The sequence below is a fragment of the Bos indicus x Bos taurus genome, chromosome 4, assembly GCF_003369695.1.
Source record: "Bos indicus x Bos taurus breed Angus x Brahman F1 hybrid chromosome 4, Bos_hybrid_MaternalHap_v2.0, whole genome shotgun sequence".
Classification (NCBI taxonomy): domain Eukaryota; kingdom Metazoa; phylum Chordata; class Mammalia; order Artiodactyla; family Bovidae; genus Bos; species Bos indicus x Bos taurus.
Window position 1 is genome coordinate 28,142,050 of NC_040079.1, and position 1,153,433 is coordinate 29,295,482.

A 1,153,433-nucleotide genomic window follows, 5' to 3' on the forward strand; every position below is an offset into this window, starting at 1 on the left:
TTCTCCAGGCCAGAATACTGGAGTGCGTAGCCTTTCCCTTCTCCAGACTATCTTCCCAGCCAAGGGATCAAACCCAGGTCTCCTGTATTGCAGGTGGTTTCTTTACCAGCTGAGCCACAAGGGAAGCCCCAGGGGCTTAGTAAATGCTGTTATCTCTGCCAACCTGCTCTCCTTGGTTAGTCTCTCCCCAACAACAACCCTTAGATAACTGCTTAAATAAAAAATCTTTAAAAAGGCTTGCCCAGAGCATTGTTTGCAAATAGTGCTCACCTCTCTCCTCCCATTTGTTTTCTCACTTCTTTGTTTCTTTGAATTCCTATCTCGATTTGTACAATTATTTGTTTATTTACTTATTGTGTCTATGTTTCCCATACTGGAATGAATGAAAGAGGCTGTGTCTGGATGTCTAGATTCTTCAACATTGTGTTTCTAGCCTGAAGCACAATACCTGGCACACATTAGGTGAACAATAAATATCTGTTAAAGGAATAAATGAACTACATTTGCCAGTTTTTCTGTTGGGAGTTCATTTTTTATTGATTTGTAAGAACTCTATATATTTAAATCACTAACCATTTGTTTATTCAATATGTTGCCAATATTTTGCCCCTTGTCTTATGTGTACCAATTTAGTTTGTAGTATCTTTGATATACAGAAATGTTACATTTTTTATTTAGGTAAATCTATTTGTCCTTTCAAGATTTCTGCTTTTGGTGATATGTTTGAAAAAGTTTTCTTCCAGCTCAATGTTATATAAATATTTGTCTATTTTTTCTTCATTTTTTTTAGATTTAAATCTTTATTCCAAATGGAATTTATTTTTTGATATAGATGTGATTAAGGCTCTAAATATTTATTTTGTTGTTGCATCATCACTTATTGAAAACTCCCTCTTCTACTGTTTTGAAAATTCTACATTTATCAAAAATTAAATTCTTACATATACTTTGAGTGGGTTCTGGATTTATTATTTATCTGCTTGTTTTTTTTGGGGAGGGGTATCCTTCTATAGTCCTGAACTATGTTTTAATTATTGTCATTTTGTAATTTGCTTTATTGTGTGATTAACTTTTTAATGGAGTAAGCATTATTCTTCTTATTCAAAATAGTTTCAGCTATATTTGTGCTTTTATTCTTCCAGATAAACTTTAGTTATAGTTTGCTCGGTTTCCAAAAGAAACTGGCATTTTATTTAGAATTGCTTTAACCTCATAGATTAATTAGGGGAAAATGCCCATTGTTGTAATAGTTATTTTGCCATTCAGGAACTTGTCACATGTCAGGATTATTGAAAGCTTCCTATATATTTTTTCAGCAATTTTGTAGGTGGTGCGTGTTTCCTGTTAATTGTATCATTAGATATTTTATGTCTTAGTTTGGATCATTTTCCTGTTATGTTTTATAACTGGTTGCTCCTTGTTGGGTCAGGCTATTGATTTCTGTAATTGGTAAATTTTCTGTACTCTTTCATTAATTTTTCTAGTTGATTCTCTTCTAAGTAGACAATCACTTGAAGTATACTTAATAGTGATTTTCTCTCTTTATAATATTAATACCTCACATGTTATATGATGGTATTAATGTTAATTTTGTTCTTATTCCTGACTTTTTAGGAATACCAGTAATATTTTACCAGCTTTTAATGTTAGCTGTTTGATTGAAATAAAGGTCTTTATCAGGCTAAAGAAGTGGTTTCCTGGTTCAAGCACTCTAAGCATTTTGTTGGAAGTTGTTGCTGAATTATATTAAATGTATTCTGGGCAACAAGAGATGATCATGTGGCCTATTGTTATAATAAATTACATTAATAGACTTTCTTAATATTGGATTATTTCTGTATGAGATGTATCCTGTTTCATTACAGTGGGTTTGTTTTCTTCTTTCAGTATAATACTGTTGAATTCAGCTCCTTAAATTTTAATTAGAATAATTGCATTTATATTCATGAATATGTTTGGACTAAAGCTTTGCATTTTTCTTTTCTTTTTTTTTTTTAGATTTCATTGGCTAGTTCTTTTTTTTTAATGATTTTATTTTATTATTATTATTATTTTTTTTTAATTAAAAAAATTTCAGGTATACACAGGTTCAGGATGGGGAGCTTTGCATTTTTAAATTGTGTCTTAAATAGCCTCAGAAAAGTCTTGTTCCGTGCTCTAGATTAGTATAGAGTGTAGGAATCTATTCTTTGACGATTTGGAGGAATTTACCTACCACACTGTTTAGGCCCCAAAATTTTTTCAGGGTAAGTGAGTGGAAGATAACTCTCTTAAAAATTTTAGTTTTCTTCTATGGTTTAGGTTTAGACAGGTTAACTACTATTTCTTATCAAATTTAAAAAATAGCAACTTTAAAGCAAATCATGCATTTTTATAGAATTTAACAGTTTATCAGTCTTCTACATATAATCTTACACTTGAAAATATTTTTCTCTATGTTTATAGTTATAGCTCTTTTCTCATTTCTAATCTTTTTAGTTGCATTTTCTTTCTTTTATTAGACTTGATGGTCTTCTAAAGGAACCAACATTTAATTATTTTTTCTATTTTCTACATCATTAATATAACTTTAATCTTTTAAAATTCCTTCTTTATTCTTAAGTTTATTTTGTTGTTTTCAGAATGTTTCTTTTTAATTAATGACTTAGTTCATTGATTTTTATTTCTTTCTTATTTAATAATAGGACATATAAGGTTATACACCTCTGAACAGAGCTTTGACTGCATCCTAAAGGTTTTGGTAATAGTTCTTAATTGTTGCTATTTTAAAAATAATAGATTATAATTGTTTTTATTTTGTTTTGACTGGTGTTATTTAGGATAGTATTGTGAGGTTTTGTTATTGTTAACCCTGATTTTTTTAAATAAAGAATAAATTTATTAATATTTATGTTGCTAATTCAATAAAGAGGCAATTTTGTTTCAAAAAAGTGAAATTACCCTTGAAGTTGAGTTACCTCAAGTTATACGCAAGCATTATCTAGAGTTCTTTGTTATGAGATCCTACTAATTGCACTGACTAGTGGTGACTATACTAGCTACTGACAACAGGGATTTGGTATGCCATTAGAGTCAATAATTTACTGGACTGTGATTTATATATAATATCCTATTTATTCATAAAGGCAAAAAAGAGCTTTAATCATGTTTATTGCCTCAAAAATCCTCAGGTAATATGAAACTTAAATGATCATCTAAAAATTAGAAAAACTCACTATCAAAGTTTATGAAATCAGGAAGGATCTGAGAATTGTGAACAAGGAGTTTGAAAATTTTGGCATTGGAACAAGTTTTCTTTTAGATTTGGAAAGATTGGTTTTAAAAATATTTATTTTTATACTTACAAATGTAATTCATATACATTAAATAAAATAAAGATCACTTATAACTCTGTCACTCAGTAAAACACTGCTAACATTTTGTTATATTTTCTTCTAGGATTGTTTCTGTATATCCCTCTTTCATTCTATCTTCCATTGGATAGAATTGGGCTCATATTCTTTTGCATCCTGGTTTTGTTTTTTAGTTATTATTTGTTAGCATTTCCCAGTGCTTTAAGGAAGTGGAAATGGTTAGGAATTAATTTATTTCAGTATTAGTAACATAAGGATTGGACTCTCTTGCTGTGGTTTCTACTGCCCAAGACTACTTGCTTTCTAAGCCTGGTTCTTAAAGAGTCATCTAATAATCTTCCATTTAATTCTTTTATTTCTGTCATTGGCACTCAAGAACTCTGACTGATATGGTGATTTTCTTTTATTTGATTCATAGCATTTTCAGAATTCTAGTGCCAAGAAATATATTATGCGTGTGTGTACAGGTGTGCACACAAATGCACACACACCTAGGCACACACACACCTATATAAGTTTACTTGCTTATTTTGTATTCACAGACCACATTCTTATATTAAAGCTTCTGAGAAGTTCTGCATTAAAAATTTGCTTTAAGAATCTGCCTTTCAGACATTTCATTACAGAATACTGTACTTTTTTCTAGTAGAACTGGTAATTTCTTAAAATAGAACTTCAGGAAGCACTGATTTTGTTTATTAACTTAGCAGCAGCTTGATGGCCCTTTCTCTTGGTTTCCATTTGTCAGTATTAGTTGAATTAATACTGATTGAGCATATCGAATAAGTTTCTTTTCTGGAGCCTCTTCTTGTGTGCTGAGAAGTTAGTTCCAGCAATACCTAACAATTTGATTTTAAGATTACCATCAGACCCAGGTAAGAGAGACCCTTGCTTTGGGACCCACTCTTTACATGGCCCTGCTCTGGCCCTCTTTCAGTCACTTTTGAAGAGTCTGTGGATCTAAGGGAATATGCCCACCTGAACCTTGAGCACTCTTCTTTAGACTGCATTCTGGGTGCCTGGGACCCAGGATTCTCAATCTAAACAGCCTCACCTTCTGGAGCCTCTTCTAGTCCATCCTATCATGCCACTTGAGTTCTCTTAGGCCTAAAGGATGGTGAAAGGGTGGCTATTTGAAGGGTGTGACAGCTTGGTTCTGCAGACAGGAGTCCACATCAGTGTATGTGGGGCCCCTCACAGTGTGGGATGCAGCTGGGGTATGGTATAAGGACCAGTTATGATTAGGCTACCATGTTCCAGTATGGGACACTGAGGAATCCAAGGATTCTTAACTTGAATGTAGCCTTCCAGGAAATTATGAGGGCATATATATGTGGGCATAGAGCAACAGAAGTCTTTTAATAGTTTGTTGGCTTGGTTTGTAACTTTGAAAATATTTGGATGTAGGATACTTCTACTTTTCTCTTGTCCTGGCCCTGTGAATATTAGGAGTGAGATTGGTGCTCAGATGGCTACAAGCAAAAGTTACAATCCTGGGGGCAGTGGCACTTGGAAAGTCTTGAGGCCTCAGAGGAAAGTGGCAGGAGGGTGACACTTGGTGATAGAACCCAGGGAAGTAACTATATATATATATATAGTTAGATGGTAGGTAGATATAGATAGATAGATAGATAAATGCAAGCATTATCTATCTATATATATAGTTAGATGATAGGTAGATAGATAGTTAGGTTGATAGATAAAACCTGGCTTCCCTGGTGGCTCAGATGATAAAGAATCTGCCTCTTGGGCAAGAGACCTGGATTTGATCACTGGGTTGGAAAGATCCCCTGGAGAAGGGAATGGCAGCCCACTCCAGTATTCTTGCCTGGGAAATCCCATGGACAGAAGAGTCTGGTGGGCTTCAGTCCATGGGATGGCAAAGAGTTGGACACAACTGAATGAGTTTCACTTTTCACTAGGACCTCATAGAGCCTGAAAGTTTAGCATGAAGCAATAGAGCCTTCTGTATTTGAATGAAATACAAATTAGATGATGAGTGTCTTAGCAGTGGCCATGGGTCACAGTGAGTTAAAGACTAGAGTCTAAGTCCTAGGCTTTCCAGAGGCCTCCAGAATTTTGTACTCTAACAGCCTTGCAAAAACATGACTGATTTTTTCCCCCTCACACTAGTGAGTGAAAAGTTCAGAATCAGATTGAATTTTACTTAGAAAATTAAATAGTACCATCTCTTATACCTGAATGTGGTGGTATGAGTCACACTACTGCAGTATGTGCAAAATGGTACAGAAAGAAGCATAGACTGTCTTGGAAGTGTAAAACAGAGGAACCTCCGTTGGTCTGGAAGTTCAGATTAAGTTCTTGGAAGCAGTAACATTTAGCTGAGCAATGGACAGTGAGCAGAGTTTTCAGGGACAGCATTCAAGGGAGAGGGAAAAAGGGCATTGGAAGCAGGAGGGAAGGCTGTATGGGGAGGTTGGAAGTTGGAGAGGACACGATGAATTAGCATTGAATAAAGGTCTGTATGGTGTGGGAGTTGAAAGCAAGAAGGACACTGTAATCAGATAAGACAGGAGAGGAATTCCGAGGCCTGATCACACAGGGCTCTCTAAACCATGTTGTGAACTTCAGGAAAACAGCAGACCATGGTTTCTATCTTCAATGAACTCAAGGTCTAGTGAAGAAAAAAGTCTAGTAAAACAATAATTAAAAACAAAGAGGTAGTGTGAAGGTGTTCATCACTTAGTGGTGTTCAAATCTTCGGGACCCCATGGACTGTAGCCCACCAGGTTCTTCAGTCCATGGGATTCTGCAGGCAAGAATACTGGAGTGGACTGCCATTCCCTTCTCCAAGGGATCTTCCTGATCCAAGGATTGAACCCAAGTCTCCCGCATTGCAGGAGGATTCTTTTACCATCTGAGCCACCAGGGAAGCTTACTTAAAAAGAGGTAAGTGCTACACTAAAGATACACTCACTGTTACCTGGCATCCTCAGAAAAGGAGCATCTTAATTATTGCTGAGTGAATCAGAGAAGGAGTTTTCAAGGCTGTGAGTGAGTGAGTTGCAACTGAAAGTTTGGAAGCTTTCCTGGTAAACAAAGGGAAGGGAAAGGAAGAGAAATCGAACAGCAAGGGCAAAGACATGGGGTTAGGAACCATTCATATGGACGGAATTAGGCTGCATGCCTCATTAAGAGCTTGGATGTTTTCCTCTGGATGATGTCAAGTCTTTAAAGACTTATGAGTTAAGACTGGGCATGATTAGAAAGATCAGTCCAAGGACGATGAGGAGGATGAGTTTGAGAGACATGAAACTGGTACGGGGGACGTGGTAAAAATTTGTTGCCATAATACAGGAGAGAAGTAGAACTCCTGAAAAAGAGAATTTGTGGTGGGGTCGGGGGAAGATCAAGGGATGTTTTGGACGTGGAAGGAACCAACTGGTTTTCCCAGATCTTTGTGCCTTACTCTCACCTTAGCTTCACCACCAGTATGTTAAAAATGGGCCAATCTATGAAAGAAAGGAATCTGATAACTCAATTACAGTAATGTATCAATGACTGAAAACAGCTGGGTATCCCTTCTCAGAGGACTTTGAATTTAAAAGAATATGTATGAGAGTTCCCTGGTGGTCTAGTGGTTAGGATCTGGTACTTTTACTGCTATGGCCCAAGTTCAATCCCTGGTTAGGGAACTGAGATCCTGCAAACTGTTCAGTGTGGGGAAAAAAAAAATCTGAAAAAGAATGAATATATATGTGTATAACTGAATCAGTTTGCTGTACATGCGAAACTAGCACAATATTGTTAATCAACTATGGCCCAATAAATTAAAAAAAAAGAATACTCTGGAATGGCAATGGATGTGGAATGATGGACTTCAGATGCTTTGGATCTTGGCAGGGAGGTATTTACTGGGTGGGAAAAGGAAAAAGAATTTCCTTGCTTCTCTTACCACAGTGGTTCTCAACTAGGGACAATTTTGCCCTTTCAGCAGACATTTGGCTGTGTCTGGAGACATTTTTGGCTGTCACAATTTGGGTGGGAGTGCTAGGGATTAGAGATGAGGTAGAAATGTTGCTAAAATACACAGGAGAATTCCCCTCCCCACCCTAAAACAAAAAATTACCCAGCTCAATAGGCAATGTAGCCAGGGTTGAGAAACCTTGCCTTAAACCATGACATGAGTGACTCTATATTAAGACTTGCTCTATCTCTGAGTTACATAATTATTAGATTGAACAATCATGACTCCAGGGATGAAACCATAAAGTGGCTTCTATTCTTGTCAACTCTTCCTTTAAAATGGTTCCATGGGGCTTGTCCTGGCCTTGGCCTTGAATGAAAACTTGGGCCCATCTCATGAATTTTCTGGTCACTGGCATACAATGAAAAATGTCTTTTATTCACTTTAAACCACAGAGTATATTCTAAATTTAGTAATTACAATGTCTCAGTTTAGTCGCTCAGTCATGTCCGACTCTTTGCGACCCCATGAATCGCAGCATGCCAGGCCTCCCTGTCCATCACCATCTCCTGGAGTTCACTCAAACTCACGTCCATCGAGTCAGTGATGCCATCCAGTCATCTCATCCTCTGTCGTCCCCTTCTCCTCCTGCCCCCAATCCCTCCCAGCATCAGGGTCTTTTCAAATGAGTCAACTCTTTGCATGAGGTGGCCAAAGTACTGGAGTTTCAGCTTTAGCATCATTCCTTCCAAAGAACACCCAGGACTGATCTCCTTTAGAATGGACTGGTTGGATCTCCTTGCACTCCAAGGGACTCTCAAGCATCTTCTCCAACACCACAGTTCAAAAGCATCAATTCTTTGGCGCTCAGCTTTCTTCACAGTCCAACTCTCACATCCATACATGACTACTGGAAAAACCATAGCCTTGACTAGATGGGCCTTTGTTGGCAAAGTAATGTCTAATTAGAATGTCTAGTCCCTTGTAATAATCAAAATTTCAAGCTTGATTTAAAAGGACAAGGATGTGGCAGGCTTCTGTCCCCTTTCCTGTTAGTGGTCCTACCCCCCACCCCAAAGCTTGTATAGCCTTGGGGTTGGAATATGGGGTAGACAAAGGGAGACGGGACTGGGACAGTTCTTAGTGAACTAATAGTGCTGTAAACTGGTGTGGTGCTCACTGGAGTGCCTGGCAAGTGTTTACAGCTGATTCTAGCTCCTTGGAGATTTCCAGGGTCCCTTTCATTTGGAATTCCCCTCTGTAAGTCATGCACTTTCCTCTGGTCATGGCTTTTTGAAAAATCTGTGATGAAGAACTAGGATTTTGTGTGTATGTGAAAGAGAAAGAGAACAGAAACAGCAATTTTCAATTATTTCCCATCTTCTAGTCTGAGTGAACTCCGGGAGTTGGTGATGGACAGGGAGGCCTGGTGTGCTGCGACTCATGGGGTTGCAAAGAGTCAGACACAACTGAGCGACTGAACTGAACTGAACTGAATAGACGTAATAGTTTTGAAATATATGATAAACATGAATTGGTAGTAAAATGAAAAAAAAACATGCAAAATATAAAGCTGCATTTTAAATAATCACATTCTGCAACACAAAATTACTCTGTCAAACTGCTACAAAATTTTCCTTAAAGCTTACTTTCAATTTCTGTCCTTTTTCAACATTACAGACTGGGTTCCAGCACCAGTCCTCAGACCGAAGAGCACTAATCTAACTTATTTCTTGTTCCTTCCATTGTGCCTGGGAAATGCGACATTTGACTTCTTCCTTCTGAGGCTTCCTCCCCTCATGCTACCTGAATATTCTCTCTCTCTCACTCACTTTGCTCAGTCATCCGGCCAATGGAAGACACGAGGCATCAACTGCTCTGACTTGGTCTTGGAGCACAGATTGCTTAGTGGGGCTGCCTCTGCCTGCTCACCTCCTGGCCACTAGCCCACAGGCACTCCCCAGGTGGGGTCAACAAAATTGAGAGCCCTCCATCCCCAACCCCCTATAAGATATACAGACCTGATCCCCAGAACTCGTGAGTATAATTGCTTTATGTGGCAAAAAGGACCATGTCAAGGGGGATGATTAAATTAAGGATCTTCTCATGGGAAGATTATTTTGCATTCTCCAGGTGGGCCCAGTGTTGTCAGAGGGGTCCTTATAAGTAAAAGAGGAGACAGGAGTGCCTAGTAGGTGGGATGACAGACAGAGGTTGGCGTGATGAACCAAAGAATATGGGAAGCCTTTAGAAGCTGGAACTGACAAGGAAGTTGGTTCTCCTTTAGCGTCTCCAGAAAGAACACAGTCCTATTGAGACCACATCCCTCCAGAATGGTAAGATAATGAATTGGTGCTGTTTTATTTATTTTTTATTTTGTTCTTTAATAGTATTTACTTGGCTGCATTGGGTCTCAGTTGTGGCATGCTGAATCTTCACTGTGTCTTTCCTGGTGGCGCCCGGACTCTCTAGTTGTGGTGTGAAGGCTCAGTAGTTCCGGTGCAGGGGCTCAGTTGCTCCTGGGCGTGTGGGATCTCAGTTCCCTGACCAGGGATCAAACCCACGTCCCCTGCATCGCAAGGCGGATCCTTAAGCACTGAACCACCAGGGAAGTCCCAATTTGTGCTGTTTTAAGCCACTAAGTTTGTGACTGTTAACAGCAGTACTAGAAACTAAAGCAAGCAAGTCAGGCCCCAACTCAGTGCAGCCTGAAACTTGAAGAGGCACATAACTGGATGCTCTCTTTCAAGTCCCTCTGCTTTGACTTGTCATAAGTCAGATTTCTGTTTCATTTTTAAAACAGCATGGTGCTTAAGCGCTTGGCATAATTCCCTTTTCAGCGTCTTCATTGCTTGTTTGTGGAGGAAAGAAAAGGACTAAAGCCTCAACTTGAATGGTAGTGTTTAATGACCAGTTTATCTATTTTGAGCTGAATGAAAAACATTCCCCAAATTACAAACCTTAAATTTCATAATGTTACTTCTATGCCATTCTTTAACAGAGTGAATTATTCCTAACTAAAAGGTCTGTGCAATTAGCAATTTAATTTATTTGATTGCTTTGATAATTTTCTCTGACACTTTTCTTTCATCCAAATACTCTAAAGTGCTTTGTAGAAATTAGATTTCATGCAAATAGTATCATTAATCCTCCTTTGTAGGCTTTTGCTCGTAGTGTTAGCAGAAATCTGAAAATGATATATGCAAACCCAAGTTTCTTAGGATAAAACAAGCAGTCTGCCATTGTTTAACTTATCTGGCTTTTCCATATTCTGTGGTATGTGATTGTTTATCATTGTGCATAATAAATCAAACACCTTGGCCTAATGCTAATCTTCTGAAAGTACTTCAGTTATTATATGGTTCTGTTTTTTTTTTCATCAGTAAGAGCTCTGTTATTTAATGAAGGTAGACTGACGTTCAGAAAGAAAGGACAGTGAAGGCAAGACAAAGTTTACAGCCCTCAAATGTTCCTATTTATCCTTTATAACGTAGATATTTGCAGACTAATTAAAATGTAAATGGCACATTAAATTCCATGGAATGCCAGAAATTATTTCTCTTGATTAATTGCCCTGGAAATATCTCTTAAGTAACTGGGTGATCATCCTCTTGAATATAACTATTCCCAGTAGTTGCCCACATCAGCACCATATCATACACAAAATATCAAAGAAGACGAATGAAGAATGAAAGATATGTAACTTGAGAAAATCCATGATGAAAGGACTGATTTTATGGCTGAAATGAATGGTTTAGCATAGTCAAACTTAAAAAAAAATGTCATGCTTTCTTTAAAATTTTTTGTTTTAGTCCTCTGGGTTCTCATGTAAGTTGAAGAGATGATAAAAGAACTCAAAGAAGAGAAATGGTTTGCTTTTGAGCTGTCACTGTTCCAGGGCCCCCATTAAAAAAAAAAACAACAAACTCAGTTCATTTTGATTGAATAAGTTAACATAAATGAATGAAAAGAACTGAAGTACAAATGAAAAGAGAGTGTGGTTTAATGGGATAAGCAAAAGACTGGGAAATGGATTGGATACCTAATAGTTTTTGGCTACTGACACTAATTTTATCTGTTAATGCTGACTTCTTGGTTGTGCATAAAGCAGAATCCATGGTATTATGGTTGAAGATGGAAAGAAGGCTGATGCTAACAACTGGGAAAAACAAAATGAAACCTTGAATCCATCAGCTAGGGTACTGTTTATATTCCTGTTTTCAAGACTAATCTTTTATTTGTTTTAGGTAATATTTTTTCTAAAATTACTTGCTGCTGCTGCTGCTGCTACGTTGCTTCAGTCGTGTCCAACTCTGTGCGACCCCATAGGCGGCAGCCCACCAGGCTTCCCCGTCCCTGGATTCTCCAGGCAAGAACACTGGAGTGGGTTGCCATTTCCTTCTCCAATGCATGAAAATGAAAACTGAAAGTGAAGTCTCTCAGTCTCGTCCGACTCTAGCGACTCCATGGACTTCGGCCTACCAGGCTCCTCCGTCCATGAGATTTTCCAGGCAAGAGTACTGGAGTGGGGTGCCATTGCCTTCTCCGAAATTACTTGCTAACATATCTAAATATCTACTAGTAGATTTGTATTTCACATCTTTTTATTGCAGAAATGCACATCATTAATACTTTTCTAGGCTGCCACCAGAAACCACATTTTAAATTGTTCCTTAAATTTAAAATAATTTTCTTTCTTATTAGAAGAATAAATATAACTCTATTAGGGCCCACTGTAATTTCCAGCAGTTTAATTAATATCAACGTAAATTAGTCTTTAAGCTTCAACTTACATTAAATTTATCCCCATTTTAGTTGTATAACAGGAAAGAGAAAATTTTAAAGATAATTTTCACTTATGTGTAAAAATGACCCTTGAAATGACAGCTGAGTCTGCTCTTTTCAGAGAGTATGTAGACTCAGAGGAGATGATCCCTGATACTTCCTGAAATCAGCACCGTTTCTTCCACAGTTCGTTCCTTTTTATGTGTGTGTTCTGTTTTTATGTTACATGTTACACCCTGGCATTGGTGGCTGTAGTGATGTAGTGTCCTTGACTTTGCAGCACACACAGGATCACTGCTTTTCATGCACTCCCCTCATCAATCTTGTGATGTGCTTTGTTGGCACTACATGTTGAGTTTAATTTAAACAAAAAAATGGTTAAAATTATCTTCAAAAACCTTGTCCTCTATAGCATTGCAAAGCCATCAGGTCTATAACAACCAATGAAGGTGGAAGGATAGGCTTATGATGGTTGTCAAGAGATACAACATGAAATTTAGAAGGAAGAGGAAGGGAAAAGTATGATTTCCATGCTTGGAGCCCTTGCGAGTCCAGGATAAACACAAGTATGCTTCACCCAAATGCAGGATGACATAGGTGTTTTCATCAGAGGCTTACTCTGCCAGACTGCTTACATCTGAATCAGAGAGGATATAGCAGCCTGTGCAGTATCTGCTGACAAACTTCTGTGCTCGTGAAGGCTGGCTTCCAAGTCACACTAGAGCAGAGTTCCTTGGCATGGACCAGCTCTGTGAAGGCCCAGTGAAGCACAGGTGAGTGGAGAGGAATGGAAAGTGGAGAGGAGAGGAGAGCACTCATGGTCAGCCTGTGCCCTTCACATATGGACCTTGCCAGACTCCTTTGGGAACAAAGCTTTTGGGGCTCCAAGGAAGCTGAGGATTGGCGGAGGGGATATTCTATCTCTCACAGGTACCAAATGATTCCTTGCTTACAATTCAGAAAGCAATAAATTCCATGTGGAGGTACATGATAAACATCGTATGGGTTGGATGCTTATAAGAAATAATTATTTCAATAGTTAAAGAAAAATGAAACTCCCAGGCTTGATGGAAGAGGTATATTGGAAAGCTCATGCTGCTACACAGAGAATCCAGCCTATAACAAAGAAACTTAGAGTTTGAAAGAAAAGGTAGGATTGTCCTAAAATCTGTCTCATCTAGAAGAGAGATAAGGTTGCTCAGCTTCCTTGGGACTCAGGAACAGAACTAAATGCAACAGTACACACTCAATTCTCCATAAAATTTTTTTGTGTTAAGATGAAACATTTTCTGATCAAGAAAAAAAAAATGTTACTCTATGATTTAGCATGGAAAAGTCATTATGTACTAAGAAAGGCACAGACTCAGAGCAATAGGACATATGTTTGATATCAGTCAACCAGGTAGTCATTGTTGGAGGAATAACTGCAATTCTGTATTTTCTTGCAAAGCAAAATCTAGTGTACCTAAGAGAGGAAGTCCCTTAGGAGAGGACTAAGCAGATGAAGCTATGGTATCTTTCTTCCTCAGATACGTGCAGAAGGACTATGTACTACAGGCCAAGCAAAACCCCTGAAGGCAGAAGAATCCCAGCATTTCAGATGAGTGATAGAATTTGAAAGCAATGAGTGAAGCTGGTGAGGTCAGTCATGCCTGGTGTGGTCCTATCGTTAAGGCATCAAACATAAGTTTATTAGAAACTTCTTCGTGTCTTTGAACTGAAACGCCTTAACGTCCAGCAACATGTGATTTTTGTCAAGTGAGAATAATTAAACTACTAGTTTAGTCAAAGTGGTAATGCTAATAAAATGCAGGTGTTCTTTGATCCATCTCAAAATTATATTGTCAAAGCAAGTGTGCTATAAAATATCAAGATCCAGTGACCACAGCTTACTTGGCACCTGCCTCTAAGTATAAAAATAATTCTTTTAGTAAGTGTAAGATAACAATTCCAAATGATAAGAAAGCAGCATTATTTGTTTCTTGTTGTTACTGAGTTGCTAAGTCACGTCCAACTGTTTGTGACCCCACAGAGTAGCCTGCCAGGCTCCTTGTCCATGAGGTTTCCCAGAAAAGAATACTGGAGTAGGTTACCATTTCCTTCTTGGTAATACATATAAGAGTGGCACCTTAGGTTCTGAGAAATGTGCTCATTTTTCTGGAATCAGAGTCTCACACAGTATCAGGCACCCAGTGAGAGGTGTTGACTGACTGGAAGAATGAATGGTGCAGTGGCCTCCAGAACTGGATACGCTTTTCACGGGCACTCAGGTGGGTTCCCTGGGACTCTGTGGATTCCTATTAAGCTTTGAATTTGCTCCAGTTATTTCACATGCTAACCTAAGAGGACTTGTGCATCTCATGGGAGGAGACATAGTTAAGCAGAAGAAGGAGAGGCAGTAACTCCTATTGTGAAATCTTTTTCCGTCCCACAGCCAGCCTTGGGACGTGGTACAGCAGAGAGGTTAAAACCATGGGCACAAGAAAAAAAAAGAAAAGTGAAAAAAAAAAATGGGCATCAGAGTCACACAGTATGGGCGTGCCAATGATGGTACGTGGCCTTGATGGAGCGACTGTCTTTGTCTCAGTTGTTTCATCTATAAAATGATAATAATAAAGGAATTTCTATACTGTGGGGTCATGAGCTTAGCACAGCATCTGGCACCTAATAGATGTCCAGTGAATAGTGCTATTGTGATGTTAAAGACAGAAAGAAATGACTGTTGCCCTTCCTTATAGGAGAGGAAAGTGGATGGAAAACCATGTAAATTAAGTTTGATCACCAGAAAGGCTAAAACCATAAAACCTGTAACACCAAAGGTCAGTGAGCATATCAAGCAACAAGAAATTTCTTAAGTTCATTGTTGTTGGGAGTGTGAAGTGGTTCAGTTACTTTGGAAAAAAAAATCTAGCAGTTTCTTATAAAATTAAACATACATCTACCCAATGACCCAGAAATTTCATTCCTAGTTATTTACCTAAGGGAAATAAATATATCTATCCAAAGACACGTATCTTGCTCAAGTATCTTCATAACAGCTTTATGCATAATAGCTGAATGCTGGAAACATCTAAGGTGTTCTCTAAGAGAAGAGTGGTTAAACTGTGGTCTATAACGAACAATAGAGTACTACTCAGCAGTATAAAGGGAAGTGGCTACTTAAATCAACCATGGCTCAGATGGTAAAGAATCTGCCTGCAAAGCAGGAGACCCAGGTTCAATCTCTGGGTCTGGAAGATCCCTTGGAGAAGGAAATGGCAATCCATTCCATTATTCTTGCCTGGGAAGTCCTATGGACAGAGGAGCCTGGTGGACTGTAGTTCATTAGGTCGCAAAGAGTTGGACACAACTGCCGCAACTAACATGCAAGATACATAAAGGAATGAATGTCTGGTACTCACAAAAACATGCACAAATCTCAAAGACACTAATGAGTAGAAGAAGTCTTACATGAAAGAACACACAAAGTATGATTCCATCTTTAAAAAGTTTTTAGAACAGGTAAAAACTGATCGATGGTGAAAAAAAAAAAAAAAAATTAGAACGGTGGTTGCCTCTAGTGCAGGGGATGGGTTTTGACTGGAGAAGAGCCTGAGACAACTTTCTAGGATGATGGTAGTGTCCTGCGCCTTGATAAGCGTTTGGGTTAGACAGGTGTGTGCGTTTGTCAACATACAATAAATGAATTAAAATGTGTGCATTTCACTGAATGTTAACTTTATGTCCAAAAGAGAAAAGAATTATAAGATTTGAACTCTAGGTGACAATATGCATGCTGATGTGTTAAGGAGTGAAGTGTGCTGATGTCTGCAACTTACTTTGAAATGCATCAGAAATAAGATAGATTGATGGCTGGGATGGAAAGATGAAGAGATGGATATCTGTGTCATGATAAAAGTGTAGTAAAATATTAATTGTCAAATTTAGGTGAGAGTATACTGGTGTACATTTCACCTTTTCTGTATGTTTGGAAAGTCTTGTAATAAAATGACAGGAAAATACTGCGTGTTTACAGTACATCCTTTTCCTGGAGCTGGCAGAGCAAGGCATCCGGCCCCCAGTGAGGCCTGATACTCTTCTGTTTTCCTTCTTCCCATAAAGTTCTATTTCGCTTCCAGTTTTCTGCTTTTGAGGTTTGAGTTTTAGTATTTTCTGTGCCCTGGAGGGCATGTGAATGCTCTGGATGGTTTAGCTTCTCAGGAACTGAGGGCAGCTCTTTGGATCACTCACATTCCTATCCTCAGCCGATCTCATCTGTGTCTCCTTGACTCTCCTGACTTCTCCCAGAGCTGCCCTGCATGGATGCTTCTGTCTTCCCTGCCCACAGACATTGCCTAAGAGGGCAGGTGGAGGGGAGAAGCTGGTATGCCCTGCTTGCTTAATCTATTTAGTGCTGCTTCTCAGTGAATGTGTGGGAGTACTTGATGCTTTTATCCATGGTGGCATCTCTATTTTTACTCTAGGAATTGGAATATGAGATTAATCTCACAAGGGTTATGGGCTGGGCTGTTATACTGACTTTGTATAGTATAAAGAACATTGATCTGGAAAGGAGGTGACCTGACTTCTGGCCCTGCTTTTTCTCCCTCTAACACTGGCCATCGGAGAAGGCATTGGCAACGCCACTCCAGTACTCTTGCCTGGAAAATCCCATGGACGGAGGAGCCTGGTAGGCTGCAGTCCATGGGATCGCGAAGAGTCGGACACGACTGAGCGACTTCACTTTCAGTTTTCACTTTCATGCATTGGAGAAAGAAATGGCAACCCACTCCAGTGTTCTTGCCTGGAGAATCCCAGGGATGGCAGAGCCTGGTGGGCTGCCATCTATGGGGTCACACAGAGTTGGACACGACTGAAGCGACTTAGCAGCAGCAGCAACGCTGGCCATACAACTCCGAATTAATGACTCAGCCCCTTAATCTATAATATAGAATGAGGGGTTGGATTAGACACTGTGTAGGGATTGCTTCAGTTCTAAAATTCCCAGTCCAAGCATTTCAATCAATGACTGGGCTCAAATCCTGCCTTACCACTTACTCATTATGTGATCTTAGGCAAGTTACTTGGGGCTTCCCAGGTGGCTCAGTAAAAAAGAATCCACCTGCCCATGCACGAGATGCCAGAGATGTGATTCAGAGAAGAATTCCTGGGTGGGGAAGATCCCCTGGAGAAGGAAATGGCAACCCCCTCCAGTATTCCTGCCTGGAAAATTCCCTGGACAGAGGAGCCTGGCAGGCTACAGCCCATGGGGTCACAAAGAGTTGGACACAACTGAGAGACTGAGCACACACAACACAGGCAAGTTACTTACATCTGGGGGCAACTTTAGTTTTTTTATCTGTAAAATGGGAGTAGTAATAACAACAGTTACTTATCCCTTAGGAACTTCCTTAAGGATTAAATTAAATTAAGTATGTACAGACCCTGCACAGGTGTCGGCTCATAGCAAGCAGTCCAATGTTAGCTACTACTGTTAGTAACTACTCAACTACAGTTACTACTTCCCCTCCTGCCCCTCCTCCTTTTCCACCACCAGCATGGACTGGAAGCTACCACAAATATATTTAGCTATACAAGTCCTCCAAAGCCTTCACGTTTCTTTTTCTCTCTTAGAATTTTATTGTTATTTCTCTTCAACTTAAAGTTAGCTTAAATATTTTCTCTCTGATTTAGATTTTCTAGATATATTTGCAGTAACTTTAGGGGTGTGCCCTTTTATTTCTTAATCATATTGATTTTCAGAAAGGATATCATAGGAAAAATAAGGATCCATTTTAATCCTACATTCTCTTCTAATTTTTCATCTTCTAAAAGCAAAAATCTTCATATTGTTTCTTCTCTGAATCATAAGGGCTAAACCAAAAAGTCAATTCTTCCTAAGAAAGGAGAAAAAGAACTGTTATTAAGAAGTAAAGAATAGTCTCAGGATGGCGTGAGCAGATCAATGGAACTATCGGAGATATTGTTAGATATTGAAAGCTAAACCATCACCTCAGGCTGTTGCTGAAGAATGTCTGCTGCCACTGGAATCAATCCACGGAAATACAGGCAAGTACCCATCACCCTCAGCTCTTCAGATCTCTCTGTCTTTTACTTAAAAAAAAAAAAAAATTGACAGGATTAATCTAGTTAGGTAAATGCAATTAAAAATAATTCCAGGGTAAGACATGAACTGCTTTTAGTTATCCAATATTGTATACTAATTAGAGACATGCAGCTATAACTTTTAGAAGCTAGAGAGTACAACTTTCAACCCAAAAGATGAATTAGATTTATAATGCAAAAATTTCCCCAGAAAGTTAGGGACCTAGAATAATGAGTGAAAATAGTGCGTGCATGTGAGTGCTCAGTCGTGTCTGACTCTGCGACCCCATGACTGTAGCTTGCCAGGCTCCTCTGTCCATAGGATTCTCCAGGAAAGAATACTAGATTGGGTTGCCATGCCCTCCTCCAGGGGAATTTCCTGACCCAGGGATCGAACCCACGTCTCCTCCACCTCCTGCATTGGCAGGCAGATTCTTTACCACTGCACCACCAGGGAAGCCCCAGTGAAAATAAGATACCAGTATTTGATCAGAAGTCCATGATATGTATAATCTTTGTCTTGAAGCAGTCTGCCATCTCTTCAGGGAAGTTGTGGGAAATATGGGCACTGAAGATAGATGTCTGCAAATGTACACTTGTTACAACTTGGGTGACCAACCCTAATATAAAACCTTACATTACATCCTAAAAAAGGGCAGGATTCCTTCGGCTGCCACTAGAGGCAGCCATGCATCTGGTACCAAGCTGGCTGCAAGACAACTCTTTCCCTTGGGCTCATTTCTAAGTCTCAGGTCATTTTGTGTACATCAGTTAAGTGAATAATCATTTATTTGTTGTTTATCTCCTGCCCATTATGCTAGATAGTAGGGAATGTAAGACAATCCCTAATTTCAAAGAGCTTTTTTAAAATTTAATGGTTATTTTTTATCGGGGTATAGTTGATGCACATTGTTGTGTTAGCTTCAGGTGTACAGCAAAGTGTTTCCGTTTTCATACACGTATATCCATTCATTTTCAGTCTTTTTCCATGTAGGTTATTACAGAATATTGAGTAGCATTCCCTGTGCTACTGTGCAGTAGGTCCTTGTTGATTATATATTTTTCATATAGTAGTATATGTATGTTAATCCTAAACTCCTAATTTATCCCCACCTCCCTCTGTCCCTGACCTTTCTCCTTTGGTAACCATAAGTCTGTTTGTCTGTGAGTCTATTTCTGTTTTTTAAATATGTCCATTTGTATCATCTTTTGTAGATTCCACATATAAGTGGTATCATGTGATATTTGTCTTTGTCTTACTTTATGTAGTATGATAATCCCTAGGTCCATCCATGGTATGTACCACATCTTGTTTATCCATTCTTATGTTGATGGACATTCAGGTTTTAAAGCTTATTAAAAACCAAGCTCTTAGTATTCAAGCTAAGGTCTTGAAATCTACCTCCATCAACTCTTTCCCTCTAAACATCTTCTCTCACAAATACCTGGTTCTTAAAATGAAAAGTCAGAGCTTTCAAGGTTCTAATTTGCAATTGAAAACTGGGGACTTGACTCTGTTCATGCTGGACTTAATGATGGATATAAAGAGTAAAGATTCTTGGTGATGAAAAGATGAAGCCCAGAGGAGATAGATTAAAGAACTCATTCTTAGATAAACAGCAAGGTCCTACAGTATAGCACAGGAAACTATTCAATATCCTGTGATAAACCATAATGGAAAAAAATATGATAAAGTATATATATATATATATATACACACACACACACATATGTATAACTAAATCACTTTGCTTTACAACTGGAATTAACACAACATTGTAAATCAAGCATATTTCAATAAAATAAATAATAATAAAAAAAAGAAGACAGAAAGAATCCATTCTTCACATTTGAGCTAACAAGGCTGGAAGAGGGACACTGACCAATAATAAAGGCAAGGTGCCATTGGCTGGTAGGGCGGCAGGAGGGGTCTTTCATGCTATGTCTCATCACAGTTCATTCAGAGCACGGCAAGTTTGGACCAAGAATTGAGGACCACCACAATGACCCCATCTCAGTTCAAGTTCTGTTTACACCCATCAGGCCTTGACACGTGACAACCGGCTTCTGGGAAACAGCCCCACATGGCAGACAAGGCCATAGATACTGGCTCTTTCTCGGCACAGGGATGAGCAGTGTGGGACACAGGAAGGAGCAGCTGTGAGCAGAAAGCAGATGGAGCTTGTTACCGCTTCAGAAGCTCACTAAGGGACGCATTAAATGTGCACACAGGATAGAACAGGCAGCAGGCTGCTTGTGACCTTTGACCTCCTTGCCTTTCAGAAACCGCCTTGCCAGAAGTTTCTTTCCCTGGATTATGTTAAGACAAGCCATAATCACCTCTCTACAAGACCTCTGCAAAAGCATCCCAGCTCCGTGCTGCTCAGCTTGCCACCTAGGTTTGTGAAAAGCATGATCTGGCTTCCTTTACCTTTGCTCTCCCTTCTTTGTTCCTATGGAACCACCAGTGTGCACAGCTGAGCTGTATTTTCTGGCCCTACCACCTCTATGCCGGCCTGGGAGGGAAGTGAAGTCTGCTGCTGCTGCTGCTGCTAAGTTGCTTCAGTCGTGTCTGACTCTATGCGACCCCATAGACGGCAGCCCACCAGGTTCCCCCGTCCCTGGGATTCTCCAGGCAAGAATAAGAGCTTCATTATTACCAATAATCCCTGAGAACTACAAAAATCCTGCTATACTGCCACTAAGTTTTGCTGCATGGCCATTAATTAACAGCCTTTTTAGGAAGGTAAGATTTTTAAAAAATGAAAACAACAGAAAATCTGTTTTTGAAGGTGAAGTGAAAGTCGCTCAGTTGTGTCTGACTCTTTGCAACCCCATGGACTATAGAGTCCATGGAATTCTCCAGGCCAGAATACTGGAGTGGGTAGCCTTTCCCTTGTCCAGGGGATCTTCCCAACCCAGGGATCCAACCCAGGTCTCCCGCATTGCAGGAGGATTCTTTACCAGCCAAGCCACAAGGGAAGCCCATAATATTTTAATGATTTTTTTAATAGCAATTTTTACTTCCATAATCTTTGGATACAAACAATAATAAGACTTAAAAGGTATAGCCAGAAGAAGGTCAAGGTTAACTTCTTCTGTCTTATTTAGGAACACCAAGTGTGTAATGAATCTTTGCAAGTACAACTTCCATATATTGCAGTCCTCTGAGTTCATGTCAGTGGAGTCCCTTTCTGGTGAGATGCCCTCAGGTGGGCCTAATTTTATTATTCTGGTAACTGGAGCTATTTCCATGGAAAGGAGACAAGGGAAGAGAACCATATGCATCGAGGGCCTAGTATGTGTGAGCTTCTCTGCGCGTGTTTGTTTTCTCATTTGTTATTGAGAAAGTCAATTCTTAGGTAGGTTGATAAGAAGTCTGGGGCTTCCAAGGAGGAGATATGGGTCTGGAGTTCTCAAGAAGGAGAAAAGGACAAACTTTTTTTTTTTTTCTTCTACATTCCTTAGTCTTAGTCACATAAAAGGATCTTTTCTTTTAGCCCAGAGCTGATGTTTATACAACAAAACAACTCATCTTGAACTCAGTACTAAGGATTATATAACAACAATGTATCCTGCTTGATGTTTTTACTTCTTAAGAATCTTTTGAATAATCCTGTCATCTTAAAGTTTAGGAGTGGGTCTGGTAAGATCTTTCCATTGTTAGTTTTAATCCTATCATCTTAAAATGTAAACTGTGGGAGTGGGTCTGGTAAGCCCTTACAACCTTGAGATACTCTTTTGATTTACTGTAATAACCAACTGAAAAAGTATATAGCTCTCTTGCTAAGATTAGTGAGTGGGGCACTCTCCATCCCTCTTCTGATGTCATAAGCTTTCTCTGTCCCCTCTTCACTGTAATAAAACTTCTATCCCAAAGCTCTTGAGTGATCAAGACTGGTCCCTGATCCCGAAGCTAAATCTTCTTCTTTAGAGATCACGTTCACTGTAAGCTATCATTATGCCCAACAGTTTTTAAGGCTGTATTATTATTTTATTTTATAGGTTAGGAAAATGAGGCTCTGTGAACTTACACGGCTGGCCCAAGGCAACACAGTCAGCAAGTAGGGTTTGAATCCAGGGCTGTCTGCTTCCAAAGCCTGTGATCATTTCACTATTTATGTGGCCTTGAATGACCCAGATGGGCCAACCTTATTCCAGATTCCAGTGCACAGTGATATTTTAGCACAACTTTGGAAAAACATAGGTTTCCCCGTTTCTACTTGGTTCACAAAATTCATGTTAGTTGTGTTCTTTCTGTCAGTGGTATTGGGCTTCCAGGTGGCTCAGTGATAAAAAATCTGTCTGCCAGTGCAGCAGACCTGGGTTCAGTCCCTGGGTGGGGAAGATCCCCTGGAGAAGGAAATGGCAACCCACTCTAGTATTCTTACCTGGGAAATCCCATGGACAGGGGAGTCTGGCAGGCTACAGTCCATGGGCCTGCATAGAGTTGGACACTGCTGAGCGACTAAACAACAGCAACGTCAGTGCTATTGCCTGCTCATCCTCCTAGGCCTTCTCATGAACTCTTATCTTTTAAATACTAATCTAGCCTCCATTTACAGCAAACCGTCACACCAAACAGGTCTAAGGGATCTTCTAGAAACTTCACCCAAGAAATCTAGTAACACTTCTTTTTGGGTTTGGTTTTTAATTAGGCCACTTATGTTTCTTTATTAATGGCCAGATTTCCTTCAATAATACCTCTTACACAATAATGCCTATTATATAACGGTACCTATTACACAATACCTATTGCAGAACAATACCTAATGACATTTTTAGTTACTTCATTCATTTCAGTCGCTCAGTCGTGTATGACTCTTCGTGACTGCAGCACGCCAGGCTTTCCTGTCCATCACCAACTATCGGAGCTTACTCAACACATGTCCATTGATCAGTGATGTCATGCAACCATCTCATCCTCTGTCGTCCCCTTCTCCTCTTGCCCTCAATCTTTCCCAGCATCAGGGTCTTTTCCAATGAGTCAGTTCTTCACATCAGGTGGCCAAAGTATTAGAGTTTTAGCTTCAGCATCAGTCCTTTCAACAAATATTCAGGACTGATTTCCTTTAGGATTGCCTGGTTGGATCTGCTTGCAGTAAAAGGGACTCTCAAGAATCTTCTTCAACACCAGTTCAAAAGCATCAGTTCTTTGGTGCTCAGCTTTCTTTATAGTCCAACTCTCTCATGCATACACGACTACTGGAAAAAGCATACATTTGATTAGGTGGACGTTTGTCAGCAAAGCAATGTCTCTGCTTTCTAATATGCGTCTAGGTTGGCCATAGCTTTTCTTCAAAGGAGCAAGCATCTTTGGTGGCTGCAGTCACCATCTGCAGTGATTTTGGAACCCAAGAAAATAAAGTCTTCCACTGTTTTCATTGTTTCCCCATCTATTTGCCATGAAGTGATGGGACCGGATGCCATGGTCTTAGTTTTCTGAATGTTGAGCTTTAAGCCAACTTTTCCACTCTCCTCTTTCACTTTTATCAAGAAGCTCTTTAGTTCCTCTTTGCTTTCTGCCATAAGGGTGGTGTCATTTCGAATGATGTACTCTGCATATAAGTTAAATAAGCAGGGTGACAATATACAGCCTTGCCATACTCCTTTCCCGATTTGGAACCAGTCTGTTGTTCCATGTCCAGTTCTAACTGTTGCTTGTTGACCTGCATACTGATTTTTCAGGAGGCAGTTCAGGGGATCTGGTATTCCCACCTCTTGAAGAATTTTCTAGTTTGTTGTGATCAACACAGTCTAAGGCTTTGGTGTAATCAATAAAGCAGAAGTAGATGTTTCTCTGGAATTCTCATGCTTTTTCTATGATCCAACGGATGTTGACAATTTGATCTCTGGTTCCTCTGCCTTTTCTAAATCCAGTTTGAACATCTGGAAGTTCTTGGTTCATATACTGTTGAAGCCTGGCTTGGAGAATTTTGAGCATTACTTTGCTAGGGTGTGAGATGAGTGCAATTGTGCAGTAGTTTAAACATTCTTTGGCATTGCCTTTCTTTGGGATTGGCCCAAAGAAAACTGACCTTTTCCAGTCCTATGGCCACTGCTGAGTTTTGCAAATTTGCAGGCCTATTGAGTGCAGTACTTTCACAGCATCATCTTTTAGGATTTGAAATAGCTCAACTGGAATTCCATCACCTCCATTAGCTTTGTTTGTAGTGATGCTTCCTAAGGCCTACTTGACTTCACATTCCAGGATGTCTGGTTCTAGGTGAGTGATCACATCATCATGGTTATCTGGGTCATGAAGATCTTTTTTGTATAGTTTTTCTGTGTATTCTTGCCACCTCTTGTTAATACCTTCTGCTTCTATTAGGTCCATACCATTTCTGTCCTTTATTGAGCCCATCTTTGCATGAAATGTTCCACTGGTATCTCTAATTTTCTTGAAGAGATCTCTAGTCTTTCCCATTCTATTGTTTTCCTCTATTTCTTTGCATTGATCGCTGAGGAAGGCTTTCTTATCTCTCCTTGATATTCTTTGGAACTCTGCATTCAAATGGGTGTATCTTTCCTTTTCTCTTTTGCTTTTTGTTTCTCTTCTTTTCACAGCTATTTGTAAGGCCTCCTCAGACAAGCATTTTGCCTTTTTGCATTTCTTTTTCTTGGGGATGGTCTTGATCACTGCCTCCTGTACAATGTCAGGAACCTCCATCCATAGTTCTTCAGGCACTTTGTCTATCAGATTTAATCCCTTGAATCTATTTGTCATTTTCCCTGTTTCTTCAGGGAAGCATTTATTAATCCCCCTCTACTAACTTTTCATTCTTGTCAATTTTTATCACCAGCAAATGGTTGGGTCTGAAATATTACATCATAAAGGACACATACTTAGATTACTCAGAGAACAAATGCTATCCACAAAAAGAAACTCTGATGATATCTTGTTTATTATTTTCTTTGATAATCTCTTTTGAAATAGATTAATAATTACTTGTTTATCATTTGATAATAATATTATCAAAAAGTAAGTAAACTTTGATCACATTTTTGGGCTATCTATGTAAATGAACGTGTTAATATCTTTTAACATAGGTGGTTGTAGGGGGCAGTGCCTCTAGAGGTATTTGTTAAAGCAAATGGTAAATTGTTAGTTTTTTGATGCATGATCTGTAAATTTATTTGTTCATTCATCATTTCATTCATTCAGTTAGTTATTTTGTTTTCAAGAGGCAATCATGGTCTGGAATATTGTCCAGCAATATAATGCAAACTTTAGTTAGGAGATCAAGCAAAATGTTAGGGCTTTTCTATTTTTTTCCTTGACCAGGGATCAAACCCAGGTCCCCATGTGCAAGCATGGAGTCCTAACCACTGCACTCAAGAGTGCAGGCTCAGTGGTTGTGGCCCATGGGCTTAGCTGTTCCACCGCATGTGGGATCTTCCCAGACCAGGGATAGAACCTGTGTCTCCTGCATTGAAAGGCAAATACTTTACCACTGAGCCACCAGGGAAACTCCTAAAAGCTATTTTTAAAACTGAAAATTGCATGTTTAATGCACTGAATGACTAACATGCTTCTTAAAGAATATATTAGGGAGTGAAAGTCTTGTTTTCTGACAAAAAGGCCAATCCCTACACAGTGTTCCACAGAGCAATAGGGTATCTATAATAAACCATTTCATTAAAAAATGTGAAATACTTGCATTGCCTGTTGCTTAATTTAAATAACAACATATGGCTATAGTCCGTCTTGAACACATGGATGGGAAGTAATTTTAGCACATTACTATTCATGCTTTTTTCTTGCAACAGAAGGAAAGAACGTCTGCTCTTAGGTTGCATAAACATGAAGACCTAAAGCAGGGCCAAGTCCCCTCACATGTTTCTCCACATTTCCCCCACTCTATCCTCTGACGCTTCACTAGCAAAGCCCCATAACACAGAGGCTTCCTTCTGTAGCTGCCTCCACAACAGGAAATAAAAATTCAGAAAGAACCCAAGGTTCTTGCTCTTCCTGTCCATCTGCTTGGTAGTAGAATTATGGAACCAATTGGCTCTGAATTTGTAATGTTCTGGACAGAAACATCTTCAATCTTCTTATCACTCTCCATTCCCTACCCAAATAACAATTAGAGAGTGTGGTTAAACTTTTCTGAAAGTCTCTTAGAATACAGTATTGAGCTGAGAACTTGGAAGGCACATTTTAACTTCATGTTTAATTTGAAATGGAGTATTGACCTGTCTTCTTTCCTTCATATTAGCAAGTAAACTATTTGTTATCTTATGGAGAGATACTTTTGGACTCTGTTCAGCCATTCCCTGGTATCCATGGGTATTGACTGGTTACAAGACTCCTGCAGACACTGAATTTCGCGGATACTCGGGTCCTTTATGAAGAATGATGTAGTATTTGCATATAATCAATGCACATCCTTCCATATACTTTGAACTGTCTCTAGATTACCTATGATACTTTAAACAATGTAAATGCCATGTAAATAGTTGTAAGTACAATGTAAATAGTTGCCAGAGTGCAGCAAATCCAAGTGTTGCTTTCTGGAATTTTTTTTTTCCCCAAGTATTTTTAATCTGTGGTTGGCTGAATCCACACATGTAGAACCCAAGGATACGGAGGGCTGATTGTAATGATCCTGTCTTTCATCAGATCTTTAAAAATTAATTAATTTATTTATTTTTGGCTATGCTGGGTCTTTGTTGCTGTGCATGGGCTTTCTCTAGTTGTGGTGAGGGGGGTAGTTGCAACAGCAACTACTGTTTGTTGCAGTGCCCTGGCTTCTCGTCACGGCGGCTTCTCTTGCTGTGGACCACAGGCTCTAGAGTGCACAGGCTCAGGACTTGTGGCTCTTGGGCTCTAGGGCACAGGCTTAGTAGTTGTGGCACATGAGGTTTAGTTGCCCTGTGGCATGTGGAATCTTTCTGGACCAGGGATCAAACTCCACTGGACCATCAGGGGAGTCAATCTCATCAGATTTTTCAGCCATAGATTTATCAATGATTCTTATCTGAAACAATTATTACTGTGGGATCTACCAAATAGACTTCATCCAACATTTATTTGTTGGAAATCTATGGTAATGAAGACAGTTTATTTATGCCACTATGAACTCCTGGATTCTTATTTGACTCCATGGCTATAATCTATTTCTATCATTTTGTTGTTGTTGTTCTTGCTCCAGTTGTCTCAGATCTGACCCCGGGAGCCCTTTTCAGTTGGCTACTGTGTCCTTTTAACATATTTGAAGATGTTCCTATTTGAAAAAAGAGCATGCTAAAAATATTTGTTCAGATCCTGTAAAGATATAAATCTGGAGATTTCTGGAGGCTCTTTCCTGTCCTTTTTTAATAGCTTAGAAAGAAGCGGGCTCCTTGGATCCAAGACAGCTCCACAGAGGAGGAGGCCACCCCAGAAGTTGACATTTGGACCCTTTCTAACAAGACTGTCTCATGTACCAAACAGTTTCCATGGTTTTATACAGAGAAGCCTGGCAGACTATAGTCCAGGGGGTTGCAAAAGAGTCGGACACGAGTGAGCACAGTACCACCACTGTTTCCCAAAAAACCTCACTTTGCGCTTAGATCATGTACTGTCCATCCTCTGATCCCCAGTGCAACCCTGTCATTTAGATGTATCCCTGTAATAATTTTAAAGAGTATTAAAAGTTGCCTCATGATGAAATTATTATAAGTGTCTCACTAGACTTAAGCTGTGAAAGTTTTAACAATATTATATGCAACCTTCTATACTGATTTAGAGTATTTCTACATTTTAATGGCATAAAATGAACAACTACTCAAGCATAATATTATGAACGAGTGAAAAATGGATGAAAGTGATAGTGAGTCAACAATTAATCTAAGTACAACGTACAATGAAAAATCACCCAGTCCAAATTAAGTTTTCGAGAACTTTAAATTAGATTATTTCAAGCATGGCCTATTAAGAAGCAAATATCAATACAAATTTACAAGTTTTTATGATAAAATGTTTTGGTCAATTTAATTGCTTTTAATTTTTCATTGTTCATTTATTAAAGCTTCACTTAAATTTTTTTTTAAGAACTGAAAAAGATCACAGTAGCAAATTCTTTCTCTGTAAGAATTTTCATATTTTGTAAATACTTGCTTTAGTTTTTCAAGTGCCTTATAGACTGTAATGAATGTGTTATATTATTGTGGAGGTGTTGTGTGAAGGGAGAGCTTGAGACCCTTGGCATTTAAAAGAGTCAGAGGTTTTGTAAGGTGAACAGAGACAAAGAGATATTCTATGAGGGAAAGGAGTAAAAGAAGGAACAATATTTCAAGGAGGTAAGTTTAACATCTATTCAGGGTCAAATTCATTTTTGGTTCTATCAGGGCCACCTGATGTGAAGAGCTGACTCACTGGAAAAGACCCTGATGCTGGGAAGGATTGAAGGCAGGAAAAGAAGGGAGCTACAGAGGATGAGATGCTTGGATGGCATCACCAACTAAATGGACATGAGTTTGAGCAAACTCTGGGAGATGGTGAAGGACAGGGAAGCCTGGCATGCTGCAGTCCATGGGGTCACAAACAGTTGGACATGACTAAGCAACTATACAAAAACAGGGCTGAAAGTAGAGAATGCAGTCTCATTTTGATTAGATTATATAATCTCCAACCTTTTGGGCTCCAGGGAGAAATTTCATGGAAGACAATTTTTCCATGGAGTGGGGTTGGGAGATGGTTTCTGGATGATTCAGGAACATTACATTTATCATATGCTGTATTTCTAACCTCCTGCTGCCACTGACCTGAGAGGAGGTACCGGCCAGTGGCCTGAAGGCTGGGGACTTCTGAGTTGTACTGCATGTGGTGGTGTGGCCTGGCAGGGGTGAGCTGAGGCTATGAGATCAAGCAGACCTGAGTTGAGTCCTGGTTATGGGACCTCAGACAAACTTCAAACCTTCATCGAGTTTATGTGAAATGGCAATGTTTGTAGCACCAAACTGCATAATACTCATAGCTAGCTAGTGGTAAAGAACCCATCTGCCAATGCAGGAGACATAAGAGACTCTGGTTCAATCCCTGGGTTGGGAAGACGCCCTGGAGGAAGAAATGGCTACCCACTCCAGTATTCTTGCCTAGAGAATCCCGTGGACAGAGGAGCCTAGTGGGTTACAGTCCATGGGGTCTCAAAGAGTCAGACATGACTGAAGCGACTTAGCTTCATAAATAGCTTAGCACGATGAGTGGGCCATAATGAACCCTCAGTAAGTGTGAGCTGTTACTGACACCAAGCAACAGGGCAGTCATTTAATTATACATTTAAGATCAGCCTGAGACAATTAGAATGGAATGATGCCAATAAAAGTGATCAATAGTTTTGTGGTTTTATAGAAATGTGGAACAGGCTCTATTTACATACACAGATGAATCTGAGGTTTTGAAAGCTTCCTACCTGGGGTATTTGCAAGGATCCTGCCCCTCATCAATCATAAGGAACTCAGCTGTATCCACTGTGTTGAATCTGTGGATTTGCTAGTGGCTGAAAAGTTGACACATAAAATACTTGCCTGAAGGTATTTAGAGGAGGGAAGGATATTGTAGTGAGGTAGAGTAGAACCATTGAGAAAACAGTGTTACCTTTTCTCACACGAAATTTGACCACTTGAAGTTCAAATGGATGTGGGTTGATTTAAAATGCCTAGTGGTGTCATTTAGCTGTATCTTAAGAAGGCTTTTGAGGACTTTACTTTAAGCTCCAACTTTAGATCTTGTGGAGCCAAACTGATGCTTTCGGAGACTCGGTGTGAATAATGTCCTCCTGTAGCCAGGGTCATAACTCATCAGATATTGCTCTAGTGGCCTGAAAGAGGCAATATATCTCTGAGTATGCACAGAGGATGTACTTTAATGCCAGAGGATCTAGTTCAGTAACCAAAAACATATTTAGAGCTTAAAATAAAAATCCCAATGGGAAATTCATGATTTAAATACATTTCTGGAGTATCTTCCTCAAATCAGTTGTCAGCTCCCATGGTGTTGATGCCATTTGTGCTCAGAACATGCTCGTGTGGGAATGAAATTACTACTAATTTAAACTTTTCAGAAAAGGCATTAACATCTTTGTTCTAATAGTAGCAATAGCAGTCAAGTCCTGGTGGTAAGAACTGTTTTTGTGTTGTTGCAGATGACTATGGCACACCTGTTTTAAGGTGTTTCTGCATTTTTTCCATGACTTGCCACAAGTAATTAGTCTAGCAAGCTATTGTTCTTGGCTAGTATTTAACTGCTCTCATGATTCCCGGAAATATTCAAGGCATGGGACAGGTATGGCCAGCCAAGCCACCTTGTTACTCTTCTCACAAAATGCTCAGACTAGCAGGTCAATTGAGAGGAATGCTAACTTTTCAACTCACAATTTTTCCATTATATATACCTGATCAGAGGAAGTAAATCCATACATGCGGTGTAGATCTAAGGACTTCCCCAGTGGCTCAGTGGTAAAGAATCCGTCTTCAATGCAGGAGCCACAGGAGACAAAGTTCAAGCCCTGGGTTGGGAAGATCCCCTGGAGGAGGGCTCAGGATTCTCACCTTAGGGGAGAAACAGGTGCTGAAGACAAATTCTTGACTTTGACTTCCAATAGTTCAATAATTTCTTAATGTTGATGGCAAAGTCAATGACTTCAGTAAATTGCAGAAGTCCAGGTTTTTGAAAGAGAAAAGGTATTTTGAGTTCCAGAAGGCTAAGAGACAGAATGATTCAGAGCACATAGTTCATACAATAGACAATAGTTTTAAAAAAGATAGTGTGAGAGGAAGAACTAGTTCTTCTCCTAAAAGGCTGAGTGGAAGATGCTAACATGATTCTGGGGTAAGAGATGCCCCATCCCAGCCTCCATCATGGACTAGTAGCAATAACACTACCCAACACACGTAGTACTTCCTATGTGCCCAGCATTATTCCGAGTCCATTACAAACTTTGATTCATTGACCCCTCTCAACAACCTTATCAGATCTCATTTTGCAGATAAGGAAACAGTCACAGAGGGGCAAGTGATGGGCCCAAAGTCACACAGCTAGTGATTAGAACAGCCAATGTTTGCATACATGCAGTGTGGATCTAAGGGCTTCCTTGGTGGCTCAGTGGTAAAGAATCCACCTGCAATGCAGGAGCCACAGGAGACAAGGGTTTGATCTCTGGGTTTTGAAGATCCCCTGAAGGAGGGCATGGCAACTCACTCCAGTATTCTTGCCTGGAGAATCCCATGGACAGAGAAGCCTGGTGGGCTACAGTCCATGAGGTTACAAAGAGTTGGATGTGTCTGAAGTGACTGAGCACAGCACAAGGATGGATCTGGAGTCCTTGTTTAGCAGTGGCCAAGCCCTGGGTGAGGATGATAGAAAGCTCAGCTTGGTTTGGAAGTTTCTAAGAGCAGGGAAGATCTGAGCCTTGCTTCCAGGATGAAGACTGAATGTGCAGAGAGCCTCATGGACACACTGGAACAGCAGCAAAGCAGCAAAGCTGGGCCAGCCTAGGCAAGAATGGATCTGACAGCTTTGAGTCTCCTGAAGCCCAGAGGAGAGCCCATATGAACTTTTATTGTCCCTGAGAAGACTGTGGACATAATTAAGAGAAGTTATGGTGACAGTTTACTGTCAACACCAGCAGTACTGAAAAGCCAAGGGATGCTGTGGAGATAGAGACCAGCAGGTGGAGGTGCCCTTGTTGGGTTCCAGTGGAGAAGCTCCCTTACTCTCCAGTGCCATGATCCAAGCAAACCTGCAGACCTTCACTGCCATCTCAAGAGAATGAAAGGGAAGTGTGAAACCCTGAAATTGTCTTGTTTTATCCATGAAATGATTGAGGAATCACTAATTTGAATTAAATTAAGGAGATCAACTTTTCTGCTACAGAGAAGACTGAGAGCTTGAGACCAAAGTTAAATTTAATTACTGGAAACATAAGGGCTGTATTTTTTGCACCCTTGCTTATTGGCTTGTAAAACCATACTCAGTACATCATTCTATTGAAATCATGTACATTCAACACAGGAAGCCACCTTATAGACTTTTGGTCATGTTTTCAAATGGGACGTGCTCTGTCTTGGGCTTGGGTTGTTGAGCTGGATTCTCCATCCCTTGCTTCACATTTCCAGTGCACACACAGCTCTTTGAAAAGCCATTTCCACTCAATTGCATTTAGTTTTCCATGGGTTGGAGGCAATTAAGGGAAATTAAGGAGTTTTGGTGCCAGTGTTATATAGGTTACCAATACCAAATTATTTCTGGATTAGAAACACTATGTCTATATTGCGGCAGTAAAAGTGCTTCGCACCCCATCTATGGATGAGGCTAACGTGTTCGTTGATAGACTTGGATCCCCTAGCGGACCTTGTAAATCTGTGAGTTGTTTCCAAGTGCTCTATTTTACATTAGGATCCCTGAGAGAGCTGGAACATCGAATGAATAAATGTGCGCAGGAGCAAAGAGGTACTTGGTTAATTATGCGTCGCAGGAACCAGACATACTACGTGGTTTTTGTTTGTTTGTTTGTTTGTTTGTTTCTTTCATAAGTTTTTTTTGGTTGAATTTTTGTCAGAGAATCAAAAAGGGCTTGTATTTTCTGAATAGAGGGCAACAAACTACCTCCATAAGAACTAATTGGCCTTGAAAAGAAATTTAAGTGACCAAATGGGTTTGAGAGTAGTTCCTAAGCAGAAAACAATCAGATTCTTATCACTTCTATGGTCATTTGATATTTACTGAGACTCATCAATGCAAATACTTTGGTTTTGGATTTAACACATGTCTTAGTTTTGTTGCTAATAAGGAAGTGTGTTTGAAGTCTTTTCTGTCAAAATGCTCTTCGTGGAACTTACCAGTGCATGCCTGGTCTTTTGCTAAATCAACCTGCTGGGAGCAAGGGGAGGCTTCAAGTTGTTCTGTGATTCTGTGCTTCAATTTCCTCCTCATTGCTAAAATGGGGATAATCTCCGCCACAGACACATATCAGAGAGATGTTAGGGTAATTTGTGAGTTATTATCTGAAAAGTACTTCAAGTGTCTTAGGAGAAAAGAATCATAAAATGTAGGCCAGCATTACTTTCCCACTTTCAACTAGGAGAGATTTCTCCATCTAACAGGCCTCCCTGGAACATCCACATAGGACACGAAGTGGTGATTCATAGGTCTCCGAACACAGCTCCCATTTTTCACCATCTCCTTGTCCTAAGGCCTGAAGCTGCAGGATCCAGGAGGTGCCAGCCCTCAGCCTGTGACAGAATTGCAGTGTTTTAGTTTTCTTTTCTGTCAATTTAGCAAAGGTAATTCATGGGATTGCCATATGGAGTGAGTAACCAGGTGCTTGCCAAGCCTCATGCCAATAAAAAATGAAGCCCTTGGCAAATAAAAGGGCATATTTAAGTACAGACTAATAGTCAAGCACATGCATTTTGAATGTAGAGATATGGGTATTTGTTTGCTCAACCCTTTATTTGCAAGAAATGAGTATGTTGGCTGAAGGAAAGCCGTCTACAGCTCTTAAGACGACAGCTGTGAGATGCTTAAAAACATATGCTGCTCCACATTTTGTCTGCTTGACACTGCCAGATTGAAGATCTAAAATGAGTTCCAAAGAATTTTCATGATATTGCATACTTTGAAGTCTTTTTCAGAAAGGACACAATTATTACTAATCTATTTTGCCAAGCCACCTCTATGACACACCTGCCATGGAAGACGCTACCAAAAGAAGTGTGTTCAGTGGGTGAGCAGAGGTCCCCTAGACATGTGAGGATGCCTTCAGTCGACAGTAGCAACCACTGTGGTCCCAGAGCAGCAACAGGCCCCCAAGGGCAGCACAAATCTGAACACTGTGAGTTTGCTAGACAGTGGCTCATTCTCAATCCCTTTTTGGGGTTATAATTGCAGTAATATTTTCTCCATTGTTTTTCTTAAGAGTCACATTGTCTGCATCCTGGGGAGCTAATCAATACGTGAATGTTATGGTTACCTAGTACATCCCTAAGCTCACACCACCTGGATAAAGAGTAGGCACAAACAGGTGTTTCCTTCCTGTGGCACTTCCAAGCTCTCCTCCAGTAAAGCCTGACATAATCGATGAAGGTATTTTTCTTCCCTAAGTAGGAGTGTGTCTGTCTGACACATCATTTGAGTTCCAAAAAGAGGTAATTTTTGGGTTAGTGTTAGATGGAGATTCCCTGACAGCAGACTCCGGGAGGCCAAAGTCCTCCCTGGAAGGTTCAGGCCATTCCTGCCTGGGTTGTCCTTATAGGAGAACTCCAGCCCTGAGCCTCGGAGGTAAGTTACTTATCAGTCAGTCATGGCAACATCAACCAGTAAGGGGTGAAGGAAAGGCAATGGGTGAGTGAGGAGGCAGAGGGGCAGGTAAACTGGGGAGCGAATGCTGACCTCAAGATGTGACCAAATGTGAAGATAGGGAGAACACCCTGCAGACTGGGTGCCAAGACTTGGGGGAGGCATGGGTACAGATTGGAAATGGTCCAATGAGAGACACAGACATCAAACGCATTAGAGATGCAGCCAGTGGTGGGACAGGAAGACAGAAACAGGGATAGGGGACAGGAAGTAAATTCAGAAGTAAAATAAAAGAGAGACCTTTACTGAAGCCAAGGAAAACAGTGTGCTATCAACTATGGAGTATGATGAATTCAGTCCTCTGCTCTACAGTTCAAAAAAGAAGGCAGATGAAAACAACCTCAAGGATGTGCAATTCCAGCCCGTGAGTCCTTTGCATATGTAGCTGGGAGTGTTCCTATGAATGGAGACTTAGCATTCTAGGTTCCCCCAGTACATGCAAGAAGGAAGCATGGTCTCTTGGACTGGTTCTTAGATGCCATTTCTAAGATAAAATAGCTTGAAACTGTCACCTCCTTTGTTCTATGAAATAACCTACACTTAATACACACTAAACCATCAGGTTGCTGCTATTGGTTACAACTCTATAATTGAGCCAAATGAACCAAGTGTAGAATTTAGATTAAATGACTAATCAGAGTAACATTTCTATTATTTTTGAGGTTTTAGACACCACCCTTTTTGAAGCTGCCTCAGATTGAGGAGTAAAGGTGAAAACATTATTTGAAATTTGTAAAACCAGAGAGAGCAACTCTGCCTGGAGGATTTCAAGTGGCAGACAAAGGCCCATTAAATAATGTCTTATATTAATGTGAGTGAGAATAATAGTCGGAGTTGGGTCAGAAACAAGGGATTCTATCCTGCCCGTTCATCTGAGGGTCTGAATCCTTTCCCTTCTGAGATTCTTGGAGGATGGTTTTATACATCTTCTCCATTTCCCCCACCCTTTCCCCTCTTTCTGTTATCACTTAGAACAGTTTCCCCTAGAATAGTTTGGGTCCTGGACAGAGGTAGGAATCAGAGTACTATAGGAGTCTTTTCTTTGGCCTGAGTTGAAATTTTTTTTTTTTTTTTTCGTTTCTTCTCATTAAAAAAAAAAAGGAAACAGTGAAAATCATTGAGGCAACATGTGGACAATACTATCTTCTTTTACTTGAGTGATGGTCTCTCCATTTCCACTTTTTGTTTTGTTAAAAGTTGACATTTTCTTACCAAGTGCTATTTCCTCCCAGTCTCTGCCATACAACTGGAAAAAGGAATCTTTTTGCAAGTAATTTGGTAGCCAAGATTTTGTGAAAGGATATTGTATTACTATGTAACATAGTCACAAATTTTAGGTATTTATCCTTGCTTTTCTAAATCTGTGAGAAGCTAAAAGCAGTAATGTTTATGTTTTCATATCATAAGAAAACAAAACATTTAAATATATAAATAGTGATTCATAACAATTTCAGCCCTGGAAAGAAGGAATGAGATGTTTCAAGCTTGAGAAGATCGCCAGGGTAGCTAATTAGGTTCATCGGGGAGTCTCTACCGATGCTTGTCTATACAAAGGTGTGCTAGATGGCAAGTTCAGAGTCCTTGTTACAAAACGCACGCTAGGAGCCAGAGTTGGATGAGGTGAGTTAGTTGTTGTGTTAATTTCTACCCTCTTGTTGTCTCATTGGAAAGATAAAAACCTTTATTCACACGTTCCCCTGTTTTGAATTTCTGATGAAGAGCCAGGAACCTAATTGCACTGAGTTCTGTACCACATACAGGAAGGGTTTTGTGGAGCCACAAGTGAATGAATCTCCAGTGGGAGCAGAAGGCCTCCTTCCTCAGGTCCACGAGAGGATGGGAGCTGTGATGTGGGTCAGGACTGTAAGGCACGGATATTGATCCATGGGAGGCGGAATGTCATCAAGGTCACCGAGATGTCTCAGGCTACGTTTGTCATTGAAGGATAGCTATGGTAGCTGGAGCCCCCAACCTGCCTGACTCTGGTGGTCTTTCCAGGTCACGTGTTATTTCTGCGGTTTTAGACATGTCTTCGGACTAGCTGGGCGGTGGTCTCTGCACCTTCCATTTGGCTCATTTCTATTCCATCTCTCATATCTTTCCATTGCTTCTGGGCTTGAGGTGTTCCTGCTGTCTTAAAGGGATCGGGAGAATGGCCCCCACGGCTCTATGTCTTGAGCCAGGTAGTTGCTCTGCTGGTCTGGAGTGGCACCAGCTCTCTCTAGAACTCTTCTGCCAGGTTCTGGCCTTTTCTCCCTCCTAGCACTGGGAGGAAGAGCAGGAGGCGGAGACAGAACAGATATTTTACCCTTTGCTCCTTTTCTCTTCTTAATCCTCCTCCCCTCTCAGCATCTCCAGTCTCTCCCAGGTAGAAGACATAAATGTTAAGCCTAATGCATACGAATGGCAGAAAACAGGTATTGGGGTGGGAAGATAGTTTAACTCAGAGAAGGGAGAGTTGAAGTTTGGCTGCATTCAGTGTTTGAGGCTCCAATCAGCCAGGTGAAAATATGGCCAAAATTAATAGGCACGTAGATGGAGAACCTCTGGGTTCCATCCTCCTCTCTCTCTCTAGTGTTAGTCTCTCAGTCATGTCTGACTCTCTGTGACCCCATGAACTATAGCCCTCCAGGCTTCTCTGTCTATAGGATTCTCCAAGCAAGAATACTGGAGTGGATTGCCATTCCCTTCTCCATCTTTCTCTCTGCTTCTCCTTACTTTATCTCTTGTGACCTCTGGGTTAGAATGGGCCTGCAGGCGCCCCTTGCTTTGATCCCCTTAAATTAAATTAAAAAAAAATTATTTGTTTGGCTGCATTGAATCTTAGTTGCAATACTTGGAATCTTCATTGTATCATGCAGGATCTTTCGTTGCAGTGCACAGACTCTCTAGTGGTGGTGAGTGGGCTCAGGCACAGAGGCCTAGTTACCCCGTGGCACATGGGATCTTCGTTTGCTGATCAGGGATCAAACCCATGTCCTCTGCATTGCAGGGTGGATTTTTAACCACTGGACCATCAGGGAAGTCCCCTCGTCCCCTTAAGTTTTTGAGGCTGAGGAAATCAGGGAAAGTCTTTGGCTGGTGCCATCTCCTCACTAGACCTGCAGAAAGAAAATCTGTGTCTCTTCTGCTCAGGCCCAGGCCTTGAGTGATGGGTCTTGTGTAGCATCTCTAAGGTTCACACAGTCCAGGGCCACCCAACAGGCAGTTCCTAAACCTGGGCTTTGGAGAAAAACAGAGCAGACAATTGTCTTCAGGTCTTTGGCAGCACCTTCCCCATGTCTGGTGGATATCACGCTGTCCAAAACACCTTGATGAGACCTGGCGGGTGCAAATATCTCAGCGAGTATATTGAAACTGCTTAAACTACTCTGGCATCAAGGAAATGCTCATTTATGGAAGGTCAATAGGCTCATTATTTTTGCCGCTTATAGATAGACTCCCAAGGGCAGGTATATACTTGACAGCATTTTGTTGGATTACTGCATTTATGAAATGGTAAGAAAACAAAATTTCTTCCAAAAGTATCTTGGAATTTTTACTGTCTTTCCCTCAGTAAAAGAAAAATGGTGTTGCTGGACTTAATGGCTGTACTGGAACATCTTCAGAAAAGTATAGTTGGCAAAGCACTTTCCAATACCCCATCTTGTTTAAATTTTACAGCAGCCCTGTCTGATGATGAGGACAGGGCTGCCAAGGGCTTTGCCTAGGGTTACACAGCCAGCAGGGAGCATAATACGTTCACGAGTTTTCAAATCTTATTTCATGGTTCTTTGGTGGATTTTAAACTTAGAATGAACTTGAACAAGATGAATGTGAAGTCCTTAACTCTTCCAGGTTCCTTAATTTATCCCACCGCCAATTGTGGTAGCTTTAGGCCCTTCACAGGCCTTTCCTTTTCTTTGGAAAATGCCCCAATATCTTTCTCTCTTTTTTTTTCTTTTTTTTCTGTGAAAATTTCACGAGATTTTTATAATTTTGTTTTTGAGTTATTTGGCTATGAGCAACTCATTTAATTTAAAAGTTGGCAGTGGTATCTTAGCAATCACAGTGAATATACTCAGGGATTCCTGCAAGTGAGAAAAAAATCTATCCTGCAAGTTGTTTTCAGATATAATAAAGTATTCGGTTGGCTAAAAATTCCTTTGGGTTCTGCATGTTATCCCCAATGAGCTTTTTGGCTAACCCAATATATTAGATTCAATAATTAATAAGACTTATATAAGGCTATATATTCTAGACATTTTATTTAGCATTTGTTTTTATTTTGTAAAATTTTATTCATATATTTTAAGGGATGATGCATTTTCATAGGTCTTCAAAGAGCACATTTTCAGTTTTCTTATCCATAAATTGGATATAACAATAGCAACTGCCTTATAGAGTTGTTATGAAGATTAAATCAATTTCAATTAATAAACTTAAAGCTCTTAGAACAATATATAGCACATCATACTCCATAACGATTAGTTTGTATTATTTTCCTATTAGGTGAAAGAGCTTTCATTATACACCTCACAACAGAACAGATTTGTAGGTAGCCAGTAATTTGACAATGTGAATCCTAATATAATCCATGAGCATCCCTGGTGGCTCAGATGGTAAAGAATGTGCTTGCAATGCAGGAGTCCAGGGTTCGATTCCTGGGTCAGGAAGATCCCCTGGAAAAGGAAATGGCAACCTACTCTAGTATTCTTGCTTGGAAAATCCCATGGACAGAGGAGCCTGGTGGGCTACAATCCATGGGGTTGCAAAGAGTTGGACATGACTGAGCAACTAAGCATACCCAATATAATCCATGACTACTAGTTTATGCTGAATATCAAAATAATTCTGGAACATACCTCCTAAGAAATGATATGGTTCAAGAGAAGAGACTATATAAGGTAATTCTGGTTAAATATAGAAACAATATTAATGGGAATTTTTTAATGAGAGGCAAAAATCAACCCTTTCCAGTAGAATAGCATAGAGTATAATGATTAAGAGCATGGATATCTTTTTTTTTCAAATCTTGGCTTTGAGTTTCCTCTCTGCATGATCTTGGGTAAGTCATTTGAGCCCTTGAAGCATCCATTCCTTCATCTGTAAAATGAAGTATTAATAGTATGTACATTGAGGGTTAAATGAGGTGGTGTCAAAGCCAGGGCCTGGCACAGAGTGATGGTCAAAATGTTGAGTGTTACAATCATGAGCACAGGATGAGAGCCCCGAGACAGGTCCCTTCTTTAGTCCAAACAGGCCTGAGGCTTACTTACTCAGTATATCCCCCTTACACCAATGTTAAGCAACTCTTTAAAATTCGTGTCTACTGTTGATTACATTTACATCTTCCTCTTCCCCCACCTTTTTTTTCTGAAGTTGGAATACCCCCTAAGAGTGAATCTCTATTTGAGAATCACCGTTTATTCTGCATATTTCTTCCAGCCAAGGAAATGTTGTCAAGCATTGATTGGCTTTCTGTTGTTTCTATTATAAAAATATACACATGCACATATATTTACATTTGAATAATATATACAGTTTCTATAATTGTATATAATATTGAATAAAATTTTTAAAATTATACAGTTATACTTTCTGATTCTTCTATCCAGATTATCAGAAACACCGGCTCCTTGTGGTGAGAGACCAAGTACAAAGGATACCATTCAGTTCATTGGTCACAGGTTGGGGAAAACCCAATATTTCCAAGGCAATTTGCTAATTGAGCAGAAAAACCCTATTGATATTTTAATGCGTAACTAATATTGTCTTAAGTCACTTGTTTGAACACTTGTCAAAAGTTAATTTATTTTCCTTTCAAGAGAAATTTACCTGCCCTTGATAATCAAATTTCTATTAAGTACTTTTCTTTTTGCCTTGTGTAATGGTTTTCTATTTCAACCAAACTTCTTTTACTTAAATGTGAAATTTGTGAGTCAAATATGGCAAATGGTGTAAAATGCAAAATTATCTTTCAATTCGTTACTCTAGTTTTATTCATTTCTGTAATAGGGCTCATGGTGGGGAAGTATTGACTTTAAGTCAATTAATTTAGAAGTGATTTCTATTTCTAAGACACAGCACTGGTCTTAACCTGTTCTGTGGTTCATCACTTTTAAGCATGGGTAAGCCTCAAAGAAATTTTGTAAGAACCGGAAATCTGAAAATGGGGATAAAGAAACAGGGTAGAGATTGGTATCCCACTGGGCAGAGAATTGGACAAATAAAAAAGTGTTCTGGGAAGGAGGAGAGGGAGAAGTCAGGGCTTCCTGTCAATGAGTAGGTAGAAAATAAAAGATTGTTGGCATTACAACAGCATAATTACATCTGAATTACTTACGACATTGAGATTTTTAACTCATATCAATAGTTCCAGAAAACAATCAAAGGTTTAAAGTGGGTAATTGTTACAAGAAGCCCTCTGTGCTTAAAATTCACTTTCACATTAATGTTAAATATTAAATACACCTCGGCTCAACATTGGTGTGTTTCTGAGCCTTAAACTTATCTGCACATTTTACATTTATTTGCTTTATACAACAAAGGCTTTCCTGAAAAATGAGTTGCTAAATAAATTCTTATAAGCAAAAACTTTTTTTTAAAGAAACATCAGAGGAGCTTTCAATTTAAAAGAACTCAATTATTCTTTGATGTGGAAATTCTGTACGCCCAACTAGGTTCAACTAGAAACTAGGTTTTAAAAACAGGCAAAACACAAAGCAAAGTTATAAGAGCTCTGAGAAAACAGGGCAAGACAACAGAGGTTGTTTAAAATGGTCACAAATGAGGGACTTCCCTGGTGGTCCAGTGGTTAAGACTCTGCTTCCAGTGTAGTGGGCATGGGTTTGATCCCTGGTTGGGGAACTAAGATCCCACATGCTGTGTGGCTTGGTCAAATATGAACAAATAAATAAAAATTAAAATTTTTATTAAATTTACAATAATATTGTTTATTAAATTAAACAATATTAAAAATATTCACAAATGAGGCAGGGAGGACTGACTATATCCATACACATACTGGTCAGCAAATGCAAATATATATATCTGTAGAATAGATGGGGAATTAAGCACAACGAGAAGAGAATAGGACAAATAGGGGGTTAAGGATGCAAAAAAATTTCCCTGTAAATCCTTTTGTATTACTTGAATTTTGAACCACATAGGCATGTTACCTCCTCTCAAGAAAAGAATCAAGTCTGTCTTTTTGGCTTGTGAAAAAACAGATCATTCTTTCCTCTCTGTATGATTTAGGTGTCTATCATGTGCCAGCCACTGTTCTGAGCATTAGTTTGATCACAAAAAATCTTTCTGAGGCTGGAACTTGTGAATTGGACCAGACTGTGCCAGGCAAAGGGAATATGTGCAGCACCTCCAGGGGGGAAAGGCTGGAAGGACAAACCATTTGGAGTGAGTAGCCGCTGTGTGTGTGTTTACACGCACATGTGTGCACAAGTGTGCATCACTCTAACTTTGGTTCACTTCATCACTGACCCTCATCCCTGGGGATGGCAGGATCAGGATTTCACCAGGGTGCCAGAAAGCTATGGCGCTGGGAAACCACTTTTGGATTCTATTTTTTAAATTTCTTTTTAATTGGAAGATAATTGCTTTGCAATGTTGTATTGGTTTCTGCCGTACAACAATGTGAATCAACCATAAATATACATATATATCCCCTCCCTCTTGAGCCTGGATTCCATTTTTTATGCCCCCAGGGTTTACCTGTAGCTCCCATTGGTGTTATTGTTTAGTCACTCAGTCATGTCCAGTTCCTTTGTGATCCCATGGACTGTCGTCTGCCAGGCTCCTCTGTCCATGGGATTTCCCAGGCAAGAATACCGGAGCAGGTTGTCATTTTCTTCTCCAAGGGATCTTCCTGACCCAGAGATTGAACCCGTGTCTCCTGCACTGCAGGAAGATTCTTTACCACTGAGGTTTCTGGGAAGCCCTGTAACTCCCATACATACCACAGATAACACTCGGAAGGATTGCATTAAGTTTCCTCTCACAGAGGCAAGCCTGAGGTATTCTTCCGCCATAATCAAAGAGAATGTCAAAAAGCAAAAGAAGAGATGAGAGTTTTGGCCTCATGCCCAGAATCCCCTGTACAGATGCTGCCTTTGCATGGGGAGGGTTCATTTCAGTTCAATTCAGTCAGTCATGTCCAGCTCTTTGTGACCCCATGGACTGCAGCACACCAGGCCTCCCTGTCCATCACCAACTCTTAGAGCTTACTCAAGCTCATGTCCATCAAGCTGGTGATGCCATCCAACCATCTCATCCTCTGTTGTCCTCTTCTTTTCCTGCCTTCAATTTTTCCCATCATGAGAGTCCTTTCTAATGAGTCGGCTCTGCACATCAGGTGGCCAAAGTATTGGAGCTTCACCTTCACCGTTAGTCCCTCCAATGAATATTCAGGACTGATTTCCTTTAGGATGGACTGGTTTGATCTCCTTGCAATCCAAGGGACTCTCAAGAGTCTTCTCCAACACCACAGTTTAAAAGCATCAATTCTTCAGTGCTCAGTTTTCTTTATGGTCCAACTCTTACATCTACACGTGACCACTAGAAAAACCATAGCTTTGACTATATGGAGGGGGAGGGTATGGTCCCCCAAATAGGATTTTGGAGAAATTCAGGGAGATCAGGTGAACTGTAAAAGTAGCTGGTAAGATAATGCTTGTTGCTGCTGTTCAGTTGCTAAGTCATGCACGACTCCTTGCAACCCCATGGACTGCAGCACATAAGGTTTCCCTGTCCTTCACTATCTCCTGGAGCTTGCTCAAACTCATGTCCATTGAGTCTGTGATGCCATCCAAGCATTTCGTCCTCTGTCGCCCCCTTCTCCTCCTGCCCTCAATCTTTCCCGGCATCAGGGTTTTTTCTAATGAGCTGGCTTTTCACATCACGTGGCCAAAGTATTGGAGCTTTAGCTTCAGCATCAGTCCTTCCAATGAATATTCAGGGTTGATTTCCTTTAGGATTGATTTGTTTGATCTTACAGTCCAAGGGTCTCTCAAGAGTCTTCTACAGCACCACAGTTCAAAAGCATCAATTCTTTGGTGCTTAGCCTTCTTTATGGTCCAACCCTCACATCCATTCATGAAAGTAGTGAAGTGTTAGTCACTCAGTCATGTCTGACTCTTTGTGACCCCATGAACTGTAGCCTGTCAGGTTCCTCAGCCCATGGAATTCCCCAGGCAAGGATACTGGAGTCGGGTGCCATTTACCTCTCAGGGGATCTTCCTGACTCAGGGAGTGAGCCTTGGTCTCCTGGATTGCAGGAAGATTCTTTACCATCTGAGCCACCAGGGAAGCCCATCATGACTACTGGAAAAACCATAGCTTTGATTAGATGGACCTCTGTCAGCCAAGTGATGTCTCTGCTTTTTAATATGCTGTCTAGATTTGTCATAGCTTTCCTTCCAAGGAGCAAGAGTCTTTTAATTTCATGGCTGCAGTCACAGCCCACAGTGATTTTGGAGCCCAGGAAAATAAAATCCGTCACTGCTTCCCTGCTTTCCCCTTCTATTTTCCACGAAGTGATGGGACCAGATGCCATGATCTTAGTTTTCTCAATGTTGAGTTTTAAGCCAGCTCTCTTCATTCTCTTCTTTCACCCTCATCCAGGGACTCTTTAGTTCCTCTTCATTTTCTGCCATTAGAGTGGTATCATTTCCGCATCTGAAGTTGTTGATATTTCTCCTAGCCATCTTGATTCCAGCTTGTGATTTGTCCAGCCTCACGTTTCCCATGATATACTCTCCATGTGAGTTAAATAAGCACAGTGTATCGCTTTGACGTCCTCTTTCCTCAATTTGGAACCAGCCCATTGTTCTATGTCCGGTTCTCACTGTTGCTTCTTGACCTGCACACAAACTTCTCAGGAGGCAGGTAAGGTGGTCTGCTATTCCTATATCTTTAATAAAATAATGCTTGAGGTAGTGATTTTATTGTCCCCCTAACAATATTTTCTTTCCTTTAGAGTAGGTCATAAAGAAAGTAATTTGATTTTTAATATTTTTCTGTTTTTTTTTAACATATCATAATATGTCAGGTACTGCTCTAAATGCTTTCATTTATTAATTCATTTCATCCTCTTAACAGCCTTGTTGCTAGTCCCACTTAACTGACAATGAAACTGAGTCACAGAAGTTAGATAATTTGCCCTTGATTATATAGCTAGGAGGTACAGAGCTGGGTTTCAAATTCAGGCACGTTGACTCCAGAGTCTTGCCCTTAATAAGGGCAAGGAATTGTATGTATCGGCAATTAAATGTATTGGCAAAGGAATACATTTAAACTTCTTTATTTTCCATCTCAAAGGATTTCCATTCAATTTGAATATGGATGCAAACATCCTTAGAAAATAATTTGACAATAGCGAGTGACAGGGTTTAGATTACATTACGATTAGAAGGGAGATAGAGAAGAAAGTTTATTAGCTTGCATGTTCAGTCAGAAGATTTGACCTGGCTTAATTCAATTTTCCAGATGACTCAAAGAAAGGAAATTAACACAGGGTAGTAATTGGTTGAACTCATCTCTTATTAGGTAAAGATGTTAATGGAGTGCAGTGTTCTCGCTCTTGGATATGAAGTTTTAATAGGAAAAACATCCATGAAGTTCATACAGTTGTCATGGAATAGCAAAGAAAAGGTGAAGAGCTCAAGGTCCCCATTCAGTAGCCTGGCGCTTGTTCATTCCATGGGACACATTTTACCTTATGGAGCCATTACACTTTATTTGGGTGCAATTAGCCTGTATGATGGCCTGTAAAGAAAAATTAGCTTTCAATAAAGATATCAGGAATGAAGTAAAATATGGGAAGTTCATGCTGCTGCTGCTGAGATCCCTAAAATGGACCCCAAAGTTCTTGCAGTAAAATTTCTTTGAACTACATGACGCTCCATGAAAGCACTTTCGGAGGATAATAAAATGGGGAAGTGTACCCTTTGCCCTTGCCAGCTGTTTCCACACCTATGAAGACTGTATGCTGCTGCTGCTAAGTCCCTTCAGTCATGTCTGACTCTGTGCGACCCCAGAGATGACAGCCCACCAGGCTCCCCCATCCCTGGGATTCTCCAGGCAAGAACATTGGAGTGGGTTGCCATTTCCTTCTCCAATGCATGAAAGTGAAAATTGAAAGTGAAGTCGCTCAGTCGTATCTGACTCTTAGCGACCCCATGGACTGCAGCCTACCAGGCTCCTCCGTCCATGGGATTTTCCAGGCAAGGGTACTGGAGTGGGGTGCCATTGCCTTCTCCAGAAGACTGTATGGTACCTCCTAAATGCTTGTCCACTTCCTTCTAGCATAGATCTAACACTACACCATCTCTCATTTAACTATGCAGAGTCGAGCAAGTGCATCACTCATAAAATCTTTCACTAGGCTGTCAAGGGGCTTGAGCTGCATATATTTAGGGTTTAACTTTGGTCTCTTGCATCAGTGTAATGGCCCATGACTAGCCATTGCTTCCTCCCCAGACCTTGCTCCACATCCAGGAACACAGGCTTGCACCTCAACACCAGAGCAGGATAGGATTTGGCCTGAGATCCAGGTAGAGTTGGCAGAGACATTTAGGGAATACACATGCACCCATTCACACACTTGTAGACATACATAACTCTGTCTCACACACACATTGCTCTCCAGAGACATTATGTCTACAATTGATTAAGCAAATGCAGGAGAGAAATGTGGTAAATTAGTCCTATTTTATAGCTCTGTTGCAAAGAAGAATCACTGTAAGCCCAAGTAGAATCTATTCCTTTTTGTTGGTTTATTTATTTATTTGGTTGTGTTGGGTCTTAGCTGCCGCACTTGGGATCCTCATTGCTTCATGCGGGGCCTTTCGTTGCGGCCCACAGACTCTCTAGTTGTGAATGCAGGGTCAGTAGTTGTTGCATGGGCTCCAGAGCACATGGACTTCAGTAGTTGCAGGACTCAGGCTCAGTAGTTGTGACGCTCAGGCTTAGTTGCTCCACTGTGTGTGGGATCTTAGTTCCCTGACCAGGGATTGAACCCATGTCACCTGCATTGCAAGGCAGATTCTTAACCATTGGATCACGAGGGAAATCCCCACAATCTATTCCTCTAAAGGGAAACATCAGAGAAGGCAATGGCACCCCACTCCAGTACTCTTGACTGGAAAATCCAATGGATGGAGGAGCCTGGTAGGCTGCAGTCCATGGGGTCGCTGAGGGTTGGACACGACTGAGCAACTTCACTTTCACTTTTCACTTTCATGCATTGGAGAAGGAAATGGCAACCCACTCCAGTGTTCTTGCCTGGAGAATCCCAGGGACGGGGGAGCCTGGTGGGCTGCCATCTATGGGTCGCACAGAGTTGGACATGACTGAAGTGACTTAGCAGCAGCAGCAGCAGTAGCAAAGGGAACCATATGTTAATATGTTTTGGATTTATATCTTAGGATGTATGACTGAAGCATATCATCGCTCAGGATAAGTAAGGAGTCATGATGCTTGTGTCATCCTCTGTCCAAAACCCTGTGGCCATTCTCCATGTCACCCAGAGGAGAAGCTGAAGTCCTCACAGAGGCTCACAAGTTAATGTCTTAGGTCCTTTGCACCAGCTATTCCCTGCCTGGAACATTCTTCCCCCAACTCCTGTCCTCTCTCCCCCACCATCAAATCAGCTCAAATCTCACTTTGTCAAAGAAGCCTGCCATGACTTGTGGGCCCACCTGTGCTATTCTGATCCCACTTACACTGCCCTTACTTTTCCGTTTTTTTTTTTTTTTTCTGTTATATTTAGCACTTCTACCCTCTTTATTTTATTTGTTGTTTACCATTTAGCTCCTCTTTCTAAAGGAAAAGTGATGTCTCTGCGTATTAAAAAGCTTTACTCAAAGACATTACTTTGAGACAAAGTTCCGTCTAGTCAAAGCTATGGTTTTTCCTGTAGTCATGTATGGATGTGAGAGTTGAATCAAAAAGAAGGCTGAGTGCCAAAGAATTGATGCTTTTGAACTGTGGTGTTGGAGAAGACTCTTGAGAGTCCCTTGGATTGCAAGGAGATAAAATCAGTCAATTCTAAAGGAAATCAACCCTGAATATTCATTGGAAGGACTGATGCTGAAGGTGAAGCTCCAATACTTTGGCCACCTGATGTGAAGAACTGACTTATTAGAAAGGACCCTGATGCTGGGAAAGATTGAAGGCAGGAGGAGAAGGGGATGAAACAGGATGAGATGGTTGGATGCCATCACTGATTCAGTGCACATGAGTTTGAGCAAACTCCGGGACATAGTGAAGGACAGGAAAGCCTGGCATACTGCAGTCCATGGGGTTGCAAAGAGTCAGACACAACTGAGTGACTGAACGACAATGGAGGCAACCCTACAGCAACCAAGAGAAGCTTGTATGTTGTGTGTGTGTGTGTGTGTGTGTGATTCTAGGCTAGGATCTAACCTTTCATGTAGTTTTAAGGTCTTGTGGGGGTGGGGTGAAGTTGAGGATCAGAGAGAGGAGATAATCACAGAAAGCTGAATGACAACATCCTTGAATTTACATGTGACATAAACTAACCTAGAGAGAAAGGGAGAGAGGATAAATAAATTTGCGTCAGAAAGCTCTGTAGTGAGCCATATGTTTTCCATTTGAGTTTTATTGTTATATTCCTGTTAATCCAACATCTCTTAAGATACTGTCTTTCAAACTTGAGTGTGCTGAGAAATTTCCTGCGGATTATATAAAAATGCCATTTCTCCTATACTTTGGCCACCTGATACAAAGAGCCTACTCATTGGAAAAGACCCTGATGATAGGAAAGACTGAAGGCAAAAGAACAAGGGAGTGGCAGAGAATGAGATGGTTAGGTAGATCACCAACTCAATGGCCATGAATTTTAGCAGACTCTGGGAGACTGTGGAGGATAGAGGAGCCTGTTGGGCTATAGTCCATGGGGTCACAGAGTCAGATATTATTTAACAACTGAACAACAGCAACAACAAATATAAAAATGCATGTTCCTAGGCTACATCCCAGAAGCAGTAGTTTTGTAAATCTGTGGACCCAAATCTGCATTCTTAATAAGCTCTTCTATGGTTTCAAAGCAGGTGACCTAGAGATCACAGTCAGAAATCTGTCCTGAAGACGTATAAGGGAAAAAAAAAGTGACTTCATTGAGACTTGTCAAGTCCCTAAAATATCCACTGTCTCAGTTTAAGTCTCTTTCATCTAAAAAACGGAGGAGTCTGTCATATTAAGACATTCAAATGGGCTTAACAGTTACTCCCTTAAGGAGCCTTTGCCATTTGGCTGGTTAGTGATTGGAACCTACTGACAGGGGTGGTGACTGAAATACACAGTTCTTGGGTGCAACATGCCTTCCGAAAATACTCACTGACGTGAAATGCGAGTGCCACAGCCTCTCTTGAACAGCTCTCTATAATGAAATGTAACAGTTATTCTCACTCCTGTAGTAAAGTTCCCTTGCTAATGTCTAAAACATCTATACCTCTAGGCTGCTCTCCCAAAGTCCCATGACTTATGAAGGCTGGGACATTGGTTCAATGCCTTTTACTGTATGGAAAACCCCTCCCTTTTCTTGAAATCTCTCTGTTGTTGCCATGTGGTTGGGAGCTGCGCCACAGTGAAGTTATGATTAAAATGAAGCCTGATTAATGAGTTTGCTAATAATGTTTCCCTGTTTACAGGCTTTTCAATTCGGTGACTTCTCTTGTTGCAAAGCATAGGTTCTAGTCGCATGGGCTTCAGTAGTTGCGGCTCATGGGCTTAGTGGCTCCATGGCATGTGGAATCTTCCTGGACCAGAGATTGAACCTGTATCCCCTGCAGTGACAGGAGATTCTTATCCACTGTAACACCAGGGAAGTCCAAGAGACCTCATCTTGAGGATGATCCTGAGGATCAGGCTGGATTTTGACTCACCAAAGGTCATCTTGCCCATTACTGGTAGAATCTAGATTAAAACCCAGTCCTCTGACTCCTAGTTATGGACTCATTATTTTAATTCATACAACCTCATGAGCTTCTCTTGTGGCTCAGATGGTAAAAACTCTGCCTGCAACGCAGGAGACCTGGACTAGATCTCTGGGTTGGGGTGATCCCCTGGAGAAGGGAATGGGTACCCACTCCAGTATTCTTGCCTAAAGAATTCCATCGACAGAGGAGCCTGGTGGGCTACAAGTCCATGGGGTTGCAATGTGTCGGACATAACCGAGCAACTAATACTTTCTCTCACTTTCATGTTCCTATGGCTAACTGGAGACATGGGACAGTTTTCAGCTGTAGAATTGAATGCAACTAACTAGCTCACCTAGGAAGAGGACCTACCACTGTGATCTCTTTAACACAGCATCCTAACCAAACTAACCATCAAGAGTGGCTATCCCAGCTCACTATAACTATGAAATGGATGAGGGAGAGTATCTGCTTTGTGTAGACCTCAATCTAATTACTACAGCTAGATAGGTTTGTCTAAGATTGGTCAAAACTTTCATTGCCCCGTTTTCTTGACAATTTCAAATATTAGTAATTAGATTCAGTATTGAAGTTACTTCTCTCTTCCATCTTTGTAAAGCATTTGGCCTTTGAATCTGTATTTCTAGTGTGGGTATAGAATTCCCTTCAAACAGAAAGAGAATCATTGAATTTCTTTTTAATTGGTAAAAGCTGTAAAATGGTTTTCCATGGCCCTATAATTTCAAAATAATCAGTTCAGCTGCTCAGTTTTGTCTGACTCTTTTCGACCCCATGGACTGCAGCACGCCAGGCTTCCCTCTCCATCACCGGCTCCCAGAGCTTGCTCAAACTCATGTCCATCAGTTGGTATGCCATCCAACCACCTCATCCTCTGTTGTCCCCTTCTCCTCCTGCCTCCAATCTTTCCCAGCATCAGGGTCTTTTCTAATGAGTCAGTCCAGGACATTCAGCTTCAGCATCAGTCCAGGACATTCCACCTTATTTCCTAGTACAGAGAGTCTGTAATATAGGAACATTATTGTGGAATGAATTAATAAATATTTACTTTTGTCATCCAAGTATATGAAGTTATATTTATACTATCATTCCTTTGGTAGCACTGGATGAAAATAAGACTCTCACAGACGCAAAACCAGACCTCAAAGGACCAGCCAAGTGGCTGGTTGTGTGGTGGAGCCTGAGAACCAGGCTAGATGTTCTGGTTCCTAAGTCACCTAATCTTTCCCTAATGATGTGTCATGAAGATCTTTGATAATTTCTGTAAAAGGAAAGTCATGACCTTCACACAAATGTGAAATGAACATTTATCAAATATTTTATTTAAATCATTAATTTAATGAGGAAACCAATAAGATGTTAAAAAACTGGTTCAAAGAATATTTGAGGCATCCCTATGCCTTTATAGGCAATACTAAGATAAGAGTGAGGGGATAGATAAAAAACTGGTTAATATTCCAACTGAGTCATAAACCGTAACCTCTCTGGTTATCTCTTCCACCAAACAAACATCTGCAAGTTAATCTCTGTTCTGCAGAGTTGTAAACTGGCTCAGACAATAAAAAGCCAAGCCCAGCACTGCAGTGAAAGCATTTCCAGTAATCTTTTTTTGCCTCTTTCCAAGTTTTAGACAATTTTCTGACACCCTGGTATGTTAAGGCTTTCTTATCATCACCACTTTCTTACTGCCCAGGCTGTTTCTTACACTGATCTTTTATTCTTCCTTTTCTTCCCCTTTACTGTCTCTAACATATATGGATTCCCTTCTAATTGAAACTCAAAGTTTTGTCTTGAGTGAAAGTGAATTGTGGCATTTAACCTGTGACTTCCCTTCTAGCTCACTGATACTCTCTTTTCTTTCATCCATCTTATCATCTATCTATCCAATCATCCACCCTTCCGTGCTTCCATTTTTCCATCCCATTTTTATTCATTTGTCCTCACATTTATTCAACCAGCACTGCTGAGTTCTGATTACAGGTGAGGCATATGTTAAGAGCCGTGTAAAATAAGACACCATATCTATATCTCCTTTGAATTCAAGTTTATTAACTAGTTGGTGAGACAAGCTATCCATGAAAACAATGTTACAAGAGTTATTTGGTTTGCCTGGACTAAAATAGTAATATATCAGTCAAAGATTTTTCCAAATGGTATCTGAATGCTAGCACTCTTATATGAACCAATATATTGTTATACTGATAACCATAACTTACCAGTAGAAACAGTTGTCACTCTGCAAAGAGTGCTCCAATGAAAACAGTTTGATTTTGCAGTCTTTAATTTTGCCCACTGAGCTGTCAATTCAGTTAAATACAAAGTTAGAGAGTCTGTTAGGTCCTGGGAACTGAATAGGCACTGGGTATACATCTCCACAGAATTTTGCTAAAAGGCAAATCCTTTCCAGGGAGATGTATCTTTTTTAAGCTGCTGGTAGTCATTTCAATTTTAGTGTAGCGTACTTTTTTCTTGAGAGTAGATTTTGATTGAGCTAGAGAATGTGAGGGTATTTGAGTCGCCAAAAAATAAAAAGAGACCTCCCCTGAAAAAATAGAATGAAGAAAATGGATGATGGCACTTTAGTCATTTTTTAAGACTGGGGGGTGGGTTTTAAAAAAAATATATTTATTATTTGATTTTGGCTGCACTGAGTCTTTCTTGCTGCACTCAGGCTTTATCTAGTCGCGGTGTGCAGGCTCCTCACTGCGGCGGCTTCTCTTGTTGCAGAGAGCAGTGTATAGGGTGTGGGCTCAGTTGTTGCAGCCCTTGGGCCCCGGAGGGTGGGCTCAGTGGCTGTGGTGCATGGGGCTCATTTGCCCCAGGGAATGTGGGATCTTCCAGGACCAGGGATTGAATCTGTGTCTCCTGCACTGGCAAGGGGATTCTCAACAACTGGACCACCAGGGAAGTCCCAGGGACTGGTTTCGAGGGAGTTAGTTAGTTAGTTATGGTTGTTTTTTGGAGATAAGAGGATTGCTTAATTATTTATTGGTTGGTTGGTAGTTGGTTGAGAAGAAAGAGAAAGAAATAGAAGGGAGGGAAGAACATTACAGAAATTCCCAATTACTTTGCCATAGCTATATGGGCCATGAATGGGGAAAGGAAACCTATTCTAGAAATGCAGAGGGTCTTATTGTCTTACTATAAATAGACACTAGTTTAAACGCTGCAGCCACCTTCTGCAGTGGCTCAGATGGTAAAGAATCTGCCTGCAATGCAGGAGATCCAGGTTCAATCCCTGGGTAAGGAAGATCCTCAGGAGAAGGAAATAGCAACCTATTCCAGTACTCTTGCCTGGAGAATCCCATGGACAGAGGAGCCTGGTGGGCTGCAGTCCATGGGGTCGCAAAGAGTTGGACATGACTGCAAGACTTACACTTTCACTTTAAACATGCCACAGAGGTTGCAAAATAAGTCACGTAGCAGCCATCCTTGAGAAACCAGGTAACTTAACCCTAGCTGACGACAAAACTGTTAGAAGTCTTATTTCCTTGTCTACGTGATTAACATACAGTTGCTTTCAGCACTGGCTTATTTCGTTTGACACAGTTTAGTGATCTGAATAGTCCTCATTAATAAAGAAACATCTTACATGTGCTAAACATGAAGTTTCTACTATTGTCCCTTTGTTTAAATGTTGATAATTTTGCTCCTGAAGGAGAGGGGCTGGTGGGCTGGGAGGAAGAAAGCTGGGGACTCAGGTCAGGTTTGCTTGGAGAGATGAGTGTCAGCTATCTTTGCCAGTGTGTTGCCATTGCCCAGAACACATCCTAGTCTCAGGGAGGAGTCTAAACTGTTACAGATGCCACACCTTTTATCCATATGTCTTGAAAATGAGATTGAATCTCATTTCCATATTCAATCTCATGAGGTTGAATATAGAAAGCTTGTAAGTATGATACTGCTATGCTCAAGAGTAGCTAATCCTTAAATCATGCTTTTGGGAAATGTAAATAAATTGCAATATTCACTTTCTTTGTCTCCTTTATTTGAATACACTTCATTTTGAATGAGGTTAAGACATTTGGTCATGTAAATTTAAACACCCAGTCAATGTTAGAGTGTGATTTAGTATAAAACATATTAACTTAATTTGAAAATATATTACATAGAATAGTCAAACACAGAGAAAATAAACCTGTAATGCTGCAAACATATATACCATATATACATAACTAAAAATGTAAAACTAAACACTCCCCATTCAAGGTCAGGGTAGTGTGCCAAGGACTAGACTGGGGTCAGCAAGCCAGCTTCTATTCCCATCTCTTCCTCTAACTTGTCAGGGACTCTGGCCATCAGTTTCCTCACCAGAATTTGAGGGGTTTGGAAAGATCATCTCAATAGTTTTTTCCAGATCAGTTATTCTAGGTTTGGTCAAAATTTGAGTTCCTTAGAAACTAGTGCTCCTGGTTTTGGGGTAACTTTAATTCTGTTCCAGGTGGTAAAGAGTCTGCCTGCAAGAGACTCAAGAAGCAAGGGTTTGATCCCTGCGTCAGGAATATCCCCTGGAGAAGGAAATGGCAACCCACTCCAGTATTCTTGCCTGGACAATCCCATGAACAGAGGAGCCTGGTGGGCTGCAGGAGTCCATGGGGTTGCAAATAGTCGGACATGACTGAGTACACACACACAAAATTCTGAAGCAAACTTCTGGCTTCCCTTCTTGTTTCATTCCCTCTTTTTCCTCTTTGCTTTCTGTTTTCTTATTTCTTTGTCTCCTCTCCAAGCCCAGATAAGGGTGGTGGTCCTCACTGATAGAGAACAGACTCACTTTCCTCCTGCTACACCTATGAGAATTTACAAAAGAAAATCTTAGGCCTAACACACTTGTTTTGAGCTTCCGAGATGAACGTGTGAGAATGCATTTTTCTGAAAACAGTTCCTTGGAAGGAGACACCTGGGTAGATGGCTGGTCTTGTCAGATGGTGAGCTGGCTGCCTCTACACGCTTCTGTTTGGACATGAAGACAGGTTTATATTGTTTGTCTGTTTCTTGGTGAGTTTACAAAATCCTCACCTGATTAATTTGAACTTGAGCATGGTGAACTGTCTAATTGTCTTTATGGTGGGGCACTGGGTGTGCCTGGATGTCTGCTGACTTGAGGGGATGTTTTGGCCTTGCCTGGTGTGGGGACGGATGAGATGCCTCCTCGCTGTGGCAGTTGGAGCACAATCCAGCGACAGTCAAGTACCTCTGAGAGTTCTTTTAGTCAAGGCGCAGCTGTGACAAGTCCTCCTTGAACATGGCAGTGACAAGATCACACCTCAGCATGCAGCAGCTGGAGGCCCTACTCAGGCATCTAAAATTGTATCGGAATTAGGTGAAAGGTTTAATTATAGGCTTTGAGAGTTGCTGCTGCTGCTGCTAAGTCGCTTCAGGCGTGTCCAACTCTGCGACCCATGAAACAGCAGCCCACCAGGCTCCCCCTCCCTGGGATTCTCCAGGCAAGAACACTGGAGTGGGTTGCCATTTCCTTCTCCAATGCATGAAAGTGAAAAGTGAAAGTGAAGTCACTCAGTCGTGTCCGGCTCTGAGCGACCCCATAGACTGCAGCTACCAGGCTCTTCCGTCCATGGGATTTTCCAGGCAAGAGTACTGGAGTGGGGTGCCATTGCCTTCTCCACTTTGAGAGTTAGGCCCTTTTTTTTTTTTTTGCAAAGTCTGTTGTTGCTTATCATCCTTTCCTCACCCACCTGCCCACCCTTCCAACAGCTGCCAATAAAACTTTTATTGTCCTTTGTCATGATGTACTATATTTGCAATATAGATTACTGAAACCAGTTTAACATGTCCTCTTTGTACTGACTTCATATTGGAAGGAATCCTTAATCCCCAGGTCATATGCAGAAATTTTTAATTTAGTTCAGATTTGACAGGTCATTCTTATTTTCAGTTGGAAACCTTGGACTTACAAAAAAATGGCCCTCTCGTCAAGGGAGAATTTACCAATAAGTGTACTATTTTATGGGCTTCCCTGATAGCTCAGTTGGTAAAGAATCCGCCTGCAACGCAGGAGACCCCAGTTCGATTCCTGGGTTGGGAATATCCCCTGGAGAAGGGAAAGGCTATCCCCTCCAGTATTCTGGCCTGGAGAATTCCATGGACAGTCCATGGAGTCCAAAGAGTCGGACACGATTGAGCCACTTTCACTTTCACATACTATTTTATAGGGTTTCTCTGGTGGCGGTAATGGTAAGGAACCCAGCTGCCAATGCAGGAGATGCAAGAGACACAGGTTCGATCCTTGGGTCAGGAAGATCCCCTGGAGAAGGGCATGGCAACCCACTCCAGTATTCTTGCCTGGAGAATCCCATGGACAGAGTAGCCTGATGGGCTACAGTGCAGAGGGTCCCAAAGAGTCGAACACAAGTGAAGCGGCTTCTGCACTGGCAGGTAGATTCTTTACTGTTGAGCCACCAGGGAAGCCCTCTGAAAGTATAACATATAATAAATACCCTTCTGCTCCATAATAAGTTCATTTAGGAAGTAAGGACTGAAAGAAAGGGGAAAGAAAGATGGGAAGGAAGGAAGGTGGACAGACAGAGGGTAGATTTAGGAGTCAAAGGTAGAGAAGGCAGGGGAGGAAAGGAGAGAGAAGTGAGCAGGTCCAGGAGTTAGCGATGGGGACTTTGCATGGACCTTTTTAAACACCCTTCCAGTTCTGAGCAACCATTAACTCGTCCTTGGGGAAAAAAGACTACTCTTCCACCTCTTGTTTAAATTCTCGATTTTCACATCCTCTTATCTGACCCTGGCCCCTCCCACCAGCTACTGTTCTGGGCAGGTTCCCTCCTCTTCAAGGTCCTACCACTCCCAGGAGCTGTGCGGGTGCCCTCTCCTCTGCAGGGTGCAGTTCGAGTGTTCCCATCAGCCTGCACACCTCCCTCTACCACCACTTACTTTCCTGCTCAGAAAACTGTCCCCACAACTTGCCCCTGGACATCCTCTCGGATTCTGCTTCTCAGAAAAGTGAACTGGGAATTCCTCCCTGACTTCTAATTTAAGGCAGTTTAAGACCCCAGAGGGCTAGAGTCTTTCCTGGAACCTTCATTTCCCCTCCTCTCTCCTTCTCTCCTTCCTTCTTTGGTTCCTTTTCTGCTTCCCTTTCTCCTTTCCTCAACTTGAAATGGGAAAAAAATTAAGAAGCGCAATAATGCTTCCAAACAACGATCATCTTTTTCACTTTTCTTCCTCCTAATAAAGTCACTAAGTATCTGAATATGGAAGAAGGGAAGAGGAAAAGCAGAAAAAGGGGGAAGCAGTCAGCAGTACAGCAGTCAGGTACCAGCAGGAGAAATCCTCTAGACTGCTATGTGATCATCCGGAAGTAAAAGAATAAAATGAAAGCTGTAACCACTAGTCTGCTTCTTTTTTGTTATATTCACTAGCTTGCTGTATTTTTTAGACTCCACAAATAAGTGACATCATACAGTATCTGTCTTAGGCTGCTGATTTCACTTGGCATAATACCCCCAGGTCCATGCATGGTGCTGCAATTGGCAAAATTCCATTCTTTTTAATGGATGAGTCGTACTCTATAGTGTGTGTGCATACATGTACATGGGCTTCCCAGGTGGCGCTAGTGGTAAAGGATCTGCCTGCCGATGCAGGAGGCACAGGAGTCCTGGGTTCCATTCCTGGGTTGGAAAGATCCCTGGAGTAGGACATGGCATCCCACTCCAGTATTTTTGCCTGGAAAAGCCCATGGACAGAGGAGCCTAGTGGCTAAAGTCCACGGGGTGGCAAAGAGTCAGACATGACCAAGCACACACGCAAAGACCCAAAAGACATATGTATATATATATATAAAACATCTTCTTCATCCATTCATCTGTTTATTGACCTTTAGCTTGTTTCCATATCTTGGCTACTATAAATACTGTTGCTATGAACACTGCGGTGCATGTATCATTTCAAATTAGTGTTTTTGTTTCTTTCAGATATATACCCAGGAGTGCGGTTGCTGGGTCACATGGTAGTGAATATAAAAAAAAAGAAGCTGACCCAAAGATACAGAGAACAAACTAGTGGTTATCAGTGGGAGAGAGGGAAGCAGGGAGGGGCAATATAGAGGTAGGGGATTAAGAGGTACAAAATATTAAGTCTAAAATAAGATATAAGGATATATTATACAACATGGGGCATATAGCCAATGTTTTATAGTAAGTGGAATATAATCTTTAAAGATCTTTACAATATAATATTGTACACAAACTACTGTTGTTGTTCAGTCATTCAGTCGTGTCCAACTCTTTGAGATTCCATGGACTGCAGCTTCCATGGACTCCAAGCTTCCCTGTCCTTCACCATCTCCTGGAGCTTGCTCGAATTCATGTCCATTGAGTCAGTGATGCCATCCAACCATCTCATCCTCTGTTTTCCCCTTGTCCTGCCCTCAGTCTTTCCCAGCATCAGGTGGTCAAAGTATTGAAGCTCCAGCTTCAGCATCAGTCCTTCCAACAAATATTTAGGATTGATTTCCTTTAGGGTTGACTAGTTTGATCTCCTTGCAGTCTAAGGACTCTTAAGAGCCTTCTCCAACACCACAGTTCAAAAGCATCAGTTCTTTGGCACTCAGCCTTCTTTATGGTCCAACTCTCACATCCATACATGACCATGGAAAAACCATACCTTTGACTAGATGGACCTGTGTTGGCAATGTCTCTGCTTTTTAATATGCTGTCTAGGTTTGTCATAGCTTTTCTTCCAAGAAGCAAGCGTCTTTTAATTTCCTGGCTGCTGTCACCCTCTGCAGTGATTTTGGAGGCCAAGAAAGTCAAGCCCTTCACTGTTTCCACTGTCTCCCCATCTATTTCCCATGAAGTGATGGGACCGGATGCTATGATCTTAGTTTTCTGAATGTTGAGTTTTAAGCCAGCTTTTTCACTCTCTTCTTTCACCTTCATCAAGAGGTTCTTTAGTTTCTCTTCGTTTTCTGCTGTAAGAGTGGTGTTATCTGCATATCTGAAGTTATTGATATTTCTCCCAGAAATCTTGATTCCCACTTGTGCTTCATCCAGCCCACATTTTGCATGAGGTACTCTGCATATAAGTTAAATAAGCAGGGTGACAATATACAGCCTTGACATACTACTTTTCCTATTTGGAACCAGTCTGTTGTTCCATGTCCAGTTCTAACTGTTGCTTCTTGACCTGCATACAGGTTTTGTAGGAGATAGGTAAAATGTTCTGGTATTCCCATCTCTTTCAGAATTTTCCACAGTTTGTTGTGATCTGCATAGTCAAAGGCTTTGGCATAATCAATAAAGCAGAAGTAGATGTTTTTCTGGAACTCTCTTGCGTTTTCTATGATCCAATGGATGTTGGCAATTTCCTCTCTGGTTCCTCTGTCTTTTCTAAATTCAGCTTGAACATCTGGAAGTTCTTGGTTCATGTACTGTTGAAACCTATTTTGAAGAATTTCAAGTATTACTTTGCTAGCATGTGAAATGAGTGCAATTCACAATACAAAAAAAAAAAGCTATTAAAAAGCATTGAAATCCCTTCCTATTGTTGGTTCTCTACCTTAAACCCTTATGTTTTTCCTTTTTCAATGCAACAATATCTAATTCTCTGTCAGTTGAAGAGTGTTTTACAAATGGAGGATGCTTTTCCTTGCATAACAAATGCTCTGAGTGCCCGACAAGCTATAGACATGCATGATTAGAGCTCTGTACTAGGGCTTCCCTGGTCCCTCAGATGGTAAAGAATCTGCCTGCAATGTGGGAGACCTGGGTTTGATCCCTGGGTTCAGAAGATCCTCTGGTGGAGGGCATGGCAACCCACTTTAGTATTCTTGGTTGGAGAATCCCCATGGACAGAAGAGCCTGGCAGGCTACAGTCCATGGGGTTGCAAAGAATCGGACACAACTGAGTGACTTCACTTTCTTCTTTCTTTCATATAAGAAGTGAAAAGCAATTTCTTCCTCACAAGTACAGTCCCCTGGGCTTGAAGATGTTACATCAAGTGGCTATTTTGGGAGGAGGCAAACACCAGTGATGTAGAGGAGCTGCATTAGTCATCGTTTCCTTCTCTCAGGCCCAACTATGTGAGGGGTAGGGAGGACTGGGCTTGTGAAGGATGTGGACATGGCTCCATGCCACTGGGTGCATCAATGGTGCTGCGGGAGGGTATGTGACCTGCTCAGCTTGATCTCAAGTGGGGACAGATGTTACCATGTCCATTTGCTGGCTTGCAACCTTGGGAACTCCCTGGGTGAGATCTGAAACTGACCCTGAACATGAAGGGAAGGAGAGACTGGAGAATGAGGCGGACCACTCCAGATGGGTTTAATAATAAGCAAGGCAACATCTGAGGCTTATCTAAGGCGACTGTGAGAGGAGTAGATGTTCACATTGACTCACCAGAATCTTAAAAGTTTATATAGAAGCCTTAACTGGGTTCAGTTACATATTCAGTCCAACAAGCTCAACAGCACCTCACTCTCTCACAGTTGCGGCCATGACCTTGAAACAGCTGCTAACATGGGAACGGGAGGCAGCTGTACACTCCAGGGACAGGTGAGGGGAGTGAGAGACCCCTGATTGTTCGGGGTCAGCTTGCTGGTCAAGAGGTCACGGCTTCTTGATGACCTCCTCCAACACCGCCTTATCGGAGTAACAATTAGGTGCTATAACAATTGAATCCTTAAATTTCAGTGACAACACATGAGAGTTTCTTGCTCTCCCAACAATTCAATATGGATGTTCTGGCAAGCAGGGTGCATTCCTCAGCTTGGCAATTGGAGGACCCAGGGCCCTTCCATCTTAAGCTGCCAATCCTAGGACCATGGAAATCTTTGCTTCCCACTGGAAGAAGGGGAAAGAGAGGGTGAGGAAGCATTTTCTTCTTGATTTCCTTGGGCCAGAAGTGATCTGTATCATTTCTGTTCATTCATTCTACAAAGAGTAGACACATGGCTCTGGCTGGATCCTAGATGGAAGGAAGGTAGGGAAATGTAGCCCCTCTGTGTGTGTGTGTGTGGGCGCACGCACACGCATATCACTTTCTTGTGGCAACTTCACACTACTGATGAATCTCGGTTGGACAGGTCTCTGCCACACCCATATAACAGGTAAGAAATTGAGGTGTAGAAATGTTAAAAGGTGAAAATGAAAGGACTTGTTAGTGACAAAGTTAGGGCAGCAGAGACTCAGCCCTTTTTCCCCTCAGAAAACACTAGGTGGAACTTTCTTGGTTTAAAAAGAGTGGAAACGAGGAGCTTCTGTGACCACAGACTTGGCACGGGCCTCTCTCCTCCAGGGATTCCTGAGTTCTAAGGTCTGTTTCCCTAGGCTCTGCAAGTTAAGTTTTTATGTATTTAAATGTGCTGCCTGTTGATTGTGAGGAGAATGATTTCCTGAAAGCAGTGGGTTTCCCATTTTAGGGAAAGTCATCAGAGTCACCTGGAATGTTTGCAAAACATGAAAATCCCCCAGGCCCCACAGGGGCAGCTGGCTTGATAATGTACTGTATTGTGACTCAATTGCTCACTCCACTTCTGGGCCCTTCTTCACCTATTTTTTTTTTTTTTTTTTTAAGGAGGATCATTTTTTTTAAAGAGTATTGAATCTGTTACAATATTACTTCTGTTTTTTGGCTAAGAGGCACATGGGATCTTAGCTCCCCAACCGGGAATCAACCCCACATCCCCTGCATTGGGAGGCAAAGTCTTAACCACAGGACCACTGGGGAAGTTCCTTTCCTTTACCTCTTAAATAAACTATACTGGAGTGAGTTGCCATTCCCTTCTCCAGGGGATCTTCCTGACCCAGAGATTGAACCTGGGTCTTTGGCATTGCAGGCAGATTCTTTACCATCTGAGCTACTAGGAAAGCCCCTTCTTAAACTGCCTGCCCTTAAATCTCAGGTTGTGCTTCTGGAGGAACCCAGCTGAAGCCAGCAGGGATGCACATACACAATGATATCAATCCTCTCAGGAAATCCCTTCCCTGGTGCCTCCAGGTAGGGGAGGGGCACACTTGAACTTCATTGGCCCTGTCTGTCAATCTCACACGTCTAATCTTGCTTCCAGGAGCCAGTGCTTTCATAAAGTGAGCAAAATCCACATTGGTACACTCACCACCACTTGCAGACAGTCTAGTTAAAAAAAATTTTTTATATATGTATGTGTATATATATATATACATATATATATATACATATATAGTCTGAGTTTCCGGAAGAAATAAATTTTATTCCCACTTTGCTCTGTCAGCTTTGTCCCATGTGGGAGCTTCCTGCCATCAATATTCCTTCTGGGTGAGTAGCCTGCAAGGTTCTGAGTCTCAGTGATTACCCCAAAGCAGGAATTGTGGCATAAATCTCCATGTGTGAAATACATATCACAGCTTGAGTTAAATGGACCCCAAACATATGGCATTGTTTTCTGCATTTTCTAACACATGGGCAGTTTTTCACATTTTAAATCAATGGAAAAGTGAAGAGATTACAGGCAAATCTTCTTGGAGGATTAACCATCAGGAGATAGATTTGGCTGGCATAAATATTTGGGGGTGGGATGGATGATGAGGTCAGACACTTTCCAAAGACACATTTCCTACTGTGGTATGGTAGCCCAAGGCGGGACCAGGCTGGTGGTTCTGGAATGAGCTGCTGACGTGGGCTGCAGCAAAAGGTGAGAGGAGCCATATGATGAGAGCAGGATGAGTCCAGCTGGGACTGCTGACTGCCTTTTCCATGTGACTGTCACTGACAGGGACCAGTGACTCCTGGAGATGGTCTCTCTTCCTGTGCCCTGACGTGGCTATCAGTCTGTCTGGATTCTAACCTGTGTATAAGCTTGTCACTTGCTCAGGGGCCACCAGATAAAGTCACTAGAAACACTCTTAGAAATGTAGAATGAATCTGTTCTCTATGGACCAGATTTCATGTAGGACTGGGATGATAGCCCTGTTCTGACTTTCGAGAGTTAAAGAGGATGCAGAACTGAACATCAGAATTATACTTTCCCCTGTATGTGTTAGTTGCTCAGTTGTGTCTGACTCTGCGATGGCGTGAACTGTAGCCCGCCAGGCTCCTCTGACCATGGGATTCTGCAGGCAATAATACTGGAGTGCGTTGCCATATCCTTCTCCAGGGGGGTCTTCCTGACTCAGAGATCAAACCTAGGTCTCCCACAGTGCAGGCAGATCTTTACCGTCCGAGTAACCAGGGAAGCCCAATACTCTCCCTGGAGAGGTCAATTCTGCTCATCTTTGCGAGGGCTGCACCGGAAGAGACCGTGATGTACATGTGTGCAGGGCGCCAGTTCTCCACAGGCAGTGATCAATAGAGGAAGAAGAAAAGCAGGCTCGCTAGGCATTTCTCCCTGAGCAGCTCACTCTGCCTGGCCAGCCCTCCGAAACCACAACCAGCTGTGCTGTCCTTGTTTCTGACACAGGCCCACCGGATTGCCAGGGCACTGCCCTCTGTGCTCTCCTGGGCGACAGCCCTGCTGGCCCCATGGCTGGTCTCTAGCAGATCCTGAAGGCTACCGTGCAGTCAGTAGCTCTGTGGGCACATGTACCTTTGGGCTGACTCTGCCTGTCTTCCCCTTCATCTCTCTCCCCCCCGCCCCCCCAAACGTATTAATGCTCACATAGTAAAGCTGAGACAGATATCGCCAGTCTACAGTGTGGGGTGGGGTGGGCTGTTGACTACGGAATCAGGCTTCTGAGTTTACCTTCCCACACCTGGGGGAGGAGGGATCCCTTTCAGTGGGTAAGAAAGTCCCCCAAACTTCATGTGCAGACATGTGGCCCACGAGCCCTCCCAGCCCCATCTCTGTATCAGTGAAGGCTTCTTCTCTCTGCGCTGCCCCAGGCTGCACTGTCTGCTGGTCACTCCCTTCAAGGCTATGCTGTGCATTCACAGTGAATTGGGATTCCTGGGTAGAAACTTGAGGACAGGGGATCCAGCCCATTTTCTCTCTCCAAACTCTCCATCCTCCCGCCAGGTGGATGATTCTATGTCTGAACAGCCCCTCATGTGATGGGAGAGAAAAGGAACAGGAAGAGATGGAAATGAACAGAGAAGAGGTCTGCTGAGCTGGAAACCTGTAGACTTTTCTAAGTGACAAAGGGTGAATGTGGCTTTATGAAAGAGGAAACTTGGTACATTAATGCCAGCCTTGGGAAAAGCAACAGCCCCAGATAAGAAGTGTGTATGGGGCTTGGAAGCCGGGCAGCTCTGATTTCTAGCTCGAGGGCCTTCCAGTTGTGTCTCTAAGCCTCGGTTTCCTTCTTCACCTGTAGAGTGGACTTAATAATTTTGATCACCTGACAGTTGATGTGGGAACGAAAGAAGCCCACACAGGATAAGCAATATACAGAGATTAATGCAAGGTACCTGTCATCATGCTTACGAAGTTCATGATGCTTTGAAAGGTGTAATTCATTGCAGAGATGCCGACTGGGGAGAGAGGGCCTGCCTTGCACCGGGCCTGTCCTCCCCTCCTCCATCCTCCCCATCTTCCACTGGCGGTTCCTTTCTCCTCCACGTTCCTACGCGGTCTGGACAGTGGGGAGAGGAGACGCTCTGTCCTGGGCTCACTCGGCGGCCAGGGCAGGAGGTCGGGCCTGGGGCGCGGGCTGCAGTTGCGCGCGGCCGCCTCTAGATGGAACTTTCTCACCAACACAAGGTCGGGTGGGCCGCAGATCCCCCAGGCGCTGGGCGGCGAGGGGGCTCTCTCACTTCTTTTTTCAAACAAGTGCGAGGTGCCTGGGCGGTAACGCGTGCGGGAGGGCCGCTGGGCCGTGGTCGTAGAGTCCGGTGGGCTTGCATCAGCTGGAGGCGAAGGGACTCCCGATTTCCCCTCGGGAACCCAGGAGCTGCGGGCATGGGTCTCCAGGATTTTGCAGGCCCGCATCTGCAGCTGCTAGAATCACCTCAATAAGACGCCGGCCATCGTGCCGGCCCTCACCCCCTTATGCGCAGGGCCGGCAGCCGGCGGGTCTTGTGTCAGGGCTTGGGCTGCGGGGGCTCGATAGACTGCGCCGTGGGAGTCAAGGGCAGGGAGATGATCTCCCGAGCCGCCGTGCAGGACAAATGGCTGAGCGGCAGCGCGGCGCGAGCAAACTTTGCAGGGGGAGCGCGCGGCTGGAGGCTTTACGTTGAGCATCCCCGACAGGAAAGCGTGGGGCGGGACAGGTGCGGTCCACCATGTATTCTTCACCGGGACCCTTTTCTGAGCGGCGTTGATGAAGGCGAGCCCCGGGCTCGCGGTCCCGACTTCGGGCTCCGGGTGGCCTTGGTGCGGCGCTTACCGCGCGGGTCCCGGACTATCCTGGCATTCAGAGGCACTCAGCTGCTTCCCAGCCATATTCCTCCTTCCAGCCGCCCGCACTTCTTCCTACCCTCCCCGCCACTATCCTCCTTCTCCCCTGCCCCGCCCCGCGTCTTTGGGTCCTCCCTTTTTTGTTGGGGGCGGGGCGGATGGGGTGATTTTTAAAAATCAGAACTATTGACATTTCTGTTCCCCGCATCGCTGAGGACTGAGATGATGTAGCGCAGAGAGGGAATCCGCCGGCTGAGTGACCCTCTCCCTGCCCGCACCCGGGCAGCTCTGAGACACCGAAATCCAGGGGCTCCCACCCCTCGGAGTTCCTCCTCCCGCTTCCCGGGGTGACTGGTTGGCGCGAAGCGATTGGCGATCCCGGGCGCGATCCCGGCCGCGGCTCCGCGCGCCGCGCGGGGTGAATGGCCGCAGGCGGAGGATCGGGAGGCGCGGCGCGCAGACCAATCGCGGCCGCGGGTGGGAGTATTTGTTATTCACATGGAAGAGACTTGGCGCCGGCACGGCCAGCTCAGCCCCCTCAGCCCCGAGACCAGCCACAAGTGCGGCCGCGGTGCTCGCCTCGCGCGGCAGCGGCGCTGACATGGAGCGGCGGGCCCCCAGCGGGCTTTCTCACCGCGCCCTCTGCGGGGAGCAGGGTAAGACTCGCCGAGCAGTGGAAGGAGGAAAAGAGGAAAGCAAGTGCCCAACCACAGGAAGAAGAAAAAAAAAAAGCCCCCCCCCCCCCCCGCAACTCCCCCAAAGGCTGTGCTTGCGGAAAAAAAGAAAATTGCCCCGTTTAAATTCCTCTTTACGTTTTCTTCCGCCAAACCATCCAGTGGCCAGGCAGGTGCACCGTCTCTTTCAGATCACTTTAGTGATCTGCTTTTCTGGCGTGCAAGTAGATGGCCTTGCTCACCCGGAATCTGGGAGAGAACTAGTGGGCGGAGGTGACGGGAATGGGGGGGAGGTGAGGGAGAGTGGGCACCAGGGGGCGAGGGGCTGGCCGGGCATTGGAGCTTGATTGGGTGTCTGTTGATTTTACGTTGCAAAGAACAAGGCAGCCACCCCTCTTATCTTCCCGTGATTACATTCCAGTGAAGAGGTTCGGAAAAGAGGAAGGCTTTAGCATGGAACTCCTGAGGCTTGGAGATGTGGTCCCCCAAAAGTTTAGTCGGCGAATGGGAGACTGAAGGGTGACGGGAAGGGGCAGGCGCACCTAGAGTGCTCGGATGGGGCGCGCGGCGGCAGGATTGTAAAGCGTTCTTCCTCGGACTGCCTGCCCGGGTGACCTCCCGGACCTACTCCTGGAGGAATCCGGACTTGCCCCGCCGAGATGACGAGGTACCTCCGTTCTGCGAATGTAACGGGAGGGATTTCCGAAGTTACAGGCTTCCAGGATGAGTTGGGGTAACCCCAGCCCCCCGCCTTCTTGAGCGTGGGGCTGGATGAATCTAACCAGAATCTAGGAAAGATGAGGGGTCGCGGGAGAAGCCGGGTACTTGAGGCGTTCGCGGGACCCCACATCGCGACATAGGATACGTCTGCCTCGAGTTTGCATTCACTGAGTTAGCTCTGTGAGACTGGGATTCCCACCCCCCCTCCCACCCCGACCCCCCTTTTTCAGCTTTCGGGAAAACATCGGAGTTCCGTGTCCTACTGGGGATGGCGGGGGGCGGCGGGGGTGGGGGGCGGCGGGGGTGGGGGCGGGAAGGCGGAAGGAATGGTCTCAGGAATCTTGAGTTTAAAAAGCAAAGGCGAGGCACCGGGCAGCTCCCCCGAAGCACCTGCGGCCAGTGTGGCCCCAGTTTGGCACCGACCCGCGCGGGGCGTGGGTACTCTGGGTGCCAGGTGCGGCGGGGGCGGAGGCGCTCCCTGCCCGGTCGCGCGCGGAACCTAAATTCCCCAGGCGCGCGGGGGGACTGGGGCGGCGCCGCAATACCCCGGCGGCGCGGGAAAGCCAGAGGACAGGGTAGTTCTCCTAAGGCCCTGGCTCTACCGGGAGCCTGGGTTCAACAGTCGAAGGAACTGAGAAGAAAAAGGAAGATGCGGCAGGCAAGAGGGGAGCGGGGGTGGGGTGAGTGGCTGCGGGCTGGTATCTAGGCAGAGGTAGAGAATCCTCTGAGCCGCACCGAGAGCAAGCCCAGCTGCTCAGCTAAACAGCTTGGAGATCCCTTGAGGTTCGTACAGTTGGTGAAAATATAACAGACCCCCTCTTTTCCACCCCCAACGTCTGTCGAACTCGCTCTCTTGGTGCAAGTGAAATGCAGAAGGGTGTGCGAGTCACCCAACTGCGCAAGACCCCACCCCCCACACCCCCCGCCATCCAGGCTGCCCTGAAGACTTGTTTCCCTGGTGGCCCAAATTACGGAGCCCAGGATCAGAGAGTATGTGAGCGCCTAGGAGGGTGGGGATGAAAACAGACCCACCCGCCAGCTGCAGAAGCCCCAAACCCTCAGACCCCGAAGCGAGTCCTGCTCGAGAAGGAGTAAATGCCCTATTTGCCATTTGGGGGTGATCCCTTCCCATAGACCTGACGGCGTTGGAGTCTCGCAAACACCCAAGAATAAGCTACCGTCTCGGCCACCACCGCGCTTGAATACAAATTCTGCCAAGAGACGAACTGGAAAACCGGGTTGGTGGTGGAGATACTAAGACACATCTTAAACGGGAGAAATGAGTTCGATGATAGCTGCTGTTTCGCTTGAAAGAAAAAAAATAAAAAAGAGAGAAAAAGAGCCACCAGCAGGTAGATCTTGGATAAACAGCTTATTGCACTCGACTGTAATTTCCATTTTCCGTTATGAAATTGTTTGTCAATAATTGCAAATGGCTACAGAAACCACTTTAGTTTACCTCGGTCACTTGCTTGTGACTAATGCCCTGAAAGATCTCTGTCAGAGACAGAATCAGCTATATGAAATTCAGTGCCTGGTTCTTGAAAATATGTAGTTTGATGATTTTGAAGAGAAAAGCTTTACCCATCAGGGAAAATGAAGTAAGATTTTTTTAAATGCAGTTTTCTCATTTCAGAGTCAACTTACAGGTTGTATCATACTTGGGATAAAGACAAAGAAATTGTCATTTTTGCTTTTAAACCAGGGATCTGGGGAGGAATAGATAAGAGGAGGCTCCCAGCAGAGGATTTATCTAGACTAAAGAAAAAGATGCTGAGAACACAGCTCTTTACTGTTATTTAGGCTTCATTTGTTCTATTTGGTTGGTGCTAACTAGTTCTGCCCTCCTGCTCCTTTTACAAATTATTACTACTTGAATAATTCTAAAAACATCTAATGCCAAAAGGAATAATAAAAGGAAGAGTTGAGCTCCAGTGAGTGCGGGAGAAAGTTAGAGGTCTGGAGAGATGTGTTCTTTTCAGAGTTGGCTGGGCAGGTTGCAGCTGCTGTGGGGCTTGTTTCATTGGTATTTGTGCAGCAACAACCCGCTGACATTCACACTGGCAACATCTCATGCCAATCATTGTGGAAGAACCGTTCCACTATCTTCAGGGCATGAGACACAGGACACTGTACACATGTGCACAGGGTAGCAACGATTTTCTCCCCCTCCAACTTCCTTCTTGTCCTCTTCCTCCTGTAGTTAGGATGCCCAACAGAAAGAGGACTTTGCTTTCATCTGGGGGGTGGGGTTGTGCTGTCCCAATATCTTAAAAAGAAATGGTTGCATGGACTTATCTCTTAACTGGACCCACAACAAAGATCTGGCCACATCTCCATGCCTGTTGAATAGGCTGGTGTTTTAAGGTTCAGGTAATTGCTGATGTTTTCTTGACAGGACCTGACTGGACATCACCAGACTCACTCATGTAGTTTGCTCTGGTGGGGGCACGGTCACCCCATGATGTTCTGGGAGAAATGGATATAAATGGAGAATCAGCTGGATTATAATGTTTCCATCCCAAGGTGGGTGGAGTTCTGTTTGCTAAATTTAGGTTTGGATTTAGATTTAGAAATTTAGATTTGAACTATCTTTTTCCGTTCCCTCCTTCTTCCCTCCCTCCCTCCCTTTCTTTTTTTCTTTCCTCCTCCCGCCCTTTCTCCCTTCCTTTCCTGCTTTCCCCTCTCCCCTTCTTCCTCTTTTCTTTCTTAGCTCAGAGAGTTCTTTGATTTTCATTTCTACTTAGTACTTGAATTCAAGTTGTGATAACTCACTCCCTGACTGAGGACCTTGAGCACGGTGCATTCTTCTCCCAGGACCTGCCTTCCAAGTGGTGGGCATTGCTGTGGGAGGGATTTGAGAGGCTCCAGACTCAGGGTCACTCCCCACTTTGACTTGTTACAATGTCAGTCCTAATCACTATTAGAGACATTTCTTTGGTAAAGAAATTGTGGATCTCCTGGAAACAGTGTTATAAAATGCAGATGTTCCAGTTGGGGGTGACAAGTAATGCATCTTCAGGTTTTGATCCCTGTTGATGAATTTGCTCCTTGCCCGGGGAGGGCCAAAGTAACAAGAGAACCAAGTCTTAAGATTTTGACCTGCAGAACACACACATCAGCACTGACGGAGGGAAGATCCAGGTCTGGGGGAGGAGGGAGCAGGCGTGCAGAAGTGGGAAGATGTAGAAGAGGCTAAAGAGGAGTGTGTGCAAATTACTGGGCACATACTTTTCCAGGTAAAGGTGTATCTGTGGTAAAAGCCTTAGTGGTAGAAGCTCTGCATCATATCCTGCATACAACTTAGGAAGGCTTCCTCTTGTCCTCTTCTCCCTACAGAAGAATATCTTGTCACCACTTTCTCCAGAATAACCCTCTTGGATGCTCCAAGTGTCCATGAACTTCAGCTCTCCAGCCAGATGTTGATCTCCACTGACTTTCCTCTTATGTCCTTCTTTCCAGTTTTCTTTTGATTCATTGGACACATGACTTATTAAGGTCTGACCAGCCCTGTGTATGATGGAAAAGTGTTTTTTCTTCAGGTCTTCCAAGTCTTCTAAGCACAACATATCAGTAAACTATTTGAATTGTAGGACCAATTGTTAAAGAATAGTGTCCCTGTGCATTCTTATAGCACTTGGCAGTTTATGAAGTACTTTGATATACATTGTATCATTTGACTTCAAAACCCTGGGAGGTGGCCAGAAATCATCCCTCAGTTTAGAAACAAACTGGTCCCAGGTTAGTGACTTACCCTGTGCCGTGGAGTGAGTGGAGTGAGTGCTGGGGGCACTTCTCAGACCCTAGGATGCCACACTCACAGTTCAAACCTTCAAATCAAGGTCAGCTGGCCATCCATCATGGTCTGCTGCACCCAAGAGTGTGAGGTAAGGGAAAGAAGGTACAATCAGTCTATGTGAATTCGTGCCCAAGATTTTAGACATATTCGTATAATCCTTCTGTTTTTAGATTCCTTACATCCCCAGTGGAGGCTGTGACACCAACCTCATTGGGAGTATCGTGCAGTGGAAGTGAGATAACATGTGCGAGGGTCCAGGCGTGTTGTGTTTGTTGTTCAGTCGGTCAGTTGTGTCTGACTCTTTGCGATCCCATGGACTGTAGCCTACCAGGCTCCTCTGTCCCTGGGATTTCCCAGGCAAGAATACTGGAGTGGGTTGCAGGCACATTGTAGCACTCAATAAATGTTGGTTTCACCCCTTCCCCTCTCCTTATATGACACATATTATAAAAGTGGCTTCTCATTACTTTAAATGTGGTCTTTTTATGCAATGGCTGTGTTATTAAAAATAAAAAAAAATGGCACAAATTGAATTCTACTAAATCAGATTGCATTTTAGATGCATGGGGGGATTTAGCTATTTAAAGGAAACCCGTGGTGAATTCTTTTGTAATGCAAATAATCACCTTCTAATTTATCTGTTTAGTCAGTTGAGCTTCTCTTGTATCAGATTTTCTTAATGTGGGGCCTGCTCCTAGAGAAGAGCTTTCACAATCCTCTTTTACTGATGGGAAAAAGCCACTCAGCTTGCAAACAAAATCAGTTATTGTGTTCTGTTGGCAAAGCCTTGCTCTGGTGTTTTGAGCATAATCTCATATTCCTTTATTATTAAATAATAGAACCTCAGAACGGGAAGCTGGAAGACACCTTAGAGATTATATGGTCCATCTCACTCATCTCACAGATGAGGAAATGGAAGCACATAGAGGTGACGTGACATGTTGAGTGTCACCAGCCAGGGATTGTCAGACAAGGATCCAAATCTGGGACTCTCTTACCAGGGAAGGCTCTGTCTAGCCCATCCTCACTCTGCCCCAACCAGAATTCCAGGGCTGTGCACACCTATGGTGGCAGAGGAGGTGACAAACAAATCTGATGCATTTTCTACAGCAGCCGAAAAAGGGCTGCAAGTATGGGGAGAAACTGCCAAATTTGCAATTTTGTGAATTGATGACAATATTTGGTTTAACCTTTTTGTTAAAGAGCTGAATAGAATCCAGCAGAGGGAGGCTGTTTGGCCTTTTTATGAGAAAATGATTACAATCCTTGGCTATTTCTGTTCCTGTAAGGATTTTATCCTGTCATGTCTCAAAAGCACTAGCCAAGTGCTGGAGGAAGACCTGGTGACCTGGTGACAGCTCCTGATAGATCCCCCCCCACCGACTCCTCACTAACCCCCCACCACAAGGCTTGGTGGTTTTGTTCTCACTGTTATCAGGCTGCCTGGGAAACCTGATTTGAAGCCCAGGCGTTTGGACAAACTGCATTTGATATTCTCAGTCCTTTGAAAGATTCAGAAATCACCCTGCCCTGGAAATGTCCCCAGTAACCCCTCCTAATGAGTGCATTGTTTTTCTTAAAGAGCTGGTCAACAAAGCTGTGCCTGTTTCTGAAAGACTTCAGTGGAGGGGCAGCGCCTTCTCCTTGTGCTGTCCCAGTCAATCTCTGCAGCTCTGCGGGGTTTCCTCAAAGGGCAGGACCCCCCCGCCCTGGAGGACTTTGCCTGTGGTGCCATTCAGGTCTTTGGGCCATCTTCAACCTCTTTGAGCCTTTTTTCCCTCTCATTTACGTAAGAGCTTGGTGTACGAAAATTCAATGGATACTCTGTTAGGTGAGTCTTTGATACAGAGAAGGTAGGGCTTCCTGGGTTGTGCTAGTGGTAAAGAACCCACCTGCCAGTGCAGGAGACATAAGAGACGTGGGTTCAATCCCAGGGCTGGGAATATCCCCTGGAGGAAGAAATGGCAGCCCACCCCAGTATTCTTTGCCTGCAGAATCCCATGGACAGAGGAGCCTGGCAGGCTACAGTCTATAGGGTTGCAAAGAGTTGGAGATGACTGAAGTAATTTAGTAAGCATGCACTGAGAAGGTACCTAGAAAATAAAAAGAAGCAGAATTCACGGTCTTGGCCCTGGAGGAGTTGTCCATACTTTCAGGAAACAGCTGGAGCCACAGACTCAGATCAGGGGGCCTGCTCCCCAGCAGACTTGGGCCAATGCGTTGGCTAATGGAAGTGCTAACGATCTGCAGGGTACCCATATACGATGTACTTAGGACTGGCTGGGAGGTAATGAACAGGGCTGCATGGGCATTTAATGGGTAAGCCTCCTGGAAGGCCCTTCTGAGGGCTTAGAAGCTCCTCTCAGAGGATGTTTTCAGTAGTGTGGACCTCACACCTCTTTGAAGAAGTCCATCAGCTCAGGCTGGTTTGTATCGAGCCCTAGAGGAAGGTCAGTTTCAGAGAAAACCTGATTTTAAATCAAGCCCAGAACCTGAAGTAGAGCTATTTGGCTCGGTAGCACAAAAAGGTCATTATTTCATTAAAATTCATTGACTCTGACTAGGATGAGTTTAGATGAAAGCTCCCAAGAATTGCCCAAGAGCAAGATTAGGCAATGCAAGATTATACGATGCCACCAGATTTATGTCGTTTTCCACAAACTTTCAAATATATTTTCCCTTAGAATTTAAAAGGAAAACTAAGCCTTCTAGCCATCAGGAGTCTGATTCTTATGACAATGTATCAGATTTTGAAATAACTGCTGTATTTCAATATTTTATGAGTAGCTCTGATTTTACTTTTAAAAGTGACGGAAATTTTCAGTTACAGCCTCACCAACTGGGCAAATATGGAAACAGTTGCTCTGCTTCAGTGGAAAATGAACCACAGACTAAATTAGCAATGATAGGTCCTGTTTACTGAGATCTTACCTTGGCCAGCACATAACCTGTGCCATGTGGCGGGTTCTGACACCCCTTTACAGACCAGAAACTGAGCTTCAGAGAGGTTATGTGCCATTAATTCTATGTTGCAAAGGAGGAAACTTAAGCAAAAATACAAGTAAACTGCCCAATAAATAACAACCAAAATAGAACTTCTCATTTTCCATTTAAGAGCATTCATCCAGTAAACAAGGGCTTCCCTGGTGGCTAAGACGGTAAAGATTCTGCCCACAGTGTGGGAAACCTGGGTTCAATCCCTGGGTTGGGAAGATCCCCTGGAGAAGGGAATGGCTACCCACCCCAGTATTCTTGCCTGGAGAATTCCATGGACAGAGGAGCCTGGCTGGCAACAGTCCATGGGGTCGAAAAGAGTTGGACACGCCTGAAGGACTTACACACACATCCACTAAACAAAACTAATTTTTGTCTCTCTGCTACTCGCTCCCCAACTTTTCCTTAACTTAAAGCTCTAAACAGACCTATGGGATGCATACCTTTAAAAGAAACTCAATTTTACTATTTCCAGGGCTGTACAGCAAGGGGAACTAGGTTAGTGTTATGTGAGTGGCAGAGGTAAGGATGACTTGTAATTAACAGATGAACTGTGTTTATGGTCACCTATAATTGATAACCATTTATTCTCTGAAGTGTTTTAAGTACTTGGGAGGTGGCTTGGAGTAACGAAGAAAGGCTGGTCATTGAAGAACAGCACATTCCCTTTTCCCCTTCATCATCTCTTCTTTGAGTATCCATTCATTCTGTGCTCTGCCAGAAAGGATACACTCAGGGTCAGCCCAGCCCTGTGGACTTGGTCTCAAGCCCTGAATTAGTGGTCAGAGTTAAAGTTTTATTGTCTTCTAACTGGTCTTCCTTGTGAAACTGTAAAACACAATACTCCTTCTCTTAATGGGTGGTTGGTGTAATTTATGGTCCATCACTTCAATGGCGTCATCCAGAAAGTCAACTTGACTTTCTAAGTGTTTTCCTCTTGTGGAATGCCTGAGGTCAGGCTGTTGCCAAATCAGATTTTCTGTGGGACAAGCAGCTGCTAGGAAAATCACATGTGATAGAACATCTGACAAGTGGTGAGAAAAAACAGAAAAGGACTAAGTATTTTGGGGCAGAATTGGGAAAATCCAGAGCTTGGCAAGTGTCAAGAGTCCAGAAATGCTTATCATGGGCAGACAAGAACTGTCTCCACAGACTGGGTCATTGGCTGTATTTCTGAGTGTGTTCCAGGTGTGTACTCTGAAATTCCAGGCAGTGGGCTCTGACGAGTCCCCTCTCTTCATCTGAAATTGAAAAAAGTGCAGCCTTCTCTGAAGGGTTTTGGACATATGTTCAGTTGTTCTCTAGGGAGGCACCATCCTCTCCTTTGGGATAGTGAGGACAGGATGAAAATTTTATGAACTGGAAATTGAACAAGTGAATGGAAAATACAACCAGATGTTGGTTGACTAGGGTAGAGGAGAATTATCCACATTTCAGGTTTCAAATTTGTTTGTATAAGTAGGTTAGAAATGAACATTAGATTACCCATTCTAGCAAAATATGTTGGTGTGTTTACCCTGTTAATTGCATGTACATTTCAAACATCAAATTCCCTTCCATGAAGTCAGTTCCCATTTTCAGTTAAACCTCCACTAAAGTCCTTTGAAAAAAATCTCATGGAATTATTTAAGAGTGAAGGTCTTAGAATAAACTTCTACCAGATTTGCTTGTAGTTGTTTTCACTCTTGGTTATTTCTCATCTTGATGAAATGACTGTTTTTCTCACTGAGTCAGACAAAATTGAGAAACTCTAGTTCATCTCCAGCTCTGATTTGGTCATAGTGATTCTAGGATCAAGGAGTGTTTACTTCAGAACTGCGAGCATACCGATTGCTTCCATTCTGACAAATTAATGGGAAACAGACAAAGGTGATAGGAATATTTTTCACACATAACCCACCCTATATGTTTGATTTTCATGTCATTTTTTATTACCAGAGAACAATAAGATAATTTACATGAAATCGCTGACATTCTATGTTTAATCTTTTCACAAGCTCTAAAACTTACACATTTTGGGCTCCTTGGGTGGATTTTCTCTCTCTCTCTCTCTTTTTTTTTTTGTGATTGAATAATCACTTTTTCCCTTGGGAAATCCGAGGCACCAAAAAATGTCATTAACAGATAACTGGCTTGTTGAATACATCACAGAAAATAGCCGTTCATTCTGATTTTGTGGACAAAATTTAAATGCTAAATTCAGACAGCTGTAAAAAGCAAAAACAGATTTGAAAAGAAATAATACCATCAATCACAGGATTTTTACCTTCCTGGAAACTGGATTTGTTGAAATAAAATGGTAAATAAAAGTACTTTCTGATTTGGAAGAGTCAACCTAGTTACTGATAACTTTTCTGTTTCTCTTGCTCCAAAAGTGTCATCCATCTCTGTTTAGATGCAGTGCAGCCAGGTGTTCAGAATCATAAGGGGACAGAAGGAATTAGTTTCTTACTGAATAGTGAAAATGAAACAACAAAAAAAGAGGTCGGTGCAAACAGGGCTTAAGAAATGAAAAATGTAGGCCCATTGAATGGAACCCTTTCTTTTCTTCCTTCTGCCCTCCAGGAATAATTCTGCTACAGGGCTGACTTCAAGGACGTGAATTGGTGACCTCATCCCAACATCAGAACCTCAGCTGTTTCTCTGATTTTTGCATCATTCCAGGCAAGTTGACTTTATGTGGAAATAAAATAGAACCTTGGGGTCTGATGGAAATTCACTGTGACATTCAAATCAAGAACACTTGCTGAAACCCACAGAGCCTTTTCCCCATGGGCCCTGATGGTAGCCTCCAGAAGGTGCAGCCTCAGGTGGTCCCCCTTCTTCTGTGGCAAGAATAAACTTTGGGTATTGGATTGCAACACCGCCCGTGGAGAAAATGGTATGCGAGGGAAAGCGATCAGCCTCTTGCCCTTGTTTCTTTCTCCTGACAGCCAAGTTCTACTGGATCCTCACGATGATGCAAAGAACTCACAGCCAAGAGTATGCCCATTCCATTCGAGTGGATGGGGACATCATTTTGGGAGGTCTCTTTCCTGTCCATGCAAAGGGAGAGAGAGGGGTGCCTTGTGGGGAGCTGAAGAAAGAGAAGGGGATCCACAGATTGGAGGCCATGCTTTATGCAATTGACCAGATTAATAAGGACCCTGATCTCCTCTCCAATATCACTCTGGGTGTCCGGATCCTCGACACCTGCTCCAGGGACACCTATGCTTTGGAGCAGTCCCTAACGTTTGTGCAGGCTTTGATAGAGAAGGATGCTTCCGATGTGAAATGTGCTAATGGAGATCCGCCCATTTTCACCAAGCCTGACAAGATTTCTGGTGTTATCGGTGCTGCCGCGAGCTCCGTGTCCATCATGGTGGCTAACATTTTAAGACTTTTTAAGGTAGGTAAAGGCACTAGACAATTCTGACCATTGTGAAAAGACAATAAGTAGTCCTAATTCCAGCTGCAGGTTTAAGAAGAAAGTGAACCCAGTAAAGATGCTCATAGACTCTTTCAGGGCCACAGTTTCCCCAAAGAGAGGAGTTTGTGTCTAGGTTTCTACAAGTGTTGATTTGGTTCCACGTTTTTAAAGCAATTAATTGGATTGATTGTGACTTTTTTTTTTCTGAACAAACAGGTGATAATTCCCATGACATGTTGAATCCTCAGTATCTTGTGATATTCTCTTTTAATTTAATTTTTATTTAACACTGAAAGCATTTTGTATTGGGGTATAGTCCGTTAACAATATTGTGGTAGTTTCAGGTGAACATTGAAGGGGTTCAGCCGTACATATACATGTACCCTTTCTCCCCTAGTCCCCTCTCCCATCCAGGCTGGCACATAACGTTGAGCAGAGTTCCATGTACTATACAATAAGTTTTTGTTGGTTATCCATTTAAATATAGCAGTGTGTACATAACTGGGCTGATTTTAAAGCAAAGCAAGTAGTTTTTGAGAGTCTAATGAATTTTTAGCTCATTTATCAGATCAAACGTTTCTATGGTATTTGAGGTATAAGATAATTTACTTGGTGAAACCTCCTTAATGTGGGATGCTCTGTTATGACAAAAGTTGCTGTGTGATGAAATTGTATTTATCACTAATGTGTAGATGGGAGTGACACTCTGGACTAGAAGATGGCCATGAAGTTGTCAGGTTTATTCTAGCTACAATGGAGCAGCATCTCATTAATTCAGACAATTCTTATTGCATTAAAAGCTCAGATTTAGCAGGATAATGTGAAACGTTTTGGTTTAGGATGATCTATTACCTACAGATTGCATTTACATATCAGATAAAATTGGCAAAAGAATATAAATATGAAACAATAGTTTGAAGGCATAAAGTCCCATAAAGTTATTGTAACTTATTTTTCATTAACATTCTCATTTTATTTATTAATATTTGTTATGTAGTCTTTGGTAATAGGCAACATTTTAAAAACTGAAAATATTTTTCACTCTGATTTTTTTACTTAGTGGGACATGACTTTTCCAACTTATTCTGAATTAATGAGTCTTCATTTAATATTATGAGAAACTGTTTCTGTGTGTATTAGATTTAAAAATATTAAAAGAATATGGAGAAGTCGGATAGATGACAGATATAATGACGAAAATGAACAAAGTGATGGAAAACTTAAAAAAAAAATAGAAGTGTTCAAATCAAAGTCTTTCTGGTTTGGAAGCTGTCTTGGACATCTAGTCTGGTTCATGTCTACAACATCCCCCTAGCTTCTGTATGAATTCCCTTAGTTTAGAGGAGAGAATGGTAAGAGACAGCTTAATGACTATTTTCGGATTGATGAAATTTTCTCAAATGAGGATGCTGCTGAGCAGAAGTGCTCTGTATCTAAGGAGTACTGAAGAGTCACACAAAGGCATCAGGGAATGCCTGAGATATTTGAGCCAGACATTAGGAAGAGCCTCCTTGGCAAGAAGGATGCCAAATTGAAATAGGTGGCCAAAGGTGCTCTAGTTCTCCATCTCTGGAAACTTTCAAAGGAAACTGGATAAAGTTGTTAGCAACTTCTTTTGGGCCAACTGACCCCTTACCTGGAGCCAAGGTAACCCCTTACCTGTGTTAGTCTGTTGGATTATTTAATGAGAAAATGCAGGTGAAGGATTCCACCAGGACCTGACTGTCCTTTGTCTGCTTGGGCTGCCAAAGGAAACTTCGGGCCACCCAAAGGGCAGGTTTTGTTTTAATGCATTCTAGACCTGGCTTCTCTCTGCTTTGTTCTTCTCTCACTGAGAGGCCAATTCTCTCCTTACCCTCTTGGGTGACTCTGAGGGACCTTATTCAGCCAGGTGGGAGAACTACCATTGACTCTGGGCAGAGTCCAGTACTGTAGGCCAATTCTGGAAACCATCCATCAGCAGATGAAGGGGCTGCCATTCCTGCCTTTTAGCCAGGAGGAGATCTTGGTTATGCTGCTAAGTCGCGTCAGTCGTGTCCGACTCTGTGCGACCCCATAGACGGCAGCCCACCAGGCTCCCCTGTCTCTGGGATTCTCTAGGCAAGAACACTGGAGTGGGTTGCCATTTCCTTCTCCAATGCATGAAAGTGAAAAGTGAAAGTGAAGTCCCTCAGTCCTGTCCGACTCTTCGCAACCCCATGGACTGTAGCCTACTAGGCTCTTCCATCCATGGGATTTCCCAGGCAAGAGTAGTGGAGTGGGGTTATGCTAGGTGTCATAACTAAGACCAGTATGCTGGTCCAGAGTGAGCATTTAATATCTGGAAGCAGATATATTTTTTAACCAAATAACTGGGGCTTGAAAAATTTGTCTTTTATAAGCAAGTGAGAAGATGTAAGTGATCAGCCTGTCTTCTAGCTGACCCTGGAATCACGTGACTGAATTGATAATTGCAGTTTCATCATTGTGCCATTTTCATTTATTTTGATGATTTATATGAGACCTCCAGCCAGCGCTCCACACTGATATTAATTATGAAATGATGATGGTCACTTTTGGAATAGAAAATGTTTCACTTTATGTGTGAAAATATATTCTGTTTAAACATGTATGCTAGGACTGACATGAAATATTAGAATAGTTATCAAAGGAATGATTGGCAAATTAATGCATTGGGGAAGGGCTTATACTTCCTTTTGAAAGATTAATACTTTGATTAACCAAATGCTGTGACTGTGAATAAAATTAAACATTTAGGACAATTTTATGGAGCTTGGGACCCTCCAGAACAGCATATGACCCACAGTATCTAAAAAAAACTCCTGGATATCAACATTGTGCCACTTATTCCTGAATTAATGGAGTTACAGAAGGTTGAGCATCTTGGTTTGGAAACCCACAAACGATTAACCCTGACCGTGAGGGATGTAAACAAGGTCTTGATTAACGAATTTATCACTGTCCTGCTCAACAATAAGCCTTAGTTGGGTTTTTTAGAATCTGTTTAAAATTATATAGAAAATATCTGGGCTGAAATAAGAAGTAACTCCGAATGTCTCAGTTCTCTTTTTTATGGAGAGTCCGGGTAAAGCCACGTAGTATCTGCCTGGGCTACGTTGTGAAGGAGACAAAGTCCTTCGGGCACCCCCAGCTTCCTCTTCCTTCAGTCTGACCTACCTTGGCAGTCTTTCCTGGCTTCATGTCCCTCTGTGTTCTCCTAACTGCAGTCTTGTTTCAGGAAAGGAGGTATATGCCATCTGCATATAGCATGTCTGTTTAAGTCAGAGGAAGATTCTGTTTTTCGTGGGATCACGAATTGTGGTTTGATGAAATGGTGTATCTTTGTAAAGGGAATTCAGACACGGAGGGAGGTTCATTTAGCCCCCCAGAGACAGCACTTTTGGGGGTGGAGAACAGTGGGCGGGAGACTCAAGAGACACGAGTTCCATCCCTTGGTGGGGAAGATCTCCTGGAGAAGGAAATGGCTACCCACTCCAGGATTCTTGCCTGGGAAATCCCATGGACAGAAGAGCCTGGTGGGCTGCAGTCTGTGTGGTCACAGAAAGTGGGACATGACTGAGCATGCCGGCAGCCCACCACCATGCACCTCTGCATCTCCTCTGCCCTGGAATACAGCTGGTCCTGCTCCTTTCTAGAGTGAAGGAATGTTGCCCTTTGTTTCTCTTCCTGTCAAAGCTCAGGGGCAAATGAAAAAATCAGTCCTTTAACTTAAGAGGTGAATTGGACAGGGAGTGGAGCCAGACTCTACTGGTGAGGGGGACGGGCAGAAGCTGCCCTGTGGCCCCGCCCCTGGGGCACTGAATGCCACACTAAACCAGTGATTGTCTACCCGGGTCAAGGGGCGTGTACTGTCTCCTCCTGCCCGGGGGATGGGGTATCAGCGGTCAGAACTACCTCAGAGGCTTTTCCTGTGACAGGACCCAGTGAGTGCAAGCCTGCCAACTCCCGCCTGAGAACCATTTTTACTGATTGCACTGTCTCCTGTTTCTCAGGAGCACTGGGAGTGAAAACAAGTTTGAGAGTCACAGACAGAACGTTAATGATCTGAACTTTTTAGAAGCGCTACACACGGCCTTAGCACACACACTGTACACACGTCATATTTGGGTTAACAGAGGGGCAGAGCAGTCACCTCGGTGACTGTTTTATGTCTAACCAAGTGCTGGGAAAGATTGAGGGCAGGAGAAGAAGAGGACTACAGAGAATGAGATGGTTGATGGCAACACTGACTCAAAGTGTTGCAGAAACCAGTAATTGAGAAACCAAGCACCACACTGGGAGAGTTGGAGAACTCTGGCTTATTAGCTCAGCTGTTGGAGGAGTTAACACTCCAAGCTCTGAGCCCTGAACAAAGGGGTTACATAGTTTTTATACATTGGCAAGGAGATCCAACCAGTCCATTCTGAAGATCAGCCCTGGGATTTCTTTGGAAGGAATGATGCTAAAGCTGAAACTCCAGTACTTTGGCCACCTCATGCGAAGAGTTGACTCATTGGAAAAGACTGATGCTGGGAGGGATTGGGGGCAGGAGGAGAAGGGGACGACAGAGGATGAGATGGCTGGATGGCATCACTGACTTGATGGATGTGAGTCTGAGTGAACTCTGGGAGTTGGTGATAGACAGGGAGGCCTGGCGTGCTGCAAATCATGGGATTGCAAAGAGTCGGACATGACTGAGTGACTGAACTGAACAGAACTGAGGCATGATTAAGCAGGTTTGTGGGTTTGCAGAGGCTGGGTGATTGCAAAGAGCAGGACAAGGGTGAGTGAGATAAGCTCCAGTTCCTAGTATTGTGAGTCCCCATTTTCTGAAACCTACGTGATCCAGACTTTGCAAGGAGCAAGCTGAGTTACAGAGGCAGAAGGAGCAGGAGGTTATGTAAAATTTTAACTTTTCCTCTTCAAATGGACATGAACTTGGGCAGACTCCAGGAGATAGTGGAGGACAGGGAAGCCTGGCATGCTGCAGTCCATGAGGCTGCAAAGAGTTGGACATGACTGAGCAATTGAACAAAAACAACAGCAATGTTAATATTTGTAGATAATAGTAGGATCGATTAGGATAACTGCAAAGTGGCAAACTCAGAAAACTCGGAACTGCTCCAACCTGCATGAAAGCAGATCTGCCATTTCAGTGGCTCCTGCGTTGCAGAGAGACCAAAGAAAAGAGGAGTCCAACTCTCAGATAGAGATTGTGTAGTTTGAAAAGAATTAAAAAGAACGAGAGGGTCTTTTGGGTATGTTGGCCAGGGAGCCCATCATTTAAATTTGTTTTATAAAGCAGTTTCGAGGAATTTGCATATGTTTTATAAAGAGCTGGGATTTTTTTCCTTTTCTAGAAATTTCCACCCCTCTCCTTTAAATTAGAGCAAATCTGCTCCTCAAAACACTAATCATGTCTTACTTTGGGCAAAGATTGAACATTCTAAGTTAAAAATAGCACATTGGTGCTTGGAGGTAATGCATGTTAATGTCCACATAGATGCATCGAGGTTAAGAAAGGACAGTGTCAGATGTAATTCTCTTTCTCCTGTTTTTCTGGTGAACTTTACCTAGAGTTAATTTTCGACTATTGAAGGATGGGAGGTTAGTCTATAGTGTATGCTTTCCAAAGTAATCAAATGGGACTTTTGAATAGAAATCCACTTGTGGGCTAGATAATTTCTCCCTGTGTGGAAGCGTCCTGGCTCTAAATGGCTAAAATTGACCTTCATGTTAAGTTGGTGAAGTACAGTGAAGCATCCCATTGCCCTAGATGTGCTCGCCAACCCTTCTGTGTTTACAAAGATGTATTTTCTTCCAAGAGACTCCACTAATTGCAGCAACCGCTCCCATAAAGCCAAGCATTTTGCAAGTTATTTATTGCTTACAATGGGCTTTCTTAACTCTAAACTCTGAACAGGTAAATCTGCCTATCCAGGCTTATCTAGTTAGATGGACAGAAAAATGAGCCCAATCAATAAACTCAGCAGGAGGCAACATTTTATGTTAAATCTTATTTGATGGCAAATAGATAATGGAAAATTGAAAGATATACTCCTCAGCCAATCCTTTGCTTCTGTGGCAAGCTCTAATTGAGTTTTGTAAAGAGCCTATTCACTTCAGATGAGAGATGACGGGTGTTCTTAGTGCCTCTAAGTGGGTGTGTGATGGGGGAAAATGGGCACTGCCTGTTGCCACTGACACGACTCGCAGCAATGGGGATACATAAATGTCCAGATGTGGTCATGCCACTCTTCTTAAAGCTCTCATGGCCGTCATTACTTCCATGATGAAGGTCTACTTCCACTTGGGCAAGTCTTTTCTCACTTCTCTCCACTACATTAAGTTTCTCTGTTACATGTAACAAAGCTCCATGAGGGCAGGATGATATCCATGATAAGCATAGGGCATATATGTCTTATTTGTGGTTGTATTTCCCATACCTAGTATGGACCTATCTGGAAACCCAATAAATGTTTGCTGAATGAATGAATGAACCATATCTCTCCACCCACTTCCACCTCCCTCACCCCAATTCCAGATATTGGAAATAATAGGTGTTGGGTACATAGAACAGATATGGGATTTTTTGTGTTGTACTTTTGTACTGTTTGAGAAAAAGGAGCAAAAGGAGGGAAAGGAGGAGAAAGAAGGAGAGATGGTATATTTGGGGAATTCCTATATTTTCTTGTGCTGCCTCATTTTCCTACCAATGCATGTTTTCTCCAAACAGATTTTTAAAATTAAAAATTAAGTGAAAGACATGAGTACATTCTCATTTTGAAAGTCCAAGCAATGAATAAGTAAATAGTGTAAAATGGAAAGAAGCTATATTCAAATACATATATCTCTCAGTAAAGTTACATACATAGAATTTTATTAACAGATATGCCTTATGACATTTTTTTTTTTTTTTTTCATGTAACAATGTGACTGGGAGAGATTTCCATATTGGTTAGTATAGATTCACCTCAGTAATTCTCAACCCTGGCTGCATGTTACCATCACCTGGATAGTTTTTTAAAAAGCCCAAATCCTACAGAAGACCAACAAAACTGGGGTGGAGCCCTGGCTTTGGTATATTATAATCACCAGGTGATTCTGTTATTTGTCCAGGACTGAGAGCTATAAAACTTTAATTATATGAATAGAGCATCATTTATTCAATAAATCCTTTAAGTTATTTGACTTTGATTTCTTAAGGTCACTTAATCATTTAAAAAAAAAAAAGTAAAAACAATGCCAGAGGCATTGTTAGATGCCTGAGCACTGTTAGCTCTCAAGTGAATTTTGATGTCATAGTGCCCCTTCTTGGACCAACAGAGGGGCTGAATTAACGAATTCCCCCAAAACACTTTGCTATAAGTTAGACTGACATAACATAGGCCCGCATCACAGACCATGGCTCTTTATGACGTTGAGTAACTTAGAACCAGTGTTAGTGTTGTGGTTGTGTGCTCAGACCGTTAAAGCAGCATCATGACTTGTTGGGTGGAGCAGATTTTAAACTTGGTGAATTTAAATTAAATGTTTCTTACTTTCCCTTTTTCTAGCCTCAAAAGTTTTAACATCTTAAAGTGAATATTGAAGATATCTTAAGACCTGACAGTGATTAATGCCTGTCTTTTCAGTGTTTAATAAGGCAGGGACTTCCCTGGCAGTTCAGTGGTTAACACTCCAAGTTTCCACTTCAGGGGGCCTGGGTTTGATCCTTGGTCAGGAAATTAAGATCCCAAATGCCAACCATGGTGCAGCCAAAAAAAAAAAAAAAATTGTTTTAACTAGTGATTGTGAGTGAGGACGGGCTCCCCAGGTGGCGCTAGTGGTAAAGAACATGCTTGCCAATGCAGGAGACATAAAGAGATGCGGGTTTGATCCCTGGGTTGGGAAGATCCCCTGGAAGAGGGCATGGCAATGCACTTGTATCCTTGCCTGGAGAAACCCTTCGACAGAGGAGCCTGGCTGGTTATTGTCCATAGGGTTGCAAAGAGTTGGATATGACTGAAGCAACTTAGCATGCACACATGCGTGAGTGAGGAGAGGGAAGAGGAGAGGGGCAATAAAGGAGTAGGGGAAAGAAGGATTATTATGGGATTACATGAAATCATGTGTGTGAAACTTTTGAAAATTGTTTCAGGACAGGTTTCTTCCCAGACTCTTCAGAAGATAGCTAGAAAGCTATAAAACAAGCCTATAGAATTTAAAGAATCTTTCATTCAGTTAAAAGTAAATAAGGGCTTCCCTGGTGGCTCAGTGGCAAAGAATCTACCTGTCAATGCAGGAGACATGGGTTTGATCCCTGGTTGGGGAAGATCCCACATGTCACAAAGCAACTAAGCCCCGGTGCCACAGCTCTTGAGTCTGAGCTCTAGAGCCTCGGAGCCAACAACTACAGCCCACACACCTTAGAGCCTGTGCTCTGTAACAAGAGAAGCCACCGCAGTGAGAAGCCTGCATACCGCAACTAGAGAAAAAGGCTGCATGGCAATGAAGACCCAGCACAGCCAAAATTAAAAATTTAAGTAAATAATAACGAGGTTGTTTGGAAAGTAGTGAGTTTTTCCAAGAGAATTGTGACAGTACTATGCATTTTTTTCTTTTTTTTTTGCATAAGAAGTTGTCTGAAAAGCCTTTCTAGAACAAGTCAGGGTATATGTGGTGGTGGTGGTTTTGTTGCTAAGTCATGTCCAACTTTCGACCCCATGGACTGTAGCCCACCAGGCTCCTATGTCCTTGGGATTCTCCAGATAAGAATACTGGAGTGGGTTGCCATTTCCTTTTCCAGGGGATCTTCCTGACCTAGGAATTGAACGCAGGTTTCCTGCATTGCAGGGAGATTCTTTACCGACTATGTAGATAAATAAATTTGTGCAAGGAAAGGCCTATGCTCTTCTGTTAACTCTTTCACCCCGAAGATCGCAGTGGTTAGTTTTTTAAAGACATTTAGAGACTTGTTTTTTTTTTAAAGAGAAGTTTTAGCATACAGCCAAATTGAAGGTGGCAGTGCTTTTATTTGGTTTCAGGACAGGTTTCTTCCCAGACTCTTCAGAAGCTAGCTAGAAAGCTATAAAACAGCCAAAGGTTGTACCTTCTGGGGAAACTTCACCTCTGGGGGCTGCCCCTGGCTCCTGCCCAGTAGCTCTGAAACTTTAGTCTGCATCTGAATCACCCAGAGGGCTTGTGAAAGCAGCATAGCTGAGCCCCTGGCAGAGCTTCTGAGTCAGAAAGTCTGGGTTGGGGTCTGAGACCTGGTATTTCCAGTGGTTCCCAGGTGATGCTGATGCTGCCGTTTTGCCGATCACGCTTTGAGAACCTCTGCTCCCTGCAAATCGCTTGCTGGCTGACTTAGCAAGTCAAAGTACACAAGACAAAAATGAGGTTGAACAATGTTCTGTCTGGTAGCGGCCTTTTATTCTTTTGACTCATGCCTGGTTGAATTTCTGTTCCTATTGGTCATAATCACAGCAGCTGCTGTATGGATCTATTTTTAATTATGTGCCCTTTTGGAAGTTGTGTTCCTTATTAAATAATGCATGGCTCAGGAGTCCTGATCAGTGGAATGGCCTCTTGAACACGGTTCCTAGAGCAGGGTCACTTAGATGACCACGTTTCCTCATTTTTACTACCTATGACAGTGGAGCAGACCGATTTAAGAAGCCTAGACTGTGAGGTACACATTAACAAGGAATTGAGAACAGTAAGAGACGAAAAGAGGCTATGGTTTGACTCAGCTACCAGCAATTTGTCTTCAGAAACCATGACAGCTACCTCCTGATTTCCATTATGCGATGAGATTGCAAATAACATTCCACAGCAGTCTTAATCAATAGAGGGTCACAAGAGGCCCTCCTTTCCCAACAGTGGGGAGAAAGGGCTTATTTACCCATTAAATTGATAGAAAGCGTTCTCTGGCAAAAGACAGAGACATCTCTTTCAGCTGTATTAAGAGACTCTCCCTATGTCTAAGCACTCTTAATAACAAAAATATACGTGTAATCTTCCTGTTGGGCTTCCTAGGTGGCACTAGTGGTAAAGAACCTGCCTGCCAATGCAGGAGATATAGAGGATGAGGGCTCCATTTTTGGGTTGGAAAGATCCCCTGGAGGAGGGCATGGCAACCCACTCCAGTATTCTTTCCTGGAAAATCCTATGGACAGAGGACCCTGGAAGGCTATGGTCCATGGGGTCGCAGAGAGTCAGAGACAACTGAAGTGACTTAGCACAATATTTATATATTTTAAACATATAATGAGTACCAGGCTGGTGGGTTGGGAAGGGATCCAGGTATAACATCAATTTGGGCTTCCCCTGTGGCTCAGGGGGTAAAGAATCAGCCTGCAGTGTGGGAGACCTGGGTTTGATCCCTGGGTTGGAAAGATCCCCTGGAGAAGGGAAAGGCTACCCACTCCAATATTCTGGTCTGGAGAATTCCATGGACTGTATAGTCCATGGGGTTGCAAAGAGTTGGACACGACTGAGTGACTTTCACTTTTCACTAAGCTACCTTTGTCTGTTTTCAGAATGAAGCCAATTTCTGCTGCTTTATTCCCTTTGGCCCAGTAAGCTGACAGGCACGTGTTTTCAATGTTGGCCATTTGTCTCCTTCCAAAACTCTCCCAGGCTCCCTCTGTGCTTGGGGAGACTGGTTTAGCCCCAGGTCTACTGCTGAGGCTCAACTTTGGAGTCAGGTATCTGTTCTGTGTCCCCCACCTGCCACCCTGGGCTCCTTTGGGAAGTAGGGATGGTGACATATTCTTGCTCCAGCTCACCCTTGCTTCTTTTTACATGGATTTAGAGTGAATTCTAAGTTTCATTAGTGTTTGCACTATTTCTTACATTTTAAATTTAAGTATTAACATTGTGACAATTCTATGTATTAGAGTTCTCAAAGTGATTTATCATTTCAGTTCTGAGAATGTTTGGGTTTATATTGTTTAGAGAACAAAAGACATATCATTCCTATGCGGATTTGTTGCAGTGATATTTGTGTCCTATAGATATTTATCCTCAGGAGCTGTCTCTTCAAATTATAGATTACGGTAATGTACTTGTCTAGTGGTGCTTGGTACTGTTTTGAGTAAAGCAGATTAATGTGAACTATATGAAATAGGTCAGGTTTCATAGTCAGACTTCCTGGGTTCAAATTCTGATGTAACACTTTTTAGCTGTACTACCTTAGGCATGACTACTCATTGGAAATAACCCTGGTGCTGGGAAAGATTGAAGGCAAAAGGAGAAGGAGATGGCAGAGGATGAGATGGTTATTTAGTATCACCTACTCAATGGACATGAATTTGAGCAAACTCCAGGAGTTAGTGAAGGACAGAGGAGCCTGGTGTGCTGTAGTCCATGGGGTCACCAAGAGTTGCACAGGACTTAAACAACAATAACAAATTTTAAGCATGCTAGTTAATTTCTAAATCTTAGCTTTCTTTTTGTTATGTGTGTGTGTTTATTTTATTTTTTAAAATTAAAAAAATTTTATTGGAGTATAGTTTATTTACAATGTTGTGTTCATTTTAGGGGTACAGCGTGATAAGTTGCTTCAGTCATGTCTGACTCTTTGTGACCCCATGGACCTTAACCTTAGGTTCTTCGGTCCTTGGGATTCTCTAGACAAGAATAATGAAGTGTGTTGCTATGCCCTCCTCCAGGAGATCTTCCCCACCCAGGGATCGAACTCATGCCTCCTGCATCTCCTGCATTGGCAGGCAGGTTCTTTACCACTAGCATCACCTGGGAAGACAGGTGTATAGCAAAGGGATCTAAATCTTAGCTTTCTTGGATCAAAAAGTAGATAATAATAGTACTTCCTTCATAAGGTTTTAAGATAAATTAGATGATGTGCATGGAAGTCCTCAGAATCCCTGATACACAGTTATGCTGACCATAGTGAGGAGGGAGATAATTGATGTCCACTGTTAGTTGAATATTCATCTTGAGTTAACCCTGTCCTCCAGCACTCAAGCATCCTACCTGACTTGCCTTATTTTGTGAACAATGGCAGGTTAGAATGAAAGATGGTGTCATTGGCCAGGAAACAATGCAATCAATAGTTCTAAATAGGCTCTGGCATGGAGCTAATTTGCCTGAAGGCCAAATGTGAGACTGGGACCTCACCAACCCCACTCTAGCCAGCGGAGCTAAAAAAGCAGTTCAGTTCAGTTGCTCAGCTGTCTCTGACTCTTTGCGACCCCGTGGACTGCAGCACACCAGGCCTCCCTGTCCATCACCAACTCCTGGAATTTCCCAAGCTCATGTCCACTGAGTGGTTGATGCCATCCAACCATCTCATCCTCTGTCATCCCCTTCTCCTCCTGCCCTCAATCTTTCCCAGCATCAGGGTCTTTTCAAATGAGTCAGCTCTTTGCATCAGGTGGCCAAAGTATTGGAGTTTCAGCTTCAACATCAGTCCTTCCAATGAACACCCAGGACTGATCTCCTTTAGGATGGACTGGTTTGATCTCCTTGCAGTCCAGGGGACTCTCAAGAGTCTTCTCCAACACCACAGTTCAAAAGCATCAATTCTTCAGCACTCAGCTTTCTTTATAGTCCAACTCTCACATGACTACTGGAAAAACCATAGCTTTGATTAGATGGACCTTTGTTGGCAAAGTAATATCTCTGCTTTTTAATATGCTGTCTAGGTTGGTCATAACTTTCCTTCTAAGGAGTAAGCGTCTTTTAATTTCATGGTTGCAATCACCATCTGCAGTGATTTTAGAGCCCAAGTCTACCACTCTTTCCCCATCTATTGCCATGAAGTGATGGGACCAGATGCCATGATCTTCGTTTTCTGAATGTTGAGCTTTAAGCCAGCTTTTTCACTCTCCTATTTCAGTTTCATCAAGAGGCTCTTTAGGTCTTCTTCACTTTCCGCCATAATGGTGGTGTTATCTGCATATCTGAGGTTATTGATATTTCTCCTGGCAATCTTGATTCCAGCCTGTGCTTCTTCCAGCCCAGTGTTTCTCATAATGTACTCTGTATATAAGTTAAATAAGCAGGGTGACAAAATACAGCCTTGATATAGTCCTTTTCCTATTTGGAACCAGTCTGTTGTTCCATGTCCAGTTCTAACTGTTGCTTCCTGACCTGCATATAGATTTCTCAGAATGCAGGTCAGGTAGTCTGGTTCCCATCTCTTTCAGAATTTTCCACAGTTTATTGTGATCCACACAGTCAAAGGCTTTAGCATAGTCAATAAAGCAGAAACAGATGTTTTCTCTGGAACTCTTGCATTTTTGATGATCCAACAGATGTTGGCAATTTGATCTCTGGTTCCTCTGCCTTTTCTAAAACCAGCTTGAACATCTGGAAGTTCATGGTTCATGTACTGTTGAAGCCTAATTTGGAGAATTTTTAACATTAATTTGCTAGCGTATGAGATGAGTGCAGTTGTGTGGTAATTTGAGCATTCTTTGGCATTGCCTTTCTTTGGGATTGGAATGAAAACTGACCTTTTCTAGTCCTGTGGCCACTGCAGAGTTTTCCAAATTTGCTGGCATATTGAGTGCAGCACTTTCACAGCATCATCTTTCAGGATTTGGAATAGCTCAACTGAAGTTCCATCACCTCCACTAGCTTTGTTTGTAGTGATGCTTCCTAAGGCCCACTTGACTTAACATTCCAGGATGTCTGGCTCTAGGTGAGTGATCACACCATTGTGATTATCTAGGTCGTGAAGATCTTTTTTATACAGTTCTTCTGTGTATTCTTGCTACCTCTTCTTAATAACTTCTGCTTCTGTTAGGTCCCTACCATTTCTGTCCTTTATTGAGCCTGTGTTTGTGTGAAATGTCCCCTTGGTATCTCTAATTTTCTTGAAGAGATCTCTAGTCTTTCTCATTCTATTGTTTTCCTCTATTTCTTTGCATTGATCACTGAGGAAGGCTTTCTTATCTCTCATTGCTATTCTTTGGAACTCTGCATTCAGATGTTTATATCTTTTCTTTTCTCCTTTGCTTTTCGCTTCTCTTCTTTTCACAGCTATTTGTAAGGCCTCCCCAGATAGCCATTTTGCTTTTTTGCATTTCTTTTCCATGGGGATGGTCTTGATCCCTGTCTCCTGTACAATGTCATGAACCTCCATCCATAGTTCATCAGGCACTCTGTCTATCAGATCTAGTCCCTTAAATTTATTTCTCACTTCCACTGTGCAATCATAAGGGATTTGATTTAGGTCATACCTGAATGGTCTATTAGTTTTCCCTACTTTCTTCAATTTAAGTCTGAATTTGGCAATAAGGAGTTCTATTTACAAATCCATGTCTTAGGTGGTTAGAGTCAGTTTTATTGAATTAACAAGCAACTCAGGACTCAGGGAAAGAGTGGATGATTCAAAGATAAGCTGTGCTGAATTTTAAGGTTATTCCAGCACCCAAACAAGTGCCACTAGGGTTCAGTTTTGAAAAAATAACATATTCTGGCTCCACTGGACTCTTTCCCAGTAGCCCTGGTTTGATGGTTTAAGAGGTGGAGCTGCGGTTGAGGACGAGCAGTTGACTAACCGCAAGGCTGGAGGCAGGCTTTAAGGCTTTCTTTTGGGTTGGAATTCCCTCTCTTTGTCATGTGTGGTACAGTGATCTAATATAGTTGGAATCACAGGCCCACTCTGGGCCAAAAGCAGCATCCCTTTATTGAGGGAATACTCTCATGGACTATATAACATGTATACCTGTCACCTTCTGATACAAATGTCAGAAATGGAAGCATGAAAAGGTTCAGAAGTACTTTCTCTAGAAGTCACATTCATTTTTGGACAACCAGAAAAACAACGGAACTAAATATATAAAACTTTGACTCCCACGCTGACCTCTTTTGTTCCACCTGTTTAAACTGTGAATCACTCATATTAATTGTGGCCCGGTAAATTTTCCTGTTAATCAAACATGGATAGTTGACTTAAATGTGAAAAGACTTCACAGGGAAAGAGAAGTGATATTTTTTGTAATGTAGAATTGCACCGTCTCTGTAGAAAGGACAGAATCCTACCTGAGTGTTACTTGCTAAATAGTTCTTGGTGGTGCTCTTTAAACTCAGTAAGTGTGAAAGCTCTTGTTTTCCATCAAGAGAAGCAGAATAGGGTGAAGCATATTATCCACTTATTTGCATTCTTAACAGGTGAAATAGGTAACAGCCAGTCAGTCCCCAGCAGGTGTTTGGACTTATTCAGCATCTTGGAAGTATATACATAGTGTTTGACACTCCTGGGGATAATTATGAAAGAAGTAGAAGGTTCTAAGTTTTACATTGCTTAGAACCTAGTTGGGGAGAAATTACTAACATGTATACAATAATAATTCTTCCCTGGTGGCTCAGATGGTAAAGAACCTGCCTGCAATGCAGGAGACCTGCGTTAGATCCCTGGATCAGGAAGATCCTTTGGAGAAGGAAATGGCAACCCACTTCAGTATTCTAGCCAGGAGAATTCTGTGAAAAGAGGAGCCTGAAGAGCTATAGTCCACGGGGTTACAAAAGACTCGGACATGACTTAACAACTAACTAAGAATACAGTAACAACAAATGGTATAAAACAATGTGATGAGGCTGTGATGTGCTGCTAGGGTTTAGAGGAGAGGCTGACTTTGCCTGAGACAGCTGCAGCTATCAGCCAGCTGCTCGTGGCCAGGTGGGACAGGGCTGGGCCAAGGGGGAGGGTAGGAGTGTAGAAACCCGAGGCCAGGCGAGGAGAAGAGCTCTTCAAGTGTAGGGAATCTCAGATCCAACCTTTGATCTGATGCCTTCAGCTCTGTGAAGATGGAAGCAAGTGGAGGGCTTGTTTCTTGTGCTTCGCTTCTGCTTGTTTTATCTCTGCGATGACAGAACTTCAAAGAGTCCCTTTAAGTGTTTCCTAGAAGGACTGAGGAATGCAGGAGATGCGGGTTCAATCTCTGGGTCGGGAAGATCCCCTGGAGAAAGAAACAACCCACTCCAGTATTCTCTCCTGGAAAATCCCATGCTCAGAGAAGCCTGGTGGGCTACAGTCCATGGGGTCTCAAAGAGTCAGACGCGACTGAGTGACTAATCACACGCCACAGGAGGACAGAGGAGGGTTGGAGGTCTAGGCCCCCAGCTCCCACTGAATGCGGATGTTGGGACTTCAGTTAAAATTCAAGCAAGTGAGTACCAGGCATCCAGAGGGCAGAACTCTAAGCCCTCTAGATTGGGGTAGGAGTGGATACAGGAGGTGAATTGCTGTGCGATTCAAGCAAGGGCCCAGTGGACCCAAGAGAAGCCCAGTCCCCACCTCCCATTTTTGTACTTTGGAAATCCAAAACTACAAAAGATCAAAGATCAAAAGATCAAATGTTTTAAGATCAAAAACATTTTTTTTTGTCATTTGACACATGCATATATTGATTATGTCTAGTGTTCTCATTAAGTGTAGATATACAATTAGTTGCTGAGAGAAAAATTAAATGCATTATCAGTGAATCAGTTTTATTTGCCTCAGTCCACTCAGGAAAGCCACCATCCTTGAGGCGCACAGCTTCTCCTTGTTGTCTTTCTGATTCTCAAGTTACCTGATAGTAATAGTATCTGCACTTTCTCTGTTTCACCAAGTGGTCATAGATCTCAGTAAGGTTAAAAAAAAATTGAAGAATTTACAGTATTCTAAGTATAAAGCATTACAGTGACTTGGAAATAGGTTCTGGATGAAAATGGCATAAACGCTTATTTTTCTTCTTAATGCTGTTGTAATTTCTACTCTCATTAACCCCACTTATTTAAATAGGGGCTTGATGGGAGATGTTTTGTTGTCTTTGAAACCACTGGGGTGGAATTTTAAATCCTTGGGTTTTTTTTTTTTTTCACCCTTTGCCTGAGGAGAAAAGATACTGGAAACTCCATTTTTTAGTCTGGATTATTTTGTTTCATTTACATTCAGACAGCTCAAAGTACCCAGTGAGTTTTGCGTGTGTGTAAATTAATATTTAGAGGCAACACCTTGCTGAAAGTAAAATAGATTAAGTGGAGAATATTTTCCCACTGCTTCCTTCTCTAACAGAAATGAAGTAACCCAGCACCACTCTTTAACGGAATGCCCCATATGTCACCTCCATGCTAATCTGAGCCAACATGGACTGAGAGAGCTGTATGGGGCCAAGGGTGTGCGTGCGAAATAGGGTGGGTTTAAACACAGGCTGGAAGAATCGGAATATATTTACCCTTAAGCAGTTCTCTGAATTATGAGGAATTAAAAATGAAAACTTGTCTTTTTGGACTGCCATTACAGTTAAATTTCAGCCTCTACTGATCAGTGTTAGGCATGGCTGCTGCTGCTGCTGCTGCTAAGTCGCTTCAGTAGTGTCCAACTCTGTGCGACCCCATAGACGGCAGCCAACCAGGCTACCCCGTCCCTGGGATTCTCCAGGCAAGAACACTGGAGTGGGTTGCCATTTCCTTCTCCAATGCATGAAAGTGAAAAGTGAAAGTCAAGTCTCTCAGTCATGTCCGACTCTTTGCGACCCCACGGACTGCAGCCTACCAGGCTCCTCCGCCCGTGGGATTTTCTAGGCAAGAGTACTGGAGTGGGGTGCCATTGCCTTCTCTGGTTAGGCATGACATGTGATAAGAAATTTAGATGTTAAATCAATAATCTAAAATACTGTAGTGGTCCAAGATTGGTGAATAAATATTATTTTAGCATCTCATTTAAAAAATTTCATTGTGTTTAATAGCATTAATATTTCATTCTAGTAAAGTGGTACAAGTTTGCAAATTGAAGTGAAAGAAATGCAAAACCTATAAATAATGCTGATCACATCTACATGATGAGAATTGCCCTTAAAAATCTATTCCCAGGTAGAGAATGAATCTTATGAAGGGAAAGTACACAGTTCTGCATTGTACTTTGTTTTATATGGGCTTCCCTGGTGGCTCCCTGATAAAGAATCTGCCTCCCAAGCAGGGAGATGCAGTTTGATCCCTGAGTCAGAAAGATCTCCTGGAGAAGGAAATAGCACCCCACTCCAGTATTCTTGCCGAAAAATCCCATGGATGGAGGAGCTTGGTGGGCTACAGTCCACAGGGTCGCAAAGAGTAGGACACAACATAGCAACTAAACAACAACAACAGTTGTTTTATATAACAATTCAACTCAGTAGAAGACTTCAACTGTTTTCAAATATCACATCCACTGACGGACATTTGTTTTTTAAATGTAATTGGAAAGTAATTGCTTTACATTGTTGCATTAGTTTCTGCTGTGCAGCAACATGAATCAGCTACATACATGCACATATCCCCTCCCTCCTGAGCCTTCCTCTTGCCTCCTCCCAGCAATCCCACCGCTCTAGGTCATCACAGAGCACTGCGCTGAGCGTCCCGTGCTATACAGCAGCTTCCCACTCGCCGTCTGTTTGACACATGGTAGTGTGTATGTGTCCGGAGAAGGCAATGGCACCCGACTCCAGTACTCTTGCCTGGAAAATCCCATGGACGGAGGAGCCTGGTAGGCGGCAGTCCATGGGGTCGCTAAGAGTCAGACATGACTGAGCGACTTCACTTTCACTTTTCACTTTCATGCATTGGAGGAGGAAATGGCAACCCACTCCAGTGTTCTTGCCTGGAGAATCCCAGGGATGGGGTAGCCTGGTGGGCTGCCGTCTATGGGGCTGCACAGAGTTGGACATGACTGAAGCGACTTAGCAGCAGCAGCAGCAGTGTGTATGTGTCAGTGCTCCTCTCTCCACTCGTCCCACCCTTTCCTTCCCTTGCCATGTCCCCAAGTCTGTTGTCTATGCCTGTGTCTTTATCCTTGCCCATTAAAAAATATACTTTGGGGACTTCCCTGTTGGTCCAGTGGCTGAAACTCTGAGCTTCCAGTGCAGGGACTCTGAGCTTCCAGTGCAGGGGGCCTGGGTTAGGTCTTTGGTCAGGGAGCCGGATCTCACATGCTGCAGTAGGAGTTTACAAGCTGCCACAAGGACCTGGTGCAGCCAAATAGATAAATATTAAAAAAATGTTTTAGGAAGCTTGGCACAAAAATAATTTACTTTTTAAAAAAGTTGTCTTCCCTCATTCCCCTAATACTTGGCCTTATGGTACCTTGGGGATGAAAGGCATTTTTGAGATCTTAAAGTCTTTCATCCAAAGCAGAATCTCATCTATTAAGATCCTTAATACCTAGTGATTCAATGCTGCCTTTTATTCCTTTTAGTGTTAAACATACATCTCCACTCAACCTTCCTCTAGAGTTCGATGCTCTTGAGGGCAGGAAACATGTCTTACTCATTTTTATGTCCCTAAGAGTATCTGGTGTGGTCCTTGTACAGAGAGGTCCCAAAAGAATGCATCCTGAGACATTTAAACACTGTCAGTGGTGGGATGCTAATAATCTCATAAACTGGCTTACTCCATTTTATAATGACATTCTTTTTTTTCCTTTATTCTGACCTGAAATCTTCCCTCTTGAGTAGATTTAGGAATGGCTTTAATTCCAGAAGGGATGGGGAGGCCCACCCAGCCATTTGGACAGTGAAGCAATCCTGGTGCTCAAGATGGGAGCAGAGGTCATAGTCAATCACTTCTACCCATTAGCCCTGCTCTTGTCTTCTGATGCATCTCTTTCTGTCGTGGGACAGTTCTTCAGATATCTAGAGGTCCTGATTGTCCAGAGCCTTGGGTTCTCCAAGCTAAAAGTTTCTACTGTTTCACCTGCTCCTGATGGTAACATTTACTGAGAGCCTCCTATATGCCAGGCACTGCTCTAAACACTTAGCATGCCTGATCTTATTTGATCTCATTACAGTTCCATCAGATAAGTGTGGTTTTCAGATGAAGAAACGAGGCTTACTTAGCTTAGAAAGTAGATAACTTAGAAAGGAAGTGGCAAGCTATAGTCAAACCATGGTCTAACAGATGCAAAAACTCATACTTTCAACCACTGCTTTGCAGTCTTTCATACATTATGGTTTCAAATCCTTTCTGTTATGGTTCCTTTCCTCTGAACACATGCCTGCTGTTAGCTTAACTCTGTTCTAAGTGAAACTTGTTTTTCCTTGCCATTCTAAAAGATGGCCTTTAAGCAAGGAAGTTAGCATAGAGGACTTCAACTCTCTAAGCCTCATACTCTCAGAGTGGAAGTGGCCTGAATGGCAGGTGGTCTGTCCAGCACATCTTCAGTGGGCAGAGGCCTGGATACAAGGATGGAGTCTGACTGCTGTGACCCCGTGTGTCTTTCTTGCTCCTGGGAACCATTAGGAAATGTGTCCTCCTTCAGCACACTGTGGACGGGAGCTTCCGGTTGCAACAGATGGTTTTTGAGGAGGAGGCTGGATGGGAAGAATTTTTATTATTACAGATGGTCAGAGCACTTTATGGATCAGGAAGTTTTCCATGGAAAAACTAACATATCCACAATTATTCTTTTAAGTTAATGGCAGGATGTGGTGAAACAACTTGGAGGTCAGGAAAACACAGAGACACTTAAACAAACACATGTGGTTCCCAAACTAAAATATGATCCTTGACAGCATTTCCTCAATACATGGAGTTGAGTCTAGTCGAATGCAGTGGTGGGCTGAAGCTATTGGGACCACAGTGTGTACAATATTATCAATATCAGAAGGACAGATGATTCATTTTTACATACGTGGGGAGAGACCAGCGTTCTGACCCTACTTCCTGTACTTTGGCAGAGGAAGAGAGTTGGATGTTTTTTAGCCCCTTCTGAAGTATGCTTGGTCAGCAGCCTGCATATCCACCCGTTGTCCAGCCACAGCAGCTCCCAGTGCTGCTGCTGCGTGTTCGTTGGCATTCCACCCCCTCCACTCTTCCTCTGTTCACCTGCCTTGATATTTCACCCCAAGGCTTCTTTAACCCAAACTAGAATGACCTTACATACCTTTGTTTTGAAAACACGTTTGATCTCTTTTGAGTTCCTGTAGGTTTTCCTATTCGGTAAAACAGCTTTCTGTACCTTTGGTTCCATGGTAATGGATTCCGGGACTACCTTAGAAAACCACTAGCTTCACGTGCCAGTGCAAAGTTGGCGTGTGACGGTCTAACACAGTAAACACCAGCTCACCTGCATGAGGAGCACAAGCAGGGTAGAAACACTGTAGAACCATGGTCATGAGATGATGTGAGCACAAGTATTTTTATTGCAGTCAGCGGAATTTGGAAAGTGACTCCTGCATTACAGGCAAACGGTATGGGAGCACTAGCATGAAATTTAGTGTTCACTAATCAGCTCAAGGCAGAAAGAGCCAAATTAACTTGAGGCAGTAATTTCAAATTTAACGGTAGTTAAAAGCCATGAAACCCTGTTTCTGAATTTTCAGCAACCTCTCCCAGTTTTCCAAGTGCCAGGCCCGCTCTGGGAAAGTCAAAGGAGGACGTAGGTGCAGGAGAGCCTTCCTTGAGCTGTTTGCCTTTTGAGGAAAGGAAGATTGTGTCGCAAAACTCAAAAGAACCTACCTGGTACTGTCTGCAAATACACCTTTTAGGAAACTGGGGTACAGACCAGAATTCGATGGAAAAACCTATTAGAGTTGGTTAAAGATGGTGAACATGAAGAGCAGAAATTTTTCTGGGGAAAATAGAACTACCACTTTTGTAAAAAGCCTTACGTTTCTGAGTTTGTGGAAGAATAATTAGCTTTTCTGGGTCAACCCTGACTCTGTTCCTACCACCCTGCTCTTTGTTACCTGCGTCCTAAGGAAGAAGAGCAAGAGGAAAGAGAAAAGGAGAAGGAAGGAGAGAGGAGAGGAGAGAAGGGAAGACTGGAAGTGTGTGCCAAACTGCTTATTTGGAAGGAGAGAATGAATCAGAGCAGCCCCCCCCCCTTTTTTTCCTAATATGGATTTTAATATTTAAAATGATCAGTACCATCATTGAGGATATTAAGATGCTTTTATGTTGAACTGATTAAAATTACATTTGGAATAACGAATGACATGAAATATACAAATATCATCCCCAGGATATTTGTACATTTTTCTTTTTTTAAAGCTTAAAAATGATAAACAACAGTCATGGTAAGTTTTCAGAAGCATTATCCTAAGAGATACAGGGTTGTGAGGGGGTGGGGCAGAAACACCAGACTGGCAGGTCCCATGAAATGATTTACTGTAACACTGGGGGCTCCCCACCTGCCCGGAGGGATTCAGAATTCCTGCCTCTGGTATAATTGAAGAGAATTTGAACTACACTAGAACTCAGGATTCATTTTCTTCCTAGTATTTCTAAGACTGAAGATGCCTGTAAAATAGGTCTTTATAGCTGGTAGGGAGAGTTTCCCGAGGCTGGCTGATCTTGAACTGAGCTCATTTCTTGAAGCATTTGGGGCATGGCTCCAGAAGATCACACTTGTTTCTTTCCTTTGCCCAAGCTACATCCAACCTTCACCAAAGCTACCTTAATTAATTTTTTTCCCCAGAAGTATAGGTTGCAGAGTGGGGCTTTTGGCTTTTGTAATTGGCATGTAACTATCATCCTCCCCTTGGAGGGAGCCTCCACTGTTCTGAAGGTTAGCAGAGACCCAAGCCTTGGCAAGGAGCCCCTTTGGGTGGGCTGGCAGGTCAGCCTGCTGGTTTTGACAAGGGTCTTCCATGATCGTCCGTAAGAGCATCACCAACCCTCTGTAATTTCCAAAGGAAAGCTCTGAAATTGCCTAAATTCCACAGAGGAAAACAAGGGTTCCTCCCCTTGTCCCTGCCCTAAAGGTAAACCTGAGCAGCAAAGGGACTATTTTCTCCCTGTGACAAGGGTCTAGTTAGCTGGGGAGCGACCCTGATATAGGAAGTGGAGATGCCTCCACCCATCCCACTCCCTCCTCTTCAGTCTCTCCTCTGCCCTTTTCCTGCTTCCCTATGGGCTGCTTGAACATTTTATAGTATTCTGTTTTGATTTATCTGTTGTATTTTAGAGTGTATCTCTTTATGTAGCTTTTTTAGTGGTTGCTCTATGTATTACATTTATATACAGATGATTAATCACCATCTCCTGGTGTTGACATTTTACCAGTTCCACTGAAGTGTAGAAACTTAACTTCCTTTCCCCTCCTCCTTTTATGATTGTTTTAAATATTTCCTCTGCATACCTTGCAAACCACAATAGACAGTGCTATGATTTTTGCTTTAATCATAAACCAAATTTAGAAAACTAAAGGGAAGTCAAGTCTGTAGTATTTCATGTTTTTGCTCTTTTTTTTTTTTTTTTTTTTTCTTCTCAGACTCCTCCTTTGATTTTTTATTTTCTCTTTAGAGAGCTTCCTTTAGCCTTGCTTTCAGGATAGGTCTGCTGGCAACAGATTGTCTTAGTTTTCATTCTTCTGAGAGTGTCATTCCTGAAGACTATTTTCTCTGGATATAGAGTCCAGGGTTGACAGCTTTTTCTTTTAGCACTTGAAAAATATTGGGCCTCTTCCTCCTTGATTTCTTATGAGAAATCCTCTGTTATTCAAACTGGTTTTTCCTTATAGTGAATGCATCATTTCTCTCTGGCTGCTCTTTTTTTTTTTCTTTGGTTTTGTTTTTAGTTTCAGAAATGTGACTATGGGTTGTGACCTGAAGACATATTAGTTTACCCTGTTTGATGTTCACTGAAGGTCTTAAGTTTGTTTTTTGCTGGAGTTTTGCGAGAATTTTTGGCATTATTTCTTCATATCCTTTTTTTGGCCCCACTCTCTTTTCCCCCTCCTGGGAGCCAAATGACCTATGTTTTAGATTTTTCACTATAATCCCACAGGTCTCTGAGACTCTGCTCATTTTTTTCAATCTACTTTCTATTTTTTAGATTGGATATTTTCTATTTTTCTGTCCTCAAATTTGTGGATTCTTTTCTCTATCTCCTCCATTTTGCTGTGAGCCTATCCACTGAGGGTTTTTTGTTTATTTGTTTGTTTAAAATTTCAGTTATGGTATATTTTAGCTCCAAAATTTCCATGTGGTTCTTTTCTTTGTTGAGAGTTTCTACTTTGTCACATCTTTCCAATTTTTCATTCATTTCAAGAAAGTAATTACTTATTGAAGCTATACTGGTCTGGCAGTGAGAAGGAGGGCTGCTTGGACACTGCTCCCCACCTGAGTTCTGCCCATTCTCCTGGGGATGGTACGGCTGAGGGCACTTGGTAGAGTCCTGAATCTCCATGAGGTTCCTCTGACAGCTCCTCAGCTGAGATTGCACCTGGAGGAAGTGAAAGTCCTGTCTCCCCACTCAGGTGTCTCAGAAATCATCCTGGTGGGGCTGTAGGGACAACTCAGTAGAGTCTTTGCTGGTGGGTTGGGCTTGGGACCAGTTTTTCCCTGCAGTGTTTAGTTGGAGTAGGGTGATTGTTATTAATATCTAAAAGTTTTCTATCTGCAAGGGTCTAGGATGCCTCATTCTTCATTCTTGGGTTAGAGAGAGGAGTTCTGGATTTTTGTCTAAGCCTGTTGGCATTTCCAAGTTGCTGACTCCTCCAGTATCTAGTCTGGAATATATGAAGGAGAAAAAAAGAAAAGCCAACTAGGAACTCATTGCCATGTCATTCCTTGGGTCCTGAGATCCTTAACTTTCTTGACTTCTCTCTACCTTTTGGAGTCTTATTATGTTTGTTTCAGGTATAATATCCCTGTTTTTGGCTGTAGCTGTGGGAGCAAGACGGAAGAGTGTATTTACTCCATCTTCCTGTCTGAACCCCCCTTGCTCCTCATTGTTATCCTCATCCTTATCCACACCAGACACCCTTTATATTGCTTCACTTTCTCAAGATCAGAGAACATGGTGTGGTTTCAAGGGCATCCAGTAATTCTGTAAGAAACTTAGCTGAGAACGGGCATCACTGCAGGGCAGAGCCAGCCTCAAGCTCTGGGCCAGTGGCAAGGACAGTTTGGTGAGTGGCCTGGTCACAAGTTTCATGGTTAGATCAACCTGGGTTCAAATCCTCTTTCTAACCACGTAGTTGTTATGTGATGCTGATATATTATTTAACCACCCTGGGCCTCATTTCCCCTACCTGTTATGAGGATTAGAAATGGCATACTTCTACCACGTGATATTGCCTTGCTTATATGTGGAATCTAGGAAAAAGGGTACAAATGTACTTATTTACAAAACAGAGGTACAGTCATGGATGTAGAAAACAAACTTATGGCTACTAAGGGGTAGAGGGAGGGGGATAAATTGGGAGATTGGGATTGCTATATACACACTGCTAAGTCACTACAGTCGTTTCCGACTCTGTGCGACCTCATAGACGGAAGCCCACCAGGCTCCCCCGTCCCTGGGATTCTCCAGGCAAGAACACTGGACTGGGTTGCCATTTACAGATAACTAGTAAGGACCTACTGTATAGCACAGGGAACTCTACTCACTACTCTGTAATGGCCTATATGTGAAAAGAATAGAAAAAAAAGAAAGGGTATATGTATATGTATAACTAGTTCACTTTGCTGTACATGTGAAACTAACATTTGAGTAAATCAACTATACCCCAATAAAAAAGTGGCATATTGCTGGTGTCTAGCACATACTGCTGCTAAGTCACTTCAGTCGTGTCCGACTCTGTGTGACCCCATAGATGGCAGCCCACCAGTCTTCCCCATCCCTGGGATTCTCCAGGCAAGAACACTGGAGTGGGTTGCCATTTCCTTCTCCAATGCATGAAAGTGAAAAGTGAAAGTGAAGTCACTCAGTCGTGTCCGACTTTTAGTGACCCCATGGACTGCAGCCCACCAGGCTCCTCCGTCCATGGGATTTTCCAGGCAAGAGTACTGGAGTGGGGTGCCATTGCCTTCTCCCACCTAGCACATACTAGGTGCTGTAAAAAGAGCAGCTCTTATTGTTACAAAGAAGGTTATACATTCTCCAGATATTTTGTCAATAATCTGACCTTTGCCAGGAAAGAAACAAGTCCAAACTCAGTGAGGATGCTGTTTTTCTGTAAACAAGTCATAGTTAAGTAAGAAGCCCCAGAAATGACCTCTTCCCATCCCAAATACTGCATCCAAGTGAGAGCATCAGCTAAAACACAGAGCAGGTATGGTGATTCCTCTAAAGAAGTGGAGTAGAGTCATTTCTGGAGCAATGGGTAGCTTGTTAATGCTGTGATTAGACTCCTGTTCTCTGTTTAAAAGATTTCATACTGCAGGAAGCAAGTTAAGGGACCTTGGGGGAGGCTTCTCTGCTCCCTAAGGAGAACCAGAAGTATGAATCATTGATTGTATTTTAGGCAATGTTCTGCTGCTGATAAATTCAGCTTGATCATACACTGACTTCAGAATACATCTTTCAGCTCCTGCTTATAAGTTAGGTGAGATCTGAGATGGAAGGAAGGAGGGACATCAGTGCTTTTCCTAGGGGAAAGGTGGACTTCTAAGCTGAAAGGGACAAGGGGGCTCTTCCTGGCTTGTCTGAGAACTGGGTTTCATGGCTCTGGATAAAGACAGTCCATGCAGGCCTTTGGACCATTCTGGGGTCTGAGCCAGGAGGCCAGCTTGAACACTAGTGGAGAAGCACAGCATCAGGTCAAGTTCCCCAGATGGGGATTCTTAGGCAAGTGATTTATTGAAGCACATTCTCAGGAGAAAGAATGTAGTTAAAGGTGCAGCCTAGTGTCAGCCTGATCCTGTGATTGCTCTGTAGTATCCTTTGCACTGAGTCTTTTCTGTTTTGAGGCAAGGAAGTGGGGTTTGTATCCTTGCATCGTAAGCTAGGGACAGCCTAGCCCTAAGTTAGGGGTAATTCCCAGGCCCCTTTAGGCAGGTGGTACTTCTCTGGAGGTCATAGTTATGACCTGGGCTTCCTAGCCTATGACCCATGGAGAACTTCAGCAAGAGAGAAGAAGGTAACTGTGAGGTTATTGTCACGTGGCTTGAAACCCAGGGGCCTGGAAGGGAAGAGGCTTCCTTCCCTTGGGCCTGAGGACTAGAATTAGACCCACACAGACCTATGGCTGGGGCTGAGGGGCTATGTGGCTTGGTGACAAAGAGGACAGCAAGAGGGTTCACATCAGGAACTTCGTCTAGAAAGCAGATTCTTGGAGGAACCCATGATCTTTGCTCCTTGTTTGAGTGGTTGCAGTGGGAATCTGATCTAGTTAGAAGTTCAGCATCTGGACTTCAGTTTCTTCAATTCTGTAAATGTGATATTTTAATTCCATCCATCTCATAAGAGCCCTTTGTGTAATATGATTGTTTTATTCATAATATTTTGCAATAATTCTTTGACCCATTATTGCCGTTTGTGTCCTGGTTAGGGAAGAGGCAGAAATTCTTGTATTTTCATGTGTTTGATGTGCAGAAACTGGGCGGCTCTGGGGAGCAGTGGAAACACGTGGCATTGGGGGACAGAGGGGAACCTCAGTCCTGTTGGTCTAGGGGCTCGTGGGATAGCAAAGCTCTTCTAATTCTAAAAATTAAATGTTTCAAATGGTTCTTTATGCTTAAACTTGATGCAGGTTTATAGAATTTACTGGCCATTGTCATTGCCAAGTAAACCTGCAGTGAATAATAAAGTGCAAAAAAAAAAAGAAACCCCAAACAAAAAAACAAAGCATGACACATGTGTAGCCATCAATTTGCTAGCCATCAAGATATTAGAGAATTCAATAATATATTCAAGATTTAGCCTTAGGTTTAAGGAAATTTAGCGGGTTAAAGAATTCTGCCTTGTCACTTCATATTTGAGCAACTGGCAATCCGAACTTTATACAAATGTAACCAAGAGAACAAGAATGCCAGAACTTTTTCTATTGTCCTCTTAACCAAAATAGAATAAAAATTAAACAGTAATATGGAAGTGCCATGTCTCTTGGATGTGGTTTGCAAAGTTAAAAAACTTGAGTCTTAAAGCTTAAGAAACACTTTTGAACTTTGTAACTGGTTTGTGCAGAAAAAACTTCTAATTCAGACAATTTCCTTCTCTAGGATGGAGGTTTCTAGTGAAAAAATTTTGTTACATGATGTGGGTCATATTTTGCTCAGCTGCTCTTGTTGAAATGGTGGCATAGATTCAGCATTGGGCCTTGAAACTGATTTGGTGTTTTAGAAAGTTATAGGTCATTATCCATCAAAATAAACTTCTGAGGAGCTTCCTTCTTTTATGCAAGTCTTTTGATTACAGAGTTTTTATCACTCAAGCTTTGGCTTATACTGGACACCCTCCCAGGCTAGAAACACCATCACTATAGCATTGGATCTCAGGTCAAATTGACTGGCCTCACAGCAGGTTATGGAAGACGGCTAGAGCAGACATCTTTTTTGGGTGTAGTTACTGCTGACTTAAAAAAAAAGAAAAACGTGAGAGTTGTGAACTGCGTTATATTTGGGGCAAAATGAAGACTATAGCATGGGAGAGAGCACCTCAGATAGCTCTGAGAAAAAGTCCCAAAGAGATGGAGCAAGGTCAGTATATATGTGATTTCCGTGAAGGGGGAGTACATGCAATCAAGCACACACACACACACACACACACACACACACATATATATTTTGCAGAAGGTTTCTGCCAGTCACAAGGAGCAGTCATTGTGAAGGATTTTAATGCTTCTCTAGCTATGAGGAGATACAAGAATTAGGCTCATAAAATCGGTTCCTAGAACTATCTAACAATCTGAAGACCTGTCCTGCCAGTTTTTCCCAGAGCACAGAGTGCCTCACTTCTGCTCTGCACTCTGACCTCCTTTCAGGGACAGTTGAAAGTCAGCAGCTTGAAGCACATGATTTAGTCCTTGTACAGGTAGATGGCAAGTGCCAATTTGTAGTTGACCTTACCTGTCTTGGCTTTCACTGAAACTCAGCATTTAAAAAAAATTTTATACATTTTTAACACTAAAAACATTTTGTATTGGGATATAGCCAAAGAACAATGTGATAATTTCAGGTGAACAATGAAGGGACTCAGCCATACATATACATGTATCCATTCTCCTTAAACATCCCTCCCATCCAGGCTGGCACATGACATTGAGCAGAGTTCCATGTGCTGTATAATAGGTCCTTGTTGGTTATCCACTTTAAATATAGCAGCGTGTACATGACCTTCTCAAAGTCCTTAACTATCCCTTCCCCCTGGCAACCATTGGTTTGTTTTCTGAATCTCTTTCTGTTTTGTTAAATTCAGTTGTATCATTTTTAAATTTGAGGTTCCACATGTAAGTGATGTCATATGATGTTTTTCTTTCTCTGTCTGACTGCCTTCACTCAGTATGATGCTCTCTCGGTCTAACCATGTTGCTGCAAATGGCCTTAGTTCATTCTTTTTAAAGGCAGAGTAATATTCCATTGCCCAAAACCAAGCATTTACTGTCTGGAGTTGGATATTTCTAAGAAGTTTTCAAACTTGATTAATTTACTGATTAAAGATCAGATTCTTAGGGGACCTGTATCTTTCCCCAATTTATTTAAAGAGTTCTGCATCTGAGAAAGCTTTAGCCCCTTTCAGAGAGAGAGAGGTCTCAGCTTGGTACAACACAAGGCATCCTTTCCAGGAGTGAGCTGCCTGTTTGCCTGGTCCTGCCGTGTTTAGGTGTTGCTTAGTGGATTGGCTTTTCCAAAGGGGGCGTCAGTTTGCTGTGTGTTCTGTGGTCTGCAAGGGCTTGTGCCTTGTGCACCTCACATACCTCATCTCCTTCATCTCTGGGCAGAGCTTTTGGGATGGGTGTGGAAGCTCACATGAATATCCCTGGATTTCCATGAGGATAGTGTGGCAAGCCTGCTTTTTATGCTGACTCTCCTTTCTCCGAGCTCTTGAAATATCTATGGTCATAAATAGTGGCTTATTTTAAATTCTATGCATGACTATAAAAATAGTTTCATTTAGAAAGAAAAATGAATAATTTTAAGTACCTCCTTAGGAGATTTAGTAAAAACATGACTTATAGAATAATTTTTTGCCATGGAAGAAAGGAAGTCTTGGATGTATTTCTCTGTTTCAGTTTTGCAGTAGCTGACGGTCTAAGGATGAGGCTTGCTTCCTTGACTGAGATGTCACCCGGACAGGTAGCACCGTTTGCTCCTAATGATGACTGATGGTAGTCAAACAAGTTCTTCCATGTCGAGAGGGCACTTAGAAGGCAGGTGATAGAGCTCAGTTCTCACCACCTGAAAGCATTTGTTATCACTCAGCTTTGATGCAGCAACACATTGCCGTTCTTGGCATAATGAGAGCCGGGCTGCAGGAGTTACTGCTGCAACCAACTCTTACCTGCCAAACTATAAAGACAAACTATTTTGAGGATTAAAGGATGGAATCCCTTTGTGCTTTGTTGAAGCAGAACTGAGAGGTTCATAATGACAGACAGAACCATTAGGAAGCATGAAAGAAAAAGCAGCGGCAGGTCTGAAAGTGTTCTGTGTAGAAAGGAGTTGACGCCCTTTGAATGTTTAAGTTCAAATAATGTGCAGTCCTTTATCTCCAAAGACCACATTACCGACCCACTGTTAGTGGAGCATGTGCTATGGGTTGTTTTCCAGCAGAGGGGATAGATTGTCTTCAGATGTGTCTCCTCATGCTTGCCAGAGAGCTCCCTAGAGACCAGTGACAGCCACTAAGGAGCCTGAAGGCAGGGGAAAGGGGAAGCTGGATTGTAATGGCTAGTGCTTGTGTTGTGCTGGGTTCCTTTCTAAACATGGATCACTTCAGTTATTCTTCACCAACAAGCACCTTAGGAAGCAGGAGTGCTTATTAGTCCCACCATTACAAATAGGGATGGGCTTCCCAGATGGTGCTGGAGGTAAAGAACCTGCCTGCCAATGCAGGAGACGTAAGAAATGGGGGTTTGATCCCTGGGTCGGGAAGATCCCCCTGGAGGAGGGCATGGCAACTCACTCTAGTATTCTTGCCTGGAAAATCCCGTGGACAGAGGAAGCCTGGCGGGCTCTAGTCTATAGCGTTGCAAAGCGTTGGACATGACTAAAAGCGACTTAACAGGCAGCACAAGTGGAAAAACTAGGCTAAAGAACTTGCCCATGGGCACACAGCTAGTAAATGGTGCAGCTAGCATTTGAACTCACGCAAGCTGATGCCAGGGCTGCAGCTCTTAAGCTTTGCATCCTGCTGCAGTCTAGGGAGTGACTGAGAACACAGAATCTGGGCTCAGAGAAATATGGACTCAAATTCTGACTCTTCCAACTGACTGTGTTATGAACATGAGCAAGTTATTAAACATTGTTGAAGCAAGAAAAGAAATCAGCTGGAGAAGTCTGTTACAGATCATGGCCTGGAATACACATGCCATAAATGCTAGCTGCTGCTGTTGTTAGCATTTTGATTTTGCCACAGAACAGAGTGAAGCTGAGAGGTAGGGGCTCTCTCCTTGAGGGTGTGTAAAGAAAGAATTACCTTGACATTCTTATTATCAACAGGGCAGATTTCTGAGCCCCACTCATGAGAGATCCTAATTCAGTAGCGTCTGGGGGAGTGGTGGATAATCAGACCCAGAAACCTGAGGTTTTCACGAGGACTTTAGGTGATACGGAATGGATGGTCTGCGGAGCTCACGTTGAGAAGCTCAATGGTGTGGGAATCACAGAAATGTCCTGTCCTTATCCTGGCTGGGCTGACTGGCCACAGATGGTGTGCACAAGGCTTTAGAATTTCCACTAGTTCAGAGCTGCCTTCCATAATTGATTTCTACATTGAGTCACAGTCAAGCAATAATGTGGCACACGCGTAGTCTGCAGACTCTCTCTTAATCATTAAAAAACAAAAGTAACAAAAATAAAGCAGCAAAAAACAGCCATTGGAACGTAAAAGTTTCAGTTTCAGTATTGGCAATTTTAGAATGTGTGCTGGAGTGAACAATAGGAAAAAAATCACAGACTTTTAGAGCCGGTGCTGAACTGAGGATAAGAGGGGAAATGGCTGGTTTAAAAATCATACAGTCAACTGGCAGCAAGTCTGCAACAGGACTTTGGTGTTTTGATACCCTGGCCACTTTTGGACTTGCACTCTTTGGGAGGCTCTGCCTTCCCTGAGTTTAAGGTGACAGCCTAAAGGAAGCAGGCGCCCCTCACCTGCCTGCCACTGGATTTACTTTCTTTCAGTCTGGATGCTTTCCTCCACCTTGTGCAGCCGGCAACTGCCCACTCATTCTTTAGGGTCTCCTGTAAGCTGCGTGTTCTGGGATGGTTTCTTTGCCTGTCTCCCACCCTTGCTCCCACCAGATTCATTACTGCCCTCCCCGCCCCGTCTCCCCTGGCCATTACTGAACCTTATGGCAAGTGTTGCACTTAATTGGAATTTTTTGCTACTTGTCTTCTTTCCTGGGATGCAATTAGGTGGCACAAGTGAAAGCCACTGTCTTATTTTCCACACTTGCAGACATCCTTAACCACTTATTTGTTTATTCTCATAAGTGAATGGAGCATCCACTGCCTGTACTATGAACACTCAGAGAATACAAGGAAAGCGAAATATAGCCTTGATGAGAAAATCCATTTAAAAAAACTAGATAATTTGCTACTGATATGTAGTGTGAAGAAAACAGGAAAGGGTGATGTGATAGATAAATGAAATGGTGGTGGATTTCTTTTGACTGGATGGTCAGGGAAGGGCCTTTTCAAAGGGTCTCTCATGTGAGCTGAGACCCAGATGGTGAGATGTGGGATCCGTATAAAGATCTGAGAAAAGAGTTTTCTAGATGAAAGCAAGGGTATATGCAAATGAGCTTAGGATGAGAATGAACTGGCGTCTTTGGAGAACAGAAGGAAGCCGTGTGCGGAGACTAGAGTGAGTAAGAAGAGGAGGGTGTGAGATGAAGACAGGCAGGGCAGCATCTTGTATGGCCTTGGTGACCATGGAGATGTCTGTCTGGATCCTAGTCTAGGGATGATGGGAGGCAGTTAGTGGTGCTGAAGCAGGAACACGGCATGGTGACGTGCACATTGTTCACAGAGCACTGTTACCTGCTGAACTTTGACTTGTCCTCAGATTCTTAATACAGTAACAGCAGTCCCCAACCTTTCTGGCACCGGGGACCAGGTTCATGGAAGACAATTTTCCATGGATGGGAAGTAGGGGATGATTTTGGGATGATTTTCATAAGGAGTGACCAAGCTAGATTCATCATATGTGCAGTTCACAGTCGTGTTCACACTCCTATGAGAATCTAATGCCAAGGCTCATCTGACGGGAGGCAGAGCTCAGGTGGTAATCTGAGCGGTGGGGAGTGGTTCTAAGTACAGATGAGTCTTCTCTCACTTACCCGCTGCTCACCTCCTGCTATGCAACCTGGTTCCTAACAGGCTATAAACTGGTACCAGTCCAGGGTTGTGAACTCCTGCTCTAGACAATCTCTACTTATTGATCAGTTTGCATTTAAGGGAAAAAAAAAACTTGGGCATTCTTGCTAAACCATTTGAGGATCCCGTTCATGTTTCAGTCACTTTTGTATGTCTGGCCCTTGGTACTGTGCCTGGCAAAGAGTAGGTTCTTGGCAATATTTGTTGTATAAGTGAATGGTTTCTGAATTATTTTGTTCTTTCAAATAAGGAAGTAGCAAAGTTCTCTCTGTTGGGTTGCCTTTGAGCAAGTCCACAACGTGGTAGGTGGGAGCGTATTTTGGAAATGAGTTGGTTGACATGCCAGCTTATTTCAGTTAACTTTAAACATTTCTTTAGTTCTATAAAATTCAAATATAGTTAAGCTGGGAGACAGTAGAGTGGGGGCTTCGGAGAGACAAAGTGACAGCTGTATTTTCTCACCAGCCTTTAAGCATCAGATACGAAAGGCCTGGTGGACTTCTGCCTCTGGTATCATCACAGACTGTTTTGAGAAACTTCTACTTATATACACTGAAAAATGTTGGATAGCATACAAATGTTGTAGCCAAGCTCATCAAAATTTAAGGTAAATTCATAAGCGCTGAAAATTGAAGAGAGAGCTGACATCATGGTGGTAAGTGAGAACTCTAGGCTGCCTTGTGGGTACCTGGAGATTAGAGAAACCCAGAGCCTTGGGGGAATGAAATAGTGCTGTATAGCAGCAGGTGAGTGAGTGTCGTCTGTTGTGGGATGGGAGATAAGGCCATGGGCACTATAAGGTGGGGAGTTAGGATTTATTAAGAGCCTGAAAAAGCCAGGAGTCTTGACGATCTGCACACCCAATGAAAAGATGGACCAGAACCACCCATCAGGCAGAGAAAGTTGCTACAAAAAGTTGTTTGTTCCAGGCTGGGCTGGGAACAGAGGAACAGAAAGTCTCTCTCCTGAGAATTTAGACCTCATGAGGGTTTAGGGTTTAAATTCATATTATCTCTAACACAAATGCTGTCCAGGAAACCTCAAGGGGATTAAGATGATTCCAGTGTGGTAGAGACTCAGAATGCCAGGCAGGATCAGATGAAGATCCTCTTTGGGGGAATGCACACAGAGCCGAAGTTCTTTAGAATCTTCACAGGTTGTGAATAGCCCTATCTGAGCTCACAATAGAAAGTTACCAAATCGACAGAGTACACAAGTCATTAAGTAGAAACAGAGAATGATAGAATCAGATGTCCCAAGGACCTTGGTATAAGAATGATCAGAGTTTATAGGAATAAAAGAAACTTTCATTAAAAGTGTGGAGAAGGGACAGGAAGCTATTAAAAAGGACTAGGCAGAATTTGAAAAAGAAATAGTGAGATTCTGGAAATAGAGATTATTATCTGAAATTAGAAACTCAAAGGATTTTAGCCACAAATGTCTTGTTTTGATAATCGGATGAAAGGTTTGAGTTTACAGTATTCTTAAAGTAGCACACACAGCAAAGTATACAAATTATAAGTGCATAACCTTATGAATTTTCACAAATTAAATGTACTACATAACCAGTATTCAGTTTAGGAAACAGAACATTATCAGCATCTTAGAAACCCTTTCATGTGCTTCTCCAGGTAATCTCCCCATTCCCAGGGCAAACACTGTCCTGAATTCTAACACTATGTTTAGTGTTGCCTGTTTTTATAAACATTATAAATGGATTTATATAGTACATGCTGTTTTGCATATGATCTTTAACTCTCAAAATATGAAAATAATAAAAATATGAAATTCATATATATATATTTTTTGTAGTTTGCTTCTTGTTATTTAATATAGAATTCTATTATATAAATAAACCATTCTTTATTTATCCATTCTATTGCTGATGGGTGTTTGGGTAATTTCCAGTTTGGGGCTATTATTTATCCATTTCTATCAGTTTGTATCTAGGAGTGGAATAGCTAGGTCCTGGAGTATGCATGTGGAAAGCATTAGTAGCACTGCCTAACAGTTCCCAGCCTTTTCTAACCTAGGTGAAATCTTGTGTGAAAATACAACAAATAAAACTGTATTAAAAAATGTCAGAATGAAACAAACTAATGAAATGGATGGATTAACAGATTAGACCCAGTGAAGAGTCAGTGATTTGAAAGATAAATATCCAAGATTCAGTATAGAAAGACAAAAGGATTGAAAAAGAGAGAAATTGAAACATAAAATTAGAAGATGCAACTTAAGTCTAATTGAAGGCTCAGTGGAACTGAGTTAGAGCCTAAAATTATCTAACTCAACATTATCCAGTAGAGATATAATGTGAGCCACACATGTAGAAAATTTTAAGTTTCTAGTATATATGTTTTATTTAACTTAATATATAAAATGGACTTCCCTGTAGCTCATACAGTGAAGAATCTTCTTGCATTGCAGGAGATACCTGGGTCAGGAAGATCCTCTGGAGAAGGAGATGGCAACCCACTCCAGTATTCTTGCCTGGAAAATTCCATGGACAGAGGAGCCTGGTGGGCTACAATCTGTGGGGTCACAGAGAGTTGGACATGACGAGTGACTAACACTAATATGTAAAAGATATTTTTATTTCAACAGGTAATCAATATGAAAATTAATAATGAGCTATTTCACATTTCTTTTAATACTAAGTCCTCAGAATCTGGTGTGTAATTTTACATTTTGGGCTTCCCTCATGGCTCAGTGATAAAGAATCCACCTGCCAGTGCAAGAGACGTGGGTTCGATCCCTGGGTCAGGAAGATCCCTTGAAGAAGTAAATGGCAACTCACTCCAGTGTTCTTGCCTGGGGAATCCCATGGACAGAGGAGCCTGGTGGGCTACAGTCCATGGGGTCACAGGAGTCTGACATGACTGAGTGACTAAAATGACAACAACTTTACATTTATAGAGTATCTTAATTTAGACTAGTCACATTTCAAGTGTTCAACAGCCACATGTGGCTAGTGACTACCATATTAGCGTAGCTCTAACCAGTGAAGGTGTTTAGGGAGGAGAAGTTCACAGAAGGTCACTAGGTATTTGGAGAAATGGGCCAGTGGTAGCAGAGGGCGGTGTTGGGAGGAATGTGGGTTAGTGTAACATCTCAGTGGTGGCATCAAGCTTTGAGTTTACATGCATTCATGTCCCTCTGTACACTTATTATACCCTTCAACATCCAGTGAGTTGAAAAATTACAGGCATTGAGTTGATCAGAGCAATAGTCAACCATGGCTTAGTACCAGAAGAGAAATATATCATGTCTGTTGAATTTACAGAGGGGATGTGGAAACTCAGAATTTAATTATCCTCATGCAAATTTGACCAGCAGCCTAAAGTGAACATGTCTGACATTTACATCAAAGTTCACTGTGTTTATTAATAGCAGCAGGCAGGTTGGAAGTGGTTTTCATTGCTTTGGCTGCAATGATGTGAAAACTTGACAATGAATATAAGTAGGTTGTTGCCTTGGTTTTTATGTCTCAGTTAAAAGAGAACACCAGGTCCTAGTGTGCTCATATAACCCAAAAGCTGTATTATCTGGCTCAGAATCAAATACCTTATGAACTTGACCCAAATAACCTTAGACTTCCTGGGAAATTCTATGTTTAGGTAAGATATGTGACTGCAGTCTGTTGGGTCACTGTTGCAGTAGCTTCAAAAGCAGTGAAGAAAGTCCTTTAGAACCTCTGTCTAGTGTTGCTATTTGAAAAGTAGTAATAGCACTGCTCTATTTAAAATAAATAACCAACAAGGACCTGCTGTATAGCATAGGGAACTCTGCTCAATACTCTGTGATAACTAAATGGGAAAATAATTTGAAAAAGATTAGTTATGTATGTGTAATTGACTCACTTTGCTGTACACCTGAAACTAAACATTGTTAATCAACTCCCATATAAAATAAAAATTAAAAAGCAGAAAAGTAGTAATGAAGTTGAAAATGTTTCTTTGCCCTTAAAAACACCTCTAAAGTGCTGTGTTTATTTGTGTAATCATAACACTTTTTTATGCTGGCTCTGCCATTCCAAAAATAGGGGTGTGACTATTATGCAAGAGAGCCCATTATGTAAGGTTGGGATCTTTACGACAGGAAAAAGTTCTTCTTTATCCCTTGGTTTAAGTATGAGACCTGCTCAGGCAAATAAGTGCAGCCACTATGTTTGATTATGAGGCCAGCAATGAAATTATTAGTTTAATCCAATTATCCCAAATACTGGAACATACAGATCTAGAGTGTTCTACTATGTTAACTTTGAGATACTCTTTATATTGTCTTTGAGAAGTTTATGAAACAGTCCCAGACTAATGTAGAACTTATATTAAATGGATCATTTTCTCAAATTATGGGAAAATAGATCCATCACATGTTGAACTTTTTATTTGTGCCTATTATCTGTGACACCAAAGGGAATGTCTCAAAGCCAGTGCCAGAGTCCTCCTGGTATCATGAGACCAAGTTTACTGGTGAAAATCAGCCAGTGGAAAGGACAGTCAGTCCTCTGTGTCTGTGGGTTCCTTGGGTTGAAAATATTTAGAAAAAAAAAATTTCCGAAAGTTCCAAAAACCAAAACTTGCAGGCAGCTTAATTTTTATGTTGTATTAGGTATTATACATGATTTAGAGATGATTTAAAGTGCATAGGAGGATGTACTTGGGTTACCTGCAAATCCTACACCATTTTGTCTAAGGGACTTGAGTGTCTGAGAATGTTGGTATCTGCAAGGTCCTGGAACCAGTCCCTGGTGGATACCAGGGATGGTTGTATTCTAGGAGTTGGGGTGTTGACTGTGTGACTAGGGAAAAGTCACTCATCACTTTACTTCTGGATGCTTTTGTGATAAAAATTATTCCTCATGTACATTAGAATTGGAAGGAATTGTTTAGTTGTTTAGTTGCTAAGTTGTGTTCAGCTCTTTGAGACCCCCATGGACTGCAGCTTGCCATGCTTCCCTGTCCTTCACTATCTCCCGGAGTTTGCTCAGAGTCGTCATGTCCATTGAATTGGTGATGCTATCCAATCATCTCATCCTTGGTTGCCCCCTTGGACTCTTAGGAGTCAATTATTCTCACTTCACGGTCTTCCCTGGTGGCTCAGATGGTAAAGCGTCTGCCTGCATTGTGGGAGACCTGGGTTTGATCCCTGGCTTGGAAAGATCCCCTGGAGAAGGAAATGGCAACCCACTCCAGGACTCTTGCCTGGAAAATTCCATGGATGGAGGAGCCTGGAATGCTACAATCCATGGAGTCGCAAAGAATTGGGACACAACTGAACGACTTCACTTTCACTCTCACTTCACACCCAAATTACTAGAGCTCTGAAAAGCATCTGGGACAAATCACCATTAGACTTTGGCCTGAATGCTGAACCAGAGGTTACTCCTTTACAACAGTATTCTCTCCATGATATTTCACAGGGTTAGAACACTCTCCTGTATCAAGCCAACATCTTTTTTAGCCAATTTCCTACTCATAGGAGCTTGGGAGATAAAACATTATAAATGTGGATTTTTTTTTAAGAAACAAGTAAAAGGACAGTATATCAATCTATATCAGATGTTTACAGGTTTGGATCTTCATGAATGCATCTAGTCTAATTATAATGCCTAAATTCTTGCTTTTTTTTCCCCTGCAACTCTCCAAATTTCACAAGGATCAGCATCTTTGTGGTGTGGCTTCAAAATTCAGGCATTGTGCTACTATGGGTTTGTGTCAAAAGCAGAGAAAGTACTTCTGCCTCTCTAGATCCACCAGGAACCCTCATATATATTTTTTTAAGAGCTGATTTTATTTTTATCTTGGGTCTAACAATTAACAGGGTTAGGGATTCTCCCATTCTACTCAAGAGTTTTCTTGCCAGGACTCCAGAGCCTTGTAGCTTTTTCCAGGGTGGAGATGGTGAATTACATGTGTGGGGATGCCAATGGTCCATGGCATCCCCACACATGCCAACAGGTCCATGGGACTCCTACAGTCATAGTGTCTCTCTGATTCATTTCCTGTTCATATAGGATAGTTACTCATTTCTCATTTACTCAGCTAGTATTTGTTGAAAGTGCATGATTGGTGCTTATACTCTTCCTTGGGAAACTCTAAATATCCTCTTCAGTCTGATATGTTATGGCCAGAGGACCCTCAATGAAGGTGGAGTTTTTCCAGGCTAGTTGTGGAGGCTCAGAGGACCTGGACTGGACCTCAGCAGGATTTCCCACCTGGGTTAGAATCCCCAGTGACTTTACTCTCCATCTCTCTGATTGCCATGCTGATCTTGATCCCTATAAGAGCCTTGTGAAGGATGCTGGCATCCCCTTGGTTCACGGTACCTATATCACCAAGGAAGTGATGAATACAGCTCTGAAGGTTTGGAATTCAGACTTGGACAGGGAAGAGAGTGGCAGATAGAGCAGTAGGGCCAGGCAGGGGCTGCTAAATTCTTAGAGTTTCGGGGGTGGATGCCCTTCTGCTACCTCAGTGATCCTCTTTCACTGAACACTCTGAGCTCTTGGCTGTCCTGTCATACAGGACAGGGCATCCTGGGCTTTGGGAAAGGTGGTGGGATTTTAAGGAGCTTCCTTTTTGATTTACCACCTGGCCCAGTTCAGCTGGTAAAGAATCCACCGGCAATGCAGGAGACCCGGGTTTGATTTATGAGTCAGGAAGATCTCTTGGAGAAGAGATAGGCTACCCACTCCAGTATTTGTGGGCTTCCCTGGTGGCTCAGATGATAAAGAATCTGTCTGCAATGTGGGAGACCTGGGTTAGATCCCTGGGAAGATCCCCTGGAGGAGGGCATGGAAACCCACTCCAGTATTCTGGCCTGGAGAATCCCCATGGACAGAGAAGCCTGGCAGGATACAGTCCTTGGGGTCACAAAGAGTTGGACATGACTGAGTGGCTAAGAACAGCACAGCGCTTGGTTCTAAAGTAATTTCTTCCCAACAGCTGCTCTGTATCTCTGCTCTTTCTCACATGGAATTTGCAGGTGAATTGACTTCCTCAGCAATCTCAGAGTGCAAACTGAAGGTGCAGCTGTTTTGTGCTAAGTGCTAAATCTTGTTGGGGTAGTGAGAGGGGAGAAGCCTGGACTATATTTAAGTGAAGATGGGAAGCCCCTCGAGTTGGATGACTCTCGGTTTATCACTGCGGTGTAGCTGTACCAAGCAGAACCTCCACTTTCAATGTTCGGTTCCCTAATGTTGAAACACACACACACTCTGAGACATTATAGGGTTTAACTTGTGCCAGGAATGGAGTTGGGAACTTTTCCCCAAGGAAAGTTTTGAAGGCAGTTTTCAAGGAAAGCATTGAAGGCAAAAACTCAGGAAACAGGAAAAAGAAAAGAAAAGGAACCCAACTTCCAAGCTGGAAAACTCAATGTTGCTCTCTAATCAGATGACTGAAAACGGGTGACAGCTACGATTACAGGCCATGTGAGGGACAGGACTGGTGATAACACAGCATATCAGGAGTCCTGAATCAGGAGGTGGGAAGCCTGAGGCTGGCAGTTCTGTGAGATTTGAGGTGGACAAGCAAAGGGGTAATTATATAAGCTTGAAAAGTGTTTAGGCACCTGTCCTCCGAAGACCACACAGGGTGGCTCTGTACTCAGCGTGTTGGACCCTCACTCCCTACTTGTCTGAGTTGCTCAACATGCTGCTACCTCTGTCCTGGCCTCTGTCAGTACAGCTGTTCCCATAGCACTGTTCTCACAGTGGTGTGAGGTGGGGACTGTTCATGGCAGGCCAAGCCCCTAGCATCATGGGCAGTGCTTCTTACATGTTAGCTATTATTATCTAGGTTTCTGTAACCCAGAACAGTACTTGGCTCATAGCTGACATTCATTCAATAAATGCTTGTTGATTAAGTGAACATTTATGATGTTTTAATAAAAGTTTCCTTTTTATTTAACAACTTCCCTCCCTTGCTGATAATGTTATTTGATGCCTTATAAAGACATATGAAAAACTTTGGAGTAAGAGTTCTGAAAATAATGCAGGATCAAATGTGTAAGAGGGTACATACAAATATTTTCTCTTAAATCAGACTATGATAAGCATTTTAAAATCAAAAACATATTCCCTTCCATATATTTCATCATTTTGCAACTGTAGCTTAGTGTTCAATTAGCCATATTTCTCTCCAGCTCTGCTTCATTTCCTATGTTTAATAAAAAATGGCAGCATTCTTTCTCACATTGAAGCCAGAAATCTGGGCGTTGTCATCGTCTCTTCTCTGTCCTTTGTTCCCCACCCATTCGTGTTCCTGGATATAGCCATGTTCATTTCATCTCCTGATGAGCTTCCGAATCTGTTCTTTGTACCTCTCTCTGCTATTATTTTATTAGTCCAGCTACTGTCATCTCTTGCCTAAATTAATGTCACAGTTCCCTGACTGATAATTAAGGGAAAGTCTTCTAGGAATGTCCAAGGCAACCAATGTTTGAACTTGCTGCTGGCAAGCACTCCAGTGCTCATGCACATAGCATTTATGAAAGATTTAAGCAGCTTGGATTTCTATGGGCTTGCAGAATGTTGAGGCTTTCTTTCTCTCCTACTGAATTATGTACAGAAGACTGCTGCTGAAGCTACTTGGATATTCATTTTCAGGTGAGGTTTTTCTGAAGTTTGCTGTTATCATGGAGGCATATTAATTCCAAGGAAATAAAACTTCTCAAGATTACAGAAGATCTAGTTGTGGAAAAAAATCCAACATAGAAAGATTTTTATGTATATTAGAAAAGCATGGCTTATTCAATCCAGATTTATTTGGCAAAGCCCACATGTATCCTGAGGCTACCCTGCTTAGGGCAGTTGATATCCTATGTGGTAGAAGTCATATAGGATTATAGAATCAATCTTTCAGAATTCACAGGCTAAAAGTTTCTACATTGATTAGGAAAACTGAAGTTTAAATGGAGTAATAGTTTCAAATCAGCTGTCTAAGAGATGACTTTACCAGACTAGGGACAGGCATATTTACCATATTTGGGCAAGCTTACCAGAATGATTACCCTGGCTCTGGTGGCTCAGATGATAAAGAATCTGTCTGTAATGCTGGAGACCCAGGTTCAATCCCTGGGTCGGGAAATCCCCTGGAGAAGGGAATGGCTGCCCACTCCAGTATTCTTGCCTGGAGAATCCCATGGACAGAGGAGCCTGGCAAGCTACAGTCCATAGGGTTGCACAGAGTTGGACACAACTGAAATGACTTAGCACACACATACTCCCATATACACGTTTTTAAACTTTTGTTTGATTTTCCCCTGTTAAAAAAAAAATAGCAACAAAAAAGAACTGATTTTGGTACTGATGTCCTTAAAACCAAAGACTCACATCCATCAGAACCTGGCAGGTCTTCCTCGTGAAGTCCAGCCTCAAGCATCATCAGGCTGGTCACTCCTATGGGGATGTTGTTGCCTGAGATGAGGGTCATCAATGCTTCTGTTTCAGAAGGAAAAGGAAGGATTTTTTTGTTCATAAGTGCCTGGATAGAGCTGAAGAAAGAGATGAGAATCGAGGGAAACATGGAGTCTAGTTTGTCTGTGAAAGACTATAAGTTTGGGCAGGAAAGAACTATAGGGCCCAGGTAACATTAGAAGCCAGGTGAGCATCCATCTTCCTCTCCTCACTACGTGGACCGCAGGGTAGACTGACAACCCAGATCCTCCTGGTGCCCCTAGCCAAGCACAGTGGAGAGGGGCAGAGCATCAGGGGAGAGGATGGCTCCAGAAAGTTGGTGATGTCATGGTGGCCCCGAAGACATGGCGGTCGGTCAGGTTTCCACCTGGCTCCGAGGACAGGCCTTGCAGAAAGGCTGGCGTGAAGAACTGAAGTGGTTGGTTTTTGTCCTTATTGGATGTGAAGAGTGACATCTGATTGTTCCCCTGAAATAATATGAGGGGGGCTTCAAAGGAGTCTTGAGCCCTAGTAATTCAGGCATGAATGGAAATACGACTGTATTTGCATCCATGGGGTGGTGAAACTTGTAATATTTGGAATACATACAGTCCTTTAATTCTAAAATTGCTATGATTATATTTAACAGCATTCACACATGCAAGGCCAAAACACTACTTAGCACTAATTTACAAATCAATCCTAGAACTTTCTGCTCAGGAAGGATCTTGAGGAAAAAAATCTACAGCAACCCCCGTGATTTAGAGTCAGATGGCAAAACTGGGAAGTATCAGCTCTGTGATGTTGGTCATGTTGCTGGCAGTTAGGACTATATCTAGATTCCCAGGTCCTAGACTTAACCATTTTAGAACAGAAGGGGTGAAACAGAAAAACAAAAAATGAAAAACAAACCCAAACACTAAGACATGCCACAGACAACTTGGGTTTACAGGTTAGAATGCCCAGAAAGTCACATTTTAACACTAGTGTTGTGCCAAATCCACCAGTAGTTTTCTAGGCGTGTGAATAATACATGTGTACATTGAAGAAAAAGGCTCAGGAATTTCAGTTCTATCAGGTATGGACAGGAATTGTGTCTCTGATTGCTCTGTCTTTGGTGTCTCCTCCCTGTAGGTTTTATTATGGGAGAAGTTTACTGGTGGCTTTGGTGTGGGAGGGAACAAGTCAGATCACTCCTATCTGTGAGCCTCTGGCTGTTTCCTCTACTGTAAGTGTTCTTCCTCTAAATCGTTCTAAAACTATCTCTTCCTCATCTTTTAAGTCTCAGCTCAAGAATCTCCTGTCTTGAGAAGCAGCTGTTCCTCTCCCTCCCCTCTCCAGGCCGGCTATCTTTTTTAACCTGTGAAGTGAAAAGTCAATGTGTTAGTTGCTCAGTTGTGCAGATCTTTGTGACCCCAAGGACCATAGCCTGCCAGGCTTCTCTGTCCATGGGATTTCCCAGGCAAGAATACTGGAGTGGGTTGCCATTCCCTTCTCCAGGGGATCTTTCTGACCCAGTTATCGAACCTAGGTCTCCCACACTGTAGGCAGAGTCTTTACTGTCTGAGCCACCAAGGAAGCCCTATCCCTGTCCTGCTGCTGCTAAGTCACTTCAGTTGTGTCCGACTCCTTGTGACCCCATGGACTGCAGCCCACCAGGCTCCTCCATCCATGAGATTTTACAGGCAAGAGTACTGGAGTGGGGTGCCATTGCCTTCTCCATCCCTATCCTGCTGCTGCTGCTAAGTCACTTCAGTCGTGTCCAACTCTGTGTGACCCCATAGACGGCAGCCCACCAGGCTCCCCAGTCCCTGGGATTCTCCAGGCAAGAACCCTGGAGTGGGTTGCCATTTCCTTCTCCAATGCAGAAAAGTGAACAGTAAAAGTGAAGTCACTCAGTCGTGTCCGACTCTTAGAGACCCCATGGATTACAGCCTACCAGGCTCCTCCATCCATGGGATTTTCCAGGCAAGAGTACTAGAGTGGGGTGCCATTGCCTTCTCCAATCCCTATCCTAGTGGCTCTCAAATTTTGTCCCCCAAGAAATATTTACCAATGTCTGCAGACATTTTTGACGGTCATGTCTGGGGTGGGAGTGGATGACAGTCAATGTTGATGCTAAATAGCCTGTTGTACACACTCCCCACAACAAGGACTCACCTCATCCAAAATGTCACTGGTGGAACTTCTCTAGTGGTCCAGTGGCTAAGACTCCAAGCTCCCAATGCAGGGAGCCCAAGTTCAAACCCTAGCCTAGAAATTAGATCCCATATGCCTCAACTAAGAGTTTGCATGCTGCAATGAAGATGGAAGGTCTTGCAAGCCACAATGAAGAGCTGGTGCAGCCAAATAAATAAATAAAAATAAATATTAAAAATACAAACAAAAACCCCCAAATGTCACTGGTGCCAAAATTGAGAAGCCCTGCTCTCACCCATTGCAAACATTGTACCACAATCTTACTTGTTTACGTGCATTTCTGTCTGTCTCCTCCCATCCCACCCCTTTGAATGAAAGCTCTACAAAGCCAGGAACTGGGTTTGGTTCATTATCATTGAGGCTTCCAAAACAGTTCTGGGCAAAGAGAACAGTTCTGCTCTGTATATGTGGATTGAATTGATTGGATGAGTCTGTCGCTACCACTGGAAAAATCACTTACAGGGCCAGCTGATTCTCACTGATAAAAGAAACCAAAGTGAAAGCCCCAAGGAAAACAGAGCGACTCTTTTCCTTTGGGTCTCATATAGTCAGGATCAGCACCGTGTTGTCTTTCAGAAAACCAACAAATGAAAAAAGGCAAAGGTTATTGAACATGAGTGGGTCTTGCTGGTGTGACAGCTGTGAGTGTAATCCTACAACTCCTATGACAGTGGTCATCTGGGCTCAGACTGCAAAGGTGAGTGGAAACGAAGCCATTCGTATGGGAGCTGCATCTGGCAAAGGGTAACAACTTATTGATTCAGGCTGTCTAGGAAGGCCATGTTTCTTCTCCATGTCTTGTCATTCCCAGTCTGGGTTGAATTGAGAACCCAAATTCTACTCAAATGTATTAACAGCTTTCTTAATGTAAGCTATCAGTCAGGAAGAAATGAAAGGAATTATTGAAGCACTCTAGAAGGCCAGAGTTTCAAGCTGGTTTATTTTACCTGATGTATTGTAAAAAAAAAAAAGAGCAATGCTGCCCTAATGCCAAGTCAGAGATGCGGTTGTACAGTTTTCTCCATAGAACTGGATAATAGATTAGGGAGTGCATCTAACTAGCAAAATGAGATCAGGAGCATCATGGAAATAAAGACCGAAAAGTGCCTTAACAGCTTTCAAATCCACAGATGGCAAATTGAGGGAAAGATCTGTTTATCACCCTCTGAATGCTCTGTCACGTGTACGTCGAGGGCTTGGCAGTTTCAGATGGCAGTGGCTGCACTCGAGGAAACCTCACCGAACACTTGGCTCTTGGATCCGAAGCTCTTCTGGTGTTTCTCTGCAGGACAGGGGAGCTGCCCTCCTGACCACATAGCTTCTGGACAATAAACTGGGAAGACCTTGTGCTTGGCCCAGAGTGTCTGAAGGCAAACAGGAGAGTGTCAGATCTCTATAAGAATGCATTGGAGATTATTATGTCATGTTCTCGGAATCATAAAGTCTTGCATAAACAGCTTGCTGTAGAATATTACAGCTGCTTTTTATTGTTTGGGCTCTTTCTGTTGACAATTCAGTGTATATAATTCATATTAACTGCACAGGTTGGCTACTACTTTTTTTATGCCATGAAAATGCAAGTCAATTTAATGAACTCCATAATGAATTAGCACTCCAACACATGCTCTTATGTTTTGCATATGTTATATTTTTAGATATTTATTGTTCCCTATTTATTTGCATTATCTACATTTCAAGAGTCCTATGAAAATAAAATTAAAAAAATTTTCTACAATCCAGGCATTTCTTTTCTAGCTGTGAGGAGCATCTCCCTTCTTTTTCTTTCTCTTCCTCTTCTGTCTCCCTTATTCTGGTTTTCTTTCTCTGTTAAACCAATTTGTGCTTATTTCAATCCTTTAAAATCCCACATTTAATCTGAAAACAATTTTTAAAATGTTTCTCAAAAAAATGTTTTCTTGAAAAAATGCAGAAATATATTTGATAGTATTTACCTATCTATAAAATAATTTCATTTATAACATGAATCTATACTACGTGTCCAGTTATTATATGGATCAAACCATAGCTCATAAAACATACTTTATGGTGAAAACCTGATATGAGCATTTGGCCACTAAGACAAGTGACAGCTCTGCCTCTAACTTCTAAATAGTAGAAGCCTAAAAGCTTTGGCTTCATTGAACTTCAAAGACAAATATATCTGAAGATGAAGATTTTTGATCCTACCTCTTTGAATCACCATTGGGTCAGAGGGATCTCGAAAAAGAGAGTAGCTGGTTAAGTTTTTCTTTTTTTAATTTATTTATTTGGGTGTGCTGGGTCTCAGTTGTAGCATGTGGGATCTACTTCCCTGACCAGGGATTGCACCTAGGCCCCCTGCATTGGGAGCATGGAGGCTCAGCCACGAGACCATCAGGGAAGTCCCTGATTATTTTTTAAGGAGTCTAGTCTATATAAATGGATGAGCGAACATTTTATTTGAGTAGGGACAGGCTTTGGAGCTATGTAAACTGCAGTCCAAATTCTGGCTCTTCCATTTACTAGGTCTTGAATAACTTTATTTAAGTTTCTCAGAGTCTACGTTGGTGGAGATTAGTAGTAAGCAACTTGTACAATTATTGTAAGAACTAGGAATGTATACAGAAACTGCTTTGTGGCCTGGCACCCGGTAGGTATTAATAGATGGTAGCTATCAGCAATACCTACTTGTAAACAAGTACAATGGAGTGCATTAAGAATCTGGAAAGTTCTGCTTTTGTGTTGTTAGTCACTCAGTCATGTCCCCATTCTCAGCTAGAGTTTGTTCCTGAGACGTCAGATTCAAGAAAACTTCTTTGAGCCTTTCAGCCTTTGGCTTCCCAGTGAAAAAGGGTGTTAGTCACTTAGTCATGTCAGACTGTTTGTGACCCTATGGACTGTAGCCCACCAGGCTCCTCTGTCCAAGGAATTCTCCAAGCAAAAATACTGGAGTGGGTAGCCATTCCTTTCTCCAGGGGATTTTCCTGACCCAGGGGTTAAACCGGGTCTCTTTCATTGAAAGCAGATTCTTTACCGTCTGAGCCACCAGTCAAGCCTACTTCCCAGTGAAGGTACAGCTATCTTATATTTTATATAATGCTTCATCAAGTACAAAGCATATGCTAAACAAGTGTTAAAAGATTGAAGTATGCTCTCAAATAACCTCTATTTGGGACAATGTTTATTCCTACTTTTAATTTCATGGTGAAAGTCACTCAGTTGTGTCTGACTCTTTGTCACCCCATGGACTGTAGCCCATGAGTTTCCTCTGTCCATGGGATTCTCCAGGCAAGAATATTGGAGTGGGTTGCCATGCCCTCCTCCAGGGAACCTTCCTGACCCAGGGATTGAACCCAAGTCTCCTGCACTGCGGACAGATTCTTTACCATCTGAACCACCAGGGAAGCCCTCTTTCTTTCTTAAGGTTATGATAATTTCTTTTCCTTCCTTTTTTTTATGACTTGGGGTACAAAAATAGATGTGCCTGAAGCAATTTTTCTTCACAGGCCTGTTCACACACACACTGGGCAGGACAAGAGAGGGAAAATGGGTTCGTGGGTGGCCCCCTGAATTCTCACGCTTTTATTCCAGGCACGAGGGAGTCATTTCCCCATTTCACTCTCTTGGAACTCACAGAAAAGAAAGAATGAAAGTCCAAGAGGGTTACTGTATTTGAAACAATTCAAAAAGTGTTTGGGTACATTTTTGACTGTTCTTACTACCATAAAGCTTCCTCTTTTTTTTCACAGTTGGGAAAGTATACGTATTTTATTGCAACTTAAAGAATAACAACGATAAGTAATAAAATCACACTCCTCTACATATGTTGTGAGAAGTGGCTGGGGGTTCTCTGTGTCAGTCCTTTAATCAGATCATGGAATCTCTGCCTTGACTGTCAAGGGAGTCATGTGATAAGATCATTATACATTTTAGCAAATTCTGACTCTGGATAAGGTTAAAGATTTATTAGGAAGATTTAACTGAAAAGGCAGTGTGGACTTAGAACACAGGTACATTTGAAAAGATCTGCCTCTTATTACCTATGTGACCTTGGGTAACTTCATCTTTATAATGGAGATTAAAACTACTTACACTTAAAGTTTTTATATGGGTCAGGTGAGACAGCCCATGAAGCGGTAAGAACAATATTTATCTAGCTCAGAGTAGGTGTTTGACAAGAGGTAAACTTCCTTCCTGTCTCCCTCACTTTATTTTTAGAAAGAGACTAGTCATCTCGCCCACTTATGTTAGGGTGAGTATTTGCATTTGTGACTGTCAAGTGAAACAATACGAAAGCACTTTATAAACATAAAGCACAATATAAAACAATGAAGATGACCGATTTTATGAGCCAGGATATGACAAGCTTGTTTATACATTGAGAAGTTGATGAAGGTTTCAAATTGACTTTGACTTCCTTTGAAAGTCACTAGTCATGGAGAGGTGAGTAATTTTTGTGCCTTATATATTCTGAGTCCAATAGTGTTTTCTCAAATTCTTGTCTTCCTGGAATCTCAGAATGTGAGGAATAGGGTCTTTAGAGATGTGCCCTGATAGCTCAATTGGTAAAGAAACTGCCTGCATTGCAGGAGACCCCAGTTTGATTCCTGGGTCAGGAAGATCCACTGGAGATGGGATAGGCTACCTACTCCAGCATTCTAGGGCTTCCCTTATGGCTCAGCTGGTAAAGAATCTGCCTGCAATGTGGAAGACCTTGGTTCCATCCCTGGGTTGGGAAGATCCCCTGCACAAGGGAAAGGCTACCCACTCCAGTATTCTGGCCTGGAGAATTCCATGGACTGTATAGTCCATGGGGTTGGGAAGAGTCAGACATGACTGTGTGACTTTCACTTCACTTTAGTTAAAGTGAAGTCATACTAATTTAGGATGGCTTCTAATCCAGTGACTTGTACTCTTATAAGAAGAGAAAACAGATACAGAGACACATAGAGGAGAAAGCCATGTGAATAAGGAGGCAGAGATTAGGGGAGATACACGTGAGAATTAAGGAGTACCAAGAATTGCCAGAAACTGATAGAAGCTGGATGGCCTCCTGGGTGGCTCAGTGATAAAGTATCCACCTGCTAATGCAGGAGGTGTGGGTTCAATCCCTGGGTTGGGAAGATCTCCTGGAGAAGGAAATGGCAATCCACTCCATACACTCCAGTATTCTTGCCTGGGAAATCCCATGGTCAGAGGAGCCTAGTGGGCTACAGTCCATGGGGTCTCAAAGAGTCAGACATGACTTAGTGTCCACCACCAACACCACCACCAATAGAAGCTGAAAGAAGAAAGGAAGGATGCTCTCTTTAGAGCATGGCCCTGTTAACACCTTGATTTCAGACTTCCAGCCTCCAGAACTGTCAGAGAATAAATTTCTGTTGTTTCAAGCCATTCAGTTTGTGATATTTGTTACAGGTGCCCTAGGAAGTCAGTACACCATACCTCATTCTTTTTATTGGTTAAAATTTTTCAGAATGTAAATGATGTAAATTTGTTGTTTTCACTTGAAAATAAAGATTAGTTGCACAGAATCCGACATGACTGAAGTGACTTAGCAGCAGCAGCAGCAGCAGCGAGAGGTCTTAGGACTTGATGGAAATCCTGTTATGTGTGGAATTAAATCTGACATCGCCTACATCTAAGAGCTCCCAACGTACTGACTGTTTTTGGAAACCCCCCCTTTGGGTAGAACTCTGAGTTGAGACAGAGCTTTGAGCTTCTTGTGAAAATCAGTCTCATTGATTTGCTAATTAAGTGAAATTACATAGATCAAAAAGGGGAGGGTGGAGTGGGGAAGGGGGAAAACTAACGAAACTTGAGAGATTTTCATAATGGAATTCTCATTTTTAGAATTAAAATTATGTTGGGGTCTTGACCATGGCCACTTAGCTGATCTGAGAGTTGTATTTTACTTCCCAGAAAATTTTGGGTCAGCATGTAGGCTGTAGAAGGCAGGCAAGCTTACTCTGTGCCTGTGTTAGTGTTTTTAGCAAAATACTTTATTTTCTTTTTGGAGGACCCTCCACCCTCTCACCAAGTGTAGGGTCTCCTGCAGGCCTCTGGTGAACATTTGTTGAGTCAGTGCGAGGTTGGATATAGAGACTGGACAACCAAATTGCATTGATTTTTCCTGTGGACATTGAACCAAGCATCCAGAACACCTGAATTACTGCTCTACTTTTAACTCACTGTAGAAGACCAGTGAAACATGTAGGGTTTGATGAGGTGTAAATCTGTGTAGTCTTTCCATGTTTCCTCAAGCTCAGTCTCACAAGTGCCTCTGGTTAGTATGAAAGCTGTTTCTCTTCTCCAAAGAAAAAAGTTTGCTTTATAATACTTCCCCGTGTAACTTAAAGCACTCCTGGTTATGACCTACATCTACAAAGAGGCAAAGTTGAAGTTAAATATTCCAAAAATCAATAGTATAATGAACCACACAGTATTTTGTCTGCAGACTTTTGTTTTTCCATTTAGAGGATCTTTCTGTTTAAAACAGGCACTGCCATAGTTAGTGTGGTCCTTTGGCTAATTAAGATCCCTGTGCAGTGCTGGGACCTGGGTAATCCGAGGAATGGCTTGTGCTTTTCTACATGAAGGGACAAATTTGCATCGTTTGTAAGACTAGGCAGCATGGTTTGAGACAAGGGTGCTGAAAGGTGAAGGAATGATTTGATGATTTCAGGACAGAGTGGAGAGAAATCCGGTGTTTGTGGCCTCTGTTCTCCTAATGTGGCACAGTATTTTAAAAGCCAAGGCCGGAAGCTGCCTGTGATGGTCATCTTAGTACAGCTGCATCTGAACTGGTGGGGAACCTGACTTTTATCACATGCAATCTCTACACATTACAGAGAGGAACCTGTCAAAGAAAGGACTAACTCCTAGCAGTGGTTTCAAGGTCCTTTGTCATAAACTTGCAATAGACTTAACTTTCTTCATTCATGACACATGTTTGCCTTTTATTTGAAAGCAATTTTAATTTCTACTTAATAAGCATTGAAGAGGTTATCCATTAGTAATCATCTTTTTTAAAATTTAATTCTATTTTATATTGGAGTATTATTGATTTACAGTGTTGTGTTTCACGTATACTGCAAAGTGATTCAGTTAAACATAGCCATATATTCTTTTTTAGATTCTTTCTCCATATTGGTTATTACAAATATTGAATAGAGTTCTCTGTGCTATACAGTAGGTCCTATACCTGTTTTATATATTGTAGTGTATGTATTAATCCCAAACTCTTTATCACAATCATCAAAAAGTCTACAGATAATAACTGCTGGAGAGGGTGAGGAGAAGAGAGTAGGCATGAGTGTAAATTGGTACAGCCAATATGGAGAACAGTATGGAGCTTCCTTAAAAAACTAAAAAGAGTTACCATATGATCTAATGATGCTACTTCTGAGCATATATCTGGAGAAAACCATAATTCAAAAAGGTACATGCACTTCAGCGTTCATTGCAGCATGATTTACAATAACCAAGACATGGAAGCAACTTAAATGTCCATCAACAGATAAATGCATAAAGATGTGGTATAGATATACAGTGGGATATTACTCAACCATAAAAGAGAATAAAATAATGCTGTTTGCAGCACCATGGATGGACTTAGAGATTATCATACTAAGTGAAGTAAGTTGGATAAATTAGCAATCATCTTTAAACAAGGTTAAGTTGAAAGTCCATCAGAGAGTACAAAATAAAAGATTTACGTATTTCTTGAGCACAGGATAACATAAGCCAGAGGTCGAATCATAGACTAGGATAACAACAACAACAACTCCATATAGCATCTCAAGGAAATAATAACAACAATAGCTCACATTTATTTGGGGCTTACTGTGCACCTGCGCTCTGGGTGCTTTACATGAATGAGCTCCTTTAGCTACTCAAGGATATTCAATGCACCCCAATTGCTATCCTTTTCATTTCATAGAAAATTGCTGCTGCTCAGATCGGTTCACTAACTTGACTAAAGGTCACAGAGCAGATGTGGGTTTTCAGTTCAGTGCTGTCTGGGTGCACACATTTATGCTCATCATGACTTAAAGGTTTGCTGGTCTTTGTCTAGTTTCCATGTATCATGTTCGGACCAGTCCTGAAATAGCATAAATATAGCTTAAACAGATTAGCTATTTGGTTGTCAAGAATGAAGGAAAACCTCATAAGGCCCAGATAAACAAAAAAATCTCTTTGGTTGATTTCATCTCTAGAAAGCAAAATTGTAGAATATGCATATGATTTGGAATTTAGATTTCAAAGTCTTTCTGCTAGACAAATGGCACTGAGTCTACATGTGTTATGTCTAGAGAGAGAAGTTTACAGAGTGTAAACCTTTCCTTTGGCTACTCTCTGTGCCCCAAATCTTTTAATACTGCTGCTGCTGCTGCTGCTGCTAAGTCACTTCAGTCGTGTCCGACTCTGTGCGACCCCATAGACGGCAGCCCACCAGGCTCCCCCGTCCCTGGGATTCTCTAGGCAAGAACACTGGAGTGGGTTGCCATTTCCTTCTCCAATGCATGAAAGTGAAAAGTGAAAGGGAAGTCGCTCAGTCATGTCCGACTCTTCGTGACCCCATGGACTGCAGGCTACCAGGCTCCTCCGTCCATGGGATTTTCCAGGCAAGAGTACTGGAGTGGGGTGCCATTGCCTTCTCCGCTTTTAATACTAGAGGTACTGAAATAAGAACAGTGACAAGTGATATAGTCCCCTTTGTCTTATGCCTTCTTTCTTTAGCTCTCTTTGTACTCAGTGCTTGCTTCCCACTAATAGATGGGCAATATCAAAGACATTCCTGGCATGTTTTATTGTTTTCCTTTCTGTTGTTTCTTCCTTTTTCTGAGGGATATTTTTCTGTTCTACTTTTTTCTTTTTCTGACAGATATATTGCCTTTCTCATTGAGGGAAATGAAAGAAACTCTTTCTCTTTAGTGACGGCAAAAAAAGCAAAAAAACAAAACAAAACAAAATGCACACATAAATGAATTTTGAGTTGTGAAGCCAATAAGAAATAAGGATTCTTTCTTTGGTCACAGCTCTCTCTCCCCAGGATATATGTAGAAATGGTTCATTAATGAATCCTCTGAGATGAAAAGCTTGAAATAAAAACCAAAGCTTTGGGCCCTTTGATTTCTTTGCCAGTTGTCTCAGCACAGGTTGTTGATGTTTTGTGAAAATATCTTTAGTTTATAAATAAACATATAAAATTAAGTAATTTTACATATGAGCATCTAGAAATTGAACTAGAAACCCTTTTGGAAATGGGCTGAAGTCCTAGGGATTTGTTCTAAGGAAGTAAACCTGTGGAAGTAAAAGCAACTAACGAAACAACCATTCTCAAATCCCATATCCTTAGAGATGCTATTGTGATATAACTAAACAATCTAGAAAAATCCCTAAATGATCAATAGTAGCACATGAATTCCTATTTACAATAATAATTACTATAAAGCTAAACTTGTAGTATTTACCATACATCAAGCACTCTAAATTATTTTAGACATTAATTTAGTCTATGGTCATACCCATGATCATATCCGTTTTGCTCATAAAATGGGTATAGTCATTATCATCTCTGTGTTAGATGAGGAAACTGGGGCACAAAGAAGTTAAGTGATTTGTCCAAAGTCAAACAGCTACAAAATGATAGAATTAGCATGCAAGCCCGGGCAGTGTTGCTTGAGGATGTGTTCTTAAGCACTCACTTTATTGCCTTTGAATTATGGTAAATTAACAGACAGGTTATTATGTTACACTAAAGATGCTAAGTATGAAGAAAGTAAAAATGTGGACCATATACAAAGTACTATACCAGGAACCTCTAAACATGTCTCTGGAATTCTGAAGATGACAAAATCATTTGCTTCACATCATTAATCTTAAGCTCCATTAAGAAAGCTAAACATAAAATAACACTTCATACATATGCTTTTTTCTTTAATCTATCTATCAACTATATCTATCTATCTATCTCTATATTTAAACAGTAACAGAAAACAAATCAAACTTAAGGATTATATATTAGGTTTTGACATCACTTTCTCAGTTCAGTTCAGTCGCTCATTCATGTCCGACTCCTTGCGACCCCGTGAATCACAGCACGCCAGGCCTCCCTGTCCATCACCAACTCCCGGAGTTCACTCAAACTCATATCCATTGAGTCAGTGATGCCATCCAGCCATCTCATCCTCTGCCGTTCCCTTTTCCTCCTGCCCCCAATCCCTCCCAGCATCAGAGTCTTTTCCAACTCTTTGCATGAGGTGGCCAAAGTACTGGAGTTTCAGCTTTAGCATCATTTCTTCCAAAGAACACCCAGGGCTGATCTCCTTCAGAATGGACTGGTTGGATCTCCTTGCAGTCCAAGGGACTCTCAAGAATCTTCTCCAACACCACAGTTCAAAAGCATCAATTCTTCGGCACTCAGCTTTCTTCACTGTCCAACTCTCACATCCATACGTGACCACTGGAAAAACCATAGCTTTGATTAGATGGACCTTTGTTGGCAAAGTAATGTCTCTGCTTTTCAACATGCTGTCTAGGTTGGTCATAACTTTCCTTCCAAGGAGTAAGTGTCTTTTAATTTCATGGCTGCAGTCATCGTCTGCAGTGATTTGGAGCCCCCCAAAATAAAGTCTGACACTGTTTCCACTGTTTCCCCATCTATTTCCCAGTTCTTTATTAATATATTGGTGATCAATAACCTCAGATATGCAGATGACACCACCCTTATGGCAGAAAGTGAAGAGGAACTAAAAGGCCTCTTGATGAAAGTGAAAGAGGAGAGTGAAAAAGTTGGCTTAAAGCTCAATATTCAGAAAACGAAGATCATGGCATCTGGTCCCATCACTTCATGGGAAATAGATGGGGAAACAGTGTCAGATTTTATTTTTTTGGGCTCCAAAATCACTGCAGATGGTGACTGCAGCCATGAAATTAAATGACGCTTACTCCTTGGAAGGAAAGTTATGACCAACCTAGATAGCATATTGAAAAGCAGAGACATTACTTTGTCATCAAAGGTCCATCTAGTCAAGGCTATGGTTTTTCCTGTGGTCATGTATGGATGTGAGAGTTGGACAGTGAAGAAAGCTGAGTGCCGAAGAATTGATGCTTTTGAACTGTGGTGTTGGAGAAGATTCTTGAGAGTCCCTTGGACTGCAAGGAGATCCAACCAGTCCATTCTGAAGGAGATCAGCCCTGGGTGTTCTTTGGAAGGAATGATGCTAAAGCTGAAACTCCAGTACTTTGCCACCTCATGCGAAGAGTTGACTCATTGGAAAAGACTCTGATGCTGGGAGGGATTGGGGGCAGGAGGAGAAGGGGACGACAGAGGATGAGATGGCTGGATGGCATCACTGACTCGATGGATGTGAGTTTGGGTGAACTCCGGGAGTTGGTGATGGACAGGGAGGCCTGGCGTGCTGCGATTCATGGGGTCACAAAGAGTTGGACACGACTGAGCGACTGAATTGAACTGAACTGAACTGATAAGACTTAATGTAGTTAAGAAAATGTTTGTGTTACAACCTATTTTTCTTCTGATTTGCTGTCTACTTCTTGCTTCTAGGCCATTATTACAAAGTATATGCTTTTTTTTTTTTTTTTACCTACTCTAAGTTAAGTCTTTTCTAAATTTTTATTTCTGATTTTCATTAGATTTGTTTTTTGAGTTTATTTTGAACTCATAAACAATAATGTGCTGAGCATGCCAAAGAATCGATGCTTTTGAACTGTGGTGTTAGAGAAGACTCTTGAGAGTCACTTGGACTGCAAGGAGATCAAACCAGTCAATCCTAAAGGAAATCAGTCCTGAATATTCACTGGAAGGACTGATGCTGAAGCTGAAACTCCAATGCTTTGGCCACTTGATGTGAAGAACTGACTCATTGGAAAAGACCCTGATGCTGGGCAAGATTGAAGGCAGGAGTAGAAGGGGATGACAGAGGATGAGATGGTTGGATTGCATCACTGACTTGATGGGCAGGAGTTTGAGCAAGCTCTGGGAGTTGGTGATGGACTGGGAAACGTGGTGTGCTGCAGTCCATGGGGTTGCAAAGAGTCGGACATGAATGAGCAACTGAACTGACTGAACACACTGTGTGTGTGAAAGTGAAAGTGTTAGTTACTCAATATTGTACTAGGCAGAATAACGCCCCCTCCCCACCAGTGATGTCCATGCTGTAATCCCTGGGACCTGTGAATATGTCACCTTACATGGTAAAAGGGACTTTGTAAAAGTGAAATTCACTCAGTTGAGTATGACTCTTTGCAACCCCATGGACTGTAGAGTCCATGGAATTCTCCAGGCCAGATTACCGGAGTGGGTAGCTGTTCTTTTCTCTGGGGGATCGTCGCAATCCAGGGATCGAATCCAGGTCTCCTGCAGTGCAGGCAGATTCTTTACCATCTGAGCCACCTGGGAAGCAAGGTAAAGGACCTTGACGTGGGGAGATTACCTGGTGGGCCCAATGCAAGCATATGAGTCCTTAAAAGCAGAGAGCTATTCCTAACTGTGGTCAGAGAGAGATTGAGGATGGACTAAGATGCAGTGTTGCTAGCTGTAAAGATGGAGGAAGTAGGAACATGAGCCAAAGAATGTGAGCCTCTGGAAGCTGGAAGAGGCAAAAAAGTTGATTCTTCCCCAGCTCCAGGAAGGAACATAGCCTTGCTAGCATCTTGGTTTATTCCCAGTAAGACCGCTAGAACTGTAAGATAATACATTCATGTTGTTTTAAGCTACTAAATTTGTGACAATCTGTTATAGCAGAATAGGAAACTTAATACATATACTGACAAAGAATAATGATATGAAGATATTTTTGAAATCCTATTTTCTCAAGAGTACTCCTCCACTTATTAGTGATAGTAGATCAGATTGCATTATTTACAATTAATTTTACCAATGAAGCAGATAAATCAATGTTCTTGCTCTAGTACTTTACATATTAATTAAAAAGTTGCTAGTTTGTCTCTTGAAGTCATCTAAAAAACAAAACCCGGACTGTACATTATTAACAGACTATTTATCTGTGTCAGTATTGCCCAATTCTTAATAGAGAAATTACACAATACCAGTTTGGAGGAGATAAAACATTGTAAGCAATAGTTTGCCTTCTTTTTAACTGCTTTGTGAATCTAAACAAGACTATTTTTTACTATTTTGTTGACTTAACCTTTTTTTTCTTTAAAAGATTATGTTGGTTTAGAAGCTATTTTCTGCCATACTTATTTCAATTTTCGGAGTGTTTGCCCACCCAGATTAGATTAAAATCATCATCTACCTCTAAAGGGCTCATCTCTTTTTTGGCCAGCACTTTGGATACCACATGGTCTTTAGTGATGGTTTTAGGACTCACCACATCTTAGAACCCCAGATACCCTCTCTGATGGCTTTGGCACTAGGGAAGTCATGATTAATACAGATGCTGGGATGTGATACATGGCAGAGTCAATGACCATAGAGTTGACTTCACTTCTGGACTTATAGTTATTACATGGAATCTGACCTACTGCAGGTCAGAGTGTCTCTTTCCCCAGAAACAACCACACATGATAGGATTGTGCTGAACAGTGCTCTGCTACAAAGCAGGTATTGATTCTGAATTCTGGTATTAACCTCATAAAGGGATTTTGTGGACTTTCTTTTCCACAGACCATTGTTTTGCCTGAAGCTTGTCTTAATTATTTCAGAATTTTTGATTTTTGTTGCTATAGTATACTGAGGATAATGGTGTCTTTTTGGAATTTGACATGCAAAATTAACATAATGTGAACTACAAAATTAATCTTCTTGGGGAGAATTGTGTCATTAATACCATCATCATAATTGCCCATTATTGAGAAGAAAAAATGTAGCCCTCTCATCTATTCTTTATTAATTAATTAATGAAGAGCTCTGTTCAGAAAGATCTCAAAGGAAAGTCAAAACCATTGTGAATGAAGGTTTAAAATCAGTAGCAAGCAGTTTTTATTCTACAGAGAGTTTAGTTCTGGTGTGTGACAGGGAATCACACTGAAACAGAAGATAAATGAAGGAATGTTATGAACAAAGTCCCTGATATTTGAAATTTTACTGTTGTAAATTTGAATACAAGGGGACAGTATTCCAGGACAGTAAGGCTAAATAGGCTGAATCGGGCTTTTTATAGGGGGAAAGTCTAGAATTAGGTCTTACAGAAAGTCATGTATTGTGAAATCAGAAAGTACATTACATTTCCTGATTTTGAAATATATTACAAACTATAGTAATTAGAACAGTATGATACTGGTATGAAGACAGATGTATAGATAAATGGAATAGAAGAGAGAATCCAGAAGTAAATCCATGTATATATAAGCAGAATGGCAAAGATATACAATTAGAGAAAGATAGTCTCTGCAACAAATGGTATTGAGAAAACTGGGTATCCATATGCAAGAGGTTCAAATTGGACCCTGATCTTGCAACATACACAGAAATCAATTGAAACAGGATTAAAGACTTAAAACCTGAAAGTGTAAAACTCCTAGAAGAAAACATAGGGGAAAATCTTCATGGTATTGGTGTTGGTTATGATTTTGTGGGTATGACAATAAAAGCACAGGCTACACAAGGAAAATAGATACATGGGGTTATGTCAAACTAAACTAACTTATTCAAGCAAAGGAAACAATCAACAGAATGAAAAATCAGCCTATGGAATGGATGAAATATTTGCACACAATACCTGATAAAGACTAATCTCCAAAATACATAATGATCTTCTACAACTCAGTTGCAAAACCCCCAAATAATCCAAATAAAGAAATAGGCAAAGGACTTGAATAGACATTTTTTCAAAGAAGACATACAAATGGCTAATAGGTACATGAAAAATTGAAACCCAAAACCACAATTAGATATCACCTCACACCATTCCCTAGTGGCTCAGATGGTAAAGAATCTGCCTGCAGTGTAGGAGACCTGGGTTCGATCCCTGGGTTGGGAAGAACCCCTGGAGAAGGCAATGGCTATCCACTCCAGTATTCTGGCCTGGAAAATTCCATGGACTGTACAGTCCATGGGGTCACAAAGAGTCAGACATGACTGAGTGACTTTCACTGAAACAATTATCAAAATAAAAAGAGATGGCATGTGTTGCAAGAATACAGAGAAACTTTTTTATATTGTCAGTGAGACTGTAAAATGGTACAGTCACTATGGAAACAGTATGGAGATTCTTCAAAAAATTAAAAATAGAACTGCCATATGATCCAGCAGTGCAACTTCTAGGTATACACACAGAATTGCAATTAGTATCTGGAAGATATAGCTACACTCCCATGTGAATTGCAGCATTACAATAGCGAAGATTGGGAAACAACCAAATGTCCATTAGCAGACAAATGGATAAAGAAAAAGTGCTGTATACACACAATGGAATATTATTCAGCCCTTAAAAAGAAAGAAGTCTTGCCATTTGTGACAACATGAATAGACGTGGAAAGCATTATGCTAAGTGAAATGTATTACAAAAGGGCAAGTACTCCGTGGTTCCACTTATATGCGTATCTAAAACAATCACATTTGTAGAAGCAGAAGACAGCTGGGGGGTTCCAGGGGAATGGGGGAAGGGTGAAATGGGGAGTTGTTCAATCAGGAGAAAATGATAGTTACACAGAGTGAATTATAGAGATCTGTTGTACCACATAGTGCCTGTTAGTAATAACGTATTATACACTTAATACATCTCATGCTAAGTGTTCTTAACACACACACACACACACACACACACACACACACATGCAAGAGGATATAAGACTTTTTGGAGGTGATAAATATGTTTATTACCTGGTTTGTGCTGATTGTATCACAGTGTATGCATGTGTCCAAACTCATCAAAATGTATACACTAAATATGTGGAACGTTTTGTTTATTAGATATACCTCAGTAAAGCTGAAAAAAGGGAAGTGATAAAGATGAATGAATGGGGTGGAGGTTGAAGCACTCTCTGTGAGGAGACCAGCAAGGAGATTTCAGCAAGAAGGACCAAGGCTGATGTGGGGGTTATGTGCCAAGGACAAAACTGGCCGCCCTCTACAATGAGATCACTCTTAGATCTCAATGCTTAATGGTATTAGGGAAGTCAGAATCAAAGCTTTATTTTGACATTTTTATATTCCATTTATCCTTTCAGCTGGGATCTTGGAGGGACCCAGATTTATACACCTGTGTATAAATCACCAAGTTGTGTGAAAGTCTCTGGAAAAAGTGACTTGACTTGTGTTTATTAATCCTTTTGATATAGTTTCTTAAAATGATTTTCTTTATATAAGTGTGATAAGGAGTAGTTTATGGTGATTTTTCTGGATGTCTTGCCAAAATCAATGTCATTACTTGGTACTCACATTTTCTATATTTCATATAATCAGTCTACCAGGAAAGCTAGTTAAATGAGGGAGTTAGGATCACTTGTTATAATTAGCCATCAAGTTTGTTGAAATGGGGCCATTATTCCAAATGTTATTTGTATGTTTAATTTTAAAAATAGAATGTATCTGATTCTTGAGCAGGGATGCCCCAAAGCCAACGAGGGTGCCTGACCTTTTCATTATGGTGCAGAAGGAACAAATTGATGTCTATGGCAGTGAAAGGTAGAGGTTGGATGGCGGTTGTCTTCAAAGTCTTCTACTGTTCTTTCATAATGTCTTAGAAGTAGGATGGACATTTAGAAGGTACCCTAATCCACTTCCCTTAAAAGAATAATACCCTTCAATAATGATGCTAGCGGCTGCAGTTTACTGCCACTCATACAGTAACCTAAGTTTTACCATAATCTCATGAGCATTACTCATTTAGTGATGAAGGAACTAAAGCTTAGACTGATAAACTTGTTCAAGGTCATACAGTAGGTCAATGTCAGAGGTGACATTTGAACCTAGGTCTGTTGAACTCACACTCCAAAGCCCACATTCTTCAATATTATCCTCTACTGCTGCATTATACATGGAGCTAATTGCATGACTTAAAGCACAGGACTAGTCACCTGTAGAGCTGAGTATAGAAACTGCACCTTTAAGAGCCGTTGGAGGAACTCTGAACCTGTGGGCCAGGTAGTGGGAAGAGATAGTCTTGCTCCTCCCTGGTTGCCTCTCATACCTTCAAGATGGGGCTCATGTGTCTTGTTCATGCTTCAAGTATTATTCATGTTATTCCAGGGATGGGATGCTAATGCTCTTGGGGTTTTATTTAAGCTGTGTTCTTTCTCCATACCTGTTTTCTGTTGCTTGGATCAATGATGGAAATGTCTTCTGAACACATATTTCAGGAAGAGGTTTTTGGATGACTGGGCTCTAAGTTTTGGAGATGTGGAAGCTTAGAGAAGCAACTCCTAAACTTTGATAGTGTTTTCACACCCATCTTCTGTGCAAGTTGCAAGACACTGTAATATTTGAGTAGGTGATTATTAATATATAATTCACAACCACTATTCTTGACCTATAATATTAACAACTGCTCAGGAAAAGCCACTGTCTCACTCTTGAGAAGCCTCAGTAAGACTTAGAACCCCTTGAAATGCCCTGAGATTATGGTTTCAAATTAGAGTTGACTTGGGGATTTGCTGTTTTTCATATTCACTTTGAAATTTCATCGTGAGGAGTCAGGATCCCACTTAGGGATCCAGTGGTAAGGCAGAGTAGGTTTTGATTGTCCAACAAATGATGAAAATTTCAAGTTTCAGTACAGCCTGAAATCCCTGCTGGGGTCAATGGTGCAAATTCTTCCTCTTCAATTGGTTAACACAACACTTCTGAACGGACATTACTGAGAGATATGGCTTTTATATTACCATTTATGTTTGAATGTTGTGTATATAACAACATGGTATTATTTTTGTAAGAAGTAAAATCTTAAAAAGAAAAATATAAAAGTCATAAAGACCAACTTGTATATGAGTTTACTTTGAATAAGGCAGTGTTAGCCATTTAGGGGTACTGCTGAATATTCTGACATGCCTTTATTCTTACAAAATATATAACGTATTAAGGAAACAGTGACTACTGACATAAGTCATATGGTAGATATATGAATGATAGAGAAAGTGAAAGCTATAATTTCCCTGAAAAAAAGTGAGTCAGCTGTGTCTGACTGTTTGTGACCCCACGGACTATACAGTCCATGGAATTCTCCAGGCCAGAATACTGGAGTGGGTAGGCTTTCCCTTCTCCAGGGGATCTCCCCAACCCAGGGATCAAACCCAGGTCTCCCACATTGCAGGTGGATTCTTTACCAGCTGGGATTCTTTACCACAAGGGAAGCTCAGGAATACTGGAGTGGGTAGCCTATTCCTTCTCCAGCGGATCTTCCCGACTACTAACTTTGGATCGAAATATTCAGGGAAGGCTAGGATGTAGGAAATGAATTGTACCTTAAAATACAGGCAATATTTAGTTGTGAGAGGCTGGAAGGTGGGAAGTACAAGATATATCAGGGAATATTTGGAGGGGCAGTGATATTTTGGGGACAATGTTGAGTTTTCAGAGGGAGATGGGAAGGAAAGTGGGAATGTGTACTGCCTGTGCTTTAGCCTGATACCTCTTCTCCAACACAGGGCTTTGGGAAACTTCAAGTATGATTAGACATTTTATTTAAATAACATGAAGAATGTAAAGATGGCAACTGAACCCATGCCCTTCAGAACCAAGGGTTCACCCTATGCTGCATGTCATATAAAAGGCTCCCTGGCTTGGTGTCAATTTCTTTTTTTTTTAATGTCTCTCAGACTTCCTTTCCTTCGTAAGTCCTGATGGGCTCCCTGAGGCTGGTGATAAAGCACAAACCTAGTGGGTAAAAGCAGATACATCATAAATTAGCAAACAGGAGCTCAGAGAGCTGTGTTTGGAACAGTCTGGAATCTGTGACCACAGATTTTTGCAGTATCTTCGAGAAACAAATTTTTAGAGTTCATCTCCTTAGAAGAGCCACGCCCCACCCCCACCCCCTACCCTGCCTTGAGAATTTGAAAAAGCTGCAAATAGACTAAAATTTAAATGAAGCTTTAGTACCTATAACACACTTTGGTTAGCTATTCAAAATAATGATGCATAATTTGGTAGCATAAAACATATGTTCCTCTTTATGCATTTGTTCTTGTTCCTCCAAGTTTTTATTTGAAGAGTTACTTCACATATATTCGATGCCCCAGGTAGGATTTCTTATTCAGAATCTTGTGCAGATCTTTTCATGTTGAGCTTCCTTGTGATGTGGCAATACGATAATGGTAGCACCAGTTGTTAAACACTATTTTACAGAAAGAGGGGAGAAACCTGTTTCATCAGTTTGCTATTGCAAATTGAAACATACATGCACAGCCATGAGTTTTAATAAATGTGACATAAGTTAACAGAGCGTGGAAGACAGAAGAATAGAAAATGGTGTCCCTAAATCAATTTAATGTGGTAGCAACCCCAAACAAACAACAGATTGGGCCTCTTCAGCAAAACACACTAGAAAAACGAAGGTTGTCAGAAACGGTTCACAGTGTATTCTTCACCAAATTGCAGAGGAGATTATCTGACAGAATTAAGTACCAAGTCAGTTATGAGAAATTTGTCCTCTTGTAGCTAATGTGGAGAATATTATTTATATTAACAGGCAAAATAGGCTGGCAGTACACAAGCAATTATCTAAATTTTATGGATGTGGTTCTGCCCATAAATCTCGGTAATGATGGCATATCGCTTATGGGACTATATTAACATAAGGGTTACCATCATTGCATTTAATCAGGACAGTGTCCACTTAAAGATTAAGGCATTAGAGTGAGAGCTGCTAACCGATAGGCAAACAGGTCCCAGTCTTCAATAATAAAAGAAACTTTCCAATGAACTATGAACAAATGTAATTTGAATACTGACCCCTTTTATATTCATTAGCTGCTCCAGAACTTCTTCATTGCTGGAAGGTTAAGGGATGTGAAATGAAAGTAGCCTCTTTTTTTTTCATATGATAAAAACCATATAGGTAGTCAGACTGTCAAAGGCATTGAACCCAGAAATAGAGATTCTGATTTCTATAGAGATATAATTTCATCTCAACCTTCTTTTAATCTGAAACTTCTTCTGATATTGCAGAGTGAATCTTGGTTCTCATGTGAATGAGTTGATATTTCTAAAATATAAACGTACATAATTGAATCAGATGAGAACTACAAATCCAGGAATCAGATACCTTTCCACCTTTGTTTTGTCAAAACTGTCACGTAAAAAAATTTACTAAATTTAAAATACTGAAATGAATTTCTGTAATTTTTTCATAATCTTTGTTTGATAGGCTATTTCCATTCTCCTTTTCTCCAAAATTTGAAAAATATATCATTGTCATAGACTTACAAAAGTGATTAAAGCATTTATTCGCTCATAAAAATGTTTTACCAGGCCACTGGAATAAAGAATACCCAGAGAGGAAAGAGAGCAATTCATTCTCAGCATAAATGTTATTTACTTCAAGTTAGTGTTTAAGCTAATTATAATAACAGATTGAAGTTAAAAATACCATTTGAAATAGGCATTAGAAAAAATAGGCACTTTCTTTCAGATTCATTTCCTAGTTTGACTTGCCAATATATCTGGTTTCCATCTTTGTAATTAAAAATACTGTAGTGTTAATTTTTATGTAAAATACTTGTGGTATGCTGCATCATTGGCCTGAATTCTCCATCTTTCCCTAGAGCACTCCCTTTGTCATTTAATATTTTTTAAAATTTTAAATTAATTTAGTAATTATTTAATTTTGGGGGCATGCCACATGGCTTGTGGGATCTTTGTTCCCCAGTCAGGTATTGAACCTGTGTCTCCTGCTTTGGAAGCATGGAGTCCTCACCATTGAGCCACCAGGGAGGTCCCTGTCATTTAATGACACAGTCCACTTCCACTGAGAGTGGGATGTAATTCCTTGTACCTGGATTCAACTACATGACTTGTTTTGGCTAATAGGATGCAGGAAGGGTGTCAACTCTGAGTTCAGGCCTCAAGAATCTTGTGTATTTCTGATGGCAATCCACTTCTCTGTTGCCATGAGACCATCCCTGGAATCACCTGCTGGAGAAGAAGAGACCTATGGAGCAGAGTTGAGTAATTCCAGTTGTCCCAGCCACAGCCAGCTGTTATCAGCCAACAGCCAGTGACTGCAGACATGTGAGCAAGCCTGGCTGAGACCAGCAGAGCCATCTAGCCAACCTCCAGCTGACGCAGGCTTAACCAATAAATGCTTACTGCTGATTGTTACTGAGGTTTTTATAGCTGTTTGTTATGCAGTGCTATGTGGCAGTAGATAGCTGATACAATATTTATGCTGATTTATTCTCAGAGGTAAAAATCTGCTGGCTTGTATATTTCCAGTAGTGGAGATGTATTTCTCTAAGCTGGTTACTTTTTTCCTAAGGGTTCTCCTAGTAGTAAAATTCAGGAGCAGATTGATTGGCACCTGAGGTCACAGAAAGGTGCTAAGCCCTGTAAGGTTAGTAGCTCAGGAACCAGATGAAGATGTACTTCATAACCTTGAATTCTTTTCACCTGCTGTTACCAACTTTACTTCCCTCCCTGTTTTGCTTCTGTTTTTCCTTTTATTGCTCAGCAAATATTAATTAAACATTTGTTTACTGTCTCCTACGTGTCATCGTGGGGCCGTGCAGACTAGACTGAGGGAGGGTGTGCAAAGTGCACTTTAGACCAATTAAGAAATAATTTAGGTAAAGCATCAATTTGGGGCTATTTGCTTAATATGCCCAAATATTTACATGCAATTCTTGCAGCAGAAGAAAGAAAAAGGAATAAACTGGACCTGTTACATGGGGCAAAGGAGACAATTCTGCAGATCCCCTGTCAAATGCAATGTAATGTTGCCCTCTGCCACTGCTCCTCCTGCCCCCCGCCCCGTCCCCCCCCACCTCGGCCTTTCTAAATAAAGCCACTTCTCTGCAGCAGAGATGAATCACTGCATTCATGATAAGGCACTTGAGAATTACTGTTGTTTACAGAAGCCATCACCAACAGTAGGGTTTAAGAATACCCTGCAGTTAGAACACAAATACATTTACAATGAGGAGTGATGGAAAATAGCTCTAACCAGTTTATGTGTGAAAGTCTTCTTAACACACGCAGTGTACTCGAGATAGGTCTAGCGGAGGACATTCTACCACTGGAGAGAAAATGTTGAGGGTAGATGTTTGACTAACGTCCAAATTCCTGCAAAGGCACTTTCAAACTTTCTAACTTTCACGGCAGTTTTGGATTTACAATATAATATAAAAACCTGGGCAGTGGAAACCATGAGAAAATAAAAGTTTCTTTCACTACTTCAAAGGCTTAGAGTTTATATTATCATTTAAGACAAGATACAAGTCAAGGGGATGAGGGTGTGGAGTGCTGATTGGAGAATTGTCAGCTTAGCCCTGGTGGATTGATGGGGGAGGCTCTGCCAGGTCAAGGTGAATGCGTGTCCTCAGACTGGTCTGGATGGTTTCAATTTGACTTCCTGGATAAAGCGATTATTTGCTTTATTAACAGAGTTTGCTTGCTATTTGATAAGCACTGTACCAAACTTGTCTGGAGGTGCCCTTGATAGATTGGTTGGGAGATTAAACATGGCAATGAGGAGAAGTCAGGAAAGATGATGTCGGATGTGGTATATGTATAGGTGAACAGTCTTATCAGGCACAAAATAATACAGCAGGGATAGGAGTCCATTCATTGAAAGTAACTTAGGTGAGTGGGCCTTCGAGCAATGCTCAAGATGGAAGTGACTTGGCTAAGGGTACATGATGCAGACTCCTGACAGGGCCATGACGTGGATATGGGGTAGAAAGCATCTTGGAGCTCAAGTAGCCCCTCATCCTGGAAGTCTTAGCAGAGCTACGATCACCTATCCAGTGTTTTATTCATGCCTTTAAAGAAGGACTTTTTACTGTTATTATTTAAGAGGCAGTATTGTAGAGGGCCAAATTACATAGGTTTGATTACTGGCTTTGCCATTTACTAGTTGTGTGACTTGGGCCATATTATCAACATCTGTGTCTTAGTTTTTCTTTTCTGTAAAATGGTGCTTTGTCATAGGGTCATCCTGAGGATACAAAGAGACAGGTCTAAATATCACATATAGGGACTTTCCTGGTGGTCCAGTGGTTAAGAATCTGCCTTCCAGTGCAAGGGAAATGGGTTAAATACCTGGTTGGGGAACTAAGATCCCACATGCCACAGGGCACCTAAGCCCTTGTACCATTAATGAGGACCCAGTGCAGCCAAATTTAAAATAAAATTAAGTTAAAAATAAAAGTAAAAATATGAATCACATGTAGACATGCTCAGACATGGTAACTGCTCTTACATGTCAAAAACAGGGATGCTTACTCTATTCCTAGAATCCAACACTGTGCCCTTCCCATTGCAGCCACTCAGGAAATGTTAGATGGACGTGAGAGGACTGAGCCTGCTCACTGTGCTTAGTCTCATCCTATCATTGTTTTTTACAGATGAGAAAACAGGTCTTAGTATATTCATGTTAATCTGAGCCATTGGGATGTGGTATACAGGAGACTGTATGAAGATGGAAAATTGGGTTTGGGTGTAGAGCTGAAAGGAGTCAAGGAAATGAAGGAAGTTGGAGCAGAAGCTGTGTGTTCCTCAGACTGTGGCAGGGAGACCTGACCCAGAAGGGACTGTGAAGTTGGAATGTGCTCAAGAATCACACTGTGGAGGTCCAGTAATTCACGATTCAGGAGAGAGAAGATGAGAACATCAGATGCAGATTTATGACCAGGGAAGTGGTGCCCGTTATGGCCCATTAGCTGATGGCTTTGGAGGTCATCTGGGTGCACTGCCATTTGCCATTTGTATGGAAACACTAAATTTAGCATTCTGAGTTCAAGGGTTGGAGACTCACTTTGATTTTACAGGTAGACCTGCAGTGCCTCTCTGAGTTGAAAAGAGCCACTCCTGTTTGCTTTGACATGAGCAGCCTTCTTTTAAAAATAAATCCTCTCTCAGAATAGTTTAGTCTTGGTGATGGAAAAAAACAGAAGTGTGTATGTATTACCTCTCAAGGTACAGGGTATTGGGGTTGTTGTAACCTAGACATATTAAATGATGTTCTTGTAAATAGCTTGCACTTGTCTTTGTCAGGAAACATGACTTGGAAGGTAGTTCTGAGCTTATTATTAAATGTTGATTGTGTCCTGATTGTGTGTTCTTAACTAGAGCAGGAAATCAGTGAATGCTTATTGAGCAATGGCCTAGAACAGGGGATAAAGAGAGGATGGAAACTCTCCTCTTGATCTCACTGTCTGAAAAGACAGACGAATTAAGGGAGCCCTCACTGAATTATGCAACTCTTGATATCTCTTCATTGTGTGTGACTGTGCAAACCAACTACAGAGTCTTGCGTTGACATCACTGCAATCATCAGATCTCTAGGCATTCCTGTACATCTGTACATCTCAGATTCCCTCACTTCATGAGGCTTTCCCCAAATGAAGCCGGCTTGTCTAAGCTTCTTTCATGTCCACCACCATCCCTTGATATTACATGCTGTGTATAAAAAGTAAGAGCAAAGAGGGAGTCACAGCCAACTCTTGGGGTTGGTGGTTCCACGGAGGAGGTAAACCCTATTTTCCCTTATTTTGTATAGTGTGAAAGTTGCTCAGTCGTGTCTGACTCTATGCAACCCAAAGGGACTATACAATCCATGGAATTCTCCAGGCCAGAATACTGGAGTAGGTAGCCATTCCCTTCTCCAGGGGATCTTCTCAACCCAGGAATCGAACCCAGGTCTCCCACGTTGCAGGCAGATTCTTTACCAGCTGAGCTCCCAGGGAAGCCCAAGAATACCAGAATGAGTAGCCTGTCCCTTCTCCAGGGGTTCTTCCTGACCCAGGAATCGAACCAGGGTCTCTTGCATTGCAGGCGGATTCTTTACCAGCCGAGCTACCAGGGAAGCCCTATTTTGTATAAGTTAGATCTATTTGATTAAAACTGAAAAGTCCTAGTTGGCAAATTAATATATTTCATATTCTCTTTGTATGTATATATTTTATACTTGTATCAATCAGGGTTAGGCAGGTAACAAATGGGGAGAAATAAAAGGGACTGTTTTAAAGATGTGAGCAGCATGAAGGGAACTAACAGGGGATGGTGCAAAGCATGGAATGATGCCACTCATGTAGCTGATGGTGCCATGCAGGGGCTGTGAAATGTGGCTGTTTGCCAGGAGCTGTGATCTCTGCTAGAGAAATGTGGGCCTTGTCCATCCACAGCATAGCCAAGAGGAGGCTAGGAAAAAGACTACTCTGGTTATATTTTCCTCCTGTCTTCTGCTGTCTTGTAACTTGGTTTTCATGGGAAGTTATAGTGATGGTAGCCCTTAATGAAGACCATAAAGGTCAGACCCCTGGGGAAGCATGGAAAAGATAGAGTCTCTCTCTCAAGACAATGGAAAATATCTAGCACAGTACCTGTTACATTTCTTGGTTTGGACTTTCACATATGAACCTGTCTAATTAAGTGAAAGTGAGGGCTTCCCTGGTGGCTCAGCTGGTAAAGAATCCACCTGCAATGTGGGGGACCTGGGTTCTATCCATGGATTGGGAAGATCCCCTGGAGAAGGGAAAGGCTACCCACTCTCGTATTCTGGCCTGGAGAATTCCAAAGAGTTGGACATGACTGAGTGAGTTACATTTCTTGGTTTGGAGTTTCATATGTGAACATGTCTAATTAAGACATAGGGCCATTCCCCCCCTTCCCTCCAAGACAATAATAATGAAATATATTTCTGATTTATAAATTATCTAATTGGTTTTCTCTGCCCATATATCTTGTGGGTATCTCTTTAGCTATGGTTTATACAGTGTCTCTGTTCTCCACATCATCCCCTTCACTTGTCTGATCCAGAGCTCTTTTTGTTTTATACTGTCGTAATATATTTATCATGAAGCTACTGTATGTTCTCCATGGAACAAATATATACATAAAGCCTTTTCTTTAGCTCTTTCTCTTATGGTTCAAATTAGTGCACATTATTAATTAAGCCTCAAAATACTCCATTGAGATAGATAGCAATGCATACATAATGAGAAAGATGACAGACAGAAATTTATTAAGATGATTAAATGGGTAAAAATGTTCTTGCACACTGGAAGGAAAGATTAAAATAACCATGTTGTATATATAGATTCCTGTGGGGATCACCTACTCCTTAGACACTGCATTGCCAGGGATTCTGGATCCTCTCCTTCTTGGTCCTCCATATAATAGCAAAGCCTCCTGAATAATGTTGGCACGTGAGCTGATGAATGTGCCTGAGTCCCGTGCCTGGGTGACCATTAGGATAAAATGCTATGGGGAATGGCTCAGGTGGCAACATTATTTGTAAAAGTTTTTTGTTGTTCAGTCACTCAGTCGTGTCCAACTCTTTGCGACCCCATGGACTGCAGCACACCAGGCTTTCCTACCCTTCACTCTCTCCCAAAGTTTGCTCAGACTCAGTCCATTCAGTTGGTGATACCATCCAACCATCTCATCCTCTGTCGCCCTCTCCTTCTCCTGCCTTCAGTCGTTCCCAGCATCAGGGTCTTTTCCAATGAGTCAGCTCTTTGTTCAGGGGGCCAAAGTATTGGAGCTTCAGCATCATTCCTTCCAACAAATATTCAGGAAATATTGATTTCCTCTAGGATTGACTGGTTTGATCTCCTTGCATTCCAAGGAACTCTCAACAGTCATTTTCAGCACCACAATTCAAAAGCATTAATTCTTTAATTGTCAGCCCTTTTTATGGCCCAAATTTTGCATCTGTATATGACTACTGGAAAAACCATAGCTTTGATTATATGGACATATGTCAGCAAAGTGATATCTCTGCTTTTCAATACGCTGTCTATGTTTGTCATAGCTTTTCTTCCAAGCAGCAAGGCAAGTGTCTTTTAATTTCATGGCTGCAATCACCGTCTGCAGTGATTTTGGAGCCCACAAAATAAAATCTGTCACTGTTTCCACTTTCTCCCCTTCTAAAAGCTTGAAAAGTTTCTATTGATATATTAATATCTTCAAGCTCACTGGTTCTTTCCTTGGCCATGTCCAGTCTACTGATGAGTCCATTCTTCATTTCTGTTAGTGTTTCTGGTTTCTAGAATCCTCTTTTGATTCTTTCTCAGAGTCTATGGTTTTGCTTACATTACCTATCTGTTCTTAAATGTTGTCTGATTTTTCCTCCTTATAACTTTTAATATATTAATTATAAATTATTTAACATTTCTATGTGATAATTCAAAAATTTGTGCCATATCTGAATTTAGTTTTGATGCTTACTTTGTGTCTTCAGACTGTTTATTTCTTGTCTATTAGCATTCCTTATACTGTTTTGTTGAATGCCAAACATGTTATATCAGGCAATGGGAACTGAGTTAAAAAGATCTTTAGTGTGACCCTTTATGTCAATATGTCTAGGATTGGGCTTTTATTAATGTTTTCTCTAGACATAGAGGAAGGAAAATTTCATCTAGATAGGTGGATCTGGAACAACATCAGGAAGCTTTGGGGTAGTGTGTATGGTGGGTAGGGTTTTGCTATGTGAAGTTAGGAACAGCATAAAGTATTATAACAAAGGTCAATACTTTTAAAAGGAAGGGATTTTAATACCCCCAAATGATTCTGTTTGGCTCAAATGGGAGAGTGTTAGGAATAATAAGGCAGAGTAGAGTAGTAGTGAGAGTTATGAATAGAGTAGATGTCTATAAAGTATTCATGCCTCCTTGAACAGTTACACATGGGAATTTATATTTAGGTAGTTGAAGGGACAAAAATCTGGGGTTGTAGGGTGGGCTAATGGAAGTGTTAGCAAGGGGAACTGGAAGGGTCTCCATTGCCCACCAGGCAGTGATTAATAAGCGCAAGATATCCACTGCCTTATCTTCTTTCTCAAGGAATTTATTCACTTCTTTAATTTTTTTTTTCCTACAGAGTTATATTTCTGATTTTAAGATAGAACTTACAAAAATCAGGTTTTTTCTTTTTGGTAATATTTAGAAATTCATAATGGAGTTAGTGCTATAAAAATAACCCATGCTTTGGAAAGTTTGAATAGGAATGTAGATGAGATGGAGGGGGGTATTCCAGGATTTAAGTGCTGACTGTGTGACAAAAGGCACCCACAGGAGATATCTTCAGGGAGGTTCCTCCATTTTACCTTTCCTTGTGGGTTTTAGGTTATGGAGGCATGTTGTCTTCTCAGCCTTCTTCATTTTTGAATCTGCATTGCTTGCTGTGCTCTCTTTCTACTCTGTTCTACATAAACTTGCTCGAAGGAACTAGTCATTTGCACTTTAGTGTAAATTTATTAATTCCCCCCCCAACATATACCAAGTTTATATATTTATTTTAATTGGAGACTGATTACTTTACAGTATTGTGGTGGTTTTTGCCATACATTCACATGAATCAGCCATGGGTGTACATGTGGTCCCCATCCTGACCCTCCCCCAACTTTATATTTTAAGAGTCAATCCTTATTGCACCATCTTTGCCCCATGTTAATGATGTCAAGGCATCAGTATTTAGGTGGGGAAACTTTATGGGTGGTGGAGTCAGGACAGGCTTTCTAATGTCTTTAAATTATATCAAACGGAGAGTTTATGTCTAATCCTCATGAGTCTTGCTTGGATGGAAGCTGTCAAGTGTGGGGAAGAGGCTAATCTATTACTCTGGATACAGAGCTCACTGTGCGCCCATAGCTGATTGTTGTAAGGGATAGAAAACATTTGTAACTCAAGCATTCAAATCTGGGCTTCTGAAGGAAGGGTTGACACTCAGAAATTACAAGCTCAGAGCTGTGACCACTGACGATACTTGGTGTTAGCAAACATCAGAGAAAACATTTAAACCATATTTTCTACATTTCTGGGAAATAGTATTGCTTATATTTGCTCAATCCTAGCCTCAAATTCAACTTTCGGTGGGAACTGTGGATAAAAATTGGTACCCAGTTTAATGCTTTTCATCTTGCTTCTGACAGTGCTACCCTTGAAAGAGACTTCAAAAAACAGTGGAGAAGTTAAAGGTCTTTCACTGTGACAGAAAAATGTCTAGAGATTTTACTGCCAAAAGATTTAAACAGAATGAATGTAATAAAAGTCTTAACAAAACAGAATTCAGGGGCCAAGACATCCAATTAAGATACCAAGAGGCATCCTTCAGTCACCTTTCCTGGAGGTGAGGGTCAGGGATGGGACAGGGCACACTGCTTCAGGTGTTTCATCAGAAGTCATCTTCCCAGTGGCCAACAGCAACCATATTTAAACCCACAACCTTCTGACACTGTCTCCCCCTCCTGCTTGTGTGCCCAGTTGTGTGACTCTTTGCAATCCCACAGACTGCAGCTCCCCAGGCTCCTCCTGGGGATTTTCCAGGCAAGGATGCTGGAGTGGGCTGCCATTTCCTTCTTCATGTGATCTTCCCCACCCAGGGATCAAACCCACGTCTCTTGTGCCTCCTGCGTTGGCAGACGAGTTCTTTACTACTGCGCCACTGGGAAGCCAGTCTCCCATAGCGCAGTGCATTTACCATTTTCTCCATAGCACTTAATTACCTTCTAACATACTGTACAATTTACCTGTGCATTATGTGTGCTTTCCATTACAATATAAACTCCCAGAGGGCATGAATCTTACCCAGCTGTGTTCTTAGTGCCTAGACCAACACTTGACAGTGCTGGGTGACTACTACCTGTCTGTTGAATGTATGGAGGAGTGAATGCGTGAATGGATTAATGCACACCTTAGTTGTCATTTGTCTTTTTTCTATCCCAGCCTTGGACGTATTCTAGCTGTCCTAGAATCCGCCACCATAGACCAGCTCACAGTTTTGATGCAAAGTTGTATTAGAACTGAGTGATGATAATACAAAGTTAGAACTGCTTTTTTAAGTTGGTTTAACTATGGCTTTTCAGTTTTATATAGACAGCATCCCCTTTTTGCCTGCATCTCAATCAAATTGTCCCTTTTCCCCACTTTAGCTTGCCCTGGAACACCAGACCTTTTTTTTTTTTTTTTCAAAAAACAAACAAACAAACAAACTCTCAGTCCCTAGATTTTAAAAGGATGTTTTAAAGTTAGTGATTTCCTCCTTTAAGAAAACAAACTTTCAATTTCGTTCAGCTCAGGTGTACAGATCATAATTTTTAATCCAAACACAAAAGGAGAAAAAAAAATCCTTTCCTTTGATCAGGAAAAAGTATGGTCTGGAAGATTAAAATGCGCCAGTCTCACAAGAGGCCAGTTGAAGGTGAACCAATATTAATTTTAGCATGTCATTTAAGAAGAAATATCAAGATCTTTGTTTTTTTAAAAAAAAAACCCTTAAACTTGGATAATGCAGCATATTTTTATGAGGGAAATTTGTGTCTAAGGATGTGAGAAAGCAAAAAGCTGGAACTCTTGGGTATTTTTTCTTCCTTTTGACATTTTAACTTGCAAGATAATGAACAGACTTGTATTATTGCTGAAAAGAAAGCAGTCTTTTCTCTCAGATTATAGTTTTTTCCTATTTGGAACATTCAGTATTGCCCATGCCAGAGCGCCACCTGCACAGATGGTTACGTGGTACCTGGGAATGTTTTGTGTACCAGCCAATCTTTGGATGGCGGGATGTGCAAGCAGATGAAAACCAAGCTGAGTCTGCGTGGCCCTCATTCATCACAACTTCAGAAAGCAGGAACATTAATCTGAGTTGCTGAGTTCCTGGTGAACAAAGGCTCTAAATTTATGTGGTCTGAAGTGAATTCCTTAGAAGTTAATCTTAAGCATTTAATTTCTAAGCTTTTTATGTTTTCTACTCTTAACTGACTTTGGGCCCCATGTATGAAGGAGAAGGAAAAAAAAATTCACAGCAGAGGAGCAAGAAGTATAATAAAAGAAAAATATGCAGATAGCCCCATATTTGCCTGTGTATATTGCTCCATGTAGGGGGAAAGTCCTCTGGGTTAAACTGTCCACTGATATTTTAATTAGGTGGAATTCAAAAAAGTTCAATCCATGAACCCACTTACAAAGGTTTCCTATGGTGATAGTTTTCATTCCTAGGATTTTTTCCCTCTTGGTGGAGAAAAGCATCATATTTATCTTCCTGACTCTCCCGACACTTCCTAAAACAAATGCTTACTTTATTAATTCTCAAATTCTGAAATTGTCAGAAAAATGATGGTGGGGCTCTGAGATCATGTAACTTATCTATATCTCATTTCTCTGAGTCTTCCACTCCCATCAGTACAACCTCCTTCCTCCTGTTCCCTCCAAACTCACACCAGTCCCTGAGGACTGGCAACTTCTATTGGAATCTCCTCTCCTTCTGGCTATAAATGGGAGCAAAGAGACAAAGAAGAAACAGTGAAAAAAAGTGGAAGAAAGTGAGAGGATTCAGTGACAGTGACTCTGATATAAAAGGAAAGCAGGTGAACGGAAGCCTGAAAGCAGTTTTAAGGTGTAATTCAGAAGGGAGGCAATTTGTTAGGGAAAAATTAAAGGTGAAGAAATTAAAAGGCTGTGTCTGTGAAAATAGCAACAAGAGAAGGATCTGTTAATGGTGTGAAGAATTTTTGATGACAAAGTACTGTTTTTGAAAAATGAGGTCAGAAAAGAGACATCACTTTGCCGACAAAGGTCCATATAGTCAAAGCTGTGAATTTTCCAGTAGTTATGTGTGGATGTGAGAGTTGGACTGTAAAGAAGGAAAAAGCAACCCACTCCGGTACTCTTGCCTGGAAAACCCCATGGACGGAGAAGACTGGTGGGCTATAGTCCATGGGGTCACAAAGAGTCGGACATGACTGAGTGACTTCACTTTCATTTTTATGTGTGGATGTGAAAGTTGGACCGTAAAGAAAGCTGAATGCTGAAGAATTGATGCTTTCAAACTGTGGCGCTGGAGAAGACACTTGAGAGTCCCCTGGACTGCAAGGAGATCAAACCAGTCACTCCTAAAGGAAATCAATATTTCCTGAATATTCATTGGCAGGACTGATGCTGAAGTTGAAGCTCTAATCTTTGGCTACCTGATGCAAAGAGCTGACTCATTGGAAAAGACCCTGATGTTGGAAAAGATTGAAGGCAAGAGAAAGGGCAACAGAGATTGAGATGGTTGGATGGCATCACCGACTCAATGAACATGAGTTTGAGCAAACTGGGAGATAATGAAGGACAGGGAAGTCTGGTGTGCTTTGGTCCGTGGGGTTGCAAAGAGTCGGACATGATTTAGTGACTGAATAACAACAATGAAAAAGACAATATGGGCAAGATGATCATGTGTGAGAAGGAGGATATATGTATTTGTATGCATATATGTGAAGTTGCTTCAGTTGTGTATGACTCATTGCAATCCTATGGACTATAGCCTGTCAGGCTCCTCTGTCCATGGGATTCTCTAGGTAAGAATACTGGAGTGAGTTGCCATGCCTTCCTCAAGGGGATCTTCCTGACCCAGGGATTGAACCATGGCTCCTGGATCTCCTGCATTAGTAGGGGGATTTTTACCACTAAAGCCATCTGGGAAGCCCAGTATATGTATACTTAGAGCTGATTTACAATTTTGTATGGCAGAAACTAACACAACATTGTAAAGTGATTATAGTCCAATTAAAAAATAAAATAAAAACGAACACCACCAACAAAAAATAAAACCGCAGTGAAAGGCAGCGTTGGAATGGATACTTATGTTTATAATGTGAATTTGCCCTTTAGTGGGTCTACTCATGCAGGTTAAGATCCTGGGTTATCATTACTACTACGTTGGAAAACATAGGGTTCCCAAACCTTAGCTGTTTTGATGTTTATTTAAGAGATTTTTCTCTTGTAGTGAAGTTGGTTTAAAAGCTAATTTCAATGTGTCTTTTCATCAAAATGTCACCGTCTTAGAGAGGCAATTCCAGACCACCTGACCTAAAAATAATATCTCCCATCACTTTTACTATGTTTTGGTTCCTTCATAGCAATAAGCACTATTGGAAACCTTGATATTTATCTGTTTATGTGTTTGTTATCTGTCTTTTCTACTGAAAGGAAGCTCCAGGAGGACAAGGGTTTAGGTTTGTTTACTGTTGTATCCTCAGGACTTAAAAAACCAGACACATAGCAGGAGCTTACTATATATATTTGCTGAATAAGTGGTGATTATAGTAGTTAACATTGATTGAAAGCTGAGGATGAGCCAATTCTAAGCTGACTCATTTAATATTCATGCAAATCTCTGTGAGTGCATTTTGTTATGGGTTCCATTTTACAGGTGGTAAAACTGAGGCCTTAAGAGGATAACTACTTACTCAAAGTCATTCAACGACTGAGCAAGTGATCCTAAAGGTGAAGCAGTGTGATCCTAAAAAGGAGAGTTCATTTCTGGTACAGACATACTTTAAAGAAGGTCCAGACATACTTTAAAGGAGAGGTCAAACAAACTGAGTTTTGAGGTGGGTGAGTTTTGAAATGCAAAGGAAAAGACCAGGAACTTTATGCTAGGAAAAACATGTCCAAGACAGTGATAAAAGAAGTTTTCCATAAAGATTTGCAAAAAAAGGTACATTGTGAGATAACATTGGAGAGTCCATGAAGGCCAGTGTGAGGCTGAAAGTAAATATTAAAGTATTAAAAATTAAAAAAAATCATTGATTTTTTTCTGAGTCTGATTGTTCTTTTAATCAGAATGAATTAGTGAGGTTTTACTGTCCAGTTTAGAAATGACCACAGATTATTTGGGGCCCTTGCTTTTTAGCAATAGTTCCAGGGAACCTTATATAAGGGGCCATACTCATCTTGCTGATTCTTTATTGCCTCCTCATCTACTCCTGTATCTGGAGAAGGAAATGGCAACCCACTCCAGTATTATTGCCTGGAAAATTCCATGGACAGAGGAGCCTGGCCAGTTACAGTCCATAGGGTCACAAAGAGTTGGACATGACTGAATGACTTTCACTACTCCTGTATCAGTCCAGGTCCCCATTGGAAACAAAGAGCACACTCCAAAGGGTGCTATTCAATAGAGATTTTTCCCATTAAAATCTTTTTATGATGGAAAAATGTAAACCTGGACAAAAACAGAAAATTGTAGAGAAGACCCATGTACTCATTTACCAATCTCTTAGTTTTGGCAATTATCAACTCACGGCCAAACAAACTTCATTTAAATGCCACTTTATCCCTAAATATTTCCATATGTATCTCTAAAAGATAAAGACCCCTTTCAAAAATAATCACAGTATCATTTTCACAGCCAAAGAAATTGGGATTTCTGAAGAAAGTTGCTGTTGCAGGGCCAATTTCCAAAGGGTTAAGGTTGAGGAAATACAACAAGGGTTGGAGAAGCATTCAAGGCTTAGCTGTATGGAAAGCTACTTTGACCTCTATCCAGGCTTGAAGAGATTCCTGAAACCCAGGGAGACCTGGAGTTGGAGGAGAGGTCTGCCTGGCAGGAGCTATGGCCTTGGGCAGAGAAACCCAGCCCTAAGTATCCCAGATTTACTTCCTTCCTGATTCCTTAGCCCTGGCAAGTCCTTTCCATTGACTAAACTCAACAGGCTGCTATGATTCATAGAAATTAGCCTCCCAGGTACATAGCAGGATGGAGAAGAATAGAGTAGATCTGGAACTGCCATACACTCTCACCCAGCATCACCCACATGCTTCTAAGGATGACTTTGAGGCTTGCCTTCACTACACTGTACCCCAGACCCTGGCTCCGTCACCCACTAGCCCTACAACTAAAGAAAATAATCTCCTCTGTCAACACTGATAAGCCAGCTGGATTAGATATCTTGGTAAAGGAAGACTTTTCCCTTTTTCCTTTCAAAACCATTCCAATTTTCAGCAGATCTTGATGCTATAAAACAAGAGCTATATTTCAAGATACCAGCCTCAGACACTGATAAATCAAGGTGTAAGGAAGCTCCCCTAACTGTGTTTTGAACTTGATTTGCTTTGCTGTCTTCCAATTAGGTTTAAAATATTTAGATGAGAAAAAGTAGTTCTGGTTCATTTAAGACAACCCTCCAGTAAGAAGCAGTTTGGAGTTTGCTGCTGGAAGCCAGCAGGGGTTATAAAATGCAGAGTCTGGTTAAATAAATCCTTTTACTATTAACTCCCAAGTGAGACAAGAGGGAGGAACCAGAAGAATGGTTAGTCTGACAAAAAGAGAGAATAGGAATTACTTTCAGTTAATACTTGGTTACCTAGGCAACCATTCCCCAACTGGAACAAAGCCAAAGTCTTGATTGGATGGAAGAGAGACCTTGGGTCTTCCTTTCTGTATCTTTCTCTTCTGGTCTGGAAGATAAAGGGCCAGGAATGAGGCACCACGAAGGAGGACAAAGCAGGGGAAACCAGTTCTGAATGGAGGTATTGGTGAGAGAGGTTCGGTGACTCAGGGAGGAGGCTTTACCGATGGAGCTGAGGTTGGAGTACCAACAAGGTTTGGACCCTCCTGAGGCTCTCCAAGCAGTAAAATCCACCTTGACCTCCCATTCTTCACAGCCTGAAAGGCTTCAGGGCCTTAGACTGTCTTAATTCTGGGAGAAAAACAGATCTGAAGCTACATTGTTTTTATAACATAAAGGAATTTACACATGATACATATACAAAAGTGCAGCACTTTTATAGTTGAAGAAACAGACCGAGAAGGTTAAGGGATCCATCAAGAATCACAAGCCAGTGAAGAGAGTGAGTGATGAGACTTATTGCCTTTCATCTGCTTTAAGATCTGCATTTGAAACTCCTGGGGACCAGAACTGTCCCACAGGTGATAAGAAGGAACCAAGTTCCAGTTGACTTGGTAGTATTTTTTCCCCCATAACGGCATAAAAGAATGGCTTATCGTCTAATCTAAGGTGCTACATTAGATTCGCTAAATATGGTCAATAGCAACAGAAGACTGCATCATTCTTTTGCACTTTCTTTAAATCTTGCTTGTCATTGATAGTGAAAGTGAAAGTCACTCAGTCATGTCCAACTCTTTGGGACCCCATGGACTGGGAATTCTTCAGGACAGAATACTGGAGTGATTAGCCTTTCCCTTCTCCAGGGGATCTTCCCAACCCAGGGATCGAACCCAGGTTTCTCGCATTGCAGGTGGATCCTTTACTAGCTGAGCCACAAGGGTTGCTGGTCATTGGTGGGGGTGGTTTAGTCACTAAGTTGTGTCCAACTCTTGCGACCCCATGGACTGTAGCCTGCCAGGTTCCTCTGTCCATGGGATTCTCCAGGCAAGAATACTTGAGTGGGTTGTCATTTCCTTCTCCTGCTTGTCATTATGAATGTCTTATTTATTCATATCTTATGGCCTGCTGTGCCAAGTTGCTTCAGTCATGTCTGACTGTGTGCGACCCTATGGACTGTAGCCCCCCAGGCTCCTCTGTCCATGGAGTTCTCCAGGCAAGAATACTGGAGTGAGTTGTCATTTCATCCTTCAGGGGATCTTCCTGACCCAGGAATCAAACCAAAGTCTCTTGTCTCCTGCATTGGCAGGTGGGTTCTTTACCAACTAGTGCCATATGGGAAGCCTATTCATATCTTACAGAGATGAGTTCTTTAAATTATTACCGGATTTTTCATTGGTAGAAAAAGTACATTCAAGTAAAGACTGAAAGAAAAGACTTTCAGAGATCAGCTGTTCCCATTTAGAGTAAGTCTATCTGTTCTGCTTAAGAATTTCTATGAACACACACACACACAGCCCATACATACAATATGGACACAGGGACACACATGCATTTCACTGTAACCTAAATCTCATGTCCACCCGCTTCAATTGCTGTCCTGACTGTCGATGCCAGAGACTGGGTGTCAGGGCTTGGTGGTGACTTGGGTGATGGGAGAGTTGACTCAGAGGAGTGTGGGGTGGGGTTGAAAGCTCCCCATCTCCCCCGACTACTCTACAATGGACCTGGCTATCCATATCTCTCAGACTGGTTTCCTCCTTTACTCTTCCTGTTTTTTCTAACTCTTGCTATTTGTCTCTTCTTTTCTTTCTTTTCTTTTCTCCTCTTACAGGTCAAAGTACCAATGGGGTTGGGTTTATTTGATGAAGATGGGAACATGGTATGGTTTGTCATAACCCTACCATAGGTTCACAATTCTTAAAAATCTATGTGGTGAGCTAAATGTCACAGTCTCATTTCTGGCTTTCATTATCTTTTAAAGAAAAAAAAATTTGTTTTGTATAAAAATTTCAAGTTCATTATAAAGTCTATTGAAGCAAATCAGAAAAGTACAGAGAAGAAAGTGAAAATGATGACCTCAATCCCATCATCTCAAAATAACCACCGTACTTGACTGTCTCTCCCCCATGACTGAGGTCCACTTATTTCTAATAAGAAAAGACAACTCAGGCTTGGTTTTTTTTTTTTTTTAATTTATTTTTATTTGGAGGGTATTTTACAATATTGCATTGGCTTCTGCCATACAACAGTCTGAATCAGCCACAAGTCCCCTCCCTTCCGAACCTTGCTCCCACCCCTAATCCCATTCCACCCCTCTGGTTGTCACAGAGCACTGGGCTGGGCTCCCTGTGTTATAAAGCAGCTTCCCTCTGGCTGTCTGTTTTACACGTGGTGGTGTACATGGTTCAGATCCACTCTCAAGTCTTTCCTTTATGTCTCCATCTCTATTTCTGCTCTGCAAATAGGTTCCTCAGTACCATTTCCTAGATTCCATACATATGCGTTAATACATGAGATTTGTTTTTCTCTTTCTAACATACTTCACTCTGTATAACAGACTCTAGGTGCATCCACCTCCTAGAACTGACTCAAATGCATCCCTTTTTAATGGTTGAGTAATATTCCATTGCATATATGTATCGCAACTTCTTTATCCATTCATCAGGCTTTGTGGTTTTTTTTTTAAGTGTTTACTGAATTTGTCACAACGTTGCTCCTGTTTTATTTTTTGGTTTTTTTTTTGGCCACGATGCATGTGGGATCTTAGCTCCCCAACCAGGGATTGAACCCTCACCCCTGCATTGGGAGGTGAAGGTTTAACCACTGGACCACCAGGGAAGTCCCCTGGGCTTTGATTTTTTGGGGAGTTGATCTGCTTTACTAATTGCTGAGAACATAGCAGTGAGCAGGCAGGCTGAGTGGAGGGAGATGCTAGCTTTTCTGGATGCCATTCTCACTTCTGAGCCAGGTGATGCTACATGTTTGCCCCCAGGAGGGGTTCCCCACGTGCTTTAGATCCTCCTCCAATTCATCTTGTTGCCCAGAGGCTATTTTTCCCAGCAGCCTTTCCATAGCTCCCCAGAGGAGGGAGAAAAAAAAAGGCAGCCCACTCAACTTGCCTCTCTCCAGATTTATTACTAGTGTGAGGACTCAGGATGCTGCGGCTCCCCAGGGTGACTTGTGAGGACTGCGTGGGAGTGTGTGTGTGCATGTGTCAGGGGTGACGGACCTTCTTTCACAGTGCCCTCTGCTCCACTTTAGGATCTTCTCTTTCCTCTCTCACTGTTTCCACAGGTGACAGCCTTAGGTTCTAGGCTTTCCTTTATCAAGTGTTGGTCAACTTTTGTTTTACTTTTCCCCCCTAGTTTTTGTTTCATTAAAGTTGGGAGAGGGAAACAACATAAGCCAGTTTATTCTACCATTCAAGCCTGGAAGTCCCATGCCCAGCTTGGTGTAACTTTGAAAAGCTCACTCACTATCCTTCTTTGAAGGACGAGCTATAATATTAGCTGGGTATTTGCTTAAGCAGAATATGTATACGGGCTACCTCTTCTTTGCTATAGTATTAGATTAGTGTTTTCTTGAAAGAGATATGTGTTAAAGGGCTTTAACATACCATTTTCTAGTTTTCTCATGCTTAGCCAAGACTTTTATAATATCTCCCTATTAAATATGTTTTTTTTTTTTTACATTCCATTAGAGTATTTGTTTTTTAGCTTTGCTTTCTGACTGTGGAAGTAAAGCCAATTTTCAGAATCATCTTTTACTTGCAAAAATAAGAAAGTAGTATGCTTCAGCCTTTCAAGCATATTTTATTGCACTGAATTGCAGTATCAGTCCTTTAGGGGGAAATCCAACATTTGGATTATTTTGCTTAAATTTTAGAATGCTCTAATTTAGTAAAGAGGCAAGTCCCCTCTTTGATCTAGTTTCCATTTAAATAACATTAACTCTCATGGAAGAAAAAGAGCAGTATAAAGATCAATGACTCTATATATAGGTACAGTGGTGAGAATGAGTCTATGGTAAAATGACTACAATTCTGTTTACTAAATGAGGAGTGTGTTAAAGGGGGCTTCCCAACCTGCCTGCCAGTGAAGGAGATGTAAAAGATGTAGGGTTGGGAAGATCTCCTGGAGGAGACCACGGTAACCCACTTCAGTATTCGTGCCTAGAGAATCACATGGACAAAGGAGCCTGGTGGGCTACAGTCCATAAGGTCGCAAAGAACTGGACACGACTGAGGCAGCTTAACACACACACACACATGTTAAAGAGATACACAGAGATTGCTAAGAGATTTTTTTAAGGTCACTTTTCAATCCCATCCTTTTTTTTTCCCCTCAGAGACTCAATAGTTTTCTGTCTTCATGTATTTTTCCTGGCATGTTTGACAACTGTATTAAAATCATTCTATAAGCTTTTGGAAAACTGCTTCAACAATGTCATACATTTAAAGTCAATAGTGATTTATCTAAAAGGCTTGCCTATGTTTCTTTTCTCTCAATATTCTATGTAACAATTAATTAGGTCATCTTTAAAAATAGATGCTGGTGGCTAAATTCAGCATACACTCAGATAGTGTTTCCTTCCATTAATTTTATGTGTTCACAAGTACTTTATCTTGCATCTTATTATCAAACAGTGACTAAAAGACTTAGCTTAGAATCTTAGTAATCTTAGAAATAAGAGAACCTTGTGAATCAGATCTGTTCATAAGAAAGATGGCTTGAACCTTTTCCAGGAGAGCTGAAATCAAAGGCTACATTTCCCTTCTCCGTGTCCTGTTCCAGCCAGGCATCCATATGCCCTGCTCCTCTCTGCTGCCTACCTTTACCAAACCTGAATGCTGGAAAGCACATGTCTGCACTATTTCCACCTTGTAGCAAGTTAGGGGACCACCAACTAGCTACTTCGGAGAAGGCAATGGCACCCCACTCCAGTACTCTTCCCTGGAAAATCCCATGGACGGAGGAGCCTGGTAGGCTGCAGTCCCTGGGACTGCAAAGAGTCGGACACGACTGAGCGACTTCACTTTCCTCACTTTCATGCATTGGAGAAGGAAATGGCAACCCACTCCAGTGTTCTTGCCTGGAGAATCCCAGGGACCGGGGAGCCTGGTGGGCTGCCGTCTGTGAGGTCTCACAGAGTCAGACACAACTGAAGCAACTTAGCAGCAGCAACTAGCTACTTAATATGTATTGCTGCTACCTACAGATGGGGAAACAGTGGAAACAGTGTCAGACTTTATTTTTCTGGGCTCCAAAATCGCTGCAGATGGTAATTGCGGCCATAAAATTAAAAGACGCTTACTCCTTGGAAGGCAAGTTATGACCAACCTAGACAGCATATTAAAGAGCAGAAATATTACTTTGTGAACAAAGGTCCATCTAATCAAGGCTATGGTTTTTCCAGTAGTCATGTATGAATATGAGAGTTGGACTGTAAAGAAAGCTGAGCGCTGAAGAATTGATGCTTTTGAACTGTGGTGTTGGAGAAGACTCTTGAGAGTCCCTTGGACTGCAAGGAGATCCAACCAGTCCATCTTAAAGGAGATCCATCCTGGGTGTTTATTGGAAGGATTGATGCTGAAGCTGAAACTCCAATACTTTAGCCACCTCATGTGAAGAGTTGACTTATCGGAAAAGACCCTGATGCTGGGAGGGATTCGGGGCAGGAGGAGAAGGGGACGACAGAGGATGAGATGGCTGGATGGCATCACCGACTCGATGGACATGAGTTTGAGTGAACTCCAGGAGTTGGTGATGGACAGGGAGGCCTGGTGTGCTGTGATTCATGGGGTCTCAAAGAGTCGGACATGACTGAGCGACTGAACTGACTGACTGACTGACAGCTAGAGGGCGCTAAAAAGACCAAAAGATTATATTTGGCCATCTTTTGGGTGTGGTTGGGATGGCCCATCTCCACCAAATGTCTGGACAACCACTGGATTCCTGAGTCTACCCTGGGTCCCCCTGACAAGACAGTGGACAGGGAGGGGGTCTTATATCTGAGCCGGAAAAGACAATCTGTTTTGAGCCATCCACAAGCCTGTTCTCGGTGCTATTCCCTGTCCTCTCCAGCCTGTCAGGCTTTTTTCCCTGCCCTGGCCTCAGTATACTCTCTTGAGTTGGGGTTAAGGAGATCTCTGCAAACAGCAATTTTAGGGCTATTAGCTCTGACAAAGTCTCTGTTCATTTGTGTAAACTCTTTCATTGCTATCTGCTTTTCTATCTATTCTAATAAATGCCAATTACTTCTTATTTTCAGCCTCCAATCATTTGTCAAGGTGGTATTTCCTTGTTTTAATCAGATCTCAGGTCCAGAGAGTTAAGTAAATCATCCTCCTTAGTTTATAATGCGTCATCCTCATTGATGGGTGCAAAGTCCTCTTCTTGTTTTATTTTCTTTCTCTTTCATCTTCTCTGATCACTGCTCTAATTCCCTTCTCTCCTTTACACTTCACTCTGGTGTCTTTGATCTATGTCTTAAATATGTGGTATCTTAAATCTGTGTGTATCCTTGTTAAGTCTGCAGTGTTGTTTTGCAGTGAATGTGTTTTTAATGTTCATCAATGGTATTGCACCGTAAACCTTGCCCTGTTTTCTACTTTTATCACTCAGTTCTGCTGCTGCTGCTGCTAAGTTGCTTTAGTCATGTCTGACTCTGTGTGACCCCATAGATGGCAGCCCACCAGGCTCCCCCGTCCCTGGGATTCTCCAGGCAAGAACTCTGGAGTGGGTTGCTGAACCCATTGGTTGCCTTCTCCAGTGCATGAAAGTGAAAAGTGAAAGTGAAGTTGCTCAGTTGTGTCTGAATCTTCGCGACCAACAACCAATTCCTTAAATTTCAGTGTCAGCAATAGGCCAGGTGTTCTTATTCAAGCTACATGCTTGTTATGATTTGGCTGTGGGTCTGTTAGATTTTCCACTAAATTTTGTTCAAGTGAAAGTGTTCGTTGCTCAGTTGTGTCCGACTCTTTGTGACCTTATGGGCTGTAATTTGCCAGGCTCCTCTGTCCATGGGATCCTCCAAGCAAGAATACTGGAGTGGGTTGCTATGCCCTCCTCCAGGGGATCTTCCTGACTTAGGGAATGAACCCAGGTCTCCTGCACTGGCAGGCGGATTCTTTACCATCTGAGCCAAAATCCTATTATGTGATGCATTAGTAAAGGAGAACATAGAGTCCTGGCCAGAGTCAGATCCTAGCCGTGGTGGGTTTTAGGAGGGGAGGCTAATGGTGTGCCCTGGCTTAGAGAGTTCATAGCTCTGAGTCTGGACTTGAATGTCACATTTGTTCCCCCTCGCTAAGAAACTCTGAACCTCTCTGCTTCTGCTCTGAGCCTTCTCTCTTCCTACATCTTTTCTAGGTTGGTTTTCTAGTCCTAACCTAGGGCTGTGGTGGGGACAGCTAGGTGGATGGACCCCTCAGGGGCAGGCTACTCACACTGTGCCTGTTTTTAGCTTCTTGCAACAGCAGCCAGACTGCATCTGTCCCCTGAGTTACCCTGCAGGGTGGGCTGGTGCTGCTGGTCTTTTAGTAAGGGGCAAGTGAAGTTCGCACTCCAGTATTCTTGCCAGGAAAATTCCACGGACAGGGGAGCCTGTTGGGCTGCAGTCCATGGGGTCTCAAAGAGTTGGCAACTGAGGACACATTGATCACAAGTAAAGTTCTATGGAATACAAAGAACACAGCTCATACGCACACCGCTAACCTGTCTGTCCATGCGTTGCTCTTCCCTCCTTCCCTGCCTTTTTTTTTCCTACTTATGGTTACTACCAATCTTTTTCTCCCCAGAGTTTCTCCAAAATCTTTCTATCAGGTCTTCAGATACGTGCACTTTTCCTCTGTGGCTTCTCTAGGGTTGGACTGGGGGAGGAATTCACTGGCTCTTGCTTGATGGAGTGGATTGCCTTGTAATGTTTACACATAGGTATCATTATAGAGGATCAGTTATTTCCTAGAATTCCTTAAATGTGTAGACCAAAACATGATTTTGTCAAAGATGGGTGAGTGACCTTAGTACACAGTTACTTTTTCTCAGAAATCTTTCTTATGACATGGCCATCCTGTAGATACAGCTAATCCCTGCTAGGCTCCTGTAATAGTGAGCACTGCTGGTTATTAAATGCCTGTTAGTCATCAAGAGTGACACACTCCTCAGTTTTCACCACCCTCCTCTCCCATGCTGAGCCCCATGTTACAAGCTCAGAGATTCTTTGACTTTCTTCCAATTGCACAGATCCTACATTAAAATGAGCACGTGTGTGTGTGCTCAGCCATGTTTGACTCTTTGCAATCCCATGGACTCTAGTCCACCAGGCTCCTCTGTCCATGGGATTTTTCAGGCAAAAATACTAGAGTGTGTTGCAGTTTCCTCCTCTAGGAGATCTTCCTGACCCAGGGATTGAACCCATGTCTCTTGTGTCTCCGGTATTGGCAGGCGGATTCTATACTGCTGAGCCACGTGGGCAAATTGACTAATTCATTGTCTTTCTCTATGTTCTTTTTATTTTTTTTTAATTTTATTTTATTTTTAAACTTTACAATATTGTATTAGTTTTGCCAAATATAAAAATGAATCCACCACTGGTATACATGTATTCCCCATCCTGAACCCTCCTCCCTCCTCCCTCCCCATACCATCCCTCTTAAATAATCATGACATGTGGTTCCAGCCCTTTTGTATACATATTTTCTTTTGGCTGCAACACGTGGCATATGGGATCTTCTCTCAGTTCCCTGACCAGGGATTGAACTCATGCCCCCTGCAGTGAAAGCACAGAGTCTTAACTACTGGACCACCAGGGAAGTCCCTTTGTGCACATTTTTCTGAAAATTATGTTTATTGATTGGCTGTCTGAGGAGGCCTTACAAATAGCTGTGAAAAGAAGAGAAGTGAAAAGCAAAGGAGAAAAGGAAAGATATACCCATTTGAATGCAGAGTTCCAAAGAATAGCAAGGAGAAATAAGAAAGCCTTCCTCAGTGATCAATGCAAAGAAATAGAGGAAAACAATAGAATGGGAAAGACTAGAGATCTCTTCAAGAAAATTAGAGATACCAAGGGAATATTTCATGCAAAGATGGGCTCGATAAAGGACAGAAATGGTATGGACCTAACAGAAACAGAAGACATTAAGAAGAGGTGGCAAGAATACACAGAACTGTACAAAAAAGATCTTCATGACCCAGATAATCACGATGGTGTGATCACTGACCTAGAGCCAGACATCCTGGAATGTGAAGTCAAGTGGGCCTTAGAAAGCATCACTACAAACAAAGATAGTGGAGGTGATGGAATTCCAGTTGAGCTATTTCAAATCCTGGAAAATGATGCTGTGAAAGTGCTGCACTCAATATGCCAGCAAATTTGGAAAACTCAGCAGTGGCCACAGGACTGGAAAAGGTCAGTTTTCATTCTAATCCCAAAGAAAGGCAATGCCAAAGAATGCTCAAACTACCACACAATTGCACTCATCTCACACGCTAGTAAAGTAATGCTCAACATTCTCCAAGCCAGGCTTCAGCAATACGTGAACAGTGAACTTTCAGATGTTCAAGCTGGTTTTAGAAAAGGCAGAGGAACCAGAGATCCAATTGCCAACATCCGTTGGATCATAGAAAAAGCAAGAGAGTTCCAGAAAAACATCTATTTCTGCTTTATTGACTATGCCAAATGGCCTTTGACTGTGTGGATCACAATAAACTGTGGAAAATTCTGGAAGAGATGGGCATACCAGACTACCTGACCTGCTTCTTGAGAAACCTGTATGCAGGTCAGGAAGCAACAGTTAGAACTGGACATGGAATAACAGACCGGTTCCAAATAGGAAAAGGAGTACATCAAGGCTGTATATTGTCACCCTGCTTATTTAACTTATATGCAGAATATGTCATGAGAAACACTGGACTGGAGGAAGCACAAGCTGGAATCAAGATTGCCAGGAGAAATATCAATAACCTCAGATATGCAGATGACACCACCCTTATGGCAGAAAGTGAAGAATAATTAAAGAGCCTCTTGATGAAAGTGAAAGAGGAGAGTGCAAAAGTTGGCTTAAAGCTCAACATTCCGAAAATGAAGATCATGGCATCTGGTCCCATCACTTCATGGGAAATAGATGGGGAAACAGTAGAAACAGTGGCTGACTTTATTTTTTTGGGCTCCAAAATCACTGCAGATGGTGATTGCAACCATGAAATTAAAAGATGCTTACTCCTTGGAAGGAAAGTTATGATCAACCTAGACAGCATATTAAAAAGCAGAGACATTACTTTGCCAACAAAGGTCTGTCTAGTCAAGCCTATGTTTTTTCCAGTGGTCACGTATGGATGTGAGAGTTGGACTATAAAGAAAGCTGAGCACTGAAGAATTGTTGCTTTTGAACTGTGGTGTTGGAGAAGACTCTTGAGAGTCCCTTGGACTGCAAGGAGATCCAACCAGTCCATCCTAAAGGAGGTCAGTCCTGGGTGTTCATTGGAAGGACTGATGCTAAAGCTGAAACTCCAATACTTTGGGTACCTGATGTGAAGAGCTGACTCATTTGAAAAGACCCTGATGGTGGGAAAGATTGGGGGCGGGAGGAGAAGGGGACAACAAAGGATAAGATGGTTGGGTGGGATCACCTTCTCAATGGACATGAGTTTGGGTGAACTCCGGGAGTTGGTGATGGACAGGGAGGCCTGGCGTGCTGCGGTTCATGGGTCACAAAGAGTCAGACACGATTGAGTGACTGAACTGGACTGAATTGATTGGATTTTGAGGATTCTACATGATGACATTTGTAAATAAAACTTTTGTGAACCAAACTTGCCATTTGGTTCTGGGTAACCTCTTTCTCATTTCTCTCTTTTCCTTCCCACACGGGTCAGTATCTACCTACTGCACATTTAGTGTACCTGAGAATGCAGCCTTTCCCTCCCCCAGGACACATGGTTTAGAAAGATATTCAGCTCATGGCCAGGGTACAGTCTTCTTTGACCTCCTTCCTGTCCTTGTTCAATGAACTAAGTCTTTTAGAAGATATTTTATTTCCAGTGATTGGTGACAATTGAGTTATGTAGGATGAGTCACAGAAAGAACTGCATTCTGTTTCAAGAAAGTAAAGTTTCACCAAACAACAGAGCTCTGGTGTTAGAGTATAAAAGCACTACGAATGCCATGCAAGGTTAAAGCTGACGAAACTGGGTGTATGCTGCTCATGCTGTGGCTGTGACAAGGATACACGTGGCACTTTTGTAGGAAGTGAGGGGTGAATGTACTCTGCTGATAAGGTAAATAGCTTTAATGTCTATTTAACACTGTGTTGGAACCATCATCCTAAGTCCTTCTTGGAATCTACTTATCTCAGTCCTTCTTGGAATCTACTTATCTCTTCAAGTCTGTACCAATTCTCAAAATAGAGAGTTTCATGTTTGCCGCAGCTGTGTAAAGTAGCACTCCCTTTTATTTATTTTCAAGTCACCTTCTTCAGGCTTCGAGGGGTGCCTCTAATTCTAATATTCCTGAGTTTAGAGAACAAGCAGAGTTTAATTTCTGTAACCCCTCATGTCTTTTGTAACATGTTTGCTGCTGCTGCTGCTGCTAAGTTGCTTCAGTCGTATCTGACTCTGTGCAACCCCATAGACAACAGCCCATCAGGCTCCTCTGTCCCTGGGATTCTCGAGGCAAGAATACTGGAGTGGGGTGCTGTTGTCTTCTCCGTTGTAATATGTTTAGGCATCTTTTTTTTTAATCAATATCAATCTTCATATTTCTAGACTGAGTTAAAAAAGATAGAACAAAGTAATCAATATTCTTTTTCATCTTTATTATATATACATATAAACATTCTTGTTTAGATTTTGCCCCATTATAGAGCATTACAAGATATTGTATATAGTTCTCTGTGTTACACAGAAGGTACTTACTGTTTATCTGTTTTATACATAGTAGTGTGTATCTGCTGATCTTAAATTCCCAATTTATCCCTCTCCCCCTTTCCCCTTTGGTAATCATGTTTGTTTTTTATATCTGTGAGTCTACTTCTGTTTTGTAAATAAGTTCATTTGTAAAATTTTTTAAGATTAAGCAATAAGATTACGCAATAAGATTTCATAAGATATAAGCAGTCTCTGCTGATATTTGTCTTTTCTGGCTGACTTCACTTAGTATGATCATCTCGAGGTCCATCCATGTTGTTGCAAATGGCATTATTTCAGTTTTTATGGCTGAGTAATATTTCATCGTGTGTGTGTGTGTGTGTGTGTGTGTGTGTGTATGATATCTTTCCCTTTCTTCTGGGAAAGACAGCTTTTTGTAGGAAGTAGCACTTTGGAAAGGATATTCCATACAACACTTAGAGCTTAAAATGACACAGAAATACTTTGGAGTAAACCAGGAAATGATTTGGAAAAGATAGAACATAATGTGCCAGGATGGAAGCAGTGAGAAGAAACTAGAAGGTTGCAGGTGGGGATAGGAGCTGGATCCTGAGAAAGACAGCTGGGTTTGCTCTGTTATTTTTCTAAATTCTAGGGAAAAGTGCTTTTTGCAAACCTAGAAAGCTGGACTGTCAGGAATGATGGATCTCCTTCAAAGCTTTTCTCCTGATTCCAGCCTGCAAAGCATCATTTTCCTAGAAAAATCAGGGTCTGGTGGTGCCTCTGCTGATTCCCTTCATCCTGTTTCTGGAACCCCACTGCACTGAAGTTCATGTTCGGCAGAAGTGACCGGGCAGCCATCTAACTTTCACACCCATGCTCTCCAGATCCCCTGCACTTGGACTTCTCCTCCCTTGGACCATTGACCAATCTTGAATGCAAAGTCTAGGCCTCAGGTTTTCCTTTGTGTTGAATTTATCTAAAAGTCACTTGTATTTTGCAAATATTAAAAAGTCTAACATATAGCTTGTTTATAGTCAGACAATTCAGGTATCTGTCATACGTAATTGAATTCAAATACTCCTTTATGCTAGGAGCTGTCCTAGGTGCTGATGACACAAACTCAATCAAGGCCTGAGGAGTCTGATCTAGGAGAAGACATGGACAGACTGGCTGGAGCTGTTTGAAGCTTCTCATAGTTCATACTCACCACCTTCAAATTGCCAGACATTCCTCAATGTCCGAATGAACTTTCCCTAACACCTCCATGGTAATTATTTTTAATCATACCCTCCCAACTGCCTTTCAATAAATGACTTTCTAGTACTTTACAGAGCAAATTGACAGTATCTGCCCTGAACCATCTCAGTGTCCACCAGACCTTCTAACAAGTCAATAGCCAAACCTACCTTTTCTTTTGCCCTCTGGTTTGGTGGCAGAGGTGTCCCTCACATGAAAGTTCTAGCAATGGTCTGGATTTGACCTTATCCCACATTCTCATAGTCCCTCAGCAATCAATTTTTTAAAAACAAACTTCTCTCTTCTTCACTGTATGTCTGACAGCCAGGGACACTGGGATTGGACTTGCACTAGGTTTGAATGGTACTTGGTTTAACTGAGACTTCTTGCCTGCAGAAGTGCTTCTGATGGCTGTGAAATATGCCTTTCCCATGGACTATAAATAAAATGAGCCTCACACTTCATTAATGAATTCTTCCTTTCATTGTCCCAAGTGGTCTAAATGCTAAAGGTACGGTATTTCACAGCAGGTTGTGAGACCTTTTATGTATTATACCCTTTAAGTAAATGGGTTATGGTCTTGTGATTAATGTGATCTGATGTTCACATTGAGAAAATGGGAGGTGTTAAACTCCTTAAGAAACCCAAGAGCTTTAGGAGATTTTTGTAATTCATGCTAATAAGATTGACTGATTTGTTATTCCACAAATAGATTGCCTATAATTTAATTTTGACTGACAAATGGTTCCAAATTGTTAAGAACATAAGTATCACATAGCATTTGAACTCTAGTTCCATTAAAAGTGTCTGAAAATAATTTTATTCAGTTTTCCTCTTTGAAAAATTTCTTCAGGGATCTTATAATTGTTTTATCCAAGTGTCATCAGTTGTGCTTCCAATTTAAAGAAATAGTTTCTGTCTTGTAATACCTACGCTCATTTATAACAAGGACTCAAAAACAAACTTGCAAAGGAAAGAGCCACCTAAGAACTCTCTTGACCCATCTTCCCTTGGAATCAGTTATTGAGTACTGAGGAGTCTGAATGTGAAGATAAACTGAAGTCAGGTTAGACAGTATGTAGATCAGAATGGGATTTACAGTCTAGCTTAAGTGTTTTAGAAAACAGATGAAGTTGTTAATCAGATTGGTAGAGTATTTCCTTTGTTGTTAGTACTCAGTCTTGATCATGTCTTGATTTTAAGGTAAACTTTATCCAGTGTTGCTTTCTTAGACCAGCCTTGCAAGGTGGGCATTTTGCTTATTTAACAAATTATGAAAACACGGTTCATAGAGGTTGATCAACTTGTTCACACTGACTCAGTAAGTGGTAAAACCCACATGGGAACTGGAGCCTGGACATCTACTTTGTTCCCCACCCCCACCATTGTGTCCATGTGTCTCGCCAGTCGTTCTTTTTCTTGTAGTTTCTACACTCTATTTGTTCCCTTTTCCCCTAAAGTGATAAGAGGTGGAGGAAAGTTAGCAGTTGCCCTATCTTCAAGATTAAAAATAAACATGAAAATCCAATAATGAGCAAGTGAGAAATAGTAAGAGTAATTTAAACGTGGCTTAGTAACATCTGATATTAAAGCTTTTTTTGAACTACAGAATTAAAAGACTTTGGAATGCAAATGAGAAACTGATAAACATTCAGAATATAAAATTCAATTTACATGTAATCCTGCCTGTAGAAGAAGAGGGTAGTGTCTAGCTGTCTAAAGACCCTGCAAAGTCCATGCTACCCTGTCTTTAGGTTTGTCATCATAAACTAAGTGGAAGCAGCTTTTCCTTCCACTTGCTGCCTATACCTCTTTTCACACTTTTGATAAGTCTTGATGTGTATTTTTTAAAGCCCAATAGAGAGCTACAAACTCAGAGAGTCAAAGAATATGTGAGGACAGTGCTGATGAAGGGCAGAAATGGCAATGTGACTGAGAACCTTTCAGAAAATCACCTGATATATTTAGTTGTTGATGACTCCTTAGTGTGATATGGCTTTTCACAATCACCCATAATTGTGTTTTAGGGTGTCTTTTCTTTTATGACACAAGCAGATCCTTAGAAGAGATGTTACTTCTTACGAGGGTGCTGTGAGTGGGGGGTTTTCTGGAGGTGGTTGGGCTATGTATTCAGAGGTGACCATAGCCTTTGGATGACTGAGTTTATTGTAAGAGTGTGTGAGGTGTGATTTTCTCTAGGGAGGTGAAGGCTGAAGATGGGTCTGGGATAGCACAGGCTCTGAGAACTAAAATCAACCCCTTGGGCCAGGTTGGGAGACCTTCAGAATTTAGGGTACCCAGTGCTGCCCTCATGAAATCTGATCTCCCCAAAAGTCTTTCTGCACCCCAGGGCCAAGTGGCCACACACTTAGTCATGCCAGCCACTGCTCTTCTCCACAGAAGGAGAAGTGCTTCATTTTTGCTAAAATTTTATGTCCATTGAACCATTTAGCATGTGCCACCTGGAAAAGGAAAAAACCACTTTGTTAAGATAGCATTTCATAATGCCCGCCACCTAGGCTTACTATGATGGCCATCTGGCTTTTTGAGGTAGGGTCTTCCTACTTCAGATGTGAGTGGGTAGTAATATGTCTGAAGGACTTCTTCAGTTTTGGACTTTATAAAACCAACCAAAGGGTTAATTAAGAGTGATTGAGTCCACACTCTTCAATGAAAACCACTCACTCTTTACTCACTTATAAGTAGACAAACGTGGGAGAGCAGAGTTTGAAGGATGGGCTTGGGAACCAGATTTGTTCTGAGTCCTGTGAGATCACTTTCAGTGGTATTTCTTGGAGTGAATTTCACAATCTTTCTGGTTTTTCAATTATGTAATCTATGGAATGGGATAATAACACTAATTGTCTATTAAAGTTGTGGAGTACTTCGTCTGGCTCCTGGCACACTCATTCTAGGCACAAATGAGCCAGTGGGGCTGTGACTTAAATTTCCATTTTTTTTCACCATTAAGACTTGGGACAATCTGCATGTTTGTCTTCTTTTCTGGTCTGGTTTTTCTGACCCCCAGCTCCTGCTGGATACTACTGTGTAGCCATAAGCTCCTGTACTGTCTGAGGACACTCCTTGATTTCAGAGACCTGCTTCCCTCTGACCCCTGCTATTATTGCAATGCCTCCAGTGTTAAGTGTCAATTCTTCATCAGTTGTTCTCCAGGAGATGATTTTATTCTTTCTGATCTGAGGCTGGAATTCTAGGCCTGTATTCTTTCCTGTTTCACCAAGGCCATGAAAAGAGGAATTTAAACTCTTTTTGTAGGAAAACTGCTTTCTAATGGATAGGTTTGATTGTGCAAAATTTGAGACCTTTGAATGAAGGCCATTCAAGAGATATTCCTTGTAGATGATTTCATGCTGGGAATGGGGGAAGTCAGTGCTTCTAAAAATTTATTATGTGTACAAAGCACTCCAAGAATCTTGTTAAAATGCAGAATCTGATGTGTGGTGGGTTAGGGGTAGGGCCTGAGATGCTGCACCTCCAATGACTTTCCATGTGATGCTGGTTCATGGACCATACTTTGAGCATCAAGTAAATGGTCTACATGAGTGTGTTGAACTCGAGTTCCAAGATGGATGACGGAAGACATATTATGTTTTAGAACAACAGAGCCTATTGTGTTCCTCTGCACTAATTTTAATTTACTTACCCAGTTTTTAAAGCTACATTTGGAGTACCAATAATATACAAAGCTCTGACTTTCTTTCTCTGAGTAGATAACATAAAAATATATGCTAAAGACCTGGACATGTAAGTCTGTATGGGTTCAGATAAAAGGAGGAAACAGTAAAGTTGGATTCCATCAGTTGATTTAGAGGGGCTTCCACAGAGAGGTGTTTTGAGTCCAGCTTGAAAGAAAGATATGGTAACTGAGGACTGGAGGATGTTGGAATTACACTGTCAGTGCACTTGTAGAGGGCAGAAAGTGAAAGTGAAAGTGAAGTCTCTCAGTCATGTCCGACCCTCAGCGACCCCGTGGAATGCAGCCTACCAGGTTCCTCTGTCCATGGGGTTTTCCAGGCAAGTGTACTGGAGTGGGGTGCCATTGCCTTCTCCGGTAGAGGGCAGAGGGTGGCTTTAATCCCTGGGTTAAGAAAAGGGGCAAAAGGGACAGCTGAAAGCTGTAGAGAGAGAATTGCAGCTCATTAGTAGTTAACAGAGAATTCACCAGCCAAGCTTGCACAGGGTCTTAGAGAGTTTAACCATATGTACTAGGACATAAGAGTTCTTTAAAATATACCCTCTGTTGCTGGGGTCTGTCTGAGGACCCTCACCATACCAGTAAGAAGGCAGCATCCTTACTCTCTACACTTCTGCCAGGACACTTGAATTTCTGGCTTTGCCTGGTAGGGGTGGGGTGGGACTTCAGACCTCTTGGGAAACATCAATTACCTCTCTCTAAGGTTTTCTGTGGGCTGCCCAACTTTCATTCATTTGTACATTCAATATTCTTTTTAAAGAAGTTTATAGATTTTATTTATGGCTGCACTGGGTCTTCACTGGTTTGCGTGGGCTTTTTCTAGTTGTGAGCAGGGCTGCTCCTCATCGTGGTGTGCAGGCTTCTCATTGCTGTGGCTTCTCTTGTAGCACGCCGGCTCTAGAGGCAAGGGCTTCAGTAGTCGTGGCACAGGGCTTAACTGCTCCAGGGCATGTGGAATCTTCTCGGACCAGGAATCAAACACTTATCCCCTGTGTTGGCAGGCGGATTCCTATCCACTGCACCACCAGGGAAGTCCCTATTTGCACTTTGAATACTGTTGGATTGAGTGCCCAGTATGTTTGAACCTCGTGTTAAGTTTGTGCTAATTGCATTGTGCTAATAGCAACAATGACAACCACACACTGGGAAAAAAGACAAAAAAAAAGAGAGCATCTAGTATAGACAGATGCCTGCCAAAGACCTTACATTCCAGGTAGACACTGATGCTAGGTGATTAGTTTCTGTTTGCTTTTCATTACCACAAGCAAACACCTTTTTCAGCTAGAGACCCTTTCTTTGAGTTCGGCTTGCTTTAAGACTGTGGAAATTTCTCTCAAGAGATATGAGAACTGCAGAGGTAGAGTGGGGTTGAGTTACTGTACAATGAGTGACTTTAAATTGGATTTTTGAGTAATTGGAGGTGAAGAGAGGGATATTTTTGAAAGGGAGGGGGATTATTAGCCCTAGTTCTGTCCTGTTGGAACTGATACTTCTCTTTGGCAAAATATCTGGGTAACTGGGTTTTCCAGCTGGCACTAGAGGTAAAGCACCTGTCTGCAGGAGCCATAAGAGATGTGAGTTCAATCCCTGGGTTGGGAAGACTCCCTGGAGGATGAAATGGCAACCCACTCTAGTATTCTTGCCTGGAGAATCCCATTGACAGAGGAGCCTGGTGGGCTACAGTGCATAGGGTCACAAAGAGTCGTACACTACTGAAGCGACTTAGCATGCAATTGAATTAAAAGATAATGGTTCTAATCTTGTTGATTTAAAAATAACAGGGATTTTAAGGAGACCATTTGTCCTGATCAGCATCCTCAATAGGAAGGAACACTTGAATGTCCCAAAGCTGGAATCTGTTCTCCTTGCTCTCCCCTCTCTTGGCCTTGCAGTGCATGGGTATCTCTGTCCTCTTGTCCTTCTCCACCCTAAGCTGTAAGGACCCTACTTCTTTATCTGAGGCTCACTTTGCCCTGGAGGCTGCATTTCTGGGAACTGGGTTGTCCTCCTGGAATTCCCCTGTTGGAAACCATCAAGTCTGTATGTGATAGACCCCAAGGGTCTCCTTCTGTGACAGAGAGCCCCCAAGCTGCAGCTCACAGTCCTCTGAGACCTATTTATTACAATTAAAAAAGCAGTTAAAGCAGAGAGGATTAAACAATAGATCAGTAACTTTTAAACTCCAGAAATGGCTTCCTAATAAACATTGTCTGTCTCCTGGACATGCTTTCTTGATGCTGGCTAAACACCTGTCCTAGTACCTTCCCAAGGAGCCCAGAAAATCGTCTACCATCAGATTTCTCATTTTTGCCATAACTCACCCTATATCAGAGATCAAGAAAATGTTGCTCAAGGTGAATTTATCTTATAGGCACTGCTCTTTTAAAAGTAGTGTTACCAGGACTTTCCTGATAGTCTGGTGGTTATGACTCCATGCTCTCAATGCAGGGGACATAGATTTGATGTCTTGTTCAGGAACTAAACCCACATGCTGCATGGTTTGGCCAAAAAATAAAAAAAGAAAAGCTTTGAAATAAAAAGAAAATAATCTTGAAAGCCCATTAGGAAAAAAAAAAAGGTTACTGGAGAGTTCCCTGGTGGTCTAGTGGTTAGGATTCAGGGCTTTCACTGTCATGGCCTGGGTTCAGTCCCTGGTCAGGGAACTGAGATCCCATAAGCCATGTGCAAGGTCAAACAAACAAACAAACAAAAAAAACAAAAAGAAAATTAACAAGGCATGTATGGGGTCTAAAATATGACACAATTGAACTTACCTATGAAACAGAACCAGACTCACAGACAGAGAACAGATTGCCAAGAGGGAAGATGAGTAAGGGAGGGATGGATTGGGAGTTTGGGATTAGCCAGTGCAAACTATTATATGTATGTATAACTGAATCGCTTTGCTGTACACCAGAAATTAACACAAATTGTAAATCATCTATACTTACTATACTTCAATAAAATAAATAAACAAAAAAGGAGGGTTGCCAGATGAAATACAGAATTTCTGATAAATAATGAACCATCTTTTTATTTTTGGCTATACTCTAGTTGCAGAGAGTGGGACTACTCTCTAGTTGAGGTACACAGGCTTCTCGCTGCAGCGGCTTCTCTTATTGTGGAGCACAGGCTCTAGGGCATGTGGGCTCAGTATTTGCAGATCTCTGGCTCTAGAACACAGGTTCAATAGCTGTGGTGCATGGGCTTAGTAGCTCCAAGGCATGTGGATCTTCCCAGATCAGGGATTGAACCCATGTCTCCTGCACTGGCAGGTGGATTATTTACCACTGAGCAACCTGGGGAGCCCTGGACAGTCTTTTGGAATAAGTATGTCCCAATATGGAACAAAAAGGCAAAACTGAAAATTAATTAATTATTTCATGCTAATCTGGCAGCCCTGATCAGTTCAGTTCAATTCCATCGCTTAGTCATGTCTGACGCTTTGTGACCCCATGGACTGTAGCCTGCCAGGCTTCCCTGTCCATCACCAACTCTGGAGCTTGCTCAAACTCATGTCCATCGAGTCGGTGATGCCATCCGTCCATCCATCTCATCCTCTGTCATCTCCTTCTCCTCCTACAGCCCTGAGAGCAGGACTTATTCTGTTTTCTTGACAAGTCACTATCTGTTAATATCTTAACAGGCATCATTTGCCATGCTGTCACTCCACTCTGCTTCCAAGTGTTGAATGGCCCATGTTTATTTTTAAAACCAAAATGAATTAAATCTAATCTTCTGCTTTGAGAAATTAATAATGCCACTTGACACAATTAGCAACCCTGAGTGTGTTTCAAAACCAGGGACAGATCTCACTGACCTATGGCAATATGAAAATAGGAGATCATGGAATTGGTTTGCTAAGTTTACAAAATGACTTATCTGGATTTAATGACCAAGCATGAATCTTTGACTGTAGTATTCAACCCTGAGTTGCTGTAGTACTGTGTTTTTTCACAAGGTGTAAGCAAGTGTCTTGAAAGATGTAATTACTATTTAGCTACACGGCTGCTTGCATACCAAGTGAAGAGAACAAGGTCAATAACACTGAGAAACTTTACTTGGAAACCTACTTATGGCTATGACACTATGATCATGTAAGTACATAAAAGGGAAACATTTTTCATCATGGGTAGTTTGAGGTCACTGTTTTTGCAAGGAGAAATATTTAAATCAGATTTAACAATAATTTCCATCAGGCTATTTACAGTTGAGAAAATTAATTAAAATGTCATCTGTTTAATTATTGTTTGTTACCCTTAATTAAAATGTTAATTGAGTACATTTGTATGTGCAGCATATTTAATGTGTGGACTTTTTGACAAAGGCAACGACAATGTTTTCTACCTTCTACAATCAGATGTTTAATTATTCACTTAAATATTTTGGAAAAGAAGAGATGGATATATTTAAGCAACATAGCAGCATAGATTGAAAGATCATTTTTCTGCCAGGGCTTTAGACAGCAGATCTGAAGGAAATCAGCACTTGAATCAGCAGGAAGGAAATCTACCAGAAGTATGCATTTGGGTCTTGTATCTGCATATGAGAAAAAGGGACAGAAATTAATCAGCTGTAAAATGTCCATTCAGAGTGACATTTGTAAGTAAAGAAATTGATTATGAGGAGATGCATTTTAAATGTGTTCTTGCCTCAGTAACAGAAGAGGCTAAAGGATAATGAGGACCTTCATATTCTTTCATATTGATGTACACTTGACCTTTTCATTTGGCCAACATTTGAGACAGTTGTTAGAAAAACCATATAGACCTCTGCTGCAAAATTGGTTTGAATTTTGGCGATGGTTATGATTTCTCTTTTCATGCAAACTTATGGCACTGACCTCCATTCAGTAAATAAACATGCTGGTTGTGTTTTTCACAATGAAAAGATCTCGTATATCAGCATAAAAATAAAATGGTTCCTTTTCAAATAATTTATGAAGTGTAATGCTTTCCCCAAGCAGCATCAGTTAGGCAATCACATCCACTGTGCACCTTTCAGCAACCCAAGCAATTGAGAAATGTAGGGTCAGACATAATTCTCCATCTTGATAAGAGTTTCAAGTTTAAAGATTTCTTTTCCTTACCACCCGGAACTTACTCTTTTTTTTTTTTTTTTTAAATAAACTCCAAGACTTTAAGATTTAGTATTGGAGGTAGTGCTTCTTAGGAAGTAATAATCAAGGATAACAAATTGTTGTTGTTGCTGTTCAGTCGCTAAGTAATGCCCCACTCTTTGCGATGCCATGCACTGAGGCTCTGACAGGCTCCTCTGTCCATGGGATTTCCCAGGCAAGAATACTGGAGTGGGTTGCCCTTTCCTTCTCCAGGGGATCTTCCTGACCCAGGGATTGAACCTGCATCTCCTGCATTGATAGGCGGATTCTTTGCTGAGCCACCAGGCAAGCCCAAGATAACAAATACATAATGATTATTCAGTATACACACTAAATGCATTGCTTATAGCGTCTCATTTAATCCTCCAAATAACCCTCTAGGCAAGTACTGTTATTATTCTCATTTTACAAGTGAGGAAACTGAGACATGGCTTTCCCAAAGCTGTATAGCTGTATATAAGCTTCATATAATTATGAGGTTAGAAGTTGAGACCACACATTCTGAACCCAGAGTCTGCCCTCTTATCCATCCACTATCCTTATGGATAGTAAAAGGAGTTAGTGCAAGAAATGCCACAATATTGTGAGCAACCACATACTTAAACCCATTATAGCAAAGGAAAGCAGCAAAGTACTTGTGTTGACACTTCGGTTCCAAACCTTATGGTTTATTTATAGACTTTATTTATGTTTATGAAAATATTAAAGAATGAAAGAATGATTAAGAGCAAACAAGGGGAAGCAGAGCCTTGCAGAGTCAGTTTTCTGAGCAGAGTTTATATTTTTTTTATACATAATAAGCTTTCTGACCTTAATGGATATAGTCATTTTGTGGAGTTATGTGACACTTGTTAAAATTTAAGCTCTTCCTCTTACTAGCAGAATGATCCTGGACAAATTACTTAACTCCTATATGCTTTAACATCTTCTCTTACAGAAGGCAGTTGATAATTCTGCCCACAGAGGAACATTGTGAAGATGAAAGAACCAGTGCATACCACAATGTTGCACTCATCCTAGAGACCCACAGAATGTGAACCATGGCTGTTTCAAATTAAATAAGCAAATCATTATGTTGAGAAGTATCAGATTGTACCCTAGTTAATGCCTATTAGGATGTTTCTACAGAAACTTAGGGAGAATATATGTAGATACGCTAATATATGTAGATAGGCCCAAGAGGATTGACTACTGCAATTTTAATGGTTTGCCTGTTACTAGCAATGAATAGTTCATAAAAATTTAAACCAAATTTCTCCATCTGTTACACTTCTAGGGAATATTCACCAAGAACTGGTTCACTTCACTGTTTTCCTTCCCTTTCAACAGGCTTATCTACTAGAGCTTTGGGAAAGAGAGAAAATTAAAGGGAAAGATGCAAAACAGAGCAGAGAGGATGGCTTCAAGAAGACAGGCTTGATTTTGAAGGCAGACTTGTGGAGAGGAGGCGAGGAGAATGATATGGGCTGTTCTTCCCACTTCATTGCTATCTGGGGCTTCCCAGTGTGGCGGGGCAATCGTTGGGTGGGTCTCTCTTGATGGCGTAGTGGAGAGGCTGCTTGGGCATCTCTGTATTATAAATAGTGTCTTTCAAACTTAAAAAAAAAATCTATGACATCGCAAAGAAATGCATTTTACATTTTTATCTAATCTACTGTATATAGCATCACAAGAATTTTTATCTGTTGTAGTCACTGATGTGTCTGTTTAGAAAAGTACTTGACACGTGGAAGGTGCTCAGTAAATAGTTGTTGAACTTTTGTTTCTATCCATCTGTCTATTATCTGTCTATCTACAAGCCTCTTCATCATCTGTCTAGGGAAGAAGTTTCATGCAACATTCTTACCCTTACTATTTGCTTGCAATTACATTCTGAAATTTTCTCTTCCATTCCTCAAAAGAAAAAAATTGCAGTCAAGACCTATTAATTAATTTCAGTGCATTCACTAGGAAGAGAGCCTTAATAGGTCACTCTTTCCAGTCCTCTTGGTTATGATCTGCAATTTGAAAAGCACTGCTTGTCACGGGGAGCAATTGGCTTTGTGTATAAATCGGCTTGTATCATTGAGACTTAGCTTTCTTGCTGTCACAATGCTTTCATTTAGCTTGTGTTTTTCCCCAGTCCAGGCACTAGATTGGTGCAGGCTGGTAGAATAAGCTGGGTAGTACTGGGGGTTTTGGCCTAGCTACTGGGAAGTTCTGAAAATATCTGGTGTGCTCTAATGGGTCCTGTTTTTCTTTTTCTTTAAATTAAAAAAACTTTCTTTTTTTTAGTCTTTTGGTGAAAGCATGGAGTCTTAACCCCTGGACCACCAGGGAAGTCCCTAATGGGTCTTGTGTTTGTGAAGCCCCCACATAACTTTTTACCTGTGGGGAGGACTATTGCCTAGCCAAGGTCTGTGTCTTATGAGAATGGTTTGGATGCCTCTTCTGCCTTATAAAGGCAGAAGACTGGCAGGAGTGACCCTGAAGGTTCTCTCTGCAATGAGCATACTTTTAGTCCATGTTGATACACAAGTGAAAATTAATTACTGGGTGGATTTTGGTACTTTTAAAGTCTTTTTATTTTTGTTTTTGATTTCTTTCTGAGCTGTGTGTACTTAAATTTTATACTTGCTGTAGTTATGAAGAAGGTGGGAGATAAGCTAAAGAAATTGAAGCAATTAAGTGTTTTGATTAGAGTGAGAATTGCAAAAATCTTTCCTTTCCTGAGAAAATGTGTGGGAGTAAAAAGAATAATGTACCCAAATGTTATGTTCACTGTGAAACGGCCCTTGAAGTCCTGTTTCTGTTAGTTTTTCTAAGCTTCACATCTTTCAGGAAGATATAACTAGAAAGGCAATATTCTGGCTTAAGGTTTAAGTAAAATTGAGTGAACTGCCTAGAAGAGCTAATTGAATATTAATTCTAGTGGCATGGCTTAGCTAGGATAACAACCATATCATGAGCAAAGACCTGGATCTGGACACCTCACCCCACACTTATGTGGGGAGGACTAGCACTGTGGGAGGGGACAGCAGGGTTCTAGAACAAGACTGACAGGCTGAGGATGGTATCCAGAGAGTCGGTGAAATGGCAGATGGTAGCAGCCTACTGCAATCATTGGCATCTTGTAAGTGTAATAAGGTCTAATGAGAGCGCTGACGGTCGTAGAAGCTCAGTGATGGCCAACACCAAAGCAAGTGATATTTGGAATTCTAAGGAGCAGACAAAATAATATTGGGCCAACAATTTTGTCAGCATATAGATAGTCACAGGAGAAGGCAATGGCACCCCACTCCAGTACTCCTGCCTGGAAAATCCCGTGGATGGAGGAGCCTGGTAGGCTGCAGTCCATGGGGTCACTGAGGGTCGGGCACGACTTGAGCGACTTCACTTTCACTTTTCACTTTCATGCATTGGAGAAGGAAATGGCAACCCACTCTGGTGTTCTTGCCTGGAGAATCCCAGGGACGGGGGAGCCTGGTGGGCTGCAGTCTATGGGGTTGCACAGAGTCAGACACGACTGCAGTGACTTAGCAGATAGTCACAAATTCTGAGGCAGGGCTGCAAGAATAATTTAGGGTTTTGATTCTAGAGGATCATGGCCTCATGAGACCACTTATAAAAGTATATAAAAAGTGACAGTTGCTCAGTCGTGTCCAGACTTTGAGAGTCTAGAAACTGTAGCTGACCAGGCCCCTCTGTCCATGGAATTCTCCAGGCAAGGATATTGGAGTGGGTTGCCATTCCCTTCTCCAGGAGATCATCCCGACCCAGGGATCGAAGCTGGGTCTCCTGCCTTGCAGGCAGATTCTTTACTGTCTGAGCCACTAGGGAAGCCCGAAGACAGAACTTAAATTATCAGCACTGATTGATAAGTGGCGATTTTATTTCCAATTCAAGATACACACCTGGTTTTCAAAACTGGGTCACCTGCATGTAGTTTAATGACAAATAGTGGGAGTAACAGGACACTGATTATGAGAACATTAGGCTTGTCTCCCTCCTTGCCAAATCAAGGGCAGTCCTTGAGAGACAAGGTTGGAGATGTGTCTAAAGCTGGGTGAAGCTTCAGGATCCCAGGTTTTTGGAAAAAGAAGGTGGAGAGATGGAAATCAGGCAGGGTTTGGCACTGGAGCCAAGGGAATTTAAATGCAATAACATCAGAATAGGAAAGGCAGGCCACTTGATGTATGAATAATCATCAGAGAATCTCAGAGACTGTCACTTGGGTTGTGTGCTGTGCTGTGCGAAGTTGCTTCAGTCATGTCAGACTCTTTGTGGCTCCAGGGACTGCAGCACGCCAGGCTTCCCTGTCCTTCACCATCTCCCAGAGTTTGCTCAGTCATGTGCATTGAGTTGGTGATGTCGTCCAACCATCTCATCCTCTGTTGCCCCCTTCTCCTCCTGCCTTAAATCTTTCCCAATTAGGGAAAGCATCAGGGTCTTTCCCAATTAGTTGGCCCTTCACATCAGGTGGCATCAGTCCTTCCAATGAATATTCAGAGTTTATTTCCTTTAGGATTGACTGGTTTGATCTCCTTGCTGTCAGAGGACTCTCAAGAGTCTTCTCCAGCACCTGGAGGGCTTGTGAAAACGCAGGTTTTAGGTCCCCTGCCAGGAATATCAAGGTTCTTCAGGTTACTTACTGATTTGATGTGCTACTAGATGCAATGAGTAGGAAGAACAGAGGGCCTTCCATGCCCACTGCTTCTGCATCAGTCAGTTCAACCAACAATTTAGTTCATTTGGTTGAATCCATGGATGCAGAACCTGGGAATATGGAAGGCCCACTGTACTATGCCATTTATATAAAGGACTTGAGCGTCCATGGATTTTGGTATCCACAGAGGTCCTGGAACCAATCCCCCATGGCTACCAAGGGATGACTCTGGGTATATGGGACTTGTTATATTAAACACAAACAAATAAATAAAAACAAAGAGAATAATATATCAAAAGAAGGATGAGTGTGAGGTGGGGGTGTGGGGTGCAGTTAGATGACAAGGTTTATTTGTTTGGAAAAGGTAAATTGAAGAAGTGCTTTGCAGTTGTGCCTTGAGGGTATCACAAAGGTTCAAATTCACGGTGGTGCCACCTTTTCTGTTTCACTTGTTTCTTGCAGACTTTGTAGAGAGGAGACTGGATTAGACTTCTGTTTAGGAGATGCTGCTTAATTCTGACTGGGATTGGCCACCAGTTGGAGCACGAAAAACAGGAAATATGAAAATAATCTGATTTGTGCTATATAGGCTGTTGTAATCTTGGCAAGTTGTTAGAAATTAGGGTCTCCTTTTTAAAACAGAAATGAGCTTGAGCAATTAGTGCAAACTCTCATCTGTAACTTTCCTATGGGCTTACAGTCTGGCAAAAAGACTTTCATTTCTTTCATTTTTAGCAAAACTGTAAACATGGCATCTTGCCAGTAGGCAGAAATCAGTTATTTAAGTTTTTACTCAGAAGGTTTATTTCATTTTGAAACAAAAAAGAAACTCACCTGTGTTCAAGACCCACAATTCTGTTAGTATATATGTAATAGCAAAGCAAATTAAATTTTTGTAATAGTACCAGACAAACCCAAAGATGGTAAAACAATGGGGGAATTTCAAGTTTCACATTTTAAATAGAAAACCAGCAGTTGATTGTTACAGCTAAATAAGTGTCTACCTACAGAAGTTTAACAAAAATAGAGGAGAAAGTTGACTAGGTTAAGAAGGAACATTTTATGTTTGCCTTACTTGATAAAATATGGTAACATATAGGAGAAGCCAGCTGTTCTAACCAAGTATAAGTAGCAGTTGACTGCTTTATACAATATGTCAGGCATGTGTGAGATCCTGAGGTTATGGAATTGAATACGACACAGCCTCTGCCTGTAATGGCTCATAATGCAGAGGGGAGGAGAGAACATGAGCAGATAATGCCTGTATAATGTGGGAAATGGGATGTACGTATAGCTCTAGTGTGTCTACATGATATTATACATGTACAACTACAAGTTTATGTAGTGCCTGATCCATGGGATTGTGCTGGAGCCTTGGATGTGTGATGTGTATGTAAACTTCAACTCCCACAGCAGTCCTACTTTTATCCCCATTTTTCACATGAGGGAAGCAGGGTTTAGCAACAGTAAGTTGGCCAAGATCAGGTAGCCAGTTTTTTTAAGAACTGAGATTTGGACTTGGAGGTCTTAATGACCTTGAAACCTCTTTGCCTTGGAATGCTATGATTTTTATCCTCTGATCGAATTCTTGTATCCTGTCTGTCAAGCTGATATGCAGTTATTCATTTTCCCAGGTAGATCTGGAAACCTCTTTAGATTGCAAATATTTTAGAAATTGCTTTTATGTAATGGAGAGTTTTTTGGGGAGTGAAATTTTAAAAAGGAGAGCTAGAACTCAAAGCACTTTACAAGGAGCTTTACTGTATAGTACACATTCATCTGGAGGAAGAAATGTAGATATCTACATTCTCAAATGCAGATGCATTCTCCATGTTAAATGAATGACAAATTTGCTCTTTGTAGAAGCGTCCATGCCTGTGCATGTACAAGTTTATAGAAACAGTGAGTTGAATCTGGGGAGTACACAGCAAATGTGATACATTTTTCCATAATCCCAGGTAAGTTTTGCAGCTGATCTCAGGTACTAGGATTTGAAAGATGTGAATCAAAACTATATCCCTTTAGTGGAAAGAGAGAAGTCTCTGATTTGCCACAGCATTCAAAATTTATGTTTTAAATATCTTCACATTTTATGTTATAAAGTTTCTGCTGGATGGTGCTTTATAACACACAGTTGAATGCTACTACTATGGATGCTAGTTTCCTTCCTGTAGGTAAAATGAATACAACATAATCCATTCTGCCATAACACAAGCTATTTGAAGTGATACTGCTGGCTATTAAGGATAAATCATATCTGTGGGATGAATTAAGAGTTGGGCTGTTTGCAGTATATTGGATTTGCCCATTTCACAACTGCATTCATTAAATCCAAATTTGATGAAAGCTGTTCATATTAAATTTGATAACCCCAGTTCTAGCATGTTATATACATTATAAAGCTCCTTTGAAAATTCTATGACATGTTATTTTTGTCTTTTAATGACTAAGTCCTTTTTAAATTAGGTCTCCATGCTTAACCATATATTGTTGTAAGCACTTCATAACTTATGACTTTTACAGAATTAGCTTAGAATTCAGTGCTCTTATCTTTGCACTTTGACACTGAAGAAGCTAAGCTTAGTTAATAATGCTAGTTTTTCAGTGGAGTTCACTGAACCTTTGAGGAATTCCTATGATGTGCACAACATTGTGTGAGATGTAGTTAGTTTGAAGAGCAGAAAGAACTAATCCTCACACTCTCAAAATTACCATCTACTGAGATAATAACAGGACAAGAGATTGTATTGGGTATTTCCCCTGTTATTTGTGAGACAGGGACACCTCTTTGGGACTAGCCAGGTGGGGAAAATGACCTAGCTTATGATATTTAAATTCCCCTTGGAAATAAGAACAACAATTCTAGCTGAATGTAAAAAAAGATTACTATTCCCAGTACTTCCTAACAGTCTTATATGTGTGTGTGCTTAGTTGCCCAGTTGTATCCAGCTTTTTGCGATCCCATGGACTGTAGCCAGCCAGTCTTCTCTGCCATGGGAATTCTCCAGGCCAGAATACTGGAGTGGGTAGCCTTTCCCTTCTCCAGGAGATCTTCACAACCCAGGGATCAAACCCAGGTCTCCCACATTGCAGGTGGATTCTTTACTGTCTGAGCTACCAGGGAAGCCCAACAGTCTTATTCTTGATTTAATTAAAAAAATACATTTCCTGCTAATTCTTTATCTCCCAGCTCTAACTTTTGAAGTAAAATATTCGCATCTGTTCCCTCAGTCCAGTTCTGTTCTTTGCAGAACAAAGTCACTTCTGGGGGGAGGAGTGGGGCAAGCTTAGGTGGAATTAGTAAGAAATCTTTATAATGAATGTTTTAAATTTAGTTTTGTTATTTTCAAAACTAAATTTGTGATAGCTTAAACAATGCCTAAAAGGAGTTGCTTGGAATTATTTTCAGTTTAGGGATTTCTGTGGACCTGCTTTGATGAACAGCTAAAAAAAAAAAGGATTTATAATTAGTTTTACATAATGTTCAAATTTATTTATATGGAAATGGGCATGCTTAGAGTCCTCAAAATAGTTTTTATTCTTTTAAATGGGTCAGTTACTGTGTTCTAAGAATGTTTCTATCCTATTAATTTATTGAGTAAACTTCTCTTTTAAAGAAAGGATGACAAAAACATAAACCCCAACATGACCAAACATCTTCTTAATCTGAATCAGTGATTTTCCTGAATACAACAGGTAGTACCATTGATGAATTAAAATATAAAAATTCCCTTGCCTATTAAATTTTCATCATATTGTATTTCTTCACTGGTTGTACAATTAGTATTAACATTTTTTCTCTGAAATCTGTAAGAAATGTTAGTCTGTTACAAGGTCCTTGTGAAAGTTCAGACCTATGTGTAACAGACCCAGAGGAAAGCTAGCTGAAATTTGAATAGACTCTACACTTAGCTGAAATACTTTATATATCTAGAGGATATATGTCTCACTTACATTTTATAGTTAACAGCTTAAAGTTTTCTTTCATGGGTAATGAAATGCTTATCAGTTAGGAGACTAGAAAATGTCATGAGCCTTGCTCTGACAGTTAACAGTGTTTCAAAATATTATGGTAACAAGCTGAACAATACTGCACTTTATTTTTATTTTTTCTTCTTAAAATTGTTTTGACTTTCTTTTAATTTAAATTCTATTTCAGCTGCATTTACCTTTGATAGCAAAATGTTTTAGTTTATTCTTGAAATAATCCCACTTCATTCTCACCCTTCCTTCATTGAATCATAGCAGGTTTTAAAGCTAAATCAGGCCCATTGGAATTTATGCAATGGTAGTTTATCAAGTTGAGGTGATATTTCAGGGAGGTGGATCTGTAGCAAGATGTGGTTGTTTTAAATTGGTCTTTGAAGTGTTGAACAATGTTATCTATTGCAAAATTGTAGATATTTTCTCACTCATTTTTTTTTTCCAGAAGAAAGGACACTTTCTGTATATGAATGTACTTAACAGTGAATTCTTGATTTTCCCAAAGGCTTGTCAACAGTCATCTTTTCCCTGCCTTCATGTCTTTTCATATCATTTCCCTTCTAGGCGTGTCTGTCTCTGTGTTCAAATTTCCCCTTTATGAAGACATGAGTCATGTTGGATTAGGGCCAACCCTAATGACCTCATTTTAAATTCACTACCTCTATAAAGACCCTAACTCCAAATATGGTTGCATTCTGAGGTACTAGGAGGTAGGTCATAGGAGGTAGGACTCCAGTGTACCTTCTTTGGGAGAGCACAGTTCAACCCCAGATAATCCACTGCTCTTTTTGACTAGAGACATAAAGACTGTGTCTGTAGAAATTAAAAACAGCTTAAAAGTAGTTAAGTACAGTGTAATGGATGATGTAATGTTTCCTGGCTATGATGAATGTTGTCACTTTAAGCCACTGAGCTTTGGGCTAGTTTGTCATATAGCAATAGATAACTGATTCCATGATTATGCAAAAGCTTGCTTCAGAGATTTCTGAGACTTTAGAGGAGAAGGATCAATGTTTCTGTGCTATTATATACTACAAATAAGGGGATTTTTACAAATGGCCTTATTGAGGTATACTTGATAAACAAAGACCTGCACATATCTAATGTGTGCAGTTTGATGAGTCTGGATGTATGCTAACTGATACCATCACCACAATTATAGTAGCAGACAGATCTAACACTTCCCACAAAAGCAAATGCAAAAACAGACAAGTAAACAAATGGGACCTAATCAGACCTAAAAGCTTTTGCACATCAGAGGAAGCCATAAATAAAGTGGAAAGACAACCTATGGAATGGGAGAAAGTGTTTGCAAACGATGTGACCAACAAGGGCTTGATTTCCAAAATAAAGAAACAGCTCATACAACTCAACAAACAACCAAATCGAGAAATGCAGACCTAAATACATCTTTCTCCAAAGAAGAAATACATATGACCAACAGATATATGAAAAGATGCTCAGTATCACTCATTATTAGAGAAATGCAAATCAAAACTACAATGAGGTACCATCTCAAACCAGGCAGAATGGCCATCATTAAAAACTACAAATAATAAATGCTAGCGAGAATGTGGAGCAAAGGGAACCCTCTTACACTGTTGGTGGGATTGTAAGTTGGTACAGTCACTGTGGAAAACAGTATGGAAGATCTTCAGAAAACTGAAAACAGAATTGCCGTATGATCCAGCCGTGTCACCCCGGGGTATATGTCCAGCCAAGACTCTAATTCAAAAAGATACATGCACCCCTATGTTGATAGCAGCACTGTTCACAATAGCCAAGACATGGAAACGACCTAAAATGTTGATCAACAAAAGGATGGGTAAAGAAGATGTGGCACATATATACAATGGAATAGCACTCAGCCATAAACAAGGACAAAATAACACCATTTTGCAGCAACGTGGATGCAGTGAGAGATTATCATACTAAATGAAGTAAGTCAGAAAGAGAAAGACAAGAACCATATAAGATTGCTTACATAAGGAATTTAAATATGACGCAAATGAACCTACCTGTGAAACAGGCTCACAGACACAGAGAACAGACTTGTGGCTTCCAATGGGGAGGGGATTAGAGGGGGTGGATTGGGAATTTGGGGTTAATAGATGTAGGCTATTATATATAGAATGGATAAACAGGTCCTACTGTAGAAAACAGAGAACCGTATTCAATATCCTATGATAAGCCATAACGGAAAAGAACATTAAAGAATGTATATATATATATTATAACTGAATCACTCTGCTGTACAGCAGAAATCAACACAGGTATTAAATCTACTATACTTCAAATGAAAACAGAGACAAAGAGACACAAGCTAACACAGGGATTTTCTCAGGCTGAGTTCAGGAGCTCAAATATTAAGTGTTGCAGTCTTCCTCCCAAGTCAATTTCTATTTTTTGTGATTTCTAAGAAATCTTGTCTTGAGTATTGACAGGGGGATCTGGTTGTGGGTAGAGCTTTTGAGAAGAGAAGAGACTAGAATTAATGAAGGTGTGGCATAATATCTTTTGTTTCTGGTCTCTTGTTTGGATTTGACCTGACAGAATGCAAGTTTCTGTGTAAAACTGTGTAAGATTCTGGGCACCAGCATATCTGCTTAGGATCCCAGCTGACACAGTGGGTCTCTGAGTTGGTCCTGGAACCTTGAGAAGCAGTTTAGAAGTCTCAGGACAAGAGAGATATTGGCTTTCTTGAGGTGGGTACTACCGCAGGGACATGAGTGGTGAGCATTCTTCTAATGACTTTGTAGGTGGGGATGTATATTCACAGGTGGGAGCCAGTGCAGAAGGGAGGATGGGACAGTTGCCCTAGGCTGCTGCAACGACAGCCTGCTTTGTGGGCACCTATGAGGCTTTTCTTGGGGGACTTAGAGTGTGGTACCAGGACCAGCATCATTAGCATCACCTGTGAACTTATTAAAACTTTAAATGCTTAGGACTTTCTCCAAAGCCATGGGAGCATGTTCTAGTGTAGACGGAGTTGGGGAATCAATGCCTTGGGCAGAACCCTCAGCCAGTGAAGTAGGAAGTCCGCAAATAAGTGTCCTGAATTCCTGTCATTTAGAAGGACAATTCCAACGTCCCCTACAGAGTGAAGTTCCAGATCCCCATAGTGGTAATTAGGTCATAATATATCCTTTAACTTCTCCATCTCAACTTCCCAACTCCTTCCTGCTTTTTGGGAACAGTACCTGAAAAAGCTGCCTGCACCCAAAGTTCTTGTCTCAGGCTCTTTTTTTGGGAATAATAATAAAATAATGAACCAATAGTAAGATACTCACAAACACATGCATTCCTCTATGAAAATATTTTGATTTATGCTAAGTATATGTATTCTAAAACTTTTTAACTTCCACACTACACCAAGGAGCTCTGTGAGGGGAGGGAACATAGGATTTCTGTCATCTTGGTGAATGTCAAGTGTTGCTTAGGAAGAAATAAACTCTCCACCAAGATGCTGTCAGAGGGGGAAAAAAGGCTGCATTCTTGGTTGCCACAATAGTCTTTCAGATTGATTCTCTCATTGGTTTAGTTTCCTGGGCCAGGAATTAAATACCCTACTGTGTGCAATTTTCACTTATTGAGAAGTTTAGTCTCTTGGCAAGCTGTTCCTTGGTGTGTCTGGATAAGGATGAGAAAGGAAGTCTTTAGCAGTTTAGCATAGGCATTTGGGAATTTGGTTTTGGGTTATTTTGAATACTTAATTTGTATGAGTGTTGCAGAAGGTTTTGGAGAGGATGTGAATGCCAGGTGACCTGTAGCTTGACTCAGACAACTGAAGGCTCCTCACTCCCTCCCGTCTTTGGAATGGACATCTGCCCACTGCTCCCACACTAGCAACTGTTCTAAGGAGGCAGCCTTGAGAGAGTAATGTGTTACTGAGACCATCTGGACTGAATACATGTCTGAACACCATTAAGGCCACCATATAAACTTTTCAGTCTTGCATGATGCAGATGTCTACTTGTCTTGTAGGGGTTCAAGCCAAGACTCGTATGAAGTTCCCTTGCTTGTTAAGCCTGTCACCTACCAATCTGGAATAGCCTGCGCCTTTCTTCAGTCTTCCCTTGCTCTCCATGCATGGAGGCCAATTTCAGATCTCAGCTGGAGAACGCTGAATATTGTGAACCAACAATGGGAATATTTTTTTTCAGTGTGTAATAAATTGATGGTTAAAATTATACTAAAGAACAAGGAGTTTGCTTCTATGCCCAGCAATTTAGTTTCGCAAAGATATTGAATACTTTTGCTTTGATGTGGGGGAAAGCAGTTCAAAGGAAATGAATGTCTTTTTCATAAAGTAAAGCTGTTAGCTAAATAGCTTCAGCCTAGAAAGGTAAATAAAAGCATTAAGTCTCATTTATTTTTCAACTGAAAGTATAATAATTTTTTTGGTTTATACCTATGATTTTATAGATTTATTAAAGATGTCAGGACTTGAAAATGTTGACTTCACCTGGGTTCCTGCTATGAAATGCATCATGCATGAAATTCTGACATGCTTATGGTCATTTATACACATTTATTTCTAGAAAGAAATAATTCCAATTTGTCAGGTTGGATGTGCTAAAGAAGAAGTTGTTTTGATATCATATGATTAATGTTAATAATTCAGTTATTATAGGATCTTAATTCATGTGGGTTTTTTCCTTCCTGCTGTTTTTTTCTTTGTTCCACTCACATACTAGCTATTGCTATATATATTAGTAATATTAGCTATTGCTCAGTCTTTTGCTGGGTCTTCTGTAGCAGCTGCCATCCACAAGCTGATTAGGGAAGAGAAAATTCTAAATATAAAAATATTTATATATAATATATATAATTTTAAATATAAAAGAATGTAGATATTAAAGATATAAATGGTAGGAAATTTTTTCCTGCTATTCCTAGGGAAGTTATATATAATATGGAAAGAAGATAATCTTTGTAATCCATCTGATTCTAGCTTAAACCTTAGCTTTCATCATTATACTCAAAGGACAGCTATTTAACTTTCTATGTCTAAGTTTTCTTACCTATCACAGAGATACTATCCACCTTAGAAGATCGTTACAAAAGTTAGAGATAGTATACTTAAAGTGCCTAGAAGACTTACAACAAATAGTAGATATTATTACTGTTATTTTACTACATTGAAAGGAACTTTCAGAGAAAGAAGATCCCTTTGGTCAGAGTGAGTGGTAAACCTTGTGCTTAGAGGGCAGGTTTCCAGGCTGTATAGAAATAGTGGTGTAAACAAAAATGACTCAGCTTGAAGGTCTTCACATGAAACTTTCCTCTAAAAAGCCCCACTGACTTTACAGTGTGATATTCAAACCTGGATGATTTTTTGGATATTCAGAAGGACTGTTTAGTGTCACCCCAGAGTGGGGAATATGAATTTTTAAAAGTTGCCTAAGGTGATCCTGATAATCAGTCAGCTTTGGAACCACTTCTTTGTTTTTTAACTAGAGCATAATTGCTTTCAGGTTTCTTAGCCATACTGTGTTATCAATACCTTCATGCTCTTTACATTTCAGAAACCGCCTGCCAATGCAGGAGATGCAAAAGAGGTGGGTTCGATCCCTGGGTTGGGAAGATTCCCTGGAAGGGGAAAATGGCAACCCACCCCAGTATTCTTGCCTGGAAAATCCCATGGATAGAGGAGCCTGGTTGGCTGAGGTCCACAGGGTTGCAGAGTCGGACACGACAAAAGTGACTTAGCGCAGCACAGGACATAGTTGCTTTACAATGGGAACCACTTCTTAATATTCAGATCCAGCTCTTACAGGCCAACTCTGAGCATTATTGGGTGAAGAGCTACAAATTTTTCTTAAGATCCTTTATCTTTTTTTTTAAAGTTATGCTTTTCTGTTCTGAGCAAAATTAATGTAATTTCTTAATAGCATCTAAGACCCAATCCATATTCAAGTAGTCCATATTTTCTCAAAAATATCTTTTATGTTTGGTTTGTTTGAATCAGTATCCAAACAAGGTCTACAAATTGTGTTAGGTTGATATGTCTCTTATGACTTATCCTTTTTTTTTTTATATCATTGATTTGTTGGAGACACTTTCATTTATATTTTAGTGTATTTCCACTTTTTGCATTTGATGGATTTCTTTCTCATGTTATTTAACTTGTTGCTCTACTGTATATTTAATACAAACTGGTAATTTGATATAGAGGCTTGATTAGATTCAGGTCAATTTATTTTTGGATTATTATATTTTTTTGTCCAACTTATTGTACTCACTATTCTTTTTGATGAAATTTGCTCCATCTTAGGTCAGTGGTAATTTCTTTATGTTGGCTCTGGTGTCCTTTGACACAGCACTTAGTTCTTGATAGTGCTGCTTTCTAGCTCAATGAAATGCCCCAGGCTCATCTTGCTATATATCTAGAATCAGTGATTCCTAGAAGGAATCTTGCTTTTTTGTGGTGGGGAATGGTATTTAGAGACCACAGTCTGAGTGCCAGGAAAGTGCATTAATCTTGCATTGAAATTGCATTTAGCAATCTTCATAGATAGAGTTGGGAAATAGATGTTTAAAAATAAAAGAAATCACTAGTGTACACTGACATTTCCAATTCAAATTTCAAGTTACAGAATATTTACTTAATTTGCTTGATTTTATGTTTGTATCTCTTTAGACTTGGGCTGGAAGTTGAAAGGCTTTCACCCTGATCTGGAGAACTGTGCTGGCCCTGAGTGTGCCATGCCGTGCCATGCCGAGTTGCAACAGTCATGTTCGACTCTGTGGACCCTATGGACTATATGTAGCCTGCCAGGCTTCTCTGTCCATGGGGTTCTCCAGGCAAGAATACTGGAGTGGGTTGCCATGCCCTCCTCCAGGAGATCTTCCCAACTCAGGGATCGAACACATGTCTCTTAAGTCTTCTGTATTGGCAGGTGTAACTGCTCTTATATCCATTTTTCATCCATCCTTTGCTTTGCCCTGTATTCCAGGAGGCTGGCACCCTACAGCCTGCATTTCCCTGGCTCCCCTGTCAGCTGGCTCCCAGATGATCTTTGTCAGTGGGGAACACTGCTAGGAGGTTGACAGATGGGAAGGGGAACGAGTTTAGATTATTTCTGCCTTTCTGTCTCTGCCTTGAAAATCATCTGTGGCAGCAGCCAGGTCTCCTCTGAAACCTCAGCTTCAGTGGTCCTAGCTTGCCAAGGTTTTAGCTTTCATTGGGTGACCCTGGCCCTTGGCTCTGGTTCTACCACCTCCTTCCCCTTCCTGTTTCTGCCGTAGGCATGCTAGTGGCTTCATCTTGGCACTAATTTCTGGGTTGTCTCACTGTCCTCTGGGTTTTTGCCTCTCCTATCACCTGTATAACAGAATTCTCTATGTTATATCGATAGTAGTTCTGCTTTAAATACTCAAAAGGTTTCTGTTATTTGATTAGACTCTGATGCAATCGTGTTGCTTAATCACTGAACGTTTTATTTTACCAACAAAGTCTTGTGAATTTTTGACTGCTTGGAGCTTGCAAACTGAATCCTGACAGTCATTATTATCATTATCACAAGTCATTTATTAATCATCTCACTGTGGGTATCACTTCATACATTTATATTTTTCCTTTTGAATCATAACTGTTAGACTTTGTCAAATTATGCTTCCCCTCTGGCTCCTGAATCTGCCATCCCTACTGTTATCACCCCACTTCAGGCCATTATGACAGCCTCCCTAAATTTTGAAATAACTTCACAACTTTCTCCCTACCTCCGGTCCCTTCATTCTCTAGTCTATTTTAATATATGCTGCCAGATTTATTTTTATAAAGCACAGCTCTGATAATGTCACACCATCACTAAGAAAGAAAACCTCCTGTGGCTTCCCATCGCTTACCAAATTAAGCACAGACGCTTTGTACTGGCTTTCAACATTCCCCACACAATATCCCCAAACTTACCTCTGTGTTGAGTGTTTCATCATACAAACCATGCCTCGGCCTGTTGATCCATTGGCAAGGAAGATCCTTGGAAGTAAAAGAGTTACCCTTGACTTTGCCATGTGCCTTGTGCTATTTGAAATGTCCTGTGGAGAGGCAAAGTCAAAATAGAGATAGAAAACAAATTTGGATGTTGCCATCAGAGAAACTATTCCTTCTGCATTTATTAGATATAATTTTTCTATTAAAGAACTTTCCCTCACTCACTAATTTGTCTGCACTACTGAAAGGCAAGTTAAATATAGATATTTCTCCCCTGTTTGTTGTCAGTTTTTAGTGTAATGATTTAGTGCCCAAGCAACTCTCAGTGGTGGCCAATGAATTTCTGAATAATATTATGAATCCACGCACCATTGTATATTTACATTCATTTTAGTTATTTTTCTTCTTGATGCAGATTGTCCCATTCAGGTAATGAATCCATCTGTTTTAGATTTTAAAACATAGAGATCACAATGAATAAGCCCTTAAAGATAAAATGACATTCACCTTTTATAGGCTTGTTTATTTTACTCTGAGTTTTGGGTCCCTCTGGACTCATTTTAGAAACAAAATGTCAGTGATTAAAGAAACTTCTTGCTCTCAGTGAAGGTCATTGTTGACACTTGATTTTATTGTTTCTGTGGGCTTCCTTGGTCTTACTTGTTCTTGGTCATAGGCTCTGTTCATTCATTTATTCATTTTTGTTGAATAAGATGGACAGGGCTATTGCTGTTGCGGTTGTTTTTGGCTGTGCTGTGAGGCTTGTGAGATTTTAGTTCCACGACCACCAGGCATTGAACACGGACCCTCGTCAGTGAGAACGTGGAGTCCTAATCATTAAACTGCCAGGGAATTCCCCAGGACTATGTTCTTGTGAAGCTGAACCCCTACAGGAGACACAGACATTTAACAATAAATTACACAAATGATAATACAATTCCAGTTGAAGTGGGTACTGTGGAGGAGAAAATCAGTGTCATAAGCAGTTGTGTCAGGGAGGCTCTGACTTGTTGGAGGAAAGGGGCGGGGAAGGCTTCCCCAAGGATTTGATGTCTGAGCAGAGATCTGAAGGATGAACAAGGATTTAGGTAGAGGGGCTCATTAGCACAGAACACAGAAAGTGAGAAAGCCTCGATGAGAGAAGAAACATGTCCCTTTGAGGATTGAAAGAAAGGCCACTGTGGCTGGAGTATGGAGACCTACAGGGTGACTGAAATAGGTCAGAGAGGCATGTAGGGACCAGGCCATGCAAGGCCTTCAAGATCATGGTAAGGATGGTACAGTGTTTTAAATAAAGGGCTATCATGATCAGGTCTGCATTAGGCTGAAGTGTGGGAAATATATAGGAAGGACACAAGACTATGTGCCGAGATGCCACCAGAGATCCAGGTGAGAAATGTCTGTATTTCAGAAAGTATTCCTTGTTCTGAATTCTTCTTATCTAGTCATAGCTATTTTAGTTTTTATATGAATATTTCTTTGGTATATGCTTTTTATCTTCCTACTGCTAACTTCTCTACGCTTTTAAATCAAAATGAATTTCTTTTTTTCAGTTTTATTGACAATAATAATATACTTAAAGTGAACAAGGTGCTTAGTACTTAGCAACAGAGTCAAGGGGAAACCTGTGCTGATTTCTGGAGCTTTTTCTCACCTTAGCTTCCTTTTTTCTGGTTCTTGGATCTACAAATTACTGTCACTTCAGTTTCTTTGAAATTTGCTTTCTCAATTCAGTGGGATCACCTTGCTTTGTTCAAGACGTCCCTCCCAGCTCCACTGTCCAGAAGATGCCTCCAGACAGGGAGCCAGGGCAGGCAGAGGACCCACCCTGCTTGTTTCTTTTCTCAGTGATCTCAGTCCGGAACTGTCTCTTTTCTAAAGTAATCATTTCGTATGTTTTGTTCCGCTTTTCTAGTTGTTTACAGTGTGTATGTGAAGGATTCCTTCTAGTCCCAATTATTTTATCATGGCCAGAAATGAGTCTGTGCATTCAGTTTTGATCATACTGAACTCAAGTTAGAAATTTCTAAGTGGAAGTCCATTATCCAGTTGGTGTTAGATTTGCATTTTAGAGAGGGAATCTGAGTTGAAGAGATACATTTGGGGATTGGAGTAGGATGGCAGGTGATCAGAGTCATGAAGCCTGATTGGACATTATCAGTTGTGAGAATGAAAGCGTGTGAAGAAAATTGGGCTTTGGGTTTGGCCTTGGGGAATTATACTTTCAGATCCCAGGCAGAGGAAGATGAACCAGAGGAGATGGCAGAGAAGCATCATCTAGAAAGGTTAGAGAAAACTAGGACAGCATGTTGCAGATGTATGGGAAGGTATTGTTAAGATTTTCATCATAATTATTATCAAAATTTTAATGATGCCGGTTCAGATGAATGGAGGACTGAGAGTTGCCAACTGCGTTTTGTGACATGAAAAGTTTGAGTGGTCTTGCCCAGAGCACTTTCGGGAGAGTACTGGGACAGAAGCTAGATTTTGATGCTGAGGAGAGAGTGGGAGGTCAGACAACAGAGAGGTATGTTTAGACAATTTTTATTTAAGTACAGAATTTTATTTTTTAAAAGGTTTTTTTTACATATATATGTGTATGTAATTCTTTTCTTGTTTAGGTTATTATAGAATATTGAGCAGAGTTCTTTGTGCTATACAGTAGGTCCTTGTTGGTTATCTATTTAAAATATAGCAGTATGTACATGGCAATCCTAAACTCTTAATCTATCTGTTTTTCCCCTCCCCTTCCCCACTGGTAAGCATAAGTTTGTTCTCTATAGAAACCTGTGAGTTTGTTTCTGTTTTACAAATAAGTTCATTTGTATAATTTTTTTCTTAGATTCTGCTTGTAAGTGATATATGATATTTGTCCTCTTCACTCTGCTTTACTTCAGTTCAGTTCAGTTCAGTTCAGTCGCTCAGTCGACTCCGACTCTTGCGACCCCATGAATTGCAGCACACCAGGCCTCCCTGTCCATCACCAACTCCCGGAGTTCACTCAAACTCATATCCATCGAGTCAGTGATGCCATCCAGCCATCTCATCCTCTGTCGTCCCCTTCTCCTCCTGCCCCCAACCCCTCCCAGCATCAGAGTCTTTTCCAATGAGTCAACTCTTCGCATGAGGTGGCCAAAGTACTGGAGTTTCAGCTTTAGCATCATTCCTTCCAAAGAACACCCAGGACCGATCTCCTTCAGAATGGACTGGTTGGATCTCCTTGCAGTCCAAGGGACTCTCAAGAGTCTTCTCCAACACCACAGTTCAAAAGCATCAATTCTTCTGCGCTCAGCTTTCTTCACAGTCCAACTCTCACATCCATACATGACCACTGGAAAAACCATAGCCTTGACTAGACGGACATTTGTTGGCAAAGTAATGTCTCTGCTTTTGGATATGCTATCTAGGTTGGTCATAACTTTCCTTCCAAGGAGTAAGTGTCTTTTAATTTCATGGCTGCAATCACCATCTGCAGTGATTTTGGAGCCCCCCAAAATAAAGTCTGACACTGTTTCCATTGTTTCCCCATCTATTTCCCATGAAGTGATGGGACCAGATGCCATGATCTTCATTTTCTGAATGTTGAGCTTTAAGCCAACCTTTTCACTCTCCTCTTTCACTTTCATCAAGAGGCTTTTTAGTTCCTCTTCACTTTCTGCCATAAGGGTGGTGTCATATGTATATCTAAGGTTATTGATATTTCTTGCGGCAATCTTGATTCCAGCTTGTGCTTCTTCCAGCCCAGCATTTCTCATGATGTACTCTGCATATAAGTTAAATAAGCTGGGTTACAGTATACAGCCTTGACGTACTCCTTTTCCTATTTGGAACCAGTCTGTCGTTCCATGTCCAGTTCTAACTGTTGCTTCCTGACCTGCATACAGATTTCTCAAGAGGCAGGTCAGGTGGTCTGGTATGCCCATCTCTTGAAGAATTTTCCACAGTTTATGATGATATTTAGGTCCATCCATGTTGTTACAAATGGCATTATTTCATTCTTTTTAATGGTTGAATAATATTCCATCATATACCTATACCACATCTTCTTTATCCATTCATCTGTTGATGGGCATTTAGATTGCTTCCATGTCTTGACTATTGTAAACTATACTGCAATGAACATTGGGGTGCATGTATCCTTTTGGATCACATTTTTCTCCAGATATATGCCCAGGAGGAGAAATGGGCAACAGAGGATGAAGTGGTTGGATGGCATCACTGACTTGGTGCATATGAGTTTGAGCAAGCTCTGGGGATTGGTTATAGACAGGAAAGCCTGGTGTTCTGCAGTCCATGGGGTCACAAACAGTTGGACATGACTGAGCGACTGAACTGACTGATATGCCCAAGAGTGGGATTGCAGGGCCGATAGATAGTAAATCTAGTTTTAGTTTTTTAGGGAACTGCCATACTGAAGATAAGAGTTACCTTGAGAGCTGTAACTGGATGAGAATTTCCAGAATTGTTTTCATTTATTTTCTTTTTTAAAAATGTTTTCTTTACAATAAGAGAGCCTTGAGTATATAGAAATGCTGGTGGGAAGAACCTGGCTGAGATAGCTGAAGAACCTTGAGAGAGAGCTGATACTCTGTAGTGTCAGGAAGAAAAAGGCTGCTGCATGTGCAATTCATGAGTTGAGATTTGACCTTAGATAGGAAAAGTTATATATTTTCTTGTAACAGAAGGAAAGAAAAGAGAATGGGTATCCAGAAAATCAGATTTGTTGGTTTGGTGGAGGGAAGTTCAAGATAAACCATCAGTTAGAGATAGTGATGGTTTCCATGTCTCATAGAGAATGTTTGAAAAATATGTGTCCAGTATTGACACGGGCTTCCCAGGTGGCACAAGGAGGCTGGAGAGAAAGCAGTGGCTTCTTCACCTGTCCATTCTCTGCTAAATGTTCCCATTTCTCTCCTCTTTTCAGGTTTCTTTCCCTATTTCTGATATTTAGTTCTCAAGCCTTACTGCTGTTTCAACCCATCCTCTTCTCGATCTCTAGCTTTATTTTTCTAATTCTGGTTTCTCATCCAATCCTTAACCTTATTCTTGCTCCCTCTCCTGCATATAATATCTTTATTACTTATTGAAAACCTTTCCCCCCATCCTTCATCTTTTCCAAATCCTCTTCTTCTTGTATGTTTGTCCTTATGTCTTCTTTCTTTTTCTTTAAGCCATCTTGAGTCCCACTTGTTGGCTCACTCTCTGTTTACAAAAGAAAAGTCCATGTTTTCAGTATTCAATCTCAATTTGAGATTGATTATATTCTTAAATGCCATCTTGAGCTGCTTTAAATGTTCTCAAATTTTATTCCTTAGGATGGAAAAATAAAGGGCATTTCAATAGCAGTACATAAGTCTCATCATTTGAGATTGAAGTAGTATTTTTTAAAAAGGCAGAAGTGCCTATAAGTTTTTTTTTTGTTTGTTTCTTGCTTGTTTTTAAAAAAGAGAGACCAGTGATATTTACATATAGTTGGGCAAAGCATTATGAAAACATTTACATATTTAAATTACTTAGAAAATTAGAGTGAATTGGAAAAACAATAAATGTCTTCATATATCTAAACTATGGTTTATGAAAAAGTATGTAACTCTTCATAAAAAAAGAAATGTATATTTTCACTTAAGCACCAAAAATGTGGGAAGCTTTTGAGAAGCACTTCTATCAGGTAGGGCTTCCCAGGGGGTGCAGTGGTAAAGAATCTGCCTGCCAATGCAAGAAATGCAAGACTCCAGTTGGATCCCTGGGTTGGAAAGATTCCCTGGAGTAGGAAGTGGTAACTCTCTTCAGTATTCTTGTCTGGGAAATTCCATGGGCAGAGAAGCCTGGTGGGCTAACAGTCCATGAGGTTGCAAAGACTCAGACATGACTGAGCAACTGAGCACACACACACATATTTATCAGGTAGGCTGACTCAGGAATTTGAGTTGTTTCACTGTCACGAGTAGGCAGTGACAACTACACAGATCATCTAATAAGTACATCTACTATGTACAAAGTGCTTTCCTAGCATCTGTGAAAGAATAACAGTATAACCTTGAGTCTTAGCTTTCAAGTCAGCCCTCAGAGAGAGAGAGAGAGGGAGTGGCATTAGGCATGAATTTGATCTTTGAAACCCAAGTGCAAGAAACTTTCTTCTTCTGTATCACATAACTCTGGCACTGAGCCACATTGACTAATATGTCAAGAAATTCAATCAGTTTCCAGTGCTATTGAGATGTTCACTGTAGAGATGCTCAGTATGGTCCCCATGGGTTATTTAAAGGCAGTGACTCCATTCCTTCCATGGCAAGAATAGGAAAGGGACTTCTTTGATGAGGTTCCTGGGTTCCTGGGCACTGGGAAGGAGAAAAATGAAGATTTCCATTATTCCAGTTCCTGAACAAACCATCTCTTTCTCCATTTCCATTTCCTCCTCTTCAAACCTTGGGTGATCCTCTTCCTCTAGGTAATTCAGTTGTACAGTCTCTGTAAACTAAGGCTTCTGAAAATAAGTCTTGTTTATTCTCTAGGGCATACAGGGTTGATTGCTCTTGGGGAGGGCCCAAAAAGGAAAAAAAAAAGAAGAAAATCTTTCATGGGCCTTCTAAAACAGCCATAATTAGATTTAAAATATTTTAATAGATTATCAAGCTATATATGGATACTATGGGAAATTTATTGATGACAAGGTACATTGCACCTCACATTTGACATTCAATCATATAGCTTTTGTCAAATTCTAATTTTTCCAAAACTCATCTGTTATTTTCAAGTCAGTGAGAAACATATTTAAAAGCCTCTTACTGACTCAACACTCACCATGACGTACTGACTGATCTGTAGATTTACCAGGACACTAAAAATAAACTTTATGCCAAAATTTGATGCAGAGAAGTGGAACATAATACTCTTAAAATATAATTATAATTTTTGAGTAATGGGGTATTTTTGAAAAGAAATGTCTAGCTATCACGAAATAGTCACCCTAGGGAAAGGAAACATCAGGTTTAATGTATCAACTTCTTCATAAAGTGAACCTAAAGAGAGCTTTTACATCTCCACATGATGGCAACATTCAGATCTACGAAAATCATCCTTGCAATGAATATGATATGGAAACATTTCAAAAGAAGATGTGGGGCTCAATGCTTTAGACTAGAGCAGTGATTTTCCAACTTTGTTGTGTATATAAACCACCTGGAGATCTTGTTAAAATGCTGATTCTCATTCAGTAGGTCTAGGGTGGGGCCTGAGGGTTCAGCATTTCTAAGAAGCTCCTGGGTGATGTTGCTGCTGTAGGTTTGCTGACAATCCTGAGCAGCAAGATTTTAGAGAGTATAGTTTCTGTAGTCAGTGATGAAAAGTTGACTTTTTTTGCAATGTGAATATATCTTTTATACACAAATCACATAGGTTTTTTTTTTTTTTTTCCCTTTCAAGGAATTTTGGACCTAAATTTAATTTTTTTTTAATAAAAAACTTTATTTATGGAGGTTAACCAGACCAATGAAAAATATAGGAAAGATGAGGGCCAAAGTAGACCAGAGTCATGCATTGTGTGGTAAATATGGAAAACACTCAACACTATGTAATAGAAATGGTTATGATAAAGTGTGTAGTAGTCACATACATGGAGAGCCAGGCTGATTGACTTGCTGAGACTTGAGACCCTTGGTGCACCAGTTGGCTTCCAGTTTATGCTGGGAGACATGAGACAAGTTTTGAATGTGTGATTTTGATATACCAGTTGGACACTCAAGAGGAGATTCAAATAAGTAGGACTTGGGTGGAGCTCAGCACAGAGATTGAGTCTGGATGTATAGATTTAGAGTGGGTGTGAAGTGAAAAGAGAGCCTAGTTCACGTCCTAAAGAATACTAATATTTAAAGGAAGAAACAAAGGAATAATAGTCAACAAAGGATTTAGAGATTTATGAGAAAAATTGGGAAAATGAGTTTTCACTGAAGCTAGGTAAGAGTGTTGTAGGTGCTTAACAAATGGTTGTTAAAATGAAAACCAATAACAAATACACAGTAAAGAAACAAACAGAAAACCAGACTGAACTGGGTTTATGAATGCTTTGTACCAAGACCACTGGAATGTTTGATTTTCCTAAGCATATATTCTTTAAAAATTTTATTGTTTTTTAAATTTACTTTTTTTTTAGATTGGAGTATAGTTGAAACTCCAATACTTTGGCCACCTCATGCGAAGAGTTGACTCATTGGAAAAGACTCTGATGCTGGGAGGGATTGAGGGCAGGAGGAGAAGGGGACGACAGAGGATGAGATGGCTGGATGGCATCACTGACTCGATGAACGTGAGTCTGAGTGAACTCCGGGAGTTGGTGATGGACAGGGAGGTCTGGCGTGCTGCGATTCATGGGGTCGCGAAGAGTCGGACACGACTGAGCAACTGAGCTGAGCTGAACTGAACTGATAGTTGATTTGCAGTGTTGCATTAGTTTCAAGTGTGCAGCAAAATGATTCAGTTACATATATACATATATCCTTTTTTTCATATTTTTTCCCATATAGATTATTGCAGAATATTGAGTAGAGTCTCCTGTGCCATACAGTAAGTCCTTGTTGGTTAGTTTATATATAGTAGTGTGTATATGAAGCGACTTAGCAGCAGCAGCAGCAGTGTGTATATGTTAATCCCAAACTCCTAATTTATCCCTCTCCCCTCCTTTCCCCTTTGGTAACCATAAGCTTGCTTTTGAAGTCTGTGAGTCTGTTTATGTTTTGTAAACAAGTTCATTTGTATGATTTTTTAAGATTCTACATATCAGTGATATCATGTATTTGTCTTTCTCTGCTTGACTTACTTCACTTAGTATGGCAAGCTCTAGGTTCATCCATGTTGCTGCAAATGGCATTATTTCATTCTTTTTATGGCTAAAATTCCATTGTATAAATATACTACCTCTTCTTTATCCATTTCTCTGTTGATGGACATTTAAGTTGTTTCCATGTCATAGCTATTATAAATAGCATCCTACGCATATTGTTTTATCTGTTTTTTCTATCAAAGACTGTCTTCTCTCCCTGGAATAGCCTTCATTCTCCTTCCACTTTTTGTGATCTCTGCCTCTGCTGCCTACTCCCTCTTATGTTTGCACACACTCTCTCTGGCCCTGGGACATCAATGATACTCTTTTGCTTCTGGCTCCCCTTGTGGAACTGGATGATTGCTCGTCAACCTTTCCAAGCCCTGTGTGCCAGCACTGTCTCTGACCAATAAGCTGGTACCCAGCTGGACTAGAAAGCCCTCATCCCATAAGGAACTGTAGCAACTGATTGAAACCAAAGGGGGAGAAAATATTTGCTGATAGTTGATGTTAGTATTTCCTTTTCACTATGATGCTGTATATGATGATGGCTGGTGGAGTCCAAGTTCCAGATGAACCATGACATGTGACCCTGAGAGACCCTGTATACGACCAGAAGAAGTTGTTGTTTTGTTGCTAAGTTGTGTCTGACTCTTTGCGACCCCGTGGACTGCAGCACACCAGGCTTCCCTGTCCTTCACCATCTCCTGGAGTTTGCTCAAATTCATGTCCATTGTTTCAGTGATGCTGTCTAACCACCTCATCCTCTGCCACTCCCTTCTCCTTTTGCCTTCAGTCTTTCCCAATGAGTTGGCTCTTTGCATCAGGTGGCCAAAGGATTGGAGCTTCAGCTTCAGCGTTAGTCCTTCCAGTGAATACTCAGAGTTGATTTCCTTTAGGATTGACTGGTTTGATTTCTTTGTAGTCCAAAGGACTCTTAAGAGGACTCCCTGGTTAAGTGGTTAAGATTCCACATTCCAGCGCAAGGGGTGCACGTTTGATCCCTTATTGGGGAACTCGGATCCCACTTGCTTCTCAGACCAAAAACCAAAGCATAAAACAGAAACAATATTGTAATAAATTCAAGAAAGACTTAAAAAATGGTCCACATTAAAAAAAATTTTATTAAAAAGTGGACTAGAGGCAGTGGAGAGCAGAGGTGTTTATGAGATGAGCTGAGAGTCAGGCTGCCTGGATTTGAATCCCATTCTGCCATTCACAAATTGTTCAGTCTAAGAAAGGTTACTTAACTTCTTCATATCTCAGTTTTCTCCTCTGTAAATGGGGACTGGACACATAGCATAGTTCTTGGTCAATATAACCTGTTAAAGAAATGGTGACAAAACCAATCAAACATATGAACACAAATACATGCATACATAATGTTTCATGTTAGGTGTGCAGATGGGATCTGACACTAAAGGAGGTTGATCAGGAGCAGTGAGCTGGGCTTCTCAAAAACAAAAAAAACAAAAACCTGTAGATGGGGCAGAGATAGGCAGAAAGGCTAATCAGTCCACTTTGGGGAGAATTAACCTGATGCCCTTTTGGACACTAAGATGATGAAATGATGTTTGTCAGAGGAATGTGGGCTTGACATATTCTCCAGTGTGGAGTGGAAGAGTGAGATCTAAGTCATTTATATTATTTTTCTACTTTTCCTATTATTCAGTGATGGTCATTTATGAAGTTGGCTATCGTTTTTGGACAGAGAGTGTTTTTTTTTCCCCCTTTGTAAATGGATCTCTAAGACCTCTAACCTCATCTGTACCCTCTTGTAATATGAGTTCACCCGTTTAAACAATATTAAGGAAATGAAAATTTCTAGTGGTATTTAGTGTTCAGAATCAGTCCTTGAAGGATGCCAGGTGGGGGATAAAGGATCAGTCAGATACCGTAATATCAGTCAAGATGGATAATCACTGAAAATCCAAGAAATTATCATCTGAGAAACTTATTTGCACAGACAAACGTCCTTATCAACATCAGGCATTATTTTTAAGATTCAAATCATGTATTATTGAGTAGCATAATGCCAGTCTAAATGAAATATTTTCTAGCTTAAGTTTTATTGATTTCAATTTGTTGATTATAATTACTAACTTTTTATTTTTTAATGTTCGAGTGCTGACATGCTTGGGGGAAGGTGGGGTGGGGGAATTGAACCACAGTGGCGATTGCACAGCAAGGAAATCAGCAGAAGAGGAAAATTAAATGCTAGGTGATGGTGTGAAGTCAGCAGTGAGGAGAATGAGTGGGGGGAAAGAGTTAAATTTTTAAGTGATTTAGCAAATGATGTCAAGAAAGTGCCACACCATTGTTTCAGTTTTTCTAATATAACAAGCCATAATTGATCATTTTTTTGTACTCATGTAAGAAAACCTCTTTAGGGAAAATTTTCAGTGTCCTAAGGAACTCATTGCAAAATTGTTTTGTTTAAAAGAATACTTAGAGGCTTAGCACGCACACACACAGAGATAGATATCATTTTGAAATCCCAAACTGCTTGAAAACTGTTGAGAAGGTATCAGAAGCATCTTTTACTCTGGAATCCTGGACTGAGCAGAATTTTCAGAAGTAGACAGAACCATTTACTTCTCTGTTCTCCTCCTGAGAGGTGTTGAAAATGTATATTGGAAGCAAAAAAAAAAAAAAAGTCTTCTCCTGGTAAGTTCTAACCTGCTTCTCATGTCTTTTGCAATCCTATCCCAAAGCCTTCACTGCCTGAGTAAAAATAAAGAGAGTTCCCTTTTAAGTTTTCCATCACCTTTTAAAAACTTTCCTAAGTAAACATATATTTGAGCTTGTAAGTAATATTAAGTATACATTTATTCATTTTTCTGGGTTCTTGTGTTAAAATTGTTTCTGTTCTATGGGTTTAGTTTCTGCTGGATTCAGTCATTCTTTCTTCGTCCACCTATCCATTCCTTTGTTCATTCATTCTGGACCCCTACACACCTGAGGATCTATGAGAACATAATGCAATTTCCTGCCGATAATTAGTGACTTTCTCAAATAGTTCTGATATGAGAACCCCAGTTAGACATATATTTGTTAAAAATAGTCTGTGTAAAAAGCATGGGGGAGTGGTGGTCTTTGATTTAATATTATTCTGCCTGTGGCGGGTTTCTAAAATGAAGTACCTGTCAGTCGACTGCCCATCCTCCTCGCTTGTCCAAATTGGGTGGTTTACACATCTGAAGGAAGGCTGAAGTGAGAGGCAATCTGTGGACGGTGTTCAGTGTTCATTTCCTTTTCTCCCTCATTTTTCATGTGTCAGCTTAATGTCATTTCTTTAGGGACGCCTGCCCAACACCTCCCTATCCCACTCCCTCCAGGTGAGTTACTCCGTTACTCTTAGCAGCCCCTACTTCTTTTTCACAGCCCTTATTACAGTTGCAGTTAAATGTTTGTTTGGGTGATTGTTTACTTAATGCCTGTCTTTTCCATCTGACCATATGCTCCATGGGGGCGGGGCGACCATGTGTTGTTTACAGCCCTCTCCCCAGAGCCTGTCATGGAGTCTGGCACATAGTGGGAGCTAATTTGTTGACTGAATTAATCAAAAAGTAACCATTAAAAAGACATTAAATTTAATTTAACCACTAACCAGAAAAAGTGTGTGTATTGAATTAACCTTTTTAATTTGTGTGTGATACTGCACATGCACGGATTATCATTTTCTAAAAATCACAGCATGCTGAAATGTGCGAAAATTAGAAAAAAAAATGGTGTTCACTTTTTTTTTTTTTTTAATAAGGGAAAATTGAAGATCAGGAGAAACCATAAACTAGAGGAACTATAGAATTAGTTGGAATGTTGAAGTCCCTTCCCCACAAAGTGAAGGTTTTAAATTTAATTTGCTCTTAGAACTGTTGAATGAATATATGCAGGGTAGTTAGGCTTAAAAATTTCCACACTACTAGTGACTTGATAGATTATAATCACTCTTTCCCCTAGGAGCTGCTGTGCTTTCTCATTGTAAAAAGTAATTAGCAGATGTAAAATAAAAGTTTATTAATCTTATAGGATGTAATTATGGTTGTTTGTATGTAAATTCTTTCATGTTCGTGGATTGCTTATCTTTCATTTTAAATAAACAGGTTAGAAGTCAAATATCATTACCAATTTGATTAAAACCATTACAATTCTTTTTGTTTAAAAAAAAAAAACAGAGCCTTACTTATTTTTCAAAAGATAATGCTAAATTAATTGGCCTAGTTTTAGGGTTGGAATTCCCAGTAGCCAAACCAAAATGTCCTAATGCAGATGATCTGCCAAAAGTATTTGAAAATATCAAGTTAAAAAAAAAACATGGACTATAACACAGGAAACTGCATATCTGCAGCACCATTCGTCAATTTATTTAAAATGTCTGATGTTCAATGATGAGTGAGACCGGGGATGGATGGCTTCTGCTTGCCTAGCCCATCTACCTTCTCTCTTGTGCAGTCTCTTCTCTCTCCTAGGAGGCAACTCTGTCCAGACAATGTCAACTGGTTCTTTGACTCCTTGGTTTCTAGTGGATTCGGTCAAGGGGAGAGCCAGCAGGAAGTCAGGGAGGGCAGAGAGTTCAGGATATAATATCCTGGCTCCCTCCCTGTGGGGTTGCTAGGGGCTGGTTGTGTCCCTCCCATCCAGGGATTAGGGGAGAGGTCACTGCTCCTCTCAGATGGCATCTGTCTGTGACTCCTTCTGGCTTCTATAACTGCTCCCTCCTCTGGTTTTTAGGGTGCAAGGGTAGTAGCTGCCTTCTTCTGACTTTACTGGATTATGGCTTTCCACTGCTTTCCCTCTAAATTGCCTGTGCCTTGGAAATAGCCCCCCTATTAACCTCCCTAAATTACCCAAATTCAAGGGTACTCTTTGTTTCCTTCACTTCCCAGACTCATACAGTACCCTTGAAAAAGTACTCATATAGTACCCTTGGTAAATGCACCCTTTAAAACGTGGTGCTAGTGGTAAAGAACCTGCCTGCCAGTGCAGGAGATGCAAGAGATGTGGGTTTGACCTCTGGATTGGGATGATCCCCTGGAGAAGGGAATGGCAACCCACGCCAGTGTTCTTGCCTGGAGAATCCCATGGACAGAGGAACCTGATGGGCTATGGCCCATAGGGTCACAAAGATTGGACACGACTGAGGCGACCTTAGCATGCACATAAAACTCAGTAGAATATATCCAAGTGAATTACGAAAACCAGGATATGACACTGTATAAAGCATATGTCTACTCTCAGGTGTACACATATGTACAAAAATGCACTCTTCATGTTTTAAAGAAAGTGTGCCTCCTGTGACTTGGTCTTCATATTTGCCTCTGAAATTTCAGATTCAGCATCAGCAGGAAACCATATTTGAATTCTTTATCTAATAATGAGAATGAATTGTCTCTTTCTTCTCTGGTTGGCTTGGTTATGGGTGTTGTGAGAGGTAAGGTCTGTATCCTGGCTCATAACAGAATTCGTCGTGACTGTAAGGGTATGAACCATCTCTCTATACTCAGCTGTGTTGACTGACCACAGGCCCTTTTAGTGTGCAAATGTGGATAGATTTTGCTCACTCTGAATGAGCTGATGTTGGGCAGGTGGATAACATCATGCTACAATGAAATCATTTGCTCTCTCCGTGGCCTCCACAATTTCCCATTTCAAAAGACCCCCTCTCCTTTTCTATTTCTAAGCCCCACCATGCATCAAGGGCTTCCCAGGTGGCTCAGTGGTAAAGAATCCACCTGCTAGTACAGGAGACACAGGTTTAATCCCTGGATTGAAAAGATCCCCTGGAGAAGGAAATGGCAACCTACTCCTGTATTTTTGCCTGGAGAATCCCATGGACAGAGGAACCTGGTAGGCTACGGTCCATGGGGTTGCAAGGAGTCAGACATGACTGAGCACAAACACACATACACACACACACACACGCACACTGTGCATCAGAGCACAACAGCTAGTGTCCTTTTTCTGAATCAGTGGTGAAGATTCAGTTGAGAAGATAGTCATGGACTCATTTCACACTTGTACAAATAGGAAGCTTGCTCTCTATCCATTGAGTGGGCAAGGTTTCTTTGAGCAGGTCCTGGTTTGGGAGGGTAATAGAGTTTCAAAAACAAACTGAGGATAGTCATCCTTCTTCTTTATTTCTCCATGTTTAGGCTCCACATTTCTTTCTCCTTTTCCCTCTCATTTCATTTTCATGAAGCTGAGAGGCACATGAAAGCTCAGGCCAGCATGAGGAGGGAAAGGTCAACACTGAACTGAACTTCTAGCTCTGACTCCTGATTTTTATCCAATTTCTGATTTTATACTCATGATTTGCCACAAGCAACTAGTAGTTTTAGTACCAGAGAGCAGTCACGTCTGAAAAGACAAAATTGATGGCTGTAATCATTATGCTTTTCTGGACCGGGTTCTGCAGCAGCAACAAACCATCCCAAGACCAGGTGGTAGGAAGCTGTCATAGCGATGGCGGCTGTTCCTAAGAGCAGCATCATTGAAGAAGTGCTCAGGCAAGCACTACCCCCTGAGGAAGAGCACAGCTTCAAGCTGATCTTTCACTGGAGAAAACCAGTGGCACTATTGAATGGCACTAAGAACACACCCCGCCAACTTCCTCCACCACTAAGGTTGACAATCAATGGATGAGGTTGGTTGTAGAGATGAAAAAGCACAAAAACCTTGTTGGTAATTGATGGTGAAGATGTGGGTGACTCAGGTCTTAAATTGTCTTCTGTCTGCAAATCTGTTCTCAGATGTATGTGAGTTTCTTGCAGGAAGACTTATATTTCCTATGATCCTGGGGGACTTCCCCTGAGCTGTGCTTTAGGACTCATTGCTTGTTAGGGGTGTCTTGGCCTCCTCGTGGATCTTTGGCAAGCCAGAAACTGGGGGAAATGCATGTGGGATACATGTCATTTTCAGCAGTCACAAAAAGTTTAAAAGTTACCATAGTATTTTAATGTGCAAACAGCAGGGAACATTTAAAAGGCACCTGAAGGGGAATTGCCATCTTCTTGTGCTGTGAAAGAGTATATATGGTGCCTAAAAGCCTCTTGGAGAAGGCAATGGCACCCCACTCCAGTACTCTTGCCTGGAAAATTCCATGGACAGAGGAGCCTAGTAGGCTGCAGTCTATGGGGTCGCGAAGAGTCAGACAGGACTGAGCAACTTCACTTTCTCTTTTCACTTTCATGCATTGTAGAAGGAAATGGCAACCCACGCCAGTGTTCTTGCCTGGAGAATCCCAGGGACGGGGGAGCCTGGTGAGCTGCCGTCTATGGGGTCGCACAGAGTCGGACACGACTGAAGCGACTTAGCAGCAAAAGCCTCTTGGCCCCTTTATATCTCAGTAACATCCCGTCTCACCCTGCCAGTCATGTGGAATTAGATTCACTGACTTCAACAGGGAGAGGCACAGACCATCTGAGGAAGCTGTACGCATTCTCAACCCTGTCTAGAAAGTGTAGAAAGCAATGGGCATGAGGCTTGGGGAAGAAAAAAGGCTTGGCTGGGCCAGGGAACAGAAAAGAATCTAGTGAGTCAAGTGAGAGAGGGGAAAAGGAGGTCAGAGGTCGAATCATGGATCCTGTGAATAGAGGCTTAGGCTTTACTTGAATTTCACTGGGGAAAATGAAGGGCTTTCAGCAAAATTTTGATATTATCTGATTTTTTAAAAAGCTCAGTTTGGTTGTTTGTGTAGAATGGATTTGAGAAGGGCAGGAATGGAAGTAGTAAGAGCATAATCAGGTGGTTTTGGGAATCAGATATCACAGTGGATTGGACTAGGCTGGGGTGTGCTGTTTTGTTTTACCATCCCTAGGTGATGGCCTGAGATGGCTAATTGAACATTTGATTATGTCCAAATTCTGGCCAGCAGGAAGAAGGGGCAGGGCGTGAGAAAGAACTGCTCTTTCCCTTTAAGGATACATTTTTAGAAGTTGCACTCACCACTATACTAAAGATCATAGCTGCAAAGAAGGCTGGGAAATGTAGTTTTCTTCTAAGTGGCCAAGTCGTACATAAAAATAAGGGGTTCTATCTGCAAGAAGTAGAAAACAGACACTAAAGGACAGTAATATCTGCTAACTTCTATTTAAAAAGAAAAATATATATATATGTTTGCTATTTTTAGCAAAATATCTAAGAAACTATACATGAATTTCTTTTGAAATAGAAGTTTTGCCTCCTTGAGATCTACGTTAAACTTTTGGATTATATTAGAGTATGTCGGTCCAAGATTCACAGACTATCTAGCTAAATGTGGATCAAGTAATTGGTTTTAGTCACAGCTGGGCAAACACCAGATAACTTCCCAGATGCATAGACATGTCTGTTAAGACAGACATGTCTGTTAAGAACAGAACTGGAAAGAATTCAGCGTGGACTTGAGTTCAGAATGGTGCCTCCTTCTCCCGCACTACAACTTATCCTTCTGCCTAAGCCTGGGCTCTGTGGGGGTATGTTGAGAATGAAGGCAGAGCGTGATCCACTCTTGCCCAGTAAACTTAGAACTCTGACCTCTCGTTCAGATTCTCCTCCCCTTTGGGGAGAATAAATAAGAGATAGAGGTCTAGGGAGGAGACAAGACTCTGGAACTCCCCAAGAGGAGTGAGGTTTGGGTGGAGATCTCTTCTTTCTGAGCGGAAGTGTAATATAGTGGAGACAAAAACAATTATCAAAAAAGTGGAAGCTAATTGTTTTTTAATTTGGTGGATAATTGCTTTACAATGTTGTATTGGTTTCTGCCATACAACAATGTGAATCAGCCATAAATATACATATATCCCCTCCCTCTTGAGCCTCCCTCCAACTCCCACCCCATCTCACCCATCTAGGTCATCACAGAGCACCAAGCTGAGCTCCTTATGTTATATAGAAACTTTAACCAGTTTTAAAAGAGGGGTATGGTCATGGGTATTTTGAGTTGTACAATTAATTGCCTCAAATATGCTTTATTGGGGTAATGGATATATGGCCCTATTTTAAGCACACATCATATTCTTATGAAACCTCAGCACAAGGAAAATAAGAGAGGAAAAAAGGCAAAAAGACAGGTGTTTAAAAATGATGCAGTTGGATGCCTTAAGGCACTGAAAGAGAAAGGGAAGGAAAACATCCTGTAAGAACGGTGGTGGAAGAGGTTGGGAGGGGAAGTGGATGGAGAAAGGTTAGCAGGTTATGGCAGGGCTGAGATTGGGAAGGCAGGGCAGTGGGGTGTCCCTTCCCCAGAGACCTGGAAGAGTGGGTGGACTGATGGGCTTCCAGCACACTCATGGGATAATAGAAGAAAGGTTAATAAAAGGACCGTTTATAAGGTGTGGGCACAGGTAAAGGCCCCAACTCAAGATGGAGCATGCTTAGGAACTAGCAACTGTGGGGAGACTGGAGGTGCAAGGGCAGTGACTCATCACAGGAACCTGGAGAGGGCCTCAGAGGCCGGTAAGGACTCAGGAAGAGAAACACCAAGTCAGGGTGAGGGAAAGAGATGGAGGCATCAACGCTCTGACTGCTGTCTTCTCCTGCCTTCCTACCTCTTGGAGATGCCTCCCACTGGGTAAATTCGACTGAAAACCTGAGGCTAGGAGCCCAGGTGAGACGGTCACAAAGCAACCTCCTAGGACATACAGCAGGATAGAGAAGGATCGAGAAGGACAAATGAAGAGCCTGCATGGTATTTTGGTGGAATGTCAGGTAGGGGGCTGTTGGGAAGAAGCTATATCAAAATCCCTGCCACAGTTTTTGAGTAATGAATTGCTTTCAAACATTCATTGAACACCTGCTCTGTTAGGGACTAGTGACACCAATAAGTCAAACAGAGACTTTGTCTCTGTGGGTCTCCTAAGCTAGCACACAACTGTGGTTCTTATTGCAGATGATGGAGACTGTGGGATGAGGGACAGCAAAAGGCAGCTCTGCCCGAGAGAAGGCTTCCTGGAAGGAGGGGATGGATGGATGGGTGGAATGATGGTTGAAGCACAGTTGATTTACTGCATGGTGTTAGTTTCAGGTGTACAGCAGAGTGAGTCAGTTATACATACCCATACATTCATTCTTTTTTTTTTTAGATTATTTTCCCATTATAGCTCATTATAGAATATTGAGTAATTTCTCTGTGATACACAGTAGGTCCTTGCTGGTTGTCTGTTTTATACATGGTAGTGTGTATATATTAATCGCCAACTTTTAAGCTGGATGTTCCATCTGTGCAGAAGGTGAAGGTGTCTCTCTTCACAGAAGCAGCATGGGCAGGACTGCAGGCATCATCAGGGGTGACAGTGAAGGCATGAAGCTGGGAAGGAGGATGGGACAGTGTCTGATACCAGGGCTTCAGGAGCCCTTTGAATGGGCAAATGGAAAGGCTTACAAGGGATGTACGTCTTGAAAAGGATGAACTGATACAGAATGGTTTCCACACTTGTTTTCTTGGTACACTCTCCTTTCCCCTCTCATTTCCCTCTTTTTCTTCTATGCCTCTCTCACCACATTTTTTGTTGTTCTGTTTCTGGAAACTGAAATATCCAGAGTGAAAGGATTAGTTAGAATGGATTCAGTGTAGGAAAAAAAAAAATATCCCAGGTTAAAAAAAAATTCCCACTTCAGTTGCCAGTAGGGGTTTAATTTGAGGCATTGGAAATATTGAGGATGCCAACACAGAAATTAAATTGCTTCATGAGCCAGTGCTTAGTGGTCGGCTACAATAAAGTAAAAATGAGATGTTACCCCATGACAACTTGAAAAGATGTCTTGAAATATGATCAGTATTCAAGATGCCTTCTTGTAGGCTGAGACATAGCATGAATTGAACGAATGAAAATACAAACACATACTCTCACATTACTTTTCTGCACATTGATCAGCAAAGAGAAAATTCTTTCAGACTTTGGGGAGAAAGTCCTTTGCCTAATTATTCAAACAACCATTTCTTATCTGCACTTTTATTTTATATACCCTTTACACCTGTTTAATTAATCCTAAACATGATGCTGCCTGCTAATTAAACAGCCCTGAAAGTGACTGACTGAAGGTAGTAATTTGAGATAATTAGTTTTGGTTTCAAACACTCAATTTTCACACTTTGTGCTCATTTTTAGAAAGGGGTGGCTCATTATTATAGGCAGGGTGTGGATTGTGTAGGGCATTTTACTGCTGGACTCTGAGTAGCTGAGGAAGTAGGAGGATTATTATATATCCAGATGGGCCAATGTAATGGTATAGCACTATGGAATTTGCTATAGAATGCTCCCCGTTCCCTCCTACACTTGTGTGTGCATACACACACACACATACACAAACACACACACAGAATTCCTTCCAAAGTGAAGGTCAGGCTGTTGGATCTTTTTCACTAGAAGATAGAAACACACATGCTCTTGATCTTTGGGAAAGATCTCTAGCAAAGGGTAGACCTCACTGAATCATCCATTATCTCTTTCCCAGATCCTCTGGAAACAACCAAGAAGGGCAAGTTTGGTGTGTGGTTAGAGATTTGGACGGATGTCCTTGCTAAGTATTTATGTACTACAAAGGAACACAGCCTAATCAAGGGGACAATCTATCAAGAGGTGACTGGTATATCTGGCAGAGAATGCAAAGGAACAAAAAGGAGACAGTCAAGACTGGTTTTCATGATCCCACAATATTGACAGGCAAGTTAGTAAGGTCCTACTAGGAGGACAGGACCCATAAGAATTGGGTGTGAAATAGAGTAAATCATTGTTGTAGGTGATATAGATAGATACAGGTTACTCAGAAGCCAAACAAGTTCTCCAGCACCCTGGAGAGCTCCAAGGACAGTCTTCTGGGTAAGGAGGCTTTTACACCTTAGGATGTTCAGTGTCACTTCACTGGCCACCAAAAATGGAGGAGGACTCTCTAGACCTACAAAAGGTCTGGATACAGATGTTGAGGGCTTTTTCAAGATGTCAAGAGGAAAGTTGTAACCTCCTTGTGGATTGGGGATTGTCTGGTCAGGGGGTGGCAGGTGATGGACGGTTCCCAGAGTGTGTAACTCTGTACAGGAAGATGAAATGGCAGCCCATTGAACATCAGAGCCCTGACATTACCTGCAAGATCTGATGGAGAGCAGAGTTAACAGTTTTATGTATGAGTCAGACCTGCATCTTCAACCAAGCATCCTGAGTTAGGGCATCGTAGATTCATTCTGACCTCTGGATTTTCACATCACAGATGAAGTTCACATCTCTTAAACTCCAGATGCCACAATAGTGTTGCCCACTTTTTAGTTGCTTTCATTCATCTCACAGGAACCTCAGAAGAAACAAGTCAAAAACTGAACTCGTCATTTTTGTCTTCCAAATCTCCTCTTGTTCTTCTACCTTGGAAAATATCAAACATCATCTACTCAGATAGCAAAGCCATAGAACTGAGAGTCATTTCCCATTTTTTCCTACACCTTTCTTCGTCTTTTAGATACTCACAGGTTCTACACCCTTCCTTTTTTGCCACCTGCTACTGCCTTAGTTCCGTTTTTATACTTTCTTACATAGATTTCTATAGTAGTTTTCTAACTGGAACTAGTAGGCAACTTCTTATGTCTTCCCTTTAATTCAGTGTATCTCTGCATTATGGGTCTACTGGCATCAGATTGTTCTGGAGGACATATTAAAATGAAGATTCCTAGATGTCTAGACATACTAAGTCAGAATTTTTGGGCATGGGGCTGCGCAGGTGGACCCTGAAATGTGAGGGTTTCTACTCTTCCCACTGCTGCCAATGTGATCTTTCTAAAACAAAATTTCTGTTGTGCCACTCCCTTGGTTACAATCATGCTGTGCTTCCTCATGACCTTGGTGATAAAGTCCACACTCCTTGTCATACCTGAGTAACCCTTCATCCTCTGGTTTCTGTCTAGCTCTGAAGTTATACTTCTTAATGTTCCTCCCTTGATATTTTGCTTTCCCACCACAAGAAACGCTGCAACACATATCCTTTCTTGACTCTGCCTTTGGACATGCTGTTTCCTGTGGCTGAAATGTCTTTCCCCATGTTTTTGCTGGATTTCCTGCATCTTCTGTGCTCGGTCTAGCCTGCATGTCCCTCTGCCATACTTCTTTAACATCCCTGTGTTCTTCTGTCCTAGCACTTTTCATAGATAGAATAAGACTCTTCATTTGTATATAGGAGTAAATATTGCATTTCAAACCTCTTTGGGGTAAATTTATGGCATGCAGTTAATTTGCTACTCAGCTTGAAGTTATTTAGGAGAAACAACATATCTCTAATTTTGAATATCTTCTAGCAATTCACCCTGTTTATGTCAGAAAATAGTCTCTTATCCTAAAGAAATTTCGATATGGATTCCTGTTTTGTGATTTTTTTTTTTTTTTTTTTGAGGATGGAAGCCTGGAAAGACATTATAATTAAAAGATACATGGTTAGCTGTTCCCAAATCTTATTGTGGTACTCAGTGATTATATTAATAAGCACTGACTAGATTTGCAAAGATATATATTTAAAATAATTTACCCAAAATATCATAGTACTAAAATGGTATCAAGTGTAAAAAAAAAGTCTTGTATTAAATGCTGTACTCATCATTATGTAGCCTTTATATCCTGAAGCCAAAGATGATTTTGGAGGTGACCTTTTCTGGGGCATGTGGGTACATTTCATGTTCATTTCTGCCTCATTTCTTCACCAGAAGTTATCATGTACAGAATAAGAAGAGCAACAACAACAAAAAGCACAAATGTTTTGCTTTGGCTTCTGAAACAATGGGGACTGAATCAAAACTAAATTCTTTCTGTTTTGTTGTTATTTTTTAGTTGCTCAGTCATGTCTGTCTCTTTTGCGACTGAAGGGTTGCTGTTCCCTTCTCCAGGGGATCTTCCCCACCCAGGGATCAAACCCATGTCTCCTCATTGCAGGCAGATTCTTGACCACTGGGCCACCAGGGAAGCCCTCTTGTTTAGAAATGTGCTTTGAAAGAAAGTGAGCCCACAGACCTATATAACCTACTTTCTAATGCAACTGATGGTGATGAAATCTTATCTTGGCTGCAGGCTGCTCTGTCTAGGTTTCTGGTATAGCTTTGACTGTTTAATCTCTTGTGCAACAGTCCATCATTTGACAAGAGTCCTCATGGGTGGAAATGACCTGTCATCTGTTTTGCAGATACCTCAAATCAGCTATGCATCCACCGCCCCAGAGCTAAGTGATAACACCAGGTATGACTTCTTCTCCCGGGTGGTCCCCCCTGACTCCTACCAAGCGCAAGCCATGGTGGACATTGTGACGGCCCTGGGGTGGAATTACGTGTCGACGCTGGCTTCTGAGGGTAACTACGGAGAGAGTGGTGTGGAGGCCTTCACTCAGATCTCGAGGGAGATTGGTAAGTGTATATTTATCAGATGATCGTGTTTGAGGCGACAGGCTGTGGAAGTCTGAGTGTCCCCAAGAGCTCTCTGATCTGTGTGGGATAATTAGAGCTCCTACAGATGCACAACCCAGGCTGTCCACTCTAGGGGGAAGCTGGGCTTATTATAAATGGTTTTGTTGTTCATGGTCTATCAAGGTGACACTCTTGTGCTAATTTAGGAAGTAGAGCTCCTGACTCAGGCGAACATTTTTTAAAGTTGTCTGTTTTGACGTGGGAGTTTGCTGGCACATTAGAGCCACTGTATATTTGAATAAATGGCATACTATTTGATTGTTCTAGATGGAAGCTCACATTAGCAAGTCATTAAATATTTTAAAAAAGGCAGTAGAATTTAACATCCAACACTAAAGGGATTAAGACTGGTAATCATCTTAAAACAATACTGAAGTAGCCCCCAAGGCTATACTTGAGTGATATTTTTATTGTCATTTTTGACTTTTTGAATTTTGATTCTTACCTCAAACTCTAATCTTGGTTTACAAACTCTAATCTAAAGCTTACAGTGAGTGGGATTAAGGGCAAGATGTGGAAACTTGTTTAAAACAGGGTGCTTGTGAACTCTGTCCTGGGTTTTTTCAACGTTCTCATTCAAATCTCCATAGGCATTTTACTCTGTATGTATTTATCCATGAGGCTGTAAATCTACTACACTATGTGGAAGACCCAGAAGACAAAGACACCTCAGGGCATAAATCTTATTGCTGACTGGGCAACAATATAACTTTTCAGATGAAAGGAGATATGTTACCAGTTACTTAACAAATGCTATTGTTCTTACTAAGAATTACTGAATAAAATTAGCATATTTTTCTATTGCATTGTTTTCTGTAATAGCAATGTTTTGCCAAAATTTAAAGCATCCTTTAGCTGTTTTGGGGGTAATTTTGAACTTTGATAACTTAATGTTTTTCTTTGAAGCTTTAATGCAGGAAAAGACCATGGGAATGATTTGGGCTTATTCCCTAATTAGCAGACAAAACATCTAAATTTATTGGAATAAGGTTTTCTCTTAAAAGATATGAAGATGCCTAGGATCTGTTACGCTGCATGTAATAAGCATGGAAACTTATGATGCACAATATTTAGTGTGTTTAATATTTGTTCCAGTACTGTGCTGCTGCAGAAAATGTAGAAAAGGCCTGGTCTTGTTGGATAGATTGGTTTAATTTATTTAAGGGACAGCTATTCATTCTTTGTTATAAATATCCATGATGGCATAATCTTTGCTCTTTTGAATTTTAAATTATATCACTATTGCTATAAAAGTGATTCAAAACATTCAACTGAACTTTAAATGATGGTAAATTATATTACCTTCTTGGAAAAGAATCTCACATTCATCCTTAGGAGAAATGCCCACTCAAATGAAAACAGGAGCTTCTGAAAGCAGGTTTGAATGCATTATTTAAGCAGCTGATGTTAGGTCTCACCCAAGTGATAATTTAACAAAAGAAGGCAACTAATAGAATATGTATTGAAATGAGAAGTTTTCTGCAGTGATCTGTACATTCTCAACTAGAGGACACATTTTGTGTGCATGCCACAGATTACTACAAAAAATTTAAGACAGGACATTGTTGCAGACTCTGATAAAACGCATTGTTTTAAAAGTTAAAAGTGAGAGTGCAGTTTTATTCTTCTTACCAGAAGAAAAAAAAAAAAAGAAATACTTAGTTCTCACTTTTAGGGAACATTGCTATACTTTGGTAACTGTCACCTTCAAGGATCAGGTGGTATCTTTCATGATTACTGTCTCTGTCTTAGTCATTAGTATGGGAGAAAATAATTTTAGTGCCTTGTGTATGCTCCTGATTACAGCAACATTTCTTTTCTGTTGATCCTTTCAGTATTCTGTGACTTGATTGGCTGTCCATTCTATTTCAGTTCTCACTTATCTGGGGAATGGAGGAGGGCTGTATTGTCAATTAATATGCAGAATACTGAAAAGGCCAAATTAGTGCCACACTAGAGTATGCCATGGAATATATTAAATATCAAAATCATCCCTCATTTTAATGACAAAGATTTTATCTAGAACAAAAATAGCTGAAAATTAAACCTTTTACATGACAATGAGATTAATGGGAATGACAAATGGTAGCAACTTAACCCATTCTGAAGTGATCTGATGACTCTAATGAAAATTCATTAGTTCTGTAACATTTGCTCCTCTTACTACAACATTGATGACATCTCTGTCAGTGTGTTACCAGTGTTTTTAAAGATCTTAGTCTCTTGACTGAGAAGGAGATATATGCATTCATTTTTTGGAGTGTCTGCCTATTAATGAAATTGTATATTTTTCCAACTCTTGTAAATTTTCCTGTACTCTGTTAAGAATTTCTCCCTTCAGCAATGTTAATTGCTATGAAATTTCAGTGTAGACTGGGACTTCCTATGTTTTGTCTCTGATTAATTCTGACAGATCATAATGGAATGATAGTGAAATGAAAATCTGTTTAGTGATACATTGCTTGTATGGTTTGATTATAACGTTTTTCATTTTAACAAAATCTGAGACGTGAGGAAGCATCCTTAGTGAGTCTTGGAGAACAAAGTTTATGAATGAATGATGGTCTTGAACATAGATGTCAATGATGTCTCTTCTGTAGTCAGGATCCTTCTCAGGGAGAGAGGGACAGGAGTTATTTGATAAAATAAGACAAATAGTCCCTTGATATTCTAGCTGTTACAGTCTCAGCCCCAAGCATCCTGACTATAACGTTTTTACTGGAGAAGGCAAAAAAAAAAAAAAAAAAAAAAAATGGAGGATCAACAAATGTCATAATTTGACTGGATCATAGTTTGTGTAGTAAGGTATGGAAGACAAAACTGGAAGGCTTGACATGGTACATAGATGACTATTGTACCCCATAGTGTAGTAATTTTATCTTTCATTTTCTAGACAGTGGAGGAAACTACTGAATAGAGAGGAATCCATCAGAGTACATATTTAAGATTGTGCTAATAAGAAGTAGAAGATGGGGAGACCAGTTGAAAGACTTTTGCAATATCAATCTTAGCCTCATGGAGGGCAGTGATAATAGAAATGGATGAGGGAACAGACTTGAGAGACACTTGTGAGGTAAAGTCTCTGGAACTTAGCAATTGATTGGAAGTAGAGCTCGAAGGTGAGGCTTCCCTGATATCTCAGCTGGTAAAGAATCTGCCTGCAATTCAGGAGACCCCAGTTCGATTCCTGGGTTGGGAAGATCCCCTGAAGGGATGGATTACCCACTCCAGTATTCTTGGGTTTCCCTGGTGACTCCGATGGTAAAGAATCCACCTGCGATGTGGGGGGGCCTGGGTTGGGAAGATTCCCTGGAGAAGGGCATGGCAACCCACTCCAGTATTCTTGCTGGAGAATCCCCATGGACAGAGGAACCTGGTAGGCTACAGTCCATGGGGTTGCAAAGAGTCGGACATGACTGAGTGACTAAGCACAGCACACAGAGCTCAAAGGTAAAACAAATTAAACTTGAAATGTTGGTCAATTGGAAAACACAAGTACCATGAATAGAAAAGAGAGAGTACAGTGGAAAGGCTGGATTGGAATGAGAAGCATGGTTTGATTATGAACTCAATAAACTGTAAATGCTGGTACATACCTTTGTGGAGAAGAACACAGTCAAGGACATTGGTTGAGAGCCAAAGCAGGAACTGAGATGTAGTTCTGAAGCTCATTTTCACAAAATTTATAATCGAGGTGAGAAAGGTAATTGCTAAGGTATAGAGTGTGAATTCGGAGAAGGCAATGGCACCCCACTCCAGTACTCTTGCCTGGAAAATCCCATGGACGGAGGAGCCTGGTAAGCTGCAGTCCATGGGGTCGTGAAAAGTCGGACACGACTGAGTGACTTCATTTTCACTTTTCACTTTTCACTTTCATGCATTGGAGAAGGAAACGGCAACCCACTCCAATGTTCTTGCCTGGAGAATCCCAGGGAGAGGGGAGCCTGGTTGGCTGCCATCCATGGGGTTGCACAGAGTCGGACACGACTGAAGTGACTTAGCAGCAGCAGCAGCAGAGTGTGAATTAGAGTGTAGAGTGAGAATTAAAGGGGGCAGAGGATACACTTGTGGGCTTTACATAAAGGAATGGGATGATGAGCATTGTTGAGGATGTAGAGGAAAGGAAAGCATTGTACATGGTTGATATGAATGTAGTCATTATGGAAAATAGTATGGAGTTTCCTTGGGAATTAAAAATAGAACTACCACATGATCCAGTGATTCCACTTCTAAGTTTATGTCCAAAGAAAATGAAATCAATATTTTGAAGAGGTATCTGCCTCTTGTGTTCATTGTAGCATTATTTTCAATAGCCAAGATATGGAAACAAACTAAATGTCCATTGGTGGATGAATGGACAAAGTATATCTATATTTATGTATCTATCTATCTATATAATGGATATTATTTAGCCTTAGGAAATCCTACCACTTGTGACAACATGGGTAATCTGGAGGGCATTGTACTAAGTGAAAAAAAGCCAGACACAGAAAGACAAATCCTGCATGCTCTCACTTATATGTAGGATTCTAAAAAGTCAAATTCATGAAAACAGAGTGTATTGCTAGAGGCTAGTTGTGGGGAGGGGTAAGGGAAATGGAAGATATTGGCCAAAGAGAATAAACTTTCAGTTAAATAGGATTAATAAATTCTGAAGATCTAATGTACAGAATGGTAATTATAGCTAATGATACTGTGTTGTTTACTTGAAATTTACTGAGAATTGATCTCAAGTGTTCTCACTACACACACACACACACCAACTATGTGAGGTAATGGAAATGTCAATTAGCTTGATTATGGTAATCATTCCACAATGTATACTTTTATCAAAACATTGAGTTGTACGCCTTAAATGTATACAATTTTTGTTTGTCAATTATACCTCAATCAAGTTGAAGAAAATAAAATTAGTATAAATGAAAAAAATGAAGATGTGGCAATAGTGGCTTAGATTTAGCAATGGAAAGCCAAGAATAAGGCAGAGTGTTCTCTTGATGGGGTTTGTGGTATGGGAGGGCTCTCAGTCTTCTTTGAAGTTTTCCATGATGAGAGATGGTAGGAGTTCTTGATGAAAAACTCAAGGCTATTGAGCAGATTTTCATAAGAGAACAGGAACTTTGCCAGAGGGCACAGCTGAAATTATGTGGCATTGTGACAGAGGATCAAGGATTGTCCTTGACAGGGAGTGTATTAAGGCTGCCATAACCAACTGAGTGGCTAAAAACAACAGAAACTTAACTGTCTCACAATTCTGGAGGCTAGAAATCTGAAATCAAGGAGTCGGCAGAGCCACACCTTAGAATTTGCTGGTAATCAGTGGTGTTCATTGATCACCAGAGGAACCTGGTGGGCTACGGTCTGTGTGTGGCAAAGGTTTGGAGGTGACCAAGCATGCATGCAGTGGAGTTCATTGGATTCATCCATCAGTTTAGTCTTTGCATCCATCATCACATTGCTGTCTTTTCCCTTCTTGTTTCTGTCCCTGTCTTCTCTCCTTATAAAGATGCCAGTCATGTTGGATTAAAGGCCCCACCCTACCCCAGCATTACCTTAAGTAATTGTATCTGCAATAACCCTATTTCCTTATAAGGTCACATTCTGAGGTATTGGGTGTATCTTTCTGGGAGACACAATTTAATACCCATAACAGGGGAGATAGTATGAAGAAGGGTGTACTTAGGGAGAAAATTTCCGTGACAGAGATGGGAGGTAAACCAGGAGGACAAACAGTAAGCAATAAAGATGGGGGGGTTTCTAAGTAGACAGAGTTTGGTAATGGAGAAGACCATAATATAATATGCTCAAAAGTTCCTTTTGAAGTGCCACAGAGTTTTACTCTCTCAATCTTGACTAGTTGGGTAGATGAGGTGACCTGATGGATAACTCAGGGCTCTAGACTGGGTGGGATCTTTGTGTCTGGCTTTCCCAGGATTCTAAGCAGTCAGAAGTTCCCTGGTAAAATCATTGGCCACTCCCTATACAGTGGAGGTACCAGTTGTTCAGCCCCCCTGCTTTGTGTAATTCCAAGCTATTGTTCTTTTTAGTAACACCTGGGAAATTATGGACATCTGAGAGTCCTTCTGGCCTAACTGATTTTTACTTTTCTCTTTGGTCTTTTTTGGCTTGAGGGAAGGGAATAGCTTAGTTGCTACTGGTTGTTAGGACTTTTCCATCTCCTATTTTACACACCCTCGGTTCTTAGGACCACAGTCCTCTATGTCTATCTTGTTTTAATGATTTGATATGATGTTTTCATTGATATTGTAATAAGGAGGTTAATAACACATGCCCATGCTTTTCTGTCGTAAGCTCTGGAACTTGTAGCTTGTGACTCAATAAATGACTTCCTTGAGGCTTTAGACAGGTTGTTTCCCCTCTTTGTCTTAGCTTATTATATTATTTAAAAAAGAAGACAGGATAATAAATGTTAATGCTGCCATGATCATTATAAAGGGGCAAGGAAGCTAAAGCTTCATCTTTGAAGATAAAAGGAATGTGTGAAAGCACTGTATCTTATCACTGTGAATTTGCACAGTATGGCAACACATGCCCTTTAATCAGCCATCATGTTTATGAATGGTTTATTGAAGATGACAGGCCTGCAAGTTGTCATCGCACACATTACGGGGGCAGAATAGACCTGATTCTGTCAAATCTTCTACTGTACGTGACTTTTTTTCCTCCCAATTTGCAAGTGTTGGAAGCTTCTGACTATTGTCTGACATGTGTTCCGAATCTTAAAATCTCAGACTTGGAAGGGACCACAGAGGTCATTGGATTGGCAAAATTTGTTCAAAATGTTAATGCAATAAATCAGTTTAATTAATTCATTTTTTGTGTATATAAAATGACCGACACTTGCCAAAACACTTGATAGTAATTTATTTTTGGTGTGGATCAAGAAATAAAGTAAATTTCATTCCAACTCTCTGATGAAAAAGTGCCCACTGATCATATTTTTAAGCTATCTCAGTACAGTTTTAAAAGGAAGCATTTATTTCCTCCTGGGTTATGAACAAGAATCAAGTTTCTATTAACTGCAATGGATTCGCATTGAGATTAAAACAAAGTATTTTCAATGACAAAGGAAAAAAAATACAGAGAGCAGCCTTTTCCCTCAGATGTTCATTGCTTTGGAAAAATGACTTCCAGCAGGCAAAAATCAATTTGACAAAAGTATTAATGTTGTAAAATACTATGAATGAAAGGAAACATTTTAATTCAATTGAAAGTTTTGCTTTATATTCCTACAGCTGAGTTCCATTGATAACACCACATTTCAAGTTGCAAATCATATTTAATTAATATTAACACCAGGTAATTGGCAAGAATAACTTCAAAGGAGGGCTGAGGAAATTGCAAATTGAAACTGCAGGTGCAGTGATCCTGCAGAAGCTTTACAGGGATCCAAAGAAAATGTATATGATTTTGACAATTACTGCAGAACTTGATCAAATAGAGCATCATTTCAAAGCTGTTCTTCACTCTGGCCTTGCTTAATATTTAGGGCTTAGGAATGGCTAAGTAGCAACAGCTGCTATTAATGTGAAATGGCAAATAGCATCCAATAGATGCTTTTAAACCTATGATTCTAACACTATAGTTAAGTATTTAGTAAACAATGGCAGTTTGATGCAGTGAAACCCACCTTGGAATCACAAATGTGTTTAAATTCCCCTTCTTCAATTAAGAGATTTTGTTTGAAGATTCATTTCTATTCTGTAAAATAGATGAGGCCTCTGCTCAGTGATCATCACGTGATAGAATGTTCTTCATAAACTTGAAAGTGCTGTTTGATATCAGGTATTGCTAGTGAAAGGAGTTGAGGTAATACAGGTTTTTTTCCAGAATGTGTGGCAAAGCTGTAGATGATTGTGAAGGTGGTGGATGTACTGCCTGCTTCTCAAGCAACGAGAAGGCTTTGCTTGATTTATTAATTGCTTTCAAACTTAATCATATTCTGCCTGAAAGATCAGAGAGGAGATCTTGAATGGCTTCTGACTACCTACTCTCTATGTTGCTAGTCCTCCACAACCACCGTGGTATGGATTCTACCCTGTCTTATTCTTATCGCCCCTGGCTATTGCATATTGCTTATCATATCGCCAACAGTGGTGTTTGCTTGAGTCTGCTTACTCCGGTAGGACATTGTTCAGATATCAAAAGAAAGAAAAGTGAAAGTGAAGTCACTCAATCGTGTTGGACTCTTTGTGACCCCATGGACTGTAGCCTACCAGGCTGCTCTGTCCATGAGATTTTCCAGGCAAGGGTACTGGAGTGGGTTGCTATTTCCTTCTCCAGGGGATCCCAACCCAGGGATCGAACCCAGGCCTCTCACATTGTAGGCAGACGCTTTACCATCTGAGCCACCAGGAAAGTTAAGATATCAAGATACCAAGTTCAGATATCAAGACAAGCTTGCCGCATCCTTAGTGATGTGTTCTCATGAGCTTAACTCTGTGGAACCACTTGCCATTCTGATTGTAACGCCAATTTCTCTGTATACCTCTCTCACCAGAATGTGTTTTTCTCAATAGAAGAATCCTCTTCCATCCTAATACCCAGCAGAGTACCAGCATATGTCACATGCTTCATGAATTTCTGTCGAATAACACTGTTGCCAGCCTCAGGACAGTGTCGGTGCTGTGATCCTTGTGGTCAGGCTTGCTTGTGCTCTGGAAACCGAAGGGTGGAGATGGCCCCAACAATGGCTTGTGCATTTTCCTCGCTAACATGTAACCTCCATGGGAACATTTGGGACTTCCCTACTGTTGAACCACTCAGAATTCATTTTTTTTTTTTTTTATTACTGGAAAATACCAAAGCCTGTCATCTATAGGTTGAACCCACCCTTAATCCCTCAGTCCAAACAGTGCTGGGAAGTGGGTTAGAGCTTCTTATCAGCTGGGTTTGACTTTCAGATCTGTCATAATCTAGCTGCAAGATCTTGGGTAAGTTACTCTTGCTATGCCCCCGTTTTCTCATCTGTACAATGGGGGTAACAATTGTATAAGGATTGAATGAAGTCATACAGAACAGTGTGTGGCTCATGTGAAGTGGTCCGCAGCTGCCAACTCGTGTTAGGAGCCCGTTTTCACTGATGTGTGATCCAGGGGTCATCTTATAGCCCTGAGTCTGTGCCAGATTTGCTCAGTGAGCAAATAAGAAGGCAAAGTGAGGCCTCCGTCAGAGCTCAAATCAAAGCAGCCAATACCCCTCATTCCTAAAACTTGCTTTGCACCTCCTGGCAGAGACCAATCCAGTTATTATTAATGATAATAATCCAATTATTATTTTTTCTTAGCATGACTAATATCGTACATGGAATAGTGTTGGCACCTGGTTGAATGCATGAATTGATTAAATGCCAATCAGTGTTGACTCACCAAATACACTTTCTCGTCTTTCTTTGGAACGTTCTGTGTATTAGCTGACTCAGCCAGCATTCATTGTTGTAGTCATTGTGGATCAGGGCATACTTGTTCTAGACTTTCAGGATCCAGAGATGAATCATGGCCTCTGCATCCTAGCTGGTTACTGTGTATCAGAGGAAACAGAGATGGAAACAAACAATTATAAATGAATGTGAGCATTGCCTTCATAGAGGCATCAACTAGGGTCATTGTCCAAGAACACAGTGCCCAAGAGAGGGTATCCTGCAGTGCATGTAACGAAAAGACCTGCCATAATGCTGTGGAGGGTGACAGTTTATGGACCCCCAGACTCAAAGGGAGTACACTGTGTGATGTGAGTGAAGTAAATTTAGGTAAGGTCAACACAATTTCCTGAGAAAAAGAGACAGCACCAAAAATGTGTGTAGAATATGATGCCAACTTTGTAACATATATATCTGTGAGGTGATTAATGTATGTAAAAATATGTATAGTTTTTGACAATTCTTTCTCTTTATCAGAATATATTTGCTTTACAATGCTGTGCTTGTTTTGGACAAGTCTTATTCCTTGATCTGTCAGTGGTACTCAGATGAGTCTCTTCACAGACAACCAGAGTCTGACTTGCTCTTCAGCTTCAGCCCCTGTTCTCCCTGGTCACTGCCACCCAGCATCATCCCTGGCCTTGGCAGCAGTTTCAGTTTTGTTCAGTCCCCGAGTCTTAAAACAGAGCCAACAGCTTGTCCCGACCTCAGCTTGCAAGTTTCTGGGCTTTGGAATGAGTTTACCATGGTGGACCCTGTACCTGGTGGTCCCAGAGTAAGCTTTGGGCCCCCTTCTAGGTCCCTGCACACTCACAGGGCTGTCCCACCTTGACTCACCCTCTGCATCCCTAGGAATGGGGCTCTGCCTCAGGCTCTGGCCTCTGAGGTTGAACCATAACACACTGCCTATCCCTTGTCAACTCTTTCACCTGACTGGGTGGAGGTGACTGGTCCTCTGCATGACTCATGCAGTTTTTTGGATCTGACTGTGTGAACCCATTGCACAGAACCCTGTCTATTGGGTTCCTAGGGTGTGTGGGTGTCCTGACCCCGTCTAGCTTGTTGTCTTTATATTTCTCCTGTCTTTTCAGTGTCATATCCCTAGACTAAAGGAGTTCTGCTTCAGAGCCTGGTTTGAGTGTCTCTTGCAGAGATTCCCACTGAAATGCTTAGGAAGGATTAGAATCTCCCTACCAACAGGATAGTCCCTGTTTAGAGTTATTCTTTTCCTGGTACCTAACTCTTCTTGCCAGCTGTATGAGTTGCCTAGGGCTGCCATAACAAAGTACAATAAACCCGTGGATTAAATGGCATAAATCTATTTTTGGGGGGGAAGGGGGGCTGCTGGTTGCATTTCTCATGCGATCTTAGTTCCCTGATCAGGGATCAAACCTAGGGCCTCTGCAGTGAAAGCATAGAATCCTAAACGCTGGACCTCCAGGGAAGTCCCATATAAACCTATTGTGTCATGGTTCTGGAGGCTAGAAGTCCAGGATCAAGGTGTGAGAACCTTAATTCAATAGACTTCATATTATTAGTATGACCTCATCTTCATTAGGGCTTCCCTGGTGGCTCAGTGGTGAAGAATCCTCTTGCAAATGCAGGAGATGTGAGTTTGATCGCTGGGTTGGGAAGATTCCCTGGAGAAGGAAATGACAACCTACTCCAGTATTCTTACTTGGGAATTCCCATGGACAGAGGAGCCGGGCAGGCTATAGTCATGGGATTGTAAAGAGTTGTACATGACTTAGCAACTAACAACAGCAGCAGCAACATCTTTATTAATCGTATTTGTAAAGACCCTTTATTAACTATATCTCTAGTGAAAATAAGGTCACATTCTGGAATACAGGGGTTAGGACTTCAATGTATGAATTTGGACATGGCTGGGGTCACAATTCAGGTGTAACACGTAACTGCTGGATTGAGTCCTAACTTACGGAGTTCTGTCTGAACTGAACCCACATTTGTCCCGGTCCTTTAAATGGATTTTGGGTTGTGGACTACCCAGTTTTTCCTGAGGGATCAGCTTCTGTAACCAGGTTGCTGTTGCTAAGTCACTTCAGTCGTGTCTGACTCTGTGTAACCCCACAGACAGCAGCCCACCAGACTCCCCTGTCCCTGGGATCCTCCAGGCAAGAACACTGGAGTGGGTTAGCCAGCCCCATTTCCCCTTGAATTTGCCAGCTGGGCTCTGCTGGTAGAGCTTATAACTGAATGCCTGTGCCATGACAAGAGTGTGCTTTCCCCCTTACCCCAATTCTTAGCCCCAAAGAAATTGCATTCTTTTCTTTCCCTTTCCAAAGCAATTTTCTTGTTCAAGCTCTTCTGTTTGGAAACTCCAGCCCTAGATGAGAGCTTTAAGGTGCCATCCGCACTTTACTGTTGCTAGAAGAACATAATATAAAACATCTTTCTACAGAAACGAAGCAACATCAGAATCCATTTATGTGACTTTTTTGTAGGTCCTGAAAGAGCTGGCCTGAGAATGAGGAGTGTTTTTACAGTTTCCTTCATGACTTATCTGCGAGGCAATAATTATGGTTTTCTTGAAAATAAATGGTTCAAGAATAGAGCAATCAGGAGGGCATAAGATGAATAGTTTATTGAAAAAAGGTGCCAGTTATTTCAAGGATCATATCCCTTGGCAAAACTGGGCCGCTTGGTCTTTCTTCTCCAACAGCTGCATGCTTGACATATGCCAGGCTTCTTTCTTTGCTTCTTTCAGTGTTACCTGGTCAGAGTGATTTCATGATTCATCAGGGACCCCACAAGGGGAAGGCTGGAGAAAGAAAGCAAAGTGAAACTCAAGTCAGCACATTTTGTTTCTTGTTAACAGCTCTGGGAAGAGGTTTGGTCGGGAAAGGAATTTTAAGTGATGATTTAAACATATCTCTTGGCAGTTCCACTAGTGAGGAAAAAAAATGCCTCTTGTAGCGGCTCAGACATACTTCTGAAGCAGCGGTACACAGGGCCACGTGACTCCAGGGCCACATTTACATCATGAATCAGCACTGGCACCCACATAATGGGTTATTAAGGGAAAGAAGGAAGTGCCAAGTACATTGTTAGCCTTTCGTGTTGAGTATCATGGAAGGTTTTCCAGGTGGCTCAGTGGTAAAGAATCTGCCTGCCAATGCAGAATATGCAGGAGATGCAGGTTCGGTACCTGGGTAGGGGAAATCCCCTGGAGGAGGAAATGGGGCCCTACTCCAGTATTCTTGTCTGGAAAATCCCATGGACAGAGGAGCCTGGCGGGCTAGTCCATGGAGTCACAAGGGTCGGACACGACTGAGCAACTAGGCACAGACATCATGGAGTCTCCTATCTCTGTGCTGTGCTTAGTCACTCCAGTCATGTCCGACTCTTTGCAACCCCATGGACTGTACCCCACCAGGCTCCTCTGTCCATGGGATTTCCCAGGCAAGAATACTGAAGTGGGTTGCCATTTCCTTCTCCAGGTGCATCCCTTCAGAGTGGGCTTGTCATGATGCCAGGGGGATCCTAGGATGGATGGAAAATTCATGGGTGCTGATGTGACATTTCATTCAAGAAATATTTGAGCACCTTGGGCTTGCCTGGTGGTCCAGTGGTTAAGAATTTGCCTGCCAATGCAGGGGGCATGGGTTTGATCCATGCTCTGGGAAAATCCCACGTGCCACAGGGCAACTAAGCCCAGGCTTTGCAACCACTGAAACCTGAAAGCCCTAGAGCCTGTGCTCTGCAACAAGAGAAGCCGCCACCATGAGAGGCCATGCACCGCTGCTAGAGAGCAGCCCCTGCTCTTCGCAACTGGAGAAATCCTGTGTGCAGTAAAAAAGACCCAGTGCAGCCAAAAATATATAAATGAATAAATAAAGAGAAATATTTGAGCACCTACCATATGATGGGACCCCATTCTAGGAGGTTAGAGTATGGCGCCAGGTGAGTCCCATCTGATTTCTGCCCTTGTAGGGTTTCTAGTCAAGCTTACCATCTTCACGTGGTAAGCTTACATCTTACCATCTTCTTACCATCTTAACATCTTCACATGTTCTTTTAGTCTCCTGTCTCTGTGCTGTGCTTAGTCACTCCAGTCATGTCTGACTCTTTGCAATCCCATGGACTGTACCCCGCCAGGCTCCTCTGTCCATGGGATTTCCCAGGCAAGAATACTGGAGTGGGTTGCCATTTCCTTCTCCAGGGGATCTTCCCAACCCAGGAATTGAACTCAGGTCTCCCACAAGCCTACAGTGTGAGATGCCTCCAACTGAGAGTCCATGAAAATAATGAGAGAGTCTTTATGTGTCACATTGACAAGTTGATTCCTTAGGTGTCCTGGAGATGCCAGCATTCAACTGAGGTGTCCAAGGCATGCTGGGGGAAGGGATACATATATGTAGGAGAATGGTGTCTTCTTGGGCATAGAGAGGGATAGATCTGACTTGGGAAGCTCACCAGGTACAGATGTTTGCAAGCAACCACGGATGCAGGGGGCGCAAATGTGGATTTTATTCTCAAGCAATGGAAAATTTTTGAAGGGTTTAGAGAGTGGCATAGTACAGTTTAGATTTTAAGGGGATCATCTGCAAAAATAAGATTGTAGGGTCAGGATTGAACCAGAACATGAGTTAGAAGTCTATTGGGATTGACTTGGACTAGGATGGGGTAAAGGGAGGGGAGTGTGTGAATTGGTATAGGTACTGGTAGGATCAAAGTCCCAGGCTTGGGAAAATGAGGTGACTTAGTGCTACAGGGATCTAAGCCATTGAAAACTTGTTGGTCAACATCAGAATGTGTCCTAGATTGTCCTTAGATTGGAATGGATGTGTCCCAAATGACTATATGATTCCCTTAAAAGAATGATTCAGGCGTGGGAGACCAAGTGAATTATTTCCTGGCAAAATTTTATTCCAACTAATGCTTCAGTGAAAAAGAGCTAAAAAGTTGTGTCCCCCATGTTGTTGTTACTTAAAATAAAAATAATCCATTAGAGATCTTTATTGCTATTCTTATGGTATTCTAGGAGGACCTGAAGTTTTCTTGTTAATTGTTCTAAATATTTTCCTCTTAACTCACATTTCTTGTTGGCTTCATACTCTTGTGTTACTGATTCATTTTAAGTCTCATTAAACATGCAGCTTTCTGAACATTTTTGTGCTTTCATAATACAAGGGTTATTTTGGGTCCACATAGCCAAGGGTCATAGAAATGGGTGATTTGACACACTGGTCTCTAAAAATTAGGTTTAGTGTGGCTTTCATTAAAGCATGTAAAATTATGACTTGACCTAATTACTTTTGATTTGTAAATTTGTAAACGCACCATATTCTGTTGATGTGAATATTTGCCTACCAAAGTCTCTCTCCTTCTCTCTGTCTTATTGTCCCCATGTCCAAGTTTGTCCTTAGATAATTCCTTGAAAGGGGAGGGAACTATTAGTGCTTACTTTATAGGTATAGTATAACTGAATTTTCACTAGGCTATGAGGCATATATTATAATACCTCTCTTACAGATGGGAAAACCAAGGCTCAAAAAAGGTACATAGCAGTCCAAGATAACCTAATTCATTAGTAAGTGGTAGCATGGGATACAAACCAAAAGTTCTCTGATTCCAAGATCTGTATTTTTTTTTACTACCTCTTGCTATTTCTCTTTGAAGTTTGCAGAGTTTGGTTTCTTTAGTCGTTTCCCATCCTTGTCCTAGGAAGCTGCAGGGAGGACAGAGACCGTGCTCTCTCAACAGTCTGGTTTCTTGACTTTCCTTCACTCTCCCCACACTCATTGTGCTTTTGCACTGTACTTATGATCTGAGCATTTTCTAATGCATCTGCATGGATCCTCTTCCATTTTCTGGAAATGCTGCATCCCGCATGTCTGCCTGGAGCTATTTTCATTCTTTAAAACCCAGCATTAATGATATTTCCTTAGTGAAACCTTCCTAGATTCCCAGAAGGCATTAGATGAGCTCTTTTCTGCAGTTGCAACCCTCTGTATACATACACCATTAGTGAAGGAAGTAGTTGACCTGAAACACATACATATTCTTCCAGCCAAGATAGGTTTATTTGGAATCAACAGAGAATTACAGTTTGGGGTCTGCAACCATGGCAAGCTATAGGCAGGTCCCCGCAGGGCAAGGGAAGAAGCACACTTTTACAGAGGAGAAAAGAAAGAGGCCTCTAGTAAATAGAGTCCATGGCTTTTCATTGACTGAGTCCTAGCCAGGGGAGGAATCTTCTTCCTGTTGCGCTGTGCTCTCCTCATGGGGCACAACTTTTTCCTTCTGGCCTGCCAACTCTCTTTTGTTGATATTTATGTTTATTCACTTTTTTACTAAAACATTTATTTCATGGTTTCAGTCAAGACTCAAGCCAACAAGAAAATTAGGGTTGGTTAACAGTCTCAGAGTAACTCTGATCTCAGGTCGGTTTAGCTCCACATTTTAAAGTGAACTGACAGGAATGCGTCCTATTCCAGCTCTGGCTTCTGCTTTCTTGCAAGTTGGCTTTATCCTCAGGTTTCTTCCACATGGCAGGAGGAGGGTCACCAGCAGCTGTGTACTTGTGGACTGCCAGCTTAGCAGCTGTACTCCTTTCCTAGACCTGCCTTAGCAAATCACCACACTGTGTGAGTTAGAACAGCAGAAATGTATTCTCTCTCCCACCGCTCTGGGGCCAGATCTGAAATCCAGGTGTTAGCAGTGTTTGCTCCTTTTGGAGATTCTGAGGGATCATCTGTCCCCTGCCACTCTCATGGCTTTTGGTGACTGCCAGCAATTCCCGGCATTCCTTGGTTGGTGGCTGCCTAACTCAGATCCCTGTGTCTGTGGTCACACCACCTTTCTTTCTGTGTGTTTGAGTCTTCTCTTTTTCTGTCTCTTATAAGGACACTCGTCATTGGGCTTAGAGTCCATTCTCATCCAGGTTGATCTTATTTTGAGTTCTTTCCCTTTGTTAAATCTGCAAAGACCCTTATTCCAAACTAGGTAACATTTTGAGTTCCAGATAGTTATATCTTCTGGGGGAATACTGTCAACCTACGGTTCCAGCAGAGACCCCCGCCATATTGGCTTTCAGTCCATCACTCAAGCAACCACTATGGCCTAAGGAAGGCACTTTTCACAGTGGCCAGGCGTGGGTCCCATGTCCATCTGGAGCCGGAGAGAAGAAGGTGGGGAGAGCCCCACTTGAAACACATGGTTAAAGCCACAGGGAAGGATCATTCCTCAAGGCTAAATTGAGGTGCCCTTCAAGAGCAAGGAGAAAAGGCTGCCAGACAGGAGAAGCACTGTGCATATTGTGTGCTATCCGTCTGTCGGCCTCTCCGCCTCCCATCTAGACCGTGACCTTCTCAGGGTAGCGGCAACCTGGTCTTATTCATCAGTGCCTGGGGCAGGGTAGAGTTCTATCAACATATGTTAAATTGTAGCTAAAATTTCCCTGAAAAATAAGATTTAAATGTAGCCATGAATCATAATATTTGTCAAAAATAGTTTTGGCCTCCGTCTAAATGATAACAAGCAAAGCAGTTTCAAGGACAAGGAAAGGCTTCTGTTAAGTGTTCTCTGCTTTGAAAAAGCTCTGCCTTCTGTCCTGTGTCTCTCAGCTGAGCGTGTTGGCGACCAGAGGAATGGAGCCGGGGGCTTCAGGCTCATTGATGGTAGCCATGTCCGCCTCCTCAGCAGTTCTCTGTGGCCAGATGCGCACTCTGCCTACCATCCCTCACCACCAGTGGAGTCCAGCCTGTGAAAATAGCACAGTTCACACATGGCCAAAGAACTGCCTTTTCAACCATGGGCCAGCTCTGACCTCTAGCTGACTGGACAGCAGTTAGAGGAGTCCAGATTGTCAGGAAGGAACTAGAATATTTTGTCTGGCTGTTTTAAAACACGGCTGAACTCTTTATTTTCAAGAAGATATTTCAGTTCTTTTTATGGTTTCTAAATCAATGAATTTTAAAATTTCTCCATTAAAAAAACCCCCCCAAAAACCCAAAACAGGATTCCCTGCAGGCCTGTGAGGAAGCCTGGAAGCCTGTGTGTTCTGTGCATCTTCAAGGGAGAAAGGCGCTTGAGAAAGCCCTGTTATTGAGAACTGACGTAAAAAGTGCAAATGTAACTGGCACGTTGAAGAGCCTCCACGGTGTCACTTCTTTATTTTTAAAATTCAGCTCCTTTATTTTAAGCAAAATCTTTATTTTTTCTTCCTCCTGGTTCTTGACGTATGATGGTCTAGCTCCTTCTATATCCTCCTCTAGAGGATATCTTGGCTTCAGACTCTTAGTCCTTTAGTGACTTCTAAATATATGAAAAGTCTCATTTTTAGTTATTAAAATGACCAGCCCAGTGGCATACAGCTGAATTTCCACAAAACAGAAAATTTCTCCCCTCCCACAGCTTGGAGCTGCTTTGGGCTGGAACCCTGCTGTGGCGAGGGGGTGGGGGGCTTTGCTGGCCGCTTCTCTGCTGCCCCCTGTCCCCACACCCCCACCCCAGCCGCCTGGCTCTGCTTTAACGTCTTGCAATAGTTACCAAAGTGTCGGCACAGGTGTTCCTGGAGTTGGCTGGCTACAGTACCCGTCCTTGATAGAGGATGTTTTCTCCTCTTTTTCCCACTTTTTTTTTGTTTTGTTTTTCCTTGGAGGAACTTTGGTTTTCCTCCTGGCTTCTGGCATTGGGCCCTCCATGTGGGCCGACATATGCTTTGGGTCTTGATCTCAGCAGTGTGAACTTGTAAGTTCAGCTTTTCCCCTCCTTGTTTGTAGATGAAAAGCTGGAGGTAGGACTTGATTAATGAAGGTGGAGCAGGAGCAGAACTCTGGCTTCTTTCATTTACGCCCCGACAGGAGCCGTCCCTAGGTCAAACTGGGCTAGATGTACTGCACGTTGGCTGTGGGCCAGGCACTGTGATAGGTGCTGGGCAGGGACACAAAGATGGGATGGGTACCCTTCAGGTGCTTAGAGGCAAGTTGAGAGAGAGTCACTGCTCCATAGAAGTGCAGATCAGGAGCTGTGTGTGTGCAGAGAGTGAGGTGATGGGTTCCTACCAGGAACACTGGGGGAGGGCTTAGAGGGGAAGTGCTGGGTGAGGTTCTGAGGAAGAGGAGACACATGCAGATGGAGGTGGGGGAGACAGATGGAAGCATTTCAAACAATGTTTCATAGAACTAAAACTTTTCATTTATAAACACAACCTTGTGTTTTTATTAATGAAAAGCTGTAATTATTAATCTTGTGTCTTTATTACTTCACTCAGTATGACAGTCTCCAAGTCCATCCATGTGTCTGCAGATGGCATTGGTTTTGTTCTTTTCTATGGCTGAGTAGCATTCCATGGTATGTAAGTACTACGTTTTCTTTTTCCATTCCTCTGTTGATGGACATTTAGGTTGCTTCCTAATATCATATGGTATTGCTTATACATGGAATCTAGGAAAAGGGTGCAGATGAACTTATTTATTAAATACCAAACAGAAATAGAGTAACAGATGGAGAAAACAAACATGGTTACCAGAGGGTGAGGAGGGGAGGGATAAATTGGGAGATTGGGATTGACGTAAACACATTGCTATATATAAAATAGATACATAATAAGACCCTACTGTATAGCACAAGGAACTCTACTCTGCACTCTGTAGTGTCCTATATGGGAAAAGAATCTTAAAAAGAAGTGGATCTATGTGTATGTAAACTGATTCACCTTGCTCTCCATCTGAAGCTAATGCAACATTGTAAATCAACTGTATTTCAATAATTTTTTAAAAAAGAAAGACAAATAATGTTAAAAAGATTGCTTTGAAATTCTCAATTATAAAAATCCATTTGCTTCCAGTGGCATATATGCCTATATTTTCCCCTCACTTCAATTTTATGGTCAAGAAAGACCTGCTGTATTGATGGGATTTATGTTTCTGAGTTCCTGACATTCTTGGTATGAATTATTTTGTCCCATACCTTTTCCATGTTCATGGTGATAGAGATTTGCTTTACTCTGTTCTTATTCTGAAACATTCAGTGGTCTGAATGTCATTGTCATTGGAACTGTGGTGTCTCCTTCACTAGTTTTCAGTAGCAATGATTCCTAAACAGGGGCCAGGATGGGTAGGTAAGTGAGTAAAGGAACAGAAACACTTCTTAATATCCTCAGACTTAGTCAAGGTGATTGGGACTTGGAATCACTGTCTCCCTCAACAATTACCTTTTTCCCCCCTTTGTGTGGATACAACACGATTATGGCATGGCTTTGTTTTAAATACTTACAAGATATAAGGTTTATTATAACCTCATGTCCCCCAGGGGCTTTCCTGGTGGCTCAGTGGTAAAGAATCTGCCTGCAGTGCAGGAGTCGCAGGAGACAGGGGTTTGATGCCTGGGTCAGGAAGATCCCCTGGAGGAGGGTATGGCAACCTGCTCCAGAATTCCTGCATGGGGAATCCCATGGACAGAGGAGCCTGGTGGGCTACCGTCCATAGGGTCACAAAGAGTTGGACATGACTGAAGCAACCTAGCACACACGCACGTGTGTCCCCCAGATTGTCAATGGTCTGTGTTCACTGAGTGCCGTAAAGCTTGTCTCCTCTGTAATGAAGGTGGCTTGTGGTTTCATGTCTTATTTATTGTAACAAACACAGACTAGTGTACAGCCAAAGTTCCCCAGACTGCTCTCACCGTTCAGGTACTCATGTGCACAGCCTCTGGAGACAGCAAGATGACAGTTCAGCCTATCTCATTAGAAGAATCCATCCCCTAATCTTTTTTGTGTCAGAAGATCCTTTTGTTTGCAAGTATCTTGAAGTGCAGCTCAGTCTGCCTCTGTCCTTCTTCATTGTTCTAGCCATCATTTCTTCCTTGGTTACCAGTTCTCCTTAGAGGTCGGGAAACATTTTTTCTTTTTTTTTAACTCTTCAACAACAACAACAACAACAAAATCTTATACTCTTTCCCAGGGAAAATGGGACTGCTTGCTATTTCTTGGTACCTTTGGTGATGTCTAGGCCCTGCATTATATTCTGAAATGATAGGCCCTTTTTTCCACTAAGGGGACAACCACAAGTGTGACCTCTAGAAGGTCATATTTATGCTAAATGCATGTATGAAGTACCTGGTCTCATATATACAGGTTACTGGGTTGTTAGGTGTTTTTCTTACCAAAATTAACAGAACACCACACTGTCTCCCAGGAATTTACATTCTAGACAGGAAGGTACTTACAGTGGCTGGCAAATTCTCTATTGACACTCTGGGAGGGGAGGGATGGCATTATTTTGCCCAGATCTCAGGAAACACTTTGACAAAATGATCATTTTGATCTGATTTGAGGAGAAAGGGAGCTGGCATTTGAGGCAGAAGGAAACAGCACTTGCAAAAGTTTAAAACCAAGAGAAGCTATAGCAATTTTGTTAATGAGAGAGTGCAGCTATTTTTAGTGAAGGGGGACTGCAGTGAGTGGGGGCTGGTTTACTGGAGGGGTGACAGGAGATGAGACTGGGAAATAAATGAGGACAGGATTGTAAAGGACCTTTTCACCAAACTAAGGAGATAGGGCTATTGAGGGATTTAAAACAGGGTAGCAGCATGACCAGACTTTGTGTTTTACGAAGATCCCTCTGACAGTAGGTTGAAAAATGGATGGAGAGACTCAATCCATCTGTAGGCAGCAAGATGAGTTAGTAGGTTATTGCAATAGTCCAGGCAACAAGCGACAAGATCTTAAATAAAGCTGTGGTAGTGAGGATGGAGGGGAGGTGATAAATAGGAGCCCTGTTAGGAAGTAGAATCAATAGGTCTTTGCAAGCAATTGGATATACAGAGTGAGGAAGAAGGAAGAGTCAGGGATAACTCCCAACTTCCTGGTTCAGACACCTAGGTAGAGAATTCTGTGGTTAACAAAAATGAGAAAAATGAAAGGGAATGTTTTGCAGTGAACTAATAATTAATAAAAAAAAAGAAGTATTATTGAGTACTCCATTGTGTTAAGTGTACAGATATGATGGTCAATTTTATGTCACCTTGGCTGGGCTGTGGTGCCAAAATATATAGTCAGACATTATTGTGGATGTTTCTGTGAGTTTTTAAAGTAATTGACATTTTAATCAGTGGACTTCAAGTAAAGCAGATTGCTCACCCTAATGTGGGTGGGCCTCACCCAATCAGTTGAAGGCCTGGGTTGAACAAAAGATTGACTTTCCCAAGCAAGGGGGAGTTCTGCAGCAGGCAGTCTTCAGACTCAAACTGCACCATGGGGAGCTTTTTCATGGATCTCCCGCCTGCTGATCCACTCTGCAGATTTTGAGTTTGCCAGCTTCCATTATTGCATGAACCAATTTCTTAAAATAAATCTCTATGTGTTTATACCTCCTACTGATTCTGTTTCTTTGAACCCTGACTATACAACAGGCTTTGGGGCCATGCTACATGGCTATGAATCCTTTTCTGGCCATTGCCTGGTGATCTCACCATGTGACAACATTAGTGACTTCTTAGAGGCCAACTTGCTTCATTTGTAAACTGAGAATAACAATAGTCTTCACTTCTATTGTTCTTGTGATGATTAAAAGAGAAAATCCATGTAAAGTTTTAATCTTAGGGTCTAGCAGGCAGTAAGCTCTTAAGAAATGTTTTCCATTATTATAACCAAGGAAACATTTACACATTAGTGTTAATGACTAATAACAGCTCAGATTGTTACTTTTCCCAGGAGGGATTTATGTGATAATAGGGATCAGAGTTTTCCATTAGAAGAATTAGCCTCTTAGCTTAATGCTTTGCTCATTGAACTCAAAGGTAAATATTCATTGAATGGCTGAATTACTTCCCAATACCAATGAGTGGAATCAGAGAAACACAGCAGGTTAGAAAGGGAGAAACTGAGGCCCAGAGAGATGAATGACTTAGTAAAGGTCGTAGAATGAGTTAGTGGAAAATCTAGTACCAGGACTCAGGTGCCCTAGCTCTTGTCTTGTGCCCCTTCTCTTGGAGCAAAGCACACCCCTTCACTGAAACCATGCCTTGTGACCCATCTCCAGGCTGCCAAGTCAGCCACTTGCATAGAGAACTGCATTTTATACCCTTCTTTGTATAGCGAAGTGCTTGATGGTCATCTGGTACCTGGTTGGGTACACTCTTTGTAGGGCTTATTCCTAAATGGACCAAAATGTGTAAAGGCATTAACATTTTGAAAACCAGAAATGTCTTCAGGGGCTTCCCAGGTGGCTCAGTGGTAAAGAATCCGCCTGCCGGTTCAGAAGACGCAGGTTTGATCCCTGGTCCAGGAAGATCCCACATGCTGTGTGGAGTGACTAAGCCCATGTGCCACAACTATGGAACCCACACACTGCAACTCCTGAAGCCCGTGTGCCCTACAGCCTGTGCTCCTCAACAAGAGAAGCTGCTGCTGTGAAGAGCAGCCCCTGATCGCTGCAACTAGAGAAGAACTCAACAGCAACGAAGACCCAGCACAGCCAAAAATAAATAAAATCTTTTTTTAAAAAGGATGTTTTCAGGCTTATCAGCCTATATGAATATGAAACAAAAGGAGACAGAGTCGTATATTTTGTTCTCTTTCTTTTCTGGTCCAGTCATTTGCACATGTGGGTGTGGTCATTGTGGACACACCATTTGCACATGTGGGTGTGGTCAGTGTGCACACACCAATTGTTTGTTTATTCTCCCCGAGTCTCCTGTCATTTAACCTCTTTTCTACTCATTCATATGAAATTGCTGTCTTGGAGGCTCTTTCTCAGAGGCCAAGTGCAAGGTCTTCACCAGCTTTTCCTTCTTGACTCTTCATCTTTCACTGTGACTGATCTCTTCTTCTCCTGGAAACTGTCTTCTGTAACAGCAGGCAGAGCTCCTTGTGCTACGTTTCTCTTTTCTTCTTGGCACCTTTACCTCCTCCTACCCCAGTGGTAATGTTTCTGAAGGCTCTGTTCTTGGCAATCTCACTGAAGCTTTCACTTTCAACCATCATCTGTGTGTTGATGACTCCCCAAATGAGATCTTCGCCCTGGTGTCTCATCCACACTCAAGATTCAAGCTCTCTTATTTATATTCATCCTCCCTTTCTTTCTCTCTCTTTCTCCTCCCCCCTCCTCCCTCCTGTTTTGGGCCAGGTACAGAACTAGGTACAGGGGTTACATGTGAAGATCACAGTTTTTGCCTTCAGAGTCCAGGTTAATGGAGGGGAGAGACAGGTGTTGACTCACACAATCACAACAGTCCTAACAATTGGAAAAGTACAGATGAAGATGTGCCTAAGATGCTGTAGGAACAGAGGTAAAGTAAGATCGGTAATGCTTAATACTCTCTGGGTAGGGATCATGTCAGGCTTAGCTTTATGAGTTGAACTGTGAAGAATGAGAAGGCATTAGCCAGGAAAAAGAGCTCTAGTGACCATTTTGTGCAATCACACAGGGATGGAGAGGCATGTGTTTGCAATGACAAGTTCTTTAGGGTGTCTGGGGTACAGGTGACATGGAGTGCTGCCTAGGGGCTGGGGTGATGGAGTGAGTACAAGGGAATAGACTGTGATGATGCGCAAAGGCTAGCTTAGAAAAGACCTTCTGTGTTATTTTAGTTTTTTTTTTTTAAACTGTCTGCTCAACATCTCTAATTAGCATCTCATTCTTATATTCTCTGTGACTGAAATGATCTTTTACTTCAAATATTTCTATTCACCACATTAAATCTCAGCTAATGAGGGGATACCTAGTGGTGGGTGTTTTGCTTACAGAATGAGCTTATTTCTGGTAAAGGGAAGAAAGGCTGCTTTTGCTAGCCAGCCTTGGACCTGATCCAAAACGGGCTGAAATAATAAGTGCATTTTTCTTCCTCTATAACAAGAAGGTTGGAGGTATGTCAATTCCACGGTTGGCTATGCCAGTGCCTGACTAAGGCAACAGGGTTTTGCTTCTTTCTGCATTTCTGCTCTGCTGTTCTTAGCAGGTGGGTTCCTCATCATCCTTCTGCCCTCATTGTCTCATTGTAGGAGGTTCAAGTATCACATGTAGATGGCAACATTGATAGGGAAACAAAGGCAATTTTCTCTTTAAGAATATCTTCATTTATTTATTTTTTTTAGGAGCAAAACCCTTTCTTAGAAACCTCCAGAACCACCTTCCCCCCCGTCTCTCCCATGCTGCCACACATGATTTTGTGGCCAGCATTCTGTCATGAGCTTATTCCTAAATCAGTAGGAAAGTAGAAATACAATGGTAGAGTTAGACTGTGCATGCTCAGGGGCGGCAGAATTGCCACCATAGGAACGAAGATTGGTTTGGGGTGAGGGAGGGGATAGTTTCTCATATTCCTGATAGAAAGTGCCACAATATATACAATGGAATATTACTCATCTAAAAGACAGGAATTAGATTGAGTCATTTGTAGAGAGGTGGATGGACCTAGAGTCCGTCATACAGAGGGAAATGAGTCAGAAAGAGAAAAACAAGTATCATATATTAATGCATATATGTGGAATCTAGAAAAATGTTACAGAAGGACCTGTTTGCAGGACAGGTCCTCCTGCCTTCCATAGAGAAGGGGCATGTGAACACAGTGGGGAAAGGGGAGGGTGGGGCAAGTAGAGTAGCATTGACATAAATGTGCTACCATGTGTGAAACAGCTAGCTAGTGGGAACTAGCTATAACACAGGGCACTCAGCTCGGCACTCTGTGATGACCTGGAGGGGGGTGGGGGGGTTGGGAGGGAGGCCCGGGAGGGAGGCCCAAGAGGGAGAGGATGTATGGATACATATAGCTGATTCATGTTGCTATACAGCGGAAACTAATACAACATTGTAAAGCAAGTATATTCTAATAAGAAAATAAAATAAATAGCTATGTTTTAAAGAAAGTACGACATAAAAAATTATGTTTTAAAAAAAGTACAATAAACTTAGGAGTTTAAAAGCAGCACAAAATTATTATCTTATGAATCTGGATGTCAGAAACTCAAAATATGTCTCTCTGGGTCATAATTGAGGTGTCGCCAGGGTTGTATTCCTCCTGAGGCTCCAGGAGACAGTCCTTGCCTTTTTCCTCTTCTGGAGGCTGTGTGTACTCCTTGGCTCCATCTTCAAAGCCAGCAATGATTAAATGAATCTTTCCATAATGCTCCCTCTCTTTCTGATCTTCTGCCTCCTTTTCCCCATTTAAGAAACTCTGTGATTACATTGGATGGACCAGGATAATTCAGGATAATCTCTCCATCTCAAATTCAGCAGAATAGCACCCTCAATTACACCTGAAATGTTATTTTTCCTTTGCTCTGTAACCAAACATATTTAGAAAATCCAGAGATTAGGATGTGAAAAGGCCTGTTGTGTTCAGTCGCTAAGTCATGTCCAACTCTTTGCGACCCTATGGTCTGCAGCATGCCAGGCTCCTCTGTTCTCCACTATCTCCTAGAGTTTGCTCAAATTCATGTCCATTGAGTTGGTGATGGTATCTAACCATCTCATCCTCTGCCTCCCCCTTATCCTTTGGTCTTCAATTTTCCCAGCATCAGGGTATTTTTTTATTGAGTAGACTCTTCACATCAGGTGGCCAAAGTATTGGAGCTTCAGTGTCAGTCCTTCCAAAGAATATTTAGGGTTCATTTCCTTTAGGATTGACTGGTTTGATCTCCTTTCAGTCCAAGGGACTCTTAAGAGTCTCCTCCAGCACCACAGTTTGACAGCATTAATTCTTCAGTGCTCAGCCTTCTTTATGGTCCAACTCTTACATCCATACATGACTACTGGGAAAAAACCATACTTTTGACTACATGGACCTTTGTGGAAAGGCCTAGGGGGCCGTTATTCTGCCTTCCACAGGGACAAAAAGACTTACATGTGATGATGGGTCATTGCTTTTCAATGGGCTGTATAAACAGATGCATGGTATATCTGTGGTATTAAAATATCATGGGAGGAATTTTGGGAGTATTTGAGTAAAAAAATGTCTACAAAGATTTCATGAGGGGTCAGTGAAAAAAAGAAGTTGAGAAATACTGGATTAGATTAACTAAACCAAGATCTACCGGTGGGGCATGGGAGGGGCCACGTGCTGGGAGGCAGGTGGCCTGTGCCACTTGAACTGGCGAGGAAGACGGGGAAATGGCTGTTGGGTCTACAGATAAGCAGGGTTCTGCTCCAAGGGAGTGGTCTGAAACTGAGGCAAGAAAAAGGGTGATCAGTATTTGGATAAGCAGCAAAGAGCCATTCAGCAGGGATGAAGCCACGCAAAATCCAGATGGTTTCTGCCACTGATTGTTCTGCCTCTCCACAGGCAGATTGTTTTCTGTTTGCTTTTATTTTATCTTTAAATAAACAAAGTGGTGCAGCATCTTATTCTTAGAAAGTATCAAAGTTTGCCACTGACTTTTTAAAAAAAATATAAGTGATGTTGCATAATACTTCAGTTTTGCTTATGTATGTCACAATTGGATGGCTTAATATAACAATATTTGGAAGATGAGATCAAAATGGTTGATTAGAAATGTGATAATGAAATTTCCTATTTCTTTTATATGTGCTCTTTTTTATAGGGGCATACTTTTTTTGTTTCTTTTTCACTCACCAATTGTTTATCTAGGAGTTACCATTCGAAACTCTATTACTTCATGAACTGCTCACAAAGCCTTGGAAAATTACTGCTAATTCTAAAATAATTGTACCACTTATCATTACTCAGTCAGGAAAAATGGGCATTTATGAGTGCTTTCGCAATATTTAGATAGGCTGTTACACCTCTTCCTTTAAAATAGTGTTGATTGCAATGCAAATCGCAAGCTGTGATGCCATCACTGAAAATTGGAACTGTGACAGTTTCCTCTTGTTGAGATCCTCTGTTGACAATGGGTGCATCTGAGAGCTGTGCTCGGTCATCTTGGATCTCTTCACTAAGAGGACCAGTGTGTGGTCTTTTCAACTAAGGCCATGCTTTGCATCACCACATAGTCATTGCTGGGGCACACATGCCTTCTCCACCTAATAGGAGTTATGATTGCCCTCTGCTGCCAATAGTCTCCACCATTCTGTCAGGCTTGGTCCTGAGATGGGAAGCTGCTCATTGAACACTGGATTCAATTCCACAAGCATTATTAAATGCCTTTTGTATGTCAGGGTCTGTGAGAGGGGTGCTAAAAGGGATTGATCTATGCCACTGGGAAGCTGGAATCTTACAGAACGGATGACTGATAGGATGGTGCTGTGCAGAAGTGCCATGAAGACACAGATGGAGGACTGAGAAGAAGGTCAGGGAAGGTTGCGAGAGCAGGTGATGTTTCATCTGCCTCTTGTTAGTGCAACAGAAGTGAGAAGATGCTATTTTAAATGACAGCCACTTTCTAAGGTGGGTGGAAGGAATTTGGATAAGGCTAGCATTGCATTTGAGAATAGCCCTTGCAACAACCACGTTTTGCTAGATGAGAGTTTCTCAACCCCATGACATTTGGGTCTGGACCACTGTTTGTTAGGGAAGCCTGTCCTGTGCGTTGTGGGACTTTTAGCAACATCCTTGGTCTCTACCTACTAGATGCCTGTAGCACCCCCAACTCATGACAGTCAGAAATGTCTCCAGACAGTGTTGACTGGTCTCGGGTTGGGGTGGCGGGGGGAATCACTGCAGGTGAGAATTGTTGCTCTAGATAGTAGATTGAGAAGAATATAGAATCCTAAGCAGTCCTAAAAAGAGAAGGAAGGGAGAACAAGAGTAGGGGAAAGAAGAGGAAAGAGGAGTCGGGGAGAGGGTTAAAAAGTTAGGTTACCAAGGGCTTACCAAGAAGCTCACTGGAGGAGGCCTGAACTTGTATATATTGCACATGTTTACTCAGTCGTGTCTGACTCTTTGCGACCCGAAGAACTGTAACCCTCCAGGTTTCTGTCCATGGAATTTTCCAGGCAAGAATACTGGAGTTGGTTGCCATTTCCTCCTGCAGGGGATCTTTCTGACCCAGGGATTGAACCCGAGTTTCTTGAGTTGCCTACATTGGCAGGTGGATTCTTTACCAGCTGAGCCACCAGGGAAGGAAGACACTTTTAAAAAACAGGCATGTCTGCTGGCCAATTTGAAGTGATTTGTCTTGTTTCAAAGTAAACAGCCTCACCCAAAGCTTCTTGTACATATGGTGGGTGGTTTTATCTTTGGTAGGAGTTTTTGAAATAGATTTAACTTCCACATACAGTATAGAACAGGAATATCACATTTGTCCCCGTAGCTAGTCTGCAGCTAGAATTATTTGTCAGAAAGGAAGTTAGGATCATAGGTAACCACAAGGCTAGAACTTGCTCAGGAAGTCAGAGCAAGGTTCTCAAACAGCAGTTTGGGGTCTGTCCATGAAGGTACACAGAGAATAAAGCAGAGGTTTAGGCTAATACAGTTTAGATCTCAAAGAGGGAGGAGACCTCTGGTTGAGGTCCGGGTTATATGAGAGGATCCACCAGTTAACAGACTATTAATTATGAAAAGTCCTGGAATTTGGCCAGAAGAACATAAGAGGGCCAGAGTGAGCACATGTGTACTCCCAGACCTCTGCAGATGCCCTGCTTAGCAGAGACACACACTTATACATGCATATATGGATGCTCCACTAAAGATCTGCTTTGGGAAACTAGAATGGACCGAGAGCAATGCAGAATAACAAGGCTGTCTAAAGGGAGAACAGTGGGTGCATACAATGTGTGCATAGTGGTCGGAGCACTTGACAAGAAGTCAGGAGACGGGGCTTCTGTGTCTAGGTTCACCCTCTAATTCTCCGTGTGACCCTCAGGAATCATTTCTCCTCTTTGGACTTTAGTTTCTTCCTCTTTAAGGACCTTGTTGGACTAGTTGTCCAGCCATCAACCCTTCCTGTTCTAGTATCCAATGAATCCATGAGAAACCCGAAACCTAACTGGTGTGACTCCTGTTCTTCACTTGGACAGGACGTCTGTTTGTAGTGCCTGAGCCAAACCAGCTCAACGAATGCCAAACCCCAGATTTGGGATGGACACAGTGGCCGAACCTGGAGCAAAGGACCGCATGACAGAGAGAGGTTCCCATCAGCCACCAGCTCCCTGGGACAGCCCTGATGGATCTTGCTCTTCAGGGGCTTCTTAAAGGGCTTAAAAGTCAGAGTGTTGTCATGGGAAGAAAAAGGAGGAGCAGAAGGGAAGACTGTGGCAGGCTGGGTGTTCTGGAAGCTTCCTAAAGCTTCTTCTACTGCATCTCCTTGTGGACAGTCTCCATTCTCTGTTTCCCTGCGCTTGAAACCACGCCCCCTTTACTACCTATTCACTGCTGGTGAATAGATCATGACTCACAACTGGCTTTCTCCTCTTGATTGCTTGACTGTTTGCTGTGCTTTCAGAAGGAATGTGGAACAGAAGTAGAGGATTTCTGTTCCTGTTGCATGTTAAAGCATTACAAGTCTGTTTTTGCACAGAGCACAGAGGATTCTTAGGGTAGTGAAACTGCTTTGTATGATATCCTTTTCTCTCTCTGTCTTTTTTTTTTTAACTTTTTAATTTATTTGGCTGCACCAGGTCTTAGTTGCAGCATGCAGAATCTGTGATCTTCCTTATGGTATGCAGGATCTTTTTCAGCTGTGGCATGTGGGATCCAGTTCCCTGACCAGGGATTAAAACCAGGCCCCCTGCACTGGAAGCATAGAGTCTTGGCTACTGGACCACCAGGAAGTCACATCTTTATGGTATCCTTTTAAAAAAAGTTTAACTTTCAATTTATATTGGAGTATAGTTGATTTACAATATTATGTTAGTTTCAGGTGTACAGAAAACTGATTTAGTCATACATGTACATGCTGCTGCTATTGCTAAGTCGCTTCAGTCATGTCCGACTCTGTGAGACCCCATAGACGGCAGCCCACCAGGCTCCCCCGTCCCTGGGATTCTCCAGGCAAGAACACTGGAGTGGGTTGCCATTTCCTTCTCCAATGCATGAAAGTGAGAAGTGAAAGTGAAGTCACTCAGTCGTGTCTGACTCTTTGCAACCCCGTGGACTATAACCTACCAGGCTCCTCCATCCATGGGATTTTCCAGGCAAGAGTACTGGAGTGGGTGCCATCACCTTCTCCGATACATGTACATATATCCATTCTTTTCCAGATAGGTTATTATAGAATATAGAGTAGAGTTCCCTGTATGATATCTTAATGGTAAGTGCATATCATTATAAATTTGTTAGAATGTGCAACACCAAGTGTGTGCTCTAGTGTAAACTGTGGACTTTAGGTGATGATGTGTCAGTGTAGGTCATTAAGTGTCACCAATGCACCCTTGGTGGGAGATGTTAATAATTGGTGAGGCTATGCGTGGGGGGGGGGCAGGGTCTATACAAAATGTCTGTAGTTTCTGCTCAGTTTTGCTGTAAGCATAGAACTACTCTAAAAAAATGAAGTTCGTCTCTAAAAAGTCAAGTTGGCTTTATTTTTGGGCTTCCCTGGTGGCTCAGACAGTAAAGAGTCTGCCTCTAGTGTGAAAGACCTGGGTTCGATCCCTGGGTCGGGAAGATCCCCTGGAGAAGGAAATGGCAACCCATTCCACTATTCTTGCCCATAAAATCCTATGGACGGAGGAGCCTAGCAGGCTACAGTCCATGGGGTTGCAGAGAGTTGGACACAACTGAGTGACTTTATCTGCTGCCTTTATTTTTGGTTTCTTTCAGCTTTTCTATCCCTCTTTGAGACTCAGAGCTGCCTTAATGAATCTTTTACCACATTCTGGGAAGTTGTTTACCAATTTCTTCTTTTAATGCAGCTGTTAGACACTCAAAACTGTTAGCCAAACTGGCTTGCTACCAACCACCTTTTCCAAACTCTCTCTCTTAAATACAATGTTTTTGACTAGACTAAGCATATCAAACAGTCTTTTAACACCTTTAAAGTGTGGTATTTGCCACCATACAATTCTATTCAATAAATATCTTAAGCACTTTCCCTGTGGAAGGCTTTCTGCTAGGTACTTTGGGATTGTATAAAGATGAATTAGGAGCTATACTGGCCTTTTCAATTTGAACTCCAGTGGGAGCTTAAAGATGTAGGTGTGAGGGTTATTTATTTATTTGGCCTCCCTTCTTCAGGATCATAATGATGGCTCAACTCTTGGCTGTTTGCATGCCTGTCCCTACTTCCCCTAATAATGGGAAGAGCTCTCTTGGCAAGTGCCTAGAAACAGGAGAGGCCTATGTTCATAACTGGGTTTAACATGTTCTTGGTAGACTCTGTAGGTCATTGCTACTCCTTTCCACCTTATTCCATCCCCAAACCAAGAAGGCAGATTTATCTCATGGACGGTGATACAAGTAGCCCTAATAATTTCTGGTTTCTCTGTTGTTATCATACCCCTGCCCCCATTCCTTTCCAATGAAAACAATACATGAATGCATTTATCCAGTAAATATATTACTATATTTCCATCAGTTTAATTTTAATCCATTTACTTATTTAATCCATTCATTTCATTTGATTAAACTACTGGTACAGCCACATTTTGTGCAGTGTGGTCCATGAGCTACATCATCCTAGGGAATAGCCAATTCTAATTTATTTAAGGCTTAACTCCAAGTCATGCTGCATTTTACTGTGGAAGACAATATTGGTTGCCCACAGTTTCTCATATTAGGGGCCCACAGTCTGTAGCTGGGCAACCAGCTTAAGCTTGAACCTTATCTGGTGAGAATGTAAGAGACTGACGGCCAGCATTCCATTTCCCACCTCTTCCACTTAGGTCCTTAAAAGCAACTTGATTCTGGGCAGTGTCTCCCATCCCAGTGATCTTGGAAAAATAAAAAAAGCCTCTATAAAGATTGAGTAGGGACCCTTCACATTAGGTGTGCCTCTCTTGGGATAGGAGATATGCAGGTTATGCTGAGAGTACAATGAATTTCAAGAATACACAAAGGGGAAGGCTGGCCTTCTGTTGGAACAGCCCATGATGGGGAGTGTTTGTAAATGGGACACTAATGAGAACCCAAAGAGTATCCAGAATTCTGGAATTTCCAATCCAAGGATCAGGGTAGAGCCTTAGACAGAGCTTACCTGTGTCAGTGGATTCAAAACTATGGCAGGATGGAAGGTACTACCGCTCAAGAGAAGAAGGTGCCAACAGGAGATGGAATCAATGTTTCAGAAGGAGGAGAACACATAGGAGGCAGTTAGCGTCTATTCAGCACTCTTAGGAGAGAGGGTGAGCAGACCGGACGGAATCTTTCGGCCCTACAGGCAAGGTGATTTGTATAATGGGGAAGGATGCTTTATGTTATCTCAAGAGGCATATCTCAAAACCACCTTTTCATGTCGAATGATAGTGAAATGCGTGAGCAGTGGTTAGTGTGAGCCAGTTTCCAGGTGTTTCACAAAGTTGCTGGACGTACAAAGCTGAGGGTCATCACCGAGAAGAGGGCAAGTGGGGACATCTCAGAAGCTGTGTCCCCAGAGAGGAGCAGCTCCCTGCCTCATTCCCTTTCCACACACACATCTGTGACCCTCTACTGTCCTTGTCCTTTGCCTATATTGCACAATTTCATGCTCAGTTGTGATGCGTGAATGAGAATTGGAAATGTAAAAAATGGACAATGTGGAATTAAATTTTCATAAATGGCAAAAAGGCTGAGTTTTATATTGAAGTCCCCAAAGCCTTCCCCTACCCCACTAATGGTGCCTGTACTCTGGATCATCATTAATCAGCAAACTATTTGAGTTCTACCTTCTGCTATCAAAAAAAAAAAAAAAAAAAAAAGCCCCAATATTATTTGGAACATCAGATGAATTCAGCATACTATTGTATTGCCATCTGGGCTTATCAGTAGCAACTACTTCCATTTCCAAGTCTTATTAAACCAAACACATTATAGCAATTTGTACGTGAAACATTCCAGCATTACTAAAACTTCTATAGTCCTGGAAGCACAAGTTAAATTAAAGCATACTCCTTTGCTTACCTAAAGGTTTTATGAATGTTACAGTCCTATCTGCCGAAGACTTGTCAAGGATGAAAATTCATTACAGAAACTTCATATTATTTAAGAACTTGTGACTCATACTCAACAGGATTTTCTGTCTCTAGTTATAGGAACATAGTCTTACCATGTGCATAAAAATGTGTGAGGGAGACTTGGTGCTCAAGAATCTGGGTTAGGTCTTTTCACTGGGTCCCTGCTCTAGTGGGTTGTTCCTTCCCAGTTGAGTGCTAAGAGCCTGCGTGGCTCATGAAGCTTCAACTCAGAATGCTTTCATGCTGCTTCTGCTGAAATCAGTCTTTAGCGGACCAGACTTCTGGAAAACCAAGCCAACCAGCCTATGCAATCAGACAAAAGAAGTTTCCTCGGTCTATACTTCCACCACTCCTGAAAGAGTAAGTGGAAACTTCTAAGCTAGCAGTCACTTCGGAAGCCCTTTGAAAGTGCTGATCTGTTCAAAACCTATTCCCATCATAAAACATCCTCAATAGCCACCCTCAGGGCTTCATGGATGGAACACAGACCACCTTTCTCTGAGCTATGTCATCTGCCTCCTGTGGAGTCATGGTCCATTACTCTGTTCTTCCTGTTCGTGTGGTTAGATTGACCCAGAGGCAGACTTCTACCCTGAAGGCCTTTTGTGTGGCCGACCCTCTTTGACTGTTAAGTGATCTCTCTCCTAACGGGTCCCTGCAGTCCCTAGAAGTGTTATCCTCCATAAAGGTCTTCTCAGTGGCCTGAAAGGCAGTGATATTTGTTCCTCCCTCCTGGGCAGAGGAGGGCTGCCTTCCTCTCGCTATGGCGGTGATGACTGACTGACTTCTCTCTCCTTATTCCGCCTTCACCTTCCCTCCCCTCCTCTCAGAGCTGTCTCTATAGAATACTACTTTTTGAAGCAAGAAGGAGAAAGAAAAAAAGAAAGGATGGCTTATTTGCAAGCAGTCGGTGGGCTAGGTTTACCTCCTTTGGTCCCCTGCCAAAATAAAATAAAATAAAATAAAATAAATGAAAAAAAAATAAAAGAAATGCACATTAAAAAAAAAAAAAAAGAAAGAAGCTAGAACAGCATCTGACCTTACTCACCCTTCTTTAAGACCTGCTTAAAAATAATGTTTAAGGTTTAACATGTGGGCTGGAAAAGCACCTAGACTTTTCTACTTTAAGTTGTACTTTTTCCCTCTCTGTGAAACCTTCTTAGTGTTTCTTTATGTTTCAGGGTAGCTGTATATTTTACTCATTCATCCATTCAGTCTTACTGAATTAATAATCATTTATTGGGTGTCTATGATACATGTGGTACTGAGCCAGAAGCTACAAAAGAAGTATAAGAGGATTCAGCATTTAGTGGTGGTTTGGTGGTTTAGTCTCTAAGTCGTGTCTGACTCTTGTGACCCTATGGACTGTAGTCTGCCAGGCTCCTCTGTCCATGGGATTCTCCAGGCAAGGATGCTGGAGTCGGTTGCCATTTCCTTCTCTAGGGGATCTTCCCAATCCAGGGTCTCCTGCATTGAAGGTAGATTCTTTACCAACTGAGCTACAAGGGAAGCCCATTTAGTAGATAGGAGAGGGAAAAAACACACAAAATGCTTATGAAATAGTGCGAGCATGCGTGTTAAGTTGCTTCAGTCGTGTTTGACTCTTTGCAGCCCTGTGGACTGTAGCCTACGAGGCTCCTCTGTCCATGGGATTCTCCAGGCAAGAATACTGGAGTAGGTTGCTATGCCCCCCTCCAGGGGATCTTCCCGACCCAGGGATTGAACTCACATCCCTTATGTCTCCTGGATTGGCAGGCAGGTTCTTTACCACTAGGGCCACCTGGGAAGCCCATGAAACAGTGCAAGGAAACAATAATTCAGTTCTAGAATGAATGCTACAGGGATTTCCTTGGCAATCCAGTGGTTAAGACTTCACCTCCCAATGCAGGGGTTGCAGGTTTGATTCCTGGTTAGGGAGCTAGGATCTCACATGCCTGGGGGCTAAAAACCCAAAACATAAAGCAATATTGTAACAATATTAAAGCTATGTTGTAACAAATTCAATAAAAACTTTAAAAATGGTCCACATTTACAAAAAAAATCTTAAAAAAAGAATGCTATAAATATAAATGCTAAAAAGTTTCCAAGTAAAGGAAATCAATATATTCTGAGGTGAGTGGGGAAAAAAATCCACAAATGCTGGGAGACCTTGGAGAACCGTGCTCAGGAGATGTAGTTTATTCTATAGATAGTGGGAAACTTTTTGCAAATACTTTAGCACCCTCAAAGCATCTTGTTGGAAGAGATGAGCAGACAAGAACTATGCAGTTGTGAAGGAAGTAGCTTGGTAAAATGTTAATGAAAACATTTCCCTGTTCATAGCAGGGAGAGGCTTTGGAGATGTTCAAATCAAGTGTGATGACAATGAAGAAAAGAAGATGTTTGTTGAAGCCCAGTGGGTTGGTTAGGTAGATGTAGATCATGCCGGGTGATGTTTGAGGGGACCAGGTATCCATCGAGCAGGTGAGCATGAGTGGAGAGAAAGGGAGGCTGTAGACAGGATGCAGGAAGCCAGGCAAAAGCCCTAGAAACAGAGCATAAACCTCTCTGCATCTCAGTGGGCAGAGTGGCAGCCCTTAGGACATCTTAAGAGCTGAGCCATCAAAGGGAGTGGAGAGAAATTCATCAACTCAGGAGATATTTATCAGCAGTCTCTGTGGCATTCCACTCATGGCACTGCTGGGCATGTGGGGACACAGAGGGAAAATCCTGAACAGAAAGACAAATATTTCTGTTGTTACCATGCTTAGTTTCCATTGTGGTGTCTGATAGTCAGTTTGAAATATCTTGAAGAGAGATAAGGTCAGTGTGATTTATTTCTGCCCAAAGGAAAAAAAATGGTGTAGAAAAAGTCAAACATGAATCTCAACCATTGCCATATTTTTAAACTACTAATTTGAATTACATTCAGAGACATCATTCTCTTTTGAGTTACAGTGTTGCCCATTATCTCTGAACTGACCTCTACAAATATGAAGAGGACTAGGAAAGAAAGCTGAGTTGCCAGACTGAGTTGTCTCCACCTAGCTTTTGATCTGTTTCAACAAATGAAGGCCCCATCAAGGGCTAATAAAGGAGGCTTGTTGTGGGTGATGCAGAGACTGTAGCTTTAAATGGTCTTAAATTAATATCTGTTCACCTCATGCTTGACTTTGACTGAGCCTAATGACATCAACGCACAAAGGAGACAGGATGAGGTGGTCTTAAATCATTATCTGAAAACCAAGTCTGTAAGAAAAAGTCCAGTTTTAAGCTCATTAAGGGCTACTGCTGAATACTCTAGGATATCAAATCAACCATTAAAAACCTTTGAAAATTGAGTTGAAAACGAGAACATTTTTTCAAATCCTTTGAGATTCAGTTTTTGAAGTGAGTAAAACTCAGAGCTTTAAAAATTTTTTTCCCCAGCCATGATGAAGAGAACATGAAAGCCTGTTGGCTTAAACTACTTGTCAAGTCTAAGAAGTTAGTTTGGAGAAAAACCTTCTTTGGCAGTAATGGTATTTTCTATAGGATAGTAAGCGTGATCTATAGAACCTAAAACTCATAGAAAACAGCCTACAGATAGATCCTGGTATGCAGACAGTATGGGAGGTAAAACCAAGATACCTATTTTGATACATCATTGAAAGCTATTAGAACTATTAGATGAAATTACATTGTCCAACACCTTCCTTGGTTAGGATTGTCATGTTACCAAGAAGGAGAAGAAAATTCCTTTTATTATACAGTTTAATGGCTTAAGAGTATAGGCTTTGGAGACGGATAGACACAGGTTCCAGCTTTATCTCTGATGTTACCAACTCTGGGACCTTGGGCTATTTTACAAATTTTAGTTTCTTCATCTGTGACATGGGGATAATCATAGTCCCTACAGCCCAGAATTATTTGTGTTCAATTTACATATCATCTATCTATCTATCGGAGAAGGCAATGGCACCCCACTCCAGTACTTTTGCCTAGAAAATCCCATGGACAGAGGAGCCTGGTAGGCTGCAGTCCATGGGGTCGCTAGGAGTCAGACATGACTGAGCGACTTCACTTTCACTTTTCACTTTCATGCATTGGAGAAGGAAATGGCAACCCACTCCAGTGTTCTTGCCTGGAGAATCCCAGGGACGGGGGAGCCTGGTGGGCTGCTGTCTAGGGGTCACACAGAGTTGGACACGACTGAAGTGACTTAGCAGCAGCAGCAGCAGCAGCAGCAAATTGTATGCATTGGAGAAGGAAATGGCAACCCACTCCAGTGTTCTTGCCTGGAGAATCCCAGGGACGGGGGAGCCTGGTGGGCTGCCGTCTATGGGGTCGCACAGAGTCGGACACAACTGAGGCGACTTAGAAGCAGCAGCAGCAATCTATCTATTTATCTAATGCGCTTGGGTCAGTCCCTGGCATATGGTAATGGTTCTTAATTTTCAGCAATAATAAGCATCAAAATTAAAGAATATAATCCCTGTGCAAGCCCCTTTTTAAACAAGCTCCTGTGATGCATCCTGGTTTCCAGGGACTTGGGACAGCCTATACATGGACCAGGTATGAGAAGAATTATTGACTGTGTTGACTTTTACACATTACTACAGAAAGGACTCCTGATTTCTGTCATTTTGATGATTGTTCAAAAATGGTGGTGAACTCTGTCATTGTTCACTTGATACTTGGATTGGGGATATAAGTAAGAATCAGCTTCAGAGGTTTTTAAGTGTAGTATTCTTCCTTATACCTGAAAATCATGCTTTTTACTTAGAGGATAATCAAATTCAGTGAGATGTTCAGAATGGAGATTGTTGTATAGAATGATCCTTGCATAGAAACAAGCCGACTTATAGAAAGACACACACATAAGTGAGGAGATGAATTGGTTCTACAAGTGCATTTTAGAACTTTTCAAGTACAATTATCAGGTTGTCTCCACCAGATATCCATTTATTCTGATAAATGGTATTTTAAAAAGACATTTAGATTTTGAAGGTTAAGATAAATGCAAAAGACAAAGAAAAATGAACTGAATTACTTCCCATCATGCTGCTACTGAGATTGATAATAAATGGTGATAATGAACATTTTTATTCCAAATTTGAGTGACCTATTTGTTCATTTGCATGCTGGATATTGGCAGGGAAAAAAGAAAGGAAAATTACTAACATTTGTTGAATATCTACCAGCATCAGAGGTAGAAGTCTACATTTGTTTCTTAGGTAATTCTCACAAAGCCCTGCTGATTGTGAGCTATGCTGACCATTTTTCAGATGGGGAAAGTTTGTTTCATGATGAGTACGAGAAACAGGTCGAGGTCCTATATTCATGAGTAGAGTAGTGAGTGCCCCAGTCGTAACAGTGTATTGTTGCTCATTTGTGAAGAAATATTATCTCCCTTATTGTGCCCATCTTTGCATGAAATGTTTCCTTGGTATCTCGAATTTTCTTGAAGAGATCTCTAGTCTTTCCTATTCTATTGTCTTTCTCTATTTCTTTGCATTGCTCACTTAAGAAGGCTTTCTTATTTCTCCTCGCTGTTGTCTGGCACTCTGCATTCAGATGGTATATCTTTCCTTCTGTCCTTTGCCTTTAGCATCTCTTCTTTTCTCAGCTATTTGTAAGGCCTTCTCAAACAACCATTTTGCCTTTTTGCATTTCTTTTTCTTGGGGATAGTTTTGATCACCGCCGCCTATACAATGTTACAAACCTCTGTCCATAGTTCTTCAAGCACTCTGTCTATCAGATCTAATTCCTTGAATTTTTTTAATTAAAAAAAATTTTTTTTTTACTGGAGTATAATTGCATTACAATATTGTGTTAGTTTCTACTGTACAGCAAAATGAGTCAGCTCCTTTAGTGAAAATAAATCAGTGTTTTGAGTATCACTGGGCTTCCCTTATTAACAAGAGAGGAAACTTTTGGCGGGAGGAGTCGAACATTGACATTTCCCCTGGGGGTTCTCTCATCTGCTCCCCTGACTATACAACCACCACCCAGCCCCCAAGTCATATTGTTAGGTTCCTCTTTTTGCAGAAAACAGGATTATCTAAGCACAAGAGGGAGGTTTCTTAATACTGGTTATAATAGATGCAGCAGTGTACTCTGGCTGCCTGTGGAGAGAGTGAAGAACTTCAGCTGCCTTCCAATGAAAAGCACTTCAGTATAATAGAAACTCCAACTGAGTGCTGCGTTTTCGGGGTGTTAGTGACAGGTAGAGAGGTTTCCCTCACAAAAGCGGGGACGCCCTGTAACTCTAACGTGGTTCTGATCTCCCTTTGTCAGTGTTGACGTGGGAGACTGACTCTACCCACACAGGTTCAAGTGTAAGGCGGTGCAATGGGTTTAAATGAAGGCTGATAAGAACAGCTGGCTGATCGGGCTAACAGAGGAGTCCCAAGGGGAGCTAGGTGTGGGGACAAGACTTCCGGATGTCTTTATCCCCTGTTGCTCCAGGCTCCGTTGTGTGTTCATCTGTGCCCCGGCTGCAAACTCAGCCTGTCTTTTTGAGGTAGATCTATTCTCAGTGGAGGGTAGTAAAAGTTTTCACGTTCCCGTGTGCTGAGTTTCTTCAGTCGTGTCTGACTCTTTGGGACCCTATGAACTGTAGCCAACCAGGCTCCTCCATCCACTTTCGTGGGATTCTCCAGGCAAGAATACTGGAGTGGGTTGCCATGCCCTCCTCCAGGGGATCTTCCCAACCCAGGGATCAAACCCACATCTCCTGCACCTCCTGCATTGCAGGCAAGATTCTTTACCACTGAGCCACCAGGGAAGCCCTAAAGCTTTCATACTCCTGTATTAAACTAAGTATGGCATCAAGGCCTCTAGCCCAGCTCCAAACTTGTCTTCTGGTTCCAGAGATTCAGCTTTTGCCTTCTTCGCAGGAGCAAGTTCTCTTACATAGGTGCTTTACTTCCACTTGGAGGTTTTCCCTCCACCTGAATCTAGGGAAATCAACCTGGTTTGTCCAGCGCTGTCTCCGTTTTACCACCCAAAGTCCCATATCCTGGGGAATCTTGCAGTCCTAGGTATTTCAATATGATCAGTCACCCTAGAAGCCCACATATGGACAATGTGTCCAGAATCCTTGTAGCATTAAGCCTGGCATGTTTCTTGTTTCTTGTTAAGTTTGAAGCCTCAGATTAAATTGCTTCAATACTCTTTAGTTATTGCTGAGTGCATTGATAAACTGAACTTGGGATTCCGGCTGCAAATTCCTGTAAAGAATGTGATTTGGATTATGAAGCCATCCACATCTTTTGAGCAGGAATTTTAAGTGATTAAAGTTTCAATTCATTAAACAGTACTGTTAATACAAGGTATTTTGGGACGTTATCCTTGACTAATACGAGGGGATGGAAGAGGTGGGGAAACCTCATGTTTGACCATATTAGGTTAAATGTTTTATTTAGTGAGAAAGCATACTGCTCTGTTGTTTGCTTTCATGGGTCTAAAGGGATTGGACGTGTACAGTTAGCTAACTATATGCAATTATAAATCATATCTCCCTTTGTTCTCCCTAAATCACAAGTCACTTTTTACTGGAGCTTTGTCTAAAAGCATATTTTACATGATCCTTAGAGTGTTGTTTTTTGTAGGTTAAAAAATTAAATAATATGGATTGAGATGAAAATAAAGATGATTATAACAAAATGATTTACTATGGAGCTGGTTAAGAAGGGAACTGACATATTGTTCTAAATTGGATGGAGTTTACTTTTGCTGTAAAAGAAATGTCACTTTTCTCTAACGACACTTCTAATTGCTTACATCTAATGCAGGATAATAAACTTTAAAACAAAGGGGAGACATTGAAGCATAATGAGGTACTCTCAGGAGCAGATTATAGAACTAAAGCGTTGCTTTTATCCGTCATAGGCAGTCTTGGTGAGAAAGAGAAGGAGGAGGAGGGAGAGAAAACTAAAAAGAATATTTCAGATAGTTTCTCCAATCAAGCTAAGTATTGAATGGGCAAAACGAACTCTCACAAAATTAGCTTACAGTGAGGCGAGTCTCCTTTAAGAATTTGAAATAAAGAGTAATTCTTGATTGGGTAGAAATCTGTTTGCTGTTTACATGAACCGTCACATGGCAGGAATCATTTATTCAGAATAAATACAGCACCTGTTATTACCAGATGTGCAGCTTCCTTGGCTTACAGAGAGGATGGGTATGCATTGCAAAAATGCTTGCAAGTCATTTGATTCCTTAGACAAGAAGCATTTTCTCTCTAGAAATGAGAGCTTATAAAGTTTCTCTAGCAGGGACTCCCATGAAAACCCTCTGCCACCAGTGGGAGGTGGCCAAGAAAGACAGGGAAGAGAGCTGAACCAGGCATGGCTGGGTGCTTGTGGAACACAGAGCCTGTTAAAAAGCCATTGGTATCAGTATTGATCACGCTGCTAGAGAATATGGGTGTTGAGGACAGAACAGAGATTTTGGGGGGAGAATCTCAGTATGTCTGTGCTAAGTCGCTCCAGTTGTGTCTGACTTTTTGCAACCCTATGGACTGTCGCCTGCCAGGCTCCTCTGTCCACGGGATTCTCCAGGCAAGAAATACTGGAGTAGGTGGCCATGACCTCCTCCAGGGAATCTTTCTGACCCAGGGCTTGAATCCATCGTCTCTTATGTCTCCTGCATTGGGAGGCAGATTCTTTACCACTAGTGCCACCTAGGAAGCCTGAGAATCTCAGTGCCACTATTTAATAGCTAGACAGCTTTAGGCAAATCACTTCCCCTCTCTGTTCCGTGTTGTCTTCACCTATAAAATAAGTTGGGTTAATAACACCTCTCTCTCAGGGTTGTTTTGAGCATCAGATGAGATAATGTCTGAGAAAGTACTTTGTAAACTCTTAAATGCTACACAAAGGTTAACTATTTTCCCATAATGTGGTTTATAATTGCATGTGTTTAGGTATTCCATGAGTCACAATGTTACCACCAAAAGCTAAGGCTTGATATAAGTTATTCTGTGACCCAGATATTAGTCCTCTCCCTGTGTAGAAGCATTATAAAAGGTTAGCACTATATTAAGTAATAGATCTATTGCTCTACTAAATTATTCATGATTATGTGTTCAGTGAATGATCAGTTTGATTGAAATAATCTTCAGGTGTTCTCAGGGCTCTGGAGAGGAAGCTGATAAATGACATAAGTTTTCTTCAATGTGATGACTTTGCTACTATTAAATATCAAGAAAAATCAATTAATAGACTCTCTGTGAAAAAAAGTCATCAAGTCACAGTCTGGAATGTTAAAGGAATTATTCCTTTTTGAAGGTTTCCCTCCCCTCCTCCCCCCCAAAATCAAAGCTTTTAAGTAAGTTTCAGAGTGGTGAATGATTGCAACCATTTTCTGAAGGTTAGCTTTTGAGTCAAAAGAGAGAAACCTATTTCTTTTTCTTAAAGAAAGACATGTTAATTTTTTGTTGTTATGACATGAATGAATGAATGGGTTTGGTGAATTTTGGTTAGGAATTTTAATAGCTGTTGAAAAGGTTTGTGTCAAGCCGCTTCTTGGGAATGTTGATGTTTTGTTTGATGTTTGGTCTCTAAGGCATGTCCAACTCTTTTGTGACCCCATGGACTATAGCCCACTGTCCATGGGATTCTTCAGGCGAGAATACTGGAGTGGGTTGCCATTTCCTCCTCTAGACCATCTTTCTGATCCAGAGACTGAACCCACAGCTCCTGCCACATCTCCTGCTGAGCCACCAGGGAAGCCCCTTCTCAGGAAATAGATCTCTATCTCCGACTTCTCTGTGGCTCTGGAACCATGATGGTGACAGGGAACATGTGAATTCTACTTGCCTATCCTGTTGTCATCTTAAGCTGTTCACATCTACATTGAAACCAATTTCCTTATCCACCATCTCCATCACCACAGCCACCTGACATCCCCATTTCTGTCAATAGTCTCTTGCTAAAATTTTTTAAAGTTGTATTTGTCTTCCAGTACCCTCCAGTATTTCCTGTAACCAATATGTCTGTAAATCCTGACTTCTGTCCTGCTGAGAACGTCTCTGGTAGGACCCCGGATTCCGTTACCAGCCTAATCCCACAGTTCATGCTTGCAAGTATCATGGCAGCTCTGACTCCAACAATTGGCTTCCTCCAGTTCCTCCTGAGTCTTTCCACAATACCTCTTTTGTTACACTGTGACTTCCTGTGCAAATAGCTCTACTGCCCTATTGTGTGCTGCTTCAAGCCCAACTCCTTTGTTGGTGGAGCTTCTCTTCTGGTTGAGTGATGTTTTACTAGGTTGGCTGGGACTTTGCCCCGGCACACCTGGGCTTAGGCAGTTCAGGCACCTGCCTATTGCTTGCAGCTCTGATGGTCTGACTTCCTAGGAATTGGCCTTTCCCCTGCAGGGAATGTGAGAAAGTCCAGAAACAGGGGGCCAAGAAGGTGTTTCAAAAATAGAGGCTAACCAACCCCAAACTGCAACTTGTATCTCTTTTTCTAGTTGTTTATAGTCTGAGACCCACAGTCACTCCCTGTTCTGTCTGGACGAGCAGGAGACCATTTCCATGCTGGTCCGGCTGGCACCTGAAGTCCTGGATCTCTGGGAGTGACCAGGAGGGAGCCAAGATAGCATTGATAAAGTGCATATCATCAGTAAGAGTAGTAGAGAAATGGCATCAAACAACCCAGATGGCAGAGTAAGGTCTGGGGCACACAGCAGAACTGTCGATAAGCATTAGCAGAGGGAAGAGGAGAGTAGAGATTTGTTACATAAATAATATATCTATTGTTAAAAAATGTCACGCCAGCGGATTGATTCAAACAGCTGAATTTTGTAGTTTGTACTGGTTGAGACTCAGGTTCTCCTTCAAGATCATTAAGAATATGATTGAATTAAATACCATATGTAACACTCCAAACACAATTTCTAGCAGTTAGCAGGTCCTTAATAAATGGGGGTGCTTTTACCTTTCCCTTTCCCTGAGTTCAATAATTTAAAGAAAATTATTCATGTAGGTGAATAACATTTAAAAGTCTTCCTGTGAGTTGTTCTGCTCCAGCTCATGGGAATCTGAAAAGAAGTCGAAGAATGATTCAGAGGTAGGAAGGATGAGTACAGGTCTCCAATATAGGGGTAGAATATACATCTCCATGTAGGCATAGAATATGGGGCAAACAGGCTCATGTGAACACTTCTAAGCCCTTCCTCCCAGGCCCAATGCATCACTATCTGAAACGGAGATATATTTGCACAAATGAATCCCCATTTGAGAAAGGGAGTATTGAACTTGCCAAATAGGCAAGTTGTGGGTTATTATTTTACTGCAGAAGTTCTTTGCTCTGAAAGGCACAAGTCAAGTAAAAATTGTTTTCCATATGTATCTGTTACATAAAATAAATTTTATCTCGATGAAATGTACATCAATATCCATCTGAATAAATCTGCAGAAACAAGGAATTCCTGATGCTTTTCTCCTGGAGTTGGAATTTTTAAAAAAGATATACTTAAAATTCCCAGGGAAACAAGTCTTAAGAAGTTCATTAACTTCATAGCCTACCTTTGTATACAGTTGAGCTCCTATCTTCTACAGATCTTTTTCCTCATATCCTCTATATTTTATTCCTAAAATGTATCATTTATTTCAGTTAAATTTCTTACTGGTTTTGTTTCTTTAGTATCCTATTCATGATAAAATTTTGTATGTTCTATATGTAAGAAAGAACTGGTATCTAGAAATTTTCTTTTCTCTCTCATTGATTACTATTTATTGAATGTTTCCTGAAGCCTATGTGCTAGGTCTCTGCTTTTTATTATATTATTTTATTAAAATAGAGTAATGATATACATGTATGTATGTATATAGGTATTTGGCATAGATTAAAAAAGATTTAAAAGTTAAATTAAAAATTAAAGATTTCATTTAGTTAAATAATTGCTGACTTCCAAGAACATATGTGTACACCTAGCTTAGAAATAGCATTTTAGAAACTTGTTGAAAACTTGCCTCTCAACATCATGTAATTCTCAGAGAGATGAAGGCAAGTCTTTTGGGGCTGAAACCCCCTAGAGATTTTTCTCTCTTGTCATGTCTAGTTTTTAAAAACCTCTTGAGGATTATGGTAGCAGTAAAAAATACCTAACAGTGACTTTCACATGGGACCGAATGTCAGAATATATAACCACTCACCATTGACTGGGCTGAGTTGTTTCTCCCATAGTTTGGAAAAATGAATATTCTTCAATGTCTATTTTATTAATACAAAGGTGAATCATCAATAGGGATTTTTCTAATCCATCATTATGCATATACTAGAAAAAGAAGTTACTGAGATCTTTGTGGCCAAATGCTTTCAAGAAAACATAATTGACTTTGATTTCCAATTTTTATTTCTTTATAGAGATAGCATAAAATATTCAGCCTCTTGGAAAAAAACTCTCCTAAACAATAAGCCTACTCAGTTCATATATTATACTTCAGAGTCATCTAGAAGCTGCTTGTAATTATGATGAAGGATTATGGTGATGTTAGTGTGTGAGTCAGTGCCCCCTCAAAATAGCAATTACATGAATGGATCGTGTTGGGAAAATATCTACAAAAGCATTAATTGGTCTAATACTTTGGGGTCTCACATATGCCCATTAAAAAAAAACTGGAGTCTGGAATTTTTCTCTCTTCTGCCTACTCATTTTTTCAAGATTCAAAAGGATGTTCCCTTCCCTGTGGGATCCTCTTGGCAACTCCAGATATTCTTTTCCCTTTCCGAGTGTCCAGAACGCTTTGTCTTATCATCATTAGAACCTTTAGGAGACTGTCTTGAGATCTGTTGTTCACCCGTCACCCTTACTGCTCTGTGAGCTCCTCAAAGTGACACTGCTTCTTCTGCTCAACTTGAACTCTTGTACCCAGAACAGTGCTAAGCAATACCAACTGAGTTCATGAAAGAGAGGTACGGCATGTCCTGTTTAAGGAACTGGTAACTACATCTTTTTGGAAGGTTTGGGTTGGGAGGATCCCCTGGAGAAAGAAATGGCAACCCGCTCCAGTATTCTTGCTTGGGAAATCCCATGGACAGAGGAGCCTGGTGGCCTACAGTCCATAGAGTCATAAGAGTCTGACACGAATTAGCAACTAAACCACAGCCACAACTACTTAAGTAAATTTAGGTAACATTCAGATTGTTTGGATAGCGTCTGGATAATATATATCTTATCCAAATGCCCATGTTTATAATGAACACTAAAATGGAGACTCTGCTCATCAGCAAGGCTGTGACGGCCAAAGGTCTCCGATCACAGCTTTCAACACTCCCTCCAACCATAAATGTTTCTCATCAAAAGTATTGACTGCATCTGCCTCTTGCTTTCCCATTACTTGCCATTTCAGAATGTTATAGAAGAAAGTGGGAGAAGAGGCAAAAGAATTGGAAGAATTGGAAGAATGTGGATGATGAGGGCAAGAAATGAGGAAACAAGGAATTAGGTGTTTTGCTTGTTTTTGTTTCTACCACCAGCCCACAAACTATCCTATGACCTGAAGAAAGGGGATATTAATATAGGGAAAATTTTCTCTTTCAAATGGATTTGGATATTATTAGCTATGGGGCAAAGCAAGGAACACCCGTGAAAATCAATCTTGTGAAAACCATCACCATAAACTCTCCTGTGTAACTTTTAAATACCTCTAATTTGAGATCTAGGAAGTTTTAGGAGACCAGGAAATAATTAGTAAAGGCTGCTGTTCTTTCCTACAGACCAGGAGTGTTGACAAGAGCAAAGGAAATCTTTTAATCCTTCTCGCCCTTCCTGGAGCCAGGCTGATGAATTTAATTTGATGATATTATGCCATGACATTGTGTCAATATGCGATGATGTGTGTGATGGCACAGCGTCATCACGTGGTGACGCAACATCATGACGTAAGACGTCACAACGGCCAATTAAAGACATGACTCCAGGAAGGTTTTCAAATTGAGCAACGAATCTACAATTATTTGACTCAGGAATTGGGTTACAAGGTGGTGAAGCAACCGATTTGTAAATTACAGATTAGAGAATGCTTCTTTGCATGAATTATGGCTCTTTTATTTGTTTCTGGCTCCTTCCAGAAATTGTAGCCCCTGTACTTTGCAAGGCAGGTTTAAAATAAAAATCTAATTTTGTTTAATAAACTGCTCCTGTCAGAGGTTGTACTTATATTAGTTTTCTTTTGTTGTGGAATATGAGCTGGTGCTAAAATTAAATATAATTTCAGAATAAGATTAAGAAAATATAATCTACTCTTAATTTGCATAGTTGTTAAAATTATTTAGTACCTTATAGAGCTCTGAATAAAATGATTTATAATTGAATTATAATTTATAATTGAAATTGTACCTAATACCTTTTGTAGGCATACATTTCATAATAATAATCTTGCATTGAGAGTCTAATATTATGAAACTGTTAAAAAGGAGAAATGAATTGTAAAGTAGTATGTGTGTGTGTGTGATATCTTAGGCAAGCTTTTATCTATTTTGTGCCACAATTCTACCATTTTAAAAATGAGGATAATGCATTTTTCCCTGATTTTTATAGGGATATTGTATGAGCAAATTATATGCTGTATGTGAATGTTCCTTGTGCTCTTGGAACAAATGTTGTTATATAAATCTAGGGTACTGTTAAACACCTTCTCTAGGGCTATATAGACTCTACTTATGAACTTGAAATCAAATAGGGAAAATTTTGGTGAGTTAAAACTAAGATGGGCTTCACATTTGATATTTCATCATGACTTTTCCCCTGAACACTTCATTTATAGATTTATGTGTCTGGAAATGAATTAGATTTTGATGTAGAACAGATGAATGATATGCACAAGATTTTGCTTCTGATCTTTAATGTTTTGGTAACTCTTTCTGTAAATGTGGATTCAAGGTGTATGTTTTTCACTGGTGAAAGGAGCTTTACAACCCACATCAAGGAGAATGTAATTTGAGCAAAAGTTCAGAATTCCATCATTCTCATGTAGCTTTGGCAATTCACAATCCAGAAAGTACTGAAAAAGGCTGAAGTGCTACAGAATTCTTGGCTCCTTCTAATTTCAGTAGTGAAATGAAGTTTTATTTGTTGTCTTAAAATTCATACTTGCTTCATCACTCCTTCTGGAACTCCAGTAAAAATGGACCCAAATTCCGCGCCTTCTGAAAGTGATACATGACTTCTTGATGGCGTTTGAAATGGTGGCTGATTACTTTTGAATATTCAAGTTCCACTGCTTGGCCGCTCACATCTGCAGCAGAGAAAAACAATTAGCAAATTTGTGAATTAGCTTTGGTTTACACATTCAACAAGCAAAGTAATTCTTTATAACTTTAACCAACAGGCTGTGTCTTGATTACAGGATCTTGGTGCTCATTAATAAAGGGAGTTATTTTTAGATCTTGCCAGTGCATATGCATTTCGTTTGCTTGCAGCCTTTTGTATTCGCTGTGAGGTACCAATATCTGTGACCACCAACACAGTCTGTAAGGCCCAGTGTTAAAAAATTATTAAGACTTTACTGTATAGCAGAGGAACTATATTTGATATCTTATAATAGCCTCTACTGGAAAAGAATCTGAAAAAATATAGGTGTTAACTGAAGCACTTTGCTCTACACCTGGAACTTATACAATATTGTAAATCAACTTAAATAAAAAAAGTATACGGCTTTCAAGACATTGACAGCAGAGCATTCAAGCAAGTGTGCAGCCATTTTGAGCTCAAGGCCACCCTAAGTGCAGGGCCTTCTGCAAGTACATGCATTACCACGCGGCCCTGCCAGTCACGCTTTTGAACAGCTTTCGGTCCTGTGTGCAGATTCACAGTTTCTATAATTTATGGCCAGTTAGTCTGTGATCTCTCTTGCTTTGGTTGGATCCTTTAATTGTAAGTTTCAGACTGTTTATAATACTCACTTTTATCTCTGTCTAGATTATAATTACTTTGTTTTGGTTAATAAGGGTCTATCCTCATTTCTTGCTATCTGTAAGATAAGAAGAACTCAAAGTCACGTATCATCAAAAAAAAGCCTCATAATAAACTGAATTAATGGGGCTTAATTTAAACTTGGGAAATGTCCAGTTCACACAAAAGCTGGGTTTTTTAGCATTATGAAAATTATTATTTTTAACTTTGTACAATATTCGGCATAAGTGCTGCTAACAAGTATAAAGTACTTTCAACTGATAAGTTCAACCTGACTTGAGGTGAAGAATGGATCATTAAGAAATTGGAAAGATTTATTTGTACAGAAATCATAAACTATTTTTAATAGTGTGTTTTCTTGACTTTAGATGTAAGCCATACTTTCCTACCAAAGTCTTGTTTACACTAACAATTTTCTTTGCAAACATCTTTTCCCCTAGAGGGTGGCTCAGAGATGGCAAATTTTGATTCTGTTCCCCTCTGAATTATTACAAATTCCAAATAGTAGAACCTGGTCTCATGAGACTTTGTTGTTCATTCCATTTTGACAAGAATCATATTTTCTTTATGTATGTGTATATACGTATTTGGGAAGTGGGTGAGTAGCAGATTTAAACTTCAAACCATATCTTGCTGAGACTATTGATAACAAGAGTGAGTCTTTAACAGTCATTTCTTTTTTCGGGCAACTTGTGGATTTTTAATTCATTTTCCTTAAGATTTTCATGGGGATTCCAAGATTCATTGAGATAACTCTCACTGAGGGGTCCCCTTGTTCAGTAACCCATCAATAGCCTTCTCAGTCTATCTAGCATGAGGAAACTCACAGTCTCATCATCCTGTATGTAAATTTTCTTGTTATGTCAAGCTACAATCCGTTTTCGTTGAACCTCCTCATTTTCATTTGACCTCTCTGGGTCCTTCAGAGTATTAAAGATAGCGATCATATCCTTCTTTCCTCCAGCCTAAACAGATCTTTGAAAATAATTATTATTACTTTTCAAAATGTCTCTTCATCTGACATGGGACTCTTCCTGTTGAGAAACTGAATGTCCATGTTGTCCACATTTTCAAGTTCCAACACCACTTTGTATCTTTAAGATTCAACATCAAAATCCACATGCAAGATGGAAGTAAATTACCAGAGCGAAGAAAAGCAAGCCTATGGTTTTACTTCTATGAGATACTTTTCTTATATTCCGTTATTGCAGAAACAGCTTATTTCTTTTATTGCTAAGGGTGGCCCCAGCTTTTGGGTAGTCATCTTGTGGCTTCATACTGAATTTACTGTCAACCAAAGTTCCTATGTCTCTTTTATGGTAGCTGCCAAACCATTTTTAAAAATCATCCTGTACTTAAGAAGTTCATTTTTTTGGATCTTAAACTTATCTCTGTTAAATTTCAATTTGTTTTGACTTGACTCATCACTTCACCCTGTCAAATCTATTTTGGCTTATATAATCCATTTATTATCCCACTCAATTTTTTTGTCATTTTCACCTTTTAGGACCTTGCTGTCTGTTCATCAAAGCCACTGGTAATATTTGGGAATAGAAAAAGTTCAAGGACAGGACCCTGCAGCATGATTCTTTGTCCAGGTTGAGATTCTTTTCTTAATCTGAACATAGCTGTTGATCCAATTATTAGTTGTTCTAACATTCAATCCACATTTCTCCATCTACTTCCTTTGGGTATGAAAGTCTCTGATAGATGTTTTGCTGTAATCCAGGGCACATTATTGGCTACATTTTCTGACCAGACTACTAGTCCTGTCAAAGAAAGTTATGAAGTTAGCATACATAATATAATATATTAAGAAGCTTGGTGAAGATAAAATAGGTACCACAGGTAATTCACAAAGTCAATCACCCATAAGGTAGTAAAAGCCAACTGTATTTATCTCTGTGAAAATAGGGTTTGGGTGGGTCCCAATGACTAATTCTTGTTCCAGGCTCCGTTGTTTTAGTTTTGTTTTTCATTACCAGAAAGGCATATCCTCATAACAATGAATAATAGAAGATGTCAGGGAAGTACTTCAGTAAGAAATATTAAGTTGTAGGTCAACGTTGAATGGAGGTTAGAAGTTGCTAGAATGAAATACAAGGTGAAGTTCTTAAAAAGCTTATTTACTGAGCACATGTCTATCTTTGGGGTATTAGTATTGTCACTGAAATGGACTAAAACAGACTTGGAATCCTGACTGGTATTTGATAGTACTGTGATCTATATCAGATAGGTAGTATCTGCCTCTCAGAGCTGCTGTAAGAATTAATGAGAAGTTGTCATAAGTACCTAACATAGTCCCTGTTATAATACAAGCTTAATAATTTATCCTATTAATTCAGTAAGCCTTAATTATATGCTATCATGTAACAGAGACTGGGCAACCTTTTGCACGGTAACTGAGCAGTGTTTATTTTTCCCATCTGAAATATATACATTTTGTATAAGTAAATATGTATACACACTGCATTGGCTCTGGCTGTAGTCTACATGATTCGTTACTGAGTTTTTCATTGTTCAGCCAAAAAGTTTGAAAACTTAGACTGAGACTGTACATACAAGGCCAGATTTGTTTGGTCATTCCACGGAACCAATGGGTTTCGGAGATTAGAGGGACCTTACAAGTAACAAAGTCCAACTTTTTCATATCACAGATTAGGAAACTGAGGCCAAGAGATAATTTCATGAGACTGTTACATCCTAGAGCTAAAATCAGGTTTGCTTGTTTTTGCCTCATATTACTAGTTAGTCAACCTTAGTTATGTGTCTTACCATATCACATGGAACAGATGCTTCAAAAGGGACCTGAAACCGTCAAACATGTGATTTTGGTGTCACAAACCCCAAAGAGGAAAATGTGATTTCAACTTGGCCTGCTGATTTGGATATGCAAATTAGCAAAACTTAAAAAGATATGACAAATCTTGGTGGTGGGTATACTTTTTGTGTATATGAAATCTTTTATAGTAAATAAATTAGTTAAAATTGATCATTCTTTGTAGGCATAGTTCATCAATATTATGGTGTCCATGTTACTACAATGTTGATCACATTTAAAGTATCAATAAAAAATCCTATTTGGAAAGGGAATTGCTCTTCAAAGGCATAACTTGAAGGAAGTTCAAAAGAATCCATGGAAAATGAGAAGCTAAGTTTTCCTTTGTGGAAAAAGTTATCTAGTTGGTTGTATTGAGTCACATTTGATATCAAAGTGGAGGATAAGGAGGTGGAAGTGATACCCAAAGAATAGGGATAAGAGCTATAGAAAGGATGTATGGATACCAGGGTGGGAAAGAGGGCATCGGGTGAATTGGGAGATTGGAACTGACATATATACACTACTATGTGTAAAATAGATAACTGATGAGCACCCACTTTATAGAACAGGGGACTCTACTTAGCATTTGCCGCCGCTGCTGCTGCTAAGTCACTCAGTCGTGTCCGACTCTTCACGACCCCATGGACTGCAGCCTACCAGGTTCCTCCGTCTATGGGATTTTCCAGGCAAGAGTACTGGAGGGGGGTGCCATCGCCTTCTCCCTACTTAGTGTTTATGGTGACCTAAATGGGAAGGAAATCCAAAAAAGAGGGGATATATGTATAGATAATTCACTTTGCTCTACAGCAGAAACTAACACAACATTTTAAAACAACTATACTACAATAAAAATTAATTAAAAAATAAAACACATTACACCACCTTAAAAAAAAAAAAAGACTAGGGATAAAGCAGCGAATTGTCACTGTAATGTTAATTCAAAATTATCTTCCACTTGGTGAAATCCATGCTTAGGGATAAGATTCTCCTTCAAGGAAAGGTTGCTTAGAAGTTCAAGGTTATTTTCTAAATCTCACACAGCTTGTCTGTGTGCCAGAATTTTTGGTTTTACTTTTATTCTTTTTGCCTTAAACATACATCTTAGAACACAGGTTCTCTGCTTCCTGCTTTGTGATATGTTATTACTGCCCGTCCCAGTTGTGGGGCCATTGTAAACAGGGGACTATTAGGGCGGACAGCTGGACGGTGACCAAGATCTGAGGAGGCTACAGTCTATGTGTGGAGACTGAAATGGCAAGGGGCTGGGGATTTTCTCTTTGAGGACAAAAATAGATCACAGAGGATGAATTCAACCTTCTCTATTTTGCAAAATGAGGAAACTGAGGGCCCTAGAGAGAAAAATAATCTGCCCAGTACCAAAGATCTATTATCAGAGTTGGCCTTAAAACTGAGGTAATTTCATAGCAGATTCCAACTGATTTTTTTTCCTTATTATTATTATTTTTTTTTTTTTTGGCCACAGCATGAGTCATGTAGAATCTTAGTTCCCAAACCAGAGATTGAACCCATCCCCCGTGCAGTGGAAGGATGGTGTTCTAACCACTGAACCACCAGGGAAGTCCCGCTATCAAGTTTTGAATGAACAATTTCATGTATACAGAAAAGTATGAAAATTAATATTAAAAATACCAGGGTACCCATTCCCCCTCATGTCAAATTTAACTTATTGTTATATTCTCTTTAGACTTTTTTTTTAAGAATTAAAATTGTTGAGGCCTTATTAATATACCCCTGATCTGCTTTCCATTTATCATCCTTTTCCAGAGCTAAGCTCTGCCCTGACTATGCTGCTTCTCATCCCTCTAGGCTTCCCTGGTGGCTCAGATGGTAAAGAATCTGACTGCAATGCCAGAGACCCAGGTTCGATCCCTGGCTTGGAAAATCCCCTGGAGAAGGGAATGACAACCCACTCCAATATTCTGGCCTGTTTATAATGGACAGAGGGACCTGGTGGGCTATAGTCCCTGGGTTGCAAGGATTTTTCTTCACACAGACACGCCACACACAATACCCAATGTTATTCATAATGTTGCAAACATTGAATATAAATAATAATAAACATTATCAAATATATAAAGTTTGATAATCAGATCAGATCAGTCGCTCAGTCGTGTCCGACTCTTTGCGACCTTATGAATCGCAGCACGCCAGGCCTACCTGTCCATCACCAACTCCCGGAGTTCACTCAGACTCACGTCCATCGAGTCAGTGATGCCATCCAGCCATCTCATCCTCTGTCGTCCCCTTCTCCTCCTGCCCCCAATCCCTCCCAGCATCAGAGTCTTTTCCAATGAGTCAACTCTTCGCATGAAGTGGTCAAATTACTGGAGTTTCAGCTTTAGCATCATTCCTTCCAAAGAAATCCCAGGGCTGATCTCCTTCAGAATGGACTGGTTGGATCTCCCTGCAGTCCAAGGGACTCTCAGGAGTCTTCTCCAACACCACAGTTCAAAAGCATCAATTCTTCGGCGCTCAGCCTTCTTCACAGTCCAACTCTCACATCCATACATGACCACAGGAAAAACCATAGCCTTGACTAGACGAACCTTTGTTGGCAAAGTAATGTCTCTGCTAATAAACGTTATCAAATTCTATGCATTTTTCTGCAACCTGCTTTTTTGGCTCAACATGATATTTTTGATATTCCTCCGTGTTAAAACCTGTAGCTCCAATGAATTCATTGTAACTGTGAGTGGCATTCCAGTGCACAAACATGCCATGGTTTCTCCATTCTTTGCTGATAGGTATCCAGGTGAGTCCTGATTTTCAAAAATTATGACAGATGAAGCCACAGTGATCATTCATCTGTATCTCCTTTTGCACTGATGTGAGTTTCTCTAAGTCAGAGTTGTCCTGCTGGTGGGCCTGTGAGAGGGTTATAGTGAGCTGCTCAAGCCACACTACTGAACAGGGCTGAGACTAGTGACGTTAGGTCACTAGCAGCTTCATCTTCTTAACATGGGGGTACAGTACAGATGCCATCACTTTCTATGTTTGCCTGAGATATGAAAAGGTTGGGAAGAACTGTATTAAAACAGTGGTTCTCAAACATTAGTGTATATCAGAATCATGTTGAGACCTTGCTAAACTGACTGCTGGCCCCTCCCACTCCTGAATTTCTGATTCAGTAGGTTTATAGTGGGACCCATGTATTTGCAGTCTAACAAAATCCCAAGAGACATTAATGCTTCTGGTCTGGGGACCACATTTGAGAGCCACTAGGGTGTATATTTAGAAACTGAATATGTGTGTGCTCAGTCACTTCAGTTGTATCTGACTTTGAAACCCTATGGACTGTAATCCGGCAGCTTTCTCTGTCCATGGGATTCTCCATGCAAGAATTCAGTGGGTTGCTATTTCCTCCTCCAGGGAATCTTCCCATCCCTGGGATCAAATCTGCATCTCCTGCATTGGCAGGCAGATTCTTTTATCACTGAGCCACCTGGGAAGCCCCTTAGGAATTGAATAAGAAGTTCCAATTGATTATTCAGATTCCTTTGCAGTATTGCAAAATATTTGATCATGTTAGTATATTATATAACCTAGGATATAATTTAAAAATAGAAATGATATGATTGTATAATCAAATAACTTGGTATTTGCAAGCTTTTGTGTGAAAGGATGATGAAGAGCATTTAATCATGCTCAGAAACAACTTCCCTTTAACTGCAAATTCTATATTCCCTTTTGGGTGTTTGGAACCAGGAAGAAGGCTTTAAAAAGACAATTGAACGAGAAAAGCAGTCCTCCCTTCCTTCCCCTGTTATCTTTATTGTGTAATCAATAGGTACATCACCCATACCAAGGAAGGAAAGCAAAAAGGGAAATGTTGCAATTAGAACACTATCAGATCTCAGCAAAGTTGTAATCAGAATGTTCTTCCCTGTGTTCCTCCTTTGGCTCAGTTGCATTAGTCTTGAGATCTACTCCAGTTTCTACCTCTTTTGGTATTCTGAGCACCCTATTTCAGCTTGGGTATTGAGGGGGTTTCTCACACAGCACCAAGCAATTCTCAGGACACCAGCCTGTTGTCAGTTCAGTTCAAATCTGACACTATCAACCTGGAGATAGATTCACATTTTACAGGGTAAGGGCTCAGTCTCGTGACTAAATCACTCCACCAGCCCCCAATTTCAGATGTCAATTGCAAGCCCTGGTTGTTACCTGTACTTCTGACCAACTGGCTATAGCTTAGAGATACCCACAACCTCTTCCTCCTTGGGTTTCATTACTTTGCTAGAGTGGCTCATAAAACTCAGAGAAACATTTTACTTAGATTACTGGTTTATTATTAAAGAATATAACTCAGGAACAGTCAGATGGAAAAAGATGCATAGGGCGAGACATGGAGAAAGGGCAAGGGGCATCCATACTTTCTCCAAGTGCATCATGCTACCCAAATCTCCATGTGTCCACCACCATGGCAGCTCTCCAAACCCCATCCTTTTGGGCTTTTTATGGTGGCTTCATTATATAGTCATAATTGACTTAATTCATTGGCTATTGGTGATTGAATCTCCAGCCCCTCCTTCCTCCCCAGTGGTCAGGAGATGGAGCTGGAAGTTCCAACCCTTTCATCACTTGGTTGGCCAGCCCTGCTGGCAACACATTTTTAGGTACTTTAGGAAAGTCACCTTATTTACATAACAAAATACACCTTGATTGCTCTCATCACTCAGGAAATTACAAGGGTTTTTAGAACTCTATGCCAGAAATGGGGATGAAGACCAAATACATATTTCTGATTATAAATTACAGTTGCACCCTGTTCTCCTGCATCCAGTCCTCGGGCTGCTTTGGTAAGTTCTGTCTTCAGAACTCTCCTTTTTTCAGAACTTTCCCCTGCTCTTCTCAAAAGATATTTGTCTCCCTTCTTCTGCAAGGATGACACTCTTCTTGTACCTTCAGTAAGAAGAGGTCAATGAAATAAAATCTTTCACAATCAAAAATTCAGGCTGGTAGAGAGAAGTGGTGCTGAAATAGATGTTGACCGACTTTCCTTCACCCCTAAAGGATACTTGGCATAGACCCACAGCTGCGGTGAAGAAGCTACGTGTCTCCCATCTTGGTGAGTGGCCCTTACCTCCACCCAGCTGGAAAATGAGGGCTCATCATTGCTTCTTCTTGCTTGTCCTCCCTACACAGTCCCTACTGATTTGAATCTGTCACCTTTGTCCACCGTCCTGCCCTTGGCTCCATCCATGTCCCACAGCCTCTCCTCTGGGTGATTAGATAGGCTCCTAAGTGCTTTCCATTCCTGTTCTCTCTTCTGATTTATTCTTCACAGAGTAGCTGGACTGACCTTTAAGTAACGAGAACTAGATGTGTCACTCCATGGCTAAAATCCCCCCTAGTGGCTTCTCTTTGCTCTTAGAGTTAATCTAAACTTTTAGCCTGACCTGACCTGGCCCCTGCCAGTCTCCAGCTCCACCTCCTGCAGTCCCCGCCCTATCCTGGTTTGCAGAAAGCACACCAGACTTCTCGCTCTTTTTTCCCCTAAGCCATTGGATTCACTCCTGTATCAAGCCCTTACATAGATTCTTTTCTTTATTTGAAAAGTCCTCTCCTCCTCCACCTCTTTGTGCTTCTTCTTGCTCAGTTGTCTTCAGTGGAGCCGAAGCATTGCTTCTATAGGCAGGCTTCCCTGAACATCCTTTTCCCATCATGCTGGGTTTGGTCCATGTTAAGAGCAGCCCTGTATCCTCCCTATTACTTCATGGCGGTGCCCCTAATACTTCCAATTATATATTGGATTGGCCAAAAATTTGTTCAGGGTTTTCCATAAGATCTTACAGAAAACCCAAATGATCTTTTCAGTCAACCCAATATTTATTGTTAGGTTCCCCTTCAGGATTGTAGGCTTAATGAGGGCAGGGGTTCTGGCCTTTTTTATTCTCAACACTGAATCCCCGGGGCCTAAGATCGTACTTAGGGAATACTCAGTAATTGCAAAAAATGTCTGTGGCTTACTGATTTCAATTCTTGGGACTTCCCTGGTAGTCCAGTGGCTAGGACTGTGCACTCCCAAAGCAGGGGTCCTGGGTTCAATCCCTTGTTAGGGAACTAGATCCCACATGCTGCAGCTAAGACCCAGTGCAACCCATATACTGATTGTTCATACATACACAGACACATCCAGACCCAATTTGAATTTCTCAACATTATTTACCTATGAGCCTGAGCCAATGTGGCTGGTTTAAAAACTCAACAGCAAATGACTAGAGATCAAATTTGCATGAACTATTTTCATGTTGTTTATGTTTTATGTTGAGTAGCTGGAGCCACCCAATTTCTCACTGAAGAAAGTGATAAAGTGAGAAGTTGCCAGGCTCCTCTGTCCATGGAATTCTCCAGGCAAGCATACTGGAGTAGGTAGCTGTTCCCTTCTCCAGGGGATCTTCCCCACCCAGGAATTGAACATTGCAGGCTGATTCTTTACCATCTGAGCCACTAGGGAAGCTGAAGAGGAAGTGGAAACATTTCATTAGTAAACCTTTCTGTCTGACTATCTTTCTTACCAGTAATATTACAGAAGACAGCATTACTAGAGTGCCAGATGGGATTTGAACTTGGGAAGGTACCTGTCAGTTAGCAGATTTTACAAAGAAGAATCAGCACTTAAGCGGTGAAATGAATTTTAAAGAACACAATCTGAGACTCTATAGGGGTATAGGAACATAATCTTGTGCTTCTCATTTTTAGGGCTAGAGTAAATAAATCTCCAGGTCCTGAAGTTTATTTGAATCAAATTAATATCAAACTAATATTTGAAAGTCTGGGTTTATTTCTTCAATAAGTAAAACAAGAATAAAACCTAGAAATTTAGATCTATAGCATCCAAGCAGTATTTTAAAAGAAATATGATTTGTTTAAAAGATTATGAGTCAAAAATAATATATGATTAATCTAAAATCATGAACTTTGGAAATAATTATGTTCTATATTATATGCAGTTATTCATGAAGTGCTTTTGTATAGTGAAGTCCAGGTTGGTCTGACTCCAGATACCACTCTTTGATGTTGGACAGACTCCAGGTTTAAACCAACTCTGCTTTCTAGTAGCTGTGTGACCTGGCAGTTATCTTTTTTATGGTCTTAGTTTCCTCATCCGTGAAAAGATATGAGTCATCATCTAAAAACATAATAAGAATCATCATCTCATCCATTTAATCCTGAGGATTAAATGACACAAACTCTGGGATTAAATAACATGACCTCTCCTTCAGTATTGTAATGGCCTCTAGGATAGCCTTGCAGCTTCTACTATGGTCTTCACCTTAATAGCCAGAGTGATTCTTTTAAAAATCAGCCAGAAGACTTAATTCTGCTCATAATCCTGTAGTGGCTCCTCATTTCCACAGAGTAAGGCCTACTGTGGCCACAGAATTGGAAAAGATCAGTTTTCATTCCAATCCCAAAGAAGAACAATCCAAAGAATGTTCAAACTACCATACAATTGTGCTCATTTCGCATGCTAGCAAGGTAATGCTCAAAATCCTCAGCAGTATGTGAAATGAGAACTTCCAGATGTACAAGCTGAATTTAGAAAAGGCAGAGGAACCAGAGATAAAACTTCCAACACACACTGGGTCATAGGGAAAGCAAGGGAATTCCAGAGAAACACCTTCTTCTGCTTCACTGACTACGTGAAAGTCTTTGACTATATGGATCACAACAATCTGTGGAAAATTTTTAAAGAGATGGGAATACCAGATCACCTTATCTATCTCCTGAGAAACCTGAATGTAGGTCAGGAAGCAACAGTTAGAACTGGACGTGGAATAATTAACTGGTTCAAAATTGGGAAATGAGTACAACAAGGCTATATATTGTCACCATGTTATTTACTTCTATGTAGAGTACATCACGTGAAATTCTGGGCTGGATGAATCATAAGTTGGAATCAAGATTTCCAGGAGAAAATATCAACAACCTCAGATATGCAGATGATACCATTCTAATGGCAGAAAGCGAAGAGGAACTAGAGAGTCTCTTGATGGGGGTGAAAGAGGATAGTGAAAAAGCTGGCTTAAAATTCAATATTCAAAAAACAAAGGCCATGGCCTACTCTCTCATCACTTCATGGCAAATAGAAGGGGAAAAACTGGAAGCAGTGACAGGCTTTATTTTCTTCTCCAAAATCATTGTGGACAGTGACTGTAGCCATGAAATTAGAAGACACTAGCTCCTTGGAAGGAAAACTATGACAAGCTGAGATAGTGTTTTAAAAAGTAGAAACATCACTTTGTCAACAAAGGTCCATATAGTTGAAGCTCTTGTTTTTCCAGTAGTCATGTACAGATGTTAGAGTTGGACCATAAAGAAGGCTGAGTGCCGAAGAATTGATGCTTTCAAATTGTGGTCCTAGAGAAGACTCTTGAGAGCCCCTTGGACTGCAAGATCAAACCAGTTAATCCTAAAGGAAACCAACTGTGAATATTCACTGGAAGGACTGGCGCTAAAGCTGAAGCTACAATATTTTGGCCACCTGATGCGAAGAACTGACTTATTGGAAAAGACCCTGATGCTGGGAATGGTTGAGGGCAGGAGAAGGGAGTGACAGAGGATGAGATGGCTGGGTTTGTATCACCCACTCAGTGGACATGAAGGAGTTTGAGCAAACTCTGGGAGACAGTGAAGGACAGGGAAGATTGGCGTGCTGCAGTCCATGGGGTCACAAAAAGTTGGACACAACTTAGTGACTGAACAACAAGGCCTACCAGGACCTCCAACATTTGGTCCTATAAGCTCTCTGGTCTCATCTCCTTTCTGCTTCATCTGTCCCGGCAGCACTGGCTTCGTTGGTGTTCCCTGAACACAGCAGGAACACTGGCCATGGGCCTTTGGGATCCCTCTGCCTCCTTCAGGGCTTTGTTCAGATGGCATCTTCTCCAGGGCTTTTGATCACTGCTCCCTCTCCGACCCCCATCCCCTCCTCTATCTACTCTTCTTCCATTATATATTATTTGCTCTGCTTTTTATTGTTTGCTTCCCTCTGTTAAATAAGCTTCATGAGAGCAGTAATCTCTGTTTGGTTCACTGATATATTTCAAGCACCTAGAACAGTATCTGGTGTATGTACAGTGTTCAGTATGTACTGGGTGAATGACTGAATTTTGAATGAAGAAATTTAGTACAGCATCTAAATTTAGTACAGCATCTCATACTAGATATTGAAGAAATGATCAGTTTTCTTTTTGATTTAATGAGTGAAAGAGATCTTGCATTGCTTTTAAAAAATATAGAACAGCAATTTAAAAAAAAAGAACAAGAGAAGAAGGGAGAAAGGAAAGAGGGAAGGAGAGAGAAGAGGAAAGAGAACCATAGACAGATAGTGGAGAGAGATAGTAGAGGGAACAGATATTAGAGAGCTAGAAAAGGGATTTTTTTTTTTTTTTCCAATTGGAGGGCAATTGCTTATAGTGTGATATTGGTTTTTGCTGTACAACGATGTGAATCCACTATAACTATACATATATCCCTTCCCTGTTGAGCCCCCCATCCCAACCTGCATCCCATCCCTCTATCACAGAGCACAGAGCTGAGCTCCCTGTGCGCTATAGCAGCTTCCCGCTAGCTAGCCAGTTTACATACGGTAGTGTATATACGTTAGTGCTTTTCTCTCAACTTGCCCCACCTTCTCCTTTCCCTGCTGTGTCCCCGAGTCCATTCTCTGTATTTGCATCTCTATTCTTGCCCTTCAAATAGATTCATCTGTTCCATTTTTCTAGATTCCATATATATTCATTAATATAGGATATTTGTTTAAAAAAGCCACTGGCCTGCTTCCCTGCTTATTCCCCAGACCCTCAATATAGGGTGAAAATTGTTAGATTTAATCTGCTGTATGTCAGAGTGGGCAGACATCTTCTATAAAGGGCCAGATGGTAAATACTTCAAGCTTTGTGGGCCATTCGTTCTCTGTCAACTACTCAGCTCTGTCATTATAATTTGAAAGCAACCACAGATAATATGTAATCAAGTGGGTGTGGCTGTGTTCTGATAAGCTTTTTATTTTTTTTTAATTTTTCTGCAAAACAAGTCTAAGCTATCCTTTTCTGACTTATGGCCCAACATATATTGTGCTAAATATTCCTTGTAAACTGCAGTGTAGGGGCTAATTGAAATAAAATCTAAGTATCTGTATCAAGACTCATTCATGATAAGAACACACATCAAACTAGGAATGCGATGGGTCTTCCTTACCCTGATAAAGAGTATCTAACAAAAAATTATGGCAACATAAATCTTAAAGGAGAAACTTTAGAATATCTTTTGAAGAGGGTAAGACAGGTATGTTCCTATTTCCTATTCCACTTATCATGAATCTGTTAGTCTTGGATAATACAGTAAGATAAGAAAGACACATATTTATAGGTATAAAGAAGAAGGAGGAAGAAACTAAATTTGTTCTTACTTGCAGGTTAAATCATTATCGAAATGAAATTGGAGATAGTCTGCAAACTCTGAACTTACAAGAGAATTTGCAAAGCTGCCAGATATAAAATCAATGTATGCAAATTGATAATATTCTTATAATATTAATAATAAAAGCTAACATTTACACTGGATTTTTATGCACCAGGCATTTTGCATATATTAACTAATTTACTTCTCACAATCATCTTGAGGTAGCACTGTTTTATTCCCATTTAAAATTTGAGAAAACTGTCTCAAGAGAGTTTAAAGAATTTGTCCATGCTAACAGTATGTGATGATATCAAGGTGAACTGACTCTAGAATTTGTGATAATGCTTCTCTTCCTCATATATACCAGAAATAGAGAAATAGCCCATTAAAAGTGTAATAGAGTATTTTTCATGATACCAACTAAAATGATATGGTTCTTTGGAATAAATGTAAGAAAAATCTATAAAATCATCTTGGAGAAAATATAAACATTATTGAGAGATAAAGAAGAAGACCTGAATAATTAGTGAGATAATGCTATGTTTATTTAAATTCACATATTAGATGTTTCAGTACTTCAGAGTTATGTTAATGATGTGTGTGTGTGAGATTTGACAGATTCTAAAACTCAGATGCAAATGTAACATTGCAAGAATAGCCATAAAATTCTGAAATCAACAAGTAAAAAGCAAAAAAAAAAAAAAAGAATTTGCCTATATATTGATTTATAAAAAATATTTTAGCAAATGGCACAGTTTGGATTTTGGAATTAGTACAGGGATAGGCAAATACATCAAATAGAAGAGAATAGATAGCTTGACAAAGTGCTCACACACATGAGACCTTGGTGTAGAGGTGGGATTGTCGTTCTTTCTTTCATTGATAGATTTTTTCATTGATATTTTTGTTAAAAAAACTAAACTAGGTTACTACCTTATACCATTTCTTTTTATTTAAGATGTATTCAGAGGGGTGGGATGAACAGAGATTGGGATTGACATATATATACTATTGACACTGTGTATAAAATAGATAAGTAAAGAGCATACTGTATATAGCTCAGGGACCCTACTCAGTGCTCTGTGGTGACCTAAGTGGGAAGGAAATCCAAAAAAGAGGGCATATGTGTATACATATAGCTGATTTACTTTGCTATATGGTGGAAATTAACACAACCTTGTAAAGCAACTGTATGCCAATAAAAAATAACTTTTAAAAGCTGTATTCAGGAGCATATGTAAAAAAGAAAACTTTTTAACTATATGTAAGAAATAGAGTTGCAACATGGATGATAGATAAGGATAGTGGAGGATGTCTTTATGACATCAGGATAAAGAAGGACCAACAGATTGGACTACTTGAAGTTAGAGATCTGAATGACTAAAGACCCCGTGGAAAGGGTAAATGTAGGCCACATCCTGGTAGAAGATACTAGCATACATATCAGAGCAAAGACTATTCCTAGAAGTTATTTTTAAAAAGACAAATAATAGTTAAATAGAAAGATGGGCAAAGAGTATGAATAGACCCCACATAGAAGAGGAAATTCAGAGAGCCAGGACCTGTATGAAGATGAGCTCAAACTAGTGAGTAATCAGGACTAACATTAAATTAACAGAAAACTGGGATGCCATTTTACTCTTTTTGTTGCTTTATTTTGCTTCTATTATCATTCTTTTTTCTTCAATTAATTTGTTTTTTAATTGAAGGATAATTGCTTTACAGAATTTTGTTGTTTTCTGTCAAACCTCAACATGAATCAGTCATAGGTATACATATATCCTCTCCCTTCTGAACCTCCCGCCCCACCATCTCTCTCCCCTTTCCACCCCTCAAGGTTGATACAGAGCCCCTGTTTGAGTTTCCTGAGCCATACAGCAAATTCCCATTGGCTATCTATTTTACGTATGATAATGTAAGTTTCCATGTTACTCCCTCCATACATCTCGCTCTCTCCTCCACTCTCCCCATGTCCGTAAGTCTGTTCTCTATGTCTGTTTCTCCATTGCTGCCCTGTAAATAAATTCTTCAGTACCATTTTTCTAGATTCCATATATATGCATTAGTATACGATATTTCTCTTTCTCTTTCTGACTTACTTCACTCTGTATAATAGGCTCTAGGTTCATCCACATCATTAGAACTGACTCAGATGCATTCCTTTTTATGGCTGAGTAATATTCCATTGTGTATACGTATCACAGCTTCTTTATCCATTCATCTGTTGATGGACATCTAGGCTGCTTCCATGTTCTAGCCATTGTAGATAGTGCCACAATGAACAATGGAATACATGTGTCTTTTTCAATTTTGGTTTCCTCAGGGTATATGCCTAGGAGTGGGATTGCTGGATCATATGGTGATTTTATTCCTAGTTTTTTTAAGGAATCTCCATACCATCTTCCATAGTAGCTGTATCAATTTATATTTCTACCAACAGTTCAAGAGCATTCCCTTTTCTCCACACCCTCTCCATTGTGTATTGTTTGTAGAATTTTTGCTGATGGCTATTCTGACTGGTGTGAAGTAATATCTCATTGTTTTGATGTGCATTTCTCTAATGATGAGCGATGTTGAGCATCTTTTCTTGTGTTTGTTAGCCATCTGTATGTCTTCTTTGGAGAAATGTCTGTTTAGGTCTTTCCCCCACTTTTTGATCGGGTTGTTTGTTTTTCTGGCATTGAGTTGTATGAGCTGCTTGTATATTTTGGAAATTAATCCTTTGTCAGTTGTTTCATTTGCTATTATTTCCTCCCATTCTGAGGGTTGTCTTTTCACCTTGCTTATAGTTTCTTTTGCTGTGCAAAAGCTTTTACGTTTAATCAGGTCCCACTTTTTTGCTTTTGTTTTTATTTCTATTACTCGAGGAGGTGGGTCATAGAGGATCTTGCTTTGATTTATATCATTGAGTTTTCTGCCTACATTTTCCTCTAAGAGTTTTATAGTTTCTGGTCTTGCATTTAGGTCTTTAACCCATTTTGAATTTATCTTTGTGTATGGTGTTAGGAAGTGTTCTATTTTCATTCTTTCACATGTAGCTGTCCGGTTTTCCCAGGACCATTTATTGAAGAGACTGTCTTTGCCCCATTGTATATTCTTGCCTCCTTTTTCAAAAATAGGGTACCCATAGATGCATGGGTTTATTTTTGGGCTTTCTATCTTGTTTCATTGGCCTATATTTCTGTTTTTGTGCTAGTACCATACTGTTTTGATGACTCTTTGTATTATAATCTGAAGTCAGGGAGGTTGATTCCTCTAGCTTGATTCTTCTTTCTCAAGACTGCTTTGGCTATTCAAGGTCTTTTGTGTTTCCATATGAATTGTGAAATTTTTTGTTATAGTTCTGTGAAAAATGGCATTGGTAATTTGATAGGGATCACATTGAATCTGTAGGTTGTGTTTGGTAGTATAGTCATTTTCATAATATTGATTCTCGCTATCCAGGAACATGGACTATCTCTCCATCTGTTTATGTCATCTTTGATTTCTTTCATCAGTGTCTTATAATTTTCTGTGTACAGTTCTTCTGTCACCTTAGCTAAGTTTATTCCTAGATATTGAATTCTTTTTGTTGCAATGGTGAATAGGATTGATGCCTTAATTTCTCTTTCTGATTTTTGATTGTTAGTATGTAGAAATGCAAGTGATTTCTGTGTATTGATTTTATATCTTGCAACTTCAGTAAATTCACTGATTAGTTCTAGTAATTTTCTGATCCTATCTTTAGGGTTTTCTATGTACAGTATCATGTCATCTGCGAACAGTGAGAGCTTTACTTCTTTTCTGATCTGGATTCCTTTTATTTCTTTTTCTTCTCTGATTTCTGTAGCTAGGACTTTCAAAACTATGTTGAATTATAGTGGTGAAAGTAGACACCTTTGTCTTGTTCCTTATCTTAAGGGGAATGCTTTCAGTTTTTCACCATTAAGAATAATGTTTGCTATAGGTTTATCATATATGGCATTTACTATGTTGAGGTAGGTTCCTTCTATGCCCATTTTTTTTTTTTGAAGAGTTTTAATCATAAATGGGTGCTGGATTTTGTCAGTTTTTTCTGCATCTATTGAGATGATCATATGGTTTTTATCTTTCAATTTGTTAATATGATGTATCACATTGATTTTTTTTGCATATATTGAAGAATCCTTGTATCCCTGGAATAATCCCAACTTGATCATGATGTATGAGCTTTTTGATGTGTTGCTGAGTTCTGTTTGCTAAACTTTTGTTGAGGATTTTTGCATCTATGTTCATCAGTGATATTGACCTATAGTTTTCTTTTTGTGTGTTGTCTTTGGTTTTGGTATCAGGGTGATGGTGGCCTCATAGAATGAGTTTGGAAGTGTTCCTTTTTCTGTAGTTTTTTGAGAGTTTTAGAAAGATAGGCATTAGCTTTTCTCTAAATATTGGATAGAATTGTCTTGTGAAGCTATATGGTCCTGGGCTTTTGTTTTTTTTGGAAATTTTTGATCACAACTTCAATTTTAGTGCTTGTAATTATGTTGTTCATAATCTCTCTTCCTGGTTCAGTCTTGGAAGATTGAACTTTTCTAGAAATCTGTCCATTTCTTCCAGGTTGTCCATTTTATTGTCATATAGTTGTTCATAATAGTCTCTTATAATCCTTTGTATATTTGCATTGTCTGTTGTAACCTCTCCTTTTTCGTTTCATTTCAAAATTTGTTGATTTCTTTCTTACTGCTAATTTCTTTTTCTTCTTTTTCCAGTTGTTTTAGGTGTCAGATTAGGTTGTCTATTCGATGATTATCTTGTTTCTTGAGGTAGGATTGTATTGCTATAAATTTCCCTCTTAGAACTGCTTTTGCTGCATCCCATAGGTTTTGAGTTGTCATGTTTTCAAGAAATTTTTTGATTTCCCTTTTGATTTCTTCAGTTCATTTCAGTCGCTCAGTCGTGTCCGACTCTGCGACCCCATGAATCGCAGCACACCAGACCTCCCTGTCCATCACCATCTCCCGGAGTTCACCCAGACTCACGTCCATTGAGTCGGTATTGCCATCCAGCCATCTCATTCTCTGTCTCCACTGATCTCCAGTAGCATATTGGGCACTTACCGACCTGCGGAGCTCCTCTTTCAGTATCCTATAATTTTGCCTTTTCATACTGTTCATGGGGTTCTCAAGGCAAGAATACTGAAGTGGTTTGCCATTCCCTTCTCCAGTGGACCACATTGTGTCAGACCTCTCCACCATGACCCTCCCATCTTGGGTGGCCCCACAGGGCATGGCTTAGTTTCATTGAGTTAGACAAGGCTGTGGTCCTAGTGTGATTTCTTCAGTACCTGTTGGTTATTTGGAAATATATTGTCTAATGTCCATGTGTTTGTGTTTTTTACAGTTTTTTTTTTTTTTTTTCATGTAATTGATATCTAGTCTCATAGTGTTGTGGTTGGAGAAGATGCCTGATGCAATTTCAATTTTCTTAAATTTACCGAGGTTTGATTTGTGACCCAAGATGTGCTCTATCCTAGAGAATGTTCCATGTGCACTTGAGAAGGTGTATTCTTCTACATTTGGATGGAATGTCCTGAAGATATCAATGAGATCCATCTCATCTAATGTATCATTTAAGACTTGTATTTCCTTATTAATTTTCTCTTTTGATGATCTGTCCACTGGTGTGAGTGGGGTGTTAAAATCTCCCACTATTATTGTGTTACTGTCAGTTTCTTCTTTTATTTCTGCCAGTGTTTGTCTTATGTATTGAGGTACTCCTATGTTGGGTGCATAGATATTTACAGTTGTTATATTTTCGTCTTGGGTTGATCCCTTGATCATTATGTAATGTCCTTCCTTATCTCTTGTAATCTTCTTTATTTTAAGGTCTATTTTTGTCTGATATGAGGATTGCTATTCCAGCTTTCTTTTGCTTCCCATTTGCAGGGAATATATTTTTCCATCCTCTCCCTTTCAGTCTGTATGTGTCTTTAGGTCTGAAGTGGATTTCTTGTAGACAGCATATATACGGGTCTTGTTTTTGTACCCATTCAGCCAGTCTGTGACTTCTGGTTCGAGCATTTAATACATTTACATTTAAAGTAAATATTGATATATATGTTTATATTGCTGTTATCTTAATTGTTTTGGGTTTGATTTTGTATATCTTTTTCTTCTCTTGTATTTCTTGATTATATAAGTCCCTTTAACATTTGATATAAAGCTGGTTTGGTAGTACTGAATTATCTTACTTTTGCTTGTCTGAAAAGCGTTTGATTTCTCCATCAATTTTGAATGAGATCCTTGCTGGGTACAGTAATCTTGGTTATAGATTTTTCCCTTTCAGTACTTTAAGCATATCCTGCCATTCCCTTCTGGCCTGCAGAGTTTCTGCTGAAAGATCAGATGTTAAACATATGGGGTTTCCATTGTATGTTACTTGTTGCTTTTCCCTTGCTGCTTTCAATATTCTTTATTTGTGTTTAATCTTTGTTAGTTTGATTAGTATGTGTTTGGTGTGTTTCTACTTATGTTTATCCTGTATGGGACTCTCTGCACCTCTTGGACTTGATTGACTATCTCCTTTTCCATGGGGAAATTTTCAACTATAATCTCTTCAAAAAATTTTCTCATACCCTTTCTTTTTCTCTTTTTCTTCTGGGACCTCTATAATTGGAATGTTGGTGCATTTGATATTTTTCCAGAGGTCTCTGAGACTATCCTCAATTCTTTTCATGCTTTTTACTTTATTCTGCTCTTCAGAAGTTATTTCCACCATTTTATCTTCCAGCTCACTGATTCATTCTTTTGCTTCAGATATTCTGCTGTTGATTCCTTCTAGAGTATTTTTAATTTCAGTAATTGTATTGTCTCTGTATGTTTATTCTTTAATTTTTCTAGGTCTTTACTAATTGATTCTTGCATTTTCTCCATTCTGTTTCCAAGGTTTTTGCTCATCTTTACTATCATTATTCTGATTTCTTTTTCAGATAGTTTGCCTATTTCCTCTTCATTTATTTGGACTTCTGTGTTTCTAGTTTGTTCCTTCATTTGTGTAGTATTTCTCTGGCTTTTCATTATTATTTTTTAAAACTTCTTATGTTTGAGGTCTCCTTTTCCAAGGCTTCAAGTTTGAATTCTTACTTTCTTTTGGTTTCTGCCCTCCTAAGTTTGGTCCAGTAGTTTGTGTTAGCTTTGTATGGGGTGAGATTTTTGCTGAGTTTTGTTTGTTTGTTTCTCCTCTGATGGGAAAGGCTGAATAAGGTGGTAATCCTGTCTGCTGATGATTGGGTTTGTATATTTGTTTTGTTTGTTTAGATGAGGTGTCCTATGTAGGGTGCTACTGGTGGTTGGGTGATGCTGGGTCTTGTATTCCAGTGGTTTCCTTTGTGTGAGTTCTCACACAAAGAATTGGGGTTGATACTCCCTGGGGTTTGATACTCCCCGGGGTTAGTTCTCTGGTAGTCTAGGGTCTTGGAGTCAGTGCTCCCACTTCAAAGACTCAAGGCTTGATCTTGAGTTTTTGTGGGTTTCTATGTATTCTTTTCAACTGGTCAGGTACTCCTGTCTGCTCTCAGCTGGTGTTCTGCATGCACTTCTGTGTCTGAAGGTGTATTCAAGATGTATCCATGGAGAGAGATGTACTCTATGTCAACCTACTCCTCCACCATCTTGTTCTCTCCTTGTTTTTTTTTGTTTTCTTTTTTTGCTGCACCACATGGCATGTGGGATCTTAGTTCCCTGACAAGGGATCAAACCTGTGTCCCCTGCAGTGGTAGTGCAGAGTCTTCACTATTGGACCTAGGGAAGTTCTGCTATTTTACTTTTGTTTTTTGGAAAAAATAAAGATCTGAGAATGCCAAGTGTTAATGAGCAAGTAGAAAGCAATGAGAGTGCATGGTGATCAACCTCTTTGGAGAGTAATTTGATAATATTTAGTAAGACTTAAAGTGCATATATCCCTGACCTACTAATTGTGCCCTACATAAATGCCTTAGGGAGACTTTTGCATATGAATACAAGGATTTCATGCAATATTGTTTATGATATCAAAAACTTAGGAATAATTTCAATAGATCTTAGTATATAAATGGATAGATAACTTCTGAAGCCTGCATAAAATAGATTATTCTAGAAGTTAAATAAATTAACTGAATTTCTGTTACTTATTCAATGAATATTTGCTGAGCATCTACTGTATGGCAGGTGCTTTTTATGTGCTCAGGGTACATTATGGAATACAACAGTAACAAAAAAAAAAAATCCCTCTATTTCTCTTACAGTCTAATGCAAAGTCAGTGAAGTATAAACAAAATCAATGAGTAAATAATAGGTTAATCAATAGTAATAGATTTTGAAATCATACAGTTGAATTGATAAAAGAAAATTTCAGGTAATAAAACAAAAATCTGAAGCAATCCTCTTTCGTGTTTACAGGTACATATAAATGGAGGAAAATATGAAAATAGAACTGACTGTGCCCCACATTTCCCACCTAGTATCTGACTCTGAAAAGAGGGAGGGAGGAAAAGGAGATTCAGAAAATATAAATTACTGGATCTGTAACTTTTTAAAAATTAAAAAAGTCTGAAACAAATATGACAAAATGCAACTTTGACATTTCAGATGGCGGGTACATAGGTATGGCTGTATTTTCCTTTGTGAATTTTGGTTTTATTAAAAGAAATGATCAAATAAGAAAATACCTGAGTCACAAAAGCAGACAGTGAATGTGAGCTTTTGCTCCAATCATTGCAATATTGTTCCTTCCTACTTAGTTCTCTGTCCACAGTGGCCTTAAATAACCCTCAGTCTGCTTGACTCCATTCCTGCTGGACTTTGCCAGAATTAGCTCTCCTGCCCAACTTGACATGAAGGGATTTTGAGTTTGGAGCCAAACTCTGTTACTTAAATTAAATTCCATGCCAATTACTGTTATTTTTAAAGCTAAACTCTAGGTCTAAAGAGCACCTATAGAGAGACACTGTATGCATAATTCAGGTAAACAGTGAAGGATTTGTTTTAAATACCTTTAATATCTAAATTGTACTGGGACTTATAAATAGACTCCATTTGAAGGTCCACAAGAAAAGGTCAATGTGTCTTTTTAAGTTTGATTATTCCAGGATGAGGGCTTCCAGATAGCTCAGTGGTAAAGAACCCAACTGCCAAGCAGGAAATGTGGGTTTGGTCCCTGGGTTGGGAAGATTCCCCTGGAGAAGGGAATGGCTACCCACCTCAGTATTCTTGCCTGGGAAATCCCATGGACAGAGGAGCCTGGTCAGCTACAGTCCATGGGATCCCTAAACATGACTTAGCAACTAAGCAATGACAACACTTCCAGGGTGAAGCATGTTAGCCATCCAGGTGGGTCTTCCTTCCCTGCAGCAGGCAGGTAGAGTTAGGGGAAGGTTGGGTTGCTTAGTTTGTACTGAAGGATTGGGAATCTCCTACTCATGAGCTTGCTTCAGCTTCAGAGGCATGTTTGTGTACGTGTGTGTGAGTGACAGAGTCACTGTTTGCCTCTCCACTCTGAGCAAGGGCTTGGGCATGGCTCCAGAATATTAGGTCCTAAGAGAATCATGAGAAACGCTGGGCTGCGAGAAGCACAAGCTGGAATCAAGATTGCTGGGAGAAATATCAATAACCTCAGATATGCAGATGACACCACCCTTATGGCAGAAAGTGAAGAGGAACTAAAAAGCCTCTTGATGCAAGTGAAAGAGGAGAGTGAAAAAGTTGGCTTAAAACTCAACATTCAGAAAACTAAGATCATGGCATCTGATCCCATCACTTCATGGGAAATAGATGGGGAAACAGTGGAAACAGTGTCAGACTTTATTTTTCTGGGCTCCAAAATCACTGCAGATGGTGACCACAGCCATGAAATTAAAAGACGCTTACTCCTTGGAAGGAAAGTTATGACCATCCTAGATAGCATATTTAAAAGCAGAGACATTACTTTGCCAACAAAGGTCTGTCTAGTCAAGGCTATGGTTTTTCCAGTGGTCATGTATGGTTGTGAGAGTTGGACTGTGAAGAAAGATAAGCACCGAAGAATTGATGTTTTTGAACTATGGTGCTGGAGAAGACTCTTGAGAGTCCCTTGGACTGCAAGGAGATCCAACCAGTCCATCCTAAAGGAGATCAGCCCTGGGTGTTCATTGGAAGGACTGATGCTAAAGCTGAAACTCCAGTACTTTGGCCACCTCATGCGAAGAGTTGACTCATTGGAAAAGGCCCTGATGCTGGGAAAGATTGAAGGCAGGAGGAGAAGAAGACACCAGAGGATGAGATGGCTGGATGGCATCACCGACTCGATGGACATGAGTTTGAGTGAACTCTGGGAGTTGGTGATGGACAGAAAGGCCTGGCGTGCTGTAATTCATGGGGTTGCAAAGAGTTGGACACAACTGAGTGACTGAAATGAACTGAACTGAACTGAAGAGAAGTTTAAAAACTTAAATATATCATGGCATGTGAAAAGGATAGTGGACAGAAGGCAAACTTGTTCTTGGTGTTCTCCAACTCCCTTTTCAGAACCTTGTGCCCTTCATCTCTTGTAGCTTCTTGGCCAGAGTTCTTCTAGGACTCCACCTCCTCCTGGACTGGGCTACCCAGCATTTCCTACAGGTGACTCCAGAGCCATCTATTTGCCATGGTTTTTATCTTTCAGATTATAACCTTTTCTTTCCCTTCACACAACCTTATCACCCCTCATACCTTCCCACTTCATCTCAGTCAAAACTATGGCCCTTCATGTCTTCACACTTGCCATTTCTCAGCTTTTCTGTCTAGATAGAATACACAACCTTGCTTCCTCATACTCCACTTGACCAGGCTCAGGTGTCAGCCTGTTGTGATCCCATTACTCACACTACAGTCACTTATTTCTTCTTTGTCTCTGCTCTGGGAGCTCTTTAGACATAAACTCTATTACCACATCTCACAATGTTGATGCATATAAGTTCCTCCTTAATGGCAGAGAGTACGTTTTATTCATTTGTGTTTTTCCAGCACATAGCATAGTGCCTGATCATGGATACTGAATGAATGAATGAACAGAAACTTCCATTTTATCTGTATCAGGAAGACATCTGTACTGAGATGATACTGGTTTGCAACCCTGCCCTAAAATCTGCTGATACCAGCCCACTGTCTGTGCCTCATTTTGTCTCTCCACTTTTGGGGTTGACTCTGGATTCTGGGGATTTTAGAAGTGCCTCCTTGTAACTTTCTACTCTGGGTGACTTACCCCCCTCCTATACCTGACCACAGACATGCTAATTACGATCATTTACAGGAACTACTTTCATTTATTATTAATCACCATAAAACTCTATAATTCAATATGAGTGTCATTAGTTACTCCTGTAACATGAATTGAACTTCTAATCTCAGTCCCTGTGCTAGTCTTTGGAGATAAGAGGATTGAATTTGCATGTCAGATGAACTTGGTTGCATTTTGGATTTGATTGGAAGATGAGAAATTCTAATTCTCTATTCATGAATGCTTGTTTTTTATATTCTTATCCTTTCCTAAAGTGTTAGCGCACAGCATTAAAAAAAAAATGGGCATTTTTAGTCTCCATCCCCAGGAAAGAAGACAGTCTCAGAAGGTGTGGGGCCGAGTTTGTCTGTGGCATCTTGGAACCAAACCTCAAACACTACCTTTGATCTTCCCACTCCAGGGTCAGCCATGCTAGGCTGTACCACCTGTTGCTTCCTGCTTTGGAAGCTCCTCAGCAGGACCATCACAGTCTTCATTAACATTCTTACTTTGAGTAACTGGCTTCTCTTCTCACAAGTGAAAAAGAGGTAACTTGCAGGACAGATACCTTCCATGTGTCCAGAACTCTTCAGTCAATGTAGACTACATTGTTTTTTTACAGAGCCTAGAACTATATTTGTTTCTGAGGGGAAATAGAATGTTCTGGAGCTTGTGGTGACCAAATTGGAAGACTGCCTGTGGTGTTTGTGTTGTCTGATTGGAAAGGCCTTTTTGAACTGTCCAGAACCATGAAGGCCTTTAGTATGGATGGCCATGAAGATCTACTGCTCAGATTTCCAGATGTAGGGAGCATATAAACTGACAAATCAACTGCTGTGCTCTAAAATCCATCATGGATGCTGCCTGGGAGCAGTTCTCAGCCAATGACTGAGCATGGCAGGGGGTACCAAGGCAACCCATTCCTGGGAGATAGAGGACTCTTCTGTGGCTTTGCCAAATCTGCCTTAGATCAGCACCACAGTCTCAGGCTTTCCATCTACCCTTGCTTCTCTTTCTCCTTCACTCACGGTCAGACCAGCTTTGCTCCCAGCACTCATCAGCTCCATCCTCATTTCCTCTTGTAGGACCTTCTTTGTAATGTATTGGTTTGCTAGGGCTGCCGTTGCAAGTACTGCAGACTGGATGGCTTAAACAATTTATTTTCTCACAATTCTAGTGGCTAATAGTTGATCAAGAGTAGGAGGGTTACTTTCTTTCTGAGGCCTCTCTCCTTGGCTGGGAGATGCCTTCTTCTTCCTATATCTTCACGTGGTCCTCCTGCTTCCTTCTGTGTCTGTGTCTTCTTCCTATGAGGATACTAGGTCTACAGGATTAAGGCCCACCCTAATGACCTCATTTTAACTAAGAGACCCTTTAATCTCTTTAAAATCCTTTGATGTCTTTAAAGATCTCCAAATGCAGTCTCAGTCTGCAGTAATGGGGGTCAGGACTTCAAAATATGAATGTGATGGAGGGACGGACACAATTCAGTCCATAACATCTAATAAGTATCTTTCACATTTAATCCTCTTAGTGTTTGCTTTTTGGAGGATATGGACTAATACTCCTGGTCTCCTCACCGGTCTTAGGGAATTCAGATTGCAGTGCAGTGACTTTGCTAAGCCCCTGGGGCACTGGAACAAGTGGAATGAGAGCTCTCTTTGCCCACCAGAGGTTCTGGTGAGTTCCCCAAATCTTCAGCTTTAACTTAGACTTTTAAACATTCCATTCATTTTCATTTTGTTATGATTTCATGATTAGATGAATTTACTACCAACTGTCATTCATTTTGGTTGTTATCTGACCAAGCATAGTTATTGTTTTAGCAGTCTCAGACCCAGATGAAGAAATACCACTCCTCAACCTACCACTTTATTTAAGCAAGAAATAGTAAGTTTGGTTGTGTCATTCACCATTGGTGATTTTCTTATGCCATTTTTACTACAAATTACATTTTATTATTTAAACTTTATGGGCAGCTTTATGGCTTTGAATTTTTCATTGGCTTTTAAAAAATTAGCAGTCAAGATATGAAATAAATAAAAATAATGTTTAAAGTTCTTTATAAAATTCCTTCAAAGCTTATCTTATTTCACTGTGATATAGGGGTACATTAATATGAAATAAAGAGTTATATAAAATCCTGTATATTTTCTATGTCACAGAAAACAATTTTTCAGCCTGGACTGGATTGCCGTCAATCATATTCTTGTCCTAGGTTTTCTTTAAGACTAAGTTCAAAACCTGCTTTCTTCATGTAGGCTTACTTTGGCCCATTGTTGCAAATCATCCCCATTTGTCTGTAAATCATGTGTACTGTAACCTTCTCACATACTATCTTGAATTTTTCTCCCATGCTTTCAGGTACATATGCAAGCTCTGGTCCCCATAACGAGATTATCACTTTTCAGACATCTCTTGCTGGATTATTTAGATGATAAGGGAAAAACAAAGGAGTATAAGATATGGTTCCTGTCAACATCTCCCTTAATGTTGGAAATTGTGAGCAGCAAATCTTGAGGCCTGACTGACAGGAAATAACTTTTAGCATGCAAATCAAATTCTATTTATAATAAAATTAATGATTTATGTGTATACTGCCATCCTAGTTATTTTTCATGTGGTAATTAGTCATAAATGGTAAATATATTTCATGTATAACTGTAACTGCCATTTCTTTTACAATGTCAAACCATGTTTTTAGTTTTTCTTCTCTTCATTAATTCTTAGGTATGTATTAAAAGCATCTGAGTTGACAGATTTTGCTCATGCTATATATAGCATAATTTAAGCTCCAGTTTTAAGCACACACACACACACACACACAGAGTGAAATTCAGTATCTGTTCAGTCATGATTCCATGGGAGCCCTGGGCTCTGTGGGGCTCAGGTATTTTTCTTCAGTCTCTGCTTCTGAAAGCTCTTCACTCTGTCTCTCTTGTCCTCTCATTTAGGTCCCGAGAGCCCTTGTTCCTTGCTTACTTCTGTCCACTACTGAAGTTGTGAGGCAGCAACACTTTGGTAGCTGAGGCTATGCTAGTGGACTCAGCAGAAACTCATACTTGGAGAAAAAGGAGTCAAGTTGGGTGGCTAGGATGCCAGTTAAGGTCATGGCATGAACTGAGGCAAGGACCCAAGAGGATGGTCTTGAGGAACTATTACTTTACACTTTTGGGGAAACTCAGATGGGTGGGAGGCTTTGGTGACAGGGCTTGGGAAAATCCGTTCTGCAGGGCGTGCTGCCAGTCCTGGGAGGTGGCTTCTGAAACCTTGTACATTCACTCAAGCAAGGGTTTATCCCCTGCAGTCCATGATTTGGGGTCCAGCTTCATATAATCAAAAGCTCCTGGATATGTACTCAGTCATTTTGGACGGGAGTGTATTCTTTTCTGGAAAGGTCTGTGCTTTTAGCGAAGGGGTCTATGACTCAAAAAATGGTTAAAACTTTTTCACCATCATGTAAAATAATTTTTAAAAATCTGTTTTTGAGCTGATGATGTGGGAGAGATAGGGAAGAGTGTGGGAATGCTAATAGTTGGGACTGTGGAGGGTTGCGAGAAGACAAGAGATAAGCAGTATTCCATCTTCTCTCTGAAGGCTTATCCTTCTCTTTATCCATTTTAAATTCAAAGCAAGGGAAAAAGTAAAGTAAATGAGAGCCATTAAATAGAGTCAGGGACAAAATTAACATGACCATAAAACCTGTTTACTTGCTTAGGGTAGGTCACAAATTTAGCTCTAACCAAAAAGGGAAAGCTGGTTGGTTAAAAATGTCATACATAGGGTCCACAAGAAAAGATAAGAAAAACTGATCGGAAGAAGTTCTGTCCTTGGTGCTGACAGGACTCTCTCCCAAGCATCTTAATGAAGGGGATTCTGCAGTGCAACAGGGTCCTCAGAATCCTAAGCAAGGACCCATGGTCAGATCCCACAGAGGTGGCTGCTTGTCAAGTTACCATTTGGCTTGGTCATTAGTGGGGACAACTGTGTGGCTGTAAGGGCCTGACACTGTGGGGGTCCAACTGCCTGATTCTCTATTACTCTTGCTTGTGTGTGAGTACAAGGTAAGTGCTGATAGGTAAGTGTGTAGAGATGGGAAACTGAGCAGCATCTTTGCAGGGAGCACTTAAGTAACCTTTTTTATAAGGCCCTTTGCACAGGATGAAACAAATAGTGTTTAAGGATTAAGAGATGGGACAAATTCTACCTCCTGCTCCCAGGGGCAACTTGCCAATATCCATGCCACTGACTGATTCCCCATGCTCTACAGACCCTGACACTGAGCCAGGTGCTGGAGGTAGGAGATGGAGGGAAATAACCTGTGCCCTTTGAGCAAAGAGCTCAGTCCTTAGTGAGGGAGATAGTCTGTCGCTAGGTAATGATCCTGCAGAGTGTAGAAATGGGAAGTGAGAGTTGTGAGGGACTGCTCCAGGTGCCCAAAGGAGACATGGAAAGTAGACAGGGTACAGCAGTGACCAGCCAGTCAAACATGCCAGTCAATCACTGCTAATAAAGGCAAACAACAAGGGCTTGAGTAAATGTTTCACTAAATTGACTGGCTGCTTGAGAGCATCAACCTAATCAAATGTTTGCTGGCATCATATACACACAGCCTCAAAAATGCAAATATTATTATAATCCCTTGGCTTTGAAATGACTTGATGGGACCATCCAAGGAATCTGGGCTCCTAGTTTTCTCTACCTTTGTTTTGACTTTCTGTCCCATGGTGAGAAGAGAATTGTTTTCTTTAATGGACTATTACTCACAGTCTAAAATGCGTGTCTGCAGATATTTCCAACATTGATGTTAATTCTGAGATTTAAAAAGATACATTTGAAATCTCTCTTTGAAGGCTTAAGTTATTTGTGTGGCTGTTCGCTGGAAACTGGTGTAAGCCATGCTGGTTTACTTTGTGACCATAACCACCTGGGTTCTGTTTTTAAAGCTCTGCAGATTTTTTTTTTTATGCCACCCTATCCAAGGACTTTTAAAATGACTTGAGTGAAAGTTCAAAGTTTTATGGGCTTTCTTACAGTAGTGCTATTTTTAGGATATTCAGTTCTTTTCCAAAAATCCAATTTTGTCTCCATGATCCACTCTATAGCAGTGTTCAAGGTTATTCGAAGGAAGGAGTGAGTGCAATTTTGCTTTTATCCCCTGGAGCTTGTATCATACACTGCACAGTGAAAACACTGGATTTATGGAAGGTCAGGGATGTACCTCTGTGACGTCGATTGTGTAACCAATTTTGTAATCTGACTCTACAGCCTTCTGGACTGAGCTTGAGTCAACAACAAGTACAGCTATAAACCTTGCCATCTGGGGCTTGGTAGGTGAAGGTAAGGAGTAGGATCAGGAAGAATTAGGGTTAGAAGAGCAGAGTGACTGTTGATGGATTGTACAGTTGCCATAGTGGCTTTACCTCTTAAGTTTATTTCAGGGGTGGTATGCCTGTGGTAGACTCAGACTATAAGGTCTCTAATTTGGGCTTTGGTTTCACTATCTTCACAATCATGTGATGAATTCAGAGACTATAAACTCAAATGCCTCTAGGGGAGGGACCAGGTTTATAAATGTGTCACATCAGACCAGGTGTGATACAGTAGGGGATTTTACTGGTTGTGGCAAACTGGAGAAGATACACACTGTTGTCATTATTGTTGTTTAGTTGCTCAGTTGAGTCCGACTTTTTCACCCCCGTCTCCTCTGTCAATGGAATTCTGCAAGCAAGAATACTGGAGTGGGTTGCCATTCCCTTCTCCAGGGAATCTTCCCAACCCAGGGATTGAACCCGGGTCTCCTGCATTGCAGGCAGATTCTTTTCTATCTGAGCCACCAGGGAAGCCCCTAAATTCATTGGGGTAGAACAATTAAGGCTTTTCAGCTGGCTGATTTTGGCTATTGAGCATTACCATTTTGCAGCTCCTGAATTAAAGTGCATGAGGAGAAAATATATTTATATGTAATGATGAAAAGATGTGAAAATTAATTATGCAGCAGTGTCCCTGTGTAGTTTGCCATCTGTGTCCATCTCCAATTTGATTAATGGAATGAGGAAACAGTGGATAGGGACCTTCCATCTTGGAGTTTCAAAATTTTCATTCTCTCAGAAAGCTATTCCATTACACCATGGCAATGAATCTTCCAAGCTTTAAGTTTTGTGGTATGTCTTCTGGACAGCATAATTTGTGATGCACAGTTAGTACTTATGGGGAAATAATTGAATAGATTAAAAGCAATGTGTTTACACATGTGATTTTAGCTTTCATTATTAATGGAGTCTATTCTTTTCAATATATGTGTCCAGAATTTATATGAGGGAGTTTTGTTCTGTGGGTCATCAGTACTATACTTATTAAAATTTCGAAGTTGTGGTTTAATGTTTAGGAAAGTCCCTTCTAGATAGAGGTTTGTGGGAGAAATGTGCATACCATTTTTCATAGTCAGTGAAATGCCATGATGATGCACATGGGTTTTGAAGACAGAAAACCCAAGTTCCCATGTTTAAATTCTGGTTCTAAGAATTTGTGGCTTGTACAACCTTGAGTAAATTACTTCACTTCTTTGATCTTAAGTTTCCTCATGTATAAAATGAAGTTTTTATAGGGCTTTGATGAGATAGTGCAGGTAAAATAACCAAATCAGTCCGTGGTCCTTATCCATTGTGTTCAGGCTTGTCTGACTCTTTGAGACCCTACCCCATGGATGGTAGCCCACCAGGCTCCTCTGTCCATGGGATTTTTCCAGGTAAGAATACTGATTTGGGCTGCCATTTCCTCCTCCAGGAGATCTTCCTGACCTAGGGATCAAACTTGCATCTCCTACATTGGCAGGTGGATTCTTCACCACTGAACCACAATAGGTGTTCAATAAATGATTAGATATTACTATTATTAAAACTATATTGCTATAATATGCAATTATATATATATTATATACAAGTATTCTTGCCTGAAAAATTCTATGGACAGAGGAGCCTGGTGGGCTACAGTCTATGGGGTTGCAAAGAGTCAGACATGACTGAGCATACAGAATTATATTTTTAGAGATACAGGTGTTGAAATCTGATACAAGATTTCATGGAGATTTCATGTCATGGAGATTATGTGGAGTAAGCCTCAAGGCTTAAAGTATAGAACCCTGGGGTAGGGGAGAAACTAGGGGAAAGAAAATGTTTAAGATTTTGGGACAGAGAAGATGAAGGTGAAGAAAAAGTATATTGCTTTTTCAATGAAATAAAAACATATGTTACTGTGTTCTATAGGTTACAATAATTTGAAGTTGACACTAGAGAATATTTTTACAATTTTGTAGTGGGAAAGCATTGTAAAAAAGGTCAAAAGACAAGCAGCAGACTAGGAGACAAAAATCATGGCAAGTGTACCAAACAGAGGATTACTGAATATAAATAAATAATCTTTATAATCAATTAAAAAACAGCATCAAACAGATAAAAGCAAAAAAATGTGTAGAGACATTTCACAGGTTAAAAGATTCTTATTCTTACTGTGGTCAAGAAAATATAATTAAAACAAGTTATCAGGTTGGCAAAAAATAAAAAATAAAGGCCATAAGATAATTTCTAAAGACCCACTGATTAAGGATATTTAGAAAGGCCTTTGAGAGAAGTTTTGGATAAATGCTCTCCAGATTGTACAGCAAAGATCTTTCCCACTTCAGCCTTCAGTAGAAATAAAACAACAAAAAGCAAAATCCAAGTTTAAAAATAGAAAACTCTTATCCTCCTTATCGTGTAGAAAAAAACCACAACTATTTCTCTCATCCCCTCTCATACCCAAATCTGGATGCTATCCAGATTAGGAAAATCAGAGTTCTCAAAAGGGAATAGATGATTTGAGGACGAAATGGTCTTTTTATATTTTCTTAAATTTCCTATGTTCATGCATAGTTAAAGATTTGGGCTATTTATCTCCAGTGGGAATTAAGATTGCTATTGATTTTTTTAAGTACCCCAAATTGAAGCTGTAAATGAACCTTTCTAAAGAACAGGCCTTCAATTTTCTTCAAGGAGCATTGCTAGAAAGATGGCAGGAAGTTTGTTCTTTGGTGATGGTCTCCAAACTCAGCTCTTGCATCCTGGGTGGGTGATGGGCAGGGGTGGAGCAATGTCTTTCTGAAATGCTGCTAGAGGCCAGTGAATCAACAATGAAAATGAGTTGAATGTGATAGATTTGCCTGGCGGAATCCTTGGAAAAGTAGAGAGGCAGATCAGGGGAAATGCCAAAGGGAAACTGAGACCTGAGGTGAGGTGAGGAATGAGTTCCTGGGAGGCACACAGTGATGTCAAGAAGAGCTCACAATGCTGAATTTGGAACTTGCATCTCTGAAAATTGCTGGACCATAAAATGTTTTTTTCAAGATGTAAATTTGGAATAAGAACTAATGAAAGACTAGGCTCACCTCTTAGAGAGGATGGTATTGTAGGATAGATTATGGAGAAGAGGAAGAAAACTCAAATCTTAATTTTCTACTGTTTCATCCTTTCCAGTGGAGCAAATTATCTTCAGATTGGGAAAGGGCAGGATAAGTAATATAAATAATATGAACAACTAGTTAATTCCTGCTATGCACTGAGTTATATCCCTCCAAGATCCATAGATTGAAACAATACTAACACATCTCTTAGTGTGATGGTATTGGAGGAGGGCATTTGGGAGATAATTAGGCTTAGATGTGGTCATGAGGGTGGTGTCCTCATGATGGGATTAGTGCCCATATAAAAGGAGACATCAGAGAGCTGCTCTACTTCCCTCTCTTTCTGCCATGTGAGGACTCAGGGTATCTGCAAGCTAGGAAGAGAGTCTTCACCAGAACTCAACCATGCTGGCACCCTGATCTGGGAATTCCAGCCTCCAGAACTGGGAAAAATTAGTTTCTGTTGTTTGAACCACTCGATCTGTGGTATTTTGTCATGGCATCTTGAGATGATTAATGCAATTCCTAAGAGTAAGGAAGAGATAATAGAAGAAAGTCTATCAGGCAGAAATACATAAAATGAATGCATATTCTTTTGATTTCAAACCACTTTGCTGTTGTTGCTCAGCGTTGCCCAACTCTTTGTGACCCCATGGACTGTAGCCTGCGAGGAAAATCTGGGCAAGAATACTGGACTGGGTTTCCATTGCCTTCTCCAGGAGATATTCCTGACTCAGGGGTCAAACCTGCATCTCCTGCATTAGCAGGCACCTGAGAAGCCCTTCAAACCACTAGGGCTCTTCAATACATAATGGATTTTGTTATGGTGTTAATTCTTGTTTTAGAAGAACTCTAAGAAGAGTTCATTTAATAGATCTTTAATGAGCACTTATTAAGTGTCAAATGCTTCTCTAGGTGCTGAGGGTACACTGAGATGGTGGAGAGTAACAAAGGAGCAAGATGAGATGGACAGAAAGCAAAGCATTACATGGCAGTAATATCTTCCTTCTTGGTCCTGGAGCTGGGGCTTCGGCTCAAAGTTGAGGACTAAAGAACTCAGTGAAACTCTATGTTCAAGGTTCTGCTGGCTGCTAAAACAGCCTTCCTGCAGTGCTTATGGGAGGCACCAAATAAGAATGAGCTTTACCACCACACCCACTGTCACCAGCCAGTGTTAGAAGTAGGCTGAAAGGGGTAGGGAGTCAGCACTTGCAGGATGCATATTCAGAGCTTGACTGTTCCCTTCCCTCCCTGTCACCAAGAGGTAGGAGAGCCTGTCCCCTCCCTGGAGCCAGGTGATCAGGGCTCTGAGTGAACCAATTTTGGGGATGCCTTCAGAATGGTAGACTCAGGTCTCATTCCCTGGCAGGACCTGGAGGTCTTTTTTGACGCTGTCTCTGGAGTAGACTAAGAAGAGTAAGGTGCAGCCTGGCAGTAAGGCTCCATCCCTGTGGTGGTGGTTTAGTCTAAGTTGTGTCCAACTCTTGTGACCTGATGGACTGTAGCCCATCAGGTTCCTCTGTCACAGGATTTCCAAGGCCAGAATACTGGAGCAGGCTGCCATTTCCTCCAGGGGATCTTCCCAACCCAGGGATCAAACTCGTATCTCTTACCTCTTCTGCATTGGCAGGTGGGTTCTTTATCACTAGTGCCACTGGGAAGATTAGCGGAGCTGTCTGGAGGCAGAGGCTGGAAGTCCACTGACAGAGCACAGGGCAGGGGAGTGTGGTATAACTGGGGAGACAGGGCCGTGTTTACACCACTCTGGTTATTGGCAGCCATCAAGATGGGGAGCAAGAGGACTCCAGTTGTTAAGGTGGCTCTACTTGCAGCATCTGGGGAGTGCAGGAATGGGATCAAGTGTGGTTTAGGGCTCTTAACTTGGGAAAAGGTTAAAAGGTTTCATGGCTGCTTTCCTGGAAAGGTAGGCAGAAGAATACTTCCCTCAGAAAACCCCACTCCTCATCTCAGCAGATCCCTTAGAACCATCTTGAATCAGAGTAAGACAGAGAAAACCTTTTACCACCAACACATGTCCAGACATGTAAAAAATTCTATTCAGTGATGGGGAGGGAGGTTGTGTCTCTGTGGAGTCAGGGACATCTGGGGACTCTCTCTACTTCCTGCTCAATTTTTCTGTAGACCTAAAACCTCTCTAAAAATTAAAGTCTATTAAAAAAAAAAAAACAAAACAGTAGTTTATCTGACAGAAGCCTCGCTCTCAGAGTTGTTGAGGACTGATAGGATTTTAATTGCTAAATGAGAGCAGCTATAGCCAGTTTTATTGAAAGCAAGGCTAGCTCCTCTATTTTTCAGAATTTCAAAGATTTAACTAAACAGATAATAGAGTTTGCTTCTGGGCTGCTGTCCTGTGAACTGTCTTTGGACAGGATATTGACTCCCAGTGAGCTGTACATTACTTGTAAGAGAAAGAAGAAGTAAATGCTAAGATATAGGAGACTGGGTAATGTTTCCATGTATGCCAAACACCTGGGGAATATGCCAAACACCTAATGCGTGGTTGCTTATGTGAACAGAGGAGCTGGTGAGTCAAAAAGCAGGTGGCTCTTGATGCCTGAGGTAGCACATAGTGGAAGTAAAGTATCCTGCAGTGGTGGGGAGAAGGATGAAGGGAAATGCTGTCCTTTTCCAAAAGTCAAGCAAAATGAGAGAGACTGACTTCCTTCTCCTGGGTATGGTGGGTGAGACTGAGGTTCTCTGAGAATCCAGTGTCTGCAGGCAGAAGAGTGAAGAAATTGAAAGAACGAAAAAAGGGTGTAAACAGAGTGGATTTCACTCCACACTCTACCATACAGTCCTATGGTCTAGCCTGTGATGGAGACAGGGAAGAGAGTAGCTTTGAATTAACTTTGATATAAGTATTTGAAAATGAAGAGGCCTAAGTCTTAGAAATCAAAGTGAGACAGTTCTCAACCACAGTGGCTGAAATGCTATGGATTTTGGCCAAGATGCCATAAAGGCACCATTTCCTCTTGAGAAAGCGGGGTTGACATGGCAGTGTTTGGGGTACTGTTTCATATTTATATCCCAATAAATGGAGATTTATACATAAATTGATTACTTAAAAAAAAGTCATATGGAGAAGTGAAGGAAACAAAATGGGTACTAGAGTCAGATGGGGGGAGATGAGATGGCAGGCCTGAGACACCTTTCTGGGGGATGGGCATTGCCCTGAGGAAGTAGCCTTTGGGTTGAAATCTTTGTGTGAAGAGCTCATGGATAGTGAGCTTTGTTGGTAAAGGTAACAGCAGGTACTAAAGCCCTGAGGTGGGAACAGGCTTGCCCAAGGCAAGCAACAGCAAAAAGGCCACTAAGACTAGATCAAACCGATCAATTCTAAAAGAAATCAATCATGACTATTCATTGGAAGGACTGATGCTGACGCTCCAATAGTTTGGCCATCTGGTGCAAAGAAGGGACTCATTGGAAAGGACCCTGATGCTGGGAAAGGTTGAAGTCAGGAGGAGAAGGGGACGACAGAGGATGAGATGATTGGATGACACCACCGATTCAATGGAGTTTGAGCAAGCTTCAGGAGTTGGTGATGGACAGGGAAGCCTGGCATGCTTCAGCCCATGGGGTTGCAAAGAGTTGGCATGACTGAGCTACTGAACAACAACAAGACTGGAAGTGAGGAAGACATGGCCCGAGACGAGGTCAGGGATTGGTTCCTGGTAGATGTCCTGCCCACAAAGAGCAAAGCTAGATTTTATTCTCAGTGTGAAGCTTAGTCTTTGCAGTATTCATTCAGGAGAGGGATTTGGTCTGATGGACATGAGATAATTTGAGGGCTGCATGGAGAATTGTGAGGATGAAGGCTTGAGTGGAAGCAGGGTGACTAATTCAACAACTAGTTCTATTTTCTCGGTCAAAATAGGCAAAAAAGTATTAAACCTCAGCTGTTGGTGTCATCAGTAATGATGAACAGAGAAAAGATGGGGAAAAAACTGGAAGCTCATCCTGACCAATGCTGGACAGCTCACTTTCTTTCAGTTTAATAGCAATTGCAAAATAATTTCTATTAAAATATTAACAGTTGTCATGTATTGAGTTCTTACTCTGTGCCATGCCCTGGGCTAGGCATGTTAATTAATCTTACCTTATTTAGTCCTCATAAGAATATGCACCAGAAATGCTGTAGAAGAGATGGCAGCTATTAATAACCAAATATAAGACTTGACAAGCTATCAGTTTAGTCAAGCAAATGATTAGCCATGCAGTGATTTAAAACCAATTCCATATTTGACTAAATTCCATCTTTTTAAACAAGTCCTTTATTTACAGACTTTCATATCGAAAGGGACACTTGAAATATTCTTCTCTAGATGCAATGATATTGTGAAGTTACAGATATCATCAGGAATACATCTCAGAAAAATTACCAAATTATTTTCTAAAATGCCCTTCAGATGTTAAAGGTTTTAATATACTGAAATGTTATGGTATAGAGAAAAACCACACTGGGACCCACTATTTACGGAGGGCCTCGCTTTAATAAGCAAACAAGATTCCGTGGAACTGTGCAAACGTTGAATGAGAGATGACCATGGATTTAAATTGGAAATTTTTTTGTCAGCCAAGGAGAGCTTTTTGGTCTGTCTCCATGAATTCAATTTTACAGTTTTTGCTTGATGAAATGATCAAAGCCTTTTGCTTCTGAACGAACATCCCTTTGAAATGTAAAATTAATAGTTTAAAACTTAAAGGAGAAACAATCACGGTTTTAGATTTCAGAAGATGACCAGTTGTTGTGAATATTTCAAAAGAGAAATTTCTGATTTAAAAACATGTTTAAACAGCTTTAGAAATTAACGGACCTTTTTTCCTGTAAGTATTCTCAGTGTTTGTCCCCTTAATACAGATACTGTTTGGTTTTCCAAAGAGCATGAGGGCTGTTGGCAGAAATTGATCATGAGAAGACTTTAAAATATGTTTTACCATAATAAGAAACTATAAATAATGTATGAATAAACAAAATTCATAAATATTTTTTATTCTAAATGAAAAAATTCATGATGAAAGCAGAGAAAGCCTGTTACAAAGGAAATAGTTTGGAAAGCCAAAGTATGACTGAAAATATAAAAAAGTATTCCTTCTCAGTATTAGAGAGAAAAGATAGCTTTCAGTGAAAGTATTCAGCTACTCACAGACAGTAGCATGTGCAAGAATAAGGACATAGATGGGTTTCTGGAAATCATACACATGTACGTGGATAGCTGAGTCCTTTTGCTGTCTACCTGAAACTATCACAGCATTGTTAATGGCTATGCTCCAATATAAAATAAAAAGTTTCCTTTAAAAAAAGATTGCTTAGAAATCAGATATTTACCATGCAGTGATCTATGCAGCTGTAATTTATGTTGGGGGTGGGGGAACGAAAAAACATCAATGCAGAGAAAGATAATAAGTGGTATTATTCTAAGAAGATCCACACACAGTCTTAACTGTCAGTTTGGGCTGTGAGCCAGTTAGTTCCTAGATAGAAAAGTTAGAACTCTTAAGTGCAATTTTAATATTGTTGCCAATTATTAATTGCCTGAAACACAGGACTTAGGTTTGGATTACATACTCTTATCAGCTTCAACTCAATTATAAGCTGGAAGAGAAGGAAACAAACAAAATCTTCCAAAAGCAGGAGAGAGAAAAGTGGTCCCTATCTTTTCATAATATTTTATAGCACTTTCGGTAATCTGAATCTAACATTCTATTTCCTACCTTAAAGAAGTGGTGGGATTTAGCCTAGCAAACTTAACAACATTCATCTGTTTTCTAAAAATGTTTTTGTGTGAATAGACGACGTCCCAGTGTTAAAATACCATGACAGGTAGTAGATTTTATAGAAATATTGTAAGAGAGATGTTGCCTTTTTCAAATCAAGATCTACTTAGGGAAATTTAATTTAGATATAATTTCACAGAGTTATCAATTTGACTTGTTGATTGAACTGTCCAGGCAACTGGATTGCTTCACTTTTTTTTTTCTACCCCTACAGATGTACAACTATGGTGACTAAATTGACTTATATACAGTTGACCTGCTGGAAGTTAATGTCACTTAGCTATCACTGTTATTAGCAGAAAAAGAAAAAGAATTACCAAGGAAAGAAAATAATTTCAGAGTTTAAAGAGGGAAGGATATATGTATACTTATGGCTGATTCACTTTGTTGTACAGCAGAAACTAACACAACATTGCAAAGCAATTATACTCCAATAAAAAAATTTAAAAAGAGTTTAGGTTTGGTTTATATTTCTTAGATGTTCATTCTTTGAAGAAAAAAAAAAATCTTCCTCTGAAGTAGCTCTCTGGCTTGAGGTCCTTAAGCAGTTGGTTTGGGACCCTGAGCCTGATGCTGAGGATAGGGTTTTGTTGAAAACATTCCTGTTTATGGCACTCTACAGTGTGGAAGCCAAGACTTCGGGCTCTTTGTTTGTCTTCGTCTCTGTCTCTGTGTCTCTTCTTTAAATAATAACTGCTGTATTTGCAATACTTGTGAATGTAAGTGAGCGTTAAGTGGCTTTCTCCTATAGTGGCCTTTGAAAAATGTGAAGATATTGTTCCTCGTAAGCATTTAGAACAGAAGTTGAAAGACGAGAGAGTGTTGGCAATTGTACATCACACAATTGCTTATCTCTTTTCAATAATGTACTGTTCAGCACAGTGTACATTCCCCTAGGAAGCTCTGTGGAATTGCCCTTTCTTCCACTTAGAAAGAAAGCTTTAATTTCCTTCCTGTATCTACTCTGAATGGTAATTGGACATTGAAATTCTTGTTTCCTGATTTATGATGATGATTAGGGCAACAGAGGAATAATACAAATTTGGCCACTCTAACATAAAATAAAATGAAACATCCTCTGAATAATTACAAGGCGATAACGATGATTCTCCTCTCCTCATCTCCCCACTCCTCTCAACCTTCCTATGAGAGAATGAATGAGGCAATGCATTTGTATTAACAAAGAAATGAATTGACATTTTCGAGATGGACCAAGGGAATGTTATTACTGCTATTTCCTGCAAGAGAAAGAAATGAATTCTGTGTCCATAAATGTGGCTACTGTTTTATCATTAAGGTCCTGCTTATAAATGTTTTGTTCTCACTGTTCTTTGCCTGCCAAACTGCTCTAAAAGGAGTGAAGGAGTCAGAGAAATGACTCATGTGGGAGGTGATGGAGAGAGGGAGAGCTGAGGGGCTCTCCTGGCTTTCCTTGGGGAGATATTTGCTCTCTCTCTGGACTGATTCAAGGTGAGGGAGACAGACAGCTGTTAATTTAAGGGTCACCAGGTGATGGGAGCAGAAGGATTCATCAGGAAGCATCTTCCATTCTTAACCGTTTCTGCTTAGGGCTGTACCCAGGCATATCCCACCCCCTACCCCACCCCCATCTATAGGAAAAGGAGATTGAGTGCTCAGTATTCTTTCCTCTGATCTGTGCTTTGGGCTTTGTGATTACATAATACCAGCATGAGTTTGAGCAAGCTCTGGGAGTTGGTGATGGACAGCGAAACCTGATGTGCTGCAGTCCATAGGGTTGCAAAGAATCGGACACGACTGAGCGACTGAACTGAATACCAACTTAGTCTTTCAAAAATGGAAATGGTCCTTAAGATATTCTTTTTATGGTTTGTATGATATTCTGACCATGGGAGCAAGTGATTTTTACCACCCTCTGTATGTGGCTAATTTTTGCTTCAGAATTTAAGTTTCTGCGTGTTGTATCTTTGCTTCAGAATTTAAGTAGAAATCTTCTCTTCCTGTTACACTTAATTAGGTTGGGATCTGTACTGCAGGAACAGATTTTACCCCCTTAATGAAAACTCTTCAAATGCAGGTCTGTATAAGAACAGGCAAAAGAGAAAGGAGATAATATTTGTCGAGAGCTTACAGCCATGTAGGCCTTAGTGTAGACTGTTTGTTTATAAAGGATCTCATTTAATACTCACAAAATGTAGGTATTCAGGAAACCAAAGCTCAGATAGATTTGGTCATGTTCTTCAGGTAACACAATTAGCTTGTTCTAGAGATAGGATTGAAATCTTAAGGTTTTTGTCTTCAAAGTTACGCCAGATTGAACACACTTTCAGTGAAATTTGTGCACGAATGGACATTACAGAACGTGTCAGTATAATGATTCTTGATCAAGCTGGCCAGAGCTGCCTTTACATACCCTTCAAAATGGGAGCATCATGACAAATCAGTGTATAATTAGGGAAAGGAAAATGTTGGAAATCTATTTATGCTTTGATAACTAAAAAAGCACTGGTCACCTGCCAAATTGACATACCTTTTTAGAATCGGAGACTCTGAGATCCTCCTTAAATGCTACTTATGATAAATAATGCCATTTAAATGTCCACCACATGCTACAGGACATGGCTGAGTTCTTAGAACACTGTCATTACTTGCTCAGATGGTCTTGATTAATGTACGATGATGGGTAAAGTTGTTTTCTTTTTTCTTGAGAAAATATTAAGATGTGACAACTCGATGTCTGTAGATAACACCCATTTTCTATATAAGTTAAAGTTTCTAGAGGATAATTTTAACAGTTCCCAAAGCCTTATGCTAAATAAGGTAGTATTTATGTTAATGAGAAACTTGATTATCCCATGGGTTTATGGCAATAACAGTGTCTATGTTGTAAAATAGGACTGGGAAGAGCTCTTGATTCCTCTTTTTGTCCATGTCGTTTCTACTTTGATCACCTTTAACAGTGTAACTCTCCTTCCTTTTTATCCCCTGTTCTTCAGATTGCATAATCTCTACTGATTTATCTTCAAATTTATAGATTCTTTTTTCTGCCATCTCAAATCTACTGTAATACTTGAAAAATTTAATTTATTATACTTTCACCTCCATAATTTGTATTTCTTTTAAAATAATTTCTCTTTATTAATATTCTCCATTTGATGTTGTTGTTGTAGTACCATGTGGGCTGTGGGATCTTGACTCCCCAGGGACTGAAACCAGACTCTCGGAAGCAAAGGTGCAGAATCCCAACCACTGGACCCCCAGGGAATTCCCCCTTTTTAGTTCTTTAAGCAGTCACCTTTAGCTTTTTGAAAACAAAAACAAAAACAAAACAAAAAAACACAATAGCTCCACTTCCTACCACACTACAGCTTTGTGCCAATTAGGAATTATATTTGACTGCAAACAGCAGAAACTGGTCTGCCTTGGTTTAACCAAGTAAGAGTTAGCTTTTCTCACATAACAAAAAGCCCATGGGTAGAGAGTCTCAAATTGGTAGAGTAGTCCCTGGATGTTCTCAAAATTCCAGACACCCTCTACTTTCCAGTTCTGTCATCCTTAGTATGAAACATTCATTCTTAACAACTGCCTCGCATTACAAAATGGCTGCTTTACTTCCAGACTCAGTGTCATTTGAGGTCGGAAAAAGAAAACCAGGATCATTCAGGAAGGAGCTGTGTTTCTTTTGCAAAGGCAAAACTTTGCAGAAACCTGCAACAGCGTTTCTCTTGTGTCTTACTGGTGAAACCTATAGAGAAGTCAACCCTCGCTGCAAGGCAGTCTGACAAAATTAGTATTTTGGCTGGGCTCATTGTCACTGTAAAGAACTTAGGACTCTATTAGTAAGGCAGAACCAGTGAATAGATTGTGCATAAATAACTGTACCTATGCCCACCCTAAAACCCCAGGTGTGAGCTGTGTGCTTATATTTGGCTTTGGGATTAGAGGCGAAAGTACAGAGGAAAGAAGAAAAGGAGGCTTTCTCAAGGTTGCAAGGGGCTTCTTATTAGCTGTGCACTCTGTGTTTTTTCTTCCTTGGTGTTAGTTCTTTGTTGTTGGTTAGTTCTTTGTTAGTTCTTTGTTCTTTTCTTCCTTGGTGTTATATCTTTGTTCCCTTTGATTGGCTAGATTATCACTTTCTCTCTCTCTTTTTCTAATTACTCATTTTCCAGGTGATGCCATTTCCTTAGAGTAACCTTCCTTGACACTTCAGAAAAGAATAGACAACTCCCCCATGCTCCTTAGGTTTACCAGGTAGCACTAGTGGTAAAAAATCCACCTGCCAATGCAAGAGATGCTGGTTCTATCCCTGGATTGGGAAAATCCCCTGGAGGAGGAAATGGTAACCCGCTCCAATATTCTTGGCTGAAAAATTCCATGGAAAGAGAAGCTTGGTGGGCTACAGTACATGAGGTTACAAAGAGTCGGACATGACAGAGCGACTGAGCACATACTCATGCCCCTTGGAGCAAGATCTTTTTTTCCTTCTTTTTGGAACATTTATCACAATTATACTTATTTGTGAGAGGTGGGGGGCAGTTTTGCTCATTGTTCAATTTCTTGCTCTCTTTTCCATTAGACTATAAACTCCTCCCTTATGTGTCTAGCACAGTGCCTACAACAGGGCAGACCCTCAGTAAATATTTTTTGAATGAATTAATAATGAATGAATAAATTTCTTCCCTCACTTGCTGTTCTTCCTTTTCTTTATGCATCTTTTTTATCCTGGTCCTCCATTCTAACTTTAAACATTCTTTAAGTACTCTCATATATAGTTATCCATTCATTTATATGTCTTTACTTTTTGTCTCTACCTCTGTCTAGATTATTCTTCCTCTCTCTCAGATAGGTATTGTCTTTATTCACAACTCTATAAGTCTACCCTCATTTTTAACTCAGGTGTCTGTATCCCACGTTCAGTTGCCTGCTATTTTCTATCTGGAATGCCTCGCCATCACCCTCTACCCAACAGGTTCTAAATGACAATCACATCTTAATTCTCTAGTGTCTGAAAGTGATGATATCTCCTTCTAGTTACTTAAGCTTGAAAATATGGTGTCATTTGTAGGATCATTTATGTATATCATTAAGTTGCATTTTCTTTATCTTGGCAAATAGCTCTAGCTGTTCTCTATTCTTGTTGCTACTACCCCAGGACACAATGTGCAGGGTTGTGGGTACTGCCATATGTGGGATGACAAGATCAAAGGTGACAGGGGTCAATGGCCAAATGCTCTCCATCAAGAATGGGGCAGATTAGAGGCTTTTGCCAGTTTATGGCAGTATACTTTTTTTTTTTTTGACTTTTAAAAATTGGAATAGAATTGCTTTACAATGTTGTGTTAGTTTTTTGCCGTTCAACAAAGTAAATCAGCCATATGCATACATATATCTGCACCCCCTTGGACCTCCCTCCCACTCCCCTTTGGCTCCACCCATCACATTATACTCTTTTACACACCGTATTCTGATGCTCATGACTTGTGGCACAATCAATTTGATAACCTTGGATTACTCTACAGTAAAATGTGAGAGAGTTTAACTGCTTAAAATAGGGGGACCATATTATGATAGTAGGTATGGACAATTTTTGCAGTTCTGATGAAAAGATCACAAAATGGTATTAAAAAATTGCAGAAGTAGAGTTGCAGTAGTGATGCATTTTGTAAAGACATATTAAATATTCCCACTCAGTCAATTTCATAATGCAGAAATTAGTGGAAATTTATTAAAATTAATAGGTCTGAAATTAGAAAAGTTAGCACAATTGCTTCACAGATTACCCCATTAATCAAGATGGACATTTTTCTTTTACAGGAAGATAGTGAATCATATGGACATACTGAATGAATAAATGAATATGGAAGTGTATGTATGAGGCCAGAATGATTGATTGAGAAGTGACAAATTTTGATCCTTTCTATTCAGCATTTGCAGTCTAAAACTCTATTAGTTGTTGAAAAAAAGCCCCCGAGTTTGGAAAAGCTGTGAGCAAACAAAGTTATATTTTAACATAAAACTTTTAAAGTTATTTTGTGAAAGGATAGTTTCTACATGGCTTTAGATTGATTGGCCATGTAGTATGCAGAAATTTAGTGAACACTTTCCACATTACCCTGGTTATTTCCTACAGAGAATGTAAGTTTCTTTAGGATACTTTTTTTTCTGTTTGGACTGAGAAGGAGTAATGGTTTATGATATAGTTCATTTTTTAGTTCACTGTGTTTGTCAGATTGAAATTCATCTCTGTCACCATGTTGTTCTTTAGGATATGTTCTTTTGATAGATAGAGGTTTAGATATATAGGGCGCAGAGGCAAAGAAGCACAGCTGGTATCAACAACAGGTTTGCTTCACTCTCAATTTCCCTAATTTTATACCTTTTCCCTTTCTCATTAAGTATCCATTTGATTATGGGGATTACATACAGACAGGGGAAGGACTCTTCCCCTCTCTATGGGATCGATGAAGCATTTGTTTCCTTTTAAATTTATTTCAGCTAATTCTGGCCCCTTTAATGTATCTAGCATTGAGATATAGGAATTAAGGCATGTTTAGATATTTGCCATAGTCTTATTCCCACAGGAGGAATAATGCTGGAAAAGGAGACCAGAGACCAAGATCCTATTCCCCTTTATTGGTGGATGTATTTCATTTATTACTTTTAGAGATTCTTTTCCTCTGGACATTTTCATGTTTTTCCCCAATAGGGTAGAATAAATATTATTTTGGTTTTCATCCATCATAATAATAGAAAGCTACTGTCATAAGGAGAAACTTGAGAACTGGAGCAGTGTTAAGTCAAAAATCTAAGCTTGTTTTTATGATAAAAACAGTGAGTAAAAGGCATGGAAGTGATACAAAAATATGCGCCTAATATTTTTCTTTGGATCTCATCTTCATGGATCCCTTAAAATAAGTAGTTATAATTCAGTTCATCAACTTGACTAACATCATTCAAATAGACTGTCATTATTTAGCAATAAAACTGTTGGCAAGTTCTTCCCTTTATAGCTGGTTGGGTTGGTGTGCTTTTGCATATCTAACTAACCTTGGTACTTTGATATATGTCACTGTAATAAAATAGGAAAATCAGCTCTATCAAAAGATACAGTAACAACCAGTATTGGAGCTAGTAAGATATTCTGTTTGTATGGAACTGCCTCTTTCTCTCCCATTTTTATGGCAGTGGAAAATTCAATGGTAAGAATGGATAGCAGTCAATATCATGTTTTTAATGTAATATGATATGAACCAGAACTAGAAGCAAAGTTCAAATCATGTCTTTTGTTTAATGGCCTGTATCTTATGGTTTGAAGGCAACAGATGAGTAAAGAAAATGGTTTTTAAACCTGCTGCTGCTGCTGCTGCTAAGTCGCTTCAGTAGTGTCCGACTCTGTGTGACCCCATAGACGGCGGCCTACCAAGCTCCCCGTCCCTGGGATTCTCTTTTTTAGGTTACCTGCCTAGTATCCACCTTCCTCTTTCCTTTTTCCTTCCCAGACTAAATTCTCAAACATTCCAGTTCTAGCCAACTGGTGTATCCCTACCCTCTGGCACAGTGATTGGTCTTGGGATGATCATGTGACCTGACAGGAGGAGACCGGTGTTGGAGGGTCGGAAGGACTCTTCCCCTCTCTTCTTGGGTTGCTCTCTTTCTCCTTCCTTCCCTCTCCTGTCAGATGTGCAGGAAGTACTAAGGAGCTTTCTTGCTAATGATCCACAGACTTTCAGTCACAAGAAGGTTGGTTGTAAGGTGAAGTTGACACCTTAAGTGGTAGAAAGAAAGCATTCTAGATAATTTAAAACCGTCTCACTTGAAAACAGTTGGTAACACTTTATGCCTATTGTTTCTTTACTATTTATTTAAATTTTTTATCCAAATTTTGAATGCGATGCTTTTAAAATCCATAATAATAGCCTCTACCAACTATTGAGTTCTTAATATGTGCTAGGGATTGTGCTGGATAATTTATGTGCCTTAGGTCATTTAACCTGCAAAATCACATTATGGTTTAAAAACCACCATCTCCATGTACAGATGAGGAAACTGAGGCATCAAAAGTTTAAGTTGCTTGCATGAGATATGCAGCTAGCAAGTGGTAGAGGCAGAATTTTGTCCCGTGGGACATTGTTCTACCCTATGAAGCCATCCACAGCCAGACCTTGAATTTGGAGAAGCCTGTTTTGAAGGTCATTCAGGTCTCTATCCTAAATATCCTAAAAAGCAACCCTTTGAGGACAGTTTTGCAGAGGCAACTTTTGAGCCATTAGGGGAATTAAAGTCTTGGTCATGGTTATATACTACCTGGGATAAAAAAGGCAGTGGTATGTAGTAGGAAATGATTTGGCTTTGTGAACACAGTTCATCCACTCTCTGAGGTCAGTGCACTTTCTTTGTGGCTTTGTCTTCCCAGTATCCTGAGGCATCCTACCTTTCCATCTTTGACTTTGTTATCATCAGTTGGTATGTTCTGGGAGCCCAGTTGTTGCCTTCTTAGATTAGCCTCACTCCACTATATGAGGAATGATCCTTTATATTTCTGTAGTGGCGAGTAACTCAACCAAGATCTCATCCGTGATCTCATTTGAGCCTTTCAACCACCCTATGAGATGGATTCTTGTACTCATTTTCTTTATGTCTTAGGTGCTTAGATATCACTTTGCTTTCAGTTAATTTGCACTTCTAAATATGTTGTCTTAGAAATGATTTTTAGTTCTATTTTACAAATGTTGCTGAACTTGCAGTTAAATGGTAAGCTGTACAAAGAGAAGAATTGATTATCAGTTTTGTGCGCTTGATTTTCCTTCAATAATGCCTCCTGTTGGTACTCAGTGGTTTCTCAGAAAATAAAAAAGATAACCCATTAATATCTGGGACTGACTTTCCAGAGTTGATTGTCAAATATTCAGAATTGTTGTTAGCTGGCTATTAAACTGTTGGTAGTTTGACATCTATGGCGGGATTATTTATACTAGGAAGATTGGCAAGGACTACAGTATCAAGGCTCCCCTGCATCTACTCTCACTCTCAGAGATCCAGTTTACCAGGACATCCCTGTTGACAGCCTTTCCTTTGGTCCACAGACAACTGCTCTCCCTTATCCTTTGTTGATTAACTAATGGCTATGACCCAGATGTCTTCACCTGGGAGGAAGGTTGAGGTGAGGACATTGTTTCAGTCTCCAGGTCTTTGCTGTCCTGAGACTCTGAGCAGAAGATGACAGCTTCTATTCACTGTAGAAAACCAGAAAATCAGAGAGAACTTGATCAGGAAGGGTGGAATAGACATCATGTCTCTTCCCATTCATCCTTTTTTGAACTGGTGAGCTGGTCAAGCTATGCCTGTAGGGATATCAGAGGATGCTTGGGTTGCAGGTAAAAGAATTCGTGATCAAAAGTGCTGTAAAACCACAGGGATCTTTATTGTTTACTTAACAGAAAGTTTGGAAATAAGAAGCCCAGTGTTAGCTCCCTGTTTTATCAATGGCCTCAATGATTCCAGGCTGTTTCTTTCTCCCTCTCTGTTACTCTCAGAGTGAGTAAGTAGTATTTCCCCTTCTGGCTGCAAGATAGCTTCAGTAGATCTAAACAGCAGGAAATTAGTTCACCACCCAAATCCTCAAGAATATCCTGGATTTGTGACAGGAAACCCTGGTTTCTCTCTCCCTCTCTTTTTTTTGGCTGCACGGCATGGTATATGGGGTTTATTTCCATGACCAGGGATGGAACATATGCCCCCTGCAGTGGAAGCTCAGAGCCCTAACCATGGGACTGCCAGGGATTTCCTTTTTTTTTTTTTTTTTCCCTGAAGGAAAGACTCTCTAAACTTAAATAGAGAGTTTAAGGAATAAAAGGGAAATGGTGCATCTTATAGAGTAGTGCTAAGAAAAACCCTTTATGGTAAAAATAATTTTGAGATATTCTTTTCCAATTAGCAGGATACTCCAGTGATTCTGTGTGATGAGAAGTTAATTAAGGAAACCAGCAAGCCAAGTCCATCGTAGAAGCTGTAGGAAGAACTAAAGCAAAAACATTGCAAGAAGAAAAAGTAAAAGCCTTCAGTTCATTATAACATCGGAGGCAGTAAAATGCTATTTAAGTGGAATTGAAGACCCAAATGGCGGCAATTATGGCATATTGCAACAATTTTCACATTAAGAAAAAAATAACAATATTTTTACTTTTATAGGAAGCAAAATTAAATGAAGTTGCCACAGGAGACAGGATATCTGAAATCTTAGGAATTAGTGAGCACTGCCGCCCTAAGGGACTTGTTCTTTGTTTCCCATTGCTAACACAGTACCTGAAACACCATCTGATAAGACAAGAAATGATGCAGATAGTGGAACTGAGGTACGAGGTGGGGGTGTTGGGGTTGGGGACTGGCCGTAGTGGAAGGAGCCCATGCCGGTTATCGGAACCGAGGTGGATGGACTGCAGATGGAGTGGAGAGGTTACTAATGTTTGGACCTGTATTTTCCTCATTTGATGCAGTGGCAACAGAATTGGCCCCAACTGTAAGCTCAGTCGCTCAGTCATATCTGACTTTTTGTGAACCTATGGACTGTAGCCCGCCAGGCGCCTCTTTCCCTGGGATTTTCCAGGCAAGAATACTGGAGTGGGTTGCCATTTCCTCCTCCAGGGAATCTTCTTGACCCAGGGATTAAACCCAAGTTTCTTGCATCTCCTGAATTAGCAGGCAGATTCTTTACCACTGTGCCACCTGGGAAGCCTTGAATTGGCCCCAGAAACTGGTGAAATGACCCAGAAAGATCGAGACCCCACAGAGCTGGATCCCTGGACCCTTGTTCCCTTGTAGGACCAGCTTTCTGGCTCAATTTCTTTGACACCAAATATTACCTCTCTTTCCTTACTACTGAGTGAAATTAAGTAATAAAACGGTAAACGTGGATTCACAGGTGAGTGATACTTGTCTTGACTAGCTTGATTAGCTATTTTATAATCCTTTTGTGAAGCTGGATTATCCACAGTATTTATTCCAGTTACATCGTCCACTTAAAATGCATAGGGAAGGGATCCCATGCCATGATACAAGGTACAGAAAATACTGTCACACAGACTGTAGGATATTAAGAAAGTCTTGTAATCTTTAAGATTTTTACTTTTTAAAAATAATGCTGTGTGAATATATATGGTACAAAACTTTTTTTTTTTTTAATTTCCCTTTAGTGCATCAGAAATGAAAATGTCCTTCAAGCATTGAGCATCAAAATCTATCTTCATATAAAACACGATTATCGTTCCTTAGAACACAATAGATTTGGGGTTTTTATCTGTAGGAGAAATCCTCACAGGCTTCAGAGGCAGATTAAAGAGGAAGACAAGAATATAAATGCAAGTAGTTTAACGAATGTATTGTTGCTGTTGTTTAGTGACTAAATCGTGTCCAACTCTTTGTGACCCCGTGGACTGTAGCCCCAGGCTCCTCTGTCCATGGGATCTCCCAGGCAAGAATACTGGAGTGGGTTGGCAATTCTTTCTCCAGGGGATCTTCCTGAACCAGGGATCGAGCCTGCATCTCCTGCTTTGGCAGGCGGATTCTTTACCACTGAGCCAAACAAATGTGATACAGAATCACAACTCCATTCATTCTAAGTGAGATGTACAAATCTAGTAAAATTGGAAGCCTCATGTTTTGTGAAGGATAGCACCTTCCTTCCACAGATTTTAACTTATGCAATTAATTACACCTCAAGTCACATTTGAGTTTTCATATTAAATGAATATGTTCAAGTTGGTAGTGTGGCTTAATTTTACTAAATGTTAAATCTTTTCCTTTCTGGGGCAGCATCACCTGTTCACAAAGAATGTGTGAAAGGCCGTCTGCAGTATTTTATCAACATTGTCATGGGGTTAAGGTTGTGCTGTTTTGTATTCTATGAATTTGCTGCTGAGGCTCATAGAATCTGACACTTGAAGGAAATGTCTCTTAAATATTACCTCTGACTGAATAATACATTGACTTTTTTAAAAAAGAAGAAATATGTGAGAAAATGAAATAGTATCTAGGACAATAAGTAAAATTCAAGGACAATAATAAATAATAATCAATGCGATGGTAATCTCTTTGAGTTCAGGATCCTCCCCATCTTCCTTCTCCTCTGCATCTTTCTTGTTCTCTTCCTTTAATTGCATCATACACAGCAAGTGACATTGAGCATCATAGCGACTCAGAAAAATAGCTTTTGAATACTGAGTGGACACATAAATATTATTATCCCTCCCCAAATCTGGCTTGCCCTGTTCGATGTACTTAGTGATTGATAAGCATTTGTTGAATAAAGTTTTTGAAATAGAAACTTTTTTCTTGTAGGGGGTTCAGTCATAACTTTGAAGCTTGTACTGTTCTGAGCAAGAAGCTATTAAAATGCTGTTGAGTAAAGGTTTTGATGGGCCCAGTTTAATAAATAGAAGAGTCATTTAGAATTAATACAATGTTATGCAAATAAATACTGGGAACGAGATTGAAATTAATTTGTTCACCTAAGTAGATGGTTTTCTTCTTACCATTTTGTATGCAATTTTAAAATGTATTGGCTTTTATGTATTGACTTCCCAACATATAGCCATTTTTTACTACTTTCCTGATTTTGAGACATTCTTGCTTACCACCTGTACAGTTATTACTGCATATTTTCTTTAAATTGGCTCACTTTGCAATCTAAATTTATTTAAAGAGAAAACTTTATATTAGTACTGTGAATAGAAACCAGTATCCTCTGCTGAAAACAGAAGGCAACTATAAAAATAAATATAATGTGATGAAAATGACGTTATTAAATTTTAGACAGCTTCTGTTGCCTGGAGAAAGACTGAGCCTGGTTTAAATTTTCTTAAAAAGATGAGAAGTTGTCAAACTTTAGAGAAGAGTTAAAGACATGCCAACACTGAACTGAGTCTTTGTCTTTGGCCATGTTATAAGGGTTGAAAAAGAATCCAGGGAAGCGTAACTTCTCTCTACACTGAGTCAAACATAAACTTCAACCAAGAAAAAAAAATCCAGGTTTTTTTCATAATTCCAAACTAGTGGGGTTTAACTTGTGAAATTTTAGGGCTATGTAATTTTTGTGATAAAGTAAAAACATTCTCTTCATCTTAAACTTTGTTGAAAACATTTGATTGAACACATACAAAGTTAAGAATATAATTTAGAGTGAAGCATCCGTCTTCCTTCTGTGGACTTATTTCTTACCCTATGGGTCATATAAGCAATGTTGGGGCATTCTGCAAAGGTACTATATGCTGAGTCAGGTTTATACTTTTTATATCATTAATGTTTCATAGTGAAAATCATTCTAGATAGTGTTCATGAAGTTAAGATACATACATTGTTGTTGTTGGGTCACTAAGTTGTGTCCAACTCTTTGCAATCACATGGACAGTAGTGTTCCAGGCTTCCCTGTCCTTCACCATCTCCTAAAGTTTGCTCAAATTCATATCCATTGAGTCAGTGATGCCATCCAAACATCTCATCCTCTGTCTCATCCCCCTTCTTCTCCTGCCCTCAGTCTTTCCCAGCATCAGGGTCTTTTACAATGAGTCAGTTCTTTGCATTAGGTGGCCAAAGTATTGGAGCTTCAGCTTCAGCATCAGTCCTTCCAATGAATATTCAGAGTTGATTTCCTTTAGAATTGACTGTTTTGATCACCTTGCAGTCCAAGGGACTCTCAAGAGTCTTCTCCAGCACCATAATTTGAAATAATCAATTTGTTGCTGCTCAGCCTTCTTTATGGTCCAACTCTCACATGACTACATGACTACACGAAAACCATAGCTTTGACTATATGGACATTTGTCAGCAAGGTGATATATCTGCTTTTTAATAGACTATCTAGTTTGTCATGGCTTTCTTTTCAAGGTACAAGCATCTTTTAATTTCAGGGCTGTATTCACTGTCTGCAGTGATTTTCGAGCCCAAGAAAATAAAATCTGCCACTGTTTCCACTTTCCCTCTATCTATTTGCCATGAAGTAATGAGACTGGATGCCATGATCTTAGTTTTCTGAATGTTGAGTTTTAAGCCAGCTTTTTCACTCTTCTCTTTCACTTTCATCAAGAGGCTTTTTAGTTCCTCTTCGTTTTCTGCCATAACGGTGGTATCATCTGCATATCTGAGGTCACTGATATTTCTCCTGGCAATCTTGACTCCCACTCATGCTTCATCCAGCTTGGCATTTTGCATGATGTACTCTGCATATAAGTTAAATAAGCAGGGTGACAGTATACAGCCTTGGTGTACTCCTTCCCCAAATTTGAACCAGTCCATTTTTCCATGTTCAATTCTGTTGCTTCTTGACCTGCACACAGATTTCGCAAAAGGCAGGTAGGGTGATCTGGTATTCCCATCTCTTTAAGAATTTTCCACAGTTTGTTGTGATCCACACTGTCATAGGGTTTAGTGTAGTCAATGAAGCAGAAGTAGATATTTTCCTAGAATTCCTATGCCTTTTCTATGATCCAGTGGATGCTGGCAATTTTATCTCTGGTTTCTCTGCCTTTTCTAAGTCCAGCTTGTGCATCTGGAAGTTCTTGGTTCACATACTGCTGAAGACTAGCTTGAAGAATTTTGAGCATTACCGTGCTAGCATGTGAAATGAGCACAATTGTACAATAGTTTGAACATTCTTTGGCATTGCCTTTCTTTGAGGTTGGAATGAAAACTGATGTTTTCCAATCCTGAGGCAACTGCTGAGTTTTCCAAGTTTGCTGGCACATTGAATGCCTCTTTTAGGATTTGAAATAGCTCAGCTGGAATTTCATCACCTCCATAGCTTTGTTCCCAGTAATGTTTCTAAGGCCCAGCAACTTCACACTCCAGGATGTTTGGCTCTAGTTGAGTGACCTCACCATCATGGTTATATGGGTCATTAAGCCTTTTTGTATAACTCTTCTATGTATTCTTGCCACCTCTTCTTAATCTCTTCTGCTTCTGTTAGGTCCGTACCATTTCTGTCCTTAATTGTTCCCATCTTTGCATGAAATGTTCCCTTAGTATCTCCAGTTTTCCTGGAGATGTCTAATCTTTCCCATCCTATTGTTTTTCTCTATTTTTTTGAGTTGTAAGGCCTTCTTATCTCTCCTTGCTATTCTTTGGAACTCTGCATTCAGATGAGTATATTTTCCCCTTTCTCCTTTGCCTTTTGCTTCTCTTCTTTTCTCAACTATTTGTAAGGCCCCCTGAGACAACCACTTTGCCTTCTTTCATTTCTTTTTCCTTGGGATGGTTTTGGTCACCACCTCTTGGATAATGTTGCAAACTTTTCAGGCACTCTGTCTACCAGATCTAATCCCTTGAATGTATTTGTCACCTCCACTGTATTATTATAAGTGGTTTGATTTAGATCTTACCTGAATGGTCTAGTGTTTTCCCCTAGTTTCTTCAATTTAAGCCTAAATTTTGCATAAAGAGCTCATGACCTGAGCCACAGTCAGCTCCAGGTCTTGTTTTTGTTGACTCTATAGAGCTTCTCCATCTTGGGATGCAAATAATATAATCAATCTGATTTAGGTATTGACCTTCTGGTGATGTCCATGTGTAGAGTCCTCTCTTGTGTTGTTGGAAGAGAGTATTTGCTATGACCAGTGTGTTCTCTTGGCAAAATTCTGAAGCAAGGCAAAGGCTAGCAGAGTTTTCCCGAGATACATACGTGTGTCAATTTTATTAATACTTTAGTGTCTCATGAAACTGACCCAACAGAAAATAAGTCTAGATGATCAAAATTCCTAATTAATGTAGTGATAGATAATGAGTTTAAGAATGTAAGTTTTGAAATACTTCATTCTTTAGCGATTGCTTTGGGCTGGTTATCTCAACATTGATAAAGACCATTATTTCAAGTCATACCTGAAACACGATCAGGTTAACCCTCTTGATTGAAAGAATTGATTTTCTAACAGGTAAAATAACAGTCTATCAATTCGGTCAGCCCCCCAGTGGTCAGTCACTTTAATCAAAGTCAAAATGATTTTTTGCAGGGATGGGAAAGCAAACTTGTAAGTTCTGCATCATTGCTTTCCCCTGTCAATTCAGGAAAAGCTATGTGGCTCAAAACTCAGCCTGGCAGATTTAAACAAGGAAGAAGGCAAATGAAAGATAGGCTTTAGACATTTAAGCTGTGATGGTGACTTGTGTTATGTAATATTTTCTAATGATTTTCATAAGTAATTTATTCCACTGATATAGATACGAATATACTGGAAATACTGAAAAATCAGAACAGGTGATTTTTAACTGCTTTCCCTGGATAAGCAATGGATGTATCCTTTATTTCTGCTATACAGAAGGCAGCTTAAAAACATATGGAAAACGCTCTCGTGACCAATGCTTGATGCTTTAGAATAACTGGGAACAGAGGTTGTTTTTAAAGTGGCCCTAGAATTTTTGAATTTTGTTTTTGTAACTACTAAATGATTTAAAATTAACAAATGTAAACTAAATCAAGAAGCAATGTTTTTACAAGCAAAAACACAGTTTAGTGAATGTTTTACTTTTAGTAGTTAATCTGAACAAACACTGAGAGATCAGATTTCAACATAAAATGTAAATATTCTTAAATAATTTAGAGAACAGTGCATGCTTTTCACAAACGCATCACGGATAATTTAGTACCTACGTCTTGAGGTGTGAGGAAGAATTTTAATAGTGCGATATTTATAAAGATGAATGTGCTTTAAAATGTGGACAGTTGAAATTTCAGCCCATATTTCTTTTTCTTCTACCACTTTTTTTTTTTTCAATCCAAGTTTTTCTGAGATTTTCTAGAAGAATGCTTCTTTGAGTCGGTCAGAGGCAAGATGGTGCAGGATGGGAGTTACATTCTAATGGTGAATACATCTCATAAACATTCGTAGGTGCTATGAAGAAAAGAAAGCAGAAAAAAGGAACTTAGAATGATTGTGTAAAACATCATAGTTTTACATAGTCTGGTCAGACAAGACCTCACTGCAACAGTGATGCTGGAGAGGATATCTGAGTGATTTAAGAGGATATCTGAGTGATATAAAGGGTCCATATATGAGAAGATGTTAGGGGAGAGAATTTCAGGAGACAGCATTGGAAATGTCCTGAGAGATGGAGATTTAGTATGTTTCTGAGGCAGGAATATAATGGAGTGGTCAGGAAATGAGTTCCACATGGTAAGGAAAGGCCAGATTATGTGGAACCCTGTGAGTCATGACTCTTGACTCTTAAATTCCGTCGAGTCAATCGATGGTTACTATATATGGAATCTAAAAAAAAAAAAGAAATAGTACAGATTAACCTATTTTCAGGACAGGAATAGCGATGCAGACATAGAGAATGGATATGCAGACACGGGGCGTGGGGAAGGGAAGGGTGGGATGAACTGGGAGAGTGGCACTAACATGTATACTTGACCATGTGCAAAACAGATCGCTAGTGGGAACCTGCTGCACAGCGTGGGAAGCTCAGCCTGAGGCTCTGTGATGGCCTAGGCGAGAGAATGGGGAGGGGAGGTTGAGGTGGAGGGCATATATATGTATACATATAGCTGATTCACTTTGTTGTACAGCAGAAACTAACATACATCATAAAGCAATTATATTCCAATAAAAAAAGGAATTATGTGAATTAGGTTCAAAAAAGTATCAATGGATGGATACCAATTACAGTTTTCAAAGGGGAATAATACAATCTAATCTCTGTTTTTAAAAGCTCAATTTGACTATTCAATGGAGAATGGAATATAGAGAGGTAAGAATGAAAACAGGGAGACCAGTTAGGAAGCACTGCAGTTGTCCACGTGAAAAATGATGTAGTTTGGGCAAATGTGATAGCACTGGAAGTGACAATAAATGTTGGATTTATGAAGACAAAGCCCACAGAATTTGCTGATGAGATGAATTGGGATTGAGGGAAGTTCAGATCAGTTCAGTCGCTCAGTCGTGTCCGACTCTTTGCGATTGAGGGAAGGGATAGTTAAAATTATATACTGATCAAAATTATGAATAACAAATGGTTTCACTTTGGTCCTGGTGCTGGTAACTAAGATGGAAGTAACTGGGGGAGGTTCAGAACTTGCAGAAGACACAAAGAGTTTTTCTTTGGCCATTAGTATAAGAGTCTATTAGACCACCTAGTGGAGATTTGAGTAGGAAGCAGCAGGACACCAAGAATTGTGAGCTTAGGGCATGGATGGAAGCCTGGAAGTAGAATACAAAGATTCGAATATGGAATATGAGGACCATATAATATCTGTGTGATTTGGGAATATTTATCCTATTGGTAATTATATAGTATCATGGAACTAGATGAGATTATCTAGGAAGAAGTAAGTATAGAAGGAAAGAGAGCCAAGGCCTGAGCTCTTGAGAATGCTAACATCTAGAACAGGTGGAGCCAGCAATGGAAACAGAAAAAAACACTGAAGAATTGAAAGGAAAACCAGTAAAGCATCCTTTCCTGGAAGCCAAATGAACCAAGTGTTTCAAGAACAAAGCTATTATCCATAAAGTTAACACTTTTGAGAGGTTGAGTAATCTGGAGACAGATGTAGCAAAATAGAGGCTGTTATTGACCTTGATTTGAACAGCTCTGTGGCAGAGGTGGAGGCTGAGCTTGATTGGAGTTGATTAAAGAGAGAATGGGAGTAAGTAGAGATACTCTTTCCCAATTGAGAAGCAAAGAAATGGGCAGAAGCTGGAGGTCAAATAGGGTCAAGGGAGTTTGTTTGTTTGCTTTTCAAGATTAGAGACTTTTTATAAGTGGTTTACAGGCTGATGGAAATGACCCAGTTGAGAGAGGGGAAAATGAAGAGGGAGCAGAAAAGGTGGGTAGACTTTCAGTAACATTTATCAAGAGGGGAGAAGGAATGGAATCCAGGGCACTGGTTTAAATGGACCAAGGAGAGGTCCTCCATTGTATGGGGAAGAAAGACCAAGTGTATGGGTCATGTGAAATAAGGCTGGAAGATTCAGTGATAAGAAAATGAGGATCTTTTCTTCTGATTCCTTTGCATTTTTCAGTGAACTAGAAATCAAGGTCATCAGCCCAGAGTGAGAGGCAGAGGGAGAGTATTGAGGGCTTGAGATGAGAAGAAAAGTACATAAAATAAATTTTTGGTAGAGTAGGAAATGAACTTAAAATAAAAGCACAGAAGGATGCTGAATGGTGATGAGGTGTTTCTTGAGATTTATGGTCATCATTTATTTTTATAAAAGGAATGGTTTTCTTAAAATTGTTCCTTAAAAGTTTAAATGAGATCAGGTAACTCAAGTGTGTGTTTTTTTTTCCCAGCCACTTTCAGGTCCTGGGGTGCAAGTGGGGAGTAGGTAGGGTTTGGTGTTGGCTAAATGAGCACAGTGGAGAAAGAAAACAAGGCATATTCAAGTTACTAAAAATAATGCCTGGCATAGTGGAAGAGAGGTTCCCAGTGAGCCAGTTGCTAAAATTCTAAGTGAAATGCCAAGAGAGGAAATGGGAAGGTAGTAGATAATTCTAAGAGACTCATTGCAAACAGAATTGTTCTTGGCAAAGTCACTTAGATCTGCTACTTACAAATATCAGATGTTTGGAGATATGTCTGGTCAAGACAGTTCACAGCCTGGCCTTAGGGGTTTGAAACAATATCATCACCATAACTGTCAATTAGCTTACAATTTTATTTTTTATTTTTAGTACTTCCACCATGCAAAGCCACGCATTATCTGAAACAAAGAGACAGCACAGCCTATGTCTTCGGGGAATTGACATTCTACCAGAGATCTAGTAGAAAAGATAATTGGATGTAGAAAATGATCCAGAATGGTTTTGTTGAGGAAGAGTATGTTTTAATGGGAAAGCAACAGGCACACTAAATTATTTCTGTGTTCTCCTAGAGTGGAATGTAAATATTTAGGGAACACACACCTCTTTTAATCAGTAGCACAGTTGGGTCTCTATATGTACAGAGTTCTCTTTCAGATACTCTAAATTAGAGACAAATATCAGGCAAAATCACTGAGTAAAATTCTAATATATCAGATATAAGCAGATGTTCCAAAGAATTCACATACATGATTTGTGATCAATACAAAATGGATGATTATTTTTTCTTTCTTTCTCTTCTTCCTCCTCTTTTTTCCTATTCTTTTTTTTTGTGGGGGGGTCAGATCAGATCAGATCAGTCACTCAGTCGTGTCTGACTCTTTGTGACCCCATGAATTGCAGCACGTTGGGCCTCCCTGTCCATCACCAACTCCCGGAGTTCACTCAGACTCATGTCCATCGAGTCAGTGATGCCATCCAGCCATCTCATCCTCTGTCGTCCCCTTCTCCTCTTGCCCCCAATCCCTCCCAACATCAGAGTCTTTTCCAATGAGTCAGCTCTTCGAATCAGGTGGCCAAAGTACTGGAGTTTCAGCTTCAGCATCATTCCTTCCAAAGAAATCCCAGGGCTGATCTTCAGAATGGGCTGGTTAGATCTCCTTGCAGTCCAAGGGACTCTCAAGAGTCTTCTCCAACACCACAGTTCAAAAGCATCGATTCTTCGGTGCTCAGCCTTCTTCACAGTCCAACTCACACATCCATACATGACCACAGGAAAAACCATAGCCTTGACTAGATGAACCTTTGTTGGCAAAGTAATATCTCTGCTTTTGAATATGCTATCTAGGTTGGTCATAACTTTCCTTCCAAGGAGTAAGCGTCTTTTAATTTCATGGCTGTGGTCACCATCTGCAGTGATTTTGGAGCCCCCCAAAATAAAGTCTGACACTGTTTCCACTGTTTCCCCATCTATTTCCAATGAAGTGATGGGATCAAATGCCATGATCTTCGTTTTCTGACTGTTGAGCTTTAAGCCAACTATTTCACTCTCCACTTTCACTTTATCAAGAGGCTTTTTAGTTCCTCTTCACTTTCTGCCATAAGGGTGGTGTCATCTACACATCTGAGGTTATTGATATTGCTCCCGGCAATCTTGATTCCAGTTTGTGTTTCTTCCAGTCCAGCATTTCTCATGATGTACTCTGCATATAAGTTAAATAAACAGGGTGACAATATACAACCTTGACGAACTCCTTTTCCTATTTGGAACCAGTCTGTTGTTCCATGTCGAGTTCTAACTGTTGCTTCCTGACCTGCATACAGATTTCTCAAGAGGCAGATCAGGTGGTCTGGTATTGCCATCTCTTTCAGAATTTTCCACAGTTTATTGTGATCCACACAGTCAAAGGCTTTGGCATAGTCAATAAAGCAGAAATAGATGTTTTTCTGGAACTCTCTTACTTTTTCCATGATCCAGCGGATGTTGGCAATTTGATCTCTGGTTCCTCTGCCTTTTCTAAAACCACTTGAACATCAGGAAGTTCACGGTTCACATATTGCTGGAACCTGGCTTGGAGAATTTTGAGCATTACTTTACTAGCGTGTGAGATGAGTGCAATTGTGCGGTAGTTTGAGCATTCTTTGGCATTACCTTTCTTTGGGATTGGAATGAAAACTGACCGTTTCCAGTCCTGTGGCCACTCCTGAGTTTTCCAAATTTGCTTGCATATTGAGTGCAGCACTTTCACAGCATCATCTTTCAGGATTTGGAATAGCTCAATTGGAATTCTATCACCTCCACTAGCTTTGTTTGTAGTGATGCTTTCTAAGGCTCACTTGACTTCACATTCCAGGATGTCTGAGTCTAGGTCAGTGATCACACCATCGTGATTATCTGGGTCGTGAAGGTCTTTTTTGTACAGTTCTTCTGTATATTCTTGCCATCTCTTCTTAATATCTTCTGCTTCTGTCCATTTCTGTCCTTTATCGAGCCCATCTTTGCATGAAATGTTCCTTTGGTATCTCTGATTTTCTTGAAGAGATCTCTAGTCTTTCCCATTCTGTTGTTTTCCTCTATTTGTTTGCATTGATCACTAAAGAAGGCTTTCTTATCTCTTCTTGCTATTCTTTGGAACTCTGCATTCAGATGCTTATATCTTTCCTTTTCTCCTTTGCTTTTCGATTCTCTTCTTTTCACAGCTATTTGTCAGGCCTCCCCAGACAGCCATTTTACTTTTTTGTATTTCTTTTCCATGGGGATGGTCTTGATCCCTGTCTCCTGTACAGTGTCACGAACCTCATTCCATAGCTCATCAGGCACTCTATCTATCAGATCTAGGCCCTTAAATCTATTTCTCACTTCCACTGTATAATCATAAGGGATTTGATTTAGGTCATACCTGAATGGTCTAGTGGTTTTCCCTACTTTCTTCAATTTCAGTCTGAATTTGGCAATAAGGAGTTCATGGTCTGAGCCACAGTCAGCTCCTGGTCTTGTTTTGCTGACTGTATAGAGCTTCTCCATCTTTGGCTGCAAAGAATATAATCAATCTGATTTCGGTGTTGACCATCTGGTGATGTCCATGTGTAGAGTCTTCTCTTGTGTTGTTGGAAGAGGGTGTTTGTTATGACCAGTGCATTTTCTTGGCAAAACTCTATTAGCCTTTGCCCTGCTTCATTGTGTATTCCAAGGCCAAATTTGCCTGTTACTCCAGGTGTTTCTTAAAAGTGATAAAATAGTACCTTGCAAATCCATAGTCTTTTCCTCCTCCGTCCCTTCTTCCTTCCTTCCTCCCGTCCTTCCTTTCATAATGTTTTGCTTTTGTTAAAGTAGTATATGTTCATTATAAATATAAGAACAATAGAGAAAGTGCGAAGAAAAATGTGATTGCCCACCTCAAATTCTACTCCCAGAAATAGTCATTATAATTTTGATGGTTATAATCCTAAAAAAAATCTATGTGTGAAGGTAGACTAATAGACAGCAAGAACTGATAACTAAGTTATTTTTCTTTACCCTTGAAGTTGGGGGAAAATTTGTAGCCAAAGGTCTTTCTTGCAGGTGATCATTGCTTATCAATTTTTTCTTGGAATTGACATTGTGTGCTTTCAATATACAGATTAATTCTTTTCCCCTTAATTATCAGAGAAGTTTAGTTGCACCATATCTTTGGATATTTTTCTGTTGCATGTATGTACCTTTTCTGCCTTCTATATATGTTATTTTTCTTATAATTGTGTTAGGTTTTATATTTTTTCTCTGCATTCATTTGATTTTCTCAAATGTTTCCCTTAGTCAGTAATTTAATTTTTAACTTTATCTACTAGGTTCTTTGATCTTACTAATGTGTTTGTTATATTATTAATTTAATTATTTAAAAATGACCATCAATTTTTTTCCAAACTTATGCAGTCCTTTTCTGAGTTGTTTAATTGAATTCATATTCAAATAATTTATTTTTTAGATTAAAGCACTCACAACAAACTTAAAAATTTTAAAAGGGCCACTAATAAAAAGAGATGCTGTTATCACAGTTGCAGTTGTTGATTGGATTCACCTAGTTGGAATACTTTTTCTTAACAGGGAAAGTGGCTATAAAGTCTTTAACAGGAATAACTGAGAATGGGATGTCACACTGGACAGAGGAGCCTGGTGGGCTACAGTCCATGTGGCTGCAGATAGTCAGACACGACTAAGTAACTAGCAAGCATACACACATATATTAAAAAAAATCTATAAACAATTGCATTCAGATGCGACTACATATTGTTCTGGGGTTAACTGTCAGTTTGACTCATTAAGGAGTTCAGTAAGTTCAGTCACTCAGTCGTGTCCAACTCTGACCCCATGGACTGCAGCATGGCAGGCTTCCCTATCCATCACCCACTCTCAGAGCTTGCTCAAACTCATGTCCATCAAGTCAGTGAATCCTTAACCATGAGAGGCTAGGAGGGTCTCTGGTGAGTTGTGACTGATCTTCTCCTATTGTCATCCTAGTTATTTTCTGGAGATACGTGTATATATATGAATGTACTTATATGAATTTATATATATATATAAATTCATATATATATATATATGAATTGATGTGTGTGCATATGTATATGACAAAGGACTTGTATCCATAACTCATTATCTTCTGCTTTGCATGTTGACCCATGTGGGTTCATGTTGCATTGGTCATTTTTAAGAGCAAAACCAGACATAGTCATGAAATCTGTCTATCTTTGTTCAAAGTTTAGACTTTGAAATATTGCTTCTTCATCAATTCTGTTTTGGTAGTTTAGTTATCTGTTCTGTTTGACACTACACGGTTACACCTAATATGGGCTCCTTCCAAGCTTTGCAACACTCTTCCAATGCGTAGGGTGCAAAATTTCTTGGCACAGATTATCTTCCCTTTCTTCCACTGTGTAGAAAAGGTTTTATTGACTTCTTTCTGTGAGTGAGAAAGGACTAATTCCCCATCTGGATGCCACCTGTAAGAGTTCACACTTTTTCTCAGAAGAAATTTAATCTGTAACAGCAAGCTCTTTCATATTCTTTTAAGCAGTCCATGTTGCCATTCTCTAAGTGTTAAGTATAAAGATTCTTTATAGGTTGTTTTCCTAGGACTATGTTATTTATAGAATCCATGCGATTTCTATTTAAGATTTGTTTAACAGAAGCAAGGTCAGAAATCATATATCTATTACTCCACACAAAAATAATCTTGTTATGTCTTCATGAGAGACATATTTGAAGAAAATATATAGTGACTAAATTGACTTTGATTATATATTTTAATTAGTATCTAGCCTGTCAACTGACTCCAACCTAGTTGGAAAAATAAAAATTTAAGTGTCTCTGGCAAAGCTATGAAATAGGGAACCCGTGAGAGTGGTGTTTCTCAGACTGTGTTTGAAGGCTATCTACACTAGAATCATTAGGGAGATGTTAAAATGCAAATCCTTGGACTCTGGTTTCAGGCCCATCATAGACTTCTGAAGATTTGGTTAAGATCCAGAAGTGTTTGAGAACCATGATATTAATATTAGAATTAGAAATTGACAGTATCATCATCATTGAAAATGAACTTTATTAAGAAATTTAGGGAACAGGATGAATTTTTATCTGTGCAAAAAAAAAAAAAAATACCACCAGTTTTGTTTTAAAATAATTTCTGGTCTATCTTGAAGGTGAGGAATTGAGAATCAGTGGATGGTCCTGGGTAGGTAAGCAATGGAAGTGACAAAAAAGCACAAAACTCAAACCATTCACAGATAAAATAATTTACTAAAGAATATACCTTCTGGAGAGCTGGCCTTAACAAAGGTTTCCTGAGTCCTATCTCAAGTACCCACTGCCAGAGCAGCTATCTTCTTCCAGGAGGAAAATACCTCATAGTCTGGCTCCTGGCTCTTGAGCTGTTGACCTGGAATATGTTCACTGCTGGTGGAAAAGAATGTGGATCTTTCTCAGCTGGGCATAAGGGAGAGCTTGCCCTTGATTTTGCTAGTGACTCAGGATTTTGTTTAATCTCAAACTGAACTTCAGTTCAGTTTTAGTCGCTCAGTCGTGTCTGACTCTTTGCAACCCCATGGACTGAAGCCTACTAGGCTCCTCTGTCTATGGGATTTTCCATTGCCTTCTCCGATTCTGAGTATAAAGCTCAATGAGTTTCGGCATCACCAATTCAATGGTCATAAATTTGAGCAAACTCTGGAAGATAGTAAAGGACAGGGAAACCTGGTATGTTGCAGAGTCCATGGGGTTGCAAAGAGTCGGACACGACTTAGCGATGAACAACATATATCTGTGTGATCACCATCATGGTCAAGATACAGGACGATCCCATGACCCAGAAAAGTTCTCTTATTGCCACCTTGCAGTCACCCCTCTCTCTCACTAGCCACAATCCTGGGCAAACACTGAACTATTTTCTGTCATTTTAAAATAGTTTGCTTGTACTGAAATTCTGTATAAATGGAATAATATAGTATGTATGTCTTCTTTTGCTCAGCAAAATGTTTTTGAAATTAATCTGTGTCATTGCATGTAACAATAGTAAAATGGTCTATATATTTTAATGTTAAGTAGTAGTCCATTTAATGCGTGTTTCACAAGTTGTTTATCCATTTACTTATTGATGGATAGTTGGTTTGGTTTCCAGTTTTTCGGCTATAAGAGTAAATCTGCCATGGATATTCTTCTAGAGTAGGCATATGGTTTAATCATTCTTTGGATTGTTGGGTCATATGACAGATGTGTGTTGAACTTTATAGCAACCTGCCAAATTGCTTTACAAAGTAATTATACCACTTTATTGTCCCAACAGCATTGCATGAGACTTGATCCAGTTTTTAAATTTTTAGCCATTCTGATGGGTTTGCAATGGTATGTTAATGTGGTTTAAATGTGCACTTTTCTTTTGACTCATGTAGTTATGCATTTTTTGATGTACTTAGTTGCCATTTGTATATCTTCTTTTATAAAGTGTTCAAACCTTTTGATAATTTTATATGATAGGTTTTTGTTGTCTTATTAAGTTCTAGATACAAGTCCTTTGTCAGATACACATGCACACACATCAATTCATATATATGAATCTATAAATGCATAAATTCATATATGCACATTCATATATATATACACATATATACACACATGTGAAAGTATTTGTACATTTACATACATATGCTTTATACACACGTATGTGTGTACATGTATACATGTGTGTATATACACACATATATACATGGCTTCCCAGGCTCAGTGGTAAAGAATCCACTTTCCAAGCAGGAGACTCGAGTTTAATTCCTGGGTTGGGAAGATCTCCTGGAAAAGGAAATGGCAACCCACTCCAGTATCCTTGCCTGGGAAATCCCAAGAACAGAGGAGTCTGGTGGGCTGCTGTCCATGGAGTCACAGAGTTGGACACACCTTAGTGACTAAACAGTAGCGGCATATATAGATACATATACGTGTAACACTTCATCCTGGTCCCTCCCATTTTGGTGCTTAGCTTTTTATTTTCTTAATGGGGTTTCTCAAGATTCGATTTTAATTTTGGTGAAATTCATTTGCTTAATTCTGGATTTTTGCAAAGTTTTCTCCTTTAGGAAGATTTATAGTTTTGGTGTTTATATTTCTGTCTATGATCCATTTTGAGTTAATTTGATGTATAATCTGAGGAAAGCTCAAAGTTCACTTACTCATGTGCACATCCGGATGTTCTTCACCATTCACTGGAAAGACTCCTCTCAGTACTGAATTACCTTGGCATCTTGTCAAAAATTAATTGATTGTATGTGAATCTACTTCTAGATACTCAGTTCTCCTCCATTGATCTATATATCTATATAGATCATATTGGAGCTACATATCTAATACTACACTATCTTGATTATTGTAGCCTTAGTGTGAGTCTTCAGATCAGGTAGTATTAGTTCTTCAACTTAATCTTTTCAAAGTGATTTTGGCTATTCTAGGTCCTTTATATAGTCATGTATATTTTACAATCAACTTGTTTTCTACAAAAACAAAACAAAACAAAACTTCCTAGGATTTTCTTTTGTAAATATTTTTTTTTATTGTGGTAAAATATATAAAACATAATGTTTGCTATTTTAACCATTTTAAGGTATACAATTCAATGACATCAATTACATTCACAATGTTATGCAACTATTACCACTATTTCTGAAATTTTTCATGACCCCAAACAGAAAGTCTGTACCCATTAAGGGTCAATACTCAATACTTCCCAGCCCTTGGTGATCTCTAATCTGCTTTCTGCCTCTATGAATTTGCCTGTTCTAGGCATCACACATAAATGGAATCATATATTATGTGTTGTTTTGTGACTGACTTATTTCACTTAATGTTTTCAGGATTCATTCATATTGTAGCATGTATCAAATTTCATTCCAATTTATGGCTGAATAATATTCCATTATGTAAATGTACCACATTTTGTTTATCTATTCATCTGTGGATGGGACACTTGAGTTGTTTCTAACTTTTGGCTATTGTCAATGATGCTGCAGTGAACACTGACATAAACGTATCTGTTTTAGCAGTTGTTTTCAATTATTTTAGGTATATATCTAGGAGTGGAATTGCTGAGCTATATTGGAGAAGGAAATGGCAACCCACTCCAGTATTCTTGCCTGGAAAATCCCATGGATGGAGGAAACTGGTAGGCAACAGTCCATTGGGTCTCAAAGGGTTGGACACGACTGAGTGACTTCACTTTCTTTCTTACGGGCCTGCTGGGATTTTAATTGAGATTTTGCTGAATTTGTAGAGCAATTTTGAGTGAATTGATAAACAACGTTGAGCCAACTGACCTGTGAACATGGTAATATCTCTGTCATAGCATGGGCTGCCATAATGAAATACCATAGACTGGATGCCTTAAAAAACAGAATTTTTTTTTCTTACAGTTCTGTAGGCTAGGAAGACCAACATCAAGTTAGCAAAGTAGTTTTTATGCTGAGGCTTCTTTAGCTTGACTTAAAGGCAGCTGCCATTTTGCTGTATGCTTGTATGACCCTCTTGTGTTGTGTATATATAGAGAGAAATAAGCCCTCTCATGTTTTCCCTTCTATAAGGGCTCTAATTTCATCATAAGAGCTTCAGCCTCATTGTTTCATCTAAACCCAGTTACCTCCCAAAGCTCCCATTACCAAATACCATTACATTGGAAATTGGGGCTCCAACATATGAATTTAAGTGGGAGGTATACAATTTAGTCTTCAGCAACTTCCTTACTTAAGACTTATTTAATTTTTCTCAGTATATTTTATAATTTTAAGTATCCTACTTGGGTACACATTTTGTTAAATTTTCATATTTCATAGTTTTTTGATGCTATCATAAATGTATTTTTGTTTCATTTCCAATTCTCTCTTTGTATATAGAAATACAAGTAATGATTCTTTTGGTGTTGATCTTGTATGCTACAACCTTGCTTAGCTCTAGTGGCTTTTTTTTTTTTTTTTAAGATTTTCTATACACCCAGTACTCAATCAGATTGACTGTAAGTAAAGATAGTTTTACTTTTTCTTTTCCTATCTGTGTGCCTGGTATTTTCTCCCTCCCACATTCACTTTCTTGATTGTGCTGGCTAGGGCGTCCCATGTCAGGTAGAGTGGCACTGATGTGGGTAGACATTCTTGCCTTGTGCCCAGTCATAGGGAGAGGATATGCAATCTTTTACCATTAAATGTGATATTAGCTGCAGGACATTTTATTTCCATTTTAATATTTGTAACTAATATGATCAGTTTCTTGGCTACATAGGCTTTTTCCTTACCCAGAGTCTGTAGTCAGTGATTATGCTAGCTTCAGGCCCTTTAATTCTGTTTCAATTAGAGCAGTTCTTATTTGTCCATGTTATATATGAGCTGCTGCATAATATTTTATTTCCCTGGTTCCACGGCTAAAAATAATTTAAAAATTACTGGCATAATGTCATGCTATTGACTTTTATTGGAGTTCAAAGCAGCTAGTGAACCTCATTGATGAAAATACTGAATATTATGAAACTCAATTTTCCTTGAAAAAAGACCCATAAGATAAATGCCTAATGCAATTTAGTACCAAGGCCACACTTGGAATCAGTATATAAAAGTATTACAGCTCTGCTCTATAAAGTTGTGAGAAATTGCTTAATCAACTATGTTTCCATTTTCTTCTTAGTCTCATGGAAGCTCAGAGCTGAATGTTGTGCATAATCACATCAATGATGATTTTATATTTGCATCTACTTTTCTAGTACCATGGTATGTTTTGATTTATTTCCATCTTGATCTATTTATGTCTTTTGTTGTAGGTCAATTCAAATCCTATTAGAAAGGATTTAGAAGTATAAATAATTATCTCTTTTTGAATTAATAAAAAAGCTATTTCATGAAAGGATCTACCTTTAAATATTTAATTGGAATAATATCTACCTTTAAGAATCTTAATGGAAAGCTATAAATGGAAAATCTCTAGGCTTAGGGACACTGTCTTTTATTAACCTTGCAAGATAAAGCTTCCAAAGAGAAGCATTTGGAATGATGATCTTGTTGAGGTGAAGCTGAAATGCTTATGACTAAAACAAGGGGAAATAAAACCCAGAGACCTGCTGTTTTCTTTAGTGATCCAAAAGAAATGGTTGAATATTCTGAAAATATCCTACTAAATGAAATGGTAAAGATTCACAATGACTTGGGTCTGGGTGAGATGGTAAAAGCAAGTTGAGAGTTACCGTGAGCCATTCCAGTCTATCCTTAGGCTTGAGGAAGCGGTTTGTTTTTCTATGACAATAACTAGAACAAAAAATTTAAATTATAGTAATTATGGTACCACCTAATGCAATTATACAAGTGTATTTATACATTTTAATGCTAATTGTAGATGTCTTGATCTAAAAGAGATATAGAGTGAAAATTATTTTACAAAAAGTTGAATTCTCTACCACCCTAAATGTTTAATTTTTATATGCAATTTTTTGGAAGGAGAAAAGACACAGCATTTACTTTAAAAATATTTGTATGTGTTTATATTTTAGTATTAGTATATATATCTCTTCAATGTTTGAGAGTAATATTAGAGTTCTGCTAATTACATGGGTTATTTCATATTTCTCAAAATAATTAACAACAATCCTCTAATGGCAGTTATACTTGTGTCCATTATACAGATGAGAAACTTAGCTTAGAGATGTTCAGTAATTTGCCCAAAGTCAGATAGTTAGTAAAAGGCAGAATTGGGATTTAAACCATAACTGTCTTAATTGATGACTCAGTTGAAAGGCATTTGACGTTAACAGTGGCTTACACAAATAAAAATCTGTTCCTCATATCAAGTTTCCTGAAAGAAGCAGATTGCTTACATTGGTTTGCTTGCATAGTTCAATAATGCTATGTTATCTTTGCTTTAACTGTTCCCAACAAGCTGGCCTTTCATTTTCACTTTTTTTTTTTAGCTTCATGGTTGCAATGTGCACAATGCAGGTTTAGACATCATATGTCACGATAGGAAGACCAGGCAAGTGGTAGTGCCAGCTAGAACTGTGCCACATGAGAATCCTTGGCTACAAGAGAAGCAGGAAAAGTAACCGTTAGGGTTCCTAAGCACAGAAGGAGGTGGCTAGGGCCCAAGAATGGCTCTTGGGTTTGCCCGATAAATACATCAAAATGTTGACACTGTCAGGTTAGCACTAGTGGAATTTGATTATGATGATGCATAAGTTTTAAAAGTGATGATTAAAAGAGGGAGAGTAAAAGAGAATATTTTGCTTCTTGTAGAATCTGTAATTTAGTTTTCCATCAGAGAGCTTTGGGACACTTTTCTTTGCTAGCTCCTGGTCCTCGGTTTGCAGTACTCTATTTCTTTCTCCAACATGTTTCTGGAGTACTGTCCTGTGTAACTTGTCAGAGATGGCAAGAAAAAGGGATGGGAACCTGGACCCTGATGTAGCTTAGAGTTTAGTTAAGAGATTATGCAGACATGCATTGTAGTAGAAAGGGTACCAATAGTACGGTGGGGGGTGCACATTTCATATTGTAATATTACCAATATTTTGAAGAATAAGTTTGAATAAGATAAGCTTGAATAATCATGTATTGTTAAAAGAATTGAAGCTGGTTACCAAGAAGCAGAGTTATAATTTATTATTTTGTCAGCTTCTAACAATAATTAGACTACCCTCAAAAGATAACCAAAAGGTAAAAAACCAAAACCCCAAATAAAACAGGATCAGGGATGAAAAGTTAAGAGCATTAAGGAAATCTCACTGAAGTGAATAGCTGTTAGTAAAGTTATACTTTGCCTTGGTTCATGAATCTAGTTAGTTTCAAATCATTTTGCTTTAAGAGCCTCAATATGATCTTTGCATTTAGGAAGGGTTAATATTATAAGGGTAACGGCCAAGTGGCCGTCTTCATGTCTGGTGTCTCTGGAAATTTTTATAAATGGGAAATAATTTCATAGGTTTGAAAGAGGTTATGTGGGGTCATTTATTCAAGCATTAATATACTGATGCCTGGCCCGTGCTGGGAAATGAATCCAGCCCCAGAACCATAGAAGTCATGGTTCTTATGCAGAAGCTTGTGGTCCAGGGAAGTTGGTCTTCTGATGTCCATTCAGCTCACTCATGTTATGGACCTGCAGCCATCCCTGTCTACACACTAAAGTCAGTTTGACTATTTCAATGAAACTGACCGATCAAATTAGGCAAAAATGCCAAATGAATAGTTAATCAGAACACTCAAACTACGTGTATAAGCTGACACATACCTACATATGTTCCTGGCATTCAGCAAAAGATGTAGGATTGTGTCCATTGAAATTCTGCTTCATTCCCATGTTTATGAAAACTTATTATCTACTGTTGTTAAATTTGATAAAATATCTGGAAATTATTAACCCTATTTAAAAATATGGTTTTATCGGCAGAAAAATGATTCCTGTAAGTACACCGAGTAGAGTGCCTAGCACTAAGGATACATAACTAACAATCTGATGAGTGAATGTTGCTGGATAAAAGTAAATAGATCACCATGTCTCTGGAGAACTTTCTTTTCGAAGTGTGAGTAGAGATCTTCTAACAAATCCTTAAACTTACAGACACTTTAGAAAAGTTATGGTTTGTGTTGGTTAAGTCTAGTTAAGTTCAAATTATTGTGCCTTAAGAGCTTCTATGGCAATTTTTCCTGGAAATGCTTAAAGTGATACGTGAAAGCCTTCTCCTGGTGTATCTAAATCCTCTGTTGAACTGACAAGTTGTTTTGATGTCCTTTGCATAAAATGACATAACGTCATTTCCTGTGCAGAGCAACGCGCTAGCTGGCAATTGTCTGCTTGCTGTGAGGTTTGGATGGTAGTGTTTTGTCAGAGGAGCTTCATATACATTCCTTGGCTTTTAGCATCAAATGCTCAGTGCAACTGAGCTGCCACTTCTTCAGATGAGAAACTCCAGTGTTGATAAGTTCGAAGCCTCTCAAATTTTGAAAGCCCTATGCCAAAAAGAAAGTGGACCATCCATTTACCTGTTTTTCTGCAGTATCATTTCCTTCAAATGCCCAGCCTATGTCCACATATTGGCTAATTTTAAAACTGGAGTGTGCCTGTTCCCGTGGGTGAAGAGAAGAAATCTATTTGTTGTTGTCGTTGTTGTTTAGTCTCTAGGTCATGTCCAACTCTTTTGTGACCCCATGGATGGTAGCCTGCGAGGCTCCTCTGTCCATGGGATTTCCCAGGCAAGAATACTGGAGTGGGCTGCCATTTCCTTCTCCAGGTCATCTTCCAGATCCAGGGATTGAACCTGCCTCTCCTGCATTGGCAGGCAGATTCTTTACTACTGAGCCATCTGGCAAGTCCTAATCTGCTATTACAAGTGTCAGAACTTGATAAGGAAGTCATTTAACTCTGGCCGCTGTATGATTTGTAACAATGCCTTATCTGCACAGGTACATATTTGTGATGCAACTATGAAAAGACATTTTCCTTACTCTGAAAGAACGTAGTATTTAATATGCGGAAATCGTGATAGGTGCTGACACAGGAGAAGACACAGAGCTGGATGGTGCAAGAGGGCACCTGAGCCAGTGTGGTGGGGGGTCAGGAAGACCTTGGGTGTCTGTGTAGGAGCAGCCACGAAATGATTTCAGATATGAAAGGAAAAATGTTATTTTTTTCACAAAATTAAAAGCTTTAATATCCTTAGTATTGAAATTATATTCTAACTATGTAAATAATTTTGACGATGGAGAGGCAGCCTAGCAGAGCATTTAAGAGCTCAGATTCTGGAGCCAGATTGCTAGGTTCACATTGTGAATTTTCCTTATATTAGCTCTGTGGACTTGGGCAAGACCCTTAACCTATTTATGCTGCAGTTTCTCTGTTTATAAATGGGGATCATGATGCTACCTAGCTCACAAGGTTTTTAGAAGGAGTAAATGAATTTACATTCATAAAAGTCTTTGAACATAGCAAGTACTCTATGTGTTTGTTAAGTAAATATTGTCATACAGATACAGAAGTATTTAAGCACACTTATTTGCCAGTGACCTGGAATATGACATGTCTTCTGCACTCTCCAAGTCAATAAAGTTAATTCTGATAGCCTGAAGCTCCTATACAGTGGTATTGAGAAGTGGGTTAAGCATTGATTGACTATGATCTCATCTAGTGAGATTGCTTATGCATATTAATGTATATTATATTATATATACATGTATGGCATCTGATCACATCACTTCATGGGAAATAGATGGGGAAACAGTGGAAACAGTGTCAGACTTTATTTTTGGGGGCTCCAAAATCACTGCAGATGGTGATTGTAGCCATGAAATTAAAAGATGCTTACTCCTTGGAACTTATGACCAACCTAGATAGCATATTCAAAAGCAGAGACATTACTTTGTCAACAAAGGTCTGTCTAGTCAAGGGTATGGTTTTTCCAGTGGTTATTAATGGATGTGAGAGTTGGACTGTGAAGAAAGCTGAGAGCCGAAGAATTGATGCTTTTGAACTGTTAGAGAAGACTCTTGAGAGTCCGTTGGACTGCAAGGAGATCAAACCAGTCCATCCTAAAGGAGATCAGTCCTGGGTGTTCATTGGAAGGACTGATGCTGAAGCTGAAACTCCAATACTTTGGCCACCTCATGTGAAGAGTTGACTCATTGGAAAAGACTCTGATGCTGGGAGGGATTGGAGGTAGGAGGAGAAGGGGACGACAGAAGTTGAGATGGCTGGATGGCATCACCGACTCAATGGACATGAGTTTGAGTGAACTCTGGGAGTTGGTGATGGACAGGGAGGCCTGGAGTGCTGTGATTCATGGGGTCGCAAAGAGTCAGACACGACTGAGCGACTGAACTGAACTGAACTGATGTGTATTAATAAGTTTGAATAGTTTTTAGGGAATCTTGAAAAATGCAAAAATAGCAAATATAAAAGTCTACAGAGTTTCTCAGAATCTAGTACATTTATGATAATAGAAACTAATTATTATAAAAAAGGGAAAAATGTTGGACTTTAGTTACTTTAAGCATCAGTTAACTTGTATTAAAGACATAATACAACTACAAGTATTAATTTAACTACAATAAAATATGGCAGAAAGATAAGAGAAACTTCCTTTTCCTTGATTGCAAGAGCTAGTTATGATACTAATAAAAGAACTTGAATTTTCTTTCATACGTTTAATCTTCATGAAAGAAGAAATAGATGTTTTTGAAAGGTAGCTATAACATGCTAATAAGGAATCTTTCTTTAGTTCTGCTTCAGTTACTAATAAACTCAAATTGCAGTCTTGTTCTTTCGACAAGTAAAATACATAGAAGATAAATATTTAGTTTGAAATCACAACAAAGTGATCAGTTTGTTCTTTTTATTCTTTATCCTCCTGGGCAGTGGTGAATTTATTAATCACTAGTAGATCCTCTCTGCAAAGGCTGAGCTGATTTTGTTTTGCGGATGTTGAACCAAAAGTTGCCTGTAGAATGTCATTCTGTAATTCAAGCTACTGAGCTGGAGCCTATGGAAAAAGACATAGTGTAGGTTTCATGTGGGTGTAAAGGAAATGGGAAAGGTATACACATTTGGCCAAAATAATGCTGAAATAGTTTGCTTGTGCTTCTTATAACTCCCATTTATGTCAGTGAACTCAGTAAATTATTTCTAAAAAAGCTTTTTTTTTCTTTGTGTGTGCACGCGTGTGTGTGCTGTGTGGAAGGAGTTTGGTAGAAACTTGGGAGGAAGATAATTAGGAAAGTTTTATCTAGATAATGTGAGGAGACATAGGTAGGTACCTAAGTCATAGAAGCCAATGGCACATAAGCCTGAAAAATCCAAAATCGTTTTCAGGGACCAAACAGGTTATTTATAATCCTCCTAAATGAAAAGGTCAGTTTAATAATAGAATTATTCAGTTTCAGCATTATCTTTTCTAAGCACTAAGTTCATGAAAAAGAAACTTGATTCTGTAGGTATTAGGGAGCCAAGGTGCATTCCTAGCTAGGGTAATGGCAGGCTATAATTTTTCTTATTCATACAGTATTTACTATTTGTTTTCTCTCTGTCAAACCTTGAGTTGACCATTTTCCCCCTGCCCAGGCTGCTTGGAAAGGTATAGGGAAATAAATATACAGAACAGACAAGATGTGGAAGAAAGAACCCTGGAAGATGGAGACAGCTCCTTCACATGGCAAAGAGGATGAGAAAGGCCATCCTCAGGCAAAAGACCCCCATGGTCTCCAAGAGGGCAAAGCCCGGAATGGCTTCAGAGAAGAATTGTAGCTTCAGAGATGGATTCTTGGCATAACAAGTGCTGAGGCTCCCAAACACAGTCTTAATCCCTACCCCAGAGCCAAGCCCCTCTGACTGTGGCAGTTCCAACCCAAATGAACTTGGCTGCTGTGTCAATGTCCCTTGAAATGGTGCTATTTTGGAAGCTGCTGTTAGGGATAAGTAAGGTCAGGGGACATGTGACTGCCAAGCTGCAGCTCTCATCTGTTAGTACCATCACAGAGAGTGGTTGGCTCAGCAGCTGAGAGGTAATCCTGACCAGTGAGTGCAAAGAGATGAACTTGGGGCAGGCATATATTTTCTGGGGCTGGGGGCAGTGGCAAGAGCTGCTCCCAGGGCAGAGAAGACAGAGAGGGGCAATGGCAGACTGTTTTAAGATTAACTATGATTTAGTGTACATGATCAATTGCAAGGGAGAGAAATTGAGATATTAAACCTTTGGGGAAGTTGTTTTAGTCATTCAGGTATAAATAGTGACAGACTCGACTGTATGGCCCCCTGGGAACAGAATAAAGATATTTGTTCAAAAACTAATGACGTGAAACTAAGGCGATCTAATGACAAGGTGAAGAAGCTGGGGGTGGAGGTTTTCCAAGAGGGAATGTTGAGTAGTTTGTTGTACTATATGGAAATAGAAGTAGTGAAGAGTAGCCACATCTAAAAATATGATCATTGAAACTAGAAAGCCTGGAGAACGCTTGTTGATGGAATAAAACATACAGGCGAGATGCTTTTTTTTTTCAAGCTGTGGGTAGACAGTTAAATGAGAAAAAGGCAGAAAAAATAGTAAACAGTACTGTGAAGAATGGTTATTTTGATAATTTAAGATAATTAGTTTGTGATATGTTTGTAATAGTATATTTAATGAAAAAAATTCTTGATTCATACTGAGAACATACAAGCTCTTTTTCCCCAAGGAAGGGCAAAGTTAAACAAAACTTTGAAATCAGAAGTGTTAAGATAAAAATATAAAAATTGTGGGTAGAAATTCTAAAGAAAAGAAGACTGAAAAAAAACCCAGTAGATTTAAGGAAATCCTAAAACCATCAGTGTTCTCCCTCTGAAGATCATCAAGGGAAAACAGACTGATGGCTGTGGTGTTGGGCTCACTTGAATGAAACAAAAATAGCTTGTTGCCATGAGTCGGAAAGAAAGATACTCTAGCATTAAAATTCATAACTTAGGGACTTCCCTGACTATTTAGTGGTTAAGACTCTGCACTTCCGATGCAGGAGGTTCTCTGGTCAGGGAACTAAGATCCCACATGCAGCATAGCTAAAAAAAATTCATAACTTAAATAATCTTTTCCATTAACTGTTTACCTATTATGGCTGATCTTTCTACTAGAAAGTAAGCTCCATGAGAACAGGTACCATATCTGTTTTCTCCATGATGATATATCCAGCAGCTAGAAAAGACATAGATAAGTATATGTTGAATTAAAAAATGAGTATACAGTTGCACCTTCTGATCTTTAGCAGGCAATAAAGTCTGCCCAACTCCAAGAACAATTCACAATATGGAAAAGCATTCTCTGTGAATATTAAAGTTCAACAGAGAGTAAAGTACTTATATATATTTAAAATATTTATTAGAGAAACAGTTGTCATTATACTTATCTCATTTATATTTAAATTTTAGAATGCTCTACTGTGGTTTTCAATTTAGTAGATTCACCTGCTTAGTTATAGCTCATTTGGGCAAATATTAGAATTATTCTGATTTCCTTGAGCTTTCTGTGACTGGGCCAGGGGAGGAGGAAGGAGTTGTTCAGGAGTGTGTTAATTGGCCTTGTGTTCAGAATTCACCCAGTGATGATACATATCAGTATCATGTATTGAACTGTGTGTAGGAGCAGATGTTTGGCATGTTTCAGGCTACTTTTGGGAATAGTCTCTATTGAAGAAAGGAAAGTATGCTTCATATCCGTTCATGTTATTTATGAGAGTAAAGAGGGATTTCTCACAAAGGGAGAATGCTGGATGGACTATTATATTTACAAGATAAAGCACGCTATGTGCAAATTAGCAGAGTCAGTCAGTATAGAAGAGGACAAAGAGATATAAATACATTCCCGCGGAAGGAGATTAACTCTCTAAAGAGCAAACATGCAAGAAAATAGATGATTTTCTAGCCTTGGTTCCACTCCCCAAGGTAACCATTTGTTTCTGTTGTTTTTATTAGAAAAAATCTTTTGCAAGAACTCTATTGCCCCACAAAAAGGTGTTTGAATATTGGAATCTTGGGGTTAAGAGGGATTTTCAAAAATTATCTAATCTTACCACCTATCTGATGCTTGAATTAATTTTGCAAAAACCTTGTCAGAGATCTTTCAGTCAGAGATCCAGTACCTTCTAGAGAGAGTGGCCAGAAGCTCCATCCTTGGAGAACTTTGACACTAAGATATGCTTCAGTTCAGTTCAGTTCAGTTCAGTTGCTCAGTCGTGTCTGACTCTTTGTGACCCCAAGAATCACAGCACGCCAGGCCTCCCTGTTCATTACCAACTCCCAGAGTTTACTCAAACTCATGTCCATTGAGTCGGTGATGCCATCCAGCCATCTCATCCTCTGTCGTCCCCTTCTCCTCCTGCCCCCAATCCCTCCCAGCATCAGGGTCTTTTCCAATGAGTCAACTCCCTGCATGAGGTGGCCAAAGTATTGGAGTTTCAGCTTCAGCATCAGTTCTTCCAATGAACACCCAGGACTGATCTCCTTTAGAATGGACTGGTTGGATCTCCTGGCAGTCCAAGGGACTCTAAAGAGTCTTCTCCAACACCACAGTTCAAAAGCATCCATTCTTTGGCTCTCAGCCTTCTTCACAGTCCAACTCTCACATCCATACACAACCACTGGAAAAATCATAGCCTTGACTAGACGGACCTTTGTTGGCAAAGTAATGTCTCTGCTTTTGAATATGCTATCTAGTTTGGTCATAATTTTCCTTCCAAGGAGTAAACCATGGCTGCAGTCACCATCTGCAGTGATTTTGGAGCCCCCCAAAATAAAGTCTGACACTGTTTCCACTGTTTCCCCATCTATTTTCCATGAAGTGATGGGACTAGATGCCATGATGTTAGTTTTCCAAATGTTGAGCTTTAAGCCAACTTTTTCACTCTCCTCTTTCACTTTCATCAAGAGACTTTTTAGTTCCTCTTCATTTTCTGCCATAAGGGTGGTGTCATCTGCATATCTGAGGTTATTGAGATTTCTCCGGGCAATCTTGATTCCAGCTTGTGCTTCCTCTAGCCCAGCGTTTCTCATGATGTACTCTGCATAGACGTTAAATAAGCAGGGTGACAATATACAGCATTGATGTACTCCTTTTCCCATTTGGAACCAGTCTGTTGTTCCATGTCCAGTTCTAACTGTTGCTTCCTGACCTGCATATAGGTTTCTCAAGAGGCAAGTCAGGTGGTCTGATATTCCCATCTCTTTCAGAACTTTCCATAGTTTATTGTGATCCACACAGTCAAAGGCTTTGGCATAGTCCATAAAGCAGAAATAGATGTTTTTTTGGAACTCTCTTGCTTTTTTGATGATCCAGCAAATGTTGGCAATTTGATCTCTGGTTCTTCTGCCTTTCGTAAAACTGGCTTGAACATCTGGAATTTCATGGTTCACGTATTGCTGAAGCCTGGCTTGGAGAATTTTGAGCATTATTTTACTAGCATGTGAGATGAATACACTTGTGCGGTAGTTTGGGCATTCTTTGGCATTGCCTTTCTTTGGGATTGGAATGAAAACTGACCTTTTCCAGTCCTGTGGCCACTGCTGAGTTTTCCAAATGTGCTGGCATATTGAGTGCAGCACTTTCACAGGATCATCTTTTAGGATTTGAAATAGCTCAACTGGAATTCCATCACCTCCACTAGCTTTGTTCGTAGTGATGCTTTCTAAGGCCCACTTGACTTCACATTCCAGGATGTCTGACTCTAGGTCAGTGATCACACCATCGTGATTATCTGGGTTGTGAAGCTCTTTTTTGTACAGTTCTTCCATGTACTCTTGCCACCTCTTCTTGTATCTTCTGCTTCTGTTAGGTCCATACCATTTCTGTCCTTTATTGAGCCCATCTTTGAATAAAATGTTCCCTTGGTATCTCTAATTTTCTTGAAGAGATCTCTAGTCTTTCCCATTCTATTGTTTTCCTCTACTTCTTTGCACTGATCGCTGAGGAAGGCTTTCTTATCTCTCCTTGCTATTCTTTGGAACTCTGCATTCAGATGCTTATATCCTTCCTTTTCTCCTTTGCTTTTTGCTTCTCTTCTTTTCACAGCTATATGTACGGCCTCCTCAGATATCCATTTTGCTTTTTTGCATTTCTTTTCCATGGGGATGGTCTTGATCCCTGTCTCCTGTACAGTGTCATGAACCTCTGTCCATAGTTCATCAGGCACTCTATCTATCAGATCTAGTCCCTTAAATCTATTTTTCACTTCCACTGTATAATCATAAGGGATTTGATTTAGGTTATACCTGAATGGTCTAGTGGTTTCTCTACTTTCTTCAATTTCAGTCTGAATTTGGCAATAAGGAGTTCATGGTCTGAGCCCCAGTCAGCTCCTGGTCTTGTTTTTGCTGACTCTGTAGAGCTTCTCCATTTTTGGCTGCAAAGAGTATTATCGATCTGATTTCGGTGTTGACCATCTGGTGATGTCCATGTGGAGAGTCTTCTCTTGTGTTGTTGGAAGAGTGTGTTTGCTATGACCAGTGCGTTCTCTTGGCAAAACGCTTTTAGTCTTTGCCCTGCTTCATTCCGTATTCCAAGGCCAAATTTCCCTGTTACCCCAGGTGTTTCTTGACTTCCTAGTTTTTCATTCCAGTCCCTTATAATGAAAAGGACATCTTTTTTGGGTGTTAGTTCTAAAAGGTCTTGTAGGTCTTCATAGAACCGTTCCACTTTAGCTTCTTCAGAATTACTGGTTGGGGGATAGGCTTGGATTACTGTGATATTGAATGGTTTGCCTTGGAAACGAACAGAGATCATTCTGTCGTTTTTGAGATTGCATCCAAGTACTGCATTTCAGACTCTTTTGTTGACTATGATGGCTACTAAATTTCTACTAAGGGATTCCTGCCCACAGTAATAGATATAATGGTCATCTGAGTTAAATTCATCCATTCCAGTCCATTTTAGTTTGCTGATTCCTAGAATGTCAATGTTCACTCTTGCCATCTCCTGTTTGACCACTTCCAATTTGCCTTGATTCATGGACCTAACATTCCAGGTTCCTATGCAGTATTGCTCTTTACAGCATTGGACCTTGCTTCTATCACCAGTCATATCTACAACTGGGTTTTTGCTTTGGCTCCATCACTTCATTCTTTCTGGAATTATTTCTCCACTGTTCTCCAGTAGCATATTGGGTACCTACTGACCTGGGGAGTTCCTCTTTCAGTATCCTATCATTTTGCCTTTTCATACTGTTCATGGGGTTCTCAAGGCAAGAATACTGAAGTGGTTTGCCATTCCCTTCTCCAGTGGACCACATTCTGTCAGACCTCTCCATCATGATCCTGCTGTCTTGGGTGGCCCCACGTGGCATGGCTTAGTTTCATTGAGTTAGACAAGGCTGTGGTCCGTGTGATCAGATTGACTAGTTTTCTGTGATTATGGTTTCGGTGTGTCTGCCCTCTGATGCCCTCTCGCAACACCTACCATCTTACTTGGGTTTCTCTACCCTTGGACATAAGATATGCTTACAGAATCTAATTCTGCTGCTTTGTGCCTGCCATTCATTTGTCTTGTTGAAACAACACCACCTCCAATTCTTTTTCCCACTGAAGTTCTTAGGGTATTTGAACATGCTTATCAGATAATTCCTCCAAGAGTTTTTTGAATGGCATTGATTCGACAGATCACTCCTGAGGGTATCCAGTTGGTCCATACATACTTATACTGCAGTATGTCTAGGGTGGTCTGTGGGGTTTTTCTCCTTTTCATATAGACTGTCTCCTCTCCCCTCATTTTGTCCTCATTTTTCTCTCTCCCTCTCCTCCCCTTTTTTCTTCATTCCTCCTATTATTCTATAGTACCTTCATTCATTCATTCAGCAAACTTTCAGTTTACTGTTGATTCATATTAGCCTTTCTAAAGACCATGGGGTCACAAAGAGTCGGACACAACCGAGCAACTGAACAGCAACAACACAGACTAACATCACGAAGCTTCTGTTGCATGGATTGTTACTAAGTTATTGCTACTGTCCAGTCTGTACAATTGTCCTTTGGATATAATCATCTTTTTTTGCATTTATTTTTATTACTTTTCATCTTATTCAGCCCTTGTTTCTAACATATCAGCTTCTTTTTTGATCACTTTCAGTCATCCAACACTGTCCTGTCTACAGATCCTATGGTGTCATCTTTATAGCTGCATCTCATTGATGAGAATGTGGAATGTTGAAACAAATGGAACCTAGGAAAGAATCCTTCTATGATGTTGGAAACCTAGAACTAGGTTCACACCCTCTGGGTTTTATTGTTGAAACTGTGACAAATCTGTTTTAATATTCATGCACTTAGCTTCTTCTTACTCCATTTTGTCCACAAAGATAAGTTAAAAGATCTTCTGAAGGTTTCACTGAAGGTGATGTGTGTTAGGTCTTTACATTTACTATAATCCCAAGAATTATAACAAGGAAAGGGCATTTGCCTATTATCCTTTCCTTCTGAAATTTTTGTCTCATTCTCTTTTTAGCATATTTCTTCTTAGGCAAGCAAACCTTTTGATTCCCTAACAGACACACAAGACTGAGAGAAGGATATTGGAAAAAGTCAAAACTTCAGATAATTATTGGAAATAATAAGGCATTGTATGGGAGTACAAAACATAAGATCAAAATGCTTTGATTGTTGCATGAGATCCACTACTTTCTAATCAGCAAAGGACTTGAAATAATTGATGTTTTTGTTGAAACAAATCAGAATCTTCAAAACTCTGCTAATGCTTATTTCTTGAGGTTTTTCTTAAGTCTTCCAAAGAACTGAAAATAGTAAAAATCATCATATACATTGATATCATGAAACTGTGTTTATACAGATTTTGATCAAAATAGATAAAATGCACAAGGAATTCTTTAATGAAGATAAACCCTTGTGGAAAGGTATATACAAATGAATGAGTTGGATATTACAGTGATGGATGGAATTGAAGAATTACAAGACCAGTCTTTGTTTTTTTCTGTGGAAAATAAGAGTGAAGTTGCATTCATTGTGCAAGTAAACCATTAGAGATAGAATCAACTGAACAAATACTGTCCTCTATTTGTTGTTATTCAGTTGCTAAGTTGTGTCCAACTCTTTGCAACCCCATGGACTGCAGCATGCCAGGCTCCCCTGTCCTTCACTATCTCCTGGAATTTGCTCAAATTCATGTCCACTGAGTTGGTGATTCTGTCTAACCATCTCATCCTCTCCTGCCCTCTTCTCTTGCCTTCAGTCTTTCCCAGCATCAGGGTCTTTTTCAATGAGGTTGCCAAAGTGTTGGAGCTTAAGCTTCAGCATCAATACTTCCAATGAATATTCAGGGTTGATTTCCTTTAAGATTGACTGGTTTGAGCTCCTTGCAGTCCAAGGGACTCTCAAGAGTCTTCTCCAGCACCACAGTTCAAAAGCATCAATTCTTTGGTGCTCAGCCTTCTTTATGGTCCAACTCTCACATTCGTATATGGCTATTGGAAAAACCATAGCTCTGACTAGATGGACCTTTGTTGGCAAAGTGATGTCTTGGCTTTGTAGTATGCTGTCTAGGTTTGTCATAGCTTTCCTTCCAAGAAGCAAATGTCTTTTAATTTCATGGCAGCAGTCACTGTCTGCAGTGATTTTGGAGCCCAAGAAAATAAAATCTATTACTGTTTCTACTTTTTCCCCTGCTATTTGCCATGAAGTGAAGGGACTGGATGCCATGATCTTAGTTTTTTTTGAATGTTGAGTTTCAAGCCAACTTTTTTCACTTTACCATTTTCCTCATCAAGAGGCTCTTTAGTTCTTCACTTTCTGTCATTAGAGTGATAAACAGTAATGAATTTTCTGTAAGATATTGCTACCTATCTTTCACCTAAGCTGACAGATGTTCTCTATGACCAGTGTGACTGTGTCTAAGATATCATTATTCAAGTGACTGAGTTTTATATTAAATTATATTCTACACATGTAGTCATTTAAATTATGTAGACATTTTTGTTAAATTTCATGATATCTTGTGTTTCTTATGCTGTAATTAGAAACATGAAAAATTTTAAATACCACAATTTAAAAAATCATCATTATGGTAAACCTTTAATATACAGCTATAGAAAGGAATTTAATATGAGCCAGAACCAAAAGAGGTTTCCAAGGTACAAAGGATTTTTTTGGAAGTATAGATTTCATTGGTAGTTTGTGTTTGTGTGCGTGTGTTCCTAAGACAGAGAGAAAATGAGATAGTCATTTATACTGGTGTATTTTGAAATTTTAATTATTATTGCTACAGTTTGTCACTATTTGGACCCTCAAAAAATGTTCCTGATACTACCTTCCTAGTATCTTATTTTTTTTTTTTTTTTTCTACTTGGTTTGAGTATTTGTTATCAGTTTCATCATTAAAGGAGAAACTGGGTAGTCAAAAGATAAACAGTTAAAATGAAATTTTAATAGTTGGAGAATTGCAAATACAGCTGTGATTTATTTTATTCCAACATTTCATTAAAGATTTACATTCTTAGAATTTTTAGAAACTAAAATGAATGTTATTTTATTTTCTTGTCATTAACCCATGTGCATGGAGATTACCAGAGACCACTGACTGAAGTTATTAGATATCTTGAGCTCCCAAATAAAAATGTCAGAAGGTATTGCCCTGTTCTATGTTGTGTTACAGAATGGATGCATTTCCTGTGGGTGAGGGCATTAGTGTTAAAGTGAGGGAAGTTATATGTTACTCCTGCCTTCAATCAGAATTCCTATAGTGAAGGGAAACTGTAATCACCATAAATTTATACAAAATTAGGTTTGTTTTGATTTGGGTTTTTGTTTTTTTTTTTTGGCCATACCTGGTGGCTTGCAGGATCTTAACCTTTTGGATAAATATTATTGTCCCCAGTAAATGAATTAAGAAACTGAGACTTAGAGAGATGAGGTCACTTGCCCAAGGATGTATAAATACTGGAAAAGTAGAATATGAACCCAGGTGGATTGACTCCAAAGTTCTAACCAGTATATTATATAGCATTCAAGTGTGATCTACAGACCAGAGGCATCAGTGTCTCCTAGGGATATATTAGAAATGCAAGTTTTAGGGCCCTAACCCAGTTGTAAGGAAACCCTGAAAGCAAGGCTCAGATATTTTAACAAGTCCTGCAGGCTATGCTGAGACTTTCTAAAGTTTGAGAACAACTGTTACATAGCACAGGGGTCTCCCACAATAGGAATAAGAGGCATTGCTAATAAAGATAGGACCTAATAAAGTTTATTGGCTAGCTGGCTGGCTCATATTGTAATCCTAAAATAATGTCATATTTGCAAGGTTGACTAAGCTTTTAGTCGCTTAATAACAAATAAAATTGCATTTGCTCAAATGTGCTTTAATTATAGTTCCCAGTAGGCAGAACTATGGTAACAAAATATACGAGGCTTTAATGTTTTTTGCATAATGAGCATAGTCAAAGCATTTAGCACAAATGGATTACAATTCCCCATGTTACATGGGAAAGTTCTAAAAGGACCACATACTTTTCTTGGGTCTGACCTCCTCTTGTTCTCCATCTTAGTCTAATCCTATTATTTCCTTTCTAAAAAAGTGCAGATACAGTATCTGTGTTCCTGAGAGGAAAGGACAAACTGACAAGATCCTTCCTTATATTATCCTGAGTTGATAGATTGGTTAAATCTAGCATTTGTAATGCAGACAGAAATAAACAGTTTCTGAACAAAAGCTGATTAAGAATTTAGCTGCAAAACAGAGAACTTGCTTGCTTTAGTGAAAAAAAAATTGATTGACATTAAGGAATTAAGCATCCCCAAAGGATAAATATATTTGATTCCAAGAAAAAAAAAAGACAGTTTAAAAAATAATATACCAAAGCACCAAAGTGCAGAGATGCCTGGTGAATGTGATTATGTCTACCCAACATCAGTACAACTATTTGAAAAGCACAACATTCAAGTTGTAATTTTTTTGCTCTGCATGATGCAAAATAAGCAATTTGATTGTTCTTTTTTCCACTAAATTGACTGGTTTTTGAATGCGTTATTTGACCCACAGTACTGTATTATCCGTAGCATTTCCCAGATGACTGAACTAAGTAGATGTCTTATTGTTGCTTTTTTCTAATAGATGTGTATGGGGATGAAGATAGTGATAATTGGAAAAGAGGAAAGCATAGCATTTGGAACTTGAAAGTGAAGATTTTAGAAGCATGAGTGGTCTTCAGCCTAGAAGACCTGGGGTTTGGCTGCAGTCATGGGCAGGCTGTCTCTGCCTGCATAGGCTTGTACACACTTGTTAGCACAAATTGAAAAGCCAAAAGTGTTACTTGCTCAGTTGTGTCCAACTCTTTGCAACCCCATGGACTGTATTTCACCAGGCTCCTTTGTCCATGGAATTCTCCAGTCAAGAATACTGGAGTGGGTTGCCATTCCCTTCTCTGGGGGATCTTCCCAACCCATCTTCCCTGGTCTCCTGCATTGCAGGCAGATTCTTTACTGTCTGAGCCACCAGGGAAGCCCAGATTTGTACCTTATAAATAGGGCAGAAGGGTCCAGCGTCTTGTTGCAAATCCTGAAATACTCCCTTCTTGGCATCTGTTTCTAACTTTTCTCTGATGTGGGGCTTGAATCTCAAAATGGGCCCTGATTTCTACCCAAGAGCAGTTTCCTCTTGTGTCTTCCTGCCTTGAGTGTATCTCTCCACTCCTGTCCTACATACCCTGTTCTGTAGTTGCCTGTGCTCCTGTCCAGCTTGAACTTCAGTACTGGGGTGCACAGACCACCTGTCCCAGCCTTGAACCTTGCCTACCATGAAGGTTTGGCCAGCCTCTTGGAAATCAGTCCTGTTCATTGACTCATGGGGGAGGGTGAGTTGGTGAAGTGCATCTGCTAAGTGTTCCAGTTAAGTGTATCTGCCTGCTTTGAGGCCCCCATCAGCGATTCAGTAATTTTAAGATCTGGAGTAACTCCTCTGTGGATCTCCATTTCCTCATCTATTTTATATCCAGTGATGCGTGTGTGTTTTGCTTCTTTTTTTGAATGAATGAATGCTGATGAAAATAGAGTAGAATAATATGTTTCAGATGCTTATCAAAGTCTACACACAGATTAAGCGTTCAACATGTGTTTCTCTTTATTATTATGGATTTTTTCCTAGTCTTTTGTTTTGGAGGGGGGGTGCAGAGGGAATCAAGCCATTTTATTGAGGGGCTTTGGGGGAGAGTTAAAGGGGTGGGGGGACAGTGAGATCCAATGTCCTTCTCCTGGCTGGGATCTTTCTAACTTCACAGTGGCTGAACATTCCTACTCTTTGTTTGGCTATTTGTTTTTAGCACTGTTACCACCCAGTCCCTGTCTATATAAAATGGTCCCTGGCCACAATCTCTATCTTGTTGGCTGGTTTTGGCTACTTTCATGCGACCACCTTCCACAACTTGCCATGACAAGACCAACATACATTTAGCATGAATCACATAATTTATTTAGAGACATTTATTGTTATCCACTAAGGCTCAAGAGGATTGAGCCATTGAATGAAATGGTTTCCTCAATCTGTGCAATTAGGAAAACATTTTAGGAAATTTTCTCCTACAATTCTGTGAGAATTTCTGTGGGAGAAACTTCAACATAGTACAAATGTTTAGTTCCATGCTTCTGGCTTCCTGGACTGAGTAAATAGTAGAATGCCAGGAGTATGGAGTTTAACCATTTAATGTATAGTCTTGTCTGATTGTTAATTTAGGCATCTATAGATATAATCCAGAGAAGGCAATGGCACCCCACTCCAGTACTTTTGCCTAGAAAATCCCATGGACGGAGGAGCCTGGTAGGCTGCAGTCCATGGGGTCGCTAGAGTGGGACATGACTGAGCGACTTCACTTTCACTTTTCACTTTCATGCATTGGAGGAGGAAATGGCAACCCACTCCAGTGTTCTTGCCTGGAGAATCCCAGGGATGGGGAAGCCTGGTGGGCTGCCGTCTATGGGGTCGCACAGAGTCGGACACGACTGAAGCGACTTAGCAGCAGCATAGATATAATCATTGGTTTGGGTTTCAGTGTTTGGCTTTTGCTTGACCTTGCAATAGCAGTCAACCAGTTTAAGCAGTTTGTCATTCTTACAGCAAGTATGCAAAGAAGACCCCAAAGTGGTAAGTGGGTTTGGATGTCAATGTAGCTAAAACTTGATGGAGGTGGAGGATTGATTAGATTATGACTGATATAGACATACTTCACTGACCATGATTTAAGAGCTTCACAATTTTATTTTCATTGCTAGAGTATTTACATACTTTTGAGTTGTCTAATAGATAAATCTTGAAAGTGAAAATAAAGTGAAGTCGCTCAGTTGTGTCCAACTCTTTGTGACCCCATGGACTGTAGCCTACCAGGCTTCTCCATCCATGGGATTTTCCAGGCAAGAATACTGGAGTTGGTTGCCATTTCCTTCTCCAGGAGATATTCCTGACCCAGGGATTGAACCCGGGTCTCCCACATTGTAGGCAGATGCTTTACTGTCTGGGCCACCAGGGAATTCTGATAAATCTTAGACCATGGCATTATGTTACCATGATGGTACAGTGGTAAACTCATATATCACATCTAATGGATATCAAAGTGGTAGTTTCTCCAAGACCAATGTGTATCTATAAGACATTTCATAAACTGAAATCAGAGAACACATTGAAATCTGTATATATATCCTGTGCATTTATAGGTGCACATTTAACTATGCATGAATAATTCACACACATGAGTGGGATTTCTTATGAGTGCCAAATAAGACCGATTTTTGCTTGATTATGGTTTATTAGTTTAAACTTGACCAGTTGTATATTAATAGTAGTCTACTCTTTGAAGAGAGGGCTATTCTCTCAAAGCTTTTTAGGACAACATATGAATTTTGGACCTATTTAAAACTTGACAAATAGGATTACAGAAATAGTATATGAAATACTGTAAGTTTTTAAATGTGAAGGCTGCTGTTTTATGTAATTGACCATTTTACAATGCTTTCAGGCATTTTTAGGGACATGTTTGTATTTGAGGGCAAAAGGGACAGAATAGTCTAAAGAGAGACAAAGGTGAAGAAGCGAGGCCCATATAATGTACCTAAAATTTCTGTATTTTTTTTCCCAAGGAGAGTGGATTTAAGATAACCTTCAGTTCAGTTCAGTTCAGTTCAGTCGCTCAGTCATGTCCGACTCTTCGTGACCCTATGAATCGCAGCACACCAGGCCTCCCTGTCCATCACCAACTCCTGGAGTTCACTCAGACTCACGTCCATTGAGTCAGTGATGCCATCCAGCCATCTCATCCTCTGTCGTCCCCTTCTCCTCCTGCCCCCAATCCCTCCCAGCATCAGAGTCTTTTCCAATGAGTCAACTCTTCGCATGAGGTGGCCAAAGTACTGCAGTTTCAGCTTTAGCATCATTCCCTCCAAAGAAATCCCAGGGCTGATCTCCTTCAGAATGGACTGGTTGGATCTCCTTGCAGTCCAAGGGACTCGCAAGAGTCTTCTCCAACACCACAGTTCAAAAGCATCCATTCTTCGGCACTCAGCCTTCTTCTCAGTCCAACTCTCACATCCATACATGACCACAGGAAAAACCATAGCCTTGACTAGATGAACCTTTGTTGGCAAAGTAATATCTCTGCTTTTGAATATGCTATCTAGGTTGGTCATAACTTTCCTTCCAAGGAATAATCGTCTTTTAATTTCATGGCTGCAGTCACTGTCTGCAGTGATTTTGGAGCCCCTCAAAATAAAGTCTGACACTGTTTCCACTGTTTCCGCATCTATTTCCCATGAAGTGATGGGACCAGATACCATGATCTTCGTTTTCTGAATTTTGAGCTTTAAGCCAACCTTTTCACTCTCCTCTTTCACTTTCATCAAGAGGCTTTTTAGTTCCTCTTCACTTTCTGCCATAAGGGTGGTGTCATCTGCTTAGCTTGTGGAATTCTTAATCTGGCAGAGATCAAAATAAGACCATTGAATTTGGAGAATTATCTGAGTTATTTTTTGCATATTTATGAAATAAATATATGTGAAAAAATGAAGCAGTGACAATAACTACCAGAAACTCATCTTATGTGTGGCCCCAAGGTAAGATGGTCCAGGCATTTTGTGTCTCAGGATGAGTGAGCGCAATAACAGATATTGTGTGAGGGAGACTTATGGAGCAAGGATGTGTAAGCCCTTACTTATTTCTGCTCTGGGGAGCTTGACGTAGTAGGGTTGGGCCCTAGATGTGACATTAACACATGACGATGCAAACCCAACAGCCCCAGTCTGAACCATGAGTGCTTTCTCTGTCTCCACCCTTGTCCTCTTGTTTTTCAGAGCTAAGCAGTCACACTGGTTTGTTTCTCTCAAAAGCAATTTTCTTTCTCATTGACATTTTTTTCTGATGATCTGGGGAGAGCCTTGAGCAGCATGTTATTGTTTCTATTGGTCCAATTAGCTTTGTTTTACTTAGGAAGACAAGTTTACTAAATCAAAAGTTTTCCGGCTGGGTCATGCTGACCAGTACAATAGTCTCTCCAATTATTTTGCTATTAGAACAAAACACGTCCACTCCCTAAACCCTCAGTGTAGAAATCATGATATATATGTTTCTCTCTTTCAAGGGAAGATAATCATCATATTATTTGTAGGAAAATTTTCAGAGCACAAGCTGACACCTTTTGTTGTTTCCTTTTACTTTTAAGGTGACATAATCACTAACAGTTTTAAGAAATCTCTGTACTTCCTTACTCGGTGTATAAATCTTTTCCATTATTCTTGTGGAAGTATATTTTTGGCTCTTGCTTTGGTTTCACAAGGCACTGTTTTCCGTGTTTTAATCTAACTTGAGTAATATCTTTGATTACTTACCAAGTGTCACACATTATGCTGGTGGCTAGAGACAGGAAGATGAAAAGACATGAATTGCCCTCAAGCAGCTCATAATCTTTCAAACAGGAATCATTCAGTTTTGTGCTTATTTGTTGATATATACAAGTGTCATGAGAAGCTTGTCCACAGCATACCAGAAGACACAGAGGGTCATGGGATTGTGTGTGGGGATAGTCAGTGATGGTTTCAGAAAGGAAAAACATTCTGAGCTCATCTTTGAGCAAATAAAGGAATAAGGATGTATTCTGTGCTGTGTTGCTTCAGTCGTGTCTGACTCTTTGCAACCCCATGGACCGTAGCCCACCAGGCTCCTCTGTCCATGGGATTTTCCAGGCAAGAATACTGGATTGGGATGCCATGCACCTCTCCAGGGGATCTTCCTTCCTGATTCAGGGATTGAACCTGCATTGCAGGCAGATTGTTTACTATCTGAGCCACCAGGGAAGCCCCAGGGATATATTAGTCAGAAAAAGAAAACAAAAAGCTTAAAAAGTAGGGTGTGTGCAAGAGGCATAGTTTTATTTTGCAACCACAGTAGACTCTATGATGGAAAATGTCCTCAAAAATTTATCGTACTAGAAAGTATATTCGATAGTAGAAGAACATATTCAAGAGAATTTGTATTCATATCACAAAAAACTGATACATTTGGAATAAGTCTAAATTACTATGCTTTTCTTTAAAAAATATAACTGAATAACTTTGATGACATTTTAATCCATATAGTGTGGTAAACTGATTTAGATTCAGAGAGCTTCACTTGTGAATATGTCAGTTGTTTTTTATTTGTTTCAGTAAAGTATTGATAATTTTAAATGATCTGTTAAAATCTTCTTTTTCGTAGAAAACATTTTTGTTTTCTCCCCAAATGTAGGGCAGAAGTATATTCTTCCTCAGTGTCTATCAGAAATTATAAAATCTGAATTAGTTAGGTTCTGATGAAGGAGGCTTTTATAGCACCAACTAAAATACCTTTCAAAAATCTATTGTCTCTTTCAAAAGATACTCTACTCCGATCTGATGACATTTACCAATCTACCAGCTAATGCATGAGGAATAGGTTTTCATCAGGCATTGTTGCTCTTTCTTTACTATCCTATTGTATATTTTGTTTACATTTTTATTTATGTGATTATCACAGCATTGTGGATATTTGTTTTAGTGTGTTTCTCACACACACACAAATTATGAGCTCCTTGATGTCACTCACCATTGCCCCTCATGACATTTAAATGAATGAATGAGGACATTCATGTCCAACCTCCATATTGTCTTTGACAAGTGGTTGTCAATTTTGGCTACTCATTGCAGTCACCCGGGAACTTTAAAAAATATTGATGTTTGTGTCTTACTCACAGATATTCTGAGTTAATTGGCTTGGGAGGGGAGTAGCCTGAGAATAAAAATGTATAGAAACTCCACAAGTGAGCAATGAGGTTGCAAACCACAGATCTGGACCTGTGCAGTGCAATACAATAGCCACTGGCCATATGCGGCACCAAATACTTGAAAGGTGCTAGTCTGAACTCACTGTAAGTGTAAATATATACACACCAGATTTGGAAAGCTTAATATAAAATAATGTTAAATATCTCAATAGTTTTTATATGATTTCATATTGAAATGATAATGTTTCACATATGTGCATGCTAAGTTGCTTCAATCATGTCCGGCTCTTTGCAACCCTATGAACTGCAACCTGCCAGGCTCCTCTGTTCATGGGATTCTCCAGGCAAGAATACTGGAGCAGCTTGCCATACTCTTCTCCAGGAATCTTCCCCACCCAGGGATGGAACCTGCATATCTTATGTCTCCTGCATTGGCAGGTGGGTTATTTACGAATAGCGCCATCTGGGAAGCCCAATATTTCACATACATTGGGTTTAATAAAATTCATATGAATAGTTTAGTGTTATAATACATTAATCTCACCTGTTTCTTTTTACCTTCTTAATTGTGTCTACTAGAAAATTTTAAATTACATATTTTACTTGCATCACATCCTATTTCTATTGAGCAGCTCTGATCTAGATGATGTCTCAACATAGAAACTCTAAGGACAGAGATGCCTAATTAACAAAATAAATGCTTAGTAAGTGCTTTCTGGTAAGTTATCTGGTAGTGTTCATGTTTTTGGACTATATTTGGTACAAACAGCTCCTCTTTATAGTGATCTCTATTTTAAAAAATTCAGATTCAATCATATTTATTAATTGCATGAGTTGTAGAAATTACTATGCTAAGAAAGTAGTAATACTCATGTTATAAATGAAAATAGACCAGTGACTCAATGGCATCAGGAATGTAAAAATGAAATAGTCCTTTGAAGCTAGTAAAAATAGGGTGAATTGATAATACAGAGTGTTATTTTTGTCACTGCCATTGTACTACAGGCCAAGCAAAAATCTTCCTAAACTGAGTCTATCTGGCCTTAACACAGAAACCAAAACCAAACTCTGAGTGAGTTAATTGGTTTCCATGCAGAAGAGTTGAATAAGTTATTCACATAGACATATGTAATTATATATGTATGTTTACAAAGGTTAGAAAGTGATATATCAGAAGAGAAGTCAAGGTCAGAGATGTTTACGGTTTTCACGAATGGGGAAATGACTATAGGATTGAGTCACTGGACAATATAACCATCTTGAATATGGAGCATAAAACTCAGTGTAGGGGGAGAGTACACAGGAACAATGTGATGAAACAGTCTGACCTACAGGGCGAACCACTGGGCAGACCAAATGCATGGGCAGGAGGAGTAAAACACTTTCTGGAGGCTTAGCTGATCAGGTTATCGTGGTGGGCAACATTTGCTCTAACCACAGGTATTCAAAGAAAATGATGTTAAGTGTTTTGAGAAAGCTCTTATTGAAGGGGATTGGTTAAAATTGGAAATTGCTAACTGTGAGTTATTAAGAAACACAGTATCCATAAATCAATTAAGGTACGTTCTATTCTAGTCCATTCCCAGCATTCATTTAAACATAAACTACGGTAAGTTTTACTCACAGTAGTACAAATCAAAAGTTTAGGCTACTTCCACTATTCTACAGTGGCAGTCTTGGAATAAAATATTTCTTCCAGTTTGTTTTCCGTAAAGCTTGAAAAGAAACGATTTATATTCAACAAATGCCTAGTGCTGTAATCTAATTTTTGCTTTGCATCCCACATTTTGACCTTATGAAGCAGCATGGGAACATATTGAAAGCTGGGCTTTGGCATCTGAACAGACCTGGTTTGATTATTGTCTCTTATCCCTTGCTATTTGGCCTTGACCAAGTCACTTAACCTATGCAAACCTTAATTTTCCTGACCCTGGTACCTGCCTTGTAAGGTTGTTTAGAGGAGAAAATGTAATATTCATTACCAAATATATGGTAAGTCTTTATAGATATTAGTGTTCTACTTATTATTATAAGGTTGAAAAGCACTCTGATTAGGATGGATATTTTTATATAATCAAAAATTATAGTCAGAATTAGTATTTTATAAGTGAACTATATTATTCCTACTTTTAGCCTGCAGAATTTGGAAGGAGGAGGGGGTATTGAGTATAAGAACTGGGAAAGGGGGAAAGGGGTATGTGGTATCAGCAAGGAAGCTTTTCTATTTGTAGTTGGGGCCTTTGGGGAGTTAAATTCCTCTATAGTGGATCTGGAAGAATCTTTAAACCCAGAATGGATGAATGAGAAGCTATAGCAGAGTGGGATCATCCTCCTCTGATGGGGGAGCAGGGGTCTACTGTGTGCAACCAGTGGATGTCCAAGCAAAAACGACACGTAGCAAAGAAGTAGCAGCCTGGGAACAGTGATTTCCTGTAGGCTCCTGGGACTCTATTAATGTGCTTTCTGATAGACAGCTTGTGATCAGAACATTCTAAAGTATGTATCTTGGGATTTGCAGAGTCTGAAACATGTCAGGAAGCACCTGCAGTATGGTGTTCAGAGGGCCCTGGGCAGTGCCAGCACCATCCTACTTAACCTGAGCCCAGCACATAGGAGAGATGCCATGGTGTTAGTTGGATCTGAATGAATGCACACATCCTGCCTTTTACAGCCCCCATGAGTATCCACCTTGTGAACAATTCAAGCTAAGTTTTAGACAAATGAGAATCTTGTTATATTCTCTTATATGTGGTGATGGCATAAGAGAGGAAAAGACAATGGAAATCAATGATAAATTAGCAAAGGGAATTAACTTCCCAAAGACAAGCCTTGAAATGCCTCTCAAAATTCTGCATTTGCTTGTTTTACAAAATGCTTTGATCAATGAAATGCGGGAGGTGATGTGTTTTGCACTTAGCGATTCTTTCTCCAAAGCCTATTTAGAATGAACCAGAAAATCTTTCTCTTTTTTCCCTCTAAGCTTAACCCTTTTACACAGAGAAAGAATTTCCATTACTTCATGTAGAGTAAGACTTAGATAACTAAGATCAATTGAGTTTTGAGAGTGATATGCTTTGTCCTTTAGCTATGATAATATGGTCAGAACAGTCTTTATGAAAATGAGGAAGGAGAATTGTTTGATGTGTGAATATTCGCAAGAGAAGAACTGACCCCAATTCTAGGCATCATATTTTTTTATATGCCAGTCATCCATAATGATGAAGAAGGTATATCCTGGAGGTGGGAGTGTTCTTTGCTGAATTTTAAGTATTGCTAAACCAGTTTTTCAAAAGCAGAGACATTACTTTGCCAACAAAGGTCCATCTAGTCAAGGCGATGGTTTTTCCAGTAGTCATGTATGGTTGTGAGAGTTGGACGGGGAAGAAAGCTGAGCACCGAACTGATGCTTTTGAACTGCGGTGTTGGAGAAGACTCTTGAGAGTCCCTTGGACTGCAAGAAGATCCAACCAGTCCATCTTAAAGGAGATCAGTCCTGAGTGTTCATTGGAAGGACTGATGTTGAAGCTGAAGCTCCAGTACTTTGGCCACCTCACGCGAAGAGTTGACTCATTGGAAAAGACTCTGATGCTGGGAGGGATTGGGGGCAGGAGGAGAAGGGTATGACAGAGGATGAGATGGCTGGATGGCATCACCGACTCAATGGACTTGAGTTTGAGTGAACTCCGGGAGTTGGTGATGGACAGGGAGGCCTGGCATGCTGCGATTCATGGGGTCGCAAAGAGTCGGACATGACTGAGTGACTGAACTGAACTGAACTGAAACCAGTTTTAGCGGGATAGATCCAGAATATCCCTCAAAATCTATAGAAAGTGGGAGAGGCAGATAAAGAAGAAAATTAAATGGTGCTATTTTCAAAATAGTAATAGTTTGGGTTTTAACATTTCCTTGGAAGTGACATAGCCTGATGCCATTTGCATATTTCAGTTCAATTCAATTCCTTTCTAAATATGTATCTGAGAAGTATCATGCACAAATAACTTTTTTGTTCTAGAACACAGCCAAATCTAGGTCTCAGTCTAAAGTTCCAATATTTTCTTGAGTCTGCCCAAAATATATTAAGATGATTGCTTCCACTTCTCCCCAGAGAGTCATCTTCTCTGAATGCATAACTTCTTAAACTATCAAATAATTTCATTTTCAATTATAAGCAGACATTGTAAGAACAGTGTTGTCTTTGGGCCAGAAGAATGTTATTAATTAGTTTATTAATTTTCTTTCTGGTTCTGATCAAACATTGTCTGCTTTTTGACAACTAAAGCTATGTTTTCTGTTTTCTACATTTCTTCAAAAGCCAAGATGTCTCAGTTGTTTTTAGGGGGAGTATTTTCCCTTTTTTTTTTTTTTTGCTTGAGTCTTTGCAGAAGATTGAATGAAATAGCACTGTATTTAATATTATTAGTAGAATCATCTTCATTTGTAAAGACTTCTGCTAACTGTGACATCATCTGACTCTGTTTTGATAATAGAGTTGATGCATCTTTTCAGCAGATTTTTTTCCCCCTCACTCCCAGTTGCCAGGATCTTGTCAGAACAGAAAAATTGGAAGATTGATTAGTGTTCTTTTCTTATTCATTGATTTACTTGGGTTTCTGGCTGACCGATGTATGTGGAATTTGATACCATGGATTGTGTGTGTGAGAAGCAAAAATAAAGAGCTCAATGATAAAAATAGTGGGAACTAGCATTTGTTAAATGCTTGTAATTTTCTAGGCACTGTGGTAAGTACTTTATACATATTATCTCTTTTAATCTTTTCAATAATTGGATCTTATAGATGAGGAAGCTGAGTTTAGAGGATAATTAATTTATTCAGTGTCATTCAGTTAATAAGTGATGAAGCTGATTTCAACCTAGTTTTATATGACTTAACTCAGACCAGATGGCTTCTGATAAAATTATGATATATAATCAAATTAAATTCAAGATACTCTAGGCAGACATTTCACTAGGCACCAAGAAAGATACAAAAGCCATAAGAAGTTTAGAGTTCTGTAGAGGAAAAAGACACAGACTGATAATGATTGTAAGTAAGTGAACTTTAAGTTTTTCTCTTTTGCTGGAAATCTTTCAACTGTACAAAGTGTACCATTTTCCTCCAAAATTTGGGTCCTCTGTTCATTGGTTTGAGTGGAATATAATGAAGATAAAGTTTCAAGACCCTAATGCTGGGAAAGATAGAAGGCAAAGGGAGAAGGGGATAGCAGAAAATGAGAAGATAAGATAGCATCACCAACTCAATGGACATGAATTTGAGCAAACTCCAGGAGATAGTGGAGGACAGGGAAGCCTGGTGTGCTGCAGTTCATGGGGTTGCAAAGAGTTGGACACGACTTACTGACTGAACAACAAGCTTTCTATGACTTTCACCCAATCCCAGGACAATGTTGTCATCTCTCAATTAAGGAATCAAAACTAGTCTTTAAATGATTTTAGATTAACTTTTGTCATAATTTGCCTCTAAACATGCCATCTTCCCCTCACTCCCAGGCCCCTGACAGAGCTTTAGCTCAGGGATTTTCCATTTCTGGTCTGGTCAGTTGCAGTTTTCCTTCTTCCAGCATTCGGCACCACCTCCTGTATTCTGTCCTTCCTGCCTCTTATCATGGCATTTTCCTCTTGATTAAACACCACACCAAGCCAGTCTTTAGAACTCTCTGGATTACCAGGTCCTTATGAATTAGAGCTAACAACCTTCACTCTCCTTCAAAGTCTTTTCTCAGGGTTTCTCTGACAAACTCACTGCCCTCCTCTTTCATCTACCAGCTTTTTCCTTCCATCTACCCACATTAAATTTCACTGTGTTTCAGAACCTTGTTAAGGAGCCAAGGTAAATTTTGAGTCTAGGTGTATATTCCATACAGTTTTGATGACATTGGACAGTTTTACTGAATGTACTTCCTGATGAGATAAACTGGGTCGTGCATTAACTGCTTGCTATTTCAGGGCATGAGGTTGAGAGTGGGGCCAGGTAGGGAAAAACCTTAATATAATAGACAAGACTCTTTTCCACGTAGATTTTTTTTTTCTTTAAGGGAAGAGATCCCATGGTTATCTAATCCTCTGGGGGAACTTGTCACAGGCTCTTCTATTACAGGTTTTCTACTTTATTTCAGTTACTGTTTCAGTGCATACTAATTTTGTTCAGCTCTCTGATTAAGAGCTCTTACCTTTCAGGCACAAGCTCGCACTGCATCAATGTGGTGATCTAACCTCGTCAGGCACCAGAGTCATCTGCGGAACCTTTAAGAAGTGTTCATATGAGATCCCACCTCTGTGCTTCTGATTCTGTAATTTGTCACCCAGGGTTGAGAAAGAGGCATACATTCTTTAGAGGGTTCTCCATTGCTTAGATTATTTTTATTTTTTCCAGATCTATCTTCATGATTCATTTTCACAGTAATAGTAGATTCTGTCTTGGGTGAAGAATTCCATTCTGAGAGAAAAGAGAAGATAAACTTTGCAAGTTTAATTAGGCCTAAGAATAAACTTGGCTTCTAGTGTTTTCTGTAGTGAATTCTGACAGGAAGATTCATCTCTCCTCATCACAAGTTATTGATCCCTTCCTACCATGTGCTTCTTATTTTTCCTTGTTCATGTTCCTTCCAGACTGATAAAGAAAATGTTAGAAAATAATAACGAGTCACATTGTGGCTTCTTCAATTACATTTACATTTCAAAAGGGAATGCTGAAAAGGGTATGATGGAATTAGCATTTATTGAACATCTATTAACTGTCAGACACTATTGCTTGGTGGTCTTATATACACTATTATGCTTAATCAAACAACAAACTGAGTTGTTGTGTAGTTGCTAAGTCATGTTCCACTCTTTTGCGACGCCATGGACTGTAAGTCACCAGGCTGCTCTGTCCATGGGATTCTCCAGGCAAGAATACTGGAGTGGGTTGCAATTTTCCTTCTCCAGGGGATCTTCCCGACCCAGGAATCAAAACCACATCTCCTGCTTGGCGGATGGATTCTTTACCTCTGAACTACCAGGAAAACCTCAACAAACTGAGTTTGGCATGGTTATTTGCATTTTATAGATGAAACTGAGGCTCAGACTATATAATAATAGTAATAGAGTTGTTGTTCAGCTGCTCAGTCATATCTGACTCTTTGTGACCCCATGGACTGCAGAACACCAGGCATCACTGTCCTTCACTATCTCCTGGAATTTGCTCAAACTCATGTTCATTGAGTCAGTGATGCCATCCAACCATCTTGTCCTCTGTTATCCCATTCACCTCCTGCCTTCAATCTTTCCCAGCATCAGGGTCTTTTCTAATGAGTCGGCTCTTTGCATCAGGTGGCCAAAGTATTGGAGCCTCAGTTCCATCGTCAGTCCTTCCAATGAATATGCAGGACTGATTTCTTCTAGGATTCACTGGTTTGATCTCCTCACAGTCCAAGGGACTCTCAAGAGTCTTCTCCAACACCACAGTTCAAAAGCATCAATTCTTCAGGACTCAGTCTTCTTTATGGTCCGGCTCCCACATCCATATATGACTACTGGAAAAACCATAGCTTTGACTACATGGACCTTTATTGGCAAAGTAATGTCTCTGCTTTTTAATACACTGTCTAGGTTGGTCATAGCTTTTCTTCCAAGGAGCAAGCTTCTTTTTATTTCATGGCTGCAGTCACCATCTGCAGTGATTTTGGAGCCCAAGAAAATAAAGTCAGTCACTGTTTCCATTGTTTCCCTATGTATTTGTCATGAAGTGATGGGACCAGATTTAAAGGACTAGATCTGATAGACAGAGTACCTGATGAACTATGCATGGTAGTTCATGACATTGTACAGGAGACAGGGATCAAGACCATCCCCAGGAAAAAGAAATGCAAAAAAGCAAAATGGCTGTCTGAGGAGGCTTACAAATAGCTGTGAAAAGAAGAAGAGAGAAAAGCAAAGGAGAATAGGAAAGATATACCCATTTGAATGCAGAGTTTCAGAGAATAGCAAGGAGAGGGTCCATGGGTTGCAGAGTTGGATACGACTGAGTGACTGAACTGAACTGCACTGATGGGACCAGATGCCATGATCTTCATTTTTTGAATGTTGAGTTTTAAGCCAGCTCTTTCTCTCTCCTCTTTCACCTTCATCAAGAGGTTTTCTAGATCCTCTTTGCTTTCTGCCATAAGAGTGGTGTCATCCTCATATCTGAGGTTATTGAGGTAATAGAGTAGGGTCTTTCCAATACCACAATATAATTTTTCCTTCATCATATTTCCTCTTTGGAAACTTTCAAACCTCAGAGATATTTTTATAACTTCCTCCCATTTCTTCTCAAAATAATACTAATAAAGCCCTAATTTTATGGTGATGAACTTAGGTTTTATAAAATATTTTCATGTGGACATCTTTGTTCTCAGTGCTTTAAAGGGCCATTCATTTTTAGGTAAGGGAATATGCCCAAATTGAGTGTGGGCCTCTGTGCTGAGAGGTCACACATACATATGCAGAGGCTGTCTTTTAATGTACTCAGCTCTCAGCTTGACCAAATCAAGTTCATTTTTAAAGCTGCTATTGAAAATGGGAATGGGTTGACTAGGACAGAGCTCTTCTAATCATTGGGAAAATCCTCCACAGTAAATATCAGTGTGTACTTATGAAACTGACAAAGCTGTCAGACTAGTCTCTTATTGACGAAGTTACAGGGAGAAGAGGAAAATGTTACAGGGATCTACATATTCTTTAGGGGTGGTGGCAATGTAAAGCAGGAAATAAATTTCCTTAATGTGTTTGAATCTGGGGTTTATCTGATTGAATAGGAAAAAAACCCCACTGGAATTTGTTAACAGGAAGACAGACTTGAGTTGACAGGAATAATTAATCTCTTGAGGCTAGATAAGAAAAAAGGACTTATGTGAGTCTGTGGAACACCCTCAAATATGGATCCCTATGACTACTAGTTTGAAGAAGGGAATAGCAATCCACTCTAGTATTCTTGCCTGGAGAATCCCATGGACAGAGGAGCCTGGCGGGCCATAGTCCATGGGGTCGCCAAGAGTCAGACACACTGAGTGACTAACACTACTACTACTAGTTATAAAGAAAATGAATCATTTGTGTTGATCCTGGCTCTTGGGAAAAAGGAAATGTTCTTTGGAAACTGTTGGTGTAACTGGAGACTGAGAACTAGTTTTATTTGTGTTTTTTTACCTCTCTAGTCAGCAGAAAGAATGAGTTGATAGTGATTCAAACAGTTTTCATTGAGAACCTTTCTGCTCCTCTGGTTTTTGCATCCAGCCAAGAGGAAAATGTTATTTTCCAGCCTTTGTATTGGTGTTGATGGGTTCTTAGGAAACTTCTTGAGGAAATGAAGGTGGAAGAGGCAGATAGGACCCTTCAAGAGAAAGGCTTAAATATTGGCTGTTATCCAGGCATAGGTAATCTTGGAAAGGCATTGTCAACCAGTCTCTACACAGAAATAGTTTACTAGAGGTCAATGTCAATTCATTTATTGAAGGGCTAGTAATAAGTGTGTTCTTAATTTACATATATACCTTTTCTTCATTTTTGTTTCGGCTTATCTCAGTTGTTTCACTCCAATTCTTCTGCCTTTTATTCCTAACTGAAGTGAAAAATGAAATGTATAAAACATTGCGAAGAAGTTTGGTAAGCATTCCTTATTCTGAAGTCTGACAGTAATTATTATTAAGGGATTACAGGAAAATCCTACAATGTAATTTAAGGATTCTCAATTTATTCGCAGACTTCTCCTTCCACCTTGCTTAGCAAAGACATTTTCTACCTTTCTGGTAAAATCTAGACTTTGCTTACTGACCTGTTTGCTCTTTCAACAACATTTTATTCGGTGTGAACAACAATAATAAGGTAACTACAATAATAAGGGCAAGCATTTTGTGGCTGCATAGTACTATGCTAAGCACTCAAGAGATTGTTAGAGTTCCTCTTCACAACAACCCTAGAAGGAAGTTTTTGTTTTTATTATTTCATTTTACAGATGGGGAAGTACATACATTAAAGAAACTGCTCAAGACCCACAGTGAGAAACTGGTGGATTTGTAGGAGAATTCAGGCCTGGAAGTTAAATTTCAGTGTTATGTATCATTTCTCAGAAGGTGGAGGGGAGTTGCTAAACAAAATACAAGACATTCAGTTAAATTTGAATTCCAACTAAGTGAGGAATGATTTTTAGGGTACATCCCCAATATTGCATGGGCTGTAGATATCCTGTATTTTTATTTGCTAGATCCGGCAAATAAAACACAAAGAACACTTGACTGTTGGCAGAATGATTTTGAGCCAGAAAATTTACTAAAGGCCATCTGCCTCTATGTCTTAGTACCCAGATGAGAAAAGGCTCAGAAGTCTTACGATTTTCACATTCCTATGACTGACAACAAAGTGAGGCTTAGGAGTTTGCCATACTGGCTCTGGGTTAATTCCTCAGCAGTTTTCCGTTTGACTATCAAGTGAGATTTCTCCCATTATTTCTTTTTCTTTTTTATGAACTTCATTATTTTAAAGAGTTTTTTTTTTTTTTTTTTTTTAAATCTGGATCATTTTTAAATTCTTCATTGAATTTGTTACAATATTGTTTATGTTTTGGTTTTTTGGCCACGAGGCTTGTGGGATTCTAGCTCCCTGACTAGGGATTGCATCACACCCCCTGAAATGGAAAGTGACGTCTTAACCTCTAGACCGCCAGGGAAGTTCCTCCCCTGTTATTTCTGAGGGTATTTCTCGTCTGCCTATTTTCTAAATTATTGTCTGGAAGGCAAATCTTTGCGAACATTCTACCAAAAGCAACATGAGGAGAAGTGGAGGTCAGGAAGTAGGAAGCGGCATGTAAAAGTTCCTGACAGTGCCCACCCACTAAGCACAGCATCCTGTCAATATGGCGTCTCACCAAAAAAAAAAAAAAAAAAAAAAATATGGCGTCTCGTTTGGTAGAAACAAGAGGCCTGAGTATGTGGCACATATTAAATAGCGACTTGTCCTAGTAGTGTGTCTCTTAAGATCTTGGCCAGAGGGTCCTATTTGAACGACTACTAGTGGTATCAGAGAATGAATAAATAGCAATGCATTTTATAAAGTAGCCATCCTTTCAGCAGATAGTAAATTAAAATGTTGTCTAATTCACTGGAGTTCAATATTGGGTCATTTTCTTCAAAGAAGAGAGAGGTATTAATTAGTCTGTTGCTTGGAGGCTTCGTTATATATGCTTCATTCCCTTTGCTGTTGTAACAAACAGTTCCTGGGCGCTGGGGCCCTGACTGATTAACTTGCTGAGCTGCCTCTTGGTAGCTCTTCTGCTGACAGACACTGCTAAATAGGGGAGAATGGGATAGAGGAGTAGAGAAAAAGAAAAAAATAATAACCTGGCTTCTTCATGATGTGAGAAAGCAAATAAATACAACACCTCAGCAGACAAAAGTGAAATAAACTGCTTGAGTTGTCCATCTTAGCCACAGGGTTCTTTTAGGCTGAAAATCAAATGTACTGGAGGCTTTTTGCAGTTGGAGTTGTTAACAGCTAAGAGATGACAAAAGCTTCTTGAGATGCTGTCTGTGGGAAAAGGAACTGGAAAATTTAGATGGATTTTAGTTGAAGAATAAAAATCCATAAGTGTGTTGATACAAGGAACAGGATTGGTTGATATGGATTCTTAAGTTATAACTGTCCAAAAGTGGGAATTTTAACCAAATGTAGTTTTCCTGATATTATTTTCACATAGTACCCCCACCCAACCAAATTTGGTCTTCAACCTCAAAAGAGAATGACTTCTTCAAAAGCATTTTCAATTCTGTTGGAGTAAACACAATACTTTTCACTTTTGATTTTTTTTTAATTTAATTTTATTCTTAAACTTGACAATATTGTATTGGTTCTGTCGTATATCAAAATGAATCCACCTCAGGCATACATGTGTTCCCCATCCTGAACCCTCCTCCCTCCTCCCTCCCCATGCCATCCCTCTGGGTCATCCCAGTGCACCAGCCCAGAGCATCCAGTATCGTGCATCGAATCTGAACTGGTGACTCGTTTCATATATGATATTATTTTGAACTGATTACAGATGTAGAAAAAAGTAATAAAACTAGTACAGAGAGTTTCCTTATATGTCTGCCCTAGACTCCCTCAGTGTTAAAATCTTACTTAGATCAGATCAGATCAGTCGCTCAGTCGTGTCCAACTCTTTGCGACCCCATGAATTGCAGCACGCCAGGCCTCCCTGTCCATCACCAACTCCCGGAGTTCACTCAGACTCATGTCCATCGAGTCAGTGATGCCATCCAGCCATCTCATCCTCTGTCATCCCCTTCTCCTCCTGCCCCCAATCCCTCCCAGCATCAGAGTCTTTTCCAATGAGTCAACTCTTCGCATGAGGTGGCCAAAGTACTGGAGTTTCAGCTTTAGCATCAGTCCTTCCAAAGAAATCCCGGGGCTGAAATCCCATCTCCTTCAGAATGGACTGGTTGGATCTCCTTGCAGGCCAAGGGACTCTCAAGAGTCTTCTCCAACACCACAGTTCAAAAGCATCAATTCTTCGGCGCTCAGCCTTCTTCACAGTCCAACTCTCACATCCATACATGACCACAGGAAAAACCATAGCCTTGACTAGACGAACCTTTGTTGGCAAAGTAATGTCTCTGCTTTTGAATACGCTATCTAGGTTGGTCATAATTTTCTTCCAAGGAGTAAGCGTCTTTTTAATTTCACGGCTGCGGTCACCATCTGTAGTGATTTTGGAGCCCAGAAAAAGTCTGACACTGTTTCCACTGTTTCCCCATCTATTTCCCATGAAGTGATGGGACCGGATGCCATGATCTTCGTTTTCTGAATGTTGAGCTTTAAGCCAACTTTTTCACTCTCCACTTTCACTTTTATCAAGAGGCTTTTGAGTTCCTCTTCACTTTCTACCATAAGGGTGGTGTCATCTGCATATCTGAGGTTATTGAGATTTCTCCTGGCAATCTTGATTCTAGCTTGTGTTTCTTCCAGTCCAGCGTTTCTCATGATGTACTCTGCATATAAGTTAGATAAACAGGGTGACAATATACAGCCTTGATGTACTCCTTTTCCTATTTGGAACCAGTCTGTTGTTCCATGTCCAGTTCTAACTGTTGCTTCCTGACCTGCATACAGATTTCTCAAGAGGCAGATCAGGTGTTCTGGTATTCCCATCTCTTTCAGAATTTTCCACAGTTTATTGTGATCCACACAGTCAAAGGCTTTGGCATAGTCCATAAAGCAGAAATAGATGTTTTTCTGGAACTCTCTTGCTTTTTCCATGATCCAGCAGATGTTGGCAATTTGATCTCTGGTTTTTCTAAAACCTCTGCCTTTTCTAAAACCAGCTTGAACATCAGGAAGTTCACAGTTCACATATTGCTGAAGCCTGGCTTGGAGAATTTTGAGCATTACTTTACTAGCGTGTGAGATGAGTGCAATTGTGTGGTAGTTTGAGCATTCTTTGGCATTGCCTTTCTTTGAGATTGGAATGAAAACTGACCTTTTCCAGTCCTGTGGCCACTGCTGAGTTTTCCAAATTTGCTTGCATATTGAGTGCAGCACTTTCACAGCATCGTCTTTCAGGGTTTGGAATAGCTCAACTGGAATTCCATCATCTCCACTAGCTTTGTTTGTAGTGATGCTTTCTAAGGCCCACTTGACTTCACATTCCAGGATGTCTGACTCTAGGTCTGTGATCACACCATCGTGATTATCTGGGTCATGAAGATGTTTTTTGTACAGTTCTTCTGTGTATTCTTGCCATCTCTTAATATCTTCTGCTTCTGTTAGGTCCATACCATATCTGTCCTTTATCGAGCTCATCTTTACATGAAATGTTCCTTTGGTATCTCTGATTTTCTTGAAGAGATCCCTAGTCTTTTCCATTCTGTTGTTTTCCTCTATTTCTTTGCATTGATCACTGAAGAAGGCTTTCTTATCTCTTCTTGCTATTCTTTGGAACTCTGCATTCAGATGTTTATATCTTTCCTTTTCTCCTTTGCTTTTTGCTCTCTTCTTTTCACAGCTATTTGTAAGGCCTCCCTAGACAGCCATTTTGCTTTTTTGCATTTCTTTTCTATGGCAATGGTCTTGATCCCTGTCTCCTGTACAGTGTCACGAACCTCATTCTATAGTTCATCAGGCACTCTATCTATCAGATCTAGGCCCTTAAACCTATTTCTCACTTCCACTGTATAATCATAAGGGATTTGATTTAGGTCATGCTTGAATGGTCTAGTGGTTTTCCCTACTTTCTTCAATTTCAGTCTGAATTTGGCAATAAGGAGTTCATGGTCTGAGCCACAGTCAGCTCCTGGTCTTGTTTTGCTGACTGTATAGAGCTTCTCCATCTTTGGCTGCAAAGAATATAATCAATCTGATTTCGGTGTTGACCATCTGGTGATGTCCATGTATCGAGTCTTCTCTTGTGTTGTTGGAATAGGGTGTTTGTTATGACCAGTGCATTTTCTTGGCAAAACTCTATTAGTCTTTGCCCTGCTTCATTCCATGTTCCAAGGCCAAACTTGCCTGTTACTCCAGGTGTTTCTTGACTTCCTGCTTTTGCATTCCAGTCCCCTATAATGAAAAGGACGTCTTTTTTGGGTGTTAGTTCTAAAAGGTCTTGTAGGTCTTCACAGAACCGTTCAACTTCAGCTTTTTCAGCGTTACTGGCTGGGGCATAGACTTGGATTACTGTGATATTGAATGGTTTGCCTTGGAAACAAACATAGTGCAATTAGTACAGCCAAGCAATTAACACTGGTATAATACTAGTAACTAAAGACCATATTCTAATGTTACCAATTTTTTGATTAATGTTTTGTTGTTTGTTCTGGGATCCCATATCAGTCCTTCAGGATCCCATATTACATTTTGCTATTTCTCTATAGCCTCCTAAAATCTATAACAGTTCTTCTTTAACCATTATGACCTTGCCATTTTTGAAGCGTATAGAGCAGTTATTTTGCCAAGTGTCCCTCAAGTTGGGTGTGTCTGGTCTTTTCCCATGGTTGGATTGAGGTAACTAATTTTGGAAAGAATTCCACAAAAACAATGTTGTGTCCCACTTAATAGCATGTGATTTATGATGTCACATTGTTTTGTTGCTGGTATAATGTTGACCTTGATTGCTTGGTTAATTTAGTTTCTGCTGGGTTTCTTTATTTGACAATTACAATGTTTTTCCTTTTTGTTAACAAATATCTTGGAGGAAAGGCTTTGAGACTGAAAGTCTTGTTTCTCGTCAAACTTTCATCCACTGTTTTGAGCATATATCAGAGGATCTCAGTTCTGTATAATCGTTACTATGGTATTTACTTAATAGTGATTTTCCATTCTTGCCTATCCTTCAGCATTTATTAATTGTAATTCTAAAGCAAGGAAGTGGAGAAGGCAATGGCACCCCACTCCAGTACTCTTGCCTGGAAAATCCCATGGATGGAGGAGCCTGGAAGGCTGCATCCATGGGGTTGCTAGGAGTCGGACACGACTGAGCGACTTCACTTTCGCTTTTCACTTTCATGCGTTGGAGAAGGAAATGGCAACCCACTTCAGTGTTCTTGCCTGGAGAATCCCAGGGACGGGGGAGCCTAGTGGGCTGCCATCTATGGGGTCGCACAGAGTCGGACACGATTGAAGCGACTTAGCAGCAGCAGCAGCAGCAGCAAGGAAGAGCCCTCTTTCTCTCCTTTCTATCTAGATAATTGGTCATTTATATCCACAAGTATGGACTTATGGATATTTATTTGATTCTATGGGTCAAAATCCAATATTAGTATTATTTAATTTTTTCACTCAACTTGTTTCAGTTTTGGTTTTTTAGGAGCTTCTTCAGATTGGCGCTTGTGCTCTTGATTAGCCCTATCTTTTACAAAAGTTTTTTTAGCATCTTTTTGCTTCACACTATTATCCCAGGCTCATATGTATTTTCCCTACCCTCATCCTAGAATCAACCACTTCTCCAGGTTTTCTTTTATTGGGGAATAGGGTTCAGAAACTGTGATGTTAATGCTAGGTGTGCTTTTTTCCTGCTGGGATGTCATTGCTCTAAGCCTTCTCAGTGGGCAGAGCTGGGAAATATACACAAGGATACTAACCTGCATAATACAATATAATTTCTATTACATATTTATTTATTTGTTGAATTCTATATGCATGCATGGGCTTCCCTGATAGCTCAGTTGGTAAAGAATCTTCCTGCAATGCAGGAGACCCCGGTTGGATTCCTGGATTGGGACGATCTGCTGGAGAAGGGAATAGCTACCCACTCCAGTATTCGGGCCTGGAGACTGTATAGTCCATGGGGACACAGTCAGACACGACTGAGCAACTTTCACTTTCAATCATGTGCATGCATATAAAGTACTTTCAGAATTGCTAACCCTGTTACTAAAAGAAACACACGTACTGACTTAATTATAGCATTGATATACTTATTTTTATCTTTAGTTTTACACTATCCAGTCAAGACACTGTTTTCCACAATTATTTAAGTTAGTTTTATTATTCCCCATCCCTTCAGTGTGGTTCCTTTGTAATAGAGTGAGATTCATTTATTTAGTTTAGTATTGCATTTTGTTATTTCCACCCTCATTCCTCAAAGATAGTTTTAATTATTGATTGCTTGGGGGTTATGTGAACATATGAAACATAACTATGCTTCTAAGTGCTCAAACTTAATCAAATGATGTACTCAGAGGGGTGTCACTCCATCATTGTCCCTGCTACTTCACACCCATTCCCTCTTCTTTCCAGCTCTTTCCCATCTACCGCCTTTACATAACCGGTCTCTTTGGTTTCATTTTAATCCTTCTCATATTTCCTTTGCACAAGTGGGCACTTGTACATGTATTTTCTTGTAAATATTTTTCCTTAAAGAGTGTCATAGTCTAGATACTCTTTTGCACTTTGCTTTTTTCACTTAACACTGTGTCTTGGACATCACTCCATATCAGTTAATAAAGTCCTTAATGATTGTCCTTCATATATTTTACAGCTGTGCTGTTCTCCATTGAATAGCCATATGACACTATCTTCTTCATGTATCCCTTTCCCTAGGAGAAAGGCACACCAGTTAACAGGCTAAGGAAGTTTAACATTATAGTAACCAGAAGACAGAGTGGAAAACTTAAGAAAAAACTGAAAAATAGAGCAGACTGGGCAAAGTTGGGGAATGTAGCTGCTGCCTTTATATCAATTCAGATGGGTCAAAGCAGAAGTAAATTATCAACATTTACTAGCTTAACGCTGCTGAATATGCTTTTGCACCTATCTGTGACTTTTTGTTAACACCTTCGTATGGTGAATAAGAGCAGTCTCTGCCATTATTGGTGGCTCAGATGGGAAAGAATCTGCCTGAAATGCAGGAGACTTGGATTCGATCCCTGGGTTGGGAAGATCTCCTGGAGAAGGGAATGGCTACTCCAGTATTCTTGCCTGGAGAATTCCATGGATAGAGGAGCCTGGTGGGCTACCATCCATGGGGTCACAAGGAGTCACACATGACTGAGCGACTAACGTACACACACATTGCCATTATCGGTTTGGAGCATCAAAAGTTTTGGACTGTTACAACTGATTAGTTTTAAAATATATGTTACAGGCTTATATTTCATATGAAAAAATAGCATACCTACCTATTTTGACAAATTATGTAGCATCCTTGGTTTTTCTTATCTGTAGAAGTAGAATAATAGGAATGTCTACCTCGAGGGGTTAGACTTAAACTCTGGGAAACAGTGCATTGTAAGGGACATGGTGAGCCAGAAACTGGGGATGGCAGTCATTATTGTGTGGCCGATTGCTTTAACTTGTTATACTAATAACTCTAAGCAGAAGTTTTTGATGGTTTGGTTTATATACATAGTTGGGAATACATGGTATATTTTAGTAATTAATAGTAATTACTATTAATAGTAATTACTATTTAGTAATTTTAATAGCTGTTTTATATTGAAGAGATGCGAACAGGGTGCACGAGAGAGAGAGGGAGAGAGCATGCACAAGAATAGGGGAGAGAAAGAGATAATACATAAAAAGAAAATAAAAATTATTCCAAATTTTATTAACTAGAGAAACTCACTGGTCTTATCTTAGTATAAATCCTTCCAGATAACTTTTTGTACCTATGTACACAGAGTTTATCTTTTGACAAGATAAGTATATTTTAACAAAAATGGTATCATTTTCCACATACCTGTATCATTCATTTAAAATTAAAAAAATTTAATATACATTTTCAAGCTTATACTCTATTTACAGTCGTTACAAAATATTGGTTATATTCCCCATATTGTATAATACATCCTTGTAGCCTATCTCCACTTTATTATGACCATTTTTTCCACAGTATTTTTCTTCCTACCAGAAGGCTCAACCAGATCATTTGTTCATTTCAGTCTAAGGTCTGACTAATCAAAGTGAAACAAAATTGAAAAAGCAGATTGTCAAACTAACCAAAACAAGCTCAGTAAGTTTGGGTGTTTGACATACCTGAGTGCTCAATTCAATCAACTATGTTTTCCAACCACTTACCCCGAAAATACAGAGTTAAATTCAATTAATCAGTCCCTTTCTTCTAAAACTTCTGCTTGTGATCTTCATGTAGTGGCATTACAAAGTGAGGGAATTAACCTCAACTGCAAACCCACAGCTTTGATCTAAAATGCTTGACAGAAGTTCTCCAGATGCTCTATCAGTTCTAGGAAGCTCTTCCATTATAACTATAGTTTGTAAAAGTCATCAGTAAAGTTTCAGAGTTTTGAAGCATTATTTAGGCAAAAGTCTCCCCAAAGGTCTCCTCTTCTCACTTCCTTGTTCCTCTGGCTTCATTATGCAAGAAATATTTATTGCTGGTCTCTTAATATTGCCAACTTTTTATACAGTGCTGAGACTTATGAAAATTTCCAGCAATATAAAAGGTTTAGCTTTATTTTCATTTTTTAATTCATGAAGGCAGGAAATGAGTGGATGAAAATTCATCAAATTTCCCATCTAAAGGGACATTCTTAACCCCAACTCTTAGCTCACAGAACTGTGAGATAAGAACAGAGGTAGGCATGCTATTTGTTTCATATGAAATATAAGCCTGTAACATATATTTTGGTTCTAGTATTCCTTGCTCTTTTTGAAAGAGGGTCTACTCAGTGGCAGAAGGAAGAAAATAATTTTTAAAAATGTTATTAGCTACTCCAAGAGTAGATCTGATCTTTTTTGGAACTTAGCATGAATATGCTTCCTACAAATATAAGAATTGCTACTATGGAACCAAGGAGAGGCCCTTTAAATGTAATATTTTCTCTCTGAGATCTCTAGAGAGAAGAAAAGGGATGAGACCTTGAGGAGAGTGTTTTGTGAACAATCTGCCAGGTTCCAGACTTCTTTAGGAATAGGCAAGGCACTTGACTGCAGGATGCCAAGTCATAATAATCACAATTGTGGATTGCAGGATGCTTTGCATGTGACAGATGAGTGCCGAGTGCCTCATGTACATCATCCGTTTAATGTATACATGATCCAAAGCAGGTGTGACTGTGACCTGGAGTCTTGAAGAAATGAAATAACCTTGTGAAAGTTATAAAGCTACTAAGTTAGTAAACCACCTGATGAGATTTAGCCCAGCTGTGTGGATGCCTGCTTCAGTGCCACCTGTGACTGAGTCATGTGGGTCTCTGGATTCCTTGGGCCCTGGTTCTCTTGGGGCCAGTTCAGCCTTTACTCACTGATCCAGCTATGAGCAGAAGCTGGCTCTGGTCCTAACCCTGGTCCCTCCAGGAATCTTGAGCCTCCCCAAAGTCTTCCCTAGGGGAACGGGGTTTATGTGGCGTATGACACTTTTAGGCTGGGGGGAATGAAATCCAGCACAAACTAGTGGAAAGAGCGATAGACATGTGTTAGCCTCCCAGTGCTCTCATTTCTGTGGTAATCAATTTTTTCTCTAAATCATTAGCTGGCTTTTCTTGTCCGCTCTTTTATAGGAGCATGCTCTGTGTTGAAAGCAAGGATAACTATGTTCCTTATCTGTTGATGGTCTTTTAGTGGCTCATTCCTCATCTCCTAGGCAAAAGTCAAAGCTTTTTTTTTTTCTTTGCATTACTTATTCTTTCCTTTTTCTTCTTTCATGTCTCCTTACATTCCTAACCTGTATCCTAGGTTCAAGCTTATCCAACTGCTTAGTCTCTCAAACACAAACATGTGTGTGCTTTCAATGTCTTTGCGTGTGCTGTGCTGTCTGCCTTTCCCCCCATATCCTGCATGCCTTGCTGTTGCTGCTGCTGCTAAGTCGCTTCAGTCGTGTCCGACTCTGTGCGACCCCATAGACGGCAGCCCACCAGGCTCCCCTGTCCCTGGGATTCTCCAGGCAAGAACACTGGAGTGGATTGCCATTTCCTTCTCCAATGCATGAAAGTGAAAAATGAAAGTGAAGTCGCTCAGTCGTGTCTGACTCCTAGCAACCCCATGGACTGCAGCCTAACGGGCTCCTCTGTCCATGAGATTTTCTAGGCAAGAGTACTGGAGTGGGGTGCCATCGCCTTCTCCGCCTGCATGCCTTACAGACTTCTAATTTTTCAATATACAGCTCATTTGTGTCCTCCTCTATGAAACTTTCCATGTTTCTTTAAGCACAATGAAGCAGTCCTTTCTCTGGATTCTCAAAGGTCCCACAAATACCTCTGCTTTGGCAAATATTTTTGGGTTTTGTGACTCTTCCCTTTTTCTTCACTTCCACTAGACTCTGATCTCCATGAGGGCAATGAGTTTGTCTTAGTACTCTCTATATGAAGTAGAGTTTGTCTTAGTACTCTCTATATGAAGTAGAGTTTGTCTTAGTACTCTCTATATGAAGTACTCTGTGTTTCCTTAGTACTAGTGCCTAGCAGTGTCTAGTAAATGTCCATTAAGTCTTGCTTGAATGGATCTGTGGATGGATCAGAAATTATAAAGCATAAATGAGAACTTACCTTGCCCACCCAAATGCTGTATGGTGTTTGGTAAATTACAGGACCTTTCTGAATCCTGGTTTCCTCATCTGTGAGCTGAAGTTGGCCATAAATGTCAACATCTCTTCCTTGGAGGACATTTACAATTCAGTCAGTTTCACAGTGAGACCTTAAGGAGCTTCTGATGGCAGCTACTTTTCAGCTTACTTTTGGCTGAAATCTTCATTTCAGTTCAGGTTTTTCAAGTGACTGATTTAGACTGAAGAGAAAGGACATCAAAATCTTCAGAGATTGAAGTGGATTGAAAAGGTTGCTTTTATGATAGGAAGGCCTCCAGGCCTTGTAACACTGTCACAGGATCATGGAATGTTCAGATTAGGAGAAAGTTAAGAGACAAATCATTCAACCTATTCATTTCACTAAGAAAAAAAAAAAAAAAATCCAGACCTGGAAAGTTTAAGTGACTTGGTCTGAGTCACAGCACTTGTTGGTATCAGGATGTAGCTTGTGGATTCTTAGGTTTGTGTCCTTCTGCCAAGCACTTGGTCTGTGTCACTAAATCAAGATATGGAGTAACATTATACTAACACTTGCTTTTGGGTCATGGTTGACTCAGTTTGTAGCAAACTTGATGAAAGTTTAGAACTTTTCACTTCTCTTTATATTTATATTGACTTGTAATCTACTACAAAATGGAGAACATGTTTATGAACAATTTGTTATCTTTCTTCTCAGCATCTATTAAAGAAGGCTCATGAAGGCTAAGTAAAAGCATAGGACATAACATGCCAGAACATAGGCTGAAAGATCTTCTTGAGCCTTGCTTGGGGGGTCTCCTGCTTCATAGAAGATAAAATATTTTTTAAATAAGAAACTGGACAATGTGTGGAAAGAACAGAGCAAGTTTTGTCAGACCCTAATGACAGCAGAAAGTGAAGAGAAACTAAAAAGCCTATTGATGAAAGTGAAAGAGGAGAGTGAAAAAGTTGGCTTAAAGCTCAACATTCAGAAAACAAAGATCATGGCATCTGGTCCCATCACTTCATGGAAAATAGATGGAGAAACAGTGGAAACAGTGGCTAACTTTATCTTTTTGGGCTCCAAAATCACTGCAGATGGTGACTGCAGCCATGAAATTAAAAGACGATTACTCCTTGGAAGGAAAGTTATGACCAACCTAGATAGCATATTCAAAAGCAGAGACATTACTTTGCCAACAAAGGTCTGTTTAGTCAAGGCTATGGTTTTTCCAGTGGTCATGTATGGTTGCGAGAGTTGGACTGTGAAGAAAGCTGAGCACTGAAGAATGGATGCTTTTGAACTGTGGTGTTGGAGAAGACTCTTGCGAGTCCCTTGGACTGCAAGGAGATCCAACCAGTCCATTCTAAAGGAGATCAGCCCTGGGTGTTCTTTGGAAGGACTGATGCTAAAGCTGAAACTCCAGTACTTTGGCCACCTCATGCGAAGAGTTGACTCATTGGAAAAGACTCTGATGCTGGGAGGGATTGGGGGCAGGAGGAGAAGGGAACGACAGAGGATGAGATGGCTGGATGGCATCACTGACTTGATGGATGTGAGTTTAAGTGAACTCCAGGAGTTGGTGGTGGACAGGGAGGCCTGGCGTGCTGTGATTCATGGGGTCGCAAAGAGTAAGACACAACTGAGCGACTGAACTGAACTGAACTGAATGATGATATTAATATTAGAGGCTTGGAGTTGTTATATGTGTGCTTATATATGAATCAACAGGTTATATTTGCTAGAATGGATGGGCCTTTTCTCTACTTTTAAAAATCTCATATGTGGCAAATGCATGTGTTAGCTTTGTTGAGTTATCCTTTGGGTAGCAAGGTCAAAAAAAGGTTTGGTTAACTTTTTTCTATTTCTGGGACAGTTTGAATTTAAGATGGGTAATGGTAAATATCACTTTCAAATTTCTTTTTATTACTACCTTAACATCTTAATCATTGAAGTCTGTTTAGGATAGAGCTCTCTGGGCAGGGGTGGGGTTTTCCTGTCCTCTATTCAAGGCCTGGGAAGCCCCAGGGGCCAGGTGTTCAGTTCTGGTTTCTCACTGGGCCAAGATTCAAGGCCAGGACACTAGGCCTGGCCTTCAGAGCCCATATTCTCATATTACCCCTTTTGGGTTATTTTGAGCCCCAGCTCCTACTTATTTCCTGACTTTGACTTACCTATTTGCTTATGACTCCTGAGAATCTTCAATCTTTCCTTCATGTTAAAATTACATTATAATATTTATTTTGGTTATATTTGCTCCAACTTTCCATGTGTTCAGAGTCAGAAGAAGGTCTGTATCAGCTTTTTCTGTCATACTGCTGAGGAAAGTCTCCACAGCCCTACAATAAGTAACCTAAGGATCTCAGTTTTATTTGCATGCTGATAGTATTTAGCCCAGGGAGGGGGTCAGTTGATCTATCTGGGGAGATATGGAAACTATTACTGTATATATTTAGCTTAGGCATTTAATATTTAAACTTTTGTCAAACTCACTGGTAAAATGAGTCCTTTACAAAGGAAAATATTAGGGCTATGCCCTCCTTAGAAAAGGAAAAGCTCTTTTGGCAAATACTTGGCAAATGTCTAAATCAATCTGTGTATGAATGTAAATTTGTCCATCTATTTACTCTCCATTGAACTCATGGGCGACTCACCTTCATTTGAGGCACTTCTGTGAACATGACTCTATAAACCTAATTTCAACTGCCTTATTATCTTTCACATAGGAGACCTCAACTAGAGAGTGGAAAAATGGATAGGGTTCCACACTGGATTACCCAAAGAGCTATTCCACTATGTTCCATGCAAATGGATCCTCAGTCCAACCACTGAGCTGGTCATCGCCAGTTGTCGTATAAAATCTACTTTTTGTTCCATATCACAATCTGAGAAGTGGCTTGTTTTTGTTATGTAGAATGAGAGAGGATGAAATTTCAAGATGATTTTTTTTATCTTCATTCAGCCCATAAGGCACCCACTTATTGAGTGTGATTTCACCTTTTCAATTTGCTTCAAATGCCAAATGACCATAGGATGGTCAACGTTGACTTTTTCAGCAACTTTTCATGTACTTTTAAGAGGATCAGCTTCAATGATATCTTTCAGTTGGTCATTGTCAACATCTGATGACTGGCTACTATGCTCCTCATCTTCAAGACTCATTTCCTTTGTAAAACTTCTTGAATCACCACTGCACTGTACATCCGTTAGCAGTTCCTGAGCCAAATGTGTTGATGTTATGAGTTGTTTCTGCTGCTTTAAGAGCCATTTTGAACTTGAATAAGGAAACCACTTGGATTTGCTTTTTGTCTAATATCATTTCCATAGTCTAAAATAAATATAAAATACACAGCCAGTAACAAGTCATTGACAAAAAATGAGAAATTCATATTAAAATGATGTATAACATAATCATATTTATTTAAGAATGTATTCCAGTATCAAATAGCAAAGTTCAGTAGTGCAAAACTGCTATCACTTTTGTACCAACTTAATACTTGGAATGAGGTTCAAGGGCCCAGCAGCCTTGGCACCACTTGCCAGTTTATTTAGAAACACAGAATCTCAGGTTCCCCAACCTACTGAATCAGAAACTGCATTTTAAAAAGATCCTGAAGGCATTGATATGCACTGCTCCACTCGATTGAATTTCAACTCAGTGCTGGGTTTCATTATCAACCAGTGTCCATTTTTCAAAATATGTGCCCCACGAAATGATAGAAGTCACCCCCTTCACCTGCCCAATGAGTCCCCTCTCTGTCTGATGGTCAGTGCTCATGAGTCTGTGTTCCTGATGAAAGTGTGGCTCCTACTTAAGAGTGTTAGAGAAAAAACAGAAGTGAGAACCACTGTGCCTGCTTCTGACCTTGACCACAGTCTGGTCCTACTGGGTTTCACCATGTTTGATTGTATTTCCCCGTGTTGCTTGTGTTGGGAAATTGAACTAGAACATTCATTCAAATCCTCCTGATGGTCCACACTCCACCCCCAATAACACACTGGGTGCACAATGGCATTGACCAGACCGAGGCATTTGGCTTATTGTCACGAAGCAGAGCAAACGTTCACCCGTGTCAGGTCCAGCACCTTGGGCTTATTAGCACTGACCTACAAACTGAGCTTGTTATTGTGATGCTCCCCGTCAGGTAATGAGTACTTAAGCACCTACTGCTTCCAATTAGAGTGAACTATTGGCAGTATGGTCTCAGCCCTCCAGCTACTTTTACAGTCTGAAATGGGGAAATGATATAAGGAAGGAAGGACAAAAGACATGTGGAATGAAAAAAAAAAAAAAAATAGCATAGAGGTCTGCAGGGTGGTTATCTTGACCATGTGATGACTATTTCATTATCAGGAGATTTGGTGTTTTTGAAAATAGACACATTCTCAATATAGTAACAAAGGACCTCCATGCTGTTCTCTTGGATGTTTGGTGGTTTGTCTGCTTATGTAATCAATCCAGAAAGTAGTTTTTCAACTTAAAACTTTTTTGGCAGGTTTAAAGAAATCACCCTCGTCAATTTTACTACCTAGAAAAAAAAAATTGTGACTTCAACAGACTTTACTCATTTTGTCAAATTTTTACTCCAATCCAGATGAGGAGAACTATTGTGGAAAAAAAGATATGCCAAGGTGCATTTTAATTATAAATCACATTTAAACTTTTAAAGAAGAGGAAAAGTTTTCATTTATCCTACATATTTAGAAGAAACTTTCTACCCTATCCGATGTAACAGTGGAGGAACTTTTCAAAAGAAATGTTTCTAGGTAGATCCCACTTTCATATTTAATAGTGATTATTTGTAAATCTAACAAACTTTGGAGTTTATAGCTTTTGCCACCACTTTTGTATTTGAGCATTATCTTGTTTTTTATTTTTCTGGATGTAAAATTATTTAAACAGTCATGTGAGCTTGTCTTGCTATAGTACAGACGTGGTTCTTAGGAAGGGCTCTAACTTGCCTGCTTTAGTTATAGCAAGACCTTGTTCCAGAAGATGAAGAATTAGACCTGCTCATGCTCAGGGTGAAGAGAGGCACTGGCTGTGCTGTGTGCCCTTTGGCTCACTGTTTGCTGAGCACATGGCACAGGCCATGCAGGCCCCTGAGAAGGCTTCATGGATGGAACAGGCAAGCAGACCCTGCTCAGAGAACTTGTGAGTGAGTAGGGGAGACTCAAAATGATATGAACTGTTTTAATACGTGGTTGGAAGTAACTGTCATGGGAGAAGTGAAAAGTGCTGTGGTCCTTCAGAGAAGGACACAGGAGAGAGGGGGCAAAGGAAGTCTCAGGGCAGCACGGACAAATGGACTGAGTTTGGATGGATGGGTAGAACTTGAATGTGGATCACATTCCTGCGTAAAAACCTGCTGTAGAGATAATAAAGTAAAATGTGTAAAACTCTGTGCCTCATTATCATTGCCTTTGTTTCAAGGTAGAGGCAGACAAATAACCTGAAAACTGGCCAAGCAAGCAAATAATGATATACAAAGCCCCCTTTTCAATCTTGTAATCTGCAGTGATTACACCGTGGGCACTAACTCTAGGCTGGGCTCTTAGCCAGGACAACCAGCCAAGCAGCAAGCTATTCAACTGGACAAAGTCAAAAACATTCTCAAAGGAAGAGGAAGGACAAAAAAAGGGGGGGAAGGGTACAAATGATAATCGTAAAAAACAGCCCAGCCTTTACAGGGGCTATTACGATATAGCCAGGAGTCCTAGAATAAGACTGTGCCTAAATGAGCCACCCGGTAGAATACTTCAACTGAAGTTCTTTTTAAATTTCTTATTTGATTTGCAGAGGTTCAAGGGCTCTTGTCTACATGGTGAACCAAAGACCATGGAGTCTGGTTTTAGGTCTGCCACCACTTAAGCGGCGTGACCTGGGCCCATATACTCTCCAGGGGCTTGGGTACAGAAAGGCAACAGCAGTGACCACTTTATAAAGTGCCCAGAAGTGCCCACCAGTTGCAGCCAAGAAGGTTGCAGGGACCATGGCATACGGGAATGGAAGCAGATGAACTGTGAAGTCACTCAGCCAGCAGCTCCATGGCTGAGAAAAATCAGCTTGGAAAACTGGGTCAAACTAGAGTGGTGACTATAATCAGAAACTTGCAAGAGAAAACACTACAAACATGTTAGCCTGGGCAAAATTGATTGTTTTACAAATAAAGATAAAGGAATAGATTAAAAGAAGAAATGCTACATATTTTCTGCCCTGAGATAACAGGGATGAAGTGTTAGAATTGAAGGTGGAGGAGGAAAGGTTCTATTTTAATCCACAAAAGAAAAGGCTCATTTTCCCTTCATTTTAAGCACTTTTTTTTTTAAAGTTTCAGGCTTATCTCCATGTTTCAGGTGTAAGAGAAAGGCCCTGTTCCACTCTGAATGTTGGATTAACTGATGCCACTCAGTGTCCCAATCGGTTCCCTGGAGGCTAAGAGGGCATTTTTTTTTTTTTCAAACTTAATTTTGGTTTTGTGAAATCATTAAGTCTTGGAAGGTGCTGGATGACACACTGCTGTAATTATTGCTTAGCCAAGCCTGGCATGGTTAGCTTAGTTGGATAGAATGTGGCACTTAACAACATTGAGAATACAGTCTCATGTGAAGCATTTAACTTGACAAAGGGCAGAATTTACATTCCACTAGTACATCTCAACCACAGACATTGGGTTTGGGAACATAATGTTTTGGCATTGATGAAATTTGGGATAGAATGCTCTTTAGTGGCCAGTGTGACCCATTAGTGTGATGAGGAACATAGCACAAAGTGTTTGCCTGACAACCAGTGCATCTCAAACAATAACAAGTGTTATTGTCTTATATGAATGGCATTTTACTACAGAGGATGAGATGGTTGGATGGCATCACTGACTCAATGGACATGCGTTTGAGCAAACTCTGGGAGATAGTGAAGGACAGGGAAGCCTGGTGTGCTGCAGTCCATGGGGTTGTAAAGAGTCAGACACAACCTAGTGACTGAACAACAACTATACCAAAGAAAGTTTTCATTGTTATTATCTGAGTGCCTTCTGTATGGTGGGTATTGTAGTAAACGACATCTTATATGTATTATCTCACTTAATACGCGTAGCAATCAGTGAGCTAGATACTATTGTCTTCATGTTACAGATGAGGAAACAGTCTCAAAGATGCCTGGGGACTTGCCCAATATTATACAATTAGGAAATGATAATTCAGAGACCTAGTGTTCCTTATTTAGATAGGCACAGCATGGGGAGGGAAGTGTTTTTTGGTCATTTATTTATTTAAAATTTTTATTGGAGTATAGTTGATTTGGGCTTCCCAGGTGGCCCTAGTGGTAAAGAATCTGCCTGCTGATCCAGGAGATGCAAGAGAGTCAGGTTGGATCCCTGGGTTCAGAAGATCCCCTGGAATAGGAAATGGCAATCTGCTCCAGTATTCTTCCCTAGAAAACTCCATGGACAAGAAGCCAGGTGGGCTACAGTGCATGGGGTCGCAAAGAGCTGGACATGCCTGAGCGGCTGAGAACATGCAGAGCTGATTTACAATGCTGTGCTTGTTTCAGATGTACAGCAAAGTGAGTCAGTTATACACATACACATAGCCATTACTCTTTAGATTCTTTCCCATATAGATTATTATACAGTATTGAGTAGAGTTCCCTGTGCTATACAGTAGGTCCTTAAATAAATTTTAGAAGATTCTACAATTAGAAGAAAGAGGGATGAATGGATACTGTGGAGTCTCAGAGTCCCTACCACAACCCTGCTGACTAATTATGAAAAGAAATTAAATATGGCAGAACCCCTAACTGGCTTTTAGAAACTTACTCCTTCACAAAGAGCCTATCCATCATAGAAATTATAGGAATGAAAACTATTCTCCTGGTCTTATTGCTTGTCCAGCTTTCTTCCTATGTTCTTACACATACAATGTCAATTGAGTTTTAAGGAAAAATACCGTAGGACAAGTGTTCAGCTTTTTCCAGTTCAAATATCTATCATTTGTTCAGTTCCTTTCAGCCAATCACAAGGTAATTCTATCATGGGGTCTTACTTGTGTGTCTGGAACTACATGTTCATTACTGATTCTAAGCATCATGGTCTAAGTGATTACCATCTTTTCTTAATACTGACATCTTTGCCAGCCCTGGTGGAATAATCAGACTTGTTAGGAGTAACATACACATGAAAGCAAGCATGCTTATACTGTTGCATGAAGATGTGAAAATAGCGAGCTGAGTGGCCAACTTGTTGTCTGTTGCCTCTGATAGCACTGAACTGGTAGACAAAACTGCTTCCCAAGTTTATATTAAGGAACAAAATTTATGTAATGAGAGAAACAGGAATATACAGAAGAGTCATAGTACTTGGTAAAGTTAGTATGCTGGGATATATGGTTGGGAAGTTATACGCGTGTATTGTTTTCTGATAAGGTAGGTTCCTCTGGACACCTTAAGCAGTTTCCTCTTTATATTTGTTGATCTCTGTTTTCGTCCTCTACACACACAATTATCAGCATTCATTCTGGATCCATATGAGGGTGCATTCACTTGCTGAGTCAACAAGTAGCTGCAGTTCTGATGCTCTGGCTTTGCTGCACCCCAACCTTGAAGTTTTTCTCCTCTCCATCCCCACACAGTACTTCCTTGGACTGATTATCTACTTTGCTAGGGTTTTGTCAGTTTTAGTTGCTGCCTTCCTGTTTGGGTGTTGAGAATTCCTGTTCCCCTATACCTGGGTTTCCCAGTCCCCCTTCCTCAGCAGGTCTGGGTCTCAGCCAAATTGGGAACTTTGCCCTTCTGCCCTCTTCTTTCTGAATAATTCTCCCCCATGACATTTCCCTCTTCAGTACAAACTCCTGGGTAGCTTAAAATGATCTACTCCAAGCATGATGATTCTTTGTGGTTTCCTGTTTTTACAATGCATGCAAATCTTAGATTCTGCAGCACAATTGATCCATTTGTTTAAAGAAACAAATGGTTTAAATGAACAGTTAAAACATTCACTTCCCTCTTCCTCAAATCTTCAAGTCACACTTAATTTGCAGGGAAATAAGCCATGTTTATCCTGTGGTTTTGCACAATCTTTCAGCACATGGCTCCAAACCTCCATGGAGTCAAAGTTTTCTTAGTCAAAGAAAATGAGCTATAATAGTGGGATTTGAGTTAAGGGATTTTAAAAAATCCCTTTATTTTATTTTACTTATTTTCCCAGCTTTATTGAAGGATAAGTGACAACATAAATAAAATATTAAAAATAAAAACTATATATTTAAGGTGCATAAGTTGATGTTTTGAAATATAACATTGTAAAATAATTGCCACAGTCAAGTTAAATTAACATATCCATCTCCTCACATAGGTACCATTTTCTTTTTTTAAATTGAAGTATAGTTGATTTACAATATTGTGCTAGTTTTGAGTATATATCAAAGTGATTCATTCATATATATATATATATTCTTTTTAGATTCTTTTCCATTATATGTTATTACAAGATACTGAATATAGTTCCCTGTGCTATACAGTAGATCCTATTGTTTATCTGCATTTTCTTTTTGTTCCTTCTTTTTTTAATAGTGAGAACACTTATGATCTACCGTCTTAGTAAATTTCATGCATACAGTGGATTAGTATTAACTATAGTCCTATTGCTATACATTAGATCTACAGTATTTATCATGCATAACTGAAACTTTGTACTTTTTTGACCAGCATCTCTCCATTTCCCTCTCCCCCAAGTCCCTGGCAACCACCATTCTACTCTGTTTCTATGAGTTTGGCTATTTTAGATTGTCTGTGTAAGTGATATTATGCAGTATTTGTCTTTCCGTGACTGGCTTATTTCACTTAATTTGATGTGAATCCAATCTATCCATGTTCTTGCAAATGGCAGGATTTCCTTCTCTTGCAAGCTGAATAATTTTCCATGGTGTGTGTGTGTATATCTTTATCCATTCGTCCATGATGGAAGTTTAGATTGTCTCTATATCTTGGCTACTGTGAAGGGAAAGGCTCTCTCCTAAGCCTGGGAAACATTGTTGTTGTTGTTCAGTCCATAAGTCATGACCGACTCTTTGCAACCCCATGGACCACAGCATGCCAAGCCCCTCTGTCCTCCACTACCTCCGGGAGTTTGCTTGGATTCATGTCCATTGAGTTGGTGGTGCTATCTAACTTCTCATCCTCTGCTGCCTGCTTCTCTTCTTGCCTTCACTCTTTCACAGCATCAGTCTTTCCCAATGAGTCAGCTCTTCACATCAGGTGGCCAAAGTATTCGACTTTCAGCTTCAGCAATAGTCCTTCCAATGAATATTCAAGGTTGATTTTCTTTAGGATTGACTGTTTGATCTCCTTCCATAGAAAAAATGACTCATAGGTCTGGTCCAACCAACAGTTCTGGTCTCTTCCTGTGTCTTGTTTGACTGTGTAAGTGAAATTGCCTCTCCCATGATCTTAACTGCAGGCATAAAGGACCTGAGATTTCTATTCCTGACCCTCAAGAGGAACCTCATACTGTTCAGTGGTCTGTTGACTTTAATATTTCTAGTCATTTGAAGCTACATTTTATTTATTTACCTTTCAATTTATTTATACTGCTACTTTCTCTGGCTTAGAAATGACTGGTATGTTCATTTTTAACTCTGTGGTTTAACCTCTGTGTATACCATTATTAAAATCAATTTTAGAAAGTCACAAGCATGCTGTGGAGACCCATCCCTAAATACTTTTATGAATGATTTAGTGCAGGGCTAAATAATTACATTTTGTGGCTGAAAGATGCACAGTTGATAAGTAAGAGGGATTGGCTATTTCTTTGCCTTTCTTAAATATATACTAAAATTATGAATTCTTATATATTTAAAATGTAAAATCACTTTGATAGCATAGTTGAGAGCTCTGGGGGATTTTTCCTCCACCCACATTTTTCTAAATTTGGTTTCTTAAGTATTAGGAAAATACTGGGTTAAGTATAGGTCTGATCATTATGAGCAATATACAGGGCACCCAAAAGGAATGATGTCTTGTCCTAGTCCTTGAAAGCAAGGAGACAGAATGAATGTGTATCTACATATGTATCAGGGCTTCCCTGATGGCTCAGTGGTAAAGAATCTGCCTGTAATTCAGAAGACATTGGGTTTGATCCCTGGGTTGGGAAGATTCCCTGGAGAAGGAAATGGCAACCCACTCCAGTATTCTTGCCTGGGGAATCCCATGGACAGAGAAATCCTGGCAAGCTACAATCCATGGGATCACAAGGGTCAGACACCAGTTAGCAACTAAATCATCACCACCACCTACATAGGTATCAAAGGCTGATTGGTGACTACTATGGAGTGATGATTTATTCATTCATTCCACATATACGCACTAAGCTTCCCCTGCATCCCAAGCACTGTGCTTTGTCTTGTAGAGGAGGTGGTAGATGAAATTGACAAGGTCCCTGCTCTCATGAAATCCATCAGGATTGATGCCATATTCATTGAAGTGTTATTACATGCCAGGCATTGTTCTGCCACCTTCACATGTACTAACTGTTAATCTTTCCATAACTATCATGAGGCATGAGATACATTTACAACTCATAAGTGTTGGAATCAGGATTTGACCTCTAGCAACTATCTCCCCGGGACGGGGGAGCCTGGTGGGCTGTCATCTATGGGGTCGTACAGAGTCGGACACGACTGAAGCGACTTAGCAGCAGCAGCAGCAGCAACTATCTCCATAATACAACTCCCACTTACATAATGCACCAACATGCACAGGTTTATCAACCTGTAAACTGTGATAACGGAGAAGGCAATGGCACCCCACTCCAGTACTCTTGCCTGGAAAATCCCATGGATGGAGGAGCCTGGTAGGCTGCAGTCCATGGGGTCGCTAGGAGTCGGACACGACTGAGCGACTTCACTTTGACTTTTCACTTTCATGCATTGGAGAAGGAAATGGCAACCCACTCCAGTGTTCTTGCCTGGAGAATCCCAGGGACAGGGGTGCCTGGTGGGCTGCCGTCTCTGGGGTTGCGCAGAGTCAGACACGACTGAAGCGACTTAGCAGCAGCAAACTGTGATAAGTGCTTAGAAAGAAGAGTACAAGATGCTATTTGGGTGTAGCAAAGGAAGTGGGGTTAGAGAAGAACACATGAAGAATGATTTAGTCACCAGTTAAGTGAGAACAGAAGATAGACTGAGTCAAGTGAAAGAGCTTGGTGAGTCCAGCTATGCTTTTACCTGGCTAGAGTCAATTTCTGGAGAAGGCAATGGCAACCCACTCCAGTACTCTTGCCTGGCAAATCCCATGGATGGAGGAGCCTGGTAGGCTGCAGTCCGTGGGGTCACTAGGAGTCGGACATGACTGAATGACTTCACTTTCACTTTTCACTTTCATGCATTGGAGAAGGAAATGGCAACCCACTCCAGTGTTCTTGCCTGGAGAATCCCAGGGATGGGGGAGCCTGGTGGGCTGCCGTCTCTGGAGTTGCACAGAATCGGACACAACTGAAACGACTTAGCAGCAGCAGCAGAGTCAATTTCTAGATAACCTTAGTCCAATCATTAATCTCTATGCGCTCAATTGTTTTCATGATTCCTATTTGGTTGCATTGCCCATAACACCCATATGATTGTGTGCAACTTAACTGAACCCAGTGCTTGCTTTCTTTCAAAGCTTTGAAACCCATCCTTTTTTTTTTTTTTCCTGAGGTAGAGAAGTATGTTTCCGTTAATTGCATTCTGCTTGGGGCTAATCCACCATACAGCTGTGGTTGATGTCCAGGTATGATTCCGAGGGTCTTTTCCTTGCCCCCATGAGAGGATAGGTCTTTCTAAGAGGTCACAAGACCTAGTTCCTCAGGGAAGGAATCTTGAGCTTTTCACCATCAGCATCATGATCATCTGATTCTAACCCTTTCTTGGATATCTAGATAATGAGGTTCTTGGAACCCAGACAAACCTCTTAACATTACTGCTTTTTGATATTGTTGAACTCCAGAGATTGAACTCTTTATTTCATTTAATCACAACTCTAGTCTTAGTCAAACAGTTGAAGGATCCATCTCTACTTTTCCTTTTTGCCTCCCCAATCTTAATTGTACAAATTCATTTTTGATAATATTTACTCCTTCTAGAATACAGGCCTTCTCATTCTTTTTTTAAAAAATATATTTTAATTTGTAAAATCTATACCTCTTCATGGTTTTCTTTGATTAACTCAGTTCATTAAACTTTTTTTTCCAAGTCTCCAGGCATTTTTGTATGCTATTTACATGATATCCTTTGAACTCAATATTACAACTTGGTGCACATGCCTGCTTATATTATCCAACTATATCATGTACTCTTCAAGGGTGAGAATTATGCCTTTTCTTTATAATTCTTCTACAGAGTCCTGCATGTTGGCTAACTGTGCCAACTCAAAAATGTTCCTAAATAATGAATACAGTGTCAATTCTTTATTAGTTGTCTATGACTTTCTCTGTGTGGTCTCAACCTTGACTTTAGTTTGCCAACTAAAAATACACCCTTTATATGGTATTAACTAAGGATAAACAATGTGTTCATTGATTGACTTTCTTACCTTCCAATCTGTAGTGTTGGCATGGAGAAGAGTTAACCGTCACGTATTTTGGGTTTCCACTGTCCTTAAAATAAAAGTCCAAATGATGCAATGAACATAATAGAGTTTTAAAGAAAGACTCACAACAAAGCCAAATCAAAGTAGCCAACCTACCAATGGACAAACAAAACAATGTTTCAGAGATGCTCAGGAAAAGAGAAAAATCCTTTACAGTAATGTGTTGGAGAGGCTAGTGAAATTCCTACATTGGGAGGGTTTACTCTAGATACCCCTGAAGTTTCTTTCCAACTAAGATGCTATTTTAAAATTCAGAGTTAAAATTAAGAGGACTAAAAGGAATGTTAGCAAGTGACTGTAAAAATGAGGCCTTGGGAATTTTTGGTGAGAAGGTCAATAGTTATTTTCTGTTGAGTTAGATGCTAAGTGCTGTGTGATGCTTTCAAAGCAACTGTGATAAATTATTAAGTACTTGTAATTTATTACCCACATCAGGGAATAATATATTGCAGTGTGAGCTGAAGACACCAGGCAGTGCTGGCTGAAGCATTTGTCTAGATATTGCACAAGATTGTCTGAAAAGCAACAGGCTCATTAGTAACTCAGGTTGTTGCAGGAGACTGTGTTTTCCTTGTTATGAGTTTTTCCATTTCCAACTAGAAAGTGAAGAATTGTAGAGACACATTTACATTAGTCAAGTGCCCTGGTGAGACTTCTGCCCTCTGAAATTATTGGGATAATCATCGGTGTTTTGCAAGTGTAAGAAATGAAGGAGAGACCATGACTTCTTCTATCGAAAATAAATGTTTTATGAATTCTTGATAAATACATATTTGGGCTTTTGACTTTTCAGTTATCTGTGGCTGATGTGAAATGCTGTTAATCTATTGTTTGTTAAGCTAGTTGCAAGCTACATTTTCTATTCTGCTTAGTGTAATTTTAGGAGGAATAATTCACACTAAGCATGCGGAAGCATGCCTCACATAAGGATTAATTCATAAAGTCCCTAGAGATGACCGTTTTTCATAGCATCTTCACAATCTGAGTGTTTTCTTCTACTGATTCAAAGCACATCATTGAATTTGTTATCTGGAGGAAAATAAAAAATACTCTTGCATTTTCCTGGCTAGCAATTATAGGAGCCCTTGTCATATGCTGAGGCTTGTTAGCTCTGAAACACCTTGAAAATCTTTAATTTATTTCACATAACTTCTGGAAATTATTACTTTTTTTTTATCATTCTCTATTGTAACTAATGCTTTTCTTCTGAGGTATTCTAAATTTTACCTCCGTTCTAATGTGTTCCCCATCAGCTCTACTTATAGACAAATTATTTCACTGCTCTTGAGAGCTTTCCATAAAACTTTAAAAGCATCTATCCACCTGTACTAAGCCGTGTGCTGGTTGAAGAGAGGAGGAAGGAGAGGAGAGAGGTGGATGAGTGACAGCTGGAAGAGGGTGGTGGAGTCTTGGAAAAGCAGAGAAAGTTCAGAACAGGCTAGTATGTAACCAGGAGCAAGACTGTGTATACTGAGTACCTCCCAGTTGAAAAGTAGGAGACCTTCAAACATTCTGCCTGTGAATATCACTTACCATATTGTATTCACGTGAAAATGTTTAATAATTGGTTGGAATCATCAGCTCATACTTACTTATAGTTTGGAACCTATTAGAAAGTTGAAAGAAAAAGTGACCATGCAAATAAACTAGAATAACCAATAGGCTGGTAGTCGGTTGGAACTGGATTATCCAGAGCAAAGGAAACCTTAGTTGTAGACCGTCTATCATTATTATTTTTTTTAACATTATACTTTCCTTTGTCTGGGGTTCTGTCTAAGACCTCATTTGAGAGTCATGAGGCAAAGACATATCAGAGTTAGAAGGACCAGCCAAGACTAGAATTGTGTGTCCTTTCAAAAGACCGTGTATGGGGTGGGGGGACGACTGAGCTCTTGGTTAATTACTAACCCATTATGAGCAATTTACCATGTATGTCAGGCTCTGTTCTAAGTGTTTTACATGTGTAAAAACACTGCCCAAGCCCATTAAATGTGTCAACACCTTTGCCTCCGGGCAGCCTCCTTCCAGACTTGCTTCTTTCAGACAGCTTTCCTGACCTGCAGGAGAACCCTCTGAAACTCATACCAATCCTATGTGGTTAGTACTACTTACTGTTCCCATTAAGATGAGAAGGAAATTGAGGCACAGAGAAGTTAAGTAATTTGACTAAGGTCACACAGCTGGAAAATCAGAACTGAGTTTGGGCACAGGCAGTCTTCTCCAGTGTCTGCGTTTCTAGTCCCTGTTGTCCTCTGCCTGTCCAGTGTGGCTCAGCAATGTCTTTACTCCACAGGAGTCACATTCCATTAAGGGCACAGGGCCCTGTTTCCCTTCTTATGGCCTCTGTTGCTGCAGACTCCACTTGCGTCTTCAGCGTCTACACTCCTGTTAAATAAAACCCATGAAAGTGCATATAAATTGCAAAGATCAATAAAAATGTTATTTCATTATTTCCCAAACAGGTAAGCTTGCCCCTTAAGTCCTTTTCCACCTTAAATTTAAAAGTTTTCTTATTTTCTAAAGCCTGTAGGGTGATAGAATTCTGCTGTGCCCCAAAGGATGCTAGCTTTCTATTTATATTTAAATCCAGTAGAATGAAAAGCACAGTTGCTGGGTCACACCAGCCATGTGGCAGGGGCTCAGCGACTACACATTGCTGGCAGCTACTGCCCGGACAGGGCAGCAATAGGACATGTCTATCACTGTAGAAAGTTCTCTTGGGTGGCACTAGACAGATCACACAAGATAGTATTTCCTTTCAAATGAGGCACCATCATAATTACATCACTTTGATATTGGACCATCTCATTTTTTAATCATTGTCTTTACACTTATAGAATAAATAGGATACCACGTCTCTCCCCCTCATTCCTCTTGTTTATTTACTTTTCCCTTTAAAATAAATACACTTGGCCCTGTTTCTTTCTTTCTTTTTTTTTCTTCCCTCCAGTTTTCTTGCTTCCACTCATTCTTTCATACTGAAAATGTGTGAAAGGAGCTGCCCAAGCCCATTAAATGTGTCAACACCTTTGCCTCCGGGCAGCCTCCTTCCAGACTTGCTTCCTTCAGACAACTTTCCTGACCTGCAGGAGAACCCTCTGAGACAGACCCCTTGGACTTGAGGCTCTGCATCACCCTTGAATTCAATTTCTTCCTGAAAGGCATTCATATGCTATGTATTTATTTGCATTTTTCCTGCTATGTATTTGTTTATTAGTAAGATAGAATTCACACAGTGCACATGTCAAAGAGCATCCAGGATTCTATTTAGTAAATCACCCGAGATCACCAATTTCATGTATCTTTCAGGCCATCCAACACTTTAACAGTACCTTGCACATTTCAACAGACCATTGGCCTAATCCTATGCAGCAGGCATTTAGTAGCAGCTCTCTAGTTTTTAAAAGTCACAACAAACAGGATCGGTTGTTTGTTAGATACTCTCACTGGAAGACAGAGGCTGGACTGTTCACTCTTTTATTTATTAATCCACCAGACATTTATTTCCTATAGTGCACACTTTGCAGGGCACTGAGGAGTCAGAGTTAAAGGCACAACATTAACCTGAAAGAGCCAATAGCCTAGCCAGGAAAACCAGAAGCTAAGTAAGTGACGATAATATGGTGGAATAAATGCTCTGATTGGAGATTCTAAACTGTGTTGATGGAATTATCAATGACCAGCCAACACTGGGAGGATGTGGAATCAGGAAAGTCTTCTGGAGAAGTGGACCCTCCAGATGAGTCTTGCAAGACAGCAGTTATCTACGCAAAGGCTTGTAAGAGTATCACCTTTACAGGTGTTGAGTGGGTATGGGGTTATTGGTGACAAATGAGACTAAAGGCTGAGCTAGATTATGAAGAGCCTGGATTTTGTGATGGAAAAAAAAATGGCATGCTGTTGGAATATTTAAGCAGGGAGTAACACTCACCATTGGACTAATATTTTAGACCACACACAATGGCAACTATTGAACTGGAGGCAAAAATACTGGAGAAGAGGTAATTGCAATAATCCAGGTGAGGGCTAAGGAGGGCTTTAACTAAAGCCATGCAGGGGAGAGGGAGAGAGTGGGCAGATTAAAGAGGGATTTTGGGTTTGAAACAGCAAGACTTAGTAACACATTGAATGAGGGCAATTAAGCACAGTGAGGAGTCTAGGATAATGGCCAGGTTTCAATCAAAGATATTGCTGCAAAAATTTCTCCATGGGTGAAAGACCACATTAAATGATACCTATAATTCTTTGCAGGACTGTGGGTCATAATTTAAAATTTTATTAACTTTTAGGACTCCTGACAACTTCCACTGAATATTGTAAAATATAATAAAGCTAACACTTAACATCTACATAATATGGTGGGATATCTTTTTTTCAGATACTTTAGCAAAACATTGAACATAAAGTACTTAATATTGGCAAGGCTGCTGTACAGTCATATTTTAGTGTGTTATTTTTGTTGAAGTATAATTGATGTACAATATCGTGAAAGTTACAGCTGTACAATATAGTGATTCATAGTTTTTAAAGGTCTGACTCCCTTTATATTTATTATAAAATATTGGCTATATTCCCTGTGTTGTGCAATATAGCCTTGCTGCTAAGCTGCTAAGTTGCTTCAGTCGTGTCCGACTCTGTGTGACCCCATAGACGGCAGCCCACCAGGCTCCGCCGTCCCTGGGATTCTCCAGGCAAGAACACTGGAGTGGGTTGCCATTTCCTTCTCCAATGCGTGAAAGTGAAGTCGCTCAGTTGTGCCCGACCCTCAGTGACCCCATGGACTGCAGCCTACCAGGCTCCTCTGTCCGTGGGATTTTCCAGGCAAGAGTACTGGAGTGGGGTGCCATTGCCTTCTCCAGTATAGCCTTATAGCTATTTTATGCATAATAGTTTGTACCTCTGAAGTCCCTACCCCTATATTGCTCCTCCCTGTTTCCCTGTCCCTACTGGTAACCACTAGCTTGTTTTCCATATCTGTGAATCTGTTTTTTGTTGTTGTTGTTATATTCACTAGTTGTTATATTTTTAGTCTCTACATATAAGTGATATCATACACTATTTGTTTTTCTCTGTCTGGCTTATTTCACTTAGCATAATACCCTCCACCTCCATCCATGTTGTTGCAAATGGCAAAATGTCATTCTCTTTTATGGCTGGGTAGTATTCCATTGTATGTGTATAATGTACTATATATGTAGTATAATACCACACACACACACACTTATCTTAGCAATTGTAAATAATCCTGCTCTGAAAATTTGGGTACATGGATCTTTTTGAATTACTATCTTTGTTTTTTCTTTCAGATATATACATATATATATACATACATATTATATATATATATATATATATATATATATATATATATATATATATATATATTAACCAGGAGTGGAATTGCAGGGTCATGTTGTAGTTCTAATTTTAGATTTTTGAGAAACTTGCATACTATTTTCCACAATGGCTGTGCCCATTTACATTCCCACCAATAGTGTATGAGGGTTCCCTTTTCTCCATGTCCTTGTCAACATTTGTGATTTGTGTTATTTTTGACCACAGCCATTCTGATAGATGTGAGATCGTATCTGATTGAGGGTTTGATTTGCATTTCCCTAATGATTAGCAGTGTTGGGCATCTTTTCATGTGCCTGTTGGTCATCTGCATGTTCTCTTTGGGAAAATGTCTGTTCAGGTCTTCTGATCATTTGTAATTGGGTTGGGTTTTTTTGATATTGAATTGTATGAGCTGTTCGCATATTTTAGATATTAACCATTTATTGATCATATTATTTGCAAATATTTTTTCTCATTCTGTAGGTTGACTTACACTATTGCTGGTAATAGTATAAATTTGTATTATTCTTTTGGAAAATGATTTGGTAGTATGCACTAAAAGGGCTTCCCAAGTGGCGCTAGTGGTAAAGAACACACCTGCCAATGCAGGAGACATAAGAGATGTGGTTTTGATCCCTGGCTTGGGAAGATTCCCTGGAAGAGGGCGTGACAACCTACTCCAGTATTCTTGCCTGGAGAATCCCATGGACAGAGGAACCTGGCGGGCTACAGTTCACAGGATCACAAAGAGTCAGACACAGCTGAAGCAACTTGGCAGGCACACACGCTAAAAAGTATAGAGCATATAAAAATATGTTCATCTTGCCATGAAATTTTATCAAAGATAGTCCTCAAAAGAAGAAAAGAGCTATGATATGGAAGTGTGTATTGCATGGGTACTTAGACCTGTGAACTATTGTTCATGACCTAAATGCTGAAGAACAAGGAGAAGAGTAAGTATAATTGGTTATATCAATTCCAAGGAAGGTTGACTAGCTGAGAAAATGATGACTCTCAGTACTGTACAAGGAAATCATGTGTGCTAAGTCTTAAAGCACACCTTGCTAGAAACCCAGCGTTCTTTCTGCAGCTTCTCTTGAAATAGCATAGAAGAATACTAACAGAACAATGATCAGTGGAAAACCGAACACCAGAAGTATATGCACATTAATAAAAACTGATATTTATGGGTTTACGTGGATTAAGTCTGAAATATGTTGAAAAAAATTTTAACTCTAGGATGGTAAGGTTGTGGAGAGTATTATTTTCCATGTTTTTCTTTAGCTGTTGTTCAGTCTGTTTTTGTGCTATGATGCCACAATGATACTTTAACAATTATAAAAGTACAAAAAAAAGCAAAACAGTTTTATTTTGGTTTAGAATTGTATTGTTTAGGTCTTCAGTTTTTCCACAAGATTGCTTGTTATTATCCTTCCCAATTTAGAAGAGTTAGCTATTTAATAATAGAACACATGTGCAGCAATTCTAGTACTGCATTCTGCTTTCTAAAAATTCATTCAGCACAAATTTCACAGAAGCCCACCTACACTTTGGAGCTATTTAATTTTTCACAGTTTTATGCCCATGTTGTATGGTAGCAACCATGGAAAAATAAATTGAATGCTAACCGTGCTGCAGAAAATAGATGAAATGTATGCTGTGAGCTCTAAAAATGACAAACCCAGTGTTATTTTGGCTATTTTTCATGCTTAATAATAATAAATGGAAGCAGGAAGGAACAGGCCCTGTATTTGAATTCTTACTATTCTCTTGAGTCACATCCTACCTGAAGCCATTCAGCACCGTCTCCTTTTCATCTGATGCTGTGGCCTCTTTCCTTACCTTCTTCCTCCTCCTCTTTGCCCACTTTTTGCCTTTTCTCACATAACTTATGATTTCGCCTACCTGAGTCTCACAGACACTCACTGGAGATGTTTTTTCCTGGAGGACAAGGAGCAAGCATTTATTCGACTCTGGATTTTTGTCCTCATGAAAGGCATTGACCTGTTTCTCCCTCTTTTTCCTCCTTAAACTTCTCGCATAAATTGGCTCTGAGAGACTTGCATGTCCATTCACTTCCTTTGCACAATGCTGTGTCCAATTAGAGCCCGATGAGAACCTGGTTCCTATTGACACCATCGACATCTAAGAAGATTAGTGATTTTTTTTTTCTAAAATAAAAAAGATAAACCACACAGATATCAGGTCAATAGGACCAAAGAAAATGAAAGAAAGGTAATATCACCCTTTCGAGGGCTGTGGATAGGAGTTGGTGGAGGGTGAGAAAAACCTGTTATCAGAAAACAGTGTGGTCACCTGATTTCACATAAATCACAGCACATCTGGGACACCCATGATACCAGCGGGATTAGACAGTATAATCCCTGTTGCACAGTGACTAATGCAGGAAAAGAATTTAACAGTTTTGGGGTGACACTGTTAGGTTGTATGATTGTTCACAATTTTATGCCCAGCTGCTGTTACAAAATCTGTGAGACTTAAAATGAGTATTTGTTATTTGGTATTAAAGAAATGACTTATGAATCCAATCCCATTTGCTTCTTTCACCTCTTGGAGCCCAAATTCTGTGAAAACCAGGGTCTGGCCTCTCATCTCCTGTGCCTGGCGCAGTGCTGGCAGGAGACCTTCTTCCCATTGTTGCTGTTTGCAGTTGCCTTTATCCTGTGCATGCTGAGGGTGGGGCCTCGTCTTTCACGTGGTAAAGAGGAAGCAACCTATTGGTCGCTGGAGAAGAAATCACGGCAAATCTTTTCTGGAAAAATGTGATGTATAGATTAACTTCCAGTGCTTCAGTGTACACCATATATTTAAAACGTAGAATGTATTCAAATCACAGATTATTGAAATATTCAGTGATTTATCTCCCACTTAGGGCTCATCAGGTTTCAATTCTGGATGGATGAGCTAAAATTTGGCCAAGGAGTTCCCTCATATCTTTTCATATTTTCCTGAAACCACCTTTACCGAGGCTTCAGATCCTCACTGGTGGGGTTTGAATGACAGCTTTTTATTTCCACCTGCTTCTCTTGTGGTGTAGGATTGAACACCTATCAAAGCTACTATAAACTCACGTGCCTGAAAGCTAGAATACTAGAGTCACCTCCATCAATGTCCCCAGCTGCACAGACTCACCTCTGGGAGCCTCTGGGCTCCCCTCCACCCTACAGTCACTCTGCCCATACACCGTCATTTCCTCGTGTTCCTTGAAATAAGATCACCTGGGAGACAGTTATATCCTTATGTGAGAAAACTCATTTTTTTTAACATAACAACAAACATTATATTAAATTGGAAAGAGTGTCCAGGTAAAGTATTAGTTGTGCTTTTGTTTAAACGATAGGTTTTTATGTCATTGAAAACAGTTATTGATATATCTGTAGAGTTTGGGTGGGAAACATTTATGGACAGGTTAGCTTTGAATGAGATAAAAGCTGTTGCTTTAATTAAATTCTGGCAATGTAGGTTTTCATGTTGTTCCTATTAATTACTATTTTTGTCAATATGCATTGTTGTCTGGATTTTGGTCACAATAAGATTAAACAAGCATCTGCTATGCCACCAAAAAACAAATAAGCAAATCCCCCAATTAGGTAAGATGATACAGGCCTAGGTATAAAGATACAGAAATATTTTTAAGAGAAATCCAGTTACAGAAGAGCTTCCCTTAACAGTTAGAAGCCATCCTTCAGCTTTTTTTCTTTTTTTCTTCTTACTTCATGACTTTCAAAAGCGGTACCCCACACATGCATTTTATCTGAGTGATTTTGTATATTGTACAACCAGGCTTAACTAAAACAGCAATCACACAATCACACACCTCAGTCCTCCCAATTTTGAATTTAGAAAATTTGTTTTCAATACTTTTAGACTGTTTTTTTTTTCTGGGTTTTGTCTCCATTTCCCCCCACAACATCTTGATTTTTTAAACTTTCATCTTAACATTCGTCTTACTGTGGAAGATTATGACAACTCATACAGAAATGAACACCATACACAAATTGCACGTGTGTGTTCACATAGACATGCCCTAAAACAATCCTTCCAGCAGAATTGTATCACAAATTTGGTCCATTTGATATTCAGTGTTTATATTGTCATGAATCTGCATTTGATGTTATGATTGCTTTAGAAAGGTACTAAAATAACATTTCTCTTCTATATACATTTTGTTTTTCCTAGAATTAATTCCTTGCTTTGTCATAAGCTTTATTTTTTGGTGTATCTATCATGAAATCCATCTTCAAACTCGGGTAGAACTATGCATATCCTTTCAGTATGTGAAACACATCAAATATTCCATCAATTCTGGCTTTATTTTTTTGAGATACTTCTGGAATCTTCCATCTTCCTGCTCTAACCTGAACTGGGTGATCTCTAGACCAGTTCCACACCTGTTAACTCTGACCTCGCTGTATCATCACTTTGAGAAATCCATTTACCTTTTCTGTGTTGAATAACTTGTTACCTGGATTCAGAGTCTTCCCCTTTCTTGTTTCCTTCCTTGTTTGGATGGTGTAGATCCTACAGAAGCCTCCTAAAAAGTAGAAGGGAAATAGATTTTTGAGATTTCTGCATCTGTGAAATAGACTTTATTTTACCTACGCATTTGATTTATATTTTAATGGTTATGTTTTGTGTGTGTGTGTGTGTGTGTATGGAATAAAACTCGTCTTTTCTCATCATTTTGAATGTGTTGCTCCATTTTCTTCTGACCAGTAGTTCTGCCATTGAGAATCCAGAAGCCGCCTAATCCTTTCTCTAGAATCTGTTTTCACTCTCAAGTGATTTTTAAAATCTTGTGTGAGTGTTTCTTCATGTGGGTCTTTCCCTTCCTCTTCCTTCTCTTTTCTTTTTGCTAGAAGCTTGACAGGTGTTTTCAATTTAAAAACTCATTTTCTTGAGTTCTCCAATATTTTATTTCTTTGTAATGGTCTGTGTTTCTGTTTGAGACTTCACAGTTTGATGTTGAATATCTTGCATGAATCTAATTTCATGACAAGTTTTCATTTGTTTTACCTTATGAAATCTTTCCTCAACTTTCTTATCTATTGAGATGTTCCTATCTCACTTATCTTTTTAATTTCTATGAGCTCTTTCTTATTCTCTGAATGTTCATTTTTATAACCTCCTGTTCTTGTTGCATGGACAGAATGTCTTCTTTCTGAGATTATTAATATTCTTGAAGTCGCCATCTTCTTATGTCTTGTTTCTGTGTCCACTGAGTTCTTCTTTTCTGTTTGGTGTGGCATTAGGAATGTGATCCTGGTGCTTTTTGGAAGCTTGAAAAGTGTGGGTCAGGTTCACTGACTGGATTCACTTTAAAATGAGCAGGTAGACATGGTTATCTAATTGGAAGATATCCATTTATGAATATCGGTGTGGTGTTACCTTTTGGTCAGTTTCTGATGAAAGTTAGGCAGCTAAAGTCTGAATGTTAAGCAGGGAAGGGGGACTAAGTACTCCCCATTCAGCATACAGGCTTTCACTTTATAGAAACTTGCTCAGTCCTTGGTGTGCTTGAGTTCATCCTCTACAGAGAGTGATGCTCTGATCTGTGCAGAGAGGCTGGGGCTGGAGGAAGACACTGACACAGGATTTCATCGAGTTTGATTTTCACTCCCACCTTCTGGAGTCTCTGGTGCTTCCACTCCTAGAGCCTTCCTAGTGCTGGGTGGAGTGGTTGCTTTGGTATCAGTTACATTCCACCCCTTGTGGGTTTTCCTTTCAGTTTTTTATACTGTGATAAGTTAATTCTGACTTGATTATCATCTGCTTTTCAGCTTTTGAAACTTTGATAACATTTTTTTTCCTGTTTTCCGCATGTTATACTCAACAATTTAATTGGATAGTTGAAGGAAGTGGAGATAAACAAATGTGTTCTATTTTCCATATTTAACCAGACTCCAGGCCACACAGCAGTTTTTTTTCTTTTGCTGCTCTGTCCTGTTAGTGAATCTTAGAGAACAGTGGGACAGGCGAACTTGGAGGGGTGTTGTGTCATGTGACCTGTCACCATTTTCTGGGTTTTGAAAGTGGAGAGGGTGGAGTATGAGAAAAGGAAAGGAAGCAAAGGAAAGCATTTGGGTAAAGATATGAGAGAGAAATTAAAGGATGAAAGGAGAAGAGGGGTGTTTTGAATGGTGAAATGAAAGCTATTAATGGAGAAATCTGCATTAATGTCTCCATCTTCTTCATGACTCTGCCGAACCACCTTCTCGTTTCCTTTTCATTGAACTGAGAAGGAGTGAGAGTGCCCCCACAAACTGGTCTCCAGAACCTAAGCGCTTGATGGATACTCTAGTACTCTTGTAAAAATTAGCTTTTAAGTTACCCAGTCATCCTCTGATTTGTGAAGCCAGATTTCATAATTTTGAACTGAACACATTTTCTTATGTCTCTTCTAGTTCTTCTCTTGTAGGCTTTAAAGAAAGCAATTAATTGTTTTTTTTATGTGATATTCTTTCTATTTTCATATTAGAACTTAACATAATTCACAGTACTCATGGGAGACAGTGCATGTGGTATATTCATAGAAATACAAAATGTTAAAATTCAAAGGCATCTTGAGGTTCCTGCCTGCTGTCAAGCACCCTTCTTTTTAGAAATGAGAAAACTGATATCCAGAGAGGTGAAGTGTCTGCCCAGGGTGGTACAGATGGCAAATGGGCATGATTCAGTGTAGGAATGAGAAAATTGTGTCATGTCACGAGTAAACTTGTGCTAGAATGGTAGGGCAAGTATGTCTGTCATACTATTCATTATTCAATAGTATTCATATTTCAGGATTTTTTTTCCACAAACTGCTTTTTATTTTATAGATATTTACTTGCTATAGTATATGGTTGAAATATACAGTAATGCATTCGTAGAGAGAATGAGTTTTATCTGGGAGTCACTGCATGAATAGAGGTTGTAAAATTGTATCACAGAAATTTATGAGGTAACAAATGGTTATCCTTTTGCCATTTGCAGTTCTGATCAGTTTTCATTTTTGTGCTTAGATGATATTGGGATTATTGAAAGCTTAATGTTCTTTTCTAAGAATCCCCTTAGATAAATGATATAATTTAATGCAAAATGTTATAACACACCTGCTGTATTTCCTATAGCACCTTGGGTATAGATGTTTCTTGGTTTCAGTGAGTTTGATAGTGAACCTCTAAAGGATGCAATTTTGCTTTGACTTGTACATTCACAGCTTGCAATAATAGGAATAAAAAAAAAAAACTATTCTTGCAAGTTCTGACATGTTTTAACATTGAAATAAATAAAGCCTTGTGTAAACTGTTTGATTAGTTGTGATTAAAATGTACTGAACCCTACTACCATCCTTGGTTCTTAGAACTGATGTTTTATTTTCTTTTCAAATGGCCATATTAATGGTTATTTAAATTTTTTCTCCATATTCCTTCCACTTCAAGATGAGTTGTCTGTTTCTTATTGTAGAAAAGTAAAATTAAATGTCCCTTGTACATAAGCACAAGGGGTTTATTACATTGTATTTAAATTATTAATGACAATCACATTTTCTCAAGAAGTACTGGACATGTTTCACTGGTGGTATCCATTAAAAATAGATTTTGCTGGCTTCTGGCTGGCTAAATCAATCATAAACTTACTTCTGAAATATTTTCTGACTTGTTGATCCTGGTGTGTATGCATGTACCATACAGCTACTTTTTTACAGTTCTTTAACCATGTATTCCTACAGTCACTGACAGGAGCTGGAGAATCTTATTCGTAGTGAAGTAGATCCTGTTCTGTTGGTCCCATATCCCTAGGCTACCCTACAGTGTAGCATTTCTTACATCAAATTGACATACTGTTTACATATTGCGTTATTTACTGTGAGTGCCGCAAGACCAGAAACCATGTCTTCTTATTCATTTTTGTATCTCCAGATTCCAGCAGAGCACTCAACATGTAGTAAGAACATGGTTAATACTCTGTGAGTGATGGTGGGTATGCATGGGTTCATAGGGAGAAGACTCCTACAGGATACTCTTTTGAGAAGCGGTTAATGAATGAAATTTTTGTCCAACCTGAACCAGACAAAAGTCAACTTTCCTAAGTTTTTCAGTCGGTCCTAATGGTATAAAACTTTGGAGTTCACATTTTGAGTATACTACCTTACCTGTTGATGCTGTTTAATTACATATATTGAGGAGATTTAATGACCAAGGGAACAATTATAAGACATAATAGCAAAGTACAATGGGTATACTTAGTCATTAGGATAATGAGGTCTATACTTGATTCCTTCTTAGTTGTGTGACTTTGGGGGCAGTTTCTACAATAGAAAAATAAGTTTGTGGTATTTACCCTACTTATTCAATAGCACTGGAATATTATGAGGGTGAAATGAGATATTAAAGCATGGTGAACTAGTATTCAATACACCATTATTGTTATTATAATTATTTTCTATTTGTTCCAAATGGGCTTTTAGTTCAGGAAAAAGTAATAGAGTTAATTTCTTTTGTGTAGGGAGTTATGCATCTCAACTTACTAATTGTCTTCTATTTTGGGTAAAATCATCCAAAATTTATTTTAACAAGAATTCTCAAATTCCTACAATGCAATAGCAAAAACCCAAGTAACTCAATTTTAAAATGGTCAAAATACAACATTGTAAATCAAATATACTTTAATAAAATTTAAAAATAAATAGATAAAAAATGGTCAAAGAATTTAAATAGACATTTCTCCTAAGAAGAGACACTCCCCATACAAGTGTCCATGATGTATATGTGAAAGGGACTTCCCTAGTGGCTCAGATGGTAAAGAATCTGCCATCTGCAGATGTCTTCTGCAAATGTCTTCTGCAATGCAGAAGACACAGATTCAATCCCTGGGTTGGGAGGATCCTTTGAAGAAGGGAATGGCTACCCACTCCTGTATTCTTGCCTAGAGATAGCATGGACAGAGTTATATGAAAAGGTGCTCAGCATCACTAATCATCAGGGAAATGCAAATCAAAACTACAATGAGATATCACTTTGCACATGTTAGTATGACAATTATCAAACAGACAAACAACAAACTATAACATGTGTTGGCAAGGCTATGGAGGAAATGGAATCCTTATACACTATTAGTGGAAATGTAAAATGGTACAACCATTATGGAAAATAATAGAGCCTCCTCAAAAAAATTAAAAATAGAACTACCATATAATCCAGCAATCTCACAACTGGGTATTTATCCAAAAGAATTAAAATCAGGATCTGGAAGCATTACCTGCACTCTTATGTACTCTGAAGCATTATTCACGATAGCCAAGAGATGGAAACAACCCAAATGTCTATTGACAGATGAATAGATAAAGAAAATGTGGTATATACATAAAATGGAATATTATTCAGCCTCAACAAAGAAGGAAATCCTACCATTTGAAACAACATGAACTAACCTGGAAGATATTATGCTAAGTAAAATAAGCCAGTCTCCAAAGGACAGATGCTATATGGTTCTACTTATGTGAGGTGTCTCAAGTAGTCAAAGTCATGTAGGTGGGACAGTGGTAAGAATCCAGCTGACAGTGCAGGAAACGCAAGAGATATGGGCTCAATTCCTGGGTCAGGAAGATTACCTAGAAGAGGAAATGGTGACCCGCTCCACTATTCTTGCCTGGAAAACTCCACGGACAGAGGAGCCTGGCAGGCTGCAGTTCATGGGGTTGCAAAGGGTAGAACATGATTGAGCATGTGTACGCGTGCGTACATGCACACATGCACACACACACACATACACACACACACGCACACACAGTAGACAAAACATAGAAACAAAGAGAATGGTGATTGCCAGGGGCTGGGAGGATAGGGAAATGGGAAGTTGTTCAATAGGGATAAACTTCCAGTGATGCAAGAGGAATAAGGCCTAGAGATGCTGTATAAAGTACTGCCTACGGTTAACATTATGGTATTCACTTAAAATTTTGTTAAGAGAGTAAGTTTCATGTTCCTACCACACACACACACACACACACACACACACACACAAAGGGACCATGAAACACAAGAAGACTTGGAAATGATGGATATGTTTATTACCTTGATTGTGATAATAGTATCATAAGTATATGCATATGTCCAGACTTGTTAAATTATATACATTAAATATATGCAGTTTTTTTGGTGCATCAATATACTTCAATAAAACTGTTAAAAAGTTTTTTTTTAAGAGTTCTTTAAATAACTAAAATGTATGATGACTTGCTTTCAAAAATATGTCAATTCACTCCTCTCTTTTTAGTTCTCTTTGAATCCAAGAAGTTAAATATATAACTATATTTTTAACCTTTACATATCTTAAACACGTAGATCAAATCTTTCTGTGGAAAGTTACCATGTGCTACCTGGAGAAACACTCCAAGTACTTACAATAGCTTGAAAGATGGAGTTTTAAATGTTTTGGTGCTTTATTTTTGTTCTCTGCAGTCCACTTCTTAGCTTAGCCACTGTTGGGCAATGGTTGTGGTGCAATCTTTGCTTTGAATAGTTATTTAGCTAAAATAATAATGATCTTCAGTTATTAGCTCCTTCTTTAAATCAAGAATGTCAATCCCCTTTGAATCTCTGTTAAAATGCTGCTTTGTGTGAAGACCACTGATCAAAAGACAATATACAGGAGAATTCAGGTAATGTTGGTAAGTAGACTAAGATATAACTTGAGGTTTTCAGGCTTTAAGAGCTGTTGTTGAGATACTATTGAGAGTATCCTATTTGTAAAAGTTATTTGGGGGACTTCCCTGGTAATTCAGTGGCTAAGACCCCATGCTTCCAACGTAAGGGGCCTGGTCAGGGAACTAGATGCCACACGCTGTCACTAACAGTTGTCATGTTGCAACTGAAGATCCCACATGCTGCAATCAAGACCCGTTGCAGCCAAATAAATAAATAAATACATATTTTTAAAGGTATTTGGACCTGGGCTTCCCTGAAGGCTCAGTGGTAAAGAATCAATCTACTCATGAGGCTCAGTGGTAAAGAATCCACCTACTAATGATCTGATAGACAGAGTGCCTGAAGAACTATGGACAAAGGTTCATGACCTTAGACAGGAGGCAGTGATCAAGACCATCCCCAAGAAAAAGAAATCTAAAAAGGCAAAATGGTTGTCTGATGAGGAGGCCTTAAAAATAGCTGAGAAAAGAAGAGAAGCAAAAGGCAAAGGAGAAAAGGAAAGATATATGAATGCAGAGTACCAAAGAATAGCAAGGATAGATAAGAAAGCCTTCCTCAGTAGAGGAAAAGAGTAGAATGGGAAAGACTAGAGATCTCTTCAAGAAAATTAGAGATACCAAGGGAACATTTCATGCAAAGAAGGGCACAATGAAGGACAAAACTGGTATGCACCTAATAGAAGCAGAAGATACTAAGAAGAGGTAGCAAGAATACACAGAAGAACTATATAAAAAGATCTTTATGACCACAATGGTATGGTCACTCACCTAGAGCCAGACATCCTGCAATGTGAAGTCAAGTGGGCCTTAGGAAGCATGACTATGAACAAAGTTAGTGGAGGTGATGGAATTCCAGTTGAGCTATTTCAAATCCTGAAAGATGATGCTGTGAAAGTGCTATACTCAATATGCAACCAAATCTGGAAAACTCAGCAGTGGCCACAGGACTGGAAAAGGTCAGTTTGCATTCCAAACCCTAAGAAAGGCAATTCAAAGAATGTTCAAACTACCACACAATTGCACTCATTTCACATGGTAGCAAAGTAATGCTCAGTTCTCCAAGCCAGACTTCAATAGTACGTGAACTGTAAACTTACAGATGTTCAAGCTAGATTTAGAAAAGGCAGAGGAACCAGAGATCAAATTGCCAAAATCTGTTGGATCGTTGAAAAAGCAGGACTTCCCTGGTGGTTCAGATGGTAAAGCATCTGCCTACAATGAGGGAGACCTGCATTCAATCCCTGGGTTGGGAAGATCCCCTGGAGAAGGAAATGGCAACCCACTCCAGTATTCTTGCATGAAAATCCCATGGATGGAGGAACCTGGGGGCTACAGTCCATGGGGTCACAAAATGTTGGACATGACTGAGTGACTTCACTTTACTTCTTCACTCACTTCATCGAAAAAGCAAGAGAGTTCCATTTCCAGTAGTTCCAGAGTGTCTACTTCTGCTTTATCGACTATACCAAAGCCCAAAATGTGTGGATCACAACAAACTGTGGAAAATTCTTAAAGAGATGGGAATACCAGACCATCTTATCTGCCTCCTGGGAAATCTGTATGCAGGTCAAGAAGAAACAGTTAGAACTGGACATGAAACAACAGACTGGTTTCAAATCAGGAAAGGAGTACGTCAAGGCTTTATATTGTCACCCTGCTTATTTAACTTACATGCAGAGTACAACATGCAAAATGCCAGGCTGGATGAAGCACAAGCTGGAATCAAGATTGCCAGGAGAAATATCAATAACCTCAGATATGCAGATGACACCACCCTTATGGCAGAAAGTGAAGAACTGAAGAGCCTCTTGATGAAAGTGAAAGAGCAGAGTGAAAAAGTCAGCTTAAAACTCAACATTCAGAAAACTAAGATCATGGCATCTGGTCCCATCACTTCATGACAAATAGATGGAGAAACAATGGAAACAGTGAGAGACTTTGGGGGCCTCCAAAATCACTGCAGATGGTGATTGCAGCCATGAAATTAAAAGACACTTGCTTCTTGGAAGAAAAGCTAGATCAGATCAGATCAGTCGCTCAGTCGTGTCCGACTCTTTGTGACCCCATGAATCGCAGCACGCCAGGCCTCCCTGTCCATCACCAACTCCCAGAGTTCACCCAGACTCACATCCATCGAGTCAGTGATGCCATCCAGCCATCTCATCCTCTGTTGTCCCCTTCTCCTCTTGCCTCCAATCCCTCCCAGCATCAGAGTCTTTTCCAATGAGTCAACTCCCCACATGAGGTGGCCAAAGTACCGGAGTTTCAGCTTTAGCATCATTCCTTCCAAAGAAATCCCAGGGCTGATCTCCTTCAGAATGGACTGGTTGGATCTCCTTGCAGGCCAAGGGACTCTCAAGAGTCTTCTCCAACACCACAGTTCAAAAGCATCGATTCTTCCGTGCTCAGCTTTCTTCACAATCCAACTCTCACATCCATACATGACCACAGGAAAAACCATAGCCTTGACTAGACGAACCTTTGTTGGCAAAGTAATGTCTCTGCTTTTGAATATGCTATCTAGGTTGGTCATAACTTTCCTTCCAAGGAGTAAGCATCTTTTAATTTCATGGCTGCAGTCACCATCTGCAGTGATTTTGGAGCCCAGAAAAATAAAGTCTGACACTGTTTCCACTGTTTCCCCATCTATTTCCCATGAAGTGACGGGACCAGATGCCAGATCTTCGTTTTCTGAATGTTGAGCTTTAAGCCAACTTTTTCACTCTCCACTTTCACTTTCATCAAGAGGCTTTTTAGTTCTTCTTCACTTTCTGCCATAAGGGTGGTGTCATCTGCATATCTGAGGTTATTGAGATTTCTCCCGGAAATCTTGATTCCAGCTTGTGCTTCTTCTAGCCCTCATTTCTCATGATGTACTCTGCATAGACGTTAAATAAACAGGGTGACAATATACAGCCTTGACGTACTCCTTTTCCTATTTGGAACCAGTCTGTTGTTCCATGTCCAGTTTTAACTGTTGCTTCCTGACCTGCGTGCAGGTTTCTCAAGAGGCAGGTCAGGTGGTCTGGTATTCCTATCTCTTTCAGAATTTTCCACAATTTATTGTGATCCACACAGTCAAAGGCTTTGGCATAGTTAATAAAGCAGAAATGGATGTTTTCCTGGAACTCTCTTGGTTTTTCCATGATCCAGTGGATGTTGGCAATTTGCTCTCTGGTTCCTAAAACCAGCTTGAACATCTGGAAGTTCATGGTTCATGTATTGCTGAAGCCTGGCTTGGAGAATTTTGAGCATTACTTTACTAGCGTGTGAGATGAGTGCAATTGTGTGGTAGTTTGAGCATTCTTTGGCATTGCCTTTCTTTGGGATTGGAATGAAAATGGACCTTTTCCAGTCCTGTGGCCACTGCTGAGTTTTCCAAATTTGCTGGCATATTGAGTGCAGCACTTTCATAGCATCATCTTTCAGGATTTGAAATAGCTCCACTGGAATGCCATCACCTCCACTAGCTTTGTTCATAGTGATGCTTTCTAAGGCCCACTTGACTTCACATTCCAGGATGTCTGGCTCAGGGTGATTGATCATACCATTGTGATTATATTGGGAGTTCTTAATACTAGCATCCCCTGAATCTTCAGACTGAGGGACAGAGGCGCAGAGATATCACATAACTTACCCAGTATAACATAGCTAGTCAGAGAAGGGCTAGGATTTGGAGCCAGGAAGTCTAGCTCTGGGATGGCATCCATAACTGTCACACCACTGTGCCTCTGAGCATATGTTTGGATCTCTGATGAGCTGTGTCCAAGTGGTTGTTTTGTTGCAGGAAGTGGGACCCCTGCCAAAGCCCGAGAGTGTACTCTTGTCTAACACTTGGAAATGAATTGTCCAAAGATACACATGTGCTGAGAAAGCAAAAGACTATTGGAAAGGGGCACACAGGTGGAGAGCAGTAGTATAAGGGAACCCAGGAGAACTGCTCTGCCATGTGGCTTGCAGTCTTGGGTTTTATGGTGATGGGGTTAATTTCTGGATTATCTTTGGCCAATCATCCTGACTCAGGGTCCTTTCTGTTGGTGCACACATTGCCCAGCCAAGATGGATTGTAGGAAGAAGGAGTCTGTGAGGCAATAGACATGTGGTATCTCCTTTTGACATTTTCTGAATTCTTGGTGGTGGTGATTTGTTAGTTCTGTGTTTCTTACCAAGACCTCCTGTCAGAAAGTAACTCATGCACATGGTCACTATGGTGTCTGGTCCGGGTGGGTGGTTCCAGTCAATGTTTCCCAGAACACTTGAGTGGCTAAGTCTTGTCCAGTTCTGCTCCTCTGTCCATGGTGTTCTCCAGCCAAGAAAACTAAGTGGGTTGCATTTCATGACTGCATTCTAGTTTGTGTGGACCTGAGGAACCCAGCCCAGCCCAACCTGCCTCCTGAGCATCAGAAGCTTTGAGTGTCACATGGAGACAGGCAGGAGAGGGACACTCTGAGCCAGTCGTCTCCATTGCCACTTTTAGGGGCCAAATGGGAGCAGCCTGGAGCTTACGCCCCTTCTGCACCAGGACTTTCATTCCCTCATTTCACTGCTCTTCAGAGTGCATTTAAGGATGATGTGGCATTTGATAGACAAAAAATGTTTGGTGGGGCGAGGAGAGATAAGCACAGATTTAAGTGTGATTTTACTGTTTTAATCGATGTTGTTAAAGATAACACTTGCTTCGCTGTGATGTGCGAGATAAATCTTCTCTTTCACAAGGTGCACTTGAACCTGACAAACAGACGCCCTTCTATCACATTGTGCACTTGGCCGCTACGTCCCAGTTGTACCCCACATACGGAGGCGAAAATACTGCTACAAGAGGTGTGATGACACTTGTTCAAACTTTAGAACAAATTTCACAGAACTATCACTAAAGGACCAGTTACATTAGGCCAAATTGTTATTTTACTTATGTGTCCAGAAAGGTGGAAAGAAATGATGTCAAGGATAATTAGTGCAAAGAGTTGTGATATTGTGATTTATAATAAGAAATACATATTTGGTTTTTATCCAGTTTTTGGCATAGAGCTCCTAAAATCCTTGGAATTTACTAAGTGATGAGAGAGATAAAAGTGTCTTTTGTTATGTTAATGAGGTGACTTTGGGAAAGCCCTTTGAGGAGGGGAGACTTGCCAGAAATTGAGTTCAACCCCCGATGCTTATGTCAATAATGCCTATGTAAGGAAGCCTCCATAAAAACTTGAAAGGATGGGATTTGAAGAAGTATGGTTTTTCCAGTAGTCATGTACAGATTCAAGAGTTGGACCATAAAGAAGACTGAGGGCCAAAGAGTTGATGCTTTCCAATTGTAGTGCTGGAGAAGACTCTTGAGAGTCCTTTGGACTGCAAGGAGATCAAACCAGTCAATCCTTAAGGAAATCAACCCTGAACATTTATTGGAAGGACTGATGCTGAAGCTTAAGCTCCAATATTTTGGCCACCTGATGTGAAGAGCTGATTCACTGGAAAAGGCCCTGATTCTGAAAAGATTGAGGGCAGCAGGAGAAGGGGGCAGCAGAGGATGAGATGGCTAGGCAGCATTACTGACTCAACAGACATGAATTTGAGCAAATTCTGGGAGATGGTGAAGAAGAGGAAAAGCCTGGTATGGTGTGGTTCATGGTGTTGCAAAGGGTCGGGCATGACTTACCAACTTAACAACCACAACCTAAAGGGTTGGTGAGCTCTTGGAGATTCAGAGACAGCATGGAAGCTCTGTGCCCTTTCCCCACACCTTGCCTGAGCATATCTTGCATCTGGCTGTTCCTGAGTTATATCCTTTTATAATAAACCAGTGATCTAGTAAGTACAGTGTCTCTCTGAATTCTTTGAGCCTCCTAACAAATTAATTGAACCTAAGGAGGGAGTTTTGGGAACCTCTAATCTATAACTGGTTGGTCAGGAGCCAGGTAACAACCTAGGCTTGTGACTGACATCTGAAGTGAGGGAGTTGGGGGGTGCAGTCTTGTATAACCTGGACTTTTAACCTGTGGAATCTGACAATCTCCAGCTAGATAGTTTCAGAAGTGAGTTGAATTGTGGCATACCTTGTTGGGGTCAGAGAATTGCCTGGTGATGGTGGAGAAATTCCTTACCCTGTATGAATTAGAATTAGGACATGGGCACTTTTAAGAGCTAACATGTTTCTATTGTCTTTAAGAAACAACCAACCAACCAAAGAAAAGAAAAGCTAGTTAATTTGGTTTTGCTCATTGCTATTATTTGGAGATGCATTCATAGGAAATAAGTTAATAATAGTTGACTGACCATATCACATTCTTATTAGGGTCAATTATAAGCCATCTTTTAAGATCAACTGACAATTTTTACCAATCACTTTGTTGTTGTAGTCATTATTCAGTTCCTAAATCATGTCTGACTCTTTTGAGACCCCATGGACTGTAACCTGTCAGAGTCCTCTGTCCATGTAATTTCCTAGGCAAGAATCCTGGAGTGGGTTGCCATTTCGTCCTTCAGAGGTTCTTCCCAACCCAGGGATTGAACCCACATCTTCTGTGTTGCAGGTGGTTTCTTTACCACTGAGCCACCTGGGAATCCCATCACTTTTTTGCCAGTAGCCTTAACTATTGATAAAATGGTACCTTTGTTGATGTGTTATGTATCAAAACCATTCTTTCACACGGATCTAACAAGTTATATAATCAGAGGCTCAATATGATTTTTTTAGAACTTGACAGAAATTGTAAGCCAACTTGAGACACTGGTAATAATCATGTTGTTTAAAGAAAATCACATTCAATATTCTATATGCAGCTTTGTAAGTAATTTCATTTCTAATAATTTAATCCTCCTGGATTTCCATCACAGTTGGAAGTTGATGCTGTAACATTGTTTCTTGTTTTATTTTTCTCTTTCTACATTATTAATAGAGATTTTGTTCTTAAAAATAAGCAACAACTAAAAACATGATTCTTTGTCCTCTTGGATTGCTTTAACAAAACTTCTCTGTTGAAATACAGGGAGTTTTATGACCCCAGTTCTTTTGTCTGAATTGGCTACAAGTCCAGTACTGTACTGTTTGGATAGGTTGCCTGTCTTTGTGCAATAAGTCCTCTTTGAAGAGGAACTTTAAAATTAAACAACGGTATTTTATTAATTGTTTGACTTGTACTATTATTTCAGAGATATAATATCTTTGGTTCTCTGTACGTTTAGTTCTTACATATGGTGAGTCCCCTTTCAGAGCCCCATTCAGTGAAGGTTCCTGGTGCCCTTGCCTCGTAGTGTGGCTGCACTATGGGGTGGCCCCGACTGCAAGGCACTTCCTTGACTAATGCATCTACCCCTTTTCCCAGGATGTCCCCCAGCAAGCCACTGATAAATGTGGAAGTATAATGGCCTGTCCTATCTGACCTAATTCAGAGCAACTCTGGAAGGCATTTCAGCCTCAGCATTCCTGGTGGTGCTGGGAATTTGTCATTAGTCCACAGTCAGCTGGACTTCTCTGCCCACTCCGATTTCCATCCCTGGTAGTCTTCCACTGGGCAGAGATCAAGGCAAATATCCATTTCAAACTCCTAAGGTTGCAACAGTATTGTCTTAGCACTCTATAGTCCAGCTTCTTAATAATCTATAGGCAAATATTTAAACAAAAAGAGCCTATGGGTTGTTTCCACAACACTTACTATTTACTGGTTGGCACCATTAATAGATGAATAGTTTTCACCATGCTATTACTCTTTTAAAGAATTAAATTCTAATGTTCAACCCAGATCTTCAAAATACTTATAAAATCCCTCCAAGAGGAGGCTTGAATCCTTCAGGTATGAATTCAGGGATGACAAAGGAGAAGTAAGTCACTTTCTCCATTCTCTCACATTGAAACTGCCCTGATGACATTGTGATGATCTGTAATAGGCGAAAAGTGAAATCTACTCATCTTATTTACTGGCACAGAAAAGCAGGCAATTACCACTTCTCGGAATTTAGGATATTTAATAATATTACACAAATAAAGTTGAGGGTTCAAGATCTTACCTGTTGACAAACTCATGTTTTAGGTCTAAATATCAGCTATCTCTCCTCTCAAGTCTAATGATGATGCTTATCTGGTTAAGATGAGGATGATGATTAACAATATTAATAATGTATTCAATGTAACATTTGTATAGCACTTTATCATATTATCCTTTTCATCCCTAGAAGATCATTTCTATGAATCTTGTCACAGAGATGATGACACTGAGACTTGTTCAAGATCACATAGGTCCGACCCTCAGGTCTTCTGGCCCATATCTGTTTTTCTTCACTTCAACATCTTATTGCACTAGCAAACCAACATATATGTAAAGGACCTTTCGTCTCTTGGACCTGAGACTTTCAGGTACTCACATATGAGATAAAGAGACAAAAATTATGAATGAAATTTTTACAAATTTGCTGTTATTTCAATAAGAACAAATTATTGTGCAATCCCACAGATGAACAAACTAAGGCCAAGGTAATATTCTAATTTATTGTACCGTGATAAAAACTATTTTGGGTGCCAGATGCCACATCAGTGAAAGCTTCCTATGAGTTAAAATTTTAATTTTTTTTTTTTTTTACTTTTTGTGTGCCACTTTTAATCCACTTTTAAAAATAAGGATATATTTTTACGTATCCTATGTTTTCCTACTTGACTGAGAGGTGTCTGAGGTCAGAAATGTCTCACTTCTGTTTATACCAGCAGTGTCTCTTGTCTTACATTTATTTATTCAAAACATATTCATTGAAATCTGTATGTGCCAAGCACCGTGATAGGTAGTGAGAAGTATGGTGGTCAGTGTGAAAGCCAAGATTCAGTAGTCATGGAACATACAGTCTAAGGTGAAAAAAAAAAGATAACAGAATTTTAAAAATATACAATTATTGTGGTTGCTACAGTCAAAGGTGATGTGGAAGACTGGAGGCCTCAGAAAAATTTTCCTGAGGACCTGCATTCACAGGGGCAATTGGAAAGATTTGGGGATGGACTAAATACTTAAGTTTAAATCAGTTCTATAATCTGCATGAGTTCTAAGTATTTTAACTTTGTTCTTAATGCTCAATAGGAGGACTGCATTTGTGTAGCTATTGATTCAGTTTATAAGGGGTGACCTGCTGTGTCTTTTGAATGTCTTTAAATTTACTTTATCTTATTCATCAGTCATGGATATCCATGAAACCATTAAGTCACAAGTATAGTCAGTTGTGGATGGGCAAGATGATGGAAAAAGTCTCGGAGTCACAAGATGTGGCTTTGAAACTGGGTTTCAAACTCTTGCCAGCGGTTGACACCCCTATTTCTCAGTTTCCTCATCAAAATTGTGGTGATAATACCAAGGTTAGAGTCCTTCCCCTAGGACTATGGAGGTACAGAATGCATGAGACTGGGAAGGAGTGCTCAAGTGAAGTGTGTTGGAGAGTGTATGTAAAATGCTCAGCTCAACAAATGATCTTTTAATTATCACTAAATAATCAAAGGGAAAACATTTACACAGGTGAGGAAATCAGACAGGGAATTCTAGAAGGCAGCCAATTATAAATTCTTCTGTACAACAGTCTTTTCCTAAGTGCTAAGCTTTAAAAATTATTTCTTGCTAAACTGGGGACACCTGCAGAACAGGGAATTTAGAGTCCCTGTAACTGTACACAATCACTCTTCCAGAGTGGGGTATGAAGAAATAGATGGAAGAGACATGCTTTGCTGCAGGAGAGCTCCTCTTCCACACTTTAGGAATCTAGATCAAATCAGAGAGTCTCTTTTAAAATTGAAACAATTGATAATGAATATTGTGGGAAAACACATCTTTGATAAAGCCTGAATGTTTGACTAAATTTTACTGTATTTTAACCAAACACTAACAGTATACGATGACCTCTTCTTATATAGTTTTAAATAGTCAAGATTATTTGAGGTGGTGATTTACGGTCATTTGTTACTGCAGTTGATCTGACCTTATGCAATATTTTCTTAGCAGTAGATCATTTTACGTTCTTATCTGGCTTTTCTGATGTGTCCATCTTGTCATTCAGTTATAAGACTGTTGCAGGCAGAATGGAGACAGAAAGTCCTTAGCTCTGGAAACACAGTAGACCATGGGTACTTATGAATGGACTGTGTGGCTTTTTGACTGATGTGAAGATAGAAGTTGTGACTGAGTTTCAAGGCTAAGAAAAGGAATATTAGTTTTCTAACGCCAATTATTTGAGAGTAATTCATTCCACAATAAAATGACCATAAAGCACAAAGCAGCATAATGCCTTTGGGGTGCACGTTCTTTGTAAGGATTTGCTCTGCTGAGATAAATTACTTGTGCAGTTCCTCTTTCTAGAAAGATACAAATTGACCAGGCTCACAAATAAAAGGTGAAGTGAAGGAATAAAAAAATACAGACTAATGTAAAATTCCAACTTGACTGATTTTGAATGAACAGAAATGTTCAATGGATCTGTAGTAAATGACTAAATGAGTGAATTCAGACTAAACCATAAGTCTGGCTTGCCTGTTTGCCTCATCTGAAAAAAATCATAATTAAAATTTTCTGGCCTTCATTTCTTCTGGTTATGGAGTCAGAGTTAATCTCAGGATGATACTTAAGATATGGCATGTCTTTAATGGGATCCTTAAGTAATTAGAACAATTTTCTTAAAAGTGCAGTCATGTTTTGAAACAGCTATTGTTCCCCAGAGAGTGTTACAGTTTGGATCTTACATTTCTATGGTTACTTCATGTTTCCACTCACCACAGTTCTTTATTTGATTTTTACACACATTATGCAGTTTTCAAGTAATCCCTAGACTTTGTCCCAAAAGTTTTCTCCTCAAAACATGTAATCACTCCTTTCCGGTCTCATTCCTAGCTCCTGTCCTGCTGGTGGGTTTTCAGAACTCTGTCATTAACCTTTTCCTGTTATTGATTTAAATATTCTCTTTGACTGATGACTTAATTCCTAACACTTCAATTACTACTGTGTCTGCAAGGCAATGGCACCCCACTCCAGTACTCTTGCCTGGAAAATCCCATGGACAGAGGAGCCTGGTGGGCTGCAGTCCATGGCGTTGCTAGGAGTCAGACACGACTGAGCGACTTCACTTTCACTTTTCACTTTCATGCATTGGAGAAGGAAATGGCAACCCACTCCAGTGTTCTTGCCTGGAGAATCCCAGGGACAGAGGAGCCTGGTGGGCTGCCGTCTATGGGGTCGCACAGAGTCGGACATGACTGAAGCGACTTAGCAGCAGCAGCAGCAGCAGCAGCAGCTGCATCTAACAACATTGTGGTTACCACTCCCTGCTTTCTCCTTAGCTCCAGACTCATTGTTTCCATTTCAGTTTTCCATGGGTACTTTGAAAACCACTGGTTCTGAATCAAACTCATCAAGTCTGCCCCTCTTGTATTTCCTACTTGTTTAATGATGTCATCACAGAAAAGTGAAAAAGTGAAAGTGAAGTCGTTCAGTTGTGTCAGACTCTTTGCGACCCCATGAACTGTAACCCACCAGGTTCCTCCATCCATGGAATTTTCCAGGCAAGAGTACTGGAGTGGGTTGCCATTTCCTTTTCCAGGGGATCTTTCTGACCCAGTGATCAAACCTGGGTCTCCCGAATTGCAAGCAGACGCTCTACCATCTGAGCCTCCAGGGAAGCCCCACAGAAACCAATCACAAAGGCCAAAACCTTAGAGTCGTGCTTAATGGTTTCCTACCACTGCACTACCTTGATCAAATTAATACAACCTAAATATTCAGTTGGCCAAAAAAATTTGATCGGGATTTTCTGTAAGATGTTATGGAGAAACCCAAATGAACTTTTTTGCCAACCCAGTATATACAATTTTTATTTGCCAGGCATGTTTCAGTAAAGGTGGGAAAAATATTACAAAGCCCCACTGATTCTAATTCCAATTTTCACTGTCCACCTGTCTCTGGTGACTCAGACAGTAAAGAGTCTGCCTGCAATGCAGGAGATCCAGGTTTGATCCCTGGGTTGGGAAGATCCCCTGGAGAAGGTAATGGCAATCCACTCCACTATTCTCACCTGGAGAATTCTGTGGAAGGAGGAGCTTGGCAAGCTACAGTCCTTGGGGTTGCAAAGTGTCGGACACGACTGAGCACTCATACACCTGCCCTTCCAGGTGTATGATACTGATGGTATCACCCTAGTCGTCATTCCCTGTTGCCTGTCCTAGTAACTTCCTAACTGGGATCATGGCCTCCTGTTCTTTCCACTCCAGGTTGCCCTCTTACATCACTTAGTGGTCCTCATTCATTTTTCTTCCATGAAATGCCATGGTCATAGAAAAGACACTCCTGTGTGCTACTGAAAATTAGGCACCTTCATTACTCATAATCTTGCACAGGTCTTGAATGACATGCATGACCTGGATCCCATCTACCTCTCATCTTTGTCTCATACTTCTCTTCATTCATTAACTCCACTGGTTCTTTCCTGCCTTTTTCCACTCGATTCTCTCCCCTTCTCTTTTCTTTCTGAACTTAATGGAGAGATACCAACTTTAGGGACACTTTCCCTCAATATAAATTAAATGTCCTTGCTCTTCCTTGTAGGGCATGCCATAACTTATATACTTACTTGGTGGTTTGTTTTGCATTAAGCCCGTTTTACCCATAATATTTCTTTGTTTTTTTTTTTTGCACAAACTTCATATTTTTAAAATTCCTATTTAGAAAGTACAAGGAGATTTCCTTCCTAAACTCTGGTAAGAGTTTTATTCACCATTATATGGTTTTATTCACCATTAAAATATGTCCATTTTATTCACCATTATAAGTCCATATCTCCCGCATGGTGTCTGACAGATAGTGAAAGTGTTAGTCCCTCAGTCATATCCAACTTTTTGCGACCCCATGAACTGTAGCCCATCAGGCTCCTCTGTCCATGGAATTCTCCAGGCAATAATACTGAAGTGGGTAACCATTCCCTTCTCCACATGATCTTCCCAACCCAGGGATCGAACCCAGGTCTCCCGCATTGCAGGCAGGTTCTTTATCATCTGAGCCACCAGGGAAGCCCCATAAATATTTACTAAAGGAATGAATCAATCATCACAACTATTTTGGACGTATCAGTAGGTTAACTACTTACAGGCTCAGTCTATGGCTTGTAGGCAATTCTCAGCACTGAAGAGCAGAGTGTAGGGTTAGTGAAGGTACTGCTGTTGCAAGGATAATTTTAGCAGTGTTCTAACTTTTACAGAGAATAACCTTCAGTCCTGTGGCACTGTTAATCATACGGCATTGTCACATATATTAAATCAGATCACAACACACTGGACACCCATTGTGTGGCTACCACGTGGTTCCTCTTTGTTTGGCTACCTGAAGTTTCTTCCTAAAACACATAGCTCATCATGTAATTCTCCTGCTTATGAACTTTCTGTGGGTTCCTAGCCTTTTCAATATAAAACCCAAATTATTTGGCCTAACAAAGTCATTGTCAAGCTGGACCTGTTCATTCTTTCCAACCTCAACCCCAGACAGTCATGATCCAACAAGGTTCTTTCACACCTTGGCTTCTACCAGAAAGGTCCCAGTTTTGTCCCTGTGCGTATGTATATTTGCCATTTAAAATCTAGCTCTCTCAAGCACTTGAGTTACTCCCTCCTCTGTGTTCCCTAACTGTGGTATAGTCTCTTCATCCTAAAATCATTACATGCTCCATGATAATTTATTGGAATGCCCCTTTCCCAGACTAGCTGGCAACTGTCGGGTTAGATTGGGCATTCCCAGTGTCCAGCCAGATGCATGGCATATAATGGCACCCTGCAATGTTTGAGTAACTGAATGCATTGTCAATTGTGTGGAAGCAAAAATACCTTGCTTGTTGAAGCCATGCTGTAAATAAATGGTGATTTTCTTCTCAAGTGACTCAAAAAGTATGTTCAAACCATAATGCAATTGAAACATCTTGCTGATGTCACTTTTTCTCTTTATATTAGAATATGTTACCTCGACACCACTACGTAGACCAGAGGAAAACTCCTTCTTTTCCTCCTATCCCAGCCCATCAGCAAAGGGCAGAGATATTTTCTACATTTTTCTTTTTGGCCTCTCATTGCCTTAAGATGAGAAACCAAAAGAAGTGTTCTTCCTTTTTTGTTCTGTGAGTTGGATGATTCAGTTCAGTTGCTCAGTCATGTCCAACTCTTTGAGACCCCATGGACTGCAGCACTCCAGGCTTCCCTGTCCTTCACCAACTCGTGGAGCTTGCTCAGACTCATATCCATCGAGTCAGTGATGCCATCCAACCATCTCATCCTCTGTCGTCCCCTTCTCCTCCTGCCTTCAATGTTTCCCAGAATCAGGGTCTTTTCAAATGTTTAGTTCTTTGCATCAAGTGGCCAAAGTATTGGAGCTTCAGCTTCAGCGTCAGTCCTTCCAATGAATATTCAGGACTGATTTCCTTTAGGATGGACTGGTTGGATCTCCTTGCAGTCCAAGGGACTCTCAAGAATCTTCTTCAACACCACAGTTCAAAAGCATCAGTTCCTCGGTGCTCAGCTTTCATTATAGTCCAGCCCTCACATTCATACATGACAACTGGAAAAATCATAGCTTTGACTAGACAGACCTTTGTTGGCAAAGTAACGTCTCTGCTTTTCAATACGCTGTCCGGGTTGGTCATAGCTTTTCTTCCAAGGAGCAAGCATCTTTTAATTTCATGGCTGCAGTCACCATCTGCAGTGATATTGGAGCCCCACAAAATAAAGTCTCTCACTGTTTCCATTGTTTCCCCATCTATTTGCCATGAGTTGGATGGAATTTCTGCCATTCTGATTTTCATGGTGGAGAAATATGTCAACTGAGTGCTTGTGTCTTTGAAAGTTGACTTGTGTCTCAAATAATCTTGAAGACCATTTGTCTCATAACATATTATGTTTTTGCATAAGTTTCTTGCTACAATACTATGAGCTAAAAAAAGGAAATTAACTTTAAAAGAGGTCTACTGATAAATGTGAGTTCGATCCCTGGGTTAGGAAGGTCCTCTGGAGTAGGAAATGGTAACCCATTCCAGTATTCTTGCTTGGAAAATTCCATGGACAGTGGATCCTGGTGGGTCCATGGGGTCACAAAATAAGTTAGCAAAAGGACCTTCTTATATTTATCACAGGAAGTCTCACCTATAAGACATATTCATACCTTTTTTTTTTTTAAAAATCAAAGCACTTGTCCTTGGGCTTATGTTAAATGAATTAAAACAGCCTTTCTTTCCACTCTTTCTCTCCTGTCCTACATCTTGTGCACTTTGACTTTTTTTTTTAAGGACATTCACAAAATTAATGTTTAAACTTGAAAACAAATACCTGATGTGTGATTAAGTCACTGATGTCATTCATTTGATATATATATACATATTTGGATGCAAAACATCCTGATTGCTTTTAAATAGGTGAGAATGACAGATATTTTGAGAAACAATATCCATTACTGAGTCATGTGTTTCTATAAAGTAGCTAACCTCATTAAGTGTGTTAAGTAAATGTCTTTTCTGAATCACTTTCTCTCTCTCTCTTTAAATAGGTGGTGTTTGCATTGCTCAATCACAGAAAATTCCACGTGAACCAAGACCTGGAGAATTTGAAAAAATTATCAAGCGCCTGCTAGAAACACCTAATGCTCGGGCAGTAATTATGTTTGCTAATGAAGATGACATCAGGTACTGACTGATATTCTTCCTCATTTAGGATCATATTTGCACCCCACATCCTTTTTCTAATATATTTCATGTTCAGTGTAGAATCTAGTAAGATTTCACAAGAATTGTAGCATTCTTATGCAAGTACAGACTGCCTTCTGCTACATAGAAACAGCAGCCTTCTGGTTTCTCAATCTGAAATGTTTATTGAGTAAAATCCGGGGACTGAAAAGAAATGAGACAAATAACAGTGACAGACAGAATAATGTGAATGAGGTTAAGAATAAGGCTAATTATCAGGCACTGGACTTAAAGTCTCCAATTTATTTCTTTTAGGAGATGTTAAAACTCAGGCAGTTAGAGTGATTGACTTGTTGTTTAATGGTGACCTACTGAGTGTTGATGACTTGATACAGCAGGTCTTGTAACATTCACATGTATAGAGTTTCTTGGTAAATGTGGTGTGCTTTGTTTGTTCTTATTCTCATAGGAGGATACTGGAAGCAGCAAAAAAATTAAACCAAAGTGGGCATTTTCTCTGGATTGGCTCTGATAGTTGGGGATCCAAAATAGCACCTGTTTATCAACAGGAGGAAATTGCAGAAGGGGCTGTGACAATTTTACCCAAAAGAGCATCAATTGATGGTAAGAATGCACCATAGAGAACTGGTTTTATTCTAACTGAATCTAAACTCAAAAGCAAAATCAGAGTATTAGCATATGATGAAATGCATCCATTATTTTATGACTCTGGATAAAATTTGTAGCACTGATGGAAGAATTACCAAGACAGTAATTAAGTATGTAAGTAATTAAGTAAGTAATTTAAGTTAGCACATTATATATTTTTTAAATTAGAAAAGATAGCCACAAGACATTTTTTTAAGGAGCACTGTTGTTGGCCTTAGATATCTCCATGATGTTAGCAGTTGCCCTCTACGTTTGCAGATATCCATGGACATACACAACAGTTATAGCATTGTTGGAAGGATAGTGTTTGCTTTATAGCAAATTAAGGTATGATGCTGGTTTGACTCTATGGATAAATGAATGGCAACAGAAGAGGTGACACATCCTTGAAAAGCAGTCTGTCTCCCAAATATCTTTTCTAGTGATCTTGACAGTGACTAAAATTCCTACCTTTGCCATTATCTGTTGGAACAAGGCATTATTTCCAGTTTTAATCTCATGTTTATCGATCAAAGCTCAATTGGAAATTGAAAGAAATATTAAAATCAGAGAAGTAGTCAGTTGACAAATGTTGGTATATTGGAGGTTTTGTTTTGGTTTTTAATGTATGCTGTTCAAAAGATCATTTCATCAATGTGTAAGAGTGTATGTATTAAAGAGAGAATAATGACAAACTAAGGGCTTCTCTGGTAGCTGGGGCGTAAAAAGTCTGCCTGCCAATGGAGGAGATGCAAGTTTGATCCCTGGGTCTGGAAGATCCCCTGAAGAAGGAAATGACAACCCATTCCAGTGTTCTTCCTTCAATGAGGTGGTTACCTGATCAGACTGACACTTTAGCTTATTACCTAGGACTCTAGAAGATTGGGTTCTTCCCAAGTGGCTCATTGGTAAAGAATCCGCCTGCCAAGCAGGAGATATAGGTTCAATTCTTGGGTTGGGAAGATCCCCTGGAGAAGGAAATGGTAGCCCATTTAAGTATTCTTGCCTGGGAAGTCCCATTGAGAGGAGCCTGGCAGGCTACAGTCCATGTGGTTGCAAAGAGTCGGACACGACTTAGAATCTAAAAAACCAGAAAGTTACATTAGTAGTGATTGTTTACTGAGTTAGCTGAAAAGGGAACATCCAGATCAGATAAATCTTCAGGTGAGTAGAAGCACAGAAATCCAGAACATAGACCCCTACTAGGGGAAAGAGAGGAGAAAAAGTCTGAGTTTGTTCTAAATATTCAGCATGAGGTCACTGGTTGCTGCCACTGGGAGACATAGAGGAGAGGAGGAAGTGGTGGAGATGACACCCAGTCAGCTGTGCATGCCTGAAAGGCAAATGGTGGGAGTAGAGACACTGTCCTTTGATCTCCGTTGATTCTTGCCACAGGGATAGCCTTATTTCTGGGTTATTGGTCCTCCCCCATGTGTTATATGTATTTTTTCATGCAATGATCATAACATAATATAATATATATTCAAATTTCTGATAGTACATGGTTTTGATTTTGAAAAAAATATTTTCATACCTTTCTTCTTTAAAATAGGGTTTGATCGATACTTTAGAAGCCGAACTCTTGCCAATAATCGAAGAAATGTATGGTTTGCAGAATTCTGGGAGGAGAATTTTGGATGCAAGTTGGGATCACATGGAAAAAGGAACAGTCATATAAAGAAATGTACAGGTAACCATTTAAATGTTTTCCTTGGAGCATTTGTGTTTGTCATTACCTGAGAAATGAAGCTTTTCTATGTGGATAGTAATGGCAACATCTTCTACCTCCTTGGATCTCTTGTTACAGTTTCTCAGCAGGGCTGAGCTTCCATTGATCATTCAACAAACTTAAACTTGCACATTGGTTCTTGCAGTCAATGAACAAGTATTTATTGAGCATGTGCCATGCTGGAGTATTTCAGTTCTGTTTTTTTTTTTTTTTTTAAATTATGGGTATCTACTTTAGACAAAGTACTTTTTTAGGTTTGGTAGGATATTGACAAACAAACAAGACATGATTTTGTTTGCCAGGAGTTCAAAATATAGTCAGGATGACAGATGATAACAAATTGTGCTGACAGTGCTTTTCAACTATTTCAATCCATGTCCCCCATATCCTGCATAGCTCTAGCAGCTATGGTTTTTTGATGCTCTACTTTCTGTATTTTGTACATAAAAATAACAGTGATATTAAATATACATTTTTTGAATGTTAGAATTTAACTTTTTATTTGAAGATAACATGACTGTATATGTGGAAACATCTATGGAATTTTAAAAGTTACTTAGAACTAAGCAGTATATTTAGTAGGATCAATACAAGATAGAAGGTCTGTATAAACGTACCTTTTAAATCCATTTATGGATATTCGTGGATGTATTTATATATCCATTTATATATATTAGAAACTAACACATGGAAAATGAAATACATACAGCATAATTAAAAAGAACATAAAAAGGGATAATTTTAATAAAGATACATCTCTTCTATACTAAGATCTACACTGAATGAGCATCTTATAACCAGACATTCCTCTCTTGCTTTCCCCTTGGCCCACACATTTTGATATGATCTCCTTTCCCTCTATTTAGTTCCTTTGGAAATAGGTTTTCAAATAAAGATATAATCTGAGAAGTGCTAGAGCAGCCCTATAAATGGAGCAAGGATAGGGATGTGGAGAGGGGGTGCCCCAGTGGAGGGAACTGACTTCCAGGAGCTGGAATAAGTGAAGTGAGACAAAGTTCATTCTTGTAGGTCTTACATTTGAGTTTGAAGAGTCACTAAATAAGTAAATGTATAAAGGAACAGAGACTTCCAGATGCTGAGATGTGCCTTGAAGAAATACAACAGAGTAAATGTAGAAAGGGTGACCAGGTGGTCTCAGGAAGGAGGAGGAAAGGCAGCAATTACTATCCTTTGGTTAAGATGCTTTGCCAAGGAGCTAACATTTGAGACCAGACATAAATGGCAAGGGACTTCTTTCATGGCTCAGACGGTAAAGAATCTGCCTGCAATTCAGGAGACCTGAGTTTAATCCCTGGGTTGGGAAGATCCCCTGGAGGAGGGCATGGCAATCCACTCCAGTATACTTGCTGGAGGATCCCCATGGACAGAGGAGCCTGGCAGACAACATTCCATGGGGTCACAAAGCGCTGGACATGATTGAGTGACTAAGCACATGAATGGCAAGAGTCCTCAGCCATGTGAAAATATGAGAGCAGCCCATTCTAGGATCTAGCACAAGCCTCTTGAGTTTAAGGTAAAGAAAACAAAAAATAAAAGGTCAAGGAGGCCAGAGTAATTGAGACTGAGTGTGGGAGTGAGAGCAGAAGAGGATTGGGACAGGCCAGCTCATGCAGGGCTCTGGGGTTCTTCCTAGAGGCTCCAGAACTGGGGATTAGGGCCTTTATTCTACCTGTAGGGTAGAAGTAAATAAGGCTTTTCATTTAGGACATTGCTCAGATACTTGTTTCAGAAAGATTCCTCTGAGAGAAGTGTAGGGAGGGTTGGAGATCAGGGGAGAGAAAAGAGAAAGGTAAGTCAGTGTCCATCCCAGAGCCCCAGTGGTGGACAGTCTCAGCCTCATGAGATGTGCTAGTTAGGGATGGAACACAGAGTATAGAGATCCTAGTAGGTAGCATTTACAGGACATGGTGAGTGCTGAATGCCCTGGGGGTGGTGGTGAGTGACGGAGGTTCTGAATGATAAATCTCTGCCGGCTAAGTCTAGGAAAACTTCTTAACCGAAAAAACAGCAAGAATGGTAATGGACTATTGGAAGGACTAACTGGAATTGGATTCTGAACTCGCCCCATGGAATTGCCCAGCAGGTGGCACCTAAGGTTTGAGACCCTGCCTAGTGTAAGACACTAGAAATGCAGATTAGGTAGTAGTAGATGGAGGAGACCTGGAAGTTAAAAGACAAGGGCAGAGATGCAGTTACCAGGGAAAATTGAGCAGAGATGAGGGATAACAACCTAACCCTCTAGGGGAGGAACCAGAAGAAGAAATTAAGCATTGCGGGTTGGGGAAGGAGACGTACTGGGAGTCAGGAGAGGAGTTAGGGTGCATTCATGTTCAGTGCTACAGAGAGGCGTGGTTGAAGGACAGAAGTTTGATGGAGACTCAGATGGTGAGGATGGTGAGGGCTGGAGATAGAAATGGAATAGAAGTAGAGGGAAGAATGCTTTTTTAAAAGAAGTTTAGCAGAAAAACAAAGTAGCAATGATGGGAGAACTTGAGAAAAAGCAGAGTTACAGAAATTTCTTTAGGGGAGGGCATCTAATTTAAGCATATTTTCAGATAAACATGGTGGTGGGAAGGAATGTCAAGGGACTTCCCTGGTGGTTAGGTAGTTAAGACTTCCCTTTCCGATGCAGGGGATGTAGGTTCAATCCCTGGTCAGGGAGTAAGGATCCCACATGCCCTGAGGCCAAAAAACCAAAAACATAAAATAGAAGTAATATTGTAACAAAGGCTTCCCAAGAGACTCTGGTATTGAGTCTACCTGCCAGTGGGGGATATGCAAATTTGATCCCTGGGTCAGGAAGATCCCCTGAAGAAGGAAATGGTAACCCACTCCAGGATCCTTGCCTGGAGAATCCCACGGACATTGGAGCCTAGCGAGCTGCAGTCCATGGGGTCACAAAAGAGTCGTACATGATTTAATGACTATACAACAATTGTAACAAATTCAATAAAGACATTGAAAATGGTCTGCACCAAAAAAAAAAAAAAAAAGTCTTTAAAAATAAAGAGGGAATATCAAGAGAAAGATGTTAAAAGTGGAGTAGGATCTTGACAGAAACTTGAAGGAGAGGCATAAGAGGCCTGTGTTACCTTTAAATCATGTGATTAAGTTGGGAAAGAGAGATACACCCAAACATGTACATAAGTAAAGGACAACAAAGTATCTTATGATTAAATGTTAAATTTGGACATAGATATTGAAGAAGTTCAAAAAATGTATGATTATAAGTTTAAGTTGTAAAACTCAAAGCTTCAGGGAGGAGGTGATTGAGAACAAGAAAATATTGAGAACGCTTCCCAAATGAGGGAAAAGATGGGTCAGCAGAGAGTGGCATGGAGAAGTGTGAAGAACGGAGGAGAGGTTCATCTCATGAAGAGTTTGCATGGCAGTGAATAGTGGGATATAAAGAGCAGTTAGTTTATAGAAAGATTTGAAAGAAGTTATACACAGAGGGCCTTAGGGGTTTTTCATTCATGTATATTGTACACTGTGCTTAGTTTTGAATTCTGAATGTCATTTGATCGTCCACGTGTTTATATCCTATTGTTGTTTAGAGCATATTAATGAAAATTAACCAGTTAGTGAAATGAATGACCTCATGGTAGTGTATATATGTCAATCGTAGTCTCTCAGTTTGTCCCACCCTCCCCTTCCCCACCTTGCCCACGTGCCCATTCTTCACATCTGCCTCTCTGTTCCCGTCTGGTAATTAGGGGATGGCATCACTGACTCGATGGACATGAGTCTGAGTGAACTCTGCGAGTTGGTGATGGACGGGGAGGCCTGGCGTGCTGCGATTCATGGGGTCGCAAAGAGTCAGACAGGACTGAGCGACTGATCTGATCTGATCTGATCTGTATCATTGTTCTAGATTTCATATATATGAGTTAATATACAATCATAGAGCTTTTTAATGGACTGTTTTCAGAATGATCAATTTCTCTAAAGTCATTAACAAAAAATGTTGACATCTTTAGATGTCCTTTAAGCATCTGTCGATGGTGTAGAAGAAATACTTCAGGCAGAAACACTGAGCTGAGGTGTTGTAGAATCCAGATTGGTGGCATGTCTGCTTCATATTCCTTTGATTTATTTGGGTGTTGCTAAAATTGTAACAATCTGTCCAAATAGAACTATTTCTAGTGCAATGAAAATAGTGTTTACTCCAAGTGCTAGGGCAAATGTACCCTTAGGGAACAGGGTCAGTAAACAGATTTTCATGCAAATTCCATTGTGGATGATACTGAAATAACTTGTCTCTGGGTGGAAAATAAATAAAGAATGTGATGTTCTTACTTACGTTTTTGGAAAACAGTAACACGTGAATGTTTCCAGATGGTGAGAGAAGATATTTGTACCCCCAATTGGCACCAACACCCAGTTTTCATGTGTTTTTGGGACGCAGAGAAGATGATCAGCACATTAGTGGACAAAGAAGAAATGTGCTTACTGTACTTAAGAGGAGAAATCTACAGGATATTCATGGCTAGACGTGTCTAGGATTTGAATGTGCTTAGTTGCTCAGTCATGTGTGACTCTTTGTGATGCCATGGTCTGTAGCCTGCCAGGCTCCTCTGTCCATGGGATTTCCCAGGTAAGAATACTTGAGTGGGTTGCCATTTCCTACTCCAGGGGATCTTTTGGACCCTGGGATCAAACAGCATTTCCTTCTTAGCTGGTGGATTCTTTACCACTGAGCCAATAGGGAAGCCCCAGGATTTGGACATTATTTATATTTCCAATTTGCAACGGTTCCACCTAATTCAGAAATGGGTATATACAGTTATACGTGTTTCAAAATCTGGCCTTAACAAAGTTTAGCAGTAGTAGTAGTCTCTCAGTCGTGTCTGACACTTTGTGACCCCATGGACTGCAGCCTGTCAGGCTCCTCTGTCCATGGGATTCTCCAGGCAAGAATACTGGAGTGGGTTGCCATGCACTCCTCTAGGGGATCCTCCCAACCCAGGGATTGAATCCAGGTCTCCCACATTGCAGGCTGATTCTTACTGTCTGAGCTACAGGGAAGTCCTTACAAAATTTATGTCTTAACTATTCACAGTGAGTCCAAAAGTTAGAGAATTCTGAAAGTGGGATATCCACAGGTCCTTTTTGTTGCACTAAGAGCATCTTTTGTGGGTTATGTTTTGAGTAAAATTTTACATTAGGCGAAGGTAATCTGCAACATAATTATTTGCTTCCAGTTGGGGGCAATACTGGAATGTATTTACATGGATAAGTGAGTGCCTCCCAGCAGGCTAGAACTTCTGTCTTATCAATTTTCAGGCAATAGAATGTCTTCAAGCAGTGAGGAGCATCCTTTTCCTAAAATTAACATGGTACAGTTTTTCTAAGATGATTTCCCCCCTAGAATCTCAGAAAAGCTTTCAAAAAGATGTGATATTACTGTTAACTTTGATATGCTGGCCACATTCCAAAGTGAAGTAATTCCTACCATCCACTTAGCTATTTATGTACTTATTATTGCTCCTGAGAGCCACTGAGTTCTGAAAGCTACTACTACTTAATCCTACTTAAAATTCCCTTTGTCTTTCTCAAAAAGAAAAAAGGATTTTTTATCAGTGATGATGGGTGTTATTTTATAGACACTTCTCTGACCTCTCCGCCCCTCTTTCCGTCCTTCCCTGTCTTCTCGAAGACTTAATGCTTTTCTGCCCCTCCCCATCCAGACACCCACACCCTCCCTTGAGGACTGGGGATCAGTCTTCCTCACCTCGCCTTGTTTCGGTGCTTTTTTTTGCACACTTGTTTTCCCACTCAGGCCTCTGCCTGAACTTCCCCTCCGTTGCTCCCCCTCACCACCTCATATTTTCTTTTTCCTGTTCTTTCTCTGATCAGTCCCTTGCCTGACCTTGTTTTGTCTAGCAAGACCCTCATTGACAGTGGAGAGTTTTTCTTTTGAGGTCTCACTTGACTTTTGGAATGGCCATCATTCTGATTTCTTGTCTTTCTGGTGAGGCCAACTTCCCTGGTGGCTCAGACGGTAAGGTGTCTGCCTACAGTGTGGGAGACCTGGGTTCAATCCCTGGGTTGGGAAGATCTCCTGGAGAAGGAAATGGGAACCCACTCCAGTATTCTTGCCTGGAAAATCCCATGGACAGAGGAGCTGGTAGGCTACTGTCCATAGGAGCTGGTAGGCTACAGTCCATAGGGTCGCAAAGAGTCGGACATGACTGAGCAACTTCACTTTCACTGGTGAGGCCTGTTAGTGAATATGGCAGGGAAATTAGAGCAGTGCAGAGCAACTGCTCATCAAAGGCAGTCTCTCTCAGATCACAGTGTTTTGGCTTTCATTTCTGCATCATGAATTGTAAATAGGTCTGCACTTACCAAAATAACATTCTCTGACCCACCCTCAAAATCCAGTCTTTTCCTTGTGCTCAGACACTCAGTGGTGTCTGACTCTTTGCTACTTCCGTGGACTATATGTAGCCTGCCAGGCTCCTCTGTCCAGCATCTTAAAACCTTTTGACTCATTCAGCCATTTGTTCATTCATTCATTCTTTATTCACTTATTTATTTTGGATGGCCAGCCTTGTGCCAGAGATTGCTAGAGATACAGACAAAGAATAGATTACCCTTGCCTTCTAGTTGCTCACTCAGACATAAACACTGTCTTCATGAACTGAAGTGCTTTCTTTCTCTGGTGGGTTTGAATTCTCAGCCAGGAGGTTGGAGCACTGCTGCTTAGCTTGTGTATGGCTGACACTCAGATGCTAAATGGTGGTGAGCGTATGCTACTCGAAATGGCCTATTGATTCTTATTTATGATGATAGAAACGGTGGTAATGGAAAAAGCAACGCACAAATATGTTCCTTCCCACAAACAAAAAGTTCTGTCAGTGAACCAAATAGCAGGCTCAATAATTACCTCCTGAAAGACTTGTCAGTTTACTTTCTGGGGCCAGAGTAACGAGGTAGCTTTTCAGGTGTTACTCTCCCTTGAGCTTTCCCTGTTTTGGGTCAGAGATGAAAGCTCTCACGCTTTCACTAAGATTCAAGGAGACCATGTGAGTGAACTGGATAGTTAGCAAGGGGGAATCACACAACTTGATTTGGTGGTTCAGAATGAAAGGAAACTAAGATTAACTGTCGTGACATGAAGATATATTCTGTTACCTCATTTGCTCCTTGCATAGAGAGAAAGTCTGTTGGGGATAATATCTTTCCATTTGCACCATGAGGTGCCACTAGCTCATATGCTCCTGTTCTTAGCAAATAAAATAGCAGAAATTCCAGAATGATTTATTTAGGCCACTTCTGAGATTTCATATAGAATTTCAATAGATGCATTTGAGATGACAAATGGGCATTGATTTCAGATGTATTGGATTTCAGAATTTTAAAGCTGGGACAATTTTAAAGTTTAGGACATAAAATCAAGATCATTCTTTCATTTTGTAAATGAAGAAACTGGAACCCAGAGATTAGTGAATGGTTGACAAATCACACAGTCCTAGAGCTGCAACTAGAATCCTTATCTGTTTTATTTGAACTTCTACTTGAATTTTATGTCCTTGATTTGTTTTATTATTTACTTATTTTAGAGGTTTTAACCACATAGTTGAAAGGTGTTTCTTTTTCCTCTTTATGATACTTTATGAATATAACAGTAATGTATTACGAAATTTTAAAATCAACAGCTATAAAGTGAAACAAAAATAACACATTGGTTGTTATCCTATGAAAAGGAGTCCAATATTTTAATACTTTTCATATTGACTTTCTGTGTATGTAATATTTGTAAGTGGGTCTTGAAGAGAATAGAGCTCTTCATCCAGTTCCCTGGCCCTTGCCATTTATTTATTTTTATTATACACACACACACACTTACACACACTCACATATATATTTTCTTCTATTTGGCTGCACTGTGTGGCATGTGGGATCTTAGTTCCCCACCCAGGGATCTAACTTGTGCCCCCTGTTGGGGAAGCATGGAGTCTTAACCACTGGACTTCCAGAGAGGTCCCAACCCCCACTTATAAGGGTAGTTGTTTAATCACTAAGTTGCATCTGACTCTTTGGTGACCCCATGGACTTGTAGCCCACCAGACTCCTCTGTCCATGGGATTTCCCAGGCATGAATACTGGAGTGGGTTGCCATTTCCTTCTCCGGGGGTTCTTCCCGACCCAAGGATCAAATCTGCATTTCCTGAGTTTGCAGGTAGATTCTTTACCATTGAGCCTAGACCCAGAACTATATTAAAAGAAATGGAGAAATGATCAGCCATAAGCTTCTGTTAGTCTAAGTCCAGTGGCACTGAGTTGTAGAGATTCACTTTGCTAAGTACAGTTGGTTGGTTTAGTCACTAAGTCGTGTCCAACTCTTGTGACCCCATGGACTGTAGCCTACCAGGCTCCTCTGTCCATGGGATTCTCCACGCAAGAATACTGGAGTGGGTTGCCTTTTCCTTCTTCAGGGGATCTTTCCAACCCAGGAATCGAAGCCTGGGTCTCCTGCACTACAGGCAGATTCTTTACCAACTGAGCTATGAGGGAAGCCCAAGTACAGCTAGGCCAGTCATTTATTCACTCCCTCATAGGAAAACCCCCTGCATATTTTAAAGCAGTGCAGGAAGCACTATAATATAATAGCACTTCTAGAAGTTTAGTGAGCATATAAATCACCTGAGTACCTGGTTAAAATGCAGCTTTTGATTTCAAAGATCTGGGGTGAGGCAGTCTGAGTTTTTGACCAGCCTCAGGTCATGGGATGTTCATGGGCCTCGGGCCACAATTTGAGTAACAGGAGGGCATTAAGAGTTTGTTTATAGTAATAACAAAAGTACCTGATGTTTAATTAGCATAATACACTCAACTGTGCTAAAGACTATTGACAAACTCAAGATGTCTTAAATAAGATCATCTACATAAGAGTTTAAATTTTCAAATACAAAAATTTATAATCACTAGTCTGTGTTAAGTGTACTATTTTCAGTAAGTATTTAGATTAGGGAAGTAAAAAGATGCAGTAATGTGTATGTGTGTATTTGTCTCCTCATTAGGAAATTTGAAACTGGAAAGCTTAATTACTAAATTTTAAAGAAACGTACACAGATGCACCTGTATCTCCACAGTCTGCAAAGGAGATAGCAAAGCTTGCCATTATCAAGATACAAAAATATGCTGCACACTTAAAAAAGCTGCACTTCAGTCATAAAAACATAAAGAATTTGGAAAGGTCCTTAGAGATTATCTTGCTCAATTCTTTCATTTCTCAGTAAAGGAAATTGAGACCCATTTTTCCTGAGTGAGTTGTCTAAAGCCCCATAGCTACCTGAAGGTGATGGAAGGACTGAAGTCTGACTTGATGCTTGATTCTTTCCTCAGTCCTTTCCTGCTCTGAAAGTCTTTCCCAGCGAAGGTTGAGTCTCAGTGATCCGTTCTACTATTTTTCCCTGGCACAGCGGCTGGAATGTTTTCATACATGCGTAACATATTTAGGGTTAAGTATTCCCTTTATATGAAGCTCCCTAACTTCTAAAGGGGTCAGATTGTTGTTCTTGGTCTGAGAAGCACCAATACTGCTGGAAATACAGAAGCTTAGGGAAGTGCCCTTGATGAGTAAACTTCAGGGTACATAAACTCTTACATTTTTCAGACAGTAACTTGAAACAGAAGAACATCCATTGTAGAGAGTCAAAATGACTGTAGGAGTCTAGAAATCTCTTCCTGCAAAGCGTACAATGGACTCTGGCATTGGCTTGATTGACAGAGAGCCTCGGATACCTCTGGAGAACATAATAAACATGATCTCTGGAATGTTGTGCTGAAGGAGGCAGAAATGGTCAAGGGAATATAAGCAAGTACGTGACAGTTAAGTAATTTTGAGAACCAATTATTTGGAAACCCATAATATGGCTTCAGCCAGTGAGGATGAAGGAGGGATGTGTAAAGTACAGAAACATTAGAAGAAATTGTCTTTGCTTCAGTGCTTATTAAACTTCAGTTGATGGAACCAGTTCATTAAAACAAAGCAAAACAAAGAAAGAATATACAGATGACACAATATTAAGAAAATTTCATATTCTTCCTCTCCCTCAAAAGACATACAGAACAGATAAATATAGCAGCCAACTATTTACATTACAAAACAAGTAATTATTTTCTGAGAAGTTTACCTTGGGATTCCTTTAAATCCATGGGATTTGAGGGAATTCCATGGCTATGACCACAGATGAAATAAGAGATTTACACAAATTCTTAGGAGTGTACAAGTGTACACTTGTACACTTGTATTCACCTGAATGAACAATTGGGTACATTGGGGCAAAGGAGGCATCAAAGGAAGTGTGGGACTTCCCTGGTAGTACAGTGGGTAAAGAATCCACCTGCCAATGCAGGGGACATGGGTTTGCCCCCTCCGGGAAGATTCCGCGTGTGGTGGAGCAACTAAGCCAGTGTGCCATAAGTACTGAACCTGTGCTCTGCAGCCTTCAAGCTGCAACTGCTGAAGCCCATGAGCCCATATGCTCTACAAGAGAAGTGACTGCTTTCTGCAACTAGAGAAAGCCCATCTACAGCAACAAAGACTCTGCACAACCAAAAATAAACAAATAACTAATTGATTTTTTTTTTTAAGGAAGTGTGATCAGAGTTTACTAAGGCTAAATGACAATATCTTCTGGAGTCTTATTTTCTGGTTACTTATAACTTTTGTTAAAACTCTATAACATGCTGAACTTCTCCAGAACTTTCCCTCAAGGAACTTATATTTTATTAAAAAGACAGTAGTTAGAAAAACGAAGAGATTAGTCTGGAAGCTTTTAGTAGGCAGGGTGTGTATCCTCAGGACTTAGCATTTGATTAGCATTCATTGTATGTTTGTTAAATTAGTCAATCAGTTAAAAATGATGGCCAATAACCCTCTTGTTCTTCATTCTAATCCTGTAGGTATGATGTTGGCACCTCAGTTCAGTTCAGTTCAGTCACTCAGTCGTGTTCGACTCTTTGTGACCCCATGAGTTGCAGTAACCCAGGCTTCACCATCACCAACTCCCGGAGTTCACTGAAACTCATGTCCATTGAGTCGGTGAAGCCATCCAGCCATCTCATCCTCTGTCGTCCCCTTCTCCTCCTGCCCCCAATCCCTCCCAGCATCAGAGTCTTTTCCAATGAGTCAACTCTTCGCATGAGGTGGCCAAAGTATTGGAGTTTCAACTTCAGCAAAAGTCCTTCCAAAGAACACGCAGGACTGATTTCCTTTAGGATGGACTGGTTGGATCTCCTTGCAGTCCAAGGGACTCGCAAGAATCTTCTCCAACACTACAGTTCAAAAGCATCAATTCTTCAGCGCTCAGTTTTCTTCACAGTCCAACTCTCACATCCATACATGACTACTGGAAAAACCACAGCCTTGACTAGAAGGAACTTTGTTGGCAAAGTAATGTCTCTGCTTTTGAATATGCTATCTAGGTTGGTCATAACTTTCCTTCCAAGGAGTAAGCATCTTTTAATTTCATGGTTGCAATCACCATCTGCAGTGATTTTGGAGAGCAAAAAAATACAGTCTGACACTGTTTCCACTGTTTCCCCATCTCTTTCCCATGAAGTGATGGGACCAGATACCATGATCTTCATTTTCTGAATGTTGAGCTTTAAGCCAACTTTTTCACTCTTCTCTTTCACTTTTATCAAGAGGCTTTTTAGTTCCTCTTCACTTTCTGCCATAAGGGTGGTGTCATCTGCATATCTGAGGTTATTGAGATTTCTCCTGGCAATCTTGATTCCAGCTTGTGTTTCTTCCTGTCCAGCGTTTCTCATGATGTACTCTGCATATAAGTTAAATAAGCAGGGTGACAATATATAGCCTTGACATACTCCTTTTCCTATTTGGAACCAGTCTGTTGTTCCATGTCCAGTTTTAACTGTTGCTTCCTGACCTGCATACAGGTTTCTCAAGAGGCAGGTCAGGTGGTCTGGTATTCCCATCTCTTTCAGAATTTTCCATAGTTGATTGTGATCCACACAGTCAAAGGCTTTGGCATAGTCAATAAAGCAGAAATAGATGTTTTTCTGGAACTCTCTCTCTTTTTTGATAATCCAGTGGATGTTGGCAATTTGATCTCTGGTTCCTCTGCCTTTTCTAAAACCAGCTTAAACATCTGGTAGTTCACATATTGCTGAAACCTGGCTTGGAGAATTTTGAACATTACTTTACTAGTGTGTGAGATGAGTGCAATTGTGTGGTAGTTTGAGCATTCTTTGGCATTGCCTTTCTTTGGGATTGAAATGAAAACTGACCTTTTCCAGTCCTGTGGCCCCTGCTGAGTTTTCCAAATTTGCTGGCATATTGAGTGCAGCACTTTCACAGCATCATCTTTCAGGATTTGAAATAGCTCAACTGGAATGCCATCACCTCCACTAGCTTTGTTCATAGTGATGCTTTCTAAGGCCCACTTGACTTCACATTCCAGGATGTCTGGCTCTAGGTCAGTGATCACACCATCATGATTATCTTGGTTGTAAAGATCTTTTTTGTACGGTTCTTCTGTGTATTCTTGCCACCTGTTCTTAATATTGTCAGCTTCTTTTAGGTGCATACCATTTCTGTCCTCTATCGAGCCCATCTTTGCATGAAATGTTCCCTTGGTATCTCTAATTTTTTTGAAGAGATCTCTAGTCTTTCCCATTCTATTGTTTTCCTCTGTTTCTTTGCACTGGATCGCTGAGGAAGGCTTTCTTATTTCTCCTTGCTATTCTTTGGAACTCTGCATTCAGATGCTTATATCTTTCCTTTTCTCCTTTGCTTTTCACTTCTCTTTTTTTCACACAGTGTTTGTAAGGCCTCCCCAGACAGCCATTTTGGTTTTTTGCATTTCTTTTCCATGGGGATGGTCTTGATCCCTGTCCCCTGTACAATGTCACGAACCTCATTCCATAGTTCATCAGGCACTCTATGTATCAGATCTAGTCCCTTAAATCTATTTCTCACTTCCACTGTATAATCATAAGGGATTTAATTTAGGTCATACCTGAACGGTCTAGTGGTTTTCCCTACTTTCTTCAATTTAAGTCTGAATGTGGCAATAAAGAGTTCATGATCTGAGCCACAGTCAGCTCCTGGTCCTGTTTTTGCTAACTGTATAGAGCTTCTCCATCTTTGGCTGCAAAGAATAGAATCAATCTGATTTCGGTGTTGACCATCTGGTGATGTCCATGTGTAGAGTCTTCTCTTGTGTTGTTGGAAGAGGGTGTTTGCTATGACCAGTGCGTTTTCTTGGCAAAAGTCTATTAGACTTTGCCCTGCTTCATTCCGTGTTCCAACGCCAAATTTGCCTGTTACCCCAGGTGTTTCTTGACTTCCTACTTTTGCATTCCAGTCCCTTATAATGAAAAGGACATCTTTTTTGGATGTTAGTTCTAAAAGGTCTTGTAGGTCTTCATAGAACTGTTCAACTTCAGCTTCTTCAGCATTACTGGTTGGGGCATAGACTTGGATTACTATGATATTGAATGGTTTGCCTTAGAAACAACGATCATTCTGTCAGTTTTGAGATTACATCCAAGTACTGCATTTTGGACTCTTTTGTTGACCATGATGGCTACTCCTTTTCTTCTAAGGGATTCCTGCCCACAGTAGTAGATATAATGGTCATCTGAGTTAAATTCACCCATTCCAGTCCACTTTAGTTCGCTGATTCCTAGAATGTCGATGTTCACTCTTGCCATCTCCTGTTTGACCACTTGCAGTTAGCCTTGATTCATGGACCTAACATTCCAGGTTCCTATGCAATATTGCTCTTTACAGCATCGGACCTTGCTTCTATCACCAGTCACATCCACGACTGGGTATTGTTTTGCTTTGGCTCCATCCTTTCATTCTTTCTGGAGTTATTTCTACACTCATCTCCTGTAGCATATTGGGCACCTACCAACCCAGGGAGTTCCCCTTTCAGTATCCTATCATTTTGCCTTTTCATACTGTTCATGGGGTTCTCAAGGCAAGAACACTGAAGTAGTTTGCCACTCCCTTCTCCAGGGAACCACATTCTGTCAGACCTCTCCACCATGACCCGCCTGTCTTGGGTGGCCCCACACGGCATGGGGAAGAGATACCCCATGTCCAGGGTAAGCGAAACCGAAGTAAGATGGTAGGTGTTGCGAGAGGCATCAGAGGGCAGATACACTGCAACCATAATCACAGAAAACTAGTCAGTCTAATCATATGGACTACAGTCTTGTTGGGGCCTAGCTTGGCATAAATTTGACAAATATTTAGTTATTGGAATGGCAATTTTTAATGAAAGGAAAAGCTTTTATAAATGGTTATATTAAAGAGTCTTTAAGAATAAAATGTACTTTACTGGTAGTTTATCTCTCTTTAAATTTCTGACTGCATTGCTAATACAGAGATGAGAATATAATTCTATAAATGTGTATAGGCCTGTGTCTTTCAGTCAAATCTAACTGGATTATTTGGTTTCATGATTATAAAAGCCATGACTATGTACTGTTGCGTTTTTAAAACTTACATTTATATTATGTGGGAGGGTTATTCTATCTAACAGAATAATGAAAGGACAGTTGGAAAATACAATAGAAAATCTCAGTTAAGAATGTATTTATTCATTCAAGTTAAAAGTGTTTATTTGTCTATCATTTGTTTATTAGTCTATTGTTGTTCCCCATGAGAACACAGACTTCATGAAGTAGGGATTTGGTCTTGTTCTCTGGTGCCTCCCAATGCTTAGGATAACATTAGGCACCATTAGATCAGATCAGATCAGTCGCTCAGTCGTGTCCAACTCTTTGCGACCCCATGAATCGCAGCATGCTAGGCCTCTCTGTCCATCATCAACTCCCGGAGTTCACTGAGACTCACGTCCATTGAGTCAGTGATGCCATCCAGGCATCTCATCCTCTGTCGTCCCCTTCTCCTCTTGCCCCCAATCCCTCCCAGCATCAGAGTCTTTTCCAATGAGTCAACTCTTCACATGAGGTGGCCAAAGTACTGGAGTTTCAGCTTTAGCATCATTCCTTCCAAAGAAATCCCAGGTCTGATCTCCTTCAGAATGGAGTGGTTGGATCTCCTTGCAGTCCAAGGGCCTCTCAAGAGTCTTCTCCAACACCACAGTTCAAAAGCATCAATTCTTCGGCACTCAGCCTTCTTCACAGTCCAACTCTCACATTCATACCAACTGGATAAGTGAATGAATTGAATCCAGCTTATTTATTATCTACTTTTAATCAGGCACTATTAGATGTTGGGGGCACATTAGTGAAAAAAAAAAAAAAAAAGAATTGGTTCTTGCCCTCATAGGCAAGTTTGATTAAGAAGATGAATAATTAGGCAACATCCATGCAATGAGATGTGTTATGACTTGGAATGAGAGTATGTACCAGGGAGACCTCATGTTGTATAGGGAGAAGAATGATGTCATTTCAGTTGAGATTAAAACATAAGCAGGATTTAGACAGGACAAAGGTGATCCGTAGGATCATCATTTCAAATAGAGGGAAGCACAAAGGCCAGTAGACTAGAGAGAGGATGATAGTTTGAGGAACTGAAGAAGTTCAGTATGGCTGTGGTAGAGGTGTGTGCTAAGTCACTTCAGTCGTGTCTGACTCTTTGTGACCCCATGGACTGTAGCCTGCCAGGCTTCTCTGTTCATGGGATTCTCCAGGCAAGAATACTGCAGTGGGTTGCCATGCCCTCCTCCAGGGAATCATCCTGACCCAGGGATTGAAACCAAGTCTCTCACATCTCCTGCATTGGCAGGCAGGTTCTTTACCACTAGCGCCACCTGGGAAGTGATAGAGGGTAGGATAAAAGAATAGGAAAAGGACAGGTCAAATAAGATTTTATGTGCTTCATCAGGGAGTTCACATTTGTTTTGAAAGGCAATGAACAGGCACGAAAAGGTTTTAAGCAGATCAGTGACACAATTGGATTTCCATTTGAGAAAGATTGTTCTGGCTGTAGCATAACACTGGCAAGGTGTAACCCTGGAGAAAGGGGACCAGTTGGAAATTACAGGAATTCCTCCAAGGATGACAGTGGCCCAGGTTATGATGACTGTATCTGCACTGGGGTAGGGGGGTGTGGTGGAGAGGAGTGGATGGACATGAGATATTTTAAGAGAGAGATTTAGGACTTGGCAATTAATTGAGTATTTAAGGAGTGGAAAATTATGGATGACAAATTGATCTTGGGTTGGGAAATCTGAGTGATTTGAGTCTCAAATTTGGTTGAGAGGATCAAATTTGAATGATTGATTGGGGAAGAAGGGGAAGGAAAGGACGATGAATTCTGTGTGGAATATGTTGAATAGAGGGAACCTGTGAGATATTCAGCTACAGATATCTGAGAAGCAGTTTGTTGATTATGTGTGTGAAGTTGAGGAAAGATGTTTGCTGTAAAGAGGAGTTTGGGAGTCACTGGCCAATAAATGAAACTGAGTGAAGTAGATCTAGTCATTCTGTTGACAGCAAAATGGAGAGGGCTTGAGTTAGATCTTGAGAGACTCAGCTTTCAGGGAATGTGTTGAAGGAGAGGACCCTAGAATTCTAAATCTCTATTAATTACCCTCAGTATCCGTGACTGGACCCCCTAAGATAAAATTTCTGATCTATAACCCGAGACCTTAATTCCCTCCCTAATGTCTCTGCAACTATAACTCACGACTCCAAGGCTGGGTGCTTGACCCAAGCTGGACCATCAGAGTTCCTCGAAAGGTATTTAGAATTGGAGCTGAAGGAGGAATATAATTTTCCCTTGAGAGTGAGTAGGTGGTGAGGCTGTGAGAAGTGAGGCTGGGGAGATTGTCAGGTTCTTCACTGAGAGGAGAAAGTTGGTCTGAGATCATGATATTGACAAGTAGCAACCCACTTGCAGTGTTCTTGCCTGGAGAATCCCATGAACAGAGGAGCCTGGCAGGCTACAGTCCATGGGGTCACAAAGAGTCAGACATGACTGAAATGATTTAGCACACACCCTCTTTGGAACAGAGATGACAAATAGGAAGAGTTCTGAGTGTGATCAGCACCTTAACCATGCCTTTCCTGAAGGTGTGTGAGATAGTTCAAGACTTTTCTAATTAAATTTCTCCATCCTTAGCTAACAACCTAGTGTCCAGACTAACATATGATAATATTATGTAGGACAATTAGAAGAGATAATACACATAAAGCATATTGATTGCTATACAGGGAGTACAGCAGGTACTATAACTTATCCAACAGCAATTTCCCTTTCTTCTAGACCAGAACCATGCAATAGAGTGTTCTGAGATAAGGAATGGTTAATTCATTCTTGTGATATGAAATAATTATAAACTCTCTCAATTTTAAAGCCATTTTGCATTGGGTTTTCTCTTATTTGCAGCTGAAAGTATACTAGGTATTATCAATAAGTGGGAATGATTTATTTAACATGACATGAACATGCCACATTTTAAGAAGATATGAAAAAATTAAAATTCTAAGATAAATCCCAAGGTTAATATTTGCAATACAGACAAATTGTTTATATTAAATGGATTCACCAGAGACTTCTTAAATACTGACTTCCCAGTCAGTAAATGTAAAATGTGATTTGATTTATTAAAATTAAAATGATATACAGCTTTTCAGCAATCTTTCACTGAGACATGTTTCTATATAAGTTGCAGAATTATAAAACACAAGTATTAGAGAATGCTCCTTAATTTGTCAAATTAATTCAGCTTTGGGTTCCTTTAAGCAACATGCCCTCTAGTCTACCAAAATGTTATTTTACAAATGGTGGTGGTGTTATATTTCCCACCTAGACAAACAGTAATTTAGCTAAGCATTTTTCTTTGCAGTGTAAGTGAAAACCTGTTCAAAGTGCTTGTAAGTTTATAAACTAAATCAAAAGACCTAAGAGGAACTAAATGTTTCCATCTAGTGTGTTTTCTGTGTCTAGTAAAATTCTTAGTCTCATTGGTAGACACTCAGACACTGCATCTTAGCTGTGTGATCCTGGGCAAGTAACTTAACCTCTAACAATTCTTGCTAAATATTAATTTTTCCTACCTTTAAATTTTGGTGGTGGAGGTGGTTATTGGTATATGTACCTTTCATAAAGGCCATTCAAATGACTCTGGTTCTCTCTTATGTTACCCCAAATGCTCTATGGCTAAAACATTGAGCTTAAATGTAGAACTTGCATTGTTTTTAGAAGTGGTACTTATTTTTTTATGCACCTCTCCACACATCCCAACACTGGGCTGAACTGGGATGTGACTATTTGTTGGGAAAGAAGTTAGCATTCTGACCAATAGGTGATGTCATTTCACCCCCGCCCCCGTGTTACTTTCCCAGATTTATTTGCTTACATCACTGTGGTCAAATGGTTAGAACTGTAGTTTTGTTTGGGAAAGTGATTAATATCTTTCTTTAAGGACCCTTTTGTTCCTGGTTCCTGAAACACTTCAGAGGGCTTTCCCTGGCCTTCTGTGGGAAATGCGAATATTCTCTATGTCTGTCTCCTACCCAGATCTCTTCCAGAAAGAATGTAGACAATGCCAGCTAAGCTATTTGGTGGGAGCAACATTCTGTTCTTTGCTAAGACAGAGCCAAGAGTCCAAATATGCTGATTCAGCAGAACACAGAGATGAAAACCGAAGAAGGGCTCAGGATTCCATCAGAACCTGTGATCCTTTAAATCAGATTCAAATCCCACTAGCCCACAGAGAATCAGAGGATATCAGAGAAGAAAGGAAACTTAGAGGTCATCACTTCCCACATTTTGCCGAGAGTCACTTCTCAGACTGATGCAAAATGAGGACAGGAGTGCACAGCCACATTTTGGTTTTACTGACTCAGGAGAACTGGTGAAGGCTTTATTTGCTGCAAAATGAGTCTTTCTCATTGACTCTCAATAGGCTTATTAGTGGCACACAGAAGGATTTCCACTGATCTTCTCTTTGTCCCCAGTCAGAGTGAAGGTGTAGGTCTGACGAAGGCTAATAGCTGTAAAAGAGAAAAGTACCAGCAGACTAGAGCCTGGAGAATGGGCTGGCTGCCAGCTCTGGGCTCAGCATCCTGAGGAGTGTCATTTGTCTGAGCTACTTTTATGAAACAGAAGGCTTCTTTTGTGTATTTGTACCTGTGAAAGGGAGCCATGGTATAGCTTAGCAGAGAAGCAGAAAAACAAATAATCCATATTGATTTTGGGTCCCCACCTACACATCTCTTTTTCAGAAGTCTTTGTTTACATCTCAACACACAGCCAGTATTCTGGGAATTCTGGCTTGATGCATCCCAGAGGCTTTGCCTTAATGCGTCTGAAGTTTTAGTTCAGTGGAACCCAGAAAACTGTTTAGCCTTTTCTCCCCTGCCCCATGACAGAAAATGTCTCTGTAACTGCATGGTGGAATTAGTCTGCATCATCTCTATGGCTGATGCAAAGCCTGACTTCAGCTCACTATGGAGCTGCATGAGTCATATCTTCCCTGAGGGCTGCAAGTTTGATTAAACATTTAAACGACCTTTTAGGACAGATGATTGTGCAGTTGGGCAAACTGTTTGTTCTTCCAGTTCTTAATAACTTTGGTGTGTGTTTGGAGTAGGTGTAGATGGAGTTGGGAAGAGTGTGAACAAGAGACTTGGGTAGTCCTTGGAGTTGAGAGTGGTGATGATGATGATGATTTTGATATAAATAGAGGGCGTGTGTGTGTACTTAGTTGCTCCAGTCATGTCCAACTCTTTGTGACCCTATGGACTGTAGCCCACCAGGCTCCTCTGTCCATGCGATTCTCCAGGCAAGAACACTGGAGTGGATTGCCATGCCCACCTCCAGGGGATCTTCCTGACCCAGGGCTTGAACCCTCATCTCCTGCATTACAGGCAGAGTTTTTACCACTGAGCCACCAGGGAAGCACTAAATAGAGAACCACGGAGCCACCAGAGAAGCAGTAAATACAAAGTAGGATTTGTTAAAAGAAGGGCAAACTCTACACAGTTGCTCAGTGCCAGCCTCCTCCTTTTCCTCTCAAAGTCAGACACCCAAAGCATGTTCTGTCACTGGTGACTTTCTAACCACCCGGGAGTTCCAGTGCTTCTTAAGGACCACAGCCCTGTGGTCAGGAAACTTTCTGCTGATGGCTATCTAGAAAGTTTAGAACTACCTCTAACATGCCTAGTATTATTTGAGAATAGATTTACTTCAGGGAACTCTCCAGATACAATATGCATTTATAAACTACACACAGTCTCTTTGTTCAGTCCATCCTTGTGGAATCTTATAATTAGCTATAATTTAGCTTTACTTCCTGGGGCTTAGATATCTGTTTCCAGTTGACTTTTTTTTCCCCATCTAACTCTAGTTCTTGAAAATCACTCTCTCCTGGTTTGATTTTCAGGTGCTTTCATGCTCATTTCAGGTTCCACATGAAAAACTTCCTTTTCTGAGACATGCAGATGGACCACGTTTTAGTCCCCCCGGTGCTTATCGTCTGGATCCCTTGAATGAATCCACTTTGTCCGGATACATTTCCAGAATATTGTTTCTCTCTCATTACAAAATGCAGCCTACCCTTCTTTTGGCCCTTATTCTGCTGCTCTAGTACATTCATTCATTGCAACTCAGAATAAGCACTATAGATAAATATCTAAGTTTTAGTTCCACAGTTTGTATGTTTTATTATCTGGGAATCTGGCTGCAGAGAAACTATAGTAACTTATGGGTGGGGGGTATTATTCAGGAAATTATCCATACATATATATCTTGTAAAAATGAAATTTTGACTTTGTAAGATGAATTAGGTATGACTTTTCTTCAGGAAAAAAATCTATGTCAGCAACTTTTTATTTATATGACCATGCTATTAATCTGTTGGCATTAATGAATTCCTGCAGCCTGCTCAGAAATTAATGAAGACTTTTTATCCTATGAATTTTCTCATTCACTCCTTTAGGCTTGTCTTGTCTTCTTGGCAGCACTGTTGAGATCATAAAAAATGTTACACATTCCACTATTATAGCCTTTGCAAGTTTTTTGTTGATTATTACACATTTAGTATGGATCTCTGGTCGAATTATTTTGAAATTGTAATATAAAAAGCACAGGAATAAAATGAAAATGTGCAAAAGTAGGCATGCTTTTCTCTGAAAAAAATTACAATCCAAGTAAAAAGTAAGAGGTATAAAATGTGTCTGGCATTTTGCTGTTCTGTTTCCTTCATTCGTTGGCTTATGTACTTTGCTGATTGATCTCAAATGTGTTAGTAGATATGACGAAGGTCTGTGCAAGTCTTGGCCATAATGTGGGGAAGCTCAGATTTGATTTTGCAGGTTATGTGAGTAAGCAGAATGACCCTGTCATCAGTGTCTCTGTATTATAACACCTGCTTTGGCTTCGTGATAGAATACTTGTTTTGGAACAGGCCAATTGAGTAGAGCAGAGCATCCTTGTACTTGCACAAAGTTACCTGGATAACTCTGCGGTTATAAAGAGTAGGATAAAAACTACATCATTATAATCACTCCATGCTATTTATATGAGGGAAATAATACTCTGCCAAGTGCCACAGAGACTAAGAAAATGCAGCTTCCTGCACTTCAGCTGCTTTCATTTCCAAAGAGAAAAACAAGTTTGCTTTTGGATTTAGAATAAAATCTTTATTATGATTACAAGTTGGGTTTCCTTATTTTATTTCAGAAAAGTTACCTTTGGAGATAGAAGGTAGCTAGATGTGTTCCCTTGCCCCACTCCTACTCCTGAAGATTTAAAACTATTCTTGAATTACTATCTGAGCCACCAGGGAAGCCCATTCTTGAATTAGTAAATGTATTCAAAATTAAAAATTAGATCAGGTTTGTTATATGAAGTCATCTAAACTCAATTTCTCTATTAAAGCTATTTTAAGTTTATTTTCTGTTTTGTATGCTTAAGCATCCCATCATTTCTTACTATAGAAAACAATTCCCCTGCTAGTGTGAAAGACCTGGGCTCTTTTTCCAGCCTTTTATCATAGACCTTCAAGTAGTGAGTAAGACCATTATGGCTAGGGTACTCTGCTGACTGTTCTAAGGGTACAGAGGGTATGGTCTAGTCTTGGGTTGACTTTGTAAGCCTTTCAATGTTGAACCTCTACTTTTGGAAGTTAGAACTTAGTTTGTGTTTGAATGTGTATGTCTCAGCTCTAGAAAGTTTGAGTTTATTCAGTTTTGCCCTTGAATTATTTACTGAGGCTCTTAAAGTGCATTCATGTCACCATAGGAATACAGTAGAGGAGAGGGCAGTGGGTTCTTCTGGGTCCCTGCAGAGTCAGCTATGGTGCTGCAAGCGTCCTTCATAGATAATGACCAAGATTGAACTGCTCTGGTTTGAAGGTGTTGGATGATGGGGGTTTGTGCCAGAGTGTTGCTCTATCTCTTATGACATGTTGAGCTCATTTTCAGCAAGGCCAGTTGAAAACCAGTGTCAGCTTTGGATGGAGAGGTATATAGTCTGTGGCTAGCCAAAGGATTGGATTTTAGGGTATGCAGAAGGACATCTCTTCTTGGAAATACTTTCCTCACCTGGTTGCTGATGAATGAGACTCCAGGAATAGGATAAAAAGCCTCCTACTAGTCTTATCTCTCTGTCTAGAGTGGGTCTCCTTGCTACATGCCCATAGAACACTATACTCACTTTTACGTAATCACTCACTTGTACATTTATGCGTGAAATTGTTTGATTGATGTTGCTGTGCTGTGCTGTGCTTAGTTGCTCTATCATGTCCAACTCTTTGTGATCCCATGGACTGTAGCCCTCCAGCCTCCTCTGTCCATAGGGATTCTCCAGGCAAGAATACTGGAGTGGGTTACCATGCCCTCCCTCTTCCAGGGTTGACTGGTGTTGATCCCCCATTAAATTGTAAGCTCCATGAGCTTACAGGGTGTATCTCCTTTGCTCACCTTTGTGTCCACTCTGTATGCCATTTAGAAGGCACTGGATGAGCATTTGTTGAATGAATAGTGACCTAAAAATACTTCTGTGACAGGTGAGGTATTCATTAAGTTTATACTACAATGAAAGACATTTCTCCCCAGTAGGACATGATCTCCATTTTCTCTGTGTCATTTCTGGTTGCTAAACTGACTTTCGGGTTAAGAGATGGGCCTGTAACCCACTATGCATAAGCTCTTCATCAAAGAATGTGCTCCATTTTCTTTTTCTAAAGTCATAGGATAAGAATGAAAAAGAAGAAAGAAAGAGAGAGAGAGAAAAGTGAAAAGCTTATTAAGCTACTGACATACAGTTGTTTGGGCTTCCCAAATGGTTCTGTGGTGAAGAATCCACCTGCCAGTGTAGTAGACATGGGAGATACAGGTTTGATCCCTGGGTAGGGAATAACCCTTGGAGGAGGAAATGGCAACCCACTCCAGTATCATTGCCTGGAAAATTTCATGGACAGAGGAACCTGGAGGGTTACACTCCTTGGGGGCACAGAGTTGACATGACTGAATAGACTGAGCAGCCGTCCAGTTGTTGGTGGAGAAAGTGTTTGTGTTGTTGCATTTTGTTTAGTGAAACTCTTATGTAGATATTTCTACTTTAGATGAAGTTTTATGCACTCAGTCTGGCTACTCAATTTTTCCTTTGATTTTCTTTATTTTATTGACTGCTGAATGGCATTCAGTTTTGGGTTGTGGAAAATGTTTTCCATGTCTCCATCTTTTATGGAAATCTTTCTAATTGTCTTAGTCATTTTGAATACAGGTTTTTGATGTGTTTTGTTTTTAATTTATAGCACCAGCAAATGGTTTCTATTATATTGTTAACTTGTGCTCATTGATGATGATGATTTTTAAATTCTAGAGAGCTAAAAGGAAATATCACAGCTCATTTCATTACTATGTAGCATCTTATGACAGGTATTTGGATACTGTTTTTCATCCTTAATTTTTTCTTGCTAAGCTATCTGTATTATCTCTAGTCTGACTTTTATTTTTTCATTGGATTTTTATGTTTTTTGCATTTGTTGTTTTTCTTTTTAAAAAACATGGTTGAAAAATTTGTGTCATTTTCCAGCATTCTATTGATTATCTACAAGCCAAAATTTTTGATACATATCTAAAAAATGGGTGTAGAATATATCAACAGTATAACTTGAGATATGAGCTATTCTTGGTGAAAGGATTTATTTCTTCTCTGTGACTTGGATTCTTCAACTTGGCATGATTTTGGCTGAGTCCTTTTTTTAAATCTGATTTTAAAGTTTTTGAATACACATTTGGCTGCTTCAGACTCACCTGAAATGCAGCTTCACTGAAATATGAGTCCACAATTCATAAAATAATATTTTTATCTTTCTTGATACATAATAGAACAGCTTTTTTGTAGAGTTGGAAGAAATATTAGCAATTATTTATCCTGTATTACTTTTTACAGATTAGGAAACTGGAATCAATTGGAATAAATAACTTGTCTTAGGGCCAAAGAAAGGAACCAGGCCAGAAACCCCATATATCTCTTTATAATGAATTGTTGTTAGATGTGATCTCCTAGTCTGAGCGATTTACACACACCATTCTATTTGTCTTTCTAGCATCAAAATAAAAGAAGGCCCACTTTGTTTTATTTTCTTCTTCTACCCATTGCATAGTTGAAGTGAGGCTCAATATTCTGTTGTAAATTCCACATCAGTCAAGCCTAAGAAGATGAAGGGGACTTTGATTGATCTGTCTAACACAAACACCTAAATTAGCTGTGTAAATTATTTGTCTGTGAAGCTTCTTGAGTTTCTTGTGGTGTTTTGGACTGCAGCCAATCAGAAGTGACCCTTGAGTTCTGATTCTATCTGGTCAGTCTCTCCTTGACCAAGGAGAATATTTGGGCATGAACAGTAGCTTTTGTTGTCCTGAGAATGACTCCCACTAGGGATAGCTACCTGAGGCTAGCCTTCAATTCTCTTTTGATCTAATTATATTATAGACATAGACTTTGGTGTTCTCTTTGACCTCTGGAGACTGCGCCTGGGCATAGGAACATTACAAATACTACTGAGGTCTTAGTAATGACGATACCATTTTGTATACTTAGGAATAGATACCTTTTCTCTGTGGGATGCCTGAGTAGGAAATTTTTATGGTCCCAAATGTAACCACAACATTCAAATGTCAGGAGAGTCTACTATTACAGAAATTCCCTTGAAACTATTGATCTCAGGAGGATCAAACTGCCCAGTGCAGACACTTGATCTTCTAAGAATAAAGCCTTTTTCTTTCTTTCTCTCTCTTTCTATCTATCCATCCATCCATCCATCCATCCATCCATCCATTTCTTTTTACTCTCAAAGCAAAGATCAGGGTAGAATCTCATTCCTTTCCAGTGAATTTTTATAAATTCTCCTCTCAGCTTTTGAGTTCCTTTTTCCAGTTGAGTCACACTGTGTGCAGATGTTTATTGGCTATTACTTAGCATTCTTGCTTCTTATTATTTAAAATATCAAAAAGGAACATTTGCAATGAGAGGAAACCAAAAAGGAACAGAATACCCTCTTTCTAACATCTTCAGTGCTACAGAAATGACAACTAGAGTACTTTTTTCACATTTTAACTTGCCCTTTGTTTTTAATCCAAGAGGTTGAATTAAAGATTTAAAGCAAAATAAGCAAAAAACCAGAGCTCTAAATTTCAAAGTCAGTCCAACTACATAACGCATTAAAAATGTCATATATAAAGCTAGATGCAAACTGACAGGGAGGAAAAAAAAAATGTTTGTGTATTGAAAGCCCCAAACCAAAAGCAAAATTAAAATTTGTGCTGACCCTTCTCCCTTGAGGCTGCAGATGTCACTGCTGTCCAGGGCACCGTCTGTTACCTAGTGGAAGGAAGAGAAATGGCATCCAAGTCACTAGTGTAAGATGAAATCGTCCTCTTGCCAAGTCCTGAAGATGTCCTGTCATAGCCTATAAGGCAAGGAAAGTGGGATTGAGGTGAGCTACAAAGAGGACCACTAACACCCAGGGATTCCTGTCTTTGATGGCTCATTTTTTTCTTTTCTTTTTTTTTAAAGATTTTTTCTTTTTTTTGATGTGAACCATTTTTGAAGTCTTTATTGAACTTGTTACAATATTGCTTTTATGTTTTGGCTCTTAGACTGTGAAGCATACGGGATCTTAGCTCCCCAGCCAGGGATTGAACCCACACCCTCTGCATTGGAAGGCAAAGTCTTAACCACTGGACTAACAAGGAAGTCCCCTCATTCTTTTGTTATAAGACATTTTAGAAGAGTCAGTTTATCACAAGACTTATTATTATAAGACTGTCTATACTTAGTCGCTCAGATGTGTCTGATTCTTTGTGGCTTTATGCACTGTAACCCACCAGGCTCCTCTGTTCATGGACTTCTCCAGGTAAGAATACTGGAGTGGGTTGCCATGCCCTTCTCCAGATCTTCCAAACCCAGGGATCAAACCCGGGTTTCCTGCATTGCAGGCAGATTCTTTACCATCTGAGCCACCAGGGAAGCCCATTATTAGATTTAAAATTTATTTATTTATTATATAAAAATATCTTTTAAAATTTATTTTATTATGTATACATTTATTTTATGACTAATTTTTCATTATCAGTAATAGTAGTTACTATTTATTTAGAGCTTATTGTGTAGACATTTTATAGATGTTTTTCATTTAATAATTCAGAATAATTCTATAAACTATTATTGTCATATAACTCAGTTGGTAAAGAATCTGCTGCAGTGCAGGAGACCCAGGTTTAATCCCTGGGTCAGGAAGATCCCCTGGAGAAGCAAATGGCAACCCACTCCAGTATTCTTGCTTGGAAAATCCCATGGACAGAGAAGCCTGGTGGGCTACAGTCTATGTGGTTGCAAGAGTCAGATATGACTTAGTTAATAAACCACCTAAGGTAAGAAAGCTGAGCCTCTAAATAGAGTTGCTCCAAGTGATCCATAGCTGTGATTTCAGGAAGGCCTGTAGCTGTTTCCTCACTGCAGATATGAGTGATCACAGAAACTGCCACCCCACAGGAGGCTACAGCTGAGCTGGGGGCTGGGCAAGCTGTTCTTCACTTGCCCCACCCCCATCCATTCATCAGGGTTCTGTGTCCTTCCTGCATCCTGGGAAGCTGGCCTTTCCAGATTCCATACAGATTGCATGTCCAGGTTTCTCTTTCCTGCTGTTTTCATCTTAGGCTTGGCCAATGGGAAACCTTTAGCAAGACACTGAGAGGAGAAAGATATTTCTTCTCTACGTCCTGTTTGGTCCTATGGGCTGGCTGTAGTGGCATCCTTTCAGGCTGTCACTCCCTCCAGGCTGCCCTCTTCCATGCCTCCATCTTTAACTGGGCTTCTGTGGAAATGCTGCTCCTTTTCTTGTCTCTCTGTTTCTACTGGTAGTACTGTCTTCTCACCGTTGCTAGTCTCACCGTTCATTACCTCGTCATCTTGTTTGTTCCTTAACTCTGTCTGCATGTTGGTAAATAGCCCCTTCATTAAAATCTCTTCAGTTGAACCACCTGGGATAAATTCTGTTTCCTTTTGGGACCCTGACTGATAACGGAGACTGATAGCACACCCATATGAAAATAGGTCATAGATAATTTGCAAAGCAATTTTAGAAACTCTAAATTAGGATCACTAGCATGTACAAAAGCACAGATAAGAAAATGAGTATTTCATACAGGGCCTGGCAGGTTTCTTTCTTTTTGTTTCTTTCTAAACTAATGTAGAATCTGCATTCAGGGAGATATGAAAGACTAGGATGCTGAGAGGGTTGAAGACTTTAACAGTCTGTTATATACCAGGCTTTAGAGAACTGTGATAGGTTTTGAGCTAGTGATAAAAGCTGTCTTTGGGGAAATTTTTTCTAGTAGCCATTTATAGGAAGAGTGGATGTGGGAAGAAAGGTTGAGATCAGGGAGAAGAATTACAATGTTTTTAAATAAGCCTGTGTGGTAAAGTGATGGGAGACAGGTTTGCATAGTGGCTGCAGGAATGGATTAAACAAAACGTGGAATGAAACATATCAGAAGAAACATTGCTACTATGAGACTGCCTGCTTGCCTGTATACGGCCTTTGCTCTAAATTGGTAAAAGCTCTTCACACAGGGAGGCCCCGTATGCCTGAATGTAACATTAGATCAAACTGTAAAAGTTAAATTTGGAATTAAGGTAATATTTATTTGTAGTGAACATCATTCATGTGTCTATCTATCTCTTGGACTTTATGTGAAAACACTTAAAAGGTCCTAAGAGGCTAAGAGGCTTGTTTAATCTATTTATTTAACAATATTGCAGATTTTTAATTTTCTGTTCCCAAATGATCAGACTCCTCAACTTGAAATCCAAGGGCATTACAAACTCTAGGCAAATTGCTTGTATATTAAGGCTATTGAAGTTGGAAAGAGTAATCCTATAAAAGCCCCATTATTGTTGAAACATTTTCCTGATCGTGTATTCTTGAATGTTTATTTGAAAATATTCTCCTTTGGTGGGGCGGTAAATGAGCTGATGTACATTGAGCTCTATATACCCATTTGGTTTTTTATTCATCTAGCAAACATTTTGTGACTAGGTATCAGGCACATAGATGTTTTACCCAAGAGGTCTTTCATTTAATATTCAACCATTCAATCACTTGGTCATTCATAGTGGAAGGTCATAAGGTTAGGAATGAGGCAGGCCTGGGTTTGAAACTGACTTTGCCACTTTCTGGCAGGGTTGTCTTGGGAAAATTATTTTTAGGCTCCTTTTCAGATGAGATAAAATAATTTTTGCAAAGAATTTTCATATCACTGAGAAAAGGTACTCAGAGTAGTTGGGTTTAATCCTCCTCTATCTCACCTGCAACTAACCTTGTATAATCTCAAAAACACAGAAGTTTGAAAGATAGATATGAAAAAAATGGGAGTACAATGCTCTTAAGTATAACTTCAGATACAAGACAAAATACAGAACTGTTTAAGTATATGAAAAAATTAATAAATAAAGAAGAAAATACAGCATAGCTTTTCTTCTGTTATTTAACTGGTATAAAATTAATTCCTCGAATCTCACATTTTGTTAACAAATATGACTATGTATGTTGTGATATATTGCTTTGCCTTGAGAAGGAAAAAAATAATTATAGCCGTAAAACATTTAAGAAAATTCTAGAAGAAAAGAGTACTAGAATTAATTTTTTTTTAACACTTCCCAAATGCATTCTAAGTGGCTTTCTTAGAGGAAAGGGACAGAGAAAAAAAATGCAGATATAATTACAGATAAGACCCATGCATGTTAGTGGACTTAAAAATAATCATGCATATTTATAGCTAAATTGCTAATTACCGTTCCCAGAATTTTGTTTAATATAAGCAAGTTATTCTAATGGGGTTAGGGCAAAAACAATATGATGATAATCTAAATTTGTGGCTATTTAACCAGCACTGACAAAACTGCCTCTCCCCCTCCCACAGACACCAACAATTAAGCCTTATTATCATATTTTTTTAAAGAATAAAAAGGGCAAATAGAAAACAGTATATTGAGATATAACACTTTGAGTCTTTGTTGATCGTTGATGAGTTTCCCTTGGAGGGTTTGAAAGAAAGGCTGATGGAACTTTCAGGCAAAAGTCATGGGTCAGAAGTCCTATCCTTGTCACTAAAAAGAAGTGTGAACTTCAGGAGACCTCTGAACTTGCTCAGCCTCTGTGAAATGGTGATAATACGTCCTATGAGCTGCCTCAGAGCTGTTGGGAAATCATATGGAAATAAATAATGGTTGTCAACAAGTTTTGAACTGCAAATTACCTTATACATATAAGGCATCACTCACTATTAACTTATTCACCCATGGAGCTATGTCTAGCATCATGAGGCATGTGGAGTGGACACTAATATGAAATGAGGTGGAGGAAACAGTCTGTCCCTGGAATTAAGAGTACGCACTCTGCGGGGACTTTCCTGGTGGTCCAGTGACTAAGATGCCACTCTCTCAGTGCAGGGTTCCCAGGTTTGATCCCTAGCCAGGGAACGAACTCCCATATGCTGCAACTAAGAGTTTGTATCCTGCAACTAAGACCAGATGCAGCCAAATAAATAAATGCTTTTTTTTTTTTTAAGGTATGGGCTTTGAAGTTAGACCAATCCAGGGCGACTCAAGGTTCACCACTTCATGAGCCTAGCAATCACCTTTTGTCTTGATATCTTCATTTAACAAGCACTTCATCATCTTAAATCCTGGTTTCTCTAATGTTAATATGGTAAAACACCACACATTTCACAGTGGAGTTACAAGGATCTGAGAAACTTAGCACATTGAAAGCACTCAATGAGTTGGCAAATATCAGCTTTCCAGATACTTTAATCTCTAAGCAGGAAGAGCAGACATTCACACCAATAATGACAGAACAGAGGGTAACAGTGGGACAGAAGAACTTTGCTGCAGTAGAGCTGCAACACTTCCAGTTAGAGTGAACAGGCAAGATTTGAGGAGAGGTAAGTATATAGAGAGTCCCTTGGACTGCAAGGAGATCCAACCAGTCCATTCTGAAGGAGATCAGCCCTGGGATTTCTTTGGAAGGAATGATGCCAAAGCTGAAACTCCAGTACTTTGGCCACCTCATGCGCAGAGTTGACTCATTGGAAAAGACTCTGATGCTGGGAGGGATTGGGGGCAGGAGGAGAAGGGGACGACGACAGAGGATGAGATGGCTGGATGGCATCACTGACTCGATGGACGTGAGTTTGAGTGAACTCCGGGAGATGGTGATGGACAGGGAGGCCTGGCGTGCTGCGATTCATGGGGTCACAAAGAGTCGGACACGACTGAGAGACTGAACCGAACTGAAGTATTTAGAATGAATCTGTTTCAGTAGCAAGATGTAGGATTGGTGAAGAAAACTCCAGATATAAGGACTGAGGTTTAGAGGTGAGACAGTCAAGTAATCCAGCTGTCTAGATTGAAACTGCCCAATGGAAACTTCTGCCATGGTGTAATTCGATCCTTGGTTCGGGACAATCCACTGGAGGAAGGCATGGCAACCCACTCCAGTATTCTTGCCTGGAGAGCACCATGGACAGAGGAGCCTGGCGGGCTACAGTGTATAGTATCACAAAGAGTAGGACACAACTGAAGCGATGTAGCACACATGCACAAAATAGAACCTAACTGCTAGACCAACATGTTTAGATCCCAAAATGGAACCAAGCATATTTTGAAAATGGAGAAGCAAAAGAATTAATTAGCAAAGGAGACGCAAAAGCAAGAGAGAGAAAGAGAAATTGGAAAACCAGGAAACCAGTGAGGAATGAGTGTTAAAGAAAGTCTTGTCCTGCACTATTAGTTCAGAGGCTAATAGGTACCCAGAAGTTTGTTGGTTTTTAGCAATTCAGAGATTATTAGTGATTTTAGACAGAAAAGTTTCCATTGAGTTGTGGAGGTGAAAAGATTACTGTTAAGGAGTAACATATGTTGAGTAGGTGGCAGTGTGGAGCACAGACTTCTTTTCAACTAGTTTGTGTTCCTAGAGTTAAAGAATAACACATTACAGACTAAGTTCCAGCAAGTATTGTATAATCGCGAAGTAAGTGGTCTTACAGGCAAACCAGGTAGTTTCAATGCTTGGTGTGAAATTACAGTGGTTTCGATAAAATTTTGAAGCAATTCTACAAATAACTACTCTGAGTCAGGACATTTTTACGCCACATGGAAAACACTAGCTGAAAGAATATAAACAATGTTGAAATCACAACCTGGTCCATTGCGGAGATTATAATCTGAGCTAAGACTAGATTACCCTCATGACCTTATCTTAAAATTTTATTTATTTTTTGGCCATGACGTGTGTGCCTGTGGGATCTTAGTTTCCCGACCAGGGATTGAACCCACATCCCCTGTGGTGGGAGCATGGAGTCTTAACTACTGGACGACCAGAGAAGTCTCCCTCATGCCCTTATTTTCATATGATTAAAAAAAAAACTTTTTTTCTTTTGACTTGCACAGCACAGGTAGGTACCAGGTAAAGGGGAAGGGGGAAGAATCCCATGGCTACCTCAAAGAAAGGAGCCTGAAGACAGACATACTTTGTACAGATGTAGGTTTACTTACCTCTCAAGATTAAATGACTATAGTAATTCTCCCCCTTCCTCATCTGCCCTTCTGGAAATCACTTGGAATGCCTGACCCACATGTATAATATTTTGTCCTAATTCAAAGTGGCTAATATGAATTTCCAAGGAGTTAGTTTAGGGACCTGCACTATTTTGAGGTGGTGTTGGATGGGGGGAATGGCAGTTTTTAATTAGCATCTGAGTGATTCTTAAGATCATTTAGGGAAATTTTAATTTATTTCATTTATTCACCGTTTCAACAAACATCAGTTGAGCATCTGCCATGTTCTAGCCACTCAGCTAGATACTGGGTTAGAAACATAAATAGGATATATAAGTATCCCCTGCTTTCCTGAAGTTTGCTTTATGACACTTTGTTTTTACAAATGACTACGTTAGTACCTCTTTTTGCTGAGAGGATTTTCAATTTTACGTAAAAAGGTGAAAATGAAAATCGTGTTCAGTGTTCGTTTTGTAGTAGCCTTATGGAAGCAGGGTGTAGCCCGGCATCGACAATGGCACCGCTGAGTTCCTGCCTTTCACTCAGCATCTCTGCATCAAGCCATCACTGCTTTGAATTCTGTCTGTGAGCATCTGCGCTTATTAATCTTGATTTTTTTTTTTAGATTTTGAAATTTTTTTGTTTTTTATTATTTTTAAATTTTTAATTGAAGTATAATTGGTCTACAATATTGTAGACTGATTTCTGCCATACATCAACACGAATCAGTCATAGGCATACATACGTTCACTCCCTCTTGAACCTCCCTCCCACTTCCCACCTCATCCCACCCCTCTAAGTAGTCACAGAGCACCAGGTTTGAGCTCCCTGCATCACACAGCAAATTCCCACTGGCTATCTGTTTTACATATGGCAATGTATATGTTTCAATGTTACTCTTTCAATTTGTCCCTCTCTCTCCTTCCCCTACATGTCGAGAATTCTGTCCTCTATGTGTGTCCATTGCTGCTTTGCAAATAGGTTTATCAGTACCGTCTTTCTTGATTCCACGTATATGTGTCAATATATGATTTTTTTTCTCTTCCTTAGTTCACACTGCATAATAGGCTGTAGGTTCATCCACCTCATTAGAACTGACTCAAATGTGTTTTAAAAAATCTATTCTTCTGTCAATGGACATCTAGGTTGTTTCCATGTCCTTTGTTGTTCAGTCGTTAAGCTGTGTCCAACTGTTTGTGACCCCATGAGCTACAACACACCAGGCTTCCGGTCCTCACTATCTCCTTGAGTGTGCTCAAATTCATGTCCATTGAGTCAGTGATGGCATCCAGCCATCTCATCCTCTGTCACTTCCTTCTCCTCTTGCTTCAGTCTTTCCAGCATCAGGGTCTTTTCCAATGAGTCAGTTCTTTGCATCAGGTGACCAAAGTATTGGAGCTTCAACTTCAGCATCAGTCCTTCCCATGAATATTCAGGGTTGATTTCCTCTAGTATCGACTGATTTGATCTCCTTGCTGTCCAAGGGACTCTCAAGAGTCTTCTCCAGCACCACAGTTTGAAAGCATCAGTTCTTTAGCGCTCAGCCTTCTTTATGGTCCAACTCTCACATCCATACATTCTAGCTATTGTGAATAGTACTTCAGTGAACATCGGGGTACATATGTCTTTTTCAATTATGGTTTCTTCAGGGTATATGCCCAGTAGTGGGATTGTTGGATCATATAATAGTTTTGCATGCATACATGCTAAGTCACTTCAGTCATGCCCAACTCTTTGCAATCCTATGGAATGTAGCCCACCAGGCTCCTCAGTCCATGGGATTCTCCAGGCAAGAATACTGGAGTGGGTTGCAATGCCCTCCTCCAGGGGATCTTCCCAACCCAGGGGTTGAATCCGCATCTCCTACATCTCTTGCGTTGCCAGGCAGGTTCTTTACCAGTAGTGCCACTGTGGTAGTTGTATTCCTTTTTTTTAAGGAGTCTCCATATTATTCTCCATAGTGTCTATATCAATTTACATTCCCACCAACAGTGCACAAGTGTTCCCTTCTCTCCACACCTTCTCCAGCATGTCTTGTTTGTAGATTTTGACAATGGCCATTCTGCCCACTGTGAGGTGATATCTCATTTGTAGTTTTGATTTATATTTCTCTATAATGAGTGATATCGACCATCTTTTTATGTGCTTATTAGCCATCTGTATGTCTTCTTTGGAGAAATATCTGTTTATGTCTTCTGCCCACATTTTAACTGGGTTGTTTGTTTTTCTGATATTGAACTGTGTGAGTTGCTAGTATATTTTGGAGATTAATTCTTTGTCAGTTGATTCATTTGTTATTATTTTCTCCCATTCTGAGAGTTGTCTTTTCACTTTATTTATAGTTTCCTTTGCTTTGAACAAGCTTTTAAGTTTAATTAGGTCCCACTTGTTCACTTTTGTTTTTATTTCCATTTTTCTAAGAGGTGAGTCACAGAGGATCTTGCTGTGATTTATGTCAAGGAATGTGCTGTCTATTTTATCCTCTAGGAGCTTTATAGTTTCTGGCCTTAAATTTAAGTCTTAATCCATTTTGAGTTTACTTTTGTGTGTGGTATTAGGAGGTGTTCTAGTTTCATTTTTTTTTACATGTAGTTTTGTCCAGTTTTCCCAGAACCACTTACTGAAGAGGCTGTCTTTTCTCCATTGTATATTCTTACCTCCTTTGTCAAAGATAAGGTGCCCCTCAGTGTGTGGGTTTATCTCTGGGCTTTCTATCTTGTTCCATTCATCTATATTTTTGTTTTTGCGCCAGCATACTGTCTTGATGACTGTTGCTTTGTAGTATAGTCTGAAGTTAGGAAGGTTGATTCCGCCAGCTCCGTTTTTCTTAAGGTTGCTTGGACTATTTGGTATCTTTTGTGTTTCCATACAAACTGTGAATATTTTTGCTCCAGTTCTATGAAAAATACCATTGGTAGTTGGATAGGGATTGCACTGAATCTGTAGATTGATTTCAATAGTATAGTCATTTTTACAATATTGATTCTTCCAATCCAAGAACATGATATATCTCACCATCTGTTTGTGTCATCTTTGATTTCTTTCATCAGTGCCTTATAGACTTTGGCATTCTTGATTGATTTTGTGCATCTGTTAGCAAGATGTATCCTAAGGTCGTTGCTTCTTCCCTTTATGCCATTTCAACTTACAAAGGGTTCATTGGAACTCTACTTTCAGATAGTGAGGGAAACCTGTAGTTTTGGCCTCAGGAAATTGTTCTGATTGGAGAGATAGTAAATGCTATTGGGGAATAAACGGTTTGGTAGATGTTCAAAGGGAGGGATAGAGGAAGACCATCTTAGCCAGGAGAAGGTCATGGAAAGACTTAGAGGAAGATAAATCTTGAATAGTGTGTCAAAGGAAATATCATCCAAGTCATGGGAAGAGAAGCATTCTGTTCAGGAAATGTCACATAAAAGGAAGGGAGAAAGAATATGTTGAGTCCATGAACAGCACTGAATTTAACGTGACTGGAATATAGGCCTCCCATGAGAGGGTGGCTGGTATGGCTAGAAAAAAAAATGCATTGGGCAGAGCACAAAGAGGAGTTTTCAGTTAATCTCAATGTGATGAGAAGTCATTAAAGGATAATATGGTGTTGATAAGATTGGAGATAGGGAGATGGATTAAAAGTTTAATATACTAATTCAGGTGAGAGGTGATGGTGTCTGACCTAAGGCAATATCCATAAAGGAAGAATGGAAAGGACATTTTTGATAAATCGTTGGTGATTTACTATGCATGATGCAACCAGATGATAGTTTACTTGATTCTTTTATTAAGATTGTCTTATTGAGATGAAATGGATTGCTGAACAATTGAGAGTAGATGGCCCACATGGTGCATTTTGACCATGATAAAGAACATATAATTGCATGTTTGTGACTATATTCACTGTCTAACTTGGACTTTTGATGGACCATGTTTCCAAAATTATCCCATTGGCTCAGGACTATACCATCCCTAAGGAAGGTATAGAGGTTTTTACAGTTGCCTATATGAGTATCTCAGACTCTTTGACTCCATGTAGGCGAGAAAGTGCATATTGTTTACTACCTATTTAAATTCTTTCTGGTATTCTGGCCCTTTACTAATTTGTCTTATTTGCTTTTCCTTCTATGATTACCAGGGAAGCCCACTTACAACTGTAATAATATTTTTTAAAAAGTTTGTAATACTATTTTAAAACTTACATCTCTTCTTGATGCATTCCAAGTTTAAATTGCTATAAAGAATATGCAGTTTTCCAAAATAAAGCTATTTAAATATAAATGAACTAAATAAATAATTTTTGAGATTTTTTTTGACACCCACTAAAATAATATATATTGAGTTGTCATGAAACTAAGCTTGAAAGGTGCTGATTTATAGTGATAATATCTGTAATGACTCAGGAAAAGAGGTACTGGACATCTTAATAAACAGTTTAATAGAATTTAAATAGATATGCCCAATTACTGACAAAACACAAAGCATAATAAAATACTTGTGCAGACACATTTTACAAGTTGGAACAGTTTGAGGATTCATAGAATTTATGTAAAATGTGTGGTAGTTAACATATTTTAATACATTGGTTCTATTCTTGAATGCCTTTTAACATGAAATGTTTAATGATTATGGTCAAATGTATGTCTATGTCCATCCTATTTTCATTCACATGAGGGAAGTAGGTGACTCAGAAGAAGCACTAATCTAGAGAAACTGACTACAACCAAGGCATTTGGAGTGAAATAGACAAGATTTGGGATTCTGGTTCTTCCAGGGTGTGAACCTGGATGAACAAATTCACCTCCCAGAGCTTGTCTTCCCTCATTTGTAATGTGGGGTAATAGTACTTACCTTCCAGGGTCGTTTTGAGGCTTAAATGAGATAATGTGAGTAAAACCTCCAGTAGTGTGGCTGACTCATAGTATGTCTATGTCGACAGAAAGATTAGTAGTTTATCTAAGAAAGAAATGGAAAATTTTATTTAAGCAAATCTGGAGGATTATACTCTAGGAGATGCCCATTAGCGGTCAAAGCACAGTAATATAAGTTTTTGAGACTCAGGGTTAGATGTAAAGTGGCATATTATTAACAGTTGATGCAATTCAGATCTATACATACAAAGCAAGGAGGTCATGAGTCATGGAACCCCTTACACCTTAAGGAAGAAGGTTATTTTCTAAAGAGTTGTGAAACTTTATGGGATTAAGATTGTTATCTCCTAAGGAGGTCTGATTAATGCATATGTACAACACACACTCAAAGGAAGAGAGGAGGCCCAAATGCAAAGAAAAACTTTATGTTTAAATTTTTCTCATCTTGCCATAAAATATGAATTTTATTTCATCATTCAGTATAAAAATAATAACAATTACCAAAAAAATAGGAGTTCAGATTCTAGTTGCAGCTCATCTACAAATTCATGATTATCTTGGAAAAGTAATGTTTTTTCTCAGAGTCTGAGCTTCCTTATCGATGAAACAAGCAGGTGGGTTGGATAAGTTCTAAATTTGGTGATCAGTGGTAGGATTTGATGACTAATGTGAGTCATATCTGAATTTTTGTCATCAGAAAATATATCATTTTAAAAGTCTTATTTTACCCTGAGTCATGCTCCCCTGCATGAGAATTGCGAATATATCTGATCTAAGCAGATTTGGAAACTTCAGGAATGATGACATGTTGATTTTGAAAGCGTGCTAGATATCCAGGTTAAGAATTCCATGAGATAGTTAGAGTTAAAACTCAAGGAAGGAGACAAGAGCTTAAAAAAAATGGAATTTCACAGTGTAAATGATACTGAAGGAATGAAAGTGATTGACAATTCCTTAGACACACAAAAAAGAAAAATATGCAGGCAAATTTCACATATATATTTATTCACTTATTTTCTAATATTCATAATGAGGGTAACTCATTAAGAAATCAATGCTCACCTGAGACAATTTATTACTATTTGCAAAAATTTTACAAAATGTCAACTTGGAAGGAATATAAAAATTTGAAGACAATTTGAATTTCCACATATTTTTGTTATGATAATTAGCAAATGGCTGACATATTTGGAATAGCTGAAGCCAATTGTATTTTGAGAATGTTGTTGAATTTTGCATGTCCAGGTCAGAGAGGCTGGACATAAATAAATATATAGAATACTGCTCACGACAGAGATGACTTTGGAAAAAGTTGAGATCAGGAACAGAAAGATTCATATTTTTGGTTTATTTACCCTCAGTTACATCTAGTTAATTTGAATTAGTACATTTATTTGCTTATATTCTATTTGTGTCCAGTTAGGGAGCGTGACTATAGAGTATAGTCATTGGGAATTTAATTCTTGAACTAGACTCCCTAAGTTCCGATTCTAGCTCTGTATCATGGGAAAGTTATTTGACTATCTCAGTGTTAGTTTCCCCAGATGGGTAATGGAGATAATAATAGTACTGGCCTTGTAAGGATTTGTGAGAGTTAGATTAAATAATATTAATATGTACAAAGCACTTCAACTAATACATAATATACAGTTTATAACGGTTAGTTGGTTTTCCCTTCTCAGTGATTAAAATAAGTTTTGGTTTTACTAAGCCCAAAAGTTAAAAGTTCTGTATCCTAAAAAACTTCTATGTTCAGTAGATTGGCTCATGTACAGAATAAGAAAATGCAATGAGTGTGGTTGTTTTCTGACTTGTCAGTTTCATCAAAAAGCCAAATTGAGTGCACTATGCAGACACAATTTAGGTTAAAAACTTCTCCTCGGTGAAAGTTATCAAAGGTGAATCAATAATGATACATGTCAGAAAGGAAAACCACACTATATATTAATAGTTACATATGTGTGCATGTATTTTAAACTGTAGTATAAAGCATAAATCTCTAGCATAATACTGGATGCTTGGTAACTATTTGGTAGATTCTTTTTATTAATATAAAATGAATTTCAAGTTTTTTATAATCTGAGTGCTTGATAACTGTGTTTAAAGAAATAAGAAATTTCACAAAAGTTATCTTAGTTTTCTTCCTCTGAAAACTCTGACATAGGCCTGATGGATATTGATTTTCATTTTAAAAATTAAAAAGGGGCTCAAATGAGTTTAGTTATTTTCTTCGATGATGAAATGCTCCCCAGAGGTGGACCAAGAAGAGTAATAAATCTTTGATGCACCTGTGTAATATATGCAGTACACTGCTGAGAATATCTGGTTTTGAGGTTTCAGTGGCAGAAAACCAACTGCAGGGAATCTGGATATTCTAGTACAGCTCTGACCTTAAATGTTTTATCCACTCAAAATAATAATGCACAGTTTCAAAAAAGTTAACATAGTCGCAAAAGAAGGTGAGGATTTTTTCCCCCTTTCCATACCACTTTAGTTACAGTGTACTAACCAGGTTACAGTACTAGTATCACCTAATTTTATTTTATTTATTTTTAAATATTTTATTTATTTATTTAGCTGTCCTAGGGCTTAGTTTTGGCATGTAGGATCTTCATCCCAGTGTGGCATGTGGGGCATGTGGGATCTAGTTCCCTGAAAAGGGATGGAAGCTGGGCCTCTTGCACTGGGAGTGCAGAATCTTAGCCACTTCACCACCAGGGAATTCCCTAATATCACCTAATTTTAAAACAGAGGACTCTTTAGTTCAAGTACTGCTACTTGAGATGATCTAAGCAGAATCTTAGCAGTCAAAAGAATTAATTTTCAAAATGTTCGTTTTGGCGCTGGGAAGCAACCTCCATGGAAGACAACCAGGTCTAGACTGAAGAAGCTATGGGATGCGAATGTCTTTCTTCCTCCAGGATCCTAGTCATGTGATTTCCTGCTTCCCAAACTTTGCTGGCATTTCAGAATGAAGAGGAAAAAAGGGGAAAATAACCAGGAAATTAAGAGAAAAATTAAAAAAGAAAAAAGAAAAGAAATAGGGCAGAACAACCTTTAGAAGAGTTTGCTCATCTTCAGAACCAAAGACAGGGAGTTGAAGTTCCCCAAGAACAGCAGAGGTGCTTTCCTTCCCTCCATCCTATGCAAACCGAAGACCAGGAGCAGAAGGAGGTTTTCATGCCAAACGTCCAGGTCATTTAACGATATAGAGGGGCTTACTTTCTGAGTGTCATTTGTTGTGGACTGACAATGCTGGCAGATACTTTATGCACAGGATAAAGTATGAAGGATAATTTTGATCCATGAACATAACACATCTTATGAATCATATGTATTAGGAATATTTTAGTTTATTATTGTTATCATACCAAAGTTGGGTCTACTTATGCAGCAAAACCAAGTTGCCAACACTGGGTTGTGGTAAAGGAAAATACAAAGTTTATTGGAGGGCCAAGCAGGCAGAATAGGCATCTCATGCTCAAAAGACCTGAACTCCCTGATGGCTTTCAGGGTAGGGTTTTTAAAGACAGTCTGAGAAGAGAGGGTCACAGGATATCAGCTCATGCACTTCTCTGGCTTGTGATGAGGTAATGGGAATGTTTTGGGAATCTCAGTCATCAACCTTCTGGTTTCAACTACTCTGGGGTCTACTTGATTGTGTTCAGCATGCAGTTAACTTTTTCCAACAGGTGGGGCTTTTAGTATCTGCAAAAGTACTCAAGAATATGGCTATATATATATACCTGTAGTCCTTGAGGAGGAGCTAAAGGTTCTTGACTTTATTTTATGGCTAAAATATTATTTTGTCTTGCTTGGTTGCTTTCCTTTGTTCATGTACTTTTTTCTCTTCTCTGATTAAACTTGCAATATGGAACTCAGGGAAAGCCTAGAAGGCTAAAGCTTTTCTACAAACAAGAGGTGGGGAGTACAAGACGTCTGTCCCCAGGAAGGGCCTACAAGATTCTTCTGTTTCATCATGATCAACCACAAAATTGTCTATTTAACAATTCCGTGTTTATTTAATAATTCTAGTGTTTGTTGTGGATAAGTATAATTATCTATAATGCTTAGAGATGAATTTAATTTTAATTATGTAAGTGATTTTCAGAAGAAAATCTTTTCTATAAATTTTAAAACAATATACACAAAATAGTTTACAAATTCTACTTTTGTCATGCTCTGGCAACTTTTTTAACATCTAGAAAGGATAGATGGTGTAATCTTAAGACTCATTTGCCCAAGAGATACACAGCAAAGTAAACTGACATGCACAGGGCATACAAGACAACAGTTAATCAAAAACCTCCCCAAAAACAAAAGCTCTGGGCCGGATGGCTTCACAGGTGATTTGTATCAAATGTTTAAAGAAGAGCTAATGCCTGTTCTTCTCAAACTCTTCCAAAAAATTGCAGAGGAAGGAACACTTCCAAACTCATTCCACGAGGTCACCATCACCCTGTTACCAAAAACAAAGACGTCACAAAAAAGCAAAATTATAGGCCAATATCACTGATGAACATAGATGCATAAATCCTCAACAAAATTCTAGCAAACAGAATTCATCAACATAGTAAAAGGATTATACACCAGGTGTGCTAGTGCTAAAGAACCCACCTGCCAATGCAGCAGGTGGGATGATCCCGTGGAGGAGGAAATGGCAACCCACTCCAGTATTCTTGCCTGGAGAATCCCATGGACAAGGAGCCTGACAAGCTACAGTTCATGGGGGTCATAAAGAGTCAGACATGACTAAAGCAACTTAGCACATACCATGATCAAGTTGGGCTTATCCAAGTGATGCAAAGATTCTTCAATATTTGCAAATCAATCAATGTGATATATCTTATTAACAAATTAAGAGATGACAATCCCATGATGATCTCAATAGATGCAGAAAAATCTTTTGACAAAATTCAGCATCCATTTATGATAAGACACCCTAGAAAATGAGCATAAAAGGAACCTACCTCAAGATAATAAAAGCCATATATGATAAACCCTCAGCAAACATTATTTTCAATGGTAAAAAACTGAAAGTATTTCCTCTAAGATCAGGAATAAGACAAGAGTGCCCACTCCTGCCCCTATCATTCAATGTAGTTTTGGAAGTCCTAGCCATAGCAATCAGAGAAGAAAAAGAAATAAAAGGAATCCAGATTGGAAAAGAAGAAGTAAAACTCTCACTGTTTGCAGATGACATGATATTATACTTAGAAAATGATAAAGATACTATCAGAAAATTACTGATGTAATTAGTGAATTAGGTAAGTAGCAGGATACATAATCCATACACAGAAACCCCTTACATTTCTATACACTAACAATGAATAATCAGAAAGAGAACTTAAGGAATCAATCCCTTCACCATTGTCTTACTATGAAACTCCTGACATGGACCCCTCTGCCCTGCCTTCTTCTCCCTTGTCCCCTGAACCACTTCATATATGCAATATGTACTCCTCAAAGAGATGGTTTAGCCTGTCCATTTCCAAAATAGAAATTTCATATGAATGTTAACAAAAGGATAATTATAAAATGTGTTATTTTATTATCTCTACCTTAAACATAAGCCAGGCACTTCATAACACCTACAAAGGTGAGATATTTCCAAAAAGCATTTAGCACGTTTTGCTATCTATACAGCTGTGAGTAATAACATGCACACACAGGGGGATGGGCATCATATGAAAATATCTCCTAAGTCTGACCAGTTTGGCATCGGCAACCATCCTATCCCGCTTTATTGTCTTCTTCATTGCCTTTGGCTCTGCTTCCTCTAACCTATAAACAGATATGGATATGGGTGATTCCTGGTGTCTCTTCTAGAGATGGTCTGAAAATTCTATTTCCAAAAGTCAGTTTCAGAAAACATTTCTTTCCTATGATTTATCCTTTCCTTTTCTTTCAAAAGGGCATGTTTAAGACATGGGATTTTCTATCAGATGTCAGAATTTCTTTACATGTAGAAGACCCAGGTGTAGCAAAGTAAGATTTAAAAAAATTCAGCTTTATGGAGGTATAGTTGACAAAATTAAGATATTTAAAGTATACCTGATAATGATTTGGTATACCTATACATCGTGAGAGAATCCCACCACCTTGACCATTAAATGAGTTAATACATCCATCACTCCACATATTTATTTTTATGCATTTATTTATTTATTTTTGGCTGGGACTTTCAAATTTATTTTCTTAGCAAATATCTGTTGGACAATACAATCTTTTCTTTTAAAACGATGGGGAAACTTGAGAGCACTTGCTTCACATTATATACCCAGATCAGATCAGATCAGATCAGTCGCTCAGTCATGTCCGACTCTTTGCGACCCCATGAATCGCAGCATGCTAGGCCTCTCTGTCCATCACCAACTCCCGGAGTTCACTCAGACTCATGTCCATCGAGTCAGTGATGCCATCCAGCCATCTCATCCTCTGTCGTTCCCCTTCTCCTCTTGCCCCCAATCCCTCCCAGCATCAGAGTCTTTTCCCATGGGTCAACTCTTCGCATGAGGTGGCCAAAGTACTGGAGTTTCAGCTTTAGCATCATTCCTTCCAAAGAAATCCCGGGGCTGATCTCCTTCAGAATGGACTGGTTGGATCTCCTTGCAGTCCAAGGGACTCTCAAGAGTCTTCTCCAACACCACAGTTCAAAAGCATCAATTCTTCGGCGCTCAGCCTTCTTCACAGTCCAACTCTCACATCCATACATGACCACAGGAAAAACCATAGCCTTGACTAGATGAACCTTTGTTGGCAAAGTAATGTCTCTGCTTTTGAATATGTTGTCTAGGTTGGTCATAACTTCTGACACTGTTTCCACTGTTTCCCCATCTATTTCCCATGAAGTGATGGGACCGGATGCCATGATCTTCATTTTCTGAATGTTGAGCTTTAGGCCAACTTTTTCACTCTCTACTTTCACCTTCATCAAGAGGCTTTTGAGTTCCTCTTCACCTTCTGCCGTAAGGGTGGTGTCATCTGCATATCTGAGGTTATTGAGATTTCTCCCGGCAATCTTGATTCCAGCTTGTGTTTCTTTCAGCCCAGCGTTTCTCATGATGTAATCTGCATATAAGTTAAATAAACAGGGTGACAATATACAGCCTTGATGAACTCCTTTTTCTATTTGGAACCAGTCTGTTGTTCCATGTCCAGTTCTAACTGTTGCTTCCTGACCTGTATACAAATTTCTCAAGAGGCAGATCAGGTGTTCTGGTATTCCCATGTCTTTCAGAATTTTCCACAGTTTACTGTGATCCACACAGTCCAAGGCTTTGGCATAGTCAATAAAGCAGAAATAGATGTTTTTCTGGAACTCTCTTGCTTTTTCCATGATCCAGCGGATGTTGGCAATTTGATCTCTGGTTCCTCTGCCTTTTCTAAAACCAGGCCTTCTATAAATGTCCAGCAAATCTTCTCCAAGGGTAGTGGATGCTCTATGTTGGCCCAGCGTGGGATACTGTTCTATCATTTCCCTACTTTAGTGTCAAGGTCTGGTGGAATAAAGATTTCCACCAACATTTCCACTCTCTGCTCCTTTTGGGCCCCTTAAGCAGTGGGGCAAGGTGATGTCTTATTCACTAGAGGTCAGAGAGGTCACCCCAGGTCTGGGATCTCCAGTGCTCTGTGACCCGAGGCTGAGGTGGCCAAGCTCATGTCCTTTCCAGTGTCTGGGTGTTGTCTCTCTTCTCTACCTGCCACGCCCCGCCTACTCCAGAACAGCAGCCGCCACAGAACGGGAGCCAGAGCTCAGAGACCTGCAGGCTCTACAGGGGTAAGATCACAGGAAGGCTGTGCTGCTGCTGCCTCAGGGCCTGGGCCTGCTTGGCCACCCTGCTCTGGGCCCTTAGCTTACCCAGGCCTAGAGGGCCCTAGGCTGCACTCCACTAGGGACAACCTCTCTGCCTAAACTCCTTTATTTTCACATTCCATTTTTTCTGATTAACAGTTTAAGATGGATAAGTGTCCTAGAGATCCTGGCTATATGATTTTTCGGCTGAAAACTGTTACTAAGATTGAGACTTTATAAATACTTTTAGGTATATTATTGATTGATTGATTGATTGTATGTGTGTGTGTGTGTGTGTGAGTGAGAGTGTGCATGTTCAGTCGCTCAGTCATATCCGTTTCTTTGTGACCCCATGGACTGTAGTCCACCAGTCTCCTCTGACCATGGAATTTTCCAGGTAGGATCATCTCATAAACTCCATTTAAAATTGCATTCCTGGTTTGCAGACTGCATCCTTTCTAATACAGCTGGATGGTAGCCTTTTGCCCTCTAGGTTTCTTTGTGTCTCCTTTTCCCAGCTCAGTCTTCCTGTCCTCCCATCTCATTGTGTGGCTTTCCTCTTCTTCCTTTCATTCCTTTTGTTTCTCTGTGAGCATTCCTATCACATTCTTTATTCTCCAAGACACCTTTTTAACAGGATCCTCTTTTCTCACTTCCCTTTTTAATTTCTCTTTTATCTGGTACTGCAATATAGAAAGAAATGCCGAGAATTACTTAGTGGGATTTAACATATTATAAAGAATTTCTGTTCTTTCTCCTTTGCCAACAATTCATTACTTGAAAATATTGACATCAATTTCCAGATATTCATAAATGTCTCCAGTCAATACATCTAAATTTCAAATAAACCTCCAATGGTTTTGGTGAGAAGGTGCCAAATTTATTACTTTCTTTCATTTCTTGTAAATCACAGCAGTGAGAGATTAGAACATGGCTGCATCGGGACATTGTAAGAAATCAGCCTATGCAAATGAGTTTTTTATTTCCTTAGAACCCCTCATACTAGTGACTGAAGTTGCTAAGAGCTCACTGAACTGTTTTGATCCTGGTATTTCAATACTGTTCCTTATCATTTATCAAAAGTACAGCAATGAGGATTTCTTTCAGTTCTGTTAACCATAGAGAAACATACACACCTGGACATATATAAAAGAACCGGTACCTCCGAACTAAGATTTTATAATTCCATGCTTTTTAGAGAGATCAAAATATCAAAGAGCCTGGTGTCTCATATCATGTAATTTTGCCATGATAATACTTATACACAGTGACCCCAAATATGTCATTTTTGGGATCAGACCTTTAATTCTTAGAGAAGATCTTTCCAGGTGGTTGTCACCTTAAGAAATACCACTGTGCTTACACCATATAAAAAGTAATTGAAAATGATCAAATATTTAAATGTAAGCTCTGAAACTAGAAAACTAAAGCAGGAGTTCCAGAAGTAGAGCACAGAATGAGAGACAATAACCAAATAGATAATGATAAAAGAATAGCTCTAATATCTAAGATAAAATGGGTCCTCAGGCTAAGGGAACAAGCAGGCCCACTTGGGCACATCAGAGTGAAAAAGTGAAAATGTGAAATACAAAGACAACAGGAAAGCTTCAAAGATGCCAAAGAGAAAATAAAGTATCCATAATAGTACAGCAATAAAACTAACAGCAGCAGGAAAATATTTTTAAATGTTGAAGGAAAAATAACAATAGTTATAAATCTATACTCAAACTATCATACAAGAATAAAGGGAAATGAAGATATTTTATATCATATAAAGACTTAGATAATTTGCCTCAGATTCTTTTTGAAGGGGCTACTGTTGCTGCTGCTGCTGCTGCTAAGTCACTTCAGTTGTGTCCGACTCTGTGCGACCCCATAGACAGTAGCCCACCAGGCTCCCCCGTCCTTGGGATTTTCCAGGCAAGAGTACTGGAGTGGGGTGCCATTGCCTTCTCCATTGAAGGGGCTACTAACTTTAAAAGAGGAAAACTGATTCTACAAATAAGCAGTAGGATATAGGAAGCAATATTTTCAAAAAGTGGCTAACATTGGAAATAAAGTTCTTGACAACAGTGATATGTTTGAGGGGCTAGAGTTAAGCCTTCCTAAACTCCTTGTAATGTTCAGAAGAAATATAAAAATATTAATTATCCTAACACCTCATTATATAATTGGGCATGTTAAAAAGTTAAGGTTAACGATTAAAAGAATAAAAGTACAATGATAGTTTAGAAATCCCCGGAGGCATAAAAGGTTGATGGGTTGTACTGAAAAGCTGATCAATCCAATGGGAGTCAGAAAAGAACAAAAAATAGAAACAACCAAAAGGATGGTAAATTAGTAATACAAAAATATGTTGGTAGAAACAGATATCAAATATCAGTAGTTACAGTAAAACTCAACCATTAAAACAAAGAAAAATGTCAGATTAAAATCTAGCTAAAAAGTGACATATTACACACAGACTTATGCTTACATGTGATTGTATATGTATGTACACTTATGTGTACTTGTGTCAAGTAATTAAAAACAAGGAGTGATATGCCACGCAAATTTTAATGAAAAGAAAAAGAAAGGTGGTATAGTCAATTAAAATCAGAAAGTTATGACATTTATCAAAGGATATGACCATTATGAACTGAAATGAGCTTAAAAACAAAAACCACAGGAACTTGACATTAATAGAACTATAATCCAAATGACCAAATGAGGGATATTGTCTACAGATCTCTCAGAAATTAATAAATTAATTAGACCAAAATATTTAGAAAGAATATAGAAGATTTAAATAGCTCAGTTAACAAAGTTGATCTGACAGATATATTTACAAATGCACACTCAGCAAATGTGAACATCTCTTTTTTTTTTTAATGCATGCGGAATTTGAGGCTATTTCTTATAGAGTGAGAAACGCAGACTCTGGAGTTGAACTGACTAAGTTTGAGTCTCAGCACCACAATGTACTGGGCTTCTCTGGTGGTTCAGTGTTAAAGAATCTTCCTGCTAATGTGGGAGATGCAGGCTTGATCCCTGGGTCAGGAAGATCCCCTGGAGAAGGAAATGGCAATATACTTCAGTGTGCTTGCATGGGAAATCTCATGGGCAGAGGAGCTAGGTGTGCTATGTTATTTTATCTTGTTACGGTTCAGAATCCTCATCTGTAAATTATAGGTAATAATAGTACTTATGACTTTAGTGACTTTTACCATGAATGTAAACTGTTTACAACAGTGCATAACATAAGGTAAACACTTAATCAATGTGAGTTGACAGTATTATATAAAAGCTGCAAAAACAGTAGCACAAAATTCAGTGAAATAAATTCAGTAAAATTTGGCACCAACTACAAAAAAGAGATCAAACTCTCCCTTAGAGCTGGAAATTGAAAAATAGGTTTTTCAATAATTAATGAGTTAATGAAGAAAGTAAAATAGATATCATACAATATTTATAATTGAATGACAGTGAATATAGTACATATAATAACTTGTGGGGTGCAATGATCACTTAAAGGAGAGTTTCTAGTTATAAATGTATATATTAGAAAATAAGTCATTTGAAAAGAAGTGAATGAGGGTTCAGCACAAGAAGTTAGAAAATGAACAACAGAGAACCTACAAAGAAGTGAGAGGAGGAAAATTGTATGAAAAGGAACACAAAGTAGCAAAACAGTAAACAAGAACAATAGGGGATTTCTAATAAAATACACAGGATCCTTTTTTGAAAAGGATATTAAAGAAGCCCATGGCGAAATTGATCATTGAAGGAGGGCACACATAAACGCATATAGGCAATAAGAGGAATAAAAAGGAATACAATTTCAGTTCTAGTGAAGATTTTTTTAATTCTAAGAGACTATTTTGAACATGTTATGCCTAATAACTTAAGTAACTTGCTGTCTTAGATTAACTGAACAATTTTTTTAAGAAAATAAAGATTGTCAGTATTAACATAGGAAGAAAGGGAAAATCTGAATTTACTAATAACAATTTAAAATATTAAGTTGATAGTGAGAATGTTGCCCTCTTCCTCAAGGATGCATGCCATCAGTTATTATTTATTGTAGATAGGTCTTAGCCTATGCAACAAGATAAGAGGAACATATAGGGATTGGAATAAGTATATAGGATTAGAAAATAAGTAACAAAATTATTGTTTGAAGAATATAAGTATTGTAAGAAAATTTATAGACAGATTTTAGAAGTTATTTTATTGGATATAAAAATTATTTAATAATCTTTTTATATTACAGAAACAAATGTCATTACATTTTTTAAAATTCAAAATTATTCCTGGAAGATACCTACTTATTAATTTATTTTTGTACTTTTATTGCAAAACAGAACAGACATCTTAGAAACTGACCACTTGGGAAGTGAAATCAATGGGCTGGTATTAAAGATCAGTGTGGCGATAATAGATTATTGATTATATTGAAGTAACTTGCTATGTATGTGGAAAAAGAAAATAAATTAGAGTCATACTTTACATTATAAAACAAAATAAAATCCAGACAAATTTAGAGACATATATGTGGAAAACAAAATTTAAATGAGTTTTGGCGAAAGTACGGGAGAATATTTAAGTTTGACCCTTGAACAACAGCCAAATAAACATTAGAATGTTCAAGCTTACCAGTAATCAAGATAGTACAAATTGTAAAAAATCAAGGATATATAATTTTATACTCATCAGGTAAGAAAAATAATTTTGAAAAATACCGGTGATAATAAACATAGGAAAGTTTGTAGAAAATTGAAAACTCTTACTAATGGGGGGAGGATACACTGGTATAACCACATTACAGGGCAATTTAGCAATATCCAGTAATATAAAAAATTGGCATCCTATACTAGTAATTCTCCTTCTACATGTGTGTGTGTATGCTCAGTCATGTCCAACTCACTGCAACCCCATGCCCTGTAGCCCTCCAAGCTCCTCTTCCCATGAAATTTTTCAGCCAAGGATACTGGAGCAGGTTACCATTTCCTACTCCAAGAGATCTTCCTGACCCAGGGATCAAACTCTTGTTTATTAATTCTCACATATGTGCCCATGGATATTCACTGCTGTGTTGATAACAATAGTGAGAAATTTGAAACAATATAAATAAGCATTTATAGGGGAAGGACAAGTAAATTGTGGTATATAAGTCTTAAGGTAAACAAACTAGATCTTCCGCACTCACCGTATCTTGAGAGCATAGTGGTAGACAGAAAAAATAAAAGTATGGCATAATACTTATATTCCTTATGAACAGAAGCATATGAGGGAAAAGGAAAATATGGATGGGAAAGGATGTACAGCAACTTCAGTATTGGGATTATGTCTGGGGAGGAAAGGGATTATAAATTCTTGACGTTGGGTGTGTGTTTCACATAACCTTCTCTCTGTATTTTTGCATGTTTGAAATATTTCAAATTAACAAGGTCTCAGCCAGCATGGTGTCCTTATAAGCTGCTGAGATCAAACAGCAGGAGACTAGTTGGCTAGTATGGAATAAGAAAGACATGTCTGAGCATGGCTGAAGGCCACACAGGGGAAATTCACCAATAAAAGATTTACAATAATTGCTGCAGTCACAAACCATAGAACAATCTTAACATGTTCACCATATCAAATGGATGCTTCATTTTTCATAAGTCTTTTCGGTTCTATACTGATGTTCACAGGTCACATGCACTAAAAGTGATTTTATTTTCAGAAAAGCAAAAGGATCTCAATATATAAAAATATATATTTACAAAAGCAAAAGAGCACAGATATTTTAAGTGCAGTATTTCCCCCAGTATTCTTAATTTAAGATGCATGTTTCAACCAGTAAGTGTTATGTACAATGGAGCAGAATATTTAAACTCATATGCTTGTAATTTCCATAAATAAATCTTTTGTGCTTTATTAATTCTTTAAAGAATTGGAGTTAATATCTATAAACTGGGTAAGATACTAGCACATTTTTATGAAGTTATGTTTATGCTTTTATTATAACACTGTAGTCATTTTAATTTATAATTGTTTCTCTATAATTATTATTTAAATTTAGCAAATATATCTATATTGCTAGTATCTTAGTTGAGGTCATCATCTTCTAAATAAAATTTTTTACTAAAAAGTGTTTCTTAAAAAAGGGCATAGATTCTTACTTATACATTGAAATCATTATAAATCATAGTAATACAACTGAGTCTATTAATTGCTCTCATAGCTCATTTTTCTTTAAGAAACTTAGTTTAAGGAATAAGCTATGTGTGGAATCTAAAAAGTATAATGAACTAGTGATTGTAAAATAAAAAAAGTGGACTGTCAGATATAGTCAGATAGAATAAACTAGTAATTACCAGTGAGGGTGAGGGAGGGGCTTTATAGGGTTTGCAAGTGGTGGCTACAAACCATTGTGTGTAACATAGGCTCAGGATGTAGTGTACAACATGGGGAATACAGCCAATGTTTTGTAATAACTGTAAATGGAAAGTAATCTTTAAAGGTTATATATAAAAAAAAGAATTAAGGAAGCCCATGTGGCTTGTATCAAGTCAGTAAAGGTGATAGTAACAGAAGATGAAGTCAGAGGGTTAAGAGGAGTGTCTAAATTATTAGTTAAAGAATGAGTGTCATTTTAAAAACAAAAATAAGGGGCCAGTTAGCTTGGTTGTTTACAGCGAGGTGCTAATGAAAACATAAATGCATGCTACAACATAGAGAAAATGAATTTACCATCTGGATATGAATCAAGTCTCCATTACGAACTTCTTACATAGAAATTGCTTAACTTCATTTTTCCTCAGTTTTCTAATATGCAAAAATGTGATTTATTGTCCTTATAGGGTTGTCTTGAGAATTAAACTTAGTAATTCATGGAAAGCATATTGCAGAGTGCTAGACACATGCTCCAAAATCACTGCAGATGGTGGCTGTAGCCATGAAATTAAAAAATGTTTACTCCTTGGAAGGAAAGTTATGACCAACCTAGACAGCATGTTAAAAAGCAGAGACATTACTTTGCCAACAAAGGTCCATCTATCTTGTCAAGGATATGGTTTTTCCAGTGGTCATGTATGGATGTGAGAGTTGGACTGTGAAGAAAGCTGAGCACTGAAGAATTGATGATTTTGAACTGTGGTGTTGGAGAGGACTCTTGAGAGTCCCTTGGACTCTCAAGGAGATCTAACCAGTCCATCCTAAAGGAGATCAGTCCTGGGTGTTCATTGGAAGGACGGATGTTGAAGCTGAAACTCCAATTCTTTGGCCATCTGATGTGAAGAGCTAACTCATTTGAAGAGACCCTGATGCTGGGAAAGATGGAGGGCAGGAGGAGAAGGGGGCAACAGAGGATGAGATGGTTGGATGGCATCACCAACTCAATGGACATGAGTTTGAGTAAGCTCCAGGAGTTGGTGATGGACTCATGGGGTCACAAAGAGTCGGACACAACTGAGCGACTGAACTGAACTGAACTGAGACGCGTGTTAGTGTCCAGTAAATGTTAGTCTTCCTTTCACTCCTTCCCCCAATTTGAAGATTCTTTCTCTTCAGTCTGAAAGGGCAATGAAGCTGTTCCAAGTGTTTAAGGAAGAATTTTTAGCAAAACCAACAAATGGCCCAATATTTATATGGGATGGAGATGGACTCTTGTAATTCAAGTAAATGTAGAAATTATTTATTACAACCACAGTCTTCAGAGTGTAGAATAAATAGACTTCAAGGGACCCATGTATCATTCAAACTGTATGTAAATTTTTTGTGTATGTGAACTTTTTTCCAGATGTTTACATCTGACTGTCAAAGCATCAGACTCTCAAAGTACATGTGACCTTCTAAAAATTAATATGCTCTAGCTCTTAAACATGAGTGGAACATCCTTTATAAAATCGAGTGTGATAGTGAGGATAATCTGTGATACCTTTCACATTGGGATAAACTAAGACTTCACCTCCAAAATGCTAATTGCTCACATATTAAAAAAAAGCTACTTCTTTCCCTTCCCTACCATCAAAGTGCAAAAAGCCTGGGGAAAATACAGCATATCTTTGTCAACCAGTCTTCCATGTGAGCTAATTCGCTGGAGTGTGAGGTGGTGTGTCAAAGGGCTTCTGAAGTGGAGCTGGTTTCCCTTTGTCAGATTTGGTCAGAACAAGCCTAGCTTCTTGTTCATTGATTTAGTAAGTTTTAATTGAAAACTCCCCTGTGTGCCGGAATCTACCCCAGGCACTGGAGCTGCTGTGGTGAACAAGAGAGAAGTAAGCTGACAAAGTGACAAGAAGATTTTTTTGGACACGGTGGGAAGAAGGGTGAGATGAGCTGGGAGATTAGGATTGACATATACACACTTCCATGGGTGAAACAGACAGCTAGTGGGAAGTCGCTGTATAGCACAGAGAGCTCAGCTCGGTGTTCTGTGATGCCCTAGGGGTGGGATAAGGAGTAGGGTAGGAGGGAGGTCAAAGAAGGAGAGGAGATATATATATATATATGTATATCCTCTCTCTGTCTTCATTATATATATATTTATATATATATATACACACATACACACACACACATATATACATATAGCTGATTCACTTTGTTGTACAGCAGAAACTAATACAACATTGTAAAGTAATTATATTCGAATTAAAAAAAAAATCACAGGAACGAGAGTTTGGTGGGAGGTAGAGGTGTGTTGGGAGAAGTGTGTGTGCCATGATGAAAACCAGCTAAACTGCTGTGGGAGAGGTCCTTTATGATGTGGGGGGTGGGAAGGCCTGTCTCTAAGGGGACCATTAGATTATCTGCCATGCAAAGAACAGGGAAGGGCACCCAAGGGAGAGAACCCAGCAGAGGGCTTGTGGAAGTGGGAAACTGTCTGCCAAGTTCAGAAAGTAGGGCAGGACCAGCGCTGTGGAAGCATCCTGAATGGGAGGGGGATGATAAGACGTAGGATTGAAGGGCAGGTGAGTCTTGTCATGCAAATACTTACACCTGGATTAGGAATTTGGGTTTTGCTATGAGTGTAATAGGAATGAATTAAAGAACTCAGATTAGAAGAGTGATTTAAGTATGAAAATTATGACTCCATGACTCTGTGGAAAATGAACTGTGTAACTAATACTGTCAGGCTTCCCTGGTGGTACAGTGGTAAAGAATCTGCCTGCCAATGCAGGAGACTCGAGTTTGCTTCCTGGGTCAGACAGATCCCTAGGAGATGGAAATGGCAATCCACTCCAGTATTCTTGCCTGGGAAATCCCATGGATAGAGGAGCCTGGCAGACTGCAATCAATGGGGTTACAAAAGAGTCAGACGTGACTTAGCAACTCAGCAACAATAACAGCCAATACTGTAGTGGGGGCATTCCCCACATTCAAACCACCAAATTATTGTGTAAGTTCTATCACAACCAAATATATAACAGATCCAGCCTATTTGGTATTGAGGCCTGAGGAAAGGGGTGAAGTACCAAGGTTTGGGCCTTAATAACTAGGTAAGTGGGAGTAATTTTTTTAATGGGAAAGATTAGGAAGGCTCTGATTTGAATGTGTAGAGGATGGGAAATTCTGTTTTGTATAACATTCATGTAGTGATGGCATTACACGTAGGAGTCTATAATGCAGAGGAAATACAGTCTGGACACGAACATTGCAAATCAATGGTGTTCAGTAACAGGTTTTCCTGGTGGCTCAGGTGGTGAAGAATCTGCTTTCAGTGGAAGAGACTGGGTTCAATCCCTGGGTTGGGAAGATCCCCTGGAGAAGGGCATGGCAACCTGCTCCAGTATTCTTGCCTAGAGAATTCCATGGACAGAGGAGCCTGGTGAGCTACAGTTCATGCAGTCGAAAGAGTCAGACACAGCTGAGCGACTAACATATAATAACAGTTAAACAATGGGACCAATAAAGCAGAGAAGCAAAGAGGGGCTGAGTGGTACCTCTCATCCAGTGAGTTTTTCTTTAAAGGAAAGCATGAAAATGATGGTATAGGTAGAAGTGGGTGTAGGTAGAAGAGGGAGGTATCTTTTTATTTTTTAATTTTTTTAGGTGGAGTATAATTGCTTTACAATGTTATGTTAGTTTCTGCTGTTCAATGAAGTGCATCATCTATATGTAGACATATATCCCCTCCCCCTTGAGCCCCCCTTTCACCCTACCCCCACCCCTCTAGGTGATCACAGAGCACTGAGCTGAACTCCCTGTGCTGTACAGTAGGTTCCCATTAGCTATCTATTTTATACATCGTAGTACATATATATCAGCACTGCTCTCTAAGATGAACTGTATTAGCACTTTTTGTTTGTGAATGGAAATGATTGATTTTTAGGGAGTAAATGATGATGCTATGAGAAGATGCCTCATTGCAGTTGTTAGAACTGAGGCATTTCCTTTATCAATGGGTTTGACGTTGCACTCTATCTACCTGTTTTTCTGCTGACTATTTTACAAACCCAACATCTTGGCTCTCTTTAGCTGGGTAAACAAGTGGAAAATGGTTGCTTATAAATGCAACTGCCAACTCTGTAAATCGCAGGCAATCACAGACATAAAGCTTAGATAGACTTCTGTAGGCACCAATAAAAGCAAAGTTACCATCCCATGTGGTCATTGCGGTAGGCCACAGAATGTGTCCTAATATTTGTATTTCTCCCCTGCCCCTTTTTCTAGAAAAAGCATGGTTTCTGTTTCATGAGTAATTGGGTAAAATTTCGTGGTCCTCCAAGTCAAGATCTCCCTCCTCACAGAAGGACAGTTTACCTTGCTTTTGCAATAGAGTAAGTACTCTGCAAGTGCTTACTTTGTCTGCAGTGACAAATAACTTGTTTATCATTAAGATGTGCGTAAGAATCTAGTCAGAGAGACCTCTCCCAAAGGAGAGGAAGAAAGGCATGCTTATTTTCTAAGTATCATGAGACAAGAGCTCATTGACCTAACTGAGAGGACTACTTTCCACAGGACAGAATGAAAGAATGCATGAATCTTGTAGTGGCTAATATGTCATGTTTGATGGGCATACCCCGTAACAAGAACTACCCAGCAGTGTGGAACTAGGCAGCTTCTTCCTGATTTAAGGGCTTTGAAATTTCATTATTGCCTGGTTTGGGAGGTGACTGAGCATTATTATGTATTTGCTCTCCTTTCCAAATCCTTGCATAAAGAAGTCACCCCCAAATGAGTTAGCTAACACGTCCCCAAGTTCAGCTATATCATAGTGGTAGGCATTATGAATATATCCACTGGTCTTACTGACCTCTAAACTTAGTGGACTTCCCAGGTGGCTCGGTGGTAAAGAATCAACCTGTCAATGCAGGAGATGCAGAAGATGCAGGTTCCATCCCTGAAGGAGGAAATGGAAACCCATTCCAGTATTCTTGTCTGGAAAATCCCATTTACAGAGGAGCCTGGTGGGCTACAGTCCATGGGGTTGCAAAGAGTTAGACAAGACTTAGTGACTGAGCACAGACAAACTTAGTGGTATAAAGGAAGATATCACCACATAATAGAACTCATCCCTGAAGCTGCCCCAGAACAATTAGGAGAATAACAAGTAAATGAAAATGAAAGGCAAGTAGAAAAAACACCATTTCCCCTCTAAGTTTAATCACTTCAGTTCCAAATACATATTTCAACTGCATCTACTCAGATGCTTCAGAAAGGTTTGCTAAAAATTGTGATGATATTATTTTTGTTATCTGATTTTTTAATTTTCAGGTATTCCCTGAAGATATCTCTGTGACAGCAAATTTATAGAGTGCTAATAAAAAGGATGTACTGGCTGGAAATATTTTAAGATATGATATTTCTTAAAGTAATTACTCAAACTGGTATGGTCCATAGCTATAACTTCTGCATATTAGCCTGATCTTTCATTAATTATTTGAGTTCAGGCAAAAAAAGAAAAAGAAGAGTGAGAGGGAATTTACTTTTGGGAAAAAAGTAGATTTTAGCAATACTTGGGAACTGGAAATTAAAAGAACTGGAGAAAATTCATGTTTCTTAGTCATTGAGGCCATTTTTATCCTTAAAAGAAAGACTCTGTGTTCTCTTATTCTGAAATATTTTAATTTCTTGAGGTCAGTGTTTGCATCTTTAGTTAGAAATATTTATTAAATATCTTTGATACACAATGGAAGATACAAATCACTAATGTTACTCTTAAGGAATGTTCACTTACAAATGAACTCTAATGCATGGTAGTTGATAGTCTAAGAGAAGTCCAGCTACCTACAGAAGTCCAAAGGAGAGAGAAATTATTTTTAAATTAACAACTAGTGAAGAGTTCCTATAAGGCACAGCATTTAAGAACAAAGTAAGAGCAGCATTCACATAAGTGTAAATGAGTAGAAGTGCATTCCTGAGCGATTTAACCAGTGATTCTCCAAGTGTGACCCAGGGACCAACAGTCTCAACAGCATCTGGGAATTAGTCCCAAATGTAAAATCTTGGGCTCTACCCCAGACCTACTGAATCAGAAACTCTGGGAGTGGTTCCAATGACCTGTGTTATAATAAGTCTTCCACGTGATTCTGATGCATGCTAAAATTGAGAAGCACAGCATTGAATTAGTCAATTGAAATAGGAAGGTGGGAAATACAAAGCATTATGAGGATGAAAGATATCTTTATTTTTCTGGGCTTTATGATAGAAGAGAGGCCATAATGAAAGAAAAAGATAGGTTGGTATAATCTAGAGTAAGAATTCTCATGCTATGCTTTGGAATTTTGGCTTAGTTCCATTGGCAGAGGGAAGCCTTGAAAGCTCTATGAGTGGGAGAATGTCATCAAACTTGAAGTCAGCAATTCTTCTGACATCAGAGTATAGGTTCGAGAAGAGATTACCAATGGGGAGATCACTGGGGAAGGACCATGTAGGAGGTTATTGGAATTGTCCAGGTAGAAATTACTTATGGTGAGAATTGTGATGCCAGAGATGGAAAGAAAGGACTCCAAGGAGAAGCTGTTCTGACCCTTGGGAAGCAAAGGAGCTGCTGCTAAGTCACATCAGTCGTGTCCGACTCTGTGAGACCCCATAGACGGCAGCCCACAGGCTTCCCTGTCCCTGGGATTCTCCAGGCAAGAACACTGGAGTGGGTTGCCATTTCCTTCTCCAATGCATGAAAGTGAAAAGTGAAAGTGAAGTCGCTCAGTTGTGTCCGACCTCTAGCGACCCCATGGACTGCAGCCTACCAGGCTCCTCCATCCATGGGATTTTCCAGGCAAGAGTACTGCAGTGGGGTGCCATTGCCTTCTCCTGAAACAAAGGAGAAAAGGAAGTAAAATAGAAATTAAATAAAGACAGTAAAGGGAAAAGAGACGAGTGGATATCATTAATTTGGTTTTGGAAATTTTAAGCTATCTTTACAGATATTGAGGTAGAAGTGTCATGGGCTGTTGAAAATGAGTTTAGAGCTGCAGCATCCAATAAGACCAATACAGTTATTGAGCACTTGATATGTGGCTGGCTCAAACTGAGATGTGCTGTGAGTATAAAATACACATTGAATTTTGAAGCACAAAAGCTATAAAGTATTTTAAGCAGTTTTACATTATTCTTTTAATGATAATATTTTGACATCAAAATATCTTGAAAGAGTTGACTACCTGCTGATTCTAATTTCTCTTCCTTCTTCTCTCCTGAATCTACACCCATTATAATGTCTACCTTTCAGCTGTCCTCATCAAGGCCACTAATAACTTCCAAGTTGCCAAATCCAGTGGTCAGTTATCAGTTCTCCTCTTACTTGATGCTTAAAAGTACTTGACACAGTTAATCATTCTTATCTCCCCTTGGCTTCCAAGACAACTCACATTCCTGGTCTACATTCTGTGCCCTTAGCTGTTCTCCTCTGTGTCCTTGATTGGCCCATTTTAATTCCCAATATTAACTTGTTGGAATACTCCAGGGCCCAATCCTTAGAGTTCTTCAGTTGTGGGCATATATTTACTTATGTCTATGATCTCCAGCCAAAGACCACCTGAAACACACCTATAGTTCAACAAGTTGGGTTTGTTTATTATTGGTAGAGCAAGAAGAACTCACAACATAGAGAAATGTGAGGAGTTTTATTAACATGATGTTAGAAAGGATTTATTAAAGGGTTTGGGATTTTGTTGGGTGACTTGGGGGAGGGTCCAAGAAATGATAGGGATTTCCCTGGTGGCTCAGATAGTAAAGAGTCTGCCTGCAATGTGGGAAACCTGGGTTCAATCCCTGGGTTGGGAAGATCCCCTGGATAAGGAAATGGTTACCCAGTCCAGTATTCTAGCCTGGAAAATTTCATGGATGGAGGAGCTTGGCAGGATACAGTCCATGGGGGTGCAAAGAGTTGGACATGACTGAGCAACTTCACACACAAGGAAGTGGTAGTTCACTCTGGATTGGGTGCTGTCAGACAATTCTGTGATTGAATGTTTTAATAAACCTTACCCATAGTGGGTGAAGACTAAAGAAAGTCTACAGCTGTAATTAGTAAAGAAGCAATGTGCTTATATTAAACAGGATATTTGTGGGGGTTTTTTGTGGTTTGAACAATGTTGATTTTTTTCTGTGTTCATGCATGATTATGGAATGGTCTTCTTCCAATTTTGATCCATCATGGTCACAGAGTGGCCTTGTCTGATGTCAGTGTTCTCTGAAATTACTTAACGATCAACAAGTGAACATCAAGACCTAAATGATAGTACTAGGCTGGCTCCTGGAAATCAGGGGCTGCTTTTTCTTTCTTACTCATTGAGTAATCTCATCTCATGACTAAATTCCATCAATATGTTCAATATTCTAAATTTTTTTGCACGGTCCTTGTAGCCACAAATTGGAATGATAGCCAGAAAGCTTTGCTAGAAGGTGTTTTAACTGAGTGTATCTGAATCTGGGGTCTTGAGAGTCCCCTCCAAGTCTACTTCTCAGGGTAGACTCCTCTATCCTGGTTTAGACAACACCATCCTTTGTAGTTGCTCAGACTCCAAACGTTTCCTTTCTTTGACTCTTACGTAGCTTGTCTTTCTCTTATATCCCACATCTGATATTTGGCAAATCCAACGGTCAGTGATTGTAAAATGTACCAAGACTCTGACTGATTCTTACATTCCCAGGACTCCCTCTCTGTCCAAGTCACCATCACACCCCTCCTGGATTTTTTTTGGAATAGTGCCTGACTGTTCTCTATGCTTCTGACTCTTCTCCACTTCAGTCTGTTCTCAACTTGTCAGACAGAGTGATCCTGTTAGAAAGGAAGTCAGATCATGTCGCTTACCTGCAGAAAGCCCTCTGCTAGCTTCCCATGTCATCCAGCGTAAACATCAGTGCTCTTTCTATGACGTATGTGATCTGGAACTTCTCTCTGACCTCATTTCTTGCTGCAAGTCATCCTTGCTCACTCTGCTTCACTGACTTCCTTGCTGTCCTTTGAATACACTAGAAAATCACCCATTTACTGTTCAGGGCCTTTGCCTGAACAATGGTTTCCTCCGCCCTCCCGCTTCCTTTCTCTATATTACACCTTCATTTCCCTCAGGGACTTACTCCAGAGTCATATTGGAGTGTTCCTTCCTGGCCTTTCTGTCTAAAATTAACCTCCCACACCAGCCATTTCTTCCCATTTCTTGTTTTTCCTCCTTAGCGCTTTTTACTCTCTAACACATTTTACTTACCTGTTTGTATTTGCTGTTTCTTTTCCCACTGGAGTATAGCTTCTGCAGGGGGCAGGATTTCTGTTTGTTTTGTTCACTGCTGTATAAAGAGTGCTCAGTAAGAATTTGCTGTGTAAATGATATATTGACATGCTGGGGACAGTCGATGGTGGAGACATCTGGGGCCTCAGAGGGGGAGGCAGCCTGGAAGAGCAGGCTGGGTCACCCCTTGCCCCTCTATGGGCTGGAGGTATTGATGTGAAGTACTCCCAGGTATGATAATATGAGTGGCACCACATCCTTTTTTCCAGTTTTATCCTTGTTTGCTGTTGGAAATATTCTCTAGGATGTGCTCAGGCCAATGAAACCCTCTCCTTCTGAGACCCTCGCCCTGCCTTGTGGAGTGGCCCACTCTGGCCATTCCATGTCCTTGTTTCTGAGCATCACAGATGCTAGGCAGCCAGGCCTGGGATGATCCACAACCGCTTTTGAGATAGATATTGGTGCCTGGCATTTTGTTCTTCCTGTTTAAGATATCATCAGTCAGAAATTTAGCTAGGGAAATGTCAGAGTACACAACTTGGGGAGGGGGAAAAATGCTAAGATGGTAGTGGTTCTATCTGCAGTGTAGAGTGCAGCAGATGGTAGGGGCAGGGTGGCATGTAGTAAGCACTACTCATATGTGTTTTCCCTATTAAACTATCCTAGTTCCTCATTAATAAAAAGGAGAAAATGAAAAGAGCTTACAGTAAGTAGATTTATAGAACTGAAACAGAAAGATCAGGCCTTGCTTTTGTACTAAATTGTGACATTTAATAAATTGCTTCAGAGATCTAAAAGTGTTTTGAGAGTGACTTCTTAGAAGAATTTTCAATTGTTTGGTTTGCGAAATCTGGTGACATGTGGCTTATCCCTCATACAGTCCGGCTTGCAAAACTAATCTTTGAACCAGGATATTTGTGTGTTACAAAATTCTGTTTTTTTATTATATTTATTTGTATATATTTATGCATTTATATATTTAAATTTATTAAAATTATATAAACTCCACCATGTTGAGTGTTTTTAATTTTTTGGTTGACCCTAATGATGATTGATCAGCATTTTTAATTTAGTGCTGTTCAAATGACCTAATGTTGTTCCAAATAGTTTGGAAGTAAGCTGATTGACTTTGCTAATGTCTGTGTTTATTTTCAAAGTCAAGATGTCAGAGATGACAATTTTCTGATAGGTGGAATGTTTTTATAAATATTGACCTGAAGCCTGAATTTTTGGAAAAGGATGAATCAACTGGTCTTAGAGCATGAAAGAATCAGATCACTAGAGGCAGTGCAGGCTGGATTTGACATCAGCTTTTCTCAGTTACCAGTGTTTTGTTTGATCCACATATATTATGTAATAACAGATGATTTTTTAAAAACTCTTCGTTCCCCTTAGTGTGACAAAATTCTAGCTGCCTGATTTGCACTTAACTTTAAGAGGCCTCAGGTCACAGGAAGAAAAGAAAAGCCTCTGGTAGGTCAAGCTTATTGAGGCCCACCTTCTAGAGACAGGTAGACAGTTTCTGACTTCACTTGTATATTTTTAGAACTCTTTCTGGACCTAGAAAAACTTATAAGGTGACCAGCCTCTTTCATTCATGATCCATCCTGCATAACTAACCTTTGAGACAAGGTTTACATGTAAATCAATAGATAAAGGAAAGAAGGAAGAAAACAAGTCCTACAGTTAACTTTTGTGTCATTAAGGTTTTACGTGAAGGAGCTTCATATTGAGTTTGAGTTTTATTAGATTTCCAGAGCTTCCTTGAAAAATTCCTAAACCTAAAATGATAAACCCAGTTACCATCAGTTCAGTTCAGTTGCTTAGTCGTGTCTGACTCTTTGCGACCCATTGAATTGCAGCACGCCAGGCCTCCCTGTCCATCACCAACTCCCGGAGTTCACCCAAACCTTTGTCCATCGAGTCCATCCAGCCATCTCATCCTCTGTTGTCCCCTTCTCCTCCTGCCCCCAATCCCCCCCAGCATCAGGGTATTTTCCAATGAGTCAACTCTTGGCATAAGGTGGCCAAAGTATTGGAGTTTCAGCTTTAGCATCAGTTCTTCAAATGAACACCCAGGTCTGGTCTCCTTTAGGATGGACTGGTTGGATCTCCTTGCAGTCCAAGGGACTCGCAAGAGTCTTCTCCAACACCACAGTTCAAAAGCATCAATTCTTTGGCGCTCAGCCTTCTTCACAGTCCAACTCTGGCATCCATACATGACCACTGGAAAAACCATAGCCTTGACTAGACGGACCTTTGTTGGCAAAGTAATATCTCTGCTTTTGAATATGCTATCTAGATTGGTCATAACTTTCCTTCCAAGGAGTAAGCATCTTTTAATTTCATGGCTGCAGTCACCATCTGCAGTGATTTTGGAGCCCCCCAAAATAAAGTCTGACACTGTTTCCACTGTTTCTCCATCTATTTGCCATGAAGTGATGGGACCGGATGCCATGATCTTCATTTTCTGAATGTTGAGCTTTAAAGCCAACTTTTTGACTCTCCTCTTTCACTTTCATCAAGAGACTTTTGAGTTCCTATTCACTTTCTGCCATAAGGGTGGTGTCATCTGCGTATCTGAGGTTATTGAGATTTCTCCCAGCAATCTTGATTCCCGCTTGTTCTTCTTCCAGCCCAGCATTTCTCCTGATGTACTCTGCATATAAGTTAAATAAGCAGGGTGACAATATACAGCTTTGATGTACTCCTTTTCCCATTTGGAACCAGTCTGTTGTTCCATGTCGAGTTCTAACTGTTGCTTCCTGACCTGCATACAGATTTCTCAAGAGGCAGGTCAGGTGGTCTGGTATTCCCATCTCTTTCAGAACTTTCCACAGTTGATTGTGATCCACACAGTCCAAGGCTTTGGCATAGTCAATAAAGCAGAAATGGATGTTTTTCTGGAACTCGCTTGCTTTTTTGATTATCTAGCTGATGTTGGCAATTTGATCTCTGGTTCCTCTACCTTTTCTAAAACCAGCTTGAACATCTGGAAGTTTACAGTTCACATATTGCTGAAACCTGGCTTGGAGAATTTTGAGCATTACTTTACTAGCATGTGAGATGAGTGCAACTGCACAGTAGTTTGAACATTCTTTGGTATTGCTTTCTTTTTGATTGGAATGAAAACTGACTTTTTCCAGTCCTGTGGCCCCTGCTGAGTTTTCCAAATTTGCTGGCATATTGAGTGCAGCACTTTCACAGCATCATCTTTCAGGATTTGAAATAGCTCAACTGGAATGCCATCACCTCCACTAGCTTTGTTCGTAGTGATGCTTTCTAAGGCCCACTTGACTTCACATTCCAGGATGTCTGACTCTAGGTGAGTGATCACACCATCGTGATTATCTGTGTCGTGAAGCTCTTTTTTATACAGTTCTTCTGTGTATTCTTGCCACCTCTTCTTAGTATCTTCTGCTTCTGTTAGGTCCATACCATTTCTGTCCTTTATTGAGCCTGTGTTTGTGTGAAATGTCCCCTTGGTATCTCTAATTTTCTTGAAGAGATCTCTAGTCTTTCCTATTCTGTTGTTTTCCTCTATTTCTTTGCATTTATCGCTGAAGAAGGCTTTCTTATCTTTCCTTGCTATTCTTTGGAACCCTGCATTCAAATGGAAATATCCCAGTTACCATAGTTTGCCATAATTCCTGGTTCCACATTAATATTTGGTTGGCCAAGAAGTTCATTTGGGTTTTCCATAAGATGGTGCAGAAAAACCCTGAATGAACTTTTTGGCCAACCCAATATCTATATGACTTGGACAAATTGCTGATCTTCCTGAACCTGAATTATCCATGCAATATTCAAGATTTTTATGAAGAAGATAAAATATATACATGTGTGTATGTGTATATATATATATAATGTACATATTTTAATATTATATAGTGCTTGGCATGGAATAAGAGATACAGTTAATAATTATTATTGTCATTTTTTTCTTAGGAGGATCAGTAGTGATAGCATACAGTTCCCCACACCCTCCATCCACTCCTCCATTGTCTTCCATCTCCCTCTCTATAGAACTCTACTCATAAACCTCTAATCATGAATCATGTAAACTCTAATCATAAATCATAGACCTCACTCTCATCATAAACCTCTCTCTAGCAGATGCCTACTTTTACATGACATTTTGAAATGTTCTACATAAGAACAGATACTTCACAGATGATCAGTTAGCAGGAATAAAACAGTCATAGCCAACAGGTACGATGTGGTTTTCAAATCTTAATAGAGTAACCTGGATTATATTAAAGCCAGTTCTCAAGTAATTAAAGATGGATTGTTCCTAGAAAACCTCCATGCTCCTGTCAGTGAGTGACCAATCACTATTCTTTGTCCACGGCCCAGCAGGGAGCGGAGAAGTGGCAAGATAGGGTAGGGTAGTGGTGTGGGTTCTATTCTCAGGCCAACTTGGGTGCACAGTTTCTATCCCACTTACTATTTGTCATAGGTAAGTGTGATAGACTGAGTTGTCTCTCCCCAGCCTTGTTCATCTGTTGAAGTCTTAACCCCCATCATGGCTTATTTGGAGATAGGACTTTTAGGAGATACTTAAGGTTAAATGAGATCATAAGGGTAGTATCTAATTTGATAGGATTGGTGGTTTTGTAAGAAGAGGAAGAGAGAGAGCTTTCTTTCTCTCCAAGCACATGGAGGAAAGGCCACATGAGCACACACCACGATGGAAGCCATCTGAATGCCAGGAAGACAGCCTCACCAGACCCCTACCCTGCTGACACCCTGACCAGCACTGGTTCCAGCCTCTGGAGTTCCAGCCTCCAGAACTGTGAGAAAATTAATTTCTGTTGTTTAGGGCACCCAATTCATGGTATTTCATTATGGCAGTCTGAGCAGACTAATACAGGAAGTGACTTAACCCTTTGCCTCTTCATCAGAATGGGGATCATGGTAATAACTGAATCACAAGATTATTGTGAGTAGTAAAAGAAATGATATTCATAAGGGCTTGGAAATTTTAAAGAAAGGAACAAAAGAACAAAGGAACTGGAGGAATCAACCTGCCTGACTTCAGGCTCTACTACAAAGCCACAGTCATCAAGACAGTATGGTACTGGCGCAAAGACAGAAATACAGATCAATGGAACAAAATAGAAAGCCCAGAGATAAATCCACGCACATATGGACACCTTATCTTTGACAAAGGAGGCAAGAATATACAATGGATTAAAGACAATCTCTTTAACAAGTGGTGCTGGGAAATCTGGTCAACCACTTGTAAAAGAATGAAACTAGAACACTTTGCTAACACCATACACAAAAATAAACTCAAAATGGATTAAAGATCTAAACGTAAGACCAGAAACTGTAAAACTCCTAGAGGAGAACATAGGCAAAACACTCTCTGACATACATCACAGCAGGATCTTCTATGACCCACCTCCCAGAATATTGGAAATAAAAGCAAAAATAAACAAATGGGACCTAATTAAACTTAAAAGCTTCTGCACAACAAAGGAAACTGTTAGCGAGGTGAAAAGGCAGCCTTCAGAATGGGAGAAAATAATAGCAAATGAAGCAACTGACAAACAACTAATCTCAAAAATATACAAGCAACTCCTACAGCTCAACTCCAGAAAAATAAATGACCCAATCAAAAAATGGGCCAAAGATCTAAATAGACATTTCTCCAAAGAAGACATACAGATGGCTAACAAACACATGAAAAGATGCTCAACATCACTCATAATCAGAGAAATGCAAATCAAAACCACTATGAGGTACCATTTTACGCCAGTCAGAATGGCTGCAATCCAAAAGTCTACAAGCAATAAATGCTGGAGAGGGTGTGGAGAAAAGGGAACCCTCTTACACTGTTGGTGGGAATGCAAACTAGTACAGCCACTATGGAGAACAGTGTGGAGATTCCTTAAAAAACTGGCACTAGAACTGCCTTATGAACCAGCAATCCCACAGCTGGGCATACACACTGAGGAAACCAGAAGGGAAAGAGACACGTGTACCCCAATGTTCATCGCAGCACTGTTTATAATAGCCAGGACATGGAAACAACCTAGATGTCCATCAGCAGATGAATGGATAAGAAAGCTGTGGTACATATACACAATGGAGTATTACTCAGCCATTAAAAAGAATACATTTGAATCAGTTCTAATGAGGTGGATGAAACTGGAGCCTATTATACAGAGTGAAGTAAGCCAGAAAGAAAAACACCAATACAGTATACTAACGCATATATATGGAATTTAGAAAGATGGTAACAATAACCCTGTGTACAAGACAGCAAAAGAGACACTGATGTATAGAACAGTCTTATGGACTCTGTGGGAGAGGGAGAGGGTGGGAAGATTTGGGAGAGTGGCACTGAAACATGTATAATATCATGTATGAAACGAGTTGCCAGTCCAGGTTCGATGCACGATACTGGATGCTTGGGGCTGGTGCACTGGGACGACCCAGAGGGATGGTATGGGAAGGGAGGAGGGAGGAGGGTTCAGGATGGGGAACACATATATACCTGTGGCAGATTCATTTTGATATTTGGCAAAACTAATACAATATTGTAAAGTTTAAAAATAAAATAAAAAAATTTTTTAAAAAAGTAAAAAAAAAAAGAAAGGAACAAAAGAGTTTGAGCACCAACAATGTCATTGTCCAGATTTTTATATGATTGCAAAACAGATCTTGTTACGTCTATCTCATTCCATGTATCCTATGCATTAGAGTCTCCCAGAATGGTTGTTAAAAATACAGGTTCCTGGACTCCACCTTGGACCTAAATAATCTGAACCTCTCTGATGCAGCCCAAGAATCCAGAAGTTCAGGTGATCTGTACACTTAAAATTTAGGAGCACTACCTCAAAGGAATGGTATGCCAATCTGTCTCAAAATGTTGTTCTACAAATGTTTACTGCCAGGAATTCTGATTAAAGGAATTTATGTCTGTAGATGCCAATCGACAAAAAGAAGATTAATAGAAGTCTTATTCTGAAGGCTGCTATCAGAGTCTGCCTTGGCTATTGTTAACCAGCACATGAATCTTTTAGATTTACCACAAAGGACAGTGGATGAATGCTGGGTCATAAAATTAATTCAGATAATATAGCAAGATTATTAGGTAATTTTATAAATTGCTGCCTATTTAAATATCACTTTTTGATCAATAATAGATGGAAACATAGTGTGTTCAAGGAAATTAACTGAAGGAAGTTGCTGCTCATATTCCTTTATCTGTGCTGTCTCTCAAATAAATAACTAGCAGGTGAAGTAGACTCTTTTGTAGACACATATAGAAGCTGAACTGAAGGAAAACATCAGTGCTACTCTCTACCCCAGCTCACAGAAATATTGACTTCTTTTTTAGAGATACCAAGTCTCATCTAAATGATTAAATCTTTAAAAAGCATGCCAAATACCCAGCAAATGGTAATTACAATGCCTAATCTTCCTCCTCACTTCTTCTTGCAAGACAATATTTACTCTGGGTTATGTTTTTGCCAGAACAATCATAGACCAGCTTTGGCTGGTGGGTGTTCAGCTGTATCTGTGCCATGCATGTTTGCAAGATGTTTTGAAGACCCGACTGAAATTCAGCAGCTTTGTCAATGGTTAAAAATGTCTCACTAGGAATGTATTAGCATTTTTACTTGGATCTCAGTTTGATTTCTATTTTTATTCCAATTAATTTTAGCTCCCTTCTCTCTTCCTTCCTTTGCTAATGTACCCAATCTCGCAAGCCATATGTGATAGAGTTTTGTTATTTTATAGCCCTATTTAGTTTAAATAATGGATTTATTCTTTACATAGTTTCTACTATGTACCAGGCAATGTGCTAGCTACTGAAGTCTAGATCTGCCAAAATTGACATTAAGCAAAACAGGAAGGGGACCAATATTCCAAACAATACATGGAGCTCATTTGTTATGAACGTGATGGGATTAGATAAAGCATTATGTGTTATAAACAGTTATCTTCCTTTCTAATATACCTTCAAGTCTCCATATCATTTTTGTCATCATTGAGCAACTATATGCAAATTACACTCATTTATTCTTCTCTTCCACGTGCCCTATACATTTTTCACAATTGTGTTCATTTTCTTTGGCTGCTATAAAACATTATTGCATACTTAGTGCCTTAAAACAACACAAATGCATCATCTTCCAGTTCTGGAGGTCGGTCAGAAGTCTGAAATGTGTCTCATTGGGCCAAAACCAAAGTGTCAGCAGAGCTGTCTTCCATTCTGGAGGCTTCAAGGGAGAATCTGTTTTCTTGCTTTTTCCAACTTCCTAGAATCTGCTTACATTCCTTGGCTTATGGCACCCTAGCTTCTTCAAAGCCAGCAATGACCAATCAAGGCTTTCTTATGATGCTCTGTGTTATGGACTGAATATTTGTGTTGCCCTCAAATTCATTTGTTGAAGTCCTAGCCACCAATGTGACTGTATTTGTAGAATTGGGCCTAAAGGGAAATAATTAAAGGTTAAATGGGGTCACAAGGATAGGGATTGATCTAGTGGGATTAGTATCCTCCCCAGAAAAGACAGGGAGAGTCGCTCCCTCTTTTCCACTCTCTATTCTAATGCATCAAGGGAAGGTGCTGTGAGCACACAGTGAGAAGGCATCTATCTACAACCCAGAGGAGGGCTCTCACCAGACACCAGCTCTGCTGGCACCTTGATCTTGAACTTCCAGCCTCCAGAACTGTGGGAAGTAAGTAAGTTTCTGTTGTTTAAGCTACCCAGTCTGTGATCTTCTGTTATGGCAGCTGGAGCAGACCAATACACCATGTCTCTAGTTCTGGCTTTTCTGCATCCCTCCTCCCCACTTAAGGACACCTGTAATTTTATTGAGTCCACCCAGGTAACACTTTCCAGTGGCTCAGTGGGTAAAGAATCCACTTGCAGTGCAGGAGTTACAGGATATGCAGGTTCGATCCCTGGGTCAGGAACATCCCCTGGAGGAGGACGTGGAAACCCACTGCAGTATTCTTGCCTGGAGAATTCCCGTGAATGGAGGAGCCTGGCAGGCTACAGTTTATGGGGTCACAAAGAGTTGGACACAACTGAAGCGACTGAGCGTGCATAAATGCACCTAGATAAGCCAGGATAATCTCCTTTTAAAAATTTAGCTGATTAGCCACTTAAATTCCATTTCCAACTTACTTCCTCTGTGTAGCATAACATTTTCATGGGTTCTCAGGAGTAGGATGTGGGGATTTATTTTTGTGGGGGCATTATTCTGCCTCCACAATACATATTTTGTCTCTCTGCTTTCAGAGGTTAAGTGTTTTGTTTTTTTCCTTTTATTGCATTGCCTTGGGTGGGAGTGCTTCTTCTTTTCAGCAATTTGTGATTCAAAAGTCATTTGCTTCTATGATCCCCTAAACAGATTATAAAGGCCAATAGTGAGTCTCAGTAACCTATATCCTCATAAACATCTTTTTGATGACCCTTATCCTCATTTATTCTGGTGTTCTTCCACATCAGGCTGCCCTGTTTTTTCTCCTGGGTCTGCTGCTGGGCCATTGTAGCCTCCCTTTGCCACTTAGAACCTTTTGTTCTCTTCTGAGAGTATTCTTTTCTCTAGTCCATTTCACTACAGGCAAATAAACTACATTAAAAATTTTCCTCCAAATTCTTGTGGTCACTCTTTTTAGCAATAATTCACAAAAATGTTTAGTGGTTAAACAATTTGTTGATCATATCTAACTTTTTTCTGTCAATATAGGCATATGAGCTTCCTTTTTAAAAATTTTTTTAGTTTGATAGTTTGATTTAATTTGATTTGTCTGAAATAACAAAAGCATTTCAAGCATCTTTCATTATGTCATTGATGTCCTGAATTAAACAATCTACTAAATTTTGAACAAAGGTTATTAGCAAGTTTTCAAAAAATTTAAAAATTAAACAGTTGTTTCAAAACTATTAAGTAGTAAATGTATTTAAGAAACTAAGACAGATGCCATAACTTCATTAGAACAACACTGCTCATGTTTTTGTTTTTTTGCTTTTTTTTTTAAAGAAATCATTAGTGTTGTCTATTTGGCTATCAGTATTAGCAATGTATTTATAATATTTAACAAAGTAAATTGTAGGCAAAAATTTAGTACAGTTTCAATAGAAACACCCCCCCCCCCCGCCTTTTATTCTCTGAAAATGCAGCAGTATTTGGAGGACTAATTTTATCTCTGTATCAAGTTATAAGGAAGTGTCCCATCTACGAACAGGAACAAAAAAAGTATCTGCAAACCTTGTAAACAAATCTGCACCATTTAGAAACATAAATAATCAAAATTATTAACAGCCAACAGCAGAAATTAAAGCATCAGTTCAATGATCCAGGGCTCTTTGCTTGCTTGCCCATCTTTACTCCTCCCTCTCTCCCATCAAGGATTGAGATCAGATAAAGTTTTGCTAATATACTTGTTCAGGACCATTCTTAGGTTCTACTGACTTATGTTGAGTAACTGTTTATCTGTCAGTTCACTTCTCCCAGCCCCTAAAAAGTACCCTTAACCTGGCAGAAAGCTTTGCTTTTTAAAATTTTTTTATAAATCTACATTCGTACAAGTGTGTCTTCTGTTGAGCTTCCTTTTTATATTAACTATTTTATTTATTCCTTCCAGCACCCATTCTTTTAAAGACCACTATTTATTTAAATGTTTTTGGTTTTATCCAGTTTCCATTTTGTGTCCATGGATCCACATTCCACTGAGTCATGATGTTTCTTTAGGCTCCTCTAGATGGTGACATTTTCTCAGACTTTTCTTGTTTTGGGTTGCTGTTCAGTCGCTCAGTCGTGTCCCACTCTTTGCGACCCCATGGACTGCAACACGCTAGGCCACCCTGTCCTTCACCATCCCCAGAGTTTGCTCAAACTCATTCCATTGAGTTGGTGATGGCATCCAACCATCTCATCTTCTGTGGTTCCCTTCTCTTCCTGTCTTCAGTCTTTCTCAGCATCAGGTTCTTTTCCAGTGAGTCACCTCTTGGTATCAGGTGGCCAAAGTATGGGATCTTCAACTTCAGCATCAGTCCTTCCAATGAATATTCAGGATTGATTTCCTTTAGGATTGACTGTTTGATTTTCTTGCTGACCAAGGCACTCTCAAGAGTCTTCCCCAGCACCACAAATCGAAGACATCAATTCTTTGGTGCTCAGCCTTTTTTATTGTCCAGCTCTCACATCCATACATGACTTCTGAAGAAACCATAGCTCTGAGTATATGAACCTTTGTAGGCAAAGTAATGTCTCTGCTTTTTAATACACTTTCTAGGTTTGTCATAGTTTTGGATGACATTGACAATTTGATTAGTAATGGTGAAGATACTTTGTAGAGGGTTCTTCAGTTTTAGATTGCCTGATGTTTTCTCATGATTAGACTAGGGTAATTGGGCTTTTGAGAAGTATATTAAGGGTGCATGCTGGCTTATCAAGATGACTTATCACTGGATGTTAACTGTGAGGAGCTGACTGAAGTTGTGTTTGTCAGGGTTCCCCATCGTAAACCGGTAAAGTTCTATTTCCTGCTTTCCATACTCACTGTTTGGGAGGAGTCACTTAAGGAATGGGCACCCAGGTACCACCTCTCTGAGGGCAGAGTGTCACAGAAAGCATTTGGAATTCTGTGCAGGGGATTCCCCCTCCCCCCAGATTTATTTATTCAGTCATTTATTTTTATAAGTGTTGACTCATGAACATTTATTTTACACTTTGGGTTATAGCCCAGTACTACACTATAGGTTTTGTTGCTCAAATTGTTCATCTTTGGCCACAGAAGTTTTTAAAGTTGGCCCCTTTTGTCCCTTTGACATATCACCACCAGTTTGTTTTTTGAGCACTTTCTTGTTTTGTGGCCTAATAAGATATCCCGGGATTATCATGTATGTTTCCTGCTTATCACTAAAGTCAGTCATTTCTCCAAGGATTTCTGGTTCTTTTCATTGAAGAATGAAATTAGAAACCAAGATCTGGGTGCTAGGGTGTTGCTACTGGGGTCTTGTTAGTTCTAAACCCTTTCAGTAAGTGCACAGAGTTTGGAAATACATGGGTATATGCTAACCTATATACACACACATATCTATAATTATTTCTATATTTATCCATCAGCATTTATATTAAACTAAATGTGAGTTCATACTGATGTGTCCAACTCTAATGTATCACCCCACAGATCATTCTAGCCTCCTCCTCTTGCTTCTCTGTACCTGTCTGCTCCCACTGTCTGTTATCCATTCAGAACTGTTAACCTGTATCCCAATGCTTTAGCAACTAGAATACAGTGCTTAGGCACAGTTTCTTTTGTCTTTAGTCCTTTCCAAAGTTGCTTTGGTCAGCACCACTGATCCACACTCCTTCAGGAAAGTTACATCATGTATTTGTAATACAATTAGATTCTCTTGTCATGGTCTGCATTCCATACTGGAATCCTCTGACCTCCTAATTTATTTTTAGAAATGTCATACCTTAAGGTTCACTCCTTGTGCTATGAAGTTCTACAGTTTTAGTGAGTAAATAGTGCCTTATGTCTACAGCCACAATGTCATACAGAAGAGCTTCACAGTCCTGAAAAATCTCTATATTTGACCCGTTTAACCTTTCCCTCTCCTCATACTACTGGCAATCAGTGATCGACTTTACCAGGTGTCATGTAGATTGAATCATACAATATGTAGACTTTTCAGACCAGCTTCCTTCACTTAGCAAAGTGCATTTGGATTCACCTATGCAACTGTATGGATTAATCATTCATTACTTTTTATCACTGAGTAGTATTTCATTTGGAGAAGGCAATGGCACCCCACTCCAGAACTCTTGCCTGGAAAATCCCATGGACGGAGGAGCCTGGTAGGCTGCAGTCCATGGGGTCGCTAAGAGTCAGCTATGACTGAGCGACTTCACTTTCACTTTTCACTTTCATGCATTGGAGAAGGAAATGGCAACCCACTCCAGTGTTCTTGCCTGGAGAATCCCAGGGACGGGGGAGCCTGGTGGGCTGCTGTCTATGGGGTCGCACAGAGTCAGACACGACTGAAATGACTTAGCAGCAGAATTTCATTATATGGATGTATCACAGTTTATTTATTCCCTTTTAAAGGATGTCTTGGTTATGTCTAGCTTTGGGAGATTATGAATAAAGCTGCTATAAACATTTACTTATGTGTAAATAAGTTTTCATTTGTACTTATGTGTACATAAGTTTTCAAATCATCTTGATAATTCCAGCAATTGATGAATCATTAAGTGAGACAATTAATAAAGCACAAAAATGTTGTCTGAAGTGACTATACCATTTTGAATTCCCAACCAGTCATGAATGAGAGATTTTGTTGCTTCACTTTCTTTCCAGCTAGGTATTTTTGTTTTAGTCATTCTGATTGGTGTATAATAATATCTCATTGTTGTCCTCTTAGCTGTATCTGGAAAATGTGCTAAGCAGCTATAAATGGTCAAAAGAAGAGAAAATAAAGAATGACAGTGGTGGTATATATGCTTTTAATGTAGATAATTATTTGCGGGATAATAAAATTTTCTATATTGTATCATTTATTTGACTTATTTTCCAGTCTGGGACTCAATGAGAGAATTACATTTCGGAAAATGGGGTCTTCTTTAAATCATACTAAGTTGGAAATTTTTGTGTTATACATATATACATATGTCTTCATTTTTATCTGTCTATCTATAAGTCCAACTCCAGTTACTAGTTGGGAAAAATAAAGCTTAGAGATCTCAGTGGTTAGCTCTAGTGGATCAAAGATGGCTGTGTGTTCTTTGCTGCTTCTTGCATTGAGGAATGGAATCTGATTTAATTCCCCTTGAATTTAGTCTGGCTTTACTGACTTAATTGACCAATACATGCAGTGAATGTCACATGCAGAAGTGACATTCCAGGATTTCCGAGGCTAAGTCAGAAGAAACCTTATACCTTCTGTCCAGGACTCTTAGAACATTTTCTCTGGAAACCCTAGACTGCTAAGATCCATGACTACTCTGAGACCACCATATTTCAGAGGCCACATGGAGGTGCTACAGTCAACTGTAGCTTCTAGCCATTCCCACCAAGATTCCAGAAATGTTGTGAAGCTGGCTTGGGCTCTCTGGAGCAGCCCAGTCACCAGCTGAATGCCATCGACAGTGGCTTCTGTCAATGCCTGTGGCCGAGAAGAATTACTCAGATTCTTCTTGAATTCTTGATCCCTCAAATTATAATGAATGATAAAATGGTTGTTGTCATAAGAGATGACCAGAAGAGTACCCAGTGTCTTTCTAGATCTGAAAGTGAATCCCACAGTACGTGTTAAGGCTCATTCTATGAGATTTTACAGAGGATACAATGCTGAGGTGTGCATTATTATTAAAAATAAAGGATTGCATTTTCAGGCCCTGCCAGTACCTTTAATCTTCACACACACAGCTACTTACACAAAATGAAATGGATCTTCTTTATTAAATTTCCAGATCTTTCCTCTGATAAGAGCTAGAGTTATCTAACACATATTGATTATAAAAACAGAAGCTCTAATCTCATCTGTGACATAAAATTAGTATATACTTTTCACTACTGAAATGAAAGTTTGATGAAAATTGTAATCTTCCTTTCAAAAGTGAGTTCCCTTTCATTTATATTAAAAATACACACAAAGTTCATTTTTTTTTTCCTCTGTGGAAATGTATTCATTAGCAAGTCATGCTATGATGTGGAATTTGCGAAAATTTCACAATAAAAAACCATATGGCCACAAATTTATTTTAAAATAAAGAAACTAAAAATCATAGATAGTGACACAACATGGGTGTCTTCTTGGGTCATCTGGTTACAATGACAGGTTGTAATGAACAAGAAAAAATACTCTTAAAAATAGCACTAAATTCTTCTCCAAGAAAAGATGAAAATACTATATCATTAAAGTGTTAAAAAATTAGATATTGTAAAAGGCACTTATAAGATACTTTACTACAAGAGGAAAGAAAAATAATAGGATCCAGTTAGTTTTTAATGAAAGGCAATAGAATGAAGCCTAGTTAATTACACTGACTTGAATTGTGGATGATCTGCAGTTTACCTTTCTGTTCTGGGAAACAAAGATGTTTGCTTAGAAAATATTATAGTGTAAATAAGATTGCATTAGAAATGCTTAACTAACTTAAGGTTAAGGGAAACTGTTTTTAAAATCAGATGCTAATTCACAAAAATAACATATTTGATTCCTTCTTGAGCTTGAATTCCATCAAAGTAGGTCCCAGATGGATACCTGATGGATTGATATAGTTTGATTTATTATATATGGTAGAGAAGACTAAAATTGCATTTTAAAAAATGCACTATCACTCATACAGATATTTCCATTTGTCAGACTTAATGAAGTAGTTGGTAGCTGTATAAAGCTCAATATTGGCCTGATTGTCTGACATAAGAACTGGAAGAATAAGTATGTACATTAATCAAAGGGGTATTTCTGGATTCTTATGCATAGGATAGGAAATGGTTCATGAGAAAGTGATCCTATGTATCATTCAATTAAGAACAACTTGAGCTTTTTGATGAGGTTATTTGACTTCTGGGACCGTTTCAGGTGAACTGAAACAGTGTTGGTAACAGAGTCAGTCCTTAGTCCTTAGCCAAACTATGAAATGGATCAAGTGTATTTTCATCCCAATTCGTTTTCCCAGTGGTTCTCTCCTACTCACCTATCAGGGAATCTATTATTTCTCTGATTCCCAGCTCACCCTTTCATCCTCCAAAATTTGTAATTCTCCATATCGGATTTTGTCGGCTAATGGAAAAATCATGCCTAAGTGCAAATGTCCTCAAGGTTTTCGTTCTTTAGCTGTAATTGCATCATCAAGAAGAGCTAACTATTTTAATATCTGGATTATTGAGTTAGATACACCCTGAATTTGAATCTCCGTAATTCCTTTTACATTAACACTATGCTTTTAAATATTCACATGTGTGTAAATCACCTGAAAGTCTTCTTAAAATGTGAATTCTTATTCAGTCATCTGTGTTGGGCCTGAGTGAGTCTGCATCTCCAAGTTCCTAGGTCATGCTGTGTTCTAGTCCATGAACTATATTCTGAATAGCAAAAATCTAGATCCCATTTCTTGCCTCTGTTTCTTCCACCATCAGTTAAAAATAATGCCTGCTGCTGCTAAGTCCCTTCAGTCGTGTCCGACTCTGTGCGACCCCATAGATGGCAGCCCACCAGGCTCCCCCGTCCCTGGGATTCTCCAGGTGAGAACACTGGAATGGGTTGCCATTTCCTTCTCCAAAGCGTGAAAGTGAAGTCGATCAGTCGTGTCGGACTCTTAGCGACCCCATGGTCTGCAGCCTACCAGGCTCCTCTGTCCATGGGATTTTCCAGGCAAGAGTCCTGGAGTGGGTTGCCATTGCCTTCTCAATAATAATGTTTACCTCATAGGAGGTGAATACTGAACCTTCCCTGGTGGCTCAGTTGGTAAAGAATCTACCAGCAATGCAGAAAACTGCCTGCAATGCAGGAGACCAGTTTTGATCCCTGGGTTGGGAAGATCCCTTGGAGAAGTAAATGGCAACCCACTCCAGTGTTCTTGCCTGGACAATCCCATGGACAGAAGAGCCTGGTGGGCTACAGTCCATGGGATTTCAAGAGTTGAACATGACTGAGCAACTAAACCACTCCCACCATCTCCTATGGTGCTGTACTGTATGAGTTTCTTTATATAAGGGGTCTCGTGCAGTTCCTGTTCAAGAGTCCTCCAATACATTGTGATGGTGGTGATGGTATTATGATGATAATAAGAGTTTCAATAATATATTGGAGAATTTCAGGCTGAAGACTTGGCAAATAAGTTCTAGGTGTAGAGTCTTGGATACCAATCGCTGTACTCAGCAGTAGCCCATCAAACCACCTGCACCTAAAACTTTCCCTGATGGGCCAAGAAGCACCTCCAATTGTTCCTCAGTTGTCCTCTGATAACTGTTCAGATCAAAGAGGCTTCTGAGAGTTCATGTCTAGGCTCTGTGGGCCAGTCATCACAAGATGTGTACATGTGTGCTCAATCGTATCTGACTCTTTGGGACCCCGTGGACTGTAGCCTGCTAGGCTCCTCTGTCCATGGAATTTTCCAGGCAAGAATACTGGAAAATGTTGCCAGTTTTCCTTCTCCAGGGGATTTTCCTGACCCAGGGATTGAACCCATATCACTTGCATCTTCTGCATTGGCCAGTGGATTCTTTCCCAGTTGAACCACTGGGTAAGCACTCATCACAAGGTTCAGTTCAGTTCAGTTCAGTCGCTCAGTTGTGTCTGACTTTTTGCGACCCCATGAATCGCAGCATGCCAGGCCTCCCTGTCCATCACCAACTCCCGGAGTTCACCCAAACTGTGTCCATCAAGTTGGTGATGCCATCCAGCCATCTCATCCTCTGTCGTCCCCTTCTCCTCCTGCCCCCAATCCCTCCCAGCATCAGAATCTTTTCCAATGAGTCAACTCTTCGCATGAGGTGGCCAAAGTACTGGAGTTTCAGCTTTAGCATCAGTCCTTCCAATGAACACCCAGGACTGATCTCCTTTAGAATGGACTGGTTGGATCTCTTTGCAGTCCAAGGGACTCGCAAGAGTCTTCTCCAACACCACAGTTCAAAAGCATCCATTCTTCTGCGCTCAGCTTTCTTCACAGTCCAACTCTCACATCCATACATGACCACTGGAAAAACCATAGCCTTGACTAGACGTACCTTTGTTGGCAAAGTAATGTCTCTGCTTTTGAATATGCTATCTAGGTTGGTCATAACTTTCCTTCCAAGGAGTAAGCGTCTTTTAATTTCATGGCTGCAGTCACCGTCTGCAGTGATTTTGGAGCCCCCAAAAATAAAGTCACAAGGTCCTACTTTGAATTAACATTTTCTCTCATAACCTGCTTAAATGCTTTAAGTGGGGAATTTGGGGATTGGGGGAGACATGGGAGAGGGATTTTGTTTATAATTATCTATAGGTCTGGAGGACTCAATATTTCAGGAAAGAGAATTCAAGTGCAACTTCATAATGCCTCTAAGCATTAATAAAATTGTACCTGGGAAATAGAAGTAAAGCACAATGTTCTTTGCACCCTTATCTCGAGGGTTCTCCAAGATCTTAAGATAGAATCATTTCTTTCCCCTTGGCAAGAGCTAGTGGTTGAGGAAAGTAATGAACCACTTCTTTAATGTCTTTGTTTGCTTACCTTACTCTGTTATTTCAGGAAACTCCACATATAAGTGCAGAAAAACTGAAGTTTCAGTACCTCAATGCTGAGCAAGCAGAGTAAAGAAACAAAAGAAGGAAGGTGATATTACCAGTACTTGACTGTGTCACTGGAGTCTTACTGTCCATTGTTTTTTGGCTGATTTTTCAGGAAAACATTTTTTTTTTCCTCTTGGGTCTTTTTGCTTCAGATGCTATTTCTAAAAGGTCACTTATTTGTCATATCACTACTACTGCATATTAAAATACAAAATTCATCAAATTAGACTAATCTGAAAAATACTCCAGCAATTCACTCAGTATACATTTTTAATATTATTTTTAAGACTAATATGTTTAAGGGCACAGGTACTATTTACGATGGAGCATCTATCAAAATTTTCATCTCGGTAGCAACTGTTATCTTTCATAATACATTTGAAATAGCCTTCATGGTCCCTTTAACTTTAAAAGGATATGGCTTCCGTCTTGGATTTTTTTTAAAGGGAAGCACTACAAGTCTTTGATTTTCTGCAGTACTGCTTGAAAGATGAAGATGTCAAGATGGATGACAGCTAATGAACTGAATGCTCAATAGTTCATCACCTTGGTTTTTCCTGAAACCATTTCTTGTCCTTGCTTGGTAAATTGAAATCACTTGATTTTGTTGCAATACCTGACAGGAGCCAAATCCCCCAAATATCCAGACAGGAGTAAATTCTTTCAGCATCACAAATCTTGTGCTGTCCAGGGCCGCTAGGCCAGTGGGTTAAGGTATAGAAAAGAGACCATGGCCTTGTTCCACCTGGGACTAGTAGGCTCCCTTCTTCCTAATAAAAAGCACTCTTGGATCATAGATCCTCTCATCTTCCCATTTGAAGAAGGAACAAGGTGAGAACTGTGCATGGATCAGCATAAATGAATCTCCACTCTTGAAAAAATAGCTCAGACAATAAGTCCACTCATTATTCATAAGTCATATCACTTTGGTGTATAAAGTATACTTCTAGTTTTCATGTTCATTCAGAGGCATATTTGAATTGTAAAGTGGCATTACCTTATATTGTTTTCTAAACTGCTGAAATAGTTCACATAAATAGAACAATTAAGTAATACCAATCAGTTTCTTTTTATGTGGCATCTTGGCATAAACTATATTAAAGGAAATAGTGTTAACTGAGATTTTGATATACCTAATGTGGCATCAACTTTAACTATAAATTGCGAAGCATCATTGTTATTCATAATCAATGATATTCCTTGAATACCACACTTTATTAGCATTAAATGTGAGAGGTTTTTGGATATGTATATAGAGTGATACAGCAACTAAATGAAGACTATAATGGGCAGTTAAATGATTCTTTGGTTTATAATCTTGATGTGACAAAGATAATACCTTCAGTTTATTTTTTTTCTTGTTATTGTTCATAGAAAATTTTTTGTTTGTTTTTGTGTGTGTTTTATTTATTTATTTATTTATTTTAGTTGGAGGCTAATTACTTCACAATATTGTAGTGGTTTTTGCCATACACTGATATGAATCATTGCCGGGAGAAATGTCAGTAACCTCAGATTTGCAGATGACACCACCCTTATGGCAGAAAGTGAAGAGGAACTAAAAAGCCCCTTGATGAAAGTGAAAGGGGAGAGTGAAAACGTTGGCTTAAAGCTCAACATTCAGAAAACGAAGATCATGGCATCCGGTCCCATCACTTCATGGGAAATAGATGGGGAAACAGTGGAAACAGTGTCAGACTTTAGTTTTTTGGGCTCCAAAATCACTGCAGATGGTGACTGCAGCCATGAAATTAAAAGACACTTACTCCTTGGAAGGAAAATTATGACCAACCTAGATAGCATATTCAAAAGCAGAGACATTACTTTGCCAACAAAGGTCCATCTAGTCAAGGCTATGGCTTTTCCTGTAGTCATGTATGGATGTGAGAATTTGACTGTAAAGAAGGCTGAGCACAGAAGAATTGATGCTTTTGAACTGTGGTGTTGGAGAAGACTCTTGAGAGTCCCTTGGACTGCAAGGAGATCCAACAAGTCCATTCTAAAGGAGATCATCCCTGGGTGTTCTTTGGAAGGAATGATGCTAAAGCTGAAACTCCAGTACTTTGGGCACCTCATGCGAAGAGTTGACTCATGGCAAAAGACTCTGATGCTGGGAGGGATTGAGGGCAGGAGGAGAAGGGGACGACAGAGGATGAGATGGCTGGATGGCATCCCTGACTCTATGGACGTGAGTCTGGTTGGACTCCAGGAGTTGGTGATGGACAGGGAGGCCTGGCATGCTGCGATTCATGGGGTCACAAAGATTTGGACACGACTGAGCAACTGAACTGAACTGAACTGATATGAATCAGCCATGGGTTTACATAATGGCACTTTCCAATTTGCAAAATGTTTTTATAAATATACAACAGATGAAATATACAGAGGTTATGGAATTGGGCACATATTTATATATCAGAAACCTGAAGCTCAGAAATTTAGATGACTTGTCTGAAAAGTGAAAATGTTAGTTGCTCAGTGTGTCTGACTTTTTGTGACTGTATGGACTGTAATCCAGCAGGCTCCCCTGTCCATGGAATTTTCTAGGCAAGAATATTGGAGTGGCTTGCCATTTTCTTCTCCAAGAGATCTTCCCAACCTTGGGATTGAACCTGGGTCTCCTATCATTGCAGGCAGAGTCTTTACCATCTGAGCTACCAGGGAAGCCCAGATGACCTGTCTAAAATAACATAATTAGTGTCAGAACCATAGATTTCATCAATTTAACATCTGTATAGTCAAAGCTATGGTTTTTTCAATAGTCATGTACGGATGTGAAAGGTGAACTATAAGGGGGGCTGAGTGCCGAAAATTGATGCTTTCCAATTGTGGAGCTGGAGAAGACTCTTGAGAGTTCCTTGAATGCAAGGAGATCAAAGTATTCAGCCCCAAAGGAAATCAACCCTGAATATTCATTGAAAGACTGATGCTGAAGCTGAAGCTCCAAAGATTTGGCCGCCTGATGCAAAGAGATGACTCATTGGAAAAGACTCTGATTCTGGGAAAGATTGAGGGGAGGAGGAGAAGGGGGAGACAGAGGATGAGATGGTTGGATAGCATCACCAGCTCAGTAGACATGAGTTTGAGAAAACTCCGGGAGATAGTGATGGACAGGGAAACCTGGCGTGCTGCAGTCCATGGGGTCACAAAGAGTCAGACATGACTTAGTGACTGAACAAAAGTTGAGTATATACTATGTACCTATCACCATATATAAGTGCTCTGAAATCTTATGGTCTAATGAGGGAGAGAGAAATTATATAAATAATCACATAAACATATAATCATACACGTTGACAAATGTTTCAAATGTAAAGTAAAGTGCACTTTGAAAGAGTATAGGTACCTGATTAAGAATGTGGGTTAGGCAAGGACTAAGTTTGAGGAGTGACATGTGTGTGATCTGGGTCACATGATTGAGGAGGAGCCAATGGGTGCCAAGGCAGGAAGGGACCACGCATGTTAGAAACTGGACAGAATGACAGCAGACAGCAAATGCAGGGGCACTGAGGGTCTTGTCACAGAGGTTTAACTTTATTGTAGGTTACACAGGAAGTAGGGGGACCCCAGGTATTCTGCTTCCAAGTTTGGTGCCTGTTTTCATCATTCACCATCATTCTTCTGATAGTGCCTTCATAGAAGTCTTATTCTTTTGTCTTTATTTGCCTAGTGTTTAAATATACTATTTTCCTTATAGACTATCTATAGATGATTTTTATCTGTTGGTTGGTGTTACTGGTGCCTCCTGCATTTTTTTTTTTTAACTTTGCATAGACATAATACAGACCGGGAAATTATAAGCGGTTCTAATAAGGCTGTGTTCCAGTCTCTGTGACTTCAGTTATATGGAATTCAGCTTAAATTTTGATGTAAGTTCTTCATTGTTTTAAACAAGTGGTTGCATAGTAATTTGAATCAAAATGAAATGCGTTGACAGAAGAGGAAACTTTTTTAAGACATGGGATAATGTCCTGACTGATTGTCAACTTTTTCTCTTGCCTCCATGCTCATTCATTGGTCTTAGCAGGCTATATCTACTTGTTAAACAAGTCTTTGGCCTTAAAGATGGCCTAACCCTTTCATAGGTGAGTTTTATGTGTATTTTTTAAAGCATAGAAAAGTATTCACATTGAAGTTGTTTGCTTTAAAACAACCTAGACTCTGTCTTTTGAGTGAATTTTCTAGAATTTTGAGGGTGGTGTTTAGGACACATAGATGTGATCATTTTTGTTTTCCCTAGGGAATCTGTTTCTGAACCAAATGGCATTTTAAGATCAGTACTTACAAATCACCTGAGGCCAAATCTATAATAAATCTAAATGTTTGGAAATTTCACATTCCAAAAGAAAAAAAAAGGGATATTTTAAAAAGATATTACTATTCAACTTAATTTCAATGAGTTAATCATATATCATAAACATTTTTATGAGCCCTACTTTTAACCTGGAATATTTCTTGTGAAATAGAAGCAATTGGGGGACTTTCCAGGTGGCTCTAGTGGTAAAGCATCTGCCACCATTGCAAGAGTCATAAGAGACACAGGTTTGATCCCTGGGTTGGGAAGACCCCCCAGGAGGAGAAAATAGCACCCCACTCCAGTATTCTTGCTTGGAGAATGCCATGGACAGAGGAGACTGTCGGGCCATGGTCCATAGGGTCGCAGAGAGTTGGACATGACTGAGGCAACTGAGCGTGCATTCAGGGGCAATTTAAGTTGGTATCAGGGAGGTCTTTACTTTTAAGGAGGAATGTGTCCCTGTGTGCTCAATTGCTCAGTTGTGTCCAACTCTTTGCAACTCCATGGACTGTAGCCTGCCAGGCTCCTCTGTCAATGGAATTTTCCAGGCAAGAATACTGGAGTGGGTTGCCATTTTCTACTCCAGGGGATCTTGATGCAGGGATCAAACCCATGTGTCTTGCGTGTCCTGCACTGGAAGATGGATTCTTTACCATTGTGCCTCCTGAGAAATCCTCAAGAAGAGTAATCTATAGAAATTAGACTTCATTTTTTACTTGCTTGTTCTTTTACTAAAACATAGTTTGAGTAAATCCAGTATATAAATAATTTAATAATAATCAGCACTGTGAAGCCATTCATTTTTTTTTAAATTTCAAACATCAATAGTTTCTTATTTCCACATTTGAAGGACAATTTGAGCTTTTATTGGTAAATATGCTCGTACACTAAAAGCAACTATGATTATCTTAGTATTATTCTTTTCCTCTTGGTTCTTCCCTCTTATGCCTATGAACAGTAGTAGTTTTAAAAATCATCATACTATCTGTACTGTGAAACACTTGGAAGCTGTTAAGCTGATGATTTCAGATGATTTTAAAATGTAAGCCTCAGCACTCAATCTATCAGAGCCTTGTCCATTAAGACTTTTTTTAGTTGGCTCTCCTGCATTATCTTTCATACTACTGAATTATCAGTTCTCCTTATGACTTTTTTCTGAATGTTATTTTTTTGTTTGTTGATTTGAACCATTTATGACCATAGATTTCCCTTCATGTTTTACAGAGAAGACAAATTGAATCAATAAATTAAAAATGTTGTATGTATTTAAGCCTAGTCTCAAAAAGCTCTTATTGTTTCTCTTTCCAAAGTCCTTCCCTTGATGTTACCCTGTCAGGGAGATGCCTCCTTGCTCAGGATGTGCACTTTTGGCCAGGTTGAGTCCTTTGGCTTATATACCGATGTATTCCCCAATTGGCAGTCAAGTGCCTTTGGCTTCCCCTTTTGAAATCCATCTTAAAAACCCATCTTTAGGTTGGCTATGAGGATACATCCAGGATTTTTCTTTTTTATTTATATTTTGCTCAAAAATAGTTTTCCAAAGGTCATGGTAATGAGAGTGTGAGTGGGGATTGGGCAGTGAGTATATCTACATTACTCAGATATACATTACTTAGCACCACTTTGCTGACATTTGTGTAGATGTCCCTCTGTTGGCACTGCCTTGTTCTGGCTGTTACCATTCACAGGACAGTTTGATCTCTGAGTACTTCTTTCAGTCCTCCAGGTATGGCACAGGGACTTGTGAGCCATCCCTTCTTCATAAAGCAGATCTAGGGCAGATCTCTCACACTTTGGCCAGTAGAATTTTGCAATAGAATTTCCTTGATTGTTTTTGAAAGTATTTCCCAACCATCTCCCAGAGAGAATGAATCAGAATCTCAAGTGTTGAAGGACTGGTCTTCTGCATTTTTCCTATATTTTTCCAAGTGGTTTGTGGGCACACTGAAGTTTGATGACCAGTATTATGGACTGAGTGTTTGTCCTGCTCAATTTCATGTTGTAGCTCTCAGTGTGATGGTATTAGGAAGGGGGTGTTTGGGAGGTAATTAGGTTTAGATGGGGTTATTAGGTTGGAGGTCTCATCCCCTCCACCAGGGGATCTTCCCAAACCAGGGATTGAACCTGCATCTCTTATGTCTTCTGCTTTGGCAGGCGGGTTCTTTACCACTAGCATTACCTGGGAAGCCCCTCATAATGGGATTAGTGCCCAGGTAAGAGGGACAGACCCCGGAGCTCCCTCTGTCCATCACATGAGCATATAGCAAGAATGCAGCCATCTGCAATCCCTCGCCAGAATCCAGCCCATGCTGGAAACCTGATCGCTGACTTCCTAGTCTCCAGAACTGTGAGAAATAAAGGTCTGTTGTTTAAGTCACCTATCCATTAGAATTGTGTTACAGCAGCCCAAGCAGACTAAGACAGTCATGTTCTAGGGAAAACTTCCCATATCTAGACATAAAATGTAGTCTCTCATCATCTTTTAGGATGAGAATGAAGATGTAGGGTACAAAGAATGATTACTTGGAGATTAGTTCTTGCATAGAGATGTTGCCCCGGTTTTCTACTGTGGTGACTATTGTGTTATCAGGTGTCTTCCTGCTCCTCTGTTATTACCCCCTCAAAGTGCTCCACACAAGCTGCATTTAGTGCAGAAAAGTTTTCAGAGCACATCTCAGGTGTTGGATTTAAACTTTTAAATGTCCTGATTCCTAGTCCGCCCTTGGCTAGGCAAGAGACTGTAAGACTCCTTATGTTTCTGCAGAGTTAACTGAATTTGCTTTACCATTAAATTTGAGACTGTCGTGTGACCTCCCAGTATGCATTAAAATTAACAACATCCCTTTAGTCTTCAGTACAAAATCATATCTTTTTTTGACATTCTGCAAAATTCATGAACTTACATTGAATTTTCTGAAATTAAAACAGCATGTTAACAAATGGGAGTAAATATGATTTATGGGGTGATGAAGCCATTCAGCATATGCTGTAGCTTTTAATGCTTGATTATTACCATTAGCTAGGGAGCCAGCACACAATGCTTGAGAAAGACGACTGATAGACGAGTATTTTCTCTAAAATGAAAATATCAAAAGGGCATGTGTCTTCCTAAGTTTTGTTGGAAATGATGGTCACATGGTTTGGAAAATTAAAGTCTGCAGCCACTTTGCTGTCCTTCCTTTATACTAAAGATTTCCTACTAAATAGCTTCTTAGTTAATATTAGGACTATACTTGATTACGTAACATATAAATCTAAGGTAAAAAATTAAAAGGTATGTAAACTATTTAATTAGTTAAGAAAAAAATGAATTGTTATCCCAATTCAGCTTTATCATGTATATGACATATACATGGCAATCATGTATATGATTGTATATGACATTTCTTTTTGCTTTAACTGAATGGAAATTGAGTTTAGATACTGTGTATATAAGTAAGTTTAACAACAGCCTAAATATATTCAAGGGCTTTCCAAGTGGCTCAATGGTAAAGAGTCTGCCTGCCAATACAGGAGACACAGTTTTGATCTCTGGTCTAGGAATATCCCCTGGAGAAGGAAATAGCAACTTACTCTAGTATTCTTGCCTAGAAAATCCCATGGACAGAGGAGCCTGGTAGACTACAGTCTATGGGGTTGCAAAAGGTTGGATGAAGCTTAGTGACTGAACAATAGCAGCAAGTATATTCAAGGAAAATGCATTATAAATTATGATAAGTGAAAAATGTTTGAATGTCCATTCTTTGCTTTATGAGATTTACTACAACAATTATCCCTTCCAGTGTGAAGCACTGTTCTGACAGAGCACAGACCTGAGTAAACCAGAAATCTGATCCATTCACTATGGCCTTATTTTGGAATTAGGGTTAGGGTTAGGGATTACCCAGTGACTCAATGGTAAAGAATCCGCCTGCGATGCAGGAGACACAGGTTCTATCTCTAAGTTGGGAAGATCCTCTGGAGGAGGGCATGGCAACCCACTACAGTATTCTTACCTGGAGAATCCCATGGACAGAGGAGCATGGCAGCCTACAGTCCATGGGGTTCCAAAGATTCAGACAAGACTGAAGTGACTTAGCATGCATGGTGTATATGTACAAGCTCCTGGACAAAAGAGAGGCAATGATCTAGGTTTTGACATGACTCTGCCCCGATCTTGAAGTTCCCTGGGCTTTTGGCACATAGTAGGTACACAGCACATGTCTTAACATTAATTTGTACAGTTTTGCAAATCTATTATACTTATTGAGATGGCTTTGTTCTCTGCCAAGGGAAAAGACATCTAGTCGACTAAATTCCTGGATATGGAAACTCTTAAAATGAAATAGAAAAGAAATTCAACCATTCAAATATAGTATAACATACAAGGGACTATTTTATCTATGGACATTTCATTTGTGGGTAGCTCTTTCTAAGTTTTGATTTTTTTTTTTTAATCAATGCTGTTTCCATTTTCTAAGTTGTTATGTAAAGGTACAAATTCAGAGTCTGTTCTTGGTATGATTCTCTCATTTTACCAGGTCTTGTAACAGTATTTAAATACACTTCTGAAAGCATAGCCATTTTGCCGTATTCTAAGGCCATTTGTAGTGAGAACTTTGGACTTGAATTGAGGAATCTGGTAATTTGTCACTTATTAATTTTGCGACTCTAGGCCAGTTGTTTCATGTCTATAAACCTTAGGTTTTTTATTTATTAGTCAAGAATAATGACAGTAATAAAGAAAATAATAATGCCTCATAGTAACTTGTACATTTTGAAGAAGGTCATGCTTGCTTAATCGCTTTCTAAATTCTGATATAGCAATGGACATGAAGGGCTGCCCAAGTGGTCTTCCCAAGTTCCACTGTTTTTAAACTAGTCTTGTGGGAAAGAGGGGGCTTCTAGACAGAGTGATATGGTACAGAGGTTTTTATGACACCATTCCTAATGCTCATTTGTTGTCTTCTGTAACTTTACTACATATGGATTAAGAAGGGAGGATACAATATAATGGGACTGCTAAGTCATAAAGAAAGAAATATTTCAAAATATTTCTTAGTCACTAACCAAGATGGTAAAGAAACTAATAAAAACCTTATATTCCAGTTCTTGCTAAAAAAGATACTTGCACTGATATCTCAAGCTGTATTGCATAAAGAATACTATGGGTTTGGGGCAGGTACCACTGGCAATCATTATTGTGACATGCCAAATAGAAATCAGAGACTGAGCTACAGTTTGTCCAGATGCAGTCTGTTAGTGGTACACAGTGGCCTGCCAACAAGCAGAGTCCTTCGCGTGGCAAAGCACCCTGCTCCCAATCAAGCACACAGGAGGTGAGGGAGAGAGGTGCTGTCATAAGACAGTAATGACTTCCTGGGAAGTGGATCAATGAACTTTTGGAGTCAGCATGTTTTAATTATTGACTTGTTCTTTGGCTCCTTCTTTCCTCATACCCACTTGTGATTTATATATAAAAATATTTTTTATTCATAACACAATGCTAAAGCCACAATTGAAACAAACTCTGCAACATCCCCTTGCTATTAATTTACCCAGACTGTCTCTTATTGGAGAATATGCAGTGACTCACTGAGGGAGGAGCCCTGGCCACCCCAGTCTGGGAAAGAGTAACAATCACGGTGATGATATTTTCAATATAAAAACTTCCTTTCATCTTATGTAAAAATGAATCAAAATTTTTTTTTAGAAATCCTGCTTTAATAATTTGTGACATGCAATCTAAAAACAAAAATGCTCTTCTTATGCAAATAGAGATTTAAGACAGATTTCCTTTTGTGTTCCCCACTCTCTGCTACATGCACACACACACACACACACACACACACACTCACACACACAGGATATAAATATATCTGTCTAGAATTCCCAGAAACCTACCAACCACTATTGATGAAACCCCTAGTAGTCTTGGTTAATTTCCACCCTGCTGTAACTAGTCATGGCGGTGAACCAATCCTTTAGTCATTATCACTCTTCACTAGGTGAGGATAGAGGTATGACGTGATGCAAAAAAACATTGTCACGGAGTTTCTGTGAACTGACTCCTTGATGGGTCACAGATTATGTCCAGGAATGTCAAGAGATGTGCTGGAGTGGCTATGGGGGCAAACAAACAAATCTTCAATTCTCTCAGCCATGTTGGTAGGACAGTGCTTCTAACCTGCAGTTCTCCAAATGCAATAAAATTAATAACTAGTTGATGATTGTACCAGAGGTTTTCTGATTAATGGATTGCTATAGCCTGTGTATATAAGTCCCCAGTTGTATGTGGCAGAGCTGTGTCCTTTTTATTTCTATTTTTTTCCTTTTGGACTGTGTTTGGATCCCATGTTTAAGATGAGGATAAATAAAAGACATGTCATCCCATTTGCAGATGGGTGGTATGGCAAACTCAGGGCCTGGGAAGCAGTTGCTTGTTCAGCTCTTGTATTCTTTAGATTAAAGTTAAGCTGCTATATCAGAGTCTCCAAACTGCAAGTTGTTTTCTTTTAAGGAAATGAAGCTGTTAAGTTGCAAGTGTAGCTTCCATTCACATTATGTTGACAGGAACAGGGCTACACCTTGTAGGGAAATGTAGTCTCTTCACCTTTCAACTATTCAGTACAGTAGCTGTGGCCCCATGAGGCTGTTGAACCCTTGCAATGTGCCTGGTCAAAACTGAGATGTAATATTACATGTAATATACATGTCAATTTCAAAAACTCAGAATGGTAAAAGAAAGCATGCTGTCTCAATATGTTTTATATTATTGCATGTTGACACAATAGTATTTTGGATATATTGGGCTAATTAAGATATGTTATTAAAGTGAATTTCACCTCTTTATTTTTACTTCAATTAATGTGGCCAATAAAAAATCTAAAATCACATTTGCGGCTCCTGTAGCATTTCTGTTGGATAATGTTGCATCTAGCTGATAACCAGGAACACAGATTAACCTGCAATACTATGGAAGAAGAGAGAAGGGATTGAGATGACAGCTAGCAGTGTGTCCCACTGTAGTACCTCAACATCTCACAAAATTTTAGTGCTTGCTCAGAGTATGTTGATTCAACAAATAATTAAATTACTGTGCTTGGATCCCAGAATATATCAGTCTTGAGTGATGGGCTAAATTCAGCTGTCTGACATAGTGTGTCTTAAATTTTATCGGTACAACTATGGGACTGGGAGAAAACAGCTAAAGCAATATATTTATAAAGAAACCTGGGGTTTTTTCTTCTTTAGTCAGCTCAATATGTGTCAATTATGTGATGTGGCCACCACAAAGTCTAATGCAATTTTGGACTGCATTAATAAAATAAAAATCTGTTCTTTCAAAAAACAGATGACATTCTTGACCTACTATTTACTTTGCTGAGATTACAACTATAATGGCTCAGTAGGGGATCCTGAAATGTACAATAAGTCTTATTTCACAAGGTGAAACTTGAGATCTCTGGTTGGATTGTTCGGAGGATATGTTCAGTTTATGATTCCTATGAGATACTTGATGGGGATGTTTGGAATGCACATGTGTATATGAGTATAAAAATTAGAAGATAGAAATGTCTTGAAGGTTAGATGTGATAATTGTCTGTAACATGGGTGGCCAGTAACACCAGAGATAGAGCTACAATTGTGCCAGGAGAGTGCAGCTCAGTTCAGTTGCACAGTCTTGTCTGACTCTTTGTGACCCCATGGGCTGCAGCACACCAGGCTTCTCTGTCCATCACCAACTCCCGGAGCTTGCTCAAACTCATGTCTATTGAGTTGGTGATGCCATGCAACTATCTCATCCTCTTTTGTCCCCTTCTTCTGCCTGCAATCTTTCCCAGCATCAGGGTCCTTTCCAATGAGTCAGTTCTTCACATCAGGTGGCCAAAGTATTAGAACTTCAGCATCAGTCCTTCCAATGAATATTCAGGACTGATCTCCTTTAGGATTGATGGGTTCAATCTCCTTGCAGTCTAAGTGACTCTCAAGAGTCTTCTCCAACACCACAATTCAAAAGCATCAATTCTTCGGTGCTCAGCTTTCTTTATGGTCCAACTCTCCTATTCGTATATGACTACTGGAAAAACCATAGCTTTGACTAGACAGACCTTTGTTGGCAAAGTAATGTCTCTGATGTTTAATATGCTCTCTAGGTTTGTCATAACTTTTCTTCCGAGGAGCAAGCATCTTTTAATTTCATTGTTGCCTTCACCATCTGCAGTGATTTTGGAGATCAAGAAAATAAAGTCTGTTACTGTTTCCATTGTTTCCCTATCTATTTGCCATGAAGCAATGGGACCAGATGCCATGGTCTTAGGTTTTTGAATGTTGAGTTTTAAGCCAGCATTTTCACTCTCCTCTTTCAATGTAATCAAGAGGCTCTTTATTTCATCTTCGTTTTCTGCCATAAGGGTGGTGTCGTCTGCATATCTGAGGTTGTTGGTATTTCTCCCAGCAATCTTGATTTCTACTTGTGCTTCATCCAGCTTGGCATTTCACATGATGTACTCTGTATATAAGTTAAATAAGCAGGGTGACAATATACAACCTTGATGTGCTTCTTTCCCAATTTGGAACCAGTCTGTTGTTCCATGTCTGGCTCTAACTGTTGCTTCTTGACCTGCTTTTTAGACAAACAAGATGGCAGAGTAGAAGGACATGAGCTCATCTTTAGGAGACTGCAGAGTTAGAAATAAGCACCAACATTTTGAGGTAGGTTATGAGAATAACCTCTTGATGAAAGTGAAAGAGGAGAGTGAAAAAGTTGGCTTAAAGCTCAACATTCAGAAAACGAAGATCATGGCATCTGGTCCGATCACTTCATGGGAAATAGATGGGGAAACAGTGGAAACAGTGTCAGACTTTATTTTTGGGGGCTCCAAAATCACTGCAGATGGTGACTGCAGCCATGAAATTAAAAGACGCTTACTCCTTGGAAGGAAAGTTATGACCAACCTAGATAGCATATTCAAAAGCAGAGACATTACTTTGCCAACAAAGGTCCATCTAGTCAAGGCTATGGTTTTTCCAGTGGTCATGTATGGATGTGAGAGTTGGGCTGTGAAGAAAGTTGAGCACCAAAGAATTGATGCTTTTGAACTGTGGTGTTGGAGAAGACTCTAGAGAGTCCCTTGGACTGCAAGGAGATCCAACCAGTCCATTCTGAAGGAGATCAGTCCTGGGTTCATTGGAAGGACTGAGCTGAAGCTGAAACTCCAGTACTTTGCCCACCTCATGCAAAGAGCTGACTCATTGGTAAAGACTCTGATGCTGGGAGGGATTGGGGGCAGGAGGAGAAGGGGACGACAGAGGATGAGATGGCTGGATGGCATCACTGACTCGATGGACAGAAGTTTGGGTGAACTCCGGGAGTTGGTGATGGACAGGGAGACCTGGCATGGTGCGATTCATGGGGTCGCAAAGAGTCGGACACGGCTGAGCGACTGAACTGAACTGAACTATGAGAATAAGTGCCACGGAAGGGGACCGAGAAAACAGTGAGAAAGGTGAGTGATAAATCAGGACATGTGGTATTGCAGCTGAGCAAACGTGTCAGAAGGAGAGACTACTCAGTAGTGTTGAGGCTGCCATGTGGTCCAGGAGTAAAGGACCAAGAAGTTTCTTTCAAAATGAACAGCTAGAGAGCTCTTGGTGTCCTTGATAAGAGCCATTTCAGTACCTTGATGGGGAAGGAAGCCACTGAAGAGGGAATCAGAACCAAAAGAAAAAGATGAACTTAGGTCACAGAGAGGAGATAATTCTTATAAGAAGTTTTGCTCTGACATATTGCTATCACAAATCTGTTGATGTGATGTCCTGAGAAGGACACAAAATTCGATCTTCCATGGGCGGGGGAGCCTGGTAGGCTGCAGTCCGTGGGGTCACTAAAAGTCAGACACGACTGAGCGACTTCACTTTCACTTTTCACTTTCATGCATTGCAGAAGGAAATGGCAACCCACTCCAGTGTTCTTGCCTGGAGAATCCCAGGGATGGGGGAGCCTGGTGGGCTGCCATCTATGGGGTCGCACACAGTTGGACACGACTGAAGTGACTTAGCGGTCTTGCTAAAAATGTGATATTTTTTCAAATTGCAATGCTGAGAAAATAGACAAACCCCAGCTGCATGGCATTCTATAAAATAACCAATTAACTCTCTTTAATTGTTTATTAATCAGTTAGGTCATGGCTAGAGTAGACAAAGGAAATTGACACCAATGAGCATTTCCTTGTTTTGGTCTTTGTGCCATAATTATGCAATATGGTTAACATTAGGGAAACCTGGGGAAGGCTATATGGAAACTTTCTGTACTAGTTCCACAATTTTTGTCTAAGTCTAAAATGAGTTCCGAAAAAGAAGACTTTTTAGTTTTGCTCTGAAGGGAAGGGGAGGGATGGGTGATAATACCTGGAAAGAATATGAGGCCAAGGAGGATTCAAAATTGGCAATAGGGTGAAAATTATCTATAATATTTTAAAAGAGCTTTGTGGAAATTTTTCACTTGATGTTTCATTACTATGCCTCGGAGGAAATCCTGCTGTTTTCTTGTTGTGATTCTTCGTGTCTAGATGGTAAAAAGGAGACGTGAACAAGTTAAACATGATCACACAGCAGGAAGGGGGCAGAACTAGGATTTGAAGCTGATTTCTTAAGTCATAGCATTCCATATTCTCTTTGAAAATGGAGAGAAATTAGGTATGCTTAAATGTTACTTAGATGGGGAGACATAGGCAAGTCAAGAAAAATAAGGAATAGAGGGTGGACTCCAGAATATGGATGGAATATGGACTTGGACCTGAGAAGAGATAAAGAATATATAGAGAATACATGATAAAGAATACGTAGAACAGTAGGAAATGAATCGGTTCCTGGCTGGATACCACTGAGAAGAATCTTCTCAGTGGTTTTTCATTTCTTTGTAAAATAGGAGGGGGAATTGGAAGTTTGAGACAGTAGAAGGATTTCAGGAAGGCCAGTGTAGAGAAAAGCAGAGAGCTGGGAAAGGCCATGCAGTGTGGGGGAGGCATGCTGAGAAGCTGCTGGTCAGACTGCACACCTGTGGTTCTACCATCTCAGCAGTGGTATAGCTTTCTCTGGCGTGTTCTGTAGTCCAGGCTGTGGGTTGCTGAATTTATCCAAGACTGAGTGTTTTGCCAGGTGGGTGCCACAAAACAATTGATCAAGGAAGAGAATGATGTTAAAAGAGAGTGAAATGGACAGACTCAAATCTGACTAATGGGAATGGGGTAGAGATAAGGTGGGGTTGATAGAAAGGAGTTAGAATCAGTATATTGTTACAATTCATATTTCTCTGACAGCTAGTGCCTGGTGAATACTTTTCATATACTTATTGGCCATTTTTATTTCTCCTTTTGTATATTGTCTGTAACTGTCTTATTCTTCCAATCGGGATTTTTTTTTTTCCCTTTCTAGCTACTTATTTATTTAGTCAGTTCACAGTGTTGTGTTAATTTCTGGTGTACAGCTAAGTGATTCACTTATATGAATGGATGAAGAATATATGACACATACCCACACACACATATAAACACAATGGAATATAACTTGGTCATTAAAAAGAATGAAACAATGCCATTTGAAGCAATATGGATGGACTTAGAGATTATCACACTAAGTGAAGTAAGTCAGAAAAAGAAAGACAAATACCATATGATATCACTTATATGTAGAATCTAAACTATGACCCAAATGAACTTATTTATGAAACAGAAGTCGACTCACAGACAGAGAAAACAAATGGTTACCAAAAGATAAAGGGGGTGGTGGAGGGAAAAATTAGGAGTTTGAGATTAGTAGATACAAGCTACTATATGTAAAACAAGGGAATTTTTTTCTTACTAATATGTATGAATGATTTGGTTTAAGGATATGATGTATTTATTCAATCAACAGATATGTTTCTCATTCTTTCAGTTTTGTGGTTTACATTTTTATTTTCTTTCTACAAGATTTTATTTGAACCTATAGATTCATGTTGTCCAAAATAGCAACCATTAGTTATAAGTGACTATTAAATTTAAAAATAATCTGAACTGTAGTTAAATAGAATAAAATGGAATAAAATTAAGTCTTGCAGTCTCCTTAGTTAAATTTGTAGTTTCCTGTACCTATGTGGCTAATGGCTACTGCATTGGACAGTGTGACCAGGGGACATTTCCATTAATGCTGAAAATTACATTGATCAACACTGCTATAGAATTACTTTTTAATTAGAAAAGCAGTCACTGCTTTCTCAATTGATGTCTGCCTATGGAGTAATATCTAGAAAGATTTTTTCCATCCTTCAACATATTTACATATTTATTTATGCTTTTGCATTGTGTGAACTAAAGTCTGACCTGTAGTCTCTTCAAACTTTTGATCACAAATCTCAATAACGTTAAATGAAATTGAAGTGACATCTTTATAATTTAATGGATACTTAAATATTCATAATTTATTTATTGGCTATCTATTGCTTTGATTTGTCTGTTGGAATCAATTTCACCTTGATGCATATTTATCAAGGAGGTAAATACAATGAAGAATAAAGCATGATTCATATTTTGCCAAGGAGGTAGTAGACATAATAAATATTTATAAAATATGATAGTAATATGAAAAATACAGTGCTGTTTCAAAGGTTTTTAAAGCAGACTATGTCTCTGGGGAGTTGTGAGGAAGAGGAGAGCTTTAAGGTGATGTGATATGTATGTGTGTGAACAGGAACAGGGGGAGTGGGAAAAAGGAGAGAAGGAGGAGTAAGGAGAAAAAATGTGATAAAGTGTGCAAAACTAAACTGTGAAATAGTTTGTGTGTGACACAAACTAGTGTCACACAAACTAATTTGTAAGCCATGCTAAGATTTATTCACTAGGAGGATCTTCTGATTGTTCAGTCAAGGCTAAATGATTGGTTGGGTGAACACAGAATCAGTGAACTTTTTTAGATAACTAGTCTATTTATGATCCAGGTGAGAGCTAAGGAGGGCCAGAACTAAGGCATTAGCAGTGGGCTGGATTAGAGAGATTTTAGCAGGTAGAAAAAAAGGAGCTGGTAATAATTGGATATCGAGGGAAATGCTGATTGAGTGATATTCCAAGGTCTACCTCCTGTAGACTAGAGTAAAGCATGCCTCAGTTCAGTTCAGTCGCTCAGTCGTGTCTGACTCTTTGCAACCCCTTGGACTGCAGCACTCCAGGCCTCCCTGTCCATCACCAACTCCTGGAGTTTACCCAAAGTCACGTCCATTGAGTTGGTGATACCATCCAACCATCTCATCCTCTGTCATCCCCTTCTCCTGCCTTCAATCTTTCCCAGCATCAGTGTCTTTTCAAATGAGTCAGCTCTTTGCATCAGGTGGCTAAACTATTGGAGTTTCCGCTTCAACATCAGTCCTTCCAGTGAACATTCAGGACTGATTTCCTTTAGGGTGGACTGGTTGGATCTCTTTGCAGTCCAAGGGACCCTCAAGAGTCTTCTCCAATGCCACAGTTGAAAAGCATCAATTCTTTGGCACTCAGCTTTCTTTATAGTCCAACTCTCACATCCATACATGACTACTGGAAAAACCATAGCCTTGACTAGATGGACCTTTGTTGGCAAAGTAATGACTCTGCTTTTTAATATGCTGTCTAGATGGGTCATAACTTTTCTTCCAAAGAGTAAGTGTCTTTTAATTTCATTGTTGCAGTCACCATCTGCAGTGATTTTGGAGCCCCCAAAAATAGTCAGTTCACTGTTTCCCCATCTATTTGCCATGAAGTAATGGGACTGGATGCCATGATCTTAGTTTTCTAAATGTTGAGCTTTAAGCCAACTTTTTCACTCTCCTCTTTCACTTTCATTAAGAGACTCTTTAGTTCTTTTTCACTTTCTGCCATAAGGGTGGTGTCATCTGCATATCTGAGGTTATTGATGTTTCTCCCAGCACACTTGATTCCAGCTTGTGCTTCTTCCAGCCCAGCATTTCTCATAATGTACTCTGCATATAAATTAAATAAGCAGGGTGACAATATATAGCCTTGACGGACTCCTTTTCCTATTTGGAACCAGTCTGTTGTTCCATGTCCAGTTCTAACTGTTTCTTTCTGACCTGCATACAGATTTCTCAAGAGGCAGGTCAGGTGGTCTGGTATTCCCATCTCTTTCAGAACTTTCCACAGTTTATTGTGGTCCACACAGTCAAGGGCTTTAGCATCGTCAATAAAGCATGCCTCAGGTTCTGTCAAAAATGAACCAGTCTCCAGACATGGAGAAGCTGAATAGTAGGCAATATGCCATTCACCTTACTACTGTCATTTCCTTGTCAGAGTTCTCAATAACTTGAGATGATTTTATTCAGTTTGAGTTTGATTTCCTTAGTTGTGATTTAGCTTAAAAGAATATCTTAATGCTGAAAAATAAAATGTACTTGCCTAAGTTCATCATAATGCTGAGGTTAATTCTGATAAGGATTGTGAAAATCCACAACTTTAAAAATGTTAAATGAATAGCTTAGAGCATCTTCCCTTTTACAGAATTTATTTGAGGTGGACTGAATATGACAAGAAGAGTGGAATTATTAGAGTTGAAAGATTTGACATTTGATATTTTCTGTTGGCACTAATGGCCTAAAAGTTAGTTTAATGACAACAAGCAGAAAGAAATTATCTTTGCATCTTTCAATTATATCTTCTGAATGTTCTTTTTGGAATATATTTAACAGGACAGTTAATGTTATTCACTTCAAGAAGATAATCAAGCCCCAAGTCAATACCACAGAAAACTAAGTTTAGATTTAACTGGCTGTAGGACATGCTTATACTAGGGAACTCATGAGGTTGAGGTTGTGGGGGTGGGTGCGTATCTAATTTGGAAGCCAATTTTATTGTTTGACAGCTGAAGATAAGACATTTCTGTTAATATTACATTGACTAATACATTTTTCATTAAGTTAAAAATGTCAGTTTTCTTAGAAGTTTCCTTCTTTAGCATCCTTTTATCTAGTTTGAAAAAATTTTTTAAGAATTAAAAAAAAAATCATTGTTGCTATTTCCCAGACAGAGTTAAAGACTGCAGTTTGCTAGTTGAACTACCTCTGATTCTGTTTTATCCATAGGCTTGCAAAGATTTTGGGATGCTGTGGCATTTACTGTAGCTTTGGGGAAAAGGTGTGTCAAGAGAAATGAGAATGAAAAGAACATCTAATGAAATAATACAGAATTAATCTAAGATATTTTCTCTTTATCCTCTTGAAGGGATATTTTACTTACCTTGGTGAAATGAAATCTTTTTCACTGAGGTGAGTTATGGACTCAAAAATGGGAATACCTAAACAAATCCCCCTGCATCCATTCCCCTCAAATGTTTGATTCTGAAAATATTCATCAAAACTGATGATGGCCAAAGTGGTCAGGATGTATGTAGAGGATGATAAATGATTGGGAAGGACGTTTTGTAAATATGCAACCTACAGGATATTTTCTCAATTTATAGGTAACTGTACATCGATAATCTTCAGTAAATAAACTGAGCCTTACAAATGAATCAGACAAGCAAAAACTCATCATCCCTCAGGTAAATTATTTCTGAGGAACTTGGTAACTATTTTGCAAATATTTAAATGAATGTTTATGGCATTGATTTAGTGAATCCTCATACATATTCCCCATGGTATCATTTTGCTGTAATTTCTTCTACTGTATTAAAATGAATTAAATATTAAATATTGCACAACCTACTCTGGGTTGTTTAGCTATTAAAATATCACAAATTGTGAAGAAAACTCACCTAAGTTAGTGAAGATAAGTGTTGGTAGTGGTTTAGTTGCTAAGTCACGTGCAACTCTTTGTGATCCCATGGATTGTAGCCCGCTAGGCTCTTCTGTCCATTGCATTTCCTAGACAAGAATACTAGAGTGGGTTACCATTGTCTTCTCCAAGGGATCTTCCCAACCTGGGGATCAAACCCACGTCTCCTGTGTCTCCTGCACTGGCAAGTGGATTCTTTACTGCTGAGCCACCTGGGAAGCCAAAGATAAGTGTTAATAGAGACATAATTTAGTTCTGTTCCAAACCCTCTATCCTGACAAAATTAGAGGAGTAATTCAATTACTAACCATTTATTTTTATGAACAGCAATTTAAAGAAAAGTAAAATGAAAAAAGGAGCCATAAATGTGTGGAAACAATTGAAGTGTGTATAAATCAATGTTGAACTTCTCACCATATTAGATTCCAAGACAAGGAACCGATATTGGATTATATTAAGAATTTTTTAGGGGTCATAATGGTATTGCAGTTATATTTTATGAGAGTCCTTATTTTTTTATAGGTACATAATAGAATATTATAAATGAAATTATATGTTGTTTGGGATTTGCTTCACATAAAATAAAATGGAAGGGAGATTTGGGGGTCTATGAGTGGAAAAGATTATCCATGAGTTGATAATTGATGAAACCAGGTGACAAATATATGGAGGTTTCTCATATTCTGTGTACTTCTGCATATGCTATGATTATAACATATATATAACCTACTGTATATGCAATTTCTTAACACCACTGTGAGGTAGCAAATGGCAATCCAGGATTACAATCCAGATTGCAGAACTCAGCAAATACAAAACGCCATCATCTTCATCATCAATATAGTCCCTGCTTATTGGCCACCTATGTGCCAGACAATAGGACAAATATGTTCCAAATTTGTCAGATTTAATCACCACACCACATCCATTGAAGTAAGAAAAATAAGTGATGCTTATTTTTCAGATAAGAAAACTGAGGCTTAGAGATAGTAAGTAGCTTTCAATAATATACATATCCTGAATGGCAGAACTAATAGTTAGTAGGTAAGTAAGTAAGAACTAATAGTAAGTGAGCTATGATGTCTTTTCACATTATAGGTACACCTGCTAAGGTTAAGTGTGCTGTGGACTGTGTACAAATGCATGAAAACGAATGAAGATCATTCAAATGAAAAATAGCAAAACTACTTTATATAGGTCTTGCTATATCTCCTACTGCCACCATTTGTATTTGTCAGAGATTCAGAGATAGGCAAGAGAGTAGGCAATCTTTTACCAAACAAACAAGTAGAGCCTCTAGGTAATCTCTGATTGGACATCGTTGACATGAACTAGTACTGGCACATCTAGTGTGATTGGTTTCAGGAGCATATTTGGCTTTTCTGGGTTGGTCCTGTGTTGGAAGTGAGAACAAAAATAGGAAAAGTGGCTGACACTTTCTCCAGAGGTCGTGGTTTGGTTCCTGGGCTGGTTGCTATAGAATCTGTGGGTCTGAGTTCTGTTGTCGTATATGATTGGTCATTGTCCATTTGTATATTCAGTGTCTCCGGGCATTTCTCTCACTTGAAAAGAGGTTGGCCAGTGCATGGGAAGCTAGACATCTGGATCATCAGCACTCAAGAGGGTTTGGTTGTTTCCATAATCATTTCATGCCAAGATCTTTTAGCTTTATGTTGTTATAGCACTATGACTGTCATCTGATAGGAGACTTGTTTCAATACAGATGTACTTAAGGCTCTAGGAAAAGTGCAGCAGACCAGCATCATGATCACTCTGACTAAAACAAGAAAATTAACAGCCCTCATAAGATATTTTGGGACCAAGAACTCCAACTGACCAAATCAGGTTATGAGAACAAATTTCATACAGCATGGGGATCACATTTGAGATCCAAGTAGCTTTTTCTTAAGACAAAGTATATATAGGATGTTCTAAATTGTCTGCTTCATTGATCATGTATAGCAAGAATTATTAGTAGTAGTGGCACAGAGGCCACCAGGACTAGCAAACACATCTAGAGCAATGAGATTGTCCATTACTGCTTCTTCCAATGAGTTGAGAGTGATGTATATTTCATGTCAGTAACAGATAATATTGTTAATAACCTCTGCTGGAGTTAATGTTAAGTTTCGAACAGTCTTTTCTACTTATATGATTCCTACTGTTGGGAGCTCTGCTCTGATTCTTCATATAAACCATGAGTCAGTGATTCTAGGTAGAGTGCCTGAATAATCAAAGTGAAAGTGAAAGTAGCTCAGTCGTGTCTGACTCTTTGCAGACCCTATAGACTATACAAGTAATAGATTATACATAGACTACATATGGAATTGTCTATACATAGAATTCATGGAATTCTCCAGGCCAAAATACTGGAGTGGGTAGACGTTGCCTTCTCCAGGGGATCTTCCCAACCCAGGGATCGAACCCAAGTCTCCTGCATTGCAGGCAGATTCTTTACCAGCTGAGCCAACAGGGAAGCCCAAGAATACTGAAGTGGGTAATCTATCCCTTTTCCAGCAGATCTTCCCAACCCAGGAATCAAACCAGGGTCTCCTGCATTGCATGCAGATTCTTTACTAGCTGAGCTACCAGGGAAGCCTGACTAATCAAAGGTGGCCTCTTTTTCTGGAGCTTGTGTTCGAGTTGGAATTTCAAGACTTGATGATGAATAGAATTAGGATTCCTATGTATAGAAAAGTCTCAGAATGTTATTTCCAAAGTGTATGAAGTGTTAGTTGTAGGCAAACACAACCAGGCTTCCTGGTCACAAAGGATTTAATAACCAGTAGGGGCATTTGGAGAGCCATGAGAAATAGAATTATTTGTGACATGAAGTTGGAACCAAGGCCTTATATTAGCTGGATTACATATTTAAATATCAATTACTCGATTACTATCTTCCAGATAAAAAGTAATTGGCCTATTGTTCATAGAAAGTTATGAAATTCAAATTAAAAATTATCTAGGGTCTGATCAATAGATGGTAATCATTTTTTTTTTTTTTTTCTGGAGTAGAGGATCAGTAGCAAAGTCACAGTTTGATTTAAGGATCATTTGCCCATGTAGGTGGACAAGTAGTCATTGGAGTAATTCTTTATGATCTCATTTGATGGAACAAGGATTGCTCAGAGGTTTTTCTCAGGAGAGTTGGTTATGGATGACCTGCAAGGAGATCAAACCAGTCAATCCTAAAGGAAATCAACTCTGGATATTCTTTAGAAGGACTGAGCTGAAACTCTAATACTTTGGCCCCCTGATGTGAAGAGCAGACTCATTGGGAAAGACCCTGATGCTGGGAAATATTGAAGGCAAAAGGAGAAAGGGGCAGCAGAGGATGAGATGGTTAGATAGCATCACTGAGTCAATGGATGTGATTTTGAGTAAACTCTGGGAGATAGTGAAGAACAGGGAAGCCAGGCACGTTGCAGTCCATTGACCTGCAAAGAGTCAGACATGACTTAGTGACTGAACAACATACAGTAGTGTGTAAAATTGAGGGCAGTGACTACTGTACTGTTTGGGAGACTCTAACAATGGTATTAGAATGACTCTGTCCGGATTTAACAATTATAATAAAGAGAGAGCAAAAAAGAGAAAGTGGCCACTGTGAGTAGATGACAACCAGGCATCTTTAGAAAATGAGAAGCATGGTTATAGGCAAGATGGTAAAACAAAACAGGAATTAGATAGAGTTCTTGATCTGATATTTTAGGCAGAAACTGTCTACCATCTGAGGTCATATCCCTTTTCAGAAGGCCTTAGGTCCACTGTCTACATCTGAAGACCAGTTACTTCTGTAAGATCTCCAAGAATCTTCAGTTTAACATCCCTTACTGAAGTAGCCTCTTAATTGTGTGGAAGACTGAATTGTGACCCAAGGGTTGACTCCCTGGAATTTCAGTGCTGTATTTTTGTTAAGAGTATGTGATAAGGTCCTTTAGAAATAAGGTCAAGAGCTGTTTTCTTCTGATATCTGTTCCAGTGGTCAGACTCTCCTGGTTGAAGATCATGAAGATGCTGTAGGAAGGCTACCCTAACTTGTTGGTGACAAGACTGGGTATAACTACATGAACATTTTACAATATTTTGTCATATCTCTGTGTAGCAGGTCTAGTATCAGAGACACTTGAATGAAAGAACCTTCAAATGACTGGTTCCTGTGCAGAAAACTGATCTGTTCCTGAGGGAAGGCTAGGGAAAGTAACTTTGACCTCTCAAAGGAGGCTGGCTTATGGGTTTCTGAAAATTTTCTTAAAGATGCCATTGGTTCTTTTAGCCATTCTAGAAGATTGTGGCAGATTTTGAGTAAGGGGATAATGACTTACATATTTCTTTTATAATGGTTCCCATAAAGCATGTGCATTGGTCACGTGATACAAAAGTTGATATGTCCCATATTAGAAACGTGTAATCAAGAAGCTTTTAAGTAACTATGAAGAATGTAGCTTTTCAGTAAGGAAGTGTTTCAACCCATGCTAAAAATAAACACATATTAGCTAAAATATATTCATATCTGATGGAGGATGAAAGTGGGATAAAGCTGTCTGAAGGTGTTAAAGAGACCTTGAGGCTTTAGTTCCTGGCCATGTTCACCTTTATAGCTTTTCCAGGATTGTGTGGTCAACAGGTGACGCATGACCTGAAAATAGTTTCGGCTGTCTTTATAAAATTTCCCCCAAATGTTGATGTAAGATAGTAACCAATTTGTCTACACCATGATGAGTAACTTAATAGAGCAATTGAACTGAAATTATTTTGTGCCACCCAAATATACTTATTGAGAGTGCCAGAGATGATCTGAGTTAAAGGTACAACCAGACTTTTCTCATTCTTCCTTCTTATGGACTTAGCTTTATCATTTCCTAATGGACTCTGAATCCCTTAAGGATTTAATCCTTTCATGTTTAATTAGGATCATACTTTTGATGAGGGCTGCTTATTTGGTAGAATGATCTATTTTAGCATCTCCTTTATTTCTTTTGGCATCAGCCTCAATGTGCAATTGTTACCTTTCTTTTGATTTTGTTTTTCATTTGCTAAGTCCTGTCCAACTCTTTTTGACCTCATGGGCACATGTGTGTGTGTGTGTGTGTGTGTGTGTGTTACTTGCTCAGTCGTGTCCAACTCTTTGCAACCCCATGGACTGTATAGCCTGCCAGGCTCCTTTGTCCAGGGAATTCACCAGGCAAGAATACTGGAGTGGGTTGCCATTTCCTCCTCTAGAGGATCTGCCCGACCCAGTGATTGAACCTGGGTCTCCTGCATTCCAGCAGATTCTTTACTCCTGAACCACCAGGGAAGCCCCTGGCCACCTCTGTAGGAAGCATCTAAAGGTTCCTTAACTTGTGGTTCATTTCTGATAAAAGTTCCAACAGAGGTGAGAAACCCCTTTGGATCTAAAGAATTCCAAGTCATGTATTATTCCAAAAGTATACTTGCTCTCTGTATATGTTTCTTCTCCAGTCTTTGGCTGGATGACAAGTTCTAATAAGCATAATACCTTCTGCCACCTGAGCTTATTTGAGAATCTGAGGAAAATAGAGGGGGTTTTGGGGAGCCCCTAAGGCATGACTGTCCAGATATTTTGTTGTCTTCTCCACTTAGAGAACTATATTTAAATGAGAACTTAAATTAGCGATCACATGTTCTGCTTGATAACCCCCCCCCCCCCAGTTTTAATTTTGGGATATAATCCATCAACACATAACATTAGGTCAGGGTTCTCAATGGGAGTCTTTACTGAATCTGAGTGAGAAAGTTCTTAACTTAGTAAGTCATCATAAATCATCATAAAGTAATCCCTTCTTCTGGCAGCAGCAGGATTAGGATTCTGCTGTGGTGAACAGGAATATGAAAAAGAGAGAGTAGTAGAGTGTCCTGAGCAGTTGAGTGAGTAGCTAAGAATGTTGTTCACGCTCAGTCAGCAGCAGTGTCTATACTGTGTGAGGAACCATGAGATCAAGCAGGGGACCTGGAACTAATTCAGGAGAAGCATTGACAAGTTTTGCAGTTTTCGCCTTGAGACAAGGAGGTTAAACCTTGGCAGTTGGGTCAAGGGTGAGGCTGGGTAAGCAAAGAGTTTTTGATGCTCCCATGAAATTGAGTTAAAACTTCAATCTGTCCAGACATGTACAAATAGATAAAAAAGGGCTTTTTCTAGCAAATGATCCCTAGGGAAAGGAGGCTTTTAAAGAGCTTTCTTTTTTTTTTTTCTTTCTTTTTTTTTAATGGTTTATTTTTATTTTTTATTTTTTTTTCTAGTAGAAAATACATTTCATAAGAACAAAAATGTAAAAGATAAGATCTCAAAATGGACACAACAGAGCAGTTCATTACTGGCAAAACCAAATTTTCTTGTTTTAAAGTTTTATATATATATATATATATATATATATATATATATATATTTGCCTCTCAAACATAACCTATTTTATTTTTTAATTTAAATTTATATATTTTAATTGGAGGCTAATTACTTTACAATATTGTGTTGGTTTTGCCATACATCATCATGAATCTGCCACGGGTATACACATGTTCCCCATCCTGAACCCCCCTCCCACCTCTCTCCCCGTACCATCCCTCTGGGTCATCCCAGTGCACCAGCCCCAAGCATCCTATATCCTGCATCAAACCTGGACTGGCGATTCATTTCTTATATGATATTATACATGCTTCAGTGCCATTCTCCCAAATCATTCCACCCTCTCTCTCTTCCACAGAGTCCAAAAGACAGTTCTATACATCTGTGTCTCTTTTGCTGCCTTGCATACAGGGTTATCATTACCATCTTTCTAAATTCCATATATATGCATTAGTATACTGTATTGGTGTTTTTCTTTCTGGCTTACTTCACTCTGTATAATAGGCTCCAGTTTCATCCACCTCATCAGCTTTCTTTAGGTTACAAAAGGTTTGTGCTTGGCTTCTGCAAGGAGAAGATCTCTTTATCTGGGGCTTTAGCCAATTCACGGAGAGGAATTTCAATCCCAGGAGAACTTGGTGCCTATTATCTGAAACATTAGTTAAATCTAGAAATCCTTTAAATTGTCATGGCGTTGGGGCTAGGATAAGTTTGAATAGTCTTTAGGCTACCAAGAAAGTGTATTCCCCGCCCCACCCCCCCATAGATAACACATGTCCTAAATAATGGGCTCTGGTTTGACAAAACTGTAATTTAGGTTGTGATATGGTATGTCCTTTTCTGCCAAAACTTGGAACAAGAGGAATTCTTTGTATAGGCTTTATTGTCCTCTGAAAAAAGATCATATGTATACTGTATTATAACTAATTCACAAGAGAAGTTTGGATTTTTTAAGTTTTAATTGAGAATCTGAGGAAAACAGAGGGGATTTTGATGAGCCCCTGAGGCGTGGCTGTCCAGGTATCTTGTTGTCCTCTCCAGGGGAAGGTGTAAAGATATTGACTGTACTGGTCTCCAGGCACCCTGTAAAAAGTAGATCAGAGATCCATCACAGTGAAGCAAGTGGCTTCATTTGAAATTGTTGATAGGATGCTACTTGGGTCACATACTACTGGGAAGGAAGATATCATAATTTTGTTGATAGCCCTGGGGTCTTAAACAAATCAGTATCTTCTCTTGTTTGGTTTCTTTGCTGGCAGGACAAGTGTTACAAAGCCCAGTTAATGTAGGAAATCAAAAGGCGTTTAGATGTAAGACTTCTATCTGTAGACTTGATGCCTTTGCTTCTGGCTTCAAGGGATTTGGGGGAAGTTTGGGTAACTATTTGGTTGGATCTATCCGAATTTTAATACGTTCTCTTCCAGTGATTTTTTTTCCTTATCTCAATTTTAGCCAGTAGTGTTAGATGGTGGTAGTGGTGGTTTAGTTGCTAAGTTACGTCCAACTCTTTTGCAGCCCCACAGACTGTAGCCCTCTAGGCTCCTCTGTCCATGTGATTTCTCAGGCAAGAATACTGGAGTGGGTAGACATTCCCTTCTCCATGGGATCCTCCAGATGCAGGGATTAAACCCAGGTCTCCTGCATTGCAGGTAGATTCTTTACCATCTGAGTCATGGGTACCAGGTTGTAATAGACAGGATGATAGACCTTCAAAGATGACCATATCCTAATCTCTGGCACTTGAGAATATGTTCAACTGTATGACAAGGGGAATTAAATTTTTAGGTGGAATTAAGGTTGCTAATCATTAGGCTTGTGATGGGAGGGTAGCCCAGACTATCCAATGAGCCTAATGTAACCCCAAGTCCTTATAAGCTGAAGAAGAAGATACGAGTTAGAGACTTGAAGATGCCACACTGCTCATTTTGAAGGTGGAGGAAGGGACCATGAGAAAAGGAATTGAGGTGGCCTCTAAAAGCTGGAAATTGCAAGGCAATGAATTCACCCCAAGAGTCTCTGGAAGAAATGCAGCTTCGTTGATTCTTTGATTTTAGTCTTCTGAGACTCATTTTAGATTTATGGCCTCCAGAGCTATAAAAAGATGAACATATACATTTTTAAGCCACTAAGTTTTGGGTAATATTTTATAGAAGCAGTTAGAAATTGAAATAATCCACACATCACATGCCTTTATCAAGTATAATGGAGGAGGCAAAGATAGATATATAGCATTTATAGAGGAGTCCCATGGCACCTCAAGAAATAGTCCCTCTGGTTTGCATTTAATGTTACAATTTCACTTTCAAAGTAAGTCTTCTTATTCAATTTGGAGGGTAGTACCATAGGCTTCCCAGGTGGCTTAGTGGTAAAGGATCCACCTGCCAATGCAGGAGATGTGGGTTTGATCCCTGGGTGGGAAAGATCCCCTGGAGAAGGGAATGGCTTCCCACTTCTTGCCTGGGAAATCTCATGGACAGAGGAGCCGGGCAGGCTACAGTCCATGGGGTCACTAAGAGTCGGACGCGACTGAGTGAAACAGCAGCAACAACATCACAGAGCAGAAAGAAATGTTTTCATCCAGGGCCCATGGGTTCAGGTAAAAACTGAGTTTTTAATGCAGGGAAGCCCTGTGTACTGTTTGGAAAACCTACCACCTGTGTGGTGTGTTTACTCTGAGGAAGAGGTTGAGCGAAGGGGGTGGGTGGTTAATGAAGAAAGGGTAGCTCTTGGATCCAGCAGGAAGTCGACCATCTACATATACAGTTAATTCATCTTGAGTGTTTACTGGTAAGGCAGGATATTGGGTACTTTTTCCTTCCTCAGAGCATCCTTCCTTACCTAAGTTAAGGAATTTTTTTTTCTTTGACTTGGTGTTTCTTTTGTAAGATGGGACAATCTTTTTTCCCAGCCTCTTTTCTTCTTTTGTGGTTGACAATATCTATAAGAGTCTTTGTCAGTAGGTGATCAATCAGAAAGTAGGCTACTTAGCTGTTGGATCTGCATGACTTTAAGTTGTTATTTTTTTTTTTTTCAAATAGGCATATGGTTGCAGGATCAAAAGTTTATTTTGGATCTTATCTCATTTTTGTTCCAAACCCACTTTGTTTCAAAATGTTCTGTAGAATGTTGTAATTCATGTAAAGTGCTATTTCCTACTCCAATTCCTGTTTATAAACTGTTTCCCAGCTTTAGGTGTAACACTATTGACAAATTAGAAGGAAGGATTGGTGTTACATCAGCACCTTTTTTACACACCAGTATTACTGAAGGTATTTTCTAGTCTATCATGAAAATGTCCTAATGTTTCTTCTTTTCTGTATGCATGACTGAATTATGGTCCAATCAATTTTTATTGGAAATATTCAGCTGAACCTTTTACGAGACTTTGCCCTACTTCTTCATCCTTTTTTGACTTGCAGGTTTATTGTGGAAAGAGAGAGCCTGTCAGTCCCTTTTCGGGTCAGTCCAGCCAGCTATTGCCATTCAGGGTTTAGCAACCAAGTTGTTCCGGCCAGTGTGCATTTAAGCTGATGCAGGTCAAAGATCCATGGTTCATATGTACTCAAAAGAATTCTAAAGTTTTCTGGGGATAATTGGTAGTCTCTTCTGGGTTTAGGGAAATCCTTAATTATTGCTTGTAACTCAGTTCACATCTGAGGTGTCCATTTTAGAGTTGTCTCACAACTGGCTCTGGAAAGGATAGATCTTTAGAGGCAACTGGTACTTTGAGGACCTTAGGAGAAGTACTGAGAAATCACAGGGGGTCTGGACAAGGGGAAGAGGAAGGGAGGATATGACAGATGGGGAAAAAAGAAAGAAAAGAGGGCACCCTGACATCAGGGAGGCAGCGGAGGACAAGGAGGAAATGGATTTACCAGGGAGATGAATCTAGTTTGTTTTTGCCTCAGTCTCTTAAATTGCTCATTAACCTTGATCCAAAACTCTTTTAAAGAATTTTTGGAGGAGAATTTCATTGGAAAGTCTTTGCACACCATCACGAAATACTGCCCAGTGGGTCTGAGAAATCTTATTCCCTTTTTCACTAAGTCACCTCTGAAATGAACAATTTTGTTCAAGTCGCATGTTTCCTAAATGGTTTCTGAAGGCTCAAATAATCCTTGGTGAAGTTATGCCAGTCAGAGAGAGATGCCCAAGAATTAGGGTTGGACTGAGAGTACATAAAAGAAGCAGAAGTTTTTCCTGCGGGAGAGGATTTAGACTTGATGATCCCAGGAGACCTGACAAGGGTCAGCCAGAGGTGACACTTCATGTCTCAGGCCTTCCAACTAGTTGGCTGCCTATAAAACAGCAGACTGGACAATCTGTGCCTCCTGGCAGGAAGAAAAGTGGAGAACTCTCTCTCTGGATCAAAGCCAAGCTCTCAGGACAAAACATTGAAATTGAAGCAAGACCTCATTCACTTTTATTGGAGACTTACAGCAAAGTTCGTCCACGAGGGAGCTGGTCTGATGAAAATCCGCCGACTCACTGGTCTGTGATACTGGCTCCGACGACAGACTTCTGGGGGCTCTGCCTGTGTTCTGTCCTGTGAGTCTCCTTCACACTGCTGTTAGGTTATTAAGTGGTGCTATGATAAACAACACTTTTAGACAGCACAACACACTGAGCACAAAAGATTTTGTGAAAAGGGATGAAGACGAACTGCCTTCTGAAGATGTCAACAAATGGGAACTAATAATAAAACTTGGGTACCAGACACAGTAAACAGCTGAGGAACTCAGTGAAAAAGCAGAGCTCAGCTGGTACTGATTAACCACATCTGCGTGGACTCAATAAGCCACGGGAAGCCAGGCATGAGAGGATACCGTGGGCACCATACCTGATTGATTGAAACCTCGGGTCAGCAACAATGGGCAGGGTGACAGTACCGCAGTGGAAAGTTCAGGAATACTGTGGAAATGACAAAAACTACCCAAATGAGAATTGTTGTTCAGTCACTAAGTCGTGTCCGACTCTTCTGCAGTCCCATGGACTCCTCTGTCCATGGGATTTCCCAGGCAAGAATACTGGAGTTGGTTGCCATTTTCTTCACCCAACAGAATAAATTGAGGTATTTCTTCAGAGCTAGTTCTAGCAAAGGAGTCAGTCACAATCACTTGTGTCAAGGATAGGCAGGGGAATGAAAAAGCTTGATTAAAAAAAAGACCATTTTAGGTTTGCTCTGACTGGACATTGCTAGTATAAAGAAGCTGAAAATAAATAGGCTATCTAGAAGTGGGATTTGGGGAGTATATTTGGTTTTCTCTGATTGGTCCTGAGTTGGAAACAACAGGGGAAAAAAACAAGAAACTGGCAGTCACTGACGTGGTCAAGTTCTGATCTTTCTGGGTCAGTTCCTGCAGAGGTTGTAGTTTGGCTTCCCAGGCTGATTGCTCTACAGGTTGTGGGCCTGAGTTCATTGTCATTGATGGTCTAGGCATACTCTGTGTACTTAGGATCTCAGATGGAAGCAGAGTATTAGAATATGTTCATATCTATTATCAAATGATGAGAAGCCCACCGTTGGGGCCAAAAAATTCACTCCTATTGACTGATTGTGGAGAAGGCAATGGCACCCCACTCCAGTACTCTTGCCTGGAGCATCCCAGGGATGAGGGAGCCTGGTGGGCTGCCGTCTATGGGGTTGCACAGAGTCGGACATGACTGAAGTGACTTAAATATAAATATATATTGACTGATTGATTGGGGGTTGGCATGGGAAAGGGTTCTGTAAACTTCTTTCTAGCAGAGCAGGACAGAGCTGGATAAAATTCTAGAAGATATACAAACTGTTAATAAGTCTTAGCATAGATAGGATAGATCTTTATGAAAACTTGATTCAGTCCATTCCATGTCATCTCCCTGGTAATAATCACATAGAGGCAGTTCAGCCACACTACCAAGTTCTGTAATGCAGCTCTAAAGAGTCAGGACTTCCTGATAGTGCAGTGGGTAAGAATCTGCCTGTAAATGCTGGGGGCATGGATTTGATCTCTGGTCTGGGAACATTCCACATGCTGCAGAGCAACTAAGCCTGAGAGCCGCAACTACTGAGCCCGGAAGCCTGGATCCTGTGCTCTGCTGCAAGAGAAGGCTCTGCAATGAGAAGTACACTCACTGCAATAAAGAGTAGCCCCCCATCACCAAAACTAGAGAAAGCCCTTGAAAAGCAACAAAGATCCAATGCAGCCAAAAATAAATAAATTAATACATTAAAGAAGAGAGGCTCACTATTTCTAGGCCCACTATTTAACACATTGTGGGCTGCAGTGTTTTGGGCTTGTAAAACAGAACAGTACATTGACAATGAGGATAAAGTATAATTATCTGTTGAATAGATTCTGAAATGGAATTGCAGTTAAATTTCCTTTAAGCTGCTACAATAGTTAAAGGGGTAGGGGAAAACGGTGAGATCAATAGGTTAGTGACATAAGGTTTATTCCAACTGACTAATTAATCTGACCAACTAAGGCAAGAGAATAAACTGAGGAAAGAGACAATGAAATGGAATAGAGTTAGAGGGGATTTGTAGAAAAGAAAAAGCTTGTGTACAATCATTTAAGCATGTCTTGGTCATGTTTAGAAAGATAATATAAAAGAAGAAAGGACCCTGCTAAGTAATAATTTTGTTAAAATTTTAGAAATGGAAGGGGGAAAAAAAGCCCCACTCATCTGCCAGACAGCTGCAGGGAAAGCCTCGGAGCTGGTAGACCGGGCCAATGGAAAACAACATTGATAAGAGCTGTAATTACAGCATGCAGACAGAGAAGAAGTTGGCGAAGAGATTGAAATCAGTTGTAAAGGGAGAATGTGTCTCCTTGCTAATGTGGCAGCATGTCCTGCATCCTTTGTGATTAGGGTAGGAAGCCAAGGTGGGTCAGCTGCTGCCATTTTTTATCTGAACTTTCAATCAGAGAAAAAGGTACCCAATGAAGGACTTCTCATGAGTAATGACAATAGAACATTAGTGAGGGCTCCACTATGCTTTAGGCACAGTGCTTTCAACTTAGCACTTCAAACACGTATTCTCTCATTCAGTCCTAGGAGTCAGGTGTATTGTTAACACCATTTTCCAGATGAACACTGAGGTCTAATAAGATTAAAATATCTGCCCAGCTAAAGAGTGAACAGTTTAAAGCCATGGCTCTTTGACTGCCTGGGTCAGCATCCTTGCTTAGGGATTACCAGGGACATCAGTTTACTTGGTTATGGGAAGTCGTAGAATGATACTTAAATATCAATAACTAGAACATGAAGGCCTGGAAGAAAAAGGCAACTGAAACTGTGCTTTAGAATGTGCATGTATGCTCAGTTGCTAAGTCATATCCAACTCTTCAACTCCATGGACTGTAGCCCACCAGGCTCCTCTATCCATGGAATTTTCCAGGCAAGAATACTGGAGTGGGGTTGCCATGTCCTCCTCTAGGGCATCTTCCCTACCCAGGGATCAAAACTGCATCTCTTGAATCTCCTGCATTGGCAGCTGGATTCTTCACCACTGAGCCACCTAGGAAGCCCGTGTTTTAGAATGTAAAGAATATAAATTCTAGGTATGAAATTTACAAAACAATTAATTGATAATAAGGTATTGTATGACTGGGAGGCTTTTAGAAACACCTATGGTGGTCTTTTTTTCTTTTGACTTTGATTAGCATTTGAAAATATAACCCCACGTCTTCTAATCTTTCTATAAGACTTAAACACATTGATTTTTAGAGGTTCCTACTTTAAGTTCTGGAATCTTCACAAATAGTTTTTGTGTTTAGAAAGAATTAAACTAGACATTTTAGGGAGAATATCTATAGGACTTGGAGAAGGAAATGACAACCCACTCCAGTATTTGTGCCTGGAGAATCCCCATGGACAGAGAAGCTTGGCAGGCTACACCCCATGGGGTCACAAGAGTCACCCATGACTTAGTGACTAAACTACCTACAGTTTGTGCCTAGAGGCTGTTACCTGCTCAGTTAACCAATGTTTCCATCTGCTGGTAGCTTCTCTGAACTGCAGGCACAAGGTTCCAAGGTCCTTACCAGTTAGCAGGCACCCTTGGTGGGCTTAGGGGCCTCCTGTGGCTCAGATGGTAAAGCCTTTGCCTGCAATTGCAATGCAGGAGACATGGGTTCAATCCCTGGGTCAGGAAGATATGCTGGAGGAGGAAACAACAACCCACTCCAATATTTCTTTCCTGGGAAATCTCATGGACGGGGAGCCTATGGCAGGCTATAGTCCATGGGGTTGCAAAGAGTCAGAAAACCCACTCCAATATTCTTTCCTGGGAAATCCCATGGACAGGGGGGCCTATGGCAGGCCATAGTCCATAGGGTTGCAAAGAGTCGGACATGACCTCACTACTGAGCAGACAATATAGTGTTACAGTGTAGCTTTGATTGGTATCTGTTTGACATAAATGAGACTGAAGGCTTTTTGTATGCATATTGGCTGATTATATTTCTCTTTTTAAAACATCCTTTTTATTGCCTTGTTATTAATTTTACTTTACTGATTTCAGACATTTCTCATTTTTTTTCTTTTCTGATTTATTTCAAACCACTTTTTCCCCTTTATACAGTGTTATATCTTTTGTTCATCATGTATTACAAATACTTACCCACCAGAGATTTACTTGTCTTTTAATACTGCTGATAAAATATGGCTTTTATTTTTTGCACTTCAGGTGTTTTGTATTTTTATTCCATTAAATATAGCCATCATTCTTTTTAAGGTTTCTGACTTTTTAATGATACTTTTAAAAGTTATTCTGTAAGTTAAGGTTTATTTGCACAATCCTTTAAAACAATTTGTTGAGTTTTACATTAAAATTTTTTATTCATCTAGAACTTAATTTTGATGTACATTTAAGACAAGGATTTAACACGTTTTTTGCTGCTGCTGCTGCTAAGTTGCTTCAGTTGTGTCTGACTCTGTGCGACCCCATAGATGGCAGCCCACCAGGCTCCCCTGTCCCTGGGATTCTCCAGGCAAGAACACTGGAGTGGGTTGCCATTTCCTTCTCCAATGCATGAAAGTGAAAAGTGAAAAGTGAAAGTGAAGTCGCTCAGTTATGTCTGACTCTTAGCAACCCCATGGACTGCAGCCTACCAGGCTCCTCTGTCCATGGGATTTTGCAGGCAAGAGTACTGGAGTGGGGTGCCATTGCCTTCTCTGAACACGTTTTCTACTAAATCATTTGCTTAAATGACCCCAGAGAGCTGGATATTCTATAAAGCTTCACACCCTTCGAGTATTGACTATATTCTTGTGGCAGATTTGGGATGATGTGAACAGCAAGTTCAGAGTCCAGTTAAAGAAACAAATCATCTTGCAATAAGAGAGACAGAAGCATTAGCTCCATATTTAATGGTATGCATTTCTCTGTCATTAAATATAAGAAGAATTACTATTGATGAACTGGAGTATAGCTACATTACACTTATAAATATTTGAATAAGAAAAACAGGGGAAAAACTACTGAAGGCAGTGATTTCATATCAGTGGAGTGAGAAGGAAGCCTGCCTGGTGTTCAGATGAGGGATTTCTAAGGGGAACCTAGAATGCATTAGGAAGGACACTTTGATGAATGACAGAGGCTGGTCTCCTTCCTGGGTCTGTACAAAGCGATGCATTAGGATATGATGAGATTTGTGGGGCTTCTGGTTTTTAAGGTACCACAAAGTAATTTGGTAAGGTATACTATTTTCAGCAGGATTACTCATCATTATCATCATGGCCATCATCTAAAAAAAAAATCAGAAACAGTCTGAAAGTTAGAGCTTGCTTTTGAAGATGATCATGTCACTGGACTTGAAAAAAAAGAGTCTGTTTTCTGATTTTTGTAATGTGAGATGATTTCCAATTCTAGGTATGTCTTTTGGAGAGATGTCTGGATTTAATTCTTCCTTTCCTTGTCTTCTCCTTTTCTTGGATTCCTCCTTTCCTTGGATTGGGAAAGGGGAGATGACTGGATTCTGCAAATTTGGGATGGTTTGCCTCAAATTCAGGTCTGTCTCACTTAAGTTCTTTAATATCAAGCAATAAGCAAACCCAACCTTTATGGAGCAGGTTAAATAAATGAGGAGGTACAACCAAGGTACTAGTAATAATTATTATAACAACAATAACCACATTTATGAAACATCTGTGTATGCCAAACAACGTTCCAGGTGCTCTACCCAAGCACTATTCTGGTAACTAGTAGCTGAGTCCCCCAGCTGGGGGATGTTCTTCCTCTAGTTTAGGGAAAGAAGAAAAAGGAATGCAGGTACCACCTTTGGATGAATTTCCTAAGTACAAAGAGGGCTCCTTGATACTTTAGCCACCCTATGTTCTTATGTGCCAAGCTAGGAATCAAAGAGGTAGCTTTAAGTTGGGTTGGCTGACCTTACTGCATAGGTACAATTATGTCTATGTCACTGGCACTGTCTCCTGAATGACTGTTCCTTGTCCCTTTACCGTGATATCCATTCTACTCATCCACACCAGATTTATGTTCTTCCACTAGTTGGTAGTCCCCCTCCTCTTATTTGTCTCACCCAGGATGTTTGCTGAACTTGAAGATTCTTGAGCTGATCTTTAGCTTTAGCTGTTATTGTTGTTCAGTCACTCAGTCATGCCCAACTCTTTGCAACCCCATGGATTGCAGCACACGAGGCTTCCCTGTCCTTCACCATCTCCTGGAATTTGCTCAAACTCATGTCCATCGAGTCAGTGATGCCATCCAACCATCTCATCCTCTGTTGTCGCCTTCTTCTCCTGCCTTCAATCTTTCCCAGCATTGGGGTCTTTTCTAAAGAGTCAGCTCTTCACATCAGGTGGTCAAAGTACTGGAGCTTCAGCTTCAGCATTACTGCTTCCAATTAATATTCAGGGTTGATTTTCTTTAGGGTTGACTGGTTTGATCCCATTGCAGTCCAAGGGGTTCTCAAGAGTCTTCTCCAACACCACAGTTCAAAAGCATCAATTCTTTGATGCTCTTCCTTCTTTATGGTCCAACTCTCACATTCATATGTGACTACTGGAAAAACCATAGCTTTGATTATATGGACCTTTGTTGGCAAAGCAATGTCCCTGCACTGTCTAGGTTTGTCATAGCTTTTCTTCCAAGGAGCAAGTGTCTTTTAATTTAGCTTTAGTATCTTGGATTACTCAATTAAATACTTGAACAGTGTTTCTCTAATGCAGTGTGTATAAGAATCATCTGAGGATCTTATCAAAATGCAGATTCTGACTCAAAAGGTCTGAGGAAGTCCTGAAATTATATTTCCCTGAGCTTCCACAGGGTATTACTGCTGCTGGTCCATAGGTCACAGTTCGGGTAGCAAAAGGCTGGAATGTCTAACCTAGCTATTCTGGTATTTTAGTTCTTATATATATGTGACTTCTTTACAGCTCACCGAATGACTCCTCTGCCTCCTACCTAGCATCTCTGATGCAGTCAAAGCAGAATGTCCTCCGTTAGAGCCAGATTGAACTTTTGCTTCAAGTTTTCCTCACTGCTGTTCTTTCTAATTTTCATTTGGCAAAAATGATCCTTCTTGGAGGACCTTCCTCAGTAAGGCTGGGCTTCCCTCGTGGCTTAGATGGTAAAGAATCTGCCTGCAATGCAGGAAACCTGGGCTCGATCCCTGGGTCAGGAAGATTCCCTAGAGAAGGGAATGACTACCCACTCCAGTATTCTTGCCTGGGAAATTCATAGACAGAGGAGCCTGGCAGGCTACACTCTGTGGGGTCACAATGAGGAGGACACAGCTGAAGGGACTAACACTCACTTTCAAGGATCTTTCCAACAGTCCCAGCCCTCCAAAGTCCGATCTTCTGTAGGAGCACAGATCATCTGGTCTGTGTATTGGAGTTCCGTTGTTCAACTAGCTTGGTGAAGTGACCTGCTTGATTTTCCCTTGCTCCTTGGCAGGAACCAAGGTTGTCATGGAGCCAGCACAGCCCTGTTTCAAAAGCCAAAGCTCTCTTTACCATCCCCACTGAGACGCAGGATACCCATCCCTGTTGTTACCTCTGACTTGAGCTGATCAATTAATCCTAGTAATGGGAAGGGGAGCCCATTGAAGTGACCCCATCCCTATGAGGTGGGTATAACCATGTCTGTCCCTCTCCCTAAAGTGGAGGAAAAGTTTCACATTTTTACTGTTTACTTTAGTCTTATACTTCCGGACTAACTTCTGTGGGTCTGTATTTTCCCCATCAGAACTTTCTTGATGTCTTCATTCCATCTTGGTAAGATGCAAAAGCAGAAGCCTTTTCTCTTAATCCTTAGTTATACACTTGGAATCTGTCCTTGCATCTGGAAGGTGATGAACACTACACAGTGGGAGAAAATGCTCTAAAATATTAATCTCAATATAATGCATGGCAAATTGAATAGAATGAACTTGGCACTGTGCAAATCTGGAAAGAAACTCTGAGACATTCCCTGATGCAGAGAATCAGAGACTTAGAGTATCGTGATGTTATTTGGTTCTTCTCATAAAACATTTTCTTTTCACACTTTTCCTGGAGATGTAAATGCATCCCCAAAGAATAAAATCCTGTGTCTCTTTCAGATGCTCTATCAGTGGTTAGCTCTACTTCTATGCATTAAATAGACTTGCCCAGTATTGATCTCTGTATTCCCACTTTTAATGTGGACATAAAATGTATCTTTAGATAGTATCAGTCTTAAGCCAGATGCAAATTTACATTGATGTTGAAGGGAGAAGAGAAGGGGCAACAAATTTGGAATGTCTTTGTTGTTTTATGCTATCTTAGAGCTAGTTATGGAATTTGGAATAATATTTCATGCTCTAGGAATAGTTTTTATCCAATGATTAGACCTTCAATTTTTCAACACTTTCTCCCTTAAACTCTTAAGGTCAAAAAATCATGAATAAATCCATGCTTGAGAGACTGAAAGGCTTTAGCTTCAGAGAGTTGTCAGTAGGCTTCAAACTGAAGCCATCTTTCAGGTCTCTTACTTGCAAGTTATTGATAAATTTGCACACTGCTGGCTGCAGGCTAATGAATATATTCATGGACCATGGAGCAGGGCTTGGCATTTGAAAGAATTTAAAATTGTGAATTAAAAATAAAAAGCTAAATTCAGTTGGGAATGTTATTTATGATTAAATATTTTAGATAAGTAATCAAAGATATGTGCCATTGTAATTTTAATTCCAGATTAAGTGTAAAAAGTGCAAATAATACGTGGCAAATCACAAATGATATTCTTAGGCCACTCAGTTTAAGCCATCTTTGTTAATGCTAATCACAACACAGATGAAGTATTTATAAAAATTAAGAGGTTTAGTGTGGTAACTCTGATTAAATCCTAACCTTTATACTGACAGGAAACCTGGGGGAATTATAAACTGAGAATATCTCAGCGATTAATAAGTTGTAATTCTGATAATAATTCATACAGTGGAAACCTCCATATTTAATGCCCATTTCTATGGTCTAGAATGCAGTGTAAACTTTTTATTTTTCAGTAAACAAATTAGAACTTTTCAATGTCCTATTTAGCTCTCTTACTTGAGGAGAAGAAACAGAGAACTTCCTTTTCTGAAGGCATGTCTTGAAGAGAAGCAAGATGCTGAGCTCAGAGCAAGACTGAGTCTAGAATTGAGCTGCAGCCCAGCTAACCCCCCAAAAATGTTTCTTGGACTATTGAATTGTGTTACTTACTTGCTGATAATGAATATGCCTATGCTAAGAGAGTTATTCTTTTGGAAGTTTCCTTTAAAAGGAGAATCTTAGTAAACTGATTCTATGCTATGCATTCAGAGATCAACATGCTAATGCCTTCCTAGACCCAACATGGAAAAATGGGCACACTGCGAACCTCAAATGAGCTGACATCTTACTACACCCAGTTTATTTTTAACTTAAAGGAATTTGGTGTGTCATCAGTAGGTCAGCAGATTCCTATTCTCCAGTTGGTTATAATTATCAGTGGGAAACACTTTGATAAATGATCATCTTAAATATTGCCATTGTGAAGACCACCAAATCCTGTGAGATATGTAGGTCAGTCTGATGACTGGCTTGCCCAGTGTATCATTATTTTCACAGACCCAGCTCAGTGAAGGTCATTTCAGTCATCTGATGGTCATCTATGTTTCCTTCTTTGATGAACACCACAGTGTAGAAGATGTGGATTAATTTTTTACCAAATCTGGAGCTGTACTAGTATAATAGATAGCAAGATAACTTTAAAATTCCATTTTAAGAAGATGGCTGATGGATGTTTCCTGGACACACACCTTCTTAGGATGTTTTTGTGGAACTTGATATGTGGACAGTCTTATAGAGATAAATTTGAGGAAAACAGCTTAAAATGGGCATGTTGCTTACCCACATTGATTTTTGTTTGTGTTCTTGCTTCAATTTATAAAGGTACATTCTCATTAGAATTTATTAACTCTGAAATCATTTAGCTGATTAGACTTCACTTTTGTATAAATTTCAGTCTTTAAAATTTTAACTAATTCATGTTGAGAAAACTTGTAAACTGAAATTTTTTAAAGATAATGTTATCAGTTCAATTGTAATATATTTTTATCATTTTATTTTAAAGTGTTGGTTATATATGGGCTTCCCTGGTGGTTCAGTAGTAAAGAATCCATCTGCCAATGCAGGTGATGTGGGTTTGATCCCTGAATCGGGAAGAGCCCTTGGAGAAGGAAATGGCAGCCCCCTCCAGTATTTTTGCCAGAAAATCCCATGGACAGAGGACCTTGCAGGCTATGTAGTCCATTGGGGGCAAAAGAGTTGGACACTGACTTAGTGGCTTGACTAAACAATAATTGTTATTTATAGATTAGGTGGATATTTTAAATTTGGGGTGACTATGATGAGAGAACTCTACAGAAATTTTAGGGTTGTTATTTATCAACCTTACTTCATTGATTCAACTTTACCAGCTACTGTAACATATAATTGGTGATATGTTACTTAACCTCACTCACTGTGTAAACCAGCGAGTGACTTTGCACCTGTGGTTTTTTTTTTTTCCCCGTTTAGATCCCCATGTGGACAATTGGATAATAAAGGCTCCCAACCTTTTTCTGAGGGGATATTAGTATTACTTTCAGCTTCCTTTTAAACAGCAGATAGTGAATATCATTGAGAGAGGTGGCTGTTATCCAGGACTCTTCTCTTGCTGGGAGTCCTGGGGCTTGAGAGAGGGGTTTGTGATTGTAGAAGCCAACTTACCTACTAGAAAAGAGTTTAACCATGGAAACCAACCTTTTGGAGGTCCCCCTTTTACTTAGTATTTTCTAAGAGAATATTTCAATGTAAAAGTTAGATTGCCCCTATATAAAACCTACATCTTGCCTTTTATTTATACCTATGTACCTAATTTAAAATTAGTCAACTCCCATGAAATTTTTGGGAAAACAAGAGTATATGAAGTAGTTAAGGTGGGACAAATACTGCACTTTATTTGCCTGCTTTTTTTAGAATTGCTTTTTTATGTTTTGTTTTCTAATTTTTACGATGTTGTATTGGTTTCTGCCATACAACAATGCAGATCACCCATAATTATACATACATCTCCCTCCCTAGCCTCTCTCTCCTCTCCCACCCCATCCCTCCAGGTCATCACAGAATACCAGACTGAGCCCCCTGTGCTACGCAGAAACTTCTCATCAGCTATTCATCTTACACCTGATAGTATATATATTGATGCTATTTCTCCATTCATCCTACTCTCCCTCCCTGCGCTGTGTCCACAAGCCCATTCGCTATATCTGCATCTCCATTCCTTTCCTTAAAATAGTTTAATCAATGCCATTTTTCTAGATACCATATATATGCATTAATATGCTGTATTTGTTTTTCTCTTTCTGACTTACTTTACTCTGTATAGGCTCTAGGTTCATGCACCTCACTGGAACTGGCTCTAATTCATTCTTTTTTATGGTTGAGTAATATTTTATTGTATTGCCTGAGTGTTTCCATAAAGTTTATATTCTCATGTCTTTAAAACCTTTGTTTAGAATAAGTTGCTTTCAACCTCAGCTGTCCAGTTGACTCAAAGATAAGAAATCTTGTGCAGGGTCTCCATAATTCAGATTGCCGGATTTAATAAGGAAAAATATAGGGTGCTCATTTAAATTTAAATTCAGATAAACAACAAATAATTCTTTAGTGTATGTTTGTTAAATAAACATGTCCTGAATTTTATCTGTCAACCTTGTCTTTAGTATATGTATATATGTGTGTGTGTGTGTTTCTAATTTTGTGACTCATTTATTTTGTAACCAAAAATGTGTACCTCAATCTCCACCTATTTCTATCCTCTGCCCACTTCCTATCCCTCTGGTTACCACCTATTTGTACTCTGAATCTATGACTTTGTTTCTGTTTAGTTATGTTTGTTGATTTGCTTTGTTTTTCAAGTTCCACATATAAATTAAATCATATGGTTTTTCTTTCTCTGACTTATTTCAGTTAGCATAATACTCTCTAAATCCATCCATGTTGTCACAAATGGCAACATTTCATTCTTTTTTATGACTAATATTCTATTGTATATATATGTGTGTGTATATGTATCTATACATATAGATATATTTATATAATCACATCTTCTTTAGCCATGCAATCATTGTTGGGCACTTAGGTTGCTTCCATATCTTGGCTATTGTAAATAATGTTGCATTGAACATAGAAGTGCATATATCTTTTTAAAATAGTGTTTTCATTTTCTTTGAATAAATACCTAGGAGTGGAATTGCTGGATTGTGTGGTAGTTTTATTTTTAATATTTAGATTAAAATAAATCACATTATTTTCCATTGTAGCTGCACCAATTTATACTCCCTCTCACAGTGAGTAAGAGTTTCCTTTTTTCCACATCTTTAGCAATACATTTGTTATTTCTTTTCATTTTGAAGATAACCATACTGACTGGTGTGAGGTGATGTTTCACTATGATTTGATTTACATTTCCCTTATGATTAGTGATGCTGAGCATCATTTCATGTGCCTACTGGCCATTTCTATGTCTTCTTAGGAAAAATGTCTATTCAGTTCCTCTGCTAATTTTTTTTAATTGGATTTTATTTTTTTGTTTTGTTTTTTTTGGTCTTGGTGAGTTCTACCATTAGTGTTTTTATAAATTCCCCAGGTGTACATAATATGCAGTGATCTTGGAACTGTTGGCTACAATTAACTGTGTTTCACAAATGGTAGAGTGTGTAGGAGTCAACAGCAGTGTTTGTGAAAATGCAGCTCCTCAAATCCGCCCTACTCCCCCACAAGTCTAACTCACCTGGATAGAGTTGAAGAACCTAAACAAGTATCCTAGTTAATTCCATTGCAGGTAGTTTGTGGACCATACATTGAAAACTCTGTTTTAGAACATATTAGCAATCACTAATGTTTCTCTTTCTTTTTTTTTTTTTTCTTTTCAACTCATTCCACCCTGATAGGTGGAGACGCTGGCAGTCGCCAGTTAGTCCTCTCGACGGCAAAGCCTTGGTCACTGCCAGACTGGAACTGCCATATGTTTCTCTTTCTTTAAAGAAAATAATCCTATGCTTTTATGCTACTCAAAGGAAAATTTCAGAATAATAAAATCACAGGGTATAGCTAACACACTGAATAAGAATGAACACTTTATTTTCATATATAAGAATAAGTAATATGAACTAGAAAGATGGTTTTCAAAAGAAAAAGAAAAATCAGTGTGAATTGCGTTTTGTTGTTTGCTATCATTGAACCCATGTCTCCTGCATTGCAGGTGGATACTTTACCAGCTGAGCCACAAGGGAAGCCCCATCATTTCTTATGGAACAAACTAAAGGCATTTATCTTCTGAACTGGAAAATAGGTCTTTGTGATGAAAGTCTGTTAACTTTAAGGACCCTGCTTAGCTAAGGGACTCTGATCTTCAGTAACTGAAGAAAGGGACCTTAGGAGGCACTAAACCTGGGAAATTGACACTAACAATTTGGGATTGGTTGTAAGCCCATGCTGAGCAAAACGTCTGTAGGATGCACACTACAAGGTTAATAGGCTGACTTTTTTTCAAGATTATATACAAGGAAATATAATATAGAGAATTAACACTGCTAGTGCCGAGGGCTAGGTTTGTTTTTTTTTTTCCTTCCCTTTTTTTCACTTTTTATGTGGTTTCATACATAAAGGGAGCAAAGACATCTTATGTTAGCCTCTGTGTTTTGGTGATTTCTGAATTCTGAATCAGTGTTTTTTCCTAAATTAAAAAAAAAAACGGGATAAACATTATGATTTATTTTCAAGGCCCTTTTAAGTGGGTGGATATCTATACTGCTTGCTGTTAATGATTCAAAATAATTTCTTATGGCTGTGATTGTCCCCATAATCTATTAAGGCATTATTGATTAATCACAGAGCCTATTTTACATTAGTAAACATTTCTGTATCGGATCATTGATCCCAAATCCATCTCCATGGTTCTTTTAGGTAGTGTGGTCTTTGGTAGGTTGACTCCTTTTGTCCCAATTTTTCTCTAAATGTGGAAATATCTTAGTCAATCCTTTTGGAGTTTTTTTGACTTAGAACTGTTTCAGCAAAACTCAACAATTACTATTTGCTTTTTATTACAGACTGGGCTTCTCAGGTGATGCTAGAGGTAAAGAACCCACCTGCCAGTGCAGGAGACACAAGAGATGCAGCGGGCTCGATCCCTGGGGAAGACCCCGTGGAGCAGGGCATGGCAACCCACTCCAGTACTCTTGCCTGGAGATTCCCATGGACAGAGGAGCCTGGTGTCCATGGGGTCGCACAGAGTCAGACGTGACTGAAGCAAATTAGCAGGGCACAAACATTTATTGGCTAATCAGTTGGATCAATTTGTCTGAATGGTTTGTGGCATTCTGACTCTGTAGATTCCATGCTTAATCTGAGGAGACGCGATGACTTTCAAGTCCTAATTCTACTGGGTTTTGCTTTGAGTCTGTCAGCTCTGTCACTGATACTAGTAACTCAGGTTTACTGTGTCCGCAGTGACTTCACATACTTTTATTTTATTGTTAATCACCCTAGGTATAGGAAGTTTTGTTTGTTCAAATTTTTTAAAACCTATGTTTTTAAAAGTTGAAGTCTAGTTAATTTATAGTGTTAGTTTCAAGTGTACAACAAAGTGATTGAGTTCTACATACGTACATACTTATATATATACACACATACACACATATATATGTATGTATATATATCCTTTTGCAGATTCTTCTCCATTCTAGGTTATTAAAAGATATTGAGTGCTCTACAATAAGTCCTTGTTGTTTACCTATTTTATATATCATAGTGTGTATCTGTAAGTCCTGTACCTTTTAAAATTTGATCTTAAAAGTCATATGAAGCATGCAGGGTGGGGGTAATTATTAGTTCTGTTGTCTGAATCAGGAGATCATGGCTCAGAGTTTTAACTGTCATGTGCTTATCAGCCTGTAAGTGCCGAATCATCCCTTCAATGCAAACCTTCTGACCCGTAGTGACCTTTCTACTCTATCATAACCATCTTTTATTAGAACAGACCAAACCAGGCAAAAAAAAAAAAGCTAAAAGTGCAGTGGGATGGTAGCTGTTACAAGGAAACCACTACTTTAAGTTTTAAAGTATAGCTCAGAAAGGAAGTAAAAAAAAAAAGAAAAAAAAGGACACTTTTTATTACAAGTATAAAAAGGAAACAAATAACCCGGTGAATATTTGAAAATGAGCTGGTAGAACTGTCCTGAAAAGTTTCACATGGCAGCTTGATTTCTACGACACACTCCCACGTTTCTTCTGTTTCTGGGAGGGGAAAGGAGGTTTAGGGGATTAGCATGAACATGAAGGAGTATTCTAAAATCACTGCAGATGGTGATTGCAGCCATGAAATTAAAAGACGCTTACTCCTTGGAAGGAAAGTTATGACCAACCTAGACAGCATATTAAAAAGCAGAGGCATTACTTTGCCAACAAAGGTCTGTCTAGTCAAGGCTATGGTTTTTCCAGTGGTCATGTATGGATGTGAGAGTTGGACTGTGAAGAAAGCTGAGCGCAGAAGAATTGATGCTTTTGAACTGTGGTGTTGGAGAAGACTCTTGAGAGTCCCATGGACTGCAAGGAGATCCAACCAGTCCATTCTAAAGGAGATCAGTCCTGGGTGTTCATTGGAAGGAATGATGCTGAAGCTGAAACTCCAATATTTTGGCCACCTCATTCGAAGAGTTGACTCATTGGAAAAGACCCTGATGCTGGGAGGGATTGGGGGCAGGAGGAGAAGGGGACGATAGAGGATGAGATGGCTGGATGGCATCACCGACTCAATGGACATGAGTTTGGGTAAACTCTGGGAGTTGGTGATGGACAGGGAGGCCTGGCATGCTGCGATTCACGGGGTCGCAGAGTTGGACACGACTGAGTGACTGAACTGAACTGAACTGAAGGAGTATTCTGCAGTACAAATTATATTGCAGGAAAGAATGTGATGTAAATTCTATGGAGTGGACCTCAACAAAGAGGAAGAAGAGCGGGAGTGAGGAATGAGGAAGGAGCTTGTATCTTCTGCACCGAGGGGCACTGCAGGAGGGACCACAGAAAACATGGGCACAGACAATGGCCAGACATCCTGTTGACATTGGCAAACATTGTTCTGTTTCCCTCAGTCACTGAAATGGCTTGAACGGAGTCAATATACTGGCTGGGAAGGAAAAATCACCTGGTAATGTACATAGAGAGTTTTTTTTTTTTTTTTTAAGGTCAGAAAAATAGCTTTATTTTCAAGAACCATGGATTTGTTTTGGCTTGAAACTCCTTGAAATATAAGATCTGTGATGGTAAAGTCAGGAAGACAATGAGATTCAGGTTAATTAATGAGTGGAGTTGAGAGTAACGTAGAATTACAGCTAACTGCTCACAGTTTAAACAAGTGGCTCTTACTTCACAGTGCTTCAGAATCACTTTGTTAAAATGTAGAATGCTGAGCCCCAGTTCTGAGTTTCTGATTCTGTGAAACTGGGGTGATACCTGAGAAGTTTCTTTTCTATCAGATTCCCTGACGGGTGCTGCTGCTGTGGCCTGTCCAGGAACCACCTACTCAGGAACCACACTGGAGACTTAGAGAACAAACATATGGATACCAACGGGGAAGGGGGTAGATGGGATGAACTGGGAGATTGAGATTAAAATATATACACTATTGATGAGTGTGTGTGTGTGTGTTCAGGAGCTCAGTTGTGTCTGACTCTTTGTGACCCTGTCAACTGTGAACCCAGCAGGCTCCTCTGTCCATGGGACACTATATACAAAAGAGATACCTAATGAGAACCTACTATATACTCAGGGAACTCTACTCAATTCTCTGTGTGACCTAAATGAGAATGAGATTTGAAAAAAGAGGGGATATATGTATACATATCACTGACTCACTTTGCTGTGCAGTAGAAACTAACACAACATTGTAAAGCCACTGTATTCTAATAAAAAATATTTAATGTAGCCTTGATTACTTTGGGTTCCCAGCATCAGTGGATATTGGCAAAAAGACAACACACTGCTCACTGTAAAGTTTTTAAAATTCTCATTAAGAAAGCATACTGTTCATAAGTGGAAGGCCACCAGGACTGAAATAACCTGCGGTGCCCCCGTTGGCCTTCCCCAGTTCTCTGTTCCCGAGAGATACACTGTGGCCACGAACCTGGCCCTCCAGAGGATCATCCTGCCAGACACTGGAGATTATAGCAGCATTTTGCATGCACCACAGGTCTTTTCGTTGCCCCTCTGGAAACGTTTCATTTAGAGCCTGTGAGCTTCTGTTGAAAGGGTATTAATAAATACCAGGCACTCCTAATTTCTGAAGAAAACTCAGCATCATCTGATACTGCATTGAGGAAGAACACAGGATGTTCAGGTGTGCTATTCAGTATCTCTGTCTCCATCTCTCCATCTTTCCAAAAACCCTGTTCCCCTGCAATTACATGTTCCATTTCAGCACAATGATTAATGACCTGATTAAAATTGATGTTTATCTGCTTTAGAGTTTTTTTTTTTTTTTAATAGAATTCAGTTAACTGCTCTTATGGGTCCTTTACTCAAGAGCTGTGGCCAAGAGTCTATTTCTCACCTGATGGCAACAAATTATAATTATGAGCAAAATACTTCAAAAGAGTATGTAAGGGCTATGCTTTTGAACACAGTCCTGTGAATTGGCAGTGGACGTTACAAGTCGGTTTCCCCTTCAGAGCTCCTACACAAGAAGAAAAAGGAATGCCCTCCTCCTTGCTTCTGTACTTGAGTGTATGCAGAGTTCAACATGTGAGTCACTGCCTGGAGCTGGCAGCCACCCTGGTTACAGCACGACTTAAAAAAACTGGTCTTGGAAAGCTGTCTCCTATGAAGCAACACAGACAATGCTTTACATTAAAACATGAATATAGTACAGAGGGTAGAAAGAAAATAACAATGCTAATAGAAGGTCTGTGTTGTACATGAAAGTCAAAATAAAACTGCTAGGAAGTGAAGATTCAACTATCTCAACCCGACATCTCAAATTCAGTCATTTTTGAGAATAGTAAGGCTGTAGTAGTATAATATTATTAAGAAATGCATGTGAGGCTTAATAGACCTCTCTCTCTGTTTCAGCTTCTCTGTCTCTTTAATAGAATAACTGCATGTATGACATGTACCAGTCCTTATCACTCAGATGCATTCTTTGGGTGTGGTCACACTCTATATTAATATGCTGGCCGCTTTGGGATGTACATTTATTCCAACAGATGCTTGGGCTCCATTTAGAACACCAGAACATTGGCACTGTCATTTATCAAATGGCACCCTAGTGATCCCAAAGAGTTAATGAGAATCTCAAACTTCCTATTTAGCCCCCCTCCCCCAAATAGGAAAAACATCAGACTCATATTTCACAGTCTAGCAAAGCAGTCAGCACCCATTGAGTTCATGTCGAGTCCTTGCACTCAGAGCCTCTTTCTCCCTGAGTCTCCATTCATTCCTGTCTGCACCTACGGTTCATGGGGCATCACTGCTGCTCTTCCCCATTCACCTTCACCTGTTTGGACTCTGAACCATCCTTACCATATGTTCCTGTCTCTATTAGTGCATCCTGGCTCCAGAGGTGGTCTCTGACTTGGCAAATTTTTCTTCACTCTCTGATCTCCTTGGCACAACCATCTGAGCACATAGCTGATTCACCTCCAAGACTTATAGCCATAGTTTTTTAATGAAAAAGAAGCAATCTTTTAAATAAAATGCTGATACAATGGTTTACTAAAATGACAAATGCAACTGTGTGAATAAATACTAATGCAAAGCCCAATGTTGTTTCTGTTTAGTCACTAAATTGTGTCCGTTTCTTTGCGACCCAATGGACTGTAGCCCACCAGGCTCCTCTGTCCTTGGGATTTCCCAGGCAAGAATAGTGGAATGGGTAGCCATTTCCTTCTCCAGGATATCTTCCTGATCCAGGGATCGAGCTAGCATCTCCTGCATTAGCAGGTGGATTCTTTACCACTGAGCCACCAGTTCAGTTCAGTTGCTCAGTTGTATCTGACTCTTTGTGACCCCATCATATGCAACATGCCAGGCTTCCCTGTCCATCACCAACTCGTGGAGCTTGCTCAAACTCATGTCCATTGAGTTGCTGATGCCATCCAACCATCTCATCCTCTGTCATCCACTTCTCCTCCTGCCTTCAAGCTTTCCCAGCATGATTCTTTTCCAGTGAGACAGTTCTTCATGTCAGGTGGCCAGAATATTGGAGTTTCAGCTTCAGCATTAGTTTTTCCAATGAATATTCAGGACTGATCTCCTTTAGAATGGACTGGTTGGATCTCTTTGCAGTCCAGGGACTCTCAAGAGTCTTCTCCAACACCACAGTTCAAAAGCATCAGTTCTTTGGCACTCAGTTTTCTTTATGGTCCAACTCTCACATCCATACATGACTACTGGAAAAACCATAGCCTTGACTAGATGGACCTTTGTTGGCAAAGTAATGTCTCTGCTTTTTAATATGCTGTCTGGGTTTGTCATAGTTTTTCTTCCAAGGAGCAGGTGTCTTTTAATTTCATGGCTGCAGTCACCATCTGCAGTGATTTTGGAACTCAAGAAAATAAAGTCTGTGACTGTTTCCATTGTTTCCCCATCTATTTGTCATGAAGTGATGGGACTAGATGCCATGATTTTAGTTTTTTGAATGCTGAGTTTTAAGCCAGTTTTTTCATTCTCCTCTTTCACTTTCATCTAGAGGCTCTTAGTTCCTCTTCACTTTCTGCCATAAGTGTGGTGTTATCTGCATATCTGAGGTTATTGATATTTCTTCCAGCAATCTTGATCCCAGCTTGTGCTTCATCCAGTCCAGTAGTCGGCATGATGGACTCTGCATATAAGTTAAATTAGCAGGGTATCTTTGCGGGAGCTCACAAAGCCCAATACCCAACATTTGATTTAAAATGTAGATGTGAATGTGTATATTATCTCTTTCATCCTTATTAAGTTTCATAACAGATTTCTCTTTAGCAAGTACGGTAACTCCATATTTACCAAACAAAAAGAAATTTCAATGTGTACTTTGATTATGCTAATCATGTGCTTTTTTTTTTTGGTTTGTTTTAAAAAAGCTAGAATTTCATGGACAATATCTTTAAGAATATGCTCTTACATAGACTGCTTTTGCAATTAAACAGATAGTGAATTCCATACTCTAAACTACCAGTTAGACAAAAGAGTATTCAACTCTTTAAATACATTAAAAGAGTCTTTATGATCTTTCTTTTCAAGATAAATTGATCTCTGAGTCTGTATAGCATAATCTATACAGCAAACTTCTCTACAAAGTCACTCTATAGAAGATGTAAATGATTACAGTAGCAGAAGGCAACTCACACTTTCTATTCCACTGAAATAAAATCATTTTATCAAGTCATACAATTAGATGATATCCACATATTTTAAAAAGAGCATGCTTCGTGTTAGTTTAAGCTTGTTATTGTAGCTACTTTCTCCTAATGTTTAGTTTTAATTATTTATATTTTAAACCTGTGTTATTTGTCATGCTCTATGGGGTTTTAGCATTAAAAAAATAAATTAGCTTCTGTGGAACATTAACCTGTACATCTGGTCTGGATGCTGGTGCTGATGAAGGGAGCAACCACTGAAGAACTTTGGAGTCTCTGTCATTTGTCAGGGCGGTGAAGATAAAAAGCTCCAAGACCCCATAAATTTATAACATGGAAGCTGAGTAGGAGTTTCTTGCTGTTTCTTTATGTGTTGCCTTGTTTGCAGGGCCATAATTATAAACTGATTACAGCTAGAGAAAGGATGCTTCCATTCTGCTCCTTGCTGAACAGTAATTACACTGCGGTTGTGTTTCATTGCCATTTTTTGTGGTAGTTGTTAGTCTTTTGAACATTATTAAGCTAGGTTAGATTTTTTCAAGGTGGCTTCTGGCAAGCAGGAAATGCAAAATAAGTGTAAAATATGTAAGATGTTTATAGTGATTATCTCACTGTATGCCATAAATCATATTGTAGAAACCTACGTGTATACTGGAAACAAAACATCTTATTTTTCTATCTGTATTCATTTGTATCATGTTTGATGCTGATCCCTTCTGCTCCTTGTTCTAACTCTCTTTCTTCCTTGTCGTATAGGTGGTTCAAAGGCTGTTTCAAAGTTAGAATGCCCTATGTTATAAGATCTTAAATAGGATCTGGACAGCATGAGATCTATTTCCAAGTGCAGAATAGCTTATCTTTCATAAAGGTTGCATTTATATCAGCTGAAAAGCAGAACTATTGACAGTTTTTTTTTCTTCTACCTCTGAGCTGATTTATTATTTTGTTTTAAATTGACTGAATCGACCTGAATGCTGTCTCACAGGTATAATCTGTGAACTCATTTCCTAGAGCCTAGGCCTAATTAGTCTCAATGTTTTCTTGGTTTGCTACTAAGTGTATATTTAACTGTATACTTTTGATAAAGACCATGTAAAGAATAAACTAGAATTCACTCTTTATGTCCTTTAATGTAATTGTATTTTACCACTCCAATAGATAGGGAAACCAAATTTTCTCACATATTAAGGCCTAAGAGATATTTGAGTGACTCTGGAAAAAAGGGGGCAATATTCAGGAAGATTGTAGTATCAGTAGGATGGAAAATGTTAAAAAGCACATATAATTTGGAGAATAAGGAATAAAATAAATATAAAGGATATCGGAAAGAAGTTTTTGAATGATAGGATAACCATACCTTTTTTAGATGACTATTGTTGTTTTTGACCAAAGGTTGATTGAAGGAAGTAAATGGTAGAAGTGAATTTTCTAATATGATACTTTGAAATAGAAAGAAATAGGTGGGAATTTCCTCCTCATCTTTAGTTATTTGAATTTTATTCTCAGCTGACATATTTTAGCTAAGATAATGAAATTGATCATAAAATTAAAGGATTAGGAATTTCTTTGAAAATTACTGAAGGTACTAAGAATTATATTTCAGTGGAATTTACCTTCTTTGAAGAATTTGCATATTTGAGGTGTGAAGTGTTAGTTGCTCAGTCGTGTCTGACTCTTGCAACCCCATGGACTGTAGCCTGTCAGCCTCCTCTGTCCATGGAATTCTCCAGGCAAGAATACTGAAGTGGGTAGCCATTCCCTTCTCCAGAGGATCTTTCTGACCCAGGGATTGAACCTGGGTCTCCTGCATTGCAGGCAGATTCTTTACCATCTGAGCCACCAGGGAAGCCTGTAATTGAGATGTGATGACCTACAAATATGTGCAGGAGATGAGATCAAATATCCAAAAATAGAATTAAAAGATCTAGCAAATTATTGAAGCACGGAAGTCTATGCCATAGCAAGTAAAAGCTGGGGATGATTATGAAGAAAAGAAAGAGCGAAACAATATAAATGGTAAATTATGTAATAAAGAAGATGAGATACCACCTGGAAAATTGATCAAAGTAAATAGAAAATTATTCATCATTTTGAAACTATGACAGGAATAAAAGATCTTGATAGGCAGGGTTTTTTTTAATTAGATTGAGAGGAAAATAGCAATTGGTTTGATAATATTTGATAATGTTTTTTCTGTATTTTTAATAGTGAATTTTTATCTTTGAAGAAAGGTAGAAATGTTATTAATAAAAGTTATACATAGGAAATCTTTTTAAAGCTAAATGTTTTTTCCATAAGTAATTTCAGTTGACTAGTATCTGATAAAAAAGGAATACTGTAGAATTTGGCTGGAGTTGTCCCTCCCCTCTTTGTTGATTCCTAGAAATCTGGGGAGAGGATCATTATTGGAATAGTTGAAATAAATGGCCATCTATATTTGGCAATTCTTTCTTACATACAATATGCTGATTACAAACATTCCAGAAGTGAAGGCACGTCAAGAAAATAATCTCAGGCTGGTCTCACCTTGAACATTATCAGCCATGAATATCTCTTTGTGAATCGGTTTATCTTGCTGGTGTCAGGCACTTGTTGGGCAGGAATGAAGGGACAGGAAAGCATGGCTGTTTAGAGGAGAAACATGATCAAGAACTACAGAAGCAAGAAGAATTGGAAATGAAATTGGTCTCCCTCATAACTTGGTTAGACATAGCCCCTGACTATGAGGGTAGAAAAGAGTCAATATTGTGAGGAAAAGAGCATTTGCAGACTGAGAATACAGCAGACTGAAAATGACTCCATCTGTGAACTTAACTGAGAAAAAGAGTGAAAAACAGCCATGCAGTTCAAAAGCACTTTGTCACATTAATCTGATCTTTTTCCAAATGAGATCAACACATCCAGTTAATCAACAAAAAGTCTATACATGCTAATTATAATAACTATAGAGAGGCGTTGAGTCTTCTTTATTTATCATATTTATTATTAAGCCATTAGAGTGTGGGATAGAATAATTAGTTATTATGAAGGAACATAATTGGCTATAGGATTGTACTTAGAAAGTGAAGGATAAGAGGTTGCCACAAGAGGTAATCAGTAGGGGTAGGACCTAAGTCTATTTGTAACTTTTCATTACATGGCAGAAGAAAGGACCCTTTGATTCTGAGATGACAAGCATGGAGGGATGGAATGGAGGGTACATTTACTGAGATGTTACTCTGTGCATGGGGGGCTTCCTCAGTGGCACTCATGGTAAAGAACCTGCCTGGTAATGCAGGATACATAAGAAATGTGGGTTTGGTCTCTGGATAGGGAAGATTCCCCTGGATGAGGGCATAGCAACCCACTCCAGTATTCTTGCCTAGAGAATCCCATGGACAGAGGAGCCTGGCAAGCTACAGTCCATAGGGTTGCAAAAAGTCAGACATGACTGAAGCAAGTTAGTATGTACGTACATCCTCATCTTAAAAAATGGAAAGAATAATAAAATTTGCTTCATGGAGTTATTATAGGGATTGTGTAAAAACATATCCTACTTGTCTAGCATGGATGTTGGCTCACAGTAGATCCCATTGAATGTCTCTTCGTCTTAGCCTCTAAAAAGAAGACTGTTTATGAAAATTTGTACATTTGAGCCATTAAATCTACATGTTTCCTTTATCATATCTCCCTGTTTTCTACTCAAGTCCTTGATACTAGTAACATAATTTGGGGAGTAAAAATAAACCACTGGGAACAGACTCAAAAAAGCAGATTTTAAAGAAATAAATTTAAAAGTGCATCTCAGGATACAATTTTCACATTGGTTCTAAATATATCAAATTCTATTTATAATTTTCCTCACAAAATGTGTTTTGGTATTTAAAGCATGTGATGAAAGTTTAAAGATGAAAATATTTTCAATTCTTTTTTGCATTTGCATGCATTAAAAGTTTAAAGATGGAAATATTTTCAATTTTTTTTTTTTTCTTTGCATTCACATACAGGGGTAATAATGGGAGAGTCCATCTGGCTGTGCTCTGACTTTCCAGTTCAAACCAGAGCTGGTTGCCAGAACAGTCTTCAGGGTTACAAAGCTAGAATTCCACGTTTGTCTTGGAAAGGTCCATATAGGTATTCTAGGTCCACACAGGACTCACACTAAATCATGAGCTATTATTAAGTTTATATATAATGGTGAAGGAAACTACAGTTTATACCAGTTAGATTTTTTAAAAAAATGATGTGAAGCAAATCTACTCTGTTGTAAATTTCTAGTAAAAAACCACAATGTTTGATCTTGGGCAACTGTGTGTATCAGTTTGGCTTAATGAATACTGATGTTTTATTGATTATTTAGGAAGTGAACAAGTACAGTCACAGGTTCCTGATTTATAAGGAGTTTGAAATGAACACTTACCTCATCGTGGATCTGTTGTTTCAACACTGTCTAAGACAGTTAGTCTCAGATGTTCTGTTTCCTCTATTATGGAAATTATCCTACCAGTCTGAGTGGAGAGAAACAAAAAACAGAACACCCCTACTGATGCTATCTTTTATGTACATTTATTTGAACATAAAAATGAAAGGCATAGCTTTAGTTTATTTGACAGAAGTTTTCCAAGTTGAACTTTATTATATCCCATAATAGTTTCCTGGAGTAACACTTCATAGAATATTAAAACAAAGGAGATGGAGGTGTTATGCACAGCTAATTGGGATTATTTTATTGATATAAGCCTTCTTTAGAAAGAAACTTGATGCAAGTTGCTTTAACAGACATTGATACTCACTTAAGATGTATTTAGGCACCATACTATGCCCAGTGGGTATTCTCAGGAGGCAGATCCAGTCACCAACCTTCATGAAGTTTCAGATCATTAGGAGAGAAAAAATACTATTTAGAAACAAGCTGTAAATCAAGAATGGTCACTGAAAGATGAATCCCACTTGTTCATTAAGCACAGTCTGCAGCCTCTATGTTTACTGATTCCTGGTGAGGACTTGGTGTTGAGTAGATGGTTTGCATCGCTTAAGGTGTCTGATAGAAGCAGAGGCTGATTGAATTAATTGGAAGGCAGCAAGAGAGGTCATCTTGTCTGGTCCCTGTCCCTATGAAGGATGACACAGAAACTCTCCCAGACAGATTGCGACCTGCTTTAATCAGCCTCTGGCATTATACCTACGCCTGTGCTGTGACCCCTAAGATTGGGAAGAGAAGTGAAGGACCCAGTCAGTCACCCAAGGATGGACCACATTGTACAGAGGCAATGATTGTTTTCCTTTTGCAGTTGGGTAGTCCAGGACTACAGACAGACACCCTAAAATGTCCATTTCAAAGATTTGCATCTTATACTCAAAGTACCTCAGGTTTTCTTTTTTTTTTAAGTTTCTGTCATCAAATCCTTGGCTTTTATATTTTTGGCTTTTTTTTTTTTTTTAACCAAAAAAACATGCATCTTTGAATGTTATTGGTTTCCACTGATACTCTTGTTAAGTTGGCGTGAGAGCCCTACCATAACTCACCTCTTCATTTCTTCCTGTAATTCACTCAGTAATTCTTTTAAGGCTTTTCATTTCATGATGGGCAAACTCATTTAGAGGTTCCCTTAAGTTTTACTTATTCTTGGTGGAACTCAATTATGAAGGGAGCAAAAATGCAGCTGAAAAGAGGCAAAGTGATAGGAAGGGAAGAGCCATGCATGAAGTGGTTAAGGTTCTATCATGGTTCTATCTCTTGATCAGCTATCAGAGCTAAAGACATCACTCAGTGTTCCTCTACCTTAGTTTCATTGTTTGTAAAAGAGGAAGACTGGACTAGGTCTGTGAGTTTCCATTTTTTTCTTTTTTACTTCACTGAAGATTAGTACTTTGTTGTACATGGCAACCCAGTACACACATATCTTGCAACTGAAGTAAAAGCTTCAAGAACTATTACTTCCTGTTACTATACGTGATGTGCTTGATTACTCTTTTCTTTAAAGGTATGCTGTTTGTGACTCACTACACTGATTTTAAGAACCACTCATAGGTCATGGCATAAAAGTTTAAAAACAGCAGAGTGGCTGATTTTTAGGGTTGTTTTAGTATGAGCATTGCTAGTTTATTCATTACAAGTTCAAGATTTCTTCATAATTACGGTCACCCTGCCTTTTGTGCTCCCCTTACTTCCCTTTCTCACCCAATCATTTAGATCTTTTTTTTTTTTTAACAATAATAATAGATAATATTTATTGAACAATTAATATGTGCCAGTAACTACATTAATGTGTGACTGACTCAACTTTTATTTATTTATTTATTTAATTTAATTTTATTTTTTAACTTTACAATATTGTATTGGTTTTGCCATACATCAAAATGAATCCGCCACAGGTATACATGTGTTCCCCATCCTGAACCCTCCTCCCTCCTCCCTCCCCATACCATCCCTCTGGGTTGTCCCAGTGCACTAGCCCCAAGCATCCAGTATCGTGCATATGACATCAGGGACTAGGTGAGTTTTGATTTACCATTGTATCCAGCTCAGTGCTTAGTATATCGTACAAGGACAAATGATGATAGACAATAAAGATGATAACAACATCCCCTTATATAGTAGTTCAGAAATAGATTTAAGGGCCTAGATCTGATAGATAGAGTGCCTGATGAACTGTGGCATGAGGTTCTTGACAAGAACTACAAGAGACAGGGATCAAGACCATCCCAGTGGAAAAGAAATGCAAAAAAGCAAAATGGCTGTCTGGGGAGGCCTTACAAATAGCTGTGAAAAGAAGAGAAGTGAAAAACCAAGGAGAAAAGGAAAGATATAAACATCTGAATGCAGCGTTCCAAAGAATAGCAAGAAGAGATAAGAAAGCCTTCTTCAGCGATCAATGCAAAGAAATAGAGGAAAACAACAGAATGGGAAAGACTAGGGATCTGTTCAAGAAAATCAGAGATACCAAAGGAAAATTTCATGCAGAGATGGGCTCGATAAAGGACAGAAATGGTATGGACCTAACAGAAGCAGAAGATATTAAGAAGAGATGGCAAGAATACACAGAAGAACTGTACAAAAAAGATCTTCATGACCCAGATAATCACGATGGTGTGATCACTGACCTAGAGCCAGACATCCTGGAATGTGAAGTCAAGTGGGCCATAGAAAGCATCACTATGAACAAAGCTAGTGGAGGTGATGGAATTCCACTTGAGCTATTCCAAACCCTGAAAGATGATGCTGTGAAAGTGCTTCACTCAATATGCCAGCAAATTTGGAAAACTCAGCAGGGGCTACAGGACTGGAAAAAGTCAGTTTTCATTCCAATCAAAAAGAAAGGCAATGCCAAAGAATGCTCAAACTACTGCACAGTTGCACTCATCTCGCACGCTAGTAAAGTAATGCTCAGAATTCTCCAAGCCAGGCTTCAGCAATATGTGAACTGTGAACTTCCTGATATTCAAGCTGGTTTTAGAAAAGGCAGAGGAACAAGAGATCAAATTGCCAACATCCGTTGGATCATGGAAAAAGCAAGAGAGCTCCATAAAAACATCTATTTCTGCTTTATTGACTATGCCAAAGCCTTGACTGTGTGGATCACAATAAACTGTGGAAAATTCTGAAAGAGATGGGAATACCAGACCACGTGACCTGCCTCTTGAGAAATTTGTATGCAGGTCAGGAAGCAACAGTTAGAACTGGACATGGAACAACAGACTGGTTCCAAATAGGAAAAGGAGTTCGTCAAGGCTGTATATTGTCACCCTGCTTATTTAACTTCTATGCAGAGTACATCATGAGAAATGCTGGACTGGAAGAAACACAAGCTGGAATCAAGATTGCTGGGAGAAATCAATAACCTCAGATATGCAAATGACACCACCCTTATGGCAGAAAGTGAAGAGGAACTAAAAAGCCTCTTGATGAAAGTGAAAGTGGAGAGTGAAAAACTTGGCTTAAAGCTCAACATTCAGAAAACGAAGATCATGGCATCTGGTCCCATCACTTCATGGGAAATAGATGGGGAAACAGTGGAAACAGTGTCAGAATTTATTTTTCTGGGCTCCAAAATCACTGCAGATGGTGACTGCAGCCATGATATTAAAAGATGCGTACTCTTTGGAAGGAAAGTTAGGACCAATCTAGACAGCATATTAAAAAGCAGAGACATTACTTTGCCAACAAAGGTCCATCTAGTCAAGGCTATGGTTTTTCCAGTGGTCATGTGTGGATGTGAGAGTTGGACTGTGAAGAAAGCTGAGCACCGAAGAATTAATGCTTTTGAACTGTGGTGTTTGAGAAGACTCTTGAGAGTCCCTTGGACTGCAAGGAGATCCAACCAGTCCATTCTGAAGATCAGCCCTGGGATTTCTTTGGAAGGACTGATGCTAAAACTGAAACTCCAGGACTTTGGCCACCTCATGCAAAGAGTTGACTCATTGGAAAAGACTGATGCTGGGAGGGATTGGGAGCAGGAGGAGAAGGGGACGACAGAGGATGAGATGGCTGGATGGCATCACTGACTCGATGGACATGAGTCTTAGTGAACTCTGGGAGTTGGTGTTGGACAGGGAGGCCTGATGTGCTGCGATTCATGGGGTCGCAAAGAGTCAGACACAACTGAGCGACTGATCTGATCTGGTCTGATTTTCAACACTGCCTTATATATGTTAACTCATTTAAATATGACAGTCCCTATGGGGTGAGATACTATTACTATCCCATTTTACAGATAAGAACACTGAGGCATGAGGTATTTGGGAACTTAAAGTCCCATTGATAATAATTGGTGATGCTGAGATTTGAACCCAGGCAGACTGGCTGCAGAGTGGTAGTTCCTAATCACTTAACTAAATTGCCTTCATTATACTTATTGAATGAGTATATGAACCTATATCCTGGGTTTATATTGTGATTTCGTTTGTGTAATTGGAAAAGTGTTGCACATTATGGAAGATGAACCATGTTATAGCCCCACATAACAAATAATGGTGTCCATTTATTCACTATGTAATATTTCAGATCCTCTACATTATCTCAGTGCTTACAATAGCCATGCACAATAAGTGTACATTCCTATTTTCTGAATAAAGAATAACTCAGAGGCAAAGTCTCAAATTTTCATCTTCTGATCTCAGAGCCCATATTGTTTGAGATTTTTTGTTTTGTAGAAGAGAGAGGACTTAATCTGGGACTTCTTGGATGCATAGAGTTTAAATAAGGAGAGAAGAAAATGTTGAGCATTAAAAGTAAATTGGAATTTAGGAATTATACCATGAAGAATCAGTTAAAAATAAAATGAAAAACTCTACTTGATAAAGTTCAAAACCACAAAATATTGAGGAATTACTTGAAAGGAAATGAGCAAGTAACATATCTGTCTGAGGATTCCAAAAGACTTGGATAAGTAGAAATCCTCTGTCCACAAATGGGAACACTTGAATAGTGCAGCTCTACAGCAAGTCTTCTACAACTAACTTAGAAATTCTAAGAAATTTCTTAGGATGCAATTCTAAGAAAAGATTCAATTACTGAAACTAGTTTAAATAATTCTAAAGTTTATTTGTAAAAATTATCAAGAATTAAAAAAAAATAAAACTACTGATAGAATTTGCATGAACAGATGGTACAATCTATAGAATTACATTTGTAAAAAGCAAGAAAGAGAATAATAAAGGAGTATTGGTATGTTAAGAGACAAGCATCTTAGACCAGAGTTTCCATATGTATATATCCAAGAATGTATGAGTCTGATATGTGTTAAAAGTGCCTTTATATAAATTAATGGGAAAAAAGAATATTCATTCAATAGGAGAATCGGTTTGCAATTTAGAAAACATAAAATCAGATCCTTACCTTACACCTAATATCACTTTGGATATCAGGAATTAAATGCAGACACCTGAATCCATTAAGTGAACTATATTTCAAGTGGTAGGAAAACCATGCTTTCCTAAAATATGGGGAAATCCTCATTAAAGGTGAAGTGAATAGTGCATATTTTAAAACTATACCAGAATTATCTTAATTTTTAGAAATAAAGAGGGAAAGAAAAATGATGTGAGGCAATAGACCAGTGTGCAAATATTGGTTAATATTGTAGATCAATAAATATTCTCTATTTTCTTCTTTATACTTTCCCCCTCACTTTTCTACAAAGACTGTGATTTACTTTTATAATTAGAAAAAATGTTTAAGGCAAATCTTAAAGTGTGTCATAGGGTCTGCAATGACAAGTATAATATACTTTCGAGTAGAAGATGGGGCATTTCAAATTGAAAACCCTTGAAATCCTGTCCCCTGAAGGGGAAATTATGAAGAGGCAACTCAAATTCTTCAATAGGGGAGCTTTAATGATAAAGTCTACTATTTATCAGCATCTTTACATACTGTTTTTAATCAAAATTTGTCTCTAATGTATATGATCTAACATAATTATGTAGAAAAATGCAGCTGTTTGAATTTTATCAAATGCCTATTCTTTGTTTAGGGACCTCGATATATCTACGAAATAACATTCTCTTCTGAACACCTTCCTTTTAAACTGGTGGTTTTGCCTGAAGATACACTCAATCTTATTTGCCACTTACCTTAGGTTTTTCAGTGTTTTAAAAAAACCCTAGGGCTTTGCATGGAAAATTTAACACCTGAAGGGGACAGCTGGCACCTGCCTGGAGCATTTTCCGTTTCCTGCCAGGCACAAAGGAGAGACGTTATCGTGGGCTGCTATAGCACTCGTCACTGGTTGATTTACAAGTGTCTCCTGATGTGTCCTCAGGCAGCCAAGAGCTTTCAATTCTTGGGACTATATTTAAATTACAGAAGAAGATGGAGAGCAGGTGATTCTCTATAGAGGACCCTTACCTTCTCATTTTTCATGCGCTGTGTAAATAGATAAAGCCAAGCCTCAACTTAGTTGGCTAGTCTAATGCATCTGTTTATAAAGGTCCTTGACAAAGCCTACTATAGAAACTATGAAGCAGGACCTTAGGTGTGCAATTCTCTCTTGACCTTGGTGTTGTTTTCCTAGAGAAATCCTCTAGACATAAATACGTGCACAAAAGTACATTCTTACCCTCCAAAGCTAAAAATGTTCATTTATATTTTATAAACATAAAGGTATAGGTCTTATTAACTTTGATTTTCACTACAAATATCCAGTCACCTTGCTTATAAATTTCAGTCATTTATGCTAATTTCGTCTTTGGTATATGGTTGAAATTCACAAACAAATTTTTTTTGTAGTTTAAAAAAATGCTTAAGATGTTATTGAAATATATTTCCCCCACTTAGCATTTCAATATAGAGACTGTGATTTGTTGATATTTGTTAGTGTTTATTAGGATTTCTGTAAAAGTGTATATTATTTTATAATATTCTTTAATCCATGCTCTGCTAATTTCTTTAAAGATTCACACACACACACACAACAGACACACATGAACACACAATCTCTATACTTTACTAGGAGATAAGCCAGTCATAATGGCTGAACATTAAATAGGAATTCAGAGAAGTAAAAATTAAGCCTGAACTGAGAGAATCAAAGAAAACTTCACAAAGGAGGAGGAAGTTAAGCAGTAAATGGCAGAGGTTTGGTGTCAGACCTGACCTGACCACTTACTGTCATAACTTGTATGATCTTGGATAAATTATTCAACTTTTTGAGTCTTAGTTCTTTTATCCTTTTAAAAAAAGGAAGAAGAAGAAAAAAGGAATAATGATAATTTATGATCAAAGAGAGGCTATCTGTGAAGAGTCCTGCCCATTTTAATTGTTGGTGTCCTCATTCTTCCCTTTCACATCTTCATAATTGATTTTCCATAATTGATTCTTTTAACCTTTGGATCAAACTAAAAAGATAAATGAAAATGTTTCTCCTTTGTGAGGAACCAAATTCAATATATAGCTCAAGTCTAAGAATAATGAACATGTAGTGATGCAGTTAATCAGTCTGAGAATTCAAGAAGAAAAATTCAGGCTGGCATTTGGTACTTTTTTTTTTGTTAGTGCAGAATTTCCAGGTCTTGGTTACTGGATATTCCTAACTGTTTTGGAGAATTGAGTTTGTAGTGTCTGTTCCGTCACACCCTCATACAATCTTCAAGTGATCTTGGAAAGTGTAAGAAGGAAACAGAAATAAAAGAAGCTGCCCTAGATTCTAGAATTTTAGAACTGAAGGGACCCATATTGATCATCTTGTTCAGTCCTCTAATTTCTACTGAGAAATAAATAAATGTCAGAGGCATCATGACTTGAGCATAAGTCTTTGAATTTGCAAACCATTGGTCTAAAGGCAGCACCTGTATAAGGTATTTTACTCCAAAGTAAGAGTGTTAGTCGCTCAGTCAAGTCCAACTCTTTGTGACCCCATGAACTGTAGCCCACCAGGCTCCTTTGTCTATGGAATTCTCTAGGCAAGAATACTGGAGTGGGTAGTCATTTTCTTCTCTAGGGGATCTTCCCAACCCAGGGATAGATCCCAGGTGTCCTGCGTTGTAGGCAGATTCTCTGTCATCTGAGCCACCAGGGAAGTCCATTTTACTCCAAGGTGGAGTATAAATTATTTCAGTGTTATAATCAACTGTCTCACTGTTATACGATTATTCTAGACATTTGGGCCTGTATTCTTTCAATAATTTGATAAATTTATATAAAGTTTATCTTATATAAATTATATGATAGAGGATATAAAATACTATAGAATTGAAAAATCAGTCTTTTTAACTGCAATAAATGGAACCTTCTTGTTCACCTTGTTGCAGGAAGGGGGACTCCTTCCAGGGCCAGAAACTTGGCTCTTGTCTAACTCTCAGAAATGAATTGTCTGAGGAGACACATGTGCTGACAAAGCAAGAGATTTTATTGGGAAAGGGCACCTGGGTGGAGAGCAGTAGGGTAAGGGAACCCAGGAGAACAGCTCTGCCACGTGGCTTGCAGTATCATGTTTTATGGAGATGGGATTAGTTTCTGGGTTGTCTTTAGCCAATCATTCTGACTCAGAGTCCTTCCTGGTGGTGCACGCCTTGTTCAGCCAAATGGATGCCAGAGAGAAGGATTCTGGGAGGTGGTCGGACATGTGGTGTCTCCTTTTGACCTTTGCCGAACTCTTCTGGTTAGTGGTGGCTTGTTAGTTCCCTGTTCTTCACCAGGACCTCCTGTCATAAAACAACTCTTGCAAATGGTTACTATGGTGCCTGGCCAGGATGGGTGGTTTCAGTCAGTGTGCTTCCCCTAACAATCTGATTTTCCAAATTCTGTTAATGGTGCCATTATGTACTATCTATCCTCAAACCTCCTGAGTTGTTGATTGCCTCCAACTCATACTCCCATATTTTATCAGGTTTCTAAATACTGTGAATTTAATTTCTAAAATATATTTTCTCTCGTTGTTTTCCTTATCCACTGTTTCAACCTATTTCTGCCCTGCCTCCCGTCTTGTATCTCTACCTTTAACTTATATTTGTTTCAATTTATTGGGTTGGCCAAAAAGTTCATTCAGGTTTTCCTTAACTGGAACAGACTTTTTGACCAACCCAGTACTTTACATATCATTCGCAGAAGTAATTTTAAATACCAGTCTTGGTTCTTTGTTTTCAAACAAACAATATTTAGTATTTAAACTAAATATTTAAGATGCCCCTTGACCTGATCTGAGCTGTTAAATTGAAAAAAAAAATTAAATATCACTACTGCAGCCTAAACCTTGGAGATTGAGATGTAGACGCCTGGGATACAGTGAAGAAAGTTACAGGGTGAACATCTAAGTGAAGTCCCGTGGTTTGAATATCTCAGGTTATATTCAAGGACCGGAAAGTGGAGCAGAGAAAGGTAGGGTGGTACCAACAGATGAGGCTGCAGAGATGGAGACCCCATCACAGAGGTCCCTGTGCGCAACTTTCCCAGTTCAGTAAGGTTCAGAAAATTGTCCCAGGTCTTTTGAATTGTGCAACTTGTACCCCAGTCCAGATCTGCCCACCTGGTCTGTCCTGTTCTTCTGGCTACCTCCATCAGTCAGTTTGTCTTTCCACCTTACCACTGGGCCCATGTTTTTGGCCCTCTGCAGTTTGGGAGGTGCACACAATTCTTTTGCATATTTTAGTGCCTGGGAGTTATTTCTGTTTAATTGAACATGCTAATGTTTCTTTCCCATCCTTCCCCTATTGCGTCCTTGAAACAAAATCAGTTTAAATTCAGTATAAAATGACTTATGTTTGCTGATATGCTAGTGATTACTTTTCAGTGTGTGGTGCAGTTCTTGGCATGATTCTGCTGGTTTTAAGAATGACTATGCAGTTACTACATACATGTGCATTGTCAGGAAAGTGGATCAGAGTATGACAGTCCTGTCTCTGGTGTGTCGAGGACTGGGGCAAATAGAGTTCTTATGGAATTCAGAATGACTTGTAAATTTGGTCCTGTATGCATAAATGTGTTTATTTAGAGCAGCTCACATCTTCTCTTCTCTCTTACCAGTTTCCTCACAGCAACTGCAAGAAAATGATTTAATTATTTAAAATACTTGCTGCTTACAGAAGAAAAAGTCAGGGAGGAGCTAAATAAAGAAATAGTTTTTAACCTACACATTTAGAGTGTGGAATTATCTACTACATGCTAAGACTGTAGTAAAAAATTCAACCGGTTGGATGTTTGCTTTCCTGGGAATAAAAGGTCTAATATGATTTACATTTTTTCCATTGAATTGACTGTTTATAAGATCATCACTGCAGTAACATTATGAGTTTTATAACAATTTTAGGAAAAGGAAAATAGCCCCTACGTTCTCAGTTTATGAAACTAAACTATCTCCTGATAAACGAGATAGTCTTGGAAAACCAAGCTCAACAGCCATGTATCAAAGAGTTTAAAATTCATCCCAGGTTCATCTTAGGAAGTCACGTTGAAATGTATACAGCACTTTGCAAACCAGAGCAGTTTTGCCTTTTCACTAAGAAGGACTAAAAGCAAAAGACGCACCTTGGGGTGCAAAGGACCTTCCGTGGTATTGCCCAGACAAATAAGCATTTACTCTGTGTTCCAGGGACATGAGATGCTGTCAGAGTTTTGGATTTCATTAATGAAAACATAAAACAATCTTGCTATAAAATTAATGAGGCTGACTTCATCTCCCACCACACAATCACTTAGCTATATGTTGTTAATTTTAAGCAAAACACTAAAACACATCACAACTTTACAATCAGTGTTTTAAATGGATGACTGACACACAGCCTTTGACAATATTTAGCACTTTATAGCAATACATTAACACCAACTTTAGAAACTATAGCATACTGAAATTTTATAGCCAATCAAGTTGATGAGTCACTGTCAGCTTACAAAATTCTTCTTTTTGATGATAAGAGAAGCAGATATAGGAAGTGAGGGGCAAACTCTAGCTCCTGTAAAATCTTTACTATCATTACTGCTACTGCTACTGCTAAGTCACTTCAGTCGTGTCCGACTCTGTGCGACCCCAGAGACGGCAGCCCACCATGAACTTGAAATTTTAAGGAATAGAAAAACATCCGGTTGGCCCAAAAATTCATTTGGGTTTGGGTCTAAATAGCATGAAAACAAATCCGATGATTTCTTGTAAAATTTAGAAATGGTAATAGTGGTCAATTTTTTTAGTTTGTCATCATGCATGTACATTGATTTGTGAAAAACGTCATATAGTATCCATTGATGTGTGTGGCGATAGTCACTAGACAGCCTTATGGACTTTAAAAGAAAAAACGTGAAGTTGGATATATTTAATCTTCCTTCAAACTAATTGAAGTTTATAACTAGTTAAGGAAATAAGTAGTTCGACTAGAGAAAACAGATATCTATGTTTCGAAATTACAGATTATTCATGTCCTCATGTTGGGAGATTCTGATTCATTAAGTTTGAATGGTGCTGTTTAATCTGTGCTTAAAAAAGATAACTAAGATGGGAACAACTGCTCTGGGATGCCTAGTCTTCATTTTCAGTTATCCAGTTCAGTGATGCAAAATAAATGACACAAGATTTCTCGGTATATAGATAGGGACCTATCCTCGATGCAGTTATTTCAGGTTTTTATCACTGTATTCTTTCCCTTGTCATATGCCTCTTTTTTATAAGCAACCATGCTGGTCTGCCCAGGACTGTCCAGGTTTTGGTCCTATGACCTGAGAGACTCCTCAGTCCTGGACAACCAGAGTGATTTGCCACCAGATAAGATCTTTAAAGAAATAACTGAATCTTTTTGGTCGCTGTGACCATTCTTCAATATTTATTTGTGAGTTGTCTATTTTGTGGTTAAAATCATGGGAGAGAAATTTTAGGTAGAAGCTGGAAAGACTGTTTTTACAGGTCACTTGATGACATTCTGGACATAAGCATTGAATACTACCTAGGAGCCTCAATCACTTAGACCTGAGTATAATAAGTGATTGAGGTTTCCTTGGTGATTCAGTGTTAAAGAATCTGCCTGCCAATGCAGGAGACTTGGGTTCAACCCCAAGGTCAGAAAGATCCCATGGAGAAGGAAATGGCAACCCACTCCAGTATTCTTGCCTGGGAAATATCATGGACAGAAAATCCTGGCAGTCCATGAAGTTGAAAAGAGTCAGATATGACTGAGCACACATGCATAATAAGTGAGGCCAGAGGAAAAAATGTTCAATGATTGGATAAATGAAAATGAATAAATTAACTACTACATTTGTCTAGAGAAGAGTCACTGTTTTTATCAGAGTATGAAAGAAAGAAAGTTGTTCAGTCGTGTCTGACTCTTTGCAACCCCATGGACTATAGCCCACCAGGCTCTTCTGTCCATGGGATTTTCCAGGCAAGAATACTGGAGTGGGTTGACATTTCCTTCTCCAGGAGATCTTCCTGACCCAGAGATTGAACCTGGGTCTCCTGCATTGTAGGCAGATGCTTTACCATCTGAACCACCAGGGAAGTCAGAGTATAGGACCCAAATATAAAATAACTACTTAAATTAACCTCTCTAAATTTAGAGGAAATATGCATTAGTGTGAGGAAAGATAATATTTGTTGAACTTAAAAACTGTTTATTAAAGTTGACTAACTGACATTTATGGGAAAATTTAAAGTGCTGGCTTTTGCTCTATCCTAGTGTTATCAGACAGAGAAGGCACTGGCAACCCACTCCAGTACTCTTGCCTGGAAACTCCCATGGATGGAGGAGCCTGGTAGGCTGCAGTCCGTGGGGTTGCTAAGAGTCAGACACGACTGAGAGACTTCACTTTCACTTTCCACTTTCATGCACTGGAGAAGGAAATGGCAACCCACTCCAGTGTTCTTGCCTGGAGAATCCCAGGGACGGGGGAGCCTGATGGGCTGCCATCTATGGGGTCACACAGAGTCGGACATGACTGAAGTGACTTAGCAGCAGCAGCAGCAGTGTTACCAGATGTATAAAGTTTAGGGGAATGTGAAAGTGAGAGGAGATCCTTTTTGCTTTCCTTAATAAGCCCTCAATGTCCTTAAGTCACTTGATGGCATTCTGGACATAAGCAATAAAGATTATTCTAGGATCTAGGAGACAAGACACCACACAGAGAAAGACCTGGTTTTTTTTTTTTTTTCCTTGTATGTTCAATATTCTTGCCATCTAACCCATTTTTCTGGTAACTGAGAGAATATTGGTGTCAATTTGGAGAAGTGGGAATGGTTCCCGTATCTGCTCTGTGTGTCTAAGTGAATTTCACATCCATAATCTTGGTTTCCTCATCTTTAGAATGAAAAGGTTGGATTATAACTAAATTATATTTCATCTAACTTAAACATCAAATTTATCTTCCATTTTTAACTCTGTATTTATATCACATGTTAAACGATAAACATGAAATTAAAGGTATAATTTACAAGGCCAATTCTCAATCCTCAATATACCTAAAACAATGATTCTGAATGACTTCACTTTAAGAGCTCTGCATCGTTTATATAATGTACAGCAAGAAGACTATAGTTAACAACACAATATAATATACTTGAAAGTTCTTATAGATCTTAAAAGTTCTCACCACAAGGAGTCAAAAGGGAACTCTGTGAGTGATGCAAATGGTAACTAACCTTATGGTGGTAATCATTTCACAGTATGCATGTATATTAAATCATCACATATGTTTCTTAAACTTCTATGGTGTTATATGTGAATTATATACCAATAAGCTGGAAAAAATAATAAAAACATAAAATTGAGTTTTTATTTGAGAAGAAATTAAGAAGAAAACAAATTGAATGATTCTTCTAAAGATAAACTATTGGTTGCTGAGTTGTGTCCAACTCTGCAATCTCATGAACTGTAGCCAGCCAGGCTTCACTACCCGTGAAATTCTCCAGGCAAGAATACAAGAGTGGGTTGCCATTTCCTTCTCTGGGGGATCTTCCTGACCCAGGGATCAAACCTGGGTCTCCTGCATTGCAGGAGGATTCTTCACCATCTGAGCCACCAGGGAAGCCCTAGAGTTAAGCAGTGCACTTAAGGAAATATTGTCATTTAATATTTACAAAAAGAGCTCCCAAACAGCACTTTCTAAACAAGGACAGACCTGGGGTTATGGGGGAGATCTTATTTGAGCCACTTATTAGATAATGCTCTGGGAGCTGAGGTGAATGAAAAGAACAACAGTCTACACATTTTACTTAAAAGATCAAATCACTACCAAAATGCTAGGTAATTACTAACATGTACAGTATAATAGAACTCAATAAGGTGGAAATGAAGATAATGAAACTATATGTCTTTTATTTACTTTATATCTTTTTGTTGCTAATGGAATAGTTTCTGTTCTTTCCCAATAAAAATTCAATACCCAGTTTAAAAACCTAAGAGTAAAATCAAATAGCTTTATCTCATTAGGTGTGCCTCAAATGGTGAAAATCTTAGCCCTCATTCCATCTTTTAGTGAAATCTAACCCCAGTTGATGGAGAAGGCAATGGCACCCCACTCCAGTACTCTTGCCTGGAAAATCCCATGGATGGAGGAGCCTGGTGGGCTGCAGTCCATGAGGTCGGACACAACTGAGCGATTTCACTTTCGCTTTTCACTTGCATGCATTGGAGAAGGAAATGGCAACCCACTCCAGTGTTCTTGCCTGGAGAATCCCAGGGATGGGGGAGACTGGTGGGCTGCCGTCTCTGGGGTTGCACAGAGTTGGACACGACTGAAGCGACTTAGCAGCAGCAGCAGCAACCCCAGTTGATGGATTTCCATTCTCTTACAGGGCTGGAGCGAATTGCACGGGATTCATCTTATGAACAGGAGGGAAAGGTCCAATTTGTAATTGATGCTGTGTATTCCATGGCTTATGCCCTGCACAATATGCACAAAGATGTCTGCCCTGGATACATTGGCATTTGCCCACGAATGAGTACCATTGATGGGAAAGAACTACTCGGTTATATTCGGGCTGTAAATTTTAATGGTAAGTCACAACTTTTTTTGTATCTAAACACTTGAGAAGTGACAGGGTGTGGCTATTCTCCCTATATATAGAATATACTCCAGCAGAGTGGGAAGCATAGGATAAGAAGCAGTTCCCCTTTTAATCAGAAGTGTGAGTTTTTCCACCTGCTTTTAAATCTCAAACACATTTTTGTATGTGTGTGCTACCATTTATCTGTTCCTGAAAGAAGTAGAAGTTAAAAATAAGCTGCTATCAATCAAAAATCACTCTTTCAGAAACAACTTAGAAGGCTCATTTGGAACCACTGACAACAGATTAGATTTCTCTGAAAATGTTTTGTTCATGCCATTAATAGAGAAGGCATTGTTCACATTTTGTTTTGAAACTGATTTTCACCATTTTAAACAGTAAGATGACTTGAGGAAGAGGGAGTGATTTAGAGCTGCTGTATATTTACATTCTTTTAAAAGCTCTGTGTTAAGGTTCCACCGCTTCTTTTTCTTTGTATTTCTTTCAACAACTGGGTCAATTTGAAGCAATGAGCTGTATCGTGTAAGGTAGAACTACATACAATGAAGTAGAGCTGAGATTTGCCTATTGCCGCAGCAGAAATGCTGCTTCTCCGAGTGACACAAGAAATTAGTACAGAATATGCTGGGTTCATAGTACTTGGCTGAGAATAGCCAAACTGCCTGTCTCAAGTGATGAAACTATTGAATTCTGCTGTTCTTTCATGAAAGTTGTAATGGTTGCTGCTCATGACTTTGACCATTGTTTTCAAATGAACTGATAGAATGCTCTGAGCTGTCTAATTCTTTCTGTGTGGCTGTAATCCACACAATGGACATGCCTCTGAGGCACGCACAGTGCTGCACTGTCCATCATAATACACTCCAGTGACCTCAGCTGCCAGCCTTCCTCAAAAAAGCACAAGGTCAACTTCAATTTAGAATTCAAGTGGAAACTTCTTTTGCTCTGTTCAGGCAATGGGAGACACAATTTGGTTTACATTCAATCCAAAGGACCCTCTTTTTTTCAACAGAATTTTGGTGAAACATTACATAATGCTGTTCCTTTTGTTGAGAATATAAATAGTAAGGGGAATTTGAAAATAATTTTCTTACAGTGATTAAATGGAGCGCAAGAGGAGTGTTACAATGCAAGGTTATTTACCCTAATGTGAGGCTGGGGAACACTTTGTTTATCTAAACTGTTAAACAGTGGAAAGAGGAATGCAAATGGATATATTTTTTCATAAACTAAAGCTCATTTCCAGAAGAGAGGCAGATCTTTTAAAGAAATATTGGATTAAAGCACTTCAAAGGTGAATTACCAATTTCTTTCTTAACCATAGATAAAAACCTAACCCTTACTTGATGACTTTAATTATCATACCATACTGTAATATAATGATGCCATTAAAGACTACTAAAAAAGTCATAATGTCTAATGATTATTAACACAATTTGCCTCTAGACACCAATGATTTCTGAGTTCTGTCTACTTTTTACAGTTTTTTTTCCCCTTTACATTTTCAGAGTACTGTTGCTGTGATTGTTTTGGGGGCTGATCCCTTCCATAATTTGCTTCTTTCAATCTACCATGAATACAAAGGACTTCCCTGGTGGCTCAGACGGTAAAGCGTCTGTCTACAATGTGGGAGACCTGGGTTCGATCCCTGGGTCAGGAAGATCCCCTGGAGAAGGAAATGGCACCCCACTCCAGTACTATTGCCTGGAAAATCCCATGGATGGAGGAGCCTGGTAGGCTACAGTCCATTGCGTCGCAAAGAGTCAGACATGACTGAGCGACTTCACTCACTCACTCACTCATGAACACAAAAACACATAAAATTTCATCAATGTATTTATTGAGTCCATAGAATGTGTTAAACATTATGATAGGTGCTAAAGATACATTACTGGTAAAAACAGTTCAAACAGACCTAAGTTTCTTGGGGAATTTAGATATCAATCAAAAAAGCACACAAAGGTGTAATTATGTAATCTGCAATGAGTATTGAAAGAGAAGGTATGTTGGACTTAAAGTTTATAATAGGGGAATATGTCTATATTCTAGGTAGTTAGAGACAGCTGGAATCAGGATGAAAGTGAGAGATAAGGGTAAAACAGACAGGACTAGGGAGATCATGAGGTCTTATAGGTCATTCCTACAGTTTGTTCTTCATCTTGAAAGCAATAGGAACCCACTGAAGCATAATAGAACTGTGTCTGATACAAGAGTAAATGTACCCCAGATGAGGATCATGTAAAATACAAGGATTTCACTGTATGAACTTAAAAGATCTCTTTGAGCTCCTTGGAGATTTATTTTGCTAATGGCTTAAAATTTGGCTGTGTTCCAATCAGATCATATCAGATCAGTCGCTCAGTCGTGTCTGACTCTTTGCAACCCCATGAATCGCAGCACGCCAGGCCTCCCTGTCCATCACCAACTCCCAGAGTTCACTGAGACTCACGTCCATCGAGTCAGTGATGCCATCCAGCCATCTCATCCTCTGTCGTCCCCTTCTCCTCTTGCCCCCAATCCCTCCCAGCATCAGAGTCTTTTCCAATGAGTCAACTCTTCGCATGAGGTGGCCAAAGTCCTGGAGTTTCAGCTTTAGCATCATTCCTTCCAAAGAAATCCCAGGGCTGATCTCCTTCAAAATGGACTGGTTGGATCTCCTTGCAGTCCACGGGACTCTCAAGAGTCTTCTCCAACACCACAGTTCAAAAGCATCAATTCTTTGGCACTCAGCCTTCTTCACAGTCCAACTCTCATATCCATACATGACCACAGGAAAAACCATAGCCTTGACTAGACGAACCTTTGTTGGCAAAGTAATGTCTCTGCTTTTGAATACGCTGTCTAGGTTGGTCATAACTTTCCTTCCAAGGAGTAAGCGTCTTTTAATTTCCTGGCTGCAGTCACCATCTGCAGTGATTTTGGAGCCCAGAAAAATAAAGTCTGACACTGTTTCTACTGTTTCCCCATCTATTTCCCATAAAGTGATGGGACCGGATGCCATGATCTTCCTTTTCTGAATGTTGAGCTTTAAGCCAACTTTTTCACTCTCCACTTTCACTTTGATCACTTTCACTTTTGAGTTCCTCTTCCTTTTCTGCCATAAGGGTGGTATCATCTGCATATCTGAGGTTATTGATATTTCTCCGGGCAATCTTGATTCCAGCTTGTGTTTCTTCCTGTCCAGCGTTTCTCATGATGTACTCTGCATAGAAGTTAAATAAGCAGGGTGACAATATACAGCCTTGACGAACTCCTTTTCCTATTTGGAACCAGTCTGTTGTTCCATGACCAGTTCTAACTGTTGCTTCCTGACCTGCACACAGATTTCTCAAGAGGCAGATCAGGTGGTCTGATATTCCCATCTCTTTCAGAATTTTCCACAGTTTATTGTGATCCACACAGTCAAAGGCTTTGGCATAGTCAAGAAAGCAGAAATAGATGGTTTTCTGGAGCTCTCTTGCTTTTTAGATGATCCAGCAGATGTTGGCAATTTCATCTCTGGTTCTTCTGCCTTTTCTAAAACCAGCTTGAACATCAGGAAGTTCACGGTTCACACATTGCTGAAGCCTGGCTTGAAGAATTTTGAGCATTACTTTACTAGCGTATGAGATGAGTGCAATTGTGCGGTAGTTTGAGCATTCCTTGGTAATGCCTTTCTTTGGGACTGGAATGAAAACTGACCTTTTCCAGTCCTGTGGCCACTGCTGAGTTTTCTAAATTTGCTGGTATATTGAGTGCAGCACTTTCACAGCATCATCTTTCAGGATTTGGAATAGTTCAACTGGAATTCTATCACCTCCACTAACTTTGTTCGTAGTGATGCTTTCTAAGGCCCACTTGACTTCACATTTCAGGATGTCTGGCTCTAGGTCAATGATCACACCATCGTGATTATCTGGGTCGTGAAGATCTTTTTTGTACAGTTCTTCTGGGTATTCTTGCCATCTCTTTTTAATATCTTCTGCTTCTGTTAGGTCCATAGCATTTCTGTCCTTTATCAAGCCCATCTTTACTGTAATAATAATAAGGTAAGAGACCTGAGTATACGCAGATTATCATGGGATATCTAATTTGATTTTCAGTAATTTTCAGGATGTTTATCAATTTTTTATTTTATTATTGGCTTACTGTTAGCATTCATTCATTATGAATACCTTGCCAGTTTCTGATAAAAAGACACGTAGGGCTGTTCAAGTAGAAGTACATCATCAAGACAATTGAAAGGAGGAGAAACAAATTTAGTAAAGAACTGTGTCTGGTACAATAGTAAGAAGGAAGGACTAGGTTAAGTACTGAGCTTCCTAAGCAGTCAAAATGTTAAAGGGACATTTGATGGAATACATAAGCTTCATTACATGATAGAAGCAAGTTTATCTATTTTTTAGGAGAGAATGAATTCTCTTAGAAATTATTTCTAAAAGAAAAGTATCATATAAGACTTTGACAGCCTAATAAGCAGTGTTATTTAATAAAATTTTACTTGGGATGCTGGAGGGAAACAAAGGCCTGCCTTTTAGGATTCCTTTTATTGCTACCAGTTGAACAAAATGCTATTTCTATAAATTTTTTAAATTTAAAAATTTATCAAAAGAAAGACGTAAAATAAAGAAAAGTTCAGATTTTTTCAGGTACTTAAGCAACAATGTCAATTTCTTCCTCTGGTCTGGTCTATAGGCAGTAAAATATTAATACTGTACATCTTGTATAGAATCAAAGATTTTTCTGTTGCCATGAGAACCTTATTCATTATAAAGAAAAAGCGTTGGATAGAATTCCAGAAATGTCTCCTTACTTCTCTATAGCTGAGCAGGACAGAGTCGGCATACTAATCAGGGCTCTTTGACTGTAGGTAACAGAAACCAACTTAAGCTTGCTTAATCTGAAAGGATGGATTTATGAGGATGTGTCAGGAAACTCCCTGGCAGAGTATAGAAAGGCCTAAGAACATAACTGGTTATAAGTACTAAAACCTTTCAGAAATCCAAACATCTTTCTGTCTGCTCTGTTTTGTTCTTCCTATATGGGTTTTCTCTACTTCTAGGTTCTTAGGGTAGGTAGCACAACTTTTAGAATTTGGTTGCTGTTTGGAACATGTGCTGAGATGAACATATATGTGTTTTAAGTCTCAATTCTAACTTCTTGGAAACTTGAATCTCATTAGCTAAACTTAAGTTTGATGTCAGACCTATTCCAAATTATTCATGGCAAGGAGCAGATAGTACAAACTTAGCTGTCGTGAGGCACTCCTAGTGGGTGAAAAGGATATTTAGGAAGTTTCTATCAGTGACTTAGGGGGAAAGTTTAAAGAAAGTGAGCAGAGAGATGAAAACCTAAGGAAGGGGTGATGCTGGGGTCTCTGAATCTCTTTGCCTCTCTAGGTGGGTGAGTTTTTGTTAAGGTAGAGGAGACACAATTAAGAATCACATACAATCGGTGGGAATCTGAGAGAGGAATCAATTTTGGAATTATTGAATGAATGCAAGCCTTCATGTTGTGATTGAATTCTCTGAATGAAGTACCTTCCTTAAGCTCACAGGGAGGTTGTGGTCTAACCATGTAAATGCTCATTATTCTAAGAAGCATATGTAAACATTTGCCTGATTACAGAGACTGGTATAGAGATGGAGTTTATCAGAACTTTCTTTTCTTTAGAAACTTTATTATTTTATGGACTTACTGAAAGTTTTCCAAATACGCAATTCTGAGAGTCTCTGAACATTATAGACTGGATTTAAAGCAAATTTCCTTGTGTATAGTACCTTTAAGTTATCTAAAATAAATAAATACTGCTTAATACTAGGAGATGTATTGTAAGCACACTAATAGGTCAAATAAGACAATGAACAATATCTCATAAGATCTATAAAAAGCCGTTTGCTTAAAATATAAACATTTCTAAGTACAAAAACAAACTAGAAATGGAATAAATGTTTAACAGTATAAGCACATCTTTCTTGGCCTATAAATAATTATATATTTATTTATAGTTATTCTTGTTGCAGAGACAAATTAGTCCTATTAACACTGTTATTAATAGTCTATCAATTTTAGCCATTGAGATAAAACAAGGGACAAAAATAACAGAGATTACTACTAAAAAGGAAAAAGTAGAATTATGATTACTTCAAATGACTTGATATCCAGACAATAAATTGAGAAATATATTAGAATACTTTAAGATGATCAAATATAAAATTAATATTAAACATTAAAAACTTTGCTACATGCTAGTAAGAAGCCATTAACTCATATGGGAAATGAGACTCTGTTTTCTTTGCAAAATATTCATAGACAATATCTTGGAATAAATGGAACCAAAAAATATGAAAGATCTATATGAAGACAACTTTATTGAGGGACATCCACATCCACATCCCTTGTCTGTAACAGAAAAACAAATTGTAGGAAAAAATGTTATTATTTTATGAGTAAATCTATATTCAGGCTTAGTGTCAGTTCAGTTCAGTTCAGTCGCTCAGTCGTGTCCGACTCTTTGCAACCCCATGAATTGCAGCACACCAGGCCTCCCTGTCTATCACCAACTCCAGGAATTCACTCAAACTCACGTCCATCGATTCGGTGATGCCGTCCAGCTGTCTCATCCTCTGTTGTCCCCTTCTCCTCCTGCCCCCAATCCCTCCCAGCATCAGGGTCTTTTCCAATGTGTCAACTCTTCGCATGAGGTGGCCAAAGTACTGGAGTTTCAGCTTTAGCTTGATTTCTTCCAAAGAACACCCAGGACTGATGTCCTTTAGAATGGACTGGTTGGATCTCCTTGCAGTCCACGGGACTCTCAAGAGTCTTCTCCAACACCACAGTTCAAAAGCATCAATTCTTCGGCGCTCAGCTTTCTTCACAGTCCAACTCTCACATCCATACATGACTACTGGAAAAACCATAGCCTTGACTAGATGGACCTTTGTTGGCAAAGTAATGTCTCTGCTTTTGAATACACTGTCTAGGTTGGTCATAACTTTCCTTCCAAGGAGTAAGCGTCTTTTAATTTCATGGCTGCAATCACAATCTGCAGTGATTTTGGAGCCCCCAAAAATAAAGTCTGACACTGTTTCCACTGTTTCCCCATCTATTTCCAATGAAGTGATGGGACCGGATGCCAAGATCTTCGTTTTCTGAATGTTGAGCTTTAAGCCAACTTTTTCACTTTCCACTTTCACTTTCATCAAAAGGCTTTTTAGTACCTCTTCACTTTCTGCCATAAGGGTGGTATCATCTGCATATCTGAGATTATTGATATTTCTCCTGGCAATCTTGATTCCAGCTTGTGCTTCTTCCAGTCCAGGCTTTCTCATGATGTACTCTGCATATAAGTTAAATAAGCAGGGTGACAATATACAGCCTTGATGTGCTCCTTTTCCTATTTGGAACCAGTCTGTTGTTCCATGTCCAGTTCTAACTGCTGCTTGCTGACCTGCATATAGGTTTCTCAAGAGGCAGATCAGGTGGTCTGATATTCCCATCTCTTTCAGAATTTTCCACAGTTTATTGTGATCCACACAGTCAAAGGCTTTGGCATAGTCAATAAAGCAGAAATAGATGGTTTTCTGGAAATCTCTTGCTTTTTCCATGATCCAGTGGATGTTGGCAATTTGTTCTTTGGTTCCTCTGCCTTTTCTAAAACCAGCTTGAACATCAGGAAGTTCATGGTTCACATATTGCTGAAGCCTGGCTTGGAGAATTTTGAGCATTACTAGCGTGTGAGATGAGTGCAATTGTGCGGTAGTTTGAGCATTATTTTGCGTTGCCTTTCCTTGGGATTGGAATGAAAACTGACCTTTTCCAGTCCTGTGGCCACTGCTGAGTTTTCCAAATTCGCTTAGTGTAGTTCCAACCAAAATGACAAAGGAGCATTTTTTGGAATTTGAAATATTTAAAATTTTAACCGTAAGTATAAATGCGTGAAAGTAACTAAAAGATTTTGAAAGAAAAAATATTCCTACCAAACACATTAACATTTAAGCATAATGTTGTTATAGTAATCAGTCAATATGAAACTAATACCAGAACAGACATATAGTAAATGCAACCAGCTAGGAATAGCCAGAAATATATAATAAAATAATAATCTGTTTGTGTATGTATATACATACGTATGAATTTATGATGTGATAAAGATGAGTTAGAACTCAGTGGGAAAAGACATTTATTAATTATCTATTTACAGTAAAATCAAGTGATCATGATTTCTCCATATCAAAGAGTCTTATCCATTTGGAATTTATTTTCGAGTTAGGTGAAAAGGAGAAGCAAAAGAAGAAAATACAGATGATTTATTTTTTAGATGGAGTGCTAAGTTGCTTTGTATCCCACTGTTTTTTGTGACCCTATGGACTACAGCCCCCCAGGTTCCTCTGTCCATGGGATTTCCCAGGCAAGAATACTGGAGTGGGTTGCCATGACCTTTTCCAAGGGATCTTCCCAGCCCAGTGATCAAACCTGAGTCTCAAAAGTCTCCTGCATTGGCAGGCCAGTTCTTTACCACTACTACTGCCTGGAAAGCCTCTTTTAGATGGAAGGATTATACTAAAATAACCTCAGTTCTCTTCCAGCTCTATATTCACCACAGATTATTTTAAAGATAATGGCATATTTTAAAAATATAGATACCTGTCAGTGTTCTTACTGTTGTTTTTTTTTTTTTTTTAGTTTATTTTTATTTTTTATGAATAATTCCTTTAACCCACATTCATTTTACTGGGAATCTTAAAAAGTATCTGATAAAAGGGCTCTCTGCTAGGCATTAAAAATGCAAAGATTAATAAAGTGTGGTTCTATGAATTTTCAAATATTATAGCTTAACAAAAGGAGAGGTACAAACATGTTACCAACAATAATTCAATTTGATAACTGATGTGATAGAGGCATGGGCTTGTACAAATACAGCCTAAGACTGAGATTAGGGAGCTTAGCCTAGGGGGTTGGGGGGGTGGTGCTCAAAGAATACAATACAGAGAGCAGATGACATCTGATTTAAATTACAAATAGAATGTGACATTTCTCTAGGTGGACAAGATGGGAAAGGATATTCATGGCAGACAAAACTGTTTAATAGGAGACAGAAGACAGGTGAGAGTATGTGTTCTGAGAAAGCGAGCATCCTCAGTGTAAGAATTCAAGGGGCTGACGTGGGAGCAGCCTAAAGATGACATTAGCAACACGAACTTGGGCCTGTTAGAAATCCCTGCCAAGCTCTGATGTTTGACTGTGACACAGGAGGCAGCAGGGAACGGAAGCTTTCTGACAGGACAGTGAAGTGCTAGGATTTGTGTTTTAGAAAAATAACTATGGCAGCAATATGCAGACAGGAGGGAGAGATTGAAGATAGGCACGACAAGTTAAGAGACGGTTCCGATCATTTCCAGGAGAGAAGAGTGCCTGAAAGGGGAAAATGAAAATACAGATGGAATATAAAGAGATGAAAGAGGGAGGAAGGGAACAAAGACTCATTTGAGTGCTGGCTCTTTTCTAGGCACTGTGCTTTGATTAGAAACTTGAAGGTTTTGAGAAATATCTTTACCTCCCCAAATGATCTTTCTTTGTAACCGTTTGTGACAACTCCATTACTAGGATTAATTCAGTATCATTTTTGGGTGCATATATCTTTATTATTGAGTGTTATCATTTTTAAAAATTAACTTTTTATTAGATAGTTCCTTTCAACGTTGTGTTGATGTCTGCTGTGCCGCAGAGTGAATCAGTTGCACATATACATATGTCCACTCTTTTTAGATTCCCTTCCCATTTAGATGACAACACAGCACTGAGTAGAGTGTTTTAGTGTATATACCATTGATAAAATTGGCTTGACACAGCTTTATTTTATGAACCTTTATAAGTAGAAATGAGACATAAAATATCACTATATGGAAAACTGACAAAAAATTGTCAACTCTGGAAGTTATGATGCATCGTTTCCTTGTGATTAGATATTACTTATTCGGTAAATAGAGTTGAAGAAAAATCAAATGTGATGAAGTGTTTCTGTGTTAACCTTAAACATAAGGTTATATGTTTTTGATAGTTACCGTACTTGAAATAAAATTGAGAAAATCATTATTAATCATTTTGATGTACATTATATGATTTATTCTTGAAGATAGAAATTTGCAGACCATGAAGTAATTCCTGGAAATATTTATGCATTAAAAAAAAAAGTGAATGGCATATATAGCAATATTGAATATGTAGTGATAAATAAACAGGTTGACTTGAAATTAGGTAATATTTCAGTTTCTGATTAAGAAAACTTCAGGCTGGTTAAAAAATATTAATCCTACAAGTGAAGCCATCATGGAATTTAGCATCATAATTATACTTGCCTCTATTTTCTAAGATGATAAATTGTGTGTGTGGGGAGCTTAAGTCTAATTTCTCTGATAGTCATGAAGAACAAGGACTCTCATTTCTTCCCTTCATGTATAGACTTGTGGGCCAAGATGGAGGCAGCATCCTTCAAAGCTTCAGGCAAACAATAGACTTGTCTTAGTTCCTCCTTGGATCCTCCTCAACTTCACCTACTGCAGTGGGTTTCTTTTACTTCTTTGTTGTTCTTATAATTCATGAACTTCATCATGTGCCAAAAACTAGGGGAGAATGATAAGCAAATTCCAGAATTAGATGAGGTACCATAGGCTCACTAACTGAGGGTTAAGTATTGGTGTTGAATCTAAACAGGAATGCAGCAGTGAGCCCTGAATGAAGGACAGGGACATAGATGAAGAGCTGAGAGGAACTGAGGTGATGGGGACTTTCTGATGGAGTTCACATTTAATGATTTGTGTTTATCACAGTGATCAGAAGCACAGGTTTTATACTGAAAATTTAAATCCACTTTCAGCACTCACTACTTTATGATCTCAGTCAAGTAACACCTCTCTAAATCTTTGTTTTCTCATTTGTACAATGGGGATATTAATCAGATCAGATCAGATCAGTCGCTCAGTTGTGTCTGACTCTTTGCGACCCCATGAATCGCAGCATGCCAGGCCTCCCTGTCCAACACCAACTCCCGGAGTTCACTGAGACTCACGTCCATCGAGTCAGTGATGCCATCCAGCCATCTCATCCTCTGTCCTCCCCTTCTCCTCTTGCCCCCAATCCCTCCCAGCATCAGAGTCTTTTCCAATGAGTCAACTCTTCGCATGAGGTGGCCAAAGTCCTGGAGTTTCAGCTTTAGCATCATTCCTTCCAAAGAAATCCCAGGGCTGATCTCCTTCAGAATGGACTGGTTGGATCTCCTTGCAGGCCAAGGGCCTCTCAACAGTCTTCTCCAACACCACAGTTCAAAAGCATCAATTTTTTGGTGCTCAGCCTTCTTCACAGTCCAACTCTCACATCCATACATGACCACAGGTTAGAGCTTATGTAAAATCTAAAGTGATAATATATAGAAAGTGCTTAATCAAAGATATACTGTCTTATGTGTGAGAATATTAATAGATAAATAATGAAGTTAGTACTTATATCACCATATAAAGGTGATGAGATGAGTGGAATGGGACCGAGGACTTGAGACTTTTCAGAAGGATGCAGAGTTTAAAAGCTCTACGTATAAGGATCGCTAGTGGGAGTGAAAACAAGGCACAGGTTGGAAAAATGCTTCTGCTAGGGCACAAATCAACAAGGTTTCCCCAGAAGTGTCAGTTTCTCAGAAAAAGGGACAGAAATATGAATGTTTTTACAAGTTTCTCAAAGTACATGGTAAAGTATGCTACTGCTCATATGAGTATCTGCTGAGTCTAGGGTAGATCAAATGGGGCTCATTTTCTCACTGTTTCTTCAGTTTCCTTCAAAATTATGCACTTTTTAAATGAAAGAAAGTATTTATTAGAATAGCTCCCATTCTTAGGGATAATTATTTTCTAGTGATATTTCACTTCAGAAAGAATCTACCCGAAAATCATAATGGAGACTTGATTATTTTTCTCTTTAAGGTTATTAACTCTTATAATCACATTAAACTTTAATCAAGAAGTTAGTTTGAAAGTAAAGAATATGAATGAGAATTATTTTTAATTTGGGTATCTAATTATTACACTTTGGGGATTTTGATTTTCCCAGTCTTTTGAATATATTAAAACCCATGACTATACAATAACTTTTCTTTTGAACCATGTGAAAAACACCTTTGTATGTGAACTGTGAACTTCCAGATATTCAAGCTGGGTTTAGAAAAGGCAGAGGAACCAGAGATCAAATAGCCAACATCTGTTGGATCATCGAAAAAGCAAGAGAGTTCCAGAAAAACATCTACTTCTGTCTTATTGACTATGCCAAAGTCTTTGTGTGGGTCACAACAAACTGGAAAATTCTGAAAGAGATGGGAATACCAGACCTCCTAACCTGCCTCCTGAGAAATCTGTATGCAGGTCAAGAAGCAAGAACTGGACATGGAACAACAGACTGGTTCCAACTCAGGAAAGATTGTGTCAAGGCTGCATTTTGTCATCCTGGTTATTTAACTTCTGTGCAGAGTACATCATGAAGAATGCTGGGCTGGATGAAGCACAGTCTGGAATCAAGATTGCCGGGAGAAATATCAATATTTAGATATGCAGGTGACACTGCCCTTATGGCAGAAAACGAAGATGAACTAAAGAGACTCTTGATGAAAGTGAAAGAAGAGAGTGAAAAAACTGGCTTAAAACTCAACATTCAGAAAACTAAGGTCAGGGCATCTGGTCCCATGACTTCATGACAAATAGATGGGGAAACAATGGAAACAGTGAGAGACTTTATTTTTTGGGCTCCAAAATCACTACAGATGATGATTGCAACCATGAAATTAAAAGACGCTTGCTCCTTGGAAGAAAAGCTATCACGAACCTCGACAGCATTCTATAAAGCAGAGACATTACTTTGCCAACAAAGGTCCATCTAGTCGAAGCTATGGTTTTTCCCGTAGTCATGTATGGATGTGAGAGTTGGACTATAAAGAAAGCTGAGCATTGAAGAATGGATGCTTTTGAACTGTGGTGTTGGAGAAGACTCTTGAGGGTCCCTTGGACTGCAAGGAGATCCAAGCAGTCCATCCTAAAGGAAATCAATCCTGAATATTCATTGGAAGGACTGATGTTGAAGCTGAAACTCCAATGCTTCAGCCAGCTGATGCGAAGAGCTGACTCATTTGAAAAGACCCTGATGCTGGGAAAGATTGAGAGCAGGAGGAGAAGGGGATGACAGAGGATGAGATGATTGGATGGCATCACTGACTCAATGAACATGAGTTTGAGCAAGCTCCAGGAGTTGGTGATGGACAGAGAAGCCTGGCATGCTGTAGTCCATGGGGTCACAAGGAGTCAGACACAACTGAGTGACTGAACTGAACTGAAACACCCAAGTTAAGGAAAGATGATCAATTTCTTTTTAAAATTTACAGAGTGTCACGTTATTTATGACATTTATTTCATTTATTATGTCATATAACTTCATTCAACAAACATTTATTGAATGTCTATTTTGTGTCTCACTGGGCTATTTGTATTCTTTCTCTCTTCCAGTTCTCATATCTCCTTTTTCTTCCTTCATATGCCTTCAGATCTTAAACTTCTTTTCCTCTCCTTTTGTCCTCTTTTCTTGCCTAATGTTTCTCCATTTGCTCTTGTGATCATTCAGTAACCAAGATAGTAATGTAGCTAAGGGTAGGAGCTGTCAACTAAAACAGAGATGTGAACTAAAATTGTAACTCTTGCACTTAAGTGGTGAAACCTTGGATAAGTCACTTAATTTTTAGAAACTTCCATGTTCTCATCTTTGCATGGAAATAATCATCATACCTACCTTGTAGTGTCATTGTGAGCATTTAATGAGGTAATTTACAACTCCTGGGATGTTGTGAATAATCAACAAATGTTAACTATTATTTTTTCCTCTGCTCCATGACAAAACTAAATCTTCTGTATATGTTTACTTCATTTCAAACATACATACATAAATATCCCTCAAATACACAGTCATTTATATATTCCCTTACACACTTTAGTTTCAAAAGCATCCATTAAATTTCCTTTAAAACATTTTTTATTGGAGTATAGTTGATTTACAAGGTTGTGCCAATATAAATTTCTTAGAATCAGTAATACTGTGTTGTCTGAAATTAATGCCTTATTTCTTCAAGGCTTTAACTCATCTATCCTCAAGTTTGATTAAGCTTTCTTGTTCACTTTTTCTCTCTTTTAGTCACCTTCTGACCCTTGATATATATATATATATATATATATTTTTTTTTTTTAGAGGTTTAGGGTGAGATATAAGAATAACAGGGTGTAGAGGCCATTCTAATCCATTCTGCCTTGAGTAAGATGATCAGATAGGTAAAGAGGTGGAGGCTGTTGCTTGAAATAGTGTTCAGGGTATGTGTACTGGAATAGAATACACCTTGTATGTGAAGAAACTTGGAAACTTACTTAGACATAGATTATGAAAGACATCTATGACCTGTGCAAAGAATTTAGCTGAAGATCTTTGTCTATACCCAGCTTCACCAGAGAATACTGTTATACCAGTGCACATCCCATTCGAGCTATCCATTCCCACAGAACAGAAAAGAGTGAATTCCATACAACAGCATTAGTTAAAAGCCATAAGTTCAATTCAGTTCAGTTGCTCAGTCATGTCCTACTCTTTGCAACCCTGTGGACTGCAGCATGCCAGGCTTCTCTGTCCATCACCAACTCCTGGAGCTTGCTCACACTCATGTTCATTGAGTCAGTGATGCCATCCAACCATCTCATCCTCTGTCATCCCCTTCTCCTCCTGCCCTCAATCTTTCCCAGCATCAGGGTCTTTTCAAATGAGTCAGCTCTTCACATCAGGCGGCTGAAGTATTGGAGTTTCAGCTTCAGCATCAGTCCTTCCAATGAATATCCAGGACTGATCTCCTTTAGGATGGACTGGTTGGATCTCCTTGCAGTCCAAGGGACTCCCCAAGAATCTTCTCCAACACTACAGTTCAAAAACATAAATTCTTCGGCACTCAGCTTTCTTTATAATCCAACTCTCACATCCATACACGACTACTGGAAAAACCATTGCTTCAACTAGATGGACCTTTGTTGGCAAAGTAATGTCTCTGCTTTTTAATATGCTGTCTATGTTGGTCATATAAGCCCTATCATTTAAAAAAGTAACTCAAAATAAAAATGGCAGTGTACATTTTGGCAAGTGAGAGGGATGTGGTATAAATTTCTCAGAAAGATATTTATTAATTTCTACCTTACTCATAATCCTTAATCCTATTTAAGAAAGCTTTCCTCATATCTTATGTTTTTCTTTCCTGACTGTCTAGGTTACACAGATGTCCTACTGAGAAATTCTAACCTGTTTAACAATAAATCCAAAAGGCCATTCCTCCCAGCTCCTTTAAGTTCTCTTAACTTTCTTTTCATTTTTCTCTGTCTTTATGTAAGCCACAGGCTTATATAAAAAGGTGTATAGCCTCATCTCAGTCTCCTTTGCTTCATTCAGAACTTCATGAAATGAAGAACTGCCTTTTTTTGGCTTCTAAAACAGAGGGTAACATACGTACAGAAGACTGCAATAAGTCGACAGCTCCATCAATTTTTTACAGACTGAAATCACCTAAATCAGTATCCATAACAGCCAGTCAACTCCTCTTGAATCTCCAGCTGTCACCTTAAAACCTTCCTGTGCTCTTCCAGTCAATACACGTCTCTCTAGTAAGTTACTGTCCTGACTCAGAACAGCACAGACTAGGGTTGCCAACTTTTGTGCTCATATAAATGAAGCTACATAATCTGTACTCTTTTATGCCTGGCTTCATTTCACTGTAACTTTTGATAAAGAGGAAGTAAAGCACATTCCCACCATTATCTCTCTCTATTAACATCAGACTCATTATTTAATTTACTTTGTTACATATTAAGAATTTAATTTTTAAAGTCTAATGAATTATTTTATGAAATAATAACACTTAATATCTATTAATAAAGTTTATAATGTAGGAAAAATTAACATTTTAATACAATACCTACAATTTCTTAGAAAGTGGCAAAAATATTACTTTTAATAATATTCTTATCTTGGTCATGTTCTTTCATAATTTTTTAAAAAGTTATAGACTTAATTTTTTAAAGCCATTTTAGGTTCACAGCAAAATTAAGTGGAAAGTACAGAAAGTTTCCATATATCCCCTACCTACCTCCCTACACCCCACCACCCGTCCCCCACCACCCCCCAGCCCCACACACAGCTTCTCCCAACTATCAACTTCTTGAACCAGAGTGGTACATGTGTTACAGCCAATTAACCTACATAGACGCATCATTATCATCCAAAGTCCATAGTTTACATTAGCGTTCTTAATGTATATTCTATGATGTTGACAAACTTGCAATTCTATATGTATTTACCTACCAGCATTCTCATAACTATTTCAACTTTAATCAGCATCATGAAAAAATACTCTTAATTCCACCAGTCTCAGTCCTAGGCACCAAAGAGAAAGAAATTATACTCTTCCAGCTGGTGCTCTAGTGTAATTCCCAAATACCCAAACCATCACTGCCAGATTTAGCAAAAGGAATTCGACACTTCATCCTCTTATTTTACCAGGAAGGAAAACACATTTGATCTCCTTACTTAGCTATTCATGACAACATATCAGAGTTGTCGTAAATTCTAGGGTCAATAAATTCTAGAGTATTCAGAGGTATTTGAGAAAACTGCAGTGTTCTTGATTGCACATTGCACTCACTTTCAGAAATAAGTGATCTCTGATTTTTCTATCCACATGTTTATCTTTCAAAATAATATTACGTGCTAAGTCACTTCAGTCATGTCTGACTCTTTGCGACCTTATGGACTATATCCTACCAGGCTTTTCTGTCCATGGGGATTCCTCTGGGGGAATCTTCCCTACCAGGGATCAAACCCATGTCTCCTGTGTCTCCTGCATTGTAGGTGGATTCTTTACTGCTGAGCCACTAGGGAAGCCCACTCAAAATAATACTGGCCCTCTATAGACAAAACCAAAAACCTTCAGACTGACATTTCAGGATTTTTTTTTTTTTTTCCAGGTAGTATTTAAGTGAGAATTAGTGGGTTATATCTTTCTGGGGCTTCTCCAGTGGCTCAGTGGTAAAGAATCTGTCTGCAATACAGGAACCACAGGAGACCCAGTTTGATCCCTGGGTTAGAAAGATCCCCTGGAGAAGGAAATGGCAACCCACTGCAGTATTCTTCCCTGGAGAATCCCCATGGATGGAGGAGCCTGGTGGATTACAGTCCATAGGATCACAAATAGTTGGACACAACCGAAGCAACTTAGCATGCATGCACACATCTTTCTGATCCTACTAGATATGCTTTAACCCAGACCAAAGAGAGAACTGATACGTTTTATACACAGAAACTAGTTTGGGGTGAGGGAGGGAGATGATATTTTCTGTCAAAGACTGTAGTTAACTAGTAGTTTAAGTGAGAAAGCTTTTTTCTTCTTCAACATGGTTTTTCTATATACAGGCACACAAGCTATCAGATATTGTTAAAAATACTGAGTTTTTTTGCAATGTGTGCATAATACATTTTTTATACCTTTACAGGTGTGCTTCATCAGTTTGATCCATTTTAGCCTTTAAAGTGGGCTGTAGATGCATAATTTAAATGATAATACTTTGGGCAATTATATGCTAATATATGAATAAATAAATACCATTTCATGTTGGATTTTTTTCTTTTCAGCATTACTTGAAGTCTTCTTTTGGCTTTTGAGCATGATAGCAATCTACTTTACTGGTACTGAAGCAGAAAATAACCAGTTCATTGGTTTTCTAGCAACCTCCACACACAAAATGTTTATAAAAATAAAGTACTGTGTTTAGCAAACTCAAGGATGGTTTCATCTGAGCACCTTTAAGTCCTACAACAGATCTAACCAGATCTGTTATATTTAGCAGATCTAAAATCAAGAGCTTTTAAGTGCATGTGTACACACATACACACACACACACCTCTCTTTCTATAGAAATAGAGCAAGTAAATAAAAATAGTAAAATGGTATTATGGAATAAAAGGATATATTTCTTTTCCAATGTCAAGGTAAAAATTTTCTAACTTAATGGAGATTGGGTAAAAGTAGAATCATTGAATTGCTTCATATCTTTGAACTGGGATTTAGATAAACCAAATGACCTTTGAGCTTATACTAACTTTGGCTGGCTTTTACAGAAAGTGTTTCCAATGTCAGTTCACTACCTGTATTATTTTAATATTTTTAAGCCAAGAATTGATAACAATAACAATCAGAAAGGCACTAAGTACTGTGATCAAGATCCATCTTCTTTATTACATTTTTAGAACATCATAATTTTGGCAGGATGTGTTGCAGATTAGTGTAATGTGCTGTTTTAAAATTTTAGCGATCTACTGCAGATTTGAGATCCTCCGTTTGGAAAGGGCCAGATGTGAGTTTAGGTGATCTGTGGTCCCATTTGATAGCACCAGAGGCTATGCTTAGAAATTCAATCTTACATAAATAATTAACCCCATGCATTGAAAGAGCTCTTTGAAGTAATAATTCCTGACTAGCCTATTCATGTCTATCATTTGATTTTAATTAGTGACAAAATATTAAATGCCATGTCATTATTTAGTGATAGGTTTTAAATACTTCCCTCTGTGGATAAGGGAATTTGATTACTTAGTCATTGTGATTAAAAAGGCTTTTCATAGTTCCTGGCAAAGATAATGATGTCACAAATACAAATAATTCTAGAGTGGGTTCAGACCACTTGAAGTATGTAGGAGAAAGGGTCAAACAAAATTAACTATGTACTGCTTATGAAAAAAATGTTATTGCTGAAAACTTTTGTGTATTGTTTATTGTTTTCATCGTAAACTCTGAATTGTCAAAATCCTATTAGTATTTTAGGTGAAAAGTAATCTTGTCATCTGGAATTTGCATTCAAACAAATGTGTATGTTTTAAAATGATAAGCCTCTAATAAATCATTCCCTGGGTTTTCTTATTTTGTATCTCAGTAAAAGATTTATTTTGATGACAAATTTTAAATTTATACATATTAAGTCTTTTTAGTGCTAATTACCTTGAATTGCACCATATCACAATAACAGTCCCAGGCATCTTAATGTTTTTCACTTTAAAGTGCTCTCATATATATTCTCTCATTAGCCCTAGCAGTTGTATGCGGGAGGGCAAGTAAGTGGATGTTATTATGCCATTTGACAGAGATGTATAAAAGTGAAGTAATATGTTTAAGATTCCCAGATACTAAATCAAGGAATAGAGATTAGACCCAGAATTTTCTTTTTTTATTATTATTATTATTATTTTTACTTTACAATATTGTATTGGATTTGCCATACATTAACATGCATCTGCTACGGGTGTACACGTGTTCCCCTAGACCCAGAATTTTCAACTCTCGTGTAGTGGTCCAGGTTTCAAAGGAGCTGAAATAGGATATTGCTTTGAAAGTAGCCTATTAAAATTGCTAAATAAAGACAGTACCCTCAGGAAGCTCAGTTTAGCAGGGCTAGCAGTCAGTTAACAAACAACTACAAAATGTGAAGAATTACAATGCCAACATAGAGAAAACGGGCTTCCCTGGTGGCTCCTCAGGTAAAGAATCTGCCTGTGGTTTGATTTCTGGGTTGAGAAGATCCCTGGGAGGAGGAAATGACAACCCACTTCAATATTTTTGCCTGAAAAATCCAATGGACAAAGGAGCCTGGTGGAGTGCAGTCCAGTTCAGTTCAGTTGCTCAGTTGTGTCCAACTCTTTGTGACCCCATGGACTGCAGCACACCAGGCTTCTCTGTCCACCACCAACTCCTAGTGTTTACTCAGACTCATGTCCATTGAGTCAGTGATGCCATCCAACCATCATCCTCTGTCATCCCCTTCTCCTCCCACCTTCAATTTTTCCCAGCATCAGGGTCTTTTCAAATGAGTCAGCTCTTCGCATCAGGAAGCTGAAATATTGGAGTTTCAGCTTCAACATCAGTCCTTCCAATGAATATTCAGGACTGATTTCCTTTAGGATGGACTGGTTGGATCTCCTTGCAGTCCAAGGGACTCGCAAGAGTCTTCTCCAACACCACAGTTCAAAAGCATCAATTCTTCTGTGTTCAGCTTTCTTTATAGTCCAACTTTCACATCCATACATGACTACTGGAAAAACCATAGCTTTGACTAGATGGACCTTTGTTGGCAAAGTAATGTCTCTGCTTTTAAATATGCTGTCTAGGGTGCAGTCCATGGGGTCACAAATGAGCTGGACATGGCTGAGCGACTTAGGAAGCATGCACATAGAATGTGGTGAAAGAGGGAGGATGGGACCGTAGGGAAGGTGGAAATCATCATGAAGATAGTGATATTTAAACTGAGACCTGAATTATGAGAAGGATCAAAGTCTAAGAACTAACTGGTACAAAAGCCTTAAGGCAGAAAAGGGATTGATTCACTGTCATGCTAAATGCGTCTCTTCTGTCTCTGGAGTCACAGTCTTTTTTGCTAAAAAAAAAAAAGTATGGTATTTTCTAAAATTCTCCAAATGGCACATTATCTTGTAAACACTTTGGAGAGACCCATGAAAGCCCAGGTAGCTTAATGGTCCAAGCCTGTCCTTCCCGTGAGTCTGTCCTTTGAAGTTCACACGGTGAACATGATGCTACTGAACACTGGAGAAATATTTTGTCTTGCAGTTATTTCCCAGATTATAATAGCAGTTGTGCGGAAGTATAGCACAGCAAACTACATCAGATAATAACTAGTCACAGTTTTTTAAAAAAGCTTTTTTATAGGCGTATAATTGTTTTACAATGTTGTATTAGTTTCTACTGTACAACAAAGTGAATCAACTATGTGTATGTATATGTTCCCTCCATCTTAGTTCGTCCTCTCACCCCCTCCTCACCCCATCCCAACCCCTTTAGGACAACACAGCACACCGAGCTGAACTCCCTGAGCTGTGTAGCAGTTTCCCACTAGCTATCTATTTTACACATGGCACACATTTTACTTTTCAGAGATTTTAACAACTGCTGTGGGCTTATAGGGAAAGTAAAGGCTTTCCACTGTATTATCACTGAGTGTTCTTCAAGCCTTAAGGAGGAAGAGAGTGATTTGAATGAGTCAGATTTGAGGCTTGACTACTGTATTCCTAGGAGGAGTCATCTTCTGGCTAAGAATGAGTGAACATGGCTATTCATTGGCGGGTCCCTGAAGGAATAGCAGTAGTTAGGTGCTGGGGTACTCTCTCTAAACAGGCCAGGCCATCTAGCTTTTGCACTGTGGCTATGCTTTCTCACATGTGGCCACTGTCCAAAGATCACTGTTTTAGTCTGAGAAGGTCTGAGGCATGCTGGCTTAGTTCAGCCCCAATTGGGTCTTGCTTGTGTAATTGGTTCATTTTCTGTTTTCAGTATTTACTATTTGGCAATGTCAGGTCTTAGTTGAGGTGCAGGGTCTGCATTGTGGTATACAGGCTCAGTAGTTGCCAGCACACGAGCTTAGTTGCCCGGTGGCATGTGGAATGCTAGTTCTCTGACCAAGGTTCGAACCCACCTCCCCTGTATTGGAAGGCTAATTCTTAATCCCTGGACTACCAGGAATTCCCTGGTTCATTTCCTTAACTAACATAGAGGCAAGGAACTCTGCCTATTGTCTCCCCTGGTTTGTAAAGTTCCCTATGGAGTTTGAGGGCTTCCCTGGTGGCTCAGAGGTTAAAGCATCTGCCTGCAATGTGGGAGATCTAGGTTCGATTCCTGGGTTGGAAAGATCCCCTGGAGAAGGAAATGGCAACCCACTCCAGTATTCTCGCCTGGAGAATCCCATGGACGGAGGAGCCTGGTGGGCTATAGTCCACAGGGTTGCACAGAGTCGTACATGACTGAGCAACTTCACTTTCACTTTCACAAGGAGTTTGAGGCCAGAGTCACAGTTAATAATCAAATTAAATCATAAAGCACTTTCTTTTGCCTTCTTAATGTATATGTTTCCTTGGAGGCCTCCATAGGAGGGTTGATTAAACCAAGACAGGACTTGGGTATTCCTAGTTTTCCTATCCAAACCATATATCCAAAGCAAGTCCTTTTAAGAGTTGCAAGTTGAATTTAGGATACAATAAAGTACATAAGTACAATAAAGTAATGCAAACGCATGAAATAAAAGATTATAATACATAGAAGAAATGTCATCCTAAGACATAATCTTTAATTTATCCCTGTCCATTGTAATAAAAACCAGAAAATTAAGGAGGCAATAGTAGCAAAAAAATAAATAAATAAAAATGAAAAGGCTACACAACACTGAAAAGCAGAGGTTGGCTTTTCTGTTGGGTTTTGAAATTATAGTTGAGTACAATTCTTCTCTTTAAAATTTCAGTTTGGCACTTTATTTACATTTGTTTCTTTTTTCTTTAATTTCCATGAAAAATATGAAGCCAATACAAATGTTAACATTTTTGGGGTACTTATGATGTTCCAGATGTATTTCAAAGCATTGTTTATATATTTCTAAGCATTATCTCATTGAATTCTGAAAACAGTCTGATGATGTAGGAACAAATTTTATCCTTATTTCTGCAAATCAGGAGACTGAAGAAAATATTTAGTTCACTACCTAGTCAAGTGTTGGAAGCAGGGTTTGAGATCCTGAAGCCTTAGCTCAAATTTGTATACCTAATTACTATGGTGATTATGGCAATTACTTCAACACCCAGTTGCGGATGTGACTGGGGATAGAAACAAGGTTCAATGCTGTAAAGAGCAATATTGCATAGGAACCTGGAATGTTAGGTCCATGAATCAAAGCAAATTGGAAGTGGTCAAACAGGAGATGGCAAGAGTGAACGTTGACATTTTAGGAATCAGCAAACTAAAATGGACTGGAATAGGTGAATTTAACTCAGATGATCATTATATCTACTACTTTGGGCAAGAGTCCCATAGAAGAAATGGAGTAGTGATCATAGTCATCAAAAGAGTCCAAAATGCAGTGCTTGGATGCAATCTCAAAAATGACAGAGTGATCTCTGTTCATTTCTAAGGCAAACCATTCAGTATCATGTAATCCAAGTCTATGCCCTGCCCAGTAATGCTGAACAAGCTGAAGTTGAACAGTTCTATGAAAACCTACAAGACCTTCTAGAACTAATACCCACAGGGGACTGGAAAGCAAAAGTAGGAAGTCAAGAAACACCCGGAGTAACAGGCAACTTTGGCCTTGGAGTACGGAATGAAGCAGGGCAAAGGCTAATAGAGTTCTGTCAAGAGAATGCATTGGTCATAGCAAAAACCTTCTTCCAACAACACAAAATAAGACTCTACACATGGACATCACCAGATATTCAACACCGAAATCAGATTGATTATATGCTCTGCAGCCAAAGATGGAGAAGCTCTATACAGTCAACAAAAACAAGGCGAGGAGCTGACTGTGGCTCAGATCATGAACTCCTTATTGCCAAATTCAGACTTAAATTGAAGAAAGTAGGGAAAATGACTAGACCATTCAGCTATGACCCAAATCAAATCCCTAACGATTATACAGTGGAAGTGAGAAATAGATTTAAGGGCCTAGATCTGATAGACAAAGTGCCTGATGAACTGTGGACGGAGGTTCGTGACTTTGTACAGGACACAGGGATCAAGACCATCCCCAAGAAAAAGAAATGCAGAAAAGCAAAATGCCTGTCTGAGGAGGCCTTACAAATAGCTGTGAGAAGAAGATAAGTGAAAAGCAAAGGTGAAAAGGAAAGATATAGCTATTTGAATGCAGAGATCCAAAGAATAGCAAGGAGAGATAAGAAAGCCTTCCTAGTGATGAGTGCAAAGAAATAGAGGAAAACAGTAGAATGGGAAAGACTAGAGATCTCTTCAAGAAAATTAGAGATACCAAGGGAACATTTCACACAAAGATGGGCTCAAAAAAGGACAGAAATGGTATTGACCTAACAGAAGCAGAAGATATTAAGAAGAGGTGGCAAGAATACACAGAAAAAGTATACGAAAAAATCTTCACGACCCAGATAATCACGATGGTGTGATCACTCACCTAGAGCCAGACATCCTGGAATGTGAAGTCAAGTGGGCCTTAGGAAGCATCACTAGGAACAAAGCTAGTGGAGGTGATGGAATTCCAGTTGAGTTATTTAAAATTCTGAAAGATGATCCTGTGAAAGTGCTGCACTCAATATGCCAGCAAATTTGGAAAACTCAGCAGTGGCCACAGGACTAGAAAAGGTCAGTTTTCATTCCAATCCCAAAGAAAGGCAATGCCAAAGAATGCTCAAACTACTGCACAATTGCACTCATCTCACACGCTAGTAAAGTAATGCTCAAAATTCTCGAAGGCAGGCTTTAGCAATACATGAACCGTGAACTTTCAGATGTTCAAGCTGGTTTTAGAAAAGGCAGAGGAACCAGAAATCAAATTGCCAACATCCGCTGATCATCAAAAAAGCAAGAGAGTTCCAGAAAAGCATCTATTTCTGCTTTATTGACTATACCAAAGCCTTTGACTGTGTGGGTCACAATAAACTGTGGAAAAATCTGAAAGTGATGGGAATACCAGACCACATGACCTGCCTCTTGAGAAATCTGTATGCAGGTCAGGAAGCAACAGTTAGAACTGGACATGGAACAACAGACTGGTTCCAAATAGGAAAAGTAATATGTCAAGGCTGTATGTTGTCACCCTGGTTATTTAACTTATATGCAGAGTACATCATGAGAAATGCTGGGCTGGATGAAGCACAAGCTGGAATCAAGATTGCCAGGAGAAATATCAATAACCTCAGATATACAGATGACAACACCCTTATGGCAGAAAGTGAAGAAGAGCAAAAGAGCCTCTTGATGAAAGTGAAAGTGGAGAGTGAAAAAGTTGGCTTAAAGCTCAACATTCAGAAAACGAAGATCATGGCATCCGGTCCCATCACTTCATGGGAAATAGATGGGGAAACAGTGGAAACAGTGTCAGACTTATTTTGGGGTGCTCCAAAATCACTGCAGATGGTGATTGCAGCCATAAAATTAAAAGACACTAACTGCTTGGAAGGAAAGTTATGACCAACCTAGACAGCATATTAAAAAGCAGAGACATTACTTTGCCAGCAAAGGTCCATCTGGTCAAGGCTATGGTTTTTCCAGTGGTCATTTTATGTGTGTGCTGCTGCTGCTGCTGCTAAGTCGCTTCAGTCATGTCCGACTCTGTGCGACCCCATAGACGGCAGCCCACCAGGCTCCACCGTCCCCAGGATTCTCCAGACAAGAACACTGGAGTGGGTTGCCATTCCCTTCTCCAATGCATGAAAGTGAAAAGTGAAAGTGAAGTCGCTCAGTCGTGTCTGACTCTTAGCGACCCCATGGTCTGCAGCCTACCAGGCTCCTCCATCCATGGGATTTTCCAGGCAAGAGGACTGGAGTAGGGTGCCATTGCCTTCTCCATGTGTGTGTGAGAGTTGGACTATAAAGAAAGCTGAGCACCAAAGAACTGATGCTTTTGAACTGTGGTGTTGGAGAAGACTCTTGAGAGTCCCTTGGACTGCAAGGAGTTCCAACCAGTCCATCCTAAAGGAGATCAGTCCTGGGTGTTCATTGGAAGGACTGATGTTGAAGCTGAGATGGCAGCCCACCAGGCTCAAAACAAAACATAAAGCATGGATTTTGTCATCACAACATTTACAGTTTCCATTATTATTATATCACTATACAGATAATAATGGAAACTGTAAATGTTGTGATGACAGAATCCATGCCTTATGTTTTTTTTTTTCTCATTGCACTTGGCCTATAATGGGGACTAAGAAATGGTTGTTGAACAAATGACTTATAGATCATTGAATCTGTATAGCGAAAAACTTCAAACCAATAGAATGAAAAATAGTATTGCCAAAGAATTTGTCTTTTTTACTATCAATTATGTAGATTCATCATGTATAGTATTTTCTAAATCAGCAGTTCTCAAACACGTTGGTCCCAGGATCTTATACGTTAGAAATGATTAAGAACTTCCCAAAGCACTTATTTGTATGCATCATACCTATTGATTAACTATATTTTAAATTAAAATAATAAAAATTTAAAACATTTATTAATTCATCTAAAAATAACAATTATAAATCAATTGCATGTTGATATAAAGAACATTTTAATGACAATGAATAAATCCTAAAAGAAGAAAAGCTATGAGAAGAGTAGTAATTTCTTACCTTTTATAAATCTCTTTCATATGTAGATTAATAGAAAGTAGCTTGCATTATCATATCTTTTGCACTAAATCATCTACTGCAATATGAACTATTGAGTATAGGATATTGAAATCTGGTTTCATGCAAATATATAATGACAGAGAAAAATACTTTGATAGCATGTTCAGATTATCTTTGATACTACACCAAAATTTAGCAAATATTTTTTTCATAAAAGCTAATTTCAATATAGAAACTGACACTTTGGCAATAAACTTAAAATCTGTTGTATAGTGGTTTTTGAATAAAATGTTTAACTATGGATGATTTTAAAATTTTTGGATAAAATTGGTTTATTGAGTTCTTACGTCTGTTTCAAATGTTGAAACATTTTATAATAATAAAATATTAATATTACCACCAGTATAATCAGAACAGTGATCAGAAAAGCCTGATTAGATTTGTGGAGGAAGCAAGTTTTCCAAAATACTAATTTTCTCTCAAAAGCTCAGGTTTGATAATTGGTCAAAATTTCTGTTTTACTTTAAATAATGAGTTTATATTTTTAATTTAATCTAATTTTTTATGTATTTTTGGCTGTTCTAGGTCTTCATTTTTGCAGAGGTTACTTTCTAATTGTGGCGAGCAAGGGCTGCTCTTCCTCGCGGCGTGCGGGCTTCTCACTGTGGTGGCTTCTCTTATCGTGGAGCACAGGCTTTGGCACTCAGGCTTCAGTAGCTGTGGCTCCTGATCTCTAGAGCACAGGCTCAGTATTTGTGGCACACAGGCTTAGTTGCTGTGTGGCATGAAGGATCTTCCCAGATCAGGGATCAAATTTGCATCTCCTGCATTAGCAGGCAGATTCTTTATCACTGAGCCACCAGGGAAGCCCTACTTTATTCATTTTTGAGAAAAATCTTCCACACACCCAAGTCTTAATAATTGTGGTTTATCTGTCAGTAGACTTTTTAAATAAAAAGCATATGCCATTATATAGATGGCTAGTTCAGCTCACAAATGAAATGCTCCTATAAAAGCTACCTCTGACCCTTCCCTGAGTGTAACATCATTTTTCAGTCTGTAATAGAAGTGCTTTATGTGCACTTTACATTTCATCATACAGGATATTAAGAGCTTTACTCCAGTCAAAATTTTAAAAGCCAGTAGATTTTACTGCTTCATCAAGACTGTACTAAAGTGAAACTAGCAATTTTTCTTTTACTCCAACTGTGTAGCAGTTGTGAATATACTAACACCTTTTGTTCCCCTGCCTTCTTCATGCTAAGAGGTTAGCAGTTTTACCCACTGTCATCTTTTGTCATCATCAGGGCAAATATCAGCACAATAGAAGAGGCAATTACAGTGTTAACATTGCTATGAAAACAGTTTTCACCTGGTGAATCACCTGAACCGGAGCATCATGGCCCTGTGGGCTACACTGAGAGCTGCTCTTCTGAATAATATTTCTTAATAATTACTGTTGTATGAAGAAGGAAGATAAAACTATTATGAAAATGGGTAGGCAAACTACACTGCTACAGAAGCAGCTCAAATATTATTTCATTTGAAAATGTCAGTACCCCCACTTGGTATAATTTCTTTAAGGAAGAGCGAGATACAGAAAATGTTTTGACCATGGCTGGATTCCCTCGCCATTTTCGCTCCAGGTACATATATTCTCCTTCCTTCCTCCCTTCCTTTCCATTCCTTCTGTCTTTTTTCTCCCTCCTTCCTCCCTCCACCTCCCTGCTTGCATCTATCTTTCTCTCTCGCTCTTTTTATAAGATTATAATTGAAATCTAATTTAGGATAGTTTTAAAAACTTGTCAAAAGTGTCAGTGTAGGGTATGATATGAAAGTGAATAACTTTAATCTCACATGAACTAAAAATTAATTTTTGTTCCTGGGACATTACCCTGCATGTCTTCAAATATTTAAAGATGAAAATGGCAAAGGTTTTATTGGATCTGCATTGCAGTACATTAAACTATAATATCTTTATGTGGGAGAATGACTTTTTAAACTGCCAATTAGTTGCATCCTTTCACTGAAATTTTACTACATGTGCCACAGGCTTGGTTTTGCACTGGTCTATTTTTTTTAGATATTAAAGACTTTATGTTTTACTTTTCAGAGCACAGTTTTATTTAGTGTCTTCCATATACTGAATTGGGAGAAGGCAATGGCACCCCACTCCAGTACTCTTGCCTGGAAAATCCCATGGACAGAGGAGCCTGGTAGGCTGCAGTCCATGGGGTCGCTAATAGTTGGACACGACTAAGCGACTTCACTTTCACTTTTCACTTTCATGCATTGGAGAAGGAAATGGCAACCCACTCCAGTGTTCTTGCCTGGAGAATCCCAGGGACGAGGGAGCCTGGTGGGCTGCCGTCTATGGGGTCGCACAGAGTCAGATACGACCGAAGCGACTTAGCAGCAGCAGCATGTAGTGAATTAAAGGCATCATGGCAGGGAACCATGTGATTGAGACAAATTTTGCTGTGAGCTTTATCCATGTCCATGGCAGTCTGCAGTGCCCATCTATTATTCCAGCAAATTTGTTTTGAGTACCTACCACGTGCAAGATGGCAGTTTAGCCTGTATGGGAAATAATGAAGATATGTAAGATAAACTCCCATTAGAAAGCTTGAAATCTAGTGGAAAGCCAAGTTTTTATAAATTGCCAAACATTAAGATATATCAAAGATGTGGTACATATATACAGTAGAATATTACTCAGCCACAAAAGGGAGCAAAATTGGGTTATTTGTAGTGATACAGTTGAACCTAGAGTTTGTCATACAAAGTGATGTACATCAGAAAGAGAAAAACAAACATATAAACTCTGGGAAATAGTGAAAGACAGGGAGGCCTGGAATGCTGCAAGTCCATTGGCTCTCAAAGAGTCAGACATGACTTAGTGACTGAAAAACCACAACAACACATATATATATGGAATCTAAAAAAATGGTACTTTTAAACCTATTTTCAGGGCAGGAATGGAGACTCAGACATAAGGAACCAACTTGTGGACATGAAGCCGGGGGAAGGGGAGGGTGGGACAAATTGAGAGAGTAGCATTGACATATATATGAAACTGTGTGTAAAGTAGGTAGTTAGTGGGAAGCCACTGTATATAGCACAGGGAGCCCAGCTCAGTGCTCTGTGATGACCTAGAGGGGTGAAATGGGGGTGGGTAGGAAGAAGGCTCAAAAGGGAAGTGAGATATATATATATACATATATATATATATATATAGCTGATACATGTTGTTGTATAACAGAAACTAACATAACATTGTAAAGCAATTATCCTCCAGTTTAAAAAAATAAAAGAAAATCCCTAAGAAAAGATGTATCAGAATGAATCAGTAACTAGAATTAATAATAATGGCAAACACAGATGATTGTTTTATAGGAGTACTCTTGCCTGGAAAATCCCATGGATGGAGGAGCCTGGTAGGCTGCAGTCCGTGGGGTCGCTAGGAGTCGGACACGGCTGAGCGACTTCACTTTTCACTTTCATGCATTGGAGAAGGAAATGGCAACCCACTCCAGTGTTCTTGCCTGGAGAATCCCAGGGACGGGGGAGCCTGGTGGGCTGCCGTCTATGGGGTTGCACAGAGTCGGACACAACTGAAGCGACTTAGCAGCAGCAGCAGTGGAGGGAAAGGTACATTCTGACTGAGAAATTTAAGGAAAGAAAAAATAGTATTTGGTCAGATCTTATGGGAGTGAGTTAGATTTTGCTGGATGAAGTGGTTTGTGGATTACATTCCATGGGGAAAGAAGGGCAGGAGTATAAGTACTGAGGAAGAAGATACTTCGTGTGTTGGACTGATGGCCAGCTGGCAGTAGGCACAGTGGGGAAGGAAGCTGGGAAATGTGGTCTTTCAAGGTGTGACGTGTGTCGTCTTGGTGGAGGCTGTGATAAGGAGCAGAGGTTCATCTTTGAAATGCTAGCCCTAGGTCTTTTTTTTTTTTTTTTTTAAGTATCAGATTATTGTGATAGAATTGCATAAGTTTAGGGGTGTATAACATGATGATTTTATATATATATAGCAAAATGATTACCACAATTAGGTTAACCTATCTGTTGCCTCACGTAGTTTTGTCTGTGTTGAGATCTTTTAAATCTACTCTTTGAAGATCAGCTTTCAAAATGTACAGTACAGCATTGTTAACTGTGGTCGCCCTGCTGTCCATCACATCCCCAGAACTTATTTTATGTTTGGAAGCTTGTATCCTTTGACCACCTTCACGTATGTCTCCCCTCCGCACAGCAACCACCAATCAACTCTGTTTCTATGATTTTGTTTGTTTGCTTGTTTTAGATTCTGCGTGTAAGTGAGATCATACATTATTTGTCTTTTCTTTCTGACTTATTCTACTTAACACCAGGTTCCATCCATCTTGTCATATATGGCAGAATCTCAGATTTAAGGCTGAACGATATTCCATTGTATGTATATATACCACATTTTCTCTATCCTGTCTTCCATGAGTAGGCACTTAGGTTTTTGTGTCTTGGCTATTGCAAATAATGTGGCAGTGGACATGGGGTACAGTATCTCTTGAGACAGTGCTTTTCTTTCCTTCAGCTACATCCCCAGCAGTGGAATTGCTGGATCACTTGCTAGTTTAATTTTTTGAGGATCCTATGTTTAATTTTTTGAGGATCCTTCATCCTATTTTCATCTAGATCATCTTAGAATCCTAAATCAAAAGAAACCAAAGGACTCTGTTTTAGGATTATTTTGCAGTCCTGAAACATGCCTTCAAACGGCCCTTCCGTGTTTTTTCAGTCTCTCTGATGGTGTATGGGTTTCTGAGCACATTCAGGGTTATGTTTTCACCTGCCATTGTATCTGCAGATGAGGTTAAAAAATGAGAAAGCAGTGTTTACAAATCCTTTATTGGGCCAGTTTCATTGCAAAGGTTTAACTTAAATCCTGCAGCAATCCCAATACTAATAGCAATAATGCACATGTTATCTCATTTACTCCTCCTCACTGCTCTCTGAGGACTGTGCGAGTCACTGATTTACAGATGAGGAACTCAGCTTTGGAGAGAAGGAGGTGGCAGAGCTGGGATTTGAATCTACCATTTAATGTCCAGCTGTACCCCCTCTCACAATCATGTGGAAGTCACTCCTCGTATTCTATTCCTTCTTTACAAATAAGGAAACTCAAGCACAGAGATATTAAACAGCTTTCCAGTATTCGTATACTTTCACAAATGGCAAGCTGGAACTTTAGCTTTTATCTGCTGTGCCCTCCGAGCCTTTGTTCTTTTCATGACGTTATGCTGTCAGCTTGTGTTGGACTGGTCTTATTTCCTGGGGACATTTGAATTCTCTCACATTTGGGATGAGATTTGCAAGAAAAAAAAAATCCTGGCCTGTTGTTCTTCGGGTAAGTGGAAAGAGAGCAACTGATGCTTACAAAATCGTGTGCCCTTGCAGGCATATGAAGTACATCTTTGAAGTAAGCAAAGCTATTCTAAGACAGCCCTCTCAACACAAGACCAGATGTGTGGATGCTGATTCCTTCTTCTTGAAAATGGAGGTTGTCTTTTTTTTGTGTGTGATTTTCAAGTAGTCCGGTTTAGTGATTTCCATACATTGGAAGCAACTCCGTTAGAATCACCTTAGAAACATTGAACACACACACACAGAGACACGGAATAAACATGTTCCCGGACTTCTGACTCACTATCAGGTGGTACCCAGTCATCTATTTTGGAAAAGCTTCTTGGTTAAGGCAGCATATTACAACTGCAAAAGGCTGGGTCTCTGGGGCCAGATCTCACTGGCTTATTCCCCAGCTATGAAGCTTTGGCAAGTTAAGTAGCTTTTCTGTGCCTTAACTCATCATCTGTATTTGAACTCCCCCATATTGTCATCATAGAAGGCAATGGCACCCCACTCCAGTACTCTTGCCTGGAAAATCCCATGGACGGAGGAGCCTGGAAGGCTGCAGTCCATGGGGTCGCTGAGAGTCAGACATGACTGAGCGACTTCACTTTGACTTTTCACTTTCATGCATTGGAGAAGGAAATGGCAACCCACTCCAGTGTTCTTGCCTGGAGAATCCCAGGGACGGGGGAGCCTGGTGGGCTACCGTCTATGGGGTCGCACAGAGTCGGACACGACTGAAGTGACTTAGCAGCAGCAGTCTAGAAATATGATAATTTAGAGAAACATCAAAAGAGCAATGAGAAAATTCTAAATCTGAGGCAGTATTTCCCTAGTTATGTAAAGAAAAGAATAATTATAACTGAATAAACCCAGGGTAATTCTATTGTGGATCTCACTTACATTCAGTGTGAACTATTCAAGTAGCATAGTGAAACAGCATACATTTTTCGACCTATTAAATTAAAGTCAGGGTGATTTAGATGCAGAATAAACTGAAGTTCATTCTTAAAATGTTTACAGCACAAGTGCTTAGTAAGCACATTAATATTGTAATCCAGTTGCATGAGGGATGTTTGACTGAGTTAAATGAACAACAACACATCTTAATTACCTCGCAGCATATACTTGTATGCAATCACATACACAGCTTTTCCTGGCAGTGAATCTATTTAGTAACTTTTTTATAGACCAGTAGGACCTTGAAGCTCATTAAGCCCTGGTAAATTGTTCCTTTTTATAGACAAAGAAATTGAATTCCAGGAAGGTTAAGATGATTATCTGAAAAACTTCACAGTCGGTTAGTTGCCGAATCAAGGCTAGGAGTTGGATTCTAAAATATTTTGTTCTAATCAAAACTATAGTAAAACTAGTTTTCATTGAAGTAGTTCCAAGAATCCAGACCATTCACTCTGCCAGACAGGCCGGGAGATGTTATATTGTAATAGAAAAAAAACAAAAAACCAAAAACCAGGATTTGGTGTTTTACAGAACTTAGTTGAAAGACTATCATTTAATGGAATGTGTGGCTGGCGTATATTACTTAGTTTTACTGAGTTTCGGCTCCCTCTTTTCTGCAAAGACAGATTACAATAAAATTAACCCTTGGCACTTCACAGGTCTGGCATCCACATGTTTCTATGTGTGCTTATTGCTCAGTTGTGTCCAACTCTTTGCGATCTTTTGGACTACAGCCTGCCAGGCTTCTCTGTCCGTGGGATTTCCCAGGCAAAAATACTGGAATGGGTTGTCATGCCCTCCTGCAGGGGATCTTCCCAAACCAGGGATTGAACCTGCATCTCCTGTGCCTCCAGCATTGTAGGTCAATTCTTTACTTACCGAACCACCTGGGACATTTGAGAGCAACTTCTAAGTTCCATGATGTGGAGTAAACCATTTGCCTCCAAGCAGTGAATTCCTTAGTTAAGGAGAGATTATAATCAACTATGCAGATTTTTCTCTTGAAGCTATAAAAATCTCTATTTCTTTTTAAAAAATGAGCCTGAAAAGAAAGTCAACTGCTGGTGACTATGCCGAAAAGGAAAGTAATTGAGAGATCTAATAAAATGATGTTTCTTAGCAGATAAAGGGTAGGAATGTGTTATAGAGTAGAATGTCAAATTCTTTACTGGGTCAGATCCAAGATATGACTAGTTCTGCCCTAAGATCCATACACAGAAACTAGAGAAAGTACTTCCTAAAATTGTTAGTAAATTCTGTCATCTTTGCAAAACAACTTAAGGAAAATCAAGCTTTAATGCAAATTGAAATATTGGTTACACTGTGAAGATATGAGCAGGAAACAATTGAATTAAACATGAATGTGGTTTTAAAGACCAGAAGCTAGCATAAAATTTTCCATATTTGAATATTTAGCTCTTTGCTAGGGTATTGACTATTTTGCTAACAAATATAACACTCTACTGTAACTTCTTAATAGTTATGAGAATCATATGAGATAAAAAATCTATTTAGCATATTGTTGACCTGCCCAGGTGGCACAAGTGGTAAACAACCTGCCTGCCAATGCAGGAGACGTGAGACATGGCTTTTATCCCTGGGTCAGGAAGGTTCCCTGGAGGAGGGCATGGCAACTCACTCCAGTATTCTTGCCTGGAGAATCCCATGGACAGAGGAGCCTGGTAGACTACAGTCCATAGGGTTACAAAAAGTCAGACATGACTGAAGCAACTTAGCACAGATGTATGCCCTAGTATATACTATGTCAATAATAATAATTTCTCAATTTAATCTGTACAAGTACAGTTTTACCGTATGTTTTATAATACTTACAATTATAGTCTAAATAAAGGATTAATTAATTACCCTTATTGGCTTTATTTATCATAAACTCTTCCACTTTCAACTTCTCATTTTCATAGCAAAAATTATCAAAATCTTTTGTGTTTTACTGCAGGAAGATGCTCATCAGAGTGTTAAAAGTTTAGCCTTACTATTTCCTTAGTAGTTTTTCAAAAATTTAAGTCACCCACTATTATGGCTGGCTAACATGCATGCCTGAAACAATGTGAGCTTTCAGGATAAAGCTCCTCTATAAACATTATCTGTGGCTGGAGGAATCTTTCAGCACACTTTCATGGTCTTTAAAATCAAGAATTGTTGAGTTCAAGACAAAAAGAATAGAGTTTTTCTTCCAAACCTATGAAACAAAGAAGTAGTGTAAATAATTTGTGCAAGGTCATGGAAGGAATGCTTATTTGAATTATTGAGATTTATAACTTGAGAGCCAAATTTTGTGTTAACCATTAGCACAGAGTTCCCTGTTTAGCAGTAAAAGCTTAATTTAAGAAAGAAATTTTTTTTAAGTATGCATAAAATACCTGCATTTTATTCAAGCATTTTGATTATTCAAGCATTTTTAAATGACCATTGATCTTTTTGGCAAAACTAATTCTGTTTGACTCGATAAGAGTTACATCCCAATGCATTAAAAAATGGCCCATGTTAACAGAGATCATATTCGCTTGTGGCATAGTGTTCAGTGAAGCGTCTCCTGTGATTGATATTAGCACAAGTTGCGTGAAGCATCTTTATTGTTGAGGAGCTAGGTAAACAACATGTTACTTGTGTGACTGGTTGCTTTCATCATCCTTAATGTTGCCTGGCATTTATTCCTGTGAGCAGTGTGTAGTTTGGAAAGGTGCTTTGGGATCTCTCAGGGTGAACCATGTTATATAAATGTAAATCACCATAATTATAAAATATTTATAGCTGATATAATGTTGCAGTTAGAAACACACAATAGTAAAAACTAAAAATATTTATACAAAGGGGTTATGGGAGAATTACTGGTCTGAAAGGGAATAGTGAGAGGAGATTTTACTAGGAAAAAGTTTGGAAGAATTAATTGAAAATACTAAATATTAGGTGACTGAACAGAACACCATGATCTTAAAACAACTATAAGGTGCAATGGAGTGAATATTACATATTTATTTACACTCTGGTGGGATAAATTTTGTTTTGTGTTAATGGCATGTGTCTGTACAAACATGCTTTCGAATGACTTTGGAAAGGAGCTTCAAGGTGACTCACTCTCATTCCCACCTGCTGCTCCTGCTGTTGGTGCTATTTATTTAAAAATTTGGCATCAGAGTCGAAAGGGGGAAACAAGTTTATCTTCTAGTCTATTAAAACCTTTTGCAAAAGTCATCATTTCTGTTTGAAACGGATGTTGTGAAAACATGCATTGTGGAAGAATTAGATGTGCTAATGATTGTATATTTTAAAGTTAGTGGTTGATATGGAGCATGATTGCGTTTTTTTTTTTTTTTTCTTCCTTGGATAAACTATTAGGAAAATTGGTCCCCACTACCCATTTCCCTCCATAGCCTTCTGAGATTGATTACTTCTCTTTTCCTTTTTCCTCCCCCCATTATTTCCTTCAACTCTGATTTCCACATTGCTAAAGGCTCTGGCCATTTGTCTTGTTCATCCTAAATGACCTCTTTGAAGCATCTGAAATGCTTTACCTTCGTGGAGTCCTTCTTCATTCAGCTCTTTAGATCTCTTCTCCTCTTTTAGACCTCTCCTCCTCCTCTTCATCTATCCCTCTAGTAATTCAGTATTTGTAGTTTGCTTACTGCTCCCCTCTGTACTTACTTTCCTATGGTTCCATGCAGGTACCTCTGTTCTTCTTTCTAAATAACATCCCATCTTCTCCTCCTGCCCCCAAACCTTTGATCACTCCCATGACTTCAGCTCTTTCTTCTAATACAGCTCAGTTGTGTATCTCAAACCTAGACCTTTCAGTTATCTGGCTGTGTTCTGCATGAATCCACTTGGATTTGGAACTCATCAGATTCAAAATTAAGTTTATCATCTCTCCCTTCAAACATTAGTGGCACTAATGGTAAAGAACCTGCCTGCCAATGCAGGAGATAATCAAGACTTGGGTTCCATGGCAACCCAGGAAATGGCAACCCACTCCAGTATTCTTGCCTGGAAAATCCTGTGGACAGAGGAGCGTGGCCGGCTACAGTCCCTAGGGTTGCAAAGAGTCAGACACAACTGAAGCGACTTGGCACGCACACACACTTCAAACCTATTATTTCACTTTAATTTCTCATTTTATTGAGTTAAACATCATTCACTTGGCACTCCAAATCAGAAATCCAGACCCAATGTAGACTCCTTTCACCACATATGCACTGTTTCACCAGTTCTGAAATACATTCTAAATTGATTCTCTCTACCATCTCTCTCCTACCTTAACTGAAGCTGTTAAGATTTCTTGCCTGGATTATTGCAACAACATCCAATTTCCCTCTCTCTAGTTGGCTCTCCTTTCAGTGTGTCCTCCATACAACAGCCACAGGGCTTGTTTTCAAAGCACTTATCTCATCATGTTTTTCTCTTGCTTAAAGTCATGCAATGGCTCCCTGTAGCTTTCAGTATTATGTCCCCAAACCTTGGCAGCACATTGCATTCTTCCTGAAAATGTTTTTATTTTCCTTCTACCACATGTGCCCTTTACTCTGGCTATACTAGACCTTTTATTTCTGTAATGAATCATACCATGTTACATCTTTGTGATGATTCATATGTCATTGTCATTTTCTCAAAAATTCTCTCTCCTGCCTTTGATATGTCACCTTTTCCTCATCCTATTTCCCAACTCAGTTCAAGGGTCACCTCTAGAAAGATTTCCCTGACTTGAGCCCATCATCATTAGCATTAGATTGGTTTCCATGCTCCTCCTCCATGCCCCAAATAAACCATACTGTGGTTGAATTGCTAATTTACTTGTCTGACTCTACCTAGACTATAATTTTCTTGAGGGCAGGAGTCATGACTTATTCAACTTTATATTCTTATGGCTTGGTTCAGTGCTTAGCTAAGTACTGTACAGTAAACATTTCCTGAATACATGGACAAATTAATGGACATCAGGAATGACTCTTTCATAAGTTTGGCCATTGGCCAAGAAAGGAATAAGAAAATTGAACAGTGTGTATTTAGCATTAAATTTAATATGTGAGCAGTCCTCTTTAGAGAGAAAATGAGAAAGATTATATTTTGTTGAAGTGGTACACTAAGTTGGGGACATAATTCTGAATCTCTAAGAAACTTGACAGCATTACTGTAATGAAAACATTTTCCAATCAGACATACCTTTGTATATTTAGAAATATGAGCATGTTGGTTTCGAATAGTGGCAGACAGCATTGTTTCATTTCTGTTAAGATATTTTGACATTATGGTACCTCAGAGACTAAATAGTAGCAAAGTTTAGAATTATTTAAGATGCTTTACTCCATAAATATAATGGTAGCTTTGTCACTAAGCCTGCCAGGCTCATCTGTCCATGGGATTTCCCAGGCAAGAATACTGGAGCAGGTTGCCATTTCCTTCTCCAGGGAGTTCTGACCCAGAGATTGAACCCACACCTTCTGCATTGCAGGCAGTTCTTTACTGCTGAACCACCAGGAACATCGAGATGGCAATTATAGAATCATAATGTTGACACACATAATGAATGAATGACTGTCCAAATTACAGGGTGAATTGAACATATCGAACATGGAAACTCTTTTGCTTGGTTCAGCAGGTTATATTTACAAAATCTAGAACATTTTTGATCCCTATTTTGGAGGGTTATATTTACACAGTTTAAGCAGTTGAAAATTTCAATAGGTGTATAGTTGTAAGGTTGCACATTTCCAGTTTGTGCTGCTAAGTCGCTTCAGTCGTGTTTGACTCTGTGCGACCCCATAGACGGCAGCCCACCAGGCTCCCCTGTCCCTGGGATTCTCCAGGCAAGAACACTGGAGTTGCCATTTCCTTCTCCAATGCATGAAAGTGAAAAGTGAAAGTGAAGTCGCTCAGTCGTGTCCAACTCTTAGCGACCCCATGGACTGCAGCCTACCAAGAAGAGCTCATAATACAGTCCCATATATTCACACATGTAAATCTGGTTGTGTTTGTGTGCACTCAGTTGTGTCCAACTCTGCAAACCTCTGGACCATATAGCCCACAAGGATCCTCTGTAAATGGAATTTTGAAAGCAAGAATACTGGAATGGGTTGCCATTTCCTAACCCTGGGGATCTTCCCAACCCAGGGATTTAACGTGCCATCACCTGTGTTTCCTGCATTACAGGTGGATTCTTTGCCCACAGAGCCTGTTTCCGATTTAACCCATAATATTTCCGTGGAGGCCTTCCTGGTCTCTTCTGTTCAGTTCAGTTCAGTCGCTCAGTCCTGTCCGACTGTTTGTGACCCCATGGACGCAGCACACCAGGCCTCCCTATCTATCACCAACTCGCGGAGTTTACTCAAACTCATGTCTATTGAGTCAGTGATGCCATCCAACCATCTCATCCTCTGTCATTCCCTTCTCCTCTGGCCCTCAATCTTTCACAGCATCAGGGTCTTTTCAAATGAGTCAGCTCTTCTCATCAGGTTGCCAAAGTATTGGAGTTTAAGCTTCAACATCAGTCCTTCCAATGAACACCCAGGACTGATCTCCTTTAGGATGGACTGGTTGGATCTCCTTGCAGTCCAAGGGACTCTCAAGAGTCTTCTCCCACACCACAGTTCGAAAGCATCAATTCTTCAGTGCTCAGTTTTCTTTATAGTCCAACTCTCACATCCATACATGACCACTGGAAAAACCATAGGCTTGACTAGATGGACTTTTGTTGGCAAAGTAATGTCTCTGCTTTTGAATATGCTATCTAGGTTGGTCATAACTTTCCTTCCAAGAAGTAAGCGTCTTTTAATTTCCTGGCTGCAGTCACCATCTGCAGTGATTTTGGAGCTCCAAAAAATAAAGTCTGACACTGTTTCCCTATCTATTTGCCATGAAGTGATGGGACCGGATGCCATGATCTTAGTGTTCTGAATGTTGAGCTTTAAGCCAACTTTTCACTCTCCTCTTTCACTTTCAACAATAGGCTTTTTAGTTCCTCTTCACTTTCTGCCATAAGGGTGGTGTCATCTGCATATCTGAGGTTATTGATATTTCTCCCGGTAATCTTGATTCCAGCTTGTGTTTCTTCTAGCCCAGCATTTCTCATGATGTACTCTGCATATAAGTTAAATAAGCACGGTGACAATATGCAGCCTTGACATACTCGTTTCCTGATTTGGAACCAGTCTATTGTTCCATGTCCAGTTCTAACTGTTGCTTCCTGACCTGCATACAGATTTCTCAAGAGGCAGATCAGGGGGTCTGGTATTCCCATCTCTTTCAGAATTTTCCATGGTTTATTATGATCCACACAAAGGCTTTGGCATAGTCAGTAAAACAGAAATAGATGTTTTTCCGGAACTCTCTTGCTTTTTCGATAATTCAGCAGATGTTGGCAATTTGATTTCTGGTTCCTCTGCCTTTTCTAAAACCAGCTTGAACATCTGGAAGTTCACGGTTCACGTATTGCTGAAGCCTGGCTTGGAGAATTCTGAGCATTACTTTACTAGCGTGTGAGATGAGTGCAGTTGTGCAGTAGTCTGAGCATTCTTTGGCATTGCCTTTCTTTGGGATTGGAATGAAAACTGACCTTTTCTAGTCCTGTGGCCACTGCTAAGTTTCCCAAATTTGCTGGCATCAAAGTTTCCCAAATTTGAGTGCAGCACTTTCATAGCATCATCTTTTAGGATTCAAATAGCTCAACTGGAATTCCATCACCTCCACTAGCTTTGTTCCTAGTGATGCTTCCTAAGGCCCACTTGACTTCACATTCCAGGATGTCTGGCTCTAGGTGAGTGATCACATCATCTTGGTCATGAAGATCTTTTTTGTACAGTTCTTCTGTGTATTCTTGCCACCTCTTCTTAATATATTCTGCATCTGTTAGGTCCCTACCATTTCTGTCCTTTATTGAGCCCATCTTTGCAGGAAATGTTCCCTTGGTATCTCTAATTTTGTTGAAGAGATCTCTAGTTTTTCCCATTCTATTATTTTCCTCTATTCCTGGCCCCTTGGTTCCCAAACAAATCACAGAACTGCTATTGATATTACCCATACTGAGTAGCGATGTTCGATGTGTGAAATATTCAGCTTGTGCTGAGTCACAAGTCTTTTGTACCCAGAGCTTACCTCAGCCTTCTGGAAGAACCTGACATTAACACCCTGGCACTTCTGTTAAAGGTATATTATACTAAAATATTTGGCTCTTCTCATTCTTGAATTGAATTTAACATTAGCAGGGCTTCTTTCTCATCCAGGGAAAGAAAGAGAGTTAGTGCCCAGGTGTCCCTGTTTCTGCCTCCAGCTTTTTAGTGTTTCAGAGAACCCATTTCCCTGCAGGTGCACGAATGGGACTCATATTGTCTCCATCTGTCTCTTTTATTCTCTGTCTTTGTTCTTGTGATTATATCTTTTGAATTGTGGGTGTCATCCAAAAAAAAAAAAGAATCTTTGCATTTTCTTGATTTGGGTATACTGTGAGGACAGGGTCTTTACAATACTAAATAGCTTTTTATTCTGAAAAAATAAATAATTCATCTGAATCTTGGTAATAACATGATATCCTTTGTATATGAAGATGATGACAACAATCTGTTTACTTGCTCAACTATTTTCTCAGGAAAGATTCTTTGCCATGTAATTGCTGTTTTTAAGATTCTGGTTAGATATTATCAAATTATCCTTCCTAGTCATACATACAGTAGTAGTGGATAAGTTTACCTCTCTTCCTATACATTTACCAAAATTGAGTATTATTATTTTTCATCTTCATCGATAACCAAGGTAAAATTTACTTTATTATTTTATCTGCATGTCTTTATTTTTATCTGCATGTCTTTGATTCCTGGACTTAAATATTTTATATACTAATTAGTCAATTGTATTCTTTTGCAGATTACTTGTTCATTACTTTGCCTATTTTTCTTTTGGAGCATCCCCATATTTCCTGTTGATTTGTAAGACTCTCTTTTAGACTAAGTACATCAATCCTTTGTCTGGAAAATATTTTATACATTTATTTCTGTAGTTCATTCTTTCATGTATGGTGCTTCTTGCCATAATATAAAGAAGTTATGAGGTTACATCCATCAAGATTTTTCTCTATACTTTCTGTCACTGTGTGATGCTTGCTGCTGCTGCTGCTGCTGCTAAGTCGCTTCAGTTGTATCCGACTCTGTGAGACCCCATAGACAGTAGCCCACCAGGCTCCTCTGTCCCTGGGATTCTCTAGGCAAGAATACTGGAGTGGTTTGCCATTTCCTTCTCCAATGCATACATGCATGCTAAGTTGCTTCAGTCATGTCCAACTCTGTGTGACCCTATGGACAGCAGCCTACCAGGCTCTTCTGTCCATGGGATTCTCTAGGCAAGAATACTGGAGTGAGTTGCCATTTCCTTCTCCAGTGTGATGCTTAGGAATGTATATTGATAGTCCTGTAGAAATTCTTCTGTGGAAGGTCTGCTGCTGCTGCTGCTAAGTCGCTTCAGTCGTGTCTGACTCTGTGGGACCCCATAGACGGCAGCCCAGCAGGCTCCCCCGTCCCTGGGATTCTCCAGGCAAGAACACTGGAGTGGGTTGCCATTTCCTTCTCCAATGTGGAAGGTCTGGGTTCTCCAAAAATATTAACCTTTCAATGAAACTTTTCTTTTTGTACTCCAAACTCTCCACTAACTTATTTGAAATCTGAATGCCTCAAGTTATAAGTCAAATGATGTTAATTTATTGTAGTACAATTGTTTGAATTAAGATGAATGTTATGTTTGAATGGGGCTTCCCTGGTGGCTCAGATGGTAAAGCGTCTGCCTGCAGTGCCTGAGACCTGGGTGCTATCCGTGGGTTGGGAAGATCCTCTGGAGAAGAAAATGGCAACCCACTCCAGTGTTCTTGCCTGGAAAATCCCACGGATGGAGAAGCCTGGCAGGCTACAGTCCATGGGATTGCAAAGAATCAGACACGACTGAATGACTAACATACACACTGTCAATAATCCCTTTTGTTTTAGTCACATCTGATGAGTATATGTTGTCCATTTTGTCCTGTTCACACTGAGAGAGTTCAACTAGAACATAAGTTTTAAACTAGACTAAAACAGATATACTATATATCACAATTTTTAAGAAATATGTTTTCCTGTAACTTTTTCATGATTTTATTCTTTTTCTTTTCATAATTTTATATTGTAAGATACATGGTAGACACCTAACTTTTTAATTTATGTATAGCCAGCATCCAACATTATTTATAGAAAAAGTCATCATCTGTTTCAGTGATTTGAAAGCCGTTTAAATCATATACTCCAATATTACATTTTCTGGATCTGTTTATGAATTTTCTATTCCACTGCTTTGACTTTACATTTTTTTGTGCTAGTACAACACTGTTTTAAATATTGTAGTTGTGTAATGTATGTTAAACTCAGGTAGAAAAAGTCGCCATTGTTTGTATTGTTTTCAAAATATCCTTAACTTTAATCTTGTACATTTAGATTGTTGTTGTTCAGTTACTAAGTTGTATCTGACTCGTTGCGACCCCATGACTGCAGCACATCAGGCTCCCCTGCCCTTCACTATCTCCTGGAATTTGCTCAAATTCATGTCCATTGAGTCAGTGACTCTATCTAACCACCTCATCCTCTGCCGCCTTCTTCTCCATTTACCTTCAATCTTTCCCAGCTTTAGGGTCCTTTCCAATGAATCAGTTCTTCACATCAGGTAGCCAAAGTATTGGAGCTTCAGCTTTAGCATCAGTCCTTCCAATGAATATTCAGGGTTGATTTCCTTTAGGATTGACTGGTGTGATCTCTTTGCTGTCCAAGATACTCTCAAGAGTCTTCTCCCTCACCAGGATTAGAAACATCAATTCTTTTGACACTCAGCCTTCTTGACGGTCCAACCCTCACATCTTTACTTGACTACTGGAAAAACCATAACTTTGACTATATGGACCTTTGTCAGCAAGGTGATATCTCTGCTTTTTAATGTGCTGTCTAGGTTTGTCATAGCTTCTCTTCCAAGGAGCAAGTGCCTTTTAACTTCGTGGCTGCAGTCACCATCCGCAGTGATTTTGGAGCCCAAGAAAATAAAATCACTGCTTCCACTTTTCCCCACCTCTAAAATAAATTGGGACTTTCTTTAGAAATAGGCTGAATTCACACATCAAATTGGAAAAAATACTGTGTCCTGGGCAGAGATTTAAAATTTTTTATTCAGTTCATGGGTAGCTCTTCACTCATGAACTCCAGTTTTTAATGTAATTCTAGACAATTCTCATTGAGTATATTTTGAGCAGTTTATGTTTGTTTATGTTATTAATGGGATTCTTTTCCCATAATATTTAAGATTATTATTGTAGGTGTATTTGAAATTTATTAATATTTTTCAAATAAGGATTTTATAAGCACAACTTTTATTTATTATCTAACTGCATCTAATAGAATTTCAGCTTGAAAAAATAAATATTCATATCTAATAATGAAGGTGATTTTGTCTCTTCCTGCCATATATTTATCTCTTACTTATTTTACTTCTCTTATTGTACTGGTTAAGATATCTAGAATAATAGGCAATACTGATTATGATACTTTACATCTCTGTTTTGACCCTGATATTAATGAGAATGCCTCTGCTATTTCTGTTTTTGGGTTATAAAGCTTATTTTTGGTCTCTTATCATTACTCTTGACTATGCTAAACACTATTGCTAATTCAAAGTTTTTCTAAAAACATGTTTCAATATGAATTATGTCAAATGCCTTTTTGTTACCTACTGGCATGATAATATATTTTTGTTATATAATTTATTAGACATTATGATTTTTATTTAATAAAATATTTATGTAACAATACTCTTTAGGTTTAATTATTATTCTTTTAATATAATATTAGTCTAATATTATTTAAGATGAAGTATTTTATTGAGGAATTTTGGCATTTATATTTATATATGAGATTTAGTTGTAGGACTTTTCCTAGCAAGTCATTTTTTTTTAATTAAGGAAAAAGAAACACTGCTCATTACCAAACATATAGCCTGACATCATAATGTAATATGTATTAGATGTCAATTTCATGTGTATTATAGGTAGTAAAGTGAGGAAAACAACAAAGTAAAAGCAATAAAAAAATCTATATTTTACTAATCTTTTATTTTATTACAACATTCATTAGGACAATTCATTCATTGTTAGAAATGTTGTTTAGTCACTAAGACGTGAGCTCGTTGCAGCTCCATGGACTGTGTGTTTCCCAGTCCTTCACTATCTCCAATAGTTTGCTCAAACTCCTTTGAGTCGGTGTTACTATATAAATATCTCATCCTCTGCCATCCCCTTCTCCTTTTACCTTCAATCTTTCCCAGCATCAAGATCTTTTCCAATGAGTTGGCTCTTCACATTAGGTGGCCAAAATATTGGAGCTTCAGCTTCAGCATTAGTCCTTCCAATGAATATTCAGGGAAGATTTCCTTTAAGATTGTCTGGTTTGATCTCTTTTCTCTCCAAGGGACTCCCAAGAGCCTTCTCCAACACCGCAGTTCAAAAGTATCTGTTCTTTGCTGCTCAGCCTTCTTTCTGGTCCAGCTCTCACATTCATACATGACTACTGAAAAAACCATAACTTAGAGTATAAGGACTTTTGTTGGCAAAGTGATGTCTTTGCTTTTTCATATGCTGTCTATGTTTGTTATAGTTTTCCTTCCAAGAAGCAAGCCTCTTTTAATTTCATGGCTGCAATTACCATCTGCAGTGATTTCGGAGCCCAAGAAAATAAAATCTGTCACTGTTTCACTTTTTCCCCTTCCTTTGTTAGAAATTTTCTTTAATAATTTGAATGTTTTTATTTTGCTTTGTTCATCAGAAAGACATTGCCCTTTATAGGTGAGTTAGTGAAGGAGAGGGTTAAAAAGGACAATCACTAAGCTGATTTAAACATAATTGATTTACATTGATTATGCCTTTTAAAGAAACTGGATTATTCTTTACTCTTTCAACTATTCTGAAAAAAAAATTTATTTTCTATTTCTTAAGGGTTTGGTTCAGACAGTGATTCAATGTAAAGTAGAAAGTTGCTATTTGAAAAGAGAACAATTCATATTTTGAAAAAATTTTCCAACAATGATAAAGCAGAAAGAAAGTACTTTCCTCATACCACTATATTTCATATGTAGATATGCTATATGTTTGGTCAGTTTTTCAACTAGGCAGAAAATGCTTCCTCAAATGAACTGCATAAAGCAAGATGGGTGAATTTTTAAAATATATTTTTATAAAGCTTTCTATTATGCTATATTAATATTTTTGATGAAACAGAAGAAAACTATGCTTTCTTCTTTCATGATGTAAATTATTGAAAGTAGCTAGAGAAGATGACTTCACTAATATATCTTCCTTTAAATTAGGATATGGGTAGAGTACTCTTGCCTGGAAAATCCCATGGACGGAGGAGCCTGGTAGGCGGCAGTCCATGGGGTCGCTAAGAGTCGGACACGACTGAGCGACTTCACTTTCACTTTTCACTTTCATGCATTGGAGAAGGAAATGGCAACCCACTCCAGTGTTCTTGCCTGGAGAATCCCAGGGACGGGGAAGCCTGGTGGGCTGCTGTCTATGGGGTCACACAGAGTCAGACACGACTGAAGTGACTTAGCAGCAGCAGATTTTCCTACAAACTCTCTAAGGATTACTCATAAAAGATGTACAATTCAAGAGAATAAAAATAATTTATTCATTGGAGTCTTTGAATTTTTCTTAGATATTTTAGAGATAGTTGCCATTGTTCTGAATAGATTCAGAAGACTTAATTACATAATTTCTTAGATTTCTTAATGGATCTTTTAATTTTTACAACAGATGTTCTTTTACAACTGGTCTTTTATCATCCTTAATAACCTGCCTGCAGTCTTTCAGTTACATTTTAAATTAGTTTATTTAAAATTATATTAAACATCTAATGTGGTGAAAAAACATATGATGATATTTGTTCTGGCTACAGACTAAATTTGGTTAATGACTATATAAAAGGAATAACTGTTAACACATTAGACAAATTAGGGTTTTGGTATTACTTTTATTCTGAGGGATAGTCATTATGGTAGCTTCCTAGACTTTATATCTCATGGCAGTTCTTCTCATAGCAAATAAAGTTAGCTCCCAAACAGGAAATGTATATTATCTCTTATTTAGAGGAAGTCTCTATAGCACTGCATTATAAAAACCTCATTTAAGACAGAAAAGAAAACCAAATCAAAAAACTATTCTTGACAATACAAATGATGTATCTAATTGATTACTTAGAGTTATCCTCTGTTTTCAGATATTCAGAGAAAATTAGAGAAAAATATATTCTCAGCATCTTTGGGAAACTATTTGTATTCATAATTTATATGAATATGTATATGCATTTATTACAATGCCATGATTATAACTATGGAGCATATCCTAGTGAAGTAGACAAATCTAAATTTGAGTGTTTGCTTCTATTTACTCTTTTCTCATATGAAATTGTAAAATATGAAAATACATTAACTAAAGATACTTTAAGTTGAAGTTTTAGGATGCCTAGAAACAGTCCATATGGATAATAAAATGTTAGAACATGCCTAAGTTCAAACAAGAAATTTCTGGAATGGATTTTGTTTTTCTTCTATTTACTGCCATTGGGAATATCCAGGCAATGTTCTTTCAATTTCTTCTTACAACAGGTTTAGAAAATTAAAGATTAAAGAAATATTGGAAAGGTAGCAGGTGGAAATATAAATCAGGAAACCCATAAAGTCATTCTTCAAACTTCTAAGATGATTTAAGCCCCAAGGTAAATATTTAGGTCAAATTTAGGTCTACACTTAACCTAGTTATATAAGAACTTCTCAGGATATCCAGTGGTTCTTTTGCTTCCTGCTGATAATGGCCAAAGTATCAGACTAATCAAGTGCTATCTCAGTGTAGGTAATCAATCCATAGTAGGTCTCACCATCAGGATATTAGGAGAGCACATGGATAAAGAATGATCACATCGTTTTTACCTTCACAAATTTCTAATTGGCAAAGACAGTTTACTAGGAAAATATAATCTAAAAACTACATTCTTTGAGGTCTCTTTAAAGAAATAATTGTATTCTAAAACATATGCTTAAAAATAGATATAATTTAATTAAATTATAACTTTTAGCCACACTCATTAGTAAAATGTTGCAGTGTTTATCAAGTGATTATGTTCAAGGGGAGATATTGTACATAATTATCAAAAGATGAATTTGATAACTAAATCAACTAAATAGCTATTACCCTCAGATGTGCATAGTTAATAGATAATTCCTTTTGTGCTCTGTATATAAAATACCTTTGTTTCCCTAATCTTCAAATTTAGTTAATAACCTGAACACTGTCCTACTTTTTTTTGTCCATGCCACATAGCATGTGGGATCTTAGTTCTCTGACCAGGGATCAAACCTGTGCCCCCGCTGTTGGAAGCACAGAGTCTTAACTACTGGATGCCAGGGAAGTCCCTATCCTACTTTAAATACTTAAGAATACTATCTTTCTCCATATTGAGCTTCATATTTAGTAGTAACCAACTATTGTTTTCCCATTGCACTATTTCTCCCATTTCTCCTTCTCTCCTTTTAAAACTTTTGTGATAGTTCGTCTCCTGTCTCCCTCTTGCATAGATGCCCCTCAGTTACTCCATTATTTTTTGCTTAAAAATTTTCAACAGTTCCTCATTATTTACAAAAAATTCATAAATTTCCTGGACTGACATCCAGAATCCTTCATGAAGTACCCCAAATTTCCTTGAAAATTTGCTTTCCAGTATCTCTAAAGTGATTCTTGTATTTCCAATCCAACTGTATATTTCCTGTTGTACAACTTGACCTTGTAACTTCTCATATCTTGGATCTTTGCTCAGGCATTTTCCAACTTCAAAACTGCTCTTATTTTGTATTCTGTCTCCATGCAAGTCTTAAGCTGTTTTTTCAAATCTCTGCTCAAGCTACATAGCCTTCATTATTTTTTCAGCTTCTAAATCAGTGCTTGCCAATCCCATTTCTTTGACACATATACGGTTTACGTGTGGATCTATTGCTAATCTTCTCCACTAGTTCCATAAGCCTTAGATCATGATCTGAACTGAATAGAGAGACTCGAGCATTTCTCTTACATTATTGCTTCCTTATTTGTAAGTCTTTATTTTTGATTCCGCTCTCATTCGGTCTATATGTTTTGTTTTTCCTACTCAACTTTCTCAGTAGAAAGATGGTCTTTCTAAATTCTTACATGTGCTGTACTGTGCTTAGTTGTTCAGTCATGTCCAACTCTTTGTGACCCCATGGACTGTACCCCGACAGGCTCCTCTGTCCATAGGGATTCTCCAGGCCAGGATACTGAAGTGGGTTGCCACACTGTCCTCCAGGAGATCTTCCTAGCCCAAGGATCAAACCCAGGTCTCCAGCATTATGGGGGTGGGGGGAATTCTTTACTGTCTGAGCCACTGCAGAAGTGCATCAATACTGGAGAAGGTAGTCTAACCCTTCTCCAGGGGATCATCCCAATCCAAGAATCAAACTGGAGTCTCCGGCCTTGCAGGTGGATTCTTTACCAGCTGAGCTACCAGGGAAGCCCCAAACTCTTATATATTTGAGACTGTATTTCTCTTCCCTTAGCTTCAGTTCAGTTCAGTTCAGTTCAGTCACTCAGTCGTGTCTGACTCTTTGCGACTCCATGAATCGCAGCACGCCAGGCCTCCCTGTCCATCACCAACTCCCAGAGTTTACTCAGACTCACGTCCATCGAGTCAGTGATGCCATCCAGCCATCTCATCTTCTGTCGTCCCCTTCTCCTCCTGCCCCCAATCCCTCCCAGCATCAAAGTCTTTTCCAATGAGTCAGCTCTTCACATGAGGTGGCCAAAGTCCTGGAGTTTCAGCTTTAGCATCATTCCTTCCAAAGAAATCCCAGGGCTGATCTCCTTCAGAATGGACTGGTTGGATCTCCTTGCAGTCCAAGGGACTCTCAAGAGTCTTCTCCAACACCCACAGTTCAAAAGCATCAATTCTTTGGCGCTCAGCTTTCTTCACAGTCCAACTCTCACATCCATACATGACCACGGGAAAAACCATAGCCTTGACTAGACGGGCCTTTGTTGGCAAAGTAATGTCTCTGCTTTTCAATATGCTATCTAGGTTGGTCATAACTTTTCTTCCAAGCTGAGTAGAAACCCTTAAGTCTCAGGCTTTTGCTTCAGAACTGTTTGCATCTGTTACATTGTCTCCTGACATTTAATGTAGTACAGATATTTTTTAAAAGTTAGATTTTTCCATAGTGGCTGTGCAGTGTGGAGATTCCTTAAAAAACTGGAAATAGAACTGCCTTATGACCCAGCAATCCCACTGCTGGGCATACACACTGAGGAAACCAGAAGGGAAAGAGACATGTGTACCCCAATGTTCATCGCAGCACTGTTTATAATAGCCAGGACATGGAAGCAACCTAGTTGTCCATCAGCAGATGAATGGATAAGAAAGCTGTGGTACATATACACAATGGAGTATTACTCAGCCATTAAAAAGAATACATTTGAATCAGTTCTAATGAGGTAGATGAAACTGGAGCCTATTATACAGAGTGAAGTAAGCCATAACGAAAAACACCAATACAGTATACTAACGCATATATATGGAATTTAGAAAGATGGTAATAATAACCCTGTATACGAGACAGCAAAAGAAACACTGATGTATAGAACAGTCTTTTGGACTCTATGGGAGAGGGAGAGGGTGGGAAGATTTGGGAGAATGGCATTGAAACATGTATAATATCATATATGAAACGAGTCAGCAGTCCAGGTTCGATGCACGATACTGGATGCTTGGGGCTGGTGCACTGGGATGACCCAGAGGGATGGTACGGGGAGGGAGGAGGGAGGAGTGTTCAGGATGGGGAACACGTGTATACCTGTGGCGGATTCATGTTGATATATGGCAACACCAATACAATATTGTAAAGTTAAAAAATAAAATTAAAAAAAAAGAACTGGAAAAAAAAATAAAGTTAGATTTTTCTAACCTTAGTTTTCTTTAAGGTCTTGTGTTTTGCCTCAACACTTGAGAGAATTTTTACTTCCTTACCCACGTGTGTACATGCGTCCTCAGCCGTTCTGTAGTGTCCAGCTCTTTGTGGCCCTGTGGATTATAGCCTGCCAGGCTCCTCTGTCCACTGGAGTGGGTTGCCATGCCCTCCTCCAGGGGATCTTCCTGACGTAGGGATCAAACCCTCGTCTCTTATGTCTCTTGCATTGGCATGCAGGTTCTTTGCCACTAGTGCCACTTGGAAAGCCCCTCCTTATCCTTGTAATTCCTAAAATAATGGCCAGAGCATGTTTATGTGTGAGGTCCAATGGGATTTTGGTGTCTGAATTCTTTTCTCTGAGATCCTGGATGAGGAAAAATCATGGAAGAAACAAGGTTATGATATGAAAAATGATGCATCACTTTCTTTAGGGCTAGTCCAGCACTCAGCACCCCTCATATGTTTGAATTTCTAAAGTGGGAAGCACAACTTATTGTATGCGGCTTAGTGAGGTCGTCTGCTTCCTAGAGTCCACGTATCCAGCCAGCCTCATTGAGGATGGCAGCTCCCCAACCGGCCAAGCTACAGGAGTCTCTTCCCACATGGAAGTGGGAAATGAGCACTTGGGCAGGCTTCTTCTCTTTTAAGGTGTAGGAAACCCTTTGTCCCATTAGCAAAATATGGCCAAAGAATGTTCTAGTTTCTTTCCAAACAGAAGAGTGCTTGCTTTTTTGTGGAGAGCTATGTGGATGAAGAAACTGGAAATGGCCCTTTGCATACCTAGGTCCCTTCTACCCACCTTGTTTTTAATATTAAGCCTATTCTTCCATCGGTTATTATTAAGAGAACTTTATGATTTCTTTCTTAGGAACTCCTAAAGTTCTTAGCTTTGATTTTTGTTCTTTATTCTCCCTATTTGTCGTATTTATTCCAGCCACTTTCACTTCTTAGCCTCTTTTCTTTAAATTCTGGAATAGTTTCTCTAGTCTGCTTCAATATTCCTAACAGGATTCTTCATGCCATTTCAGGCCTTTATTATCCTCTAATTTGAATTATAATAGCAATGCCACATACATATTTTTTATGGTTCTTTATTTCTCTCATCTCCCCTTTATCTCATATCATTGTCCTTTTATCCACTTTTAAAAATTCATTCCACAAAGTATTCATTAAACCTTTTACCAGACATTGTTCTGGATCCTGAGATACAACAATGAATAATACAATTAATATTTGCCAAATGCTTACTCATTTCCAGGCACTGTTTTAAATATTTGCTTATATCAACTCATTTAATCTACTCAACTACCCTATCACGTAGGTTTCAGAGGAAAACCCTGAGACTAGCATTTAAGTGGGACGAGTTTAGGTGGGAAGAGACCTTGAGAAAGACTGGTGAGGGAGTGGAAAACTGATACGGGGAAGGAAAGGAGGAGAAGAAAGTCATGACAGGGTGTATGGGTTGTGAGCAACTGGGGCTCAGTCCCGCTGTAGAACGATTTTGTAAACGTGGCTTCCGAAGTTCCACCAGTGGGGGCAAGGAAACTGAGATATTTATCTTCAGACAAATTCATCATAGTATGGAGGCTGTTCACTGGAGTTTTAACTCCTTGCCACCTCTGGCCTGCCTGACATGTAGTTTGGGTATCCTCTCTGGGCCAGCGGATGCTTTCTGGTTGAAGACTGTAGATGTCACAGTGGGAGGCCATCCGAGTGCCACTCAGAGTTCTGAGTTTTAAGGGAGTCAGACACTAACACCATTAGCTACAATTAATAGCAAATGAGAAAGATGAAGCCAAGAGTGAGTAGGTAACACAGCCAGGAAGTGGCAGCTCTGGGATTTGAACCCAGGGCCTTAATCACTAGGATAGACTGCCCTTGTGCTCAAGTGCTATGAACTCCACCTACTCTAAAGCTGGGTAAGGCAGTGAAGAATAAAGGAAGCTGTTCCTCCACAGGAAAAGCTCTTTTGAAGAGAGCAATGTGAAGACAGACCTGAATGAAGTGAGGAGATGAGTCGAGGGATAAGATCAGGAAAGAACCTTCCAGCTTAGAGAGTGTCTGGCATGTTTAAGGTACAGCAAGGAGACCAGGGTAGCTGGAGAAAGGTGAGTTCAGGGAAGAGTGACAGAGAGCCAAGGGTCGTATCATCTCAGACCCACAAGCCCACCTGAAACCTGAGATTTTGGCTCTTACATCACTAACGTGTTCCTTCTTGTCTTCTGTTGAGCCCATCAGTTTTCTAAGATGTTCATCTAGTTCCTCTATTGCAAGGTCTTCAAAGGTCTTCTCCTGTGACTTTTCAGAATCAGATTGTTTTTTCCTTGTGGATTTGGAGTATTTGCCAGAGGCACCATATGTTTTTATTTTTTGTTTGTGAAAGAAAATAAGAAATTTGTGTAACAGGGGAAATCTCTCCAGAATTGGTGAGGTGCGTTGCTTCTGTGTGATTCTTTCTCCAGTCCTTGGCTTGATCTTTCACAGACAGAGAAGACACTGGGAAAATGTACAAAGTCTAGGCCTCCTCCTAGTAGCAAGGTGGCTTTGCTTCTCTGTAGCGTTACTGCTTTGCACAGGGACCTTGTCTTCTGCTTCTACTGTGAGTCAACCACCTGGGCTCCATGTTTCTTCTGGAAATAAAGAGGAATTAGTCGTTATGCACAGATAGCATCCCGAGCAGTGCTTGCTGGCAAGGGCACAGACAGGGGGGTTCTGTGGCAGAGCCTGCCATCTGCGAAGAGGGGCCCTCGTGGAGGGGTGGAGGTGGGGTGTAGGGAAGTAGTGACAGACTTGGATTGTTCTTACTGCTTCCAAAAGCAGTGACTGTACAGTAGACAGCTTCTCAACAATTATTTTCTTCCTGGCATTTCTTAAAATGATATTCACAGTCACAACCCACTTTCCTGTTTGTCTACAGGGGTTCCTATGATTCCTAATGTGCTAGAGATAACTTCACCCTTCCTTTCTGAATTTGTGAATTGTGTCAGAATGTAAGCACCAAGGTAATCTTAGATGTAATTGTGTTCAAGTGTCTATGAAGTGAAGTGGCTCAGTCGTGTCCGACCCTTTGAGACCCCATGGACTGTAGTTTACAAGGCTCCTCTGTCCATGGAATTTTCCAGGCAAGAGTACTGGAGTGGGTTGCTGTTTCCTTCTCCAGGGGATCTTCCTGACCCAGGGATCGAACCCAGGTATCCCTCATTGCAGGCAGACATTTACCATCTGAGCCATCAGGGAAGCCCTTCGAGTGTCTATAGAACAATATTAGTAAGACACTACTTGCTAGATACCTCACAATTGGTCTCAGTTCCCAGCTACTCAGTTTCAAGCGGTCAAAAATCTGTCATGTCATAAAGGTTATGGAGTCTAGGAAGACAAACAGCAGAGGGAGGACCTTTGGTTTTTTTTGGCAAATTCTCTTTCCTGGGCACCCTGCTGGGAGTACTTTTAAATCCACTTTAAGCTATTTAAAAATTTGCTTCAGATCCCAGCATTGGCCTTATTGTTAGTACTTTCTTTAGATGATATATTTGTTTTTCAATTTTTCTTAGTGTTCATAGTTATTTTAGTGGAAAATTAGAAAAGTCTGTATGAGAGGCATCTACCTAGGTGACAATCTATTTCAGTTTTTTTTTTTTTTAACTCATGCCAACTGTTTTAGATTCAAAAACTGTATTTAAGCACCTATATTATTCTGAGACAATACAATTCTGAATCAGGTATTGTTTCTATATTTATAAAGTTCTTATATGTTAATTTGGTGGTGAAGTGGTAAAGATTCCACCTACCAGTGCAGAAGACACAAGAGACATGGGTTCAATCCCTGGGATAGGAAATAGCAGCCACTCCAGTATTCTTGTCTAGAAAATTCCATGGACAGAGGAGCCTGGTGGGCTATAGTCCATGAGATTGCAAAGAATTGGACACGACAGCATGCATGCACCTTGATTTATTTATATTAACTTATACATAGCAATGGTTAGAGTTTTTTTTTTAATATGTTCTTAATATACTCATATACCTCAAACTCTAACCCACAGAAGTTTATAGAATATTTTAAATGCTATCTTATTGAATTTATGTTATTATACTTGTCAACATTTAAATGTATATTTTATGTGTGTTGTTGCATATTTAACCATTTAAATATTTCACTTGGATGCATTTAAGTACTAGCTAAAATCACTTGATTTTTTGATTCAATAATTATATAGGCATGTATATATTTGTATAGTTACATTATTAAATAAAATAGTTAATGTATTTAAATATATATGTGTTTACTAATAGTATATATGTTGTTGTTCAGTCACTAAGTCATGTCTGACTCTTTGAGACCCCATGGATTGCAGCATACCAGGCTTCCCTGTCCTCCACTATCTCCCAGAGTTTGCTCAAGTTCAGGCCCATGGAGTCAGTGATAATATCTAACCATCTCATCCTCTGCTGCCCTCTTCTCCTAGTATGCATGCTAAGTCACTTTAGTTGTGTCCTACTCTTTGGGACCCTATGGACTGTAGCCCACAAGGCTTCCCTGTTCATGGGATTCTCAAGGCAGAATACTGGAGTGGGTTGCCACTTCTTTCTCCAGGGGATTTTCCCAACCCAGGTATTTTCCCAACCCAGTGATTGAACCCATGTCCCTTATGTCTGCTGCACTGGCAGGTGGGTTCTTTAGTACTGGTGCCACCTGGGAAGACTTCTCCTAGTGTATACAATAATTAAAATACTATTTTATAGATTTTATATTATGCAGTCATTGAAACATAGCTAACACAATACTGTGATGTATTTTCAGGAAATCTTATTTTGTTAAAGAAGGAAAATGATGTGTGGAGAATATATAAATTGATATTTTTAAGTGCTTGACAGTATTTTTAATGGGCATTTTTTAAGTCCTTGGCTATATTGTTTAAATCTGGTTCTGGGTCAGAAGTGGGAACGAGTTACAGAAAGAACTGGTCACACAGTGAACTAGGTTCACCCTGCCTAGGCAGGCTTTTCAGCTCAAAGAGGGGTGGTGGTGGCCAGAGCCGAGAATACTCACCTACATAGGTATAAAAATGTGACATGTCCTTTGAAGTCTGGATCCACATGCCTGTGAAAGGGTCTGAGTTGGGGTATCAAACAGCTGTTGACGTGGAGTATCCCAGTCAATCTATCAGGCAAGCCATTAGAATGAAGGCCTGCTACTCTTAACAAAAGCACAGATGTGATCTGTGATGCCACTGACATCACTGGGACTGGTCTATCCCCTCTTTCTTTTTTTTTTGACATATCCACCAATAATAATGATGATGATGATGCTAGCAACTGGCACAGAGTTTACATATGTCAGACTCTCTTTGAAAGGTACTTGATATACATTAGTTATATTACTTCTCAAAATATATGGGAAACTGTTATTATTTTTATTCAAAAGATGAGGAAACTGAGGCACAGAGAAATACATTTAAATATCCAGTATGGTAATTGGGCAAGTCTGCCTCCTCAGCTTAGAAACTTCTAGATCATTTCCTGTCTCTATTTGGAAGTCAGAAGGACTTCTGGTGCAGCCAGTGTATTTACACAATCAACAGGGGCCTCCTGCTGCTGTTCCTGGGGTTCTGAGCATCATAGTCAGGGTCCTGACTATTGCATGTACCTTACATGCCAAGTTATAGAGAGATGCCCTGAATTGAAATATGTACAGGTCATATGTATTTATGCATGTAATAACTGACAATCTCAGTTAAAGGTGGCACAGACAGCAAATTGCTGTCTTTCATTATTGAGTATAATGAGATTACTCTCTGAGAGGCCAACTTTGTTGAAGATGTGAATCTGGGGTTTGTGACTGGCTTCAATCTCCCTAACTGTTGATAAATTGTAGACTGTGCTTTGATGTTTCAGAAAATCTCCAGTTGTCTTGAGCGAACATCTGCTCTTGTCATTTCCTTTGCAATTCTTTTTCACAGCGTGTACCTTGTCTGCAAGAACCCAAAGACTATAAAAGCTGACATGAGGTACTATCCATTTCCAGCTACATATAAGAATGTACATCAATTTAAGTAACTTTCGCTATCTTTTGATTTCATTTCCTTCTCTTCCCCAAGGCCCATTATATGCCATTGATTTTTCATTTTTTTTAAAGTGCTGCTTAAAATCAGTTTTGAAGATCATTACAGGAGGTTTGTATGGAAGCAACCAAATTCCCCAGTCATTTTTTTCTGAAATAGATGCTTGTTATGCATATGTGTGTATTTCTAGCTTCCGCTTTTCAGGCACATATTTTAAAATGTGCTTTAAACAAATGTGTTTTTAAGTTATACGCATTCATACTCAAAAAGGAGGCAATGTAAGTGGATCATCATAAAGTATCCCTGAGATACATGTATTTGTCAGTATTACCAATCCTGTATTAATAATAAGCAATGCCAGAATCTAAGGGTATTAACATGATAAAGGTTGATTTTGTTATTGATATTACAGTCCAGTGCAGGTTAATGAGGCTGAAAGAGGACCTCTTGTTCTATGCATTCATTCAGGAACTCAGATTCCTTACACCTAGTGTCTTTGCCATCCCCTAGGTCTCAAAGATCCAGATCCTTTCTGGATCTTTGTACCTGTCCCATCAGTAAGGGAAGAGGGAAAGCTTGGGGGATCCAGCAGGAGGTCTTTCAGAGGCAAGCCTGGAAAGGTTATGCAACACTTCTGCTCACATTCATTGGCCAGAACTGTGGTGACTACACCTCACCACAAGGGATGCTGGGAAATGTCACTGTTCACCCAGGAAGAAAGAGATCCAGTCTAGTGGATCTAGATAAGCTTGTTAGCTTGTCTGACTTGTCTCATTAAAAAGAACTTGCTCTAGTGGAGAGTTGGCTCCCTTCTTCTAACCTGAGAGTAGGTCTAGTGAATGAAGGATAGCTCAGAGCAGAGAAAACATAAGAACACGTTCACAAACTCCTCTCCCATAGACACCTGTTTAAACCTGTATACCCTCCATGTAAATGTGAACTCCTAGAGGCTAGAGGTGACCTTTTATCTATATGGACTTCCCTGCTGGCTCAGATGGTAAAGTGTCTGCCTGCAATGTGGGATACCTAGGTTTGATCTCTGGGACAGGAAGATTCCCTGGAGAAGTAAATGGCAACCCACTCCAGTACTCCTATAGACCTTTTATCTAAAGGCTCTTCCTTTAGTAAAATTGGTTAGAGTTTGGGTTTTTTTCCCTCTTTGTTATCATTCCTTATCACTTGTGTTTTTCACCATGACCCAAATTTCTTCAGTGCTCTCACTTTTCACCTACAGCCCAGAGTGTCTGAACTTCAGTAGATATTAGTAGAAAAGCAATTTGATTAAACGATTTGGACTAAGATACAGTTAACTGTAAAATTCCCTTTAACCCCCAAATGTAAAATCCGCCTGACATTCTCATTCCTCCTCCTCATTCAGATGTTGTGGCACCCCCTAGACCTCTGTTTTCAGTGTCACTGTACTTTGAATGGCTCACACCTGTGAGTCCAAAGTTGCCTTTATCAGTGTTTATATCAGGTGTTCCTGTTGATATAAACACTGGTTCTTTTTATCTCTTTGACCTGTTGTTATCCTCTGGTTGAAATAAGGCTGTTTTAGTTTACATGTGAGCATAAATAACTTCAGATTCCTAAGGCATTGTTCCGATTCCGTGGCATTCTGACTTCTGTTATCCATGGGACTCTTTAATGCTTGGCTTATTATTTAACTCAGATCAGCTCTGGGGATTCCATTTCCTACCTCTGGTCTATTCTCCTGGCTGCTAGGCCCAGATCTCCGGTAACTTTTCAGTTGAAGCCAACAGTTAACAGCAAAAGGGAATTATCAATTGACAGAATTTTTTTTTTAAAGTTCTATTGCAGTATAGTTGATTTACAATATTGTATTAATTTCAATACAACAAAGTGAATCAGTTGTACATATATGTGTGTATATATATATATATATATATATATATCTACTCTATTTTAGACTATTTTCCCATATGTGTCATTACAAAGTATTGAGTAGGGTTCCCTGTGCTGTATAGCAGGTCCTTATTAGTTATCTATTATGTACATAGTAGTATGTATATGTCAATCCCAATCTTCCAATTTATCCCTCCCCTCACCATACCATCTGGTAGCCATGTTTGTTTTCTACGTCAACAGAATTTTTTAAATGCAGAAATGTAGGTGTTTCATGAAGGAGCATAATTGTGAAGAGCCTGGTGTCTCCCAGGCTCCTTCACACTATGCCCTTGAACACAGCCAACAGTGTTAGATCTGCTTTCATCTGTCACTTATCTAGCCCTAGATAAGAGTGAAGGGAAAGGAAGGTCCTTAGCACTAACTTTTAGTTTCTACCTCTTTCTGAGGACAAAGGCAATCAGTTCTTTTAAAAAGGGGGCAAATGCTCCCAAAGGAGGGCCTGTAAGATGGGCTGCCTGACCTAAACTTACTCATCCATACCTCATCCAATTTCAGTCTCCAGATCCTTGTGAAAAGAAGACCTGACTCTTCATGCATTTAGATTACTAGAGATTTTGCTGGAGAAGAAGGAAATTCAGTCCCTAAACGCTCCAGGGACCTTCAGATAGATGTCAGAGATGATTCTTCCTAAAAGTAATTTTAGAAATTCCTCCCTCCTTCTAATTTCCTTACACCCTCATCTCCCCCATCAATCCCAGTCCTTAACCTGTTCCTTCATGCTAAGAGGCTGTGTTAGGGACTACTAACCGTCCTTCAGTGTATTCCTTTTTCTGTATGGGCACATGCTAGACTGTATTTCCCAGCTTCCCTTTGTATGTAAATATTCCCATGCCCCAATTTTCATCTGCTCCTTGAACCGACCTTTGCCATGTGACATAATAGATACACAGTTTCTCAGGACTAGCACATGGACATCTTTGGGAAGAGGACACTATTCTGCCCACCACAAGCACTGTACCAAAAGTTGGGTGATAGCTCTATTCCTAAAGATTGTAAAGTCCACTTGGGAGAACAATTAATAAAGTAATGATGCTGTGATAGAGACAAATCACAAATTATTGTAATAATACATTAGAAGACTGCTCAAAATAGACTGAGGACAAAAAGAGAGAAGATGGTGCCATGGATGCATTATTAGTTAAGCTTGGTTGATTTAGTGAGAAAAAGTATCATTAGCCAAATAAAAGCAGAGTCAAAGACTTTGAAAATTATCTCGAAGACCGTAAGAATCAACAAAGACTTTTTAGACTTCAGAGTGACAAGAATAGTTTGTCACTTAAAAAGATCATCCTCATAGCTCTACGGATGAGTAATTGGAGAGAGATAAGCCTAGACGTAGGAAGACCTAAAATGCTATGACAAACATCCAGTGAGTGATGGCAAGAGCAGTGGGAGTAGAGACAGAGCCTGGGGCGTGCTTGAGAACAATGTAGGGGATAGCTTGGTAAGGCTTGGCTAAAGGAAAGAGAAAGAAAATATGATCTAGAATGGCTCATTTTTTTTTAGGTGATGGAAGTATAATAATTAAAATATAAGAGGAAGAGTAGGTCTGTAGAGAGAAAATCTATTTTTGGATGTGTTGAATTGAATTCCTCGAGGGCATTCAGGCAGAGGCCCAGTTGCAAATAAAATAAATAAGTCTGATGCTCAGGAGCAAAGTGAAGGAAATATTTCAAGTGCAGATTTGATGGTCCAGTGCTTTCTGATGGCCCAGTCAGAGGTATAATGTCAGATTCACAAGGATCAGTCAGCTGTCTCCATCCAAAGGTGCTTCTCTTAAAGGGGCCATGGGTGCCATTCATCTGTCAAGTCTATGATTATAAAGTTTGGGCCTAGCCCATTCCTTGGGCTTCCCAGGTGGTGCTAGTGGTAAAGAGCCCCCCTGCCAGTGCAGGAGACATAAGAGACGTGAGTTCAGTCCCTGGATTGGGAAGATCCCCTAGAGGAGGGCAAGACAACCCATTCCAGTATTCTTGCCTGAGTAATCCCATGGACAGAGGAGCCCAGCAGGCTATAGTCCATGGGGTCACAAAGAGTCAGACACGACTGAAGCAACTCAGTACACACACAGACAGTCCATTCCTCAAAAAAGCAAACAACAAAAAAATCATAACAATAAGATCTACAAAATGAAGTAAGGATTAGGACTAGAAAAGAAAAGAAGCCCCAATACCAATATTTGCTTTTTAAACACTGTAAAGAAAGGCATGTTCAGTCTTTCAGTTGTGTCCCACTCTTTGCGATCCTTTGAACTATAGCCCACACTGGAGTGGGTTGCCGTTTGCTCCTCCAGGGGATCTTCCTGACCGAAGGATGAGCCTGCATCTCATATATCTCCTGCATTGCAGGCAGATTCCTTATCTCTGAGCCAATGGGGAGGCTCTGGAAAGAACGGGGTGGAGGGCAAAAAGAGGAAGTATTTGACAATACAAATTAATGAAGGTATAAGGCTTGCTCACAGCATTTGTCTCTAGTGAATATTTAGTAAATGAAAGTGAATCAACATTCAGACAGGAGTACATGACAGGACAAGTCCAAGTAAAGTGAGGCAGAAGAAAAAGAATGAGAAAGAAAATCTATTAAGCAATCGAATGATTGTGAAAGTGAATTGATGTTGAGTTTTTGATGAACCTAAGAAACTATCTTTGAAGTCAATTCCAAAGAGGAATCCCAATGACCACGGCACAAAGGAAGTGTCTAAACTTCCAAGGGGTCACAAAGGAACATGTTTCTTTAGATGCATTTATTATTGTAAAATTGGTACAAAAATCTGTTTCATTTCTTTATAACTTTATTATATTCATTTTTAAAAGCTTAAAGGAGAAAGCAGTGCTTTACTGATGGCTGCACTTTACTATCCTAAGGCAAAGAGCAAGGTGTGGATGAGATTTGAAAAGATTTTTGATTGTATAGATTTGGGATCAGACTCAAAATTGTGTGCCTCTGAGTCTGATCACCATTCAAGCCAAGTTGAGGCTTTTGACATTGTAGAGAAATAGTGACAGATCAAAGGATAAAATGAAAAATCGCTGCAGATAAAATTCGGTTCACACATTTTAAAGGCAGGTATATCCTATATACCATTGGGGTATAAGGTCAAGCTGTTAGTCCTGATGAAATGGCAGCTCAAGAGAGCAGAAAACATCTTATGTTTTGATGACAGTAGAATGACCATCACACTGATCTTTAATCCCTGTGTTTGCTAGAGAGAAAGAGTAAAGGAAGGCAGCAAAACAGACACAAAGCAGTTTACCAAAAAGCTATTTGTAAGCTCCGTGTCTCCCAAACTTTTCTTAGGGATGAGAAAATCCTACCCCCATCCAGCGAAGATATTCTTTCTCTTCATTTGTAAAAGTAAAGAAATATGTTTGGTCAAGGCAGTATTACTACATTATGTTAAATTCAGTTTTACATAAGACAGGGATATTTTTTCTCATTTATATTATAACCATCCAAAGTTTTATGTTTTATCAGTATATGATAAAAAATTTTAAAATCTTACGTTTAGAAGTGATTGGAGGTCTTAAAAGCGTTTATTTATTCTTTCTATGTCATCCCTTTTAAATGATCATACCATGACAATTTTGGTTTAAAAATCAATTTTTGCTTTTGTTATAGTCACATGTAGTGCCCTTGGCAGGAAGTAATCTGTGGTTAAGAAGGACAATAGTTCTACTATCCAGCTACTTGTTTCAGAGATAACTTTTGAGGATCAAGTGCGCTAAATGGATGAAAAGAAGGATGGAAAAGAAGAGAGAGAAGGAAAGAAGGGAGGAAAGAAAAGAGAGAGTGGGGAAGAGGGAAAGAAGACAAGAAAAGAAAAGGTAGGTTTATGATGTAGAGACACATCCACTCCTTTTCTAGGGATGTTATCTATTAGGAAGATGTAAAAATTGGGGTTGCAAAAGAGTCAGACACGACTGAGCAGGCAAAATTATGAATGTTACTTTAAAAACGAGCACATTGGAATTTAGAAGAAGTCAAGGAAGAGAAAAAATAGAAGTTGCTATAGAAGTCAGTAAACACCTTGTATTTCTTGATTTCCTTTTTAAAGACTCAAGATTGCCTTTTATCCTAACAGCTGCTGCTTTGAAGAAAAAAAAAATCCACCCACTCCTCAAGTCTCTATTTGTAATTCCTTAGCTCCCTGGAGGCCTGGTGGATTGTGTGGCATTTTTTTTCCAGAGAAAGATTGCCCAGCTGAGTACGCTTGTGGCTTGCAGCCTGGGTAAACTTGAACTATCACAAGGCTTTCCCAATAATACACCTCTGTAAGTTCTCTCAGTGGCTCCAAAGCCCTGTATTGTCATCTTTCACACACGGTGACTGTCACAGGCTACAATAGCATAATTTCATGGGAATGAACTAAAGGCTTGACAAAATCATTTACAACATTTTTTATGGTTCTTTTTAGTACCTTACCTGAACTATGCCTCCCAAGTTACTGGTACTTGATTGCAGCAGAATTCCTATGTGCTTAAAACCATTCATACTGATGAATACTTTATTGAATAAACATTTCAACTTTGACCACTTAATAAAGTTTAGAAAATAAAATCCATATTTATTTTATGTTAAAAGAATTACTTTCAAAATCTGCCTCTATATGGCAAGGACTCAATAAGTTAAAAACGAGTAATGCCTACTGTGACTATTTATTGACTGTGTGCCAAGAATTAGGCAAAATGCTCAAATATATTATCTCGTTTATTGATTTCTTCATCACAGTAACTTTGTAAAGTGCATATCACTCACTTTATGGGTTAAAAAAAAGATCTGAGGTTCACAGAGGTTAAATAACTTTCCTAAAACCTTCTACCTTTTAAGTGGCTCATCTAGGAATTGGACTCGTATCTGTTTGACTCCAAAAGCCAGGTTTTACATTTTCTTGCAGCATATAATATTGATTATACATTAATTTTCTTTTGAGATGGAGAAAAGAAAGATCACCCTAGAGAGTTAAACATTTTCCTTAAAGAAGTAGGGAGTGAGGTCATTTGCTTGCAAAATGCAGCTGATGTGAAATTAACTTAAGGCCATTTCCATGAGAAATGTCTTGAGCATCTAAAAAGTTAATTACTGTGGTGAGAGCCCAAAGCAAATTTGGTGGCACAAATGTCTAATGGTATAGTCACCAGAATCCTGTAGCTCTCAGCCTATTCTGGACAAAGAAGAGGTAGAAATCATGTACGAAAGAGGTGGATTTAGTGACAAACAATTCTAGAGACTGGAAATGAAAAGCAAATGGAAAATCCAAAGTTAACCAAAAAGACCTACTGTATAGCACAGGCAACTCTGCTTAATGTTATATGGCAGCCTGGATTCGAGGGGAGTTTGGGCAAGAATGGATACATGTATATGTATGACTGAGTCTCTTCTCTTTTCACTTGAAACTGTCACAACATTGTTAATCAACTACTATAATACAAAATAAAAAGTTTAAAAGCAAAACAAAAACTAAAATTAGCATCTGGTTACATCTACCTCTGACTCTCACTGCCTACGATGCCCTTGCAAAGTAGTCAATGGAAACTCCACCCTGACCAGCAAAGAAACTCATCAGCACAGAGGCAGAGCTAATCAACGCAAATTCTTCTACCTGACTCATGCCAGGCTGTGGAATTTCTGAATGAAAGTCCCAAACCTCTGTGAATCAAATCTTTCTTCCTGTTCCCGAGCCTGATTCTGAAATAGTCAGGTATAAACACATATGATCCCTGAAAATGCACTTTTTTACCCTCCCTAAATGGAGCAGGTTTAGCCTTCTATCCAGAAAAATGGGAAAATAGAAATGACTTATTGAAACTCTGCAAGGCGTCACTGTTCAAATTAAGGGGTCCATTCAATTATGTTCTTGTGAAAGGGTTATCTCTAGATGTGAGAAAATAGTTTTTAGATAATCATAAATTGTTGTTCTCAGCATCCTGCTGCTGCTTTGTCATTCGTTGTGTCTAACTCTTTGCAACCCCATGGACTGTAGCCTGCCAGGATCCTCTGTCCACAGGATTCTCCAGGCAAAAATACTACAGTGGGTTGCCATTTCCTTCTCCAGTTCTCAGCATGATTTCTAAGTAAATAGATATTTGCATAAAATTATTCAGATTTTAACAAAAAGAACTGGTGACTTATGGTCTATTATTATTTTGATTAAATACTTTTTTGTGAATTTTATTTTTTACAAACATGTAAATGGGTAATCTGTAATATGGGGTAACGTATTTTCAGATATTCATTATCACAATCTTTGAAGTAGAAATAAAAGCTATCTTGAAACATATGTAGAGAAAATTGCATGTAAAGAAAGCAGGGTTATTGATCTGCTTTATTTTTCTTAATTGTCTCTTTTGGGGAAAACCTGTCTACAGCTGTGGGTCTCAGACAAGTGTGACCTGCTCTCCCAGCCTAAAGGAGGGCAGTGGTGTTGTGTTTACTGAACTCTGTTACCCCTGCCACTCATGTCCCAGGATGGCTCACACTCATGGTGCATGCAGGTTCTGCAGGCTCCTGTTTATCCCTCCAGCCTCCCAAGCCTGGACCTGCCAGTTAGTCACACTGACTTTTTTTCCATTTCCAGTCCCTAGAATTATTTGCCTCCAGAATCAGCTCTGTTGTTCATGCTTTCAGCTTCTTCCCTGTCCAGAATAGGCTGAAAGCTAAAGGATTCTTGGGACTACATTATTATGTATTGGTGCCAACAACTTTCACTGGGGCTCTCACCATGATTATTAACTTTATAGACACCAAAACACATTTCTCATGGAAGTGTCCTTAAGTCTTTTTCATAATCGGCTGCACTTCCCAAGTGAATGATCTCAGTCTCTACTTTCTTAAGGAAAATGTTTAGACTCTCTAGGGTCTTGTGCAGTTACTTTTCTCCACATCATAAAAATTTTAAAGAAACTCTTATCTTCTTCCTGCTCCCCTTGACATGTTTATTGCTGCTCTTCATTGATGGAGGAGGAGCCCTCTGGCCAAGGTTTTGAGAATAACCCCTGCTCTCATGTTCATGATCCTTCCTCTCCTTTCTCAATTGTTTCCCTTTCTTTATTCTCTCCCTCTTCACTGATATTTTGTTTTCTGCACAGTTCAGTTCAGTTCAGTTCAGTCACTCAGTCGGGTCTGACTCTTTGCGACCCCATGGACTGCAGTATGCCAGGCCTCCCTGTCCATCACCAAACCCCGGAGTTTATTCAAACTCATGTCCATTGAGTCAGTGATGCCATTCAACTATCTCATCCTCTGTCGTCCCCTTCTCTCCTCCTGCCTTCAATCTTCCCTAGCATCAGGGTCTTTTCCAATGAGTCAGTTCTTTGCATCAGGTGGCCAAAGTATTAGAGTTTCAGCTTCATTATCTGTCCTTCCAATGAACACCCAGGACTGATCTCCTTTAGGATGGACTGGTTGGATCTCCTTGCAGTCCAAGGGACTCGCAAGAGTCTTCTCTAACACCACAGTTCAAAAGCATCAACTCTTCAGCACTCAGCTTTCTTTATAGTCTAACTCTCACATACATACATCACTACTGGAAAAACAATAGCCATGACTAGATGGATATTTGTTGGCAAACTAATGTCTCTGCTTTTTATTAAATTTTTTTCTTTTTTTTAAAATTTTATTTTATTTTTAAACTTTACATAATTGTATTAGTTTTGCCAAATATCAAAATTAATCCGCCACAGGTATACATGTGTTCCCCATCCTGAACCCTCCTCCCTCCTCCCTCCCCATACCATCCCTCTGGGTCGTCCCAGTGCACTAGCCCCAAGCATCCAGTATTGTGCATCAAACCTGGACATGCTCTCTAGGTTGGTTATAACTTTCCTTCCAAGCAGTAAGTGTCTTTCAATTTCATGGTTGCAGTCACCATCTGCAGTGATTTTGGAGCCCCCAAATATAAGTCTGTCACTGTTTCCCCATCTATTTCTCATGAAGTGATGGGACCAGATGCCATGATCTTCGTTTTCTGAATGTTGAGCTTTAAGCCAACTTTTTCATTCTCCTCTTTCACTTGCATCAAGAGGCTCTTTAGTTCTTCTTCATTTTCTGCTATAAGGGTGATGTCATCTGCATATCTAAGGTTAATGATATTTCTCCTGGCAAAATCTTGATTCTAGCTGGTGCTTTATCCAGCCCAGGGCTTCTCATGATGTACTCTGCATACAAGTTAAATAAACAGGGTTGCAATATTAGCCTTGATGTACTCCTTTTCCTATTTGGAACCAGTCTGTTGTCCACATCCAGTATTAACTGTTGTTTCCTGACCTGTATACAGGTTTCTCAAGAGGCAGGTCAGGTGGTCTGGTATTCCCATCTCTTTCAGAATTTCCCACAGTTTATTGTGATCCACACAATCAAAGGCTTTGCCCCACAGATGTTCTCAAATATTCTGTCTATACATGAGAATAGTTGTTTAGTCACTAAGTCGTGTCCAATTCTTTTGCGACCCCATGGACTGTAGCCTACCAGGCTCCCCTGTTCATGGGATTTCTCAGGCAAAAATACTTGAGTGGGTTATCATTTCCTTCTCCAGGGGATCTTCCCAGCTCAGAAATCGAATCGAGGTCTCCTGCACTGGCAGGTGGATGTTTTACTACTGAGCCACCTGGGAAGCCTTGGGAGAGTAGTGCATGCTAAGTCACTTCAATCGTGTCCGACTCCTTGCGACCCCACGGATTGTAGCCCGCCAGGCTCCTCTGTCCATGGGATTTTCTAGGGAAGAATACTGAAGTGGGTTGCCATTTCCTCCTCCAGGGGACGTTCACGGCCCTGGGGATGGAACTCGCATCTCTTACATATCCTGCATTAGTAGGTGGGTTCTTTACCACTAGCACCACCTAGGAAGTCATGTGAGAGTAGAGTGATCCTTTAAAACACCCTCAGGGAGGATGAAGTTTCTTGGCTCTTGAAACTTCATAGGCACAGATGGTCTAGAAGATGCCTTAGAAGCTTTGGACAGAGGAGGATGGATGACCAGAGGGGCATTTAGGAAGGGATTATTGCTCTAGTGGGTGGGACACATCATGAAGTCATACTTCCTAGCAGCACTCACTTTGGGGCTCCTGGAGAATGACATCAACAGATGCTGCAGGGGAGTTAAAAGTATTATAGAAAAACAGTAACTATTACAAGCCTAACTGATCTCTTTCTAAATTTCAGTGCATTTCTGTAGAGAAATAACTTAGCTATCAAATACACTTCTCTGGCTAACTGCTTTACAACTCCAGATAGTTATGGAAAATGCTGCTGCCAACATAATTTTTAAATTAGGCCAATTAGACTGAAAAGTCAGGAGTCTAAGACTCCTGGAAGGAAAAAAATTGTTTTGAAAAAGAGATCAGGCTAGCCTTTTATAAAGGAAAAATAAATACATTTATTAAATTCCAATGACTTAATTAAAATGTTTCCTAATCTAATTCAATTCTGTCACATAGGTCATTATTAATAAACACCTACTATGTGTCTAGCTATGCAAGAGAATGCAAATGTCGGGTTTGAAGTTAGCCTTCCATGAGTGGATACTGTCATTATTGAATTACTTTTGCTAGTCTCTGAGTTCCATAAGGTCAGGGGCTGCACCTTTAATGTTGTGAAACACTAATCCTAGAGCATGCTGTGCTGTGCTGTGCTTAGTCACTCAGTTGTGTCCAACTCTTTGTGACCCCATGGACTGTAGTCCACCAGGCTCCTCTGTCCATGGGGATTCTCCAGGCAAGAATACTGGAGTGGGTTGCCATGCCCTCTTCCAGAGAATTTTTCCAACCCAGGGATCGAACCCAGGTTTCCCACATTGCAGGTGGATTCTTTACCAGCCAAACTATCAGAGATGCCTCAGACTAGAGCACAGAAGATGCTAAATAAATGGTTGATGAAGGAAAGAAAAACCACTAAGATGTTATATTCACTGGAACTCCACTTCTCTTGATATACACAGCTGATGGTAGTCACAGTCTAATGCAAAGCCCACGGGCCATTAGAATACTCATCTTGTTTCCATTTCGCTTGCAATTCTGACTCCTCTTTGAAATTCTAAACGTGAACATAAGGACTTTAACTTTATTTATTTATTTATTTTTAGTGTCTAATACATAATAGTCACCATAGCCTACCAATAGGAGTGACAGTTGAAAGTTAATCCGCCTTTACTGGTCTGGTGAGCCATTGTCAGTTCTTGTCTGTGAAGTAATGGTACTAATGTTTTAGGAAGATTTATAGAGTAATTGCATAGAAATGGAGTGTTATGAAGACAGACTTCTGGTGATAGAACTGCAAGGTGGGCATGAGATAACAAGGACTAAGGTCTTAATGAGTGATTTATCCACTTTTGCAGTTAATATGGCAGATACTGCGTATGGATGAAGCATAGTGAATAACAAGTCTTTTGAAATAAGGGTGTGACGAAAATGCACTTAATAACATTTTACAATCAGACAGAGTAGTTTATACTCTCTCTGTCAGTTAGTATTCATGTTCACTGTTTTCTTTAGGGCGGAGTTTGAAAAAGACAAAAGATTTTTTATCTTTTTTTTTTTCAATTTTATTTTATTTTTAAACTTTACATAATTGTATTAGTTTTGCCAAATATCAAAATGAATCCACCACAGGTATACATGTGTTCCCCATATCCTGAGAGAATGTTGACCTACTGTGATGATCAGTTTTATGTGTTATCTTTACTGGGTCACACGAGGAGGCCTGATATTTAACCAAACATTATTCTTGGTGTTTCTATCAGAGTATTTTCAGACTTACCTTTAAATTGATAGATTGAGTAAAGTAAATTGCCTTCCCTAGTGTGGATGAGCCATATCTAATCAGTTGAAGACCTCACCTTCCCATGAGTAAGAGAGGATTTCTCCTGCCTGACTGCCTGTGAACTGGGACTTTGGCTTTTACTTGCCTTCAGGCATGAGCTGAAATGTTGTCTCTTCCTGTGTCTTAAGCCTGACAGTCTTTGAACTGGAACTACACCAGTGACTGTCCTGGGTCTCCAGCTTGCTGACTTGGGACTTGTTGACCTCCATAATTGTTGGCTCATAATTGCATGAGCCAATTCAATTCCTTATAAATCTCTTTCAATATATATTATATATTGAAATATATGTATATTGAAATTTATAAGTTGAAATATATATATAGAAATATATATATGTGTGTATATATAGGTTCTATTTTCACCCACCACCACAATGATGTTGATGATCAAATGTGCATACGGGATGGGTAAATTTACATACCAACAAGGAGATTGGCATCGTAAGGAACATCATATCTAGGGATGTTGTGAGCGTATTTATAAAGAGCAAGTTGGCTTCTCTAGGTAGTTATTAGAGCAATCTGAGAAGACAGGAGGTTACTGTCTCAGGTATAAAGTAAACACACAGTAAAAGGCTTGTAAATGACTACAGCGCCCAATTTAGTTTTTTGTTGAGGTAAGTAGGCAGGAGAGGTCTAGACCTTACTGGGTCTGAGGAAGTGTTCATGAATTTCAGGGAAAATATAGAGGCCATGGTAGTAAGGTTAATAGATGGGTCTTTGATAATAGCCAATATAAGAAATAGGTGCTTGGATGTGCTGTGCTCAGAGAGTATTTTCCTGACTCCTGTAGTAAAAAAAAAAAAAAAAAAAAAATTGACCTGGTTCAGATGAGAGTCTCTAGATGGAAAGCTGTTCTTTTATAGACTATTATTTATAACCTCTCCTTGATATAGACCCTTGGATGTCCAGTTTAGCATCTCAAATCAAGTTGTGTGAATAAATTCTTGATGCCTCGAACACACATTCTATCCCAAGTGTTCCCATTTCAGTGAATTGTACCACATCTATCTTTTGATATTCTACCTTTCCCTTCCTACTGCTGCTGCTAGTACTATCATCACCACTGCTACTGAAACAGCCGCATGACTTGTCTTCCTGCTTTCTTCATCTATATGGCATCCATAGTAAGTTCTTAAAACTAGATGTGCCTGATTGAAACTCTGATTTGGCTTTCCAAAGTACTTGGACAAAAATCTGAACTTGATATCACTGGCATAGATCTGATCTATCTCCTACTGTATCTCATCCTTCCCATTTCCATCTGTTTGTTCCAGACCCAAACACTTTTCTGTTCCCTGAACCTGTCAAGCCCTTTTTCAGCCTCACTACCCTTTGTACTTGCTGTTCTCTCTGCCGAGAATTCTCTTTTCCTGACTTGTCACCTGCCTCCTTTTCATTCTTCAGGTCTTTATCACTTACTATTCTTCAACAGACAAGAGAAACCACACTATTTATAGCCAGAGGGAATTTAGCATGATAAATGAGTGCTTATACTTTTTTTGGAAAGACTTGGTAAGAGCTCCAGGTTGGACCTTCAAGAGTGACTTGAAGAACCAAAGAGCACTATTCTGAGTCGGTCCATCAGCACTGCCTTATCAGAAAGTGGGGAGTCAGGAAACCACGGTCCCAGCTGGGGCTTCAGGGGGTACCAGTGTCGCTGTGAGCAGGGCATGAGAAATGGGCTTGCCAAAACAAACCAGGGGATACAGTCAACCTACTTACTTTTTAAAATTATGTTTATTTATTTATTTATGGCTGTGCTGGATTTTTGTTGCTACGCACAGGTTTTTTCTAGCTGCAGAGAAAGTGAGCTACTGCCTAGCTGCAGTGCGTGGGTTTCTCATTGTGGTGAGTTCTCTTGATGTAGAGCACAGGCTCTAGGCACTTGGGCATCAGAAGTTGTGGTACAGGGGCTTAGCTGCTCAGCCGCATGTGGGATCCTCCCAGCCCAGGGACTGAACCAGTGTCCCCTGTATTTCAAGGTGGATTCTTAACCACTGAACCACCAGGGAAGCCCCAACCTACTTATAATGATCATTGTCCTGACAGACTCATTTCTTAGGTTGCCTCAGAGGGGTCCAGAGGTCTCTACCCTGGCATACTTGGTTACTCTATCTGCTTCTGTCAATTAAGTGGACTATGAAGGCATTTTATACTTCTGGTGGTATTTCCAAGACTAAGCAGATGCATTTCTCATAAAACCTGATAATTTGAACTCAATTCAAGATCTTGTAATAATAAAAATCAAAAGCAAGATTATAGTCTAAGGTTTTTCAGTATCATTTTAAACAGGCTACTCAGCAGTCCCTGGGAGAGTTTGCTAGAAATGCAGACTAAATAAAAATTAAAAAATTAAAAAACTTCCTTCCTGGAAATATTGATTTCCTTGGTGGAGTGCAAGAATCCATTCCTTATCAAAACTACCAGTGCCTCTGGTACATGGTTAGATTGGAGAACCAGGAGACTAGAAGTATCTTGAAGTCCCTTCCAGATTTGGCATGAGAATTTCTAAGTACCTATTACATTTATAATCAGTGGTATTAACAAAGATAAGAGCTATAAATGGGCCTGCAGTGTGAACTGACAGGCTGCTCTGCTTCTACAGGTCTGAATTGCATGTGGTTGCAATTCAAGACAGCCCAACCCAATACTCTGGGCCTGCAGCTGGGAGCAACTGTGACTAAACTGATTCCTAAAATAGCTGACTCATTTCATTGCTTCCTGTTTCTCATATTGCACTTTAAAATGTTTGCAAGGAAGAGCCTAGGAAACTGCCCAGTGTTTTGCAAGTGCTTGATAATTACTAGTTATATATACAGGTTTATTAAAAGAAGGAAAGGAGGAAGGGAAGAGAGGGAAAGAGGGAGGGAGAGAGAGAGGAATCAAGTAGTGGGATAATGTGGGAAATATCACACAGAAGCAAATTTACTGTCCTTAGGTCAGGATGCAATTTTGACTTAAGACCATAAATGCTTAAAATCTCTGGAGAAGAAGGAGGCATTGTTCTCTCCATTGTTTTATGACTGGTCAAAAGATTAAATTTTGTTGGGCTGCTTTTTTGACATCTGAGAGATTAGATAGCTGCTTTTTTTTGGCTGAATGCAACTTAAATATAAATGTAATAGACATTTTTATTTTGTCAAATGATGGGAGAATGTCTTTGGGCAGTGTTCACGCAAATGAGCCTGGAGTTCTAGAGACCCTGTTACCAGCCTTATCAAATTATGTAATTTATTCCTCTCAACTTTTTAAACTCTAAAATGCAGATTATGATAACTTTTTAATTATAGGGTTATGAAGAGAATTAAGTGAGCTAACGAGTGAGAACTTGGTATGAAATTCTGAAGAGTGAGATTTATATAAAAGAATACATGGAATTCTTGCAGAAATAGGTTTTCTTCTGGGTTGGCCAGGGAGGGAGGAGGGAAGAGGGTTCAGGATGGGGAACACATGTATACCTGTGGTGGATTCATTTTGATATATGGCAAAACCAATACAATATTGTAAAGTTAAAAAATAAAATAAAAAAAATAGGTTTTCTTAAAAATCAATCATTAATTGCTAGAATGTAGAGGAATGAGGTATTCAATTCTGTTACAATCTTCAGCTTTATTTTCTGTGAATTCTTGCATTCCTGATTTCCTTGAAGTCCTATATGATTTCTTTCAGACACTGCACATGAAACAGCATTTTAGGTTCATTAGCAATCCTGAAATTGTGGAATTACAGTTTTTCTCTCTGCTCTATACCAACCTCCTACATATTACACCAATGTGTAAAGTCAAGTGGGTGATTAAAAGGACCCTATGAACTACCTGAATAGTGTGTGCCTTGGTTCTGATGTTTTTCTGTTTCATTGTGGACCCAGCACCAGTTCAGTTAATGTCCTCTATCCCCTTGTGCAGTGATGCTTAATGACCCTGAACAGATGTCACTGTGCCTGGAAAAAAATAGCAGATTTTCAATAGACCCTGATCTTATGTGTCTGAGAAATACTTTTCATCACTCTCTTTTGAGCCAATATTTATCGCTGTCACCCAAAATATGCATTGCAGCTAGAAAGACACAACCAGCTCAGGCAAGCAAGCCCCCACTGAGTTTAGGGCATTTCCGGGGCACTCTGACTCTTTGTCTGGAGCCTGAAAGTGATTGTTTGATACACATCGAAGGGAGAACCTCATTAGACACTGAAAATGCCACCCTGGAGTCTGAAAAAATCTTCCAGCTGCTTCAGGGGTGAAAAAACACAAAGATGCAGAAACATAAAAGTCAAATTCAAAATATTAAAGACAAATGAAAGGAAATACAAGAGGAAGAAGGTGATAAAAAGTAATGTATGAATTGGTTTTCTATTTAAAAATCTTAACAAAGTTACAGGGGGTGTGTTTTGTCCATTGAAATCCAGAGTCCTTGGGCATCTAATGAAAATATCATGAATCTTCCAAGGGCTTTCCATTTAAAATTTTTGAAAGCAAGGGGATTTACATTTGACATCAATCCAGCAGATACAAAACAACACAACAGAGCTCTTATAAGCTTATTTTTTTATTGAATTAAATCCTTATAAAAGCAAAAGTTAAAATTGAGGGACAGTATGGAAAATGGTTTTGCCTTGAGTTTTGATAGCATTGTTGAATTTTTAAATCTACCGTCACTTGGGTCACTCCACCATTAGTCTTTCCTTCTGAAGTCCTTTGATGACAATCGTGTTTTACAGATGAACCCATTAATTCACTGGAACTTAAGTGATTAGCTCTACTTGGCAGTCAGGTGCACGGTTAAGATTAAAGTCCCTCAGGTTTAGGTGACTGCTAAACCTTGAGGAGAGTTACCAGACATGCAGAAATCATCCACTGGCTTCTTTCACCACATTCAAGAGAAAGTTTATTTCCCTTTAAAGAAAAAGTCCCTCTGAAATTTTTAAGGATCAAGTTGCTGGAAATATTTGCTTTTCTCCTCAGAAGCTATGATTACAATTTAGGAAGAATTCCTCAAAGTAAATATAAACATATTCCAGTATGTGCAATATACATGTAATTAATAAGTTGGTAAATATTTATGTGACATGATAAAATTCCTGGTACCGTGGTAGACCCCACTGGGGGTCACAAAGATATATTGTTCAGTTACTCAGTCATGTCCAACTCTTTGCGACTCCATGGACTGCAGCAGGCCAGGCTTCCCTGTCCTTCACCATCTCCTGGGGTTTGCTCAAACTCATGTCTGTTGAGTCAGTAATGCCATCCAACCATCTCACCCTCGGTCGTCCCCTTCTCCTGCCTTCAATCTTTCCCAGCATCAGGGTCTTTTCCAGTGAGTCAGATCTTCGCATCAGGTGGCCAAAGTATTGGAACTTCAGCTTCAGCATCAGTCCTTCCAATATGGATTCAAGAAATCAGGATATCTTGATTTGGATTGACTGCTTTGATCTCCTTTCTGTCCATGGGACTCTATGTATACAAAGATGTGTAGCTCATGGAACCTGCCCACACTGATCAGTTATTTCATTCCTTCATTATTTAATCTATTAGTTTATGGTAGCCAATAACTAATAAATTAATTAAAAAAGAGCTGATCAGGTAAGGTTGAATGTTGTAGGAAGCATCAGTTGGATAAAGTGTTAGTGCGTAGATAAGTCTGAATCATTCCAGGTATAGAAAAACAATATGACACTTTTCCTTCCCAAACAGATCCCAGAGATAGAAAAGCATTACTATGTATATATTTATGTTTATTGAGTAACATATACCCTGATATGCCTGGAGTATTTGGTGACATGGATGCAACTGAAAAATAATATTAATATAATTTAAATATTGATAAAATACTATAAAAGATAAGCACCCCTTTTGTTAATTTTTATGCAGATTTATGTTCTTTTGTTTAGTTTTCCTTCAATGGAAGAAAATAGAAAAATTTTATTATATTTCCATCTTTTAACATACTCCTCTAAATAAAATTATGACAAAGAGCAAGCCATTACATACACTTTAAAAAATTTCTCTTCCATTTACTGTAGGAAAAAAAGAAACTGACTAGATTAATTGTGAGGGTTTCACCAGAGTATTACTTAATTAAAGATGACCAGAGGAGCTCCAGCCTTGGAGATTCCCTTAATTGGACAGTCTGGATACTTAGCATGTTTGATAAGTAGTTCCACAACCCATTCCATTAGTATCCACCCCTGGAACTTAGCTCCAACAGTAGCAGTGCACCAAGGAATAACTTGCTTCTCCAAATAACAAACATTTACTGCATTTGCTTGCTTTATTTTTCACCTTTTCGAGCAGATATTTTATTACTAAAATAAAAGAACTGTTGTATGGGGAAATTGCTCTAAGGTGCACACTGTGATGAGCTTGAGGATCCAGCCATGGCAGCCTTGAGTATAATTTCCACTTGAAGGTTGAAGTGTGTTTTTGAAATGATGTGAGCAGCAATTACACATCACTTCTGTTATTTGCATTATACAGTGTTTTTAATGCTTCTTTGTTCTTCTCTTGTCGAAGCTTCACATTAGTAACTGCTGATGGATGCTCAAAGGAGATGGGGATTATGGGAGATAAAGATGGCATACTAATTCCTTTAAATTTAAGGATGGGGAAAATGCAGAAAGTTGTGAGGAAATGTTATAAACATTTCAAAAGATAAAAGAATTGATCTGCAGAGCGATGGTGTGCTGATGTGTTATCCAGACAATAAAAGCTCTTTCCTACGCCGTCAGTTCCTAAGTGGAAACTCGCTCAGTTCTGAAGACCTTTACTGACAGCTACATCAGCCCCCAGCTTCCCCTCCCTCCCTCCAGCCCCATCTCTCCCTGTACTTTTCTGCCTTCCTACTCCCAAAGCCCTCACTCCATCATCAGCCCTCTTTAACCTCAGACAACAGACATGTTCAAGTTTCTTCTCTCCTACTCCTAAAGAACAGTAAAAAAATAAATAAGTTAGAACACCTCCATTTGTGTTATACAACACAAGTGGGAGGAATTTTTTCTTTGCTGAATTGCTATAATCATCCTCTATTCTTTTTGTTTCAGTATGTCCCCCTACCCTTCTCCAGTTACATGATTGCAGCCAGAGAAATTGTTCTTAAATGTAAATCTGATCATTCCATTGATGATTTAAAATCCTTTAGTACCTCCCCATAGCCTAGGATAGAATCCAGAATTCCTAGCGAGACAGAAACCTTAATCATATGGCCCTATTAAACCCTCCATTTCCATCCCCTGTCACTTACCAGTTAAGAGTTTGCTGGAATACTTGTGGGACCATAAGTGAGCTATTTCCTCACAGCTTTAAGCATTCTTAAGGGCTTCCCATGTAGTTCAGTTGGTAAAGAACCTGCCTGCAGTGTTGGAGACCTGGGTTTGATTCCTGGGTCAGGAAGCCTCCCTGAAGAAGGAAATGGCAACCCATTCCTGTATTCTGGCTTGGAAAATACCATGAACAGAGGAGCCTGGCAGGCTACAGTCCACAGGTCACAAGAGTCGGATACAACTTAGCTCTATCTCTTTCTTAAGCCTTCTAATGTGTGATTTCATCTGCCTGAAATTCTCTTCCTTTAAAAATTCAGTTTGTAGGCCACCTTCTCCGGGAAGTCTCCCAGCTGTTTACAGTCTAAGCTGGGCAACTACTCCCTGTCATTTAGCACTTTGGTCTCATAGCTGTTATACTAAGTCCTACTCATCTGCTCGCCATGCTGTGAGCTCCTTGGGGACAGGGACTATATCTTTTAACTCTTTACTTCTAGTGCATGATAAGAGTTCTTGGCACAAAGTAGGTACATGTGTGCGTGCTCACACTCTTTGTGACCCTGTAGGATTTTCCAGACAAGAATACTGAAGTGAGTTGCCATTTCCTTCTCCAGGGGATCTTCCCAACCCAGGAATTGAGCCCACATCTCCTGTGTTTCCTGCATTGCAGGCAGATTCTTTACCACTGAGCCACCAGGGAAGCTCCATATCGTTAGTTACTCTGTCGTGCCTGACCCTTGGCAAACCCATGGACTGTAGCTCGCCAGTCTTCTCTGTCCATGGTATTCTCCAGGCAAGAATACTGGAGTGGATAGTCAGTCCCTTCTTCAGGGGATCTTCCCAACCCAGGGATTGAACTTGGGTCTCTCGAATTGCAGGCAGATTCTTTACCATCTGAGCCACCAGGAGTGCCCCACAATGTAGATATTTCCCCAATAATAGAAGATGTCAGTCTGGCTATCATTTTTCTTTTCTTATTTTATGTAAAATAAAACAAGATTTTCTTTAGAACTATTTTCATATATTACTAAATGTACTGCCTAGAAATTGTTATTATTATTTTTTTTAAGATTGATTTATGTCGTTTTAGCTGTGCTGGGACTTTGTTACTACCTGCAGACTTTCTCTAGTTGCAGAGAGTGTGGAATTGGGAGCAGGGAGGCTACTCTTTGTTGCCCTTCATGGGCTTCTCTTTGCAGTGGTTTCTCTTGTTGTGGAGGTAGTGGCTTTAGGCAAGCGAGCTTTAGTAGTTGTGGCTGGCAGGCTTAGTTGCCAGGCACCATGTGGGATCTTCTCAGAGCAGGGATCAAACCTGTGTCCCCTTTGTTAGTAGGAGGATTCTTAACCACTGGACCACCGGGAAGCCTGAATTTGTTATTCTTGAATACAGATTCCTCAGTCCCTCTCCTCCCTACCCTGCAGTACAAATTCCTGGAAAATTTACTCAGTCCAATCCAGACAGTCCTAGTAGGAACAGAGTTCCTTAAAAATCATGACTTTTTCTGGGTGGGAAAAGGGGTCACTGCCCTGCAGATACCAGACTAATCAGCACCATGGGTGCAGCCGTCCTGCTGCACCTGTGATGTCGGAGCATCTATTTCTACACTCAGTGCTCAGAATGGTGAGCAGGACGATTGGTTTGTACCCAGACATTGAAAAGCAAACAAATAAACATCATGACTATTTCATAGAAGATCCATGAAGCAAGACCAGGGGTGCAGGCAAAAGCTAGAGTTCAGTCTCAGACAGAATCACACAAATTCTGTTTCTCATTTTTAAGCTTAGACCACTAGATACATGACATTGTCAATGCAAGAGACCATTGCTGGCCAGATGAAATGTCTTTGGCTTTGGAGCTAGACAGAAATTGCTGTACTTCTTGTCCAGGCAAGGAATCTAGAGTGGCAAACATATCTCAAGGGTCCAACTGACCCTGATTATTGTAATTTAATAGCAAATGTATGGCAGCATCATTGAATCTAATTAAGTTTGCCTAAGCAGAACCTCAGAGAAGGCAATGGCACCCCACTCCAGTGCTTTTGCCTGGAAAATCCCATGGACCAAGGAGCCTGGTGAGCTGCAGTCCATGGGGTCACTAAGAGTTGGACACTACTGAGCGACTTCACTTTGACTTTCACTTTCATGCATTGGAGAAGGAAATGGCAACCCACTCCAGTGTTCTTGCCTGGAGAATCCCAGGGACAGGGGAGCCTGGTGGGCTGCCATCTATGGGGTCGCACAGAGTTGGACACGACTGAAGCGACTTAGCAGCAGCAGCAGCAGCAAGCAGAACCTGGATGAGACATAGAGATCTAAAAATAAGATAGTATATTTCAACACTCAAGAGCTTTCTTGATCACTTTAAGGCATGCTAAGAATTTTCCATAGATATGACAGTTATGAGGCAATTAATGGAATACTTTGCAAATCAGTTGCAGAAAAAGGAGGAAAAAATGAGAAAGAAACAGCTAAAGTAAAAAATGAAACTGCTATAAATATAGATAATAGCTTCCATTAAAAGTGTCTTCCAACATTGGAAAGTTTAATCACAGTTACACTCAAATCATTGGTTACACTCTATTTCGCAGCTATCCAGCTTGGGGAAATCTATGCACCATTAAACACGATAAGCTCAATGTTTTTTATAATATCTGGTCAATGGTGGAAATTTTTGTGAGGTAATTTCATTAACAAGTTTCAGTTTCATTTAATTTTAACAATACCAATTAAAAAGCAAGTTCTATTTTTTTTTAATCTGTAGGCAACTTTTAAAATAAGATTAGACTGGTTTATGCAGAAGTAGATCCTGGAATATACTAGAACTGAATTTCTGGAAAAAATTGGTATCACAAATGAGTAGGGATATAAATGCATTTTTCCTATTTGGAAAAGACTCAAGTTTAACTTTTACCTCAAATAATAAACCTTTATTGACTATGCCAAAGACTTTGACTATGTGGATCACCACAAACTGTGGAAAATCCTGAAAGAGATGGGAATACCAGACCACGTGACCTGCCTCTTGAGAAATCTGTATGCAGTTCAGGAAGCAACAGTTAGAACTGGACATGGAACAACAGACTGGTTCCAAATAGGAAAAGGAGTATGTCAAGGTTGTATATTGTCACCCTGCTTATTTAACTTATATGCAGAATACATCACGAGAAATGCTGGGCTGGAAGAAGCACAAGCTGGAATCAAGATTGCTGGGAGAAATATCAATAACCTCAGATATGCAGATGACACCACCTTGCAAAGAGTCGCAAAGGGTCACAAAGAGTAGAACATGACTGAGTGACTGAACTGAACTGATAAACCAGTATAATCTCTGTGAGATCAAATCATGATCTTATGTGTAGTAGCCAACTGTAAATCAATTATGTTAAAATGTAGATAATACATATCTCAGATGGTAAAGGATATGCCTGCAATATAGGAGACCCAGGTTCCATCCCTGGGTTGGGAAGATCCCCTTGGAGAAGGGACTGGCTACGCACTCCAGTATTCTTGCCTGGAGAAGTCCATGGACAGAGGTGCCTGGCCAGCTACAGTCCATGGGGTCGCAAAGATTCAGACACAACTGAGCAACTATCAACCTACAGAAGGGGAGAAATTTTTCTAAACTGAAAGGAACTGAGGGGAAAAAAAATCACATAGATAAATAAAAGTAGATTTAACTAAATACAAAGTTTAGACACTATGAACAAAGTTAAGAAAAAATAGCTGAGAGAAATATTTGCTTCAAATATAAAAGAAAACATTAATATATTGAATACTGTAATGGTTATACACATTCCAACAACTTCCCTCAAAATCCTAAAATATCAATCAACAAAGAACATATTCAAACAATTCATAAAAGAAACCACACTTGACTATAAAAATGATTAAGATTTAGAAGTGATTGATTAAACATAATTTGAGACATTATTTTTCACCTATTGACTTAGAAAATAGATTCAGGAAAAATACTTTGGGTTGATGATAGGGCAAAAAAATGAAAGTACTCTTTTATATAGTTGGCAAAAGATTAAATAGATTATAAGGTAAAGAAAATTTTCTGGAAAATAACTTCCCAGTTATGCTCTTTTTACCCTTTGGTTCAGAAATACTTCTTCCAAGAATTTTGCTCTAACAAGTAATCTAAAATGAAAAGTATTTGTGCATGAAGATTTTTATTAAAGATTTTAATGTAATAAAAATTATGCAAATGACAATAAAATGAAATATAATGGAATGGCATATAATATAGGCATTAATATTACAATAGTTTAATTAAATATGGCACCTTTAGGGGAGGTGTCATGTCTAATTACGTTAGTAAAGTTTGAGGCAATTATTAAGTTATTTACTTCTCCAGCCAGCTCTTCTAGGTTGAGGGTTTGGGTAGTGGAGCAAGGAAAGAGGAACACCCTTCTTTGTGATAATTTAATGAGGGTGTTAAATAAACCAGTCACTAGACTGTGAGAAGAATCCACCCATGAAGTATGACCTACTAATTTTCTGATCTTGCATCTGTTTTACAAGATTGCCTTTTGGAAAGTGACTATTTTACTTTTGCAGGATTTGACATTTTTAGGAATATACTCCTGAAAGAATAATGCAGTTAAAGTAGCCTTAACTAAATTAGAAGTTAGTAAGGAACTCTTCCATGGTAGGGAAGAGAAAAATTACAGCTTTGTTGTTGTTAGGATGATGTAAAATTCTATATTCTGCAGTTAGGAGAAGCAATGAGTGTAGTCTTTGAGATTCTGAAATATTCTCAGTTTGTTGCTCAGGGCCACAGTATTTTTTCATTATGTGCTGCTCAAAGAGTTCACTCTTCCAGGATGGCATATTGAACACACCTTCCAAGTGCAGAGTGGTGCTTTGTTCTGAAGACAGCTCCCTTCTCAACATCTTTAACACATGTCATCAAGTGTTGACAGCAAGGACATAGAGAGTGGCCTTAGCAGTCACTATCCTGGGTGGTTGACAACCAGAGGTCTTTGGGACTCGACAATGAGGCATTTCATCACCATTCTCTTTACCTCTTCTTCTACAACAAGTCTGTATATCTACCATTATTACAGAGTTTGACACAAATACAGCAGAGCTTCAAAGATTGTAGTGTGAAAATTAAAATGCTGGTTCTCAGGGATGTCTTCTGACTTTAGAAATGCAGACGTTGTTTGTTAACCCTCTCGTTCCTCTTTAAGGTCTTTCTCCTGGGGAAAGTCTGACTCTATCTTGTGAATAGGCAACACAGGCTTTTCCATCCCCACCTTTCACTTCCAGTATCCTCTCCTCCCAGCCTGATTCTCCCACCCTCACATTACCAGGGCTCTTGTCTTCTCCATCCTACTCCACAACTGCCATGGAGAAGAAGCTTCTCACACTCCTTTGCACTCAGATCCAAATGTTAGTTCGTTTACAGTGAGATTTTCATCACACTTGGTTCTATTTGCATTTACCCCAGTGGTCTGAGTAGTCTACAGGACTAAATTCTGACTGAGTTGAGTTCCTTGGGCTTTCTGGGAAGTCCTGTGGTGGTCGGGGCTCTTCCTATTCAACGAGTGCTGGTCGTGAACAAGGGCACATGATAAAATTGATTGGTTCCTCGCTTACTCTCCTGCTCCCAAGCTCCCCTGCTCGCCTTCTGCGCCCCACTCTCATCCCTCCAGGCAGAGGCTTCCTCTCAGTGGGACCATGTGAGGTCTCATCTTTCCAATATTATCCATAATTGAAATTTCGGTTCTTCTGGCCAGACCTACTAACAATAGTAATAAATTCAGGAATAGCTCCAACATGAAAATTTGCCCTGGCTTTGACTGCCTTATTTATACAATTAGAACTTATCTTTGAGGTTTTCCCTTGAGGCTTAGACTGTAGAGAAAGCTCCTGCAATGAGAGAGACCTGGGTTCAGATCCTGAGTCAGGAAGATCCCCTGGAGAAGGGAATGGCTACCCACTCCAGTATTCTTGCCTAAATAATCCCATGGACAGAGGAGCCCGGCTCGCTACAGTCCATGGGGTCGCAAAGAGTCAGACATAACTGAGTGATTAACACTTTTCTGCCCAGCTTCTTTATAAACTACTTTATAGAGGATCTTCCACTTCACAGTTCCCTATCTATGTCATTTTAAACAGAGGAAAACAGACTCCCCCTAATGTTTTTCAATCAATCTAGCAATGGATATAGACACATATATCCTCTCAGAGTTCTGTCACATAGTAAGAATTTACCCTTGATAATTCAGAGACTTCTGCTCATCTGTTTGGTACATATGTAAGTTGTATGTATATACACAAACACAAAGAAAGAAGTACTGTATTATGATTATAAGTGAAAATACAACCTACAGTAGTTAGTGGGATAACATTTGCAGAGGTCGATATACTTCTGGCCAGTCCCTCCCTTTTTGTAAATATCCTTTCCAGCCACACACCCCTATCACACCCTCCACACACTCAATTGTCACTCTCTATTTCATTACCTTGTGAGTGATTTTTTTTTTTTTTTTTGAGGCCAGAACCATGACTTATCATTCTGTTGGGAAATTGCGGCTATTTAGTTTTAATTATCCTGCTCGTAAGTAAACTTTCTGCTATTAGCCATATAAAATAGACCCCATGCTAAGTAAATTAAATGTGTTTTCTTGCTCCATTATCATGATAACTCATTACTATAGCTGGCATAGTTCCTATTTTACAGATAAGGATAAAAAAGCCAAGGGTGGTCGCTATCTGTCTCAGGTCACTATTTTGCAACAGGGCACAGGGAGAATTCTGTAGAACCACATGGTCAAGGACCAGGCTTTATTGGAGAATCTTACAAGCTGATGTCAGTAGGAGGAACACATTGCTGAAGACTCAGCATCCCAGAGAGGTGGCTAAGGACCAGCTTCCTGCTGGATATATAGTGGGCTAATGTTCTAGTGGAAGAACATTGCTCTTTTCTAATGGGGTCATGGGAAGAGTCTCTTGTCAAGACAGTGAAATAGACTTTCTGGATGACAAGCAGTCTGCATTTAGTTGTCAGCAATGGAGGAAGCCAACTGCTCAGAACCTGGGCATCTCGGAACTCAGGGGGTTTATGCACTCCCTCTTCCGAGGATGGGGAGAGCACTGTAACCCTACCCCTTGGGAAAAGTGAGGGCTCCAACTCTCCCTACTTTGTTTACTGATTGAAAGAGCATTTAGGGTTACTTTTTGAATATTCTGTTTCACACCCCAGTTACACAGTTTGTAAGTGTGTGAGTATTTGAGGAATGTAGAATATAAACCCAGATCTCTGACTCCAAAGTTAATTGCCATCCGTTGCTCATAATACTCATCAACCATCTGTATTATTTTCTGTCCACAACTTTCAAAACTCCCTTTCATTGATATCCAGCTCAGCTCTTCTCCATCACAGGACAACCACACATCTGCCCTTAATTCTGTTTTAAATCACAAGGAATATTTATTTCAAGTGAATATATGCTTCTAATCTTAGAGACTCATTTTACCTTTCCTCAGTGATACCTAGGGTTTTATTGATCACTGAATAGATGATCAATTCATCTTGGAAACTTTCTTCATCCAAGAGTACTGCTCTCTCTTGCATTTATAGGACAAGAGAGGAATCAAAGTATTTGTTTGCCATGAGACTCCCATTCAGTTGACAACTGCTTTTCTTTAAAAGTCTATGCCATTCTTATATATCACTTTCCCCAATTCTTGTTATCATTTATTCCCATTTAAAATACTTATTTTTCTCAATAACTTCAGTTGCTAAATAATTTCTCCCATTATCCTTATTGGTTTTGAAATTAGTTCAAACATCACATTGCCATGATTTTCTTAACCCCAGTAATTATGCTTCCACTCCTGTTCAGATATACATTGCCCTGGGTATATTTAGGATCCAAGTATCATCTGTGGTATTTTTCAGGGTTCTCCTGGGAAACAGTACCAATAGGATATACATATTTGTAGAGAGAGATATTTTAAATAATTGACTCACATGTTTCAAGGGCTGGCAGGTCCCAAATCTGCAGGGCAGGCCGGCAAGTGGAGCCCTGGCAGGATGAAAAAGGTGATGTAATGGTCTGAAGTCCAAAGCTAGACTGCAGACAGAATTCCGTTCTTCTCTGGGGATGTCAGTATTTCTTCCTATGGCTTCAACTGATTGGATATGACCTACCTACATCGTGAAGCATGATCAGCTTTTCTCAAAGTCTACTGATTTATACATTGATCACGATTGAGAATTACCTGACAACAACATCTAAACCAGTATTTGACCACACAACTGGACCCCATAGGTTATTTAAGTTGACTCTTTAAATTGATGCAGAAAAATAAATGTCACATCTGGCATGTTCTGCTTTGGAAATGGTTCATGACACTCTCTTGATTTGATTTTCTTCTTGTTTCAGGGACTATTCTTCAATTTCTTGTCCTATTGTTCCTTTCTTTTTTCAGACCTCTCTTCATTTGCTTTCCTATTATTCATTCTTCACAGTCTCATATACTCCCAAAGTATCATCTGTGAAACTTAGATTGTATTCTTTTTAGCTTTGTTCTTATTTCCTTCTATTCATGCTACTGCTGCTAAGTCACTTTAGTCGTGTCCGACTCTGTGACCCCATAGACGGCAGCCCACCAGGCTCCCCCGTCCCTGGGATTCTCCAGGCAAGAACACTGGAGTGGGTTGCCATTTCCTTCTCCAATGCATGAAAGTGAAAAGTGAAAGTAAAGTCGTTCAATCATGTCCGACTCTTCAAGACCCCATGGACTGCAGCCTACTAGGCTCCTCCTCCGTCCATGGGATTTTCCAGGCAAGAGGACTGGAGTGGGTTGCCATTGCTTTCTCCATCTTCTATTCATAGAAACCCTTTTAATTTCCTAGAAAATATGAATGCATATTTTCAATATTTAGCTTTGCCTGACTGTTTTGAGTCCCCATTCCTCATAGGCTTAATTGGCAACTCTTTTTTTTTTTTTTTGTACTCAAAAGTAACCTGGATATATGTTTATAAGAGAACCTGCCACAGACTTATATATGTCTCCTGGATTTGGATTTAGTGCCGAGTTAAAAGGCAAGCCACAGAATGGGACAGGACATTTATATTTATGACAGAGTGCTTATATGTATTCTGGAATATCTGTTAAGAAAAATGTCCTACTAATCAGTGAGAAAAAGGCAGACAACCCAATAGGAGAAACAAACAAACAAACAAACATGTGATTTGAATATATACTTCACAAATAAAAAAAGAAAAGTTAAAATGACTTTAAATTTCATTAATAATCTAGGATATTCAAGTTAAAAACCACAATAAGGTAGTGGGATATTCGAGAGTGGCTAAATTTGGACAAACTGAGACTATCGGGTATTGGTAAGGATGTGAGGCTACAAGGATTCTCATACACTGCTGGCAGGAGTGTAATTGGATCAACCACTGTGTAACCAGATAGGCATTTTCTATTACGTTTGAAGACATTCATGCCGACCAATCTACCAATTCAATTCTTAGTTACATACTCACTGGAAATACACATCCTTTTGTAGCAGGACATAGACAAAAGAAGCCTTCCTTAGTGGCTCAGACAATAAAAAATCTACCTGCAATGCAGGAGACCTGAGTTCGATTCCTGGGTTGGGAAGATCCCTTGGAGAAGGAAATGGCAATCCACTCCAGTATTCTTACCTGGGAAATTCCACGGACAGAGGAGCCTGGTGGGCTTCAGTCCATGGGGTTGTAAAGAATTGGACACAACTGAGTGACTAACACTACAGATAAAAGAATGTTTATAGAATTAATGTGTATAATAGCCCAAACAGAAATAACCCATATGTTCATCAATGCTAGCATAGATACACAAATGATAGTATCTCTATATAGTAAAATACTATTCAGCAATGAAAATAAATGGATGACACACAGCTGTAACAGTGAAGGTGAGTCTCACAAGCAAAATCAGAAGTAGCCAGGCCAATATACTGGTTCTATTATATAAAGTTCAAATAGGGAAATAGAGACATTTGATTTTATTTACATGAATTAAAAAAAAAAAAAAAACAGGCAAAACTAAGAGGTTTAAAAATGCACATTTAGGTGGAAATGATAAGTAATCAAGGAAAATATTGTCTTAAAAGTCACATTGGTTACCTTTAGACAAGAGGAGAGACCCGTGATTGGGAAAAAGTACAGAACGGTCCCTGATGGTGCTCAGGATGGAGGGCTGTTGTCTGAAAGTGCCAGCAGTGCTCCACCTCCTGACTCATGTGGTTACACAGATGTTTGTTTTGTCAGGATTCATTAAGATGTATGATTAGATTTCGTTCAGTTTCTCTGTTTGTATATTTCCTAGTGAAACTCGCTCTATATCTATGTACATGCGTGCTCCGTCACTCAGTAGTGTTTGACTCCTTTGCAACCCTATGCATTGGAGCCCGCCAGGCTCCTCTGTCCATGGGATTTCCCAGGCAAGAATACTTGGGTGGGTTGCCATTTCCTCCTCCCTGAGATCTTCCTGACCCAGGGATCAAATCCACATCTCCTGCATCTTCTGCATTGGCAGGCAGATACTTTACCATGGAGCCACCTGGGAAGCCATATATATTTATATCTATAGGTATATAGAGATGAAAACAGGTAGAAATGAGCTACTGGAATTGCAGGGTGATAGGCATCCCGGTGAGGACAAGACAAGTCAATGATTTCTGGCTGATTTGTTACATACCTTTGGGCTGAAGGAATTAGCAACACATTAGTCCAGAGGCCATGTATTGTTTTCCACTGAGCTCACAGTGTGGAAAGGCAATCAAGGGTGATAGGAAAGTGCTGAGCTTTTAGACTTCAATGATCTGTGACTAACACAGTCAGGCTAACAGAATACGCAGAACACAAAGTGCATGGGCTCCAACTTTCAAATGAGTAATAAAAACAAACAGGCTTTCCCTATCCAGATAATCCTGAGAAGCTGGAGTATTGGTCACATTTCATCACAAATCCATCCCTCTTGTCATGAATTTGCTTGCATGTGCTGGAAAGCAGAAGAACGTCTGCAGGTCAGACTCTTCAGACACTGCTCTCTGGACCACTTAGTGGTTTTTGCTGCCCTGAAGGGAGTTGTGGTGCAGTTAAAGTCTGCAGGGTATACAGACAGAGGTACCACCAAGTCACCTTCTCCGGAGAACTTCAGTGTTCTTATAGTTCGGAGAACTATTGCTTAAGGACTCCTTTGCCCCTGCTGCAGAGTTCTGCCCTTCTCCCTAAACCTCATCCATCAAAATGAGGAGTATAATATTCTTGCCTAGCATCATGTCAGAAAGAAACAAGCCATAGCAAACATCACTGGGAACCAAGCATGGTAATACACAAAAGAGGCCATTTTTTGCAAGCTGAGCCCATGTACCAGGAGGAACTCCAGAACTGGCCACCTTCCACTGAGACTACATCTGCTCTCCCTCCCAGAATCAGGTGCTAAAATCTAGAATCTCAGCCTAGATCATCCATGCTGTTTTCTCTGATCTCCTCTGTCCCTTCCTTCCCTTCATCATTGCCCCACTTCCATGCCCACTCCTTCCCTCCCTCCTGCTTACCTTCCCTTCATCCACAAATGTTTACTGCCAGGCACTGTGCTAGGAAATGTAGAACACAGTACTGAAAAAATTCAACACGTCCCTTCTTTCACGAAGGTTACGATTTCCTGCCTTCTGGCCGTCTTGTGGATTATCTAATACCCTCAACAGTGTTTTAATAACTATCTCACAGAAAAGGCAGTGCAGTCCAAATTTATTTTCTCCCAAGGGACCTTTAATCTACTATTAACATATCATTCATAGATCAAAAGAGCAACAGGAGAGAAGGACCTGCCCATCACCCAAAGACCATAAGTCTTTCCAACAAAAGCAACTAGTGTCTAGGCCCTCGCCTGAGTCATAATATCTTGTTTGTGTAACATCTATCATATGTAACATATTTTGGGGAGGAGCACACAGCATATGGGATCTTAGTTCTCCAACCAGGGATCAAACCCATGCCCCCTGCTTTGGAAGTGCAGTGTCTTAACCACCAGACCTTCAGGGAAGTCCCATATGTAACATATTTAAATGCTTGGCTTAATTAAGGAAGGAGCATTGACTTTACTAAAATAAATACATCACATACTTGACATTCGGTAAGTCCCATAGATGATAAGTTGAGATATGTGTGGAGGGAGAGAAGAAGTAGAAAAGGGAGAAAGAGACACCTTAAATAAGAGAAGGGAAAGGCTTCCTAAGTTCTGAAATATTTTTACACTTCACATTGAGAACTGAAGAATGTGATTACCTCATCTCTGCCCTTTGGAGTTCTAATTAATTGTTTAACAGGAGCTTCAGCTCTCCAGCTGTTCTCACATTGAACAGAGACTTCACTGGGGCCGAGTTAGCCGTAGCATGAAGCAGGAACATGCATGAGATAAGCTGGCTGCACAGACCAGACCAATACTGACCTTAGGCTGGTTGAATTTAAATTAGGACCTTGCCTGGGTGTTTTTCAGCCCCACAGTAACCTGGTCGTGTTGGAGTGGAGAGTGGGATAAGACTATGAATTCAGCATGCATGGAAATCAAATCTCTCACTTGGGCAGGAGTCCTTGCTTTTCCTTCCACTGTTTCTGTGACCACGATGACCTGCTCCTTCAGTTTATCCTAGGGCAAGGATCACACTCTTTCTTAAAGGACCCTGCTAATAAATACCTCAGGCTATCAGGCTAGACAGTGTTCTTTGCAAGTACTCCAGTTTTTCATCGTATCCTGCCAAAGAGAAGTACATGTAAATAAATGGGTGCAGCTGTGTTGCAATAAAAGTTCACTTACTAAAATTGTAGCAGACAAGAGGAGTGTGGACCATGCTTTGCTGACCCCTGTCCTGAATAAGAGCTCAGGCTTTAAAATTGACAACCTTGAGTCTGAATTACAGCTGTCGTTTACGGGATTTGTAATCTCTGCCAAGTGTCTTAACCTCGCTAGGCAGCTGTTTTCTCATCTGTAAATTGGGGATAGTAATGCTTGCCTTATGGTATCATAAGAATTAAATAGAACCATCCAAAAACTGTCCAAACACAGTGCCTGATTCATATTATGTCTTCAGTAAAGGGAAGGTGTCAATAGTTACTCACTAACTCATTCAAATTTGTCCCTTCATTCCTTCAATTTGTTGTTTGACAGACATTTAGTGTGTGCCTCTGAGTCAGGCATTTGTAGGGTTATAATACAACAATACCTAATGTCTTTCCCTGATCCAAGGAGCCACATAGTATAGGAGGGGAAAATGAAGAAATGAATAAGCATTTATAGTGTAAGATTAGTGCGCAGGAAAATAACCTAATACAAAAGTGCTTTGACAACCAGTCAGTGTGCATCCAGTTTAGTTGTGAAGCTTCCTGAATTGAATGATGCTCTTTACACTTAGAGCAGTTGCTAATTTATTTCTCTATATTGGGTTTGAGATAGCTCATAAAATCCAAGTAGGACATATTCATAAAGTGGGGGAAGGGAGGATTACCCATGAGAACTGGCAAAAATAATAAATGCAGTGAATAAAGGAGAAAGAAAAAAATGATCTCCAAGGATAAAAAAAAAATGTCTTTGTTGAATACCTGCCCAGATACTTAACCATTTTTGATTAGAAATATGGACTTGGGAAAGGGGTCATCATTCAAGCTAATGAGCCCCTGAACTCACCATCTGAGAAGGATCTTCCTGTATCTGCCTCTAGGATTATGTATCTAGAATTTAAAAGTGAGCACAAGTCAGTGTGATGCCTGGGAACTTTATACTTGGGAAGGAGACAAGGTCCCTGCTCTGCAGTGTGATTGGTTCAGTTTGGAGGAAGGTTCTCAAATCCTTAAATCTTTGAGTTCCCTTCAAGCTTTTCTATTCCATAATCAGGAATAGGTGCTGGGATAAAATGTATGCACCGTACTTTCTGTCCGGTTTGTAATCTCAGATGAACACGTCACTGAGGGGCACATCTATAGTTGTGTGGTTATCAGGAGAACAGGTCTGATCGACTCAGCTTTTGTGATGGCTGGATGACTGCAAGTGGGCAGCAGCTCTCAGGGGGTGCGGACATGAGTGTGGACAGCTCTGTGAAAGGGGCGGAGCTGGTGGAGAAGACAAGGCTGCAGCCACAGAGCAGTAGAGAGCAACTTTTGTCAATGAAATATCTCATGGGGAATCCTAAAAATAATGAAATATCTGATGGGGAGTGTCGGGGACTCATTGTTTTGCATGAGAATCTGCTGAAGATTAGGCATCAATAATACAGGGATTAAGAAGTCAAAGAACTGGCTGCCTTTATCTTTTATTTTCTCTACTTGCTCCCCATTCTTTCAAATATTTCTCAAAGTACTTATGTATTAGTTCTAGAATCACCTCTCATTAAATTATAAAAACAATTTTTTTTCTTGTCCCAAGCAACCATATAAATGACAGAGGGCAAAGTGTGTGTGTGTCTGTCTGTGTGAGGGTCTGTAGGAACGAATGAAGGTAATTGATAACATAAAGAGGAATAAGTATTCCAGTTGTCAGATAGCTGTGCTCTTTTGAAAAGCACTGAGGGTGTTGCCATTACCATGAACATTACCTGAATATTACCAACAAGTTAGAGGTAGCAAGTATTTACAGAATTGGTTATTCCCTTGCTTCTTTGTTAGCAAAGCCTACTACTAATAGTGTTAGTTTACAGTACACCAGGGGAGATAGACAATTAGAAAATAGGTATTTTGGTGACCAATAGGTTACTGACAAGAGTTCTAAAGCTAAAATAATCTCTTAATTAGCTTATTAATTAGATTGCATTGTATGGCACAGAGGGGCAAGACCTCACTATATGAAAGAAATAATTGGAAAAATTACACATATAAATATTTAATGTATGTATGTTTACTACCTTTCCTCAATTCTATTATGATCTATTACAAAATAAATGTGATTAATAATCATTTTTTCTGGACCTAATAGGTATTAAAGATACATAACAACTGAAAAAACAAGTTCTAGTCATTTGGAAACTTTAGTATGTGGCAATAAGTGCTTGATTAAGGAAATGTGGGAAATGTGGGATATAAGGAAACGTGTACATATATATATGCATATATATATGCACGCATATGCATATATGCACGTGTATGTATATATGTGTGTATGTGTATATAATATATGCATGTATATGCACATATGCATATACATACATATATATGTATTGTCAGCACTCTCGAAGAATGAGCAGACTGGCTAGGCAGGACTAGAGGTGAGCTTATAAACTAAGGAGACAGTCTTCTACTGACAGTCTCATTGTCAGTAGGCAATAAATAACCACCAGTAGGGAACTTACCAATGTATAGTAGAGGATGTGCCACTCATGATTTAAGAAACTTTGGTTCCAGTTGTGCATCTCACTGGCTATGTGACCCAGGGCGAGCCTCCTCTACATGAAGTTCCATCTTTAATGAGACCCTCTGAGACAAATGGGTTTCCTAGGTGGTGCTAGTGGTAAAGAACCTGCCTGCCAATGCATGAACCATTAGAAATATGGGTTCAATCCCTGGTTAGGGAAGATCCCCTGGAAGCAACCCACCCCAGTATTCTTGCCTGGAGAATCCCATGGACAGAGGGCCCTGAGGGGCTACAGTCCATGAGTCACACAGAGTCAGACATGACTGAAGCGACTTAGGAGCCAGCTGAGACAAATAGCCCCTGGATGCATAGACTGGGTTTAAGCACCTTGTTTTGTACTCTTTCAGCATCTCCTACTTCTCACTTATAGCAATTGTTGCAATTATAATCCAATTATTTGTATAATTATGTATTAATTACACAGTCTAGTGTGGATCTCATTCATCTCTCTACTTCCAGCTTCTACTTCAGTGCCTCACATATGGTTGATGTCCCAATTATATTTATTGAGCAAAGAAAATTATTTCATTCTCTAGGTACCAGTTTCCATCATTAAGGTGAGACTATTATACTAAAAGAGCTAGGCAGAGCCCTTCTTGCCCCCAAATCCTTTAATTTTATTTTAATGTATTTTCATTTAAAATTTTGTATCAGGAAATTCTAGGTTTTAATGATAAATTGTTTGACCATGTATCAATAGCAGGTGGAATATCAATTGGAAAAGATTTCCTGTTGTATGCACATTAAATATGATAATTTTGGAGGTACAAAAATTAGCTATTGAACTAATAAAAAATGAACTAGCAGAGTGTTCATCATTGGACTATAAGAACCTTGAGGGGAGGGACAGTGCTTTACTCATCTTTTAATTCTAATTTTTAGCATGGCACATAATCTTTATTGAATTAGTAAGGGAAGCTGGGGACAACTGCAATGATCCAGTGGTTAATACTCAGTTTTCCAATGCAGGGGATGTGGGTTTGATCCCTGGTCAGGGAACTAAAGTCCCACATGCTGCACAATGTGACCCCCCTCCCCGAAAAAAAAAAAAAAAAGTAGATTGAGTGAATAAAATAGTAGGAAAATAGGAAGAAACAAACAACGTAATAGAGAGTTTTGTAGGCAGAAGTCTCAGGAATCTGAAGGGTAAACAGGACTAGATAAAGATACTCAGATTGGAAGCATTAATGAGAATGATTTATAGACTTCCAGACACAGACATTTCTGAATTGAACATCAGTTTTCAAATTGTTAGTTACAATAGTACTTTTTTTAATCATCAGCATTTAAGACAGTGGAAGGACCTGATGTTTGATTGGCAGCCTCTCCACCCCTACCGAAAATTAACTTTGAAAAACTCTATTCCTGAAATTGAGATGTGAGATACAGCCCTAGCTAGGACCTGAATATCAGTCAAAAAGAAGGCAGCAGAGCACAATGAAGAGGCAGAAAGCCTTCCAGGCAGCTGAGCACCTCTTAATGGAAAACCACTTACAAAATAAATGTTGCTGGTTCTTTCTTTTTTTTTTTCCTGGCCTGTATTTTTTGACAGAGTACTTCTAAGAAATTCTCTTATTAGAAAGAGGAGAACCACTGGTTTAAAAGTGCTTTAACAAGCTCAGATAAAAATATTTCCTTTTTACTATATTATTATTTTTCCTCCCTTTGCCCAGAGAATCTTTCAGAACCAACACATTTTTCCTCCCAACTTCATGCAAATACAGCACTCAGTGGCTCTTTAGTGATGAAAAGCTGCATTTACACAAAAATTCTTCAAAATCATATTCCTCCATGATATTATTTGATTTTTTTGCCTTGAAATTGGGTCACCAGTCTGTATCTATTTATCAAGTATTAACATGTAACAGATATCACTTAAATATAAAAGACAAAGAGGAGAAATCAGTATCTTTTTTTAGATCTATGTAATTTCTATGCCCAAAAGGAGTTTTCAAAGGGAAGTGATCAAATCACAATCTTTAATATGAAATCTTAGTGTTGTGCATATTTGATTTCATCAGTGTTGCTGCTTCAAACCAAAGATACCCACTAATATATTGTTGTTACTCTGTTGCTAAGTCGTGTCTGACTCTTTGTGACCCCGTGCGCGGCAGCACACCACATTTCGCTGTCCTTCACTGTCTCCTGGAGTTTGCTGAAATTCATGTTCATTGCATTGGTGATGCTGTCTAATCACCTCTGAATTTCTAAGGGGTATCTTTCCAGGGCTTCCCACTTTCTGTATTCATGTCATGACACCCATAGAAAGTGATGACATCTCCACATCTGCCTGGGACCAAAAAAAGAGGCTGTTTGAACCTGAGGTGACTGACCTGGAAGTTGCTTTCCTCTTCTCATTCCTCTTCCCACAACCATCCATGCATTTATGGCACATCAGTGTAGATCTCTGCCTAGATATGTGACCAAAACTCTGATTCATGGTTTTTTTTTTTTTTTTTTTCTTTTTCAATAATTTGTCCTCACTCAAGTTTTGAGCTCAGATATGAACAAACAGTAATTGCTAGTGACTTTCACCTATGTAATTTAGGTAAACTTACAAGTGAATGTTTTCATCGCCCTGATAACTTGCTAAGAACAAATGATGTTTCCTCCTCTCTGGGGGTCACGTGACCTTCTTGAGCTGGCCAGTTGTACCTTTCTCCTTTATTATACTTATTATTTTTATATTATGAGTTCTTGGGAGCCAGCAATTGCGTCTCGTTATTTCCTCAGTATCTAACAGTACATAATACCTGGTAGATTTCCTTGAAATCTACATTTGATTCACTCTACAGTCTGACTGAACATAACTGATGTGAAGCTGGAACTAGCTTTGAATATAGATACAAACTTACAGAAGCAGACTTGGAGGCATAAGCACCCACTGCAGGAAGACAATGTAGCTTCTCATTTAAATGAGAAAGGATCCCAAAGAGATCACAGAAAATGCTATTACCTGCATTTAAGGATTATGACTAGAGAAAAACACACCACCTTTTATATCCCTCAATCATTATGACACAGATAACTATAAATCTACTCTGTTACTGTTTGGAGTCTATCAAATCTCTGCTAAGCAGAACAGTTGAGCTGGAATATGGATTTTGTTGAGTTAAAGCATCAGTAGGAGAAGGAAATAAATGAGAAGAATCTGGCAAGTTGAAAGATGGAATAAGAATCAGAAGAGATTGAATTGTAGTGTGTCAGTTAGGTAGAAATGATGTTCAACCTGAGTGGAGTTTTTAATGCACTGAATCAGTTAAGAGACTAGAGGACAAAGGTCTATATTGATATATTTAAGTTCTTTATTCACTGTGCAGTATCAAGGAAGAAGGCTAATAGAATGCCAACTAAGATTAGGGGAAATATTAATAATGCGTAATACTTCTCCAGAGCATCTCATAAAACCAAAGACATTCTGAGTTGGAAAGTATCTTAAAGGTCATGTAGTCTACTTTTCTGGCTAATGTCTCTTTAAACTTTTATGTTTAAGACATACATCTGAACGTTAGAAATTGGAAGGATTAAAGCACTCAAGATAACATCTACTGTGACAAATTTGACAAGCATGAGTTAGCTCTTTGAAAAGAAAAAAAAAATTGCAACCCACACTGTATGTTAACAGCTCACAGGCCCTACGCTCCTCTTTATAAATACAGTGGGAAGATGCAGAATCATGGGTTCTTTTCTTGATGATCTGGTCTTTGTAAATTTCCCCAGTAATGCCTACTCTTTATGTGACATTGTAGAATTTGTCTGCAATCCTCTGCATATCATGACTGCCTTGAAAAGACCTACCTGGAGAAGATGGCTCTGTATATCCTAAGAGTTCATCATCTCCCCTATACTGGGGAGCCTGAGGTATCTGGCCTGGGAGTTCCCTTCCTCTTCTCATACCAGGGCATGAACCTGATGGCTTGGCCCACATCCATTCATGCATTTATGGCACATCCGTGATTTTAGATCTCTGCCTAGAAATGTGACCAGAACTACGATTCATATATTGAATAGAGGCTCAGACTCCCCTTTATAGAGCAAGATGGTCTTGTACATCTTAAAAGTCTATCTCTGCTTTGAGATGTTTTTCTTAAATTATCCACAAAGGTCATGAATTCTGCTTCCAACAGCAAATGCAGAGGGAGGCACAAGTCTGACAGGCTACTCTTGTTGCTTCTCTTGGCCACGTGTTGCTCTTGGGTCCTGACCTCTGCTGCCATGATGTTTGCTGGTCTGGATGCTGTCCCAGCACAGTGGCACATAGTACTATTTACCTGTTAGCTATTACTATTATAATTATCATTATATTTGAAATGATATTATATAATAAATCTGTAACATTGTGATTATATTCATATAATTATTATATCAATAACAATGATTCTTATTGTTGTCATTTACCTCAAACCCTTGAGATTTGATTTTTTTTTAAGTTCTTGTTATTGGATTTTTATGTACAAGGCAATGGGGAGATAAATGGAGATATTATGTAATATTTGCAGCAGGGCAGAGGGCAGAATCCTGTAATTAGGCACATGGATAATTTTTCAAATAAATGTATGATTAAGCACACTAAGTTAGAATAGATAAAGACAGCCTCTTTTTATTTCAAGTCAGTGTTAGGCATCAATTGAGTTAAATGTGTTTTGGTTTTCCACCTTTTTGGATTTTGGAACTGTGGATAAAGAGCTAAAAACTTTGCTATTATTGCCATTGTATTTATTATTCTTTTTTTTTAATGACTGTTACAATTTACTAGCCTATCATTCTCTGCCTGGTTTCTAATTTGCCACTATCTTGCTTAAGCTTGAGATTCCAGTGTACAACATGTTATTTGGAGTGTGACATGCTGGGTTCACGTGGAATTGATATACCACCTTCTTGATGTTGATGCCAGTGTTTTTGTGGCCAGCTCACCACTGTATGATTTTCAGTCAACAAAACCTTTATTTCTTTTTCATATGAACTACCATATAATCTCACATCCTCTCTCATTTTTGTGCAACTGGTTTTTGGAAAATAAATCTCTCCCTATGAAATTGTTTCTCCCCATGAAATTTAATTTTTAAGCCTTGGCTCATTTTCTTAGTCTGATGAGATAATTTTGGCTCCTGACTCTGATATCTCAGTATCTGTTATTGCCATGTGTCAGATGTAACTTTGATCAGCACGTCTTAATCCAATTTGGTGAGAAAAATATTGAAAAGGACAGTGCCAAGGGCAGAGTTAATGTTGCTCATTAGTGAACATTAGTCAACACTATTTGGAATCGTCATTCAACCAATTAAAATCCATCAAATTGTATGACAGTTTGTATTTCTATCTTGTCTCTAAGAATATCAAGAAGTTCTTTGTTTGAGGTCTTTTTAAAATCCACATTCCATCTGTCTACAGAAATCCCATGGCAAGTACAAGAGTAACCTGTAAAAAGAAGGAATGAAGATGGATCTCACCTAATTTCGTCTTAATAAACCCATGTTCCTTCTTAGCAGCTGCTTTTTTTACTCTCAAAGTCATCACAAAAATTGTATGATAATCTGTCCCTCCAGTTATTAATGTCAAGTTTCATATTCTTTGGTCAAGATAATAACATGTTCCTTCTTTCCGCTTTTGAAAATCAGAACATATGCTCATCTTAACTTTCACAGCACCGATTGTGTTCTCCAAAAATGATCAAAAGTGATTCAATGCTACATACTCTTGGCATTCTGATACTTGTTAAAGATGACCATATAATTTATCATCCAAGTAAAGATATTTTTAAAAGAGAAAGAAGGTCTATTAATAAGTATGCCAGAAAGGCAGGCATAAACTGGGACTATCTTAGACAAACCAGGAAGTTCGCCAATAAGTGAACATGACTGAGAGTCTTCAGTTCATTTGGAATTAGAAAGTGCCTGTTCCAGTCTCCATACCTGGCTAGATTCATGCTGGTATTGACCCTAACCATCTTTAATCAACAGTTGTCATCCATGGGAGAAGAAAATTAGCAGAGCAGCACCACACTCTCTACCCCAAATATTCATTCATCTTTACCTCTATGAGGAACAAAGACATTTGCTTTTCTGGCCCTTTTGGATCTGAATGGCAAGTAAAAAAGAAGGAGAAGAAGATGAGGAGACTGTATTGCCTGCCATATATATATATGTGTATATATATATATATATATATGTATTTTTTATATATATATATATATGTATTATCAAACCTTAGCTTATTGTGTGATCTAACATTTCCAACTCTATATTTTAAATATTCTCCTCTTAACTATTTGCCCTATTGTGTGCACAGATTCTCATAAAATTTGATGTCATCACAGATTCCTGTTTATCTTTTAAGATATGCCTTCCTGCCCTTTTTTCTTTTTAAAAATTACTTGTGGAAGAAATCCTGAAGTTTCTTTTTGAATAGCCTAATACACCTCCTGTTGGAGAAGGAAATGGCAACCCACTCCAGTGTTCTTGCCTGGAGAATCCCAGGGACAGGGGAGCCTGGTGGGCTGCTGTCTATGGGGTCGCACAGAGTTGGGCACGACTGAAGTGACTTAGCAATACACCTCCTGAGCTTTTTTCCCTTCCAGCATCTTTGCCATTTCCCCTTTATCAGGAGATTTGGCATGGTCCCTTTCTGCCGTCTACACATCTGTTAAACTTAACCTTTCTCTCACTAGCTCTAAAGAGTCTTAAGGTATCATTGACACTTTTCCTATGTCTTTTTTGTTTTTTCATTTTCACACTCTCCATCTACTTCATGGCAAGAATTAATTTGAAAAACACAGAAGTTTTTTTATTGTTTATTTATTTATTTTATTGTTTATTCTATATTCAGCACAATTTATAAATATCTATTAAATGATTCGTTCTCAGTTTCTTTTTCCTTTCAGTTTCCCAATCCCTGGAGAAAGTAAAAGGAACCAAGAGAGCCTGTTACAAAATGTAAATTTAATTTGGAAAGTCTTAACAAGGTATTTATTGTGAAATAAAAAACAAGTAGAATAGGAATGTGGACAAGGCATTTTACCAGTCAACAGTGACCTGTCAAAACATGTGCTTTGCATGCAGAAACCTGGAACCATTAAATAGGAGATAGGGCAGAAATCAGGCCACTGTGAATATCTGCAAACTTTCTCTCATTTAAATGGCATATATTGATTTGAAGCAATGTGCTAAGGAGCTTCTTTTTTGTTCTTATGTTTCTATGGGGGGATTTTAAGTCTATTCTCTTGGAAGGAGTAGTGTAATGCTAATATTTCTGGCACCTGTCTTTCCCCTTCATTAGCTTGCACCACAGGGGTGATGACTGACCAGATAAGTCAGGTGAATCTCACTCCCACAGACACCAACCATACTCTGCAAAGCAGAGGTACTACGAGAAAGAGCCAGCTTTTGGACCAGCCTTTCCCAGGCTCTGCAGGTGCTTGGTTTCTGCTTCCTTGAAGTTGTGGATGGAGCAGCATCATCTTGGATGGGCTGACCATGGTCCTGTGATGAATCAGGATCCTGTGGGTCCCTGGGGCTAGGTTTAGGGAATGGTTTGAGGAGACTCCCTGTATTCCTCAATGAGGTCTTTACGAAGATGCCTTTGAAGCCTGATTTTTTTTAAAAAACAGTTGGTACTTCCCTGGTGTCTCAGATGGTAAGAGTCTGCCTGCAATCCTGGAGACCCAGGTTCAATCCCTGGGTTAGGAAGATCCTCTGGAGAAGGAAATGGCAACCCACTCCAGGACTGCCTGGAAAATCCCATGGACAGAGGAGCCTGGCAGGCTACAATCCATGGGGTTGCAAAGAGTCGGACCTGACTGAAGCAACTTCATTTCATTTCATTTTACTGACCTTTGTACACTTCTGCTCTACTAGACAGAACCTAGGAAGTGATTAAGGTTCAGATAAAATTTAGACAGAAAAGTTCACCTTGGACTTTCCCAACGAATATTAGAGGAAGCCCTCAGAGTGTGCTTTAGAAGAATGACATTTTCATATACTTTTGTTTATTCCCTCTTGGAGCCTTAACCAGAAGTTTTGGCTGCTTGATTAGTAAGGTCATTTTCTGAAAAAAAGAATAATTATGAAGGGATAATTGCACTACAAGTAATTAAAACATTATTCAGCCATACTGATTTTAATATTGTAGGAGTGTTGCATTACTATTCAGGAAGATCAGTGGACATCAATAAAAAGTCTAGAAACATATCCAAACACCTGTAGTCATTTAGTATATAATAGTGGTGGCATTTCAAATTAGTGGGACACAATATGCATTATTCAAAATATTGAATATTGGGACAGATTTGGAAACGTTTAAATTTAAGTTCTTTTTTATTGTATTCTACAGAACAATGTTCATTTGTAGTAGGGATGTTAAATAGTCTCTAGATTTTATTGGGTATTTATTATATGCCAGGCACCGGGTCATATATGTTACCTGGATTATATGTGTAGTTGTAGCATAGAGGAGATCTTTCAGAATGTGACACCAAACACAAAAACCAGGAAGAAAAATAATTTAAGTACATAAAAATTGAAAGCCTCCTATGTGTCAGAAAATACCATAAATGAAATAAGACAAATGAGTGAGATTTTCAATATGTATGACAGAGGAACCAGTCTGTTGTTCCATGTCCAGTTCTAACTGTTGCTTCCTGACCTGCATATAGACTTCTCAAGAGGCAGGTCAGGTGGTCTGGTATTCCCATCTCTTTCAGAATTTTCCACAGTTTATTGTGATCCACACAGTCAAAGGCTTTGGCATAGTCAATAAAACAGAAATAGATGTTTTTATGGAACTCTCTTGCTTTTTCCATGATCCAACAGATGTTGGCAATTTGAACTCTGGTTCCTCTGCCTTTTCTAAAACCAGCTTGAACATCTGGAAGTTCATGTTTCACATATTGCTGAAGCCTGGCTTGGAGAATTTTGAGCATTACTTTACTAGCGTGTGAGATGAGTACAATTGTGCGGTAGTTTGAGCATTCTTTGGCATTGCCTTTCTTGGGATTGGAATGAAAACTGACCTTTTCCAGTCCTGTGGCCACTGCTGAGTTTTCCAAATTTGCTGGCATATTGAGTGCAGCATTTTCACAGTATCATCTTTTAGGATTTGAAATAGCTCAGCTGGAATTCCCTCATCTCCACTAGCTTTGTTCATAGTGATGCTTCCTAAGACCCACTTGACTTCACATTCCAGGATGTCTGACTCTAAGTGAGTGATCACACCATCGTGATTATCTGGGTCATGTAGCTCTTTTTTGTACAGTTCTTTTGTGTATTCTTGCCACCTCTTTTTAATATCTTCTGCATCTGTTAGGTCCCTACCATTTCTGTCCTTTATTGAGCCCATCTTTGAGTGAAATGTTCCCTTGGTGTCTCTAATTTTCTTGAAGAGAATCTCTAGTCTTTCTCATTCTATTCTTTTCCTCTATTTCTTTGCATTGATCACTGAGGAAGGCTTTCTTATCTCTCCTTGCTATTCTTTGAAACTCTGCATTCAAATGGGTATATCTTTCCTTTTCTCCTTTGCTTTTTGTTTCTCTTCTTTTCATAGCTATTTGTAAGGCCTTCTTAGACAGCCATTTTGCCTTTTTTCATTTCTTTTTCTTGAGGATGGTCTTGATCCCTGTGTCCTGTACAATGTCATGAACCTCTGTCCATAGTTCATAAGGCACTCTGTCTATCAGATCTAATCCCTTAAATCTGTATCTCACTTCCACTGTATAATCATACGGGATCTGATCCCCGGTGCCTCAGATGGTAAAGCGTCTGTCTACAATGCCGGAGACCTGGGTTTGATCCCTGGGTCAGAAAGATTCCCTGAAGAAGGAAATGGCAACCCACTCCAGTACTCTTGCCTAGAAAATCCCTTGGACAAAGGAGCCTCGTGTCCATGGGGTCACAAAGAGTTGGACATGACTGAGTGACTTCACTCGCTGAATGGTCCATTGGTTTTCCCTACTCTCTTCAATTTAAGTCTGAATTTGACAATAAGGAGTACATGATCTGAGCCACAGTCAGCTCCTGGTCTTGTTTTTGCTGACTGTTTAGGAAAAGGAGTACATCAAGGCTGTATATTGTCACCCTGCATATTTAACTTATATGCAGAGTACATCATGAGAAATGCTGGGCTGTATAAAGCACAAGCTGGAATCAAGATTGCCGGGAGAAATATCAGTAACCTCAGATATGCAGATGACACCACCCTTATGGCAGAAAGTGAAGAACTAAAGAGCCTGTTGATGAAAGTGAAAGAGGAGAGTGAAAAGGTTGGCTTAAGCTCAACATTCAGAAAACTAAGATCATGGCATCTGGTCCCATCACTTCATGGCAAATAGATGTGGAAACAGTGGAAAACAGTGGCAGACTTTATTTTTTGGGGTCTCCAAAATCACTGCAGATGGTGATTACAGTCATGAAATTAAAAGATGCTTACTCCTTGGAATGAAAGTTAAGACTAAGCTAGAAAGCATATTAAAGAGCAGAGATATTACTTTGCCAACAAAAATCCATCTAGTCAAGGCTACGGTCTTTCCAGTAGTCATGTATGGATGTGAGAGTTGGACTATAAAGAAAGCTGAGCACCGAAGAATTGATGCTTTTGAACTGTGGTGTTGGAGAAGATTCTTGAGAGTCCCTTGCACTGCAAGGAGATGCAACCAGTCCATCATAAAGGAAATCAGTCCTGAATATTCATTGGAAGGACTGATAATGAATCTGAAACTCTAGTACTTTGGCCACTTGATGCAAAAAACTGACTCATTGGAAAAGACCCTGATGCTAGGAAAGATTGAAGGCAGGAGGAGAAGGGGATGACAGAGGATGAGATGGTTGGATGGCATCACTGACTCAATGGACATGAGTTTGGATAAACTCCGGGATTTGGTGATGGACAGGGAGGCCTGGCATGCTGCGGTGGTCACAAAGAGTCAGACACAACTGAGCGACTGAACTGACTGAACTTAAAGTATCTTACTATAGTTGATCTAGAAGTCAGCCTTCATACAAAGCTGTATAGTAACCCAGTGCCCAGGTTTGAAGCATGTGTGCTTCAAACGTGCTTCAAATGTACCATTCCCAGACTTCCTGGGTTTGATGATGGTCTCGCAGGTTTGACAAGTTTTTCAGTTCTGTTCTCTGCTTATCCTTCCCATTCATTGGGGTCAGTCACTACTTCCTGTCCTTCTTCATGATTCATTTTACATCCTCCTTCGTGTCCAAGGTGAGGACATTCTTTTCATATTCTCTTTGGTCCCTGAATAGGTAGGCCTTATGCTTTCTGGAATCTGGGTTCACCACATTTATTTTCTGTTGGGAATGGCCTTCTGTGACTCTGTGAGCCTTCATTTAACCTATGACTCATGAAATGCCCACAAACATCTTGTGTCTCAGCCACTTATGCCATCAACTCCCATGAGCTGAATGTCACCCATGCTTTCTGCTTCTCTTCTCTTTGCTCCTCTTTTTTCTCTCCTTTTGAACTCATGCACCCCTTAAAAGCTCTAGTCCCGTTAAATTATTTCTCAGTAGACAGACAATTCTAGCCTCCAGATCATCAAGCTATCATTTCTTCTTAAAAAATTAATATAACTGTTAGCATCTCTTTCAGTTCAATTCAGTCAGTTCAGTCACTCAGTCGTGTCCGAATCTTTGTGACCCCATGAATCACAGCACCCCAGGCCTCCCTGTCCATCACTAACTCTCGGAGTTCACCCAGACTCATGTCCATCAAGTCGGTGATGCCATCCAGCCATCTCATCCTCTGTCATCCCCTTCTCTTCCTGCCCCCCATCCCTCCAAGCATCAGAATCTTTTCCAATGAGTTAACTCTTCACATGAGGTGGCCAAAGTATTGGAGTTTCAGCTTTAGCATCATTCCTTCCAAAGAAATCCCAGGGCTGATCTCCTTTAGGATGGACTGGTTGGATCTCCTTGCAGTCCATGGGACTCTCAAGAGTCTTCTCCAACACCACAGTTCAAAAGCATCAATTCTTCGGCACTCAGCCTTCTTCACAGTCCAACTCTCACATCCATACATGACCACTGGAAAAACCATAGCCTTGACTAGATAGACCTTTGTTGGCAAAGTAATGTCTCTGTTTTTTAATATGCTATCAAGGTTGGTAATAACTTTCCTTCCAAGGAGTAAGCATCTTTTAATTTCATGGCTGCAATCACCATCTGCAGTGATTTTGGAGCCCAAAAAAGTAAAGTCTGACACTGTTTCCACTGTTTCCCCATCTATTTCCCATGAAGTGATGGGACCGGATGCCATGATCTTCATTTTCTGAATGTTGAGCTTTAAGCCAACTTTTTCACTTTTCTCTTTCACTTTCATCAAGAGGCTCTTTAGTTCCTCTTCACTTTCTGCCATAAAGGTGGTGTCATCTGCATATCTGAGGTTATTGATATTTCTCCCAGCAATCTTGATTCCAGCATGTCCTTTTCCAGCCCAGCATCACTTTACTTAATTTTAAGTCATTGCTTTCTGCCTGAGAGGACAGCTCTATACCGGGGATCAGGGAGCTTTCCCCACTGCACTCTCTATCACCCTGTGTTGGTGCTTCTTCTGTTGATTCTTCCCATCTCATCCTGCCCTGGATTGGATGGTTTGTTCACTAATTAAATGACTACATTCAAACATTTCACTGCATCCCCGGCTCAGACACTATTGCATTATGTATCCACAGACATATCAGTTTTATTGAATTTATCATTTTTCACTATTAGCTAGTGGTCCTGTGGTCTGTAAGTTCAGGAATTTTGAAATTCACAGTTGCTGAGGGTGAAAGATGCCTGGAACTATTATCCATGCTCTCTGATTCAATATTTTTTAATCCATAAAAACATTAAATGCCCTAATAATTTGTAAATGTTAGCAAATATTAGTAAAATTCTACTAGTACAATACAGTTATTAATCTTCTTTATAAGAGATTGAATGTAACATTATTTTGGAAAAAAAAGAATTTTACTGGTAAGAAATTATTTCAGTGCCACTGGTCTATTTAATGTCATGTAAACATTTTAGGCTCATTTTTTATTTTCCAAAAAGTTGTTTTTGTCTATATAGATACAGTCTGACTCAGTCTGTGTGATTCTGTATTAACTACTGAATGCCTTGTTTTCCTTATCTAAAAAAAAAAAAAAAGAAAGATATCAGTCTTGAAGAATAAATAATGGAAGTCATTGTAACAGTCAGTAAATATAAATTGCTGTGTGAACATTACTAAATCATAGCCATTGTACTGTGTGCATAAGCACTTTCATTTGGGTTCCTTGCTAATGCTTTAATCTATTGGCAAAGGTTCGACCCTGCAACCAATGTCAGAGGTGGATGAATTTGTTTCTTAAGTACACATTGCCTTTGAAGGCAATGCTAACTGATGAGAAACAGCACTTTTTTCAATTTTAAATTTTTAATAGTAAACATAGCTTGCTGATGAAAGCAGACATCTCTAAAAACCAGTTATCCCCCATCAGTTGTAACCTCTGACCCCCTTCTCATGACTGCTCCAAGATGGGGACATGAGGAGGGGTCACAGTTCTTAGATCCCTCCCCAGATGACATGCCAATGGATGCCCCTGGAGACCAAGGATGGCCTTTGTGCCCACCCTTCACATTCCTTGCTGTTTTGACTGCCAGAAGGGAACAAGAAATAAGGCATAGTTTCTCACAATCCATTGTGATTATCAGAGCCTTCATGAGCCCTTATATCACACTGCAGATCCCCACAATGGTAGCATTTAATGCTCCTTGGCATTATTTTGTGATTATTACTTCTATTTTGTAAACCCTACCTCCTTCCCCAAGAGAAAGCCAAAGCTAAAAGTTCAGTGGGCAGATCCCTGTCTTTGATAACTATTTGGTAGACTATTTATGATAGTGTTTAGGATTTACATTACATTGCCAACAGTAGGGAAATGGCCAAACACAATATTTTCTGCAATAGGAGAGAGTACCGAGGTTAGCCCACTTTCTGTGCATTTCTGTAAATATAGTTATCCTGGAAGGTGGCTTTAATTACTCTTCAGTGCCAACCTTTGGAAATATATCCATCTCAGGATTCAGTTAAATCACACGTGGATAGTTTGATAAATTGGTGGTGCTAGTGGTAAAGAACCCGGTTGCCGATGCAGGAGGTGTAGGACACCCGGTTTTGATCCCTGGGTTGGGAAGATTCCCTGCAGGAGGAAATGGCAACACACTCCAGTATCCTTGTCTAGAGAATCCCATGGAGAGAGTAGCCTGGCAGGCTACAGTCCAGGGGTCACATAAAGTCAGACACACACAGAATCAGACATGACTGAAGCAAATCAGCATGCAGTAGTGATTGAGCCAAAGGAAGTACTTCTTTAGGTTTGGTCCAGCTATTTAGTTTCTGTTATCTGTACATTTTGATATTATTTGATAAATCAAAACAATGCCACAGATGCAAATGCCTAGTATGTATTTACAATAAGATATTCCAGAAAATATTATATTATGTGGTCATTTACGGATAGTATATATGTCAGGGATAACCCTAGTTAAAGATGAATAACCAGTATCTGAAACCAAGAAAGATGAGATGTTTAAAATTTTACATTTCATTTCATAGGATGAGGGGATGCAGCTGGGATCTATTCTCATAGGATAGGCGGGTAGTGAATTTCTTGATACAGAATTCAGCCAGATGTTCTAATAGACTGAGCTCCAAATATAATGTTAAATGAAGGAGTGAGTAAATGAATATTAAGAGCTGAGGATATTCTGATTGTCTTTATGATAATATGAAAGTTGGGAAAAGCATAATTGAGTAGAATCAATATTCTGCCTGAAAAATGTAATCCACGTTGCACCCTTCCTTTTACATATCAACCTTACTTTTTCTTTTCTGCCCTCATTTCCTCAGTTCTGTTTCTTCAGGTCACTTCCTCTGTTTGCTAGAACTTGTTCCTCCTGTCAGTGATAATTAACATCAGTTCCCTGTGGCTCTTCCCAGGTTTTTTTTTTTTTTCCCCCAACCTAATAGTCATTTTTTCTTGAACATTTCCTACTGCTTTAATTTTTGCTCCTGTTTTAAATTCTTCATTAACTTTGATTAAGCTTTCCCAAGGCTTAAATACCTGTAAAACTTTTTGAAGCTTAATCATTTGATTTGCCTGCTCAGCTTTCCTAGTCTCGCTTAGTTTTAAGACTGTTAAACCTAAAATTGTGCCTGGGAGATGGTGTAATCACAGAGGGGAAAAGAAATGATGGCATTGTTAGTGAAAGTTTAATGATGAATTTCACTGGAAAAATCTCACACTTGAGTGTTCTTTGTGTGTCATGCTGATAAGCAGCTAATAATTTTAAATGCCTTCATCTTAGGTTTAATTTATTAAAAACACTTATGGTTTTTAAGTCTACATAACTACTAGGCACATTCACCCAGTCTACAGGAAAAATAACCTTACATTGTCCTTTGTAAATGTGCTGCTTATTCAGCAGGTCTTTTTGATTTTATAATTCTGTAGTTCATTAATTATTTTCTTAAACCTGCCATGATTTTTCTCATTAAGAATACAGAACTAAAAGTTGATCTTAAGGATGAAATATTCCATTTTTCCAGTTTCTAGAACCTGAAGCCAATAGAGGTTAAACTTGCAGAACTGGAACTGATCAGAACCCATGGTTGGCTGTTCTGGGAGTCTATCTATACAGTGGTTAACAAGAGACATTCATTGTAATCATAAACCATATCGTCATGCCAACTGCTCTGAAAATTACTGTTGTCACCTCATGTCAACTCAAGACCAGATGTAGAGGAAATATTAGAATACATATGCTCCTGTCTAGAGCTTCGGTTGTTATTAGAAATGCTTAAAGAGAGAATTCACTTTAATTCAAATGGATGGTGCTTTTTCTTGATTTTAGGAAAAGTTGCAACACTCATAATCCTACTAAATGAACTCTAGGACTATGCCATTGTGACTTTTAAATCCAGCAGTTGTTTATAGTCTGTATTATAAAATCTACTGATAGTCATCAAAGGAAATGTTTCACTACATCTGAGATAGTTTTGGGTCCAATTTTTCCCCCTTTTCCCTATGATGGATATTACCAAAATAAGTTCTACTACTACTTCTGAGAAAGATAAATAGAAATATAGATTTCTCTTTGATTAGAAAGAAAAAACCCTATTGAACTGAACTATATTAAAATAAACACCAAGAATGTTCAGGGATATTCTTGTTACAGATTATTTGCCCTAAACTATTTTTATTTAGTTTTGTTTTTATTGAGGTTTCCGTATGTAACATAATCTTTTTTTTTTTAATTGAAAAACTTAGAAGAAGCTGAAAAGTGAACTGCTTTGATATGGATAAATACATTCTATAATAAGATTTTGTGCTCTTAGGTACTGTTGTTTTTCAGTTGCTCAGTCCTGTCTGACTCTTTGAGACCCCATGGACTGCAGCATGCCAGGCTTCTCTGTCCATCACCATCTTCCGGAGCTTGCTCAAACTCATGTCCATTGAGTTGTGCTGCAGTCCATGGGGTCGCAAACAGTCAGACACAACTGAGCAACTGAACAACAGCAATGTGTGATAAGTGATATGAAGGAAAAGTAGAGCGCATCTTGAGACAGATTAGTCAGAACTAACTCTTTACTGACATTGGCAGGATAAGAAGGTGTCTTTGAAGTTTGGCATGAGGTCATGCTGGCTTGGCAGAGAGAAGAAGCCACATGTAAAGATCCTGATACAGAAAACCCCTGCTGTTTTAAATAGGTGAATTGAGATCTGAGATAGAGGATCCTTGTGAAATAAATGGCAGAGGGGGTAAATGATGCAGCTGAGTCAGAATCCACATTGCTCAGGGCTTTGGAAGTGACAGTAAGGATCTAGAATTTTTCCCATGGGCAATCAATGAGACACTGTTGAGAAATTTTCAATAACAGAACAACATGATTTTGGTTTTGAGAACTTTACTTTGCTACGAGGAGAATGCACTGGAAGAAAGTGAAGTGGGAAAAGGGTGAGGAATTTTAGAATCAGGTGTTTTGGTTCATTTGTGTACTAATGGTGATTTGATTTGGGATGATAGCGAATGGAGAGACAAATGAATGGACAAATTCAAGGTGTATTTTACAGGCAAAACTGACCATTTGGAAAATATAGAGGGTAAAAAAGAGAATATTCAGTGATATCTTGCAAGTGTTTAATGTAAGCAACCGTGGGTAATGTTGCCATATGCTCAGGTACAAGCAGAAGAGTAAAGGAAGGTGGGGTAATGAGTGAAGAAATTTTTTTTTTAAGGTAACTTTGAAGAACTTTGGCTGAGGAGAGAAGTGGAAAGTTATATAAGTTAGTAGCTGAAGAAGCGTCAGGATATCAAAGGAAGATATCATGTCCTCTTCCTTTTCTTTTCTTTCCTTTCTTTCTTCCCTCCCTCTCACCGTCTCTTCTTCTCTAAGTCACAGTATAAACTAATATACACTTAAAACTTTGGTGAGGAAGAAGATATTAATAAAGCAATAAGGAATGTGACAACCGTTGAAGGCAGGGTCCTGTTATGTGGAAAAGGTAATGGCAGGACTGTGTGGAGTGGAGTTGACCTTTAATGAAACAGACGCTTTCTCTACTTTAGCTAGAGAGACAGAGAGGGAGAGGTGGGTAGGCAACCTTCACAATTCAGTTGTGGACTAAAATTAGGGGCTATGCTTTAGGGATTCTTTTCTTTTTTTTTCAAGTGAAATATAGGATAAGATCATGAGCTGAGACAAGAGGAAGTTGGAGTCAGTCAGAGACATAATAGCGAGGAGAAAGAGTCAACTGACAAAAATATTATGAGATTTGAAGTCTTTTGAATGTTAATGGTCATGAATTTAAAATGATACTAATCAGACAATTTTCATTTTCCCTCTTACCTGCAGAAAGACATTTAAAAACTATTGGGTTAGCCAAAACATTTGAGTTTTCCATAAGATATTACGGAAAAACTTGAACGAACTTTTTGGCCAGCCCAATATAATGCTGGATAATGTGTGGAGAATGGATTAAGGAGTGGATAAGGCTCAAAGCAGAGAGACATCAGCGTCCTCACAGAGAATAACTCTTTCCTTTGGGAAAATGGTTATCTATTATGCCATTTTCAGGTGTAATTCTACGGGCCATGGTCATGGCTGTCATTGCACAGGACATATGGTTCACACACTAAAATAGGTGCTCCTAATTAAATGGCAAAAACAGAAACACACAGGTAATCATAGTACAAATATGAAGTGTGTCTCACTAGAGAGGGCTAGGTGAGTTTTCTTTCCGAAGTTCTTCCCCCGTTTACTTTATCATCTGTGTACTCACATATACCCATTAGCCAAGCATCCAGGCTAGTTCCCTCATCACTTTGTGGAGTTCATTTACCTTAAATGTATAGAGGTACATTTTGGAGGTGCATTAAGTATTTGATACTCAGTGTAATGTAAACATATAGTTAAATAAATAGTGCCAGCTAATATCCTTAGAGGAAGAGGAAGAAAAATAAGTAAACATTTTCATTGTGCTACTTTTTTTCCTTTCCCCAAGATAATTAAAATAGGACATTTTGCCTTGATTTAAGAATTTAGCGTCAGAAAAAGATCCCTATAAAATACCTGTGAAGCTGAAAATACTTGTGAAATCTGTTCACATTTTCATTTACCAAGGATCATCATCAGTACATAATGCTTTCTTTAACAACCAGCTGTTTGTCTAGAGAAATTCATGCTAACCTGAAATAATTCACTGCGTTACCAGTTTTTCATTCTCCACTGTGGGAGTTAGAAGGCATTTGGATCTTGGCTGTAACATATCATACTTGGATGGTATATGCAGTGCTGCAGAATAAGAAAGATTCAGGCAGCAGACAATTCCAAGTGGAGTGCCAGCTATACACAGAAAACCAATCATTATTTCCAAGAGATTTTGATTGAATAGGCTAATTTTCAAAAGGAAAAAAGTCATCCTCCTTTGCAGCATGACCTATCAGCTTGGGGATATATCATCTCTGTCCATGGGAAACACTGCCATATGGCCATGGCATCAGACATTTTTAATCCTTGAAAATTAGATTTTAAGAAAAGCCAAGGGATGATGTGAGTTCTCACACTTTGCCCATATTTCTTCCAAAAGCTTAACCAGATTATGATGAAAAAAGAACATTGTTTTGGTGATGAATGAGGCTACTATTAATGTGACTGGGATGGCTTATGATTAAATATTTAAAATTCATGACAAAATATATATCAATATTGAACTTTATAATAAAAATCTTATTTATTCTAAAAATAAAGTTTAGTTGATTTAACCTCATTTAGCCTGGTGGGCTGCCGTCTATGGGGTCGCACAGGGTCGGACATGACGGAAGTGACTTAGCAGTAGCAGTAGCAGCAGCCCTTAAATACAAGATTTTGGAACTGTATCATTGTTCCAAGATACCACCTAATGTAAGGTTCACATTTGACTTAATAAATTTATTTCTGGAAAAAAAAAAGAAAAGAAATAATATATTAAATGTAAGTCATGTTTTTCAATCAATTTCACTTTTCTTTTTTTTTTTTTAATTTTATTTTATTTTTAAACTTTACAATACTGTATTAGTTTTGCCAAATATTGAAATGAATCCGCCACAGGTATACCTGTGTTCCCCATCCTGAACCCTCCTCCCTCCTCCCTCCCCATACCCTCCCTCTGGGTCGTCCCAGTGCACCAGCCCCAAGCATCCAGTATCGCGCATCGAACCTGGACTGGCGACTCGTTTCATACATGATATTATACATGTTTCAATGCCACTCTCCCAAATCTCCCCACCCTCTCCCTCTCCCACAGAGTCCATAAGACTGATCTATACATCAGTGTCTCTTTTGCTGTCTTGTACACAGGGTTATTGCTACCATCTTTCTAAATTCCATATATATGTGTTAGTATACTGTATTGGTGTTTTTCTTTCTGGCTTACTTCACTCTGTATAATAGCTTCCAGTTTCATCCATCTCATTAGAACTGATTCAAATGTATTCTTTTTAATGGCTGAGTAATACTCCATTGTGTATATGTACCACAGCTTTCTTATCCATTCATCTGCTGATGGGCATCTAGGTTGTTTCCATGTCCTGGCTATTATAAACAGTGCTGCGATTTCACTTTTCTATAAAATCATTCCAGTGATTTTATTTGACTTGAATCTTCTGTATGACAATGAACATTTGGGTCCAAGTCTTTATCATATTTATGGTCTGCATATTTTACACATGTTTTCACCTCTGGCAGCACAATGACTAGCTCCTCTCCAAAACCCGTGCTTGTAATCATGACCTCTTTACCTGCCTTAGGACTGACAGAATAATTTTGAAGCATATCTAAAGACATCAGGCTTTGTTTGCTTTTCCTATTTTGTTGAATTCACAGCTTTGATTTTTCCATAATGAAAGTATATATTGCTGGATATTAAACAGTTTCTCTGGAGTATCGTCTAGAAGCTTTTGACATTTGCCGAGTTTTAGTCTCTAATGAAACTCTATGGGTGTATGGAATTTCTCTTAGTTTTTCAAATCCTATGATATATCCCAAGATATTTGACAGTTTCTATTGTCTTTAGTTATCCTTCCTCACATGCATTAGATGATTTTATTTTATTTTAATAACTATACATATAAGTAGACACACATACACATTCTTCCTTCTGAGAAATTAGAAAGCACTTGAGTTTGGACTTGAAACATGATGTGAGAGGACATTTATTCCTCTACAGTGATTCATTGCCTCAAACAATATTCATAATAAGGATAGATAACATTTATGGACCACTTCCTGTGTCAAGCATAATCTCTCGCACTCTCATCAGCATTAGCTCATTTGATCCTCACACTGACCTTCTTGTCACCCTCATTTTATAGATGAGCCACAGGGGATGAAGTAAGTCCCCCAAGGTCACATACCTCCCAAGCAGTGGAACGAGCATATGCTTATTCTAGTGTCTGTGTTCTTGACCATCAGCAATACTGCCTCTAAAAGCAATTTTGCTTTCTTCTACACTACTTTTGTCTTGTTTGGTATAACAACACTTTTCTATACTAAACAATAGCAAACATGGATATTATACCATGACACCATCTTTTTGTTGATATTTTCAATCACAATTAGAAATGTAAAAAAAAATGAAGTTCAATCATGTATAATGCTGCCAGTGAAAACACCTTCACCGTGGTGACAGAGGAGCATCAAATACCTTCAACACAAAGCCAAGTTGTGCGAGTTTCTCCTCACAGCAATTGTAGAACACATAGTGATTTAAGAAACGTTAGTGTGTAGGAAATGTGGGCCTTTGACTCAACAAAACACAGTAGTAATAATTAAGAACTATCATTTATTCAGTGCTTTCTGTATATGGCAGACACCTGCCCAATATCCATCCACTCATCATGCCCAGTCCAGTTTGCCTTTGAGGTAGAAATGTGCTCACCTTCTCTGTCCATGGGATTCTCTGGGCAAGAACACTGCAGTGGGTTGCCATGCTCTCCTCTGGGGATATTCTCAGAGGATCTTCTCGACCCAGGGATTAACTCCATGTCTATGTCCCCAGCCTGGCAGGCAGTTTCTTTACCACTAGTACCACCTGGGAAGTTATCTCTATATGAATGGAAAAGTGTTATACCCTTAAAGGTCAGAGTCTTGAGAATGGACTTTCCTGTATATTTCAGGCTACAGGCAAAATTTTTAACTTGTAGACAAAGTAGTAGAATACAAAGGTTGAAGTAAAAGAAACAGATCTAATATGGGGAGTCAGATTTGTTTTTTCCTGTTATAGAAAGAAGCCCCGTGAACAAACGACCATGGGTGTTTTTTCTTTGTTTTGTTTTTTACTAAATCAATCATCTTGCTAAGCTTTATTTTTTTTCCTCACCAACAAAATAGAGATTAAAACTATCTACTTATCAGGACTGTGAGGATTATATGGAATAATATATGAAAGCTGCCTTTCATGGCCCCTGCCACAAAGCAGCAGCTTCTTGAATCACGTGCTCATGTATACACGCAGCCAGAACGATCTTACTCTTTCTACCCTGAGAGTTACTTTCTACCCTGCTTATTTCACATCTCCTACTGTTATGTCTTTATTTTGATTAACACTATCTGTGTCTTCATTACCAAATAAAGGATGTTTCTTGAAGCCGCAGGCCCTTGTTCATAGTATTTATTTTTATTGAACTAAAAATATATGTTGTGAGACTTTCGGTTTCCAGTTCTGCATATAAAGAGCTTGGAAGTCAGAGCTCTGCCCTAACAACACATAAGGAGCTGAACAGACTGAAAAATCAACAATATTTCTACAATCCTTAAAAGAGAGGGGGGTTATAGGCTAGAATGGAGACACACACAGGCAAATACAGGAATGCAGGCAGTCAGGGCTTATGGGAGTAGAGCTTCAGGAATGGAAACCACTGCAGGACCCAGTGCCTGAGTAGGAAAGCCTGACCTGTAATTATGAATTCCTAGAAGCTCAGTGAGGAAAACACTGAGAGTTAAAAATCCTGGCGGGGCTGGGCACAGGGGAGCCCCCGCAGTTTTGTTAGTTTTACCTCCAGGAGCTCAATCAGTGTTTCCATAGTGAATATCAGAGAAAGTTTCCTTGTGCTTTCAGCAGAGGGAGAGGTAAAGGAATCATTCTGAAATATGTCCAAACACTATTATAACAAGGTCTTCCCTCAGAGGAAACTAGTTAACCAGAGCCTAACCTCCTGGGGTTTGGTCAGAGCCTAACTGACCTGGGGAAGGGAAACACACAACCTCAGCCGACTGGAGCCATCCTGTCTGAGCTAAAGAAAGATAAAAAAAAATGGACAAACACTTAAGTTCACAGTCCAGAGGCAAAGGCTCACTAAAAAACTGAAGCCTAATTGTAGGACTATAAAAATCTTCCCTGCCCCCTGCCCCTCACCACCACAACACTAAACACCTGTTTACCATAGTTCTTCTAGTACATTGTGTCCAGTTATCAAGGAAAGTATCACAAGACACACTACAAGGCAATAAGCACAATTTGAAGAGACAGAACAAGCATCAGGACCAGACATGGTAGGAATACTGGAATTATCAGATGGGGAATTTCAAATAACCCTGGGTTGGGAAGATCCCCTGGAGTAGGAAACAGCAACCTACTCCAGTATTCTTGCCTGGAAAATCCCATGGACAGAGTCTGGTGGGCTACAGTCTATGGGGTCACAAAGAGTCAGAAACGACTGAGCAACTGAACAACAAAATAAACATATATGTCTATGTGTTCAGTCACTCAGTCATGTCCAACCCTTTGCAGCCCCATGGACTGTTGCACACCAGTTCCATGTTCTTCCATCTATGCATATCTTTATACCTATGTCTATGTCTATATCTATATATGGCTTCCCAGGTGGCGCTAGTGGTAAAGAATACTCCTGCCAATGCAGGTGACTCGGGTTCAATACCTGGTCAGGAAGACCCTCTGGGGAAGGAAATGGCAAACCACTCCAGTATTCTTGCCTGGAAAGTCTCATGGACAGAGGAGCCTGGGGGGACACAGTCCGTGGCGTTGCAAAGAGTCAGACATGACTGAGCACACATACACTGTCACACATATATGTTTTTGTGTATACATATAGAGATACATAAAATGTACATATAAGCATCCATTTATATCCCTAAATATATATACATATATGTATGGGTATATACGATTTTAAACTTTAAACTAACTTGAACTTATTTCATATATTTGCAGATGTATTTTTTTTTTGTCTGAAGTTCAGAATAGTGGACGATCAGTTTAAAAAGTTTAAGAGAGCAAGTAAATATATCTAGGCTAGGGAAACTCTGACAAAGTATTTCCACATAGCACTGTAATAGTATGATTCAAAATGAATTATAAATTGATGTTGACTATGCAGTTTTTTTACAGTGACAAAAGTAACAAGGAATAATTCAGTTGATATGATATTTTATGATGCATTTTTTCACCAGTTTTCTTTATTTATTTAAAAATTTTTTTATGTATTCTCTTTTTTTAAATTTAAATTTATTTATTTTAATTGGAGGCTAATTACAATATTGTATTGGTTTTGCCATATATCAACATGAATCTGCCACGGGTGTACACGTGTTCCCCATCCTGAGCCCCCCTCCCACCTCTCCCCCGTACCATCCCTCTGGGTCATCCTAGTGCACCAGGCCCAAGCATCCCGTATCCTGCATCGAACCTGGACTGGCGATTTGTTTCTTATATGATATTATACATGTTTCAATGCCATTCTCCCAAATCAACCCCCCCACCACCACTCTCCCACAGAGTCCAAAAGACTGTTCTATACAGCTATGTCTCTTTTGCTGTCTCACATACAGGGCTATCGTTACCATCTTTCTAAATTCCATATATATATATATATGTTAGTATACAATGGCACCCCACTCCAGTACTCTTGCCTGGAAAATCCCATGGACGGAGGAGCCTGGAAGGCTGCCATCCATGGGGTCGCTAAGAGTCGGGCACGACTGAGCGACTTCTCTTTCACTTTTCACTTTCATGCATTGGAGAAGGAAATGGCAACCTGCTCCAGTGTTCTTGCCTGGAGAATCCCAGGGACGGTGGAGCCTGATGGGCTGCTGTCTATGGGGTTGCACAGAGTCGGACACAACTGAAGCGACTTAGCAGCAGCAGAAGCAGCAGCAGCATACTGTATTGGTGTTTTTCTTTCTGGCTTACTTCACTCTGTATAATAGGCTCCAGTTTCATCCACATCATTAGAACCGATTCAAATGCATTCTTTTTAATGGCTGAGTAATACTCCATTGTGTATATGTACCACAGCTTTCTTATCCATTCATCTGCTGATGGACATCTAGGTTGCCTCCATGTCCTGGCTATTATAAACAGTGCTGTGATGAACACTGGGGTACACGTGTCTCTTTCCCTTCTGGTTTCCTCAGTGTGTATGCCCAGCAGTGGGATTGCTGGATCATAAGGCAGTTCTATTTCCAGTTTTTTAAGGAATCTCCACACTGTTCTCCATAGTGGCTGTACTAGTTTGCATTCCCACCAACAGTGTAAGAGGGTTCCCTTTTCTCTACACCCTCTCCAGCATTTATTGCTTATAGACTTTTGGATTGCAGCCATTCTGACTGGCATGAAATGATACCTCACTGTGGTTTTGATTTGCATTTCTCTGATTATGAGTGATGTTGAGCATCTTTTCATATGTTTGTTAGCCATCTGTATGTCTTTTTTGGAGAAATATCTATTTAGTTCTTTGGCCCATTTTTTGATTGGGTCATTTATTTTTCTGGAATTGAGCTGTAGGAGTTGCTTGTATATTTTTGAGATTAGTTGTTTGTCAGTTGCTTCATTTGCTATTATTTTCTCCATTCTGAAGGCTATCTTTTCACCTTGCTTATAATTTTCTTTAAAATTTGCTGCTGCTGCTACTGCTAAGTCGTTTCAGTCGTGTCCGACTCTGTGTGACCCCATAGATGGAAGCCCACCAGGCTCCCCCGTCCCTGGGATTCTCCAGGCAAGAACACTGGAGTGGGTTGCCATTTCCTTCTCCAATGCATGAAAGTGAAAAGTGAAAGGGAAGTCACTCAGTTGTGTCCGACTCTTAGTGACCCCATGGACTACAGCCTACCAGGCTCCTCCATCCATGGGATTTTCCAGGCAAGAGTATTGGAATGGGGTGCCATTGCCTTCTCCTAAAATTTGCTAATAATGATAATAGGATATATTGATCCGCACTAGAGAACGAAAAACCTTCTTTGTTAGAAGTAATTAAACTCTGATGACACATTCCTCAGCAGGATATTCTTCTAATTATTATGATGATGGCAGAATAAGAAAAGAACTAATATATAACTTGGAACCTCTCTTTTTCTCTTCCTCACCTGTATAAACCTGAGATAAGGAAGATGGGAGCAGGAGAGAAGAAGAAGGAAAAAAGAAATGAGGAAATGTATATAGGAAGGTTGTTGGAGAACAGTTCCCCAATTTCAAAGATGACAGGGATTGTAAGGAGAGTGAAAAGAGGGAGTAGACATCTTGGCGAGGAGTCAAATCAGAGAGGTTAACTAAAAAACCATAGAAGGTACATGTGTGCACATCTTTATACATATTCTATCATATGTCCACATGAAAAAGAGATACACAGTGAGACAGACAGACCCAAAATACAAATAAATGACTTTATACAGAAATCAATCAACATGCATAGATATTAGAAGAGGCCGTTCCCTTTCAGACATCAGTCCACCTGATTCATGTGGTTTGATTGATAAAAAGCAGACTAGCTTGGTTTTATCCCAATCTGAAATAATATTTTCTTCTTAGCTTTCCTGGTTCATTCTCAGGAAACACGTTCTCTTCCATGACAGATGGAATCCAATGTTAATCATAAATAACTTTATCTCTCAGACTCACCATCCTGTAAAATATTGATAGAATAATCCCAGACATCAGTGGCAGAAAAGGCCATCTGACATTTCAATTAATTGTATTGATAAGTTACAAAATCCTTTAAAAGTTTCTTTACTCCTGTCTAAGAGGTACTCTTCTGATAGGTACTTAGGCCCTAAGTAAGGCAACTGGAATGATTTCATACCCCTCATCCCTTCAACTACTCTCTTACGGCTTGTATGCTCTGGTTATGTGTTAATAGTTTTCTGACATTTGAAATCACAGCCCCATTGAGCCACATGGAGTTATCTCTCTCAAAGGGATTCAGCTTTAAATACAGATGGGCTTGTCGGCATGGTCTAGATGACATTTTTATAACCTCTAATGTTCTTTAGCAAGATGTGGTTAATGATCCTTCACATCATCCAACCAGAGAGCCCTGGGTTCCTGGCAGAAAGTTGTGTTCACATCACAGCTTCTGAGGCTGCTCAAAACAAAGTTATTACTGTAGGAACTGGATAATGAAAATCTAGGTATTGCTACATTATTTATTTTATCATGATTGGTATTAATATTGTCATCTCCTGTTTGTGCTCGTATCTTATTACTTTAGCCCAGTTTAACCTCTTGCTTTTCTTTTGTCTTTCATTTTATTCAAGTGTAGTTGATTGACAATGTTGTGTTAACTTCTGCTGTACAGCAAAGTGATTCAGTTATACATGAAAGTGAAAGTTGCTCAGTCGTGTCCGATTCTTTGTGACCCCATGGACTATACAGTCCATGGAATTCTCCAGGCCAGAATACTGGAGTGGGTAGCCTTTCCCTTTTCCAGGGGATCTTCCCAACCCGGGGATCGAACCCAGGTCTCCCACATTGCAGGCAGATTCTTTACCAGCTGAACCACAAGGGAAGCCCGAGCATATATCAGTTATACATATTTATATGCATTTTTATATTCTTTTCCATTATGGTTTTTCATAGGATACTGAATATAGTTCTCTGTGCTTTACAGGAAGGCCTGTTGTTTATCCATTATGTATACATTAGCTTACCTCTGCTAACCCCAACCTCCCATTCCATTCCTCCCCCAAACCCCTCCTTCTTGGCAACCACAAATCTGTTCTCCTGAGTCTGATTCTCTTTTCTAGATAGAGTCATTAGTGTCATATCTTAGATTACACATAAAAGTGATATCATATGGTATTTGTCTTTTTATTTCTGACTTACTTCACTTATGATATATATGGTACATTCTAGTTGCATCTATGTTGCTGCAAATGGAATTATTTCATTCTTTTTTATGTCTGAGTAGTATTCCATTATATGTGTGTACCATATCTTCTTGATCCATTCTTCTGTGGCTGCCTTTTGGTTTTGGAATGCCATTCTGCCTAGACTTGTAAGGAAAGGACTGTCCTCCTGCCAATGCCTCATCTTGCTTGACTATAATTCCAAAATGAGCTAGTTCTTTTGGAGACTGACTTCCAGAAGGTGTATCGACCCCTCATTACATTATTAATGTGATGAGACTGTTCATAAAACTATTGTGGAAGGTACAATGAAGCCAGGATATAAGCCTATCGAGTACCTGTGATACAGCATCTCTAAGTCCCTTCAGTTTTTCTCTAGCTTTTTTGGATTACTATTCTCTTGGCCTTTGGACCCTGGCACTATTTATGACTCTCCATCTTGTTCAGTCATGTCTTCTGGCTGTTTGTCCATATTTGCCCACCTAGGCTGCCTTTCAATACTCTAAACTACTGTTTTAAAGAAACCTGCCTGTTCATATGCATCAAACTATCAGCATCTTGCAGCTATCTAATGAACAGATACAATTATCTGTGTTGATGTATTATCAAGTTAGGGAGTAATCTCCCAGAGTGATCCTCTTGCATTTTACATGTAACCTTCTGCTTAATTTAAATAATTATGCTAATAGTGGGAATTCTCTGCTTTGTGCTGGAGTAGTAGGAAGATTTCTGGAGGCATCTGTGTAACATGGATGCATTTCTTCTATTTCTGGATGGAGTTGGCTCTATATAGAGCCATTACAGGGGAAAGGAAAATAATGTTAACATTAAACAGTGATATTTAGACAATCCAGGACCACAAAATAAAACAAAAAACAACTTTTAGCACCTGATAAAAGTTTATTTTCAAAATGTAGATGTATTCTTTCTTTAAAAATACAATGTTAAACACACTTATGTTACAGAAAATTCTGGCATAGTATGCTTTTATTTTAGTTTTTACAAAGTGTACTTCCATCCTGAGAATGTGTTGATTAAACCAAACTTCAGGGGATAGGAAGAACAGGGGGCTGATTTGATCACTTCTAACAATGACCTCTCTGTGTGGAAACTTCCCATTTTGTTCTCAGGTGCTTCAAGGTAAATTTGCATCATCAACCTTCCAGGGAATAATTGTTCAAGTTGGGTACCTCTGTAATACAAATCATGTCATTCCTACTGAAATGCAGCCACCTTAGGGGCAGATGGTAATGGCCACTTGAAAGAGCGTGGACTGCTGTAAACAGATTAAACACTGAAGTGACACAGATTATGAGAGACTTTAGGGGACTTCGAGGCAGCTAGAACATAATTACCCAAATTAAATTTGGCCTAAACAACAGGCTCATGCTTCTTTTCTAGCCACATGTTTCAAAGAGATATTAATGTTCTATGTTGTGACTTTCTGTACAAGGAGAGACAGGCATTTTGGGCAAAACAGCAGTTCCTAAGTTATTGCTGTATTTTCTTTTGGTTGTTTGGTATCTTATTTATGTGTTTGTTTATTCTTTTATTTGTGTGTTTAAATTGCAGTAAAATATACATACCCAGGACTTCCCTGGTGGCTCAGGCAGTAAAGAATCTGTCTGCAATGAAGGAGACCCGGGTTCTATCCTTTGTTCAGGAGGATCCTTGGAAAAAGGAATGGCAACCCATTCCAGTATTCTTGCCTGGAAAATTCCATAGACAGAGGATCCTGGCAGGCTACAGTCTATTGGATCACAAATTGTCAGACATGACTGAGTGACGAACATGTTCTACAAAACAAAGTTTACAATTTTAATCATTTTTAAGTGAACAATGGCAGAGCTGTACAACCATCACCACCCTCCGCCTCCAGAAGAGTCTTTGTTTATTTTTGTTCCATAGTGATTTTAGTTTATATGATTATCTATACTTTAAGAACTGTGGCTTTCTTTCTTTTTTCTTTTTCTTTTTTTTGGTTACCACAGCCTCTTTGACCTCAAATTTTGTAACTGTTTCAAAAATAGGTTTTCAATTCACATTGTATTTTTTTCAGGAAGATAAATCATACTTCACACTATTCTCAATAGAACTGACATCTCAATTTGAAAAATACCAGAATGCTTGGCTTCTCTAAGAATTGTGTTGCTAATGCTTTAACCAGAAGCCAGATATAATTATGACAATACCAAGTTCAACCGTATTGAGCTGATGTCCTCAGGCTTCACAGCCGCTTCAGAGGGGACCACTTTAAGACCTGGGCTTCCCTAGTGACTCATTGATCAAGAATCTACCTGCAACACAAGAGATGCGGGTTCAATCCCTGGATCAGGAAGATTCTCTGGAAGAGGGCATGGCAACACAATATAGTATTCTTCCCTGGAGAATCCCATGGACAGAGGGGGTCCGGGGGTCTGCAGTCCTTAGGGTCGCACAGAATCAGACACGAATGAAGTGACTGAGCAGGCACACTTTAAGAGGTTTAATTATTCCAAGTTTTTTTAAGTTCATTTATTCCTTAAGCCAGTAAGTGGCACTCTTTAGATTATCTATATTGTGCTATACAGATGCACTTAAGAAAGAGGGCTGCAGTGATTGATCATGGACTAGTCAGCTGCTGTTGTGTCTCTTTGGGAAAGACCTTTACAGGAAGGATCAGGGACAGAGGTGGAATTCGGATCACACCTTGATCAGTCTTTCTGTTCACTCCATACAGCACAATAAAAAAATCATTAACAAGTCATTTGGTGTCATGACCCTTTGAATTTTAGATTGAAGTACTTTTTCTCTCCAGAATAATGCATTTTTACATGTGTGTTGTTTACTAATACAGGCAGTAGAAACATGTCATGAAGCTTATATATAGACCCCAGGAGTCTATGTAATTTAGGTTAACCATCAGTGACGTGCAGACATGGAGGTGAAAGGTTTCCTCAGGATCTTGTAACAATACATTGTTAAATCTGTAGGTACTTGCTGCTCAAACATTGTATGCAGATTAGCAAGACTGTCATCACCTAGGGACTTGTTAGCAAAGTTAGAAATGAAGACACTTAGACTCCACCCCAGACCCTCTGAGTTAGAATCAGCCTTTGAAAAATATCCCCGGTGATTTGTGTGAACATTAAGCACTACACACAAATGGGCCAGAGAAAAAAGTGTGTGTGTGTGTTTACATTGTAAAAAAATTTTAAGGCTTTTTCATATTATATAAATATTAGTAATTATTCATATGCAGTGCTCTTTGGTTGTAAAATTCCTATAAGGAAGTGACTCACATAAGAATTTGAAATATTTGTTCACTTTGACACAGCAATCCCAGGTAAAGAAATGTAAAGAAAAATAGACTATTACACAAATAAATAAGCATGAGATTTTTTGGCAATATTGTTATATGACCAAATAATTGACAATGATACAAGTATCCACCACTGTGGGGCTGGTTAAGTAAAATATGGTGGATATGTTTGTCAGGTCATGCCTGACTCTTTGCAACCCCATGGTGCAGCACGCCAGGCCTCCCTGTCCCTCACCGTCTCTTGGAGTTTGCCCAAGTTCATGTCCACTGAATCGTGATGCCATCCAACCGTCTCATCCTCTGTCACCTCTTCTCCTTCTGCCTTCAGTCTTTCCCAGCATCAGGATCTTTTCCAGTGAGTTAGCTGTTCCCATTAGGCGACCAAAGTTTTGGAGCTTCAGCATTAGTCCTTCCAAAGATTATTCAAGGTTGATTTCCTTTAAGATAGACAGGTTTGATTTCCTTGCTTTCCGAGGGACTCTCAGAAGTCTTCTCCAGAACCACAGATTGAAAGCATCAATTCTTTGGCACTCTGCCTTCTTTATTGTCCAGCTCTCACATCTATACGTAACTATGGAAAGACCATAGCCTTGACTATGTGCACCTTTGTTGGTAAAGTGATGTCTTTGCTTTTTAACACACTGTCTAGCTTTTCCATAGTTTCTATATGGTGGGTATAGAAACAGAATAAATGTATAGCCAATAAAGTTATATTATTATACTGATGATTATATATTGACATATAGTTTTCCATTATTACCAAAAAAGGAAGGACTTAAATCTGCATAGATAATATTATTATAGTATTATATCATTTTGGGAAAAACTTTAATTCAAATAATAACCATTTTCCCTAAATGATAGTAGGATGATGAACCAATATTCTTTTTTTTATTCTCCTGTCATTCTTTTGCATATATTGACTTTAAAATGTTTACAATAAATATGAATTTCTCTGTAACAAATATTTTAAGTTTAAAACAGAAACATCACCGTGGTTCTCCAACATTGATGTTCAGCTACTTTTATCTGATATTTGACAATTTCCTGACTCCTCCTATTTTTGATGGTAAAAATGAAGAATTACATGTGTTTGGCTTTGAGAGCACTGTGGCAAGATGGAGCATGAATATTGGATGTTGGCCCTTGGATATAGTTTCCTTCTGTAAACAGCAGACTAGACTATGGACCAAGAAAATATGAATACTAATTTTTCTCTTTCCCCACTGAGACAATCCAGTCATTGGTTGTTGCAGATAACATTACAATTTATCTTTTAGATTCACTATAACTGTTTTAATAATGCCATTTTCAATAAGAAAGTGAGGAACTTTAGAAACTAGTGTGACAAAAGTTAAATGTAATGGAAAATGAATAGAAAGATTTATCATTGCAAAAGCATCCACATTTTTAGTTATCTTCCATTATTGTGCTTTTGCAATTTTTTTTCTAGCTTTCCATTTTGTATTTTAATTTAATTAGGATATAAGAACAAATTAATTTATTATGAGGTAGCTAACAGATATAGACAGAATTTCTACAAGCTTTCAGATTACCAAAAAAAAAACAAAACAAAACACACACACACACATAAATGTGGCTTCTGATTTTGTTTTTATTCAGATAAAAGACACTTGCAGAATCTTACTGTCTAGTATCTATTATATGCACTATTCTCCTAGGCTATTCTCAGGACTAAAAAATACAAAATATATATTTTACATAAGTTTCTGAGGGTTTTTTAGTCATAAACTTAAGTGCTTCTATAAACTTCCTAGAGCTCAATTTCTGAAGACATTTAAATCATAAAGCATAAAACATTCAGCAATTTCAGAGGGAGAAAAACAGAGCTTCATAAAAATTCCAAAGAATATTTTTGTTATTTTTCTTTTCAGACATTTGTTGGGGAACATTTAGAACTTCATCTTATGAATTAAAAAAATTTTTTTTGGTATGCTATCACCATTAGCTTGGGATATCCAACTTTCTAAAAGAGGAATGTTTTTGCTTTTGGTAATGAATTTTTAGAAAACCACTTTAGTGAGGTGTGATTGGGATACAAAAATCTGTACATATTTAATGTATGCAGCTTGATGAGTTTAGAGATATGTATATACTCATGAAACCATCACCATAGTCAATGCCATAAATTTATTCATCACCTCCAAAAGTTTCCTCCTTCTCCTTTTATTTGTTTTTAATCTTTTTTCAAAAAAAAGTTTTAGTATGCCAAGGGCACTTATAGTAGCTACTCTCTGAGCAGATGTTCAAGTATATAGTACAGAATTGTTAATTACATGCGTATGTTGTACACTAAATCTCTAGGACTTATTCGTCTTCCATAACTTAAGCTTTGTACCCTTTGACCAGCATCTCCCCATTTCTCCCATCCACCTAACCCCTAATAACCACTATTGGACTCTCTGGTTTTATGACCTGATGCTATGTAAATGTTTGTGTGTATTTAAGAAGTCTAATATTATTTGAATAAAACAGTAAATTAATTACTCGTTTTATTATAACAATGAGTGAACAATCCCTGGTTAAGCAAATGACATTAGTTTAGAACTCTAATAGGTGCCTCTTGTAATCCCAGTGTCATCCTTTGCAATGCAAGTGATCACATTTTCTCTCTGTATGTCACGTGATAAACATGTACATCACACGCATATATTACGCATTTTGATGTTACTTTACTTACTCCACTAAGAGGATATGTGATATGCCAGAGTTCTTAGGTAAAAATATTTTTTAAATGTGATATTCATAAGAGGAAATAAAAAATACATTACTCATAGTTTGTCTGATATAAAATTTTAATTTTGAAAGAATGTTTTGTAATGTACTGAAAATTTAGTTTTATTTATAGAAACAAATAATTACATTAAACCTCCATTAAACTTGGGCTTCACAGCTCAAGGTAAAGGGATAGGTGGATTTGATGTTTTTGACTATTACATTTTCATAATTTTGGTGATATTCAACAGATCAATTTCTTAATTAGCTAAATATAGGGTAAAATACAGAAATTTGATATTAATCACCACTATGAATGTAAATAGCTAAAAGGCATTAATTTCTTTCAAATGGGAATTCATGTTGACAAAAATGAAATGTCAACCTATTTAATTTTTTACACTCTTAATTGATTAAATCAGTTGGGGGAAATGATAGGTTTTTTAAGTTAATTTTTTGGTTGAACAGTTATTGATTTATTCTACATTCATAGACATGGCACTGAGGGATGGGGTCTCTAATAATTATTACCACGAGATGTTTTTTAAATGTCATATCTTTCAATCCTCCAGCTATCTGCTGATGTAAGTGATATTGACCTCATGGATAAGAGGGAACAAACACAGTGATAGTTTCTCAGAGATCCGCAAGCTATGGCAGGATTGATTCCACAGTCTGCTGTTTCTATTAGGTTGACACAAAAGTAATTGTGGTTTTGCATTGTTGAACTTTGTTATTTGATATTAGAATATATTTTTAAATAAATATAGTTATGTTACACATCATTGTAGAGCACATTTCTTACTTTATGTTTTTTTACTAATGACTTATTACCTGCTGTTTATTTTATAAGGCAATGGCACCCCACTCCAGTACTCTTGCCTGGAAAATCCCATGGATGGAGGAGCCTGGTAGGCTGTAGTCCATGGGGTCGCACAGAGTCGGACACGACTGAGCGACTTCACTTTCACTTTATACTTTCATGCATTGGAGAAGGAAATGGCAACCCACTCCAGTGTTCTTGCCTGGAGAATCCCAGGGACGGAGGAGCCTGTTGGGCTGCCATCTATGGGGTCACACAGAGTCAGACACGACTGAAGCGACTTAGCAGTAGCAGCAGCATAGAAATGATGTTAGATAATAAGCAAATTTGAGCGACTTTTTTATTCAAATTCAAAATGGGTCATAAAGCAGCGGATACAACTTGCAACATCGGTAACACCTTTGGCCCAGGAACTGCTAAAGAACATACAATGCAATAGTGGTTTAAGACATTTTGCCAAAAAAAAAAAAGACATTTTGCAAAGGAGATGAGAGCCTTGAAGGAGCATAGTGACCGGCCATTGGAAGTTGACAACAACCAACTGAGAGGATCATTGAAGCTGATCCCCTTACAGCTGCATAAAAAGTTGCCCAAGAACTCAATGTCAACCATTCTATAGTTATTCAGAATTGGAAGCAAATTGGAAAGGTGACAAAGCTCGATAAGTGGGTGCCCAATGAGCTGACTGAAAGTCAAAAAAAGCATTGTTTTGAAGTAGCTTCTCTTACTCTATGCAACAAAAGCCAACCATTTCTCGATTGGATTATGATATGTGATGAAAAGTGGATTTCGTACCACAACTGGCAATGGCAAGCTCTGTGGTTGGACCGAGAAGTTCCAAAGCGCTTCCCAAAGCCAAACTTGCACCAAAAGAAGGTCATGGTCACTGTTTGGTGGTCTGCGGCCTGTCTGATCCACTACGGCTTTCTGAATCCCAGCAAAACCATTACATCTGAGAACAATGCTCAGCAAATTGATGAGATGCACCGAAAACTGCAACGCCTAAAGCTGGCACTGGTCAATGGAAAGGGCCCAGTTCTGCGCAACAATTCCCAACTGCAGTTACACCACGAATGCTTGCTTCAAAAGTCACATGAATTGGACTAGGAAGTTTTTGCCTCATCTGCCATATTCACCGGACCTCTCACCAATCCCAGCTGACTTCTACTTCTCCAAGCATCTCGACAACTCTTTTTCGCAGGGAAAATGCTTCAGCAACCAGCAGGAGGCAGAAAATATTTTCCAAGAGTTCATCGAATCTATAAGCACAGATTTTTACACTAGAGGAATAAGCAAATTTATTTGTTATTGCAAAAAAATATGTTGATTGTAATGGTTCCTATTTTGATGAATAAAGATCTGTTTGGGCCTAGTTATAATGGAAAAATTCACAGTCCAAAACCACAATTACTTTTGTACCAACTTGCTACCACTAGACCCTTCTCCCTTTGCATAGATGCTCAGTCCTGACCTTCATGTTCATTATTTAACATTCCATCATTAAAAGTCAACATTAAACATTAACATCACTGCTTTAAAGAAAGATAAAACCACTGAGATCTCATGGGTTAACTTAAGTAAAGGATAACCTTATGTTTGTGCATATTCACAATGTCTACCAAGCACTAAGGACTTGAAACTGGTTGATGCTGTTGGTGATGATGAGTGGAGATGACGATGAGGTACAATTGCCCTGAAAGTGCAGGAAGGCCAAGGAGGGGGGGTCGACAAAGGCCCAGTACTAGGTGTCTAGGAGGACCAGGTTAGGTTAGAAAGCACTCTGCTCTACTGATGTGGAACTTGCAGTCAATAGCTAACATGACAGGTAGATCTCTCTAGGGGTCTAAGTCAATGGAGACGGCAATGGTACCCCACTCCAGTGCTCTTTCCTGGAGAATCCCAGGGATGGGGGAGCCTGGTGGGCTGCCGTCTATGGGGTCACACAGAGGGTCCAAGTCAATACTGAGATTAAATTGTCTGTAGCTGAGTTTTGAAAGACAAACGCAACAAGGAAAATGAGAAACAAAAGCTTCACAACCTGTGAAATTAGGTTCAGTTAATGAGAAGGGTGCAAAGCTACAGAAATTCCCAAGGCAGGGTCTGATATTCCTCAGGACATATTTTTTGGGGTGCTATGACCTGGGACATAGGAATGCCAGAAGCAGTTGAAAAGAGAAAGTTGATGATGGCCTGGACAGAGAACTAGCTTTGTATTTTCACAGACATATTTAGAATCACTTTAAAACACTTCTACTTGCTCTTCATTCTTTAATTAGCTTTTTAATTCAATGAGTTTCTGTAAAACATAACTTGAAAATGACAACAGGTTTTTTTCTATAATGATCATGAATAATACACCCAGTTCTCTTTTTAAATGAACCAAGAAATTTATTCCTGATTAAAACTAACTTCTATATAGCATTCCAGTACAAAACCATGCTAATTAATACACTGGGAAAATTTTATAAACATAGATTTAAAACATGTACCTCTGTTTTTAAGATGAAAGTGTTATTCTTTCCTGTACTTGTGATACATGTGCTAGAACACATGAGAAATTGTTCTTTGGTAATTGATGTAAAGGCTAAACTAAACTAGTTGTCAAATGGAGACTTAAATCCCTTGTTAATATGGATACTCAAAACATACCGCATAGTTACAAAAAGGGAGACATTGTTTTAATATACATTATTTTAAGAATTCCTAATGATTTTTGGAAAAAAAGTGTGCTTTTAGCTATTTAAAGGTTTTCAAAATTTAAGATTAAATTACATAAGAATATCAGTGTAATGAACATTGTCTCAACCATTTGTTTTAGTACAGGTTGTTTTCATTTTAACCAAAATGATTTTGTCTGCAACATTATATTCCATTGTATGGATGTGTCATTATTTATCCATACCTTGACTGATATATATTTATATTGTTTCTATTTTTCCTGTATTAAAGAAAGATGGCCTAAAGATTCCTGTATCTACATCCATTTAGATTGTCAACATTTTCCCATTACCCTAGTACAGAAGCAATAGTACAGTTAATGTATTTATACATGTGTCTTTTTACACATGTATACCTGTACATGTATACACTTTGTACCTGCTCATTTTTATAGTATAAATGTCTATTATTGAGCCAAAGAATAAGTGTGTTAAATCTTCAAAATTTGCCTCCAGAATGATTGTAAATTTAAATTTTTATCCACATAGTATGAAAGTATCAGTTTTACCCCACCTTTACCCATGATATTTATGTTTAGATCAAATGAACATTCATGTCTCATTAATGTTTTTTATTACTAATTAGATGGATCATTGCATATACATTTACTGTATTTGTATATATTTTACTTTTAGATTTTCTGTTCGTTTCCCAGTTGTGCTAGAGTGCTAAAGTTTTCTTATTATTTTCAAGAACTCCTTGCATATTGAGAGTATTAATCCCTTCTTATATTTCTCTAGACTGATTCTTTTAAAATTATTTTTGATACATGAAAATTATACATTTTATGTTGTTAAAATTATTGATTATTTCCTTACTAGTTTTTACTTGATGTAATGCTTAAAAAGCCATTTATTATTTCACAAATATAAAAATCTTTTTATATATTTCATCTAGGCCATGTGCAATAATAAACACTGAATTCTCTAAATTTTTTCTGAGAGAAGGCTTGACATGTCTTCTAGTTTTGAAATTTATTGATATTCACTAAATAGTACTCTATAATTTTAGTTTCAGCTATCTTTGACTCAAGAGTTAATTAACATGAACACTTAATTATTTTTTCTGAATCTTTAGAAGTTTTCAATGTTTGTCTTCCTTAGTCTTGCTTTAATTTTTAATCTTTTTAAAGCTTATGTTAAAATTTTCTGTCTTTTTAATAGTGATCAGAGAATATGAATTGAGAGTTCTAGTTTATGATAATTATTCATATTTCATTTGGGGCAGAAAATTTTTATAAGTATTTCATATATATTTGAAATAAAACCTAATTTAATAGTTATTGTTTTCATCCATTTAATAGATCAGCTTCTGAAAAGGATATACAAAAGTCAAACTATACTTTTATTTTTAAATTTATGACAGTTTTTTACTTACATATATCACTGTTTCTTTTAATTATGCTCCAAATTGTTATGCATGCAGCATAGAGGAGAAACACCTCAAGTTACCATGGTAACAGAGACAATTCACATTTATCAGAGTGGCATAATATACATTGACAGTTTGTGTAATTATAGAAAATCAGATCCATTATAAATAAATGATTTGATATCCTGTTTTAAATTCAATATATAAATTTTTATAAGAAATGAGTAGATGTCTCCTAGTTAGATATTTTATCCATATCTTTAGACACTTTGACATTTATTCCTATAGTATTGTCTGTCTTTAACTTTCTGTGATTCTATAGATATTAACAAACTATTAATTCTGAAATACATTGAAAGACTGTATGTTAATGATATTTCAAACAATCAATTTTACAGAGGCATACATAACCCAAGATAAAATAACAGTTTGATATTCGGCAGGAAATAAAGTAATAACTGGCAAGAGGTGAATTTTAACTTTATTTTACTCTTCAGAATCATCTTCATAATAAAAAAGTAAATTAAGCTTTTTGGCTTAAAAATATAATGTGATCCTAATCCCAGATAGTTATACTTTATAAACTGGGAATTCCGACAGAAGCTTGACAAATATAAAATTTAGAAATACATAGAAAAGCTGCTTTAGAGAAGTGGATGAAGACAATTCTTTTGTGACCTATTTTGTCTGGGTTCAAAGACCCACAGGGAGGATTCATATTCTCCAAGGGCATAATAGCAGAGCTAAGTATAGCATTCAGTTAATTCACAGAATTATACAACAGTTAAAGTACTGTCCTTCAATATATCCTTCCTTTTTTTACATAATTAATGTATTTCTCTTTTCTTTCATTCTTTTACTTATTATTTCTACCTTTCCTTCATTCATTAAGAGAGGCTTCCTTACTGCCTCTCTTCCTCACCCTCTCCCTTTTATCTTTGTCTCTTTTTCTCCTCTTGGCTCCTTTGCAAGTGACACATTCTTATCATTGTTCCATGCAAGGTCCACTTTCATTTATTTATTTAGTTAGTTTGATTACTTCAAAGAATTCAGGAAGCACCTATGAAAATATTCCCCTGTCCCCAAAACTTCAGACTGATAAAAAGCAGTATCCAAACATGTATTTTCGTCACTAATCCATCCTTACATCCCTCCTGAACAGTCGACATTCCTACCTTTTAAAATTGATTTGTGTTGCATTTGTTTTTGTTGTTGTTCAGCTGCTAAGTCATGTCCCACTCTTTGTGACCCCATGGACTGCAGCACACCAGGCTGCATATGTCTTGCATAAATATTCCCAAAAAAGCATGCAAATTTTAAACATTCTAATCATGTGTGTGTGTGTGTGTGTGTTAGTTGCTTAGTCATGTCCTACTCTTTGCAACCCCATAGACTGTAGCCCACCAGGTCCCTCCATCCATGGGATTCTCCAGGCAAGAACACTGGAGTGGGTTGCCATTTCCTTCTCCAAAAGGAACTATAGAAAGAAAGAAAGTGAAGTCACTCAGTCATGTCTGACTCTTTGCGACCCCACGGACTGTAGCCTATCAGGTTCCTCCATCCATGGAATTTTCCAGGCAAGAGTACTGGAGTAGGTTGCCATTTCCTTCTCCTCTAATCGTGTATACTTTTGTAAAATGTATTTTTGGTAGTCTCTTTTTTCACTCAATATTACATTGCTAAAATTCATCTACGTTTATGGCTGTCTACAGTTCATTCACTTTGGCTGCAGTATAATATTCTATTGTATAAATAGTTCATATATCACAATTGACTTATTCATTCTCTTGATTGTGTCTGAAATAACTCCAGGTGAGTTCAACAAAACTTTCAAGGAAGATATTATTACAATTTTATAAAAACTCTTGCAGAGAGAGGGAAAAAAGGAATATTTTCCAAGTTATTCTATTTAGCCAGGATAGTCCTGAAACCAAAACAAAAAGGAAATTATAAGAAAGAAACATTATGGATCCATTTCATGTGTGAGTATGAATATAAAGTTTCTAAACAAAGTTTTAGCTGATTGAATCCAACAGTGCAAAAAAATATTGAAATCAGGTTAGATACATCCCATGACAAACTTCCATGACATAACTGAAAATGTATATATGTAATTCATCACAATAACAGATTAAAAGAAAAATATTTTGTCTCAAAAGATGCCATAAAATATATAGCTCATATTAAAAATATACTCATGATAAAAATACTAATACATTTGGGATGAAAGGAACTTAAACCAATAAGAAAAGAAATGCCTATAAAATACCTAGATCAAACATAATCCTAAATGAGAAATGTGAAAAATATTCACTGAAGACTGGCAGTCTAGGATGCCCACTACTGCCACTTCATGTCAAAATTGCACTGAAGATCCTAGATAGTACAATAGAAAAAGAAGAAAGCAAAAGATTACAGTCATAAGAATTGTTAGTGAGAAAATAAAATTTCAATTATTTACGGTGAACATGATTCTTTATATAGAAATCTAAGAAGTTTTAAGAATTTATAGATACAAGTCCTGAAGTATAATAGAGTTTGCAAAAATTTTTCAGCCTTAAAACTACTGACATTTTGAACTAGATAATTCTTTATTAAAGGTGGCTCTCCTGTGGATTGTGGAAAGTTTATTAGCACCTCTGGCCTCTTCCACCAATCACCAGTAGTTCCACTCCCCCAATTGTAACATCTAAAAATGTCTCTGATGCTGTTACTAAGTTGCTTCAGTCATGTCCCACTCTTTGTGACCCTATGAACAGTAGCCAGCCAGGCTCCTCTGTCAATGGGATTCTCCAGAAAAGAATACTGGAGTGGATTGCCATGCCCTCCTCTAAGGGCTCTTCCTAACCCAGGGATTGAACCTGCCATCTCTTATGTCTCCTGCATTGGCAGGCATGTTCTTTACCACTAGCACCACCTGGGATTGCAAACCTGTCTCTATACTTTGCTAATACCCCAGGGGATGGAATCACCTCCAACTGAGAACCCCTAGACTAAATAAAAGACTAGTGCAAAACAAAACAACCCTAGCCGAATTCTCTATACTAGCAGCAAATAGTAGATAATATAATTTAGGACACCATTTACAATAGCATCAGAGAATATTAATTACCTAAGAGTAAGTCTATAAAAAAGTTTAAGTGCTATGGAAAGAAGATTATAAGACTGCATAAATATTGCAAAAGTAGATCTGAACAATTGAGAGATAACTTATGCTTATGTATAGGAAGATATTATTAGATATCAAATCTTCCTCAGTTAATTTATAGATTTTATATATTTTTCCAATCATCATCTAAATATAATTGTTCATGGAACTTAAAAAAATGGTTCTAAATTGTATACAGAAGAGTTGAAAGCAAAGAGAAGTCAGAATACTTCTGAGAAAAAGATCAGGGAGAGGGAACTTGTCATACCATTATCAGTCTTAAGGAGCTTTAGTAATTCATACAGTCTGATGCAGAATCAAAGACACACAAAGGAATTAATGGAATAGGAGGGAAAGGCCGAAGAAAAAAGACACATTCCTCTATTTAACTTAGGTATAAAGCATCTGTCCAGTCATTTAGAAAATGGAATAGTGCTGATTATCAACATAAACATATGAAAAAGGTAAAATTGTTTCCCACCCTCACACCATAAGCCAACTATGTGCAGACTAAAAAATGCAAATATCAAAAGCAAAATTTTAAAGCTCTTAGTAAGCAGTTATTATAAAAATTGATAAATTTGACTATTTTAAATCCAGATATAAAACACGTTGGACTAGATAGTCAGAGACCTCCTGCTAGTACACAGCAAATTTGAAAAGGCAAGAACATATGTACACACACACACACACACTCACATACACAGGCACTTCACTTTCATAAATGTACTCTTAAATGTAGCACTGTTACAGATAGAATGCTTAATTAAAACTTATCACAGAAGTCGTATGTGGTCTTCCCAGGTGGTGCTGGTGGTAAAGAACCTGACTGCCAATGCAGGAGACTCAAGATACTTATACAAGCATATATACATATATATATACACATACATATATATATATATGTATATATCAGTTCAGTTCAGTTCAGTCGCTCAGTCGTGTCCAACTCTTTGTGACCCTATGAATCGCAGCACGCCAGGCCTCCCTGTCCATCACCAACTCTTGGAGTTTACCCAGACTCATGTCCATCAAGTCAGTGATGCCATCCAGCCATCTCATCCTCTGTCATCCCCTTCTCCTCCTGCCCCCAATCCCTCCCAGCATCAGAGTCTTTTCCAATGAGTCAACTCTTCACATGAGGTGGCCAAAGTCCTGGAGTTTCAGCTTTAGCATCATTTCTTCCAAAGAAAACCCAGGACTTATCTCCTTCAGAATGGACTGGTTGGATCTCCTTGCAGTCCAAGTGACTCGCAAGAGTCTTCTCCAACACCACAGTTCAAAAGCATCCATTCTTCAGCGCTCAGCCTTCTTCACAGTCCAACTCTCACATCCATACATGACCACTGGAAAAACCATAGCCTTGACTAGACGGACCTTTGTTGGCAAAGTGATGTCTCTGTTTTTGAATATGCTATCTAGGTTGGACATAACTTCCCTTCCAAGGAGTAAGTGTCTTTTAATTTCATGGCTGCAGTCACCATCTGCAGTGATTTTGGAGCCCCCAAAAATAAAGTCTAACACTGTTTCCACTGTTTCCCCATCTATTTCCCATGAAGTGATGGGACCGGATGCCATGATCTTTGCTTTCTGAATGTTGAGCTTTAATCCAACTTTTTCACTCTCCACTTTCACTTTCATCAAGAGGCTTTTTAGTTCCTCTTCACTTTCTGCCATAAGGGTGGTGTCATCTGCTTATCTGCGGTTATTGATATTTCTTCCGGCAATCTTGATTCCAGCTTGTGTTTCTTCCAGTCCAGAGTTTCTCATGATGTACTCTGCATATAAGTTAAATAAGCAGGGTGACAATATACAGCCTTGACGTACTCCTTTTCCTATTTGGAACCAATCTGTTGTTTCATGTCCAGTTCTAACTGTTGCTTCCTGACCTGCATACAGATTTCTCAAGAGGCAGGTCAGGTGGTCTGGTATTCCCATTTCTTTCAGAATTTTCCACAGTTTATTATGATCCACACAGTCAAAGGCTTTGGCATAGTCAATAAAGCAGAAATAGATGTTTTTCTGGAACTCTCTTGCTTTTTCCATGATCCAGTGGATGTTGGCAATTTGTTCTCTGGTTCCTCTGCCTTTTCTAAAACCAGCTTGAACATCAGGAAGTTCACGGTTCACATATTGCTGAAACCTGGCTTGGAGAATATATGGTATTAAATGCCTCCCAAATAGAAACAATAAAGGGCTTAACTTGTTCTAGAAAAAGAGAAGAATTCTGTCAGAGAATGAAACTATACTGAGATCTGAGTATTGCAACACATTTTGATATGTTTCCAAATTCCTTTTAAAAAGTATTACTTAAAAATGCCTACTTATTATGTATTCTCAGAGAACTAACTCTCAAGATGGTGGAGTAGAAGAACGTTCCATTTCTTTCTTTTGAACAAACGTTTGATATTTTAATCATCTCTCAGGTCACTTTTCTTATAAAAGATTTTATTTAAACCTCCTAATTCATCTGCTTCCCTGAAACGTATATCACTAAATAATGGAGCTTTTCTCATATTAAACATTCAATCACCTTATTTGAGTACCATCAGTGCAATTACAGGTTGTATTCTACTTCTCAAATAGTGCTATTCATTCATGATAATGATACTTTTCATTTTTAAAACACTTTTAATGCGAGATCATAAGGACATTTCCACAATAGAAAGTGCTGTTGTCAGTTCAGTTTCTTGATGACAAAATCAAGAAGGCGGGTTGGCTGAGAGAGTTAGAAATGCCATTTGACTGCATGCCTTTTCCTATTTGTTTCACATGCTCAAATAATCAGTTAAAGAAAACCTTTCAGAATATTTTTTCCTACAGATTATTATAAAATATTGAGTATAGTTTTCAGTGCTATAAGGTAGGTCAATGTTGTTTATCTATTTTATATTAGTACTGTGTGTGTGTGTGTGAGAGAGAGAGACAGAGAGTGTGTGTGTGTGTTTAGTCATGTCCAACAGCTTGCAACCCCATGGACTGTAGCCCAACAGGCTCCTCTGTCCGTGGGATTCTCCCGGCAAGAATACTGGAGTGGGTTGCCATTTCTACTCCACATCATCGTCCCAACCTGGGGACTGAACCCATGTCTCCTGAGTCTTATGTATTGGCAAGCAGTTTCTTTACCACTGCTCCACCTGGGAAGCCCGTTAGTTATATGCAATATGTTAAATGATGAGAAGGACCTGGGTCATGCAAAGATCCAATTCAGAACATTTGAGAAAGAAAGAGAGAGGGTTGGGGAGAGAGAGAGTAGGGAGAGAGAGGCAGAGAATTGAGAGAAATAGAGCAAACCCCCCCCCCCCGCAAGTTCTGAAATAGAGCAAATTTCATGCTTCTGAGGAACAGAAAGAAGCCCAGGGTAGATGAAATATGGAAATGAGTGGCTGGAGCATTAACAAGGCCTTTGGGGCCATGATAAACATTTTGTGTTTTATTCTCGTGGAATGGGAAGGCACTGCATGATTTTAGGGGGAAAAACCATCTGATTTGATGTGTGTTTCACAGTCTCACTCTGACCACAGGATGGAGAGTGGATTGTTGTTGATCACACAGGTACCAGCTAGCAGTTCAGGGATAGATCAGTTGTAGCTTGGACCAATGCAGAGAAGAGGAAATGGAGGGAACTGGACAGTTCTGGATGTGTTCTGGAGACAGGATGTGTTGATGTCTTAGATGTGGGCTTTTGTTTGTTTGATTTTTACCACTGGAGCAGTCTGAATTTTACTTTAGGATCTCATCTCCAGTGTGGCATCCACTGAACCACTGGTCAGGCTTGGATGGATCTGCAGCTCTTTAGGGGAGGGACTAGTGAAAGCAGGGTGGGTCTTTTAGACCTGCACTGTTAAATATGGATGACAGGTGAGCATTTGAAATACCACTAATCCAAATGTAATGATCTGTAAGTCTAAATTATATATAGAATTTTGAAGATGTGATACATAAAAATGAGTAAAATATCTCATTAACATTTGTATGTGTGTGTGTTAGTTGCTCAGTCATATCTGACTGTGTATAATCCATGGACTGTAGCCTACCAGGCTTCTTTGTCCATGAAATCCTCCAGGCAAGAATACTGGAGTGGGGTTCCATTCCCTTTTCTAGGGTATCTTCCTGACCCAGGGATTGAAGATGGGTCTCCTGCATTGTAGGAAATCCTTTACCATCTGAGCCACCTGGGAACTGGTTATATTTTGATATCATAATATATTACATATGATAGGTTACACAAATGCTTTAATGCAAATAATTTTATTTATTTTAGTTTTTTAAGCTTTATTTATTGGATGATTGATTTATCTGGCCTTCCCGTGAGGCTTGCAGAATCTTAGTTCCCTGAACAGAGATTGAACCCACACCCTTGGTACTGAAAGCATGGAGTCCTAACCACTGCACCACCAGAGAGTTACTTAAACTTCTTTAAAGAATAACTTTATATTTATAGAAAAAAGTGAGCAGACAGTATAGAAAGTTCACTTATTTCATACCTTCAAACACGCATTTTCTCCAGTAATTAACATTTTGTATTAGTGTTGTTGTTGTTCAATCACTGAGTCATTTCTGACTCTTTGCGACCCCATGGATTGAAGCACACCAGGATTCCCTGCCCTTCACTATCTCCCGGAGTTTGCTCAAGTTCATATCCATTGAGTCACTGATGCCATCCAGCCGTCTCAACCTCTGTTACCGCCTTCTCCTCCTGCCCTCAATCTTTCCCAGCCTCAGGGTCTTTTCCAATCAGCTGGCTATTTGCATCAGGTGGACAAAGTACTGGAGCTTCAGCTTCAGTATCAGTCCTTTCAATGAATATTCAAGGTTGTTTTCTTTTAGGATTGACTGGTTTGACCTCCTTGCAGTCCAAGAGACTCTCAAGAGTCTTCTCCAACACCACAGTTCAAAGGCATCAATTTTTTGGCACTCAGCCTTCGTTATGGTCCAACTGGAAACTGAAAACACCATAACTGGAAACACCATAACTTTGACTACATGGACCTTTATCAGCAAAACGATGTCTCTTCTGTCTAGGTTTGTCTTAGCTTTTCTTCCAAGGAGCAGGTGTCTTTTCATTTCATGGCTGCAGTCAGCATCCACTGTGATTCTGGAGCCCAAGAAAAGAAAATCTGTCACTATTTCCACTTTTGCCCATCTATTTGCCATGAAGTTATGGGACCTGATACCATGATTTTGAATGTTTTAAGCCAGGTTTTTCACTCTCTTCTTTCACCCACAAGGGTCTTTTTAGTTCCTCTTCACTTTCTTCATGCTTTTAATATAGTACATTCATTACAACTAATGAACCAGTGTTGATACATTGCTATTAGCTAAGGTCCACAATTTTAGTTCACTCTTTATGTTTTACCGTTATATGTGGAGTTTTAACTTAGGTTTCAAGTCAACTGAATGGATAGACAATCCTCAGTTCCTCATTAAGAGGGGAAAAACTGTGAGGAACACGTTTGGAAATGAAAAAAAAATCAAGTGTTTTTTCTGGACACATAAAGTGGAAGGTGGTTATCAGACAACTAAGTGGAGATACAGGTAATTGGATAAATCTATGCTCAGGGCTAGATGTATACATTTGAGACTCATCAGTGGAGCTAAGGGGTTATATTTCAAGTTAGCAGTGTCTGATGAGTTAATGGAAAATGAGAAAATGGAATGTGAGGAGAGCTCATTCAAAAAAACTTTCATTTGAACTGTTAAGGAGAATGGATAAATGAAACTGTAAGGTTATAATGAGATTTATTGGCTTGCTTTTTTTTTTTTTTTTTAACATGAGAGCTATGATAACTCAGTTGTAAACTGAAGGGACCACCATAGATGTTGATGTGTTGATGTGACAGAACAAAAAGATGAGACTGAAAGTGCCTGGAGAGTGAGAATGAAGGAGGTCCTAGCATTAGTGGACGGGCACACCTTTGATTGGATCAGGGGCTTGTGTGTTTCAGCAAGAGGATCATTTGAGCGTACATACAGGTAGACTGTAGGTTCTGTGGGGGAATGAGGAGGAAGTCTTAGTCTTATTGATGCTTTTTTTTTTTTTTTTTTTTAGTGAGAAAGTCTGAGATGAGCTGAAGTGGCAGGGGTGGAAGATGTTGGATGTGTTAGGCATGAAACAGTCATCCAGAAGTGCGGGAAGTGTGATAGGATCAACAAAGAGCAATGTTGACTACATATTTGAATCTGAGGTCACATCAGGCATTAAGATTTTTTTTTTTGATGTGGACTATTTTTAAAATCTTTATTGAAATTATTACAATATTGCTTCTGTTTCCTGTTTCTGATTTTTTCACTGGGAGGCACATGGGATCTTATCGCCCCCACCAGGAATCAAACCCACACCCCTGAACTGGAAGGCAAAGTCTTAACCACTGGACTACCAGGGAAATCCCTGAGGTCATGCGTTTAAAGTAAGAGCAGAGCACAGGGTCAGGACTAGATAAGGCAAATGGGACACCTAATGTGCAGAATCTAGGGAGGCACTGAAACTCAGAGTCACGCCCCAGGCATCTCACGTGCTTCAATCTAGTCCTGACTTTACCAGCCAGTTGTATGATTTTTTTTGAACAATATTGAACTGCTTGTGTAAAAAAAGAGGATATACAATTGAGTTCAATCTTGAGTGTTTTGGCAGAGGAATAAAATCGGACAGAGGGAGAAGTAAGTACAGAGGGCATTTGCAAGGAAAATCATAGAACCTATGAACACTAGGAGGGAAGAGAAATTATCATGGGGGTGAAATATAATGAGAAATTGGGGTAATAAAAGAATCAATAAATTTGGGGCTCATAGAATTCTTGCAGTGAGGGTGGAAGGCAGTATACAGAGAGCAAAGTTTGGGAGATGAGGTAGTTACTGAGTTTAGAGTCATCATGAGAGCAGCTGGTGAGATGCATGAAAAGAATGAAAACTGGAAGTATAAGCGTCAGCTAACGTAGAGGCCAGGATACAGAGTCATTCAGGTGTATGATGAAGCCACCAGAAATGATCAACAGAAATATGGATGGAAGGGAATATAGTAGTCAAATGCTAAAGTTTTTAATGAACCAAGGCTAAGTAACAGATATATAAGAGTAGTCTGACTGATCACTAAATAATTAAACTCTAGTATGATTCTAATTCAAATATACAGTTCTCTTTATTGATTGCCATGAATACTTGATAAAAATAAATTGGATAAGAAAAGGGAAAGCATGAATAATTGAGATTCTGTGGCAAGTTGCTATTTCCTCTGGCAGTTTAGTCAGTGACTTCCATCTCATATATTCTTTTTTAAGGGTGCTAAAAATTAATACACTAACTGATTTTATTTTTAGCCTTCTTATTTTTTCTGCTTACCAAATAGCACAGGTGGTAATGAGAAGAAAAATGGGTAGTTTTGCAGCAAGGAAGAGAAAGCAAAGCGATAAACATGACTATAGTATGCACTGAGTGGCTTATACTTATAAATATATTTACAATGTATACACATAAAGGTGAATGACTTACTCTTGCATTGCTTTTTGCATTGTGGAAATAAGAAAATGTAGACCAAGGGAGCATAAGTGTAAGCAAAGGAATGGATAATGATATGATAGCTTTCATCTACTGCATACCTGTTGTGTGCCAGTCACACATTAAGTGCTTTAAATGCATCATCTTATGTAACCCTTGTAATAGCCCAGGGGGGCTGGGGTTATAATGTTCTCTTGACAATTGACAGAACAGGTTTTGGGAGAATAACTTGCCTGGATCACACAGGTAACCAGCAAAGTGAGAAATCAAACCCCAGTTTCCAAATCCCAAGTGCATACTCTTCCCCAGAACAATATTCAACAGAGTCAACATTTTCAAATAAAATCTTCATTCGTTGGATCATTTTTCTTACAAAAGCACATTGGAGTGTGACTTGCCTAGTAATCAAAGTAAAGTTTTTCCCATGCATTTCCATGCAGAAAATATCCAAGGTGATATAGAGACTCTGAGAGCAGTATCTGACTATTAAAAGTTCCCTTAGCCTCCATGCTCTTTGGTTTCATTTCTCCACTAGCCCACATTGATTGAAGGGTATGTAAAAAATTGGTGCACTTCAAAATTTCTGAAATAAAGTCTAGAATGGAAAGAAACACAAGAAAATTTCCTAGAGCATAGTTTACTATATATGTATGAATTTAGCCTAAAAATATTTGTATTTCTTGTGTTTTTAGTAAAACATAATACATTGATGGATATATTGAAAAATGTATACTATCAAGATTTTTTTTTCTGGACAAAATCCCACTTAATTCTGTTTTTCAAGGTGCCTAGTCTCAGTACTAAAGATGACCTTTTAAATTTCTACTTGTAGAAATTAGTAAACAACATAGCCCCTCATGGCTTCCCTGGTGGCTCAGTCGGTAAAGAATCCTCCAGAAACGCAGGAGACTTGCTGTAATACAGGAGACCCGGGTTTAATCCCTGAGTTAGAAAGATCCCCTGGAGAAGGGAATGGCAGCACACTCCAATATTCTTGCCAGGGATATCCCATGGACGGAGGAGCCTGGTGTGCTACCATCCTTGGGGTGGCAAAGAGTCGGACACAACTGAGTGACTAAACCACCACCACCATAGCCCCTCATAGCTACTCTAGGGTGTTCTTTGTTACATAGACCACAGTACCAGGGCAATTATTTGAAATAAACCAATACGAATTGAATCAGTTCTTGGCTGAAAGGGTTGAAGTAATTCTACTGCAAATCTAGCCCAATATCAGAAATCAGATTAATAACACAAGTTGCAAAAGAAGTTTCTAACACTACACCAATGACAGTGAAAAAGGGACTGATTTGGTCCCTTCATTTGTTACTATAAAAAAATGAAAGATGATATAAGTGAAGTTATAGTGTTACAAAGAGGGTGAACATGGATTTATTTGGGATTGTTAGTGGGTGCTTCTTTCGTGTAATTTATTGTTTGTGTACTAAATATTGAACAGTCTTTTGTGCAGTGCCCACAATAAGAGATGCAATCTGCCTGTATTAAGGAGACTACAGTTTTGTGAGGAAGGCAGAGGACCCACCCAGTATTGAGCACATAATAAGCTCTCAGTGAATATCTGTTGGATGGGTATTTTGATTAGGGATGGGGATGAATTGTACAAGTGTATGGATGGTAGTGATGGTCGTGCCATGAGAGACCAGAACAGAACGTGAAGAGGCCTTGGACCCCTGCTCCAGGTTTAGAAGATAAGGTAAATTAATAGGCGTGCCTTTAATACACATCTTGAAGGAAATATATAGAGAAGAAGAGTTAGAATAAAGGAGTAAGAAAACTTATAGAAAATAACATGTGTAAAACAGGATGGTGATAAAGAGTATGATGAACTTAAAGAACTAGATTTTAAGTATATGTGACCTTGTGTTGGAAGAGGAGAACAAAAATTGGAAAGGGTGACTTCAGAAAAGCCATGCAAGCTCACTGAGTTTTCTGTTCATGTATAGACCCTGGATCTCAAACACAGCACTGCATTAAAACAATAAGAAAATAATAGCTAATATTTGTATAATGCTTACTATTTACTGAATATTTCTTGTGTATTGATTTGTTTAATCCTCACATATCCCTCTGAGGTGGGAATTAAAATTAGCCCATTTTAAAAATGAGCTGAATGAGGTACAGGGAGATAAAGTAACTTACCTGAGATCATCTGTCTAATAAGTGTCAGTGCTGGGGTTGGAATCCAGTAATCTGGCTCCCAAACCCACATTTCTAGCATATTATAATTTAGTGTATATGAGTATATTTACTTATTTATAGTCTTTATAATTTAGTATACTGCCTCTTCATGAAATGCCAAGTTTAGTATAACTTGTTATAATTATGTTGAATTATCTAAGTTTGGTGGGGCGTGCTTCCGTGGTGGCTCAGTGATAAAGAACATGCCTGCCAATGCAGGAGACACAGGTTCAATCCTGGATTGGGAAGATCCCTGAAGAAAGAAATGGCAACCCACTCCAATATCCTTGCCTGGGAAATCCCATGGACAGAGGGGCCTGTAGACTATACAGTCTGTGGGGTACAACTCAGTGACTAAGCAACAACAATCTAAGTTGGGCAATTATTTTTATGATAATATAGTTCTAATTCACTTGACTTCCAATATACTTTCCCAAGTTGGAAAAAGAGATATGGAAATAGCTGGCACACTAGGAATTATATATAACTCAGAGTATATTCATGAGAATATGTTACGCAAGTGACATTCTCCTAAAACACTGGGAAGCTGTTGTAGGAGATAAGGAGCTATTAAGTGAGGAATGTGACAACATTGGGAAAGCTAGAAAAAAATAAGTATTCCTTTATTCACAGAGTATATATGATATCAGAATTGTAAAGTCATATATAAATGTCAGGACTTGATGATATTAATGTGAAATTTCTTAACTTGTATACACACACACACACACATATATATATATATATAGTCATCTGGTAATCTCTTACCCATTGAATTTCCATAATCCATTGTCTAGACATTACTTAAAGGATTTTCATTATCCTATCTATTACTCTGCATTGGTGTCTGCTGAGAATACATATGGGGTGAATCATCATCATTATTATCATAATATTTAATTACCATCTGCATTGTTCTTTGTACTTGACAAGTATTTGTTTAAGTTTCATAACAACTCTATGAGAAAAGTATTATTACTCCCATTTTAGTTAGCTGCTCAGGATCGGGGCTTGCCTGGTGACTCAGTGGTAAAGACTCCACCTGCCAATGGAGGAGATGCAGGTTCAGTCTCTGGGTTGGGAAGATCCCCTGGAAGAGGAAATGACTACCCACTCTAGTATTCTTGACTGGGAAATCCCATGGACAGAGGAGCCTGGTGGGCTCCAGTCCATGGGGTCTCAGAAGATTTGGACTTGAATGAAAACAACAGCAACAACTGCTCAGGGTCACTAAGAGTAAGAAAATATTTTTATCAGTTGTGGCACAGGGGTTTCCACTTGTGAATCTGATGAATAACTAAGAGATAGGAGAGCTCCTGTTTTATTCCCCAATTCCCTATTTCTTGATTTATATCTAAAGTTATTTCCCATGTGAACTAATAAAAATAATGTAAATGCATATAGATTTTTGAGACTTCTAAATATGTTCATCTTTGTTGTTAAGTCCCTATGTGACATTTGAAGAAAAGAGATAAACCTAAGTTGTGAAAATACATGCAGAAGCAAAGTGAGCATGAATGAGCAGCCCTTGTGTCTCATAACAGTGCTCTTTCCTCCATGCTGTGCCAATCTCTTGTGCCCTTAACAGTGTTTGTAGATGCCAGGTATCTCATCCAAGATTTCACACTGCGTTCAAATTTTAAGAAGATTCCAGAGAACAGAAAATGAATTGAAATTCTCCAAGAATACTGGAGTGGATAGCCATTTCCTTCTTCAGGGAATCTTCCTGACCTAGGGATCAAACCCAGATCTCCTTTATTGCAGGCAGATTCTTTACTGTAATCTGAACCACCAAGGAAGCCCAACAAGCTGTGGAAAATTTTTAAAGACATGGGAATACCAGACCGCTTTACCTGTCTCCTGAGAAACTTGTATGCAGGTCAAGAAGCAACAGTTAGAATCAGACATGGAACAATGGACTGGCTCAAAATTGGGAAAGGATTACATCAAGGCTGTATACCATCACCCTGTTGATTTACCTTATATGCAGAGTACATCATGAGAAAAGCCAGGTTGGATGAGTTACGAGCTGTAATCAAGATTACCGGGAGAAATATTAACAACCTCAGATATGCAAATAATACCAGTCTAATGGCAGAAAGTCTTACTATCTTAGTGGTGGCTCAGATAGAAAAAGAATCTGCCGGCATTGCGGGAGACCAGGGTTTGATTCCTCAGAAAGATCCCCTGGAGAAGGAAATGGCAGCCCTCTCCAGTGTTCTTGACTGGAGAATCCCATGAACAGAGGAGTCCAGCAGGCTACAGTTCTTGGGGTCACAAAGAGTTGGACACCACTGAGTAACAGCAGTGGCAGAAAGCAAAGAGGAACTAAAACGTTTCTTGATGAAAGTGAAAGAGGAGAGTGAAAAAGCTGGCTTAAAATCTCCATTCAAAAAGCTAAGATCATGGCATCTGGTCCCATTACTTCATGGCAAATAGAAGGGGAAAAAATGAAAACAGTGTCAGATTTTATTTCTTGGGCTCCAAAATCACTGCAGACAGTGACTGCAGCCATGAAATTAAAAGAAGTTTGCTCCTTGGAAGGAAAGCTATGACAAACTTAGACAGTGTATTAAAAACCAGAGACATCACTTTGATGACAGAAGTCCATAGAGTCAAAGCTATGGTTTTCCCAGTAGTCATGTACAGATGTGAGAGCTGGACAATAAAAAAGGCTGAGTGCCGTGCAGTTGATGCCTTCAAACTTTGGTGCTGGCAAAGACTCGCGAGAATCCCTTGGACGGCAAGGAGATCAAATCAGTCAATACTAAAGGAAATAAACCCTGAATATTTATTGGAAGGACTGATGCTGAAGCTGAATCTCCAATACTTTGGCCACCTGAAGTGAAGAACTGACTCATTGGAAAAGACCCTGATGCTGGGAAAGATTGAAGGCAGGAGGAGAAGAGGGCAACAGAGGATGAGATAGTTGGATGGCATCATCAACTCAAAGGACTTGAGTCTGAGAAAACTCCAGGAGATAGTAAAGTAAATGGAAGCCTGGTGTGCTGCAGTCTATGAGGTTTCAAAGAGTCAAACATGACTGAGTGACTGAACAATCAGAGAACAGAGGCTATTAGATTTCTCTCCTTGAAATAGGAGGAAAGTGCCCTAAATGACGCTGTGAGATTCTGATTTTATTTATATGCAAGGTACTATTTTAGGTCATCATTATGCTTGATAAGTTAAATGTTTTAGACTTTTGTGATTTTTAGTTCTTTTTAAAAACCCACAAGTAGAATAAGACAGTGGTCCCCAACCTTTTTGTCACCAGGGACCAGTTTCTTGGAAGACATTTTTTCCATAGACTCTGGACTGGTGGAGCAAATGGATTTTGGATGATTCAAGAACATTACACTTATCATGCACTTTATTTCTATTACTATTATATCAGTTCCACCTCAGATCATTAGACGTTAGGTCCCAGAGGTTGGGGACCCCTGGAAGAAGAAATTCATTATAAGATGGAACTATATAGAGTTGAAATATGTAAGTATTAACAGTACATATATTTTTGGAGAGTACAATATGGAAAAGAAATAGCAAGTAGGGGACAGTTTCTTGAATAGTATAGAAATTAAACCTGGTATAGGGTAAGAAGAAATTCAGGAAAAGGGACATGCAGAGACAAGATAGGCACAAAGGAAATAGATTCATGTTTAGGTGAATTTGTCAAGATAGCAAAGTATAAGGCAAGAAGATAAAGGGGTGGGATGGGAGCAATATCTAAAGACTGTTAGAGAAAAGGAAGTTCTATATAGATATTGAGGCTATAGATGGAACAAGAAAACATGGGGTGTCGAGATCATTTTCTATCCTGAAAACCTGTGATTATTGTTGAAGTTAAGATTCTCTTAACAAAGAATGGAGGGGAAAATGAAGGGGAAAATCAGTTTGAGGGAGAGCTGTGGTTTCGGATCTTTGGGGACTGATAAGACTAAATGTTTCCAGTGTTATTAATATATATTAATAGTTAACTAAATTTGTTGCCTCCAATCAATTGTGTTACTATCTGTACACTAAAAGGAGATTTGGTCTTGGGATGGGATGTTTTTTATGATATATATATATATATATATATATATATACAATTAGTTTATAAATCCAAAACATCAACATACATACACTACCATGCATAAAATAGATAGCTGATGAGAAGTTGAGTATAACACAGAAAGCCCAGCCTGGTGCTCTGTGATGACCTAGAGGGGTTGAATGAGGGGAGGAGGGAAGCTCAAAAGTGAGGGGGTATATGTATGTATAATCATGGCTGATTTGCATTGTTGTATGGCAGAAACCAACACAACATTGTAAAGCAATTTTCCTCCAAATAAAAAATGATATTTGCATGTTTTTTGAATACTTAAATTAGAGGAAAATAGCAAAAAGGAGAGAGAGAGAAATCCTGTGATTATGTAAAAGTTGATGAGGGAAAGTAAAAGTGAGCAGAAGCTATTAAGAGAAAAAGATTAAAGCTTCTGAGAGAAATGGTAGTCTAGAAAAGCTGACTTTTCTTGCATCCTGCCACCCCATCTCTATTACACTATCACAGTGAATTGGGGGATCTTCTGTGATTTGAGCAGAGGTGGGACTTCTCAGTGATCACTGCCTCGCCCACTAAGAGGGTCCAAACAGTAGCCCCTGTTGATAAATTCTTGGGCAGAGGTAGCAAAAGCAGCATCTTAGAAGTGATATTGTTATTATTATTATTTGGCCACATTGCACAGTATGTGGAATCTTAGTTACCAGACCAGGGATAAAACCCACACCCCCTGCATTGGAAGCATGGAACCACTGGACCACCAGGGAAGCCAAGAAGAAACATTGAATGGGGCTATTGATCCAGATGGCCTTCAAGTCCAAATAAAGTAAAACTCTAGGGAATCTGTCTGGGACGTTCCCCTGCCACATTTTGAGTTACTGATCATAGTTTGTATTGTACAATAGCTGTTATGCTTCGAGGAATTTACACTCTACTCTATTAACTGTCGTTCTCTGTAGCTGGTATTAGCTATCCAGCCTATCAACTTTTATTTATTTAACTGTTATATACATTGCCTAACTTGGATGCTCGTCATTTACTTTCTAATGTGTGTAATGAGGCAGGTCTTCTTGAATGTACGTCTGGGCTTCTTTTCATGTCAGCGATACTATGCTATCAAGAATGACCTTGTATGGATTGTAATCTTCATATCTCTTACTATGCACAATATATTTTTATCTACTATTTTTTTCTTAGAGAAAAATAAGCCCAGTAGGCTTTCTCACTGGAAAGTTATTAACATTGTTTTCTAAACATTTACAGGTAGTGCTGGGACACCAGTCACTTTCAATGAAAATGGAGATGCTCCTGGTCGTTATGACATCTTCCAGTACCAAATAACCAACAAAAGTACAGAATACAAAATCATTGGGCACTGGACCAATCAGCTTCATCTAAAAGCAAGTATCAGTATGAGCTTACATTTATGTCTATGGTTCTCAAGGAGCGATGCTTTACTTTTAAGTGTATTATATCAATATACTATTCATTAGAATTGATTTTCTTATAAGCCGACTTTTATTTTTTATTTTTTTTATTTTTTTTGGAAGCAGTCATTAGCAAAGCTTTAATTTTAAGCCGACTTTTAGAAAATGTATGATTTGATCCTTCCTCAACCTTAAAATGTGATGGGAAGTCTTAAGTGTCTCTGGAGAAATCTGGTACCTGTAGGGATTTAATGAAGATCTCATTTCCTTTTAAGTGACTATATAAACACTTTGGGAATTTTGCACTTTTCTGAAAGACTCATTTGTTCAAATGTTTATACAGTATGTGTGTATGTATGTGTATGTGTGGATGTGTGGGAGGAGGGGTGACAGTGTGCCGTGAATGACCAAGTTGGTGCTTAAAAATAAGTGTATTTCACCTTTGCCATATCGTAAGTTGAGATCTATGGCTACATCTGATGGATGGAAGTGAATCAGGGTCCTCATTTATATTACCTTTTTGAGTCACAACACCAGAGAAAGTTAATGTACCCAAAAGAGATGTTCAGATTTTTAAACAACCCATAGGGCTGCCTGCCATCCCCATCTCCTGGAAAGTCATCAAGGTCCACAGATCTTGTTGTTCCTACAAGTAGCCATGTGAGGACAACTTGGAGACCAGATGGAAGGAAGGTCCCAGGGTGGGTCCCACCCTGAGAGGTCTCACCTGGGTCCCAGATGGGATGGAGCCAAAGGCAATTGGCATCTGCCTGCCCAGTGCTATGCTGTCACCAACACCCTGAGCTCTGTCTTCTCCTGCTGGGACCTGGTGGGCATGGCATGTGGATGGAGGCAGCAGGAGAAACTCTAGCAGATGTGTATGGTGGGCAGGCAGCCCTCCAGAGGGACTATCCTAGGGAATGGGGTCTTTGAGGACCCTGGGGAGTGGTGGCTGGTACCAGCACCCACTAATCAAAAGGGGCTCTGGAGCAGGAAGCTAATTCTGAAATTGATGGATGGGGAAGCCCAGAAAGTCCCAAGGTATAGGACTGGTAATGGCTGCAAGGCAGGGGTGTAGAGGTGTTGGAGAAGCGTCTGCTTACCACTGGGTAAGGAATTATTTCAGATTTAAGAGCCTGGAATGCCATATCCATGCACACTGACTCCTTCCGGTGCAGAGAAATAAGGAGTGTGCCTGGGAGTCTCAGCTAAGGGTCAGAGGTCCTTCATACATGAACATCGATGTCTGTAATACATTCTCGTATCTGTCTGTAACATTGGACTGTTTATAGGGACTGAGTGGCCGAGGAATCACTACAACAGCAGTGTTTCCTCTGTAGGCAGTAAGGAACCTTTAAAACGTGTCAAATAAAACTAGAAGCATATTATTCTATGGTTCTTTTGTCCTAGTATTTCACTCTTTCTTCTAATAAGAGCCTCTATTCTTCTTGATTTTCAAAGCTACCATAACACTGTGAGAGTTGAGTTCATTTCTTAAATGAATAAGTAAGGTCCTTTCCTAGCTATAGCTTATCCTAGCTGGAAGGTAGTGATGTATGTCATCCATGAGGGTGGGGAGAGAGATCATTCTGGTCTGTGGGTGTGTTACATGTGTGTGTGCTTTCTTATGGCTGAACCCATTCAGAGAACATCAATTTAGCGTGGTGTTTTTAATACAGTTTTCACTTCTCAATGTCCAAATATAGCCCCTGAAATGCTATGTTTATACAGCAACAGTTACCACAATTCACAGCAAAGCAGATAATAAGAAATAACAAAACTTAGGATATTTATGATTTATTGTCTATGTATGACTTCCTGATAATTATCACAGTTCTGCATTCAATAATGCACAGACAACTTATTTTGCAACTATTGTTATAGTATGTAAGACCACATATCTACAGCTTACTGCCTCTAGGAACCTGATGAAACTTCCATTCTCCTGCAACCCAAATTAACATTTACTGAAACAAAACTTTGATAACTCTACAGGTTTTTGATACCAACCCGAACATCTATAGTTTCTTGGCAAAAGTCCTTTTGACAGCGGACCTCTGTGAAATCAAATAATTGAACACGACAAAGAAAATTTGCTAACGATTAAAATGGGGAAGCTTCTTTTTATCTGACTTTTATAAATGCCAACCTGCCTACTATAGTCTGATGATTACCGATCTGAATAACAAAGTTTAATGGTTGAAAAATCCATGCACATATATATAATACCAAGATACCTAAAATAACTGTACACAAGTAGACATGCTCACACACATCTCTCACCATATATATGCTTATTATAAAACTTTATGTTGAATATCAAGCTGCTCTTTTATGTACATTTATGGTGCATGAAAGGTTTTATGTTTATTATTGTGTTGTTGCTCATAAAATATATCAAAACAATTTGTGAGAATTATTTCTCATGCATGATTATGATTGTTTATGACTAAATAGCCATGCCAGCTTTACTGAAACAGAGAAAATCAGCTCTCAGAAGAAAATAGAGTCAATTAGACTGTAAAGAGAGGTTGTACGTCCAGGGTTGAATTCTGAATTTTATCAAAACAAACAAAATGACTATTTCTCTTTGGAAACTGGATTACTCATCTGTTTGAAGGTGCAGAAGGAGTTGCTTGGAAAGTGACAGGTTTACTCAAGTTCTGCTTAGATCTCAGGCCGTGTGTGTGCGCTTAGCTGCTCAGTTGTGTCCAACTCTTTGTGACCTTAAGGACTGTAGCCTGCCAGTCTCCACCATCCATGGGGGAAAAAAAAATAGAATACTGGAGTGGGTTGCCATTTCCTCCTCCTGGGGATCCTCCCGACCCAGGGATTGAACCCATGTCTCCTGCACTGCAGGCAGATTCTTTACCCACTGAGCCATCAGGGAAGCCCCCGATCTCAGGGAGGACACTAAACAAATGCTTTGCCTCAGTTTTGTCATTTATAAAGTGGAAGCATTAATAGCACTTACCTCAGATGGTTGTTATAAGAATTAAATGAAATCATACAATAAAGCAGTTAGTCCAGAGCTTGGCACATATGATGCCCATAAATGTTACCTATTACTAATCCAATATCTCATGATACCATGTGGTTAAGGGAAGATCTGAGGATGAGTGTGGTGAGTAGAGAACTGAAGGTCCTTTAGGAAGAGGCACTTGTTTGCTTTAACAAGTTCAGACTCTGTTCACTTAAAATGGGGACCATTTTAGCTAGTGAGAAGCTGCTGTCCGGCGCAGGGAGCTCAGCTTAGTGCTCCGTGTTGACCTAGATGGGTGGGAGATGGGAGGGAGGCTCAAGAAGGAGGATATACATATGTTTACTCACAGCTGATTCACACTGTTGTACAGCAGAAATCAACACAGCATTGTAAAGTAATTATCCTTCAATTAAAAATAAATAAACAAATGGAGACCATTTGTCCCTATAGCCTATTGCCTGCCTTCAATATTGGCCTTAATACTTTAGCAAATCTGTCTGCATTACAAAGTAAACTTTATTTAATATAAATACGTAGTTTCTTTTCCTATGGTAGGGTGTGACTAGATATTGTCACCTAGGCAGTCATTTTGAATGGATTGGATACATTTGTTCTGTGCACATACTCCATGCTAAAAGTTGGAATTAGAGTGAAAATGTGGACCTTGCTCTCAGGGCTCCCACAGACTGGAAGGATAGAAAGACCCTCAAATCAACAATTCTAGTGCAGTGAGGCAGGAACACAGATGAACGTTATGTCTGTGGTTTTGAACTTTCAGCCAAACACAGGCATCTGATCTGGACTGATGCTGATGGGGGTTCTGATGAGGGCAGGGGAGAGTACTCTTCAAGCACTCCATCTCTCCTTGTTCTCTTAAATCAAATTTGTAGTAGATTTCATACTTTCAATGATAAGCATTGAATTGAATTTGACTTATTTAAAAAGCAGCCCGTTTTTCTCACTGAACTCAGCCATAGGATAAGTTTGTACAAGAGGGTGTAAGATTAAACATATATGAGTCCAATAAATTTGTCCTGAATATATCTTAATGAAGTAAAAGAAATTTTAAAACAAGTAGTTTATTCTTTCTTCCCCCCTGGAAAATTATGAAGCATTTTGTTTCCTCAAAAGCATTATTGGTATTGTTCCAAGTATTTTTTTAATGGAACTAGCATATGTTATTAACTTAGCAATTACAGTCAATTAGTAGAATTGTTCATTATGATTTTGGTTTTTTATTCCGTAATCTCAGTCTACCCACGAAGGGCGTATTGTCTACCTGAGAGTGAATTTGAACAATTGGGCTTCTCCGTTTGGTGAGACTGAATCTCTCAAGAGGCAGGTGGTCCTTATTAGTGATTACAAAACATAGTAACCTAGAGGTTCAGAGAAAACAGTGGAGCCTGAACTGTAAAAAGAACAGCCATGTGCTGCTTCGAGTCCATGGGGAGAAGGTGTATGGAGTTTACTGGATGGGCCTAAAATAACTGAGGACTTTGTTTTTGTACTTCAAACCAGAGCTACTCTTTCTAGATTACTGTAAGAATTTGAGACATATTTTTTGCTTGTTTTGTTATTTTATTTTCTTCACTTTAGTTCAAATAAATAGTTTGAACATTAATACAAATATTAAAAGACAATGACTTCATAAGGGTGTTTCCACCACAGTTGTTGGCAGCACGGTGTCAGTTGGAAATGGTGATTTGAGGGAGAAGGGCTTCATTTAATTTTGTGTGAGTCACTCCATAGAAGAAAGTAACTGTTGAACAGGTATTGAATTCTGACCCTCATTTTTCTCATCTGTTAAGTGGGGATAATAGATAGGTCTGTTATGAAGATTAAATGCATTGGGCATATAGGGGTCAAGAATAAGACTTCAAAGTCAGAAAGAAGATTTTTGTGTTTTCACCTTCCATTACGGAGCCTTGCACGTGCTATTTTACCTCTTTTAGTTTCAGATTCTTTGTCTACATGAAACAATCATAACTACTTCATAGAGCTGTTGACATAATTGAAGGACATTGCATAAACAAAGATCCTAGAATACTGCCTGCTGCATATTCAGTGTTAAAAGAATATGATATAATAACTTTGTTTTATTTTTCCAGGATAACCAGTGTACTGCAGGGGACTCTTAATGGGTATTGCAATCTGAAATTCCATACATGAAAAGTCTTTTCTGCCTTTATCTTGATTTTCTGAGTAGGGAGTAATTGTAAAAAGAGGGGCATACGTTATGATAACTTGTGTGTGCCTGTCAAACCCCAGACATCTATTTTTGTATGAAAAAAAAGTGGGTTCCATGAGTCGATGCATTGGGGACAGCCAGAAACTTGAGTAAACTTTCTGGTAGAGTTTAGCCCAGTTAAATCCGGCTTTCCTGAGATGTTTAGGTAGCATAAACGACTCAATTGATATGAATGTGAGCAAACTCTGGGAGATAGTGGAGGACAGAGGAGCCTGGTATGCTGCAGTACATGGGGTCGGAAAGAGGTGATCAAGACTTAGTGACTGAACAACAACAAAATTCCTATGTACTTACAGTGTAGTATTTATAACATGATCTTTTAATTGAGTATATATCTTTACCTGTAAATGGCCAAATACTTGTATACTAGGGGGTTCCTCAGCTTGCTTGAAATACAGAAAGGGAGAATTTCTGAGTCCCTTTATTTGTTCCATGGTTATACTGCTTTGGATAGACATCAAAAGTTTTTAACCAACATCATTAGATTCCTTAATGTCCTAGATGAACAGCTTTTCTACAATGAAAAATACTGAAATTACCCTGAATTAGAGGATAGAGTGAATGGGGTGGAAACAATGTTCAAGGGGGCACTTGACCCTTTATTTGCTGTGACTCTTAGAAATCATGCATTTTCTCTTTGCCTCTGTTTCCCCATTGCTAAGTTGCCTGCATTTGAAAATGCTTTCATATGATTGTCATTACATATAAAAGATCATTCACCCTATGAGACAAGCATTATAAATAGCTCTTCCCATCCTACAAAGTATGAATGTGAAGTCAATTCTCTGCGATCCTTGACTATGTTCTAATAGGACTTTCAATGCCACTATAGTTCTTGCCTTTATATTCTATTCAGACAAGACTTTTTCTTGGCTTCCTTTCTTTGTAACAACATGATTGTCAAAACTTGTTGACATATATATGACATAATATATACATATATTATATTGACATAAATATACAAAAGGATATTTTCATTCACCAGACACAAATTTGTTCTTTTAAAAATTAGTCATTTTGGGGTCAGTAATTCTTTTTTTGTTTATGAGAAAATAAACATTTAGTAAATTCATGTTTTTGACGCATGAAGCAAAGTCAAGGTAATTGAAGTTTAACTACATTCTTATTTGCACAGAGTAGGGGTTCAGTAAGTATTAATATTTGTTAATTTTTGTCATGAACGCTATTCTGATATTTTCTAAATACTGATTTACTATTGAACACTGTTCCAAGATTATTGATTATCACGTAGACTTGTGCACAGATTATTCAGTGATTGCTCCCTGCCAGGCCGAATGTTAAGCCATTGAGGAGCACAGAGTTCAATAAGCTCCCAGGTAGCAAATGATTTGCAATCAATTAAAGGCAACTGTGTACTTCAATAATTATAATAAAAGCATAATTAGAAGGTACAGATTAAGGAACAAACTATAAATTAAAATATGTAATGATTATCTCCAACTACAGTGACTGGATAAAATGTGTTGAATTCAAACTGGATCTTCGATTACTTTGGTGACCAGAAATGGTGGGAACTATTCATAGACTATGGAAAAAGCATCCATATACACTTTCATCCCTCCATCCTTCCTTCCATTTATTTGTCTATCCATTCATTTGAGAACAAAGTGCCTCCAATGTTCCATTGCTTTACAAGGTGCTGAAATTATTTAGTGGTGTTAAGATTCAGGCCCCAACATCATCCCTGAGTTAGGGGAACACATCTGTAGGTCTGTCCGGCCTACACAATGTCAGTTGTAAGTGCATTGGTGGAGATGAGGAGTGTTGATTAGGTTTTCATAGGGAGTGGAAAGGGTCAGTTTCTTTAGGGAACTGAGTGCGATCCTGAGCTGCTGGGACAGACGATGATCTGAGGAGAGAATAGTGTTGGGAGTGGAGAAAGATGACTTCTTTTGCAACCAAATTTTACAGGGTTTCAAAAACTATTAGAACACAAACTAATGGTTTTTTGGGTATAGCGAGCTTTTCCATGAAGATATTCTCAGCTTTAAACTTCAGAGAAATATTTTGGGCGGCAAAGGGTAGATTGGTTAGAGAAGAGGTCATTTCATTATTTAGTAGAAGCCATTTCATTCCAATCCCAAAGAAAGGCAATGCCAAAGAATGCTCAAACTACCGCACAGTTGCACTCATCTCACACGTTAGTAAAGTAATGCTCAAAATTCTCCAAGCCAGGCTTCAACAATACGTGAACTGTGAACTTCCAGATGTTCAAGCTGGTTTTAGGAAAGGCAGAGGAACCAGAGATCAAATTGCCAACATCCACTGGATCATGGAAAAAGCAAGAGAGTTCCAGAAAAACATCTATTTCTGCTTTATTGACTATGCCAAAGCCTTTGACTGTGTGGATCACAATAAACTGTGGAAAATTCTGAAAGAAATGGGAATACCAGACCACCTGACCTGCCTACTGAGAGACCTATATGCAGCTCAGGAAGCAACAGTTAGAACTAGACATGGAACAACAGACTAGTTCCAAATAGGAAAAGGAGTACATCAAGGCTGTATATTGTCATCCTGCTTATTTAACTTATATGCAGCGTACATCATGAGATATGCTGGGCTGGAAGAAGCACAAGCTGGAATCAAGATTGCCGGGAGAAATACCAATAACCTCAGATATGCAGATGACACCACCCTTATGGCAGAAAGTGAAGAGGAACTAAAAAGCCTCTTGATGAAAGTGAAAGAGGAGAGTGAAACAGTTGGCTTAATGCTAAACATTCAGAAAACTAAGATCATGGCATCTGGTCCCATCACTTCTTGGGAAATAGATGGGGAAACAGTGGAAACAGTGTCAGATTTTATTTTTAGGGGCTCCAAAATCACTGCAGATGGTGATTGCAGCCATGAAATTAAAAGACACTCCTTGGAAGGAAAGTTATGAGCAACCTAGATAGCATATTCAAAAGCAGAGACATTACTTTGCCAACGAAGGTCCGTCTAGTCAAGGCTATGGTTTTTCCAGGGGTCATGTATGGATGTGAGAGTTGGACTGTGAAGAAAGCTGAGTGCCGAAGAATTGATGCTTTGAACTGTGGTGTTGGAGAAGACTCTTGGGAGTCCCTTGGACTGCAAGGAGATCCAACCAGTCCATTCTGAAGGAGATCAGTCCTGGGTGTTCATTGGAAGGACTGATGCTAAAGCTGAAACTCCAGTACTTTGGCTACCTCATGTGAAGAGTTGACTCATTGGAAAAGACTTTGATGCTGGGAGGGATTGAAGGCAAGAGGAGAAGGGGACGACAGAGGATGAGATGGCTGGATGGCATCCCCGACTTGATGGACATGAGTTTGAGTGAACTCTGGAAGTTGGTGATGGACAGGGAGGCCTGGTGTGCTGCAATTCATGGGGTCACAAAGAGTGAGACACGACTCTTTGTGTCTGAGTGTGTGTGTCTGAGTGTCTGAGTGACTGAGTGTCTGAGTGACTGAACTGAACTGAACTGATAAATGAGAGTTACTTTCTTTCTTATTTTACTTAATTGTTCGGCAGGTTCTTTCTGCCATATCTGTCCATCTCCTTGGTTTGAGTTTTTTTTCACAAAGTATTTAAAAGGACTTACTAAGATATATTTATCATAGTAGATTAGTAGATATCAAGTAAATTAGGAAGAAAGGATTAAAAGTGAAAGTCATTCAGTCGTGTCTCACTCTTTGGGACCCCATGGAATATACAGTCCATGGAATTCTCTAGGCCAGAATACTGGAGTGGGTAGCCTTTCCCTTATCCAGGGGATCTTCCCAACCCAGGGATCAAACCCAGGTCTCCCACATTGCAGGTGGATTCTTTACCAGGTGGATTCAGGACAGGATTAAGGAGGATTCAGAAAGGATTAAGGGAGTTGATACATTTTAGTTAGTAGTTGAGTTTGATTTCCTCATCAATAATTATAGCCAATAGATATACCAAGGCTGTTCAGTAGAGTAAGAAAAAATCATGCTGCTATTTTAAGAACACATGGAATTATGCCACATAAAATGATTTAATCTAAGAACTGAGAAGCTGGATTCAGTTATCTGGATATAGTTGGGCACAGATTCTTGTGGTAATCTGATAGTATCCAAGGAATTTAATAGTTCATCAGGGAAAATGCAAGCAGGGCACTAAAAAATCTAGCATTATTTATGAAAAATAGGAAAAGTCATAAGTGTATAGTTATTTTGATAAATAATGAAAATGACACAGAAAGGGAAAAGAAAGCTAAAAAACTTCATAGAAGTTAAATTGGAAAAGGCAATGCAACTAAAGAAAGACATAACATAAAATATTAATAGAAAGTGCCTCTTTATACCAATACCAAAGAAGGGCAAAGGAAGATGGTGACTCTAGACTCTTATGGGGATAATAAAGTAATAACAATGATAATAAATGGTATTTTAATCTTTATTTTAACCTTGGGAAGAGTAAAATAAGTGTAATTTTAACATGGTGAGTAGAATCAGTAAGGTTACAATAAGGTTATAAACATAAAATGATAATGTAGAATAGAGGAATAACTGATTTTAAAAAGTCATTTTCTTATGGTAAATTTACTAAAATGTATGTGAACCTTGTATCCTATGGTACTTTTAGAAAGCTCAGTGGACACATCAGTGTTATGTTAAATCTGCAGTGTACAAGAGAATTACCAGAACTGAAGAGTACTATTATATAAGAATAAAATATGTAGCCCCCAGCTGTAGTTAGAGGTCAGTAGTTGATAAGAGCATGAAAGTAAAGTGAAAAAAGTTAATATGTCTGTTGACTGAATCAAATGTTTAACATGACATCTTTCCTCAAAGCTTCTACTGTCTAAGAAAGGAAAACAGAGCCAGAAGCTAGACTCCTCCCAAAGTCCCTATTATATATTATTGAGGCCATGACCTTATCTCCAAGTGAAGTTGCAGAAATGTGCAACTGTATATAAACTCAGGGGTTGAGATGTAAAATGAGGTTTTTTTCTTAAATCCATAAATAAATGACAGAGGGATGTAATGAGGACACAGAAACATACTAAATCTTAGTAGTGTTTGATTGATTTTATTTGTTATAAAATCATTTTTAATAAAACATTATTTTGAGATAACTGCCAATTCACGTGCAGTTGTAGGAAATAATAAAGAGCACATGTCCCCTTTGCTCAGTTTTACACTGAATGGTGACATTTTGAAATACTATGGTGTAATAGCATAAGCAGGTTCTTGGTATTTATTCAGTCTGCCAATCCTGATCATATCTCCTGTTTTACTTATATGTGTCTGGGAGGGAGGTATTTCTATACATTTTTGTGACCTGTGTAGGCCCATGTATCTACCACCCTGGTCAAGATATAGAACATTTCTGTCAACACTAGGATCCCAAGTTACCATTTAATAGCCAAACCCACATCCCTCCCATCCCTAGAGAGAATATATTCTCTATTTTTATGATTTTGTCATTTCAAGAATTTTGTGTGAATGAGATCATACTGTATGTAACCTGTTGGTTGTGAGTTTTTTTCACTCAGTATAGTTCCCTCAAAATTTATCCATGTTGTTGTGTCTCTTTTAGGTATTAAGTTGGATTTCTATGGTGTAGATACACTAAACTCTGTTTACTTATTCACTCTTTGAAGAACTCATGCAAAATAATTATCCAGCAACCTGCTATGAATACTTGTTGAATTCTATGTTGAGGGAAACAGCAGGCAAGAGTGATGTCTCATCTGGGAACTGAACTAAATCATTATTATATGACAGTTTTAGAAATTACATTTAACCCTTTAATATAGAATATTTTAGAAAATAAGGAAACTTTCTTGCTGCAACATGCACCTCAGATCCTTCACAACTGACATAGTGGTACCTTGGCTGCATTAAGCTTGCTACAGATGTAGCAAACATACCTAAGAGCAAAAGTTCTTACTTAAAAGTGATGCCACCTGGGCTTGCTGCTAAGTCGCTTCAGTCGTGTCCGACTCTGTGCGACCCCATGGACGGCAGCCCACCAGGCTCCCCTGTCTCTGGGATTCTCCAGGCAAGAACACTGGAGTGGCTTGCCATTTGCATCCTCTTAACCTTAGAGTCTGTGCAAACACATCTATGTTCTTTATCCTCGTGCTTTACCTTCCCATGCCTTTTATCAATATTGCACTAAAGTTACTGTCATGTGACCAAAACCCAACACTCATTGAGTTTCTAAGACTTCCTCAAAGTCATTCCTATCCTGTATTTCTTAAGTTGTTCTGACACTCTGCAAAGTTTGCTGTGCTAAGTTATCATTTGACTGCTTTTGTAGCTGTTGCATCTGTTGGTACATGTATTTTTCTACATTCAGACCGTATTTTTAAGATTCCAAAAATCAGATGTGACTTCCAGATTAAGCCAGTATAAGACCTTTGAGACTACTGATCTTAACCTCTTTGATTATTTTTTTTAAAGGGGACCTTCAAGGATAGTGCAGTTGGCATACGCTTTATAAATCTCCTAGCAGGAACCCACTTTAAGCTTGGCAACTGTGAATTAGATTCCTCAATTATCCTATCCTTAAACTAGTTTATCAAAGAGTCAGCCGATTTTTGTAAATGGTCTCTCTAAAATATTTGGCGGGAGTGTGATTTCATGTTGTTCAAGGCACACATCACAGGTTGCTGGAGGACAGACCTGGGGATGCGCTGCGTGGTGTGGAAAGTGGCATTGAAAACTGGGAAACTGGATTTTAGTCTGTGCTCGCACTCATCCTGTGACAGGGTTGTGCTTTGTTACTTAATATTTGGACTCTCAAGTTCCATGTTTATAAAATTAGGAATTTGATGAAGTTATTCACTAAAATTTCTTCCAGATCCATTATTCTCAAATTGGATACTCCAGGTAATGAGATTATGATGTGTTTTCCTGTTTTGATTACTTATTTTTTAGATTCAAAAGTTTAAAACCTTCATTATTTATCTATACAGAAATGATCATATAGTGTAAATGTCACTAGACAGAGATCTTCCTCTGTGATTTTTTTTTTCAATCTAGTGTATTTATTCTAAAGAAGCATGGCTGCTCATCCCCTATGAAAAATAAACCAATTAGAGAAGTTAATAATGACAGCTAAGGTATTTTGCTACCTAGGTTTTAATAGAAATGTAAAAATTGTTAGAAATGGATATGACAGTAGTTTTCTTCGGCTCTCCCAGCTGCATGTTTTTATCACATTAAAAAAAAAAACCAAAAAACTGGACTCTGCTATAGGGAAGTTAAGTTGATTCTGTTGGTTAGAGTGAATTCAAGCAGGGCTAAGTTGAAATGACTAAAGTGATTGGAAAAATGCTAGTTTATCTCTAAAAGGAGGGCTAAGTCCTGTGTTTGTGAAGAATTGGGGGATGTCATGGTAGAGAAAAATAGGCTCTATTTGAACAATAAATGAGAGCTTGGCTTATTTTTGCTCCTATAAGAAGAGAAAAATAAGATGACTTCGGAATTCCTACTGTGTCATCAAAAATTTGGTTGCATTCAGCCTGCAACACTGAGGCAGTCAGGCCTCAGCTTTTATTCTCTTGACCTCATGTACAGTCAACATTTTTATGGTCAGAGAGGGGCTTCCCAGGTGGCACGGTGCGTTACGTAAAGAACCTGCCTGCCACTGCAGGAGACACCGGGACACAAGTTCAATCCCTGGGTCGGGAAGATACCCTGGAGTAGGAAATGGCAACCCACTGCAGTATTCTTGGAAATTCCATGGACAGAGGAGCCCGGTGGGCTACAATCCATGCAGTCACAAAGAGTTACACATGACTGAGTACACACACATACACACACACACACGTGTTAGAACTTAGGCACCATAACTTCATCTGGAGTCTGCCTTCATCACAGGCATGAGCTTACCTACTTCCTGAGTCTCTTGGAGTTCTTACCACTCTTTATCAGATATTTACATATTTTTATGTTGGACTTTTCTCCTGAGATGAAGTTTCACACCTGTTACAGGCTAGCTGAGCAATTTTTGGCATTGTACAAAAAACAGAATGTTTTCATATCTTTTAAGAATTGTTAAGAAATAATGGGCTTTAGAAAGTTTATATCATTTTACTACCCTAGGACACAGCTTCCCAAAGGACAATTTGGTTCATTTTTCTGAGAGTTTGTGATGACTCTGAACATTAGGAGATAGTAGTCTCTTAAAAAAAAAAAGTTGGAAATCTGATGCTGAAATAATTTCCAAAATGATAACTGTGGCTCTTGTTCAAGTCAGAAGTTTTTTAAAACACCTTTATCAGAGCACTGGTTATGCAGGATTTTAAATAGCTACTATATATGCACACAAAGACTCTCTGTTCTAATAAGTTTAATGAATATCAGGACAACCGTTTTTGTTTTGCTTTGTTTTGTTTCCCTGCAAGAATTTGGAGACCCTTTAATATACTAATGAACATCATGGCTGGCTGAGAAGTGGGCATTGAATGCAATGTTTAATAAATTGATTTAACCATGAATCCCTTTTTATTTGAAGAACATTTTATGAAACTAATATTCCTTGAAACTCACTCTGAGAAATGGTGGCTTAAGTTGAATTTTCCACCTAAGTTACATTTATTAACTCATTTAATCTTTGTCATAACCCTGTGTGGTAGTTACACTTAGAATGGCCATTTTATAGAAGAGGAAACCAAGAATAACAATAAGTTGTTTATTTAAGATCACTGGGCTAGTGGAAACACAGATGAAATTCACAGGCATGTATTTATTCCACTCCAGCATGCCTGCTTTTAAGAATATTAAAGAAGCAGAATCAAGAAGAGGTTAATGAATAATTGGATATGACGAATCAGGAAAGGTGGATCTTGTGATGACTCTTGAATAGATGAGAAGGCAGGAGAAAGAGACTTTAGAAAAATGATTGCTATAAGAGAAAGCTTCAAAGTAGAAGTCACATTTTAGGTAGATGGTTCTGGAATGTTCTGTGCAAGGGACATGACGGGTGGGCGCATGCTGAGGGTAAGGAAGAGACAGCACAGATGCAGAGAGACGAAGTCTCAGAATTTTCATGAAGAACAGAGAAAATAGGAAGGGGAATCACAGAAGAGATAATCAAAAACTGAATTTCAGAATTTTGATCTCCGCTTTGAGTGTGGAGATCATTCTCTAGCTACCATCAGTACCCATGAAAAATGACTGGACAACAATTCAGCATTAGGGAGATTAACTGCCATCGGTCTAAAAAAGACGGCTTTCAGAGACAATCAGAATTTAACAGTGCTATGTGGCCATTTAAATTCCTAGTGAATAGGTAGGCCTTTAACTTACAGCTTGTGATTAGTTGCTCAGTCTTGTCTGACTCCTTGCGACCCCATGGACTGTAGCCCGCCAAGCTCCTCTATCCATGGGGGTTCTCCAGCCAAGAAAACTGGAGTGGGTTGCCATGCCCTACTCAAGGGATCTTCCCAACCCAGGGATTGAAACCAGGTCTCTTGCATTGCAGTTGGGTTCTTTAGTATGTGAGCCACCAACTTACAGATTAATTACAAAAAAAAAAAATTATCCTAAATAAAACTTAATTCTTTTTTTTTTAAATTTTATTTTATTTTTAAACTTTACAATATTGTATTAGTTTTGCCATATATCAAAATGAATCCACCACAGGTATACCTGTGTTCCCCATCCTGAACCCTCCTCCCTCCTCCCTCCCCATACCATCCCTCTGGGTCGTCCCAATGCACCAGCCCCAAGCATCCAGTATCGTGCATCGAACCTGGACTGGTGACTCATTTCATACATGATATTGTACATGTTTCAATGCCATTCTCCCAAATCTCCCCACCCTCTCCCTCTCCCACAGAGTCCATAAGACTGATCTATACATCAGTGTCTCTTTTGCTGTCTCGTACACAGGGTTATTGTTAACATCTTTCTAAATTCCATATATATGCGTTAGTATACTGTATTTGTGTTTTTCTTTCTGGCTTACTTCACTCTGTATAATAGGTTCCAGTTTCATCCATCTCATTAGAACTGATTCAAATGTATTCTTTTTAATGGCTGAGTAATACTGCATTGTGTATATGTACCACAGCTTTCTTATCCATTCATCTGCTGATGGGCATCTAGGTTGCTTCCATGTCCTGGCTATTATAAACAGTGCTGCGATGAACATTGGGGTACATGTGTCTCTTTCCCTTCTGGTTTCCTCAGTGTGTATGCCCAGCAGTGGGATTGCTGGATCATAAGGCAGTTCTATTTCCAGTTTTTTAAGGAATCTCCACACTGTTCTCCATAGTGGCTGTACTAGTTTGCATTCCCACCAACAGTGTAAGAGAGTTCCCTTTTCTCCACACCCTCTCCAGCATTTATTGCTTGTAGACTTTTGGATCGCAGCCATTCTGACTGGCGTGAAATGGTACCTCATAGTGGTTTTGATTTGCATTTCTCTGATAATGAGTGGCTAACAAACACATGAAAAGATGCTCAAAACTTAATTCTTCCAATGGGACAAGCAAGTTTACTTTTTATGAAACACATCAGTCTATTCTGTAGTATCTTCTTAGATTTAACTGATCTCATTTTAAGGAATTTAGGGCATTTTGGTATAGAGATAACAATTCAAAATTTATTTAGTACCCCTTTGTCAACAGATCACTAAGTAAAATTCTGCAGATGGTGATTGCAACCATGAAATTAAAAGATACTTACTCCTTGGAAGGAAAGTTATGACCAACCTAGATAGCATATTAAAAAGCAGAGACATTACTTTGCCAACAAAAGTCCGTCTAGTCAAGGCTATGGTTTTTCCAGTAGTCATGTATGGATGTGATAGTTGGACTATGAAGAAAGCTAAGCAAAAAAGAAGTGATGCTTTTGAACTGTGGTGTTGGAGAAGACTCTTGAGAGTCCCATGGACTGCAAAGAGATACAACCAGTCCATTCTAAAGGAGATCAGTCCTGGGTGTTCTTTGGAACGAATGATGCTAAAGCTGAAACTCCAGTACTTTGGCCACCTCATGCGAAGAGTTGACTCATTGGAAAAGACTCTGATGCTGGGAGAGATTGGGGGCAGGAGGAGAAGGGGACGACAGAATGAGATGGCTGGATGGCATCCCTGACTCAATGGACATGAGTTTGAGTGAACTCCAGGAGTTGGTGATGGACAGGGAGGCCTGGCGTGCTGTAATTCATGGGGTCACAAAGAATCAGACACGACTGAGCGACTGAACTGAACTGAACTGAAGCAAAATTCTCCAAGCCAGGCCTCAGCAATATGTGAACTGTGCACTTCCAGATGTTCAAGCTGGTTTTAGAAAAGGCAGAGGAACCAGAGGTCAAATTGCCAACATCTGCTGGATCATCGAAAAAGCAAGAGAGTTCCAGAAAAACATCTATTTCTGCTTTATTGACTATGCCAATAAACTGGATTTATTTGACTATGTGGATCACAATAAACTGTGGAAAATTCTGAAAGAAATGGGAATACCAGACCACCTTACCTGCCTTCTGAGAAATCTGTATGCAGGTCAAGAAACAACAGTTAGAACCAGACATGGAACAACAGACTGGTTCCAAATCGGGAAAGGAGTACATCAATGCTGTATATTGTCACCCTGGTTATTTAACTTATATGCAGAGTACATCATCCGAAATGGCAGGCTGGATAAAGCACAAGCTGGAATCAAAATTGTTGAGAGAAATACCAATTGCATCAGATATGCAGATTGCACCATCTTTATGGCAGAAAGCGAAGAACTAAAGAGCTTCTTGATGAAAGTTAAAGAGGAGAGTGAAAAAGTTAGCTTAAAACTCAACATTCGGAAAACTAATATCATGGCATCTGGTCCCATCACTTCATGGCAAATAGATGGGGAAACAGTGGAAACACTGACAGACTTTATTTTTGGGGGCTCCAAAATCACTGCAGATGGTGACTGCAGCCATGAATTAAAAGATGCTTACTCCTTGGAAGGAAAGTTATGACCAACCTAGACAGCATATTAAAAAGCAGAGACATTACTTTGCCAACAAAGGTCCATCTAGTCAAGGGTGTGGTTTTTCCAGTAGTCATGTATGGATGTGAGAGTTGGAATATAAAGAAAACTGAGCACAGAAGAATTGATGCTTTTGAACAGTGGGGTTGGAGAAGACTCTTGAGAGTCCCTTGGACTGCAAGGAGATCCAACCAGTCCATCCTAAGGGAAATCAGTCCTGAATATTCATTAGCAGGACTAATGTTGAAGCTGAAACTACAATACTTTGGCCACTTGATGCGAAGAGCTGACTCATTTGAAGAGACCCTGATGCTGGGAAAGATTGAGGGCAGGAGAAGAGGATGACAGAGGATGAGATGGCTGGATGGCATCACCGACTCAGTGGACATGAGTTTGAGTGAACTCTGGGAGTTGGTGATGAACAGGGAGGCCTGGCGTGCTGTGGTTTACAGGGTCGCAAAGAGTCAGACACGACTGAGTGACTGAACTGAACTGAACTGCCACACTGGTGTGCCCCAGAAGATAGACAAGAAAATTTCTTTTCCTAGAATGCAAACTTTTTTGCCCTTTTCATACAAACTGGTTGGCCAGTGGCGACACCTTCTACTAGTACCTGAGGTAAGCCTTGTTATAACCCTCTGCCTGCCATTCACTTATTAAAATGTCACTACTCCAGAAGGGAGGCCGACACTTATAGCTCTGAAATCCTTTCTCAACTAGAAATTGAAGCATCTTGTTACATACTGGCTCCTAGTTTACAAAATCTTTTTAAAGATTAAAAGAGTTTTGTATGTGAAAATACTTTTTAAGTTTCAAAGTGCTGTGTAATTGTTAGCTATTATTTGTGAGAACCATAATAGTTTTGTATAGAGAATAGCAGTCACACAAAATCACGTTTAAAAACAAAACCAAAAAAAAAAATTAACTTTGTCATTTCCTTATTTGGGAGAAGTTTTGACATATATTAAGGTAAGTATAAAATTAGTCAGAATTGGATTTGCATACATTTCCACAGAACTGAACTTCTGGTACTTAGTTTCCTCTGATTCTTGAATATTTCCTTTGTGTATATATGTGTGTGAAGTGAAATTACCTTTATTAAATAATGTTTCATACTTACTTCACATTAGACTGCCTATGAAAAATTCTGATATTATAATTGCTGTACAGAGAAAACTCTCAGTAAATGTGGGTTGAATCTGCAAAATTCTTTCACAGGTTTCTCTCTTGACAATTTCTCCCTTGGGAAAGTCAGATTGGAAGAGGCAATGTGCATTTTCTTTTATTGTTGTTGTTTTTAATTTTAATAATTATCCTCTGTGTGTGTGTATGTGTGTGTGTGTTAGTTGCTCAGTCCTGTCCAACTCTGTGATCCCATGGACTGTAGCCTGCCAGGTGCCTCTGTCCATGGAATTCCCCAGGCAAGAATACTGAAGTGGGTAGCCATTCCCTTCTTTAGGGCATCTTCCCAACACCGGGAAAGAACCTATGTCCCTGCATTGCAGGCAGGCAGATTCTACTCTGTCTGAGCCACCAGGGAAGCCCTATAGCAGATATTTACAATAAAATACTAGTAAAATTAGATAACTAAAGTCCCAAATTTAAAATGGTTATTTTCCATGAAAGAGTCTTTTTTGCTGCTTTTTAGTAGATTTTATTTGTTGGCATATAAAAGCTAGCTGCTCTTGGCAGCTAGAGTCCTCACCATTCAAGAGTGCACCTCTAGAGCATAACAGCCATCTGCTGCTGCTCCCCAGTGGTTACCCCCAGACTGGCCAGATTCTCTGAACCTTGAGTGGAGAAAGGGAGAGGAGCAGCTGTTCTGGAGTTCTGTGTCTGCCTCTGTCCTCCTCACCACCTGGCACACATACTGCTTGACTCATGGAGCGGCACATACACTTAAGCCAAGCTGCATTTCTCCCCACACCAGTGGCTCATTCCTCATACTAACCACCCATCTCTTCTCTACCATCACTTACCCTTCTCCCTTCTCTTATTCCCATTCTTTCTACAGGATGCTATGTGGGAGCAGGATTGAGAGGCTATATCTAGAGGGATGTGGGATTCTGGCCAACCTGTGTCCTGTTCCCCTTGTCCCTACTTTCATTTCATTAACCCCAAAATCCTTCCCATGTCAGAAATATATGTAAATACATAATTTCATTTAGCTTCAAAGCAGCCCTTTATGATGATAGTGCTGTTTGTACGTAACAGGAACAATATGTCTGGTTTTCTCTTTAAGGAGAACCATCTTTGCTGTCTATAATCAAGTCTATGAGTTATGGGAGAGTCTGGAGTCATTGAAATAAGCTTGATTGATTTACACTGAAAAGATCAGAGAAAGAAAGAAATACATCTAGCGGATCAGAATGAGTATAGAGAAAGGGGTCTGGGCTGGTTTGGTGGGAGATTTTGAAAAGGAAGAAAGAAGAGTCTTTCAAACTGCTGCAAGAAAGAGAAATGAATGCTTGAGATCAAGAGATCATACGTGGAAGAAAGCTTGCTCAAGAGAGATACCAAATATTTTAAGAAATTGTACTAGGTTAGATGGATTACTTAAAGATTCATCATTTGGAATTACTGAGAAACTTCAATGAATATTTAATCTCTTCAAAATTTTATTTGGATATTTGCCATGAGGCAGCTGAGTTTTCCGTGGTTGTAGTATTCCAATGTAAAATGTCATACCAAATGTTTTTTGGAGTAACCAGTGGAAAGGGGCCACCAGAAAATTTAAGAGGATAGCCAGTGAGCTGGTTCTGAGGCAGAGCCTGGAATTCAGTGGATTATGAGTCATGGTATGCTATCCTGGTCTAATATTAGGAGTCAGTATGGAGAAGGCAATGGCACCCCACTCCAGTACTCTTGCCTGGAAAATCCCATGGATGGAGGAGCCTGGTAGGCTGCAGTCCATGGGGTCGCAAAGAGTTGGAAATGACTGAATGACTTCACTTTGACTTTTCACTTTCATGCATTGGAGAAGGAAATGGCAACCCACTCCAGTGTTCTTGCCTTGAGAATCCCAGGGACGGGGGAGCCTAGTGGGCTGCCGTCTATGGGGTCACACAGAGTCGGACACGACTGAAGTGACTTAGCAGTAGCAGCAGCATTCATCAGGGAGCCTCTGCACAGGAAGTACAGATTTCACACCTCAAGAGCCAGGTCAATCCATAGTATCAGACAACAGAAGTAGTCTCTGGGCCAGTCACCAAAACAGTCCAAAAAATGAAAGACAATCCTTTAAAAAAAAACAACAGAAAAATAGCGCACTGCAGTTTGAAAGTGTCTAATTAAAAAGGAAGGAAGGCTGCTTTGGCTATTCGGGATCTTTTGTGTTTCCATAAATACTGTGAAATTTTTTTTTGTTCTAGTTCTATGAAAAATATCATTGGTAGTTCTATAGGGATTGTATTGAATCTGTAGATTGCTTTGGGTAGTATAGTCATTTTCACAGCATTGATTCTTCCCATCCAAGAACATGGTATATCTTTCCATCTGTTTGTGTCATCTTTGATTTCTATCATCAGTGTCATAGTTTTCTGCATACTGGTCTTTTGTATCTTTAGGTAGGTTTATTCTTGGGTATTTTATTCTTTTTGTTGCAATGGTGAATGTGATTGTTTCTTTAATTTCTTTTTATGCTTTTTGATTGTTAGTGTATAGAAATGCAAGGGATTTCTGTGTATTAATTTTGTATGTTGGAACTTTATTATCTTCACTGATTAGCTGTGGTAATTTTTTAGCAGCATCTATAGGGTTTTCTATGACCCACCTCCTAGACTAATGGAAATGAAAATAAAAATAAACAAATGGGACCTAATTAAACTTAAAAGCTTTTGCACAGCAAAGGAAACCACAACGAAGATTAAAAGACAGCCCTCAGAATGGTAGAAAGTAATTGAAAATAAATGAAAAAGGATTAATCTACAAAATATATAACCAGCTCATAAAACTCAAAATTCAAACTGCACAATCAAAAAATGGGCAGAAAATTTAAACAGACATTTCTCCAAAGAAGACATACAGATGGTCAATAAACATATGAAAAAACACATGAAAAGATGCTTGACATTACTAATTACTGGAGAAATGCAAATCAAAACTACAAAAACTTCAGTATCATCTCATATCATTCAGAATGGCCATCATAAAAAAAATCTACAAACAGTAAATGCTGGAGAGTGTGGAAGAAAGGGAACCCTCACACACTGTGGGTGGGAATGTAAACTGATACAGATATTATGGAGAATAATATGAAGATCCTTTAAAAACTAGGAATAAACCTACCATATGACCCAGCAATCCCACTGCTGGGCGTATACCTTGAGAAAGTCACAGTTCTAAAAGACACATGCACCCTAGTGTTCAGTCTTAAAATTGCCAAGACAAGGAAGGAACCTAGATGTCTATATACAGATGAATGGATAAAGATGAGATACGTCCAAACAAGGGGATACTACTAAGCCACAAAAAATAATGAATTTGAGCCAGTTCTAGTGAAGTAGATAAACTGAGAATCTTTTATACAGAGAGAAGTAAGTCAGAAAGTGAAAAACAAATATTGTATATTAATGCATATATATAGAATCTATAAAAATGGTATTGATGTCCCTGTTTGTAGGGAGGGAGTACTTAGATGTAGAGAATGGATTTGTGGACACAGTGGGGGAAGAGGGAGTGGGGTGAATGGAGAAAATAGCATTTATATATATATATAGGCCTGGAGCTCTGTGATGTCCTTGTGGGGTGGGTTTAGGCACCAGGAGGGAGGCTATAGAGGGAGGGGATATATGTAAAGTTATGACTCATTTGTGCTGAAACCAACACAACATAGTAAAGCAATTTTCCTCCAATTAAAAAATAAATTTTAAAAAAAGGAAAGAAGGAGATAGAGAAATAAATGAAATGTTAAATTGCCTTGAAAGACTTAAGATCCTGAAGCCCTTAAAGATGTAACTTGTAGAAAAAAAATTGATGACACAGCTGGAAAACACATCAGATTTTAAAGAAAGAGCAGTCCTGAATACATAGGTTTGTCACTGACCAGAGGATGGATGGGAAAATCCTTAGCTCCTAAGAAAAGGCATCCAGCATCAGAATGTGTTCATGATGAGTGTGGGTTCATTTCCTCAGTTATATCTGACTCCGCAACCCTATAAACTGTAGCTCCCAGGCTCCTCTGTTCATGGGATTCTCCAGGCAAGAATACTGGAGTGGGTTGCCATTTCCTTTTCCAGGGGATCGTCCGAACCCAGGGATTAAACTCAAGTTTCCTAAGTATCCTGATTGCAGGCAGATTCTTTACTGCTGAGCCACTGAGTATGTGGCTTTCCAAATTCATTATATCTTTTTTTTTTTTATTTCCTCTCAGTCTGTGCTCAGACTTAACTTCACTGTTGCCTAAGCCTTCACTCTATCATGATAAGCTCTTTATTGTTATCTGTTAAATAGCTCTTATATCCCAGCTGAAATCTGTGAATTTGCATATGTGCCACAGTGATAAAGAGTTTAATATTCTGACAGTTCAGTTCAGTTCAGTCAGTCATGTCCAACTCTTTGTGACCCCATAGCTTGTGGCACACCAGTCTTCCCTGTCCATCACCAACTCCCGGAGCTTGCTCAAACTCATGTCCATCAAGTAGGTGATGCTATCCAACCATCTCATCTATTGTTATCCCCTTCTCCATCTGCCTTCAATCTTTCCCAGCATTAGGGTCTTTTCCAATGAGTCAGTTCTTCACATCAGGTGGCCAAGTGTTAGAGCTTCAGCTTCAGCATCAGTCCTTCCAGTGATAATTCAGGACTGATTGCCTTTAGGATTGACTGGTTTGATCTCTTGCAGTCCAAAGGACTCTCAAGGGTCTTTTCCAACACCACAGTTCAAAAGCATCTATTCTTCAGTGCTTAGCTTTCTTTATGGTCCAACTCTCACATCCATACATGACCACTGGAAAAACCATAGCCTTGACTAGACGGACCTTTGTTGGCAAAGTAATGTCTCTGCTTTTTAATATGCTGTCTAGGTTGGTGATAGCTTCTCTTCCAAGGAGTAAGTGTCCTTTAATATCATGGCTGCAGTCATGATCTGTGATTTTGGAATCACAGATTTGGAGCCCAAGATTTTGTGATTTTGGAGCCCAAGAAAATAGTCTCTCACTATTTCCATTGTTTCTCCATCTATTTGCCATGAAGTGATGGGACCAAATGCCATGATCTTTGCTTTTTGAATGTTGAGTATGTTTTTTTTTAATTTCATTTACTTATGGCTGTGCTGGGTCTTCACTGGTGCTTGAGGGCTTTCTGTAGTTTCAGAGCATGGGGGCTACTCTTTGTTGCGGGCCCTAGAGCACACAGATTTCAGTAGTTGTGGCATATGGGATCAGTTGCTCTGCAGCATGTGGAATCTTTCTAGACCAGAGATCGAACCTATGTCCTCCGCATTGGCAGGCGGGTTCTTATCCACTGCACCACCTGGGAGTTCCAAATGTTGAGCTTTAAGCCAGCTTTTTTACTGTCCTCTTTCACTTTCATCAAGAGTCTCTTTAGTTCCTCTTCACTTTCTGCCATCAGGGTGGTATCATTTATATATCTGAAGTTATTGTCATTTCTCCTGGAAATCTTGATTACAGCTTGTGCTTCATCCAGCTTGGCTTTTCACATGATGTACTCTTCATATAAGTTAAATAAACAGGGTGACAATATATAGCCTTCATGTATTTCTTTCCCAATTTTGAATCAGTCTGTTGTTCCATGTCTGGTTCTAACTGTTGCTTCTTGACCTGTATACAGGTTTCTCAGGAGGCAGGTAAGATGTTCTGGGATTCCCATCTCTTGAAGAATTTTCTGCAGTTTGTTGTGATCCACAGAGTCAAAGGCTTTCGTGTACTCAATAAAGCAGTAGATGTTTTTTCTGGAACTCTCTTGATTTTTTCGATGATCCAACAGATGTTGGCACTTTGATCTCTGGTTCCTCTGCCTTTTTAAAATCCAGGTTGAGCATCTGGAAGTTCTTGGTTCATGCACTGCTGAAGCCTGGCTTGGAGAATTTTGAGCATTACTTTTCTAGCATGTGAGATGAGTGCAATCATGCAGTAGTTTGAGCAATTTTTGGCATTGCCTTTCTTTTTGATTGGAATGAAAACTGATCTTTTCCAGTCCTGTGACCACTGCTGAGTTTTCCAAATTTGCTGGCATATTGAGTGCAGGTCTTTAACATTATCATCTTTTAGGATTTGAAATAGCTCAACTGGAATTCCATCACCTCCATTAGCTTTGTTCATAGTGATGCTTCCTAAGGCCCACTTGACTTTGCATTCCACGATGACTGGCTCTAAGTGACTGATCATACCGTCGTGGTTATCTGGGTCATGAAGATCTTTTTTGTAGAGTTCTTCTGTGTATTCTTGCCACCTCTTCTTAATATCTTCTGCTTCTGTTAGGGCCATATAGTTTCTGTCTTTTACTGGGCCCATTTTTCCCATCTGACTGTAAAAGGGTAATTTTTTGATATATTCATTTACTAAACCAGCCATTACAATTCAGTGTTAGCAAATTGAACAGCATCATTGACTGAACCTAGAAATATGAATTTAGTTCCCAGGTCAATTGATGATGACACTGGCTTCATTTTAATTGGTTACAAGGCTCATTTTTAAATTTGTTTTGAAGTCTTTATTTTAGAAAATGGCTTGAAATGGAAAGCAAGAAGTTCTGATATTCTCCAGAACCTGGATCCAGTGTAGAAAGGCAATGTCTTTTAATTGTCTGTAAGTTTTTTGTGTAACTTTATTATTTTTTAGCTTGAATTCTTCATGTATCAAGTTATTTACTGACATTATCATAAGAAAGTCAAAGACTTAGTTCACTTTTGCTACCCTCCCCTCTCTCTTCTCCTCCCAGTGTTTGTTTTTTTGTGGTATTATTTTGAAACTCTGGTTTTTCTTCTGGTAAATTCTGTGACCACAGGAAAGTATACTTAAGCCTCTATTTCTGTCTCTAACCTTTTGACGTATCTCTTACGACCTGTATTTCTACTCTCTGTTTTATAAGAAAAACATGTTAAAATATATACACTTTGTTATGTTCTGTCTTTTCATGGATATAACCTATTTTTTTGGAGCCACACTTTCACTATTTAATTATTAAGTTTTTAACATTGACCCTCTGTCCCAGAAGGGCAACCATGACTGGCTTCCCTGTCTCTGTCCCTAGACTGACTCTAAAAGTAGAAAACAATTAAACATTTACCTTATTTTGAGTATGTAAACATTATTTAAGTCTGGGCTGAGATTCCTGTTTCCTATTCTGAAAGATCTGTTTCCATAAACCTGGCCCTTTCAGAGGAGAATGTTGCTGGCTTCAAGGTCAGATGGAGTCTCTTTTCTTATACTCAATCTGTTGCTTAACATTCAAAAGCATTTTTATTTGCTTTATACTCAGATTTTTAAAAAGCTATTTGTCCTGACTGTTCCGGTAGCCATTCTGTTTATTTTCCCTTGCAGGGCTTGTCACTGTTCTCTCTCTCTGTCTCTGTCTCTCTCTCCATTATCATCATGGGTCTTCCTTTAACCCTCTTGGAAATTTTCCTTCTCTACCTTTCTGTCTCCTAATCCCACTCTACTAGTTGCTTTCTAAGTTCCTTGCATAAATGTCTTCCCCTGATTTCCCTTCTTGGATGGAATCTCATTTTATGAATTCCATATTTTCCTCTTAATTTACTTCCTACGTTTTGGAAATACGTCTTCAACTGAATCCCCATGGTAGTGACAAAGGAGCCTGGCAGGCTACAGTCCACAGGGTTGTAAAGACAAACTTTCTTGAAGCAGCTCAGCACACACAGGGTGCAAGGGAATAAAACTATCTCAGTAAATGTCTCAAAAATTTATTTTGACTGGTACTTAGTTCATGGATTTGTTGAATTTTGAGGCATTGATATAAAATTATTTTTGTTTAGAATTTTGAAGGAATTTTTTGGTTGTTTCTAATATCCAGTAATGCTAATCAGGAATATCTCTGAAAAAAATCAAGAATGATTTGACATCTGTCATTTCTTGTACAGGGGACTCTAGGCTTTTTTCAATGTAAAGACTCGTATCCAAAGCCCTGGAACATTTCTTTGTATGGTTTATTATATATTATACTACCCTCAGGCTGTATATTGTCACCCTGCTTATTTAACTTCTATGCAGAGTACATCATGAGAAATACTGGGCTGGAAGAAACACAAGCTGGAATCAAGATTGCCAGGAGAAATATCAATAACCTCAGATATGCAGATGACACCACCCTTATGGCAGAAAGTGAAGAGGAACTAAAAAGCCTCTTGTTGAAAGTAAAAGAGGAGAGTGAAAAGGTTGGCTTAAGCTCAACATTCAGAAAACGAAGATCATGGCATCAGGTCCCATCGCTTCATGGGAAATAGATGGGGAAACGGTGGAAACAGTGTCAGACTTTATTTTTGGGGGCTCCAAAATCACTGCAGTTGGTGACTGCAGCCATGAAATTAAAAGATGCTTACTCCTTGGAAGGAAAGTTATGACCAACCTAGATAGCATATTCAAAAACAGAGACATTACTTTGCCAACAAAGGTCCGTCTAGTCAATAACTATTGTTTTTCCAATAGTCATGTATGGATGTGAGAGTTGGACTGTGAAGAAAGCTGAGTGCCAAAGAATTGATGCTTTTGAACTGTGGTGTTGGAGAAGACTCTTGAGAGTCCCTTGGACTACAAGGAGATACAACCAGTCCATTCTAAAGGAGATCAGTCCTGGGTGTTCTTTGGAAGGAATGATGCTAAAGCTGAAACTCCAGTACTTTGGCCATCTCATGTGAAGCGTTGATTCATTGGAAAAGATTCTGGTGCTGGGAGGGATTGGGGGCAAGAGGAGAAGGGGATGACAGAGAATGAGATGGCTGGATGGCATCACCAACTCAATGGACGTGAGTTTGAGTGAACTCCAGGAGTTGGTGATGGACAGGGAGGCCTGGTGTGCTGCGATTCATGGGGTTGCAACAAGTCAGACATGATTGAGTGACTGAACTGAATTGACCCCTCAATCTTCTCTGATTTTTCTTTTTGTTATTTTCTTAGTCAAATATCATACCCTGTAGGATGATTCTTTATCTGTTGCAATGTGTCCTTTTGCTTTGTACATTCTATGTGGTCCCAAATTTATCTTCTAGTCTTTCCAATGCTTTATTTCAGCAATTACATTATTAACCTTTAAGAGTAGCATTTTTGTTCACTTTTTTTGTTGTTTAGTTTCTTAATCATGTCTGACTCTTTGCAACCCCATGGACTGCAGCACCCCAGTCTTCTCTGTCCTTCACAACCTCCTGGACCTTGCTCAAACTGCTCAAGTCCTTGCTCAACGGACTCATGTCTGTTGAGTCAGTGATACCATCCAGTGTCGCCTTCTCCTCCTGCCTTCAATCTTTCCCAGCATCAGGGTCTTTTCCAATGAGTTGACTCTTTGCATCAGGTGACCAAATTATTGGAGCTTCAGCTTCAGCATCAGTCCCTTCCAATGAATATCAGGGTTGATTTCCTTTAGGATTGACTGGTTGGATCTCTTGCAGTTCAAGGGATTCTCAAGAGTCTTCTCCAACACCACAGTTCAAAGCATCAATTCTTTGGCATTCAGCCTTCCTTATGGTCCAACTCTCACATCCACACATGACTACCAGAAAAATCATAGCTTTGACTATATGGACCTTTGTTGGCAAAACAATATCTCTGCTTTTTAATATGCTGTTTAGATTGGTCATAGCTTTTCTTCTTTTAAGAGCATTTTATTTATATATATGGGTATACTTTCCTTTATTTATTTTTAAAATTTTAACATTGTTTTAAATTTTTTTGCTTTTTATTTTGTATTGCAGTATCATTGATTCACAATGCTGTGACTGTTATTTACAATTTTTTAAAGTTTCTTTTCATTCTGTGTAACACCTCAGTTTCCTCCAGGATCAGAGAGTTTTCAGTTAATCTTCTGATCTCTCTTTCCCTTTTCTGTTTGGTGACTCTTGGTTTTACAAATTCCTGGATAGTTGGAATGGGTTTCCTCTGTTTCTGTGAAAGTTTATGGATATGTTTCCCCCTTGAATCTTTGATCTGAAGGAGAAGTCAGACCAGAAGCTCTGTGCAGGTGGGAGGAGGGTGAGATGTATTGGTTGGTTGGTGAAGAGGATTTTTCCTCCTAGAGGAAGGTCAGCATGCACACTAAAAAAGTCTTAGTATTCTAGTACTAGTATTCAGGCTGATTTTTGTACAGTTTCTTTAAGAAAATACTTCTGGTTTCTTGTCTGGCAGTAAATGCCAATTGAGAAGGATGAATATCCCATCCATCAATGATCCTGCACATCTACTATTTTAGCACAATATTTTAACATCATTTAAAGCTCATAAAATTCAAATTACTTGCTGTCTCTGGGTGTTATGTCTCCATGGGGTTCCCTTTGGGCAAACTGGTTTTCTCTGAAGCCCCGTAGCAATATATTTTTGGAGAAGGCAATGGCACCCCACTCCAGTACTCTTGCTTGGAAAATCTCATGGATGGAGGAGCCTGGTAGGCTGCAGTCCATGGGGTTGCTAAGAGTCGGACACAACTAAGTGACTTCACTTTCACTTTTCACTTTTATGCATTGGAGAAGGAAATGGCAACCCACTCCAGTGTTCTTGCCTTGAGAATCCCAGGGATGGGGGATCCTGGTGGGCTGCTGTCTGTGGAGTCGCACAGAGTTGGACACAACTGAAGTGACTTAGCAGCAGCAGCAATATATTTTAGGCTATGAACTCTCTATTTGCTTTTTCAAACTTTTTCTTTTGTATTGAGGTATAGCCAATTAGCAATGTTCATTTATTTTTATCAACCTATAAGTCTTCATTTTCAGATTCTCTGGGATTTATTAAATATCTCATCTGTTGGTGACAATTCCATTTTGTGTAATTATATAGTCTTTATTGACTATTCTTTCTTACACAACTATACTTTTCCTACAGAAGACTCTTGAAGGGATGGCCAGAAAATTCATGAGCCCACTTCACAACCTAGATCATCAATATCAATGTGATTTTGAAAATAACCTCATGAAATATTGTGAAGAGAGAAATTGTCTGTTAATTATGTAGATTATTAGATTTAGAAAATAAGTGGTAGACAAGAATCTGGCTATAACTTATGCTGCCAACGTTCCAAATAAATGTTCTTAAGGCAAGATTTTATTAAGATATTTATAAATGAATATAAGAATTAACTGGACAGAGTTCTGGATTGTGTTTTTGCTCTTTCACATCCTAAATCTTCCTAGGATGGGGTAGCCAGAAGTGTTGTCATGGTAACTCTTATGGGTGGGAGTTATTGCAGAGAATATCAGAGAACAAGCCTGAAGTTTTTTTAATAGCTTTATAATTTAGCATAAATAAAGGTATTTTTCAAGAGCTCTTCAACTTCCCAATATATGGGTGATAGGAATAGGAATCTAAACTAAATTATTCATTGTTACCACTTACAAAAACTTCTTTAGAGATTTCTAGTCCTTGTCAGTGGGTGGATTGCTTTCATATAGGAGATACTTTGAATTTATAATTTACAGTTTATTTTATATTCATACAATGAAATTGGCTATTGCAGCTGTAGTAGCTTAATGCTTTGAGCCCTGAGGTTATAATAATGAAATATCCCACCTGACAGATGTCTAAGACCCATATCCCATTCCATGCTTAGTGACGCAAGGATATCTTTTGTCCAACACTACTCTATACCATGTGCTTCCCTGATGGCTCAGTGAGAATCTGCCTGCCAATGCAGGAGACTTGGTTTGATCCTTGGGTTGGGAAGACCCCCTAGAAAAGGAAAAGGCTACACACTCCAGTATTCTTACCTGGGAAATTCCATGGGCAGAGGAGCCTGGTGGGCTACAGTCCATGGGGTTGCAAAAGAGCTGGACAAGACTTAGCGAGTAAACAGCAACAAAAAATTCTGTACTGTGTCCCAGTGAGAGTGTGCAGGTGAACTGAAATCAGACACAAAATGACTGAAGGCCAGAAAATATTAAGACATGGTATAAAAAGTGAGCATATGGCAAAGTACTAATTGAAAAGTAATGAGATAAGAAAAAAGCAACTAGGTGGGGGAAAGTCAATACCAATCAAAAAAAATATCAAGTTACTTTAGGAATCAAGGAGATTGGAAAAACGTGATGCAGAGCCAGCGAAAGGTTAAGAAGAAAATCAGAAACTTCTGGTCATAAAATTCAAGAGAATAAACAATAAACTCGCACTTCTGGTTTGAAGACTGGAGAGAAAGAAAATCTTTTCTTTTGGCAGTAGGTTGTTCTTGGAGCTCTGAAAACTGTAAGCAGTTTTAAGGACTGGAATTTTAAAAAATGATAATTTCTAAGATTGGTATTGTTTAGATCTGAAAAACTGGCAGACCTGGGATTGATTTGGGTAAGTGTAATTTGCCTTTCTGTATTCAACTAATCTGAACATTTTGTAGCCTATAATAGAGTAGATTTTCCTTTCTAAACGGAGAGACTGCATTTTGCAATAAGTTTATCATTGGGGGTTGTAGAAGACACACTTTACACGTGACTAGGAAGATCCACTTGTCCCCTTCCATCCTCATAATCACAGCAAAACTGCACACTAGCCAAGAAAAGCTCCCTCCTTGTGAGTTCTCCACCTGATTTCATTCAAATTTTGGTGATGCCTGTTAATACCACCTGAGAAGTACTGCACGTCCTGACAGGTCTGGCAGGATTTGATTGGCAGCTCTGATCTGAATACAAAGTGTCCCTTTCTTCTTGAAAGAAGAAGAAAATTAAAAATAAAATTATTTCTGCATGTTTGTCTCTTTTTGAAGAAGTTCAGTATATCTTGAGAGAACAAAAATTTTGTTCCTTGGAGCCTGTCATGGTTGTTAAATATCCAAGTTGGAAAGTACTTCTTTGCAAACAATATCTACTTGGCTTTTTTGCCAGCTTCCTTTTCGAGAGCAAATTAAGGAAATGTTGGCTTTTGACTACATTATGTAAGACACAAAACAAAATGAGAGTAAGAAACTCCTCTGTCTTTGATGAGCCACTGTTTTGAGAGAAGAAATAATATGTTCCTCAGGAGATATTTGTGAAACTTTTGTACATTTATTCAGAGCAGCTAAACTTTGGGGACATAAATTTTGAAAGCACAGATTTTTTATTGGAATAGTATTGCTTTACAGTGTGTTAGTCTCTGCTGTACAGTGAAGGTAACCAGCTGTATGTATACATATGACACTGAAAGATAAACTCCCAAGGTAAGTAAGTGCCCAATATACTACTGGAGAAGAGAGGAGAAATAACTCCAGAAAGAATGGAGAGAGAGAACCAAAGCAAAAACAATGCCCAGCTGTGGATGTGACTGGTGATGAAAGTAAGTCTGATGCTGTAAAGAACAATATTGCATAGGAACCTGGACTATTAGGTCTATGATTCAAGGTAAATTGGAAGGGGTCAAGCAGGGGATGGAAAGAGTGAACATCATTTTAGGAAACAATGAACTAAAGTGGACTGAAATGGGCAAATTTAGTTTAGATGACCATTATGTCTACTACTGTTGTCAATAATCCCTTAGAAGAAATGGAGTAGCCCTCATAGTCAACAAAAGAGTCTGAAATGCAGTATTTGGGTGCAGTCTCAAAAATGACAGAATGATCTCTGTTTGTTTCCAAGGCAAACCATTCGGTATCACAGTAATCCAAGTCTATGCCCCGACCACTAATGCTGAAGAAACTGAAGTTGAATGGTTCTATGATGCCCTACAAGACCTTCTAGAACTAACACCAAAAAAAGGTGTCCTTTTCATCATAGGGGACTGGGATGCAAAAGTAGCAAGTCAAGAGATACCTGGAGTAACAGGCAAGTTTGGCCTTGGAGTAGAAAATGAAGCAGGGCAAAGGCTAACAAAGTTTTGTCAAGAAAACACACTGGTCATAACAAACACCCTCTTCCAACAACACAAGAGATGACTCTACACAAGGACATAACCAGATGGTCAATATAAAAATCAGATTGATGGTGTTCTTTGCAGCTCAAGATGGAGAAGCTGTATATAGTCAGCAAAAACAAAAAACAAAAAAAAACAAAAAGACTGGGAGCTGACTATGGCTCAGATCATGAACTCCTTACTGCAAAATTCAGACTTAAATTGAAGAAAGTAGGGAAAACCATTAGACCACTTAGGTATGACCTAAATCAAAACCCTTATTATTACACAGTGGAAGTGACAAATAGATTCAAGAGATTAGATCTGATAGACAGGTGCTTGAAGAACTATGGATGGAGGTTTGTGACATTGTACGAGAGGCGGTGATCAAGATGGTCCTCAAGGAAACAAATGCAAAAAGGCAAAATGGTTGCCTGAAGAAGCCTTAAAAATAGCTGAGAAAAGAAGAGAAACTAAAGGCAAAGGAGAAAAGAGAAGACATACCCATCTGAATACAGAGTTCCAAAGAATAGCAAGGAGAGATAAGAAAGCCTTCCTCAGTGATCAGTGCAAAGAAATAGAGGAAATCAATAGAGTGGGAAAGACTAGAGATCTCTTCAAGAAAGTTAGAGATACCAAGGGAACATTTCATGCAAAGTTGGGTACAATAAAGGACAGAAATGGTATGGACCTAATAGAAGCAGAAGATATTAGAAGAGGTGACAAGAATACACAGAAGAACCATACAAAAAGATCTTCATGACCCAGAAAACCACGATTGTATGATCACTCACCAACAACCAGTCATCCTGGAATGTGAAGTTAATTGGGCCTTACGAAGCATCACTATGAACAAAGCTAGTGGAGGTGTTGGAATTCCAGCTGAGGTATTTAAAATCCTAAAAGATGACACTGTGAAAGTGCTGCATACAATATGACAGCAAAGTTGGAAAACTCAGCAGTGGCCACAGGACTGGAAAGTGTTAGTTTTCATTCCAATCAAAAAGAAAGGCAATGCATAAGAATGCTCAGACTATTGCACAATTACACTCATCTCACACACTAGCAAAGTAATGCTCAAAATTCTCCAAGCTAGCTTCAACAGTATGTGAACCGAGAACTTTCGGATGTTTAAGCTGGATTTAAAAAAGGTGGAAGAACCAGAGATCAAATTGCCAACATCTACTGGGTCATTGAAAAATTAAGAGAGTTCCAGGAAAACATCCACTTCTGCTTTATTGACTTCACTAAAGCCTTTGACCATGTGGATTACAACAAACTGTGGAAAATTCTTCAAGAGATGGGAATACCAGACCACCTGACCTGCCTCCTGAGAAATCTGTATGCAGGTCAAGAAGCAACAGTTAAAACCAGGCATGGGACAACAGACTGGTTCCATATAGGAAAAGGAGTACGTGAAGGCTGTATATTGTCACCCTGCTTGTTTAACTTCTATGCAGAGTACATTATGTGAAATGCTGCAATGGAGGAAGCACAAGCTGGAATCAAGATTGCAGGGTGAAACATCAATAACCTCAGATATGCAGATGACAGCACCCTTATGACAGAAAGTGAAGAGGAACTAAAGAGCCTCTTAATGAAAGTCAAACAGAAGAGTGAAAAAGCTGGCTTAAAACTCAACATTCAAGAAACTAAGATCATGACATCTGGTCCCATTACTTCATGGCAGATAGATGGGGAAAGAATGGAAACAGTGTGAGACTTTACTTTCTTGGGCTCCAAAATTACTGCAGATGGTGATTGCAGCCATTAAATTAAAAGACACTTGCTCCTTGGAAGAAAAAACTATGACCAACATAGAAAGCATATTAGAAGGCAGAGACATTTTTTGCTGACAAAGGTCCGTCTAGTCAAAGCTATGGTTTTTCCAGTAGTCATGTATGGATATCAGAGTTAGAACATAAAGAAAGCTGAGCTCCAAGGAATTGATGCTTTTGAACTGTGGAGTTGAAGAAGACTCTTGAGAGTCCCTTGGGCTGCAAGAGATTAAACCAGTCAATCTTAAAAGAAATCAGTCCTGAGTATTCATTGGAAGGACTCATGCTGAAGCTGAAGCTCCAATACTTTGGCTACCTGATGTGAAGAAATAAATCATTGGAAAAGACCCTGATGCTGGGAAAGATTGAAGGCAGGAGGAGAAAGGGATGACAGAGGATGAGATTGTTGGATGGCCATCACCGACTCAATGGACATGTGTTTGAGCAAGCTCCAGAGTTGGTGATGGACTGGGAAGCTTGGCGTGCTGCAGTCCATGTGGTTCCAAAGAGTGAGACAGGACCGAGTGACTACTGAACTGAACTGATCTGCTCCCTTGGGCCTCCCTCCCAATCCTTGCCCCTCCATGCCACCCCTCTAGGCCATCACAGAGCACCAAGCTGAGCTCCCTGTTGGCTCTATAGCAGCTTCCCACTAGCTATCTATTTTACACAAGGCCATGTATATATGCCCATCCTAATCTCCCAGTTTGTCCCACCCTTCCCTTCCCACCCTGTGTCCACAGGTCCATTCTCTATATCTGCATCTCTATTCCTGCCCAGGAAATAGGTTCATCTGTGCATTTTTTCTGGATTCCACAAATACATGTTAATATGCAGTATTTCTTTTTCTCTTCCTGACTTATTTCACCCTGTTTGACAACTCTAGGTCAATCCATGTCTCTACAAATAACCCTATTTTATTCCTTTTAGTGACTGAGTGACATTCTATTGTATATATGTACCACATCTTTATCCATTCATCTGTCATTGGACATTTAGTTTGTTTCCATGTCTTAGCTATTGTAAATAGTGCTGAAATTAACATTGAGGTGCATATTTCGTTTTGAATTATTATTTTCTCAGGAGAAAGTGGAACCCTCTTACACTGTTGTTGGTGGGAATGTAAATTGATATAGCCACTGTGGAGAACAGTATGGAGGTTCCTTAAAAAAGTAAAAATAGAACTACCATGTGACCCAGCAACCCCACTACTGGGCATATACCTTAAAAAATGATTTTAAGAAGTGTGATTGAGTGAAATTTTGAAAATCATGAGTGTGGGGCTGGATCACTAGCATTTAGCGGTGAATTTGTTCTCTGGTTTCTATTCAGGGATTACAAGCCTTGATTTGCTCTTGTTTCCTGAGTTCCCTTTCACGTCAATCAAGCTTGATAGTGATTTTACCTTGACTTCACCTGTTTCACCTTAGCTAGATACAAACCTTTTTGTCATGATTTCCTACAAACAGTTGTCCTGATACTAAAGACACCAGAGGTTCTACTGCCACTCTTTTAAAAATTAATTTTAATGTAATAAAAAATCCTATGAAAGAATAGTTCCATGTATTTTTTAACCTGATTGACATTTTTAAGTTTGGGGTAGACATTATTAATTGAAATAATGGAAAGCACTGCACATTTTAATAATAATTTTCAACAGACAACAAATAGATGATCAGCAATAAATTTAGGAGACTAATCATTTACCCAAGTTCTGCCCTTTTTAAAATCTTCTAAAATTTGAAGTTATAAGAAGTTAAAATAATAGTCTGCAGTGAGACAAGAGACAAAGAGAAAAGGCCATGCAGTTTTCATGGAGAAGTGTAAACCAGAGAAACATATGTTTTGTCAGCTAATTAGATAACCCTAGATTGTTTGGTTTTTAGATTGACATAATCTCTTAATCACTCATGCTAATAGAAAAGAATTTAAAAATAAACGAATCATCTATAAATATTTTATTTTTAATATTTCTTTTTTTTACTGTCATTGTAAATGAATATATTTGATGTCATGAAATTCATAAAACTTTAAACAGAATAATGAATTCATGTTGGAAATGTTTGAGCCAAGAGATAATAAAAAGTTTTGAAGCTTCCCTCCTTTTTAGCTTCATACTCATCTCTGATCTATTCTTTCCAATTCTGAGGCCCTCAAACTCTGAAACAACAGCCAAACTTTTTCCTTTATTGTTATTATAACTGGCTTATTAAATAAGTTTAATTTATTGGGGGTATAAATAAAACATTGCTTACTTCTCTTCCAGTTCTTTAGAAAGTTGAGTGCAAATTCCATAGCTTTCTGATAATTTTTTTGCTATCAAAATGAGTTCAGCATCATTTATGACCACAAGCTCACGTCCTATCCAAGCTCTACCCCTTATATCCCCAGTGTAGGCTGCGGCTGCTGCTGCTGCTAAGTCGCTTCAGTCGTGTCTGAATCTGAGAGCTATTACTTTGGCCAACTGAAGTGTAAATTAGAGACTGTGGGCAGGAATGAGCGGGGGGATGTGTCCAACACTAGTGTTCTCTTTTTAAGCATCTTATTAGTCTCTCTCTACAGCTATTTTGGGGGCAGAGAGGAGTAATAGGTAAGAATAACCTCATCTGGTGGCTTGTCAGTAACTGAAATATCTTTGACCTCAGTCTGGTCCAGTCTACTTCCATCTGCTGGTGACTATGGCTGACAGGTATCTTCTGAATCAGTAGATGGTTTGATCTCTTTGAGATGAGTTCAGCTTCATCCTCACATCTTCTCTGATGAGAAACGCTTCAGAAAACAATAGCCATAATATCCCTTGGCCTTTGCTATTGATCAAAATCTCCAAACAAATCTCTGTGATTAGGAGAAATGTCTCATTGCTTGACTCAGAGACTGCTTGAAAATCCTACCCATAGTACTTCCCTGTTGTGTAACTTCTGTGTTTTCCACGTATAAGTTGGAGCCACATCGTGTGTGTGTGTGTGAAGCCAAATTAACTACTACTAAATCCTCTTCTGCATCTCCAAGGTCCTGGAAGTCACCCACTCTCCCTGAATGTAATCATAATCATCACACTTTTAACTTCAGACTGGATGAGGCACTTTACTGTTGTCATTTTTTATCTCTTTGATTCAGGCTCCTCTACCAAGTCTCCAGGCTTGAGTACTCTCTAGCAATTAACACTCTCTGTGTTGACATACAGTCTCATACATGTTAGGACATACATCAGGTTATTCTAAAAGCCTGTCTCACCATCCTTCTTTTTGTTGGTAGCTCCAAATATACCTGTAGGTTCTGTTACACAGTAGAAATCCATCCAGGACATCTTTTCATCAGATATCAGTAGGCTCTACTGTGAATAGTGCCTTTCTCACAAGGCTGGAACATCAGATGGATGCCTTTAGATGGATGCCCTCCACAGTAATTTTATCCATGTATAGATTGAAAGTTCAGGGTTATGGTGGGATGGAAGGGGGTGTCCATCCTTGAAGTGGGATGCTCCTGAATCTTGGTTGGCCTTTAGGGTAGCTTAATGACTCCTTCAGTTCAGTTCAGTCGCTCAGTCGTGTCGGACTCTTTGTGACCCCATGAATCGCAGTACGCCAGGCCTCCCTGTCCATCACCAACTCCCAGAGTTTACTCAAACTCATGTCCATTGAGTTGGTGATGCCATCCAGCCATCTCATCCTCTGTCGTCCCCTTCTCTTCCTGTCCCCAATCTGCCCCAGCATCAGGGTCTTTTCCAATGAGTCAACTCTTCACATGAGGTGGCCAAAGTATTGGAGTTTCAGCTTTAGCGTCAGTCCTTCCAATGAACACCCAGGACTGATCTTTAAGATGGACTGTTTGGATCTCCTTGCAGTCCAAGGGCCTCTCAAGAGTCTTCTCCAACACCACAGTTAAAAAGCATCAATTCTTCAGCACTCAGCTTTCTTCACAGTCCAATTCTCAAATCCATACATGACCACTGGAAAAACTATAGCCTTGACTAGATGGACCTTTGTTGGCAAAGTAATGTCTCTGCTTTTGAATATGCTATCAAGGTTGGTCATAACTTTCCTTCCAAGGAGTAAGCGTCTTTTAATTTCATGGCTGCAATCACCATCTGCAGTGATTTTGGAGCCCCAAAAAATAAAGTCTGACACTGTTTCCACAGTTTCCCCATCTATTTTCCATGAAGTGATGGGACTGGATGCCATGATATTAGTTTTCTGAATGCTGAGCTTTAAGCCAACTTTTTCACTTTTCTCTTTCACTTTCATCAAGAGGCTTTTTAGTTCCTCTTTCCTTTCTACCCTAAGGGTGGTGTCATCTGCATATCTGAGGTTATTGATATTTCTCCCGGCAATCTTGATTCCAGCTTGTGCTTCTTCCAGACCAGCATTTCTCATGATGTACTCTGTATATAAGTTAAATAAGCAGGATGACAATATACAGCCTTGATGTACTCCTTTTCCTATTTGGAACCAGTCTGTTGTTTCATGTCCAGTTCTAACTGTTGCTTCCTGACCTGCATATAGGTTTCTCAAGAGGCAGATCAGGTGGTCTGGTATTCCCATCTCTTTCAGAATTTTCCACAGTTTATTATGATCCACACAGTCAAAGGCTTTGGCATAGTCAATAAAGCAGAAATAGATGTTTTTCTGGAACTCTCTTGCTTTTAGATAGTAAATAAAAAATCAAAGCAGTTTTGGGGCAGCTCTTCTTAGACTTTTCAGCTTTGGGTTTATAACTTAGATTTTTGGGTCAAAGTAAAAGGCTCACTCAGCATTATGATTTCTTAGTATTTTGGGGGGTGGCATGAGAAACAATGAGTGTTGCTGGTAAAATATGCTTGTCTTAACTTCATAGGGTAAGCAACAGTTCTTCTATTATACAAAGAGGACTTCAGAATGGTTCAAAATACCAAGAATTTAAAAATATCATTGATGTCATAATTAACTGAGGGTGGAGTATAATGCCTGTGGATTCTACAGCGTCGAGTTTGCTAACTGCAGTATAACAGGGAGAAGTACATACAAGTACCAGGAGGCTAAGGGATTGCCACATTCATTATAATGGGCTTTATAGCTACAAACATTATATCCAAGTATTGTACAATGGGAATTTCTGAGATACTTTGAATAATAAGAGTTAGCCACTTATTTAACCATACATTCCTTCAGTAATTCTTTGTTTTAACTGTCTTTTTAACATTTAGAGCCCACTTATTTAAACCTTTGTTTGTTTTAACATAGAGCTTCCATGGTGGCTCATAGGAAGTCAGCTGGCCTGCACTGCAGGAGACCTGGGTTCGATCCATGGGTCAGGAAGCTCCCCTGGAGAAGGGACTAGCAACCCACTCCAGTATTCTTGACTGGTAAATTTTGACTTAAGTCTTACCTAAATGTTGTTCCCTAGTTTAGATTCTTAAATGATGTGCTACATAGAAACTTCTTAGTTTACATTAACTAAGTATTTCTTCAACATTAAATGCTTATTTAGTATTACATTTCTTTGGATGAAACTTAATACAGTAAATATCCCTCATGCCAGGATGCCCTAGTCAATTAAAACTCAAAAAAACAGTTATCTAACCAGTTATCACTAGTCATCCAGGGTAAACAGTTCAAGAAACCCTGGAAGTGAGTGCATTCCTTTTGCCACAAGAAAAGACTAAGTCTTGGGGAAACCTCTGACACAAATATAACCTTTCTCCACTTCTCTTTATCAAGAGTTTCACCCCCAGCTACTCTGATATAAAACTTCAGCCATCAAGAAAATATATCTCATTGAACTATATCTAGTTCAGTCCTCTTAATATCCATCCAGCTGGGCAGTTAATGATTTTATCATCTTTAACTATTTAATGGGCTTCCTTGGTGACTCAGACAGTAAAGAATCCACCTGCAATGCAGGAGACCTGAGTTTAATACCTGGGTTGGGAAGATCCCATAGAGAAGGAAATGGCAACCCTCTCCAGTATTCTTGCCTGGAGAATCCCATGAACAGAGAGGCCTGGTGGGCTGCAGTCCATGGGGTCATAAAGAGTTGGACACAACTAACACACACACAGCACACAACTATTTTATATATACTCTCTGAATCTTATTATTACATTTCAGGGCTTTGGGAAATACCTTTTTTAAAAAGATAAGTCAATTGAATATATTATTTAAAGAGAAAGTGTGATTTAAAAGTGTTAAAGAAAATACCTTGTACATCACTTACCCATTTTAATGAAAAAACAATAGAAAATATATGCATAGGTGAGGAAGGACCTATAAATCATTGCTGCTGACCAGAATGTATTATCATCTTGGAGTGTGCATGCTCAGTCATGTCCAGCTCTTTGTGACCTAATTGTAAAAATGAAATATAGTGTGTATTGTTGTTGTTTAGTCACTAAGTTGTGTCTGACTCCTTTGCAGCCCCCATGGACTAGAACCCACTGGACTCCTCTGTCCATGGAATTTGGCAGGCAGGAATACTGGAGTGGGTTGCCATTTCATCCTCTAGGGGATCTTCCCAACACAGGGATCAGACCCATGTCTCCTGTTATTCCTGTATTGGCAGGCAGATTCTTTACCACTGAGCCACCTGGGAAGTGCATCATTTTGGTAACAACATGGTGTGTCATCTTGAATTGGTTTTTGTTTTACTACTGCTGCATTTTTTTTTTCTTAAGGAGTACTACTGCTGTATTTTTTTTTCTTAAAGAAGTATAAGATAGAAGCTGCCAATAATAGTAATCATGGTGAACCAAGTGGAATAATGGAATATATATTCTGCTGTGTTGACAACTGCTGGAATCAGTATATCATGCAGTGAGTCATTTATAAGTAGGAAAGGTTGACTAAACAAAGTTTTATATAAAACTGATTTCCAGTATCGAAACTCCATTTTCTTACAACTCACATTAAGGAGTGACTTGGAAAAGCTCATGTAACTTCACAGACTGCCACAATAATTAAATTAAGCACAAGATTGTCATTCATTAGTGTATTTTGTTAAAGTTCCTATTTAGCCAAGTTAGTAAATGTGCATTTTATCTATCTTCATTGGATAACTGTACTATCCTCATCCTATTCCTAAATGCCATCAGTCCCAGAATCGTTTAATCCTATCCCCAAGGCTGGAATGCTAATACTTCAAAATGGTACTGACAGAATTACACTGCTTCATTAGAGTATTTTTGGTCTCCTTGAAGAAGCCTATTAGAGAAAGTAATTTATTTACCAAATCAGATATAACTACTCATTATACTGTGTTCTTAGCCAAAAAGGACATGTTTTGACCAATAAATTTCATCTGTGGTGTTTGGTTGTTTACATTATACTCTTTGGTGTGTTGCTGGTTCATTTCATCTCTATGAAGAGATTTCTACTTATTTATTGACTCATTTATAAGTAACAGAAAGGCTGACTAAAAGTATTTTCTCCTGCTGTTTGAAATCTCAAGTTGTAAATAAACATCTTTCTAAAATTTGTAAGTCAAGAATTCAAAAGTTTTAACATAAGGTTTCTCTATTCTTTGCTACCTTTCCATCAAATATAATAGATCAAGGTTATTTCTGTGTTGTATAAGCAGATAGAATATTAACAGTTCCTAATAATTAGAAGCCTTGCCAATAACCTGACTTCTAGTTAAAGAAGGTAAACTCCCCTGGAGAAGGAAATGGCAACCCACTCCAGTATTCTTGCCTGCAGAATTCCATGGACAGAGGAGCCTGGCATGCTAAAGTCCATGGGGTCACAGTCAGACATGCCTGAGAGACTAACACTTTCACTTTATAGTTAAAAATCTATGATTTACATAATCACTAATATAGACTAAAAATTATATGGCTCTGAAAAGTTCATTGTCCAACATTTTTAGGTTCTTTCATCTGAAATAGAAGTTCAGTTCAGTTCAGTTCAGTCGCTCAGTCGTGTCTGACTCTGCGACCCCATGAATCGTAGCACGCCAGGCCTCCCTGTCCATCACCAACTCCTGGAGTTCACTCAAACTCGCATCCATCGAGTCGGTGATGCCCTCCAGCCATCTCATCCTCTGTTGTCCCCTTTTCCTCCTGCCCCCAATCCCTCCCAGCATGAATCTTCCAATGAGTCAACTCTTCTCATGAGGTGACCAAAGTACTAGAGTTTCAGCTTTAGCATCATTCCTTCCAAAAAACATTCAGGCTCAGTGGTGCCTTTAAATAAAAAGAAGCAAAGTCAGCGTAGAATATAAGCACTGCTACTGATACATAAGTAAAGATCAGCCTTCTCTGACAACGCACCTTTGTATCATTAGGTTAGATTTCGAGTGGCACTGGATTTGTTGTTCCAGCTTCCTCAGACCATAAAATGATCATGTCTGTTGACAGAATTACAGATGCTGCTATTCAAGACTAGAGAGTGATTGAAGAGAATTTCAAAGAAAATCTAATATATCTAGTTGCAAATGGACACATATGTCACTTTCAGTGGCATTACACTCACTACTTATGCTGAGCCTACACGACAGAAAAAATAGGTTTGGAACTTTCAGTTCCAATTTAATATAATGGTTTACATCCTTACTATGTGGGGACCTGAAATCCCAACTTTATCCTCAGAGATTCCGGTACCATTGGGAGAATTCACCAAAGCAATTGAGCGGTTTTTGATGATAAACACATTTCATACCTCACCCCCACCACTGTGTATCATTATAAGTTGTTAGGTCATTTAAATGACATTTTAGAAGGAACTGAGTTGCAAGACAATTTAATCCATTCAAGAATTATCCAGCATAACAGTAATCAAGATGGAGTTTGAATCTTGTTAAAGTTGAAACTGTTCAACTGGTGTTGAAATCACTTGCAGCCGGTATTTCCTTTATGGTCTGTGTGCGTGCTGGGTGCTAAGTAGTTTCAGTCGTGTATGACTCTTTGTGTCCTCTTGGACTGTAGCCTGCCAGACTCCTCTGTCCATGAGGCTCTGCAAGCAAGCACTGGGCTTATTTTGCTTTTCCAGCTACCTGTGGCCCATGTTCTTGTGTGCAGTGCATGTCACACACGCCACTTACACACCATGATTTGCTCTAGTGAAACGCATATAAGATTGCCTTGCATCAGTGTACTCGGCCCTCTTCACTAAGTGGCAACAGGGCATCAGAGCCTGACTTTATCACAAGCGTTAGTTTTTCACTTAGTTGCCCTCCTTATAGCTCTGGTTCTTAGGTCTAGTACAGTTGCCTTGGTTCTACCTTTATTGACTGAGAGATTTTTGCAGAAACTAACAACTGTAGCTTTTGATATGTTATGTATAAGTCAATATTGAATCACTCACGTTTGAGTAAATATCAAGAGCTTTTTTTGCACTTTCTGTATTTATTGGAAACTTTCTACATATCTTACTAAAGCATTCTAATATTGCATTAGAGTGTGATAGGCGAAATAGCAGAGGAACAGAACATCTGTTATAATTATACTGTGTTTCACTGCACTTTTCCCTGGAAGACCAGACTCTATTTTCTGGCAGCACTTTTTTTTTTTTTGGTCATGGGTATTACTTCCTCCAGAATTTTGTTGTTGGTGGTCAGTTGCTGAGTGGTGTCTAAACTCTTTGTAACCCCATTGACTGCAGCACACCAGGCTTCCTTGTCCTTCACCATCTCTCAGAGCTTGCTTAAACTCATGTCCATTGAGTCAGTGATGCCATCCAACCATCTCATCCTCTGTCGTCCTCTTCTCTTCCTGCCTTCGATCTTTCCCAGCATCAGGGTCTTTTCCAATGAACTGGCTCTTTGCATCAGGTGGCCAAATTATTGGAGCTTCAGCTTCAGCATCAGTCCTTCCAATGAATATTCAGGGTTGATTTCATTTGGGATTGACTGGTTTGATCTCTTTGCAGTCCAAGGGATTCTCAAGAATTGTCTCCAATACCACAGTTCAAAAGCATCAATTCTTCAGCAATCAGCCTTCTTTATGGTCCAAATCTTACATCCATACATGACTACTGGAAAAACCATAGTTTTCACTATATGGATCTTTGTTGACAAAGTGATGTCTCTGCTTTTAAATATTCTATCTAAGTTTGTGTTCTTTCATTTTTACCTGATAGTTGACAAGGTAGATCTTTGTGGAGGGCTTTTTTAGAAATGAGAAATTTTGTGATGCATCATTTAAAAAAATCTATGGTAATAAACTTGCATTTATAATATACACGAAATTGGTACAAAAACATAATGGAGGAAAATGTGAATAATACCAACAACCACAAGTTGTATAATGAATACCTGATCAATTTTAAGCTCTAACAACTTTGCACGATGATGTTAATTGTATCACCCTCTAAAAATGTATTGACAAGTCTTCAGTCAATAATGTTCAGGTAGCATAAGATGTATTAATATGTCTCCAGTCAATAATGTGTTAAGATTGTAAAGTTTTCTTCTTAAAAAATCCTACGGGGAAGGAAATCACTAGTGAGGCACTGCCAAAGTCTGCTGTGCCTGCCAGTCTGTGTGGAGACAGTGGTCCAGTGAATGTTACAGGAAAGGATCCTTGATCCCTTCTTTGGGGAGCAGCCTCCTGAAGGCAGGGCTTACCTGGTGGCTCAGTGGTAAAGAATCTGCCTGCCAAGCAGGAGCCTCAGGTTTGATCCCTGGGATGGGAAGACACCCTGGAGGAGGAAATGGGTACCCGCTCCAGTTTTCTTTCCTGGGAAATCCCATGGACAGAGGAGCCTGGAGGGATACAGTCCATGGGGTCACAGAGTCAGATGCAACTGAATGACTAAACAACAATTCGCTGCAGGTAGCTCATTTTTAGGGCAAGAGCAAGGCTTTTTCTTTTGTGTTTCTACTTTGTGCTGTCCTCTAACCCCTCTCTTCAAAACAATATTTATGATATCCATAATTTTTCACGTATCTTTGCATTGGAGAAGGAAATGGCAACCCACTCCAGTGTCCTTGCCTGGAGAATCCCAGGGATGGGGGAGCCTGGTGGGCTGCCGTCTATGGGGTCGCACAGAGTCGGACACGACTGAAGCGACTTAGCGGCAGCAGCAGTAGCATGGATTCTAAATAAAACTAAAGATACCAATGAAGAAGGCTTGGCATTTATACCTGATTAGAGAAAGAAACTAAAGAAAATGCAATGGAAGTAACACTTTCTTTAGAGGCAAAAAAAAAGAAAAAACATTTTTGGAACAAAAAAATATTTGATTTATAGTTCTTTTTAAAATTTTTTTTAATTTTAATAGTTTCAGGCATGATTGATGTTTGTAGGGCTGCAGTTTCCCTCTGAAAATGAGGCAAGGCTTCTAACTAAAATTTATAAAATCATGTACCTTTTTTTTTCAGAGGATGGCTTCTCTATTGTACCTCTAGCTGCATTGTCATCCCAGAGCCCTATTTTGAAGTTTTACAATGTAGATGCCAATCTGAAAACCACAAAACAATAACTTTATTTTTAACTTCTTGCCTCACTTTGAGAACTGAAATTATTCAAACATGCATCTGCTCTCCTGAGTAATTTTAATTCGTGGATACAAAGTGTTTTGTCTCTCACTTAAGTAACTTTAGACAAAGTGGGATATTTCTCCAACTGTATGTATCTAACCTCAAAATAATTTGTTATTTGGGGAAGTAAGGATGGAGGAGAGGGGACAACAGAGGATGAGATGTTTGGATAGTGTCATGAACTCAATGGACATGAGTTTGAGCAGACTCCAGGAGAAACTGAAGGACAGGGAAGCCTGGTATGCTGTAGTCCATGAGGTTGCAAAGAGTTGGACATGACTTAGCAATGGAACAACAACAACATAAGACAAGAAAGCCACATGCTGTGGTTTTTTTTTTTTGAATTTCAGATATGAGATTATGCTCACTTTTCAACCGGATGTGTTTGGTGCTTTGTAGACAGAGCCACTGTACTTTATTTTAGTATTCTGAGATACAGTGTTTCCTTGGCATGTCCTCTTACAGCAAATAAAATTACTTTTCATGGGTATTACCAAATTTTAAGCTGAGAGGATTCAAATGTAATGTTCAAAGGGGAATTCATCCTGAGACCATTTGTATCCTACCCTGATTTTACACTTTGAGGAAAAAATTATCTGGGCACTTACAACCATACAAATAAACAAACATCAAACATCAAAACAAAACAAGCTATAAAAGCTGAACAAGAATAACAAAACGCTAGTAGAGCCTTCATTTAATAATTCGAAGCATCAAATACCAGAAACTCTCAGAATAAAGGATTTGCCTTGAAGTTAATAATCAATATAGCACCTAGAAAAACAGTTGTAATTATAAACAATAAATCATTCATTTGAATGATTGACAAGATTATGTAATATAGCAAGTGCAATAAATGCTGATGTTTGTGATAACTATTCATTTCCAATAATTGATGAATATCTTCCTACAGAGTAGTTTATGTGTGACAAGGCAGGAATTCTGGTTCAGAGCTGTTCCCAGCATTGTGTAAGCTGATCATGGTGAAGGAAGGGAAATCTAGCCAGACCCTGTTGGAGTCTGCCTAGCTCTTAATCCAAGCTGTGAAGATCATCTCTTGCCTACGCAATTCATCTGAAGCTGCTTTTGTCATTTGTATGCCTTGCTTCTTCACATCTAGTTATGGATATCCTGTGTGCAGCATGGCACGGTGGCTTGGGGTTAGGCTGTAAATTGTACTGTAGTCTATCTTTTTCACATGGACCAGATTAAGTTTCCCATGAATCTGTTAGGAAGATAAATTGCATCTGTTTTCTTCTACTGGTGTTTCTGTTCTAAATAATTTTATTTATGCTTTTTGTTTTGTATTTAAGTGTTTCCTTGAGTTTGGAGATCATAATTTATTCTAAGTGCTCTCACCCCTTCATTTTGAGTTATAGGCAACACATTGTTCACTTTCATGATGCTCTTCTGAAAATAAGAGCAATCTATGTCCACAGACTGAAATCTCAAATTCCAACTTAATATTTTCTTCTTGCATTTATTCTATTATTCTCTGAACAGGAAATAGAGAATTCTTTAAGAATGTCAAATATTAACCTGTGTTGCTCTTAAAATATTATAAACAAAGTTTTATAGTTTAGTGTCTTGGAAAATAATACTTAGGACTATAAAGAGGAGGACTGAAAACATCAGAAAAGAAACAAAAAAACTACGTCTAAAGACTTATAAAAATAATTTTAATTAACTAAATTTCTATTCTGATTTCCTCTTAAAAGCAGAAAACTGCCCTTAGGTAAAATAATACCTGTGTGCTTTGTCTTTTTCTTGTTCTTTTCTCCCATGCCCTTCTTTTGTTTGATTTATTCTTTAGTGGTCTCTTTGAAACTTAACTTTACATATTTTGATTTTTATCTACAAAATTTTTGGATATTCTTACATCTGCACTCTTACATTTACTGATTCAGTTCAGTTCAGTTCAGTCACTCAGTTGTGTCTGACTCTGCGACCCCATAAATTTCAGCACGCCAGGCCTCCCTGTCCATCACCAGCTCCCGGAGTTCACTCAGACTCACGTCCATCGAGTTGGTAATGCCATCCAGCCATCTCATCCTCTGTCGTCCCCTTCTCCTCCTGACCCCAATCCCTCCCAGCATCAGAGTCTTTTCCAATGAGTCAACTCTTCGCATGAGGTGGCCAAAGTACTGGAGTTTCAGCTTTAGCATCATTCCTTCCAAAGATCGCCCAGGACTGATCTCCTTCAGAAGGGACTGGTTGGATCTCCTTGCAGTCCAAGGGCCTCTCAAGAGTCTTCTCCAACACCACAGTTCAAAAGCATCAATTCTTTGGCACTCAGCTTTCTTCACAGTCCAAATCTCACATCCATACTTGACCACTGGAAAAACCATAGCCTTGACTAGATGGACCTTTGTTGGCAAAGAAATATCTCTGCTTTTTAATATGTTATCAATGTTGGTCATAACTTTCCTTCCAAGGAGTGAGCGTCTTTTAATTTCATGGCTGCAGTCACCATCTGCAGTGATTTTGGAGCCAAAAAAAATGAAGTCTGACACTGTGGAATGCAAACTTTTATTCCATCAAACTGAAACCAAAAACTTAACCACTGTTAGAAAGCTCTATTTAATTCGATTCATTTAAAATCTTATTGAGAAAAGATTCTATACATAGTATGATTCTAGAAACGGAAAATACTGATAACTTATTATATACGTGCATGCAGAAGATAGACTTTGAAATTGAAGAAAAAGTCATAATTGAAGAAAGAGCACCAAATCTCAATTTGGAAGCAGGGAAGTAATCCTTATTTCCCATCATCTGTGGTTTGGTGAATAACAAAACTAGCTGTCTTGCCATTGTCAATAGAAAATGCATTCAGCTTTTGAGTTTACTTGTCCTCTTATATTTGTTGTTGTTGTTGTTGTTTTAATTTTATTTTATTTTTAAACTTTACAATATTGTATTAGTTTTGCCAAATATCGAAATGAATCCGCCACAGGTATACCCGTGTTCCCCATCCTGATTTTTATTTCCTTTTCAACTATATCCATAGTTAGATGTGTGGAATTTTCACAAACACTAACACCTAACAAACCTCTGGAGATATTAAAATAAGCTTGCATGCTGAAATGCAATTGAGTCTTAATTCATATTGTAATAACAATTGGGTTAACTTCTAAGAGTCTAATATCTAACTCTGAGTCTGGGTTACTAGGCTGGAGTGTACCTATTGGAAAGTTCATGTCAGGCTTTGGAAGAGAGACACAGTCTATCTATGGAAAGCAAAGTATTGCAAAGTATTGAGATTCATTCATTCACTCATGTAAATAGTAAATTTATATTTACTATTTCAGAATTGGTTTTGGTCAAATGAAATACTGTTTCAGGGAACACAGGTGACAGAGTTGACGTTTTATTTTATTGTTTTTAAATTAATTTTTATTGGAATATAGTTGCTTTACTGTGTGGTGTTAGTTTCTACTGTACAGCAACATGAATCAGCCATATGCACGGCTCCCTTTCCTTTTGGACTGCCTTCCCATTTAGGTCACCACAGTGCATTAGGTAGAGTTCCTGTGCTATGCAGGCATCCTCATTAGTTATCTATTTTATACACAGTATCAATAATGTGTATGTGTCAATCCCAATCTTGCGATTCTTCCCACCTCCGCTTCTCCCTTGGTTTCCATATATTTCTTCTCTGCGTCTGTGTCTCTGTTTCTACTTGGCAAATAAGATCATCTATACCGTTTTTTCAGAGGCTTCCCTGGTGGCACAGATCCTGACAATACAAGGAAGAAGACAGTAAAGAGTCCACCTGCAGTGCAGGAGAGCTGGGTTCAATCCCTGGGTCAGGACGATCCCCTGGAGAAGGGAATGGCTACCCACTCCACTATTCTTGCCTGAAGAATCTTATGGCCAAGAGGAGCCTGGGGGAGTACAGTCTATGGGGTCATAAAGAGTTGGGCAAAATTGAGTGACTAACACTTCATACCATTTTTCTAGGTTCTACCTATACGTGTTAATATACAATATTTGTTTTTCTCTTTCAGACTGACTTCACTCTGTATAACACTGTCTAGGTCCATCCACAAAAGCTGAAAATTTAATATTCCATACCACAAAAAGGATATATTTTTAGAGCTACATCACCAACTTAACAGCATGCAGAGATCTCTGAATAAGAGAAGCCATTCAATATTAAGTATAAATATCATTGTGTTTATTTAATATCACTAAAATGAAAACAGCAAATAGAATATGTCAGTCACACAACAATGAGACCCTAGCAATAATATACCAGAGCTGTACATTCTGGAAAAAAATAATGTATGCAGAGAATAGAACATTTGGTTTTTTCCTAAATAATTGATATGTTGTTTGTTACACTTATTTTAGAGTAAGAAATATAAAACAGGGTATCTCATTCAAGCAGTAAGTAGGGGAAATGCTAGGTGTATTCTGGGACATGAAACAGCAGCAGCCACAATGACAGGTAGAGGAAGCAGGTGAGTGAAGGGGAACAGGGTTGTGGTGGTTGTTAAGGATGATGGTCACTATGCTTATCAGACTTACCCTGTTCTAGGACTTTGTATGGATTCATCCATTCAGTTCTCAAAATATCATTTGAAATAAGTTATTACTACTGACCTGTTTTCACAGATGGGGACACTGAAGCTCAGAGAAGTACTTTTAGTAAGTTTTAAAACAGAGTTTAAATCCTGATCTGATTCCAAAAGTTAACGTTGAATCTGACAATTTCAAAATCACTGTCATGTCTGGTTCTTACACTTGCTTTGCCTCTTAGAATCATGGTTTTTTTTTTTTTTTTCCTTCAAGGGTGCCTGGAGATTATTTTCTTGATCAGATAGGTTGGGTAAAAGAAATTGCCATACACAGGCCTATAGTATTGTGATCATAGAGTGTTAGGGGTGGGAGAAGGGTTGTAACTCTGTGATGAGATCTCAGACTGTGAACTTCACTACTGTTTCTCTGATATTTATTGTGAGAACCTAGTAGTTGAGCTCCAGGGAATAAATCCCACAAAATTATGATTGGTCTCCACTGTAGTTCTAACTCCTACTAGCATTGCCCACATAGAGTCTCCAACAATTTACAGTTCAGGTTTTCCTACCCCACCACTGGCTTCCATGGTGGTAACCTGTTAGGAGCAGGGTGGTTCTTGCTCCTTCAAGCTATGACCAGCCCCATTCACCTTTCTGTCTCTCCATTCTTGGAGTCTGTGTTGCTCCTTGTGTCCTCACCATTTTTAGGGATTTTGGAATTATTATTGGCTTAGTCTGTTCAGCTTTGTACTCATTAGGATGGAGCGCCAACTGCCGAGCTCCTTACATGCAAACTGAACAGTACTACTTTGATAGCCAAAAATGGAAACATGCTTTTCCAGGAAGAGGCAAAACAGGAGTAAACAAGAAAGAAAGCCAAAATATGTCTTTCAGAAAAATGAATATAAAAACTGAGTGAGGCATATAGCCCCTGAATAGGCATTTTATGGAACACTTGAAAGGCAGGTTGAGGCAGAGGGTTTGAGGGCTTAAAGTTAGGTTACCAACTTTTATTTTTGCATTGTATTGTTGAAAAAGCAGAGCTTCCCTGATAGCTCAGTGGGTAAAGAATCCACTTGTAATGCAGGAAACACAGAAGATGCAGGTTCGATCTCTGGGTTGGGGGGATCCCACTGAGGAGGAGATGGCAACCCAATCCAGTATTCATGCCTGGAAAATCCCACCGTAACTTTCTATCAGGGAAGGAAAAAAAGTAGAAGATGCTCAGAATATTTTGACCAAGCCGCAATGTGCATGTAAAAGATGGGTTAGATAAGAAAAGCTGCAAGCTCTTTATGGCAGTCAAGTAATGGCATTATGACAAATGACTACAGTAGGGCTGAACAAAACTGTGAATGGATGAAAGAAAAAAAATGTATATAGTAGCTGATGCTGGCTAGGAAGTTCAACTGAACAAAATTAGAGAAATCAAGAGGAAAACTCCTTAGGCCAGATGATAGACACATTTTTAGACATGATGCATTTTCTCTCTCATGGTGTTTGGTCAGCAGACCACTGGGAATGTTGTTAATAGCTAGTGAATAGCAAGATCAGGATTGGCCACAGAACTAGAAAAGGCCAGTTTTCATTCCAATCCCAAAGAAAGGCGATGCCAAAGAATGCTCAAACTACTGCACAATTGCACTCATCTCACACACTAGTAAAGTGATGCTCAAAATTCTCCAAGCCAGACTTCAACAGTACGTGAACCATGAACGTATGTTCAAGATGGATAGAAAAGGTGGAGGAACCACAGATCAAATTGCCAACATCTGTTGGATCAAAAAAGCAAGAGAGTTCCACAAAAACATCTATGTCTGCTTTATTGACTATGCCTGGGTGTTCTTTGGAAGGAATGATGCTAAAGCTGAAACTCCAATACTTTGGCCACTTGATGTGAAGAGCTGACTCATTTGAAAAGACCCTGATGCTGGGAAAGATTGAAGACGGGAGGAGAAGGGGATGACAGAGGATGAAATGGTTGGATGGCATCACCGATTCAATGGACATGAGTTTGAGTAAACTCTGAGAGTTGGTGATGGACAAGGAGGCCTGGTGTGCTGCAGTCCATGGGGTCGCAAAGAGTTGGACGCAACTGAACTGAACTGACCTGAACTGATGATGTTTGAAGCCAGGGAGTGAATGGCAAGTCTGATAGAGAAGTTAGAAAGCATTAAGGCTAAAGAGTTAATCCTGACAAAGAAGAAAGAACCAACATTATGACAACAGGAGAAAAACAATACAGATAGGGTTCAAGATACCAAGACAGGAGGGTTTCAAATAACAGCTGGATTGCAAAGTCATTGGATTTGAATGTGTGCAATTTTCTTGCATAATGTTTAAGACGAGCACATTGCAAAAGCTAGTTTGCATGGGGATCATGGTGCAGAAGGCATAAAACATTGTTTCTAAAGGACTGGTCAAGAGAGAAAGAAGAGGAAGGAATCACCAGTTAAAGAATACAGCTCTCACAGTCTATTTTCAAGGTCTGAGAGTCAGGTTATATTTATAAAATAATATACTACTATATTATATTATATGCTGCATTGTATTTTTATATCTCTGGTTATATCCATAACCTCAGAATTAAGGCTGTGTATCTGAGTTCTTCCCTTTTTTTTTCAATTAAGAGTTTCCAGCTATATGTAAATTTTATTGACTGATCCATAAAAACTGTTCTTTGATGCTGTTTTTAGTTAACCATTATCCTGTCTTCTAAGTCTTTAATGCATACTTTTATCAATTTCCCCTCTAGTTTTCTTAGTTTTATGTTATTATTTTTGCTAGCTTTTAGAGTTTAATACTGAGTTCATTTATTTTTATTATTTCTTGCATTATAATAAAAGCATTGAAGAATACAAATTTTTGCTTTAAGTACAGAATGCTGTATGTAGCACTGTTATTATCTTCTATTTCTTAATGACTGTAATTGTGGTTTTGACTCGACATTTTGAAGAGAGTTACTGTTTAATTTCTAAGTGGTTACATTTATGTTTATGAGTTTATGTCCAGTTTTACTAGAAATTTTCATCATAAAATATGGTCTAGACAAGGCTGTTTTGTTTTATTTTAATTTTTTAAAGAATTTCTTTATGACCCATTTCAAAATACATTTTCTCTGAGGTCTAGAATTTGTCAATTTATCATTTGTCTGACCATTTTTTCTTCTCATTGTTTACTTTGTACCTATAAAAGTACATGGCAGATTATTTTTTCATTGAAACCTGGGGGATTTGGGTGCAGATTATTGTGATTGTGTTTTTTTGTTTTACAGTACATGTCACTTTAAACTATTTTTGTTAATTGTCCCCAGTTTTATAACCAATTTACTCCCATTTTGTTAGATTTCTCACATTTCAATGATCATGGTCATGTCTTTAATATTAGGATTCCTTCTCTGGACTTTCCAAGTTTCCTTTACTTTTTAGCTTATTAGATTATAAACTCTAACAATTTTTTTTTCCAGTAAAGTCTTTTTAAAGTATTATATTTTCTCTGGGATGGCATATCTATGAAAAATTTCCTCTAGTCCTCAAATGTGAAAGAAAACTTGTCAGGTTATTAATTACGTGATCATAAGGGCTTCTTTTTAAAATATTATGCTTCTTTTATTCTGTATTTGTGTTGTGGGAATGTTTGAGACTATCATTTTTATTTTCTGTTCGAAATTTTTTTTTTAATCTTGCTTGATTTGTATTGGACTTTTCTTTAATCTTCTACCTCCCATCAAAAATTCTTATGTTTATCAGTCCCTTCCGTTAATTTTGCACATCAATCCATTCAGTAGGTTTCTCTATAGTAGTGAAATATTTTCTTTCCTCATTGTTGTTGTTTACTCACTAAGTTGTGTCTGACTCTTTGTGATGCCATGGACTGTAGCCTGCCAGGATCCTCTGTCCATGGGATTTTCCAGGCAAGAATACTGGAGTGGGTTGCCATTTCTTTCTCCAAAGGATTTTCCTGACCTAGTGATAGAACCCACATCTGCAAAGGCAGGTGGATTCTTTACCACCGAGCTACTTGGGAAGCCCTTCTTTCCTCATGCCTTTGATTGTATTTTCCATAACAATTGTTTTGGTTTCTCTGGAAATGCTATTTGTCTGTAATTTTTCTCAAAGTCTCCTTCTTCTTGTTTCTGCCTTATTTTCTATTATTGTTTCTACCTCTGCATTTTTTCCCCAATGATTAAGAAGCTTTGCAGGTTGATCTGTAGACAAGAACATGATTTTTTGCAGACTCTTGCCTTCCCTTGAATGTTTTCTGTGTGGAATCAGTGGGCATTTCATTCTTAGCTCTCTTGCACTTCTCTGATTCTTATCCATCTTCCTTTATAACTGTACTTGTTAAGTTTTTTCAACTTGTTCTTATTTAAAATGTTTACTAAATTTATTTGTCTGTGTGTTTATAAAAAGTTTGTTGGTGTCACAAGGCTCATTTGAAAATGGCAGCCTGTGATATATCTGTTGTCAGATGACCAAATGCACCTACATTCAACTCCATATTTCTTAATGTGTTTTAATCTGTATTTCTAAGTAATTTCCTTATACTTACTTTCTACTTCTTATTTTTCTGCTAAGTCAGTTTATATTAATTTCTCACTATGGAATATGAGGAATTATCTCCTTTATATCTGTCTTCCTCTGCCATTTACACTTCCTGTCCTGTCATCCTCCGCTATAATTATATCATAACTTTCATTTTCATGTACTGTGGTTTTTCCCGTGGTCATGTGTGGATGTGAGAGTTGGACTGTGAAGAAGGCTGAGCGCCAAAGAATTGATGCTTTTGAACGGTGGTGTTGGAGAAGACTCTTGAGAGTCCCTTGGACTGCAAGGAGATCCAACCAGTCCATTCTGAAGGAGATCAGCCCTGGGATTTCTTTGGAAGGAATGATGCTAAAGCTGAAACTCCAGTACTTTGGCCACCTCATGTGAAGAGTTGACCCATTGGAAAAGACTCTGATGCTGGGAGGGATTGGGGGCAGGAGGAGAAGGGAACGACAGATGATGAGATGGCTGGATGGCATCACTGACTCGATGGATGTGGGTCGGAGTGAACTCCGGGAGTTGGTGATGGACAGGGAGGCCTGGCGTGCTGCGATTCATGGGGTTGCAGAGTCGGACACGACTGAGCGACTGAATTGAACTGAACTGAACTGAATTGAACTGAACTGAATAATCATCATTTGCAAAACTGTTTGGTTGCTTAGTGTTTTATTTTGCTTTTTATATACTTAAAGCCAACTCACTTCCAAACTTTGCAACAGAAGACATCTGGTTAACTATATTTGTATTCTTAGAGATGTTCTCCAGCTTCTTCAATTTAGATTGTTATATCTCTAAATAAAGGCAAAACTTATATCCCAGTGTCCTCTTTTACAATAATTCAGAGGTTTTCTTTCAATTTCTTTTGTACCTATGATCCAGTTTCCCGTTTTCCTTCATTAATTCTTTTACTTTGGTACAACATATTAACTGATAGCCTCCTAAGTCTGAAAATTGAAGATACATTTTTTTGGAGAACTTGCGTTTATAAAAGTGTCTTCATTTTAATATTATGCTTATACTGCAGATTACTAAAGTCTAGGTTGGAAATCATTATAGTTTAGAATTTGAAGACACTGTTTCATTGTTCCCTGGCTCTTGGGGTATTCTGATTGTCATTCTTTGTAAATTTTTTTTTTTTTTTTTTTGCACCAGAATCTTTTACGATCTCCAATTTGTCTTCTTTATTCTGAAATCTCATCAGGATATACCCTAATATGTGTATAATTTGTATTTATTGTACTGGACACTCAGTAGGTCCTTTTATTCTGAAGTATCTTTTTCTTTGCTTCTAGGAAATTTTTTGGTTTAATAATTGCAATGTTTCATTTTCTTTTTCTGGAATTATCATTTAAATCCTTGACTGATCCTTTCATTTTCTCCTGATTTTCTTCTCTATGTCTCTTTTAAAATTAATTAATTTTTGGCTGCAGTGCGTCACCATTGCTTTGTGCGGGGGCTGAGATAGTGAAGGATAGGGAAGCATGGTATGCTGCAGTTCACGCAGTCGCAAAGTGCTGGACATGACTTAGCAACTGAACAACAGCTCTTCGTTGCAGTGAGTGGGCTTCTCAGTGTGGTGGCTTCTCTTGCTGCAGAGCACAGGCTCTAGGCATGCAGGCTTCAGTGGTTTTGGCTCAGGGGCTCAGTTGCCTTGTGGCATGTGGAATCCTCCTGGACCAAGGATCGAATCCATGTCCCCTGCATTGGCAGGCAGACTCCCATCTACTGCGCCACCGGGGAAGTCCTTCTATGTCTCTTTAATCTACTTTCTGGGATATTACTTCAACTTTACCTTCCAGTTCTTCTATTGATTTCTGTTTCTGAAATTATAATTCAGAATTATAATTAATTCAGTTATCTAGAATTATAATTATGAATAGAATTAATGTAATTAAGTATATTATTATAAAGATTTATAATTTATGAGTTATTTCATTCTCTATGTATGTTCCTTTTCCACAGAATATTCTTATTTATGGAGGCAATTTAAAAAGCTCTCTGAAGGTATTAATAACCTTTAATATTTTTCTCTCCAGGTATAGCCTTTATGTACTGAAATTTCCTTTTCCCCCTATTTGTTTAATGCAATACCTAGTGTTCATAGTAGAAATTGTCTTCATGCCCCATGACCCTTGGATTCCACTCCTATCTAAGAGTGTAGGGAAAGTCTGGTCAATAGCTCTCTGCACATGAATGTGTTTGATGACAGTGTATGTCCCTGGGAAGTCACCCCACGTCACAGTGCTTAGATCTTTTCTTCTAGGCTGATGGATCTAACTAAAAGTCTCCCAAAGATGAGTCTTCAATCCTCTACTTAGAGGGTGTAAGCGAGGCCGGTGGTACTCTGTGAGCCTGACAGGGTAAGAGAATGGAAAAATTCACAATTCAGCATTTATATTTTTACTTATCACAACTGATGTCATTGTGGTACCCTGATCCCAAATGTGCCAGGTGTCCTGCCTCTAGTTTTAGCTTTTCTAGAGAGTAAATCTTTAGTCTTTTTTTTTTTTTTTTTTTTGAGTCAGGTATGACCCAGCTTCAGTAACACCAAATATTTGATCACATAATTTTAGCATTGAACTCAAGTCCCTTCTAAATTTCTAAGATATTTGTGTGTTCAAACCTTGCTTCATTCATTTTTATATTCCTAGTACCTACCTAGTTGATTATACTGCTATTGAAATTCATGTTTTCAAATAAATAAATAAATAAATTCTTCATAACTGAAGGACATTCTTAGCTATATAAGACTTCCCTGGTGGTTCAGACGGTTAAGAATCTGCCTGTGTTTAAATTCTGGTTAGAAGATCCCCTGGAGAAAGGAATGTATACCCATTCCAGTATTCTTGCTTGGAGAATTCCATGGACAGCTACAGTCCATTGGGTTGCAAAGAGTCAGACATAACACTTACACTTTCACTTAGCTAGATATGGCTGATTAAAAATGTTTCTCTTCTGACATCAGAGAGCTCATTTTCTTATATTGTTGTCTTAGTTCTCATATAATATTTGTCACTTCTGTTTCAGAATAAACATGTCAATATCATGTGGGTTTTTCCCTGTAAGTTTCCGACAATTCAGTTTTTATATCTGCATTTGTTCAAAGTTGCACATTCTAAGCAACAGTCTTAACATTGTGTCTCAATACCATTTATCCTATGAACTGAAGCATAAAAACAAACAGTTCTGGAAAATATTTGAGTGTCTTCCTGAGTTATATTTGCTACTGGCTGTGGTCTCCTCTTGTATCATTCAGTTTCTCATTTGTCTCTGTTCTTTTTTGTCTGGTCACTTTGCTCCTGCTGATCCAAGGGAACTTTTCTTAATCTCTCCCAATCTTTCTATTCTGCAATCGGTAGGAAGTCTTTAGCCTCTAGGTTTGGGGCTAAAAAGCCACTTCAGGTTCTCACCATTTTTCCCAAAGTCATTTATTTTTATGACATGTCTCTGTTGCGATAACTCTATTCCTTCCTGGCTGCAGCAGCCTTTTTTGCTGGTATTTAGCAGTTTCCCGCCTGTCTCTATGTGGGTAGTGTAAAGTCTGCAGTCCCTAGAAATTCAGTATAGAAGTGAGATTTTTTAAACTGGGTGTCTTCTCTTTTTATTTCAAATAAAGTATCTTACTTTGCATGTATTCATTTGGGATTAATTTATAAATGCCTTTCAGGCAGGAGGAGTGCCATTCAGGATTACTGTGAATAAAGCATGCTCAATTGATACAGTTTCCTTTATGATGTTCTTAAATGGAATGTAATAGCTAGAAGAATGTTAGTTGGAGACAGGGTTTCACTGTAATAACTTTGAGGGTGAAGGAACCCCTAGGATGGAGTGTACTCAAACTATGAAGCAAATGTTTTTTAATTTTATCTAAGGTTTTTATATTGGATCTGGTGTGAAAAAATCCTTTAGGCAAATTATCACCAGATTCTTTTGATTCTTCTTTCTATTCTTTCCATCCCCAATAAACTGATTTGCCCTGATCTCATTCACTCTTCTGCTCTTGTCTAGGGCCTCTCCTATCTGGGGCCACATCCCTTTTATCTGGACTTTTACGTCAAATGTGTTATGCCTGCTCCAGTATCTCCTCATCTCTCTACTCTGGATCTTCAGTCAGTTTTAATTTTTTTCCACCATCTATCATGTCATGCACTGCCCTGGGGAGCCATCAGGTACAGACAATAAAGTGCTATGATTGGGTGTATGATGTCATACCCCCTCCATCATTTAGTAACTATGTGATGTGGGGCAAGTCACCTACTGTTCTGTGATCCCTTAAACCAAATGGGTTGCTGTTGTAAGCATTTAATGTTCTGTGCTTAGGACAATTCCGACACAGAGTATACCCTCAATAAATGTTAGCTATTATCATCATTATCACTTTTTATGTTCTGTTTGCTTAGCAATATAAAGTAGCTTTCCCCTGGAAATAATTCATTCTAAACCTCATTGTCTAGCTTCTCACATTCTGAAAGCATTCACTTCCTATAAATTTCCACAGATTGAGTTAAATATACTTTGAGTGATATGGGCTAAGATTGAAATAGACAAGTGTTTTGCACTGAACATCTATTACATTGTTCAAAATATCTCAAAATGCTTTATAAAGAATTGTTTTAGTTTTTCATGCATTTATAAATCAACTTTGTGTAGGAAAAATAAGAAATGTGAATAATTTAAAGGAATATCCTCAGTCAAAAATATTGCTCATAGGGAATATTACCCCAGGCTGATTCTCTTATTATTTACTTATTAGCAATGAAGGATCTGCTTAACTGAATTTAGTCATCATAAAATACAGGCACAATGTCTATAATGTAGCTATTCATATATGATCTTTATATCATATTTTAAGATTTCAAAATAAAAATATGAAAGCTTTTAAATTATATTCAGAAAAGATCTAGCATGTCAAATCATCCTTAGTGATTGAAATAGTAATTTTATAGTAAACATTCAAATGAAAAAGTGAAAGTCACTCAGTTCAGTTCAGTTCAGTCACTCAGTCATGTCCGACTCTTTGCGACTCCATGAAACGCGGCACGCCAGTCCTCCCTGTCCATCACCAACTCCAGGAGTCCACCCAAACCCATGTCCATTGAGTTGGTGAAGCCATCCAACCATCTCATCCTCTGTTGTCCCCTTCTCCTCCTGTCCTCAATCTTTCCCACCATCAGGGTCTTTTCCAATGAGTCAGTTCTTCACATCAGGTGGCCAAAGTATTGGAGTTTCAGCTTCAACATCAGTCCTTCCAATGAACACCCAGGACTGATCTCCTTTAGGATGGATTGGTTGGATCTCCTTGCAGTCCAAGGTACTCTCAAGAGTCTTCTCCAATACCACAGTTCAAAAGCATCAATTTTTTGACACTCAGCTTTCTTTACAGTCCAACTCTTACATCCATACATGACCACCCAGTCGTGTCCAACTCTTTGCAACCCCATGGACTACAGTCCATGGAATTCTCCAGGCCAGAATACTGGAGTGGGTAGCCTTTCCCTTCTCCAGGGGATCTTCCCAACCCAGGGCTCAAACTCAGGTCTCCCACATTGCAGGCAGATTCTTTACCAGCTGAGCTACAAGGGAAGCCCAAGAATACTGGAGTGGGTAGCCTATCCCTACTCCAGGGGATCTTCCTGACCCAGGAATCAAACCAGTGTCTCCTCCACTTCAGGTGGATTTTTTTTACCAACTGAGCTATCAGGGAAGTCCTTAAATAGAAAGCGTTTATATATATAAAAAAAAAATTGGTTGTTTACAATATAATCATAAACATAAACATAATAATACAAGTTATAACAATGTCTTTAGAGTTAAAATGACTACTCTTCATAGCATTCAAATTATGATTTTTATCATAAACTTAAAATTAAGGGAAAAGATTACCCAGTTTCAGTACTGTGGCTACAAATACCCCATGCTCCCTAGATATTTGCATATGTAGTATGTTGGGGTGAAACGCTATCATAGGGTTAGTGCATCCCATTCAATGCAAGTATTGTAGGTGTGACTTCCTTACTGGTCCTCCAAAACAGTCGTTCCACAACACTCATCCTAACATCCTCCCTGGCAGATGCCACCCTCTTCATCTTCAGAGTCAAGGGCAGGAGGCACTGGCCTAGGTGCTTTTCTCTGCACAAAGCTGGGGTGAGTCAAGGGGCATCTCCTGTGGCAATTACCAGGAACTGACATTAAGAGCCGAGATTATGGGAAAATAAAAGCACAAAATAGCAGATCTGGATGAAATCCAAAGACTGTTGTTTGGTCTGTTGCAACTGACATAGTTTTTTTTAACAGAACAGCTATGTTTACTAATAGGTGGAGAGTGGTTACCTTCTTTCCAATGCTTCCTCAGTCCTAAACCAAGGCATATGAAAAGTTTCAGACTGCCCTTTACATTTTGTGTTCATCAACCATTTTCACAGATATCAGCTTGTTAGATCTTTCCAACATCCCTCTAAGGTGCATCCCTATAAGATCAGAGTACAGAGTGTCCCCCAAATTGGTTTCTCTGAAGGTATGGATGAAACAATAAGAGGCACAGATTTAGGAAGAGTAAGTTTGTTACCATCCTACCTAAAACCCCAAATAGAGAGTCATTATATATTTGGAGTAGTAATAGATGTGTTTACCACACATTCCAATTATTAATCAATTTATGTCTTTTTTTTTTTTCCAAATATTGAATTCCTACTGAATCCTAGGTCTTAATTCAGATAATGGGAAGTAAAAATATCTGTCCTTGAGATTCTCTGCTCTCTGTCTGGTGGGGAAATGAACAAGTGAACAGATAGTCCCAATATAATGTGAAAGAGTTACAATAAAATACATAATGGTATATAATGAAATCCAGGGATGGAGTATACCCACCTGAGTGGTATAAGGTCTTTTGAGATTTCACAGAAAAGTTAATTTTTTTTTTTTGTCATGAAGGTAACCAAGGACTCTCAATTTTCAAATTGTATGCTCACGAAATCTGTCTTTGGGCGCCACTGAGCACTTCCTCATTTCTGAAAATAATCTGTTGGGTTTCTTGGACCTTGGACTGGATTCTTCCCTAGTTTCCATCTGGCCATGTTTTTCCTTCCTCTTCTACTAATCTTACGGAGTCTGCTCTTTACATTTTGCTCTTTCCATGCCTTCATTTGTGCCATCTTCCTTTCACACATTCCATTGTTTCTGTGGGTGAGAATTTGCTAATACATATTCATGGTCTCAACCGCCTTGCATATGACTGTGCCTTGGAAATCTTTGCCTCAGGCAAACCTGACTCATGAGCACAGCTGATGTGTTCAGCTGATTCCTGAGCTTCCTGGCTTGGAAGCCTCCCTGGGACTTTGGGTAAAGGACACCATCACCTGTTCACTTGTTCTTCCAGTCCTCCTTCATTCATTCAGCAAATATTTATGAATGTTCACTGGAGGTTAGTCACCGTGTTAGGCTTTGGATCACAATGGTGGAAAAACAGAATAGACTCTTCCTCTCCTGAGAAAAATAAATTTAACTTGGTGCTTAGCAAAGTGTGGTTCACTAATTACATGACAGAATCACTGAAAGAAGAAGGGCTTCTTTTAAAAATGCCAAGTTGAGTTTCTTTCCCAGGCCTGTTAAACTGTAGTCTCTAAGAACTGCTTTCCAGTGAGATATAGTTTGAGTAAAGCCTTTAAGTGATTCTAAGGAACATAATGTAAAATTTATAAAACCATTTATTGAAGTAAAAAGAAAAACAAATGCAGAATTGCCTACTGTAAAAGCGCCATTGAAGAAGATTACAAGGTGTTGTGTGATGTACAATAGGAGAGTAAGGAGGGTTGGTACGTAATTACCTGGGAGTTAGGCAGGGATGAGATCATGCCTGGCCATGCAGTTGGCGGTTGATCAGAAGTAAGGCTGAAGTAAGTGAAATGCTAAGGATGACTCTCAAACACAAGGCCGGATGCCATTGTTTGGTTTTTCTGTTTCCTTCTTGCCACTCTTATTTCTATTTTTTTTCCCACTATATCTTAAACCTATCCCATTTTCTTCATAATTACTGATTCCAACAGTTCATAGGCTCTTGTCTTGCCTAGAATTATGACATTATTCCCTTAATTCTTATTCTTGCTTGTATCATCCTTTCTCCTGATCTGTCACCACACTGATATATATGTATGTATATATATGTATATGTATATATATGTATCGGAGAAGGCAATGGCACCCCACTCCAGTACTCTTGCCTGGAGAATCCATGGACGGAGGAGCCTGGTAGGCTGCAGTCCATGGAGTCGCTAAGAGTCGGGAACGACCAAGCGACTTTGCTTTCATTTTTCACTTTTCACTTTCATGCATTGGAGAAGGAAATGGCAACCCACTCCAGTGTTCTTGCCTGGAGAATCCCAGGGATGGGGAAGCCTGGTGGGCTGCCGTCTATGGGGTCGCAGAGTTGGACACGACTGAAGCGACTTAGCAGCAGCATATATATGTATAAAATGCATATTTTATTTTATATGAGATCACACATTTGGTTAAAATTCTTTAATCATGCTCTTGGGCCATGAGGATAGTCTGAGAAACCTGGTGCTGCCTACAAAGTCCTTCCTGCTCATTGCTGCTCTTTGGATTCCTCTTGTCATCATTTGCAGCTGGAATTTAGCAAAAGCCTCAGCTTGACAGGTGATTGACCTTATCTAGCCTTGGATTTTTTCCATCTTCTCTCTATACTGCACAGTGATCCTTCTATGCAATAAAGCTCATCATCTTTGCCCCTTCAGTTCAGTTGCTCAGTCGTGTCCGACTCTTTGTGACCCCATGGACTGCAACAGGTCAAGCCTCCTGTCTATCACCAACTCCCAGAGGTTACTCAAACTCTTGTCCATTGAGGCGATGATGCCATCCTATCATTTCATCCTCTGTCATCCCCTTCTCCTCCCGCCTTCAATCTTTCCCAGCATCAGGGTCTTTTCAGACGAATCAGTTCTTCACATAAGGTGGCCAAAGTATTGGAGTTTCAACTTCAGCATCAGTCCTTCCAATGAATATTCAGGACTGATTTCCTTTAAGATGGACTGGCTGGATCTCCTTGCAGTCCAAGGGACTCTCAAGAGTCTTCTCCAACACCACAGTTCAAAAGCATCAATTCTTTGGCACTCAGCTTTCTCTGTAGTCCAAATCTCACATCTATACATGACTACTGGAAAAACCGTAGCTTTGACTAGATGGACTTTTGTTAGCAAAGTAATGTCTCTGCTTTTTAATAAGCTGCTTAGGTTGGTCATAACTTTTCTTCCAAGAAGCAAGCATCTTTTAATTTCGTGGCTGCAGTCACCATCTGCGTGATTTTGGAACCCCCCAAAAAAATCTCTCAGTGTAAATTAAGTAGGGTGACAATACACAGCCTTGACATACTCCTTTCTTGATTTGGAACCAGTCTGTTGTTTCATGTCCAGTTTTAACTGTTGCTTCTTGACCAGCATACAGATTTCTCAGGAAACAGGTCAGGTGGGTCTGGTATTCCCATGTCTTGAAGAATTTTCCACCATTTGTTTTGATCCACACAGTCAAAAGCTTTGGCATAGTCAATAAAGCAGAAGTAGATGTTTTTCTGGAACTCTCTTGCTTTTACGATCACCCAACGGATGTTGGCAATTTGATCTCTGGTTCCTCTGCCTTTTCTAAATCTAGCTTGAACATCTAGAAGTTCTTGGTTCATGTACTGTTAAACCCTTGCTTGGAGAATTTTGAGCAGTAGTTTGCTAACGTGTGAGATGAGTGCTATTGTGCAGTACTTTGAGCATTCTTTGGCATTGCCTTTCTTTGGGACTGAAATGAAAACTGACCTTTTCTAGCCCTGTGGCCACTGCTGAGTTTTCCAAATTTGCTGACATATTCAGTGCAGCACTTTCACAGCATCATCTTTTAGGATTTGAAATAGCTCAAGTGGGATTCCATCACCTCCGCTAGCTTTGTTCGTAGTGATGCTTTCTAAGGCCCACTTGACTTCTCATTCCAGGATGTCTGGCTCTAGATGAGTGATCACACCATCGTGATTATCTGGATCGTGAAGCTCTTTTTTGTACAGTTCTTCTGTTGTATTCTTGCCACCTCTTTAATATCTTCTGCTTCTGTTAGGTCCCTACCATTTCTGTCATTTATTGTGTCCATCTTTGCATGAAATGTTCCCTTGGTATCTCTGATTTTCTTGAAGAGATCTCTAGTCTTTCTCATTCTATTGTTTTCTTCTATTTCTTTACATTGATCACCAAGGAAAGCTTTCTAATCTCTCCTTTCTATTCTTTGGAACCCTGCATTCAGATGGGTATATCTTTCCTTTTCCCCTTTGCCTTTCGCTTCTCTTCTTTTCATAGCTATTATTAAGGTTTCCTCAGACAACCTTTTTTCCTCTTTGCATTTCTTTTTCTCTGTCCCTTCAGAGGATCCCAACTATCACTTTCAGCATAACATCCAAACTCGTCTCAGCAGCTTGTAAGTTTCTTTTAAAATGATCTTGCGTTTCCTCTTTTCCTTAGCCTGCCTCTTGCCACTCCAACCAGTGTTTTAATCTGTATTTTTGCTATTTGTTTTATCTTTAGTTTCTCCAGTTTGTTATGGCTTCTCACCGCTGAAGTTTAATCTTTTTTTTTTTTTTGGCTTGATGCCTTCTTGGGATTCCTGTTCCTGGTGGTTTATCTCCTATACAGCCTTCAGGCTGCTGTCCACACATCCCCAAAACCCAGGCTGAGTGCCCCTGCTGAATCCTCTGCTAGCAACACCACTGCCTCCCTGCTTTTCTTTCGCAGGGAGTCTAACACTGAGCTGCGACTGGCTCTCTGCTTATCTCTTTCCCCACCTGCACTGACTCGGAGGCCAGGGACCACGTCTTGGTCACTGTTGAATTCTCACGTTGAGTCTTGTGTCTCAAAACAGAGTGGGTATGCAATATGGTTTTTTATACAGCAAATGAAGTACTGAATGTTAGTTCTTCCTGACTGTATCAACATAGTTTGCATATTTAAAAAGTAACAGCTTTATTGAGATAATTCAAATACCATAAAGTTTGCCCTTTTTAACATACATAATTCAGTGGTTTTTAGTATAGTCACAGAGTCATGTTATCCATTGCCACTAATTTTAGACTATTTTCATCACTTCCCAAGAAATCCTCTCTATTCCATTCTCTCCTTAACTCCTGGCAGTCAAAAATCTACTGGCTGTATATGCCTTTGCTTATTCTGGACAGTACATATAAATTAAAATTACACACTGGTCTTTTTGTCTGATTTCTTTCACTTAGCATATTTTGAAGGTTCATTTATTTCATAGCATATATTATTACTTTGTTTCTTTTTATTTATTTTTAATATTTGATTGAGTAGATAAAGCACATTTCTTTAATGGAATTGGATTTTTTCTGCTTTTTTGCTATAATGACTAATGCTGTTATGAAATTCATGTATAAATTTTTGCGTGAGCATATGTCTCCAGTTTTCTTAGACTGAAATAATTTAGGAGTGGAATTGCTAGGTCATATGGCAATTCTATGTTTAACTTTTCAAGGAAGTGCCGAACTGCTGTCCAAAATAGCTGTACCATTTTACATTGCCACCAATAATATAAAGAGTTTTAATTTCTCCATATCTTCAATAAAACTTGATTCTGTCTGTCTTTTTTATTATGACCATCCTAGTGGGTATTATGGTTCTGTTTTGCATTTTTCTGATGACTAATGATGTTAAACATCTTTTCCTGTGCTTATTAACCAAACATATCTGTTTTTTTGAGAAATGTCTCTTCATTTCTTTTACTTATTTTTTAATTGGATTGCATGCTTTTTTAACAGTTTAATTCTAAGAGTTTTAAAATATATATTCTGATATGAGTTCTTTATCAGATATATGAGTTAGAAATATTTTTGCCCACTCTGTGGGTTGTTTTTTCACTCTCCTAATAGTATCTGTTGAATTATGAAAGTATTTAAGATTGATGAAGTCTGATTTATTTATTTTAACTTTGTTGCTTATTCTTTTGGTGACATGTCTTGTGCCAGAACCATTGTTGAAAAGACTATTTTTTCTCCATTGAATTTTCTTGTCAGCTTTGTAAAAAAATCAATTGACCTTATATGTAATAGATTATTTCTGAACTCTCAATTTTCTTTCATTGATTAGTCTTTCTTTGTGCCAGTATCATGCTGCTTGATTACTGTAGATTTATAGGAAGTTTTAAAATCAAGAAGTGTAAATTCCCCAACTTCACTCTTTTAAGATCATTTTGTCTATTCTTGGTCCCTTATATTCCCCTATGAATTTTAGGATCAGTTAATCAATTTCTTCAAAGAAGTCAGAAGAGATTTTAATAGAGATTATGTCGAATCTGTTGATTAGTTTTGTGAGTATTTCCATCTTGGCAATGTTCAGTCTTCTGATCCATGAACTTCAGATTGCTTTTCATTTATTTCTTTAACTTTCTTAAAATGATATTTTGTAGCTTTAAGTTAAAAATATTACACTTTACTAGTTAAGTTTATTCCTAAGTATTTTATTTTTAATGCTATTGTAAGTAAAATTTTAATTAATTTAAAATTGTCTTTTTAAATAGGAGGAGTGTTTACATTTTTAGAGGTTATGTAGACCTGTAACATCACACAAAACTGTGACTTCAATCTAGGGATCATACATACATACTAGATTTGCAAAGGACACTAAACCTACTTACCACTTTGAATAGAAGTAGAAAGCATTGCATTACCCAAAAGAAAGGATGGATATTAAGGAAGCAATATATATTTATATATAAACATTTATAAATATGAATGTATAAAGTAATATATTGATAAACTTTATTTTGAGTTGCATTAGCAAAACCATATGCTTCACAAAATATGTAACCAAATTCTGGCATTTTAAATACTGATTTTAAATACTTATCCTAATTAAATACACTTGTTAAACCTATTGATTATGTGGAAATTAACAAGTAAACCTTTGAGAAAATGTCCAGTTTCACTAGAAATGATTGCATTATGCTGTTATATAAGTCAGATGAAGAATTGGGTTTTTGAATACTGGAGTGGCAAAGTAGTCATCAAAATAATTATTAATACTATGCTTATTTATAGAGCAAGATAAAAAGAGCTAATTAAGAATGGTATGACTAGATATCAATTATCTTTGTGTTATATTTAAAATTTTCCCACATGTATAATAATCATAATGTTGAAGATACAACTTAATATGTGGGGAAAAAACCCTGTAATAGACGTATTAAATTGAGTGAGAATTTTGTAGTGCATACTGAAAATGATTAATTACAGTAGGGCCTTTAATTGGGAAATATTTTTGTAGCCCTTTTATCAGGAGTTATTAGAACTACACAGGAGAAAATTATTTTATAAAAAATAATGTCTTTAATTTATGTTTGGGAAGATTAAAGATTAAAAAATGTAGGCACACTCAGAAAATTTTGGTTTTGTGGTTATTGGTGCCTTTGTCTGCATTAATAACAGAATTTGACAGCAGAAGCTGGTTGATAGCTCATATTCTATAAAATGAACTGGATTGGGGCCTACAGAATCTATCACTGTTGGTGAACATTGTCAAGACAGGAATGGGCTATGGTTTTATCTCTGGAAGGTCTATCAATATAACTATCATCCGTTTGTTAGAACACATGTTTTAGACACAAATATCCTAATACCAGAATAATACCAAAGGAGAGGAAGACCTGTTTTAAAATATTTTTACTCATTATGAAAGATGCTATAATTTGTTAATATAGAAAAGCAAGAGGGCTGAATGATCTTTGTGTTTTATAGTATAGTTGTGAAAAATAACAAGTTTAATTTCTATTAATACTACCAATCTCAATTAGTATTATTTTTAATTTGGTATCATATCTAAAATAAATTTTGTCTCAAACACTAATGTATTTACAAGTACCTGACTCAAGTGTTTGCTACTGCTTCCTCTTTGGGGTGGATATTAGTTGGTTCCCAGACTTCAACTATGGTATCAAAACACAGTACAGTTCAGTTCAGTTCAGTTCAGTTGCTCAGTCGTGTCTGACTCTTCGCGACCCCATGAGTCGCAGCATGCCAGGCACCAACTCCTGGAGTTCACTCAGACTCAGGTCCATCGAGTCAGTCATGCCATCCAGCCATCTCATCCTCTGTCATCCCCTTCTCCTCTTGCCCTCAATCCCTCCCAGCATCAGAGTCTTTTCCAATGAGTCAAATCTTCGCATGAGGTGGCCAAACTACTGGAGTTTCAGCTGTAGCATCATTCCTTCCAAAGAAATCCCAGGGCTGATCTCCTTCAGAAGGGACTGGTTGGATCTCCTTGCAGTCCAAGGGACTCTCAAGAGTCTTCTCCAACATCACAGTTCAAAAGCATCAATTCTTCGGCGCTCAGCTTTCTTCACAGTCCAACTCTCACATCCATTTATGACCACAGGAAAAACCATAGCCTTGACCAGACGGACCTTTGCTGGCAAAGTAATGTCTCTGCTTTTGAATATGCTATCCAGGTTGGTCATAACTTTTCTTCCAAGGAGTAAGCGTCTTTTAATTTCATGGCTGCAGTCACCATCTGCAGTGATTTTGGAGCCCCCCAAAATAAACTCTGATACTGTTTCCACTGTTTCCCCATCTATTTCCCATGAAGTGATGGAACCGGATGCCATGATCTTTGTTTTCTGAATGTTGAGCTTTAAGCCAACTTTTTCACTCTCCACTTTCACCTTCATGAAGAGGCTTTTTAGTTCCTTTTCACTTTCTGCCATAAGGGTGGTGTCATCTGCATATCTAGTTATACATAATAGATTCCTTGATGAAATGCAGTCATGTATTTTTAACATGTTTACTGAATCATACATAGTTTTCTCCATTATATCACGAAATGTCACACATATTTCATGACTACATTGTTTTTTACTTAAAGAAAATTTACAGTTTTTAAAAGATGTGGTATTTTCATTGTCTTATAACTTTAATTTTTATTTATGAAAACATTTTTTCACTAGTTGAGTATTCAAAAAATTGATCAAGAAAAATGTAATGCTTAGCTTATAATGATGAATATTTATCTTCTGTAATGAGGCCTATCTGATTGAGTATATTTCTTTGTTAATAAGTCATTTCCTTCTAGAAAATAAAGTGCTTTGTGAATTAAAGAATTGAACATGTGGTTAGACAAGTTGACCTTTAAGGTCTCTACCAAATTTGAAGTTTAATGTGTCTGAGAATTTTTTTTTAGTGTCATTTTCTTCAACAGTAATATTATAAATCTATAGAAGCCCCAAACAAAATGCAATTTTGATTTTACAGTAATTAGCTTTGAAACATAACCTTCACAAAACATATTTTATTATCTTATAAGAGTCCATTAGGGTATAAAATCAATATTTTAGCCACTCAGTGGAGCATTTCATTTTTCTCAATATTTTTGAGAGAAGCCACTTTCAATTTAACTTTTTTCTTGCCTAATGGAATCTTATGCATAAATAAAATAACTTTTCTAAATCATTAAAAGCTAATAGAAAATTAACAGGGTTATGATAGATTGCTTTTCCTTTGTGGTGAACAGACAAGGTAAAACTAATAATCTTGAGTGCCCTTAGGACACATGAAGTACCATTTACTTTCTCAAGGGAGGATATTTGAAATAAAACATGCATGAATTCTCCACTTCACCTGAGGTGGGTTTGGTGGCCCTCTGCAAATGTTGAGCTTAGAGGCTATTCTTCTCTGCCCTCCACTATTCACACCACATTCAAGAAAGGAAAGCATCCTTAAGCAGTAGATACGTTTATGAAAACAATCTCAGTCACATAGTTCCCAAAGGGGAGGCAGTCTTAAGAGTGATGATAGAATGCTGCTGACAGTAAACAACTTGGGGGGCATATTTTGGTAAAAGATAGTTAGTTGTTACTACTTTCTCAGTAGATTCTCAATAGACTGCTATACTGGTGGAATTCACAGAATGGGTAAGAAAGCTTAACTTGAGTTGCATTAGTTTTCCACTGCTGTACAATAATTCCATGTTTAACAGCTTAAGATAAGAAAACATTTACTAGCTCACACAGTTCCTGTAGATTGGAAATTCAGAAGCAGCTTAGCTGGGTTTTTCTGGCTCAGGGTCTCTCATGAGTTTGTGGTCAAGGTGTCAGCTGGAGCTGCAGTCATCCGAAGGCTTGCCTGGGGCCAGACAATTCACTTTCTGGGTGACACCCTCACATGCATGGCAAGTCGGTGCTGGTTGTTGGCGGGAGGCCTCAGTTCCTTTCCATGGGGCTGCCGGAGAACTCTCATGATAGTTTAATTATTTCCCTGAAGTGAGCAATCCAAGAGAGAAAAAGATACAGGCCAAAATGTCACTGATGACCTAACCTCAGAAACCACATGCCATCATTTCTGGAATATATTATTGTTTACACAAATCAGCCCATTTAAAGTGGGAGAGAACTCCATGAGTGCATGATTCCAGGAGGTAAAGTTATTGGGGGGCATCTTGGAGCCAGGCTATCACAGGATATGGTGATTTTTCCTTTAACTTGTTATAGAGCTGGTCTTGGAAAAATAGTTTTTCATTTTGTTTTGTTTTAAACATTCCTTCAGCTCTTATCTCTGTGCCTCTTTGAGCAATCCTTTATTTCCAGATCTCAGCACTTTCAAGTTGGCTCCTTCTACCTCAGGGGTACCCCTCACATTCTTCCTTCCTCACAAATTCAATAAATATTTGAGGATGAATTGAGTGTCCATCATTGTTTGTCCACATCAATGAGCAAAATCACTCTGTTCATAGAGCTTACCTTTTATATAGAAGCTGCTTGTCATAGTAAATTGTTGATCTATAATTTCTGTTTTTTTTCCTATAGCATTTGTGAGATTTGATGCTATTTCCAGGTAGATGATGTCAGAATTGATTTGACTTATAGGAGAAACAGCTAGTACTCCAGAATTTCTTTGTGGTTTAGGAAACCCCTTTTGCCCTGACCCCACATTGGAATTGGGTCCAGAACCTTTAGTAAAGCAATTTAAGGTAAGGGGTCAATGACTGGCAAAATTCCTTTAAAATAACACTTTGGTTTTAATAGAGGTATTCTATGGTCTAATTCAAAAGAGTGAGATGGAACCCTAAGGCCTTGACACAGAAATCCTACTAGGGGATCTCACTCATTTGTATCAATTTCATTGCTTTACGCCTACTTTTGTTCAATGGAAACATCATCATCAAGCTGTCTCACTCAGCATGGTCTTTTCCCCAATGTGAAAATGCAAGGCTGAGGGGCATAAGTGAATCTGAATGTTAAACAGAGGCAAAACCATTCATATAGTTGTCACTATGGACACATGAGGAGTGTCAGAGATTAAAGTAGCTAGTTTTGCCATTTCCTTTCAAAATTGACACAGTGAGATTTGAATTTCCCCAAATATGGTAGAAAGACTTGAAAGACTTGATTCATTGTTTATATGTGTATTTATATCCTAGCCAGTATTTCAGGGCATTTATATCTGAGTTTAGCTCTAACAGGTTTCTTTCCATAGGACTTTTCTTTTTTTTTTTTTTCCATTTTAAAGCTGTTTAGATCAATGCATCTTTCTCCAAATGTCAGATTGGTCAAAATCAAGGAGGTAAATGGAAAGTAATGACACTCATCAAGTTGATGATGTGAATGATTTATTGGCCCCAATCCTTTAATACTTTCATAAAGTCAGGGAAAGAAACTCTGGGCTCTTATTATGGTAAACTGTCCTGTCAGCATTCAGTGATTTATTACAAACCTGTGGCTAGGATTAGGATATTATAAATGGGGGGAAAATGGAAGGCTCATTAATATTTTATACCCACAGGTGGAAGACATGCAGTGGGCCAATAGAGAGCACACTCACCCGGCGTCGGTCTGCAGCCTGCCCTGTAAGCCCGGTGAGAGGAAGAAGACAGTGAAAGGAGTCCCTTGCTGCTGGCACTGCGAGCGCTGTGAAGGTTACAACTACCAGGTAGATGAGCTGTCCTGTGAACTCTGCCCTTTGGATCAGAGACCCAACGTCAACCGCACAGGCTGCCAGCTAATCCCCATCATCAAACTCGAGTGGCATTCTCCCTGGGCGGTGGTGCCTGTGTTCGTTGCCATCTTGGGAATCATCGCCACCACCTTTGTGATCGTGACATTTGTCCGCTATAACGACACGCCTATCGTGAGGGCTTCGGGCCGCGAACTTAGTTACGTGCTCCTCACGGGGATTTTTCTCTGTTATTCAATCACCTTTTTGATGATTGCAGCACCAGATACCATCATCTGCTCCTTCCGGCGGATCTTCCTAGGACTCGGCATGTGTTTCAGCTATGCAGCACTCCTGACCAAAACAAACCGAATCCACCGAATATTTGAGCAGGGGAAGAAATCTGTCACAGCACCTAAGTTTATCAGTCCTGCATCCCAGCTGGTGATCACCTTCAGCCTGATCTCCATCCAGCTCCTGGGAGTGTGTGTCTGGTTTGTTGTGGACCCACCACACATCATCATAGACTATGGAGAACAGAGGACTCTAGATCCGGAGAACGCCAGGGGAGTGCTCAAGTGCGACATCTCTGATCTCTCGCTCATTTGTTCACTGGGCTACAGTATTCTCTTGATGGTTACTTGTACTGTCTATGCCATTAAAACAAGAGGAGTTCCAGAGACTTTCAATGAAGCCAAACCCATTGGATTTACCATGTATACCACCTGCATCATTTGGTTAGCTTTTATCCCCATCTTTTTTGGTACAGCCCAGTCAGCAGAAAAGGTAAGAAATGCATTTGCCAATCGTTTTCCTGGATTTAATTTCTTCCTTTAGGATGTTTCCCCTTCTTTCTCATTGGCTCACTTATATTCTTCCAAGAATCCTGGTGTGTTATATATATGCAAGGTCGCTTTGCTCTGAATATTTGTAGACTGAAGCTGATTTTCCATGAAAAACATTTTAATGTGTTTTCCTTGGTGAGGTTGAAGATTGACAGAGCTCACATCACTTTCTTGGTCCTTTCTTCCAGCTCTGTTATCAACTAACATAGATGTTATTTTCCAAATGTTAAAAGAGGAAAGGAGAAAGGGCAGACATGATTCAGAGGAGTGAGCTATGCCAGAGGTATCTCAATGCATGACAAATGCCTCCTTTTCTGGTTCTAATGTGACTCTGAAAGAAAGCTATTTCTTAATAATCATGATGGTTTTAATCATAGAAGCAAACTTCAACAATACAAAGAAATTAAATGGCTTAGTTCAATCTGAACCATCTTACTATGTCTCTTTAGTCTCCATTCTTATCATTTTTCCATATGTAGAGGATGGTGGGGAGGGTTTAAGAAGCAATGGATAATTATATAATACAGTTTATATTTTTTTAGAAGTTGAAGATCATTTGAATTTCCCCAAATCATTTTATTTTGTTACTAATCTTCCATAAACTTCTCCATATAAAACACTGCATGTAAAGAACATCTGTGTTTGAAAGGAAATATGTGCTGAACTGGGTGTGTATGTATGTATGTATAGAAAAGCAGAGGATTAATGTTAACCATGAATTCAAGGTTCGGGTGGTGTGCCGGAGACAGACAGCTTATAAAACAAAGGCAAATGCTACCGTTCTAAAGGGATAGCTCTTCAGCCTTAATTGTATACGAGAAAGTTCTTTCTTGGTGTAAAGATGTAAAGATTGTCCCATTCTCTATCATTAGAAGTCATGAGGAAGTCAAAACATCTGGGGTGGGGTTGGGAGTGGCGATTTTATTCCCTGGGTTCTAACATTCCAAGTAAGGTCCTGCATAACTCTTAAAATTTCAACTAATTCAGAGGAAAAATACTCAACAAGAGCATGGAGAGCTCATTAGTATGAGCATTCATCCCTTACTCAATCAATGTGGTCTTCAACTTTGAAAGATAAAAAACGTACTTCAGGAAATGCGCCAGTGAATAGAGCAACTTTGCCGTGGGTTCCAGACCGGTGACCTTTCTTGACTTGACTGATCTGATGGAAGTCCTTGAGAGTGGCAGGAAAGTAAAGTAAGACAGTTTGGGGCTCTAAACCTAACAACTAGAAAACATTATATTTTGGCATATGCAGATGGGAATCTATTAGGATCAAACTTGTAAATTTTACTTAGGAAGAAATTTGTGTCTCTGAACGTTTATTAGATCTGTTTGGCCATGGTTAGTTGGACTAGTCGGGAAAAACATTTTTCAGGGTCTGGAAATGTCCACATTATGTGAATTATTAATAACATCAATTTAAGTGGTACTTGTATTTGTGTTTGAATATATACTTCTTTTTTAAATATATTGTTTTACCTGGAGAAAGCCAGAGAGTTTATTTTGCTTTCTTGTGGATAACAGATTTTTTCCGCTGTGCTGGGTCTTTGTTGTTGCTTGGACTCTTCTTTAGTTGCTGTGAGTAGGGGCTACTCTCTAGTTGGGATACCCAGACCTCTCATTGTGGTGGCTTCTCTTGTTGCGGAGCACAGGCTCTAGGCACATGGACTTCAGTAGTTGTGGCTCCCGGACTCTAGAGCACAGGCTCAATAGTTGTGGCGTAGGGGGAACCCAGTTGGTCCACGACATGTGGGATCTTCCCCGATCACGGATTGAACCTTTGTCTTCTGCACTGGAACGCAAATTCTTTACCATTGAGCCAGCAGGGAAGCCCAACAATAAATATACAACCAAACAAAATCTCCTGAGCTCTGACATCTAACTCCTTTTTTTTTTTTTGCTTTCACTCCCTTTACATTTTATAAATGACAGCCTGCTCTTACTTTTCATGTTGTGACTTCAAGGGCTTGGGGAAGCAAATATAAGTGCATATAAGATGTTATTTCTATTTAGACAACTCTTTCAGTGACTTGATTTTTAGAATAAATAAAATCATGGTCCTATATCAAGCTATTGAACACCTTCATAGTAATTCAAACATGGATCATGCTAAGTTTTTTTTTTTTTTTTTTAAGGTAATTGAAAAAAAAAAAGAAAGACCACTGAATCTCAGATCAGAAATTCTGCAGAGTTGCAGCTGTCCCCTGAGGAGCAGTGGTGGAGATAGTAAGAGACATTTCAGGATGAAATGGACACATGAACAAGTCAGGGGGTGGAGGCTGCCCAGTGCTGCAGGGACTATGGGAGTTGTACCACTCCATCCAAGAACCTGGAGTTTATGTACATACTTATGGATGTATCAGTGCTTCCCGAGAGATGACTGAATACTAGCTAGCCAGAATTCCTTTTCCTCTTTTAGCTTTGTGGAATCATAGTAAGTCAAAGAAGCACAATGTAAGACCAATTTATAAAATATGCTAATTGGAATTGTTTTGTATTGATAATATGATTGAATGTGGAGATGACTGAAGCAATCAGGATGAAACACTAATTTTAGGAGTTTTCAGAACATTGGAAAGTGCTCAAATTGTTTAGTTAGGCTTGGAGATGCTTAATTTAGACCAGCTCTACATCAAGAGCTATTATATGATAAGTAGCTGAGATTTACTACTGAAGTATTTTGTATAATACACTTATGTGTCATCCTAACACTTCACATTCAAATTTGTCTCCTGCTATTCTCTGTCAAAGTATCTCTAATTATTCAAAACAATACACAAAATGTTTGAAACTGTTTATTTTTTTTTTGCATTGCTAAAATTACTGACACAGATATTAAAAGTGAATAAAACATTTATATCTCTAAAGGCAGGCTTTCTCTAAGTTTTATTGACTTTGGAAGACCAAAGAGTGGGTCAGTTCTCCGCTCTCATTTATAATGCTCAGCCAGTTAACTCCGTGTTATCGGCTTGAAGTATTCACAACAGTCAGGCGGCACACACAGCCATTAATTCAGCAGATCCTTATTGAGCATTGTGCTAATTATTGAGCCATGTCAGTCTGCTTCCCAGAGCCTTCCCTGTACAAAGGCCCAGCCTGGCTCCCAGCCGATGCCGTCTGACGCCTGCCAGCTCCAGCAAGTGCCAGGCTCAAGGGCAGGAGAAAATCAGGCTCAAGGGCAGGGGGAGGTGGTGAGGAGTCAGATGTGAGATGAGAAAGCCAAAAAAGAGCTATGCATCCTGTGACACAGAATTTATGATGTGGAAGATAGCAGAAGAGCAAAATTTCTTCCAGTATGCTTTGAATACTGGAAATGACAACCCACTCCAGTATTCTTGCCTGGAAAATTCCATGGACAGAGGGACCTGATGGGTTACAGTCAGGGTTGCAAAGAGTCAGACACGACAGCTACTAACACTAACATACCATGCATTGAATTCTGTTTCATAGAGACATATCTATAGGAGAAAACCCATCTAGCCACATAGGTCTCTCTGAAATTATTATAGAAGTAGGAATTAAAAGTAAAATTAGTTGAATAATTTAAACAGATGTTTTAGAAAATCTCTGAGTAAAATCAAGTTATAAAGGGATTTTTGTATCATTCATGAGGAAAGAAAGCTCTCTGAAGTATATCTTCATTCAATGACAAAACATCATTTAAATTTCCCCGCATCCTTTTTCTTTCAGATTTTAAAATCAAGGTGAATCATACTTTTTCCTAATACATTTTAGTGACATCATTTATTAGCTTTGTACCTAGTGCTGCATTCTACTAAATCATAGTTTAAATACACTTTTTTTTTTTTCTATAAAAAATCAGCCTGAGGGGAGGGGCGGAGACACTGAGGCATGGACAGGGACCAACGTGAACTTTCATAATTAGGTTGAAAAAACAAAAATTAAAAATATAATTAATGTAATAGTCAGGAAGAGAATACTCAAGGGTGGTTTAGGGTTGTTAGGATGGCAGAAATCTCTTACATACATATTTTACCATCTCTAATTGGGTTCACAAAGCCTAGATAATCAGACAAAGGTTATGACACTGCCAAGCTCCAAGGAACACAGTGCTTCAACCAGAGCATAGGGTGGAAACAAAACAAAATACCCTAAAGACAGGAAAGAAAATAAAGCTCCAAAGTGTCAAACAGCCCATATGTCCTGAACCAACCTTTCTTCCTTCACCTGGATGAGTCGTGCAGCCTCTATCTAGTAGCCTAAGTCAGAAACCTGGTGTTATGTTAGACCCCTCCATCTACTCACATTCACCCCTTTATTTCCTCTTCTCACCTTCAAATGTCATCCTTTATTAATTCATGGAGGGCAACTTGTGTCTGTCTGATGTGTATCTGAATGAATACATCTCTTAACATTACACATTACATTTGTGTAATATGCTCTCGACAAATGCCTATTGAATGAGGGAATGGAGTGCCTTCCTTGCACATTAATAACATGATATAATAATAAAAATGCTTGCTTGTTATTTTATTATTTAAGTTAGAGCATGCCATAATGGTAACTTTATATAGTGATCATATTGTGATTCCCATTATAACTTTTTTTTCCTGAAAAATATTTTTCCTTGAATGATGGGCCAAGTGCATTTCTTTAAAAATTTTTGTCAGTATCACTTATTGTGATATAGGACTGCTAAATATTTAGGGAGAAATATAAAAAGGAATTCTTAAAGTTGTCCTTAGTTCTGTCTAAAATGCACAAATCAAAGGAGAATTGATGCTGTCTTCCCAGATGCTTTTTGCATGACAAAAGCATTTCCCTTATGCTTCCACTCAATCTGTTGATAAGAGCAGAAGAGGGCAGGGATGCAGAGGTGATGAGTGGAGACAGGAAGAGTGTGAACTCTGGAGTGGGAGGATGTGGGTTCAAATTCTGAAGCTCTGCTGAATTAGCTGAGAAAATGCAGTGAAGTGGCTCCATTTGTGCAGATAGGAATACATTCCCTGGAGAATGCAAACACAGATATAAAGCAACATGAAGCATTTGCCTGCCATCTGTGCCCAGCCCTATTCATAAACTAAGGCAGACTTGACTTCGTACCATCTAGGAAAGGGCAGGAAGGTGATTGACTTAAAAAAATCCTCTCGTCCCATTATGGTATGTTTTTGTATTAATAGATACCTCATGGTAGTTTTGAGGAGGGCATGGCAACCCACTCCAATATTCTTGCCTGGAGAACCTCATGGACAGAGGAGTCTGGCAGGCTACAGTCCATAGGGTCGCAAAGAGTTAGACACTACTGAAGTGACTCAGCACACACACAAGCATGGTAGTTTTGCTGAGAGTTACATGCTATGAGTCACAAGATGTATTTAGCACATGATAGGCAATCAACAGAAGTTGGCTGTATTTCATGAGGGCAGAAATCATATTTTATCTTGCTCACTATCATATCCTTGACACCTAGCATAAAACGGCTTGGAATGGGTTCTCCAGAAATATTTGTTTAATGATTAAATGCATTTAAAATTATCCAGATAATTGCATTAATTTCTCCAGCCATTTAGACCATGTCTGTGGAGCATCCCAACCAGATGTACTTTTTCAAACACAGGTAAATCACATAAGATTGCCTGAGGGTAAATCACATAAGATTACAGAAGTTAAGAATCTTCAGGACTAGGAAGAGAGAGAAAAGAGTGTTGTTGCTCTGAGGCAATATGTAACTGCTTTCATATATTCAGCAGAAAATACTAGAAGAAAGGCAAGTGTCATCAGAAACTGGTTGCTAAAATACTTGGGTTAAAACTGAAAAGTGAATAACTCTAACAAGAGTTGTGCGAGGTGGTTCTGAAAACAATGATAAAGTCCCTGCTTTGAGAAGTAATACAGATGAGAAAAAACAGCCTGAAAACCTGAGCTAAGAGTGTCAATATAACCTAGACAGCAATGGAAGTAATTTTCAGAGGAGATCAGACCAACCATAACTGTCTCCTAACTTTTTCTCCATTTCTGTGGAAAGAAAGGAAGGAAAACAGTGATCAGTATCCATCTTGTGTGTCTGCAATTATCATTAACTTTACAGAGTTTTCTTTCCTTGTTCACTTACAGTCATTTGAAGCTGATTCCTTTAAAGGTTTCACAGTGTCCCACATTACAGAACAATTTCAGGTGTTATGGGAGATTCTGTCTAATCAAGATTAATCATACCAGCTTGTTACAGCCAACTCTGAAAGGAAAAAAAGAGAGAGAGAAACAAACAAAAAAGGCTGGAAAAGAAAACATTTATGGTAGCTCATTTATGCATTTGCTAGTGGCTCAGTCTGTTAAGAATTTGCCCTGCAATGCGGGAGACCCGGGTTCCATTCCTGGGTTGGGTAGATCCCCTGGAGAAGAGAATGGCAACCCACTCCAGTGATCTTGCCTGGAAAATTCCATGGACAGAGGAGCCTGGCAGGCTACAGTCTATGGGTCACAGAGAGTCAGACACGACCGAGTGACTAACACACACTTTATACACTCAGTAAAAATGATATACTTGTGAAGATATAGAAGAAAGCAATGAAATTGAGGAGATTCTGAGGCACACTGTGTGTGCTAAGTTGCTTTGGTCGTGCCTGACTCTGTGCAACCCCGTGGACTGTAGCCCGCCAGGCTCCTATGTCCCTGGGATTCTCCAGGCAAGAATACCGGAGTGAGTTGCTATGCCCTCCTCCAGGGGATTTTCCCAACCCAGGGATCGAACTCACCTCTCTTATGTCTCCTGCACTGGTAGGCAGGTTTTTTTACCAGTACCACCACCCAGGAAGCCCCAAGGCACAATGTAAGCAAGCCTAAGTAACCCTTCTAGAAAAGACTGCCGTAGCCAGGCTTACTACTTTTTTTTTTCCCCCATTTGTTCTGCATATTACTGCTGCAAAATATTACCAACTTAGACATGTAGGGAAACTCATTGTAGGGGTGCCTATTTTATTAGATGCCAAAAAGAAATATTTGTGCAATGAACCTAGCCTAGATTCCATGATCCCACTTTTTTGGGTGGCTTAGAGGAAGCTGTGTGGTTTGGGGCTACTTAATTTAAGCATTTGGCTATTGGCGAGGTTTGCACCTCCATCTTTCTCTTTTTTAATTGAAATTGAGTTTACAAAACTTTGAATTTTCTATGTCCATTACAATAAATTATTAATTAACACTTAAATAGTCAACCTGGAAGTTTAGTCTTCAAGCTTGCATATCTCACTAAAATGGTTTAGCTTTCTTAATATCTTTGAAATGCTGGAGAACTAGATTTGATTTAGCCCCAAATGTGAATATTTTCTGAGATATAGTGACCATGACTTTATTTCAAAATGTTTAGCAGGAATGCCATACAGACTTATTTTTTTCTCTATAGGCAGAACTTTAATGACAACCCAGACTGTTGATGGTACAGAATGCAGTGACTAATTTACTTATGTAACTTCAAATTGCATTTTCCATGATTCAGTAGCTGCTTATATCTCATGGAGCACACAGGGTGCCAGGAAGAGCAGATTGCAAGCAAATAGTTCCTTTTGGCTGTAACCATATATCCATTTTTATGTTGGGAAGTTTTTTACAGTCTCTAAATGCAGTATCACATGGATTGGTACCATCCACCTCATAGTGCAGAGAAATAGTTAACCAAATATTAGTATGAATTCCAGGCTATTTAAAGCAAATGCAAAGCAGACTTATGTGCATCATTTAAAGAAATATCAAAAAATAGTCTGGTTTCTGGTTCAAGATATTACCTGGCACAAATATATGTAAGACTCTTGAGAGTCCCTTGGACTGCAAGGAGATCCAACCAGTCCGTTCTGAAGGAGATCAGCCCTGGGATTTCTTTGGAAGGAATGATGCTAAAGCTGAAACTCCAGTACTTTGGCTACCTCATGCGAAGAGTTGACTCATTGGAAAAGACTCTGATGCTGGGAGGGGTTGGGGGCAGGAGGAGAAGGGGACGACAGAGGATGAGATGGCTTGATGGCATCGCTGACTCGATGGACGTGAGTCTGAGTGAACTCTGGGAGTTGGTGATGGACAGGGAGGCCTGGCGTGCTGTGATTCATGGGGTCGCAAAGAGTTGGACATGACTGAGCGACTGATCTGATCTGATCTGATATATATATTTCCTCTAAGGTGATAATGAAATGAAAAAAAAGAAAGAGAGAAAAGGAAACTAAAATAAAGGAAGAAAAGAGAGATGGGAGAGAGAAAGAAGGAGGAAGAGGTGGAGGGAGACAGAGAGATCGTTACCTTTTCTGAGAAATTGTGGATTTAGTTCCAGACCACCACAATAAAGCAAGTCACCTAGATTTTTCTTTTTTTGTTTCCCAGTGCATATAAAGGTTCTGTTTATACTATAGACTATTATCTTTGCAATATTGTCATATCTAAAAAAATGTTTATTACTTAATTAAAAATACTTTATGGCTAAAACATGCTGTCATCTGAGCCTTGGGCTAATCATGTCTTTTGGTTGGTAGAGGGTCTTGCCTTGATGCCAAGGGCTGCTGGATAATCAGGGTAGTGGCTGATGAAAATTGGGGGTAGGCGATGGCAATTTCTTAAAATAAGACAGCAGTGAAACTTGCCTCATTGATTGACTCTTCCTTTCAATGCTGTTTGATAGCATTTAATCCAGGGTAGAACTTCTTTCAAAATGGGAGTCAATCCTCTCAAACCCTACTGCTGTTTTATCAATTAAATTTATGTAATATTCTAAATCTTTTGCTGTCATTTCAACAAGCTTCACAGCATCTTCACTAAGAGCAGATCCTATTTAAGAAATCACTTTCTTTGCTCATCCATAAGAAACAACTCCTTAGCCATTAAAGTTTTATTGTAAGAGTGCAGCAATTCATTCACCTCTTCAGGATCCATTTCTGTTTTTTTTTTTTCTTAATTTTTATTTTCAGTACATTAAATTAAGTCATGTACATGACTAAAAAAATTACATTTTTTCCTTTTTAACAAAGTATAACATAAAAAAAAACCAAAACAGAATACTTGACATTTACAATTCAAAATCAAATCAAATTAGAATATTAAATATTTACAAAACTACATCTTTTAAAAGCACTTACAAAATTACATGCAATTTTATAGAAATGGCATAAAAGAATGACTCAAAAATGGGAGAATTTTCCTTTAGTCCTAAAAAGAAAATATATCCAATACAAGCTGTGAAGATTCTTGAGTATAAGAGGACTTCAGTTTCAGCACCAAAGTCAAAGACAGGCCCCACTTCTAATTCCACTGCTCCTGCTATATCCACCTCATCTCTAGCTATTTTCTCCACTGAAGTCTTGGACACCTCCAATTCTTCTATGAGAACTGGAACCAACTTCTTCCATGTTCCTCTTAATGTTGGTATTTTGACCTATTCCCATAAATCATGAATGTTCTTGATGGTATCTACGGTGGTCCTTTTCAGAAGCTTTTCAATTTGTTTTTTCCAGATGCATCAGAAGAATTATTATCTACAGCAGCTATAGCCTTATAAAATATATTTATTTTTTAAAATATAAATTTATGTATTTCAATTGGAGGCTAATTACTTTACAAGACTGTAGTGGTTTTGCTATACATTGACATGAATCCACCACGGGTGTACACGTGTTCCCCATCCTGAACCCCCCTCCCTCTTCCCTCCCCATCCCATCCCTCTGGGTCATCCCAGTGCACCAGCCCCGAGCATCCTGTATCATGCATTGAACCTGGACTGGCGATTTGTTTCACATATGATAATATACATGTGTCAATGCCATTCTCCCAAATCATCCCACCCTCGCCCTCTCCAACAGAGTCCAAAAGATTGCTCTATACATCTGTGTCTCTTTTGGTGTCTTGCATACAGGGTTATCTTTCTAAATTCCATATATATGTGTTATTATACTGTATTGATATTTTTCTTTCTGGCTTACTTCACTCTGTATAATAGGCTCCAGTTTCATCCACCTCATTAGAACTGATTCAAATGTATTCTTTTTAATGGCTGAGTAATATTCCATTGTGTATATGTACCACTGCTTTCTTATCCATTTGTCTGTTCATGGACATCTAGGTTGCTTCCATGTCCTGGCTATTATAAACAGTGCTGCAATGAACATTGGGGTACACATGTCTCTTTCAATTCTGGTTTCCTTGGTGTGTATGCCCAGCAGTGGGATTGCTGGGTCATATGGCAATTCTATTTCCAGTTTTTTAAGGAATCTTCACACTGTTCTCCATAGTGGCTGTACTAGTTTGCATTCCCACCAGCAGTGTAAGAGGGTTCCCTTTTCTCCATCTCCAGCATTTATTGATTGTAGACTTTTGGATAGCAGCCATTCTGACTGGCATGAAATGGTACCTCATTGTGGTTATATTTTTATATAAAATATAGTTCATAAATAATAAGACTTGAAAGTGAAAGTTTAGTCACTCAGTCGTGTCCGACTCTTTGCAACCTCATGGACTGTAGACTACTAGGCTCCCCCATCCACGAGATTTTCCAGGCAAGAGTACTAGAGTGGGTTGCTATTTCCTTCTCTAGAGGATCTTCCTGACCCAGGGATCAAACCTGGGTCTCCCACATTGTAGGCAGACAATTTACTGTCTGAGCCACCAGGGAAGTCAGGGAATAAGACTTGAAACTCAAAATAATTCCTTGATTCATGGATTGCAGAGTGGATGTTGTGTTAGCAGGCAGGAAAATAACATTAATTAACATAATAATCATTGTACATCTCCACCAGAGCTCTTGGGTGACCAGTTTTATTGTCAATGAGCAGTAATATTTTCAAAGGAATCTTTGTTTCTGAGCAGTGGGTCTCTATAATCTGCTTAATATTCAATAAACCATGCTGTAAACAGATTTTCTGTCATCCAGAATTTGTTCTATTTATGGAGCACAGGCAGAGTAAATTTAGCATAATTCTTAAGGATTTTTACAATGGCAAATGAGCATTGGCTTCAAATTAAAGTCACCAACTGCATTAGTACTTAAAAGAGAGTCAGTATGTGCTTTGAAACTTTGAAGCCAGGCATTGACTTCATGTCTCTAGTTATGAAAGATACCTAGATGACATTTTCCAATATAAGGTTGTTTTGTCTACACTGAAAATGTGTTTTTTTATGTAGCCACCTTTATTAATTATCTGAAATGCATCTTCAGAATAAATTGCTACAGTTTCTACATCAGTACTTGGTGCTTCACCTTGCACTTGATGTTATGGAGATGACTTCTCTTCTTACACCTCATGCACCAGCCTCTGCTATCTTCAAACTTTGCTTCTGCAGCTTCCTCACTTCTCTGAGTATTAAATGAATATAAGAGAGTTAAAAACTTGCTCTGAATTAGGCCTTGGCTTAAGGGAATGTTGTGGCTATTTTGATTTTCTATGGAGGCCACAAAAACTTTTTCCCTATTAGTAATTAGGCTGTTTCACTTTCTTTTCATTTATGTATCCACTGGAGTAGCATTTTAATTTCCTTCAAGAATTTTTCTGTCGCATTCAGGACTTGGCTAATTGTTTAGCATAAGAGACCTGCTTCTGATCTGTCTTGGCTTTTGACACACCTTCCTCACTAGGTTTATATTTCTTGTTGTTGTTCAGTCATTCATTCATGTCTGACTCTTTGCAACCCCATGGACTGCACCACCACACCAGGCTTCCCTGTCCTTCACTATCTCCCAGACTTTGCTCAAACTCACGTCCATTGAGTTGGTGATGCCATCCAACCATTTCATCCTCTGCCATCTTCTCCTCCTGCCTTCAATCTTTCCTAGCATTAGGGTCTTTTCCAATAAGTTGGCTTGTCCCATCAGGTGGCCAAAGTATTGTATTTCTAGCTTGATTTAAAGTGAGAGACTTGCAACTCTTCCTTTCTCTTTATCATGTAGAGACCATTATAAGGTTATTAATCGGCCTAATTTCAGTATTGTTGTGTCTCATGGAATAGGAAAGTCCAAGAAGAAGGAAAAAAAAATAGGAGAATAGCTAACCTTGTAGGTGAAGCAGTCAGACATATTACTATTGTTCAGTTGCTAAATCCTCTCTGACTCTGCCACTCCATGAACGGCAGCACACCAGGCTCCTCTGTCCTCCACTGTCTCCCGGAGTCTACTCAAATTCATATACATTGAGTCGGTGATGCTATCTAACCATCTCATCCTCTGCCACCCCCTTTTCTTTTTGTCTTCAATCCTTCCTAGCATCAGAGTTTTCTCCAGTAAGTTGGCTTCTCTTATCAGGTGGACAAAGTATTGGAGCTTTGGCTTCAGCAACAATCTTTCCAATGAATATTCAGGGTTGATTTCCTTTAGGATTAATTGGTTTGTTCTCATTGCAGTCCAAGGGACTCCCAAGAGTCTTTTCTCACACCACAACTCAAAAGCATCAATTCTTCAACACCCAGCCTTCTTTATGGTCCAATTCTTAAATCTATACATGACTTCTGGAAAAATCATAGGTTTGACTGTTTAGACCTTTATCGGAAAAATGATGTCTCTGCTTTTTAATATTCTGTCAAGGTTTGTCATAGCTTTCCTTCAAAGGAGCAAGCATATTTTTATTTCATGGCTGCAGTCACCATCCACAGTGATTTTGGAGTCTAAGAAAATACAATCTGTTACTGCTTCCTCTTTTCCCCCCTTCTATTTGACATGAAATTATGGGACTAGATGTCATGATCTTATTTTTTTAATGTTGAGTTTCAAGCCAGCTTTTTCCTTTTTTCCACTTTATTTTATTTATTTATTTATTTTAATTGGAGGTTAATTACTTTATAATATTGCATTGGTTCTGCCACACATCAACATGAATCTGCCACGGGCATACACATGTTCCCCATCCTGAACCCCCTCCCACTTCCCTCCCCGTACCATCCCTCCGGGTCATCCCAGTGCACCAGCCCCAAGGATCCTGTATCAAACCTGGACTGGCGATTTGTTTCTTATATGATATTATACATGTTTCCATGCCATTCCCCCAAATCATCCCATTCTCTCCCTCTCCCACAGAGTCCAAAAGACTGTTCTATACATCTGTGTCTCTTTTGCTGTCTCACATACAGGGTTATCCTTACCATCTTTCTAAATTCCATATATTTGCGTTAGTATAGTGTATTGGTGTTTTTCTTTCTGGTTTACTTCACTCTGTATAATAGGCTCCAGTTTCATCCACCTCATTAGAACTGATTCAAATGTATTCTTTTTAATGACTGAAAAAGAATACGTGTATATGTACCACCACTTTCTTATCCATTTATCTGCTGATGGACATCTAGATTGCTTCCATGTCCTAGCTATTGTAAACAGTGCTGCGATGAACATTGGGGTACATGTGTCTCTTTCAATTCTGGTTTCATCGGTGTGTATGCCCAGCAGTGGGATTGCTGGGTCATATGGCAGTTGTATTTCCAATTTTCTAAGGAATCTCCACACTGTTCTCCATAGTGGCTGTACTAGTTTGCATTCCCACCAACAGTGTAAGAGGGTTCCCTTTTCTCCACACCCTCTCCAGCATTTATTGCTTGTAGACTTTTGGATAGCAGCCATTCTGACTGGCGTGAAACGGTACCTCATTGTGGTTTTAATTTGCATTTCTCTGATAATGAGTGATGTTGAGCATCTTTTCATGTGTTTGTTAGCCATCTGTATGTCTTCTTTGGAGAAATGTCTGTTTAGTTCTTTGGCCCATTTTTTGATTGGGTCATTTATTTTTCTGGAATTGAGCTGCAGGAGTTGCTTATATATTTTTGAGATTAGTTGTTTGTCAGTTGCTTCATTTGCTATTATTGTCTCCCATTCTGAAGGCTGTCTTTTCACCTTGCTTAGAGTTTCCTTCGTTGTGCAGAAGCTTTTAATTTTAATTAGGTCCCATTTGTTTATTTCTGCTTTTATTTCCAATATTCTGGGAGATGGGTCATAGAGGATCCTGCTGTGATATATGTCGGAGAGTGTTTTGCCAATGTTCTCCTCTAAGAGTTTTATAGTTCCTGGTCTTAAATTTAGATCTTTAATCCATTTTGAGTTTATTTTTGTGTATCGTGTTAGAAGTGTTCTAGTTTCATTCTTTTACAAGTGGTTGACCAGTTTTCCCAGCACCACTTGTTAAAGAGATTGTCTTTTTTCCATTTTATATTCCTGCCTCCTTTGTCAAAAATAAGGTGTCCATATGTGCGTGGATTTATCACTGGGCTTTCTATTTTGTTCTATTGATCTATATTTCTGTCTTTGTGCCAGTACCATACTATCTTGATGACTGTGGCTTTGTAGTAGAGCCTGAAGTCAGGCAGGTTGATTCCTCCAGTTCCATTCTTTCTCAAGATTGCTTCAAGCCAGCTTTTTCATTCTCCTCTTTCATCCTCATCAAGAGGCTCATTAGTTCCTTTTTACTTTCTTCCATTAGAGTGGTATCTTGCATATCTGAGATTGTTGCTATTTCTCTCAGCAGTCTTGATTCCAGCTTGTGATTCATCCAGCCCAGCATTTCCTATGATGTACTCTGCATATAAGTTAAATAAGCAGGGTGGCAATTTACAGCCTTGTCATACTTGTTGCCAATTTTGAACCAATTAGTTGTTCCATGTCTGGTTTTATCTGTTGTTTCTTGACATGCATACAGTTTTCTTAGGAAACAGGTGAAGTGGTTTGGTACTCCCATCTCTTTAAGAATTTTCCACAGTTTGTTGTGATCCACACTGTCATAAGGTTTAGTGTAGTCAATGAAGCAGAGGTAGATATTTTTCTCAACTCCCTTGCTTTCTCCATGATCCAACAAATGTTGGCAATTTGATCTCTGATTACTTTACTTTTCTAAATCCAGTTTGTACATCTGGAAATTCTCAGTTCACACACTGCTGAAGCCTAGTTTGAAGGATTTTAAGCATAAATGTGCTAGCGTGTGAAATGAACACAGTTATACAGTAGTTTGAACATTCTTTGCATTGCCATTCTCTGGGATTGGAATGTAAACTGACATTTTGCAGTTCCATGTGGCATTACTGAGGTTACCAAATTGGCTGAAACGTTGAGTACAGCACTTTAACAGCATCATCTTTTAAGATTTGAAATAACTCAACTGGAATTCCATCACTCCACTAGCTTTGTTTATAATAATGCTTTCTAATGCCTGCTTGAGTTCACACTACAGGATGTCTAGCTCTATAGGAGCTGCTGCTGCTAAGTCGCTTCAGTCGTGTCCGACTCTGTGCGACCCCATAGACGGCAGCCCACCAGGGTCCCCCGTCCCTGGGATTCTCCAGGCAAGAACACTGGAGTGGGTTGCCATTTCCTTCTCCAATGCGTGAAAGTGAAAAGTGAAAGTGAAGTCGCTCAGTCGTGTCCGACTCTTTGCGACCCCATGGACTGCAGCCTACTAGGCTCCTCCGTCCATGGCATTTTCCAGGCAAGAGTACTGGAGTGGGGTGCCATCCATTGCCAGTGACTACCAATTGTGGTTATCATTAAGACCTTTTTTTTTTTTTTTGGTATAGTTCTTCTGTGTATTCTTGCTACCTCTTAATCTCTTCTGCTTCTGTTATGTTCTTACCATTTCCGTCCTTTATCATGCCCATCCTTATATGAAATATTCCTTTGATATCTCCAGTTTTCTTGAAAAGCTCCCCAGTCCTTCCTATTCTATTTTTTTTCCTCTGTTTATGTGCTTTGTTCATTTAAGGAGGCATTCTTATCTCTTCTTGCTATTCTCTGGAAGTCTGCATTCAGTTGGGTATATCTTTCCCTTTCTCTCTTGCCTTTCACTTCTCTTTCTTTTCTCCACTATGTGTAAAGCCTCCCTCAGACAAGCACTTTGTCTTCTTGCATTTCTTTTTCTTTGATATGATTGTAGTTACTGCCTCCTGTACAATGTTATGAACCTACATCCATAGTTCTTTAGGAATTCTGTCTACTAGATCTAATCCTTTCAATCTATTCATTACATCCACTGTAAGGGATTTGGCTTAGAACATACATGAACAGCCTAAGGTTTTCCCAACTTTCTTCAATTTAAGCCTGAATCTTGAAATAGGGATCTCTTGATATGAGCCACAGTCAGCCCCAGGTCTTGTTTTTCCTGACTACATAGAGCTTCTCCATCTTTGACTGCAAAGAACATAATCAATCTGATTTCAGTATTGACCTCCTGGCGATGTCCATGTGTAGAGTCATCTCTGGAGTTGTTGGAAAAAGGGTGTTTGCTATGGCTCGCATATTCTCTTGAGAAAACTCTGTTAGCCTTTGCCCTCCTTCATTTTGTACTCTAAGGCCAAACTTGCCTTTTATTCTGGTATTTCTTCACCTTGTACTTTTGCGTTCCAATCCCCCTATGATGAAAACAGCACTTTTTTTGGTCTTAGTTCTAGAAGGTGTTGTTGGTCTTCATAGAACTGGTCAACTTCAGATTCTTCATCATCAATGATTGGGGCATAGACTTGGGTTACTTTGTGGTTGAATGGTTTGCCTCGGACACAAACTGAAATAATTTTGGACTCCAAGTACTGTATTTTGGACTCTTTTGCTGACTATGAGGGCTACTCGTTTCTTCTAAGTGATTCTTGCCCACAGTAGTAGATATAATGGTCATCTGAATTAAATTTGTTCCTGTTCATTTTGGTTCATTGATTCCTAAGTCATCAATATTCAATTTTGCCTTCTCCTGCTTGACCGTGTCCAATTTATTTTGATTCATGAACCTAACATTCCAGATTCCTATACAATATTGTTCTTTACAGCATCGGACTTGACTTTCACCACCAGACATGTCCACAACTGAGTGTCATTTCTGCTTTTGCTCACCTGCTTCATTTTTTCTGGCTCTATTAGTAATTGTCCTTCACTCTTCCGCAGTATCATATTGGAAATCTTCTGACCTCAGGTGCTCATCTTCTGATGTCATATCTTTTTGCCTTTTTTCATACTGTTTATAGGGCTCTCCAGGCAGGATTATTGGAGTGGTTCGCTATTTCCTCTTCCAGTGTGCCATGTTTTGTAGAACTCTTTACTATGACCTGTCCTTCTTGGGTGACCCTGCATGGCATGGTTCAGAGCTTCACTGAGTAACGTGAGCCCCTTCGTCATGGACAAGAGTGTGATCCATGAAGGGGTTGGACACATACATGTATCTATATAAACTGACTGTCTTATACAGATGTAGTTCATGATGTAAGACAATTTAAAAAAGTAACATCATAGATCACCATAAAAATAATAGTGAAAAAATTTAAAATATTGCAAAAATTACCAAAATGTGACACAGAGACATGAAATGAGAAATTACTGTTGGAAAAATGGTGCCGATATACTTGTTTGATACGGGGTTGCCACAAACCTTCAATTTCTAAAAAATGCAATATCTGTAACTTTAATGAAATAAAGACCAGTAGAACAGGGTATGTCTATATATTTTTGGAGCCAACATTAGGTAAAACAATTTGAGTAAATCCTGAAAAATAAATGTTGAATGAATCTGATTTATAGAGAAATTAAAAGAGGGAAAGCACAGCTCAAGAGATATAAATTATTCTTACTACAAAAATCTCAATAAATTTCTAAACCTAAAGTTAACATAAGGACTTGAAACAGGCCTTGGAGGGGCCACCAGGAAATTTATTTTAAAAGCTGAATTTTAAAATACATGGGCTAGTTGATCCTTCAATTCTCCTTAAATGAAGAGAGTGAAAGTGAAAGTCACTCAGTTCTGTCTGACTCTCTGCAACCCCTTGACTATACAGCCCATGGAATTCTCCAGGCCAGAATACTGGAGTGGGTAGCCTTTCCCTTCTCCAGGGGGTCTCCCAAACCCAGGGATCGAACCCAGGTCTCCCACATTGCAGGTGGATTCTTTACCAGCTGAGCCACAAGGGAAGCCCAAGAATACTGGAGTGTGTGGCCTATCCCTTCTCCAGGGGATCTTCCTCACCCAGGAATTGAACTGGGGTCTCCTGCATTGCAGGCAGATTCTTTACCAACTGAGCTATGAGGGGAGCCCAAATGAAGAGAGAATGTAGGTTAAAAGTACAAAATTCTCCTCTGAAAAATAGAGCTTATCTGACATGGAATTATCTTATGCTTCTAGTATGGGGATGAGGCATTCAAAAGAAAACAGTAGAATTTAAACTAATTTTACTCCAGAGAGACATAGACGGGTGGAAAATAGGAAATGCAGCTTCTAGGATAGAAATATGATAAATTTCTACACTTTTAGCATAAATTTCTCCAGGGATAGGTCCTCAGTCTGCTCACTTGTCTATATCCATGCATCTTTAAGAGAAGTCAGTCAGGTGAAACTAATTTATATGGGTCCATAGTCTGCCCATCCATCCAAGAAAATGCAACCTACCAGTAATCCTTATGAATCAACCTGGCTCTTTAATTATAATCATACATCAACAGCCAAAGATGTCACGATAGCAGAAGAGAACCGATAGTGTAATTTAAAAGGAAAACAGACACACACACACACACAATAAAAAAACAAAGCCAAAAGAGATTCAGAAAATACAAGATAATTTTTAAAAAACAGAATTTTAATTAACATTCTAAGAAATAATCAAGAGAATATTGAACATATACATATGCACAGGTGTATGGTAGCTGTGGAAAAGATCAAAGGTCGATCAGAAGATAAGAAAATGACCCTAGAGATAAAAATTAGGAGCATGAAAATAAAAAGCTGAACATCTTCAATATGAGGTGGCTAGGGCTAAAGACCAGAGTGATAATCTGGAGGGTAAAATAAAAGGCAAAAAGTGAAAAAAAAAAAAAAAAAAGGAAAGCATGAGGAACATTTAGAACACACTGAGCATACACCCAGGATTCCTACATATATCTAATAAATGTCTGAGAAAAAGAGAACAAGCAGGAGAAGAAATGATCTACAAAAATAACAAGAAAAATTTCACAAAATAAAGATAGGCAGTTCTTAAAACTGAAAGAGCCACATATCTTAGTACAATTTTCTAACCAAGATAAATTTCTAAGAGATTTTTTTGGGGGAAGAGGTTGGGAAATTAATCCTATAAGTAATGAAAATTGGACCTCATATGCCTTCCTAGATTCTAGAAGGCAGTGAGTCAAGACTTTCTGAGGGAAAAATATTTTAAACTTACCATTATAGAACCAGCCAAATTATCAATCAATGTAAGGTTAAAAATAAATTTGGTTCAGAAAATCTGGTGTCTACACAGCTTATGTATGAATTATTCTAGATATAATCCAGCAAAATGGTTTTTTTTTAAATTTTTTGTTTAAATTTTTTTAAATTTTATTTTATTTTTAAACTTTACATAATTGTATTAGTTTTGCCAAATATCAAAATGAATCCGCCACAGGTATACATGTGTTCCCCATCCTGAACCCTCTTCCCTCCTCCCTCCCCATACCATCCCTCTGGGTCGTCCCAGTGCACTGGCCCCAAGCATCCAGTATCGTGCATCGAACCTGGATGTTTTTTTAAAAAGCATATCCAATATGAGAAGAGTAACTTTGGCAATCGTATATGACCTAGAAGAAATGAAGAAATTTTGAAAGCAACTGTAGAAGAAAGCAGACCCTAGTTGTTTAATTACCCTTTAAAAAGCAGAGTTTTAATAATTATATTTATTCCTTCTCTGGGAATCCAGTCATGCTTCTTGGGTGAATCTGAAGGGAATAATATTTAGTAGCCATAATACATGCAGTTGTTTTTTTGTACTAGTGTCACACTATTAGAAGGAATCTAGGAACAAAAACAGAAATGTTAATTTATCTACTGAAGTGAATGTAAATACCATAAACTCTGCTAAATTAAAAATAGTAATATATATATATATATATTTTTTTTTTTAAATTGGGAGGTACTTAAAGATGGGCAATAGAGAGGGGAATTGCGTAAGGGTATCAGTCACTCAAATTTTACTACGAACAGTCAACAAATGTGATCTAAAATTGGTAACTCAAAAGATATAACTGCATTATTTAAACAGCAGCAAATAAAGAAACAGGTAGATAAGTAGTTAAATAAATAATAAAAGCTGTTCAAACTTGTTAAATCCATAAAATAGCATCAGAATATGGGGATATGGGTGATGGAGGGTTTTCATTTTATTTAATAAATAACTTGGATTTTATTTTTTAAAATAACAAATCTATGACAAAAATAGAAATCACTGCATAGAGAATAGTTTAAGTGAAAGTCTCAGGAAAAAAAATTTCTGCTTTTAGATACAGTAATAGGTGAGGGATTTTGATCTGTTTAAATGTCTCAAGATCTTTGGTCATCAAAAACAGTTTATGGCTTTCCTCTTTTTTAGTGCTAATGACATTAGTAAATAGATAATTATTAAATATCAGCTGGTGATTGCATTTTAAAATATTTGCTATAAAAAAGGACTTTTGCTTGGTGTTTCAGTTCCATCAGTCGTGTCCAACTCTTTACAACCCCATGGACTGCAGTACGCCAGGCTTCCCTGTCCAGCACCAACTCCCAGAAGATCACTCAAACTCATGTCCATTAAGTCTGTGATGCCATTCAACCATCTCATCTTCTGTCACACCCTTCTCTTCCTACCTTCAATCTTTCCCAGCATTAGGGGTTTTTCCAATGAGTCAGTTCTTCTCATCAGGTGGCCAAAGTATTGTAGCTTCAGATTCAGCATCAGTCCTTCCAATTAATATTCAGGACTGATTTCCTTTAAGATTGACTGGCTGGATCTCCTTGCAGTTCAAGGGACTCTCAAGAATCTTCTCCAACACCACAGTTCAAAAGCATCAATTCTTCAGTGCTCGGCTTTCTTTATGGTCCAACTCTCACATCCATACATGACTATTGGAAAAAACATAGCTTTGACTAGACGGACCTTTGTTGGCAAAGTAATGTCTCTGCTTTATAATATGCTGTCCAGGTTGGTCATAGTTTTATCCAAGGATCAAGCATCTTTTAATTTCATGGTTGCATTCAACATCTGCAGTGATTTTGGAGCCCAAGGAAATAGTCTGTCACTGTTTCCATTGCTTGGCCATCTATTTCCCATGAAGTGAGGGGACCAGATGCCATGATCTTAGTTTTCTGAAAATTGAGTTTTAAGCCAAATTTTCATCCTCCTCTTTCACTTTCATCAAGAGGCTCTTTAGTTCCTCTTCTCTTTCTGCCATAAGGGTGGTGTCATCTGCATATCTGAGGTTATTACTTATTCTCCCTGCAATCCTGATTCTAGCTTGTGCTTCATCCAGCCCAATATTTCTCATGATGTACTCTACATATAAGTTAAATAAGCAAGGTGACAATATACAGCCTAGACGTACTCCTTTTCCTATTTGGAACCAGTCTGTTGTTCCATGTCCAGTTCTAACTGTTGCTTCCTGACCTGCATACAGTTTCTCAAGAGGCAGGTCAGGTGGTCTTGTATTCTCATCTCTTTCAGAATTTTCCACAGTTTATTGTGATCCACACAGTCAAAGGCTTTGGCATAGTCAATAAAGCAGAAATAGATGTTTTTCTGGAACTCTCTTGCTTTTTCGATGACCCAACGGATGTTGGCAATTTGATCTCTGGTTATTCTGCCTTTTCTAAAACCAGCTTGAACATCTGGAAGTTCACGGTTCACATATTGCTGAAGCCTGGCTTGGAGAATTTTGAGCATGACTTTACTAGCTTGTGAGATGAGTGCAATTGTGCGGTAGTTTGAGCATTCTTTGGCATTGCCTTTCTTTGGGATTGGAGTGAAAACTGACCTTTTCCAGTCCTGTGGCCACTGCTGAGTTTTCCAAACTTGCTGGCATATTGAGTGCAGCACTTTCACAGCATCATCTTTCAGGGTTTGAAATAGCTCAACTGGAATTCCATCACCTCCACTAATGTTGTTTGTAGGGATGCTTCCTAAGGCCCACTTGACTTTGCACTCCAGGATATCTGGCTGTAGGTGAGTGATCACACCATTGAGGTTATCTGGATCATTAAGATCATTTTTGTATAGTTCTTTTGTGTATATTTGCCACCTCTTTTTAGTCTCTTCTGCTTCCTTTAGGTCCATACCATTTCTGTCCTTTATTGTATCCATCTTTGCATGAAATATTCCCTTGATATCTCTAACTTTCTTGAAGAGATCTCTAGTTTTTCCAATTCTGTTGTTTTCTTCTATTTCTTTGCATTGATCACTCTTGTTTAGGAAAATACAAAGATAAGTGACTCGTTTTTTTTGAAGTCAAGTAGGAGAGTCCCATGGACAGAGGAGCCTGGCAGGCTACTGTCCATAGGGTTGCAAAGAGTCGGACACGACTAAAGAGACTTAGCATGCATGTACACACACACGTGGGACCAGACCAAGCACACAGAGGCCTGGTACAAACAAGGGGAACATAATGAAAGCTAAATGCCTTGTGTAAAGCCATGAGGTCAGGGATAGTTAAAGAAAAGATCCTGTCCTCTTGAGAGATTGAGAGTCTCCATGACGAACAGGGGGATTAAATCGGCCTCAAAAGTTGGAGAGTAAACGGTGGAAACCATTTTCCAGGCAATAGGAGGTGTGGGTTTAAACTTTCAGAACAGGAAAAATAAGGGCCTTGTATGTAAAACTTTTGACTGAAAAAGAGTTCTGAGTTTAGGATAGTCACAGGGAAAGCTGAGTGACCATATGTCCTGATTCACCCCATTGTTAATAGCACTCCTTTAGTCCAAACATGTATTTCCCAGTGTGAGAGCAACAAATTATATGGTTACCCACAAAATAAGGCTTGTCAGATAATTGGCAGCCATTCATAGTGGAACGTTTGCCAAAGCTATACTTTGTTGGTGAGGGACTTGAGTATATTTGAATCTTTCTGAGCGTGGTTGTATTCTTAATACAGTCCCATTTTGTGAAATTTCTCTGCCAGTGATGATTCTGATGAGTTGTAGTGTGCAAGGATAAGGAAAAAAGACAAAATATTACTGAAGAAATCTGGGCAAGACATATTGGGGCTTGACTTCTGGCAATGGAAAAAAGGGATTCATTTCCAGCTGAATTGGGAATGGAAGACAGAGTGGGAGATGAGGTGCTTGCACTGTGTGGTCAGTATCTGGGTGTGATTCTGAACCTTCTCTATCTAATTGGACTTCAAGAAAGAGCCCAGAGCTTCTCATCAGGTCTGAGCTGATGGAGAGAAAGCAATTCTTTTAAGTTGCTGATGACTGCCTCCTGCCAAGAGTGGAGAATGATATATGGTCCTAAAATAGTGAAGTTGTGTAAAAATCAGTGCATGGATAAAAGCAAAGCGAAGAATGCAAGGATGAGAATATCTGGTAGACTGTGATTTTCAGGGAACAAAACTGCTACTAATATTCAAATGAATTTTTAGAGGAAACAAAAGGGTAACTTCTTTAGAAATAAAAGTCAAATCATTACAAAATGATTATGACTTCAACTTAAATATGTAACTACCATTGTCATAATATCAATTTGGACATTAGATAGATTTATATTCTGCTAATCTTGGGCAAATTTTAGAGTAATCTTGATTTTTCTCTGCTTGTCATGGTCATGACCAAGTTCAATCATTATTGTTTTCCTTATTATGCAACTTTGGGCACCTAGCATATAATATTTAAATAAATCTATTTTCAATTATATTGTTTCCCTTTAAAATCATTTCTAAAAAGTCATGTATTGAGGTCTTAGGGTAAACTCCAAAGTTCTGCATTTTGGGCAGTGTTCAGGATCTTGTTCACAGGGAGCAGTTTAAATCAAAATTTACAACATTAATTGTAGGGGTTTCGTTTAAGGATGACTTCAGGTTATTCTCATTTTCAAAAATAAACCTTTTTACTTAAAAAATTACAATCAGTTGAATGTTTTCATCAAAATTTTATACTCACTGAGTTATTTGTTCAGTCAAGTGTATCTACAGAAAAATACTGAGAAATGTGATGTTTTCTGCTGTCTGTTGGCCCAAATTCTGAACAATACAGTTCCCTATATAATCTTTGTGAGCATATACAAACACACACATTTCACACACACGTACACATATAGCTTTGTAAAGGATTTCATGTTGTCAGGCAAGATTAAATGTCATCGGTTTCTTCTGCCAGCTGTTTTCTCTAAAAATTCTCATTCACACAAATTGAATTGAATTGAAAACAGTATTGGTAGATTGTGAGCCTGTCATAAAACCATAAAGTGTTTACATCAGCAGGCAGCTTATCACAGTAGCACTGCCCTTTCTTCAACAAAACACTTTCGCCATGCTAAACCATCCAATCACACAGCAATTTATTGAACATTTGGTTATATTGCCTACTTATTGTTAAGTATTGACAATGACAGGCATGGAATAAATAATTACATTTGGAATGAAAAAAGAAAGATGTGTGTTGAAAGTTGCAAGAAAAGCAGACATGAGTAGAGGCAGTCAGTACCCTAGGATTATAACATACATGTCTCCAAACAAGGCCCTCAAATTACTTATTTCTACTTCACTTATATTTTTGTAGTGTATTTTATGTACAGAGCATGTATATATTTGTGATTGCTAATAGATGTTGCTTTATATCCTTCTACTTCCATCTTCTATTTTTCCCTCCCCTACACTCTGGGAAACCATATTGCTTTGCATCTCTTTTTGTTTCTTTGTCTCCTTGATCTTGTCTTCCTTCTGCTAGGCTCACCCCTGACTTTGGTCTTTTTCTGAATCACTATTCCCTTGAAGCACTCATCCACTGTTCACATGGCTTCTGCTATAAATGCTGTAGCTCAGCTGGCAAAGAATCTGCCTGCAATGCAGAAGATCCTGGTTCAATCCCTGGGTCAGGAAGATCTGCTGGAGAAGGGAATTGCTACCCTCTCCAGTATTCTGGCCTGGAGAATTCCATGGACAGAGGAGCCTGGCAGGCTACAGTCCATGGGGTCACAAAGAGTTGACGCGACTTTCAGGTTCACGCTTTTCACACGATTTTCTTCATTCCTGCTCTTTCACATGTACAAATATGGGAAATTAAGCAATCCAAAACTGAAATTGTGAATATAAGATATCTAAAACCAAAATTTATTGTACTTGAGATAGACAGTATTCACTGAATGCCTCCTATGTGCAAAAGCTGAGCTAAGCTTTTTTTTCTATAAATTATCTTTCATCTTGAAGAGATGAATTTACAGATGCAGGGAAGTTAATTCAATCATTCTTACATTCTGACTGTTACTATGAGGGCCCGGTTTAAATCCCTGGTCAAGGAACTAGATCTCAAAAGCTGCAGCCAATTCCACTTTTAACAGCTGCTTTATATTTCTCCATTATGGTTAAATCTTTAATTCCTACTTTCTATCAACAGTATCTCTGTTGTTCAGCGATCCAAACTTTTGAGTTAACGTATTCTTCCTCTTCGGAGAAGGCAATGGCATCCCACTCCAGTACTCCTGCCTGGAAAATCCCATGGACGGAGGAGCCTGGTTGGCTGCAGTCCACGGGGGTCGCTAAGAGTCGGATATGACTGAGCGACTTCACTTTCACTTTTCACTTTCATGCATTGGAGAAGGAAATGGCAACCCACTCCAGTGTTCTTGCCTGGAGAATCCCAGGGACAGGGGAGCCTGGTGGGCTGCCGTCTATGGGGTCACACAGAGTCGGACACGACTGAAGTGACTTAGCAGTATTCTTCCTCTTCCTTTTCATTCCTGTTTATACTTGTCAGCAAATTATATTCCTTTGAAACTTTTCCTGGGCCCATCCTTTTTCCTTCCCATGTTCAAGGAAAATTCTCTAGTCCATGTCTGGGCTTCTGTGATGATGAAAGAACCGACTTCCTGCATTTACTCCTCAAGAGTGTCTTCTGGATTTAGGCCATTAATTATTCCACACACTTCCTCTGCTTTGTTGTTTTTTCAAATATTTACTCAATCAACCATTTTCTAAAATTCTAAAAATAAAATTACTTTTCTTTTGAAAGTATATTTCTTTGGCTGCACCAGGTCTTAGGTGCACCATGCAGGATCTTCTATCTTTGTTGTGGCATGCAAACTCTTAGTTGCAGCATGCGGGATCTAGTTCTGGGACCTAATCTGGGGCCCCTGCATTGACAGCATAGAGTCTTGCCTGCTGGACCACCAGGGAGATCTCTAATCAACCAATTTTTATTTAACACCTTCACTCTGCTGAATGCTGAGAGCATTGATTGAGCTAGATATGGCTGGGCTTTCCTGGTGATTCAAATGGTAAAGAATCTGCCTGCAATATGACCCAGGTTCAATCCCTGGGTAAGGAAGATCCCCTAGAAAAGAAAATGCCTACCCATCCCAGTATTTTTGCCTGGAGAATTCCATGGACAGAGGAGCCTGGTTACATGGAGCTTGATTTCTAGTAGATTCTAAACTGATATTAATAGAATAATTACTCAGTAAAAATTGTTACCAATGTTATCAAATGTGCTATGAATATTTCTTAAACTAAAATGATCTTTTATTGACCATTAGCTCAAATTTAAACTCCATCTCTCACAGCCATTCGTTTCATTGAACCCAGTTTTTTCTTGCTAGCCTCACATACCTGACAAAGTACATTGCAAATAATTTTTAGCTGAAAAGGTTCTGGTGGAATTAGATAAACAAGAAAGAGGTAAACATTTCCAAGCCAATTCTGAGTCAATGTATGCCAGAAAGTGACTTTAAACAAAAGTGGGGAAAATATTTGGATTGAATAGTTCTTGTGTCAACAACTTTGTGTGTGTGTTAGTCACTGAGTTGTGTCCAACTCTCTGTGACCCCAGGGACTACAGCCCACCAGACTCCTCTGTCCATGGGATTCTCCAGGCAAGAATACTGGAATGGGTTTCCATTTCCCTTCTCCAATGTGAATTTTAGTAGTAGTAGTTTAGTTGCTAAGTCATATCTGACTCTTGTGACTCCACAGACTATAGCCTGCCAGGTTCCTCTGTCCATGGGATTTTTCAGGCAAGAATACTGAAGTGGGTTGCCATTTCCTTTGCCTAACAACTCTGTGGTCTTGATAAATTGAGTTACCTTCTCTGAATCTCAGTCTCTTCACTTGTAAAATGGGGCTTGACCAGGTGGTCTGTCTTCCAGACTGACTTGGAATATCAGAGCCCAGGGAATGTCATTGCCTCCAGGATGTATGATTTCCTCACAATTTCACTAAGATTCACAATTTCTCTAATTATAATTTCTTGTCTAACTCTAAGATGCTCTTATTGTAGAGAAGACTGCTGGCTACATAGGAAATGGTCAACCATTCTGAGATATGACCTAATTTTTAAGCAAATGCACATGAAAATTATTATGCATGTGTAGTGAAGGATGCAAATGAATGCAGGAAGCATTGTAGATGATAAATGTGCTTGAGGCAGTCATCAGTCTCATAAGTCTTAATCAACTGCATTCACATTAGCATAGCATGATACAAACGTATGATCCAGAGTCTAAATTACTTTTCCAAAAAGCCCTATGGGGAATGTACTCACACCGTATGTTTCTTTCAGTGTTACCGAGATATCTTAGGCAGGAAAATGACAGAGGCACTCAGTATTCCATCCTCCACATTAATTTCTAAATTCTCTTGCTTTCCAGTTGAAGGAAACAAAGGTGAACTAAACATTTCCCAGCTCGTCGGGTTTTGCTAGTTCAGCTTGCTTTTCTTTGGCACATTCTACTCATCCTTACTCCTTGATTATCGGGCAAATTATTTTTCCCTTGCTAGATATACACAAGCCACTGACTGGAAGGCTTTAATGTGACCCCAGAGAAGTTAATGTGTAAAGTAATCTCTTGTTAGAGATTGATTTTGATTTCGCCTCACATTAATGAGTTCCTTATCCCTTCTACCACATTTTCCTTGTGCTTCTAGTTAATGTGGTGTCATAAATCGCTCTGCCACAGTGCCCTAGGAACAGAACAGGGAATTGGGTCTACTAAAGAGCCCTATCATGACAAATTATAGAATGTTGGTACCAAAAACCAGTTAAGTTCCTTTATATACCTTTGAATTTTTCTCTCACTTGATTTTTATTTTCCTAATTCACTCATCCTCTGGACCCCAAGAAAAAGGTGTTACTTTAAAGCCCTTTTGTAACTGGAAACAAGAAAAGCCATTTTCTTGAAAAGAAATTAATGCTGTTTAAGACTCAATTCAAGTATGATAACCACGTAGGTGACAAGAGTTCTCTTCCAGTTGATTAAGGACCTTGTAAGACAGAGAGAGAAATACATAGGATTTATTTTGAAAAATAAAGGCCATATTTCTATCACAGGGAATGTGTTAGGGTCAGTTCTAACTGACCACAGTCGCAATAGTTACACATTATACGCTGTTTTTAACATGAGCAATTGAATTGTGTTCAGTTTAGCTTAATGAAGGCACCATGGGACAGTGATTACAAGTACGGATATTAGAGCCTGACTTATGGTTTTGTGGTTTAGTCACTAAGTTGTGTCCGACTCTTTGCAACTTCATGGACTGCAGCGTGCCATGCTTCCTTGTCCTTCACTATTTTCTGGAGTTTCCTCAATTCTGTTCATTGAATCCGTGATGCTATCTAACCATCTCATTCTCTGCTGCCCACTTCTCCTTTTGCTTTCAATCTTTCCGAGCATCAAGGTCTTTCCCAATCTTTTCTTTGCATCAGGTGACCAAAGTATTGGGAACTTCAGCTTCAGCAAATCCTTCCAATGAATATTCAGGGTTGATTTCCTTTAGAATTGATTGGTTTGATCTACCTGCTCTCCAAGGTACTCTCAAGAGTCTTCTCCAGCACCACAGTTTGAAAGCATCAGTTCTTCAGCACTCAGCCTTCTTTATGTTCCAATTCTCACATCAATGCATGACTATAGAAAAACCATAGCTTTGACCAGACAGATTTTTGTTGGAAAAGTAATGTCTCTGCTTTTTAGTAAGCTGTCTAGGTTGGTCATAGCTTTTCCTCCAAGGAGCAAGCGTCTTTTAATTTTATGGCTGCAGTCACCATCTGTAGTGATTTTGGAATCCATGAAAATAAAATCTGTCACTGTTTCTACCTTTTCCCTTTCTATTTGCCATGCAGTGATGGGACTGGATGCCATGATCTTAGTTTTCTGAATGTTGAGTTTCAAGCCAGCTTTTTCACTCTCTTCTTTCACCCTCATCAAGAGGCTCTTCAGTTCCTCTTTGCTTTCTGCCAGTAGAGTGGGGTCATCTGCATATCTGAGGTTCAGTTATTTGCCAGATATTTCTGCTGGCACTCTTGATTCCAGCTTGTGATATATCCAACCCAGGATTTTGCATTATATACTCCACATTGAAGTTAAATAAGCAGGGTAAGAATATACAGCCTTGTCCAACTCCTTTCCCAATTTTGAACCAGTCAGCTACTCCATATCCGGTTTTGTTGCTTCTGGACCCACATAGAGGTTTCTCAGGATACAGGTAAGGTGGTCTGGTATTCCCATCTCTTTAAGAATTTTCCACAGTTTGTTATGATGCACAGTCAAAGGATTTAGCGGATTCAATGAAGCAGAAGTAGACATTTTTCTGAAACTCTCTTGCTTTTTCCATGATCCAACGAATTTTGGCAATTTGATCTCTAATTTCTCTGCCTTTTCTAAACACAACTTGTATATCTGGAAGATCTCAGTTCACACACTGCTGAAGCCTACCTTGAAGGAATTTGAGCATCACTTTCCTAGCCTGTAAAAGGAGGGCAATTGTATAGTAGCTGGAATATTCTTTGGCATAGCCCTTCTTTGGGGTCGGAATGTAAATTGACCTTTTCCAGCCCTATGGCCACTGCTGAGTTTTCCTAATTGGCTGACATATCAAGTGAAACACTTTAATAACAGCATCATCTGATTTTAAATAGCTTAGCTGGAATTTTGTCACTTCCACTAGCTTTCTTTGTAATAATGCTTCCCAGGGCCCACTTGACTTCATACTCTAGGATGTCTGGCTTTAGGAGAGTGACCTAACTATCATGATTATCTGGGTCATTAAGATCTTTTTTTGTATATGCTTCTGTGTATTCTTGACACTTCTCAATCTTCTGCTTCTATTAAGACCTTATTGTTTCTGTCCTTTATCATGCCAATCATTTCATGATATATTCCTTCGATATCTCCAATTTTCTTGAAGAGATCTCTACTCTTCCCATTATATATTTTTTTCTCTATTTCTTTTAATTCATTTAAAGAAGATCATTTAAGAAGGCCTTCTTATCTCTCCTTGATATTCTCTGGAACTGTTTTTTGTTTTTTTTTTGCTATATCTTTCCCTTTCTCTCTTGCTTTTTGCTTCTCTTCATTTCTCAGCTATTTGTAAAGCCTCCTCAGATGACCACTTTGCCTTCTTGCATTTATTTTTCTTTGGGATGGTTTTAGTACAATGTCATGAACCTCCACCATAGTTCTTCAGGCACTCTGTCTAAAAGATCTAGTCCCTTGAATCTATTTGATCTATTCGATTCTATTCTACCTACAGTAGAGTGTCTACCATATAATCATAAGGGATTTGTTTTAGGTAATACCTGAAAAGGCTTAGTGATTTTCCCCACTTTCTTCAATTTAAGCCAGAATTTAGGAATAAGTAGCTCAAGATGTGAGCCACAGTTAGTCACAGGTCTTGTTTTTGCAGATTGTATAGAGATTCTTCATCTTTGGCTACAGAGAACAAAATCAGTCTGCTTTCTGTATTGTCCATCTGATGATGTCCATGTGTAGAGCTATTTCTCATGTTGTTGAAAAGGGTGTTTGCAATGACCAGCATGTTCTCTTGATAAAACTCTGTTAACCTTTTCCCTGCTTCATTTTGTACTCCAAGGCCAAACTTGCCTATTATTCTGGGTATCTCTTGACTTCCTATGTTTGCATTCCAATCCCCTATGATGAAATGGGCACTTTTGGGGGTGTTAGTTCTAGAAAGTGTTGTAGGTCATCATAGAACCGATCAACTTCTGTGTCTTTGGCATCAGTGGTTGAAGCATAGACTTGGATTACTGTGATGTTGAATGGTTTGCCTTGGAAATGAACAGAGATCATTCTGTCATTCAGCCAAATACTGCATTTTGGATTCTTGTTGACTATGAGAGCTACTCCACTTCTTCTAAGGGATTCTTGCCCACAGTAGTAGATATAATGGCCATCTGAATTAAATTTGTCCTTTCCTGTCCATTTTAGGTCACTGATTCCTAAGATGTCAATATTAAATCTTGCCATCTCCTGCTTGACAGTGTCCATTTTTCCTTGATTCATGGACCTAACATTCCAGGCCTGTGCAGTATTGTTCTTTACAGCATTGTACTTTACTTTCACCACCAGACACATCCACAGTTGAGCATCATTTCTGCTTTAGTCCAGCTGCTTCATTCTTTCTGGAACTACTTGTAAATTACCTCTGCTCTTCCCCAGAAGCATATTGGATACCTTCTGACCTGGGGGCGCATCTTCTGGTGTCAGCTCTTTTTGCCTTTTCGTCTTGTCCATGGGGTTCTCCAGGAAAGAAGACTGAAATGGATTGCCATTTCCTCCTCCAGTGGACCATGTTTTGTCAGAACTCTTCACTATGACTTGTCAATCTTTGGTAACCCTGCACAGTATGACTCATAGCTTCATTGGGTTCTACAAGCCCCTTCACTACAACAAGGATAAGATCCACGATGAGCCTGGCTTCCAGTACAAATCTTGGTTTAGCCATGTGCTCTGTGCTGCATCCTTTATGCCTCAGGTTTCATTTGTAAAATGTGGATACCAACAGTATTTAGCAGACAAGATTAGACTATTATACATATGACTACTGCTTCCTGTAACTCCAGTGCTGGTGATGGTGAGATAGGTATCCTTAATTTCCTACAGTCAACCAATCTGAGTTGGTTTGACATTCACCATCTTCTACCTTCCCTTCTTTTGTGCTAATGCATTTGGGTACTTGAGACATTACAAGTTTATATTCTTGTTACATAAATCTATCCTAACTATAGCACCCTATTTTGAAGTGTAGATGTAGCCCCAAACAGGCAGTAAATGTCTCACAGTTTCATCTGCTTTAATAGTGTAGAGACTAATCATTTAATATTAATTATGATGTGATTTGATATTACAAGTAAAATTTTTATGACTATTTTTATGACTGTAATATGACTCAAAGTAGAAAAGGAGTAGTTATAACACAGTTCACTTCTAAGTTTTTTTCCCATATTCCATACACTCTAATAATATGTTCTATCAGGAAATAATCTTAAACTGTGTGATTTTTAAGAATTGATGTGTTTGGTAATATATAGTTAAAAAGTATGAACAGTATATTTTTTGGAGAAAAACATCCTCAATTCACTGTTAGTCAATGGGAAAATGTATTTCTACATAGTGAAATTCACTTTAATATAATTTCTAGAATATATCTTATATAAAGTCAAGTATATATAACGCACAACATTTTTCAGTTTGAGCTCTTTATATTATAAATTCCTAAAGCATGGCTTCTTTGTCAAATTGGTTCACATATTCTTTGTCAGTTTATTATAATAATTTAAAGTTAGTCTGTATGATCTGGTATTATACCCAATGGTTCTCATTCTCATCACTCCACTATTGGTTTCATACTCTATATCAGTAAGACATAGGTGCTTGCTTTTCATATGCCATACAGCATGCCTCCTTCTGCATCCTGTTAACCACATATTTATATTCAGTCATTGAAAAATTTGAGCAAATTTCAGCTTCTCTTTGAAACTATTTTGACCTCATCAATTGCATTTGAGTCTTAGTTTCCTATCAAATATCTTACCAGATGATCCTATAAATTCCCTTTCAGTTCTCTAGAAGAATAATTCTGTTTCCTCTATTACTGTATATTTTAGTGAAGAGCAACTTACAAATGGAGTCGATTACTCATTTTTCTCAATAATTTACATTCACTCTTTCATCTTATTCCACATACACTTTTTCATCTTATTCCACAATTCCAGTACTTTAACTTTATTTTTGAAAAATTGGTCTCCTTTAAGTCATCTCTCTCATTGTTGAGATGAAATACTGCATATATCACAATATCATAAGAAAAACCCTGTAACTATATTTCAAAATACAATTTTGTCATAACATCCCTGAAATTGCAATGCCCTAGACTAGTAAAGCAACTTTGGAATTGTTAATATGTATAGAAGGAAAATTATTAATATTTATAATATTAAAATATTCTGTTTCTCTATGGAGTGCTGATAAGCAGAAACTATGCCATTTTACATCTCAATTCAGTATATAATAAGTCATCATTTCACAAACTTACTTTAAAAAAATATTAGGTTAGGGTTACCAGATTTATTACATAAAAATACATTCAATTAAATTTGAATTTCAGATAAACAATCAATAACTATTTTGTATAAATATGTTCTGTGCAATATTTGTGAAATCCTAAAATATTATTTTTTGTTTATCACAAATTAAAATTTGAATAGATGTATTTTGTCAGGCCATTCTGTACTAGGTTGATAAGACTAGCTTTATGAGATAAATTTAAATATGAAACAGGAGGTTGAAATCTTCAAATTATTTGCTGTAAGAATTTAATACAACTTTTTTTGTTTATACTTAAGGCACAAAACATTAATTTACAGTGCAAAAATACATTTAAATTTCAAGAAAAGATATATCAAAATAAGACAATGTTCCTTGGATGGGTGTATGCTAAATTGCTTCAGTTGTGTCCAACTGTTTGCGACCCTATGGACTGTAGCCCACTAGGCTCCTCTGTCCATGGGATTCTCCATGCATTAATACTGGAGTTGCCATTTCCTTCCTTCAGTTGCCATTTCCTTCCTTCAGTTACCATTTCCTTCTCCAGGGGATCTTCCTGATCCAGGGATCAAAACCACGTCTCTTATATCTCCTACATTGGCAGATTGGTTCTTTACCACTAGCGCCACCTAGGAAGTCCTTGGAAAGATGGCATTAAAAGTTCAATGGCTAATAATTGTGATCAGCAGAATAAAGATCAAAAACGCAAACATTCTACTCACTGAAACATGTGAATACGTTATATTTCATGGCAAAGGATAGTTAAGATAGCAGATATAATTAAGGTTGCTAATCAACTGACCTTTAAATAGGTAGATTATCCTGGATTATCTGAGTGGGTTCAAGCATAAGTATTTAATGCCTTTAGGTGGATTGAGAATTAATGTGGACCAATAGGGTCTCTAAATCTCCCTCCTCTCACTGGCCACTTTCTCAGTGCTTCTACTCATCTTTATTTCATAACCTGGGAATAACTTTTATCCAAGTTCAGATTCATTTATCAACTTTGAATTTGTGGTCTGCATGATCAGGATGTTTTCTCATTCTTTTATTTGACTCCTAAGCACTGCAGAGTCAGCATGGAAATGACTGAGACTTTGTTTTCAGTCTTCGTTTCAGCTATAGCTGATGGGCTCTGCAGAGCTGTATTACAAGCTGTGGCCATCAGGCAGCCACAACCTGATGAGCCAGAGCAGACACTGGATAGTAGAGTGTTTGCACAGTACTGGGTATGATGAATACAAACAGTGAGAGGGAGGCTCAAGAGGCTGGAGTGTCATCTGTTGAGGTCAAAAGTCAAGGGATGGGCATGGCCCGGATCTGCAGATGGCATTTTGTCAGTCATGTTGTCCTCAATTGCTGCCAGTGAGTGCTAGGTTTCATTTTAACCAGTCTGTTAGCTGAATGATTCGGAGATCTGTTCACCTCACAAAGTAGCCACCAGCTACAGATGAGAATGCAATTGGCCAGGAGCTATCTAAGTCCAGGCTCGAACTACAGATACAGTTGGTCAGGCCCATGTTATTCTCGACCTTCCTCTGCAAAGGGGTACAATATAGCTTAGAGACCATTACGATCCATTTTCTTCCTCTCTGCTTTTGCAGAAGAGAAGCAAACAAATCCCATTCCTTTGCTTCTCCCATCCTCCAGTACTACTAGTTCTTAGTCTACATGGTGAAAAACCCTTCCTTAACTTTTCGTGTCCATGGAATTTTCAGGATCCTTAATTAGAGGTTCATCTTTTTATACTAGCTATTTTTTCCTTTGCAGGATCTCAAATTTTTGTTTTAGCTCAGTCTTTTCTATGTGCTCAACTTTCTTCTAGATCCAACCTCATATATGATTTTGCCACTGATGTCTTTCCCGTTTATTTCTTCCTTGGCCTTTTGGGCATTCTTATGTTTTTGTTTGTTTGTTTGTTTAACTGACAACCAAAGCTGAGAAATTTCCAGTTGGGATCTCCCATTACATTAACAATTAAAGTTTTACTAAATTGACTAAAGAATTATTTCTCTTATAAATTATCCATATTATTTTGAAGGTTTTCTAAATTCTCATTGGTATATTCCCTGGCCTTTTCCTACATTCAATTTCACAGTCTTCCTCAAATCTGATGCTGTTAACACACAGTTAACAGTCATTCATGGAAGCATTTATTGTTCATTTTCTTGATACTCTTTGTAGTGGCTTCATGAAAACTTTACCTCCATGGGATAAAAGGTATACCCCATAGAGCTTTTCTCATCACAATCTATGTTGGAGGGAAGAAAGATTCCAAAAATATCTGTCTGGTTGTCTATGGATTCTAAAATTCTAAAAGAAATATCCTGTTAAGATTACTTAAATCAGCTTTCCTGTTGTCACATCAAAGTTCATCATATACATCACCGAGTATCAGAATTTGACATTGGATAACCAGGAAGTCGTGGGTGGTCATATTGTAGCAGACCTTAATGGATAGCAGGGCCCTGAAATAAATACTAAGCTTTCCACTGAGCTTGCCTTTAGTGACACCTGATTCTTCTATATATGGGAGCTTCTATGGGCAGTGTTTCTTCCCACACCCCACACTCCAACCAAAGAGGACTGCTTGTGGGTGTCTCCAAAGGGAAAATGGGCACTTTTATCAATATGTTGACATGTTTGAATTTTAAGAATGTCTCCATATGTTTTTTTACCTGTTTCCTTCACCAACACTTTTCGGCCATGGCTATGAAAGAGGTTCAGGTTTGCAGGATATGATATTCATGAGTCCAAGGCCTCAGGTTCAATCTCACAGGTTAGACACTTAATTATGTCTAAAAACTGGCTGAAAACTTTGGTCAAAATGTTTCATAAATATGTACCAGTGTGACAAGAGGGGTGGTTAAGGAATATGTTCAAATTACAGTGTCAACATTGAGAGATATCTTAAAGGTCACTGAATCCAACTGCCCATCAAGAATTAATGCTAACCTGTATAGGTCCACCTGATGCCTGGACTGCACTGAGTAACTAAAAGCTCCTTATCTTTCTAGCTAACTTATTACACAGTTGTCAGCAATGGCTCTAAGTCTTTCCTTAGGTTGAGTTAAAGTTTATCTTATTTAACTTATGCTGATGGGATAAAACATCAAGACTAATCCTCCATCTTCCGTGTGGCAATCAATTCATCCTTTACATATTTGAGGATATCCACCATGGCTATTTTGAATTATGGTTTTATTTTAAATGTGTTTATTTCTTTCAAAAGCCCTTCATATATATTTTGGTTTTCCCATTTCACATGTTCAATAAGTCCCTTCTGAAAAATTTTTGACAAGGATGACACTGAGTGTGACAATGGAGACCAAATAGCACAGGTCAGTTACAGCAGGGAACTGGATTCCATAGATTTCTTAAGGAATACTCAGATCACGTCAGCTTTCATCTAGAAGCTCTATCAACTCTTGAATCATACTGAGCTTGTTGCTGTTCAGTCATGAAGTCATGTCCAACTCTTAGAACCCCTGTCTTTTATAAGTGTATTGCTGCTGACCCATGGATAGTGTCCACTGCCTTTTGCATACTCTTTTCCTGCTTTTAAAGTGCTGCTGTATATCTTAGGAGGACTCCTGCTTTCTGCCAAACAGGTCTTGCATCAATAGATAAATACATGCTGGCATGGTGGCTTTGTGATTGGGTCAGGAGCTTTTTAACTATGTCCTTCTTCTGGCCAGGGGAATGCAGTTTTGCTCCAGCTGAATATAATCTGGATTTTCAGATGATTTTCCCTTTCCTTTTTGTAATCAATAGGGTATGTGTATATGCGTGTTAAAGTTTTCTATTCTGGTCTTGTTCAAATAACAAAAAAGGGAGTAATTGTCCCATTTTTTCCCAGTTTTATTTACATTCATGAATATCTAACCTTGACCTGTATTATCATGACAATGATATTATATTTCCCACCTATATCCAATGTGGAGATGGGTCTGTGGTTATTTAAGATGCTTCCTGAAAGTGAAAGTGAAAGTGAAGTCTCTCAGTCGTGCGGACTCTTTGTGACCCCATGGACTGCAGCCTACCAGGCTCCTCCGTCCATGGGATTTTCCAGGCAAGAGTACTAGAGTGGGTTGCCATTTCCTTCTCCAGGGAATCATCTGACCCAGGGATTGAACCCAGGTCTCCCTCATTATAGACACACGTTTTAGCATCTGAGCCACCCTCCTCGCATATGTCTTCTTCTTGAATGCCTAGGACCGTGGTGAGGCAGTATAGCATGATGGTTTACACTGTTAACTGTGGAGTTAGATGATCCTGATTTCAAACACATTCTCCAACATTTGCCGGCTGTGAGATTTTTAGCAAGTAACTTAAGTAAATTAAATTTAAACACAATTTAAAACAATCTGTGTATTGGAGGCATCAATTACCTACCTCAAAGGAACGCTGGAGCATTGAAGTAGATATCTTTCAACTGCCTGGGAAATAGTAGGCACTCAATGAATGGCAATAATACTTTTATTAATACTTGGTTACATTGTGGTTTCTACACTGCATTTACCTTGATAATGTACTCAATTTGTGACTGATTTCATAGCTTAATGTAGGCTTTTATTCATCTCTCCGTTCCATGTTCAAATTAAATTACTTATGATTGTATCATTCATTCTCTGGACAAATACATGCTTTATGAATCTCATGAAATGATATACTTTGTCTCCTCAAGCATCTATTTTTTTGGTATCATAAGCAACATCCCAGAAACCAAAATCCCATAATATCATATTTCCTATGCACCACCACCTATTCTCTTCTAGGAGTCACATATCTATTCCAATATTTTAACCATAAATCAAAAAAGTTATTAAAAATACTTTTCTCTTTGAATATTCACTTTCTTGCCCCTGTCTTCAGAGTTCCATTATAGTTTCCAAATTGATGCTGAGTCATTGCTTGCCTCCTCCCAACCGCACATACCTCATCCCCTTGGGATAACTAGGAATCAGTAGTGATTACTGGATTTGTCCCATCCTCACATCCAGGTTTGTGTTATTGAAAGACAATCATATATAGATTGACTTGGGCAGGTCTGTGTAAAGCCTGTTCCATTGATACCCTCATTATGATATCAGATCAGATCAGATCAGTCGCTCAGTTGTGTCCGACTCTTTGCGACCCCATGAATTGCAGCACACCAGGCCTCCCTGTCCATCACCAACTCTTGGAGTTCACTGAGACTCACGTCCATCGAGTCAGTGATGCCATCCAGCCATCTCATCCTCTGTCATCCCCTTCTCCTCCTGCCCCCAATCCCTCCCAGCATCAGGGTCTTTTCCAATGAATCAACTCTTCGCATGAGGTGGCCAAAGTACTGGAGTTTCAGCTTTAGCATCATTCCTTCCAAAGAAATCCCAGGGCTGATCTCCTTCAGAATGGACTGATTGGATCTCCTTGCAGTCCAAGGGACTCTCAACACTCTCCAACACCACAGTTCAAAAGCATCAATTCTTCGGCGCTCAGCCTTCTTCACAGTCCAACTCTCACATCCATACATTATGATATAGGTTCTTGCAAACATAATTACTGTCTGGTATATTTACTAATGGTCCTAATTTATTCAGTAGCACAGAGTTTCATTCTAGGGTTGCAAAATTTCTTTAAACTTTTCCTTATGCATGCCTTTCATTCTTCAAAACACATGATAGATCATTTGTTTGAGAGCCACTCATCTGATTTAACTAACCTACCTCTCATCTCTTCACTGATGATAGTAAAACAAATCTCATTCACTTGTAATGCCAAAGATATGTAATATACAAAGATAGGATAAAACATGAAATTTGGGCCAGAAGCTGCAGCTGGAAATGTGACTTTTCTCCTTCAACCACAGCTAATAAGCACTCTGAGGGTTTGATAATCATGCTCACATGTTGCCATCCTATTCCTGTCCTACCAATACACATACCTCTCAGTATTTCCGTAAAATAATGACAGTGAAGTGGATTTCATACTGAAGAGTGTAGATGGGAGAGGGAAAACCCAGAGCCCAGAAAAGGTGTCTTTATTGACAGAAGAGGGGTTATTGCTGAGCAAATTGAAACCATAGAAACCTTAAGGATGGGTCACAGGAAAGTAAAGTTGAAGAAGAGGGTGTTGTGTAGAGCACTGTTTTTTCAAAGAGGATACATGCCACCAACAGAACCAATTGTTCATAGGAACAGATGTTCCATTCAGGCCTTAGATATCATTCTGGACTCCGGTCAAAGGGAAGTTGGTATTTTAATACTGCCAGAAGTTGAGGGCAAATACAAACAAATTAGATTTCAGAAAAGAGAACAACCCAGGAGTCCAGGAAGAAAAAGTACTGATCAAGAAGGAGAATCATCTTGCTGAACATCTAAAACTATCACAATATTGTTAATCAACTATATTCCAATATAAAATAAAAAGTTAAAAAAAAAAAGAAAAGAGTTATTGAGATCCTGCTGTTTGAATTTTGGCAACATAGGAAAGTTCCCCAAAGGACATTACAAATGTATTAAAGGTTATAGTATAGTTATACTGAAAACATCTCTGACTGCAGAAGAGGAAAATGTATATTTATTGCCAATATTTATTGAATGTTTACTAAGTGCCAGGCACTGATTTAACAGGATATTCTAAACAAATCAACCCAGGGCCTTCCCTGGTGGTCCAGTGGTTAAGCCTTCACCTTCCAATGCAGGGGGTGAGGTTCGATCCTTGCTCAGGGAGCTAGAATCTCCCCTTCCAGCTGAAAAACCAAAATCTAAAACAGAATCAGTATTGTAGCAAATTCAATAATTCAATATGGTTCATATCAAAGAAAGTCTTAAACAATAAAATATCAACCCAATTAATCCTCATACCAATGCTATAAGATATGTGCTATTATTGTTCCATTTTATAGATGAGATGGATGAAGAAACTGATGTATAAAAAGGGGAGGTTACTTGAAGCCATTTCTTGGGCTTCAGAATCCATTTATTAATTACCCTGGTGGCTCAGCAGTGAAGAATCTACCTGCCAATGTAGAAGCCACAGGAGATGCAGGTTCGACCCCTGGGTCGTGAAGATCCCCTAGAGGAGGAAATAGCAACTGACTCCAGTATTCTTGCCTGAAAAATCACATGAACAGAGATGCCTAGTGGGCTGCAGTCCATGGTGTGGCAAAAGAGTCAGACACAACTGAGTGACTGAGCACACACACGCACATGCACACTGCCACGAGGATAATCGCACGGGGAGGTAAAGGTGTGAGGAGCACTGATCTTTCTGTGGGTGATTTCGAAGGCTTCGCTGAGAACCTCTACAGGTTGGGTTATCCTTGAACTTCTGTGGTCTTTGTACGTCACCCCATGTGATGCACTGCATTATATTTTACATACTAATTTGCATCTGTGTTCATCACTAGATCACTACCTCCTACAAGGGAGGAATTGCCTCTCATTTATCCATCCTTGTTACTGAGCAATGGTCACGCAGAAAGACATTCAAGAATTGTTTCCTGAATAAATGAATTAATGAGGCTTGAAATGATGAGTATGGTTTCTAGAGGTGGAAAGGGGCTTTTGGGGAAAGAAGAATCCCTCCTGAGAGTTTCCAGTTAGCATAGGCAGACAGTCTGAAGTCCACACTGCCAAGGCAAGAGTTTTGCAGGGAACACATTTGAAAGACGCATCTTAATGTGAACTGGGGCAGACACAGAAAGAAAAGACTGAGACTGAAACTCTGTTCATTTAATTTTTCCTGGTTTGACTCTGCTGCTGCTGCTAAGTCTCTTCAGTCGTGCCTGACTCTGTGCGACCCCATGGACTGCAGCCCACCAGGCTTCTCTGTCCATGGGATTCTCCAGGCAAGAACACTGGAGTGGGTTGCCATTTCCTTCTCCAAGGCATGAAAGTGGAAAGTGAAAGTGAAGTCGCTCAGTCATGTCCGACTCTTAGCGACCCTACGGACTGCAGCCTACCAGGCTCCTCCATCCGTGGGATTTTCCAGGCAACAGTACTGGAGTGGGGTGCCATTGACTCTACTTACCTCTAACCTCAGATAAACACAGATTTGCAGAGCTGAGCAATTGCCTCCTTCTTGCTCCATTGATTTTGGGGAATACTAGTCTTGTTCCAGACTGAGCAGTTGTCAAGCCACCACTAGCCTGGCCTGCCTTCACTGAATAGGAACCATGATTAGAATGGGGATGTGTGGGGGAAACCTATCAAGATACAAATTCAATAAAGAATCTTATGGAAAGATCTCCAATCTGAATGTCTATTCAAGAAGATACTGAAGGTATTGAATCAGGGCCATTCTAGTCAATATTCATGTTAATTAGTGGTGAGATTAATTAGTGAGTCTATACAGTTAAGACACTAGAGGAAATTTAGGTGATGAGAGAAGGAAAACAGAATGGTTGTAGTTTTTATATGTCTGCTTATACAACAAATCAATTTCAGTCCTAGTAAAGATTTGCTTGCATCCATCAATCTGAAACCTAATTGATGACAAGAGTTGCATCTCTTGCTCATGATTCTACTTGAAAACTTGAAACTGAAAAATGACTCAAGCTGCACAGTTGAAAACCTTAATCTTTCCTTCTTCCTATGAAAAATCTCTATAAATGGGCTCTACTACAAGCTATCATTACTTGCTAGCTTGTGGATTTGATATTATGCACTATATTGGGTTTTCCTGGTGGCTCAGATGGAAAAAAATCCACTTGCAGTGTGGGAGACCTGGGTTCGATCCCTGGATTGGGAAGATCCCCTGGAGAAGGGAACAGTTATCCACTCCAGTATTCTGGCATGGAGAATTCCATGAACAGAGGAGCCTGGAAAGCTACAGTCCATGGGGTTGCAAAGAGTTGGACATGACTGAGCAACTTTCACTTCACTATAGATACTAACAAAAACTTAGTTATTTGGAAATTAGTGGGTAACAACTCTTTTACAGCTCAGCTTTATAAATTTTCAGGTAAGGAATCATGTCTCCTTTGTAAACATTGGTAAACATTTTATTGAAAAAAAAAACGGACCGGAGACAATCAATTGATGTCTTAAATTAGATTATTTTACTGTATACATATATGATTTTAGCAGAATAACTGGAAAATAGTTGATAAAATGATTGATGAAAAACATAATGTTTTGTATTGTCTATTGAGACATAAAAAATTAAAAGTCATTAGCTGCAAAATCATCAGAACACTGATGATGTACATACATATCATCATTATAAATGTAGTGAATAGGAAAACAAATAAATCAGTGGGAAAATGTCCATGTTCCCAAGGAAGGAAAATTTTTGATTTATACTACCAAAAGAAGCCTGAATTATATGTGGAAAGAGAAAACTTACAGTGAATCTTAAGATGTTTCACTTTAAATTTAATAAACCTATAGCTTGTTAAAATGTAATATGCATAGCTGGATCAGTAATTAATTATGAAACATTTGACAACTACACACATCTTTATGATTCCTTGAAAATAGAATTTCCATAAATCACATCTACAGCTCCAAAATGGTGCTTAAAGGTTCTGGATCTTTTTTTTTTTTTTGAAATGCCTTACTCATATATTGTCAAACTCAATCTTATGAGCAAAATGAAATGGGAAATAAAAAGGAAAATATTAGTGAAGAGAGACTAAGTTATGTTGTGGTAATAAAATAACCCTGAAATCTCAGTGACTCATCAGAATAGAGGTTATTTTTCTTTCATGCAAAGCCTGCTGTGACTGGGGTAACCCCCTCCAAAGCTACTGTCCTCCATGTGGTCATTCAGCAGTGAAAGAGGCTTCCAGCTTGTGGGTACACCATCTCAGTGCATAAATAACATAATCACTATGGCAGAGAAGAGGGAGCTACAGGGTTAAAGACTGATTTTTAATGCTTCACCCCAGCAGTGTTACAGGACACTTCTGCTCACATGTCATCCGTCTGACCTGGTCACATTCTCCACTATCTCCGTGGAGCTAGAGGAAGGTGGGTGAGCACAAAGCTATCTGGTCACTTGTAGCCAGGACTGGGATACTTATTGCTAAAGTATCACCATATTTTATTGCTAAAAACAAAGTCTTCTACGAAAAAAGAAAAAAAGATTGTGATTTGGTAATTGTAGCTAGCCAGATTCTTAGCTTTCTAGTCCTCTTTGTCCACGTCAGTATGACATTGCCCAAACCTAAATAATTTGGCCCATATCTGTTGCTTTCTGATATGTTTGTTATAGGCTTCCCTGGTGGCTCAGCAGTAAAGAATCTGTCTGCAATGCAGGAACCTCAGGAGACATGGGTTCAGTCCTTGGGTTGGGAAGATCCCCTGGAGGAGGGCATGGCAACCCACTCCAGTATTCTTGCCTGGAAAATCCCCATGGACAAAGGAGCCTGGCGGGCTACAGTCCATAGCATCACATAGAGTCAGACATGACTGGAGCGACAGCATGCAGTTGTGCATGCAGGATAGTTAGTTATATGAATAGTCTCATATCTTGTCAGCTGGTCAGAGCCACAACTCATGTTAATTTTATATTCACGTGCTCTGACCCCTTCCTCCCTTGTATCCCTCTCTGTGCTCTCTGGTTTCTTTTTCCTCTGGGTCTTATTTTCTCAGCTGCAGATATGCTTCCTCTTCATGGCAGGAAAAGATGAAGGCTTATAATCCTAGAAACAGAACCCTTCAGTTTAACAATATCAGCAGAAAAAGACATTCTTTCTCTGAGAATAATGTATCAATTTCTGGGAGTCACGGTGATGGTTTATGCTTGAGTTTTAATCCCTAATTCTTATACAGTTCCACCTGCCAGATGAATGAAATCCTAGAGATCTTGGGAACCACAAGCATCCCTGGAGTTGATGACCAGGAAAGATCTTGGCATGACAGCACCACAGAAAGCACCTGGAATGTGGAGCAGGGAACTGTTCCCAGAGGACCGAGCAGGACTCCATGTCCTCTGCAGCGCATTTGATAATTATATCTAGTCTTCCAACTCCATGTTCATATTAGACCCCAAACTACCTATTATAAAGTATATATTCCATCAATAGCATTTTTATGTCCATGTATTTTTGAAATGTATTAAATAAACCTTATATTGGATATAAGGGATTTTCAAGTTATTTATTAAGAATAACTTCATCACTTCATGGGAAATAGATGGGGAAACAGTGGAAACAGTGTCAGACTTTATTTTTTGGGGCTCCAAAATCACTGCAGATGGTGATTGCAGCCATGAAATTAAAAGACGCTTACTCCTTGGAAGGAAAGTTATAACCGACCTAGATAGCATATTAAAAAGCAGAGATATTACTTTGCCAACAAAGGTCTGTCTAGTCAAGGCTGATTTTTCCAGTGGTTATGTATGGATGTGAGAGTTGGACTGTGAAGAAAGCTGAGTGCCGAAGAATTGATGCTTTTGAACTGTGGTGTTAGAGAAGACTCTTGAGAGTCCTTGGACTGCAAGGAGATCCAACCAGTCCCGCCTAAAGGAGATCAGCCCTGGGTGTTCATTGGAAGGACTGATGCTAAAGCTGAAATTCCAGTACTTTGGCCACCTCATGTGAAGAGGTGACTCATTGGAAAAGACCCTGATGCTGGGAGGGATTGGGGGCAGGAGAAGAAGGGGACGACAGAGGATGAGATGGCTGGATGGCATCACTGACTTGATGGACATGGGTTTGGGTAAACTCCGGGAGTTGGTGATAGACAGGGAGGCCTGGCGTGCTGTGATTCATGGGGTCGCAAAGGGTTGGACACAACTGAGCAACTAACTAAACTGAACTGATAAGAAATAAGAAAATGAAACTCTACTTTAGACTATTACATATTGTATTTTATAATTATGTATATGTCATCTTGTGAGTGAGTGATAGTTGCTCAGTCATGCCTGACTCTTTGCAACCCCATGGACTGTAGCCGGCCAGGCTCCTCTGTTCATGGAATTCTCCAGGCAAGATTACTGGAGTGGGTTGCCATTTCATAAAATTATTTTTGAACCTTAAGAAGCTATATTTTACCAAACTTTTTTTTAGGTACAAATAATTTTTTCCCTTTTAAAATGGAGGATTTTGGTTTATGCAGTTTTGTGTATTAAAAATGGAATATCTGCAACGGGGTCTATCTCTAACACTTTAAGTGGATAATTTTGGAAATTTCTATCTCCCCTCTCCTGTAAATAGATTCTGTATAGGAGGCTTCTAAACTACCCGTGGCTTGATTGCATTGCATTTGCATACCTGAGGAAGAGTCTACCACACTGTTTTTATTAAGTCTGTGTCCATAGAAGTAGACTGTGCCTTTCATGGCTACAGCATTAAGGAGCAGTTACGTTTTCCATTTTTTTCTCTTTTAAAACATTTAATTACCTGTTGGCTGAGCTGTGTCTTTGTTGCCGCACAGGCTTTACTCTGATTGCAAGTACAGTTGTGCTGCGTGGGCTTCTTACTGCCATGGCTTCTCTTGTCACAGAGCTTGGGCTCAATAATTGTCACACATGGGTTTAGTTGCTCTGTGGCATGTGGGATCTTCCCAGATCAGGGATCAAGCCTGTGTCTCCTGCATTGGCAAGCAGATTCTGTACCACAGAGCCACCAAGGAAGTCCTCTTTTCCATTTTCTCTCTGTGTCTACTGTTGCTGCTGCTAAGTCACTTCAGTCGTGTCCGACTCTGTGCGACCCCATAGACGGCAGCCCACCAGGCTCTGCTGTCCCTGGGATTCTTCAGGCAAGAACACTGGAGTGGGTTGCCATTTCCTTCTCCAGTGCATGCAAGTGAAAGTGAAGTCGCTCAGTCGTGTCTGACTCTGTGTCTAGTGATTGCCAAATTATAAATCTGTTCTATTTTTTTCATTCTTGGAATGAACATTTGCAACTTGTGCTGCCCAAATATTTGAAGATAAAGTCACTAACTCATAATGGAAGATTCTTCACCATGAAAACAGAGTCTGTAACTCATCCCAACAGGTCATATGGTAACTATAACCAATTCAGCCTTGCTAAGAAGTAAAACAGGTCTAATCATCAGACCCTGAAAACACCTTATGAGCATTTGTTATCTGTCAGGCATTGATCACTCCTGTTGCATGTATCCTGCCTCTGCACCCAAATCCTGCAGGCTGATTTAAGTCCAGGCTCATCACTGTTCTGCCCAGAGTTGTTATCAGCTCTTTCCAGAACCGCCTGGCACTATGGCCTCCCTTCCTGTGGCAGCCTTCATTGATTGACATACTCTCTGACACCAACTTCCAGCCTGCCTGTCCCTGCTTTCTGGCTTGGTATTTGTATCTCCTGATGAGTTTACCAGTCCCTGGAGCTTTTCCAACCTGATCTGACCGGAGTCAACAGAGTCACCCAAACCCCGTGATGACAAGTTCTTGCTCTTTTAATTAAGCCGTCCTTTACACTGTTGTTTCTAATAAATATTATCTCTGCCACTGCTGCCGACCTGTCTGCCCTCCCTTCTTTTTACTTCCTTTTTCTTGTTTTTGTCTACTGACTGCCACTTTCCTCAGGCTTCTAAGGATTCAGATTTAAAAATCTCCGTGCATCAAGTATTATTTGTGGGGTCTCAGTTTTTCTCAGCTGTGATCGTGTGGGTACTGCAATATGAGAACAATCCTTTGTTTCCCTTACGAACTATTTCTTTTTCTGGAAATTCTATATCTCTGGGAGCTTGATTTATTTTAAAATAATTTTATTTATTTCAATTTTCACTGTGCTGGATCTTCGTGCTGCACAGGCTTTTCTCTTGTGATGAGCAGTGGGGTACTCTCTAGTTGCCATGTGCAGGCTTCTCATTGCAGTGGCTTCTCTTGTTGCATAACGTGGGCTCTAGGGCATGGGGGCTTCAGTAGTTGCGGCACGTGGGCTCGGTAGCTGCAGCTTGTGAGCTCAAGAGTTGTGGTGCCTGGCCTTAGTCACTCCGATGCACATGGGATCTTCCTGGACCAGGGATTGAACCCTGTCTCCTATGTTGGCAGGTCGATTCTTTACCACTGAGCCACCAGGGAAACCCTGAAAACTTGATTTATGAATAACCAACATTTCACTGCACCCCTGTAGGGAAGCCATGCTCTCTCAACTGTTCTGCGTGTTAGTTTTCAAACATCATTTTCCAGCTTAGTACTCATTTTATAAAAATCTGTAAAATGGAAATAATAGCATTTACTTTCCTATCTATCCTGCAGTTACAAATAAATAATTCATGTAGAATTTTTGGAGATCCATTTGTAAATTATGTGATGTGAGTAGAAATTTTCACCATTATTCAAATAAGTCTATTATTACTACTGGTTGGATGTAAAAAAAAATAGAAAAGATTCAGAAAGAAATTATAAGAATAAATATAGTACTAAAGATGATATTAAATACAGTATTAACAGAAGCAGAAGATATTAATAAGAGGTGACAAGAATACACAGAAGAACTACACAAGAAAGATCTTCATGACCCAGATAACCACGATGGTATGATCACTCACCTAAAGCCAGATATCCTGGAATGCTAAGTCAAGTGGGCCTTAGGAAGCATCACTGTGAACAAAGCTAGTGCAGGGGATAAAATTCCAGTTAAGCTATTTCAAATCCTAAAAGATGATGTTGTTAAAGTGTTGTACTCAATATGCCAGCAAGTTTGGAAAACTCAACAGTGGCCACAGGGCTGGAAAAGGTCAGTTTTCATTCTAATCCCAAAAAAAGGCAATGCCAAAGAATGTTCAAACTACTGCACAATTGCATTCATCTCACATGCTAGCAAAGTAATGCTCAAAATTCTCCAAGCCAGGCTTCAACAGTACATGAACTGTGAACTTCCAGATGTTCAAGCTGGTTTTAGAAAAGACAGAGGAACCAGAGATCAAATTGCCAACATCCTTTGGATGATGGTAAAAGCAAGAGAGTTCCAGAAAAATATCTACTTCTGCTTTATTGATTATGCTAAAGCCTTTGACTCTATGGATCACAACAAACTGTGGAAAATTCTTAAAGAGATGGGAATACCAGACCACCTTACCCGCCTGCTGATAAATCTGTATGCAGGTCAAGAAGCAACAGTTAGAACTGAACATAGGACAACAGACTGGTTCCAAATCAGGAAAGGAGTATGTCAAGGCAGTATATTGTCACTCTGCTTATTTAATTTACAGGCAGAGTATATCATGAGAAACACTGGGTTGGATGAAACACAAGCTGGAATCAAGATTGCTGGGAGAAATATCAATAACTTCAGATATACAGATGATGCCACCCTTATGGCAGAAAGTGAAGAAGAACTGAAGAGCCTCTTGATGAAAATGAAAGAGGAGAGTGAAAATGTTGGCTTAAAACTCAACATTCAGAAAACTAAGATTATGGCATCTGGTCCCATCACTTCATGGCAAATTGATGGTAAACAATGGAAACAGTGAGAGACTTTATTTTGGGGGCTCCAAAATCACTGCAGATGGTGACTGCAGCCATGAAATGAAAAGACTTTTGCTCCTTGGAAGGAAAGTTATAGCCAACCTAGACAGCATATTAAAAAGCAGAGACATTACTTTGCCAGCAAAGGTCCATCTAGTCAATGGTATGGTTTTTTCAATAGTTATGTATGGATGTGAGAGTTGAACTATAAAGAAAGCTGAGCTCCAAAGAATTGATGCTTTTGAACTGTGGTGTTGGAGAAGACTCTTGAGAGTTCCTTGGACTGCAAGGAGATCAAATCAGTCCATCCTAAAGGAAATCAGTCCTGGATATTCACTGGAAGGACTGTTGCTGAATCTGAAGCTCCAATACTTTGGCCACGTGGTGCAAAACACTGACTCATTTGAAAAGACCCTGATGCTGGGAAGGATTGAAAGCAGAAGGAGAAAGGGACAACAGAGGATGAAATGGTTGGATGGCATCACTGACTTGATGGACATGAGTTTGAGTAATCTCTGGGATTTGGTGATGGACAGAGAAGTCTGTTGTGCTGCAGTCCATGGGGTCACAAATAGGCACGACTGAGAGACTGAACTGAACTGAACTGAAAGATGATTTATTTTTAAAACTTCAGAAATATGAAATGTGATTTAATAAATAAAAACTAAGGATAACATAATAGATGACCAATAGCTTAATGGTCTACAATACAAGCAAAATTCACATGAGGGCACTTTGATATAATGCAGTTAAAATGAAGTCTAATCCCCTTTGGGTTGATGTAGTATCTCATAATTTATATTATCATGCATTAAGAACTATATAAGAAAGACTTCTGACTAGCAACAACTGAGTTTCTGGTATTTAATAATCACTGATGTTAATCAAGGCTATGGTTTTTCCAGTGGTCATGTATGGATGTGAAAGTTGGACTGTGAAGAAAGCTGAGTGCCGAAGAATTGATGCTTTTGAACTGTGGTGTTGGAGAAGACTCTTGAGAGTCCCTTGGACTGCAAGGAGATCCAACCAGTCCATTCTAAAGGAGATCAGGTGTTCTTTGGAAGGAATGATGCTAAAGCTGAAACTCCAGTACTTTGGCCACCTCATGCAAAGAGTTGACTCATTGGAAAAGACTCTGATGCTGGGAGGGATTGGGGGCAGGAAGGAAAGGGGACGACAGAGGATGAGATGGCTGGATGGCATGACTGACTCGATGGACGTGAGTCTGAGTGAGCTCTGGGAGTTGGTGATGGACAGGGAGGCCTGGTGTTCTGCGATTCATGGGGTCACAAAGAGTCGGACACAACTGAGCGACTGAACTGAACTGATGCTTATTTGCACTTAATACTGTGGGACAAACACAGTTCTAGACATTTTTCATGTATTCACTTACTGATTCTTCACCATCTCCCTGGGAAGTAATTATCATTATGCCATTTTGTAGTGAAGAATCAGAATGTAGCTGGTCCAGGATCACAGAGTCTTAGGTAGTAACGAGTGGAGCCAAACTCAGGTTGTCTGTCTCCAAAACACACATCCAGCCATATCACCTTTGTGTAACATAAAGGATCGCACTTCATGGTTCTTTTCCAATCTCTAACAATATTCCTTCTCTGTGGCTTTTGCTAGCTCATCTCTCCTTTGTTCCATCTTAAATTTCAGTGTTCTTACTCTTGTTTCTCTACTTTTCTAATTCAGTATTCTTTCTTCAGGTGAACTTCTTTGTCCTCCTTCCTGATACTGTTCCCCAAACAAATTGTTTTGATCTCTGACCTTTCCTTTAATCACCAGACCTCAACCTCAAGTTGCCAATGAACAGATCGATCATGTGTCTAGGAGGTATTTGAAGAGAACAGATCAAAAATGGAAATCTTTTACTTTTCCTTCAGTTTCTCATCTCCGCTAATGCCCTGCGTTGTAACTCAGGCACCTTTGACTCCTGTGACTCTTTCATTTCCTACATGGATTCTGTCACCAAAATCTTTAAGTTTCAAAATTTTCCAGAAACCTCTTAAATCTGGCCTTGTTTCTTCAGTATTTCTACCTCCAGTTGGTAATGGCTTCCTTATGTCTCACCTAAAGTAACAAAAATCTACCAGTCTCCCAACCACCAATTATCTTAGTCCTCTAGAGTCCATCCAATATTAACACTTTCCTAAAAATACAATATAGAGAAAAAAAGAAAAGCCTTCTGGATTAATAATTTTCCTGATTTCCGTAGGTCCAAACTTCCTAGAACATTTCCCTCAAGCCCATGTAACTCCTTATGCTCTCCTCCTTCAAAATTTTTTACTGAAAGACATGTTCTCTATTCCTTTTGCCTTGAAAGAAACAAACCTGTGGCTCTATAAATGCCTTTTTTCTTTCTTCTTATCTCTATCAAACTTAATCGGTACCACCCCTTGCTGTGTATTATTGCCTCTTGATTGGAGCTATCTATACTCAGTGTAAGAACCATGTTAGATTCATCTTGATAGCCTCAATATCTTACCCAATGCTTGGCACAAAGGAAGCATTTTTAAAGTTTTCCCTGAGTAGAAGAATGGATGCTATTTCATGATTTCCCTTGATAACATGATTTAATGTATCTAAATACTATGGCTATAAGCTATCAACAAAGTTGTTTAACTTACAGTGAGGAGGAAAGGCTGTCATATGAGTTATAAATTTCATTTAAAATGGTCAAACTGCTAGCCTTGTACTGACATCACTAGATGTTTTATGCTCTGTCATGGACATTTACATGAGTTTGTTCTTCTTTGTTCTTTCCTTGTAAAGAATCATCTGCTGCTGAGAGTTCTCATGAAATATGAAGCTTCTGATACTGGAAATGAGCTAGATGTGGGTCTGGGTGTCACATATATAAAATTAATCGAGCTGTAAATCTAAGATTAATGCTCTCTATGCATGTTTCAGTATCTATCTTATACACCAATAATAAAAAAAAAAAGTAACAAGAGGAAAGAAATAAAGACCAAGTGAGTTCCCAGATGTAAAGAACCAATTACTAAAGATGGCAAAACTCGTGTCCTGTGCTCTGTTCCACTTAAAACAACAACAAAATATGCCCAACAAAACTGTAACATAAAACAATGCCTACCTACATGGGTTTGTGTGGCAAAATGTAGTACTATATTTATTTTCTCCATTTCAAAAGTTAGTTTCCTGAAGTGAGAATTGCCTATGTCAACCTGTATAAAAAAAGCAAACATGAAAATGTTAAAAAAATAATAAAAATAAAGAAAACAACAAAAGCAACAATAATACAGCTTTTAACTATTGAATAGATATAAGGTGTTAATTTGGAGCATTGTTTAATTATCTTTCAGGGAGTTTTTAAATATATGCTCCTTGGTTGGTTTAAAAGCTGTTGGAGCCATAAAAAGTTAAAAGGGGTTCTGAACTAAAGCAGTTATAAATTCAAGAAGCAGCTACTACTTCCTAGGGCTGGAGAAATAAAGAGAAAAAAAAGAGTTATCAGAACCTAGCAGCTGGGAGGAGGGGTCCTGTGGATTCATAATTCACACTTTGGATGTGGGGTGTGGAGAGAGTTTGCTGTGTGGCAGAGCTGACACATCAGGACTCAAGGAGGGGTCCTTCAGAGTTGGGATTCAGACTTCTGAGGAGGGAGCCCAATGTGGCTGCTGCTACCTCAGGAGCCTAGAGGAGAATTTCCTTGACCTAGAACTCACCCCTTTGAGGAAGAGTGGTGCTTGGCTGTGCTAGTTCTTATGGGGAGTCCAGGGGGCGTCTCTAGAATTGATAACAGGAAATGGAGACCAGAGCCACTGTAGCTATGGGGTAAGGGTCATTGCTAGGGGCACATACTTAGGAAGAAGAAAGCCCCTTCTCCTCTCACCTTGTCTTCTGTTCTCACTCCTCTACTAACTATTGGCCCTAGAAGCAGAAATCCAGCTAACAAGAAGCAACGTATCTTATAAGAACCCTGCCCCACCCTCACACACCGGCACATATACAGGGTGGATTTGGAGCTGAGGGGCCTCCCTGGTTTTCAGACGGTAAAAAAAATCTGCCTGCAATTCAGGAGACCTGGGTTCAATCCCTGGGTTGGGAAGAGCCCCTGGAGAAGGGAATGGCTACCCACTCCAGTATTCTTGCCTGGTGAATCCCATGGACGGAGAAACCTGGCAGGCTATAGCCCATGGGTTCAAAAAGAGTCAGACATGACTGAGCAACTAACAAGCACACACACTCATTGAGGTATAGTTGATTTACAATATTGTGTTAATGTCAAGCATACAGTAAAGTGATTCAGTTATACATACATATGTATTTTTCAGATTCTTTCCCCTTGTAAATTATTGCAAAATATTGAGTATAGTTCCCTGTTCTATTTAGTAGGTCCTCATTGGTTATAATTGATTTTTAATTTAATGTTCTTGTTATTCTAAGAAGCCCATTAGTGAACGCTCACAAGAAATTTTATATGCTGTCAACTACACTGAGCACATTTTTCACCAGTAGTCATCTATTTTTATTAAGCATGTAGTATTCCCCAGTGTTCATTAAAGACACTGTGTTTTGTACATTCTCAAACATGGCATTTAGTGATTTTAGACACCTAGGTCAGTAGAGAAGTAACATGTTTTCAAGAAAACTACAGTTTGAAATTCTGTATTTTCAATCACTGGCTTGTTACTGTTGTTTAGTCACTAAGCTGTATCCAACTCTTTGAGGCCCCGTGGACTGTAGCTCGCCAGGCTCCTCTGTCCATGGGATTTCCCAGGTAATAATACTAGAAATGCACTGCCATTTCCTTCTCCAGGGGATCTTTGCAGCCCAGGGATCGAACTCACATCTCCTGCTTGGGCAGGCAGATTCTGTACCACTGAGCCAGTAGAGAAGCCCACTCAATGGCAGTGGCTTTCAAATTCTACTTTTGATGACTTGACTTGTTTCCTTACTTTCTTTCTTTTCATTCTTCTTTTTTGGTGTGTGTGGTGGGGGGGTGGGGGTTGGGGGCGCATTCTTTGAAATAAAGGAAAACAAAGTAGAGTCTGTGTTTGCTTGTCTTCCCCAGCCATTTCCTCCTTAGAGTTTGCAAACAATTGCTATGCTACTTCCTTGTGCTACTGGCTGTATTTGTTTGTTTAAAGAGATAAAAATGTGAATTATGAATACAATTACTTTAGTTTTTATAATGTGGTAGATTAAAAGTGCCCCCCAAAATCATTACAATCAAGTGTATGGCATTGATAATTAAGCTGCCTGTAATTTGCAGATATTCTCTAAGTTGTTTGAAATGATGTTTTGTTTCCTGTTACTAAGCTGCATGGCCATCTGTTTGAGCTAATGGTTAGATTGCTTCTTTAAAAGGTGATGACAACTTTCCATCGAAAGACTTGTGAGTGTACGAGAATCACAAACATGCTCCTATCTCTAAGTTCTAAACCAATTGCAAGATGAATACATTTATAACTAAGTTGCCGCTGCTGCTAAGTCGCTTTAGTCATGTCCAACTCTGTGCGACCCCATAGACGGCAGGCCATCAGGCTCCCCCATCCCTGGGATTCTCCAGTCAAGAACACTGGAGTGGGTTGCCATTTCCTTCTCCTATGCATTAAAGTGAAAAGTGAAAGTGAAATCGCTTAGTCATGTCCGATTCCTCGAGACCCCATGGACTGCAGCGTACCAGGCTCCTCCATCCATGGGACTTTCCAGGCAAGAGTACTGGAGTGGGGTGCCATTGCCTTCTCCGTATAACTAAGTTAGAACATGATTATGTTCTTATTGGTAAATTAGGTTGGAAAATACAGCTGGGATCCGAGAGCTGAACTCTGGCTTCCTAATACCCCAGCCTTCCCCAGTGGTCATCAAGTCTGGTTCTTGAGACTCATTATGGGACAGCATGAGCAGGTCTGCAGAGCAATTTCCCCTGCCAGTCATGCCATGGGAAGCTGATCCTCATGACAGCAGTTGCAGAGAGAAGAATGTGCTTCCTACACCCAGCGGATTCCAAAAAGGGAGCCTGGAAGTAGCTGAGTTGTGCATTCTTAGTGCCTTTGCCTAATCGTATCCATCAGATAAATCACTCCCTCTTGCAGAGTGAACCACAGGGGAGATGTCTGGACTAGAGATAGATTAGCGAGAGCGCCATGTAGAGTTGACGGTTGAAAACTTTAAGGTGGCCATTATTATTCCAACTTGGAAAATGAGAAAGCAGTCTGATAGAGATTAGAGACTCGGTCACTGTCAGGGAACTAGTGACTGATGGAGCAAGGCTTTAGATGTTCCACTCAGTGAGGCTGCCTTCATCAAAAGCAGCACATCTATAAAACAATGTTGCTGCACTCATCTGCTCATTTCCTTCTCACTTGGAGGCTGCCACAGGAATTTGTTTTTCCACAGCTCAGACTCATCTTCTGCTAAAATCATTTCTTCAGAGAAAGATGGTCATTACTCTCTTAGTATATTCTTATGACTTTTTGGTGTGTGCTGTTCTCGTCCTTGTCTGAGAGAAGCTTCAGTCAGTGTCTCTGGCCCTCTGCTCTTATGATCACTGGCCTCTGCTTCCTCCTCCCCTCCAGCGCCACTCCTGTGCCACCGCCATGTGACGGACAGTCTGTGCTCCAGGTCTGATCATGGGCTCCCTGTCTCTCCTGCTGTTAGTCAAAATGCAGTTGTATTTAGAAAAATATCCTCTGATTTCTTACAGTCAGATGCCTTTTAATCTCCATTTTCTTTCTTAAATATATTAAAATAATTAACTTTTTTTTAAAAAGCAGAGGGGATTTCCTAGTTGAATAATTTCATTAGATAAAAATATTTATACACTCTTCTCTTAAAAAAAAATTCAGAAACAACAACAAACCCTCAAAACCCTTCTCTAGCAAAATCAACAAACTACCATATTTTCTCAACACCTTCTTCCCCTTCCCATATGTACTGGTGCCTCTTTTGATGTTTCACATTTATTCTAGCACAGATTTTTTTAAAATCAATTTTGAGAAGCATTTCAGGCAGAAGTCAAATGGGTTTGTCATTAAAAATACTCATTTGTGATTTCTACATGTGTTACTACTGTGACAGATGCTCAGAATTCTAGCTTGTAGCTTAGCTTTGCTGAGGAAAAGAGTTCCACTTGATAGAATTAATCCATTGTGTATAAGGAATACCTATCTGTAAATTTATCTACATCTTTATCTCTAAAATCAATGATCGTCACATAATAAAACTACCCAGTTAAATCTCATTATTAGGTAAATAATTATATTTTGTTAAATATTGCCATATATATTGGCTAAGACCCAACCATATTGATAAAGAAGGCTTCAGGAGACAGGAAACTTGGAATGGAGACTGGCTGCAGGAGTCTCTGGGTGGCACGTGTCGTATAGCTCAAATTTCTTCAGGATTAAAAAGTGAATAATAAGATCTGACTCATTGGCTGAGTTAGTATTAAGTTAAAGAATGAATGTAAGGTTCTTAGCACATTTCCTGGCCTGTAAAAAGTGCTTCATAAATGAGAATTACGTAATTATTGTATGTGTGTGTGCTCAGTTGCTTCAGTCATGTCCGACTCTTTGTGACCCCATGGACTCCAGCCCGCCAGGCTCTTCTGTCCATGGGGATTCTCCAGGCAAGAATACTGGAGTAGGTTGCCATTTCCTCCTCCAGTGGATTGTATTACTCAGTAAGGAATACCTTGTTTCTATACCTTTAGGAAACAGTGCATGCATGAGTGCTAAGTAGCTTCATTCATGTCCAACTCTTTGCAACCCCATGGAATGTAGCCCACCAGGCTACTCTGTCCATGGGATTCTCTAGGCAACAATACTGGCGTGGGTTGCCATGCTTTCCTTGAAGGGATCTTCCTGACCCAGGGATTGAAGTCATGCCTCTTGTGTCTCCTGCATTAGTAGGCAGGTTCTTTATGGCTAGCACCACCTGAGAAGCCCCAGTTATTGTATAATTACATAATTAAAACTATGCAATAAAAGGGAAGATAGTTTTTCTTATTATTCCTCTTTGAAATCAACTTACCTATTTAGAAACCAATTCAAAAAGACAAACAAGGAAACAGGTTTTACAGAAACATATATAATCTGTATGAATGATTTAAATAATCTGAAATTTATTGAAGGCTAGGCTGGAAACAGTGAGACTCTTTCTACATTCACTGATTTATTATTTTCTTATATTTCCAATGTTATTTTCAACCTTCATCTTATTATTTCAATAGCCCTTCCTATTATTAACCTTATTTCTACAAATAAGGCACCTGTTGCTAAGAATAAATAGAATATATTGACTAAAGTTTCATGGACCCTATAGGACAAGCATAAGAAGGAGAATCCACATGCCCCTCATTTCTAGTTCACTGTCATTTCTATGATGCCTCATAACGTCTAACAATATGAAATTCTGTGAAAGTTAAGTTCTTATATTTACATTTACATACTTATTAAATGCAAGTGCTCCATATCTATAATACTTTCCTTAAACTGAAACTCCTTGAAGAAGCACATAATGTATTTATGAAAACTTAAACAATATCCATTTCATTGTTCTTTTTTTTTTTTTTTTGATTTTTTTTTTTTTTTTATTTCAGATATACACATGCTCCCCATCCTGAACCCTCCTCCCTCCCAACCTCCCCATACCATCCCCCTGGGCCTTCCCAGCACACCAGCCCCAAGCATCCAGCATCGTGCACTGAACCTGGACTGGCATCTCGTTTCATACATGATATTTCACATGTTTCAATGCCATTCTCCCAAATCTTCCCACCCTCTCCCACAGAGTCCATAAGACTGTTCTATACATCAGTGTCTCTTTTGCTGTCTCGTATACAGGGTTATCGTTACCATCTTTCTAAATTCCATATATATGCGTTAGTATACTGTATTTATGTTTTTCCTTCTGGCTTACTTCACTCTGTATAATAGGCTCCAGTTTCATCCACCTCATTAGAACTGATTCAAATGTATTCTTTTTAATGGCTGAGTAATACTCCATTGTGTATATGTACCACAGCTTTCTTATCCATTCATCTGCTGATGGGCATCTAGGTTGCTTCCATGTCCTGGCTATTATAAACAGTGCTGCGATGAACATTGGGGTACACGTGTCTCTTTCCCTTCTGGTTTCCTCAGTGTGTATGCCCAGCAGTGGGATTGCTGGATCATAATAGAACTGCCTTATGATCCAGCAATCCCATTTCATTGTTCTTGCCTGTAAAATGAGGATAATAGAAACACTATTTTAGGACTTGCTTGGTTTTTGAACATTTGTAATAGTGATGAATTAAGTTTCATTAAAATAAAACAAGAAGATTGGCTCCATTGAGAAAATTGTCTAGAGTCTACAGAGAGGGAAATTATGATTTTGTCAAATAGTATATAGTTTCATGAAATTCATAAGATGGTACTAGTGCTTGTAGAGCAATGCTTACTTTTGAAATGTTAAATTAAGCCAATTTGGTTAGACACTTACCACCTCAGACTTCACAATGGATAAAGCTGTCATGTTTAGTTGCTAAGCCGTGTCTGATTCTTTCGCAACCCCATGGGCTGTAGCATGGCAGGCTCCTCTGTCCATGGGATTCCCCAGGCAAGAATACTGGATTGGGTTGCCATTTCCTTCTCCAGGGGATCTTCCTGACCCAGGGATCGAACCCATGTCTCCTGCATCAGCAGGTGGATTGTTTACCACTGAGTCACCGGGGAAGCCCTAAATAGATAAGGTAAATATAGATTAAACAAACTAAATAGAAGAGTTATTCATGGTTGCAATTAATGAAAAAATTGCCACAGCATAGAAAACATAGTGTAATTTTAGAGTTAAATGGTCCAAAGACAGGCTCACATCTTGGATCTGTTGTACATTAGCTATACAACCCTGGGCATATTACTTGATCTCTCTGAATTACTATTTCCTTATGTTTATAATGGAGACTTCCCAGCCTTTTTCCAGGATTGGGGATCATCTGTGTGAAGAGTCTAGAAATATAGTGCATTTTCCATGAAACAGATGATTTGTATAGAAACAGATGATCTTGTGTGTATGGAATGCTCTGAAAGCAGAAGGCTGAGAGACAGACTTGTGTGCAGGCAGTTTACTTGGGAGGAAATAATAGGAAGTAGGAGTGAGGGAGCATGGTGAGCAGGACTGGGAAGGAAGCAGAGGAAGAGAAGGCTATGTCTAGAGTCCATGAGGGCCCCATTCTCACTGGGACCTCTGAAAACACAAACTACCTTCCCTTTTTATCCATCTGCATAATAGAGGGGACCAGAACACTTGTCCACTGCTAGAGTCCCTATTCTGTAAGGATTTATTTTTCCAACTTCATTTTAAGAAATGTCACATGCTTATATTGTTTTTGGTCAAGGTACTGTGAGCACTAAATGCAAAAGTTCTCTAAGGCTTGGCTTTCCATTGTTAAGGCTTTAGGGTCTTATGTACAAGATGGAAGCCTCTATTCAGCAGAATACTGCTATCATTTTCAAGAGTCTGGTACTCAGCATGAGAGAAGAGACCTGGCTGAAGGGAAGAGGGTGGTCATGGTCACTTTAGAAAATCTGGGTAGAAGGAAAAAGAGGAATTGACTAGGACACAGCATGCTGGCAGGGGTACCAGTCAGCGAGATGAGGGTTGCAGGAGATAAAGGTAAAAAATGTAAAGGGAAAAAGGTAAGTCTAAAGTTTTAGGAAATTTTTCTTCATTGTGATGTAGATACAAATATACAGTTATATCATCTTTTCAGAGCCTTATTCTTCTCCAAGGCTTTCAAAGTTAGGCTCTTAATATTGAACCATAAGGCTTCTCTGCTTTATATGGGTTACATGTGAGATATGTACATACCTCGAACTTAACTAATATTCAAGTCATCCTCAAAGTGGAGTATTGTGGATTTAATTCCCAAGATGTGTCATTTATGGGTGTTAAATCCTCCTAATTGTTATGCTGTCCATCTAATCATCTTGTAACTGATCCTGGTTTGCAGTCAATGTGCAAGTCTCAGGGACGTCCCTGGTGGCTCAGTCGGTAAAGAATCCACCTGCAATGCAGGACATCTAGGCTGGATCTCTGGGTTGGGAAGAGCCCCTCAAGGGAAAAAATGGCAACCCACTCCAGTATTATTTCCTGGGAAACCCCTGGACAGAAGGGCCTGGCAGACTACAGTCTGTGGGGTCACAAGAGTCGGACACAACTTAGGGACTAAACCACCACCTCAGGGAAATACTTATATCAATAAATTGCATTTAAATACTAACTTATTTACCAAAAGAACACCTTCTCATAAAATTTTTCACTTAATAGACGGCAGCCCACCAGGCTCCCCCATCCCTGGGATTCTCCAGGCAAGAACACTGGAGTGGGTTGCCGTTTCCTTCTCTAATGCATGAAAGTGAAAACTGAAAGTGAAGTCGCTCAGTCGTGTCCGACTCTTAGCGACCCCATGGACTGCAGCCCACCAATTCCTCCGTCCATGGGATTTTCTAGGCAAGAGTACTGGAGTGGGGTGCCATCGCCTTCTCCAAAATATCACAAGAAGGGGGATTTCACTGTTCTAGATGTGTTGTAGACACTGGGACTCAAGGTTTGTGGCTACTTTAAGTGCATATGGTTTTCTAAGTCCATACTGTGTGGACACTTAAATGTAGATTTTCCTTCTTCTAGTCCACTTCTCTTTCCACTAAACATGGTGACATTATCCTAATATTTGTATAGCATGAGGTTTATATTACTTTATAAATTGACATTCCATATTAAATATATCTTTATTATTATGGATTACATAAAATAAGTCACTAAATAATTTTTAAAGTTTTCTATATAAAATATTTACATATATAGAAGCTTTTGTGTATCTGTGACATACTCTAAAAAGACTGGTTTATAAATTTCAAGATATTATTAGTATCATTGTTATTATATGTCCAACTCTGTGCAAAGTATTATAGTCAAGTTAGGAGAGCTATAAGACAGCGCTCACTTTGGAGAGATAATTCTAATGCCCAAAGAAAAATTATAAATAACATTTATGGTTCAGTTCAGTTCAGTCACTCAGTCAAGTCCAACTCTTTGCGACCCCATGGACTACAGCACATCAGGCCTCCCTGTCCGTCACCAACTCCTGGAGTTTACTCAAACTCATGTCCATTGAGTCAGTGATGCCATCTAACCATCTCATTCTCTGTCATCCCCTTTTCCTTCTGCCTTCAATCTTTTCCAGCATCAGGGTCTTTTCAAATGAGTCAGTTCTTTGCATCAGGTGGCCAAAGTATTGGAGTTTCAGCTTCAGCATCAGTCCTTCCAATGAATATTCAGGGCTGATTTCCTTTATGATGGACTGGATGGATCTCCTTGCAGTCCAAGGGACTCTCAAGAGTCTTCTCCAACACCACAGTTCAAAAGCATCCATTCTTCGGCACTCAGCTTTCTTTATAGTCCAACTCTCATATCCATACATGACCACTGGAGAAACCATAGCTTTGACTAGATGGACCTTTGTCAGCAAAGTAATGTCTCTGCTTTTGAATATGCTGTCTAGGTTGGTCATAACATTTCTTCCAAGGAGTGTCTTTTAATTTCATGGCTGCAGTCACCATCTGAAGTGATTTTGGAGGCCAAAGAATATAGTCTGTCACTGTTTCCACTGTTTTCCCATCTATTTGCCATGCAGTGATGGGACCAGGTGCCATGATCTTCGTTTTCTGAATGTTGAGTTTAAGCCAACTTTTTCGCTCTCCTCTTTCACTTTTATCAAGAGGCTCTTTAGTTCTTCTTCACTGTCTGCCATGAGGGTGGTGTCATCTGTCATATCTGAGGTTATTGATATTTCTCCTGGCAATCCTGATTCTAGCTTGTGCTTCATCCAACTGAGCATTTTGCGTGATGCATTCAGCATATAAGTTAAATAAGCAGGGTGACAATATATAGCCTTGACATACTCCTTTCCCAATTTGGAACCAGTCTGTTGTTCCATGTTCAGTTCTAGCTGTTGCTTCTTGACCTGCATACAGATTTCTCAGGAGGCAGGTAATGTGGTCTGGTATTCCCATCTCTTTAAGAATTTTCAACAGTTTGTTGTGATCCACATAGTCAAAGGCTTTAGCATAGTCAGTAAAGCAAAAGTAGATGTTTTTCTTGAACTCTCTTGCTTTTTTGATGATCCAATGGATGTTGGCAATTTGATATCTGGTTCCTCTGCCTTTTCTAAAACCAGTTTGAACATCTGGAAGTTCACAGTTCACGTATTGCTGAAGCCTGGCTTGGTGAATTTTGAGCATTACTTTTCTAGTGTGTGACGAGTGCAATTGTGCAGTAGTTTGAGCATTCTTTGGCATTGCCTTTCTTTGGGATTGGAATGAAAACTGATCTTTTCCAGTCCTGTGGCCACTGCTGAGTTTTCCAAATTTGCTGGCATATTGAGTGCAGCACTTTCACAGCATCATCTTTTAGGATTTGAAATAGTTCATATGGAATTCCAGCACCTCCACTAGCTTTGTTCATAGTGATGCTTCCTAAGTCCCACCTGACTTCACATTCCAGGATGTCTGGCTCTGGTGAATGATCCATTTATGTGATAGGGTTATCTAATGAAATAAAGTCAATAGGGTCATCCAGGGAACTAAAACCAATAGGTGATAGATGATGGATAGGAGGGATTTATTATAGGTATTGCCTAATCTGATCATGAAGGCAGAGAAATCCCATGATCTACCATCTACAAGCTGAAGAGCCAGGAACACCAGTGTTATAATTTAGTCTGAAGACCTAGTCCAACAGCCAGAGAATGGGGATGAGGGTGGGGAAGAGTCGTGGAATAGTAGAAGTCCTTGTCTCAATCAGAAAGCCCAAGAACTAGAATCACTGATGTCCAAAAGCAGGGGAAGATGGAAGTCCCAGCTCAAACCATGAGCAAATTCCTCCTTCCTCTGCCTTTTTTGTTCTTATCAGCCCCTCAATAGATGGATAATGGTAACCAGCATGGTGAGAGTGAGCTTCTTTACCCAAGTCTATTAACTCAAATATTAATCTATTCTGTATATATCCCCCAACCCCAGACACCCAGAAATAATGTTCTAACAATGATCTGGGCATTTTTTAGCATGATAAAGTTGACATAAAATTAATCATCAGAGCATACAATTCTGTCCCTAATCCAATACAATAGAAATGGAAATGAATTGGGCTAGATCTTGAAAGAAGAAAATGTTTATATATGATGAAGACTAGAAAAATACATGAAATTAGGAGGTGAGTAAAAGAGTTGTCTTTCAAAAGTGATAAAATTGGTTTAATGCAATATTAAACTGGAACCAGATTATTCATGAATAATAGCCATATTTTGGACTATTTTGGACATGAGGCTTTAGCATGGCATTTTTTCCAAACATTGCCTGAAGACATGTAGGGATCCCCTAAAACATTTTAGGTGTCTGTGATGTAAAAACTTTCATAATAATCCTAAGATATCACTTTTTAAAATTTTGGATTGATATTTATATGATATAGAAGTGCTTGCTATAACGGTTGGCATCTTAACATGAATCAAGACACCAACACCTGTGCCTGCTTTGGCAGCACAAATACTAAAACACCAACACCAAAACGGTGTTATTGGCCGTTGTATTCTTCACCACTATGCACTTATATTTAAGAAAGCAAAGGTAAAAAACAGTTGTAGTTGAGTGCTATTGATGAAGCAGTCAGAATGATTAATTTTATTAAATCTTAATTTGCTAGGCTTCTACAAGATGAAAAGAGAGCACTTCTGATAGTTTCCAAAGTATGACTGTCTCAAGGAAAAACTCCTATGAGATTGAGTTGCAAGCTGAACTAGCTGCTTTTCTTATGGAGTGCCATTTTTCCTTCAAGGACTGACTGACAGATAAATTATGGTTATTCAAACTTAAGGATATGGCGGATATTTCCTTGAAATGAATGGAATAAGCTTGTCACTTCAAGGAAAACAACTGACAGTATTTGTTGCCTGTGATAATGTTTTAGCTTTCAAGCAAAAAAGTAGAGTTTGGAAAACTTATGCTATCAATGTGAACTTGAAAGATTTGCCTTTTTTTTTTTTTTGGGTGGGGGGTGGTGCCTCTCCACGTGGCTGGTAGGATCTTAGTTCTCAGACCAGGGATCGCACCCAAGCCCTTAGTATTGAGAGTGCAGAGTCCTAACCACTGGACTGTCAGAGAATTCCCAGAATTTAAATTCTTAAAGACCTATCTGATGAAGCCAATGGTGATATTAAGAAATATAAATTTTAACATTAATATTTTATAATGACAAGTGTCAGTGTCAAAGGCTTATATAGCTTGCTGCTGCTGCTTGGTGAACTACTATTTACCCTGTAATAAATACTTGATGTTACAAGATCATGCGTGGAAGAAAAATTCATTCAAAATGCAAAATACACCAATGGATTTTAATGTAGTGGTATATGAAAGTTCACTGATATTTCTTTGGTTTCTGGATTACCACTAATCTTTAAGAAACTACTGTAGTAAACTAATAGGGTAGTCTCAAAGAAAAATATCTATAATTATCAGAAAAGGTTATTAAAATACGCCTCATTTTGCAACTATATTGTGTGCATGAGGTTAGGTTTTCTTTAAACACTTTTACCAACACAACATATGACCATAAATTGAACATAGAAGAATCCAGTTGTCTTGTATTAAACCAAACATTAAAGATACTTGCCAAAATAAAACAGTTACTGCTTCAATTTTCAATATTTATTATATTTTAAAAAAATCTAAAATGAATAAATATGTTTTTAAAATGTGTTACTTGTAAAGCAAGCATACTGAGCTAAATCTTGCTAAATCTTTGTTTAAAGTGAATTAATAGATATTTTTAAATTTCTATTTTAATTTCAAATATTATAAATAGTAATAGATATAACCCATATACACAAAAGCACTTAGGTATCCTCAGTAATCTGTAAAATTTTTAGGAGGTCTTAAGACCAAAAAAGGGTGAAACCTGCTACTTTAGCAGAAGGGTAATCATGGAAGTTTTTTGAGTCTTCAGTTTTGTCTCCCTCACTCCCAGCCTTTACAGTCCAACAGAAAGCTCTGTTTCTAATTCCTTTTTAAATTCCCCTAAAGACTAAGTTTTTTTAATATTTCTTATGTGGACCTCTACGCAAATTCTTTAGCTTTCTTTCCCCAGGCACCACTCACCATTTTACATATTATCATTTACCTGTGGGGATCAAACACACCTTGTCAGGCTGTGTTACATGCTCATGTCTTTGCTCCTGCTGTTCCCCTACCTGGAAACCCTTCACACATATATATATATATATATATATTTTTTTTTTTTTTTCCCCCCTATAACTATATCTGACTTTTCTATCAAGACCTAGATAAGACCATCTCTCTCAGGAAACTGTAACTGAACTCCCAGTCTGGGTCTTATACTAATTCTTTATGCTCCTATATCTCAACATTAGCATTTAGCATATTATTTTGATATTTCTTATTTCTGTATCTGTTTTATCTCATGACTAATTAGCTTCTTGAGGCTAGAGACCTTGGACCTAATTAATGCATGGTTGTCACTTAGAAATGCTTGTTTATTTAAATTTGCCTGCTTAATAAATCATAGTACTGTAAATTCTTATTTAATAAGCGATATAGTAAAAATACTAATTAGGAGCATTAATCTGGTAACTGCTTTTGCAGTGATTTCAAGTCAAAGAGGTCAACAACAGGACTTAAGAATTCCGATAAAACAAGTACATAAATCAAATTCATTTTTTCTCCTTGTTGACATGCAGGTCAAATGACAATAATAAGTTTTGAAAAAAATTAGTAGTAGATCTATGCAACTTCAACTTTACTCAGCTTTCCAAAAAGGAAAGTTATTATTTAATATTTTTAATCACATTTGTTTTATGAAGGCCAACTCTATTGAAAATTTGGTTTCACAAAAATCCATGTAAGAGTTTTCTTTTTTTTTTTTTATTTTATTTTATTTTTAAACTTTACATAATTGTATTAGTTTTGCCAAATATCAAAATGAATCCACCACAGGTGGGGAACACATGTAAGAATTTTCAAAGAAATGAAACAGACTGGTTTGGAACAAGGTTTATCATAACATTTTTTAAAATGTTAATATTAAAGTAACAGATTATACTTAATTTCTTGTTTGGTTTGAATATGGTCTTTAAATAATAGTTGCAGTTAAAAATGAGGGTACTTTCTAATGAATGTGCTTATTGTCTTGCAATGACCAGCCTTAAATATATGTGGACACAAGACACCTATCTTGTGTACTGAGTACTGACTGGAATGATATATAAGTACTTATGACTAATATTGCTACAAATTAATGCTATTGAAATGCAGGTTCTGAGCTACAGGGACCTGTTTGATTGCTTTTCCAGTTACTTCCTTAATCCTAATATAGGTCTATTAGCATACTGCCTGGGTTGAGTTTGCACGCTTTCTTGCCAAGGGCTGCCCTGTAGTTGCTCCATCATAGGGGTAATCAGCTGTTACTTATTTAAAGCCTCCATCATTTTGTATGACAGAGTAACTTAATTATGCCTTGCTTTGGAGATGCTAAATGAAATTATCTTCAAAACAAGTGCACTTCACTTAATATTTTTCTCCATCAAGTACTTGAACTGTGACATTTACGTCATAAGCACTAAGTAACTAAATGCTTTATAAATTGTGGCCTTCTGATAGGGTAATTATCATTGAGGCAGAACACTCCTCTAAAGTACCTGAGACAGAAATTGTGGTGGCTGATGCTCATGTCTGGATGAAAGGGTTTTGGAAAAAATGAAAATTTGATAAACAGATAATGAGCTGTCGTTATTCATGCTCTGGACAAAATTTTGCTTTTTAGCTCTTGGATAGGGTCGCATTAGTGGTTGTTTGTGGTCCTTTCGGTGGATCACAAAATCTCTTTATTGAGTCATTATCAGTATTTAGAGAAAGAAAAGAGAGAGAGACACAAAACACAGAGAAAGACAGAGAGATGGGGAAGGAGATAGAGAAAGAGAAACCTAAGGAGGTAGTTATGGAGGGAAGGAGAGAAGGAGAAGGGAAGGAAGGAGGGAAGGGAGGTGAAAGGGCAGGAATAGAATGTAAAAGAGTGTGTAGTGGGTGCCAATGGTAAGTTCTGTTTCATGAAATGTTAATTTCAGTTATATGTATACATTATACATTCTGGATCAAATGTAAGTATTTTTCTTACTGTGAATCCCTGTCAAAAAATTTTTTTTAAATTAAAAAAATTGAAAAGCAAAGTTCTGAGATTAATTGCTATATGAAACTTTTATAGAAGTTACCAAACTCCTCTACTCTGTACCTCCCTGGTGGTTCAGTGGTTAAGACTTAGCCTTCCTGTGTAGGTTCGATCCCTGGTCAGGGAGCTAAGATCTCACATGCCTTGTGGCCAAAAAAAAAAAAAATAATAATAATAATAAAACAAAACATAAAACAGAAGCAGTATTGTAAAGAATTCAATAAAGACTTTAAAAATGGTGCATGTTAAAAAAAAAAAAATATATATATATATATATCTTAAAAGAATCCCTGGCAACTCAGATGGTAAAAAATATGTCTGCAATGCAGGAGACTCAGATTGATTCCTGGATAGGGAAGATCCCCTGAAGAAGGGAATGGCAGCCCCTTCTAGTATTCTATCACTATGATTTTGACTACTCCAAGTATATAAGAAGAAGCATAATATTTATAAATTTTAACTGGTTGATTTCATTTCGTATAATGTCCTAACTTTTGTTAATGTTGTAGCTTATGTCAGAATCCCCTGATTATGAATAATATTCCATTGTGTAAATATACCACATTTTGCCTATCCATTCATCCGTTAATGGGCACATGGACTGCTTCCATGTTTCAGCTAATGTGAATAAGGCTGCTATTTACATGAATGTTTGCAAAGTACATGGCAGTTTGAGATTTGCTTTCAATTCTTTGGGGTATATACCCAGAAGTGCAACTGGTCGATCATAAAGTGAAAGTGTTAGTCGCTCAGTCATGTCTGACTCTATGCGACCCCACAGACTGTAGCCCACCAGGTTCCTCTGTCAATGGAATGCTCCAGGCAAGACTACTGGAATGGGTTGCCATTCCCTTCTCCAGGGAATCTTCCTGACTCAGGGGTTGAATCCGGGTTTCCTGCATTGCAGGTAGACTCTTTACCATCTGAGCCACCAGGAAAGCCCAGTGGATCATATGATAATTCTAATTTTTAACTTTTGAGGAACACCTATACTGCTTTCCACATCAACTATACCATTTTACAGTTCCAACCAACTGGGTACAATTTCTCTACATCCTTGCTAACATGTTGTTTTCTGTTTTCTTGATGGTAGCCCTTCTAATGGGTATGAAGTGGCGTCTCATTCTGGTTTTAACATTTCCCTGATGATTAGTGATGGTAAGCATCTTTTCATTTGCTTATTGATCACTTGCATATCTTCTTCAGAAAACTTCATTCAAGTCTTTTCCCCCTTTTTTGAATCAGGCTGTTTGGTTTTTGTTTGTTTGTTTGGTTTCTGATACTTCATAGGTCGTAAATGTATTGGATGGAAGGGAGGACAGGTGAGTGGGTAGGAGGTCTTACCTGGCTGGTACTGGTATGAACTACTGTATCAGCTCTCTGAGCTGACCCATTTCTCATTGAGCATTTATGTTGGATTTTGAGAGTTTCCCCATCACTGGAAATATCTCAGCCTGACTTTGTGTTGTGAAAGATGACTCCTTAGCCAACTACCATAACTACCCTAACTTGGTAGGTGTCCTTGGAGGTGTCCTGTGGAGACATTCTCTTGGAATCTCACTTCTTCCCTTTTCCTTTTAGGATAAAATACCTTGAAAGAGATTCTAGAACTTGCTTTCTCTCTCCTATCTTTCTCTCTTTGTCCACAACTTGTTCACAAAAAATATGTGTTCTTCACTTTTTCTGATGGCAATTAATAACTTCTTTAATTGAAGTATTTTCTCTGGTCAGTCAGTTCAGTCGCTCAGTCATGTCCAACTCTGCGACCCCATGAACTGCAGCCTGCCAGGCCTTCCTGTCCATCACCAACTCCCAGAGCTTGCTCAAACTTATGTCCATCAAGTCGGTGATGCCATCCAACCATCTCATCCTCTGTCATCCCCTTCTCCTCCTCTCCTCAATCTTTCCCAGCATCAGGGTTTTTTCCCTGATTTTCTCTGGTGTCAAAGGCCAATTCAGTCAGCCTTTTGCCCTTTAGGTATCAGTCAGGCACAACTCTTCTATGTCTCTCAAACTGGGAGGGAAACAAAAGAATTCTATGATGTTTCTTACACTACTCTTACAGGAGGTGAAAGAACCCTCTCCTAGCAGACCAGGAAGCAAAAAGGTACAGAAGAAGAAAATTCTCCAAGAAAGTTGTCTGTCCAACCTCTGGTCCATCGCTGGGCTTCTTTAAACTTCTTTTAAGAGTGAGAATAGGTGGTCAGCTAAATGTATACAATTTTTGAACATCTCCTTTACAAATTCTCTTTAGTTAGAGGTCTGCATTTCACTCTGGAATGTGGAAAATAGAACATTCCAAATTGTCCTAGGATGACAGCTGAAACTGACTGGATTGATCAAATGTGTCAAATGTTGCTGAGAGACAAATAAAGAGAAAAGTGAGAAACAGTCATTTGGATTTGACACATGGAGGTGAACTTGCAAAAACAGTCTTCACAGAGCCTGACTGGAGTGGATTCAGGAGAGATTGAGAAGAAGGCAAAAGGATTCAGCAAATGGAGAGCACAATTTCACTGAATTGTACTGCAAAATGACAAAAATAACTATTTTTTAATGTTTGGAAATGAGGAAATCACAGAAAAAGTGTCATAAAATGGGGTATGATAGACTGTTTCTATTATGATGAGAATAATCCATTAGAAATGGGGAAATTGATAATGTAGACAAGTAGGGGAGAATCATCAGAAGGGCTGAAAGAGGAGAAATAAGTGGAATCTTGTGCACAATGGTGAGCTGGCCTTAGATAGTAACCAGAGAAAAGGCAGAAATGATTTCTATAGAGGCCAGTAGGCTATTGCAAGTGATGCAGAAGTGGAAGTTCTCTAATTGTCTTTTCTGTTTTCTCAGTAAAATAAAAACTAGTTATCAGATGAAAGTGAGGAGAAGGGTACATATTTCAGTTTTGAGGAAAGAAATGTGAATACATCATGTTCTTGAAGAATTAGACAGTGAATTGAGGGGGACAATCTAATAGAATTGAAGGCTAACTGAAGCCCAGTTCAGGCTTACTATTAACAACTTAAAATGAGGCTAAATTACAACAAGCTCAGTGTGAACTTTCCCATCATTACAGACATAGAGGTAGCAATGATTTATATTTAAACTGAGTTGGAATTATATTTTCTAGATATAAGCAATGAAAGGAAAAATGAACAGGGAAGTAGAGGGTATTTTCACAGCAATCCTCTTAATGATAGACAATGAAATCTAAGACAGATAAGAAAGGAATAGAGCAAAGTGAGAGGACTTAAGAATGGTGTTTTGAAGGAAATTGTAAGTTTGAAAAATCATTGACACTGGTACTGTAAAGGAATAGGCTTGAAAGAGTACACGTATCAGACAGAGCTTAGAATGCCAGAAGCTGAGGCTTTGGCAGGTATGCAGTTATTTTTCAAACAAATGAGATGCAGGACACAATTCAGTTCAGTTCAGTTCAGTCACTCAGTCATGTCCAACTCTTTGCAACCTCATGGACTGCAGCACGCCAGGCCTCCCTGTCCATCGCCAACTCCCGAAGTTTATTCAAACTCATGTCCATTGAGTCAGTGTTGCCATCCAACCATCTCATCCTATGTCATCCCCTTCTCCTCCTGCCTTCAATCTTTCCCAGCATCAGGGTCTTTTCCAATGAGTCAGTTCTTCTCATCAGGTGGCCAAAGTATTGGAGTTTCAGCTTCAGCATCAGTCCCTCCAATGAATATTCAGGACTGATCTCCTTTAGAATGTACTGGTTGGATCTTCTTGCAGTCCAAGGGACTCTCAAGAGTCTTCTCCAACACCAGAGTTCAAAAGCATCAATTATTTGGCACTCAGCTTTCCTTATATATATGATTACTGCATGATTTTTGCATCCTATAATGCAAGAAATTGAGAGGAACTTCCTTCAGTTCCCTCAGAAACTTCCCTTGTCCAGTGGGTAAGACTCCAGGCTCCCAGTACAAGAGGTCTGGGTTCGATCCCTAGTTAGGGAACTAAATCCCACATGTTGCAATTAAGAATACTTCAGTACTCTTGCCTTGAGAACCCCATGAATAATATGAAAAGGCAAAATGATAGGATACTGAAAGAGAAACTCCCCAGGTCAGTAGGTGCCCAATATGCTACTGGAGATCAGTGGAGAAATAACTCCAGAAAGAATGAAGGGATGGAGCCAAAGCAAAAACAATACCCAGATGTAGATGTGACTGGTGATAGAAGCAAGGTCCGATGCTGTAAAGAGCAATATTGCATAGGAACCTGGAATGTCAGGTCCATGAATCAAGGCAAATTGGGGGTGGTCAAACAAGAGATAGCAAGAATGAATGTCGACATTCTAGGAATCAGTGAACTGAAATGGACTGGAATGGGTGAATTTAACTCAGATGACCATTATATCTACTACTGCAGGCAGGAAGACCTCAGAAGAAATGGGGTGGCCATCATGGTCAACAAAAGAGTCCGAAATGCAGTACTTGGATGCAATCTCAAAAACGACAGAATGATCTCTGTTCGTTTCCAAGGCAAACCATTCAATATCATGGTAATCCAAGTCTATGCCCCAACCAGTAATGCTGAAGAAGCTGAAGTTGAATGGTTTATGAAGACCTACAAGACCTTTTAGAACTAACACCCAAAAACGATGTCCTTTTCATTATAGGGGACTGGAATGCAAAAGTAGGAAGTTAAGAAACACCTGGAGTAACAGGCAAATTTGGCCTTGGAATACGGAATGAAGCAGGGCAAAGACTAATAGAGTTTTGCCAAGAAAATGCACTGGTCATAACAAACACTCTCTTCCAACAACACAAGAGAAGACTGTATACATGGACATCACCAGATGGTCAACACTGAAATCAGATTGATTATATTCTTTGCAGCCAAAGATGGAGAAGCTCTATACAGTCAGCAAAAACAAGACCAGGAGTTGACTGTGGCTCAGACCATGAACTCCTTATTGCCAAATTCAGACTTAAATTGAAGAAAGTAGGGAAAACCACTAGACCATTCAGGTATGACCTAAATCAAATCCCTTATGATTATACAGTGGAAGTGAGAAATAGATTTAAGGGCCTAGATCTGATAGATAGAGTGCCAGATGAACTATGGAATGAGGTTCGTGACATTGTACAGGAGACAGGGATCAAGACCATTCCCATGGAAAAGAAATGCAAAAAAGCAAAATGGCTGTCTGGGGAGGCCTTACAAATAGCTGTGAAAAGAAGAGAAGTGAAAAGCAAAGGAGAAAAGGAAAGATATAAACATCTGAATACAAAGTTCCAAAGAATAGCAAGAAGAGATAAGAAAGCCTTCTTCAGCGATCAATGCAAAGAAATAGAGGAAAACAACAGAATGGGAAAGACTAGGGATCTCTTCAAGAAAATCAGAGATACCAAAGGAACATTTCATGCAAAGATGAGCTCGATAAAGGACAGAAATGGTATGGACCTAACAGAAGCAGAAGATATTAAGAAGAGGTGGCAAGAATACACAGAAGAATTGTACAAAAAAGATCTTCACGACCCAGATAATCATCATGGTGTGATCACTGACCTAGAGCCAGACATCCTGGAATGTGAAGTCAACTGGGCCTTAGAAGGCATCACTATGAACAAAGCTAGTGGAGGTGATGGAATTCCAGTTGAGCTATTCCAAATTCTGAAAGATGATGCTGTGAAAGTGCTGCACTCAATATGCCAGCAAATTTGGAAAACTCAGCAGTGGCCACAGGACTGGAAAAGGTCAGTTTTCATTCCAATCCCAAAGAAAGGCTATGCCAAAGAATGCTCAAACTACCGCACAATTGCACTCATCTCACAAGCTAGTAAAGTAATGCTCAAAATTCTCCAAGCCAGCCTTCAGCAATATGTGAACTGTGAACTTCCTGATGTTCAAGCTGGTTTTAGAAAAGGCAGAGGAACCAGAGACCAAATTGCGAACATCTGCTGGATCATGGAAAAAGCAAGAGAGTTCCAGAAAAACATCTATTTCTGCTTTATTGACTATGCCAAAGCCTTTGACTGTGTGGATCATAATAAATTGTGGAAAATTCTGAAAGAGATGGGAATACCAGACCACCTGATCTGCCTCTTGAGAAACGTGTATGCAGGTCAGGAAGCAACAGTTAGAACTGGACATGGAACAACAGACTGGTTCCAAATAGGAAAAGGAGTATGTCAAGGCTGTATATTGTCACCCTGCTTATTTAACTTATATGCAGAGTATATCATGAGAAACACTGGACTGGAAGCAACACAAACTGGAATCAAGATTGCGGGGAGAAATGTCAATAACCTCAGATATGCAGATGACACCACCCTTATGGCAGAAAGTGAAGAGGAACTCAAAAGCCTCTTGATGAAAGTGAAAGTGGAGAGTGAAAAAGTTGGCTTAAAGCTCAACATTCAGAAAACGAAGATCATGGCATCCGGTGCTACCACTTCATGGGAAATAGATGGGGAAACAGTGGAAACAGTGTCAGACTTTATTTTGGGGGGTTCCAAAATCACTGCAGATGGTGACTGCAGCCATGAAATTAAAAGACGCTTACTCCTTGGAAGGAAAATTATGACCAACCTAGATAGCATATTCAAAAGCAGAGACGTTACTTTGCCAACAAAGGTTCGTCTAGTCAAGGCTATGGTTTTTCCTGTGGTCATGTATGGATGTGAGAGTTGGACTGTGAAGAAGGCTGAGCACTGAAGAATTGATGCTTTTGAACTGTGGTGTTGGTGAAGACTCTTGCAAGTCCCTTGGAGTGCAAGGAGATCCAACCAGTCCATTCTGAAGGAGATCAGCCCTGGGATTTCTTTGGAAGGAATGATGCTAAAGCTGAAACTCCAGGACTTTGGCCACCTCATGTGAAGAGTTGACTCATTGGAAAAGACTCTGATGCTGGGAGGGATTGGGGGCAGGAGGAGAAGGGGACGACAGAGGATGAGATGGCTGGATGGCATCACTGACTCGATGGACATGAGTCTGAGTGAACTCCGGGAGTTGGTGTTGGACAGGGAGGTGCGTGCTGCAGTTCATGGGTTCACAAAGAGTTGGACAAGACTGAGCGACTGATCTGATCTGATCTCTGATGCTGAAAGTAAAGATTCCATGTGCTGCAACTAAAGATTCCATGTGCTGCAACGAAAGATTAATCATGCTAGCAACTAAAAGATCCAGTGTGTCATAATAAAGACCAGGCCCAAATTGCATAAATCACTAATGGTGATATCAGGAAGAATTGTGGAATAGAGAGAAAAATAATTAGTCTGATAAATCTCCAGTATTATATAAATGATACATTGTCCTTTCTCCGGTTATTCTGCATTTTAATTTGATTTGTGTCAGTTGTCTCCCTTTGATTGTAGACAAGTGACAGAGGCAGATACTGGAATTTTATGGTCAACCCCACATATCTAAAATGTCCTACAACACTTTATGATCTGTATGGTTTATGAAGCAATTTCACATGCATTATCTCATTTTGTTTTCATAGTTATCTAGTGTGACAATTAGAAATGGCATTGTGTAACAGTTTTATAGATGAGGAAATTGAAGTTTGATCATATTAAATCATTTGCCAAAATTGGTATGGGTACCAAATGACAATGTTTTTTCATGGGAAAACATATTTCACATGAATATGTTTGAGAATGGTGAATGGAAGACATTTATTAAGTATCAAAACTACTCTTCATTATTTCTGTAAAAAGTGTGTGACCATTTCTATGCAATGGGAATTTATAATAAGAAAAAATGTATTATTTTAAAATTCTGAGACACAATTTAGTTATATAATATACTTTCATATTGTTTCTCTCCTGTACTTAAACACTGTTTTCATTTTTATTTCTTTATCTTTAATATAATTTTTATTTTCAAGAACACTTAGTAATTCTTAAGATGCCTTAGTTATCATAAGGCAATGTATTAAGAATGTACATGCTTTTTAAAAGGTACTATACTAACTATTCTTATGAATATAGATACATAAAAGTAAATAAAATACAGAGAGCAATTATTCAAAAGAACATTAAAATACTTTCAAAATGAGAAGATAAATATACCAGAATATTAATTAGTTGGTCAAATGATAAAAGCCTTACAATCTTATCAATGGATTAGAAAAAAAAGAATCCAAAAACTTTTAATATCTGTTCTTTTTTCTTAAAATATGTAAAAACTAATAATAGAAAAATATTCCCATTTTATAATGAAGCATGTGCATGTAAAACAAAGAATTAGAACTATTCATAATAATGAAATTCTAGAGGCATTCTTAACAAAATCCCCCCAGAATAAGGAATAATTTTATTTAGAATTTTTCCAATTAGGGTAATGCAGTTACTTACACTGGGGCTTCCCAGGTGGCGCTAATGGTAAAGGACCCGCCTGCCAGTGCAGATAGATGTAAGATTCAGGTTCTATCCCTGGGTCCAGGAGATCCCCTGGAGAAGTAAATGGCAACCTACTCCAATATTCTTGCCTGGAAAATACCATGAACAGAGGAGCCCGGCAGGCTACAGTCCATAGGGCGGCAAAGAGTTGGACACGACTGAAGTGACTTAGCACCCACAATTAGATATTAGACAGGATTAAGAGTTTTTGTTCTTGACAAGCAAGAGAAAAAGTATATTTCTTTTCCCAACCATCCCATCATACCCCTAGAATATCAAAAGACATCAAATAAATGCATCTTATATTAATAAGAAATTTTAGGGCACAATACAGTAACCAGATACATTATGGACAGCAACAAATCAGTATCTTTCTTATCCTAGCAATAACTAATTAGAAAATGTAATGAATAAAAAATACCCTATTGTAATGGGACCTTAAAATCCTAAGAATAATTCTAACAAGAAAGCATAGTGCCTATTTTAAGAAAACTACAGGACTCCATGGAAAGATTGAAAGCAAGATTTGAATAGATCAAATATGTATTGTGTAGACAGGAGGAAAAAGTAAAAAAATGCCAATTCTTAAATTAACTGAAATTCATTATAATCAATATCCATTCATAACTTAAAAAACATTATCAAACTAAAAATAGAAAAGAACTACCCTAATCTGATAATGAGTAGTTCAGAAAAGACAGAAAATAAATACTTAATGTTGAGTTACTGAAAATTATCTCTCTGAATTTGGGAAAATAATGTGTCCACTATTGCTTTTATCCACTATTGTATCAATGTTCCTATCCAGGGCAAAAGAAGAAGAAAGACAAATAAGAGACAGGAACTTTTAGAAAGAAAAAAATTCTCATTATTTGCAGATAACATCAGGTATTCCAAAAGAAACTACAAATATGCTATTAGAATTAAGTAAACTTAACAAAGTTACTGTACAAGAGATCAAAATATAAAATCAACTGTATTTCTATATAGAAGCAATGAATAAACATGAAAATTTGAAAAGAAACTACTTGTAATAACATAAATATAAAATACCTAGAAATAAATATGGCAAAACCAATACATGAACTCTACACTGAAGCTACAAAATAATATTGTTGTTAAGTCACTAAGTCATACCAACTCTTCTGTGACCCCAAGGACTATAGATGGCCAGGCTCCTCTGTCCATGGGATTTTTCAAGCAAGAATAACCTCTCCAGGGGATCTTCCTGACCCAGGGATTAAGCCCACATGTCCTTCTTGGCAGGTGGATTCTTTACCACTGACCACTAGGGAAGCCCACAAAATAATACAGATGCATATTAAAGAGGATATAATTAAATGGAAATACATATATATTCCTGGTTGGAAAGACTCGATTGTATAAAGATATCACATCCCCAAATTGATCTACACATTAATGTAATCTCAACCAAAACCCAGTAGGAGGGTGTGTAAATGTGTATTTGTGTACAAATGTAGGTATATGTGGTCTTCTGTATGAAAATTGATATGGAATTGTAAAGGACCAAGAATATCAAAGGCTATCCATCTGCTGCTGCTAAGTCACTTCAGTCATGTCCAACTCTGTGTGACCCCAGAGATGGCAGCCCACAAGGCCCACCCCCGTCCCTCGGATTCTCCAGGCAAGAACACTGGAGTGGGTTGCCATTTCCTTCTCCAATGCATGAAAGTGAAAAGTGAAAGTGAAGTCACTCAGTCGTGTCCGACTCTTCGTGACCCTATGGACTGCAGCCTACCAGGCTCCTCCGTTCATGGGATTTTCCAGGCAAGAGTACTGGAGTGGGGTGCCATCGCCTTCTCCGGGCTATCCATCTAGCTATCATCTATTTATCTGTCTCTCAGGAGTTGGTTCTGTTTCTCTGGCTGAACCCTGATACAATCCATAAATATTTTGGATTAAGTAAATCCATTCCAGAGATGGGAATACCAGACCCGCTGACCTGCCTCTCGAGAAACCTGTATGCAGGTCAGGAAGCAACAGTTAGAACTGGACATGGAACAAAAGACTGGTTTCAAATAGGAAAAGGAGTACGTCAAGGCTGTATATTGTCACCCTGCTTATTTAACTTATATGCAGAGTACATCATGAGAAACACTGGGCTGGAAGAAGCCCAAGCTGGAATCAAGATTGCCGGGAGAAATATCAATAACCTCAGATATGCAGATGACACCACCCTCATGGCAGAAAGTGAAGAGGAACTAAAGAGCCTCTTAATGAAAGTGAAAGAAGAGAGTGAAAAACTTGGCTTAAAGTTCAACACTCAAAAACTAAGATCATGGCATCCAGTCCCATCACTTCACGGCAAATAGATGGGGAAACAGTGCAAACAGTAGCTGACTTTATTTTGGGGGGCTCCAAAATCACTGCAGATGGTGATTGCAGCCATGAAATTAAAATACACTTACTCCTTGGAAGGAAAGTTATGACCAACCTAGACAGCATATTAAAAAGCAGAGACATTACTTTGTCAACAAAGGTCTGTCTAGTCAAAGCTATGGTTTTTTCAGTAGTCATGTATGGATGTGAGAGTTGGACTCTAAAGAAAGCTGAGCACCAAAGAATGGATGCTTTTGAACTGTGGTGTTGGAGAAGACTCTTCCGAGTCCCTTGGACTGCAAGGAGATCCAACCAGTCCATCCTAAAGGAAATCAGTCCTGGGTGTTCATTGGAAGGACTGATGTTGAAGCTGAACCTCCAATACTTTGGCCACTTGATGCAAAGAGCTGACTTATTTGAAAAGACTCTGATGCTGATGCTGGGAAAGATTGAGGGAAAGAGGAGAAGGGGACGACAGAAGATGAGATGGTTGGATGGCATCATTGACTCAATGGACATGAGTTTGGGTGAACTCCGGGAGTTGGTGATGGACAGGGAGGCCTGGTGTGCTGCAGTTCATGGTGTCACAAAGAGTTGGACATGACTGAAAACTGAACTGAACTGAACTGAAGAATAATTCTAAAGCATGTTATATTTGAAGTAAAAATACCCAAGAAAATATGGCCATGAATACATGGAGGAAGTGTAAGGTATGAAGCAAGCACGAAGTTATCAAGAGCTAAAATTTCAGGCTTTGAAGTAAGGATAGAAAGTGAAGAGGAGTTTAATTTTAGATAATATGTCCCCAGGTTAGAAACAAAAATCTAAATATGCAACATCAGAATATTATTTTAATACATGTTGTCAACAGGACTGAAATTTATGGGGCTATTAAAACTAGATTAATAAACCTGGAAATTATCTAAAAATTATTTTAAACTGTTGATGGCCAAACACTTAATATTTACACTATTCTAAAGAAAACATGTATTCATTTAAAATAATATAAAATTATGCAATTTTTATATAAAATGTAATAACAATGTTTTTGCTAAAAATGAGTTAATGTTCCAAAATACAAATTAATCTCATGAAAAAATTGCAATTTCCTAAAATAAAATGAAAATATTGGTACAAATTGTATGTCTTTTGGCATAGCAAAATTAATCCAATAGTGGGCATTGCTGAACTCCTGAGGTCATATTGCCTAGCTTGCAGTAAATTTAAATAAGCATGAAAAATAGATCACATGCTTATTAATGGGCTGAATGCTTATAATATATAGTCCTTTTGAAGTAAGACTTGTTTTATAAAGACATTTTTTTGACCTTGTAGAAATATATTGATAAATGCAAACTAGCGGTCAAAAGGATTACAAAATTAACAGCAAATAAATTTGAAGAGTTACTCAGTCTTTAAAAATCTGTTTTATATTTTTTTATATTTTGTTTTATAATATTATTTTATAGTTCATTAAGGTAATTCCTATATCAAAGATGAGAGTAATTCTCTTTGATGGCAATTAGTTTCATTCTTTGTCATATTCAAAGGGTCACATAACCCTTAACATTTCTCTAAATTTGGTTAATAAGGGATAATGAGTGACTATGGTTTGCTTAGTTCACTTCATCTTACTGCCTCCATGGTAAGAGAGCACTAACAAAATTGATCTCATTTCTGTCCTTCCATTAGTTGTTGATTTATTTTGAATAAGATACACACATACATGCATCTGTAAGAGGAAGATCATGTCTCATTTCATTAGGTTACCCTATTTTTTTTTTCACTTTATAAAAGCAATTTGGACCCACTTTAGAAAAAAATTTAAATGTAGATCAGAAAACCAAAAAGAAATAAATATCACTCATGATTCCTCTTCAGATGAACAATCAGGGTTAATGGGTTTATCTTCTTCTAACTTTAGCCTTAGAGATAAACATTTGTCTTGAGATCATAGGATAGATACAGTTCTGTCTCAATATGTATTATTCTTTAAATTATATATAAAATTTCTTCATAAATACCAATCATGATTGTGCCGTGATTTCTGTATTCATATTTTTGGTCACTGTGCTGTGCTGGGTTCAGTTGCTTAGTCATGTCCAAATCTTTGCAACCCCATGGACTGCCACACTCCTCTGTCCATGGGAGTTGTCCAGGCAAGAATACTGGAGAGGGTTGTGATGCCCTTCTCTAGGGGATCTTCCTGACCCAGGAATTGAACTTGGGTTTCCTGCACTGTTGGCAAATTCTTTACCAGCTGAGCTACCAGGGAAGCCCCTTTTAATCACTGCTGCTAGGTTATGCTAAATTTTAACTTTTTATAAGTAATTTCTAAGGAATACTTTGTAAATAAAATTTTGCCTAAAATATCTGATTTTTAATTTATTTTCAATAGAGTATTTTCCTTCTGAGAAATTGCTGCCTTGAATAACAACAAACAGGTTAACTAAAATTTTCTACTTTCCTTCATATTTTAAACATTGATGGCTATAAGTTTTCTTGGCAAGGAATGGATAGATTTATTTTAGTTGATTATCCATTTTCTTTTATACTCTTCCCTTGAGTCCAATTTTTTTTTCAAAATTTGTGGAAATTTGCTCCCTTTCCTCTTTAGTGTCGTGGAATCACAAATCTGGGTAATGGGAAATACACAGACTTTGAAGCCAGATTAAGGTGGTTGGAATTCCAGCTGTGCCACTCACTAGCCCTTTGAAGTTGGGAAAGTGGTTAACATGTCTGTGCCTCATTTCTTTATCTGAATAATGGGAATAAACGTAGTACCGCTTAAAGAGTTGTATGAATTCATATAAAGTGAGAAGGCATGAAAAGTGCTTATAGAGTCTGGTGCACAATAAATACTAGTGTAAAAATATACTTTTCTTTTATCTTAGGTTTTTTTGAAAGTTTCCTCCTTTCTAGTACTCAATGTTTTTTATCTTCTCCAGTCTCTGTGGCAGAAAATTTAACTTCCCTCAACTTGTGTAGAGTTTTCTGAGTTTCTAGGCAGATCATAGTCTCAACTGGATGACGGAATTGTTTTCTCTAATTACCTCTTTGATTTGGTTGTGTTGTCTCATTCTTCTTGCCCATTATCAAAACTTCATGTAAGTAAGATATTCCCAAACCCCTTATAGTTGACAGAAGAGCTAGAGGCAGAAATACTTGAGGGAAGATATCAATACTAAATAATATTAACACTCAACTTTACTTTCAAAACACTTTTTTATACATTATTCACAATCAACCCTATCATTTGATTAGGTCAAGAAATGTTTTTTCCTATTTTCCATATAGAGGAAGAGACTCATAGAAGTTAATTTATTGGCCTGGAGTTACTATATCTAAGGGTGGCAAAGTCAAGCATTTAGCACTGGCTTTCTGACTCTGTAGAATGGTCTTTCCATTGCATAAAAGTCTCCATAATGTATTAGTCAGCTTTTACTAACGTGCTGGAATAATAAGTAACATAAAAATCAGTGGCTTGCAAAATCAACAGTGCTTTATTTCTTGCCTGTGTTATCTGAGATTACAGTTGCATTGCTGATGGACAGTCTCCATCTGAAAGATACCATTCTTTTGGCCAAGAGAAAGAGCAAGGACTCATCACTCAGTGATGCTTAATGCTTCTGCTTGGGCATGGTATGCATTGTATCTGTTGACAACTCATTGTTTAAAACATATCGTATGATGAATCTTGGCAAGGATAGGATGGAGAAGAAAGTTCTTGTCCAAAGAGTGGTTCCGGAAATCATAAGACAATGGGCAAAACTGTGTAGTCATATCACAGAGAAGGACAGAGTAAGTAAGTGATGGCAGTGATATAATAGACCATGGAAATTCATGAACTGAAAAAGATACAGAGTATCTTAGAGTCTTTGGAGTAGAAACAGAGAAACAAAGATAAATACTAAAAGAAAATAAATAAGAAATAATAGACTTCGGAAGGATTTCTCTGTGTGAGAGATTTCTCAGTGATAATTCTGTAGCTTAATTTTTTTCTCCTTAGGTATGCAGAGGTTGGAGATAGCTGTTTTCAGTGGCAAAGAAGTTGGTTAGAAGCAGTGTCAGATATAAACTAGCTGAGGGAAAGAGGTCAAAAGAGAAAGCTGTATGTCAAGCACAAGTGCTAGGTTGCTGACTTCAGAATTTTAGACTATTAATTTGACAGCACAGCTTCCTTTTGGAAGTGCTGAGTTATATAGGCTTCCTTTCCTGTAAAGTCCCTCAGGTACTGAAACCTATAAAAAGTGCCTGAAATGATTCTTCCTTGAAAATGTAATTCTTCCTTGAAAACCTAGCTTGGTTCTTTCTTTCCCTAACCAAAGACTGGGGTCACTGAACCTATGAACAAATTCAATGGCTGGGGATTATATTTGATAGGCTAGACACTTTGTCAGAACATGGTAATGATGCGAATGAGGTCAATGGTTGCAATCTATCTGGAGATATCTTAACTTCATTTTTTTTCCCATCGCTATTATCCTTCACTTTGCTCAGCCATCATGCGTTTGTCAGAGGGCTGAGGAACTCTGTGTGCAACACAAATCCACTACGTGTAAAAAAAAAAAAAAAAATTGGTCAAAACATATGATCTGAATATACAGTTTTATTTCCCACTCACACAATAGTCTGAGACCTTCTGGTTGACTGGCTGCTCCCCTCAATGTAGTGACTCAGAAACCCCCGTTTCTTCTATCCTATAGTTTTGCCATCCTCATTATAACAAATGCCCAGTCAGCAAAAAGGGAAATATTTCTTGGTTTCTTGTAATAAATATGCAAGACCTTTTTTTTTTCTTTTATATTTGTCATTTTGGTTCACATTATATTGGTTGAAAATTAGTCAAATGGTCATACTAATTCTAAACAGAGTAGACTGGTCAGTCAGGAGCTCCCTAGAAACAATTTCATGCAATGGAATAAAGGGCACCCAATTTGATATCCCTGCCACACCCTTTTTCACAATTAAAGATGTCTGGGTTTTTTTCCTCATAATTTTCTCCTAAAAAAGTTATTTTATTTATAACATTGCACCTAAGTTGCTTGGTACAACTAATAAAAGGAAAAGAAAAGTACATGACTATTTTTTCCATAACATTAAAAGAAAGCATACCCAATACTATTTCCTTCGTGGCAGTTAAAGGTTCCTTTTGGGTGTCATTATTCTGAAGACTGAAGCATCAATACTTTGAACATATTTGGAGCTCTATCTATCAGAGATACCAACGGAATAATTTATCCACATAATGCGCTACGCCTACTCCTAGGAAAACAGTTTTAATAATAGCATCCAGATGGTCCTCCAACTTAAGAATGGTTTATGTTCTCAAATTTTGTTTATAAATTGATTTGTGGTCTTTGAGATATTATTTTATACATTCAATATTATATACAGTGATTTTCTTTATGCCATCCATTAAAAGCTTATTTAACCTATCATATAATTTAGATGCAGAACCTTTGCAATAAAACCTGTAGTACATATTTTTGTTGTGATATTGGTAATTAACATAAAAACCTAGAAATGAAAAGTCATTTTCTGAATATTGAGTACTTAATTAAAAATGTTGACACTATAATGTATAAGACAGAGATTATAATGGCACATACTTTGATATTTGATAACAGCTGGGTTTACTTTTTATTTAGAAAAATAGAGTCAGACTATTTAATACTTGTATTTCTACAGTTGGAAAAGTCTACATTCCATCACAGTGAAGTATGGTCAAAGTTATCAACCCCAATTTTAAAATACCTGGAATCAGTCATAAATTCATTTCATAAGATCCCTATATGCATTTACATTAATTCTGGCAAAGTAATAGTCTGCTTGGTGAGCTATTTCCATATATAAATATGCATTATGAGAAATGAGAAATACCCACCCCTTCTGTATACTAGTTATTTGTCACCCATGAGCAACAATGTTGACATTCCTGAAGGGTGTGAACATTATTTTAAGTGGAATGTGCAGTGACCTAGAGGAAAATACAAGATAATGTAAATAATCTCTTACTAAAAAATAGCATATTAAACCAAAAGTATTTTACAGAACTGATAACAAAAAAAAAATGAAAGCAGTATATAATCATGAAAGTGAGTGGTGGAGATGGAGTAAAGGACATCATTGGAAATGAAGGTGTTAAGGAGATGCTAAGTCATGGAACTAGAGCAATCATGTACACAGATGTTGAGTTTATCCAAAACAACCATATTGCTTGGGATAGAGAGCAAAGCTGTGGGTCAGGACCAGAACATCCAATGCACGAGGGAGAATGATGGCAGAGAGAACAACAGGGAAAATAATCCTTTTAGGAAGAGAGAAGTTTCAGTTGAGACCACAGGGTCAAGGCAGGGACAAGAGATTGGAGATTTAGAGGAGTTTATATGGAATAGGACTTACCAAGCACTCTAAAACTGGTTTATAAGTGTTGTTGTTGTTGTTCAGTCACCCAGTCGTGTCCGACTCTGTGACCCCATGGACTGTAGCACGCCAGGCCTCCATGTCCCTCCCCATCTCCTGGAGTTTGCCCAAGTTCATGTTCATTGCATCAGTGATGCCCTCTTCTCCTTCTGCCCTCAATCTTTCCCAACATCAGGGAGTTTTCCAGTGAGTCTGTTCACATCAGATGACCAAAATACTGGAGCTTCAGCTTCAACATCAGCCCTTCCAGTGAATATTCAGGGTTGATATCCCTTAAGATAGACTGGTTTGATCTCCTTGCTTTCCATGGGACTTTCAGGAGTCTCCTCCAGCCCCACAGTTCAAAGGCATCAATTCTTTGGCATTCTGCCTTTTTTATGGTCCAGCTCTCACAACCATGTGTGACCACAGGGAAGGTGATAGCCTTGACTATACGGACCTTTGTTGGCAGAGTAATATCTCTGCTTTTCAACACTCTGTTTGCCATCACTTTCCTGTCAAGAAGCAATTGTCTTCTGATTTCATGGCTGCAGTCACCATTTGCAGTGATTTTAGAGCCCAAGAAGAGAAAATCTGTCACTACTTCCATCTTTTCCCTTTCTATCTGCCATGCAGTAATGGGGCCTGATGCCATGATCTTAGGGTTTTTTTTTTGTTTTTTTTTTTTTAACATTTAGTCTTAAGCTGGCTCTTTCACTCTTTTCCTTCACTCTCAACAAGAGGCTCTTTAGTTCCTCTTTGCCCAGAGTGGTATCATCTGCGTATCTGAGGTTGTTGATGTTTCTCCCGCCTATTTTGATTCCAGTTTGTAACTCATCTAGCCCAGCATTTCTCATGATGTGCTTAGCATATAGGTTAAACTAACAGGGTGACAGCAGACAGCCCTGTCATTCTCTTTTCTTGATCTTGAACCAATCTGCTATCTTTATTAACAGTGCTTTATTAGTTAATAAAGCAGTACATTTATTAGCAGTGCTTCTTAAGGCCCAGTTAACTTTGCACTCCAGAATGTCTGGCTCTGGGTGACTAACCACACCATCTTAGTAATCCAGTTCATTAAGTTCTTTTTTATACAGTTCTTCCATGTATTCTTTCCATCTCTTCTTGATCTCTTTAGTGTCTACTAGATCAGCTCTGGGATTTCTTTGGAAAGAATGATGCTAAAGCTGAAAGTCCAGTACTTTGGCCACCTCATGCAAAAAGTTGACTCATTGGAAAAGACTGATGCTGGCAGGGATTGGGGGCAGGAAGAGAAGGGGATGACAGAGGATGAGATGGCTGGATGGCATCACTGACTCGATGGACGTGAGTCTGAGTGAACTCTGGGAGTTGGTGATGGACAGGGAGGCCTGGCGTGCTGCGATTCATGAGGTCGCAAAGAGTCGGACACGACTGAGAGACTGAACTGAACTGTTTTTATCCTTTATTGTTCCTATCTTTGGGCAGAATGCTCCCTTGATGTTTCCAGTTTTCCTGAAGAGATTTCTAGTTTTTCCCATTTGTTGTTTTCTTTGATTAATAAGCATTGTTCATTGAAGAAGGCTTCTTGTCTCCTTTTTGGAGTGTTAGTGTTAGTCTCTCGGTCATGCCCAACTCTTTGAGACCCCATGGACTGCAGCCCACCAGGCTCCTCTATCTATGGGATTTTCCAGGCAAGAGTACTGGAGTGAGTTGCCATTTCCTTCTTCAGGGGATCTTACTGACCCAGGGATCAAACTCAGGTCTCCTGCATAGCGGGCCAATTCTTTACCAACTGAGCTACCAGGGCAGCCCTTTTTTGGAACTCTGTTTAATTGGATGTACCTTTCCCTCTTTCCCTTGCTTTTCACTTCTCTTCTTTTTTCCACTATTTGTAAAGCCTCCTCAGCTAACCACTTTGCCTTTTTGCTTTTATTTTTCTTTGGGATGGTTTTGTTCGCCTGTACAATATTACTGACCTCTGTCCATAGTTCTTCAGGCACACTGTTAACTAAATCTAGTCCCTTGAATCTATTCGATATCTCTACTATGAATTCATATGGGATTTGATTTAAGTCATACCTGGGTGGCCTATTGTTTTTCCTGGTTTTCTCTAATTTAAGCCTGAATTTTGCTTTGAGAAGCTGATGATCTGAACTACAGTTAGCTCCAGGTCTTGTTTTTTGCTGACTGTATACAGCTTCTCCATCTTTGGCTACAAAGAATGTAATCAATTTTGATTTCAGTATTGACCATTTGGTGATGTCCTTGTATAAAGTCGTCTCTTGTGTTGTTGACAAAGAGTCTTCACTATGACTAGTGCATTCTCTTGGCAGAATTCAGTTAAGCTTTGCACTGATTCATTTTGGACGAAGGGCAAAGAGCTGACTAAGTTTCAAGAAAATTCAGAATATTCTGCTTGATGGTTTAAGAGAATAATTAGTGCCGGAGCAACATTGCTTTGGAAGTGGACTGATGATTGTAGAAAGAATCTGGTGTTTGGAGTCTCAATAAAACAGCAGAGGGCCCCAGCAAGAGAAGACTCAGTTATATATCAATGGCTCAGGCCATTCAAGTCCTATGCAATGGTCCGATTGACCTGTTTGGGAATGAAATGGGTTATCTGCCTCCAGCTTGTTACTGAAGCCAATTATGGTGTTAGGCTCTTTGGAAAGAGAGAAATCTAAGATAACCTTTGTGTTCAGTATTCCAGGAGATTTAGGTTCTAAATATTTCTGATTTATTCTTGGCTCTAGAATATACTTTAAAGTTTCTCCATTCTACCCTGTGCTTCATAAGTCTCTTGTTCTGAGAACTTATTGGCAGTATTACTAAGATGATAGTGTGAGTGTCAGGGTACAGCTCTGGGGCTTGGATCAGACTGTGTGGGAGGGACCTTGGGTTAGTTTCCTCATAGAAGATTGTACAGAGGTTCCTCTCCGTCACTCTGTGTTTAGCCTCCTCAGGTGCCTGGCCATGATAATCTTTTTTGTTTTAATTTATTTATTCATTTTTGGCTGCACTTTATGGCATGTGGGATCATAGTTCCCCAACTACAGATCGAACCCAAGTCCCCTGCATTGGGAGGGTGGAGTCTTAACAACTAGACCACCAGGGAAGTCTCCCTGGCCATGATAATCTTAGAGCACTGCTAGATACTTCATTCACAATAGCCCTTTGCTAAAGTTTGATGAGTTTTTTTCAGCTTTGGGTGGGACGGGAGAAACAACCAAGCTCTCTTTCACATCACATAGTTTATATCTGTTAGAAAAGGACTTGTAGCTGTGATCTGTTGAAAGCATGCTCCACCTTTCACACCCACATCTTCTTTAGACTGTGATTGCTGGCTGTTTCAATGTTTTGAACATATTTGAAATAATTCTGTCTTTTCCTGAAAGCTGTCTTTACCACAGAGAACTGGGTTTCCAGGGTGAGGTACTTGGTGCTAATGTGTGTGATTAGTCCATACAGTAGCAGGTCACTGGACTGATACTGGCCACATGGCATTACCATGGCTAGGCATGATGATCTATATGCCCTTATGCTGCTGCTGCTGCTGCTAAGTCACTTCAGTCATGTCTGACTCTGTGCGACCCCATGGACTGCAGCCTACCAGGCCCCTCTGTCCATGGGATTTTCCAGGCAAGAGTACTGGAGTGGGTTGCCATTGCCTTCTCTGGACATGCCTGTATGGAAAGTTGTTATTTGTATGAGTAAAGTTTTAAAGCTTCAGCCATGGACGGAATCCAGGAAGACCCAAGTATTTGTATCAGACATGGTAAGGGACGGTTGTACTAAGTAAAGCAATATTAAGTCTCAGGCTTTTCATCTAAGGAAACTTGGCTTTTATGACCTTCATCTGTATCTTCTAGAAGCACTTAATCCTGGGAATAAGATTTCCTTACACCCAAAGACATACCTATATAGATATCTCAGAAATGGTGCTGTGATGAGTCCAGAACTGCCAGGATCTAGGCAGGTACATGACAAGGGTAGGAAAAAATTATTGCTGGACCAAAGAAGTCATGGTCCCTGTTATGGAAGATGCCATTCATTAGGGTCTGGAACACAGAAGATTATGAATCAGTGAGGCTGAGCTGATGTGGATTTGTCACACTTTCAGACAGAGTGATACTGGTATCCTCCCCAACTCATCGTATGTTAGGGCTAACCTTAGGAAAGGGGTCACTGCTAATGAATAGTCAAGCTCCCCAGAGATAGTGCACAGATAAAGGGGTGAGCAGGGATCCTGCATTTTCACTGGACCCTTTTCAGCACTCCAGAGAGGGAGGCTCTTTGTCATGCTCTTTGTTTCAAACCACATTGAGGCGCAAAGGAAGACTGAGAGGGTAGTGAACCTGAGAAAGATTGTGTCTGCCAGTATATTTTATGAGTACTTGAATGTCTAATTCTGAAAAGGATTATAAACTTTCCAAGGTCTTGGGCCTTTACCTATTATAAGCAAAAGCACCAAAGAAATACTGATGTAAATATGTCATCAAAGGAGAGGTGAAACAGAATGGGGGAGGTGGGGTGGGGATTTTCCTTATAGTCCCCTCACTCAATGGTACAGTACAAGCAACACTGACTCTCTCCTCTGTGTCGGGTTACCGTCCTTTTCTCAATCATATACTAGCTCTCTAATTTTTTCCCTCATGGTTTTCTAGTCTTTCCCCCTAACTTCTCAGATCTATTTCCTGGACAATAATGCATTTTTTTTCCTAGATGTGTATATTTAGTAACATTAAGTTATACATAATTTGCTCATATAATCTGAAAATGTAATGTGCATCTATTTGTATCTTCTTTATAATTTCTGTCAATTAGTTATATCTTATCTCCTTTTTGTGATCACATACTGCCAAATGTGACTTGGTTTTATTAGTTATGTCTGCTGCCTTTGCTAGTTGTTTTTGTCTTATTCATTTCTTCTTTTATCTCAGATCTCAGGTATTTCCTTTCTTCTACATCTACTGAGTTTGACTTTTTTTTTTTCTTTTTACTTTGACTAGTTTTGTGGTTAATTTTGAGACTTACCTGATTCCTAACATTGCCATTTTAGATTTAAATTTTCCTTCAATTACTTAGGTTGCACCCATCAGGTTGCACTGGCACTGTTTCTCATGATCGTTCATTTCTAAATAGTTTGTCATTTCCTTTTTAATGCAAGTTACTTACAGAGGTGCTATTCAGTTTCCAGATAAAAACAAACACTTATTTAATTTAAAATTTTAATTCTGATTTGATTGGTTTTTGAGGGAAAAGAATGTAGCCTGTAAGTTTCCTATTTCATTTCATGATTAATTTATGCAAAGAGTCTGTTAGATTTTAAAATAATGCAATTAAAATAAGTTTTAGTTACTAAAATTATTTTGAGTTACTTAAACTATTTTACCCTTAATTTTTACATCATTTGTTTCATTTTAAATCTCTAAAGAGATGAATTGAAAGCTCTCATAATGATTTTGGATTTTCTGTTTCTTCTTTGTATATTTACAATGTGTTGTTTCACACATTTTCACATTGTCGCAATGTATTGTTGGCAATCTATATATAGGTAATAATATTGCTATTCTTTTTTGTGTTTACATTTTTTCCTATCAGTTTATTTTCAGCTTTTATATATTATTTTCTCTTTAATGGTGTACTCAGTCCCTCAGTTGTGTCAGACTCTTTGGGGCCCACAGACTGTAGCCCGCCTGGCTCCTCTGTCCATGGGGTTCTCTAGGCAAGAAAACTACAGTGGTTTGCCATTTCCTACTACAGAGGATCTTCCTGACTCAGGGATCAAACCATGTCTCTTGCGTCTCCTGCATTGGCTGACGGGTTCTTTACCACTAGTGCCACTTGGGAAGCCCCCTCCTTATTGGAATCACATTTAAAATCCAATCTGATAACCTGTGGGTTTTTTTTTAATTTAATTTATCATGAAAAAAAATCACTGATTTATATTTACCATAATTTTGTATTTACTGTACTCTCATGTTTCTTTCCTTTTCCTTTCCATTTTTTTAATTGATCAAATTTTCATTCATCTTTTTTCTACTTTGAAAATTCAGAAAATTTGTCTCATTTTAATTTTTTTAGGTTGCTCTTAAATTTTACATACATACTTTAATCTTCTTTGTGTTTTGTTTTTTGGTAAGGACATCCAGAACTAGTTTACTGGTATGGTTTGTTGACTTTATACCATGTCTTGTCCTTTTTATTTTTAGTTAGCCTTGTGAGTAGCTTGTTAATTTTACAGTCTTTTCAAGGAATTTTTAGCTGTGTTGCTTTTTCCCTATTTTGCATTTGTTTTCTATTTTACTGACTTTTATCTTTCATCCTAATTATTCTCTCCCTTCTGTATTTGTTGAGTTTAATTGCTCTCTGTCTCACTGTCATGCTCTTTCTCTTAACTTTGTGAGATGCATAATTATAGCACAATTTCTTCTTTCCTAATATACATGAAGCTTATTTTAGCTGTATCCCACAACTTTTGATATGCTGTACTGTCATTATTATTGTTTGAAATAATTTCTAATTTTCACTGTCAATCTAATCTCATATATTGAATTCAATTACTATATTTTCAGCCCTATAATTTTTGCTTGAATTTTTAAATATATATATATACTGCAGTCCCCTAAATTCTATTATCTCATTATGTATTTTCTTCAACATACTTATGCTCAAGCTTTTGTAAACTTCATCTAAGAAATATTGTATCTAGATCGTTTGTGAAACCCTTTTATCTCTTGGATTTTTCCCCCCATTTGGTTTTGTTAATTTGTTCTTATGTCCTGACATGCTTTGCTGGTAGCTGGCAATCTGTTATTGGATACTGAAATTGTACATTTTTAAAATGTAAATATTATAGATGTTGCCATTTTCCTCCAGAGAAGCTATAGTTTTCCACTAGTCCACCATTAAAGTAGAGAAATTTCATCTTGATATAATCCAGGATTGTGATAATTTGAGACTAGATTTCAGGCTTTCTGTGGGTTTGTCTGTGTTTGATATTTCTTTTATCTTCAAGGATATCTCTTTAGATATATTAGCTGAAAGTCCAGGATGTTTATAATTATCCTTTCTCCTTAACAGACCCAAATTCCAAATTTTATTTCCCAACCTTTATGACACTGCTTAACTTCTTAGCCTGTGAATCTGAATTATGTTTATTTTAGTCTGTTCCTCCCTCCTACTTAAGATATACCAAAGTTTAAAGAAAAAAGTGTTGGTATAAATCTCAGGCTCACTTCTGTATCGTGCTCGTGCTAAGTGGCTTCAGTCGTGTCCGACTCTGTGACCCTAAGGACTGTAGCCCACCAGGCTCCTCTGTCCATGGGAGTCTCCAGGCAAGAATACTGAAAGTGGGTTGCCATTTCCTACTCTAGGGGATCCTCTCTACCCAGGGATCGAATGCCAGTCTCTTACATCTATCTTCATTGGCAGGCGGGTTCTTGACCACTGTCACTACCACTTCTCTACAGTACCCTGAAGTCCTGAGTCCTCAAGTCCCGACTGCATTGGTAAACCCAAATTCCATGTTTTACTTCCCAGCCCCATGAGACTGATGATAAAAAGCCTGTCTAAACATTTCTGCCCTTTAACACTCATACCATGAAACAGCAAATTCCCAATGGATAAAAGCAGTGAAAAACACCCAGCTCACACCAGTGTGTGAGTGTGCATGTGTGTGTGCTTGTGTGTGTGTATGTGTGTGTGTATATACACCCTAAGATCTTTTCCTCCTAAGTCCTGGCTGCCTTGGTTTTTCTCTGATGCCTCCAAGCATTCTTTTTTTTAAATTTGTGATTCTTTTATAGCTATTCTCAGTGGGTGGACTGGTTTAATCACAGCTACTCTTTCATAGCCAAAATCAGAAGTCCCTCATCTATTGAGATGTTAATTTTAATGATAAAAATATTCATTTCTATGGTATTTATTTGATACTTTTTCTTTCAAAATTTTACAAAGATAGTTATTTTTTATCTCTAAAGTCTATTTCCACTGACTCTGGTAGATCTAGCTTCTTGGATTTTTATTTTTATATTTTTGTGGAGTTTGATGCTTCTCTTTTATAGTATCGGTTTTCTCTGAACATTTACCAGTACTTGGTGCCTATTCATCTGTATTTGTGAATCCAAGTTTGCTTACCTACTGTGTTGTTAATAGCCTGTCTCTGATGGCTGTGGAAATGTAGCCATGCTTTGCAGGAACAACGTTCCAGCTATTTGTCTTCTGAATGTAAGGAATCCTTGTCCCTTCTGGTGGTCAGTGGTTCCATCAAGTTTTCTTCTGCTCTGGCCAGTGCAAACTCAGTGCTAAATATATTCATTTAGAAGAGGAATTTATCTATCTTTCTAAGTCTGTGTTTCCAGCTAGATGATTCTATAAAGTTCAACAAGATATAGTTCTAAGAAAGAGTCTCCAGGATCTACAATGAGATTTCTTTTGTTGAATCACCTGAGTTCTAAACTAAATATCAATTCAGGTACTTTAATTGAGACTCTGTTATTGTTGAGAAATTTGGCCCAACTCTGTTAGAATAGGATGATTTTCTGACTTGGTAAGGATTCAAGTCATTAACCCTGCTCTTTCACATCTCTGTATATCTTTGGGAGCCATATGGTGTGTGCTAAAGATACGGGCTTTTAAGTCAGACAGACTTCAGTTTAAACCTTCACTTTATCTTCATGAGTTGGGTGACTCATAAAGTGTTATTTATTCTCCAGAATGAACCCATTCCTAACTTACAGGATTATTATGAAGGGTTAATATCCACAAAATGTTTGGCAATAATATGGATAACCTCATCCTCAATAAGTGATAGATATTATGGGAGTAACTACTGTGGGTGGTGGTGGTGGTGGTGGGGATAGTGGTGGTTTAGTGAGTTAAGTCATGTCCAACTCTTGAATCCCCATGGACTTTAGCTCACCAGGCTCCTCTGTCTGTGGGATTTCCCAGGCAAGAATACTGGAGTGGGTTGTACGGTACCTAAAAATTCACCTCTTTAATTAATATCAGAGATCTTAGAAAATTTTCATTTGTTTAAGCACAAACCAACCACAGTCACAGAACTCTCTGTGTGATTTTAACTCTTCATTTGAATTAGCCTGCTACGGCTGCCATAACAAAGTATCAGACTGGGTGGCTCAAAAAACATAAATTTGTTTTTCATAGTTCTGGACCCTAGAAATCTGAGATCAAGGTAATTGACAGTGTTGGTTTCTTTTGAGGCCTTTCTCATTGGCTTTTAGTATTATTATTTTGGCTGCATGGGGTCTTTGTTGCTGTGCATGGGAGTTCTGCAGCTGTGGTGTAAGGGCTTCTCATTGCAATGGCTTCTTTTGTCACAGAGTGAGGGCTCTAGGTGCACAGGATCAGTAGTTGTGGCTCACAGGCTTAGGTGACCTATGGCATGTGGGATCTTCCCAGACCAGAGATTCAACCTGTATCCCCTGCACTGGCAGGCAGATTCGTAAACAGGAGACCACCAAGGATGTCCTCTCATTGACTCTTAAGTGTCCACCTTCTTTCTGCCGGGTCCTCACAGGGTCTCTGCACACATATCCTGGTGTGACTTTGTGTGTCCTAACCTCCTCTTCATATAAGAGTAGCAGTTAGATTAGGTTGGAACCCACTTTAAAGACCTCATTTATCTTAATTATCTACTTAAAGACTGTATGTCCATATACAGTCACATTCTGAGTGCTGAGGGTCAGAAATTGGAGATGTGATTTGGGGTAAGGGGAGGGGCCACACAATTCAGCCCTTAGCACCATTACTCTTGATTCTTCCTGCATTAAGTAATATCACAAGGGAAAGAAATTGTATTTCTAGAACATCTTATGTCTCCATACTGAGGTACTGCTTTAATTCTTTTGGCTCTAGAAAGTGTTATGTAGGAAGTGTCTAGTTGAACAATGATTAGTTTTAGAAAGCTATGTTTGAAACCATTTCCATAATGCTATCAAATTTCCTTTAATAATACAATCTATATAATAAGTATCTCCTGAAATTTAAATTCTAGCAACACTTCCATCTCCAGACAATGATAACTATAGGATAATGATAGATAGATGATAGATAAATAGATATAGAAAGATACAGAAGTATATATAGATTATATATATATATAAAATATGTAGATTATATATATATATATTTTTTCATCAGCTAACTATGGAGTTACAGCCCAATAAACCCATCATAAGTTGAAAATATTGTAAGCCAAAATACATTTAACACACCTAGCCTGTCAAATATCATTAACACCTCAGCCTACATTTGGGCAAAATCTAACACAAAGCCCATTTTATAATACAGTATTAAATGCTTCATGTAATCTGTTGAATGCAGTACTGAAAGCAAGAAGCACAGTGGTTGTGTGGGTACAGAATGGTTGTAAGTTACCAGTTTACCTTCCTGATCACATGGATGACTGGACGCTGTGGCAATGCCATCACCCAGAATCACAAGAAAGTGTCCATACCACACGGCACAAGCCCTGGACAAGATCCAAAGTCAGCATTTGAAGTATGGCCTCTGCTTATTGGCTATCACTTTTACCCTATCATAAAGTCAAAAAATTCCAAATCTAACCACCCTAATTGGGGGATCATCTATGTGTGTGTGCTTGTGTCCGTGTGTGTCTGTATGTGTGTGTGTGTGTGTGTGATCACACGGTACCGAGATAAACTTAGTTCTCTCAATAGTTGTTTCTTCTCCTTTGCTTCTTTATAAAACAAATTTAAACTTTTATTTGTTCTCTTTGTATAAATATTCTACTATATTTTGTATCTATTCAAATAGATGGTATTTCCCAGGTGGCTCTAGTGGTAATTAACCTGCCTGCCAATGCAGGAGACATAAGAGACACAAGTTCGATCCCTGGGTCAGGAAGATCCCCTGGAGAAGGAAATAGCAACCCACTTCAGTATTCTTGCCTGGGAAACCCCATGGACAGAGGAGCCTGGTGGCTATAGTCTATGCGGTTGCAAAGAGTTGGACATAACTGAGCATGCATGCACACATTCAAATGGATAGTGTTAAAATCATAACAATTAAATGTATCTCCATTACTCTTTTTCTCGTTTCTGCCCACGCTGTTGAAAAATGATAAAGGGCTAAAAGGCAGCATGAAAGCAGGAGTCTATGGAGGGAAACAGAGAGGAGAAAAAAAAAAAAAACCCTGTAAAGGAGCAACCTATAAACACCCAGCAAGCAGATGCTTTATACTCATTTGCAAATGTCACAGTCAAAAATGTAGCATCGTTGTTTGAGAGAATTTTTTATTTTGTTTCTATAAATAATACTTATGGAGAATAGTTGAAAACTAAAGTCTACATTTTATTGAATAATACTCTACCTTAAAGCATCTACCTTAAGAAATGTCTATCAGGCTTTAATAGAAAGTTTATTTACTGATCCAAGTATTAAATATGATATATATTTAATTATAAATACTCATTTTAAGCTTATTATCACTTCTGCCTTCTTTAGATGATCTTGAGCTTCCTCACACTTGTTTTTCCCTACCCTTAGAAAATCTGATAGTGTACTTGTTGGTAGACGTTTTACTATTCCCTGAAGCTGATTTTCACCAATAAGTCCAAGGTTAAGGATTCAGACCTCACAAGTGAACCAGCCCAGTTCTGTGTCCCTCGTCTTCGCCCTTTGGTTTGACTCTTCATTTCACTACCATGTGTCCTGGCCGGAAGAGGACAAAAGGGAGACAGCAAATGGATCAGAGCAAACCCATCTCCATCTCCACTAATGAAAACACAATGTAATGTCTCTGACCTGTTGGTAGGTTAGCAAGCCTACGATTTCTGCCTGACAAGAGAGACACAACACTCAGGATGGTGATTTTTTCCAAAATGAAACTAGACTATGACTCTTTGAATGTGTTTCCCACAAATATAAAAACTGCTTCCTTATGAACAAACATTTCATGCCTATATTTGTGTGTGTTCCTTGTTAAAAAGGCTAATTCTTAGAGAGCAGTACTATTATGTCTTTATCATGTGAGGAATGGAGGAAAGTCCATGGAGAATAGAAGCAAGGCTAAGTAATAACAATATTAGGCTTCTCTGATAGTTGGTGAAGAATCTGCCTGCAATGCAGGAGACCCTTGTTCGATTCCTGGGTCAGAAGGAGGAATAGGCTACACAGTTCAGTATTCTTGAGCTTCCCTGTGGCTCAGTCGGTAAAGAATCACCTGCAGTGTGGGAGACCTGGGTTTGATCCCTGGGTTGGGAAGATTGCCTGGAGAAGGAAAAGGCTACCCATTCCTATTCTGGCCTGGAGAAGTCCATGGACTGTATAGTCCATAGGGTCACAAAGAGTTGGACACGCCTGAGTGAATTTCACTTTCATATTCCTGGTGCCAATACTTTATATACACTGTCTCCTTAAAATCTTTAAGTCTGTGGACGTTTATAACTAGTGGGAGTGCTTGACTCTCAGTTGTACATTTCTTAAGTTGGAGAGGGCTGTAGAGCTGAGCCCAGAGTTTCCATGTCCTGATGCTACATGCAAGACAGCAAAAGAGACACAGATGTAAAGAACAGACTTTTGGACTATGTGGGAGAAGGCAAGGGTGGGACGATATGAGAGAATAGCATTGAAACATGTATATTACAATATGTGAACTAGATCACCAGTGCAAGTTCGTTGTATGAAGCAGGGCACTCAAAGCTGGTGCTCTGGGACAACCTGGAGGGATGGGGTGGGGAGGGAGGTGAGAGAGAGGTTCAGGATGGTGGGACACATGTGCACCCATGGCTGATTCATGTCAGTGATTAGCAAAAAACCACCACAATATTGTAATTAGCCTCCAATAAATACATGTTTAAAAAATGTGGAGAACACTGACTTTGAGTTGTCTTATTTACAGTTTAAAAGAGCATCTTGGGACTTCCCTGGTGTTACAGTGGCTAAGACCACGCTCCCAATGCAGGGACCTGGATTCAATCTCTGGTCAGGGAACTAGATCCCACATGGTGCAGCTGGAGACTCCGCATGCCCAACAAAGACCTGATGCAGTCAAATAACTGGATAAATATTTTTTAAAAAATAAATTAAGAGATCATCATGTTTATATATGCAATAGTTTCTGTTCTAGCCTAGGTACTGATCTGAAGGAAATGGGGCCCTCACATTTTCATATATTTTCTAGCTTTAGAGTCTGATGTCATTTTTCCTATTGAAATTGCATGAGTTATTTCCTTAAAAGGAATTATTTATGTATTTACTTAATCTTTGGTTGTACTCGGTCTTCGCTGCTGTGCGTAGGCTTTCTCTAGTTGCGGTGAGTGGGGACTACTCTTCGTTGTGGTGCACAGGCTTCTCAATGTAGGGGCTTCTTTTGTTGCAGAGCTCAGGCTCCAGGCACGCAGGCTTGAATAGTTGCAGCAGATGGGTTCAGTGGTTGTGGCACATGGGTTTAGTTGCTCCGTGTCATGTTCAATCCTCTAGGACCTGGGATTGAACCTGTGTTCCCTGAATTGGCAGGTGGATTCTTATCTACTGTGACACTAGGAAAGTCCCCATGGGTTATTTCCTTTAAAAGTCAAAGTCAAAAGTAAGAATGCCTTAAAGAATACAGAAAGTTCATGTATTCAGGCAGTGTCCTAGGTGTCATTTGTAGCAGTGAATAAAATACATCAACATCCCTGGACTCATAGAATTTTTTATTCCAGTTAAGGGGAAAAGGCAATATATAATTAGTAAAATATATAGACTTTTATGGTAGAAAATGTTAGATACTGAGGAGTGAAATAAAGCTGGGAAAGTAAAAGCTGGTGAAGGGGTGAGGGTTACAGTCTTTAACTTCATGTTTAGGAAAGGATTCATTGAGAAAGAACAGTTCAGAAAGGAACACTTCCTGAAGGAAGTAAAGGGGCAGGCATCAAATTTAAAAGGCTCAAAGCAGAAGCATGCTTGATGTGTTTTAAGATTAGCCAAGAGGCCAGAATGGTGGGGCAAGAATGAATGAGGGGAGAAGAACATTAAACCAATTATGATGTCTTTCCCAGGTGGCACCCGTGGTAAAGAACCAGGCTGCCAGTGCAGGAAATATAAGAGACGTGGGTTTGATTCCTGGTTGGGGAGATCCCTGGAGAAGGGAATGGCAATCCACTACAACCTTCTTGCCTGGAGAATCCCATGGACAGAGGAACCTGGTGGGCTACATTCTATGGGGTCCCAAAGAGTCAGACACAACTGAAGTGACTTAACATGATGTCTTTCCTAGTGAAGGAGTCTGAGTACAGACAGTACACCTGGAAAGCTGGTCCAATAGATAGATAGATAGATAGACAGACAGACAGAGACAGACAGACAGATAGAGATAAATATCTAAGGACTGAGGTCTGGGATGCATGCATGCTCAATCATGTCTGAATCTTTGTGACCCCATGGACTATACTCACCAGGCTTCTCTGTCCATGGATTTTTCCAGCAAGAATACTGGAGTGGGTTACCATTTCCTCCTCCAGGGGGTCTTCCCCTCCCAGGGATCGAACCTGTTGTCTTCCACATTAGCAGGCATATTCATCACCACTGAGCCTGGGTCATTCCCATTACCTGGGAAACCCCGAGGCCTGTGATACCTCAAGGTAATTATGTTAGTTGTGTTAGAGAGAATAAGGAGGATCTCTCAGAACTGACTTAGAAGGAGATGCCAGCAAGGTATTTGAACTAAATGAAACAGAAACCATGATAAATGATTAATATGGACTTGGGATGGTTCATCAGTACTCAGGGTCAGCCCAAAGAACTGGATCATTGCCCCAGTGTCTGCTATGTCCAGTTGTTTGGAGAGTTTTGATTAGCTTGGATTTTTGCATGCTAGGTTGATTTGAGGCTTTTATCACCCACAAGACAACTCCAGAGTTTCTCTATAAACTTCTCTATCTTTAAATAAAATTGTTTTAATCACTTCTAGTAATTAAGGAGATTATTTTAGTCCGCTGACCAAAGCCCTTCTGAAAAGCAGAAGAAAAATCATTTATGAATACAGGTGTCACTTTGGTGGGCACACAGATGAGGGAGTAGATAACAGGGGTAGAGAAAGGCAGGCTTTAAATGTAAACGTAGCTTTCTCACTGGTCAGACTGTGTGTGAGGCAGCCAAATAGGACCTGGCTGGCTGGCAGAAAGTGAAGTGAAACCATCCAGGGCAAGGCAGAAATATTGAGAAATAAGTAATCTGTTTCTTATCAAATGGCACAAACCCATTTGGGGTGTTAGATTTCATAATAGGTTTCCTTAGTTGCTTAGGAGTTGAAAACTTACCAGCTTGGATATCTGTGGAGTTCTGTGTGCAGGCAGCTGGTTGAAACGGTTGAAAGCTGACCTGTCTCCTGAAGTAATATAATCTCTTCCCTCCTTACTCTTCCTGTAGTCTTTAGTGATTCCAGGTCATGACCTACACTGAGTAGACCCTGGATGTGCACATATGACTCCAGCAGAGAATGAAGAAGAATTCTGTAATAGGTCCCAGAAAAGATGTCATGTTAATATGCTCTATTGTGCCATCTCCTCCCTGACTTAGCTAGACATCATTTAAATCTGTTTCAGTGCATCTGATTGTTTGAGATTCAAAATGTCCAGGAGTCATACAGGCAGAGGGGAGTGACAGGCTATCAGTGGACATAATAGAAAAGACACTCCCCTTCCTCCAAGTACTAGTATCTTGGAGTAATAGGGGGCAGAAGGTGGGGCATAAAAGAAGGATGGAAAGAAGAAGGTTACATTAACATATCCAGTACCACTGTCAGCATTTCTCAATGGATTTATGTTGGTTATAGGAAGTTAAATATAGTTCCCTCCTAATATAGTTAGGATATTCTGGTGAGTTGTAACTTTGATATAGAAAGCCAGTACACTATTCTACTCCCTTTCAGCAAATAGGAGTTGACTTTGAGGCAAAATTTTGTTCTGCCTACTTTGAAGTACGATTCCAGAAGCACTTTCCTTTATATCATATAGTCGGAGCACGGCTGTCAGCTCTTCATTGAACTGTCTACTCTGGATGACTGACTCATAGACCACTCTCTTCTTCTATATTCCTGGAAGTATGCTTTGTTGGCAGCCTTTTAGAGTCAAAGTTGTAGGGCAAATAATCTTTGTTGAGCTACTACTCTTTTGTGCCTTTGAGTCATTTTATAAAAATTATGTCATTTCATCTGTAACCTTTCTGTGAAAAAGTACTATTTTTCTCCATTTTGGTGGCTCAGTAATAAAGAATCTGCCTGCCAAGCAGGAGACATGAGTTCGATCTTTGGGTTGGGAAGATCCCCTGGAGAAGGAAATGGAAACCCATTCCAGTATTCTCACCTGGAAAATCCCATGGGCAGAGGAGCCTGGCAGGCAAGAGTCAGACACTACTTAGCGACTAAACTACAATCATGCCATTCTACCTATAATCCTTCTATGAGAAAAGTGTTAATTTCCTCCATTTCATAGGTAAGAAATTAAAGGTTAGGGAGGAAAACAAGATCTCACAACTGTTCAATTGCCAGGGATGTTTTATTGTCACCTGGTGGGTCGACTAGGGAAAATTTTACCACCCACAAGGCAATTGTGGAGTTTCTCTGTAATTCTCTATATCTTAAAAAAATTATAAATCATAAGCGCTGGTGCCGGAATTCAATTTTAGGTCTGCTTGATCATGTTCCTTCCTTACATGACTCAAATAATTAGACTATTCAACAGGTATAAAAGAAATCCAGGAGGTTTTTGGAAACATCAATCCTTTAATGTAATCTTTCCATTTCTTCCAAAATATGGGAGATACTAAAGTCCTATCTTCCATGGTGCTAAGACGTTAGCATCTCTAGAATGACAGTAGGTGGTGGCATTTTATTTCTTTGCTTATTTTGCTTTCACTGAGGTTATAATATATATACATTTTCATTTCATTACATATTCAAATATGAAGTTCAAAAACTCAGTCTGCTCACAGTACAAAATCCTGTTAACAAAGACTTGGCCATCATAAGGTTTTAGATTTTAGGGTATGATTTTGGTATAAATGCTTTTTGTGTAGTAAACACATTAAAATTTTCATAAGCTGTTATAAGAGAGCACATAAGTAAGGTCAGCATTATGGCATAATTTGTAAGCATAGTGACTAAAGGAGAGCTTGAAACACTAAGCATAGTACTATTTGGCCTAATTCTATTTTATTACATCTTCTCTTGAGTTGGCTTGCTGAAAGGACAGACTACAGTAATGCATTTATGTGGAAATCAGCATTTCAGAATCTACTTCATGCTTAATATTTAGCAAAATAAAATTTACTATATATTACAGAAATTATTCTGAAAAGGGGAAGAAATTTATCATGTATATTTAGGGTAGCAGATAAAATTTATAAGACTTTCAAACTAGAAAGGTGTTTATGATTGTTTGGTCTAGCATTATATGTTTTTAAAAGACCAGCAGATTAAGACTTATAAAAAGAATCCTAGTAATCAATAGTGGGCTTCCCTGGTGGCTTACTGGTAATAACCCCACCAGCCAATGTAGGAGACGCAGGTTTGATCCCTGGGTGGAGAAGATCCTCTGGAGGAGGAAATAGCAACCCACTCCAATATTCTTGCCTGGAAAATCCCATGCACAGAGAAGACTTGCAGACTGCAGTCCATGGGGTCCCCAAAAAGTTGAACACAACTTAGCAACTGAGCAGGAGCATAATCAATGCAGATGTTCCTATTGTTTCATGGCTGTTTCATCTCTGGAGGTATTTATGTTTGGATTTGTTTCTTTTTTAAGTTAAATTGACTTGGCTGCGTCTGACTTGGATAAAATTGATGGTTACCTATTTGAGAGACTTTGAAATATTTATATCTGTAGTTTGCATTTGGCTCTATTTTTTCTTTGTATCCTTTCTGTGCAGCCCATTTTCTGCATAGCCTTTCTGAAGCAATACTAGCAGGAGAATAAGTAGGAATCCAAAGAGGACTAACCAATGCAAGAGAAGCTTATGAGTATTCATAAGTTGCCTAAAAGTAGGTGGCATATCTTAGGGAGGTTTAAGTGGTTTAAAAGCACATTGTCACATTTTAACAGGACCTTCTTAATTGTAGTGGGCTTCCCTGGTGGCTCAGACGATAAAGCGTCTGCTTGCAATGCGGGAGACCCGGGTTTGATTCCTGGGTCATGAAGATCCCCTGGAGAAGGAAATGGCAATCCACTCCAACACTCTTGCCTGGAAAATCCCATAGATGGAGGAGCATGATAGGCTACAGTCCATGGGGTCGCAAAGAGTAGGACACGACTGAGCGACTTCATTTTCACTTTCTTAATTGTAGTAGATCTTTTTTAGTTCAGTCACTCAGTCCTGTCCGACTCTTTGTGACCCCATGAACTGCAGCACGCCAGGCCTCCCTGTCCATTACCAACTCCCAGAGTCCACCCAAACCCGTGTCTATAGAGTTGGTAATGCCATCCAACCATCTCATCCTCTGCCATCCCGTTCTCTTCCTGCCCTCAATCTTTCCCAGCATCAGGGTCTTTTCAAATGAAACAGCTCTTTGCATCAGGTGGCCAGAGTATTGGAGTTTCAGCTTCAGCATTAGTCCTTCCAATAAATATTCAGGACTGATTTCCTTTATGATGGACTGGTTGGATCTCCTTGCAGTCCAAGGGACTCTCAGGAGTCTTCTCCAATACAAAACATCAGTTCTTCGATGGTCATCTTTCTTTATAGTCCAACTCTCACATCCATATATGACCACTGGAAAAACCATAGCCTTGACTAGATGGACCTTTGTTGACAAAGTAATGTCTCTGCTTTTCACTATGCTATCTAGGTTAGTCATAACTTTCCTTCCAAGGAGTAAGCATCTTTTAATTTCATGGCTGCAATCATCATCTGCAGTGATTTTGGAGCCCAGAAAAATAAAGTCAACCACTGTTTCCACTGTTTCCTCATCTATTTGCCATGAAGTGATGGCTGGATGCCATGATCTTCGTTTTCTGAATGTTGAGTTTAAGCCAACTTTTTCACTCTCTTCTTTCATTTTCATCAAGAGGCTCTTTAGTTCTTCTTCACTTTCTGTCATAAGGGTGGTGTCATCTGCATATCTGAGGGTGTTGATATTTCTCCCTGGAATCAAGCACAATCTTGATTCCAGCTTGTGCTTCCTCCAGCCCAGCGTTTCTCATGATATATTCTGCATATAAGTTAAATAAGCAGGGTGACAATATACAGCCTTGACATACTCCTTTTCCTATTTGGAACAAGTCTGTTGTTACATGTCCAATTCTGACTGTTGCTTCCTGACTTGTATACAGGTTTCTCAAGAGGCAGGTCAGGTGGTCTGGTATTGCCATCACTTTGAGAATTTTCCACAGTTTATTGTGATTCACACAGTCAAAGGCTTTGGTATAGTCAATAAAGCAGAAATAGATGTTTTTCTGGAACTCTCTTGCTTTTTCGATGACCCATTGGCAATTTGATCTCTTGTCCCTCTGCCTTTTCTAAATCCAGCTTGCACCTCTGGAAGTTAATGGTTCATGTATTACTGAAGCCTGGCTTGGAGAATTTTAAGCACTACTTTACTAGAATGTGAGATGAGTGCAATTGTGCCATAGTTTGAGCATTCTTTGGCATTGCCTTTCTTTGGGATTGGAATGAAAACTGATCTTTTCCAGTCCTGTGGCCACTGCTGAGTTCTCCAAATTTGCTGGCATATTGAGTGCAGCACTTTCACAGCATATCTTTCAGGGTTTGAAATAGCTCAACTGGAATTCCATCACCTCTACTAGCTTGTTCATAGTGATGCTTCCTAAGGCCCATTTGACTTCACATTCCAGGATGTCTGGCTCTAGGTGAGTGATCACACGATTGTAATTATCTGGGTCATGAAGATCTTTTTTGTACAGTTCTTCTGTGTATTCTTGCCACCTCTTCTTAATATCTTCTGCTTCTATTAGGTTGCTAACATTTATGTCCTTTATTGAGCATCTTTGTATGAAATGTTCCCTTGGTATCTCTAATTTTCTTAAAGAGATCTCTAGTCTTTCCCATTCTATTATTTTCCTCTATTTCTTTGCACTGATCACTGAGGAAGGCGTTCTTATTTCTCCTTGCTATTCTTTGGAAACTCTGCATTCATATGGGTATATTCTGCATTCATATGGGTATATCTTTCTTTTTCTCCTTTGCTTTTCACTTCCCTTCTTTTCACAGCTATTTGTAATGCCTCCTCAGACAGCCATTTTGCTTTTTTGCATTTCTTTTTCTTGGGGATGGTCCTGATTCCTGTCTCCTGTACAATGCCATGAACCTCTATCCATAGTTCATCAGGCACTCTGTCTATGAGTCTAGTCCCTTAAATCTATTTCTCACTTCCACTGTATAGTTCTCTCAAATATAATATGGGTTTTCACTTGTTGGCGGGTAGCCTAGTCAAAGCAATGGTTTTTCCAGTAGTCATGTATGAATGTGAGAGTTGGACTATAAAGGAAGTTGAGCACCAAAGAATTGATGCTTTTGAACTGTGGTGTTGGATAAGACTCTTGAGGGTCCCTTGGACTGCAAGGAGATCCAACCAGTCAATTCATTGGAAGGACTGATGCTGAAGCTGAAGCTCCAGTACTTCGGCCACCTGAGAACCGAATCATTGGAAAAGACCCTGATACTGGTCAAGATTGAAGGTAGGAGGAGAAGAGGATGACAGAGGATGAGATGGTTGGATGGCATCACTAACTCAATGGACATGAGTTTGAGTAAGCTCCTGGAGTTGGTGATGGAGAGGGAAGCCTGGAGTTCTGCAGTCCATGATGTCGCAAAGAGTTGGACACGACTGAGCAACTGAACTGAACTGAGCCTAAGAGGTCATGACGTGTAGTAATTTATCACTTTGCTGAGGGATGTATTTTCATGATGCCTCTATTGAGGCTGGCCACCCACTCCAGTATTCTTGCCTGTGAATCCCACTTACAGAGGAGCCTGGTGGGCTGCAGTCCATGGGGTCACAAGCAGTAGGACATGACTGAAGTGACTTAGCATGCACTGCATAGCCCAACCTATATAATCTGGATTCACATCTCATTATTTTGTGTTTCTCATTTAAAACGTCATCAATCTCAATGTCCATTTCACACAGTGGAATGTATAGAAAACATATTTTATATTATTTGTATAAATCAAGGGGTTCTTGAAAATCTTCATATACTTGAAAATAATGAGTGGTATCTAAGTAATTATTGTTGTTTAGTTGCTAAGTCATGTCTTGACTCTTTGCGACCCCATGGACTATAACCCATCAGGCTCCCCTGTCCATGGGATTCTCTAGGCAAGAATACTGGAGTAGCTTGCCATTTCCTTCTCCAAGTAATTATTATGTAATTACATTATGTATATAATTATTATGCAATTTCTTATTATTATTACATAATTATTGTGTAATTATTATGTAATTTCTGTATTATGAGTGGTATCTAAGTAATTATTATGTAATTTTTAGAGATATGTAAGTAAAAATGTGGATTACAGATCCTAAGGAAGTTTATACTCTAGTTGTATGTTTTATATGAATTATTACAAAGTTTACATAAATGACTATAGTTACATAGTTACATGTTAGCAAGTGCTCCACTGTATTTATTTTTCAATGCATTAGTGCTTAGAAGTAAAATAAGGACAATATAATTAAGATAAGATTTATCATGGAAGACTTCTTGGAGGAGGTGAACTTTGAAACAAGCCAATCCTAAATATCCCTACTTGATGAGTGTTCCCACACTCATGATAGGGTTTTAAGCAAAGAGCAGCTTTAGTGATAGATAAACTGAACTTAAACTCAGTAATCCACAGGATATGATTTCTCTGACAAGGACAGCCTCTTTAGTGGTGTCTGAAGTTCTCTTCACAGGTTGGACAGTGTCTTATTCAAGGCTTTGTCATCTGTTAATAGAAATAGTCTCCCCTAGAAAAAAGCAGCCATAGGTTGACTCAAGTATTTATCCTTGAAGGCATATGTATTTTGAGCCTTTATTAAAAAGGACACAATTTGTTTGGGTCCTGGGGATTACCAGATGCAATCTGACAACTTTATGTTTTCAGAGGTATCATTACAGGTGAACAGATATGTAAATGATAAAGGGATCTCTTCATAATCTGAAAACATGGCTACTTTGTAGCCTCAGTATTCCAACTTATTTGGGAAAAATTATCTTTTGAGCTCAGGAAATGAAAAATGTTAGTAAATCAGAGGTTTTTATTTTTAAAGATGTGATATATTCATATAATAGAATATTACTGACTCTCAAAAAAAAAATAGGAAATCTTGACATTTGTGGCAACATGGATGAACCTGGAGGACATTATTCTAAGGGAAATCACCCAGATACTGAAAGACAAATGCCACATGATTTCACTCACATGTGGAATCTAAAATTGTTGTTCAGTCGCTCAGCTGCATCCAATTCTTGGCAACCCCATGGGCTGCAGCACACCAGGCATCTCTGTCTTTCACTCTCTCCTGGTGTTTGCTCAAACTCATGTCATTGAGTCAATGATGCCATTCAACCATCTCATCCTCTGTTGCCCCCTTTTCCTCCTTCCCTCAATCTTTCCAGCATCAGGGTCTTTTCCAATTAGTTGGCTCTAAAACAGCCTAAATATTTAAAAAATATTTTAAATAGGCAGACTCATAGAAGCAGAGAGCAGAACTGTGGTTGCCAAGGGCAGGGGGAAGGGGAACTGGGGAGATACTGTTCAAAACGCATGAACTTCCAGTAATGCAAGATGAATATGTGACTATAGTAAAATTACTGAATTGCATACACTTGAAATTTGCTAAGAAATTTGCTTAAACGTTCTCACCAAAAAGTAAAATAAAATAAAAAGAATGAATAAAAATCTTCTCTGGTGATCCAGTGGTTAAGAATCTGACTTTCAATGAGGGGGATATGGGTTTGATCCCTGGTTATGGAACTAATATCCCACATGTTGTTGGCAACCACAGCCATGTACTGCAGTGAAGAGCCTCTGAGCTGCAACTAAGATCTGATGTAGTCAAATTTAAAAAAAAAATGAATGAAAGAAAATGGTAACTGTAATGGATACATTAATTAACTTGATTGAGATAATTTCATAATATGTTCAGCAAAATATCAAGTTCTATACTTAAATATATAGATTTCTATTTTTTGATTATACCTCAATAATACTGGGGAAGAGAAAAGATTAAAATATTATCATGTCTGTTTTCATAACAAAATGAAAAAGCCAAAAGCAATGATTTTACGCTTGACTTTTTCAGCTCATTAACCTCTAGATTGCAGGAAGAAAAATCTTCCAGAGGGCCTTCTCTTTGTAAGCACCAGAGCAGTCAATTTTAGTGAAATAAGGATAAAAAATGAACACACAGGGAGAATTCTCAAAATGCAGATGTCAGGACCCATCCCCAAAGGGCATATTTCAATCTTGGAAGGAGGAAGTCTTTTGTTATTTTCTAAAAGCACCCACGCATATTTGGATCTGATGCTGTCATCTAGAACCCCCTCAGAATTATCCTTGGGTGGGAGAGGCTGTTAAAAAAATCCAGCCCTTATGGCATGCTTGTGATTTATCAGGTTTGGAAGCTCGACTTAAGTCATTATGTGTAGATGCAAACACTAGCATTATTCAAGCAATGGTGTGAAATAGTGATGTTATGGACTATTTCACTCCCACTCTATTTCTACTGTATGTAATTTACCTTCTAGGTTAAGTTTATTGTTTGACCCTGGGATACCCCCCTGAAGAAGGTTTGTGTGACATAACGTGTTAGTTTTTTGCTAGACTAGTTTTGTTCCCTTCCTTATATATGGTTAATTACAATCTAAGCAGGAAATTAAGCTCCATCAGCCTACTTGTTTTTTGGTCTGTTTTAAGGAATTGGGCTTTATCAATAATACAACTTTATCCATATCTGCAGGTGGGGATAAAGGAATGTTTGACTATAAGTAAGGGTACTTTTAATAAGGACCTTTTAGAAGAGAATCTGGAATAATTTCAGAAAATGGTTGTGTTATTTGCTGTGTCTTAGACCAGGCTTACCAACATTGATTCCTTTTGTTTTTTCCTTCCTCAGATGTACATCCAGACAACAACACTCACTGTCTCCATGAGTTTAAGTGCTTCGGTGTCTCTAGGCATGCTGTATATGCCCAAGGTTTATATTATAATTTTTCATCCAGAGCAGAACGTGCAAAAACGCAAGAGGAGCTTCAAGGCTGTGGTGACCGCTGCCACCATGCAAAGCAAACTGATCCAAAAAGGCAATGATAGACCAAACGGCGAAGTGAAAAGCGAACTCTGTGAGAGTCTTGAAACCAACAGTAAGTCATCCGTAGACTTTCCGATGGTCAAGAGCGGGAGCACTTCCTGATAGATGTACGTTGAACATTCTTCTACTGGTCTTGGGGACTGTACAACATGGTTCCAAGGGCATGGTGGTATCCACACACCATGAGACCATCACAGTGGTTAGAACCATTTGGTTAGAACCAAAGGATTTCAGTGCAAGTGGCTCCTCTCCAGAGCATGAACATAGACACAAATTCTCTTTAAAAAAGGGTGACGCTCAAGTCTCTCTTGTGAGGCATCACAGAGCTTGAAGATTGGAACTAGGCTCCATTTATAAAATTATCCTTTAGTATTCATTCTCCAGTTGTTGTTAGTTCAATATGGGTTGCTCTTCATAGAATTAGCAGTTAACTAGTATTTATGGAGCAAGTTACCAAAGATCTTACACAAATAGCATGTGTATGCTAAGTTGCTTCAGTTGTTTTCAACTCGTTGTGACGCCATGAACTGTAGCCTGCCAGGCTCCTCTGTCCATGGGATTCTCTAGGCAAGAATGCTGGAGCGGGTTTCCATGTCCTCCTCCAGGGGATCTTCCCAACCTAGGGATCAAACCTGTGTCTCCTGCTTTCCATGCAGATTCTTGACCCACCGAGCCATCAGGGAAGCCCCTTCCACAAGTAGAAAATATGCTATTTATGTATTTAGGGAAAGGAGAAAACTAGTTAACCAACATGTTAGGTTCAGTCATAGTTTATATTTGTTTCCCCAAAGTGATCCCCTTCTCTGGCTTTCATTGATCTCTCTAATTCTTAATATATATTCAGATAGAGTTCTTCTCTGAAAGCATCATGACCCTGAAAATAGGACTCTTGCTACAACCACCCCTCCACTTTTCCTTCCCTCACCTATCTTCCTCGTCTCTATATTCATCTCTGAAGAAGCACATAATAATACACTATTACCAAACTAATCCAGTAGAGTTTAACTGAATTATTCAAGTCCATCTTGGTATCTATTGAAGAACAGCAAATTGAAAGTATGTATTGCAAAATACCAGAAAGTTGAATACAGTGACCGCATACATACACACACACACACACACACACACACTCACACACACATATTCTCTCTCTCAGATTCTTCCAGGAGGCTATATCTCCTATTCTTTGTACATTTGACATAAAATAAAGGGATGATTGAGTTGATTTTAGCTGATTCAATTATTATAACAACTTAATCTACAACACTGTCTACTTTGATGCCCTATATGCAGAACTATCCTTAGTAAATGAGCATGTATTAATTAAACTTACTGACTTCAATTACTATCAGACTTCTTGGAATGATTGGCCAGATCCTCTAGGAAGATGACCTTCAGTTCATGAATATCAAATTTACCTGTATATCTATTCACCCTTCTGCAAATGTGAACCCTTAAAAAAGTACAAGAGAAGGCACAATAAGGATTGGTTTGGTATCCAATTGTTAAAACCACCTCTGATTATAGGTAGGGAATTGACTAATAGTGGAGCTATTTGGGCACTTAGCAGAGGATGTACTAAAACTACTCTTAAAGGCATTCTATCAGAGTAGAATGCTTGTGACTTGAGGGCAGAATTTGGTGTGCTTGCCTTGAAAGCATCAGTGTAGGAAGTTATTACCTATTGAAGAATGTCAATAAACTACTGTTGGCCAGTGATACAGTTTGAACACTGGCACGTCTCATATGACTCACCAGAGTCTATAGATGCACTTGGTTTTTAACAGCAATCCAAAGAACTTTATATAATGTGGTTGCAAATGGAAACAAGCAAATAAACAGTGAAGTAAATATCAGATATCCTAGTGAAAAGTTGTTGTTGAATCACGCAAATACACCGGGATTCTTGGCCCCCGGAGGAGAAGAATTCAATCCGGGGCCAGAGACGAGGCTTGATCGCTCAGAGCTTTTGTGTAATAAAGTTTTATTAAAGTATAAAGGAGATAGAGAAAGCTTCTGACATAGGCATCAGAAGGGGGTAGAAAGAGTACCCTCCCCTGCTAGTCTTCAGCTGGATGTTATATAGTCACTAGCCGTCTGTTAATGAAAGAAAGGAATGTCTTAAAATTCAGAATGGCACCAGGCCCCTCACCCATAAGATGCATTTTGGGATAATCTTGGCACCAAATGGTTTATCCTGGGCCATATAATGATTAACTTGAATCTTGAAGAAGGGCAGACCACCATACAAATAGTTTCATTTACATAGATTAGGGGAACAATATCTGAGTATAATATACTGGTTTGTCAAGTAGGTTCTGGGCCAAGAGGCAGAACGGACTTGGAGACAGAGTTTGGGGTAAAGGCATAGCACATTAGCATAGCTTAAGACGAACATTTTCATAAGAAAAAGGCATTGGTTATCTCTAGGCTCAAGAATAGCTAACTTCAGGCGAAACCAGGTGTCATTATGGCAACACAGTATTTTAAGAGAAACCTCCCTTTAAATTTGTATAGAGAAGGAAAAAATATTGCTAGTTTGTTTCCTCCTGCCGCTTAAGAGAGATAAAGATGTCTGACACTTGCAGGCTATTTCTTCCATTTGGAGACCCCTGGCCTTCCTGCCTGTTACCCTCTCACTAGATTTACCTCTGGAACATAGTAAGGAAAAAAATAATCAGCATTTTCTACCCCTTTAAAAAATAAATTGGTTCTCTGAAGGGAAAATTTCTGGTGTTGATAAAGGCTAATTCCATGTCATAGAAATAAGTCTAACACATTTTGTTTTCCTTCTATTATTTTCTATTGACGCTGAAATGGAAATTTCATAGCATGAGTACATTTCCCTATTTCTTCTGAAATAAGAATGAAAGATTACAAAAGTGGAGCCTCTCTGGTAGGTAATCCTATAATATTCTGGAGGAGTTGAATGCTCACTTTTGGAAGGTGAAAGAAAGCCAAGATAAGGTGAATCAAGATAAAGTCAATTATGACCTCAAAGAAGGTTAAACTGTACTTTGTAGTTTTCATCTTTTACAGGAGTAATTTGGGTTGAATAAATTAGGCTCAGATAAAGTGATTACAGTTCAGACATTCAAAAAAGAGTGTAGGAAATCTCCACACATCCTTCTTCCATCTTACTCCCTGTAACCACTATTAACCTTTGCTTACTTAGATGACTAGCGACCATGGACCCCGTGGATGCCTATCCCGTCTGCCACATGTTTGAATGGAGTCAAAAGTCTTCCAAAATCACAAACTCTCTAAAACTACCAAAAACTTGAAGAGCTTAAATGCAATATTTTTCTTCTATAAGAACATTTTATGTCTTTGGAAGTATAATTGAAAACTGAAAAAAACTTTTGCCATTAAATTCTCTGTACCTCCTCGGATTTGAAAAACCTCCTTGCAAAATTGAGGGAGCCCATTCTCAATCAGTCCCAGGCTGGTTAATTCACTGGGACTGTGTCCATGCTGCTGCATTCTCATACTTTCTGCTATCAGACTTTTGATAAATCACCCTCACCACCATGACATGACAATGACATACAGGATAGTGTTTTGTAAACTATAAATCACTGTATAAAAGTAGATGTATCATTGCTGTCTTGAAAATATAAATTGGGCTGGGGGTCGTAGAAAAGAGAAGACAAAATTCTAGAACTATTGTTTTAGCATCTCTATTTTTAATACGTGAAGGATTTTGATAATTATGGCTACTGTTCTACAGTTGGAATTTTTTTTTCAAATTAGCTGTGTATTTATGATATACATGCAATACTTTTTCTTCAAATTGATAGATCTCTACAAATCCTCATACTTAAGCCATTTCATCTTAAAGATGACTTGTTAATGCCTGAAATTCTGATCATACATATAAGGTTTTAAAGCTTCTAAAGGTACACAGAATAAATAAAAGGAATGTGAAGCTGGAAAGTACACCAAACAAGTCCATGTTAATGATTGAATTTGCAGAATACTACATTTCACAAGTAAAAAGGTCAAGTGTTGTTTCATAAAACTTCTTCTGAAAAGAGACTTAGTAACAAAGTTGATATATATGAATTTTATCAATGGTGCCCAATTAACAAATGTTGTAACATGATAGTCCTTAAGCTCTGTTCATGCATAATTCATGAGAACAGCTGCTGTTGGAGGTAGATCCGCTTTCTCTGGCTTATAAACCCAGTGTGTGTGCACAGGAAATTCATTGTTGCTGCCTTCAAACCTGATTTTCACGAAGCATATTCATCATCAGAAGTATTGCATTAGCTCATATGTATATCTCTGAATCCTTTGTGTTCTGTAACACTTCTGGAATGAAGGCAAAAGTACCACTGCTGCCATGAAAATCTGCAGACATACCTCCTTCTATTGAGCTTCACTTGATTGTGTTTCCCAGATACTGAATCTTTTTTTTTTTCCCCAAAAACTGAGCATTTGTGTCAAACTTGCGTTGTTGGATGATGGTTAGCATTTTTTAGCAATATTTTTGTCTAATGAAGGTATGTGCATTATGTTTTTAGACACACTATTATTACACACTTAATAGACTATAGAATGTTATAAACAGAATTTTTTTTTTTTTTTTTGGCCATGCTGTGCCAAATCCCCTTGTGGGACTTAGTTCCCTGACCAGGGATGGAACTCATGCACCCTGCACTGGGAGCTCAGAGTCTTAACCACTGGACTTCCAAGGAAGTCCTAACGTAACCCTTATATGCACTTATGTGCGTACCTATGTGCTAAGTCACTTCAGTCGTGTCCAACATTTAACAACCCCATGAACTGTAGCCCGCAAGGCTCCTCTGTTCATGAGATTTCCCAGGCAAGAATACTGGAGTGGGTTGCCATTTCCTTCTCCAGGGGATCGTCCAGATCCAGAGATCGAACCTGTATTGCATTGGCAGGCATGGCTCTTTACCACTACTGCCACCTGGTAGGCTGCAGTCCATGAGGTCGCTAAGAATCGGACACGACTGAGCGACTTCACTTGACTTTTCACTTTCATGCATTGGAGGAGGAAATGGCAACTCACTCCAGTGTTCTTGCCTGGAGAATCCCAGGGACGGGGGAGCCTGGTGGGCTGCCGTCTATGGGTTGCACAGAGTTGGACACGACTGAAGCGACTCAGCAGCAGCAGCAGCAGCTACCTGGGAAGCCCTTATATGCACTGACTTGCAAAAAACATTCACATGACTTGCTTTATTGTGTGCAATATCATTTTACCTAGTGATCTGGCCCACAAAGTCTAGATTGGTCTCTGAATAATAAAAAAGATAAGACTTAAAATTCAGAAGTGTTCAGAGCCTTACATCCCTTTTCTAATCAAAAAAATTATGATTACTTTGCTTTTGTAAATTATAGTTCTCAGTAGAATTCTACCATCTTTTTCTGGAGGTCACTTCTAAGAGTCTAAAAAATAAAACATGAATTTCTAAAGAGGTTTAGAGTCTTAAAGTTGGAATGATCCTTGAAGAGTAACATCTGAATATCATCTTCGTCAAGATCATTTTGTTATTGTTCTTCTGTTACCTCCATAATTTTTCTTTCTACCTATCTTCAAATCTGATAAATATTTCTTACATGTATAGACATACTGAATATGGCAAAAAGTTGAGTATTTTTCTTTCAGGGCCGTTTTTTTTAACTCATAATTTTTCTTCATCTTATCAACAAAGACCATATGAAAATCTTTCAAAAGCATAGCTGAAGTATAGATTTTATTTTCTTAGAAAATATTTAGAAGGATACGATAGCATTATACAAACAAGAAAGAAAAAAAGTTAAAAATGAAATAAAGACCATAAAAATCACTGTCCTATTTTACACCAAACCAAATGGAGCAGACACCCTAGCTTTTAGAAGGGTAAATAGAAAGTAAAGCATTCCATATTGATTCTCTAAGAAAACTGCTGTTCCCCCACAAATCTCCCCTGCCTCTGTCCTCACAAAAACCCAATGTTATGGATTGTGGACCAGTGACGAAACTGAGGCCCTGTAACCTGGTTTAGTGATGTTTTTGCACTCATTTTGGAGAGAAGAGGATGCAATTTGAAACCAAATCTAAGATCTACTTCCTTTCAATTGCATGTCAATAATAACCTAATGTGAGCAATATAGAAGGATATGCAGATATGTCCCACCTGTTTTTAGCATGAAGCTCATAATAGTCAAGGAAATAAAAATAGCAAAAACATCTACAACTAGCACATCCTGGGCTACTTGCTTTAATTTTACTGATTGTGGTCTTTAGGTAATGCTGGTCTCTGATAAAAAATTATCTGGTCAATTACCAGAGTTCATGTACACTAAAATGGAATGAGTCTAATCACCCATTATTTCAGAGAAGGAACTTTACAATTTTCTTATTCAGTGTTCAAAAGTAAATCATTCTCTAAAAAAAAATAAAATGTGTTTCACTGTGGATTGGATTTATGTAGTGAAATACATAGGCTTCCCTGGTGGCTCCATGGTAAGGAATTTGCCTGCCAATTCAAGACATGAGGGTTTGATCCCTGAGTTAGGAAGATACCCTGGCGAAGGAAATGGCAACCTACTCCAATATTTTTGCCTGGGAAATCCCATGGACAGAGAAGCCTGGTGGGCTACAATCCATGGGGGTCACAAAGGAATCAGATACAATTTAGTGACTAAACAACAAAGTGAAACATATATGTTTAGCATTTTTTCTTCTTTTTTCTTATTCATTCCAGAATTCCACTGAAAAATAGAACATCACATTTGAATTTTAGAACAGAGATTTATTCCATCACAGCTTTCAAAAACACAAAGGAATTATCTGGATTTAGACTTGTATTTTTGAAAATTTAAGTATGAATATCAATTTGACTTAGAATATTTTCTTGTTCATACCTATTTAATAATCTTACAATAATGGGTTTTATTTCACAGTAAGCTGGTACCAGAAAAATTAAATATTCATTTGCTTCTTCAAGTCTTTATTTTTTAAACATCTCCATTTGTATCCTTTTGATGAAACCAGACCGTAAATATGTGTTGGCAATACATTTTAGTGCATTCACTTTTAGAGTTTAAAAGTATTATATTTAAATAAAAGATATATTCACTCTCAAAGCATGACTAATTATAATGAAGTGAAGTGAAGTCGCTCAGTAGTGTCCGACTCTTTGTGACCCCAAGGACTGTAGCCTACCAGGATCCTCAGTCCATGGGATTTTCCAGGCAAGAATACTGGAGGGGGTTGCCATTTCCTTCTCCAGGGGATCTTCCCAACCAAGGGATGGAACCCAGGTCTCCTGCATTGTAGGCAGATGCTTTACCATCTGAGCTACCAGGGAAGCCAATTATAATGACTGACCCTTTTTTGGTCATCAAGCAGGCTCAAAAAATTGATGTCTTTAATGTGGATTATAAAAAAATATATATATATATATTTTATTTTGCAGGATACAGAATTGATCTGTTCTTGCATTTTTTTACACCGTAAATCTCTGTTAATCAAAACACACATTAAATAGAATTTCACCTAACTTTATTAAATAGCAAGGTGTTCATATTTTTAGTTTTCTGCTAAATGTGTATATTATAAATGAGATTAGGGTTTCACAGATCAAAAATTCTTCTTTTAATACAGCTGTTGAATTCCTACCATGTGGTTTAAAATAATATGTTGTAAAGACCACGTATAAAAAGTCACTGTAAGATTTGAATTTTAAGATCATTTTAACAAACTGATGTATTATCCTGTACTATAATTTGTCTTAATTTGTCTTAACAGCTTCCTCCACCAAGACGACATATATCAGCTACAGCAATCATTCAATCTGAAACAGGGAAATGATACAATATGAAGAAATGTGGTCTGCGATCTTAAACAATGAACGTGACACCACCAACACTCACTCCTGGAGATCTCTGTAGACTACAATCAATCAAATCAATAGTCAATCTTGTAAGGAACAAAAAGTAGCCACAAGCCAAAAGTATTAATAATAGGGAGTGAAGAAACCCGTTTTATACAATACAACCAATGAGTGTCAAGCTAAAGTATTGCTTATTCATGAGCAGTTAAAAAAAAAAAATCACAAAAGGAAACTAATGTTAGCTTGTGAAAAAAACAAAAACAAAAACAAATGCTGTTGAAATATGAAATAAACCTTGTCTGATGTTATTCTTGTAAGTATTTTTCTGTGATTGTGAGAACTCCCGTTCCTGTCCCACATTGTTCAACTTGTATAAGACAATGAGTCTGTTTCTTGTAATGGCTGACTGGATTGAAGCCCTGGGTTGTGCTAAAAATAAATGCAATGGTTGACGCATGCAATTTTTTATACAAATAATTTATTTCTAATAATAAAGGAATGTTTTGCAAATGTTGAGAGTTGTTTTGTTCCAGTTTTAAAGCCAGGGGAAACTCTTTCCAGTTGGCACTTCTGCTGTTATTTAACTCCTGCTGTAAAAGCCCTGATGTGCCAAGAAAATACTCTTCCTCGAGGAATGTGTTTTTGTACATTTCCTTATATGTGAAGAAGATTGTTTTTTATTTCTATATCAACAAGAATTATTTGTGTAAGACTTTGTGACTATTTCAAGATTTATGTGGTAGTTTTTCATAGTAATTGCCTCTTTTCTGAAGAATCACGCAGTAGTTTGACATCAATTGCTTCAGGTATCATAATTAACAAATGAGTTAAACATTAAACATGACTTGTGAGAATGTAACCTGAAAGTCATCATCTAAAAGTATATCCAAGTATCACTGAAATTCTCCATTTTCTAAGTCAAACTTTTGCATAATGAAATAGTCCAAGGTGTATAATATTAACTTTTTCTCAACTGGACCTGGTGTCCAATGAAATCAATGAAGTAATGACCCTTACCGAATACATTCCTCAAAGCACAGAATTAACATATTTATTCCCTTGGCATCACTAAAGAAACCACAGTTCAGATAACATGTCAATGTTTCTTATTTTCCAAATGAAAACATTCATTGGTTCGTAGAACAGTATCATTAAAGAGAGAGAAAACAGGGAGCCTGTGTCATGCTAATAAACCATGCTAGGATGGCTAAAAGGCCCTGTTAAAGGCTTCAAATCTGCTACCATTTTTATCATGGGTGCCTCTTACCTACACAGTCCCAGACATCCATCAAGTCAATGGGTCTCTAAGATCATTTTATTAGTAAATGTTCTCTCTGCTGAGTTAGCTTGGATGGCTCATTGCACTCCTTATAAAGAGCTATCTGTGCTCTGTAGCTTCAACTAGGATATTGACAGTCACTTTATTTAATATAGAGGGTTGAAGTAGAGTAGTTCAGGCACCTTCAACACAGAGTAACATTTCCTAGATCCCAACTCAGAGAGCTGCATACAGAAGGAAATGGGTACTTATTGGCCTCTTGTTATAGTATCTGTTGCTTGTAGATAATATGTAAATCAAGAGAGAGTATTATTTTCAAGTTTTCAGATAATCTGAATTACTGATAAATACAATCCTGTAATCAGGATTGTAAACCCATCTCTAAGTGTGCCTTTCTAGATAAGATCTAGTTTAAAACAAAATAAACTCATAACTACATTTTATTGTGCCATGTAGCTCAGTATCAATAGCTAACCAAGAAAATTAATTATGATCATATTTTAATTTTTAAATGGACAGTTTTCTTTGTATTGGAGATTACTATCCATTTTCACAATTTTTTAAACTAGTAAGTACACAAACGTTTGGCTGAGGAAAAAAATGCTTGAATTTTACAAGCCTTGTATTTCATTCAGAGAGCAAAATTCAAGTATATATTTATATTTTCGTTTAATAATTGACTCTAGTCAGGGTAAGTGGATGCAACAGAGTGATTATGAGAGCAAACCTGGACCAACGGTAGGTTTTTATTATGATGATGACTTTTTCCTTTTAAGGCTTTAGGAAGAAAAATAAAACATTAAGCCAAATTCATGACATTTCCAAATTGTTTTTCCAGTTACAAACTTACTAATGGGTTGTCTTCCCTAAGTACTTTTGTAAATAATTGATAATTCTTTGGTGTTCTACAAATTTTTATTTAGCTCATAATGGAGTTGAATAATAGTTTCCATAGATTTACATATGCCAATTATCTTGTATAACATTATCTCAGTGGGAAATTTTCTTCCTGATGAAACTATCATCTCCCCAGGCAATGGGAGGATAAACTCCTTCACCCTCTTATAGTAGAAGCTGGAACGTTTTGACCTCCACTGCAGTTGTTTTCTCAGGGACTCTGCAGAGGGCTCAGGAGATAGATGCTGGGACAGTGCAGGGAGACATCCTGTAAGGAAAGGATTTAGCGTGTGCCTAGTAGTGGTTCGCAAGTCCCATGCTTTAAAACGAACTGCCTGTGTACTACAGATAAGCAAATGCAAAGTTGCATGGAAATAATATCGTATTATATTCTTTAGAATCGACCTTGTGTTTTATTCTGGCCAGGAAATGTCACATCTAATCTCAGCATGCCAGAGGGAATGCTAAAAATGTAGCCTAGGTAATAGTCGGCAAATGTCACTTGTAGACAATAAGCAACATATTAGTGTGACCTTGGGCCAACCAAATCTGACCTCAATTAAAAAAAAATTAGCTTATACTTGCTCATATTTAAAGGCATCTGAATCCGTGATGGTTGAGCTGGCACAGACTAATTTTATTTTTAAGGAAAACATCATAAATTTAAATTCGAGGGGTGACCACTGGGACATGAATAGGGAGCTAAATGATTGAGCTTAATTTTTGGTGTTTATCAGAAATTTTCACAGAAAATTTATCATCTTAGAAGAACAGGATTTTACTTTTTTAAAGTAAATACCATATTACAGGAAATCTCACTAAGAACAGAAGTTTGTGTCATTTTATTTCCTTCCCCTTTGACTCTATATTCTCTATTATTTACCAATGACAGTGGAGAATAACAATTTTCTAAATTATGTCAGCCAACAGTGATATTTTATTCAGTAAGAAAGTGGAAGAAATGCCATTCTTAAACTCTATTATGCAACATTACCAATTTTTCTCATTTCATTTATTTAATTCCCTTTAACGTGAGTATTTCATCTATCTTTTAGGAAAAAATTACTAAAAATAACAATAAGGTGGCATGAAAGGATGAATAAGAAATAATACCAAATTATAGAATATTCTAATCATACAAAATAATCTTTAGAAATGCTCCTTTTTGCTTTTATTATTGTTCCCTTTTAATAGACATATGAATAATGAAAAAACATTTGATCATAGCTAGAAGAAAAGATTTCCTTAAGAAGAAATGAAGTCTATGACTGTTTAGAAGCTTGCTGTCATTCTTGGAAAATATCATATTATAGTAGCAAAAAGAACAATTGTTAAAAAAAAAATTCCACTGTCTATGTTCTATTTCAGTTTATTCCTTACAAAACTTTTTGTAGCATAACCTTTAATGATGCTATGACTTATGAGTGCCATTATTTTTTATTTAATTTAACCCTTCATTGGGATATTAAGAATATTTTTTTTTACTGTTGCACTCAGTGTGTTGTAAAGCCTCGTACTATATTTTAGCTGTCTGCAGAGTGATAAGGATAGAAGAAAGGAAATTTGACGCATTAAATATTTATTTTTCTAACTGTGTAATGCCTAATTAAGTAGTTTTAGCAAAGTTAACTTTGAAAAATTACTTGTTACAAAGGTATGAAGGCCGAGAATGGATTGGGACCTATTAAAAAGAATAGGCCATGCAATATCTTGGATGGGAGGTAGGAGTGATGTGATTATAGAAAACAGGAAAGGCAAAAGATCAATGTGATGTATCAGGCTTTGAAGTAAGCAAGTAAGATTATTTACCAATGAACAGTATTCTTGCCTGGGGAATCCCATGAAGAGAGAAGGCGGGTAGGCTACAGTCCATAGAGTGGCAAAAGAGTCGGATGCAATTTAGTGACTGAACAACCACCACCACCACCAATGAACTAAGTTCCATTAGGTAAGTTCACTAGAACATAGGATGATCTAATGAAAATTATCAGACAGCTAATGAAGAGAGCTCATGAAAATTATCAGAATGGTAAAGTATAATTCTGAAAGAGTTAAAAAATATAACTTTCATAAGGAGGCAAAAGGAATAAGTTAAGGATATTATTCAATCCACTTATTAATTAGGAAACTGGTAATATGTTAAAAATGACTACAAAGAGAAGATGAGAAGCTAATGATAAATACATATATATATTTTTAATATTTGTAATTAGATATTGGGATAAATCAGGGGATTCCCAGGTGGTGCTAGTGGTAAAGAGCTCACCTGCAGATGCAAGAGATGCAAGAGACACAGTTTCGATCCCTGGGTTGGGAAGATCCCCTGGAGAAGGAAATGGCCATTCCAGTATTCTTGCCTGGAAAATTCCATGGACAAAGCAGCCTGGCAGACTACAGTCCATAGGGTCACAAAGAATCAGACATTACTGAAGTGACTTAACATGCATGCATTGGGATATATCGGGGATAAGATATAAAACTAGGTAAACTGTAAACTTAGAGGTCGTCTGTTCCACTGGACAGACATTACTTGAATCTACTAAAAAAAAGACAAATTAACCCCTATATTTACAGAGTTGTAAAATAACCATGTTGATAGAAATTCAAACAGAGCACTATATTGGAAAAATCCCCTTTAACATCTTTTACCTATTTTTAGGTTTTGAATAATTTTTCTAAGTTATATTTTATTGTTTCCCCCTAACTTCTAACATTGCATTTGTAGTGTCTGAATAATAAGGGCTTCCTAGATGGTGCAGTTGGCAGAGTCCACCTGACAGTATAGGAGACCAAAGAGTTGGGTCGGGAGATCCCTGGAGGAGGAAATGGCAACCTATTCCCTTATTCTAGCCTGGAAAATTTCATGGACAGAGGAGCCTGGCAGGATACAGTCCATGGTGTTGAGAAGAGTTTGACACTACTAAGCATGTGCTCATACACACACACACACACACACACACACACACACACGCACCTAAAATCATATTAAGATAATCCAAGTTAGTAGAAGAGTTCTGAGATGGACTCTGTTTTCATTAGTCTTTCTTTAATATTTGTGTGCAACTCTGAGGCTGGATTGAATAAGATGATACGGAGGATAAATGCGAATAAATGTGTTGTAGCCTTCAGTTCACAGTCCTCTATCAAGCGGTTCCACAAACAATCTGAATCTGTGATTTCTTCCTTTCATCACATAGGTATTTGTTATCGCTGGGGGTGTTTATTCTCTCTTTTTGTGGCATATTATGCAAAAAGGGCAAATTGGCTTTTCAAGATTGTCACAAAAGATGAAAAGCCATGGGTAATGTATCTTGCCTCCATGCATATCTCCTAGTTCTCCTTGGCTTCAATTCAGTTCAGTTGCTCAGGCGTGTCCGAACTCTTTGCAACCCCATGAATTGCAGCACGCCAGGCCTCCCTGTCTATCACCAACTCCCAGAGTTCACTCAAACTCATGTCCATCAAGTCTATGATGCCATCCAGCCATCTCATCCTCTGTCGTCCCCTTCTCCTCCTGCCCCCAATCCCTCCCAGTCTTTTCCAATGAGTCAACTCCATGCATGAGGTGGCCAAAGTACTGGAGTTTCAGCTTTAGCATCATTCCTTCCAAAGAAATCCCAGGGCTGATCTCCTTTAGAATGGACTGGTTGGATCTCCTTGCAGTCCAAGGGACTCTCAAGAGTCTTCTCCAACACCACAGTTCAAAAGCATCAATTCTTTGTTGCTCTGCTTTCTTCACAGTCCAACTCTCACATCCATACATGACCACAGGAAAAACCATAACCTTGAATAGATGGACCTATGTTGGCAAAGTAATGTCTCTGCTTTTGAATATGCTATCTAGGTTGGTCATAACTTTCCTTCCAAGGAGTAAGCGTCTTTTAATTTCATGGCTGCAATCACCATCTGCAGTAATTTTGGAGCCAAAAAATATAAAGTCTGACACTGTTTCCACTGTTTCCCCATCTATTTCCCATGAAGTGATGGGACCAGATGCCAGGATCTTCGTTTTCTGAATGTTGAGCTTTAAGCCAACTTTTTCACTCTCCTCTTTCACTTTCATCAAGAGGCCTTTTAGTTTTCTTCACTTTCTGCCATAAGGGTGGTGTCATCTGCATATCTGAGGTTATTGATATTTCTCCCGGCAATCTTGCTTCCAGCTTGTGCTTCTTCCAGCCCGGCGTTTCTCTTGATGTACTCTACATAGAAGTTAAATAAGCAAGGTGACAATATACAGCTTTGATGTACTCCTTTTCCTATTTGGAACCAGTCTGTTGTTCCATGTCCAGTTCTAACTGTTGCTTCCTGACCTGCATATAGGTTTCTCAAGAGGCAGGTCAGGTGGTCTGGTATTCCCATATCTTTCAGAATTTTCCACAGTTTATTGTGATCCACACAGTCAAAGGCTTTGGCATAGTCAATAAACCAGAAATAGATGGTTTTCTGGAACTCTCTTGCTTTTTCCATGATCCAGTGGATGTTGGCAATTTGATCTCTGGTTCCTCTGCCTTTTCTAAAACCAGCTTGAACATCTGGAAGTTCGTGTTTCACGTATTGCTGAAGCCTGGCTTGGAGAATTTTGAGCATTACTTTACTAGCGTGTGAGATGAGTGCAATTGTGCGGTAGTTTGAGCATCTTTGGCATTGCCTTTCTTTGGGATTGGAATGAAAACTGACCATTTACAGTCCTGTGGCCACTGCTGAGATTTCTAAATTTCCTTGGCTATTACCCTGGTCTTTTTTCATATCCTGCCACTGGTGTCCTCCATGCAAGAGAAGCAAGAATGAAGTCTTTCCAATCAGAGGGCTGGAGTTTGCAGGGGCAGAAGTATGATGAATAGAGTTCTGCTTTTCGACAAATATCCTAGAATTATGAACACCCATCTACTCCTCACTTCTAGTTTTTAATGGAGTCCTAGTAGCACTGGAACTCAACGAGAATCTTGACTAACCTGGAAGAAGGAAGAAGAAGCAATGTGTACAAAGCATAACACAGACAAGATGCCATTTACTAACTTTTTTTTCCCTCATAACGTTCTTGACCTTTTTTCTACCTCCTGCACATGTTATCCACTTAATGAATGGCCTCTTCATACTTTCTAGGTACTCAGAGATCCACTTTTGCATTTTCTATTTCTGGATCCACTAATACTTTTCCATGCTCCAACGCCTCAATTCCAAATTACATTTCTATGTCAAAGCAGTCCCCATCCATAACACACACAGATATCAAAAAGGCACATCCAAGGCCCCTAGGGAATCTACTACAGTTAGATTTTTAAGTAATAAAACATATATTTAAGATAGTTTAATGATTCACTTTTAGAAACTATTTACTGAGGACCAGCTATACAGAAGATGTTATAGGTGCTGAGAATGTATTCAGTTCAGTTTAGTCGCTGTTGTGTCCAACTTTCCACAACCCCATGGACTGCAGCACGCCAGGCCTCCCTGTCTATTGCTGACTCCTGGAGTTTACTCAAACTCGTGTCTATTGAGTCGGTGATGCCATCCAGCCATCTCAACCTCTGTCGCCCCCTTCTCCTCCTGCCTTCAATCTTTCCCAGAATCCAGGGTCTTTTCAAATGGGTCAGCTCTTCGCATCAGGTGGCCAAAGTATTGGAGTTTCAGCTTCAGCATCAGTCCTTCCAATGAACATTCAGGACTAATTTCTTCTATGCTGCACTGGCTGAGAATGTATTAGCAGACAAAAAAGACCGCAACAAAAAACCAATCCTGGTCCTCAAGGCATTTACATTTCTATATGACAGAGAAATAATAAACAAGATAAATGTATAAGTACAGGATGTGTAAGTGATAAATATTGATGGTAAAAAATAAATCAGAGAAAATGTATATGAAATAGGTTAAGTAACAATTGTAGAGTAATGGGTTAAAATCTTAGGTAGATAGCTTGGGAGGATGACATATGATTAAAAGCCTGAAGCAAAGGAGGGACTGATCTACACAGCATCCTGAGGAAGAGAATTCGAAGGCAGAGGGAGTGGCAAGGTCCAGCGGCAGGAGCAAATGTAGAGCAGGGTAAAGAGAAGGGGTGGCATGTGGTGAACAAGCTCCTGAAGGGCCCTGAGAGAACCGGAACTTTTACCCCGACTGATGGGCGACTCTCACAGGGTTTTGAGCAAAGGAGTGGCATGTGGGTCTTAATGGTAACTGCATCTTTCTGACTGCTGTAAGAAAATAAGATTAGCTTCAAGCAGGCAAAGGCAGAAGCACAGACATTGATTACACACTCTTGGATGATCATGGAATGGGCTGGGTAAAGCAGTGGAGGTGATGAAAAGTGGTTAAACTCTATGCATTTTAACAGAATATGCTGATGCATTAGATGTGGTTGAGAGAAAAGGATGATTCCAGGGCTTTTGACTTAAGTAACTGAAAGGATGGAGATGAGGAGACTGTGAGAAGAACACATTGAAGGAAATATAATTCATACTAGAGTATGAATGTCCAATATTTCTTCCCACTTGGGCTCCTTGATTTGCATTTTTAAAGATGCATGAATCACTAATTGGAATAACTCTAGAAATCTTATGATGAGTCTGGGTACAGGAAATACTTTATGAATGAGCCTCTGTTCCCTCTGTGATATTTTCAGCAGGGTCTTAGATCATTTCCTGATGTTACCAAATCTTTCCCTTTTCTCTAAACTCTCTCTTCCAGGCTGAATTCTGAGCTGATTTTTCTTTTTCTTTCAAGCTTCTTTCAATAGCATTTATCTATCTCCTGGGACCTATCCCAGTTCTTTTGTGGTATTTTAATTTTGTCTGATTATTGTTGTAGTCATTGTTGATATTCTGTTGCTTTCCCAGGAATACCCTGTGGTCTTTGGATAAATTTTATTCTCTAACTTTCTGCTTCCTTGGCTTCTGAGTTATTTTAAAGTGAATGGTGCTCCTCAGAATCTACCCCAGGAATATTATATTTTACCCCCAACTTTTTATCTCAGTCAAAACTCTCTCTTTGTTTGAGAAGGTCCATTGCCTTCTCAAGAAACATATGTATTGGGCTTTCCTGGTGGCTCAGTGGTAAAGAGTCTGCCTGCCAATTCAGGAGACACAGGTTCAATTCCTGGTCCAGGAAGATACCACATGCCACAGAGCAGCTAACCCATATGCCACAAATATTGAGCCTGTGCTGTAGCAGCCCAGGATCTGCAACTACTGAAGCCCACATATCTTAGAGGCCGTGCTCCACAACAAGAGAAACCACTGCAATGAAAAGCCTACTCACTGCAACTAGAGAAAACCCACACAGCAACAAAGACCCAGTACAGCCAAAAAGAGACATATTAAAAAAAAAAAAGAAACATAGCTACCTGGCTGAAATATAGAATAAGTAAATAAAGGGGATATTGCCTGAGATCAAAATAAATATTAAGGGCTGCATGACTACACTACTTTAGTCATGATTTCTGCTAGTATACAAGCTCCCTATTTCTCAAGGGCTTGCCTTTTAAAAAATTCATCAAATTCATCCAATCATTCACTTAGTCCTTCAGTAAGAACAATGTGAAAATCATATATTATTTCTTGTGTGGAGATGCAAAGAGCTTACAAGCTGGAAGGGATGACAAGACACCTAATGATAACACTAATTACAATAACTATAATAAAAACTAGGGACTTTCCTGGTGGCCCAGTGGTTATGACTCCCAGCTTCCCCTGCAGGGGACACAGGTTCAGCCTCTGGTCAGGAAACTGAGATCCTGTATGCCATGCAGCAATACCAAATAGATATATATATATATATAATATGTAAGATTATGATGTCCTCAGATCACACAGCTTGTAATTGCTGCACTGAAGTAAATCTTGCGAAAGCCTTGTGGGATTGATTCATCATTGCTCCTGTTTGTAGATGATGAAACGAGACAAAGATTGATGAGTTAACCTGCTGGAGATCATCAAGCACCTGGCTGTGGAGCTTGTATAGAGCTAGGTATTGGAGAGAATGTGTCATCGGGAAGTCAGGACACTTTAGGGGTCAGCTGAAAATATTAGGCACAAGCCTAGTCTTTTTCCTAGAATCCTTCGATCGGATTTCTTGTACTAGTGTGTCTGATTTGTTGTAGAAAAGCTAACCATCCTTCCTAACTCTGGCAAATATATTTTGATGAGGGGTAGTCTTTGGATAAATTCAAGTCAGTGCTAACTTTTATATTTGCTTGAATTTTCATTTCTATTCTGAGTTACCTCTAATGTACAATTTTTACAGTTATCCATGTACATCATAAGGCCAGACACAGAATGCAGGCCTTTTTCTTCATGGTTTATGATCTGTTGTATCTCATTTGAAAACTCTTCAAATACAATGAAAGACAATACAAAAAAAAAAACCAACACACCACTTGAAGGATGTATTTACAACTTACTGGTAAGTTTGCACAAATCATCCTTAGCTTTACAATTTTTATACACAGGGTAAGGGTAACTTTATTCAGACATTCAAACAAATCATTTGCAAATGTGTTCTTATTATATTTTTAGCTAAAATTGTTTCTTTCAGGTAGAAGTGCTTTTTTAGTATTTTAGTGCATGATGTCCTTCCTAAGATATAGACATTATAATCATAACATCTTACAGACAGGACAATCAAAGCTGAAGATTATTAAAGTTCATTGTTGAATCATCCATCATTAATTGAGTCAAGAATAGAAATGTACAATTCACAATGCTGGGCTAAAGTCCTTAGACCAAACTGGGCCCAGCCACCCTCTTTGGGTCTTGAACACTGTCATTACCTAATGGCTGTTTACTGGGCCCATAACCCTGGCACTGCCATAAGCAGAAGTTATCTACAGTCTTGGAGTCTATTACAGTGGAAACTCCTGGCAGAGCAAAAAGGCAGAACTGAAAGAGACCTTGCTGCCTTTTCACTGGCATGTTCAATCTCCTAGGTCAGAGGGGAGAGGGAAAGTGTTTGGATAGACAAGTGCTTGGATGACAAGCACCTTTATTAGCGCTATATGAGATCCAGGGTGCAATGTAAGAAAAAAAGTTTTCTAGGGCTCCCCTGGTGGCTCAGTGGTAAAGAATCCACCTGTTCCATCCCTGATCCGGGAGGATCCTGTGTGCCATGGAGCAGCTGAGCCCGCGGGTCACAACTATTGAGCCTGTGCTCTCGAGCCCAGGAGCTGCAGCTACTGAAGCCATGCACCCAAGAGCCTGTGCTCCGTAAAAAGAGAAACCCCTGCAATGAGAAACACGTGCATCACGACTAGAGAGTAGCCCATGCGCTCTCAGCTAGAGAAAGCCTGTTCAGCAACGAAGATCCAGCACAGTCAAAAATAAATAAAATTATTTTTAAAAGAGGTTTTTTAGGTGTTTTGAAGTTGTAAAAGTCTGAGTCCTATTCAGTTTTCCCCTAATTCTCCTAACCAACACACACACACGGCAACATTAATGATGATTTTTAAGAAGCAAAAACTAGACCAAGGTTGTGTTATATAAAATGGATATTTCAAAAACTGTTATACCTATTTATGCAGTGTAACTGGGGTTCAGTTCAAGAAAATGTGTCTTCTATCAGCAGGCATCTGAGACCTAAAATAGATTTTTAATGGAGCCCTGGGGCAGCTGGACACAATTGTCCATAATGACTTTATGGAGTGGGTCAGTGAATCAGAATACAGAGGGTTGATATGATTGGTCTTAACTATTATGAAGAAGCTATAATAGCCTACAATAGCAAAGCTCTCACTTTTCAGAAAGTACCTAATTACCAATTTACACAGTAGGGATTTTTAACTAACACTGACAGCTCTCCCCTACAGAGGAGGTATCTCTTTACTAGTAACCAATGAGAGAAAATTCTGTTGCTTCAACATATTTAATTTCTAAGTGTATTGACTGCATAGTATTCAAATATAATCACCATATTTATGGGTCTCATTCTGCCTACCGAATATAAGAGTGGCATATTTAATATAAATAATAAAGAGAAAATGTCTTCTTAGTATATTCCTTATTGCTGTCAGCTTTAGAAATTCACAAGTGTGTTAAAATATACTTTAATTTAATTTCCACCATAAATACATAATAATGATTCCTTCTTTCAATCACTATATGTTCTGAGGTTAGCATTAAAATCCAGGATGAAATGACTCATGCTGAATTAAGTTAAATAAATATTTAAAATCGTTTTGACATTCAGGAATGATAAAATTAAGCCAGACGATGGTATTGAAATATTTAATGATGGTATTTTGTTGAGAGGTTGTGCAAAGGTCACTAACATAGCTATATGCTGATAAAAATTTTTCTTGAACTTTTTAATGGCTGCATAAAATTTATTTATTATTGAATAGACTACAGAGTTTTTTTAATGGAAAATTTAGCAGTAAATACTCAGAGTTGTTCTAAAATTATATAGTTTTAGAGCTTAATTTAAATACTGTGACTCTGGTATGGTTCCTCCACCAACTAAGCTGACTGGCATCATATTTTGAAGCACAAAAAAAAAAAAAAAAAAAAAGAGTCCATACTATATATCAGTATATGGTGACAGTTTTCCAAATTAAAGTATGTAAAGCCTATGCAAATATATGTGGGCAAGTCATTTTACAAAATAAGCAAGAGACAAACAGGGACCTCAGTCCTTGTGTTTCTACCACACATTTCTATTACCATCTCACCATGCTCAGCATCACAGAAGGACCATTTAGGAGCTAGGCTTTTAGAAACATTCTATAAATGTCTAAGTCTAAAATTAGCTTAAAATAAAAAAAATGTTTAAATATACATAATTCTGCCTCACCTCTCTTCTTCCACTGGTACCCACGAACCCCAGAAATTTCCTTTGATCTTCAAATAGAACATGGTTATTCCAGAAATCAAGTAAAACAAAAATCCTTTAAGAATTGTTTTAATTGCAAGGTTCTCCAAAACTGGTCTGAACACAACTTGCATCAAGGTCTACAGGGATGTGGTTTAAAAGTAGTTTATGGAGTCCTGCTGGAGACCTACAGAATTAGAATTTCAGGGTATGGGTCTTGAGAATCTGCATTTTTATTTATTTTTGACTGTACCCCACAGCATGTGGGATCTTAGTAACCACTCTAAGAATGAAACCTATGCCTCCTGCATTGGAAGCATGGCATCTTAACCACTGTACCACCAGGGAAGTCCAGAGAATCTCTATTTTCAAATCAGAACTTGTGTTCAGTAAACCTGTGAACCACTGGACTAGAGAGATGAGTTGGAGAAACTTTCTCCCACAAATGGTCCATGATACACACTGCATCTCAGACAGTTTTTCTTACCAAATTTTACTATTTTTTTAGTTTTAATTCTATAGATTCTTTGTACCACAATATAATTACTTATAAGTACATGTAAGTTTTAACTGACTGTGCAATGACCACAGAGAGTTTTAACTGGCCAAGGCCTTTTGGCTCTTTCTTTGATCTAAATGAAAAGTCTTCACCACAGCTTTAGTAAATTTGCCTTTCTCTGTTCAATAAATTCAAGGGCTGATAATATGTACTTCTCAGTCTGGTAAACTAGAGAAGACTTTCCTCTGATCTTACTCTATTCCCCACTCCCCATTCGATTAACCAAATTATACTTAAACATGCACATGGATAATGGGCCATTTCCCCACCAATGTTCTTGTCTTATACCTAGAACAGGAGTAAACAGGTAAATAGATATAATCAATCATGTTGTCTTTCAGTGGCACATGATGCTTTTAACTGTGGTGTTGGAGAAGGCCTTTGAGAGTACCTTGGACAGCGTGAAGATCAAACCAGTCAATCCTAAAGGAAATCAGTCCTGAGTATTGGAAGGACTGAAGCTGAAGCTCCAATACTTTGGACACCTGGTGCAAAAAACTAACTCATTGGAAAAGACCCTGATGCTGGGAAAGATTGAAGGCAGGAGGAGAAGGGGACAACAGAGGATGAGATTGTTGTATAGCATCACCGACTTGATGCACATGAGTTTGAGCAAGCTCCAGGAGTTGGTGATGGACAGGGAAACTTGGTGTGCTGCAGTCCATGAGGTCACAAAGCGTTGGACATGACTGAGTGACTGAACTGAACTAAACTGAATCATGTCATGGGTTCTGAGGGAGTAAATATGGCATGCAAAGTTTGTTCAACTTGATTATTGCCTATATCAGTAATAGATAGTGAGTCCACTTTATGGAAATTACTAATTATTCTTTAAGAATTCTAAATGTCACCCATCTTATTGGTTCACATTACTGCTTCATGTTATCAAAACTGTTTTCTCAAATGATCTATGGAACATATTTTTTCATAAATAAAAAAACCACATATTCATAATGTGTTTTTTTTATCACCTTGCCTCTCAAAATGCAAATATGAACAGAATGAAGGCTAGTAAACATCAGAAGCTCTACTGAGAAGACAGATCTCAAAACCCTCCTGAAATGGACCTCTTTTCTAGTTGACTAGTTGAATAATGGTGTGGTGTTTGGCATAACACTGTCTTTCTTTTCTCAAAAATGCTATCAGTGTCTTTCCACTTAGGTAAGCAAAATGCAATAATTCACTCTCTAGAGGCAATGAAATATCCAGCATTAAAATGAGCATACTGTTCAGAATGAGAGGAAGAGTCTGTCACATCCCATATTAATTAGACCAAATCTATGGGTTTAGGTTTGGGGGTCAGAGTTGAAGAGAAATAGTTAACAAACAGGAGTATAATTAAATGAGCATGAATTGAAATCATTATACTTAGGGTTTTTTTTTTTGAAAAGAAGAAAAAAATAATTACACATGTGAAGTTAAAAGAGAAGACTTAAGTAAAGAGGAAATGCAGAATAACTGACTTCAGATTCATGGGCTGTCCTTAGATGAAGGACTGAATTTGGTTAAATTATGAAGGCAGATTGAAACTGCCTTGCAATATGACAAAGTTTCAGATGGAAGCTATATGACCATCTCTAAGAAATTATGTGCAAAATTTCTTGCTTTAAATCAAAAAGTGTGATGAGATGATCCCGTTAGATTATGCCAGCAATTATGGGCTGAGTACCTGCAACATGCCACTCATCCTGCCAAGGGCTGCAAGAACACAGAAAAATAAGGACACCATCTGTGGCCTCAACTGTGATAGATGTTAGAGGAAAAGCTAAAAAATCCCTACAGAGTTTCGAAGTCAGGAAATATTTCATCTCTAAGAATCTCTGATTTGTGGGTGCCTTTTGAGATTTATCATCATACAGTTTTTAACACAGCACTGAGTAAGATAAAACAAGGATTCAAACTTTGTCAACTCTAGGTAACCTGGAAGCAAATCATCTAAGACAGCAGAGAAGTCCCTTATGACTTGAGCAAATAGATCCTGAACACAGAGATTGGTACTGGAGACTATGAGTGGTTGTAGGTGTCTCTAAAAAACTATTTAAAAATTATCTGCTCAGTACCATAATTATATATCTGCTGGAAGTAGATCTCTTCCAGGTACACATGTGTAGAGTTCATTGATAAATGAAAACAAACCTTGCAAAATGCAAATATGAACACTTTGTTCAGCCACTCAGTCGAGTCTGACTCTTTGTGACCCATGGACTGTGGCACACCAGGTTTCCCTGTCCTTCACCATCTCCTGGAGTCTCATTCATCTGTATTTTAACAGCAGACCATATCAATGACCTTGAACAGTTGTCTGATACTCAGTCCAGTATAAATTTCAGGTTTCTGGAAAGGATAGCATTTAAACAGCTTGCTGTTTTTGTTTTGCTTTCTTCTCTTTGCATTCTTTAAGACAATGACTGTCATTTCTGTACAAAGGGTCATGAGATGTTTCTGAATATTGTCATGTGGCTTATTTATTTTAATCACAATGGATAGCACTACCCATGGCAATCCAGGAAAGAGGAAGACAGAAGAAGATCTACCTCAGCCTCACTCTCCTGTCCTCAGATCTCCTTGGGATGCCTCCTATTGGCTAAACCCAAGGTGGTGCCAGGATGGCTCCATACGGGTTGGCCAGTGGATCAGACAGTAAAGAATCTGCCTGCAATTCAGGAGACCAAGGTACAATCCCTGGGTAAGGAAGATCCCCTGGAAAAGAGAATGAAAACTCATTCAAGTATTTTTGCCTGGAGAATTCCATGGACAGAGGGGCCAGGGGCCTGGCCAGCTACAGTCCATGGGGTTGCAAAAGAATCGGACATGACTGAACAACTAACATTTAACACTAGGTGCAGGACAGAGTATTAGAGATAGGCTATCTAGTATGGGATCTAGAAAAATGGTACAAATGAATCCATTCGCAGGGAAATATAGAGATGCAGACATAGAAAATGGACCTGTGGACACAGCAGGAGAAGGAGGGTGGGAAAAACTGGGAGACAGCACTGACTTATAATCACTCATCTCAGTTCAGTTCAGTTCAGTAGCTCAGTTGTGTCTGACAATTTGTGGCCCCATGGACTGCAGCATGCCAGGCTTCCCTGTCAATCACCAGCTCCTGGAGCTTGCTCAAACTCATGTCCATTGAGTCAGTGATGCCATCCAACCATCTTATCCCCTGTCATCCCCTTCTCCTCCTGCCCTCAATCTTTCCCAACATCAATCTTTTCCAATGAGTCAGTTCTTCAAATCAGGTGGCCAAAGTATTGGAGTTTCAGCTTTAACATCAGTCCTTCAAATGAATATTCAGGACTCATTTCCTTTAGGATTGACTGGTTTGATATCCTTGCCATCCAAGGGACTCTCAAGAGTCTTATCCAATATCAAAATTCAAAAGCATCAATTTTTTGGCACTCAGCTTTCTTTATGGTCCAACTCTCACATCCATGCATGACCACTGGAAAAACCGTAGCTTTGACTAGACAGACCTTTGTTGGCAAAGTAATATCTCTGATTTTCAATATACTATCTAGGTTGGTTATAACTTTCCTTCCAAGGAGTAACCATCTTTTAATTACATGGCTGCAGTCACCATCTGCAGTGATTTTGGAGCCCCCCAAAATAAAGTCAGCCACTGTTTCCACTGTTTCCCCATTTATTTGCCATGAAGTGATGGGACCAGATGCCATGGTCTTAGTTTTCTGAATGTTGAGCTTTAAGCCAACTTTTTCACTCTCCTCTTTCACTTTCATCAAGAGGCTATTTAGTTCCTCTTCACTTGCTGCCATAAGGGTGGTGTCATCTGCATATCTGAGGTTATTGATATTTCTCCCGGCAATCTTGATTCCAGCTTGTGCTTCTTCCAGCCCAGCGTTTCTCATGCTGTACTCTGCATATAAGTTAAATAAGCAGAGTGACAATATACAGCCTTGACATACTCCTTTTCCTATTTGGAACCAGTCTGTTGTTCCATGTCTGTTTCTAACTGTTGTTTCTTGACCTGCATACAGGTTTCTCAAGAGGCAGGTAAGGTGGTCTGGTATTCCCATCACTTGGAGAATTTTCCACAGTTTGTTGTGAACCACACAGTCAAAAGATTTAGTGTAATCAGTGAAGCCGAAGTAGATGTTTTTTCTGGAATTCTCTTGTTTTTTCTATGATCCAATGGATATTGGCGATTTGATCTGGCTCCTCTGTCTTTTCTAAATCCAGCTTGAACATCTGGAAGTTCTCAGTTCATATACTGTTGAAGCCTAGCTTGGAAATTTTTGAGCATTACTTTGCCAGCATATGAGATGAGTGCAATTGTGTGGTAGTTTGAACATTCTTGGCATTGCCTTTCTTTGTGATTTCTATGAAAACTGACCTTTTCCAGTCCTGTGGCTACTGCTAAGTTTTCCAAATTTGCTGACATATTGAGTGCGGTACTTTAACAGCATCATCTTTAAGGATTTGAAGTAGCTCAGCTGGAATTCCATCACTTCCACTGGCTTTGTTGGCAGTGATGCTTCCTGAGGCCTGCTGTCTTCACATTCCAGGATATCTGGCTCTAGTGATCACACCATCATGGTTATCTAGGTCATTAAGATCTTTTTTGTATAGATCTTCTGTGTATTCTGCCACCTCTTCTGAATATCTGCTACTTTTGTTAGGTCCATACCATGTCTATTCTTTATCGAGCCCATGTTTGCATGAAATATTCCCTTGGTGTCTCTAATTTTCTTAAACAGATGTCTAGTCTTTCCCATTCTATTGGTTTCTTCTATTTCTTTGCATTGATCACTGAGGAAGCCTTTCTTATCTCTCCTTGTTATTCTTTGGAACTCTGTATTCAGATGGATATATCTTTTCTTTCTCCCTTGCCTTTCTCTTCCCTTCTATCCTCTGTTGTTTGCAAGGCTTCCTCAGACAGCATTTTGCCTTTTTGTGTTTCTTCTTTTTGGGGACAGTTTTGATCAGGCACTTCAGGCACTCTGTCTATCACATCTAACCCTTTGAATTTATTTGTCACTTCCACTGTAGAAACATAAGGGATTTGATTTAGGTCATATTTGAATGATCTAGTGCTTTTCCCTACTCTTCAATTTAAATCTGAATTTTACAATAAGGAGTTCATGATCTGAGCCAGAGTCAGCTCCTGGTCTTGTTTTTGCTGACTGTATAGACCTTTTCCATCTTTGGCTGCAAATAATACAATCAGTCTTATTTTTGTATTGACCATCTGGTGATGTCCACTTGTAGATTCTTCTCTTGTGTTGTTGGAAGAGGGTATTTGCTATATGACCAGTGCATTCTCTTGGCAAAACTCTGTTAGTCTTTGCCCTACATCCTTTTCTACTCCAAGGCCAAACTGGCCTGTTACTCCAGGTATCTCTTGACTTCCTATTTTTGCATTCCAGTCCCCTACATGAAAAGGACATCTTTTTTGGTTGTTAGTTCTAGAAGGTCTTTTAGGTCATCATAAAACTGTTCGACTTCTGCTTCTTTGGCATTACTGGCTGGGGCATAGACTTGGACTACTGTGATAGTGAATGATTTAAATATCATTGGAAATGAACAGAGGTCATTCTGTCATTTTTGAAATTGCACCAAGTACTGCATTTCAGACTCTTTGTTGACTATGAGGGCTACTCCATTTCTTCTAAGGGATTCTTGCACACAGTAGGAGATATAATGGTCATGTGAATTAAATTTGCCCATTCCAGTCCATAGCTGAAGCTCCAATACTTTGGCTACCTGATACAAAGAACTGACTCATTGGAGAAGATCCTGATGCAGGGAAAGATTGAAAGCAGGAGAAGAAGATGAGATGGTTGGATGGCATCACTGACTCAATGGAAGAGAAGAGGATGACAGGAAATGAGATTGTTGGTTGGCATCACTGACTCAGTGGACACGAGTCTGAGCAAACTCAGGGAGATAGTGAAGGACAGGAAGCCTGGTGTGCTGCAGTCCACAGGATTGCAGAGTCAGACACGACTGAGAGACTGAACTGAACTGAACTGATTCCAGTCCATTTTAGTTCACTGATTTCTAAAATGTCAATATTCACTCTTGCCATCTCCTGTTTGACCACTTCCAATTTACCTTGATTCATGGGCCTAACATTCCAGGTTCCTATGCAATATTGCTCTTTATAGCATCAGACTTTACTTCCATTACCAGTAACATCCATAACTGGGCATTGTTTTTGCTTTGGCTCAGCCTGTTTATTCTTTCTGGTGCCATTTCTCCACTCTACTGAAGTAGCATATTAGGCACGTACCGACCAGGGAGTTCATCTTTCAATGTCTTATCTTTTTGCCTTTTCATACTGTTCATGGTATGAAACATATATATACATCGCAACATGCTAAAACAGACAGCTGATGGAAGCTGCTGTATAGCACAGGGAGCTCAGCTCAGTGCTCTGTGATGACCTAGAGAGGTGGTATGGATGGATGGGGGTGAGGGAGGCTCAAGAGGGAGGTGATATATATATACTTATAGCTTTTTCTCATTGTTATACAGCAGAAAACAACACAACATTGTAAAGCAATTATCCTCCAATAAAAAATTAAATTAAAAAAACAAAAAAGATAAGGCTTCTAGAGAGGTGAAGAATAGACCAGGTGCACATACGCAATATATACAAGGCTCTCTTCTATGTACATGGAGTACGAAGATAAAGAGAACAATTTCCACCTTGTAGGAACTCAGATCAGTAAAGAAGTAACTTCAAACTCGTGAAGTGGGATGATGGGTATCGTGTTAGAAGCAAGCCTGGGGCTCTTTGGGCACAAATAGGAGGAATTAACCTACAGTTGCATCTTCCTCCTCTGGATGGTCAGTATTTACACACAGCCACCCTTATCACAAAGATGAGAGGCAATAAAAATGGAATCTGTGGAGAAGCGCTGAGTTTCTAAGTCCCATACATGCTTCTGCAAAGCTCCAAATCCAGGGAGATTTTTCTGAATACAGTTAATTGTTTACACAAAAGAAAAACACGTTCAACTTTTTAAAAGTTGATATTTAACATCTCATGCTTGAATCTATCTTCTTTTTAAAGCAAAAAAAAATGAGAGGAGAAAGAAAAATGTTTTGTGATTCTGTGACTCAAGTATAAATTACGACATATTTGTCAGAAAGAAAGTCTACTCTCTTTTAGGTTAGGAGATGACAAGACAAATATTTCATATGGCAGGACTTTGTTTTTGCTTTTATTTCTGCATCTTAGATCCCTGACCCCAGAAACACAAGGGCTCTGGATTCTGTGAGGCTACAAAACAATCATTTAGCCTTTGGGCCTTGACTGCTTTATCTGTAAAATGGAAGTAATAAGACTTCCTATCTCCTTCAGAAGACCTCAATTTTGATACCTAATAAGAACTAATAACAAAATGTTTAGGTTCCCTGGAGGTCAGCCACTACCTGGGATAAAGTTGGGTTATCATAATAGCATTTCTTGAGATATTGGTACTTAAAGAAACCAAAAACAAAATCTATCATATCCTGTTGAAAGTGCCCTTGGATAGGAAGAGTGCAATTATCCAGGGTTGAAATTGATTGCAGACTGTCTGGGAACATCTGGATATTTATAAAGTGTGTCTTTGGAGCTCTAAGATATGTAGACCATATATAAAAGTGGACTTCTCTCAGAGAAGAGTTAAGCATGATAGACTCTTCCTGTTTCTACAGCATTTTAACATTGTGATACGGTCAGAAAGATATGATTCCTTTGCCCCTACCGTCTCAGCCACCAGCAATTCTACCATTTGTAAGTGAGGGGATGAAGATAGACTTTTCTGTTTGCGGGGAGAGTCATTAGTGTCATGTAATTTAAAGAGGGGAAACGTATGTGGAAACAACACTGGTTGTTTCAGGCAATTATTTCAAATCCCACTATGCCAGTAGGTGGGATAATAAATAAATCTCCTTGGGTGCCTCATTGATGAAATGAGACCCACTGAACCAGACCTTCTTAGGAGTGAGGCCCAGGCTGCTGTGTTTTGAGGAAGCCTTGCAGGGGATGCTGATGAGCAGCCCATTCACAGATGTGCTCCATTGAAGCAGGTGATGACCAAGGTCCCAACATTAATTCTCTGTTTCAGAAATGGCCTGAGGCAGCCTCATTTCCTTTCTCCATTACCTCTTAAGACCTTCAATTCAACCCTAATTCCTTCCTGCCAAAGAAAAATGTTTGGTACTATGGACCTAACAACAGCACAGCAATTATCACCCAGGCTCTGCCTCTCCCCTAGGCACGGGAAAAAAATGGCAAAGTCATGGGAGCCTGGTTCTGATTTCTTATCTCTTACAGGAAGGGGCTGGTTGGATTCTTTCTGTTTTAGCCAATATCCTGGACTCTGAAATATAGCTCAGGAAATGAAAAGTCATAGGGTTGCCAAGGCAGAGTAGAATTAATGAAAGTTGGCAGCGTTGAAAGAAGAGAATAGAAAATAGAAACAATATTCAGGTCCCATTCTTGGGCAGCATTATTCAAACATTATTTTAAAAGTGCATTTGGTCCACCCTGGTGATCGAGTGGTTAAGAATCTGCCCATCAATGCAGGGAACATGAGTTTGACTCCTGGTCTGGGAAGATCCCACATGCAATTGAGCAACTAAATCCATGCACCAGAAATACTGAGCCCATGTGCTGCAATTACTGAAGCCTGAGCACCTAGAGGCTGTGTTCTGCAAAGAGAAGTCACCATATGAGAAGTGCTTGTACCGCAACAAAAAGTAGATCTCACTCGACACAACTAGAGAAAGCTCGTGGGCAGCAACAAAGACCCAGCACAGCCAAAAATTAAAAAATAAATTAAAAATAAATAAAGGCTGCATTTGATCAGGGGATTCAGAAATGCTGGATCTTGCCCTCAGCCACAACTGCTCCTCTAAGAGTTAAACACACATACATACACACAAGCATGACAGAGCTGGCAGAGAAGCTGAGATAATTTATCATTACCAAATGTAGTTTGGACTCTAAATTCTAAAGCTGGAACTAAAGCAGCTGTTTTCAAAGCTGATCCTTGAACCAGCTTCATAAGCATCACCTGGATACTTGTTAGAAATACATGTTCTTAGGCCCCACCCTAGACCTACTATGGAGAAGACAATGGCACCCCACTCCAGTACTCTTGTGTGAAAAATCCCATGAATGGAGGAGCCTGGCAGGCTGCAGTCCATGGGGTCTCTAAGAGTTGCACATGACTGAGCAACTTCACTTTCACTTTTCACTTTTACGCATTGGAGAAGGAAATGGCAACCCGCTCCAGTGTTCTCGCAGGGATGGGGGAGCCTGGTGGGCTGCCGTCTGTGGGGTCGTACAGAGTTGGACACGACTAAAGCAACTTAGCAGTAGCAGCAACAGACCTACCTAGTCTGACATTCTACAGTGAGGCCCAGAAGCTGCATTTTAACAAGCCCTCCAGGTGATTCTGATGTGTGGCTCAAGTTTAAGAACTACTGTCTTAAAGGAAAAACATAAACCATGGTCACTGGGTCACTGGGTCTTCCTTATCTACTTATCCCCAAACTATCCAAGGTCTTTGGTTTTTAATTCCGAATAGGGAAAGAGGCAGATCCAAACTTAGAGGAAAGGAGTGAGAGACAGGATAAGAGAAAGTAGTTATTTACTGACCCTAGCTATAGGATTGGTTTGGGCTGCCTGCCCCAAAAGACCCAGAGGTCTTGCCAAAACAGGGCAATAGCTGTTGAACCGACAGAAAGTGCTTGGAACACAGACGTGGAAGTCCCTAGTTATCTAAAAACTGATCCACCTTTGTGCTTAGTGCAACAGTACATTTCAAAAATCTCTGCTGACCCTCTTTTTGTGTGTGTGGGTGTATGCGTGCTAAGTTGCTTCAGTTGGTCTGACTCTTTGCAACCCTGTGGACCATAGCCTGCCAGACCCCTCTATCCATGGGATTCTTCAGGCAAGAATAATGGAGTGAGTTGCCACGCCCTCCTCCAGGGGATCTTCGCTACCCAAGGATCGAACCCATGTCCCTTACATCTTCTGCATTAGCAGATGGGCTTTTTACCACCAGCACGACCTGGGAAGCCCACTGACTCTTTAAAATTTATTCTCTAATGTTATTTTTCTTTATAGTGTTACATGAACGAAGCACCATAATTTTCACATGTTCATTTAGTTCTTCCGGATATCTAACTCTTAGAATAGAGTTGAGAGCTGAGAGGAAAGAAGAGCGATGAGAGAAAAGAAAGAGTGAGTGCACTTGAGGCTTTGGGAGCTAGCTAGCAAGTCTCCCTTCTGGGCCTCAGGCACTGGCTGCCTCCTGACCATGCAGATTCTGTGGATATTAAGATAGATATACACTGTCAACATGATCTTTTTCTTCCATTCACTCTTCAGTGCTTAATCTGTATTCTAAATCCTGTCTCATCCGGTAGGGAAGCTCTGATCAGTAATTGGATGGCTCAGATGGTAAAGAATCTGCCTTTAATGCAAGAGATCCGGGTTTGATTCCTGATTCAGGAAGATTCCCCTGAAGAAGGGAATGGCTACCCACTCCAGTATCCTTGCCTGGAGAATTCCATGGACAGAGGATCCTGGCCGACTACAGTCCATGGAGTTGCACAAGAATAAGACATGACTGAGCGACTAACTTGGTGAGAAGTGAGAGGTATGAGCGAAGGTCTGGAGCTCCCCCTAGAGGTGGGCACCTCTAATAGTCTCAGGATGCCAGAAACGATGTAGCTGGTGACATTTTCAAAGCAATGCAATTTCCATGCCATAGCCACAAGAGGCTATTCAATCTTAAATTCATTAAAATTAAAAATTCAGTTCCTCGGTTGTACAAGCCACATTTAAAGTGCTCAGCAGCCACATGTGGCTAGTGGCTGCAATCCTGGACAGTGAAGATGCAGAACATCATTGCACAGCCAGAGGTGTTAGAGGGACAGTTAGGAGTAAGGGTGTGGAGATAATCTGATATTAACATGAATAAATCCCATCCTAGGGAAGTGACACAGTAACCTACAGATGCCAAGTAGTCTATTCAGACACAGAACAAATGCTTCTGAGTTGAAGCTCAATTCGAGGGGAAAGGCATCCTGCACCTTAGGCTTTTACATTTCAAAGACACAGCTTTATTATCACAAAATCCTCCATGGTCAACTTCTCCATCATGCAGAATTCTGCCTTATCATCCCCGGAGAGAAAGCTACAGACTGTCTCTCCCCTCTACTTTGTAATCCAAGGTCCTAATCATGGGTAATCACAATTAGACAATCATTACTTTCTCTAAGTATCAGCAGGAAATTCCTATTTACCTTGAGCTTATTGTATTCAATCCACTATCTCTCTTTCCCCAGTCATTACACCAATTCGCGTTGTAAAGCAGGACCCATTTACTTAATAGGTAACAGAAGGTCAGCCTACCTTCCGTGTTTCCTTCCAAACCTTCTTTCAGGTACACCTGGGAGGAAGGCTAGGTGACTGAAGAAGGGGTTTAACTTCATAGGTAGGAAAGTAAATAAAAAGCATTTAGCAAATAAGAGTAGCTGCCCTGGCAGGTTTTTGTTTTTTTTTTTTTTCTTTGCCTATTTGACTTAAAGGCCTTTTATGAGCTCTACCAGTCCAGTCCAAGTTATACGATCCGCTCCTGGAATAGGATGATTGCAAAGCATTATGCGGAGCTATATTTCTGAATTTACTTATCAGCAAGTCTGTTTCCAAAAAGATTGAAGGGCAGTTTTGTCCTGTAAATATTAACTGTTTTGGGGGAAACAAATTTATAATCATACAAGGGATGGTTATGAAAGTACAAAACTGTGTTCCCAAGGCACACACCCAATCGATCTCATTAACTTAGAGCTATGTCTTGTAAATACACACACATTTTCCATCCCAGATTGATGCTACTTGTCATTCATATAGATTACAACATAATTCATCAGCGTGGTCCAGGAAATTATCCGATAAAAACAAAAGTACCTTGATCACTTATAAAACAAAAACTATGGTTTTTAAATAGACAAAACAGACAAAAAGAAAGCAACAATTGCATAGACACATTAGGACATAAATCTGTACACAAAATTGAGTAAAAGCAGACATAGATATAGTAAGACTCCTCCAAATCATGCTAATGGGGAGAGGGGATAATCACATCTTGGAGAAACCCTACATTATAGAATACTTTAAGAACACAGTCTTGTTATATCCAGAGAAACAGCAACAATGATGACAATAAGCCTAATTGCTCACAAGATATTTTGAGGTATCAACTACTTCCTTTCATGAGCAGATTTTACTGCAAAATGAATAGAAGAGAATTTTATTGGTCAGGAGACAGAGGCTAAACCAGATGACCTTTCAAGATCATTCAGATTGTGACCTATGAGTCCATGGTCTGCAACTAGCAGCATCAAGTTAGACAAATCTAATTAATGTGATAAAGTTGTTAAATATAGTCCTTTCAAATGGGTTAAATATTTTCTATAGTACCCTTTATGTGTCACTTTGTAGAGACAGCATAAAACTGAACTACACAAAGACCAGGTCAAATGATAACATATTTCAAGTTAATGGAATTGTTAGGGGAAGCACACTGATTGAAACTGCCCACCCTGGTCAGGCACCATAGTAACTATTTGTATGAGTTGTTTTATGACAGGAGATCCTGATAAGGAATACAGAACTAATAAACTATCGCCAACCGGAAGAATTTGGGAAAGGTCTAAAGGAGACACCGCGTGTCTGTCCACTTCCCAGAATCCCTCTCGCTAGCGTCCATCTTGGCTGAGCGATGTGTGCGCCACCAGGAAGACTCTGAATTAGAATGATTGGCCAAAGACCACCTGGAAACTAATCCCATCACCATAAAACCTGAGACTGTAAGCCATGTGGCAGACAGTTCTCCTGGGTTCCCTTACCTACTGCTCTCCACCCAGGTGCCCTTTCCCAATAAAAGCTCTTGCTTTGTCAGCACGTGTCTCCTCGGACAATTCATTTCCGAGTGTTAGAGAAGAGCCCAGTTTCGGGCCCTGGAAGGGGTCCCCCTTCCTGCAACAGAATCTGAATTAATACCACTCCTCTTGGATACATATCTTCAGTACACACACTTGAGAGAGAAGACAGGTGGTAGAGTCCCAGCTCTGCTTCAAAGGACCGTTTTACAATCTCTCTGACCTCCACTATGGAGTTTCACTCCTCTCATCTCTGAGGGTCCCTTCCTTCTCTAACCTCTGATGTTACATACATAGCTTTAGATTCCTTTCAATTTATATCTAACCTATGACATTAATATATCTAACATAGAGGAATAAAGAGATTAGAGCCTCTTTCTTATTGGACTGAGTTGTTATATCTTCAAACCTAAAAGAGAGCATGATTCTTGTATTTTGCTCTCTATATTAAGAAGAGACTGAACATTTCTTTGATAATCATTACTTTTATATCTAATCTGAAAACGTTCACATTGGTCTTTTAATTTTATAACTTAAGAAAATAATGCAGAAAAAAAAATTCTGAGGGCTTCCCTGGTGGCTCAGTGGTAAAGAATCCACCTATCAATGCAGGACAGGGGTTCAATTCTGATCCGGGAAGATCCTATGTGTTGTGGAGCAATTAAGCCTGTGCATCACAACTACTGAGCCTGTGCTCTAGAGAGAGCCAGGGAGCCACAAATATACTGAGCCCACGTGCTTCAAATACTGAAGCTGGGGCACCCTAGAGCCCATGCTCTGCATGAAGAGAAGCCACCGTAATGAGAGCAGCCCCCACTCTCCTTAACTAGAGAAAGGGTCTCACAACAAGGAAGACCCAGCACAGCCAAAAATAAAACAAATAAATCATGTTTTTTTTTTTTTTTTTAAAGTCCTGCAATATTTGCAATTTCAATTGTCTTTCTGTTGACCTAGAGATAGTCTGTGGCAAGAACAAGATAAGAAGCCAAGGAACTTTCAGCCGGATGCTGGTAAGGTTGAATGCTCCTAAACACACATTTCCTGTGAAAAGTCATAATGACAGGTGACCAGGAGGAAGGTAGAGCTTGTTCTGGCATTGCCCTATATCATGAAAGTGAAAAGTGAAAGTGAAGTTGCTCAGTCATGGCTGACTCTAGCCTACCAGGCTCCTCCGTCCATAGGATTTTTCCAGGCAAGAATACTGGAGTGGGTTGCCATTTCCTTCTCCAGGAGATCTTCCCGACCCAGGGATTGAACTCGGGTCTCCCACATTGTAGGCAGACGCTTTACCATCTGAGTCACCAGGGAAGTAAAAAACAAAGTCCCAGAGCAGAAAATGAGCATCTTGAATAATTTCCAGATGCAACTAATATCTCTGGAGCTTATATATCTTAAGACAATTTTTCTTTTGTTCCATGTTATAAAACAGGCAAGAAGTAGAAAGAAATTCTGAGAAGAGTGCCATAAACATTAAGATTGGAAAAGCTATTCAATGTATATCCTAAAAGTCAAGTGACTCTTTTCATTTGGAGGAAAATGAAACAGTAGGTAGAGAAAATAAACTCATTTTTAGTAAAAATTGAAAGTGTACCCACTGTCTATTAAGTATTCTGCTTTCATGTGTCACTCAAATTGCCAGGTTTTGGAGACAATCTGATCCAATTCACAAAGGCTGACTTCTCCTTTTCGATTGTTGGTCTGACTACCAGCTAGTTAGCCTGGTCAGATCAATCCAAAAATGCCATTTATATATTTAGAACCGGAATACAATCCTCAAAATGCAAAACAGTATTTCCATTGATTTTATCACCTTTTATCAGACACTCATCATTCTAGCTCATTTCAGTTTATCTCGTTAAGATGGCTGTAAAACTGTGGGAGTCCTGATTTAATGATAATGTCAGCTGATTAACAGCAAAACTTCTCTAATATGGAAGGTTTGAAAAATGCTTTAGCCTCAAAATGTTTGTCTCTCCATGACAGATACCTATTTTCACCGATTTCTCTCATCTCCAATATACTTGTCCATTTTATAGTAGCTTTGACTCACTCCTCGTCTATGTTTATGTTTAACTGGATCAGTAAAGAAAGTACCACATGTTAAAACATGGAGAAGAAAAAAAAAATAACAACATGACTTTGGGGATGAACAAATACCCTATTGATATTCAGCTACAGCTTCTGAAAATGCTCGCAGGATGTTTGGAAATTGCATTTCTAAATGCTATGGGCTTCAGGTCTTTCAACCATGTAATGAATATATATTTTTTCTCCGTTTATTTATTATTGGTAGAAATTGAGTGATGGACTTTTCCACTGATGCCCCTGTCCATGTTTATTTTCTCATTGCTCCAGTCAGCATTGTTATCTGACAATACAAAACAAGTTATGTTTGGGTTGATACGCATAGGCAATCCTTCTTTCAAAGATTTTTCATCTGTCACCATCATCCCCACTAAGATGCAGAACAGGAAATGACAGAATGATCGGTTTTATCTATATTTTGGTATATTTTTCTTTGAATAGCAGTCTGAGAGAACACAATTTTCAAGACAAAATAACAAAACTGTGATGATTGCAAATGGCAGGATCTAATGGAGGGTTATAAATTATTGCCTGTAATGCCAAATACTTTGAACTGGTTGCTGGAAATTGTGTTCTGGAGACTGTTTGGAATGACTGCTTCTCACAATCTCTCTTTCTTCATTTAAAAAACTAAACTTGAAAATGGCATAAAATAAAAAAAAAAAAGACAAGACATCACAAAATAGCAAGGTCAAAATAAACTCAAATAAAATAGACTGTATACTTTCCTTCACATTAGTAGCTCTTGTCAATAGTACTTATTAAAGATATACTCCTTTGTTTTCCAAAAGTAAAATGATTTTTAAAGCATATTGTAGTTTTAGTTTTTCAAATGATATGGATTTAAACACAACTGGGTAAGTCTGATAAATTCAGAACATCTGTATCATCAACTCCTAATTGAAGGCTCATTACAATGTTAAATATTGATGTTCACATAAAAGAGCTTTGTGATATATGCTAACCAAGTTGAGGTCCAGTCAAGGGACCTATCAAATAAGACACCTGTTTCTTGGGCTTGGGTTAAGCTGAGCAGTGGCTAGGAGATTGATTGGCCAAAGATGGTAACAATGACACAGATATTTTGGTCAAAACTCTTCTTTAGATCTTACAGCAGAAAAATAATGATATTTTCAACCTGCAGGTGAATATTACTACACACAATGTTAAAATGTAGCAGTGGGTTACCTGATCATTTTTCCTTCTACAAGGGTTTCTAGATTAAGGAAGAAATGTAAAATGCTGAATGCAGCTCTGTTTCCATAACCTATGAGATATGACCTGATGAGGTCAACTACGTGCCTCAACATACTCCCTTGTTGATCTATGATAGAGGAGAATATGTAGGAAGGATGTGTGATTTGTTTAAGACTAAAGTATCTGATTTCAGTGAAAATACTTTTGCAACCTGAATGAGCATCAGATTACAGACTCCACTGATGTCCCCAATCTTCCAGCCCTGTTAAAATAAAACATCTACTATCAGTGATCCTAACACTGTCAATATTTACCTGTCAAAAGAGAGGGTTGCCCAATTTCATAACACCTCTGAGCTAAAAATATAGCTAATCTAGGGGTCTAGTGAGGAAAAATTAAAAAAATTTGGGATCAGAGGTACCTGCATTCATGAACTGGATTATTGTGAATTCAGTCGTTTCTGCTTTGCTTTGCTAAAGAAAGACAAAACATTACATTGCTTTTGAGAATAGTATGATTCTTGAAGCTATCAGTGAGAAATGTCTGTGCAATTTAATTATAAATAAATGACTACAGGAGAGAGCTTTTACATTGAGTAACATATCATTAAGATAAAAAGTTAAACAGCTGAGAAGTTTACAAAGCATTAAAACTGATTGACAGCCACATATACATCTGCTTTTGGGCTCTGAGATAAGAGCAAAATGAAGCTTTCTCCACTGATTATTGTCTAAATTAGGTATCCCTGGCTCTCTGTTTTCTGTTTATTTGGAAAGTCAGCAATGGAGAGGCAGGGGAAAGAGGAAGAAGGAATAATTTAGTGAGAAGAGCAGAAGAGAGGTTCATCTTTGAATGATTTTATTCTATCTGGAGAAATGGAAACATTATAGTAAGACCTAAGAAATAATATCTGTATTTTCCACCCCATTTCAAAATAAAATGTGCAGTTCAAGAACAATAGATAGGGACTTTTCTGGTGGTCCAGTTAAGAATCCACCTGCCAGTGCAGGAGACACAGGTTTGATATCTTGTTGGGAAAGATCCCACATGCTGAGGGGCACCTAAGCCTGTGAGCCACAACTACGGAGCCTGCAGCAACTACTGAAGCCTGAGCACCTAGAGCTTCTGCTCCACAAGGGAAGCCGCCGCAATGAGAAAACTGTACGCAACAACTCGAGAGTAACTCCCACACCCTGTGACTAGAGAAGACCCCTCGCAGCAATGAAGACCCAGCACAGCTGAAAATAAATAAATATTTTTAAAAAGAACAACAGATAGAGAGTGAACTTCTGGCAAACATTGTGATCACTTCAATAGGCCACGGAAATTTTTCATTGAGAAGAACAATGATTAATGGTGTGCTAAATCTTATATTAATACATTAAAGCCATGGTAGAAAAAAGAATTAAAAAAAATTTTTTTTATCAAAGTGATTATTTACATATATCAAACAGGAAACTAAGATGTTACTATGGAAATCAACGTCCTTTGGAGTTGCCAAATTTTGCCAGTACAATTAAACAGCTCTAGAAAAGACTCATTTCTAGCAAAAATAAAACAACATATGGTTTTCTCTAAAAATAGATCTCTTGAAGAAAAAAGGTTTTACGCAGTTAATGTGCTTTTGAGGGCTTTAAACATTATTCTTCCTTAAAACAAGCTTGTTCTTAAAAATTTTAAGAAAAGTTACAAATTCACTTACTCTCATCTAGTAAGAGGTAAGTGACAACACAGATTCCAGCTAGTGAAACCTTGTCCCATTCTCTTTAGAAACATGTTGAATGGATAAAACAGTTATCTTACAGCCAAGGGCTAAGGAATGAAGTTGGTGTTACCATTCCTGTCTGTCAAAATCCATAGACAAGCACACTTCTAAAGGTCTTCTCTTATTAAATCAAGTCACCAGCATTACAATTGAGACTAGCTTCTCTGGCTTTGAAGAGATAAGACTGTGATCAGAATTAGTGATAATGTATAAGTTCAACAGTTTCAGGTGTGGTAAAAATGAGCCATCTGTCAATAAATCAATTAAGCAAAATTTGGGCTTCTCTGCTATCTCAGTTGGTAAAGAATCCACCTGTAATGCAGGAGACCAGGTTCAATTCCTGGGTCAGGAAGATTCACTGGAGAAAGGATAGCTTCTACCCATCCCAGTATTCTTAGACTTACCTTGTGGCTCAGTTGGTAAAGAATCTGCCTGCAATGTGGAAGACCTGGGTTTGTTCCCTGGGTTGGGAAGATCCCCTGGAGAAGGGAAAGGCTATACACTCCAGTATTCTGGACTGGAAAATTCCATGGACTTTATAGTCCATGGGGTCGCAAAGAGTCAGACATGACTGAGCAACTTTCACTTTCATTTTGGATGTTCAGAATAAGAATTAAAAAATAAAATAAAAAAAAACCCACCACCCATGGGCTTGTTTTACTTACTGCTAAATTCTAACTTACTAAAACAATAAGTACATAGGTACTTAATATTTGTTGAATGAGTAAATGAATAAATATTTGCAAAATACTGGAGGATATGATAAAAATAAAATATTTTACAATTGTTCAAGCAATTTATATGGATTATCTCCTTTATTATAACTACCATGTTTGGCTTTTGATAACAGTACCCTGATTTACATGAGAAAAAAACTGAGGAATAGACAATTAAACGTCTCACTTAGGGTTCAGTTCAGTTCATTTGTTCAGTCATGCTCGACTCCTTGTGACCCCATGGATCACATGCCAGGTTTCCTTGTCCATCATCAACTCCTGGAGCTTACCCAAACTCATGTCTACTGAGTTGGTGATGCCATCCAACCATCTCATCCTCTGTTGTCCCCTTCTCCTCCCACCTTCAATCTTTCCCAGAATCAGGATCTTTTCAAATGAGTTAGTTCTTCACATCAGGTGGCCAAAGTATTGGAGTTTCAACTTCAGCATCAGTCCTTCCAATGAATATTCAGGACTGATTTCCTTTAGGATGGACTGGTTGGATCTCCTTGCAGTCCAAGGGACTCTCAAGAGTCTTCTCCAACACCACAGTTCAAAAGCATCAATTCTTCGACACTCAGCTTTCTTTATAGTCCAACTCTCACATCCACACATGACTACTGGAAAAACCATAGCTTTGACTATGGAGCTTTGTTGGCAAGGTAATGTCTCTACTTTTAAACATGCTATCTAGGCTGGTTATAACTTTTCTTCTAAGGAGCAAGCGTCTTTTAATTTCATGGGGGCAATCACCATCTGCAGTGATTTTGGAGCCCACTTAAGGTTACCTACCATCTATCAAACAGTTGTGTCAAAATTAAAACTTAGTCCATCTGATTTCAAAATCCACACTCTTACCCACTTATTAGTTACAGAAACAGTGCTAATGTTGCTGCCCTTTATCTAATACATCTTTTCAGTACAGTGAAATGTAAGTTGATTTTTAAACACCTTCTCTGGATTTACATCAAAGCTCAGTGATAAATATGTCAAAAAGCACCTGCCATTAATGACATGAAAATATCTGATGCTGGTAGGTATATGACTTTTTATTTGGACATATTCAGAAAAACTAGCATTAAAGCTGATATAATTATGTTAGGCATTTAGAATAGGAAAAAGGAGTAAAGAATGAAGGTGGCTAAAAGACAAGGAAGGGAAAAGCCTGTGAAAATAGAACAAAGGAAGGTCTGAGGACTGGAGTTAGGACCTGGGGTAGAACAAACAGCACTCTTGACTAGTCCAATTTACATAGGGCAGACTCAGGGGGAGGAGGAAAAAAAAAAAAAACACACATATAAAAAGAGGAGCCAAAAAATTTGGCACAGGCCTCTCTTTTCTTCACATCTTTTGAGTCAGCATGCCCTCACACCTTGAGGATGTATTTTCCTTTACTTTCTAAGTAAAATGGACCTGTAACAGTGATCTATCCCAGGGCTGTAACACTGGTCCATCACTTCAAATTTTTGTTGCGACGAGACAGAACCGAGGAAATTACAAACTCCCCTGACAGTTATTATAGGTTGATCTAATATCTCAGGTTTTTACAATTTAAAAAGAATTTTGGACCACAAATATTCACATTTGTGATTTGAAGAAAAAAAAGGACTAAAATCGTCTTTCCAGGGCACGCTTGAGAATTCTGTGTCAATCCACCTTTTTTTTCATTTATGAAAGCTTAGTGCACATTTACAACTCTAACATTTCCTAACACCATCCTAAAGACACAGAAATGCAAGAAGGCAATATGGTTGTCTGAAGAGGCTTTAAACTAGCTGAGAAAAGAGAAGTGAAAGGCAAAGGAGAAAGGAAAAGACATATCCAACTGAATGGAGAGTTCCAAAGAATAGTAAGGAGAGATAAGAAAGTCTTCTTAAGTGAATGATGCAAAGAAATAGAGAAAAACAATAGAATGGTAAGTACTAGAGATCTCTTCAGTAAAATTAGAGATACCAAGGGAATATTTCATGCAAACATGGGCACCATACAGGACAGAAAGGTAAGGACCTAATAGAAGCAGAAGAGATTAAGAGATGGCAAGAATACACAGAAAAACTATACAAAAAAGATCTTAATATCCTGGATAACCACAGTGATGCGATCACTCACCTGGAGCCAGACATCCTGGAGTGTCAAGTCAAGTGGGCTGTAGGAAGCATTGCTATGAACAAAACTAGTGGGGATGATATAATTCCAGCTGTTATTTAAAATCCTGAACGATGCTGCTGCTAAAGTGTTACACTCAATATGTCAGCACATTTTGGAAACTTAGCAGTGGCCACCGACTGAAAAAGGTCAGTTTTCACTCCATTCCCAAAGAAGGGCAATGCCAAAGAATGTTCAAACTACTGCACAATTGTGTCCATTTCACTTGCTAATAAAGTAATACTCAATATTCTCCTAGAGAGGTTCCAACAGTATGTGAAACAAGAACTTCCAGATGTACAGGCTGGATTTAGAAAAGGCAGAGGAACCAGAGATAAAATGGCCAAAATCCATTGGATCATAAAAAGAGCAAAAGAGTTCCAGAAAAAAACATCTACTTCTGCTTTACTATGCTAAAACCTTTGACTGTGTGGATCACAACAAACTGTGGAAAATTCTTCAAGAGATGGGAATACCAGACCACCTTTCCTGCCTTCTGAGAAACCTGTATTTAGGTAAGAAGCAACAGTTAGAACCAGATATGGAACAGTGGACTGCTTTAAAATTGTGAAAACAGTACATGAAGGCTGTATATTGTCATCCTGCTTATTTAACTTATATTCAGAGAACATCATGAGAAATGCTAGGCTGCATGAATCACAAAATGGAATTAAGATTTCTAGGAGAAATATCAATAATATAAGATATGCTGATGATACTACTCTAATGGCAGAAAGTGAAGAGGAACTAAAGAGGCTCTGGATGAAAGTGAAAGAGGAGAGTGAAAAAGTTGGCTTAAAACTCAACATTCAGAAAACTAAGATCATGACATCCAGTCTTATCACTTCATGGCAAATAGATGGGGAAAAAATGGAAACAGTGACAGACTTTATTTTCTTGGGCTCCAAAGTCACTGCAGATAGTGATTGCAGCCATGAAATTAAAAGATGCTTGCTCCTTGGAATAAAAGCTATGACCAAACTAGATGGCATATTAAAAAGCAGAGACAACTGCTTTTAGGTGCATATAGTTAAAGGGGCATATAGTCAAAGTTTGGTTTTTCCAGTAGTCACATATGGGTGGATCTGCCAGTTGGACTATAAAGAAAGCTGAGAGCTGGAGTATTGATGCTTTTGAATTTTGGTGCTGAAGAAGACTTTTGACAGTCCCTTGGACAAGCAAGGAGATCAAATCAGTCAATCCTAAAGGAAATAACCCTGAGTACTCATTGGAAGGACTGATGCTGAAGCTGAAGCTCCAATACTTTGCTCACCTGATGCGAAGAGCCAAGTCTCTGGAAAAGACCCTAATGCTGGGAAAGATTGAAGGCATGAGGAGAAGGAGACAACAGAGGATGAGATGATTGGATGGAATCATCAACTCAACAGACACGAGTTTGAGCAAGCCCTGGGAGATACTAAAAGATAGGGAAGACCGGTGGGCTGCAGTCCAAGAGGTCACAAAGAGTCTGACATGACTGAGTGATTAGACAACAATAGCAACACTTCCCTGGTGACTGAGATGGAAAAGAATCTGCCTGTGATGCAGGATACCTGGGTTTGATCCATGGGTCTGGAAGATCTGCTGCAGAAGGGAATGGCTATCCACTCCATTATTCTTGCCTGGAGAATCCCATGGACAGAGGAGCCTGGTGGGCTACAGTCCATGGGGTCACAAAGATTTGGACACAACTAAACACAGCAACGGAGAAGGCAGTGGCACCCCACTCCAGTACTCTTGCCTGGAAAATCCCATGGATGGAGGAGCCTGGTGGGCTGCAGTCCATGGGGTTTCGAAGAGTCGGACACGACTGAGTGACTTCACTTTCACTTTTCACTTTCCTGCATTGGAGAAGGAAATGGCAACCCACTCCAGTGTTCTTGCCTGTAGAATACCAGGGATGGGGGAGCCTGGTGGGCTGCTGTCTCTGGGGTCGCACAGAGTCGGACACGACTGAAGCAACTTAGCAGCAGCAGCAGCAGCAGCAAACACAGCAACACAGAACACTTTCCAAAGGAAACACATAATAAAGTAACAGGAATGTCAATTTTTCAAACAATAAGTCCAAGGCAGTCAGATTTGTCTTTTGACAACACTCATTCTGTCTTCTAGCCAAGCTCCCACTCTGGCTGTAACTTGGTGCCAAACCAACTGTACAGGGATTACCCTAGACCCCTCCTGGAACCACAGGGGATTTAGCATATGATCAAATAATGAAGATTTTCTAATAATATTCAGCTGTTTCTCACCTGAGTGAAACATGTCAGTGATCCCTTGGGGACCATTTAAACATCAGGTGATAACACAGTCACTACCAATAAAGATGAGAAAGGGCAAATCTCTACTCTCTCAACTTCTCTGTAGCTTCAGCCTGAGGTTTTTTGGCACTTTTGTAAATGTAAGTGTAAACACTCACTTGCCTTGAGAATCAGCCCTGCTCCACCTTCCTAGTGTGTCACTCATTTATCTCTTATAACTTTCAATGTTTGAAGACAGGCACATTGGCTATACCATGTGAGCAGTTTTATCATGTTTTATCTAAACAGGTAATCTCAAGGTCCCAATATACTGGACTTTAGGGACAAGTTATTAGCCACGTTCGATGTATTAGTTGCTCAGTCGTGTCCAACTCTTTGTGACTCCATGGGCTCCTGTCCATGGGATTCTCCAGGCAAGAATACTAGACTGGGTGGCCATTCCCTTCTCCAGGGGATCTTTGTGACCTAGGGATTGAACCCACATCTCCTGCATTGCAGGTAAATTCTTTACCATCTGAGCCACCAGGGAAAGCATTAGTGTCATCTAAACTTGACCAGAATTAAGTCAGAAACAGAGCAATCATGAACCATGAGTGAAACAGTCATCTGGAGGAAGTCAAGGGTGATTTACTAGGCTCAAGTCTAGAATGCTGCAGTTGGCATAGCATTAAGGGGAGAAGGAAGCAAAGGGTTGGAATTAAATATGAAAACTGGCATAGTGAAACAGGCAGAAAACACTTGAGGATCTTCAGCACCCAACAATATCAGCCATGTCACTTCTCTGTCATCTCTCTTTGATGAGAAAGAAAACCTGCTAAACTGCTGAATTGTGATTTTGTTTTTCAATGACGACTGCTTTGGTAGAGACTTCTACTTGTCCATGAATATGCATTAAATGCACCACAATTTTCAGCTGGACACATACCCATCTGTAATAAAGACCATATTTCCTATCCCCATGTAGCTCATGTGAGCATGACCTTTTTCTCTTTCTGGCTTTTCTGCTAGTTAAAATACAGATGTGAAAAAAAATATGCCCAGCTAACTTCTGACAAAGAAGAAGAAAACAATTCAATGAAAAATTCTTCTTAGCAAACAGAATTTGATTAGTTGCATCAATTTCCCCCCAAAATGAACCTTGACCAAAGCCCACACTTTACACAAAATTTCACTTGAAATGGACTACCGATACAAATGGGAAGTGTAAAACTGTAAAACTTTTTTTGAAAATAATATAGGAGAAAAATCGTCATGACAATCATTAGGCAACAAATTCCTCAATATGATACCAAAGGCATGATCCATAAAAGAAATTGGATTCCTTCAAAATCAAGTTCTTTTGTTCTGTAAAAAATTATGTTAAGAAAGTGAAAAGACAACCAACTGATTTACAGAAAATGTTTGCAAGTCACATATCAGACAGGATTCATATCCAGAATATATAAATAACTCTCTAAACTCAACAGTAAGAAAGCAAATTATCCAATTAGAAAATGAGTAAAAGATTCCAACAGACGTGTCATCAAAGAATACATGCAAATGACAAATAAACACAGGGAGAGATGTTCAACAACACTAGTTATTAGTAAATGCAAATTGAAACCACCATGAGGACTACCCAAGTGGCACAGTGGGTAAGAATCCACCCACCAGTGCAGAGGACACAGATTCAATCCCTGGTCTGGGAACGAAGATCCCACGTGTTCCCCACAACTATTGAGTCCAACCACCAAGAGCCTGTCTTTGCGACAAGAGAAGCCATCACAATGAGAAGTCACGCACCAGAACTAGAGAGCAGCCCCCTCTTGTTGTGACTACAGAGAGCGCTCATAAAGCAATGAAGACCCAGCACAGGCAAAAGTAAATAAAACAAGTTAATTAAGTAATTAAAATTTAAAAACCACTACGATACACCCCTCAGTTCAGTTCAGTTCAGTTCAGTCGCTCAGTCGTGTCCGACTCTTCTCGACTCCATGAATCACAGCACGCCAGGCCTCCCTGTCCATCACCAACTCCCAGAGTTCATTCAGACTCACGTCCATCGAGTCAGTGATGCCATCCAGCCATCTCATCCTCTGTTATCCCCTTCTCCTCCTGCCCCCAATCCCTCCCAGCATCAGAGTCTTTTCCAATGAGTCAACTCTTCGCATGAGGTAGCCAAAGTATTGGAGTTTCAGCTTTAGCGTCATTCCCTCCAAAGAAATCCCAGGGCTGATCTCCTTCAGAATGGACTGGTTGGATATCCTTGCAGTCCAAGGGACTCTCAAGAGTCTTCTCCAACATCACAGTTCAAAAGAGTCATTTCTTCGGTGCTCAGCCTTCTTCACAGTCCAACTCTCACATCCATACATGACCACAGGAAAAACCATAGCCTTGACTAGACAGACCTTTGTTGACAAAGTAATGTCTCTGCTTTTGAATATGCTATCTAGGTTGGTCATAATTTTCCTTCCAAGGAGTAAGCGTCTTTTAATTTCATGGCTGCAGTCACCATCTGCAGTGATTTTGGAGCCCCCCAAAATAATGTCTGTCACTGTTTCCACTGTTTCCCCATCTATTTCCCATGAAGTGATGGGACCAGATGCCATGATCTTCGTTTTCTGAATGTTGAGCTTTAAGCCAACTTTTTCACTCTCCACTTTCACTTTCATCAAGAGGCTTTTGAGTCCCTCTTCACTTTCTGCCATAAGGGTGGTGTTATCTGCATATCTGAGGTTATTGAGATTTCTCCCAGCAATCTTGATTCCAGCTTGTGTTTCTTCCAGTCCAGCGTTTCTCATGATGTACTCTGCATAGAAGTTAAATAAGCAGGGTGATACACCCTTAGATATCTATTAAAAGGGATAAATTAAAATAGATAATGATGTCGGTAAAGTTCCAAAGAAACTGAAACTCTCATGTATTGCTGGTGAAAATGTGTCTTTTAGATACAGCCACTCAGGAAAATGGTTTGGCAGTTTCTTTGCAAGTTAAATATATACTTACCATATGACCTAGCACTTGTACTTCTGGGCATTTATCCTAGAAAATGAAAACTTACGTTTTTACAAAGATCTGTACATGAATATTCATGGAAGCTTTATTTGTGATAGCCCCAGACTGGAAATGGCTCAAATGTCCTTCAGTATGAACTGTTAAATAAACTGTGGTTTATTCAGGCAATCTGATACTTCTTGGAAATAAAAAGCAATGAACCACTGTTATATGAGACAAATTGCTTCAATCATAAGGTTATCCTACTCCCAGAACAAAAGCCAATCTCAAAAGTATATAGTGTATGATTCCATTTGTATGCATATGCTCAGTTGTGTCTGACTCTTCGTGATGCCATGGAAGGTAGCCCACAAGCCTCCTCTGTCCATGGAATTGTCCAAGCAAGAATACTGGGGTGGGTTGCCATTTCCTACTCTGGGGGATCTTCCCGACCCAGAGATTGAACCTATGTCTCTAGTCTCCTGCCTTGGCAGGGGGATTCTTTACTACTAGTTCCACCTGGGAAGCCAGGTGGAATGGCAAATTATAAAGATGAAGAACACACTGCTGTTGTCAGGTAATAAGGAAGAGGAGATAGGGTATGAGTATAAAGAGGAAGCCAGAGGGAAGCACTCTTGTGTCGTGGGACAGTTCTGCATCTTAATTATAAGGATGGTTATATGAATCAATTGGAGAAGGCGATGGCACCCCACTCCAGTACTCCTGCCTGGAAAATCCCAAGGACAGAGGAGCCTGGTGGACTGCAGTCCATGGGGTCCCTAAGAGTCGGACATGACTGAGTGACTTCACTTTCACTTTTCACTTTCATGCATTGGAGAAGGAAATGGCAACCCACACCAGTGTTCTTGCCTGGAGAATCCCAGGGGACAGGGGAGCCTGGTGGGCTGCCGTCTCTGGGGTCCCACAGAGTCGGACACGACTGAAGCGACTTAGCAGCATATGAATCAATATCTGAGATAAACTGTCATAGAATTAGTTAAAAAGACATACAAAAATGAGTGCATGCAAACAGTGATGAAACCTGAGTAAGGCCTGTAGTACAGTTTATTGTACAGTTCTAATTAACCTCTTGCATTTGGTAATGCTCTACAGCTATGTAAAGTGGCACCAGGGCAAGGATGTGGGTGATGGGTACACAAAACCTCTGTGCACTATTCTTGCAAATTCTTGTGGGCCTAGGTCTGTAACTATTTCAAATTCTTAAAAGCTAACTAAAATACTCCTGGTCATTAGGTTAAAAGAATGAATCAGAAAAATAAAAATGAAAAGCACAATTAAATGAATTTTATTATCATACTAATACTTGTAATAACGATGCATACACTATGTTTTCTTCTCTGTTTCTTTAACATGAGAGTGCAATATGGGATGAGAAGATTTAATTTCACGAGGTCATGGACTCTTACCTACACCAGGGAAATTCGACTCCTGAGGCTAACTATCTGGCTCTGGACAAAGACAGTGTTTTTGGCAGCTAAGGGACTCAGGTTTGATATTGTATCCAGAATTCAGAGCATCCTCATTCACACTCAACTTTCAATATTTCATCATTTTATGTGTTCATTTCACTCTTCTTTCTTTACTAGAGTGTCATTTAGAAAATTGAGCTCATTCAAAAGACTCATCAATATGGTAGCATTTAAGGTAAAATCCTTGGTGTCTACCTTTCAATATGAAAAGGCTGATTTCAGTGGGGGCTGGAAGGCTGCCCTGCAGCATCCCCATCTCTCTGACACTCCCAAGATTATCTTCATAGTGAACGTCAAATAGTCCAGAGTACCAGGTATTACAAATCACCTCCACATATTTTCAGCTTAATTCTGAATGTTTTGTTCACCTAAAAGTCATAGAAGGTGTAAACCATTAACCGGCTAATATGAGGTCTTCACAGCGCAGGACAATTTGGAAGCAGGAGCTAGACAGGCTCGATGTAAGACATTTACAGCTGGCCTCTTGTTTGCATTTCATGGGGCCTGAAGAAGTAGGCATCAGGCTGTATTCTTAGTAACTATTAGCATCTCCTGAGAAAATAGATAAATAGGCTCCAGCTGAGGAATTTACAATTAGCCTCCTGTCTGCCCTCCAAAATAGAAATAACAACAGAAAGAAGGTAAAAAGCCAGTGTTAGTCTCTTGTAAACACCTTAAGGTAATAGTCATGGTGAGGACAAAAAAGGGCAAAACTCTCTTTGAGTAAAGGATTAAGGGATCTGTGCTCCCTCCGCTTTTGGGACAAAGGAGACGCTACACATGTGCAGAAAGGCTCCTTGTGGGTTAAAAGTCAGGGGATAATGCCAGACCATAATAAGTTTTGTTCCCCCCAGAAGCCTTCATTTTGAGATCCACCTTGGCTGACGGGTGGATGCACACCAAGGGGAGGGTCCCAGGGTAGGTCAGGTGTAGAAAAAGAAATCAGATAACTGGTCTGAAGGAAGATAAAGACCTGGAAGAACTGACCTATAAAAATGACTTAACCACCTCTTTTCTACGCTCTCCTCACTGGGGGGACACCCTCACACTTTCTCTCTAGGTGTGCATTTCTGCCTTGCCTCTATCTTAACTAACTAAACAAACTGTTTCTCTGTGTGCTTTCCCACTTGTTCCTATGCTTTGTCTCTAATAATAAATGCTGTACCTGAATTTACAATTTCTGCCTCAATGATAAATGAACTTTTCACTGGGGGCAAATATCCAGGCGAAAATAACTTCTAGCAGCTAGCCCTTGCTGGTCTGGTTCTCATCCAGGTTCTCAACCAGGTTCAATTCCTGGGAAGGGAATGAAGATCTCACTTTATACCACCACTCACTGCTGCCTCAATGAAATCAGTTTGATCATCCTAATCAAGTACTGAGTTCTTTACTTACCATAACAGAATATAGCTACCGAATACTCATGTCTATCTACTCTTTTAACCTATTTCATTTATAATAATTTCTAGAAAGCTATAACTTCTAGAAACATAATAATTTCTAGAAAGAACAACAAAAACTATTTACTATGTCCCTTTAACTAGTTATGGGGGCTTCCCTGGTGGCTCAGATGGTAAAGCATCTGCCTGCAATGTGGAAGACCCAGGTGTGATCTCTGGGTAGGGAAAATCTCCTGGAGAAGGAAATGGCAACCCACTCCTGTACTTTTGCCCAGAAAATCCTTTGGATGGAGGAGCCTGGTAGGCTACAGTCTATAGCGTTACAAAGTCGGACACGACTGAGCAACTTCACTTCAACAGTTATATATTATTAGCACCTTTAATAATAAATTGTTGATATTCTCAGTATAATTAATACATTAAAATTTAAGTATTTAAACCAGTAAGCATCCCTTCATAAAAGGTGAGCCTCATCGAAGCAAATAGGGTTTGTTCTTCTCATGTTTATTTCCGAGTGCAGAAAACAAACCCAATAGAAAAAACATTCTCATTCATTAAATCTTTGTTGAGTGAATAAATAAATGTGTGCATGAAGACAATAAATGGTGGCGGCAGAAGCTTGCTTCTTATTTGTCAACAAATAATTCCAGCACATCTTATATAGAATAATAAAGTACTAAATATGGCTTTCCTAAGAAAGCAATTCAAAGAAATTGAGGAAAACAATAGAATGGAAAGACTAAAGATCTCTTCAAGAAAATGAGTGATAACAATGGAACATTTCATGCAAAGATGGGCACTATAAAGGACAGAAATGGTATGGACCTAACAGAAGCGGAAGATAGTAAGAAGAGGTGGCAAGAATACACAGAAGAACTGTACAAAAAGGATCTTCATGATGCAGATAATCATCATGGTGTGATCACTCACCCAGAGCCAGACATCCTGGAATGCGAAGGCAAGAGGGCCTTAGGAAGCATTACTATGAACAAAGCTAGTGGAGGTGATGGAATTCCAGTTGAGCTATTTCAAATCCTAAAAGATGATGCTGTGAAAGTGCTGCACTTAATATGCCAGCAAATTTGGAAAACTCAGCAGTGGCCATAGGACTGGAAAAGGTCAGTTTTCATTCCAATCCCAAAGAAAGACAATGCCAAAGAATGCTCAAACTACCGTCCAACTGCACTCAATTCACATGCTAGTAAAGTAATGCTCAAAATTCTCCAAGCTAGGCTTCAACAGTATGTAAACTGAGAACTTCCAGATGTTCAAGCTGGATTTAGAAAAGGCAGAGGAACTAGAAATCAAATTGCCAACATCCATTGGATCATAGAAAAAGCAAGAGAATTCCAGAAAAACTTCTGCTTCACTGACTAAGTTAAAGCCTTTGACTGTGTGGATCATAACAAACTGTGGAAAATTCTCCAAGTGATGGGAATACCAGATCACCTGACCTGCTTCCTGAGAAACCTGTATGCAGGTGAAGCTGCAACAGTTAGAAACGGACATGGAACAATGAACTGGTTCCAAATTGGGAAAGGAGAACATCAAGGCTGTATATTGTCACCTTGCTTATTTAACTTATATGCAGAGCACATCATGCAGAATGCCAGGCTGGATGAAGCACAAGCTGGAATTAAGATTGCAGGGAGAACTATCAATAACCTGAGATATGCAGAAGACACCACCCTTATGGCAGAAAGTGAAGAGGAACTAAAGAGCCTCTTGATGAAAGTGAAAGAGGAAAGTGAACAAGCTGGCTTAAAATTCAACATTCCAAAAATAGCCCCAAAGATCATGGCATCCAGTCCCATCACTTAATGGCAAATAGATTGGAAACAATGGAAACATTGAAAGATTTCATTTTCTTGGGGTTCAAAAGCATTGCAGATGGTGACTGCAGCCACGAGATTAAAAGACACTGGCTCCTTGGAAGAAAAACTATGACAAAACCTAGAGAAGGCAATGGCACCCCACTCCAGTACTCTTGCTTGGAAAGTCCCATGGGTGGAGGAGCCTGGTGGGCTGCAGTCCATGGGGTCCCTAGGAGTCGGACATGACTGAGCAACTTCACTTTCACTTTTCACTTTCATGCATTGGAGAAGAAAATGGCAACCCACTCCAGTGTTCTTTCCTGGAGAATCCCAGGGACGGGGGAGCCTGGTGGGCTGCCATTTATGGGTTAGCACAGAGTCAGACACGACTGAAGCAACTTAGCAGCAGCAGCAGCAGCAGATGGTATATTAAAAAGCAGAGATCACTTTGCCGACAAATGTCCATCTTGTCAAAGCTATGGCTTTTCCAGTAGTCATGTATGGATGTGAGAGTTGGATCATAAAATAGGCTGAGTGCCAAAGAATTGATTTTCAAACTGTGGTGTTGGAGAATACTCTTGAGAGTCCCTTGGACAGCAAAGAGATCAAACCCGTCCATCCTAAAGGAAAGCAACCCTGAATATTCATTGGAAGTACTGATGCTGAAGCTGAAGCTCCAATTCTTTGGCCACATGATGGGAAGAGCCAGCTTATTGGTAAAGACCCTGATGCTGGGAAAGATTGAAGGCAGGAGGAGAAGGGGATGACAAAGGATTAGATGGTTTGATGGTATCACCGACTTAATGGACATGAGTTGAGCAAGCTCTGGGAGGTGGTGAAGGACAGGCAAGCCTGGCATGCTGCAGTCCATGGAGTCACAAAGTCCGACATGTCTGAGCCACTAAACACAGCACAGCACAGCACAAATATAAACTAGTTTGAAAAAAATCAATTAAAATAAATAATATTTGGGAGGCATGGTTCTATTTGGTAAATAATTAAACATATTAAACTTTTCAGTGTTAAACTGTTCTTTGTGCAATTTGCTTCTTGTTATTAACATCGTGTGTGTGTGTGTGTGTGTGTGTGTGTGTGTGCCGCAATGTTGCTTCAGTCATGTCTATTTGCAACTCTATGGGATGTAGCTAGCCAGGCTCCCTTATCCATGGAATTCTCCAGGCATGAATATGGAGTGGATTGCCATATATTCCTCCAGTGGATTCTTCTAACCTAGGGACTGAACCCAAGTCTCTTGTGTCTCCTGCATTGGCAAGCAGTTTCTTTACCAGTAGCACCACCTGGGAAGTCCTATTAATATCACAGTGCCTTTATTTTCCTGATCCGGTTTATAATAAATTCCTAAATAATTATGACACAGAAAGTACTCTGCAAGTACTGCCCTATTATCTTTGCACCTTATCTATTTGAGGGTCTCACAAATCATGGATACAACATCCCGGAGTTTTTGAGCAGTTGGCCATCTTACTATGCGCTGAGTGTAAGAAATTTCCCACCAAAATTTATTTCTAAATTTTGGATTAGAAATCCAATTAGACTCCCTTTTGGTCACTGAGTAAATCCATACGTCATTTTCATGTAAGTTGAAAAATGTAATATTATGTGGGATGGGTGCCTTTTCTAGGAAGTAAGACTACATATTTGACTCTTTTCCAAAAGTATCTAAGATTTTAAAATAGTTGCCCTTCACTGTCTTATTTGAAAGTTGTGGATGGTTGCTCTCTTTCTTTTTTTGGGGAAAGGAGATTGAGTGGACAATTTAATGTTTGATGCTTATAGGGCTTTTTTCTATGCTTTAAAATAATCAAGACACTCTGCACAATTCCCACAGGGTGTTTTAAAAGTGAGATTCAGTTAGATTATAAATGATCTGACTCATAGCTCCATATATTCCGGCAATATTCAACTAAAGTCAATTACGCATCCTTGTGTTTTTCAAGTTTCCAACATATGGGGCCAAGGAAGGACACTGCAAAAGCATCCAGAAACTCAGACGTATTACTGAACCACACATGCAAACTGGTTGAGAAATTCTGCTGATTTCATTCACAGAAGGATTAATTTTAGGAATAATTGACTACTAACTAGCTAGTAAATAATTTCTAACTTAGCAAGAGTACCATAGCTGGGATGAGACTCAAGTATTTGCTAAAGCCCAAATAGCTGTGGAGGAAAAATACCCAGCAGCTTTCATGTTGTCATTTTTTTTTTCATATTATTTAGAATTGTGACATTTTAAATTCAATTTTGAGAGCAGATGTACCTTAACTTTGGGGAAGAAGGGAAGGGACCCCACAGGCCTTTTTGTTTTTTTCTAACATAAAGGTCACTATCCTAGTCTGGAAGGGACTATTTGGAGGTAAGGATAAGCCAAATATTGATGAAAATATGCATAATAATGAAAAGTTTGTTTTCTTTTAGACAAAGTTGCATCTGTGACATTATTCACATTTAGGAAAATAAAAACAATGAAATAACATAAAACAACAGAGGGGGGATTCTTGTTTTCTCACTAGGAACTTCAGAAAGGGTGAGGGTCCAGACTGAAGGAAGGATGACCTGAGATATGGATTCCTCCTTACGCAGTTGGTGAACTGATCAGTTGAAATCATAGTAGGCATGGGTTGAGAGCCACATCCATCCAGTAAGAGAAACTGTGAAGGTTTATGATTGGGAATATCCATTTTAAAATCTGCTTTGTGCATTTATTTACCCTTGTATTATGCTAAGATTTTGGTAAATTTTTGCTACAAGTGATAGCCAAAGGTTGGTGCTGTCCTTTAGGATAGGGGTCCCTAACCTGAGGGTATGAATGTCTGAAGATCTGAGGTGGAGTTGGTATAACAATAGTAGGAAGAAAGTGCGCAATAAATGTAATGCACTTGAATCATCCCCAAACCTCTCTCCCCATACCCCGGGCCGTGGAAAACTGTCTTTCATGAAACCAGTCCCTGGTGCCAAAAAGTTTGGTGACTGCTGCTTTAGGATGAGACAGTATGAGAGATACCCCATATCTGCACTTGACAGACTAGAGGACTGTAGGAAGAGGGGAAATGAGAAGTCAACAGGCTGCATCAGACACAAATGCATTTATGGGGTTTTCTCAAATATAGATAGGGGCAAGCACTTGACTTCCTCTGACCAAATATGAGAGAGGCAGTTTGGATAATAAAGGATTATCTCTGGAGACTAGAGAAGTTGAGGATGGCTTATGCAGGAATAACTGGCTAAAGAGATCCGCTATTTAAAATGAAGTACATCATTTGTCTCCCCCCAAAGGTCATTACTTAAGTGAAAAGGAGTTAATATATACTTAGTTGATGTTTAATAACTGTTACCATTTATCAAGATAAAACTTAAAAGAAATAACCATGTTGAATTTTGTTATACTGATTTATGTGGAAAAAAGCACATGTTAATCACAAATGATACTCTTTGTGAGACATGAAGCACAGTAAGTAAGCATTTTGTGATTAATGGATTCAAAGATTCAGTTTGAAGAGAATGAAAATAAAGTATAGCCTACAGAGCTTAAGGCTTTAGGACACTAAAGCTGATGATAAAAACAAAGCTAAGTGATTAATCAATCTTATGAATTAGATTAATGCAGCCAGTCAATTGGAATATTATGGGAAAATCTTTTTATTTTTCTCAATAGCAAATAGTTTTGTCTGTAATTGTTGTTAATCATTCAAATAATTGCATTAGCTATCTTTGCTTGTGTGAATGACTTTTCTTGAATTATTTCATCTATAGGTTGGGTATTTAATTTATGAAGGTTTTCTACCACATGTCCTGTTTTTATTTGTGGTCATCCAAAAATTGTTCCTTTTCCATAAAATATGTATCATTTCAATTATCTGATGTTTTTTCCCTTCTTCGATGATAATCAACCAGAGACTGTGACCTTGATCTTCTTGTCTTAAATCCCATTTTATCTCCTCCATAAAGTTTTCTTTTACTTTGTCTATACATTTATCTTAATTAGCCTTCAGTTCCTTCAATTAAGTATATCTCTATCAATGTTCACTGTGACCAGGACAAATGGTGGATAAAAGTGCTATTTAAAGTAAGTATGAGTCAGATAACTGCAGCCCCAGGAAGGCTGTGTCTTTTTCTCCTCCTTGAAAGTCCAAGGACCTAGAGAAGGACAAATGGAGTATGAGAATGAGAGTTGTACCTTCATAGTACAGGCAGGGTCTAGAGATGCTTAAGTCCATTTATGTGGTTATTAGGAAAGTCTTTTGTTGCTGTGATAACAAGATAAGTCAAATGCTTCCATAACATTAAATGAACAGGAGATATCTATGTAGGAACTCTATAGATTCTGTTGAAATATATCATTTATTTTGAGTAGATGACAAGGTAGACTTCTGACAATTCAATCACGCAGATATTTAAGGAAAAACAGTCATTGCTATAGTTAAGAAAATGTTTTAGCCTACGGCAGAAATAATCCAACACCTAATAGTATTTGGTTTCCCTTTTTCTCTTGTTTACCTGGAAATAGTGAGAGTAATATTTTAAAAAGGTGGGAATTCCACTCTCTCACACACAGTCATAAAACTCTTATAAGAGAAATTTCTCCCCAAATGGAAAGAATATGTAGTTTATAGGGGAAAACAACTTCTGATGGTAAACCATAAATATGTGTTTTGACATTCACATTTATAACTTCTCTTAATCTAGATAATTTTTGCTCAGATCCTATTTTATTTTCTCTGCAATCTATGTGATTTGTTGATCTGTCTCTACCTCTGTACTTTATAAGGTTCTCAAAGAAGTGTGGTTTGCCTTATTACTATAAATTATGATTCTATAACTTTCATAAATTTTTTCTTTCTTACAAAATAAAACTGTAACTCAATATATCCAGCTAACTTCCATTGTTTGTTAAAAGGTAAGTATAAGTAATAAGGAGATACAAGAGGAAGACATAATACAGGTTTATCAGAGACATCTTTTTGAATAGCAAATTAAAACTGCAGATATTTTAAGCAAACCCATCATCATATTTTAAAGCTGCAGATCAAAAGTGATTTGTCCAATGTCTTTATTTTTATCAATGAAGAAGTTGAAGCTCAGAGGTCTTAAAATACTTGGTCCCAAACTGTTGGATCCAGTATAATCAGCAGTAAGGTATTTGCCTGACCTGAAGCATAGCTCTAGAAGGGTGAGAAAGACAAAGATAGAACTTAATGCAGGTTAAATTTCAACCTGAACCTCTGGTGATGAGGACAGCTTCTTTTGAAAATTCAAAATAGGGAGTGGAGTCAAGACTCCTTCTTTTGCCTGGGTTCGGTTCAGTTCAGTTCAGTTGCTCAGTTGTGTCTGACTCTTTGTGACCCCATGAATTGCAGTACGCCAGGCCTCCCTGTCCATCACCAACTCCCGGAGTTCACTCAAACTCATGTCCATCAAGTCGGTGATGCCATCCAGCCATCTTATCCTCTGTTGTCGACGTCTCCTCCTGCTCTCAATCCCTCCCAGCATCAGAGTCTTTTCCAATAAGTCAACTCTTCGCATGAGGTGGCCAAAGTATTGGACGTTCAGCTTTAGCATCAGTCCTTCCAAAGAACACCAAGGGCTGATCTCCTTCAGAATGGACTGGTTGGATCTCTTTGCAGTCCAAGGGACTCTCAAGAGTCTTCTCCAACACCACAGTTCAAAAGCATCCATTCTTCGGTGCTCAGCTTTCTTCTCAGTCCAACTCTCACATCCATACATGACCACTGGCAAAACCATAGCCTTGACTAGACGGAACTTTGTTTGGCAAAGTAATGTCAAAAGCAGACTTTTGAATAAGCTATCTAGGTTGGTCATAACTTTCCTTCCAAGGAGTAAGCGTCTTTTAATTTCATGGCTGCAGTCATCATCTGCAGTGATTTTGGAGCCCCAGAAAATAAAGTCTGTCACTGTTTCCACTGTTTCCCCATCTATTTCCCATGAACTGATGGGACCAGAGGCCATGATCTTAGTTTTCTGAATGTTGAGCTTTAAGCCAACTTTTTCACTCTCCACTTTCACTTTCATCAAGAGGCTTTTTAGTTCCTCTTCACTTTCTGCCATAAGGGTGGTGTTATCTGCATATCTGAGGTTATTGATATTTCTCCCAAAAATCTTGATTCCAGCTTGTGCTTCTTCCAGTCCAGTGTTTCTTATGATGTACTCTGCATATAAGTTAAATAAGCAGGGTGACAATATACAGCCTTGACGGACTCCTTTTCCTATTTAGAACCAGTCTGTTGTTTCATGTCCAGTTCTAACTGTTGCTTCCTGACCTGCATACAGGCTTCTCAAGGGGCAGGTCAGGTGGCCTAGTATTCTCATCTCTTTCAGAATTTTCCACAGTTTGTTGTGATCCACACAGTCAAAGGCTTTGGCATAGTCAATACAGCAGAAATAGATGTTTTTCTGGAACTCTCTTGCTTTTTCGATGATCCAGCAGATGTTGGCAATTTGATCTCTGGTTCCTCTGCCTTTTCTAAAACCAGCTTGAACATCTGGAAGTTCACGGTTTGCAGATTGCTGAAGTCCGGCTTGGAGAATTTTGAGCATTACTTTACTAGCATGTGAGATGAGTGCAACTGTGCGGTAGTTTGAGTATTCTTTGGCATAGCCTTTCTTTGGGATTGGAATGAGAACTGATCTTTTCCAGTCCTGTGGCCACTGCTGAGTTTTCCAAATTTGCTGGCATATTGAGTGCAGCACTTTCACAGCATCATCTTTTAGGATTTGACATAGCTCAACTGGAATTCCATCATCTCCACCTGCTTTGTTTGTAATGATGCTTTCTAAGGCCCACTTGACTTCACATTCCAGGATGTCTGGCTCCCTGTCCCAGTCAATGCCAAGTGTGTGTGATAAGCCTAGACCCTCACATCTGCCTCTTTCACCACCCTATGTACTATGCCTTAGGGCCAGGGATAAATAATCTGTTTGTATCTTTTTTTTTCCTCAGCCCTTCATCTACACCTTAGCCTCCTCTTCCCTTCCATCAGGAGGCGTGGTGACCTCATGGTCCCAGACCACCACTTCATTCCTTACTGGAGAATTCTATGAATTGAGTCCTCCAGATTTAACCCTTAATGTGATGAATATTATAAAAGAAACTGGAAAATCTTCTCTCAAGAAAATGTCCTTGCTAGGAGGGTCATTGTTTCACTGCAAAATCCTATTTTGAATGCCAAAAGCAAAATGTTAGTTCATGTCTTACTCTAACTATTCTCAGGGAAACCTAATGATACCCCCAGAAAGATGGATGCCCTGGGGACATATTGAAGGGGAAGAAACACAATAAGGAAAGCACATAAATAATTTTCAGCTCAGAATTCTGATCACATTTATTTTGTAACTAAGCAAATAATCTAGGAAGAAATCACTACAGAGAGGCTTATACCTAACACAATATTGCTGGTAGTTACTAAGCTGTGTCAAAAACCTAGTAGGATTTCTAAATGCCATCAATCAGAGGTTACAGCTGCATTGCTATTGGAGTCATACCTATGAGACATCAGAAAGATTGGGATGCGAATGCATTTGAAATGCAGGTTGGGTATCTGGGGAAATAGAAGTGTCTCTTTACCTCTGAAATTGCATAACCTTGTACATAGAGCAAAAACCTAGTAAGTGGATCAGCCATCCAAAGGGAACTTGAATGATTTTTCCCAGTCCTGTCATTCTGTAAGTTTCTCATTGTACGATACTTATGGTAGAGACAAATTGCAAAAGCAAGTTCACTTAGAATGAACAAAATTAAAGCCTAGCAATGATTCAAAAATGTTGTGGTTTCAGCTTCACCTCATCCTAGCCTTTTAGTAACTACAAGTAATCAAAACCACTTTAAGAGTTTTATGTAAGCTTTCATTATTTTCTTATTGTGTGTAATTCTCACTGTAGAAGTAAGATATATTTACCAATCTGTGAACTGACATGCAGTAACTGGTATCTAAATACAAATGAAACTTTGGGAGAACAAGGAAAGGTTTAATATGTGAGGATCACTCAACCTGTAGAGGTTTATCCTGTTGTGTTTAGGTTCTCTCATCCCCTCAGGATGTCATCTAGTGTAATTGTTTTTGGAATAGCTCTAGTGATTTTAACAACCTTGCTTGTAGGGTTTCTTTTTTTTATTTCCTATTTTTTAAAGTGTTTCTAATATTTTATGAAAAGATGCTTCTGACATTTGCTTTGATATTTTTCCCATTCAATTTCCATTTATGCCCTAATTCCATTATTTCTAGAAACTGGGAAACTGAAGCTTTGAATATGATCAAGGCTATGAAAAGCATGTATTTTCATTGAAGCCTCTTACCATTTTATTCTGGTTATTATCAGCCTCAGTATGGGAACAAAAAGGAAAAAGTTAAAGTTTGGTAGTGGTTTAGTTGCTAAGTCGTGTCCAACTCTTGCGACCTCGTGGACTGAAGCCCTCCAGGCTCCTCTGTCCACAGGATTCTCCAGGCAAGAATACAGGAGTGGGTTGCCATTTCCTTCTCCAGGGGATCTTCCCGACCCAGGGGTCAAAACCAGGTCTCCTGCATTGCAGGCGGATTCTTTACCAACTGAGCCACCAGGGATGGCTGCCCTTTGTTTTTATTCACTTTTAAGAGTCTAGGAATAGTGTTTATAATCCTAACACACTTGGATAACAAAACTCGTATCAGTGTATAAATTTTACTTATGAAATGATATTGGAAATTGATAACAAAAACAATGATTTGACTGACAGTGATTCTTCCCAGCATAAAGTTGACAATAAAGAAGACATTTTACATTTTTAAAATTAAGTAATTACAGATCATTGATCATTAGCTTAATGATGTTTTCTGATCCTATGACATGTATTCTCACCAGCATTTCAGCTGTAATTTGTTTAGCTTTGAATCAGGGATATTTTGTACCATAATTCATTTGATGCACCTAAATTTTACAAAAGCAACAATTTAGTCTTTTTTCACTTTTGTATGCAAAGGGCAATATAATAAAAATGATCTGGAAACTTAGTAAGAAAATAGGAAATGAACATTCACAAAAGCATCTTAATAGATAATTTATTATGATGAAGAGTTCAAATTATAAGGCCAGCTCCTCTTAAATCTTGCAAGGAATACCCTTGCTTCAGCATTAAAAGAGCATTTCTTTTTAGATTAAAAAAAAAAAAAATTAAGAGGTGTTAAAAACTTTGAACCTAGATGCTAAATCATTCAACCAATATTTACAGAACACCTAATATGTGCCAGTCTCTGTTTTGATCTCTAGAGATAAAGAAGGAAAACTAAAGCAGGTAATCAACCTAAAAATAAGAGCTCAATTCTGGTTAACTGCATTGGGATTATTTTATTCAGGACAAAAAGGTCAAGAAATTAAAATGACAATTTCCTGCTTAATTTTTAGGTACTACTGCAGAGTACATTATGTGAAATACCAGGCTGGATGAATCACAAGTTGGAATCAAGATTGCCTGGAGAAATATCAACAACTTCAGATATGCAGATGATACAACTCTAATGGCAGAAAAAAAAGAGGAACTAAAGAGCCTCTTGATAAGGATGAAAGAGGAGTGTGAAAAAGCTGACTTCAAACTCAACATTCAAAAACTAAGATCTTGGTATCTCATCTGGAAGAGATTCTTGAGAGTCCCTTGGGCTGCAGGGAGACATCAGTCAATCCTAAAGGAAATCAACCCTGAATATTCATTTGAAGGACTGATGCAGAAGCTGACTCTCTAGTACTTTGCCACCTGATGTGAAGAGCTGACTCACTGGAAAAGACTCTGATGCAGGAAAAGATTGAGTGCAGGAGGAGAAGTTGAGATGGTTAGATGGCATCACCAACTCAATGACCATGAAGTTGAACAAACTCTGAGAGACAATAAAGGACACAGAAGCTTGGTGTGCTGCAGCCCATCGGATCACAAAGAGTCAGGTATGACTTAGTGACCGAACAACAACAACAAAACAACACCATGGAATTATTTTTCCTAACTTATAAAATTTCTTTTTTTTTATTTTAAAAATGTAAATAAGATACAAATATGAAAATATACAATACAATGAATTAATGAATTATCATAAGACCAACACCCACTACACACCATTCATGTCGAGAAACTAAACAATGCCCAGAACCCCAGAATGCCCTTTCTGTGCTCCATCTCATAATAATCTCATCCCTCCCCAAAAATGTAACCAATTTCTTTACTTTTCTAGTAATTATCTCTTTTCATTTCTTTATAGTTTTATCACTCAGATATTCTAGGGTCTAGATCATAACTTGCAAACTGCATGTACTCAATAAATTTCTCACCAAATTAAGTCACTGAAGATTCATTCCTCAAATATACATTCCTAGAAACTGTATTTTATCTTTCCTGGTATTAGTTTTTTTTTTTTTTTTTTAGGGTGGGGGGAGGTGGTCAGGGTAATTTTTGGATATATCTCTTAAGTCATTATTATTCTACATTTTTCTTCCCATCCTTACCTTTTCTTACAATTTATTTTTTGAAAAACTAAGTCCATCTGACCTATAGTTTTTTAAACATTTTAAATTGGAAGATAATAGCTTTACAATGTTGTATTGGTTTCTGCCTTACAACAATGCAAATGGGTCATCAGTTCAGTTCAGTTCAGTTGCTCAGTCATGTCCGACTCTTTTTGACCCCATGAATCGCAGCATGCCAGGCCTCCCTGTCCATCACAAACTCCCAGAGTTCACTCAGACTCACGTCCATCGAGTCAGTGATGCCATCCAGCCATCTCAGGCTCTGGCATCCCCTTCTCCTCCTGCCCCCAATCCCCCCAGCATCAGAGTCTTTTCCAGTGAGTCAACTCTTCCCATGAGGTGGCCAAAGTACTGGAGTTTCAGCTTCAGCATCATTCCCTCCAAAGAAATCCCAGGGCTGATCTCCTTCAGAATGGACTGGTTGGATCTCCTTGCAGTCCAAGGGACTCTCAAGAGTCTTCTCCAACACCACAGTTTAAAAGCATCAATTCTTCGGTGCTCAGCCTTCTTCACAGTCCAACTCTCATGTCCATACATGACCACTGGAAAAACCATAGCCTTGACTAGACAGACCTTTGTTGGCAAAGTAATGTCTCTGCTTCTGAATATGCTATCTAGGTTGCTCATAACTTTCCTTCCAAGGAGTAAGCCTCTTTTAATTTCATGGCTGCAGTCACCATTTGCAGTGATTTTGGAGCCCAGAAAAATAAAGTCTGACACTGTTTCCACTGTTTCCCCATCTATTTCCCATGAAGTGATGGGACCAGATGCCAGGATCTTCGTTTTCTGAATGTTGACCTTTAAGCCAACTTTTTCACTCTCCACTTTCACTTTCATCAAGAGGCTTTTGAGTTCCTCTTCACTTTCTGCCATAAGGGTGGTTTCATCTGCATATCTGAGGTTACTGATATTTCTCCTGGCAATCTTGATTCCAGCTTGTGTTTCTTCCAGCCCAGCGTTTCTCATGATGTACTCTGTATATAAGTTAAATAAGCAGGGTGACAATATACAGCCTTGATGTACTCCTTTTCCCATTTGGAACCAGTCTGTTGTTCCATGTGCAGTTCTAACTGTTGCTTCCTGACCTGCATACAAATTTCTCAAGAGCAGATCAAGTGGTCTGGTATTCCCATCTCTTTCAGAATTTTCCACAGTTTATTGCGATCCACACAGTCAAAGGCTTTGGCATAGTCAATAAAGCAGAAATAGATGTTCTTCTGGAACTCTCTTGCTTTTTCCATGATCCAGCACATGTTGACAACTTGATCTCTGGTTCCTCTGCCTTTTCTAAAACCAGCTTGAACATCAGGAAGTTCACGGTTCACATATTGCTGAAGCCTGGCTTGGAGAATTTTGAGCATTACTTTACTAGCGTGTGAGATGAGTGCAATTGTGCGGTAGTTTGAGCATTATTTGGCATTGCCTTTCTTTGGGATTGGAATGAAAACTGACCTTTTCCAGTCCTGTGGCCACTGCTGAGTTTTCCAAATTTGCTGGCATATTGAGTGCAGCATTTTCACAGCATCATCTTTCAGGATTTGGAATAGCTCAACTGGAATTCCATCACCTCCACTAGCTTTGTTTGTAGTGATGCTTTCTAAGGCCCACTTGACTTCACATTCCAGGACGTCTGGCTCTAGGTCAGTGATCACACCATCGTGATTATCTGGGTCGTGAAGATCTTTTTTGTACAGTTCTTCTGTTTATTCTTGCCATCTCTTCTTAATATCTTCTGCTTCTGTTAGGTCCATACCATTTCTGTCCTTTATCGAGCCCATCTTTGCATCAAATGTTCCTTTGGTATCTCTAATTTTCTTGAAGAGATCTCTAGTCTTTCCCATTCTGTTTTTTTCCTCTATTTCTTTGCATTGATCGCTGAAGAAGGCTTTCTTATCTCTTCTTGCTATTCTTTGGAAGCATTCAGATGTTTATATCTTTCCTTTTCTCCTTTGCTTTTAGCTTCTCTTCTTTTCACAGCTATTTGTAAGGCTTCCCCAGACAGGCATTTTGCTTTTTTGCATTTCTTTTCCATGGGGATGGTCTTGATCCCTGTCTCCTGTACAATGTCACAAACCTCATTCCATAGTTCATCAGGCACTCTATCTATCAGATCTAGTCCCTTAAATCTATTTCTCACTTCCACTGTATAATCATAAGGGATTTGATTTATGTCATACTGAATGGTCTAGTGGTTTTCCCTACTTTCTTCAATTTCAGTCTGAATTTGGCAATAAGGAGTTCATGGTCTGAGCCACAGTCGGCTCCTGGTCTTGTTTTTGCTGACTGTATAGAGCTTCTCCATCTTTGGGTGCAAAGAATATAATCAATCTGATTTCGGTGATGACCATCTGGTGATGTCCATGTATAGAGTCTTCTCTTGTGTTATTGGAAGAGGGTGTTTGTTATGACCAGTGCATTTTCTTGGCAAAACTCTGTTAGTCTTTGCCCTGCTTCATTCCATATTCCAAGGCCAAATCTGCCTGTTACTCCAGGTGTTTCTTGACTTCCTACTTTTGCATTCCAGTCCCCTATAATGAAAAGGACATCTTTTTTGGGTGTTAGTTCTAAAAGGTCTTGTAGGTCTTCATATAACCGTTCAACTTCAGCTTCTTCAGTGTTACTGGTTGGGGCATAGACTTGGATTACTGTGATATTGAATGGTTTGCCTTGGAAACGAACAGAGATCATTCTGTCGTTTTTGAGATTGCATCCAAGTACTGCATTTCAGACTCTTTTGTTGACCATGATGGCTACTCCATTTCTTCTGAGAGATTCCTGCCCACAGTAGTAGATATAATGGTCATCTGAGTTTAATTCACCCATTCCAGTCCATTTCAGTTCACTGATTCCTAGAATGTCGACGTTCACTCTTGCCATCTCTTGTTTGACCACTTCCAATTTGCTTTGATTCATGGACCTGACATTCCAGGTTCCTATGCAATATTGCTCTTTATAGCATCGGACCTTGCTTCTATCACCAGTCACATCCACATATGGGTATTGTTTTTGCTTTGGCTCCATTCCTTCATTCTTTCTGGAGTTATTTCTCCACTGATCTCCAGTAGCATATTCGGCACCTACTGACCTGGGGAGTTTCTCTTTCAGTATCCTATCATTTTGCCTTTTCATACTGTTCATGGGGTTCTCAAGCAAGAATACTGAAGTGGTTTACCATTCCCTTCTCCAGTGGACCACATTCTGTCAGATCTCTCCACCATGACCTGCCCATCTTGGGTTGCCCCACCGGCATGGCTTAGTTTCATTGAGTTAGACAAGGCTGTGGTCCTAGTGTGATTAGATCGACTAGTTTTCTGTGAGTATGGTTTCAGTGTGTTTGCCCTCTGATGCCTTCTTGCAACATCTACCGTCTTCCTTGTGTTTCTCTTACCTTGGGTGTGGGGTATCTCTTCATGGCTGCTCCAGCAAAGTGCAGCCATTACTTCTTACCTTGAACGAGGGGTATCTCCTCACTGCCGCCCTTCCTGACCTTCAAAGTGGGATAGCTCCTCTAGGCCCTCCTGCGCCCGTGCAGCCACGGCTCCTTGGATGTGGGGTTGGTCCTCCTGGCCACCGCCCCTGGCCTCGGGCTTAGGGGCGTGGGTTGCTCCTCCAGGCAGCCGCCCCTGGCCTCGGGCTTAGGGGCGTGGGGTAGCTCCTCCTGGCCGCCGCCCCTGACCTCAGACGCGGGTTAACTCCTCTCGGCCGCCCCCCCGACCTCGGACGCGGGTAGCTCCTCTCCGCTGTTCCTCCACCGTCGCAGTCTGGTACTCTCAGTCGCTGCCCCTGACCTCGGACGTGGGGTGGCTCCTCTCAGCCGCGCTTAGCGCACCGGTCTGTCTACACAGCAGCTTCCTATTTGCAGGGCAGGTATAGAGATGCAGATGGAGAGGATGGTCTTGTGGCTACAGCAGGGGAAGGGGGTGGCGAGGGTCAGGGGACGGCGAGGGGGACAAATAGAATAGCATCGACATATATATACAACGATGTGTAAGATAGATAGCTAATGACCTATAGGTTTAAACATGTCCCTGATGCGTATTTTCCACTATTTGGCAGCTGATACAGAAATTTGATTAGGATCAGACTCAGTCCCTTTGGCAACATTGCAACTTACACTGTGTTCTTTTATTAGGAGGTACATGCTGTTTGCTTGTCCTTCTTTTTGTGATATTAGCAGCTGTGAATGCTATAACTAGATCCATTAATTTGATGGGAATTATAAAATGGTGATATTCCACTGCTGTCATTTACTCTTCATTTACTGGATGGAATAATTTTATACATAGAGGACCTCTCTCAACTGTTATTTTGGTACCCAGTCATATCTGTAAGGGAGGATAAATGTTTTTTTTTTTTTTTTCTTTTATTTCCCATTTTCCACAAGAATGAAATTGTCCCCAAACACCTTCTGAAAGCAACCAATTAGCTCTTTTATCCTTTTTATGTATCATTATGAACTCATGGATTTAAACATATTTTATGAGTGTCAGTCTGATCAGGCTGCTGTAACAAAATACCATAGACTGAATGGCTTATATAAATTTATTTTGCACAGTTCTGATGTGCATCCTCAGTGTGTGAGACATGTTTTCCCTCCCACTTGTATTTTAGAGTTCATGGAGGATATCATATCACCTAGATAATGGTAAGTGTTGTACCTTGGTTTTATTTGCTACTCTGTTTTTACAAAAAGTTTTAAAGAGATTCACAAACTACACAGCATCAATGGTGTGTTCTTCCCAGATTCCCTTACTTCCTTTGTCTTTTTATTTTCCCAATTTCTCCACTCCTTTATTCTAAACCCCAAATTATCTAAAACTGATATTCCCCCCTCATAAGTTAATTATTCAGCCTAGCATCACAGACTATACATTTGAGGTCTTAGCATGTTATCCCGATTTTTAAAAAATAAACACAAGTTAATTGATTACAGATGTTTTCTTCCCATGAGTCTAAAGCATTGTGTACTAGATGCCCAATAAAAGTTACTTTGGATGATTATTCACACTGTGTACAATCCTTTGGCATTAGGAAGTGTTATAAAAGAGGATAAAAATTGGTCTGAATACCAGCATCTCTGGAAACTGTTGATACTATATTTCCCAGAGGGACAAAATAAGAACCAGGGCATAGCTTTCTCTAACCTAGCTCCGAAGTATTATTATTATTTTATTATTATTATTATTATTATTATTTTGATTAGAGAACACACAACAAAGAAAAAACTCCCTTTCCAGTGAAGCATTTCACAATGTTCTTTTAGTCACAGTCGCATTCCCATACAATATGAATACCAAACATGCAAAACATGGCATGGCAAGGGAAGAATTTACATGGGTTGGTAGTGGTGGTTTAATCACTAAGTTATGTTTAACTCTTGTGAGTCCATGGACTGTAGCTCCCACCAGGCTCCTCTGTCCATGGGGATTTCCCAGGCAAGAATTCTGGAGGGGGTTGCTATTTCCTTCTCCAGGGCGATCTTTCTGACCCAGGGAATGAACCTTAGTCTCAGCCTCTTGCATTGCAGGCAGATTCTTTACCAATTGAACCACCAGGGAAGCCCTTAGGGAAACACTGATTTCCCATAGTGACCTTTGCTCTTCTTTCACTTCCAGAGGGCTGAGTTTACCCTAAGGCAGTGGTGCCCAATCTTTTTGATATCAGGGACTGGTTTTATGAAAATAATTTTTTTCGTGGATCGGGTGGGGGCAGATGATGGTTTCAGGATAATTCAAATGCATTGCATTTATTGTGCAGTTTATTATTTTTATATCAGCCCCACCTTAGATCATCAGGCATTAGATTCTAGAGGTTGGGGACTCCTACCCTAAAGAATGTAAGGTTTTAGCCTGATCCTGATCCTCATTTAGCCTTATCCTTACTCCTTGGAAGGAAAATTATGACCAACTTAGACAGCATATTAAAAAGGAGAGACATTACTTTGCCAACAAAAGTCCATCTAGTCAAGGCTATGGTTTTTCCAGGAGTCATGTATGGATATGAGACTTGGACTATAAAGAAAGCTGAGTGCTGAAGAATTGATGCTTTTGAACTGTGGTGTTGGAGAAAAGTCTTGAGAGTCCCTTGGACTGCAAGGAGATCCAACCAGTCCATCCTAAAGGAGATCAATCCTGGATATTCATTGGAAGGACTGATGCTGAAGCTTAAATCCAATACTTTGGCCACCTAATGCGAAGAACTGACTCATTTGAGAAGACCCTGATGCTGGGAAAGATTGAGGGCAGGAGGAGAAGGGGATAACAGAGGATGAGATGGTTGGATGGCATCACTGACTCAATGGACATGGATTTAGGTAGACTCCAGGAGTTGGTGATGGACAGGGAGGCTTGGCGTGCTGTGGTTCATGGGGTCGCAAAGAGTCGGACATGACTGAGCAACTGAACTGTACTGAATAGTACTACATAAAAATCTGTATTAATAAGTCAGGCTTAGCATGTTATCTGAAAACATGGAGCAAAGGAAACTAATTTATCCTTACTAGGCACTTGACTCCCACGAACACCATGACCTAACAAACTGAACTTACTGAAACACAAGTAATGTTTAAAAGAATAATCAACATGTTATCTTTAATGCAAGAACTCTTTACTAAAGTCATGTTTATTCATTTAAAAGTAAGTGACACATTTCTATATACACCAGGAAAAAGTGGTCCATGCTGAATTCAAATTAAGCATCGCAAGCCTCATGTTTATAGATAGTCTCTTAATTATGAAAATTGCCAGGAACCAGTCTTTGATCTAAAACCTGTCAGCCTGCATTGAATTACAATCTAATTTGCTTCCTCTGTCCCAAAATGACCAGTTTGTGCTATAACATAATCTTTTAATAATGTGATGTGAAGTAACTGATCAAAAGAAATTTAATTTGTTTGATGAGCAGATACAAAAATACTGCAGTAATACTTTTGTCTTAGAAAGAGAATTAAAATCCCTTTCTTCTGATGAAGCTGCCTTAGATATACCTATATTTCCAGTGTCCTAGAATGCAAGCAGTTAATGGTAGTAAGAATCAAAGGCCCATAGAAAGAGTATCTTAACATCATGATTTTATTTTGAGGGGCAGAACCAGGACAAACAACTTGGCAAAACCAAGTCAAACATCACATGGTTTATACTCCATTTGAAACATGCATTTTGAAGTCAATATTTGTTTTTGTTGTTTTGTAGTTTCTCAGTCATGTCCAGCTCTTTTGTGGCCCCAAGGACTGCATTCGCCAGGCTCCTCTGTCCATCAAGTTTCCCAGACAAGAATACTGTAGTAGGTAGCCATTTCCTTCTCCAGAGGATCTTCCTGACCCAGATATCTAACCAGAGTCTCCTGAACTGGCAGGTGGATTCTTTACCACTGAGCCACCTGGGAAGCCCTTGGTGTAATTACAATCAATTGGATTTTTCTTGCTAATATTGCTGAGAGAGAGTGTGTGCGTTTGGGGGAGGGCGGATGTACAGATGAGGAGTAAGATTGCTACAACAAATAATTGTCCCTTTCCCTTCATAACACTGCCATTTTTGCTCCCAGGGGAGTTATAAACTCAGTGACCAATCCACATTGTTGTTGTTTGCTGTTCAGTCACTAAGTCCTGTCTGACTTTTTGTGACTCCGTGGACTGCAGCATGCCCAGCTTCCCTGTCCTTCACTATCTCCTGGAGTTTGCTCTGATTCATGTCTATTGCCCTGTAGCAGCAGCACAAGTTCCAGAATGGCTGGAATTGCAGATCATGAAAAAGTTCATTGTGAATTTGAGCCGGAAGGGTTCATGACTTGTAATGTTAAAAAGCACTGACCAGAAACAGTGAGGAAAGATTTAGGATTAAGTCATAACACATTTACTTGGGCATCCCAGGTGGCTATAGTGGCAAAGAATCCACCTGCCAATGCAAGAGATGCATCTCAAGAGATCTTCCTGGGTCAGGAAGGTCCCCTGGATGAGGAAATGGCAACCCACTCCAGTATTCTTGCCTGAAAATCTTCATGGACAGAAGAGCCTGGTAGGCTATAGTCCATAGGGTTGCAAAGAGTTGGATATGGCTGAGAGACTGAGCACACATCATTTACTATTTACTTATTTACATTAATTTTTCTGTTCCCAGTAATCTATACTCTTCCCATGTACATGAAACTTCTTGTGTAACTAATTTACCAAATTCTATGATTAGTCTGCTCTTCTGAACTAAAACATGTTCATAAAGTCACTTCATCTCATTTGACTATTCTCTCCTTTTAAAGAAAAACAATAAGTTACATCTCTCTTGTATTCTAAGAACAAGAATTCCTATTTAAGAATTTGATAAAAACCTAGCACTAAATTCTATATTTTGGTTTAGTGTCCAAACTTACTTTGAAGAGAGATTTATAGTGATATTATCCCTTTCACTGGAGGAGGGCATGACAACCCACTCCAGTATTCTTGCCTGGAGAATCCCATGGAAAGAGGAGCCTGGTGGGCTACAGTCCATGAGGTTGCAAAGAGTTGGACATGACTGAGTAACTAATACTTTCACTTATCCCTTTGACAACTGTCCCATGGATTGCTCTGGATGTTAAATATTCAAAATAATGTTTATCTTAAGTTTTAATGTATTTTGTCACAGATGTAATAATCCAATATCACAAGAAACAAATTATAAATTTAAATAAACTATATCACCAAAAGCATTTTTTTCTATAAAATTATCTTTAATCCTATCTAAAACAGCTTATTTAGCATGTTCAAAATTAAACTCTCCTCCTTCAAGTACTCTGCTAACACTCATGAAATTCAAATCAATTCCTTCTAATTTCTTCCACTATGATACTACTGTCCTCTGTGAAGTCATTAAAGGCCTCTTGTCATGCAAATGAAGTAATTATTTTCATTACATTTTTTATATTAATTTATTGATAATTCTCTTGTTCATTCATATCTTCAACAAATAGTTGAGCCCAAACATGATTTTGGGCATGAGGAATAAAGGAGGGATCAAAACAATAGATATTCTCTGTCCTCATGATACTAAAGTCTCAAAGACAGGAAAAATTAATCCCATAATAAAATATCGAATACTGAAAAGTACTATAAAGAAAAATAAAGCATAGTAAGGAGTAAAGATTAGATGGTACCTAGGAGGGCTTTTCTGGAGAAGGATTCAACCCACTCCAGTATTCTTGCCTGGAGAATCCCTTGGACAGAGGAGTCTGGTGGGCTGCCATCTATGGGGTCGCACAGAGTCGGACATGACTGAGGCGACTTAGCAGCAGCAGCAGCAGCAGAAGGGCTTTTCCTGGTGCCATAATCTGATCTAGGACCTGGATTAAGTGAGGGAGGGAACAGGGTGACTATCTGGGAAGAGGGATGTTCAAGCAGCAGCACAAACTGAGGCTTAAAGGAAGAATGTATATTGACATCTTTGAAAAGCTAGTTGGATAGACAGATAGTGCTTAGAAATTAGAGCATACAGGCAGCTAGGAGTTGGATTATATAAGGCCACAAGACCACAGTAGATTCTTTGTTTTTGTGAAATTTCTTTTGGAAAGGGTTTGTGCAAGGAGAGACATGTTCAATAAAAGGATCACAAGAGTGGTTTTGGCTGTTATATGGTGAGTCAAGTGTGTGTGTGTGTGTGTGTGTGTAGAATGGGTGTGTTTGGAGTGTTGGAATGATCATGGCAAGATGAGGAGCTGGGAGATCAGGTAGAATATGATATCAGTAATCCAAGTTATTTATTATGATGATCTAGACTAGATAAGTGGACCTAGTTCAGAGAAGGAGCAGAAGATAGGATAAGAAGATTCAAGTTCAGACTATAGTTAAAATGTATAACTGAAGGACCTTAATGGACTAGATGAGGAATGTGAAAAAAAAAAAAAAAAAAGCAACAAGGATGATTCCAATGGTTTTGACCTGAGCAGCTTGGTATATGTTGTTGACATCTATTCACCTAGAGAAACTGAATCAGAAACAGAGTAGAGAAGAACTGAATTCAATTTCAGACATATAAATGGGGATATTAAATAGCAAGTTGGATAAAAGTCTTGAGTTATGAAAGAAGTTGGGTCTGGAATTGTAAAAATGGGAGTCATCAGTTTCCAAACTGTATTTTAAAGTATGAATCTGAACGGAATAACCAGGGAGTGTAGATGAGAAGAGAGAAGTGAAGAGGATAGGACAGGGCCCCAGATAGAATACAGGTTGAAAAGAGAAGGAAAATCCAGCAAAGCCTATTGAAAAAGTGAGGATGGGAAGACATCAAGAGACAATAACCTGTCTCTGCCAAAGTAAGGGAAGGTTTGCAAGATGAACTGTATCGATTGTTTTGAGAAAGTTAAGGAAGATGAACACTTAGAATATATCCTTGGATTTTCAATCTGAAGTCATTCATGACTTTGACAAGAATAACTCTGTTCAGATGTTAGAAACAAAAGCTTGCTAGATGTAGGTTCAAGATAGAATAATCATTGATGAAATGAATAGCACTTAAGGGGCTTTTCAGTTAAAAAAGAAGTATAAAGAAAAAGAGGGAAATGTGGCAAAAATATTAAATTGAAGAAAGAACTGCCATCAGGGAAAGTAAGAGCTAAATTTGAGGAAATCATGGAGAGATTGCATCTTGTATTATCCATTTGGCAGATCCAGAAAGTCACACCCTAAGTAAAACTTTCAAATGATATGAGTCCGCTAACTTAGATCCATGGGAAAAAAGAACTGGAATGAGAGGAAGACAAATTCAGGCAGAATAGAGTCTATGAGTTTTGCTTGGTGGAGTTTTAGCACTTCTGGGATTCACTTTTATGGTGATAGGGGTTTATGGTACACAAGTGTGTTATGGTGGTTTAGAAATAGTCAGGAAGACATTCTTCTTACTGAATTCTTTTCTTAAGTATTTTATTCCACTATAATAGACCTAAATATTGCTTATAAACAGGTATATCTAAAATTCAAAATCATGTTTCTCATTCATTTTCTGGGAACAGCCTCCAATTAACAATTATTTACTGGGTACCTGCCACTGAAATTCCCACTGGTAATTCATCTGAGCATGCTTTAGAATCAAATCATTATCTTCTTAAAATACAATTTTGTTCTTCTCGTTTTTCCTTCACATAATAGTCTTTCCATTCTTCCCAACACCTCGGTTTCAAAACTGACTTGTCTTCATTTTCTTACAGCCAATCATTTACCAAACTACCTGTGCAGTGGTCTCTATATCCACTTCCCCTTTCCATTTGTACTGTCAGTTCCTTAATTCACACCCTCATCAAGGTTCACATTGTCCATGCAATGCCCTCCTACCCGGGTCCTGCATTGCCCCACAATCTAGCCTTTTACACTGTTGTATTTGCTTATTATCCACCTGTAGAATCATATCACTCCCTTCCACTTTAATCATCTTGAATATTATTATGTAAGGAATTTAACCTCTTGTGTAACTTTCAAGTATTCAGTCTTTTGGTTTTAGCTTGATTTTGAAGGTAAATAATTTTCTGGAAGGATGGACAGCTGGGAGTCAAGAAGGGAAATAAGGAACGCCAGGCACTAAAATTACTTTTTCCCTAAAATAGAATATGATTTTGTCAATGTGCACATAAGGTAAGAAAGCCCAGCTGTCTGCAATTTTTTCTATTGAAAGTATAAAGTGATTGAATATGTTTTCTTCCCTGAAAACAGATGAGAATCCAAAGTATAAAAATACTGGGAAGACAAAAATGTTAAGACTTTGAGATCTAAAAAGTTCCTAATATTCTGGTACAGTTATTGATGACAGATTATCATCTCCACCAGGGACACTCACCAAAGAAATGAAGCTATTGTAAAATAATTTTGTATGTTTTGCTTAAGATAATAATAGTGATAGTAATAAGAGCAATAATAATAAGAAGAAGCAAGCTAAATTTATGGTTTGGGTTTGTTATGTGCCCATAAATTCACAGTGCATTCTGAGGAGCTGTACCTATACTGAGTCACATGTTCCTGCATTTTGAAAGTTCTCTTTATGCCACTAGGCCTTGTGAAAAACCCACATTAGTATCTGTTTTCACCAACTGAAAGAAATCCAAAGAGGATTTTTGCTTTTACATGTTTGTTTTGCAGCAAATTATCCTAGAACAAGCACACACCCAGAGCAGTGAGTATGGTACCTCAAGTTCCTTCCCCAGGAACTACACTCAGCATCTCAGCCTCAAGCAACCATAGCTTTGAGCCATGTTTGGGAGCATCTGTGCTTTATCTCAATTGATTTTGTGAATCTATTATCAAGATGTGTCTTAAGGTAATTGCTTCTTCACTTTACACCATTTCAGCTTACACAAGTTTTCACAGGAACAGTCTCCTTTCAAATAGCAGGGGGAAACTGTATTCTTTGTATCATATCTTTTAGTCACTGTTCTATTCTTCCATGTTTGTTCATGCTATGCCTTTGCTTTTGATAGCCACTCTTTACTTCATAATTGTTGTAGCTGTTGTTTAGTCTCTACCTTGTGTCCAACTCTTTTACAACCCACAAGGCTCCTCTGTCCATGAGATTTCCCAGGCAAGAATACTGGAGTGGGTTGCCATTTCCTTCTCCAGGGGATCTTCCTCACCCAGGGAAGGAACCCACATCTCCTGCACTGGAAGGTGGAAGTTTATCACTGAGCCACCAGGGAAGCCCTGCTTCATAAATATATTTCCTTCAAATTTCAAGTTTCCTTGAATGCCACTTCTACAGTAAATGCTGCTTCTACAATAAAGTGTTCTTTCTGCAGCACTTTGCTTTTAATCCTACATTTATTTCGTTTTCCTTGTGCAGAGGTAAACTGATAATGTGTCTGGGAGCTGACCACATCATCATTTCTCTATCCTCACAGCTGCTGTTGTCCAGTTCCTTACTCTAGGAAGGTGATTCATTATATTTGCAACAGTGGGATTCAGTGGATCAGCATACATAGGAGCATCTTTTCACTACAATAGAACTCTTCTGGATTGGTGTCCCAAAGGTGAGACTGTGAAAATGCATTTCAGGGAATATGGGATAGTAATTATGATGATAGTTTTATTTTTAAAACTATTTCACAGTATACAACTCAGCAATTTTAAGTATATTTGCAATGCTGTGAAACCCTCACCACTATAAAATATTAGACATAAATAGAAACCCTAAACCTCCCAATTTCTCCTCACCTCAGGCAACCACTAACATATTATACTGTCTCCATTGATTTCTCTACTCTGGACATTTCATATAAATGGAATCACACAATAGGTTACCTTTTGTGTCTGGCTTCTTTCACTTGGCATAATGTTGTCAAGCTTCATCCATGCTGCATTATTATCAGTGCTTTCTTCACTCCTTTTTATGGTTGAACAATATTCCACTGTGCACACACATTTTGAATAATCTACTCATCATTTGATGGAAATGTAGATTGTTTTCACTTTTTTGCTATTATGAATAACGCTGCTAAGAACATTCATGTATGAGTTTTTGTGAACATATATTTTCCATTTATGTGTTTGACTTTCTGATCCCATGAACTGTTGTCTGCCAGGCTCTTCTGTCCATGAAATTCTCCAGGGAAGAATACTAGAGTGGGTTGCTACTCTCTTCTCCAGGGGATTTCCCAGCCCAGGCATCGAACTAAGGTCTCCTGCATTGCACTGTAGGCAGATTCTTTACTATCTGAGCCACCAGGGAAATCCCGTGCATATACATAGAAGCAATATTACTGGATCATACAGTAATTCTGTGAGAAGCTGCCAAACCTGCCCATAGTTGCTGTCCATTTTACATTTCCACCAGTATACGAGGACTTCACTTTTTCACACACATACGGACACTATCAACACTTGTTATTTTCTTTTCAATGAAATAATGTCTTTTGATATTAGTCATTGTATATCTTCTTTATAGAAACATCCATTCAAGTCCTTCTTCCATTTTTAAACTGGGTTATTTGGCTGCAAAAGAGTCTGGCGGGGTCACAGAAGAGTCAGACATGACTTAGTGACTAAACAACAAAAATTTGTGTTTTTATTGTGGAGCTCTAAGAATTCTATGTCTGAGTCCTTATCAAGTATATGACTTCAAATAGTTTCTCCCATTCTAAAAGTTTTCTTTTAATATTTTTCTGGTTTTGCTGTCATATTTAAGAAAGTATTGCCTAATCCAAAGTCAAAAAGTTTTTAACCTATTTTTTTTTTTGTTTTATAGTTTTATTTCTTATACTTTTAGCCATTGATAGAGTTTTTGAGTCAATTTTTGCATATAATATGAAATAAGAGATCAAACTTATTATTTTGAATGTGGATATCCAATTGTCCAGTGCTATTTGCTGAACCAGAGATCACATTGCCAACATCCATTGGAAAATAGAAAAAGCAAGAGAGTTCCAGAAAAGCACCTACTTCTGCTTCATTGAGTTAAGCCTATGACTGTGTGGATCACAACAAACTGTGGAAAATTCTTAAAGAGACAGGAATACCAGACCACCTGACCTGCCTCCTGAGAAACCTGTTTGCAGGTGAAGAAGCAACAGTTAGAACTGGACAGGGAAAAACAGACTGGTCCAAAATTGGGAAAGGAGTATGTCAAGGCTGTATATTGTCATCCTGCTTGTTTAACTTCTATGCAGAGTACATCATGCGAAATGCCAGGATGAATGAAGCACAAGCTGGAATCAAGATTGCCAGCAGAAATATCAATAACCTCAGTTACACAGATGACCTCACCGTTATGGCAGAAAATGAAGAGGAACTAAAGAACCTCTTGATGAAAGTGAATGACAGGAGTGAAAAAGCTAGATTAAAACTCAGCATTCAAAAAACTAAGATCATGGCATCTGGTCCCATCACTTCAAGGCAAATAGATGGGGAACCAATGGAAACAGTGACATACTTTTTTTTCTTGGGCTCCAAAATCACCACAGATGGTGACTTCAGCCATGAAATTAAAAGACACTTGCTCTTTGGAAGAAAAGCTATAAAAAACCTAGACAATATATTAAAAAGCAGAGACATCACTTTGCCAACAAGGGTCAGTCTAGGCGGGACTATGGTTTTTCCAGTAATAATGTATGGATGTGAGAGTTTGACCATAAAGAAGGCTGGGCACCAAAAAATTGATGCTTTTGAAGTGTTGTGTTGGAGAAGACCTTTGAGAGTCCCTTGGACAGCAAGGATTCAAACCAGTCAATCCTAACATAAATTAATCCTGAGTATTCATTGGAAGGACTGATGCTGGAGCTGAAGCTCCAATACTTTGGCCACGTTATGCAAAGAGCTGACTCATTAGAAAAGACCCTGATGCTGGGATAGATTGAGAGTAGGAGGAGATGGGGATGACAGAGGATGAAATAGTTGGATGGCATCACTGACTTGATGGACTTGAGTTTGAACAAGTTCTGCGAGTTGGTGAAGGACAGGAAAGACTTGCGTGCTTCAGTCCATGGGGTTGCAAAGATCTGAACGCTACTGAGTTACTGAACTGACTCAATTTGCTGTAAAGACTATTCTTTTCCCATCGTATAGTCTTGTCATCCCTGTCTAAAATCAGTTGAGCATAGACATATGGGTTTACTTCTGTAATCTTAATTTTATTCCATTGCTCTATTCATCTGTGCTCATGGCAGTACCAACTATTTTAATTTATATATCTTTGTAGTGAGTGTTTGAATCATGTGTGAATCCTCCAACTTACTTCTTTTTCAAGGTCATTTTGGCTATTCAGGAATCCTTGTATTTCCATATGAATTTTAGATCAATGTTGAATAGGAGTAGTAAGAATAGACCCTCTTGCTATTCTTAATCTCAGAGGGAAAAATAGTATTCTAAGAATTTTTACTTATTAATATGAGAGTTTAACTTATAGGTAATTATTGAAAAGAACTCACTTCTGCCAATTTGCTGTTTGTTTTCTCTATGCTATATATTTTTTCTGTTCCATAATCCCCCAAAAGGTGTCTTATAATTGTTAAACAGATATTTCTTGGCTATCAGTTAGACTCTATTATTATTTTTACATTATTTGTTTTGAGATATTTTTGAGTGGTTGCCTGATGAATTATAATCAATAATAAATTAACACTCCAGTTTGAAATAATATCAGTTTAAATTTAATAGTATACAAAATCTTTTTTCCTATGTAACAGGTGAGGTCTACTTATTTTCTAATGTCCTTTCATTTCAGCCTGTAAATTGCCTTTTAGCATTTCTTGTAGGCAAAGTCTAATAGTCCAACAGATTTTCTCTCTTTGTTTTTGTTCTTTTGAGAACAAAATGCTTGTTTTGTCCTTTAATTTTGAATGATAGTTGCTGGACAAACAATTCATGATTGTCAGATTTTTTTTTTCTTTTGGAACATTGACTATGTCATCCTACCACTGTCAGGATCCTTAAAATTCATATATTGAGACCCTAACCCCCAAAATAATGGAGTTAAGATGTGGGGTCTTTGGGTAGAGTAGGTCACGAGTATGGACCACTCATGATTGGGATTAGTACCCTTATAATAGAGATGCAGAAAACTCTCTTTGAGAACACATGTGAGACAATGCCATCTATGATTCAGGAAGCAAAACTTCACCAGACACTGAATATTCTGTCACCTTGATCATGGACTCTAAACCATCAGAACTGTGAGAAATAAATCTCTGTTGTTTGAAAGCCACCCTGTCTCTGGTATTATGTTACAGCAGCCCAAACTATGGCAGCTACTTTCAGGCCATCATGGTTTCTAATGAGAAATCAGCTGTTAATCTTATTAAGGATCCCTGTTCAGTTCAGTTCAGTTCAGTCACTCAGTCATGTCCAACACTTTATGACCCCACAGACTGCAGCATCAGGTGGCCAAAGGATTGGAGTTTCAGCTTCAACATCAGTCCTTCTAATGAATGTTCAGCACTGCTTTCCTTTAGGATGGAGTGGTTGGATTGCCTTGCAGTCCAGGGGACTCTCAAGAGTCTTCTCCAACACCACAGTTCAAAAGCATCAATTCTTGGGTGCTCAGCTTTCTTTATAGTCCAACTCTCACATCCATACATGACTACTGGAAAAACCATAGCCTTGACTAGATGGACCTTTGTTGGCAAAGTAATATCACTGCTTTTTAATATGCTGTCTAGGTTGGTCATAATTTTTCTTCCAAGGAGCAAGCATCTTTAAATTTCATGGCTGCAGTCACCATCTGCAGTGATTTTAGAGCACCCCCCCCCCCAAATAAAGTCTGTCACTGTTTCCACCGTTTCTCCATCTATTTGCCATAAAGTGATGGGACCAGATGCCATGATCTTAGTTTTCTGAATGCTGAGTTTTAAGCCAACATTTTCACTCTCCTCTTTCACTTTCATCAAGAGGCTCTTTAGTTCTTTTTTGCTCTCTGACATAAGTGCGGTGTCATCTGCATATTTAGATTATTGATATTTCCCCCCAGCAATCTTGATTCCAGCCTGTGCTTCATCCAACCCAGTGTTTCTCATGATGTACTCTGCATATAAGTTAAATAAGCAGGGTGACAATATACAGCCTTGACATACTCCTTTCCTGATTTGGAACCAGTTTGTTGTTCCATGTCCAGTTCCAACTGTTGCTTCTTGATCTGCATACAGATTTCTCAGGAGGCAGGTCAGGTGGTCTGGTATTCCCGTCTCTTTAAGAATTTTCCACAGTTTGTTGTGATCCACACAATTAAAGGCTTTGGCATAGTCAATAAAGCAGAAATAGATGTTTTCATGGAACTCTCTTGCTTTTACGATTGTCCAACAGATGTTGGCAATTTGATCTCTTGTTCCTCTGTCTTTTCTAAATCCAGCATGAATATCTGGAATTTCACAGTTCATGTGCTCTTGAAGCCTGGCTTGAAGAATTTTGAGCATTACTTTGCTAGTCTGTGAAATGAGTGCGATTGTGTGGTAGTTTGAACATTCTTTGGCATTGCCTTTCTTTGGGATTGAAATGAACACTGACCTTTTCCAGTCCTGTGGCCACTGCTGAGTTTTCCAAATTTGCTGGCATATTGAGTGCAGCACTTTCACAGCATCATCTTTCAGGATTTGAAATAGCTCAACTGGAATTCCATCACCTCTACTAGCTTTGTTCATAGTGATGCTGTCTTAGGCCCACTTGACTTCACATTCCAGGATGTCTGGCTCTAGGTGAGTGATCACACCATCGTGATTATCTGGGTTGTGAAGATCTTTTTCATATAGTTCTTCTGTGTATTCTTGCCACCTCTTCTTAATATCTTCTGCTTCTGTTAGGTCCATACCATTTCTGTTCTTTATTGTTCCCATCTTGTATATGAGTGCTTTAGTTTTACTAATTTCAAGGACTTCCCAGGTGGCGCTAGTGCAAGGAATCCTGCTGCCAATGCAGGAAATGCAAAAGAGTTGGATCCTTGGGTAGGGAAGATCCCCTGTAGGAGGAAATGTTAACCCGCTCTGGTATTCTTGCCTGGGAAATCTCATGGACAGAGGAGCCTGGTGGGCTATAGTCCATGAGGTCGCAAAGAGTCAGACATGACTGAGCATGCACATACAAACTACTTTCAAGACTTTTTGTCATTGACTTTTATCAGTGTGATTTTGAGCATGTGGATCTCTGAGTTTATATAAAATTTGAGCTTCTGAGGTGGGTATGCTAATGTTTTTCATCAATTTTTAGAAGTTTCTGACCATAATTTCTTCAAAAGCTCTATGTCTTTCTCTTTATTAATATTTGAATCAGATCATCACTAGCATCCTCACTCAGTCTTATATCAAAACTGCAGAACTGACATTTCTAAATCTAGCCTGCCATTTCATTACCCACAGCACAAGATTAAAACAATGATAAGCTAATCAGATCTGAACAAAAGTTTGATTCCAACATTCACATTTAAGGATAATATTTGTAACATGGATTTATAACATTATTCTTAAAATGTCCAACACCTTAAGTAAATATTTAACATTTAGATATTAACATATGAATTCACCATGATGAATAACAAAATACATTTTAAAAATAAGCATACAAAACAGAAATAAAAACATCTACAATAGTTTCAGTGATTTTTAAAAGCATTAATGCTCAGTAAAATTCTTTATAAAATATCACTGATGTCAACATAACAGTAAATATTTAGATAGCTTTTTTGAGAATTCTTGGTCTTGAAAAAGAATAATCAGATATAATTGGAGAAACACTTGTTATTCCTTTCAGAGTGAAACACTAAAATAATACACTAGAAAAATAATCCAATCTTAAACTAGAAATGCGTTCTTTCATCAGAAGATACTGTTAAAAGATACACAGAAAATAGTGCCAAAGAATTAGAAAAACAAGTAACAGATCAAGTTACTGAGTATGTGAGTTATTATAGTTGGATGGTAAAGCATGTTTCTAACAAATCTTATCTCAGGAAATTTGAGGAAAAATATTCAAATTATTTTTTTTCTGTGAACCTCTCAAAACAATATGTGTGGGATAAAGTGGTGGTGGTGGTTGGTGGTTTAGTTGCTAAGTTGTGTCTGACTCTTTGCAACCCCATGGACTGTAGCCTGTCAGCCTCCTCTGTCTGTGGAATTCTCCAGGCAAGAATACTGAAGTGGGTAGCCATTCCCTTCTCCAGGGGATCTTCCCAACCCAGGAATTGAACCTAGGTCTCCTGCATTGCAGGCAGATTCTTTACCAACTGAGCTACAAGGGAAACTCATCTGATAAAGTTTCAACAGTAAATAATTATTTTAATTAATAGTACATAATTATTTTCTTTAATTAGAAAAAATATATAAACGTAACCACCAAATACTGGTTTCTTTGACTTCATTAAAAAAAATGTAGAAGATAACATTGAAGAAATTGCATCATACATGAAATGCGTTTATTGCATTATTTGTAGCCAAGACATTAAAGGAAGGAAAATAAAGGCAGCAGTGGATAAAATGCTTTACTATGTCGGTATTATTGATATACAAAATAAAAATCTTTATACATAGTAAAATCTTTTAAATAGATTACTACAGGAAGAGCTATGATCCTGAAGATCAAAAGTATTACTTAGAAATGTGCTGGCTGCTTTGTTTCAAAAACTTGAGTTGAACTTGGATTAAAAAAACAACACATTTTTCTTTTAGAGAAAAATCTTTCCAAATAAGTGGAAATTTTCTCAAATGGTTTCAGGCAAATATGAAAAAGAAAATGTGACTCTTCAAAGTACATTAGCGTTTTAAAATGTATTTATTTATTTTAATTGGAGGCTAATTACTTTGCATTATTATGGTGGTTTTTGCCATACATTGACATGAATCAGCCACGGGTGTACATGTGTGCCCCATGCCAACCCCCCTCCCACCTCCCTCCTCATCCCACCCTCTGAGTTGTCCTAGTGCACCAGCTTTGAGTGCCCTGTTTCATGAATTGAACTTGGACTGGTGAAACAGTGAATGGCAGTTTTTGAGTTTTTGAAAGAAACTTGTGCTATAGAGTAAAAATTATTCATATGGCCTCTTGGTGACTATTTTCATTAGGCAATTTAGTTGTTGAAAATGAATGTGTGTCACCTATAAAAATACTCAGAGTTTCAAACTTCAGAAATAAAATGTTCTAACATATTTAAAAAATTTTAAGTGAATGTTTCCATGGTTGTTCAATATACTAGTTAATATTAAAAGGCATCATTTTCTGATCAGCTTAAAAAAAGTACTGGCTACTAGGGAAAATAAAACTTTACCAGATCACTTTCAGTAAAATCACCGACAATTTGTAAGTGTGACAGAAATTTTAATATCATGATGTGGTAGGCATAGATGACAGTACTCCTTTGGTTTGAAACTAACCTTATTATGACATATTTTTTTACCTGCAACAGTGAATAAAATCAATTATTTATATAAACTGAACTAAAAATCAAACTTTTAATTTGTTGACTCAAAGTGCTTTACTAAATTTTCAAAATTAGCAAAGCATTTTCTATCATATTATCTATGAGTGAAATCTTTTAAAAATCATGAATAAATAAATTTTGAAATAATTTTAATTTTTAATTTATACTTTTGCATATTTTGTAACATTAAATCATTAATACAATAGTGTATGATTTATAAACAAATACTGAAGATCAGTTTTGCAATTATGCAAATCTACATATTAATCATTGATTTGACTTTTAAGTATTAATATACACCAGCAACTAAAGTATTGTGTTCTCTGCTCTTAATTTAAACTACATTAAAGTTGTTATGAGGAATATCTTTATCTTTATTTTAAATTATGCATTTCTGAAAAAATGCTGGGACATTGTTTCGTTTTTAATTAGACCATGTTTTCTTTTGACACATTCCTAACCTTTATCTGGGCCTTCCCAGTTAGCTCAGTGTAAAGAATCCACCTGCCAATGTAAGGAAATGCAAGAGATGTGGGTTTGATCCCTGGATTGGGAAGATCCCCTGGAGGAGAAATTGTCAACCCACTCCAGTATTCTTGCTGGGAAATCCCATGAAAAGAGGAGCCTGGCAGGCTACAATTCATAGGGTTGCAGAGTCAGACACGACTGAACCTGAGAGACAGAGCATGCACACCTGCAACCTTTATCTGATAATGAAAGCTTTTTCATATCCTCCCAAATCTTATCTCACTTTTTCATTTTAAGTTATCCAGAATTTATTTGTTCCTCAGAAAATGGAGTTGAATTACAAGCCATTCTCAAATACAGATAAGATAGCCTAAAATGAGTTGTGTGCATATTTGATAGGGAATTTTATGTACCACAGATAAAAGGACAAACACCAAGACACATATTTTGCTAGGGTAATCAAGTCCGAGTGATAATGTCTTAAAAATGTAACCTTATGTGAGCTTAAAAAGTCAGGAACAAAATATTCTGTAAATATAATTTGGAGTCAGACTAGAACAGAGAGCAGAGATCAAATTCAACGGTAAGCTACTATGTACATGTCCTGTCTATAATAAGATAATGATCATAGTAATTGTAGTAGTTGTAGTAGTATCAGTAGTAGATGTGTGGGCAATGGTGGTTGTAGTAAATAATACTAATAACTATGAGCACAATTTTAAACACTTTATTCCTGATGCTCCAGTGGCTAAGACCACAAGCTTCCAATCCAGGAGATCTGGTTTCGATCCCTGGCCAGTGATGAACTAGATCCCATATGCCCCAACTAAGAGTCCGCATGCTACAACCAAAGATGCCATGCGCTGCAACCAAGACTAGGCACAGCCAAATGAATACATAATACTTTAAAACACACCTTTGCATAATTATTCATTAATTCTCACAACAAACTCATAAGACTGGTACTACAATTGCACTCATTATACAAGTGAGGAAGCAAAGCTTAGAAATGTAAGTAACTAGTCTCCAAACTCACATTTAGCAACTGGAATAATAAAGATTCAAATCAGAAATTGTACACTAAGTCCATGCTCTTAGCCACAGTACTATATTCAGTGGTGCAGCAATGGGAGAGGAGTTAATTACACAGGATGGGATCCAGGAATGCCTCAGAGATATCGTGGCTTTGATAAAGCAAATATCACATTAAAGTGAGTCTCACAATTTTTTTGGTTTCCTAGTGCATATAGCAATTATGTATACACTATCCTGCAGTTTTTTAAATGTGCAATAACATTATATCTAAAAAAGTACATAACTTAAAACACACCTTATTGCTTAGAAGTACTAACCACCATCTGTCAATGCAGGGTTGTCACAAACTTTCAATTTATAAAAATCGCAGCATTTGTGAAACACAATAAAATGAGATTTGCCTGTAAGTGGAAGAAGACACAAGATTGTACAGGGTGGAGCTTGGGAGTAACATAAACAGACTACTATATATAAAACAGATAGCCAACAAGGACCTACTGTATAGCACAGAGAACTATACTTAACATCCTATAATAACATATAATAGAAAAAAATCTTAAAAATATATCTATATAATTGAATCATTTTACTGTACATCTGAAACTGAGACAGAACTGTAAGTCAATTATATTTCTATATATATATATATTTTTTTTTTTTTTTTTTTTTTAACAAAAGACTACAGGACAGAGGTTCCTAATCTCTGGAGCTAATGCTTGATGATCTGAGGTGCAGCTGATGTCAGTCAGTACAACTGATCAGTTGTGCCTGACTCTTTGTGACCCCATGGACTCTAGCAGGCCAGGCTTCCCAGTCCATCACCAACTCTTGGCGCTTGCTCAAACTTACGTCCATCGAGTCGGTGATACCATCCAACCATCTCATCCTCTGTTGAACCCTTCTCCTCCTGCCTTCAATCTTTCGCAGAGGTAAGGTCTTTTCCAATGAGTCAGTCCTTCACATCAGGTGGCCAGAGTATTGGAGTTTCAGCTTCAGCATCAGTCCTTCCAGTAAATATTCAGGATTGATTTCCTTTACGATGGAGTGGTTGGATTTCCTTGCCATCCAAGGGACTCTCAAGAGCTTTCTTCAACACCACAATTCAAAAGCATCAATTCTTTGCTGCTCGGAGTTCTTTAGGGTCCAACTCTCACATCCATATGTAACTACAGGAAAAACCATAGCTTTGACCAGATGGACCTTTGTTGGCAAAGTAATGTCTCTACTTTTTAATATGCTGTCTAGGCTGGTCATAACTTCTCTTCCAAGGAGCACGCATCTTAATGTCATGGCTGCAGTCACCATCTGCAGTGATTTTGAAGGCCAAAAAAATAATGTCTGTCACTGTTTCCATTGTCTCCCCATTTATTTGCCATGAAGTCATGGGACCGGATGCCATGATCTTAATTTTCTAAATGTTGAGTTTTAAGCCAACTTTTTCACTCTCCTCATTCACTTTCATCAAGAGGCTGTATAGTTCTTTGTTTTCTGACATAAGAGTGGTGCCATCTGCATATCTGAAGTTATTAATATTTCTCCCTGCAATCTTGATTCCAGCTTCTGCTTCATCCAGGCTGGCATTGTGCATGATATATTCTGTCTATAAGTTAAATAAGCAGGGTGACAATATACAACCTTGATGTACTCCTTTCCCTATTTGGAACCAGTCTGTTGTTCCATGTCCAGTCCTAACTATTGCTTCTTGATCTGCATACAGATTTCTCAGGAGGCAGGTCAGGTGGTCTGGTACTCTCATCTCTTGAAGAATTTTCCACAGCTTGTTTTGATCTACACAGTCAAAGGCTTTGGTGTAGTCAATATAGCAGAAGTAGATGTATTTCTGGAACTCTCTTGCTTTTTTGATGATCCAAAGGATGTTGACAATTTGATCTCTGGTTCCTCTGCCTTTTCTAAATCAGCTTGAACATCTGGAAGTTCACAGTTCATGTACTGTTGAAGCCTGGATTGGTGAATTTTGAGTTTTGCTTGCATGTGAGAAGAGTGCAATTTTGTGGTAGTTTGAACATTCTTTGGCATTGCCTTTCTTTGGGATTGGAATGAAAACTTACTTTTCCAGTCCTGTGGCCACTGCTGAATTTTCCAAATTTCCTGGCAAATAGAGTCCAGCACTTTCACAACATCATCTTTTAGAATTTGAAATAGCTCAACTGCAATTCCATCACCTCCACTAGCTTTGTTTGTAGACTTTCTTCCTAAGGCCCACCTGACTTTGCATTCCAGGATGTCTGGCTCTAGGTGAGTGTTCACACCATTGTGGTTATCTGGGGGAGCTGATGTAATAACAGAAATAAAATGCACAATAAATGTTATATGCTTTAGTCATCCTGAAACCCCCACCCTCCTCACATCCATGAAAAAAATGCTCTTTCATGAAACCAGTCTCTTGTGCCAAAAAGGTTGGGGACCACAGTTACAGGGTATATATACTTCATGCTCAATCATTCAGTTGGGTCCGAATCTTTGCAATCCCATGGACTATAGCCCCCCAGGCTCCTCTGTCCATGCAATTTCCCCAGAAAGAATACTGGAGTGGGTTGTTATTTCCTCCTCCAGGAGATTTTCCCAACCCAGGGATGAAACCCCCGTCTCTTCCATCTCCTATGTCTCCTGAGTCTCCCGCATTGCAGGTGGATTCTTTATTACTGAGCCACCAGGAAAGTCCAAAAGTATAAATTGACTCTTTGTGACTTTATGGACTGTAGCCCACCAAGTCTCCTCTGTCCATAGAATTGTCCAGGCAAGAATACTGGAGTGGGTAGCCAATCCCTACTTGAGGGCATCTTCCCAACCCAGGAAATGAACCCCAGGTCTCCTTCATTGCAAGCAGATTCCTTACTCTCTGAGCCACCTGGGAAGCTAGTAAAAATTACTTCTAAAGATTATTTCACACCATCCAATAAAGCATAACAGAAGAAAGAAAGCACAGACAACCACAGAGAGCTTCTAAAAATTTTCAGGAGCAACACCCAGCTCTTTTTCTTCTTTGGGTTATGGAAGACCAAATATGTGTGAGGTATCTCAATTTCATGGGAGCCCAGACATAAATTGGCTGCAGAATCTTTCATACTCCTCTTATCAGGTAGCTAAAGCAAGAGTATAACTGATTAAGTCATTTGAAAACTGCAAATCTATGCATCATAGACACCCTAGTATTGTATGTGGGGGCTGAAATCTGGCACATTTTTCGGTTATTGAGTCATGTATCCTGGAATCTTTTGAGTAGGGCTGAATTCTTCCAGATAAAATGGAAATTTTCTAATTGACAGAAATCACCTCATGAGCCAACAGTAAACATGTAGCTGAAAGAAGTCTTTGAAAAGGAATAGAGAAGCTGTGAAGAAAACACTGGTCAGCAAAATGAGAGAGAAGGGAGTACACTGAGAAAAAATATGATGAAGACAGGTTTTCAGTTTTGTTCAATATACTTTCAGTGGTTATGACTTTTATCCATCTTTCTTCCTTTGCATAATTTAAACTATTTAGTACAGTATACCAGTTTAAAATGTAAAGGACCACAGTCTTTTTATCTTTTAAAATTTTGTTGAATATCTATGAATACTAGACAATAAGATAAAAAAAAAGTGTGTGTGTGGGGGGGTGCTTTCCAGATGACTCAATGGTAAAGAATCTGCCTGCCAATGGAGGAGACAAGGGTTTGATCCATGGGTTGGGAAGATTCCTTGGAGAAGGAAATAGCAACCCACTATAGTATTATTATCTGGGAAATCCCAAGGAAACAGGAGCCTGGTGAGTTACAGTCTTTTGGGTCTCAAAAGAGTCAGACATGACTTAGCAATGAAACAAGAGCAAAAAGATAAAATGGTGAATAATATGTAGTTACTGTACTTGTATTGGAGAAGGCAGTGGCAACCCACTTCAGTACTCTTGCCTGGAAAATCCCATGGACGGAGGAGCCTGGTGGGCTGCCATCTATGGGGTTGCACAGAGCTGGACACGACTGAAGTGACTTAGCAGCAGCAGCAGTACTTGTATCTCTTTTGATGGAAAACCTGTTCCCTTTGCTCAGCCACCATGTTAGGCTGGATCTCATCTCAATCACTCCTGCTCTCTGTTCCTGACAGTGACTTTAACTGGATAAAGCCAAACTCTCATACTCCAATCCCAGAGAATGGTCCTCATGTAAACATTTGACCCAATTTGAGTAAATTTACTATAGACTGTGTTTTCTGGATATTTGACTTATATTAGTTCAATTTCTTTTCTGCAGAAGTTACCAGAAGGAATACTGCTGATCAGGGTGGAATTTTAAAAAAAATTTTTTTTGTTTTGTATTGGAGTATAGCTGATTAACAATGTTGTAACAGTTCCAGTTGGACAGCAAAGGGACTCAGCCATACATATATTAATATATGTATCCATTCTCCTCCAAACTCCCCTCCCATCCAGGCTGCCACATAACATTGAACAGAGTTTCTGTGCTATATGGTAGGTCTTTGTTGGTTATCCATTTTAAATATAGCAGTGGAGTTTTGGATCAACATGTACACACAGATCAGGATGGAATGTTCCAGGGCTACCGCATGAGGGAGTCTGGTTAGAGTGCCGGAAAGGATGATAGAGAATCAGAGTTGGATCTTTCTTAACATTTAAACTTTTTTTTTTTGCTTAATCCTAGATAAAGCTGAAATTAAGAGCATGTGAATATTGGTATGTACCAATCTGTGTAGTAGTTTGGGAAAAGATAAGACTAGAAAGTAAGGTTTGAACTAAAAAAAGAAGAAGAAAAAATTTGAATTTACTAAAAGTTTTCTTCTAAGCGTTGTGGAGACGTCTATGATTTTTTTAATGTGAAGAACTAATATTTTTATGACAAATGTCAGATTGTATACCTCTGCAGTTGGAGATAAAGGAGTCCTAAATTTTGGATAGCTAACATCCTGGAAGTTTTAATATGCAACACAGTCTCTGTATAATCACAATAAAAGGTGTAATCAATTGAACACTGTCAAAGTTAATTGCAGTTTGAATGGTCCAGGATGCCATACTTCATGTCAAACTTAATTTAAATCAATTTAAAAGGTAGGGTTGAATTTTAGTTGGATTGAAATCTTCCCCAAAGCATGCCTTTCCAGCTGAACTCTCTTCATTGTGAACAGGGAAAAAGTGATGTGCTTGACATAGCCAGATGAAACACATCACCATTGTACCTGACAACCAAGAAATTTAAACTGACAAGAGCCTCTTAAAAGAGTCACAGAAAAAGTGGACTTTGAACTAACAGTGCAAACAATTGACACTGGTGTGGCCCTGGGCACAATGGGTGGAATTTTCCTTTTTTAAACATCTCTTTTCTCAAAAATCTACTTAAGGAAAAGGGTTTTTTCTATTAAGTTTTGTAGAGAGCTCTGCATATCCCACCTAGGAAAAGGAAATGCAGTGAAATAAAAACATGTATAGAGTTATGCAACCCATTATTTTGGCTTTACTTTCTGTAATTAAAGAATAAAGCTGATTCTCCCTTTTGACTTAATGACAATAAAACCTATTTCTCCCCATTCTTCCACATACCTCTAATTGACACTACTACCCACCTCTCAGCAGCATGCTGAAAAAGTCACTTATTTCATTATCTAATCATTCAGCAAATTTTGTTGCTTGTACATACAAATACATTAAAAGGAATTCATTTATGTCCATCTCTGCCACTTTCTCAGTCCATATAATCATTATTTCTTAACTAAATGCTGATCAATAGTTATGTTCACTAAGTATTTTGAACTGTCTGCTTCCCAGGGCTTGTCAAAATTGTATTTGCTCACTCCACTTGAAGTTATGCATAGCCATGTCACTTTATTTGGCCCATAAAATGTGAGTGGAAATAATGTCTGTTACTTCCAGGTGAAGGCTTTAAAAGTCAATATAATGTTCCATCTACCTAGACAGCATATTAAGTAGCAGAGCCACCACTTTGCTGACAAAGATTCGTCTAGTCAAAGCTATGGTTTTTCCAGTAGTCACATTTGGATGTGAGAATTGGACTATAAAGAAGGCTGAGCACCGAAGAAATGATGCTTTTAAACTGTAATGTAGGAGAAGACTCTTGAGAGTCCCTTGGACAGTAAGGAGATCAAACCAGTCAATCCTAAAGGAAATCAGTCATGAATATTCATTGGAAGGACTGATGCTGAAGCTGAAGCTCCAATACTTTGGACACCTGATGCGAAGAACTGACTCATTGGAAAAGACCCTGATGCTGGGAAAGATCGAAGGCAGGAGGAGAAGGGGATGACAGAGGATGAGATGGTTAGATGGCATCACCAACTCAATAGACATGAGCTTAAGCAAGCTCCGGAGATGGTTAAGGACAGGGAAGCCTGGCGTGTTTCAGTCTATGGGGTTGCAAAGAGTCTGACATGACTGAAACACTGAACAACAACAATGATCCATCTTTCTTTTGATACCTTCACAGTTAAGAAAGCTCAGAGGTGGAATTTCTCTCTCTCCCAGATTCAGGGAGAATGACATGGGACAGTCCCTGAATGGACCCTCAGTGGCCATGTGGCTCATTCTTACCAATGAAATATGGACAGAAATGAAATTAATCCCTTCCAGGCAGAAACTAGAGTGCCTCTTCTTTCCCTGTTTACTATTCCCTCAAGAAATGACAAAGAAGCTGTATACTGAGTTGTCACCACCATATTGTAGCAATCTGTATCTCCAATATACCTCACATTCAAGTATGAGGCTTAATTCACAATGAACTTTGTAAGAGTAAGAGATAAACCACAGCGACAAAATGTTCCCCTCACCAAAGTAATATAAAAATTCCAAATCTGAATACATCTAGTGAAATCAAAATATGTAAAGATATAATAGATAGAATCACAAAGGAAAGCTGCCAAATTCATTATTGCAGTCATGCCAAGAATCAGTTTCAAAAAAGCAGTACAACAGTCGGGACGCAGGTTCAATCCCTGGGTCAGAAGATCCCCTGGAGAAGGGTAGGGCAACCCACTCCAGTATTTTTGCCTGAAGAATCCCAAGGACAGAGGAGCCTAGTGGAATACAGTCCATGGTGTTGTTAAGAGTTGGATATGACTGAAGCAATTAAGTACACATGCATGCATTATGCACAACAGTAGTGAAGGAATGAAACGTTGAACAGGAAAATCAGTTTAATTTAATACACCTATATGATGCCCTGCATGCAGCAATGAGAGAACCCACATTCTCAAGCACACAAGAAGCACACATGAAAATTGTGTATGTATGTGGTCATAACACGAGCCTCAAGATGAGTATCCTAAAGACTCTTACAGGACTTCCCTGGAGGCTCCATGGTAAATAATCTGCTTGCCAGTACAGGAGACATAGGTTAGATCCCTGATCGGGGAAGATCCCACGTGACATGGAGCAAATAAACCCATGCACCACAAAATATTGAGCCTGCACTCCAGAGTCAGGGAGCCACAACTTCTGAGCTCACGTGCTGCAGCTATTGAAGCACACATGCCCTAGAGCCAGTTCTTGACAACAAGAGAAGCCACCGCAATGAGGAGCCCAAGGACTGCAACTAGAGCCCCCGCTCACCACAGCTAGAGAAAAGTTTGTGAAAAAATAGAGCTACAGCACAACCAAAAATAAATAAATAAATAGATTAAAAAAAAACAAAACACTCTTACAGAGCATGAGAAATAAAGAAAACATTACTCAGTTGTAAGCTGGCTCAACCTATAACCTTAAAAATAAGTGAGGTTGATGATATATGAAAGGGAAACAATACATGCATCAAATTATTTGTATACTCTTTAGCGAAATATGAAAACCGTAAATCTAGGAACTTAAAATTAAGTCTCATGACTGAGTCTTGTCTATTACAGGAATACAAAAGTGCTTATTTAAAAATTATAAATGGCATTCATTAAAGTAACAGATCAAAGAAAAATAATCTTACCTCAAAAAATATAGAAGAAATATTTGATGTCAGTAACCATTCATGATTAAATTGCTGAGTAATTTAGGGAGACAAGAAACTTTCTTAATATTTTAAATGATCTACCAATAGTCTACAGAAAAAATGTGTTTATTGTTGAAAGCTTTCTCATTTAATTAGTGACAAGCAAAGATATCAACTATCACCATATCTACTTGATTTTTTTATTGGTAACATCTGCTGATAATAGTACGTACGTTAAATAGACAAGAACAAAATATACATAATTAGTCAAGGGAAAAAACAAATCCAAACTTGTCATTACCTTATTTGATGGAATTATTTTCACACAAAAAAACAAAATGTCAGTTATAGAGCATCATTAGAATTAGTATTTTTGGCAAGATTGCTGAATATAAGATCAAAATACAAAAATAAATTATATAGATACCTATTAGCAGCAATGATCAACCTTGTTTCCTAAGCCTAATTCTAGACTTGCTATTCAGTGTTCTATTGATGAAGCTGATAATTCATTTTGCAATCCTATGTTAGCTTTTCTATCTGTCTGACATCAAGACATATGTAAAAAACAGTAATTGTTTTTTACAATATAGAGTTGTTTAGCAATATAGAGTAAATGGGCCAGGCTTTTTCTGGCCAGGGGAAAACCAGTCCAGATGCCTTCATGGCACATGCTCTTTCATACTGATAAACCAACCTAAAGCTTACCAAGTGTATTCATAGTCATTTCATGATCTACTGGGTAGAAATGTGCAACCACCCCCAATGAAGTTATTTTTTAATAGATCTGATTAAAATGGTTATTATGCACATGTGTTATCTGATATACTCTCCTGGCAATATAGCCTACTTAGAACTGACTGAGAAAGACTATCATTAATTCTTATTATAATACTGAATTGATACATGAAACCATTCATTTCCTCCCCCAAATAACTTTATTTTTGCCATGAATGTGAAAGACAGTGTTTGGACCAGGTATAATAGTTATCTCAATATGAATCAGGCTTGGAAAGCTCTTTTAATCTTAAAACCTATAAGACCAGATTTCCAACTTCAGTATTTAAAACCTTAGGTAGTTTCATGATGGAATGGGAAACAACAATAAGGTGTGTTAATTATTTTGGAATGTTTTCTATAAAATTTTCTTTTAAAAATTAGACTGAACAATTTTCCTTTCAAACTAGTTTTAGTCTAGGAGTTGCCTAGAAATTTCTAAGTTCAGATATTTACTTATCAAAAAGGTAAACAATCTGTATTTTAATATCATTTCACACACAACTTGGGGAAGATTAGAAGGATAAAATATTAATGTGGAAACAATATACACATTCAGGATTCAAACTCATGAGATCAGTAAATCAGTTTCCTCCATCCACCGTCCCACATTTCTTAATATTCAAAGGCTTTCAACCTTTGTCAGAATTTTGTGTCATTTATTAGGAACTCAGCGACTCTGGTTTACTTGCTTCATTTACCTGCTTATTTTTGGTCTCCATTTATCACTATTTTTAACAGTTGTCAGCATTAAATGTGATTTGCCGCATCAGCCAACTTACACAGCAAATGTAAAGCCTTTTGGATTTCACTTGCAATTTCTGGACTTCCCCAGCCTCCTTTTTGCTTTATCAGCATCATTTGATGTTTTGCCATTAGAGACAGTTCTCAGTGATTTTTATTGTTTTAAAGGAAATAGAAACTAAAATAAGCATGTTCAATTAGACATGGTTATTCAGTGTTACACAAACTAGAGCACTTGTATTTCAACAACAGCAATCTAGATCACTAAGATTTCACTATCTTGTGACTGATAATACAAAATCATTGGAATGTTTGATCAAATTTTTTGACCCAAGCTTTGATTCAGCTTTGGGAGGACAATGTGAGAAGAGGGTACATGTACACCAACCGTTTAGGCTGTCTTCATACTGTTCCATTATAGAATGCAACTTTGTGCTTACCTTTTGTTTACTACTGTTTGATTTTATTTCTGAAAATGACAACTCACACCATATTTCCTGATGAATAGCCAACACTGTATCATTATTCAGAAGTTTAGCTTTCTGTTTGGACAGTAATCTAATTTTTAGCACCATTTTTGTGCTAAATTGTTTCAGTCATGTCTGAGTCTTTTGCAGACATATCTGACTCTTTGCAACCCTATGGACTGTAGCCCACCAGTCTCCTCTGTTCACATGATTCTCCAGGCAAGAATATTGGAGTGGGCTGCCATTTCCTTCTCCAGGGTATCTTCCCAACCCAAGAATCGAAACTATGTCTCTTACATCTCCTGCATTGGCAGGTAGGTTCTTTACCACTAGTGCCACCTGGGAAGCACCGTCTCTAGGTTTCTTTAATTATATTTAATATTCTAAAAGGGCTTCCCTGGTGGCTCAGACTGTAAAAAATCCATCTGCAATATGGGAGATTGATCTGGGCTTGATCCCTGGGTTTGGAAGATTCCCCTGGAGAAGGGAATGGCTACCCACTCTGGTATGCTGGCCTGGAGAATTCCATGGACTGTATAGTCCATGGGGTTACAAAGAGTCAGCAAAGAAAAAGAGTTGCAAATAAAGTAAGCAACTTTCACTTCACTTATCGTTCTAAAAACTCTTTGAGCATCAAAAGCAAATTGCTTCATATCCTCTATTATAGATCATGGGTACATGTGTTCAAATAGGCATTCTTCCAAAACTGGGTGAGGTGTAAAACCATGGACATGCACTTTCTGTTTTTTTGCCATCAACAGAAATAGTAGCAAACTCATCCATTTAAAATCAAGTGGAATGTCCTAAGTAAATGTGAAAGAGTAAAGCTAAAATCACAAAATTATGCAAATACTTAAAGAAACTAATATCAATTAGAAAGACAAGCAAAAGAAATTCATTGCCAGTAACTTGATCATAACACTCCTGAACCCTAAACTTCAAAACTGTTAACCAGTGAAAAGCAGCAGTTTAGATCAAAATGGTTTGATTTCAGGATCCTTCCCCTTTGCCTACCTCTTGTCCTGGATACATACTTTCAGAGCCTGAATTTGCTATGGGAAGGCACAGACCTTTTCTGGATTAACCACTGCAGATTTCCTCTGTCTCACTGGTTGAATGTGGCTGCATGAAATCTGGGAAAGAGTGAAGCCAGCAGCCCTTTGATTTCAACAATCCCAATTCTCTGCCTGGGATCAGGTACATCATCTTTAGAATCAAAATGGGGTTCTTTTAGCAAAGAAGAGGGGGGGGTGTCAGGTATGCAACTCTGTGCACATCACTCTTATTTTCTCTAATTCAGAGAAAAAGACTAAGGTGGTACCCTTATCCCTTCTATCCTCCTATTAAAGCAAATAAGAATGACTGTTGAGAAGTGGGGAAAGTTGTAGAAATTGGAGGAAAACAATCAAGATTCTATTACAGAAACATGGGGCTATGGTTCCAGATGGAATTGGGAGAATAAAAAATATGTCTCTGTGGCGAGCTTTATTCATGTTGAGGTTTGACAGAAAACAACAAAATTCTGTAAAGCAATTATCCTTCAATAAAAAAAATACATTAAAAAAATAATTCCTCCATGTGGCTTGTGTCCCCTGCAAAAGATATTCGCATCCTAATCCCTGGAACCTTGTATGTCAAAATAGAAAAAGGTCTTTTAAAAGAAGAATCTTAAGATAGGGAGGTTGCATTGCATTATTCAGGTGGGCTCTAAGTGCCCTAAATCCTAAATCCTCATAAGAGTGAGGCAGATGGAGATTACACACAGCCCCAGAGGTGGAGGAGGCATTGTGAATACTGAAACACAGATGTGGTCATAGGCCAAAGACTGCTGGAAGTCACCAAAGCTGGAAGAGGCACCCTGGACTTCTGCTCCACACTCATGTAAGCACTCTGAAGTGAGCTAGCAGTATTTACCCAGACACATGTAAAATATAATGTGCTGTATCAGCAAAGAAGCATAAAGTATTTTAACTTTTTATTTCATTATTTTCCATTTTCTATCATAAGCCATTTGCTTTCATTTTACTGAGAACATGCTTCTATTTTATGAGATTAGGCTTATAGCAAGAAAAAGAAGTGGGAAAAAAAGGAAGACAAACCTTGAAAAGACAAATGCTTTCTTAATTAAGCAAACAAACTAGGTTAGTATTTTGTTTAACATAGGTCAATGTCTTCTTACCATTTATGCAAAATGGCACTTTAAGGCCACTCATTAAATGTTCATCATTCCATAAAACATACTTAATGTCTAAATGTTTACCTGCATTTCACAAATGAAATTAGTGTGACATTAAATTGAGAGATTTAAAATCTTTTTACATGATTTAATGATCTATATCTTTTCATGAGACATGAAAAATGTGCTTGGAGTGACATTAATTCCTGAGAAGTGTTATCCTTAAACAGTCTTGTGTGCTCCAAGTTGTAAAGTGCAAGTGTCAGCCGCTCAGTCGTGTCCCACTCTTTGCGACTCAGTGGATTGTAGCCCACCAGGCTCCTCTGTCCATGGAATTCTCCAGGCAAGAATGCTGGAGTGGATTGCCATTCCCTTCTCCAGGAGATCTTCCCTGACCCAAGGACTGAATCCAGTCTCCTGCATTGCAGGCAGGGTTTTTTTCCACCTGAGCCACCAAGTTGTATTTTTGAGATTAGCTCTATTATCTACACATGGTAGAGGTCCTTTACTTCATACTCCATCCTCAAATCCCTTTACTAAAGCCTGAGATTTCTTTATTAGAGCTACACTATTTTAGGTGAAGTCTTGGGTCATTCGTTAAATTCAACAGCCTACAGGAGAAGGTAATATTATGAGTGTTATCAATAAGTCAAAAGGTATTTAAAACTTTCCAAATTATACTTTCTGAATAAAGAAATATGTATAAATCTTGGGGTCCTGAATAGATTGAGGGTATTTGTGGAAGGACACAGTAAAGAAAACAACAACAACAACACCACACATAATGATCAGTCAGCATGAAAAGAGAAAAAAATCAAGACTGTGAGCAAAAGTAATGCCAAAAACAAGCTTCAGTTCTTCTAAGATTTTAATGGCTGAATTATAACCAAGTGCAGTTCTGTCCTGAGCTGATAAACATCTTTAAGTGTCATATGAATAAACCAGCTATAGTTGAAGTTCATTCAATAGACAAAATGTGCAACACTACTCTCAAAACCATGTAACAAACAAACAAACAAATAGTTTTATAGCTTCCACTCTTTCCCATAAGAAGGAAGTCTGTATTTTGGAGACTTCTCCCTGCTTCCTACACATGTATCTTTGCAATACACAAATCGAGACTTAGACCAAAAAAATTATATATATACTTGGAAATTGGAAAATGAGTGAGAGTATTATAGAACACTTGAGAGTGACCATTTAAAACTGCTTAGATATTCACAAAGAGATGGCTGAATAATCGATCAAGTTTATTCAAGCATATGTATGTGATGGTTGTATTGATTTATTTTTAAGTAAGCAAAATATATTGTCTGCCTTGAATTTAATATTGTTCGTTCACAGACTGCTGCTGCTGCTGCTGCTGCTGCTAAGTTGCTTCAGTCATGTCTGACTCTGTGTGACCCCAGAGACGGCAGCCCACCAGGCTCCTCTGTCCCTGGGATTCTCCCGGCAAGAACACTGGAGTGGGTTGCCATTGCCTTCTCCGAGTTCACAGACTGATTGCCTTTAAATGTAACTGACATTTTTAGTTCTATGAACTCGTGTGTTAAGTCACTTTGGTCCTGTCTGACTCTGAATCCCCATGGATTGTAGCCTATCAGGCTCTTCTGTCCATGGGGAATCCTCAGGCAAGAATCTGGAATGGGTTGCCACCCTCCTCCAGGAGATCTTCCCTACACAGGGATCAAATCAACGTCTCCTGGAGCTCCTGCATTGCAGGTAGATTCTTTACCACTGAGCCACCAGGAAGCCCCCTTTGTGTTCCTAGTTTACGTCAAAGAATACATAGCTATGAAAGGAATTTTATAATTATGAATGAATTTCTAGAATAATTCTTAGATATAGAGATAGAAGAATTTGGAAGCTGATAGTTCAAAGTTAGCAAATAGTTTCCTCGAAGTTGAGCAGTCAAGTTACATTTCCTATTATCTCTAAACCAATGAAACAGTTTAGATGCTTTTTAATTATTATTCCTTAGAAGTTGGTTCAGTCACTCAGTTGTGTCTGACTTTTTGCAACCCCATAGACTGCAGCATACCTGGCTTCCCTGTCCATCACCAACTTCTGGAGCTGACTCAAACTCATGTCCATTGAGTCAATGATGCCATCCAACCATTTCATCCTCTGTCGTCCCCTTCTCCTCCTGCCTTCAATCTTTCCAAACATCAGGGTCTTTTCAAATGAGTCACTTCTTCACATCAGTGGCCAAAGTATTGGAGTTTCAGTTTCAGCATCAGTTCTTCCAGTAAATATTCAGGACTGATTTCCTTTAGGATGGACTGGTTGGATCTCCTTGCTGTCCAAGGGACTCTCAAGAGTCTTCTCCAACACTACAGTTCAAAAGCATCAATTCTACAGCACTCAGCTATCTTTATAGTCCAACTCTCACATCCATACATGACTACTGGAAAAACAATAGCTTCGACTAGATGGACCTTTGTTGGCAAAGTAAGGTCTCTGCTCTTTAATATGCTGTCAAGGTTGGTCATAACTTTTCTTCCAAGGAGCAAGTGTCTTTTAATTTCATGACTGCAGTCACCATTTGCAGTGATTTTAGAGCACCCCCACCAAAAAAAAATAAATTCTGTCACTGTTTTCATTGTTTCCCTATCTATTTGCCATGAAGTGATCGGACAAGATGCCATGATCTTAGTTTTCTGAATGTTGAGTTTTAAGCCAGCTTTCTCACTCTACTCTTTCACTTTCATCAAGAGGCTCTTTAGTTCTTCTTTGTTTTCTGACAAAAGTGGGGTATCGTCTGTATATTGAAGTTATTTATATTTTTCCCAGCAATCTTGATTCCAGCTTGTGCTTTATCCAGCCTGGTATTTCACATGATGTACTCTGCATATAAGTTAAATAAACAGCATGACAATATACAACCTCTCTCAGTTTGGAACCAGTCTGTTGTTCCATGTCCAGTTCTAACTGTTGCTTCTTGACCTGCATACAGATTTTGCAGGAGGTAGGTAGGGTGGTCTGGTATTCCCATTGCTTTAAGAATTTCCCACTGTTTGTTGTGATCCACACAGTCAAAGGCTATGTAGTAGTCAACAGCACAGAAGTAGATATTTTCCTGGAACTCTCTTGCTTTTTGGATGATCCGGCAGATGTTGACAATTTGATCTCTGGTTCCTTTACTTTTTCTAAATCTAGCTTGAACATCTACAAGTTCATGGCTCACATACTGTTGAAGCCTGGTTTGAATAATTTTGAACATTACTTTGTTAGCATGTGAGATGAGTACAATTGTGTGGTAGTTTGAACATTCTTTGGCATTGCCTTTTTTGGATTGAAATGAAAACTGACTTTTTCCAGTACTGTGGCCACTGCAGAGTTTTCCAAAATTGCTGGCATATTGAGTGAAGCACTTTCACAGCATCATCTTTCAGGATTTGAAATAGCTCAACTGGAATTCCATTGCCTCCATTAGCTTTGTTCATAGTGATGCTTTCTAAGGCCCACTTGACTTCACATTCCAGGATGTCTGGCTCTAGGTGAATGATCATACCATCATGGTTATCTGGGTCATGATCCTTTTTGTATAGTTCTTCTGTAGTTCTTCTGTACATTCTTGTTGCCTCTTCTTAATGTCTTGTGCTTCTGTTAAGTCCATACCATTTATGTCATTCATTGAGCCCATCTTTGCATGAAATGTTCCCTATCTCTAATTTTCTTGAGGAGATCTCTAGTCTTTCCCATTCTATTCTTTTCCTCTATTTCTCTGCATTGATCACTGAAGAAGGCTTTCTTATCTCTCCTTGCTATTCTTTGGAACTCTGCATTCAAATGGGTATATCTTTCCTTTTCTCCTTTGCCTTTTGCTTCCCTTTTTTCTCAGCAATTTGTAAGGCCTCCTCAGACAACCATTTTGCCTTTTTGCATTTCTTTTTCTTGGGAATAGTCTTGATCACTTCCTTCTGTACAATGTCAGGAAACTCTGTCCATAGTTCTTCAGGCACTCTATCAGATCTAATCTTTTGAATCTGTTTGTCACTTCTGCTGTATAATCATAAGGGATTTAATTTAGGTCATACCTGAATGGTCTAGTTTTTCCTACTTTCTTCAATGAAGTCTGAATTTGGCAATAAGGAGTTCATCATCTGAGCTAGTGTCAGCTTTCAGTTTTGTTTTGCTGACTCTATAGAGCTTCTTCATCTTTGGCTGTAAAGAATATAATTAATCTGATTTCAGTATTGACCATCTGGTGATATCCATGTGTAGTCTTTTCTTGTGTTGTTGGAAGAGGGTGTTTGCTATGACCAGTGTATTTTCTTGGCAAAACTCTGTTAGCCTTTGACCTGCTTCATTAGGTACCCCAAGGCCAAATTTGTCTGTTACTCCAGGTATTTCTTAAATTCCTACCCTTGCATTACAGTCCCCAATAATGAAAAGGACATCTTTTTTGGATGTTAATTCTAGAAAGTCTTGTAGGTCTTCATGGAACCATTCAACTTTAGCTTCTTCAGTGTTACTGCTCAGGCATAGACTTGGATTACTGTGATATGAATTGTTTGCCTTGGAAACAAACAGAGATCATTTTGTCATTTTTCAGATTGCATCCAAGTATTGCATTTCAGACTCTTTTGTTGACTATGATGGCTACTCCATTTCTTCCACAGGATTCTTGCCACAGTAGTAGATATAATGGTCATCTGAGTCCAAATCAGGAAAGGAGTATGTTAAAGCTGCATATTGTCACCCTGCTTATTTAACTTATATGCAGAGTACATCATAAGAAATGCTGCATTGGAAGAAGCACAAGGTAGGATCAAGATTGCAGGGAAAAATGTCAATAACCTCAGATATGCACATGACACCACCCTTATAGCAAAAAGTGAAGAAGAATTAAAGATCCTCATGATGAAAGTGAAAGAGGACAGTGAAAAAGTTGGCTTAAAGCTCAACATTCAGAAAACTAAGATCATGGCATCTGGTCCTGTCACTTTGAAAGGTGGTTGCTGAATGAAAAGATACCAGGATTCTTGGCCTCCGGAGGAGAAGAATTCAATCTGGGGCCAGAGACAAGGCTTGATTGCTCAGAGTTTTTGTGTAATAAAGTTTTATTAAAGTATAAAGGAGATAGAGAAAGCATCTGACATAGGCATCAGAAGGGGGCAGAAAGAGTACCCCCTGCTAGTCTTCAGCTGGATGTTATATAGTCACTGAAAGTGAAAGTGAAGTCGCTCAGTCGTGTCCGACTCTTTGCGACTCCTTGGACAGTAGTCTACAAGGCTCCAAGATCCATGGGATTTTCCAGGCAAGAATACTGGAGTGGGTTGCCATTTCCTTCTCCAGGGGATCTTCCCAACCCAGTGATCAAACCTGGGTCTTCTGCATAGCAGACAGACGCTTTACTGTCTGGGCCACTAGAGTGATCCTATAGTCACTAGCAGTCTGTTAATGAAAGAAAGGAATGTCTTAAAACTCAGAATGGCACCAGGCCCCTCATATATAAGATGTATTCTGGGATAATATTGGCACCAGATGATTCATCCCAGGCCATAAAACGATTGACTTGAATCTTGTAGAAGGGAAAATTACCATGCAAATAGTTTCATTTACGTAGATTAGGGGAACAACGTCTGAGTATAACATACTGGTTTGTTAAGTATGTTCTGAGCTATTATGTGGAACTGACTTGAAGCAGAGTCTGGGGTAAATGAATAGTACATTAACATAGCTTAAGACAAACATTTCCATAAGAAAAATGCACTGGTGAACTCAAGGTTTGAGACTAGTTATCTGAACTGTACAAAAAAGATCTTCATGACCAAGAAAATCACATTGGTGTGATCACTCACCTAGAGCCAGACATTCTGGAATGTGAAGTCAAGTGGGCCTTAGAAAGCATCACTAGGAAAAAATCTAGTGGAGGTGATGGAATTCCAGTTGAGCTATTTCAAATCCAAAAAGATGATGCTGTGAAAGTGCTGCACTCAATATGCCAGCAAATTTGGAAAACTCAGCAGTGGCCACAGGACTGGAACCCCAAAGAAAGGCAATGCCAAAGAATGCTCAAACTACCACACAATTGCACTCATCTCACATGCTAGTAAAGTAATGCTCAAAATTCTTCAAGCCAGGATTCAGCAATATGTGAACCATGAACTTCCAGATGTTCACGCTGGTTTAGAAAAGGCAGAGGAACCAGAGATCAAATTGCCAACATCTGCTGGATCATCGAGAAGCAAGAGAGTTCTGGAAAAACATCTATTTCTGCTTTATTGACTATGCCAAAGCCTTTGACTGTGTGGATCACAATAAACTGTGGGAAATTCTGAAAGAGATGGGAATACCAGACCACCTGACCTGCCTCTTGAGAAACCAATATGCAGGTCAAGAAGCAACAGTTAGAACCGGACATGGAAAAACAGACTGGTTAGAAATAGGAAGAGGAGTCCGTCAAGGCTGTATATTGTCACTCTGCTTATTTAACTTATATGCAGAGTACATCATGAAAAATGCTGGACTGGAAGAAGCACAAGCTGGAATCAAGATTGCCAGGAGAAATATCAATAACCTCAAATATGCAGATGACACCACCCTTATGGCAGAAGTGAAGAGGAACTAAAAAACCTCTTGATGAAAGTGAAAGAGGAGAATGAAAGAGGTGGCTTAAAACTCAACATTAAGAAAGCTAAGATCATGGCATCTGGTCCCATCACTTCATGGCAAATATATGGGGAAACAGTGGAAACAGTGCCAGATTTATTTTTCTGGGCTCTAAAATAACTGCAGATGGTGAATGCAGCCATGAAATTAAAAGACACTTACTCCTTGGAAGAAAAGTTATGACCAAACTAGATCAGATCAGATCAGATCAGTTGCTCAGTCGTGTCTGACTCTTTGCGACCACATGAATCGCAGCACACCAGGCCTCCCTGTCCAACACCAACTCCCGGAGTTCACTGAGACTCACATCCATCCAGTCAGTGATGCCATCCAGCCATCTCATCCTCTGTCATCCCCTTCTCCTCCTGCCCCCAATCCCTCCCAGCATCAGAGTCTTTTCCAATGAGTCAACTCTTCACATGAAGTGGCCAAAGTACTGGAATTTCAGCTTTAGCATCATTCCTTCCAAAGAAATCCCAGGGCTGATCTCTTTCAGAATGGACTGGTTGGATCTCCTTGCAGTCCAAGGGACTCTCAAGAGTCTTCTCCAACACCACAGTTCAAAAGCATCAATTCCTCCGTGCTCAGCCTTCTTCACAGTCCAACTCTCACATCCATACTTGACCACAGGAAAAACCATAGCCTTGACTAGACGGACCTTTGTTGGCAAAGGAATGTCTCTGCTTTTGAATATGCTATCTAGGTTGGTCATAACTTTCCTTCCAAGGAGTAAGCATCTTTTAATTTCATGGCTTCCGTCACCATCTGCAGTGATTTTGGAGCCAAGAAAAATAAAGTCTGACACTGTTTCCACTGTTTCCCCATCTATTTGCCATGAAGTGATGGGACCAGATGCCAGGATCTTTGTTTTCTGAATGTTGAGCTTTAAGCCAACTTTTTCACTCTCCACTTTCACTTTCATCAAGTGGCTTTTTAGTTTCTCTTTACTTTCTGCCATAAGGGTGGTGTCATCTGCATATCTGAGGTTATTGATATTTCTCCTGGCAATCTTGATTCCAACTTGTGATTCTTCCAGTCCAGCATTTCTCATGATGCACTCTGCATTTAAGTTAAATAAGCAGGGTGACAACATACAGCCTTGACAAACTCCTTTTCCTATTTGGAACCAGTCTGTTGTTCCACGTCCAGTTCTAACTGTTGCTTCCTGACCTGCATACAAATTTCTCAAGAGGCAGGTCAGGTGGTCTGGTATTCCCATCTGTTTCATAATTTCCCACAGTTTATTGTGATCCACACAGTCAAAGGCTTTGGCATAGTCAATAAAGCAGAAATAGATGCTTTTCTGGAACTCTCTTGCTTTTTCCATGATCCAGCAGATGTTGGCAATTTGATCTCTGGTTCCTCTGCCTTTTCTAAAACCAGCTTGAACATCAGGAAATTCACGGTACACATATTGCTTGGAGAATTTTGAGCATTAGTAGCGTGTGAGATGAGTGCAATTGTGTGGTAGTTTGAGCATTCTTTGGCATTGCCTTTCTTTGGGATTGGAATGAAAACTGACCTTTTCCAGTCCTGTGGCCACTGCTGAGTTTTCCAAATTTGCTGGCATATTGAGTGCAGCACTTTCACAGCATCATCTTTCAGGATTTGAAATAGCTCAACGGGAATTCCATCACCTCCCCTAACTTTGTTCGTAGTGATGCTTTCTAAGGCCCACTTGACTTCACATTCCAGGATGTCTGGCTCTAGGTCAGTGATCACACCATCGTGATTATCTGGGTCGTGAAGATCTTTTTTGTACAGTTCTTCTGTGTATTCTCGCCACCTCTTCTTAATATCTTCTGCTTCTGTTAGGTCCATACAATTTCTGTCCTTTATCGAGCCCATCTTTGCATGTAATTTTCCTTTGGTATCTCTGATTTCCTTGAAGAGATCTCTAGTCTTTCCCATTCTTTTGTTTTCCTCTATTTCTTTGCATTCATCACTGAAGAAGTCTTTCTTATCTCTTCTTGCTATTCTTTGGAACTCTGCATTCAAATGTTTATATCTTTCCTTTTCTTCTTTGCTTTTCACTTCTCTTCTTTTCATAGCTATTTGTAAGGCCTCCCCAGACAGCCATTTTGCTTTTTTGCATTTCTTTTCCATGGGGATGGTCTTGATCCCTGTCTCCTGTACAATGTCACGAACCTCATTCCATAGTTTATCAGGCACTCTATCTATTAGATCTAGTCCCTTAAATCTATTTTTCACTTCCACTGTATAATCATAAGGGATTTGATTTCGGCCATACCTGAATGGTCTAGTGGTTTTCCCTACTTTCTTCAATTTAAGTCTGAATTTGGCAAAAGGAGTTTATGGTCTGAGCCACAGTCAGCTCCTGGTCTTGTTTTTGCTGACTGTATAGGGCTTGTCCATCTTTGGCTGCAAAGAATATAGTCAATCTGATTTCAGTGTTGACCATCTGGTGATGTCCATGTATAGAGTCTTCTCTTGTGTTTCTGGAAGAGGGTGTTTGCATATTCAAAAGCAGAGACATTACTTTGCCAACAAAGGTCTGTCTTTTCAAGGCTATGGTTTTTCCAGTGGTCATGTATGGATGTGAGAGTTGGACTGTGAAGAAAGCTCAGCGCTGAAGAATTGATGCTTTTGAACTGTGGTTTTGGAGAAGACTCTTGGGAGTCCCTTTACTGCAAGGAGATCCAATGAGTCCATTCTAAAGGGGATCAGTCCTGGGTGTTCTTTGGAAGGACTGGTGCTAAAGCTGAAACTCCAATACTTTGGCCACCTCATGCGAAGAATTGACTTATTGGTAAAGACTCTGCTGCTGGGAGGGATTGGGGGCAGGAGGAGAAGGGGATGACAGAGGATGGGATGGCTGGATTGCATCACCAACTCGATGGACATGAGTCTGGGTGAACTCTGGGAATTGGTGATGGACAGGGAGGCCTGGCGTGCTGCAATTCATGGTGTCACAAAGAGTAGGACACGACTGAGCGAGTGAACTGAACTGAACTGAACTGAACTTCAGGTGAAACCAGTTGTCATTATGGCAACACAGTATTTTAAGAGAAACCTTTAAATTTGCATAGAGAAGGGAAAAAAATATTGCTAGTTTGTTTCCTCCTCCTGCTTAAGAGAGATAAAAATGTCTGACACTTGAAGCCTATTTCCTCCCTTTGGAGACCCCTGACCTTCCTGCCTGTTACCCTCCCAACTTCATGGCAAATAGATGGGGAAACAGTGGAAACAGTGGCTGACTTTATTTTATTTTATTTTTTGGCCAAACAAAATCACTGCAGATGGTGACTGCAGCCATGAAATTATAAGATGTTTACTTTTTGGAAGGAAAGTTATGACCAATCCAGACAGCATATTAAAAAGCAGAGACATTACTTTGCCAACAAAGGTCCATCTAGTCAAGGCTATGGTTTTTCTAGTAGTCATATATGGATGTGACTGTTGGACTATAAAGAAAGCTGAGTGCCAAAGAATTGATGCTTTTAACCTGTGGTGTTGGAGAAGACTCTTGAGAGTCCCTTGGACTGCAAGGAGATAAAACCAGTCCATCCTAAAGGAGATCAGTCCTGAGTGTTCATTGGAAGGACTGATCTTGAAGCTGAAACTCCAATACTTTGGCCACCTGGTGCAAAGAACTGACTCATTGGAAAAGACCTTGATGCTGGGAAAGATTGAGGGCAGAAGGAGAAGTGGACGACAGAGGATGACATGGTTGGATTGCATGACCGACTCAATGGACATTAGTTTGGATAAACTCTGGGAGTTGGTGATAGACAGGGAGGCCTGGTGTGCTGCGGTCCATGGGGTCGCAGAGTCAGACACAACTGAGCAACTGAATTGAAAGTTAAATTCATCCATTCCAGTCCATTTTAGTTTGCTGATGCCTAAAATGTCAATGTTCACTCTTGCCATCTCCTGTTTGTCCACTTCCAATTTGCCTTGATTAATGGACCTAACATTTCAGGTTCCTATGCAATATTCCTCTTTACAGTATCAGACTTTACTTCCATCACCAGTCACATCCACAGCTGTGTGTTGTTTTTGCTTTGTCTCCATCTCTTCATTCTTTTTGGAGTTATTTCTTCAATGATCTCCAGTAGCTTATTGGGCACCTACCGACCTGGGGAGTTCATATTTCAGTGTCCTATCTTTTTGCCATTTCATACTGTTATGGGGTTCTCAAGGCAAGAATACTGAAGTGGCTTGCCATTCCCTTCTCCAGTGGACCATGTTTTGTCAGAACTCTCCACTATGACCTTCCGTCTTGGGTAGCCCTATATGGCATGGCTCATTGTTTCATTGAGTTAGACAAGGCTGTGGCCCATGTGATCAGATTGGTTAGTTTTCAGTGATTGTGGTTTTCAGTCGGTCTGCCCTCTGATACAGAAGGATAAGAGGCTTATGGAGGCTTCCTGATGGCAGAGACTGACTGAGGGGGAAACTGGGTCTTGTTCTGATGGGCGGGGCCATGCTCAGTAAATCATTAATCAAATTTTCTGTTCATGGGCGGGGCCGTGTTCCCTCCCTGTAGTTTGACTTGAGGCTGAACTATGGTGGAAGGTAATGAAGATAATGGCGACCTCCTTCAATAGGTCCCATGCAGGCACTGCTGCACTCTGTACCCCCAACCCTGCAGCAGGCCACCACCAACCCATGCCTCTGCCAGAGACTCCTGGACACTCAAGGGCAAGTCTGGGTCAGTCTCTTGCCAGGTCACTACTCCTTTCTCCTGGGTCCTGGTGTGCACAAGGTTTTGTTTCCTTAGAAAGCTGTACCTAAAACTGTTCAGAGAAACTATTGCATAACTTAAAATCAGGAGATTTCAAGTATGAAGCTGTGAAGTGACCAAGAATCCATGGAATATTTTAAATGGGGTGGTATGCTGGTCCAGTCAGGAGAGAGCTGTAGAGGACCTGTAGAGGACCTTCAGCTCTCAACTGGAAGCCGGTGCAGAAAAAAAAAAGTGCAGAAGAGAACCCACAAAAAGGAGTTGAGTACAGGGCAAAAGTGATGCTCAGGACCAAATCACTTGCAAAGTGAGTGAAGAACTTTTACTAAATCTAGTGTTAGTCACTCAGTCATGCCCGACTCTTTGTGACACCATGGACTGCAGTCCACCAGGCTCCTCTGTCCATGAGATTTTTCAGGCAAGGATACTGGAGTGGGTTTCCATTTCCTTCTAAATCTAGTGGGAGGTAAATCTAACAATGGATGGCTAGAGATGAGAGGGAAGAATTTAGTTTGAAGAGATAAGTAATGACTTTGGCAGACACAGTTGCATTAAAGAATGGAGATAATCAGTACAGAAGCAGTTCTTTCTTTTTCCCCTTCCAGCTTTATTCTGGTATAAGTGATGACAGCATTGTGTAAGATGTACAAGATACTGATTTGATACACTGACATACTGCAATATGAATATTATTATCAAATCATATAAATACCTTTTCTTTTTTTGTGGTGAGAACAGTTAAGATCTAGTCCTGTAGCAATTTTCAAGTACACACCACAGTGCTGTTAACTGTGTCACAATGCCATGCATTGGATCCCCAGAACTCATTCAGCTTCTAACTGGAAGTTTGTACCCTTTGGCCAACATCTCCCTAATTCCTTCATCCCCCAGCCCCTAGTAACCACTGTTCTACTCTATTTCTATGAGTTCAGCTTTCTCAGATTCCACATATAATCATTGTTATGTAAGAGGCATAGTCTTCTAATAGACTGTATCATTATTTCTTGGAGAGGGAGGAAGATGAAAAAATAACCTAAATGCATTGATAGATAATGTTCAATAAAATTGTATGTGAGAAAAGGTTGAGTAAAGTTGATATTGAGACTATATATTTGACATGCTTAGAAATTAAAGCACTGAGTGAGTAATAGCTAGAAAGGATGCATACATGAGATAATTATATTTAGCAATGCAATGCTCAGTATTAGCTCTACTACTTCTGAGCAAACTTTTTGCCAATATATTTTTCAAAGAATGTGAAATGCATTGTGCTTCTCTATAAGAAGGATCTATATAAAGTCCCTGTTATTGAAGTGGATTTATTGCTATTAATGGTCCAAATAGAAATCGAGTTCATTTGAACTCCCATTTGCTCCTGAGTGAGACATGCAATCTATTTAAAACTATATTATGATTGAGTGGTCATAGCTGAGAGAACTGATTAGAACTACTTCAACAAGGAAAATGAAGAACTCATTACCTTAATTTTCTGCTAACAGGCCTTTTGAGCCCTTTTAACCAGCAGTGAGTTGTCATGGTGACGGCAGAAGTTAATGGGTGACTGGGTGAGAATTCTGACCCAACCCTCTCAAGCAGCTAACAAGTGATCAGGCCATAGAATTGGAGCCACAGCCTCTTTAGAGCTTACAAGGACAGAGATCATTTTTAACATGAGAGACTTAAAATGGAAGCATTTCCTTGGCCTTTCTGAAAACTCTGCATCTTCTTTTAGTGATCTCCAGTGCTCGAATCTTTTGATTGTTTGAGCAATTTACTGTGTTTTCTTTGGCGGGGATCAAGCTATGGCCCATTTCAGTCTTTGAGCAAAGTCATTTATTTTGATGCCTCATGGCATAACAAAAGCTACATCAAATACTATTTCTTTTACTTTTTAAACCCCAAGTTTATTCTGCATTTTACATGCAAATGACATAAACATATTCAGGATTGAAAGGCCCAATTTTCTCATTTTCTTTCTTCTTCTCTCTCATCTCTATTTCATAGAAAAAGTTCATGAAACAAGACTAAAGTTTAAACGATGTGATTTTTTAGAATGCTTTGTTTTTTTGGCCTCACAACAAGTCCTGTGGGATCTTTGTTCCTCCAACCAGGGATCCACAGGATCGAACCCACACCCCCTGCAATAGAGTCCTGGAGTCTCAAGCACTGGACACCCAGGGAAATCTCCTATGTGCTCTTTTTGATTAAACATTTTTGCTGGCTTGAGTGTAATCTATGCTATGACATTTAATACCCTTCAAAATAATTGAGTAAATTGAGGGATTAAGATGTGTTCTTGGTGCCTTTTATACATTCTGTATCTTGTCCTATAACTTATATAACTTACTGAGGATGGTTCAAAGAGAGGGATTTTTCTTAAAAGATCACTAGAACATCAAGAAGGCTTAAGCAAAATCTTAAAGGATTTTCCCTAGAAGATGGCCACTGCTGCTGCTGCTGCTAAGTCGCTTCAGTCGTGTCCGACTCTGTGTGACCCCATAGACGGCAGCCCACCAGGCTCCCTCATCCCTGGGATTCTCCAGGCAAGAACACTGGGGTGGGTTGCCATTTCCTCCTACAATGCATGAAAGTGAAAAGTCAAAGTGAAGTCGCTCAGTCGTGTCCAACTCTTCGCGACCCCATGGACTGCAGCCTACCAGGCTCCTCCGTCCATGGAATTTTCCAGGCAAGAGTACTGGAGTGGGGTGCCATTGCCTTCTCCAAGAAGATGGCCACTAGTGTTTATCAAAAGAAAATCAGAAAGATACATCCTAGTATAAGCAATCTCACCTTCCTATTGTTTGGATCAAGTTGAAGGTCATCTGCATAAGTTCTGAATATACAAAATTTGTATTTCTTTTACGGGAGGCCTATGGTTCCACTTATGATCCTTGACCTATATCACCAGCACAACAGAAAGCCTTGACTGCAAATAAGAAATAGCATTTTTATTTAAGCCCTTGCTTATCTTATTGTAAAACTGTTAGGTTTGTAAAGTTGAGAAGCACATGAACACATGCATACATGTTGATACATAAAGAAATGCAGACTCCAAGGACTAGAATAGGTTTTTAGGTCTTACTAATTTCAAGGACTCTAGAATTAATCAGTTCAATTTCTAAAGAGACTATCCAGACACTTCCCCCAATCTGCAGCCTTCACAGGTTTTTACAGCAGTCTCCTCAGCCCTCAGTGCTGATCCTTAAGGATCTTCATCAACCATTTCCACTTTTTACCTGCACATACTCTTTCTCTCTAAATTGTGAGCAAGGTTACATCAATGTTCTTTCCTTGTACCCTGGCTTATTTATGACTCTTGTATTCTTTAATGATATTTTCTACATCTTGAATGGAATTCTCTCTTTTCTTTTACAGTAAAAAAAGCCATAATGATATTTTAGTCATTTAAAAACTAGCCCATGCACACCCAACAACAAACAAACAAAATTAAAATAAAGCCATCTACTTAAGCCTAAGCAGAACTTAGATTCACTTAACGTGGAGCTCATAGCACTAGTGAATTCTTCTGAACTAGAAATGGATTTATTTTTTGCTATTTTTTATATAACCTATATGAGTTATTGCATAATAGCTTGCACACTATTGTGTTAGAAATGTTTCCTTAGGACTTCAATGACATATATACAAAAGTTACATAACAAGATGTGTTTTAAAATTTATTCAAGTATGAAAAAAAAAAAATGGGATCATTACCAGTGATGGCACCTATTAAAATTTCATCTCCTAACTGAAAAGAGACCATTAAACTTCAACAATGATCTATGATTTTTGAAATATATATGCATTTTTTTCCAAGCTATACTCAAAGATTCTCAGCAAAAAAATAAGAATAGAAAATTAGTTTTTCACATTATTAAAGATCATTGCAGTTTTAACATCTTTATGTTACAAAAATGTCTCCAAGTTTAGAGTATAAGAAACTGTCAAAAATAAAAATTACTTCTATTATTATAATTCATAAAAAGAAACACTGTTAAAATTTTGGCATATACCCCTCAGAAAGGCAGATAGAAATTCAGCTAAAATATGCAAGTAATTAAAACATGATAAATAAAACTAAATATAAAGTTATTTACAATTATTATTTGTATTTTATGTAATTTATAATATGATGTTATAAAATGTATATGTACACACTGGTAATCAGCTTCTTCAACTTAATAATTTATAACTACCCTTACATATTGATATGTATGCATTTAAAATTTAAAAGATTTCCTAGTATTTAATTGTATGACAATATCATGATTAATTTAATGTGTCCCTTATTCGGGTCTAATAGTTTGGTTCCTTTTTAAATAAATAGCAAGGAACAATTTATAGATTCATTTTTGTGATATTTACATCTATATGCTATATCTCTACAAGTGAAATTGCTTAATAAAATTTCTGGTGTATTTTCTCAAAAATATTTCCCAGAAGGTGCTCTACTATATAATCTCAAAAGACTTGTGTCAGTGTTCACTTTTCATGCAATTAATAGTCCTCTACCTATTAGGAGAAGCACGGTGGTGCAGCGGCTGCGACTGACCACACAGAAGCGCAGCCAAGAGGAGCTACCCCACGCCCAAGGTCAGGGGTGGTGACCAAGAGCGCCAGGCTGCGACAGCACACGGTGGCTGAGAGGAGCTATCCCACATCCAAGGTCAGGAGGGGAGACCTTGTCCAAGGTAAGAAGCAGCGGCTGTGCTTTGCTGCAGCAGCCGTGAAGAGATACCCCACGTACAAGGTAAGAGAAACCCAAGTAAGATGATAGGTGTTGCGAGAGGGCATCAGATGGTAGACACACTGAAACCATAATCACAGAAAACTAGCCAATCTGATCACATGGAACACCGCCTTGTCTAACTCAATGAAACTAAGCCATGCCCTGTGGGGCCACCCAAGATGGGTGGGTCATGGTGGAGAGGTCTGACAGAATGTGGTCCACTGGAGAAGGGAATGGCAAACCACTTCAGTATTCTTGCCTTGAGAACCCCATGAACAGTATGAAAAAGCAAAATGACAGGATACTGAAAGAGGAACTCCCCAGGTTGGTAGGCACCCAATATGCTACTGGAGATCAGTGGAGAAATAACTCCAGAAAGAATGAAGTGTGGAGCCAGAGCAAAAGCAATACACAGTTGTGGATGTGACTGGTGATAGAAGCAAGGTCCGATGCTATAAAGAGCAATATTGCATAGGAACCTGGGATGTTAGGTCCATGAATCAAGGCAAATTGGAAGTGGTCAAAAAAGAGATGGCAAGAGTGAATGTCGACATTCTAGGAATCAGTGAACTGAAATGGACTGGAATGGGTGGATTAAACTCAATCACCATTATATCTACTACTGTGGGCAGGAATCCCTTTAGAAGAAATGGAGTAGCCATCATGGTCAAAAAAAGAATGCAAATGCAATACTTGGACGCAATCTCAAAAACGACAGAATGATCTCTGTTCATTTCCAAGGCAAACCATTCAATATCATGGTAATCCAAGCCTATGCCCCAACCAGTAACACTGAAGAAGCTGAAGTTGAATGGTTATATGAAGACCTACAAGACCTTTTAGAACTAACACCCCAAAAAGATGTCCTTTTCATTATAGGGGACTGGAATGCAAACGTAGGAAGTTAAGAAACACCTGGAGTAACAGGCAAATTTGGCTTTGGAGTATGGAATGAAGCAGGACAAAGGCTAATAGAGTTTTGCCAAGAGAACACACTGGTCATAGCAAACACCCTCTTCCAACAACACAAGAGAAGACTCTACACATGGACATCACCAGATGGTCAACACTGAAATCAGATTGACTATATTATTTGCAGCCAAAGATGGAGAAGCTCTATACAGTCAACAAAAACAAGACCAGGACCTGAATGTGGCTCAGACCATGAACTCCTTACTGCCAAATTCAGACTTAAAATGAAGAAAGTAGGGAAAACCACTAGACCATTCAGGTATGACATAAATCAAATCCCTTATGATTATACAGTGGAAGTGAGAAATAGATTTAAGGGATTAGATCTGATAGAGTGCCTGATGAACTATGGACAGAGGTTTGTGACATTGTACAGGAGACAGGGATCAAGACCATCCCCAAGGAAAAGAAATGCAAAAAAGCAAAATGGCTGTCTGGGAAGGCCTTACAAATAGCTGTGAGAAGAAGAGAATTGAAAAGCAAAGAAGAAAAGGAAAGATATAAACATCTGAATGCAGAGTTCCAAAGAATAGCAAGGAGAGATATGAAAGCCTGCCTCAGTGATCAATGAAAAGAAATAGAGGAAAACAACAGAATGGGAAAAACTAGAGATCTCTTCAAGAAAATTAGAGATACCAAGGGAACATTACATGCAAAGCTGGGCTCAGTAAAGGGCAGAAATGGTATTAACCTAACAGAAGCAGAAGATATTAAGAAGAGGTGGCAAGAATACACAGAACTGTACAAAAAAGGTCTTCACGACCAAGATAATCATAATGGTGTGATCACTCACCTAGAGCCAGACATCCTGGAATGTGCAGTCAAGTGGGCCTTAGGAAGCATCACTATAAACAAAGCTAGTGGAGGTGATGGAATTCCAGTTGAGTTATGTCAAATCCTGAAAGATGATGCTGGGAAAGTGCTGCTCTCAATATGCCAGCAAATTTGGAAAACTCAGCAGTGGCCACAGGACTGGAAAAGGTCAGTTTTTATTCCAATCCCAAAGAAAGGCAATGCCAAATAATGCTCAAACTACCGCACAATTGCACTCATCTCACATGCTAGTAAAGTAATGCTCAAAATTATCCAAGCCAGGCTTCAGCAATATGTGAACCGTGAACTTCCAGATGTTCAAGCTCGTTTTAGAAAAGGCAGAGGAACCAGAAATCAAATTGCCAACATCCGCTGTATCATCGAAAAAGCAAAAAAGTTCCAGAAAAGCATCTATTTCTGCTTTATTGACTATGCCAAAGCCTTTGACTGTGTGGATCACAATAAACTGTGGGAAATTATGAAACAGATGGGAATACCAGACCACCTGACCTGCCTCTTGAGAAACCTGTATGCAGGTCAGGAAGCAACAGTTAAAACTGAACATGGAACAACAGACTGGTTCCAAATAGGAAGAGGAGACTATCAAGGCTGTATATTGTCACCCTGCTTATTTAACTTATATGCAGAGTGCATCATGAGAAACGCTGGACTGGAAGAAGCATAAGTTGGATTCAAGATTCCCAGGAGAAATATCAATAACCTCAGATATGCAGATGACACCACCCTTATGGCAGAAAGGGAAGAGGAACTCAAAAGCCTCTTGATGAAAGTGACAGAGGAGAGTAAAAGAGTTGGCTTAAAGTTCAACATTCAGAAAACGAAGATCATGGCATCTGGTCCTATCACTTCATGACAAATAGATGGGGAAAGAGTGGAAACAGTGTCAGACTTTATTTTTTGGGGCTCCCAAATCACTGCAGATGGTGACTGCAGCCATGAAATTAAAAGATGCTTACTCCTTGGAAGGAAAGTTATGATCAACCTAGATAGCATATTCAAAAGCAGAGACAATACTTTGTCAAGAAAGGTCTGTCTAGTCAAGGCTATGGTTTTTCCAGTGGTCATGTATGGATGTGAGAGTTGGACTGTGAAGAAAGCTGAGTGCCGAAGAATTGATGTTTTGAACTGTGGTGTTGGAGAAGACTCTTGAGAGTCCCTTGGACTGCAAGGAGATCCAAACAGTCCATCTTAAAGATCAGTCCTGAGTGTTCACTGGAAGGACTGATGCTAAAGCTGAAACTCCAATACTTTGGCCACCTCATACGAAGAGTTGACTCATTGGAATAGACCCTGAATGTGGGAGGGATTGGGGGCAGGAGGAGAAGTGGACGACAGAGGATGAGATGGCTGGATGGCATCACCGACTCTATGGACATGAGTTTGGGTAAACTCTGGGAGTTGATGATGGATAGGGAGGCCTGGCATGCTGCGATTCATGGGGTCACTAAGAGTCGGACACGGCTGACCGACTGAACTGAACTGAAGTGAACCTATTGAATGGATTATAATCAGTTGAGTTCAATCGCTCAGTCGTGCCTGACTCTTTGCGACCCCATGAACCGCAGCATGCCAGGCCTCCCTGCCCATCACAAACAGCTGGAGCCTCCCCAAACTCATTTCCATTGAGTTGGTGATGCTATCCAATAATCTCATCCTCTGTCGTCCCCTTCTCCTCTTGCTGTCTAGGTTGGTCATAGCTTTCCTTCCAAGGAGCAAGTGTCTTTTAATTTCATGGCTGCAATCACCATCTGCAATGATTTTGTAGGCCAAAAAAACAAAGTCAGCCACTGTTTCCACTGTTTCCCCATGTATTTGCCATGAAGTGATGGGACCAGATGCCATGATCTTTGTTTTCTGAATGTTGAACTTTAAGCCAACATTTCACTCTCCTCTTTCACTTTCAAGAGGCTTTTGAGTTCCTCTTCACTTTCTGCCATAAGGGTGGTGTCATCTGCATATCTGAGGTTATTGAGATTTCTCCCAGCAATCTTGATTCCAGCTTATGCTTCATCCAGGTCAGCGTTTCTCATGATGTACTCTGCATATAAGTTAAATAAGCAGGGTGACAATATACAGCCTTGATGGACTCCTTTTCCTATTTGGAAGCAGTCTTTGTTCCATATCCAGTTCTAACTGTTGCTTCCTGACTTACATACAGGTTTCTCAAGAGGCAGGTCAGGTGATCTGGTATTTCCATCTCCTTCAGAATTTTCCATGGCGTGCAACAGGTCAGGAGCAGCCGAGAAGAGCTACCCCATGTCCAAGGTCAGGGTCCCCGGCCAAGAGGAGCTACCCCACATCCAAGGTAAAGAGTAGCTGCTGCACTTTGCTGGAGCAGCAGTGAAGAGTACCCCACGTCCAAGGTAAGAGAAATCCATGTAAGACTGTAGGCACTGAGATAGGGTGTCAGAGAGCAGACAGATGGAAACCACCATCACAGACAACTAGCCAATCTGATCATATGGACCACAGCCTTGTCTAACTCAATGAAACTAAGCCATGCTGTGTGGGGCCACCCAAGACAGATGGGTCATGGTGGAGGGGTCTGACAGAATGTGGTCTACTGGAGAAGGCAATGGCAAGCCACTTCAGTATTCTTGCCTTGAGAACCCCATGAACAGTCTGAAAAGGCAAAAAATAGGACATGAAAATGAACTCCCCAGGTCAGTAGGTGCCCAATATGCTACTGGAGATCAGTGGAGAAATAACTCCAGAAAGAATGAAGGGATGGAGTTAAAGTAAAAACAACACCCAGTTGTGGATGTGACTGGTGATAAAAGCAAGGTCCGATGCTGTAAAGAGCAATATTGCATAGGATCCTGGAATATTAGGTCCATGAATCAAGGCAAGTTGGAAGTGGTTAAACAGGAGATGGCAAGTGTGGACATCAACATTCTAGGAATCAGTGAACTAAGATTAACTGAAGTGGGTGAATTTTAACTCAGATGACCATTATATCTACTACTGTGGGCAGGAATCCCTTAGAAGAAATGGAGTAGCCATTATAGTTAACAAAAGAGTCAGAAATGCAGTACTAGGATTATAATAATATTACATATATTTCCACTTCAACATATATTCATATGACTATTAAATATGATTATCAAAATTGAGATATTTTCAAATCTTTTGTGTATTAAATATTTTAATCAGAATGTATTTTATATGTCTACCACGTCTCAATCAAGACACTCTATTTTAAATAAAAATACTCGATTCATGTCTACATTTGATTGTATTTACCACTCCCTAGTGGCTCAGAGGTTAAAGTGTCTTCCTGGAATGCGGGAGATCCGTGTTCGATCCCTGGGTCAGGGAGATCCCCTGGAGAAGGAAATGGCAACCCACTCCAGTGCTCTTGCCTGGTGAATCCCATGGAGGGAGGAGCCTGGTAGGCTACAGTCCATGGGGTCACAAAGAGTCGGACACGACTGAGTGACTTCACTTTCACTTTCACAATTAGAAATGTATATTCACACATTCAAGCTTTTTGAAACATTTAAAAGCTTCCCAATAACTGAATCAAATATCAATTTAAAAATTTTAATTTAAATTATTATGAAATTTATATCCAGTGACACTAACCAGATTTCATGTGCTCAAGTGCTACATTTGGTTCAGGGACAACAATACTGCATGGCACAGGTCCTAGGTTCTTAGTACAAACAACAAGACCTACAAGATCCAATGTTCCATAAACCCTGTGCCCTCATTTCTTGCAGTCATGCTCCTCACTTCTCCAGCCTTCAACTCTTAATCTTCTCCAGCCCTCTAGCTTTCCCATTCTATGGGGCACCCCAGGCACCTCAGGACCTCTGTAATAGCTATTCTTCCTGTCTGGAATGCTCTCTCATCAAATACCCTCATGGGTCGCTATTACTGCTTCCCATCTTTGCTGATACGACCCTTATCAGTGACAGTGTTTATAACCAGTGCCACTCCCTACTCACTGCTCTATGATCCTTATTGGCTTTATATTTCTCTTAATACTAAATTCCCTCTGTGATTGTGTCTCTCCATTCTAGAATATGACTACAGATGCAGATGCATGCTCCCTGTTGTACCTTCAGTGCCTGGCACATAGTAGATGCTCAAATACTTGTTAAATATGAAAGCTCATCTATAATTTCTAATTATTAATAGGTTCTGTGTGTATGTCTGTGTGTTCTACCCCTCTTTCATTTCACTGAAGAGCCACTTCCCCCTACCTTATTTCAGAATCACATACTCTATTAGCTCTTCTACCAAATACTAATTTTCATTGATGGGTGAGTTGGTAAAAAACATTTTCATTTCAAATATGGGCTTTGTCATACTCAGAAATTTACAAAAAATATGCTAGGAATTAAAAACTCTTGGAAAGAGCTGTTTAGGCCAAAGATTACAAAGTGGTATGGCCAGTAGCTAGTTCCACCTTATATGTGAGAAAAAATGATTTAAGACATTTAAGTATCCCTCATTTCTTCTGTTAAACAAAAATCAGTTATTCCTAAAATAGAGCTTATCTATGATTCTGGAATAGATTGCAATTGGAAGCTCATGAATATATTTTAGCACTGTTTGCATAATGAATACTTAGCTCAGAAGAGATCATACAAACTTAGAAAATTATATCAACAGTAATAAAGATTGAATCAATAGGTGTATCAGACATTTCTCAACCAAAACTTCAGATCATATTTATAAATATTTACTATAAACATTCATAACTTAATATAATGCAAATTTTTAATTATAATAAATTACTCATAATTACAGAAAGAGTAATCATCATTTTCAGAGAGCTCTTTCTGTTTTACTATATCTCCTACAACTTTCTTTCTTATAGATCTCCACAAATAATACAGAAATTAATAAAGTTTTAATAAAGAAATATATTTAGAACATTTATTATCCTAAAGTAAGTTTATATATACCAATATCCTTTGTGGTACTGCAAAATCCTGTCTTAAGAGATAATCTTCTCATTTGTCCACTTTCTAAATATTATCTGCCATGAACACACTGAGTTCTCACTAGGGTAATGTCATCTTATGGCTACCACTGCCTTTGTTATTTCAGGATGAGTTTCTCTAACGCGTTCTAACTAAATCTCTGTTTGAAGACTCTCAAGGGAGTCAGGTCATAAAACTGTTCATTTGTAGTGAAATGGAGCATATGGACTATGTAATGCTGGTCTTGGTATCCCTAAAATATCTCACAATGTGTTTCAGGTTTGAATTCAAGATCCAGCTAAGTTCCATTTCAACACTGCTGTTGAATAGCTAAACAGAAAATTAGAATTGCACAGGTAATTAGTAGCTTGTGTTATATTTCTTGGCATTGCCCAGTTGGTTTCTAATGCACCCTTTTCAAACTTCTCTGCCTGGTGAGCTTCCAGTAACTCTTGAAGAGTATGTGCATGCTAAGTCGCTTCAGTCATGTCTGACTCTTAGGGACCCTATGGAATGTAGCTCACCAGGCTCCTCTGTCCATGGGATTCTCCAGGCAAGAATACTGGAGTGAGTTGCCATTTCCTCCTCCAGGGGATCTTCCCAACCCAGGGATTGAACCCAGGTCTCCTACATCTCCTGCATTGGCAGGGGGGTTCTTTACCACTAACACCACCTGGGAAGGCCCTTGAAGATCCAGGATAATTTCCATTTCCTCTGGGAAAATGCATCCACCTGGCAAAGGTAGCTAGTTGTTTCTTATTATGAAATAACACAGCCCTTTGTTTCTAGCTCTGTGTATAGCATTTTAGATGCTTCCCTAATGGCTCAGTCGTGTCTGACTCTTTGTGACCCCTGACTATAGCCCACCAGGCTTCTCTGTCCCTGGAATTTTTCCAGCAAGCATACAGAAGTGAGTAGCCATTTTCTCCTCCAGGGAATCTTCCTGACCCAGGGACCGAACCTACGTCTCCTGTGCCTCCTGCAGTGGCAGGCAAATTCTTCACCACTGAGTCACCTGGGAATCTTATATATTGAAATAGATACATCTATATCCATATATAAGTATATATCTTTCTACATATCAGATATAGATAGATAGATACAGATGTAAGATATATGGGCTTTTCAGGTGGCACTAATGATAAAAAATCCACCTGCCAATGCATGAGACTTAAGAGACTTGGGTTCAATCCTTGGGTCAGGAAGATGCCCTGGAGGAGGGCAGGGTATTCTTGCCTCTCCAGTATTCTTGTCTGGAGAATCCAATGGACAGAGGAGCCTGGCAGGCTATAGTCAATAGGGTCATAAAGAATCAGACATGATTGAAGTGACTTAGCACACACACATGCATAAGATATATATGTGTGTGTATGTGTATATTAGGTTGGTGCAAACATAACTATGGCTTTGCATTGTTTAAGTTCGCCATTTGATATTGGAATATACTCTTAAATAAATGTGGGTATGTTATACATCATTTTAATGCACTTTTCTCACTTTATGTTTTCTGCGGATGACTTATTACTTGTTGTATATTTTATATTTATTTTAGACTAGTGAAATGATGTTAGACAAAAAGCAAATTCGAGTGATTTTCTTATTTGAGTTCAAAATGGGTCGTAAGTCAGTAGAGACAACTCGCAACATCAACAACGCATTTGACCCAGGAACTGCTAATTAACATACAGTTTAGTGGTGGTTCAAGAAATTTTGCAAAGGAGATGAGAGCCTTAAAGATGAGGAGTGCAGTGGCCAGCCATGGGAAGTTGGCAATAATGATCTGAGAGGATCACTGAAGCTGATTCTCTTAAAGTTACTCAAGAAGTTGCTGAAAAACTCAACATTAACCATTCTACGTTTTCTCCAAATTTGGCATTTGAAGAAAATTGGATAGGTGAAAAAGGTCAATAAGTTGATGCCTTGTGAGCTGAATAAAAATTTTAAAAAATCATTGGTTTGAAGTGTCATCTTCTCTTATTCTATGCAACAACATCAAATCATTTCTTGATCGGATTGTGACTTGTGATGAAAAGTGGATTTTGAGACAACTGGAAGCAACCAGCTCAGAAGCTGGAGCAAGAAGAAGGTCCAAAGCATTTCCCAAAGCAAGCTTGTACCAAAAAAGGTCATGGTCACTGTTTGGTGGTCTACTACTGGTCTGACCCACTACAGCTTTCTGAATCTTGATTAAGCTATTAAATCTGAGAACTATGCTCAGCAAATAGATGAGATGCACTGAAAACTACAATGCCTGCAGCTGGCATTGGTCAACAGAAAGGGTCCAATTATTCTCCACAAAAATGCCCAACCTCATTTCACACAACCAAAACTTCAAAAGTTGAATGAATTGGACTATGGAATTTTGCCTCATCTACCTTGTTCACCTGACCTCTTGTCAACTGACTACCACTTCTTCAAGCATCTCAACAACCTTTTGCAGGAGGCAGAAAATGCTTTCCAAAAGTTTGTCGAATCCTGAAGCATGTATTTTTATGCTACAGGAATAAACAACTTGTTTCTTGTTGGCAAAAAATGTGTTGATTGCAATGCTTCCAATTTTGATTAATAAAGATGTGTTTGAGAATCTAGTTGCTGCTGCTGCTGCTAAGTCACTTCAGTCGTTGAGTCTAGTTATAATGATTTAAAAGTCACAGTTGGAAGCTGCAATTACATTTGTACCAACCTAATATACCTATATATCTATACTACTACTACTAAGTCACTTCAGTCGTGTCCAACTCTGTGCAACCCCCTAGACGGCAGCCCACCAGACTACCCTGTCCCTGGGATTCTCCAGGCAAGAACACTGGAGTGGGTTGCCATTTCCTTCTCCAATGCATGAAAGTGAAAAGCGAAAGGGAAGTCACTCAGTTGTGTCCGACTCTTCGCAACCCCATGGACTGCAGCCTACCAGGCTCTTCCGTCCATGGGATTTTTCAGGCAAGAGTATCTATATCTGCTTTTAAATCTATATATGTGTATGTGTATACATATATATATACATAGAAGAGTGCCTGGGAGGAAGTAAGCACTCAAAAATGCAATTACTATGAGCTATAGTTCTTTATTTGCATTTTCTCATTTGAGTTTTTTAAAACTCTATGAGGTAAGTATCGACATTCTTCTTAATTTCAGATAAGGAAATTGAGGTTTAGATAGGATAAATAATTATATGAAGTAAGGGTCAGGAATTGGAAATACAGCAATTTGTCTGCAGGACATGTTGGTTTATACTATTTATTTGGATTATATGTTATTCTTATTTAATTAATTTGGGATTTTTTTTTCAAATTTGAGGTTAATTTTCCATATCAAATTGCTAAACATTCATATATGTAACAAACAGATTTCTTAAACAACTGATAAGATTTGGAGAGGTAAAGTCATTTATTAATTTCCCAGCATAATGAAGACTCTGAGCTGTTTGTTTGTTTTTTTTTTTAATTTTATTTTATTTTTAAACTTTACATAATTGTATTAGTTTTGCCCAGCATCGAAATGAATCTGCCACAGGTATACCCGTGCTCCCCATCCTGAACCCTCCTCCCTCCTCCCTCCCCATACCCTCCCTCTGGGCCGTCCCAGTGCACCAGCCCCAAGCATCCAGCATAGTGCATCAAACCTGGACTGGCGACTTGTCTCATACATGATATTACACATGTTTCAATGCCATTCTCCCAAATCTTCCCACCCTCCCTCTCCCACAGAGTCCACAAGACTGATCTGTTTATGTTTAAGGAGAGTTAGATTCAGATAAAAAATGTTTCCTTAAATACAAAGTGAAATATTATGAGTAAGTCTGATATTCAACTTCAAGTCTTTCTTGGGTTTATAGCAGAGAAGAATCATGTATATTAAGAAGTCATTAGCTTTATATATGATTAATAAATAAGATCCGGATATTATAGTTATTTTAAATAAAGAGTAGTTAAGTGGATTTTTATGTAAGAAACTGAAGTTGAAGCAAAATTATTACAATAAAAAGAGGAGTGGCCTAAGTACTTTGGGCCTATTATTTCTCAGAATTTTAATTTGTTCTTAATGAGCATATTTTACTCTGTGTTTATGAACTTTCATTTGGACACATTTATGCAGAATGCTCTAAACAGCTAATTTGAGACTCAGCAAGTTAAGGACTATAAACTATTTATCTTTATATCACCAATACCTTGCTGGCTTCTTCATTAGTTTATTCAGCAACTACTCAGCACCCATTATGGGACAGGGAGTGCCATCTTGTCTTGAGATACAGTGAGACCATGATAGTAAAATGCTATCCTAATACAGTTTAGATTCTTATAAGGAGTGATAAGCAGCAGACAAATGAACAAATTAGTACATAATGTCACTCAGAGATGTCTTAAATGAATGATGATTGGATCAATTATAGCAGTTTGCAGTATTTAACCACTTTCCTTTCTTTGTTTTGTATGATCACAATGCTGGAAAATAATTCGGGGAGATACTTTTACTTAGAGGGGAGACATTGATAAATCTATAGATTAAACCATCTGCTCAATCTAAGCTTACATAGTTAGTTGTCCAAAAAAAAAAAAAAAGTGTGAAAACATATGTCTTTAGATTAATCAGTACACTCTCATGAAATTTTTGTATTTAAATTACCTTTAAATATAAACCTACTGCAGCAACTTTAGTAGTCTGTGTCTAGAGGTACACCATGCTACCCTAAAATCCATGAGCTCTTCCACCATGATAATGTGTCCCAGGACAAATTCAAAATATACCCTTATAAAAATAATGAAAATTTTATGAGCAAATGCAATTTAAATAAAAGTAGTTGATATGAAGAAAAATATATATCTACACCTATATCTACCTTTCTTTTTATAAGTCTATCAAACTTGTTCATCATAAATTCATTGCTTTTTGTAAAAATGTCAGTTAAATTTCTTTAAAAGTTGTGTCTATTTAAGGGACTTCAACTTTCATTTGAAAACTCTCAAATTTTCGTTTGAAACTCAAGATGAATAAAACAAAAATCAAATATCAACTAACTCAGAAGACCAATCAAATGCCCAAATCTCAGAGGAATTTCACTAACTGTAAATGATGAAAGTTGTTGGAGAAAACCAATCTTCACTTCATGAAAACAGCAAACCACCATCTATAAGTACACAGAAGAGACAGTTTAGCTTTCTCTAGCTTTCTGTCCACTAATTTATAGGAACTGATTTGTACCAATCAAAAGGCTAGGTAGTTCTCCCTGTATTGGGCTCTCCTGGTGGCTCAGTTACACAGTTCAGTGGCTCAGTTGTGTCTGACTCTGCATGGCTCACTGGTAAAGAATCCACCTGCTAATGCAGAAGACTCAGGTTTGATTCCTGGGTTGGGAAGATCCCCTGAGAAGGAAGGAAATGGCAACCCACCCCAATATGCTTGCCTGGAAAATCCCATGGACAGAGGGATGCTACAGTCCATGGGGTTGCAAAAGAGTTGGGTTGCAAAAAAAATATTTTTTTTGCAAAATGAAGTTGTTTACTAAATAAATAAATAGTTGTTATTTAGTTGCTAGTTGTTAGTGACTAAATAACAACCTTCAGAATTACACAGAAAATTACACAGAAAATATTTCTATGTTGCTTTTATTCTTTGCAATTTTATGTCACTCCTACTCATCATCTCTCAGCATCCTGCTGACTAAGATTGCCAAATCCATTTCCCCACTTGCCTGCATCATGGTGAAGATAGAAAGTCCAGAAATGGTTCACTATGGACCAACAGATATGCAAGAGATCAAGGAGTCCTTTCTAGTAGAACCGAGCTAAGGAAATGACATCTATGTTCTAGCTCTAAGTCTAAGAACAGGGTTTGATCAGGACCTCAGTGAAAAAGGAGGAGGCACTCAGGCAGCCCAAACTTTTTCCCAGTTGACATATTCTAAACATGGTCAGATGACTTGTCTTTTGAAGAAAAGCAGAGAAAACAACAAGAAGAGGAAGATGTGTGCTGTTTGAGAAGAACATTATACAGTAAGAGGGGATAGCATAATTCTAAAAATATTGTCAATGATTAGAAGAAACTTCAAAAACTGATGGCTGTAACAAGTTAATGAAAATGAATTATCTATGAAGTTGGAGCAGAGAGTCATAGAAAAGTATCTCCTGAGATACAATAGGAGGAACTTTTTAAAAATCCAGAAAATAAGATGTAGATGCAACAAAACTGAAATAAAGAGAGAATGAAATGATTAAAAGAGTGAGAAAAGGCCTGAGAGGAATTGAAATCAGGATGGTGAAATTAAAATCCTCATTGGCAGCTGTTAAGTAGCCAAAAAGATTCTCAAAGAAATGTATCAAGGATGGAAACAAGAAAATAATGAGAAGCACAATTTTTAGAAAGGGATCAGGAAATAGGTATCAACAACTAAGAATAATCCATTTTCTGGTGGAAAAAAAGTCAAAGACTTGGGAAAAAAAACAATATTCAAATTATGGTTGGAAAAACCCTATTGCGAATCACAGAAGTACAAGAACAAAAATCACTCACAGATTTCAAAACCTCTTCTTTGGTTGCCATGTAAAATCAGCAGAGAAAACCTGCTATATTCCCCTGCCACTGCCTCTAATGCTATGTTCCCTGATACAGGAAAAAGAAGGTTAAATGAAAGTTATAAATTCAGGGCAGATAAATACAGTGGAAGCCTTTCTGTTTGGGCATAATGTGTGTGTGCATGTGCACATGTCTGCACATGCACACAGTAGAGAGTGTGATTTTAGGAGTGGTCAAAATCTTAGAAGAATTTGAGAAATAGCATCTGTGTCCACCATTAGAATCCAATGCAGGAAGTTTCTAGATCAACACTGAACATGAGTAGAGTAACTTCCTAGGTTTCCCAGGTGGCACTAGTGGTAAAGAACCCACCTACCAATGCAGGAGACTCAAGAGACATGGATCCCATTCCTGGATCGGGAAGATCCCCTGGAGAAGGGCATGGCAACTCACTTCAGTGAAGAGAATCTCGTGGACAGAGGAGCCGGGTGGGATACAGTCCATAGGGTCACAAAGAGTTGGACACAACTGAAACGACTTAGCAGGCAGCATGCATGCAGAGTAACTTAACCTGATATATTAGAAAAGTAAGAACAATGTTTCCAAGCTCTATCCTTATCTGAAGTGTTTTTGCCATGCTTTTATGCTACTTCTGGGAGATTCCTTATTTCCTGTTTCACTCTATCATGTGATTTCATTTACCTGTTTTCATGTTGTTGCTGTTGTTGTTTAGTCAATAGGTTGTGTCCAATTATTTTGAGAAAGACTAAGATCCCCTGGAACAGGAAATGGCAACCTACTCCAGTATTCTTGCCTGGAAAATTCGGTGGACAGCAGAGCCTGGCAGGCTACAGTCCATGGGGTTGCACAGAGTCAGACAGGACTGAGGGACTACCTGTCTCTCACATATCAGCCATTGTAGGCTGGTGGGGGATAGGAGGTTGCTCTGTGGTGGATACTGACTGGTAGTTCTTGTCCTTTATGAAACACACAGAGAAGGAAGCAGTCAGAAGGAAGGGCAGATGCTAAAAGACAGTAGAGAAAATGCAGTAAATAGAAAGCACGCATTAAAGAGGTGACGAAGTAACAAATCATGAGATAGAGGAAGAGATAGAGAATTGGTTGGTAACATTGATGAAGTCACCTTAGGCAAGAAGGGAAGTTGAAGAGTGGCCACTGTGCAGAGCTGTGGGCTGTAGTGGAGGGAGGCACCTACAGCAAATAACAGAGAATAGAGGGAGGGATCCTGGGCGATACATTCCTGCAGTCATTCCCTCCTGCTCTCCAGTCTCCTACTGGTGCTCCCTTAGGTAGGATGCAGCTTCAAGCCAGAGGGCAAGAGAGCCTTTGATGCACTTCTACAAAGTAGGTTAGACTCTTAGGGGACACGGGGAATTAAAAACAATCCAAATTAAAACTCTAACCTAAATAATCAATGAAAAAGTAATAGACTTTTATGATAAAGATAAAATCTTGCAAATGAATATCTAAGTAGTACAACGGAATGGCAGATTGGTTTCATTCTTACTCAGAAACATCTTTTAAGAAATTCTTAGGCTGAAGATTAATGTATGTGCTTCAGGCAGCTCTTGAATTATAAAAGCCTTTGTTAATTTTTTTTGGTATTTTGAATAGATAAATGCTTGATTTCTATGTAGAGGCCTGAGCCTTTCATCAAATTTGTAAAGATGTCTGAAGCCAAAAAAAGTTCAGAAGCACAGATCAGTACAAATTTAAGATGAAAAGATTACCAGCAAATAACTGTGTATTCTTGAGGATTGTTTTCATGTAAGAGAGAAATAGAAGACAATTCTAGACATGAAATATTTCAGAAATAAAGTTTGGTGACCTTGGAAAAACTTTCTTCAGCCAACCAAAACATGAATGAAGATTAAAAGCACAAGAATACAAATATAATGAGATAGAAGGCAGATAGACACTATTGAAACTATAAGGTTAAAATAACTGTTGTAATTATGGTTACAAAAATAGAATAATTAAAAGGTATATGTAGTAATGTCAGAGAACGTGATGGCACCCCACTCCAGTACTCTTGCCTGGAAAATCCCATGGACGGAGGAGCCTGGTAGGCTGCAGTCCATGGGGTCTTGAAGAGTCGGACACGACTGAGTGACTTCACTTTGACTTTTCACTTTCAGGCATTGGAGAAGGAAATGGCAACACACTCCAGTGTTCTTGCCTGGAGAATCCCAGGGATGGGGGATCCTGGTGGGCTGCCATCTATGGGGTCGCACAGAGTCGGACACAACTGAAGCGACTTAGCAGCAGCAGTAATATAATGTAATAAAATTTAGTGGAAATTATTTTTGTATAAATGATCAGTCTGTTACTGATCTTTCTTCTGTGAGAAGAAAAATGGTAAGTTGAAACTTCGATAAAAAAGGGTTTTAGATTTATAGTCTTCTGTAAAAAATAGGCAAAGGATGACCTATTATTAGTTGATTAATTTGAGAAGTATATACTGAATAGTGTTTTTGAGAAACTTAAAATTACTTGAAGAATTACAAGTGTAAGAATTTCAAATCACTATGGAACCAAGGCATAATTCACACAGCAAAAGAGAAAACAAAAGGAAATAGAAAGAAATAAAATTATGTGAGAGAAATATAACTGCACAGTTCAGTCTCTAAGTCGTGTCCAACTCTTTGAAACTCCATGAATTGCAACAAGCCAGGCCTCCCTGTCCATCAACAACTCCCGGAGTTCACCCAAACTCATGTTAATTGAGTCAGTGATGCTATCCAACCATCTCCTCCTCTATTGTCTCCTTCTCCTGCCTCCAAAAAGGTTATGCAAATATTTATATAAATGTAATATTTTAAAAACTTATCTAACTATAGGATTCTCATGATAAACCCACTGATAACAATTAGAGGTTTAAAATTAAAGATGCACAGAAGTTTATTAAAAATTTGATTTAAGGCAAAAGGCATTTAAAAATGACAGATATTTGTTCACACTGATAAAAGGAATAATTGATTTAATGAACTTTTCTGTGCTAAAAATCAAATTATAGGGGGGGCGGTCCTAAGATGGCAGAGGAATAGGACAGGGAGACCACTTTCTCCGCCACAGATTCATCAAAAGAGCATTTGAACGCTGAGTAAATTCCACAAAACAACTTCTGATTGCCAGCAGGGGACACCAGGCACCCAGAAAAGCAGCCCATTGTCTTCAAAAGGAGGTAGGAAAAAATATAAAAGATAAAGAGAGAGACAAAAGAGGTAGGGATGGAGCTCTGTCCTGGGAAGGGAGTCTTTAAAAAGAGAGAAGTTTCCAAACACCAGGAAACACTCTCACTGCCGAGTCTGTGGTGAACCACTAGCAAGCCGGGGCTGGGCAGGGAGGCGTGGCTGCATTGCTTAGAGTAAGGACTGGGCCTAATGCCCCGAGGGCAATCTGAGGGAACTAACTTGAGATAGCAAACCAGACTGTGGGATAGCTACCCTGCAAGAAGCCCTAACCTAAGACACCGCCAGGGCCGCTCACAGAACAAAGGACTGATCAGAGCTACGCAAAAAGCCCTAACCTAAGACACCGTCAGGACCGCTCACAGAACAAAGGACTGACTAGAGCTAGCCAGCTGCAGGCCGGCCCATCTCCCTCCGGTGACAGTCAGGCGAGGGCAGCCAGAGCCGGAAGGGGGCAATCGCGGCCCCAGAGAGGCATTATCTACCAAACTGAAAGCAGGCTTCATTGCTAACCAAGACTTCTTGGGATTCTGGATGATCAACATCCACCTGAGAAGGTACACGGGTTGTACACCCAGAAAACCAAGCGGCAGGGACGGGGGAGGAGATAAGTCGCAGCGACCACGCTTGCCAAACACCTGGTCACCTGAGCTGCTCAGACCTGGGAAGGGCACAAAAAGTAGGTCCAACCAAGTCTGCACCTTTGAGGACTACCTGAGTACCTGAACCTGAGCGGCTTAGAAGTGCGTACAACCCAGGGCCGACCTCAGACAGTTTCTGGGAGAGCAACCTAGAGCCTGAGCAGTGTAGACAAGGAAAGCACACACGCTGTGAGCGGGGGCAAACCCAGTGTGGTGAAGACTCTGCGAGCACACACCAGTGTTATTTGTTTGTAGCGTCCCTCCCTCCCCACAGCACGACTGAACAAGTGAGCCTAAAAACATGTCCACCACAGCCCCCTTGCATCAGAGCGGAAATTAGACACTGAAGAGACCAGCAAACAGAAGAAGCTAAAACAGAGGGAACCTCCTTGGAAGTGACAGGTGCAATAGATTAAAACCCTGTAGTTAGTACTGACTACATAGGAAGGGGCCTATAGATCTTGAGAATTATAAGCTGGATCAAGGAACTATCCAAAAATGAACTGACCCCACACTGCCCACAACAATACCAGAGAAAGTCCTAGATATATTTTTACTATCATTCTTTAATTAAAAAAAATTTTTTTTTTATTTTTAAGTCCTCTATTACTCCTTTAATTTTTATTTTTAGAACCTACTATTACTTTGAAGAAAAAAAAAGAGACCCTATTTTTTAAAGCAAACTTCATATATATATATATATATATATATATATATACACACACACATATATATACACACATATATATTATAATTTTTGTGATTTTTTTCTTTAATATTGAATTTTTGGAAATTCAACCTCTACTCTTTTTAATCTTTGCTTTTTTGTATTTGTTATCAATTTTGTACCTTTAAGAACCCAATCTTCAGTACCCATTTTTACTTGGGAGTGAGATTACTGGCTTGACTGCTCTCTACCCCTTTGGACTCTCCTTTTTCTCCACCAGGTCGCCTCTATCTCCTCCCTCCCCCTTCTCTTCTCTACCCAACTCTGTGAATCTTTTTGTGTGTTCTGGGCTGTGGAGAACACTTAGGGAACTGATTACTGGCTGGATCTGTCTCTCTCCTTTCGATTCCCCCTTTATCCTCCTGGCCATCTCTGTCTCCTTCCTCCCTCTTATCTTCTCTGTATAACTCCGTGAACATCTCTGAATGGCCCAGACTGTGGAGTGCACATAAGGAAGTGATTACTGGCTACCTTGCTCTCTCCTCTTTTGATTCCACCTCATCTCATCCTGATCACCTCTATCTCCCACCTCCCTCTTCTTGTCTCCATGTAACTCTGTGAACCTTTCTGGGTGTCCCTCGCTGTGGAGAAACATTTCATCTTTAACCTAGATGTTTTATTAATGGTGCTGTGTAGATGGAGAAGTCTTGAGGCTACTGTAAAAATAAGACTGAAAACCAGAAGCAGGAGGCTTAAGTCCAAATCCTGAGAATACCAGAGAACTCCTGACTCCAGGGAACATTAATCGACAGGAGCTCATCAAATGCCTCCATACCTACACTGAAACCAAGCACCACCCAAGGGCTAACAAGTTCTAGAGCAAGACATACCACACAAATTCTCCATCAACACAGGAACATAGCCCTGAGCCTCAATATACAGGCTGATCAAAGTCAATTCAAACCCATTGACATCTCATAACTCATTACTGGACACTTCATTGCACTCCAGAGAGAAGAAATCCAGCTACACCCACCAGAACACCAAAACAAGCTTCAATAACCAGGAAACCTTGACAAGCCACCCGTACAACCCCACCCACAGTGAGGAAACTCCACAATAAAGAGAATTCCACAAATGCCAGAATACAGAAAGGCCTCCCCAAACACAGCAATATAAACAAGATGAAGAGACAGAGGAATACCCAGCAGGTAAAGGAACAGGATAAATGCCCACCAAACCAAACAAAAGAGGAACAGATAGGGAATCTACCTGATAAAGAATTCCAAATAATGATAGTGAAAATGATCCAAAATCTTGAAAACAAAATGGAATCACAGATAAATAGCCTGGAGACAAGGAAGAAGAAATAAAAAACAGTCAATATATAATGAATAACGTAATAAATGAGATAAAAAACACTCTGGAGGGAACAAACAGTAGAATAATAGAGGCAGAAGATAGGATTAGTGAGGCAGAAGATAGAATGGTAGAAATAAATGAATCAAAGAGGAAAACAAATTAAAATGAATTAAAAAAAAAAGAATTAAAAGAAATGAGGACAATCTCAGAGACCTCTGGGACAATGTTAAGTGGCCCAACATTCGAATTATAGGAGTCCCAGAAGAAGAAGACAAAAAGAAAGACCATGAGAAAATACTTGAGGAGATAATAGTTGAAAACTTCCCTAAAATGGGGAAGGAAATAATCACCCAAGTCCAAGAAACCCAGAAAGTCACAAACAGGATAAACCCAAGGCGAAACACCGCAAGACACATATTAATCAAATTAACAAAGATCAAACAAAAAGAACAAATATCAAAAGCAGCAGGGGAAAAACAACAAATAACACACAAGGGGATTCTTATAAGGATAACAGCTGATCTTCCAATAGAAACTCTTCAGACCAGGAGGGAATAGCAGGACGTACTTAAAGTGAGGGAAAAAATAACCTACAGCCCAGATTACTGTACCCAGCAAGGATCTCATTCAAATATGAAGGAGAAATCACAAGCTTTACAGACAAGCAAAAGCTGAGAGAATTCAGCACCACCAAACCAGCTCTCCAGATCAGATCAGATCAGATCAGTGGCTCAGTCGTGTCCAACTATTTGCGACCCCATGAATCACAAAAAACCAGGCTCCCCTGTCCATCACCAACTCCTGAAGTTCACTCAGACTCACGTCCATTGAGTCAGTGATGCCATCCAGCCATCTCATTCTCTGTTGTCCCCTTCTCCTCCTGCCCCCAATCCCTCTCAGCGTCAGAGTATTTTCCAATGAGTCAACTCTTCGCATGAGGTGGCCAAATAACTGGAGTTTCAGCTTTAGCATCATTCCTTCGAAAGAAATCCCAGGGCTAATCTCCTTCAGAATGGACTGGTTGGATCTCCTTGCAGTCCAAGGGACTCTCAGGAGTCTTCTCCAACACCACAGTTCAAAAGCATCACTTCTTCGGCACTCAGCCTTCTTCACAGTCCAATTCTCACATCCATACGTGACCACAGGAAAAACCATAGCCTTGACTAGATGGACCTTTGTTGGCAAAGTAATGCCTCTGCTTTTGAATATGCTATCTAGGTTGGTCATAACTTTCCTTCCAAGGAGTATGTGTCTTTTAATTTCATGGCTGCAGTCACCATCTGTAGTGATTTTGGAGCCCAGAAAAATGAAGTCTGACACTGTTTCCACTGTTTCCCCATCTATTTCCCATGAAGTGATGGGACCGGATGCCATGATCTTCGTTTTCTGAATGTTGAGCTTTAAGTCAACTTTTTCACTTTCCACTTTCAGTTTCATCAAGAGGCTTTTGAGTTCCTCTTCACTTTGTGCCATAAGGGTGGTGTCATCTGCATATCTGAGGGTATTGATATTTCTCCTGGCAATCTTGATTACAGCTTGTGTTTCTTCCAGTCCAGTCCAGCGTTTCTTATGATGTACTCTGCGTATAAGTTAAATAAACAGGGTGACAATATACAGCCTTTATGAACACCTTTTCCTATTTGGAATCAGTCTGTTGTTCCATGTCCAGTTCTAACTGTTGCTTCCTGACCTGCATACAAATTTCTCAAGAGGCAGATCAGGTGTTCTGGTATTCCCACCTCTTTCAGAATTTCCCACAGTTTATTGTGATCCACACAGTCAAAGGCTTTGGCATAGTCAATAAAGCAGAAATAGATGTTTTTCTGGAACTCTTGCTTTTTCCATGATCCAGCAGATGTTGACAACTTGATCTCTGGTTCCTCTGCCTTTTCTAAAACCAGCTTGAACATCAGGAAGTTCACGGTTCACATATTGCTGAAGCCTGGCTTGGAGAATTTTGAGCATTACTTTACTAGCGTGTGAGATGAGTGCAATTGTGCGGTAGTTGAGCATTCTTTGGCATTGCCTTTCTTTGGGGTTGGAATGAAAACTGATCTTTTCCAGTCCTGTGGCCACTGCTGAGTTTTCCAAATTTGCTGGCATATTGAGTGCAGCACTTTCACAGCATCATCTTTCAGAATTTGGAATACCTCAATGGGAATTCCATCACCTCCACTAGCTTTGTTCGTAGTGATGCTTTCTAAGGCCCACTTGACTTCACATTCCAGGATGTCTGGCTCTAGGTCAGTGATCACACCATCGTGATTATCTGGGTCGTGAAGATCATTTTTGTACAGTTCTTCTGTGTATTCTTGCCATCTCTTCTTAATATCTTCTGCTTCTGTTAGGTCCATAACATTTCTGTCCTTTATCAAGCTCATCTTTGCATGAAATTTTCCTTTGGTATCTCTGATTTTCTTGAAGAGATCCCTAGTTTTTCCCATTCTGTTGTTTTCCTCTATTTCTTTGCATTGATCACTGAAGAAGGCTTTCTTATCTCTTCTTGCTATTCTTTGGAACTCTGCATTCAGATGTTTATATCTTTCCTTTTCTCCTTTGCTTTTCGCTTCTCTTCTTTTCATAGCTATTTGTAAGGCCTCCCCAGACAGCCATTTTGCTTTTTTGCATTTCTTTTCCATGGGAATGGTCTTGATCCCTGTCTCCTATACAATGTCATGAACCTCATTCCATAGTTCATCAGGCACTCTATCTATCAGATCTAGGCCTTTAAATCTATTTCTCACTTCCACTGTATAATCATAAGGGATGTGATTTCGGTCATATCTGAATGGTCTAGTGGTTTTCCTTACTTTCTTCAATTTAACTCTGAATTTGGCAATAAGGAGTTCATGGTCTGAGCCACAGTCAGCTCCTGGTCTTGTTTTTGCTGACTCTATAGAGCTTCTCCATCTTTGGCTGCAAAGAATATAATCAATCTGATTTTGGTGTTGACCATCTGGTGATGTCCATGTATAGAGTCTTCTCTTGTGTTGTTGGAAGTGGGTGTTTGTTATGACCAGTGCGTTTTCTTGGCAAAATTCTATTAGTCTTTGCCCTGCTTCATTGTGTATTCCAAGGCCAAATTTGCCTGTTACTCCTAGAGGAGCTATCCCACGTTGAAGGTCAGCAAGGGCGGCAGTGAGGAGATACCACTCGTCCAAGGTAAGGAGCAATGGCTGTGCTTTGCTGGAACAGCCATGAAGAGATATCCCACAGCCAAAGTAAGAGAAACCCAAGTAAGACGGTAGGTGTTGCAAGAGGGCATCAGAGGGCAAACACACTGAAGCCATACTCACAGAAAACTAGTCAATCTAATCACACTAGGACCACAGCCTTATCTAATTCAATGAAACTAAGCCATGCCCGTGGGGCAACCCAAGACGGGCGGGTCATGGTGGAGAGATTTGACAGAATGTGGCCCACTGGAGAAGGGAATGGCAAACCACTTCAGTATTCTTGCCTTGAGAACCCCATGAACAGTATGAAAAGGCAAAATGATAGGATACTGAAAGAGAAACTCCCCAGGTCAGCAGGTGCCCAATATGCTACTGGAGATCAGTGGAGAAATAACTCCAGAAATAATGAAGGGATGGAGCCAAAGCAAAAAGAATACCCAGCTGTGGATATGACTGGTGATAGAAGCAAGGTCCGATGCTGTAAAGAGCAATATTGCATAGGAACCTGGAATGTCAGGTTCATGAATCAAGGCAAATTGGAAGTGGTCAAACAAGAGATGGCAAGAGTGAATGTCGACATTCTAGGAATCAGCGAACTAAAATGGACTGGAATGGGTGAATTTAACTCAGATGACCATTATATCTACTACTGCAGGCAGGAATCTCTCAGAAGAAATGGAGTAGCCATTATAGTCAACAAAAGAGTCCGAAATGCAGTACTTGGTTGCAATCTCAAAACCGACAGAACGATCTCTTTTCGTTTCCAAGGCAAACCATTCAATATCACAGTAATCCAAGTCTATGCCCCAACCAGTAACGCTGAAGAAGTTAAAGTTGAATGGTTCTATGAAGACCTACAAGACCTTTTAGAACTAACACCCAAAAAAGATGTCCTTTTCATTATAGGGGACTGGAATGCTAACCAGCTCTCCAACAAATGCTAAAGGATCTTCTCTAGACAGGAAACACAGAAAGGGTGTATAAACTCGAACCCAAAACAATAAAGTAAATGGCAACAGGATCATACTTATCAATAATTACCTTAAATGTAGATGGGTTGAATGCCCCCACCAAAAGACAAAACTGGCTGAATGGATACAAAAATAAGACCCCTATATATGTTGTCTACAAGAGACTCACCTCAAAACAAGGGACACATACAGACTGAAAGTGAAGGGTTGGAAAAAGATATTCCATGCAAATAGAGACCAAAAGAAAGCAGAAGTAGCAATACTCATATCAGATGAAATAGACTTTAAAACAAAGGCTGTGAAAAGAGACAAAGAAGGACACTACATAATGATCAAAGGATCAATTCAAGAAGAAGATATAACAATTATAAGTATATATGCACCCAACATAGAAGCACCACAATATGTAAGACAAAAAGTAACAAGTATGAAAGGAGAAATTAACAATAACACAGTAATAGTGGGAGACTTTAATACCCTACTCACACCTATGGATAGATCAACTAAACAAAATTAACAAGGAAACACAAACTTTAAATGATACAATAGACCAGTTAGACCTAATTGATATCTATAGGACATTTCATCCCAAAACAATGAATTTCACCTTTTTCTCAAGTGCACACGGAACCTTCTCCAGGATAGATCACATTCTAGGCCATAAATCTAGCCTTGGTAAATTAAAAAAAAAATTGAAATCATTCCAAGCATCTTTTCTGACCACAATGCAGTAAGATTATCTCTCAATTACAGGAGAAGTACTATTAAAAATGCCAACATATGGAGGCTGAACAACATGCTGCTAAATAACTAACAAATCACAGAAGAAATCAAAATATGCATAGAAACAAATGATAATGAAAACACAACAACCCAAAACCTGTGGGACACTGTAAAAGCAGTGCTAAGGGGAAGGTTCATACCTCAAGAAACAAGAAAAAAGTCAAATAAATAACCTAACTCTACACCTAAAGCAACTAGAAAAGGAAGAAATGGAGAACCCCAGGGTTAGTAGAAGAAAGGAATCTTAAAAATTAGGGCAGAAATAAATGCAAAGGAAACAAAAGAGACCATAGCAAAAATCAACAAAGCCAAAAGCTGGTTCTTTGAAAGGATAAATAAAATTGACAAACCATTAGCCAGACTCATCAGGAAACAAATGGAGAAAAATCAAATCAATAAAACTAGAAATGAAAATGGAGAGATCACAACAGACAACACAGAAATACAAAGGATCATGAGACTACTAGCAGCAATTATATGTCAATAAAGTGGACAACTTGGAAGAAATGGACAAATTCTTAGAAAAGTAGAACTTTCCAAAACTGAACCAGAAAGAAATAGAAAATCTTAACAGACTCGTCACAAGCACGGAATTTGAAACTGTAGTCAGAAATCTTCCAGCAAACAAAAGCCCAGGACCAGACGGCTTCACAGCTAAATTCTACCAAAAATTTAGAGAAGAGCTAACACCTATCCTACTCAAACTCTTCCAGAAAATTGCAGAGGAAGGTAAACTTCCAAACTCATTCTATGAGGCCACCATCACACTAATACCAAAACCTGACAAAGATGCCACAAAAAAAGAAAACTACAGACCAATATCACTGATGAACATAGATGTAAAAATCCTTAACAAAATACTAGCAATCAGAATCCAACAACACATTAAAAAGATCATACATTATGGCCAATTGGGCTTTATCCCAGGGATGCAAGGATTCTTCAATATCCACAAATCAGTTAATGTAATACACCACATTAACAAATTGAAAAGTAAAAGCCATATGATTATCTCAATAGATGTCGAGAAAGCGTTTGACAAAATTCAACTTCCCTTTATGATAAAAACTATCCAGAAAGCAGGAATAGAAGGAACATACCTCAACATAATAAAAGCTATTTATGACAAACCCACAACAAACATTATCCTCAATGGTGAAAAATTGAAAGCATTCCCCCTAAAGTCAGGAACAAGACAAGGGTGCCCACTTTCACCACTACTATTCAACATAGTTTTGGAAGTTTTGGCCACAGCAATCAGAGCAGAAAAAGAAATAAAAGGAATCCAAATTGGAAAAGAAGAAGTAAAACTCTCACTATTTGCAGGTGACATGATCCTCTACATAGAAAACCCTAAAGACTCCACCAGAAAATTACTAGAGCTAATCAATGAATATAGTAAAGTTGCAGGATATAAAATCAGCACACAGAAATCCCTTGCATTCCTATACACTAATAATGAGAAAATAGAGAAATTAGGGAAACAATTCCATTCACCATTGCAACAGAAAGAATAAAATACTTAGGAATATATCTACCTAAAGAAACAAAAGACCTATATATAGAAAACTATAAAACACTGGTGAAAGAAATCAAAGAGGACACTAATAGATGGAGAAATATACCGTGTTCATGGATCGGAAGAATCAGTATAGTGAAAATGAGTATACTACCCAAAGCAGTCTATAGATTCAATGCATTCCCTATCAAGCTACCAACGGTATTATTCACAGAGCTAGAACAAATAATTTCACAATTTGTATGGAAATACAAAAAACCTTGAATAGTCAAAGCAATCTTGAGAAAGAAGAATGGAACTGGAGGAATTAAGCTGCCTGACTTCAGGCTCTACTACAAAGCCACAGTCATCAAGACAGTATGGTACTGACACAAAGACAGAAATATAGATCAATGGAACAAAATAGAAAGCCCAGAGATAAATCCACGCACCTATGGACACCTTTTCTTTGACAAAGGAGGCAAGAGTATACAATGGAGAAAAGACAATCTCTTAAACAAGTGGTGCTGGGAAAACTGGTCAACCACTTGTAAAAGAATGAAACTAGAACACTTTCTAACACCATACACAAAAATAAACTCAAAATGGATTAAAGATCTAATCATAAGACCAGAAACTATAAAACTCCTAGAGGAGAACATAGGAAAAACACTCTCTGATATACATCACAGCAGGATCCTCTATGACCCACCTCCCAGAATATTGGAAATAAAAGCAAAAATAAACAAGTGGGACCTAATTAAAATTAAGAGTTTTTACACAACAAATGAAACTCTAAGCAAGGTGAAAAGACAGCCTTCAGAATGGGAGAAAATAATAGCAAATGAAGCAACTGACAAAGAATTAATCTCAAAAATATATAAGCAACTCTTGCAGCTCAATTCCAGAAAAATAAATGACCAAATCAAAAAATGGGCCAAAGAACTAAACAGACATTTCTCCAAAGAAGACATACAGATGACTAACAAACACATGAAAAATGCTCGACATCACTCATTATCAGAGAAATGCAAATCAAAACCACAATGAGGTACCATTTCATGCCAGTCAGAATGGCTGCAATCCAAAAGTCTACAAGCAATAAATGCTGGAGAAGGTGTGGAGAAAAGGGAACCCTCTTACACTGTTGGTGGGAATGCAAACTAGTACAGCCACTATGGAGAACAGTGTGGAGATTCCTTAAAAAAACTGGAAATGGAACTGCCATATGACCCAGCAATCCCACTGCTGGGCATACACACTGAGGAAACCAGAATTGAAAGAGACACATGTACCCCAATGTTCATCGCAGCACTGTTTATAATAGCCAGGACATGGAAGCAACCTAGATGTCCATGAGCAGATGAATGGATAAGAAAGCTGTGGTACATATACACAATGGAGTACTACTCAGCCATTAAAAAGAATACATTTGAATCAGTTCTAATGAGGTGGATGAAACTGGAGCCTATTATACAGAGTGAAGTAAGCCAGAAAGAAAAACATCAATACAGTATACTAATGCATATATATGGAATTAAGAAAGATGGTAATGATAGCCCTGTATTGGAGACAGCAAAAGAGACCACAGATGTATAGAACAGTCTTTTGGACTCTGTGGGTGAAGGCGGGGCTGGGATGATTTTGGTGAATGGCACTGAAACATGTATAGTATCATATGTGAAACGAATTGCCAGGCCAGATTCGATGCATGATACAAGATGCTCGGGGCTGGTACACTGGGATAACCCAGAGGGATGGGATGGGGGGGAGTTGGAAGTGGGGTTCAGGATGGGTAACATGTGTACACCCGTGGCAGATTCATGTTGATGCATGGCAAAATCACTACAACATTGTAAAGTAATTAGCATCCAATTAAAATAAATAAATTTATATAAAAAAAGAAAAAATCAAATTATATAGTTCAAATAGTAACAGAAATCTACAAAAATGTAACTGTGGAAAAGAGATACTAGCATGGATCTTAGTCTTTGACAGATCTTAAACAAAAATTAATAAAATTATAGAGAAATCTTAATGTTTTTCTAAAGTTGAAAATGTAGCTTTTTGCTAATATAGATTGATTTTCATAGGTACAGAGCTATATCAACAATAAATCATGCAAATACTTAACCCCCCAAGTATACGCAGTCCTCCAAATGAATTGCTAGATGGGTTTCAGGACTTATAATTTAACTATAAATTTAATCCAGATGAAAAATATATATTTCATGTCAAGATAAGAATTCATTATATATTTTAAATGTATTACACATTTTCAATGCTTCAAAGTGTTATGCTACTTAAACATCATATGGTTCTGGTTTTATAATCAATAAGCCAATTAATAATAACCTAAAACATTCCTTTCTGTAATGTAATAATAAATTTTTGATAAAATTTGTATCAATAACAGCAATTAACATATGACAACAATGCACATGACAACTTTGAATAAACTATTTTCCAGCCTTCCTTGTCTTTAGTCACAGTCATGTGACAATCCTGGCTAACATTTTGCGAGTCATAATAACTTATTCAGGTTTCTTGGCGATAAAGGGAAATGATATACCTTTCCCCTTTTTTCCTTTTAGCTGCTGGATGAAATATAGTGGCTGAAATACAGATGCAGTGATTGGAGCTAGAACAGCCAACTCAAGTCAAGAAGTAAAAACCAAATATGTTGGAGATGGAGAGTTAAAAAAAAAAAACCACAGAAGGACTATGTGGTAGTCCTTCTACCACATTGTGGTAGATAGGATAATTGTGGTAGATTGTGATAATTGTGGATGCACCTTCCTTTTCTCCTGTGTCTGGGCTATTCACCACTTCAGTAACACATGAGGAACATAAATCAACATCTTGGTCTTGGTTAAGTCACAATTGTGTGAGTTTTGTCTCCCTGATAGATAAAATTAATCTTAGTATATTTGTTTTAGTTTCTTTTTTAGTGAAACAATTGTGTTTGGTTCCATAGATTTTTTTCACTAAAATTAGAATGTGAGACAAAGTTGTACATAATAATAGAAAGTTTTGGATTTTTTAAACATTTTAAAATTTTTTAGATGTAAATATGATGTTAAGAATATGAAAAATACTCAAAACGATCACTAAACTTAGATAGTAAGAGTAAGGCATTTTAAATATTTCTGAAATTTTCCATGCATATCTTAACTGATGTCTTTCTCCTTTCCTATCTGCCATGCCTGGATCTCCAAGGGGAATAACAATTCTGACTTTGGTATTCATCATTCCCAGGCAAGTGTTCGTATTTTCACTATAAAGGTTGACAATATGGATTTTTTTTTTTTAGATTTTTAAAATTAAAATAGAACCTTAATTGGGTCCCTCCCCCTAAATTCAAATGTTGAAGCTCTAATCCCCAATATGATGGTGGGATGGTATCTGGAGATGAGAGATCTTTAGGAGATAATTAAACTTAAATGAAGTCATGAGGGTAGGACTTTTACCATGGGATTAGTGCCCTTATAAGAAGAGACACCAGACAGCTTGCTTCCTCTCTCTCTTTCTCCATTGTGTGAGGACACAATGAGAAGGCATTGTCTGCATGTCAGGATGGGGGCTCTCACCAGGAACTGAACTGCCAGCATCTTGCTCCTGTACTTCCCAGCCTACTGAACTGTGAAAAACCAATGTCTGTTGTTTAAGCTGCTCAATCTATGGTGTTTCGATGTAACAACCCAGGCAAACTAAGACACGACCCAGACTGTGTGTAGTCTTCTACAGGTTGCTTTTCTTTAATTATTATTGTTTGAAAGATACATCCATGATAACATTTTTTCCATTTGCTCATTCATTTTCACTGTGATATAGTATTCCCTTATGGACTGTATTATGCTCCTTTATCTATTTTCACTTTGCTGGTTATTTGTATTGTTTCTAGTATTTTTTCATATAAAAATTGAAGGTGTTATGAACAAACTTGTACATTATTTTTTGGAAAAATGTCAATTGCTACATATCTGGTGGAACTTCCATGTTATAGCGTATGCATACACCAGATTTTGCCAAAGTGTACTGAAAAGTTAAAGGTTCTCCACATTCATGTCAACACTTAGGATACTCAAATTTTAAAAACTGTCAATCTATTAAGTGTGAAATGGTATTTCTTTTTACTTTAATTTTTGCTTAATTTTCACTAATATGGTGACACTGTTGTGTTTCTTCAACCATTTAAGATTTCTCGTTTGAATTTATCTTTGGTATTTTTGCCTAAATTTCTAGTTAATTATTTGTGACTTTCTTAATGACTGGTTGGAAGTGATTTTATTCTTCAGTTGAAAAAGATGTCTAGTCAATTTTAATTAAGTTTCCACAAGGAGATCTTTTGCTACTATGTCAATGCTATTTTACCTCCTATATCAAAACCTGTGTCACCAGGCCACCATCTCAAGTATTAAAAACTTGAGAGAGGGACAATGAATCTTTTTCATTCTGCCCCCTGTAGTCTGTCTTTTATTAATATAATCAGAGCATCCACCTCCACTGAGTCTGAAAAGAATAAGGAAGTGGAATATCCCTCTCCTTTTTACTTCTCCCTTGTGCCTGGTTGTAATACAAGTTTCTCTTCAGGCTCTCGTGGAATTGCTGACATAAAAATACAGGGAGACTTTAGCAGCAGGAACAGGTCAAAGAAGCAAACCCCACTCCTCCTGCCCAGTTTTGGTGGCCACACTCTAGCTCTCCCCTGAGCTTCCTCACTGCTGGTTCTCCTTCACAAGGGCCCTGGGGTGTTTCTAAGTCCACATTCATTATTCATCAAACACTAGGGCTTACAATCCCAGACTGGGATGAAATAAATCGGCATGTATCTTCATTTTACATTTCTCAAAGAGGCTTGATTTTATTCTTTAAAAGGCATGAAGTCATCGCAACAGTGTTAATCAGTTATATTCCAACATAAAATAAAAAGCTAAAAAAGACAATCTGATAGAGAATTCTAAGGTTCAACTGAATAAAAATGTAGGTTTTATAGGACAGTAGTTTAAATGATTCAAATTTCAAACAGTACAAAGAAAACACAAGAAGTCTTCCTGTCAGGTCTAATTCATTCCTCTTCCATCAGGCAACCAGTGTTAATTATTTTACATAAAATTCTACATTTTTAAAAATTTTTTATCATTAAAAAAAGGAACAGTAGCATTTTATTCACAAGAATGTGAATTGCAGAAGGAGTCTAAAGATGTCTACCTCTAATCCCTGGAAAAATGAAATTTATATGTGTGATTAAAGGTATCCCTTGAGATGAGATTATTTTGGGTTATCCAGATGGGTCTGGATCATTTTGGATTATCCTGATCACATAAATACTTGTAGTCAGAGAACCTTTCCCAGCTGTGATCTGAGAAAGGTGTGACTACAGAGGGGGATTCAGAGTGGTGTAATGTTGCTGTTTTGAAGAAGAAGGAAGAGAATCATGAAATAAGGAATGTGGGGGACTTGGAGAAGCTGATAAAAAAACAAGCCTCCAAGAAGGTCTGTAACACTGACAAAATCTTGAGTTATCCTGGTAGAACCATGCCAATCTTCTGAACTGCAGAATTGTAAGATAATAAATTCATATTGTTCTAAGCCTCTAAATTTGTGTCCAAGTATTACAATAGCAACTATAGAAAGCTGGCATAATTTCAATATATTTACCTTATTTTTTTTTACTTTCTTTCATTTAAAAATAATTTCATATCAGTCCTCAAAGAGCTTACTCAGTTTCATTTTTTCATGACTACATAATATTCCATTACATGATTAAAACATCATCAAATGTCTTGAATGAAGTCTTCTGCTATTTGAAGTAAGACTGTAGTGAATATCTTGAATAAGTGCCAGTTCTTACACATGTCAATTAATATATGGAGCAAAACTTAAGGAATGGAATTAACCATTCAATGGGAATGGGTATTTTATATTTTGACTGATATTTCCAAATTAGCTTCCACAGAGGCTGTTTCCCTTTATATTCTATGTCTGAAAGTCCTGCTTCTATATACCTTTGTGAATACAGTATGTTGAAGCTTTTGCTGGAATCAAGATTGCCAGGAGAAATATCAATAACCTCAGATATGCAGATGGCATCCTTAGGCAGAAAGTAAGGAGGAACTAAAGAGCCTCTTGATGAAGGTGAAAGAGGAGAGTGAAAAAGGTGGCTTAAAACTCAACCTTCAAAAAACCAAGATCATAGTATCTGGTCCCATCACTTCATGGCAAATAGATGGGGAAACAGTGGAAACAGTGACAGACTTTATTTTTGGGGTATACAAAAGCACTGCAGATGGTGACTGGTGCCATAAAATTAAAAGATGCTTGCTCCTTGGAAGAAAAGCTGTGACCAACCTAGACAGAATAATAAAAAGCAGAGACATCACCTTGCCAACAAATGTCCATCTAGTCAAAGCTATGGTTTTTCCAGTAGTCATGTATGGATGTGAGAGTTGAACCATAGAGAAGGCTGAGCGCTGAAAAATTGATGCTTTTGAACTGTGGCACCGGAAAAGACTCTTGAGAGTCCCTTGGGCAGCAAGGAAATCAAACCAGTCAATCCTGAAGAAAGTCAACCCTGAATATTCATTGGAAGTACTGATGCTGAAGCTGAAACTCCAATACTTTGGCCACCTGATGTGAAGAACTGACTCATTGGAAAAGACCCTGATGCTGGAAAAGACTGAAGGCAGGAGAAGGGGGTTACAGAGGATGAGATGGCTGGACAGCATCATCAACTCAATGGACATGAGCTTGAGCCAACTCTGGGAGACAGCTAAGGACAGGGAATTCTGGCATTCTACAGTCCATGGGGTCCAGAGTCGGACACAACTGAGCAACCAAACAACAAATTGAACATAGTCTTTATTTATCTGATAGCAGATAAGTGGAATCCTAGTTTGAATTCATTAACTTTTGGGATAAGTGAATTTGAGAATCTTTTCTTTCATGATTTTTCTTCATTCTGTATTTCTTTCCTTGATCTCTCCCATGCTTCTTCTTCCCATCTGTTTGCTCATATTTCTTCACACTATGTTGATGGAGAATCTTATAGATATATCAATGCTTTATAACTGTTAAAGAAATGAATTCTTTTTATTTTGGCTTTTCTTATGGAAGCTTTGTCAATGTAGGTTTTTTTAAAAACGTAAAATGCATCAATTTTTTATTTTAATTTAGAGTTTTATTTCATATTTAGAGAAAATATTCACCAATATCCTGTTTTTATTCTTCCACAGATTATTTATTATTTTTATGATTTCAGGATCCACATTTTTGATCCATTTTCTTTACACTGAAAGTTATGAAAAAACTTAACTTTTACTTTTTCCAGAAGGCGATTTAGCTATTTTAACACCATTTATTGAATATTCCATATCCACTTTTAATATACTTTTTAAAATGATATCCTTTAACACCAAAATTTTCAAGTTTAACAATGGACATATTGCATATACCTAAAAATTTTTAATTTCAATTTACATTAATTGTTTCCTTATTTATTAAACTCTTATAAAGGACTAACATATTTTCTGTACTTTAATGAATGGACAGATGATTTAATATGTCTTGGCAAGAAATGTAGTAGACCCCAGTTGGGTTTGACTGTCTAGCTAACATCAATGTATCCAGTGCACATATCTGTCCTACAGATTTTCCTTTGGGAAACCATTCGTTTTCCCCTGTTCTGGTCACGGTCTTATACAATCACGGTATCTTATACAATCACAGTATCTTACCACTCCAGACACAGAGCTGAAAATATGATTTACCTTGGCTCAGTAACGGAGTAATTCATCCTCCTGGCAAGCTCTTCCTGGGCCCACTCCCAGACAGCTGTCACAGGAATGGAGCCCAAGGATTTAAGTTCTAGGACCCAAGTTTCTTTTGCCTGTTACTTCTTCCCAATATATTATTAGGGCAAGGGAGAGAAAAAGAATCACTTTTCTTTCATTATTTTGTTTCACTTCCCTTCCCTTAATTAAGCTTGATGATCCATCTAAAAATATTTGATCAACCATCCTAAAGAAACCTCAACTCTTACAGCACAAAACCTTAAAGTATCCAGTTTTGAGAAGCAGAAAGATCTTACTCCTATCCTAGTCAGGGATAGGCAGGCACTATTTTTTTACTTCCTGATACATTTACCACTTCCAGAAATGGGCAGAAGAGCTTCTCTTTAGAATAACAGAAAACAGAATACAATATCAATTCAGTTCAGTTCAGTCCCTCAGTTGTGTCCTACTCTTTGCGACCCCATGAACTGCAGCACACCAAGCCTCCCTGTCTATCACCAACTCTGGGAGTTTACCCAAACTCATGTCCATTGAGTCAGCGATGCCATCTAACCATCTCATCCTCTGTCGTCCCCTTCTCCTCCTGCCTTCAAACTTTCCCAGCATCAGGGTCTTTTCCAATGAGTCAGTTCTTTGCATCAGATGGCCAAAGTATTGGAGTTTCAGCTTCAACATCAGTTCTTCCAACAAACACCCAGGACTGATCTCCTTTAGGATGGACTGGTTGGATCTCCTTGCAGTCCAAGGGACTCTCAAGAGTCTTCTCCAACACCATAGTTCAAAAGGATCAATTCTTCTGTGCTCAGCTTTCTTTATGGTCCAACTCTCACATGCATACATGACTACTGGAAAAACCACAGCCTTGACTAGATGGACCTCTGTTGGCAAAGTAATGTCTCTGCTTTTTAACATGCTGTCTAGGTTACTTCCAAGGAGTAAGTGTCTTTTAATTTCATGGCTGCAATCACCATCTGCAATGATTTTGGAGCCCCCCAAAATAAAGTCAGCCACTGTTTCCACTGTTTGCCCATCTATTTGCCATGAAGTGATGTGACCAGATGCCATGATCTTAGTTTTCTGAATGTTGAGCTTTAAGCCAACATTTTCACTCTCCTCTTTCACTTTCATCAAGAGTCTCTTTAGTTCTTCACTTTCTGCCATAAGGGTGGTGTCATCTGCATATCTGAGGTTATTGATATTATCAGCAATCAAAAGCTGAACACATCCATTGGTTTGAAATATTTTTTCCCCTCCTTGAAATCTAGGCCAATTAATTAATTCTGTATCTCAGGGACTTAATACAAGTACAGAAAAGATACTCAGTAAATGTTTATTTACTAAATGAGTAAGTGCATAAACAGCCCCTATTTCCTTTGGGAGAAACTATCAGAAAAACCACCACTGCCTTTTGCTTCAGTAGGTTTTCATACCATTCTCTGCTCCTAGCAGTGGCTCCCTGGGGGATTTCCACTACAACCTCTGTCCTGTGATGATTCAGTATTTCTCTTAATTGTGTCCTCTCTCCATGGATCAGAGCACAGATGACCATCCTGAACCATGCTATTCAAGCCATCCTAGGTCTCTTTAAGATCCATGATTTCAGGAAGGAATGCTGGAATAACATGTTCCTATTTTCCAGAACTTTATTCAAATTCTACTTCTGCTTTATTGACTATGCCAAAGACTGTGTGGATTACAACAAACTGGAAAATTCTTAAAGAATTGGGAATACCAGACCACCTGATCTACCTCCTGAGAAATCTATATACAGGTCAAGAAGCAACAGTTAGAACTGGACATGGAACAACAGATTGGTTCCAAATAGGGAAAAGAGTACATCAAGGCTGTATATTATCACTCTGCTTATTTAACTTATATGCAGAGTACATCATGAGAAATGCTGGACTGGATGAAGCACAAGCTGGAATCAAGATTGCCTGGAGAAATATCAATAACCTTAGATATGCATATGACACCACACTTAGGTCAGAAAGAGAAGAAGAACTAAAGAGCTTCTTGATAAAAGTAAAAGAGGAGAGTGAAAAAATTGACTTAAAACTCAACGTTCAGAAAACTAAGATCATGACATCTGGTCCCATCACTTCCTGACAAATAGATGGGGAAACAATGGAAATTTTGGGGGGCTACAAAATCACTTCAGATGGTGATTGCAGCCATGCAATTAAAAGACGCTTGCTCCTTGGAAGAAAAGGTGTGACCAACCTAGACAGCATATTAAAAAGCAGAGACATTATTTTGTCAGGTCTGTCTAGTCAAGGGTATGGTTTTTCCAGTAGTCATGTATGCATGTGAGAGTTGGACTATAAAGAAAGCTGAGTGTCGAAGAACTGATGCTTTTGAACTATGGTGTTGGAGAAGACTCTTGCGAGTCCCTTGGACTGCAAGGAGATCCAACCAGTCCATCCTAAAGGAAATCAGTCCTGAATATTCATTAGAAGGACTGATGTTGAAGCTGAAACTCCAATACTTTGGCCACCTGATGTGAAAAACTGACTCATTGGAAAAGTCCCTGATGCTGGGAAAGAGTGAAGGCAGGAGGAGAAGGGGATGACAGAGGATGAGATGGTTGGATGGACATGAGTTTGAGCAAGCTCCAGGAATTGGTGATGGACAGAGGCCTGGCACGCTTCAGTCCTTGGGGTCGCAAAGAGTCGGACACGACTGAGTGACTGAACTGCACTTATTCAAGAAAATGACTTTTCCAATCTCTTTTGGGACTTTTGCCAGATCTGTTGTTTACCTTTCTAGACAGAGGAAATAGAGTTTGGCCCCTACTCTCTGGAGCTGTCCACTCCATATTGATGCAGCCCCTCAGTTTACACTCATCAGACACTGAACAGTGATAACCCAAGTCAAAGTCTGCTAGAAGTCTGGTCATTAGTATATGAGTATGCGCGGCCTGGAGTGCTGCCTTAGTATTACTTGCACACAGGGACACTGGCAGGATGAGACTTGGGTCCCTCATCTAAAGCCATGGATTTTAGCCACAGAGGCAGCTTTTTCAAAGTTCTGGTCCCCAGTCTGTGAGGAAGTCTGAGCTATGGGTTTAGAAAGCTTCTCACTGGATTCTGATGTACATGCCTGGTAAAGTCTGTTTCCTGAGTATTAATCACCACTTATCAACTAGATCTGACTTTAAGTAGTAGTTGTGACATCAATGAGGAGTTTTCTACCCAAAAGTCCCTTAACCTTTCTGACGTTTATTTATAAGCTGTATAATATATTGCCCCTTTCCCAAATGTTTGTGAAGATCAAATGATATAATGCATAGCACATGGACATAAATAAAATAAAATTATGATTATGTAACTAAGCATGTGACTCTGTTCCAAAGGAGCATATGAAAAAAAAGGATACCTATTCATTACAGTAGTAAACAGGAAGAAGCATCTTTTAGAGAAAAGTAGGGCGATGCTACTTTAAAATAGTTTATTTTGGAAAAGCTTATTTTGTCCAAAAATAGTGTTAGAGTTAAATTCAATAAAATATGGGCTAAGTCCATGGAAAGAGCTATCAAAGAACCCAGTGAAATTTAATTCAATTCTTTACCTAAGCTTATAAATAAGTGCTGAAGCTGCCTTTCTCCATTTAAAGTGCTTTCAGCTGAGACAAACAACTCAAATCCTTTTATTTTCCTTTAGTTGCTCTTAAATGAACACCTTAGTTATTTCTGACATCTCTAATCCAACCTGGAGTCCTCCATACCTTCTGTAGCTGCTATTTGTTTTCTCCAGAGTCTAATAGTTCCCGTCCTTCTAAAAGATGAATTCAGAAGCCCCTTCCAGATTTCTTACTCTTGTTTCAGTTTGGGAAATTTACTTCAAAAGCCATCATGTTACCAAGCAGTATACTCCAGCCCCTTCATTCGTTAAAGGGATATAAGGCTGGAGAGTCAACCTGCCTCACTATTTTCCAACTAAGAGATGAAGCAACAATTATAGAATCCATAGCTGGTGATGGATCACAAAATGCCGGGCTATAACAGAGGACTGAATTTCATGGTGTGACACAGGAAACATAATAAGAGCCATAACTTCAGGGGGACTCAGAAATCACGTAGTGTCACAACCAGGAAAGCCTCTATTTCCCATCCCCCTGTTGCGCTCAGAGGAAAAGCAAGCAGGTTAAGGATGACCATCATAGACAAGAGCTGCAGCCCAGAGAGATTTTTCTCCCTTCACTAACAGGTGCCTGCACCAAACCTCTCTCCTTTATGAAGAATCATGACATTTTCAGAAGTATAGTATCCTATCAATTAATTGATAATAAATTAGAAACAGAGGTAAAGTGACAAATATATAGTTGGTCAAGATTATAATGTAAATACACTCTGAGCAAGGGTAGACATAAGCCTGACACTTACATGAATAAATGGAAAGTTCTAACTCAGTGAAGCCACTTTGCTCTAGATTAAATGGTACATGTAACAAAACAGTGCATAGCTGAAGGAGAAAACAAATGAGAATATATACATTTCCCTTAGTCATTTTGGTTACAAATTTCAAAAATTCTGTAATAATGAGGAATTAAATAGATGCTATATAATAGCTCAAATTTTATTATGGGTATGTGTGCATATATGGTAATTCTTTATCCCATTCCATAGTACAAATATTCCCAATTAACTTTTCCTATTGCTTAAAAAAAAAAACACCCAAATCTTAATCTAGTATTTTAAAAATTGAATTAATATATTTTTTAATTTTAAAATAATTCAACTTCTTCACCTTGAACACACAAATTATATGTTGTCTATAGCAACACCATTTTTAAACCTTTTAATTTTTGTGTTTCTTCTTTTTAAAAAAAATTTAATCAAAGTAATACATCACGTGGATGTTGCTAAAAGGTTAGATTTATTCAATCTTTTAATAAGCACTTAAGTTTCAATGGTGAGTCAGGCAATTTTTTTAGGCACTGATAAATTCAATAATGAAAAAAGAAAAAATATAAAAACTCCTATCCTGAAGGAACTTAGACACTAATTGGGGTTCAGATGCTACAGTTATAAGATTTAAAGAGAAAAATAAAATGAAAGAGGAAGATAAGGACTGTAGAGCATGGGGGCAGGGAAGAAATATAATAACAGTTACTCTCTAGTAATTTAAGTCTTTATTTAAAAGATCAAGCCCTCAAGTATATTTGTTCTTGAACTCAGTTTGCTTGCATATTTTGAAATAATTTGATTTCATATACCCTTTTTAGAAATGTGTCTATAATATATGATGATGACTTAGTAATTGGCTTCTAATGAAATTAATTTCTGCTTGCTTCTGGATCATACCTATATTTTCATCTTTTCATTTAGATACCTAAACCAAAGGAGAAAATACTTCTCAATGTTAATCGATTTAATTTCTTAATTCACTATATAACTGTCTAGAATATACCAGACATTAGGTATGATATGTAAGTTGTGATATGTAAGGCCATAAAAAAAAAAAAAAAAAAAAACAACCTTCTGGTATAGCTGGGAAGACATACGGGCTGACAATACAGTATGATAAGAACCATAATAAAATGAAGCCTGAGGTTCCATAGCAGTAGAAAGGCAGATGAATAGAGACAACCAGGGAAACATAATGCTTTTGAAAAGAAGGGAAATCTAAACTCTCTGGAACAATGAATAACTCTCCAGGCTGAAATCAGAGGAAGACATTCTAATTCATGCCATGTACAGCGTAGAGAGGCATGGAGCGAGCAGTCCATTAGGTGAAGGCCTCAGTAAAATTCCAATAATTCTTTTAGAATTTGAAACAAAGAGTTAGTGAAAGTCATGAGTTTGTTGGGAGGAGACCAGGAGCAAAGATCTTGAAAACTTCAAAATCTCCAGGCCCTGACTCTAACAGCAGCTGTTTTTGTTGCCTTGGCTACCCACTGTGTCCTACCTACTTAGAGGGTGCCCGCTGTCAGCACCTGCATGTCTTTGTTGGAAGGCTCTTTTATCCCGGAAGCCTGCTTTGCTAGTGAGAACAACAGGCTGAAAAGGTTGGGAATTACTGCTTCCTGAGTTTATTGCTTAACCAACGCTCTCAGGAACTGGTGTTTAAATACTTTTACTCTGTTGTCTCTGTAGTGGGACAACCCTGAGGAGCACATGCTATACTAGTTCCTAGAGTTCCTGAAGCTAAGTTAAGCTCCAGATTCCCATACCCAAATCCTCAGGAAGGGGTGCCAATCTTGATTTGGTAAGTGGGCATGTCGTAGTACCACAATTATTAAGATGCTCACCCATGCTGAATTGTGTTGGTATATTGGTAGAAGAAGGTGTATTGTTTATACATCTCTAGTATTTGCAAAATGTTGGGGCAATGGCAATTTCAAGGTTTGGAAAGTCAGAAGGTGGTTGTTAAGTGTCATTAAAACATTGAAGGAAAAGCCAATAACAGGCTCAGGTCACTCAACTATCAACTCAGTTTCACAGTGTGAAATTCAGAGGGGCTCTGAGCACCATTAAAAGAGGGAGGAGGGAGGAGGGTTCAGGATGGGGAACACATGTATACCTGTGGTGGATTCATTTTGATATTTGGCAAAACTAACACAATATTGTAAAGTTTAAAAATAAAATAATATTTAAAAAAAAAGAGAGAGAATAACCAGAAGACAGAATGGGATGAATCCTACATTTTAGACAGGATGGTGAGATTAAGGAATTTTCAAACAAATTTGAATTCAGAACCCTGGCTAGTCTTTGCTAAACTCAGGGGCTGACCCTGAGGATGGGAACATAGAATGGGTGTGGTTTTAGCAGGCTCAAGTCTTAAGTTTAAGTGCCAACGAACATCTACCAAATTCCTTGGTAGAAGCATTTCCATCCCTGCACCTCTAGTCTAGTAAAAAACTAAAATTGTAATAAAGAGTAGCACCAATTCCTCAAGAGAATCACTATGAGGTATAATGAGATTTCCTCCTACATCTACCCTTTGGTTTTAAATCCATGTCTTCTAGTTGTAATGAATACAGCAACTCTTCATCCGGGTTGGTACAAAGTATATACTGCATCTTGACAGATCACATTCAATCCTCAAGCTAGCACTTCATATATATTTTAAGAGGGCATTCCATAGTTCTACTAGACTGGAAGCTTCTGGAACATATGTGCTCATTGTTGAACTCTGCCTTAGACCTCAAGTGGGTTCCTTTGTCCAAGGCAACATTATATAGGATCAAATGTCACTCATTAATCAAACACTCTATGAGCCCTGCGGTGGTGCTGATGACTAAGGCATGAAGACCAGAGAAGATAAACCCCTTGTCTCGCTTTAGATCCAATTTTGACCCACATTAGATTCAATCTGTACTGTCAATGGTACTTTAAGGTGATGGTCACTCACAATTTTGGAGGGAAAAAAAAAGAAAAGGAAAGACTTACAAAGCAAACTGTAGAAGGGTAAGATAATATACCTGCAGGTACAGTCTTTCTTGAGGAATTGATACTTATCATCTTCCTTCTCTTACCAGTCACCATAAGTTCCCTTCATTTCCCACCAGTCCTCAACTCTTTATCCCTGAGGAGGCAGAGCCCCGATGAACATGGCCTTGGGGAGTCCCTTGATTAGCATGCCCTTGGGGAGCTGTTGCCGGTGTTGGCCAGTTACGGTCACCACCAGTTATAAAATCACCTATCAGTTCCCCAGGGAATCAATTCCTGAGTTCCATACTCCACACAGAAAGCAAGTCAGCCACCTCATGAAAATCAGGGCCAATTATATTACCAGTCATTCTGTTCTTCCTCTTCTGGTGCTGGCATAATAAACCCACTATAATAGAAATCATGCTCTCTCTTTAAAGTAAATTTATATTTCTCTGCTCTCTTCTACTGTGGTATGATTTTATAATTTAAGTATGAGAAGATAATTTTATTTCTTCTATTTCCAACTATTTAAGAAGTGCCCTGTCATCACCCCTGTGTGCAGACTATAGTTCAGTATCCCTGCAGATGTGTATGTGAGAGAAGGAGCTGGCAGGAGATAATTTTGGAGAAAGAATCAGACACTAATTTTTGAACGAGTTTAGAGTTTATTTATTCAGTAGGCAATGGGATGCCTTTGAAAGATTTTAAGTAAAGGATAAAGGGATAAATTCAGATACATGATTTTGAAAGCTAATTACCATGGCTTGGAGGGCTGAGGCTAGAGGAGGTGATCAAGAGGAGCTCAGTGGTCCAGCTGAGGGCCTGAAGGGGTGATTGGATAAAAGGGGAGAGGGCAGATTTGAAACATGTATTCCAGGAAAAATGGTCAACTTCTATAACTAATAAGTTACAGGGTCTAAAAAGGAAGGAGAGTTCTAACTGAACTGGGTTAGATCCTGTCCAGTCTTATCTCAGCTTCTACTGCTTGTCACTCAGTAAAAACTAAAAAGACTTGGAGAAGTCCCAGGACTGCAAAGAAATGAGCAATTTGGCTTTATAAAATAGGACATAGAAGGGATGTTAGAGGTAAGTATTTGTTGCAATATCAAGATAGAATAAAGAACCATCAAAAAAGGAGCCAAAGTCACATATTTTCTAAGGCTTTAGCTGAAAATGTTTTCATGGCTTTGAAATATAGCCCCCACATCTTAAGTATAAAAGTTTCAGAAATGATTGGAAGAGAGCATTTTGAGGGTGACTTTTAAAATGTGTTATAATTCCTAACCCTACTCTTTTATCACTACCACTAAAGAGGGCAATATGTTAAATGTAACAAGATAAATAAAAATGTATAGACATACAAAAAAATGAAATATGTGTAAAAGCTAAGAGATAAGCAAGCTAACTGTAATTGGCAAAGCAAAGGAGAAATTACTGAGTTGAGAATGAGTCATCATTTCACTCCCAGGATTTGCCAGGACAAAGGATGTGAGTGCTTCCTGTGGGCAGGATGTGGACCACACAAAAGAGAAAGCTGGTGTGAGGCTGACCAGAGACAATTTATAACATTTGAGGGGCTTGAAAAGCTTTTGTATTTAGAAGAAAGGAGGCAGCAGGAACTAAGTGTGTGAATTAAGAGCATGAATTTGTCAAAGCAACCAAAATGAATAAAATAAAATAGAGGAAAGCAGTGACAATAAAGTGATGATAGATGGCAACTTCAATAGGCTTAGGAGGACAAAAAGATCTCACTCTAAGGGGACCGTTAACAATGACACAGCTTCCTATGCCTATTGCCCTACTTTTTCTCTTCACAGACAACCCTGTCTTAAAAGAGTTGCTGGTAGTTACTACTCCTACTAATTTATCTATAAATCTCTCCTCAACTCATTCTGATCAGACTTTATCCTCTGCACCATTCTACTGAAAGAGCACTGATGAAGGCCGTTAATGTATGTGCTGATGGAGGTGACTAATAATATGCTGCTGCTGCTGCTGCTAAGTCGCTTCAGTCGTGTCCGACTCTGTGCGACCCCATAGACGGCAGCCCACCAGGGCCTGCCATCCCTGGGATTCTCCAGGCAAGAACACTGGAGTGGGTTGCCATTTCCTTCTCCAATGCATGAAAGTGAAAAGTGAAAGTGAAGTCGCTCAGTCGTGTCCAACTCTTAGTGACCCCATGGACTGCAGCCTACCAGGCTCCTCAGCCCATGGGATTTTCCAGGCAAGAGTACTGGAGTCGGGTGTCATTGCTTTCTCCGGACTAATAATATGGATGTTGCCAAAACCAAGGATTACTTTTCTGGCCTTTCTTATTTGAACTTTCACTGGCCTTCAACACAGATGACTATTGCTTTCCTCTCTTGGCTCCTATGATCACATTCTCTTCTGTTTATTTCCCCTATCTCACTGGTTCCTCCTTCTAAGTCTTCCTTATGGTACCTACTTCCTCTACTTGAAATATAAATGTAGGAGTATATCCAGGATTTGTTCTTAGCTCTTTATTCTTAGAGCTATTCAAGGTACTGCCTTGTACCTTGGTTTAGAAAGTCACATATGTGCTAATGTTTTCTAAACTGTATCTAAAATATGAAGTTACCAAATAAATTACCTGATAGAGCTAGTTGGATGACAAATAGGCAAGTCAAGGTTATCATATCTAAATCATAACTTTGATTTACTTATGTTCCATCTGCTATCCACATAATTTTTTGCAATCTTCCCTGCCTTGGTTTAAAATCTAGCCAATATCCACCCAGTTCTTCAAGTTAAAAGTCAAGGACTAATTTTGATTAGTCCAACAGATTGCTCATTAAGTCCTCAGGCTTTTATATTTGAAATATTTCATAAATTCCTCTACTATTCACCAACTCAAGTACTATCCTCCTTGTCCAAAAACTTGGCAGTATTTTGGATGGATGACTGTAATAGCCTTATACATATGTGCAGGCCTTCCACAAGCAATTACCCACAAGGCACTTCCCCATCACTCACTGTACAATACACACAGTTGAGAAATCATCATATCACATTGATTTTTTCTGACTACTCAGTCACAAATAACCACCCAGTTTTGTTTCTCTATACAGCTATTATATAGCCATCCACTTCAGGGATCTGGTCATGACAAAGGGGCTTGTGTAACTCAATGAAGATATGAGACATGCTATGCAGGACCACCCAAGATGGATGAGTCATCTATCCATCTAACTCTAGTGAAGAGTTCTAACCAAATTTGGTCTTGTGGAGAAAGAAACGGCAATCCACTCCAATATTCTTGCCTGCAGAACCCCATTGATGAATTATAAGCTAAAATCGAGATTGGAATCAAGACCATCATACTTGCTTCCTGAGAAACCTGTATGCACCAGTTAGAACCAGACAAAGAACAATGGATTGGTTCCAAACTGGGAAAGGGGTACATCAAGAATATACATTGTCACCCTGCTTATTTAACTTATATGCAGAGTACATCATGCAAAATGCCAGGAAGGATGAAGCACAAACTGGAATCAAGATTGCTGGGAAAAATATAAGTAATATCAGATACACAGATGACACTATCCTAATGGTAGAAAGCAAAGAGGAACTAAAAGAGCCTCTTGAAGAAGGTTAAAGAGGAGAGTGAAAAAGCTGGCTTAAAACTCAACATTCAAAAAAGAAAGATCAAGGCATTCAGTCCCATCACTTCATGGCAAATAGATGGGGAAACAATAGAACCATTGAGAGACTTTATTTTCTTGGGCTGAAAAATCACTGCAGATGGTGACTGCAGCTGTGAAATTAAGACATTTGCTCCTTGGAAGAAAAGCTATGCCAAACTTAGACTGAATATTAAAAATCAGAGACATCACTTTGCTGACAAAGGTCCATATAGTCAAAGCTATGGTTTTTCCAGTAGCCATGTAGGATGTGAGAGTTGGACCAGAAAGAGGGCTGAGCAGCAAAGAATTGATGCTTTTGAACTGTGGTGCTGGAGAAGACTCTGGAGACTCCCTTGGACAGCAATGAATCAAACCAGTCAATCCTAAAGGAAATGAACCCTGAATATTCATCGGAAGGACTGATGCTGAAGCTGAAGTTCCAATATTTTGGCCAACTGAGGCGATAAGCCAACTCACTAGGAAAGACTCTGATACTGGGAAGGATTGAAGGCAAAAGGAGAAAGGTTGACAGAGGATGAGATGGTTGGATGGCATCACTGACTCAGCGGACATGAGTTTGAGCAAACTCGAGGGGATAGTGAAGGAAGGCAAACCTGGTGTGCTGCAGTCCATGGCGTCACAAAGAGTCAGACATGGCTTAGGGAATGAACAACAAATAGCCATTGTATTTCTTGTTTATTATTAGTAATTTTTCTTTTGGCTATTTATTCTTTCCACCCAGGATAACTGATTAAAACAACAGTTATATTAATAGTAATAACTTACAATGGAAAATAATGTAAAAAAGAATATATATCTAAATATATATTCATTTCTATATATTTTCTTTTTACATATATTTATATAAAACTTAATCACTTTGTTATGTACCTGAAAGTAACACAGCATTGTAAATCAACTATACGTCAATAGAAATTTTTATAAAAGTAATTATATTTTGTCCCCACTGACTAGAACAATATGTGAAGCACAGTAAATATCCAATAAATATATGTTGAATAAATGAAAGATGGATAAATAGTAGGGAAATGGGTAGTTTGAAGAGGATTAATGGCTATTTCAAAAATATTAATATTTCAAGATTTGATATTTGAAAAGGAGAGAAGAAAACAATAATGTGGAAGTTTAAGAAGGAGGTAAGGTTAAAAAAAAATAAAAAAGCTTTTTTGCTGGTTTTAAAGAATGAGAAGAACTGAATGCATGTGAAGTCTTTACCCAAGAATAAAAAGTTTATAAAAATAATAAATAAATAAAATAATGAAAAATAAAGAATGAAACATGATTCTAAAATAATCAAGAACTACTGGATCAGAGCTGCAGCTTCTTATTGAAGGATCAGTCTCAGAAAAGAGAAAGTGCAGAAGCTTCTGTCCTTCTTCCTCTCTTCCTTCCCACTTTCTTTAATTTCCCTCTCTTAACCTTTCTTTCTTCTTCTTCTTCTTTTTTAATTGCTTTCATCTCTCCTCTACAACTATTGTTTTAGCAAGTCTATAGTATCAGGTGCTGTAAAAGAGGGGGTTTAATCTGAATAAAAACAAAAAGTGAGATCTGACTGTAGATAAGAAGAAAGAAAATGCCTTCATGCCAAGGAAATTAGCAGCAGCATCCCTAATGGGTTTATTACAGCTATTCTATTACAGCTACTCTATTAGTCACAAATAACCTAATGGACTCTGGGTGATGTCAGTAGAAAATGACTGTGTTAAAATTGTGGATATTGGGGATATCTCAGAGAACCTGCAAGAAGGCGCCAGCTATATGGCACAAGCAGAGCAAGGCAGAGTCAAGACAACATGAGAGACAACATCACCGATGCCTGGTGGCCACTTCTGCAACTGGCATTGCCTCTAGTCATCCATTGGTTACTGGACTCCAGTACTCTGAACTGTTCGTCATCACACCATTAGACTCTCTACTCCACTGCAGGGACCACAAAAAACTCTTTGTCGACCCTTCCTGTCACTTCACTCCCTTAAGAATCAATAGAGTCATCTGACAGGTTATGCTCAGGTCACATAGAACCTGAGGGGAAGGAACTATCCAACTTCTTTTGAGCTAGAATAAGTGACAGTGTATCTGTCTCTTGTATTCCTTTGGATCCCAACACACATGAGTATAAGTCCTGGTTACCCTCAAAGTCAAATATTCACTGGAAGCAATTTTTAAAAAGGGGAGCTGTATGATGCAGAAATGACACTGGCTCCCTGGGCTCTCGTTCACACCTCTGCCTCGAACCACTACGTGACCTTGTATAAATCAGCCATAGTCTCCAGGCCATTGTTCACTTGTCTGAAAAACATGGCTGTTGTTTTCACATTTGCTAGCCCTTTCCAGTGCCAAGATTCACCATGTAGCATCTCAGAGCTAAAGAAAAGCTCAGTAAACCCAGTCATATCAGTTTACAGAATTTTACCACTTATGACTCTTCTTGGAAAACCCGTAGGGAGCCAACATAAACCAGAATATCTTCACTAGGCATTACAAAGATAGAAAAATACAAATGAGAAATGGTAAAGGTCAGACATATATACCCTGGTCAGATAAACTGAAGTGAGACTCAGAAAAGGTGTCAACACTGAGGTTATATTTATGCTCTTGAGAAAGAGGAAAAATATGCCGGGGGAACTAGATTTTCGTCTTAACAAACAGTTCAGCAGAAACAGGGAAAATGACAGAATATAAAAGGGAAGTTATGTCAAGTCAACACAAAAATCAGTTGGCAGTAACAGGCCTAATATAATTCAGGTTTCTGTTCACAGAGATGTCTCTACAGCTGGGAAGTTCAGAAAAGACTGGTCCAGACTGCAAATGATGCAGACTCGTCTTTGTGACACATTATCACCAATTGCCATTGAGGAAAGCATCAGGAACACGGAAAGTTCAGATGTCTAGTATGTTTTTAAAAATAAGTGTTAGGAAAATAGAAGAAGACAATGTACTAGTATTATTTTTAAGTCTCTGATCATTTAAGTAAATATACTGGAGAAGAAAGTTAAGTTAAACCTGAAAGGCTGAAGAAGGTGGCTTAAAGTTGTATCTGTTCATATACCTGAGAATACAATCAGTCACTGGTCAATAGACAAGTAAATTCAAATTGCTACCTTGGATTTACGTGAGATCTTACTGATATTTCTCGACATGAAAGATGCTGGTAATCAGGAAAAGATCTTTCTCTCTTTATACCAGCTCAGTTCAGTTCAGTCGCTCAGTCGAGCCCAGAGTTACAATGTGGGTTTCTCTACCAAATTTTGATTTGAGCTATCCAGAAATATCTTGAAAGAAATACCCTATTTTATCATTTTGTCTACAATTAATAACAGTATGAGTGTAGACACTTTAATTAGTATAAATGTTGTGAAAGGCAAATAGTCAATATTCATAAAATTGAAAAATGATCACACTGTTTGATCCAGCGACTCTATGCATAGGCATTACATCCATAGATACACTTGCAAAATTATGCTATAATGTATCTTTGACAATTTTTGTTATAACTTTTATGATAGCAAAAATATCTGGAAATAATGATAATTGACAGGAAAATGGTTAAATCAGTTATACACACTGATATATGCTCATTCGTGTCTGACTGTTTGCAACACCATGTACTATAGCCCGCCAGGCTCCCCTGTCCATGGGATTCTCCAGGTAAGAATACTAGAGTGGGTAGCCATTCCCTTCTCTAGGGATCTTCCTGACCCAGGAATCAAATCCAGGACTCCAGCATTGCACACAGGTTCCTTACCATTTGAGCCACCAGGAAAGCCCCTCTACATTGATACAATATTCTGCAGCCATTAAATAAAATGAAATTGATGTATATGCAGTGACATGAGAAGACAATGTGTTTATTTAAATCAAGAAACATAACTGTGTATATCAAATTGTCACTAGATAATTTTTTACAAGGATATATGTGTGTCCATTCTGAAAGAATATGTAGGACACTATTAAAAGCAGTTACCTTGGTGAATCATATGTCCATGCATATAAAAATTTATTATAGTTGACTTACGGTATATGCATAGTGATTCAACATTTTTATAGACTATACACTATACAAAATTATTGTAAAATATTGACTATATTCCTTGTGCTATACATTACATCCTTGTCGCTTATTTATACTATAACTGGTAGTTTGTACTTTTTAATCCTATTCATCTCTTTCACCCCTTCCCTATTCCTCCCTCCTCTGTCAATCACTAGTTTGTTGTGACTTTAATTCCAAAGTGCTAACCACATACACATACATATTCATCTCATAAGGGATATCACAAACTTTTTCCCATAATTTTTGTTTATTGAGGGTAGAATAAGCGCTGAAAACACAACTTAATTATTAAATATCAGATAATACAAGAGCAAACCCAATTAATATCAGATCAGATCAGATCAGATCAGTCACTCAGTCATGTCCGACTCTTTGCGACCCCATGAATCACAGCACGCCAGGCCTCCCTGTCTATTACCAACTCCCAGAGTTCACTGAGACTCACATCCATCCAGTCAGTGATGCCATCCAGCCATCTCATCTTCTGTCGTCCCCTTCTCCTCTCGCCCCCAATCCCTCCCAGCATCAGAGTCTTTTCCAATGAGTCAACTCTTCGCATGAGGTGGCCAAAGTACTGGAGTTTCAGCTTTAGCATCATTCCTTCCAAAGAAATCCCAGGGCTGATCTCCTTCAGAATGGACTGGTTGGATCTCCTTGCAGTCCAAGGGACTCTCAAGAGTCTTCTACAACACCACAGTTTAAAAGCATCAATTCTTCGGCGCTCAGCCTTCTTCACAGTCCAATTCTCACATCCATACATGACCACAGGAAAAACCATAGCCTTGACTAGACGAACCTTTGTTGGCAAAGTAATGTCTCTGCTTTTAAATATGCTATCTAGGTTGGTCATAACTTTCCTTCCAAGGAGTAAGCGTCTTTTAATTTCATGGCTGCAGTCACCATCTGCAGTGATTTTGGAGCCCAGAAAAATAAAGCCTGAAACTGTTTCCACTGTTTCCCCATCTATTTCCCATAAAGTGATGGGACCGGATGCCATGACCTTCATTTTCTGAGTGTTGAGCTTTAAGCCAACTTTTTCACTCTCCACTTTCACTTTCATCAAGAGGCTTTTTAGTTCCTCTTCACTTTCTGCCATAAGGGTGGTGTCATCTGCATATCTGAGGTTATTGATATTTCTCCCAGCAATCTTGATTCCAGCTTGTGTTTCTTCCAGCCCAGCGTTTCTCATGATGTACTCTGCATATAAGTTAAATAAGCAGGGTGACAATATACAACCTTGACGGACTCCTTTTCCTATTTGGAACCAGTCTGTTGTTCCATGTCCAGTTCTAACTGTTGCTTCCTGACTTGCATACAAATTTCTCAAGAGGCAGATCAGGTGGTCCGGTATTCCCATATCTTTCAGAATTTCCCACAGTTTATTGTGATCCACACAGTCAAAGGCTTTGGCATAGTCAATAAAGCAGAGATAGATGTTTTTCTGGAACTCGCTTGCTTTTTCCATGATCCAGCGGATGTTGGCAATTTGATCTCTGGTTCCTCTGCCCTTTCTATATATCATGTGGTATTTCTCTAATTGCTTCTACATGTGTACCATAAGTCCTTACAGGATTTCAACTTCTCCGACACCAGCAAGCTATATTTGGCCGTGTTGGCAGCTTTATTAAGATAGCTGTTAGTGACGCTAAGAAAGTAAACTAATTTTCAACTGAGGCTGAAAACATCTGTTACACAGGCCATGTTGATAACTACACTAGTTGGATCATTTTGAATTCGAACATTCTAATTCATCTAATGTCTAATTCGTCATTAGACGAACCATCAAAAAGTCAACTAGTTTGAGTGTATACCAACACAGTCACAGGTCTGACTGACATTTTTTTAGCAATGTCAGGATCTTATCTCTCTGGGAGATAATACTGATATTTACAGGAGATTTTAAAAATGCTCCAAACTTTTTTTTAAATGATCAAAAACATCATAAAACTGAGTAATACATCTATAAAAATATGCAGTCAGTTAAATTACTGGAAAATCTATAATAAATGGCTATTTCAGTTAAGATAATTTTGTTTCTAAAACACTTTCTGTTATATTTGAGTATCAAATCACAGTAAATGTGATAGTGACTGTTGCATGTTGTCCTAAAATGATGCCAGGACTTCCTCGGCATTCCAGTGGTTAAGACTCTGCACTTCCACTGCACAGGTTCAATCCCTGGTAGGGCACGTTCCAAGTACTGTGCAGTACAGTCAAAAGTTTTTTTTTTTTCCTTCAGTAAATGAAAATTTCTAAGTAGTACTCAGGAAGTTAGTTGGCTACAGACACAGTATTGAAAAAATATAACAGTTAATTCTGGGCCAGCATTAGCTTCTAGTCTTCCCAGCTTTGGAGAAAAGATGGGATGCTGAACTCTTCTTAAGATCCAAAAACAAGATTTACATTTACATAGTAAGAGTGACTGAGACCTTCCCTTTCAGTATCAGACCACAGCCTCACCTCTATAAAATTCCTTTCCCTGTGTTCCTTTGCTGGACTGATTTCAGTACAAATCTGCTGGGAGGTAAGGACAAAATAGAAGGCACTTAATTGACCTGTGAGTGATCTGTTGGACTTCTTACTGACATGGTTGAGTTGACAGCTGTTTGTGTTTCATCAGTTGCCCAGAAAATCTGAGACAGAACTTCTGACACGTAAGCCCCTTTTTTCAGGTTTGCTAATTTCCCTATGATACTAAGGGAATATTTCACACAAAGATGGGCTCAATAAAGGACAGAAATGGTATAGACCTAACAGAAGCAGAAGATACTTAGAAGTGGCAAGAATACACAGAAGAACTATACAAAAAAGATCTTCACGACCCAGATAATCATGATGGTATGATCACTCACCTAGAGCCAGACATCCTGGAATGAGAAGTCAAGTGGGCCTTAGGAAGTCTCACTATGAACAAAGCTAGTGGAGGTGATGGAATTCCAGTTGAGCTATTTCAAATCCTAAAAGATGATGCTGTGAAAGTGCTGCTCTCAATATGCCAGCAAATTTGGAAAACTCAGCAGTGGCCACAGGACTGGAAAAGGTCAGTTTTCATTCCAATCCCAAAGAAAGGCAATGCCAAAGAATGTTCAAACTACCACACAATTGTATTCATCTCACACACTAGTAAAGTAATGTTCAAAATTCTCCAAGCTAGGCTTCAACAATACATGAACCATCAACTTCCAGATGTTCAAACTGGTTTTAGAAAAGCCAGAGGAACCAGACATCAAATTGCCAAAACCTGCTGGATCATCAAAAAAGCAAGAGGGTTCCAGAAAAACATCTATTTCTGCTTTATTGACTATGCCAAAGCCTTTGACTGTGTGGATCACAATAAACTGTGGAAAATTCTGAAAGAGATGGGAATACCAGATCACCTGACCTGCCTCTTGAGAAACCTATATGCAGATCAGGAAGCAACAGTTAGAACTGAACATGGAACAACAGACTGGTTCCAAATAGGAAAAGGAGTATGTCTAGGTTGTACATTGTCAGCCTGCTTATTTAACTTACATGCAAAGTACATCATGAGAAACCCTGGGCTGGAAGAAGCACAAACTGGAATCAAGATTGTCGGGAGAAATATCAATAACCTCAAATATGGAGATGACACCACCCTTAAGGCAGAAAGTGAAGAACTAAAGAGCCTCTTGATGAAAGTGAAAGAGGAGAGTGAAAAAGTTGGCTTAAAGCTCAACATTCAGAAAACTAAGATCATGGCATCCGGTCCCATCAGTTCATGGGAAATAGATGGGGAAACAGTGGAAACAGTTTCAGACTTTATTTTTGGGGGCTCCAAAATCACTGCAGATGGTGACTGCAGCCATGAAATTAAAAGATGCTTACTCCTTAGAAGGAAGATGAACAACCTAGACAGCATATTAAAAAGCAGAGACATTACTTTGTCAACAAAGCTCTATCTAGTCAAGGCTATGGTTTTTTCCAGTAGTCATATATGGATGTGAGAGTTGGACTCTAAAGAAAGCTGAGCGTCAAAGAAATGATGGTTTTGAATGTGGTGTTGGAGAAGACTCTTGAGAGTCCCTTGGACTGCAAGGAGAACCAACCAGTCTATCCTAAAACAGATCAGTTCTGGGTGTTCATTGGAAGGACAGATGTTGAAGCTGAAACTCCAATATTTTGGCCACCTGATGTGAATAGCTGACTCATTGGAAAAGACTCTGATATTGGGAAAGAATGAAGGCAGGAGGAGAAGTAGATGACAGAGGCTGAGATGTTTAGATGGCATCACCAACTCAGTGGACATGAATTTGGGTTAATGCTGGGAGTTGGTGATGGACAGGGAGGCCTGGCATGCTGCACTTCATGGAGTCACAAAGAGTCAGACACGACTGAGCAACTGAACTGAACTGAACTGAATTTCCCTATGAATCAAGTCAATTTTACCTCTCCTACCACAAATTCCAAAGTCTCTTATTTCACGGTGTTTATTTCTTCCATTTTTCTTAGAAAGTAAAGAATTTGGTTGTACGTAATTATGTTAAATGGTGTGGGATGTCTCAGGTTTTGATAATTTATTGCTTATTAAGAAAATATCCACTCTATTTATCAGAAATAGCTGTGTCCAAAAGCAATGGAATTAAAAAAAAATACTATGCTACCTAAAACACTATGGATCCCAGATGATATTCCCGTCCTAGGATAATGGAAAAGCTCTTCAGGAAGTACAAAGATAAGGAAATCTATGAACTTCAAATTACTGATGATGAGAGCAAAATTTACATTGTGGCTAAACAGGAAGAATTTCTTTGTTCATGCACCTGGAGATGTCTGTTAATAGGAGTCACCTAAATTTTGGTTATACATAATGTTAAATAGGTATACAAATTACCAGGTTGGGTAGGTCTCCTACAGGGACGAGCAGGTAATCTAAGAGAAGAGGAGTTTCATTAAATACAAATTTTTAGTGCCTATTCAGTAGAGGGTAAAATTGACATGATTCAAGGATTAATTAAGCCTTCCCTAAAGTTCTTTTTTAGTTGCCAAATACAGAAAAAAGATCAACCTCATCATAGGCAAATGGTCAAAGAAAAATAGAATTATCTCATGCTAACTCAACTCTCTCACTTAACATCCAGCTAGCACCTAGCAGCTGCCAAACATGTGCTTTGAATGATGGATTCTGCTCTAAGCAAAGAATTATATTTCTTCCTAAGTAACTGAAAGTCTATTAACTATACCTTGGAAAATTATGGAATTTTTAAAATGCATTTGTATGGGTACACTAAGCTTTTGAGTAGGTCAGGAGTATCAAGAAGATTCTGGAGCTTGTTCCAAGTTTTATTAAGGTCTGAATTCAGATAATGCTAAGAAGTACTGACAGATACCACAGCCTAAGCCTCTTTATAGACTTGAGAGGGGATGAAACCTCACCTTAAGGTAACCTGGACAAGATAACAAGAATTTAGAAAGTTACAGAGGGGCAGGTAGGATACTAATTCCATGAGATAATACAAAATCAGATAACAGGAATAATATCAATAGTAATAAAATATATGTATTGAGTGCTACATATCTGAAATATCATGTGCCATCTCATTGATCCTGGTAACACTCCTAGGGATTATATGATATGTTAATTAGTATCATCATTATTGTTATTTCATCCATTTTATTTTCAATGAAACAGAGATTTCATACAAATTAAAGAAAACTGCCTAAAGTCCCTCTGCATTGCAATGGCAGTGCCCAGGCTCTTAACAACTATCCTTCCTGAACTACCCATCTGCTCAAAGGAACATCACTAAGGGGCAAAAGATACCAAGAGTCTGAATGAAAATGCCTGTAGTGGGGTCGGCTGCAGAGAAACTAAGTTGCTGAGAACTATCAACAGCAGAAGTTCTTGTTTGTGAAGCCTGCAAGAAACATTACTCAGAGAAGACGTTGGTTACAAAGCCTTGGAACATTTGCTACTCCAAGTGTGTGCCCTTGTTAAGTGTCCTCTCAGAGCCCACCCCAGTCCTGCTGAACCTGCATGATAACAGATCTTATGACTCTGCATAAGATCTCTAGATAATTCGCATATAAAGTTTGAGAACCACTGCCAATATCACCCATAAAGTACTGTGTGGCATCACTGAAGCTAGAACGTTACAGCTTTATTTTCAATATAACAGGATGAACTGGGGGTGGGAATTGCATACACATAAGTTTACCATTTTTAGAAAAGTAATTACACTGGTATTAAGATAGGACATTCAATTTAGGGACAAGGCAGTTAGTTCCACTCTCTGTGACAGTTCATAAGACTGCTGGTGTACCACAGGTGTGGAATTAGCTGCTAATCCACAAGGTTCAATTCTGCCTGTTGAAAAGCTTCTCAGAGGCAGTTGATACCACAGCGCCATTTTAAGGTAATTTACAGTGAATATTCTGGAGAAGGCAATGGCACCCCACTCCAGTACTCTTGCCTGGAAAATCCCATGGACGGAGGAGCCTGGTAGGCTGCAGTCCATGGGGTCGCTAAAAGTCGGACACGACTGAACGACTTCACTTTGACTTTTCACTTTCATGCATTGGAGAAGGAAATGGCAACCCACTCCAGTGTTCTTGCCTGGAGAATCCCAGGGACGGGGGGAGCCTGGTGGGCTGCTGTCTATGGGGTCACACAGAGTCAGACACGACTGAAGCGACTTAGCAAGACTTAGCACAGTGAATATTAAGGTACACCTCCATATATCATCATGGAGTAGCCATCCTAAAATGCCTTCTGAGTGTAATGTGGAAATGGATAATCTTAACAATAACAAATGCAAACTAAAAGTTGATAGTCTCCATGGAGTCTAGAGAAATGAAAAGTTAAAAAAAAGTAGAACATCTCATTGTCTTTTTAGCACCATTCAGAGGAGAAGGTCTCATCACCAGTCATCAGAAATTCTCTCTTCATTCAACAACTGTATCTACTCAGAACAGATGTCTCACCAAACCTTGACTGCTAGGATACTACCCATAAACCTTACAGTCAGCTGTACCAGTGCTTATCAAACTCTGTGGGAAAGGACCAGCTTTTTCTCACTACATTCTATTTTGGAAGAATAAATGCAATAAAAAATAAATTACAGACAATGAAACAAGTGAAAGTGGAAGTATTAGTCGCTCAGTCCTGTCCTACTCTTTGTGACCTCGTGGACTGTAGCCCACAGGGTCCTCTATCCATGAAATTCTCCAGGCAAGCATACTGGAGTGGGTTGCCATTCCCTTCTCCAGGGGATTTTCCCAACCCAGGGATCAAACTCAGGTCTCCTGCATTGCAGGCAGATTCTTTACCATCTGAGCCACCAGGAAAATTGGCATAAAATATTATAAGCTCATTTTAAAATCATTATTAGATTTAATGATCCTCACTGTGGATGAGTAACAAAAATTGTGCACTGCATTTTGAGGAACATCTTTTCACATAACCCCAGATTGTCTTCCTCATCCTTTAAGGGTTTTACTCCCTGATTTTCTATTATTTTCTCCCAAATTGCTCCTGCCATGGCAACTTTAATATCTATGGAGGAGACTCTTCTAATAACTTTGACTCTCAGGTGTTTGACCTATTATAGTAATTTTGTTCTTGACTCTTCCTAAGATTTCCAAGTCTGTGAACATCATCTAAAGTTTGTCATTACCAGTATCTGTAATTACCTCATTCTCTAGACCACTTACAGACCCCCGTGTTCAGCTACTTGGTCTTTTTATCATCTGCTCTGGAGAAGGAAATGGCAACCCACTCCAGTATTCTTTTCTGGAAAATCCCATAGATGGAGGAACCTGGTAGGCTACAGTCCATGGGGTTGCAAAGAGTCAGACATGACTGAGCAACTTCACTTTCTAGACCACTAAGAAAATCCCAGGCAAATCAGGGTAAGTTGATGATCCTCCCATCAGAGCAGAAATTGTGAGTAGCCACTCACACGCTTTTGTAGCAATTGGACAGGTTTGTTTTAAATATCCATTAAGTAAAATAGTAATAATAATAAATGATTTATGCTTATGCCCTTTTCCATATTATTCCCTCTTGTAACTTTACTGAAATAATTTTTCAACCTGACAGGGATCTATAATTCATTAGCTTTACCATCTTCTGAAATTTTATTTTCATTATGAAGTATACAGAATCAATTTCTCAATTCAGAAAATAAAAGTTTTATGTTTTATTGAAATGAATCTCTTGATCAGTTTTGAGATAATTCTATCATTTCAAAACTGACACTTTCCATGCCATGCTATATTATCCATTCATTTAAACTTTACTAATCCCCAATATACTACATATTTACTTAATTATTTTTTGATTGACTCTCTTTATCCACTTCAATGTAACATCAATGAAGGCAAGTATTTTTCTGTTTTGTTCAGAAAACACCATTTTGTGTCTTGTTTGTGTTTTGTTCACTATTGTATATGCACCACCTAAAATTGAGTACTTGACACATAATAGACCTTCAACAATGTCTGATCTTTCATTCATCTATTCAGTTAAACAAGTTCATTGGGGAGGATCCTGGGATAAATATGAAATGAAATCTGTTTTCAAAAATTCCATTGATTTGGCTGACAAATGTTTAAAGAAATAACTATAATTCAAAGTTTAATATGAAGTAGGTTTGTACACAGTGTATTATGGAAAAACTAAGGAAATGCATACAGTTCAATATAAGACTTGGAGCAGCTTTGAGGATAACCATATTTATTATAGAAGGAGAGTAGCACTGTTTCAGGGAAGGAAGAAATAACTAAGGATATGTTCTAGGAAGCTCGAAGTCCAGGGAAACAAACTTTACTGAGCCTGATTGGGAGTTGACTGGGGTATAAAATGAGAATTATGGAGAAGCAGTGATAGGGGCTGAGAGACAGTGATGCAAGTTTAAGAAACCTGGAATTTTTTTCCTTTTACGGACATCACTAAAGAATATTAAGTATGGAAGTAAAATATATAGATTTGTTCTTTGTTAAGGATGAAATTGAGCATGACATAGTCTAGGGAATAACAAGTTTGATTTTGTACAGGGTTTATAGGAATAGAGAAGACTGAACAGATTTGAACATTATTAGTAGTTAGGAGACAGGAAGTATTAACGAGAGAACTAGCAAATGCATGGATTTGGGAGACAATGGAAAAGAGCAAAGTGAATGATGACTATTAGTTAAAAGCAAGCAGTTTTGTGACCAGGTCAAACATTAACCAGCAACTAGCTTTACTACATAGAAAATATGCCTTTTAAAATGAGAATAAAGCACAAAATATAAACAAGATATATGTAGGACACATACCTACAAGATTTAAATGTTTATTTAGATATGAAAGAAAATTTTAATAGAGTATGATACTTTGTGCTTGCCCAGAAGTAGTCACATTAATTAATTGCAAAGGCAAATATAAATCGAATATATTTAAATAAATTAATATTGTGACTCTCTATCCTCTCATTCTGCTCATTCTACTTTTTGGGAAAAACAACTTCCTAAAATTTATGTATAAATAAGTGTGTAAGAAGAAAAATAAAATGCCGCAGAAGGTTTTTTAATGGTAGAGAACTACTCCTGTCAAGTATACACTGCTGCTGCTGCTAAGTCACTTCAGTCGTGTCTGACTCTGTGCGACCCCATAGTCGGCAGCCCACCAGGCTCCCCCGTCCCTGGGATTCTCCAAGCAAGAACACTGGAGTGGGTTGCCATTTCCTTCTCCAATGCATGAAAGTGAAAAGTGAAAGTGAAGTCACTCAGTCGTGGCTGACTCTTAGTGACCCCATGGACTACAGCCCACCAGGCCCTCCGTCCATGGGATTTTCCAGGCAAGAGTACTGGAGTGGGGTACCATTGCCTTCTCCGAAGTATACACTAAGCTGTACTAATTAAAACCATGTGATAATGGCTTATGGGCTGAAAAATCAATGAAACAGAATAAAGAACAAAAATAGAACCATTTCTTTGGGATATTTAGTACATTATAAATACCAGTTTTCTTTCAAAACTCAGTGATGGAAAAATAGATTACTCAACAGATTAGACTAGGATAACTCACTGTGTTTTGAGAAAAAAGAGCTCAATTCTTGCCTTTCTCAATAAAATAAACTCCAATGATTCACAGTCAACAAAACTTAAAAACCAAACTGAAAAAAACGCTTACAATACATATGGCATAATTTCCTTAATCTACAAATAAGTATTAGTATTTTTTTAAATGAACAAATTCATAAAGTGAGCAAAGGGTGTGGAAATACACTCTTCTCTCCCCCAACATGCACACACACACACACACTCACATCATATATATATGACTAATAATATACATAAAAGCTCGTCTTCATGTAGTTAAAATATGCCTTTAAGACAAAATTTAGAAGTTTCTTTACCAACGAGACTGGCAAACATTGTAAACATTTATAAAGTTACATGTTATTTAAAGCAAGGGAAGGTCAAAACACCCTTTGTCAGAAGTATATAGATGTTTCATACCAATTTTTATAATGAAACTGCAAATTTTCAAAATATAAACTATATATATCATTTGGAATTTAGTCTATAAGATTTACTCAAACAAGTGCTCATGACATATACAAGGATTTTGTTTCATAGGCATGATACTGGGTTGGATGCATAAGTTGGTCTATGCAGTTAAGATGCAACACTCCTGCTGCTGCTGCTAAGTCGCTTCAGTCGTGTCCAACTCTGTGCGACCCCATAGATGGCAGCCCAACAGGCTCCCCCGTCCCTGGGATTCTCCAGGCAAGAACACTGGAGTGGGTTGCCATTTCCTTCTCCAGTGCGTGAAAGTGAAAAGTGAAAGTGAAGTCGCTCAGTCGTGTCCGACTCTTAGTGACCCCAGGGACTGCAGCCTACCAGGCTCCTCTGTCCATGGAATTTTCCAAGCGAGAGTACTGGAGTGGGGTGCCATTGCCTTCTCCAAAGATGCAACACTACAGACCCATTAATGAAGAGTGAGTTATAGCTATGAGTGCTGTCATAGGAAGATTATGCATAATTTTTTTTAAGTGAAAGAAGCAAGTGGAGATCAATATATGTGGTTTGACTACATTAAAAATAGCATAGGCACATGCTTTTTTATTTGCATATGCTTGCAAAGAAGTGCTAGAAAAATACACTCAAAACTACTAACAATAGTCACAGCTGAGGAGAGGAATTAAGACGACAGTGGGCAGAGGAAGGAGATTTTTTATTTTTATTTTGAATATTTTAGCATTTTCTGAATTGCTTTATAATTTCCACATATTATATTTTAATAAAGACTAATTACTATGTAGTAGTAATTAATTAAATGCTGTAATATTCTATAGTTCTGAGTTTCCTAACAATATCAAATTTGGAATAAAATTAGACACATTTCCTCCCCAGTAAGGACTGTGTTTCTGTAGGCTCTTGAGCAGAACTGTTATGGAAGCAGAGATAAATGGGACAGAGCAAGATAAATCACCCATCCATATGATTGACCTGCAAAGTCAAGGGTTCAGTTAATTTTGTCAGGGATTTATTTATTCTGAAGATGGAATTAAGTGATTAACATAACCCAGTGTCAGATATTTACAACAGAATCCTCTTACATTCTTGCTGTTTCTTTTTTTTTTTTGCTCACCAGGAAAACTTTTTATTAGAAGTTGGCTCCCAAAGTACTTCTGTTTGTGTTGTAAATTAATAAATTGATATTCTCATTTATACTTCAGGCTCTGCAAACCTGATTAATGTGAGTCTCATCCTTAGCCATTGACCCACTCTTGGAACATGGACAAAATCAAATTTCTGAGCACATGGAAACGATCCTAGGACCTAGACTCTGGTGTCATCACCAAGGCAAGTGCCGACTTCAGAAACCTTTCATTCAAATTGGACTTTGGCTGAAAACAGCCCTTTCAATGAAAATACCTCATTTCTATCAAATTATAATCATTATACAAGGCTTGACCCAAACCTTATCTCCTACCTAAAATCTTCCATCATCATAACAGGTGACTTGCTGCTTCTAAGTTTTTTGTAGAAATTATTTTCTTTGTACTCAGGCACTCACTTATCACAGATTGATTGCATTTTTGTTCGCTGACATTGATTATATCTTATACAAAATTACAATAGTGGTATATTTTTCTGCAATCAGTGTTACCTGATATAATCCCTCACACACACTGTGGTTAGAGTTTAGTATATACTTATTAATTTAAATCTTCTTGATTGCCTTCTTCTGTAACCTTTTTTTCCTCTGAACTTATTCCCTATATCACCTTTTAAACATGTGCCTCATTATATTTGTTTCATTTTTATTTTACACTATTAACTTCATAAGTGACTATCTTTTTCTTTTAGTTTATATCCTATCTGGTGGTGAAAAACATTTCTTAGTACATGTGAAAGAAATGCTTACTAAATGAATTTTAAGATATTATTTTCCTCTACATAACTATAATGCATACTGTTTTAACAATGTAAACCTCCTCTATATGAATCTTAAACAAGCAGATATCACATTAAATTATAGGAGTTTCTAAGAGAAGTTCTATGAATTAGTGATTCAGGAATATTTTTAGATAACTATTCTTAGATTTGTCTTGAAGAAAAACAGAAAACTCCAAGCCTTATCTGAGGTCAGTTCAGTTCAGTTCAGTTCAGTCACTCAATCTTGTCCAACTCTTTGAGACCCCATGGACTGCAGCACACCAGGCCTCCCTGTCCATCACCAACACCCAGAGTTTACACAAACTCATGTCCAGTGAGTAGGTGATGCCATCCAACCATCTCATCCTCTGTCATCCCCTTCTCCTCCTGCCTTCAATCTTTCACCGTATCAGGGTCTTTTCAAATGAGTCAGCTCTTCACATCAGGTGGTCAAAATATTGGAGTTTCAGCTTCAACATCAGTCCTTCTGATGAATATTCAGGACTGATTTCCTTTATGATGGACTGGTTGGATCTCCTTGCAGTCCAAGGGACTCTCAAGAGTCTTCTCCAACACCACAGGTTAAAATCATGAATTCTTTGGCGCTCAGCTTTCTTTATAGTCCAACTCTCACAAACATACATGACTACTCAAAAAACCATAGCTTTGATTAAATGGACCTTTGTTGGCAAAGTATGTCTCTGCTTTTTAATATGCTGTCTAGGTTGGTCATAACTTTCCTTCCAAGGAGTAAGCATCTTTTAATTTCATGGCTGCAGTCACCATCTGCAGTGATTTTGGAGCCCCCCCAAAATAAAGTGTGCCAGTTTCCCTATCTATTTGCCATGAAGTGACGGGAGTGGATGCCATGATCTTAGTTTTCTGAATGTTGAGCTTTAAGCCAACTTCTTCACTCTCCTCTTTCACTTTCATCAAGAGGCTCTTTAACTCTACTTCACTTTCTGTCATAAGGGTGGTGTTATCTCCATATCTGAAGTTATTGATATTTCTCCTGGCAATCTTGATTTCAGTTTGTGCTTCTTCCAGCCCGTTTCTCATGATGTACTCTGCATATAAGTTAAATAAGCAGGATGACAATATATAGCCTTGATGTACTCCTTTTCCTATTTGGAACCAGTCTGTTGTTCCATGTTCAGTTTTAACTGTTGCTTCCTGACCTGCATACAGGTTTCTCAAGAGGCAGGTCAGGTGGTCTGGTATTCCCATCTCTTTCAGAATTTTCCACAGTTTATTGTGATCCACACAGTCAAAGGCTTTGGCATAGTCAATAAAGCAGAAATAGATGTTTTTCTGGAACTCTCTTGCTTTTTTGATGATCCAGCAGATGTTGGCAATTTGATCTTTTTTCCTTTGGCTTTTCTAAAACCAGTTTGAACATCTGGAAGTTGATGGTTCACATATTGTTGAAGCCTGGCTTGGAGAATTTTGAGCATTCCTTTACTAGCGTGTGAGATGAGTGCAATTGTGTGGTAGTTTGAGCATTCTGAGGTCAGGTTCACCCTAAAGAACAGTACTAAGCAGATGAATACTGAAGTGTCATTTACCCAACAATGATTGTTATGTTTATGTTCTAACTGTCTGCTTTCAGAGTGAAGAAAAATATTTTGTGAGTTGATACCTTTTTATTTTTTATACGTATTTGAAAGACTGCATTAGCTTTTGTTAATTAACTTCATTACTGTGACCCAAAGCAACTCAGGCTTGTTTGAAATGTTAGTCAGGGCAGGAAAAGAGCAGATAATGCCTCCTGGAAGTAGTACCCGCTGTAGACTCTGTCTCACGGTGTGCTCATTTCATTAGTATTTGGGTGCCTTGCTTCATGGAGTTTGGCTATCTTGACCATATATTAAACAGGTTATAGAAATATAAAAGTGATGTGTTGAACCTAAATTAGGAAAGCATTTTTATGGTAAGTGTAGGTCACTTACTCCTAAATTTCTATTTAGGAAATTAGTTCTCATAATCATTGCCACTTACTTGAAGGTATTAATTATCAGAGCTAAAATACATCTATAAAAGTTAAATTTCTTATTTATATTTGCATATATACCCTCTGTTTCTCTTCTGTCTCTCATTTAATCTATTAAAGCCAGTTCATTTCTCCTGAAAGATTCAATTTTCAAATTAAAAAATGGGGCATCATCCTATCTTATCCTTAGACATTTCTGTCACTATCTTTTAAAGATTCTTTTTAAAGACCTTTACTGACCATTCAGAACTGGTGACCAAACCTCAGCATGCCACTTTTATAAGTACATGTACTCTTGAATGTCAACATGGTAGAGAACCAAGAGGCAGATAGCTATTTCATCTTCCTGAGAAAGGAGAGCAGAATAAATAAAACTCACAATATGTTAGGCACCAATGTAATGGTGTCACTTTTAGCTCCCTGATGGCAGTCTGCTACATAGGGCTTTTTGGATGACCACTGGAGTGGTGGAGAGGAGACCACCAGAGACCACAAGAGAGGGAAGCAAAAGGATAAACTGTGATAAACAGACCGTAGGTTATAGAGCAGTGTGCACCATTCAAAGTGGAATGAATGACCCCAGTGCTGTTGTTGTGTGTGTGTGCTCTGTCGTGTCCCGACTCTTTGTGGCCCCATGGACTGTAGCCCACCAGGCTCCTCTGTCCATGGGATTTCCCCAGCAAGAATACTGGAGTGGGTTTCCTCCTCCCAGGGATCTTTCCAACCCAGGAATTGAACCTGCGTCTCTTGTGTCTCCTGCAGTGGCAGGCTGATTCTTTTCCACTGTGCCACCAACAAGAACTCAAACTATCTTTTCACTTCTCTCTCTCTCTTCTGTCCCTAAAGATACCAGAGTGGTGAACTAATTTTACCTAAGGGAGTGTGGGGGAGGCAGGGGGCAGTGAATACTTAAGGAAAAGAAAGCTATAGAATAATACAGCCCTGATTCTCTGGTTTCAGAATGAGAGGCCACTATGGAAGTTACAGAGTTATTTAAGGATGCCGGATGTGTCCAAAATTCGAGTTTGGCAAAGATTTGTTTTTGGCTGAGTTAAAATGATTTTTCTCAAGAAAAAAATCACAGTCTAAGTCATAAAGGAAATTAGGAAGTTGGAAGTTGTATCTGGTTCTAGGATGTGTGCATTGCACAGAGGTACCATGTTTAAGAGTCTGCCATTTGTATCTAAAATATTTACTAACATAGATGAGCATGTGGACTGATTTGAAGATTCTTAGTTTTTAGGCTGTGTCCATTTAAAAAGAAATCTGTTCCATGTTGACCCACGTGTGTATGCATGGCTTTGTGTACAAACCATGATCTGGGCTTCCAGTGAGGTTGATTCCTTCACCTACTTGATGGTTTTGATGGTTTTAAATGGTCTGTAATTTCCACTCTACTTACCCTCCCCCCCACCCCCATACCCCCCAACACCCCACACCCAACCCCATCTCCCTGCTTTCCCCAAAAGACCTAATCCTGACATAATAGTCTGGATACCTCACCTTGGAAAGGGGTGGATGTGGTTTCAGATTTGTACACTGTGTGCTAGGTCCACTGTTTCTTAAATGGCTATACCAAAGAGAGTTGGTATAGAAAACTCAAATGTATCCATTTCTGCTCTAAATATACCAGTGTAAGCATTGGAATATGGCATGAGATAATGATCCCAATCCTGCCAAGGGAGTCAAAGGCTACCTCTAACTAGATGCCTGAAACTCAAGAGTGGTCACCTTCAGTTGTAGCAAACACTCTGTCTTAACCTATTTGGTAAAGGAGTAAAATGGCCAGTGGCTTGGTTTTATCAGAATGTCAGAATTGAGACCTGTGAGTCCTTTTTAAACATTTCTCTCTTTGCCTCTTGGGCTTCCCCTGTGGCTCAGCTGATAAAGAATCCGCCTGCAATGTGGGAGACCTGGGTTTGATCCCTGGGTTGGGAAGATCCGGTGGAGAAGGGAAAGGCTACCCACTCCAGTATTTTGGCCTGGAGAATTCCATGGATTGTATAGTCCATGCGGTTGCAAAGAGTTGGACGTGAGTGAACGACTTTCACTTTCACTCTTTGCCTCTCACTGTCAATCAATCACCGTGCCCCATAAATTCTACTTCCTAAATGCTTCTCCGGTCTTCGTATGCCTCTCCAATCCTACTAGTAGAGATTTATTTCACACCCCCATCATTTCTCATGTGATTTACTATATTTATCTACCAGATTATTCTGTTTATTATCCATCTTTGTTCATCATCAGTCTCTAGCACTTCTCAACAGGCCTTGTGAGAGGGGGGAGCGGAGGCAGACTAAGGCAGGGGAGAGAATGAATACTTGTTCCGTTCTTCACTGTACCTCCATCATGGGTTACATTTCTTGGCATGTAAGCAAAACATATGTTTGAACATTATACCTATGAATAAATGAATGAGGGGTTGCGTGCATAACTGGAAAGATGTATTCAGCCTACCATCCTGTAGGTTATAGTCATAGTGATTTTTGAAATGAAAATCTATACATGTCACTCTCATCCTGGATATCTGATTTTCTCTGTGGCCATAAATATGAAGTCTACCTGATGTGGAATTTAAGAACATCTTTTACATCAGTTTTCACCATTCTTTCCCATGACCAGTATTACACTTTCAACCATTTGACTTTTCTACCTTCTCTGAAAACACTGTTTTGCTTCTCACCTCCATGTCTATATGCATAATATTACTTTCAAAAACATTCACAGCGCCCTTCTTTAGACATTGACGTCATGAAGGAAGCTGAGCACATGACTTACTTCTATCCTTATTACTTTCCCACTTAGGAAAGTGAGTCCTTCCTAGGTAATGGTAGATTTTTTGTATACCTGGGGACTTACAGTTTTCCCTGCTCTTAGTAGACATTTAAGATATGGCTACTGAACAGCAACAAAAAATGAACCATGACACACACCATGAAAGATACAATGATGACTTCAGGCACTTGGACCAAGTTTAATTTGGGGTTGACAGCCATCATTGGACTGAAAGTATTTCTTTCTTTTCTCTATCATTCAGTTAGTTAAGTGGTAGCTTTAAAGTAAGAAAGCTGGTACCTGAGACTTGAGGAAGTTGAGATTTGATACTTGAAACTTGATTTAGATTGATAAATAAAAATGACAGATATGTCCAACCAAGGTTTTCAATAACATCACCACAGAATTTTCCCCAGAAAATGGTACTTATTGTGCTCACTTGCATATATTTGAATGTCTTACTCAAAAGTACTATTGACAGTTTTAGGTGCATATTCAAACTACAAAAGTGAATAATCAGGCTCTGTAAGGATTTCAAAGAATTTGGCAACGCTAACGTATTCTCCTTACATCTGTATGAAACTGGACCAGTTAATTAACTTCTCAGATCCTCAACGTCCTTGAGTGTCAACTAGTGATAAGAACTTTTAATTCACAAAGTCAGTGATGATGATTATGTTTATCTCATTTATTTAGCACTTATTACATGTCTGGAGAAGGCGATGGCACCCCACTCCAGTAATCTTGCCTGGAAAATCCCATGGATGGAGGAGTCTGGTAGGCTGCAGTCCATGGGGTCACGAAGAGTCGGACATGACTCAGCGACTTCCCTTTCACTTTTCACTTTCATGCATTGAAGAAGAAAATGGCAACCCACTCCAGTGTTCTTGCCTAGAGAATCCCAGGGACAGGGGAGCCTGGTGGGCTGCCGTCTATGGGGTTGCACAGAGTCGGACAGGACTGAAGTGACTTAGCAGCTATTACATGTCAGTTTCTATGACAAGCACTTGGTGTAACCTATTTAACCTTTCACACACCTGAATGGATTATCATCTTCTTATGTATCATAAAAAGATAACCACTTAAGATTTTATAGTAAGTGATAGGATTAGAGTACAGGTTAGACAGATCCAAAGTTATGCACTTAACCACTACATTATGGCAAAACTTCCTATGACAAAACCTTCCATGTGTAATATACCTAATTTCTAGGTAATTGTGCATATTGGGAAGAAAGTATTGATTTTTAAATATAATCCCTCTAAGAAGCTAATAAATATGATTCATTAATGGGTCATATAACTGCTCCCATCACATCTCCTTGAAGAGGGCTATTACACTGATTTCTTTCTTAATTTACCATGAGGAATTAACATTCTATTATTTATTCAGTTCATATACCACAATAACGTAACACTATAAAAATAATTGAAGTATTCTGAGTAGAAGGCAAGTAATTAACATTATTTCAGCTGTGTTCTGCCGAGTGAAGGAATGTATTTCATGACTCAAAACTCTTTTGGCTTCTAAAATGAGTACATCTTCTGAAATGCAGTTGTGCTATTGACACATTTTTTCTGCTTCTGTTATTTCTTGAAACACTTTAACAGTTATTTTTCTATCCATAATGAGGGAAAGAGTTATGGAATGTTAGTCAAGGAAAAGCTAATACCTCCTTAGGGTCTCTCAGAGGTACACTGAATGTTTATGATTTGTAATTTTTAAAGTGAGGTACTATTTGTGAATCATCACCATCGTTATTACCTACCTTGTAATTTTTTGGAAACTGTATGGATTCCAGTTCAGTAGTCTGCTCACACAAGCTCCTGTACAACGAACTGTGGATAGAATGTGCTGTCTTATAATGCAGAACAATGCTTTTTTTTTTTTTTTTTTCGTTTAAGAGATGGATTGAGGAGGAACGTGATAAAACTGCATGAGAAAGAAAGGAAAATTAAAAGAAGGAAAAAGCATTTTCTTGTGCTCCAAAATCACTGTGGACAGCGACTGCAGCCATGAAATTAAATGCTTACACCTTGGAAGAAAAGTTATGACAAACCTAGACAGTGTGTTGAAAAGCAGAGACATTACTTTGATGACAAAGGTCCATCTAGTTAAAGCTGTGGTTTTTCCAGTAGTCATGCATGGATGTGAGAGCTGGACAATAAAAAAGGCTAAGCGCCAAAGAACTGATGCCTTCAAACTGTGGTGCTGAAAAAGACTTACTTAAGAGTTCCTTGGACAGAAATGAGATCAAACTAGTCAATCCTAAAGGAAAGCAACCCTCAATTTCCACTGCAAGGACTGATGTTGAAGCTGAAGCTCCAATAGTCTGGCCACCTGATGCAAAGAGCCTACTCACTGGAAAAGACTCTGATGCTGGGAAAGACTGAGGGCAGAACAAGAAGGGGGCAACAGAGAATGAGATGGTTGGATGGCATCATCAACTCAATGGACATGAGTTTGACAGGAAAACTTGGTGTGCTAAAGTCCATGGGGTTGCAAAGAGTTGGATGGGACTGAGCGACTGAACAACAAATTCCAAAACCATTCCATGAATTCTTCACTACACAACCTACCTTTTGTCAACACTTTTTTTAAGGCTAAATCTATCAAATATTTCATTTTGACATTTTTACCAAAAATGTTTCAAACCAAATATAATTGAGAAAAAATAATGGAAACTGTATTCATAGTTTCATTTAAGGAATAAAACACTAAGGATATAGTTGAATACCACTATCTCTCTACAGTCACATCAGCTAACTATACCTGTACATCAGTGAGGACAGGTTATAGGTAATAAACTATGCCCCAAATCACTGTCATGGAAAACAAAAACCAGTTGTTTCTCACATATGGTAAAAGTCCATGTGGACAGGCACTCAGGGGCCAAGAAAAAAAACCTTGCCGAAAACCTTCGAGGAGTTTGGGATTTCTGAGCACGAGCAATCCATCTCTTTCTCTTTGCATATCCTGTGATAAACCTTTCATTGCTCTAAACTCTTACGTTTCTGTTTGTTTGGCCTCACTGTGTGTTTGGCACATAGACTTGTGTTCAATAATGTGTACAATTCTCTACTTCAGTATATAAGTTATAGTAGTATTGGGGGTATTTTAATATTCACTATATGGTATTATAAGTAAGAACAACTTATGCTTTAATTTACTTGGAAATGACTTTTACATATTTTATAAGAGAGATGCTCAATTTTAAAAGTTTACACATAAACATCCAATTGTCTGGAAGCAATTATTTAATAATTTGCTCTTTCCTATTAATATAGCATCACCTCAATCACATATCAAGTTTACCTCTGGCTCTCTTCTTGAGAGGAGAAGGCAATGGCACCCCACTCCAATACTCTTGCCTGGAAAATCCCATGGACAGAGGAGCCTGATGGGCTGCAATTCATAGGGTCGCTAAGAGTCCGACACGACTGAGCGACTTAACTTTCACTTTTCACTTTCAGGCATTGGAGAAGGAAATGGCAACCTACTCCAGTGTTCTTGCCTGGAGAATCCCAGGGACGGGGGAGCCTGTGGGCTGCCGTCTATGAGGTTGCGAAGAGTTGGACACGACTGATCGACCTCACTTTCACTTTTCACTTTCATGCACTGGAGAAGGAAATGGCAACCCACTCCAGTGTTCTTGCCTGGAGAATCCCATGGACGGAGAAGCCTGGTGGGCTGCAGTCCATGGGGTCGCACAGAGTTGGACACGACTGAAGGGACTTAGCAGCAGCAGCTCTTCTTGAGATCTATTTTTACCCATTGAACTATGTACTCTGTTTCCATTAATGATGTTTCCATCTCACTGCCTTCACAGCAGCTACATACTAAGTTTTGATACCTGGTTGTGCAGGCATTCCTACTAGGTTGTGCTTCATCAAAATTACTTTGGTGAGTCTTAGTCCTAGGCTGCACACATACTTGTTAAACACCAAAAAACAGGCTAGCAGTATTTTTGTTGCAATCAATTAAATTTATAGATTAACGTGAATAAAATTAGCTTCTTTAGAATATTGAGTTTGCTTATCCATAACAGCAAATACCCATTTATTTAAAAACTTTTTGGAGCATGTCTTTCAATTTTATTTAAATTATTCTATAAAGAACTTAAATATCTTTTGCTATATTGGCCTGGACAAAAAGTTTGTTTGGGTTTTTTCATACTATCTTATGGACGAATGCGAATGAACTTTTGCCTAACATTTTTCTTAATTATCTTATATCTTATATTGTTATTGCTAGTATTACTTATATCTTATATTCCGGTTTTAGTTACTTCTTAAGAAAATTTTTATTTATTAATATCAACCTTGTACCCAAAGAGAGATTATTGATTCTCTTATGGATTTCATTAATTCATTTTTAGAGTCTCTCGGATTTCCTACATAGATGATCACATAATTCTTCAACACTGGTATTTATTTCCTACTTTTCTGGTCCTTAAAACAATTCTTTGCTTTTTCTTATCATAACACTGCCTAGAGCTACCAGTACAATATCAGATAGAAGTAATGAAATGATAGTGAATATCCTTATATTCCGTAAGAACATTCAGTTCAAATGTTTAATTATTAAGTTTGATGTATTCAGACTGTTATCACTTGAGAATCCAGACTTTATGTGAGCAACTAATCACACTTCCCAACATGAATCTGCCCAAAACTTCTTATCCCTTAATTCATGTTGGATGGAGAGCTCCTTTTTACTGAAATTGGTAAGTAATCAAATGACATGTCAATCCCAGTTTCTCATGCTCACTTTCTGCTTCCTATTCATTTTTCATTTATCTTGATATATGTATTACTTTCTTTTAAGCTCTGATAATACCTTTAAAAGGTGAAGGGTACATTACATTCCTAACTTTTCCATGCTTCATAATTGGATTTTAAAATGATATTAGAGTAGTCCATTATTTTTGTAAAATTGTCTTGACCACAACTCGGACAAGATCAATCATAGGACCAGACAATTTGATGTGAGGCTTGATAAGGGGGATGTAAAAGGAAAGGGAGGGAAAGAAAGATATGAGTCAGTTTCTGGGCTTTCTTTTTCTTGACATTCACTCATTCATTCAGTCATTCATTAAACAAATATTAATTGACACTTGGCCATTAAGCAACAGTTTTTAATAAGGATTCTCAGTTGGGAGTTAAACCTAAACTGGTATCTGATAAAGGAGCAGGAGTTAATTGAAAAACTAAGGGAAGGAAAACGGGCCAAAAATGGAAATTGTGGTAAAGGGAAAGCATCTTAGTAAGGATTCTGATATTGAGGTTAACACGTCTACAGCTATTTTATTTGCCTTGCATAGCATATCTTTAGCATTTTTAATTTATTATTTTGCTTTATTTCAAGAAATTCAGGAATCACTTATTTTGCTTATTTTACAATACCAGGCACTTAATGAAATACATGACCCGCTTATTTGAGAGTGACTTGCCTCAGAGATTCAGTAGCATTAATTTTTGTAAAGTATCCTTCTTTTGTGCTCCCAATTACAATTAAAGGTGATTTTTGTCAGTTTACTTTTTAAAATACTGCAGTATGAAATATAGGTCATATATCAAGTATATGCCTTTCAATTTTCTGATGGGATTCATACTCTGGTTATCTTTATTTGTATATTTTCTAATACATTTAGATGCATATGTTTTCCCCAGTTTAAACCTAAACATCACATCAGCTATACAGATGTATGCAGGCTTCTATTATGCTAATTCTAGCAGGAACTATATAACACTCTTCCTTTGGTGATAAAACATCCACCCAAACCAGAGATGTGTTGTGACTATGAAATGCAGCGCATACTGGCAGCCTCAGTGAAGGCGTCAGGATTCTCTACTGGGTTATGTCTCAGCTGTTGTACTCGGGTGGCGTACAGCCAAGTTCGGGGCTCCATCTATGTAGTAAGGCCCTAAAATAATTATTCAAAGACTGTTCCAAGTTTGTTTGGCTTAATAATTATACCAATAGGGTGCAGGAGTTTGGAAAGCAATTTTAGAGTGACAGAAAAATGTATTTTCCTATTAAAATATTAAAGCTTCAATATTTGTATAAAGCAAACCACAAGAATTACCTTAACAGACAATGAGGAAAACTTTTAAAATTATAGTAAAGTGCATGGGAAATGGTCTGAATAAATGTAAAGATATGTTACATTCTTGTATGCTACGATTTGATTTTATAACAATGTCTATTTTCATAAAATTAATTGTAAAATTTTCAGTGAAGCTGTTTGGCAAAATTTGATAAACTTATCATAAAATATACCTGGAGGAATAAAGACACATGAACAGTTAACTAAAAATTTGCATAAGAGTTTACTACATGCTGATGGGGATGATTGATGCTTGATGCTAAGTTGCTTCAGTTGTGTCTGACTCTTTGCGACCCTATGGACTGTAACCCGCCAGGCTCCTCTGTCCATGGGATAGTCCAGGCAAGAATACTGGAATGAATTTCCATGCCCTCCTCCAGGGGATCTTCCTGACCCAGGGGTCGAAGCTGCATTTCTTAAGTATCCTACATTGGCAAGTGGTTCTTTACCACTAGCACCTTAAATACCACTGGCTTCCTTCCTAACACTTTAACACAGGAGACACTACACTAAATACAGTTTAATATAAACTGTAGGTGATCTTAAGGTGAAACCATGAAGTTAATAGAAAAAAATGGTGAAAGATAAAGTCTTTGGGACTCTCATCTCTTCTATCTCCTTCTCCCTCCTCCTTCTTAGCATGATTCTCTTTTTCTCTCCCTCCTTCTTTGACAATTGATTTAGGCTATTAAGAAAACTAAAACACTCACTCAGTTCAACTGCACTGTCAATCCTGATTGTATGGCAATGGCACCCCACTCCCATGGATGGAGGAGCCTGGTGGGCTTCAGTCCATGGGGTCGAGAAGAGTCGGACACGACTCAGCGACTTCCCTTTCACTTTTCACTTTCATGCATTGGAGAAGGAAATGGCAACCCACTCCAGTGTTCTTGCCTAGAGAATCCCGGGGACGGGGGAGCCTGGTGGGCTGCCGTCTATGGGGTCGCACAGAGTCGGACACGACTGAAGTGACTTAGCAGCAGCATACATGTGCTAACGTTATCCTCAAGTCAGATGCAATATGTTTGTCAATACCTATATATTTGTTTAGTCTGAAAAACTAGAATTTGATTTTTCTACTTAGTGCATATAGGTCTCTTTATACAACTAGGTTGGTTGTCTCAAAGTGAAACAAAACCATCCTATTCACCTGAGTTTGGGTATAAATTAAATGATTCATTCAGGAAAAAAATGAGCCCAAGGCCAATGTTTAAGTAATCATGAGCTTTTTCTGACAGAGGAACACAGTCTTCATGTACTTCTCCAGTAGTAGAAAGTTCCTCTAGTTTCCAAAGAGTCATAGCAGTTTACAGTCAGAGCGTATGAACAGAATGAAATTTAACTTGTCCTCAAAGGAATAAGCTTGTGACCTTGGTCTCATTAATTCTGCAGTGTTCTCTGAGTTGACTCATACTTGAAACCATTTAGAATTATATTCAAATGCTAGAAATACCCTGATTAATTTTTCCCCATCAGGAAAAATAAAGAGTCTTGGTCCAGGTGTTCACTGCCATTCTTTTTATGGAGGGAAGCCCTGGGCTTTTAGTCCCAATACCAACCTGCCTTTGGTGTCTTTCTGGCTCTTTAGGATCTTACCCTTGACTCTTGACTGTTGAAAATTCAAATTTTATTGAAGTGTCTTCCTTATTGCCTATTGTAAAGCAATGCTTAGTGATGGCAGCTCCCCACCACAATGACCATCCAACCAAAGCCATTCTTGAAGCTGAGGTCTAGAAATAACTGCTCATCCCCCACATAATAAGGGCTAGGAGCATTCAACACTCCATTGGCAACTATGGAGGCACTGCTTAATACTCTGTATTCAAACCACACGTTTTACATCTTTTCTATCTCTGAGAAAGGCAAGATGGAGAGTTGAAGAAGTAATTCTATTAGGAAATTTGGGGGCCATATGTAAGTCATCTAACATATCTTGGTCTCAGATTATACAATTGTAAAATTAAAGGATTGGGCTGGGTGACCATGAGGTTGCCTTTAAGGTCTGAGATTGCTGACTTCAAATTCAAGGGAAAATCCTGCCAATGTTCTTACAAAAGCAGTTTTTTTTTTTGTTTTTTTTTTTTTAAGATCTCTCTCAGAACTTAGTCCGGGGTGGGGGGAACTTCAAGGGAGAACCTACTGCAGTGGTTGCTAAGGAAACCAGCTGTATAGTGATTCAGGTTATTAATCAGTAATATCTTCCCAAGTAGTCAGCCTTGGTGATACAAATACTACCATTAAAACAAAATTTCTTTTGATTGAACTGTATATAAAGCGGCTTCTGATTAAAATGAAAATGTTCGCAGGGGTATCAACCTGTTGCTTGCTATTAACAATTTATTATATCAGTTTTAAGCATTGCGACAAGACAGGTACATTTTGAAGCAAATGAAGGAGGCAAGATGTAGAATATGGGAAGTCTGCCTGGGAGAGAAAGATAAGGTGCAGGTTCACAGGAAGGAATCTCACATAGTTAGAATTCAGCTTATAATGACCTTAGCAAATCACAGGGAAAGAGGCACCATAATGAGGATAGAGAGATGAGAAAATCAGAAATAGGAGAACACTGATGATCATTTGTTGGACACTGGTGGCCAGAATCAACATGCTCCATAAGTGGGGGAGACAGGTCGGAAGAAAAACAAAATTCATTGACTAAAATTACAGAATATTTCCCCCTCTAATGTCTTACAATGCATGTTCTAGATATTTAAATCTTGATATTGAGTTACTGAGATCAAGACACAGTAAATTTCTTAGTGTAAAAATAATGGAGAAGACTCTTGAGAGTCCCTTGGACAGCAAGGAGAACAAATCAGTCATTTCAAATCAAATCAACTGATCAAATCAGTTGATTTCCTAGAGGAAATCAACCCTGAATATACATTGGAAGGACTGATGCTGAAGATGAAGCTCCATTACTTTGGCCACCTGATGTGAACAGCCAACTCAATGGAAAAGACCCTGATGCTGGGAAAGATTGAAGGCAGGAGGAGAAGGGGAGGACAGAGGGTGAAATGGTTGGATGGCATCACCAACTCAATGGATATGGGTTTGAGCAAACTCAGGGAGATAGTGAAGGACAGGAAAGCCTGGCATGCTGCAGTCCTGGGGTTGGACATGACTGAGCAACTGAACAACAAGGAATAAGGCTACTTTTCAATATTTATTAATATCAGCATGCCTAAAGGAGTTTTATTTATAGATTTTGAATGAGGATTCAAATGGGGATTTTTCAGTAGTCATTCTGAAGTAGTCATTAAGGCAAAATAGTTTGTTTCATTTGGTTTTACTTTTTCCCTAAAGCTACATTAAATACTTCTTTCAGAAATTATTATACACACTGAGATAGTCCAGGCACAATTCTTAGATTTGTGTTTCCTGGAACTAATATGCTATGGAGATATGAAGGTTCTTGCCCTGTGTGACACATTTGGACAAATGTTTCTGGAGCATTTCAGTAAGTTCCTGAATTTGCTTTGATTGAATCAACAATGAAATTTCTTTTTTTTTTTTTTCTAATTTTATTTTATTTTTAAACTTTACATAATTGTATTAGTTTTGCCAAATATCAAAATGAATCCGCCACAGGTATACATGTGTTCCCCATCCCGAACCCTCCTCCCTCCTCCCTCCCCATACCATCCCTCTGGGCCGTCCCAGTGCACCAGCCCCAAGCATCCAGCATCGTGCATCGAACCTGGACTGGCAACTCGTTTCCTACATGATATTTTACATGTTTCATTGCCATTCTCCCAAATCTTCCCACCCTCTCCCTCTCCCACAGAGTCCATAAGACTGTTCTATACATCAGTGTCTCTTTTGCTGTCTCGTACACCGGGTTATTGTTACCATCTTTCTAAATTCCATATATATGCGTTAGTATACTGTATTTATGTTTTTTCTTCTGGCTTACTTCACTCTGTATAATAGGCTCCAGTTTCATCCACCTCATTAGAACTGATTCAAATGTATTCTTTTTAATGGCTGAGTAATATTCCATTGTGTATATGTACCACAGCTTTCTTATCCATTCATCTGCTGATGGACATCTAGGTTGCTTCCATGTCTTGGCTATTATAAACAGTGCTGCGATGAACATTGGGGTACACGTGTCTCTTTCCCTTCTGGTTTCCTCAGTGTGTATGCCCAGCAGTGGGGTTGCTGGATCATAAGGCAGTTCTATTTCCAGTTTTTTAAGGACTCTTCACACTGTTCTCCATAGTGGCTGTACTAGTTTGCATTCCCACCAACAGTGTAAGAGGGTTCCCTTTTCTCCACACCCTCTCCAGCATTTATTATTTGTAGACTTTTGGATTGCAGCCATTCTGACTGGTGTGAAATGGTACCTCATAGTGGTTTTTATTTGCATTTCTCTGATAATGAGTGATGTTGAGCATCTTTTCATGTGTTTGTTAGCCATCTGTATGTCTTCTTTGGAGAAATGTCTATTTAGTTCTTTGGCCCATTTTTTGACTGGGTTGTTTATTTTTCTGGAGTTGAGCTGTAGGAGTTGCTTGTATATTTTTGAGATTAGTTGTTTGTCGGTTGCTTCATTTGCTATTATTTTCTCCCATTCTGAAGGCTGTCTTTTCACCTTGCTAATAGTTTCCTTTGATGTGCAGAAGCTTTTAAGGTTAATTAGGTGAAATTTCTTAAAATGAAGTTTTATACCAAAGAATAAAGTGAGCCAATACAAGTTAATAACTTACTTCATACTTGTGTCACTCTAGATAATCATAGAGTGTTCTATGAAATGGTATAAATCCAGGGGCTGGAAAGATCATCACAACAACTTGGCTGGAAATCATGAAGTGCTCTATAGACTACATAAATTTGAACATAACAATTTTCAAGTTAGGTGAAGATCCCTGACATATAAATGTCTGGAAATAAGACACAAAATCTATGTATTTGGAAAATTATAAATATGATAGTAAAATCTTAAAGTTGCTCCAGAAATTTTGCCTGCCTCCTGCTTTCAATGACTCCATTTTTTTTCCTTTTTTAAAAAATTTATTTATTTTTTAATTGAAGGATGATTGCTTTACAGAATTTTGTTGTTTTCTGTCAAATCTCAACATGAATCAGCCACAGGCATACATATGTCCCCTCCCTCTTGAAACTCCTTCCCATCTCCCTCCCCATCCCACCCCTCTAGGTTGATACAGAGCTCCTGTTTGAGTTCCCTGAGACATACAGCAAATTCCCATTGGCTATCTATTTTACATATGGTATTGTACGTTTCCATGTTACTCTCTCCATACATCTCACCCTCCCCTCCCCTCTTCCTGTGTCCATAAGTCTGTTCTCTATGTCTGTTTCTCCATTGCTGCCCTGCAAACAAATTCTTCAGCAACATCTTTCTTTCTAGATTCCATATATATGCATTAGTATATGATATTTATCTTTTTCTTTCTGACTTACTTCACTCTGTATAATAGGCTCTAGGTTCATCTGCCTCATTAGAACTGTCTGAAATGTATTCCTTTTTATGGATGAGTAATATTCCATTGTGTATATGCACCACAACTTCTTTATCCATTCATCTGTCAATGGACATCTAGGTTGCTTCCATCTTCTAGCTATTGTAAATAGTGCTGCAATGAACAATGGGATTCATGCGTCTTTTTAAATTTTGGTTTCCTCAGGCTATATGCCTAGGAGTGGGATTGCTGGGTCATATGGTGGTTTTATTCCTAGTTTTTAAAGGAATCTCCATATCATCTTCTATAGTGGCTGTATCAATTGATTTTCTAACAGCTGAGCAATAGGTTTCCCTTTCCTCCACAACCTCTGCAGCATTTATTGTTTGTAGATTTTTTGATGAGGGCCATTCTGACCAGTGTGAGGTGATATCTTATTGTAGTTTTGATTAGTATTTCTCCAATAATGAGTGATATTGAGCATCTTTTCATGTGTTTGTTAGCCATCTGTTAGTCTCCTTTAGAGAAATGTCTGTTTAGATCTTTTTCCCACTTTTTGTTTGGGTTGTTTGTTTTTCTGGTATTGATTTGTATGAGCTGCTGGCATATTTTAGAAATTAATCCCTTGTTAGTTGTTTCACTTGCTATTATTTTCTCCCATTCTGAGGGTTGTCTTTTCACCTTGCTTGTAGTTTCCTTTGTTGTGCAAAAAGCTTTTAAATTTAATTAGATCCCACTTATTTACTTTTGTTTTTATTTCCATTTCTCTAGGAGTTGGGTCATAGAGGATCTTGCTCTGATTTATGTCATTGAGTGTTCTGCCTATGTTTTCCTCTTAAGAGTTTCATAGTTTCTGGTCTTACATTTAGGTTTAATCCATTTCGAATTTATCTTTGTGTATGGTGTTAGGAAGTGTTCTAATTTCATTCTTTTACATATAGTTGTCAATGAACTCCAAGTTTTGATTTGGTTTTCTTCACTTCCAAGATTTCTTCTGTGAATTTCAGAACTATTTATTTTGACATCTACATAGGCTTATCTAAAAGACATCTAAAATAAGGCAGTCCTTGCTTTGCTTGGTCCCTGTATACACACATTCCACTAATCAAACTTTAAATCAATCTTCCAATAACACAGTTCCAATTCCTGTTACCATAATATATTAACTCTAGGTGATTGTCTAAATTACAAGCTTTACTGTTCTTCAGTCCACAAATTGCTACATAAATAATAGACACATTTGGTCATCAGTGATTACTCATATCACTTATTTCAAAGTCTGTTGGTAATGCTGCTGTGGATTTGGTATTCAGTTTCGGCAAAGACAGCAAAGCATGTGGTTATGTTACCTCCTTGTCTCCAAAACAATAAATTCGCATTATATTTTACAAAAATGATAATTGAGAAAGAAAACTGGCCAAGAAAAAAGTGCAGCAGAAAAAAAGAAAAAGTGACAGCTGATAAGATGAGAAGTATAAATAGTGTAGAACATAAATGGAGCTGAAGAACTAGCTGATCTTCTAAATGTTAACATTACCACCTTTAGAAAGAGTTTTGATGTGCAGCCAGAGGGAACATAAATAAAGGCAAAATTTACCAATATAAAAGAAGAAAGTAGTTACTATAAAAGAGATGATGACCAGAAACTATAAAACTCCTAGAGGAGAACATAGGCAAAACACTCTCCGACATACATCACAGCAGGATCCTCTATGACCCACCTCCCAGAATATTGGAAATAAAAGCAAAAATAAACAAATGGGACCTAATTAAACTTAAAAGCTTCTGCACATCAAAGGAAACTATTAGCAAGGTGAAAAGGCAGCCTTCAGAATGGGAGAAAATAATAGCAAATGAAGCAACGGACAAACAACTAATCTCAAAAATATACAAGCAACTCCTACAGCTCAACTCCAGAAAAATAAATGACCCAATCAAAATATGGGCCAAAGAACTAAATAGACATTTCTCCAAAGAAGATATACAGATGGCTAACAAACATGAAAAGATGCTCAACATCACTCATTATCAGAGAAATGCAAATAAAAACCACTATGAGGTACCATTTCACGCCAGTCAGAATGGCTGCGATCCATAAGTCTACAAGCAATAAATGCTGGAGAGGGTGTGGAGAAAAGGGAACTCTCTTACACTGTTGGTGGGAATGCAAACTAGTACAGCCACTATGGAGAACAGTGTGGAGATTCCTTAAAAAACTGGAAATAGAACTGCCTTATGATCCAGCAATCCCACTACTGGGCATACACACTGAGGAAACCAGAAGGGAAAGAGACACGTGTACCCCAATGTTCATCGCAGCACTGTTTATAATAGCCAGGACATGGAAGCAACCTAGATGTCCATCAGCAGATGAATGGATAAGAAAGCTATGGTACATATGCACAGTGGAGTATTACTCAGCCATTAAAAAGAATACATTTGAATCAGTTCTAATGAGATGGATGAAACTGGAACCTATTATACAGAGTGAAGTAAGCCAGAAAGAAAAACACCAATACAGTATACTAACGCATATATATGGAATTTAGAAAGATGGTAACAATAACCCTGTGTACGAGACAGCAAAAGAGACACCGATGTATAGATCAGTCTTATGGACTCTGTGGGAGAGGGAGAGGGTGGGGAGATTTGGGAGAATAGCATTGAAACATGTATAATATCATGTATGAAACGAGTCGCCAGTCCAGGTTCGATGCACGGTACTGGATGCTTGGGGCTGGTGCGCTGGGACGACCCAGAAGGAGGGTAGGGGAGGGAGGAGGGTGGAGGGTTCAGGATGGGGAACGCAGGTATACCTGTGGCAGATTCATTTTGATATTTGGCAAAACTAATACAATATTGTAAAGTTTAAAAATAAAATAAAATTAAAAAAAATAAAAAAAATAAAAGAGATGATGATATGCCAGAGGAAATGATGCCAGCAAAGAAATACACATTAAAGAAATTCTTGCAAAAAGTTCACAACAGTAGATTCACAAAGGATCTAAATTGGGAAAGGAATACAGTGAATTTCCAATTTTCTTGTTAAATATATCCTGCCATGTTGAGAAAATACATTATTCTTCACAAATTCTCTAAGATTTCTGGAGGAATTGATAAATATAGTTTTATTGAGGCAATACTGTAAAATCCTAGGTCAGAAAGAGAGTTGGATAGTGCTTTATTTTGTTTACAGTCCCATAATCACAAACTATTACTATATTCAGAGCATCCCTGTCTCTTTCCCAATTAACATTTCCCCAGTAGTGTCTTCTATAAAATGGGTAAGCCAGACATGAATGCTAAGAGAAGTGAGAAGAAGGGAGTTATTCAATGCCTTCAGAAAGTATTAGACAAAAATGGTAATTTTATATCAGGCCCTGGAGAAAGAAATGGCACTCACTCCAGTATTCTTGCCTGACAAAACCCATGGGCAGAGGAGTCTGGCAGGCTACAGCCCATAGGGTCCGCAAAAGAGTCAGATGTGACTTAGCGACTAAACAATAGAAAATATAAAACCTTGTAGATATAAATAACATGATCTATTTTATTTAAATGCTAATTTTATTATCCACTTTTTTTCTTGAGAGTATTATTAACTATCATTAGATAAATAATTCTTTGTTCCCACCTTCAGAGCACACTGTATAGAGCTGTTCCTGTAAGAAGCAGCTCAGTTACAAATCAGCAACCAAGTCTGGCAGATCAGCCATCAAGTCTTCCAATTTTTGGAGCATGTAGCTGAAACCAATGTTGGTTTTCTGTTCATGATATGATGATTTATATGAATGTCACTGTGGATCAGAAGGCATATCTTGGTAGCATATTTTTCATCTTCTGAAAAATGACTGTTTATTTCTCTTAGGTGCTCACCAGGAAAACTTGAAACAGAATCATGAGCATCTTACATGTCCTATTCTATAAACACACAATGCAAATTTGATGATTATCATTCCAAATGTTTCAAACTGATTCAACAACTTATAACAACAGACAAATTTAATTTTAATTTTGTTTCTACGTTTGGGATGTATTTCATCACACCTGCAACTCAAAAAAACATACAAAGAGTTTTTCAGAATATCATACTAGTTGGTAATGTTCAGAAAGAGTCCAGAATGGCATACTGATGTGCTCTTTACAAATATACACACAAATATACCTTATTTATGCTCTCAGTGCAGGGGTGTGTGTGTGTGTGTGTGTGTGCGTGTGTGTGTGTATGTACATTCATAAAATACACTAATTATTTTACTCACTGTTTATTTATTCAACTAACTTGTATAAATTGTTAACTCCTGACAGATAGATGTGAGGACAACAAGAACCATCGACCCATGTGGGGCTTTCAGGTTACTGAGAAGATGGTTATGTATCCCAAGGGCAGGGAGGATCAGACAAGCTAGTGATTTCCACCAGGTGAGTATGACTAAGCCCATTGGACTCTAGTGATTTATCAAGCCTCCAAAGGATAGAGAAGTCTCATAAACCATATTCATCATGAAATTCCCTGAATTCTAGCACCCAATCTCTTTCCACTTGTCTGATATCATCTTGTGTCCAGTCACTCTTAGTGAAGATTGTCTTTCCAACACCAGTGGAGAATGAGCTACAGATTCTTTATCCTACCTTCTATTTCCTCCCAGTTCCATTTTTTGCTTTTAATGTTTTCTTCTGTAGCAAAAAAGGATGAGAAGGGAAAATATAATAATGACATATTAATGAAACCACAGAACTTCTGCTTTGGGTCTTTTTTATACCTTAATTGACCTTTGGGGTAAAACTGTATACCATGGAGAGGACATAAGCATATTTATGAAAATTTGGTGCTTAAATATTCTCAGTCCACGGTTAATGTTCATGTTCATCTCAAACGTAACTTGAAAGGCAAAGTGAGATCGTGATAAGGTAAGAACTGTGTAGCATGAAAATCTGGGCTTGAATCTTTATTGTTCTGTCTACACTCTGTGACATCCTGGCAGATTCTTGTCTCTATGTTTGTCAGTTTCTTTATATGTGTTAAAGAGTCAATGAACCTTGAACATAGAAGAGGGAAAGAGTTTAAGTACAGAAAGACTTGTCAAAAATTATCTTCCCTTCCTACTGAACACGATCTTTAATTTTCACATTAAGACATATAGCTATTATAAGGAATAAAATACAACATTTACTGAAAGCTTACTATGTTCCAGGAACTGGGCTTAGTGCTTTTATATATTGATCTGTTTTATTCTTATAACAAATTTATAAATTGGGAACTATTATTATCTCTCTCTTAGCGTCAAAGAAAATGAGGCATTCAGAGTCACAGTAACTCCCTGAAGTTGGAAATTAGGCAACTAGAATCTGGCTCACCCATCTCTTCTGTGTTGTTATCCACTAGACCAGCAATCTCTTCACTAAAGCATCATTTCCAAACATTTCTTTCAAATTATCATTACACAAAATTTTAGAGAAACATTTCCATCTAAAATATTGAATCAGTTAACTGAAATATTCTGATCCCAGATGTTGTTTAAATGCACTACTGTTGAAGGGCTTTGCTGCTGCTGCTGCTGCTAAGTCGCTTCAGTCGTGTCCGACTCTGTGCTACCCCAGAGATGGCAGCCCACCAGGCTCCCCCGTCCCTGGGATTTGCCAGGATGAACACTGGAGTGGGTTGCCATTTCCTTCTCCAATGTATGAAAGTGAAAAGTGAAAGTGAAGTCGCTCAGTCGTGTTCGACTCCTACGGACCCCATGGAATGCAGCCTACCAGGCTCTTCCATCCATGGGATTTGCCAGGCAAGAGTACTGGAGTGGGTTGCCATTGAATGGCTTTAGGAGAAGGTTAATTCAAAAGATAAGTGAAAAATTCTGAGTTCAGATGACAAAACTAAAACATTTGATCACCAGACCACCAAATGTCAGTGAACTCTCACTGTGATCCAGTCCTCTTCAATTTCCTTCAGCTCTAGATTTGGAAATGCTTAATTATTAATCTCAATATTTACAAATTATTTTAATATCAATAAGCAAGGGATTTTATTTAGAAAACTAAGCATGTATCTATCTCATTAAGACTAAATGATAATTATTTATTATTTCAGGTAGAAGTGCAAACTTTCTGAAAGAGGAAATTTAAATATATTGAAGAAAATAAAGATGAAGACTCTAATATATCAGGTCTTTGACAAAGGAAGGAAGATAATTCTTTAATCTGAGAAGTAACCATTCATCTTCCTATAGTTATAGAGATGTGATGGGAGTGTGTGCACTCCTGTGTGTGTGTGTGCATGCAATTGTTGGTCATGAATTAGGCTAGTTTAAGCCCAGTCAGGTCTGGTGGCTCACAAGATTTCTCCAGCCTTTGGCCTGAACAAAGTTCTCTCTGACCCAAGGCCAACGATTCTGATGATTGATTATATTTCTGTGCAGTAAGCTGTTAGAGGGGAGAGATGAGTCTCCCTGAATCCCTTATCATCTTACACTCCAGTTTTCTTTTATGCCTGGAACTATCATTGTACTCTGGCCCTTCAATCATCACCTCCACTTTCACATTCAAAGCTCTTACTGAAGGGTCCCAAAATGTCACAAAGATAAGATATATGAATGTATGGAGGAAATAGAGAATCCTCAGCTCTATTTGTATTCACTGTAATCTTGCCAGCAAGAAGAGAGTGACACATGTTACTTTTTGGCTGGAAAACTATAAGGAAAAAAAAGCAATTTGCCACAAGAACGTTATATTATTTTTTCCAGAAGAATAACTGGTTTAACCTCCAAAGAAGTACCCTCTTAATGTGTGTGTGTGAGTGTGTGTATGTCTGCGTGTGTGTGTATTAATGGTAAATTTTAAGTAGAAGATTGATTAATTTTCTGATTTACCAAAGGGTTCTTAATATATACTCTAAGTACCAAAGAAGCATCATTTTTAAGACTGAGGTGGTTTTATCTCACTGTAACTTACATATTTCAGTATTAATAGTACTTTCTTACTCTACTGTTGAGTGGATTCTCAATAATGGCGGTCTGTGATGTATATCCAACACCTACATTTAGGAGGAGGTTGAATTAAGGTATCTCCCAGTTGTCTTTCCAGAATTCATGATATCTTTGTGTCCTTATGCAACCAAAAGCAGAAAAGTCAGAGGTTGGTCTTTTTCCCCCCATTGCCTGTTATGGCAGTTCTGGCATTTCTTCACTTAGTGTGGTCATCAGTTTCTTCAAGCTTTCAGGAGTTGTTCTGACAGCAAGTTTGTAATGTCTTCTAGAATCTAGGTCAGGATGTTAAATTCAGAGCTCAGGAGAGTGCTTCCATCTTGATAAACTCTCCCTCATCTAAATTTATCTTCTTCCTACGCTCTTGCTCCAGCACCATCAGAATCCAGTCCCATACACATTCTCATGATTCCTGCCCTTGCAAGTAGGTTGAGTCCTGTAGGTCCTTCATCATCTAGTCCCATTCCCCTCTTAGCAGGTTCAGCCCCTCTTTGACTATCTTACATTGTTTTTCAACCACCTGATACACTTTATTAATCAGTGTATTTCCCTCCATTCAGAGATCATCTGAGTTTACAACTAATGATAAGTTTAAGGCTACACGACTACCTGGTATAGCAATATATCACAATATATCAGTACTCCATTTATTGCCAAGAAGGGGTCCTCATTGCTAGATAAGCACTGTATGACCCAGACCCAAAATTTCATTTTAGACTCTGTTTCCTTAACCACTTTCAATACAATTGCTGCAGTTTGCATTTCCAGGAAAACAGATATTAGTATGTAAGAAGTTAATTGATGAGTGCTTCTAAAAATATTAAAATATATCTGCATAGAAATGAGAGTGAAAATGGACAGAGTAGAAATTGGGCCATAGTGCAGTCACAACAAGCCCTCAGCTGAATCCACGGGTCCTTTGAAGCTGGACTGGCCCATTAGAGTTGCCCAATGGCAGGGCAAAGAGGCTAGACATTTACATTCAACATTCAACCAGTGATGACTTCAGGAAGAGTACTTTTCTTTGGGAGAGGTAACTTCTCAGCAGAGGACAATTAGCTGAGAGGACTGACCTCTGAGATCTATCATCCAACATCTAGGGAATAAGTTCTTCAGTCTTGGAAGGAAGATACAGATGGCAGTGTGCAGCACCCATTAGGACACCTGATTCATGCTGCTTCTTCTATAATTTAGATTTTTGTGACTATAAAGACTACCTTTCTTTCTATCCCCATATCATAAGCTATGTATTTTTTTTATATACTGCCATATATTTTCTGCATTGAAGACAAGCAAAGTTCTTCTCCTGCTTTAGTCATCCCAAGTCCAAGCATAAATCAGGGAAGAGTCACATTTCTATGAGCACAGAAATTGAGAAGAAACTGTATATTTGGAGCATGGAGCAGTATGTAAATTGTATGATTTTCTCCATGAAAATTAGAAGTGTAGATACATTTTGGCTACTTGAGAATGGCTTCAATTAGAATTGAAGAAGTCTCACCCCTCCGCCCCCACCATCCATCCCAACTCTGCATCAGTTAATTGGCAGAAATCTGGAGTTACACCTTCTTTAGTGTGCATTTCTCCTATGGTGTTCTATGTCTGGTCATGTTATGTAGCAAATACTGTGCTGATCAAATTTTGTAATCTCCTTTTCTCACACACGGTTTAGGCATCTCTCTTTTTTTAATTTAATGTTCTGATTTTAATTTATGCAATTTTGATAGTCATCTATTTTGAGGTTGCCGGATATTGGATAAGACCTCAATGATATCGCCATGGTGCTAAGAGATATTGTTGAAGGCTTAAAGAACAAAAGCTCAGAAAGAGAAGATAAACACTAAAGTTTAGTTAGAAAGCCTCTGCATCTATTACACGCAACACACAGATGCACACAATCACCCACATCCATATATGTTTAGTGATCAAAGATTAGCCTGTTAGTACCTTGATTTCTCTTAACATAATTAACAGCAGAAGTTTATTTGTGGATTTATTTATTTAGCTTTAATTTAAAATTTTTAATTGCTGTTTTTTAGTTTATACTTTTTAGAGCTTATAAAATTTTATGTAATTATTAGTTATTAACTCTGATTTAGATGTAGAAAACAGTAGCAACAATGTTATAAAGCTTATTTTTGGCTAGGATAATTAATGAAGGTGACTGGTCCCATATGCTTCAAATAAAATACTAAAAAATATACTTTAGGCTATTACTTGAGGTTAGTTTTATCAAAACTTTTTGAGATCAGACTTATAGAAAGTTGCAAGATTACTAAGAATTTCCTTCACTTAGATTTCTCAAATGTTAACATTTTTAAATATTTGTCATATCCTTCTCTCTATTATTGTCTATTATGTAAATCTCATTTTTTCTGAATCTTTTGAGAGTAAGCTGCAGGAATGATGACCCAACATTTAAATACTTCAGTATGTCTTCCTATAAACTAATATATTCTTTCACATAACTGCAGTGTAATTATCAGAAACAGGAAGGGAGTTTTCTTCAAAAAAAAACTAAACTAAACAAAGAACTACCATCAGATCAGATCAGATCAATTGCTCAGTCGTGTCTGACTCTTTGCGACCCCATGAATCGCAGCACGCCAGGCCTCCCTGTCCATCACCAACACCCGGAGTTCACTCAGACTCATGTCCATCCAGTTAGTGATGCCATTCAGCCATCTCATCCTCTGTCGTCCCCTTCTCCTCCTGCCCCCAATCCCTCCCAGCATCAGAGGCTTTTCCAATGAGTCAACTCTTCACATGAGGTGGCCAAAGTACTGGAGTTTCAGCTTTAGCATCATTCCTTTCAAAGAAATCCCAGGGCTGATCTCCTTCAGAATGGACTGGTTGGATCTCCTTGCAGTCCAAGAGACCCTCAAGAGTCTTCTCCAACACCACAGTTCAAAAGCATCAATTCTTCGGTGCTCAGCCTTCTTCACAGTCCAACTCTCACATCCATACATGACCACAGGAAAAACCATAGCCTTGACTAGACGAACCTTTGTTGGCAAAGGAATGTCTCTGCTTTTCAATATGCTATCTAGGTTGGTCATAACTTTCCTTCCAAGGAGTAAGCGTCTTTTAATTTCATGGCTGCAGTCACCATCTGCAGTGATTTTGGACCCCCAAAAATAAAGTCTGAAACTGTTTCCACTGTTTCCCCATCTATTTCCCATGAAGTGGTGGGACCGGATGCCATGATCTTCATTTTCTGAATGTTGAGCTTTAGGCCAACTTTTTCACTCTCCACTTTCACTTTCATCAAGAGGCTTTTGAGTTCCTCTTCACTTTCTGCCATAAGGGTGGTGTCATCTGCATATCTGAGGTTATTAATATTTTGCCCAGCAATCTTGAGCAATTCCATTACTGAGCATCAGTTCAGTTGAGTTCAGTTCAGTCGCTCAGTCATGTCCAACTCTTTGTGACCCCATGAATCACAGCATGCCAGGCCTCCCTGTCCCAGAGTTCACCCAGACTCATGTCCATTGAGTCAGTGATGCCATCCAGCCATCTCATCCTCTGTCGTCCCCTTCTCCTCCTGCCCCCAATCCCTCCCAGCATCAGAGGCTTTTCCAGTGAGTCAACTCTTTGCATCAGGTGGCCAAAGTACTGGAGTTTCAGCTTTAGCATCAGTCCTTCCAAAGAAATCCCAGGGCTGATCTCCTTCAGAATGGACTGGTTGGATCTTCTCGCAGTCCAAGGGACTCTCAAGAGTCTTCTCCAACACCACAGTTCAAAAGCATCAATTCTTCAGCACTCAGCTTTCTTCACAGTCCAACTCTCACATCCATACATGACCGCAGGAAAAACCATAGCCTTGACTAGACAGACCTTTGTTGGCAAAGGAATGTCTCTGCTTTTCAATATGCTATCTAGGTTGGTCATAACTTTCCTTCCAAGGAGTAAGCATCTTTTAATTTCATGGCTGTAGTCACCATCTGCAGTGATTTTGGAGCCCCAAAAAATAAAGTCTGACACTGTTTCCACTGTTTCCCCATCTATTTGCCATGAAGTGATGGGACCAGATGCCATGATCTTTGTTTTCTGAATGTTGAGCTTTAAGCCAACTTTTTCACTATCCTCTTTCACTTTCATCAAGAGGCTTTTGAGTTCCTCTTCACTTTCTGCCATAAGGGTGGTGTCATCTGCATATATGAGGTTATTGAGATTTCTGCCAGCAATCTTGATTCCAGCTTGTGCTTCTTCCAGCCCAGGGTTTCTCATGATGTACTCTGCATATAAGTTAAATAAGCAGGGTGACAATATACAGCCTTGACGTACTCCTTTTCCTACTTGGAACCAGTCTGTTGTTCCATGTACAGTTCTAACTGTTGCTTCATGACCTGCATACAGATTTCTCAAGAGGCGGGTCAGGTGGTCTGGTATTCCCATCTCTTTCAGAATTTTCCACAGTTTATTGTGATCCACACAGTCAATATATCCTGAGAAAACCGTAACTCACACAGACACAAATACCCCAATGTTTACTGCAGCACTATTTACAATAGCCAACATGTGGAAGTAACTTAGATGTCCATCTACAGATAAATGAATAAAGAAGACATAGCAAACATATACAGTGGAATATTAGTCAACCATAAAAGGAACAAAATTGAATAGTTTCTAATGAGTAATGAACCTAGAGCCTGTTATATAGAGAAAAACAAATATCGTATATTAACACATACATATGAAATCTAGAAAAATGGTATTGATGAACCTCTTTGCAGGACAAGAATAGAGGCAGAGTCAATAAAAAACCGACTTGTGGACACAGAAGAGAAGGAGCGGGATGAACTGAAACAGTAGCTTTGACATATATACAAATATGTGTGTGCTCGTGCTCAGTGTGTGTGTGCTCATGCTCAGTCATGTGTGTGCTCGTGCTCAGTGTGTGTTCGTGTGTGCTCGTGCTCAGTCATGTCCAACTATTTGCAACCTCATGGCCAGGTTCCTCTGTCCATGCAATTTTCCAACTAAGAATACTGGAATGGGCTGCCATTTCCTATACCAGGGGATCTTCCCGATCCAGGGGTCAAACTTGTGTCTTGTGTCTTCTGCACTGGCAGGTGGATTCTTTACCACTGGCACCACCAGGGAAACCCGTATATACACCAGGTGCCATGTGCTAAGTCACTTCAGTCATGTCCAACTCTGTGCAAGCCTATGGACTGTAGCCCACCAGGGTCCTCTGTCCATGGGATTCTCTAGGCAAGAATACTGGAGTGGGTTGTCATGCCCTCCTCCAGAGGGGCTTTCCAATCCAGGAATGGAACCTGCATCTCTTATGTCTCCTGCAATAGCAGACAGGTTCTTTGCCACTAGTGCCACCTGGGAAGTCTTTAATTATATACACAACTGTGTATAAAATTGGAGAAGGGCATGGCAACCCACCTCAGTATTCTTGCCTAGAGAATTCCATGAGCAGAGAAGCCTGGTGGGCTATAGTCCATAGACACACAAAGAGTCGGACACAACTGAACGATTAACACACGCACAACATATAAAATAGCTAGCTAGCAGGAAGCTTCTGTATAGCACAGGGGGCTCAGCTCAGTGTCTGTGATGACCTACAGGGGTGGGATGGGGAGGTGGGAGGGAAGCTCAAAAGAGAAGGGATATATATGTGATATATATGTGTACACATAGCTGGTTCACACTGTTGTACAGCAGAAACTAACACAGCATTGTAAAACAATTATATTCCGATAAAGAAAATGAAGAATTTCAAAAAAAAACGAAAACTGTTCAAAAGTATTGATGAATTTTTCTGTTTGTTTTTGTCATTTTCCTTATATCAACCCAAACTTTCATTTTTGCTTTTGTCACAACTTACAGTGAAAATACACAGTTCAGCCTATGATCTAAATGCAAATGCAAACTTCTTTCATATTTGTGAATATTTCCCAGCTGCTTTGAGATAGGAAGCCAATTATGTACAATATATCACAGAGAGGAAGCAATTACATTCATTTTCTTGGGCACTGAGAAATTTGATAAGGGTGACATTTGGCACATTGAGCTGTGATAACAGTTAATTTTTTAAAAGGCATAAAATTTAGGGCAGTTGAATTGAAGCCATTTGTTTTTAAATTGTAGGAAATTGTGTTACCTTAGATGCTTTCATATGACAAGAGGGAGTGAAAAAATTAATTTAGAAATCTGTTCTAAATGCAAAATGAGTACTAGGCCCATTCAATTAAAACAAAACACTTCATTCTAAGAATAAGCCAACTCCTGAAACCTAACAGTTAGCTTCAGATTGGACTGGACCTTTGTAAAACTGAAGAAGGCAAAGTCTTCTCACTATGCATAATGTTGTTTTCCTGAACTGTCTTCCATTTATAAATAATGCTTCTTTTTCTTTTTTATCTGTAAGGCAACCAACATCCATATTTCTTCTTCTCTTTATTAAAATGCTTTCCAAGGGATATCAGGTAAATTTATCAATACTCCATGATAGGTGACTTAAAATTCTAACTGCACAGAGTGCTTTCATCCATTTATTCAGTAGATATCTCAAATTGGACAAATACTACACAATTTACTCATTATACCATGTGTGCGTTAAGAAGACTGATGCTTTTGAACTCTGGTGCTGGAGAAGACTCTTGAGAGTCCCTGGGATGGCAAGGATCAAACAATTCAATCCTAAAGGAAATCAACCCTGAATATTCATTGGAAGGCCTGATGCTGAAGCTCCAATACTTTGGTCACCTGATATCAAAGAAAAGCTGACTCTTTGGAAAAGACCCTGATGCTGGGAAAGATTGAGAACAAGAGAAGGGGGTGACAGAGGATGAGATGGTTGGATGGCATCACTGACCCAATGGACATGAGTCTGAGCAAACTCAGGGAGATAGTGAAGGACAGGGGAAGCCTGGCATGCTGCAGTTCATGGGGTCCCAAAGAATTGGACACAACTTAAAGACTGAACAACAACAATATTAGACATTACTGGGCTTCCCTGATGGCTCAGTGTTAAAGAATACACCTGCCAAAGTAGGAGACGTGGGTTAGATCCCTAGGTCGGGAAGATTCCCTGAAGAAGGAAATAGCGACCCACACTAGTATTCTTGCCTGGAAACTTCCTAAACAAAGAAGTCCAAGGGATCACAAAAGATTTGGACATGACTTAGTGACTAAACAACAGCAGTGCACACTATCTTTTTTTCTTAGCAATTAAAAGTGAAGCAAGCAAAAGCAAGCTCACTGTATTATATCTGAGGTCACGTTTGTAGGATTGGCACTTGCTCAGTATGTTATCACAACAAAATTAAGACAATCTGCTTTTACTTTATAGCAACTAAGAGAGTATTCTTTATTTCAAGCTTTAATTAAAGGTGTTTATCTCAATAAATGTCCCAAAATGCATTTGTTTCTTTGCAAAATCAACTTATTTCTTCTCCTAAATGGGAGGTGTAAGTCAAAATGTTTCTGTTTCAGAATTTTGGTGCTCTAATTATTCACACGTCCCTGCTCTAAAAACACTGAAGAAAGTTGCACTTCCTTTGCAATGAGAGCAAAGCAGCATCCCAGACAGAGATCATCAGTCATAATCCCAAGAGACAGACCCCTTCCATTCCATACAGATGCCCAGTCAGACAGTGTTCTTTTTCTCTTACATTTCCTGATAAATGCATTAAAATATAACTTACTTATATTGTAGGGCTGTGAAGAAAAAAGTTAATTGCATGATGATATAATATGCTAGAATTGGGGTCTGTAATATTAACCTTAAAAGATAATAAGTTCAAAGTTGGTTAATGCACAATGAAATAGGAAGCAAAACTCGAAAGGTAAGGGCTACAAAAACCTAAAGAACGGTCAACTTCATTTTTTAAACAGAGAATCGAATTCTTTGTAGCCAACTCATCCGTTCACTCATTCAACAAATAATTGCTTTATTTTATTTCCAGCTAGAGAGATCCACAGTTGCAAGGATGAAAGGTGAATGTGGGAAAGTGAGAGAAGCCAGAAAGGTAAACAGAGAGGCTCAATCATGGGATGACCTTGGGGCCAGGTCAAGGGATAAACACAAACAAAACTATTAAACAGACAATAGATGAGAATATCTCCACCAAACACTTTGGTTTCAAAGGATGTAGAGGAATATCGAAAAAATTTTATTTATGGGTTTAATGTAAATTCCACTTTAACTATTAATTAGAGGTATTTCCAAACGAGTTAATTAGAAAGTCAGCCTTTACTTAAAAGCATCCATGACACATTACCCATTTCGAAAACTGAGAACTGAAATGCACGCATCAATGTCAGTGCTTATTCCTTTTAGTTATTTGCTCATATTTGAACAAGCTCCTTTTAGGTGCCTGGCATCATAGTAGAAGCTTCCCAGGTGGTGCTGTGGTAAAGACTTCACCTGCCAATGCATTAGATGCAAGAGATGCGGGTTTGATACCTGATTTGGGAAGATCCTCTAGAATAGGAAATGGCAACCTGCTCCAGTATTCTTGCCTAGAAAATTCTATGGCCAGTCCCTGAGGTCACAAAGAGTCGGACACAACGGAGCTTGACTGAACATCCATACACACACATCACACTAGGTGAAACTGATAACAGCAAGTAAAAGATCCGTGGGCATCTGATCTTCTAAGTCTTCCTGGCTCACTATGTATTAAACTATGAATAAAATTTGTTATTTGTCAGTTATTATGCTTTTAACATTTCTTTCCTACCCACTGGATACTGGGTTAATCATTGGAGAGGGAAAGATTAAACTGGCTTTGCTCTCATGGAGCTCACAATGCAAAATCATATCTAAAATTGTTTGTATGTATGAAAAATATTTTGATAAGGTAATTAAAACACAATGCAGCAGGATATTATATTTACTGGCAATTATTTTGTTTTAGCCTGCACACTGCTCAACAACAGACCACTCTGGGCTGGACTCTGGTCCTGGGCACATTAAATATTCTGGGAAAATTATCAAAATACTCCTGATCCCTAAGAATGATAAAAGAATGCAATAAGAGCTGTCAATTCAAAATTTATGAAAGATGGTCACTCCAGTAGTGATAATCATCAATATCCATCATTAAATTATAATAAAAATTTACTATCACAATTTTTATAACCAGCTTGTTAATACATTTTGTCCAGAGTTTAGACTTCATGTTGTACCAACGTTTGTGGTATTTGGTAAGTGTGAAGGGATTTAATACCCCTTAGGTAATTTAATATCTTTGTCTAACTGTCCAAAGTTGTTTTTTTTTAATCTCTGAAACCCCCTATCTTTATTAATTTATAACTTGGTTTAATTTGACAGTATCACTGTTTTTCTTTGAACATGCATTCTTTCAATCGTCTGTGTCTGGGATTAGAAACATTTTATCTCATTGTATCTTTGAATATTTTTTCTTTTACTTTAGTTTTCTTCTATTGGGACACCTATTATGTGTAACAGGCTATCATTTAGTGACTCAATTATTATTAATGTAATCTTTTTTTTCTTTATTATTATTATTATTTACTTTACAATATTGTATTGGTTTTGCCATACATCAATATGCATCCGCCACAGGTGTACACGTGTTCCCCATCCTGAACCATCTTTTAACCTCTCTGTTCTTTTCTATTCATTTTCAATTTCATTTCCTTTGATGCTTGTTCTCCATAGCCTTAACTGTTACTTGTTAAATCAATCAAATTTTTAAAAATAAAGATTTTATATTTTTAAGTCAACTTATTTTGTCTTTGATATTCTTCCTTTTTTATGAAGATCTACATTTCTGACCCATATACTTTTCCTTCTGTTAAAGTTCTTCCTTAATGTTTCTGTCAAGGCAGGTCTATTGGCAACAAACTTCCTCAATTTTTGCTTGTCTGGGAAAATCTTCACTTTTGGAAGACAATTTCACAGGGTAGATAATTTCAGATTGGTAAATTTTTTTTTTCTTCTTTTCACAACACTTTAAATATTTCCCTTCACTCTCTTGCTATATTATGGTTTCTGAGAAGTTGTATGTGATCTTTATCTTCTTTATTCTATTTTCCCCTGATGTCCTTCAGGGTTTTTTCCTTTAACCTTCACTTTCTGTCATCTGGAAAAAATATATGTCAAGGTATAGTGGGGTTTTGTTTCTTGCTTTATTGGTATTCATCCTGTGTGGTCTTCTGTGGGCTTCCTGAATCTATATTTTGGTGCTTGACATTAATTTGGGAAATATAGGTTTTTCCTGCTATCTGAAAGTAGAGCATTCTTATGAGATCTCTTGTTAGCTGAAATCGTATAAAATGAAGATGAAATTACCTTAGGCCAGATCTGCTAACGGATGCACAATACAAATTGACATAAAGCACAGATGCTCACAGACACACTTCAAAGCTATGGCGGCTTGATGCTGAGATGCTGAATATAGTTCCGGGGGGAGGAGATTTTCAGTGTCGTTCTCTCTGCTCCTGTGTGTGCTGCCTCTATACAAAATGGCTTGCTGCAGAACAAATGCTGAATGCTACTTTTGCTTTTCCCCTTTTTAAATAAAAGTGAAAGTCCTTTTCGTATTTCCTTCAGCTAGTTAAAACAGAAAATAGTGTAGGTCTTCTATAAAAGTGAAGTGACATAAAGCAAACTTTCAAAAAGCAGGAATACCTGTACTCAGTTATTGATTTTTCAAATATTTCTTCTGTTCTTTTCTTTCTTCTCTGGTATTCTCCTTACATGTAGGTTACATCTTTTGTAGCAGTCCCACAGTTCTTGGATATTCTGTTCTCTTTTCAGTTTTTCCCCTGTTTTCTTTCCAGTTTTACCTATTGAGATGCCATCAAGCTCAGCCATCCTTTCTTCAGCTACTTATAATCTAAGAGGCCCAATAAAATATTTTTTTTTAATTTCTTTGAAAGTGTTTCTGTCTCTAGCATTTCTTTTTGGTTCTTTCTTAAAATTTCCATCTTTTTCTTACATTGCCCATCTGTTATTGCATGCTGTTGACTTTATCCATTAGAGCCCTTAGCATATGAGTCATAGTTATCTTAAATTTTAGTCTGATAATTCCACCATTCTTGCTGTATCTGAGTCTGGTTCAGATACTTCCTTTGTCCCTTCAAACTGTATTTTTTGCCACTAAATGTGTCTTGGAATTTTTTCTTGACAGCCAGGGACAATGTCCTGGGTAAAAGGAACCATAGTAAATAGGCTCTAGTATTGGGAGTCTTTTGCTTCTGAACTGTGAACTTGAAAGGGACCTATCGGTCTTCTCCCCTTAGGTGAATAGGAAAGCTGGAGCCAGTTGGAGTTGAGTATTTACCTTCCCCCATGATAGGGAGGCTCTGATAATATGCTAGCAGGTCAGGCTCTGGTTAAATAACTGCTCCTGAGAGAGCAGACCTTGTTAAGAAGAACACACTGTTCAGGCATAGTTAAAGATGTGTCTTTTCTCTTCCCTTCCTGCCAAGAGTATAAGGGGATTCTTCCATATTCCCTGTGAAGTTCTAGGAAAGATCTTTTATGTAAAACTAAGAAAATTGTTGGGGTTCCCTGGACAGGCTCTACCTGGAGTTTTCACATCTCAGAGATAGCCATACTAAGCCTCCAGGAATTCATTAACTACCGTTCAGGTTCCCTAACCCTAACACTGGTTCTTGTGGTTTATGCGAGTAAGATGTGACTCTCCATGTTCATCTGTGGATTGCTCCAATTCAGGGGGCAGCAATTTGCTCTGTGAATTCTCTGAAACAGTTAAGAAGAATTGCTGAAGTCTGTTCAGTTTTTACTTACTGTTAGGATGGATTGGTGACTTTCAAGCTTCTTACATATCTGATTAGAAATTTATTCATTTGTATTTTTTCATTTTGAAGAGTTTTTGTGAATCTACTAATTGGTGTTCTTATTGGAAAACCCATTGCAACTTCATCCCCAAGAAGCACAATGCTTACTCCTTTTCAGGTTGAATCTGTTAGACATATCTTTTGCATCTGTTAGGTGAATAAGTAACATTCACATTCAATAAGTATCTTAGAATATACTACACTGACATTCAACTATTTGCCCATCTTTGAGCCATCATGGGCCAGAACTAATGAGGCAGCAAAGCATAGTTGTTTAGATCAAATGATCCTTCGTTATATATCCAGAGTCATACTTAACAATCTGTGTGAATTTGGGGAAATCATTCAGTCATTGTTCATCCTCCTCCCATATAAAATGAGTTTAACAACTATATCTAATATGATTATTAAGACATTAGTTGAGTACCAAATGTAAACTCCTTAAAGCAAAACATAAATGAGAAAATAAAAAATAAAAATATAACAATAACATTTGGTACAACTTTGTTAAGCAACCTTAAGAGGAGTGCCTTATAAAGAAAGGCAAATGAGCAGATAGTGGACCTGTATTTATGGGCAGACTAAGGCAACTGGGCTGATGACTTCTTGTCAAAATGGAGTAGTACAATTTATGAGATCAGGTTTTGAGTACAGTGACAATGTCTATGAGGCTACAGCATCCTGAGAATTACACACCCTTAATGAGGATTCCCAGAGGGTATTTTCTAAATAAATATTCATTGGCAGATAGCTGGCAGCTTCACTGGCTGGTGTTTTGCTTGTACAGCTGACAGCTTTTTGTCATCCTTTTTTTATGAATACCATTGTCTCTATTGATTTAGGGCCCGACCACGAAAGAAAATTCCCACTGATTCTGAGAACTGCACATGAAGGCTGAGCAGAGTACATTTTAAGCTTTATTTTTATTTTATTTTAATTTTGTAAACAACAGTAGAACACAGGGGTTCTTCAGAAACTGTCTGTGAATTATAAGTTTCTTTCAGAGTGATCCATTCTTTTCCAGTGATTCAGAGCATTCTATTCTCCACTTCCTGCTTTGCAGAAAGTAAAGTCTGTCTTCAGGAATAGAAAATAGGAAAGATTCTTCTTTTACCTTCTGACTATGATACAATTCAAGCAGTAAAAAGCATCATACTTTATGTGCAATTATAAGAATGATCAACATTATTATTGAATCATACTTCTCTTCCAAAAATCTCCTGTCTTTAGTGATTTCCTGTGATGCTGATAGGGAATAAACTGGTTCTCATGCACCTCAGTACTACATGTACTTTGTATGTGACATAATGGCTTTGCTTTGATATTACTTTGCACAGAGAAGGACATGGCCTGGAATTAGTGCTGCACAGTCAGTTTGTCCACGTTAATGCTATTAATGAAATTATTTTTCCTGGGCAGTCCTGGCAATAGTTAAAGAGTTGTAGATAAGACAGATATGTCAGCATCTCCTAGCTTTTCTTTTGCCCCAAAGACTATGTTTCTAACCTTCTGCAGAGCATGAAAAGGATAAAATTATTTGGTTGGAAAAAGTTTAAAAATGATATTAACAACAAACTTTGGACTCAATTGTCTCATTTTTCTTCATCCAGATACAGACATTGAGAAAGGATCGTTTCCATGCAGTCTTAAACATCTGTGGTAACTGACATGAAGCAATAAGAATATCTAATACAGAAGCTGAACCAAGAGGCTCTCTTACAGAAAGTTTGGCCAGTCAGTTTGTTATGTGAAATAGCAAACTGCTATCTCTCCTGTAGTCTGGCAACTTCATGGATTCAAAGGTGGAATAAATGCTACATTTAATATGATGTAATCATGTAAACGCTACACCAAACTAGTCAACTATTACTGACCCATATAAATATACATATGTAGAAGATGAATCATAAACATCTGAAAAGATTCTGCAACACCTGTATATTGCCAAAACATGTCCCAGATTTGAAGCATGGGAAATTTACTTTTAAGTGCCTATTTCCATCCCTCTGTATCATTTTTGCTCTCTACTATTTCTGCTTGAAAGGTCTTCAGAAGTTACTCCTGAATGCTCATGGTTACAGTCCCCAAAGATGCTTGCTGCACTATGCTCTGGACATCTTTCATCCTTATCAACATGTATCTTTCCTAAGAGTAAGCATTTAAGGTCTTATTAAGTTTTTAATTAATCCATACAACAATTAGATGGTTGAAAAACAATAAATGATACCCTCTCAGACAACATTTATATCTTAAACAAAGGGCTTCTAGCTGAATACATGAGCAGTAACTGAACTACCACTCTTAAGATAAAGTCAGTGGGGTAGGGATTTGTATGTACTGATTTCTCTGAGCATCTCAAATCATACAAGATGAGAAGTTATTGATTTTGCTGATGAGTACTTAGGGCCTTGTCCCTGGGTGACCATTAAGAGCTGGTCAAGCCTATATAAAAAGCATTTCTGTTATCAAATCTTAATCAATTTTGCAAAACAAATGTATGCAAGTGAGAATGAATTTAATTACTTCTACCAAAGAGACCTTAATATCCTCTTAAGGAAGTTGAACAGTTGTAGATTACGGTCACCTTTATAAACTGATTCTCTACAAATATTTACAAGAAATTAGTGTTAGGTTTGAATTTTAGCAAGTTTTAAAAACAACTACATTTTTGTAAGCTGTTATTGTGCTTTAATATAATGTACATTAAGGCATATTTCAAATCTAATGTCTGCTGTGTCTCACTAAAAATCCAATGATTTTCAGAACAACTGTAATGCCTAATTGTCCATAATGGTGAATTTATAAGTTACATTTCTTCTGTGATGAACTATGAAACTAAGTTATGAAGATGTAATTGTTTAAAAGTAAATAAGGAGTTCTATTTAAGCACCAAATTTCAGGAATCTGTATAGGAAACAACATTTTCAGAACTATTTTTTTTCAGAGAAAATTAATTAAACATTTGTTACAATCCCTTCTTAATAGATGCAGAGAATATTTATTTAGACAAAGGTATGATTTACTCTGAATTGAGTCCAGTAATTACTAGAGATGACAATGATCTTGATACCTCTATCCTAATTCCTGGCTAATGACAATGAAGTTAAATGTATTTTGCTTGCTCTTAGCTCTTTTCTGATTGTACCACATATCTCTCAAGAAATAGACTGAACAGGCTAGTTGATCACATATCATGAAACCATATGTAAGGTTGGCACAAATAACTGTGGTTTTGCATTCTTGAAATTTTCCATTTAATATTGGAATACATTCTTAATAAATGTGGTTATGTTAAACAATGCAGTGGTGGTGTAAGAAGTTTTGCAAAGGAGACAAGAGCCTTGAAGATGGGGAGCTTTTTGGCTAGGCACAGAAAGGTAACAATGACCAATTGAGAACAATCATTGAAGTTGATCCTCTTACAACTGCATAAGAAGTTGCCCAAGAACTCAACATTGACCACTGTATGGTCATTGGGCATTTGAACTGAATTGGAAAGGTGAAAAAGCTCAATAAATGTGTGCCACATGAGCTGACTGAAAATCAAAGAAACCATAATTTTGAAGTGTCTTCTATTATTCTACACAACAATGAAGCATTTCTCAATTGGATTATGACATGCAATGAAAAGTGGATTTTATAAGATAACTGGTGACTACTGCTCAGTGGCTGAACCAAGAAGCAGCTCCAAAGCATTTCCCAAAGCCAAAGTTGCACCAAAAAAAGGTCATGGTCACTTTTGGTGGTCTGCTACCAGTTTGATCCACTACGGCTTTCTGAATCCTGGTGAAACTATTACATCTATCTATTACATCTGAGAAGTATGCTCAGCAAATCAGAGATCTATCAAGAATTGCAACACCTGTAGCCAGTAATGGTCAACAGAAAGAACCCAATTCTTCTTCACGACAATGCCCAGCCACGCATTGCACCACCAAGGCTTCAAAAGTTGAACGATTTGGGCTACAAAGCTTCACCTCATCTGCCATATTCACCTGATTTCTCTCCAATCAACACCCACTTTGTCAAGCATCAAGAAACTGCTTTCCAAGAGTTCATCAAATCCTGAAGCATGAACTTTTATGCTACAGGAATAAGAAAACTTATTTCTCACTGTCAAAAATGTGTTGACTGTAATGGTTCCTATTTTGATTAATAAAGATGTGTTTGAGCCTAGTTATAATGACTTAAAAGTCACAGTCTAAAGCCACAATTTCTTTTGCATCAACCTAATATTAACTGCAAACTCAATTTTACTAGGTTATATCCACATATGAGTTGTTTTGGATTTCATTCTCTTCTAGAATGGAATGCTAAATTCCTACTCAAAAAGTAAAAAGAGAGACCTGGAAGGTTCATCCAGAAATAGATGGGTTACTGAAGTTCAGACCCAGTGTCTGGTGCTAGTTGTAAAGACTGGAATTAGGGAAGCTGATATACATAAGAATTGAGATTGAGGCTAATCATTAGTCCAAGTAAGCTAAAGTTTTAGTAGAGGAAAATCAGGAAAATCAGACCTTGGGAGGGCTCATGTATTACACAGACTGAAAAAAAACGGATGATCAATAAAACAGGTATGAGCATTAGATATAGTATCAGGGCAGGGTTCCCCACCCCCCCACCCCCCCCCCCCCCCGCCCCTGGGTAACAAACAAAGATCCAGTGTTGGGACTTCCCTGGTGGTCCAGTGGTTAGGAATCCTCCTGCCAAGGTAGGGGACATGGGTTTCAACCATGGTCCAGGATGGTCCCACATGCCAGGGAGCAACTAAGCCTGTGTACTGCAGCTACTGAGTCGGCGTACTACAACTACAGAAGCCTATGCATCTAGAGCCTGTGCTCTGCAACAAGAGAAGCCACTATAAAGAGAAGCCCACGCATGCCAACTAAGAATACCTGCTATTTGCCACAACCAGAGAAAGCCCGCACACAGCAATGAAGACCCAGCACAACCAAAAATAAAATTTAAAAAATAGCCAGTGTTTATTGTCATTGATACTTCCAGGGTTTAAATCATCATCTTCCATTACAGGCAGTGGCTATAGTAAGGCTGAGATTGTTCAAGACAAAATCCTTTAAAATAATTGAAGCTAAGAGATCTTTTACAAACCCCCAAATCTGCCCCATGGATAGGATTGTAAACTCATCCCTTACTAGTTGTATAAGCTTTGTGGCCTAAATATAACTATAAATGAGAAATTTGTGAAAACTACACCCACTGAGGTCCCAAGGCTTTCCAGCAGCACTTTGCTGAATGGCATCATGCTCAAGCCATGAAGTATTTGGGCATTCAGAATCACTGCCAGCTCTGCTAATGTGACACAGATTGATGATGCTATCTCCTTTTGGGCCAAGCTGAAACTGCAGAAGGCATCAGTAACAATGGCAGCCTGATACTGAAGAAGAGTATGAAGACTCCAGGGGGAATGTTGTGAATAAGAAGACAAATAAGGACCTGCAAAGAACAAGGATGGCACTAGCATTCAGGGATGTATCTCAGCTTTTATGCTTGCCCAGGCTTCCCTAAAATCTGGTCTTTATTTTTTTCTATTTCTCCTAACCAATGCTCCTAAACCAATGCTCTTTGCTATTTAGTCTTATGGACTAACATGCATCTTGTAGAAACATGGCATAATGGTCAATTGCAGAATTGAAATGTGTTTTATCTTTGTTTTCTATTAAAAAATTCTTTGGGGAAAAAATGTGACCCATTTAATATGATTGTAGTCAGGAAGCTAAGGTCTAAGGCCTCAGAGTTGGGGATTCTCTCATTTCAGCTCTTTGTTCTTCTCAGGAACAGAGATTAAACACACCCACCAGTGACTATCCATCTGGGGTAAAAATTTCTGGCCAAACAGCAGTGTTCAGGGAAGAGGAACCATCCACTTACTAGAGGGCATCTCTGATTCCTCCCCTGAAAACATATTGATTATATTATTTGCAGCCGAAGATGGAGAAGCTCTATACAGTCAGCAAAAACAAGACAGGGAGCTGACCATGGCTTATATCATGAACTCCTTATCACAAAATTCAGACTTAAATTGAAGAAAGCAGGGGAAACCACAAGGAATTTCAGGTATGATCTAAATAAAATCCCTTATGATTATACAGTGGAAGTGACAAATGGATAAGGGATTTGAACTGATAGAGTGCCTGAAGAACTATGGACAGAGCTTCATAACATTGTATAGGAGGCAGTGATCAAAATCATCTCCAAGAAAAAGAAAGGCAAAATGGTTGTCTGAGGAAGCCCTACAAATAGCTAAGCAAAGAAGAGAAGTGAAAAGCAAAGGAGAAAAGGAAGGATAGACCCATCTGAATGCAGAGTTCCAAAGAATAGCAAGGATACAAGAGAAAGCCTTCCTAAGTGATCAGTGCAAAGAAATACAGGGAAACAATAAATGAGAAAGACTAGAGATCTCTTCAAGAAAATTAGAGATACCAAGGGAACATTTCAAGCAAAGATGGGCACAATAAAGGACAGAAACAGTATGGACCTAACAGAAGCAGAAGATATTAAGAAGGGGTGGCTAGAATATACAGACTACAAAAAAGATCTTAATGACCCAGATAACCACGATGGTATGATCACTCATCTACAGCCAGACATTCTGGAAAGTGAAGTTAAGTGAGCATTAGGAATCATTGCTATGAACAAATCTAGTGGAGGTGATGGAGTTCCAGCTGAGCTACTTCAAATCCTAAAAGATGCTGTTAAAGTGCTGCACTCAATATGTCAGCAAATTTGGAAAACTCAGCACTGGCCACAGGACTGTAAAAGGTCAGTTTTTATCCAATCCCAAAGAAAAGCAATGCCAAAGAATGTTCAAAATGCCACACAACTGCACTCATTTCACACACTAGCAAAGTAATGCTCAAAATTCTCCAAGCTAGACCTCAACAGTACATGAACTGAGAACTTCCAGATGTTCAAGCTGGCTTTAGAAAAGGCAGAGGAACCAGAGATCAAATTGCTCACATCAGCTAAATCATAGAAAAAGCAAGAGAATTCCAGAAAAACATCTACTTTTGCTTTAATGACTAAGCTAAAGCCTTTTACTGTGTGGATCATAACAAACTATGGGAAATTTTTGAATACATGGGAATACCAGACCACTTACCTGCCTCCTGAGAAACCTATATGTAAGTCAAGAAGCAACAGTTAGAACCAGACATGGAATAACGTACTGGTTCCAAATTGGGAAAGGAGTACGTCAAGGCTGTGTATCATCATCCTGCTGATTTAACTTACATGGAGAGTATATCATGTGAAATGCTGGGCTGGATGAAGCACAAGCTGGAATCAAGATTGCAGAGAGAAATATCAATAACCTCAGATATGCAGATGACACCACCCTTATGGGAGAAAGCAACGAGAAACTAAAGAGCCTCTTGATGAGGGTGAATGAGAGTCAAAAACCTGGCTTAAAACTCAACATTCAAAAGACTAAAATCATGGCATCTAGTCCCATCACTTCATGGCAAATAGATGGGGAAACAATGGAAACAGTGATAGATTTTATTTTCCTGGGCTCAAAAATCACTGCATATGGTGACTGCAGCCATGAAATTAAAAGACCCTTACTCCTTGGAAGGAAAGTTATGACCAACCTAGGCAGCATATTAAAAAGCAGAGATATTACTTTGCCTACAAAGGTCCATCTAGTCAAAGCTATGGTTTTTCTAGTAGTCGCATATGGATATGAGATTTGGACCATAAAGAAGACTGAGAGCCGAAGTAGTGATGCTTTTGAACTGTTGTATTGGAGAAGACTCTTGAGAGTCCCTTGGACAGCAAGGAGATCAAACCATTCAATCCTGAAGGAAATCAACACTGAATATGCATTGGAAGACTGATGGTGAAGCTGAAGCTCAAATACTTTGGCCACCTGATGGGCAGAGCTGACTCATGAGAAAAGACCCTGATGCTGAGAAAGATTGAGGGAAGGAGGAAAAAGAGATGACAGAGGACACGATGGTTGAATGGCATCACCTACTCAATGGACATGAATTTGAGCAAGCTCCGGGAGATGGTGGATAGGGAAGCCTGGCTTGCTTCATTCCATGGGGTAACAAAGAGTCGGCCATGACTGAATGACTGAACAACAACTGATTCCTTCAGCAACATTCCCAATTCTCCAACTGTTAAGACTTTAATCTTACATTACATGTCCCATAAAGATGGAAACAAATCTTTCTCTTCCTTGTCTTAATGATGCACTTTTTCCAATATCTGGAAAAATAATGGGCCCAACTTTCCTTCTGATTACAGAAGGTGTTTTTTAAGCAGAAACCTATAGGATATAAGAAGAGTGAGCTATGCAGATAAACAGAAACAAGAAACAACAGGGAGAGTTCAGCCAGGGTAAATGCCTTGAAGCAGGAGCACAGGAAGTGTGGTTGAGAAATAGCAAAAGAGCCTCTGTAACTAGAGTGTGAGTGAAGAATTTGGAAGGAAATTAGCTCAGAGAAGTAGCCTTGCAGAACATGGGGGTGCTGAATTTATCTCCCTCAGTGGAATGGAGAGTTATTGAAGAGCTTTAAGCTGAGTAGTTATATGATCTAATTGTTTCCAAAGGATAAATCTGATGCTCTGTCAAGACTAAAGAAAAGACTGGGTAGAAGCAGTGATACCAGTGTGCAGTGGGGTGAGGAGTAGAGCTACTGAAAGGTTTAAGCCATGGATAAATACCACTTGATCAGAATACTAACAGTGTAGATGGTGGGAAGTGATTTAATTCATACATACACACTCTCACAAATAAATGTACTGATCATAGAGACACACACAAACCAGAAGTAAGAACAGCCATGTAACCTGCTCCTGTACCCATGAAACATTACCAACAAACATAAGCTCCCTTCCAACTCCTTTCAGTCACAATCTCCCCAGCACAGCAATAAAACACCATCCTGAAATCTACCACCATAGCTCAGTCTGCCCATTTTGAAATTTTGTATAAATGGAATCTCCAGTATGTATGGTCATGTGTTTCTTCTGCTCAGCCTATTTGTAAGATTAATTCATATTGTTTTATGTTGTTACAGATTGTTAATTCATTTCTATGCAGTGTTTAATTGTATGGATATTGGGATAAGTATATAGTAGCTTGTTTACAATTTTAGGCTATTAAAAACAGTATTTCTAGGAACTTTCTTTTTATGTATGTTTTGATAAAGATATGTACATAGTTTTAAGGATATATACCACAGGATGTAATTATTATATCACAGACTATGTGTATGTTCATGGGTAATGATAAGTAGTTTTCCAAAATCATAAGACAAATTCCTTCCAGAAGTACATATGAGTTTCAGTTGCTGAATATTTTTTCCAATACTCAGTTATTGTCTTTTTTTTTTTCAATTTTATTCATTCTGGTGGGTGCTTTGTAGTATTGCAATATGAATTTGATCACCTTATCATACATTACAGGCCATGTGAATATTCTTTTTGTTAAATATTTGTTCAGATATTTTGCACATTTTTTATTTGACTATCTGTTGCTTTTACTGTTTGTTTTATTCTGGACACAATTCCTTTGTCATACATATGAGTTGCAAATATATTTCCCACTCACTGACTTCATTATTCACTTTCTCAATGGAGTCTTTTGATTAAGAGAAGTTCTCAATGTACTTCTATGGTTAAGTGTATTTATTAGCATAATTTAGCATATTAGCATTTAATATGCTAAACACAATATTTGCCTATTTCAAAATCATGAAAAAATTACCCCTTTCTTTCTTATGAAAGATTCAACTTCATATTGCTGCTGCTGCCGCCAAGTCACATCAGTCGTGTCCGACTCTGTGCAACCCCATAGACGGCAGCCCACCAGGCTCCCCTGTCCCTGGGATTCTCCAGACAAGATCTCTGGAGTGGGTTGCCATTTCCTTCTCCAATGCATGAAAGTGAAAAGTGAAAGTGAAGTCGCTCAGTCGTGTCCTACTCCTAGCAACCCCATGGACTGTAGCCTACCAGGCTCCTCCGCCCATGGGATTCTCCAGGCAAGAGTACTGGAGTAGGGTGCCATTGCCTTCTCTGTCAATTTCACATTAGGATTTACAATATATCTGGCTTTTTTTGGTAGTGTGTGATGTAGAAGAAAGATTATTACTTTTCCCGTATAGATGGACAATTATCCAAATGTAGTTTAATGAAAAATTTCCTTCTTACAGCACTAAGAAGTATCAGCTTTGTCATAAATATAAACAGCTCTGTTCTAGGATATTTCACTAGTATGTATGTCCAACTTGGCAACATACTGTGCTGCCTTAATTACTAGTAAGCTTGAAATCTTTTAGTGTAATTCCTCTACCTTTGTTGACTTTTTCAATATGGTCTTGACTTTTCTAGGTAATTTGAATTTCCATATATATATATATATATATATATATATATTTATAGTCACCCTGATATCCAGAAAACCATCTAGGGATTTGATTGGGATTGCATTTAATCTGTTAGTTGCTTAGTCGTGTCCAACTCTTTGTGACCCCATGGACTATAGTCCACCAGACTCCTCTCGTCCCTGGAATTCTCCAGACAAGAATGCTGGAATAGACAGCCATTCTCTTCTCCAGGGGATCTTCCCAACCCAGGGATCGAACACACCTGGGGGGCCTGCATTGCAGGCAGACATTTTACCATTTGAGTCACCTAATCTATATATGCATTATGGAATAAATTCTATTTTTCAATATTGAGTTTTAAAATCCATGACCAATATCTTTGTTTTCTTATTTATTTATATCCTCTTTAATTTCCCTCAGTAAAGTTTGTAGTTTGGTAAGTAAATTCTTAAATACCTTTTATTATACAAGAGTTAGTCATTGGATGAGATAGTTTTTACATATTTCACATTCTGATTCTATTATAAATGGACCTCTAAAATATACATTTATATATTTTTTTTAGCAAATAAAAATATTAACTCCATTCTTCCTCCTTACAACTAAAACCCCTTAGAAGCATAACCAGCAGGCCTAGGAAGTTTCTTTAACATGCCAAGTAGAAGGCGTACTCCCTAGGGACCTTGGGATTTGTGATGTGCAAGGCAGTGAGTTCTTTGGGTTTCTATATATCCCAGATATTGCCTTCCAGAAGCCTCTAACCCAGAACTGTTAGTAGAAACAGGTAAATCTTCAAGAAAAACCTGTTTTCTCTAGCCAAAGGATGGGGAAATACATGATCTAAAAACAGAATGTCTTGTTGGCAATACCTTTACCCCATTTCAGCCAAATACCTACAAAATATTTGTATCCATTCTCCCAACTGGGGTCCAAGGGAGGATTTACTTTGCAGCCCATTTCTCTCTTGTTCTTAGGGAAGTGGGGCAGGGGCAGCGGCATAGTTACACTTCAATTCCCCAGTAGGACTGTAATTTCAAGGTGAAACATGGAGCTGATCTTCCATCCTTCTCCTGCACATGCAGGCAAGGCTCTTGTACCTTGGTGGGGCGGGGCAGCCTTGGTGGGTTGGAGCAGGAGCTGAGTCTCTACCCCTACCTCCCAGCATCCACTGGGAGCAAGATGGCCCAGGCTGAGTACTCCACACTCTGCAGTTCTGTTCTTTGAAAGACACTTTTAAGAAAACGAACCAATAGACCACAAGCTGGGAGAAAATATTTTTGCAATGAACATATGTGTATCTAGAATTTGTAAAGAATATATAAATCACATTTATGACTTAATAATAAGACAAAAAATCCAATAAAATTTCAATATGTACTTCACAGAAGGTATGCAAATGAACCATAAGCATTTAAAAGGATACTTCTATTATTATCAGAGAAATGAAAATTAAAACTAGAAGATAGACAGAAGTCTTATATATTGCTGTTGAAAATGAAAGTGGTACAGTTCATTTTTAAAAGAGCTTGAAATATTCTTTGAAGTTAAATTTATCATGTAATCCTGAAATTCTGCTCTTAATTATTTACCCAAGAGTTATAAAAACATATTTCCAATTAAAAACCTGTGTGCAAATGTTCATAACAGAATTATTCATAAAAGCCAAAAACTGGAAACAACCCTCTGTCAATCATCCTGCCAATGATTAAACAAATCACATATACACTGTAATAACTACTCTTTCAAAAGACATTGCTCATAAATACACAAAACAACGTGGATTATTCTTTAACATATGATGCTGAATGAAAGAAGACAGACATGAAAGCATACACATTGTATAATTCCATTTATATGAACCCAGAAGAGACAAGTTTAATCTACAGTGATATAAAGCAGATCAGGGTGGTTTCCAGGAACTGGTGTTGGAAAGAGAAGGGCTGCAAATGGGGTCACTAGAACTATTGGGATGATAGGAATATTTCATAACCTGGGTTACATAATCATACATCAAAATTCATCAAACTATGCACTTAAAGTGGGTGAATAGGTAAAGCATAAAGTCTAATTAAAACAGAAAGTCCTAACATACACAGATACATAGACACACGTGAATATACACACATACATACACACACTTACATCTTTACCACAGTATAATAATCATACATCTTACTGATATAACCTCAGAAGAACTAAAGAAGAAGAACTAAAGAGCCTCTTGATGAAAGTGAAAGAAGAGAGGGAAAAAGTTGCCTTAGAACTCAACATTCAGAGAACTAAGATCATGGCATCTGGTCCCATCACTTCATGGCAAACAGATGGGGAAACAATGGAAACAGTGACAGACTATGCTTTTGGGCTCCAAAATCACTGCAGATTGTGATTGTAGCCATGAAATGAAAAGACACTTGCTCCCTGGAAGAAAATTATGACCAACCTAGACAGCAGATTAAAAAGCAGAGACATTACTTTGCCAACAAATGTCCATCTAGTCAAAGCTATGGTTTTTCCAGTAGTCATGCATGGATTTTGGATGGAGAGTTGAACTATAAAGAAAGCTGAGCACTGAAGAACTGATGTCTTTGAATTGTGGTGTTGGAGAAGACTCTTGAGAGTCTCTTGGGCAGCAAGGAGATCCAACCAGTCCATCCTAAAGGAAATCAGTCCTGAATATTCATTGGAAAGACTGATGCTGAAGCTGAAACTCCAATACTCTGGCCACCTGATGCAAAGAACTGACTCATTTGAAAAGACCCTGATGCTGGGAAAGATTGAAGGCAGGAGAAGGGGACGACAGAGGATGAGATGGTTAGATAACATCACCAACTCAATGGACATGAGACTGAGTAAAATCCGAGAGTTGGTGATGAACAAGGAAGTCTGGCGTGCTGCAGTCCATGGGGTCGCGGAGTCTTGGACATAACTGAGCAACTGAGCTGAACTGAACTGATGTTAAAGCTTAAAGTCAAGATTAAAATGACTATTTATTCAATTATCCCTGTTAACTATCTCTCAATATTAAATGAATGACCTAGTACCAATTATTTTTACATAATGAGATCGGATTAAACATTAGAGACCTGACCTTTTCCTATAAATATATCAATTTTGGAAATTTATTAAAATACAGGCTGATACAAAAATCTTATCTTTTCACACATCAAATGATATTCGTGTGCTTTTAAAGATGCTACCATTTATTAAAATAAATTGCTTATTTGTTTCTATTAGGGATGAGTCATAATATTCATATTATTCATATTACATTTATAACTGTAATATTTAAATATTCTAATATTTATTACAAAAAACTCATGTGTCTACTTATAAAAAAAATTTAAAACAAGTATCGACCTGTTTAATGATGGCCTAATGAAACATTTAGAACTGGACATGGAACAACAGACTGGTTCCAAAGAGGAAAAGGAGTTCGTCAAGGCTGTATATTGTCACCCTGTTTATTTAACTTATATGCAGAGTACATCATGAGAAACGCTGGACTGGAAGAAACACAAGCTGGAATCAAGATTGCTGGGAGAAATATCAATAACCTCAGATATGCAGATTACACCACCCTTATGGCAGAAATTGAAGAGGAAATCAAAAGCCTCTTGATGAAAGTGAAAGTGGAGAGTGAAAAAGTTGGCTTAAAGCTCAACATTGAGAAAATGAAGATCATGGCATCCGGTCCCACCACTTCATGGGAAATAGATGGGGAAACAGTGGAAACAGTGTCACACTTTATTTTTGGGGGCTCCAAAATCACTGCAGATGGTGACTGCAGCCATGAAATTAAAAGACGCTTACTCCTTGGAAGGAAAGTTATGACCAACCTAGATAGCATATTCAAAAGCAGAGACATTACTTTGCCAACAAAGGTTCGTCTAGTCAAGGCTATGGTTTTTCCTGCGGTCATGTATGGATGTGAGAGTTGGACTGTGAAGAAGGCTGAGCACTGAAGAATTGATGCTTTTGAACTGTGGTGTTGGAGAAGACTCCTGAGAGTCCCTTGGACTGCAAGGAGATTCAACCAGTCCATTCTGAAGGAGATCAGCCCTGGGATTTCTTTGGAAGGAATGATGCTAAAGCTGAAACTCCAGTACTTTGGCCACCTCATGCGAAGAGTTGACTCATTGGAAAAGACTCTGATGCTGGGAGGGATTGGGGGCAGGAAGAGAAGGGGATGACAGAGGATGAGATGGCTGGATGGCATGACTGGCTCGATGGATGTGAGTCTTAGTGAACTCTGGGAGTTGATGATGGACAGGGAAGCCTGGCGTGCTGCGATTCATGGGGTCGCAAAGAGTTGGACACGACTGAGCGACTGATCTGATCTGAATGAAACATTCCTTACATGATGGACATACTCTAAATTTGCCCTGTTTAATGTGATTCCCACTAGTCATATGAAGACATTAAACACTTCAAATGCCAGGATGACTGAAGAACTTAAAATTTATTTACTTTAATTAATTTAAATTTGGGTTTCCCTAGTGGCTCAGTGGGTTTCATTGGTGGCTCAGACGGTAAAGAATCTGCCTGCAAAGTGGGAGACCTGGGTTTGATCCCTGGGTTGGGACGATCCCCTGGAGCAGGGCACGTTGATCCACTCCAGTGTTCTTGACTAGAGAATCCCCATGGCCAGAAGATCCTGGCAGGCTAGAGTCCATGGGTTTGCAAACAGTCGGACATGACTGAGGGACTAAGCACACACAGCACAGTGGCTCAGCGGTAAATAATACACCTGTAATCCAGGAGACATGGGTTCTATCCCTGGGTCAGGAAGATCCCCTGGAGAAGGAAATGAGAAACCACTCCAGTATTCTTGCCTGGGAAATCCCATAGACAGAGGAACCTGGCAGACTACAGTCCTGGGGTTGCAAAAGAGACAGACACAACTTACTGACTAAACAACAATTTAAATTTAAATAGTCACATATGAGTATTAGTTACTCTATTGGACAGCCAGATCTAATCCTTGCAATGGATGAAGTGGATAATTCTTTGCATAGTTGTCAATCTGCTATTTGGCATTATCAGGAGATCTATCTAAACCACCTCACCCCTATTTAATAGAAAGAGATACTCACCTGATTTAGTCGTATTCTGAGCATTTGTTAAATTAACTTTACAATGGCAGGATTATTCTACACTCAGTGATGTCATATATGAGTATGGTGATCTCAGTCTTTCTCCGTACTCAAGGCAGATGGAGAAGGCTGAATCAAAATCTGCCTCATTGGGCAGAGTCTAAGCCAGTTTATTTCTTTTTCTCTCCCACAGGTTGTTAGATACTTTGAGAGTTCTTGGTACTGGTTAGCGTTAAGGTATTTATCTAAGCTATCTATTTTAGTTCAGAATACTAAAGAGTCTGATCTTTGGAAAAATGGGTACTGGCTATTAATGAACAGTTCTTTATATCTATTGCCTTTTCAGTAATACAGAAGATTTTATACCCGATAGTGGTATGGGTTCTGAAAGACTGTTCATAAGTTCTAAATCCCTAAAGAATTTAGACATTTTGTCCCTGGATATTTTTAAATGAGGCACATTTTTTTGAATGATTTGTACTTTGTCTTTCAGAATGGTTACTATTTTGGAATGTTTTATTATTATGGAATGTTCTGTTTTCTCCTCTTAATTTTCATCATAACCATATCCTAACCACCTTTGCACCTATTAGAAAGGATAAGGTTAATAATGCAATACTAATAAGAGCAATACATTCTCCACAAACCCATAATAAAGAAAGGATCTGAAATTCCTGATCATTTAGAGAAACTTCGATCATTCATATTTTGAAATGTTTGATTGTGAGTGTCAATTCTCTGCAGAGTAGATAGGGACCACATTTATTTGTAATTCTTAAAAATTACATTTTTTAAAATATAATAAATGTGCTAAAACTTAGAGATTCTAAATTAAAATTCATTTGGGGATACATGCTTTAAAAATATTTTTAAACAAGGTATATGAGCAATTTTTTGAAAACCAATGGTCCAGCCAATGATTAGCAAGATATAAAGCTTCATTTGTGTAATTTTAAGTTGGGTTATATGTTGGGATGATTTGGTATTTCCATCAGCCCTTGACCTGGAGGATGACTGACAAAGTTATCTGATCTTGGTAACCTGTTTTTAAAATCATTAAAATTTTGCAATGATTTTAAATATTTAAATAAAGCAATGCCTTGGAGAAGGAAATGAAAACCCACTCCAGTGTTGCCTGGAGAATTTCACGGACAGATTAGCCTGGTGGGGCAAGGTCCATGGGGTCGCAAAGAGTCGGACACTACTGAGCAACTAACACACAGCCATGCCTGGTGAATGAAACAGAACATTTAGAGACACAAAGTCTCCAGAATCACAAGAGCAATCCAGTCCCCTTTGATATCTGACCCATTATGAAAACCATGACTATATACAGCACGACACAGTGTGGACATGGAGTGAATGTTTTTTGAATGAATAAATAATCCTGGACATTGATTAAAAAAATTAACAAATTTATCCTCCACAATAAGACATACACACAGAAGAACTTGTGCATGTGCATACAAACACACATATCCGAGGGCATAAGCTCATTTTGCAATTTACAGAGATCCTATCAGAAATCTGATTATCATTTTTGAAAATCATTGTATATATGACTCTTTCATCAAACTTGGAACCTTCTTCTTACTAGTATCTTATCTACCTTGTAGGAGAAACTGATTTTGAAAAATGTTTTTGCCTTGAGGCTTTCCTAGTAGCTTATATTCAAGTGATAGGAAAATTCTGTTTCTCTGAATAAAATTATTATTTTAATAAAACTTGTCTGCTTTGGAAATCATATTGCCTTTTCAAATTTAGCTTCAGAAAATACTTAAAGACTGAGGACTACCAAATTCTATTAGTTTGCTAACATCCAGAATGAATATTTAAATTTACTTGCTTAATACCTAATTTTTATACTATTTCTCAGTTCTTAGTAACTAAAATTTCCACTAGATGTTGTTTTAAAGTACTGTAAGAATTGATTTACATTATACCAAGAATTTGTATAAGACAGAGTCTTTGCTATGTATAATAACAATTTATTTTTCTGTATTCCAAACATCCCCTCACGGTTCACACCATCTGTTGTAGCTACCAGAATGCTAACAGGCTTCTTCCTCAGTCTTTATTTACTACCCAAAATGAATATTTGTAAATGTGTAACATTTATAAACAGAAACAGGAAACTCTATGCAGGATGTGGAAAAAGGAATTTTTTTCTCACTTTTCTTCTATTACGCACAATCTGCCTATCCTGTGGCATTCCTGAGCTCCAGGAACTTGGTGGATAGACCCTTTTGCCATTCATCAGTAAGACGATAATGAAGCTCATGGTAATAACCTCATCAACTATTAGGGCTGTTGATTCAACAAAGAAAAATTATATTTTGTTTGGTATAGGCTTAATGTCAAAGGTATTTACTTGAATTCTAGTGTTTGGAAATTTAATTATCTGCAAAATACATACAGCAACTATTAATCAGGAGACCTGATTAAACAGAACACTGATTAGCTACCATCTAATCATATCTGATGAAGACCAGTAGGGCAAAAATGGGTATGATAAAAGATTCACAGATGGATTCTTTGCTGTGAGTCAGAAGATTTGCATCTTCAGAGAGAGCACACACAATGATCAGTGATACTCATACACACATTTTGTGTTTATAACAACATCTACCCATCTATTGACATAACCACTGTGTGTTCTAGCTGCAGTCATATCTATATTTCTCAGGCAGTCATCTGGGATTCATGTTCTGCCTTTGGATACCATTTGTTATTTTGCTCCTTTCACTGCCACTGCTCCTCTGCCAGCCTGCAAGTACAGGAAGGAGGCCGATGGTTGGGAAAAGGAATCCTTGCCCCAGCTCTGCCAATGATCAGCTCTATGACCTTCAACAAATGGCATTACTCATACTTCACTTATGGTGCAATTCCCTCATGTAAAATTGTCTTGGACTAGACCACTGTGCCGGACATGACTGAGCGACTTCACTTTCACTTTTCACTTTCACATATTGGAGAAGGAAATGGCAACCCACTCCAGTGTTCTTGCCTGGAGAATCCCAGGGACGGGGGAGCCTGGTGGGCTGCCGTATATGGGGTCGCACAGAGTCGGACACTACTGAAGCGACTTAGCAGCAGCAGCAGCAGCAGCAGACCACTGTGCGGTTTCTTTTTGAGAAAAGGAATTGTATCCTTAAAAGAAAAGAAAAAAAAAAAACCTCTATCTGAAAATCCTACATCAAGTGCCTGAATGAAAGACAGATAACAGGAAAACTGCTCTGGGTTCTAGACTAAGGCTGGAGTCCTGCCCTCTCAGCAGCACAAATACATCAGCAAAGCTCCAAAACATCATTTTAGAACAACTAGACTAGATTTTCTCCAAGTTTTTTTTTTTTACATTATAAATATTATGATTTAATATAACATGCAAATCAGTTATTAAACACTTGAAAAGGAAGGTGGTTGTAGTTAATGATGAAAACTGAATTTTAAATTCACTGCAGATTTCTTTTCTTTATAGTCCAGCTCTCACATCCATACATGACTACTGGAAAAAACATAGCTTTGACTGGAAGGAACTTTGTTGGCAAAGTAATGTCTCTACTTTTTAATATGCTGTCTAGGTTGGTCATAACTTTTCTTCCAAGGAGTAAGCATCTTTTCATTTCATGGCTGCAGTCACCATGTGCAGTGATTTTGGAGCCCCCCCAAAAAATAAATTGTGTCACTATTACCACTATTTCCCCATCTATTTGCCGTGAAGTGATGGGACCAGATGCCATGATCTTAATTTTCTGAATGCTGAGTTTTAAGCCAACTTTGTCACTCTCCTTTTTCACTTGCATCAAGAGGCTCTTTAGTTCTTTGCTTTCTGCCATAAAGGTGGTGTCATCTGCATATCTGAGGTTATTGATATTTCTCCTGGCAAACTTGATTTCAGCTTATGCTTTATCCAGCCCAGCATTCCTCATGATGTACTCTGCATATAAGTTAAATAAGCGGGGTGACAACATACAGCCTTGATGTACTCCTTTCCCGATTTGGAACCAGTCTGTTGTTCCATGTCCAGTTCTAACTGTTGCTTCAGTCCATGGGGTTGCAAAGAGTTGGACACAACTGAGTGACTGAACTTACTGACTGATTGTAGATTTCTTATAGTTACACTAGACAATACTTCTTGGAACCAGAGAAGGCAATGGCACCCCACTCCATAATTGAAAATTAGTCGGTCTCTATTACCATTGGTTTTGGATTCAGTGGTGTTACCAAATGCTCTTTAATTATGGGTTAAAATAATATCATTCCTATCTATTACTGAATAATACGATCTTTTCATCTATTAAGTGAGGAAACTGGATTAGATGGATGGCTTTGAAGGACTTTTCAAAGTCAATGTTTCTCTGAATCCATGATAAAGTTGGCTAAATTTAAATAAAGATTAAATGACCAAGGACCTTTCAGTTAAAATGAATTTTAATTAAATCCATATTTAAATAAAATTCAACTACAATGAGTTTTAGTAAGAACTTTAGCCTTACAATAGCCAACAGTTTGCCCAATCCTGTACATTCTTTCTTCTTTTACCTCTATTCTTTCTTTACTGTCTGTTTTACCACATTAGACTAACCAAACTTCAGCAATTTCATTAATTTCCATACTCTAGATGGTCTTTCCACTGATAAAACCTACCAGTTCTTGCAAGAATATTCTTTTTAAAGAAGCCCCATTGTAAAATCTCAGAAGGGCCCTCTATATCACAATGGCAGCTCATTGCAAAGGCAACCACAAAAGTAACCCTTCTCTGTGATCACACTTCTTGAACTATGACTTTGCAATAAGTTTCAGCAAGAACTTAGCATCTACAGCCTGACACTGTGATTCTAGACTGGTCTTGCAACATATGTGTATTTACCAAATGTACTAGATCATACACTAGCCAGTTTCAAGCCTAGACTTCCAAAATGTTTGTTTCTGCCCTCTCTTGACTCTGCCACATCCATATGACAAAATCTGGACTAATCTGATGTTTAAGGAAACACACGTGCTTCAGTTATCCCCATCTTCCCAAGTGACAGGTAGTCATTAGTGAATAAGTCCATCCAAACCAGGGAAGCCCCAGCCTACCTGTCAGCACATTACAGATGCATTAGTCAAGCCATGATCACCTAGCACTATCTACTTTACCTGATTCAAGAGCAACTACAAATGGCTGTTATTTTATGCCAATAAGTTTGGAGTGTTTTTTTTTTTTAATGGAACAACAACTAAAATCTACTTCCACTTCTGAATTTCCTACTAAATGTTAATTCAGTTCAGTTCAGTTCAGTCACTCAGTCGTGTCTGACTCTTTGCGACCCCATGAATCGCAGCACGCCAGGCTTCCCTGTCCATCATCAACTCCCAGAGTTCACCCAGACTCACGTCCATCGAGTCAGTAATGCCATCCAGCCATCTCATCCTCTGTTGTCCCCTTCTCCTCTCACCCCCAATCCCTCCCAGCATCAGAGTCTTTTCCAATGAGTCAACGCTTCACATAAGGTGGCTAAAGTACTGGAGTTTCAGCTTTAGCATCATTCCTTCCAAAGAAATCCCAGGGCTGATCTCTTTCAGAATGGACTGGTTGGATCTCCTTGCAGTCCAAGGGACTCTTAAGAGTCTTCTCCAACACCACAGTTCAAAAGCATCAGTTCTTTGGTGCTCAGCTTTCTTCACAGTCCAACTCTCACATCCGTACATGACCACAGGAAAAACCATAGCCTTGACTAGACGGACCTTTGTTGGCAAAGTAACGTCTCTGCTTTTCAACATGCTATCTAGGTTGGTCATAACTTTTCTTCCAAGGAGTAAGTGTCTTTTAATTTCATGGCTGCAGTCACCATCTGCAGTGATTTTGGAGCCCCCCCAAATAAAATGCTAATTATAAAAATATAAAATATTCTACTGATCTGGGTTCAGTCTTCATATTCTCCATTGCACTGTCCCTCAGCAGCCTTCAAAATGTTGTATTCATATAGATGGAAATGGTCAACATTTGCCAAGGAACATGTAGGGCCAAATAATTTTAAGGGAATCACTATCCATCCTCGAATCCCGTGGGTTGCTCTTCCCAAAATTGACCTTCTTGAGAATGCTCCTCTGATCAGGGTCTCATACTGGCTTTTCCCCCCCATGTCCTCTTGACAATATGTCAATTCTAAATCTTGGTTTTTGGAAAATCTTTATGAGTTGCTATATTTTTTCACAATATCAATATTTTGAGGGAATGTATAAGCAAAAACCTTTTTACAATCAAGCTGCATCATCGCATGCAAATGTGACCACTTTTCTCTCTAGATTAAAATACTTCAGCAGCTTCTCATGATTCATAGGATAAAATCCAAAACCCTTGGCCTGGTGATCAAGACCCTTCAAGACCTAGATCAACATCATTTTCTGGTTTTATTTCCTTTCAGGAACCCTGTTTTATTTATACTGCACTACTTGAACCAACGTGCTTCCTGAAGTTAGGCTACTGGGGTTAGTCTTCTCCTAATCTCCCACAGAGGGAGGTCAATGGGGCACCATCTTCCTTGATGATCAGATTTCAGAGGGATCACTCCTATATCTATTAGAAAGACAGTCCTGGGTTATAAAATTGATAGGAGGCTTCAAAAACTTTATATCTCAAAGGAGTAGAATTTACATATATAGCTTTCTGAAGTAAATTTTCTAAGGAAAGGGAGGCCAGGGAGCTGAACCTGAGAAGAAAAGTATCTATTATTTGGTCAAGCTGAGGGAAAATTTAAGTCTACCTTTATAGGTATATAATGGTATTTTGAAATGTGGTACCAAACCAAGTTATCAAACAAAGTTTTAGAGCTAGTTCTTATACTGAACTCTCTATAGAAAAGTCTATCAGTTATAAATGTCATCTACACTAAATTTTTTCTCACTGTAGGAATTCCTTCTTGGTTGACTCTGAGAGTCAGTCACTCACAAAATTCTTTATCAGTTCTGACAATTGAAATGATTATCTCACAAAACAGTTATTCTATCTTTGCATGGTTCTAATTAAAAAAACAAACAAACAAAAACTTCAGTATTGCTTTCTAATTATAATACAAAGGATTCTTATTAGGACCTTCCAAGTTGATTATTTCATGGGAAGTCAGACAAAAATAATGTGGTTAAGAAATCCAAGATTCTATTTTCACAAATTTTCTATATCAGAACTACCAGATGTACAAGCTAGATTTAGAAAAGGCAGAGGAACCAGAGGAAAAAATTGCCAACATCCACTGGATTATAGAAAAAGCAGGAGAATTCTGGAAAAACATCTACTTTTTCTTCATTGACTACATTAAATCCTTTGACTGTGTGGATCACAAAAACTGGAAAATTCTTACAGAGTTGGGAATACCAGACCACCTTATCTGCCTTCTGAGATACCTGTATGCAAGTCAAGAAGCAACAGTTAGAACTGGACATGGAACAACAGACTGATTCCAAATTGTGAAAGGAGTACATCAAGGCTATGTACTGTCAACCTGTTTATTTAATATATATGCAGAGTACATCATGTGAAATGCTGGGCTGGATGAAGCACAAGCTGGAATCAAGATTGCTGGGAGAAACATCAATAACCTCAGATACACAAATGACACCACCCTTATTGCAGAAAGCCAAGAAGAACTAAAGAGCCTCTTGATGAGAGTGAAAGAGGAGAGTGAAAAAAGTTAGCTTAAAATGCAGCATTCAAAAAACTAAGATTGTGGCATCCATTTCCATTACTTCATTGCAAATAGATGGGGAAACAGTGACAGACATTATTTTCTTGGGCTCGAAAATCACTGCAGATGGGTGACTGTGGCTATGAAATTAAAAGACACTTGCTCCTTGGGAGAAAAGCTATGACCAACCTAGACAGCATATTAAAAAGCAGAGGCATGACTTTACCAATGAAGGTCCATCTAGTCAAAGCTATGGTTCTTCCAGTAGTCATGCATGGATGTGAAAGTTGGATCATAAAGTAGACTGAGCGCCAAAGAATTGATGTTTTTGAACTGTGGTGTTGGAGAAGACTCTTGAGAGTCCCTGGGACTGCACAGAGATCCAACCAGTCCATCCTAAAGGAACTCAGTCCTGGGTGTTCATTGGAAGGACCGATGTTGAAGTTGAAGCTCCAATACTTTGGCCACCTGATGCAAAGAGCCAACTCATGGGAAAAGACCCTGGTACTGGGAAAGATTAAGACAGGAGGAGAAGGGGACGACATAGAATAAGATAGTTGGATGGCATCACCAACTCAATGGACATGGGTTTGAGCAAACTCTGGGAGATGGTGAAGGACAGGGAAGCCTGGCGTAGTGCAGTCCATGGGGTCGCAAAGAGTTGGACACGACTCAATGAGTGAAAAACAACAACTAATTTCAGAATAAAATCAATATATTACCAGTTACTAGTCTTCTTTGGGAACAAATGTAAAACTTATTTTTGTTTAAAAGAATAATCAGGTGATATATATTTTAGAGGCATATGAAGCAACTACAGATAAAAGCTACCTTTTATAATGTTTAAATATGAATACCTGACAATTAGCACAAAGTGTCAAAATACTTGATAGAAACATGGAATCATCATAGTCATCAATGAAGTCACCTACTGATGTTTGCTACACTTTCCAGTAAGTTTGCTTCATATATATATATATATATATATATATATATATATATATATATATATATATTTTATTGAAGGATAATTGCTTTACAGAATTTTGTTGTTTTTTGTCAAACCTCAATATGAATCAGCCATAGGCATACACATATCCCTCCCTTTTAAGCCTCCTTCCCATCTCTCTCTCCATCCCACCCCTCTAGATTGATACAGAGTTTCAATTTGTTTGAGTTTCCTGAGCCACACAGCAAATTCTCATTTACTATCTATTTTACATATAGTCATATGTTTCCATGTTATTCTTTCCATACATCTCACCCTCTCCTCCCCTCTCCTCATGTCCACAAGTCTGTTCTCTATGTCTGTTTCTCCTTTCAGTTCAGTTCAGTCACTCAGTGGTGTCTGACTCTTTGCAACCCCATGAATCACAGCACACCAGGCCTCCCTGTCCATCATCAACTCCTGGAGTTCACTCAGACTCACGTCCATTGAGTCAGTGATGCCATCCAGCCATCTCATCCTCTGTTGTCCCCTTCTGCTCCTGCCCCCAATCCCTCCCAGCATCAGAGTCTTTTCCGATGAGTCAACTCTTCGTATGAGGTGGCCAAAGTACTGGAGTTTCAGCTTTAGCATCATTTCTTCCAAAGAAATCCCAGGGCTGATCTCTTTCAGAATGGACTGGTTGGATCTCCTTGCAGTCCAAGGGACTCTCAAGAGTCTTCTCCAACACCACAGTTCAAAAAAATCAATTATTTGGTGCTCAGCCTTCTTCACAGTCCAACTCTCACATCCATACATGACCACTGGAAAAACCATTGCCTTGACTAGATGGACCTTTGTTGGCAAAGTTATGTCTCTGCTTTTCAATGTGCTATCTAGGTTGGTCAAAACTCTTTTTCCAAGGAGTAAGCGTCTTTTAATTTCAAGGCTGCAGTCACCATCTGCAGTGATTTTGGAGCCCTGACAAAAAAATAAAGTCTGACACTGTTTCCAGATGCCATGATCTTCGTTTTCTGAATGTTGAGCTTTAAACCAACTTTTTCCCTCTCTGCTTTCACTTTCATCAAGAGGCTTTTTAGTTCCTCTTCACTTTCTGCCATAAGGGTAGTGTCATCTGCATATCTGAGGTTATTGATATTTCTCCTGACAATCTTGATTCCAGCTTGTGCTTCTTTGAGCCCAGTGTTTCTCATGATGTACTCTGCATATAAGTTAATTAAGCAGGGTGACAATATACAGCCTTGACGTACTCTTTCCTATTTGCTGCCCTGTAAATAAATTCTTCAGAACCATTTTTCTAGATTCCATATATGTGCATTAGAATATGATATATATCTTTCTCTTTCTGACTCACTTCACTCTGTGTAATAGGTTCTAGGTTCATCCACCTCATTAGAATCGACTCAAAGGTGTTCCTTTTTATGGCTGAATAATATTTCACTGTGTATATGATTTTTCATTGTTAGTATATAGAAATGCAAGTGATTTCTGTGTATTGATTTTGTATCCTGCAACTTTGCTAAATCCACTGATTAGCTCTAGTAATTTTCTGATACTATTTTTAGGGTTTTCTATGTACAGTATCATGTCATCTGCAAATAGTGAGGGCTTTACTTCTTTTCTGATCTGGATTTCTTTTATTTCTTTTTCTTCTCTGATTGCTGAGGCTAGGGCTTTCAGAACTATGCTGAATAACAGTGATGAAAGTGGACACCCTTGTCTTGTTCCTGATCTTGGGGGTAATGCTTTCAGTTTTTCACAATTGAGAATAATGTTTGCTGTAGGCTTATCATATATGGCCTTTACTATGTTGAGGTAGGTTCCTTCTAAGCCCCCATTGTTTGAAGAGTTTTAATCATAAATGGGTGCTGAATTTTGTCAAAGGCTTTTTCTGCATCTATTGAGATGATCATATGGTTTTTATTTTTCAATTTGTTATGATTGTTTTGTGTATATTGGAGAATCCTTGCATTCCTGGAATAAACCCAACTTGATCATGGTCTATGAGCTTTTTATGTGTTACTGAATTCTGTTTGCTAAAATTTTGTTGAGGATTTTTGCATTTATGTTCATCAGTGACATTGGCCTTTAGTTTTATCTTTGTGTGTTGTCTTTATCCGGTTTTGGTATCAGGGTGATGGTGGCCTCGTAGAATGAGTTTGGAAGTGTTCCTTCCTGTGCAATTTTTTGAAAGAGTTTTAGAAGGATAGGCATTAGCTCTTCTCTAAATAGAATTCTTAATAGAATTCTGTGAAGCCATCTGGTCCTGGGATTTGTTTTTTGGGAGATTTTTGATCAGAGCTTCAATTTCAGTGCTTGTAATTGGGTTGTTCATAATTTCTATTTCTTCCTGGTTCAGTCTTGGAAGATTGAACTTTTCTAAGAATCTGTCCATTTCTTCCAGGTTATCTATTTCATTGCCATATAGTTGTTCATAACAGTCTCTTATTGTATTTCTGCATTGTCTGTTGTAAACTCTCTTTTGTTTCTATATTTGTTGATTTGACTCTTCTCTTTTTTTCTTGATGAGTCTGGCTAAAGGTTTGTCAATTTTGTTTATCTTCTCAAAGAACCAGCTTTTAGTTTTATTAATCTTTACTATTGCTTTCATTTCTTTTTCATTTATTTCTGCTTGGATCTTTATGATTTCTTTCCTTCTACTAATTTTGGGGGTTTTTTTGGTTCTTTTTCCAGTTGTTTTAGGTGTAAAATTAGGTTGTATATTCAATATTTTTCTTGATTCTTGGAGGGTAGGATTGTATTGCTATAAACTTCCCTCTTAGGACTGCTTTTGCTGCATCCTATAGGTTTTGAGTTGTTGTGTTTTCATTGCCATTTGTTTCTAGAAATTTTGTGATTTCTTGTTTGATTTTTTTTTTTTTTTTGTAATTGATATCTAATTTCAAAGTGTTGTGGTCGGAGAAGATGCTTGATACGAATTCAATTTTCTTAAATTTACTGAGTTTTGATCTGTGACCAAAGATGTGGTCTATCCTGGAGAATGTTCCATGTGCACTTGAGAAGAAGGTGTATACTTCTGCATTTGGATGGAATGTTCTGAAGATATCAATGAGGTCCATCTCATCTAATGTATCACTTAAGACTTATAAATTTTCTGTTTTGATGATCTGTCCATTGATGTGAGTGGGGTGTTAAAGTCCCCTACTATTATTGTGTTACTGTCAATTTCTCCTTTTGTGTCTGTTAGTGTTTTTCTTATGTATTGAGGTGCTCCTATGTTCGGTGTATAGATATTTACAATTATTATGTCTTCCTCTTGGATTGATCCCTCCATCATTATGTAGTGTCCTTCCTTATCTCTTGTAATATTCTTTATTTTAAGGTCTATTTTGTCTGATGTGAGGATTGGTACTCCAGCTTTCTTTTGCTTCCATTTGCATGGAATATAATTTTCCATCCTCTCACTTTCAGCCTGTATATTCTTTTCTGCTGGTCAGGTACTCCTGTCTGCTCTGAGCTGGTGTTCTGCATGCTGTTCTGTGTCTGAAGGTGTATTCCTGATGTATCCCTGGAAAGAGATGTACTCCATATCCACCTACTCCTCTGCCATCTTGTTCTCCCTCTCCTTCATATATTTTTACACAAAAAACCAATGTCTTCTAGAGAAATGTATGAGGTTATAAAAATGTGTTGTTTTTTTTTTTAATGTGCCTGAAAACTCTACCTTAAATGCAGTTAACTGTGCCTAAGAAGCAGTTTTCTCCTTATATCTATCTGCTTCTTTGAAAAGACTTAGTAATGGTGTCAGCTCACCTTTCTCCAGTTTTAATTAGCTGGAGTACTTAAGACCAGATAGATACCTATAAGCTCTTGCCTGCTTCCTACCTGGACTTCCCTTGACCACAGTAAGCAACACATTGAAACTAAGTGCCATATGCTTTGGTAGAGTGAATGACAGCTAATAAGGGATGGGATGCTATGGGGTCATCGGTAAGCTGAAAGTCACTAATAGGAAATTGATCTTTGAAAATTTGGTAAAATTTCCAAGACTGAAAGATAATTCCATTTTTTCACTTGAGTACCAGGCCAATCAACTTATTTATAAGTCCGAATTTATGAAAAACACTTCAGATTTGTGAACAATATGTTCAACATACAGACTGAGATAACTGAGGGAATATCAGAGTTTTGTTTTTCATCAGTAACTCTCAGGAGCAACTGGTGGTGATTACTACCCACATTCATTAAATTATAAATTTCTCTCTTTTATGCATACACACACACATACACACACACACACACACACATAAGGTCACTGGAATTCAGTTCTTCTATACTACGAGAACCGAACACAAGATAATTCTCTTTCCTTGTGTTAAATTATACTGGAACCAGATAAAACAGTTTAGTAGCTTGCTCCAGGAACTATCTTTTTATAGAAGAAAAAAGCCAACTAAACGAATTACTTATCAAATCTAACAGCTTCCTGATTGAGACTTGCTTCAAGACCTGTGCCTCTATGTGTGCAGCAATTCAAGATTATGTTGTCATAATTGCTAAAAATTCTAACTAATTTCTGGTTTTGCAAGACCTCCTTAAGATAACCCAGTTCAGTCACTGCTGCTGCTGCTGCTGCTAAGTCACTTCAGTCGTGTCCGACTCTGTGCAACCCCATAGATGACAGCCTACCAGGCTCTCCCATCCCTGGGATTCTCCAGGCAAGAACACTGGAGTGGGTTGCCATTTCCTTCTCCAATGCATGAAAGTGGAAAGTGAAAGTGAAATCGCTCAGTTGTATCTGACTCTTAGTGACCCCATGGAGGGGTCACCCAGGAGCCCACCAGGCTCCTTCATCCATGGGATTTTCCAGGCAAGAGCACTGGAGTGGGGTGCCATTGCCTTCTTTGAGTTCAGTCCCTAGAACTCTATAAATCCTTTGTTTCACTTTCCTATTTTGAGATTATTAAGACTCTGTCAAGTTTGTGTTCTCCCTTATTGTAGTGAATCTAATAAAATCAATCCGATCAATAAGTTTCCCTGGTGGCCTTTTTGAGAAGTCACAATTGAGAACCAATTATCTGTATGGTGTGTCTCTATCACATTAGTATAACTGAAATTCCAACCTCTCTTATTTTCCAACTGTTTATACTTAAGTATGTGGCATACTTTCTCCTGAGACTTCCTAGGTAGCACTAGTGGTAAATAACCTGTTAGCTAATGCAGGAGACATAAAGAAACATGGGTTTAATCCTTGGATCAGGACAGTCCCCTGGAGGAGGGAATGGCAACCCATGACAGTATTCCTGCCTGGAGAATTCCCATAGACAGAAGAGCCTGGCAGACTACAGTCCATGGGGTTGCACAGAGTCAAGACAAGACTGAAGCAATTGAGCAGGCACACAGGCATCCCTTCTCCTAACTCTCTGTGGTCACTTTTCCTTCAAATTGGCTTCTGATTTTTAATTTTTCCAATTAACTCTAATTTAGTATGAAGCCTGTCCTGAGACCCAAAATATTCTGATGAGGCTCAGACTTATATTTCTCTACTCCTTCAGTCTCCCCTCTGATGAGCTCTGCTCCACACTCCACAATGCTGCTAACCACTATACATCAACAAGGTACCTTTCTTAGAAATTCCAGTTAAGGGCTCTGTCTGCCAGAGTAGATCTAGGATTTTAGGACAATTTGTTGTGGCTTTCCAGTGCAATTGTATGGGCAGTATTCTTAACCATCAACTCGCTGATATCCAATGCTTTCTGTTTGCCAGTATCTTGACTATTAAAGACTTTTTAATTTTCAGCATTATTTATTACTGGGTATTATAAATAGAGTTATTATAAATACAATTTAAGGGGCATATTTGAATCAATAACTTGATACTTACTAGCCTTGTAAAAAACAAAAACAACAACAACAAAAAAACCTACAGAACTTTCCAAAGCCTCAATTTCCTCAATTATAAAAGAAAAAAAAAATGCAAAACAGACTGTGCTCTGTGCTTAGTTACTTAGTCATGTTTAACTCTTTGGGACCCCATGGAGTGCAGTCTGCCAGGCTCCTCTGTTCATGGGACTCTCTAGGCAAGAATCTGGAGTGGGTAGCCATTCCCTTCTCCAGGGGATCTTCCCAACCCAGGGATTGACGGGGTCTCCTGCATTGCAGGCAGATTCTTTATCATCTGAAACACCAGGGAAGACTTCAAAACAGATTAAATGATATTAAACATGTTAGCATAGTTTAAAAATATAAGGTATCAAACATTTATTATTTAGGTGGTAGTCTATCAGAGGCTAGATTTCTTTGTTTACTACAAAGTGCTCAGTTGGGTCTGACTCTTTGAAGCCCCACAGACTATAGCCCACCAGACTCCCCTGTTCATAGAATTTTCCAGGCAAGAATACTGGAGCAGGTTGCCATTTTTTACTCCAGGGGGTCTTCCCAAACCAGGAGTCAAACCAGCTTCTCTTATGTCTCCTGTATTGGCAGGTAAATTCTTTACCATTAGTGCTACCTGAGATGCCTGTTTACTACAAACGCATGAACAAAGTTTGTTATCCTGTGCATTTGGATTAATAAACTTTCTAGTTAACATGAGCTACCATCTTCATTGCAGACAGAATACAGGTGTGTTCATACTTGGTAACCTAAAGGAACAACTTGAGTGTTCAAGAACCATCTATTCAATTCCTATCATTTAAGACCCTACTCCTTTTTCTCTTGGTTCTTTCTTTTGACCTTTTAGCCACTGCAATGCTCATTAGTATCAGAGTGTAAGGAAGGAGAAATGTGAGTTGAGATTAAACTCCATTCTGGATGTGAATTCCTGTTAGTAATCCTGTAAAGTACTTGTTAGAGAAAAGGCTTTACTTTTGCATTTTCCCTCTCCTCATTCAGGAGAGGGCTAAGAAACACATAGGCTATATGTACTTAACTTTCTGGTCTAGGTACTTTGATATCAAAAGGCTTCAACAGGATATCTATGCCAAAATGTGTTATAATTAGCTTCATTAATTTCTGCCACTTGGGGCTATAATTTTGACTGTTAAATCTTTGTCATTTATAAGTACATAAGAGGCTTACCAGGTTGCTTTACTGGTGAAGAATCTCCTGCCAATGCAGGAGACACAAGAGATGTGGGTACATCCCTGGGTCTGGAAGATCTTCTAGAGACGGAAATGGCAACCCACTCCAGTATTCTTGCCTGGAGAATCCCATGGACAGAGGAGCCTGGCAGGGTACAGTCCATGGAATTGCAAAGAATCAGACATGACTGAGCACACACATACAAACACAATATATATATTTATACATTATACATAAACAGAAATATGTATATACTTCATAGAAATGGATTTTTTTGGGTAATTGTTCTAAGAGTGGGATCACAAAGGTGGCTCAGATGGTAAAGTGTCTGCCTGCAATGAGGGAGACCCGGGTTCGATTCCTGGGTGGAGAAGATCCCCTGGAGAAGGAAATGGCAATCCACTCCAGTTCTCTTGCTTGGAAAATCCCATGGACTGAGGAGCCTATGGCATGCCTTTGTTTTTGCTTTTTTTGGTCTTAAGAGTAACAAAGATATATAACAGTCACTGTAGCTTAAAAAAAAAAAAAAGAGAGAGAGAGAGAAATATGTAAGCTTACCTTTTCTTTTCAGGTTGACCTGACCCTGACTTTCAAATTGAAATGGATAAAGACAGAAAATGGAAAAGCCCTAAATATGGGAGGGAATTTTTTTTTTTTTTAAGTTTTTAAACTGTCCATCTTCAAGTGGCTAAAAGAGGATTTTCAGTAAATAAGTGTTTTGAGTCAGCCATTAAATATCAAATGAAGCGCCTTGGGAGGTTTACATAGCTGGAGGCATTATACAGAGAGAGTTCCTCTCTGTTCCCTCACGGCACACACCATCAGCACTCAGAGGCAGTTATCAAGCTCTGTGCTGTGCTCTGTCCTGGTTGCAACTAGGGAAACTTAGGAGAAGCTCTTCAAGATACCCTTGATTAGAATTCCTCACAGTAGGCCAGGTTGGAGGACACAAAGAGCAAATTCGCCTGTGACTGGGGCTGTATTAAGAAAAAGCTTTGTGATTCAAAGGAAAAAGTCTAAACCTAATCCCACAAAACCCCAGAGATTTACCAGTACATACCTCACATTCCTTTATTCTTTCTAGTTACTGGAAAGAAAAGAGGTTTACTAAAAAACAAATCTCCACATCATTTTAGTCATTTTGATAATATACAGGGTATGGTTATAATAATCAATTAACTCTGAATATTATAATTGAGTATGCATGTATGCATGCTTAGTCATGCCTGACTCTTTGAGACCCCACTAACTGCAGCCCACCAGGCTCCTCTGTCTATGGAATTTTCCAGGCAAGAACATTGAAGTGGGTTGCCATTTTCTCCTCCAGGGTTTCTTCCTGACCCAGGAATCAAACCTGAGTCTCCTGCATCTACTGCATGGCAGGCAGATTCTTTACCAGTGAGCCATCTGTCTGGGGAATTATTGGGAATTATCCCAGTAATTGCATAAACAGTGTTTTAAAACTAGTAAGTTTGTTTTAGTGATTCAACTGTGAGAATCGTATGCACATACTGTCATGCTGAGGGTCTCTTGGGTGGTTTTAGGAGATCAACACTTACTTTAAAGTCAAGACCATTCTAAATGGAAGTAAATCTGCATCTCCAGGATCAATCAGGAGTGAACCTATGCACTGGCTGCCCTCACCTGCCCTTCTTTCTTCTGAGAAACTGCCAAGATCTTTGCACTATGTAATATTCAATGGGAGAAACCTAAACCAAGCTTTCAGAGATAGAGCTAGAAACTGAATTAAAAAATACCATCAAGAAAATAAATAAGTCAAGCCACAGACTGGAGAAAAGATTCACATTACATTTATCTGAAAAAGGATTTATGTCTATTTTATATAATGAATTCTTAGAGAACATTAGAAAAAAAACAAAAAAAAAACAAAAAAAAACAGGCAAAAGATTTGTACAGCTGTTTCAAAAAAGAAGATTTGCAAAAAACGATAGGCACATGAAAACATATCAATCATTATTAATTTGAGAAAGCAAATTAAAATACACAAGTGTGGCTAAAATCAAAAATTGCTAATAACAAATGCTGGTAAAAAATGGAGTGGTTAGAATACCCATACACTTCTAGAAGGAGTGTAAGATGGTATATCATTTTGGAAAACTGGAACTTTCTTATAAATGAAACATATTTCTATGATATAACATTTACATATCCACCTTTATGTATTTATTCAAGAGAAATAATAATATATGTTTTCAAAAAGTCTTGTACAAGAATGCTCATACTAGCCTTATTTATAGTAGTCCAAATTGGACATAACATAAATATCCATCAACTAGAAAACAAATCAAGAAACCATGTTATGTGCATACAATGAAATGATACTTAGGAATGAAAAGGCATATATTACAGTTGCACACAGCAACAGGGATGAATCTCAATAACACTATGTTGAATGAAAAGGAATGGGATATGAATATATATATAAGTTTTGACTCTAGAAGTAGACAAATTTCTCAGAATGGGGCATAAGTGAAATCTCTAAAATGATGGAAATGTCCTATATTCTGCATTGGATAATTTAAAACTTATTGAACTAATAATTGAGGCTTTTACATTTACAATAAATGAGGCATTTTACATCACATATACATGTTACCAAAAAAGATGGAAGAAAATCTAAACAGTGGCAGGAAATACCTTTTGGTACAATGCTATGCACCACATTGAAATTGCACTTGAAGACAAGGCCTATAAAGTTAAGTGAGATTTTAAGGGTGTGGCCCTGATCTGATGGAATTAGTGTCCTTATAAGAAGAGACACCAGGGAGTCTACTATCTCTCACTTTCACCACAAATGCACTAAAATAGGTCATTTGTGTGAGTACTAAAGGAGATGGTGGCTTCCATGCAAGCTAAGAGAAAAAAACTCAGAATGAAAGCTACCTGGTTTGCACCTTGATCTTAGATTTCCCAGCCTGCAGAACTGTTGTTGTAGCCACGTGTTCCAGGAAAAAAACTCACTCAGAAGGACAATGCAGATAGTGGAGTGCAGTTTATTACACCAGCAGGCCCAAGGCAGAGTCTCCTCTTAGCCAAGGATCCCGACCAGCGTTTGTGAAAATCTTTTATACCCCATGTGTACGTGTCTGAACCCACCACTCCAAATTCCTTGAGACTTACATCAACCAAGGAAAATACAATCCCAATAACCCCATCATTCACATGTTATGTGTTCATGTGCTCAAACAGTCGGACAATTAGCCAATAATCAATAAACCTGAGGTTACACTCCGATAGATACAGAAAAATTTATGGCCTGTCTGGAGGAAGCGGTGATTAGTGTATGTTTTCTCTTAGGCGATGAGTAACCTAGATATGATCTTCAAGGGTCCCCTGCCTGCAGGGGGTCTTATCCTTCTGTTGTTGTTTACATAGGCACTAAACACAGAATTTAGAGTCCATTGGAAAGCTGCCGAGCATGAGCAGCATGAACAGGCCTATGATAGAGTCCAGGCCCTATGAATTCCTTCTTCACTGTAAGATATAGATTGCTGTTGTTTGAGCTGCCCAGTCTGTGGTACTTTGTTAGGGTGGCCTGAATAAACTACAATACCACCAACCTTACTTATAGGAATTTTTCATAATTGACACCTCCAATCATACAAACTATATCCACACATATACATATTCATATTCATAAACATATACATATTCATAGAGGTATTTTTTAATAATTTAATTTTTAATAATTATTTAAAAATAAATTTTAATAATTATTTTTAATAATTTCCAAAATATTGGAAATAACCTAAATGTATAGACACAAAAATGACTGAACTATTGCACTTCTATGCAATATAGTACAATATAGCTATTAATAAACTAAGTTATTTCCAGTGTGTGGATGTGCAGAAATGTGTTTGTGCTTGAAAAAACAGAAGATGAATAAATGAATAGTTTGTTCTTAACAGAGTGGAGCACAGAAAGAGTATGGACGAGATATGGAAAGGAGCGAAAATGCCCTGAGTGTATATATGTATTTTCTGAATAGTTACGTCTTCTCAAGCCGCACCAAAGTTTTGCCAAGTTTAGAAATAAACCTAATCAACAGGGATGGTAACAAATATACATTTAAACCAAACAGAAAAAAAAAAAAAAAACATGAAACTAATGTTATATCCAGTTGATAATATAATGTCAGAACAAAATAAACTATTCCACTAATTTCAATATAAATTGTCTAAAGACAAAAAAGAAAAACATCTTGAACTTCACTTAAATTTTCATTGTTATCTAGTGTCCTAAAAATATTTGTGGGCATGCATGAGTGTATGTGTACAACTGGATTCAGCAAATCAGTAAATATATTGCTGCTCTTCAGAGACAAGGTTTTTGTTGTGGGAAAAGGGGGGTATAACTAAGGAAAGAGTGAAGAAAAGGGTATTCTGTGGACTGAAATTTGAGATATCAGGATGAACTAGTGAGTTGAATATACATCTTCTAGCTATGTTAGCTAGAATGTATTATACCCCTAGGCCAATGAGCAAAGCTAGTTCCCAAATCCTGGACATAGAACAACTGACTGGTTCAAAATTTGGAAAGAAGTATGACAAAACTTTATACTGTCACTCTACTTATTTAATTTCTAGGTGGAGTACATCATGCAAAATACTGGACTGGATGAATCATAAGCTGGATTAAAGATTGCTGGAAGAAAGATCAACAACTTCAGTGTAAAGATGGTATTATTCTAATGGCAGAAAGTGAAGGGGAACTAAAGAGCCTACTGATGAAGGTGAAAGAGGAGAGTGAAAAAGCTGGCTTAAAACTCAATATTCAAAAACTATGATCATGGCATCTATTCACTGGAAGGACTGAAGCTGAAGCTCCAATACTTTAGCCACCTGATGCAAAGAGTCAACTTATTGGAAAAGACCCTGATGCTGGAAAAGACTGAAGGCAAAAGAAGAAGGGGCCAGTAGAGATTGAGATGGTTAGACAGGATCACTAACCCAATGAACATGAATCTAAGCAAACTCTGGGAGATAGTGAAGGACAGAGGAAGCTGGCATGTTGCAGTCCATGGGGTCTGCAGAGGTCCAAAGAGTTGGACACTACTCAGAGACTGAACAACCACTATATATATACACACACACACACACACACACACACACACACTCAAAAGAGAAATGAGTATAGGAATGAGTAATACATTCATGGATCATAATCTATCAAATTAAAATACAATCCAGGAAATCTACAGTGTTACTTTTAAAATGCTGTACACATACATACACATTGAGTACGAAGGAGAAAAGCTCTTCCTTATAGTAAAATGCAACATAAGAAACGTGGAAGGAATAACAGAGTGAGGAAAATACCATTGTGCAACTTCTATATAAATAATTGATTCAATTAAAAATCACACATGGTTGCTAAAGATTCTGACAGAAAGTCTAATATGTGTAGGTGTGTTCTTCTGCCCACTACCAAGCAGTTTTCTGACACAAGATACAAATCTGACAACTCAAAACAATTCTGTCAATATTTTCCCAGAGATAGCATCAAGAACCCACAGGTTAAGGGCTCAATTCTATAAGACTAGCCTCTACTTCAGACACAAATCCCAAGTCTAGGTTATTACCTGTGCTTCTAAATAACTGGCTATGAATCAGAGGTTCCCACAGCCTCTTCCTAGGGCTCTAGTAATTTGTCAGAGCAATTCACAGGACTCAGGAAACTAGTTTACTCACTGGATTAGCAGTTTAATACAAAGGATATTAAAGTATATGAATCAACAGTCCTTTGAAAGAGGCATGAAGCAGATAAGTGGGCAAAGGTGGAAAGCCTCCTCTCCCTCTCCAAGTATGACATTCTCTCCAAATAGCCAGAACTAATATGCTATTTTTAGTATTTTTCTGTCAGTATTGTTTTGCCTTTCCTCTAATGTCACATAATTTTGTTGTTGTTTTTCAGTAGCTAAGTCGTGTCCAACTCTTAGCAAACCCATGGACTGTAGCAAACCAGGACTCTCTGTCCTTCACCATCTCCCGGAGTTTGCTCAAATTTATGTCCGTTGAGTTGCTGATGCTATCTAACATTCTCATCCTCTTCTTCCTCCTCTTCCTTTTGCCTTCTGTCTTTCTCAGCATCAGGGTTTTTTCCAATGAGTCAGCTCTTCCTATCAGGTGGCCAAAGTATTGGAGCTTCAGCTTCAGCATCAGTCCTTCCAGTGAATATTTAGGGTTGATTTACTTTAGGATTGATTTGTTTGCCCTCCTTGCAATCTGAGGGACCATAATGAGTCATCTCCAGCACTATAATCTGAAATCATTACTTCTTCGGCACTCAGCCTTCTTTACAATCCAACTCTC

The 1,153,433-nt window shown here is 39.2% G+C and overlaps 1 protein-coding gene, 1 non-coding gene and 1 pseudogene across 5 annotated transcripts; 2 read left to right on the forward strand and 1 right to left on the reverse strand.

Annotated features, from left to right (window-relative positions):
- The first annotated feature begins 6,937 nt into the window (after positions 1–6,937).
- On the forward strand, positions 6,938–7,009 carry TRNAK-UUU. Its single transcript has one exon. It is a non-coding gene; the product is annotated as a tRNA-Lys (tRNA).
- A 58,273-nt stretch (positions 7,010–65,282) lies between these two features.
- GRM8 (glutamate metabotropic receptor 8) lies at positions 65,283–915,288 on the forward strand. Of its 4 annotated transcripts, none has more exons than XM_027539090.1 (11): positions 65,283–65,383; positions 75,480–76,302; positions 217,726–217,942; positions 424,673–424,808; positions 425,278–425,432; positions 427,009–427,146; positions 576,293–576,493; positions 725,316–725,452; positions 797,744–798,679; positions 906,733–907,034; positions 914,690–915,288. In XM_027539090.1, the coding sequence occupies exons 2-10, from the start codon at positions 75,793–75,795 to the stop codon at positions 907,027–907,029; spliced, it is 2,727 nt and encodes a 908-aa protein (XP_027394891.1). In that variant the 5' UTR covers positions 65,283–65,383; positions 75,480–75,792; the 3' UTR covers positions 907,030–907,034; positions 914,690–915,288. The 4 variants fall into 4 exon arrangements, with proteins under 4 accessions (XP_027394891.1, XP_027394890.1, XP_027394893.1 ...); XM_027539089.1 differs by lacking the exon at positions 65,283–65,383 and adding an exon at positions 65,749–66,068; XM_027539092.1 differs by lacking the exon at positions 65,283–65,383 and adding an exon at positions 65,749–66,068 and having other exon boundaries at positions 906,733–906,979.
- LOC113891776 lies at positions 341,937–401,651 on the reverse strand (annotated as a pseudogene).
- Positions 915,289–1,153,433: the final 238,145 nt, after the last annotated feature.

What these genes read in the sequence shown, in the direction of transcription:
- GRM8 (XM_027539090.1), top strand. Translation starts at nt 75,793, where the DNA reads ATGGTATGCGAGGGAAAGCGATCAGCCTCTTGCCCTTGTTTCTTTCTC. An exon ending in ACATTTTAAGACTTTTTAAG is followed by an intron (nt 76,303 to 217,725) that starts GTAGGTAAAGGC and finishes TCTGTTTTGCAG; the next exon opens with ATACCTCAAATCAGCTATGC. An exon ending in TCGGGCTGTAAATTTTAATG is followed by an intron (nt 576,494 to 725,315) that starts GTAAGTCACAAC and finishes AAACATTTACAG; the next exon opens with GTAGTGCTGGGACACCAGTC.